At 35.9% G+C, this 1,153,433-nt stretch overlaps 5 protein-coding genes, 1 long non-coding RNA gene and 1 other non-coding gene across 19 annotated transcripts in view; 4 read left to right on the forward strand and 3 right to left on the reverse strand.

The window, feature by feature from the left end:
* Nucleotides 1–251,917, forward strand: part of HHAT (hedgehog acyltransferase) — a 479,576-nt gene extending 227,659 nt beyond the window's left edge. For all 3 annotated transcript variants that reach the window (XM_031937309.1, XM_031937308.1, XM_031937310.1), the window contains exons 9-12: nucleotides 8,941–8,976; nucleotides 89,648–89,849; nucleotides 121,034–121,178; nucleotides 250,059–251,917. In XM_031937309.1, the coding sequence (XP_031793169.1) occupies nucleotides 8,941–8,976; nucleotides 89,648–89,849; nucleotides 121,034–121,178; nucleotides 250,059–250,150 (475 nt within the window). In that variant the 3' untranslated portion in view covers nucleotides 250,151–251,917. The remainder of the gene's footprint in view (nucleotides 1–8,940; nucleotides 8,977–89,647; nucleotides 89,850–121,033; nucleotides 121,179–250,058) is intronic.
* A 15,816-nt stretch (nucleotides 251,918–267,733) lies between these two features.
* Nucleotides 267,734–758,838, reverse strand: KCNH1 (potassium voltage-gated channel subfamily H member 1). Of its 2 annotated transcripts, none has more exons than XM_031937311.1 (11): nucleotides 758,403–758,838; nucleotides 737,480–737,603; nucleotides 729,677–729,783; nucleotides 716,501–716,629; nucleotides 707,304–707,422; nucleotides 691,309–691,701; nucleotides 616,843–617,272; nucleotides 470,354–470,553; nucleotides 465,652–465,904; nucleotides 434,153–434,349; nucleotides 267,734–274,380 (listed from the first exon to the last, which is right to left on the reverse strand). In XM_031937311.1, the coding sequence occupies exons 1-11, from the start codon at nucleotides 758,479–758,481 to the stop codon at nucleotides 273,523–273,525; spliced, it is 2,889 nt and encodes a 962-aa protein (XP_031793171.1). In that variant the 5' UTR covers nucleotides 758,482–758,838; the 3' UTR covers nucleotides 267,734–273,522. The 2 variants fall into 2 exon arrangements, with proteins under 2 accessions (XP_031793171.1, XP_031793172.1); XM_031937312.1 differs by lacking the exon at nucleotides 267,734–274,380 and adding an exon at nucleotides 426,207–426,872 and having other exon boundaries at nucleotides 758,403–758,754.
* A 122,159-nt stretch (nucleotides 758,839–880,997) lies between these two features.
* Nucleotides 880,998–930,495, forward strand: RCOR3 (REST corepressor 3). 5 transcript variants are annotated; one of them, XM_031937315.1, is made up of 12 exons: nucleotides 880,998–881,316; nucleotides 881,716–881,772; nucleotides 888,518–888,595; nucleotides 894,775–894,827; nucleotides 897,413–897,574; nucleotides 899,358–899,482; nucleotides 902,026–902,104; nucleotides 905,661–905,879; nucleotides 908,127–908,204; nucleotides 912,711–912,768; nucleotides 926,954–927,195; nucleotides 927,638–930,495. In XM_031937315.1, the coding sequence occupies exons 1-12, from the start codon at nucleotides 881,151–881,153 to the stop codon at nucleotides 927,980–927,982; spliced, it is 1,662 nt and encodes a 553-aa protein (XP_031793175.1). In that variant the 5' UTR covers nucleotides 880,998–881,150; the 3' UTR covers nucleotides 927,983–930,495. The 5 variants fall into 5 exon arrangements, with proteins under 5 accessions (XP_031793175.1, XP_031793177.1, XP_031793174.1 ...); XM_031937314.1 differs by having other exon boundaries at nucleotides 881,099–881,319; XM_031937317.1 differs by lacking the exon at nucleotides 926,954–927,195.
* Nucleotides 930,496–943,455: 12,960 nt separating this feature from the next.
* TRAF5 (TNF receptor associated factor 5) lies at nucleotides 943,456–991,213 on the forward strand. 4 transcript variants are annotated; one of them, XM_031937321.1, is made up of 11 exons: nucleotides 943,456–943,763; nucleotides 974,339–974,563; nucleotides 975,111–975,168; nucleotides 977,929–978,030; nucleotides 981,276–981,440; nucleotides 982,261–982,338; nucleotides 983,723–983,797; nucleotides 986,192–986,284; nucleotides 987,777–987,917; nucleotides 989,322–989,490; nucleotides 990,397–991,213. In XM_031937321.1, the coding sequence occupies exons 2-11, from the start codon at nucleotides 974,340–974,342 to the stop codon at nucleotides 990,972–990,974; spliced, it is 1,683 nt and encodes a 560-aa protein (XP_031793181.1). In that variant the 5' UTR covers nucleotides 943,456–943,763; nucleotide 974,339; the 3' UTR covers nucleotides 990,975–991,213. The 4 variants fall into 4 exon arrangements, with proteins under 4 accessions (XP_031793181.1, XP_031793179.1, XP_031793180.1 ...); XM_031937319.1 differs by having other exon boundaries at nucleotides 943,540–944,232; XM_031937320.1 differs by having other exon boundaries at nucleotides 943,541–943,809.
* Nucleotides 945,901–947,878, reverse strand: LOC116419106. The gene is made up of 2 exons (XR_004229364.1): nucleotides 947,826–947,878; nucleotides 945,901–945,987 (listed from the first exon to the last, which is right to left on the reverse strand). It is a non-coding gene; the product is annotated as an uncharacterized LOC116419106 (long non-coding RNA).
* A 46,530-nt stretch (nucleotides 991,214–1,037,743) lies between the features above and the next one.
* RD3 (retinal degeneration 3, GUCY2D regulator) lies at nucleotides 1,037,744–1,060,990 on the reverse strand. Of its 3 annotated transcripts, XM_031937323.1 has the most exons (4): nucleotides 1,060,487–1,060,990; nucleotides 1,059,362–1,059,398; nucleotides 1,044,461–1,044,769; nucleotides 1,037,744–1,038,610 (listed from the first exon to the last, which is right to left on the reverse strand). In XM_031937323.1, exons 3-4 carry the CDS (start codon nucleotides 1,044,754–1,044,756, stop codon nucleotides 1,038,310–1,038,312), a joined length of 597 nt encoding a protein of 198 aa, XP_031793183.1. In that variant the 5' UTR covers nucleotides 1,044,757–1,044,769; nucleotides 1,059,362–1,059,398; nucleotides 1,060,487–1,060,990; the 3' UTR covers nucleotides 1,037,744–1,038,309. The 3 variants fall into 3 exon arrangements, with proteins under 3 accessions (XP_031793183.1, XP_003767727.1, XP_031793182.1); XM_003767679.2 differs by lacking the exon at nucleotides 1,059,362–1,059,398 and having other exon boundaries at nucleotides 1,044,461–1,044,766; XM_031937322.1 differs by lacking the exon at nucleotides 1,059,362–1,059,398 and having other exon boundaries at nucleotides 1,060,487–1,060,988.
* A 26,190-nt stretch (nucleotides 1,060,991–1,087,180) lies between these two features.
* On the forward strand, nucleotides 1,087,181–1,087,287 carry LOC111720431. Its single transcript, XR_002770114.1, has one exon. It is a non-coding gene; the product is annotated as a U6 spliceosomal RNA (small nuclear RNA).
* Nucleotides 1,087,288–1,153,433: the final 66,146 nt, after the last annotated feature.

A 1,153,433-nucleotide genomic window follows, 5' to 3' on the forward strand; every position in this document is an offset into this window, starting at 1 on the left:
GAGTGATAATTTTGTCTCCTTATTACCTGCTCTAATTCCTCCAATTTCTTTTACTTCTCTTATTGCTATACCTAACATTTATAATACAATATCAAATAGTAATGGTGATAGTAGGCTATCTTGTTTCACCCCTGATCTTGTTGGGAATACTTCTAATTTATCCCCATTATAAATGATGTTTGCTGATGATTTTAAATAGATAGCTACCTATAATTTTAGGGGAAATTTCATTTATTTCTATGCTCTAGAGTGTTTTTAATAGGAAGGGGTGTTGGATTTGGTCAAATGCTTTGTATATATTTATTGATATAATCATAGTATTTCCAAGCAATGTTTGGTTATTAATATACTGGTTGCTCTTTCTTAGTCCCTTGATGTTTCAGCATTTATATCAGTCTCATTAACTATGTACATATCATAAGGCTTTGTTCTTAGCCCTCTTCTCTTTTCTCTTTATACTGTCTCACTAGGTAACCCCTCATTATTATCTCTATGAAGATAACTTATAGATTTATGTATCTGGCCAAAATCTATCTCTTGACCTTTAATTCTATATCACCATCTCTTTATCTGACTTTTCCATCTGAATGATAAACCTTCCAAATTCAACATGTCTACAACAGAAGTCATTGTATTTTCCCATAAACCAATCCCTTTACTAAACTTATCTATTGTTGTTGAGGGTATCACAATTCTCTTTAGCCATCCAGGTTCCCAATCTTTCTGTCATCTTGACTCCTCAGATTCACTATAGACCAGATTCACTATACACCTTCACTTCTTCCCCATTCATGCATCTTCTCACTATGATTTCTATTTTACTTCACATTTTTTTTCTTCCATAACATTTTCCACATAGTTTCTTTTTATCCATTCAAACAATCACTTTAGTTCAAGCTGTCATCACTATTTAACTTGAAGTATTGCAAATCTCTTATTTGATCTTCCTGCATCTAGCTGGTCCCCATTTAATTTATCCTCCATACAGATACTAGATTGTGGATGAAATCATGCTATCTCTCTTCTCCTTAATCCTCCCTCCCCTGTCTCATAAAGTTACAGTAGCTTCTTTTCGGCATTTGAATCATCTCTTCAAAACATAGGCCATTCTTACCTTTCAAGTGTTTTTGAACAATACTCTTTTTCTTTTAATACTGGTCTACTTGCTCTTTTTTCATATGTACTATTTATCTCCTGCCTTTGTTGTCTCTTCTGTATTTTTGGAATGCACTTTCTGCTCACCTTTATCTCTTGGATTCTCTGGTTTGCTTCAAGATTCTAGTCAAGTGTACCTCTTCGTATGAAACTTTTCATGATCCTCTAAGATTCTTGTGCACTCTTTCTCAAAAATACCTATTATTTATTTTATAAATATACAATATACCTTTTAGGACATTCTGTATATGTGTATATACAAACACACATAAATGTTTCCACCATTAAAATGTGAGCTTTTTGAGGGTAGGGAGTATTTTACTTTTGATTACACTTAGACTTAGTTCAGCACATCACAAATATTAAAACATTTAATAAATGCTTGTTTATTGATCAATAGACATATTATTTGGGATTTCAACTTGACATCCTGTACTTTTTTTGAATATATTATTTAACTTTTTTCTAGATTTTTTTTTTGTGACTGTAGTGTAATCCTTAGGTTTTACTATTTGGTATTTCTTCATAATTGAAAGTCTTTCTTATGGATAATTACATGATTAGTTGATTGTTAGTGAAACTGTAAAATTTAACCACTATGTGCCTTGGAAATTTGTGTGTGGGCTTTTTATCTCCAGTGGCAATATGTGGATTTGATTGATTAGTGCTTTGTTGTTTCTATTCAGAAGTTCCAGGCAATCTATTTGTATTATTTCCTGCTGTATACTATTCAGGTTTTATTTGTCATGTTCTTTTGAGAGATCTATAATTCTTAAGTTATCTCTGTGCATACAGTTTTCAAGTTCAGTTACTTTGACTTACATAGAATTTGTTTTTTTATTGTGGTTTTTGCCTTTTGCTCCCTTTCTGCCAAATTTTCTTCTAGTTTTTTATTCTTGTGTTTCAAATATGTAATTATCTTTCAAAGCTTCTGTTCTTTTGGAGAATCACTGCTATGTCTTCTAATTACTTTATCCTTCTGCTTGTCTTTTAAAATTGTACACCAAGACCTATGATTTCTGACCTAATTTTATTTAGAATGCCTCTTTTGAAAATTTTTTTTTTCTCTTTTAAACTATTCTGGCATTTTTTGTTTTCCTTCCATAATCTCTAGAGTATTGTGGGATCCTCTTTTTCAATGGGGGATTTTGATTTATTTTCTTTCATGGTATATGACCTATTCATTTTGTTCTGTCCTTTCTATATGTTTACTTAGTTTTCTTCTTAAAAACAAAATTTTTTTCTGTTCATTAATTTGTGACTTAGGTTTTTAAATAAACTGTTTCCCTTGGACTTTTTTGAGTCTTGAGGTTTTTCCACTTTGTTTTTGCTAATCTTTTATTTCCCTTCTTTTTGATTCTACTCACTTCCACTACAGCTCAGATTCTCCAGAGACCAGGTGTATTCTCATTCTCTTTATATTTGGAGATTTGTGAGTAGGGCCCAGGTTCTTGCATAGAGGAAATTCTGGGAGAAGAAGCCTTTCTCCGAAGGATTTCTAAACAATTATGTTTCCATCACATCGATCTCTTTCCCCATTAGCCAGTTCTGGGATGCATTTTGCTTATGTCTTCACTATCCTTTTTCTTATGCTTATGTGCTTCACTATCCCTTTTCCTCCAAACCCTCAAACATTCACTTATTCTTTTACTTCTCCTTTTCCTTCATGTGGTATTTGGGCATGTTGTGTCATTCATGATGGTCTCTCAAGAAGCTGGGCAGGCAAGTCCTGGTGACTAGGACCCCTTCTCATCATTTCTTGACCCGAGGTTTGGTCCTAAGTCAGTGGTCTCTTTATGACCAAGTTTCTTACCTGTAGCTTCAAGGCTCTTATATTTTTAGCTCCACTACACCTTGGTTTCCTCATTACCTTTCCTCTCACCAGCTGACTTTCTGGTTCCTCTCTTTGCCAGTCCTTGCTTAGCTGTAAGCTTTACTTGTGCTTGTAAATAGTTGTAAGATGGGAGCAGACTGAATCCAGAGTGATGTCACATAGGCAATAGGAATTTGAAGAGTGTATTCTACTAATTGTAAAATACAGGATATTGGGAATGTATGTGGCTCAAGTCTTTGATATCAGCAGTTATATTACTATGGATTACCAGAATTTCTGGTAATGTTGCTGTGATATCAGAATTTTTAATTGTTGGAAACACCAATTATGGAAACTCCTTTTGCTAATGCAGTTCCTGTTAGAACTTATAATGTTAGGGTCAGAGCCAAGATGGCAGAGAAGCCACATGTGACTTTCTGAGCTTCTTTCATGCCCTCACTACTAATTATTAAATTCAGTCTCAAAAATAGCGCTTGACTGGTAAAAGTCACAAAAATTGAAAGTACAACAATTTACCAGCTGAAGATAATCTGGAAGATCACCAGAAAAAGTTTGTCCTGAGTGGTGGGAGCAGACCAGGGCAAGCAGGGATAGAACCAGAGGCTAGCATATTGAGCAGACCTGGTTGGGGTTGGAAAATTTACAGAGAGGACTCTACCATAGGTTGACTGCTCTGCTTTGGTTGCAAAGCAGTAGACCAGCAGAGAAATTAAAGCCAAAGGTAGAGGGTACTCTACAAAATGCCAGAACCTAACAGGATCTGGCTATACCCACCCAAAACTGGAAGTGAGTGAACCAGCACAGGCCACAGTGTGGCCACAGTGCATAGCTGTGCAGCCACATTCTGCAGCATGGGGCTTGCTTGGGGTAGTCACAAATCTGCATGGCAGGGGGTGCAGAATGGGGCAATAGAACTTCCACAGTGCTCCCCTGGGCAGAGACACTTCTGGTGCTGTGTGGGGGCAGGGCAATTGCTAATACCCACAGTGGGCTTTTGCCTGGAAAAGTGACACTTTCTCTGCTCAGCCTCTAGCCCCAGGGCAGTTGTTAATCTGCACAGCTGGGCTCTTAGCAGAGCACTTCTGCACCTCGGCCATGCTACCCAGGCCTGAGTCACTTCCGGTATGGAGCTTTTCCCAGAGCACTTCCGCAGCTTGGCCACTCTTTGCAGTCCATTGGCAGGATAAATACTGTCCATATACCTATTCCTGCTCTGCAGAGAAAGCTGGTAACCTCCTTGCCCTGAAGGCAGACCCTAAAGGCTTTTAAAAAAATGAGTAAAAAAAAAAAACAAAAGGATGATTGATAGCTTCTATACAGAAAGAGAGCAGGTTTTCAACCCCAAGGAGACTAATAGCAGACAATCTCCAGACAAAACTGCAAAGGGGGATGTAACCTAGTCCCCATCACACAAGGCTCTTCTAGAAGAAACTATAAAAAAATCTTAAAAGAGAATTAGAAGAAAAATGGGGAAAGGAAAGAGAAGCTATGCAAGAGAGTAACAACTTCCTGAAATGTGATTAGAAAAGATAAAGGACTCCCAAGAAAGTAAAATTTGTGAATTGGAAAAAGAAAATAACTCCGTTAAAAAAAATTAGTGAAATGGAAAAAAAATTCCATGGAGCAAAACAACTAATTTAAAAACTTAGTTGGACATATACAAAAAGACGTAAAAAAAGTTAATGAAGAAAATAACTCATTAAAAATCAGAACTGAACAAATGGAAATGAATGATTCATTGAGACATCAAGAATCAGTCAAGCAAAACCCAAAAAATGAAAAATTCAGAAAAAATGTTAAATATCTAATCAGAGAAATGCAAATTAAGACAACTCTGAGATACTACTACACATCTGTCAGATTGGCTAGAATGACAGGGAAAGATAATGTGGAATGTTAGAGGGAATGTGGGAAAACTGGGACACTGATACATTGTTGGTGGAATTGTGACTACATCCAGCCATTCTGGAGACCGATTTGGAACTATGCTCAAAAAGTTATAGAACTGTGCATTGGCAGCCCTCTTTGTAGTGGCCAGAAACTAGAAACTGAGTGGATGCCCATCAATTGGAGAATGGCTGAATAAATTACAGTATATGAATGTTATGGAATATTATTGTTCTGTAAGAAATGACCAACAGTATGATTTCAGAAAGGCCTGGAGTAACTAACTTACAGGAACTGATTCTGAGTGAAATGAGCAGGATCAGGAGATCATTATATACTTCAACAACAATACTATATGATGATCAATTCTGATGGACATGGCCCTCTTCAATAATGAGATGAACCAAATCAGTTCCAATAGAGCATTAATGAATTGAACCAGCTACACCCAGTGAAAGAACTCTGGGAGATGACTATGAAGCACTACATAGAATTCCCAATCCTTCTTTTTGTCCATCTACATTTTTGATTTCCTTCACAGGCTAATTGTACACTATTTCAAAATCTGACTCTTTTTGTACAGCACAATAACTGTATGGACATATATACATATATTGTATTTAACTTATACTTTAACATATTTAACATGTATTGGTCAACCTGCCATCTGGGAGGTGGGGAGAGGAGAGGAAAAATTGGAACAAAAGGTTTTGCAGTTGTCAATGCTGAAAAATTACCCATGCATATATCTTGTAAATAAAAGGCTATAATAAAAAAAGAACTTATAATGTTAGAGATTTATGCCAATGAGAGTTTAAGTGACTTGTTTATGGTCACATAGCTAATGTGTGATCAGAGGCATGTTTCAAACCCAGGTCTTCCTGATGAAGTCAGCCATTTGTTTTCTGTACCACACTCCTTAGGAAATTAAACAAACATTTGGTACCTGGATGCTACATTGGTCATTTCTTGAATGTCAGCTAGCAACATATTGTGCACAAGAAGAACAAAAGATGCTATCTCCACTGTCAAGTAGCATCCAAATACAGAGACAGTCATGTATAAAATAGCATAATACTTAAAAAGAAAATAAAGATGTCTACAATTATGGAAATAGCACATTTCTAATCAGCTTCTACTTTAGGTCTGAAGATAAAGGATAGAGTGTAATCTTGGAAAGGATCCCAGAATTGAGTTTTAAAGGTGAGAAGGCCTTTGAATTGGAAAAGAAGGAAGGATATTCTAGTTGAGAAAAGTGGCCATAAAAGAATATATGACCAAACAAGAGATAAAGGACATTAAGAGATAGAAAATGGATAATTTTGGTTGCATTAAAGAGGTTTTACATAAACAAATCAATGCAGAAGGAAAGCAGTAAACTGGGGTAAAAAATCATAGCAAGTTTTTTTTTTTTAATAAAAGGCTTAAATATATAGAGAACTGAGTCAAATTCATCCAAATATAAATTATTATTTGACAATTTGATAAATAGTCTAAGTATGTGAACAGGCAGTTTTCATAACTTCAGAAAAAGATTATCAATAATCACCTAAAATGTTTTAAATCACTATTGATTAGAGAAATGAAAATTAAAACAATTTTGAGATACTGACTCACAACTCTCAGATTGCCTAATATGACAGAAAAGGGAAATGTCAAATGCTGGAGGAGATGTGAAAAAACTTGGACACTAATTGGTGGAGTTGTGAATTGATACAACCATTCAGGAGAACAATTTAGAACTACACCTAAAAGGCCAGAAAATGTGTATAATTTTTGATTCAGCAACACACTAGTATGTCTATAATCCCAAAGAGGTCAAAGGAAAATCACATTTTTTTTCATTGTTCAATTGTTTGTCATGTCTGATTCTTCCTGACCCCATTTGATGTTTTCTTGGCAAAGATACTGAAGAAGTTTGCCATTTCCTTCTCTAGCTCATTTTATAGAAGAATAGAATAAGAAAAATAAGATTAAATGACTTGCTCAGGGTCACATAACTAATGAGTCTGAGGCTGAATTTTAACTTAGATTTTCTTGACTCCAGGCTCAGTGATATTCAATGCAGCTTGTGTGTGTGTGTGTGTGTGTGTGTGTGTGTAGAGTGGCATCCATCAACTGGGGAATGACTGAACAAGTTGCTGTGATGGAATACTACTGTGTCATCAGAAATAGTAAGCAGGATGATTTCAGAAATCCTCGGAAGACTTACCTAAACTAATATAAAGTGAAGTAAGCAGAACAGGAAAGCATTGTACACAACAAAAAGCAGTATCATATGATGATGAATTATGAATGACTTAGTTATTCTCAGCAATATAATGATCTAAGACAATTTCAAAGTATTTATGATGAAAAATGCTATCCATCTCCATAGAAGAACTAGTCTTCTTTTAAAAAAATCCTTTTTGAAAGCATCCTTTAAAAAAAACAACTTTCCTAGTTTTTAAATGTGTTTTTTCCACTCTGCATTTTTTTTGATAACCTGGCTAATGTAAAAATATATTTGCAGAACTGCACATGTATAAACTATATGAAATTGTGTTGATATAGATCTAGATTCTAGAAGAAGCTTACCATATTCAACGTCAAAATGAGTTACTGGCGACCTCAGAAAAACCAGTGAAACAAGTAAGAAGGGGAAAATCTCTGTATTGACATCAAGGAAAAGAGGAAGGTCTTTACAATTTGGGAATCTTACAGTTGGCTACAGGGAAAGTGTGTTGGCATTAGGTGTGGTTAATTATGCTCTTCTGAAAATTAAATTTGTTTAATTTGTCAATTGTTTTATGGGACTCTTCTGCCTCTTATAATCTTGGCTAGAAGAGCAATACCACTTGGTTTGCTGTCCCCTTGGTGAAAATCAAACCTTCCCTAATCGCACAAGGACAGGCAAGAACAGAGAACATGTTTTTGGAGGATGGCACCAGGTTAAGCTTGGAGCTTACAGACACTAAGCCAGTGTCCCAAAGGCTAATGGCATGAATGTTATAACCTTTTAAATCACACTTTTCAACTAACTCAGAGAGAAAACTACATTTCTGAGAATCTGAGTTCAGGTATATACAAAATAAGTTTATACGTGTAGATAGATAGATAGCTGTGTGTGTGTTTATATGTGTGTGTGTGTGTGTGTGTGTATAAATATATATATATATATGTATATATAAACATTATACAGTAGAAATCAGATGTAATGTTATTTTTATCTTTTCACATTTGCCTTTTTTAAGAAGAGAGGAAGTCAGGGAGAGAGAGAATTTGAAACTCCAGATTAAAAAAAAATTATAATTGAAAAAATGTAATAAGAGAAAAAAAAATAAAAGAAAGAAGAGTTGCCCACAGAATCCTGGGAAGATGGGAGAGTTAGGAGTTTTCTAGAGACAGCTCTTTACCTCACCACATAAATTAACCAAAATGCATAAAATGTGGGGAAAGAATTAGAGAACCCCTCTTGAACTTCCCTTGTCTCCTATTCTAGCTCTATCCATTCTCTGAAGTGAAGTAATAAGTGTCTTGATAAAGGTAAGTGTCACTTCATGCCCATGGCAGATCAGTTTTATTAAGGGAATAAAAAAGGCATGGATATACATATGACCTTAAAGAGTTTTATCCCTTCCTTCTCTAGAATCTTGTTTTCCACAATCTTACTTTTTTATTTAAAAAAAATTTACCTTTAAATTCTTAGTTACTGTTACTGATAAAATAGATTTAATTCTTAGTGTAGCTAATAGATTTAAACTGCCACCAAATGAATGATGAAGAAATGGTTTTTAAAAGACCTGAGTTCAAATCTAGTTTCAGACACTTACCAGTTATGTGACTTTGATCAAGTCATTTAACTTCTTTATGCCTCAGTTTTCAAAACTGCAAAATGGTGTTATTAATAAAACCTCCTTGCAAAGATCAACTGAAATGGTTGTAAAGTACTTAGATTTAGCACAATGCCTGGAAGATATTAGACACCTTAATACATGCTTCTTCCTTTCCCTTTTTATTTGTCATATTAGTCATCATATATAGGACATTTTATTGACATATGTATCCTTTTCTGTTTCTTGCAGGTATTTTGATGTTGGGCTTCATAATTTCTTAATCCGGTAAGACATTAATTTTATCTAAGTACAGATCTCTGCTTGCACATCTGTTGATAGCAGTTTGTAATATTTGTTCTCTTAGTTAAACATTTGGAAGGAATACCAACAGTGCATTTTTCAGAAACATAAATAACACTATTCTTCATGTGGCTCAGAGAATCTGTTCTGCCATTAGTTTTTTATGCAAGTAAAGAAAAGACTTTTTAAAAAAGGTGCTCACACAAGTGCAGTCCATTAATAATTTTATTTATAGGCTATTTCTATAGATGTTACAACATCTGGTGGAAAGTGAAAAATTCTATTCACTTGTAATCAGACATCAAGCAAGTAGTTTTAACTTTTTTATCACATTAAATTGAATGATGTTTTAATGAAATGAATAGACAATTTTGTTGTCAGGCAGACAGACCCAGCCTTAAAATTAAGAAATGTACATGTTTTGACTGATGTGGAAATAACTTTTACATGATTGCACATAAATAACCTATAATAGATTAATTGCCATCATAGAAGGGAAGAGAGGAGGGAGAAAGAAAATTTTGAGTCTGGAATCTTATAAAAATGTCTTTATATGTAATTGGAAAAAAAATAAAGTGCTGTTAAAAAAAAAAAAAGAAATGTACATGGTTGAAAGAGGCCACATAATGTAGCTGCAGAGGTGTTCAGACTTAGAACCTATATGCTTACAACCTATATGTTGTAGCCTCCAACGCTCCTGTGAGGTATTATTCAACTAAATTAAAATGTAATTGGGGAATATTCAACAAAATAAATAGAAACACAATAGAATATAGATAATGTGGCTTTGTAATTTTTTGAGTCAATATATAGTAGCAGCCATCCATTTCTAAATGAGTTTGACACCATTGGCTGTTGTGGATAGATGTCCATGAAGTTCAGAAGATTAGCCTCTGAAACACACTTGTAAGCCAAGTGATTCTGGGTGAATCACTAAGGTGCTGGTTAACCTGCATATGTAGAGGCAGTTTTCTTATCTGGAAGTTCTTTATAGCAGTAATATCATGGGCCCAGTACCTATTTTTATCCCTACATGTTTGAAAATGGTTGAGAAATTTCATCAAGTATGGTTTATGGGAAGCAAATTAGAACCAAAGACCTGATACAGATAAACCAGAGAAATTATCTTGGTTAATAAAAAGGCTATAAGCAAGATTATTCAGCTTCTCTAGCTCCTACAAAGTTGCCTCCTTTCTGCAAGTATCAATCAGTTACTCTAAATGCTTAATGAATAGTGACTAAATTAAGATGGTTGAAAATTGTTCATTAAGCAGTTATTTGAAAGTAGGAATCTCAGCTAAAGAAGTGTACACAGCAGTTAATAGAAATAACTTGAAATGTGATTTAGGTTGTACAAAGTAGATGCTTAGGTATCTCTTACAGTATCTTAGTCTCTTTTATATAATTAAGTGGATTTCTACAGGAATGTTCATCATTATTATTATTACCTAAGAACATTTACTTAGTTTTTAATTGAATGTGATGCTGTTCAGGGTGCTTTTCAGTGAAAAACCACATGATACACCTCAAGAAGCTTATAATCAAGACAATTCAATACAACAAATATTTATTAAATGTTTACAATGTGAGTCCAAAGTTCTCAGTCCCTTCATGGCTAACTTGTATTTAATTTGTATATGTGATATACAGTTTATACTTGTTATCTCTTGCTTTAGAAGGTAAGGTCCTTAAAGGGGAGGAGCTTTTCTCTTTTGTCTTTATAATTGTTTTTATTAATCACAATGTTTAGCATGTAGTACATGCTTAATATGTTTATTAATTGAGAAATAAAAACAAAACAGTCTGTTTCCTCAAATATCTTACAACCGGCTGAAGAATATCTATATCTATATCTATATATATCTATAATATTGTATAATGATTACATCATTACAGCACATTAAGTATGTACGAACTAGAGAACCATTATCTCATCATTCACACTGAGTATGTGCTAACTATAAGTGCTCTGCTATGTAAAGTACCTGTTGCTATAAGTATCTCTTCATTCAAGTAGAATACAAGTGGTCATGCCCTCTTTGACTTCTCAGGAAAAGGTGAGAACACCAAAGGGAGGTGATCACACCCTCCCTGACTTCTCAGGAAAGGAGGTGGGCACCAAAGAGAAATGGGGAGCCAAACCAGATATTGTCAGCAGGTTTCCTCTGGGCTGAAGGGTCTTATACCTTACCTAGAGTTTTCCCACATATCTGCGGCCCTCTACATATATGTAAATAATATATGCAAAATAATAATATGATTTCAAGATTGAGAGAACTGAGGAGGATTAGAAAAAACTTCATGTTGTGGAGATGACATTTGAGCTGTGTTTTGAAAGGAAATATAGGATTCCCAAAGACAGAGTTGAAAGAATTTTTATTTAACAGCTATGATAGTATGGATGCCTACATAATAGATATATGGAAAGTAGGCTGAAACTGTTTGCACATTCTGTGCAGGCTAAAGACAAGGTGAGGGAGCATTAATGAAGATGTCCATAGGAATTTTATTGTTAAACTTGAGAAGAGAAAAGATCAAGTTTTCTTTGATTAATCCAGAGAAAATCTTTATGGTGAAATTGGAAAATTCAGCCTATTGTCTAAAGCACAACCCTGCATGCTTCCATTGCTCCTCCCTCTTTTTTTTTTTTTTTTTTTTTTTAAATTTCTGTCTCTTAGCTTCCCAGCTTCCTTCAAGACTCATTTTAAATCCTACCTTTGGAGAAGGCCTTTCTTAGTTCCACTAGCTGTTAGTAATTTTTTCTCTGAGATAACATTTTTTTTCTACTCTGTATCTCATATGTATCAAGTTATTTTATAGTGTCTTACTCAGGAAGATGTAAACTCCTTGAAAGCAGAGACTAGTTTTTGCTTGTCTTTATATCCCCAATGTTTAACAAAGTTTCTGACACATAGTAAGTGTTTAATAAATCCTAAGGAGATAGTTAAATTAGTTGGCTTTTAAGATCATTGGAGTGTGGATCATAGAAGTGATAGTATTTGACCTTCATATGTACCAAGATGTTTCTATGTACTCAAGACTAGTTTAGTGAGCTACATTTAGTCAAAGAATTCAAAACTTTGCTGATTTCCAGCAAACTTCAGCAAAGTTTACCTAATCCAAGTTTACAAGGATAACAAATGTTGCTAATCATTGCCTTTGTATTCAATAAGGAGAGGTTGCAGTCCAAAACACCTTTCCCACTAAGTCCCTATGAATGTGCCCCACAACAGAAATTTACTTTAAGGGCTGAAACCTGGAGATTTGGGTTCTCAATTGGAGTACAAATCCCACAGTACTCCCATGCAATGATTTGTGCTGCCCATGGGACTGGAGAGCTGGGTTGCTGTATGCTTATATGACTGTGATTAATAAAATCTCCAACTTGTGTTCCTTTGAATATGTATGTTCCTTTTTAGTACATCATCCATAATCCCCTTACATCACTTTCTGATCTAAATCTGAGATCTTGTGATCCTAGGTACAAAAAAGGCACATTCCTTCTTGCATAAAGAAGAGACAATGTGAAACAGGTTTTTTATGCTATACTAAAATGCAGACACTTATTATACACTTGACTATGTCAGGACATATTGAATGTTTGCTTTTTAAGCATAAACATAACTCAGCCTACTTAAACTTAATCAGCAGTGTCTTTTGCTTTGATGGATGGGGCCCATCTAAATTGGCATAAATTATAACCAATCCAAGATCTCTACAAAGTGAGCTGTTTGGTTAAGATGTGCTTCCATTTAAGTTGATTTTATTTTATTTTTTTTCATCAGGGCTGGGTTGCAAGGAAAGAGCTGTCACATTTAAGGAAAAATTTGCATTTTTAGCATTGAAGTTGTGTATGGTGTTTAGTTTATGATGACTATGGGAAAAATCAATGTACTCTCATCTCCTGAGTTTAGTATAAATCAAAGGAAAGTCATTCAGGGAGTCTCCTCGAAGAATCTCCTGCAAAGAATACAGTTGACTGCAGAACTTGATATGAGACTAGAAGGGAAAAATAGAAAGATGTGATTAAAAACAAAGCAGCTTTGGTGTGCCACAAGATACAAGACTTTTTTCTTCATATAGTTTGAATTCTTGTCAAGAAGGAAACAACAATATTATATTTTTGGTTCAATTCATGTAGTCCTCGGCCACTTTCATTCTGGCAACAAAATTTACACTAGCCCACCCTACTATTTCTTGGCCTCCATCATTGCTTTCTTTCAGATTTTCTTAAAACAACCATTTTGCTTCCTTTTACTTTCTCACATCAAACATTAGATTCAACTAACCAATTTCTTTGTTTTTCTAGTTGAAGCACTACCTATCTCACATCATTCCTTCATTCACTAGGTAAAATAATAATTCAACTCATTGCCCTTCCTTATTTTTCTCCCTTTAAGGATAGAAGTTCTGTTTAACTAAATGTTTTTGGGGAAGGAAATATGCCCCATTAAAGTCTTCTTCTACAGTATCCCATTGTGTTGTAGACTTGATTTCATGTTCTCTACAGCCAGTATGTTTGTTAAATTGATCTGTGGTTCATCTATCAAATTGATAAGGCTTTGATAGAGGTTGGAGAGAGATCTGAATATTTTCAGATGAGGACACATGTAACTAAAGTTAAGCTTGTTAATCACCAGATTGGTCAAAATGAAATGAAGTTTTTGGTCATAGAAAATCAAAAAGACCATCCCCCAAATTTCAGAGGAGCCACAGTCAGTAAAAGAAATAGCCTCTGATGCATAGCCCATGCTCTGAGGCTACTATCCTAAATTCTACTCACACAAATGAACTGGATTCCCAGAATGTGCTCACTATATTCTTATAGGATTGTGAAGTTAGCCCTGAGGAGTTGGGGGTTGTATTTTTCTAAAGATATAGTTTATGTATTATCAATTTGTCAGGATTTTTAATGAAGTGATATAGTAAAAAAAAGTTGGTGCAACAATTCCCCTCATTGCCCCCAAGCTGTGACACACACTCTCACCATAATCCTGCAGAAGATGAGATTAAATTTAAAGAATACATTTGGCCAAGGGGTCATTCACAGCTCCTGGTTGCTGGAAATAGGTTTCTTACCTTTGTGAGGTACTCAAAAATCATGCTATAGATCTTTATCATAGAGTCTGTCCAGTCTCTCTTTGGTTTCTGGTGTGGACATTATTGCCAGCATCTGCTACTCTGGGGAGATGGTGTGAGGATGTTGACAAGAAGGGAAGTACAAAATCCTCACTCTTCTAAGCCCAAAGGTCTCTCTCTGGTCAAGGTGGAAGCCAAAGTGTAAATTTTTTCTCTTCTCCCCTCCCCCACCCTTACAATTTCTCCCCAAAAGAAATAACTGGATCTCTCTGTCCTCATTTCAAATCTCTTACCACCTAAAATGGTTCAGCATTTTATAGAAGACAATTGAGGGCAAGTCCAGGTTTCCTTAGCCATCCCAAATGCTTTTCTTGAGCAACATCACTTCCAGTTCAATCAATGGCTATCAGAGATATTTAAATTAATCAAGGCTTTTTCATTGGAAAGCCTTTCAAGTTTATTCAATTGAAGCCCATCCCCAACTGTTGAAGAATAAGGGTGTAGCCTTTTACCATTTACTTGAAGTAGAGTGACTTAGTTTGGTTGACTCATTGGATCAAACTAATCCACTATACTTAGAGATGAAATCAGAGATATGTTGAATGTTAAATGTTGAAGTACAAAGGACATATATGACTGGAAAAGAAGGAAATCAGTCATATAGCAAGAATGAATGATAACATAAATGACAATCTGATTTGTAATCCTGAGATTACTATTAGATTCTGAATTCTTTTTGGTCAACAACTATGTCAATTTTTCATCCTTATATTTTCAGAATCTAGAATTCTCTTTACTTAGTGGACACTTAACAATTATTTGTCAAGTTGAATTAAAACTAACAACAACAACAAAGATTACAAGTATGTTGGGGGGATCTGCTTTGTTAGATCACACAGGATATAAAGAAATGGAAAAATACTTATATTTAACCTTGTATCCCCCAATACATTAAACACAGATTATCAGGAGAAAAGCAGTTGACAATCCTATGTCCTTAAAATATCCCTATGATGATAGGTTTCTAGGAAATCTTAACCAAAATAAAATTAAAATGAGTAAGGTCACTAAATCATTTAAGGTCTTCATGAGCCTTGGGATGAGCAGATGAAACACCAAAGTTCCATATAAGAGATGAACAATGTTTGTTTTGAATGATTCCAAAAGGAGTCAGACTTCATGGAGGGCAAATAGAAGGGGAAAATAAGTTTAATTGACTCATTTATTTACTTAGATAATATCTTAAGGATTCACATGGGCTGATAAGTTTTATATTCCTTATTAACAAGGAAAGTCATAGACTGGGAATCTGAAAACTTATGTTCTAAACTAGGCTATTCTATAGATTGACGGTAGGACTTTGGGTTATCTAGATGCTACAGTGAATAGAACTCTAGGCCTGAAGTCAGGAGGTTGTGAGTTCAAATCTGGACTCAGATATATTACACATCCTAGCTGTGTCATACTGGGTAAGTCACTTAACCCTAACTGCCTTGCAAAAAAACCAAACAAACAAAAAAGAAAAGAAAACTGCCTGTTTAAAAAAAAAAAACAGTGGAGCTTTTATACAAATCACTTAACTTTTGTAAATATCCATTTCTACATCCATGAAATGGATACTTTACCTCTTTATCTGCTTTATCTCTGTGGAAAAATTCTTGTGAAAAGAAAATGAAATGTTAGATAAGATAGTTACATAAGTAATTTTGTATTACAGACATCCTCTACATTAACGTACTTAGTTGGTTTTAATAAAACATGGTATTTGGTGAAACATGTATTGGTTTCATAAAAACATTAGATGATCAATGGAATGGGGTTACAATGTTTGGTTTTCCATAACTATGACTGAAAGTATAATGTACAGTATTCTGCAAATGAGCAGTTACTTTTCAAAACTGATTATATGCCAGGAATAGTTATATAAATATATTTACATTTATATATATATTTTTAGGCAATATATTTTAATAGTATTTTATTTTTTTCAAAATATGTAAAGATAGTTTTTAGCATTCACCTTGGCGAAATCTTGTGTTCCACATTTTTCTCTCTCCCTACCTTCTTCCCCATCCTCGAGACAGCAAGCAAGCTGATATAAATTAAACATGTGCAGTTCTAAACATATTTTGATATTTGTCACATTACACAAGAAAAATCAGATCAAAAGGGATAAAAACATGAGAAAGAAAAAAATAACAACAACAAACAAACAACCACCACCACCACAAGGTGAAAATACTATATTTTTATCCATATTCAGTCTCCATAGTTCTTTCTTCGGATGCAAATGGCACTTTCCATTCCAAGTCTGTTGAAATTACCTGGACTCACCTTATTGTTGAAAAGAGCCAAGTCCATCACAATTGATCTTCACATAATCTGGTTGTTAGTGCATGCAATGTTCTCTTGGTTTTGCTGATTTCACTCAGTATCAGTTCATGTAAGTCTTCCCAGGCTTTTCTGGAATCAGTCTGTTCATCATTTTGCTGAGGTGCAAATGATGAGATTAGTGGTAGTGAAAAAGTGCGAGAATTAGGGTAAGGAATCCCTTCTAGTTGGTGCAGGTCAAAGGCAAAAGAATTTGCAACTTGAAAATCTGAATGGCAGAAAAGGGAATTTTATTCTTTTATAGGTTAACAAGAAGGATTTCATAATGGGGGAGGCACCTAGGATGAGGATGACATAATGGAGGGAGATCCCAGAGAGGTTCCTGATATTCTAATGATGTCTAAAATGGATAAAAACCTTTATCCCATCAAACATTAAGAGGGAATGATTATAGCCTAAGGTCTAAGCTATAAGACCTTTATCCTAACATTAAGAGGGAATGGTTATAACCTGAGACAGAGTAACTGAATAGGACAATTAGGGAAATTGGGTCAGGACATTAAAAGAGAACTGTGGTGCAACAGAGGGAGGAAGGGTAGGCACTATCATATTAATAGGAATCAGAAAAACATTCATATAGAAGTTGGTGCTTGTGCTATATCTTGAAGAGAAGAATTCTGAAACCAGACAGTGGTGAGGAGCGTAGATTTTGAAAATTTACAAATCACTATACAAAATATAGTAAACCATAAGATTTAGAGTGAGAAAGGAATTTAGACATTCTCTAATTTAATCCTCTTATTTAAAAGTAAGAAAATGGTCTCAGAAACATAAAATATATGGTCTAGAGTGTGTGGCAATACAACTTGTAAGTAGCAAAGCCAGGATTTGAATCTAGATCCTCTGACTAAATTCATAATTCCAAGACAATTCTATCTTGTTTCTAAAAATAAATTTTAGAAAAGTTTTTAACATCAGTGCTTCCTAAATCTGCACAACACCTCCTGTAGCATTTCTCCCATTTAGTTCACTGTTGCAGTTTTCTCTGACTGTGTACTTACTGGTGATGAGGGTAAAGTATGCCTAATCTATTTTCATTTTCAGAATCTCCTCCTTTATCTGCTCTCAATAGGCTTCACTCTAATGAGGGATATGCTTCTTTTCTTGATATTGTGGGAGCTCATTCTTTGCATCCTCTTCCTAGAATTTGCCTGGCCTGCTTTACTTTATCTTACTTTATTTTACCTTACTTCTACACCTCAGACAAGGAAAACTAAATTTCTTGTGTTATAATGAGAGTTGGGCAGGTCTAAATCTTTCCTTAGGTATTGATAATGTTTATGCTTTGGGCAAATTACTGTTTTCCAAAGAGGTCATTGTCTAGGGATTCTGACATGGGCAATGGAAGTACGGAACAGACCACCACATTTGGTCTTGGACTCTTGGAACTGTTTGAGAAGATTTCTGAAGTGAGTGTATTGTTTAGAATACAAATACCTCCCATTGAGCAAACAAATCCTGCATGGAGACAAGTTTGATGTTAAAAATGGGAACTGCCACCAACATTTACACTTATATTTGAATTCTCTCTTTTGAAACATGGTTTTATTTTTATGATAAAAGAGATACAGAGAGAGGGCTGTTTGTTTCTTGTAGGAACTTCTGTTCTTATTTTCTGAGTAGGCTCAGGGACTTCCCAAGGGCTGGGATGTCTCTGAGCTTCTGGAATAGGAACAGGTTTTTTAATAACAAAACAGCTGCTGGGTTGATAAAAGCCATCAGTTACTGAACTCTGAAATAAGGAAAACTGGTGTTACGTGTTTTTCCCCTTACTTGAATGTTGAAATAATTTCTCTTATAAAATCAGACTCCCTGAAGAATGGGGTTCATATATGAACAACTCCCCCACCACCACCACTACCATTAGGACAATCAGAAACATGCCTCTTTCCAAACAATATTGTCCGTAGGTGGAAAAAAGTAAAACTGGAATATGAATGATGAATTTGGAAAAATGGTAGTGATTACAGGTAATGATGAGAATAAAAAAGTGCTAAGGATCCATATTTTGATCTTAATCCTCTTTCCCCCGACATGTACTGCTTTCTTGCATGTATCTTATCTTACAGCCAAACTGGACTATTCTTTGTTCCCCATATATGCCTAAGGCTTTTCTGCCTTTGTGCACACTACTTACTCTGTTTACTTTCAGTGACCCCTGTCTCATCTTTGCCCTATGAAATTCTTCCTCTCCTTCAAGACAGGGTTCAAATGTCACCTCCTTCATGAAGCCTTCCATGATTCAGATCCCTACCCCACCCTTAATTGGATGTATTCTTTCTTGAATCCATCTCACATTTTAGTATTTCTACAAAATCACAGAATTTCAGAAATCAAAGTGGCTTCAGAGTTTGTCTCTCTAATACACATCTGAATGGGATTCTGATATAACCTCTGCTTTAAGACCTTCAGTATTGATGACACACTATCTTCTATTTTCATTTATAGTATGCTCTATTTATATTATAGTTTTTTGCACATTTTCTTATTCCTTTCATTAGAATGCAAAATTCCTACTGAGTTGATTCTATTAAATATCTTCTTTATGTGCTATATTGTTCTGGGAATGCAAAGATGAAAATGTTCTTTCTCTGGAAGTACTTGCAGTCTAATAGGGGAATAGAAATGTGTTGTCGGCGATACAAGGTGGACTGTGAGAAGTACCAAAGGCCAAAGTTCTAGTTACAAGTGATTTGAGAAGGGAGAGTTAATTGGTGTTGGAAGGAATAAGGATCAAGAAGAGTTTATGGACTGAAGAAAGAAAAGGAGCTTATCAGGCAAGGTAATGGAAAGAATTTGTTCTAGACATGGGGAAATCACCTTTTGAAATTCACAAAGATGGGAGAAGACAGGATGAAATGGGGATAGAAGAGAGAATTTGATGTAGAAATGACTAGATTTGGCAAGTAATTGGATATGTGGGATGAGTGAGAGTGAGGAGTTCAAGATGACATAGAGTTTATAGACCTATGTGATTAAGGGATGCCGGTACCATCGACAGGATCAGAGATATTTGGGAATGAAAAGATTTTGGGGTAAATGATGATAAATTCTATTTTAGATGTCTTGAAAATGGAAAATTTAAGTCAGATTATAAATTGAATTCCAGGCTAAAGAGTTTGTATTTCCTACTGTGACCATTCAACAGTCACTGCTTTATTGAGTGATAGAATGGTGGATGACAGGAATAATAAAAGGGATACACAATATTAAGTGCTCTGCCATTTTAGTTTAGGCCTACACTTGTGTAAGAAACTCCTAAATAATTTTTCTATTGCTGGTGTCTTCCTTCTCTAAACTATTCTTAACATCATTACCAAAATGACATTACTAAAATTAAATTCACAGGTCCCATTGTGTTTCTCCCCATCTCAAAAATCATGAGTGGCTCCCCATAATCCACACTATGTCAATAGACATCACACTTCACTCATGTGGATACTTTCTTCAATAATATAGACTTCAATAATGTAGTCATCTCATTTCACATGACTTTTGTCCATGTCCTTCCATAAAATCTATACATTGTGCTAGAGACCTTCTGCTTAAGTCTTTTAATATTTATTGGTTACCAGCAAAGCACTCTGCAATAAAAATGACATTTAGATTATGTCTGTCGACTGGAAGTATGTCAGTGGCACAATAGAAATAGGGAAATTAAGAGGAAAGCTTAGCATAAGAAACAATAAAACTTACTCAAGCAATGATATCTTGAGATTAGAATGGACCAAACAGAAGTTAATGACTTCATGAGGCAACAAGAAATATTGAAACAAAGTTAAATAGATAAATCAGAGCAAATTTTAAAATTAATAAATATTAGATGATTGAAAAAAGAAAAGAAAATGTAAGGTATATCGTCTCAAGAACAACTGACCTGGAAAACAGATCAAGGAAAGATGATTGAGTCATTAGACTTCCTGAAAGCCATAAGAAAAAAATAACCTTGCTATCATATTTAAAGAAATCATGAAGGAATATTGTCCAATTATATTAGAACAAGAGGACAAAATAAAAATAGAAAGAATTCATTGATCATGTCCTGAAAGAATCCCCAGAATAGAAAAGGCCATCTAGTCTAATACCCTTATTTTATGTTCCAGAGAAATTAGATTATTTTTCCAGTGTTGTAGAAGGAATTCTTGTTCAGGTATGATGAATTAGAATCAGGAATTTTTAACCTAAGGTCTATAAACCCTCTTTGGCCAAGGTCTGAGCCTCATGCTCTGGACAACGTCTAGCTTGGTACCACAGAAATGTAGGAGTTTATGAAGTAAAGTCTTGCTAATTAGGAGGAGGAACTGACTTATTAGGAAAGGGTGCAGACTAGGGGCTTGGAATTTCACTACAAAAAAATTTAGGAACAGTATTTGGCTACCTATGCTTATATATCAATGGCTTTGAAATTGTACCTACACAAGATTTTTTGCCCCCTATTTCTTTGAAAGCAACTCTCTGTGGTGTAACAATAGCCTTAAACTATTATCTGATTTCCCATTGTTTATGTTTGCTTGGTTTGTTATTAAGGATGTAATTATACTTGTAAACAATAACTCTGAGGCACTTGATGATGATGAAATATGATAGTAACCTTCTATAGGCTGCAAAGAGGTTCACTAAGAAGAAAGTTTTGTTCATTCCTATAATGAAGTATTGTTCTCTGATTCTATCATACCACATATTCTCCTGGCCCTCTTCTGACAACTTATCATACCCTTTTTTTCTATTTCCTTCCTCAACTCCTCTATTGATGTTTCCAAAGTTTAATTTCTTTGCCCCCTGTTGCCTTAGGGATAATTGCCACTACTGGTGATACTTCTACCAGTTTTAATGCTTCATCTGTCCAGCTGCCTTTAGAAACATCTTCACCTGGATGTTAAGCTGACTGATAAAACTGAATATATTGACTCATCTTCTTTCCTTTCTTACCTTTTCTATCGCAGTCCCCTCAATCCTACAAGTTCAGAAACTTGGAATTACTTATTGGTCAGAAGCCATCTTGGATAGTGTAGACAGGTCTAGTTCCAATTTAGGAAGGGTACTAACAAAGATATAGTGCACTCAGAGAAGAATAATCAAGCCAGGGAGAGGCCCTTTAAAACATACTGTGTTCTAAGCATGGAATGCTTTGTCTTCTCACTCCTACCTCTTAGGTTCCCTAGTTTCCTTCAAGCCTCACCTCAGGACCTACATTTTTTTCAGGAGGCCTTTACTACTTTTTCTCCCTTATCTTTTCCCCTTACTACCTGTCCTCTAATATTTTCTTATACTTGGTATATATCATGTGTTTATCTAGATATTTACACATTTTTCTCTCCCTTTCTCTGCCTCTTGAGGACAGTTACTGTACTTTTACCTTCTACATAATATGTTTAATAAATATTTCTTAATTTGTTATGTTGACCGATTGATTGAAACAAGTAAAATGGAGGTGGAAGATCAGAGTGTAGATACAATGCCTGAATTCAAATAATTGAAGGACAATTTGGGGGAAATCATGATTGATTTGTTCTTCTTGACCCCATAGGGCATAAATGGGAGTAATGAGTAAAAATTTCACAGATAGATCCAAATTATAATTTAGTGCCAGAAAAAGTCTCCAAGAAATTAGAGGCATAGAAAAATGTGTAAATATGTAGATACACACATGATATATACCAAGTATAGGGAAATCTTAGAGGGAAGGTACTAAGGGAAAAAGGTAAGGGAGAAAATGGTCTCTGCTGTTGCTTCCAACTCTGAATTTCTACTCTTCATTCATTTATACTTCCTATACTTAATCCATTGATAATATCTGCATTATCTTTCACATCATCCCACCCCTGTCACTACATTCTCACTGTCACTATTCTTTAGATGCCATTTTGTACCTTGGACAGCTCCACTTTTCAGAGAGATGACTTTTGGCAGCTTGGACTACAATTTAAGAACTAGAAAGAAAGAGAGAAGGGATTAGATGCAGAGAAAACTATGTGATGATAAGGAGATAAACAAATTTTGTGAAGTGATTACATTTGATAAGAAAGTTTTATAGACTGGCATAAGTTTGCTTGATAGTTATAAAATATCACTGTAATCTAAACTCGATTTATTACAACATAAACATAGAATATTATGTTTGAAAGGGATTTTGGTAAACCTCTAGTTTAATTCATTTTGCAGAAGTGGATGCCCTATATCCTCTGTGAAGCTTTACCTGATTATAGTATCTCTTATTAAACTAACTGAACTCCAACTTCCTCTAGTTCTTATGTCATAGCTTATATATCTATCACTGTTTTGTAGTATTGATTCATGTGGACTAACCAAGGATTCCCAACTTAGTTGTGTAATTTTTGCATGACTACCACAGCTTGGTACAGTCCTGAGTAATAGCCATCAACAAATCCTTGGTATTAGATATTATTCCATTTTGCTTTGTGTTTTTCTATTAGGTTATTTATATTCTGTTCTTTCCCCAAATCTTTTGTCTTGTGCCTCTTCTCAATGTAGTGCTATCTTGGGTTTTCAAAGGCAACTCCAGTTGAACAAAGTTGTAGAAATTTCTATCAAAACAGAAAGTCTTGTGACACTGGATTGTGTGTAAATTATATGCTTGTAATTGAAGCCTAGCTAAATATTAAAGGCTTATTAATAGAAGAATGGTCATCAGATACTTAATCTCTTTTTTAGTCATAGCAATTTATAAAGACGAGACTAAGCATAGTATGGTAGAAAAACAAATGAATTTCAAATTGTAAACCAGATTAAAATTCTTGCTATGGTACTTTTCGTATTTTTGTGATGTTGAGCAAGTAAGTCATTTCACTTCTCTGGACCTCAGTTTTCTTATTTGTAAAATTAGGAAAGTAGACCGAGATATTTGAAACATGCCTTCTATATTTTACTCTGTGATTCTATGATCTTCTAAGGTAGAAGAGGATTTCAATCTCTGTGGATGGATGGACTGGTCACAATGATGGAATCACAGAATTTTATACTATTAAAATATATTCTCTTACCCCAATGTAACTAACTGAGAACATTGTATAAACCCTTCTTATTGACTAGTTGCTTGGAAAACAAGGACAAAAATAAAACAATCCTTGCCCTCAAGGAGATTATCTTTTTTAAGAAGAAAATACTTATAAAGCATGCTAAATTTAAAATAAGTCAATGAAAACTTTGGAGGTAAGGCATGAAGTTAGCAACCCAGGATAATTAGGTTTCTTTAAGAAAGTGATATTTGAGCTGAACTTTGAAAGAAGCCTGATTTCCACGAGACAAAAAAATAGAAGGGAGTTTATTCCTTTTTTTTTTAAATTATTAAGAACTTCTAAGTTTATTTTTTCTTTTATAGCATTTATTTTATTTTTTAATTTAATATTTTCCCCAGTTACATTCAAAACAATTAATTTGATTTGTTGTTAAGATTTTTAAATTTTAGGTTTTCTCCCTTATCCCTACCCACAATTAAGAAACCATATATGGAGTCATGTAAAACATTTCCATAGAACTCAAGTTGTGAAAGAAAACATAGATCTCCCATTCTAATGAAAATAAAAATGAAGGGAGTTTATTCTAAGCATGTGGGATACTCTATTCAAAGGCAAAGAAATGGGAGATTGATTGTTTTCAAGGGGGACCAGCAAGCAGACTATTTTGGCTGAAACACAGGGAGTGTGATGAGGAGTATTTACTTAGAAATTTAAGTTAGAGGTAGATTGTGGAGGTCTTTAAATAAATGTTAGACATAAGAGTTTGCATTTTATTTTAAAAGCCACTGAAGGGTCATAAGTAAAATGATGTCTTAGTTGAATGCATGCTTTAGGAAGGGGGAGGGGGACAAGCATTTATCAAACACTTAGTTTGTGCCTGGTACTATGCCAAGTGTTTGAGGGACTCTTGTGCTGGTAAAATTGACAAGATACTTCCTTCCTTCTTTTTTTTTCCCCTTAATTTTGTTATTCTCTTTCCCTTTCTCCTTCCCTCCCTCCCTCCCTTCCTTCCACCTCCCTCCCTTCTCTTTTATCTATAAGATAAAATTTGTTCTTTTTACTGCCTTTATCTGATGCTAATTCAGCATCTAGGGTCAAATAGCTAGTAAGAGTCTGGGATCAGATTTGAACTTAGTTCTTCCTATTTCTAGGATCATTTTCCCCTTCTATTTTGCCACATAGGTGTCACTTAATAACTCCATGACTTTGGATTTGTCACTTTGGTTCTTAGCTTCAATTTCTCCATCTGTGTTGCAATAAGGAATTTGGACTAGATGACTTTTAAAAGTCCTTTCCAGTTCAGGAATTCTATGATTTTACTGTTCTCTCTCTCTCTCTCTCTCTCTCTCTCTCTCTCTCTCTCTCTCTCTCTCTCTCTGTGTGTGTGTGTGTGTGTGTGTGTGTGTGTGTCTGTTTTTTAACTAATACCAAGGCCAGGCTTGGCTTACTGAAGCAGAACTCTATTTTAGGGGGTGAGAGAATGATAGGATCTTAAATCCTATAGTATATCCTTAAATTCTTAAAATCCTATAGCATATAGCATCTGCTAATACAGATATTTTTGCAAATGAATATGTCTTCCTCCCCTAAAAATAGTAAATGAAAACAAAAATAACAAATTGTTTTGTTTTAGAAAAAACATACTAGGACAATAGAGATAAATAAATAATGATGTTTGGTATGTTCAATACACAGCTAGCATCCTGAATCTGAAGGAATTGGGCAGGCTGTCATGTCTGCAGCATGGACTTCCTTTCTGGTATTCAGGATGTATTTACTTCAGGAGGGAAAGTACATAATCTTTGATTGATTTGTATTGACTAATGCATTTGATTCAAATATTATTCTAGCTCTTTTGGCATTGCTGACTATAGTTTTACAGAGTGGGCTGTCTTCATCATGTGATAATCTAATTGAGAAATGTATACTATCCCCATTTATTGTGAAATTTATAGTCACCCTAAGCTCTTCTGTTCATCTCACAGAGTCTGGCTTTTTTCTATTGTCATCAGAAATTCTTCTGAATAGCCTGAATTCCATCATTTAATGCATTTTCTTTTCCTTTTTTTGAAGTTCTTACAAAGATATATTCACTTCACATATAGAGAAAGAACAAAATATAGATCATTGCCCTGATATCTTGTAATCATACTCTCCCCTTCAATAATCACTCTTACTGTCTAGAGGAAGTATACTCAAAACTTAGCTCATTTCCTATATAGTGTCAATCCCATCAAATTCATATAGAGATGTGGTATGACTACTAGATGAGTATGCATACAGATTAAAGCATACTGTTTTTTACTTCCTTTTTTGTTTTTTTCTGTGTTCTTTCACAACATGACTAATATGCATAACTGTAAAACAATTTGCAATATTAAATTGCCTATCTTTTCAATGAGGGGAGAGGAGAGTAAGGAAGAGAATTTTTTTTTTTTTTAGAATTTGATTGTACTTACTTAAGGTATAAACCTCAGTAAATACCTAGTTCTTATTCAGACAATACACCATAAAGAAAAAAAATCCAGTTCTCTGAAGTTCTGTAATAAATCTATTAGAAACAAATTAAAGAATGAACTAAATCCAAGAATCTATATCTGCTGAGAGAGGCACAGAAAAAAATAGATAGTCAATCAAAGGATTGGAGCTCTGTTCTGCTTTTGAAAAGAATTTGAAACAGTATTTTTTATATGAAAGTTAATAGTTATTTTTTCTATGTAATTAGAAAAAATAAAATATTCAATATATATAAATGGAATAAAATAAAATTGATTCTTTAGAGAACCTCAGAAAAATTAATGTGTCAGTTTACTCTTTGCTTTTTTTGGTACATTCTTTAGTTAATCATGTTCTGTGAAAGATGATGATGTTAGAAGAAAGGTCATAGGACATTCTCCTGAGGCAATGTGGTTCAAGAAGCAGATCTTGGCCCTTTATTTAACTCTTTGTTTATTCTTGTCTACTCTAGATGAAAAGAAGCAGTGCCTCTGCCCTCAACCTTATTGGTTTTGCAAGGTGCCCACCCATTTTCAGTATGTTCGTGTATCAGAGTCTAGAGGGTACTTGATTGTCTCAGAATCTTTGGCTGGATTTTATAATCTACCCAGCATCCATGACCCAAGGAGCAAGGAGTGATCTTCTGGAACCGTACCAGCAGAGTTAATAATGATTTAGAGCATTTTTTTTGTGACTGTAGATAACTTTGATTTCTGCCCGTTCATGTCCATTGGTCATTTCTCAATTGAAGAGTTAATTTTTTAAATTTTATTTTGTTTTACTTTTATAAGTAAAGATATTTTGCAACACTCATTTTTTGTAAGATTTTGAGTTCCAAATTTTTCTTCCTTTCTCCTTTACTTTCCTCATATATAAAATAGCAAGTAATCTGATACAGGTTATACATGTACAGTCATGTTAAACATATTTCCACATTAGTTGTGTTATGAATGATAAATCAGAACCAAAGGGAAAAAAACTATGAGAAACAAAGACAAACACAATCAAAAATGTAAATAGTATGCTTTGATTTGCATAGTTCTTTCTCTGGATAGGTATGACATTTTCCATCATGAATTTTTCAGAAATGGCTTGGATTATTATATAATTATTATATAAAATCACAAATTGTATGTATAATATAAATATAATAATTATTATATAATTGACTTTTAAATTTTTTATTATATTATAAGTCAATTATAGTTCATCATTGTGAAATGCTGTAGTTACTATGTGCAGTGTTATACTAGTTCTGCTCACTTCACTCGGGTTGTTTAGCTATTTATCCTTTTAATTCCCAATTCTTTGCCACCACAAAAGAATTAATTTTTAAAGGCAATTATGTCTCTTTATAGTAGCCAACAGAGAACCATGATCAATTATATGAAGTAGGAGAGGTATTTCTTATTCTGGAAACTGCCTGTTCCTATCCTTTGTACACTTGTCTATTGAGGAATGACTTTTGATCTATCTAAAGATGTTCCAAAAGTCCTCATCTGTTTTAATAACTTAAAATGGCACTAAAACTTTTGGGACACTCTATACTTATATCAATTCCTTATATATTGTGTATATCAGATCTTTATCAGAGATAAAGTGCTGCTGAGAGCTGTTTTGCACAATCTTCTCATCCCAGACTTGAAAAAAAAAATCAATTAGACTATGATTTTATTGTATAAGGAAATATATCAATGAGGAGTTTGTTCTGGGGGTGGTTTATTCATTTTCAGACATGTCTGACTCTTTATGACCCCATTTGGGATTTTCTTGGCAGAGATACTGTAGTGTCTTGCCATTTCCTTCTCCAAAATTGTTCTACTATACAGAGTGGCACCTTATCTATAATTTAATCATCTTAAGAGAATTGTGTGAGTTACAGAGAGGTTAAGTGGCTTGCCTTGGGTCACATATCTAGTATTAAAATAAAGCTATCACAAGCCTCTCAGTCTCAGTTTCCTTATCTGTTATGTAAGATTAATAATACTCTCAGTCTCTCAGCTCTGCTCCTAATTGCCTTTGTTATCTTGGGCAAATCATTTCACCTGTCTGGGCTTCTGTGTCTCATTCTGTACTTCTGATCCTGTGAACTGACATGAGTTATCTCCACCGTTTCCTGGCTTTTCAACCCACCCTTTGCTACTGTCTTCTTCCTCTCTGTTTGCCATTATGCTCTAATCCTAACAAAAACTTCCACTAACCCTTCAGCTTTTGTCCTTCCTCTTTCTTTTCTATATTGCCAACATAGTGAGAAGTCATTGACATCCAATGCCTCTTCTTTCTCACTATTTTCTCAACTTTATGAAGTAGGGCTTTCACTTTCTCCACCATGTCACAATTCTCTCTCTCTCAAACGTCACCAATGACTTTTTGCAAGCTGGGTCCTCTTTTACCCTTCTGGTTTCTGGATTTTTTTGCTTACTTCCCTAGCTTTAATAACATCATCTTCCACCTGTAGCTTCTCCTGTTTCTTCTTTCCTGGTGTCAGAAATCAACAAGACATGAGTTAAAATGTGGTCTCAGACATTTTCTAACTGTGATTTTGGATAAGTCTTTTAACTACTATTTGCCTCAATTTCCTCAACTGTAAAATGGGGGTCATAATAGCAAATACCTCCCAGGTTTGTTGTGAGGATCAAATGAAATAATTAAGTGCATAGCACTATGCCCAGAACATAATAGGTGTTTAGTAATTGCTGTTTCCTTCTTTTGTTGTTGATCAGTCTTTTTTCAGTTTTGTCCAACTCTTTGTGGCTCCACTTAGAGTTTATTGGCAAAGATCCTGGAGTTACTTGCCGTTTTCTTCTCCAGCAAACAGAATTAAGTTTGTAAGTGTGTCTGAGGCTAGATTTGAATTCAGGAAAATGAGTTTTCTTGTCCATGGGCCCAACACTGTATCCACTGTGCTACCTAGCTTTTCCCCTTACTTAAAGTGGGTATTCTCTAAAGATTTGTTTCTGTTGCTTTTCTTTTCCCCTTGGTAATCTTGAATTATATATTTAAGGATGAATGAATACAAAGACATTAAGTACCCACTTTGCTGAACACTGCAAACAAAAATATGAAAAATATTATAGTCCCTGTCTTCAAATAATTTGAACTCTAGTAGAGAAGACCCCTATATTACATCATGAGATCATAAATTTAGAACAAGAATAAACCTCAGAGGCCATCAGAGCCGGATGTTTAATCTTAAACTTGAGGAAATTGAGGCCCAGGAAAAGTGAATCATTTCCTTAAAGTCTCACATACATAGTGTCAAAAGTCTATTTGGTCTTGTGTTAAGGATTTCCAGTTTTTTTAAACCCTAATCTCAGTTTCTCTTGTGGACTTACAAATGAGTGATGGGTAAATGATGTTGCTGTTGTTTGTCCATTTTTTTCTGTTTTGGAAAAAATAGAGCTAGAATCTATACCCTGGGCACATGATCACTGGTATGGTTCATCTTTTCATGTATAAATAAATTTCTCAAGGTCTTACAAATTTTATGAAGCATAGGATAAGTCACTAACATCTGAAAGGGATGTATCCACTTCTAAATGAAAATGTAATCTTTGTGTTGAATAGAAAGGATGCTCTTTTTAAACTTGCAAATACAGTTTGTGTGGAATGCTGCTCTTAAAGCTGAAAATTCATTAAATCTGAAAGAATAACATCTGTACCTTTGGTTTTCTGTTGTTAGATTTTCCAAGAAATCTTGAATAATTTTGATGTATTAGTGAAAGACACTTTGTTGGAAGAGAACCATTAAGGACATTGTAGAGGTGGCCAATATTCCCTTAGTTCAAGTTAGAAGTTGGAACTAAATGAAGTTCTTGCCATCATTAAACAATTAACAAAGGAGGTCCTTTTTGCACTAAAATTGTAAAAATAAATAACATTAAGAGCAAGATATCTTAGGTCAATCAAGAGAAATAGTCTTAACTCAAGGGGAAAAATTCCCTGAAGTCTCTAATACAGAAGTCTTGGGTTAGGGACATGATAGATGTGGTAGCTCTTCTCATGCTGGCTTCTTCCCAGAGTCTTTCTGTTGGAGTGGTTGGAATCATGAATCTTCTTTCTCAAAGCTGACAGAAGAAACTGAATAAATCAAAGAGAATTGATCACTTTTCTTTCCTGATCTTATTAACCTCACCGCACCACAAATGTAAAATGAGTAGGGCTCAGAATTTTTAAAAAGGTCTAGATTTCCTGAAGGAAGTGGACAAAGATCATAGAAGATGGAGAGTTATGGATGGATTGTGATCCATACTAATAAGATCACAGACCCAGTTGTGTATAGTTTTCTATGTTTGCATCATGTCTTCTTGTTGTACTGTAAATTTCTCGAAGTCAGAGACCGACAAATTTTGTTTCTATTCCAGTTCTTAACAAAATACTCTGTATACAGTGTGTTTAATCCCTGCTTTTAAAATGAATATTGAATGTTAATGAATGTGAATTTTTAAACCATAAAGTACTAGTAAATATAAACTATTCTTATTACTGTTACTGGACTTCAGCTTACTTCTTATAGTCATTAGATACTTTTGAGAGCAGCTAAAAGGTATAATGGATATAATGCTGGGTTTGGAGTCAGGAAGACTCATTTTCTTAGGTTCAAAACCAACCTGAAACATTTACTAGCTATGTGATATTGGGGAAAACCATTTAATCCTCTTTGCCTCAGTTCCTCTTTGTAAAATAACCTGGAGAAGGAAATGGCAAACTATTCCAATATCTCTGCCAAGAATTCCCCCAATGGGGTCATGAAGAGTTAGACACTACTGAACAACACAGTGATTAAATACCATAGCAATCAAATTCTTTTTACTCTGAACTGCTCTAGTATAGTTTGCCAAACCTACCTAGCTTCTGGCCATACATGTGTCAAGCACAAAACTATAGATCAGAAGAAAAACTTGTCAGAGTGACTGTCTCAAGATGATTGAATTCTCCATTCTTGAGTAATGGGTTTAGGAGTCTTAATGAGCACCAACCACATCACTAACTCTATTGTTCTTTTTCTGATTTCTTCTAAAATATTTAAGGCTTGTTTTATTCAGACAATAAGACATGCATTCAACTTAAAGCTTTAGTTCAAAGAAATCACATTCCTTTTCATTATAACCACAGGCAGCAGGGCACATCTATTGAATATACTTTGTATTTCAGAACCATCCCTTTGCTTGTATGATCCTTGTTTGTATTGTCAGATGAGATAAATCCTGTACTCTTCAGTGATTTGGGAATCATGCTGTCATCTCTTCTTTATATGCATCCAACCTGGGAGAGTTACTGTAAGCTGAGTCTCACATTTGAAGGCTGGTTGGCTGCATTCCAGAGCCAGAAAACTTATTAGAAATCCATTTTTCCATAAAAAAATCAATTTATTCCATAGAATAAGAAAAATCCAAAGATGGGGAATAGCTATCCATTCTCAAAAGTAGCTGACTAGGCTTCTCTGGTTATAATAGCTCACCAGCTGAATCTTATAATATGTGATTTATATTTTGTAGAGTAAAAAACTTTGGAGGGAATTGTTCCCCTTATACCTCCTATACTGGAATAAAGATACCTAAGTTTTAATCTTGGCTCTTTAGTTGTCACTTGTATGATCTTAGATACATTATTTTATCTGCCTAAGCCTCAGGTTTTTAATTTATAAAATATAATATAATAATGATGATAATGATTGTAAGGGTGGTGGTAGTACTAATAGAAGTAGTAGTAAGTAGTTACATAGAGTTTACTATGTGTCAGGCACTGTGCTAAGTGCTTTGCAACAATCATTTCTCACAAAGATTGGACTAAATGATATAAAGACCTTTCTAGTTATATTTTATGATCCAACTCCCACCTTGTTTTCTTTAGGACTCCTAGTCCTTTTACAATCTTGAGATTATAGATTCAGAGATGGAACAGGATGTTAGAGGCTCTCTAGTTCAACTTTCTCATTTACACATGAGAAAACTGAATCCCAGGCAAGGTAAGTAAATTAGCTTCACATACAAAAGGACAGACCTAGAATTTGAGCCCCCATATTCTAACTCCAAATGAGTTCTCTCAAAAGTGAAATAAGGTAGCATAAAAAAGAAAAAATCTCAGAGAGAGATAACATCTTCCTTTTTGCATTTGAAGTATAATTATATAGAGAAACAGCTGTTTTTGGTGACCTTTCAGTAGAAATCACAGTAAATAAACTTAAATTTTGGTGGCTAATGTGAATTTAGACTATAATGAAAGATGGAAAGAAGGGTAACATCACATTGTATTTAGTCTTTTTCATATCTCATTTGGAGTGTTATATTTAAACTCTGAGCACTCTAATTTAAGAAGAATATTAATAGATCTCTAAGAATTAATGAAAACAAATATAATGTCACATATTTGTTTGCAGATGCTCTGAGCTGTATGAGTCTAACACTATTAGCTCCCATACACACCAATCTCTCACTCTCACTGTACAACTTGAAGATGTCTATGTAATACTGAAGATTACATTGTATGATTACTCAACAAGAATGATTTGTGAAGTTCTCCTTATAACTGTAAAAAAAAGTTTAAGCCCTTTGTCACTCCTGTCACATAGCTCTGTGCTACATATGCTATATCATCTCCAAACTCATCATTCATTTCTTCCTTTGGATCAGGTGGTCTATAGCAGATGTATCATACTTAAAGCAGCAGCAAAAATCCAGAGTGTGCCCTAAAGCAGAATAAAATGCATTGGGAAATGTTGGGAGTTCCAAAACCCACTGAATGAATCTTTACTTTCAAAATGAATTTTTCAGTATTTAATTCAAAGGCTGATGATCTGGGAGGAAACTACGTTTTTAAGGATTGTTAGGTTTTTCTCACTTTTTTCTCATCACTCTGCTTTGTAGTTTATTTCAATTCTCTGATATTAATATTAACTGAGAGAAGAGGATTGGGAAAAGGGAGGTGAGAAATGATAACAGGCAGATTGGCTAGGATGACAGGAAGAGATGATGCTGAATTTTGGAGGGAATATGGGAAAACTGAGACACTGATATATTGTTGGTAGAATTGTGAACATATCCAGCCATTCTGGAGAGTGATTTGGAACTATGCTCAAAAAGTTATCAAACTGTGCATACCCTTTGATCCAGCAATGTTTCTACTGGGCCTGTATCCCAAAGAAATCTTAAAGAAGGAAAAGGAATCTATATGTATAAAAATGTTTGTGGCAGCCCTCTTTGGAGTGGCCAGAAACTGGAAACTGAGTGGATGCCCATCAACTGGAGAATGGCTGAATAAATTGTGGTATATGAATATTATGGAATATTATTGTTCTGTAAGAAATGACCAGCAGGATGATTTCAGAAAGGCCTTACAGGAACTGATGCTGAGTGAAACGAGCAGGGCCAGGAGATCATTATATACTTCAACAACAATACTATATGATGATCAATTCTGATGGACGTGGTCCTCTTCAACAACGAGATGAACCAAATCAATTCCAATAGAGCAGTAATGAATTGAACCAGCTACATCCAGTGAAAGAACTCTGGGAGATGACTATGAGCCACTATATAGAATTCCCAATGCATCTATTTTTGTCCACCTGCATTTTTGATTCCTTCACAGGCTAATTGTACACTATTTCAAAGTCCAATTCTTTTTGTACAGTAAAATAACTGTTTGGACACGTATACATATATTGTATTTAACATATTCTTTAACATATTTAACATATATTGGTCAACCTGCCATCTAGGGGAAGAGGTGGGGGGAAGGAGGGAAAAAGTTGGAACAAAAGGTTTTGCAATTGTCAATGCTGAAAAATTACCATAAATTATATTTATATATATCTTGTAAATAAAAAGTTATAATAAAAAAAGAGAAATGATGACAGGGACAGGTGAGAGGTAAGATTAAAGAAGCTAAAATTCAATTTCATGCATTTTGTTTCTTGTAAAGCATTCTAATGGCAGGATGGATAGGAAGTAGTAGGCATTAGAACTACTGGATAAAATGGAACATTTGATTTCCTTTGGAATTCATCATTTATATTCATCCAACAATTTCTACTTGCTCCCAAATTTTGCAGTATATGGAAGAAAGGACAGCATGGGGGGAATAGAGTATTGTTTGGTTGGGCAGAAATCACTTAAGCTTTGATGCCAGTTCTTATATATGTAAAATAAAAATTGAAATATTTGTGCTACTTGTGTCATATGGTTATGTTGAGGATGAAATGAAATAGTCCATGAAAAGTGGGTGAGTGAAATGAGCAGGATCAGGAGATCATTATATACTTCAACAACAATACTATATGATGATCAATTCTGATGGATGTGGCCATCTTCAACAATGAGATGAACCAAATCAGTTCCAATGGAGCAGTAATGAATTGAACCAGCTACACCCAGTGAAAGAACTCTGGGAGATAACTATGAGCCACTACATAGAATTCCCAATCCCTCTATTTTTGTCTGCCTATATTTTTGATTTCCTTCATAGGCTATTGTTCACTATTTCAAAGTCCAATTCTTTTTGTACAGCAAAATAAGTATTTGGACATGTGTATATATATATATAGTCTTTAACATATACTTTAACATATTTAACATATATTGGTCAACCTGCCATCTGGGGGAAGGGGTGGGGGGAAGGAGGGAAAAAGTTGTTTTCTTTATTCTTTCCTTCTTTTTTTTTTATTTCCTCTGACGTCCTCTCTCTGATCTTCAGGGACTAAACCTTAGTCCCAACAGTGGCATATTAATTATAATAGTTCTGTGTTTTTGGTGCTCATGCCATTTGAAAAGTGTATTTTAAGTTGTGTCCCTCTTTAATGTGTGCATTAGTTATTTTCCTTGGGATTCTTTTGTTTGTTTTTTCCATCTTTGGTTCAGAAAATTAATAAAATCCTGAAGCTGTTTTTGCTTCATTGGTGTTTTATTTAGACAAATCAATTTCATCTTGAACCCAATTGCTTTTTCATTTCTAAAAAGGCTTGGGGGTTTCTCTTCTGAAGCTTCCAGGAGACAATCATAGGTTAACATAGCAATGGTCTAGCATAAGAAAATATTATGCCCAAGGACTTGAAATAACGATATATAAGAAAAGGTTGATTATCTCATATCCCAGCTAGGGATAGATGATAAAACTTTTATTAGGTAAATTCATTTAGTCTTGTAGCAGAACTAGACAGATCCTTCTTTGGAAAGTAAAAAGGTCCTAAAAAAGATAGCTAACTTTTATGAGTGTTGACTAAAGTTTGAGTTTATGAGAGTTGACTTAAATTTTTTATTTTTTTTTTGTTTTGAATGTAGAAAAGATTTATTTTATATTCTTGCAAAAATGGGTGCCTAGGTTAGTAGACATATCTTTGATGCTCCAAAGGCAGTAGTTTATTTCCTATCCTGAAGCACAAGTCCATTCCCTGATTCCCATTAATTGGATGTTACAGAAGTTGCATGAAGTGAATAATTTTAAAAGAAATAACATGCTAACAAAGTGTTGCCTACTAGAGGTCCTGTTTTAATGACTAGATAAGAATGATTTATAAACATTTCCAGAAGATACTCATACTGACAAAATAATAGAGCTAGAAGGAGTCTCTCCTTTCCTCCCCTTGTTAATAGATCGATACAATATGGGTCTTGGAGTCAGGCAACACCTGTGTTATTATGCCAAATCTCACAATTACTGATTGTGGGGCCCTGGACAAGCAACCCCAGTTTTCTCACTTATTTTAATGTGATTCAGATACCCTTCATAGACAGTTGTTCCAACGTCCAGCCCATAAACCCACAGACTATCTCTGCATCTCTCTCCCAAAGACCTTCTCATGCTAACAACACCTTCCTTCACCTCCTTGGATTGATGACTTCTTCTGTGGATCCTCCATTTTAAGAGTTTTTTTTTCCCAGCTCCTTTTATGTCTTGTCTTTCCCCATTACAATGTAAGCAGGGATCATCTTTCTTTGAGCTTGTATTTATACCCCCAGGACTTAGCACAGACCTGTCAGGTACTGTGTCTCTATACCTCTAGTATATGTAAAACCTGTGCAAACTTAACACATTATACGAATGTCAAATATTATTATTAGACATTTACATAGCATTTTGTTTTGCATTTTAATGCCTTATATGACTGCATATTATTTTTGTAGTTCAGTAGTTTTTCAGTCACATCTGACTCTTCATGACCTTTTTGGGTTTTTCTTGGCAAAAAATGCTGGAGTACTTTTACACTTCCTCTTCTAGCTCATTTGACAGATGAGGAAACTGAGGCAATCAAATATAAGTAATTTGCCCAGTGTCACACAACCACAAAGTGTTTGATTTGAACTCATATGCTTTTGATTCCAGGCCTGATATTCTACCAATTTTCTTACCTTTGTATGTTATAGTTATTTTTATATGTGTCTTGCTCCTCTAATTAGTCTGTAAATTCCATGAGGATAGTGACTGTCTTATCTAAATTTTATACCACTCCCAGCAATGCCCAGGTATAAAGAGATGCTGTGTGTCACTGCATCATAAGGTACTGATAGTTCTTTCAGATTATGGCGGTCAGAAAGGTGATTGGCAATACTACCATAATGAATTATTTCTAGCTAGAGGGAGGATGTATTTGTGGTATGTAATCTTCTATAATTATGTAATTTCGTGAAGGGGACTGAGGAGAATGGTGTTAAAAACCAGTAGGTTCCTATTTATATAAAGGGGGGTTTGCTTCAGGGAATGACTAGAAATAAAAGTACTGAAAGGGATATCCTATAGCTTAGAGTCAGTAGGTCAAGTAAAACATGGGCAGTTCATAATTTGTGACAATTTGAGCAGATAGTGAAGAGTATTTTAGTTTAGATCTAACTGTGAAAAGAGTAGCAAAGAATAAAAAAAACCCTTTCCATCTAATATCCAATGGCAGAAGTACTTTGGGAAGACAAGCATATTAATAGATACTTTTAAATTTTATTAAAAACACTGTAAATAGAGTATGTATGCATCAAAGAAATGGTTAAAAATTGGCATATAAATATGACAGGATTTTATTGTACCATGAGAAACGATGAATACGAAGAATTTAGTGATCTGATAATGGAGCAAAGAAAGCAGGACTGTGTGTGTGTGTATGTATGTATATACACATACTCATATACATAAATAAGGAAGGAAGATATTATATATAATATATAATATAAATATAATATAAAGGAAGATATTAAAATACAATAAAATTCAGATAAAGGCAGTGACCAGTGTTGCTCCTAGATGATATCTGCTGCAACAGATTCTAATTTCTTTGTAGAGCAATGGTAGACTAGATGTATAGAACATTATATCATCTTTCATTGTTTCAAATAATTTTAATTAATTACATATTTTGGTAAGGGAGAATGCTGTTGAGGTATTTGCTGAGATATAATTGTGGTGTAAAAATAATTTTATAATTTTTTCTTAATTATCTAAATAAATTTACAGCATAAACAAGATTTGAGGAAATTCCTAGTTTACCTTAACCTATTATTTTTATCCCTGTTTTACTATTATTATCCCTGTTGAAAGTGAGAACTTTTAAATGCCTTCACCAGGATCATGCAGGATTCAAACTTAGGTTTTCCAGCTTTCAAGTCTAACATTCTCCCTCTCTTCAATCAATCTATGAATTGTGCCCTCTAATTAGAATATAAGTTTCTTGAAGGCAAAGATGTTTACATATTTTTTGTTTTAATATCTTTAGCACATATCATGGCATTGTGTACATAGTAGCTGTTTAATCAATGTTCATGGCATTTATTACCTTTAATTTGTGACAGTTTTAATTATAAAATGGAACTCCTTAAACTTTTTTTAGCTACCCAGTACACACTTTCATACCCAACCCTATTTGAGATGATTTGTGGTGGTGTGGAAAAAAACAACCACAGAATTGTACAAATATTTTTTTTTCTTAATTTTCCAAGCAAATTTACAAACAAGATTGTTATGAAGAAAATTAATCATTTGCCATTCTAAAGTTCATTGATCTTTATTTATTGCATCTGTTTTAGAATATAAGCTTTTAGGTGATGGGAAATTTGACTTGTTTGGTTTTGTTGGCATAATATACAATGTATCGACAGATACTTATTAGTAGTTTAGTACATGATTGTCTTTTGTTTTTGCTTTGATGTTGACTATATGAAAGCGAAGTGAAAGTGTTATAGTTAAATGGAAAGAAAATCCTAATCTTGTGATCTCCTGATGATGACTGAGATATTCTGAGGGAACATGGCATAAAGCCAAGGGATTTATGACCAGGAAATTAGAGAATAAAAATATGTATTATGTCTCCCCTGTCCTCTGCATAACAGTCACGGGGCTTTTTTCCAACATAGATATACCTATGTTTCATTCTTTTTTATCTTTTTTATTAAAGCTTTTGATTTTCAAAACATATGCATACATAATTTTCACCATTCACCCTTGCAAAACTTTATATTCCAAATATTTTCTCTCCCTTCCCCCCACTCGCTCCCTTGGACAGCAAGTAATACAATATAGGCTAAACATGTGCAATTCTTCCATATATATTTCCATTATTATCATGGTGCACAAGAAAAATCAGATCAAAAAGAAAAGAAATGAGAAAAAAACGAAATGCAAGTAAACAAACAAAAAGAGTGAAAATACTATATTGTGATCCGCACTCAGTCCCCACAGTCTTCTCTCTAGGTACAGATAGCTCTCTCCATCACAAGACCATTGGAACTGGCCTAAATCATCTCATTGTTGAAGAGCCATGTCCATCAGAATTGATTATTGTATAATCCTGCTGTTGCTGTTTACCATGATCTCCTGGTTCTGTTCACTCCACTTAGCATCAGTTCATGTAAGTCTCTCCAAGTCTCTCTCTGAAATCATCCTTCTGTTTGTTTCTTATAGAACAATAAGATTCTATAACATTCATATAGCATAACTTATTCGGCCATTCTCCAACAGATGGAACTGTGTTTCATTCTTTATGGCCCAACACTTCTTCATTTTACTCCCTTCCAAAACTGTGGAACCTTCCAGCTTTTCCCTTTCTGAGCTGGGCATTGACCCATAAGAGCAATTAAAATTTAATATTCACCCCAGCAACTGTTCAGATACTGTTGGGAAAATCATTCCCAATTCCTCAGCATACTCGTTAGTGGGGAAAATATCTAATAAGATGATACAATTAATGCTATCTAGAGAATCCTCCCCTACAGTAAAAGTCCTTTGTTTCAGTCATAGCTCAAGTATCAATTAACTGTTATCCTCATTCAAGTTATTTAAGCCACAGTTTTCCTATTAGAAAAATAACAATAATTTCTTTCCAACTTAGCTCCAAGTTTTTATGAGATGACAGATTCAACAAAAAACTGCCTTAAAAAGTTTGCAAAGATCTATACAAATGCAAAATGGTGTTTTTATTATATTACATCCTACTAACTTCCCAGATTCTACCCTCTTTGGATTTAGGGGGTCATCTTCTTATGTCTGACATGCATGCCCCAGACTTATCAAGAGTTTAATGAACTAACTAATGTTTGCTAAGACTTAGTGGCTGGATTTTGTCCAATGACTGAAAGCCATTTTTAGAATTTAATTTCCTGTTCCTATGATTCTGAGGTTGTCCCTAAAGGATAATAAAGAAGCATTGATGATCACAGAATAGAAATTCCTATAGGTTATACCTATAAATTAGACGAAAATATATATTGGATGAAAAAAATTCACATAAAACCATGCCCTATATATTGTAAATTGTAGTTTTCCTAATATATATGAAACAAGTATTGAGGAAATATATTGGGAGTAAGTTAATAGGACAAGTATATTTTATACACAAAATTTTATTACATATTGAATAGAACAAATCATTTATTATTCACAATAGTGGAGGGGAGTGGAAACATGGACAATATAAACTAGTGTATATCCAAATAATTTGTGTTAGTTTGGAGCTATATAAAGTCAGAATCTAGACAAATCTGATATTAGATTCATATTTCAAACCAAGCTGTGCTCTGAATTCCAAACACAAGAGGAGTTGAAAATCTGTCTGGTTCCTTTGTCCTATTGCCACTTCAACTCCTCTTCATTTGCCCTCTGACACTGACAATGAATAGAAAGAGTGCTCTGATTGATTCATAGCTCCACTTGGAGTTGACCTGTTTTGCTCCTTAAGTTTTCTGTCTAGCAAACTCACAATTGGTAGGAAAATTCCACTATACAACTTTGTATACAACACTGTACAATCTGTTTTGACTGGGGCCAGAGTAACCTGGGCTCTCAGGGGCAAACATTTCTTCTACTATTGATCTTGAAAGAGATAGTATCTCAGAAGTCTAGTGCCTAGGACAGGTAACTGCCTAGAGGTTCCTATGAGTCAGATGTTGGAAACTGGAAGTGGTGATTATGCTGTAGTGTAAGGGTAAGGGAACTTGAAATTTTTGAGGAGAAAATATTTTAGGGTAAGGGGGAGTTTATTTCAGCTTAAGTTTATGGATAGAATCCAGGGTACCTATTGAGCTGAGGTTCATCCATATGGAGTACTGTTTCTATCTAGGGCTGAGGGATATCTTAAGAACCAGAGAGAAAAAGGTAGAATTTTTTAGAAGCAGTTAGGTAGTGAAATACAAAAAGTGCTGAGTTCAGATATAGATTAAAATACTTGTATGACCCCGAGAAAATCACCAAACTTTATTTTTCCCAATTTTCTCAACTGTCTAAAATGGGAATATTAATAACATGTAAGCACAAGTATTGTTAATAAGGATCAGTTAAGATAATATATGCTTGCACATAGTAGGTACTGTATAAATGCTCATCCTACTTCCAGAAGAACTATGGAAAAGAGAGGCAGAGATGGAGAATATTCTTCAGTTTGGTGGAGAGGGAAGTGGATATGTATTAGAGTGAGAAATAAATTTATGTATGAACCAATGATTTGAGTAACCAATCATCTGTATGTGTGTGTATAATTATGTGTATGTGTGTGTGTAACTTATCAAACTATGATAAAACTTACATCTTCTTCCTACATATACTTTATTGAAAAGGTGTACTTTTAATAGCTATATGATGGGGGAAAAAGAGGGAAAGGATGGAAAAAGTTTAAGTACTTTTAGAAGAAAAATGCCATGTCCTCTGCATAGTGATGTTGTAAAGTTATCTTAGTGGTAGGAATGAATGGGGACCTTTCTATTTGGGAGCACTCCAAAGGGCCATTTTTGGTCACATTTCTTGAGTATTTCCCCCTTAAATGGCCTTCAGTCATAAGACAGGTGATGGCCAGGAATAGTGATTATGTCCTGATCTGCAGGCTTCAAAAATGAAATTAGTCAGTAAAAGAGATGAAAACTTCAGAGTTAATGAGGGTTTTTTTTTAAGTAGCAACTGCCCACCTGGAAGATAAACAAACAAAAAAAAAAAAAACAAAAAAAAAAAAAAACACTTGTTTTGATTAGCCCCAGAAGGTAAATCTGAGAACATTTGTGTAAAAATTTCAAGGGTAGGGCAGATATTAGCACAATTTAAGAAAAAAGAACAGGGGTTAATTAGGAGGTGCAGTATATAGAGTTCTGGACCTAGAGTCAGAAAGACTATCCTTTCTGAGTTCGATCCATCCTCCAGACACTTACTAGCTGTGTGACCCTGAGCATGTCACTTAACCCTGTTTGCCTCAGTTTTTTTATCTGTAAAATGAGCTGGTAAAGGAAATGCCAAATTACTCCTATATCTTTGCCAAGGAAACCTTAAAAGGGACCACATAGAGCAAAACACAAGTGAAACGACTGAACAGCAACAATAAAATAAAACAAATAATTCCACCTTTCTAACAATTAGAGCTCTCCTAGTATAGAATGAGCTCCTTCGGGTGGCAGAGTATTTTGAAAGGTTTTAAATAAGTAGAGCCTATATAATTACTTGTCATGAATGCCTAAGAAAAGATTCCTCTTTACAGACAGGTTGAACTATAATCTCTTTGAAGTTTTTTCCAACTCTGAGATTCTGAGATTCCTTCTGGGAGCCTTCATTTGTTGGCCATATGCACTTGGAAAAAGCTGACTCATTACATTTCTATTTCTGACCATTGATTGCTACCAAGTCAGTCATATTTTCTTTGACCATTTTTCAGCTTCAACTTTTGCTACCTCATTTTTATCTTTTAGCAGGGCTCTGAATTAATTTAGAATAACTATAGCTAGTGTTTGTGTAGTATTATAAAGTTTACAAAGCACTTTATTCAATTCATTTGATTCTCACAACATTCCTGTGAGATGGATGCCATTTTTTTGCTTTACAGATGAGGAAACAGATTCCTAAAAATTAAGTCATTTGTCTAAGACCACATAAGCTAGTGAGTGTTTAAGACAGAATTTGAACTCAGAGCTACTTTTAAAAAAATATTTAAACACTTTCCAATTACATGTGATTTTTTAAAGCATTCATTTAAAAAAAAAAAGATTTTTTCCAAATTCTCTTCTTCCCATTTTTCTCCCTCCTTAAGAAGGCTAATAATTTGATATCAGTTATACATGTAAAGTTATGCAAAATATCTTTCCATATTAGCTATATCACAAAAGAAAACATAGACCAAAAAAAAAACCCCACAAAATAAAATAAAGTATGCTTCAATTTGTATTCCGAGTTTTCAATTCTCTCTCTAGAGATTAAAAACATTTTTTTTTATCATGAGTCTTGGAATTATCTTGTATCATTGTCTCAATCAGAATATTTGTTTATCACAGTTGAGCATACTTACAATTTTGCTGTTACTATGTACAGTGTTCTTTTGGTCCTGCTTATTTCACTGTCCCTTCACACCATCACCTCTCTTTCAAAGACTGGATAGCATGCCCAAATAAGTACTCTGAATCTCTGGTTGGTTATTGATCAAAGTTTTTAAGTCTTTGATAATTGTTTATTTGTTAACACATTGTCATAATACAGATTGTCTTGTTCTGCTCACTTGACTCTTCATCAATTCATATGTCTTGCCAGTTTTCTCTGAAAGCCTTTCCAAGACTTTTTATTGAACTAATAAAATAATATTTTATTCCATTACATTTATAGGCAATGAAGTAGTGCAGCAGGTAGCATGTTGAACTAAGAATCAGGGCAGTTTCTTCATCTTCAAAATGGGTATAATATAGCACCTACCTCAAAGGGGTGCTATATCAAATGTGGTGAAATTTGCAAAGAGTTTTTCAAATTTTAAAGCGTTCTATAAATGCTATCATTACTAATACTAATTCTATTAGGAAATGTCTGGACATATTATGGTTACTATTATCTATGAATTATTAATAGAAACGAATTAAATAATTTAAATAACAAATACATTTAAAATATTAATAACAATGACAACTCTAATTTGTCCAGTCATTTCCCAATTGATGAACTTTCCATTAATTTTTGATGTTTTACCACTTCAAAAAAAGCTGCTATTGAATATGTTTGTGCAAATAGGACCTTTTCCTCTTGTTATTGCTTTAGCTATAGTACTAACAGTAGTATTACTAGATCAAGTAAATACAGTTTAGTAACATTTTGAACATAGTTTCAACATGTTTTCCAGATTGGATAGACCCACTAACTTTACCAAAAATACATTAAAACCCATTAATTAATTATCAGTTGGAACACAACCTCCTCTGTACTTCAAACAGTGCTTTGTGGTTTCTGGTCCAGGATCAGATATTCAGCTCTCTGTGTGGAAGAACAGCTGTTAGATTGTTCATCCCAAAGTTAACTCTTGCCAATTTTACACTGACTACAAGCTATATTCCTGACTCTCTTGGCTTGATGAGGAATGGCAGATTGACTTAAATTTTCAATTCAAGAGCCCTGGGTTTAGTAGTAGAGCAAATAGGTAAGGGTCAAAAGCTTAAAATGAACAATTGAGACCAATTGAAAACTATTAACCTCATGTATTCCAGGAAAGTTCACTAGGTGGTGCTATTATAAGAGTATAGTTCTATTAAAGCATTCCAAGGTTGAAATGGCACAGGTTTAGATAGAAACTTAACATCACTGTAAACTTCGCACAGAGATGATCTCTGGCATCCTTACTCTTAATCTGAACCTTTCAATAACTAATGGTGACCAGGTAAAAGTGAGGAGCCAAATATAGTCAATGGCTAGCTGGCAACACTCCTGGGGAACCAGATTAAAATGTAAGTGAGAAAAGTTTAACAAAATAAACAAAAATACAGTAGAACATAGATGTTAATAAGTGCCTTTTTATTTAAGAAAGTATATCTCTTTCTGCTAAGACTCATTAAACTGTATTGTAGATGACTAAGGCAGATATAGGATTCTGAGATTATTTCAAATTAGTGATATGAGCAGTTTTCTCTCTTTCAGGAAAGGGTGGTTCACATTATCAAATTTAGAGCAGTTAGGAGGAATTAATGCTCAGAAAAAAAACCCCAACAACATTCTTTTTGGTCATTAAGAGATTTTGTTTAGATTTTTGTATACTTAAGACCTGCATACTTATTGAAGGAGAAAAGGTGTGTTCCCTTCCTTGTCTCTACCCCTAACTTCCTGGACTAACTTCTGTCTCTTATTATTAATCAAACCAGTCACCTATCATTTTGAGAAAGTACCATGCAGTTGTGTCAGTACTAGATATGATCCTTGCTAGAATCTTATGCGAGTATTGATCTGTACTGCCAGTTTCGTTGATGTCAGGATTATTATCCAGCAGTGTGAGATTACAGAAAGAGTGCTGGTTTTGGAATTAAGAAGACTACAGTATGAATCCTTGCTATATTATTAGACATTATAGCAGGCAGTTAGGTGGTGAAGTGAGACCACAAATATGTCTTTAAACACATTAGCTTTGTGACCCTGGACAAGTACCTTATCCTCTAACTACCTCAGTTTCTTCCTCTATAAAGTGAGGATATTAATACTGCCTGCCTCCGAGGGTTTTTATAAGGATAAAATGAGATGATATTTATAAAGTATTTTGCAAAAAAAAAAGCAGTATATAAATACAATTTTGATTTTATCAATATTATTATCATTATTTTATTAGATAAATTATCTTTCCCTCAAAAATGAACCTTTGGACTAAGCAAAAATCTCTAAGATCCCTTCCATCTCCAAATCTATGATTTTATTCTCCCTCCTTTTCTCACATAGATACACAGATAAATATTTAGTGGTCCTGAATAAACCCTACACATTTGTTGTTTCAAAATGTCAGTCTACCTTTCATTCCATCCATCCATTATTTATTAATTAGTCAAGGCATACTTATTAAGCTCTTAATATGTACCAATCTTCCTTCAAGTAGCTAAAACACCACCTTCTGCAAGAAGCCTTTTCTAATCTCCTTTAATGCTGTTCTTCTTCTCTGTGGATTTTCTTCAATTTATCCTGTATATATCTAGTTGTCAGTCTGATTGCATGTTGTCTCTTCCATTAGACTCTCGGAGGACTGATTGTCTTTTGGCTTTGTTTATATCCTCATCACTTCCCACAGGGCTTAGCTTATAGTAGACACTTAATGAATTCTTACCAATTTGACTACCAAACTGTTCTGGACATTGGAGATATAAGGACAAAAATGAAAGAGTCTGTGTCCTTAAGGAACTTATATTCTTTTAGAAGAAACAACATATATATGCTCATAAGTGAATATAAAATATATAAATTAAACATCAAGCAATTTTATAGGTGGAAAAGCATCATCACTGGTGAGATCAGGAAATGCCTCATATAGGAAGTGACACTGAATTTTGAAGGAAGTCAGTGCCTAATAAATGCTTGTAATAGAAACTGATTGACAAAGAATTGATCTTGGACATTGACTATCGACCAAGAGAACATTGTATACACTAACAACAATATTGTTTTAAGAACAGTTTTGAGTGAATAAGTTATTTTGTCTTTTATAAAAATACCTAAATTAACTATAAAGGACATATAAAAAGATGCTATCTGCATACAGATAAAAAACTAAGTAGAAGTTTATATATGATAATTTTACACATATGTGCATGTATATATTCATATGTACGTATAGTACATCTATACACATCTATATAAACATGCACACACACACACACACACACATATATATATATATATATATATATATATATATATGCATACACACATATACTTATTTGTGTCTAATGTTAGCCATCTCTAGGGCAAGACTGGGGAGAGAAGAAAAAAAGAAATTAAATCATGATTCTGTTGTATATTTGAAAGGAATAGCAAGTTATGCAAAGCAGATTTACAGTTTCATGTATAATCATATTTTTATTGTACTAGGTTATAGAAATGTTTGTTTTGATATATTAAAAATAAAATAAATTAAACAATACATACCCTAGTAAAGAGCCCAGAGCCCTACTCTGCTCTCTTATATCTAATTGTTATTGTTGGACTGAGTGATAGAGGAACCTTAAGGTAGTCAATTAGCAGTTGGTTTAGATAGCAATATCTCCTATTCCCCTCTAATCCTTATTGACCACAAGGGTGTTGTGATTAGGAAAGTTTATTGACACTGCATGCCTGGATTGGTTGACGCTTGCCAAACTGATTATGATAAAGAGATCCTTACATTTATTGCCTAAATAGAACAGATTAAACCAATTATTTGGTACATAGAAACTTCCTGGTACACAGATGGATCAATCAGTGATCAAACATGGAGATATAACTCTCTGCTAGGGCCTGGCAATAAACTCACATTCTGTCAGACTTTCAAATTTGCCTGATTTGATACCAGATCATCTTCATCTCCCTTTGTTCTTTAATGTATAACCTTCACCCTTGGCACATACTCTTCACAGTAGCCTTTTCCTCTCACACACACTAAGCTTATTGGAAGTTCTATGCCTTTATCTTCCCTCTTTACTAGATCTCCTGATGCTTCTTGTTGGGGTCTACACAATGGCTTTATAAAGGAGAAAAAGGATTTGTCAATAACATAGGAGTGAATGAAGATAGGGAGAGTATAGTGGCAGCAAAGAGAGAAATGGTCATAACCCTATTGCTATTTCTTGTCATTATTCCTAATTCATAGAAATAATGGTTTTCCAAATTGAAATTTCAATTCAGTGTAAAGGGTAGCCATTTAGTCAAAGAATAAGATGATTTTGAGAATCTGAACATTAGTCATAGCTCTTTATTTTAGTAATAATGTTTTTATTAATAGCTCAGAAACTGAGGGCTGTATATGCTATTTGATTGCATTAAATGTCCAGGGTAGAGAACCTCCTGCAAATTCTCTGCAAATTCACTAATGTGCATAGTGAACATGCTAGTAGCAATCTAACTAAAAATTCATAGCCTTCCTCTCGGGCAGATGGAAAGAGAAAGCCCTGCATTGTTCAGAATGATTCTGATGATTCTGCACCACTTTAAGCAAGAGTCCAGATTTAGTAATTACACAGAAATCTCAGACTGTGCCCTAGGACTGGTATTATATTTAAAATAATATTCCTTAGTAATCCCCACGGAGAAGCAACAGGGCTGTTGGCTCCAGAAACCAGTCAGCAGTGACTTTTAAAGTGATAAATGTTTTCTCCCCCCTTCATTATTCAAGATAAAACTTTATTATCATAAGAAACTGCTTAATCAAAATGACAGGAATCCTCACAGTTATAAGAAATTTATTGGCACAATTCTTTTTTAATCTCAAGTCATAAAACCATTTAAAACTTTAAATGTCATAGCAACATTAATGAGCAATTTATTGAGGGGAAAACAAATTGGTTTATCAGTTCTCAATCTGCTTTGGAAAAATGGGTATTTTGGGTTTCTAAATGGACAAGCAGTAACTTAAAAAGAAAAAAAAAGAATGTTCTTGAAGTTTTATATAAATTGCAGTTTTGTGAAATAAATCTCATCTTTCTGTTGACTTCCATTATAATTTCAGGGATGTTTGATGTGGATTTCTCCATAAAATGTGGTAAAATAGGCTCTGATTGAAAAACGTCTTCTTTTTTGCTGCCATTCAACCTGCAATTTTTTCTTTCATTCAGCTTCAAAATCCATGACCAGAAGTAAATAGTTTTTTAAAACTATAATGTAGTTATGGAAGCTTTATTGATGATCCTGAGGGCAGTTTTCGCCTTACTTTTATTCTGACTGATGACAGAGGGATCATTTTGTTTGTGTTGGTAAACTGAGCCGAGAAGAGTAAGGTTAATATAAAAGGCAGCAAGTAGCAGCAGTATTAGGCTATAGGGAAAGACTGTAGTGATTCAGAACTCCTTTTGTAAGAAAACTCTCATCTTTCAGAGAATATTGGGGAAAAAATCTTTGTTTTTCACAATAACAGATGCCTTATTGAGCTTAATTGTATGAGTATAGAACTTACGAATTTATTTCCCTCTCTGGTATCTTTCTTGAACATCTTTGTTTGAACAGTAGAGAACTAAAGAGAAGTCTAAGGATCTGAATTCAAATCTAAACACTTCTAATTACTCCCTGTGTAACTTTGGCCCTTACCTTGCCTCTCTGAGCCTCAGTTCCTGATTTCTAAGATTAAGTGATTGTGTTAGATAGTTAGGTCCCTTTAAGCTCTACATTTATAATTAACTTTTTCTTATATAGTATATACCAAGGCAACAGGAACATCACTTCATCACTTTATTCAATATATAGTTAAATATTCTTTCTTCACCTCAGTCCCTCTTCCTTTGTTCCTGTTCTCTCTTCCTCTTTCTCTCCCTCTTTCATTTTTCTCTCTTCCTCTTCATCCTCCTCTTGTTCTTGTTTTTTTTGGTTCTCTCAGTGTTTCTCACAGTCTCTGTATGTCTGTTTCTCTCTTCCTTCTCTCTCCCTCTTCTTCCTAATCTCAATGGAAGAAGGGCTATCTTCCCTCTCTCTATGGGCTCCTATGACCCCAAGAAATGATCTTAAGGTTTTGGTCTATTTTATTTGTTCTCTTCAGCTCAGGTAATAGAGTGCTTTGATATGGGAGCTCAAGCCATGGAAATCTTGGAGGCAGGATTCCAGACAAAATCTTGAGGCCAGTTCAGTAGGAAAGCTCTGAAAAATCAGGTGCTGAGCTCAGATCCACTTGGGATATGATAGAACTGAGGTTATAAAGGAACTGGATTATACTATGAATCTAATCCCTTTGTTCTCCCTAGAGGCTTAGGTGAGTGTAATTATATGCCCTAAGTGTTGTGTAGTATGGAAGAGAGGCAGTATTTGTTCATTCTTGTCATCCTTTTGAAATAAGCATCTCTGCCTGTTATGTGGTTAAATGGAACTGAGGTCCTGAAGATCCTAAAATTGAGGGAACATAATCAGTGGTAGTTTGAGCCAGAGACTAGATTTCAAAATACCTTAGTAGTACTAGAGAACTCTGGGAAGGGGAAGAAATGAGTAAAATGTAACAACTCTGGCCTTTAGGCAATAGGGGCTAGAGTGTCACTTATTGACCACATTACTGGTAAGTGCTATATTGTTTTGGTTGGAGAAGATACCATGTCTAACTGTAGGTGAATTTGTTCTAAGTGAACTTCAACTAATCTGACCTAGCCAAATATAGGAAAAAAAGCTAAAAGGAGAATTTTTTTTTAAATGAAGTTGTCCACAACAAATCAGAAATTATTCAATTTTCATTGAGTTTTTTAAAATGAATTTAAAATAATGGCACTATAATAAGTGTAATTAGTTTTCATTTGTTACAATTTAAGGTAAATTGATTTTTACAACTTACAAAGAGTTGGATATGACTCAATAATTGAACAAAAACATCAACAATCAATTGTTGATTTTTAAGTCTGAATTTCATTTTTTCCTTGCTTTTTCGGTTGAATAGCAGATAAGCCACAAGATTGTGGGTGGATAGAATTAATTGTATTCAGTGAATGTGTACTAAACAGATACTGTGAGTAAGGTACACTTCAGATTCAAATACATATGTGTAGGGGTATGCTGGTGAATGTTTAATAATCAGTTCTCTGAAAAAACAATGTATGCATGACACACATCAAGCTTTATTTGAATTGACATTTTGTCCATTACTTTCTTAAATCTAGACCAGAAGTCTCCAAATCTTCCATCTATTTCCATATGTTCCTTAAATTGAGTGTTTTTTTTTACATTTTTAAGATAAAATTTTATTGTATTATAAAAATATAAAAAGATATTCTTCAGTTATCAGCCTTTACAAAAACAGGTTTGATACTACACTTGGGCATGAGTGACAGTTTGCAGATCCTTAGTGTAGATAATAAATAAAACAATAAATCAAGTCCTGATCTATAATGTTTGCTAGTTTGTGAAGTTATAAGTGCTCACACTATCAGTCAGGTGTCCTTAGCAGAAGAGCTGACTCCAGCACACACCTGCATATTTGACACCGTTCCTGCTCTCAAAGGGCTTATAATATAAAGAGCAAAAGGTGAAATACACAAACCAGTTAAAGATTTTCTTGCTTGGCAATGGACACATGACCAAAAAGCATGAGGAAGATATCAAATGACATGATCTTTAATATTGTCATAGCCTTGATGCAACTCAGCAAGTAATTATTTCATACATATTATTTACAAGCTATTGACATGTGCTATGTATTTTGGTATGCAGTCCCAGTTGGGACATGTAATTTTTGACATAGGGTTTAGAGATGGAAGAAGTCGAGCTGGAAGAGTTCTTCTAGGTCATCAGTTCAATTCTCTCATTTAGTGGATAAGCACATGGAGGCTAAGAAAGGTGAGGATACTGAAACACAGAAAAGTAAGTCAATTTGCCCAAGATCATATAGCAAGTTAAATGCCAACTTGGTCTTCTAGCTAGAAACTCAATATTTTTTTCAATTACTCAGTTACCTCCTTGTTTTCTCTTTACTTTGGGTTTTGAATGAATTTGAAAACTTAACTTTTCTTTTTTATTATGAACTTGATAATATCCACTGTCTGGCAATTAGGCACTTACTACTTATTGACAGATTAACACAAATTAGCAATAAAGAATCTTTCTATATATGAAAAATAGAAAAAGAAGCTTATATATGAAACAATATTATGAATATATTGTTTGTTAAAAATACACGTTAAGCTTGTGCTTGTAGTACTAATACTGTCTTGTAGTTGTCTGTATTTCCTTCTAGACTTATTCTACCCTCTTTTGGTGTTGGAGGGAATAGATTATTGCCCCTGGAGTTGGTAACACATGAGTTCAAATTTAGCTTTAGATACTAAATCTATGATCCTCAACAAATTACTTAAACTCTGTCTCAATTTCCTCCTCTGTAAAATGGAAGTAATAAATCCACCTAATTCCTACAGTTGTGAAGAAGAAAATGAAATCATGCTTTGCAAATTTTACAGAATTTACATATATGCTAATTATTATTTGGTGGTTTTTTTTTTTTTTTTAACATTTCATTGACATTCTTTTCCTTATTTCTCCACTGTCTTTCTTTCTACTCTTTTCCTACACCTACTCCTCCCTTGTAATAAATATAGTCAATGAGAAAAAAAATGCATGAAGTGATTGTTTCTAAAAAATGTATGTATCACTGCACCTATGGGCCACCTTTTCTCTGCCAAGGGCAAGGAAACATATGTTTCATCATTTTTTCTGGAATTAAAAATCATCACTGCATTGTTCAGATTTCTAAGATATTAGAGAGATTTCTTAGTCTCTATTTCTTAGATATAAGAATTTCAGACTGCAGATTTCTTGTGGCAAGTAGAAACAGATTTAAGCAGAAAACCCAGCCTGGAACACTTTGTTATAAGCTTTAGACTTCCTTGATTCACATAATTCTTCAGTTTAAAAACCGCTTTCTCGTTAGCTACAGAGTTACTATTTCTTGAGAGAAATGGAAGCCTAAAATGAACCCCTCTCCTTCCTATTGTTATTTAACTCTTACTCTATGGATGTCCTCAACAGGACTAAATTTTTGGTATAACCACCATACTACAACATGCTTAGCTTATGTATTTATATGTATCTACATATGTGTATTTCCATGTCTATATATACTTGTGGAGATTGTATGCGATGTATATTTTATACACAGTATAACACAACTATACTTACATTATATACACTTATATGCATTGTGTTGTATGCATATATGGCTATGTACATATATGTACATACATATACACAGCAGCACAGCAGGGTCACACACATGTGCACACACATATAAAATACATGTATCTAATGTGTATGTAAATGTATATTTCCCATATGTGCATATACTTATGTATTATATCTCTATGTGCATGTATATCATATCTATACATGTCTCTATATATGTATACTATAATGTATGACAGGCTTTGTGTAACATGCATGTATGTATACATACATGCACACCCATGTATATATATATATATATATATATATATATATATATATATATATATATATATATGTATATATATGTTGATAGCATGCTACAGTGGGTAGAACGTTAACCTCAGAGTCCGAATGTACTTCTGCAATATATTATAGGACCCTACTTAAGCCACCAAATTTCTCTAAGACCCTGATTTGCTGATGGATATTATAGAAGTAGTTTTCATGTCTTGTTACTGAGGAGTTTCTCACACTAATGAAGTCTTAAGTATGCTATTCCTCATTTGTATATGAATTCAATCTTGAATGTGTATGTTGCAGATAGATAATTTTTTGGCCCTATAATCTTTTAACATTCTTTTTTTTTAATTCCAGATTTTCTTCCTCCTTCCTTCCCTACCTTCCCCCCACTCCCAACCCCAGGAGTAATTTGATATGGATAACCTATGTATGTGCAATTATGTAAAATATATTTTCATATTAGTCATGACGTGAAAGAAGAAATCGGCAAAAAGAAAAGAACTATGAAAAAATAAAGTGAAAAATAATATGATTTTATCTGCAGTAAGGTTCCACCTGTTTTTTCTCTAGATGGAGATAGCATTTTCCATCATGAATCCTTTGGAATTTTCTTGGATTATTGTATTGTTGAGAAGAGCTAAGTCAGTCATAGTTAATCACTACACAGTGTTGCTGTTACTGTGCATAGTAGTCTCCTGATTCTGCTTACTTCACTTTGCATCAGTTCATATGAGTCTTTCTAGATTTTACTGAAATCTTCCTGCTCATTATATCTTATGGCACAATAGTAATCCATTCCATTCATATACCATAATTTGTTCAGCCATTCCTCAATTTATGGGTATCCCCTCAATTTTTAAATCTTTGCCACCAAAAAAAAAAGAACTATCATAAATATTTTGGCACATGTAGGTATTACTCACTTTTTTATGATCTCTTTTAGATAAACCTACTTAGATAAACCAGAGCCTAATGTGGCTCCAGAATCAATCACTTAAACAAAAAGCAGGAGGTGAAAGATTGGGAGTTTCAAACAAGGATTTTGGGCAAGTGTAAACAAAACTTCCCAGCAATGGGTTACTAGGATTTCATAGAGTCTAGCAAAGAGGTTCTTAAGAGTTCCTGTGGCTCCTGAATTCATCATGTAAACAGATGTTTCTATCAGAGATTGCCAGTATTAGTGATAAGCCTTTTTTTCCACTTTGAGGCTGTCTTTTGGCAGAGATAACAAACAGTAGGAAGACTTAAAACCTCTGGTTTAGTAGTACTCATATTACCTTTTACAATAATCTTCATAGAAGGGAGGGCAAAAGTGCTCAGAAAAACCTCTCTGTGCCAAAGCAGTGTGGCTTAAAATTTAGGGTTCTGTTATTTCTGGATAAGTTTGTGCATCTCTTTATTCAGGTGTGTCGAATTTGTTCTATGGCAATCTTCAGCACTGGACAATGTTGCATGATACTGCTGGTTTGGGGCACAGAACATATTGAGGATAGGGTGATGGGAACTCCAAGTGATGGTGTCAATGACAGCTGCATCTTAAGTATCAGCTTTAGAGACTTCCTTCCCTATTTTCAACAGAGGTTCAAAGGTTGTGAGACCCTAATAAGACAGATTAAAAGAGTGTATATTATATAAGCACTAAGCATAATACCCAAGTTCCCTTTTCCCTCTTACTATCTTTCTTATATTTCCCACATCCTTTCTTTCTAACTTTGAAATTTGGGGATTTTTCACCTCTATCTTGAGACTTAGGCATGTGATTATACTTCATCTCTGAAGTCCCCTTCCCCACTACTCTTTGTGGCTGATGTATTATTAAAAAATGTCCCTGAAATTGTTTTTCATGCAGATAAAATATTCATCATTTGAATCTGTATTTTTATTGAAAATTTTCTTCTGTAGCAGACTTCATTTATATTGTCATATATCATCAGGGTACTGTGTACTCTGGCCTGATCGAGGACAGCTTAACATAGAAGAGTTAGGAGAAAGAAAAAGGACCATTTGTAGTTATTTTCCTGATAAGTATTTTCAGAGAGTGGTTGTCTAATTCTCAAAAACATGCATTTAAAAAAAAGAAATATTTGCTTTTGTAGATAAATGAGCTGTTCTTTCTTTTCAGTGTTATCACCCTAAGCCTTGCCACCCCAGTATTTTGAATACAAGCAAAGCCAGATCTATGAAGAGTTTTATGACTACATCTCAAGAAGCAAATTCAAGTCTTATGATTTCCCAGATAATTTCTGGGAATAGATAGGATCCCTTGATCCTAAATTATCTGGATTAAAATCTGAGTTTTCGGTTATGAAATCTTTGGAAATGGAGCTGTTATCAGTCAAGTACATCTTGGATCAGGCTTTAAGCTTTTAGGAGTTGGTTCACAAGCATTTATTAAATAATCAGACACTGGTCTAAAAACTGGGGATATAAAGAAAGACAAAACAATCCCTGCTTTCAGAGACCTCAAAGTCAAAGACGGAGACAAAGAATAGAATTTTAGGCATGAGAAAAACCAGTGGAAAATGCACAGAATCAGGAGGTAGAATGTCTTGTATGAGAAACAATAAGCACAACAGTGTCACCAGATCCAAGAATATGAGGAATGGTTGAAGAGGGAGATAAAAAGATCTAAAAGAATATCCATGTCATAAATTATTTCAAAAGTCAAACAGGATATAAAAGTCAACAAATATTTGATCTTAGAGGTGATAAGGAGCTGCTGGATTTGATATGAATTTGAGAATCAGAAGGAGTGGGTTTTGTCAATCAGTTAATAAACATTGAATGAGAGCTTACTATGTTTTAGGGAGTGTATTTCATCATTGTTTGACCCTGGGCAAATGGATCAATTCCTCAGAGTATCAGTTTCTTCTAATTCTTATTATACCATTGTGGGGCTGTTGTTAGATCTTGGTAAATCTTAAAACACTCTATAAATGATAGTTGTTATTATCCTAGAGAGGAGATTTAATTCCAATTGGCTCTCTCCTCATTGCAAAAGTTACATCCGTTTTACTCTCCATTAATAAATATTTATCAAATATCTACTGTGTGCCAGAGATTGGGGTAATGCATTGTGGGACTCTTGACAATCCCATGTACCTTCCTTATTAGTTGTGAAGGCTTTTCCTGCATCGTTCATAGTTTTTATGAAGATTCCTTTATGAAAAATATGTGTGGCCATTAAATAATCTTTCCTAGAGACAGGAGAAAGAATGCTGAATCTGAAATCAGAAAACCTGAATTTTGAGTTCTAGCTCTATGTTTTATCAGTTGTATGTTTCTGGGCAAGTAATTTAAGTTCTCTGAGATCCCTTTGCTTCATCTGTAAAATGGTAATAATATGACTTCCATGATCTCCTTTTCAGTATAGCAGAATATATTTGAGAACTTAGCTTCAATCCATATCTCTGACTTTGCTAGCTGTGTGCCCTAAATGGTTGATGGAGTTGATGTGATTTGCCTTGCAGTATTGCAATAAATGCATTTTATAAATTTTAAAAGTTTATTTTAGAATCACTTTTGTGAGGAAATCATGTTACTTGCCACAAAATGCAACATAGGTATGTTGTTGTTGAGTCTTTTTCAGTTGTATCTAATTCTTCATGAACCTGTTTGTTTTGGTAGAGATACCATAGTGGTTTGCCATTTCCTTTTCCATCCAATTTTGTAAATGAGAAAACTGAGGCAAAAAGGGTTAAGTGACTTGCCCAGGAACACGCAGCTAATAAGTATCTGAGGCAAGATTTGTACTCAGGTCTCCTAGCTTTAAGCTTCATACTCTAACCATTGTTCCACTTAACTGCCCAAATAAATATGAAATATGACTATGATTATTAGTCTTATGCAGGGAACAACAAGAATATCAATCTGATCTGTTACTATTATTATTATTATTATTTCCTGTATAAGTCTGATTGGACCCAAACCCTGGCTTCATGTCCTTACCTCAGATTTCTCTACTCACAGCCTCCATAGAATGGTGAAAGTACATAGAAGGAACAGAAATGGTGCCAACTGATATTCCCTGAAAGGCCAAGAGAATGAATTTTACTGAAGCTTGGTTAGTTGCCTCATTAGTATGTGTGTATGGACTGCAATCAGATAAGGGCTAAGAATCTTTATTAAACCTTGTAAGGGAAAGTGGGCCAGCTGAGTCTGATTAGTATTGATTGGAATTTCTTCCCACTAATAAATGTGCTTATTAAGAGTGATGTTTTGGATTCCTGTTTTGATAGGAGAAGCCATCTTATTTGTCTCCCTCTAAAAGAAATAGAAATGGACAATTTTAATTTCAGAAAGCTTTCTTATCATTACAACTTGGAATAGAAAGCGTATTTGTTCAGCTCTGCTTACAGCTAATTTTACAGTAAGGCAGTGTTACATAGTAGATAGAAATAGACTTAGTATGAAAAGTCCTGGATTTAACATCTCACATTCTATATTAAGATATGTCAAAATGGGCACATGATTTAGACTTCAAGAGTGATACTATAAACAAATTAGGAGAACAAGGAATAGCTTACTTGTCAGATCTTTAGAGAAGGGAAGAATTAATGAATAAACAAAATGTAGAGAACATTAAAAATGCAAAATGGATGATTTTGATTATATTTAGTTAAAAAAAATTGTACTCCAAATCCCCAATGCAACCAAGATTAGAAGGAAAGCATAAATCTGGGAAATAATTTTTACAGCCATTGTTTCCGATAAGTGCGTTATTTCTAAAATATATAGATGACTGAATCAAATTCATAAGAATACAAGTCATTCTCCAGTTGATAAATGGTCAAAGGATGTGAACAGGCAATTTTCAAATGAAAAAATTAAAGCTATCTGTTGTCATATGAAAAAATGCTCTAAATCACTATTGACTAAAGAAATGCAAATTAAAACAACTCTTAGGTACCACCTCACATTCATCAGATTGGCTAGTATGACAGAAATGGAAAATGATAAATGTTGGGGAGGATGTTGTAAAATTGGAACACTAATGGTGTTATAGAATTGATTGTGGAGTTGTGAACTGATCCAGTCACTGGAGAATAATTTGGAATTATGCCCAAAGGACTATAAAATTGTGTAAATGCTCTGATCCAGCAATATCACTATAAGGTCTGTATCCCAAGGAAATAATTAAAAAGGAAAAAGAAATAACATTTACAAAAATATTTAATAGGAGTTCTTTTTTTTGTGGTGTTATAGAATTGGAAATTGAGAGTATGCCCATCAGTTGAGGAAAGGATAAACAAGTTGTGGTATACGAATGCAATGGAATACCATTGTGCTATAAGAAATGGTGAGCAGGAAGATTTCGGTAAGACCATACATGAATGGATATTGAGTGAAGTGAGCAGAATCAGCATAGTGTGTACAATAAAGTAACATTATGTTACTTTATGTAACATTATGTAATCAACTGTGATAGACCTAACTTCTCAGTAATACAGTGATCCAAGACAATTCCAAAAAACTCATGATAGAAAATGTTGACATCCAAAGAAAGAACTGTGAAGTCTGAATGCAGATCAAAGCATACTATTTTCACTTTTTGTTTTGATTTTATTTCTTGTGGTTTTCTCCTCTGTTCTGATTCTTCATTTATAACAAGGCTAATGTAGAAATATGTTCAACTTGATTGTACATGTGTAACATATCAGACTGCTTGTTCTCTTGGGGAGAGGGGAGGGAAGAGTGGGAGAAGAAAAACTTGGAACTCTAAATCTTACAAAAATGGATGTTGGAAACCATTTTTACATGTAAAAAAATAAAATACTATTAGTGCAAAAAAAGAAAAGTCCTGAATTTAGATCCTATCTCTGACACTTAGTACTTATGTAACTTTAAAGTTGCCTAACTTTGCTTAGCCTCATTTTTTCTTTTTTGTAAAATGGATATATATTATACCTAATTCTGAAATAAAAATACATAACAATCTCATGAAGCTAATGTGAAATTCAAATTCTTACCCCAAATCCAGAAAGACTATAATGTAGGACTAACAAAATGCTAATGAAGTCACATTGGTGACCATTTTATGACTTGGAAACATTTCTCTGACATAATTAAAATGAGACCATCCAATTAGAAAAGCAAAATTAGCAAAATCTGAAGAGAATTTCTGAATTCAAGGCAGATATGAAGAAAATATAATTTCCTCCATCGGAAATCAAGGTTGAGGTGAGGAGGGGAGTTTCTTTTCTCTCTTCCACATTCAATTAGCCATATTGCTTTGACATAGGAGCATGTTGAGCAGTAGGAAACACATTTTCCATAAGTAGGAGGATTTGCCATTTGGAGAAAATTTGAGCTCAATTGGGAGTTCTCCAGGTTCATTGAAGAAGAAAAGAAAAGAATTCCTACTTCCATAATAGGAATTATGGAAGACATATAACCAGGCAGTAATTGTGGACATTTAGTCCTATAACCTTTATAGATGAATATTTTAAGTAAGCATGGTGTTTTCTGTCTTTACAATAATTGTAGAAAGAAGGAATAAAGATGGTGAAGTGCCCCAGTATAAAGCCAATAACTTTCTTTTAAAAAACTACATTAGGAATCCAGTTCTCTTGGTTGGTTGCCACTCCTTCCAATTGTTTTCATATTTAGCACAGAAACAAAGGATGTATTTGTCTTAAATGTCCCTTGCTTGTCACCTGCCAAGAACCAGCTTTAGCTCTTATCTGGCCCTATATAGTCCTCAGCTATTTGTAGTTGCTTATTGATTTTGGATGGAATGTTGTGTAGTAGGAGAAGGAAAGGGGAATTAAAAACCACAAGCTTCTCAATGGTATAAGATGGATGACTGAATTAATTCTTATCTTGTGCATTTCAGGACATTTTAGGAATTCATGGATGGAAAATTTGGGCAGTTTATAAATTATAGGATATTAAAGGCAAAAGAGATGAATTTTACTGATCAACTAGTACAATAGCTTTTAAAAAGTTAGCCAGGAGTTTTGCAGATATGGCGTGAATTGTATACAATTTAGACTTTCCATCTCATACCCATCATCTGATCTCTTTACTGTCCTATAATCTACCTGATTCTAAATGGCAAACAATAAAACTGTCAGGAGCAAAGAAATTTTGAGAACCACTTATCTTATCCTAACAGTTTTTAATAGGTAAGAAAGCTATGATCCAAAAAGGCCAAGCAATTTTTCCATGTTCACGTGTCTGTTAAGTATTCGAAAAAGGACAAGAACTCTCCAGTTTCCTGAACTCTTACCAGAAGTCTTTTTTTGTAAAAACGTTTTTATTTAAAAGTTTTTTGTTTCAGATTCTGTTCCTCCCTTCTGTCTCTTCTTCTCTCCCTAAGACAGTAAGCAATCAGATATAGACATGTGCAATTAGATGGCATTTCCATACTAGTCATTTTCTACAAGAAGACTTGAATAAAAAAAAATGAAAGAAAGTGAAAAACATCATGCTTGTTTTAGATCATTGCATTGCTGAAAATAACTAAGTCATTCACAGTTCTTCATTGAACAATATTACTCTTATTCTCCTGGTTCTGTTTAGTTCACTATGCATCAAGTTCATGTTAAACCTTTCCAGATTTTTTTGAAATCATCCTGCTTATCATTTCTTATATCACAATTACCACAGGTTGTTTAGCCATTCCCGAATTGATGGCTATCCCTTCAGTTTTCAATTATTATCAGGGTTCTTTTCAATGTACTATATGGCCTCTCTCTCTTTCTTTTGTATGTTTCTCTTTCCTTTCTCTTCTCTTCCTCTGCTTCTGCTTGTGGTTTTTGTTTTCTGCTTGTCATTTTGGATAGATTTGTGCTGCTGAATCTTCACTTTGTACAATTAGGGTTTCTGGACTTAATCATTTGCTGCAAAGTATTGTCAGCACTGTGGGTGTGAGAGGTGAAATGCTTCTCACCAAAGTCACTTGGTAAATATTGGAAGATTATTGTTGTATTTGAACTCGAGTGGCATGAAATTGAACAAGCCACTTGGTTTCCTTTGAAATTTTCTCAGTTCTTGCAAAGCCATAGAATTATAAGTCAATCTGTTGGTCACTTAATAAACCAGCACTATGCTAAGCTTTGGGGATACAAAGAAAAGGTAAAAACATAGTCTCTTTTTTCAAGGAGTATCTGTTGTAGTGATGGAAAGATGTAAATAACTAAGTATATCATATATATGTCTCTGTATATATATATATATATATATATATATATATATATATATACACATACACACAAATATGCATGTATACATGTATAAATACACACACATACATACACACAGAGTAGATAATATAATCTGAAAGAGAAAGGCATTGATACCTATGGGAAACTGGAAAGGCCTCCTACAGAACACAAGATTTGAACATATTCTTGAAGGAATCCAGGGAAATTCAGAATTGAAGATGAGGAGATAAATCACCTCTGACTCAAGGTATAACCACTACAAAGGGAAAGAAATTGGAAATGGAGTATGTGTTCAAAAAACCAGTGTATCTGGAGTATAAAGTAAATGGAGTGGAGTGAGAAGGCTAGAAAGGTAGGAAAAGGCCAGGTTTTGCCACTTACTATTCTACAAGTCTTTGTTCAAATACTTTCTTTTCTCTGGTTTCCTTGTGCCTGAAATGAGATGGTAAAAAAAAAAAAATGGTCTCCCTAAGTTCCTTGAAGTTCCTATCTGTGATGCTGTGAATTGAAAGGATATTGAGTTTCCTCATGAAGATCATAATTTATGCTATACCTCTCCCACAGGATTGCTGTAAGGAAAGTACTCTGAAAAGCCTTAAAGTGTTATATAAATATGAGTGTTAGCTCCTGTAACCATCCATGAGGAATTGTAAATATCTTCCCCTGGGGAAGCTAAGAGAATAGAGCTATTTAGTTTACTCTGCAGAGATGACCATAAAATTATCAACTGATCCCCCTTGACCTCTCTACAGCACTGGGGATTACCTGCCTTACTTTAGATCTTCTCTCTGGGTTCTTGTATTACTGCTCTCTTTCACTTCTTAGTCTTTTTTCCAATTATTCCTTTTCAACTGGCTTCCCTGGTTCCTCATTCATATCCCATCAACTAACTATAGCTGTCTCCTAAAGCTTTATGTGGGAATTCCATCATTTTCTGAAATCTAGAATGGCAATCAACAAAATAATAAATCACACCCCATTTTGTATCCTTTGCTGATTTTGGAGATGTAAATGCTCACTCTGAAAATTTAACAATAGGCTTTCTTAAGGCAATTTCAGTAGGCTCTAGAATAACTTCTCTCCTTCTTGCTCTTCTCTCCCTCTCCCCCCCTCTCTCCCTTCTCCCTTCCCCTTTTTCTCTCGCTCACCCTGACTCCCTCTCAACTTTTCTTCTGTTTTTCCCCAACAACCCTACAGGCATAACCACTTTAATGAAATGACATTACCTCTAGGATCAAATAGAAAATCATTCAAAGCCCTTCATAATTTAGCACTCTCCTACCTTGTTAGTCTTCTGTTTTATTTACTTGTACCATGTACTCTTCAACCCAGTGATTGGTTATTTCTCACATATACCACCATGTCTTCCAGCTCTTATTTATTTTCCTGTTTCTCTCACTTGAAATTCTTTTCCTTTTTATCCATAGCTCCTGGCTTCTCTGAATTCCTTTAAATTCTAGCTAAACTCTCACTTTTTTCAGGAAGTATTTTCTGTTCCTCCTTACTGTTCGTGCCTTTTCTCTGTTGATTATCCTACTTATCCTGTATATATCTTTTTTTTGTAAATAATTTTATTTGCACGCGCTCCCTGAAAATAGGGACTTGGTATTTTGCCTTTCTAACACTGCAGTCCCAATGTTTAGGGCAGTGCTGGCATATAGTAATGCTTAATAAATTATTGTTGATTTAAATGTACTTGCCTTGACTAGTGAAGTTAGTGTTATATTGAATTCTCTTCTTAGAACCAGTAAGTGTCAGAACTGGAATTTTAACCTAGGCATTCTCTTCTCAGTGCCAGCCTCCGTTTCCCTAATAGGACTTTACCACTAAAGATGTCAGTCTCTTAGCAGAATTGGCTTCCTATGCAACAATCAACTTTCATTTTTGCCAACTAATAATTCGGGTTTCATGAATTCTTTCATGAAGAACTTATATGCTGACCATAAGGGGATTTTAACAACTTTCTGACTGCCACTAACCTCATAATTTCCACTTTCTCAACATAGACAGAAATTTGAAAGGAAGTGATTGAGGGGTTAAGTATTTTCTCCTGTGGACTATATTCATATCCCTTTGTTACCATTATATGATTTGTTATACTATTATTTATTTAGAAAGACAGGTCTAGGCATGAATAGCCCTATGGAAAAAATAATTCAGTTAGCTAAATATGAAGAAGATAAAGTCATTTCTAATAAAACATTAGCTGAACTGATCCCCTTTTCTCTTCTTCATTTTTCTCATATGTAAAATGGGAAACAATTAGGTTAAATTGTCTTTTTGTTCACTTTCAGCTCTGACTCTCTGCTAGGAACTGACTATATTTCTCTAAATGTTTAACCCCATTTTGTTTGTTCTTCTGTTGTATTAGTAGGGCTACTTTTACTAAACATTTCAAAATGTAACTGTCTATCAATGCTATGGTCCCAATGTCCCTTTGATTACAAAAGGATGGACTTAGCTTTGATTCCACAATCTGAGTCGGTGATAAACACTTTTCAAAAGTTGATTAAAAACAATCCAGATAACATCTGCTTCTCTACCTACTGCTGCTGCTGCAAATTTGCCTGAGGAACACCCAGGATGACAGTGCCATTAAACATTATTTGTGTGTAGGTGTGTGTGTGTGGGAGAAGTGGGAGGTGGTTTCCAGCCATTTTGTAGAAAGAGTACAATTGGAATTAGAAATATCTTTTTTCTTATCCCCTATTTCTTTATACCCTTTGATTTTAACCATTTCATATTCATTGCATTTTTATCTTAATTAAATTATCATTCTACTCATAGGTAATAAATACCAGTCACTTCCTTAGAATACCTCTCATTGAACCTCAGTGATTTTCAAAGACGTTTAGTAAAAATCTTTCATCTTCAAGTTTCTAATTTTACACATGATTGACTGAAAAATCAGACTGACCAGTGAATAAAAAGCCAGTCTCAGTGGAGTCAAGAGATCTGGAATCAGTTTCCACCTCTGGTATATAATGGTTTTGTAACCCTGATTAAATAATTTAATAAAGCTTTCAGTGCTGCTGGCCATTCTACATCTATGCATTGAAAATCTTTTGATGGTGAATTGATAAGAAGGAATTCTTTAATAGGAGTTCTGTCCAGAATGAGGGATAAAATCACAGGGCTCGACAGACCCTCCTCCCCATTACACTTGTCAACCCATTTCTGTGTCTGCTTATGAAATACAATACAAAGTGTTCTCTGTATCTCAATTTGATTCTTGTAAAGCAAAGCCCTTTGTGTGCATTGTTGGAAATAACTGTTCAGAAATTATAAGTGGCTCCATATATCCTCCTAGGCTTTCTACCTTACCCTTCTATCATGCTCCAATCCAACTTGATTGTTCTAATTCCTCCCCAAACATCCTCTATATCTCTCTGCATTTAGGCTGTTCTCTATCCTATAATCTCTTCCATTTGAATTAGATTTTTAAAAAATATTCCTACCCATCCTTTAAAGCTTAATTCAAATACAACCTCTTCTCCTTGAAGCTTTCTGTGATTTTTTTTATAGTAATAACACTTTCTCTACCAATGCACACAAATGACTTTATTTTACAATAATCAAATTCAACTAATTAGCAGACATTTATTAAGCACCTACTATGTGCTAGGTACTTGAGATACAAAGACAAAACTTAAATAGCTACTGCCCTTGGGGAGCTTATGATTAATCAGAAGAGGCAACTTGTAGTATATAGATATAGAAAGATATAGATACACACATCACATATTTCCAGGTTGTTCTAGAGTCAGATGGAATTGGCTCATGAGAGCCCTTTGTTAAATTTTCAGCATTTACATCTCCAAAATTTGGAAAAGGATATAAATTAAGGTGAGAGTTATTATTTTGTTGATTCTCTAGACTTCAGAACTTGCTGGAGAAAATGTTAGTAAAGAAGGTTAAATTTATTTATTTTTCAAAATTTATTTTATTTGAAAAAACCAAGTAAGAAAAAAAGCAGAAAAAATGCAAAACAAAACAAAAAAGAACATTGTCATGTGCCTAGCAGAATATCAGAGAAGATTCAAAACATATAACAACAAGAAAGTATACACACACACATACATACATATATATATATATATGTATATATATATATATATATATATATATATATATATATATATATATATATTAGTAGAAGAAATTATATTCATGAATGTTCACTTTTTCTTTATTTCCTTGTAAATTGTTCTTTGGTTTTTTGCTGTGTACCTTATTTACTTTATCCCCTCCCCTTTTATCCTGACCACTACCCTCAAGCAAGCTACAGTTAAAAAAGATATATTTATGTATACATATGTAGATACACACACACCCACACACATCCACATCCACACATCTTTCCTAATCCTGCTGCCTCTTTAATTAAATTCTGTTTCATAACTTGCCTTGCTATTACTTAATCTCCCCTCACCCAAGGATTCCTCTCCTGTCTGCTTCCCTCACTCTTAGGCAGATTAAATTTAAAAGTATATTGTAGGAGAACCAGGTGTTAAACATTTAACAGCACAACCACGGATTACATAAAAAATAAATGCAAGGTAAATTTTTGGTGGAAAGAGTCAATCATAGCTAGTAGGGATCAGGGTAGGTTTCATGTAGAAGGCAGAAGCTTTGAAACTGGGGATCTAGGTGGCAAAGATGAGGAAGAGGAATTTTCAGGCATAGGGTCTTTGAAGGGTTTGAAGAACAGCAAGACTGGGTTTAGGTGAATTGTGGTAGTTAGTGAACTGTGGAAGGAAGAAAAAGCAATACATGGGAAGGCTGGAAAGACAAATTGGAAACTAGTGATGAAGGGTTTTAAATGCCTGACACAAGTGTCTGTATTTGATTTTATAGGAAATAGAGATCCTTTGGAATTTAATGGTGGAAAGAATGCTGTATTTGTCATCAGATGACATAGATTCAAATCCAGATCTGCTACTGCATTCCTGGAACTTCCCCTTCTTAGCTGTTTCCTTATCTGTAAAATAAAGATAACCTCTGAGGTGCCTTTTAGTTCTAAATATACATTTTATTAGTATATTGTTTCATCTTGTCAGACTAAACCAAAAGTTCCATGTGCATATGATTATTTCTTATTTAAACTCTCCAGTTAGTCAGAGTTCCATGATAACAGAGACCATCTCCTGATCCTTCTATATCCCTGCTCTTACACAGTGCTTGCCACATGGTAAGTACTTAATAAATGCTTTCCTTTTTATTCACCAGTATCTAGCATAATGTCTGATATAAAGTCAAGTCCTTAATAAATAATGAATTTAGTTTAATTGAACTGAATTTCAGTCTACTAATATATGTGATTTTTTACTGCTTTCTGCCATCCTAACAAGATGATAGATTATAGCATAGATTACACAATCATGGACTTAGAGGTAGAAGAGACCTCTTAGAAAGCTACATTATCAATCAATCAACATGTATTTATTAAGTGTCTATTATGTGCCAGGAACTATATTCTAGGTATGGGGTTACAAGTACAGAGTGAAATAATTTCTCCTAGCAATGGAAGAAATAAGTACTTAGTATCTATCTGCAGATTTAAGGATGAAGGAATGAATGAATAAATGGATGAATGGATAATATTTATTAAACACAGTGTAAAGCACTGTGCCAAATGCTGAAATGGTGATTGTTGTTCAGTTGTTCAGTTATGTCAACTATTTGTGACCCTATGGACCATAGCACACCAGGCCTTTTTATTATCCATTAGGTTTGTTATTTTCATGATGCTATCTATCCATCCCATCCTCTGCCATCCTCTTTTTCTTTTGTCTTCAATCTTTTCCACTATGAGGCTCTTTCCAAAGGAGTCCCATCTTTTCATTAAGCTTCATCTCCACTATTTGACCTACTAATAAATAGTCAAAATTAATTTCTTTATTGACTAATTTGACCTCCTTTCTGTCCAAGGGACTCTCAGAAATCTTCTCCAATGTTGTGATTCAGAAGTGTCAGTTCTGCAGGATTCAGCTTTCCTTATAGGCAAACTCTTAAAGCTATACATTGTGACTGGAAAAAACCATAGCTTAGATTATACAGATCTTTGTCAGTAAGAAAATGTCTCTGCTTCTTAGTATGCTGTCCAGATTTGTTATTGCTTTCCTTCCAAGAAGCAAACATCCTTTAATATCATGGCTGAAAGTTGCTTCCTGCAGGGATCCTTGAGACCAAGAATATAAAAAAACTGAATCTGCTTCCATTTTTTCTCCCTCTATTTGCCAGAAGTGATGGATCTAGTCCCCAAAATTTTGGGGACTTTTGTTTGTTTATATTGTTCTTTCTTTATTATGTTAAGCTTCAAGTCAGCTTTTACATTCTTCTCTTTTACCTTTTTCAGAAGTTTCTTAATTCCTCTTCACTTTCTGCCATCAGAATGGTATCATCTGCATATCTGAGATTGTTGATATTTCTTGTGACAACCTTAAATTCCATCTTTTGAGTCATCCAGCCTAGCATTTCTCATGATGTACTCTGCATATAAATTGAATAAATTAGGTGACAATATGCAGCCTTGTTGTATTCCTTTTCCAATCTTAAGCCTATCAGTTCCATGTTTGGTTCTAAATGTAGTTTCTTGGCCTGAATACAGATTCTTCAGGAGATAAGTAAGATGATTTGGTACTCATATCTCTTAAAATACTTGCCACATTTTACTATGATCCACATAAAGACTTTAGCATAATTAATGAAGCAGAAGTAAATACTTTTCTAGAGCTCCCTTGCTTTCTCCATGATCCAGAAACTGAAACAGTGCATGCCTTCAAGGAATTTACATTCTAATAGAGGGAGACTGTATAATTCTTAAGTATTTTTAAACTTAAAGCATTCTATGGTTCTGTGAAACTGTAATGATTATGGGTATATGGTATATAATCATATTTCTTGGTATATGTATATATATATATATACATATACCAATATATGCCATCTATTGGTATATGAAATTGAAGAGAATCTCAAAAGTCATACCCAAGCCACTTCCTAAATTCCTACCTCTTCTTCTTTTCCCTTCATCTTGCATTTGTGGAGATTGAGGTCAGAAGGATCATACAGAAAATAAGTAGTAGATCTGTGATCTCAACTCAACAACCCAAATATCTGTTTTAAAATGGTGATCATTCACATCTGAAATTTCAGAAAGAAAAGACTAATCCAGAAGGTTAAGATTTTTTTTTCTGTGAAATTATAATAATTAGTGTCAGGAATACTACATGATTATTAAAGATTACTGTAATTGCAGTTTCAATTTAGGCACAGTGAATTGTTATGGCATTATCACTTACATAATACTCTCAGTTATCTTTTCACAAGTTCATTTCTAGACTCCTTAACTACAGTTAGATCTATGAACATTGGCACCTTGTCTGCTTTTTCTCTCTCATTTCTCACCCCCTCTCCATTATCTACACAGTATCTGGCACATAAAAGTTATTTTATCGATATTGATTGATTATGCACTTAGTACTCTAAGTACCAGAAATTTCCTAACACCAAAGAATTTTCCATTTAAAAATACTCATTTAAAAGATTTCCTTTCATATACATGGAAAAGGGTGCAGCATTTGATAACTTTATACATCAGAAATTCACTTAAAGCACCCTATTCTATTGATCTTTGTAGAAACTTGTATAGATTAAATTTGATGGAACCTTAATTACAGGATTGCAATTCATTTGGAGGCAACATAGTAAAAAAGTTTCTTTTCAGTAGCCATTGAGCATTTAGGGAATACAGAGTTTATTTCTAGAATACCTTTTAGCATGAAATATATTTACAATGCAAATCACAGGATCTCTAATTAGAGTAGGTACTTAGGAAGCAATGTGTATTTTTCCAATCTGCATTGTTGACATTAGGAAAGGGTGGAGGTGGAAGGGAAAGCACTTACCCAGCTTGTTAAAGAAAAGGAGGGTGTTTATAAGGAAGAAGATATTTCCAGAAAAATTCATTTAAATTCTATCACCATGGATGGAAGAAGGAGGAAGGAAGGTGTAATATAAAGTTGCTACAGGTGTAAGGATGGGAAGACTTTGAGAAAAGGACCAGAGTTCTCTTATGTTGCCCAGAACCTATGAGTTTCTATTGGTTTTAGAGTTAACCATAAACTTTAGAGGTGAAAAAGACATTTGAGCTCATTTAAAGCAATCCCAACATTTTACAAGAAAAGAAATTAAAACCTTAAAATGTTTAGTGGATTTTATGAAGTCACAGAAATGTTAAGTAGCAGAGCTGGGATCGGAACACTGATCCCCTAACCTCAAATGTAGTCCTCTGTCCATTGTAAAATTTGACTTTTTAGATCATTATTATTGTATTTTGAGTACAAAATCAAGACTATACAATACTCCTGTAGCTATTTCAAGTTTAAGAGGTCTGTCAAGTTAAATCACCTACTGTGTGCTTATACACTGCGCTAGGTGTTGGAAATATACAGAAAAGCAAAAGAAGGTTCTTGCTGAGGGAAATTATTTTTCTATAAAATTAATAACCAATTATTAAATTAGGATTAAGACTTTTTGTTTCATTCAGGGAAGGAAGTTGCTGATAGATAAGATTGACTAAACCCTCCTAAAACATGTTCCTCCATCTTGGCTAGGACCCCACTCAACTAGGAAACCTTACTTCTATTTAAATTATATAAATAAAGTGTGTGTATATATATACATATATATGTATATATATAAAGCTTAGAATCTAAGCTTGGTGAATTCCAAATCCAAAGCATTAAGCCCGTGCCCTTAAATCATTAGAATTGAGGAGTCCAGTAAAGAGTTTGCAGAAGATAGGATTTGAGCTTTGAGAACTGGAGGAAGCCAAGAAATGGAAATGAAGGAGAACATGCTAGATTTGAGGGACAGCCAATAAAAATGTCTTTTGTGAGGAATAAGAAGGAGACCAGTGTTCTAGATTGTTCAACAGAGACGATGATCTGGGACTGAATTGTGGCCTGGGACATTTCTGAATGCCACCAGAATTAGAATAATTGGGAAATATTTAACAAAACAAAAATGTAATAGAACACATATAATATTTACATGTGGTTTTCTATGTCAATATGTGGCCAGTAGGGATCATTATTTATTGTTTAATAGCCCCATTTCTATTTGAGTTCAACAGCATTCATGTAGACTATACAGAAGATAAAAAGAAATGTAGGAAGGGGTCAGATTTAAAAACAAAATGGAAAATTCTATATTTGAATCTGGAATTAATTAGATGCTGGTAGAGTTTATTGAATAGAGAGGGTAAAAGGATCAGTATGTGTATCTAGCTGGTTATCCTACTGATATATTCTAGAAAATCTGAATTTATTCCCCCATCAATGAAATTGTAAAGTTTTGATGTGTGCTTGGAGAAGAAAAAAATGTTTAATCATATTATTTCATTTCTTATTTGCATGTTTATTTTCTTTCATAATAAATACACAATACAAGAAGGTTTGTTGACATCAAAGGTACCAAAGAAGGTTGGGAATCTCTGTTCTGATGTAATGGAGAGACAAAAAAGGGCACATTATTATAGGTGAAGGTTGTATCAGAGAGCATGGACTTTGTCTAGGATATGGGTAATCTGGGGTTAATCTGGAAAGAGTCCTTGGAGGAATCATTATAAAGATCTGTCTGATTTTGTAGGATGCCAGACTCAGGAATATGGTATATCATGGGCCAAGGAGGAAGACATAGATCTGAGCAAAGATCTATAGCTTTATACCTGAATACAATAAAAAGACATTGAATATTGTCATTGAAATCCCTTGTTAGTCACTGAATTCTGCTTCAGGTGTTCAGGAGATTTCTGGAAGGTAGAGGAAGAAATCTGTTCTTGGAGCATGTAATAAGATGCATTGTTAGTACTTTCTCTCTGCTCACATTGTGAAATTGTCAGTATTTGGTTTTGGTTTTTTTCCATTTTCCATTTAGCCCTCTCTTATTCTCTCTCATTTGAAGCTGTAATGTTGAAAAGTACCTTGGATTTTGCCATTCCACATGAATTCATAATTCTTACCAGGAATCTTTAAGTTATCAATAAACTATAAATCTTGCCTGCGTGCACACAGATCAGTTGTCATAGTTAGAAAGTGCCATTTTATATTATGATTCTGAACTTTTCAGACCAACATTAAAAGAATAACACTGGCTAAAATCATAATGATTTTCACTAGATAGGTATGTTTTTGCTTTCATATTTGTGTACTTACAATGCCTAGTACATAGTAAGTATTTAATAAAAGCTTTTTCTCCATCATTTATCATTCTGTAAATGAAAACTCCATTCCCTGATATATCCATGCTTGTCTGGTCCAATTATAATCAAGATTCATAATAATACTTCAGAAATACTGCAACACCTTAAAGGGTCTTTTGTTTCAGTTTGTGCTTTTATTGTTAAGTCTATGTTATTGTATTCTAATTTTTAGAAATTAATACATGTGGTATTTATGACATCTTTAGTAACTAGAAAAGATGATTAACTAGTAACCCCATTTTCTGACTATGATTAGTAATAGAGAATTTAATATTTCTTGTTTTTCAGTAATTTTTTTCATCTCTTAGTTCACTTGATTCTTATCTTTTACCCTGCAAGATCAATGTGCTAATACTTATTTCCCAAAAAGAGAAACTGAATTTCAGAGGGTAAATAGATTTTTTAAGTTCATTGGACTAGGACCCAGAGCTCCTGACTACTACTCTGCCAGTTCTTTCCATCAGACCTCACATTTTAAACTCTTTTAAAATCTTAATCAGTCCACTACTTCACAGATGAATGTACATAAAGGAAAGCTGTCATACCCCATAAGTCATTTGTTTCTGAAAATGTGTCTGCCCATCTCCCTTGTGGAACCTTAACATTTGAATATCCCTAAGTGGAACTTAAGGACATTGCTGAGTGAAACTTGAAATATTCCTTGAAGTGAATTTCTTCCTTAATTTTTCATTCTTTCAACAAGTCAAGGAAAAGTCATTTTTGTATCTCTGTGTCTTGAAGGTAGCAACATATAAAATGCTGAACCATTATTTTTATTGGCATTGATGTAATTTTCAGTTAAATACAAAATGGAACTTCTTTCTCTGTCTTCTCAGACTTCCTTTTCTCTCCTCCCTTTTCCCACCCTCAAAAAGACTACTTCTGTAGCTACACTGACTGTTCATGAATGGAGACAGATTGATTTCCCCCTCATTGGGGTATAAGAAAAGTTCTCCTCTCTGAATAAAAGATAAAATATGTAGAGAAAAGGGAGGAATTATACAAGGAGTTGGCCTCAAAGCCAGGAAAATCTGTCTCTGACATACTGACTATATAATCCTAGGCAAGCCACCTAAACTTTAAAGTGTTCAAGACAACTTTCTTAAGACTGTAAGTTGGAGACAAGGTGATGATATGAGTGGATGGAGGAGGTTTTCTTACTCAGGAATTCTCTATACCAATAAAATTATAATTCCAGTCCTTGTCCCTGAAGTGGAAAATAATCAGGTCTTGTGCTTATCAGCCCAAAGAACATCCTCCTTGACACTCCCCTACTGAAAAGAAATTCCACCCAGGTTATAAAATATAATGCTATCACCTCAACATGGTTTCATTTTCTGCCCAGTTCTTGAGGAGGCACTGTTTGCTAGATTGGATGAATGGATATTTTGTTTTATAGCTATTGTCTGTGAGTTTGTTGTGATTTGCACTTCAGAGATGGTAGCACTTTAATCTGAAGAGTTTACCTTTTTTGCACACAATTTCCTCTCCTCCTTAGATTGTCTCTGTGAATGCCAGCCCTTAAAAGATTAATCATTAACGTTCATTCAGGAGAAGTTATTCAATTATTACAAGACTTTTTTAAAAAAAATAATTTGTGTCATCTGGGTGTATCTCCCTGCAGTAAGTTATGAGAGCTTGGAATGGGACTGTGTATTCCTGGGTCTGTAATAATGTTCTTGTTTTATATTTCCGTAAATGTTGTACTGGTTTTATTTATATTGGACACTGTTTCAGAATTATTGTCATTCATGCACAGACCAGAACATTATCTGCTTTCCCTTCAAGCGCCCATACTTAAAAGGTGCTGTCTTTGATAGAGATGATGTATCATAATTATGATAAACGAGAACCTCTTGAAACAGAGTTGTCAAAGCTGATTTGTCAGAGCCCCGATTTCAATCTGTGGAAAGAGCTCCCTCATCAATTCATCTGGCAAGAAATTTCACTTGGTTTATTTTCCCAAGCTCATTTCAGCTTTGGAGCTGTTTTTGCTTTCATACAGACAGAAGCATTCGAAAGACAGGGTTTTGAAAGAGTGCCCCCAGAAGGCATTCACTGACATTTTCTCCTCCTTCTTTTCATTGTCAGATTGAAAAATCCTGGACTCTCCAAAAAATGGTTTGATTATTCTCAATTTTCATTGTACTCTACTTGAGAAAATACAATATATAAAATCTAAACATAGATATATTGGAAGGGAGGAGATTATTTAATTAGGAGAAAGAGTCTTCATTTCACAGAATTTTGGAGGAGGAAGAGAACTCAGCATCATCTCATACCCAGAAAAAATGGGCATGATTAGTCATATGTTCTTTGCTACTATAAAACCTCCTTACTAGCAGTTATCTAGCCTTTACTTAAATACCTCCAGTACAGGGGAAGCTACAGCGTCCCAAGGCATCTCCTTGCACTCTATAGCTATAAGGAAGATTTTGTCTAAACTTGCCTCTTTGAAATTTCCTTTCCTTACTCCTTGTTACTACAAGCTTGCTGTAAGTAGAATTTTCTCCAGTTTCTGTTTAATGGTTATTTAATGAGGCATCATGATATAGTGGAGAGATCACTGGACTGGAAATCTGTAGAAGCCTGGTTTCAAAGGCATTCTAGCTGTGTGACCATGAACAAGTCAACCAGTCTGAGTTTCAGTTTTTCTATCAAAAGGGGATAATACTGCTCTTCATATATAACTCACAGTGCTCTTTTTAGGGTCCAAAGAGATAACACATGTAATGTGTTTTGTAATCCTGACAGCCTATGATATCAGCTATCATTGTTTATAATGTACCCTTTTAACTTCTTGATGGAAGGATAGAAAGAATGTGACAAGTCTAAAGCTGAAGTTTTAAGCATTCAGGTAGATGGAAAATCAGTTAGATAAATCCTTGGCTCTGGTTTGGCTATAGGGGTTAAAAAAGATTTGGTTTACAAAGATTTGTTTTATTCTGAACTTTCCCAAAGTGTATTTTTGTATTTATTGAGGTACTTTTGCCCTATAAGCCCCAAACTACAAAGTTTGTAGTTTTGATTCTTGCATTCATTTTTCTTATATTTTCTTCATTCACTTGCCTTTTTCATCTTCCATTTCAACCCACACATTTCCTAGTTGTGGCACTTGGTGAATACTCCTGGTCTCTAGATTGAACACCCTAGGTTCCATCCTGTATATATATTTAAAATGTTTTGTCTGAGTTCTTAGCTTTCCTCTGAGCCCATGTAATCTGTCATTTTTCCTCTTTATACAGAGATGTAAGCACCAAGCATCTAGTACCACATTATGTGAGTATGCGTGTGTGTGTTTTTACATTTTGTATGGAATGTGAAGAAGTGCCAGGCCATTTACTAGGATATGATCTTCCTCCCTCACATTTGCACTTGTTCTAATCATTAACACATGTCAACTTTTCCTTATCCATCTCTCTACCATCAAATGACAAAATGATGAATTTACTTGGGAGTGTTGGGGAATGTTCAGGAATTTTCTTCCCCCCCAAAGTGTGTGTCCAGGGAGTAAGGGGAGGTTACTGCTTGAGTAAAACATTTAGGTTTTCACCTTCTGATCAACCAAACTCTAATCCCTTCCCTGCTTTCAACTTTCTATGATGTAGGTAATAATTTAACCTGACTTTCCAAATGTTATTCTTTAAACCCCTAAGAGGACATAATATCTGAGGAATGAATGATGGCATTTACTTTTGTGACTATACTTTCTAATCTGAGAACCATTCTGCTATTGATGAAATATAGCTTTAGGGGAGACAGCAATGATTTTAAGGTCCCCTGATCTTAGGGGGGCTTCTGTTCTAACAATAAGTCAGCAATCCTAAATCTTCTGGTTTTGGAGTTGCCTTAGGGACTTCCCACACTCCCAATATAAAAACAATAATCTGTCTGATTTTGAATAGACTATTCCTCAATTCATTGCTGTCAGATAGCTTCTGGCCTCAGGATAATCCCATGGACCAAACTTCTGAAATAATACTGATAATATGTTGGTCAGTGAGAATCAAATTCCAGAAAGGACCACTCCTCATCTTACCTCTGGGTTATAGAATTAACATGTCAATGATAGAAAGCTGGATAAAGGTATTCTCTCTCTCTTAGCCCACTGCTAAATTCTCTTGCAATTTAGTCTGCTTGTAATGGCGTTATAATTACAATAAAACTTTGCCCCTTGACCAGGAAATTGGTTCAAGCCTGCAAATTCTTTTGAGATACATCATGTCACTGGTCTATGACTCCAAACTTTTGGGGTCCTTTTCCCACTCTCAACATTATCCATGGCTTTAAAAGTAAAGGATGTACTGCATCCAGAGAGAGAACTATCAAGATTGAATGTGGATCAAAGCATAGTATTTTTACCATTTTTGTTATTATTTACTTGGGTTTTTTTTTTTTTTCTTTCTCATGGTTTTTCCCTTTTGATCTGGTTTTTCTTGCACAAATGACAAATATGTAAATATGTCTAAAAGAATTGCACATATTTAACCTAAAAATAAAAGATGTATTATAATAATATATATAATAAATAAATAAAATTTATATAATACTTTAAGGTTTACAAAATGCTTGGTATATATTAACTCATCTTATCTTTAAAGCAATTCTTTGAGGCAGTTGTTATAATTCCACTAATGAGAAAACTGATGTAGAGAGTGGTTAAGTGACTTGTTTAATGTTTCATAGCTAATAAGTTTCTGAGGCAGGATTTAAACTCTGGTCTTCTTGAATAAAAATTCAGCACTTTTTCTACTGCCTCAGTTTGTTAAACTGTAATATCCATTCTTCTTTTCCCAGATTTTCTTGTGAACAGCAATAAATATTTGCAAAATTGTTTTCTGAGATTAGAAATTTGGTCAGTGGCCAGAGAAGTAAAAGCTAAACGATTCTTACAAAAATTTGGCTCATGATATTTTTATCATTAATATGATTTTTTTGATAGTTGAGGCTGATATATACAATCCTTTAGAAATAAAGATGATGGTGCTAATTGTAATGAGACAGTATATTAAGATCCCTTCTCCCTAATACTCTTTTCTCTGGCTCTTTGCGACATTGATCTTTCCTGATTTTCCTTTTCCCTAATGAGTATTGCTTCTTCTGCTTATTTTACCCTGACTCATATGAATGTAGTAGGGGTCATTCCCTGTCCTCCCCAGCAGCCAGGGAGCAGGATCAGATCCATTCTTCCTAGTATGGGAGATGGCCATCTGGCTGCTCACTGAAAGGACTTGATATTTAAGAATAACATGGCAAACTCTGTTTTTCATCATCTCCCACCCATGTTGAAATAGTATAGAAAAATGATAGTTATTTCTTTGTAGTTCTTTATACTCTTGCATTTAGTTTTCATCTTCCTTTTCAGTTCCTTGAGTGATGACATTGCAGAGTCCATAGTAACCCCATCTGATTTTTGTTTTGCATTTGCCTGGATCTTAATTCAAGAATGTCCTGGGGGAGACCCCCTTCTCCCTCCCCTCACCCCAAATATGCTTTTCTTTACAAATGGCATTTAGACAGGCTATGATCTCTTCTATCAACCCCTTCTTCCCAGTCACATAGGCACTCCCTTGATGCAGGTATGCATTTCCTCATGTCTGGGATATTTCAGTAATCTTCTGGTTACTCTTTCTGAATCTCCATTCAACTGCCAAAGTGATTTTCCTATAGTTAAGTCTAACATGTCACTTTTCTCTTTATTCAGTAAACAGAAGTGGCTCTCTAATACCTCCTAACTGAAAAATAAAATCCTTTTACTATTTTTATTATTATTATTTAAATTGTTATTATTAAAGCCCTTTATAGGCAGCTCTCTTCCTACCTTTTCAGTCTTCTCGTATTCTCCTTCTTTTATGTCTATGATCCAGTGGCATTTTACTTCCTATTGCTTACACATAACATTTTATTTTGGGATTTGTGCCTTTTCTTCATCACCTGTTCCCTATGTATGCTTGGGAGTAAAATGAGAAAATGTTCTTGCTCCCCTCTGCTTCCTGTCTTCCTTCAGGTGTCAGCTCATGCATCACCTAATGCAAGAGGCTGTACCATATACTCCTCACTACTAGGTGCTTTCCCTCTGAGATTATGTCTTATTTTTCTATCTTTTTTGTACCTAGTGATTTGCATGTTGTCTTCTTCATTAGGATGGAAGCTCCTTGAGGGCAGAGATCGGGATGGGTAGAAGGGAGAGAAGATTGCCTTTCTTTGTATCTCTAATGATTAGCATGATGAATGACACACAGTAAGCACTGAATAAATATTGATTGACTGACTGGCATTTATGTGGCATCCTTACATTTATAAATTGCTTTACATCCACAGTTTCATTTGATCCTCACAAAAATGGAGCTGGAAATCAGTCGTTTTTAATTATCCTGAATTTATAGATAAGGACATTGAAGGTCATAGAAGAAAAATTATTTATCCAACATTCACACAGCTCACAAATGACAGAACTTAGATTCAAATCTAGAACTTTCAGCTTTTAAATTCAGTTCTTTTTCTGCTATGTGACAATGCTTCTTATGTGACCATTCTAGACCAGATGAACTAAGGATATAAAAAATGAACTGTCTGTAGGTAGTAATCAACAGAGTTCATTGTCTAGAGAGCAGTGTCATAGGCTTCAGGGTCTCTATTTAAGGAAGAGGCTCAACAGAGTCTTTTCCCCATTTCCCATTAGGTATGCTGCTTTTGGACTAATTTGGATTTCTCCATTATTCCCCCTTATCAGGTACTGGTGTGCCACAGTTCCCTTTTATGATCCTACTTCAGTTTCCCTAATTGTTCTGTCTCAGTTTCCCTGAACTGTTCTGCCTCAGTTCCTTGAATTGTTCTGCCTCAATCCTCCTGGGTGCAATACCATCCCTCCCTCCTAATCATTAGAATTTAGGGCTGGCTACTCTAAGATTATAAATTTGTAAAAGTTTAATCCAGATAAGGAAAAAAAACCCCTTCTATCTTAGACATCATGACTCCAGACCTTCCCAATTTATCAGAATGTCTGTTGCCTCCCCCCCATTCTGCCATTGTTCTTCTTAATCCTAAATTATCAAGAATTTATGGTCCTACTCTCCAATCTGCCAGAACCAGATTGATGGTCCCTTCTTGGAGGTTCCCGCTCACCAGAGTTTGGACTCCACCCCCCTGCCTTGGACTCTACTCTGATAGCTTAAGACCCACATGTATATATATTTCATGGGAACCTCATGTTGGCTGTTGGATGCTTTGAGACATGAGTCCTGGGGGCAACATGCCCCCAGCACAATCTCTCACTCTCAAATAAAATATCAAAAACTCTCTAACCTCTATCTTGCCTCAGTTTCACCAGCATTACAGTACTTCCTCTCTCCCTTTTTCATCCTCCTTTTGTATGTTGTGTTCTCCCATTGGGTTGTAAGCTTCTTGAGAACTAGTACTTTTTTTTAAATTATTTTTATTTGTATCACCTGGGTTTAGCACAATAGTTAGCATATAGTAGGTGCTTAAAAATATTTACTGATTAGCTGAAACAAAGGATAAGTAGTGAGGTAAACAAATGCTAAACTGAAGGTGGAAGGAGAGGACAGTTTTGGAGGAATTTGGCTAAAGATCTGAATTTTGTACTCAGCCAGGAGTCACCATAGATTCTTAATCAAGAAAGTCAAGAGGTGTGTATTTTGTTGGAGCTAGATTATTCTGAAATGAAGTTTGGAAAAGAGAAAATGAGTAGTGACTTAGTTTCTAAAGGAAAATGACTGACTAATAATTCATAATGGCATAATGTATGGGGAGCAAGGGACCTTTGTTTCCTTCCTCTGCTTTTGTTCGGAAATAAGTACTGCTCTTAAAAAAGAATAGAAAATCAAAAGAAAGAAAATGAATGATGTGGGAAAGTGAATAAATATTTCTTCAAATTCTTTGAACTCATAATTCATCATAAGATTGATTAGTTAACTTACTCTTCAGGAACATTAGTAACAGTAGGATGGAGAGATCAATTTACTCTGGATCCACCAGAATACCATATTTTTCTTATTGAACCTTTATTGAATCTTTTTGAGCCAGAATCTACATCAAGTATCTAGGAGAAGGGGTAAGGAAAAGGAGATGAACCTCATATCCCCACTCTGTGTCACATTCCAAGCTTCCATTTTCTCTTTGGAAGCAAAGTGCCTTATCACAAAACCAGGGTCATAAAGAACTTGAAATAATTTTTTTCATTTAAAATACAAGTTTCCAGGGAAAGAGACCTGATCTCCTCTTAGACTGGAAGTTTTCCATAAAAAGGTCCATGTTATTTCTTTGGATACTTTTATTGTACTGTGAGTTCTCTGTATACACAAACTATATTTTTACTATATTGTGCCTTGCCTTTCCCTTAATATAGGAAACTGGACAAATTCAATATTAAACCTTTGTTGTGATTTGACTGGCTAACCAATCATGATGTGTAGAATTGATTGAATGAAGATACTTTTTATTTTTTTTCCCCTGAGGCAATTGGGATTAAGTGACTTGCCCAGGGTCCCAGAGGTAGGAAGTGTTAAATGTCTAAGGCCAAATTTGAACTCAGATCTTCCTGACTTAAGGGCTGGTGCTCTATCTGTTGTAGACCTAGTTTTACCGAACATGCTCTTATAGAAAAATAGCCTTAATTGTGACTTGAGGCTTTATAATAATAATAAATAGAGTTATAGTTAAGGGTTGCAGATGATTGTCCCAGTTTTCCCACCACCTCCTAATTAGAATTTAAGTACTTCTTTTAAAGGTGATGATGGCTTTGAATTTTCTTATGAGATGAGTTTATTATTATTGATTTATATTCTTTAGTTTATGGCTAGATTTCCAGGATTAAAATGTAAACCTAGACTTTCCCAAACTATGGGAGGAAAGGTCAGGCTGGAGGAGTGGGAGCTTTGGGACCTATTTAATCTTGTGTTTCAAAGTTTATGTTTTGCACTTCCTTGCTGACAAACACCTTGTCAATTGGGAGATGCCCTTTCTTGAGAGATCTTAATAAACCTCTTTTTGCTTTGTCCCTGATTGTTTTTGAGGATGAGACTATCTTACACAATGGGTTTTTACTAATGCCAGCACAATGGGTATGACATGTTTTTCTCTATTTTTGTGCAAGTTTGTTCCTTTGTTCTATATAATTCCAAGTCTAGCATGGGTATTCCTAAATCATTAAAGCACAAATGGAAATGGAAATACTTTGCTAATCAATGTTGTACTTTATGAAGCTTTTCTTGATGGCATATTTCTTTTAAAAATTAAGGCCATTTAAACCTTCAAGTTAGTTTCACATTTCCACAGAGCTTAACATAATAAATGAATCTGGTAAATGAAATTAATAGAGGTGGGATAATAAAGGGTATTGGGTGGGAGGGAAAGGGATTGAAAGAGATTGTACAAAGAAATCATAAGAGAGATAGAGTTTTTGATAAAAGAATATTTAGGCTTCCAGGATTTGAGGTGCTATTATATATACCATCTCTAGCTTTTTTATGTCTTACTCCCATTCTTTTGAGACCCTAAGAAACTTGTCATTGCTTTTAAAATTACTCAGGAGGGAGAGAGGAAGATAGGAAGATTGCCAGGAAGTCTTTCTGGTTATTAAGCAGAGACTTCCAGGGTCTTTTTATTAGTAATTAATCTCATTGGCATGGTGCTAAATACTACACAATTCCCTTTCCTCCTTCTCTGTACATAATCTCCAAAGTTACCATCTCATATGGTGCTTATTTATAACTCCAGAAATAAATGTGCATCTGGTTGCCCTGGGGAAAGCTGAGGTTTTGATATGTTCTCAGAACACAGAAGATGAATTAGAAGCACAATAGATAGAAGTAGAACATTATTATGATACTTAACTCTTCTTTATACATCCCTGTCTTCCTAGAATAATAGAATATCCTTTTTGGAGAGTAACTGAAGACCAACTTTGAAATTTATTCTGTGACAAAACTTGTTAAAACAGTAACTTGTTCAGTGGTGAGAAAGTTGTGATTATTTACAGAAAAAAAATTGAACAAATAATCAGTACAACAGAGAGCTCTGCTTAGCAAAACTACAATAACAATATTTACTTATTTGGTTATGAAAGGTTTTTTGGGTGGTGTTTTTTTTTTAACAGCATACAAGCTTAGGTCTTTATGTAGTCACTTTAAATTTATTGTCTTTTTTTATTCTTGACAAAAATCACAAAAATGTGATCATTTCCACATATGAAGAACAGGAAAAGGAGAGGTATATGTGAAGTACAATCTCTTATGTACAGCTTTTCTCAAAAATATATTTTAAATTTAACATGGCAATACCAACTCTGCTTTGCTTGTATATATTCCACACTGAACTTCCTCCTGTTCTCTTCAGTGCTTCAGTGTGTTTTGAGGGTTTTATTTATGTTTTCTGTTTAGTTTGTTGCTCTTTTGCATCAGAATCACCACCATCATCTTCCTTAGCCCCCAAAACAAAAGCTTTCTCTTGTAACAAAAAAGTATGGTTATGAAAAAGAAATTCATATATTTGTCATTTTGGGAAATGTATACTTTGTTCTGAACTTACAATCCATCACCTTTCTGCAAAGAGGTGGAAATCATACTTAATTATCAATTTTCTGGAATCCTGCTTGGTTATTTACACTGATCAAAGTTCTTAAGTTTTTCTTTTTTTAATAGTATTGTTATTGTTTATAAAAATTGTTCTTGTTTTGTTTGCTCATGCAAATATTTTCAGATTTCTCTCAGTCTTGCCCTTTCATTACTTCTTAGATTGAAATAACATTCCATTATCAGAATTGATCATGAATTCATTGTATTATCTTGTTGTTGCCATGTATAATGATTTCCTGGTTCTGCTCATTTCACTTAGCATCAGTTCATGTAAGTCTTTCCAGGCCTCTCTGAAATCATCCTGTTGGTCGTTTCTTACAGAACACTAATATTCTATAACATTCATATACCATAATTTATTCAGTCATTCTCTAACTGATGGGCATCCATTCAGATGCCACTACAAAAATGAAGCATCAATTCTATAGGAAGTGTTATAGCTGAACTAATCTATTTGCTAAGTTCAGGGAACAGCATATTATCTTCTGCCTTGGTGTTTTTGCAAAGTCTGCAAACTATATTTGTAATACACCCCTTCTTAATCTTTGCTGATAATCCCTAGCTTCTGTCAAATTTAAACTCAGATTCTACCTCCTCCATGAAACCTGTTCTAATCTCATAGATGTTAATCCTCTCTCCCTCCTCAAATTAGTTTTCATTTACTTACATTTTATATTCCTCAGGATAGGTAAGCTCAATGAGGTTAGGACTTTTAAAAAATTGTCTTTATATATCTATTGTGTAGCACAGTACATATAGGAGGAAGTGTTGGGAAATAAATGTTTATTGACCTGAATCCATATTCAACGTAGAAGAAAAATTTTAAGTTTAATGTTTGTGTGTAATAGAATTTCTCTGGAAAAACAAGTCAGATCACCTAACATTCCTCCCCCCTCCCCAAATGCTTTTGATCTATGAAGGAATTCTATCCAGAAAACTTGGTTGTCAGTGACAGAATTTTGATGTCTCTTGCATAGAAAGATGGTACTAAGGAATGTGCCATGAAATATTTTTTTTTGTTTTCTGGCAGTTGTACTGACTAGATTAAGTGATCTAGTCAAACTCTTCATTCTGTCTTTCTGTCCTTCTTGTGTAGAAAAAGAAGATATCTTTGAGAAACACTGTTCCCTAGTCACAGACTGTACCCTAAAAGGTGACTGGCTTTGTAAGTGAGGTTGGAAAAACATGATATTCTTGTGCAAAATAGCTTGACTTATAATGAGTTTGATCTTGAAACAACCTCAGCACAAGGCAGCAGCTGACCCACCAACCATGAGTAATGGAGACATATGATATGTTCTTTTAATGCTGACATCTAATTAAATAAACCTAGTATCTTAAATATTACTAAATATAGTTGAATTTAATTTCTGTTTCATAAATTTCACATCACTCTTTTTGCCAAGTAGGACACAGTATTTTTTATGGGTAAATTTTCAAAGAGGAATACAAGATTCACATCCTGCATCCTACACTGAAATGACTGAGAATTGCATAGTGCAAAATGTACCAAATCTTTTGAAAGCCGACCTCTCATGGTCTCCTGGAGACTATAAAAATTACAGTCTCCAATTAACCAACTGCTGGCTATACTTATTAAAATCCCTTTATGAGTGACATGAAACAAACTTGATGTTAAGAGTATATTACATACTTTCCTACCCTCTAGTCCCCTGGCCCTTTTCCCTTTCCCACTAAAAACTGGTTGTTAGCTTATCTGTGGCTTTTTTCTCTAAGATTGAGAGATTTGATTTCAGGCAATGCCTAGTGTGCTACCAAAACATGCATATAGGATGAGGAATATCTGTAATAGATCAGCTGTATGTTTGAAACAAAGTCCACCCAAATACAAATGATTGTCTTGAGGCAGCTTCAAGTTACTGCACCTTCCTTCTGGGTTTAGGTTATTTTGGTCAGTACCTAGGAAAGCTCCAAGCAGCTTATAAGCCAAAATAAAATAGAAAACCACATGTTACCTCATTACTAGCCTATAGTTTTTATATACTGAGTCTAATCTTAGTTCTTCTTCTTTCTGATGTTGAAGTCTGTTGTGTTTAATGGTTCAACACTCCCGTTTGGGCACTAATAACTTCATATAGTGTCAAACATACTGAAAAGAAATGATTTCTCACATTTTTTGGATAGAAATTATGTATGAATAAGATTTGATATATATCCTTAATGCATTATTGTTTTTTTAGGTTGAGAAAAGCAATATGAGATTCGACTCACTCTGTGGAATTTGGTGGATTCTGTGTTAATTTCAGGGAATTGTGGTAAATCTTTATAATATATCAATATAATGGCTTTGAAAAGTGATGACATTAAAAGTGGGAGGAGCCAATAGTATCTCAAGATCTAGGGAAAGAGAAGCTGAAAGTCAAGTGTGCACTAAACTTTTGAGTAGATATAGGCCAAGATTTCTTCTCAGACAAAATGGCATATCAGATGACCATGGATTTAGAGCTGGAAAGGACTCCAATTTTAAGCATGTGGAGACAACAACAGATACTATTAAGATGGGGATGGGAGCTAGTTTTGTCTGAGAGATTTTTCAGGTCTTTAAAGTCAGATGAAGAGAATATCAGAAATGGATTCTTGATCTCTACAATTTAGTAATTCTGATAGGTTTGGTGATTTTTGCCTTATTTTCCTTCCTAATACAAGTATTTTAAGTCTTAATTCTGTCTTGGATCTTGGAAAAGCAGAGAGGGCATGTCCAGGAGGATTGACCCAGTGTCAAATGCCTATTTTTCCTCCCTCAGTACCAGAAGGAAGGGAATATGGCAGCTAGCAATATGGAGATTATAAATGAAATGGCAATTCCCATTAGGAATTCAGAATAAATGTAAGATTCTTGAAGTTGAACTGAGTTTGATGTTTTGCTTTTTGTTTTTGGTCTTTGTGTTTCCAGTTTCTTGAACAGAGTAGACACTTAAGAGATGCTGGTTGAATTATGGAATTAAGGTCTTATTAACTACCCAGAGAGGAGTTACTTTGAAGAAAGAGATTTCTTTTTGTGAAGTGGGCCTTGGGTTGAATTATTCTTTTTTTATATGAGGGGAGAAACTCCATTAATCAATCAAAGGATACTCCTTTCACCACTCCCTATGTGTCTGGTAGGGGAAGATTATTTAGATATTGATTAAATAAAGACATAGAATCCGAGCACTGAACATCAACCAACTAAGCTTTCCTAACAACGAGGTGAAGCCTAGGATTGTAGGAAGAAAGATAACTTTGTAGCCCTTAGGGCTTTGGCAGATGAGTTTCTAATTCTTGGAGGGAGGTATATAATTTCAACTCCTTGGACTTCAGTTGTTTCAGTTTATAAAATAAACAAGTTGAATTAAATGATGTCTCAGATTCCTTTTAGTTTTAATACCCTGTGATACAATTCTGTTTTGGTGCAGTTTCTTGCTAATTGCTAATTGGACTTGATGACACCGTAAATGGTGAGCTCAGTCACTTAGCATTTAACGCTATCACCAGGCACTATGCTAACTACTGGGGATACAGAAAAAATTCAAAAGAAAAATCTAAGACATTAACAGTCTAATTGGGAGGGGGTGACAATATATAAATATGTGTATAAATAAGATATGGACAGGATAAATTGGAGGAAATCAACAGAGAAAAGGCACTTTCCTTAAGGGATTTTGGGAGGTATTTTTTGCAGAAGGTGATATTTTAGTTGGGACTTGAAGGAATCCAGGAAAGGTAGGAGCAGAGATGAGGAAAGAGAGAATTCCAAGCATGGGATCTAATCAATGAAAACACAAAAGTTGGGAGATGTCTTTTGTGAGGAATTCTAAGGAGGTCAGTATTATTAGTTTGCAGTTTTGGGCAGTGGAAAGGAGTTAGGTTTAGAAAGACTGAAAAGGAAGTAAGGGGTAAGGTTAAGGAAGATTTATGTAAGCCAAATAGGGGATTTTATGTTTGATCCTGGAGACAACAAGGATCACAAGAGTTAATTGAATAAGTCAGAAAGTCAGATTTATTCTTCAGGAAGATTAGTTTAATAACTGAACAAATGCTGGATTAAGAGTGGGGAGAGACTTGAAAATGGGAGAATCATCAAGAAGTTTAATCAACACTAGAACAGAGGCAATGTCAGAGGAGAGAAGGTGGGCTAGCTGAGAAATGTTATGAATATAGAAATGATAGGATTTGGCAATTGATTAGATATGGGAGTAAGTGAAGTAATTGAAAAGGATCTATGTTTTGAGACAGAAGGATGGTCCACAGAACATAGGAAAAAGGGAGAGTTGGAGGGCAGGCAGAACAATGAGTTCAATTTGGATATGTTGAATTTAAGATGTTTGTAAGACATCCAGTTCTAGATGTCCAGTAGGCAGGTGGACACTTCAGGAGGGCTGGTTAAGTATGTTTGCAAAACAATTGAATCCATGGGAATTGATGCATTAAGATTATCATATATTCTGTTGTGCTTGCTGCCTTTCAGAAGTTGAATAAAGGCAGATATACATTCATCTTTTAGATTTGATCCATTTTCAAGATCAAAACTAACACATCTCAATGTTGAGGGAAAATAATTGATTAGTTGCAAGAATAAAAGGAATTTTCTGAGATTTTTGTTATGAAATAGTATGGAGGGAGAAGCAGCAGGCCCAGGACTTGGGGACTCTTATAATTAGCACATGTGACCTAGATGAATAGCCAGCAAAGGATACTGAAGAGAAATAGTCAGATGGATAGAAGTAGGAGAGAACAATATCCCAGAAGCATAAAGAGAAAAGAGTACTTCTCTACTTGAATCTTTTCCTAGCAACAAATAACAGGATATTGCTTTCTCCAGATATGAGAGGACTGCAAGAGGATTGGCAATTGGTTCCATAGTTAGGTGCAATTTGGAGAGCTGACTTTATCCTTGAAGTGTAGTTCAATTATGTAACTGATATATCTTTAAGACAATCTGCAGTGGTTCATCTTTAGAGGAGTTTATCATTCTGTGAATCTATGAATTCTAAAAGGGTCAAAACTAAATATAAATGTAATCAGGAAGCATATGCTCTAGACATGCCTATTTAGTGCAGGCCAAGGGAGACAGTGACCCTTTCTTTGGGAATATGCAACATCTCAGAGCCACATTAACAGCTGTGAAGTGACTAGGGCTTTGCCCTAGGGCAGAGAAATTGAGAGAGCATTGATAGCTCTTGTATTTTTTTTTTTTTTATTTTTTTGCAGCAGAAACATATGAACTTAGCACCTCTTTTAATAGAATAATTAGTTATAATAAATTATCAGAGGGCTCTCATGACCTTTATGCAATGGATTTATTGCAGATGAAGTCCTTCTCTTAATTCCAAATATTTATAATGTCCTAGGTTTCTCTAGCCCATGGGAAGTATTCTGGAGTTTCTTCCTATAGCAATTTCTATCTGAGAATCTTCTCTTCTCCACAGAATTCATCTTTAGAAATGTGAATCAAGAGTCTTGCTGAGTTTAGTTAAGCTTGTGCTAAGTGCCAATAATTCAAACCTTAAAGTCACCCAGTTATTGATAGGAAGAAATGCATTAATTTTTTTCTTGTGTGGAAAGTTCTGCCATGGGAATGATTGATTCCATTGCGAAATTAAGATAATTCATTGAAGCAAGGAACCCTTAAACATCATCTAGTTCACCCTTCTAATATTACACACAAGACAATTGAGTCTCAAAGAGATGGAGAAGTGAGATCTCATTGGTAGTAGATGGCAAGACAGCCACTGAAACAGTTGTTTTTTTGTTTGTTTTACTTTAAATCCTAGGATAGTTCTATTGCATTTTGCATTTAGGTCCTATAAATCTCCAGACAAAGTCCTACTGTTATAAGATTTCCACTCCTCCCCACATGCACATAATCATGCAAAGGTATATTATTGTTTATATTGATCCCAGACTTGGGAACATTTATAACATAAACTTATTACTTTGTTGATGTCATCACCAGGGGTTCTGTTGTACTTGCTACCTTCCAGAAGTTAAGTAAAAACAGATGCATGTTCATCTTTTCATTAAGGACTAGATCAGGTTTTGGGCTCTAAATCAGCACATCTCAGTGTTCCTGGAAAACTATCACTGATTGATTCCTAGAATAAAAAGAATTTTCTGAGTTTTCTCTTAGTTATCATACAGAAGGGAAAGTGACATAACTGTATTGTCTAGATACTTAAAAATGATGTTCATATGGTCATAAGATTCACTGCTTCTTCTTCACCACCATGGAAACATGCCCCCTTTGGGGAACTGGACTTTCTTTGCAAGCTTCATGCACCAGTAGTATAGAAATTCTGATTATATGAACAGTTTTAAAACTTTTAAAGTGTGTCTTCACTTTGGAAAAAAAAAGAATACACAAAAGCCTGAATTTTAAATTAGAGAAATTGATTGGGGGGAAAACACAATAGAGGAATTTTTTAAAAGCAGGTTTTTCTTAGGTCGAATTTGTGAACTTGTTTTAAAAAATATTTTGGTAACTGCATTTAAATTTAGCTAGTTTCCTGTGTAATTCTATGAATTTTACATATTAAAAATAATCACTAGCCTTTATATAGTGCTTTATGGTTTGCAAAGTACTTTACAAATATTATCTCATTCACACAACAATCGTTAGAGGATGATAATGCTCACTTTACAGAGGAGGAAATTGAGTCAGAGAGAAGATAAGTGACTTGCTCAGCTCCTCAGTGTCTGAGTTAGCTTTGAACCCACATCCTACATCCTTAAATAAAAAATATATATATATATATATGTGTGTGTGTGTGTGTGTGTGTGTGTGTGTGTGTATGTGTTTGTGTATGTATGTATGTATGTATATTTTTTCAGAATGTTCTTGTTTTGGAAAGGAGAAAATGAAAGGAACCCTTTTTATTCCTTCCATGTTAGAAATATAATATTTCTTGAGAGAAGACTGTGTTCTCTCTCAAACTTAAGGAGTCTAACCACTCCAGACTGTAGAGAGAAGAGGGGCAGTAGAGAAATGTTAACAAGAGTAGAACTTGGTGTTTGAAAATTGACTACAAAGTTATAATGGAGAGTTGAGATGATTTCTGGAAAGAATTCATGACTTCTTTAAGCTCTGGGATCCTAGTGTCTTCCTGGCAAAATTCTAAGGATACTTTGACACCAGAACGAACTCCAGTAGCTCCTCCTGTATTAGATCACAGCCTCATGGTCATTCACTTGGAGTATATTTTTGGTTGGTGCCTTTATCACATCGAGCACCTGCTGTCTTTAGTCTTGCTTTTTTACTTGTGGGTTCAATGCTCACTTCCAAACAACTTGCCTGGGAGGATAAGATTGGCTCAGACCTCTTTCTCTTTCATTCCATCTCTCATTAGAAGGCTCTCTAGCAATCTCCAGCAATGCTTTTTCATCTGTGAAGTGAAAGGATTGAAAGGTCATATATTCATCATAATTTTAGAGTTAGAAAAGACTCTGAAGTTAAAGTTGTCTAGCACAAAGTAAATAGTTAATAAGTGCTTTATTTTTCATCCTTTAATTTCTACTCAAGGCATGAATCCTACATGAATTATCACTAATAATAATTTAAAGCTAGCCTCTTCCTGAGTTCAGTTTAATTTAAGAAATGGTTTTTCAATGCCTACTGTAAGATTACATAGAAAATCTCCAATGTTTAAGTTCTGTATTTTTTTCACTTAACATACTTTTACGTTCCCCCCCTCAGACTTCATTTAGCACTTTTATGTAGATGTCTAATGGATTTACATATTACTCTAGTTATCATGTATGTATTATGTCCCCTTCATAGACTATAAATTCATAAGGATAATGATTAAATCTGAATTCTGTCTTCCGAGAACCTCATGAAGTATCTTGAATACAACTGGTGATTAATGCTGCTCAACTAAGTAGTTATTGGATAGAGTACTTGTCTTGATGTCTGAGAGACTTGAATCCTGCCTTGGTCACTTATTGACAAGTTATGTAACCTGTTTCAGCCTCAGTTTCCCCATTTGTGAAATGATGATATTTTCCTTCATAGGGGTTGTTATGCTGGTCAAATGAGATAACATGTAGATCACTATAAAAGCATTAGTTATGATGATGAGAATTAGCATTTATATAGCACCTACCACATGCCAATCGCTGTGTATATTGCTTTACAAGTATCATCTCATTTGAACCTCAGAACAAATCTGGGACATAGGTGCTATTATGATCCCCATTTTACAGTTGAGGAAACTGAGTCAGACGTTAAAAATCTGAGGCTAGATTTGAACTCGGGTCTTCTTGGCTCCAGATCTGGTGCTCTATGCACTGAGCCACCAGCTGCTTCAACATTTAAAACTCATCCCTGCTACTCAGGAGTTGAGTGTTAAAGATATAAATGGATGAATGTGTATCTCTCTCCCTCTCTTGTTTCCACAGATACATCTATATCCCAATGGGAGGCTCGCATCAGGGAGTGTTAGGAATGCTCTTTTCCACAGCGATGACTTTTGCATTTGTGAGTTACTGGCATGGAGGGCATGACTACCTGTGGTGTTGGGCAGTGCTGAACTGGGTAGGAGTGACAGTGGAGAATGGGGTGCGGAGGCTCCTGTCCATCCCCTTCATTCGCGACAGTTTGGTGAGCACAAAGATGCTTTTTGTGTCTTGGGCTGAGGGGAAGGCAGGCTGGGCAGGAGGGGAAGGGTGATTATGAGATGGCTCTCAAGTCACAGGACTCTCCCTGATATCTACTAAGGAAATCAAATATTTTAGTCCTATCAGATCTCATATTCTCAGAGACAAGATTAGATAAGTAATACCCTGAATGTAATTAATCATTGGTGACTTATTAAATCCCTCCATTGTGCCAAGGATACAGATATGAAAATGAGATAGTCTCTGTCTTCAAGTAGCTTACATTTTATAGGAGTAAGCAACATCAAGAAACCAATCAGCAAATATTTATTAGGTGTTTATTATTTACCAGACATTGTGCTAAAGGCTGGAGATTAAAACAAATTAACACAAAAACAACCCCGCCCCCCCCAAATAAGCATGCTTGTGTATAATTAAATAAAATGTAATTTCAGGAAAAGTGGGCAGGGGGCTCCTGTGAGGCTTAACTAAGATAATGGGTTAAATTACTGTGCAAACTTTAAGGAACTATATAAATATCAGTAATTGTTGCTGTGCCTTTAGTCACAAGGCCTCCAGTCTGGTAATGAGTTAATTCCCTGAGAATTCTACTACTGGATTTCTGCTGAGTTCAAGAAATATTTATAGAACATTAGAGGGATGATCCAATAAATGCCTTATGGCACTCCAACCCCATTGTATGCACACACATTTTTATTTTTAATCTGCATTGATAATATTTCTTTAAGTCTAGAAGTCAGTGAAAAAATAAAACATACTCTGATCTGCATCAAATGCTGATTTTTGAGATGCAAAATTTAACAATCAGCTCTCTCATACGTGTTAAAGTTGGCTCCAGCATATCCCAAATCCCCAGAAATTGAAAAAAAATGATTTAACAGCAGAAAGTAATACAATTTTATCAATGGATATGAAATTAAAAGAAGTATTATCATCAGTTTTGCCTTTGCAGCCTAAAGCGTGGGAAGCCTTTCCAACTAAATTCCAACCTAACATTCAAGGCCATCCCCCGTTATCTTATGCTCCCAATTCTGCCATATTTCCCACAGCACTTCAAACATTCAATGTGGCAACCAAGGTAGATTGTGCACTATCCTTTAAACATAGCTACCTGCTCCTGACTTTATAGTTTTGTTGCTGCTTTTCTGTTATAGCTGTTATCCATTCTTCTTCACTGCCTCTATCTCTGTTGAAATCCTTTCTGTTCAAGGGTCAGCTCAGATGCCACATCTTCCATAAAGCCTTTCCTGCTTGGTCTCTCCTAACTCTCATAGCTTTTATGTCTCTCTCTGGTTCACTTATCACTTTTAACTTTTTATTATGTTATTTGTCTTTTCTGTTTATAATCCACAGGTACCAAGGGCCACTTCCATGGAGTACCATTCTTTCATTCTTCATCTGCTCAGTAAACCACACTTGGTTTGCTGGTGTCTCTGTCTCTCTGTCTCTGGCTCTGTCTCTGTCTCTGTCTCTCTTTCCTCTCTCTTTCTCTTTCTCTCTCTCTCTTTCCTCTCTCTATCTTTCCTCTCTTTCTCTCTCTCTCTCTTTCCTCTGTCTCTCTGTCTCTGTCTCTCTGTCTCTTTCCTCTCTGTCTCTCTTTCTCTCTCTCTCTTTCTCTTTCCTCTCTTTCTCTTTCTCTCTCTCTTTCCTCTCTCCCTCTGTCTCTGTCTCTCTGTCTCTTTCCTCTCTGTCTCTCTTTCTCTTTCTCTCTCTCTCTCTTTCTCTCTTTCCTCTGTCTCTCTGTCTCTGTCTCTCTTTCTCTTTCTTTTGTTCTCTCTCTTTCTTTCCTCTGTCTCTCTGTCTCTCTCTCTTTCTTTCTTTTTCTCTTTTCTCTCTCTCTCTCTCTCTCTCTCTCTCTTGCTTTATCTCTTATTTCCAAATTGAGCTCCTACTACTTCTTAGTTTGTAGATTTCAATTCAGCCATTTTTCCTTTTCTCTTAGGATATATTCCCTGAAAAGATTACATAACTCTAGTTGGTTTTTTCTCCAAAGGATCTGTTGCTAAACATTAAAGATAAATAGATACAATAGGATATTACTTCAGTAATTTGGGGGTTTGACAATTCATCCCTGTGAGGGCCCCCTTTCTAATGATGTGCATCAGAGTACCTATATGCTTTAGTGGAGAGTATTTATGCATTGCCATGGCTCAAAAAATTCATCACCCAATAGTTTTCCTTTTGGTGATAAACAACTCTGAACATCCCTGGGCTGATAGATAGCAGATGGGCAGTCCATCATTGATCCTCAAGTCAAAATTCTTTCAGCTTGATGGAATCAACTGTGACTTGATTCACTTACAAACATGTTTAATATTTCTGTTTATTTCTGCAACACTAAGCTATAATTTTGGGAGCCCAAGGTCCTGTAGCATATCCCAATCAAGTTCTTTTTTGTGAGTTTTCTAGAACATTTCCTGAGCTATTACTGATATACTACCAGACTTGTTGGCTGTGAACCTGGAGCAACAGTATTTCTGATCTACTAGATTCAGCTTCTCTTTAGGCATTATATCTCCATCATTTTCTGCTAAATAACTCAAGGTTCTGGGTCTATATGCTTTTATTTCCTACTTTTATTTTTTGGATGCTTTTTTCTTTCTCAAATATGTTTTTCTCTACTGTCTTTCTGCCCCCTCTACCCCCTAGCCTTTCATTTCTATTTCAGATTGATCTGCTTGAATTAAATTGCCTTTCCAGATTATAGTAGCTAATTCTGCCCTTGGCAATGAAATTACATTTTTCACTTGCAGCTCTTATAATCAATGACCAAGGGGCTAGCTTTCCATGTTTCTTCTTTCTGAACCTGGCTTTCCCATGGTGTTCCTAGAATGTCTCCTCCTAGACTGATCTTTTGCCTCCTGAAAACTTTCTCTCCTCATATTTTTTTTTACCTTTACTTCCTCTCTCTCAGCTAACAGGTACACTCTTTGGCCAATGGACACTAAAAACCTGTTATTATTTTTAGTCACCTTCTTAAATCAATCACCTTCTATCTTTCATATTCTTCCTTGACCTAGTTTTAAGATTAAAAAAAATCACTTGGCACACAAAATAGGAGATACCTTCTGCATTATACTGAATTATACAGGCTCAAGTTAGAAGAACTAGCAAGGCTTTTCTACGAGATTGTCCTTGGAGATATGGGTTGTATACTATTTGTGTATATTCAGAATCTGGCACACTCTCTTGTACATGATAGATATTTAATAGTAGCTTTAATATGTCAGTGGATTTGTGATCTCATTAAGAGGACACTTCATTGGCACTCATGCATACCTTTGATCAGTCAATCCAGAAGCATTTATTATTATTATTTATCTTCCTGGCATTGTGGTAAGTGAGATAAAAGGGTACAGAAGTCAAACTTATGTGGAAAGGGAGTATTCACAGAGGGAACAGAAAAAGTCTAAGGAAGTCAGGAACTCCAAGGATCAAAAGTGAGGAGGGAAAACATACCAAGAATAGAGATTAAACATCATGCTTGAGGGACAACAAGTACTCAATTATGGATAAACCTAGAATATGTAAAGAGTAAGAATGTAAAAGGAGACTGGAATAGTAGCAATAGGACAGGTTGTAAAATGTTTTAAATGCCAAAGAAGTTTATTTGACCATAGGGATAATAGAGTGCCAATTGAGTTTATTGAGTAGAAGTGAGGGTAATTTTTGGAAAATCAGTCACTTTAGTGGCTGTGTGACACCTATTTGCAAATCCTTCTTTGACAATCTGCCACTGTGCTAAAGTCTCTTTTACATTTCATGAGTACCATCTTAACATAACACATGACTCATCCATTTATAACAAGATGGTCTTTTGCGTTCATCATATGACTTGCCCACTTCCTCTTCCAATCATGCATTTCCTGATGACATTCTTTATATTACTTATTTTGCATAGGTCATCATTGGAAATATGCTACAGCTACTTATACCCACCATCCATCTCTCCATTGCCCTTTGCATCATCTAAAACATTGATTCTTTAGAGATTGTGGTGTTCCATGATCCATAGCCATATAGCATCACTGAAAGAATATTTTTTAAAAAAGAAAATGGATTTGAGAGCAGAGGATAATTCAAGATAATGGAAACTGAAGGAATTTCTCAAATGTAATTCAGCCTATTTGTTTCCTTCTATTCTGTCGTGAGCTTAGCTTAGTGCCCATCTACAGATCTTTCTATTAGTCTGCACTTTTTTATCCATTTGGTTTTTTTTTTTTCATTTTGTGGGAATGCATTTCCATACCTATTGAATTTAAACAATTCAATGAATTGAACAATTATAAAACAAGAATGATCTTCCTGAAATTTCTTTTTAAAAATCTACATTTTCTTTCTTCCAAAGATGTAGTAGTCCACAAATATGTATTTGGAATAAAGGCATATTCCAGTTATTATTAGTTGTACTCTTGTATATGGGCTTCTATTCTATATTCCTTAATGTGACCTTAGACTTAATATAGACATAGATTGTATATTTCTTAATGTGTCTTAGACTTTCCTAAATGTAATAATGGTACCTCTTACTTTTTTCTGTATACTTTCTATAATATCCAATCACAGTGGTTACCTGTAGATCATTATCCCATGAACAGGTTTGAAATGGGCATGGTATTGAAGAGCATTGTCTTATCAGAAACCAATCTCTAATTTTACAAAAGCATTCAAAAGAGTTAGAATATATGTTTTTTCTTCTGTTTGATTTTAGGATTGAAATATAGATTTAAAAACAGAAGATTTCTCAGAGGTTATCTAGTCTAACTCTCTCATATATAATGGAGTGCCAGCAAAGTTAAATGATGCCTGAGGTCCTATAGGCACTTAAGTGACAGAATCAGGATTTGAATCTGAGTCCTGTGACTTTCAAAACCAGAATTCTGAACATTGTAACATTCTTTCTGCTTGTTCTTGAAAAAGTCTACCAATGACTGCAGTAAGCCAAGCCTATCAGAGTCACACAGAGGGACTTTGTTTTCTGTCTTTATTGAAAGCAAAAGAAGAGGAAATTGGTTCATGGTGTAGTCTGAGATATTTAGGTTAGAGAAACTCTGGACTGAACTGTTCAACTATAAGCAAGTAGATAAGATGTTGGACCTCTTTCTCTGAACTTTTTTCTTGTCTAGCAGGATAGATTCTAATTGGTCCAGCAAAGCTAGGATTCTCTTTTGAAGCTCATGGAAGAAAATGGATATAAGAAAGAAAAAAAGTAGAAAGGAAATAGCCTTCTTGGTACCCAATAGCTTTGTGAGAGATGAAACTATTAATTTGATTCACTGAGGAGCAAAGATGTAGGAAGCTGACAAAAGACATTTTCAGAGTGTTCATGAGTTGGGTGGACCTATCAAAGTTACTGAAGAATGAAAAAGCTTTTTTTTCCTCTGTACTTCTTATCCCCAGGGTAGCTAAAATTTATTCTGTACTGAAAACTTTTGATAAGTGAAGGTACATTTAAAGATCAGTGCAGAAACATTGGTTCTTGCCAATTTTTTGTCATGGGCTCTCCTTTACAGGCAGATATATTCAGGTCACTAGTAAATCCTGCAGAGAGATGAACTGTACTCTGGAGCTTTGTTTTATTGCCATTTTGATGTTTCCCTTAAGATTCCAATCAATCACTAAGCACTTACTAAATACCTACTATGTGAACTCTTTTGCGAGTAGGAATTTCTTCATTTTTTGTACTTGTGTTGCAGAAATGCTTATTTGTAATTGATTGATATATATCATATGCCTAGGATGCAAATATAAAAGTTATACAATAGATGCCCTTGACTGAGGGGCATGGATTCCTTGTAGAATCATAGATTAGAATTGCAAATTACTTCAGAGGCCGTAGAAACCACCCCCTCCAATTTTCCTAGTGAAGAAATTGAGTATAAAGAGATAGTGACCTGCCCATGACCACACAACAAACAATCTTAGTCAGGATTTAACCCTAGGACTCTCTGACTCCCAAGTCCTATTTCCTGTCCACTATGCTGTGTTTACAGCTAAGTCAGTTCAGAATATATACAAAAAAACTTAGAGGAATTAGGAAAAAATCCTTGAAGGAGATGAGATAATACCTGATTTGAGCCTTGAAAGGGGGTGAGGGTTTCAGAGACAAAGAGAGACAGAGAAAAAAAAAAAAAATATATATATATATATATATATATATATATATATATAGAGAGAGAGAGAGAGAGAGAGAGAGAGAGAGAGAGAGAGAGAGAGATGGAGAAAGAGAGGAAGGAGAGGGGAGGGAGGAAGGCAGAAAAGGAGGGATGAAAGGGGAAAAGGGGGAAGGAAGGGAGGACAGAGGGAGAAGGAGGAGGAGGAGAAAGAACATTTTGGGCATGGGAGGCAGACTTTGCAAAGGCATGAAAGTAGGAGATAGAATTTTGTTGTCCTGCTTTCTAGAGCCCCCAAGTTGGGGTGACAAAACATACTGTGCTTTCTAGAGCCCCCATGCTGAGGTGATTAAAATATATTATCTTAGTGGGGAAGTGATGAGGTGGGACTCCTGAGGATGGTGGAAATATGGAGCCCATTTATTCCCAATTTTTTCACCCTTCTATACCCTCATACCCTTATGTAACTAAAACAACACTGAGCATGTGCTAAATATATACTGCATACATGGGACCATAAAAACAACTTGTTATTGTATGTAGTTTGCCACTTGGTATCACTCTTTGCCACCTGGTATCACTACTTCAATCAAAACACAAGTTATCACCACCTCCTGACTTCTCAGGAAAGGTGAGAGCCCTTAGGGGAGATGGGGAGCCAAACTAGACATTGTCAGCAAGTTCCCTCTGGGCTTAAGGGTCTTATTCCTCACCCAGAGGTCCTCCACTGTCTGTGATCCTCTATGGAATTTTATATAAGTGGTACGGTAAGAAAGCTCTATTGGCTGGAGCATCGAATATATGAAAAGGAGTGATTCCATCTTCTTGAGTAATTTAAAATCAATGTGGCTAGTCCTCTTGTCACCTAGCACTCATCTCTTGCCATCAGGTGGATCCCATTAATATGGTGTTTGAGATAAAGCCATTTCTATTTATTGAACTAATGAGAGAAGCAGCTAATGTTGATATAGTATTTTAAGTTTTGCAGAGTATTTTCTTTAGAGTAATCTTATGAGGTAGATTAGTGTATTCTCATCATTTTACAGATGAGGGAATAGATCCTTTGAAAGGCTGTGACTTACCCCTGGTCACACAGCTAGCAATACTATGTACCTAGTTTTGAGCATACATCTCCTGATTCTAAATCTATTGTCCTTTCTTCTGCAACATGACATTGCTAACTTGGGAACCATCCAGTGAAATTAAAGATGAGCAGTACAATAAGCCTAGAAAGGAAATTAATGTTCTAGTGATCAAGTAGAGCTTTACTGTTTTATTTTGGTGATTTCCTTATCTGTCCAGTTAGGAATTTGACTAGATCAGAGCCAAAACTAGGGTAGGTATGACTATGCCCTCACATCTCAGGAGGACATAATTGTTCCCCGCAGTGCTCCTTCAGATACTATCTTTTGCTTTGTCACTATTCTGTTCCCTTGCCTAGTCCTGGGATACCATCTCTACAGTCCTATTACTAAGGGCTCACTTTCATCTATTGATGTGCTTCTCACCTGCCAATTCACCCTTCAATTCCTCCCACAGGGTTAGTTATAAATAAAAGTTATCACCCATGCCATAGGGTCATTACCTGCACTTCATAGGTGACAAGTCAACTCCTTATCAATACAAATGTTCCCAATTAGGGAAGACTTTTCTGTGCTTTATATGATGCTGCCAAATGTAGCAACTAGTATCTCACTTGCTGTTTGGAGATACCAAGCATCAATATCTATGCTAAAACAATGTGTATGTCAGCCAAACTAGAATTTGGAGACCTTCCCATACGGCATCTGAGCTTTCCCTAACTTGGCCTGCTTTCCCCCCTAGAGACCTCCCAGGAAAGAATGTTTAGAGTTTATGCTGACCAGGAATATCTGGGAGTCTTTCTCCCAGTGTCTTGGAATCTCTCCCTATCACAGAATCTTGCATCCTAAGGTCCTTCCCCAGATGTGCTCTCTTCAATCTACTCAATTAAATATGTCCCAGGTGCATTAATTTCTCATTATGGCTCAGAACTCGACAATCCCTAAAGTCCCTTCCATCTCAATTCTGACATTGTATGACTATGACTCACATTGTACCATGCGGTCTCTCATTCGGAGATAAAATTATCAGTGTAACTTTGAGGATTCAGAAAACAAGTCCACTGAATTTCAGAGACCATTTCTTCTTAATGGATAGTCACACTGTAAGGGATGTAAGATGAATAACATATAGTACACTTAAAGCTACTTCATTTTATGAAATCATAACTCATCATGTGGCTTGCCAATATGTTGAGACTGGCACTGGGAGTGTCAAGATGAACTGATCAGAAAATCATTTTTAATAGAAATGTCAGTGGGAGTAAACATCCATAACCCTAATTTAACTTGTTTTGTGAGAAAGGTAACCAGTTTGATTTTTAGAAAGTACTCATATTCCTTTAGAACTTCCTTTGAGAGAAGTGCTCTCTCTCTCTCTCTCTTTCTCTCTCTCACTCTCTCTCTCTCACTCTCCATTTCTCTCTCTCTGCCTCTTTATACTTTTCTCTTTCTCCCTCTTTCCTTCCTTTCTTCCTTTTCTCCTTCCTACTTTCTTTCTCTTTCTCGCTTTCTTTTTTTCTTTCTTTTTTTCTTTCTTTTTTCTTTCTTTCTTCTTCTTTCTTTGGCTTTAGCTCCATTATCACTTATAACTGCTGAGCACAGACCTCAGCCTCCCCAATAGAAATGATTAGAGATATGTCCTACCATATATGTTCACATACATCATTTCATTTCAGATATAAATTTTCTATATTTGTCTACAGGGAGGACAATATATATTGTCCTCCAGGGAGGATCTGTAGCTTCTATATTCTTTGCACCTATGTTCTTTTGTACCACTTTTGTCAAGTCTGGAAGAATAATGAGTATTCACCAAATTTTTATTAATTTGCATCCAGAATTCTTTCTCTTTGGACAAATTTATTTGTAAAGAGGATGGAAGTGATCATTATAGCTAAAATTACAGTGTCCAAAGTCATTTTGGCATATTATTTTATTTGTTCTTCATCACAACCCTGTAATACAGGAAGGGCAGGGATTATTCTTTTGATATCAGAGATAAGAAACTCATGTCAGTTTTTTCTCTCAAGTAGCTTATGGTAAAGTTTGGGGGACATCACAGAAAGACAGAATTTCAGGGCTGGAAGAGATCTCAATGGCCATCTTAGTCAATGTATACTTGAACAAAAACCCCTTCTATAATATTTACCAGCCAGTTGGAACATACAAATAACAGATCAGGAAAATTCAAGACATCAATCTAATAAATTACTTAAAAAAGTGAAAAATATTATCAGTATTACAGAAAAATATTTGTTAGGAAGAAGTAGGAAGTCAGTGAAAACTAAATCATTCTAACAGTACATTCTGGAGATGATGGGACTCGAGTTAAATCCAGAGAAATCATGACATTCAAAGCTTCTTCCATGGCAGAAGGAGCATAGTGTAGGAGTAGCATAAGCAAAATCACAAAATTGAGAATGAGTATCATATATTCAAAAATCAGTGAAGAAAATGGAGGCTGGAGTGAAGGATTTGTAGCCCAAAGTATATATAGACTTGTTTCTATATTCCTTAACCCGATATTTACAGTTTTCACAATCTGGTCTTACCCTGTATGGTATAGTGAAAAAAAACAAAAATCAACCAAACCAAAAAAAAAAAAAAAAAAACCCACTGGAATTTGGATTTAAATCCTAATTCTGACCCAATGGTATAATCTTTTGCAAGTTAACTCCTTTCTGATACGCAATTTCTTCATTAGTGAAAAAAGGATCAAAATACCCATAGCACTGTATAGTGAATTGAGGATCAGTACTGGGGTTAGGAAGTCTTAGTTTCAAATCTTAGCTGTGTGATTATGAGTAAGTTACTTACTCTTTTTCTATGGCCAGGTAGTTCTTTAAGGCTGTGAAATGCAGATTCCATGCCCTTTGAAAGGAGTTTCAACACCAGAAATTCTTTACACTTCTGAAATCAGAATTCTGAAGCCTCTAGTTCCGAAATATTTCCCAAAATACTTACATCACAAGGTTCTATATCAATGTTATTTATCATTATTGTTATTGTCTCAGTTTGGGGGAAATCAGATTATGTAGGATCACGAATGCCTGTCTGAGGGATAGAAATATAATCCACTTAGCCAAACATGGTGGCATTTAGTTAACATAGTAGCCCTATGCACAAAATTAGTCCGTTATCCTATCTCCCCAGAGCTCAAACAAACCTCTAAGGTCTGATTTTCTGCCTCTGAAAAACAACATATTTTGTTGTGAACAGTTTGTTCCAGTGCTGATTATGACCCTTTGAAACCCCACTTCAGCATGCCCTGCTCATAATGATCATTAATGATGCAGGAGGCATACTGTGGCATTCACTGGATGTACATTTTCTTCTCTGTAGGGATCCAAGGCTGTGCCTTAACCTGCTTAGTCTCAGAGATGGAATTCTGGCAATAATTCCACATATTAGTTTGAAACACAGTCACTGTGGCAAAGGCATTTTTGGCATTCCTTTGAAACTATCCATCAATTTAATAGAATAACTGGTGGTGAATATTTTAAAATGCAAGCCAGTCTTGATTTTGATTTTTCAGGAACTGCAAATCCTGCGGATATTATCCAATTCAATTCAATTAACATTTATTAAGTGCCTACTATGCGCTGAGGCAAGGCTCTAGTCCTTAAGAACACAAAGAAAAAAACAAACAAAAAGGCCCAGTCTATCCCCTTATAGAACTTATATTCCACCTAGAAGGATATAACTTATGCCCAAATAAACAAAGGCTAAATTGCTAGATAGTATGAGAAGGGAAGTCAAGAAAGGCTTTAGGTAGGGGGTAACATATGGGAAGGATCTTGTTTCTTTGAGAAGGATGAGAGAAAAAAGTTAGGACAGAGAGAGACCCTTTCCAAACCCAAGAGATAGAAGTAAGAAAACAGTACTTCCCATGTGTGAAGGAAGGAGATGGTGAGGGGCACCAAATAGACCAGTTTGGTTGGAATGGAGAGATCATGAATATGAAATCAGTTTGGAATAGTAGCTGGAGCCAGATTGTATTTTATCCCCAAATGCAGTGGAGAACAACAAAGAGATTTTTTTAAAATTGGTTAATAATGTAGTTTCTCTGGAAAGATTATTTGGGCAGCTATTGTAAAGACTGGATTAGCAAGAGGCAAGACCAGTTAGGAGGCTTTTGCAATAAGTTCATGCTAGAAGTGTTAAGAGCCTGAATTAAAATGATGACTATGTGAATGGAAAAAAGGAGGCAGATGAGAGTAAGGTAAAAAAAATAATTGACTGGATAGGGTGAGGAAGAATTAAGAGTCTAGTCTAAGTGAATCTCAGTGTAACTACAAGTGTATGAACCTGGATAACTGGAGGGTGTAGTGTATCTCTCCTACCTTCCCCATTAGAAAGTCAGCTCCCTGATGACAGGAACTGTTTTCATTTTTGAATTTATATCCTTTGTACTTTGTATATAATGGATGCTTAATTTGCTGATTGATTAAGTGGTGATTAACCATCTCAAAGATGGAATTATGAAAAGCTTCTTGGCTTTTCTTCTAGTCAAGGTCAGTTTAGAATTGTTGAAAAATGTAATGAACCCTTTCTTCCCTTCCCTTCTACCTCCCTCCCTACCCCCACCCCACTGCCCCTGCCTGCCCAACACACACTCCTATATTCTCGCACTTTCCTTTGGCTTGGCAGAATCAGTGTCTGCTGCTTGCTGTAACAGATTGGAGATGGGCAGGGGACAGGGTCTGTCAGCAGTCTGCCACAGGGGGATCCCTGTGTGGGTCCCAAAGTACAAGTCTCTGGGGTTGGCTTGGTTGCCCAGCAGGAGGATAGAGGCTGGTAAGAGAGGAGTAATTAGTGCATTAAAGATCAGTGTTGTACAATGTTATTTCACAAGGCTGTTGTTACCTTGTTTACTTCTTTTTTCTTGTTCTGTAGATTCAGGTTGATCATTTCAGCTCTAGGCAAGAATTTTTTTTGTTCTTGCCTTTATTTTGTGTGAGTGGGGACTGGAGAAAAGGTCTTGTTGGTTACATGATAAAGACATATCTTTATACATTCTCTATTGATGAGGGACTTTATTGCTTCCCATGGGATCAATGATTATTATCTCTAGGCCATGATTTCCCAAATCTACATATTCAGTTCTTATTTCTCCTGAACTCTAATCCTTCATTACCAACTGCCTATTGGACATCTCCACCCAAAATTCAACATGCCAAAACCAGAACTCATTATTCCCCCTGCCCCTAATCAAATCCCCTTCTAATTTCCCTATTTCTAATGAGGATATTGCCTACCATCTTTCCAACTATCTAGGTTTCTCAGGATCATTCTTGAGTCTTCTCCCTTCTATTCAATATGTTTCTAAATCTTACTATATCTGTCTCTGTTTCATTCACATAACCATTACTCAAATGTAAGCCCTCATTCCATCTGGTTATAATTACAGTAATTAAAGGAGCCTGCTAATTGCTGTCCTTGCCTCCAGTATTTCTTCTCTCCAAAGAACCACACTGTTCTTCCTAAAGCACAGGTATGTGTGTGTGTGTGTGTGTGTGTGTGTGTGTGTGTATGTGTGTGTGTGTGTGTATATGTATGTATATATATATATATATATATATATATATAGAACTTTTTTGAATAGGGGATATATATATATCCCCTATTCAAAAAAGTTCAGTAGTTACTTAATGCCTTTAGGATAAAAAAATACACATTCCTCTCTGGCATTTAAAGCCCTCTGCTATCTGTTTCCAAGTTGTCTCTCCAGGCTGATTCCATATTACTTTATTTAGAGTCTATAACTGTTCCCTGTGTACAACATATAAATTTGACCAGCATATAATAGGAACTTAATAAATGCTTGTTGATATAGCTCTATGGTGGAAGACTATGTGAAAAAAGAATTCACTTTACAGATATTCATTATATAATAAATTTTATTACTTCAGTAATTACTACATTACTACTGTCATTAACAATACAATAGTAATGGCAATTTCATAGGAATATATCTGTTATATAAATTTAAGGGCTCCTGCATTGTTCCTTCATAAATTTTAAGGAAAATATTGACTCATTCCTATAATGATTTAAGGTTTAAAAACATCATTCCTCATACCAATCTTAGAGGTAAATATTATTTCCCTATTTTGTAGAGAAAAAATCTGCCTCCCAGAGAAGTGAAATTATTTTCCCAATGTTAGACAGCTGGGACATGGCAGAGTTGATATTTAAGCCTAAGGGGATCTGACTCCAAGTCCAGTGTTTTTTGTATTGCCTCAATCCTTGAGCCAGAGACTGATGATTCTAGATGGCAATTCCCTCTGTGGAGTCTGCCAAAGTAGAGGTACAGCAGTTGTACATAGAAGAACCTTTGGAGGAAACAGACAGCATATCCAGTGTTGGGATTTTGTGTCATATTGTGAAAACCTGTTTTGTTCTTTTTTCTTTGAATATACAACCAGCTAAATGGAGGCAACACAGCTGTATTCTCAATAATCTTTAATATAGCCTGGGAGAGACTAATACTTCCCTTTCTTCCCAAATGTGATATTCAAGAAATCCCAAGTATAAACACGTGCACGTGTATATTCATAGTAAATATATGTACATCCATATGCATATATAACTGCACACATGTAGAGACTTTGTGAAAGAAGAGGCATATAGGTCTTCTATAATGTTTCACATTTTCTCCAAGCCCTAGAAATAAAATCTGCTTTAAAAAGCATAGCAAGCAGCTGCTGGACTCGTTTGATATTCACTGGCTTTATATCAGTGTAGTTCTGGTAATTAGCATCATGTGATGAAATACCCAATTTGACACCCAGTTTTCTTTTTCTTCTGGAGTCTGCCTTTGGAGTCTTCCTGGCAGCTGGGGGATTGTCAATGTCTGGTCCCAAAGGCACTTTTTTGTTTGTTTCTTTGAGAAGGATGAAAGACAAAAGTTAGGACAGAGAGAGACCCTTTCCAAAACACAGAATTATTTTCACACTCTTGCCCAAGTGGGTCTAGCCTCCTGAAAAGCTACTTTCTACATTTATTTGCTTACAAGTTGTTTTACCCTGTTGAAACTAAGCTTCTTGGCAGCTGGGACTATCTCACTTTTGTAGTCATGTATCCCCATTGCCAGGCACATTAAAGGCTTAATAAATGTTAATTTATTGTATGATTATCAGCCAAAATTCAGGGATGGGAGCAGTCTTGAACTACAGATTACAGAAGTAAAAAAAGGAGTTGGACAGCAGAATGATTTCAGAGAGGCCTGGAGAGATTTATATGAACTGATGCTGAGTGAAATGAGCAGAACCAGGAGATCATTGTACACGCTAACAGCAAGATTATACAGTGATCAATTATGTTGGACATGCCTCTTCAACAGTGAGGTGATTCAGGCCATTCTAATGATCTTGTGATGAAGAGAGCCATATATACACCCAGAGAGGGGACTGTGGGAACCGAGTGTGGTTCACAACATAGCATTTTCACTCTTTTCATTGTCATTTGCTTGCATTTTGTTTTCTTTATCATTTTTTCCAGTCTGATTTGATTTTTCTTGTGCAGCAAAATAATTGCATAAATAGGTATGCATATATTAGATTTAACATATATTTCTACCATGTTTAACACATATTGAACTACTTGCCATCTAGGAGAAGAGGTGGGTGAAAGAGAGGGAACTTGGAACACAAGGTTTTGCAAGTGTTAATGTCACAGAATTATCGATGCATATACTTTGAAAAATAAAAAGCTTTAATAAAAAAGAAAATAAATAACAAATATGTATACATATATTAGATTTAACATAAGAAAGGAGTTGGGTAGTTCTTTTTTCTCTTTCTGATATATTATCTTTGTCCCATTTACCTTAAGTTTATGACCCTGTTCTTTCTTTGATCATCCTTTGCCATCCTTTACCCCTCAAAATAACCCCCGAGTTTTTCATTCTTGTGATTTCTCACAAAGATTATTTTTCTTGAGATTTAGCCCTTTTTTGACATTGTTCATAATGAACCATTGCACTCTAGCATTTATATTCAGTTACCTGATTTTGCCTCTCCCTTTTGAACATGTCTTTCAAATTCTAAGTGGTTCAGTAAGTTCTTTGTGTATTCAGTGGAGTCTTTTATGTTTTAGAAAGTTTTCTCTTTTCTTTTTATCAGAATCATCTATGTCATTAGAATTTTCTTCTTAATTAACATTCCATCTCTCTGGAACAGATTATCCATGTAGATCTTAGACCAGAGAATCCTATCTATCATTTCTCTAGAATACTTTTTTTCATGGAGTTTAGATTACATGTTGGAAAAAGCTTGAGATTCCCACTCTTATCTGACATGAATTCTAGAAGGCATGGTTACTTTTTCTTAAGTTCCCATAATTTCTGTTTTACTAACCAAGTGTACCTTACTGGTCAGAATCAAGCCTAAAATGTTTTTTGATCATCTCCTCTATCTTTTAAAAGCTGAAATTTCTTTAAGGTAAGTCAAGAACTTATTGGTTGATGTACGTTTAGCAAATACAATACTTCTAGTAGGCATGTGTAACTCAATGACTTCAAATGCCTGTCTCATTCTCATTTTTAGGAACTTATCCATTTCTTCTTGTTTTGCTCCGAAGTCCTACTACATTCTTATTTTTTTATTTCTCCTCTTCTTACTATTATCCATTTGTTCTCTACTATACTTTCTTATTCCAGTTCTCAGATTGTGGGGTTTTTTTGAAGATGTTCCACCATCCTTTTGATTTAGTTGAGTACAATAATAAAAAAAAAAAGCCAGTTTGGCTAGATTTGTTTGAGGGAAAGGACATAATTTTCACTGAATTTAGAAAAAATTGGTTGAGACTAGGTTGTGAAAGGGCCTTAAAACCTGAAGAGAGAAGTTTCTATTTTATCCTAGAAGAACAGTAAAAGCTATTGGTCATGATCACTGTAGTAGGTTTGCTAACAGTGGGGAGTTAGTCTAAGAAAGCTTCATAGAGGGAAGAGTCCAACCCAGAATCCTTTGCTCAAGTTATGGTGTCTCTCTCGACCTGTTCTGGATTAGGGCCTAACTTTTGACAGTCATTGTGGCCTCTTTGAATTGTTCATTGACCCTGGTCTTCACCAGAATTTTCTCTTGTCATTCCCTAGCTGTCTGAATTCTGCTTTCAATAGAAAAATAAACACTTTGGTAATTATACGGAAGAACTCTGTCCAGCTGCTCAAACCCACCCAGTTTCTATTTTTAGTTTTCCTCCCCCCCCCCACTTAAAAATAAACAGAATTGGGTCCCTCTTGCCAAACCTTTGTCATCTTCAGCATCCTTTCCTCCAGCCCATCTGTTCCCCCAGATGCTCATTCCAGTCTTCATCCCTACCCCATCCCCATATCCAGTCTTCCCTGTGGAGAGTCAGTAGAATTGCTCCTAACAGGCTGCTTCCAGCCCTAGCATCCCATCTGCCTTTCCACCCTTGCTTTCTCTTCAATATTCTACTTTACTTTTGACCCAAATTCCAAAGACAACACATTGGGCTTACTCCCCCCCCCCCCCCAATCAATTCTGTGCTTTCCAGGCACAGGATGTTAAACAATAAACCAGAAATCTGAGTCTTTGGAAAGAAAATAGTGAACATGAAATCTCTACAGTGATTATATAGGTGAAAAATATCACATAATTCAAAAAAAAAGATCCACATATAGTACCTAAAGTAGTTTAATAAGAGCATATTGGCCTGGGAGTCAAAAGATCTACAGGGGTCCTCAAACTACGGCCCATGGGCCAGATGTAGCAGCTGAGGACATTTATCCCCCTCACCCAGGGCTATGAAGTTTCTTTATTTAAAGGCCCACAAAATAAAGTTTTTGTTTTTACTATAGTCTGGCCCTCTAACAGTCTGAGGGACAGTGAACTGGCCCCCTATTTAAAAAAGTTTGAGGACCCTTGAATTCTAGGATATAGTATTCACTTGGTTCCTAAATAGTCACATATCCTTCTGAAGAAATTTTGTCTCCATTTCCTCAGGTATAAATTGAGGGTGTATGTATGTGGGTATAAAAAACTCAATTTTTCTTGACACCTCAGCATTTGTGAACCATTTTCCTCATAGCAACCATAGGTAGTATAAATATGATTTCCATATAAATATGATTTCCATATAGCAGATGAAAAAATAGAGACTCTGAGAATGTGACTCACTCATGTCACATAGCTAATCGTGATCTGAGATAAGTTTCAAACCCAGTCTCTTGATTCTCTTTTGGTTATTTCTAGTTGTCTCCTAGTTAGGAGATCCCTTCTTGGTCTAGCATTTAATTATTCTAAATCCTTATTTAGAGGATATTTAGGGTATATTTTTTATATTCTCAGTTTATAGAGAGCATATCATAGAGGACAATTAAGGATCCTGTCTACCAGCTCCAATTAACTATCCATTATTGTTATTGTTGGAGGCAGTCTACTGACCTAGGGAGTTCATATGATTGACCTAAGCAATAATTTATGTCTGATTTTTTGTTATTTCCTATAGAGATAAGACCAGTATTGCTTCTTGGACAATTGGAGCAAATTGTATATACCTTCAGCCATTCATCTTTTTCATCCATTTAGGGTAGCTTTGAATGAGAGCTTTCTATCCCAATGACACTTATTCTACAGTTTATAATTATTTAATTACCTTAGACACTGAGAGGCTATGTGACTTGCCATAGACACTCAGGTACTATATGATAGAAACAGAATTTGAACCTTGGTCTTTCTAACTTAGAATGTCAGTTTTCTATCTATAATGACACACTGCCTCATAAACATCTAAATATATTTCTTGCTAAAGTAGAGTTTGAAATTCTTAATCTCGGAGTAAAGGACTTAAATTAATCCTTGTGGGATCTTTATCCTTTTTACATGGATTTAATTTAATTGCATTGGTTTCAACAGACATTTATTAAGTGACTAGTATTGCAAAGCTCTGTGATAAATGATAAAGATACAAAGGTATAGGATTCATTCATTAGCTCCTTCTTAGGATTATAGATTTGAATTAAAGGAGACATTTATAGAGCATAACTGAAGCAAAGAGAAAGTAAGATGTTAATTGAATGGATGAAAATTGATGAGATAATCAAAAGAGGACATCTAAAAAGGGAAGAAAAGATGGCCTAGAGCCTTGAAGAACACTTGCATTTAAGGGATGAAAAGTTAGAAAAGAGACTGAAAAGTACTATTTAGGCAGGTAGGAACCAGAAAAGAGTAGTGACATAAAAACCAAGGAAGAATCCTCATGAAAAGGCTTTTGTCAACAATGTTGAAAACTGCAGGAAGGTCAAGGAATATGAGGACTGAACAAAAAGCCATTAGATTTAACAGTTAAAAATATTGTTGGTAATTTTGGAAGGAATATTATTAATCAAAGCTTGAAGTCAATAGCTTGGTTTAATGAGTTTGAGTGGTATAAGAAGAGAATAAAAGAACAGGCAACTCTTTTTCTTTTCTTTTTTTCTAGGTGTTTGACAATGATTGGGAAGAGAGCCATCAAGTGATAGATTCTAGTGACAAATCTCTGACCCAAGAAAAGACACAAGAAAGAATCAATAGAAAGATAGAAATTGATGATTGGAAGAGCAAAGAATAATAGATGGGATAGACTCTTAAAGGGAATAGGAGGAAATGGGATTAGGGAAACAAATGTAGGGATTGATTTTGAAAAGGAAAAGGACCGCCTCCTTTTCAGATATTGAATCAGTTGGAGGAAATGAAAATAGCCACAGGGAGTAAGGAATCAGAATATGCTTATTCTTCTTCTTGATCCAATGTGTTGGAGTAATTAAGAGAAGGACTTGTTTGTCCTGGAGATCCAGGGTTGCAAAGTCTTATGAGGAGAGCCAGGTTTTCCTAAGCACTAGAAAAAAGAATAGTTGGAGAAAAACAAAGTGTGAAGATTTAGGATGAAGGAGAGTTTATTATTCATAAAGTCAAGTATCCAAAAGCCACAGTGAATTGGGGCTGAGGATGGAAGAGAAGAGGAAAGGGAGTGATTGTAGAGATATATTGCTCTGGTGAGCTAAATGATGAAATAGAACACTGAACTTGGAGTCAGGAAGACATCATCCTGAGTTCAAATTTTGCCTCAGACACTTGAAAGCTGTATGACCTGGCCGAGTCACTTAATTCTGTTTGCCTCAGTTCCTTTTCTGTAAGATGAGATAGAGGAAGAAATGTCAAACCACTATCCAATCCTCCAATATCTTTGACAAGAAAAATCCCAAAGAGGGTCATAAAGAATCAGATAGATCTGAAACAAATAAACAACCATGATAATGGCTGAAGGAAATATTGATGACATGCACAGAGAAGCAGCAAAAGAAAAGGATATTTGTCTTGGAAAGCAGAATTTTAAATGCAGGGATATGGAGGCCAAAGGAAAGGGTGGGTGGGATCAGGAAACACATTCTTATGAAGCATGTAGTTGTTGAACCAAGTCTTGAAGAGCCAGGGAAACTAGGAAGTTAGGAGGGAGATGATTCTAGGCCTGGGGGATTGCCAGTGAAAATACATGGCTTTGGAAAATGAAGTGTCCAGTGTAAGGGAGAGCAATAAAACCAGTGTTGCTGGATCAGAGAATGTTTGGAAGAAAGTACAGTATAAGAAATTAATAGGGGCAGCTAGTTGCTATAATGGATAGTGCACCAGCCCTGAAGTCAGGAGGACCTGAGTTCAAATGTGATCTCAGACACTTAACATTTCCTAGCTGTGTAAATCACTTAACCCCAATTGCCTCAGGGGAAAAGAGAAAAGGAAAAAAAGAAATTAACAGCAAACTCACATGGTTATCTCAGTAAATGCTGAAAAAGACTTTGACAAAAATATAGCACCTATTCCAATTAACAACACTAAAAAGCATAGAAATCAGTGAAGCCTTTCTTAAAATAACTAGCATCTATCTAAAACCAAGAAGCATTATTTTCATTGGAGATAAGTTGAAGCTTTCCCAGTAAGATCAGGGTTAAAGCAAGGATACCCATTATCACAACTAATATTGTCTTGCTCTAGAAATAGTACTATAGACAAGAAAAAGAAATTGAAGGATTAGAATTAGGCAATGAGGAACTAAGGCTTATCACACTCTTTGCAGAATGATATGATGATATATTTGGAGAACCCTAGAGAATCAATTAAAAAAAACCTAATTGAAAGAATTTTTAACTTTTGGATGATATAAAATAAACGCACCTAAATCACCAACATTTTTCTGTATTACCAACAAAACCCAGTAGTAAGAGATAGAAAGAGAAATTCCATTTAAAATTCTGTAAACTATATAAAACATTTAGGAATCTACCTACCAAGACAAACCCAAGGAATATATGAACAAATTTTTAAAAAAATTTTCACACAAGTAAAGGTAGATCCAAGCAACTAGAGAAATATCATTTACTTATAGGCAGGCCAAACCAATACAATAAAAATGACAATTCTCCTTAAGACTTTATGACCAAAGAAGAACTAGACATCATTACTGATCACAAAATAGAAAATTTCGATTATACCAAACTGAAAAGTTTTTGTACAAACAAAACTAATGCAGACAATTCTCCTTAAGGTAATTTAGTTTTTCAGCACCGTAGCAAACTGTTGAAGATTTATTTTAAAGAGCTAGACAAAATAAAATGGATTTCATCTGGAAGAACAAAAGTTCAAGAATATCAAGGAAATCAATAAAAAATGTGAAGGAAGGCAGCTTAGTAGTACCAGATTTCATACCATATTACAAAACAGTAATCTTCAAATAATCTGGTATTGGCTAAGAAATAAAGTGATAGATAAATGGAATAGATTAGTCATATAATACATAGTCATAAATGACCATAATAATCAAGTATTTAATAAACCAGAGACTCCAACTTGGGGATAATAACTCAACATTTGACAAAAATTGCTAAGAAAATTGCAAAGCAGTTGGACAGAAACTAGTCATAAACCAACATTTCATGCCATATACTCAGATAAAGTCAAAATGGATAAATGATTTAAACATTAAGGGTTATATTCATAAATAAATTAAGGAGGCATGGGAAAATATATCTGTCAAATATATGAATGGAAAAGGAGTTTATGACTAAACAAGAGATAGAGAGGATCAGGAAATAAAATGGATAACTGATTACATGAAAATTAAAAAAAATTTTTTTGCAAAAACTAAATGAAAGCAGCTAAAATTTGAAGGAAAAAAAACTGGGAAAAATATTTTTGCAGGTTTCACTGACAAAGGCCTCATTTCTTAAATGTGTATGGAACTGATAAAAATTTATAAAAAATATGAGCCATTACCCAGTTGATAAAATGATCAAAGAATACGAATAGGCAGTTTTCAGAAGAAAAATCAAAGCTATCAATAGTTACATGAAAAATGCTCTAAGCTACTACTACTAAGACAAATACAAATTAAAACAATTATGAGATACTACCTCACCCCAATTAGATTGGCTTACATGAAAGAAAGGAAAAAATATTGGAGAAAATGATGGGAAATTGGATTATTAATGCAATGCTGGTAGAATTGAGGACTGGTCCAAACATCCTGCAGAACAGTTTAGGACAGGCCCAAAGAGCTATAAAACTGCATACCCTTTGACTAAGGAATATCATGACTGGGTTTATATAGCAAAGAAATTTTTTTAAAAATAAAAAAGACCTTTACATATAAAAATATTTGTAGAAGTTCTTTTTGTGTTGGCAAAGAACTGGCAATTGAAGAGATGCCCATCAATTAGATTAATAAGTTATGACATGATTATGATGGAATATTATTGCCTTATACAAAGTGATAAGCAGTATGCTTTCAGAAAAACCTGGAAAGAATTACATAAACTGATGCAAAGTGAAAAGTATAGAATTAGGAAAACATAGTATGCAGTAATAGAAATATTGTATGATGATCAACTGTGAATAATTTAGTTATTTTCGGCAATATAATTATCCAAGATGATTCCAAAGGACTTAGAATGAAAAATGCTATCCACCTCTAGAGAAAGAATGGATTGAGTCTGAATGCAGATTGAAGCATTTAAAATTTTTCTTTTTTTCTTTTTTTCTTTTTTTTTTGGCCTGTGTTTTCTTTAGCAACATGAGTAACATGGAAATATTTTGCAAAATTCCATATGTATAACATATATGAAATCGCTTGCTTTCTCAAAGAAGGAAGTGAGAGAATTTGATACTCAACCCTGTGCCACCTAGCTGTCCCTCTTTTTTTTTTTTTTTTTTAAATTAAAGCTTTTTATTTACAAAACATATGCATGAGTAGTTTTTCAATATTGACCCTTGCAAATTCCCCTTCCCTTCTCCCCTTGATGGCAAGGTAGTCCAATATATGTTACATTGACTCTTAATTGAAAAACCAATAATGGTCCAGAGAAAAGATAATGAAACCTACTTCCTTTCCTTGCCAAAATGGCAAAGTGAGTTTACTGGGGCAGAATGTCATATACAGTATCAGACTCAGTCACTATCTCATTTGTTTTTAACCCTCTTTCTTTGTTACAAGAGAGAATTCAATTCTGGGAGTAAAATAAGATGGTATTGAGAACAAGTATTAGAAATTATCTATCTATACACACATGCATACATATACGTATTGCAAGTGAATACACACATATGTGAAACAAAAGGTATCAATAAAACTTATTTAAAATGAATATATAACTAGCTTCCTTGATGCACTTAAATATTTATATTAATTACTTGTCCAACTGAAGAGGAAGTTAAACTTCAAGATAAAATATTAAAAGCCAGTCTCTCTTATGAAAAACATCTAATCTGAATTTTTTTTAATCATAACCAAGTGAGTTCATAAGAAAATGGATTATCTTTACAAAAGTTTTTTGTAATATATCTGTCCAGTATAGTCAAGGACAGCTGTATGTGGTTTTAGTTATAACTTAAATTAGGGTATTTGGGGGCCTTAAGCAAGCTACCTAAAACTACAGCCAAGACAAGTAGCTCATGCTACTTGTCCCTCAGTGTAGGGATAAAGGGAGAATAAAACCACCCAAGGAAATGAGAAAAAGATCATAGGACATTAGTACAAGCCTTCCTCAGTTGGGAGCTGAGTAGGGGAGGAATTCACACCAATCTTCCATTTCATAGCTTTTTCAATTTTAATCAATAATTTTTACTAATTAATGATAAGTTCTTTTGTTTCTGTTACTGATAGACTGTGAAAGTACTTTATCTATGCCTTCAAAATTAGCCTAGGGCAAAGCTCTGGTTACTCTGCTGAGTTATAGTTTTGACCATAGTTTTTCTGTCATACTGATTAGACCTTCTTTGTATCTGACTTCTGTTTTTTTTCTTGGACTTTTTATTAGTAGAAAGATGAGATTCTAAATTCTAAAATACTTGTTAGCAAATACAGTTTTGTCACAAAGAAGATGAAATTAAAATGGTTGAAATGAGGTCTTTGGAGTTTCTATATATTTTATTTATCATGATATTCTTTGTCCCCCTTTAAAATTCATAACTGAGAATTGGCTGCACATATCTTGGTTTTTATTTTAAGTCTTGTTCGTTCCTTACAAGCTTTTTGGCTTAAGGACTCTTGTTCTTTTTTTCTTTTTTAAAATCAACATACTCAGTTGCTACTGGTAAAAACTGGCTAACAGTTCTTCATTTCAGTACCAAAAAACATTAAAGTGAATGCTCTCTGTTCAGTCTTACAGATTAGGGGATGTTGTGGTTTTGATCATCTCTTACAAACTGAATTCTTTCCCACATGTAAAAGGAGAGAATTTGGAGACTTTAAGCCATATTGCCGTGTTTATAAGACCATTTTAGATATACAAATGCCCTTAGAGGTCATTCTAGTTTTACCCAATCCTTTTACAAAGCAGGAAACTGCTGTCCAAAAATGTTAAATGATTTGTCTGAGGTCACATGGATAATAAATAGTAGAGCTGAAATTTGAACCTAGGTCTTCCTATTCCAACTTTTTTTCTATCTTTCCATGTTGCTGTTGCTTTATTACAATTAATAAAAAAAGCTTTGCACATTTACCTGTGAAATTATTGAAAGGAGATGTACCATTGTCAGTAATATATTCAGGAAATATTGACAAAAGGATTCAGAATCATAGAACCTTGGTTATCAGGTCACCCCTGAATTGAATCCCGTCCACTTGCTACCAGTATGACTTTGGGCAAGTCATTTTTTGAACTCGTTTCCTCACCTTTAAAATGAAGGGATCGGATAACATCTAGGATCCCTTCCAGCTCAGAATGTGTCATCTTAAGATCAAGTGCAGATTGAAAGCTATTAAGATGTCTTTTAGAATTTCCTCCATAAATGGTCTTTCCTTGCCTGGAGATCTCCAAGTTTCTTTTCACTCTTTATTCTGAAAATTACAGTCCCAGCTTGGACAACTCATTCTTTTTCCCTCTCCAGTCCAGACAGTTCTTGCTAACATAGTCCTTCCTACTACTGTAGAAAGTAAACTGATAGATTAGAACCTCATTTCAAGGGCTAGGTATACAGGCAGCTAAGTGGTGCAATGGATAGAGCACTGGTATTGGAATCAGAGAGACTCATCTTTCTGAGCTCAAATCTAAACTCAGATACTTACTAGCAGTGTGATCCTGGGCAGGTCACTTAACCCTCAGTTAAATACCTCAGTTCTCTTAATTGTAAAATGAGGTGAAGAAGATCATAAACTGCTCCATAATTTTTGCCAAGAAAATCTCAAAATGAGGTCATAGAATCAGACATGACCGAACAAGTATAAATTACACAAACATCAAGTCATCGTCCCATGGCCAGTTTTCTGGTAATGAATCTCCATGGACTTATTGAGGCTAGTTTTCACATGAGAACCAGACAACTCCTCTTCAGAGACATACTTGAAGGCTTTCCAGATTGGCAATTCCTGACAGACTTATTAACCTGTGTTTTACAAGCAAAGTGATCAAGAATCTAAGGTTATTTTCATGCCACAATGGGCATCCATAGAGGACGTTAGCAGGAACTAACCATGCATGCTTCTTTATAATTTATTTTATCTGAAGGTTCACAGATTTTCCTATTTGTATTCTTTTAAAAAAAAATTATAGCACAGTAGTATTCCATCACTATCATACCCTAGCTATTTCCTGAATTGAGGGGCATTATCTCCATTTCCAATTTTTCACCACCACAAAGAGGACTACTATAAATATTTTTGTACAAATAATTTCATTCCCCTTTTTTGATCTCTTTGGAATACAGAACTAATAGTGATATTCCTAAGTCAAAAGGTATGCACAATTTCGCAGTCCTTTAGGCATAATTACAAAATGTTCTTTAGAGCAGTTGGACTAGTTTACAACTCTACCAATAGTGCATTACTGCCTCCAGCATTTATTATTTTCCATCATGTGAGTCAATCTAGTAGGTGTGAGGTGGTATCTTAAAGCTGTTTTAATTTTGTATTTCTCAAATCAGTAGTGATTTAGAGCATTTTTTCCATATGATTTAATAACTTCTGAAAAACTGCCTTTTCATATCCTTTGACTATTTATCAACTAGGGAATAGCACTTATTTATTTTTATAAATTTGATTCAGTTCCCTATATTTGACAAATGAGATCTTTATCAGAGAAACTTGATGTAAAATCCCCCCCGCCCCCCATATACTCTGGTAATATCCTGCTTCTTACATGTAATCATAATGAACTCTTATTCCCACCTCAGATACATAAAATCTGTGGGACTTTTGAGGAACTTTTTGTGCCTCAGTTTTCTCATTTATAAAATGAGGGGGTTAGATTAAATGCCTCTGAGTTCTCTGCCAGGTAATGATCTATGATTCTATGGTCCTATGAAGTACAATCATTTCTCAAATATTTTTGTGAGAATTTTCCATTTTGATTTTTTTCCTCAGTAAATGAGTTAGTTAGGTAGTAGACCAGATAGAAGGCTGGACTCAAAAGTTAGGAAAACCTTAGTCTGGTCAGGTCAGATAACCTCTTTTAGCTTGAGTTGTCTCATTTATAAAATGGGGATAACAATAGTACCTACTTTAGAAGGTGCTTATGAAGATCAGCTATAAAGCACTTTTGCAAATATTAAGTGACTTCATAAATAGGAGCTATTAATAACCTTAGGCAGGTTACCTCTGATGTTTCACATAGCTTTTAATCACCACCATCCACACCCAGGTGGTGTGGATTCAGGGCACAGAAACTTTTTTTTTTAAAGGAAAGCCGACAGAACTGTCAATATTTGCTGCAGATGATGCACAAAATAATTAGTTAAATAGAAAACTTCTCTAAGAACCTTATTCTTTTATTTGGATTGAATTCAGTTCAACAAGCATTAAGTACCTATTATGTGTTAGGTATTGTGTTAGGCACTGGAAAGGTAAAAAGGCAAAAATTAAATAGTTCTCAATCTTACATTTTTCTTAGAAAAACAACAAATATTCAGATGAGTAAATATTAAAAAATATACCAAGTAAACACAAAGCTATTTTGTGAGGAGGGTTAGGGGGTAGAAGGTAATACTAGGAATGAGAAAATGAAGGAAAGGACTTTTATAGAAGCAATTCAAATCAGGAAACATTTATCAAATGTTTATAAGCTATGGGCCAGGTGTTGTGCTAAGCACTGGTGATGCAAATATAAACAACAACAACAAAAAGACAAAACCTGCCCTGTTACATTGCAATGAAGAAAGATAATGTTTAAGAGAAAGCTGAATGATAAATATGTTAATATGTTTAGAAGAAATGCACATGTTAAACTATATTGGATTTCTTGCTGTCTAGGGGAGGAAGTGGGAAGAAGGGAGGGAGAAAAATTTGGACCACAGAGTTTTGCAGGGGAAAATCTGTGAACCTTCAGATAAAATAAATTATAAATACTGCACAAATGTGCATTTGAAAATGAAAAGTTATTATTAAAACATTTAAAATTTTCAAAAGAGAAAGTTGAAAGGGGTTGGAGGTACCTGAATGGGGTATGGCAGAAAAAGAAGTCCAGAGAGGCAGAATCAGAACTGGAAGAGGAATGGGATGAACTTGATTGGCCTGGGAACTTTGAACAAATGGACGTTTGGGGATGAATTGGCCAATCAGAGAAAGGGGATGCAGAGATAGAGGGAATCTTTCAGGATAAGAAAACTGTTGGACAATGGTGGAAAAAGAAGTTTGGATAGTCCAGGGCAAGTCCAGAAGAAGCATGAAAGCAATCCCTCAAGTTGTCCATTGAAGGACACTGGATTTCCAAAAGCCAGAGCTATGAAGAAGCACATTCCAGATAGAGGGAATAGCATATGAAAAGACAGAGGCAGAAGATGATATGTTGCTTTGGGAATAATGTTAGAGAACACTGTATTCATATATCTAATCAGGTGGGGTTGTGATCTTTTAATGGAACAATCCAGTAACAAATGAAATATAGATGAGAAAGATTTAATGAAAAAAAACACTGGAGTTGGAGGCAGACAACCTGAGTTCCGTATTTGGCTAGGCCATTTACTAGTTATGTGATATTGGACAAGTAACTCTACTTCTGAGTCTGTTTCTTACTAGTGTGATGAAAGCTGAATTAGATAACCTTCCTAAATACGTTTAGAAGAATTGTACATTTTAAATTTATATTGGATTACTTGCTGTCTAGGAGAAAGAGGAAGTGAGGCAGGAGGGAGAAAAATATGGAGCACAAAGGTTTGCAAGAGTGAATGATGAAAACTATCTGCATATATTTTGAAAAATAAAAAGGTATTATCAAAATGAAAAAAAATTACAATTTAAAAAAGGATCTTCCAAAGTCCCCCCAGTTATGATCCAGATTTTGATTCTGAAAAAAAGGAAAGGTTATCAGACACCTCCACCAGAGACTTTGAAGAGCCTTGATCCCATGGTTATCCATCTGAGAAGTCCACCATAGGCTTGTACTTTATTGCAAGACAAAATTCTTTACATTGTATGTTTCCCTCTCTCCCTCCCTTTATTCATCAGATCTCTGGGTTAGTTTGACGTATTTAGAGAAAGTATGAGGACCTGAGGCATTTGGGGCCTGAGCCATATGAATTCCTTATGCTAGACATGAAATTCTAAATCTTGGCTGGACCAGGTGGAGTGACACTATCACAGATGCATCCTAATAGCCTCTGTTTATATTTAGTGATTACACATGTGACACCTGTGACCAGAACAGCTGGTGCTTAGAAATAAAAGCTTGGCTTTCTTTATGAATCCCAATGAATAATTTAAAAGGAGGAAGGGAGGGGAAAGAGTGCAATATAGTAAAGATATCTTCATTACTTCAAATTCTGGTAAATTTGCTGATGCATACTATCAGCACAACTCCTCTTAGATTTAGAATGATTTTTTTCTGTATCATTGTACCCCACTCCCAACTCTACCTTCCCTAAAGCTAATCTTCAAACTTACCTAAACTAGTTCTTTTATAGCAGATTACATTCCAGTCATTAGTTCCTTGCTGGGTTCATGGGATTGCCCCAATTTATGCTGTTTCAGTTTTCTTAATGATGAAGCACTGGAGTAGAGCTTCAGTGTAAAAGAAGGTAGACAGGCTAGTCTAGTGGATAAAGATTTCTCCTTAAATCAAGAAGATCTGCATTCAAATCTCATCTCTGATATTTACTACCTGGATGACCATTATCAAAATACTCTCTCACTTCTAGACCTCATTTCTTCATTCTGAAAGAGGAATTTCAGCATCAGGGGCATCATAATACTATGAAAAATGCTGGAATTTGAGTCAGACGATTTGTTTTTACCATTTACAACCTCTGTGACCTTGGAAAAACTACTCAACTCCTCTGGACCTCAGTTTGCTCATCTGTATAATGAGGGGGTTAGTCTAAGATGAATTCAAAGGTACCTTCAAAATCTAGTCTGAATTTGTGCTATTGTGACAAATATGATGTCTACATCATGGGGTATTAAAGTATTCACATGAAATAACACATGTTCAATGCTTTGCAAATTTCAAAATACATGAGCTTATCGTGGATAGAGTACTCAGCTTGGAGATTGGAAACCTTGGTTAAATTGCCTAGGAATTATATTCTAAGCCATAGACAGGTTGCAGAGTATGTTAATGAAGAGTTTCTACATCAAAATTATCCAATATTGATAAAGCCATAGATCCTTGCTGCATTTATTTATACCAATGTAACAACAAACTGAGTTACTTGTAATCAGGACAAAAAATGATTTACTAAGACATCTCCTTGTATATAAACTTCCATATGGAATTTCTTATATGTGAATATGACATATTCTCTGAGCCATATTTCCAAAGGTAGGAATGAGATATATAATCTCTTATTTGTTCCCCATGGAATCTATGTACTGCACATCTGAGGACATGACTAAGATTAGAATGAAGTGTAGAATAAAGAATAGAATTTTTAGCTTCATTAGCACCATATTCTCACTCAGTGAGTCAACTAACATATATCACATGGGGCTATGCTAGTTACTGTAGAGAATAATTGATTAAAACAGTTTTGGTTCCCTAGAGTTTGGAATTAGACACAAACATGCAGAGAAGCTAGAAACAAAGTGGGAAAAATTGAACCAAATAATAAACAAGCAATAATTTCTATGTGGCTAGGATACATGCCTTTTGAAGATGGGGTAGTGAACTTGGAGACATTATTTCTGCTCCCCAGATTAATTCCGGAAGACTTATTGGTGGAGACAGGCATTTTAACATGTATTTGAATTGGTTGACTGCCCTGAGAATAAGGGACATTCCAAAAAGATTACATTTATTAAGGGTAAAGGTATGCAAAGAATTATAAACAATTAGGCACTCATCAATTAGGGAATGGCTAAATAAATTGTAGCACATAAAGGTAATGGAATATTATTTTGCTATAAGAAAAAATAAATGTGATAAATAGAGTGAAATATGGCAAGATTTATAAGAAGTGATGAAGAATGTAGTAAATGGAGTTGGTTACAACAATATAAAGGAATAGAATGACCACCACAAAACAATTGAAATTGAATGTTGTAAAATTATAAAGAACATGTTTAGCTGCAAAGAAGAGATATGAAAAGATAGTTCCTTCTCCCCCTCTGCAGAAGTGAAAGGATTCTTGGGGGAGAGTGAGAACAGACATTATTATGTTATGATCATATGAAGTGTCTACTAGATGTGCTTTACATATTTAGTTCATTTAATCTTCACAACCTTGGAAAGTAGGTGCTGTTGTTATGCCATTTCAGAATTGAGGAAACTCAGGCAGATATAGATTAAGTGATTTGTCCAGGGTCAGCCTAAGATTTGAACTCAGGTCTTCCTGACTCCAGACTCAGCTCTCACAATGACTTGGGATACTGTGTATGGCTCCATTATCCCCCCTCTACTATGTTGGCTCATTTTAAAGAATTTTTTTCCCTTTTATTTTTCTTTGAAAAAATTCCTTGTTATATGGATTGAATCAGGAAAGAGGAGAAAGATAGGGAAACTCGGGCAATGTAAGAACAAAGATTTCAGTACATACATACATGTATATACACACATACATATATAATACACACATAAGATCTGTTTATAGAGAATGATAAAATGGAGAACTAGAGAGATTCTAAGAAATCTAGTCTCACAAATAAGAAACTGAGGCCCAGGGAGTAAAAATGAATTGATAAAAATTGCCATGTGGTCAATAATAACACTTTCTTAAAAACTGACATTTATATAACACTTTAATATTTACTAAACACTTTATATACTTGATCTCATTCCATCGTCACAATTGCTCCCATAACATATAGGCACTATTATATTATCCCCACAAAGATGAAGAAATGGAGATTCTTGCCCAACATCACAAAGATAGCAAGCATCTGAGATGAAATTCAAACCCAGTTCTTGTTGATTCTAAGATCAGTGCTCAATGTTCACTGCCCTTTGCAGAGCCAGGATTTCAACCCAACTTTGCTCACTGAAAATCTAGTGCTCTTGGGCCTTAGTGACTTTTAGCTTTCATAATAAATATTTCCTGGTTGTTTTGGGACAGGCCCAGCATCTGTCCCCACAAGCTCGCCGTCGACTACATGCCATCCTGGCTGGTGCCTCCACATCGATGCTGATTCTGTCTAACCTGGTGTTTCTTGGGGGGAATGAAGTTGGGAAAATCTACTGGAACAGAATCTTCTTACAAGGTAAGTCATGCAGCTTCACAGCTTTGGATAGGACTCAATCTAAAATTTCTAAAACAACCCAACATCCGGGTTCTGAAATGGGATCTTAAACCAGTACCATAGTGTCAAATCATGATGCCCATGTCAAATTCTTTGGTCAGGTTGGACCTCCCTCTGCCGGAGCCTCAGTATGATTAAGTGACTCATGTCTGCATGGACTGTTCAGGGATAGTTAGATTTGGGATTTAAATCCAGGTCTTCTTCACTTCAAATCCAGCATTCTATTTTTTGTACATTTAATAAGGCAGAGGCACAGCCTATGGGAAAAGTAATAGATTTGGAGTCAGAGGAGCTGGACTAAAATCTGTGCTTTACTACTTCCTAGATACTTAATCTAAGTGTTTAGGTGATGTAGTGATTAGAATGTGTTTCCTCATCCATAGAATGAGAGATAATAATAGTCCTTACCTCCATGAGGTAAGTCATGAGCACAATATGAGAAAATATTAGTAAAGAACTATGCTAACATTAAAGTACTATATAAATGCTAGCTATTGTAGCTATTATAAATGTATAATCATCGGAAAGTCACTTAGCCTTTCTTAGTCTCAGTTTCTTCATTTGTAAAATAAAAGGGTTGTTCTAGGTGACTTCTGAGGTAATTTCTGGCTATAAATCTATGATCCCATCACTGTAATGTCAAATAGTATCTCAAATTCTTATAGCCAGAGATGCTTTTAGACTATTTCTTCTGTCCTTGCAATTACTTTTTTAAATTTCATTTTCTCTTCCAAGTATTCCAAGTTCCTTCAGTGTATGGGTAGACCAGCCCACACTAGTGATTCTACCTTTGCTCTATATAGTTCCTTAAAAATTCTCTTGGGATTCTAGGAGACCTCTAGAATCACTGCTGTCACATAGATCCTATTTTCAGTATAAAGGTTCAAAGATCATCATCTCTGTCTGCCACATGGTTTCAATTTAGTGTTAACTAGCTCCAAAGTTTTAGTCTCTTTTAAAAATTTAACTTTTTTCCAATTAATAAAAGTCTGTTTGACTAGGGCTCATGTTAACTCTATATTAAGTGAATCAGTTCAGCATTTCCAGCTAAGCTAAGTGGGCTGCTGTGTGCTGACATAAGGGAGGTAGCTACTCAGAAGTTCTGGAAGTTCTGGTGAGAAAATCATGTCATTCGTTGATTGTTATTTATTTATAGTCAAGATTTCTTCTCTGAGGCTGTGACTAATAGTTACACCAGCTCCCTGAGGGAATTAGAACCAGTCAGACATCGTGCTATTTTGCCCAGTTTCCCAAATATTTAAGAGAACAGATTGACTTTCTTAATTGCTTAACCCTTCCCTCCCCAGTGTTAAAGCCTGTTGCCTATTGGTTTTGGTCGGCTCAAGCAAAAAACCTCCATACCTGGTCTACTACTCCTTCCCTCCCCATGATCCCTGAGAGTCAGAGGTACTTTGACCATTGCTATGTTCCAGAAAGATACTAATTACACAGTAGGACTGCAGGATCAGCAATGATTTTAGCAGGAATTAGGAGCATTAGGCTAGAAGATTCTGATAACCAGTTCTTGTATCACCTTCATCTCTCCACCTAATTCCCTTAATTAGCTCTTGGTGAGTGGGAGACAATAGGCAGGATGATTTTTTGGTTATCACACATACATTGTTCTTTTGAAAAAAGCTTGAACAGAAAGGATGGATGCATAATTTGAAAGAGAGACACTCCTTAGATAGGAAGGACAATTTCTTATATTTCAGTAGGATCGTCTTCTGTGGCTTTTCAGTTACTAGTAATTGTACTACTAATAATAAATACTACTATAATAATATACTTAATATAATAATAAATACTAATAAAAATACTACTAATAATTCTGACTGCCACAAACCCCACCCCAACCTCTCAGCAAAATCAAAGCATAGCTCAGCAGATGCTCTCTTTCTAATACCAGATGTAAAGTCTTTCAAGTAGGCTCAGGACTTAGAAAATCCCAGCAGTCCTGCCACCAGGTGAGAGTGAGAAATAGTCTAGGAGTAGATATGTCGACAGACCAAGACACTGTGTCCTTATGGAATGTTGTCCTGGGGGTCTCTGGTACTCCAACCTGGAGAAGAAAATCCGATGTCAGGTGCAGCAAACTCAACTCTGTGAACATCTTTAGAAGTAAGGTTTAATCAATCATCAACTAACCAATTAGTAAACAATATTAAACACACACTATATCATGAACTCTGTGCCAGTTACTGGGGATTTAAAGGCTTTACCTGTTGTACCAAACTAGTTTTATGAGATAAGAATTAGCATAACATGGTTGATAAAAAATTGACCTTGAAGGCAGAAAAAGCTGTCTTCAACTACTGGCTGTGTGACCCTGGTTAAATCACCTAACTTCTCAATGCTTTGTTGTCTTTATTGTTTGTCCTTTGATTTCAAAAAAGTCAGGAAGGTGACTTGCAAGTAATTGGATTTAAGTGAAACAGAGCTGTTCAAAGTCATCATCCTTACTCTTTCCACTGGAGCCATCTGGGTCCAGTGGCAAGATATAGATTAGGATGACTGGATATTGTTCTAGATGCAGTGGCAGGCCTTGGTCTTTTTAAGTGAAGGTCTTCAATAGGTTTCAGTTTGAGTTAACACTCAATCTTGGATTAAGGCAAAAAAGTGGCAAAATATGGTCTCTTTGACCTAGTAAAAATATCAGTCTGGGAGGAGAATTTTCTTAGGATTTCTGGCTAAAACAGAAACAATAACTATTTACCAATACTCTGAATCATCAAAATCTGACAATGTGCAAGCAAGGGTTGGGCTGTGGTCTAATGTTGGCCAATTAGTGAAAACCAGAGTGATTTGGGTATAATGCATTGCTTTTTTTTTTTAATGATATAAATAAATAGGGAAAAAAAGAAATCTAGCCGATAAACCCCAAAATATGTTGCAAGATTTCAGTGATCAAAATTTATATTCCTTTGAACAGAGGGCCCATAAGTAAGGGTCTGATTCCCTATATGAACAGAGGGAGAAGGGGAGGAAGGAAGAAACTGAGTGAGAGGAGAAAGAGAAAGGAAGGATAAAAGGATGAAAGAGAGAAAAGAAGAAAAGAAGGAAAATAAGGAAGGAAGGAGGAAAAGAAGGGAAAGTAGAGGAGAGGACAAAAGAGGAGAGGAAAAGAGGAATAAGGGAGGGAGAGAAAGAAGGGAATAGAGAACAATGCTTTGGACAACTCTCTATGACTTTGAGTTGCAGAGAAATGACCAACTTGCATTGGTGGGGAAAATGAAATGGTATGTCCAGCTCTTGGTGCATACTCTATCTTCTAGCCAAACTAGCCTGCTTGTCTCAAGACATAAAAACTATCCTCTTCTAGATAGAGAGCTGATGGACCTCAACTACAGACTGAAGCATGATCTTTTTCTTTATTTTTCTTGCTTCTGTTTTTCTCTAGTATGGAATTGTATTTTAGATGACTTCATATGTATGATAAGTATCCTGTTTCTTGACTTTCCAGTGGGTAGGAGTGGGGTTGAGGGAGAAAGAGAATCCGGAATGGAAAACAAAAAATTAAAATTTAAAAAGAAGTAAAAAAAAAACTCGCTTACTTGCATTTCTCTGTATTCTGGATGTCAGCTACTACTTTTGAGTGTTTACACAAGTTTCCCTCATAATGGGAATCTTCTACCTTTTAGTATCTCCAGTCCTTTTTCTCAACAATTTTATATAAAATTTATATAAAATCGTTTTAAAAACCTTCTCTCATCTGTTAGCATTTACATTTATTCAATTTTTTATTTACTTTATATATATAGATTTTGTATTAGCTGTTTACGTGTTTCCTTTATCGAAATAGAAGTCCCTTAAGAAAAGTTATTATTTTGTTTTTTCTAGTATTTAATATTTGCCTTATGCATAGTATATACTTAAGAAATTTTTGAAATAGTCTCAATTGAATTCATCCTTATATTCAAAAGCCATCTAAATTCCTAAATCACTGATCAGAAGATGTAACAGCCAAAAAAATCCTATAACTTTAAAGAGAAAAAAAAGAAAAAGGAGCAATACTTGATACCTTCTTCTTTTGTCTTAAATTCAGAGCATTTAGATTTTTTAAAAATTGTATTAATACATTTTGTTTTGATACTACCTACATTTCCTGATATATTTCTCCTCTTCTTCCAACAGAGTAATTGCTTCTAACAAAGAATTAAAAATAGAGGAAAAAAGTTCAGTAAAACTAACCAATGTATCAAAGAAGTCTGATGTCATATGTAATATTCTATACCCATAGTTACCCTCCTCTACAAAAATGCTGGTTGTGGGAGTGGGAAGTACATTTTCACTTCTCCTTTGGGGCCAAGTTTGATCATTATGATTTTGCAGTATTCATTTTCAAGTCAAGATCAGGTCTGTGTTTTCCAGTTCACCCTGGGCTTGTTATTCTAGAAAGGTTATTTTAGTAAAATTTCACCACAATAAAGGCCCTGAGAATTGGATTAAAAGATGATCTGCCTGAGACCTTGGAAAGGAAAGCCATTTGGGAGACCGACAAATCCCATTTCTAATGAAAGGTAGATATTTGCAGGAAAAAAAGAAAGTGGGGGCACTAAAGATCCAGCTCTGTATATGGAGAGATGCTCCCAGCTACATCCCACATGTACCAAAGGAGATGACATGGGGTTATCGAATGCATTCTCTTTCCGTTCAGGATTTTAATCACAGGGGTTTTTTTTGCTTCTAGCTTAGCTGCAGAAGCAGATAACAGAGGTTTCAGAAAGACTCCTTTTCTGTAAGGTTTTGCAGAGATATGCAAACTTTCCCCCCTGTTTTCTACTATATACACAAGAAAAGTTAGCATGCTACAGTAGAAAGAGTGCTGTGCTTTAGGAAAACCAGCATTAAGAGACCTGGATCTTAGTTCCAGAATTGCCTTTAACTAGTGACTTGTGCTACCTCTCAGGCTTCAGGCTCCTCATATGTAAGAGTAGAGGATTGGAAACTGAGTGTAGGCAGAACTATGTCTTATCTAAACTTTGTTATCTTCTTCAGTTCTTAGCCTAATGAGTATTTATTGAATTGAATCTAATTAAGTCTACACTCTCCAGGAAAAGGCAGAATTGCTCCCTGGGGTTTGAAGGTGTTACTTTTGTAAATGATTTTTAATCTACTCCTAAAACTGGAAAAGAAAGACTTATTTCCTTCCAGAGAGAAGGTCCCTGTGGAATTTATGTACTGGATAGAGAACTGTCCTACAAATCAGACAGAGCTGGGTTCAAGTGCTACTTTGGTGTGTGACTGGGCATATGATCAGACCTCTTGGTGCACCAGGCAGCTCTCTAAAATTATAACTTACAGGGGTAGTATTTATTTTCATTCACCAATGAAACTATACTTCTCATATCCTACAAAAAAAAGTGTTTTATAAACATTTACTGTAGCTGGTATAGGAGCTAGCATTCTCAGAATAAGGAAGACCAGGGCTCATATTTAACCATATACATGCATTGCCTGTGAAGCTTCAGGAAAAACACTTAAACTTTCTGTGAATCAGTTTCCTTCCCCATCTCAAAATTTAGGAGTTTAACTTAATGACCTCTTAGGTTCCCTTTGGGTCTAAATCTATGATCCTTTTTTTTTTTTTTTTTTTGTCTCTCAAACTTTTTTTTTTTTTTTTTTTTAATTTAATAGCCTTTTATTTACAGGATATATACATGGGTAACTTTACAGCATTAACAATTGCCAAAACTCTTGTTCTAATTTTTCACCTCTTACCCCCCCACCCCCTCCCCTAGATGGTAGGATGAACAGTAGATGTTAAATATATTAAAATATAAATTAGATACACAATAAGTAAACATGACCAAAACGTTATTTTGCTGTACAAAAGAATCAGACTCTAAATATTGTACAATTAACTGATGAAGGAAATCAAAAATGCAGGTGTGCATAAATATAGGGATTGGGAATTCAATGTAATGGTTTTAGTCATCTCCCAGAGTTCTTTTCTGGGCATAGCTAGTTCAGTTCATTACTGCTCCATTGGAAATGATTTGGTTGATCTCGTTGCTGAGGATGGCCTGTCCATCAGAACTGGTCATCATACAGTATTGTTGTTGAAGTATTAATGATCTCCTGGTCCTGCTCATTTCACTCCAGCATCAGTTCGTGAAGTCTCTCCAGGCCTTTCTGAAATCATCCTGTTGGTCATTTCTTACAGAACAGTAATATTCCATAATATTCATATCTACAATTTATTCAGCCATTCTCAACTGATGGACCAACCATTCAGTTTTCCAGTTTTAGCCACTACAAAAGGGCTGCCACAAACATTCGTTACATACAAGTCCCTTTCCTTCTTTATAATCTTTGGGATATAATCCCAGTAGTAACATCTGAATCCAAAGGGTATACAGTTTGATAACTTTTTGAGCATATTCCAACTACTCTCCAAAATGGTTGGATTAGTTCACAACTCCACCAACAATGCATCAATGTCCCAGTTTTCTCGCATCCCCTCCAACAATCATCATTATTTTTCCTGTCATCTTAGCCAATCTGACAGGTGTGTATATATCTTAGAGTTGTCTTAATTTGCATTTCTCTGATTAATTGACTTGGAGCATCTTTTCATATGACCAGAAATAGTTTCAATTTCTTCATCTGAAATTGTCTGTTCATATCCTTTGACCATTTTCAATTGGAGAATGGCGATTTTTTATAAATTAGAGTTAATTCTCTATATATTTTGAAATAGGCCTTTATCAGAACCTTTGACTGTAAAATATTTTCCCAGTTTATTGCTTCCCTTCTAATCTTGTCGATTAGTTTTTTTTGTACAAAACTTTTCAGTTTGGTCTAATCGAAATTTTCTATTTTGGATGATGATCTCTAGTTCTCTTTGGTCATAAGACCTTCCCCTTCCACAGGTCTGAGGGTAAACTATCCTGTGTTCCTCCAATTTATTAATAATTTCATTCTTTATGCCTGAGGTCATGAACCCATTTTGACCTTATCTTGGTGTATGGTGTCGTATGGATCAATGCCTAGTTTCTGCCATAATTAGTTTCCAATTTTCCCAGCAATTTTTATCAAACGTAAGTTCTTATCCCAAAGCTGGGATCTTTGGGTTTGTCAAAGACTAGGTTGCTATATTTGTTGACTGTTTTATCCTTGAACCTAATCCTATTCCACTGATCAACTAATCTATTCCTTAGCCAATACCAAATGGTTTTGGTAACTGCTGCTCTATAATATAATTTTAGATCTGGTACAGCTAAGCCACCTTCATTTGATTTTTTTTTCATTAATTCCCTTGGGAAATTCTTGACCTTTTGTTTTCCATATGAACTTTGTTGTTATTTTTTTCTAGGTCATTAAAATGTTTTGTGGGACTCTGATTGGTATGGCTAAATAAATAGATTAGTTTAGGTAATATTGTCATCTTTATTATATTTGCTCGCCTATCCAAGAGCATTTAATATTTTCAATTGGTTAGATCAGACTTAATTTCGTGAAAAGTGGTCTGTAATTTTTCATAAAGTTTCTGATTTTCCCTTGGCAGATAGATTCTAAATATTTTATATTATCAGTGTTACTTTAAATGGAATTTCTCTTTGTAACTCTGATTGTTGGATTTTGTTAGTGATATATAAGAATGCTGAAGACTTATGTGGTTTATTTTATAACCAGCAACTTTGCTAAAGGTTGTGGATTATTTCTAATCTTTTTAAGAATCTCTGGGGTTCTCTAAAGTATACCATCATGTCATCGGCAAAGATGATAATTTGGTTTCCTCATTGCCTATTCTTATTCCTTTAATTCTTTCTCAGCTCTTATTGCTAAAGCTGCGTTTCTAATACAATATTAAATAATGCGGTGATAGTGGGCAACCTTGTTTCCTCCAGATCTTATTGGGAATGGTTGCAGTTTGTCTCCATTACATATGATGCTTACTGATGGTTTTAAATAGATGCTGCTGATTATTTTAGAAAGTCCATTTATTCCTATACTCTCAAGTGTTTTATAGGAATGGATGTTGGATTTTTATCAAATGCTTTCTGCATCTATTGAGATGATCATATGGTTTTGTTAATTTGGTTATTAACATGGCCAATTATATTGATAGTTTTCCTAATATTGAACCAGCCCTTCATTCCTGGTATAAATCCTACTTGATCATGAGTGTATTATCTTGGAGATGATTTTCTGTAGTCTTTTTGCTAATATCTTATTTAGATTTTAACATCAATATTCATTAGGAGTTGGTCATAATTTTCTTTCTCTGTTTCAGCCTACCTGGTTTAGGTATCAGTACCATGTCTGTGTCATAGAAGGAATTTGGTAGGACTCCTTCATTTCCCTATTTGATCAAATAATTTATATAGCATTGGGGCCAATTGTTCTTTAAATGTTTGGTAAAATTCATGTAAATCCATCTGGTCCTGGGGATTTTTCTTAGGGAGTTGTTTAATTGCCTGTTCTTTTCTTTTTCTGAAATGGGACTATTCAACAATTTACTTCCTCCTCTGTTAGTCTGGAAGTCTATATTTTTGGAGGTAGTCATCCATTTCACTTAGGTTATCAAATTTATTGGCATAAGTTGGCAAAATAACTCCTTATTATTTCTCTAATTTCCTCTTCATTGGTGGAAAGTTCTCCCTTTTCATTTTAAGACTACTAATTTCATTTTCCTCTCCCCTTTTTCTAATAGATTTACCAAAGGCTTATCTATTTTATTGGCTTTTCATAGAACCAACTCTTGGTTTTATTAATTAGTTCAATAGTTTTTTTTACTTTCAATATTTTAATTTCTCCTTTTAATTTTAGAATTTCAATTTAGTATTTGATTGGGGTTTTAATTTGGTCTTTTTAGTTTTTTTAGTTGCAAGCCCAATTCATTAATCTTTTCTTTCTCTGTTTTATTCAAGTAAGCCTCTAAGGATATAAAATTCCCTCTTAATACGCTTTGGCTGCATCCCCAAATTTTGGTATGATGTCTCATCATTGTCATTATCTTAGTGAAAATATTAATTGTATCTATAATTTGCTGCTTCACCAATCATTCTTTAAGATGAGGATTGTTTTAGTTTCCAATTACTTTTGGTCTATTTCCCCTAACTTTTTGTTGAATGTAGTTTTATTGCATCATGATCTGAAAAGAAAGCATTTACTATTTCTGCTTCTTGCATTTTAATTTGAGGTCTTTATGTCCTAATATATGGTCAATTTTTGAATAGGTTCCATGAACTGCTGAGAAGAAAGTATATTCCTTTCTATCTCCATTCAATTTTCTCCAAAGATCCAACATACCTAATTTTTCTAATATTCTATTTACTTCTTTAATTTCTTTCTTATTTGTTTTGTGGTTTGATTTTCTAATTCTGAGGTGCAAGGTTGAGATCTCCTACTATTACAGTTTTGTTGTCTATTTCTTCTTGCAGCTCTCTTACTTCCTTCCTTTAGGAAGTTGGATGCCATACCACTTGGTGCAATATGTTAATATTGATATTGCTTCGTTGTTTATGCTACCCTTTAGCAGGATGTGGTTTCCTTCCTTATCTCTTTTTAATTAGATCAATTTTTACTTTTGCTTGATCTGAGATAGGATGGTTACCCTCTTTTTGACTTCACCTGAAGAATAATAGATTTTGCTCAGTCTTTTGCCTTCTCTTATGTATCTCCCTGCTTTAAATTGTTTCTTGTAAACAACATATTGTAGGGTTCTGACTTTGATCCAGTCTGCTATCTGCCTCCTCTTTATGGGGGAGTTCATCCCATTCACATTTACGGCTAGAATTACTAAATCTGTATTTCCTACCATCCAAATAACCCCAGATTGTGCTTTACTTATTCTTGCCGCCCCAACCCTCTTTCCCCAAACTTATGTTGCCCCTCTTGTATCAGATCTTCCCTCTTTATAATCCCTCCCTCCCCCTTTGGGTCTTTTCCCCTTCCTTCCCTTATTACTCTTTTTCTTTTCCTTTTCCTCTCCCCGTTTTAATGGGGAGAAATTTTCTCTAAAACAAATGTCAATTATTTTTCTTTTAGCCAACTCTGATGAGTAAGATTCACACAATGTTCCTCCCTCTCTAAATTCCCTCAGAATGATAAGTTTCCTTTGCCTCTTTGTGGGATGTGGTTTCCCTCTTTTTATCCCTCCTTCCACCTTATTCTGCCATCATCCCTTTTCCATATCTACTTCCTTTTTATGTTATTCAGTACAATCAAATTATACATGTATTCTTTTGTATATCCACAACAGAAATACAATTCTCAAGAGTTATTTTTACCTTTTCTGCATCTCTTGAGTTCTATGGTTTGGAGATCAAATTTTTGTTTAGTTCTGGTTTTCTTCAGAAACAAATGGAATTCTTTGTTTCATTAAATTCCATCTTCTTCCCTGGAAGAAAATGCTCAGCTTAGCTGGGTAGTTTATTCTTGGCTGCATCCCAAGTTCTTGTGCCTTCGAATATCATATTCCAGGCCCTTCTTTCCTTTAATGTGAGGCAGCCAGATCTTGGGTGATCCTTATTGTGGCACCTCGGTATTTAAATGGCTTTTTTGCTGCTTGTAAAATTTTTTCCTTAATCTGATAGTTCTGAAATTTGGCCAATATTCCTTGGGGTTTTATTTTAGGGGTTTCTTTCAGAAGGTGTTCAATGAATTCTTTCAATGCCTTTTTACTCATTCTATTACATCTAGGCAGTTCTCTTTGATGATTTCTTGTAAAATAGTATCTAGGCTCTTTTTCATCAATGTTTTGGAAGGTCCAATAATCCTCAGATTATCTCTCCTAGATCTATTTTCCAAGTCTGTCGTTTTTGCAAATAGATAATTCATGGTTTTCCAGTTTGTCATTTTTTGTTTTGCGACTGATTCTTGCTGTCTCAATGAATCATTAGTTTCTATTTCAGTTCTAATTTTTAAAGGATTATTTTCTTCATTAGCTTTTTACTTCTTTCTGTATATGTCCAATTGAGTTTTTAAATGTATTGTTTTGGTTAAGATTTTTCCATTTCACTAATTTTTTTGTGAATTATTTTCTTTCAATTCACAGATCCTACTTTCTTCGAGTTCTTTGTCTTTTCCAATTTGCAAATCCTACTTTCTAGTGAATTCTTTATTTTTCCAATTCACAATTTTGTTTCCTGCACTTCCTGGGATTTTTTAACTTTTCAATTCATTTCAGGAAGTTGTTGCTCTCTTGAAGGCTCTCTTTCCTTTCCCCATTTATCTTCTAACTCTCTTTTTGAGACTTTTAATGGTCTCTTCTATGAGAGCATCATGTAAGGAGGACAGTCTGATGCATGTTTGCTGTTTGAGGTCTCTTCAGGTTTGCTGACCTGCTCTTTTCTGCATAGAAGCTGTTGATCGATCTTTTCATCTTTTTATTCATGTTTTAAAGCCTTTAGGGTATGTCTCCTAGGCAAGGGCGTTACCAGCTTCCTCTGCAGAGCAGGGAGAGATGTAAACCAATTTCTAGCTCGGAGGTATGGGAGTGCTCTGAGTGAGAGTTTTCCCTTCCCCCAACAGGAAGTGGATTCAGCACTGGCCGAGCTATCAAAGTGCCCAGTTGGGCTGTGTGGGTTAGCGATTGCCCTCGGCTGGGGCTAAGGGGTGAAAGTGTCACTGCCCCAGGCCGGAGCCTCTTGTGGGACTGTGAGTATTAGCAGCTGACCACAGACCGCAGACCGCAGACCGCCCAAACTCTGCCCCAGTGTCTCTGCCCAATGCAAATCGGCCCTGGAAAAGCTGTATGGCCCCAAGCCCAAGCCGAGCCCCCCACTGCGCAGATTGGAGGCTAACCCGGGCTGCGTCCTCCTGCCGTGCAGGATCACAACTGCCCCAAGGAAAAGCCCCTTACTGCGGGTTGGGGCTGCGCGCTTGTGCTGAGATCTGTGCTTTCACTTTCGGTTTGAGGCTTTCCTCAGAACCTAATTTCTCCCCCGTCCGCGCTGATCTCCCCCCTGGCCCCGGAACCAACCTTTTTTTGGCGAGACTGCAGATTTTTCTTCTGCCGGTGAGTTGTTCTACTTCTTATCTTTACGAATTGTAGCAGTCAAGACTATTTTTGAAATTTCGATATAATATTGATAAAGAGGGTAAGAGAAGAGCTTAGAAAGTCGCGTGTGTCTTCTCTGCCATCTTGGCTCCGCCCCCCTAAATCTATGATCCTTTAAGGAATACCAGTATTAAATGAGTGACCTAAAGATCTATATCATTTGCAGTCACACAAAATGTATCTCCATATTTTCCATGTTGAAAAAAAAATCAACTTACCTACTCACATACATACACAACTAAGAAAAATAAGGAGTTTTAAAAGTGTGCTTTATATACATTCAGACTTGATCAGTTCTTTCTCTGGAGATGGATAGCATTTTTCATCATAAGTCCTTTGGAGTATTCTTGGATCATTGTATTGCAAAGAATAGTCAAGACAGTCACAGTTAATCAACATAAAATATTTTTGTCAAATACATTACAGTGTTATAGAACCAGGAGGTTCTGCTCCCTTCAATTTGCATGAGTTCATATAAGTCTTCCCACATTTTTTTCTGAAATCATTTTGCTCACCATTTCTTACAGCACAATAATATTCTATCACACTCATATACCACAACTTACTCAACCATTTTCCAACTGATCTTTTCAATTTCCAATTCTCTGCCACCAGAAGAAGAGCTATTATAAATACACATGTGTCCTTTTACTTTTTCTTTTATCTCTTTGGGATATAGACCTAATAGTGGTATTGCTGGGTCAAAAGGTATACACAGTTTTATAACCCTTTGGGCATGGTTCCAAATTGTTCTCCAGCATGGTTAGATCACAACTCTACCAATAGTTTGTAAGAAAGACCCACATATTTAAAAAAAAAACTTAGAAGAATTATATAGAGCTGAAAATAGGATTAAAAGGATCTTTTGCTTTCAAAGAATGTCTACAGACAACTCATTCCCAACTCCCAACTGCACCCCTTTACATCAGAATTCCAGTAAAGAAAGGTATCAAGCTTCTCTGAATGATACAAGGTAGTGTCACTCATTGTATAAATTAAATTATAGCATCTTAGTGAGGGCCTGAATGAACAACGGAGCACTCCACTTTTGTATGTTTTGATAGATCTCTGATCTTATTTTTGTAAATACTTCTTCTACTGGTGCCAGTCATAACCTATCCCTATCTTGTCTGTCCTGTGTGATTCAGGTTCATATCTTCTTGCAAATGTTTGAAGAATATCTACCCAATATTGCTGAATATCTTGATTTAATTTTTAAGGTTTTATGAATATCAGTGTATCCCTCTCAGTCTGTTACCCCCATGTCTACAGTAAAACATACCCCTCCTTTTTCAATTATTCATTGCTTTGATTAAATTTTTACATTTATTAATGCATGTAAGACATCATTCATAATGCTTCATTCTTCTTTTGCTCAACATGCATGTCTCCATTGCCCTCTGAGTAATTCATGATTGTGATTTTTAATGCAATCAGGGCTGCATTAGGAAGGATATGTCTCTAGAAATAGATGGGTAATGGTCCCACTGTGCTCTGTTCTCACCCTGAATCTTGTTTAGTTTTAAGTACAAGAATTTAAGCAGTATATTGATAAATTAAAGAATATCCAGAGAAGTGAAATGAAGATGATAAAGAACCTTGAGTCATATGAGGATAAGTGAAAAGAGCTAGGTATATTTAGCCTAGATAAGAGAAGAATCAGAGGCTTGAGAGCTGTCTTTTGAGGGGCTGTCTTGTGGAAGAGAGATTAAATTCTTCTATTTGGCCCCAGTGGGCAGAACCAGGAGCACTAGATGAAAGTTGCAAAGAGGCCTGATGATATTAAGAAAGTCTTCCTGCAATCAGACTTTTCCCAAAAATGTAATGACCTGCCTCCTGTCCTTGGAGGTCTTGAAGTAGTGGCTGGCCAACCATTTGCCAGTTATGTTACAGTAAGAATTACTTATGTGATTCATTCATATTACATGTTTCCTAGCTATCAATCAATAAAACATTATGTGCTTGACTCTTTTTTAAGTACTAGAGATACAAAAAGAGGCAAGAGACAGTCCTTGCCCTCATGGAGCTAACAGTCTAATGAAGAGGCAACTTGTGAACACATAAATACAAAGTATTATAAAAAGGATGAATAAGAATTAAGAGAGAAGGCACTGGAATTAAAAGAGATTTGAGAAGTCTTCATATAGAAGTTCAGATTTTAGTTGGGACTTAAAGGAAACCAGGGAGATCAATATCTAGAGCTGAGGAGGGAGAACATTCCAGGATTGGGGGACAATGAAGGGAAATGTCTGGAGCTCAGATATAGAGTATCTTTTGTTGTGGGACCCTCTAGAGACCATTGTCACAGGATTGAAGATGATGTGTTAGGGAGGAAGCTATAATAACACTGAGAAAGTAGGAGGGAGCTAGGTTATGAAGATCTGTGAATGCTAAACATAGCATTTTGCTATTGTCTTAGAGACAATAGGAAATCACTGGAGTTTATTTAGTGGGCGGGAGTTTATGTTTTTAAATGATCAGACCTGTACTTTATGAAAATTACTTTAGTGGCTTTATTGGTTAAAAAGATGAATTTTTATTTTTATTTTATATTAATCTTGTTTTTACATGAACCACATTTTCTAATATACCCTCTTTCTGCCCTTCTCTCCAAAGAGCCATCTCTTACAACAACAAAAAAAAAACAGGAGAAAAAATTAGTTCAGTAATGTTAACTAACTTAACACAGCAATTAACTAACAACATATCATCTAAGTTACAAACTTACCATATCAACTAATTCAACATTAAATGTATTGCAAAATTTTCTTCAGTACCATCTCTTTATAGAAAATTTGTTTCTGAGAGGAAAAGTCTTGATCATCTAAGCCTTTCCAAAAGTAAGAGTTTGAGAATTGTATTGTGGTACAGAGGACAGAATGCTGGCTTTGACATCAGAGGAGCTGTGTTCAAATCTTGACTTTTCCATTTCTACTTTTTTAATTGTGGGCAAGTCATTACTCTTTCTGTCCTTCAGTTTTCGCCTTTGTAAAATAGTAAGATTGGACTGAATGATTTTTAATGACACTTCCAGCCCTTAGTCTATGCTCCTATGATCCCAACTTCTCATTCAAACATTTATAAAGTTCCTAGTGTGTACCAGTCACTGAACTAAGCAATACAAAGAAAGGCAAAAAATAATCATTGCATTTAAGAAGCTCACATTCTAGTGGAAGAAACAATATGTAAATAGCTAGATGAATACAAATTATATATATACACACATATGTACATACATGCATGCATACATATACATATATACATACAAAAATATAAATAGATAAAATTATCTGTTGAAAGACAGAAACATACACAAAAATATATAGAGAGAAACAAAGAGAGAAACAGAGACAGAGAGAACAGAGAAATATCAGATATGGAATGTCATCTCTCAGAGGATCAGCTGGGATGAGAAATGGATGAGAAAGGTCATTAGAAAATGAGATTGGCACAAGTTTCATAGGGCCATAATAATTCACTAAAGGGAATTGAAACCCTCCTTTTCTGGAATTGTTTTGTAGCAGGACACATTTACAACACTGCTTGGACTGGTGGCATAAAGAATTGATTTGGAAAGAATAGAGGGATTAGCTGATTATAATGAGAAACCAGTTGAGATTTGATAGCACAAATTTCTGGTGTCCTCTTTCAGCACCAAGGATAGTTCCTCTCCTCTTTAAGTATGGTCTCAGCCTCAGTGCTGACATTCATTTCAGTCAGGCAGTTTCTTTTTATCTGTCTCCTGATTCCGGTTTTTTTTTTTTTTTTTTAATCCTCTTTCTTAGATCCATCCATCTTGGTATCATTTCTTTTGCTCTGGGCTCAGATATATACTTTAATATGAACCATGGTCTACTTCACCCAGATGGGAATGTTGCCATAGGCAAAGATGCAGCAAGCTGGTTTCCACTCCAGGACTGCTGGCTTATCTGGAAGCACCAGTACTTCCATTTTTTTGCTATTGGCCAAATGAACAGCTGCCCTCCTCCAATTCAGCTTTCATTGCTGATATCCATGAACACTCAAGGCCAACTGGCATTGGGCACATAGATAACTATGTTAGTATTTAAAGTAGGATAGGGAGAGATAATTTTCTTGAATTGGAAGAAAATGTGAGGCTCTGATCCATGTTTGTTTTCAGTAAAATCCAGAGACTACCTCAGAGTTTATCACCCAGCAGGAGCCCATCATCCTGTAGCAATATTATCTGCAGCAACATTTCCTGATTACATTATAAAATCACAGCACAGGAAGGTATTCCAATGGAGCCCTTTCCTCTCCCTAGGCAGGCATAGCCCAGGACTTTAGAATTATTGAAACTCACCAACTTTCCTTTGGCTTTTTTAGCCACCATTCTTTCTCTTATTCTAATGGAAAGAACTTTAAGATAGGAATCAAGAGCTCTGGATTTTATTCTCATATCTGTTCCTAACTTACTATGTAATCTCGGGAAAGCCACTTAACCTTTCTGGCTCTGTTTCTTCATATTGCTCTTACCTTATAGGGATAACATGAACTATGGACTAAAAAAAATTAATGAAACAGAAAGAACATTGTAAGCCTTTGTGACCTTAGGTAACCCATAATACTTCTCTAGGTCTCAGTTTTCTCATTTTTAGAAATAAGGACTATGTTTCATGTTACACCTACTCCATAGAGATTACATGAAGATATTGGGTTTAGAATCAGAGGACACTTTGCCTGCCCCCAACCAATGAATGAATTCCTTGACTCCTCTCCTAGATATTATTTCAATCATTGAGGTAAATCCCAGATATAAACTTTATTATCTTATAACTTGGGGCATTCATTCATTCAGTTGCCATATATTAAACACAAAACAACACATTTCTGGACACTTGGGTCAATGCAAATTAAGTAAAACATGGTCTTGTCCATATGGAGGAGGTCACAATCTAGAAGGGTATTGACAGGTGCAGATGAGACATAAAGTTCCAAGACATAAAGTAACCTATCTAAGGTGACACAGAGGGAAGGAAAATAAGAAGGAAATGAGGAAGAAGGGATGGATGAAGTGAAGGGGGGAGGAAAGGAGGAGACAAGGGAGGGAAGGAAGGAGAAAAGGAAGTAAGGAAGGAGGGAAGAGGCAGGGAAGTAAAGGAGGAAGGAAGGGAGAGAGAGAAGGAAAGGAAGAAGAGTGAGAGATGAAGGTAAGAAGGAAGAATAATGGAAGGAAAAAAGAAAGGAAGGAAGGAAAAGAGGGAAAGGAAGGAAGGACGGAAAAGAGGGAAAGGAGAAAGGAAGAAGAGAGGGAGGAAGAAGGGAGGGAAGAAAAGGAGGAAGGAAGGGAAAGGAAAGAAGTTTGAAAAAAGAGGAAAGGGAGGGAAGGAGGGAGGAATGGAGGGAGAAAAGAAAGGAGTTTGGAAAAGAGAAGGGAAGAGAGTAAATGAGGGAGAAAGGAAGATAGGGGGAATAATGGAGGAAGGAAGGAAAAAGTCAAGCATCTATTACACTCCTACCATATGAGTTGTGGAGCCAAGATGGCAAAGAACAGACAGGATTTTGCCTGAACTCTTCTCTCAGAATCAACATTAGATTAAGCTTATGAACAAATTTTGGAGTGACAGAACCCACAAATATTCGAAGTATAAAAATTTTCCAGCATAACATATCTTGAAAGGATTTCAGGAAAGTTCTGTCTCAATTGGGCAGAGGTGGAATGTAGCCCAGGGCAGGAGGGTGTGGGGAGGCCCAGGGTGGAAAGGCTAGGTGCAGGGAATCTAGCAGGAGGCTCTTAGCCAAAATACAGCAGTGTCAGCTATTCTGTCCTGGTTCAGAAGGCAAATAGATTAGCAGACATGCTTTGGAACCTTCAACACAACTACAGAAGGCAAATAGTGAGCACCTGGACCCCAGTATAACAGGCAGGACTTGGCCAGATCCACCCAGCTTAGTGGAGAAACCGGAAGCACCAACAGCTCCAGCACAGACAGTTAGAAACCCTTATCGTCCTGGAGAGAATGTTCAGGACAATCTCCCCTGTGCCCTAGGAGCAGACTTAAACCTTTAAAAATGAGCAAAAAAGCAAAAAGAGCTCTGACCATAGATAGCTACCATGGAGACAGGGAAGAACAGAATATAAATGAAGAAGAGGAAACCAAAGATGAAACCCCTCCAGGTAAAGTTCAAAGGGACATATGAACTGACCTCAAGCTTAAAAATTATCTTAGAAGAGTTCAGAAAGGATCTTAAAAGAGAGTTAGAAGAAAAATGGGAAGAGTTTGAAAAGGAAACAGAAATTGACTAACTCCTTAAAAATATATTTCATGAAATAGAAATAAATATATCCTGAAGAAAACAACTTTAAAAAGTATATATATTTGGCAAAATGGAGAAAGAAAGCAACTCCTTGAAAAATAGAAATGGCAAAATGGAAAAAGAGAACAACTCCTTAATAAATAGAATTGGTGAAATGGAAAAAGAAATCCAATGCACAAAGCAACTCCTTTAAAAGTACAATTGGTCAAATGCAAAAGGGAATAAAAAAATCTAAATGAAGAATATAATTCACTAAAAATTAGTTTTATAAATGCAAATGAAAGAGTCGATGAGGTATCAAAAATCAATCAAAAACACTCCCCCAAAATGAAAAAAAAAATTAAAAAAAGTAAAATATTTCACTAGAAAAAAACTGACCTGTAAAATAGATGTAGGAGAGACAATTTAAGAATTATTGGACTACTTGAAATCCATGATGACAAAAAGAGCCTGGACAACACCTTTTAAGAAGTCATCAAGGAAAGCTGCTTTGATATCCTAGAACCAAAGGATAAAATAGTCATTGAAAGAATTTACCAATCATCTTATGACAGAGATCCTAAAATAAAAACTCCAAGGAATATTGTAGCTAAATGCCAGAATTATCAGATCAGGGAGAAAATACTTCAAGCAGCCAGAAACACTTCACATATCAAGAAGTCACAATCAGAATTACTCACTACCTAGCAGCTTCCACTTTAAAGGGTAAAAGGACCTGGAATATAATATTCTGGAAAGGGGAAAGGAGCTTAGACTACAACCAAGAATCAACTACCCAGCAAAACTAATCATTATCTTTCAGGGCAAAAGATGGACATTTAGTGAAATATGTTATTTTCAATCATTTTTGATCAAAGAACAGAGCTGAACAGAAAATTTGATCTTCCAGTACCATGATTCAAGAGAAGCATAAGAGGTAAAAAGTAAAGAAAAAACTATATTTTTAAAGGTTAAAATGTTTACATCCCTACATGGGAAGATGATATGTGTAACTCTTGAGAACTGTAGCTTTGTCAGGGGTATACTTAGAGGGTATAGGTATAGGCTGACTTTAATATGCTGATATAAAAAAGAAAATAGGGATGGAAAAGAAATTGTACTGAGAGAAGAGGAAAGAGAAAGAGAGAAGTACTGAGGATAAATAACATCACAAGAAGACATATAAAAGTCCTATTATATGAGGGAAAGAAGGGGGAGGGATGAGTATTATTTGAATCTTACTCTCATTAAATTTAGCTTAAAGAGGATATCCTACATACTTAGTTTGATATAGAAACTTGTCTCATACTATAGAAGGGGAAAGGGGAAAGGAAAGGGGGAAAGGGGAAAGAAAAGGGGGGGAAATAATAGAAGGAGGGCAGAAATAAAAAGGGGAAGATATAAGAAAGGGGAAGGGGTTGAAGGAGGAGGAGGGCAAATTGAAGAATGTGGTAGTCAAAAGCATAACACTGGTAAGGAGTGAAAGGGTGAAAGGACATAGAAAAGTTTAACTTGGGAAAAATAGGATGGTAGGAAATATGGAGTTAGTAATTTTAACTGTGAATATAAATGAGATGAACTCTCCCATAAAACAGATGTGGATAGCAGAGTGAATTAAAAGCCAAAATCCTACAATATGTTGTTTACAAGAAACACATTTGAAGCAGTGAAAAACATACAGAGTAAAGGTAAAGGGTAGAGCAGAATCTATTATGCATCAGCTGAAGTTTTAAAAATAAGAGTGGGGGTCTGGTCCAGATCTCAAATGACGCAAAAGTAAAAATAGATCTAATTAAAAGAGGTAAGGAAGGAACTCACTTCTTGCTAAAGGGTACCATAGATAATGAAGTAATATAAATACTAAACATATATGCTCCAAGTAGTATAGCATCCAAATTCCTAGCAGAGAAGTTAAGAGAATTGTAAGAAGGAACAGACAGCAAAACTATATTAGTGGGGAATGTCAACATTCTTCTATCAGAACAAGATAAATCTAGACAAGAAATAATAACAAATGAACAAGAAAGAAGTTAAGGAGGTAAATAGAATTTTAGAATAGTTAGATATGATAGACCTTTGGAGAAAATTGAATGGTGATGAAAAGGAATTTCCTTTTTTTTTCTCAGTGGTACCTGAGAGTTATCTACACAAAAACTGACCATGTATTAGAGCATAAAATTCTCACGATCAAATGCAGAAAGGCAGAAATAGTAAATGCATCTTTTTCAGATTATGATCCAAAAAATACATGTAATAAAGGGCCATGGAAAAATAGACCAAAAATTAATTGGAAACTAAATAATCTAATCCTAAAGAATAAGTGGGTGAAACAACAAATCATAGAAACAATTGATAATTTTATCTAAGAAAATGACAATAATGAGACAACTTACCAAAATTTATGAGATGCAGCCAAAACAGTTCTTAGGGGAAATTTTATCTCTCTAAATTCTTACATGAATAAAATTGAGAAAGATAAGAAGAATGAATTGGGTGTTCAACTAAAAGAGGTAGAAAAAAGAACAAATTAAAAATCCCCAATTAAATACCAAATTTGAAATTCTGAAAATAAAAGGAGAGATTAATAAGATAGAAAGCAAGAAAACTATTGCACTAATAAACAAAACTAAGAGTTGATTGGGTTACTCAAAAATAGATAAATCTTTGGTTTAATTTGATTAGAAAAAGGAAAGAAGAAAATCAAATTACCAGCTTCAGAAATGAAAAAAATGAACTTAGCACCAATTAAGAGAAAATTAAATCAATAAGTAGGAGCTATTTTGCCCAACTGTACACCAATAAATCTGATAATCTAAGTGAAATGAATGAATGCTAACCCAAATAAGATTGCTCACATTAACAGATGAGGAAATAAATTACTTAAACAGTCCCATTTTAGAAGAAAAAAAATGAAGAAGCTATTAATGTGGTCCATAAGAAAAAATCTCCAGGGTCAGATACATTTACAATTGAATTTTACCAAACATTTAAAGAATGATTAATTCCAATAATATATAAACTATTTGGAAAAATAGAGTAAAAAATGCTACCAAATTCCTTTTATGACACAGATATGGTGCTGATATTTAAAACAGAAAGGGCCAAAACAGAGAAAGAAAATTATAGACCAATTTCCTATGTGAATAGAAAAGATCATAAATGAAATATTAACAGAGAGGTTACTGCAACTTATCACTAGGGAAGTACATGATGACAAAGAAGAATTTACACCAGGAATGCAGAGCTAGTTCAATATCAGGAAAACTATTAGCATAATTGACTATATCAATAACTAACCTAACAGAAATCATATGATTATCTCAATAAATACAGAACAAGCATTTGACAAAATACAATACCTTTCCTATTCAAAAACATAAAGAGCATAGGAATTAATGGTATTTTCCTTAAAATGATAAGCTCCTTCCATCTAAAACCATCAGCAAGTATTATATTTAATGGAGATAAACTAGAACAATTCTCAATAAGATCAAGGGTGAAACAAAGATGCCCACTATCACTATAACTATTCAATATTGTACTACAAATGTTAGCTTTAGTAATAAGAGAAAAAAAAGAAATTGAAGGAATTAGAGTAGGTAATGAGAAAACAAAATTATCATTCTTTGCAGATGATATGATGTTATACTTAGATAATACTAGAGAATCAACAAAAAACTATTAGAAACAACAATTTTAGCAAAGTGCAGGATATAAATTAAGTCCACATAGACCATAGGCATTTTTTTATATTACCAACAAAGTCCAGCAGCAAGAGATAGAAAAAGAAATCACATTTAAAATAACTGAAGTGATATAAAGTATTTGAGAATTTATCTGCCAAGACAAAACTATGTGAACACAATTACAAAACACTTTTCACACAAAGTTACATCTAAACAGCTGGAAGAATAGCAAATGTTCATGGGTAGGCTGAGCAAATATAATAAAAATAACAATTCTACCTAAATTAATTTACTTATTCAGTACCATACAAGGAATAGTCTATCTCACAGATCTGTGATAAAGGAAGGAATTTATGATCAAAGAAGAACTAGAGATCATCATGAAATGCAAATTGGATAATTTTGATTATATTAAATTTAAAAGGGTTTGTATAACCAAAATCAATGCAGCCAAGGGAAGGGAAGGGAAGCAGAAAATGGAGAGGGAGGGGGAGGAATTTTATAGTCAGTATTACTGATAATGTTACTTTATCAGTATATATTTCTAAAATATATAGAGAATTGACTCAAATTTATAAGAATACAAGCCATTCCCCAATTGATAAATGGTCAAAGGATATGAAGAGACAATTTTTAGATGAAGAAATTAAAGCCATTTCTAGTCATAAAAAATGCTCTATTAGAGAAAGGCAGATTAAGACAATTCTAAGATATCAACATATACCTCTCAGATTGACTAAGATGACAGGAAAAGATAATGGTAAATATTGGAGAGGATGTGGGAAAACTGGGTCACTGTACATTGTTGGTGGAGTTGTGAACTGATCCAATCATTCTGGAGAGCAATTTGGAACCCAAAGGGCTATAAAACTGTGCATAGCCTTTGATCTGACAGTGTCTCTATAAGGTCTGTGTCCCAAAAAGATCATAAAAAAGAGGAAAGAACTCACATGTGCAAAAATCTTTGTAGCAGCCCTTTTTATACTAGCAGGACTGGAAACTGAGTAGAATGGCTGAATAAATTATAGTATATGAATGTAATGGAATATTATTGTTTTATAAGAAATGATGAGCAGGCTGATTTCAGAAAAGGCTGGAGAGACTTACATGAACTGATGCTAAGTGAAATGAAGAATCAAGAGAGCATTGTACACAGCGATGAGATTTTGTGATGATCAATGGTGATGGACTTGGCTGTTTTCAACAATGAAGTGATTCAAGGAAATTCCAAGAGACCAATGGAAAAAGCCATCCACATTCAGAGAGAGGACTATGGAGACTGAATATGGATCACAACACAGTATTTTCATCCTTTTTTGTTGATTGTTTGATTGTTTTCCTTTCTAATTTTTTTCCTTTTGGTCTGATTTTTCATATACAACATGGAAATATGTTTAGAAGAATTGCACATATTTAACCTACATTGGATAACTTGTCGTCTAGGGAAGGAGGAAGGTGAGGAGGAAAGGAGAAAAATTTGGAACATAAGGTTTTGCAAGGGTAAATGTTGAAAACTATCTTTGTATGCATTTTGAAAAATACAAAACAACTATTGTTATTTTAAAAAAACCTTCTATCCTGAGCTGTATGCTAGGCATTTTACAAATATCTCATTTTATCCTCACAATAGCCGTGGCAGGTAGGTGCCATTATTATCCACTTTTTACAAGGTGATGATATTGAGGGAGGCAGAGATTGTCATTTGTTCAGGATTATATAGCTAATAAGTATTTAAGTCTGGATTTGAATTTGGTACCAGGCCCAGATCTCTAACTGCTGTTCAATCCAGCTGCATAGAAGACTGAAGGTTTAAATTACTATTCCTCTGACTTTGAACCCCCTGGGTTTTTTTCCACCACACAACATTGCCACTTCTCTATGCACCCCTTCCTAATTCACACCTAATATATACACAGAGGACTTGTTTTCTCCAGTGCTTGTTACAGAGGCTTGTTTAGCAAACCCACCTCAGCAAAGAACTTTCATTTTGAACAGGAGTTTGAACTTGGTTGACCAGGTGCCAGGTCAGAGGGGAATTGGTTATCTCTCCTTTGAAGCTTCAATAAAGGAGAAGCCAAGAATTTTCTTCTACTGGGCAGAAATTTTAAAGCCCCTATATTGGCATGCTATTTCTAGCTAGGGAAGTACACCCCCCCCATCCCCACCCCACCCCCTGCCAGATTACCAGCTTGTCTGGGATGTCAAGCTGTCTTTTGAATTAAATAACACTGGACAGGCATTTTATTTAAAACTCAGCTGGGACATCACATTTGGTTCTGGAGGACTGTGATTGCTTAAAACATATTCTCTCCTTTCCTTCCATAGTTCTTGAAATTAGAATCTCATTTTGAAGAAAGAAGGGGAAATGCTCATGTTAAGCTTCTCCTTGCTCCATCATTATAATCCCTTCTTTCCAAAAAGTGCTGTTTCTTTTTCTTGAATCATAGCAATATTACAGAATTTTGTCTGCCAACCTCCAAAGGGAGTGGGCAGGAACAAGTGATCAGGAGACATTAACCCCATTTTATAATTACGATGACTGAGGGCCCTGAAAGTATAAATGACTTTAGAATGATTTCCTATAGGGCATCAGTGAAATAGCTATTATAAGAAACCCAAGCTTTCTGACTTTTAGCTTGAGGATTTTTTTCCTTTTTTCCTGCACTCATATTAACATAGGTTCCGCATAGTTTGGATTGTGTTTTGAGTGTATTGAGGCAGATGAAACTATTATCATAGGTTCATAGGTGTTTGAGTGCCTAACGTCTGGATGAGTCTCAATGCTATCAAAATATGTGGGGAAGGACCTCACAATTCTTTAGTTGTGACATCATATTCCATTCTTCTAGCACCCTGTTTTATTACCTGTGAGAATAATCAAAAGCCTTTATTAGGAATTCCATAGGAACAAGAAGCATTTGAAGAAGTAAAAATGTCTCATACCTCTGTCTTATAAAATGCCTTCTAATTTGTTTTCCTATGTAAATATTTTTCCTGTGACACGTGTGCCTTTGGTTCTAGAGGATGAGGTATTAACTATCTCTGTTTTAGGTTCTTGTATTTCCACCAATCATAATATTCCAAGATTAGGCAATAAGATGCAGTGGAAAGGACATTGAACTTGGGAGTCAAGAGATCAGTTCAAAAATCACCTCACTTACTGGTGGTTTGATTATGGGCATCTCATTTAACCTTCTTGTGAGTCTCTGAACCTTCATCTGTAAAATGAGTAGATTACTATAATATCTATATCACAGGGCTTTTGTGATAATCAAAGGGGTATAGTGCATATAAAAGCATAAATGCCAGCTTTTATCATTGACTTCAAGAAGAGAGCTATGAATGGTAAGGGCTCATTATTCTGTATAATTTTTCTTTACCTAGGGATGTCTTTAAATGGAATCTTTCTAGGTCAGTTTTTTTTTTAGCAATGTGTAGATTGGTCTCCCTTCTTATTTATTTCTCTGAAATCCTCGCTTCCTTTAAGACTTTGCTCAAGCGTCAATTCCTATATGATATTTTTTCTATCTGATTGTTAACAGAAGAAATACTTTGTGTCTGTGCTATATTTACTAATCTCTGTGTGTGCTATTTTTCTAATAGAATATAAGCTCCTTAAGGGCAGAGACTGCTACATTTTTGTTTTTGTATTGCTAGTGCCTAACATAGTGCCTGGCCCATATTTGGTGTATAACATTTGCTTGTTGAGTTGCTTGTGGAATTTTGATATACTGGTATCCCAAATAAAACAGGTTGTTTACATATGGAAAGCCCTTTCAGACCCTACCCTACCTTAGGCATTCCCTTCACACCCTAAGAATTGAGACCCCTGACTTCCACTGACTAATGAGCACAGTTTATGATCCATATTGAGGTAGTGAGATTTTATTAGAAATGTCAAGACCAGCAATCTGTCTTTGCTCCAAACTTTAGAGTTTAAAAACAGGAAAAAGGGCTTTAGATTTTTGAAAATCAATGACATCATAAATCATCATCATAGCAACCATTATGGTATTATCACAAGATAGTACACTATTGGAGTAGGGCCTGGGAAAGACTACTGTATGTCTCACAGCAACCAGTATATATTCCAGCATCCAGAGAGAAATTTTTGTCAAACTCCTCATTTAAAACAATCATGTAATCATGCATTTAATTTTAATTTAATTTCAATTTACGTAAATATAACAGGAGCAGCTGGGTTGCACACAGTGGTTAGACTACTGGAACTCAAGCCAAGAAGACTCATCTTCTTGAATTCCAATCTGGCCCCAGGAATTTACTAGTTGAATGATCCTGGGCAAGTAGCTTAACCATTTTTGCTTCAGTTTTCTTATCTGTAAAGTGAGCTGAAGAAGGAAATGGCATAGCACTCTAGTATCTGTGCCAAGAAAACCCCAAATGGAGTCACAAAGAATTGGACATAACTGAAACAAAGGAACAACAACAAATGCAACAGGGTATTCCATATACAGCTGTAAGAGAAGGGATAAAAAGAGGCAAAAAGAAAAAAAAAATTTCTGATAATATTCCTGTCTCAGTAATCCTAAGTGTAAAAGAGAAAATTTGAAGCCAAATCTTTCAATCTATGGCTTAGTACTTCTATTTCACCATGCTGGCTCACCTAAATCCTAATTTTTGCTGAGCATTTGTTTCAAGTGTGTCAGTAAATAATTCAGTATACCTCTTTGGTACACAGTGGCAATAGGCATATGTTTTAAAAAAGGTTTGGTTGGGACATAGCAATTCTAACATCCCATCAAGTTTGCAAAAATGGGATTCTAATCAATCAAATCTTTATGAAGTACTTGCTATAACCTAGACACTATTCTAGACCCTAGGCATTCAGAGAAAAATACAACCATTAATTTAAGGAGTTTAATTAATTAGAATGCAAACTCCTTAAATTAATGGTTGTATTTTTCTAATTAATTAATCATTCTAATTAATCAGTCAACATTCATTAATCCTCTACTATGCAACAGGTACTGTATTAGGCTCTGATAGCAGGAAAAAATAATTATCCCTACCCTCAGTGTCTTCTAATCTAATTCCATCAGAGAAAATAGCATACACATATAAAAATAAATACAGGACATAAAAATAGAGTATAATTTTGAGAAGGTTATAATAAAGGGGATGTTACCAGCTTCTGCAGTTATCAGGAAATGCTTTATGTATGAGGTCACATTTGAGTAAAATGGATGTTAGAAATTATAAGATAGTGATATTAGAGATTATAAGAGGCAGAGGTAAGGAGGGAGTATGTTTTAGGGATGGGGGACATAAGATGGAATATAATGTGTGATAAAATGGTAAATAGGATAGCTTGATTGGATCATGGAATGAGTAAAAGAGAGCAATGTGAAGTAAACCTGGAAAGGTGGGTAGGTACCATATGGTGAAGGACTTGAAATGCCATACTGAGGAGGAATTTGTATTTGATCCCAGAGGCAACTGGAGATTTCTGAGCAGAGTGTTATATTGTCATATTTGTCAGAGATATGAAGAAGCAGCACACTTTGGCAGCTGGGTAGAGAGGAGAGAAACAGGACACGAGGAGCCCAATTAGGAGGCTATTGTGATAGTCTAGACAATAATCAAGACAATAACTGTAAGGGCCTGGACTAGGTAGTGACTGTATAAGTGGAGAAAGAAGGGGATAGATGCAATGGGGGGAAGGGAATAAAATAAGTCTTTATATGGTGCCTTCTATGTGTCAGGGATTGTCCTAAGTGCTTTACAAATATTCTCTCATTCTTCATCACTATAACCTTGGGAGAAAAGTGCTGTGATTATCTCCATTTACAACTGAGGAAATGAAAAAGAACAAAAGTCAAGTGACTTTCCCCTAGTTAATAAGTGTCTGAAGATGGATTGGATCTCAGATGTTTTTATTTGTACTACTCACTGCTCTGCCCACTGTTCCACCTAGTTAACCCAAGAGATGTTGTGAAGATAGTATTTTTAAAAACAGATTTTGTAAATGACAGCACCCTTAGTGCAGTTGGGGTGAGGATGAAAAACAGGAGAAAGCCCAGAGAATCTCTGGGGTTGTTGACTGCAAAGATGATGCAGTTAACATAATTTAAGAAGTTCAGAAGAGAGTGGCTTTTAGGGAAAAATCATGTTTGTTTTGACTACATTAAGCTTGAGATTTCTTTCTGAAAAAAAAAAGGTTATACTAATTCCTCAGAGAATAACCACATGAAATTCTTTGTTTCCTCTGAAATTTTAAGTTTCTTAAGAGCAGGGAGAAAGCAAGCCCAGCATTGGACATAGAAAGTAGGCCCTCAAATATTTGTTGAATCAAATTGAAATGGTATGAAGGTCATTCAATCAATGATAATTCCATCATTGTTTGAATTCCATTTGTTTGAAAATGTTTAGGGATATGATCCCATGCCTCAGTCAGATACAAAATACCGTGTGGATGGTCATCTGTCTATCCCAGGAGGACATTGCCAGGGTTCTTAAGCTGGGGAGTTATAGGAGAAGCAGGATACTGGGAAAGCTCACTTCTTTCTGACCCATGGGTTAATATGAGAACACTTGGGTTGACAGTTTGTTTAGCTATTGTCTAGGCCAGCACACCCAGGACTCCATTTATTTGTAGTTCTCTCAGCCCACATGTGGCGAGCCCCTGCTAACCCGATAAATCAGATCTCTGAGCTATGGCAGACATGCTCTCCTGTGTAATAATAACATTTGGCTGATGATTTTCTTCCTTTCTGATTTGTGCATCAATTTTATAGGCTGCTTGAAAGCCCTGTTTCAAATATAATCATGCTCTCACTCACACAACCAAGAAAGCTACTAGAAGAATAGAATTGTATATTGTTTTTTTTCCTTTCCATGGCATTTGAATAACCAATAAAAAGAAATTATCTGCTCCTGAATACTGTGAGAGCCAAAGAAATCCAAATGAAATATATTAGATTGGACAGGGCTAAAACACAGTCTATTGTATTTCTGGGTATTGATTTTGATTCCATGCAGCAAGATATAGTAGTTGAATTCCAGAGAAGCTTTCCCTGTGATAAAATCTAAGCTACTAGAGCATAAGAAGTGAAAAAATACAGACAGGACTTGAAGCAATATATCTTTACCTACTTGAAAAGCAACCAACCAATAAGTATTTGTTGAGTGCCCACAATGTGACAGGCACTGTACTGGTGATAACAAAAATGAAAGTGAAATATTACCTGCCCACAGGAGTTTACATGCCAGCTAGAGAAAACAACATGTACATATACATCTATTAACAAACTGGTTAAAAACAAGAGATATTTTTTGAGAGAAAATACTGCATTTGAAGAGATCAGAAAGGGGAAAGGGGGAGAAGAAAAGAGGTTGAGCTAATCCTTGAAAGAAACTAGAGTTGCTAAGAGGAAGAGGTGAGGGAATGCATTCCATGCAAGTAGTGGCAAAAGCCCAGAGATGGAAGATGTGCCAAGTTTGGCTGGATTGTACTACGTGAAGAGCAGTAGCATGTAATCAAATCACATGGGGAGGTTGGAATTTGCTTGTAGGGGATTTTAAGTGGCAGTCAAGAGTTTGTATTTGTTCTTAGAAAATAGGGAGAAACCCACTAAAGTTTATTGAGTAGGATAGTGACATGCTCAAACCAGTGCTTTAGGAAATCAGCTTGGTAATTTTATGGAAAATGGATGGGAATAGGAAGAGATTAAAGTCAAGGAGATTAATTAGCAGGCTATTGCAGTAATTCAGGCAAAAAAGGGGGCCTGAACTACTGGTGCCTTGTGAATGGAAAGAAAGAGTAGTCAATCAATCAACCAATAACTATTTATTAAATGTCCCACAGGAACACAAATGCTAGGGTTGTGAGGGAGAAACATTCAAGAGTATATACTATAGCTCAGAATGATCAAAGTCATTGAACTCTATTACTTTATTTTCTAGAGGAGGTTGAAATGAGCTGAGTTCAGGAGTTCATCCCAGAGGTAGAACTAGAATCTAGCTCTCTTCTGATACCTAAGTATATCTTTTCCATGATGATACAATTGCCTTCCATGCCTCCTATTCCTAGTAGGTCCCATATTCAAATATTAAAGACCATTCATTACTAAGTTTCATTACTAAAACTCCTCTTCTAGGACTTCTGACCAAAGAATTGGAAATTAAGGGGATGCCATCAGTTGGCAAATGACTAAACAAGTTGTAGTACATGATCATGATGGGATGTTAGTAAGCTACAAGAAAAGATAAGCAGGTTGGTTTTAGAAAAACATGGAGAGATTTGCATCAGAACTAAGAGAATGCTGTATACAGTTACACCAATTTTATTTGAAAAGTAATTGTGAATGACTAAGCTATTCTGAGTAATATGAGAGATACATGTAGCAAAGTGAAAACATTATGTAAATAACTAACTAGCATTAACTTTTTGTGTGTCTAGAGATCTGAATTTATGATTTTTGAGGTGTGGGGGGGAATTCCTGGTGTGGAATCTCTCACCTGATGGATTCTGACTACTTAACCTTAAAGAGTTGCCTAAGAAGCTGCATAACATGGTGGATTGAGGACTAACTCTTCTTGTAGTGAAGAAGTCCTGGGTTTAAATCCTCCATCTGACACATCTGACCATAGGCAGGTCACTTAACTATTTAGTGTCCCTAGAAACTGTCTTAACATTTTATAACATATCAAATCAAAGACAAGTATACTCAAGGTGAAAGGCAATATGGATACATAATTATGCTAAGAAACAGCTTGGAAATTCCACATTCACATACATCAGGACCAAAGAAGCTGGAGGAATAGGAATTTCTTTAAAATGAGAGATTTACATTAAATGATACAATAGAAAGAGTTTGGAAGTCAGAAGACTCAGGTTCTGTGCCTACTACCTCTGTGACCTTGAGCAAGCCACTTAATTTCTAGGTCTCAGTTTCCTCTTCTGTAAGATGAGAGGGTTGGGCTAGATGACTTCTGAGATCCCTCCCAGAACTAAATTTATAATCCTACCTTCTTTTGTCCCAGAGTTTTTGAAAGGTTGCTGCTTTGTAAATGTTAGAATGTGAATGGTTATTATTACGACTTCTGGTTATATCCATGGGACTGACTATAAAGAAAACAACTTGCAAAATTTCCTGGTCTAGACCTGCTTGCCAATGTATACAAACTCAAAAGATGCAAGGCTGTCTCTCTCCCTAGAGCATCTGCGCTGTTGCCTTCAATAAGGGCAAGATACATCTCTGTCTCCCAGACTCTGTCCTGACAGGCGGGGTGACCCACAGGGCCCCTCATCACTTTGTTCTCCTGATCCTACAGCTGCTGCCCACTCTTGCCCTGGGAGGAAGCATTGGCTATTTTTAGTCCCATTTAGGTCTCTAGGCAGTGCAGATCTGAGTAGTTTCTGTAGCATTTCACACGATCTTGGTAGGCATTAGAGACATTCACCTGCTGCCTGTGGATTTTTTTAAAAACAAACAAAAAAATAAAAGCACAAAGGAAGTGGATAATTTATTGTATACACATGTCAACATACATATATGTGTACATATGTGTTGTATTCACATGTATATGTATAAACATGTGTGTGTGCAGATTCTTTTCTCTTAAAAATCTGCTAATTCTCATCAGGGTATAAATGTTCAAATGGAAATAGTATATGTGCTAAGCTTGGGGAAAGTAATCTTTGCCCTTTGGGGCAGAAATGGGGAGCAAATAGAAGTCATCTAGTAAAAGTTAAAAGTCATATAACATCATAAGGGTGTGGTTGGCTTCCTTGGGGAAAACTGTTCCATCTCACTTAATGGAAAAATTAGCTTAGATTTAAATATAAATGGTTGTTTCTTCATGTCTGCTTAACAGCAACAAATCCTCCCAATTTTCCCTCTCATTGAACCTCTTTCTTGTCTTGTCATTTTAATGTGAGAGAAATGAACACAGGCCTGTTTATCTCTGCCTCTGGGTAAAATTTTAGGAAAGTTTGTGGAGCCACATGGAAGATAGTGTTGGAGGTGAAGCACTTCTCCTCCCTTGAGCAACATCAAACAAAAGTGCCAGTTTTATGTGTGGAATACTAAACAAATGAGTTGCCAAGCTTCAGCCAGCGGTCAGTCACCCACAGTTCACAGAATCCCCGTGTTGCCAAGAGCAGAGGATTTCTTTCTGAGCAAGGATTTCTTTTTAGCTAGGTTAGAAGGAACATGATTGATCTGAGAGGCATTTAAATTGTTATTCATATAATTTTAATATCCGGCTTGCATTTGTGGTTCTTTACAACATTCCTTTACTACATTGAAAGCTGGACTTTTGGGAGCTTTTCTCTCTTCTTCAAGCCACCATCCTGACAGGATGCATAGCTAAAGGTGGCCCTTGTGAAAATATCAGCTACATTGAAGAACCTCTGAAGGAGGGGGGCCTGTGGCACACAGGACACAAGCTAGAAAAGCTAAGGAGCTATTTTACTCAAATGAATTTTTGAAGTGCCTAGATAATCCAGATCAGTGTGATAGTTGAAGATGGGATGATTGTAGATAAGACGAGGCCCTTGTCCTCAAAGAATCTGCTATTGAGTTGGAACTAAGACACATGAGCAAGTTATTGTGATATCCAACAACAAGGGAGAAAGGCACCAAAACCAATTCCTGTGTGAGTACTGCAAAGGAGATGACAAGGAAGAGAGGACATTTGCTTTAGACTTTAAAGGATGATCTGAAATTCAGTAAATATGGGATGGGGTGTGCTTTCCCAGGAGAGGAAACAGTCTGACCAGAGACATGGGAATGGGAAAGTATAATGTCTGTTTAAGGAATAATGAGTAGTTCAGTTTGGGACAGTATAGAGAGTAAGAAATATGAGATTAATCTAGAAAGTAGAATGTGCTACATTATAAAGGACCTTGAATGTCAGGCAAAGTTTGCTCTTTACACAGAATTTGCATTTGCAGGTACCTCAGGTACCTCTAAACTGTCTGAATAAAAATCCTGTTTATAAAATACTTTACAAGCCCCTACAGAATTGCTGTGAGGATCAAATGAGATATTTGTAAAGCATCTAAAGCAATATCTGACACATAGTAAGAATTTAATAAATGTTTCCTTCTGTCATTCCTTCCATCCTACCTTCTTTTCCTCCTATCCCTCTTTTTTTCTTTCTCTCTCACCTCACCCTCCTTTCTCTCCTTTTCCTTATTCCCCTACTTTTTCTGCCTCCCTTTCTCTTTTCCTTCCCTCCTTCCTTCATTTCTCTCTTTCCTCTCCCTCTTTGCTTTCTGTCTTTCCCTTCTTCCCCTTCTTCCTGACTTTCCTTACTCCTCCTTTCTCTCATCTTTCCTATCTCTCCTCTTCGTTCATCTACTCTCCTTCCCCTCTTCCCTTCTCTTTTTCCTCTTTCCCTCTTCCTTCTTTACTCCCTTCTTTAAGACTTTCAAGACTTGAATTTATCATCAGATCTTCATTATTCATGACCTTAGAAGGGTGATAAGTACTTAGACACTGAATTTCATAAAAATATGTCTCATTGTTGCTTCTTGATGTCTTTTCCTAGCTCACCATCCATACCATGTCTCTTAACTGCAGAACTGCAAGTTCTACCCTTTGTCCTGTTCTCTTTTCCTTCTGTACAGTCTCTCTGGGTGGCCTCATATGCTTCTCCAGATTAAACTATCATCTCTGTGTTAATGACTCCTAAACCTATTTATTTAGCTCTGACTCTGCCCTGAGCTTCCATTCTGCATTGCCAGTTATTTAATGGACAGATTCTGGACTGGATGTTCTAGAATGACTTCTGACTTGACATGTCTAAAATTAAACTCATCATTCCACCCAAATTTTCTGCTCTTCTACGTTTTCCATTTTGGTTGAAAGTACTACCATCCTTCCATTTTCTAAGATTCACAAACTTAGCATTATCCTAGACTCCTATTAATTTACCTTTACTTCATATGTCCAGTCATTTGCCAGATCTTGTCATTTCTACTTTCACAGCATTTCTCACATATAACCCTTTCTCACCACTCATACCTTAGCTTATGTCCCTCATTACCTCTGATCTAGATTATTATTACAGTCTCATAATTTGTCTTCCTCCCTTGTCTCTTACTGCTTCTGTACAAAGTAATTTTTCTTAAGTACACATCTGACCACGTCACTCTCCTACTCAGTTAGCCCCAGTTCCCTATTATAGTCTCTAGTACACAATACAAATTTCTTTATTTAGCATTTAAATCTCTTCACAACCTCGCCCAAACCTATCTTTCCAACTTGGTTGGACGTTATACCCTCCCTTGCATTCCAACCAAATTGATCTTTCTGTTCCTCCCACCTGACCGTCCATCTCCCATCTCCAGGGTTTGTACTGGCCATCCTCCATGAATGGAGGGTACTTGCTCTTTCATTCTGCCTTGGAGAGTCTCTTTCTTTAAGAAGTAACTCAAGCACCATCTTTTATATATAACCTTTCTTGATCTCTCCAACTGCTGTGATACTTCTAAACCATGTTATACCCACTTTGTATGCATTGGTATTATATTTAGTATGACATAAAATAATACAAATGATGCATAATAAATAGGTTATGTATGTTTACATATTCATATATATAACTATATTATATATATATATATATATATATATATATGTATGTATGTATAAAAGTCCTTTTGAGTAGGAATTGTTTCATTCCCCAGGACAAAGACAGTGCCTAGCACACAGTAGATACCTAATAAATGCTAGTTGATTGATTAAACTGACATTTGTTAAAAATAAAGGAGCTGTTTGTTGATTAAGCTAGAAGAGGACCCTGAGCTTGGTGTGAAAATAAGCATAAGCCCATGAGCCCCTATGGATGGAGGTGGGGAGGTGGCAGTAGGCAGGTAGAAAGTAGAGGAGCACAGAGGGGTGAGGATTTATATTGTCACAGAATTTAGCAGATTCTTCTAGGGCCCAGCTTCTTAAATTGTGGATCTCCATCCTATATGGTCTTATAACTGAATGTGGGGGTGAAGAAATTAAGATTTATTATCAGGAAATGTTTGATTTGCATACCTCTTTTATATACCTCAGGAGAAAATGGGTTATGAGTGGAAAACATTTAAGAAGCCCTGCTCTAGGACAGGGCTAGTTGGACTAGAACTTAGTGAAATAGAACGAAAAGAGTTGGGGAAAATATAAGATGATAGTGTTTTGGCTTTCCACCAAAGCTATAGTTAACAAGAGTATATGAAGGAAGCAGACTAGTGTGGATGCAACTATTGTTGTATCTTTGTTTAGACCAGGTTATATTCGGTTAGCAGAGAGACTGAAGGTACAGGAGCTAAGTGAGACTGGGAAATACTTGAGAGAGGTGTGCAAGTTGTGACCTTTTATTCTTTCATCTTAACCTTTCTAGTATGTTTTAGGTATTTTTAGATGACCTTGTGACTGGGGTTGTACTCTTGTGCTGCTCTAGAGCCCAGGCTCTAGAATAAGGCTGAATGGGGTAGGGGTTGAGAGTGGAAGGTAAAGCATGCAAAAGCTGCTTGTTCCTAATTCAGTTTAGAATTATCTAACTAATTCTTCTAGTGAAGTTCACTCCCCACCTCCCATCTTTGGGGAGGAGTGGCCAGCAGCAAGCATTTGGGAGTGGGAGGAAGGTCCAAAAGAAATCAAATAATGGGGCTAATGAGAAGCTGAATCTCCTGACATTTTCATTTCCGTTTCCTTTTTGAGTGGGTTTGCTATAGGTCAGATAATGCTATTCTCTGAGCCAAGTGACCCAGAGAATAACAAGAGGAGAGGGAATTCTTAGGAGGGAAACAGCATGCTTCTTTCTTGATGTTCTGCATTGTCTTGTGAGGTTGACATTTCCTCTTCTTCCATTTGTTGAATGACTTTGTGCTTAAAAGGGGTTTGAACCAACTGAAAAAAAAATTTAGGCTCTCTGGGGTTATAAATCAAAATCATGGAATAGTCAGGAGGAAGTGACTTGATCCCTGAATACTAACCATAGGATACCTCTCCTAAGGCTTAAAGAATGTTATTTTGAACCTCTAAAATCAATAGGTTTACTCTCTTGGAGATGTATAATATAAAACTATATACTGACAATTTTCATTTTATATAAATTCACATAACACAAATTCACTTTTAAATTCTGAAAGAAATCAGAATCCAAAGATAAAAACCTCATGTTAAGTTTACTGTGCAGTACTGTGGTGCTCCCTTCTCTGCTGTTACTCATTGGCTCAGCCCTCAGAAGCCTCTTGCTCCTCCATCCCCACCAAAACAAACAAACAAACAAACAAAAACGAAATTCCAAGTGTTAGATGGATTAGCCTCCTGTACCAAGAGAGTATACCTTTGCCCTGCTTTGCTCACCATTCCACCTATCTGGCCCCAGTCCCCAAGTATCCTTGAACCATGTGCTAGCTCACGTTCTCTGTGGGCCTTTAGTCCCTTTCCTTATTCCTTTCCTTCCTCCCTTATGTGTGGGCAAATTTGTATTGCATAAAAATCACTTTACATAAAGATTTACAGAAATGTCTACTTAAGTAAAATAAAGAACTGTCTGTATCTGAAAGTGGCATATATGCTTAAAATATATTTAGGAGGTTTTATACAGAATGCTAAGTCTTAAGCCTTTAGTTTAAAACTATACTAAGACTTTTGAGAAATTGCCAAATCCACAAATGTGAGATTGATGAGGAATTATAGGCATATTAGGGACATTTTGATCATATTCTTAATCTCTTAGAAGTATCATGGACAGCATGCCCTATATTCTCCTCTAGAGTCCCTTGGTGTCTGACAAATGGGAGAGTATTGAACTAAGAGGAGTATTAGTTATTTTCTATAGCATGTCTTATGTTGTCATACTTTGGGATTGACTGAGTTTAAAACTCCCCAAAGAAAAGTCTCTGGGGAAATCCATTAAGAATATGAATAATAAAAGGGGCCAGAGGGAACTGGATGTAGGTCTGGAGGAGCTCAGAGTGGCAGGAACACCTAGGTCTCACCTCCCTCTGTTATGTAGTCAAAATGCACATTAGGAATTATCTATTTTTGTTTTCTTCCATAAACAACAGAATTTTAAATAAGTGTGACATGGTGACATGTTCTTCCTGTCTGCCATCCTTGCTCACTGCAGGGTTGACACCTGGTAGCTGTGTTCCTCATTATTAATAGTGTGTGGGGTGGTTTCAAGGTTGGCCTGATCTGGTTCAGTTATCTTAATCAGATCAGTCTTTTTCATGTCTCTGTTGATTAGCAAAGATGTATGCTGGTGTCTTTTTCCCCCCCTCTGTGTCTGGCATCCAGGTGATCTTCATTAGCTTCCCTTGCCTATCTTAACCCCATAAGTTAAGATTCTTTCTCTCCCTCCTTCTCTCATCTCACATTCTCTCAGACTTCGATTTTTATATATAGAAACCTGGGATTTCAATATTTTTGAAGCTATTGACAACATGACCTTTGGCAGAGAAGATAGCTGCCTTTTATGGCCAATTCCACTAGGACTTTTAAAAACTACTAATTATTATTCCCCAGCACCATGTAAAAACAATTTTTAACATTAATTTTTAAAACTTTTGAGTTCCAAATTTTTTCCCTTCCTCCTTCTGCCATGAGAAGGCAAGCAACTTGATATATATTATACATATGTAATAATGTGAAACACTTCCATAATAGTCATATTATAAAAGAAAATATAAATCAAAAATGAAAAAAATCCTCAAGAAAAATAAGAAAAAAGTATGCTTCAATTTGTATTAAGCACCATCAGTTCTTTCCCTGGGTATGGATAGTATTTTGTCATCATAAGTTCTTCAGAGTTGTCTTGGATCATTGTATTGCTGAGAATAGTAAAGTTATTCATTGCTGATCTTAAAATATTGCTGCTATTTTGTACACAATACTTTTCACTTTATATCAGCTCAGGTAATCTTTCCAGATTTTTCTGAGAGCATCCCACTCATCATTTCTTATAGTACCATAATATTCTATTGTAATCATATAGCACAATTTGTCCAGCCATTCCCCAATATTGATGGGCATCCAGTCAATTCCAATTCTTTGCTACATGAAAAGAGCTGCTATAAATATTTTTGTATATCTAGGTCATTTTCCTTTTTAAAGAAATATCTTATGGGATACAGCCCTAGTAGTGGTATTACTAGGTCAAAGGGTACATCTGATTTTATAGCCCTTTGAGCTTAATTGCAAATTACTCTGCAAAAAAAAATGCACTCTACCACTTGTTATTTTCCTTTTCTATCCAATTATTCAGTCTACTAGGTATAAGGTAGTAGCTCCAAATTGTTTTAATTTGCATTTCTCCAATCAATAATGAGTTAGAACATTTTTCATATGGCCATAGATAGTTTTGATTGCTTCATCTGAAAACTGTTCATATTTTTTGATCAATTATCAATTGGGGAATGGTTCTTGTTTTTATAAATTTGATGTAGTTTTCTATGTGTTTGAGAAATGAGGTCTTTATCAGAGAAACTTTCTTCAGATTTTTTTCACACCTACTATTGCTTATTGTTTTTCCCTCCATCCTATTTTCCCTATTAATTTTACTCAGTCCATCCTTTCACCCATCCTCAAAGGTGTTTTACTTTTTTTTTTTTATTTTTTTTATTTTTATTTAATAGCCTTTTATTTACAGGATATATACATGGGTAACTTTACAGCATTAACAATTGCCAAACCTCTTGTTCCAATTTTTCACCTCTTACCCACCACCTCCCTAAATGGCAGGATGACCAGTAGATGTTAAATATATTAAAATATAACTTAGATACACAATAAGTATACATGACCAAAACATTATTTTGCTGTACAAAAAGAATCAGACTCTGAATTATTGTACAATTAGCTTGTGAAGGAAATCAAAAATGCAGGTGTGCATAAATATAGGGATTGGGAATTCAATGTAATGGTTTTTAGTCATCTCCCAGAGTTCTTTTTCTGGGTATAACTAGTTCAGTTCATTACTGCTCCATTAGAAATGATTTGGTTGATCTCGTTGCTGAGGATGGCCTGATCCATCAGAACTGGTCATCATCTAGTATTGTTGTTGAAGTATATAATGATCTCCTGGTCCTGCTCATTTCACTCAGCATCAGTTCGTGTAAGTCTCTCCAGGCCTTTCTGAAATCATCCTGTTGGTCATTTCTTACAGAACAGTAATATTCCATAATATTCATATACCACAATTTATTCAGCCATTCTCCAACTGATGGACATCCATTCAATTTCCAGTTTCTAGCCACTACAAAAAGGGCTGCCACAAACATTCATGCACATACAGGTCCCTTTCCCTTCTTTATAATCTCTTTGGGATATAATCCCAGTAGTAACACTGCTGGATCAAAGGGTATGCACAGTTTGATAACTTTTTGAGCATAGTTCCAAACTACTCTCCAAAATGGTTGGATTCGTTCACAACTCCACCAACAATGAATCAATGTCCCAGTTTTCCCACATCCCTCCAACAATCATCATTATTTTTCCTGTCATCTTAGCCAATCTGACAGGTGTGTAGTGGTATCTTAGAGTTGTCTTAATTTGCATTTCTCTGATTAATAATGACTTGGAGCATCTTTTCATATGACTAGAAATAGTTTCAATTTCTTCATCTGAGAATTGTCTGTTCATATCCTTTGACCATTTTTCAATTGGAGAATGGCTTGATTTTTATAAATTAGAGTTAATTCTCTATATATTTTGGAAATGAGGCCTTTATCAGAACCTTTGACTGTAAAAATATTTTCCCAGTTTATTGCTTCCCTTCTAATCTTGTCTGCATTAGTTTTGTTTGTACAAAAACTTTTCAGTTTGGTATAATCGAAATTTTCTATTTTGTGATCAGTAATGATCTCTAGTTCTGCTTTGGTCATAAAGACCTTCCCTTCCACAGGTCTGAGAGGTAAACTATCCTATGTTCCTCTAATTTATTAATAATTTCATTCTTTATGCCTAGGTCATGAACCCATTTTGACCTTATCTTGGTGTACGGCGTTAAGTATGGATCAATGCCTAGTTTCTGCCATATTAGTTTCCAATTTTCCCAGCAATTTTTATCAAACAGTAAGTTCTTATCCCAAAAGCTGGGATCTTTGGGTTTGTCAAAGACTAGGTTGCTATATTTGTTGACTGTTTTATCCCTTGAACCTAATCTATTCCACTGATCAACTAATCTATTCCTTAGCCAATACCAAATAGTTTTGGTAACTGCTGCTCTATAATATAATTTTGGATCTGGTACAGCTAAGCCACCATCATTTGATTTTTTTTTCATTAATTCCCTTGAAATTCTTGACCTTTTGTTTTTCCATATGAACTTTGTTGTTATTTTTTCTAGGTCATTAAAATAATTTTTGGGAGTCTGATTGGTATAGCGCTAAATAAATAGATTAGTTTAGGTAATATTGTCATCTTTATTATATTTGCTGCCTATCCAAGAGCATTTAATATTTTCCAATTGGTTAGATCAGACTTAATTTGTGTGAAAAGTGGTCTGTAATTTTGCTCATAAAGTTTCTGATTTTCCCTTGGCAGATAGATTCCTAAATATTTTATATTATCAGTAGTTACTTTAAATGGAATTTCTTTTTGTAACTCTGACTGTTGGATTTTGTTAGTGATATATAAGAATGCTGATGACTTATGTGGGTTTATTTTATAACCAGCAACTTTGCTAAAGTTGTGGATTATTTCTAATAACTTTTTAAAAGGTGTTTTACTTTTGACCACCCCCTCCCCAAATCTACCCTGCCTTATATTACACACCCCCTTTCTCTCATCTCCTTCCCTTCCTACTTTCCTGTGGCTTAAAATAGATTTCTATAACCAATTGAGTGTGTGTGTGTGTGTGTGTGTGTGTGTGTGTGTCTATTATTGCTTCTTTGAGTCTATTCTAGTGATAAATTCACTGACTCCCTCTCATTAACTCTCTTGTATTGCAAAGGCTTTTTCTTGCCCCTTTTAAGTGATATAATTTATCCCATTCTATCTCTTACTTTCCCTTTTCCTCAGTATATTCCTTAATTGATGTCATCCATTCATAATAAACTCACAGCTGTGGCCTTGGTCTATTTATAGTCCTTCTAATTGCCCTAATAATGAGAAAGTTCTTATGAGTTACAAGTATCATTTCCCCATATAGAAATGTAAATAATTTAACCTTATTAAGTTCCTTACTATTTCCCTTTCCTGTTTACATTTTTATGCTACTCTTGAGTCTTGTATTTGAAAATCAAGTTTTCTATTCAGTTCTGGTCTTTTCAACAAGAATGCTTGAAAATACTCTATTTCATTGGATATCATTTTCCCACTAAAGGAAAATATTCAGTTTTGCTGGGTAGATGATTCTTAATTGTAACCCTAGCTCCTTTGCCCTCCAGAATATCACACTACAAAATCTCTTATCCTTTCATGTAGAAGCTGCTAAATGTTTTCTTATCATGACACTTGACTTGTTTCTGGATGCTTGCAGTACTTTCTCCTTTACCTGAGAGCTCTGGAATTTGGTTATAAGAATATTCCTTGGAGTTTTCCTTTGGGGATCTCTTTCAGAAGATGATGGGTGGATTCTTTCCATTTCAATTTTACACTCTGGTTCTAGAATATCTGGGCAATTTTCTTAAATAATTTCATGATGGTGTCTAAATTCTTTTTTGATCATGTCTTTCTAGTAGTCCAATAAATTTCACATTATCTTCTATTTTTCCATTATTTTGATTTTGTTTTATTTTTTCTTGATTTCTTATAAAATCATTAGCTTCTATTTGTTCAATTCTAATTTTTAAGGAATTGTTTTCATCAGTAGGCTTTTGTACCTCCTTTTTCATTTGGCCAACTTTACTTTTTGTGGAGTTTTTTTTCCCTTCAGTGAATTTTTGTGCCTTTCCCCCATTTGTCTAATTCTGCTTTTTAAGGCATTCTTCTCATTGGGTTTTTGTATTTCCTTTTACCATTTATAAAGTCTAGTCTATTATTAAGACACTATTTTCTTCATTTTTTTTTTTTTGCTGTTGACATGTTTTTCACAATTTTCTTGCATTATCCTTAGTTTTTTTCTCATTTTTCCTTCATCTCTTACTTGGTTTTTAAAATCTCTTTTGAGTTCTTCCCTGGCCTGAAATCAAATCATATTTTTCTTGGATGGTTTGAATTCAGGAGCTTTGACTTTGTTATCTTCTTCTGAATATATGTTTTGATCTTCCTTGTTACCATAGTATCCTTTGATTCTGAAACCAGTAGTCGAATACATTGCTCCTACCATGATCTAGACAAATAATAAAGTGTGTAAGTGTGTACACATGTGCATAATGATGCACACATATATGGATATGGATTGTATATATATATATGCATGTAAATATGCACACATATATTTGGCTTTGGAATATATTATGTAAGTATGTTTATAGTGACTGTATTCCATAATCTTCCAATTGTTTAGGTTAGGCAAGTATCAAAAATTTCTTCCCATTCCTGAAGGGAATAACACTGACAAGTCATTGAGGGAAAAGTAGTTCCGCAGAGAATGCCAGGAAGTGGTAGGGATATTGGTGCTACATGGAATTAAAATTGACCTACACATGGGTAATTTGGGAATGATTATATTAAGGTGAATAAAAAATCACAAAACTCAGGCAACCTCCAAGTTAAATACAAGATTTATGTATTTCTTAATGATGGGGTGCCATCAGATCTCTGGCATGTAACATCTTGCCATCATCACCAACACCATCTTTAAAATGTTATCTCTGAGCATAGGCTTCTATATGCAGCACTTCTGTGACATGAACAGAGAAATTTTAAAAAATACTGGCCTTTTCCATTAGAAACTTAAAATCTAAGACATTACTGATATGGGCTAGTCAGGTATTAAAACAGGCAAGCATGTGTTTAAATATAAAAAAGCTTGATGAATGGAGGAATAAAACACTGTAATTTGTACTAAGGGAATGACATATTGGTTGATTGAATGAATGAATGAAAAGCATTTATCCAGGCCTTACTATGTACCAAGCAACATGCTAACCTCTGAGAATACAAATACAAAGAAAGATATTTTCAGTTTCCAAGTTCTTTTTATTCTATTCTATTACATTTCTTAGTGGCAGAGAAAACACATAGGGGAGTAGACAAGGAAGGGAGTTCTGTTTTGTGAAATCTCAAATATTGTGAGTGGGGCAACAGAGTAGTCCATTAAAACATCCTTTCCTATTGCAGTAGTCATGGTGATTTGATTATACATCTCAGAGAAAGTGGTGGAAATGGTGCTCAACAGGAGGACATACATCCTGGAAAGAGCAGAGTCAAGTAGTCCTCTCCTCATGGCCATAGATTCCCATCACTGGACATTTTCAGGAAGAAGATAGGTAAATAGGGGTGTGTGTGTGTGTGTGTGTAAAATAACTTTGATAATTTTATCTTTCATTCATTCATTCAATTATACTTACTATGCAAAACGCCATGCTAAGAACTACTGCTAGCCATTCACCTACCTCAAGCCATAGGGCTAAATTACTAAATCCAAAGAAGTCTCCTTAAATCACTTATTCTATGTAAATCAAAAATATTGGATGATATAGAAAAATAGTTGTGTGATAGCAATATTGAAGGTACATAAGTTTGGTAAATAGAAGGCAAGGGGTTGCGCTGTAGATAATTAGCAGATCTAGGGAAAGACATCCTTTTTTTCTTCTCTAATTGCTAGTCTTCAGGAGGGGACTGAACTTCAGAAACTTATCTTTGATTTTAAAAAAAATAGTAGTATTGTTTTTCATATATGATATCTTGCCTAATCTGGGTGTCTTAGAAGTAATAAGGTAAATAAACAAAGTAAAAAGGAAGGAGTCATGAAACTCCTGAGTTCTAGCTCAGGTTGTGCCATTAACTAGATATATAGCTTTAAACAATTTAATTCTTTGGGCTTTAGTTTATTTATCAGTGATATATAAGGAAGAAAAATGAGATGATATCTAAAGTGTTTATAATTTGATATTTATATTTTTAATGCTATCATCTTGATACTCAACCCCTTCATTTCCAGAGTTCTAGCCCTTGTTTATTAGTTGCTTCCTCTTCATGGTGACACATAATATTTAATAATAATAATAATTATTTTATGTATATGATATACAATATAATAATAATAGCAATTGGCATTTATATAGAATTTTAAGATTTTCTTTAAAACACTTTACTGATATCTCATTTTATTTTCAAAACAATCCTAGGAGGTAGGTGCTGTTATTCCTATGCTAGAAATCAGTCAACTGAAGTTCTGTAATTTGCCTGGCACCCATACAGCTGGTAAAGATTCAGGTCTTCCTGTCTCCAGGTCCACTGCTCCAGATACACAGTTACCAGGAAAATATTGATATAGAGACAGATTTAAGCTCTGTTTATTTCCTTTTTGACTATGGGAAAATTACTTATCCTCTCTGCCTTTATTACCTTCATCTATAAAATGAGGGCTTTGTTTTAGATGACTCTTAAAGTACTTTCCAGGTTTATGATTCTTTGATCCCTACAAATTCCCACTCTTGCTCAAGGGGATACTATATGTTACTCTTTCATAGTGAACCATGGCCATTCAACAGATAGTATAATCTGTTAAGCCCTTTTCACATAGCCCATGCTTCTGTGATTGCACCTCCTCCCTGAATGACTCAGTGATTGACAAATACCAAAACATTTATAAAGTATTCTTTTGTTTTTTTAAAAAAAAGCATCATTTCACAAGACAAAATAGTTAATAACTATAGTAATCTAGTATTTGACAAACCCCAAAACATCAGCTTTGGGGATACAAACTCACTATTTGACAAAAACTGCTAGGGAAATTGGAAACTAGTATGGCAGAAACTAGGGATTGACCCACACCGCAACATCCTTTACCCAGATAAGGTCAAAATGGGCTCATGATTTAGACATAAAGAATGATACTATAAGCAAATTAGAAGAACAAAATATAGTTTCCCTTTCAGATCTGTGGAGAAGGAAGAAATTTGTGATCAAAGAACTGGAAATCATTATTGAACAAAAAAATAGATAATTTTGATTATATTAAGTTAAAAAGTTATTGTACAAACAAACCTAATGCAGACAAAATTAGAAGAGAAGCAATAAACTGGGAAAACATTTTTACATTCAAAGGTTCTGGTAGGGGCCTCATTTCTAAAATATATATATAGAATTGACTCAACTTTATAAGAATTCAAGCCATTCTCCAATTGATAAATGGTCAAAGGATATGAACAGACAACTTTCAGATGAAGAAATTAAAACGTTTCCAGTCATATGAAAAGGTACTCTAAATCACTATTAGTCAGAGAAATGCAAATTAAGACAACTCTGAAGTACCACTATCCTTTCAGATTGGCTAAGATGACAGGAAAAAACAATGGTGAATGCTGGAGGGAATGTGGAAAAACTGGGACACTGATACATTGTTGGTGGAGTTGTGAAGTGATCCAACCATTCTGGAGAGCAATTTGGAACTGTGCCCAAAGGATTTCAAACTATGCCTATCCAGCAGTGTTTCTATTGAGCGTATATCCCAAAGTGATCATAAAAGAAGGAAAGGGACCCATATGTGCAAAAATGTTTGTGTCAGCCCTTTTTGTAGTGGTAAGAAACTGGAAGCTGCCCATCAGAGAATGGCTGAATAAGTTATGGTGTATGAATGTTATGGAATATTATTATTCTATAAGAAATGATCAGCAGGATGATTTCAGAGAGGTCTGGAGAGAATTACATGAACTGATGCTAAGTGAAATGAGCAGAACCAGGAGATCATTGTATGTGGCAATAGCAAGATCATATAGATGATCTATTCTGATGGGCATGGCACTTCTCAACAGTGAGATAATTCAGACCAGTTCCAATAATTTTGTGATGATGAAGCCATCAATACCCAGAGAGAGCATGTGGGTACTTAGTGTGGATCACAACATAGCATTCTCACTCTTTTTGTTGTTTGCTTCTATTTTTTTTCTTTCTCAATTTTTCCTTTTTGATTTGATTTTTCTTGTGTAGCAAAATAACTGTATAAATATGTATGCATATATAGGACACCATATATTTTACCATGTTTGACATATATTGGATTACTTGATGTCTAGGGGAGGGAGTGGGGAGAAGGAAGGAAAAATTGGAACACAAAGTTTTGCAAGGGTTAATGTTGAAAAATTATCAGTGTATACCTTTGGAAAATTAAAACGCTATAATAAAAAAAAGCAAAAAAAAAACAGGAATTATAATCTGAAAGGCAATTTAGAAATTAAATCAATAAATTAATGTGAAATTGGGATATTATTGACCAAAAAAACTGATTTATGCCTAAAATATTGAAGATACATTGATTTTGTAAAGGGAAGTTCTTTTGTTGCCAGGATATTTTTTCTTTTCATGGTCTAGGCAGGGGTCCTCAAACTACGGCCACGGGGCCAGATGCGACAGCTGAGCATGATTATCCCCCTCACCCAGAGCTATGAAGTTTCTTTATTTAAAGGCCCACAAAACAAAGTTTTTGTTTTTACTATAGTCTGGCCCTCCAACAGTCTGAGGGACAGTGAACTGGCCCCCTATTTTAAAAGTTTGAGGACCCCTGGCTCTAGACCCATAATGTTACCAGTATAGAGAACTTGTAATAGGAAAACCCATCTTTACTAATACAGATCAATTTATTCATAATTTGTAGTCTTTAAAAGTTGCTTGAATGCAATGAGAATTACAAAATTACTACCTTATAAAGATGCAATATTAGTGACTGAGTTAATACTAGACATGCAAGTCTCAAAGAAAAGGGAAGCACATGGGGAAGTGACTTTGGGGAAGTGAATCATTTCAAGTGGTGTGGCACAGCACGGGTGTGTGCACGCACATGTATCTGTGTGACTGATGTCTAAAGAGTATAGTTTTTTTATTGTCCTTCATTAGTTCTATTAGTGGGCACTGCAAGGCAGCTTTATTGGAAAAAGAAGAGGGAATATCTTATTGGATTTAGCTGACAAAATCTAAATAAATCAGAGCTAATTGTAAAAGGTTCTAGAAACACTGTGTACCAAGGGACTGAATGGTAATGCAGATCACCCAATAGTGTTTAGATCAGAATTGGATATTAGAAGTAGAAATATGTAATTTCCACAAACTTGAAAGCCAAGATGAGGACAAATTGTTTTTCACATTTGTATAGTGCTTTAAGAGTTAGAAAATGTTTTCCTTAAAGCAGATAGTTAGCACAGATATTATCCCTAGTTTATAGTGGAGGAAACTCGGGTCTAGGGATGTTAAGATTTTTGCCTTAGGAAGGAAGGAAGGATGAAGGAAATAAGTATTTATTAAGTGCTCAATATAGGATAGGGACTGTGCTGAGCATTTTACAAATATCTCATTTGATCCTCACAGCAATACTGAGAAGTATTTTTTTTTTTACTCATTTCAGTCATTTATGAGTCTTCATGACTCAATTTGGAGTTTTTCTTGGTAATAATACTGAAATAATTTTGCCATTTCCTTCTCCTACTTTTTAAGAATATGTGCATGCATTAAAAAGGGGATAGGTGAGTAGAGTATGAAATTATGAAATTCATTGTTGTTCATTCATATCTGACCATGACTCCATTTGGGATTTTCTTGGCAAAGATACTGGAGTGGTCTGCCATTTCCTTCTTCAGCTCATTTTATAGATGAGAAAATTGAGATAATAAGGATTAAATGATTTGCCCAGGGTCACACAGATTTGAACTCAGGAAGAGGAATTTTCTATCCTCTAGACCAGCACTCTATCCATTGTACCATATGGCTAAAGAATAGGTATAATTATTATTTCCACTTTGAAATTGAGCAAACTGAGACAAACAGAGGTTAAATGATCTACCCAGAGCCAAACAGTAAGTTTCTAAGGCTGGATTTGTGCTCAGGTCTTCCTGTTTCTAGTACCAGCACTGTATCCACTATGACACCTTTGTGCTTTTAGACACAAAAGCAACACCTCCTGGGACTGAGTTCAAATCCAGCTTTTTTGACTTTGTAGCCAGCTCTTTTACCATGCCCTTCCAAGCCTGGTTAGGAGATCAGAAATAAGTCTTCTTGTATGTTGTTCAAAACTCGACAAAAGAAAAATCACCATAAACAACTTTCTTCCTAATCTTGTGAAAGAAGTAATATATTAAGGTGGGGATAGCAAATCATGTTTTCAAGTTTTCTAATTCTGCAGTCCTGATAATTTCTGTGTACAGGGATTTTCATTTCATGGTAGATTGACTTATTTGATCATGTCAGTTTGTTCTTTTCTCTTGAGCATGTCATTAGTAATATGCATTATTGGTAATAGGGCAGCTAGGTGGCACGGTGGGTAGAATGCCTAACCCAGAGCATGAAGGCTCATCTTCCTGAGTTCAAATCTGGCCTCAGACACTTACTAGTTGTGTGACCCTAGTTGGCAAGTCACTTAATCCTGTTTGCCTCAATTCCCCTTCAATAAAATGAGCTGGAGAAGGAAATGGCAAACCACTACAGTGAGTTTGCAAAGAAAATCTCATGAATTGTCAGACAAAATTGAGAAATGAAACAATCATCATCATCATCATCATCAAACATAATATACTATGGCCTATATACATTCAGCATGCATGCATCTTTCTGATTCTCTTTAGGATTCTCATCATTTTGCTTCTGAGTCTATATTGATCCATATTTCACACTATACAGAATTAAGAAGGGAATAACAGGTTTGTTAAAAATGGGCTCTTGAAGCAGCATGTTAAGACACTGAAGATTCCTAAATACTTTCTAGCTAGCCCAGACACCTTTTATCATTTCTGAACCCAATTCATTGTCCACCTTCAATGATATCCAAAATATCTAAACTGAATGATCTAATCAGTGGGACATAATGTCACAATCTGAACAAAACATATTCTTCATCCATACTTTGCTTTTTTTATATGATGGTTAGGGTGGTCTCTTTAGAACAGGGATTTTCAAACTTTTTATAGGTCAAAGACCCCTTTGGTAGTCTAGAGAAACCTATAGATCATTTTTCAGTATAGTATTTTAATGTATAAGATAAAACAAAAGATTACAAGGAAAAGCAAATAGATTGAAATACAGCTAGCAAATATGAAAAATAAAGTCATGGACCCCAGGATAAGAACTGCCGTAGAGTAACTGGATCTTATTGAAGAAGCCTTGTAGGTCCTAATTAGTATAAATAATGGATCCCATAGGGTGAGTTTTATTACTTAAATTCATATAACATATTTCCATTGGGCTGGGATTAGTAACTATATTTTCATAATTATAAGTTCAAATAGTGTGATCTGAAGACCAATTCAGGATATTCATTATTCACACTGATCAGGACCTGGCTATATTTTGGAGCCTAATGCAGTCAGCACAGTGTCTTCCATGAATAAGAGTCTCTATTGATCCATAAAACAACTTGTTAGTGTCTCTTCTAAAATGTGGTCTGGACACAGCATTCCAGCTTCATTGTCTGGTTAGGGAAGATTGCATAGCAAATAAAACAGTCCTTTCTGTAGACACTGTAAGTAGCCTTAGATCTGATTACTTTTTTTATCTGTCACATCAAACTACTGATCCACTGGGTTTGTAATTCACTGGAAATACAAAGTCTTTTTTCATATGAACTGATTTCGAGATGAATTATTCCTTCCATATTCCAAATTATAGAGTGGAATTTTTGAACTCAAGTTACAGGGCTTTACAATTAAGTTCACCTTATTAGCTTTACCTATGTCAGAATGCCCTGTCAGAGATCTTTTGGGATCCTTTCTGTTCTCCAACTTGCTAACCAAACCTCTTACTTTTATGTCATCTTTATATTTGGAAAGCATGTCAGCTAGGCTTTCATTCATGCAATAAAATGTTGAATATTGGATATAGAATGTACTATAATTTACTCCCTTCCATGAAGGTCAGCAATATGTTCAATGACACATCAGAAGGCTTGATAAAGATAGTTGAACAGTATGTAACTAAACCCCTTCTTCCTTTTAAGTTCAACTAAAAAAGAGTTTAACTGATCAAAGCTCACACCCTCTTAGCTACTTTTTAGTAGTGTTGAATAGTTCAGAACTGATGCTATTAAAAAATGCTCTCTAGAGTGAGAGTGAGGGTAGATTATGGAAAAAACAGTAATTCTTATATTTTTTTCTTAAAACTGAGGAAACATAAACTAGGTAGATAAATTACACTGACAAATATTTTAATCAGCCACTTAATCAGTGCTCCAAGAAGGGTATTTTGTAGATTTTGGTTTATTTAAAGTAAGAGATGTTCATATTTCAGTGAATTTCCTCTTTGGTGCCTAATTCCAATCAACTCCCACAGAAAGTTCAGTCTATGTTGTTGACTCATCCAGACAAATTTTGTAGTCTGGTCTAGCTTCCTCCTTATCATTTTTTCTTTATTCTTGTTGATGGGGTAGATGGATTAAAAGTAACCAGCACTCTTCAACAGCCCAATAATGCATCTCTGTTTAATTTGCTGAAACCATGAGTAGTAGTTTTGGGTATATGGGTGCTAATAGGACTGTCCATTCCACCAGATCTTTGGAAAGAGAGGACTGAGCCTTGAAAAAGGGAAACTGGCCTGGGCAGAAGGCTACCAATTAGCAGAGATTGCCATCTGGTGGCAGGAATATATTCTCAGCACATGCCCTTAGTTTTATCTCTATTGGAGATTTGTTCAAATCTTGGTTCTCCAATATTTGCTCTTGCTAGTCTAGGACAGGAGAGCTCCTGCCCCTGAATCTTCCTCTACCAAGTAGATATGTTCATTTTTATGAAATGTGAGAATATAACTGCTTAATAATTCCCTACTTCTTTCCTCTGATGTTTTTATTATGGAAATGAGGATAGATGAGGAAGAGAGCTGTCACCTAGAGAATTAGCAGCCAAGAATAGTAGTCCAGACCTCTCCAGGCCACTTGCTTGTGGGACCATGTAGATAGAGCCTTATGTAATTAATGGATACTACTGCTATCTTTAGTCTTCTGTCCTTCAGCTCTTCTTGGTCCCTGTCCTTCTTTCCCACCTTCCTTAGATGAAATCATAATTGTTTTCTCTCAGCAAATGGATGGCAAAGGTTCTTTGGATGCAAGGGTTATGGCAGCAGAAAAGATGGTAGGCTTAATCATATATCCCCATGGTAACAGCATTTAAAGTCACTTTACCTGAAACTCTTCAAGCATTTCCGACCATGAAGGAGAAAAAAAAACATGTACTATTAGGCCAAAGGTTCTTCTTCTCACATTTATTTAACAAAATTGTTAAATATGCTAGGAAGGATGCTAAGAAGTAGCTAATTCTTATAGTATAGTACAAGAAAGATTGGTCTTAGATTAAGGTACTGGATTGATATACCCACTTTGTCATTTGCTAGATTTGTATGAATTTAAATAATGTTTCTTACTTAATGTTTCTACACCCCAATTTTCTCTTTTGTGAAATGATATAGTTCAATCAATAAATGCTTAGTAAGAGTCTACTATGTATAAAGCACTATAGTAGGTGCTAAAAATAAAGGCAAAACACTGACTGCCCTCAGTGATGTTATAATGTACAGAAAATGATTTTCTAGGGCAGTTAAGTGCATAATGGATTGAGCCCCAGGGGTGGATTCTGGAGGATCTGAATTCAAACTCGGCTTTAGACACTTAATAGTCATATTACCCTTGATAAATCACATAATCCTGTTTGCCCCAGTTTTCTCATTTGTAAAATGAACTGTAGAAGGAACAGTATCTCTGCCAAGAAAACCCTAATGGATCATGGAGCTGGATGTGATTGAAACAATTCAACAAGTATAATACTAGGTAAAGTGGAGAAGAGATCACTTGTTGGAGAGAATCAAGGAAGGATTCACAGGAGAGATTCCTTAAACTCATCTTTAAAGGAAATTAGGTATTCTTAGAAGTAGAAATGAGGATGGAGTTCATTACAGCATGAAGGACAACTCCCATAAGGGAGTTGGAATATCCAGCTGAGGAAATGCAGTTCAGTTTGTTTAGATCATAGAATTTTTGAAGGGGAATAGTATTTTTTAAGCCTGGAAAAGAAAGTAAGTTCTAGGTTAGAGGTTACATTGTGTCCTCCAAGGTTTTTGTCAAATCCTTCCCACACCCCTCCTTACAAAGTTAGATAAGAAAATGACTTTTTTTTCTCCCCTCCTCCAAATGGTGGTGAAAATATATAGGGAAGGAAATAAATACAGAGCAGATCTGCCAGTCTTGCAGGATTAGCCATAGTAAAATCTATCCCTATAGGAAATGAGAAAATTTCTTAGTTATCTATTATATAATCCTCTCCCTTCTGGTCAATAAATTGGGGTTGAGTCTGAAGAGCATGGGGGGTCATTCCAATCATGAAGAAAGAATTCTTGTTTTCTGGTTACTGTTGCCACCTCCAACTCCATTACTCTCACACAGAGATTTTTCAATCTCCTCCCAATATTATTCAGTGCCATTCAGTTATTACCCAGAGACCCTAAATCCATATACACTTAGCTTTAAAGCTTAAAATGCTGATTTATTATGTACTTTGTCATATGCTTTCTCTTGCAGTTAATTATTGCTCCTGGTGCAGATTTGTTTGTTCTACAGAAAAATAAGAGAATATATATGCTACACATGTGACCGCATAATGCAGGATGCATTTTAAAATAGCATAGAGCCCTGAACCTGCATTATGCAAAATATAATGACTGAATGTACCAAGTCCTTTTGAATTAATATGCCCACATGCAGAAATGCTGAGGAAATTTATGGTTTAGTTAAAGTGACATTGGGACTGAGCCTTTTAGAAACAGGCCGTTCCTAGCATAATGATTGTATAATTTATTCAGACTCAGACATCGAGCACACTTGAGTTTTGAGTTAAATAACTCAGTTGGTGTATATGAAAATGGTTTCCAGTAATTTAGATCCTTGGATTCAGCCCAACTATATAATTCCAACTTCAGCCAAATGGTTGAAAATGGGTAAAGAGGGCATTTAACACATCTCTTGGTTTACATACACTTCTCAGGTACTTGTCTCGGAATTAGCCAGTTTTTGCACTATCCATGGTCAGTTAGTCAATCAGCAAGCATTTATTAAGTGCCTACTGTGTGTTAAGCACTGGGCTAAGCATTAGGGATACAGAGAAAGGCAAAAACATGATTTTCGTTGTCAAATAGTTCATCTTCTAACAATGGATACAGCATGCAAATAACTGTATCTATAAGACATATAGCGTATATTATGTAAGGTTACTACCGAGGAGAGGTACTAGTAATAAGGAAATACAATAGAAAAGGCCTCCTGTAGAAGGAGGGATCTGAGCTGAGTCTTGAGGGAAACTAAGAATTAGATGTGAGCATAAAGAAGATTCTAAGCATGGAAGGCAGCCCACAAATGCATGTAAGCAACAGCAAAAAAGCCAGTATGGCTGGATAATTGGGGACATAGAAGGGAATAAAGTATTAAGACTAGAAAGGTAGGAAGGGTCAGGTTGGGAAGCCACTTAAGTACTCACAGGAATATTGAATCTTTAATTTTGCTTCAATCCAATCCAATAAACATTCATTAAGTGCCTACTATATAACAAGCATTGTACTAAATGTTATTTACATGCTGAACTTAATTATTTATATTTGTTAAAAGAATACAAATGTACCTAGTATTCTCAAAATTCCTCTACTTTGAGGCAAAAATCTAAATCTCCTGCTCTGGTAAGAGTTCTGCCAATCAGAAAGTTTATCATCCTCATTCTAGTCACCCTAGGGACAGGAAATGTATACTCTTTATCTTAAACATTAAATAAAGCTTAGAGAGTGAATCACCCTCAAACTAGGACACAGTAAAATAATACATTAGGAGGAGAAATAATCTAAAGATTATATCATCTGTGAAACATTCCACTTATCACCAACCTGGAAGGGGCAACAGTCCCCAAAATTTAGTGACTAAAAATATCACTGACTGAATCAGATTAGTCCTAGGCTAGCACCTGGAGAGTAGGTGATCTAGGCAAAAGTGCTATGGTAACAATGTGTTGTTTTTTGGAGTGTGAAAACGTTGTTGCTAATCCTCCGGCAAAGGAATGTCTCTTTGAAGTCATTTTTCCCAGAAGTGGGAACAAGGTAAGGGAAACTACTCTTTCACCTTGAACTCATGACTTTGGGTCTATTATATGATGAAGATCTTCTAAGCTGACTGATGGGTGATTAGACTTGCAAACCAAATGTGTATCCTAAGCTAGTTCTACTAAGAAACTGGACGGTCCATAGTAAAGAAAACAGTGGATTTGGAGATTAGCATGAGAAAGGACTACTTGAGAGCAAGTTTATGAAGAAAGAATTCACTGAGAGTAAATCATGATCCTCTACCTTTTAATTTATTTTGCTGTAACCAAGAGTTAGAATCAAGGAAACATTCTGCTTTTGTGATTTGCAGAATATAATATTAAAGTGATTCTAAACATATATGTATATATATGCATACATGTTTATATATACCTATACATATACACACATATCTACAGATACATACATAAGTGTATATGTATATTACCTCTCTTTCCTGTCTACTTTCCCCTATAGAAAGGAAAGAACTGTCTGTCTTGGATTAAAATACAGGCTTGCTATCTGGACAAGATGATAAGGAGAAAAAGAAAGGTGCTAATGATGAAGATGAATTATGTAGCACTTTGTTTTGTAAAGCACTTTACAAATAGTATAGCATCTGATCCTCCTAACAAACCTGGAAATAAATGCTGTTATTATCCCCACTTTAACAAATAAAGAAACTGAGACCTACAGGGGTCACACAGCTAGTAAGGATCTGAGGAGGTCAGAATTGAACTCATCTTATTGCCTCAGCATTGTATCCACTGCCTAGCATTTATGTTGGACTTGAACATTCACTAGTAGACAAGTCAAAGATTTAGTGTCTACAGTGCTTAAAAGCATTGCTCTAGGTGAAAGAATGAAAAAAAAAACAGTAATTTTTCTTCAAATAATTTACATTCTACTGGGATATAGAGGATTCCAAGAGCCCTTCCAAAACCCCAAGCTCTTAATTTAGGTATCATTTTTCTTCTGAGAGTTTTGCCATATTATATTCAGTTTCTGTTGTACCTGTATAGTCCAGGCACTGAGAAAACAAGAGGGGAGCATCATAATGGTGACTACTCATTTTATTTCTTGCTGCTACTTTGTTGTTTCTACTAAAGCTTAAATTAAACTATAGAGATTATTGTAAATAGTAATAATAACTTAGAGAAGCCTAGATGGCCAAGACAAAGTGAGTTGGAGTCAGGAAGACATGAGTTCAAATAAGACCTCAGAAGGTTACTGTTGATGTTGTTTTAGGTCCTTTATTCCAAAGAGGATCAGTAAGATACTGTCTCAACTTGCAAGTGAATGGGATTTAAGTGAGGTAGAGCTGTGAAAAGTCATCAGTTTTACTGTCTCCTCCAGAGTCAGGTAACAAGTCAGAGGTAAAGATGACTGGTGATGACCTTGATGCAGTGGAAGAACTCGGTCTTTTTAGGCTAAAATCTTACCCAGGTTTCATTTTGTCTGATGGCCTCAGATTCTTACAGCAGTATGACCCTGGGCAAATCACTTAACACTGTTGACTCAGTTTTTTCATCTGTAAAATGAACTGGAGAAGGGAATGATAACCACTCCAGGGTATGTCAAAGGAGGTCACAAAGAATTGTGCACAAGTGAAAATGACTGAATAAAAACAACAATAATACAATTTTTAAAAGGTTCAGTTTGATAAACTTCCCTGGGCATGACACAGAAAGAGCTGTTCTGAATACTACCTTCCTGAAGTTGCGAAGAATTCATTTAAATGCATATGTAGTGAAATGCCCCCAGGCATTCTTCTGCCTTTTCCCCCCTCCCCCAAATGCACCCTGTGCTTGAGCCCTGTCCAATTTAGCTGGTTAGCCTTGGATTGTTAGGGCTTATCATTAAAATGAGACTTTGAACCCTTTTTTTTCAAACTCTTAGGGCAAATGAGGTGAAGGATACAGTCCTACTATACATTCTCCTAAAAATAATTTTAAAAAAAATAACTGTCTCCACCTCTCAGTCTCCTCGCTATGGAAACAGATGAAACTAAAGTAGATATGCACTCTCCCCCACTCTCTATGAGCTAATAGACTTAATCTTTGCTCTCAGATATACATAAATAAGGAAGTCTTTTCTCAAAGTGAGTAGGCATTTTCCCCCACTGATTCTGACTGGAGCATCATTACCATGTTGACCATAATGGTGGTGAAATTCTTAGGCATTGCTCCCAGAACCTCCTGTTGAGATATTGTTGGATAGGAGATAGCCTGGATTTTCCATGTTCCCTTCCTGCTGCTTATTCTCCAAACCACTCCATATTACATATAGATTTGCTTAGCCCCTCTTCTTCCAGTAAAGATATGTCCTTGCCCCCTTTTCTTAATGTACTTTATTGATTTGTTTTTTTTTTTTTTGGTAACAAAAAGTTGGGGCTGTTTTTTCAGGGACTTCTCAGGGATGGGAAATGCCATGACAAATATATTGTCACATTATAAATTCTTGAGGAAAAGAAGAATCCATTTACTATGTGAAATTTCACTGATTAAATGTCAGGAGATGAGTACCCTGTATATATCTCTACCCTATCCTAGGAGGCCATCTCTTATTTAACTGAAGGGATGCTTAGCTCAGGGACTGGCAGAGAAAAAATGCTTATCAGCACTTACTTGTCTCTGGCCATGGTGCTGAGAGGGCTCTGCTCGGTTTGCTGATTTCCAGATAAATTAAAGGTGGGTTTTGACTTTGACATTTATCAAAAGAAAAAAAGAGAAACAGAAGGTCAGCTAGTACTTTCCATGCCCTGTAGCTAAAAGTTTGCAACCCTGGCAGGATTTCCACATCTGATTTTTGGGCTTCTCAGAAAAGTAATATTTTCCTTCATTTTCCATGTAAGGAGACTGAAGTACAAAGAGGTTAAGTGACTTGGCCATGCTGACATGGCCAGCATGAAAGAGAGGCAGAATTAGAAGATATATCTCCCTCTTTCAAATTCAGCCTTCTTTCCATTACATTTTCCTCTCTCATAGAACAACATCTCATAAAACAATTTGCATAGCAACTGACGGTGTTATTTGTTGAATGTTAAAATTTTTGGTCTCTCTGTGTCCATTTGCTCTTACCATCTTCATTATTGTGTACTGTGAAACCACCTATACAACCAAGTCTACAAGAACAAGCATTCATTAAGTATGATATTCCAGGCACTGTGCTAAATGCTAGGAAACAAACAAACAAAAAAAGCAATAACAATCCTTGCTCTCAAGAACCTCACAGTCTAATGTAGAGACAACATGCAAACAATTGTATTTAAATAATATGTGGGCAGGATAAATTGGAAATAATCTCATAGGTAAGGCACAATATTAGGGAGACCAGGAAAGACTTCTTGCAAAAGGTAGAATTTTAGCTAAGATTTGGAGGAAATCAGGGAGACTAGAAGGTAGGAATGAAGAAGGAGAGAACTCCAGGCATGGGGAACAGGCAGTGTAAAAGCCTTGAGACAAGACACAAAATGGAGTTTCTAAGCACACCAAGGAGTCTAGTGTCACTGGATCTAAGAAAACTTGTACTGAATCTTCTAAAGATAATTCTCTATGAATGTACGTTATTTTTCCACTGACACAATCAGCAAATGATAAATTCTGTTTTTATGTTAAAGGATACTTTTTATTATTGAATCAATTAATAAGTATTTGTTAAGAATTGCCATGTATAGGCACTCTGCTAAGTTCTGGGCATACAAAGACAAAAGCAAAATATTCCCTGTCTTCAAGGACCTTACATTCTAAGAGACAATATGGTACATATATAGATCCATAGAAGAGGATACATAAAAAGAAGTTTAGCAATTGATAAACTTTCATTGTAGTTTTTGCTCTTGACTAAGACTGGATAACTTTTGTCAAATATTACCACCATGTTAGGAAATTAATAAATTATTTATGTATTGTCACTAATAGCTTACTTAAATAATAATGATAAAAGAAACATACTTTGAAAATTTGAGCAGCCCTTCTCCACAACTATGCTCAGATATTGCACTGCAAAAAAGAAATGTTTGGACTATCACAAAATCTCAAAATTGGAAGAATTCTTCAAATTCATCTATAATAGACTATTCTCTTTTTTGTGTATATTGATTTTTTCTTTTTATTTTCAAAACATATGCAAGGATAATTTTTCAACATTGACCCTTACAAAACTTTGTGTTACAATTCCCTTCTTCTCCCCAAGCCCTCCCTTAGATGGCAAGTAATCCAATATATGTTAAACATGGCAAAATATATGTAAATCCAATATAGGCATACATATTTATACAATTATCTTGCTGCACAAGAAAAATTAGATCAAAAAGGAGAAGGGAATGAGAAAGAAAATAAAATTCAAACAAATAGCAAAATAGTGAAAATACTATGTTGTGATCCAGACTCAGTTCCCACAGTCCTCTCTTTGAGTGTAGATATCAGTTCCAAGATCATGGGAACTGACCTGAATCATCTCATTGTTGAGAAGAGCCATGTCCATTAGAATTGATCATCATATAATCTTGCTGTTGCCGTGTACAATGACCTCCTGGTTCTGCTCATTTCACTTAGCATGTTCATATAAGTCTCTCCAGCCTCTCTGAAATCATCCTGCTGATCCTTTCTTACAGAACAATCATATTCTATAACATTCATACCACAATTTATTCAGCCATTCTCCAACTAATGGACATCCATTCAGTTTCCAGTTTTTTGCCTCTACAAAAAGGGCTGACACAAACATTTTTGCACATGTGGGTCCTTTTCCCTCCTTTAAGATCTCTTTGGGATAGAAGCCCAGTATACTGGGAATACCAGGTTCTATACCAAAAACACTGCTGGATCAAAGGGTACGCCCATTTTGATAACCCTTTGAGCATAGTTCCAAATTGCTCTCCAGAATGATTGGATCAGTTTACAAGTCCACCAATAATATATTAGTGTCCCAGTTTTCTCACATTCCCTCCAACATTTGTGATAGACTATTCCTAAACAGGAATTCCAACCAGAAAATTCCTGAGAACTGAAAATTCAGCCTTTGTTTGAAGAACTAAAATTAGAAGGAAACAGCTACCAAATTTATTTGACTTTTTGTGCCCCTAATTGTTAAGTTTTTAATTATGTCAAGCCTTAAATCTGCCTCTCTGCAGATTTCTTCCTTCTGTAGCTTAGAAGAGCAAGTCTGTTGACAGCCATTCAAAAACTTGAAGTCAGCTATTATGCTCTTTCTAAATCTTTTATTTTCAGGCTATATCCTCAGTTACCTCTATTATTAGGTGATATTGCTCCTTGTTATTGTGATCACTCCTTTCTGTACCTATTGATGACCTTTATAAAATGAATTCCCATTGAACACAGTGCATAACATAAATGTGCTCCAAATGGGGCAAAGAATAACAGGAAATATCACTCACTCAATTAGGATACTAAGTTTCTCATAACACAAAAAAGTTCAAAAAGTCTTAAGGTACTTTTAGGCTTTAAATAGCTTAAGACAAATTTGGTTTTATAGATATCAGAGACTGGGTGGAATAAGAGCCCAGAAATATAAAATAGCTTTAGAAAAATTTATCTTAAAAAGAACAGTTAAATACGAGTGTAGGGTGTTAATGAAGTAGCGTTGTCAGTTAAGAAAATTTATACTTATGTAGAAGCATAGGGAGAAAACATGGAAAAGAACATTTGGGTGAAGAATACAAAAAGCAAAAACAGAAGCAATATTTTTATCAGAATATACAACAGACCACCTGGACAGAAAGAGGAATAGATAAGGCATTCGGGAGATACATGATAATCTTGGAAAGAAGGCGTGCAATAGTAGAGATGAAGGACTCTAATTATCTGTTCATCTGCTATGGTTTTCTCTCTGCCAAAGTCAGAACAGCTAATGAATTCATACTTCAAAAGTTAGAGGACCCAAAATGGGAGAACTTCTATATATTCTGGACCTGATTTTTTCCCCTGAGGTAATTGGAGTTAAGTGACTTGCCCAGGATCACACAGACAGAAAGTGTTAAGTGTCTGAGACCAGATTTGAACTGAGGTCCTCCTGACTTCAGGGCTAGTGCTCTATCCACTGCACCACTTAGCTGCCTGTGGAGCTGATTTTTTTTTTTTTACTGAGTAATTGATTGATGGTATGGAAATGATGGGAAGCTTGGGTGGAAATGACCACTCAGTCTAAGAATTTTGGATGGAGAAGGAGGGGAAAGGTGGACATAATCTGACATACAACTTAGAATTTTAGAGAAAAGATTTCAAAGGACAGATTTTTGAGAGGATCTACAGAATCCCATGGCTTAACATTCTATAGGAGAAGCTAGGCTAGAAGCAATGGGAATCTCTTAAAGTAAAATTCTAAAGATATGAAGAGACCTAGGTAAATCTACAAAAAACTTACCAGTCAACTTAAATTTTTAAAAAGATAGATAAGAGTAAATTGTGGTATATGAATGTTATGGAATATTATTGTTCTGTAAGAAATGACCAGCAGGATGAATACAGAGAGGCTTGGAAAGACTTACATGAACTAATGCTAAGTGAAATGAGCAGAACCAGGAGATCATTATATACTTCAACAACGATACTGTATGAGGATGTATTCTAAAGGAAGTGGATTTCTTCAACAAAGAGAAGATCTAAATCAATTGATCAATAATGGACAGAAGCAGCTACACCCAAAGAAAGAATACTGGGAAATGAATATAAACTGCTTGCATTTTTGGTTTTCTTCCCAGGTTTTCTTCCCAAAAGGTAGCCTTTTTTTTTTACCTTCTGAATCCAATTCTTCCTGTGCAACAAGAGAACTGTTTGGTTCTGCACACATATATTGTATCTAGGATATACTGTGATATATTTAACCTATATAGGACTGCTTGCCATCTGGGTGAGGGGGTGGAGGAAGGGAGGGGAAAAGTCGGAACAGAAGTTAGTACAAGGGATAATGTTGTAAAAAATTACCCAGGAATGGGTTCTGTCAATAAAAAGTTATAATTATTTTAAAAAAAGAAAAGAAAAGAAAAGAAAGATAGGTAAGAGGGGTAGCTAGGTGGTGCAGTAGATAGAGCACCAGCCCTGAAATCAGGAGGACCTGAGTTCAAATCTGGCCTCAGACACTTAACATTTCCTACCTGTGTGACCCTGGGCAAGTCACTTAACCCCAATTGCCTTAGGTGGGGAAAAAGATAGGTAACAATAGAAAGGAGCAAGAACAATTAAGGGAGTGTAAAGAGTAGAAGCACAAAATCTCAGAGTGTGTTGAGTCTGACAAGAAAACAAGGACAACAAAAGGAACTTTTGAAAAATTATATTGAGCAAAAGAAGAGTAACAGAAAAGGGAGAGTACACTGTTCTCAGTGAATTTGATAATAATGGTAGATAGTGAAAAGAGGCAAGAGATGCTTAACTTTTATTTTCCTGCTTCTTTCTATGTCAAAGACAGTGATCTTTGTACTGTTAAAGACCAATAAAACATAGATGATAAATAGTTGAAACACAAGAAAATTAGAGAAAGAGTATCTAACTGTCTTTGAGAGATTGAAGTCATTAGTGTCATAAGAATTCATTTTTAGGGCACTAAAAACTGTTTGATATGAATGCCAAGTCAAAATCTTTGTGAAGTCATGAAGAAGAGAACTGGGGAAGAACAAATGTCCCAATTTTTTAAAAAAAGGAACAAGAATTAAGTCTTCAAACTAGAAATGAATGAACTTGACTTTAATTGCTAGCAAAATTCTAGAACAAATTATCGAATACTGTACATTTAGAAAAGGAAGCAGTGATCTCAAGAAGCATTTTGAAATGACTGAAGTCTCAGATCCAAAGACAAGTTAATGGGACAATCTCAATATGGGATAGGTTTTTAAGCGATAGATCCGGGGATCTGTCTTTGGACTTGTGCTATTATATATTTGTATCACCAATTTATTTAAAGCCACGCATGGTGCTCTTGTCAGATTTTCAAGTGGCATATGCTGAGAAGAATGGCTATCATATTAGATGGCAGAATGAGGATCTGAAAGGGTTTGATGAACTACAATGAGTTGAACAGAATAAAATGAAATAGAATAGGGATAGTAATAAATACAAAATCCAACACTTGGGTTGAAAGCATTAGTTTCACAAATAATTGGATTGGGGATCATTTCTGATAAAAACAGTCTTAAGGATATACATTGGGGTAGGTTCAAACTATTTTCCCTGTAACCACTAAAACAATCTTAAAGGAAAATTTTGATCATACCTCTTCTTTATTCAATAACCCTTGTTAGCTGTTTAACCAAATACATATTTTTCAATTTGTCATTAAAAACTCTATATACTCTTCTCCAACCTACCTTTCCAGGTTTCTTTCATATTATATATGTTTTAACAAAATCAGCCAGCTTATTGTTCATTGAACTGCACCCAGGATAGTGAAAGAACTATAAAAACCAGAGGAAGTAATTGGGTTGAGAGTGGAGAATAAAAGATTGAAAGGGGAACATTTTAGAACATGCTGGTCCTGGAGGACATCCAGTCAACTGAAGGCACAAAGTTGGAAAATGAAGTGTTCTGTATAAGAAACAACAAATAGGACAATTTGGTTAAAGCATACATTGGAAGATGGAAAGGAAGATGAAAAAAGAGGAGGAAGAGGAAGGAGAAGAAGAAAGATGGTGGTCTCTGGAATGGCTGTCTGGAGCGTGATTATTTTATATACCAAACAAGCATAATTAATGTTATGCTGAATTATTTAATAACTATTATTAATTTGTAACCCATCCTATTCCCCATTTTGTCAAACCTCACTTCTCAGGCTCCCTCAAAATGAGACTTCTCCCAGTCTGAGGTGGAAGCAGATAGTTTAGAAATGTGGTCATTCTTAGTCTCTGGGGCATTGGTTCCCTAATCTTTTTAAAGTAGGCCTTTCTTCTGTTTATTTATAAATGGAAGAACCAGCTTTAGCTGGTTTTAGTTGTTTTATTGATATTAAATACAGTAGAGATAGGTTAGCCTGTTCCCAGTACAAAGGCAAAGGATTTTCCTCCATCTCTTATCTTTACTAAGAATATAAACACATACGCACTCATGGCATCCAATGTCAGAGCAAAGCAGGAAGCTAGTAAGATGTATTTAAATTCAGTGACCTATGGGGTTGCAAAGCTCAATGAAGGACAGCTCTTTTGTACTTTTTTTCCCTGAAAGTTTGTGGTAACTTGGTCTCCAAGGGGAAGGCTGAGTGTATGGGGTGGGGAGGGGGAAGAAGAGAATGATGATTGGAGTGACTATTTTTCTAGCCAAGATTACTAGAGGAATCTGTCTCATAAAGCAATTAGTATTCTTTACTTATCAGAGAGGGGCATAAACCTGAAGGCCAGACCACTTTCCCCAGCTGCAACTAATCATAAGGCTTTTCTACTAGTCATTCCCATCCCGTCCTTTAAGGTCTTAATGAACATGGTCTTTTCAGTCCCATAGGTTCTCTGACATAACAGAGGGGGAATAATTTAACCAATTTCATTAACAGTACATCACTGTTAATAAATTATTATCTTGCCCAGACAATTTGGCTCAGTTTACCTTTGTAACATTTTTACTGGACAGAGAAACCCCTGGAACTTTTAAAATAGTGACACAGTCAGCTTAGCACTTTAAGGGAATTATTGAGCAGATTATTAAGGATGATATGGAGAGGGAAGAGAATTGAGGCAGGGAAAACAATATGAGGACTCTTGCAACAATCTGAGAAAAAGGTGATGAGGACCTGAACAAGAATGGTGGCTATGTTAATTGAGAGAAAAGGATGGATGTGAGGAATATTGTGGAGGTAGAATCTGTAAGAACTGCAAGTGTTTAGATAGGGAGGGAAGAGGGGGAGAAAAGAAGTAAAGGATAAATTAATTCAAGTTTGTGAACCTGGGTGATTGAAAGGATAATGGCACCCACATAAAAATAGGGAGATTTGGAGGGGAGAAGGGTTTAATGGAAGACTCCTCAGAATTCTTTTATAAGCACATGAGTTGGAAAATGAACACATGAAAAAAGACATCCTTACTTGGATGTAATTTTTTCAAGTATGTTCACCCAACTATAAGTTATCGCCAGCACCAGGATAGAAAAATACAACAAAATTTCTCACCTTTGTTATTAGTGAGTCATTCCAGGATCCTGGTGTTAGAGCATCTTCTAAAATTGTTATAACTAAGGGAATATAGCAAGGAGTCCCATATGACTTTTATAGCTGTTTAAATACTGTTCTCTTTTCTTTAGCTCTTCCTTTTCTGGGAACCATACAGTCAGACTAATCGATATTATGTGCCTATAGCTTGAACAAAGAGCTCCCATTTTTCAGCCTTAGTCAAATACTTGGCCTGACTTTGCTGATGTTGAAATCTTCCCTGTACTGAGCTCTGAAATTAGGCAGCCTAATTCAGAGAGAGTGTGGGACAATTAAAAGAATCAGGCTTTACCCCAAATGATTCAATCTGTGTTATACAGATGGATTGTTTCATTTTCCAAGTTCTCTGGGTAGATCATAGTACATACTCAGAGTTGAAAGGAGCTTTAGAAGTTTTCTTCCAACCACACTTTTTTTATAGATGAGGAAACTGGGATCTATGCAACTCCATGGATCACTGATTTCAAATCTTCCCTACTGTCTTTCTGTGAGTGAGTGTGAGTGTGCGCATATGTGTGTGTGTGTGTGTGTGTGTGTGTGTGTGTGTGTAAGACAGAGAGAAAGAGACAGAGAGAGAGAGAGAATATATTAGAAATGCAAGAAAATCCCTTGCCTTTGTAGTGGGAACAACCCAGCCTATATCTACTATATTAGATACCTATAAAACAATTGAAAATTTAAATTAAAATGCAAATTTTAAAAATATCTGTAAATTTCATCTAGTACTGATGTAAGATCCATTTCTTTGAGTTTTTAAAGTCATTAACTAAGTTTTAAAAGTAATTGTTTAAGTGAATGCTTAATATCTCTTAGATTCAATTTAAACCTTAGTATATATAATTTTTTCCCTCTCCTTGGTTAGTGATGCCCCATATGTCTTTTAAATTCCTGTTAGAGTATTAACACCTGCAATGATTCTGTCTGAATGACAGAGCATAGCTGAAAGAGAGAAAAACTTATATTTATCTCAGAAGCAGAGTATGTGCTCAAAAATCATAACTTTCCTTTTCTTCTGCTTGAGAATAAGAAATTTATCTTGTTCACCTCTTAAATCCCCACTTCAGTGCTTAATATAGAAATTTGCATAGTTTGTTGGATTGGGATGATTTTTTTTTTGGTTCTTCTCTATTTTAGTGTCTTCAGTACATCCACCTTCATATTATGCTTCCTTAAATGTTGTACTTTGGTTTCTCTTCCCATCATCCCTCCTCCACCTCTAGCCCATCTCAGCTGGGCCATTGTGTTCCCATACTCAGAGGGAAACATCACTTTTTTTGTAACCTGGGTTTGTGAATGCTTAAAAAGTACTGTCTGATGCAAATGCGTACCTTGTTGTAAGCTTTTCTGATGAAGAGAAGTCAGAGAAACTGATAATGATAACCACTGTGATAGAACAAGTTGAATCTCTGATCCCCGCCATTCCTTCTTCATATAAATAGCCATTTAAGGCAAACAAGCAAATAAATAATAGCCCTTTTCACTTTGCTAAAATCTAGAGTGACTTAGAGCTTTGGATCATTTATGGTGAAGACCTATTACCAAGTTATTACTTAATAGTGATTAAGAGAAACAACAAAAAACCAAATCATATGGGAGAGAGCAGGACAGTGGGTCTCTTCTTCAGGTATAAATCCCAGCCTCTGGCACATGGGGCAGCTCAAGGAGGATTCACTTGTTGATAACAGCCTCAGAGAATCAATGTGCTATTGACAAAACATGCTGTCTTTGAGTCCTAAATATAGTCCAGCTTTGGTTAGCTGCTGACTTTCCATTCACCTTTTGTAATCCTTCCTATTGAAATCTCCCATATTTCAGATTCAGGATACATTCTTCCCTGTTGCAGATGCTACATTTAACTCTTAACTCTCTCTTTTATCTCTCATATAAAGTAAGTTTCCAAGCTACATTGATTCCATTTCCACAATACTTCTCACATCTGTTCCCTCTTTATTCCAACTTCCCCAGCCCCTATTTAGTAGACTCTCATTGCCCACTTGTACCACTGTTCTGCCTTCTTTATTTCATCTCTCTCCCTCTCCTTACCCCCTTCCCTCTGTCTCCTCCTTTTTTCCTCTCCTTCTTCTTTCTCCTTTTATTCTCTCTCTCCTTCTTCCCCCTCTTTTTCTTAGATAATTCATAGCTGTGAATAATAAACACTTCATTAATGTGTTTGTTCTCCTGCAGTCACTACAGCATTTGTAACTTTCCTTTTGTGTTAATTTTCCAATCTTAAGTGTGTGAGGTGTAATCTCAGAGTTGCTTTAATTTGACTTACTCTATTAGTAATTTGGAGCATTTTTTCATATAATTATACATAGCTTACATTTTTTTCTTTTGAAAAATGCCTTTTCATTTTTTCTATGCTTTCTTTTACATGATTATCATGGAAATGTTTTGCACGACTATTATGTATAACATATATCTCAATGTCTTCTCAATGGAGGTGAGGGAGAGAAGAAAGGAGAGAATTTGAAACTCAAAAGTTTTAAAAACAAAAGTTAAAATTTGTTTTTATATGTAACTGGAGGAAAATACTAATTATGTTTTTTTTAAAAAGAAAAATTCCTTTTTGTATCTTTTGACCATTTGTCAATTAAGGAATGTATTGTTATAAATCTTTTAATAAATTTTTTTGCTATCTTGAAAATAATATTTTTATCAGAGAAACTTGCTGCAAAGATTTTTTTTCATAGTCTTATGTTTATATTTTGTTTTTAGCTGTATTGGTTTTATTTGTGCAAAACTTTTTCAATTTTTATGTAATTGAAATCATTCATTTTTCTTTTGTGATCCTGTCTGTTCCTTATTGGTCATAAATTCTTCCCCTTTCCATCAATCCAAAAGAATTACTTCTTTGATTCTCTACTTTTTTATAGTGCTATTTATGTTGAAGTCATTTGGATTCATTTCTGTATATGATGTGAAATGTTGGTCCAGACTTAATTTCTTCCAAATTCCTGTCTAGTTTTTCCAGCAATTTCTTGTTGTATAGTGAGTTCCTATCTCAGTAGCTGGGAACATGATAAAACCAATCAAACATTAGTCATACACATCCATTTGCTTCAATATGTTCTGTATCTAATGTGTATCAATAATGTTTCTCTATTTCATGACCAGTACCAAATCATTTTGATGATTATTACATCTTTGTAGTATAGTTTGAAATGTGATATACTGCTAGGCCCCATTCTTTCCCATTTTAAACAGCTGCTTCCCTTGAATTTCTTGACCTTTTGTTCCTCCAGATGAATTTCATTATTGTTTTCCATTTTTTCTGTCCAGGTGGTCTGTTGTATATTCTGATAAAAATATTGCTTCTGGTTTTGCTTTTTGTATTCTTTCTATTTTTTTTTTACTAACTTTTTTTTACTAACTAAGAAATAATTCTTACGTAGTTTGATTACTATGGCACTAAGTAAGTGGGTTTTCAGTAATATTGCTGTCTTTATTATTTTTGACTCAGCCTACATGATCAATTCATTTACCTCCAGTTCTGTAGTTTTGTCTTTATTTTTGGAAATAGTGTATTCATGTATTTTCTATATGTATTTTAACAAGTAAACTCCCAAGTATTTTATCAGTCTATCCTTACTTTGAAAGGAACTTCTCTTCCAAGCTCTTCTTAATATGCTTTATTGATACTATTTGGAAATGCTAATGATTTATGTAGATTTATTTTATGTCCTGCAACTTTGCTAAAGTCATTCATTATTTCAAGTAATTTTTAATTGACTCTAATATTTTCTGAGTAAACCATCAAACCATTTACAAAAGGGGTTAATTTTGTTTCCTCTTTGCCTATGCTTATTCCAATTTCTTTTTCTTGTTGTTATACATAGCATTTGTAGCCTTGTTCAAATAATAATGATAATACTGAACATCCTTGCTTTATATCCTTACCTTATTGAAAAGACCTTTAGTTTATTCCCATTAAATATGAGGCTGGCTCTTGGCAAAGTTCTCTTAACAGATCTTTGTGCCTCCACTCTCTCTCCTTTCCAAGCTATGTCTTTTGCCATTGTAGGAATTACTTTTTTTAAGCAATAGTGCTGCTCTTGACATAACCCTTTCATGAAAACCTTCAGTGCCCTAATGCGACCAAAGCAAATTTCATGTTCCTGTGGCAGCAATCAAAATCCCCATCTGTAATCTACTTCCAGGTTATGAAGAGATTTAAATGTCAGAAGAGAAGTTTATGCTTTTTTAATATATAAAAATATATTTTATTTCTTTATGTATATACATATATGTTTTATATATGTATAAAGAAAATGAAATCTATATAGTTCTATAAAAATAAAATATTTATAAATGTATCCTTGTAAACACATATAAAAAAGTAAAATAAAATGTAACTAGATAGATGTAATTTTTAAATTAAAAATATTTTTTCTTTTTTAAAATACTAGCTTCTTATTTTTCAAAATAAATGCAAAGATAGTTTTCAGCATTTGCCCCTTTAAAACCTTGTGCTCCAAATTTTTCTCCCTCCCTCTCCACTGCCCCCTCTCCTAGATGTCAAGTAATCCAATATATGTTAAATGATCATCCTGGGACATAATAATGAACCATTGGAGCTTTCAAGATCCTCCACTATTCTGTGTTTTCAGTATTACCCCATATTTTTCCTTTCTTCTATATATAAATGAAACAGCTATACTTCAGATCTTTACAGGACTAATATTCTAGGAGTTTTTCTAAGAATTAACCCATAGAGTATTTACTGAGCTCTACCCCACAAAATGAGCATGTCATTTTTTCCTCAGAAGAAAGAAATATTTAGTGAGCACCATCAATCATATGTAATATGAGGGAAATCCTAGATTGGTACAAACATATGAATCTACCCAAATAACTTTTTTTTTATGGAGAATAGAATCCTTAACAGTAATCCTAAAGTTCTAAGGCTAACATTCATTTCTGAAAGAAGTGTAGCAATGAATAATTATACTGCACCTAACTGCGCCTACCTTGAATTGAGACCATGTGAACTTCCTACTCACAACAGAGAGAGAAAAGAGAGAAAAGCTGTCACTGGGGCTCAACCCAACAGAAGAAGAGGAAAGAGCCATTTGCTATTTTCTCCCATAAGAAAATTTTTAAAAACCATGATATTTCCCATTGTTCTAACTTTCAGGAGAAGTAGGGCAAGGCAGAAAGAGAAACCTCTGTTCTGCTAGTTGGAAGAAAAAAATGAATTGAGTAAAAACAGTGTTTAGAAAACATTTCTTACAGCTTCGGCTTCTAATAAACTAATAATAAAAATTCTACTAAAAATAGACTTTTAATAAAGTCAGATCTCATGGTTCACTCCAGGCCTGCTCATCTTTACCCTCTTAAGAGACAGGATGATTTAGTGGAAAAAACACTGGATTTAGAATCGGGAAAGATGAGTTGAAATACCCTGTTTGACTCTGATTGGCTTTGTTTTTGTTTTGTTTTTAATTTAATAGCCTTTTATTTACAGGATATATGCATGGGTAACTTTACAGCATTAACAATTGCCAAACCCCTTGTTCCAATTTTTCACCTCTTACCCCCCACCCCCTCCCCTAGATGGCAGGATGACCAGTAGATGTTAAATATATTAAAATATAAATTAGATACACAATAAGTATACATGACCAAAACGTTATTTTGCTGTACAAAAAGAATCAGACTCTGAAATATTGTACAATTAGCTTATGAAGGAAATAAAAAATGCAGGTGCGCATAAATATAGGGATTGGGAATTCAATGTAATGGTTTTTAGTCATCTCCTAGAGTTCTTTTTCTGGGCATAGCTGGTTCAGTTCATTACTGCTCCATTGGAAATGATTTGGTTGATCTCGTTGCTGAGGATGGCCTGGTCCATCAGAACTGGTCATCATATAGTATTGTTGTTGAAGTATATAATGATCTCCTGGTCCTGCTCATTTCACTCAGCATCAGTTCGTGTAAGTCTCTCCAGGCCTTTCTGAAATCATCCTGTTGGTCATTTCTTACAGAACAGTAATATTCCATAATATTCATATACCACAGTTTATTCAGCCATTCTCCAACTGATGGACATCCATTCAGTTTCCAGTTTTTAGCCACTACAAAAAGGGCTGCCACAAACATTCGTGCACATACAGGTCCCTTTCCCTTCTGTATAATCTCTTTGGGATATAAGCCCAGTAGTAACACTGCTGGATCAAAGGGTATGCACAGTTTGATAACTTTTTGAGCATAATTCCAAACTACTCTCCAAAATGGTTGGATTCGTTCACAACTCCACCAACAATGCATCAATGTCCCAGTTTTCCCGCATCCCCTCCAACAATCATCATTATTTTTTCCTGTCATCTTAGCCAATCTGACAGGTGTGTAGTGGTATCCTAGAGTTGTCTTAATTTGCATTTCTCTGATTAATAATGACTTGGAGCATCTGATTGGCTTTGTGACGAAGGGAAAATCATTCAGTCTCTCTGAGACTTGGTTTTCTCTTCTGTAAAATGGGGATGAATAATTGAAAAAGCATTTAATGCTTTTTCAAAGCATTTATTAATGATTTGCTGTGTGCAAAGCACTAAAGGTCAAGAATACAAATGCAAAAAGCTGCTTATATTCTCAAGGATTTATATTCTAATGATACAGACAACACATTTGGAAGATTTAAGATTCAGCAGCGATAGAAAGGCCCCATGGTCCTTTGCCTACAATGGCAAAGCAGATGATAATGTCTCTATTTTTATGTCATTTTGGTTTCTAATGATCAGCCACTTGACAATGCCAATGGCTTTGGGGACAATAACATTTTTGGGGGGGTCTTCAGGAGCTGGAGCATTTATAGGAGCAGTGGCCAAGCTACAGCTTCACAATGGTTGCTTTCTACAATGATGACTGAGGTCACTGAGTTGGAAGCTTTGCTGTTCCCATAGCTGCTGGGTTCAGGGTTTTAGACTGTGGAGATGGTGATAAAGTTGATAGTGGTGGTTTAATTTGCTTGGCACATGCTGTCTTTTGCCTCTCCCTTAAGGTTTCTTGCTCCTTTAGCTCAGTAGGCTTGTCTGCCTTGAGGATGGCAGTTGATGAGGATGGTTGCCTTCTTCTCCACGGGAGAAGGCATCCCTTCTGGATGATAGCTGTGAGGGCTGGAAACAGGACCAATGTTCTTGGAAGTTCTGCCATTCTGAGGACTTTTGTGCTTATCTAGGATAATATCGTAGTACTCAAGTTCATATGATTATTGGAAGGATCCAATGAGATCTTGTAAAAATGCTTTGCGAATCCTAAAAATGCCATAGAGATATGTCATTGTTGTTGACTAGAATGAGAATTGTTTCATCATATCATCTATATTTATAGCTCTGCTAGATCTGTAGGTCAGTGCCCTCCCTTCTCATCCCCCATCCTTATTCTTGATCCTTTTTTTGCAAGAGACAAATCAATATTGAATCAAGACTGTCCTATTATGTTGATATACATTGAAAACGCTATATAACTGAGCTATGTGAACTGCCAGGCTAAAAATACCGTCTCCCTTATGACTTCTTAGCACTCAGGCCGCAGATAATTGCTCCCACCTGCTTCCCCCTGGGAAAGATTGGCTGCCTCTTCAGGAGCAAAGATGACCTCTTGCTTCAAGTTTTGTTTGTGATCCCTTTAAAAATTCTGGCTTCAGGGGAAGGCTCTTACCCAATTTCAGCTTTTGACTGAAGAACACTTTACTCGAGTAGGAACTTCTTTTCCATATGCTCTCACTGCCATGGGTCATTTTGGGAGTTGAAACACTGATATGTTAAAGTCTTCTTGAGCTAACAGAGAATATCCATAGTGACCAGTCTATACATGGGATTTGAAGCATGTCTATGATCAATAATAATTATCTGATATCTTTTCCTATTTGGTATCCTGGCAACCAGGACTTGAAGTAGCAGAGGGGAATTGGAATAGTTATCCGACTTTGATTCCCTCTTCCCAACTCTCTGAAGACAAAATGAACAAGAAAATTTGACTTTGATATTTTTCTACTTATAACTCTTCAAAATTCCCTTTTTGTACCCACCCACCCCAGATCTAAGGGGTTTTATCTTATAGAATCCTGACACATTCTAATGGGATCCTGCTCTCATCTGGGTCCCATTGATATTATAATAATATTGATTATTATGTCTGATATTGATTGACATTATCAATCAACTGATATTATAATTGATATGTATTATATCAATATTGATATTGATTGATATTATAATTGATATTAATATCAATTATAATTGATTTGTTATATTGATATTATATCAATTGATATTGTTGGTTGTTATTATCAATTAATATAATTGATAATTATATTATTGATTGATATTATAATTGATATTGATTTTATAATTGATATTATAATAATGATAAATTCATATATAATAATGAAGTCCAGAAAGTGAGAAGTACAAGTAGGAGGTAAATCCAGGTTGGCCAGCATAAGCATCTTTTCAAAATGATGGCCTTAAAAGAACTTAACAGAATCGAGAAAGAGATATCAATCTGTCAATCCTTTGTGTGTCCGGGCCAAGTGAGGTTTCCCGTGTTGGAAGAAGAGAGCCAGCATGGATAGTTGGGAGGGATGTTGCAGGGTGAGAAGGCAGCAAGGGAAGGATGGATGATCCAAGATAAGGAGTGTCTAAGGTGAAACTGGAGCTGAAGCATACTATGGTAAAATTCAAAAAGTTAGGAACACAGCCTGGAAGTGAAAACATATCTTGATTAAATGACCCATTTTAGAGAAGAAAGAGATATAGATCAGGAAATCAGACCTTAGTTTTATTCTTTTTTTCTATTTTTTATTATTTCCTTTTCTGAGTTTCCCCTCTGCTAACCACAGAATTTTCTTATAATTGGTTTCTTTAAGAGGGCTAGCATTATTTCTAAAATTCTGTTAGGCAATTAATCAATCAAAGATCATTTACTATGTTCCAGGTACCATTCTAAATGTTGGGGAAATTTTTAAAAATCTCTGTTCTCAAACTGTCATTTTGACTATTATAAATACCCTCAAATAAAGCTCATTTGAAGAAAGGCAGTAGAAAGAATTGATCAATAGAAGTGTATAGAGATTAATTTTACATACATATCCTAATATAATAGTTTCTAATGGGAATCATCTCTAGGGCAGGGAGAGAAGCAAGAAAAATGAGAAAAAAGAAATTTACATGATAATTTTAAAAATATATTTAAAAGAATAAAAATTTTTATGCAATAGATTTGTAGTTCCATGTATATTTTTTATTATACTATGTTATGCAAATATTTGTTTTCATTCCATAAATTAAAAATAAAATTAAAAGCATTAAAAAATTTAAAAAGTCTCTGTCTTCAAGGAGAATATATTCCTAATTATGAAAATAGCATGTGATATGCTAGGCACATATAAGACAGAAATAGAATAAATGAAAGGTAATCTAAAAGGGGATTATTAGCAGCTGAGGAGACTGTGAAAAGGCTCTTGCAAAAAGTGGGATTTGATGTGTCTTCAAGGTTCTAGGGAAAGTGAGGGACAGAGGTGAGGGGGACAGGATGGGCATATTAAGAATGATGATGATGGCACAGAGATGGGAGATGAATTGTCATGTCTCAGTAGCTACAAGGAGACCATAGTTACTAGATCACAAGTACAGGGAGGGGAATAAAGTGTAAGAAGAATAGAAAGTAAGAAGAGGATGGGTTATGAAGAGATTTAAATGTCAAAAAATAAGGTAATGCTTGATCCTGGAAGTAATAAGGAACCTCTAGACCTCACTGAGGTGCTGGGGGAAATTACCAAACCTACAATATAGAAAAATCACCTTGATCACTGGGTGAGGAACAAATTGGAGTGGGGAAGCACTTAAGGGAAGGAGGCTGTTTGGAAAGCTATTGCAAAGGTTCAAGTAAGAGATGATGAGGACATGATCTAGCTTTGTGGCTGTATGAGTAGAGGCAAGGGAACATAAATGAGGTGTAGCATTCTCTTACAATAATGAGTTTGTTTAAGCCGAGGAGGCAATCCAATGATCTCTTCTCTTGAGCTTTAGAGAGTTTATTTTAATCTAAGAGTTCTGAGTTCAGTCATGATCACTCTGAGCTCCTAATTAGGAAAATGCCTAACATTTAGGCAGAGTTTTTAATTAATCCCTGACTTCTTTGTAGTTGAGGCAGAATTCAGTTTACCAAAAATGCTTGAGTAACAAAAGAGAAAATTATAGATAGGTGGATAGACAAGTATATATATAAAGAGGAGATTGGGAAAAATTTTTTCTTGGGACTTCCCTCTACCTGAATCTTCTATTCTAAGATGCCTATAGAACCATTGGCCTTCCTTGATAGATCTCTCTTCATTGCCCCAGATAAATCTTACCTTTTTTCCTCTAGGATGTATGCTAGAAAGTCACACTTGCTCCAATTTCTAGTTGAATCTTTTTACAATTCAATGAGGGATCACGGGGGCTTGATCTGGTTTCCTCAGTTTATCAAAATATCAATGTTGTACAACCTCATTTTAGTTTTGAGGTCTCTTTCCAATTAATCTTACGCTTATGAGTTAATTGATTGATTTTGCATCTTATTTCTTACTTTGAGTCTGGTACACACAAGAGGGATGTTATGAAAACAAAAATGAAAGGATTTAGCAATTGCTTAGATACATGGGATAAGTGAAAATGAGGCATCCAAAATGACATATTTGCAGGCCTAGAGAACTAGATATATGGTTATACCTTCAACCATAAGGGAAATTTGAAAGAGAGGAGAAAGATTTAAGGAGAACATGCCATGTTTAAGATACTTGTATGATATTAATTTTGGGATATCCAAGAGTAAGCAAGAGATGAATATATTACTAGAGGCTAGACATATAGATAAATATGGCTATAGCTAGATAGTCAGATAATAATAATAATAATAGTTCAATTTTATATAGTAGTTTTAAGGTTTGCACAATACTTTACAAATATTATCTCATTTTATCCTTACTATAACTCTGGGAGGTAAATGTTATTATTTTCTTGTTTTATAGAGGAAATACATGACACATATATAGATGAAATGACTTGTATGTATTTAGTTGGTTGCTGAGGTTGGATTCAAACTCATGCCTTACTGAGTCCAAAGTTCAGCATTTCACTTCCTGGACTACCTAGCTGCTTCAGGATTATTTACATAGAGATAATTTAATCTATCAGATTTGATGACAGCCAAGTAAAATGGTATAAACTAACAAAAAGGGCCCATTCAGAGCTTTAGAGGATAGCTATAATTAGTTAGCATGACGTTGAAGAAAGTATCAGAAAAGAGTCTGAGGAATGGCTGGACAGTTATTAGAATCAAGAGAGAAACCTAGAAAGACGAGAGTTTCCAGGAGAAGGTGATAAACCTTCTTATACGAGTTGAGATCTTATTCCATTGACTCCATTTTATAGAATCACAGATTCTCAGACCTGAGAAAACATCAAGGGTTATCTATCTGGTCCAGATCTGTGTCGGAACCCCTGCTTGACAAGTGCTCAACAAACCTCCACTTAAAGACTTTCATTAAAGAGCAACCAATCACTTTCCAGGGTAGGCCATTTGTTTTTGAGATAGTTACAATTATTAGGAAGTATTTCAAGCAAAATTTGATCATCTCTAATTTCCAGCCAAACCTACCTGTCCTCTGCAGTGCATTAGAACAAATGGGATCCTCCCTCTACATGATAGTCTTTCAGATTGGTGATGATGTTGATTATATTCTTCCTTCATCTTCTTAATTCCTCAGGGCTTCTCTATACCATTTCTTCAAGTGAATCTTCATATAACACTATTTCTACTACCCAACATTACTATCTTTCTTCTATCATATAATATCATTCTCTTTCTTTCTCTTCATTTTTATCTGGACAGCTACATTGAATTTTGATTTTCTCTCTTTTAATTTTCCCATACTATCTTAGTACTGAAGCTTTATGAATCTTTCTCTTTCTGGACTCCTTAATCTACAATAGATATAATGTTGCCAATTATCTTACTAAACTGTAGCACTCAGAACTTAATTCCATACTTCCAATATGATAGAGTATAATAGAACATCATTTCCATCATTTTTGTCCTTATTCTTCAATTAAGGATATTTTCAGTTTTAGCCTATTATTACCTTAAATCAATATCTCCCAAATGGTTTCTGCTAATTTTACATTAAAATGTTGCTTGATCATCTCAGTATAACCACCAGAGGGCACTGATGACCAAGTGTCTAACCTTTATGATGATAAGATAAAGTATTCAGTTACTTGCTAATCCCAGTAGTTATCCTTTACCCTTAGCATCAGAGAACTCTGGGGACATACCAAGCTCTCTCTGGTTCTCAGAAAGCTGTTTACCTCTATCCTCTACCACAGTGTATTGGAGTGCCCACTTTATTAGAGTGTAGTATGTGTGGATTTATATAATTTGATTCCTAATATTTTTATGACCCTATTCAATGAGAGAAAATTGTTCTTTTCCCTCATAGCTTCATTTCAATAGAATCAATCACAGTATCATGGTATAAGTATTAATACTTCATTATTCATAACTCTAGATAAAAATGAAATGAAAACCAAATACATTGTAACAAGTAACAACTAGACTGGATGCCAATTCTCCAAAGTCCTAAATCCCAAAACCATTTTTCCAAAAGCAATTCCCTATGTCCAAAAAATTAAAGAAATAGTGGCTTAAATGCTTAATTACTTAAGCTTAAGTGCAGATATTTTTTTCTTACTGCTATAGGGTTTTTGTACCATTATCCATTCAATTCTAGTCCAAACTAAACATGGCTTTTAAGTCCTCACAAGTTCCCAATGTTATTGTTTTGATAACTGTTCCTCATTATACCCACAAGAACAGGGTTTGTGGGTCTTTATAGAGCATATTTCTCAGTTCTGTGCAACTATTGGGGAATAATAAGCACAGGCTTCCCAGCACTATGTCTTTTCCCTTATCTGGCCATATTCTTATCTTCTTGACTTCTTTCTTGGTCAAATTTTGATTCATTTTCTTTGGTTTTTCTCATATCATCTTAGCACCAAAGCTTTGTAGAACTTTCGTTCCCCAACCACAGCCTCCACAGCCTCTCTTTGGTTAGGGCTAATCTGAGACATTGGTCTGATGCCTTGTCAGTTGGGGAGGTTGAAATATTCCCCACCTGTACCATTTTTATTCTTTATCCATATGTCATTAATTTATTTACAAGGGCAACACTATTGATTCCTCATGTTGTAAGACATAAAATTTCTATTCTTTTTTTCCAGTAGTAATTATGGATTTGTAGTAATTTAGCCACCATTTCTCATATGGTTCTCATGAAAATGTAGAATGGTAGAACTAGAAGAGATCCTAGATATTATTTAATTTTGTTGCCCATATTGCACATAAAGAAACAGATGCAGAGAGTCCAAGGGATATATTTGTCCAAGGGATATAGCTCTCATGGAATATTAGTATGTGACAAAGTCAGTTTATCTCTTTATGTTTGTTAGAATGAGGTTCAAAGACCCTTAGTTTGTTTCCCTACTAACCTGACATATATTTTAGACTAACGAATAGTTTTTAATGAAATCTACCCCTTTCTGTTTCACCAGAATCAGTAAATTTGGAGATGTTCCCTTCCTAGATGTTCCCCTCATTTATTAGTTGTAAATTATTTAAGCCTTAGGCCAGTTGTTTGGATATCTGCTTCCTCTGCAGCAAATAATCACAATCAATGTGATTGTTCAGTACATGTCATCATCTCTCCATTTATATGTGCTAGCCAAAAAAGACAAATCAACACTGCTTTGCTATTTTCTCTACCCTCCATTTATTCAAGCTGTGATCAACAAGCATTTTATTAAGTTATCTGTCAGTGTGCTGGGGTGCTGTGGCTACAAAGACAAAAGTAAACATCTATAGTCTGTTGTAGGAGCTATATGTATATGTATGTATATATGTGTATACACACATATACATTATGTATATATACACATTATACATGTGTATGTGTGTGTATATATATGTATATATATATTTATATATATATAAAGAGAGAGAGAGAGATCTGTACAAAATAAATAACAAAGTTAATTTAACGAGGCCAATTTAATTGTAGCTTTGAGAATTGGGAAAGGTATCAAGTGAGTATAAAGAAAACTAGGGCTTCTAAAAGGCAAAGATAAGAAGGAATTTCATTCCAGACAGGGGTCAACCAGTACAAAGGGTCAGGGATGGGAAATGGATTGCCACACACAGATTTGGCAAGCTAACTTATTTGGCTGGACCTGGAATGCATTAAAAGAAGTAAAGAGGTAATTAAGCTAGACAGGTAAACTGGGACCAGGTTATGACAAGTTTTGAATTCCAAACAGAAAATTTATATTAGATGCTACAAGTAATAGAGAGCCATTAGAGTATTGTGAGTATGCTTGGAATATACTCTTTCCTCATCTAAATTTGTCAACATCCTTCCCTTTCTTGAAGATCCATGATCTAACTCTGGCACCAGTACCTCCATGATGCTTGCTAAGACAAATTTAACTTTATATTATGCTTATTCATATACATTAAAGTATACATTACTCTAGGACAAAGACTGTATTTTTTCATTTTTCTATTCCCATTACAGCCTAGCACAGTGCCTAGCATTAATCTCATAATCAATGTATTTTTATGGAGGAGAGCTGGGTCAGATGTACTCATTTGAGCCATCACTTTATGGTCTAGAAAAGGTAGGTCAAATTCTTGAGAAGGGTAGTGGTCTAAACTTTGGGGTCTAGTCCCTGCTATATGCCAGTAGTATCTTGTGGCTACAGTGCTGTCATTTCTGGAAGTATAGAAAAGAATTCTTATCAGACGGGTTACAGCCTGGCATTTGTATTCCAGAGCCTGAGGAATACAAGGCCATGAATTAATTTAGAGCACACAGAGCTAGACTTAGATTGTGTATGATTTGCTTCTCTTCTACCAAGCTTCAGAAAATGTGCTGTCATATCTCTGTTCCCTAGTGGAGAATTGTTTCAAATTTTTCATCTTCCAGTGACTCCTCAGACAAAGAAAACGAATTTCTGTGCATTTATTTTCTGGGCTCGTAAGTGATTGCTGACTGCAGAGAATGTTTTAGAAATACCAGAAAACCTACACTTCCAAGGTTAATGAGGAAGACAGAAAAATCTGCTTTTCTGCCTTAAGGTAGGCCTTACTCTCAAAGGGTCAAATCGATTTTCTTTACTCAGCCCAGACTATACAGTAACACTGACCTTCCCTACCAGAAATGTAAGACTTTAAGAATGAGAAGCGTTAAGGCAGAGGAGCTTCTTTCTCAGGAAACTAAGTCCAAAAAAGAGTATACAGGTAAGTTTATATGTTTATAGAATTGGTTGTAGCTATCTATATAAGATATTTATGCACACAGCATTAATAGATATCTCTGGTATCTTGTTATCCCTCTAAAGAAGAGATTGTGATTCCTTCCTTGAAGTAGGGATGAGGAGAAAATAAAATCAGACATTCCTTACTCCCATCTGTGAGATACTAGAGTAGAATCGTTATCTATATAATCCCACCCACCAAATATTACTAGTCTGTTTTTGTTCAAAATAAAAATCTAATTCCTTGGTCACTATCCCTTAAGAAGTAGTAGCATTGGGGATGGAGATGAAAGGGGAGGGCGAGGAGAAGCTGACAAACTTACAGTCACAGGTTTACCTTCTTCCCACCAAACACTGGATACACAAAAGACCATCACAAATAGTGAATAGTGAATAAAATTGTTCATCCAAGCAGATATCAAACATAATTCAAAGAATTTATACAAATCAGAATGTATCAAAAAATAGAGTGAATGAGTTCTCCAATGGGGAGTAAGATTTCTCAACTGAAACCAAAAGAGAGAACCCAATCTCACTCAAGGAGAAGTTCCCTTGAAAGTTCCTGAAAATGGGAACATGTTGAAGAGGCATTTTCCCCTTAATGTCTGCAACTACCAAGTTTTTTCTCCACAAGTATGTAGGAAGTTCTGAGGAGAATCTCATGCCATTTGGGGTCTTTTTGAAGAAAGAACCTGCTCCTTTCTGAAGCTCTTACACCAGTTCTGCCCTCACCAAAGTGTTCAGTCTTATGTCTATTTTCTCTACTTGTAAAAGCAGCATGCAGAAACCTTTGGGCTCAAAAAAAAAAAAAAAACACTTGGGGAAAGTTTGCTGCATTTTCAAACATTCCAGTATTTCTGTACACAGAAAACTTTTTATGTCTTAGAATTTGCCATACTTTCTCTCTCTGACAATCTCTCTGACAATCACTAAACTTTTGATGCATTTTTAAAGTCTGTTTCCTTTCTGGAGAAAACTTCTTGACTCAACTGTGACTTCCCTGAGAGTAATATGGACACAAATGTATAGTAGATATGCAAGAATGTCAGATCTGTAGTCAGAGGACTTGGGTTCAGATCTTGCCTCTGCCATGTACTATCTTTATTTGCTTGAACAAGGTCCTTAATTTCTCTAAGCCTCATTTGGAAATATGAGGAATTGAACTAAATAACTTCTGAGATTCCTTCCAGTGTTAAATGTACATAAATATGCAATATACATATACTTCCCTTAATGTCACCCTATTAGAATAACATTTTCATCATATTTCATGCAATTTATAAATTTTTAATAAGTAATTTCAATTTGCAAATTTGTAAATTCATTAAATTTCCTTATAATTGCAAACATAGTTTCCCAGAAAAACATAGTGTTCCCAAGTGTTTCTAAGATCTTGGAGTAATGGAAATGATCAATTAGCTTTTGTACATTAACTTAGGTGGTTATTTTTAGCTTAACATCCACATATAAAAGCATGTAACTTTTACCTATAGAGGCAGCCATGACACAGTGGAGAGAGAGATGTCCCTGGAACCATCAAGACCATAACTCATGTCATGTTGGCATGTGGTGATCATGTGACCTTGGGTCAAGTCCCAGAACCTCTCAATGCTCTAGGAAACTCTATTACTATAATTAACTGAAAAGGTGCCAGCTTGCATTGGCAGGTGGAGGTTCCACACCCTGGAGATCCTTACATTGATGAGATCACAGGTCAATCCCAGTCCCATGTACAATTGTTACAGATGAGGGTAAAATTGTCATCTCCAAGAAGTAAACTAAAGAACTTTTGTTAGGTCAACAAAACAGAGCTAGTAGATAATCTCAAGGGTACTTAGATTTGTGAGCTTAACATTAAAAAATTTTTCTAAACAAACAGCTTAACTCTTGTGGTTACCTTTTCAGGACAGTTTTTGTTGCCTACTTACCAGCCTTCTCCTTTCCTCTCTTATTATTGTGATAATAATGGAGCTTGACTCAAAAGCAAAGCAAACCAAAGCCCATGGCATTTATGATATAGGCCATTAAAGATTGCAAAACTCTTTACTTATTTGCTCTTATTTGAGCCTCCTAACAATCTATAGGTGCAATAATTATTCCCATTTTGCAGATGAAGAAACTGAGGCAGACAGGTTAACAGGGTCACACAGTTAATAAGTGTCTGAGAAAATATTCAAATTCAGGACTTCATGACTATGCAATATGTCACCTATCTGCGAAAAAAGATTTGAGATTTGATTTCATAGCTTCTATTACTGTTTCTGCCTCCATGGTATGAATAGCTTCTGATGCTCTGTATTTTGGCCAAGACAATACAGATCTCCCAATTAAATGACATGTGACTCTATGGCAAATGAGAGAGAGTAAGATACAGGGGAGGTGGAGAAAGGGAGAGACCCAGAGGCTAAGAGAGGCAAAGACAGAAATAGACAGAGACGGAGGGAGATAGAGAGACACATTGGGGAGGGAGTGTAATGTTCTCTTCTCTAAAAATAATCGTTCTCTGGAAGCAGGTTTCTTAGGAAGCTTCTGGAGGCAGCCTTCCTTTCAGTTCAGAATAATAATCACCTCAAATGAAGCCAGGAGTTAAAATCCAAATCCTTCATTGACTCTTCCAAAATAGCCCGTTTAGTTTTCTTAGGGGCCTATCTCTCTCCTTGGTTCCAAGAACTCTTGCCACTTGTCCTTTGCCTCTGCCAGCTTCAACCTCCAGCTCTCTCTGAATCCTGGCTTCTCAATCTCCCTCTGGAGATTGAGCAAGTGGGCTTGTCGTTCTTTATGCTCTTTTAGAGGTGTGAACTCCTCCTCTGAGAGTGGGATTCTGGGAGCTGTGACTTGTGAATCTCCTCCACTGAACTTGTGAATCTCCTAGATTTGTGACTCTCCCGACTGAATCTTAACTTGGGAATCTCCTGGAGTGCCTATCAATTCCAGTGACTTAGCACCTTGTAAGAATCCTAACAAGGGAGAAAGAGAAAGAAGGAGGGAGAGAAGGAGGAGAGAAAGAAAGAGGCAGAGACAGAGACAAAGGAGAGAGGAAAGGAGAGGAGACAGAGAGGAAGGGAGCAGGAGAAAGACAGGGAAAGAGAGAATGAGAGGGGGAGGGAAGGAAGAAGAGCAAAAGAGAGCATACATATGCACACTCTGAGATGCTTCTCTTCTCTTTCTCCCTTACCACCTCACTGCCCCACTTGTACCTTTCATCACTTATTAAACCATATGTCTTGGTCCTGGGGTGGTATAGTTTGGCAACTAAAATTGGATAGATATCACTATAGTTGATGTGGTTGAGACACAGAAGAGTTCCCAAGATTGCCCAAGACTCTGGCACTGTCTTGCTCCTGGATACTGATCCTGTTGCCTTCTTCCAGTTCTGAGACCAAATGGATGAGGGAGTTGATTTTCCATTTCTGTCCCTTACAATGCAACGGCCAACACAATAATGTCACATTTATATAGCATTAAAAAAGGTGGGGTTTTTTTTTTGTTTTTTGTTTTTTACCACAAGCCTGGAAGGAAGGAAAGAAATTAAGCATTTATTAAGTACCTATTGTATATGGGTACTATGATAAGCATAGCTTATTTAATCACCTGGGAGGTGAGTGCCAGTATTGTCCCCTTTACAATTTATAAAACTGAGGAAGACAAAAATTAAATGATTTGCTTTGTGTTGTTGTTATTGTTCAATTGTGACCAACTCTTCATGACCCTATTTAGGGTTTTCTTGCCAGAGATACTGGACTGGTTAGCCATTTTTTTTTCTTCAGCTCATTTTACAGATAAGGAAACTGAGGCAAACAGGATTACATGACTTGTCCAGGGTCACATAGCTAGTAAGTGTCTGAGGCCAGGTTTGAACTCAGAAAGATGAGACTGTCTGACTCCAGGTCTGGCATTCCATCCACTACACTTTTCAGATAGATATTCCTGACTCCAGGCCCAGCATCTGGTTGATTGAGGTAGGCCGTCTGAATGTTATTCTCATATTTTGGTTGAGTAGAGCTGAAGTGCTTATACTCAGCTTACAAATACCAGAAGTAGTACTTAAACACAGGCATCTTGTTGAAGGTTGTGTATGCTTTTCATGACTCTACTCTTTCTACATCTGTATAATGTACTTAGGCTCCCAAAATTACTGATGTTCCATAGTTCCCTTCTTTGTGCCTAGGATGTCCTGCACATTTTCCAAGTACCACTTCCATGCGTGGTACCAAATTTATTTTCTTTCTGAGAAAATGATCAAGGAAAACATCTATACATGAGTTTATTGGATTGTTGCAACCTCAATTGACAGATTAGTCAAAAAGACTTCCATAATTAGTGCATACAGAGGCAGCCTTAGAGTCAGGAAGACTTAGTAATGCATGGTCTCTGTGTAACTAGTATGAGTGGAATCATCCAGTCGCATGGACAGGACCTCTCCAACAACACTCTAAATAAAGACTATTAGTTTCAGAGGAGTTGCTTATCTGCAATATTAGATGGAACTTCCCTGTCCTGTTGAAATCACAGTTCATGGCTAACAGCAACAAACAATTCCAAAGCTTGCTCAGCTGTTTCTATGACTCATGAATTCCAAATGGGAGGTTCAGTCCCCATAGAAGCCAAAAAATTTTGCTTTCGGTAGTCTAGACCCCAGGTGTAGATTACTGATGACAAATAGAAATCAGTCCCTTGAAAGCAATATATTGACTTAGAAAACCATGAAAGAACAGTATCTATATCATGCTGTATATTTATTTATTTTGTTAAACATTTCCTAGTTAACATTTTAATCTGGTTCAGGCAGCACGCTGGAGACTTCCAGCTTCGTAAGCCTCCTGTTTGACATCTTTGGTGTAAACAACTACCAGTAAGGAAATACCATCCACAGTCCTGGATTGGCATGCATTTTGCAAGCTGTATTCCTAGAGAGTTTTACTGATAAGTGATTTTCCCAGGGTCTCTTAGTTAGTATGTCTCAGGCTCAGAGCCTGGAAATAAATCAAGCTAGGATAGAGTACCAGGTATAGAATCAAGAAGCCTCATCTTCCTAAGTTCAAATATGGCATCATTTATTCTCTGTGTGACTAATCACTTAGCCCTGTTTGCCTCAGTTTCCTCTTCTGTAAAATGAGCTGGAGAAAGAAATGGCAAACTATTCCACTATCTTTCCAAGATAACCCCAAGAAAGGTCATGAAGATTTGGACATGACTGAAACATCTCAAATGGAATCACAAAGAGTTGGAAGTGACTGAGTTCACCTTGAACAATAACAAACTTCCATGATTACAAGCCAGTTTTCTATCCATTAGGTCACTAATAATACCGTTTATGATAATTTATTGCATTTAGATGCTACTTTAAGTTTATGAAACAGTTTTCATACTTTATCTCCTTTTATCTTCACAACAATCTATATGATAGGGTATTATTTATTATTTCCATTTTGTAGATGAAGAAAGAAAGGTTAAGTCTAGGGTTACACAATAAGAAGACAGGATTGGAACTAAGACCTTCCACACTCTGAGTCCAGTTCTCTATTTATTACATCATGTAGGAACCTGATGAGGAAACACTCCACATGGAACAAGTAAAAGAATAAGAATGACTCTTGAGTCCGCATTTCCACTTTCAGAAAGAAAAAGAGAACCACTCCAAGAGCATGACCTATGATGAATCCAAAGTTGCCTTCATCTTGGAAAAATGGCACCTCATCCAAATTTAAATGTCTTGTCATTTACCTGTCTCTTTATGCAATAAATATAATACCTCCCTAGTTACCAAATTGCTCAATTTCTCAGCCTAAAGATGAGTAAAATAGGCTTGCAGACATAGTAAGTGGGAGCAATGAAGTGAGAACTAATACATCTTTGACAGGCAAGAATATTTCCTTCCTTATCCCAAGTGACGGCTGCTATACCAAACCCACTGTCGCTTCAAAGAGCCTAGAGAGAAAAACTGCCATCGTTGAGAACATGGTTTTTTCTTTTTTCTGTTCTTTTCCATATTCAAGGCAGGTAATTTGGGGCACTTTATCTAACAATTGCTTCAGGAAAAAGAACATGTCAGATGAGCCCCTTTCAGATATTCACAGTTAAGACATCACTGCTTTTCTCTCACCTTCTAATCTTGCTCAGGGGGTGGGAGATATTGGTGATTGGTTCCTGGCAGGGAGATATTTCAGATACTTCTACTGGAATATTGGGTCATGGAGAGCTTGGGGCCACTGGAGAATAGGAGACCTGGCTTTTACTTACTCTTGTTTCTTCTTCCTACTTTTGTTTTTCCTTCTGTTTCAGTGCTGTTACCTATAAAATGAGAGGGTTGGGGTCTCTGAAGAGTTAGAAGAGTTATTAGGGTGGGGCTGTCCAGAACAACCAACCTATAGCTGAATAGAGATCCTCTGTATAAAATATCTTACAAGTGGTCATGCAGAGTTTGTCTGAAGACCTTCATTAAGGAGGAGATGATAGTGGAACCCATCATCTCCCAAGGTAATTCATTCTATATTTGGATAGCTATAATTGTTAGAAAAGGTTTTTTGTTTGTTGTTTGTTTGTTTTTCCTTTATCAGTGGATTCTACCCATTCCCTCAGGGACAAGTAAAGGCCAAAGGTCCAAACTTGTTCCTCTTTTTTTTTTTTTTTTTTTTTTAATCTCCAGCCCCTAGCACAGAGCCTTTCACATAAGTAGATGTTTTGTAACTTTTCATTTTACTACCATAAATTGCTGATGCATGTGCTGATGTCATATGTCTTTGTCCCTTTTCCCAATTATATAAATTTATCGAGTATTTACTAATTATGGATGGAATGCCACTACTAGTATCATATATTGAGAAAAATTGGAGATAACCCAGTTTTTGCTGTCATAGATCTACTAATCCTGTTTGTTCAGAGAGAGAAAAATTAACAGATTTTATACAGTGCCATACACTTTTCATATTGCTTAACAAATATGATTTCATTTTATCCTCCTAACACTCTGTTAGGCAGATGCTATCATTATCCTCATTTAACAAATAAAGAAACTGAAGTAGATGGAAATTAAGGTTAGCAATACTCTGAGGCAACATTTGAACTCGGATCTTGCTATCTTCACCCAGCCCTCTATTCACTACACCATCTAACTGCCTTAGCAAGGACTAGTAGGGAGTATTAGTAAAATCTATCATCTTACCTACTTGTTTTGGATAAAATATTGTCATCAACTAGTCAACAAACAAGCAATTATAAAGCACCAAATTATAAATTATAAATGTACCAGATTTTGTAGAGGGGCTACAAAACAAAAAGTAATCATTCCCTGCCTTCAAGAAGATTGTGTTCTATTGAGAGACCAGCCAGTGTACATCTAAGTAAATATAAAAAGTAAATACAGAGTAATTTCTAGGGGAGTGAGATATTCTAACACTTAAGATAAATGAGAAAAGGCTCCTGCAGGATGAGAAATCAGGTATGCTTTGAAAAAATGTGAGATTTCTTAGGAGGTAGAAATGAGAAGGGTTTTCAGGCATGCAAAAAAATGTGGAGATGGGAGAAAGCCCATTAAAGCAGGGGTATCACCAAGGTGGAAAGTTATGGCTGAGGAATAGCATGGAGGCCAATTTGGCTAGAAAATAAAATGTGTGAATGAGAATTATGTGCAACAGTCCTAGAAAAGGCTGTCTAGAGCCAGATTGTGAAAAGGCTGTCTATATATAGCCAGATTGTGAATGAAGAAACAAGAATCTCTTTAAGGTCTGGTGTTGGAGAAAAATGCCTTTTACAAAGATCCAGAGAGGACTATCATATATGAAGTTGTGCAATTCAAGGCTCTTTTCTTTTCTTTTTTTAAGTAGTATTTTATTTTTTTCCAAATATATACAAAGATAATTTTCATCATTCACTTTTGCAAAATCTACTATTCCAAATTTTTCTCCCTCTCTCCCCTCCTTCTCCCCTTCCCAAAACAAGTAATCTGATGTGAGTTTAAAATGTGCAATTCTTCTAAACATATTTCCACATTTATCATACTTCGCAAGAAGAATTGGAAAAAAAAAAAAAGGGAAAAACATGAGAATTTTTTAAAAAACGCAAACAACAAAATTCGGTAAAAATACTCTGCTTTGGTCCACATTTAGTCTCCATAGTTCTCTCTCTGGATGCCGATGATACTTTCCATCACAAGTCTATTGGAATTGTCAGAAGATTTTTTTAAAAAGAATAACAGATTTTCTTCCATATTCCCACCCAGGGACAATAAAAAGCTAAGGTCTTAAAACTCTTAGAGATTACAGGATTTTAGAATTTGAAGGAATGTTAGAGATTATCTAGTCCTACCCTCTCTTTTTACAGATGAAAATGAGGAAATGAAAGCCAGAGAATTAAAGTAAATTCTTCATTTGGCTGCTAAACCTCTGGGTTCTTCTGACTTCCTGTAAGCCCCAGCTAAATTCCCACTTTCTACAAGAAATTCTTCCCATTCTCTTATCACTTTTAGTGTCTTCCCCCCATTACTGTCTCCAGTTTATCTTGTATATGCCTTGTTTGTACATTTTATGCTGTCTCCACCCTTAGACATGAGGTCTTTGAGAACAGGAATTGAATTGTCTTTTATCTTTCTTATAAGAACTTAAAGGAGTGCCTGACACATAGTTGGCAGTGAGTAAATGTTTATTGATTGATTCAATAAATAAATGACACAGCCAGGACTGCAGAATTCAAATCCAAAGTCCTTCTTACTACACCATCCTGCCTCCCAGAGCTTTCCAGAACACTGAGATCTCTGCCTAGGAGGTACCTTGATTGGACCAGCAGAGCCTAGCTGTTCTGAAAGAAAGGCAGAAAAACAGCAAATAGCACGGTAGTAGTAATGGGTAGAGGTTTAATATATTTCTTTCTTTTTTTAAAATTTTTATTTATTTATTTATTAGAATAACTTTTTATTGACAGAACCCATGCCAGGGTAATTTTTTACAACATTATCCCTTGCACTCACTTCTGTTCCGATTTTTCCCTCCCACCCTCCACCCCCTCCCTTAGATGGCAAGCAGTCCTATATATGTTGAGTATGTCTCAGTATATCCTAGATACAATATGTGTGTGCAGAACCGAACAGTTCTCTTGTTGCACAGGGAGAATTGGATTCAGAAGCTAAAAATAACCCGGGAAGAAAAACAAAAATGCAAGCAGTTTACATTCATTCCTAGTGTTCTTTCTTTAGGTGTAGCTGCTTCTGTCCATCATTGATCAATTGAAACTGAATTAGGTCTCTTTGTCAAAGAAATCCACTTCCATCAGAATACATCTTCATACAGTATTGTTGTTGAGGTATATATAATGATCTCCTGGTTCTCCTCATTTCACTTAACATCAGTTCATGTGGTAGAGGCTTAATAAAGAGAAGATCTATGTCCATTGTGTACACGTGGATTATAGATGTTCCCTATAAATTGTGATTCATGAAACAAACAGGGTCGCATAGCTAGTGAATGGCTAAGGCCAGATTTGAACTCATCTTCCTGACTCTAGTCTCACTCTATTCATTGTGCCATCTAGTTGCCCATATGTGTGGGAAAGGAGAGATATTAGACAGACTATCAAACTGAAGATCTACAAAGTCATTGGCTCACCTCACTATTGTATGTCTGTGAAACCAGTTCCATGCCAGGAAAATAAATTGCTTTCATTTGAATTGTCTTAGGAAGCTTCTAAAGATCACCTGACAGAATAAAATACCAGACACTGAGGTCCTTTTTTGAACTTAAACTGACAAGCATTCCAACTCTATCGCAAAGAGCACAATATGGTTCAAATGTCAAATGTACACTTGCCAATAAAAACTATTTTATTAGAAACTCACACAGGGCAAGAACTCATAAAGTGGTCAGAAAAAACTATACAAGGACATTCTTAAGGTCTCTTTTAAAGATTTTAGAATTGACTTTTACATATTTAACATGTAGGGGTCTATTTGCCATCTGGGGGAGGGGGTGGAGGGAAGGAGAGGAAAAGTTGGAACAGAAGGTTTTGCAAGGGTCAGTGTTGAAAAGTTACCCATGCATATATCTTGTAAATAAAAAGCTATAATAATAAAGATTTTAGAATTGATTGTATTTAAAATTGATGTATGACATGGGAGACACTGGCAAGGGACTGCCCAACATGGCATGCCCTCAGAAAAGATGTTGTGCTTTGTGAACAAAGTAAAATTGAATTAACTCAGAAGAATCACAAGATGCACAAAGTTAGAGAGTCCGCTCCAAATGTTCATAGGCCCTTTTTGTGTCTGATCTATGACAGAATGTTTCAAGCTCATCTTGGTCTGATCAGGCACAGTCAGACACACTGTAACTCAATCCTAATATACTAATGTCATTTTGCTCCTCTTCAAGAAAAAAGGATAACAACCAATCAACTAACATCACAGACATTTTATAAGTACATATTTGATTGAATTCATGCACATAAATGGACGTTTTTTGAATAAACTCTCTCAGCAAATGGGGACTAGGGCTTTGCGTGTAGAATAGACTTGGCCAGCAATGACTACTCCTTTCATTTTAATTAGATCCGAATTTGCTTTACTTTTCATTGCTTATTCCTTCTGGGAATGTGGAAAAAAGAGACTCTGGTGCTAAGGAAGCACTTTACTGAAAGGCTTGCAATGAAGCTGGATTCCCCTTCCAGTAGCTTTGTCCATCAAGCAGCTGAAGAATCAGTGCACATTTACAAAGGACTTTCTTACTCTTCTTTCCATGGGGTATTCCATTTCTTACCTTTATGTCTTTGTACTGGTTTCCTCCCATGCCTGGAATACATTCTCTCTTCACATAGGTCTTTTAGAATACAGTTTTTTTTCAAGCCTTAGCTCGATCAATACCTTCCACACATTATCTTTCCAGATGCCTCCAGCTGCTAATGCCTTCCAGATCACCTGGTGATATTTTGTGTGTGAAAGCAAAACTAAGGGCAATGTCAAGGATGTAGCAAGAAGCCAGGTTGGGCCTGTTGTCAAGGGAAAATAAAATTTAAAAAAAAAAAAAACTTCTTAATTAGAGGTATCCAAAAAAATGGGTTGCCTCAAGAAGTGGTAGGCTCCTCCTCCTTGGAGGTCTTTAACTAAAGATTTGATAACCATTTTTTGATCATTTGATGACATGAGATTCCTTCTGTATATGAGCTGGACTAGAGAACCACTAAAGCCCCTCCCAATTCTCCAATCCCCTGATTCTGTGATTCATTATAATTACTTTGTCCATTTGGCCAGACAGTCATTGCTCATCTATATGAAAGGTGCTGTGCTGGCTGGCTTCCTTCATCATTATCCCTAAGTCCTAGCAAGCCAAGGTCAAGGTCAAGGCCACCAGCAAAGATAGAACAATGTCTGACTTCTCAGTTCTTCTTTTACATGCTTTGTTCTCTTTTGGGTAAAATAATTTTACTTTTAGAATGTGCTTCCCCGCCATCCTGCCTGTAGAGCCAGTGCAAAGAAGTGGGATCAAGCTATAGGGCTGGCTTGCTTCATCAGGCTGTGAAATTGACTGCGACCTATGTGATTTATTAAGATAGTGCAGGTTAGACAGATAGCACCCAACCAGTCTCCATTATTATTTAGTGTAAATTGAATGTACCTCTAGGACAGGCGATGAATTTGCTCCCCTTCTCCTCCATCTCCTTCCTACTCTATCTATATCCCCATACATATACACACCCACCCCCATATCCCCCATACACTAACACTACCCAGGATTAACCAGGGCACACTGGGAGTCAATCAATAGTGTTGGCAGAATGATTGCGACTGCCCTGATTGTTACTGAGAATCAGCAAGCTGCTAGACACATGGAATCGTTACTCAAAATCTAAATTGGGCAGAATAACAAGGAACTAACAAGGGGAACCTGTCACTTAATACCTGTGACCTTGAGTAATTACTTAATAGAAGCTCAGTTTTTTTCTAATTTGTAAAGCAACAAGGTTGGACTAGATTCCTAGCTTCTTAAACTGTGCTTTGTGACTCCCCTTATGGGGCTGTGTAATTGAATGTGGGGGTCATGTACAATTTTTAATAGTAAAAAGAATGAAGTATTCTGCCAAAATTTAATTCTTTATGTAAAAATAAAAAAGCATATTCATATCATTATTATGCAAATATACTTTCATCTTTAATAAATGATAAAATTATATATAGACACAAAATATTTAAATAAATTTTTTATGATTTATTATCAGTAAATGTTTGATTTGTACACCTGTTTTATATATGTATGTACCCAAGATCATGTAAAATTTTCTTGGGTGAAAAGGGATCATGAGTAGAAAAAAATTTAAGAAGCCCCAGACTAGAACGTGAGTTCTTAAATGTTTTTGTATCATGAACCCTTTTGGCAGTCTGGGGAGCTTTATGGGTCCTTTCTGAAAATAATGTGATTAAATGCATAAAATAAAATATATAGGATTTCAAAGGAAGACAATTATATCAAAATATACTTAACAAAAAAAAATCTTTTTAGGATCATGGATCCCATGATTCTTCTAACTCCAATCCCTATGGCCTTTTCATTTTCTTTGGTAGACTCTTGCTTAAATCCAGTTCACTTGTATGTTATGGCATCACCTCCCTGATGTCATGGTCCCCTTCGAGAATGAAGGAGAGACAACCAGGTGGACTTGTGAGCTCTCAGTGTGAATATTTTCTAGAGATACAGACCACAAACTCTCCTTTATACTATTTAATCCCATGTATTCTTGTCAATATTTTCCTGTTCATCCTCCTTGGAAACTCTACTTGTGCTGCAGGCCTTTCTCTAGTTCTTTTTAGATCTCAAGGTATCAATTTGGACCCCTAACTGATCTGCCTGTTTCTTCCCAACACAGACTGGTGGTCATTTCCTATTCTAGAGTGTAAGGATGTCTTTTATACCTTTATACCATATTTCCTACATGGAGTCATCCTTGGTAACATGCCCCCAACTGCTTATCCCCACACTGCAACTTCCTCATTGTCCCTTTGGGTTACTTGTAATTTTCATTCTTTTGTGATAGTGGCGTTGTATTATTTATAGGTATAGTGCAACTTAAAGGGAAAATCAGTATTTAAAAAATGAACTTTTGTGACAAAATTAGAATCATTGAAAACATTATATATGTTCCCAAATATGATCCAGATTATTTTCTTGCTTCTTCTCATTTTTGAGCCCAGTTCACTGTTTATCTGTAGCACCTTACAGATATATATATGTATATATGTATGTACATACATGTATATATGTGTGTATATTATATATATATATATGTATGTATATATTCACCATCACATGAGGCAACTAGTGGTACAGTGGATAGAGTACTGGGCCTTGAGAGAAATGATTATTTCTTTCTTGTATTAATAACTAGTTATTGAATTAGGGCTAAGGTTTTATTCCTTTTCTACTTCTTCATTCAGAAATGGGCTCTTATAGGTTATTCAGACAGCCTTTGAAGTGCAGGATCGATAATGAGAGGGAAAACTCAGATCTATTAAAAATTAGTTTAGATGAAATGATAGATTCTAGTCCTTGGGTCTGGGAAAATGAGGATCTCCTATCTGTCAAACAGGCGATAGGAAAATGGATAAGTCTCTTTGACCAAGACTGTGAGTGATCAGAGTCATTTCTCCAGACCCTCGTTAGAATAGGTTCAATTCTCCTTACAATACTCATTTTTTCATTAATTCTTAAACAATCAGAGTTGACTTCCACCATTAAGAGCATCCACTCTTCCAAAGGTATATAAATATTGAGTGGGTCCTATGAGGAGACTTTGGCATGTGAGAATGCTACTGATTCTTTTTATTAATTATATGTTATCATAATTAATAAAATGATTTATCACCAGAACCTCTCTCTCTCTCTCCCTCTCAAACTTTTTATATGTCACAGCCTAGAGTCAGAAAAATCTGAGTTCAAATTCAGCCTCAGACACTTGGTACCTATGGAACCCTGGGCAAATTACTTAACCCGGTTTGTCTCAGTTTTCTCATTTGTAAAATGAGATGGAGAAGGAGATGGCAAATCATTTTGATATCTTGGCCAGCATGAGCCCAAAAAGGTTTACAAAAAGTCAGACTCAACCAAAAAAATGACTAAAAACATTATTTATGCATGTGTATACACACACAGGGATGTGTTTGCAAATAGTGTGTATACGTGTTAATGGGGTAACCAATAGCTTATTCAGCATCAAGATTTTTGGGGGAGCATTGTATCTAGTGAAGAAATTTCTTTCCTCTACTACTAGAAGTCTTCAAATTACTGTGAAAGAATTTCCATAGGATTCACTATGGATCACTCTACAAATTAGTGAAAGAGACAGGTAGTTTTTCCCAACAGTGTATACTATTTCTTTGTCAGCTTTGGTACTATGAACATGGAAGTTATTCTGGAAGCAGGCAGATTTGCTTGGGAGCCATAGAATTACAGCAATGGAGCATTGGAAGGGACCCCAGCTACTAACTCATCCAGCCCATACCCAAAAGGCATCTCCATTCAAAAGTGTCTGATAAATTTTTGGCTTCAGCTTCAGTCCAATTTGCCGCTCCACACCTGCTGGTCAGTTGCTCCTGGTTCTGCCTGCCGGGCACAAATGAAGCAGGTTTTGTCCCTATTCTGCATGATAGACTTTCAGACATGAGGAGAACTCTCTTGCCCTTCTGAATTTTCTCTTCTTCCAGCTAAATCCAGCTCAGTTTTTTCAATCATTTCTCCTATAATGTTGTCCCAAGGCCCTTCATCATCACCAGAAGTCCACATTTCACAGCCAGCCCCACCATACCAATCATATGGGGTAGGGCAAATTAATGTCACATGGCATCAGTTTCTTATTCTGTGAAAGCAATCTAGCAGTTCATCAATAAGTATTCATTAAGCACCTACTATGTAACAACTGTGCTAGGTGCTGGGAATCCAAAGATAACTATGAAACTCTCTCTGCCCTCAAGGAGCCTACATTCTATCATAAGAGACAATAGATAGATATATAAGTATATATAAAATGTTATTTAGTCATTTCCAGTTGTGTCTAACTCTGTTATCCCATTTGGGTTTGTTGTTTGTTTGGAAAAATACTGGACTGATTTAACATTTCTTGCTACAGCTTCTTTCTTAGATGAGGAAACTGATACAAACAGGATTCACTGAATTGCTCAGGGTTATACAGTAAGTGTCTGAGGTCAGATATGAAGTTATTCTTGAAGATAAGTCTTCCTGACTCTCAGCCCCAGCACTCTATCCACTTCATCCCCCAATTGCCAACATATAAAATAAATGATAAAACAAACACAAGTAATTTTTGGAGGAGGAGAGGTAACAGGATAGTTCAAAAAATGTCTCAGATAAGAGATCATGTTTGAGCTGAGCTTTGAAGAAAATTACAAATTTTAAGAGGCAAAAGTGAGAATTCCAGGCATGGGGTACCATGATTCTTTACAAAAGCACAGAAATAAGTGATTGAATGCCATGTGTGAAGAACAGCACAAGGGCCTGCTTAGTTTAATCATGGAGTGTGTGGAAGGGAATCATTTGTTAGAAGATGAAAAGGCAGTTTGGAGATACAATATATGAAGGATTCTAAGAGCTACACAGAAGAGTGTGTATCTGATCCTAAAGATAACAGACAGCCAATGGGATTTCTTGAAAAGAAAATGACATAGACCTGTGCTTTAGGAGTATTACTTTGTAGAAGATGGATGGGTATAAGGAGAGATTCAAGTCAGGAAGACCAATTAGGATGCCATTGCAATAGTCCAAGAGAGAAGCAATGAGGGCCTGAGCCAGAATGGTAGTTTTGTTTGGGAAGAAAAGAGCACTTAGTGAGGTCATAGGAAACCACTGGAGTTTATTGAGTAGGGAGCTAACAGAGTGAGACCTCTACCTTTGGAAGATGTATAGAAAATGGATTGAAATAGGGAGGGATTTGAGACAGGGAATCCATTTAGGCAGCTATTTTTTCTTTAGACATTTTTCTGCAGAATGAGGTATGAGGAAAGCTTTCCCACAGAGGAACCCCAGGTCTGACCTTAAATAGACTGGGTTCAGTTAGAAAGAAGACAGATGCCAGAGAGGGGATTATGCTTTTTTCTCATCATCTTTCACTTTTTTGCCCCACACCCATCTGAGAAATCTCTTAAAGTTTAAGCATTGCAATAATAAGGATAACTAACATTTATTTTTTCCACTTAATATTTTTTTCAATTATGTGTAAAGATAGTTTTCAGCATTCATTTTTGTAAGATTTTGAGTTCCAAATTTTTCTTCCTCTTTTCTCAAATCCCAAGTAATCTGATATAGGTTATATATGAACAATCATGATGAAACATATTTCCATATTTGTCATCTTGTGCAAGAAAAATCAGAACTAAAGGGAAAAAGTACAAGAAAGAAAATGCAAAACAAAAAATGAAATAGTATTTTTTGATCGGCATTCAGTCTCCATAGTTCTTTATCTGGATGTGGATGGCGTTTTCTATCACAAGTCTATTGGAATTGTCTTGGGTCACCGTATAACTGAGAAGAACTAAGTCTATCAAACTTGACCATTGTGCTGTTACTGTTACTGTGTACAATAATAATCTGACATTGCTCATTTGACTCAGCATCAATTCTTATAAACCATTCCAGGTTTTTCTGGAATCCACTTGCTCTTCATTTCCTAAAGAGCAATAGAATTCCATTACATTCATATGCCACAGTTTGGTCAGCCATTCCCAGTTGATGGGCATCCCCTCAGTTTCTAATTTCTTGCCATCACAAAAAGAGCTACTACAAATATTTTTTTATGTGTGAGTCAATTTTCTATTTTTTATGATCTCTTTGGGATACAGACCCAGTGGTAGTATTCCTGAATCAAAGGGAATATACAGTTTGATTGCTCTTTGGGTATCATTCCAAATTGCTCTCCAGAATGGTTGCTCGGTTCATAACTCCGCCAATCGTGCATTAGTAGTGTCCCAGTTTTCTCACATCCCCTTCAACATCTATCATTTTCTTTTTCAGTCATCTTAGTCAATCTGACAGGTGTGAAGTGGTACTGGATAACTAGTATTTATATTTGGTGTATTAACATTTGCAAAGCACTTTTTATGTTATCTCCATGGATTTCCACATAAATCCTGGGAGGTGGGTGTTATTACTAATCTTCACTTTATATTTAAGGAAACTGAGGCTGAGATAAATTAACTTGTGCAGTCACATAGTTGGTAAATATCTGAAGCAAAATTAGAACTTAGGTTGTTCTTACTCCTACTAAACCACTTGATACATGCATGTATAGGGTTCCCTATAAAAAGAAATAACAGTCACTCCTAAAAAAGTTACTCGGTGTGTAAAATAGTAGAAATGAAATATAGAACAACCATTTATTTTCTTTACCACAAAAGGAGTTATTAAAACATAAAGACTTGTAAGTGCATATTGGCCAATAAATCATGAAATAGTATTCCATGGCTCTTTTTATATTTCCCAGGAGGTAAAGACTCCTGACAGACTTATGGGATGATTGAATGCATATTTCACCTTCATCTCAGATCTGTCTTATTCCAGAGTGTAAGTCAAAGATCATAACTTCAGGTCATCCGGGTAAACACAACAAATACTCCTGACAATGGAGATCTCTTAATGTGTCCTCGAGCACCAGCACTAGGACCTTTCAGTGATGGTAGACCTTTGAAACTCACAAGGAAGCTACCAAGGCTGGAAATGTTCATCTCCTATCCAGGAACTAGAGGTCTAATCTAGGAATTTCATAGGAAAGTATTCTTGCTGCTATCCCTACCATAGCCATTGCTGGGAACAGGATGGAAAAGAAATTTCTTTGCCCTTCTGCCTTTGTGCTTTTCTAGAAGTCAAAGAGAGATCGGTCATTGACTGTGTTGCAACAAAGACACCATTGTAAAATAGACTGGAAGCCATTTTTTCCTAATAACCCAAAGTCCACAGAATAGAACACTCTTCTTTGTCTAGTTGTCAATTATTGTGGACATAAATTGGGTCATTTCAGTGGTGTCTGATTCGTCCTGACCCCATTTAGGCTTTTCTTGGCAGAGATATTAGGTGGTTTGCCAGTTAGCAAATTAGTACTTAGCATAGTACTGGTAAATTAAATTAGTATTTAGTACAGTACTGGTAATTTAAAAAAAGAAGCAAGAGACAACATGTACTAAAATAAGAAATGCACCCCTTTCCCCATATAAATCTGGGTCATACTATACCACTACTGTACTCAGTGTCTATGGAGGTGAGTGGGCACACATGTAAAATTGACAATTACAGCATTAGTGAGAAAAATCCATGTTCTTTAAGTAGGTTATATATATGGAATTTTACAATTTGGTGTCCTCTTTCTAACTTGGAAAGTGACCAAAAAAGTTCCTTAATGAATATAGTTTATGTTGACCAAATGCATCCCCTGATAATATGGGTTGGTCCAAACTGTACTTGACTGGGCATGATATCTCACCTAGCCTCTCTGCTGGGTAATTCTATTTCTAGCTTGTTCTTCTTCTCATCTAAAATTAATAATAGCCTTTGTATAATCCATTGCTTTTAGCTTAGCTGAGATAGTTCTGAAAATATCCTTTCAATTCTTTGTTTTGAAGGTAAAATTGATATGTGTTAGCAACAGATTAAATATAGGTAGATGAGAGAATGAGGAGATGCATAGATTTTGAGCATCAGTGAATGAGGGGATAGTGATACCCTCAACAGTAACAGGTAAGTTGGGAACAGGGGTAGGTTCAGGATGAAAGATAATGAGTTCAATTTTGATAGTATTACATTCAAAATGAACAACTGCTATCTCAGAACTTTGAGTCAGGATACCTTTCTTTTATAAATCTGAATAGACCTATGTTTCAGACAAATGTACTCTTGAAAGATAAACTTAACTCAGCTTTTTTCGCCCTCATGCTTAAAGAACTGAGCCCACACTGACAAGTCGCCCCATTATAGTGAGATTATAGAATCAGAGGTTCAAAGTTGGGAAGGATCACAGAGATAATTTTGTTCAAGCCATTAATTTTACAAATGAGACCAAGACAAATGTGATGTTTTGTCCAGAGGATCATGTAGTTAATAAGCATTAGAGGCATTATTTGAAGAAATCTCCCTAATGCAAATTTATCCATTTCAAATTTTTTCTCAGTTCTTTTTTTTTTCTGAAGTCTCATATATCATGACCTAGAGAATAATAATATTCATTACATCCAGTATTTGTTCATTCATTACCAAATCAATAGATAACTAATTTCCATCCTTTTTTTTTGATATTACAAAATGAATATTTGTATATGTGGAAATTTTTCCTCTACTTTTAACCCCCTTCCCTACATAGTATTTATGATAGGTTCTAATCTAACTCATGATAATAATCTAACTCATGATAATAACATTTATATGAAGTTTGCAAAGCTCTTTACATGTTAACTTATTTGATCCTCACAATAACCATGTGATTTGGGTGTAGTTACTATCCCTATTTTATAGATAAGGAACTGAAGCATAGTTAATTTACCCAGGGTTACACTGGTGAACTTTGAGTGAACACTTTAGAGAGTAGTAGGGATTGAAGACAGATTTCAAGGGTTGGAGAGAGTTTATGGGAATATCTGAGACAGTATGAAAATCCATATCTCCTTGATTCCAAATTCTGCCCCCTCACTGCCTACGCAAATTTTATTAAGAAACCGATTCTGTTTTTAAAAATAGCTCTAATGATTAGAAAATTCTTTCTTGCATTGAGCTGAAATTTGTCTCCTCATTACTTCTCCCCATTGTCCTAGCATTGCCCTCAGGAGCATCAAGAGTAGTAAGTCTAATAGGTCATTCACCTAACAGTACATTGCTGCTTTTTAAAATACCTCCAAGCAGTTAGATCCCTGTTCTAAAAAGTTCTATTCATATCTCTGTGTATTTAAAAATGGACATTGCAAGTTAATAAGCAAAAAAGCCACAATTATACTTCATCCTCCTCTTTGTTCTCCTTGGAAAAAAAATGTACCTGTCCTACATCTTTATTAAGGTTAAAGCTCTAAATTTAGGCCTAGAGGAAGGGCTTCAAGCTTAGACCCAGTTGATGAATGACTTAAGGCTGTCTCAAGGCTGAGACTAGGGAGTAAATAAGATTGAAATAAAGCCACTGAGGCACCTTATCATTTCCTCCATCATCTCTGAACATTGACATCATTAAAAATAAAGTGCTGTCTGTAGCCAGCTTCTCTAATGAATCCAGCAGTGCATAAAGGCAAACTGAATAATAAATGAAAAGAATGCAGTGAAGTTCATGTGATGGAGCAGGAATTGACAGGGCAAGGAGATGTTTTCTCCACAGTGAATCGGCTCCCCAATGGCCCAAGGATGGGCAGTGTATGCTGGTCAGTGTCTGTGATGCATGAACACATCCTCTAAATAAGGAAATATTGATCTTTGGGTTGACTCAAAATTGAAAATGTCACCAAAAATAAGATCATGTTGGTATTTTTGGAGACTTAATGGAGCAAGGAAAGGTTCTCAGGTTATTTTTCATTTAAGGCACAAGAAAAGCTCTGGAGGAAAGTTGGGAGGTGGGTTTCTCTTTGAATAATACTGCATTGTTAAAAAGAACTGAAGAGTATTGAGGAACAAATCATGATGATGATAATAAGCTGAACTTATTTAGCATTTTAGCATTTGTAAAGTACTTGATATATCATATCTTATTAAATTCCCTACATCAACATCAAAAAGTATGCACTCTTATTATCTGTATTTCACTAAAGATACTGAGGCTCAAACACATTTCAATATATGCCCACAGACACATAGCTTATAAGTATCTCAAGTAGGAGTCACTCCAAAATTTCTAATGATCTCTTACCAAATCCAATGCCCCTTTTCTCCCCAGTTTTTAGCCATAGTGTTCTTTCTGTAATAATTGAAATTATTGACTGCTTTCTCTTGAATATTCTTTCCACCCTGGACTTTCATGATACTACTCCTTCTGGTTCTTCTACTTATGTGAACTCTTCAATCTTCTTTACTGACTCTAACTCTGCTACACCTTTTTTGACATGAGTAATACTGGGTATACTTCAAAGATCTAATTGGGGCCATCTTTTCTCTTCTTCCTTTCTCACTTGGCAATCTCATTAGTTCTCCTGGGTTCATTGATCATCTCTATACAACTGATTCCCAGCTCTATATATCCAGCTCTGTTTTCAGTCTTGTGCTCCAATTCCACAGTTAGAATTATCTATTGGACATTTCAAATTAGGTATTCTACAAACATCTTGAATTCAAAATTACCCAAAGAGAACTCATATCTTTTTTTTTTTCACAAAGCCATATTTTTCTATTTTTCCCCATATTTCCCTATTACTTTTAAGAGTACTACCTTTCTTCCAGTAATCTGAAATCAAAGCCCTGATACCATTTTTGACCCCGCCCTCTCATTCCACATGTCCAGATCACATGTCTTTTCTTTCTCAGCAGCTCTTTTTCAGATGCCTACTTTTCTCTCCATTCATAGTCACTACTCCATTTTGTTAATTCTCATGTTGACCATTACAATAGACTCTTAATTTGTCTCCATGTCAAGTCTTTTCTCATTCTAGCCTATCCTCTACTAAACTGATAATGGGATTTTTCTATACAACTTAGCACAATAAGTATTTAATAAATGATTTTTTTCATTCATCCACTAATTCATTCATGAAGGTAATGCAAAGTTTTATGCAAAGTTCATATAAGGAAAATGGGAATTATGGAAAGCTTTCTGGAAAAGGTGATCTTTGAATTGTTTTAACCTTAAAACACATCTCAAATACAATGTTATTGTTGTAATTTTTATTAAGAACAGAAGGGTGAGCATTCTAAGCATAGAAAAAAGCTTGATAAAGTCATGGGAGCAGCAGAACATCACTGAGTAATAATTCTATTTGCACCACAGAGTATGTGGGTGGTAGTAATATGAGGTAAGACTCGATGAGCAGAAAAATCACCAAACTGCGGAGACTTGAATTCTAGCAAAATATATCAAATATTATTCACTGATCAATTGGAAGTCATTGAATATCTAGGAACAGAAAAGTGTTCTATATGTAAGAACAGAAAGCTGAGTCGATATGTAAGAATGAATAATCTGTCAGTAGTATGTTATAAATAATGGATTGGTACTCCCTAAACTAATCTATTTATTTAGTGCTATACCAATCAGACTTCCAAGAAAATATTTTAATGATTTAGAAAAAATAACAACAAAATTCATGTGGAATAATAAAAGGTCAAGAATCTCAAATTAATTAATGAAAAAAAAAAATCAAATGAAGGTGGCCAAGCTGTACCTGATCTAAAACTATATTATAAAGCAGCAGTCACCAAAACCATTTAGTATTGGCTAAGAAATAGATTAGTTGATCAGTGGAACAGGTTAGGTTCACAAGACAGAACAGTCAACTATAGCAATTTAGTATTTGACAAACCCAAAGATCCTCACTTTTGGGATAAGAATTCATTATTTGACAAAAACTGCTGGGATAACTGGAAATTAGTATGGCAGAAATTAGGTATGTACCCACACTTAACACCGTATACCAAGATAAGATCAAAATGGGTCCATGATTTAGACATAAAGAACGAGATTATAAACAAATTGGAGGAACATAGGATAGTTTATCTCTCAGACTTGTGGAAGAGGAAGAAATTTGTGACTAAAGACGAACTAGAGACCATTATTGATCACAAAATAGAAAATTTTGATTACATCAAATTAAAAAACTTCTGTACAAACAAAACTAATGTAAACAAGATTAGAAGGGAGGTAACAAACTGGGAAAACATCTTCACAGTTAAAGGTTCTGATAAAGGCCTCATTTCCAAAATATATAGAGAGCTGACTCTAATTTATAAGAAACCAAGCCATTCTCCAATTGATAAATGGTCAAAGGATATGAACAGACAATTTTCAGATGATGAAATTGAAATCATTACCACTCATATGAAAGAGTGTTCCAAATCATTATTAATCAGAGAAATGCAAATTAAGACAACTCTGAGATACCACTACACACCTGTCAGATTGACTAAGATGACAGGAAAAAATAATAATGAGTGTTGGAGGGGATGTGGGAAAACTGGGACACTGATACATTGTTGGTAGAGTTGTGAACGAATCCAACCATTCTGGAGAGCAATATGGAATTATGCCCAAAAAGTTATCAAACTGTGCATACCCTTTCATCCAGCAGTGTTTCTACTGGGCTTATATCCCAAGGAGATACTAAAGAAGGGAAAGGGACCAGTATGTGCCAAAATGTTTGTGGCAGCCCTGTTTGTAGCTGCTAGAAGCTGGAAACTGAGTGGATGCCCATCAATTGGAGAATGGTTGGGTAAATTGTGGTATATGAATGTTATGGAATATTATTGTTCTGTAAGAAATGACCAGCAAGATGAATACAGAGAAGCTTGGAGAGAATTACATGAACTGATGCTAAGTGAAATGAGCAGAACCAAGAGATCATTATATACGTCAACAACGATACTGTATGAAGATGTAATCTGATGGAAGTGGATTTCTTTGACGAAGAGACCTAATTCAGTTTCCATATGATCAATGATGGACAGAAGCAGCTACACCCAAAGAAAAAAAACACTGGGAAATGAATGTAAACTGTTTGCATTTTTGTTTTTCTTCCCGGGTTATTTCTACCTTCTGAATCCAATTCTCCCTGTGCAACAAGAAAACTGTTTGGATCTGCACACATACATTGTATCTAGGATATACTAGGACATATTCAACATATATAGGACTGCTTGCCATCTAGGGGAGGGGGTGGAGGGTGGGAGGGAAAAATCGGAACAGGAGTGAGTGCAAGGGATAATGTTGTAAAAAAAAAATTACCCTGGCATGGATTCTGTCAATAAAAAGTTACTATAATAATAATAAAAAAAGACCTGTTAGTCTCTGCCACTTTGGAAGTGCTTAATAAATGCTTGCTAATTGATTGGGGGAAAAAAATAAATAAATTCACAAATAAATAAATAAATGAATGAATAAATAAATAAATAATGGATTGGTAAGGATGGTAAATCCTTACCAAATAGAGGATTTGGTAAGAGATCATTTTCAGGAGAAAATAAGAGGTGAGACGATCTATGAGTAGCCTATTGTAGGGGTCTAGGTTCATGGTCTTTTAACAAAGGTCCATATTGGGACAAGGGTGGCAATAAGAATAGAAGAAGAACTTGGTATAAAAGATATTATAGGCTTTAAATTTATAGGACTTGGTAACTTGTCTTATGTGAAAACTGAGAAAGCAAGAACAAATATTAAATTTTAAATGGAGGAGCATGTTTAGAAGGATAGTTAAAAGGGAAAGTCTTATGTTGAATTTGAAGTGTGTCTGGGAAAGCTAGGCACTGAGATATTTAGGCAGTTTTAGAGAGTAGTAGGGATTGAAGATAGATTTTGAGAGTTTATGGAGTTATTTGTGTTTATTCTTCTTCAAAAAGTAAAGATACCTATTTAAATATTTTTCTCTTATTTTTAGCTGGGGCAGCAGGTGGCACAGATAGGCTAGGTGGGTAATATTGGTCCCTAATATAAGTTAAGTAAACACAGAGCATTCTAGAGGAAATAGACTATATTAAAAACAAACAAACAAACAAACAAACCCTAAAACTAATTTTAAAAAAAAATACTCCTGTCACTTTCTTTATTAGTTATACTTTAATCAAGACCTATGTACATACATACACACATACATATGTGTTTGCATATGTGTGTATATGCAGATGTATGTATGTTTTATTTGTGTATGTGTGTTTTTGAGTATGTATTTATTTGAAAGGCAGTTTGACAGCATAACGGATAGAGAGGGCTAGTCTTTGAGTCAGGAAGACATGAGTTCAGTACTGCTCTCTAATACGTGTTGACTATATAACTGTGGATTAATCACACAGTATCCCAATAGATAGCTGAGAAAAGGCAGGGACTCAATTGAGCTCTCCCAAATTTCCCTGCAACAACTTTTAATAATGCTGTGAAATGAAGCAGCAGAACTCACAGAAATAGAGTGAAAAATTTTTTTCCATACCAAGATAATTTGGAAAGAAAGAGACATAGCACTTGAGTGAGAATGGAATACAGTCCAACACAGTCAATGCCCCAGCAAGCCAAACCGCAGGCCTTGGGGACAATTGAATCAGTAGCAATGATTTTTAGAGACCTCAGACCACAGATGTCAAGGGATTTGGACAATTATTCATAAGGAGATTATAGGGGTCCCTTTGCTGGTACTGGGTGTAAGACTATAGCATCGTCCACACATAGATCCAAAATAGTCCTGGTTCTTAGTCCAGTGTGAGGAAGAGCACTTAAACAGCAGAGCTTATCGCTACAAGAGAGTGGAGAATTTGGTCAGAGTTCTAGAGCAGAAAAGAATGCTTAGATCATACCACTTTGAAAAAATGAAAACTTATAGAACTCCATAACTATCTCTGAAAAGAGCTGCACAAAAAACCTGAAGCTTGGGACAGTGGCCTCTCCACCCAAGGAGCAGAACCCAACTTTTTTTTAAGTTATAATTTTTTATTAAATCTTTTTATTTTCAAAACATATGCATTATCTTCAACATTCACCCTTACAAAACCTTATGTTCCAAATTTTTTCCTTCCCTTTCCTGTACCTCCTCCCCTAGATTGTGAATAATCCAACTTATGTTAAATATGTATAATTCTTCTATACATATTTCTACATTTATTATGCTGTGCAAAAAAAAAAGGACAACAAAAAGGAAAAATGAGAAAAAAGCAAAATGTAAGCGAACAACAACAAAATTGAAAATACTGTGTTGTGACCCACACTCTCTCTCTGGCTGCAGATGGCTCTCTCCATCATAAGACCATTATATCTGGTCTGAATTACCTCACTGTTGAAAAGATCCACTTCCATTAGAATTGATCATCATATAATCTTGGTGTTCATGTGTACAATGTTCTACTCCATCCCTCATCATCAGTTCATCTAAGTCTCTCTAGACCTCTCTAAAATCATCCTGCTGGTTGTTTCTTACAGAACAATAATATTCCATAACATTCATGTACCATAACTTATTCAGCCATTCTCCAACTGATGGGCATCCAATCAGTTTCCAGTTCCTTGCCACTACAAAAGGGCTGCCACAAACATTTTTGCACATGTGGGTCCCTTTTTACCTTTTCTATAATCTCTTTGAGATATAGAGTTAATAGAGACCCTGTTGGATCAAAGAACACTTACAGTTTGATAGCACTTTGTGCATAGCAACAAATTACTCTCCAGAATGGTTAGATCAGTTCACAACTCCACCAAAAATGTATAGTTGTTGCCAAGTTGAGTGCCAGTTTCTCCATATCCCCTTCAATATTCATCATTGTCTTCTCATATCATCTTTTTTTTTTATTTAATAGCTTTTTATTTACAGGATATATGCATGGGTAACTTTACAGTATTAACAATTGCCAAACCTCTTGTTCCAATTTTTCACCTCTTATCCCCCCACCCCCTCCCCTAGATGGCAGGATGACCAGTAGATGTTAAATATATAAAAATATAAATTAGATACACAATAAGTATACATGACCAAAACGTTATTTTGCTGTACAAAAAGAATCAGACTCTGAAATATTGTACAATTAGCTTGTGAAGGAAATCAAAAATGCAGGTGTGCATAAATATAGGGATTGGGAATTCAATGTAATGGTTTTTAGTCGTCTCCCAGAGTTCTTTCTCTGGGCGTAGCTGGTTCAGTTCATTACTGCTCCATTGGAAATGATTTGGTTGATCTTGTTGCTGAGGATGGCCTGGTCCATCAGAACTGGTCATCATATAGTATTGTTGTTGAAGTATATAATAATCTCCTGGTCCTGCTCATTTCACTCAGCATCAGTTCGTGTAAATCTCTCCAGGCCTTTCTGAAATCATCCTGTTGGTCATTTCTTACAGAACAATAATATTCCATAATATTCATATACCACAATTTATTCAGCCATTCTCCAACTGATGGACATCCATTCAGTTTCCTTTTCCACAGATCTTTGTTCTTCTAATTTGCTTATAATATCACTCTATGTCTAAATTATAAACCCATTTTGACTATATATTAGTATAGGGTTTTAGGTGTAGGTCAATGCCTAGTTTCTGCCATTCTAATTTCAAATTTTCCCAGAAATTTTTGTCATATAGTGAATTTTTATCCAGAAGGTTGGATCTTTGGGTTTATCAAATACTAGATTACTATTGTCATTGACTATTGTGTCTTTTGAACCTAATCTATTCCACTATCAATTACTCTATTTCTTAGCCAGTATCAAATGGTTTTGATGACTGCTGCCTTATAATATAATTTTAGGTATGATACAGTTAGGCTATCTTTTGCATTTTTTTCATAAATTCCCTTGAAATTCTTGACCTTTTCTTCCAGATGAACTTTATTATTATGTTTTTCTAGTTCTGTAAAACAGTTTCTTGGAAATTTAATTGTTATGGCAATGAATAAATAGATTAATTTAGGTGGCATTATCATTTTTATTGTATTAGTTCAGTTTACCCATGAGCACTTGATATTTTTCCATTTGATTAGATCTGACTTTATTTGTGTGGAAAGTGGAACTTAACTTTAATATAAAGTTAAAAGTTAAGAAGTAGGCTGGCATAGGGGAGGGGGTGGGGGGTGGTAAGAGGTGAAAAATTGGAACAAGAGGTTTGGCAATTGTTAATGCTGTAAAGTTACCCATGTATATATCCTGTAAATAAAAGGCTATTAAATTAAAAAAAAAAAAAAGAAGAAGAAGTAGGCTGGCAAAGATGAGCAAATGACAACACTAACAATAACAAATACCTGACTACTGACAGTTACTTTAGTAGCAGGGAAGATCAAGACACACAAACTGACAAGAAGATAACAAAGTCAAAACTGATACATACAAGCATACATACTGCTGGGTCAAAGGGTATACAGTTTTATAACCCTTTGGGCATAGTTCCAAATTGCTCTCCAGAATGGCTGGATCAGTTCACAACTCCATCAACTATGCATCAGTGTCCCAGTTTTCCCACATTCCCTCCAAATTATCATTATCTTTTACTATCATCTTAGTCAATCTGAGAGGTATTGTTGAGGTATGGATCGAATGTTGAGGTCTAGATTTGGGGTACCTAAATGAAATTAGGGTTTAGTTAAGGTCTAGTGGCAGGTTTGGGATACAGGAAGTCAAGCAAGGCTCCCCTGTAACCCCCTTAGATTCGGCACAAGGATATGGCGGTAAATGAGGTCTAGTAGTGGTGCGAGTCCCCAATAAAAGCATTTATTAGCCCGAGAGCTAGATTGATAAAAGAGGTTTATTACTGAGTTTGGTAGTAGGAGATAGGTGAAGGTAGAAATAAGGAGGGCACTGGACAGAGGGTCCAGTGGACAGAGGATCCTCACATGGCGACCATGTTTGGAATCTCTTCAAAGAGGGGTTCCCAGTGTGGCCCTTTTAAGTCGGAGACTTAGCTCGAGAGGCTTTGGGGTGTAGCCCCAAAGTTGGCTCAGATCCGGGTGGGGCTGGGACAGGTCTGGATCTTCTATTGGAATTCAAAGGGAGCAGGATTTGTGAGTCAAAGGGTAATTTACATTAACTAGGGGGGGGTTGGGAATCAAAGATTGTGGAATCTTTCCCTCATCAGTATGAGGTGGTACCTCAGAGATGTTTTAATTTGTATTTCTCTAATCCATAGTGATTTAGAACATTTTTTCATATGATGACTTTAATTTCATCATCTGAAAATTGTTCATATCCTTTGACAAGAAAATCATTTTTGAAAGAGTCAATAGCTTGATAAAGGAAGCACAAAAATTCTGAAGAAATTAACACCTTAAAAAATAGATTAGACTAAATGGTTAAAGAGGCATTTAAAAATCCACTGAAAAGAATTCCTTAAAAGCAGAATTGACTAAATGGAAAAAAAGATACAAAAATTCACTGAAGAAAAGAACTTTAAAAAGTAAAATTGGCCAAATGGAAAAGGAAGTATAAAAGCTCAATGAAGAAAATAATTTCTTAAAAATTAGAATTGAGCAAGTGGAAACTAATAGCTCCATAAGGCATCATGAAGCAATAAAACAACATCAAATTATGAAGAAAAAAAAAAGATGTGAAATATTTCATTGGAAAAATAGCTAATCTGAAAAATAGATCGAAGAGAAATAATTTAAGAATTTTTGAACTACCTATAAAAGCCATGATAAAAAGAACCTACATATCATCTTTCAAGAATTATGAAGGAAACAATATTCTAGAACAAAAAGGTAAAATAGAAATTGAAAGAATCCACCAACCACCTCATGAAAATAATTGCAAAACAAAAATTCCTAGAAATATTATAGCCGAAGTATAGCATTCCATGGTCAATGAGAAAATTTGCAAGCAGCCATAAAGAAAGAATTCAAACGTCATGGAACCATAGTCAGAGTAATACAAGATTTAGCAATTTCCATTTTAAGGGATTAGAGGCCTTAACAGGGGTCCTCAAACTTTTTAAATAGGGGGCCAGTTCACTGTCCCTCAGACTGTTGGAGGGCCGGACTATAGTAAAAAAACAAAAAAAACAAAAAAAAAACCTTTGTTTTGTGGGCCTTTAAATAAAGAAACTTCATAGCCCTGGATGAGGGGGATCAACGTCCTCAGCTGCTGCATCTGGCCCGCAGCCACAGTTTGAGGACCCCTGCCTTAGAATATGGTATTCTGGTGGATGAAGGAATTGGAATGATAACCAAGTTTATACAATGGTCAATTCTGATGAATGTGGCTCTTCTCAACAATGAGATGATTCAGGCCAGTTCCAATAATCTTGTGAAGATGAGAGCCATCTACACCCAGACGGAGGTCTATGGGAACTAAGTGTGGATCATAACATAGCATTTTCACTTCTTTTGTTGTTGTTTGTTTGAATTTTATCTTCTTTCTCATTTTTCCCTTTGTGATCTGATTTTTCTTCTGTAGCAAGATAATTGCATAAATGCGTATGCCTATATTGGATTTACATATATATTTTACCATGTTTAAAATATATTGGGTTACTTAATATCTAGGGAAGGAGGTAAGGTGAAGGTGGAGAGAAATTGGAACACAAGATTTTGCAAGAGTCAATTGAAAAATTATTCTTGCATATGTTTTGAAAAATAAAGTTTTAATAAAATTTTAAAAAAAGAAGAAAAAGTCTATCTTACCCTACAGGAAAGGAGGAATTGAAGAGGATAAGAAAATATGAGCTGCTGATAGAAGTAAGGGCAGATTAGGGGAAGCAGTAGTCAAAAGCAAAACGCTTTTTTTTGAGATTTCATTTAAGTCTTTTTTTTTTATTATTATAGCTTTTTGTTTACAAAACATATGCATGGGTAATTTTTCAACATTGACACTTGCAAAACTTCTATTCCAACTTTCCCCTCCTTCCCCTCACCCCCTCCCCTAGCTGGAAGGTACATGTTAAATATGTTAAAAATATATGTTAAATCTAATATATGCATACATATTTATACAGTTATCTTGCTGCACAAGAAAAATTGGATCTAGAAAGAAAGAAAAAAATCCTGAGAAGAAAAACAAAAATGCAAGCAAACAATAACAGAAATAGTGGAAATGCTATGTTTTGGTCCACATTCAGTTCCTACAGACCTCTCTCTGGGTGTAGAGGGCTCTCTTCATCACTGAACAATTGAAACTGGTTTAAATCATCTCATTGTTGAAGAGATCATCTGATAATATTGATGTTGCTGTGTACAATGAACTCCTGGTTCTGCTCATTTCACTCATCATCAGTTCATCTAAGTCTCTCCAGGCCTCTCTGAAATTATCCTGCTGATCATTTCTTACAGAACAATAATATTCCATAACATTCATATACCATAACTTATTCAGCTATTCTCCAACTGATGGGCATCCACTCAGTTTTTCTAGCCACTACAAAGAAGGTGCCACAAACATTTTTGCACATGTGGGTCCCTTTCTCTCCTTTAAGATCTTTTTGGGATATAAACCCAGTAGAAACACTGCTGGACTTTCTACTGGATCAAAGGGTATGCACAGCTTGATAACTTTTTGAGCATAGTTCCAAATTGCTTTCTAGAATGGTTGGATTCATTCACAGCTCCACCAACAACGTATCCGTGTCCCAGTTTTCCCACATCCCCTCCAACATTCGTCATTATCTTTTCCTGTCATCTTAGCCAATATGAGAGGTATGTAGTGGTATCTCAGAGTTGTCTTAATTAAACGAAACACTTTTAAAGATCGACAGGGAGAGTAGAACAGTGGAAAATAAAATGGAAGGAAATGCACAGTGTGAATCCTAAGTGTGAAAAAAATTTTATGCCATGTTTCTCTGATAAAGGCCTCATTTCTCAAGTATATCTACCTCCAGAGAAAGAACTGATAGAATCTGAATGCAGATGAAAGCATATGTTATTTTATTTTTCCTTTCTCTTTTTTGGTCTGTGTTTTCTTTTACAACATAGCTAACATGAAAATGTGTTTTCCATGACAGTAAAAAAAAAGTCTTTATCAAATTGTTTTACTTCTCAATGAGGGGGGAAAGGAAAGAAGGAAAGAAATTAGAGCTAAAAATTTAAAGAAAACAAATATCAAGAAAACATTTTACATATAATAGGAAAAATATTAAATAAAAAGGTTGTATTGATTTTTTAGTAACGGTCAATTTTGAATTCTTCCTCCCTCCCCACTTTGGCCTGCAATGAAACCCTGCCTCATCACAATATTATATACACACACATACACATGCACACACAAATCCAATTTACGCAAACCCAATCAAAACATTGGTCATGTCTACATTTTACACCTACAATTCTACACCTAATATTCATCACATCTCTATTCAAATGAGGGAATCATATTTCTCTCTTAATTCTGCTTTCTTCTCTTTGCATAAGTTCATACACATCTTCTTACATTGTTCTGAGTTATACACATCCATTGTTTCTTGTAACACTATAATAGCAATGATTCTCCTTACAATTAAAAGCATAGAGACTTGGAGGGAAAACACCTGGATTTAAATTCCTCCTCTTCCACTTAATAGCTGGGACTATGAACCAAGTCACTTCATCTTTCTGACCCTCAATTTTCTTGCCTATAAAACAAAAATAATGATGCCTCCCCTGCCCATTTTACAGAACTGTTCAATCAATCACTTAGTCAACAAAAATCTGTTCAGTGCCTACCACATGCCAGCTATACTTCAAGGCAATGGGAATACAGACAAAACTAAAACAGGCTCTGTTTTCAAAAAAACACCCTGCAAAATAGTGGGAATAATGGACAATCTTTGTTTCATATCTATTATTCCTGCAACAATCTCTAATATTTCTCCATTATAAATAACAACAGGGCTCCTAGTTTTAGACAGATTTTGTTTGTCATATTAAGGGAAAAGTCCGTTTCTATATTTTTCAGTGTTTTAATATAGATGGGTATTGTATTTTGTCATAACCCTTTTTATATCTTTTATCATGTGATTTTGTTTAATTATTGTTAATATGGCCCAATATGCACACAATTTTCCTAATATTTGAACAAACAATACAGTCTTGATCACTTGCCAATTTTTTTTCATTAAGTTAGCATAGACTAATTGTGAATATTTTAATGTTTACAATAGAATTAAATTCATTTTCTTTCTTTACTTTTTCTCTCCATGATTTAAAATTTAAGACCTTCTTTATTGTATAAAAGAAGTTTGGTAGGATGTTGGCCTTATTTTATTTTTTCCAACAATTTATATTATGTTGGAGTCAATTGTCAAATTCTGCACTTGACTGTCCTCTGGAACTCTGTCATCAGAAGTGAAAATTCCTTATTACTTGACCCCCCCATGTCCTGGATAAGTGGAAAAAATGACCAACATACATTTTCTTCCCTTGAGGAGTTTGCAGACTCAAAAATGCCATCTTACACTAACCATTAAGAATTATTTTGAAGGTAAAGTAATCAGTAATAAGCCTTTAAACAGTATAAATTTTACTAGGGAAACCCCCATTCCCTAGACCACATTGTCTCTCAATAAGAAAGAAAAAATCAAACTCCCAAACAAAAATATCAACCCAATTTGTATTGAAATTGTGAAAAATCGTTAAGGGGAGGAGGAGCAGCTATTTCTACCATAAGCATTAGACAGTAGAGGAGTTCATAGGTAGAGAGCCTCAAAGCCATTTGGATTTGTCCAGAGTGGTTTGGAAATCTATTTTGCTGATAAGATATTTTCCCAATTTCCCCTTTCCCCACTAACCATCCTTTACTACCCATATACTTTTACTGTCCTTTGCATACAAAGGAGATTCCTATAAAAGCATGTATTGGTTGAGCATGGTCAGGATCATTGTATACAGTGACAAAATTGATTCATGAATAAAAGAAATGTTTATTAGCCATATCCCTTCAAAAAGTAGTAAATAGCAGATTTAGGTAGGCAGTTCTTGTAAGGTAAGGTAAAGTAAATTCTGTAGGGGCAAGCATTGTGTTTTGGGTTATCATCCACAGCCCTAAGTATGGAACCTTATATACAGTAGGTGCTCAGTATCTGAATTAAGCTGAGTTCAGTTACCTTGGAGCCCAATTTAAGCTGTGCAGCACAGCAGCTGATGAGGTAATTGATAGCCAATATACTATTCAGCAACTCAATTAAGTCCACTCTCATTAGGATAGATTGATCTTTTCTAGTGAAGGGGATTTGTGTTGAATCAGCAGTGAGAGAGAGAACACATTGTCTCGTCATGTCAGGGAGTGGGCTTCATTGTTTAGAAAATGGATCTTTTCATACCTTAAGTACTATCTGTCCCATGGGCCTGAGATATTAATGCCCTCCATTGCTAGAAAAATGCATCAGACAGGGATAAAATGGGAGAGAGGAAACATGAAATATGGGACCACCAATCATCTGACCTTGGAAGGTCTCCACATTCAGAGATTAGATGGGTTTGTTTTAAAGCCCCTAAACATTTTAAAATGACAAAATATTTCCTGAATACTTTATTTTAATACCTCCAGCTATCTTGATGAGAGGCAGTATGATATAGAGGAATGAACACTAGACTTGGTATCAGGAGACATCTGGGCTTAATCTCACCTTTGATACTTTTGAACCCCCTGTGACAATGAGTAAATGATCATATATTCCATGAGCCTTGATTGTATCATAAAGAAAATACCTATAGTACCTATATCACAAAGGGGTTTGTGGGGTTTGTGGTTCAAATGAGATTTTACATATCTATATTTAATACTCTAGAAAGCTTAAATCATTTTTATAAATGTGAGGTATTACAATTATTTCTTAATTGTAATAATACCTCAACCATGGTAGTCATCGTATACAGAGAGATATAGATTTAGATATATCCTAGTAAAGTTAGTACTATAAATCTGATATTTGTGTATCATCTTTTTTTAAGAAAAGCTTTGCCAAGCTGCTCATAGAGAGCTTCTGGTTCTTTTGTAACTCTTGGTAAAGACAGATTTAACATATTCTTTTGTCTTTTGCCATATGTTAGGTGACAGTTTTTCTTCAATACTCTTAGTGTTTGGATTCCAAATTCTCCGTGACTAATGTAATTGCCTTAGTATTGTTCAGCTGAAGTGCCTCCAGTTCAATGAGACTATTCACTTCCTATTAGCTCCAGACATCTTCCTATACATCTTACCCAGATCCAATTAGCCAACTCTCATTAGAGCTAATACCTTATTAGCAATATTACTGTACAGTCTACATGTATCCTTCCAACTAGCACTATCATGCCACCTACCAAGTCCATTAGCTATTGCTATTATATCATATAGTCTTGATTTCTGTTAGCTACAGTTATCCACATATATAACATACCAATATCATAAGATCATTGTTTTTTATTTTAAATTTTTTAAATCATTTTTTTTAGGGATCATAGATTTTGTGTTGAAAGAGACCTTTAGTTGTTATTTATTTATTTCACTTATTTCTGACATTTTGTGACCTCATTTGTGATTTTCTTAGTGAAGATAACTTTTTATCTTTCCAGCTCATTTTACAGAAGAGAAAACTGCGGCAAACAGGGTTAAGTGACTTGCCTAGGGTCACATAGCTAGTAAGTATTTGAGGCCAGATTTAAACTAAGTTTTCCCAACTAAAGGCCCAGAATCCTATCCACTGTGCCACCTAGCTGCCCAGAAAGAAACCTTAGAGGCCATCTAATTCAGTTCTCCTACTTTTACATATGTGGAAGCTAAGGCTCAGAATGATTTAATGTTTAGCACAGGTAACATGGGTATTATGTATCTAAGGAGGGATTAGATCCTCAGACTCCAAATGCAGTGCTGTTGTCCCTCTACTACACAAGAATTCACAAACTCTTTTAATTAAGTTAATTATTCTACTTACTCATAGATTCCCAATATAGATTCCTTATAGCCCATAGATTCCGTATTGCATTGACCCTATTGTAAATTTACATCCACATTATTCGATCTTAAGTCCTGCTAAAAGGAATGATGCCTTTGTTATGCTTTCTTTCCTTGGACAACATTTCCTTCCATCTCACTAAGTTGGATTCAAGTTATCAATTATCTAAGAATGTCTTATTGGGCAGAATCTTCACATCTTTGCTGTCTTATTAACCTGAAGAAGAGCATTAATAGGAAGTTGATGAGAAAATGGTGAAAATGGAGGAAAGAGGGAAATAATGGACTGGAGATCAAACCTGTGTTGTGTTGTACAGAGCAGAGAACTTATGCTGATAACTAACAACAATTTACAATTACCTACAGGACTGGATTAGTTTGTAGTATCATTTCAAATGTTTCCACATGAGTACAATATGCCATTTTTCCTGTGTATGAATACTATATAATACTGCTTCCATCCTCTGGAGTTTTTTTCAAGCATGAACCCTCTAGAGTTCTGTAAGGAAACTTCCTGACAATTTTGAGTCTTCCCCAACCCTAAGGAGGTATTTGAACAAAGACTAGATGACAACTTATCAGGTATGAAGTAGAGGGGATCCTTGTTCAGAAAGACGTTGCCCTCTAACCTTGAAGTTCTGTAATTCTGATATATTTACATTCTCCTTTCCTAGCCCTTTTCTACAATTCATGCACCTACACACTGTCTGATAGGTAGCAAGAGGTCATCCATTTACATCATCTTGTCAAGTTTTGTCAGATATGGAGTAGACGTAAAATATTTGCATGTTGTCTCCCCCAAGAGAATATGAGCTCCTTGAGAGCAAGGACAGTGTTTTTGCCTTTATTTTCATCCCCAGGTTTTGGCATAATGATAGACCTATAGGAAATCTTTAATAAATGCTTGTTGACTGATTTTTTTAACCTAAGGAATTATTGGACTCTCTTTGCCTCCAATTACTAATCTGTCAAATAAGGATAGTCTGACTCTATATGAAAATGTTTTGAAAACTTCCCAGTACTGTAAAAATGTTAAGTATTATTGTTATCAGCAGCAGTAGGAAAGAGGAAATCATTATTGTAATGATGATGATGATGATGATGATGACAATGATGATGACGATGACGATGATGATAATGATGATGATAATGGTGGATTTAGTGAGCCTAGAAAAGAAGTAACTGCCCATAGACGTAGGGCCAAGGAAGATTTGGCTAGATTTTGACAGGAAGCTTCCACTATCTGTGAGTGCAAATTGTAGCAAGTAACATCTCCTGAGTTTTTAGGGGATAGAACAAAAGGAACTTCTCGTGATTGTGGTTGTTGTTCAGTTACTTTCAGTGACCAACTTTTCACAATCCCATTTGGGATTTTCTTGGCAAAGATGCTAAAATGGTTTATTATTTCCTCTACTTCATTTTACAGTTGAGGAAACTGAAGCAAACAGGAATAAGTGACTTGCCAGGATCACAAAATTATTAAGTTACTGTATTCATCTTCGTAACTCCAGATCTAGCACCCTAGCTACTGTGCCATCTGTAAATGTCCTATAAAAAAGGGGTTTGGCCAGTCATTCTTGACATGCCATTAGTAAACCTTAAAATGCTATATGAATGCGACTTATGACATAGTGAAGAGAGTGTTACACATACTTTTACATCAATAACTATGCTTTTGTAAACTTTGTGTTAACCATATAAAATGAAATCAGGAGAACAACTTATATAATTATATAACTTATATAATATTGTAAAGACAAAAACCTTTTGAGAGGCTTAGCATTGTTCAATTAAATGACCAACCACAATTCCATAGGGCTTATGGCACCTCTTGACAGAGATGCGATAGACTCAAGGTATAAAAGTATCTTTATCCTTTTGGTTATGACCACTGCAGAAATTTATTTTCCTTGACTATACATATTTGCAACTGAAAATTTTACTTTTTTATTTTCTAGTGGGGATTGGAAGAAAAGAATAAAGGAGACATTTTGCTGATTGAAAAAGTAAAATTTAATTTTAAATAGAACTATATATCTGTGTTTTTATGTCTGAGTGAATAGAGTCTGGAAGACCTGGAATCAATTCCTACCTTATATAGCTGTTTCTTCCTGGACAAGTCACTTTACTACCTTTTAAGCCTTGGTTTTCTCATCTATAAAATGGGGATAATAATAACTCATAGTCAATCTGAGGAGTATTATCATTATTTATTAATGTGAGATCTTAGAGATCATCCATTTGAACCAATTTCATTTTGCAGGTGAGGAAACAGAAACTTGTATAGGAAAGTTATTCTAGTTCAAACAGCTGGTATGTACAGAACCAGTTCTTGACCCCAAGATTTCTGATCCCCAGATCATTGCTTTCAATAATAGTTCTTTTGCTCAGAAGTTCTAGTAACACAAACCTGCACAATATTTCCATAGAACTAGCTTTTAACACTATAAACATTTGCATGCTTTTTTTCTCAAAGTAAGCTTTTATGACCAGGGAATGAATCCTTTGTGCTTAGGAGGGAAGGTTCTGACTCAATCTCCCTCTTCACATTTTCTTCCATTCAATATGGGCAGAATCACAGTGTGGTTCTATTTAGCTGGATGAAATGAAATGAAAATGCACATTTTAATCAAGTGAAAAATGTCATCATATGTCTAATACAGGAATGAGGAATGGGGCAATCTGGCTAGCAAGGTGGAGTCATGGCTTCAGACTTAAAGGTAGATGGCCCCAGGCCCTGTATATAATAAATTAACAAGCAGCTAGGTCCCAATTAGTGCACAGAATCCTGTGAAGGGATAATCAGTTATATTTCTGTTATAATTCTATAAGTTATGATGATTGTTTCCAGCCTAGTGGAAATATGTAGCGCAAATTCAAGTCTGGGGAGGGGGGAGGGTGGCAAACCTGGGCTAGAAGTCTGAGAATTGGGCCCTTTCCTCTGCCTGACCCCATGAATTAGTCAGGCACTTATGGGGCTATGCTAGATGCTGAGGATGTAAATACCGTGAATGGAACAATCCTTACCAGCAAGAAGCTTACATATGCATGCTGCAAGACAGTAGCCCAGACCAAAGGGCACTGCAGACTGACGCCCAAATAAAAAGACTGATTTGGGAAAGCTGACTTGTTACTCTTTTAGTCTTAACTCATTTATTTGAGGGTGAAAGGACACATTGTTGTCTTGTCAGCCACTCTGAACCTCCAGCAGTTACTGTTGTTGAAGTGTTTTAATTGTGCCAGACTCCAAGATCCTGTGCTAGGTGCTGGGCATCCAAAGATAAGTATGAAACTGTTCTTACCCTCAGTGAGCCTACATTCTATTAGAAAAGGCAATAGGTGACACATATAAGCATATACAAACTGTTCTTGTTGTTCAATAATTTTCAGTTGCATTCAATCTATGACCCTATTTGGGATTTTCTTGGCAAAGACACTGGAGTGGTTTTCTATTTCCTTCTCCAGCTCATTTCACAGATGAGAAAACTGAAGCAAACAGGATTAAGTGATTTGCCCAGGATCACACAGCTAAGTGTCTGGGGTCAGATTTGCCTTCAGGAAGATGAGTTTTCCTGATAAAGTGCCTGACATATCATGCCATTTAGCTAACCTTATAATAACCATTAGTAGTATCCTCTAAAAATGAAAAGGTCACCAGAATGTGTTTACATTCATAGTGGATCGCCTGTACATAGTTATAAACAATGTACTTCATACATGGTTTTACAGAAGTAATTTTTCAAAGCACCCTCACGCACATTATTTTACCATAATCTCATTCCTTAAAGGGAGGGAAGGCATTATTATTCCTGTTTTGGAAATAGATAAAATAGAAATTTTTAAAATGACTTGTTCAATGTCACTTCTTAAATGACAATTTATTCTTGCACTGGTTAAATTTCTTCCATTTGATTCAATAGTAGTGAATTTTCAAGAAAAAAGGGTAATTTTCATAAATAGGGAAAATTGAGACCCAGGGTTTTGAAGTCACTGATCAAAGTCACAGAGTTTCTAAATGCCAGAACAGGATTTAAACCCTGGTCCTCTGACTTCAGAAATACAGCTCTTTCCTGATTTGTTCTTGTTATTTAGCAGTGCCCAACTCTTTGTGATCCCACTTGGTTTTGTTTTGTTTTGTTTTTTTGGCAAAAATATCAATATGATTTATCATTTCCTACCAATTCCTTTTACATGTAAGAAACTGAGGCAAATATAGTTACATGATTTGCCCAGGATCATATAGTTAATAAGTGTATGAGGTTGCATTTGAACTCAGGTCCTCCTGATTCTAGGCCTGGTATTCTGTACACTGTGGCACCACCTAGCAGTCCTTTCCTTGTCTCATAGCAGACTTTTTAGATTAGATTTTAAGATTTGCCTTTGTATCTCTAGGGCCTTTGCAGTATTAGGTGCTTAATAAATATTTGCTAAATTGAATTAAATTGATTTCCCCCTCTTAACAGTTCTCTACTACATAAAATAATAAGAAAAAATATACCCTGTTGCTTTCCAAACAAGATCCTCCTTCGAGTTCTTAGATTAAACTTCCAGATGGTTCATTGTTATTTGCCCTTGATTGTCACAAACCCCAAACCTGGTGTTGAAAAGATCCCTAGTAGCAGCTTTGTATGGATTAAACACATCCATTCTCTAGCCACCCTGGCAGGTCTCTGGACATATTGTTTACCAAATACCTCACTGCCTCTTCATCACAAATACAGCTGATTGTGTGAAGGGCTTCCTTCCCTGGCCCACACCCCATCAATCCCTCTCCCCTGCCAGAGGCAGCATAGAAAGGAAGAGCAGTTCTTGACAGTGAGGACCCTGGGGCATTTATGTCTCAGCACCGGATGGTGAGGGACGGCTGCTGGCAAGACTGGCCCATCTGGCAGAATGGAGAAGAGGTCCTGATGTCCTGATGGGCAGGCAGTAAATCCCAGAGCTAGAGTGGGGTGGATCTTGCTTTCATCTGCCCAGAGGATGCCTACAGGCAGTCTCAGACTGTGCCAACATGAGACAGAAGTTGAAAGTTGCTCATACCTTTCTTATTTTTCTAATTCTGCTGGAGTGAAGGAACATTTTCTTTCATTATCATTGCTATGAGACCTTAAATATTTCCCTGAAGGTGCCATGGCACAAAGTGATTTCCATCAGATTTGCTGAGGTCTGATATACAGATGTAGACAAAAACTGCAGAGGACAGACATCCAGGTGAATAATAAGTGCTCAGTGGCAAGGTCTATTAAAAAACAAATGTGAAAGATCCAAAATAAAGTCTTTGAAAAAGAATAGCTAAATGTTTGGGGTTTGAAAAGGTATATTTACTCTGGGCTACAGAGAGAGCTATAGATAAAGCATAAGTGGTCAGGCACACCCATGGCTCTGTTTCCTCACTTGTGGCCCTAATCCAAATGAAACAATCCCTAATGCATTTTTAATGTTGGTACAGTATTTGTACTCTGGCCTGTGGCATGGGGCTTCTTATTCAGAAAATTAATTTTTTATCCTTATAAATATGCAATTCTTAAAGATCTGTTGAATTCTTAAATGTGATTTTCACTTTGGACCAACTTTGTATTATTAGAACATATCTCCAATGAAAGCCAATGAGAAAATAAGACTTAGTGTCTAAAAATCAGTTTTAAAAAAAAGTTTACAACTTTGAAACAAAAGAAATATCACAGGCTTAGATGTCAATAAGTCATAGAATCTTAGAATCTCAGATTTGGAAGGATCTCAAAGACCATTTAGTTCCACTGTCTCATTTGACGAGATAAAATTATTGCTTTTTTCTAGTTGAATAAAGATACAAGATGTAAGGTTATCTTCATCCTTATTTTAGAAACATTTTTCTTCTTGTTTCTTTGATGGAGTTCAGACAGGTTTGCTCCCAGGACAAATTGCTATCCTGCCATCATTTTTATTTATTGTTCTGAAAGCTATTAAATAGATGAATAAAATGCTTGCTTCCTGTTTTTGAATAAAGACATTTCAATGGAAGCTCATCTTCTGTGGACTCACTAAAAACATCGTCAATATAATTTCAGTAGAAGAAAAATGTAGAATAAAATTTCAGAGGGGTTCAGTGGATAAAGCCTGTATCCAAAGTTAAGAAGACCCAAGTTCAAATTCTGCTTCAGATACTTACTAGCTATGTGATTTGGGGCAGAAACGAATTAAACTCATGTTATGCCCATCATCCTGTCTAGAAGGGAAAAAATGAGCTTCTATTAAGCTCACTTATTATATCCACTATGTGTTGGATGTTATGCTAAGCATTTTACAAATATTGTCTCATTTAATCAGCATAATGCCCCTAGAAGATAAGTGCTATTATCACAACCATGAGATCATCTTCTTTGATTATGTCTCTGTATTTTGAAATTTTTTTGTTCCCCACATTTTGGAGATTTTCTATTATAAATATTGTTCTTTTGGATCAATATTATATTTGGCAATTACAGGCAACAAGTCAATCTATAATAATAATTCAACTTTAATACAATTTATCATTTGATTTCTCAATAATACTTTAAGGACTATATTTGTGTTATAGGAAATTTGTTACTTGTTAACTCATGAAAGATATCTTCTAATATGTCATTCTAGTTGCCAAGTAATGTCTTTCTAGGAGGTCTCTGGTAAGCAATGATTTTTTTTTCCAATTGCTGCATTGCACATATTCTATCATTTCCTTTCACAATATACATTGACCATTAAGTCTGGACTCCTTAAAGATAATATAAATAATTATTTATAATTATGATTCAGTCTGAATTGTTCTCATAAACCTTTTTTTTTCACAAACAAATCCAACTTATTCATTTCTTTATTGTTTCTCTGTTAATATTTTTTTACTGGTTCTATGTAGATGTTGTTCATTGAAGTCCATCTCAAGCACATCATAGGTTCTGGAGATAAATTGATTTCATTTATGTTCATTATTTATTTGTTCTGAGGCAATTGGGATTAAGTGAGTTATCCAGGGTCACACAGCTAGGAAGTGTTAAGTGTCTGAGGCTGGGTCTGAACTCAGATCCTTCTGATTCTAGGGCTGATGCTCATCTATCACACCATCTAGCTATTCGTCTCCCCTTCTATTTTTTGCAACCCAAAGTATTTTTTGTAACTTTGTGTTCTGAGAATATATTCCATTCTAGTTCTTCATTTTTTACAAAAAGGTATGTCTCCTTCTTAGGTGCCCTAAGGTGATAGAACCTCTCTTTCAAAAATATTATGCACACTTTTTCTTCTATTCCAAATTTTTCATAGTCCATTCTTTGGTTCTAATGAAAATGTATCATGGCTGGTATTTTACATAGTAGATATCAAATCCTTTAAATGTGTTGTCCCCATTTAGCTTTGACTTCACAATGCCATAAAATATCTTGATAGCTTTATGCTCAATATATCTTTCTTGGAGGAGACCATGCCAATTTTGTAAGTATTACCTTCACCCATTGCTCCAATTTGTCCTCTGAAATCAAATTCAAAGCCTTCACACCCTGTATTTCCTTGGCATACATTAGGAACTTTACAATTATGGAGTCAAAATGACATTTTCATATAATTGGAGAAAGATTCCATGAATTGAAGAAGCTGTTTAAAGTGTTTTTCAGTGAACTTACATAGCTTGATGGCATCCATGTATATCAAGTGATTAATAAGATGTTGTGCTTTGACACCCTCTTTAATTTTGAAGCTATTTGGAAGTTCAATTTAGAAGAAATGATAATAGATTTTAGGTAAGGCAGAATAGTAATAGATTTAAGCTGTTAACTCTGAAGTATTCCCTCTTTTGTGTCAATTATTCTTGACATTATTGTGTGGGTGGACTATTTATAATAAGGAGCAGTTTTTGGTGATGGGCAGCAAATATTTCAGTATTCTCATTACATGAGTCTATTTTAAATAGATACCAGTTTTGACAGCTCTTTATAGATATTATGGATGCTGTTCCTATATCTTTCAGAGGGGATGAAATCTTGGGGAGAAATAGCTTGTCATCAGCAAACATTTATTAAGTCAACAAGCACTTATTAAGTGCCTATTATGTGCCAGGATAAGTACTCCAAATATTAAAAAAAAAAAAAAAGCAAAAACAATCTTTGTCTTTAAGGAGCTTACAATTGAATGGAAGACAACATTCAAGAAATTATATATAAATAAGATACATATGTGTATTTATGATACATATATATTATAAATTGGAGATAATCTTAAAGAGAAGACACTATAATTAAGGAGAGAAGCAGGAGATAAGATTTTAGTATAGACTTAAAGAAGACCAGGAAAGTTAGGAGATAGAGATAATAAAGAAGAGAATTCCTGGCAAGCGGGCAGCCAATGAAAATGTCCAGTCAGATGATGGAATGTCTTGTGTGAGGAATAGCAAGTGAGAGTAAAAAGTTTTAAAAAAACTGGAAAGGGGCCAAATTATGAAGGATTTTAAAAGCTAAGCAGTAGTCATCAAAACCATTTGAACTGGCTAAGAAATAGAGTAGTTGATCAGTGGAATAGGTTAGGTTCACAAGACACAATAACCAATGACTATTGTAATCTAGTGTTTAATAAACACAAAGATTGCAGTTTCTGGGATAAGAACTCACTATTTGACAAAAATTGCTGGGGAAATTGGAAAACAGTATGGCAGAAATTAGGCATTGACCAACACTTAACACCCTATACCAAGTTAAGGTTGAAATGGGTTCGTGATTTAGACATAAAATGTTATGCTATAAGCAAATTAGGAGAACAAGGGAGAGTCTACCTCTCAGATTTGTGGAAAAGGGAGGAATTTATGGCCAGAGAAGAACTAGAGAACATTATAAAATGAAAAAATTGATCATTTTAAATATATTTATTCAAAAAGATTTTGTACAAACAAAACCAATGGAGATAAGATTAGAAGGGAAACAGAAAACTGGGGGGAAATTTTACATCCAAGGGTTGTGATAAAGGACTCATTGCTAAAATATATACAGAATTGACTCATATTTATAAGAATACAAGCCATTCAAAGATTGATAATGGTCAAAGGATATGAACTGATAATTTTCAGATGAAGAAATTAAAACTATTTGTAGTCATATGAAAAAATGCTCTGTCACTATTGATCAGAGAAATGCAAATTAAGACAATTCTGTGATACCACTGCACATCTCTCAAACTGGCTATGATGATATTTTGAATACATTTTAGAGGGCATGTAAAAAATGGGACACATACATTGTTGTGGAGTTGTGTACTGATCCAACCATTCTGGAGAGCAATTTAGAACTATGCCCAAAAGGCTATCAAACTGTACATACCCTTTGATCCAGCAATGTCTCTAGTGACTCTGTATCCCAAAGAGATCATAAAAAAGGGAAAAGGACCCACATGTGCAAAAATGTTTGTAGTAGCCGTTTTTGTACTGGTAATGAACTAGAAACTGAATGGATACCCACCAGTTGGGGAATGGCTGAAAAAGTTATGGTATATGAATATTATAAAATATTATTTTTCTACAAAAAACAATCAACAGGAGGATTATAGAGAGGTCTGGTGAGACTTACATAAACTAATGCTAAGTGAAGTGAGTAGAATCAAGAGAACATTGTATATAGTAACAATTAAATTATGTGATGATCAACTGATAAACAGGACTCTTTTCAACAATGAGTTTATTTGTGCCCATTCCAATAGACCTGTGATGGGGAGAACCATCTGCATCCAGAAAGAGGTCTGTGGGAACTACATATGGATCACAATATAATATTTTCACCTTTTTTGTTGTTGTTTGCTTGTTTTTTTTTCTAATTTTTTTCTTTTTGACCTGATTTTTCTGGTGCAGCATGATAAATGTAAGAATATGTATAGAAGAATTGCTCATGTTTAACATAGTTGGGGTTATTTGCTGTTTAGGGGAGGGGTAGGAGGAAGGAAGAGAAAAAAATTTGGAACCCACAGTTTTCCAAGGGTGAATGTTCAAAACTATCTTTGCATATATTTTGAAATAAAAAAAAATTATTATTTAAAAGAAGGAGAAGGAGATGTTCAGGAGAAGAGAGTAACTGAGTGTCAAAAACTGCCAAAAACAAACAAACAAAAAGTCCAGAAAGATGAGGATCCAGATTGTTATTTATTTATTATTCTCTGAAGGGAATTAATTGCCATATTGAGAGAGAGAGACTATGAGGCACAGAAAGGAGTAAGAGAAATTCTTTCCAGAAAGATTGAGAGATTTTACTGTTGTGGAGAAAGAGTCTCAAAACATTTTGAAATAACTGTTTAAATGTTATTTTGTGAAGAGACATTATGAATGGAATTCTTGAGGTTCAGATTACCTTCCTGAGAGAACCTGAAGGCTCTTTCTACCTGAAGGAGGAGTCAGTGATCACATAGGAGAGAGCATTTCTTCCATTCTATCTTTTTCCTGCTTTTGGAAAGATGATTGTATTGCAAGTAATTAGTTACATCTTTGTTTTATTGCTACTGTAATAAATTATGACAGTAACTGTGACCAAAACATCAGTTTGATGATACAATTGTTTCAGCCTATGAGACCATGGGTTTTGAAAGAAAGGAAGGAAAATGTATAGGAAAAGAATATCTCCATTTTGTGTCTAAACTCTCTGCTCCTCTATGAACTATCCTCTCTCTGCTGTTTCCCTCCTGACTCCCACATGACATAAATTTTGAGTTAAATTTGGAGTTGTTCTTGTTGTTATTACCACCACCATTATTATCAGAAGAAAAAATAATTCCTACCTTCTTCTAAGGAGTTCAGATAGAAATTATCCCAATACAAATCCTTGCCTTTTTTTTTAATTCTTAATATGCTATGAATTCTTGTATAAGTATTTTTATGCTTTTTATATTTTTGTACTTTTGTATAAGTAACCTTTTGATATCTGAAAAAAATGATTGTAGATTAATTTTCTGTTTAATTATGTTTTTTTTTTCAGTAGAAATGATTGAAAGTCTTTTACTTCTTTGTATCTCCATTGCCTCCCCTGAAAGATGATGCTGAATCTCTCTGGATAGTTAATTCTTGCTTGTAACCCCATGTCCTTTGCATCCCAGAATATGATATTCTAGGCCCTACAATTTTTTATTGAAGAAGCTGCCAAATCCTGGGTAATCCTGACTGTTGTTCCTTGATATTTGAATTGGTTTTGTCTGGCAGCTTACAGTATTTTTTTTCCTTGAGATAGTAGTTTTGAAGTTTTGCAACAATGTTCCTTGAGGTTTTCCTTGTGGAAGCTCTTTCTGAAGGTGATCGAAGTATTTTTTCAATCAGTATTTCCCCCTCTGTTTTTAGAGTATTGCCACAATTTTCCTTAATGGTCTCTTGCAGAATGCTGTCCAGGCTCATTTTTGGAGGCCTTCAGGTAGGCCCATAATTTTTAAATTGCCTCTTCTGGATCTATTTTCTAGGTCTGCTGTTTTTCCAATGAGACATTTCATATTTTCTTCCATTTTTCATTCTTTTTTAGTTTGTTTGACTGGTTTTTGCTTTCTCACAAAGTCATTAATTTCCATTTGCCCTTTTCAAGTTTTTAATGTGTGATTTTTCTTCTTTAGCTTTTGTATATCTTTTCCCATTTGGTTAATTCTATGGTTTAAGGAATTGTTTTCTTCAGACTTTTTTCCTTTCCTTTTCCAAATTGTTGATTCTCTCATGCATATTTCTCATTTACTTTTTCTTTTTTTCTTCTATCTCTCTTATTTGGCTTTTAAAATCGTTTATGAGCATTTCTAAGATATCTCTTTGGGCTTGAGACTAATTCATATCACTCTGAGATTTTTTCTATGGACATTCTGTCCTCATTTTGAGTGCTTATTTTGGTGTGCCCTGTCACCACAGTAGCTTACTACAGTAGCAAGATTCTTTTCTGTTTCTGGCTCGTTTTCTTTCCTTTTCTTTTGGTATTTTCTCTTATTTTATTTTTAAGGTCAAGCTCTGCTCCTGGGGTATAGGGAGTGCTACTCCCAACTTCCTGTGCAGATCTGAACTTTGGCTTTGAGCACAGGGGCCCCTTGTGTTTGCAGGGGAATAGCTTTGCCTGTTCTTTTCAGGAAATAGTCTGGTTTCCAGAGTTTGACTTCTGAGCTGAGACTGGAAGCTATCCCACTGATTTGCTCTTTTACTGAGCCAGGACTGAGGGTCTTAATTATAGATTTGCTGTGATTAAGACCTTTCACTAACTTCCCTGCAATTTTTCTGAGTTAGACTGAACACCTTTTTCACGCCAATGAGACTGACCTTTTTTGAAGTTTTTTCAGTCTATCTTGAGGTGGAGAGTGGTTTCATTCTGTAAGACTGTTCAGAGGCTTGGTTTCATGTGATTTTCAAAAGAGATTTATAATTGAAAAAATAACACACTGTAAGTTTACCTTTTATAGATTTAATGTAAACATCCTTGGCACAAAGATTTTTTATTTTTTTTTATTATCATAGAAAAAATTTTTAAATTTTTTGGAGAACATTCAAATAGCAACTAACAGAAATTGTCCTAGAATAACTTCTTATTATGCTTTTGTATTTATTGTTCTACACATTATTGAACATGTAGCTTTTTTCAAGTCTTTTTCTATAGCTTTTGAAAGTATTGATATACAATACAAGCTTATCTTCTATTGGCTCATTGAAAGGCTTCTCTTTGCAAGTTCAGAAGCAGACAGGAAATGGTGTATACTTCAACCTATTTCCTCAAGATTTTGATTTCTTCTAAAAGTTCCTTTCATTTAACTAAGAGATTGAGAATTTGATGTGACTGCATAGATTTCAAATGTCATTCTTTTTTCTAGTAAATTTATTTTAAATACATTTTACTTTATGAATCATGTTGGGACAGAAAAATCAGAGCAAAAGGGAAAAACCATGGTAGAGATTAAAAAACAGAAAAAAAAAAAAGTGAACATAGCATGTGTTGATTTATATTCAGTCTCCTTAGACCTTTTTCTGGATACAGATGACATTTTCTGTCCAAAATCTATTGGGATTGCTTTGGATCACTGAACTTCTGAGAACCTGATCTTTCATAATCGATCATCATACATTCTTGCTGTTACTGTGTACAATGTATTTCTGGTTCTGCTTGTTTCACTTAGCATCTGTTAATATAAATCTTTCCAGGCCTTTCTAAAATAGGTTTGTTCATCATTTTTTACAGAACAATAATATTCTTTTAAGTTCATATTCCACAACTTGTTCAGCCATTCCCCAATTGATGAGCAACTACTCATTTTCCAATTCTTTCCTCGCACAAAAAGAGATGCTCTAAATATTTTTGTACATGTGGGTCCTTTTCCCTCTTTTAAGATTTCTTTGGGATACAGATCCCGTAATGACACTGCTGGGTATTTTTTTCTAATAAATTTATTTATTTTTAATACACATTACTTCATGAATCATGTTGGGAGAGAAAAGTCAGAGCAAAAGGGAAGAGACATGGGAGAGATGAAAACAAAAGAGAAAAAAAGAAGTGAACATAGCATGTGTTGATTTACATTTAGTCTCCTTAGTTTTTTTTTTTTTTTCTGGATGAAGATGGTGTTTTCTGTCAAATGTCATTTTTAAGACTTTTCTGGATTGGTGTTAAGTCTGGGTGATTTGGGACAACATTTCAATCTGTGATAATGGTCTGGTTCCAGTTCAGTTTATTATTTGGTGAAGATGAAAGAGAAGATGACAATGATGATGAGGACAATCTTGATTTCCACCTTCTGTCATCAGTGTAGCACACATTTGCCAAGATGAAGAAATTTGGACTTTGCTTGAGACTTTTCAGAAAGTAGTGTGAGCACTGCACTAAAATCCAGGTGGTACTAACTTTCCCCTTTTCCTCCTTGTTGCAGGTTGGCCATGGGTGAACCTCTCAGTCATGGGATTCCTGTATTCTTATTCCCATGTGGGCATTGCCTGGTCTCAGACTTATGCCACAGATTAATACTATCTGCCTCCTACTCCTGGTCAGATGTCCATTTTGGGAAGATCACTTTGACATCTGAGTGGAGAAGGGACTGGAGTGGAAAGAGCCTTTAGACAATAAAACCATTGGAAGAAGATGGCACCTCTTCATGATTTCCAATTGAAGGACTACTCGCTGAGAGGAACTCAGGAGCCATCTTCTACATCATCTTCATTAGTTTTGTCAAAGACACCTCCAGAAGAACCCAATCTGGGGCTGAGACCTTGAAATCACACAGCATATTTTCCCACCAGAGGAATTTTATATTTAAAGAAACTGAGAGCAAGAAGAGAGCTTTAAAGACAGGGCTGTGCTGTAATTGCTACAAATCACTCCTCAGTTTATTATTTTGTTGATTGAGAAAACATCAACAAGGCAGATTAAACTTGCATGACATGGGTACTCTTCCCCCCCCCCCCGGTATAATGTTTACCAGCACACCACTGTTTATAGCTAATATATGAGAACATAGGCTTTGGAGTTTAAAGAAACTTTGTACATCATCTAATGTAATCCTTTCTGCCATTTTTGCATATGAGGAATGTGAAGACTAGAAAAATGAAAGGATTTTCCCAAGATTATGTAGTAAGTGGCAGAGTTTGAATTCAAATCCAGATCATCTGACACCACATTCAGTGTTCTTTCCACCACACAAATGTTGCTCTTTGTTTAAGGTAGGGATCCAAATATGTATACAAAATGAAAATTTAAAAAAGAGAGGAGGAGGAAAGAGAATAGAGAGAGCATAGTATGGAAGCATTTTCTTTTCTTTTTTGCTGATTAATTTTGTTCTCTTTTGTTAAATGCTAACCTTTTCATGAATTTATCCCTTATTTCATGTGTTTTTGTTAATAGTAATTGAGCTTAATATGAATTTAAGCAGTTATATTTACTGATTAGTGGCTAGGACATCACACTGATTTTATATTTTGTTTTTGTTGATTGTCATTTAGTTCCTAATATTTTAAAAAGCAACAACATTTACTGATTAGAGGAATCGACTGTCCTCCCATTCCACTGAAAATCTTGTTTCTTGAGTATTTATTCATTCACTGGACATTAAGTGCCCACCATAAGCATATATAGAATGTGTAGTCTGTGGGCCTGAGGAAGACACAGTGGTAATGCTCACTACAGATTGTGGTGGTACAGTTGGCCCACACTAGTGCTCATCTTTGGTGCTTACTATATGCAGACACTGGGAGATATTTAAAAACAAACTAGGATTAAATGTTGTACCATGGGGTGAGATTTATAGACCAATAAAGGAATGAGAAAGAGAAAGAGACACAGAGAGATAAGACAAAAGAAGAAAGACAGAGACAGAGCAAAACACCCCAAATAACTTTGATACATAATCTATCAGAGAAGTGCAAGAAAAGGTTGTATAATTATTCAGCAGGAATGTTGTAGAGAGAATTCTTGTTCTGGGTTTGATTGGACTAGAAGACCTTTACAATCCTTTTTTTTAATTTTCTATTTCTAATATTCACTGGATATAAAGAAGAAACTCATTAACAAGAGATCTGGGGGAGAAAGGAGAAGAAAGAGAGAGAAGTGGAGCATGTGTGTTCCACAGAACCTTCATCTACCTCTTGTATTTCCTATTTCTCTGTAAGGTTTAACTCGTGTCACCTCCTACCTTGATTCCTTGATTCTTTTACTTTTAGTTTTCCATATATATTTTGTTCCCTCCCAGTAGAATGTAAGCTCCTTGAGGGCAGAAACTATTTCCATTTTTGTTTTTGTATTTTTAGTTCTAAGGACATAGCAGATGCCTAATAAATGCTTTTGAACAGAATTGCATTGAATCTCCTGGCCAGTGTATTTCTGTAATATTTCTACTATATATTCAAGTATGCCTTCTCCCATGTCCTGTCATATATTTTCCATGTCTTAAGTTCCTTGTGTTATTTATTTCCTCAATAGAAAATAATTGAAGTTAGTTATGCATTTGTGGCAAGATCTTCAGGATATGGCAGAGTAAAACTTTTTCCATTATATGCTAGGGTAAGGAGTTGATGCTTTTACTTTTTCCAATTTAATCATCACATGTGATTCCTTATTTTGTCATCAGAGCTGGGTTCCCACACCCTTTGGACGGAGGGCAACATGACAATCAGCTAAATGGTATGTATTTTCATAAGCAACATTCATAAACACTTCTGGACACCTTTAGGGAAAAGGTTCTGAGTTTGTACCTAACAAATATATAGTCTTTGCTCAGTAATTTTTGTCACATTGGTCTGATTTCTACAGAAATTTTCAGTGGCTTCCTTACCTCTGACAAAGTATGAACTTTGATCCTGTCATTTAAGGCCATTACAAATGTGGTTTCGACTATATTTCTGGTTTTATGTCATATCACTCCCTTCTGTGTACTCTACATTTCATTCAAACTGGAATAATTCCTTGTTGCCCATTCTCCTGTCTGTTTTCCTATCTCTGGACTTTGGCTCATATCTATGCTTATACCTATTTCTATGCCTCAGTGTTCCCTCTCTTATACTTCTGACTCCTAAAGTCTCTCCCTTACTTGTTCCCCAATCCTTATGTTTTTCTGTGAATAAAATAAGAATGACTTCTGCCTCCTCCAGTGTCTCCTAGCTCTTGATCTGAACTCATCTCCTTTTTATTATAACCATTTAGATTTATATCTTTCCTATAATTCCAAATAGAATCAAAATCTCCTTCCAATGGAAAGGTTCTGTGCTCCATCTTGTAGGTGACATTGTACTGAATACTACAGGGTCTCCTCAATTATGTTTAGTCACTTGAAAGAGATCAGTCCAATCATCCACACATTAGAATGTGCAATTGGAGGAACAACCAATCGAGATACAATATATATGAGTATGTGTGTCTGTGTGTATACATCTGTGTGTGCATATATATGTATGGATATATATATTTATATTTATATGTGTGTATAGACAACCAATTGAGACATACTGTATGTCTGTATAGATATGTCTCTGTGTGTCTCTGTGTATATATATATATATATATATATGTGTGTGTGTGTGTGTGTGTGTGTGTAGGTATAGACAACCAATTGAAATATAATGTGTATGTGCATATAAACATACATGCATAGTGTATATATATATATATGTATATATACACACATATGTCTGTGAATGTGTATACAAATATATATATATATATATATATATATATATATATAATACATACATATACGGTATCTCAATTGGTTATCTATATATGTGTGTATATACATACATACATACTTCAGAAAGGTGATTCAATTGTTCCAGCTTTCTGTTCTTTCATTTAGAAAACAGAAGAAATTAATTTCTAACTTGCCTATCTCTCTGAAAAATTACACATATGTGTATGTGTATGTGATACAGATAGACAATGAGTTGGAACCAAAATTGAAGGAAGAAACAATCCACATTGTATTAAAGAAATTACACAATGCTTTCAAGGCTTCCAAACTGATTGCGGCAATAAAGGACCCATATTCTGTCCTTTCCATTGCTCTTATTCTCCTGATGGTGGTCTTTGACATGAAAATTGTCATCACATCATGACTTCAGAAAAATCACAGGTTCAAGTAACCCAGAATGAAATGGAAAGAGTCATGATAGCCTAATGATGGATCCTCACAGCAACCTTATAAAGTAGATATTATTATCATTCACATTTTACAGATGAAAAACTCTTGAGGCTGAGGTTGCCCAAGATTATTCAGTAAGTGTCTGAGGGAGTATTCTAATTCAAATCTTCCTAACTTCTAGTGCAAGCTCTATCCAAAATACCACACAGTTGGCATTGATCTTAATGATATTACTTTGCCCTAAAAAATAGCATTTATTATCCCAAACTGAAAATATGTTGTCTAAGTCTCCCTTGTACACCTCTCTCTATCCTTCCATTTCTTATCTTCCTCCTGCTTTGCCTCTTCCTTCCTTCCCCTCTTCCTCCTATCTCTTCCTCCTCCCCCTCTTTGGTTCTTTCTCCTCCTACCCCTCTTCCTCCTCTTCCTTCCTGTTCCTCCTCCTTCTCCCTCCTCCTCCTCCTTCCTCTTGCTCCTTCTCTTTCTCTCTCTTTCTCCTTATGTGACTTTCCTCCTTCTTCCTCCTTCTTCTTCTTCCTCCTCTTTCTCCTCTTCTTCCCTCCTCTTCCTTCTCTTCTTCTTTTCTCTTCCTTCTTTCTTCCTCCTCCTCTTCTCTCTCTTCCTCTTGTTCTTCCTCCTTTTTCCTCCTTCTTCCCTCTCTTTCTCTTTTTAGAGAGATAAACAGATAAGAAATTAATTTCCTCTATTTTCCAAATGGAAAAAAGAAAGACCTGGAGCAATTGAATGCCTTTCTGAAGCCACAGAACCAGCTGCTTCTGAAATGCAGTTTTCTGATCAGTTTAAGGTACTTTCCAACAAGCCATATCTCGCTCCTAGATCTATTTCTCCAATACTTCAATTTTTATTTATTTATTTGTATTTTTATTGTCAAAAAGTTGGTTTATTTAGGAGAACCAATTATAGGCAAAATAGGAAGTATAATAGATACCAGGAATGGTAAATATAAAATAGAGTGGCAACATCCCAATTTAAATAAATGTTTCAGGTTCATTCCATTGACTCAATGCACTTTAAAAACAAATTCCGTTATCCAGTTCTGGGGATGATGTTAGGGAATGATAGAAATGTACATTCTGAGGTTGAAGACTCATCTTCTTTAGTTCAAATCCAATCTTAGACACTTACTAGCTGTGTGACCACAGGCAAATTACTTAAACCTACTTTCAAATGTTTTCTTATCTATAAAATTAGCTAGAGAAGGAAATACCAAACTGCTTCATTATTATTGCCAAGAAAATCCCAAATGGCATCATGAAGAATTGTAAATCATTGTAAAATGATTCAACAACAATAACAATAACAACCCCTATATTGATTTGTGTGATTCTCTAGCTTGTTTTCTTTATATTCAAATTTATGTTGTGAGTGTGTGTGTGTGTGTGTGTGTGTGTGTGTGTGTGTGTGTGATCATCTCTCTTAGCCAAAAGCAGCCTTGCACTACAGTCATGCAGCCTGGGTCCTGCCTCCACTTCTCACTTCCTGTGCTTCTTTAGGGGGCTCACTCCACTTCTGTAATACCTTGTTGTCACCATCTATAAAATGAATAAAATAATCATTTTTACAACAGCAATTACAGGCTAAAGTAAGACCAAAAAAGGAAAGCATTTTTGAAGAAGTTTTATGTTTTGTGCTAACATAAAATATTGCAGTACATGTAGTCATGCCATGGCTAAATCATTCAGATTCATACACAGACTTCCTGCATTGCAGTGAGAAATATGCTGCATTCATTTTTCTTCCTTACTTTGGAATGGGGGTTATTATGAAGACTAAGAATCCCTTCTCAGAAGTATTTTTAAAATACTTTTTAAAGAATCTTGAAATGGAAATGTATTAAGAATTGGAAAACATTATACAAACACCATTTACTACCTCAGTATTGAAGGTCAATACTATTATTATACCTATATTTAAAGATGAGAAAACTGAACCAGGCTGAAATAAAATCACTTATCCAGAGTCACAGAGCAAGTGTTTGAGGACAGACTTAAATTCATAAGTTTCTAACTCCATCATACCACCTTGCCTATTTTTAAACAAGTGATGAAAACATGACATTTCAGTTAGAGGTTAACAAAAATAATGGTATAATTATTTTCCCATCCACAGACTTTCTGAAATCTACCCATTGGACATTTTTTTCCCAGGGAGAGGTAGGTGTATCTGTGAATCCCAGGTTAAGAACACCTATTTTGCAGTAATTTAAAGACTCTCTAGAAATCCATTCCCCTTTTCTCTGCTCTCTCGGTTTTTTTTTCTCTTTCTTCCAAAGTCCCTCCAGACAAGGAGGGAAAGAGTTAGATTGGACCAATAAGGACTTCATATACCCAAATCCATAGTATGATAAAATATTTAATAATGAATCATTACCATACAGTTCTTTTCTTATTCCTTATCTATAAAGGCTGAAAAGATTTCTTCCTGTTTTAATTCCAAGTCTTCCCTAGCAAAACTTCATTGATTGCATTCTTGAGGTCCAACACCTCAGTCTAGACATGGGCAAGGAGCTCTCTTCTCAGGCCTTCCACTCACACTCACACCCTCAAGAGATGTTCATTGTCTAATAGACCCAGGGGCAAACAGTGACCATCAGGTACTATGAGAAGATTATAAGCTAGTAGTCAAAATATTTCTCATTTACCAGAACTAAGGCCCAGCAGGCAGACTGTGTCCTGAGTTCATCATACCATAACATAATCCTTTGCACCTTAGAATGATCTCACCCTCTGGCAATGTCACTAAGAACTTTAGTTCTCCCTATTTCCCAGGGCTGTCTGTCACATGTTCACAATTCCTGTTCCTTGTCCTGTTAGGTACTGCACTCCTGTCCTTGTCTAGTTCTGTGCCTCATTCTAACCAAGAGAACTATTGTGGGCCAATCCCTTTCACATATATAAATGACCCCAGCTTCAGTAGCGTTAAACCTTCCTTGGGGGAGAGACAGTGGGATTCCATTTGCAAATGTTATTTTCCTTACTTTGAAATTAATTGCACTTCTGTTTGTGTACTGACTTTCCTGTCTCTAGGTTGCTTTGTGCTGTTCCAAGCACCCAGAGGTTAGAAGCAGCTTCCAATCCCTTTTATACTGAGGAAGTCCTACTGAGATCATTTTCAAATTTCTCTCTACAAAACTGGCTCTACCTCTGCTATTTTTATTCCCATGGGTTCTGGATGACAGGTCTCAAACCTGGAAGAAAGCATCTTCCCCCCCAAGAAGTCTTCTCCCAAATCAGAAGGCTCTGGCTGCTCTTGCTATTCATACAACATGCAGACTGAATTTCTCCATTAGTTCAATAGTTCACCCAATAAGAGTAGACATGAAAAAATAGTTTTATATTTATCTACCATAGTGCCTTGCACATAGTTGGAACTAAATAATGTTTCTAGAATTGAATTGATCCAAACAATTAGTAGTAACAAGACGTCGTAGAAATAGTGTTGCCCTTGTGAATTGAACTATCCCAGCTTAACTGTGTAATGTGACCACAGGCAAGTCATTTTGCTTTAATGTAAAATTGGAATAATATTTGAAGAGTAGACATGAAGTAGGTGGTGCAAAACTATTTCTAACTCAGGGAGTGTATATTCTATAAGTATAATTTGTGCATAGAGAAGTAAAAAAAAGGTAATTTGAAAAGAGAGAATATTAGCAACTGTGGTGTAGATGGGGAGAATTGTGAGAAGGTTTTACAGAGGAAGTGGAATCTATACTGAATTTTAAAACTAGGTTTCAGAGAGGAAAGTTGAGGAGGGAGAACATTCCAGGTTTAAGGGGCTGTCTGGGCAAAGGTATTGAGGCTAGAAATGGGCTGTTGAGTCTAGTACTATATATTGTTTGGCTGGAATACAGTTTTGAAGGGGATTAAGGTGAGTTAGGGTTGGAAAAATAGGCTGGAATCTGATTATTATAAGCCTTATATGTGTCAAGCAGAGTTTGTTTCACTTTTTATCCCAAAGATAATAGGAAGCCCATAAAGGATTTGAGTGAGCATCTGTGCCTTAAGAAAGTTATTTTGGCAGTTCTGTGGAGGATGGGTTGGAAAGGGAGAAACTGGAGTCAGAGAAGCCAGTTAGGAGGCGACTGCTTTTGCAGGAAAGGTAGGAAAAGGACATGGGGTCTAGACAATAATGATCCTTCTTGGTCTGCCATTTTTATACTCTGCTTCTGAAAGGTTTTCAACTTGCTCCATATGGTGGTTGACACAGCCTGTTATTTTCATACAGGTACTTAATTGGGGGCTTTTAAGAACAAGGCCTTTTTTTAGGGATTCTATTTCCTCCCTGACTCATGGGGGGTAGACACTTTCCCAACCTCCCTAGGAGAAATGAATATTAATTCTTGTGAAGTGCTTCCCAAAACTGAAACTTGGGCACCTGGGTCTTCTGCTGTTGTCCTCTGTGGGGATACCAAAAAGGGGATTCTGAGTTGCAAGTTTCCAGATTCCACAATCCCCACTCACCTGAGGCCAAGAAAAGAAGAGTCAGGTAGGAAGAAACAGCCCACCCTTGAGAATATTAAGAATATTAAGCAATATTTGATGTTTGTCACTGCTTTTTCCTTCCAGACTTTCCTAGGTTGGAGCTGACCTGTATTGTAGCATGTCCCACTTTTAGACCCTTTCTGGCCATTGTTTCACTGTTTGGCCTTCTTTCTTTGTTGTAAGCCTCCATAGTACTATAATTATGCTAGTTTATGAACCCTCCCTTCCTATTCTCCCCTTACTAGATTTCCTTTATGTATTTGTTTCTTCCCTCATAAGAACATAATTATTTTGAGGGCAGAGATTGACATGCTTTTATTTCTATCCCCTAAACCTTTCCTAGGCTCTAGCACACAGTAAGCACTTAAAGATTGTTCTATCTATCTTATTTTGTTTTGTTTTGTCTTTATCCATCCATCTATCTATCTACTAAAATGCAATAAGAAATTATGAGTAGGCAGATTTCAGAAAAAACCTGGAAAGACTAATATGAACAAAAGAACAAATATAAGCAAAGTCAAGTTAGCAGAACTAGGAGAACATTAGACATGGTGACAGAATCATTGTGTGATAATCAACTATGAATGACTTAGCTCTCTTCAGATATATAACAATCTAAGGCAATTCTAAGAGATCCATGATGAAAATGCTATCCATATCCAAAGAAAAAACTGAAAGACTCTATAGATCCAAGCAGAATATTTTCTTTTTTTCATTTTCTCCCCTTTAGTCTGTTTCTTCTCTTACAACATGATTAATATCTGGCAATCATCTATCCCTCTGAATGTCTCTGTCTGTCTAACTATCTGTCATATAATTTGTTCTTCCACTCCTTCATTATTCCCCACTGTGAGTTCAAATTCTGGTACCTTTAGTTTGTGATGTTCAGCTAAATAATTTAATTTCTCAGCCTCAGTTTCTTCATCTAAAAAAATAGGGATAATAACACCTACTACAGAGGAAAGGTTTTGAAAATCAAAGGATATGATACATGTAAAGAGATTTGAAAATTTCGAAGCACTATTATATCAGTTAGTAATATAGCTTAATACTGTTATTTCCTACTCCCTACTCTTGCCCAAGGCTCCTTATTTTGCAGAGGAACAAATAAGAAAATCCCCACATATGTTCTTTCAAGCAATCTTACATTATGTGAGTCTAAACTCATAGAATTCTAGAGTTTGAATAAGATCTCAGGCCACCCAATCTCTTATTTTAAAACGGATGAAACAAAGCAGATTACCTTTTTCAAGGCTGTACAGAAGATCTGTGACCATGGATCAGGGCATCATGTTTTATAGAAAGAGAAGTGACCCAGTAAGAAAAATATTATGGATCCCAGTACCAGAGAAAGACACAGCCCCAGTTTTAGAGGGGTTGACAGATTAGTGAAATGAGTTTGGAAGCTATTTCCTTCATTGAGAGTCATTTCTTGTCATCTTCCTCCATCAACTTGCACCACCCCTGCCCCAAGCAAAACTGAGGTTCAGTTTTTCATAAAAGCTAGATGGTGCCATAGAACACAAAGTGCAAAGCCTGGAGTCAGGGAGACTAATTTTCTTGAATTCAAATCTGGTCTCAGACATTTACTAGCTATGTGACCCTGGACTAGTCACTTAACTCTACCTCAATTTCCTCATCTGTAAAAAGATCTAAAGAAGGAAATAGCAAAGCACTCTGGTGTCTCTGCCAAGAAAACTCCAAATTAGGGTCACAAAGAGTTGGACATGACCAAAAATGACTGAACAAAAGAAATCAGTATGAGGCAAATGAGTGGACTTTTCCAAGCCTCCAAGAATTCACAGGCAAGCTAAGCTGGAGTTCCTGTGCTTGTTTTACCTCCCCAAACAAAAGCAATAGCTTGAGAGTTCAAGAGCAATAGAAATGGGAACTGCAGGAGAATCATTTAGAGACTCAAAAGGAGGATGTGGGATTGCTCTGTTCCTGATCTTCCTCTTTAGGCCAGTCCATGAAAGGCAGAAGGCTCTTTTTACATAGCCTCCCACTATGGGTTACAGTTGCTTTCCCCCTCAGTTTCTAGAGGACTGCTTTTCGTAGATGTTAACAAGCAAATCTATTTTATAACTTAAAAAATATTCCAAGTCTCCTATATTGTAATAAATAGTCTTGACCTCAAACAACTATTCCTGAAACAGAGCCCTCACCTTTCACTAGGGAAAGGAAATCAGCAAGAGGAAAAAAAGTAAAGGAAAAAACTGATTTTATATTCCAACTTACACTTTTCTGCTTGTTACTTTATTTCTGAACTGTATTCTCTGAAAAAAGAAATGGAAAGGTACATATATAATGTGTGTGTATATATATATATATATGCATGCACATGTATGGGAGTGTGTGTGTGTGTATGTGTGTTGCAGATGGTGTTTAAAATCTGCTTCCGCTCATTCTTTTGAAAAATATCAACAAATTTAGTCAGTCTTTGATTCAATTATCTTGATGTTGGGTAGCTATGGAGCAGGTAATTCTGAGGGAAGATGATTCTGAAGCAATCCTGTTGACCTTTGCCATTTTGTATTTTTGGCCTTCCACTTGAAAGTTGATAAAGGAAGATAAGGGACATGTCTTGTGAAAAGCTGACTTGTCTAAGGTCTCCAGCCTACTAACAAGAACTTAAAGATGTACTACATATATCTTGGCTCAAGCATGAAACCTAAAAAGGGAAAGAATCAAGGGAGGGAAAAAAAAGATAGAATTTCATAGCCCCATTTAAATTTTGCAGTTTGTGCTTTTTTATGTGTCAACTACATTTTCTTAAAAATAAAACTGAAAGATACTTAAATATGTATGTGGGTGTATATATATAAAGTTTTATATATATACATTTATATTACAGATGGAGTTCAAAATTTGCATTGACTCATTCTTTTTTAAAAAACCTGAGCAAATTTATCCAGTCAGCCTTCATTTTCTGCTTCAGTTGGTTGGGAACCTTGCAGCAGGTTCAGAAGAGTTCATAATTTCATTTAATCCCTACCCTCAGTTCTACATATGAAGAAACTGAGACTTGGGGTCTTATTCAATTATTACCACCCTCTGAATTAAGTATTACAGGCATTATTATTGGGAAAATAGGTTCAGAGTTTTAGTGCCTTGTGCAAGTCACCAAGTAAGTGACTTGCACAGAATCAGATAGCTAGTGTTTCTCAGAAACAGGTCCTCCTGCCTCAATGGCTTATTCTGCTATGTTTCATGCTAATTCAGAATCAATTGTAATTTTAATTAGATGAATCTAAAAATTTCAATTTACCTATAAAGCAAGGATTTACTAAGCATATTAACATGCCTAGTGCTTAGCACAGTGCCTGACACACTAATAAATGTTTGGTTGATTGATATTATGCAGATAGTTAAATGAATGTAGGATCTCATCAATGTCAATGTGCCTTCCAAACATCCATCTCACAACTCATCTTTTCCTGATCATCTTATATAATTCTTTCCATGTCCTTCCCCAGATTTATCTCAGGAGATCCACCTCGTGTGCTATAGCTTTCCTTACTTTGTCACATCAGAAGGATAGCAGAGGAGCATACAGGATGCTGATCAGTCCACCTTGTTTTTTGATCATATATTTCTGGTATCCTTTATCCCAGGTCTTTATAGTTCTTTAATTATTCTAAGGTGTAGCCTGCTCATATTCATCATGTTCCTCACCTTACCTTTTGAACATATTTAATTTTTTAGAAATGGTAGTGTCTCATAACTTAACAGTCATATAACAACATGAATAGATTCTTGGTGTTAAAAAGTTTGATGTTTGTTTTTAGAAGTTTGGAATTATTAAAAGAAATTTATAATTTCCTGATTTCTAGTCCATTCTCCTCTTGCTGCTTAACTCTGGACACAACTTGTTATTTAGATTGTCTGTTTAATATATCTATAATGGTGGACAAGCTCAGCAACAACCAATCTTGTGCATCTACTTGGGTTTTTCCATCTGGATGGTCAGGCCAAATTCTTTTGAGTAGTTCTAGACCTTCTTGAGGTTGCATCATTCCAAAGCTAGATCCAACCAATTCAAATTAATATACAAAAGACATATCAATGGACCTTACCATCTATAGAGAATCATCCTTGTATTTTGAGCTTTCACTGGATCTCCTGGAACAAATCCTTTCCTTCCTTTAAGTTACCTCTGATATTTATATATAAATGTATAAAAATGGATATTTAACCAACTATTATGGGTACTTTGTAAGATATAAGAAATTTCCAAGCCAATTATAAGTCATGTTTATTTATTAAATAATGTTGATGTATTGAAACAGACATCCTGGTATTTCTGCTTACCAATACTTGGTTAGCCAAGTGGAGAAGTTACTATATGTAAAGAGTAAATATACTGTGGAATATTCTGTAATTCATTAGTATGAATGCGTGTTGATTGATTGAATGATTAGAAAAGGATCTCTGGTGTTTTTACTTAACAACACTTGGGTTATCCAAAATGGAAGAGTTACTGTACATAATTTAAAATAATTCTGCCCAATTTATTTTAAAAATATTTATTGTCACTATTTTTTTTAGTCAAATTGATGTTTGGCTCTGACATAGCTATTATCTGTTTGTGGGGAGCAGGTGACATAGGGGTAGGGCTGATGATGAAGTTTATAGATCATCTAAAATGCTTACTTCCCCTTCTTGTCTTTATTGTCTCTCAGAATAACATGGGGATGAGAATTCTTGTCTATGCTTCTGGACTTGAGATATATTTATTTTTAAATTAATGAGTTTGAGAAAAGACCAGCAGGTCAAGAGCATCTGACATTTAACATCTAAAATGTCACTTCTCATTCCCATCTGCCTTGGGCTATGTAGGGGCCTGACCTAGAGAAACTGCCAAGGTCAATCCCAATCTCTACATGTCATGATCTAAGCCATCCTGGACAAGCTGAGCAACTACTCCTTAGTAGTAGTACTACTACATTAGTTAGTGTAGTAGAAAGAGTGAAGTCAGAAGAGAGGGTTCAAATACTAATTCTACTAGTTGCTATCTATGTGAATAAGTCATTTGCCATCTCTTGATTTTGTTTTTCTCATCTGTAAAATGAGGGAGTTGTCCAGGTGACTTCTAAAGTTCTTTCTAGCTACATCCCTGCTTTAGCAAATTATAGCTTTAGATTATTCTAGTATTTAGTATTTAGATTTAGATGTTTGTAGATGTTAACAAGCAAATCTATTTTATAGAACTGAAAAGTTAACTGACTTGCCCAGGGTCACTCAGTCCCTATGTGACAAAATCTGAATTTGAATTCAGATGATCCTAACTCTGGGAAGAGCTTTCTACTTCTTATACCATACTAAATCTTTTCAGTTCCCTGACAGGACAAATACCAATGAAATCACAGATCTGGGTCAAAAAAAAATAGATGTTGGTAGAGCAGAAAGGGTTACATCATTCTCCATTAGTTTGGGTAGGAAGCATTTTCATATAAAGAGAAAAAAGGATCTAGAATAAACTAGTTCTTCTTGAGAGGACCAGAAGAGGTGTGTTATAGGAATCTAAAGTCAGAACGCTAATATTGTGTAATAGATGATCTTGGAATGAGAAACAATCCTGGCTATGTGACCTTGGGCACTTAATCTCTCATTGTTCTTAGGCAAAATTGCAGAAAAGGTGCTGACATGTAATGGTAGAGAGAGTTTCCTTATCCAGGGTTTCCTATGCCAATGAGATTACTACCCTCTTATCCCTTATCCCTCTCTAAATTTTATATATATGTATATATGTGTGTGTACACCTAAATGTACATATACACACAATGTATGTATGTATATATGCACACACATGCACATATATACACATATGCATATGTATGTGTATGGCATACATGAATATTAAGAACTGTATAAGTTTTCAAGAACTATATAAATATTATTTCTTCTCCACCTGCAGCTTTCTTCTCCCCCTTGATGTAATAATTATTAAAAAGTTGTGTTCAATTCAATTCTTCAGAAAATTCAGTCTTCTTTCCCCAATTTAAGCACATGGGGCTGTCAGAGATGCTTTATTTCTGTCTGAGCTTTCAGTGGGCAAAGGGACCTCACAGCTTGCCTCCTTTCTGTGACCCTCTCCAGCTCCCAACCAAGTAGTGCTATGTACACAAATACTATTTAAAGCAAGGCTCAGAACCTTTTGTTCTGCTGAGAGCTGCTGACCCACAGGAAAAAATCATTTAGGGCCTTGAGCAGGTAAATAATAACTTATTTCTTAGAGAAGTAAAAATGTTAAATTCATCTGCTTTTAAAATTAGAAACACAGAGCACACAATTTTATTCAGCAAATACAAAATGTTTAGTTCAACAAACATTTATTCCAAAGCCTACTTTGTGCAAGGCATTGGGTTCCTATAAAGGAATAAGATTTTTTTTTTGTTTTCGTTAATAAACAAATTTTTATTCTGCCCCTTTCAAATGTTAGGAAAAGGGCTTGTTATTGCCAGCCCAGAGAAAGACTCTCTTCACCCTTTCATAATTTAGCAGATTGATCCTAGGAATCACCTGAGGGATAGTTGAAAGGCCTTGCCTGGGATCAGACAGCTAGTTAGTGTCAAAAGCAGGGCCTGAGTGTGATCCTTCTGGCTCCAAAACTTTAGCCACTAAGCCATATTTCCTTCCTTTTGTATGCTTATAGTATACACACATTCAAATGATACTGTCATTTTAAAATATTCCCTTTGAGAACTAAGTTATGGCAGGAACAGGGAGGCCACGATAGATGATCTTTTTATCTTATAGTCACATATTTTGTTTTGTTTTGATTTTATCCAAAACAATATTAGTTGATAACTCATTTTATTCGCTAGGAATTGATTTGAAATTACTGTGGGCTATTTTCCAAAATCATATTTGTTCTCATCTTCCAGGACAAGCATTTGGCAATAGTGAGAGTATCAAAAATAAAATCAAAAGTGGGTTAGTGGATTTAAAAGTGCTGATTTTGCTGCACATGATATAAAAAAGCATGCTGAGAGTCACATATCCACATTATATCTACTTAAAGAGAGGGGAGGAAAGAAGGAGAAAGAGAAGCAAAAGAGAAGAGAGATGGAGAAACATAATATTAAAATAGAGTAAAAGTCCAGTTGATGAAAACTATAATTGCCGTGCCTTGAAAGACACCTGGGTTTTCTCTAGCAAAAATGTTTGTTGATTGATAAAAGTGCTTGGTCCATCCAGATTTTATGATTCATCATGGATTTTTATGGGGAGATTTATGGGAACGCATGAATGAGACAGCATGAGAACATGTGGAGTGGTTGCAGTCTATATTTGTGGAAGAATTATTCACACTGATAAGTTCAAAAATCCAGAATCCTCTTGCAGACTAATTGCCAGTGGAATTTCCCATTTTTACCCCAAATAGCATATCTAAATTCCATTTTAATAATAACCAGTAGAGAGGCAGCAAAGAGTACTAGAAGATTGCTGGATCTGGAGTCAGATGGGATAGATTTGGATCCTGACCCTGAGAGTGTATAAACTTGGAGAAAGCCCTTTCCCCTTTCTGGGTCTCATTCTCATCTATAAGATTAGAAGGTTGACCCAGCTGGTCTCTAAGATGGCCCCTTTCCGCTCTACATCCTTCAATTAGGAATCAGGAGGTTTTGATTCCAGTGACAAATCTGCCTCTCTCTGTGACCCAGGGACCCATTTTGACTGGTTTTATAAAATGAAGGGATTTGGCTTTATAATGGAGAGAGCACTGGGCTTGAGGACTGGAAAAGTAGGTGCTCAAATTCCACTTCAAAACACTTACTAGCTTTATAACACTTGAGAAATCTGCTCAATCTCTCTGTGCCTCAATTTCCTCATCTGCAAAATGGGGAGAGCTTCTATTCAATGATCCCTAAGTTCCCAATCTATGCTGCTGTGAGTAAGAATTTCTACTGACATGCTATGTACTCGCTATTTTCCCCCCAACCCTCTGTGTATCAGCCATTGGAGAAGGAATGGATGGAGCCCTCCCCACATCATTTCATGATCCAGGTAGTGAGCACAGGGCCTCAAATGGGTTGAAGAAAATGCACAAAACAAATATCATGTATAAAATAGTTTATTACTATAATAAATAAAATTAAACTTCTTTACAAATCTTATTTGTGCTTGTTTAAAAATGTCTGAGAAGGGAATATTCTTCATGGAGGTGCCTGCATTTTCCTCTGAACATTCCCAAACTGGAGATATACAATACAGGAGAGCTCTTGGCAGCATCCTTGGCTGACCATAAAAATAGTATCTGCTCGTTTGCACGACTTTTTATTCATGCTCATTTGAACAAAGTGACAAATGCAGAGGGGGAGGAAAGGGGACTGGGAACTATGCGGAGGAAGGAATAAAAAAAAGTGTGTTATGTGGAGAAGCCCCAGAAGACGGAGCTGCACCTACGTCAAAGGGTCCATGCAGCATCAGAGAAATGGCGAACATGGACGTGTTTTGACAGGTGTATAAATATTGACCAAGGGTCGGAATAATTAGATAATACATTCATGAGGAATTGGCATCTTTCTTAATGTAGGCAGTTCAATGAGAGACAAGATTCTGACCTCATTAGATAATTAGATGCATTTGATGACTCAGAGGTCACTGAGGGGGAAAAAAGCAATCACCTCTTCTAAGAAAAAAGATTTGTGAGAGGAGTAGAAACCCAGCAAATCCATTCCCAAGGATGTGACTGGAGTAACATGTCCAAGAGACTCACACCATACCAGTTCCGCTTGAAACAAATTGGACTCTGGGAAAGTTCTAGAGAGCTCATGTGGGCTCCATAGGATCAGAGTCTCATCTAGTGTCTGATGCCTATTGGTGTTGGTTGTTTTATGGCTGCCATAAACTCTACCCTAACCTAGACCTTCTTTCCCTAAGTGAGGCAGTGTGGCACAGTAGAAAAAATACTTGACCTTGGAGTCAGGGGTTCTGGGTTCAAATCTCTTCTTCCCAAAATTCTTGCCTTTATCATCTTATGTGAATCATAGAATCCTTATATTTCAGTTTCTTCAAGTATACAATAAGAAATTAGAACTAGATGGTCTCTGAAACCCCTCCCAATTCACAATTCCTTCTACTGTAGCATCTATGTTTCAATTCTGCCTCTGACACTATTTATACATCCTTGAATAAATCACATGGACTCACTGGGTCTCAGTTTCCTCAGCTATAAAATAAAATTGGTTTGATAAGACTACCTCCAAGGTCCCTTCTAGCCCTAGATCTATAGATTCTATGATCATTTTTGTATTAAAAAAGGCAAGGAAACTTCCCAACATTAACATCTATAATAAGATGATTGCTGGAGTCTCTGATGGTGTTCATTGACTTAAGAAGAGTAACTCAGAATGAGAGAGAGAGAGAGAGAGAGAGAGAGAGAGAGAGAGAGAGAGGGAGGGAGGGAGTAGGAAGGGAGGGAAGGAGATGAACAGGGAAGAAGGGAGAGGAAAGGAGAGGGAGGGAGGGGGAGGAAGGTAGGAGGGGGAGAGAAAGAGAGGAAGAGGGAGAGAGGGAGGAAGAGAGAAGGAGAGGGAAAGGTCAATAATGGTCATCTTTATTGAAGTGAACTAGAAGGTAATAAGTGGAATGATAGAACTAATTCCTTATTAGAGAGGACATACTTTGTTCTCCCAGAAATCAACAATGCGATCTCCTCTTTGGGTAGTACCAAGTAATAGAGAAAAGGAAATTGGTAGTTCCATCAAAGTTAAAATTTAATTCAAAGGTCTTAAAGCTAAATATCTTAATTGCCAAAAGCTAAATATAATTTACCATTGCTTTCTGTCTGGGCTCCTAGCATTAAAGGGGAGAACTGGAACATGGACTTGACTATGTATTTTTTTTCTCTCATGACTGAGACAAAAAAATTCAATAATTTGGATAGCTCCTTTCTCTTTGACCCAAAGATGAAAAATTCATTTTCCTCTTAAAAATGCCTCACTTCAGCCTCTGCCCCCAAATCATATTTGGGATAATATAATAATAACAAGAAAAAAAGCTTCATGTTTGCCCATCAGATAGATATGCCAGGGAAAGAGAGAAACAGAAAAATAGTAGAAAGAAGAAGAGGGGGTCATAGAAGAGATGAAAATAAGAGAAAATCTTTCCAACAGTTTGATATGCTTATATGTTGGGAAGCTTTATAGTCTTGTATTGATCACAGATGTTTAAATATTGTTGCCTACCTCTAATTTCAGTTTAATGGGCACCAAACCCCAAAAATCAAAGAGACTTTTAGAAGATTCTCTAGGGCACTTAAAATTTTATTCCAGAATGGGATTTTGGAAACTTCCCAATACACTCTTTCATGTGGATATCTCTCCATAGGAAATAGAGATGTCATTTCTGGATGTCCCAGAGAATAGGGAAAAGATCATTGATTGTGGAATCAAATGATGTGAGTTCAAATTCTGCTACTGACATCTTGCCAAACATTTTGCTCCATGGAAAAGGACCTAAATCCAACGCTTAAAGAAGTTAAAATATGTTTGATATATACAGCAAAGGACTAAAGGAGTGAAGATTCCTAAAAGATTTCCCCACTTGCATCCCCTAGGACTATTGGGGCCTTTACATCTGCCAGGAAGGCCTCACTGTAGGTCTGTGTTTCATTGTAGCAAAAAGCCTTTCAACAAATAGTATGTCAACTCTTGGATGCCTGGAGGAAAATCTTTTAGTCTGTTTTTGTTTTGTTTTTCTAATCTCTCAATAGTTGATTTCCAGTGGATCACACATTCACCTTGGCCGGCATGTATGTAGCTGATAAGTCAGGTCATTGTTATTTAACGCACTTGGACAAAGCTTGTTCACCCAGAGTGAATTGGCAGAAGACTAATTGGAGCAGAAGGAAGACTGAAACTAAGCAGACGTATGAAGAAAAAAATACCCCAAACAAAAACTGTTTAAAAAAGAAAGGGGGAAATACATTTTTCAACTTTTTTAAGGGAACAAAGTTGATGAAATTCTTTTTAAATCACCACTGGAGGCAAATGAAAGATAAAAGCACATACTTAGATTCAAAAGTAAGGGATCACTCACAAAACAACACAGACCATAAGCCATGTTAATCCAAGATGGACGATATCCTGCTTAGAAGTCTTCAGGATATTACTTGACTCCTACTCATAAAGTACAATTTCAATATCCAGATTCTGAGATATTGAGAACTAGATGGAGGAGCTGGCTCCTCTAGCTTCTCTCAATCATTTTTTTCCTTGTCTTCCCCAAGACTAAACTCAACAAACCAGAAGTTTCTCCAATCGTGTGGGGCATGGTGCTGTGGAAGTGTGGAAGACATCCTGGATTTGATACAAAAAGTGAGGATTTGACAACTGGATGATCTCCGAAGTTTTGGCCACTTCTAGATCTTGGATGCCTGGGGGAAATCTTTTAGTTGTCTGTCTGTTGTTTTTCTAATCTCTCAACAGCTGATTTCCAGTGGGTCACACATTCACCTTGGCCAGCATGGGTGTAGCTGATAAGTCAGGTCATTGACTTTTTATGAACTCCAGGCCTTGTGAGCCTTTACTATTGGAGAGATTTGGGAGCCACATTTAGGAAGGGAGATTATGGGTGAAAGAGAGCACATCTGTAAATTCTTTCACAGTTCTCTGGGGGTTTCTAGGTTATGAACATACTAGACCTATAAGAATATGGTTATTCCAAAAGGATAATTCCCAAAAGAGGATCATCCCACAAGGTCAAGAACTGGTACTTGTGCCAATAAAGATCAATTCTGTGTTGACTCTGAGTTGTGTGTTAATAGACAGATTTGTCCATGCCATGAAATAAGATCACATGATCATAAATTTAGAGCTTAAAGAGATATTGGAACAGAAGTGCTTAATCCTTTTTTTTCTGTCCTGGACCCCTTTAGCAGTCTATGGGTGAAGTATTCTCAGAATACTATTTTAAATAATTAAATGAAATTCTAAATTTCAGTTAGAGAATAAAGATCTTTTTTTTTCCTATTCAGGTTTACAGACCTCCTGAAATATATCCACATATCTTTGAACAAGGATAAACCATGGACTCCAAGTCAAAAATAGATACCATCTAGTTATCACCTCATTTTATGGATGAGGAAACTGAGATCTGGAGCGATGGATTAATTTGCCCAAGGTCACCCAGTAAGAAAGGCAGGATTCAAAATCAAGTCTTCTGACTCCAAAGCTGGTATACTTTCTATTGTATCATGCTGCCTCTCAGGGAATGGAACTAAGAAGAAGGGGAAGGATAGCTCTATTGGCTGGCACATTGCTAGACCTGTGGCTCAACACTACTTCTGGCCTGGTCCTTGGGGTCTGTTAGAAAGAAGAAAGAAATATGAAGCTGGCAGTTAGCATGTATAGTCTCTAGGGTCAGATACTTCCTGGAAGTAGACATAGGATTTTCCTTCCTCATGCAACATGCCCTGCCTAAGAAAAGATGGGACTTGAGGTTTTAGAGACATAGTTTACAGCATTTTCCCTTATGATTTCTAATAGGAAAAAAAAGGCCAAAGCATGTAGAGATTTCAGTGACCTGGGAGATGTAGACATAGGTGTGCTCTGTTCACTTTCCTCTGGAGCACAGTACATTGAATGAAAGATGGATTAGAATGGAGGTTCTTTGAGGACAGGAATTGTTTCATTTTTTTCTATTTTTATCCCTAGTGCTGAGCATAATTTCTGGCACTTAAGAGGTGCTTAATAAATGCTTATTGATAGACTGATTAAGCACCAGACAGGCAAAAAAATCTTGTCAAGTTGGTAGGAGGATGGGAAGTAGGAGGGTACAACTTTCTCCGACATTTTAAACAGATTACAAAGCAACTGGCATTTGTTCTCACAGAAGTGAAATGCTACTCCTCATCCTATGTGATTCTGCCCATGACTTAAGTAACACCGTTAGAGCAACTTATTGCATCAACCTCAAACGAAAGCTCTTCATTGTGTTGACATCATCCTGGGAATGATTATAACCTTGAACTCTGAGACCTAGTTTCTTAGAAGAATGAGGAGAGAGCCTGACAGTGCTGGCCTGGAGCAACTGGAACACTAAGGCCACCCAATTGCCCCTTTGTGCTTCCTGTGGATGCAGAGTAAAGATAAAAGGAATGGGACCTGACAGAGTTTTCAAAAGCACTGTGTGCCTTTAGCACGTCAGCTCGCCATTATCTCAAGGTCCTAAAGAAGACTGGTGTCAGGATGTTAACGAGCATAAGCAAAAGATAGCAGCTCTGTAATGATATCCCCACTACCGAGTCCATGCAAGAAGATGCTTTTCATTAAAACTTGGAGCAGGGATTCTCAAGTGTCATTGATAGGCTAGGTCTGGCCAGCTGGCCAACGATGCTTAAGACACAGCTGCATTTATAATCCTGGACTTTCGAATGCTAAGCTCTCAGCACTGAATTTCCAACATCTAGACTCTTTTTGGGTCCCTACTGCCTTTGCGTAGGGCACACCTCAAGCCAACTTTACTCTGCGTCAGAGATTTGTATATTCCAGAATCATCTGTGGGTCCAAAAACCTGATAGTTCTCTCTCTCTTCTTTATGCTTCATCCCAAAATATTGCTGGAGGAAACCAACATTTAGGGAAGTAACTCCAGTTGCATTGGAAAGCTCCCAAACATTAATTTATCGGCTTAGCTATGGGGCCCTTTTTGAACCATAGACTGAGCTGAACCAGCTATACTCTTGTTTTTGAAATATTGATTCCTTTTTTTCCAGTTAAAAATGAAAACATAATCCTTGAACCCTTTCACATATACACAATCCCCTCACCCTACCCTTTGCTTTTTGATACTGTTTCTGGTGTTTAGAGCCAAAGAGACACAGAGTTTGGCTTTTCCAAAGTGTGTCTCATAATGGCCTCCAGTTCTGAACTGAATCCATTTGGGGACCATGGAGAAGGCATCCCCCTTTCTATTTTCAACTGGCGGTCATCCAGCTTCTGCTTGAATTCCTCCAGTGTCGGGGAACTCATTATTTAATGTGGTACTCCATTCCATTTTTAAACAACTCTTACAAGTTAATCTAAGGATTTCTGTTTATGAGATAGCAATTGGGGGACTTGTAAGTGTCCCACAATGATTTCTGGCTAAGGACAAAGGTAAAGCAAAGGTCAATTCTATTGAGAATTATAAAAAAAAACATAACATACATGCCACAAAATATTTATCATCCTTAAAAAAGTCAAACCTGGGTTCCTGATACTTTTTTCATCTCCAGTATACCCCAAAGAATGCTACATTGGCATTCCAATCCCATTGGGTTGTACAGATATATAATTGTCCAAAAGGTAGAACCACATCTGGAGATGGGAGCCAATGTATACCTGGAATCACATAGAGGTTCCCAGTGTCCATGTGAGATTTCCAGGGGAAAAAATGGCCTGTTAATGATCCTGAGTAAGGAGGCTCTGTCTCCCTACCTCTAGCAATTGGCTCAGCTCTGAACTCTTTTGGAATAAGAGATCAGGGCTCTATGCAGGCATTCAGCAGCCTTGGGGACTCAGAAGTAGTGAGGAGACACATAAAAATCCAAGTCACTGAATATCCCCGAGTAACCCACTGGGTTTCAGACCCTGAGGTAAATCCCCAGGGCTTCATGATTCTAACCTTTCGTAGGAGACACAATACCTGCATCTGTCTTTTGGTCTTGGATCATGATAGATGAAAGGATAAAAGGAGTTCTGTCCTTCTACCTGTTCCCTCCTTTTCCCCATGCTTGTTACAAATGATTGTTAGGATACGAAAATATACTCTGACACTGGATACTGTCTGCACAAGTGTACAGGAAGGCAGCCCAGAAGGTAGGTGCTAGAGATTCTTGCACCTTCCAGAGTCTTTGGGGATTTGGCAAAGGAGCTGAAGCTCACCTCCATGTGAACACATTCCAGCCACCCCTTTCAATCCTCAAAAGGCTGATGGTTTTTTTCCTCTCTCTCTAATTTTTTTTTTTTTACCAAACATTGTGGAAGTTTAAAAAAACGTCCAAACTGAAGAGAAAAGGAAAATACTCTTTGAACAGTGTACCCCCTCTTCCAAATTTGTGCTAAGCCACCTCCAATACAACTGCCATCTTGCAGAATGGTGACAAATTTCTCTTTGTCCAGAGAGTGGGGGGCATGCCGGATCCACCAGTCCCTCACTGATTTTCCATCAATGAGAAAATCTTACATTGAGAAGAAAATGTTAGCTGTATGCATGTGTTTCCAGAAGAGGGGTTGTAATGTTTAAGTTTTTATTTTAATTTTTAAATAAATGGGCCCCTCAGCTTGCTCCAAAAATGTCTCTCTCTGATTCTGGGGACTGGGGCCTTGATATTTCAAAGAGTTCCTGGGGGGACTGAGAAGATCTTCTGGAAGTTAATATCCTTAGTATCTCAGAGAGCTGTTTTTCAATGTTCGCCATTTTATTGTTTAGAGCTTTAATGTCCTCCTTCAGTTCATGCTTCACCTCCAGCATGGTGGCCTGAAGAGTCTGCTCAGGGATGGGGTAGAAGGAATGCTTGACCTCTGCAAGGATCGGGCTGCGGTCCTGAGGACTTCTGGTCTCGCCAACATTGTCCAGGCGCAAGTCACTTTTGGTGATCCCACTATCACAAGAGTCTGTCTTCTTCAGAGTAGCCTCCCCAGATGTCTTTGTCCTCTCTGGGAGGGTCTCCATGGACTCCGCCTTGGAGACTTTATTCCAGTCCTCCCCCTTTCCACAGGCATCTTTGAAACGAGCCCAGCCTTTGCGTCGGGGACAGTCCCCCCCACCCCCCTTGGGGCCCAAGCCATCAGACACAGGGGCATGTAGTTTGGCGTGGTCTGACACCCCTGAGGTAGATGCTGACTGGAAAGAGACAGGAGTGGCCGGGCTCTCGCGGACAGTGACGATGCTGGCCTTTACCACGGTGTGGTTAGCGGAGGAGTGCTCTGACAGAATGTTGCCCTTCTCCACGTCCAGCTCATCCAAATCCCGGCCTCCCCTTTCTGCCGCCAGTCTGGCCTCCTTCTGCTGCCGGAATCTCTGGAAAAGCCTTCGGACAGGGTGGTCTGGGGGCAGGATGAGGGGCGCCTCATTCTTCCGTTTCATTCGCTCTTCTTCTTCCCGCTTCACATCGCTGATCTTTCGAAACACAATCTGCAACAAGTAAAATGACATGGGAGGTGTTTAAGATGGATGATGATGGGAGCCCTCATCCTCCCCGACATCACAGGTCATGTCCTTCAACCCACCCAAATGTTTTAAGAGAACCAAAGAATGGTAGAGCTAGAAGGAAATTTGAAAGTTACCAAGTCTAGACTATTTGAAGATGAGAAAACTCAGAAAGACCTACCCATAATCATATGGCTAATAATTTTTAAAAATCAATTTATAGTTATATAGTGTTTCTAATTCATTATCTACTTTTACTCACAACAACATTGTGAGATAGATGCCATTACTATCCCTCTTTTTATAGATAAAGAAATCAAAGTTTAAAGAGGTTAAGTAATTAGTAGTCAATTGCCACAGAGTTAGTATTAGAAGTGAAATCTGAACTCAAACCCTCTTGATTATAAGTCCAGGGTTTTTTCCACTAATTGTTTCCACTAATTGAAAATTGTCATTTTTCAATCATGTCTGATTATCTGTGACTCCATTTGAGGTTTTTCTTGGCAAAGGTATTAGAATGGTTTGCCATTTCCTTCTCCAGCTTATTTAACAGATAAGGAAACTGAGGCAAACAGGATTAAGTGACTTGCACAAAGACTGGATTTGAAATGAGGAAGAGGAGTCTTTCTGACTCTGAACCTGGTGATTTACCCACTGCACTACCTAGCTGTCTACTATACTATATGGCTAAGTGAATTTATGGCTACTAAATAGTTAAGTGAAAAACCAAAAACTAAAACCAAGTCTTTTGACTGTTGGTTTAATGTTCTTGCTGTGTAACTATGTTATCTTCTCTTAGAATAATAAAAAAGTAATTTAATTTAATAAATATTTGTTTAGCACCAATTATGTTCTTTTTGTTTTATTTTTTAATATTTTAAAACTTATAATGTTCAAGACATCTTATGGCTCAGGGGAATAGTGACTTCTGGTTATGAATGGCTAAGTGAATTTATGGCTACCAAATAGCTAAGTGAAACACCAAAAACTAGAACCAAGTTTTGATTGTTGGTTTAATGATCTTGCTGTGTTATTATGCTGCCTTCTCTTAGAAAAATAAAAAGTAATTCAATTAATACTTATTTGTTTAGCACCAATTATGTTCTTTTTATTTTTTATCTTTTTAACTTATGTTCAAAACACTATATGGCTCAAGAGAATAATGACTTCTGGCTTTGTTTGAATTATAGCTATCATGTGAGGTTTTACTCACTGATACTGGTGGGTACCTTCTCTCATCTTTACTGCTATGCTCTGATATTTCCTTAATTACTGACAATGGGGAGAGCTTCTTTGCTTAAAACCAGCTTGGATACCCCAGAGAAGTCTGTATGTGTAATGTTCCCTATAAGAAGATGACCAGGGCACTGGCAATTATCTAGCTTTTATCCTACTTCTAGTCAAAGGAGCAAAGAAGAAAACTTTCTCTCTAGCAAAGTCTAGCCAACTTTATCTTCCCAATATGCATACTCTATACAATTCATGCTCTAGTCAAGACATCACCCTGGTGATCTCATAGGGCATTTTTGAGAGTAAAGGGCAAACAATAGCAATAATCCAGACCAGTTGTGCTACAGGAAAGGTGGTTAATATAAAACTCTACATGATCCCTTACATTTGTATGGCTTTTTCTAGTTTTCCAAAAGTGTGTGATGCTGCAGCAAACAATATCCAATCTTCCCATCTGCTTCCTAATATCTAGGAATTTCCAATCTGTAACAAACACCTACCAATCAGTTCTTCAATGTCTCAAAGAAGATATACAATGAATGTTTGGGGTTTATGAATACCACCATCTATTTGTAGGAACCTGAACCCTAAAGTTCTAGAGTTAGATAGAACCTTATAAATCCTCCTAGAAATGCCTTCTCTCCTTTTTTCCACCAATCCAAATCTTAGTCATCTTTGACAATTGGTTCCCATTCTGCTTCTTTCATGAAAATTTCCCAGCTTGCTCTTGTCTGTGATCTTGTCATCTTCTAAATTCATAGCACTAATTTCTTCACCATACTTTTGGCAATTAGATTTAGCCTTGTGAAATTTCTGACAGTTATGCATTGGAGACAGAGATGGATTTGGAATCAAGAAGACTTGCAATCACTTGTAGCCTTGGACATTTACTTATGATCTCGGGTACATCATTTAACCTCTCTCACAATTAAATTCTTCATCTATAAAATGAATATTATAATAGTTCTTGCCTTTGAGGTTGTTATAAAAAGAAAATAAGATGGTATTTATAAAGTGTTTTGCAAATCTTAAAGCACTAAATAAATATTAGCTATAATCATCATCTCTGACACTATCTTAAACTGTTCAACTTTTATATGGCAGGCAGAAAAATACTAGAAATTTAAAAGCCTGACACTTAAACATCAATTGAATGTCAATAATAATAAAGTAGCATTTAGATAATCCTTTAAGATCTGCTAAATACTTTACATATGTTATCTCATTTGAGTTCACAGCTATCCTATGGAGTAGATACGATTATTATCTCCATTTTACAGTAGGGTTAATTGAGGCTGTCAATAACATGACTTTTCTAGCATCACATTTCTAGGCAGGATTCAAACTCTGGTCTTCTTTGATCCAAGTCCAGCACTCTGTCCATTGCACCATTTAGCTAACTCTAGGGATCTCGGTTTATTTAATCAAGAAAAGAGATGACTTGGAAGGGGAAGAAGTGAAGCGCAATAGCTACCTCTAAATATTTCATGTGAAGCAAGATTCAGGATGTTCTCCTTAAATCCAGAAGAAAAACAAGGAATAGTGAGTGAATTTCTACCTGCTGCTCCTAATTTTCTTTTTCTTCTGGGGCCTAATTGGAAAGGTTCATTTAAGCTTCCTAATATTTCAAGTGGTGAGCTATGTTAAACAAGAGATTCTTGTTTAGATGTGAGCTGGTCTAGATGACTTCTGAGGTGTGCCATTCTGTGAAAGTATCCAATTAGAACTGAATTCAGGAGCCTAATAAAAGACTTCCTGGTATAACATCTCTGACAAAGGGTCATTATCTCCTTAGTTGAATATTTACAGTATTGTGGGTGCATTACTTACTTTTATTTTATTTCTTTTAAACTTAAATAGAAAATAGGAAAAGAAAACAAATTGCCATGTGCACAGAAGAATGAAAGAAAGGATTCAAAATATAAAATAATAAATGGGTTCATTACTTTTTAAGGCAGTCCATTCCACTTTTGGACAGCATAAATGTTATGGAGAGTAATAATGATTCATATTTAATTTTAAAGTTTACAAAAAAATTTTCCTCACAAAAACCTCTAATGTACATAGTTTGGATATCATCTACATTTTATATCTGAGAAAATCATGGATTAAAGAAATTATGATTTACTTAAGTTCATACAATTAGTAAGAGAAAGAATCTAGAATTCAAATCCAGGATATGTTCCTGGTTTAAATACCCTATCTAGCCAAGCATATGCCCCCAAAAAGTCAAACATAGAAAGACCCTATTAGTGACAATTAGTAGCAATGCAGGGTTAACAAAAAACCTAGAAACAATATAGGTTTAGGGATACTGCTTAACAAATAGCAATATTAATAAATAGGAAATTGTGAATGTATGGAAAATATGAATGAACTTTGGCAGAATGAAGTCAGCTGGGTAAGAAAAACACTGCAGAGGGACTTAAATGTAACTCAGCGAGCATCTCAGCCTTTATGGCCTGAGGATCTTTTTATGCTGTTAAAAATTTATGAGAGCTACACACTAAAAAAATCAAAAGTAAATAGAACAAATATAATGATCACTTGAATGAAAAAATATGAGAGGATACTCTCAACCCACCCTATGTGGAGATGGGAGATCCACAAGTGTTAAAAACATTACACATTTTTGGGGGGATTTTTCCAATATATTAATCAGTTGTGCTGATTTCTTTTTCCCTCTCTTAAAAATATTTATTAAATGGAATGTCTTCTTGGGAGGTATATATATAGAGAGATACTTGGAAATATCTATACTCATGTAAGAAACAGAAGATATTGAAAAAAGAATTTTAAAAAGAGAAGCTGAAAGGATTTTTGTTTATGTGAATTACATTTATTAACATTTGCCAAATTAGAAATTACTCATTTAATCTACTAAAATTGAAATTTAATTAATTTATCTAAAATAAAAATAAATTACTTGTTAAAATAAATATTTTTATGAAAATATATTTCATAAAATTAAAAATAGTGAGAAGAGTGGCATTGTTTTACATATTTTTGTAAATCTCTTCAATGTCTGTCTTAATAGAAGATAGATAGATACTCATCTTTGCTTCTGCATTCAATGTGTTGTGATATATTGTTTTGGTAAAGTATATAAAGAAAATCTGGTCTCAGATATGTAGTTGGAAAAGTGAGGAGAATTTTAATAGGGCATATAAAGTCTTAGGATTATTATAAAAATAGTTTTGACTATATTATACAGAACACCATATATATCCACAATTAATTACATAATTAACAGTCAATTGTATAATTAATTAATAAGATAGCAATAATAATATATAATAATTATATTATATGTATATTATATATATATATATATATATATATATATATATATATATATTAGTTGAAAACTTCCAGAAAGAGTCTCCAGGAGTCCCAAAGGTGCTCAGACCATACTCAAGAAGTGATGATAATAAGGATGAATAGAACTCCAAAAGAAAGCTAGATGTCAAGTAATTAGAATGGCCAATCTTAGTCTTAGAGAACTGATAATAAAACACAACTCTCTCCTTTAGGTAAAGATGTGTAAGACGGAGACTGCTTGGCAAACTATCAAAAATGGTCCTAGCATCAGTTAGTTTTACTTAATTGTTTTTCTTTGTTACCATAGAGGATTCATTTGGGGTAGAGTAAATCTAGAAAGGACTTAAGATGTGAAGAACAAAAGACATCAATAAAATTTATTGTTTTTTTAAATATTCTATCCAATGTTGCATTCACTGATTCAGACTGCAGACTGGTCTAGTGAATATAAAATGTCCATGGGTGCCCAGCCCTGCCCCAGCAGGTTGGGTAACATGAAGATTCACCAGCCTGTAGTAATGAGGACTGACCAGTCAGTGGAATCAACACAGTTAACCCCTCTTTTGAGTACAAAAATATGCAGCCCGTAGTGTTAAGAGACACCATCATGGAATAATGGAAGGAGAGCCCACTTTCAAGGCAAGAAGTCCCACTTCTAATGGGTAGATGTTGCTGGGTAAATCATTCAGTCTCATAGGGCTCTAGGAAACTATATAATTAAATCTCTTATAGAGAAAGTGCCATTTTTTTTTCCTGAGGCAATTGGGGTTAAGTAACTTGCCCAGGGTTGCACAGCTAGGAAGTGTTAAGTGTCTGAAGTCAGTTTGAACTCGGGTCCTCCTGACTTCAGGGCTGATGCTCTATCTACTGCACCACTTAGCTACCCTGAGAAAGTGTCCATTTGAATTACCAGAAGGCTCACTCTATGTCAATGAAATCACAGGTCTGATCTCCATGCTTAGTAGTCATTAGAGATTCTTGCCAACTTTACTCCTTCTCTTTGCTAATTGATCCTTTGAAGACTTTTAATTAACTTGGAAATTTTAAAAGAGGCAATGTGGCATAATAAAGCAATAGACTTGGAAGATCTGAGTTTTAATTCTCCTTTAAATAATTATTGTGTTAACCCAAGAATAATCTGTATGAGCCTTAGTTTTCCTCAGTTATAGAATGGAAATAATTACATGATAAGCACCTACCTCTTAGAGCAATTTTGTTAAATGGGATGTTTATAAAAGTTTTGTGCTATATAAATAGTTTTTATTAGGCATTATTATTCATGTAACATTCTCTGTGAGCTACTCCCTGAAAGATTGAGTCCCCAGAGGGTGGCTACTAAGCTGGAGTAATTCCTGGTAAATAGCAACAGCCTACCTTTCCCCCACCCTTTTCCCTGGTCTTTCTGATAAGAGCATAAAATTCCATGGAGTTCAGGGCTTGCATGTAGTTCTTAGCTCAAAGGACTTGGAGCTTTGGGATGATGCAGCATCCTGAAACTTTGCCACTGTCACAGGGGAGGGCTCTGGACCACCCGGGTTTGCTGCGTCATCCCAGCCTTTCAGCACTGAACCACATTTCCTCTGAACTGGCCAGGGGCCAGGCCAAGAGCTCCATGGTGTTTGCTCTAACCAGAACTGATTGGGAGGCGAAGGGAGAGGAGAAGAGTGCAGCTGCTGTTTAGTCCCTGTTAACTTACGCTTTATAAAATGAAGTCATATCGTGTGTGTGTGTGTGTGTGTGTGTGTGTGTGTGTGGCAGATGGCCATGTATTTTATTCACATCTATTCAAAGTTGAACAAGCAAGAGCTCCAATGTAAGTCATAAGCAGGGTCCTTGCTGCAAGCTGCCAGCCTTCTTGGTTCCATCTGTACTGAGATGGCCCAGGGGCAAATAGCCACCAGGGTCAGAATGCCCCTCAGAAAGGTGGCACCCTTAAGGCCCTGATGCCTGCCAAGAGCATGGAATCTGACTAGGGCAAACCGGCTCCTCCGTCAAATGTCCCTTGGACATCAACACAAGGGGCCAGTTTAGATTTCAAATCAAATTTCTTTCCTCAGCATAGCCTTGATACCTTACAAAGAATTGTTGCAAATACTGTCTCATTTGTTCCAGATAGTAACAAAACCATAGCGCTAGTCTTTAGCCCTAAATGTGAAGTATACCTGTATCAACAATAATAGTGATTTGTGTAAAATTCTGTCTGCAGATTTAAAGAATCCAGAGACCCTTTAGTCTCCCATTCAAAAATTAGTGTAAAGTGAAGCTTTATAGTCTCAAATTGCAAAATTCATATTTAATTCCTAGCTCTAGGTCAGAATTTCTATCCCTTTGGATCATTTCTAGAGGGATTGTTTCCTAGAAATGGAAGGAATTGCTTTAAAAATATACTGCAACAGCCACAGCTTTGCCAGAGCAGAAGGAGCTATAGATTTTATCCCTCTTGACACCCTGAGCCAAGGTGCATCAGAGATTTGATAGAAAATAGCTGTGTAACCTTGGAGGAGTTAAAATCTCTCAGTATTCTAAGCAAATCCCTAAGACTATAAGTTGCAGAGGATTCAACCTGTATTGACAGAAGAGGAAAGCCATCCCTTGTGAGTTCCAGATATTAACAAAACCATAGGGCTAGTATTTAGCCTTTAAGGTGAAGTATACCTGTATCAACAACAGTTTATTGTGATTTCTGTAAGATTCTGTCTGCAGATTTAAAGAATCTAGAGATCCTTTAGTCTCCCATTCAAAAGTTAATGTAAGGTGAAGCTTTGTAGTCCCAAAATGCAAAATTCATATTTATTTCTTAGCTCTATGTCAGAGTTTCTATCCCTCTGGATCGTTTCTAGAGGGATTGCTTCTTAGCAATGGGAGGAATGGCTTTAAAAATATGCTGCAACAGCCACAGCTTTGCCCAGACCAGAAAGGGCTATATAGATTTTATCCTCTTGACACCCTGAGCCAAGGTGCATCAGAGACCTGAGTAGAATGCTAAACAGGGTATGACTCATTATGAGAAGGAAGGAGACAAATTCCCCAGACTGGGGCCTGGGAAGCAGGGAGGGGACTACCATATGCCCTTCAAGCTGCAGGGACTTTCTGAGTCTTCAACTTAGTTTCAAAAGCAATCCTTCTTGCATCATAGGTGAGTCAGGAAGAAAATCTGACTCCTCTATCTGGATTAAATGTGAAATCACCTTTTTTTAAGAACATCAGGCCCACAACAACAACTGAATCTATCATATCAGTGAGTCAGGACACCCACTGCATTATATGCCTGTTGCCTGCAAAGCCCTTATACTGTGTTCAGTGGGGAGATATAGGAGAACCAATTTCCACCTTAAGAGATCAAATGAGATAATATTGGTAAGAAGTACTTAGCACAGTGTTTGGGACATAGTAGATACTATTTAATTGCTTATTCCCTTCCCTTTCCTTTTTCCTTCTCAATTTGATAGGAGAGACAGTCCTTGTCTTCATGAAACCCAGTCCAATGAAAGAGACATAATCCTTGATTTCAGAGAGCTGCTCTTCTGATGAAGGAGACAGTCCCTGCCCTTAGACATCCTTCTGTCTAATGAAGATATAGTCCTTGCCTCTCCAAAATATTCAGAAGAAAAGCAAGAAGTTTGAAGGCTTACACTATGAAGGAATGTAGGATTGAAGTACAGGTGTGTATCCCTATTCCCATTAACTCTAAATAATTGGTTCCCCAGAGCAGGGGTACTAGATTCACTTAGAACTCAAGTTCTAGCTATCTCTAAAGCTTGAAGTGGAGCACATCATAGCTCTCTAGTATACCTGTGCTGTCATGATTATCAGTGTTATTATTTAGTTAAACAGATTCCATTAACTTTTGATAAAGGGTTGTTTGGTAAACAGCTAGATCCTGCAGTGGATGGAATGTTGCATCAGGAGTCGGGAAGATTCATTTTCCTGAATTCAAATCTAGTCTCAGACACTTCCTAGTTGTGTGACTCTGGGTTACTTCACTCTTGTTTGCCTCAGTTTCCTCATCTAGAAAATGAGCTGCAGAGGAATTAGCAAACCACTCCAGTATCTTTGCTAAGAAACTCAAATGGGGTCACAAAGAGTTGGATACAACTGAAAAACAACTGAATAATAACACTTACTCAGGGACCATGCTCAGAATAGCTGGAACAAAACATCAGCCCAACCCTGTAAAACATATAGGTCCAAGGTAAAAGAGGCTTAAGCTTCAAAAGCTTATCTGTCAAGAGGTTAATTCATAGCTCCTGGTTGTTAGAGATGGTTTTCTCTCCTCTGTGGATACTGAAGATGTTCCCTTTAGTTATTTTTATAGCTTTATAGGAGGTTAAATGTTCCTCATAATTTATTTTGTTATATTGCTCAAATATTGCTTACTTTGAAATAGTGAGTCTTCTAGTTTGTCCGGTAAAAGAAACATTGGTAGGGGCTTGTCAGATGTGATTTTGAGTGGATGCTAAATCAAAGATTGCTTTGAACCTGTGGCACATTTCAGAAGATTCACTACCAAAGGGTGTCCTCAGTACCTAAAATTTTGACATAGAGTAAGCATTTTTTAGTTGTTGAATTGAATTTAATTGTATATTTTTCTAATAAAGAACAGAGTAGAAAGACTCAGCATCTTAGAAATTTGTCCACTCTGCTTTGGAGCGTGTTCCTTACTCTTACTTAGGGACATCTTGGGCCTTTCCCCAGGAAATTCATCTCATCATTTCCCACTCAGCTACTTTACTAGACTTTATGATTTCCAGAAACTCATCATCCTGGAAGAAGAAATCAACTTGGAAATTAATGGGCCATTCTTCTGGTTGGAGAGTGTGGGCATTGGGAAGTTTCTCTGAGATTTTTAACAAGTTGAGGGCACTCAGGGAATTTTTACCTCATTATTTTCTTTTTGGTTGCTTTTTTGGACTTAATAATCTCCAGAATCTCATCCTCTTGAAAGATGAAAGCAATTCTGAAACTTTCACCTCCTCAAATCCTTTCTCACCTGGCTATAGTACTTCATCATAGCTTTTCTGGGTATTCCATCTTTCCCTCCTTTCAGCTTCTTTTTACATGTTCTGTACCCATCAAATTGCGAGCTCTTCAAGGGCAAGGACTGTCTTATGCCTTTCATTGCATCCCTAGCCCTCAGTATAGTTTCCACAATACAGCAGATTCTTACTTTTATACATACACACATACTTTACAAACACACACACAGATATATAAATATATACACATAGACATATACACACATACACATATACATCACCACATATGCTAACACACATATTTATACATATATACAGTTACTTGATATATAAGTAAACTTTTTATTGCTTCCTCCTATTCTTTCACAATTCACAATTTCTCCGTTCAGTTTAATTGCAAACTTTTGTAGCAGGACACTCATAACTGGGGAGAAGACCTTACAACTACCTCCCTGAAGCCTAAAATAGAAAAGGAAGAGAAGTTTTATATCTCAATGTTCACTCTCACTCTCACATTTATTTCTTTAGTTGTTTTTGTTTTTTGAGTAGCATTAAGCCCTTTACTGGGGAAAGTTATCATTACATTGAAGGCCATGTGTTCTGGAAGAAAATCAATCAGCTGGGGCACGAGGTTTGGATGAGAAGCACAAGCACAGAATATCACAGGAGGAGGCAATCTGCACTTCGACTTTTTCTATTGAGGGAAATAACATCAACAAAAAAACCCTAGTGCTTAGACCTTACTGGAAAGAGAGGAAATGCATACTGAAAGCTACAAACAGAACAAGAGGATCTGTGGGCTGGCTATTTGGTGTTTTCCAAATGCCTAATGTGGGAGATCTTTTAAAAATCAATTTCAGTCCCCAATTCCATGCCCACCTTTGTTCTCTGCTGAATTGATAAGTGCAAATCCAAGGATGAGTTCCAGTTACCCAGCCCTTCTCTGCTGAGTCCCCCTGCCAAGCACATCATTTATAAGTGTACACAGCAATGTACTGAGGATGTTAACACTTCTTTCCTCAGGAATGACTTTACCCAAATAACTTTAAATCTAGCTCCTTACCTGTTACTTATTCTGCTTTTTATTTTCCAGATGAGCAATGATAACAAATATTTAAACAGAGCTTTTGTGTTTGTAAAGCACTTTATAGACATACATACATATGTGTAATGTGTGTGTCTGTGTGAATAATTTGATCCTCACATCAATCCTTTGAGGTAGCTGCTATTATTATTCTCATTTTACAGATAGATACAATAAGGTTGTATCCACTTTAAAATAAATTTTGCTTTTTGATCTATTATATGTACTGAAAGCATAAGTAAATAAATATGAGAGTAGACGGTCCAGGATCAGAAATTTTGTTACTTTTTCAGGGTCACATACCTAGTGATTTGAATTCAAGTCTTCTTGATTCTAAGTCCATTGCCTTATATCCACTATTGCTCATCCAGGGGTACAGCAAGGTTGGGCTGTCTCTACATCTATCACACTAATGTGGTACAATAGGAAGATCACTGGATTTAGTGATAGAGGAACTAGATTTGAAAGCTCTGTCACACTCTACTTGTGGGATGGAGAAATTGCTTGATCTCTTTGATCCTCAAATGTCTGTCTGTAGAAGAGAGAAGGCTAGATGACATGGATTCTGTGATCTATTCCTATCTAAATATTCCTAAAGGCTTTAACCCCAAGAGACACCCCCCCCCAAAGGATAAATGGTCTTCATGATAATGTTGCTTATTGACCAACTGGTCATCATGGCCCCATTACATCAATAGAACCAAACAGTACTGGGGATACTGGCAGGAGGTTTTCTGAATGCTCAAGCTTCAAGGTACATAGGCCTGCTTATACCCCCTAGTCTTGCTTCTAAGACACTTAGGAATGAAGTTTCAAACAGAGCAGGAACAGAAGCTCTCTTGAGGTATGTTAGCCTAAAGTATTGCTAAAATGGAGCAACCACAAGTTGGACAACAGGAGAAATGCCATCAGGATTTATGAAGACACATTAAGCAGACAACCTCCTGAAGGATACAACTGGTGAAAAGTCCTAAGATTCTAGACTCTTAGACATAGCAGAAAGAGATCTCAAAGGCCGTCTGGTCCAACCCTTTAATTTACAAATGGGGAAAATGAAAAATTTTTGCCAGTATATTAATATAGTGGGGTACTAAATGCAATGATGGACAAATTAGAGAAAGAGCTTTAAGAAGTAATGCAAAATACATACAAAACCCCCACAACAACACCCCAGAACCAGGAAAAATGAAATGTATGCTAAGTATGATCATATAAGCCAAAGATCAGATAAAAACCTGAATGGACACTTACAAGGAGGGACTGAATAAGTCCTGATACTCTATGCATTAAATTAATTAAGGATAGGTGATAGTGAGTGGACGTATGATGTCATTGATATTGAGGACACCCAGATTAAAAAAAAAAACTCCTTTTACCAATATTGGTTGATACCTTCTCTAAAAGCATAGACTCAGAAGCTTTAGCACCTTACCAAATCTGATAGACAGTTATAGACGATATCAATCTTTGTGAAGACTGGTTAATTCTAGCCTTGACAGTGTAGTTGTAGGACAACAAGAGTCCAGGGATCCCTGGATTTGGAGTCAGAAATGAATCCAAATCCTGCTTCTGCTATGTAAGTATAGCTCTGTTGTTGTACAGTCATTTTTCAGTCATATCCAACCATTAGTGAACCTATTGAGGGTTTTCTTGGCAAAGATTCTGGAGAAGTTTGCCATTTCCTTCTCTAGATCATTTTATAAATGAGGAAACTGAGGCAAAAGGGCCTAATTGACTCATCCCGGGTCATCTAGCTAGTAAGTGTCTAAAGTCATATTTGAACCCAGGAAGATGAGTCTCCCTGATTCCAGGTCCAGGACTCTATCCACTGAACTATCCATTGTGGTCTTGAATAAATTATAATCTCTCTGTGCCTCAGTTTTCTCATCTGTAAAATGAAGTACAATCATTCTTGCACTTCCTACCTCACAAGGTCATCATGTAGAAAATGTTTTATAAACCTAAACATTTCGTGTAGTAGTTGTTGCTGTCACTTTTATTGTTGATTCCATTTTTATGCAGATATCCCCTGGACAATCTGTGATTCTTGGGCGTGGGAGGAGACTACAGTGAGTAATTTATAAACCTCCCCCAGATAACTGAAAATGAACTCTCTGATATGTTGTATTTTCCCTATAGAATTCAAGTTCTTGTGGATAGGGACTATGCCATTTTTTTGTCCTTGTAACCCTAAGTGCCTGGCGCTGCTGAATTGAAAGTTCCTACCAAAAATTCTGAAGAAATCTGTGAAAGGTCCTAACAGCATCTAATGCAATGAAGCTCTTACAAGTTAGAGAGAGCAAGTTTTGATGCCCTTTCTACTGCTGCACCAGGTACTATCTTAGGACCTAAAAGCAGGACAAAGGCTTTTTTTCAAATTTGCCTGTCTACAAGAATACGTCACATTTCTAAGTGGCTTTGAAGTCCGGCAAGAGAAAAAGACAATAATTTGAATCAATCCAACCTTTGAGTTGAAGGAGAGCTATAATATATCCCATGCTTAGAAATAACGTCAATAATATGAGCCATCCAAAAGTGGTCTGCCTTAGAAAGCAATGAGTTCTGTCCTGGAAAGCCCTTCAAGTCCCCGCTGAAGGGTGTGGAACAAAAGGGTTTTGTTTGTTTATTTGTTTTTATTTGATTTTTTCCTTCAGGTATCCAACTAAATGGCTACTAAGGTCCCTTTCCCACTCTGTGAGTGTATGAACTGAATTTTGAGTATTAAAATGATTTGTGTGCGAGATATTTGCTACCATCCATGTTTCTCTGAAAGCTGGACCCCTGCCAGGTACTACAGAGACCCCTACATTCTACACTCCATGGACAGCCCTGCAGTAAGATTATCAGTTGGTCTCTCCTTTGTCCTGTGCTTGAAAGGCCAATCGCTCAGCCTTCACTCCAGGCAAACTCTCCCACACAGTGACGTTAGACAGGCTGCTGGCCCCATTGAAATGTGTCACGCAGGCCTTGGCAGGCTCTGTATGACGTTGCATCCGATACTGCTTCCTGACCTCGCCAGCCTCTGCCTCGGTAACTCAGGCCCGGTTTTATGACAGAGCATAACACATCAAGATTAACAAACTGGGTCTCTTAAGAAACATTAAAGTATGAAAAACAAACCACAGATGAATGGAAATGATAACACTTTCCAGCTGGCCTCTGAAAACCCTTACCCTTTAAACCCCTGTTTTGGCCACTTTCCTTGGAGGAAGAGTGTGTGTGTGTGTGTGTGTGTGTGTGTGTGTGTGTGTGTGTGTGTATTTATATTTCCTTAAATATCATCAAACTAAAAGCAAGAAGGGATTTTAGAGATCTATCCACCCAGTTTACAGCTAAGGAAATTAAAACTCTGGAAAGTTAAATGCTTTGCCCAAGCATGGTCACTTAGCTAATTAATGTCATATTTGAAATTTGAATCCGGGACCTCTGACTACAAATCCCGTGTGCCAGATTTTATCCCACTGCCACTCTCAAATCCAGGCTGTGATTAATTTGAGAAATAAGGATGTGGTCCCAAGTGAGGAAGAAAGAACCCCCAGATGAAACTGAGAGCATCAGTTTCTTCCCATTGGTTCTTCCTTCCCACATATCTGGTTTCTGAGCTATTTGTTTGTGCAAGGAGTGACTTACCATGGGCATTAGATAATAGGGTGATGAGTTAAGATACCTTAATGACTTGCTGAGGAATCCAGGATTGGATTGTTACAGATAGGCTAAAGGTTGGAATATGTGAGTACATGATATTTTGGGTATCAGAATCCTTTGCCTCCTTATTAAACAATTGGTACTTCAGAGGGAAATTGCACTGTCATGATTAATTCAAAGTTATGATCTCAGTCCTCTCTATGGCAGTCATGCTATACTGACAAGCAACTTCAGGATATTTATCTTTAGTTGATGGACCAGGGCCAGTTGAGGGGTTGATTTATCATTCACTTTATCCAGGAAGAATGATGAATCTGAGACAGCAATTCAGTAACCACTGATTAGACACTAAGGATATAGAAGGGAAAGGAACAAACATTTATTAATCACCTACTATGTACCAAGGCCTTCTGCTAAGTGTTTTAAAAATTTTCTCATTTGATATAAAGACTAAAAAGGGATGGTTCCCCACAAGGAGCTTACAGTTCTACTAAGGTGATACAACTTTTATACAGGTAAGTGCAAAGTACAACCAAAGTAATTTTTGCCAAGGGAAAGAGCCCGAATAACTGAGAGGATCTAGATGACCTGGAACCCCTAGGGGGACTCCCTCAGAGTTGCACCTTAAAGAGAGTTGGTTAATCAGTTAGTCAAAAAGCTTTTATTAAGCGTTCACTGTATCCTGGGTTTATGCAAGATAGGAATACAAATAATGGGGAAAAAACAACCCCCCTTTTTAGGGATCTCAGCTGAGACATGTAAATAACCTATACAAAGAAGTTACATAAGAAGGTAAAATGGGAGACAGAAGGAAAACACTAAGATTAAGGAGGATTGGAAAAACGATTCTTGTAAAAGCAGAGACCTTGGCTTAGACTTGAAGAAGCTAAGGAAGCCAGGAGACAAAGATGATTAAGTACATATAAGACATATACAAAATAGATGGAAGGTCACCTCAGAGAGAAAAACAGAGAACTAAATACTGTAAGAAGTAGAAATGAGAAGAAAGCATCTTATGAATCTGTTACAATCTGTACAAAGACATAAGAAAGAGCTGATATATGATGGGAAATAGTAATCAGGCCAGATAAAATTCACCAAATTAGTAACAGGCCATTGAGAGAAAATTAGGGCTAATCCAACTATACTCTCAGCCTAGGGCAGAATAACTTAATAAAGTCAGGAAACTTTGGTTGGAAGCCAACCTTTGCTGATAACTAACTATATAACCTTGGGTTGCCTACCCTTTTCTATCCTAAATTTGTTCATCTGAAAAACAAGATGATTTCATTAGATCATCTTTAGACCATTTTCAACTCTCCAACCAAGAATCTAAAAACTAACAAACTTTCCTACTCAAGTGCCACCATCTCTTCTAGAAATCCTTCCTTGATTCTTTCCACTGCCCTCCTAGTTTCCCAGACAGTAAGGACTTTAGGTCTTACATGATACATTGGCTTATATCCTGGAGTGTGCTGGGGGCAGTTTGAATACCTCTAGTGCTATCTAGAGGATCTTACATTCTTTTTATTATACAGAGATAATTTGAGCAGATATCTTATCCCTACATTGTCAGAGACCTTGATGAGAGGAGACCTAAACTCTCTCTCACTCTCTCAGTCAGACTTTGGGGGGAAAGTTTAGGAAACTCCCTCAGAGAAGCTCTGCCCTGAGAGACCCACCCCAGGGAATCAAGATAAAGTGTTTTCATTCTGTTATCTGGGTAGGTTGAGTCCAAGACCACTCCTACTTAGCCCAAGCTGGAAATCGAGATTTCTATCCAACTCTATTGAGTTGGAGATTAGTCCAGGGACACTCATTCAAATGGAAAATTTCTATTCAATTCCAAAAATCTTTGTCTGATTCCAACTCAAACTGCCCCCTCTAGTCTCCAGTCAAAGTTTCAATTATAAAAAGAGGCAACTTGGGGCTCAATCCTTGCAGAGGACCTAATCATGCCAAGGAACCTCTCTCTCCCCTTGGTGTGGCTGTGACCCTTTGCCTGCTGAAAAGACATTCTTTTTCAGTGTTACTCCCTCTTTATCTCTCTCACCTATTTCCCTAACAGGACTCTTTCTACCTCTCTGTCAGGATTTGTCTGCTAGAGGATTTCACTGCTACCCTGCCACTAAGGAAGTCAGCCTCCTGCAAAAGCTGACTTCCAAGTGCCAATAAACTTCTTTTGCCAGTTTAACTTTTCAGGTTCATTAAATTCACTTACAAAGGACCTGCACCAGAAGGGGGTTCCCACAACTCCCTGCCAAACCTCATCACCATGAAGGCAGGAAATAGGTTCTATTTAATCTTCGTTTGTGTCCTGTGCTTAATACAGAACTTGAAGTTGGTAGATATTTAATAAAGAGGACAACTAGGTGATAGATAACAAAGGATCAGTGCTGACCCTAGAATCAAAGGATCTGATTTCAAATCCAGCCCAAGACAATATGACCAGAGGAAAGCCCACTTAATCCTAATTGCACCAGTTTCCTCATCTGTAAAATGAATTGGTGAAAGAAAAGGCACACCACTCCAGGACTTTGCCAAGAAACTTCCAAATGTAGTCATGAAGAGTCAAATAAAGTTAAAAACAACTTAACCACAACAACAAATTTTACAAAGGACTGCATCATTTCTTTTTGAGTTGGTGAGCAACAATTCCACCATCAGAAACAAGATTGAGGTGGAGTGACAATGGGATTCACCTTGGGTGGTAATTCTGATAGATAAAGTAGGTTTGAAATAGAATATCTGGCATGTATTTCTGAATGGGTGCAATGAGAGTTTTAGCCAATTAAAGGCACAAAACTATTTCCTTTTACTACCTAATTCTATCCTAAGAGGGTAAGGCAACACCCTTTTGGGCCCTTACTGAAATGCTAAAAAGAAAAAAAAAGGAATGTAGTCTCTCCAGACCCTTTGATATCATCTAGTCTCTTCATTTTATAAGTGAAGCAAATGAGTTCTGAAGTATTCATGGAATTATGATTAAAAGCTTCCTGTAGTATATAGAATAGAAACACACTCCACACAGAGGTATAATTTAAATTTTTTTTCTACTGTGCATAGAGGTAAAAAAAAATCTCCCCATTATATATGGAACTGTGATAAAAAGCTCCCTATTATATACATATTTTGTCTTTACTCTTGAAGGAAGCTGGGAGTTGACTTTTCCTATGAAAGGGGTTAATGAGTGTAAATCTTTGTTGGATAAGAATTTCCTCTAGGAGGAAACTACACAATAGCTGAGGAGCTTTGGACCTAAACACTGGAGATGAGTAATAAAGGAAAAACAAAAGGAGACTTAATTATTCAAACTGAGGAAACTTTTGGTCTCTGAGGTATACAGAGGAGAGAGCATCGAGTCTGGAGTATCATGAACTGCCAGAAGAGTATGTTTAGCTGGAACCCTGTCATTCCTGAAGAAATGAGGCAGAAAGTACCTAATTCCTGGGGAAATTGTGGTGAGGGTGTATGTACAAGAGAGCTTAGGAAAAGTTCAAGTTTTGGTCAGATCTCAGAAGAGAAGGCAGAATTAGGGGACCCTCTAGAGTTCTGATCAATGAAACTTTTTAAATCAATAACTGAAGAAGGACATAGAAGGCATGCTCATCAAATTTGTAGATGACTCAGTTGAGAGAGGTTATAATAGGGATTCTTTTTGTGGACTAGATCATTATAGTAGGTGGATATTGAAGTCCCTTCCTCGTCTAAAATTCTATAATTCTATGCAATTGTACTAAGGTCTAGAAAGGATTGAACTCAGTTGTTGGGATCCTGACTATTTAATCATTCTTGGCAAAATCAGGATTATTGATTGAGATCTAGCTTTTTGGATTGGGGGAGAAGGGGTCCATTATAATTCTCCCATTTCCCAACTGGATCTAGAAAGAAAAATACACTTAAGGAAAGTAGACAGAAATGTCACTGAATTAAGGAGCAACTCTGTTGTTAACAAGATTGGATCTTTTTGATTCAAAATGGATTCGTCCTTTGAAAGGAGAGGCATCTATGCTAACTTACAGATCCAACAAAGAACTTGTAATGCAAAATGTATGTTATTTTCATCCCTCAGCAAAGCATAGGAGGAGGAAGAAAAATGATAAATAAAAGTAGTGAAGAATGCTTAAAATATATATAGGTTTTTAAAGTCTTTTTCCTTTTTTTTCTGTTCCTTACAGGAAAATCAACAGAAGCTGATACTTCTTTAGTGATTTTCTATCTACTGAAAAGTCCAGCTGGGACTTAGATAGGAAACAATTATTTAATTTTATTTTCTTTGCAAGAATGCTTCTTTGTTCTTGTTTTTAAGATTATTAAGAATTATATGTTCAATTTAAAGAAGTCTTTTTCAATAAATTTGATTATAAATATATGATGGGAAAACATACTTAGAAAATACTTTAATTGGGGTAGAGCCAAGGTGGTGGAGTAAAGGGAGGAACTCACCTGAATTCTTTCAATATTCCCCTCTGATCAACTTAAAAATAATGCCTCAAATTGAACTCTGAAGTGGCAGGGCCAACAAAAAATTGGGATAAAACAATTTTCTAATCCAAGACAATTTGGGAAGTTGACAGGAAAATTCTGTCATAATAGGGTAGTAGTCAGGCTCAGAGTACAGCACAGTCTGTGCAGCTCAAGCAACAGGCCTTGGAGGTGGCTGCCACTGCAACAGTGGCAGCAATAGAATCTTTGGGAGCTCTCAGCCCACAGAAAGGGGATCAGAAAATTAGTCAGAAAGAGATTAGATAAGACATTTTGTTGTCACTAGGTGCAGAAATCTGTTGAAATTACCAATCACATAGAAGAGACAGACAGCCACAGCCACACAGAGAGAGGGGAGCAGAGAGGAGAGACAGAGAGGAAGGAGGGAGGGAGGGAAGGAGAGGGAGAGAGAGATAGAGAGACAGAGAGAGGGGAGAAGGAAAGGAGAGAAAGAGAGGAAAAAGAAGGAGGAGGACAAGGGAGGGAGAGAAAAGGAAAGAGAGAAAAAGGGAGAGGCAGAGGGAGAGAAGGACAAATAGGAAAAGTTGGAGGGGAAAGACACAGTGCCCACAGTGAATGTGAATGGGATGAATTCACTCATAAAACAGAAGTTTATAGCCAAACGGATACAAAATCAGAATAGAAAAATGTTGTTTATAAGATATACACTTGAAACAGAAAGAAACACACAAAATAAAAAGAAGGAAATGGAATGAAATCTATTATGCTTCAACTGAAGGGAGGGAAAAAAAGCAATGGTGGCAAACAGACAAAATAAGAGTAAAAACAGACTTAATTACAACTACATTTTGTTTAATGGAACAATAGACAATGACTTATTATCAATACTAAATATATATGCATCAAGCAGCATAGCATCCTAAGTCATAAAGGAAAAGTTAAATGAATTATAGGACAAATTAGATGGTACAATTATACTGGTGGAGGACCTCAACCTTCCCCTTTCAAAACTAGGTAAACTTAACCATTCAATAAATAAGAAAAAAAATAGAATTTGAGAAAAGTTAGATTGATAGAAGTCTGGGGAAAACTGACTGGGAATAGAAATAGTATATATGCTTTTCTCAGCTATATATGGCACCTTCCTGAAAAGTGACCACGTATTAGGATATAAAATTTCACAATCAGATGTGAAAAAGTAGAAATATTGAATGTATTCTTTTCAGATCATAATGCAAAAAAAAAATAAAATTAACTAAAACACCATGGAAACATAGAATAAAAATTAATTGGAAATTAAGCTAATTCTAAGGAATGGGTAGGTCAAAGAACATAACATGGAAATAATTAATAATTTCATTTAAAAAAATGATAACAACAAGAGAACATAGCAAATTTTATGTGATGAAGCCAAATCAGTACTTAGGGAAAATCTTATACCTTTAAATGCATAATTCAATAAAGTATAGAAAGAACAGATCAATAAATTGAGTACACAATTTTAAAAAATCAGATTATTAGGAGCTATTTTGCCCAATTTATATGTCAATAAATCTAATAAGCTAAATGAAATTGATGAATGTTTACAGAAATATAAAAGGTCCAGATTAATGGAAGGGAAATAGAATATTTACGTAACTATCTATCTTAGGAAAGGAAATTAAACATGCCATTACTGAGCTCATGGATAGACCAAGCCAATAAAATAAAAATAACAATTCTACTAAATTAATTTATGTTGTGCCAAACCAATCAAACTACCAAAAAATCATTTTACAGAGCTAGAAGAAACAAATTTTATTTGGACAAATAGTCAAGAATATGAAGGAAATCAATAGAAAAAATGTAAAAGAAAGGTGGCCTAGTAGTAACAGATCCCAAACTGTATTACAGAGTGATAATCATAAAAACAATCTGGTTTTTCAGCTATATCCAACTTCCATGACCTCATTTGGGGTTTTCTTGGTAAACATACTGGAGTACTTTGCCATTTCTTTCTCCAGTTCATTTTATATATGGGGAAACTGAGGCAAACAGGGTTAAGTGACTTGTCCAGGGCCACACAGCTAGCAAACATTTGAGATTGGATTTGAACTTAGGTCTTCTTGACTCTAGGTCCAACAATCTTTCCATTGTGCATCTACCTGTCAATCATCAAAACAATCTGGTATTGGCTAAAAAAAGAGTAGTGGATCAGTGGAATCACTTAGATATACAATATAGAACAGTAAAGGATCACAGTAATCTAGCACTTCAGAAACCCAAAAATCCAATCTTTTGACAGAATTTGGCAGAAATCGCTAAGAAAATGAGAAAGCAATTTGGTAGGAACTAGGAATAGACCTACATCTCATATTATATAGAAAGATAAAATAAAAATGAATATGTGATTAGAAATAAAAGGTGATATTGTAAGTAAATTAGGAGAGCATGGAAAATTTTATCTGTCAGATCTATGGATAAAGGAAGAATTTATGACCAAATGATACAGAGAACAGATATAAAATCATTAATTTTGTTGTATAAAATTGAAAATGTTTTATACAAATAAAACCAATACAACCAAGATTAGAAGGAAAACATGAAACTAGGGAATTTTTTTTATAGTATTTCTTTGATGAAAGTCTTATCTATCAAATATATAAAGAACTAAGCTGAATTTATTTATGTCTAGGGATCATTCCTCAATTAATAAATTGTCAAAAGTCATGCACAGGCAATTTTCAGAAGAAGAAATCAAAGCTACCTATACTCATAAGAAAAAAAATGCTCTGAAACATACTGAGTACAGAAATGAAAATTAAAATTCTGAGATACCATCTCATACCTATCTGATTGGCTAATATTACAAAACAGAAAAAATGATACATGTTGAAGGAGATGTGAAAAAATTAGTACACTAATGCACTGTTGGTGAAGTTATGAACTAATTTAACAATTCTGGAAAGCAATTTAGAACTATACTAAATAGTTTTATTGTGACAAAGCTCTTTTTATGTGACAAAGAATTGGAAATTGATGGGTTGCTTAGCATGTGGGGAATGGCTGAAGTTGTGGTACATGATTTTGATGGAATATTATTGTGCTATAAGAGATGATAAACAGGATGCTTTCAAAGAAATCTAGGAAGACTTATATGAACTGATGAAAAGTGAAATGAGAAGGGGCAGCTAGGTGACACAGTAGATAGAGCATCAGCCCTGAAGTCAGGATGACCTGAGTTCAAATCTGTTCTCAGACACTTAATACTTCCTAGTTATGAGACCCTGGGCAAGTCACTTAACCCCAATTGAGAAAGAAAGAAAGAAAGAAAGAAAGAAAGAAAGAAAGAAAGAAAGAAAGAAAGAAAGAAAGAAAGAAAGAAAGAAAGAAAGAAAGAAAGAAGAAAGAGAGAGAGAGAGAGAGAAAGAAAGAAAGAAAGAAAGAAAGAAAGAAAGAAAGAAAGAAAGAAAGAAAGAAAGAAAGAAAGAAAAAGAAAGAAAGAAAGAAAGAAGGAGGAGGGAGGGAAGGAGGGAGGGAAGGAAGGAAGGAAGGAAGGAAGGAAGGAAGGAAGGAAGGAAAAACAAAGAAGCAAAGAAAGAAAAGAAAAGTGAAATGAGAAGAACCAGGAGCACAGGGTAGATAGTAACAACAATATTGTAAGAATACTTAACTGAGAAAGACTTTGCCACTCTAAGAAAATGATCCAAGGAAATTCCAAAAGTCTTATGAAAAATACTATCTACCTCCAAGGAAAGAATTGATGAACTTTTGAGTGCAGTTAATAAATAATTAATATTAATTTAACTTAATATTAAAGTTTAATATTAACACTTAAATATTTTAAAATTTTATTTGTCTTGCCTTTTTTGTTTCTCTGTATTTTTTTGTAACATAACTAATATGGAAATGTTTTGCATGATTTCACATATCTAATCTATATGAAGTTGCTTGCCTTCTCAAAGAGGATGAAGGAAAAGGAGGCAAGAAGAGAATTTGAAACTCAATTTTTTTAAAAAGCAGATGTTTAAAAAATTACATGTAATAAGAAATATTTAGTAAAATAATATATTTGAAGAAAAAGAAAGCAGTTTATCTAAATAAAATCTGGGTGTTTTAGTGGACTACAAGATCAAGGAGTCACTATTTTGTGAAGAGAGCCAAAAAGATAGGGAAATTTCCTTGAAACTGTTCATGTTTGCTGGTTCTTACTAAGTACCTCTTTCCTTTTCTTGAGAACAAAACCATCTGACAGTTTTATTCTGCCAAATATCCTATTTGCCATTACTTAGGTGATTCCAAAGCAGGAAAGATGGGTCAATTGTATTCTCACCTCCCTTCCTGGAATAGTGGGTTAAAAAAAAACCTGGTGGAAACTGTAGACAGAGTTTTTTTAAAATGATTATTTACCTAACACATAGAAGTATGTGCATAGAGAAGATCCAGATTTAGAGAAACTTTTCATATTGAGTTGTTTGCAAATTTTAAAGTACTATATGACTTGGACCACTAGATAAACAGTGGGAAAAATCAAGACTAGTTGAAAAACTTTATAAAGAGAAAAGCTTCAACTAAAATCCTCTGTGCTAATCTCTTTGTGTTGTGGAAGTGGCCCTAGGTTTTCAAAAGCTGGGGCAACAGAGAAGGGATATTCTACAAATCTGGCATGTCTTCTTTCATTGACTGGTGATGGACCATATGTCCCCTGCCCAAGGCAAGCCACATGAAGTCTTTGAAGTATGTAGACACTCAGGATTGTCATTCTAGAATGGGGAGAGATTTTTGAAGGCTACTAATTTATTCCTTCTTATTTTACAAATAAAGAAACTGAAATCCAGGAAGTCTAAGGAAGAAAGGAAGGGAAAATGAAAAGAAGAAAGGCATAAAGGAAGGAAAGAAGAAAGAAGGAAAAAAAGAAAAAAGGAAAGGAAGAAGGAAATATTTATTAAGCATCTACTATGTAGCAGCACTTTTTAAGAAATTTGTAAATATTGTCTCATTTGATAATTGACTGAATGAATTGAATTACTAAATGGAAAACTGTAATGTTCGGGCTAGCTTTCTGGAGGACCTTGGGACTAGCCTTGATATGCAGGAGTGCAGGAGGCAGGAGAACCAACACGAGGCTGGTAAAAGACACAATGTCTCTCTTTTACAATCCTTGTTGGCCCTTATATACTTTATTGTAATTACATCATTACAGCATACTGATTATGTGTGAACTTAGAGAACCATTACATCATCATGTTAAATATTAAGTATATATAGGAACTAGAGAACCATCATATCATCAATTCCACTGACTTAACACTTTGTTTCAAGTATACTTCTCCAAAGTTCTACTCTCTACATCACCCGCTTTCTTTTGTTTTAGATCTCAGGTGGTCTCACTCTCCCTGACTTCTCAGGAAGGTGAGAACACCAAACCAGATATTGTTAGCAGGTTTCCTCTGAGCTGAAGGGTCTCACTTGAAACAGGTATACATAAATCCATCAACATGGGAGGTATTACACAAGCACATTGTAATATAACACAGGCTAGTAGTGATGTAACAAACAACATGAATCAATATGAGGAATTATACATGTCCATAAGTCCTAGAGATAGTCCCAAACCAATCTATTGTCCATTATTTCATGTGTCAGGGAATCCAATGATTCCTGCAGATTTTGAAGTCCTACAACAGTCTCATCACATCTCAGGGTATCTATTGGATTCCCGAGGGTTTTGAAGTCTTGCATCAGTCTTATCAACACTTTTTTGATGTTCATGAATCAATTATCATATGATGTTTCTTGGGTCTTCTCCTTTTCATGTCTGGGACCCTGGAGCCAAGCCTTGTTTCCTATTTCCCTAAATCAGTCTACATTCTGATGCCCAATGGAAGCAAACCTCTGTTGCATTTTGGACATGGAATTTTGGGTCTTGTTCTCCCACCCTGTCTTCTCACTCTATCTCTATGCCAACATTGAGCTTTCTGATGCCCCACTTTACCACACTGAAAGTATTGATGAGTTTCTCTGGAAGTCCCTTGCCAAAAGGGACCCTGTCTTCCTATGTTCTGCATCATAGTCTGGATATAAAAGGCATTTGTCCCCACTGTGGCACAGCATCTTATGATCTCAAAAGGAGCATCTCTGTATAGTCCCAATATAATTCTTCTACAAACCTCATTAGCATTTTTTAGCCAGTTGTTTTATCATAATTCTGTTGCTACATTTTCACCAGTAGTTCATATGACAGCTGTCTGCAGATATCCCACGAAATCAGCAAAGGGTTCATTTGGACCTTGCTCAGTTTTTGTGAAGGCTTCCCCTCTATCTTTTCTTCCTGGAAGAGTACCCCATGCTTTGATAGCAGAAGAAGCAATTTGCTCAAAGGCTGCTATAGGGTAATTAATCTGTGCTGAAGTGTCTGCATAATGGTTTACACCTGTTAGTTGGTCAGAGGTGACTGGTATATTAATTCCAGTTTGCCTATTTCATTGGGCTTGTATTTTACAGAGTTCACTATACTCAGAAAGCCACAACAAGTTTTGTCCAGGTTCTAAAAATGACCTTGCTATAGATTTCCAATCACTAGGGGTTAAAATTTCAAAAGCCAAATTCTCTAGTAACACCTTAACAAAAGATGAGGTAGACCCATAAAGAGTGCAAGCCTTTCTCAGATCTTTGATAATTTCTAGATTAAATGGAGTGTTTTTTCTTTTTCTTGACCTGAAGAGTCAAACTCTTCAATCACAGGGTATGTTCCTATTCTCAAATCAGATACATCTTGCCCTTCCTCTTTAGTTTTAATTAGTGCCTTTTATAATAGTGTCATAGGGGGTGGACAAAGTTGCTGCATGAGTGGTGCTGATTGTGTCACTGCCCCTCCCATTCTTCCTCCTTCCTCCACTCATGAAGGGGAAATTGAGTGGGAAGGGTAAAGAGATGGGGAATGCCCTAATGGCTCCTGCTGAGAAGTACCACACTCCTTAAGTTCATCAGCACTGTACTTAACTCTTTCCTTGTCTAACTCTTCATGCTTTTCAGCTGATTTATCAGTACTATCCCCCTCCTGCTCGTTCTCCTTTTTCTTTATTCTAATACTTATGTAATTCCTTAAAACCAATTATATTATGTTGTATATATAGAATGTTTCCTTAGGAATTGAATCAGAACCATTATCATTGTAATATTCGATTAGTCGCTCTCCCACTAGTTTCCACTTATCTGGCTCTAATTTTTCTTCCTTAGAGAACAAAGGAGATGTGTATTCTAATGTATCTAAGAGTCCAATGATCTGCTCCAAAGTTACAATCAAACCTTGCCATTTTATTAATCTAACTATGCTTTCTATACACTTCCCGTAGGGTAAGGAAGGCTCTTTTCTTAGTATTTGCCCCATTTTAGTTGAAACACTAGTTTGCCCTTAACAAAGGTTCTTGCTTGTCTATTTTTGTACTCACCCTATTTCACAAGGACTTCTCCACTGAACTCAGGATCGTGTCAGTAGAACTGCTGAGTATAAATCCTTATGTCCACTTTTGGGCATCAAAATGTAATGTTTAGGCTAGCTTTCTGGTGGACCTTGGGAACAGCCTTGGTTTCAGCAGAATAATCACCATAAGAATAGGAATAAAGTCCTTCACAGTCTGTGTCTATCATCGTCTGACCCAGTCTCCTCTGCCAGTCTGTCAGTCTCCCCTATAGTGCAGGAGGCAGGAGAGCCACCATGAGGATAGTTAAAGATAAAATGCCTCTCTTCCAGTCCTTGTTGGCCCTTATATGCCTTATTGTAATTACATCATTACAGCATACTGATTATATGTGAACTTAGAGAACCATTACATCACCATGCTAAATACTAAGTATATATGTGAACTAGGGAACAATCATCTCATAAATTCCACTGAGTTAACACCTTGTTTCAAGTATACTTGTTTCAAACATACTTCTCCAAAGTTCTGCCCTCTACAGAAAACACTCTTTTAAAGTATTTGACTATGCATCAAGCCTTATTTTAAGTCCTGGGGATAATAACAGAAAAATCCATAGTTTTTGCTTTCAAAGATATCATACTCTTATTAGGAAAGAGAACATATTTTTTTAAAAAGTTCATTTGTAGAACAGAGGGAAGGGCTTGGCCCGGAAGTTATAAGGGTGCACAGTTGAGTGGTTGGCAAAGTTCAGGGGTTCATAAGAGACAACACACACATATACAGGTAAAAGCAAAACACACATTGAAAGAAAATAATATGACTTGATTCAAAAGTCTTGGAAGAGAAGGCAAGGCCTTTTTAGACATGGAGAGCAGGAGAGGATTCATTCTAAAGGTAGTACTTAAATTGAATCTTGAAGGAAAAGAGGGATTCCTAGAGGATTAGAGGAATACTAGTCTAGTTGGCCATCTCTGATTCTGGTATCAAAATATAGTCTCTAGAAGAATTGGACACAATCCTTTAATGTGATCCTACCAAGCCATTGAATATTCCCCAACTATCCCTAGTTTCCCTTTAAAATAAAAATTATTATGTGGAAAAATTCAATGTATGGTCAGTAGTTCAACTTTGAATTCTCTCCCAATTCAAATAAATGGCAAATTAATAGATGTTCTGCTTAACTGATTTTTACAGAAGTATATTAATACCATAGACAACAGGACATAATGGATAGATTGCTATTCTTAGAATTGGAAAGACCTGAGTTCAAGGGCTGCCTATGATACATAAAGCTATCATAATAATACTAAGTGTTCACATATCACTTTAAGATTTATAAAAATTATATCATTTTATACTCATAACATCTTGGGAGATAGTTGATATGATTATCCCCATTTGGCTGATGGAAAAACTGAGGCAGAATGGTCAGGTGAGTGACTTGACCAAGGTCCCAAAGCTGGCAAGTGTTTAAGATAGGATATGATTTCAGGTTCAATGTCTTAACCACTGTGCAACCCAGCCTCTATGTGCCATGGTAAAGTTATACTTAACTGGCTTAAGTTACAGGTGAACTGCTGATATATTCATAGTGTCAGCCATAGTAAAGACTAAATTAATGCTTTATCACTCATTCATTCATCATCTCTTCCTCCTTCCTTTCTTCCTTCTTTTTCTCCCACCCTCTTTCTTTCTTTCCTTTCTTCAACATTCATTCATTCATTGTATTCATTCATAGAGTTTCTAGAAATGGCTCCATTTGGATGAAATAAGTTTAAACCAAAAAGAAAAAAAAATCCATAGTTTAGGGCATTATATTATATGGCAAGTTAAAGAAAGCAGAAATAGTTTACCATAAAAATAACGTTTTATGGTTATTAAGTAATTTGTAGCCAGGATTTCACTTGATCACAACATCATAATTTACATTTAAATACTTTCCTAAGATTTACCAATACAAGATAGTTTTATTATTATATTTTTATTATTTATTATGATTTTTATTATTTCCATTCTACAGATAAAAAAAAAAAAAAAACTTGGCCAAAATCATAGTGAGAAAATGATAAAGCCAGAAATTTGAGCCCACGTGCCGATTCTATGTTAGTTGCTCTTTTTATTTTAACAAAATATCAATTATTTACTCTCTTCTCCATTCTCAGTATTTTACTGAAACATGTTTCTACCCAACATAGACTTTCCTAGAGCAGGAAAAAATGTATTATATTTCCTTTGTATTCTGCCCCCATCTGAAATTTCTAGTGTGTTGTTTTGTATGAAGAAGGCATCTATCATTAAGTGAGAGTGTATCTTTTTGCAAGATGAAAAAAAGATATTTAACTGCTCAGGGAGTAAATTTCAAGAGATCTCAGAGGATCACTTCTTGTTCTAAATCTATGCTTCTATCTTCCCAAACAGAAGACTGGAAGAAGAATGGAAAGTAGCCTCCAGAAGCTATGTTACCTGTCTTTTCTATTGCCCTGCAAATAAACAGTAATGTTTACTAGTCCACATCAAATAACAAAACCAACAACTCTTAATTTTTATTAGAGAAGCTACAAAAAAAGAAACTCATCTCATCAGAGGTTCAATTCAGTTTGCCTGCCCAATCTTTACTTGCAGAGTTGAGGTTCTGTTTAGGGGTTTACTGGTCCTTTCCCTCTTGTCTTGACTTCTTCTATACTTAGAAGAGTACATTATCTCCTAGGTTCATTGAGGAGGATCAGGTTGCCTCTTTCTCCAAAGGGAGCTTGAAAGTCTTGTTCTTTCTTTAATACTTCAGTACTAAAGTACTAGTCTGGACTAGAATATGTAAAAAAGGCCAGTGATAAGTGGATTCTTCTGAAAAGCAGGAATATTATGCTGCCCATGAGGAAAAATTTCCATAAGATTAGGATATTAATTAGAGAATAGAGTATGTGCAATAATCTGGGATCACAATAAGAGGGGATCTGAGTCTAGCTTTATTCTTCTAACAATCTTGGGAGGTAGGTGTTATTATCACCCCCATTTTACAGATAAGGAAACTGAGGTAAATAGCACCTAAATGACTTACTCATGGTCACATGGCTAGTAAGTATCTAAGGTGAGATTTAAACTCAGATCTTCCTGATTCCAGCAAGATCTCTTTCTACTCTATTCACTGTGCCACCATAACTCAAGTAATTTAGCTTCACATTCTATCCAACTGGTCATATTGATCTATCTCATTACCAACTATTCTGCTGCTTATCACTTAGATTACTGGACCTTCAGAGGCCATGACCTGTGGGATCCTATTCATTCAACTCTGGAAATCTCAACTTGGGCAAAATTCATGCGATTGGTAGATGATTGAGGACATAATCATGTAAGCCACTATATTTGGTCAATTTCATACCAGACTGGACCATCCTTTACATCCCATCTAGCTATTCATACTGTTATCTTTCTGTTATCCACTAAGAGTCAGTCAATCATTTTTAAAGTACCAACTACAAGCCAAGTACTGTGTTGTTCTGGGGATACAAATTTTAATTTTTATTACTTAAAGCCTTTTTATTTATAAAGCATATGCATGGGTAATTTTTCAACATTGACCCTTGCAAAGCATTCTGTTCCAAATTATCCCCTTCTTCCTCCCACCTCCTCCCCAGATGGCAGATAGTCCGATGCATGTTAAATATGTTTTTAAAAAATGTTATATCCAATATATGTATACATATTTATACAGTTATCTTGCTGTACAAGAAAAATCGGATCAAGAAGGAAAAAAAGTGGGAAAGAAAACAAAATGCAAGCAAGCAACAACGGAAAGAGTAAGAATGCTATGTTATGGTCTACTCTCAGCTCCCACAGTCCTCTCTCTGGGTATAGATGGCTCTCTTCATCACTGAACAATTACAATTGGTTTGAATCATGTCATATTTGAGGAGAGCCACGGCAGTCAGAATTGATCGTCATATAGTCTTCTTGTTGCCATGTACAATTATCTCCTGATTCTGCTCATTTCATTCAGCATTAGTTCATGTAAGCCTCTCTAGACCTCTCTGTATTCATTCTGCTGGTTGTTTCTTATAGAACAATAATATTCCATAACATTCATGAACCATAACTTATTCAGCCATTCTCCAATTAATGGGCATCCATTCAGTTTCCAGTTTCTTGGCACTATGAAAAAGGCTGCCACAAACATTTTTGCACATACAGGTCCCTTTCCCTTCTTTAAGATCTCTTTGGGATAAGCCCAGTAGAAATACTTCTAGGTCAAAGGGAAGGCACAGTTTGATACCTTTTTGAGCATAGTTCCAAATTGCTCTATAGAATGGTTGGATCTGTTCACAGTTCCACCAACAATGTATCAGTGTCCCAGCTTTCCCACATCCCCTCCAATGTCCATCATTATCTTTTCCTGTCATCTTAGCCAATCTGAGAGGTGTGGTCTCTCAGAGTTGTCTTAATTCTCAGCACCTTTTTATATGACTACAAAGAGTTTCAATTTCTTCATCTGAAAATTGTTGATATCCTTTGACCAGTTATCAATTGGGGAATGGCTTGAATTCTTATAAATTTGAATCAGTTCTCTATATATTTTAGAAATAAGGCCTTTAACAGAACCTTTGAATGAAAAATGTTTCCCCAGATTATTGATTCCCTTCTAAGGTGATACAAATTTTAAAAAACTTACACTTCAATGAGGGGAAGACAACACACAAATGGAAACTGAAAAAGGGGCATAATGGAGGAGTGAGAGAAGTACCAAAGTACTACTACCAAAGTAGTAGTAATGATCAACTGGGGCCATTAAAGGGGAGAAGATGAGAAAAAGGAGGAAGAAGAGGCCTTCCAAAAGGTAAGTAACATGGCTTGGCAATGATCAGGAAGAGGGCAAGAACAGTCCATGACATGTTTTCTCATTGCTGTTATATGACTCATAAGAGAGCATCTTCCTTCAGATTAACACTTTTCAGCACAGGAACTTCTTAAGATTGTTTCTGTTTTACTTATGTACAAAAGAGAACACAGGCTGAAGAAAACCTTGAGAGGAGGCCATTAAGCCTATCCTTCTGCTTTTAAATCATTCCAGATGAATACATTTTTAGGAGGTTTTGTCCTTTGTGTTCTAAGATCAAGCTAGTCTCTTTCCTTGCATCCAAAGATGCAAAGAGAATGATGTGTGATCTGCTATCTTTTCTGTACAAATTGCTTGAAAAGAAATCGTCTATTTGCAGGCACTGTTTTTCTAATCATTCACCCATACATCCAGATAACATTCTATAACTATGTATTCAGCATTCATCACAGAAGGGGACTGTGTTAATCACTGTAGTAGATGCAAAGATGATTAAGATACAGTTATTTCTGGTTTTATGAAATTTAAAATCCACTAAAGGAGGTAAAGACAGGTATAGAAATGACTATAATATAGGGCAGTTTAACTGCTTATCATCTGTTTTAAACTCTTTTCAGCTCCACTGGTCACTAATTCTACTGTTGAACAATTCCTATTATTAGGAAACACTTCTAAGGGTCTATCTTGAACCCCATTAAACTACTGTTTACAGTATATTTTAAAAATTCATAGTGAAAGTGGAAAGACTTAGATATTGCAATTTGCCAGCAAATAATCATGTACAGGAAATTCAACAGTTATTCAACTTCTTCCATTTGTTCATTCAAGATACTTATGGAATATGTGTTATATGATGAGAATTATGGAGGTAGGGAGACATAAGAAAGTAAATAAGGTCCATTCTTCATGCTCTGGATAAAATATAGATATAAGTAACAATACTGTAATAAGATTTTAGTGTCATAAGTACATAAAAGTACCATATTAATTCAGAAATGGGAGTAATCACTTTTGGTGGAGTAAACAAGAAGGGGTTTTTTGAGGAGACAGAATTTTAGCTTTGAAAATTATATAAGATTTTGAAGGAAGGTAATTGAGGCTGGGAAAATGGAATAAGAGTGCACTCACCTACAGAAAGAGGATACCTTTCCTTATCTTCTCTGCACATTCAGGATATAGAACAAGCTTTTTAAAAAATCTGTGCACATAAATGCTCATTTACACCCTTTGACATCACTTCTCTATTTCAGGGTATAAGCTGCATCAGCACACTCGCTTTACCATCTTTAACATAGTGTCTCTTCTTTGTACCTTTTTCTCATGGGCAAAAAGTCCCCACTGTTCCCTCCAGCTTCATCATAAACAAAAGCTGAAGGCCTTAAGGACAGAAATACTGTGTTTGGGCTCTGGATTATTTATATCTACTTCTGACCAAGCATTCTGCCTGGAGGGCATGTGCACCATAGGAAGCCATAACTCCAATCTCTCAGATACCTCTGAGCTCTGGGATGGAGGGTATATAGCAGCAACTGTCACAGAATCATTGGGCTGAAAAGGGACCTTGCAAAGTTCTTTGGTCTAGTGTAGCCCTCTGCCTCTTGACAAGCCCACATCCCCACCAGGAAAAAACAAATAGGCCTCAGAGGAGATTTCACAGCCTCTTTTCACCTGTTCTACTACTTACAGACTTTACTCTTCAGGAAGGTCATCTCTTAAATCCAATTTAAATTCCTCATACTGAAGCTTTGAGCCTGCTTTCTTCTGGTTCTGACCTCAAACAACATGGAAAACTTTCCAAAGCGTCATTGCACTGGGAAATACCTCAGATGAATCAGTCAGTGACATTTCTGAATCCTAGTAGCTGCAGGAGATGAAAAGCTGAGCTCAATTTGAATGCAAGCCCATTTTACAGATGGGTAAAAGTAATCCATTTCTCTTAAAGAGGCTAGTGCCACATGGAGATTCGCTGGCTGGACTTTGTTTAATGACTTTAGGCTGAACCACAAATGTTGGCTTGATTATCTCACAGGGCCTATTAAAGGCAGTGTAAACCGAGGTTTGCCTTTAGCAAAATGAGCCCAAGTCCTTCCCTCACTGCAGATGTGTGAGGAGGTTAAGGACATCATAAAACTCTGATATAAAAGTCATCCTATTAATCGATAATCATTTTTTAAATAATTACTATATTCCAGGGTCTGTGCTAGATTCTGGGGGAAAAGAGAAAGGCAAAAAATAAATATCCAACAACTCATAAAGAAGCAAAAATAGGAGTCTGTTCTCAAGGAGCTCACTATATAATGGGGCAGATAAAATGTAAATTACTACAATCAAGAGAGAGATGGGGTAACTCATCAGTGGGAAGGCAACTAGCATGAAGGGAGGCTTTTTACAGAAGGTGAGTCTTGAAGCAGGACAGGGAGACAGGAGACAGGAAGAAGAACATTCCAGGAATAAGGGACAACTGAGTCACTGAATGGAAGTATGAAAAGATTATAAAAATTGTCTAAAGCCTGGACTAGAGAAAGGAGTTACATGTACATCATGTAAATTCTACCTGTTTTAAAAAAATGGTCACCCCGGCTTCTGTTCACACAGATGGAATTGAATATGTAAATAGATAATTACTTAGAATATCTGGTGAGACTATTTTTTTTCCTTTAAATCAACATTTAAAAATCCAGAGGTGTGATTGGAGAGAAGCTCTTTCCCTCCTTGCCAAACATTCCTGTAGTTATCTACTCTGTAGCCTGAAGGTCTTGGGAGTAAGGTCAGGTCCCAAGTTCCATTCTAAGTCCTTTTTCAGTTTCTCTCTATACTCTGCCTTGATAATTTCATTCACTCTTATGACTTCAGTGGTTTCTTTTTTGCAGATGATCCCCAATCTTTATCTCCAACCTGGATCTCTATCTTGAGAACTGCTCAGTGAATATCTCTACCCAGATAATCAGTTGGTACCAATAACTCAACCTATCTAAAAATGCACTCATTGTCTGTTGCCCCAAATCTGCCCTACTCCCAACTTCCCGTTTCCTATTAAAGACACAATCATTTGTCCAGTCACTGAAGCTAGAAACTCTTTGTTCTCTAGTGTAAGAAGAAATAATCCAGAAATTAGAAGGGATCGCAGACTGAAAATCTTCTTTAAAATATCCCCAACAAGAACAAAAGGTTTTACAATTGTCAATGCTGAAAAATTACCCATGCATATATCTTGTAAATAAAAAGCTATTAAAAACAAAACAAAACAAAACAAAATAAAACAAAACAAAACAAACAACCCCAACGAGTCAGGAAAGGAGAATTTTCTTTTAGAGAAGCCAAATTCAGAAACAAGATTTCAACATAGATATGGGGCATTGGAGCACATGTCACAATTCAGAGGTTTGAAGAATTTGGTCAAAACTTTCAAATCTTCTACTGTTACAGGTTCCCCTATCCCATAAAGGTATGAGACTTACTTCCTATCCCATAAATATCTGTTTAAAGACCTCATCTGCAGGTTTAGTTTGTCTAGCATCTATTAAGTAACTCTTCATGTTGATGCAAATGAAAGATAGGCATGTTGGGTGCCTAGGAGGTATTATGAGGAGAACTAGAGAAATAGCTTAAAAGCAGAGACTTCCACTTAACTGGGAAACCATTAACATAGTTGTTGTTATTTAGGGGTAGGGGTAGGGGTGGAGGGAGAGAGGGGAAAAATCGGAACAGAAGTGAGTGCAAGGGATAATGTTGTAAAAAAATTACCCTGGCATGGGTTCTGTCAATAAAAAGTTATTATAATAAAAAAAACATAGTTGTTGTTTTTTAAGATGTTGGTAACTATTTCTTTTTTTAAAATTTTTTTAGATTTCTTTCTTTTTTAATTATCGCTTTTTATTTACAAGATACATGCATGGATAATTTTTCAGCATTGATAACTGCAAAACATTTTGTTCCAATTTTTCCCTTCCTTCCCTCCACCCCCTCCCCCAGATGGCAGGTAGACCAATACATGTTAAATATGTTAAAGTATATGTTAAATACAATATATGTATACATGTCCATACAGTTATTTTGCTTCACAAGAAGAATTGGACTTTGAAATAATGTACAATTAATCTGAGAAGAAAAATCAAAAATGCAGGTGGACAAAAATATAGGGATTGGGAATTCTATGTAATGGTTCATAGTCATCTCCCAGAGTTCTTTCACTGAGTATAGCTGATTCAATTCATTACTGCTCTATTGGAACTTATTTGGTTCATCTCATTGTTGAAGAGGGCCACGTCCATCAGAATTGATCATCATATAGCATTGTTTTTGAAGTATATAATGATTTCCTGGTCCTGCTCATTTCACTCAACAACAGTTCATATAAGTCTCTCCAGGCCTCTCTGAAATCATCCTGCTGGTCATTTCTTACCGAAAAATAATATTCCATAATATTCATATACCACAATTTATTCAGCCATTCTCCAACTGATGGGCATCCACTCAGTTTCCAGTTTCTGGCCATTAAAAAGAGGGCTGCCACAAACATTTTTGCACATGTGGGTCCCTTCCCCTTCTTTAAGATCTCTTTGGGATATAAGCCCAGTAGTAACACTGCTGGATCAAAGGGTATGCACAGTTTGAAAACTTTTTGAACATAGTTCCAAATTGTTTTCCAGAATGGCTGGATGTATTCACAATTCCACCAACAATGTTGCAGTGTCCCAGTTTTCCCAGATCCCCTTCAACATTCGCATTATCTTTCCCTGTCATTCTAGCCAATCTGGCAGGTGTGTAGTGGTATCTCAGAGTTGTCTTAATTTTCATTTCTCTTATTAATAATGACTTGGAGCATCTTTTCATATGGCTAGAAATAGTTTCAATTTCTTCATCTGAGAATTGTCTTGTTCATATGTCCTTTGACCACTTAACAATTGAAGAATGGCTTGATTTCTTATAGAGTCAATTCTCTATATATTTTGGAAACGGGGCCTTTATCAGAACCTTTGACTATAAAAATGTTTTCCCAGTTTACTGCTTCCTCTCTAATCTTGTCTGCATTAGTTTTGTTTGTACAAAAACTTTTCAATTTGATATAATCAAATTTTTCTATTTTGTGATCAATAATGATCTTTAGTTCTTTGGTCATAAATTCCTTCCTCCTCCACAGGTCTGAGAGGTAAATATCCTATGTTCTTTTAATTTATTTATAATCTAATTCTTTATGCCTAGATCATGAACCCATTTTGACTTTATCTTGGTGTATGGTGTTAAGTGTGGGTCAATGTTTACTTTCTGACTTACTTCCAATTTTCCCAGCTGTTTTTGTCAAACAGTGAATTCTTATCCCAAAAGCTGGGGTCTTTAGGTTTGTGAAACACTAGATTATTAAAGTTGTTGACTATTTCATCCTTTGAACCTAACCTATTCCACTGATCAACTAGTCTATTTCTTAGCCAATACCAAATGGTTTTGGTAACCATTGCTTTATAATATAATTTTAGATCTGGTACAGCTGTTACAGCTGATTTGATTTTTTTTCATTAATTCCCTTGAAATTCTTGACCTTTTGTTTTTCCATATGAACTTTGTTGTTATTTTTTCTAGGTCATCAAAATAGTTTTTTGGGAGTCTGATTGGTATAGCACTAAATAAATAGATTAGTTTAGGTAGTATTGTCATCATTATTATATTTGCTCGCCCAATTCAAGAGCATTTAATATTTTTCCAGTTGGTTAGATCAGACTTAATTTGTGTGGAAAGCATTTTGTAGTTTTGCTCATAAAGTTTCTGATTTTCCCTTGACAGATAGATTCCCAAATATTTTATACTATCGGTAATTACTTTAAATGAAATTTCTCTTTGTAACTCTAACTGTTGGATTTTGTTAGTGATATATAAGAATGCTGATGATTTATGTGGGTTTATTTTGTATCCTGCAACTTTGCTAAAGTTGTGGATTATTTCTAAAAGCTTTTTAGTAGAATTTCTGGGGTTCTCTAAGTATACCATCATATCATCTGCAAAGAGCAATAATTTGGTTTCCTCATTAGTTGGTAACTATTTCAATATAATTTGGTTTCCTTTTAAATCCTGTGTATTTTATCTAGTGATTTAAAACATTGTTCTAAGAAAGGTAAAGCTTCCTCAGGCTGCCAAATGGGTTCATGACACAAAAATCCTTAAGAACCTGTGTTACAGAAATAGGATTTCAAAATCAAACCAATTTAGTGACGATGAATAAAACAGGATTTTTTTAAAAAGGAAAAAAATACACCCCACAAATTGGCATACAGTGTTCTCCAAAAGTCTTATTGAAGTTTTAAGCTATAATAACTATTCATATTATATCATCATATCATATAATTATCATATCATATCACCATATAATAATCAGGCCTAACCACATCCCTCTCCTGTCCAAGATGCTTCACTAGCTCCTTCCTGCCTCCAGAATAAAATACAGTCAAACAAAACCCTTTATATCCTGGCACTAAGTTGTCTTTACAATGATTTCTCCATGACTCTTCCTTCATGTTCTACTTTGCAATCAAAGTGGCCAAATTACTGTCTCCCCTGATGACATTTCATTTCCTACTTCCATAATTTATATCTGACATGATCTTCCCTCTTCCTTTTGGAATCTCAAGATCCATTCAAGGCTCAACTCAAATGTTGGTGGTTAATTCATGCACTGGCTAGTAAAAATGATTTACTAAGAACCATCCCTTTCTGTGGATAAGCAGAAGATATTTTAGAAATGTCTTTATTGAGGGCTGTTTCCCATTCATCTATCCCCTACCATCTTTCTCTTTCTAACATACAAATAATAAACAATTCTTCTCATACAAGAATAACTGATGGTCCATAGAAGATTTTTGGAAGTTGTTAGAAGGTTTTGCATGCCAACAGAGGGGTTATAACATTTAGAACATTGCTTCTTTAAGTGATCATAAGTATTGTTTCTATATTTGACAGGTTAAGGGAAAGGAGACCAAGAGAAGTTAATGGACTACCCAAAGTCACATGAACAGAAAGGAAAATTCAATGTTCTTTACACTATATTACGTTGCTTCCAACATATCCCTAAGCACAGAATCAGTCATGAAAAGGTAGTCTGGGAGCCTGAGAGCTTGAACCATCATTATATCATCATATATAGTGAGCATTAAAATAAACAAATGTAAACAGAAAAAAAAAAAAAAACAAACAGGAGCAAAAACCAAAACACCAAGGGTTTTGTTCATTCTGAGAGCTGATGAAAATGATTTTAGTAGACAGGCCAACTAATGCTCTGTTGGTGGAACTGTGAATTGGTCTAACCATTCTGGAAAGTAATTTGGAATTATCTTAAGAAAGTGATAAAAATGCCCATACCCTTTGATCTAGAGAACTCACTGCTAGACAAAGCAATATAGCTGGGAGAAGAAGGAAAATTGCTAGTTGACAAATACATGTGTAAATACATGCATACATACACATGTATATGTAAATCATATATGTACATATGCATACATACATTTTTGCATTAAGATGCATGAATCTTTTCAACAATAAGATGATTTAAGGCAATTCTAATAGACTCATGATGAAAAGAGCCATCCAATAAGCAACATTAACTTCTTTCAGTCTTAGTTTATTTATCTAAGATAAATGTATCCATTTATTTACCTATTGGGGGTGCCTGTGGGGATAGAGAGAGCTGTCAAAAAAAGAACACTATAATTTCTGGTCAAAAGACAGATTCTAGTCCTCATTATGCCTTACATTATTTATATGACTTTGAATAGAATACTACCCCTCTTTCTCGGCCTCAGCTTCCTTACTAGTAAAATGAAAGGTCTGGACTAGATGTACCTCCAAATACCTTCCAGCTCTGACAGTTCATGATTTGTGAGGGCTAATAATATAGTACATTATCCTCGTGATTTTCTTATTCTAAAGGAATGCCCTAGGCTTTCTTCTATATCTAGTTTCCTTGTGTCCACTCTACTGAAAAGAAACATGCAGCACCAGCTAAACTATTCATTCAGAACAGTGACCCTGTCAATTTCTGTTCAAGAATAATGGGAACAATAAACTGTTCTGATTTGGAATTGCATATTTTTCTAACCTGTGCAGAACCTGACTAATAAGACAACACAGCAGAACCTCTTCCCCAAAAGAATTGCAGAGCAGGATGTGGGAAGCAGTATGGCCTTTGGGTAAAAAAAAATCTTTTGACTGAAGGTCAAGTGGGCAGAGGTTCATGAGATCACAGAATTATAGCCTGAAGTTAACACAAAGATTCCCTAATTCAATCCTATCATCATTCAGAAAAAGATGTTAAGGGCAAGACTAGTTAAAAACAAATTATCCAAGAGCAGGCAGGAAATACAAAGTCAGAATTTAAACTCACGTCTCCAATTCCAAATCCAGTCATTTACATTACCTTCTAGCTCTGGCTCTGAGTCTTGTGACCTGTCTAATAAGTCACTTGGCCTCTGTGAGCCTCAGTTTTCACATCTGTTAAAAAAAATTCCATTGTAACTCAAAGGGAGTATAGTGAGCAAAAATATTAAATAGGTAGAAGGTGTTTTAGAAAACCAGTTAGAAAGTCTTGGGTTCTAGTTCTGACTGTTTAGAAATGTCTTTACTGAAGGCTATTTCCCATTCATCTATTCCCTACCATCTTTCTCTCTCCAACATACCAGGAATAAATGATTCTTCCCATGCAAGAATAATTGATGGTCCATAGAAGATTATTTACCAGCTACGTAATCTTGGGTTAAAATCTCTGGATAATCATTTCCTCATTGGTGAAATGACAGTATTGGGTTAGTTTCTAAAAATATTTCCAGTGAGGATGTCTTCTTCTAAGACACTTTGATTTGAGTCTGTGTGTAGGGAAGAGTCCCAGACTTGTGGATCATGAAAACTCCTTCCAGTCACATAAATTAGCATCTTGTAGATACTATATAGTCTTAAGGAGCTGAAGTGATGAAAGTGATGAAGTAGATAGAGCACCAGTCCTGGAGGCAGAAATACTTAAGTTCCAGTAGACTCAGATCCTTTCTAACTTTGTGGCATTAGCTAAGGTATCTAAACTCTGTTTCCTCAACTATAAGATGATTATAATAATAGCATCTACCTACCTCCCAAGGTTACTGTAACAATCAAAGGAGATATTTTGTGAAGTTGTTAGCAAAGTTCCTGGAACATAATAAATTCTTAATAAATTATTGTTTTCTCCCTACTCTCCCCCCTCTTCCAGCTGCCTGGAACATTGATATGTTAAGTCCCAGCTTCTTAAACTGTGGTTGCAACCCCATTGTGGAGTCTTGTAACTGAAATGTGGTGGTGATTAAATTATGATTTATTATCAATAAATGTTTGATTTGTACACCTGTATATCTGGGATCATGAAATAATTTCTCAGATAAAAAGTGATCACAAGTGAAAAAAGCTTAAAATCCTTGGGTTAAATGACTTGCTTACGGTTAAAACAGATGGTCTGTGTCATCAAAGGCAGAAATTACAACTAACTCCTTCTAACTTCCTAACTCAGAGGGCTTCTAGTACTCTGCCTCCCTGTCTCCCATTGGTACTTTTAAACTACAAAAAAAGGAACATCTTTCCAGGAATGATCTCCACAAGCTACTTGCTTTATGACATTTTCAGCTGCCCTTAATAGAAGCTGTTGAACCCTGGAGGAAGCACTGAATTTAGCATCAAAAGACAGGCTTGTTCTACTGCTGCCTCTTTCTTGCCATATGATTTTATACAAGTTACTTACCCCACTTCTAAGACTCAGCTCTCTCATTCAAAAAATGAAGTCTTTGTCCCATCTACATCACTGGCTAATTTGGAAGAAGGGACTATATGATCTTAAAATGCTATATTATCATCATTGTTATTAAAACTTCTCCACTGAGATGCTACAGTGAGGACCCATTACAGCGTGGAGGTAATTCTGGCTTCTAACCATCTCAGTTCCAACTCCAACATATGCTAAAGAGATGTGATGGATTATACCTATTGTCTAAGACTACCTCAGCCAAATTTGAAGAGATTCATTATGATAGGTTTGATCTGGAGGGAGTTAAGTTATTTTGGTCAATAAGTCAACAAACATTAAGTACTTACTAGGAGATAGGCACTGTGCTAAGTTCTAGGAATGCAAAGAAAGTCAAAAACAACCTATTCCCAAGGAGCTCACAATCTAATGAGGGAGAAAACATGTAAACAACTATGTACATATACAAATCTATACACAGGAAAATGGAGGTAATCTCAAAGGGAAGGCATCAGAATTTTAGTCACAGCAAGACATGAATATCAAGGACAGGACAAAGAAATTGGAATCTGTACTATTGGAAACAGTATCTATTCACACCAAGAACATCTTAAAATTTTAGAATCTGAGCCAGAAGGGACTTCCAAAGCTATCCAGACCAACCTCAGCAAGAATTTTCTATACAACATCTCTGGCAAAGTGAGTCATCCAGTCTTTGTTTGAGCACCTTCAGTAATGGGAATTCCAAAGCTCCAAGGTAATTCATTTGACCTGGAGATAGTTCTAATTGTTTTTCAACCTCAAAAGCTTTTGAATCCTTGAAATCAGCCTTCATGTTCTAGGTTGAACATCTCCAATTTTTCCATCCATTCTGGTTGCCCTTCAAAGAGCATTCTCCATGTGATCAATGTCCTTCATAAATTGTGTTGCCCAGAACTGAACATAATATAAAGACATAATCTAAGCACAGCAGAAAACAGCACGATTGTCATCTTTTTAAAATTAAAAATCATGAATCTTTTAATGCAGTCCCAAGACTGAATTAGCTTTTTGGTGCTGGCATATCAATTGTTTATTTCTATTGAACCCAAAGTCCACTAAAACCCCTAAACTGTTTTTCTCGTCTGATAACTTATTTGCTAATACCTCTTTCATCTTACACTTGTGAAGCTGATTTTCTGAATCCAAATGTAAGCTTTCCATTTATTGTTTAAAATTTCATCTAACTGGATTCAGCTCAGTGGTCTACCCTGACAAGATTTTCTGGGATCATGACTGTCATTATCCAACATCTTAGTAATCTTTCTCAGTTTTGTGTCATCTGCAAATTTGATAAGGATGGCTTTATCAAAGTCACTGATAAAAATGTTAAACAGCCCAAGACCTAGGACACTGTACTGGAAACCTGCAGCCAAGCTGATATTAATAAAATCTCTCCAATCTGAATATGACTGAAAACAACTAAAAAACAACAACCCACTGTATGGACCTGTATGAACTTACATCTGCCTCAGTTTTCTCACCATAAAATAGGAATAATTATAGCACTTGCTTCCCAGGGTTGTTTTGAGTATAAAATGAGATGTTTTATAAATCACTTTGCAAACCTGTATTTTTTATCCAATTGCACTAGTCCACATAAATCTATCTGACCATTGTCCTTACCCTCTGGGAGCATACAATTTAATGGGGGAAGGAAGGAAATAGGTATATATTTGAAAATGGAAAATAAATATTAACTTCTTTTCCTCTAAAGACAAGTTAATAATCTAGGGGTGAAAAGGAGAGAGCCAAGTTATGTGTGCCAGGGGCCTGACTAGAGCAAGGGACTACCCCAGAGTACCTGGGTAAATGAAGCAAAGCAAAGATTTTTAAGGTAATGACACCCAGTGAGTGTTAGAACCAGTGCTTATTATCAAAGTAAGGGGAATGAGGTTGGGGATTGGGAGTTGTGAATCTTTGGCTGAGGAGCTGTCAATAGCTGCATGGCCAAATCACTGTTGATCCTTCTTTATCATGGTTGTACATCCCTCTCTAATCCTCATCACTAGGCTAGCCAAAAATAGACATGAGTTGTGCTCATTTAAGTCCAAAATGAAGCCTTCTGGGTCCTCATTCAGATTACCAAGCACCATGATTAGCATCCCAAACTGCACACTCTCATCAAAGCCTTAGCTTGAAATGATGCCAGACCCAGGATGGTCCATTCAGAGTGACATCCATCACACAGATGTAACCAGAGTGGAGCATGGGGCTGAGGGATAGAGAGACAGAACTCATTTGACTCTCCAGATGTGCATATCCCTTCCATCCTAATTTTCTGTGTGGTGGGTATCCTAATGTTCAAAAACCATTCCTGGGCAAGGGGGTCTGAATAAACAATCTGCCAGTGATAGTCCCAACGATTCTCTCCTTTTTCCACAGAGTCTCAATTTAATTATCCATAATTTGTGGATATTAAGAATTGTAACACCCAATTAATAGGGTTGTTTTAAAATTCAAATGAAATGAGGTACGTAAAATAAAGTATGTAAAGGATCAATCTATGGGCATCTGTGAAGAGCTAGGCACTGCCCTTGGTGCTAGGGATATAAATTAAAAACTTCCTAAACTTTGAAATTCTATATTGTTGTTGTTCAGTTGTGTCCAACTATTCATAATTCCATTTGAGGTTTTTTTTTTTCTTGGCAAAGATACTGCATGGTTTTGTCACATAGACAGTAAGTATCTGAGGCCAGAGAATTCAGGAAGATAAATCTTCCTGACTTCAAGCACCTCACTCTATCCATCAAGCCACCTGGCTGCCCCTGAAATTCTATATAAATATCAGTTATAGTTACTATTATTCTTTTAATATTTATTATCTCATTCTCACCTTTTTCAACAGAGTTAGATAGAAAGAATTCTGGGTCAAGACACTATTACTACTTTGTGGAATCTTGCACAAGTAGATAAAATTACTATTTTTGTAAATAATTAAGTTATTGAGATGCATGTTCATCTCCAGTAGGCTCAACAAAAGCGTCTTTGAAACTCCAGTTTGGATAGATTGGACAGATTGGACAGATTGGAATGGAACAATAGAGATGATAATAAAAATAACAAGCATTTATACTTTAAGGTTTACAAAGTGATTTATTAAAATTCTATCCTCATTTATCCTCATTTTATCATCAAAACAACCCTGGGAGGCAAGTGCTATAATTATCTCTATTTTATGATGAGAAAACTGAGGCAAATGTAGGTTCATATTGATCCATACAGTGGGTTGTTGCTATTTAGTTGTTTTCAGTCATGTTCAATTTCTTGTGACCCCATTTGGGTTTTTTTTTTAAACAAAGATATCAGAGTGGTTTGCCATTTCCTTCTTCAGCTCACTTTTCAGATGAGGAAACTAAGACAAACAGTGTTAAGTGATGTGCCTAAGGTCACTCAGACAATAAATGTCTGAGGACAAATTTGAACTCAGATCTTCAGAACTTCAAGCTCTATCCACTGCACCATCTACTATATGGCTAAATGTTCTTAAATCTTTATGGCTCAAGATTATATCCAGAAGATTTTGGGAAGTAGTTCTATCTGTAATATCTTCTAGGTCAAGTACAATTTATTTAATTTTCAGGGTTTGAATTTGTCATATGAGTTTGCTTCATTTTTTGATTTAAAGAGGACAACAATAGTATTTCTCAAATATGTACCTAGATCAATTGCACACATACTTGTGTGTATGTGTGTGTGTGTGTGTGTGTGTGAGAGAGAGAGAGAGAGAGAGAGAGAGAGAGAGAGAGAGAGAGAGAGAGAGAGAGAGAGAGAGAGAAGTCCATTTGGCAGTCTGATAAAACCCAAGGATTGACTCTCAGAATAATTTTTAAATTCATAAATACAATACCTAGGATTACAAAGAAATCTAGTTATTTTGGATATATTCACTAAAATATGTAACAAAATAAGTTCAAAAATCTCAGCTTAAGAACCCTTGTTCTTCAATCAAAGGGCCTCAGTTAAAATTTCACTTCTGATGCTCACTTCTCATGTGACCTCAAGAAGTCATTTTAACTTCCCTTACTCTAAATTTCTTTATCTGTAAAAGGGTATCTGAGACCCTTTCCAGCCCTAGATCTAAAAGCAGCGCAAAGCGGGAATAGATATAGCATTGTTCATCAAGCTGGGAAGATGTGTTTTTATTTCCATGTCAGACACTCACTAACTATATGATGCTGAAGTGACAAGTCATTTCAGTGCTCTTAACAATGCCTTAGATTCTTCATCTGCAAAATGGGGAGATTAGATTCAATGGCCTCTAATACCTCTAAGATCTTATGAGCCTATTCAAGAGTTTCCAACTCATCCATTCTTACTCAACCTGTTCAACTCTTGCCCGTGTTCTTCCAAAAATGCACAACAGGAAGACCATTCAACATGCTGGAAGCCATTCTCCATTTTTTTCAACATTGCAACAGTAGCAGTGAAGCAGAGTGTTTATCTACCTGTTGTCCCTTGACTTTTGTAAATGCCCACCAGAGCATCTACATTTTAATAATAATGATAACTATCATTGTTATAGCAATTGTTGTGGTTAAATGAGTTCTTCTATATCTTTGTGCCCACTTTGATAAAATAAAACATCTCCCACAAACTAAATTATTTATCCTGGACACTTGTTGAATGTTGTTATTATGCTATTGATACATAATAAAAATTATTTCATAAGAATTTCCCAGAAGAAAGTTATTCCCTCTCCTTATAGAGAAACTCATATTGATGCATTGGGGATTCATTCCTAAGAAAGAGATAATATAAAATTAGTGAACTTAGGGTGAAGATAAAATACTTGCATCTCTTTTTATATTCTGTAGATTTTCCAGAGTTGGTATAAATCTAAGATCATGGTACAGAAGTATGGTAACAATTTATGAGCTATGTTTATTCTATGTGCATATGCAGAAGATCTAAACATGTAAGTCTTCTGTACATGGATCTTCAGTAGCTTTCTAAATGTTTTTTGACAACTTATTCCTACTTCAGGCAAAATAAAATTTTAATTCCTTTGCTAGTCATTCAATCTGTTGCCATCCTACCTTTCTAGAGTTTTCTCACATTACATACTCTAATCAAACTGGAAGCAACATGACATAGTGGAAATATCACATGGCTTTGGATTCACTGCTTTCAAACCCCAGCTTTGTCACTAATTCAATTATTATATATATGACTTTGAGCAAGTAATTCTCTGGGACTTAGCTTCCTTGTCTGTAAATGAAGTGATTGGTCTATCTGCTTGGTTCATCCCATTGTATACTCTGCCGAATACACTCTGTTTTTCTGCCTTGATGCTATTCTCTTTTCCTGAAATGTCCTACTCTTCTTCACCTGTTGAATTTCCACTCCACATTTAGTGTCCTTTAAATATGGCTGATGGACGGATTGTCTCTCCTTAAATCAAGTATTGATTTATGTTGAACTTGAATTCCACTAAATCCTTAGATCTTTGGGGGGGGGGGGGTGGAGAATCATTACTCATACTATAGGAGAGAATACAAAGGATGCTAAAGCTGATATTTAAGGGCTGCTTCCTTTTAAGAGATGCTGGCTATGGCCTTTTCCTCTGACTGTTGTCTCAGGAAGGCTCTTCTGTCTCATATAGAGTATTCCTATGAAACATATACCCCAGATCAATATTAACACTTTGGAATCAGAAATCACAATGACCAAATAATCACGAAGCAAATAACATCTTTGCTATTTAGGATATCTCTTTAGATTATAAAAATAATCAGTCTTCTCAAAGCCACAGGAAGAGTCAAGCCAGAATATTCATTTGGATGAAATTAACTGATATTCCCATATCAATGTTTTTCCAGAATTTCTCCAGAGTAAAATTTAATAAATTAAAAAAAGAACAAAAATCCCTTTCTAAGCCATTCTATGTAAAAAAAACTTTCCAACAATAGTATAAATGCTTTGGGCTATTTTTTACTTGTAGGGATGGGTTTCATAGAGCCAGTGGCATTCTTAATTAATCTCCATTTAGGAACAAAAGAATTCCTGTCAGATGAGATGGTGCATTTAAGTCTGAGATGCTCTCTGTGGACTGGAAACTATTTTATCAAATGTTTTTATTTTTCCTATTTGAAGATTCCTTTCCTCAACTTGGTCACAGTTTTAGAATTGTAAAGTATTTTAACAACTATTGAATTTAATTCCTCCTCATTTTGCAGATTAGGAAACACAGTTAATAAATACATGAAGCAGGATTTGAACTTCTAAATCTTGGATTCTAACTACAGGGTTCTATTCATTATTTTATGTTGCCTCTATCTAGAGGCAATTTCTCATTATTCTCCAATACATAACTTCTCCACTCTGGTCAGTCTCATCCTTGGTTTGCCATTCTCACCTCTAAGCTTTTGTTTATCTCAGGATATGGGTGTAGTCACATTTGATATTGATGTTCCGGTGGTAATTATGCATGTTTCTTTAAAGGATTAAGGCATGGGGTAGAAAAAACAGTTAAGATCCAGTCTTCTGGTGGCTTAAACACAGAGGACATTGAGAATATGGTTGGTTAAGAATGCAGAAAAGTTATGCCAAGGAAGACAAAAGAAATTTTGAAAGAATGTTATGGAAGTTATCAATATGCCAGAAGGAATTATTCATGACACTGAAACAAAATGGAAGAATTCAAAGTACAACTTCTATTAGATAAGAAGACATTAAGGAGGAAAAAATCTATTCAGTCCTCCTGATTTCCTTCTTAAAATGCCTCCAACACTGTTTGTACCATATAATAGGATACTGAATTTTAAGATAGATGAGGAATAAGAGAAATAGGGTATAAGGAGTACAAGGGGAATTTATGTAATACTAACTGAATGCCAGGCATGAGGAGTAGGAATACAAGCAAAAAGAAACAGGTCTTAAGGAGTTTACATTCTAATAGAATTAATCATAAATTGTATTTATAATCCATCATTCTTAGAGACCATAGGAATAAATGGAGCTTTCCTTAAAATGATAAGTAGCATCTATCTAAAATTATTAGCAAGCATTATATGCAAAGGGAATAAGTTAGAAGCATTCCCAGTGAAATCAGAGGTGAAACAAGAATGAAGTTGTGAATTGACCAAGCTGTTTCTGGAGCAGTTTGGAACTATACCCAAAGGACTATAAAACTGCATACCCTTTGAAACACTACTAAGTCTGTATCCCAAAGAGATCATAAAATAGGGGAAACCCATGTGCAAAATGTTTGTAGTAGCTCTTTTTGTGGTAGCAAAAAATTGGAAAATGAGTAAATGTTCATCAATTGGGGAATGAATGAGGAAAATTATGATATATGAATGTAATAAAATATTATTTTTCTCTAAGAAATAATGAGCAAGCTGATTTCAGAAAAGCCTGTAAAGGCTTACAGAACTGATGCTGAGCGAAGTGAGCAGAACAAATAGAACATTGTACATAATAACTGCAAGATTATATAATGATAAACTTTGATAGAGTTAGCTCTTCTTAACAATAAAGTAATCCAAGACAATTCAATAGACTTGGGACAGAAAATGCCATCTGCATTCTAATATGCAGACTGAAGATGGAATAAAGCATACTATTTTCACCTCTCCTTTTTTTGGTTCTTTGTTTGCTTTTTTGTTTCTCATGTTTTTTCCCTTTTGTTTTGATTTTTCTTTCACAACGTGAGCAAGAAGAAAATTTAATTTATTTTGCTCAATTTTGTTCTGTATACTTAATTTTATCTTACAAACTACAAGAAGGCAAGCTCCCAAAGAGGAGAGATCACTGTTATACTCATTCCCTCCTGTGCCTAGCAGTGTGCCAAATACAAGTAGATTATCTAATAAATACCCAATGATTGATTTAGGTACTAAGTAAGTTAGAAGCTAAATAGCCCATCTTTGTATCAAATCATGATGTGGCCTCATTTTTTAAAGCTAACATTTACGTAGCACTTTGGCAAAGTGCTTTACAGATATTGTATCAAACGATAGTCACAACAACCCTGGAAGATAAGTGCAATTTTATCCCCATTTTACAGATGAAGAAATTCTGGCAAACAAAGATAAGTAGACTCCATATTTGGTATGTATATGAGTCTAGCTTCTGGTCTTCATGAGTTCAGGTTCATTCACAGAGTCAATTATCAAATATTTATTAAAAATTGAGAATGGGCAAAGTATTCTGCTGATATTCTTTAACGTGGATGCCTATGATGTCAGAATGAAGTATGTACAAGTACTATAAATGTGCTAGGGGGTTAGATGAAGGAGAAATCCCTAGTGCTCTAATATCAGGGTGAATTAACCTTTGAGAGATTGTACTGTTCCATGAATGTGGTAGAGGAAGGTGTCAGGGAAGGAAGAATTGGTGCCCGGTGCTATCTGCCCTCTGGCTGATTATTTTGAAAGAGGATAAGCAGCCTTAGTCACAATCCTGGATATTATCACTATCAGTTTAAAGAAACAATGCCTTCAAGGTGAAAGGCCCCGAGTCTGGAAGCAGACATTGTAAACAGAACTCCCTGTATCAAGCATGGATGGAAGTATACTTTGGTGCCACCTGAGACAATGTCTCAGGGACAGATACCACACAGGCAGGAAGGGGCCAGGGCGGCTTCTCCTGCTCTTGGGTAGGAAATGCCAGAAGGGCAAGGCTGAGGGTGAGGAAATGAAGCTGTGGTCAGGGGAAGAAGAAATGTCACTGAAACTTCTCAATAGGAGGAGGAGCCTTTGACTTCCTGGCCATTACAATGTTTAGTTTCTCTTCCTCATTTCCAGTAATAATCTCCATGACTAGTAGATCAAAGACAATTTTTTTAGTTTTATTCTGATCACCTCTCTAGCTTCTAGGCAGCAGTTTACCATCCAGAATGAAGAATCTGATGATCACAAAGGGATACCCTGGAACCCTAATATTCCAATATTAGAACTTAAAGAGGCTGAAAAAGTTCCTCTAGTACAATGTCAGGTCTTCAGGCAAGTCAATGACCAAACCATGAAAGGCAGAAGATGCTCTATGTGTTTCTGGAGAATCCAGAAGACCAAGACTCCAAGTCTTCCTTCAGTGGCTTATACCAGATCTTGTTAAATTTTTTCCACTTGTAACCCATTTTCATCCAATAAAATTTTAGGTAACCCCAGGTATATAGGTATATGAAATAGGTATGGAAAAAATCAAACATTCATTGATAGTAAATCTTAACTTTGCAACCCTCACATTCAATTATGAGACCCCATGTTTGGTCATGACCCACAATTTAAGAAGCTGGGGCTTATAACAACTGGTCTTTTATAATTCTAATGATGAAGCAGAAATAATGGGATACCAGGAAGAATTTTGAATTTTAATGCAAAAAAAAAAAAAAAAAAAAAAAGATCTGGGCTCAAGATCCAGCTGAGCTACTAACTAGTTTTGTGATCTCACTCAAGTCACTTCTATTTTAGTGCCTTTGGTTTCCTCCTTTATCAGTAAAGTGAAGGGGATAGAAAGTTACATTCCAAGTCTAACCTTATATCAATCAGTGTCATATCTTAACTTTTTTTCTTTCAAAGCTAAGTCATTAACATTCTCTGTCTTCTCCTCCAGCTAGAGCCTGCAATTCTGAAAACAGTTGAGGGCGCCCCAGAGGGCAGAGAAATACTAACCAAGGGTAGCAATGCTGTTTGCAATTTGCCCAAGGAAGGAGGAAGCAACAGGAGCCTACAAGAGGGGAGTTTTGTCACTGTTTAAAGACAAACAGAGCCAAATTTTCTCTCTGTTCATGCTAATACGTTAATGTTTTCCACATATATTAGGCTTAGACCTTCCAGAAATGTTGAGGGAGCTGACTGAGGAGTATCTAAGCAAGGAAGAACTTATCCACATTAGGTGAAGTCCCATAATGGCTTGTCATCCCTTCAAGGGTAATGGAATAGACATTATGGTCCCCTGGTAGGAAAGGGGAAAATAAAATGACTTCTGAATCCTAGATGGGAATTATCCTGTGGCTTGCAAACTTACTTAAATGCCTGGGGAGCTGACAGAATGACACAGAAGAATTGCAAGGCTCTCAAGTCTTGCTCCCATGGGGACTGAGCTTTCACCCAGCAAGGCTGATGGAGGTCTCTGTCTAGACTAAGAAAATGAACTTCCCTGTGTGTTTTCCAGCTAACTAAGTAACAGTTATCTGAGAAATCAGGACAAGACTAAAGGTCAAGAGCTAAGTTTTCCTTAGCCTCAGATTCCCTCTCTGAGACCTTAAGTAATTCACTTTGTGCCTTGATTTCCCTGACTGAAAAATGATTACAATATCAGAGGGATCTCTCTATCTTTCACATGATTGTGAGTATAATTAATAAGATGGCATGTGGAAAGCATTTGGAAAATAGTACCTAGAGAATAATTTCGTAGCCAATGGAAAAAGAAAAAACCCAAAACAAAAAATAGAACCAGGAGAACAATTACACAATGATCTTGCACAGAACATGGTATATAGGAGGTGTTTAGTACATGTTTATTGTTTGAATGATTGAAAAGAAAGAAAAATAGCAACAGAATACAGTACTCAAATCAATACAGCCCAATGATGATCTCAGAAGATCACTGATGAAACACTTTTGGTTTCTTGGCCCACAGAGAGTTGACTATAGCAGGGGAGAGAGACAGACATTGGCAGGCGTGGCCAATGTATTGATTTATTTTGCTGACTGCTCTTCTACATTACAAAGCAGTGTTCTTTTGGGAAGTGAGAGCCACAGTTTAAAAAAATAGAACAAGAAAAATGTATTTATTTAAAATGCTTAGACAACAGAAATAACAGATCTATACAAATTAGAGATAAAATTCTTGCTGTATTTTATTTCCATTGCACGTTTATCATCAGTGATTTTCCATTGAGCTACAAATTTAGAACTAGAAGGAACCTTAGAGCCCATTCACTTTAAACTCCTCACATTACACATGAGGAAACTGAGGCCCAAAGACATTTAGTTACTTGCCTGTGGCAGTGGCAGGATTTGAATTCAGGTCTTCCTGTCTCCAAGTCTAACAGTCTACTATACTGAACTGCTACCCTGAAAATCATGGACCCCCACCCTTTATTTGGCTAAACCTACACAACCTCCTCCTTGTCTCCTCCTTTATGGCCCTTACTTATTTTTTTTATTTAATAGCCTTTTATTTACAGGTTATATGTATGAGTAACTTTACAGCATTAACAATTGCCAAACCTCTTGTTCCAATTTTTCACCTCTTACCCCCCACCCCCTCCCCCAGATGGCAGGATGACCAGTAGATGTTAAATATATTAAAATATAAATTAGATACACAATAAGAATTCATGACCAAACTGTTATTTTGCTGTACAAAAAGAATCAGATTCTGAAATATTGTACAATTAGCTTGTGAAGGAAATCAAAAATGCAGGTGATGGCCCTTACTTAAGCACTTTACTAACTATGTAACTCTGAGCAAGTCACTTAAACCCATTTGTTTCAGTTTCCTTATCTGTCAAAGAAAATGGAAGAGGTCATGGTAAACCACTCCAGTTTCTTTACCAAGAAAACTCTAACTAGGGTAATAAAAAGTGAGATATGACTTAAATGACAGAACAGCAGTGACAACCATTTCTTATCCTCTTCCATGTTATGTGGTATCCGGAAAATGTACTTCCTTCTTCCAAATTACTAGACTTGCTCCTGTCTTTCATTTCACAAACTATTAAGGAAATTAAAAAAAATCTTTAGAGGTTGTCAAAGTAATAGAGACAATCTAGTTCAACCTTTCCATTTAAAGATGAAGAAGGTAAGTCTTAGAAAGATTTAATGACTTGGCTGATGTCACTAAATTACTAACGAGTTCATAACAATGGTAACAACTTATTTTTATATTCCATTTTAGTGTTACAAAACAATTTGTTCACAATGGTCCTATGAGACAGTTACTATAGTATTCTGTCCCATTTTACATATAGGAAATTGAGGATTAGAGAATTTAAATAATTTGTTGGGATATAGAATGTGGTAAGTGCTGGGTATTTGAACCCAACTCTGACCTGTTTTTAAATCCCATGCTCTTTTCACCAGATGATATACTATTTTTTTCAAAGGAAAAAACCTCAAAAGCAAATAACTGTCCCTCTATATTTCATTTTATTTCTGATTCTCCTCTTGACAGACTCATCAAGTGATAAAATCAAAGCTCCTATTACTGATACTATAGGTGAGTTTTAGACAGACACATACATAATAAAGGCAGAATGAGAATGTCTGAACCCTGAGCCCAGGAGATGGGCAAAAGGCTAGGGAGCAGATGAATCCAGAGAAATACTCTATTTGTTCCAATTGGTCAATCAACAAAATCTTTGTAGAGTACATATTATATGCAATACACTCGGTGCTGGACATGTGGAGGCAAAAGTGAAAACAGTCCCCAGTCATAAGCAGTTTATGTTCTAACCAGAGAAGACATCATGGACACACATAGGTAAATACAAAATGGTATACACATGGAGCTATATACAAAGTGGTTTTTGATGGGAAAGACACTAATAGTTGAAGACATCAGTAGAAAATTCAAATAGAAGATTATACTTGAAGAAATAGAGAGCTAGATAATCTCTTTTACTTGAATGGCCTCTGATGTCTTTTTTAGTTTCAATAGTTTCTGAAATGAAGGCTAGAAGTAGGACTGGCAGTTTTGGAGAGAAAGAAAGTGATCAAGAGTAAAGAATTGAGAATGACACTGAGGTTGGGCACTTAAATGACTAGCAAGATGCTGGTGCCATAGTCTGCATGTTTAGAGTAGGTCTGAATCTAGATTTTTCTTGTTGGGGCTGTTCTGTCATTTCAATCATATCTCACTTTTTGTTACCCTAGTTGGAGTTTTCTTGGCAAAGAAACTAGAGTGATTTACCATTACTTCCTCCATTTTATTTTACAGATGAGGAAATTGAACAAACGGATTGAAGGGACATGATCAGAGTTATATAGCTAGTAAGTGCCTAAGGCCAGATTTGAACTCAGGGAGATGAATCTTCATGATGGCCGCCTGGCACTCTATGCCCTATGGGTGCCATCTAGCTGCCTTAGGTTCTAGTTAGTTCTCGCTGTTCTGACTTACCTATATACAACTGACCCATTTGTGCCTCAGTGTCATTGAGTTTGTTGAATCCCTCACATGCATACTCTCCCTCTTTCACATCCCCTTAGCTCTACCCTTTCAGGGAAGCCTTTCTGCTTGTCAGTCATCTCATCTCTTAAATTTCCCTTCAAGTAAGGAATATCTGTCCAGCTGAATTTGTCCGTTTCTGTTCCTTGTATGTCTGTTTTTTCATGTGTGTGTGCGCATCTTTCTGTTTACACATGTGGTCTTCTCCCACTACACTGGATGTTCCCTTATATCTCTTTTTCTTTTGATAATTTCCTATACTTTCCAATTTAGAGCCCGTGGGCAAGGTATTAGTGACTTGGATTTCGAGTCAGAATAAATCTATTAAACCTACAGATCTAAGTTCAAATTGCAGCTCTGTTATTTATGGCAGATGTAAGTGACAAATCACTTTTCTGCTTGACTTCAGTTTCTTTATCTATAAAACAAGGTGATGGGACTAGTTTCTAAGGTTCCTTCTACTCCTAAATCCTCAACTATAGTAAATAAATGACTATCACCTGAGTGAGGATGAGTGGACAGGGTGAGAAAAAACGAGGTTAGTATACAATGTTATTCCACTGATAATCAAGGATTTGTAGGGTGGGGTCAATGAAATGGGATAGCAGAAAAATCAGTCACCGGCATGTTACAAGGGCAAATATATTGGAAATAGTTGCCTTTCTGATTCATCTTTGAATCAAAAACTCAACCCATTTAATCACAAAGAAATGAGGCCGTCTCCCAGCGAAGCACTACAGCTCTTCACAGACTGCATGTGGTCTGTTGACATCCTACAGAGTGATCTTTTTGACCCTCCAGAACCACCTTCCACATTGCCATGATGTTGCAAGGTAACAGGCTCTTTTTAAGGTCCCAATGCAACATCTTTGCCCCTCAAGATGACCAGAGATCTAGCTCCTGGAGAAAGCTATTTGCATTCAAGACCCATTCAAGGACAAGGACACTGCAGACAATTACTGGAAATAACACTGGTGTAAAAAACAGAAGCCCATCTCTTCTCTGCACCCTCAGGTTCTTTTATACATGGTCAATAAAGTGGCTGCCTGATTACTGCTTTTGGCAGGGCTCGGATAATAGTGATTATCAGCAGAATGGAGCAGCAGAGGGAGAAAACCTGCTATCTGGCCAACTTGGTGCATGGGGGCAGCAGCTAGGCACCAGGCAGGTCCCAGATGTGGCACATCTGCAGATTAATTTCCTCAAAAGCCCTTCGGCATCAACAAAATACTCAGGATGTTCCCTTGGCGCTAGGAAACTAAAAGATTGCAAGGATGTCTGAACATGAGGAGCAAACTAAGTTATAGAGAAATAAGTGCCTAGTTTTCATGAGGCATATAAAGGAAGTCAGAATAATCTTGCCAAACCAACATAATTTATACTGAATCGTCAATGGTAGTAAATGATTTTGTGCTTTTTTCTCCAAGACAACATGTGAATATTATATTCACATGAAATGGGGTTTGTAGCCCAAAAGAATCAATTACATAAGATATACAGATCCCTATGAAGCACAAGTCACACAGGAGATACATGTACATAGTGCAATTTTGAAATGGAATGATATGTGAACCTCTGTATAAGCAGTTTGAATTTTGGTGAGTTTGGGGATTTCTTCTTGTTGTTGTTCAGAACTGTGATTGTCATCTCTCAGTTGCAGCTAGGTAGTGCAGTGAATAAAATACTGGACCTGAGCTCAACTATAGCCTCAAATTCTTATTAGCTATGTCACTCTGGACAGTTACCTGTTTCAGTTGTCTCATCTATAAAATGGGTATAATAATGACTCCTTACTCTCAGATTTATGATGAAAATCAATAAGCCAATATTTGTAAAGAGCTTAACAATAATAGTAGATACTATATAAATGTTTATTTCTTTCCCTTGTAGTGCAGAAACTCTTACAATGCATATCAACAACTCACCTATAATTTATAGCCTTTGAGAGTTGTTTGGAGTTCTGCAAAGTCAAATTATTTGCCAATGGCTAAACAGCTAATGCATCAGAAGCAGGATTTGAAACTAAAAAGGTTCTGATTCAGAGGCACATACTCTATCCATTGCACCATGCTGCTATTCATGTAACTTTGTACTTTTTACATAATATCATGATTACTACTATGTTGGTATCATTATCACACTAGAATAAAATCTCTATAAGGACAATGATCATATCGTATATAAACTGCATATTTTTCAATTTCAAATACATTAATGTGTATCCAGTAATTGCCTAATGAATGTTCATTAAATTGGAATGAAGACAAAGAACACTAAAACCTATGAGATGTGTCCTTAGCTTCATCATCTAGGGTTCCTGAAATATCCTAAAACTACAAGGAATAAAAACATACCTCCTCTTTTAAAAATGAGATAATACAGTTTTCCTTTACTTCTAATTCTTATAAGATTTATTTATGAAATGCCCTCCACACACTATTAGTAGCTATTGGCAGGATCAAGGTATAAAATTATGAAGATATATCACCAGTCAAAAATAGAACTACATATGAAAGTGTAGTTGGCTTACTACAATCAATTCCCAATGCTGAAAAACAGTTCAGATAATATGCAGTCCTGTGGAAGGTTCAGTTGTCATTTTTGATAATAAAATAATAACATTGGGATTTAGATACTACTTTAAGGTTTACAAAACATTCTATATAACTTTCATTTGCCTCTTAACCACAATCTTGTGAAGTAGATATTGTTAACCCCAATTTATTGTGATCAGGTGGAAAGCATGATTTGAATTCAGAGCTTTCTAATTCCATATATAGCCCTCTAATCATGATGAAATTTTGCCTGTGAAAGGTTCATTAAATTCATTCACTCATTCATTCCTTCATTCCATGCATTCATTCATATTAATAAGTACTAAGTCCATTTAAGTACTATAGAAGGGTTCATCCTGGATAGGACTCTTTAAGGTTCTACAATCCTATGATCCAATGGAGTCTAGACATATAGATTGATCTGATCTGGGTGAGGTTAGAATGGAAAGCTTCCTGGAAGGCCTTGAACAGTAGGCACTCAATCAATATTGCAGAGTGACGTTCAAACTCCAAACAATATGTCTAGTTTTCAGCATGCACAATGCAGTATTTCTGTCATAGCCCCATCACTCCTCTCCCCTGGCATACTTCGCATTTCCCCTGCCCAAGAGAAAAAGCCTCCTAAAGGGCCTGTCTAATTACCAGTGTGGGCGGCATAGTTGGGGGGCAGGGAGAGAGCATGTAAGCCAGCAGCTAATAGGTCCTGTCTAAAATGCATCCAGAGAAGACAACAGGGTTTTACAAATAATAGCATGAGAGGAAATGTATAGCTGTGTTTACTCTTCCTTTTTTTAATGGAAAGAAAGAAAAACAAGAATGTAAAAATATGTCTCTGATGAAAAGGCCATCCCTTGTACTTGCCCCTTCAATTCTTCCTCTTCTATCCCCCCTGGCAAACTGTTGCCCATGAAATAATTCTCCTTTCCTTTCTCTCCTTCCTTCTCTGTCTCTTTCTTTCCATTTCAAATGCTGCAATCACTTTAGTTTCTCCCTATCTACTGGTCCCTTTCCTGATCAGCTCTCTCCATCCTTAAAAACTCTCATTTGTCTCTCCTGTTCCTTCAAGCTATCCTTCTAAAGTTCTCCTTTTAACAACCAGAAAGCTATCTTTATTTGCTCCCTCCACTTATTCTCCTTTCACTCATTTCTCATTCCCTTATAGTTTGGATTCAGACTTTTCTCAGCTGAAACTAGTCTCTTCAAAAGTAATCTCTTTATTTCCATGTTGGTGCTCTTTTCTCAAACTCAAACTTAGGTTTCTCTTAGCCACATTCTTCTCATGGATATCTTTTCTCTATTGTTTCTCTTGATTCCCCTACCTGTCTGACCTATTCTAAATCTGCTTTGCTAGATCATAAACCATATTCTGTCCCCTAACTGTGAATGTCCCCCGAGGCTCTGTCCTAGTATTGATGGCAATCATTTGGGAATGGATTTCTGAAAAGATTAATACCTCATTTAATTTCATGTTATTGGCTATTATTGTTTTATTAAGTTTCATTGCTTTGAATTTGTAGTGAGGAAGCATTGACAGAGGTATATGAGTAGTGAATTTAAATTGGTTATTGTCCCAACAATAGCAGTGTTCTGGGAGGAAGCTGAGGAGTTAGACACGTGAAGAGCAGTCCTGGGAGAAGATATTTCTTTGAATACATTTATACCTCTCTGAACACTAGTTCAGACACTAGTGTGTCTGATTTAGAATAAAAGCTATGTGAGGACAGGGGCTGTATCTTGTTCATCTTTATATTCCTTATGGAGCCTAGCTCAGTGCCTTGCATATATAGGGCACTCTACAATAATCTTTTATCACATTAGTTTGATAAACAAATTGATTGTCATAATGTGATGTGCTAGCACAACATCATGGGTCAGGAGGCACTTAGCAAAACTTAAAATGAGTCTCATTTCTCTCTTAGGTTCTCAGCACAGAACTCAACTCAGCTCCCTTTCACTCATTACCCAAGCACATTCAAGTTAATGGAGAGCAATCAAAGCAGATGCTAATGAGAAAAATCCAGCTTGGCAAATCAGCAGTTTCCATTCCAAGGAGAACAGTTTGGTCTTCTTCTGAGAAATATTTAAGTTTAAAGTCTTAAAGAACTCAGAATCCCAAAAGAAGTGACCAAAAGAGCCAATGACCATTTTAATATTCTCTGACCTCCACCCTGTTCTCCAGACTATAACTCTGTTTTTAAAGAGGCCCCTTCCCTTCCCTTCTCCAGGGATGCAATGGATAGAGCGCTAGATTTGGAATCAGGAAGATTTGAGTTCAAATTTGACTTCAAATATTTACTGATTGTGTGACACTGGGCAAGTCACTTAATCTACATCAGCCTCAGTTTTCTCATCTGCAAAATGGATATAATAATACTACCTGAACTTCAAAGCATTATTATGAGGATCAAATGGGAGTGATACACACACACACACACACATACACACACACACACTAAGTAAACCTTTAAGCTCTTTATAAAACCTAACTATAATGTACAGCTATTAGCTTTCCTTCTACCACCAGCCCTCCATGATGAATCCTCTCCTTTCCTTGATATCTCGGGGAAACAGATTATTTCTGATTTGAGCTTCTGCTTTAGGCAGTAGCTTTGGGTCACTTAATCCCTATGATGTGGGAAATGAAAATTAGCAGTAGTTTTATAGTTGAAATGCCTTTGTCAGAAATCTTTCTCCATCAAATTCATGCTTTCACATGAAAACTTGAATTATTAACATCCATTCATTCAACACACATTAATTAACATGAGCTATAACACTTTGGGTCAGAATGGTTCTGAGAGACTCTTCAGCTTTTGTCCCTTCCTCCATTCATTATGTTTCCTCTTTCTCTCTCTATCACAATCCTGTTATTTAAGAAAACAGAGGATCCAAACCAAATATATTTTAAAAAATCTTTATATTTTCAGTCTCTTTACAGACTTAAGATCACAATAACTTTTCCTTGAATGTGAATTTTAACCTCTCGACTATCTTATTCTCAGATCCCATTCCTATATCATTGCTATAATAAGATTCAGATGGCTTTGTCTGTCTGTCTCTCTTTCTTCCTCTGTCTCTCTAGGTTTCTGTTTCTCCCTCTCTTTCTCTTTCCCCTCTCTTATGCTGTGCCTCTCCTTTCTCTGTTTTTTCTCTTTCTGTTTCTCTGTCCTGTCTCCCTTTGCTGTCTTTATATCTGTCTTTCTCCCTTTCCCTTTCTCTTTTTTTCCTCTCCTTTTCCTTCATTCCCCTGCCCCTGTCCCCACCTCCCTCACTGTTTCTTCTCCCCCCCTCTCTCTTCTTCTCTCTCTTTCCCTCTCTCCTTCTCTGTCTGTCTGACTGTCTGCCAGTCTCTGTACTCTTTGTGTATCTGTCTGTGTGTGTGTCTCTTTGTCTCTCTCTTCCTCTCCTCTTTCTTCTTCCCTTCTTTTCCCCTCTCTATCTCTGTCTCTGTCTTTCTATCTGTATCTCTTTCACACACACATATACACACACAGAAATCTGTAATGTGGATATAATTTTAGTTAAACTGGGTCTGACCATGTCATACCCAAACTCAATTGTAGTTATTCTACCTTGCATTGGTCCAGCATTTTAAAAATTCAAGGTTATTTCATATATTATCTCATTTTTTCTCCTTACAGCCCAGAGGGATAATTAGGAGAGGAAATGTTTGTCCATTCTGTAGACTAGAAAACTATTCTCCAGGTAATAATAATGATAAAAACTCATCATTTCTATTGTATTTTAAGCACTTCTTACAATAACCTCCTGAGGTAGATGTGAAGGAAACATTTATCAGTTGAATACCAGCTCTTACAGGAGGCTGCCATCATGTGGTACAGTGGAAAGAATGCTAGTTATGGATTCAAATTCTACCATTGACACTTATTATCTGTGTGACCCTAGGAAAGTCACTTAACTGCCTAAATAAAGGCGTTGGATTACATGGATTCTGGGATTCCTTGCAGAGTTCTTCCCACTCTCTACCTCCAAAAAGTTGCCTCACATTTACATTCCATAGATTTTGTAAATGGATGTTACATGTAAATGTAGCTCCAAGAGGGGAAGGAATGTTTCATTTTCATATTTGTTTTCCCAATGTCTAAAACAATTTCTTATATACACTAAGTGCTTACTGCATTCTTGTTGATAGATTTTCTCCATCTTACAAATGAAAAACCTGGAATTCATAGAGGTAAAAAAAAGCCTATTCCCAAATACTCTGATATAGTAACATAATCCCAATATTAGGACTAGGAAATCCAGGAAAATATCAGTTTTTCTCCTTATTCCATACTTAAAATATATATACTTCCATTTCTCAAGCATCCTTGCTGATCAACATCTCCACCAGAGGAAGGAAATCAGCCACTTTTGAATGAGATGACACCCTTTAAAAACCCCTGGTCCACTTAAGAATTTCTTAACTGTCCTGAAGTATAGAGTAACATCAGGACTTCTTAAACTTTTCCTACTCCCAACCTCTTTTTGCCCAAGAAATTTTTACTCAGTCCCAAGTAAATAGATACATAAAACAGATATACAAATAAAACATTTTCCAGGTAATAAATCATAATTTCCTGACCCCCATATTCAATTATTTGACCATTTATGGGGTCATAACTCACAGTTTGTAATAACTAATATCAAAAGAATCCTATTCATCAAAGTGGTGAGAGTTTGGTAGAGAGATATGGCAAGACCTTCAAGCAGCATTTCATGGTATCATCTATGACTTATTTCATCCGTCTTGGCTTGAAAACTGCAGTGCCAGAGTCACTGGCTGAATGCCACCTCTATCTTGTTTATTGTCCCAATGGTGCTTCTTGCCCATGTTTGGGTAATGGATGCAGCCCTGCTATCACTACATTGCTGGTATCATATCTGCCCCCACTCTTCTTTATTCCCATGTCTGGAGTGTCTCTATCTAAACCACATCTCCTTTTTAGCTCAGGGGTTCAATATAATTGGTTTCCTTTGAATTCCTATATATTTGTATGCATTTAAAAACATTACTCTCAGGCTCTACAAGACTCATCAGAATAAATATGGGGTCCATAACACAAATTGCCTAAGCATCTCTTTTTTTTAAAAATACAGGTAAGGAACCTATAACTTCAATATGGCTTTTTGAATTCTTTGAAAAATCCTCTGAAATGTCAGTCAGATAAATTTGAATCCAGACCTTCTAAACTCTAAGACCCCCACTTTTTTCATCATAATTCTGTCCACAAAGATTGGGCGATTTGCCCCAAAGTACACTACAAGTTAAGGAGAGAATTAAAACCCTAGGTAGCTAGGTAGTGAAGTGAATAAAGTACTGGGCTTAAAGTCAAAAAGACTTGACTTAGCGTCTTAGACTTCAAGCAAATTACTCTCCTTCTTTCTGCCTCAGTTTCCTAATCTGTACATTAGGGATTATAATAGTACCTGGAAGGAGTTGTTGCTAGAATCACATGAAATAATATTTGTAAAGAGCTTAGCAGAGTGTCTAGAACATAGGAAGCATTATATAAATGTTGGTATTAAAAATGCCTCTCATGCAGTTGGAGTCCTATCCTGGGAAACATGATCCTTCTTTATTATCTTCTTTGGGTAAATATTGCTCTCTGCTTCTCAGTAAAAATATAGACGAAAGGGAGCTTATGTTCAAGAGTATTAGTTCTATAATTAACATTTGTGTAGTGTTTTAGGTTTTATAAAGTATTTTACTAAAACTATTTTGTTTTATCCTGACAACAACCCTAGGAAGAGATGCTATTATGTTTCCATCTTTTGCAAATAAGGAAACTGAGGCTCAGTTAAATGACTTGTCTGAGAAAACTCAGATAGTTAAGTGTCTCAGGCAAGATATGAGCTCTTCCTGACACCAAGTCTAGCTTTTTATCCATTATACCACTTTGCTCCCAAGAGCACTATCCAATACCCTTCTACAGAAGTAGTTACAATATCTTCAGAGTTTGGTATCTATTTTGGTACCAATGGCCCAGGAGTGTATAATATTTTTAAAGAATGTATCACATTCATAATGTAGACTACATCATAAATGTTTCAGATATAGAACCTCCTTTGAAAATTTCAGAAGAACAAAGAAGATTAATATTGCCTTTCCTTCCACTACTTCCCTACTCCACCTACATCTTTTTGCTTTTCTCTCCCTCCTCCCTGGCTCCCTTCCAGAGTCAGCTCAAGTATCATCTTTTTTCAGATGGACTTTCTTTCTCTAGCTACTAGTGCCTTATACTTTAAAGGCAATTGATATGGAGACTTACCATTAGATCTTGATAACTCTGGAGGAGAGAGAGGAACTGATGACTTGGTCCAACTTTGTCCCATTCATATCCTCAATTCATGAACAAGTCAAGATATCATCCTTATGATGTCACTAGTCCTCTTCAAGTACAAAGAATGGACAACAATTCTCAGTATGTACTTTTTCTGTACCTTTATATGTACATCTTGACTACTTCCTTTAGAATGTAAGCTCCTGGGAAGGAACTGGTTTTTTTTTTATAATTTCTTTCTATTTCTAGAATCTAGCTCAGTGATTGACACATAGTGAGTTTCTGATTGGTTGATTTAACAAATACATAGTGTATATAGTCTTGAAATCAACAAGAATTTCCCTTTTAGATTATATTAATATTATAAAACTATAGTCATGAATCAAAGATAACAATCTCAATACTGATGTAATGTCATGCTCACCATCTGTATTCATTGGGGTGAAATTTGCTGTCTAGTTTCAGGGCTCAACTCCAAGACCACATATCCCACAAAGCCTTTCTTTATCTCCCAAACCTGATATAATCCCTGACTCCTAAGACCTCTCACACCTTCTTGTTTGTATCTCTTCCATTAACTCATACTATCTTTTTGTGAAATGGAGTTATTTCTATTGATGTCTTATCTCCTTTACTATGGTATAAAGCCAAGAATGTAGTTACACAGGGAGGGTGACTTTGCGCATGAGCTTAGCTATGTCTCTGTGCCTTCTCTTTTCCTTGTCTATGTGGGAGAACTACAAAAGACTTAGCGTTTGAAATCTGGGAAACCTGGGACAGCTAGTTAGCAGTTGTTAATAATAAACTAATGATAATAACATTCATATAGCACATTAAAGTTTGCAAAATGCCTTCGATATATTATTTCATTTGATTCTCACAATAAACCTTCTATGATTTTCTCCATTTTACAGATAAGGAAACTCAAATAGAGTTTAAGTGATTTGCCTCACACAGCTAATGCTTGTTTGAAGAAGGATTTGAACTCTACTCTTCCAGACTCCAAGTAGCACTTATATGACTTAAAGTCAAAATTTCAGGTATTTAAAATTGCTCACCATGAACTCGAATTTGGTAATCTACACAGACTCTGAGCCCAGTGAGTAGGAAGTTGAGTTCAAAAGAAAGATCTAAGTTTTATGGTACTATTAATTTAGTTGGGCAGCAGTGGTGCAATGAATACAGCATGAATCTTAAGAGTCAGAAAGACCTGATTTCAAATGTAGTCTCAGATATTTACTAGTTATGTAATCAATTAATCCTGCTTACCAAAGTTTCCTCATCTGTAAAATGAGATGGAGAACAAATTTGTAAACCACTCCAGTATCTTTGGCAAGAAAACCCCAAAAAAGGGTCACAAAAAGTCAGACATGACTGAAAATGGCTAAATAACAACAATCATCTTTGTTCCTTTTCCCAGGGAGCTTATTTTCTGAGGTTAAGAATCTCCTGCTCAAGAGACAAGAGTTCTCTAGACAAGACTGAGAAGAATATGACAGCCCATTCCATGAGGGGAAAATGTCAAGGTTTCTCTCTACAAGGAAGACTCATAAGGATTTCTGACATTTCTGAAAGACTGGTGGCAATAAAAATGCCCGTGGGCTTACAACTACTAGAGCATAGTAGTGCTCACTTTCCCCTTGAGAAAAAGGTAGCCAGAGATGTTAACTGAGCCAGAAATTGGAGGCAGCAGAAAAGCATCCAGCAGAGATCACACATCTAGCACAGCAGGGTCTATCTGAGTAGCATCCAGCAGAAAAGCATCTGGTAGAAATAGAGTGAGACTGAGCAGCATCCATAGATGCTGTGTTAAGAGGAGACAAAGAAACCAGCAGGGAGGAAGACCAGTGGAAACAACAAGATGACATCATTAGAAAACATCAGCAACTCTGCCCTCACAGAGAAAGGCAAAAGTTGCCCTTCCACACATATGTCCTGGTCACACATGCTCCATGTACTCATGCTCCTCTCTGTGCATGCTTCCTGTGTGCATTTACTCTGAGTTAAGATGGTGGTTGATTGAGTCAACCAATAAAATTACCACACCTCACTTAACCTAAATGACAAGAGGTTGTTCCCTGATGCCTTTGTCAGGTGTGAAAAATCATTCAATCAGCAGTATGAATTAGGTGTGAACAAAACTCAAATAAAAATGAATAAATCATAGTCTTTAGAGTAAGTATGAAAAGTCTTGAATCAATTTAGATGTCTTTGAAAACCATTGAATGAACTGAAGTGATACTCTAAGGGAAGTGTCTTTGTATTTGATTGAGGAAATTTGGTCATACCTTGTGGGTCCTGTCTGAAATAGTGTGCCAGTGTGAAACTCAAGAGATTCAAAGATTCAAGTACTTTGAAAGATTAAGTGGTAGAAGCTTTCAGCCAAGTCTGGAAGGAGGAGAAGAGTCCCAGCCCCAGCCTTGCCAGTATGAACTTCGGAGAATTAGGAGCTAAAAATATTCTGGTGGGTATGAGCAGAGGCAGATTCAGTGCTCTAAGTGGAACATCTAAGTACTCCAACAGAAGGACTTCCAGGAGATGTGTGTTTGCCTCTTTTCCCTAAATCATTTGTAATTCACTTTCCCTTAGATTCTGCATTCTTTTTGCATTTACATTTTTTTACTTTTATTAGTGGTAGAATAATGAGCTCAACCTCCTCCTCCAAAAACCAAGAAACAAAACAAGGATAAAATCTTGCCTAAACATCCAGCATTTTATAAACAGAACCAAACAAACTAACAAAGATACACAAAAAATGTTTTTATTTTGTGTACCTTTCTTATTTTGACTGGTTTGACATTCTGCCACCTTTAACCTTTGCTTAAAGAAATTGTAGTTAGTATATACTCCGTTTTTGGCCCTATTGATTCCTCTCTGTATCTTCTTACTTATTTCTCTTTATTTCCTTATTGATTTTTTTTTTTACAGAGGGAGAGTCAAGCAGAGTGGGCAGGATCACCTTTAGGAATGTGCTAATAAGCTCCTTTGATGAGCCTCAGTTTACCATGGAAACAAGAGACCTAAAAAAACTCCAAACTTCTTTCAGTTCCAGTGTGACCCCAAGAGATGAAATAAAATAGTTTTCAAAGAACTAAAACTAAATATCACACAGAGGGCAAGGGGCAAGCAAATTATGGGTGTGAACAGGCTTCAACATCTAAGAAATTAAGAACTTTGAAGGAATAAAAACTATCAAGGAAAAAAATTCCTGACAGGAAGTGAATATGAGCTGGTCACAATGAAGATGAAACATGATGACAAGTTTAAACAAGAAAACTTCAGAATGTCAGAAGAAAGCAAGGAAGGTCTGATTTTGTATATGTTTGTTGGAGAATGCATCACAGACTTTTGGGGCAGAAAGTTTATACCTAATATTCTTACTGTACCTCCTTAGCACTCTTTTTCTAAAAGCCAATTAAATCTCACGAACTAGTTATTATCAACTTATAATCATGGGAAAGACATAGCAATGGGAACTTAACTATTATGATAAATATTCCTTAGGGCTATCCCTAGAACCATAAAGGGATATAGTATGCCAGTTCTGGGAACCCAATTTCCCATTGAAAGTAGGTGAGTTCAGAACTTGTAGGTACTACATATAAGTTCATGGAAGTATGCTTCAAGTTCATGGGGGGATATTTTGTTGTTCCTTTGTTTATATACTACCATCTTATTAAATGCCTTGACTTTGTTTTTGTTCTGCCTGATTATTAAAGATAAATATGTCAATAGAGGCTTTTGATTTGTGGTTTTATGGGATTGTAGATACACTAAACATCTTGAACAAGGTTAGCCATTCCTTTGGATGGACTTACACTGTGGATTAAGCATGCGGATATCACTAGGTGCTACATTAACTTTTATCCAGTCAGAAATATGACAGCTCTCCTACCTTACCAGTCAAAAACAGGCTGCAAGATTTCATTTCAAATACAGGAATTGTAGACTTCTCTTCTAGAATTTCTGACTCTTATTTTACTTCAGGCTCCTGCTACTGACTTAAATCATGACATTGTTGGGCAAGTCATTAAGTTGTTTTGTTTTTCATATCCTCAAATTACATTGGGTATCAACTTGTAACTTCTGTACAAAGGTATCTCTCAGAAGCATGGAGGTAGACTACATCTGAGTGGACAAGTATTATACTTCATAACCAAACTTCCCAGAAGGCTTTGAGGCCAACAGCAAGAGTCCTAAAAGTGGTATGGTATTATACCATACCTTGGCTTATAAAATGAGGAGAGATATTCCTCTATTGCTGCCATGTTTATCACCCTTTATGTCCTCCCAGATTCCTTGTGCCTAGTGTGATATATTAACATATCTCACACCCTATCCTGCCAAATAATTTTTAGGACACTCGCTTTCCCCAAAATTTTCTGTGATATATAATACAGAAGGTAAATACTAGCTAAGCTAGGAAGAGGCTTGTCCTCTAACCTTTTGGTAATACTGGTTCCTTACAAAAGGAATTCTTTAAAGAATTAAGTATATTCAATCTACTTGCTAAAATCAAAACCTTTATTAATCCTCACAATTATTATATGTAGTTATCTCTCAAGCAGTATTAATACAAGTTAGAAGGTGGTTGCTGTCACTGAACATAAGCCTTCATAAATTAGAAAATTTGTTTTTGTTGTAGACCCTTTCTTTTGTCTAGCATAACCATTCTAATATCTCGGATGTAGTCATATTATAACAGAGGCTGAGTCAGAAGGAAGATTAGGGGCTATCTAGTCCAGACCTTATATAAACAGCAATATTCTCCAGAGAATAAATATTCTGATAAGTTACTATCTTGGCTTTCCTTAGAGACAGTCACAGGAACACATCTCTACATTCTTTCCCATCAAGGCAGCCTTCCTTTTTGGGATGCTTCCAATTATAAGCAAATTTTCCCATACATTGGGACTGAAATTTGTAGCATCCACTTCTGGCTCAAAGTTTTGCTTTCTGGGGACTACCAAATGATATTTAAATTTATATTCTTTATGATATTCCTTCAAATATATTTTCATTCTGGGGCAGCTAAGTGGCATCAGCAATGAAGTCAGAAGGATCTGAGTTCAAATCTGACCTCAGAAACTTAATAGTTCCTGGCTGTGTGACCCTAGGCAAGTCACTTAACCCCAACTACCTCAGCAAAATGTTTGTGTGTGTGTGTGTGTGTGTGTGTGTGCGCGTGTGTTTGTGTGTATACATATATATTCCATTCCCATTTAATCCATCCCTCCTATAGACTAAACACACCCATTTCTTTCTGCTAATATTGTGTTAATTTCAAAATTTTAAATGTCATAATAACTCTCCTCTGAATATACTTCAAATTTAACATTGATTAGCTCAGCTCATTAGGGGATAATGCTGCTGAGGGCAAAGTAGGTTTCATTCACATGTGAGAAACACTTATTAAGTGCTATGTATTGTGCTAAGCACTGGGACTAAGACAAAATGGAAAAGAAAAAAAAATCTCTTGTCTTCAAGAAGTTTGCTTGGAAAGGGAAATATAACATTTAAGAATATTTAAATGAACACGATGATAGACATAGCATTAACACTTAGGGCATCAGTTAAGTCTTGTTGTAGGAGGTGGCACCTAAAATGACTACTGAAACAAAGTAGGAATTCTAAAAGGCAGTGGTTTATTCCCTATAGGGACTGATTAGTTTTCTTCAGAGAAATTCTGTTCTCTAATAACCCTGAATTCATATGAGCCTGTGGGCCCTTGATTTTGAAAGAGAACTAGAAAAGAAATGGCCACTCAAGGCAAGTTCTTCCTGCTGCTGGAATTTCAAAGTGTCCAGTCTACTGACTAAGCCAAAAGTGTCATCATAGAAGACATCTAGTCTACCCTTCCCCATTTTATATAGGAAGAAACTGAGGCAAAGAAACAGGTTGTGGTTTTACAGCCATATAACAATTTGTGGCAGACTAGAACCCAGGTCTTCTGAGATATACCATAATGTATAGATCAACACAATAATTAATATGCCAGATATTTTTTTCTTTAGCCTATCACCCCCATGGCCTTAAAAGTATTTGTGTTCATTTAAAAAGATTACTTTTTTATCTTCATAATAATAGAAGAAACAAGACTGAGATTTCTGTACTTCCAATAATACTGTGTTTCTAAGAATATCTAGATTGTCTCTAGATTTTCCAATAATTCTGGATTAAGAGAGAACAACAAAAACTGCATCTAGAGTATTAGATTTAAAGAATAAGTGGGTTCAAATCATGCTTCAGATACACAGTGTCAGCTGCGTGATCCTGAGTACATCACTTAACCTCCTCATATGTAAAAGGAAAGTGGAACTTTATTAGGTTTCTAATGTCCCTCCTAGTTCTAAATCTATGATCCTATGAATTCTCACTAAATAGTAATCATAGTGTTAAAAAGAATGAATGAAAACTAAGTGATTTAGTTTTCATTTGGTCATCCTTCCAGTTTGTAAATATCTCTGACCAAGAAAATATCACCTCCATTACCCTGGATTAGGAATCACCTTAGAATGAGAACAGCAACATATTTAGGAACATAGTATTGCATCTAGAATAAGTACTCTAAGCTTAGTGTTGGGATGGAAAGGTTACCCAATTTTGATACAGGGAGAACTGATTGTTAATTTTTTACATGAGTATTTACATTTTATGTCAGTAAATGTTACAAATCAGAATTTGATTCATTGTTGCTGATTGTCTATATTTAAGAAAGTGATGGAAAGGGCATTTAGGTGGTGTAATGGATAGCACAGTGGCCCTGGAATCAGGATTTAATTCAGTCCAGCCCCAGACACTTCCAGCTGTGCAACTCTGGGCAGGTCACTTTACCAAATTTCCCCCCAAAATAAATGATAGAGAGAATATTAATAACATAGATTGAACTTAATCATTTGTCCTATGTACATCTTTTTTTTTTCCTGGGGCTGTGTGTGTGGGGAATCTCCAAGTTAAATCTGATCTCAGCTTTTGTTCTTCTGTTCTTTGTTATTATTCTTTCTTCAACTGGATTATTTGACCAAACACTGTGTTTCTCCCTTAAAAATGAGTGAGAAAGGAAGAGAAAAATGAGAAAGAGGGAATGAGGAGAAAAGGGAGAGGAAGAAGGGAGGAAAGAGAAAAAAGGAGAAGAGGTGAAGGAAAAGGAAAAGAAAATGGAGAAAGGACAAAATAAGAGGAAAGTAAAAGATTAAAGGAATGGAGGAAAAAGAAAGAGAGAAAGGAAAGTGAAGGAGAAGGGAAAAGGAGACAAAAAAGAAGAGAAAGAATAAAAAGGGGAAAGGGAAAGAAAGAAGGAAGAAGAAAAGAGTATAGGAGAAAGGAAGAAAGAGGGGAAAAGACAGAGGAAAGGGGGAGCAAAACAGAAGAAAAGGAGAGTGAAGAAAGGAGGAAAATAGAATGGAAGAGGCAAGGAATGGAGAAATTGAAAATAATAGAGGGAAAAGAAGAAAGAGAAGAAGAAGGGGAGAGAGAGAGAGGAAAGACAGGAGAACAGAAGAAGAAAAGGTAAAGAAAAAGGAAGGAGAAAGAAGGAAAGGGGTGAATGGAAAAGGAAAAAAAGAAAAATCAAGGAGAGATGAAATGTGATTGAAATGGGGATTTGTCCTTTATATATTCAAAACAGTGGCAAAGCTGTGAATAGAACTTTGAGAGGAAAGGGAAAGAAATGGTGTGTAAATCCAAGCTTTTCCTTCCAGGTATTTTGGTCCATTTCTTCTTGGGAAATTCATATTTATTTTTCTACTATGTTCATTTCAACTGTCAGAGTTTTCAAGGATACCTGATCCAAGTCTCTCTAGGTCCTCATTTAACTACTCCAAGAACTTAAATATCATAATAACAGAAAAATTGCATCTGCCTGGGAATCTGACCATTTCCATCTTAATGCTCACAGGTCCTGAAACCAAGTCAGCAATTGCTAAAATAACCATAGCCTGGTTTTGCTCAGTTTCTTTCTTGGATCACAGCACCATTTGTTATAACTATTAGCCTTCCTTCAGCAACCTGTTATCCCCATATGAATGAAAAGAAATCTACTTTAACTCAACCAACATAGGAACAATGGTGAGGAGGTTAACCGCTTGAAATGGACAATAATTACCCAGGATGCATTTCTTCTTATTTCTGGGAAATACCTAACACAATCTATTTACTTATTAAAGCAGTTGTGGTTTGCTGAGGCAGCTGTGGTTCAGTGAAAAGAGCACTAGACCTCTGACACAGTCCAAATCCCCAGCTTAACCATTTAGTAATGGCAGGATTTAAGCATTCTCTTCTCATCTGAAAAAAATAGATAGTTGGGCCAGATGATAAATGAAGCCATTCTAACTCTCGATTTGTGATCCTTTAATCATGACTCTGGGCAAGACACTTGCCCTCTCTGAGACTCAGTTTCTTCATCTGTAAAGGAGAAGGTTGACCAAGAAGGCCTTTTTGTTCTTTCCAGTTCCCAATGATCCTATAATCCCACAGAAATAAGCAATAATACTTATCAAACATGTTTGCCACAGTTGTTGTGAAGACCAAATTTTGTAGCACATGTAGAATTTTGTAAACTCTATATAAACAACTATGACTTTTTTTCCAATTCAGTTTGATGGAACACATATTTATCAAACATAAAGGGATATTTCAAACTGGATATTAATCAATCAATATCGATTAAGTGCCTATTATGTGCATTTATGCCAAACAGTAGGCATACAAATCTGCTCTCAAGAAGCTCACAGTCTAACAGTTAAGGCAACATACAGATAACTATTTGCAATCAAGCTATATGTAGGATAAATTTGGAATAATAAATACAGAGAGATCTGTAATTCAACATGTCTAAAGATGAGCTCATTATCCTTCCTGCATATATCAGTTACCAGTTCTTTTTTTTTTTCTGCCTCCACAACATCTCTCCCATCCAATATAAATAGGGAGACAAAAAGACCTGAGTTCAAATGTGACCTGAGATACTTACTGCTTGTGTGGCCCTGGACAACTCTGTCTCTTTCAATTTCCTCATCTACAAATGGAAATAATAATAGCTCCTATCACATGTGGCTGTCGTGACTGTCAAATGTAATGTACTTTGTAAACCTGAAAGAGTTATATAAGTGCTCTTCCTCCTCCTCCTCGTTCTTTCACTGCCCTCTTAATCAGTCGCCCTACCTTAAGTCTTTCCCTTTCCAATCTATCCTATACAGAGTTGCACAAGCGATTTTCCTAAAATCATTTTGACTATGTCAATCATCTAATTTCTAGTTTCTTCATCTGTTGTTTAAAACTCCATGTGGGGTCTCACAGATAAATGTGGGAGTTGTGAAATTATGACTCATTATCAGTAAATGTTTAATTTGTATATATTTTATATACTTATTTGCCCACAGTCATGTAAAATTTCTCAGGTAAAAAGGGACTGTGAGTAGAAAAAAGTTTGAGAAGCCCTAATCTAATCAATTTTTACCAATGACTCCCTTTTGCTTCTAGGATCAAAGATAAGTTCCTGATCCCAATATAAAATACAAACTTTGGTTTTTAAAGCTATTTGTAACGTTGCCCCAACCTACCTTTGCCACCTCATCATATCTTTCTTTACTCTATGGTCCAGCTAAAGTGACTTTGCTGTTTTACACATGAAACTGATCTATCTTCATGCTTTGGCTTGCTCCAATTCCCAAATGCACCTCAACTGCTTCTCTTAGAATCTCATTTCCTTCACAATTCTACTCAAATGATATTTCCAATATTAAGACTTCTCTGATCCCCTTATGCACCAATGCCTTATTTTCACCACAGAACTGATCTTTAATCTATTTTGTGTATACTTGCAAACATAAATGTAATTTCCCCACAATAGAATGTAAGCTACTTAAGGTCAAGGACTGTTTCATTTTTGTTTTTATATCCAAGTGCCTTTCACAGTGCTTGCTACGTAATAGGTGCCTACAAATGTTAGTTGATTGATTGAAGCACCTACTACGCTCAACAGACTGTGCATACCCCTGAGAACACAAGGTGATAAAATGGATTTTCACCATCAAGAAGCTTTTGGATTGTCTCATTAATTACCTTCCTAATTAACTTTAGCCTTTGGCTAATTTTACAGAGGTGTGGGACAAATGTGACCCCAAAATGTGAAGTCAATGTTGTGGGAAGACAGTACTAATTAGTCCTTGCTTCTTATATCTTAATTTGTAATGATGAATAAATGTAATGAAACTATCTATATTGTCTGATCCAGGGATCTCACTTTTAATAAGGAAGGAAATGAAAACTTAAATGCCTACTCTGTGCCAGGCACTGTGGTAGACACTTTACAAATAATATCTCATTTGAGCCTCACAACAAACCTCAGAGAAAGGTGCTCTTATGATTCCCATTTTTACAACTGAGGAAAATGAGGGAGATTACATGTCTATGGTCTTGTCCATTAGACTTGTCCATGGTCACACAGCTAGAAAGTGTCAGAGGCCATATTTGAATTCAGGTATGTGTAGATGAGCTGATAAGAGATAGACCTTTTTTACTTTCCTGAAGATAACCTCTGCCTTGCCTATTTTGTGGGCTGTATATAATATGTATGTATGTGTGTATATATTAATTACGTATGTATATGCATGTGTGTGTAAGAGGTATAGTTTTAAAAATTAGATGAAAAATGTATGTTAGATAATGTGAAAGAAAATTAGACAAGATAATATATCTTGAAGATATAATAATGGGGGGCAATGAAGATAGCATTCTTACTTAGAATGCTAAAGCTTAAATAAATCCATTATTCTAATTATTTTATAGCTTTTTCATGAATGTGTGTTCTACCTCTTTCTTCTATTACTACCTATAGCTTAAATACTTGGTTTCTGCCTACAGTGAATGCTCTCTATCACCTTTACTGACTGATTTAAAGGACTAGTCATATATTCCTTGTCCTTAATTACATTGTCAATAAATATGATACATTTTAAAGAGACAGAGTCTCTGATCGGAAGCACTGAATAGAGATGAAAGGATCTTAAAGGCCTTAAATCCATCCAACTTATTTTACAAAAGGTGAAGTTTATTTACCTAAGGGAAGGGAGAAAGGAGTTAACATTTATAAAGCACCAACTATGTGCCAGAAAGCTAGATGGCAGAGTAGATATAGTGCCTTAACATGGAGCTAGGAAAAATCTCCCTGAGTTCAAATTTGGCTTCAAACAATTTACTAGCTGTGTGATCTTGGGCAAATTATTCATCCTGTTTGCCTCAGTTTCTTATAAAATGATCTGGAGAAGGAAACAGTAAACCATTCCAGTGTCCTTGCCAAGAAAACCCCAAATGGGGTCATAAAAAGTTGAATATGACTGAAAACAACTGAACAACAAAAAAAAAATGTGCTAGGTATTTTGCAAAGCATTTTATAAATTTTACCCATCAGATTCTAAAGCCATAAAGGCAGAAACTATTAGAGACAAGATTAGAACTCGGGTCCATTTCCTATGTTCTTCTCAATATTCCACCTCCTGTCCTTTTCTTACCATGCTTTATAGCACCTCCATTTAAAGATCATGTACCCAATCCACTATTTTTTCAGATAAAGAAACTTAGGTCTTAATGAGTAAAGTGTTGTGCCCTGTATTAGTGGCTTGTCATATCTGCTGACCTATATGAACAGCATGTTTAGCATAATCTGCTTTGCCTTGGCTGGTCATCGTGTTCTTTGAAAAGCATCCTGCTGCCTGGCTCAGTCAGGAGGAGGCCAGTTCTGTAAGTGCCTTTTTTCCTGCTTATTTTTCATCTATCTTCTCACCATGCCCTGTGAGTGGAACTAAGCCCACTATAAGGCAGGTGTTAGGGGCTACAGAGGCTGGTGGAGCTCCCAGAAGTGTCCAGATTAACAGCTGGGGACAGTGATTCCAGCAGAATTGAGGTGGGGCATGAGATGACTCAGTATTGGTTCTGGGAATAGAAATTCCCTGCTTTCCTCCTTCCAGAGTGTGGACAGGCACCCTCCCACTCTGACAAGCCTCGCTTCCTTTTTGGAAGAACCAAGGCACTGTTGACACCAGATGAATCACACCCAAGGAGTAGCCATGAGCTCTTTTCCTTCCAATGATGAGGGAAGGTGGCGGGGAAGGTGGAAGGTAGAAAAGTCAGACCAATTTGACCAATTGTTTCCTGCCCAAAACATGTATCTTGGCACCAGGAGGAAGGAAAGACCTGGTTTACATAACACAATATAAATCTAACAGAATTAGTGCCACTTGGTCCAATTTCACACCATTAATCTCTCATAAAACCATCCTTAAGATTTTACACCATAATCACTTGGGTATAATTCTTTTATGGAGAGCTAATTGTCACAGGCAATCCAGATTCTTTGTGTATTTTAAGGAAGAAGAAATGAGGCTGGTAGTTGTAGCCAGATGCTGGGAACAATAATCATAATACATTCATGTGTGTGTGTACCTTTGAAGAGCCCTGGAGGAGAGAGGCTCTCTAAAGTGCACAGCTAAGTAAATGGAGACTCTCTGACAGTCTCATTATGTTTGCATCTGGTACAGTTGTTCCAATTTCAAGGCAAGAGCTTGGTGTCCAGAGTGTCCATGAATGGAGAAAACAGCTGCAGAAGAAGAAAAAACACTTCCTCTAGTTCCTGAGCCCTGTCTTTCTCCAGATAGGCTACTCTAAACCAGTTGCTTCTTATCTATATTTCTCAGTTTCTGTGTCTTCCTTCAAGACTCAACTCAAATCCTACATTCTGTACATTATTCTGTGCTTTTCTTCTGAGATTTTTGTTGTTCAGTCATTTCAGTCATGTGTGAACTCATTTGGAATTCTGCTGGCAAAGATACTGTAATGATTTGCCATTTCCTTCTATAGGTCATTTTACAGATGAAGAAACTGAGACAGACACAATAAAGTGAGTTACAAAGCTACTAAGTGTCTGAGGCCATATTTGAATTCAGGAAGATGAGTCTTCCTGATTCTAAGAACAGGACTCTTTTATTGTGCCATCTAACCTCCCTCCTTCAAAAACTGCCTTCCATTTAGAATATATGTATGTGTGTAAATATATGTATTGAGAGTTCAATTTGTGATTTCTGTTGTCCTAGAACTAATGAGTAGGCTCCTTCATTGTTGTTTATTTATTCAAGTTCACTGCTAATTATTTCACTTTTTAAAGTATTTTTCTGGAATGTGGCTCTCCAGTGTCTCACTTATCACTTAAGATCTTTCCCATGTTGTAGGGAATAATGTCATTACTGTTCTTAGGCTGAAGCTTTTTGCTTTTCTTTTATCCTGAGCCTTATAGAACTCTCAGGCATACTCCATGACTTAGTCATTTCTTCTAAAAGGATAGAAAACTTCTTTGCCAGGGTTTCTTCACTACATAACCCCAGGGCCTTCTGACTGTTCTGCTTATCTCCCTATGCAGTGAATACAGCTAACTCATTTACTAGTTAATTCCTTTGTAAATATATTCGCCAGTGCTGCTATTGCTCCCTTTCCCATGAGTCTCTAACTCTAATTGATTGGCCAACAATAGGTCCCTGGCCAAACTCCAGTTGGTCAATATTTGGGCTTGGATTTGCTCCAAGTAAATGTAAAAAGCAATTGTTTTTGTTTTGGCCATAAATCTTGAGGATCTTCCCCTTCCAGATGGATTTTTAAAAAAACTAGGTAAAAGAGGCCATTCTTTGCCTCATTCTTACCCAGTCTTAAATCACTGAATGAGTATTGCCTTAGTCAGACTGAGACCTGTTAATAACCTTAGCTTATAAAGGCCAAAGTCTCCCACTGCATCCAGGGCCATTTCCAATCATCCTCATCTACATCTTGCCCCTAGACTAACATGGCTCTGAAAGAAAAAGTAAGGATGGTGACCTTGCACTACCCTTGTTTCAATCCAACTCACTTGCATGTCATTGCGTCACCTGCCTGACATCATGGTCTTCTTCAAGAACAAAGGATAAATAACAAAAACAGGTACAGCTAAGGATTAATACCACATTTTTTCCATCAGGGTAGCATCTCCTTGATTTCTAGAGCTTGTCTTCCTCTAAGGATGGGTGCTACAAAAGAATAAGCTCTATGCCTTTGACATTAACTTGGCAGAATTGGTGGGGAAAGTGTTCCAAGGGCAAATAGTAAATTTCCTCTCCTCCCTACCTACTCTGATTAGCCTTAGAGCTCTAAGAGCAAGAAGACTGTATTTCCTTGATCAATAATATCCCCAATATCTATTGTGGAGCTCCTCACATAAATAGGTTCATTATATGTTCAGTTGGTTTACAACCAGGGGTGTCCTGGAGCCAGCTTGAATTGTTGGGGATAGTTGACTATTAAATTTTCATTGTGGACATTTATGCCTGAGAAATTGGCAAATACTATACATCAAGGCTTGATTCATTTTGTTGATTATCTAGACTTAATAAAGTGATGGGAAAATGCTAATAATGTAGACAACACTTTACAATGTTCTCCAGGCTTTTTTTTCCCTCTAGTCAGTTGTTAACATTTTACCAGCAAGTCCCTGACAAGAACCACATTTTAAACTGTGTAAATTTGCAACAACAACAACAACAACAAAAGGAGAGACTTGTTATATTTGACGACCACTCAGGTTATGAGTGAATTTTCCATTTCTATATTCTCTTTCAACCCTCTAGCTTCAGATAACAAAAGTAACCATCTTGAGGTTGATTTTTTTCTTTCATTTTGTTTTTTAAGAACAAGTAAACATAATACATTGTTGATAGTGTTCTGAATTGATCCAACCATTCTGGAGAGCAATTTGGAACTCTGCCCAAAGGGCTATCAAACCGTGCATATCTTTTGATCCAGCAGTGTCTAATACTGGACTTTTCTCCCAAAGAGATTATAAAAAAGGAAAAGGACCTATATATGCAAAAATATTTGTAACAGCCCTTTTTGTAGTGACAAGAAACTGGAAACTGAGTGGATATCCATCAGTTGGAGAATGGCTGAAAAAATTATGATATATGGTTATTATGGAACATTATTATTCTCCAAGAAACAATCAGCAGGATGATTTCAAAGATGTCTGAAAAGACTTACATGAACTGATGCTAGAACTCGAAGAAACACTGTACACAGAAACAGCAATATTATACAATGATCAATTTTGACAGATGTGGCTCTTTTTAATAGTGAGGTGATTCAGGCCAGTTCCAATAGCCTTATGATGAAAAGAGCCAACTGCATCCAGAGAAAGGACTGTGAACAGTGAGTATGGCTCACAACACAGTATTTTAACTTTTTATTGTTGTTTTCTTGCATTTTGTTTTCTTTCTCATTTTTTTCCTTTTCGATCTGATTTTTCTTGTGCAGCATGATAATTATGGAAATGTGTATAGAAGAATTGCATAAGTTTAACATATATTGGATTGCTTGCTGTCTAGGGGAAGGGGTGGGGAAAGGCAGGTAGAAAAATTTGGAATACAGGATTTTGCAAAAGTGAATGTTGAAAATTACACATATGTTTTTGAAAATATAAAGCTTTAATAAAAAAAAAGAACAGGTAAACAGAGATTTGATCTTGAATTTTAAAATAATTACTGGAGAAAAGGGACTGACTTGAAACATTATTTAATTGTCCTTTGATCTGGGCTTAACATGCCCTTTTTGTTGGATGTATTAGCATTGCTTGAAAATGCTGGAAGCAGGCTTTGGTCAAAGCTTTGAAGAATTGTCTGAGATAGGATGATAAAGGCTGGCCCTGACTTCATACAGTCTTATTTCTAGCATGTTTAGCAATCCGTGAATGATTCACATATCTCCTGGTGACTTAATGTCCAATGGGAACTTTTCCCTTCCCCTCACTGTCAATCAGTGAAATGGTATACAGCAGTAACAGAAAGATGCTAATGAGGCTTGAGAGTTGGATCCCCACAAGATTCAGGAATGCTTACAAAGAGAAAAAACATCTGTTCAGAGATCACAATGTATTTCCAAATCTTGTTATTTCATGCATATGTTCTCATGGTTGTGACAATGTATTGGGAAGGGCATTGGGATTTGAAAAGGCAATGTGGGTTAGTGGTAGGAAGGCTGGATTTGGAATGGTCCTTTGGATTTCATCTCAGGTATCTATCTGCTGTTTGACCATAGACAAAGTGAATCATCATTGATTTAGGCTGGAAAGGATTTCAAAAGTCATCTCCTCCAACCCTTTCATTTTCAAATGAGGAAACTGAGGATGAGACATTTCCCCAAGATCACACATGTAGTAATTAGCACAGCTGAGGTTTGAACTTCTGTCCTTTGACTCCAAATAGAGTTTTGAATGGGGATAAAAATATCTTTAATATTTATCTTCTAGGATTGTTGTGATAATCAAATGATTAAAACTATTGAAGGTCCTTTGTAAATCTTAATGTTATGTGTCTGTTGCTGATGCTACCACTATTATGTCCTCATCTTTTTGATGGAGTTCAGATAGAAATGGTTCAAGGGCAAATCACTAAGTTGGCAATTTTTGTTCAATCCTTTTAGTCATGACCCCATTTGATTTTTTATTTTGGCAAGCATACTGGAGTGGCTTGCCATTTCCTTCTCTAGGTCATTTTATAGAAAAGGAAACTAAGGCAAACAGGGTCAAGTGACCTGTTCAGGTCACATAGCAAGCAAGTGACTGAAGCCAGATTTGAACTCAGGAAGACTGTTCTTCCTGATTCCAGGTCTGATGCTCTAGCTACTGCACTATATAGCCATCTTTCTTAGTGATTACTCTTAGATAGTTAATGTTTTGGGGGCTATTGGTCATTCATGTAAGATAAAATGATGGTTTTTTGGTAATTAAAAAAAGGTCTTTAAACTTGCCTTCTGTAGATTCAATCATAGTATCTTCTGGTTGTCTCCAGTGGCAGACAGGACATCAGGAAATACATAGATTTCAGTCTATTCCCAAATGATTTCTTCCTCTAGGTCTCCATATACTGAAAACTATTCAATCTATATAATTTGGAGAATCTGAGTATTTGATATGATTTTATTTTATTCTTAATTTTTTTTGGGTCATAATTCTAGAGAACTAAAGCAGAAATATGTTACTTCTTGACAAAGAAGTGATAGATTCAAAATGTAGAATGAAACCTATGTTTTTGGATTTAACCAATGAAAGAATTTTTTGTGAGGATATAATGAGATAATATTTCTAAAGTGTTTACAAATCTAAAAACATACCTAAATATTATTATTTTCTTGACCATGCATATATATTATGAATATTTTCTTTTTCTTTTTTTTAATTATTGGGGAATTAGAGGGAAGAAAGAACACAAATGCTTGCTAAAAGAAAAAAATAACAATTTTTATCTATGGATCAGTGTTGCTTCTGAATGACTGTGATCAATAATTGTTGCTGTGATGATGCTTCTGTTCCAGTAAAATTTATTTGTTGAATTTTCTAGGATATTATGGAATTTGCCAATATCATCATCATCATAACTACCTCTAAAATTACTTTGTGCAATTCATTTAACTTAATAGAAAAAAGAAGTCAGAGGATTTATGGTAAGGATGCTAATTCAGGAGCAAAATTTCTAGAGATTTAGTATAGTATACTTATTTTAAATCCTTTTTGTTTAGGGACATAGTTCTTATTCTTATAGAGGTCATATTTTAAGCTAGACACATTGAAAGGAACAAACAGAAGAGAATGCAACTAAATTATGTGGAATATTCACTAAATATGTAGAAAATTCAGACATTATATTCTATAAATAAGTTGTTAAATTTCTCATTGTCACTTCCAAGCAGTAGTATGCTGGCAAAAGTTTATCAGCTCTCTAGGGGGAAAATTATACTCATAGTACACTTATAAGTTTATTCTACATTATTAGCATATTCTCCATCATTTTCCTAAATCTAGACAATTAAGAAAACAATGTATTGATTTCTTTTTTAAATAATAACTTTTTATTTTCAAAACATATGCAAAGATATATGTTTTCAACATTCAACTTTGTAAAACTTTATGTTCCATTTTTTTCTCCCTTCCTTCCCTTCATCCCTTCCCTTAGACAGCAAGTAATCCAATACATTAATTTCTAATTTGGAGTGTTTGCTACCAACTTAAAATTTAACAATCGGTTCCTTCTGAGGCAGTCAGAACTCTACTATATTCCTTCCTCCAGAAATTAGCCCAAGAGGTGATAGTCTCATTATACTCTGACCTGGTCAGACCGCATCTAGAGTACTTTGTTCAATTGTAGGTACTACATTCTAGGAGTGACATTAACAATTTGGAAAATGTTTAGGAAGTACCAACCAAGAAGGGGAAAGGGATCTGGGACAACCATAATATTAACAGCTAACACATATGTCTGAATAATAGTTAACAATGTATTAGTGCTTTAAGGTTGGTATACAGTTTACATATATTACTTCATTTGATCTTCACAATAAGCTGGTGCAAGAGATGCTATGATACTTATTTTACATTTACAAATCTCATTTGTTTCCTATAATCCTGTAAAGTAGACACATTGTTCCCATTATATAGATAAGAAATTTGAGGTTCATTGAAATCTTTAATTTGTATTCATACTTTAGTGATTTGTCTGTATTCACACAAGTAGTAAGTTTCTAAGGCAGAATTTGAACTCTAGTCTTCTTCACACCAAGTCTAGAGCTTTATTTATCCTGCTATCTAAAATGGCCTGTGCAATTAAAAAGTAAAAAGTAAAAAGGCTTTAAAGTTGAGAAGGCTGATTTCAAATCCTACTTCTTATGCTTATTAACCCAGCCTTAAAGGTTATATATGGATCCTTTGTACATGGATTCTCACCTTTTATAGACAAGAAATAGTAGAAGAACTAGGAACTTATGAGTTGGGATTTCTTGATTCACAGAACAACAGAAAGGAGGAATTTGAAAAATTTTAAAAAGGATTTATGTGTTTTGATGGCATAGAATTAGATCAATTGTTATCTCTTTGAATTAGTTCAAGCAAAGTGAACTAATCGAAAGATGTGAAATTCAAAGAAATATTTTTATTTTTCTATTCCCTTTATTAGCTTTTAGGGATAAAGATATATCACATATGTCTATGTTTCAAAACATACATATAAACACATGTAAATCTCTTCATTTTTCATTTATTGTTTCTCTGATTAACTTTAAAAGTTTTTTTTAAAGTAAAGACCACATCTCCCCTTTGTAACTGTGCACTCCATAAAAGCATTATAATATGCACTCCCCAAGAGCATTCCTAATAAATTTTTTTCTTTTTTTTCTATCCTTTTCTATTCTAGAGAACATCCAGTACTGTCTTATGCCAATGAAGGGCATCCAGCCAACTAACTGCCCGGCTGAGTTCTGCTGTTACCATATACCTCTCAGGATATCTCAGCTATCCTGAGAGGAGGAGTCCATGAAAACATTCCATTTCTAAGGCTGAAAGCAGGAAAGAAGTTCCATTTACATAAGGAAGTAAATGTCATTGTTTGTTTTAACCCCATCTGCAAATTAGAACAGATGCATTTCTGATAAAAAAAGTATACATTTATCTTACCAGTGGTGAATTTACTTCCTATTCCCAACAGGCCTCAGAAAAGGCAACTTAACCTAGTAAAAATCAACACAGCCTATGGAAATATAAACAGGCTTCTGAAGGGCACTCAGTGGTAACTGGGAGACTGAACAGTGGGGGTCTGGATAGAAAAACTCAATACCCAAAGGAATATCTAATAGCTGAAAATGGTGGCAATTTCTCTGCTATTCTACAAGCATCCTCTCCTTCTTGACACAGAGAATATTAAAATAAATTACAGAGCAAAATCAGATTTATTTTTGTCTTCTACCATCAAAAATAATTTCTTTGTTTTGTGGAGTAGGCTAAGCTGTCAGTTAAGGTTGCCATTTTCTATCTTGATAGGAAAATGGAAAAGTCCTGGTCCTCAGAAAGTCTAAGGGGGAGGGGGAGGTTTAATGGAAGTTCTGGTCCTGGGATACCACATGATATCATGGGAGGAGACATGTTCCCTGATCTTGGGAGTCTACAGTCTAACAGAAAAAAATAGAACCTTTGTCTTCAGAAAGTTCCTAGAATTAGGCAACATCTGTCAGCTGAGGATTTTACTTCAAAAACTAATTCTGTCTTACTTTTACTAAAAGTGTGATAGAATCATAGAAATTAAATTTGTAAAAGGATTTTAGCAGCAATTTGGCACATCTCCCCAAAAGGAATCTCCACTCCACCATATTTGGCCAATGGCTATTCAGCCTCTGCTTGAAGACCTGAGATAATCTGTCCTATTTTGGAAAATTCTGATCATTGAAAAGTTTTTAAAATCAAGTCTAAACTAAAGGGTGTTTGGTTACTCAATGGTTAGAACTCTGAGCTGGAGTCAGAAAGACTTAAATTCAAATCAGGTCTCAGATATTCACTAACTCTGTGACTTGGGACAAGTCATTTAACTTTTGTTTATTTTCACCCACTGGAGAAGAAAATGGCAAATCTCTCCATTACTGCTAAGAAAACCTCATTAAGAGTTGGACCTGACTGAATGACTGAACAACAACAACAAAAAAATGGCATGGCACATAGAGTGCTGGGTCTAGAGGCAAGAAAGAACCATCCATGGGTGGTTGTGTGGATCTAAGGAGATATTTGTAAAGTTCTTAGCACAGTACTTGGCATCAGTTAGCATTATATAGTTCTGATTCTGCTCTTTGGGGAAGGTAGGAAGGCAAAAGAGAACAGCTATTTACTAAAGGCCTATTATGTGGTAATTATTTTACAAATATTTTCTCATTGGATCCTCACACAGCTCTGAAGAGAGGTATTGCACAGGGCTCATTCTTGTACCCTTTTTTCCCCTCCCTCTATATTATCTTATGCTGTTGAGTGAATTAATTCTTGATCCTATATATTTGATTTTCCCATGTAAGTGATTTCATTCTGTAACCATATTCCCTAAAGTCTTTCTTTGTCTTTGAGTAAAGTCCATATATTCAGTCTCCTCTCTCTGAAGTTAGATAGCTAAGGCAAAACTTGTCCATAACCACTGTTAAAGAAAAAAAATTTCTCTTGTTAAAACTCTCATAAAACATTATCTCTGTATTTCCTGTGTGTTTTCTTTGAGAAGCCAGTCTAACTGACCTTATCCCATCTTTAGCAATTAAAAATATGGTCTTATCTAATTCCCCAGGCTCAAATCTGTCTAGGGTGCCTGTTAGTAAATCTTAGGATACAGTTGGGACCTGTAATATTCACAAAAGTATTCCTCAGAGATAAAGAAAGGTGGTTTCCAACTTATGTGTATGCTATGTTCACTTTCTTTGATGTAACCAATCGTGTTTCCTCAACTGCATGATGTTGCTAATTCCATAAACTAATAACATGCTTTTTGCTCTGTTTTTTGTTCTACTTATTAAAATGAGTGTAGACATGACTATCATCAAAATGAGATAATTCAGGCCAGTTCCAATGGTCTTGTGATGAAGAAATCCATATGCACCCAGAGAGAGGACTGTGGGAACTGAGTGTGGATCACAACATAGTATTTTCATTCTTTTTATTGTTGTTTGCTCCCATTTTGCTTTCTTTCTCATTTTTTTCCTTTTTGACCCGATTTTTCTTGTGCAGTATGTTAATTGTGGAAATATGTGAAGAATTATACATGTTTAACATATATTCGATCACTTGCCGTCTAGGGGTGGAGGTAGGGGGAAAGGAGGGAAAAAATTAGAATTCAAGGTATAAGGGTGAATGTTGAAAATTATCCATGTATATATATTTTGAAAATAAAATAAAAATGAGTTGTATCTTCAAATTGGGGTCTTTTGGCCAGAGGCAGTGCCATTTGGCCCATCTTTTATTAATAAGTTTAATATTCGATTAATAAAGTTATCTGGCATGGAGAATTGCCTCAGTTTATCTTTTTTGTCAACTTTCACATACAACATTCTCTTGTAATTTCACTCATGGAAAATGTCTTGTAGATATCTTAAACTTAATATGTCCAAAATCAGATTTATTACCATTCTCTCAAAGCCCTCCTCTTCCATATTCCCTGTTATTATAGAGAACAATACCATCCTGCCAGTCCCCCAGGCTTGCAACCTAGGATTCATCATGAATTCCTCACTATCTCTCATCAATCCAATGCCAAAACCTATTGATTTTATCTTTGCACCATCCCTCAGATATTCCTTTTCTTCTCTGACACTGCCATCACTTTGGAGAAGGCCCTTCTCACCTCACATTTAGACTGTTGTTAGGTTCTGCTGATGGGACTGTCTGTTTCCAATTTCTCCCTACTCCAATCTATCCTCCATTCAGCCACCAAAGTGATTTTCCTAAAGCACAAGTTTGACCATGTCAGCCCCTGCCCTAACTCAATAAACTTTGGTAGCTTCCTATTATCTCCAGAATCAAATAAAACATTTGGCATTTAAAATCCTTCATAACCCAGAACCCTCCTACTTTTCTAATTTTCTTATACCTTACTTCTCATCACATACTCTTAGATCTCTTATGAACTAGATTTCACAAACTGTCCCATAAACAAGACATTCTATTCTATCTGTCTGTCTCCCATGCCTAGAGTTCTCCATCCTCACCTCTGCATACTGACTTTCCTGGATTCCTTTAAGACATAATTCCTTCTTCTATAGTAAACTTTTGCAGACTTCAGTGCAAGCCCTGCAGTTTGGAGAATCTGGGTTCAAATTCAGCCTCACATGTCTTATTTGCTGTATGGTCCTGGAAAAGTGCTTGTTTGGCTCAGTTTCTTCATCTATAAAATGAGCTGAAGAAGCAAATAACAAACTTCTCCAGTATCTTTACCTAGAAAATCCCAAATGAAGTCAGAAAGAAGGAATGTGATGTAAAAAACTATCCAACAAAATGTGCATTTTCATATGCACATGCATATTATATATACATACAAATTATATATACACATACATAAGTGCATGCAAATATACATTTACAAATACATACATGATGTTTTCAGCCATGTCGTCAAATGCCTGATTCCAAACATGGAATCAAAGTCAGCTACCACACCGATAGTAAATTCTTCAACTTGAAAAGGCTACAAGCCAAAACTAAAGTGGAGGGAGTGTTGGTCTATGAATTTTTGTTTACAGATGATTGCACACTTGATGCAATCTTTGAAGCTGAGATGCAATAAAGTATAGATTGATGCTCTTCTGCTTGTGCAAATTTTAGCCAAATACATAACACCAAGAAAACACAGGTAGAATATCAGCCAGCATTACACTATATGTGGAACCACTGGTTATAACAAATGGTGAAGTTTTGAATACTGTGAATAATTTCATTTACCTTGGCAGTATACTTTCCAGGGATGTACCCATTGATAATGGGATTGACATATGCATTTCCAGAACTAGCTTAGTGTTTGGGAAGCTCCAAAGTGTAAAGGGCTGAAACTCTGAGTTGATACACTGAGGTTGGACAACCAAGCACTTGAGGCTAATTACCAATTGGACAATACCCTATAAGCATATGCTTGGAAAAATGGCCCTTCCCATTATTCTGTGCTGGTTCAATCTTTTGGTGTATGCAGAGAATTGTGGGAAGGATTAGGGGGTGGAGTCAGACTAGCCAGAGTCACTTTGGCGGTAGATGAGGAAGAAGGAGGTTGTGGAGATTCTGCATCCATCCAATTCACTTCTACCCCTAAAGACCAAGAATAAAGACCAAGGACTTTTGCTTATCCTGACTCTGGCTGATTCTAAGATATCCAGGGTGCTAACTCGGTCTTCACACCAAAGGAAAGTGTAGGAGAGGAGAGATATTAGACTGACTACCAAACTGAAGGTGTACAGAGCTATTGTGCTGACCCCATTGTTTTATGGCTGTGAAACCTGGACAGTCTACCAGAACAGTGCCAGGAAACTGAATTGCTTCCATATGAAATGTCTTAAGAAGAGTCTAAAGATCATCTGGCAGCATAAGATACCTGAGACTGGGGCCCTTTCTAGGACTAAACTGACAAACATTCAAACTCTACTGAAGAAAGCACAACTAGTTTGAGCTGACCACATTGTTTGAATGCCAGAAGTACGCTTGCCAAAAAGACTATTTTTTTGAGAACTCACAGGGCAAGCACTCACAATGTAGTCAGAAAAAGTGATACAAGAACACTCTCAAGGTCTCTCTTAATTCTTTTAGAATTGATCATATGACATGGGAGCCACTGGCACAGAGCCACCTAGCATGGTGTACTTTCATCAGAAAAGGAACTGTGCTCTATGAGCAAAGAAGAATTGAATTAGTGAATTGAATCACAAGATGTGCAAAGTTAGAAAATCTACCCCAAATGTCTGACCTATAGCAAAGCATTCTGAGCTTATATTGGTCTGATCAACCAGGTAGGACACAGTGTGATTCAACTCTAACATAGTGATTCATTTTGGTTCTATTCAAGAACAAAGAAAAACAAACAAATATATAGATGGATAGATAGATGGATAGATAGATACAGCCATATACACAATGTTATATGTTTTTGTACAAGATATTTCAATATTTTAGAAAAATAATAAACTATCATAGTGTAAAGTGCACTAACATTCTTGGGACACTGTGGCCCAAAATATATACTGGATCTGTGATACTTCTTTTGGTATAGGAACTCCTAAGTGAGGAAAATGTCTTTTCCAAAACAGGATGATACTTTATATGTAGCAGAGGAAAGTCTTAAATCTAGATCATTCTGGTTTTGAGGTCAATTATGTCACTGAGCCACGCTCCTTCTCTACCAATGAATGTTGCCTGTATTTGTGTGTATATGTGTAAAGATAGATATAAATATAAATGAATATATATATGTTCACATATACATACATACACACACATACCCACATATATGTGGATATATGTTTGCATAGGTATACATATAGATAGATATACACATACATAAATTATTAAATTATTTATATTGGGATAGAATGGGCTCTTTGGGACCAGCAGAGAAGCCTCAGGCAATTGGTGCCTGTCAGTTTTTTACCTTGACAGTGGAAGCTTTACAATATTGAGTCCAGGATCACAGTGAGGGGCACATCTGTCTGGTATCTGAGCAACAAAGCAAAAAATTAAAATCAAGCTTCCTAAGGCTTTGGATTCTTCTGGCTATGAGGTTTCTAACTTCCTCAAGATTGAAGAGAACAATAAACAAAGGAAAAAAATCAATAAATCTAGATTATGAGGGGGAAAATGTTGCCAGAGAGACAGACAAGTCCAGATCTTGAGTAGGGCATTGGTTGTTACCAATAAGATGAGCCTGGATCTGAGTTTGAACAGAAAACATTGATGACTTTACTTTCTATGTGCTGTTCTTCTAAAATGGGCTTTCCAGAATGTAAATTTTATGTGATTTGTCCATTTGGATGAAGTTAAATCAATCCAAAAAGTATTTAGAAATGTGTTTCAATAAATAATTTCTACTTTTTAACTATCTACCCCTCTTTCTGATCAGCAGTAGCTGGAGGTGGAGGTTAGAACATGATCATACAGGAGAATGAAGTTCACAAGTTCTATGGGATTGACATTGTGATCAGTCTTCTTAGCACCATGCTTTCTAAGGAGAGGCAATGCAGTAAAGTGATTCCTCAGAATCTGGAAAATCCAGATTTGAATCACCATTTGGAGGATATTTACTGGATATGTGATCTGGAGCAAATCACTTAAGTTAGTTTCAGTTTCCATATTTGTAAAATTAAAAAAAAAATCTACAGCAGCTATCCTCAAGAAGTTGTTGTGGGGAACACTGTCTATTAAATGCTTTGTAAATCATAAAATTCTATATAAATGTGAGCTATCACTTATCCTAGAGGCACCTGTGGTAAATTGGATAGAGCACCAACCTGTTATTAAAAATCCTCTAGCATATATTATCATCATCACTCTGGGGAAGTCATTTAAACTTTTGGTGCCCCAGGCAATTTTATAAGACCATAACTTGTAGAACAGGTACCAATCTGCATTAGAAGAGGAGTTTCCATTATAGAGTTCTCTGAATAGATAAAATCACAGGTCTGATTCCTTTCCAACCCCTCCAAAATTATGTGTTGAGCTAAAAGGATCCCCTTCCCTACTATATGCACACTCTTCTTCATCAAATGATATTAAAACTAGAAGAAATCATTGAGATTTTTTTTTGCTATTTTGCAAATGAGGAAACTGAGGTCTATAGAGGCAAATTATAAGGTCACACATAGCTTTTTTAATGATAGAATGGGGACTAGAACCCAGATCTCCTAGTTCCTAGACAAGTACTTTTACTATTATTTACTAAGGAGCAAAGAGAATAACAGGAACCTGTCATAAGACAAAACCCATATGGAACTAAGTCACTATTAGAATGATCAAAAGGTTCTCTAACTAGAACACTAAATGGAATTTCCTAGGATGCTACTGAGGAAAATCTTTGCTAACTGGAGCTTTAGGAATTGATGGTATTCTTTAGTTTAGGATGACTAAGGGCTTTAGACTGCTTTACTCTTTCCTCCTCCACTCCTCAAAAAAAGAATTCCCTTCAGGTATAAAAACCTGTATTCTTACATAAGTAGAATACATTCTACTTTTGTGGAATATTACATATTCTACTAGTGATGGCCAATCAGTAGCTGGCCATCACTGCTCTAAGGTTTCTAGATAAGTATATTCCTCCATAGGCCTTTATGGAGATTTGAAAGGCACAGTACAGATGGAAATTATAAGGTCACACATGGCTTGTTTAATGATAGAATTGGGACTAGAACCCAGATCTCCTAGTTCTTCTCTAGATATCTCTCCTAAATAAGCAAATATCTTAAAGAAAGGTAACATATTAAAAAAAACTCAGAGACTTTGTTTTTGAGGAAAAACTCATCAGACATCTCTTCTACTGATTTCTCAAGCTCCAGTTGGACAGACCTCAATGACATTTTTTGCATTAAGAGTAAACTTACATTGAACCACATCAACAGCTGCAAGGAGTCAACAAGAATATTAGTCCTATGGTCATCCTTCCATACTGTACAGTCAACTCTAAACCTTTAGAAAGTCATAAAGAAATCTGGCTGCTGCCGTTTGGACCTCATCCCCTTTGACAGACTAGTAAAAACCAAAGACCCCTTTTCAGAATGATATTTTAAATGCATAAAAATAAAATACATAGGATTACAATGGAAAAAATTATACAGAATATTCCCAAAATCTTAGAAGAATTAGAAGTTAATTCTGTAATTAGCTTAAAGCTGTAAGACTTTTGGACTTTGGGGATATCCTGTTTTGAAAAAAGTTTAAAAATGTCTTAAAAATTAATAAATTTGCAGATCCTGATTTTGGATGGCTCTGTGACATATATTTTGGACAGTTAAAGGTATTCTTTTCTTATTTCCTTCTTTGTGCTGGGTTCTGGAAAACTAAGGTTGCCAGAAGTTTGATGTTCAGATAAGTGGGCCATTTCTGTATTTATTTCTATGGAAATATGGTGTGGGAGGAAGGTCATGAGACTTGCAACTGGATTTGAGTCTTGGCTTTTCTACTTACTAACATTATGACCTTGGTAGGTTACTTACTTTTTCTAATCCTGTCTCCTCATTTGTAACATTAGCAGGAGGAAGGATTGGACTAGCTGACCTCTAAGGCCCCTTCTGGTAATATCATTCTGTGATTCTGTACAGGGAACAACTAGCCCATAAAGGACGATTTCTCATCACCTCTTCCTTCTCTGGCCAATATCCGCTGCATACCTCATCTGTTTATACTGATGAGCCAACTGGGCCTGCCAGCTTTAATGAATGCTTCTGTTGATGGTCCTCATTTTCTAGGGCAAAATCATCAGGATGGAGACAACCTCTGCTGACTGTTGCCTGGGAAAGAGTATTTCTTCTCTCTGACTTTTCCTGTCAGGAGGAAATGATGGAGGATAATTCCCTCCATTAAAATGCTTACTTTCCTGAAGACAGGAGCTATGATAGCCATTTTAGCTGAGACATCTTGGTTGGCCTCTATAATAAAGTCTTGACTAATCTAAGCCATCAGCTTGTTATTGCCATCCATTTATCTCTTTCCTTCAAGGCAAATTCTTTTTTCTTAAAACTTCCTAAAGGTCTCTCTGACTGACAGTTCTTCTCCTGAAACTCTTATTTTGTCTGCCTTCTGCAGCAATCGGTCAATAAACATAGCCACAGGGCTACTCTTTCAATGAGTGAAAATGACCAGAGTGTGCAATAAGGGTTTCCTTCATATCACATTTCCCAAATCTAACTTTTTTTTTTTTTTTTTAGAAAAAAAGGTAGTCTCAATCTGGAAGGTAAAAAATGCTCTGGCCTTGAAATTCCAGTATTTCCAGCCTTTCCCATGAAAATCCAATTAACATAGAATGACAAACACTAGTATATTAGTTATTATTGACATAGACATCATGTAAATATTTTCCTAGTTTTTGTTTGCTAGTTTTTTCATTGTCAGCTAACAAGTTTGTTCTGAATATTCACTACACTGTACTAGGAATTTCCTAGAATCAAAGACTCTTAGAGTAGAGAAGCATTTCAGAGGTCCATCTGTTCCAATGTCCATTTGAAAATTAATCTACTCTATCATCCATGGCATATGGTCAGCCAACTTCTTTTTGAACCCTTCATACAGGATCACAGATTTAGAGTTGGATCTTCTTTGTCATTGTTCAATCATTTCAGTTATATCTGACACTTTGTGAAATCTTTTGAGGTTTTCTTGGCAAGGATGCTGGAGTGATTTGCCATTTCCTTCTCCAGCTCATTTTACAAATCAGGAAATGAAAGCAAACAGGGTTAAGTGACTTGCTCAGGGTCAGCTTGTGTCTGAGGCCACATTTGAATTCATGTTATTTTGATTCCAGAATTGGCATGCTATCCAATTTGCTACCTAACTACCCTGGGAGGGATCTCAGAAGTCATTTAATCCAACTTCATTTCATAGATGTGAAAATTTGCTTCCTTCCTTCCCTTTTTCTTTTTTCTTTTATCCTTTCCACACTCCCTCTCTTCCTTTCTTTTTTCCTTCTTTCATTTCCTTTTTCTTCTTTCATCCATACCTCCTCCCTTCCTTTCTTTCTTCCTTTCTTTCTTTCTTTTACCCCTCCCATCCTCCTTCCTTCCTTTCTTGCTTCTTTCCTTTCTCCTTATTTCTATTCCTCTCTCTATATAAATCATTACCAATATCTGAAAGAGATCCTTTCTTTATAATAATAATAGCTAAAATTTATACAATACTTTAAGTTTGCAAAGCACTTCACATATATTAATTATCCCATTTAGTTTTCATCCCATTGAAATAGTTTTCCCCAGTCTTTGCTAATCTCTTAGCTCCTAAAGGATTGACATCATGTGCACAAGTCACAAAACTGTCTCCTTTTAGATATTTCATGAATGCCATCTGGCTGCGTTGGAATGAATGTTGTGATCTATCCTTATTCATTTATCTTCTGGTATAATGAGTATCAGGGAGACAATACCTCCCTGGAGGGAGGCAGTGGTTATGAGGTTGTCTTTTGAGGACTAGCACTATTTAAATCTCTGACCATGGCTTTGGGTATTTATTATAAATCTAGAGATGGGAGAAAGCTTAGAGATTATTGAATCTGTCTCAATTTACAAATTATGAAATTGAGTCTTAGTGTCAAGTTAAATCAAGAAGCCTTTATTAAGCGCTTACTATGTTCCAGGTATGCTGTTGGGAATGCAAATGCAAGCAGAAAGAAAGATACTTCTTGACCTCAAAGAGCTTACTTTCCAGTGAGAGGGAAAACACAGAAAGGAAACTAAAATGGGATGAGTGGTATGGGATAAGGTACCCCTTGGGTATATGATAGAGAAATTCAATAGATAATCCCAGAGAGAAATGAAGACATGGCCAGCCTTAGGACTTTTTTTTTCAAATGGAGGTTCCAGAAGAAACCAGCCAATAAGAGTAAGATACCACAGGGATGGAGAATAGTTTTAGTGGAAGAAGACCAGTGTGAAGAGGCTGCTGTGAAATGAGAGAACAAGTACAGAATGTTCAAATTTACATACTACTTGCATGACTGGATAAATTATATCAGTCCCTCCATGTCCTCTCCAAATAAATATGCAATTAGATGCCATGATTTAAATAGTTCTGACATTCTGAGTTGATATCCAATAACATGTCTGGATGTTGCATGTCAGTCATGGTATATTTTGCATGTTCATATTCTGTATTACCACAGTCCTTCATCAACTTCAGAAACACTTGCATATGGTACCCTCCTCGGTCTTGTCCAGAGCAATTAATCTTCCCTTCAAGATTATCTCCAGATTATCCCATCTGTGTCTTGTTATCCACAGGTGTTTACACATCATTTTCCCCAGTAGACTTCAAATGCCTTGAATTGAGAACAGGAACTTTTGTAATGGTGAAGACACCTCAAACTCTGCCCTGAGACTCAGACTGCTATACCCAGTATTGATCAGCAGAGCAGTAAGAGTCCACCCCTAAGAATTTGCAAAGGAATAACAGCTCAGCCTGATAGAAAGCCTACCCCAAAGCAAGTGATACTCTTCATTCTGATGGGTTGACAGGCACTTAACCCAGAGCCCAGGGATCAGAAAAAGAAGACAAACACAGTGGGACAATTAACTGGGCTGTTTCTTCTCTCTGATTGCCTGTCATCAACATTCTTCTCATCAAAAAGTCTTCATTAAATACTTATTTCTGCAAGGCAATTTCTAAAGCAGTATAGCTAGGTTCAGTCTCTTCTGGAGACTGTTTTTTCAAAAACCAACACTGCTGTGAGCCAGCATCCAAAAGGCAAAGTAACCACTAGATACTAATAAGTAGTGAGCAAATGTATCACTAAGACATCATAGAATCCTAACAACGATGCCTTTTTTCAGAGGTGACTGAGTGGATGTGGAATTGGTTTATATTCTAGTAAGATACAGTTGATATGTTGACTGGCTGGTTGAACTAGTTTCCCATTCTTTTTTATTCTTTATTAATAAATAATCAATAAACATTTATTAAGCACTGACTATGTGCCAGGCACTGTAGAGCTAAGTTGTAAAATGGATAAAGTTGTATCACCCTAGGCAAGTCACTTATTCTATCTGACTCAGTTTCCTCAACTGGTAAGGAGATGATTCTAATAACACTTGCCTCAGAGAGCTGTTTGAGATAATTTCTGTAAAGATGCATAATATCTCATAAATTCTTGTTCCCTTCTCTGTCTCCTTTCTTTTTACTCTTTAATACAAGGAGTTGGTTTATTGAGTAGGGAGAGGAATATGAACATGCAGAAGTGAAGGCAATGACACAATGGAAAAAATACTAGGTCTATATTTAAATTTTTGTTCAAATCTTACCTCAGACACTTACCAGCTATGTGACTCTAAAAAAGTCACTTGACTTCCATTTGCGTCAGTTTTCTCATCTATAAAATGGGGGTAATAATAGCACCTATCTCCCAGGGTTGTTGTGATCATCAAATAAAGGGACATTTGTAAATTACTTTGTATAGTGCCTGGCACATTTAAACATTATACAAATGCTAGTTTTCATCATTATTACTATTATTATTTGTTGAGTGCTTATGGGATAGAAACATTAGAATTTTTGTCTAAAGAGAAGAGGAAAAGTGCAGCAAAGGTAGAGGTCATCATCTTAAATTTCAGGAAGGCTTCCTAAAGGAGTTGGTTTTTTTAGGGTCCACACTTAGCTGTGGGGGGATAACAGAAAAACATGGCACATTCACTAGGAAACTGAATGGTCAAGTTTCACTTAGTGTAGGGGGGTGATAAGATTTTTTTTAGATTGGATTTAATTTCCCTTTAAATTTCTTTTTTTTTTCTTTTTCATCTTGTTACTGATAAGTATGCTTCTCCTTTAGTCTTCTCTCTAAGTTAATTACTTAATCGCCTTAAAAATTTGGAGGCAATTGGTGATACAATGATTAGAGTTCTGGGCCTAGAGTTAGGAAGTTCTGAATTCAAATCCAGCCTCAGATACTTACTTCTCTGCACAAGTCATTTCAGCCTTAGCCTCAATTCCTTATCCATAAAATGAGCATAACAGCAACAACTTCTCAAGTTTATTGTGAAGGCAAAATGAGATATTTGTAAAGTGTTATAAAAGAATTGAAGAGCTTTGTACATGTTATTATGGCTGTTAATATCATTTAAGAAAATATCAATCTAAATGTAGTTGTCTTTTATTCTCCTTTCAAAAATGAATTGTAGTTTGCCAAGTAGAAATACTAAGAAACCCTGCATAAGGTCAGTTAGGGAAGAAATCCCTAACCTATAAATCCTCTATTCAAGTTTCTATCCCACTCCAAAATAGCATAGAATACAGAATCTTAGGGTACTAAGGGAAGTCCTAACTAATTAACTATCTAGTTTCCTACCCAAAAATTCAATCCATTTACTTACAAGATTCTTAACAAGAGAATATGCAGCATTTGCTTCAAGGTTTCTAGTGATGAAAAGCCAGTTTTCTCCTAAGACTTCATTTAGGACTCTTTTTTTGTTAGGCACGTTCTCCTTATATCAAGTTGAATCATAGATTGCATTATTATCCAAATAGTATGTTAGATAAGGGGCCATTTAATTTAATTCACTGATTTTGCAGATGGGAATTTGATGTCTGTAGAAATTAAGTGAATTGCCAAATGTCATATAGCACAGTGGATAGGATGCTGGTCCTGGAGTCAGGAGGACTTGAGCTCAAATCTCACCTGAGACATTTATTTACTTATTATGTGATGCTGGGAAAGTCACTTTACCCTGTTTGCCTCAGTTTCCTTATCTATAAAATGAGATAAAGAAGGAAATGGCAAGCTACTCCAGTATCTTTGTCAAGACTACCACAAATGGAGTCATAAAGAGTCAATTACAGCCAATCAACTAATCAATAAACAAATATTTGAGGGTAGGTTCTTTGACTTCAGAGACAAGGTCCCTCCTCTATATACCATGTACTTATAGATCTGATTTTACAATTTTCCTCCCTTGTTCCTGAGTCTATGAAAAGGCGAGAAGATAAACAATGGAAGAAGCAAATTTGGACTTTAAGTAAGTCATGATCTTTGATTGAAATTCAAAAATGTCCCAATGCTATCACAGATTCTCACATTTCAACAGAAACATAGAAAGATTTTAGTTACAGTAATTCCCTCCCACCCTCCAACTTTTTGAGCTGGTACTCATAGCACAATTTAAATAGCTAGATTTTCTGCTGGTTTATAACTATAATCAAAGCCCATAGGTTTTCTACCAATTGATAGTATTCTTCACTCCACCCCTACCCCATCCTTGAGACTATGTTTTCCCTAATTTTTGACAATTTTAGTTGAAGTTTTGAGCTACAAATTCTATCTCTTCCTCTCCTCCCCTCTCCCTGAGATGATAAGCAATTGTGTATTATATATGTGCAATTATGTAAAAGATTTTCACATTTGTTATTTTGTTGTGGAAGATTTGAAAAACAGAAAAAAATAAAAGAAAGAAAATGAAAATAGCATGCTTCAGTCAGTTTTCAATCAATATCAGTTCTTTCTCTGGCAATAGATATTCCTTTGTCATTGCCTCGAATTACTGTATTGTTGAGAATAACTAAGTCATTCACAATTCTTCATTGAACAATATTGTTATTACTGTATACAATGTTCTTCTGGTTTTATTTGCTTCACTATATATCAATTCATGTAAATCTTTTCAGGATTTTCTGAAATCATCTTATTTGTCATTTCTTATAGCACAATAATTATCAAATACCACAGCTTGTTAAGCCATTCCCCAGTTGATGGACATCCCAATTTTTAGCCACCATAAAAAGAGATGCTTCTAAATATTTTTGTACTAACAGGTCTTTTTTTTTCCTTTTTGGATATCTCTGGGATATAAATCTAGACCTAGAAGCAATATTACTGGATCAAAAAGAATGCACAGTTTTATAGCCTTTTAGGCATAGTTCCAAATTGCTCTCTAGAATGGAAGTATCAGTTTACAACTCTATCAACAATGCAGTAGCATCCCAGTTTTCCCATTCCCCTTCAACATTTTTCTTTTTTGTCATATTAGACACTCTGTAAGTAGTACTCTTGAATACATTTGATGATTATTATAACCCTCTCATCTGAATGTTCACTAGAAAGTGCTGATACCTCTCATGCTGACACTATTTACAAAATCACAGGTTTTAGAACTGGGAGGAAATTTAGAGCTATCTATGTTAATTCTCTGATTTTATAGAAGAGAAAAGTGAGTTCCAGAGATATGAAGTAACTTAAGGTTACACAAGTAAAACCAAAATAGAATTGTCTACAAAAAAGAGACAGTTTAAAGAGATAGTTTTACCTCATTCCCTATTTTAATTCCATTCATTTCTTTTGCTTCTCTTATTGTTATTGCTAGGATTTCCAATATAATGTTGAATTATACTGGTATGGCTATCTTCAGGGAGGGGGATGAAAAGGGTGAAGAAAAAAGAAATTTACATGATAACTTTATTGTATATTTAAAAGGAATAGCAAGTCATAAACCATAGATTTGCAATTTCATGTACTATCATTGTTTTCTATTATATTGTTAAGAAAATGCTTATTTTATTGCAAGAATTAAAAATATTTTTAAAAAGAAAAGAAAAAAGATTTAAGTGAGGTGATATATAAAGTGCTTTGCAAATTTTAAAGTGCCATATAAAGGCTAAATAGTTTTATTATTGTTGCTGTTATCATTATTCAATAAGTGTTTTAAAAAGTCTATAGAAGCAAGCAGATAGTACAGTGGATATAGTGCTGGACATAGCATCAAGATGATCTGAATTCAAATCTCACCTCAGACATACTAATTAGCTGTATAGATCTTGGCAACTTAACTTCTCTTGGCTTCAGTTTTCTCATGTGAAAAACAAAAGTAATAATAGTACCAGCTTCACAGGGTTGAACTGAGGACCAAGTAAGCTAATTCACATAAAGGGCTTTGTGAATCTTAAAGATACTATGCTCAGTGTTGGGGAGACAAAAAATAAAACTAAATAGTCCTGCTCTCAAAGAGTTTACACTCTATTTAGAAGGATATGACATTACATAGAGAAGTAAATATAAAATATATATAAAGTAGTTTCAACTGGGAAAAAGCACACCACTAGAAATAAGTGACTAAGACAAAGAGGACCAAGAACTGCCTATCTTCAAGTGCACTCTACAGCCAGAAGTCATGTTATAGGATGTAGGAAGGAGTTATGCAATCTGTTCACTGAAGGATGTAAGCAAATAATTTGTCTCATAAGAGAAAGAAAACCTCTAACTCTTCCTAATTTCCAACTCAAAAAAGGCTTAGCTCATGTTGTCCCAAATGAGTAGCTAGCTGAGGTGATGGCTGGAATCCTAGTCCAAACTTTAGGAAGAGCAACTGGTTTAGAATTAGAAGAGATGTCAAGAGATTCTTTTATTCAGTTTAAGAAACTGAGGTCCCCTGTTTTATTGATGAAGAAATTAAAATTAAATTAAAGAATTTTTTAAAAAATTAAAATTAAAAAAAAATAAAGTGATTTGACCAAGGTTACATAGGCAGTAAACATCAGATCTAGGATTTAAACTAAGGTCGCTCCAGTCTCTATCTAAATCTCTTTTCACTATATCATGCCATCTCATTTAGTCCAGTTCTTTTATTTTGCAAATAAGGAATCTGAAGCCCCAATGGGAAATCTTCTCAAAAATAGATAGTAAATTCGTAGTAGTAAAGAGAATTAGAAGCTAGATTTCCTTTTTTCCAATTTCAGTACTACATAGTTCACTCAGTTTCTACATGTATAAAATGAGGTGATTGGACTGGGTGACCTCTTGAATTCTTTCCAGCTCTAAAGTTATTATCCTGTGACTGTTCTGGGTATATACTTCTTGCTATTTTATGTACCATGTTCAACAAATGCTATTGTTGGCAGCAAGATTCAGAGCATGTCTCACCATGACAGTCTGAAAGACAATTCTCCTCCCTCTCACTGTCTTGCTTTTGGTAACACAAGAACCAGGTGATCAAATTATTGATTAAATCAAGCAAGTTAAATGGAAAATTAAATATTTTTTGACAGGACTCATTTTTCTTTTTCTCTGCTCAACTTCTGGGAAAAATCTGACTGTTCTCTTCAGGGGTCACCAAGCTTTTAAAGAGAACTCAAGTAAGGCTAGATGTTGTCAGTGGTCCTTCCCAATTTTGACATCCTTTGGAAAGTACTCTATAAAGAGATAATTTATAAAATTATGGAGACCAGTTTATATAAAAATCTCTCTCTCTCTCTCTCTCTCTCTCTCTCTCTCTCTCTCTCTCTCTCTCTCTCTCTCTCTCTCCCCTCCCCATTCAAGGAAGAATATAATGAAAAGTACATTTGACAACTTTAGTAAATGTGGGTTCCAGTATTGACTCTAACAATGAGAGAAGGGTCAGTTTGGATAAGTCCTCAGTTTCTCCATCTACAAAAGGAGTGGTTAGATTAGCCCCATAGGATAATATATTTAGAGCTGGAAAAGACCTGAGCAGTCACTGGGTCCAAACACCTCAGTTTACAGATGAGGAAACTGAGGGTAAGAAAAGTTAAATGATTTTCCCAGGGTTCTCAGGGCTAGTAAATACTTAAGGTGGGATTTGACTCCAGACCACCCTAACACTAAGCTCAACACTCTATTCTCTATATCACACTACTGCGTTGAAGTTTCTTCTACCTTTACTGTGCTATAATTCCATTGTGGTTGATCACAATGTCTAAGATTTTTTTTATCATAGATTAACTCCTTTGGGCAAGGATTTTCCTTTGAAAAGTAATAGAACAACTATACAAATATATCATATTACTATTGCCATTAAAACACAAATACCTCTAAAGAAGAGTAACGCAAGCATAATATTGGTTAAACAGAACATATTCTAGACCTGAAAGTTCCTTTCAAGGAATATATTATAGGAATTGGGTATAGGATATATGTTTATGTGTCAGGAGCTGCAAGATAGGTATTACAAACAAACTGACTGCATAAAAACTGACAGTTCACAGGTGAGTAATCTGAGGAGGTAGAATTGGAGAGCAAAACCTGAATGACTCAGAGGATTCCTGGGCTTCTGGGAGTAGGGATAATGTGAAAGAGAATCAAAGAAAAAAGTTAATTCCACTCTTTTATTCATATATGAAGAATTAACTGGCTAAAAATTTCCCTTATATTTTCTCTTTGTTAAAACAGCAACAAATGGCATATATATGACAAAATCATAACAATGTGGAGAGGCTTGTATGAACTGATGCAGAGTGAAATAAGCAGAACCTAGAAAACTATATATATGTGTGTATTCATATATATGTACACTATTTATTATAAACTATATATGCTATATATGTTACACATATATTATAAACTATACACAATCTGCAATGACTATAATAATATAAATAGAAAAAAATAAATAAAACTGAATGTCATGTAATTATGAGGCCAAATTTTGCATCCAGAAAATAATTGATGAAATAATATTTCCCTCTTTTCATTGAAGAGGTGAAAAGCCATAGTTTTGAGATGCTTCATACGTATTCAAATGTGTGGTCATTTTGCTTAACTTTTCCCCCTTGTTACAAAGGAAAATTCTAAGGGAAAGGGGAAGACAACTATATATTTTGAAATGACTGTGATGTAAAAATAAAATGCATCAACAAACTTTTTTTCCCTTTAAAGAAACACCTGGATAATGCTCAGCCACCTTTAATATTTAGGCATTTTGGATGTCATGAAAGCTCCCAGGATTTAATTTTACCACAGTTCCGCTTCAGTGAGCTCTGTCCATGGTGCTAGCAGAGGGTAGCCATCCCTGAACACCAGAAATCACATATTTAATATTTTGGGGCTATAAACTAACCAACAAAGCAGACAAATCAAAAGGTGATTGGATATATTACAAAAGCCATTCTTTCAGAGGTAGAAAAGCTATTGTCTAAAACAATCCCTCCACTGCAAGGATCCCGCAAATAGAATGAGGAATTCTTCCTTTATCTGAGGATGTGGTCATGTTTTGATTTGCAAAAACTGAAGGAGGGGGCTTCCCCTAAATTTTTTATTGAAAGTTCAGAAAATAAACTGACAGTATTGTCTAAGGGATTTTATTAGGTTTTCATTTACAAAAATTCAATTTACACACTACTTTTCATGTACAGATCTCTTGCTTAGGAACAGGTACTGGCTTTACTATGCATACCAAACTGACAATTGTTACTGAGCCTGGCAAACAGAAAGCAGGAATGCAGCATTATTTGAAAATGAGAATGGAGGTAAAACACTTATTCACACTGATTTTTAAAAATCTTTTCATAGGAATATTTCTTGGATAAGGGGCAGACTCTATAAACTCTATGCATACTCTATAGACCAACCTGAAGGATACCATAGGGAATCAGCAGTCAAAACAAGTTGATGGCAGTTTTTATATCATTTTAAAAGTGATTTGCATTTCTTTCCATTTCCTTTTATTCCGTAAGTGCAGAACCAAACCCTGTCTGCAACAGAGGATTTGCAGGTAGTAATAACTGATCAGTGAGTCAATTTTGGCATATGATAAATCACTGTGGATGAAGCTTCTTGGGGTTAAGGAAAGAATGTGGCCTCTTGGTAACATAACTCAATTCAAGACTTTCCCATCAAATATTTATCTCAAACAAAGGAGGAGAGAATCAAAAACACAATCTCAGGGTGTTAAAGACCATGCCTAAGTGAGGGGTCATGTCAATTCTCCAAGAGCCTCCAGAGCTGTGAATCATAATACCCCTGAAGGAGTTGCTAAGCAGCCTTTTCTAACACAGATATTCCTTGTGGACTGGGAATGAAATAAATTGGAGGCAAGAGGGAAGAGGAGAGAGAGTCAGAGAACGCAACTGCCTCTCAGTCTCCTTGTATCATCATCATCCTCTCACATGAAGAGATCCATTCTACAGGTCTAAATTAGATCTTCAGCAGCCACTGGCAGATGACCCCCATATCACAACAACAGGGATGGAAGAAACTTAAAGAGGATCTATCCCATGAAAGTGGGATCAAGTTAAATTACTTAACAAAATAAGTTAAAAAAAATAACAACACAAATAATGTTAATTTGTGATTTTCTAAGTCAATATTTAACCTGTAGGTATTCTATTCAGTAGGTTTCTATTTTGGCTCAAGGCAAAACATAACTTGCTATTTAGACTAGCTATGAATGGGGCATCCAAAGAAGATGAGGGCAATTAAAGAAACAATGTGTCGGGACCACAAGTCAGGTATTACAAACAAGTTGCATGAGAACTGATACTACAAATTATAATTCAAATAGGCTAAAAAGTGTTCAAGGGAAGTGTCCTGGAGGAAAGGAGTCTTGGACTTGATTTTTAAAAAGAGGCACTTATATGTGTGGACTTGCAGATTTATTTTAACCATTAATGGTGACCTCTGAGGTCACTTATAACTTTTGGAATGCAGTGATAATACTAGCTAGATGCAATGGTTATTATAACAATAACTAGAGAGCATTTGGTCACACATGTAACTGCCAAAGGAGAGAGAAAAAGGAATTTGGTTAGCCAATGTCTGTGATGCATTCTTCTCTAAGTCCAGAACTTGTAATAAGACATATCATGAACACTATGGAAGGCTATCCCAGAAAGATGTGACATACTTACTTTCCTAGAGAATTTCTATTTTGATAAGGGAGATAGTTCTCACCCAAGAGAAGAATATAAAATGTTTTCAAAATGTAATCAAAAAGCCTAAAATTCTAATTTAGGTTCATGAATGTTGGGAGACAATGAAACAAAGGAACCATAAGAGTAATCTAACTTGAGGTAAAGGATTTTCTGGACATTAAATTAAATTTAAATTTAAATTATTTAGACATTCTCCAGGTAACTCTGGCCAGGTAGATCAAGTATTATTATAGCCATTCTGTGGAGAGGAAGATGAAGGTTTAGTAAGGTTGGATTACTTTGCCAAGTCACACACCTACCAACTTGGAAAGGTGGAATTTCAATCCAGGCCTTTTCACTCACCTATGCCATTAACAGTCTCTCCTAGAAAACACCCAGAGCTACCCTTCCTTCTTCTCTTATTCCTTCTAGTAACTATCATTTATATAGTGCTGAAGATTTGCAAAGTGCTTCACAAATATCATAAATAATCCGAGAGGTAATTGCTATTAATATTTCCATCTTATAGATGAGAAAGCTGAGAGAGGTTAAATGGAAGGGAGTTTGTAGTTTAAAAATGTGAACAATAGTATGATTTCTCCTAAGCGTGACCACCTGTCCATCACAAAAAAATAGCACCTGGGCATTTTCATCCTTCAGCACCATTACTGTCTCTTCTAAATTATATGATTTAGTAGTTTTCCTTCCCCTGAGGCTTTAGTCATTTAATAGATTAAAGAGCTACAGCACTGATGGAAATGCATATATCCTTTGCATAGCTTTAGCCAACCCTCTTCACTCTAGCACCTATATATGACTTAAGCCTCTTAGGAAGGAAAGAGCAGGTGAAAAGGTTTGGCTAGATAGTCACACACAATGGGTTTGGAGCATTATTTCCATTAACATTATCTTGAAATGTTCTACAGAACTCAAGTGACCCAATCACTGAATAGAACTGAGAAGGAGGGAAGGGGCAAATAAAAAGGAACCAGAACAAAGATGTGGAATGGATAAAAAAGGGGAAAACATTTCCCAAAAGTGTTTTTAAATAAAGAACAATTTTAACCCCCTCCAAAAGAATGTCTTCAATGTACTCTTTTACATGAAACTTTTGATCATTGATCAACCACTAATGCCCTCCCTCTCAACTGCTTTGTAGTTAACTACTTTATATTTATTCTCTTTATACTAATGAATATATTTGTCTTTCTTATTAGAATATAAAGTCCTTGCAATTAGATATTGTTTCATTCATTATACTAGACAGTTGAGATAACTTTTCAATATGTAATTTTATTACATAGTTGCCATATTGATGTAGCTGAAGCATTAGTCTTTGAGTCAAAAGAACTAGCTTTGAGTGTTAGCCAGCAAATGTGTCTTCCATATAGGTTATGAGCTACTGGCACATAGTAGATGTCACAAGAAGTTGTGAAATCCTCCCTTGGAAATTCTGAGATTAAGATTGACAATTCTCTGTTTGAGGTGATTTATTCTGCATGGTCACTTAGGAGATGGTGATGGCTGAAATAGCTTACTGAATTTCCTTCTTCAAACCCTGAGTTCCCAGCCCAATAATAATAATAATATTAAAATAACACTTTAAGATTTGCAAAAGTGCTTTGAATATATTGCCTTACTTGTTTCTCAAAAACTCTCTATAGTGCAGATGCTATTATCATTTTCATTTTACAGATAAAGAAACTGAATCTAAAAGAAGTTAAGTGACTTGCCAGACTCAAACAGGTATTAAGTGTCTGACATAGTATTTGAACTCAATTATTCCTTATCTAAAATACACCATGCCATCTACCTATCTTTTAATCTAATGACATCTGAACTGGACAAATACCTACTATATCTCTCCTTGATTTTGAGTTACAAATGAAGGTTCACAGACTAATTACATGAACTAATACTGAGTAAAATGAGCAGAACCAGGAGAACATTGTACACAGTAACTGCAATACTATATGATGATCGACTATGATACACTTAACTCCTCTCAACTAGAACCGAGGCCCACCACCAATCATCATGGCTGGCTCCGTGAATCACCTCTGTTAACATTAAAAAATAGGTCAAGAGACAAGGTTCTTTTCGGAAAGTAGATAGAAGCTACTCTACTTCCATAAAATCACTCATATTTTCCCCTCACCTCTCTGCCTACATGGTCATTCCCATACTCTTATCTCATGGATTCTTATATCAGCATTTTATATAATCTCCTGCCTCTTGTCTCACCCCTCTCCAGACTGCCCTCATCCATAGATCAGAAAAATATTTTAATGCCCACTCTTGGTCATCTTATTCCCTGGCTCATAAAACTTTCAATGACACTCTATTGCTTATATGGGTAAATGAAAACTCCTCATTCTGGCATTTTAAGCTTTCTGCAGTTTAATTAGACCTACCTTTCCATCTTCTATTCACCTTCATAGGTTATAGCCAAACTGAACTAACAATTATTCCCTGATCTCATCTGGCTGCCTCATATACTTTTTATATATTCATGCAATCTTCCTTCCCCATTCTTGGAATTTACTCCTTCTTCATAGAGGTGTGTTGAAATTTATCTCAAATTATCTTAGAACAATTTGTATTTATCTTTTCAACTTCTTACATCCTGCTTTGTAGTACACTTACTTTTGTGTACAACCATATACCTTTTTTAATACTTTGAATATAGGTTTTTGAATATAGGGATTGTATTATTTTTCATCTTTGCATTGTCAATACCCTTTACATATATTTCCTCCTCTCTCTGCATCTCACCAGACTTGAAATTTTATTGGTTGGTAGGGAACTTCCAATGAAAAAACTCTTTCTGCAAAGGCAAATCAATGCCTACTCTTATAGAATATCATGGGGAAAGTAAGAGATTAAATAATTTGTCTGGATTCACACAGCAATTGTGTCAGAACAGGACTTAAACACAAGGTCTTCCTAACTCCAAGTCAGCTCTCTATCCATTACTGTCTGCTTCTAAGAGTTTATTCATAGTAGATGTTCAACAAATATTTGTTTAGTTTAATTGCTGTAGAGAAATACAGATATAACCTTACTGTTTATGGAAAACATTATGGTGATTATATCAAGTCTAAGAATGCTGTAGAACTTTCCAAAGTTTGCCCTGGTTATATACAAAGAAAGAACCAAGTGGGTGAACAATGCTTATTGCCTGGATTATAACAAGCAACAGAATTAGTCCACCAGTGAAGATAGGCATCTTTGATAGACACTCATATGAAGAAAGATCTGGGCCAGAAGAAAAAAACTAGCTCTTAGGATTGCTGTCAGGAAGTGTATGCAGCTCTTATAATGATTTCAAATATCTCCCTTCTGATAGAGACTCCTCAGATTATAAAGGAATACAAAACTTACCTCAGAATCAAGAAGACCTGGGTTCAGGTCCCACCTTTGACAAACAATGGTTGTGTAATTCTAAGTAAGTCATCAGTTGTCCAAATCTCAACTGTTATAAATTACAGAAAAGCTTCTGATTTACTTTAGTAAAGGGACTTTTCCTCACTGGGAGTTCCCTAAGCAAATGAATTTCCCTAAGAAATGAAATCCTGGACAATAAAAAAGAAGTTCTTGTTAAGGTAATCCTAAAAGTCTTGGAATACCACACTCCCTAAAACTGAAATAATTAGTCAAGGTCCAAGATAAAAACACATAGTGGGTGAAATCAATTAGTAAAACATTACTATGAAAGGATTGTTCAGAAATGGACTAGAAGTTTCTATTGGAAGAGGACTGCAGGTCTATATGAGTAGGAAAAATAGTGAATCAGTCACTTAGCAAGAGCTAAGCCCAAGTAGTCTACTGGTATATCTGAAATATCAAAGGATCTGGAGGAAGACTCCCAACATTGGTTGGATCTTCTCCAGTGAACATCTGGGAGAACATAGACAAGATTCTCTAAGCCAGGCAGGCATGGATGGGATATAAACTGCCTTTCTAGAATGAGTACTTATGTCAACAATATCACAGAGCCATTGAAGGGCCAAAATATTCTTTCTAAGACAGCTATTCTGATCAATACAATGATCTACAACAGTTTCAAAGGAATCATAATGGGGAAAAAGGCTATCCACATTTAGAGAGAGAGAGAGAACTGATGAACTCTAGGTTTAGATTGAAGTATATATTTTTCACTTTCTTTTTTTTTTTTTGCAACATGCTCAATATGGACATATGTTTTCCATGATTTTGCATATAATGGGTATCACGATTCAAAATTATATATATATATATATATACACAAACACACACATGCACACACATACATACATAAACAAAGATTTGAGCCTTCATCCTGACTTCAAACCCCATGCTCTTTCCAATGGTCTTTCCAACTAAAGCATGGGGGATAGAAGATTAATAACAAGTTATAAAGTTAAAGAAGTTTCCTAAAAAAAAAGTAAACCCCATGCAGCATTTCAAAGAATGGGAGGATCATGACATGATGGAGAAAAAGGCAGGTGATATGGCTAGATTAGATTATTTCCTAATACACATTCAAATTCTTCCCTCATCACACCAGGAAATACCATGTCTTCTAAAAGAACACCCCACCCTTTACCTCCTCAAACAGAGAAGTAAAACAACTTTTTGATTAATCTATTTTCTATCCCTCCATCACCTTTTCTTTTTCACTATCTTTTAAGTGGACTTATTTTCTCTTTTTCTTTCCATCTGCAATGGCTATATTTAGAAATGGAACAATGTTAGCCAAAATAGGATACTTCACATTCAGCACTGTTTCCGACTCTTCTAATTATTCAATTCTATTGTTGCAGAATTTTTTCTCTCGTTTTTCCTTTCCTGACCCCCCAAACCTGTTCTCTAACAGAAAACTGATCTTTTCTGAAAAAGCATTCCGAATCCTATTTATGCTTCCCTTCTGTCTCTATATGCCCTCAGTTGTTTACCTGTTAGGATTTAATTGGGTGATTTTAAATCGCCATTTTCCCTCTCCAATTCCTCTCATTCTCTACCTCCCTCCTCCCCCCACCTCTTGACTTGAGCCATTGCTTTAAAATGGATTTTCTTTTTGTTAAAAACAGTATTTTTTTTCAACCAAACTCATGCTAAGGAGAGTCAAAGTATGTTCGTTTTCCTTTTAAATGGTAAGTGTTAGAAAAGGGAAAGGATTCTACAATGCTTTCAGGCTGTTCTCATAAGCTACCCACAAAAACCTGTCCTGGAGCCCAAGAACTGGAAAGTGAAGCCAATTAGAAACAGGCAACGAACCTAAACCTCCTACTTTCCCTAATTAGATTGCAGAGACTGGCTCACTCTCCCAACCCCCCCAAACAAAACAGAATTTAAATTCAGAAAATGAACTCAATAAGCTCATTTAAAATACATTAGAATTTAGATCCTTGCAGGTTAACACCAATACAAAGAGCCAAAATGGGAAATCTAGGCTTTTAGAGGAGATTTTTGGGTCTGAATGATCCCATGATATCTACACTGATCAAATTTGTTGGATAATTGCCAATTTTCCACATCACTCTGGTCTGTAAAGATATGCAGCATTAGTGAACAACACCAGTCTGTTCTCATACATCCTATGACATCATCGAGGAAGGAATGTTATATTTGCAATTGGGAAAACCTATGTTTATATCCTAACACCTAATCACGTGACTATGGGAAAGTTACTGAATCTGTCTATGTTTAGGTTATTTCACCTGTAAAACATGTATATTACATTTTATAGTATCTCCCAGGGTTAACATGAGGCTCAAATGAAATAATGTAAGTAAAGTACTTGGAAAAACTCAAAATGATGATGATGATGGTGGTGGGGATGATGATGATGAAGCTAGTTCTCACTCTGAAAACATTCAAATTTTGTGACCCATCACTTTCACAGAATGAAAAAGACCCAAGTTATGACCTCTCATAGAAAATCTACCAATAAATAAATCTGTACCAGCATTTCTACCAGCAAATAAACCTGGCCTCAGAAATACATTGGTTCTAGGTAAGTTGTGGAAGGCTGTGATGAAAACCAAAAGGGGAACAGAGAGATGGATATAGTAGTTGAACAAAAGGAGGTGAGGAGGTTAGTGTTTCTCCCTGATGAGGGAATCAAAAGTTATTTTAGAATCAAATTTAATCCCTTTTGCCCACATATACAAATGGGTCATAGATTTAAAATTGAGAGGGATCTTTTAATTTATATTATTTAAACCCCTAAATTTACATTGAGGAAACTGAGGAATTGAAGAAGAGAAATCATTGACCTAATCATAAATAATAAAAAGAAGAGCCAAGATACTCTGACTGTAATTATTCTGACTCTAAATCTTTCTGCTACATCACACAGTTTCATTGCATCTGTTGAACTGTAAATGCTAGAGTAATATAGATTTTAAAATTTCTGGACCCTGTAGATTATGAAAAATCTAAATGTCATTTGTTGAAGATATATTAGAATTTATGCCAATTTTTGCATTATGAGAACAATGATATGCACATATGTATTTATATGTAAAGGTGTTTATTTGAGAAGGGTGTATGTACTCAAGATATGAGACTAGAAGGTCAGCATATAGAGACTGTGAAGCAGATATTAGAGACCTGTGGGTTTGGGATATATGGAACTTCAATTCTTTATCAATATATATTGGCATTTGCTAACATTAGTGCATAGTGATTAAGTTACTCCTCCAGAATCATACAGTCAGGTGTGGGATATATTACAGGTAGACAGAGGAAAGTGAAGGAAAGGAAAAGAAAAAGTAAAGAAAAGAAAGACTGAAAAGAAAACAAAAGAAGTTGTGTTGCTCAACTTCCCAGTTCAGTTGGGTCCAGTAGGGCAGCTCCTACTACTAATCACAGAATTTGTGAGTCCTTCAATCTTGAAAAGGACCATGACATCAGGGAAATGATGCCATGACATGCAAGTGAATTGGATTTAAGTGAGGGAAGGCTGTGCAAGGTCACCTGCCTCATTTTTCTTTAATCATTTAGTACCAATGACAAGACATAGATACTCTGTCCACATAGGGCATCATTTCTTTATCTTCTGGTGCTTCACCCAAAGGAATATAAAATTTGATCCCTGCAATCGCAGGAGATAGATTGGGGTCTACAGGCTAGATTTCTTTCTTAAGGACAATGTCTTAAACCCAGATCATTCTGGTTTTCATTGAATGGCTAACAATAGTCCTAAGCTAAGCCCTACCTGATCATCGCTGTGTAAATAACAATTGTTTCTGTTTTGGCCAGAAACCCTCAGAGTTTTCCCCTCCCAAATTCTTATACATATATATTAAAATATACATATATGTGTATATGTACACATATATACATACATATATACACACATATCTTCACATATATAATATGTATGTATATAGACACATATATTCCAATCTCTGCCTCATTTCTTACTTAGCCTTAATCATTCATTGGGCATTGCCTCAGTCAAACTGAGACCTATTAAAGACCTTAGCTTAAAAAGGCCAAAATATACTGTTGCATCCAGGACCAATTCCAGTCATCCTTATTTACATTTGACCATTGCATCTAGATGTCTCTGAAGGGGAAAGTGACACAGGTGACCTTGCCTAGCCCTCCCTCACATAAATCCAATTCACTCGCCAGTCATGGCATCACCTCTTTGATGTTATGGTTTTCTTCTTTGAGAGGTGAAGGGCAAACAATAACATATTATAGGTAGATTGTCTCAGACTAATTTCTCATTCACTAAATCATACCAGTTATTTGTTGTTCAGTCGTGTCCAACTCTTCGTGACCCCACATGGGAATTTTTTGGCAAAAATACAAAGATACCATTTCCTTCTCCAGTGGATTAAGCAAATAGAGGTTAAGTGACTTGCTCAGGCTCCCACAGTCAGAGAATGTCTGAGACCGCATCTGAACTCAGATCTTCCTGATTCCAGCGCCAGAATTCTATCCCAGTTCTTAAATGCTTGTCAAAAGGAGTTAGAGCAGCTTTCCAGAAGAAGTTGATTAATGTAAATGAGACTGGGGTGGAATAGAGGAGATAAGAAATGTAAGGACAAAACTTTTAAAGAAAGAACGAAGATAATCTGGAAAGGAGAAAAGGACAAAAAAAGCATCTTTTGGACATTTATCTACAATATATTCAGGGAAATGAGAGGCTAGTTCTGGGAGAAGTCTGTCCAGGGGACAGTTACTACTGCAGACATTAGGAGACTGCTGTTTGAAGTGCTGTCTGGACTGATCTTGAAGCTAAGACTTGGAGATACTAGACAAAAAGACTATCAATTCCCTGGGGATTAAGGAAACTGAAGAAAAAAAGACCTCTGGCTTGAAATGGAGAGGCACAGGAAGAGCACTTGGATGAAAATGCGAAAGCCTGGTTGTGGGATGAATGTTTGCCTAACAAAGATAAATAATTAGATTGCACCTGGTATTACTGATTTGTAGAATGTTGATGCTCACATATCCCCAAGTCTTTGTGATAAAGAATTGTCCAACGTTCTAATCTTTTATTCAGCATGTTTTCTATTAAAGATGTTTTGTGGAAAAGCTTCTTAACCTAACATTTTTATCTCCATTTTAATATATTTTGTTTCCTTGGTAATATTTTATTTTCTATGTACTTAAAATCATTATTCTGGTATTTAAATCACTCACTATATGTCAAAGAGGCTCATAACATACAAAAATGGTTAAAAGTCCCTGTTCTGTGGGGAAGAGTAAAAGTAAAGGCATGTGGTATCTCAAGCCTGTACTCTATTAGTTAGCCTCTTAAGTGGTACAGTTGATAGTATACATAGCCTGGAGTTAGGAAGCCCTGGTATTAAATCTACCCTTAGAAATTTACTAGTTGTGTGGCCTAGGACAAGTTGAAACTTCTGTCTATCTCAGTTTCCTAAACTGTAAAAAAAGAGTAACAGCTACCTTCAAGGGTTATTGTGAGGATCAAATGAGATGATATTTGTAAAGTACCTATTCCTATACCTGGTACATAGTATATAGCCTATAAAGTAGTTGTTTAATAAATTTATTTCTTTCCTTCCCTTCCTACTGGGCAGGGGTGAGAGGGCAAGGCTGAGAGTGGTGTATCTCTTGAGTTCAGGAATTCTCAGCTGATAGGGTGGCCACACTAAGTCTGACATTAATATGGCAAGCCTTTGGGAGCAAGAGCTACCAAGCTGCCTGCCTAAAGAGGAGTAAACTGGCCCAAGTTGAAACAGAGCAAGTTAAAATGTTTTTGTGCTGGTCAGAAGCAGAACTGGGGACATGAGTGATTGCTATACTTATAACTAGGGAGAAATAAGGAGACCCACTCTCTCAAAAAAAAAAAAAAGAAAAGAAAAGAAAAGGAAGGAAAGTGAAAGGGGTAGAGATAAGTAAATAAAGACGCAATGTTATAAATCCAAGTGCTAAGTGTTTAGAGGGCAAATCCTTGTTAGTTCCACCAAATACTCTTTAGGCGGAGCAAAATGTTACCCATGTGGCAATAAGGCCATGGAGATTCCTTTTCAGAGCTGATCTAAGTCCATTTTTGACAACTAGGTCATGACAGAGGCATCATGGTATAAGAGAGTGATGAATTTGGAGGCAAGAGACCTGAATTCAAATTCCACTGACAATTTCTTAGTTATGTGTTTTAAAGAAGTTATTTCATATGGAAAACAGGGGTAGTAAAAATTGTACTGTATATTTTTACAGGGTTCATGGAGGAAAAACATTTTGTAAACTTTAAAGTCCACTATAAGTGTGTTACTATTATTATCCCCAGACTTAAGAGAATGGGGGGAAAGTTTTTTTTTTTTTTTTTTTTTTTTTTTTTTTTAAAGAGAAGAGCAAGAAAATGAACAGGAAGAAAAAGACAGGATGAAAAGAAGGGCCTTTCCCTTAGTGGAGAATTACTGAGTGCTTCTCATAATTGCCTCAAGTGCTCCTCAGAGATGATTCCTCTTGCTTTTGCTTTGCATCCCCTGTGCTTAGAATCATGCCTGGCACATAGTAAGAATCTAATAAATGCTTGTTGATTGATTGATAGCTTAGCTGCCCTAAGGAAGCAAAAGCCACTCAAGGGATTGTGCTTGCCAAGGGAAGAATCCAATAGTAGGTACCAAGCACAAACACTGGAGTAGCCCACAGTGTTTTCTCATCAGCAGTTTTGCAGTAATTGACTTAGCATAAACATTCAAAATTCTAAGGAACCTCACAGGAAAACCAGCACTAAATGAAGGACAGTGAACAGGGCTCCTGGAATGTGAGAACATAATGAAATAATTGTAAGTACATTGTTTGGAGTTATTACTGTCATAGCTATTGGAAGGAGCAACACATGATTTCCAAGGGCTGCTAAGTAGGATTTCAGGGGCTATTCACTGGACATAATGAGACCAAAATCTTGTGATTCTGTGAATAAAATTGGAAAAGACTGGAGAAACATATGGTTAAGATATAGAAAAAAGGTACTTCTGGGTGTGCCTTATTTTAGGTTATCTTGGCATAAGACTAAAGAACTGGTATACAGTTCCAGTTGTCCTAGGAGCCAAGGTTACCAGGTTTTATTTTTTCAGGAACTGCACCTGAACTTCCTGCTACTTTTACCTCTAGCTTCTCTAGGATTTAGGTTGAAAAGTTAGAAATATTGTTGTTCAAAGATTGGGGAATTCCCACATGCCAACTTCTTCTCATTTGATATTGAGCTCCTCTGTCTCTTCTTTCCTTTTTCTTAAACTTTCATAACTATCTAACTCAACTTTACCCTTTCTACACATCCTGTCCTGCCCTGCCCTGCCCTTAGGAAGCTTAACTGAATCACTAATAACTTGTCCCAATCTAATATCTTCATTTCACACTTTCTCCAAGTTCTAGTTTTCCAAAACCACAAACAAAATATCATTGCCATACTCTACAGGGCAAGTAACTCTCAGTTTACCTTGTCCCCTTCCACACAATGAGCTGGGAAACAATGTAATGGGCTGAGGTTTGAGTTGATGCACTGAGGTCCCAAGTACATGAGGCTAAATAGTAATTGGGCTATACTCTATTAATATACATGATTGGATAAAGAATGGTCCCTGCCCACTCTCTGTGCAAGTCCTGATGTGTTGTATAGGAAATGACGATTTTGGTGGGTGGAGGCAGAGAGAGAGACAGGAAGAGAAGCTGGGGGAGATTGGGCCTGGGTTCGAGACTCCGAGCTGCTGGTTGTGTGGCTGCTGGTCGAGCTAGCTTCTTGACTCAGCTGCATACATTGCCATCGCCGATTCTCTTCCACCTCCGATCCTTCTTCACTGAGAATAAAGACTGACGATTTTCCCCTAACCTGAATTCCTGACTCCTGCGATTTAAAAATACACGATCTTCACAAAACAAGATCCAGAGGATCACAGATGAAAATGCGAAAAGGACCTCAGAGACTAACTGGTCCAAATGATTCCTTTACAAAAGCTTACAGATAAATGACTTGCCCAAGATGAATCGATCAGTCAACAAGTATTTATTACCTATAGGTGCTTACCTGTATTGTGCTGGCCATGGTGCTGAATGCTAGAAATGCAAAGAAACTCAGCTAGGCATCTCAGGTGAGGATAGAGCTTTAGAAGTGGAGTTGGGGAGAATCAAGTTCAAATCCTCATAGAGTGCCTCAGATATTTACTGCTGTGTGACTCCAGGGCAATTTCCTTAAACTGACTCAGGTTCCTCATCAGAAAAACTGAGATAATAGTAGCATTTTCTTCCAAAGGTTGTTGTGAGGATAAAATGAGAGATTGGTAAATTCCTTTTCAAACCTTAAAGCATTATATATAAATGTTACATGATTTTCTTATATTATTATTATTATTATTATCAAAAAACAAAAATCGTTTCTGCCCTTCCAGAAAGTATGTTTTAATAGGGGGGCAGCATAAAAACATATAAATATATAAAATATACAAAAATGAAAATAAACTCCAAAAGGGAAAAGAAGCATTGAATAAATCTTGGAGGACTGAAACAAGTCTACCCAGAAGGGGGAATTTGAGCTGACCTTTAAAGGAAGCCAAGGAAGCCAAGGGACAGAACATTCCAGATATAATTACACCAGTGGAATCATCAGAAGTACTATCTGAATTCAGTTCCTCAGACTCCATATTAAATGTTCTTTTCACTATACCATTCTGCTTCTGCCTCTTGTGTGTCTATTATAACACACAGAGACAGAAGCGTGCACACACACATACACACACACACACACACAAACAAACAAACACAACATAAATTCCATCTACCAGTATTACTTTATAATCTCTTCTCCTTTAAGAATCATTCCATCTGGACATACAAAGTCATCCAGATTCTCATTGCTGCTATTTCCCAGCCTCCAGGACACTGTCTCTTATTTTCCTAAATGTGTTCAGTATATCTCATATTCTCCTTTCTCACTTCTCAATCTCCTTCTCTCTGTCTAATGTGTGGGATCTTCAATATATACTTGAATGAACTCTTAAAATTCATGGTTTCTCAATTCATCAGGTTTTTTCAACTCCCATGACTGATACCTTCATTCTTATCTCATTCACCCTCAGGGATGCTCATACCTTAGCATCATGGTGCCACTTATATGATCTTGAATTCTGGACTTGCCATCCCTGACTATAACTTTCTGTCCTTCCTCCTCTCTGTTACTCCTCCATAAATGCATTTGTTGTCCTCACTGTGACTTACAGTCCCTCTATCCATCACTGCTCTTGCAGTCCATTATTACTGCTCAGGACTCTTTTTATTCTCACTGCTCAGGTCTCATTTTCTTCCCTTAACAGACTGTATTAAGGTTTTTACTGTACTACACTGTACTGAAATAAGCAAGCACTAACTGGGCTCAGCCTTTGCCAAGTTAAGTGAGATGAGTAGAGAGTCCCTCTCTACTTTCAAATTCTATATCTCAGCAAAAAAAAATTCTATGTTGCCTTTCAGCATGGAACTACATACACACATTTCAGAACTTTTGCACTTTAATTCATCAAAATATCTAGAATATACATTCTCAGAGATATGTTCCATAATCTTATGTTATCTATAGTACAATGTTCACGCTAGGTACAGTGAAAAGAATACTAACTCTGTCCAAATCCCATCTTTGTGTATCTTGCTAAAGTCGTTTCACTTAATTTGATTTCAGTTTCCTCTTCTTTAAAATCAGAGAATGGTGATCTCATTAACTCCCATAGATTTAATTATCATCACTATATAGAAAACTCATAAATTTATATAATCAGTCTTAATTTGCCTTCTGAACTCTAGTCCTTCATTACAAAGGACCCACTGGACATTTCAAACTGAATGTCCTAAAGACATAACATGTATAAAACACATTGTCCTTCCACCCTACACCTCCCCCCAAAAAAAACAAAATTTCTCTGAATACTTCTTTTTCTGTCAAGAGAGTACCACTATCGCTATAAGAAATGACAGACCAGATGATTTCAGAAAACCTAGAAATATTTACACAAATTGATACTAAATAAAGTGAGCAGAACTAGGAGAACATTGTACATTTTAACAGCAGTGTTGTATGATGAAGGACCTGTTATTCTCATCAACATAATGATCCAAGACAATCCCAAAGGACTAATGATTAAACATGCTACCCACCGCCAAAAAATAACAGATATTGTTTGAATACAGACTTAAAACATGCTATTTCTTCCTTCCTTCTTCTCTTCTTTCCTTTCTCCCTCCTTTTTCCTCTCTCATCCTTCCTTTTTTTCTTCCTATCTTCCCTTCTTTTCTTTCCATTGTTCTTATACAAAATGACTATTGTTTTACATGATATTACATGGATAACCTACATCTGATTACTTATCAGCTCAGGAAAGGGAAAAAAGGAGGGAGGAATAGAATTTGGAACTTAAAACTCTTTAAAATGTTAAACATTGTTTTAAAATAATTTGGGAAATTTTTTTTTTTTAAAAAAAGGAGCACTATCATCCTTCCTGTCATCTAGATTCACAGACTATCACTCTCAATTCCTTCTTTTCACACTGATGACCATCTTGTCATTTCTACCTCTCATCTGCCTCCTTTAACCACATAGCAAATTCTCTAGCTCAAATCTCATCAACTCTTTCCTGGACTATAGTGATTTTCTCCTAATTGATCACCTGGCCTTACGTCTTTTCTCCCTCTAATTTATCTTAAACACAGCTGCCTAAATGGTTTTCCTACAGCATAGCTCTGAGGATGTTACTCCCCTACTCAAATTCCATTGACTTTATTTTTTATAAAAAGCTTTTTATTTTCAAAATACATGCAAAGAGAATTTTTAACATTCACTCTTGCAAAATCTTATGCTCCAAATTTTTTCTCCTTCTCTTCTCCCCATTTCCTCCCCTAGACAGCAAGTAATCCAATATATGTTAAACATTCCACTGATTTTCTAGTGCTTTTAGAAGCAATGTAAACTTCCCTGGTTGGCATTTAAACCTTTTACAAACAGACTCAAATCTACCTCTTTAGCTTTATCACACATTATTTGCTTTTACACATACTGTAGTCCAGCCAAACTGACATTTTTGTTGTTCACAATATATGGTGCCTTTCTGGCCTGCAGGCCTTCCCAATGGCAGCTCTGCATGCCTTACAGACATGCCCCTCTCTCCTCAATTTTGTTTTTTTAAATCTCCAATTTCCTTCAAAGTCCAGTTCACATGATGTCTTCTACATGAAATTTTTACTAATCGATCCAAGTTCTAATTTTCCTCTTCCCCGGCCCCTTGAAATTATATCTATTTTGTGGATATGCATTGATATATATGCTAATTCCTCTGATACAATGCAAAGCCCTACAAGGCAAGAAAAAGCACTTTTGTATTCTTATGTCCAGAATAAAACACAGTGTCTGACACATAGTAGGTGCTTATCGGTGTCTGTTGATGAATTGATTCATACTTTCTGAGGCCCCTTCTTGCTCTATATTCACACTTCTTTTTTTTTAATTAAAGCTTTTTATTTTCAAAACATATGCATGGATAATTTTTCAACATTAACCCTTGCAAAACTGTGTGTTCCAATTTCCCTCCCTTCCCCCCATCCCCTCCTCTACATGCCAAGTAATCCAATATATGTTAAACATGGTAGAAATATGCTAAATCCAATGTATGCATACATATTTATACAATTATCTTGTTGCACAAGAAAAAATCAAATCAAACAGGAAAAAATGATAAAAAATAAAATGCAAGCAAACAACAACAAAAAGATTGAAAATGCTATGTTGAATCACACTCAGTTCCCACAGTCCTCTCTCTCTAGGTATGGCTCTCTTCATCATAAGATCATTGGAATTTATATCCACACTTCTTATGTATTTTATGAAAGTTCAAAGCATCCATGGAGAAAACAGCATCAGTGATGGCCCAGTTCAATATTTTCTTTTGCCTTTGTATCCTAAGAGTCTTGCTTTTTCGAATGTTCTCTCTGGTCTCCTCATTTTCAAGCTCTACTTTGGACCTTCTAGTGTTTTTATGACAAGGCAAAGGACCATTATTTGCTTCACTTCTAAATCTATGTCTTGAGGATTTGGGACAAGACAATGATGGAGAGGATTAAAAGGGGAAGGATGTTGTCTTAGTCCACAGCTGACCTTACAAATTTAAATACTGCATAGAGATGAGGAGCAGGGAGCTGTTTATATATCCTTTTATGTGTAATTATCTTTGGGTGAGAATCTCAGAGTTCTACGGGAAGTAATTTTTGTGACCTAGATTTTTGGGACAGTATTGTTCTTTTTTTTAAGTGACAAGCTACAAAATACTGAAGTCAATAGAGAATCCAGTATACTTCCATGATTTACATATGAAGAATTTAAGACCAATATAATTTTGGGATTAATAAATATGGAAATATTGACTCTAGGACTTCTCCATGATTATAGGACAAATATAATTTATCTGACTATAGACACAATATTGATTATTATTAACCAATTCGGTTACCAACCATAAGCTAATGGTGGGTTTTTTTTTCTTAGAGAGAATCTAGAGTTTAAACTCAAAAAATAGGATAGAAGTGAAGGAATAGATCTCATAACTCTCTGTATATGCTGTCACTTCTTGTTACTAAGTGAAGTGAGACTAACTGAACAGAGAAACAGCTTGGAAGCAGAGAATCAGAAAAGTCACCTAGTGGATCAAGTAGTTAGGTTAAGACATTATGCCTAGTTGGGTGCTGATCAAGTAAAGGGTAGTTAGCTCACAATTGGAAGCATCAGTAAAGGAGCTACATTTATTCAGGAATTTTTATGGAGTGTTGCTGAGAACAGAAGTTATTTAGTAATTTTTCAGTCATGTCTGATTCTTTATGTCCCACTTGGGATTTTTTTGGCAAAGATACCAGAATGGTTTGCCATATCCTTTTCCATTTCATTTTTCAGACATGGAAACTGAGGCAAATGAAATTTTTTTATTAATATTTTTATTTTTTTCACTTACATGTAAAACAATTTTTTACATGTTTTAAAACCTTGAGTTACAGATTCTTTCCCTTCTTTCCCACCCCTACTTCTCAGTAAAAAGATATATGTGAAGTTATGTAAAACATTTTCATAAGTCATATAATTTCCATATAACGTCAAATAAGAACACAGATCTCCTCCCCAAAAAAACCTTCCAATAAAAATAAAGTTTATAAAAAGAGTATTTTTCAATATGTATTCAGACACAATCAGTTCTTTCTCTGGGTATAGATAGCATTTTTCATCATAAATCCTTCAGAACAGTCATGGATCATTGTATTGCTAAGAATAGCAAAGTTATTCATAACTAACCATCCCACAACATTGCTATTACTTTGTACATAGCACATTTCATTTTGCTTAAGTTCGTGGAGGACTTTCCAGATTAAGAGCATCCTATTCATCATTTCCCATAAAATAATAATATTCTACCATAAACACCACAATTTATTCAGTCATTTCCCAATTGATGGGCATTCTCTCAATTTCCAATTCTTTTCTCTGAGAAAGGAGCTGATATATATATATACACACACACATATATATGTTGAGGCAAACAGAATTAAGTGACTTGCCAAGTCATACAGTAAATGTCTGAGGAGAGATTTGAACTCAGGGAAATGAGTCTTTGTGACTCTTGGCCTGGCATTCTATCTATTGCACCACATAACTGTCCCCAGATTAAAAGAGGGAATACCAAAATTTACAATTCCAGAGTCATGAGTTACCCTGAGCACCTAGGTTTTTCCTTCTCATATGCTTCCTTTTTTAAAAGTATATATCCACTCTTCCCCACAGACACAGTGCTTTGGTGTGAGATGATGACCCAGGTAAATACAGCGATGTGTTTATTATTTCTGCATTTGCTTGGATGAGAACCTATAATATTGTTAATTTTACTTTATTTATAAGTATATGTGTTTAAAAGCCAATGTGTTTTCATTATGAGTGGCTGTAAAAAGCATCAAGCATGCCAGTAAAGGAGTTGAAAGCTATAGTGGTGAAAAGGGAAGAATATATTCCCTCACAATAGTTAGCCCTCTGAGAGAGTTTAAATGTAAATATATGGTGATGATCCTTCTTTGGGAATTTAGTCCTGTCATTATGAGAAGAGGCTGGGGAGAATGAGCCAAGTCAGAGTGAATATGAAGGATCCACATCAATGACACATGATCATCATACTGAGGTTACACATATATCTGTATATGCACACACATGTATATTTATACACAAAGACATGTACTTACACAAATGATATGTGGTATACATGTATGTACATTTATGTGCATATATTTAGTATGCATGCTTACACATGTAAACTATACCTAAATATACCTGTAAGTCTATTTTGTATGCATATATGCTCCATGTATGTGATCAGAATTTATAGCTCACTTATGGCCCAATTTGCTTTTTACTATTTTTTAATTTTTGAACCCTCCTCCTCATTTAACTTAATACTTTGCCCCTGCCATTACTGTGATACAATTCAATTTTTCATTCATTTTTACTCCTATTTGCTTAATACTTAAATATTTACCTATTTGCTTAAACATTTACTAGTTTGGAGGTTTTATTGATATTGCTGGATGATTTTTCCTTCCTTTATTTGGTGTTTCTTTATTTAGTCCTTTTTTGTGGCTTTTCTTTCTCCTCTCAGTTTAGTGGTTGGTTCACAATTTCCCTTCTTCTTCTTCTTCCTTACAACTTTTTAAAGATGTTAATTTTCTTTTTACTGTATCTTTTTCCTAAGAAGTTTCTTTGTTTTGTTTTTATCCTTAATTCTTTTCCCTTCTAGTCTACTTTGAAATTCATTTTCTAATTCTTGTACTGTACTCTTATTTCACAGGATCATAGAATTCTGTGTTCTGTGTATATTCAATCAATGAGGAAAGTAATGTTATATAGAAGTAATGCCAAGTAGTAGAAATTATCCCTTGTCCCAAATGATGTAATGCTATTTCATCTCCTCTCCTTCCCATAACTGTCCTTCCCAATGATTGTGCCATTTTATCTCTGGGTCCATGCCCTATTCTGGGTACATGCATCTCTTTATTCTATTAGGTGTCAGCAAGTCCCAGGAGCTCAAACATCCTTTCTTCTAGGAGAAGATTTGTCCGTGGAGGCATAAAGCTCTCTCACAGAAGGGGAGAGCCTCCTAAAGCAATGCCTTCCCATATTAACTTTCTTATAAAATTTTCTGGCTCTGAGACCAGATTTCTAGATAGCAGCTTCACAGACACCTTCTCTTTTATAGATGAGGAAACTGAAATTAACAAAATTAAGACATATTATGGCCACAAAGATCTATCATGTTTGGAGCCATGAATTTACTTCAGGGTTCTTTCCATGATTTTTTCAACCTTGTTTGAATTCTGATACAATTGAAATATATTGAGACTCTATATTTATATTTCATCATAGATAGCTTTTTCTACCAGTTTTATTGGGGAGATGTCTCTAAATTATAATCACTTTTTGCATAAAGCTATTTTTGCAGTTATTTGGCAAATGAAGGATGTAAAACAGAGTGAGCAGATTATTTTAGAACTTAATTCTTTTTGAAATAATCATCATCATAATAGCTAGCTTTTAAATAGCAATTTAGGGTTTGCAAATCACTTTATACATTTGTGATAACAGCTTGATGAGAAACATGGCGTTTTAAATGTTAACTCAGATCCATGTAATGTAATCTGATTTTACAGACAAGGAAACTGAGATTAAGAGAGATTAAATGATTTGCCCAGGGTTATACAGTTAGCAAATGTCTGAGGCATCAAGGTTTTCCTGATTTTAAGTCCAGCACTCTACCCCCAGGCCACCAGCTCTACTCCAGGGACATATTTAGTGTTTGAGACTGGATTTGAACTCATGAAAATGAGTCTTCCTAACCATTATTAGGATAGCTGATAAGATGTGAGACCCTGGTTTTCTCTGACTTCTCTAGCAGTAATTCTTCCTTTTTAGCCTATCTCCTGCAACTCAACACACAAACAATATTTGCAAAACTGTCTGACTGACTAATTTGTCTCCCATCACACTAACTTCTTTGAGGTCATGTATTTCTTTCTGTATCCTCTACCAAGCTGGGCACACAGTCAATCTCAGTGAATGTGCAATGAATAAAACTGAACTGAGAGAGCTCAAAATGGCTGGGAGGTGGAAAGCAGGGTCTGCATCTGTCACCCTCGGGCATTCCCTAAAGGCCAGCTAGTGAAAAAGTCTCTGATTATGTGTGGAGTGCCATAACCACTTCAGAATCTCATTGAGAGATGAGTACCCATGGAGAGTCTGTCTGGAAGGCTAAGCCTACCTGGAAGATAATCTAATTAGCCAGCTAGGTGTCTGATACAGAGCAATAGGAATGATAATAGGATTTAGAGATTAAAGTTATAAAAACAGATTTAAAAAAGATAAACTTACTGTGTGTGTGTGTGTGTGTGTGTGTGTGTGTGTTGGGGGGACATGACAAAGAGAAGGCTTTAAAGCATAGTCAACAGCATTATTAATGGGCTCAGAAACTAGACTGCAGCAGGAAGGGATGAAAAGAAAAAAGATAAACATTAAAGAACCCAGAAAAAATAATTAAGAATGGGCCAAGAGGGAACTTGGTAAATGATTCATATGGTAAATTAAAAATATTCATATAATAAATTAAAAATATAGAAGAATGGTCTTAGGACATGATGTGCCACAACTTTCAAGAGGAAAAAAAGTAACCTCATTAGGGTCAAGGCGTGGAACAATGATGGAGAGGGAGGGAAGACCAGAATACCCATTTGTCATTCCCTGGAGCTACTCCTGCCAGTAGATGTCAGGCAGTCACTGTAATTGTTTTCCATTCAGTTTTTCATTGGGTGTTTAATTAGTGGAAGAAGCTGTGTCTAATTAGTCACTCAGGATAGCCTGAGGTGAGACTGAGGTTGGAGCACCCTCCTCAAAAGACCAACCTGTCTCAAGTGTTAGAACTGTTCACCTTTGGGGTGAACTCTTGGGCACGTATTTGTGTCAGTGGGGCTGCTGCAGAAAAAGGGTTTTTCTCAGTCTCCTCTCCACTCATTTGAGGGAAAGAAGCCTAGTGAGTTTCCATAGCTGGACTGAATGGGTTGATACCAATGGGTGTGTTACTGTGCTGCCAACCAGAGGGTATACAGTGGGAGTACTGAATAATTTATAATGTATAATGGATCATAGGACTAACAGAGCCCAGGCTAAGAAATAGGCAAGTTTGGGGGACCATGAAATAGGATATTATTTTGTTCCTGTGAAGAATGGCATGTGCAATCTTTTAATTTATGTTTTACTGGTTCTGTGATTTTATTTAGATAGGGAAGCAGTTCTTAACCATTTTAGCAGACTAGTAAACCCTTGGACTGCCCCCCCACCACATGGATTCCTTCTGAATCATATTTTTAAATGCCCCAAAGAAAATATATAGGATTGCAAATGAAACCATATATTTAAATTTCACATATGCCAGACCAAGAAACTCTGGTGGGGAATACTTCCCTATGAATGTAGACTGGTACATTTTCTGCAATTTACTGTCTTAGAGTTTGGGTTTTTTTTTTTTTTTTTAAGGGGGCAGTATTTACTTAAGGTTAAGTGGTTAATTAAGTGACTTGACCAGGATCACACAGGCAGTTATATGTCTGAGGTAGGATTTACTGACAGGTATTAACATTTTGTTTTTGCCTAGATCACAAATTCAACAGTTTAATACTGGCTACCCATTGCAAACTCTGGCTCTGTTCAGAGGTAATTTATCTGAGAGCATGAGATCTGGACTAGAAGACTGTTATAATAGCTGGGGTTTTATACTAGATATCCAATGTACTCCTAAGTTGTTAAATATTTAGCTCAGATAGGTTTTTCTTTTCTTTTTTGAATATAAATTTATTTTTTATCATAAATTCAACCAACATTAACAAAAATGAACATTTTTCTATACAAAAAACCCAGAAGATTGTGTATGAGACTGTAAACTTCAGTTATGTATGGTTTTTAAAAGTGCATTAAATTTAACATGGTGATAACAAAACTACCCTGCATACCTGTGTCCCTTTCTGAAATTTCTTTTCTTGTTGAGATAGTGTTTTAAATAATTCATCAATAATCTCTTTTACCTGGCATTACTACCACAACCTACCTACTTCAATTTCCACCTTCCTAAATCTGTATTTATCAAGGCAGGCTTTGGGTGAAGGGTAAAGAGAAATCAGATAAGTTATAGGACTTTTGTGGACAGTGCACTTCTCCAAGGCTGGCACACACACTCTTAATGCCTCCTTAGCTTTGCCTGAGAAAGAAAAGACAACACTACCTTAGAGAGACATCAGCAGCACTATTTATGCATTTACCTTACACAGCCCAACCTCTCAGGGCAAAAGTGCCACAATAGAAAATTTTTCAAGGCTAGGTTTGGGCAATCAACATTGTCTCCAGTGAGTCTTTGTCATGTCATTAATAAATAACCCTATTATGATGAATGAGCCAAGGAATTACTTGCCATGTGGTAGTAAGACGATGCATTCAGTAAGGCACAAGTCTTACTATTGTCATCTTCTACTTTGTCTCAGGTTTTATAATTTTTTGGTGGTGTTTGGGAGAATGCGGTGGTCTGGAGCAAAGATTTCATTGATTTAGGGAGATTCCAATATGGAATTTTCTTCTGAGTATACAGATCAGCAAATTGCCTGGAATACTGGGAAGATTTGCCCATTATCATGCATCTAGAAGGGCACAGAAGCCAGATTTCAAGCCATGTTACCTTAACTTCAGTATCAGTCCATTATCCACTGTATTAGAGCTTCTTAAACTTTTCCCACCCCCAATCCCTTTTCTGCCTGAAAAATTTTTATGTGACCCCAGGTATACAACATAGATATATAAACCAAACATTTACTGATAATAAATCATAATTTCATGATCCCTACATTTAGTTATGTGACCCACAGTTTAAGAAACTGGGCTCTGTACCATAATATCCTAGGTAATAATCTAAATATGCTATCATTTGTTAAAATCTGAATTTAGTAGCCAGTCAGCAACACTACCTGAGTACTCTTGTGTGCACAGCCATGAAAATAATAAGTTATTACTTATGTTAGCATGTAAATGTCTACAGAACACTTCATATGTACTTTTTCATTTGATCTTCACAGTAACCCCATGAGGCAGGTAATACAAAGAGAATGATTGTTTATATGAGGAAAGTCAGGCTAAGAGAAGGTGGATAAAATTCCTAGGACTATAGTTAGTTAAGGATCATAATTAACTCTAAACCCAACATTCCATTCTCTATGCAACAATGCTTCTTAGTACTATGTGTTTTGAGAATATATAGAAAAGAGTAGACATGTCCCCATTTCAGGGAAAGAGAAAAGTCATTTAAGGATATTTTCAATTCTAAGAGAAAGGAGCAGTATAATAAAATTTTATTAATTCTTTTCCATATGAATATTAAATTCATCTTACTGAGAAGTAGGCAGTAAGCTTAGACTTAAAGAAGTAGGGACTGTCATTTCTATCTTTCTATCTTTATAGTCTTGTCACTGAGTATACACACTCAAAGAATGAAACAATCCCTACACTCATAGAATTGAAATAACATTCAAATGTGGAGATAACAAGTATCCCTACTACCTGTCTCTAATGAGAATAAATACAAGAAAATATAAAGTAGTTAGAGGGAGGTCAGAAGCAGTTGGGAGAATCAGGAGAAGTTTTGTGAAGAAAAAAATGCTTGAGCTGTTCAAGGTCTCAGGTCAGGGACTAGCAGTGGCTCACATGGGGGGAAGGTAGGAAATAATAGACCCTAGGGCAGTTGAGAGGAAGGACTTCAAGGGTGTTTGGGGGTAGAGGAGGACACTTTTCCTTTCTATCACAGACTAAGCTTAGAATTTAGATATCAAGTTCTCCATATTCCTTTTCCTAATTTCCTCCCATGAACTGACATCTACTGGAGCCCCCCCCCCCTTTCCAAATAATCACATCAAGCTAAATAGCTTCTCACAATAGTGCCTTCTGGGTAGATTAGAATTTCATAGGAGGCAGTACCACTACACACCTCTCAGATTGGCTAAAATGATAAAAAAAAAAAAAAAGATATGAACTGATGCTAAGTAAAATGAGTAAAACCATAAGAACATTTTTTCACAATAACAGCAAGATTATGCATTGATCAATTCTGATGGACGTGGCTCTTTTCAATAGCAAGATGATTTAGGCTAGTTCCAATGGTCTTGTGATGAAGAGAGCAATTTGCACCCAGAGAGAGGACTCTAGGAATTGAGTGTAGATCACAACATAGTATTTTCACTTTTTTTGTTGTTTGTTTGTTTACATTTTGTTTTATTTTTCATTTTTTTCTTTGTGATCAAATTTTTCTTGTGCAACATGATAATTGTTAAAATATTTATAAAAGAATTGCACATGCTTAACACATATTGGATTACTTGCTATGGGGGGGAAGAGAGGGAGAAAAAAAATTGGAACATAAGGTTTTGCAAAAATGAATGTTGAAAATTATCTATGCATATATTTTGAAAATGAAAAGCTTTAAAAAAAAAGGAATTTCAGAGGAGGGAATAGTAGAGGCAAATAATCTCCCATTTCCCACTACTTCTTCTACTTTACCATTTTTCTTGCGCCAGGGAACTAAGAACATGGAAATGAGAGGGGAGTTTAAGAAGCTCAAAGATGAGGGACAGGCAGAAAAACTGGAACTTGGTACAGAGGCAGGGCAGAAACAAACAATCCTTCTCCTAAGATTTTAGTATGCTTAATAAAAATGTCAAGTAAAAAAAAAAAAGGAAGAGCAGGATCTGAAGAAAAAAGGAATGCATTTTCAGGCATGGGAACAAGAATCTATTCTAATGTGGTAAAATAAAGTACCCAATATCACCTACTTAGTTGTAAGTACTCAGATTCATGTCATATGGTTCCAAATCCACTTTCTTACATATAGTGTAAAGGAGATTAATAAAGCAAAGGTATAAAGTATTCAAAAGAATATTCAAATTTCAATAAGATTTATTAATCACAAATAATTCACTTTTTGTCTATTGAAACAAAAGGTCTATAAGAGCTATCTTGGGTCAACATTTACTTATCTTCTAGTTAGTGCCTGGGTTTAAAAGAAGTACAGCTACAATTCTTTTTTTAAAAAAAATTCTATAATTTTGACTTTCCACTAATTCATATGGGATGCTCCACCAATGAATTGAACCTACTGAAATTTTACTAGTTTTCAGCATCAAAAAATGCATAAATCATATCATGATTATGATGATAACTAGCATTTATAGAGTGCTTCAAGGTGTGTAAAATATTTGATACACGCCATTTATTTGATCCTGTGAGGTAGGTACTATTACTGTCCCCATTTTACAGATGAAGAAATTGATTATGAAGAGGATTAAACAGCATCCCAGGATCACAGAGACAATGTGTTTGAGAAAGAATTGAAACTCAAGTCTTCCTTACTTTGAGTTCAGAGCTCCATCAACTATGCCATCTAAGATGTTTCAATAGACTCTGTACAAAGAAAAACACAGTGGTAATTTTCTATCCAAGATAAAAATTATCATTATTACCTCCCATTTTAGAAAGAGTTTCAGGGATAAAAACCACTTTGTTTACAACCTTGTGATGTATTTCATTTGATTATTATTATTTTCATTTTTATGGATGAAAAAACTGACACTAAGAGGAGTTATATGACTTTTACTGGGTCACAAAAATATAGAACCAAATAGATAAGATTTATCAGGTAGATTTATCAATGATAGTTTTCAGCCTTTTCTATGTGTGTGGTTAGGTAGGCAGGCTCAATGATGACACTAGCTCCATTATCTGGATGCTCTACTAGGGTAATTCTATGCTATCAAAAGGCATCTAAGAAAGGGAATGGTAAACCAGGTGCTGGTCAGCCTGGTGGGATAAAAACAGTATATTGGAGCTTATAAGAGCCAATAGGAACCAATCTGCCAAGTTCCAGGCCAGGATGTGATTGAAGAGTTTCAAAATTTCTGCAGCAAACCTGCTACAGATAGAGAGGCAGAGCAGGAATGTTGGTTAATCCATTTTTCTCACCCTTCTATTCTCCCACCCCACATCATTCTGTACCATGTCTTTTTAGTAAAACTGTTCCATGCACCAAATCATAGCTTATGTTTCCTACAGGCAGCTAATTTTAAAACTAGGAAGGAAAAGGAAAGTAGTTAGCATTTATATATTGGGTTACTGTCATGGCAGAATCCAAAGGACATGGTTTCTAACCTGAGAGTGCTTCATGCCAATTTGGGGGCTAAAATAATGTTTAGTGGAATGTTACATTCTTAACAGAGCCTCAATAAATACTTTCTAATTGATTATAGACCAAAAAGGCACAGTATGACTTTTGTGATTGTTATTTTAATTCAAAACACATTAAATAATAATCATGCATATTGTGCTAGTATGGAAGATGAAATGACAAAAACAAATTAGACTTTGACCTCAAGACACTTATATTCTCTTCTAAGCACATAAATCAATGTAATTTCAAGAAGGAAAGAGAATTAAAGAGGTGGGGCAAGGATCAAGAAAGATCTTCCATGGTTATGATAGTTGAGCGTTCTCTAAAGAAATGTAAGGATTCTCAAAACTAGAGGTGAGGGGGAATTCAAAGACACAGGAGCCCTGGTTTGTAATTAGAAGACTTGAATTCGGCTTTCAATTCAACCGTTTACTGTCAATATGACTCTAAGTGGTGTAGTATAAAGAAGATATGGATTCAAATTTCAACTCTGGTGATAACTATGTGATCACAAGCAAGTTATTCAAACTCTTAACTATCTCCCAATTTCTCACTTGGAAAAAAAAAAAGGATAGTGATATTGTACTTGCAGAGGCTTTTCACCACTCAATAAGAGGGTGACTCTTTTGGATCACAGAAACCATCTAAGATCATGTACTTAGGTAGAGGGGTTACAATTTGTGTCAGTGATTGGAGTGCCCATTCCAATGAAATTACTTCTCTTTTAAGTATGGAAGTAATATTTCCACTGGATTAGATTCACAAATCAATGGATTGTTGTGAGAAAATCATTCTGCAAATCTTTACATGCTACATAAATGGGAATTATTATTATTTCTCTATTTTATAGGAAATAGGGATTCTAACATTTGAGATTGCTGCTTCCTCTTTGTTTTAAAGTGAAGATAAAATGAGATAAAATATGTGAAAAGTTTTGCAATCCATTTTGTCATTTAGTCATTTAAGTCATATACAACTTTTCATGATACCATTTGGGGTTTTCTTGGCAAAGATAATGAAATGGTTTATCATTTCCTTCAGCTCATTTTACAGGTGAGAAAAGTGAGGCAAACAGGGTTGCATGACTTGTCCAGGTTCACACATTTAATAAGGGTCTAAGGCCACATGAGTCTTCTTAACCCCAATCCCAGCACTCTAGCCACTGAACTACCTGATTTTTTTGCAAACCATAGAATACTATGTGGTACATGACAGTCATTATTAGTAGACACAACACTAATAATGATCATCATGGATCAGAGCCACCATCAGTAGACACCTTTCTTGAGTAATTGGGATATACCCATAGTCTTCCCATGATTATAGCTAAATACTTGTGACAGCTGACCACAGTAAGAGGGCACCACTGGGATAGAGTAGTTCATGCTGGGATTAAAGCTATGATTTTTCACTGAATATTTTGGGGTGTCTCAATATATTAAAGCAAAGGGAATTCTAGTCAGAAAATAAATTCCCCACATTTCCCCTTTTGTGCCACAGGAAACTGCACCATAGTTTCCAGGCAGTTTCGGAGGTAAAAGCTGTTAAGAAATGACAGAAATGAGGATTACTAAATCTTTCCACCACCTGGGCAAAGTGGTTGCCAAGCCAATTGTTGCTAAGTGCCACAATCCAGTGAAGGATAATAGGAAATATTTTGTGTCGGGGGGCATATGATGATGAAAAGTTTGGTCCCAGTCCCACCTGCTTCCCTCTCCTTCCAAATGCCTCTTGCCCTTGGTTAAAGCCAGTACTCAGTTCATAAGTTCATTCAAAAAGGGATTCTCAAAACAAAATGAGTTGACACCATGAAGAATAGTGGTTAGAGATAATGTCCTATATTTACCTGTTGGGGAGCCTTTAACTGTCACTTTATTTGTCATGCTGCTTGATTAAATGTTTTTTGAACAAATATGTCTGCTTGATAGTATAAATAAATGCATCAGTGGAGGCTCATATGCTATGGTTTTGGCGGGTGTACTTATTCTAGAGATTTACTTGGATGACTTTACTCCAAATACTATATCCTCTGTGTGTGTGTGTGTGTGTGTGTGTGTGTGTGTATCAAGTTTCTTAAAGACAAAGACTATATCTTTTTATAGCTGATTTAGAATTCAAATCTTGACTCTAATATTCCTTCACTATGTGACTGTGGATAAGCCATTTAACTTTAGTTTCATCAACAGTGAAATGCAAATGATAATCCTGGCCCTAAGAAACTCATCAAGGCATTATGATCAGGAAAACAAGAGTATAGCCAGTTAGGAGTGATGGCCTGGGAAAGAACCTCAAAAAGTCATTGTGAGGAAAGTGTTATGTAAATATTAAAGTTTTATATAAATTTTAGCTATTATTATTATGAAGTAAATGATTGAATTATTCCAATCCCTTCCTCTAACTCCCCTGCAGGCCTCATTTAAACCCTCTAAACCAGTCTACATGTAGATTGTATTCCATTTACAAAGCACTTTGCTCAGAAATATCCTAAGAGGCAAGTAGATTATAAGCATTATGATCATCATTATAACAAGGAGGGGAAGGGAGGGGAGGGGAGGGGAGGGGAAAGGAGGAGTAGAGAGGGGAAGGGGAAGGGGAGGGGAAGGGAGAGAAGGGAGAAGGAAGGGGGAAGGGAAGGGGAGGAAAGGGAAAGAGGAAGGGGGAAGGGGAAGGGGGAGGGGAAAGGGGGAAGGGAGAAGGGGGAAGGGGAAGAGAAAGCCTTGGTCTTTCTTTGGTCGTTGATTACATTAAAATAAATGCAAATAGCAAGTGTTTCTGTTTTGGCCAGAAACCCTGAGGATCTTCTCCTCCCAGACTGATTTTTTTAAACTAAATTTAAAAAGCCATTTTTGCCTCATTTCATACCTAGCCTTAATCACTGAATGGACAGTTAACTCAAACTGAAACCTGGAAAAAACCTTAACTTAAAAAGGCCAACTTCCCCACTGCATCCAAAAACTTCAATTGTTTTTATCTATATCTTGTCACTGAACTCGGATAACACCAGAGAAAAAAGTGAGACTGGTGACTTTATACAACCTACTCTCACTTAAATCCAATTTATTTGCATGTCATGGCATCAATTCTCTGATGTCATGGTCATCTTCCAGAATGAAGGACAAACAACAATCAAATAAAACTCATGTGGTGAAAAACATTGCTAGCAAGAGAGCCCCGGGAAGGCAATAGATAGAACATGATAAAGGAAGCTTCTTGAGGAGAGAGACTTTGATCTGTTTCACAAATAGAAAGATGAGTATGGCTTGACAGGAAGGAAGAACAGATCCTTCTTTCCCCTCTTTTAAGAGGACTAGGATTTGTTGATGAAAGAGAGTAGGTTGTTTTTGAAGTCCAGCAAGAAGATCAGTGTGGTTGGGGTTAAGGACTGCCAGCTAGAATACTGAAAGGGGAAAAGAAACAGTCAGGAAGATACAATGATAGAAATTCCTGAAGTTTGTACCTAACGGAACTGACTCACCAAAGGATTATGATCAGGAAAGGAAGAGAATATAGCCAGTTTAGGGGTGATGTCCTGGGAAAGAACTGAGGACTGAAGGGATTAGAGGTTACTATTTCATCCTCGTGGTGTTTATTTATATGACAGCAATGATCATTATGAGAGTCATCATAGGACTTCACATTTTTATAGTACATGAAGGTTTATAAAGTATATCTCTAACAAGGAGATCCCTTTAATGTTGGTAATAAAAGTATGATTAATTCCTAATTTACAGATAAGTAACAACATAAACGCAGAGAAGAAAATAAAAAGAATGACAGAGCCTGAAGAGATCATAGAACTCATCTATTTTACCCTATGTAGTACAGGGGAAGAACTCTGGATTTGGAATCAGAAGCCCTGGACTTCAATTCTGACTCTGCTATTTACTGTATTTAGCCTTATCATTCCATTCCATTTTACTCTTTTTCATTCTTTTCCTCATCTAAGAAATGAGGGCGTTTGATTCGATGGATTCTAAAGTATTTCCAGTTCTAAAGTTATGATCCCAGAACGGCCTGAATTTTACAGATAAAGAAACTGTGGATTAGAGAGTTGCTTATCTAAGGTTATATAACTAGAACCTGAATGCAAATCTGACTCCCAGGCAATACTTTTTCTCTAATCTTTCTCCAAGAAGCCTTCTTAGATTCTCCTAGATGAAAGTTATCTTTATCCTCAAGTGTTTCATATACTTTAATGCAATCTTTAATATTTCTCAAACCCTGCCCAGTTATTTGTTGCACAATGGATAGAATGTTGGGACTAGAATCAGGAAAACTGAGTGTAAATCTAGACTCAGACACTGTGGGACTCTGGGCAAGTTACTTAATCTCTATTTGTCTTAGTTCCTTCAAACTGCAAAATTAGGATACCTCACAGGATTGCTATGAAAATCAGATGAGATACTTGTAAAAAAGCACTTAACACAGCGCCTGGCACATAGTAGGTGCTATTTAAATTCTTATTCCCTTCCCTTCTCTCTTCTCCCCCTAATTTAGGTACTTGCCTTAGTCTTCCTCTTTGCAGAGAAAAACATTCTTGTCTGACTTTCTCTGACCCATTTGGGGTTTTCTTGGCAAATATACTAGAATGGTTTGCCATTTCCTTTTCCAGATCATTTACAGATGATAAACTATGACAAACAGGGTTAAGATCTTGTCCAGGGTCACACATTATAAATATGTGAGGCCAGATTTAAACTCATGAAGCTGACTGTTCCTGATTTTAAGTCTAGTCCACCATGATGAAGAACTGTGGAACTTCAAACATTCTGGTCCTGGTCCTGGTCCTGGTCGCTCATTCTTTTTTTAAATTTTATTTTAATAATATATTAATTTTCAAATATCATATAAAGATGGTTTTCAACTTTCATTTTGGTAAAATTTTAAGTTCCAAACTTTTTTGGAAGCAAGCAATCTAATATAGGTTATATGTGTACATTCATTTATGACATCTTTCCACATGAGTCATATTGGGAAAGAAAAATCAGAACAAAAAGGAAAAACCACAAGAAAGAAAAAAAGAAAAGAAGTCTCCATAGTTCTCTCTCTGAATGCAGGCAACATTTTCCATCCCCAAAATTTATTGGAATTGCCTTAGATCATTGAATTTCTGAGAAGAGCAAAGTTTATCATAATTGATCATCATACACTCTTGCTATTAATGTGTTCTTTGTTTTCTTGGTTCTGCTTGCTTCACTCAGCATCAGTTTAAATAAATATTTCTAGGCTTTTCTAAAATAAGCCTGTTCATCATTTCTCATAGAACAATAATATTCCATTACAGTCATATACCAAATGCTATAACTTATTCAGTCATTTCCCATTTTATGGGCATCTACTCATTTTCCAGTTTTTTTACTAGCACAAAAAGATCTACTATAAACATTTTTGTACATGTGGGTCCTTTTCCCACATGTACATATATGATCTCTTTGGGATACAGCTAGTCACTCATTCTTTGATGTATCTACCTGGTGCTTCTTGACCCAGTCGTTCCTATTGCTCCATAACAGCAAATGATACTAGAATTAAGAGAGATCTCAGCAGCTTAGTTTAACTGATACTTGAATAAGAATCCCCTCTACAATCTATATGCCCAAAATTTCTTTCCTCAAAGAAATACAGTAAGGGGAATATTATTCCCTTATTTATATAATATATATATATATATATATAAATATTTAGGGAATATGCTCCCTAAAACTGGAGCAGTTAGGAAGAAGAAAAGATAAAATAATAAAATCTTATGATCAAATAAAAGAATTTTGAAGTTCACAAAAATGGAACTGGAACACTTGTGGGTGATGGGAAGAGTACGAGTACATCCATGTGTGGTTGAGAGGGAATGGAGTTGTTGTAGAGAGAAAGGCTAAGATGTAAACACCGAATTCATTGTAGGAGAATGGAAAATGTCCTGAGGGTTTGTAGATAACAGTCATCAGAATACAGATTAGGTGGTAAATTTTTATTGAGTGATCCTCAAAGGAAAGGATGATGGTGAGGTGGTAGAGAGAGGACATAGAAGCAGCAACCAAGGAGCAAGAATTATTATGACTTTTCCATGACCAGTTAATCAAGGGATACATGAATGTGATACTTCTACTGAAGAGTATGATCAAGGATGAAAAATTATAGGAGGAAATCAGGTCTTAATGAGAGAGGGAAGGAGTTTGATGAGGGCAATTTTTAAAATTATGGAGCAGGTTTCCTAGAGAGTATAATAGCCTCTTCTATAGATTGGAGAGAAGCATAGTAGGGATGTCATTAAGGGGATATAAGAATGGAAATGAGCATAGACAGCCAGGCGTTTAGAATCCCTGGGATAGAAAGAGGAGAAAATATGAGGGAGTGGAAATTTGCTAATACACTGAAGAATGAATAGTGTAAGCAGAGTATTAGTAGTTATTCTTTGAGAACTTTTGAAGCAGGTGACTAAACCATTCAAAATCTTTCTTTGAAGCCTATCCTCATGGCAGTTGTAGTTTATGTCTTGGAAGACTCAGAAAGCTCACCTCAAAGCAGGAAGGAGAAAAATGAAAAAGATGTAAAAACAAAACATATCAATAATTTATTCTTATTTCTTATTCATCCTCAAAAATCTCCAGGGTATTACAAAATGCAGGATGCTATTTACACCAAATTTCTTGCTCTAAAATGAAACCTGATTTCCTGTTCTCTTCAGGACCCTTAAGACTCCTCTTTTCAGCAAGAAGCTTTTCCTGCTTGAGCAGTTCATAAAGTGAGGTTTAGGGACCCATGTAGATCTTTGAGAACCTTTTATTGGATCTGCAAAATCAAAACTATCATCATAAAAATAGTAAGATACTATTTTATTATTAAAATGTACTTCCTGTTTTACAACTACTTTCTATGTCATCTATATTTGCTTCATAAACTTTAACCAAAATAATATATGACAATTAACTAAATGCAGATGCATATAAGAGAATTTAGCTTTCTCCTCTTTAACTAGACAAAAAAAGCTTTGCAAAAAAAAACAATGCTACTCTTCCACTAGTTTTTTTTGCTTTTAAATATATGTTTCATAAAATGGATTTATTATTGATATTTTACAATAAATTAATTAATATCTTAAATTTATTTTTTATTTCTAATATTATAAATATCAAAAGATATGTTCTCCATAAACAAAACGTCTTTGGGGTCTTTAACAACAATGAAGAGTATAAAGTAATCCTAAGACCACAAAATCTGAGAATTGCTGATCTAGGTGATAAGGAGACTGCAGCAGAAAAGTAAATTAAGCAACTTTTTAAACGCTGCCAGGAATTAACAAGGGGAAAAATCAAAGGGAAGTCAATCAATATCTTGTACTAAATGTCTGTTACTATAGCTCAATGATGAGCATTGAGGGGTTCTTAACCATTTGGGTATCATGGACCTTCTTGGCAACTTGGGAAAACCAATGGACCCCTTTTCAGAAGTATGTTTTTATTTTTTTTTCAATTCACACATTATTTATTTATCTTTGTAACCACAGCATTTACATACACACACACATATTGGTATCAACATATGGACTAGATACAGTCTAAGGTGCCATGAAATTTCAGTGGATTATGAGATTGACAGAATCTCAAATCTAGGGTATAGAAGGGACTTCAGAATCATATAGTTGATCATACAGATCAACTTGTAAATAAGTAAGCTTTCCTTGTATACACATCAAATACTTACTGATAATAAATCATAATTTTGTGAACCTCACATTCAGTTACATAACTCTATATAAGGTCACAAACCATAGGCTAAGACTCTGGAAATTTTGGTCCAACCTGTATCACATCAAGAATGATCCCTGTGTATATGGGAGAAATGGTTCCATACAACCTCTAATTGGAAAAGAAATATGTTTTTAAATGAATAAAACAAAACACATAGGATCACAAAGGGAATCAGTTATATCAAAATATAGTTATTAAAATAGACCTTTAAAAAATAAAGCAAGTTCACAGACCACAGGGTAAGAAGCCTTCAAAAAGGAAAAAAAAATAACTGGGCTACTGTCTTGAGGAGATCTCCCAGTCTAATAAGGGAAGGAGACAGATGCAGTTCCTATTCCTTAGGGAAATCTCATGCTAATAAAGACAGGAAAGAACAAATAAAAATGCACTGATTTATACTTATTTGGCAAAAAAGAAACACATGTACAGAAAGGGAATGCTGTGGGAGCTAAATACCTTTGTGCTAAAGAGACAGAATGCAGGAATAATCAGTATTCAATGGAGGGGAGGGAATCAAAGAAATTAAAATGGGTTTTTGCCCTGAAGTTCATTTTCTTGGTTAATTCCTCCATTTCTTTCTTTCCTTCTTTTTTAGTTTATAGTGTTTACTTTTCCAAATACTTGCTAAGATAGTTTTCAGCATTCACCTTTACAAAACCTCGTGTTCCTCTCCCTCTCTCACCCTCTCCCCCTCCCCAAGACAGCAAACAATCTGATATAGGTTAAACATGTGCAGTTCTTCTAAATATATTTCCATATTCATCATGTTGCACAAGAAAAATCAGATCAAAAGCGAAAAAAAAACACATGAGAAAAAAAAGCAAGCAAACTACAACAGCAAAAGGTGAAAATAATATGCTTTGATCTTCTTTCAGTCTCCATAGTTCTATCTCTGGATGCAAATGACACTTTCCTTCACAAGTCTAATAGAATAATTAATTGCCTTGAATCATCTCATTGTTGAGAAGAGCCATATCCATCACATAATCTTAATGCCATACAATGTTCTCTTGGTTCAGCTCATTTCACTTAGTATCAGTTCATGTAAGAATTTCCAGGCTTTTCTGAAATCAGTCTGCTCCTCATTTCTTGTAGAACAATAATGTTCGCATTAATAATATTGAATATGAATAATAATTCATATAACATAATTTATTCAGCCATTCTCCAACTGAGGAACATCCACTCAATTTCAAGTTCTTTGCTATTACAAAAATGACTGCCACAAATATTTTTGCATGTAGAACCTTTTTCTTCTTTCATGATCTCTGCAATCCCTCCATTTCTTGGGACATTTTTTTTTTTTTACAAACAAGGAAAAGACCCTAACAAATGTGGAAACCAGTGCTATAGGTGGATTGTAAAAGGACAAAGATCCAAAAGTCTTCACTGCCCCTCTCTTAGCAATGGAAGGAAGGGGAGAAGCAAAAAAAAATAAGCATTTATTAAACACCTATTATATATCAGGCACTATCTTAAATGCTTTATAAATACTATTTCATTTGATCCTCACTAGGAGGTAGCCCTTTTATAGCTGAAGAAGCTGAGGCAGACAAACTTGTCTAGGATTACATAAGTCATTATCTGAGATTGGCTCTGACCTCAGCCCTCTCTGACTCCAGGATCAGCACTCTGTCCACAGTACCACATAGCTGTCAGGAAACTAGGCTCTAGTTAGCAGAGGGCAAAAAACAGAAAGGGAGAATGGAAAAATCACTGGATTTGGAGTCTGAAAACTTGAATTTGAAATCCACCTCTGACTTATTGCCTGGGTGACCTTGGGTGAATAATTGCTCTGAAAACCAGTCTGTTTTATTATACAATAGGGAAAATACTATTAGCACTACTATCTCGTGGGAGCAGTTATAATGTAAACACTTTTTTTAAAGCTGAAACACTATGGGAATGTGAATTATTGTTACTAGGTGGGAATCAAGAATGAATGAATGTTTGCCCTGAACATTCATTCTATTGCTCAGCAGGCCCTGGTGCCTTTGGATAAGCCCGGCTTCCAGGGTTTTAAGAAGGAGAATATTAGTTGACTCCTCAGGGCAGTGAACTAGGATCATAAATAATCCTGGACAACCTCGCTGGGGTGTTGTCGGCATTAATTATTTGTAAAGAGCATTAAAGGACCCTGGCCTGAAAGGCACTAAACACAGAGTGCATTAAGGATATAATTTATGATCTCCCCAGGGGCCCTTCCCCCACACTCTTGGCCAGCCTACCAATTGAAGTTTAGGGGTTAAAGTCAGGGGCATAAAAGATGACATTTTGTCCTTTACATTTATACATCCACAATAGGATTTTTGGAGATTGCCAGCCCATAGATCTCGGCTCATTTTTTGCCTATAGAAATACTGTAATGGAGAAGAATTGGTTCAGGGGATAGAAGGACTCACTCAATTAGCCAAATGCTGGGTCTCATCAGAACAGCATGGAACAAATTGGACAGCCCACTTGGAATGTGCTCAGGCCCAGAATCTACTTCATGTATTATCTGACTTTCTTGCTTCTACCATCCCCATCCCCTCCCCAACCCTGGTTCCTTTGTTCTAGGATTTGTCACTATTTGGGAAAAGTGCTGCCAATTTGGGTTTCATGACCCAGCATAAAAAAGCATCAGTTGAACAGGAGATGATTGGCTGACAGGTCAGACTGGAAGGAATAATTCAGGAGAAAAGGGCTCTGATAAGTGCTGGGAGGGGAAAGAGAAAAAAGAACAAATGACAGGATTCATAACAGTGGTGTTGGCAGCAAACCTACATCTATTCTTGCCACATGCTATATGGTATGGGAGGGGAGCTGTGGAACAGTCAGGGGAATCCTTCTGGTTTCATCTCAGGCCACATCTTGTCCCCCACAAAACTGTCATCAGCAGCAGTAGACTATGCAGGACAGTAAGACATAAAAGATACATAGATTTAGAGATGGAAGAGATGAGATAGGAAGCTGAATCTGACTCAGCTCATTAGTAAATAAGCAGGCTTGCTAATGGTTTTGGTCAAAGTGACTAAAGTTGTAGATCTAAGACAATGACTGGGGCTGACTTTTAGAGTTCACAGAATTAAAGATATGTACTTAGAACTCATCTAGTTTTTATAGATGAAGAAATTGATGTCCAAAGGATGAATTAACGAAAAGTATTTATTAAGTATATTTATTAACTCAATAATTAAGTACTACACATTTAAGTTCCAGGCAATGTCCTTAACATTGAGGGTGCAAGTATAAGCTAGTAAGACGGTCTCTGCCTTCAAATAACTTATATTTTAATAGGGAAAAACAACACATACAGAGAAGCAGTGGCTAGGGAGAGGTGTTTTGGACTTCAAAACCAGGAAAAACTTGAGTAGTTAAGATATTTGCTTAAGATCCACCTCATCACACGGTTGGTAAAGATGAGATTTGAACTTGGGTTTTCTGACTTCCAGATATAGTTTTTTTCACTATCCCAATAAGTCTCTCAGTTGACTAGTGATATATTATGACTTTTATATTATCTCCATTGATGCCCACATTAATTTTCATTTATAGGAGGCAGTATAGCTTAGGAAAGAGAAAAAGGACCTCAAAACCAAGAAGACTTGGTTTTAAGTCCCTCTTGTTATACAGTACTGGTTCTGTGATGCTAGGCAGCCACTTAACTTCTCAGGTCATATTGTCAAGTCTCTAAGGCTAAATAAGATGTAGAGAAGGTATGGACCTGCATTGATAAATGGAAGTTCCTCATCTGGGAGATCCCTATATCAAAGGATTTATTAACCCTATCTTCACCCTTCAGATGAGTAATGTCCCTCTAGAAGAGGTAGGAAGGACACTGCTAAAATCCCAGAGTCAGTAAGTGGCCAAGCTGATACTAAAACCCAGATCTTGGGGCTCTAAGTATAGTGACCTTCTCACTTGCCCACTTGCACCATCCTCTGGGTATCACCTGTGAATTTCAATGATGCATTCCCCCGCTGCCTATGACTGTGGGTGAGAGGTAGCCAGAGGACAAGTCAACATGTACAGAATCGAAAATGCCCATATTCAGGTTTCAACCCAAGAGAAATGCCAGGCTGAGATTAAGAAGTACTTAAACACAAAGGCCATAATGAAAATGCTGGCAGGTCCAAAGCAACACTAAAGTATAGTTGAAAACTTCCCAAAACCACTTGGGAGGGGAAATTTTCTTGGTCTTGAATAGGACAAACTGGAAAGACTTGATCAGGTAAATTAGCCCTCAACTCTTCAGTCTTTCTCCTCCAGATTATAGTTTTAGGAGGCCAATAAAAGGAAGGAAAAAAAAAACACCAGAGGGGGAAAAAAATCTGCTTTCATTTTTAAATAGTTAAAGTAGTACTGATAGTCACCCAGGTGTTCCTTTTGCTTAATATTCTCCCTTTGATTATTTTCTTCCCATCCTCCCCAACCCCAACTTTGACATTGATTATATTTATATAACACTTCATAAAAAGAGGTAGTATTTATATGATGCTTTAAGGTTTGTAAAATATTTTACATGTGTTAGATTATTTGATCCTCACAACATTTCTAGGAGGTAGATGCTACTATTATTTCCATTTTACAGATGAGGAAACTGAGGCTAAAGTTAAATAACCAACTCAAAGTCACATTTCATAGTCATGCACAACTAAATTGAACTAAGATCTTCTTAGACTCTAAATACAGTCCTTTATCCACTGTGTCATATGAGTTATATGATATTTTCTTCCTGTTATACATTTGATCTTGATCACATCCGTATGATATAGGTAGAACTAGTGCTGTTATGACCATTTTGCAAAATGAAATACTGAGGATCAAAGAAATTATATGACTCTTTCAATGTTATCGCTAGTATGTAACAGAACCAGAATTGAAACCTAGAATATGACCCCAAATCCAGGAGGAGACTTTTCTTTGTAAGATATTGCCTTTCTTTCCCAGAATCACTCCTAATTTCTTTCTTTCTTTCTTTCTTTCTTTCTTTCTTTCTTTCTTTCTTTCTTTCTTTCTTTCTTTCTTTCTTTCTTTCTTTCTTTCTCTCTTTTTCTTTTTTTCTTTCTCTCTTTTTCTTTCTTTCTCTCTCTTTTTCTTTCTTTCTTCCTTCCTTCCTTCCTTTCTTTCCTTCTCTCTCTCTCTCTCTCATTAGCTCAAGGTGTATATATTCTGCTGATAGAAAATATTCTTTAATTTTCTCAGAAAATCAGATATTGACACAGACACACACAAACACACACACGCCCTCCAAAGTAGTGAAAAGAGATGGAATACATGTAGCACATTCTGTTGGTTACATAACAGATATAAATGTTCTGGCAAAGAACAATATGTATTGTGAAATAACAGATTTTTTTCCATAGTAATAGTCCCCCATTGAAAAATGTAAGCTCTGCTATCTCCCTCCTTTTCCCTCTTCCTTTTCCTTCATATCCAATCAGTTACCAAGAATCTCTGAGGTAGCCCTGGCATTGATGCCCCCTTTTTTTTACTCACACACCCTCCATCCCAATTCAGGTTCTTCTCATCTGTCGCTGGGATTATTAGAACAATCTTCTAATTTGTGTCCCTGTTTCCAGACTATTTCCTTTCAAATTCAAGTTCCATTCAACTTCTCAAAAAACTTCCAAAACACAGTTCTAATCATGCCTGGACACATAGAGATAGGGATTGGACTTGCAATTTTATTTACATAAGGAGCTCCCAAAAGAAAAAAAAATTCCTTCTATCAATGCAGATCAGCTCCTTCTATGTCTGGGTGCAGAACTAAGGGTCAGTAAATATTAACTGAATTGAAAGACATGTATATTTCCTAGGAGTGTAGTTGATTTTTCCTTCTTTCTGCTTTCTGTACTCTGTAGCAGTTTACTGAACTGATTTCTCTTCCCCATCATATCATACTTCTTGGCTTCCACAGTACTTGAACTTCTCTATCTTAATATTTATTTCCTTCTTTTTGCATCCAGATAATCACACTGCTAATACAGTTGGGCTGCAATATCATCTACCAGAAGGTTTTGCCCTTTAATATGTTGGTTATGCTCTACATCCTGAAAATCCCTTACATTTAAGACATTTCCATAGGATGCACCTACGTCCCACCACTGTGATTTTGGTCATTCACATTTCTATATATTAATTTGGGGTAAGGAACACCTGCATAATTAACATTATAGCATTCTCAGTCCCGTACCAAGCTTATTTTCAAGTTCAATTTAAAGGTTTTGCAAAAAGTGATTTAGGGATCATACTAGATAGAAGCTATCTTCAGAAAGGTCCCCGAGGAGTGATATAATCATCTACATTCTGACTATAGTGAGGGACACTTTAAAAATTAAACCTGTCACTGGAAATAAACTCAAACCCATTCCTGAAAGCTGCTAACTTTAACACAGATGCCTGAGGGGCACCTAGAGAGCTGAATGCTAAGGGATTGAGAAGTGGCAGGTCTGAAGAAGGCCTAAGCTCCTATGGGAGAGTGGAGGAGCAAGCCCTCAGTCTGGCCCCAGGGGAACGTCCTAGCCCCAACCTCCTTTTACTTTTCCCTGAGGCTTCCTGTTTCATCCAGAAGAAGCAAACTGCTGAAGGCTGCAATGTATGGAGAAGCTGGGACAGCTTCTACCCTGAAGCCTTCTTAGTTGTTATCTGAAAGTAAAACCCACAAAGAATAAACCAGGCAAATGCCCAAGAAATGAGAGAATTGATCTGTGTTTTCCCAGCAACACCTCTGTTTTCAGGTTTCTGTTGGTCAGAAATCAGCCACATAGAGCTCAATGGCCTCCTTATTGGTTAATCAGACCAACTCCAAGGGCCATTGTGAAGGCAGAGTACCTGATTGAAGTGACTAGAAATTAAGAGTTCTTGTTCTCTGTTGAACATCCCCTCATCCCTTCACTTCTCAGGGCTACCTCATGATAATTTTCCTTGTACTATATTTAATTCTATCCATATTTATGTTCATCCAGTAGAATGTAAATTCTTTGAGGGCAGGGATCATTTTATTTTTATCTCTATATCTACAGGACCTGCACAATATATTGGACAGAGAAGGCATTTAAAAACATTTGCTGAATTGAATTGTTGCAGCAATTGAATGGTTATTCTGGGAGGAGAGAAGTAAACTTTTCCATTTACCCTAACCTGTGTGCCCTTAGAGGGCTCTTCTATCAACCTCCACATAGTAACTGAGAAAGATATATGATTTGCCCAAAATCACTTCTCAGGAAGACTCCTTATCAACCTCACCTTTCTCTGCTCTGGACTTCTAATCCTAGTCATGCAGTGAAGAGAATCCTAGTTAATGCTAACTAGCATCAACACACCCTAAGGACAAACCCTACTTTATTAGCCATGTGACCCTAAGCTTACTTCAGTTTGCTCAAGTATGAAAATGAGTTTATAATAGCATCTGCCTCCAAGGATGTTGTGAAGATCTAATAAGATAATTTTTAAAAGTACTAAGCACAGTGTGTGGCACATAGAAGATATTTGATGAATGCTTATTCCTTTTGCTTTCCATCCCTCATTCTTCATTTGCACATTTAATTTGTACAATATTTGTCCAGCCATTTCTTTGTGAACATCATCATTTCATATGACAGAAATAATATCATCTTGCACTTATATAGCATTTTATTCTATGCTTATATATTAAATACCTACTATATGCCAGGCACTATGTTAAGGACTTAACAAATATCATCTCATAGCAATTATTTTTGCTATCATTTTTCCCTATTTTACAATTGAGGAAACTGAGGCAGACACATTGAGTTGTTGAGGGTCACACAACTAGTAAGTTCAGAGCCAGATTTGAACTCAGTCTTTCTGATTATAGGTCCAATGATCTACCCATTAGGTTACCTAGCTGCCCCCAAATGAAAGATAATCTGTATAATAAAATATAGAATATATAGCATATAATAACAGAATAATATAATAAATAAATATATAATATAATATAATAAATATATATAATATAAATATAAATATAAAATAAATATAAATAATAAATAAAAATATAATAAAAATTATAATGTGATAAAATATACAATGATATAATCTACATAATAATATAATGAATAACAATAATATGTAATACAGTACATAATAATGTAATAGACAGTAATGTTATATAATATATATTTTATGTAATACAATAGTATAAACTAAAACAAAACAAGTAAGCAGCAAGACAAATTTTCATGTTTCATAGAAATTAAATGACTTGCTCACACAGCCAAAAGGTAGAATTGGGACTAGATCCTCCTAACTCTTAGGATCATTTTACTCTGCATCCAGGTACATTGAAAGCTGGTAAGGGCAAGGAACATGAAGCCCATTTCCTCACACCAGTGGGTATTCAAGAAATGCTATCGATTATCCAAGGCAGCTAAACACACAAACATCCAAAAGCTTGAAATGTTTCTTTCTGGGTATTAGTTTCAAGCATTTTGCAGATGCTCAGACAAAGTAGTCTCTGCTTACAAAGGACTTAAGAGTTTGTGGCAGATGCACTGACACAGATGGACAAAGAGAAAAAAGAGAGTAAAGAAATCTTCAACGAAGAAACAAATAGACAAGAGGAAGCATTTATAGGACATGGGACAAAAAACCAAGAACAATGAAGGATTGACATGAATATGTTTTTTTAAATTGCCTAGGATTTTAAAATTCCTTTACTAACCGAGGCCCAAGGGAGGTCACTGAGAATCAGCAAAGAGGCAACTCAGCATTTCTCTCACATTTAGGGGCCCAAAATAGAATGACAGAAGATGACGGGAGGCAAAAGTGTCCCCTGCCTAAAACAAGGAAAGCCAGAAGACTAAATTCAATTACTGACTGGATAAACTGGGCTAAGGTCCTTATCATCTCTAGGTCTCATTTTCTTCAGCTGCAAGTAAGGATGATAGTCAATTATGGGCCATCAACCTTAATAAAATGTTGAGAAAGGTTGGGGAAGGAGATCCCATCCTTCTCATTCAGATGCTGGGTATTGTCTCCCAGAAAATTTAAAGTATATAAAGGAGAACAGGCTTTAGAGAGTATTGTCTCCCAGGTGATTTAAGGTATAGATAGGAGAACATGCTTTAAAACTAGGAGAGTCTGAGGATCACCATTGAATCCAATCCTTATATTTTTCAGACAAAGAAACTGAGATGTAATTTTTGGTCCAGAAGTTGAACTCAGGTCTTCTTATTCCAAGTCACAGTGCTTTTCTCACTGTGTTGCATTACTTTTAATTTTCAATTTAACTGAAAGGCCTCCATTGTGTTCTGACTATGGCTGTGTACATGGCCATTTGCTAAATGCCTGCCTGGCTCTTGCTTGTTGCAAATCAACAGTCGACCCAGGTCTCCTGATGAAAACTGAAGGTCATATGTCTTTCTTGCTGTGACAGACAGAAAGAAATTGCATTTCTGAATATTCCCAACAAAAGCCATTACAAAGCTTGTATACTAATGCCACAGTACTATACCTAAGCAACAAGTCAAATAGAGGCTCCCCATCAGACTCAATTTTCCTCAGACTGATCTATCACTGGACTATGTGCCCCATTCCTCTCTCTCATTTGAAAATTCATAGATAATAACAATACCTGATATATATACTAATTCTCAGTTTATAAGATTGAATGTCAAGTGCTTTGTAAAACTTAAAGTAATATATAAATGCACTATTTGCTGTTCAGTCATGTCCAACTCTTCATGCCTTCATTTGGGCTTTAATTTTGTCGAAAATATTGGAGTGGTTTGCATTTCTTCTTCTAGCAAATTGAGATAAACAAGGTTAAATGATTTGACCAAGGTCACATAGCTAGTATCTGAAGTTAGATTTGAACTCATATCTTCCTACCTCCAAACTCAGTACCTAGTTGCCCTATAAATGCACCAAGTTAAGTGCATTGTTTTTATATCTATAACTAAATTGTGAAGTAAGTAATACAAGTATTGTTATTCCTATTTTACATATGAGAAAACTGAGGCACAGAGGGAAAAATGTCTGAAATCACATAGAGGTAGTATGGGGGCACAGCTCCCACTGACTCCAGATTTAGTACTTTTTGCAAGACAGATCTGTCCTTCCTTATCACAGGACCTTGTAGAGGCTTAATAAAAGTCTGTTGAATTGAAATGAATTGAATTTTTCTACTATAGAATTGCTACTCTTTCAGGACATTGATTGGAAGATCCCAAACCATACAGATAACCATTTCCTCTCTGAGAAGTTGACATCCTTTCATAGTTGCCAAGATTTTACTGCTTAATGGAATTTAAGAGAACAGACAGAAGTATGTATAATTTTATAACTTTCTTTGGGAAAATGCATACAAAACACACTTTAAGGGCTAATCTATATTATTTACACTTTCCAGACAATTAATAAAATGAGAAATCATGCTCTCATTTATAGAATTTGCTGATTCCTGGCAGGTATAAAGGCACCCACTGAATATTTAACAATCAATTCTCTCTTAAATGCAAGTTCATTCTAGAATTACCTCATAGAAAAAGATAATTTACCCCCAATGTCTCCTGAGCCATTCTCTGGTCAATAATGCCTCTTAATTGGTCAAAAAATCATAGAGGATATCAAAGTCTAACTAGATCAGAGACCCTTAACTAAGAGTATGTGAATTTTAAAAAAAAAAACTTTGATAACTATATTTCAATTTAATTGGCTTCCTTTTTAATCCTTTGTAGTTATTTTATTCATTTAAAAATGTCATTCCAAGAAGGGGATCAAAAGTTTCACCAGGTTATCAGAGGAGTCTCCACCACAGAGAAAAAGTTTAAATTTATCCTAATCCAACTTAAACCTAATCAAGAATCTTCTCTACAAAATCCCCAAAAACATTCCAGCCTTTGCTTAAAGACTTATAGGGAGGGTAAAACTATTATTTCTCAATGAGACCTATTCCACTTCTGGATAGCTAGACTTAATAGGAAGCATTTTCTTCAAGTCAAGTCAAAATCTTCAAGCTATCATGTTCCTCTTCCACTCTTTTCTCCCCCACCCCCAAAACCCCTTCTTCAGAATCAATGATCTCAAATCCCTTTATACTTTTAAAAAATTACTGAGGATCACCCAAGAGCTTTTTTTTAAATATAGGTTATATCCACAAGATAATTATCATATTCAGAATTAAGATGTCTTAGTATTATTGTCACAATGTATTTTGACCTCATGGACTTCCTAAAAAAATCTTAAGTTACACAAATCAAACTTTGAAAATCACTATAATTTTATATTCTATCTATAAGCAATTTCTTCCTTTAGCTGATGTTCATAGGGCACCATTGCAAGGACTTAACTTGCTTGCTTTCAGTGTGTCCATCTTATCAATATTTTGCCTAAAATAGTACTTGAGATGTCATTTGGCTAGGACAGAGTACAGTAGAACTATCTATCATCTCCCCTGTTATCAGCATCATACCTTTGTAGTTCTTTTGGTTTCCATATCTCACACTGTTGATTTATATTGAGCTTGCAGTCCATTAAAACTTCCAGAACTTTTTTAGACAAATTCATGTTGAGTGTATCTTTCCTAATCTGGATTTTTATAGTCGGTTTTTTAAATCCTACTGAAATCCTACATTTATCTCTAATAAATTAAATTTTATTAGCTTTGCTTGTAGAAACAGCTAAGAAATGTCTTTTCCAAATCTTGACTGTCATCTAATTAACAATTTAGCTATGCCCAATGCCTCAGAGTTGCTTCATCAGTTAAATAGTTCAGTAAATATATTTCTAATTTTCTAATTTTAGTCCTATGTCTAACATTGAAAGGGGCAGAAAAAGAGCTTTGCATAAATTGAACAATGGACATCAATTTATGAAGTATAAAAAGTAGTGCTTTTTCTGTTTTTTCATGCCACTGGAGAAAATTTGAGGAGAGACCTGTTAGGAGGACCTGATAGAGAACTGTTCCTATAATAAATGTATTTAGAGGACCTGTTTGAATTCAGAGAAATGACTAAGCATATATAGCATTAAAGTCCCTTAGCTCATTCACATGTGAGTTTTTAGAATCTGAAACATGAAAACTAACAAAGTGGTCAATCAAATAAGTGTTTAGTGACTATGGAAAGATCTGTTAGCTTTATAATTAACAGAAGAGTAGACATACTATAAAGAATAATTGTGAGCCAGAAATAATGGACTATGTCTATAAACTCTGCTACTGAAGAGTCCAGCTATTCAAGATTAGATTGTCCCACTCAATTATTCTTTCTCTATTTGCTAATATTCAAATCCTTCCTATTAACTAGTTTTTACCCTCCTGCCTTTAAGCATACTCTAAGCTTGCCTGATCTTTTTTTTTTAAAAAGCTTCACTGATTCTACCATTACCTCAAATTATCACCCAATATTTCTCTTTCCTATCTTAGTGAAACATCTAGAAAAATATTTTTATTCTTAGAGCTTAAATTTCCTCTCTTCATTCTAATTGGAAAATCTTTATCTAGTTCTAGACCCACCACTTCCTGGCTCTGTACAAACCATGACACCAATACAATGACCTTTTTCTAATTTTCTCATTTTTCTCCAATCAGAACTTGGACTTCTGCCCCTGTGAAACTGGACTCTGATGAGTTTGATAAAGGCTTGCGGATTAATTGGAAGAGAAAAAAATAAGAGATCTTAATTTGATTTGCATTTCTAGAATGCTCAGAAGGAATTCATTGTGCTATTTTTCTCCAGGAAAATGAGGCTAACATAAAAACTGGCCCATCTTATTTAGCTAATGACAAGAACCCTTTAATAATAAGTAGCAGAAAAAATCAAGTGAAAATATAACAAAATCTAGAAGTCTAAAAACCAGATTGGTTAAATTAGAAAGCTTGGCAGCAAGGACAGAGCTTGACAGAACAGGCATCTCAGAGAATAATTGAAAAAAGAATAATCCATGGGCTTTGATACTACCAGGCAACCAACTATAGAGGAAGGAAGCAATGGGAAGATAAAAAAGAGAGTGGAGAGAGGATAAGTTTTGTACATGAGGGGAAATATGCTTAATAATGGTGTAAAAATCTTGCTTGATAAATCTCTGTAAGAAAAATTCAGTGAAAGATCTATAATGGTCCTGTGACAGTGAACAAAATGTTAGTCTCATAGTCAGGAAGACTTTGATTCAAATCCTGCTGCTAACACATACTGCCTGTGACACTGCTTCAGGACCTGTCTTTGACACTTGACTAAGCACTGAACTTCTCAGTGCCTCAGGTTTCTCTTTAAAGAACTTCAAACAGATCAACTAACAGTAATGATGGTTAGAGTTTACACTACAGAAGTTCCACACTAAGATTTTTCCACTGAAATTAAGTCACATATTGAGACTAAAGATATAAATACAAATACACACATACCCCCCCCACATGCACACACACACACACACACACACACACACACACTAGAGATATGATAATATCACTACACTATAATACTATAGAATGACTAAACAATATTCAAAGAGATGTTAGATGACAATTTGTCAGGAATGTTATAAAGAGATTCCTGTCCTCAGGAAGAATGACAAAATCCTTACCATTTCAGCTCTCAGAGTCAATAGTTATATGATCATGAGATCATGACATGAGCTGGAAATATTGAACAAATTGAAGTAGATAATACTTATGGGAATTTCTGTTTTCCATATGTTTCTAGAAACAGTCTGAAGATAAGAATTTAGGATGAAATATGTGACCTTTAAGTCATTTTCAGCTTTCAAGGAATGGAAAGAGATTTCATTTGATTCTTTATAATGGGCATAGACTGGTATAGGATATAGCTAAAAGGAAATCACTATGTGAACAAGCTTTCTCCAACATTAATTTTGATATTTTAGTGGAATACACTAATAAAAACCATCTCAGAGTTGCCCAAGTTTTAGAGGAAGAAAAAAATTATAATATGTATGTACATTTAAAGAAAAAGATGAAATTAGTAATGCAAAAAGCAAATATCCTACAGGAAGTCTAGAAACTATTTATATGTACCTTTTTGAAGGCCCTGGGAAATGTCTGCTCCAAATAAAATAGAGTAGGTGTTTGATCAAAACTTGGAGAGCTGACAAGATAATATTAGCAAAAAAAATTCACTATGAAAAAAAATGGGGCATATTTGGAAAAATAAAAGAATGCTCAAGAGAATAGGGGAACCTATACTATATGGCAAAACACAACTAAAAGTGTGAAATAACAGGACATAAAATGACTTGAAGAGCACTTGTAATGGACTTGGAAGCCAAAAAATGAAGTTCTTTTAAAAAATCAAAGGCAAAGGGGGAGTCAAGCAATTGACGGGTGAACTGTGTAATTATGGTATAAAAGGTATTCCTGGATCTGACTTTATTTGTGTGAAAAGTATCTTATAATTGTGTTCATATAGTTCCTGGATTTGCCTTGGCAGATAGACTCCTAAATATTTTATATTATTTACAATCATTTTAATAAAAGGTGCTGTTTGGGATGACAAAAAATTGTAGAAAAGTCTCAGCAAGTATTTGTTTTGTCTTTTCTTAGAAACATTATCTTCGCTACTGATTTGTAAGTTCAATGAGGATAAAAACTCTAGTCTCATTTACTTTTGTATGTACATAATGCCCAGTGTTTGACAAGCTTTACTCATTATTTAGCCCAGATGATAAATTTGTCTTTCCCAGTATACAGTAATCCTGGGGGACACCATAACTCCCTGTCCTTCCCTCTTTCCTTTGTTGTACCTCGGGAATCAAGATTCTGATTGGTGTTCTTCCTATTTTCATTGATCCTTAATAAAGCCTACAAGTTACTTTTCAACACTAAGTAATTAGCCTTGTGAGTATATATATATATCTGTAACTCAATTAGACATGCAATTACAGGGCTTACAGGTATACCTTGGAGAGAAAGACAAAAATAAAACAGGGACTGTCTTTAAAGAGCTCCAATTCTATGGGAGTAAGTGGAAACACGTACACAGACAAGTCAATAGGAGATATATAGATACACACATACATTAAATTACAAAGAAATTTCAGTAAGTGAATAATATGAAAAATTGTGAGGACCAGAATCAGAAATATGCCTTTGAATGAAGCAAAGGAGGCAGAGATCAGGAAGGACATTGTTCTAGACATGGGCTACATCCCATGCAAAGGTATGGAGGTAGACACCAAATGTCTTGTATACACAAGGAATAACAAGCAAGCTAATTTGGTTGCACTTTGGGTGGAAGTGAGGAAGAAAAGAGAATAAGCATTTGCATAGTGCCTACATTGTTCCAGCTACTGTGTTATTAAGAGCTTTACAAATATTATTTGTAGGGGAGGATTCTGGGAAGATGGCGAAGTAGGTTGGTAAATTTCAAGCTCTGCCGATTTCCACCACAAATAGAACAAATTTGCACCTCAGGACAAACATAAACTAGTAAAAAGTCAAGAAGACTTGGGGCAGAACCAGGATCCCCCAAGTACAACCCCAGAAGATCAGAAGAAAAGCTCCAGACCAAGGATTAACCAGTGTGAAATGTAAACACCTCCAGGCTAGATCTGAAGAAATATCAAGACTTTGACTCCACACTCCAGGAAGTGAAAGTTTCTGTAATACCTGCTGATTGTGAGGGGAAAAAAATAAAGGTGCACAGCAGAGAACAAAAGAACAATTTACATAAAAAGTAAAGAAAAGATAGACACTTATGAATATAATTTCTTCTACTAATATATATATATATATGTGTGTGTGTGTGTCTCTCTGTGTGTTTGTATACATATAGTATGTATACATCTCTCTCTCTCTCTCTCTCTCTCTCTCTCTCTCTCTCTATATATATATATATATATATATATACACGCACATACTTTCTTGAACTGATAATTTGTTGTTATATATTTTGAATCCTCTCTGATATTCTGCTAGGTACATGAAAATGTTCTCTTTTGTTTTGTTTTATTTTGTTTTATATTCTTTCTCTATTTTTCTTTTGCCCTATTCTGTTTTTTTAATAATTGTTTTAAATCAGTGATTCAAAGTGGGAGCAGATTTCAGCTCAATAGAAAAAATATTATTTGTAAATGATTGTATTATAAAATACTGTAAGGAATTATATGAAATCAGTTTGGAAAGATAGTTTAAGTAGTAAAGGATATATAAATGGAAAGTAGGAGGAGTTGGTGACTTTACCCAAAGGATGCTGGATCATCTGGGTAAGGACAATAAGCCAAAGATTAAAGAAGTCTTTCAAAGTGAGTATCAGTAGGGCACATCTGAAACAAAGGATTGCAAATATATGTTGAACTGAATTTCGAGAGAGGATCTCACACCAGAACTGCCTTCTGTAGTAGAAAGGTCAAAGGTTTCTGTTCTAAATATAGACTGAGTCAATCATGCTCAGCCTATTACTGTGAAAAGCAACTCCATACGAACCTAAAAAAATCACAGCCATTTCAGTTCCTCTCTCAGAAAGTCAAGTACAAATTAAATACCATTAGGGATATGATCCCACTGGATAATCACTTGACTCTTACTTACTTGGCAAGGACTCTGGCTTTAATGCTTTCTCTCCAATCCCATGGAGCAAAAGTGCCCATAATAAAATTATCTGCAAGTTTATGCCCTGGTCTATTGTCCTGTTCTTCTTGATTCCAGAGAAATGATGATCTAGGATAGGATAAGACAGGTCATAAAAAGAAATCCCAATTAACAGAATGCCATCGATAATGAATAATAACAGAGGCCCTACTAAATTACATAAATATAGATTATTATATTACAAAAATATTTTAATTGCTTTTCTTCTAATGGGAATGAATATATTAGGCCATTTATTTTCACCCATTTAGTTGCCCATGAGAAGAATGGTCCAATATGCCCAAGGGCTCATGGAATAGTAAGAAGAGGATTGGTCTAGAAGTTAGGAGTCTCAAGTTCTTTTCAATCAACAAATATTTTTTTTAAAGAATCTAATATGTGCCAAGCATTATACTAAACACTGGGGATACAAAGATAAAAGGAAAATAACATGAGGTAGTTGGATAAGATCACCTCTGAAGTCCCTTCCAAATTCACTGACATCTATATAGAACTTTTGTGACTAAAAAGAACTTTATATGTATAATAATTTGAACCTTACAATACCCTAAACATCATCTAAAAGTGTTATTTTTCCCACTTAACAGATGAGAAAATGGATCCTCAGAAAGATTAAGTAACTTGTCCACAGTCATATAGCTAATAAGTTTCAAAAATGGAGCCTAAAGTTGGTTTTTCTGATTCCAAGTATCTATCCTCAGACTTGATAAAGTCAAGATAAATGATCGTTTATTCCTCTTCCTAATTCTTCTTCACACCTCCAAATCTACTATTCTCCACTTTATCACTGGAGGAAAATAGATCAAGGATTAGTCTGGCAGAAACCATTCTTCACAAAGTCACTCTGATTAACAGAGTGACCTTCAGAGTGCTTACATATGGATTGCTGAATGATTCATCTTGAATACTGTCCAGGTCAGCTCCTTCCTCTTTCTCATTTTTAGGATCCTGATTGACCTTTGGAGTTCCCAAAAGAGAGATAATAATTTTAGGCCAAATCATGGCTTACCCCTCTACTTGTTTCCTCTAGAATGGACAAAGGAAGATCTCAGAATCCTAAGTATTTTTTTAAGTGGGAAAAGCATCAGCAAACACCTTCAAACCTTAATGTGAAGTACCACACTTATCATCAATTAGGTATTTAAATTTTCCACAAATACACAAATGAAAATAAGGTTTTAGTAAGATAGTTTCTCCCATGGCATTGTACTTCAAGTTCCAATTGCCCAATAAATGGCTGAAGTCTTCCATGTTTTGGTAAGAGACATAGCATTTTCTTTCTCAAATTGTATCTTGGCTTTGTAGTCAGAAAACCTGAATTCTTATCTCACCTTTGATGGTTACTACTTGTTAGGGAAAGTCACTTAATTTCCCTCATCTATAAAAAGAGAGGATTAGATCAGCTAATTAATTCTATGAGATTCTTTCCAGATACTGAGGCAACTAGATACTAGAGATAGTAGAGGGTAGAGTCAGGAAGGCCTGAATTCAAATTCTACCTTGGATACTTATTACTTATGTAAACCTGGAAAAGTCACTTCAGCTATTTCTACCTCAGTTTCTTCAACTATAAAATGATATTAATGATATTTAACACACTTCTCAGGACTATTGTGAGGATAAAATGAGATAATATTTGTGAAGTACATTGCGAACTTTAAAGCATTATAGAAATGCTAATTATTATTATTATAAAATATTAAGCTCACTCTGATGAGGAAACTGCATATACTATGCATAACACTTGTTCTCTGACACCAGAATTATCATGAAAGCCTAGGGTACAAACATCTGAGTATGCTGGAGAAATCAGTGTAAACACACTCACACACATACACACACACACACACGCACACATACATATGCAATTCCTGTTCTTTGTGAATCAGGAGGAACTTGATAGTGACTTAATTCTATCCTTCCTGAATATGTGGTCCAGCATTCCTAGAGTATTATCATAGACTGACAGTCTTTGGAGTTATGTCAATTCTACTTCCTCCATCACTACAGATAGCATGAAAGAAAGGAGACTTTGTGGAGGATCATTTCAAACCAGAAGCTCTTTTTTTTTTTTAAATTAAAGGAGAAGGGTGATATATCTGAGGGCTTTTATTTATAATTAAGCCTTTCACTTCCTTAAAGCTTCTGACTCTTCTACATGAATTTGTTCTTGGTTGAAAGGGAGCTTAGGATTGAAATGTTGGCATATTCTATATATGGATAATGCTTTTTCCAAAGCTTTGGTATTATCTTTACTAAACTAAAATCCCCTTTGGCTGAAATATGCTGAAAATGTACATATCCAATGTGACTCACTATGTCAACCTCACCTTTAAGAAATAAGTAATCACTAAATCATATGATATCTTCCTTGAAAGAAGTATTGGTATTAAGCCCACTTACCTTCTAAATTCTCCTTCTCCAAATTTAATTTTTTAAAAAGCTGTATCGGTTGTATTGGCTAAAAATAGGACTAAGAACCACCCTAGCAATTAGTTAAATGGCAATTATTGAATAAATTGACTGTTGTTAATGGTCCAGTCCTTTGACCGCAATCCATCCTTTAATTATAATACATCTCCTTCATCATCCAAATGATTTTAGTGAGGAGAAAATTCCAAACTCATCACTGAGGTAAAAGGAACCAATTTCCCAGAACCTAGGAAACTGAGCAATGTTGAGAATGAAATTAAAAGGGAGATGAATTTTAAAGACAATGATTTTTTTTTAAAGAGTTTATTCTATGACACTCTGATTGAGCTATCAGCAAGATAAATCAGGGCAATAGTAGGATGACCCCAAAAGGAGATAAGCAGAGGTGAATAAGAAAATGCTAATGTTGCCTACCAGTAAAGGGATCTAGCCATTACCAATTGAAAAAATGAAAATAAGTATAGTGTTCTGTACATGATGGATACTTGGCCTTTAACTGATATTTTAATTTTTGTAAATTATGTTAAGTGAACTGGACTTATTCTGCATTAAAAGAATACCCCACTATCTCTAGGCTGACCCTTAGAACTCTGATGGGGAAATGCAAGCAAGGTCTGGAATCAAATTATCAATGCAAGTGAGGTTAGCAGAGCAAGCCCAGAGCTTATATATGTGCTATTTGAACAATGCCCTGCTGTCAACAGGAAATGTAAATTTCCTGAAAAGACTTTTCTTTATGTCTTTGTCTCCCCAGGGTCTAGCATAGTGTTTTGCACATAGTGAGTTCTTAATAAACCTTTGCTGGATTGTTTCTCAAGTAGAGAAAAAGAACTATATACACACAAAGCTAGTTTACACTGTGGGATGGGTAGGGTAGAGCAGAGAAGCGAGGGCCTCAGACATAGACATAGTACTTGGACTATGTATTTCCCAAACATTGTCTATTATCTCTCTGATAACTTAGCTAAATTATCAAATTGCCTCAATCTCATCCTCCTTCAAAGGTTTGGGAGGGAGGGAGACTTGAGAGGGAAGAGGAGCGAATGTCACAACCAAAGTAAAAATATGATGATGATGATGACTCCAGTGTGCCAGAGCTGAGGGTCAGGATTCTAGTGTTTTTCTCAGGAATCTTAGAGCATCCCAGATTCCCTCTGTGAGTCATGACCTGCTTGTGGTTACAAGAGACTCTATTGCTAGTGACCACTCAAAATCTTCTATACATGATCAGAGCTGGGACACAGACTCCCACGCAGAATGGATGGAGAGACAAATCACTGCCATGAAACTTTCTAATTCCCAGCATTCACATTCCAAAGAGTGCCTGCCTCTCCAGGTAAGCATGTCCTTAAGGATGGGCTTCTCTTCATTTGTTAAGCTTCTTGACATGATAGAATGAAATGCATCATTTGCAAAGAAAAATAAAAGCCTCTTTTTTGGAGCACATGTGGTCCATAATGCCAATGAACAAAAAAGCCAGTTTCTTTGTAAAACGGATTTTCCAAGACAGAGCAAAAAGCATTGTGTTCTCAGGCATTTTGCAAAGAATGTACTTAATTTGGCCAAGGTACAAACAGCTATAAGAATACACTTCATTTTTCCAGGAGAAAAACAGCTATAAGAGTAATTCATGCATGTAATGTTCTCATCTTCCATGCCCTGTAGAACTATGAATTAATTCTCAGAGGGTCACAATGAGAAACTGCAGTGGCAAGGCTGAAAATGGCAAGCTCTTATTTCCTACAAAGAAGGCACATTGACAGGTAAATGTAAAGAAGGGGCATCTGACTTTGGAGAAGAAGGCCCTACAGTCAAACTACACCTGACACTTCCTACCTATGTAACCTCAGACAACTTCCCTGAACCTCACTTTTCTAACAATTTCTAAGGTCCCTTCTGGACATCTAGGTGGCACCACAATGCACAGAGCACCAGACCTGGAGTCAGGAAGATTCATTTTTTCTGAGTACATATCCAGCCTCAGACACTTAGTAATTGTGTGTCCCTGGGCAAGTCACTAAATCCTAGTTGCTTCAGCTTCCTCATGTTTAAAATGAGTTGGAGCAGGAAATGATAAATCAATCTGATCTTTGCAAAGAAAGCCCCCAATGGGCTCATAAAGAGTCAGAATTAAAAACAATTGAATCACAACATGACTTTTAATAGATGACCTCACCTGCTTCATCTGATCCATATGTAAGTCAACAATGTCAGGCTAAGCAAAATGTTCTGAAATTGCTATTTGAAAATAGATGAACTTGATCTGCAGGTCATTCACCATGACTATGCTTCCCTTGGGTGACCTGAACAGTATGTTTTTTTCACCTGTGTTCTCAGCAGCTTTGAACATTGATTGCAATCAAGTTGCTTTCACAAAAAGAAGGAATGCAAACTCCCCCACCTCATTCTAGCTCTACCCTCCCCAAAGAAGTCAAGTCACTTGACTAAGGATCTCCATGAAGAAGCCTTGTTAACAAAGGTCTTGTGCTCCCAGGCATCTCCTGATGCCAAGGGAGAGTCATGGTAAAGTAAACATACTATTCACCTCTACAAATCACCCCTATAAAACACACAAGGGCTATGTCCTAACTCAGTAATCTCCTTGGTGATTTTCAGGAAATATATAATTCAAATCTAGAATCATAGTAACTGAAAGACTGCTGTGAAAGCAAAATCACAGCAAATCTTGGTCAAAGAGATTCTCTGACTTTTAAGCAAGTAAATTAGCATGGTGCCAAAAGGTGGTCCTTTAAGAATTAATTAAATCTAAGTATCTAAAATCAGGCATGCTGGCACAGGTCTGGAATCCCTGCTACCAGGAAGACTGAGGTTGGTGAATTGTTGGAGCCCAGGGGTTCTGAGTTATAGTAGAGCTAAAAGTGATCTGACTTCCTCACTTTGTCAGTCATCCAGATTTTAAGTCTCTGGGGCATGAGGCCACCAGGCTGCCTAAGGAACAATGAACTAATCCAAAATGGAAACTGAACAGACCAAAGATTTCATGCCAATCAGCAGGGAGACTGGCTTATGATTGGTTCTATCCTGGATGAGACCCAGTCTTAACACGAACAGAGAAAAAGAAAGAAGAAAGGGGGGCAGAGACAAACAGACAGACAGAAAAACAAAGCGAGATGGAGACATACAGAGGCAGAAAGAGAGGGGGAGGGGATGGAGGGAGGAAGGGAAGGAGAGGGAGAGAGAGAGAGAGAGAGAGAGAGAGAGAGAGCGAGAGAGAGATGGGGGTGGGGAGGAAAAGAGGGAGAGAGGGAGAGCTAGAGAGACAAGAATGCCACTAAAGAGTAATGCATATTTCAGGTTCATGGAACAAAGCCAGAAGTTGATGATAGGCCATATATTTTTCCTTCTCTGGTCCTTGGCTTTCTTCTGAGGAAGGAAGGAAAGGAAGGGAAGGAAGGAAAAATTAAAGAGTGGAAGGAAACAAACACTTATTAAGCAGGGACTGGCACCTATATGCCAGAGACTGTGCTAACCACTTTACAAATGTCTCATTTGATCCTTTCAACAACGCAACTGAGACAGGCAGGGGTTATGTGACCTGTTCAGGGTCTACGTCTGGTTTTGAAATCAGGTCTTCCTGACTTGAGGCCCAGTGCTCTGTCCACTGTGCCACCCAGCCCCTTTCTCTGCCACATCTTAGGATCCTATGTATGTCAATGAAATTAAGAACTTGAAAAACTAGGGACTTCTGAAAACAGGAATTTGGATTGAGGATTGTGATTATGCTACATATGGTATGGCTCTGGTTTTTAATTTAGTTGTTTTCTGATATCATGGCTGAAGATAACCCAAAGAGTGGACTAAAATGTATTTCCTCATCTGTTCCTCATCTGTAAAATTAGATGATTGATAGACATGATCTCTAAGATCTCTATAACTCTGAAATTCTCAGTGATCCTTCAAATGGTAGAATCTGAAGAAATCTTGCAATCATCTAGCCCAATCCATATTTTACATATAAAGGAACTAAGGCCAGTTGCCCAAACTCACACTACCAGTCAGTGGCCAAGATGAGAATGGGACTAGGATTCAGGAGATACTGAATAATGGCAAATAGTTGCTAGAACCTAATCCCTGGATGTCCAGGTCCAGTGCCATTATACATGGCCAAACAAAAGGAATGATTGATGATGATGTACTATTGGGCATCCTACAAACTAAACCAATCTTGCCACCTAACCATTATTCATAACCATCATTCAAAGTGATGCTGCTCCTGTATGCACCAAGACTAGCTATCCTGTGACGGATTTAACAAAGAGAAGGCAGGATGAAATACATAGAAACCAATGAAGATGAAAATCAAAAGGATACAAGACAAATAGTTTAATACTTGCTGAGATCAGTGGAGCAATTCAGATGATTTGAGATTTAAAGAAAGTACTTCAGATGAAAAATTGTCTGGCTCATGCATTGTTAATCATTTTCCAAACCAGTTGAGTTGGCAGTTGCAGAAAAAAAAAATCCTCTGAGATATCAAATTTTATAACTTCCATATTTCCTGAATTCAATTAAATCATTTTCTCATCTCTTTTCATTGCACTAGCAACCTGTTAACAACAGCACACCCCACCACAAACTAAAGTCACCATGGAGATAACAGTTTATCTTTGGGAGGACCTTTTTTGATAATCAAAGACTATGTTTTGTACACCCCTCCAAAATGCTATAGGGTCTGGATGGCCACTGAAGAAACTCACACCAAAAGAATCAAAACCAAAACTTCTACTTCTTCCTCCTCAGAGCTTCTTTTTCACCTCTTCCTAAGACCATTGCTTTTCTCTGCTTCTCCACAATGTGGGGTCTTGGGAATCAGGCAACACAACAATCTCAGCCAAAATCCAGTCAAGACAGTGATCCAACACTGCACCAAGAAATCTTAATAAGAATTCACTTACCCTTTTCCTTAGATTGTATGTGAGGATAAGGTTTCTTGAGAAGGAATGAGAGAAAGCTGTGTAGAATTCTAGCACTTTCTGGAGGGCATCCCGCTTAATCACATGCAAGTCACAGTAGGTTAAAGCCCTGACATTGGCACAAGACTGGGCAAGCGTGGCTTCCTTCCAGAATACATCTCCAAAAACATCTCCTTTTCCTAAAAAGAAAAAAAAGGCTATTTTGAAAAAGAAAAACAAAAACCAATAGAAGCATTTTCATCCTAGAATAGTTTCCTTATGTTATCCAAGTATAAGCTGCCTTCAAAGTAGAGAAATAAGGATTTTCAGAACTACACTGTTCATCCTCTATTCATTTTACAATATTACTTCAAAGAGAGAAGAATCCTGTTAACTTTGACCAAGGCCATTTCAGATCAGTGGCTTCCACTCCTAATAATCTGACCATGAAGGACCAATTCCTTGGGTTTTATTACTTCCTCTTAACCAAAGGTTTTTGTTTCCCAATAATTTGGTTGTGTCTGACTCTTTGTGACCCCTTTTGGGATTTTCTTGGCAAAGATACTAGCCTCCCTCAGCTCATATTATAGGAGAAACAGGTTAACTTAAGTGATTTACTTAGGGTCACATAGCTAAAAGTGTCTGAGCCCAGATCTGATACTCTTATCTATTGTACCACCGAGTTGTGCCTTAACCAAAATAGTCATTTTATTATTGAGTATTCTCCTACCAGAGGAGTACATAGGTGGGTCATACTTTCTAGAGCCCACTTCCAAATACTTAGATCCTGAGGAAAATATATAAGCTCACACAACAGGTCATTAGGAGGCAGTCTTAAATGCAGAAAGTGGGGAATTTCCTGATTCATATTGTTCTGCATATAAATCTGCTCTGTGAAACTGAACAAAGTATCTATCTACAGTAGGTCATAATGAGAATAGCAGCATCAAAGGCATCCATAATGCTAGAAAATCTAATCTATAAAATGAGTGTCACAATGTATGTATTCTTGTATTCATCTGATTTTTTTGAGAAAAGCACATAAGATTTATAGCGCTATAAAAATGTGAGTTGTTAGTAACTACTTCCTTGTTTGACAGCTAGGTACTTCTTGTTGCTTGTGATTGTGTGGTGGGCATGACTTGAGTTCCAGGAGGGTTTACTGATTTCTTGATAGGTGCCTGCATCCTAGCCATGCGGAACTGCACCTGCTGACATTCAGCATCTTTCTTCACTGCTTTCCATCCACCATTCATTTGTGTATGTTCCAAGAACACAAAGGAATTTTATTGCTAATCTAAGGAAAAATAACCTCATTTTAATATTTTCCCTAGATAGTGATTTTATCAATATTGAATCTCTCAATGTGGAAATTCCCTGTATCAGGAAAAGTCAGCAATTATGCTTACAATTTATAGTCAGAGTTTTCAGGGACATCTAGGTGGCACTCCAGTCCTGAAATCAAGAGGACCTGAGTTCAAATGTGACCTCAGTCATTTACTAGTTGTATTTTTCTGGGCAAGTCACTTAACCCAGATTGTCACATTAAAAAAAAAAAAAAAAGAGTTTCCAGGGAACTATAAGGTTAAATGACTTGTTCATGGCCACAGAGTCAATATATTGTTAGAGGCAAGACTTGAACACAACTCTTTTCAATTGAAAAATCAACTCTGCATCAGTCACATTCCATTGCCTCATTAAGATAATAATACTTTAGAGCTGAAAGATATGTTAGAGGTATGACCCTGTTTTAGGTCTCAGTGTTATCTATAAAATGGGAAGCTGGGGTAGATGGGTAGGTGGGCTGCACTGAGTGAATTAAGCAAACTCTAGGGTATTATCAATTTCTAAATACTATGATCCATAATATATTTTTCCATTAATTAAATTGAGAAGTGTTTTCAGAAGATTAAGGAAAAAGTCAAATAAATGATTTCAAGATTGTCTTTTATTTTAGATCAAAGTTTCTTAAACTGTGGATTACAATCCCATATGGGGTCACATAACTTACTGTGGAGGTCACAAAATTATGATTTGTTATCAGTAAATGCTTGATTTATATACTATTTTGTATACCTATATACCTGGAGTCGTGTAAAAATTTTTCTGATGAAAAGGGATTGCAAATGAATAAAGTTTAAAAAGCCCTGTGTTACCTAAAGTAATTACCTAATATCATTCAAACTTTAGCTTTATAAACATTTTATCTTTCCTGGTTACATGTAAAGACAATTTTTTCACATACATTTTTTTTAATTCAAATTTTGTTAATGAGGATAATTGAAAGTAGATAGGAAATTTGTTCCAAAACCACTAGCCCTTGGGAGGAAAGGAGGAGGCACTGGGAAGGGTCATCTACAGAAGATGGGGTTTGAGCTGAGTCTTGAAGGAGCCCATAGAAATGAAGAGGAGGAGGTGGAAAGAGAGCACTTTCCAGTCATGTTCCTCAGGAGCAAATTATTGCAATAAAGAGAGTGAGCAGTAATATAGAGGTGACAGAAGAGAAGATATACAAAATATATTGTAACCTTGTTTGCCTCAGTTTCTTCATCTGTAAAATGAGCTGGAGGAAGAAATGGTCAATCACAACACTATCTTCCAAGAAAACCCCAAATAGGTTCACAAAGAATCAGACTTGATGGGAACAACTGAACAAGCAGTAAAGAGGAATAGCAAACATGGTGGCAGATCACTTAGCACCTGAGACTTTATTGGTATAAGGAACTCCCAATGAAGAAATTCCATCTGCTAGCTGGTCCTTTTGCTGGTTTTGCCAGCAAAACTCTGCAACTTATAAGCTTAGAAAGCTGCCTGGAGTTACTGAAAAGGTAAATGACTTGTCCAAGATCACAGCCAGTATTTGTCAGAAGAAGAGCTCAAATTCAAGTTTTCCTGACTTTGAAACTACTTTTCTATCCATTAGGCAACCCTGTTTCTGCATACTTACCATATTGTGGTTTATATAATAGTTATGTATATACTCATCTATAATTCTCCCAACACTCCCTACTTGGAAACAGTATATTTCATCTCTATATTCTCAGTGCCTAGCATAAAGAATATCACATGATAGGTATTTGACACTTTTAAAAAATTGGATTGAATATGGGAGTTACTTGGAGATAGGGATGCTGATGAATTCTCAAGATGGAAACATGAGCCTGGAACTTTGAGAAAGTTCACATTTAGAAACATATTTGTATCATTTAAATAGCAGAAAGAGTTGAACTCATGAGAGTGGATAAGACTGTAGAAAGAGAATGTGAGAAGGAATGATAAAAGCGAACTGAGGACAGAATCTTAGGCAACAGATTGAATAAGAGAAGTCAAGAAAAGACACAGCAAAGAAATGGTCAAGGACACTAAAGAAAATCAGGAATAGTGTTCCATCCCAGAAGTAAAGGCCGAGGAGTTTTCAGAAGTAGACACTTACGGCATCTAACACTGAAAAGACATCAAGAAAGCTATGGCATATCCTCCATTCCAGAGAGAAAAGCTCATGAGAACTGATGACTCATGCCATTCAAAATGAATAATCTGTAAACCAGAACAGATGGAAGCCAAATCATAAGCAGCGAAAAGATGAGAAAGAAGTCTGACAGTGAAGGGAAGGAGAGATATATAGGCTATGCCATGGTCCTGAGATCTCTGATTACAACAGTTTTTTGACTCTAGTATAGATACTCCCAAAATAACAAGAAGGGACTCAGAAGGTGTTTTTTAAGGATATAGTTTAAGAATATAGTATCTTTATGACACAGTGTCATCACTGCCCAATCCTTTGGCATATGCTATGCCTTAGGATCTCAATTAGCTTACAACATGTTATGTGAAATTTTGGACACCCTGGGGTGCCACCCAACAAAAAGGAACACAAAATGGATCTAAGAGGAACATACCCAGGGAAACAAAAAAAATACCGAGGCTGGACCACCCTGCCACAGAGAAACACCAATTCACACTCCCTCATGATGATACCTATATGAGTATGAATGGATTAGGTTAGAGGCATTGAAACAGAAGCTTGAGTTAGAACTGCCTTTCTAGGTTGTCTACCAGCTTCAGAGGGCACAAGAACTTGAATAGCTACTTCCTGCTCCATAATCAATTTTCCTTCCTTCCTGATTATGGCAACACAATAGCAGCTCAAAGGAGTTGCTGGACCCAAAGAAGATTGTTCCTAGAAAGGCAAAGTCTGAGTGTCTTTGTAGACAAAAGAAAAGGAAGTCAACAGAGAAAGGTTGGAGACGAAAAAGAGAGAGACTGATTGATGGAAAAAGTCCCTGTTTAACCCAAAGCAGTACTCTATTGTACAGCTGAGGGTTAAATATAGCTTTGAAAGAATGTTTATTTTGCCTCCAAGTTTCCAGGGCAAGAAAATACAAATTTGAATCCCCAGGGAGCCATGAGGAAAATAGCGGGAAAAAGAGAAAGAAACTACAAATGATCTACAGCAATGTATTCTAGACAGCCTCTGCTTTCCAGAGCAGAGGTGGGATCATGTACCCCATGACTGAATATGATTACCAGGACAACTGTTTTCTTGATTAGGCCAAGGAGACAACTGTACTTGCAAGAACTTGGACAGATCTTGAAGTTTTCCCCTAAATTTTTATATTTGAATAGACTTACAATTGTTCGAGATTCCCAGGCATCTCCTTATTCAAGGATTTCCATCATCTGAACTGAAGAAAATGGATCAGATCCTCCAACTTTGTCTCATTATTCCTGAAACACTATGCCCCTTTTCACCCATGAAGATGGTATTACTGACTCACTGTTATCAGATATAGGTTTCTAGTTATTTCATGGTAATAGTCCGTACCTCAGCCCCTCAGAAGAAGAAAGAGATATGTTAATCTATCTATATTATCTTGTCTCATTTTCTTTGTGATAAATGCAAAGCACTTGTGAGGACTATTCCAGGTGAGGGATGATACCTGCAAAGGAATGATAAATTTTCTTTCTAGGAAGCTACTTGATCCATATACCTCTGACCTTGGTCTCTGCCACACACTGTTCTGACCAAACAACTAAGCCAGTGGTTCTCTGACCTGTTTTGTTTTCCCCTTTAAGTCTTAAAAATCATTAAGAGCTTTTGTTTATGTGGGTTTAAGAATTCAATATTTACTGTATTAGAAATGAAGATGTCTTGCTATTATTATAAAGACAATTTTGACCTTATAGACCTCCTGAAAAAGTTGCAGGGATCCTCAAGGTTTCTAAGACCAAATTCTGGGAATTCCTGCACCAAACTACCTAGTTCATTTGCAGACACTGAATAGACTCATGAATATCTACTTGTTCAATTTCACAGTTTCTCCTTTGCATTCTTTTTTATCAGAAAGTTTATTCTCTGATTAATGTCTCTCTTAATAAGCAGAATTCGAAATTTCTAGGCCTGCCTGCCCTAATCCATAATCTTGTTTCCTCATAGTCTCCCCACCTCATCTTGGCTACAAGCTGTTCCTGCTTCCTACTCCCTAACAGGTGAAAAGGGAGGGAGAGAAAAATGAATTTGAACAAAGGAGTAAGATTTGGGATGAATAAGCTGGGTAGCAGAAAAAAATTCACAAGTCATTGCATGAAGATGGTTTTGGAAGTGGAGTCGATGTAGGAGAGCAAATGAATCACATCTGAACACTCAACTAAAATTGCTTTTTTGTCATGTGAATGAGAAGAAGCATAATGAGGAAGCAAAATGAAACTAGCTCTGATTCCCACATATTTTAACTCTACCAGATTTAAATGCAAATAAATTAAAAAAAAATGCAACTAGGTGACTCAGTTGTTAGAGAACAGAATCTATTTGAAAGAATTGAGTTCAAATTCAGCCTTAGATACTTTCTAGGTATATGACTCTGGATAAGTCACTTACTAGCTTTCCTGGCTTCTTTTTTTTTTTTTTTTTTTTTGCTGAGGCAGTTGGGGTTAAGTGACTTGCTCAAGATCACATGGCTAGTAAGTGGCTGAGACTGGTTTTGAACTCAGGTACTCACAACTCCAGGACTGGTGCTTTATCCACTGTGCCACTTAATTGTCCCCACTAGCCCACTAGCTAATGTCCCAGCTTCTATAAGAAGCCTTTCCCAGTCTTCTTTTATCTTCCTTCCTTTTCTTTGGGACTATTTCCAATTTATCTTCTATGTATCTTGTTGGTACATAGTTTGCTTGCTGCCTCCCCATTAAAACATGCACCCCTTGAGAAGAGACTTTTTATTCTTTTGCGTTTCTTGATATCTCTAGCACTTAGTATGGGACTTGGCACAATGTATGTACTTAATAAATGCTAATTGAGTGACAATTTGTCTGCCTTAATTTCCTCATATATAAAATGGGGACAAAAGCACTTACCTCCCAGGATTGTTATGAGGATAAAATGAGATAATATTTGTAAAGTGATTTTTCAAGCCTTAATGTGTCACATAAGTGCTAGCTAGGCATTATCATTATTGTTATAAAAATTCATAAAATCAGTGATTGAGGGCTGAAAGGGATCTCAGAAACCATTGACTCTAATCTCATTTTACAGATAAAGCAACTGAGGATTGAAGAGATTAAGTGATTTACCCAAAGTCACAAAGCTAGTAAGGACCAAAGGCAGAATTTGACCCAGGTCTCTTGACTTACCTTTTGTTTTTTCAATTTTAACAATTGCTTCCTGGTATTAAACTAAAAAAAATTAGGTATTTGACTTCTCTCACTAGAAAATGTTGTTTGCCAATACTATATGAGGATCAATTCTGATGGAAGTGGCTATCTTTGTCAATGAGATCATCCAGTTCAGTTCCAATTGATCAGTGATTAACAGAACCAGCTACATCTAGCAAAAGAACACTGGGAAACGAGTGTGGACTGCTTGCATTTTTGTTTTTCTTCCCAGATTATTTTTACCTTTTTAAATCTGATTTTTCTTGCACAACAAGAGAACTGTATAAATATGTACATGTGTACATATTGTATTTAAGCTATACTTTAACATGTTTAACATGTATGAGACTGCCTGCCATCTAGGGGAGGGGTTGATGGAAGGAAGGGAAAAGTTGGAACAGAAGTGTTTGCAAGGGTCAATGCTGAAAAATTACCCATGCATATGTTCTGTCAATAAAAAGCTACAATTAAAAAAAATTGCATTTGGAGCTAAAGATCCATTACCAAAAAAAAAAAAAAAAAAATCAAGAATCATAGGAAAGGGGCAGCTAGGTGGTGCAGTGGATAGAGCACCAGCCCTGAAGTCAGGAGGACCTGAGTTCAAATCTGGTTTTGGACACTTAACACTTCCTAGCTGTGTGACCTTGGGCAAGTCACTTAATCCCAATTGCCTCAGGGGGGAGAAAAGAATCATAGGGAAAAACCAGATTAGTCTATTGTTGTTCACTTATTTAAATCATGTTCAATTTTTCATGATCCCACTTGGGGTTTTCTTATCAAAGATACTGGAGTTTGATATTTCCTTCTCCATCTCATTTTAAAATTGATAAAACTGAGGCAAGCAAATTTGAGTGATTTGTCCAGGATTGCATAATTCATTGCTAAAATATCTGGTCAGATTTGAAATCAGAAAAAAAAAAAAAAAAAGAAAATGTTGTTCGCTTTACAGATCCAGCATCCTTTTCCTAAGAGCATTTGAAATATAAAATAGCCAACATTAATTTGCACATGACTTTTCAGAAGTGAATGAATGATAAAAGGAGTTAGCAAGCATTTCCTATTGCAAAGTACTGCATGGGGTGCTAGGAATACAAAAAGGATCCCTGTACTCAAAGAGCTCCCATTCTAAAAAAGGGAAATAGAACACAGTGGAGTTTTCAGCAGCAATACCACACTGACAGCAGAAAAAAGCAAAGAGCATCTGAATTCACATTAATACCATTCAAAGGAAAAAGAATTTGTTTCCTTTAAAGAAGGGAAGCAATAAATAACTAACTGCATTGGCTCCTAGGAAGTTTTCCTTAAACAATACTTTGACAGTGATATGGAAGATTCATTTCACAGTTAGATAATTATGATTAATATGTAGGATTTACAGACTTCCCTATGTTGCTATAACTTAGGTTTAATTCTTTTTTTCCAAAACAAATTGAAAATTATATTATTTCACTTGCTGTCAAAGCAGCATTTGGGGTATAAATTATCTAACATGGAAATGTATAAGAATATGTGGCATCTATTGAGGGACTGTCAAGTTTCAAAACAAATATGAGATAATGCTCACAAATGGGAAATTTATTTATGATATACACAGCTTGAAAAGACTGCCAAAGAAAAAGATATAAAAGGTTGTCTCCAGTTGCTCATAAGTTATATACATCACTGGAGTGCAATAACTTCCCTAATTGGAGTAGGGATTCATAGGCCAAGCCCATCTCTGATGACCAAGCCATCTTTGGGTCCTGCTCACTAATGTTCAGTGATCATTAATTCAGGAAAAGGGGGTTCTAGCAACATTCTGCGTGGTCATTTTATTAATCCACTGATTAATACCTCTATTCTGTTCACAGCATGAGACAAGTATATTAAAATATAACATTCTAAATGGATATCTATGAAATCCAAGTATGTGAGAGGTAGAAAAAGGACTCAGAGTTTGAAATTTTGGGAAATGACTATGACATAAATATATAAAGCAGTAGAAAAAAATTGAAGAGGTAGCCCCACTTTCCTTTCCCCATTGACAAAGAATAGATTTGATTCAAAGGGGAAATGACCTGTCCAAAACCTCATGGGAAATTAAAGACCAAACCAAAAAGCAGAATAGAATCCAGGACTCTTGATTCCCTAGTAGGGAACTCTCCATTACATGACATGGCCAAAGGGTAAAAACCTGGAGAAACAGGGCTCAACAAATTCCAACTCAAATTCTGGTAAATAATTCTGTGACTTGCGCTTATATGTATGTGTGCATATGTGTATATGTATATATATATATATATATATATATATATATATACATGTATACATATGTGTAAGTAAGCATTTACTAAGTGCCTTCTTTGTACAAGACATTGGGCTACAGTACTTTACAAATATCATTTCATTTGATCTTTACAGTAAACCTGTGAGGTGGATGCTATTATTATTCTCATTTCATAGTTAAGGAAACTGAGGCAGAAGTTAAATCACTTATACATTTTTGTCATTATGTGTCTCAATATTAAATCTCTTTACATAGAAGGTAAAAAGAGGTAGCTTAAGTATTTCTTGCCTAAGAGATAGCATAATGTAGAAACAAACCATCTTAGGTATTTACTAGAATGTCAAATCAACCGAACTTCTTAAAACTTCAAATTGTTCATCTATAGAATATAACTAATAATAAGTGTCTTTGACTCCTCACAAAGCTGAGGACAAAACCAAGATATATGTAAAGAATGTTGTAAACCTAAAAGTATGATATAGATTCAACTATAATCATTATTTATTTGGGGTCAAAAATGGTTTCTGAGCATGATAGTGATGTGAGGAATAGTAAAGAGGAAAGATGAAAATGATAGGACTTTGTGAAAGGGAAATAAGGTTTTTATTTGGTGAAGCTATCACTTAACAGTCTTTGTCAAAGGGGATTGAAGCCTCTGTCCTTGTGAGTTCAGGAAAGAGCTCAGGTTTTCTAGAATTCCCGAGTCTGGGTTTCGGTACCATTGTAGTATTGATGTCCCAAGGAATGACTTTTAGGATTCCAAATCAATGGTAACCAAGAAAAGGACTCTTTGAACTAGGAAAAAGTAATGCTATGTGGGCAAGTTGAGCCTATTTTTCCTATAAACTGAGTTAGTAAAGGGGAGAGTATGTCATAGAGTTATGAGGCAAAATGTTTATATGTTTGTTCTTGCTTTTGTATATATTTAAATCAAATGTTTCTTTGTAAAGACAAACCACAAAAGAAAACATGAGATAAGTGAAAGGCAATTGGAGAATTCAATACCAGAAAATAGATAAGATTTTATTTAACTATGAATGGAATATGGGACAAAATCCATAGAAGTGGGTCTAGATAATGGGCCTCAATTCCTAAGGTGCAGTGAAGCCCATTGATGCCTAAGGTGAGAAATATGAAGAGGAGAAGACAAAAAAGGACCAGAAAAGGTGTTTTCAAATATATGAAGGCTGTCATGTGAAAAAAGGGTTTAATTTGTTCTGCTTGCTCTAGAAGTTAGAATTAGGAGCAAGAAGTGGAAATTGCCAAAATAGATTTTGGATTAAAGTAAGAAGAAAGTTCTTAACAATTCAAAGCAATTCAAAGTTGTCTGGGCAAGTTTCGGATGTTATTTCATCCTTATCTATGAAAGACATTAAATAGAGGCTGCATGATGGTTTGTTGTGGGATTCTAGTTCAGGGGAAAGCCTAGGTCTAGGTCACCACTGAGGCCCCTTCCAATTCTGTGTTTATGTAATTCAGTTGTCAAATCTTGTTTCCACCTTCATAATATCTGTAATGTACAACTTCTCTCATTTACACAGGCATCATCCTAGTTCAAGCCCTCATTACCTTCTGCTTGGATTATTGGACTAGCTTTCTAATAGATCTCCTTGCCTCAAATTCTCTTCTTATTCTAATCCACCCTCCTGCCAACTGCTAAAGGGATTTTATTAAAGTCCAGACGTGACCATGTCATTCTCCAACTCAATAAACTCTAGTGACTCAATTGCTTCCAAAATCATATATAAAATAATTTTTGATACATATAACTCTTTACAATCTAGCTTCTTCCTACCCCATGCTTGGGATGTTCTACCACTTCATGTCCATCCACTTTTTTGGATTCCTTCAAGATTCATTTCAAACTTCACCTTTTGCAGGGAGTCTTTTCTGGTCTCTCTTCCATCTCAGATATTAGTGCCTTCTTCTTGAAGGTTATTTTATATGTACTCTAAATATAACTTGTACCAATTTATTTAAGTGTTGGGATGGATTGGGTTGTTTTTTTTTTTACCATTTTAAAAATCCACAATGCCTGGCACAAAGTAAGAATTTAATAAATAAATACTTATTATTGACTGATAGAATCTGAATTCGAGCAAGTGATGGTAGTAGCAATAATGATGCCAGAGAAGGATTGAGCAATTAATTAAAAAATAAAAATAAAGGTCTTTATAATATGGCTCCCATATACCTTCCTATGACATCATACCATCCTCATTCTTATTGGCAATAGCTAACATTTATGTACTTATACACAAACCTCAAAGTTTGTAAATGGTTTGCTTATAGTAACTTGTTTAATTCTCACAACCACCATTGGAGAGAGATGCCCATTATTATCTTAATTTTAAAGATGAGGAAACTGAAGTTAAGAGCAACATCCCTATAGAAAGGTAGAGCAGAAACAACCATCCCCATTTTACAGGTAGAAATAACTCAGTTCACCTGGCACTTTTAAGATTTACAAACTGTTTCTTTTATGGCAACCCTGTAAGAAAGGGAGGACAAATATAAGTATTATAATTTTACAAATGCAGAAACTGGAGCTCCTAAAGGTTAAATGACTTGCCTACATGCATTAAGATAGTAAATTTGGGGGCCAGGCTCTACAAATAGGCTTTTCCTGATATCTGATGTTCAGTCATTTTTAGTCATGATGTCTGGCTCTCCATGACTCTATTTAGGGTTTTCCTGACAAAGATACTGAAATGGTTTGCCACTTCCTTCTCCAGCTCATTTTACAGATGAGGAAACTAATGCAAACAGGGTTAAATGAATTGCCCAGGATCATACAACTAATACATGCTTGAGGCCAGTTTTGAATTCTGACAAATGAGTTTTCCTACCTCACACCCACTGCTCTATCCACTGTACCACTTAGCTGCCCTAAACTGATTCTAGATTTATATAATGCCAGTCTTTCAAAACCTTAAAATCAGCTGTCATGTTACATTGCTGCCTCCTCCATCCTACAAGTTTTCTCTTCTTCAAGCTAAGTATACCCAGTTTCTTCAAAAGATCTTCATATGGTATAATTTGGAATGAACTGACATATTTCTCTTTATCAATGTTCTTTCTAAATTATGGTAGCAAGAACTAAACAGAATACTTCAGATGAAGTTTGATCAAGGTAAAGAGGATTATTACTTCTTTAATTATGTACACTATGTTTCTCTCTCTAATAAACATATCAGTCATGCTTTTATCTAAAGTCACTGAGAAAAATATTAAACAGACCAAGAGCTAGCACAGATCCCTGAGACAATCCCTGGACAGAAAACCATTAATAACTATTCTTTGGATGAATCCATTCAAATAGCTCTGAATGCATCTAAATATGCATTTCTATATATTATTCACAAAAATTACTAAAAATATTGCCAAATGTTAGGCTAAAATATGGATGTACTATATAGCATTGCTCTATCAGTTTAATTACCTCGTCAAAAATCAAATCATATTGTTCTGGCTTAATTTATATTTGATCAAGCCAACATCTTCTGGTCAGTTTCCTTTTCTAAAGATTCATTATCACTTTAATAATATGTTCCAGAATTTGGCAAGGACTCAAAATCAATCAAGCTCCCTGACCTGTAATTGTAGGCTTCTCCCCACCCCATTTTAAAAAAAATATCACATTGCTACTGTAGGATTAGAGAAGGAGAAATCACTTCTAGTTCTTGCAACATCCTAGGACATTGAAGATATTGTCATCTGAGCCTGGGGAAAGTCAGGAGATTTACATTTTTGAATTCTAATTCTGTCATTTACTAATTGTTCCATGTTAAATATCTTTACACCTCAGTTTCCTTATATGTTAAATAAAGAATATATAACAGATAGATCTCAAAATAAATAATATTTAATCTCAAAAGTCCTTTCTGCTCAAAAGTCTAAAATGTTATGGTGGAGTCATTTGAAGTAATTACATTTAGCAACTCAACCACACCAAATAGAGAGGTACAAAATAAGGTCCAGAAAAGGACTTTAGAAATCCCCTATTCTAATTTGCCACATCCCTCATTTTGCACATGAGCAATTTACAGGTTCAGCAGAGTTCTAGGGTTGTTCAAGGTCAGCCAGCAATTCAATGGAGTGCTGGTATTTATGTCAAGGGATATGGGTTCAAACATGGATCTGTCATTCCCTCTGTGGATTTGAGCAAGTCACTTTACCTATGAAGTTAACGGTTTCTTCATCTATGAAAGGAGGGGATTGGGTTAGCTGACATCTAAGATCCTATGATCCTGATATATATATAGCAGAAGTGGGAACTGACTCAGACTGGTGATGTCTTCTCTCTTTACTTCATCTTCAATTCAATTTTTTTATTCTCACTTTTTTACTTCTCTTTTGCCTATTTGACCTGTCAGAGCACAATAACCATTGCTCAGGATTTGATAATCTGGATTACCAAAGAAGCTCAAGACATTCTCCAATGGATGTAACTATTACACCTGCTTAAAAGGGTGTTTCATAGAATCCACCCATTCTAATCCACTTTTACATTTGCTCCAGGATGCTCATTACATCGGGCGAGGGGTGGGGAGAGGGCAGAAGAAACAGCCTACCTTAGAAGTTCTTCTATCCTCCTCATTTTGCTACTCACCCAATTGTCAACTAGGCAGTATACATCAATTTTGGGGGGATGACAAAATTAAGATTAAGTGATTTGTTGAGAGTCTCACAGCTAATAAATGTCAAGAATCTGAAGCCAAACTTGAACCCAGGTCCTACAAAACTGATCCTCTGTCCTTTACATCACTTATCTGCCCTATCATATATCAATGTTAAGAATCTTTTATCTCAGAAAAAGCTATGGGTGCAAAAGACCTCAGGTCAGGTCTTGGTTCTTCCTGTCCATATAATCTTGAGTGATCCTTGGACCTTCAGTTTTCTGATCTAAAATCATGATTCATTAACCATTTTTATTAATCAATGGACATGAGTGGGTATGAAAAGAGTGATGGAGCCCTCATTTTGTAGACAGGAAATAGAGGCCTAGAAAGTCAACATGACTTGTCCAATTCAGGCAGAGATTGCACTATAACTTCCCAGGTTTCCTGATTCAGACCAGGAAATTCAGACCTGATTCTCTCCTCAAATCCATGTGGCTTCTTTAAAATAGAAACCAATTAGCCAATCAATCAATAAGCATTTATTAAGCACCTAATATATCCTAAACATTGCTGCATCCATTTACCACAGGACTGCTATCCAGAAAACCATTTGTAAGCTATTAAACACTATACAAATATGTGCTATTATTATCAATAAACCAAAGAGTTCATCTCTTCCTTAATGTTTTATTTATATTCATTAATATTAAGAAATAATTTAATTTCCTCACATTTACAGCTGCCTAATTTTGGATTCTCTGGGACCCTGGGGGAAAGTATATAGGCAAAGTCTCCATTACTTTTGTATACTCAGCTTTGTTCTCTCTCATGCAGCTAGAAAACTCTTCATCTTTTTACTACAGAACTGAGTGCTGCTGGCAGTCATTGACCTCAACTTTTCATGCCTGGGCCTTCAGAAATTAGTCTGCACTTCAAAGATTGATGGGCATGAATGAAATTTTCATCGTGACCTCTGAGTCCCAATTCTTGAGTACATCTGTAATAGAAATAGTATATTTGTACTCAAGAACTGGGATGTGATCAGATTTTTGTATTTGTTGTTTAGCTGAGGTATTATATTGGTTTTTCTTTGTTTCTACCAACAAAGAAAAAAGACTAAAATACTGAGGAGGCCTTTGACCCAGTAGAAAGGAGATCAGTACACAATTCACTCTTCAAATTCCTAAGGGAGAAAAAGAAATAAACATATTATTAGCTAATAGCATTCCTTTAGGGAGGTGATACATTTCTGAAAGGTGAGATGTATGTAAGGTGAGATGTATGTGTAAAAAAAAAATGCTATGGAGTCAGAATTCCTGGACTCCAATCCTGACTGCTACTGATGACTTGTGTGCCCCTGGCAAGGTAACAGAAGATTAATTTCTTCATCTGATAAATGAGAAATTTAGGGTAAATGACTGCTGAGGTCCCTTTCAGTTCTAAGTCCATGATCTTGGGATCTTATAAATCATTAAATTGATGGAACAGATCTTTTGAGTCCATCTCTCAATTATAAGAGGTTAGGGGCAACTACCATATTCTCTCACATATCATCCTCTAGGGCCTCTGCCAGAAAATTGAATAAGATAACACGACATAACAATGAAAGCCAACATTAATATCATTATCACATTCACAAAGGGATCTGTGATCATTTTCATCTGAATATTGCTTTCAAAGATGCTCGTCATCCATCCCTGCGCATTCTATCCATATCCCCTCAAAAGTTTTCAGAGTATCCAATTGACAGATTGGGGACCTTTCTCAGTTTCTTCTGACATAAGAGATGAATGTGTCACCATGAGACCAACTCTTTTTTGCCTCCTTCTATCTTCATAAAATTCAATGGAAAGGCATTTATTAAGTATTTATCTTATGGGAAGGAATTATGGGAATACCTAACTGCTGGGGATTAGATAGAGAGATCCCACAAGGAAAACCCCAAGGAACATTGCTGCAAAACTCCAGAACTACAATCTCAAGGAAACATTATTGCAAGCTGCCAGATAAAAACAATTCAAATATGGAGGAGCAGTAGTCAGAATTATACAGGATCTGACAGTTTCTACAGTAAAGGATTGGAGGACCTGGAACACCATATTCCAGAAGGCAAAGAACCTGAGATTAAGGTAAACCTCAGGTTTACAACCAAGAATTAACTACCCAGTGAGACTCAGCATCATCTTTTATGGGAGAAGATGAGTCTTCAATGAAGTAAGAGACTTTCAATCATTTCTATTGAAAATACCAGAACTAAACAGGAAATTTAATCTACAAACACAGGACTCAGGAAAATCATAGAAAGGTAAACAGGAAAATATACACATTTAAAGGTTAAACTGCTTATTTACATCCATAGATAGGAAAATAATATCTGTAACTCTTGAAAACTGTATCTGATACTAGGGCAGACAAAGAAGGGCATCATATGGACTGAGAGTGTGGTTGTGAATGGACTCTGAAGTTATGATATCAAAGAAAAAGATATTAAAGGGTGGGAAAAGATCTGTGCTTGAAAAGGAAGAAAGGAGAATTATAATGGGACAATTAGATCACATGAAGAGGTGTAAAAGTCCTATTGCAATGGAGGGAAAGAAGGGAAGGGGATGAGCATTGGCACAAGTCTGATCTCACCAGTTTGGGCTCTAAGGGGGAATAACTTAATCATTCAGTTGAGTATAGGAATTTATCTAATCCTATAAAGAAGTAGGAGGAGAAAGAGGAAAGAAAAAGGAGGGGCAGGATAGAAGGGTGGACAGAAACACTAGGGGAAAAGATAAAAGAAGGGGAGAAGGAGTGATAGAAGATAAGATAGTGTTGGAGTGGGTTAAAATACACTACTAAGAGGAGTGGGGAGGGGGTATAGGAGATAAGATGGTGGGTGGGGTAGGTGAAAAACAGGATTAAAGACAGGATTAGAAAGAAAGAACAAAAGTATATGAAGGAAGAAAATAGGATGGAGGGAAATACAGAGCTGGTAATCATAAATGTAAATGTGAATGGGATAAACTCTCCCATAAAACAAAAGAGAATAGCAGAGTGGATTAAAAAACATAATCCTGCAATATGTTGTTTACAAGGAACACATTTGATACAGAGAGATATGCAGAGTAAAGGGGAAAGGCTGGGAAAGAATTTATTATGATTCAGCTGAAGTAAAAATTAAGGGTAGTAATTCTGATCTCAGATAAAGCAAAAGTAAAAATATAACTAATTAAAAGAGATAAATAGGGAAACTACATCTTGATAAAGGGTACCATAAACAATGAAATATAATGATACTAAATATGTATGCACTAAATCGTAGAGTAGCCAAATCCCTAGAGAAGATTTTAAGTCAGTTACAGGAAGAAATAGACAGCAAAACTTAATCTTCCCCTCTCAGAATCAGACAAATCTAAGTACAAAATAGATAAGAAAGAAACAAAAGAGGTTAATAGAATCCTTAAAAACCTAGATTTGATAGACCCCTGGAGAAAATTGAATAACAGAAAGGAATACACCTTTTTATCAACAATACATAGCACTTATACAAAAATTGATCATATGTTTGGGCATAAAAACCTCACAATAAAATGCAGAAAGGCAGAAATAATAAATTCTTCCTTTTTAGACCACAATGAAATAAAAATTTTATCAATAAAGGGGCAGGGAAAGACAGACCAAAAACAATTGGAAATTAAGTAATCTAATTCTAAAAAATAAATTAGTGGGTCAAATACAAATCACAGAAACAATCTATGATTTCAACCAAGAGAATGATAATAATGATACAACATACCAAACTCTATGGGATGCAGCCAAAGCAGTTCTTAGAGGAAATTTTATATCTCTAAATAACTACATGAATAAAATAGAGAAAGAGGAGATCAATGAATTGGGCACGCAACTAAAAAGCAAGAAAAAGAACAAATTAAAAACCTCCAATTAAATGCCAAATTAAAATTCTGAAACTCAAAGTAGAAATTAATAAAATTGAAACTAAGAAAACTATTGAACTAATAAACTAAAAATTGTTTTTATGAAAAAAACTAACAAAATAGACAAACCTTTGGTTAATTTTGTAGAAAAAAGAAACCAAACCATCAGCATCAAAAATGAAAAGGGTGAACTTACCTCCAGTGACAAAGAAATTTAAGCAAAAATTAGGAGCTATTTTACCCAAAAGTGTGGCAGCAAGCCTGACAATATAGCCAAAATGGATGAATATTTACAAAAATATAAATGGCCCAGATTAACAGCAGATGAAATAAATTATTTAAATAGTTCCATTTTAGAAAAAGAAACTGAAAAAGCTTTTAATGAATTCTATAACAAAAAATCTCCAGGGCTATATGGATTCACAAGTGAATTCTACCAAATATTTAAAGAATAATTAATTCTAATACTATGTAAACTATGTGAGAAAATAGATAAAGAAGGAATCCTGCTAAATAACTTCTATGACACGAATATGGTACTGATACCTAAACCAGGAAGAGCCAAAACAGAAAAAGAAAATTATAGACTAATATCCCTAATGAATATTTATACAAAAATTTTAAATAAAATATTATCAAAGATATTATAGCAATTTTTCAGTAGGACAATACATTATGATCAATTGGGATTTAAACCAGGAATACAGGGCTGGTTCTAATATCAGGAAAACTATGACCATAATTGATCATATCAATAAAAAAAATCAATAGAAATTATATGATGATTTCAATAAATGCAGAAAAAAGCTTTTGACAAAATATAGCATCCATTCTATTTAAAAACACTAGAGAGCATGGAGATAAAGGGAGATTTCCTAAAAATAAGTAATATCTATCTAAAACCAAGAGCAAGCAGTATTTGTAATGGAGAGAAGCTGGACACATTCCCATAATATAATTTCTGATCCTCATAGAATTCAATGGAAAGCAAAAAATGTATTAAGCATTTACCATATGAAAAGTACCTTCTTTAATACTGGGGTTGCAAACAAATAAATGAGACTGTCCCAATTCTTTCTCTTTTTTTTTTTTTATACATGACCAAACTGTTATTTTGCTGGACAAAAAGAATCAGACTCTGAAATATTGTACAATTAGCTTGTGAAGGAAATCAAAAATGCAGGTGGGCAAAAATATAGGGATTGGGAATTCAATGTAATGGTTTAGTCATCTCCCAGAGTTCTTTTTCTGGGTATAGCTAGTTCAGTTCATTACTGCTCCATTAGAAATGATTTGGTTGATCTCGTTGCTGAGGATGGCCAGGTCCATCAGAACTGGTCATCATATAGTATTGTTGTTAAAGTATATAATGATCTCCTGGTCCTGCTCGTTTCATTCAGCATCAGTTCGTGTAAGTCTCTCCAGGCCTTTCTGAAATCATCCTGTTGGTCATTTCTTACAGAACAATAATATTCCATAATATTCATATACCACAATTTATTCAGCCATTCTCCAACTGATGGGCATCCACTCAGTTTCCAGTTTCTAGCCACTACAAAGAGGGCTGCCACAAACATTCGTGCACATACAGGTCCCTTTCCCTTCTTTATGATCTCTTTGGTATATAAACCCAGTAGTAATACTGCTGGATCAAAGGGTATGCAACTGTCCCAATTCTCAAGGAACTCATGTTCTAAATGGAAACAACACATAGTGGAGAATCATGTTCCGTTCATGGCACAAAGAAAAGTCTAGCAGTATTCAGATAGGAAAATATCAGCATATCTAAGAAGGCATTGAAAACCTTAGGGAATAAAAAGAAGACAAATTCTCCAACCAAGGTAATAGTGATTCCAAGCCTTAAAATAGCATGCAGCCTAAGATGACTCCCAGCAGGGGCAGGAAAGTTGGAGTCAGTATTTAGTGACAGAGGATACCCTGTACCAGAAAGGAATTGAGCACTTTAGGCAGACTGTGGAGAGAAACGTTCATAAGCCTCTCAATAGCAGCTGGTAGTACAGATCTATCTTCTAGCCACCTGTTGAAAGGTCATTTGGAGAGCTGAGGAAGAGAAGTCCCTAGCTTCTTGCCACAGTGCTGATAAAGGTGACTAATCCTGGTCATCGGGCAAACTGTTTGAGAATCTACTTATCATTATTATTTCTGATTAGTACAGTGATACAATGCATGTGCAAACACTAATAACACAAATTATTAAGTGTGTAACAAAACCACAGAATAAGTGCTATGACAAATAAAAGAGTTTATCAATGAAGATTTTATAGAAGAGATGCTATCTGAGTTGGGATGTATAAGAAGCTGAGTTCAATAGGTTAGGGATAGAATGAGGCAGGAGAGGGCAAGAATGTTAGCAAAGGTATGGAGTCAGACAGTAAATAATATGCATAGTGAACAGAGATCAATTGAATTTTACTGAAGCACAGTTGTGGATACCAGATTTTATAGAATCATGAATACTGAATCCACTTTGAATTTTATTTGATAAGTGATCAGAAGTCTTCTAAAGGTCTTAGATAGAAGAGTGATATGACTGGATGCTAAGGAAGATTAGTCCAGCATAAGTACAAAGAGAGAATTAGGTGAAGAGAATATACAAGCCAGACAACCAAGTGAGGATGTTATTTTAAAACTCTATCCTCATAGAAAGGAGGACATATATGATGATGATGATGATGATGATGATGATGATAACAATAGATATAAAGTAAGCGGGACAGATTAAGACATTGTATGGAGATTGATGACTCATTGAATGTGGGAAGTAAAGGAAAGAGAAGAAGATGAGACATAGCATTAGTAGAGTGGTAGGAGAAAGAATACAGAAAGATGGCTTGATTAACCGTGTCAGGTATTAAAGAAAAGTCAGAGAAGATGATTGCTGAGAAAACCCATTGAATTTAGTGACTGTTGAGAAAGCATGTTCAGTGGAATTGTGATGGTAGGAGAGGAATTACAAGGATTTGAAGAGTCAATGATAGGAATATGAAATAATTGGCCTAGGATGACATAGTCAAATATGGCTGTGAAAAAGAGGGAAAAAAATGGTACATTAAGAGGATAGAGGATAGGGAGCTTTTTGTATGATTTGAGAAGATGCTTATTGGTAGGGGTTTAGAAGTGTGTGTGTGGGAGGGATATAATTGATATAAAAAGATTGGAAAGGTGGGGGAGCAGATTTTGAAGGGCTTTGAGCACCAAAAGATGTTTTATTTGATCCTGGAGTTGACAGGGAGTTATTGGAGTTTACTGAGTAAGGGAGTGACATCATTAGAACAGCATTTGAGGAAGATTACTTTGACCACTGGAGCAGTAGCTATTTGAATGAATTCATAAGAGTAGAACATAATTATTGATGAGCTGTGATAGGGTTCCAGTTTTGTACCTCTGTTTTGTCTCTTTTCTCTCCTTACCTTTATAGGCTTTTCACCCAGGGCATGGTACATTCCCTAGACACTTAAGTACAGGAACAGTAGACTAATCTACCAAACTCCTCCTAAATTCCCTTTTCTCTAGTGTCTTTAAGGCATTCTAAATAACTTCTAAAAGCTTCGTAATATTATGTGACATGTAATACATGCTGAATTACACATTATTTATGCATATCATTTATGAGGCTTTATAGTTTGAAAGCACTTTCAAAACAATTCAGAGTTCTGCATTAATTATTATCCCCATTTTACAGATGAGAAAATTGAAGCATTGAAAGGCAAATTTTCTTGTCTAAAGGCATTAAGACTATTTAATGTCAATGTCACATCTTAAACTCAAACCTTCTGACTTTAGATGAGTTTTCTTTGGTAGGGATGAGTGAGGCTACTGCTTGTTATGATTTCCTACTTGGTATTCAAGGGCTCTTACTGCAGAAGTACCCAAACATCCAAAACCACGTATAACCAAGTCCCAAGTCTTTGAGCTTTGATGGAGGTTGGACTAAGAGAATAAATCCAACATCCCCATAATTTACTCCTCATAGAGCTTGCATTGAGACATTTCAAAAAATACAGTGGGTACTCCTTGCCTGGGTGGATGTGGGGGGGGGGGGTGGAAGACATGAGTGAACGGATGTGTAGATGTATAACACTTGCAAATCCCTCTGCTACTCTTCCCCCATACTGAAATAAGATGGAGATTAGTGCATAAGGTACTAGACTTAGAATCAGGAGGCCTAGATTTAAATCCCAACTTTGAGACTTAGCTAAATATGTAATTGTAGAAGAGTTATTTTATTTTTATGAACTTGTTTTCTTTACCTTTTAATGAGAAAAGCACAAAAATGTAACATAAAGTACATGAAAAAGACATAAAAGCACATAAAAATAACATAAAGCATATAAAAATATAATATAAAGCAAAAAAATAACAAAGTACATAAGACATAACATTAAAAAGTACATGAAAATCTTAAAAGTACTTTGTTAAATGAATTATTAATATTCTTCTTATTGTTATTATTGGTAGTATTATCATTATTAAGTTCATTGAAGATACACAATGACACAAATTTCAAGGTGGCTAAAACATACACTACAGCTATTCCACTGAAAGTCTGACAATATCATAAGTACAGGATATCCTAACCAATCTAGCAAAGCCAGAAGAATCTAATAATGACCAGGTTACCTACAAGATTATTAATTTTTTTTCTTGGATATAGCAACTAACAAAGACAGTATGAATGAGCCATGATGTGCATTGGGGGAAAAGAGTTCCCCACACTGGTTAAATTACAGATCTGTGGAACCACAGAAATTTTCTTAGTGAAAATGGTGAATGGCTGATCACCAGTGGTTAATTTATGATAATAAATACCCTTAATATTTTCATAGATTTAAATATCAATCATAGATTTAAAATTCGAAGAGAACTAGTTCAACCCTAAGCCCTTCATTTTGTAGATAAGGAAACTAGGGTCCAGATTGTCTGACTAATTTGCCCAAGATCACTCACACAGGTATTAAGTGATAGAGCTAGAATTTAAACACAGATCCTCCAAATATAAATGTAGCCCTCTCCAGATACATTTATATCAGCTTGAGTAGGACCTCATGCTAGACATTTTTTTTCCTTCAAGTTAAATAATCTTACTAATAAAATCTTCCCTTTTTCTGTTTAATAAGTTATGGAGCCCTAAATTGGTATTACACCTTCTAAAAGAAAATTAGCATTCTTAAAGTTGTTCAGTATGTCTGACTCTTCATGATCCTATTTGATACTACAGCTGTTTGCCATTTCCTTTTCCACCTCATTTTGCAGATGAGGAAACTGAGGCCAATAGAATTGTGACTCGTCCAGGATCATTTAGTAAGTGCCTGCGGCCAGATTTGAACTCCAGAAAATGAAATCTTCCTGACTCCAGACCAAGTGCCACCTAGCTGCCTAAGGTATTCTAATTAATATTCTTTTTAATATGTAATATTAATATTACAAAGAATATTGCTTGGAGAAAACATTCTTTAGTTGTTTCTACTTTACTGATTTAAAAACCTTCCCAGGGGTAGTGTATTATCACTTTACACCACTTTATACCAAATGTTGACCAAGATAAAGGTCTATTAGAAAAGTTTTCTTTTATTCAAGAATAGGTTATTAGAGGTGGCCAGTGGTAGGGAAGTAGGTGAAGTGGAGAAGCCTAAAAGATATCTTATTAGATACATACTCAGTTAAAGAAGTATACCTCCTTTATCTACCTACTTCATCATCTACTTTATCATGATCTGATAAGTTTGGGTCCCCACTTCTTTTCCTTTATTGGAAGACGCACACATAAAGGGTAAGTCATATTCCATTTTTTCAAAAAGACAAAGAATAGCTTCTCAAAAACAAGTTTCTCTGAAGCTAAACTCAGTAGTGTAGGAATTAAGGTATATAGGTCTACGTGGTCCACATTTCTACTTATGTTTCAATTTCTAAAATCATACTGTCTTCATGGTACTTAATATCATGTACTTGATACATACCACTTCAGATACTTGCTTTAGCTTTGATGCCAAGGAAAAAGGCTAGATCAAAACAGGTCACCCGCATCATGGCATTCCTGACACTGATTTTTATCAGCTGGCTACCACTGAAAGTCCTTTGGCAAATAACTTGGTTTTTTAGGACAATTAGTCTTGTGGCAATGATTATAAAAGAAATTGAAAGAGACAGTGTCCAATAAATTGGGAACACTTTCTTAAATGCTCAGTATAGGGCTGATTGTGTGCTCATTGGATGTTGTTGACTGTGTGAAATAGCCGATTTTACTAAAAATAAGTGGGCATGTCCTCCTAACATGGTATAGGTCAATAAATAGGTTTTTTTTCCCCCTTAGTGCTAAAATAACAACCTATGGATAAATTTTATGTGAGGAAAGAAAACTAATGTCTATTATGAGGCTCAGAGTGAACCTATGATACAGATGGTTACAAAAGAGGTTTTATGTCTTGCCCAATACATCATCATGAGTAACCCTTATTAGAGATTACATTATGCCCTGCAGAAAACCTGGCAAATCCCTTTGAAAGATAGGTCTGCAAGCCTATTGTGGGACATTATGGCCATTCTCTGTTCTTCATAATTAGTTAAATATAATTAAGTCAACAGGAGAATATAAAGGCAAACGCTAAAATGTTTACGGTTTCATTGGGGAGGGAAGTGGTGAGTTTGATTAATGGATAGTTCACTTTCGATTATCCATGTGTAGATTATCCACATGTAAACATTAATTCCCAAACTGACTTTGTCTGCTCCTAGGTACTTCTTCCAACTGTTAATGTGTTCAGAAAATGCAAAATAATTTGAATAATAGCTTAGGCAAAACAAGGTTAGGTGACTAGTCTAATTGCCACCCTCTATCCACCATTGTAGAAATATATCCCAGGGTCAATATAATATGCTTCTGTACACACTGATGTTTTATATTATCTCAACCACAGCCACCTTCCATTAGTGTGTATAACCCAAGATCTATTGTAATTGCTTGGTTGATGAAAAGCAATATAAGGTCACAGTATATAGAGCCTGAGATCATCTAGTATGACCAAATCATTTCATAGAAGAGGAAACTGATGATCTAAAATTCGAAGTGACATGTCTAAGGCCACACAACCAGCAACAGCAAAACGAACAGTTAAATCCCAGTACCTAGACTTCAAATCTCATGTTCTTTCAATTCAGGTCTCTAGACCTCAAATCTTGTGCTCTTTCTACTTCCATACACCCCAGCTGCCTCTTAGATTGGAAAATGACAATTTGATCCTAGGGTTTTTGAGATGTACTTGAACTGATCCTCCTTTCCTTTCAATAATATATGGTATGTGGTAGGAAATAGGAGACTCAGCAACTTCTGTGGGTCCCTCAGGCCATGGTAAACATTTGCCAACCTGAAGAGAGGATCAGAAATGTATTCTTTGCTAACCTCTCACCAGTCCCAGAACAAAAGGTCAACAGAGAACTTACTTGCTCACCTTTGCTTTGTAGACATATGATGGGATGCTTTTCCTTCCTTGATTCACCTCTGCCAGAACAATAATTCTGCATTTTTTTCAGATATTCTTCTCTTTTCAATTTCTTAAGAAATGTCCGAGTTTAATTTTGTTTTCATAACAATAACAACAACAAAAAGAAAGTTGCTTATTTTCTGGGTCAAATCAGTAAAACATATGAAATGTTGATGGGTTTTTGTTTTGTCTTTTTTTAAGTGTTAATTACTTTGAATTTATTTTCTAAAGAATTCTGAGGTTATGTGAGACTTGAGAGTGATCTTTAATTTTTCAAATGCCCTGGAACACAGGATCTTTGAGAACAAACAGCCATGTACAATGCTTCCAATTTTATTTCTCCTCTTCTACATATCCTTTCCTCTTTCTTCTATCTTTTCTCTCATAAAACTCCAAGAAAACCTCACAAAGCTAAGTTCAAGTTTATAAAGCAGGAATAAATTGGTCATTATTATTAGGAATTCAGGCAAAGAAACCACCCCACCCCCTTACACATTTAGCTCAGGTCAATTACTGTATAAAAGGTCAATATTCCTTCCCCACCTCTAATGACTCCAAATGGAAATTGGAGGGGATGTTCCCAATATTGTTCTGTTTACCATAAACAAAAGGACACAAATCCCTCAAACTTAGGATAGCTGTTTCTTCATGTTGTCCCAGAAAAGTACAAAATAACTAACTTTGTGCAAAGAACTTATATCTCATTATGTATGAATAAATAAATGGATGGATGGATGAATAGATCAGTTATTAAGGTCTATGTGGCTAAGTCCAGTACATACAAATATGAAAATAAGAAGTTATATTCTACCAAGGGTAAACAATTAGTATAGGCTAATGGTGACCAGGAAAGAGTGTTTTGTTCTGGAAGACCACAGAGATGGTGAGTTGATATATATGATAGATTCTTTCTAGAAGCAATGGCACTATTGATTTGCCATGGAAAATCACAATAGCACTGTGAACATGACAAAAATAGGTGAGGAGAATGGTAAAAAGGTATAAACAAAATGATAGGCAGATAGTGAGATGGTCTAGAGGCAACTGAATAGCAAGATGAGATGTGAAGATGAAATGTTCTCTAATATCCGGGGACAGCCAGTATATATAGTATACTAAAATTGAGTTTATTCTTGAGAAATGAGGGAAGGAGAAATGTACAGGAATACAAGATGCACCATTATGTTATTATGTTATATTATGACCAGATAATGACATTCCATGAAAAATAGGCTAATAAAAATGAGCATATAATGAGCATATTTGGTGGAAGGGACACATCCCCAATTAAACTCCTAATAATGATGATGTGACGTTTTTAAAAGTTTGCAAAATGGATTAATTTATTTGATTTTTACCACAATCTCCGGAAGAAAATGCTACTGTTATCCCTGTTTTATGGAAAAGGGAACTCTGTCTAAGAAAGCTTAAATGGCTTTCTGTCCATTATTTCTTGTGTCACACAGATTTTGAACTCAGATCTCCCTGACTCCAGATCCAACACCTTATGTACCACAGTACCTACCTGCCTCTTACGTGACCTAGTAAACATGTTCATTTTGTATTTAAAGAAACTAAGACTTAAAGAATTGAAGGGACTTGACCAAAGTCACATGGTTAGCTAGAACTAGAATCCACAGTCTCTTGACCAACCCCATCTGATGCTTTTCGCACTAAACTAAACTGAATCTTGCCTGACTAAAGAAAAAAGAAATGTACAAGAGTACAAGATGAACCATTATAAAAAAGAAATTAAGAATAAAAAATGTAAATCTTGTGTGAAGAAGATCATAAATCACCATGAAACAAACCCATATCAATATTCCCCTCAGAAGACAGAAGAAAGGGAGATAGATCACACCCTGTCCTGGATGGTATTCATGTCTGGTCAACTATTAGAAAACAGAGATAATAAATTGTCTCTTCCTAAAGCATGCTCACATTTAGAAACTAATGGCACATTCCCAGCAGAGGCAATATGGCTGTCAGACCCTTTTAAAAATTTCTTCCCATCCTTCTACAATTGAGAGGAAGATGAGATGATTATTCTTCTGGTAAAAAAATTATAAAAACAGAAGAGGCAGCATAGCATCATTTCTGGAAAGCTGGTCTTAGAGGCAAGAATACCTGACTGCCACAAATATACCTGTGCTTATTAACTTAATCTCTCTAAGGCCTGGGTGACCTTCTAAGACTGAGTTACAGAAGAGCTTCTTACTGAACCAGCAAAGGGAGTTTCCATGCTGGGAGTTTCCTAGATAAGGAAATTATAGGTCTCAATTCCTCCACAATTCCCCTGCCTCTCAAAATACAGAAGCTTAATCTTGATGACTTAAGAGGGACTTTAAAGGAGATTTGAGAAATGAACACTAATCTCCAAGAGACCCCAAAAGAGGATATAGAAGATGTGCTATTTCCCTATTGTAAAGAAGAGAACCTTGGATTTAGAAGGAGCCTTAAAGGATCATTTTGCTCAACCTGCTCTCTTTAGGAAGTCTGGCGAACAAATTCTCTAAGGACACAGAGTTATCTGTCCTCTTCTTTTAAGAAAAAAAAAATTCTTTATTTTGTTTTAAACAAAATTGTTCAGTCTTGCCCAACTCTCTATGATATCATTGGGGTTTTCTTAACAAAGATACTAGAGTGGTTTGCCATTTCCAGCTCACTTTAGAGATGGGGAAATTGAGGCAAACAGAGTTAAATGACCTGTTTAGCGTTACAGAGGCCAAATTTGAACACTGGAAGATGAGTTCTCCTGTCCCAGACCCAGTGCTCTATACACTGTACCTTCTAACTGTCCTAGAAACAATATTAAATCTATTTGTGGATACTGACTCTTTTCTTCTTAAAGTTATATGTTACAATAGCAGCATTGAGTTGTTGAAAGAATACTGGACATAAAATCAGAAGGCCTACACTTTGTGTAAACCTAGGCCAGTCTCCTCACCTCTGTTTCTGTTCCTTAGTTCCCTCATCTGTGAAATGGAGAGCCTGGCACTTGATAAGTGCTGGAAATATAAGTACAAGCAAGAAAAAAAAAGCAGGTCCTGCCTTTAGGAAGCTTACATTCTAGTGGGGAAGAAGAACTGATGAGAATACCTGGAATCAGGACACAGCGTTGGGTGTTGAAGTCTAAAGAGTCAGAAGTACAGTCAGGAAGTTAGTGAAAGTTGTCAGACTTAGGTTCCCTCTTACAAAGGCCCTAGGAACAACTGTCCCATGGGAGACTTATGAAGTATTCAGGGGGAGAAGATTGTAGGGATAGATGGCATATTTGAGGATAAGAAGGCACTGAGAAAGATTCTAGGGATATATTGAAGCAGAAGCTGATACTGAAATCACTTCCAGCTATAAATACTAAAAAAGCTATGAAATCACCTCATGGTAGAGGCATCATACTATAGAGGAAAGACTGTAAACTCCTGCAGGCAAGACTGTGTTTCATTTTGTCTTTGTATTCCTAACCCTAGCCCATTTCCTTACCCACAGTAAGGATTGATATATGCTTTTTGGAGCATGGGATTTAAAAGTCAAGAAACCTGAATTCAAATTCTAGTTCTAATATTAGTAACAAGTCATTTAATCACTCAGATTTCTCATCAATCAAATGAAGATTCTTATTCAGAACTTACTTCACAGGTGTGTGTGTGTGTGTGTGTGTGTGCGCGCACACATGCGTGCATGTGTGTGTGTATGGACTGAGAAGGGCCTTGTTAAATTTAAAGGGATATATAAATGTTCTCTTTTTTTGAATTGTAGTTAAATAAGGGATAAGAGTGGAAAAGGGAAAGGATATGTTAAAAGTGAGTTTGTAGGAGCTCTAAGAGCCAGGCCCAGACAAGATAATGACAGACTAGCTCTGGAATTTGTTTCAAATCTTCCTAACCTAAACAAAAACCCAACGATTTCACATGCCAACAAAGAGTTTTTTTTTCCCTTTACTTCATTCTCCCCAGTCAGAAAGGTGGCACAGTAGACAGAATGTTGGACCTGGAATCTAAACACTGAGCTTGGATCTTCATCTCCAATATTTAGTAGCTGTGTGACTCTAGGCAAGTCACTCTTTGCCTCAGTTCCTCATCTATATAATGAGGCAATAATAATAACTAACTTTGTTTCAAGGATAAAATGAGATAATATTTATATAGTGGTTTGCAAACTTAAAAGTATTATAGAACTACTAGCTGTTGTTATTCCTGTCATCTGTTCTTCCCCATTCCTTCTCAGACCTCCAATAATATCTAGTAAAGTGAGCATAAGCTCTTAGCTCTTGAACTGAAAAGGACCTCAGAGAATCTCTAACCAATTCCTTCATTTTACAGATGAACAAATTGAAGCCCAGGGTTGTTAGCCAGATTTGTCCAAGATCATACCAAATGTAAACATCATAGGCCCTCTTATTCCAGAGATAAAGCCTTTTTTACTAAGAACTACTATTTATATAGTACAAGGGAAACATCTTGTCCTTTTACCTTCTGCACCAATATAGATCTGTGGGCTTTTTCTAAGTCCCTTGATCTCTTTTTTTTTTAATCTTTCCAGTTCACAAAGTGGGCTGATCCCTCCTTCTGATCTACACATTCTGAGTACAAGCACATTCTGTACAAAACCACAATGCACTCAACTCTTTGGGATAAGGTATGAGATTTCATCCCTCCCTCATCTCCCAGGAGTAAAGTTAGTTCTTAGTGTGCCTTTATTAAGAATTATTAGGAATTCACATTGAACTAGCCTGGTCAATAGGAAGTTATTTTAGTGTTCATTCATCTTCCACAGGTATAGCTTTTTATCATGATTTGCAGCAACTAAAGTAACAATTTAAGAAGATCCATGACCATTCATTTTTTCCATGATAAATGTCATGACATAAGTAAGGAATTTTCAAAATGAGAGCAGAAATCAATACTGTGAGGGAAGGAACCAAGTGAGATAAAGGAGAGCCAGTTCCCAGCCATAGATACAATACTAAGTAGTTTACAACTACTCAAACTAAACTTCATTTTACCAGAAGCCCCTTTTACGCCCACAACCATCCCTGCCTGGCAGAAGAGAGAAAACACAGATGAGGTCTGAGTCGCACTCCTTTCTCAGGAGCTGGGGGTTTGCGAGGGCTGGTTCTACTGTCTGACAGATGGGAATTCTTTTCAGACTGGTGTCAGTGATAGATTTGGATTAAACCCCAAGGAGAGTTTACCTTATCATACCCAGAGCTGTCAAAACCGAGAGACCAGAAGGACTCTTGGAGGAGGAAGATCAGCTGGTGTTAGGTATGTACTCATTTATCTAACTTGACTGACTTATCCAGCAGTTCCTCCCTTTTTGGGAGAAGGATATGGGAAGCCCCTATCTAAAATACCTTTTGTTCAAATGACCATTTGATTCTCACTTGCTTTGTATTATCCTGGGATTTCTAAAGGACCAAACTTACTGCTAATACAAAGGATTCTCAGTCATATGTTAGTCTTGGCTAGCAATTTGGATGTCAAAGTGTGATGCTAATGACTGATACAAAGTATCCATTCTGGCCACATAGCTTTATACCAGGGATTCACACAACACACACACACACACACACACACACACACACACACACACACTGATAACTGATACAAAATGCTCCCTTGATCTTAGCTAGCCAGAAAATACAGAAGGAGAACCAGGTCCTTGGGAATGTGGATGAGGCAACACAACCCATCACCACCACTAGAAAACAACCCAGAGTTACAGGGACCCAATAGCATCATTTTCAGATATAAAAAATACTATATTATTAATGAATCACTGTTACTAAGTTGGTTTTTTTAGTTGCAGATATTATGAAGTAATCTTTGAATATGAGGAACAATACGTTATATACTGAACTAAGATTTTGGGGATGTTATATTAAGGGTAGAGATAAAACACATTTTACTTTTAGAGACCACAAAGTGAAAACTGTGATCTCTGACATAACCCATTCTCAGTTATGGTTGTGGCCACTGGAAGAAACAAATGAAACATAAATAAATGAAATCTACAGTAGGAAAACTCAGTGCTCTGGGACCAGAGGAACTAGGTTTAAATTCTGCCTCTGGTATTTATGATCTCTGTGATTTAAGCAAATTCTTCAATCTACAATCTGAAAAACTAGGATATGGGACTAAAATGGCATCTGAGATCCCTCCTAGCCTTAAATCTATAAACCTGAGCAAAACATAATAATAAGGACAAATTTAAGGTATGTGTATAAAAGGACAGGAAGAAGTGATACAAAACATTCCAAAGTCAACAGAAATTGTTTTGGGATTATCTATTTTCCTGTATTTTCTCTCCTTTCCCCCATTACTTGCTATAGAAAACTGGGTCTGGTATAAGCATGAGATCTCCAAGAGTTAGCCACATACCCAAGAAAGATCCTTCTGGTCAGTTAATGTAGTCATATTAAAGCTTAGGCCCTCAGTAAATTGTATGGCCTGACACTGGCAAACTCTGAGCATCTATACCTTCTGCTCAATGGTTAGTGTAGCCCAAGGACCAGGAATGAATGTTTGCAGGAACAACCTACCCAAGATGGCTACCACCTCATCATCCTGAATCACTTCCAAAGAACCTGAAACCACAAAGCATAGGCTGTCGACACTCTCGCCAGCATGGTAGATGAGGTCACCAGGGGCACAATGAACCGTCTGGAATTCCATGGCCAGTGCCCGTAGGCAGCCATCACTGGCAAGCCGGAATGCTGGATGCTCCTTGAATACCTTGCGATTTAGGTGCACACAGATATCAGCCCGCATGTCCTTGGGACATATCTGGAGAACCTAGGAAAAGACAGAAGATATAACTGTCATGTTCATTCCTGCTGCTATCACAAGACTATGACTTCCTTTTTATAGAGGCAACATTGTGTAGTGAAAAGAAAACTGGGTTAGAAATTAGCAGAATGATATGCAAGCCCCAACATTCACATTAACTAAGTGTGTAACATAGATTCATCTTCTTGAATTCAAATCCAGCCTCAGAAATGTTGTAGATGTGTGACCTAGGTCAAGTCACCTAACCCTGTTTGCCTCAGTTTCCTCATCTATAAAATGAGCTGGAGAAGGAAATGGCATACTACTCTAGCATCTAAGCCAAGAAAACCCTAAATGGCATCACAAAAAGTTGGACCTGATTGAAAAGTGATTTAACAGAAATAGAATAGAAAATTAGCTTGTCAAGGCTAAGACTGAACATTTACTAAAGATCCAGGTCTAGTTCAACTCAATTCAGTTCAACTTAACAAGCATTTATTAAATATCTACAATGTGCTAAGCACTGTGGGAAACCTATGGAGTACTAAGACAAAAAAAATCCCATGACCTCAAATAACTGACAGCTTTTACTTGGGGAATCAGGAAAGGCTAATTGGAGGAAGGGACACTTCAAATAAGACTAGAAAGAAACTAGAAATCTCAAGAAGTGGAGATGTATAGGAAAAGTATTCTATGCCTGAGAGATAGCCTATGTATGTAAAGGTACAGATTGGAGTAATGGGATATCCTGCAGAGAGATCAGCAAATGGACTTGGAATGGAGAGGGTGGAACAAGGAGTGATAAACCAGGAAAGTCTGGAAGCATACTAAAAAGGTTTTCATTATAAAAGAAAAGTTCTTATTTAATTCAGGGGGCACAAGAAACCTATTAATGTTCTTAAACATTGAGTTGCATGGTCAGAGCTGAGCTTTAAGAAAGTCAATTTGGTAGTAGTCTGAAGGATGGATTGAAGAGGGAGAGAGGCTGGATGTACTCTCCCTCTCTCCCTTTCTCCTCCTCCTTCTCTTCCTCTTCATCGTTCTCCTCATCTTCCTCTTCTTTTTCCTCCTCCTCCTCCTTTTTCTTCTTCTTCTCTCTCTCTCTTTTCTACACACATACACACACACGCACACACCAATTGTGAGGCTACTGAAATAATTCAGCAAGATTTGGTAAAGAACTGAATTAAGGTGATTTTAGTTTGAGTAGGTAAAAAACAATGGATATAAGTAGAAATGTTCTGGGGCCCCACTTGTACTGGCTATTGTGAACCCATTTGATAAATTTTCAATATAGAGGTTTATACCCCCAATGGGCAAGTGCTATAAATCAGAGTTTAATTAATTACTTTGCTGATTGTCTAGACTTAAGAAAATGATAGCGAAAATGCTAATCATGCAAATTAAACTTAATAGCTTTTTGTACATATAGTATACTTTTTTTTTTTTTTTTTTGGAGAGCCAGTTGTTAAACATTAACCAACATAGTTCAGGAAATAAGAACTCTTATATACAAGTAGAATCAATAACACTTGACAAGTGATTATATATGGAGGAAGGGAGATGAAGAGTCATGAAAAACAACCTACAAAACCCACAAATTTGAATAGGAGCTTCCTCTCTCTAAGTATATTGCATCCAAAAAAACTCAGCATGTCAGGTCAGAACTGTACCCTCTGATTTGGAACCAAGATTTATCTTCTAGGTGAATTCACCTTTAAATATTTGGTTTTCCCAGGAACAAACAGCACTGTTCTACCTAGCTGCCAGCAGAGCTAGGCCTTGGTGATGAAATAATGTTTAATTCATGGGCAGCACTCCCAAAGGCCTGTGTATATGGGCGTGGGTGAGGGAGAGGCAACATAACTTGGGCAGCAGAATTTATGGATTGCCATGGCTATTAGTCAATCTCATTTTTGTTAGTTCTTGCTCCTACAAGTGCATGTTTCTCCTCTCCCTCCCTCCCCTCTTTCCCACTCTGTCTCTCTCTTTTTCTTTCTTTCTCTGACTTTCCCTCTCTCTTTCACTTTCTCTCCTTTTTTACCTTCTTCATTTTCTCTGTTTTATTTTCTCTCATACACTTTCTCTTCTCTTTTTGCTTCACTTTCCTCTCTTATTTTTTTCTATTTTTTTCACTTTCTCTTTCTCTCTCCTTCCTTACTTTCTCTTTCTCTCTCAGGATCTCTTTCTGCCTCACTTTCTCTTTTCTTTTCTTACTTTCTATTTGCCTTTTTTAGGTTCTTTCTTACTTTCTCTTTTCTCGCTTTCTCTTATATTTTTCTCTTACACACACACACACACACACACACACACACACACACACATCCCTCTGTCACTAAGATAGATACTTCACCTGAACTTCCTGGACTAACCTTACGTTAGAGACCGCAGACATTAGTAGGGATATGTTATTATGGGAGGCTAGACCATCTCATCTAGAATAACAGAGGCCTGTTAAGAAACCTGAAATCTTGTCCAAACACTTCATTTTACAGAATGGGAAGAAGAAAAACAAAAAGGTGAAATAAATTCTTATCTACAATTAGATAGCTCTCTTCCAAATTATCAAATATAATATGAAAGAAAAAAAAGCTGGAAAAAGGAATTAGGATGAGGGCATAATATATTTTCTTTTCAGAGTTGCTTTGCAGTGCACTGTTTTCCAGGTAGGTTTATGCCCATAAGAAGGCTGGCTAAGAAAACCACTATAATGTCATATCACTAGGCTGGAATTCAAAGACAGAAGATATAGATCTTTTTCTTCTGCATAGAAGAGGTCATGCAAATGAGGGCTTTAATACAAACCTCATGACCATGTTGGGGAGTCTTTTCTTATAGTTTGTCAAAGGTTCAAAGAGGTAAAGAGGAAGGTCCAATGTGATGAAACTGGGTGCTAGAAAGCACATCCTAACTATCCTTATCTTACACAAAAGGTAGAACCTTGAACAAATGTGCTCATGCCATCCATCATACATAGGCATTACCCAAGCCAGTCACAATCCTAGCAGGGAAGGGAAGGAATATCTTTACTATGGACAACAAATTACAATATTTTCCTGTCCTCTGATAACCTGAAATATATGATACTTTCCTCCAACAAAGTCTAGTTACTTTCTCCAGTTTATCCTTGAGAATCATTCCTGAAGAAACTATGACAGAAGAGCAGAAAGAAGCTAAAGTAAGTGGTCAAGGGTCTAAACTCCCTATGGAAAAGAATAGGTTACATTTTGCTTTAGTTTCCCCATCTGTAAAATAAGAAGAAACCATTCCTGATCCTTCCCCTTTTCTTTCTGTAGTGGATAAGGATGTCTTGAGAACAAATAAGATGATGTATCACAAATGATACTCTCTTAGGATGAGGATATACCCATATTCAATTTATATCACCTCTTCAACTTTTGACCATGATATTAAAGAAAGAATAGTTACACAAATAATCCAAATTAATCCATATTTGTCTTCAATTTTCCATATGGTTACAGAAGGTTTGTCTTTTTAACAATGTTCAGCTCAGGCTAATATTAAAACAAATTTTAATTTTCTGAACACACACTGACTACAGCAAGAATGGTGAGGAAAAGGTGTCCAGGATTAAATACTTGTTTTAAAATAATTCCAAAAGTGGTTAATTCACATTTGTATAATAGAGAATTGACAATAGTCTTCTCATATGAGCATTTTTTCACTCTTCTTTTCACCCTATTATGCAGTTTGACCGAGCTTTCCTTCAAACAATTTAATGATATGAAACTGACACAATCAAACTCTCAGAGAAGAATGGGGATTTAATCAATATCCCCCTTTCACATATGATAAAATTCAGAGTAACTGCTCAAAAATCCCAAATTATACTTCTAAGTTTGTATCTTATTCATTTCTATATCTATTCTATTCTTCTAATGGAATGTAAACTTCTTGAGGGCAGGATATATTTTGCTTTTATTTTTGCATCTCTAGAGACATGCAAAGTAAGTAATTAATCCATCAATATGCATTTAATAAGTGCCTCTTATGTTATGTTAGGCATTGGGACACAAAGATAGAAATAAAACATCTCTGCTTTCAAGGAGTTTATATTCAATTGGAGAAGATAATATGTATACATATAAGAATATGTGAGATAAATGTGAATTAATTTGAGGGACTAGGGATTAGAAAAGGCCTCTTATTGGAGCCAGTGCTTGAACTGAATTTGGAAGGAAACTAGAGAGTATGAAAAGTATAGATAAGGCAGGGGTACATTATAGGTATAAAGGACAGTCTGTGGAAAAGTTTAGAGATGGGAAATAATGTAGTATATATTAGGAACAGCAACATGTCTAGTTTAGCTGGACCACACAATATGTGAAAAGGAATATGTAATAAGGAAGTAACATATAATAAATCTTGAGTGAATTACAGTTAGTTGACCCTCTAAATTATGAAATGGAGAAATCTATATGACAAGTAGTTTTTTCTAAGTTTCTAATTTCTTACCTTTTCAGTGTCAATGCCCCTGGACATAGACCAAGTGGATACAATATAGTCCATGACTCGTTCACTGAGTCCCTTTGGCACCTGGTAGAGCTTCAGGAAGTCCCGAACACTATTGAGCATCTCATGGTACCTGTTAGTGTTAGCATACATCTGCTGGAAAATGGTGGTCACGTTTCCAAAGATGGTGGCATACAGAAGGGCTATAGGAGAGAAGGAAAAGGAAATGATACGTGAGTAGGAGTTCAGAAGTGGAATGACCTTCCCAAAATATGCCATAGAAATGGCCAGGAGATTAAGCATCTGGGAAACATGTCCAGAGCCTGAGACCATGGTTCCTCTCTTCATAACCTTAAAAAGAACAAACAGTGTGGGCATTTTGGAAAGCTGGTTAGCCTGAGTATAATGAAATCGAAGAACTAGGAGAAACACATACATACACATACACATACACACATGCACAAACACACATTTTTGAATAATTAGTGTCAAGTCCTAGATATAATCAGGTAACTTTGTAAGAACTCCAGTTATACAAAGTTACCAGATTTCTATAGCAGATAAAAGGCATGTTATAGAGTTGCTGTTCCCTTCATTATGGCTATCTGGCTAGTTCTACCCCCCCTTTTTTTGACATAGATCTTCACCCCCAACTTTGTTGTGTAGGTACTTAGCTCGATTCCTTAACTCCTGGCTAGTGTCTCACCTACACTCTCATCCACCCAACTGACCAAGTATTTCAGCCCCCTAGCCATATTCTTTAGCTACAATCTTTCTGGATTATGAGTTTTCTAGAAATCCCAAACCCAAGTGTAAGCTTCTCATCTACCCTCACATGCCCCTGCTTGTCTCTTCCAGCCATGATGAAACTTGTATGTCTACAGTGGCCCAGCCTTCTGACTCAGGTTCATCCATCTACAACTGGAAGGAACCTTAAAGATATGTCCAATCTTTCATTTTACACATGAAACAACTGAGGCCCAAAGATGGTGTCTTACCCAAAGAAGGAAGGAAGCAAGCATTGTATTAAGCACTCATGTGTGTTAGGTATGGTACTTTACAAAAATTATCTCATTTGATCCTTTTGATAACCCTAAGAGGTTAGTGCTATCATTACCCACATTCTGTTTTTAAGGAAACTCTCAGGGTTACAGATTTAGTAATTTTCTGAGACTGAATTTGAACTCAGGTCTTCCTGAATCTAGACCCAGTGACCTTTCCATTGGACCACCTAGCTGCTCTTAGTTCATAAAAGCAGTTAATAGCAGAATTAGAATTCAAATGTAGGTTCTTTTATGAGAAATACGTTATTCTTATCACTGTAACATGCTCTAGAGTAGATTATTATTAATCTCTCTCTAGCCTCTTAAACACATGCCATAAACTCCAGATCATAGGTCAGATGTCCTCTGAGCTACTCTACTTGAGGTTTTAGACTTTCAAAGAATAATTAAATCATAGATTCTTAAAATTAGAAAAGACCGCCCAACTCATAGAATACAGCCCCATGAATGCAGTCTACAAATCCTGGACAGGCAATCTTCCAACTGCTGATTGAATAGCTCCAGTGAAAAGAAATTCATTACATCATAAGACGGATTTTCCATTTGGGGACAGCTCTAATTGTTAAGATTTGATTTTAACATAGTATTTTTGCCTTAGTTATTGTTATTTGCTTGCTTACTGCTTTTTTCTCCTTTTTTTCCTTTTCAATCTGATTTTTTTTTGTGCAGCATGATAAATATAGAAATATGTTCAGAAAAATTGCACATTTGACCTATATTGGATTGCTTGCTGTCTGATGGAGGTGGGGTAGAGAAGAACAAAAATTTGGAATACAGGGTTTTGCAGGGGTGAATGTTGAAAACTATCTTTGCATGTGTTTCAAAATATCAAAGCTATTATTGAAAAAAATTTTTTTAAAAATTTGGTTTTGCTTTTTCCTTTATACTGAACAAATCTGCCATTCTACTTCTTCCATTCATAAGATCTGGTTCTATCCTTTAGAGCCAAGCAAAGGAAGTATACTCTACCTTTCATATAAGGTGCCTTCAAACACAACAAACATCTATTGAGACATTGTCACTAAATTTTTTCCTCTTAAGGTTAAACATGCTTAGGCCACAGAATCACAGAACCAGGGAACTGTAAAGACCATCAGAAGCCATTAGAGATGACCGAAATATGAACATAACTTATAAGGAATTGATCAGTCTCTGCATGTTGACTTTTTGAAGGAGGAACTTAGAACTTACTTCTCAAGGGAACCCATTCCACTTCTGGATAATTCTTATAGGTAGGTGGTACAGTGAATAAAGTGTAAACCTGGAATCAGGGAGACCCATCTTCATGAGTTCAAATTTGGCCTCAGACACTTAGCTGTATGACCCTAGACAAATCATGTTTGCCTTAGTTTGTTCAGCTGTAAAATGAACCGGAGAAGGAAATAGCAAGCCACTTCAGTATCTTTGCCAAGAAAATCCCAAATGTGGTCGTGAAGAGTTGGACACAAGTGAAAAATGAATAAACAACAATAAAAACAACAATTATAGGAAGTTTCTTCTGACAAAATATAAATTTTTCCTTTTGCAACTTCTATCCAGGATTCCTATTCCTGCCCTCTTGGACACAGTAGATTAATCTAATCAATCCCTGTTTCACCTGAGAATTGTTCATATACTAGAATACAACTATCATGTCTCTAGTCATCTCTTCCCCTTTCTGGGATAAATAAATCCATTTCCTTCTATTGCTTTTTATATGTCATAGATTCAAAGTCCTTCACCATCCTAATTGGCTACCAGTTAATGTCAGCCAGATGACATAGTGAATAATGTTAGGTCTTGGAGTCAGTCAAATCTATTATCAAATATGGATGAGCTATGTGACCTTGGACAAGTCCCTTGGACTATCTACCTCAAATTCCTCAACTGTGTAATGGGAATAATAATAATAACATCTAGATACCACCAGGATTATTGTGAGGATTACATGAAACAAAATTTGTAGAGTGCTTAGAACTGTATTTGGCACATAATAGACATTTAATCAATGCTTGTTCCCTTTGTCTCTGCTTAAATCATGGCGTCCAAAACTAAAAACAATACTGCAAAGTAGGTCTGATAAGGGCAAAGAATATGATAAATATACTGCCTCTCTATTACTGGAAGCTATGTCCTTCTAAGTGCGGCTCAAGGTTAGATTAGCTTTGGGGGTATAATATTACACATGCCCAAATTCATTCAACCAATCCATATAAAATCATTTCAATTTCCTTCATTATCTTGGAATCACTTGGATTTCTTCCACTTTGATTTCCTAAAGGTGTATCTTAAAGGAGATACAACAGTCTAAATACATTTTGACCAGAACAGAATATAGTAGGATCATGATCCCTTTCTACCTGAATACTAAACATCTACTAATAAATAATAAATCTGCTAATATTGTATCAACTCATTGGTGGTTAAGAGGGAGAATAAACATGTATTAAGTGTCTAGTATGTGCCAGGCACTGTGCTAAATAATTTACAAATGTTATCTCATTTGATCTTGTTGAATCATACTACTGACTCATTTTGAGAATTTGCTAGAATCCCTTTCTTATTCATCCAAGTTTCTTTCTATGTTTCCCCCATTCAGTGCAGAAAAATGTTTCATTCTGGGTATAGAGATATATGATTTTTCTCTATTTTTGTCTTCTTCGATCCCCATTCCATTTTATTATGATCTTTGTGGACCCCAATCCTGTTGTTCCTATTAGTTAGCTATCCTGCCTAGCTTTGTGTCTTAGAATATTTTAATTAGCATGCTAAAGGAACTTTCATCTGATAAGATTAATGAGCAGGACTGAGCTTATACAAGATTCCTGGGGCACTCTACTGGAGACCTCTCTCCAGACCTAGATTGTTCATTAATTAGCAAACTTTGGGTCCAAACTGGAAACCAGTTCAGAATCCACCTAGCTTTACCGTTATCTGACCTTCATCTTTTCATCTTTTTCACAAATGTGTCAAGACAGTCTTTGTCCAACACCTAGTTAAAAATCCAAGTTTTTTTTTAATGTCTAAGGCATCTCTTGATAGATTAATCATTTGATGGTAGGATTAAGAAATATTGGAGTTCATTTAGACTCACACCCCTCATTTTACAACAGAGCATATGGAGGATCAGTGAGATGACTAAGACTACAGAGGTGGTAAGGAAGCAAAGAAAGAATTCAAATGCAAATCTTCTCTCCAACACCATTAGAGTCAGGCTCTTTTCAATATGCACTGATCTCAGAGTTAATAGGACAATTATAACATGAAGATTCTTTACGACAAAGGGAAGGAAACTAACCAAACTTAGCTTTAATGATAATGAAAAGCATTTCTCACTCAGAGTGGTATAAAATATGAAAAGATATATTAAAGGGAGAAAACCATAGATAGGGAGGACGGACGATATTTGAATGACTTTCATGTGACCAAAGAATTAGATTTATTCTTCTGTGCTCTAAAGGATGAAACTACCAACAATGGATAGAAATTACAGGTAACAAGGTTTCAGCTCAATATAATTCAGTATTTTATAAAAATTAGAGCACTTGCAGTGCCAATATCATAAAGTGATGATGCTATCTAAATTAATTTACATATTTACTGCTAAATCAAACTACCAAGAGGGTATTTTATAGAGCTAGATAAAATAATAACAAAATTCATTTGGAAGAAAAAATGGTCCAGGAACCCAAGAGAACTAATGAGAGAGGATTTAAAAATGAAGAAGGAATGCATTTCTAGATCCAAAATGATATTTCAAAGTAATGATTTTCACAAGTATTTGGTAATGACTAAAAAAGAGAAAAGTAGATCAGTAGAAGAAATTAGATAAAGAGGGATCTGAAATAACTCAGTATTTAATAAATCTGAGAATATAAGTTGTTTTATTCAGCAACACATATTAGGAAACTAGAAAGAAGATGGGCAGAAATAAAGTGTAGACCAATATATTGTACCATTTACCAATGTTAAATTCAATGTGGTATGAGTGACCTGTTAAAGGTCATACCATAAGACAATTATTGGAAAACATGATCAGGTACTCTTGATAACTATGGCAAGAAAGAGAACACTAAAGAAAAGAGCTAATCACAAAATATGAAACTGATTTTTTAACTAAATGAAATTTAAAAAGATTTTGCAAGGAAAACATCAATGCAGCAAGGATAAGAAGCAACATCTTTACAACATCTTTGGCTAAGAGAAGTTCTGCTATCCAAGACACTTGATGATTCACAAAAATATTTAAGATCAAAGGCCATTTCTCAATTAACAAAAAGTTGCTTCAAATTGCTAATGATTTTATATATACATATGTATGTATGTCTGTATAACTTTGAAGCTTTACCTCACATGGAAAAGATGACAAAAATGGAAATGATGTTAGAATTATAGAAGGATAGTCACATTGCTATATTATTGATGAAGCTTTTAACTGGCCTAACCATTTCAAAAAGCAATTTGTAATTATATTAAAAAAAAAAGATTAAAATGTGCATAAACTTTGAGCTTGAGTTCCTACTGCTATTTACATTTTCAAAAGAGATCAAATACTGAAAAAAAGAAACTTGTCACATACACCAAAATGTTTATAGATATGTTTTGCAAGTGCCATGGATTTTGGTATCATTTTAAAAAATTATGGTACATGAATATAAAGGAATAGTATTATGCTGTAAGAAAGTATGAATATTCAGATATTCAGAGAATTCAGAGAAATATGAAATATTCATATGAACTGAGACAGTAAAATAAGCAGAAAAACAATACACATAAGTAATCTCTGCTTCTCTGATTAGAGGGTGGAGCCATAAACTCCTCAAATTCCACTTAAGAAGGAGGGCAGATAGGAAAAACATCTTAAAGATTCCATTTCTCACCTGGCTGAATTCATTAAGGATTTTTTTATTTGTTCGTTTTACTTTTCTATCATGTCTTCACACTGGTTCCCTCGCCATACAATTCTCCTTTCAAGCTTCTTTTGCGTGTTATCTTCTCTCATTATATTGTAAGTTTCTTGAGGGAAGGAATTGTCTTTTTAATATTTGTATCCTCAGAGGCTAGCATAGTGCCTGGCCCATGGCAGGTGCTTAATAAGTATTTATTAACCATTAGGTACTATTGCCTTTGGACAATGACTACAACATAAACACAAAGAACCAAATTTCAAATTAAATGCTTTGTAATTACAATGACCAAATTTGGCATTAAAAAAACCCCTGAAAAATGTACCTTCCCTTTCTAGAGGCAAGGGCCTATAGGTGTGGAATGATATATATGCTGTCATAGTGCCAGCAAAGGTGTGCCAGCAAATGTTAAGAAAATTGGTAAATAATTCTCTGGAAAAAAATTACTCGACACAATTTATGGCTAATCTACATTATTAACATTTTCATAATCACCTTCTTAAGTCTAGTCACTAAGCAAAATAATAAATCAAATCCTGATTTGTAGCATTTGTTGATTTCTGAGGAAATTAGAAATTTAATGAATGCTTTTTATGATTTAGTAAGAACTGCCTCCAGCATATTCCTGAGTCATGTAGTAGATGTGTTGCTTGATTTTGCTGAACTACTATTTTTCTCTTTCTTTTAAAATTTTTTGTTATAAACTGCATCTCATGGTGGGGGGAAAATATTTATTTGGAAATTAAGGTAACAAAAAGGATCCATAAAAATAAGAAAAAATTTAAATAATGATATATATCTTTATGTCCTTTATGAATTATGATAATGATTTTATAGATATAAGGCCCCAAATGAGAAAATTCAAGCTTAAAAATATTTAATCGCTAGTAAAATACACTTTTATATTTAAAAAAATTAAATTTGAAATTTACCCACAAAGCATTAGAGATATAAGCCTAAGTAGGCAGTTAGGTGATATAATAGAAAGAGTGTTGGACTTAAGAGTCAAAAAGATATAACTGTGAATCCCACCTCAGATACTTCCTAGTTGTGAGATCCTGAACAAGTCACAATCTCTCTTGTTATCAGTTTCCTCAACTGTAAAATATACATTATTACCTCAGAAGGTTATTGTGAAGATTAAAGAAGAATATATATGTATATATATATATATATAAATACATATGTATATATAAATTTGCAAATCTTAAAGCACTAAATACATGTAGTAGTAGTAGTAGTAGTAGTAGTAGTAGTAGTAGTAGTAGTAGTAGTAGTAATGATAATTGTGAAACCAACTTATTCTCTCTCCTTGTCAGAAAATAGTAAAATGCTTATCTTGGGAACTTAATTTCCCAGACTATCTTTTTATCATAGTTCAGTCAATCATAATGTGCTCATATTACCTAATTGGCATTTTAAAGATACTTTAAGTCTCAACATCCTTGTTTCCATCCTTATTTCCCTTCCTCTCTTGAGAAACCCTCAAGATTATATTTTTCCTACAAAAGATTTGCTAATGATAAAAATTTTTGCTGAATCCTTTCCAGAACTAAGTCTGCTATGAGCGATTCTGTACATCACAGCATTTTCCCTCTAGTGGCTTCTCCCTCTTGGTTAATTGTGAGTTCTACCAGGAAACTTCTTTTTTTCCTTGTTCGTTCATATAAGTAATCTGTGATGGATACCTTGTCATGTTTTGCCATTCATGAACTGAATCTCTATTGATTCCTCTCCCGAAACTATTTCTATCTACCATTCCTAGCGCTTATTCTGTCTCATCAGTAGTAAGAGTAGTACTAATCTCTCTTGCAGATAATAGCAAGAAAATGATAGATTACTATTATATAGGGTTATTTCATTACACATATATTTTGCCCACGAGAACTCTTGTACCTCAAAAAAACAAATAACATAAGTGTCAGCTCACAAATAGCCCATCTTGTTGACTCTCAGCCTGGTAGAACATTCCAAGTAAGATCTGCAAATGTGACATGTTGTGTTCTGCTGTTAGAAGAATTAAAATGAAGAACCTTGAAGATTAGTTTAACAAGTATTTGTAAGCCCTTATTATTTATTAGCCACTGTTTTAAACCTGGGAATATAAATATAAACAAACAGAAAAAGTGTCCCTGCCCTCAAGGAGTTTACATTTCTAGAGGGAAGAAAGACATACAAAAAGGGAGCCAAAGAATCAAGGGAACTAAAGGATAGATATTGAAATCAGAAACATAGCCAGGAGAGGACTGAAGGTTGTCTTGCTTGGACTCTCCTATCAATGGAGATCTTAGAAGGGATTCACCAATGGGAGAAAGGACATATGGCATGTCAGAGAAATATTTAAGGGAAAGAAGGCTGTGTGGCAGCTTGATGAGCCATGATAAGAGGCCCCAAGCACTATTCTATGTTTCAACTGGTTGTACCTGCACAAAGAACTAGAGATTTTAAAATTGGGAAAGGCCATCTAAGCAAATGCTCCTAATTTCACACATAAAGAACCTGTAGTCTATAAAAATGAAAGTAATGGCTTAAATTACACAGCTAGTTGGTAACAAAATTATATTTCAAGGCTCCCAATCTGGTGTTCTCTCTCTTACCACATTCTCAGCCTTATCCTGAAATTTTATTCTTCACAGAATGACAGTTAAAAAAATCTATTTAATGCTCTGATTTTACAGTCCTTTAAATAATCAGGTTTCTCCTCAGATGTATCAATAGCACAAAAGAAAGAAGCACCAATTACAGTGAAATTTAGAAATGAAGGCTTTACTGTGTAGAATGAGATAATATATATTCTGAAGAATTAAGGAGAGGTAAAGGATTTAAAAGGAGGCAACTCTGTTTTCTAATTTTCCCAGCTGGAAAGTCATGGTCTCTGTCATCCCAGAGAGGATGATTGTGAGATCAAAACTAACACCCATCTTCCATCCTCACAAGGTATCAGCCCATTTCTAATGACTGAGCATGTGTTCACCTTAGGAGAAGAAAACGTAAATCGAAAGCCTTAAAGACTTCCAAAGACACATCTATATTCATATATCATATTCAGTACTTAGAAAAAAGTAATCAGGTTGGTGAAAGAACTAAAGTTCATACCATATGGATATCTTTTGAAGGAAATGGGGATGTTTAAATTGTGGAAGAGAAGATTTAGTAGAATAGGGTGGAAGTTAAAGCTGTCTTTGAGCATTTGAAAAACTGATATTTGGCAGAAGGACTTTCTGCTTGGATCTAGACAGAAGAATTAGGAGGAATAAACAGCAAATTTAGGTTCAATTTAAGAAAAAATTTCTAATAATTAGAGCAGTTAACAAACCAATAAACATTTATTAAATGACTAATATGTGCCAAATACTACACTAAATGTTGGGAATAGTCCCTGCTTTCAAGGGGCTGACATTCTAATTAGGGGAGATATCACATATTGGAGGATTCAGATACAGATTATATAGAAATGCTTAGTAGTCCCTAGGGCACAAATGAAGGCAAATCTTTGAGCTTGAAGACAAAGGCCTTAAAGAGGAACTTCACATTAGCTAACAATGATCAAGGAGCAGAGAGAATAACAGCAAGGTCAATGGCAAAGACCTGTGGACTTTTAAGATAAGGATTAGATCTGTGAATCTTCAGATGAGGAAACTTCTTTTATCAATGAATACTGGCATCTTCTCTGTCATTTATAGGCTTATAGGCTTAAAAAGTTGCCTCGGGCACTGAAACCATAAATGATTGGTTGTAGGTCATGCAGCCTGTATTTATTTGAGACTAAACTTAACTACAGATCTTTCTGGCTCCAAAGCCAACTCTCTTTCCAATATACTCTACGGAATCTACTAACCAATAATAAAAATGAAACTATCCCAATTATCAAACAGCTTTTATTCTTTCAGAGGAGACAACACATGTATAAATATACAGAATATATAATGAATAAATACAAAGTAATCTCCGGAAGATTTTATGTAGATCTAGAAAGGTCTTATGTAGAAGATAGAGTTTGAGCCTAGATCTTAAGAGATCAAAGTAAGGAAGGAATGCATTTCCGGCAATAGAGCCTAAATTCATTGGGCTAAAAGACTATATGCCAGAGATACTATGGATAGTATTCCTGTTCAATATTCCTGGTTTGAATCACAGAACCCCTTGGATCTCATGCAATTTTAAGTTTCAGTGATTCTGAGAACTTTTACTCTTAATTAGAAAGCAAAAGAAAAATTAGAATACAGACAGCCCTAAATGATTTGTGGGCTCTAGGGAGAAAAGGAATCTGATTAATTGAAACCCAGAATTACAAATATTTATTTGAGTTTAAGCCTACCAGTGCTGTGACCCAAAAGCCAGGTGGCCTGTTTTGAATTTTATTTTCTTTTATCTTCCTTGTCTGCCCTTTGTTGAGTGCCAATGGGTGAGTACTGATATCCAGTAATATGGACAAAAGGCAGAGAAAAAACAAGGCATATATAGTCTAAGGGGGAAATTAAATACTTGTGACCCTTTAAGCACAACAGAAATGTTAGTCAATAATGTACCAGACATTTTACTAATCACTGAGGATTCAGAGGCAAAAATAAAACAGTTCCTGCCCTCAAGAAATGCACATTTTAATGGGGCTTATTAATATTCCTTCCCTGAATCACAGAACTGAAAACTATTTCTTATTATCAAATTAAGAAAAACTATAATCTAGAAGTATTTGTTAAGCATTACTGGATGCCTTCTTCACCATCAAGGCTGACTCTAGCAATGTTCCGGGAGTTTAGTTACCACTCTGGGGTCTGTTTCAGTGAATACTAACTAAAATGAATAGAGAAGTAACTCTCATAAAGGCCAAGGGCTTAAGACCCTTCACCAGTACATTTACCAGAAAATTCTTAGCTTTAAAAAATCAACTTCTAAGAATCAGAAGAAATTCTGGCATCAGCATCCAGTGATCCGAGTGCCAACAGTGGAAAGAACACTATATTTGAATATCAGATTTATTACACAAACTTGCCTGTGACCTTACTACATATTCTCTAAGATCCCTTCAAAATCTAAAACTATGAGCTTTGGATCCTCATAGTGGCATCTAGTGCCAAAGTAGATAAGAGTGATGGACCTAGAGTCAGGAAGACTACAAGTTCAAATCCAGCCTCACTCATTAGCTATGTAATCCTAACAAATCATGTAATCTCTATTTGCTTAAATTCTCCCAACGGTAAAATAGGGGAGGGGGGTTGTGGTGAAAATTAAAAGAGATATTTATAAGAGTATTTAGTATAGTTTCTGGAACATGGTGGTAACTTTATAAATGATTATTCCCTTCCCTTCCCCTTAGCCAAACAGCTGAGTTAGGATTATGCCCATAAAAAGGCAGGAAGTCATAGTTAATTGGGAAAGGTGGGTCATTAATACCTTGATTTAGTATTTTCATTGATTTATGACTGTTGAAGAACAGTCATGAAATGTTTCTTTCTCTACTTTTCTTTCCAGAAAAGGAAAACAGTTTTTGGAAGGCTTTTCATTGGAAGAAGCTTTTGACTTTTGCTTGTCCTCAGTAAGCAAAGAAATGCATAAAAATAGTAGGAAGGCATATAACAATTAGAGATTCCCTAAAATGGTATGGATTGTTTTGAAAGGTGATGGTTTTCCCCTTACTACAGGTCTTTGAGCAAAGATTGGGTGACTCTTTGATAGCTCAGCCAGTGCTGAATCCACCTCCGGTTGGGGGAAGGGAAAACTCACACTCAGAGCACTCCCATACCTCAGAGCCGGAAACCGGTTTACATCTCTCCTGTTCTGCAGAGGAAGCTGGTAACCCCCTTGCCTAGGAGGCATACCCTAAAGGCTTTAAAACATGAATAAAAAGATGAAAAGAATAATTGACAGCTTCTATGCAGAAAAAGAGCAGGTCAGCAAACCTGAAGAGACTAATAGCAAACAGGCACCAGACAATACCTCAAAGGAGAATGTCCCTGTCCCCTTTTACATGATGCTCTCATAGAAAAGACCATTAAAAGTCTCAAAAGAGAGTTAGAAGATAAATGGGGAAAGGAAAGAGAAGCCTTACAAGAGAGCAACAACTTCCTGAAATACAAATTGGAAAAGATAAAAAATTCCCAGGAAGTGCAGGGAAACAAAATTTGTGAATTGGAAAAGTAAAAAAATCCCAGGAAAGTAAGAATTTGGAATTAAAAAAAAGAATTCATTAGAAAGTAGGATTTGGAATTGAAAAAGAAAAGAACTCGCAAGAAAGTGGATCTGTGAATTGAAAGAAAATAATTCACTAAAAAAATTAGTGAAATGGAAAAATTCCATAGAGCAAAATAATTCATTTAAAAACTCAATTAATATAAGAAAGAAGTAAAAAAGCAATGAAGAAAATCATTCTTTAAAAATTAGAACTAAAAAAAAGAAACAAATTCATTGAGACAGAATCACAAGCAAAACCAAAAAAATGACAAACTGGAAAAAAAATCAGAATTATCTATTAAAATGACAGATTGGGAAAAAGATCTAGGAGAGATAACTGAGGATTTTGGACTTTGAAAATTATGATGAAAAAAGAGCCTAGATACTATTTTACAAGAAATCATCAAAGAGAACGCCCAGATGTAATAAATCAGAAGGTAAAAATAGGCATTGAAAGAATTTAAATCAAACACCTTCTGAAAGAACCCTAAAATAAAACCCCAAGGAATAGTCTTTCGAACTATAAGAAAAGGAAAAAATTTACAAGCAGCCAAAACCATTTAAATACCGAGGTGCCACAAAAGGATCACCCAAGATCCTGCCCCCACATTAAAGGAAAGAAGGGCCTAAATGATATTCGAAAGGCACAAGAACTTGAGATGCAGCCAAGAATAAACACCCAGGTTGAGCATTTTCTTCCAGGGAAGATGGAATTTAAGAAACAAATGAATTCCATTTGTTTCTGGAAGAAAACCAGAACAAACAAAAAATTTATCTCCAAGAATAGAACCAAGAGATGCAGAAAAGGTAAAATAACCCTTTAGAATTGTATTTTGTTGTGGAATACAAAAGAATACATGTATAATTTGATTGCTGATATAAATAAAAAAGGGAAGAGATATGGAAAAGGGATGAGGCAGAATAAGGTGGAAGGAGGGAAAAGAAACCACATCCCACAAAGAGGCTAAGGAAACTTACATATCAGGAATTTTAAGGGGAGGAACATTGTGTGAATCTTCCTCATCAGAGTTGGCCCAAAGAAAAAATAATTGACATTTTTTTAGAAAAAATTTCCCTGCCCATTAAAAGGGGAGAGGGAAAAGGAAAAAAAAGATAATAAGGGAAGGAAGGGGGAAAGACCAAAGGTGGGGGGGAGGGATTAAAAGAGGATAAGTATCGTGGATACAAGAGGGGTACATAAGTTTAAAAGAGGGAAAGATTTGGGGAGGCAAGTGAAAGCACAATCTGGGGGTTTTAGGATCAGGAAATGATTTAGTAATTTAACTGAAATGAAATGGGATGAACCCCCAAAAGAGGGGGGAAGGGATGGATCAAAAGTCGAACCCCACAATTGTTGTTTACAAGAAACAATTTAAAAGAGGGGATGAAAGAGTAAAAGTAAAAGGCTGGAGCAAAAATCCATTATGCTTCGGTAATCAAAAGTAGGGCCATCCTTATCCGATCAACAAAAGAAAAAATTGATCTAATTAAAAAGATAAGGAAGGAACTAATCCTCAAAGGGTAGCATAAACAAAAGCAAATCAATATTAAAACATATATGCACCAATGGTATGGCATTCCAACTCCTAAAGGAGAAGAAGAGAGTTGCAAGAAGAAATAAAACAAAACTGTAATAGTGGGAGATCCAACCGACCTTCAGAATTGAAAAACAAACCACAAACAAATAAGAAAGAAATTAAAGAAGTAAATAGAATATTAGGAAAATTAGGTATGTTAGATCTTTTGAGAAAATTGAACGAGATAGGGAATATACTTTCTTTGCAGTTCATGGAACCTATTCAAAAATTGACCATATTTTAGGACATAAAGACCTCAATTAAATGCAAGAAAAGAAATAGTAAATGCTTTTTTCAGATCTGATGCAATAAAACCAATTCAACAAAAAAGTTAGGGAAAATAGACCAAAAAAGTAATTGGAAACTAAACAACTTCATCTTAAAGAAATTTAAAAAAACGTATAGATACAATTAATAATTCACTCAAGATAATGACAATGATGAGAATCATACCAAAATTTGTGGGATGACCAAAGGGTAATAAGAGGGAATTTTATATCCTTAGAGACTTACTTGAATAAAAAGAGAAATAAAAGATTAATAATTGGCTTGAACTAAAAAAAAACTAAAAAAAGACCAAATTAAAACCCCAAAAATATAAATTTAAAATTTAAAATTAAAAGGAGAAATTAAAAATTTGAAAGTAAAAAAAATTATTAACAATTAATAAAACTAAGAGTTTTCTATGAAAAGCCAATAAAATAGATTAGTTTTGGTAAATCTGAAAAAAAGGAGGGAGGAAATGAAATTAGTAGTCTTAAAATGAAAAAGGAGAACTTTCCACCAATGAAGAGGAAATTGGGAGAAATAATAAGGAATTATTTTGCTCAACTTTACCAATAAATTTGATAACCCAAGAAATGGATACCTCCAAAAAAATATGATTTCCAGACTAACAGAGGAGGAAGTAATTTTGAATAGCCCATTTCGAAAAAGAAATAGAACTTTAAAAACAACTCCCAAGAAAAATCCCCAGGCCCAGATGGATTTAATGTGAATTTACCAAACATTTAAAGAATAATTGGCCCCAGTGCTATATAAATTATTTGATAAAATAGGGAATGAAGGAGTCCTACCAAATCCTTCATGACACAGACATGGTAGATACCAAACCAGGTAGGTTAAAAGAGAAAGAAAATTATAGACCAATCCCTAATGAATATTGATGCTAAAATCTTAAATAAAATATTAGCAAAAAGACACAGAAAATCATCCCCGAATAATACAATGATCAAGTAGGATTTATAAGGAATGCAGGGTTGGTTAAATTAGGAAAACACAAATAATTGGCCAATTAAAACCAAATTAAAAAACCAATGATCATCCAATAGATGCAGAAAAATTTAAAAATCCAACATCCACCTATTAAAAATTTGGAGTATAGGAATAAATGGTTTTCCTTAAAATAAACGCATCTATTTAAAACCATCAAAACATCATATGGGAAAACTGCAACCATTCCCAATAAGATCTGGAGGAAACAAGGCCCAATCACCACTATTTAATATTGTATTAGAAAACGCTACTTTGGCAATAAGAGCTGAGAAAGGATTAAAGGAATAAGAATAGGCAATGAGGAAACCAAATTATCACTCTTTTTCTGACAATATGATGGTATACTTAAGAACCCCAAGATTAATTAAAAGTTATTAGAAATAATCCAAACTTTAGCAAAGTTTTTATAAAATAAACCCAGATAAGTCATCAGATTCTTATATATCACCAAAAAAAATCCAAATGAAATACAAAGAGAAATTCCATTTAAAGTAACTATTAATATAAAAATATTTAGGAATCATCTACCAAGGGAAAATCAGAAACTTTAAGCAAAATTAAACCACTTTTCAAAAAAGTCTGATCTAACCAATTGAAAAAAATATTAAATGCTTTGGATAGGGGAGCAAATATAATAAAGATGACAATATTACCTAAACTAATCATTTACTTAGCGCCATACCAATCAGATTCCCCAAAAAACGATTTTAATGACCAGAAAAAATAAAAAACAAAATTAATATGGAAAACAAAAGGTCAAGAATTTAAGGGGAATTAATAAAAAAATCAAATGAAGGTTTTGTTTAAGATCTAAAAATTATATTATAGAGTAGCAGTTATAAAACCATTTGATTGGCTAAAGAATAGATTAGTTGATCAGTGGAATAGGTTAGGTTCAAGGGACAAAACAGTCAACAACTATAGCAATAGTCTTTGACAAACCCAAAGACCCTAGCTTTTGGGATAAGAACTTTTACTGTTTGACAAAATTGGGAAATTGCAATATGGAGAAACAGGCATTGAACCACACTTAACCCATACACCAAGATAATAAAATGGGTTCAACCAGGCATAAAGAATGAAATTATTAATAAAAGAGGAACACAGGATAGTTTACCCCTCAGACCTTGGTAGGGGAAGGAATTTATGACCAAAGAGAACTAAGATCATTACGATCACAAAATAGAAAATTTGACTATACCAAACTGAAAAGTTTTTGTACAAACAAAACAATGAGACAAGATTAGAAGGGAACAATAAATTGGGAAAAATATTTTTCCAATTCTGATAAAGTCCCCCATTTCCAAAATATATAGAGAATTACCTCTAATTTATAAAAATCGCCATTCTCCAATTGAAGAATGGTCGGATATGAACAGAAATTCTCAGATGAAGAAATTGAAACTATTTCTATCATAAAAAAGATGCCCAAGCTTATTAATCAGAGAAATGCAAATTCAATTAAGATACCACCAACACCGTCGATTGGCTAAATGGGAAAAAAAATGATATTGTTGGAGGGATGTGGAAAACGGGACATTGATGCATTGTTGGTGGAGTTTGGAAGAATAACCATTTTGGAGTAGTTTGAACATGCTCAAAAAGTTTCAAACTGCAATCCTTTGATCCAGAGGTTATTACTGGGATTATATCCCAAAGAGATTATAAAGAAGGGAAAGGGACCTGTATGTCAGAATGTTTGTGGCAGCCCTTTTGTAGTGCTAGAAACTGGAAACTGAATGGATGTCCACGTTGGAAGGCTGAATAAATTTTGTATATGAATAAGGAATATTATTGTACTGTAAGAAATGACCCCAACAGGATACAGAAAGGCCTGGGAGACTTACATGAAATGATGCTGAGTGAAAGAGCAGGACCAGGAGATCAATATACTTCAACAACAATACTATATGATGAAAGTTTGATGGACCTGGCCATCCTCAGCAATGAGATCAACCAAATATTTCCAAGGAGCAGAATGAACTGAACAGCACGCCCAAGAAAGAACTCTGGGATGACTAAAACCATTACATTGAATTCCCAATCCCTTTAATTTAGCCCACCTGCATTTTTATTTCCTTCACAAGCTAATTGTACAATATTTCAGAGTTGATTCTTTTTTGTACAAAAAATAACTGTTTTCATGTATACTTATTGTGTATCTAATTTGTATTTTAATATATTTAACATCTACTGGTCATCCTGCCATCTGGGGGAGGGGATGGGAGGTAAGAGGTGAAAAATTGGAACAAGAGGTTTGGCAATTGTTAATTCTGTAAAATTACCCATACATATAACCTGTAAATAAAAGGCTATTAAATAAAAAAAAAGATTGGATGACTACTTGTTAAGTATGTCCCATCCAACTTAAAGACTATAAATTTCAAAAGTTTCTTTTTTTCAAAGAATTCAAAAATTCCTTAAGTCTTCATATTCTTCATTCAACTGACAGGACAGCCATGGCATCCTTTCTCCCCACATGCTACATCTCCCCCTCTGCACCCTCAACTCCCAGTGCTGCCCTGGACCACTGGATGTGTACTAGAAACCCTTGTTGCTAAACCTGATGACTTCTTCATGCACCATCTTGAGGACAGTAATTATTGATAATTATATATATATTTTGGCGAGGCAATTGGGGTTAAGTAACTTGCCCAGGATCATACAGCTAACACATTCCCTGTTAAGGGTCTGAGGTCAAATTTGAACTCAGGTCCTCCTGACTTGAAAGCAGATGCTCTATCTGCCACTAAATGCCCAGAGAATTATTTTTTAAGATTTAACAAAATGCAGAATATTTTATTAAAAATTTAACTTCTAAGATATCACTGTGTGTATATGATATGATCTTTTAATCACTCAGATGGACTGAATATTTACCATTTTACTACATTAAATGTCAGTGGCCAGGGGGTAAAATCATTAATCAAATATCTCTTGGATGATATTATAATCAAAAGCCCTCTAAAGCCATTTCTAAACTCCGAACATATATTAAATCCTTGGGAACTGATGGCTATGAAATCATTTTTAAATAATTCAAAATTAAGCTACTCATATAGCTTTGAAGTGAAGAAAGACTGGGTGCAAAACTGAGGTGAGGAACCTGTGGCTTGAAAAGTAGAATTTCATTTTACCAGGTCTATGACAAATATTTGTACAAAAAGAGGTCCATTATACTAACCTTTAAATTTTTTTAAAGAAGTATTTTTAATGGATGCTGTCTATCCTCAGCTTTAGTTATTCATTCAAATGTATGGATAGTATGCATTTGAGCAGATGGTAGGGTGATGTTAAATTGACATGGCAACTAGCAACTAATTTGTGAACGTTTATTTCTTGTAATTTGAAATCCATCCCCATAGATGCCATAATATGGGGGAATATGGCCATCTACAGCTTTTTCTGCCAACTCCATGCAAGTTCTTCTCATTACATCCTGGTTTCTTCCCACTCTAAGCTGGTTACTTATTGGAATATTGGAAATAATTATTTTGGAAATTGTTGGAAATATTGGAAATAAACATAGTCTGAAGATTAGAAGAATTTCTCAGAATTCTTCTGGAAGAGATTTTAACTTTATTCCAGGAAAAACTTTTTTTTAGATATGGCCAAAAGTAGAATGGGATATTTTAGGGGAGATCAGTTTCCCTATCACCAAATGTCTTCCAAGTACAGAATGGATTTCACCCATTTATCAGACATGGTGCAGAGAGGAGTTCAGTCCAGATTGTCTCTAAAATTCCTCTGAGATTCTGGAGTTATGAGAGAGTTATAAGAATCTGTCACACACAGATACACATACACACACACACACACACACTCACGTGCACATGTGACTTAAGGTTGGAAGAATTGTAGGGACCATCTAAGTCCAAGCCACTAATTTTACAGATAAGGAAACTTGACTTCCCAAGTCAACACAAATAGTAAGAGTCAAAGGTTAAATTTGAAATCAAGTATTTTGGATCTCAAATCATTATTCTTTTCCCTCTACTCTACATAAATCATGGAGAATCTGAAAACTTTCATTTAACATCCTGCCCAAAATTACAGCAAAAACAAGAATCATTTTCAAACGTGGTCTACGTGTTGAATGACAGTCAAGGAGCAATATTCTTCCAGGGGAGACAGAAGGTTATTTTAAGCTTCGTGTCTGACGACTCACCCACAAAGTCTTCCACTCCACCCGTAACCCATTAAGAACGCAGTCTGTGCTACCTCATTTCAACTAGTGTTTTTAATAGCACCACAGATAAAAGCCCAGCAATTTCCACATGCAATTACTCCAGCAAATGAATCACCAAGGTCAGTCACAGGTTGAAAAGGCCACCAAATAATTTGCTACTTTACTTATTTTCTGCTGGTTGGTTTAGTAATTGCAAAAAAAAAAAAAAAAAAAAGTATAATTTAGTTAGTTACAAAACACCTGGCTAAACTCAACCTAGATTGTAGATTTGCAACACGGGCTTTTGTTACTTTATAATGAGATACCCGCGTTTATATTTCACTGATATGAGTCATCAAAGGGAAACTAATTAACAAAGCAATTTAAAATAACACAATTTAAAAATCCATTAAATAAGCCTGTTATCCTTAACTTAGCTCATCTTCCATTTGTGGTTATGTCATAACTCTCTAAGGGCCTTATCAACTTGGAAACAGTTAAAATCACAATGAAATTTTTTCTGTAGTCTTTCACCTTTTCTCCTGAAACTTTTCTTTTGAAGAAAGTTCATAGAACTAGAACAGGGAGGGATCTCAGATGCCACAGAGTATAATTCTCTTATTTCATCAATAAGGAAAATGAGGGTCAGAAAGGTTACACTACTGGACCAAGGTCACACAGGGAGTAGATACCAAAGGCAGAATTTTAATCAAGGCTTTTCAACTCCAGAGCAGTCATTCTTAAAGTGTTGTCATGGGGGATGCCCTTGAGACCGCTTCAGGAAGTCTAAGAGGCTAAAACTATTTTTATAATAATAATCAAATGTTATTTGCCTTTTAAAATAGTCCTTCCTAAAATGGTTATTTTTATTGAATAAAATTTTTAAAAATTCATAAAAACAACCAATGCATCTAAAATTAGAAGAAAAGTAAGAAACTGGGAAAAATAAGTTTGTAGTAAATTTCTTTGATAAAGGTCTCATTTCTTAACTATATAAGGAATTAACTCAAATTTTGTAAGAATATAAACCATTTCTCACTTGATACATTGTCAAGAATAGGAACTGGAAGTTTTCATATAAAGAACTCAAAACTATCAATAATTCTATGAAATAAATGCTTTATCACTAATAATAAGAAAAATGCACATAAAACCCTAACCCTAAATTCTGAGTACCACCTCACACCTATCAGATTAGTTAAAGTGACAAAAAAGGAAAATGATAAATGCTGGAGAGGATATGAGAAAATAGGTAAACCAAGGCACTGTTGGTAGAACTATGAACTAATCCAATCATTCTGGAGAACAATTTGTTCTTATGCCCTTAAAGCTATAAAACTTTTCATACTCTTTCACCCAATAATGCTACTTGGTTTACATACCAAAGAAATCAAAGGAAAAGGATATTAGTACCTCTTTTTTTCTTTTTTTTTCCTTTCCTTTGTTTTAGGGGGGAAATTGGAAACTGAGGAGATAATCATCAATTGGGGAATAGCTGAACAAATTATGGTATATGAATGTAATGCAATACTATTATATCATAAAAAAATTATAAAAAGGATGATTTCAGGAAAACCTGGGAGGACCTGCATGAACTGATGCACGATGAGGTGAATAGAAACAGGAGAAAAACAATATTGAAAAAACAATCAACTGTGAAACAATTAGTAACTGATCAATAAAATTATCCACCATAATTGCAAAGAACTCATGGTGAAAAATGCTGTTCAGCTCCAGATAAAGAGCTGATGGACATATAGTATAGACTGACCTGATTTGGGGTCACAGATCAGAAGAGGTTACCAGGGCATGGAGATCAGAGCTAAGGAGATGCTAAAGAGAGCAGCCATAATAATGGTGTATATATATATATATATATATATATATAGGACTAAATTTGGAGGTCAGAAGAAGCAAGGTAGCTCAAATTCTGGGAGAAGATTTGGGGCTCAGATTTAAGCTACTTTGATGCACAATGATTGATAATATATTAGCATTGTCTCTCTCAAATTTTTTGGTCTCAAGACCCTTTTATACTCCTAAAAAATACTCCTTTGAGAACCTCAAAGAGTTTTTGTTCATATAAATTATATCTATTGATATTTACCATATTAGAAATTAAGGTGAATAAGTTTTCAAATATTTAATTCTCTCAGTAATAACAATATATTCATTTTATGTTAACAAATAATATTTATGAAAAAAACTATATATTCCAAAACAAAAAAATTAAGTGAGGAGTAGCATTGTTTTCCATATTTCTTGTAAAATAGAATACAGCTGGTTCTCATAAATGCTTCTGTATTTAATCTGTTGTGATATGTTGTTTTGCTTTTTAATTATTCATTTTTCAATTAGCTATAGCTGTTTTGATTGAATAGATTCAATCATTGATTAGATTCAAGATCGTGGCTTTGCAGGAATTTCTAGCTTAACTTTAGCATTTCCTATGATTATGAACTTCACAACTAGTAGGCAAATCTGCTGTCATGGAAACCAGGATTTGGACACTAAGTGGATCACTCATCTTGAGAAGCTCTTGAGACTATAAATTTCAGAAACAGCCCCAGCCAGCCCTAGTAGAGCTGATCTGCCAGCAGAAGGCAAAGGATGGAGAAGCCAAGGTCACATTGGTTATGCTCCAAATCTACTTTTCTGAGAAAACTCAGTATTTGCTCTTTCTTGTGTTTTCTCTGCCACTATCCTGGTGAGTGAAGCCAGAGCTGGCAGCCATGCTCTTCTAGTAGGATCTTATCCAGATGTTTGGAGAATTTCTCTAATTCTTCATTTTCTGCCAAGTTATAATTGTCTTCACAGTAATCTTTTTTTTATATATCGATCATGAGCTTTCCTGTATTTGATGACCCATGAAATTTTATCTCTTGTGGTCCCAGCATATAATTGTAATCAATTTTGTTAAATCCTTTGTTTGCTGGTCTAATGAGCACTCCTGAGCTATTGGTTCTTTTATTGAACTGCCACTTCTTTTGTTATTCAGATTTGATTTATTGTAAGACTATCAATATTGATGTTTTTCAATTCTTCCAGTAGCATAGCATTTAATCATCATAGAACAAAGATCTATAGGTATGTACAAAAAAAGCCTACAATAAGTTAGTATTTATAAATGACTTAAAATTGTGATTTTTAGTCCCTTTTATTTTCTCTTATGCTACTCTACACCATCACTATAGAAACAGATGGGGCTGATGAAGTCTATTGATTCCTGCTCAGTAGAATGTTTTTAAATGTACAGTACAATACAAAAGATTACAAAAGAAATCAAGTTTATTGAAATAAATTTTCAAAATAGTTTTTAAATTATAGACCCCATGTTAAAAAGCATAATTTTATAGGATTATGGATCTCTTATAATTAAAAGGGAGTTCATATAGTCCAACTCATTCACTTTATAGATGGAGAAATGGGTTCAAGGAAGTTAAATTGAAGATGGACCTGAAATTTTCTTTGTTTCCTGGATAGTATTCATGGCCAAAGATTTCATTATTAACTTGGTGACAAGGAATGTGTGTGTGTGTGTGTGTGTGTGTGTATACACACTTCATTATTTAAAACAACAAACTGGCTCTCTCACCTATATGCAATCCAAGCTTTTCTAACACGGCAAAAGCTGCCAGAGTTTACATTCCATTGGCATTGTCTATGAGAATCCAAAGTTACTGCTAAATCACAATGAAGCAGTGAAGATAGACTATAATCCTTTGTGTTATAAAAGCATATGATGTTTTTGAGGAGAAAAACTGTATAAATAATTTATTGTCTATTGGTCTATATTCTATTAGTCTATCATTTAAATATGATTGTAAACTGATTAAGAATATTCCTCTCCAATCGATAAATGCTCAAAGAATATGAACAATTTTCAGATGATGAAATTAAAGCCATCTATACTCATATAAAATGCTCTAAATTACCATTAGAAAAATTCAAAGTAAAACAACTCTGAGATACCTCACACCTCTCAGATTGGCTTAGATGACAAGAAAAGAGAATGATAAATGTTGGCAGGGATGTGGGAAAACTGGGACACATTGTTGGTGGAATTGTGAACTGATCCAACTATTCTGGAGACAATTTGGAACTATGCCCAAAAGGGTATAAAGTTGTGCATATCCTTTGATCCAGCAGTGCTATGACTGGATTTGTATCCCAAGGAAATCATAAAGGATGGAAAATGACCCACATGTGCAAAAATATTTGTAACAGCTCTTTTTGTTGTGGCAAAGAATTGGAAAACGAGTAGATGCTCCTCAATTGAGGAATGACTGAATAAATTTTGGAATAATAAAGAAATAGAATATTATTATTCTATAAAAATGATGAACAAGCTGATTTTAGAAAGGCCTGAAAGATTTACATGAAGTGATGCTGGGTGAAGTGAGTAAAACCAGGAAAACATTGTACACAGTAACAAGATTATATGTGATAGAATTGGATCTTCTCAGCAGTTCAATGATCCAAGGAAATTCCAATAAACTTTGGATAGAAAATGCCATCTGAATCCAGAGAGAGAACTATGGAGATAAATGTAAATCACCACATGCTAGGTTCACCTTTTTTTTCCTTTTTCTTCAGTCATGGTTTCTCCCTTTTGTTCTGATTTTTCTCTCCCAACATGATTCATAAAGAAATTTGTATTTAATAAATGTAATGTACATGTATAACCAGAAAAGAAAGAAAATAATAAAATAAAAAGAATATTCCAGTAATCCCCATAAAATATGAAGTAGAAAAGGGAAGGTAACTCAATTATACAATACTTGGAAGAACTGGTATTTTCTTATTTATTTGGGGAAAATGGAAAATGTAGGTGGTCTATTCTATAATTTCAACAGGACAAACATTAACTGCAAATGCTGAAAGAATTTTGCCTCATGTTGTTGGTACAGACAGAATTTCTATTACAGTGATTAAATCAAGAATCCCTTCAGGATGGAAAGCCTTTTTAAAGGGATGTATGAACAAAAATACACAGATAGATTCTCTTTCCAAAATTCTGATCAAGCAGAAAATATTTCTATACCATCTATATATGTACTTTACAACAAAACAATTCAAATTCAACTATGTCAAGAAGCCCTCTTTTAATCATCCCTACTTCAATCAACTCTTTATTCTTCTAGTTTTACAAATGTTATAACCCATATTGAGAAATCTACAGGTGATAATTTGAACCCAGGAATCATTTAGAATCTGGGAAGATCTACCATATAATGATGAAAGAAGGTAAAGATATTCTAGAATATAAGAAGAGCTGAGTTTCTCTTCTTTGGTTTTTTTTCAAGTCAGTTATTTTTCCAGTGATATATTTTATATTTCTCATGCTTTTCATTATTTTAATTTGGTTTTATTTTTTTTTTGATGTCTCATGGAGGCCTTAGCTTCAATTTGCCTCTGCTTTTTAAGGCATTTCTTTTTTCATTGAATTTTGAGGCTCTTCTATCATTGTCAATTATGTTTTTTAAAGTGCTTTTTTCTTCAGTATTTTTGTGACTTTTACCAAGTTGTTAATTCTCTTTTCATAATTTTCTTGAATAACTTTCACTTCTTTTCACAATTTTTCCTCTACTACTTTTACCTCTTAAAAAAAAATCTCTTCCAGGAATTCTTGCTGGCTTTGGATCCAATTAGCATTTTATTTTGAGGTTTTGTATGTAGCTCTTTTCACACTGTTGTCTTCTTCAGAGTTTATGTCACAGCAGTAGCTTTTTATGGTCAGATTTTTTGTTCATTTTTCCAGCCTATTTCTTGATTGAACTTTATGTTAAAATTGGGCTCTGCTCACCTGGGTGTGAGGAGGCATTGTGCCAAGCTTCAAACATTTTGTGCTATTGTTTTTTAAACTAGTTCTGGAGCTCTGCAAGTTTTTGATGCTTCCAAGGTGGTATAATCTGGGAAAGGTGTTGTTTGTTTCTATTGTATTTTTTATTTGTCAGAATAGTCTAGCCACTATATTATAAAGAAGAAAAAACAATACTAACTTAGAGATGATATTATGAAATATAGTAGTTCAAATTGGCCAACAACCACCAAAAATACTGTTTATTTCAAGGTACAAAACTGTGAACAACTAAATGATCTTTTTTTAATTTTATTATTCATTTCCATTTAATTTTTACCAAATACCTATAGGCATAATAAATCTTCAGAGCATACACGAGCATATATATATGTTCTCTTTGCATAGAGAAACAGGCTATCACTGACTCCATAAAACAGAATATAAAGTAGTAATTAGAGATTCTTAATAACTTGTAGTGTTATTTTAATAATGAGTGATAATTTTATAATCTGATAAGAAATCAAAAGATCTAGCTTTGAAGAAGTATACTATACTCATAACCTAGAGACCAGTGGATAGAAATCATCCTTTGTTAAAAAAAAAAAAACTTTCTTAAATTTAAAACATTACCAATTATTCAAAAATTACATATCAAATACTTATACATATTTGGCACTGTTAGTCTTTGTATTTAGAATCATCAAGATGGCTCTGAGTATTAAGCATGGTCTGGAGTTAAGAAGGTCTCTCTGTAAATTCAATCTCAGATACTTACTGTGTGACCCTTAGTAAGTCACTTAACCTCTTTGCCTTAATTCACTGAAAAAGAAAATAACAAATACTTCCAGTATCTTTACCAAGAGAATTCCATGAAAATATAGCAATAAATGGAGTTTTCCTTAAAATGATAAAAGAAAAATCATCTATCTAAAACCATCAGCAAGTATTATATGTAAGGGGGATAAACTAGAAGATTTCCCAATGAGATTGAGGTGAAACAAGGTTGATTGTTTTTACCACTATTATTCAATATAAGTACTAGAAATGTTAGTTTTAGCAATAAGAGAAAGAAAAGAAATTAAAGGAATTAGAGTTGGTAATAAAGAAACAAAACTATCACTCTTTGCAGATGATAAGGTGGTATATTTAGAGAATTAATGAAAAAACTACTAGAAACAATTAACAACTTTAGCAAAATGACAGGATATAAAATAAATACATATAAATCATTGGCATTTCTGTATGTTAACAATAAAGTTCAACAGCAAGATATAGAAAAAAAATCCCATTTAAAATATCTGTGGATAATATAAAATATTTAGGAGTATACCTACCAAGACAAAGCCAGGAATCATATGAACACAATTACAAAATACTTTCCATACAAATAAAGTTAGATCCAAACAAATGGAAAAATATCCATTGCTAAGGGGTAGACTAAGCTAATATAATAAAAAAAGACAATTCTACCTAAATTAATCTACTTATTCAGTGCAAGTGTTAATTTTTAATATGGCAAATTGTGATATCTATAATCCATGTAAACAAAGCCCTTTGGGGTTCTCAATAATTTCAAACAGTGTAAAGGTGTCCTAAGATTTTGCAAAAAATTTGACCACCACTGGGCTAGTTTTCTTTGTTTATGCTTCTCTTATTTATCTAACTAAAGTGAATATGTCATCAGGGCATGGCAAAGGATGAAATGGATAGATAGTATCATGGAAGCAATGAATATGAGCTTGGACACATTTGGAAAATAGTGGAGGATAGCAACTGAATAACTGGACAACACCACTTAACCTCTTAGTATCCAAGGAAACTCAGTAACTACAAATACACAGCTAGTACTGATTTGTACAAAGAATTACATCTAGGTGCTCCCTGTAATAATGAAATCGCAGGTCCAGTTTTTTTTTTTTAAGTGATGAAACCATTAGTGCCATTGCCTTTGACCTGATGGTAAGCAGAATAAATAATTCACTCTAAACTTTCCGAGGAAGAGAGATGCTTGAATTAGAAGAGCATAAAGGGAAAGGCTTTCCAGATGGTAGTAATAACATCTGCAAATGCACAGAAGGCAGAGAAAACAGATTGTGAAAAGAGGAAAGCAAACATCATTTCAGTGCTGACTGTCCCCATCCCATGCCAGAAATGCATTCCATTCTACAATGTGTGTAGTCCATCTCTAACTTCAACTATTAAAGCTCCCTTCTTCTTTAAAAACTTAACTTTAAGGGATTAATGCAAGTTCTGCCTTTCTATAAAGTCTTCCTTGATTCCAAGTTAGAAGTATTTTCATCCTCACCAAATTTTCATGGTCTACTTTATCTGAATTTTTCCTTTAATTCAGGAACACTTATGTACATGTTAAGGGGATCATGTCATTTTTCACCTTTTATTCTCAGCATCTAGCATAATACCTTAAAAAGAATAGTTGGTTAATAATCCTTTGATGAATCAAAAATAATCAATCCAAAACTGATAATACCAAACCAGGTTACCTGGAGCAAACAGAAAAGTCCCCGACCCTCAAGTATTCCCACAAACTAGTTATGTGATTGAAGGTGTTATGTAACCTCTCTGCTCTTCATTTCCTTTATCTATAAAATTATGCAGTTGTGCCAAATTATCAAAAGTCTTTAGGATTGAGTAAAATTCACTGGAATTGGAGTTGGAAGATAAGATCCTGCTACTTATTGCTCATTGGATCTTAGGCAATGCGATTCATTTTTATAAATTTCAATTTCCTTATTGTAAAATGAACTAACTGATTTCTGAAGTCCTTTTCTACCTCTAGCTCTAAGATCATGAGATTCCATGATCTCTATGATCCTTTTTGTTTCTAAAATTCATCTGGTTAGCAGAGTAGGTTGGTCAAAGGGGAACTAATGACACTTAATAGTGGCATATCCAAGCATGAAGGGCACTCACTTCTTGTGACCTAATTTTTATGTGCCCTATATAACAGGAAGTTGAATCAAGGGCTGCACCATTAGCTCTCTGGACCAACCAAATCTTAGAGATAGCTTCCTTGCCCATTGGGTGGAGGAAGGAGGAGAGGAAAAGTCCTAGCCTAGTAAAGGACTTAAATGTTGCTTCTACCTCACACAGCCATACAGAATAACCAGGAGAATAATGGGTTTTATATCTGCTATTTTCTCAGTCACTTTTTTGTTTTGATAATTATGTCACTGTTGTTATTTTTTCTGCTTTGTGGGGGAAATCTCTTCGAGTAATCTTAAAAATTCATTCCTTAACATTTGTTGAAATGTTGCCACTAGGGGCAGAGCCAAGATGGCAGAGAGAAGACAGGTGTTTATCTGAGCTCTTGCTGGTAACCCTCAGATCCACCTCAGATCAAGTCTTTGAACTGGTTTTGGAATGACAGAACCCACAAGTATTTGGAGTGTAATAAATTTCCAGCAGAAATTTTTTTGAAGAACTTCAGAAAAATGTCTATTTCAATTGGGCATGAAGAGAGCAAGCCAAGTACAGGCACAGTGAAGACCCCAGGGAAATGTGGCATCTCCATGCTGAGGAGGCTCTTGGCCAAAATACAGTAGCATTGGCTTCTCTGCCTTGGTTCAGAAGCCAGTGAATCAGCAAATTAGCTGTGAAACATCCAACATAAATATAAAAGGCAAATAGTGGCCACTGTACCTCAGAAAAATACATGACTTGGCCATGCTTACCTAACATGAGAAAGAAGTCAGCAGCACCAACCCAGGGCAGTGTAAAGCTACTGTACCCTGTAGAGGAAGCTTGGGGCAACCTGCTCTTTGCCCTAAGAGTAGACTTCCACCTTTTAAAAAATGAGCAAAAAAGCAAAAAGAACTCTGACCATGAATAGCTTTTATGGAGCCAGAGAACAAACCTCAAACTCTGAGGATACTTAAAGGGTGACTGAGTTTGTCCTCATCTCACAAGGTTCTCTTGGAAGAATTCAAAAAAGGATTTTCAAAGAGAGTTAGAAGAAAAATGGGGAAAGGCAATGAAAACTTTTTGAGTTTGGAAAAGGAAACAGAAATTATCTGACGCAGACTCCTTAAAAATAGAATTAGTGAAATGGAAAAATCATATAACTTCTTACAAAATAGATTTGATGAAGTGGCAAAAGCATATAATTGCTTACAAAATAGATTTGAAAGAGAAACCAGCTTTCTGAAAAACAGAATTTGTGGAATGGAAAAAGAAAATCCAATCATCAAGGAAAACTGCCCTGATATCCTAGAACCAGAAAGTAAAATAGTCATCAAAAGAATTTACTGATCATCTCCTGAAAGAGACCTCAAAATGAAAACTCCAAGAAATATTGTAGCTAAATTTCAGAATTATCAGATCAAGAATAAAATATTGCAAGCAGCCAGAAAGAAACAATTCAAATATTGAGGAGCCACAATCAGGATTACCTAGAACCTAGCAACTTCCACTTTAAAAGATCAAAGGACCCAGAATCTAACATTTCAAAAGGCAAAGGAACTTGGATTGCAGTCAAGAATCAACTATCCAGCAAAATTAAGCATTATCTTTCAGGGAAAAAGATGGACATTCAATGAAACATGAGAACTTCATTTATTTCTGATAAAAAAGACCAGAGCTGAACAGAAAATTCGATCTTCAAATTCAGAACTCAAATGAAGTATAAAAATATAAAAAGAAAAGAAAAAAACTGTTTCTTTTAAAAGTTAAAAAGTTTATATCCCTATATGGGAAGATTATATGTATTTGAAAACTGTATTTCTGTTATGAGTAGAGTTAGAGGATGCAGGTATGACTTGATTTTATTATGATCATATAAAAAAGAAACTAAAGGTAAAAAGGGGGGTTTGTAGTGTAAGAAAAGGAAAATAGAGGTAAAATGGGGTAAATTACATTTCATGAAGAGGCAAAAAAGACATTATAATTGAGGGAAAGAAGGGAAGGGGATGAGCATTATGTGAATCTCACTCTCATCAGATTTGTCTCAAAGAGAAAATATCAGACATATTTAGCTTCACAGAAAAACTTGTTTCATCTTATAGGGAAGTAGCAGGGGAAGGAGGAAAGAGAGGGGGAAGCTAATAGAAGGGAGAACAGAAGTAAAAGTAAGGTATAAGAAAGGGGAGGAATTGTTAAAGGAGAAGATTGAGGGAGGTAGTGGTCAGAAGCAAGATTCTGGAGAGAAAGGAAAGGGGAAAAGGAAAGAGAAAAGTATAAAGGGAAAAATAAGATAGCAGAAAATACAGAGTTAGTCATTTTAACTGTGAATGTGAATGGGATAAACTCTCCCATAAAATGTAAGCAGATAGCAGACTGGATTAAAAGCCAGAATTCTACAATATGTTGTTTACAAGAAACACATTTAAAGAAGACTGATACATACAGAGTAAAGATAAAAGGCTGGAACAGGATCTATTATGCATCAGCTAAAGTAAAAAAAGCAGGGGTAGAGATCCTGATCTCAGATCAAGCAAAAGCATAAATAGATCTAATTAAAAGAGATAAGGAAGGAAACTGCATCTTGCTAATAATGGGTACTACAGATAATGAAGTAATATTAATACTAAATATATATGCACCAAGTGGTATAGTGTTGTGTCCTGCTTTCTAGAGCCCCCAAGTTGGAGTGACAATATGTACTGTGCTTTCTAGAGCCCCCACGCCGGAATGATTAAAATATACTGTCTTAGTGAAGTGATGAGGTGGGACTCCTGAGGATGGTGGGAAAATGGAGTTCATTTATTGCCCATTCTTTCCTTTTTTATATCCTCATGCCCTTTTGTAACCAAAACAACACTGGACATGTGCTGAGTATATACTATGTACATGGGACCATATAACTTGCTACTATATGTAGTTTGCCACCTGGTATCACTCTTTGCCACCTGATATCACTCTGCTTCAATCACAACACAGGTGTCACTGTCCCCTGACTTCTCAGGAAGGCCAAGAGCCCTTAGGGAAGATGAGGAACAGAAGTAGACATTGTTAGCAGTAAAGGGCTGAAGGGTCTTATACCTCACCCAAAGTCCCCCTACTGTCTATGACCCTCTACAGTATGGCATCCAGATTCCTAAAGGAGAAGTTAAAAGAGCTGCAAGAAGAATTAGACAGCAAAACTATACTAGTGGGGGATTTCAACCTTGCTTTCTCAGAACTAGATAAATCAAAGAAGTTAAAGAGGTAAATAGAATTTTAGATAAATTAGGTATGATAAATCTTTGGAGAAAGTTGAATGGAGACAGAAAGAAGTACACTTTTTTCTCAGCAGTACATGGAACCTACAGAAAAACTGACCATATATTGGGGCATAAAAACCTCAAAATCAAATGCAGAAAGGCAGGAATAGTAAATGTATCTTTTCTTTCAGATCATGATGCATTAAAAATTACAAGTAATAAATGGCCAGGGAAAAACAGACCAAAAATTAATTAGAAACTAAGTAATCTAATCCTAAAGAATGAGTCATTGAAACAACAAATCATAGACACAATTGATAATTGTGTCCTAGAGAATGACAATAATGAAACAACATACCAAAATTTATGGGATATAGTCAAAGCAGTTCTTAGGGGAAGTTTTACATCTCTAGATTCTTACATGCATAAAATAGGAAAAGAGAAGATCAATGAATTGGGCATGCAACTAAAAAAGCTAAAACAAGAACAAATTAAAAACTTCTAATTAAATATCAAATTTGAAATTCTGAAAATTAAAGAGAAGATTAATAAAATTGAAAGTAAAAAAGAAAACTATTAAGTTAATAAACAAAACCAAGAGCTGGTTTTATGAAAAAAAAAACAATAAAATAGATAAGTTTTTAATTTGATTAGAAAAAGGAAAAAAATCAAATTGTTAGTATGAAAAATGAAAAGAGTAAACTTTCCACCAATGAAGAGGAAATTAGAGCAATGATTAGGAGCTATTTTGCCCACCTGTATGCCAATAAATCTGATAATCTAAGTGAAATGGATAAATTCTTACAAAAATATATATTGCCCAGATTAACAGAGGAGAAAATAAATTATGTAAATAGTCCCATTTTAGAAATGTTTGCCACTATCAATGCAGGTTTTTTGTTTCTTTTGTTTTCTTTTTCTCCTTTGGGTACAAAGAAAATCCTAAATGAGATCATTAAGATTCAGACATAACAAAAATGACAAAAGGAGAACAGCTTAGTCAGACCCAGACAATCTACCCATCTTCTACCTGTGTCATTTTTACTTCCATGCAGGTATTACAATGTTCTAGTCAATGTATGGGATTCCAGTACCATTAATAATGAGAACAGAAAACTATAAAAGTGCTAACAAACATTTTATATTTTGCATTTGTTTGTTTCTTTATTTCCACTTTCATTCAGGCCAGTCATACGGTCATAGAGTAAATAGAATTATTGATTAGGAATTAGGAAGATTTGAGTGTAAAAGCAGCCATTAGCTATCTGTGTGACCCCTAGGCAAGACACTTATGACTTCATTCTGTTTCAGTTTCTTCCATCTGTAAACTAGGTAAAACAATAACCCCCAGGGTTATTGTCAGAATAAAACTGTAGTCTAACTTAAAAAAGACCCATTTCAGGCTTTTGACAGGTTGACTAGCCATTGGTATTAAAATACAAATCATCACTTCAATAGATAGTTGTTGAAAGTCATCCTCAGTTATCATTAGTCATTGTGGCTTTTGCCTTGCCACTTGGACTTCAATGACTGGAGGAAAGAGTGAAGCTGACAACTTTGCATAGTTCTGCCTCACTTAAATCCAGTTCTCACCCCCATTATATCAGTCAAGCCACCTAAGTTGTTTCAGCTCAAACATAGCATTTTGTTTTAGTGAGTTTTTAAATTACTTTTAAGAAGAATTTATAGTTATTTTGGTAAAAAATAAATCAGGCTTTTAATCATATATATGTGTACATATGTATATATATATACATATATGAGATAGTCTAGTATGATAATAAAACAATGGCCTGAGAGCTCAGAAATCTGGGTTCTAGGTCCTGTTTCTACCACTAACCAATTATATAGCTTTGAACACCTCAACCCTTGGGCTTTAGTTCTCATGCGTTATTATTTAACTTTATAATGGATTTTGATTAAGATTATTTCAACAATTTATTAACTATGTCCTTCCCAAACTAATTTGACCATTTCATATTTTTGGCTTAAAATACAGTGATATAAATGCTACTTAGAGAATCTGATGGCCAGAGAATATTTCCAGGATAAATATGAATTAGGAATATTTTGCCAAAAAAAGAAAATTGAATCGATTTCATAGTCTTCAAAATTATTTCATATAATTTCATTTACATATAATCTTATATTTAATACTTTTAAAGAGAAAATATTGTTAGAATTGAAATGTTCTTGTAACTTTTATTCATATCACATTGTACATGGTTTAGAAAATGTTTGACTAGAATATCTCTAAGACTTCTAGTTCTTACATCTTATGAAGGTGATTTTATTTATTCTGATTTCAAGGGAATTAGTTGAATTTGACCAAATTTTTGGTACATCACTAAAATCTATCAAAATCCTTTTCTAGATCTGATTTGTTGTAGGATCTACCATCTTGAAAGAAAAAGACTAACAGCAAAAATTTTCAAATGGGAATACCTTTTATTGCCTTGGAGGCAATGGAATTCTGGTTTGCAGTCTCCCTGCTCTGTTCATTACACCATACAACACATATACCCATTCCAAAATTCAGATACAAATCTTTATCAGTCACCCAGTCAACAAGTGTTTATTAAATGATATATCAAGCAGTCAGCTAAGCACTAGGAATATGAAGAAAGGTAAATACAATTCCCATCCTTAAGGAGTGTATGTTCTAATTGAAGAGACAACAGGTAAATAATAATGATGGTGATAATATCGGCATGTGTGTAGCACTTTAAGCTTGATTAAGTATTTTAGAAATACTGCCTCATTTTATCCTCATCCCTAAGATGTAGTTGCTATTATTATCCCCATTTTACAATGAGGATACTGAGGCAAAAGTGAAACGATTTATCTAAGATCATACATCTAGTAAGTACCTAAGGCTAGATGTGAACTCTGCTCTTTCTGACGCCAAGTCTGGTGCTCTAACCATTGAATATATACAAAATAGATAGAAGACAAAGAAAGACTTCCTGCAGAAGGTGGGATTTAAGTTGTCTTGAAGGAAGCCAAAGAAACCAAGAGGTGCATGTGAGAGAATAGAGAATTTCAGCCATGGGGGACATGCAAAGACATAAAAGTGAAAGATAACACCATGTTCAAGAAACTACAAGTAAGCCAGCAGGATTGATTCTTAGTGGATGTGCCTGTAAATAAAGCATGAGAAGGCTGAAAAGGGAGGGAAAGTCTACTTTATGAAAGAACTCTAAATGCCAAAGAAAGGCCTTTATATTTGATCCTATGAGGAAAGGGGGACAGCCAAGTGGTGCAATAAATAGAATGTCCAGGTATGGAGTCAGAAAGACTCATCTTCCCCAGTTCTCCAGTCCTCAGATACTTACTAGCTATTTGACTCTGAGACACAGTTTGTCTCAGTTTCCTCATCTGTAAAATGAGTTGGAAAAGAAAAGGGCAACATACTGTACTATCTTTGCAAAAAAAAAATTATTAGAAATGGCTGAGCAACAATAGGATAGCAGTGGTTCTCAAAGTCTGGTCCAGAGCATCCTGGGAATCTCTGAAATCCTTTCAGAGAGTCTACAAATTCATAATTAGTTTTTATTTTTAATATGATCAATATATATAACTATAAACCACATAAACAAAAACTCTTTGGACAGATCCTCAATCATTTTAATAGGATAAAGATATTGAGAACAAAAGTTTGAGGACCACTGGCAATAAAGGGTTATCTTAGCCCATTGGGATTGTAAGAATAACCCGAGTTCAAATCTTATTTCTACTAATAATGATATGACCTTAAGCTCCTCTCTCCAGGTCTTAATTCCCTCAACTGTAATTAGAAGGGATTAGAATTAGATGACCATAAATGTCCTACATATTTCTAATTCTGATAGTTGTAGATCATCTGAATCTAATCAAACGGCTGTTTTGTATGTGAGTAATGCATAGGAAATAAGGATGTCCAAAGAAACAAATGTATTCAAATAATTGAAGAGAATTAAATATCCAATGGGTCAAATCACCTCAGTGGAGGCTCAACAGCCATAACAGCCACAAAAGCAGCCAAGTTCCCCCCTCCTTTTCCATGCACAGCAAGAAAAGATCAGTTCTAACTGCTGTTTAGGAAGCTGAGAGGCCAGCAAAGGCTGGAAAACTAAACAAGAACATCTGTTATCATAAGGCATTGGAAAACAAAAATCTCAAGGCCAGCACTGAAGGAGCATCTGTGTTTTGGAGGTTGTGCTTGTAGCAGGATGAAGTAGCAAGAGAATATCAGGTCTGAAAAGAGACACTAAGGGGTATGTCAGAGACGAAGCTGGGAGGAGGTGCTATAAACTCTCCTCCCTTCCAATTTCCACTCATCTTGAGCTAGAGGATTGCTGGGAAACAAAGTGTGCACGGGGAAAGTAAGACATATTTCCTTGGGTCTTAAAATCACCTCAGTACAATGTCCTCCTTTTATACATGAGGGTTTTGGAGTGAGTTTCCCAGAATCAAATGGCTAGTCAATGTTTGAAGCAGCATTTGAATTCAGGTTTTCTTAACTCTGTACAGATGCCTGCTGACAACACCATGGTACCTACTAACATCTACCAATGCCCACCCTACTATTTTAAATTAAATATTCCACTTTGCAGGAACCACAAACTCCATCTTGCCACTTTTCTAGAGGAGAGAGTGAGGCTAATGACTTTGTGCAGCACATTCAAGTTAAGACATCATCACTTTCCTGATGTCATTGATCCTCTTTGAGAATGAAGAACAACAAGAAGAGTCAAAAGATTTAAAACCTGTCCAGAACTCAGAGGCTGCCCAGACCAACCAAAGTGAGGATTCTATAGAAGAGGAAACTGAGATCACTTGTTCAAAGTCACCCAGATAATAAATGTAGAGAATAAATGAATAAAATATGGAGTGTTTACTCTGTATCAGGCACTGTGCAAAGCACTGAGAATACAAATACAGACAAGCAAAGCAGTCCTTGCCTTCAAAAATCCTATACTCCAATAGGAAAGCTGGAAAGGATTTTCTAATTCCAAAGTCATTGGTGCTCTTTTCATTGGATTACACTTTGAATCATTAATCTTGGGCAGCAAGAGGTTTGCTGCTTGGATCCTACCAGAAATTTCCTGCCAGTGCCCAGAGAAATAATGATGATGATGATGATTTAATGATGGCTATTAATAATTATTATCACTTATATGGCAATGTAACATTTGCAATGCACTTTACAAATATTATTTCATTTGATCCTCACAACAATCCTGGGAGATACATGTAATTACTATTCCCATTTTTCAAATGAGGAAACAAAGTCACAGATATTGTAATTCATTCAGAATTATACAGCTAGCTAGTATCTAGGACAAGATGCAAAGTCAGCTATTCCTGACTTGAGATCTTCTTGATTCCAGATCCAGCCCAACCCTGAGGAAGCTAGAGTCCTCTGGGTGTGTTGTTTCATAGAAAGGAGAGAAATATCCTCTCTCCAATATTATACTATTTCATGATAACTACAGTAAGGTTTTCTGATAACAGTGTTGTTAATATTAATGTCAAAATGACAGTCTAAACTTTTTTGATTACTTAATTTCAACAATTCACTATGGCTTACCATGGGTTTCTATGAGGTGCAATAAAATGGACAATGGCCAGCACAAATACTTTGTTTGAAATTTTAGAAGCTTTAATGAAAATCACCAGCTATGAATGGTGATTGAAACAATAGGACTTCTGTTAATTGCCATTGATTTATCACATTGTGGCACAGAACACAAAGTGCTGGATTGGAGACAAGACTTGAGTATGAAACTTTGTGTGTAGCAAGTCTCTTCACTTCCTTATATGTAAAAAAAAAGCATTTGGAATAGATAATTCCTATAGTTCTTTCCATGCCTAAAATCAACAGTCTCATGATCCTTTCTTTTATGATATCAGGGTATAAGACCTCTGCATGAGCGTTACTACTGGGCTTATATCCCAAAGAGATCATAAAGAAGGGAAAGAGACTTGTATGTGCACGAATGTTTGTGGCAGCCCTCTTTGTAGTGGCTTTTAAACTGGAAACTGAGTGGATGCCCATCAGTTGGAGAATGGCTGAATAAATTGTGGTATATGAATATTATGGAATATTATTGTTCTGTAAGAAATGACCAACAGGATGATTTCAGAAAGGCCTGGAGAGACTTACAGGAACTGATGCTGAATGAAATGAGCAGGACCAGGAGATCATTATATACTTCAACAACAATACTATATGATGACCAGTTCTGATGGACCTGGCCATCCTCAGCAAGGAGATCAACCAAATCATTTCTAATGGAGCAGTAATGAACTGAACCAGGTACGCCCAGAGAAAGAACTCTGGGAGATGACTAAAAACCATTACATTGAATTCCCAATCCCCATATTTATGCCCACCTGCATTTTTGATTTCCTTCACAAGCTAATTGTACAATATTTCAGAGTCTGATTCTTTTTGTACAGCAAAATAACGGTTTGGTCATATATACTTATTGTGTATCTAATTTATATTTAAATATATTTAACATCTACTGGTCATCCTGCCATCTGGGGAGGGGGTGGGGAGTAAGAGGTGAAAAATTGGAACAAGAGGTTTGGCAATTGTTAATGCTGTAAAGTTACCCATACATATAACCTGTAAATAAAAGGCTATTAAATAAAAAAAAAACCTCTGCATGGAAAATAAAAGACACCAATCTAAAAATACATTCTGACTACCCTTTCCTGCTCTGTACTCTTCTATATTGTAATGATTGTTGTTCAGTCTTTTCAGTTATGTCCAACTCTTCAAGAATGCATTTGGGGTTTTCTTCACAAAAATGTCAGAGTGATTTGCTCTTTCTTTCTCTCATTTTACATATGAGGAAACTGTGAGCCAAATGATTTGGGTAGGAGGCCAGATTTGAGTCTTCCTGACTCCAGGCCTGGCACTCTGTCCATGGTACCACCTAGCTAGCCTTCAATTACTTACAAGTGTATTATTGTTGTTTCCTCTAATTAAACTAAAAGTTTCTTGAGGGTAGGAAGCTTGTTACTTCTTACTTGTATATTCCAAATGTCAAATATATATAGTTTAATCAGTTTGTGTTAAAACATTCATTTATCTTTTATGGGAATGAAGGCAACTTGCAGAACTTTGAGAAATAACAAGGACATCCCAAGATCTGATCCCATCATAATAGGATTTGAATTCAAAGTAGTTTTCATAATATAGAGAAAAATTTTCATTGAAGAAGCCCTGAAACCAACAACACAACTATTATAGCCATGCATACAGTTTGTGGTTAAGGAACAGTGAGCCCTAGAAATCTCACACTTGGCTTCTATCGGAGGGTAACCTCGGAATCAATTTGCTATGCCCAAAGCCCCTTAGATAACCAAGCTCAAAAATGGAAAACACAGTCAATATTGTCAAAGAGCTTAGAGTCTACATGATAAGTAAAACACATACCCACACACCACAGAATATATACCATAGCAACACATTGACAACTGTATAATTGTATTTTACAAACCAAGTACAAAAGGGGGGACAGTTTTAAACTAAACAGTATAAGAAATCCAATTATCTCTTTGAAGTAACCAGGGTAACAATACCAAGTTTTTCCCTTTGACTGATTCTTTTGTTGCACCAAACAAAACTAATTCATCAAACCATTCTTTTTCTATAATCATCTCTTATTTGCCCATTGCTGTGTTAGGCTCTGTGAAAGATGTAAAATAATATAGGTGGGTCTCAATTAGTGCAAATAATAAATCCCCTGAAGTGGCTCTGTGAACTAGAATTCACAATATTTAAAGTTATAGTTATTTAAAATGTGGTAACTGATTCTAGCCTAATGGAAATATGCAGTGAAAATTAGAATAATGTGAGCATTTTAAGGGGTTCATTATTTGCACTTATTGGAATCTTGCTGTACACGTCATGGTTCCTGACCATAAAGTTGCTGTGAATCTAGTGAAGGAAACAAAACACACACAAAAAGAAATAAGAATATAATAAAGTACAGTCATAACTATATTAATTACTCAGAAGTGGGAGACATTTGTATGAATAAAGTGTTCTTGGGAATAAGCAATAATAACAATCCAATAGATAGCACTTTTAGGTTTGCAAAGGGCTTCATAAATATAATTTCATTTAATCCTCACAAAAACCCTATGAGGTAAGTGTTATTTTTTCCTTTTTACAAATAAGGAATTAAAGCTCAAGTGATTTGTCAAGGATCATACAGCTAGTGAGGCAGTATTTGAACTTAGGTCTTTTTGACTCCAAATACACTCTTTCCACTTTATCTATAGCATCACCTAGCTGCCTAGTCTAACAAGCCACTCACCCTTAAGGAGATATTTTATTGAAAAAAGATACAGGATATATTGTATCATGTCAGATTTGAAGTGAAGGAGATAAGGACTCAAATTTCATTCCTAGGCCTAATTAGTTTTATGGCCATGGACAATCTCTATTAGCCTCAATCTAAGACCTGTAGTACTTATCTTGCAGGGTTAATGTAGTTAGAACTCAGATATAGTCCATACAAAGCATCTGCAAATCTTAAATGCTAAATAAATGCCATCTACCAGTATTAACGTCACAATTAGTAGTGGTTGTTCTGGTAGTAATAGTAATATTAGTAATAGTAGTAACAATAGAAGAAGAAAGAAGAAAGAAGAAAGAAAGAAGAAGAAGAAAAAGAAGGAAGAAGAACAAGAACAAGAACAAGCAGTAGTAGTAGTAGTAGTCGTCGTTGTCGTTGTCGTCGTAGTAGTAGTAGTCAGTAGTAGTAGTAGTAGTAGTAGTAGTCGTCGTCGTAATAGTAGTTGGAAAAGGGCAGCTAGGTAGCAAGTGGATAGAACACTAGCCTTGAAGTTAGAGCTGGTTCAAATTTGACCTCAGACACAGCTAGGAAGTGTGACTCTGGGCAAGTCACTTAACTCCAATTGCCTCAGCAAAAAAAAAAAAAAAAAAAATAGTACTAGTAGTAGTAGAGGAGGAAGAGGAGTAGGAGTAGGAGTATTTTTTTTATTCCATCTATCACGTGCTAATAATTATAAAGAGTAAACAGTTCAACTTCAGAGCTTACTTGACTACAGAAGCCCATGACATGTCACCTCTGATCAGTATAGAACTGCTTATAATTAATTTTCATACCATCTCTGATCAGGATTTCACTTATTTTTCAGTTGTGTCCAACTTTTTTATGACCCCATTTGGGGTTTTCTTAACAAAGATATAGGAGTGATTTGACATTTCTTTCTGCAGTTTTTTTTTTAACATATGAGGAAACTAAGTCAAATAGGGCAAAGTGACTTACCCAGGGTCACACAGCTAATAAATATTTGAAGCCAGATTTAAACTCATAAAGATGAGTCTTCCTGACTGGCACTCTATCCATTGCACCACCTAGCTGCCTAACTTGATATATAACATATTCTTAATAAATGTTTGCTACCTTCTTTCCTCTCATTTCTATGGCTTTTCTTCTAAGTCATATTCAGGATTTTCCTGATTTTCCTGATTTTCCTCAGATGCCACCCAGTTATGTCAACTACTGAGGGTATATTCAGCTCACTGATTTGCTTATGACAGCAGCCACAGAGGATAGTTTATGAGAGAGAGTAACAATCACCTTAGGAACACTAAAAAGTTAGTGCTGGATTCTGATCACCTCTGAGCTTCTTTTCCCTTTATTCCCCTCAATAGTCCAAGCAGCAGATCAATTTCTTGGCTTTTGAGAGAGATCTTTCTATAAGATGCTGCTCCAGGCACACCCCCAGGCTCTTCTGACTGAGCCTGCAGCAATTCCTATCATAGAAACCCTGGCGGTGATATAGCAGTGGGAACCAGGCACCCAATTAGTAAATGAAGGGTGGGGATAGGGCTGGATCTGGGATTGATCCATATCTAAAAGTCAAATGGTCCAGGGATTTTATTTAGTAGAGTGAATCTCTTAATTCCCAATTTAGAATAAGGTTTTCATGAGAAAGCAGAGCCCAAAAGCCTTCTTCAATATGGAGATTTCTACTTCAAATCCAGCCAGTGGGGATATGGCTTGGTTTTTTTGGTTTTTTTTTCTCCAAGAGGATGTCACTATCTTACTGAGAACAGATATAAAGAGACAAGGACATTCTGCTCTGAGACTTCATGCAAAAAATCAGTGTCCTTAATCAGGAATGAGGGGGAAATATCTTTCAAGGCTTTATTCATTCTTCACAACTATTTAAGGAAGTTCCTATTTTATAACTGAGGAAACTGAGTCATGGAAACTGAGTGATTTATATATTGCCATATGCAGATGAAAAAAATTGCAACCCAAAAATAAAAAGGATATCTAGGTGGTCCAGGGGATAAGAGTATGGATTCCAAGAAGACTCATCTTCCTGACTTCAAATCTGTCTCAGACACCAGCTGTGTGACTCTAAGTAAGTCACTTAATCTTATTTGTTCTATGTCTTCGTCTGTAAAATAAACTGGAGAAGGAAATAACAAATCATTCCAATATATTTGCCAAGAAAAACCCCAAATGAGGTCATGAAGAATGAGACATGACTGAATAAGAACAAAACACAATTTACCTGACTCTTAATTCCATCTCTGCCCACTGTGTCCCTCCCAGAGCACAGTCTGCTCTGGACTGATAGTGAGCAGCCCCAGTGTTGACTATAGTTTAGGATTACAGATAGCAAGAAAGCAGCTGATCCACATGAAAACACAATCTTTGAATTCTGCCTCATTAGCACAGTGTCCTTATCAACAGGTTAAAGTGACTTACATGTATGTCCATATTCCAACACTCTGAATCAATCCAGAACACTCTGGATGAGTTGCGGATTCTTACTCATTTGCTAATGTGAATTTCAATAAGAAACCTAGACAGATAGATGAGCATTGATCAGTCAAAAAATACAGTCATATAGTTTCCCAGCTTCTCATATGCAGGGGGAAATATTATAAGTTCTCTGAGTTTTTTTCTCCTTAATGGAGAAAAAGAGCACTACCCTCAGTCTAGGATTCCAATTGAGAATCAAGTAAAAGTATTTTTCTTCTCACCACTAAATTACCCTTTAAAGTAATTTTGCAAACAGTCTGAATATATACATAGGAAAATGACTTGGGTTCTGAAAGTAACATTTCCAAAATGCCAAAGTGCAAAATATGCCTTTGTTTCCATAGAAAAGTGAACAATTGTCTGCTTCCTCCTTCAGGCACAGAACCTGCCCAACTCCAGGTACTTAAAGAGAAAGCCATATCCTGAAAAAGAGTCCTTTAGAAGAGTTAGTCATCACCAAATCTCTTATTCTTTGAGCTCAAACAGAAAATAAATATACTCTACCAAATCAGCTACCAAATGTTTGCATAGCAATTAGTATAGCATAGTATACCTTGACTTAGAATGCTATCATCAGAATTGATGGGCCTTTATAGAGGTGTCAAACTAACATAAGAAGACTTTTCTTTGGGGAATAGGTGTTCCATTTGTCTCAGCATAAGATTCAGAATAGCTATATAATTTATTCCAGGGCTTCTTAAATTTTTTCCACTTGTGACTCCTTTGCGCCCAAGAAATTTTTATGTGACCCTGGATATATAGATATATAAAATAAATATACAAACGAAACATTTACTGATAACAAATCATAATTTTATGCCCCACATTCAGTTACAAAATCCCACATGGGGTCATGAGCCACAGTTTAAGAAGTTGGGATCTATTCAGGGTACTAAGGGATAGAGATATCAGTGATGACAATTGGATGCACATATAAAGTGTTATTAAAGGCAATTATGTGTTTCTCCTAGATTTAAGAATCCATCTTTATTCTCCACTAGAGGGAGCCATCTAGAGGTGAAGCAAGAAGGTTAGTCTTGGAACAAATGAGTAAAGTAGATGGTGAAGGAAGTCTTTTGATGGGGCTTACTACTGCCAGGCACAGTGTTAAGCACTTTACAAGGGCACAGTTGTAACAAAATCAAAGCCATAGACTGTCAGGAAGTATATTTATCCATTCCACAAGCAATGACTGTTCCCAATCTTAGACTGTGTAATTCAGAGGGAATAAAAATTGTAATTCCTATCCTTGAAGAGTTTACAATGTGCCAAAGAGACAGATCATTCTCACTTCCCATCCCTCATCCCCACTCCTCACCAATGCAGCATGTATGTGAGATGACAGTGTGATACCAATCATATCTATGACTGTCAAGTTGACAGAGAATAAGAGAGGAAAGGGAAGGGACTGCATGAGTCAACAGATGTTCCCTGGAAAAGGTAAATCTCTTGGAATCCTTTCCTGACTTAGTTCATGACTTTCCCAGCAGTTTGCACTACAGCATTTATTTGTACAATGATTGTCTGCCTATCTTCTAAATATCCTTCAGTTATTTGATAAAAATAACTCCCCAATAACACCACATAAGCTTTTTTTACTTCTATATTCACCTCCAAAGGTACAGGACCATACATAGTGGGCAGTTCTACAATGTTTGAGGACTGGTTATCTGACCATGTTAATTTATCCTCAGCTGAACAAAAGAAATCTTGTGGGATTCTTCTCAGAGTAAGGTTTTAAAATGCATATGATAATGTACACACAATTACAAAGGAAACCTATTATATTGAAATAAAGTTATTAAAATATAAGTCCATGGACTTGAAGTTAAGAATTCATGATTTTAAACCATCTAGTCCAATCCCCTTCTTTTGCAGATGAAGAAGCTATGATTCAGAAAAGAAATTGATTTGTCCATGACCATACCAGTAGTATCAAAGGTGAGATTTGAAAGCAGATTTTGAGGACTTCTTTTTTTTTTTTTTATTTAATAGCCTTTTATTTACAGGATATATACATAGGTAACTTTACAGCATTAACAATTGCCAAACCTCTTGTTCCAATTTTTCACCTCTTACCCCCCCACCCCCTCCCCTAAATGTCAGGATGACCAGTAGATGTTAAAATATATTAAAATATAACTTAGATACACAATAAGTATACATGACCAAAACATTATTTTGCTGTACAAAAAGAATCAGACTCTGAATTATTGTACAATTAGCTTGTGAAGGAAATCAAAAATGCAGGTGTGCATAACTATAGGGATTGGGAATTCAATGTAATGGTTTTTAGTCATCTCCCAGAGTTCTTTTTCTGGGTATAGCTAGTTCAGTTCATTACTGCTCCATTAGAAATGATTTGGTTGATCTCGTTGCTGAGGATGGCCTGATCCATCAGAACTGGTCATCATCTAGTATTGTTGTAGAAGTATATAATGATCTCCTGGTCCTGCTCATTTCACTCAGCATCAGTTCGTGTAAGTCTCTCCAGGCCTTTCTGAAATCATCCTGTTGGTCATTTCTTACAGAACAGTAATATTCCATAATTTTCATATACCACAATTTATTCAGCCATTCTCCAACTGATGGACATCCATTCAGTTTCCAGTTTCTAGCCACTACAAAAAGGGCTGCCACAAACATTCGTGCACATACAGGTCCCTTTCCCTTCTTTATAATCTCTTTGGGATATAATCCCAGTAGTAACACTGCTGGATCAAAGGGTATGCACAGTTTGATAACTTTTTGAGCATAGATCCAAACTACTCTCCAAAATGGTTGGATTCGTTCACAACTCCACCAACAATGAATCAATGTCCCAGTTTTCCCACATCCCCTCTGAGGACTTCTTAGAACAGTGAGCACTGCCTTCACAAGATATCTCAGGGCTTTATACCCATATGCCTTCTTGATCTAGGATGCACCATTTAACCACTGTATACTTTAGTTTTTACATCTATAAAAGGGGGATAATAGCAGCACATATTCCCCAGGATTATTGTAAGAATCAAGTTAGATAATATAAGTAAGGTACATCACAAAATGTAAAGAACTATGATAATAAAGAACTGTGAACTATCATCACTGTGGAAGGAGAATTTGAGTGTCTCTCACTAGTCAATACTCAGTTTTCAAAGCCGTGTACTACTGGGGCTTAATTGTTTTTCTTGGCATGTCTTCTTCCCAGGAATTTTTAGCCATGTTATATCAGAAGGAAGGGTAGCAAAAGGAGAAGGATGTACCACATGCAGCAAGCAAGAAACTGCATGAGAAGACAGGGAAATGGCGAAGTCTATAAGTGAACCGACAGGCTAGAATGTTTCTTTTTCCTCTCCTTGAGCCTTCTGTTCAAGTCTACATGTTGTCACAACTAACTTAGAATTTTAGAAACATGTGGGACTCCTAGACAACTATAAGCTGTCATGACAGAGAAACTATGTGATAATGACCAACATTTCCAAAGACCAGATTGATTTAAATCAGTCATGAGACCAAAGACATAAGCAGTTGAGATCAGCAAAGGAGACCAATAGTTATTGTTTCTGTGACAGGGTGAATGAGATGGAGGACTGTCCTCTAGGTTTCTCTTGATACAGTCTGAAACCTGGGTCACCAGACCCAGTTCAAGGCACGCATGCACGTGCACGCGCGCGCGCACACACACACACACACACACACACACCAGCTTTGAGTATTTTGAGACTTTCTTTAGATATTCCAAATATCTAGGATGGTAAATGGGATAAGTTTGGAATGACTAGTGATAGAGAAGCTCCACTTAGGGATATTGCCTTCTTTTTTTTTCACTATATCTAATAAAGTATGGAGTCATCACATATTCATTATGTGTCCTAAAAGTATGGTTATTGTTGATTGAAACAGAAACTTTCAGGTGTGAAGTAGTCATTGATTTCTTATTCTTTTTAATAGTTTTGAGCTATTGAGCTATTGAGTTGAGTTTAATAGTTGAGCAATGTATCATATCCATCACCATATTAATATTGAATTGGGGCAGTGAGAGAAATGATTTGGTCAGAGGGAGAAGTACTCAGTGAGTTGCAGGATGAGCATCCTTACTTGGGAGGGTTTCCAATGTTTATGACAGACAAATTCTGATATGACCACTTTGTGGGTGACTTGAGAACACTATATGATGAGCAACTCAGATATTACACTCTCTTGACAAGTAATTGATGCAATAACATGCTGACTTTCTGCAGATCTAAGGAAGGCAGTACATTAGCCAGTTTAAATTGCTACTGCTACTAAAGTGTCCTAGGTATAAGTGTCATATGTAGGTCATACAGTAAACAGAAAATAAAGATCAAAAAAGGAAGAAAAGAGGAATTGGGGCAAGAATTTATTATAGGTCAATTGACTAAGTTGAAAATACAGATATATAAAACACTTGACAACTTTAAAATCTATCTAAATGTTTATGTTTACATTTATGACTATTACTATCATTAACATTATTATTAGCCTGGGATTAATTAGAAAGTGACATGTGAAGAAGGAATAAAATTCTCTAAGGGTATTAAGCTGATTTTCCAGGTGGAAAAAAATTAGTGTAAATAAGATCTTGATTTCCCTTTTTTGTATATATATATATATATATATATATTGGCTGGGGACCTCAGCCCAAAGACCAAAACACCAACATAATTTAAACCAGGTCACTAAGGATCCAAAGACTTTACATAAAAAGTTAATGAATCAAAAGTCTAAGTTCATTTCAAACCTAGAGGTTTATGATTCTTGCAACATAGTTTTCCTTGACTGATTGGGTTTCCAGGCTCCATGCTCAACTATGAAATCTATCTAATAGGTTAGCAGGCTTCAGGGATCACATTCAAGTTAAAGTCACTTTAGCAATGACTTAGACTGATTTTCCAATGGCATTGCAAACTGAAAGTTTGAATTGAGCAGTGGAACAAAAAGATTGGCAAGATGAGAGACTTAGAACATCTCCCCACAATCTCTGAAACAGAGGAAAAGAAAGAATAGGAAGAATCCCACAAAATTGTGGGTTATTTCCTGATTTTTTATGGAAAACATAAAAGTGAAAATTTCTTGGTGAATTAAATGTGAATCTATTTTGATTTTCACTGCTAATAAAAACATTGTCATGTGAAAGAGTTCAGGGGCTCACATTGTTTTTCTGTTTCTATAAAAGAAAATGCCTGGACTATTGAGAAGGATAGATTAAATTAAATTTCTGGATATCATTACTAGAGTTTTACCAATTCATGTTAAACACTCTCATTTTAGCTTCAAGCTTACTGACATTTAGATTATATTCTATAAATACAGCTTGTATGTTCAATTCCATTCTTCATTTAATTCTCTTTGTTTCAATCTTATTTCATCACCATTGAATCATTATCCTTATGGCTCATTTGTATAATATTTTATAATTTATAAAATGCTTCTTAAAAACAACCCTATAAAGCTTTATGAAGGATTACAAAATATACTGGTATATAAAGCATGGAGAAAATAAGTCAAAACTAGAGATCTTAACAGAAGGGCATAAATCATATATCAGCGGTCTCATTGAGACATAATCCAATGCATGCCTAGAACATAGCAAAGAGAATAGAACATTCAAAAGAAACAAATTATGCAATAAGAGCAATATTGTAGCACTTTATATCAAAAAGATACACTCTGTGTAAAAAATTCGTAGGGAAAAATATGATGGATAGCCTGTGTGTGAGGATCAAAAAAGGGAAAAGAAAAGAGATATTGGGGTAAGAGTCTTCTATGTACCACTTGACAAAAAGGAAAAAAATAGATGATGTTAAGGAAACAGACCCAGAAACATAAGTTTGCCATAAAAGCCCGATAAAGTAATTATAGTTTTCATGTATCCAAATACCTGCTGGAGATTTCTTCTTCTCCCTTTCCCTTTCTCATTCTCACTTTCACTCTCTTCCAAAAGTAGAAAAGCTTATATCTGTTTTGGATGCCCACCCACAGCAATTATTCCAAACTTCCTTTCCTCAAGCCTTTTATAACATCAATCCACTCTTCTTCTCAGAAAAGAAATTTACCTCCTACTTTACTGAGGGGAAGGGGAGGCAAGAAAGGAGGCAGGGAAAGCCATCCATTGTGAGCTTCCTCTTCTTCTGAATTCTTTAACTCAAAAATCCTCAATATCATTCTTCACTCTCTATTCCTTTGTTCTGATTTTTTTTAATGGCCATTTCTTCCCATGCTAACCAACTCTACATATACTCTTGATCTAATCTTCTTCCATTTGCTCTGGGATTTTGGATCATTTGACAATCCTTCCCTCATTCGCCATCAAATATTCTTATCCATTATCCTTTTAGCAAGTTTATATTATAAAATTTAGTTGAAGGAATTAGGGATGTTTGGTCTGACAGGAGAGGAGAAACACTATAGCCATCTTCAAATATTTCAAGGGTTATCATGTAGAAGAGAAACCCAGAGAGTCAATGAGGAGAATTTATAGAGAAGAATATAAAGGGTCAATAGACTTTCTAAAAATGGAATAGCCTAAAAGTAGAATTTACTTCCTTGGTAAACAAGTTCTCTATTTATGAAAGTCTTCACATGCTGACTAGATGGCCACTTGATCTATTCAGGAACAGATTGGACTAATGACTTCTCATGTCTCTAAGATACTAATTCTTTTTTTTTTTAATTTTTATTCTGAACTTAATAAATAAAACAACTATTTCCATAATACAAAGATGATTGTACATGAAACTGCAGATCTAGTGTATATAACTTGCTATTCCTTTTAAATACATCCTTTTAGATATTAAAGTTATTGTGTAACTTTCTTTTATTTTTTTTCCTTTTTCTTCCCTCCCTCTATCCTGAAGATAGCTACCATTAGACACAAATATGTACACTTATGCAAACCCATTCTCTATACATTTCTTTTTATCAGTTCTTTCTCTAGATGCACATAGCATCTTCCTTCATATGTCCTTTACAGTTAATTTGGGTATTTATAATAATCAAAATTACTTAGTAACTCACAGTTTTTCTTAAAATTGTTGTTACTATATATAATGTTCTTTTGGTTCTGATGATTTCTTTGCTTCTGACTTTGTCAGTCTAGCAAACTAGACTTTATGCAAGTCTAGTCTATGATTCTACATGGGTAGTGCAAATGCCTTCTATTAACCAGATTTTACATGGCAGAGTGGGAACTGGAGTTTAGGTCTTCTAAGTTTATCGACTTTTCACTATACCACAATAAAAGTAGTCACAGACATAGAGCTTTAAAGAACTTTCTAAATCAACTAAGCTATCTCCTCCATTTTATTGATGTTGAAACTGAGGTTCCCCCTAAGAGCAATATAGTAACCAAATGAAGAACAATGACAACAACAATAATGTTGATAGTTAGCATTAGTGTATCATTTTACTATTTGCAAAAAAAACTTTACAGATACTATATCATTTTATCCTCACATAAGTGAGAAATTAAGTGCTATCATTTTACATATGGGGACACTGAGACTAACAGTCCAAGGTCATATAGCTCACAAGTGCTGGGGTCAGATTTGAATTCACATCTTCCTGACTCCAAAACCACTTAATGTGAATATCTACTTAAGTTGCTGCTTAGTTCCCCCATTTTCCCCTCTATAATGCTTCTTTATTCAGTGTAGGTGGGGAGTTGGAAATTAAATCATAAGAATTGGAAGAACATGCCCATTTGAGAAATATGCTTGACATAATAGTGAGTACATTCAATCAGTGCACAGAGCACTAGACTAGGAGCCACCTCAGGCATTTATCAGTTGTGGGATAGTAGCTGAGCTGCTCTGCTTTTTTTAAGACTCAGTTTTCTCATCTGGATACAGATGAGACTATGTAACCCAATTTTGAATTTTTTATAACAGAGAAAACTAAGGCCCAGAAAAGTTAGATAATGAGGTCTAGTTTTGTGCTGTTATTTTTTAATATTCATTTCATATCAGTCATTTCTTCCCATGGCCCCTGTCTTGCCCGAATACATAGGTAGTGAATTGCAGAAACAACCACAAGACTAGCACTCTTTAATGGCATCACACTGTCTCTATTAATAATACCTACCTTACCTCTCAAAGTATATGCAAAGATTACATGTAAAGCACTTTGTAAAAGGCAAAGTGATGTTTATACATGTGAGTTGTTACCATGAATAATATGGTGCACCAGGGGCAGAGTTCTCATTATCTTCTTAGCAGCTCTTTGCTTACATCTCCCTTTCTTTTCTGAAATTCTACCATCAATATGTAGCAATGATGAAAACACCAGCTGTGTTCATAGAGTCTTCAGTTTCTTCCTCAGGATTGCATAATCCCCTACAAAACTCTATAGAGCTATTTTGAATAAAGTACTTTTTACACTGTAAAAATCCTATCTAAATGTAAGGAAAGATGCAGAGGAGGAGGAGGAGAATGATGAGAATGAGGATGAGGATGATGATTGGGATAATGATGAAAAAAGACTGAGTTCAGAGAATTAGTCACCAACGGAGCATGAGGATACAGCTGAGGCAGTCTTCTAACCTTGGGGAAGGTGAAGTAAACACTTGAAAATGACCAAAAAATACATAAAAAGCAGAGAAAAGCACAAATAATAAAGTGTGCACGTCACTCCTTAGGAAAAAGTGATGGCAAAAGGGGGAGAAGGTGGTAGATTGGGGCAAATTGAAATAATTTTCTTGGCTGCTTTCTGAACCAATCAATAATTTCTGTGTTTCCATGAAGGAAGCTTCTCTCAACCCTGACCTCAGGACAAACAAGAGAAGAGTCAGATAGCCTTCCACAAGCTGACAACACTTTCCAAAGGGATAACCTGCAACTGTCTTATCATCAGCCAACCTGGCTTAGACAGATTGGGATGAATGAGAAACAAGAGAAGAATTAGACTTCCACATTTCCATTGGGATAACAAGACCCATAGCTACACACACACACACGCACACACACACACACACACACTCACTCACTCACTCTCTCTCTCTCTCTCTCTCACACACACACACACACACACACACACACACACACACACACATTCTTTCCCTCCCTCCTCCCTCTCCCTCTTTTCCCACTGGCTTCCTTAAGAAGTATCTGGAAGATCTGTTGAGGACAATGCTGCCTTTAAAAAACTACTACAAGCTTTTTTCCAGCAGCTTTCAAACAGCTGGGGAGGTCTGCCTTTTGTTTTCACTTCCCATAGACAAGCACAGTGTTTTTTTAAATTCAAGCCATATTAATATTAATGTTCAGGCACTATGAAGCTGCTTTACCCATTATTTCAGATTACTTCTCCAAAACACCAAAAAGACTTCCTAGGATATAGTTTCTATATGGCAAAGAGTCATCAAGCATCATTCAGAAAATATATGCCAATTTTAAGATTACTAATAATAACTCTTTGTATTTTTAAATACAATATTAATGGAAGTTCCTAAAATGTCTTATGCATATCTAATTAAATCTCATAGCCCCCCTTTTGTAATGTATTTTTCCAAAGAAGTAAAAATTTTAGAATCACAGAAGCTTACAAATACATTTCATTTTCATTTGCCCAAAAGCGAACTATTTCTATTTTGATTTACACAGGGAAAAATCTTGCTTTCAAATTATTGATTTTGTTTATTCTACTGAGTTTTTATGTGTCAGCATAAACAGGATATTTATTAACTCAAGTCCAAACAAGCTCATTCACTTCCAAAGATGATTCTCAAATCTCTCTATCTTTGAACTGACCTATGTTCTGAGCTCCAGATCTGTACCTTCACCTGTATATCCAATCTTACACTCCAAGTGTCTAAAACCAATGTTAAACTCTTTTTCCCTAAAATTGTTCTTTCTCTTAATCCCCTAGTGTTCTTTATTTTCATTACAATATTTAGCCCCTAAAACTCCATATTCTTGGAGTCTATTACCTTTATTTTGGCTTTACTTGCCTTTCTACCTAGCCTATATCTCATGATTAGACTTTTAATCCATGTGTTCATCATTCCTTAATAATCTTTCCCTTGCCTTTAACCTTCTGCTATTCCTTTCTTGTTAAATTCCTTTCATTCAATTACTTGTTCAGCTATGAACTAAATAAGATGGTCTCTGAGGTCTCCCACAACTCTGAGAATCTTTGATTTTTTTCCCTAGGCTTTTGAACACTAATGGACAAAGTCATGAAACTACACTAATTTCATCCATTTTAAATTCATACCACTTACTCTCAGTTAAGTCTTCCCTGCTGGCTCTCTTTTATGAATTTCTTCTGGACTTCTTTTTCTTTTCCCAAAGTAGCTTTTCTCATTACTCTTACCTCAAAAGACTATCCTCCCACCTGTCCCCTTATAATCTCAACAAATTATGTCACCTCCTACTTAAAAAATGGAGACCATATAACTTAAGTTCTCTCAATCATCACCTCCAGTTCTCTACTTCAAAATTTCCTCATTGTTGTTGTCTTCATTTCTATCTCAGAGAAAGAGATGGTTAATGTCCTTTCCAAGGATAAACAACTAACAACAACAATAATTATTATTTGTTGTTCAGTCATTTTAGACTCTTGTGACTTCAATGATTTGCCATTTCCTTCTCCAGCTTATTTTACAGATGAGGACACTGAAGCAAATAGAGTTAAGTGATTTGCCAGGGTCACACAACTAATAAATGTCTGAGACCAGATTTGAACTCAGTTCTTCCTGATGCCAGGTCTGGTACTCTATCCACTAAACCATCTAGCTCCATTTATACCTACTATATGCGAGGTACTGTGCTAGGTGTTTTACAATTATTCTCATTTGATCCTTACAATGATCCTGAGAGTTAGATGCTTTTATTATAAACATTTTACAGTTGAGGAAACTGAGGCAAACAGATGTTAAATTATTTGCCTAAGATCACATGGTATCAGAAGCTGAATTTGAGCTTGACTTCCTGCCTTCAGAGCCAGTATTTAATCCACCAAGTCACCAAATTGCCTTTGCCATTGGCTCCCACTTTACTCTTTTCAACCAATGACCCTTTCTCTCCTAAATCTTCAATATCTCCATTTTTTCTTTCTGCTAATAATTACTGTTAACAACAAAGCAATAACACCCTCAAGATGCAATCCATTGTGTGTTCTATGAGGCAAAGTCACAGAATGGAGAGGAAAGTCTTGCTATATGGTAGCCTAGTAGAAACCTTACAATACCAACCCAACTGGACTTTGATAATGTCACTTATTGGATTAGCATCACATTTGATGAAAACATCCCTGTGAATCTAAGAAACAGACAATAAATTAGAATTGAATGCTAGCCATATTCAAAATCACTGTGATGATCACTTTGCAACAGAGAATAAAAGAAATAAGGGTACTCCTTTATATTAAGATACCACAAGACAGCAGATACATTGAAATAAATCAGAAATGTCAATGCCCCATTCTATGAAACTACTTCAGCACAGGTGGTGCTCAATATTAATACAGAAAAACCACAAGTGAACCCAAACTGGATTGATGATATAAATACTTTCGTTACACATTAATACTATTCCACACCAAAATGAACAAAAATCTCTTCAGTTAGAGGCAAAGGCTTTCAACTTGTTTTCTGTCTGTCATTCAATTAATAACCATATTAAGTACCTACTATGTTCCAGGCACTGTATTAAAAGCTGAGGATACAAGATAAGGCACAAGGCAATCTATGATCTCAAGAAGCTCACAGTGTAATGAAGAATTCAGTGGTACTCTCAGCTCCAAGTCACATGATGATGCATTAGTAACCAGTGTAGGGAGTCATAAAAAATAACTTCATCTCTAAGTCCAGATTAGACAAAGTAAGAGATGAAGTTGAGAAATTTCTAAAATATGAAAAGGGAAAAATGTTAGAGAACCTGATCTATTGCTAGACTTAAGAGTGAAGAAGACTTAAGTTCAGACTTTGCCTTAGTGGTTGTGTAACTCTGAGCATGTCACTTGACTTCTTCCAGTTTTGGTTTCCTCATGTATAAAATGAAGATAATAATAACACCCATTATTTCATGCAACACAAAATCATTGCAAGAATAAAATGAGATGATATATATAAATTGCTTTGAAAACTGTGTCAGTCATTTTTCAGTGGTGTCCAACTCTTCATGACTCAATTTGAGGTTTTCTTGGCAGAAATACTAGAGTGGTTTGACATTTCCTTCTCAATTTACAAATGAGGAAACTGAAGCAAAAGGAGTTAGGTAACTTGCCCAGGGTCACACAGCTTATAAGTAGTATCTGAGGCCAGATTTGCATTCAAAAGATGAGTCTTCCTGACTCCTAACTCTATACACATAAATATTAGCTATTATTATTATTTTATTATAATACTAATTTAAATCATATGGAAACAGATGGAGGCAGATATTGTTGCCTTTAGTCTGTATGTTGTTAGAGTTGGTTGAGGATACTTTTAGTGAGCCTATAGAAGATGAGCTTATATTTTAACACTTCTATTCAGCTACATAAAATAGATATTTTATTTACCTGTTCAACAGTTCACAGAATCTTAATAAAAATGTTTTTCAGGATTTTGTTGCAAAAAACCTGAATTTAATTGAAAATTTGACATTTAAAATCCAAGAGAAATATAAGGTAAACATTGAAGACTAATTACAAGGGACTCATTAAGGACAGTCTGTTTATGTTTTATACATGGAAATACAAACCATATGATTAAAGTTGTCATGTGAATTGGGTAATTCAAAAGAGAAATTGTGGTAGAGCTGAATATGATGTGATTCTAAAAATCAAAACCATATAGCAAAAGATAAAAAGAGTAATTATCTTATACAAATGAGGTGTGAGAGGAAGAATTGATACAAAGGAATTAGATGAAGAAGAAAGGCTGATAGTTCTGGAACCATATTGTCATTGGGAATAGGCTAAAGGGAAAAGGGATATATAAATATAGATACAGATAGATAGACAAACAGACAGACAGAAGGAAGAAGGGAGAGAGGAAGACAGAAACAGATATAGAGGAGGGAGAGGAGAGAGATTAAGGGAGGAATTTTTATAGGAAATGTTACAATGGGGTTAAATAGATAATAACATACATTTAGAAGGGAATAAAAGTCTTTTAAATTTCTTTTTAAAAAGTAAGTGGGGAAAGGGAATGGAATAGGAGGCATCATATAGAATGGTGCATAAATTAATGGGAATGGGATATAGAATATAGATTAAAAGGAATATGATAGTAAGGGAGGGATTCTTGGAGGGGGATTGGTTAAGCAATCAGAGGGCAAGTAGCAGGTAGAAGTAAAGCAGAGGAGTCAGCAGAGATAGGAAATAAGAGATAAATACAAACATAATAATGATCAGGAGTGAAATTTATTAGGAAGGGGAAAAGCTAGACTTTATTATGAAAAAAAGTAGGAATAATAATGATCTCAGACAAAATTAAAGCTAAAATAGATTTAAACAAAAGAGAAAGATTGAGAAACTACACTGTCAATCTTATCAATATTGTTTTAGACTATTTAAAATAACTAAACAGTATAAGACTGGAATATTACTATGGTATAGGAAACGATGAGCTGGCAAGGTTAGAAATATAGGGAAAGACTTTGTCTTATTAAGGAAGACGTATCTACCTTCAGAGAAATAGAGAACAAATAAATATTATATGGTCTAACATAGTTGTATATGAATGTGTGTATACACATACACACACGGTATAATTTCCACAATTAATTGTAGCCTTCTTGAGAAAAGGGGGGAAAGGGGAGAAAAATAAAAGAAAATCTATAAGGTAACAAAAGATGTACAGCTCTGAACATAACGTGCAGCATTTATTGCATAAGCTTTCTTGAAATGAAAATTTATTGTTTTTAAATTTGCATTTTCTTTTATGTTCTGCTACACACATGGGAAATATTTTTTCTTTTTCTATTTTCTATTTAAGTTTAAAATAAATAAATCTTTAAAAGAATGTTAATAGATCAATGACTTGTCCCAGAATAGTTTCTACTTGAATTTCATTAAATAAGAAGAGAACAATTATTTTATAATACCTGTCATTTAAATAGTTTTTTAAAGTTTGGAAAGAATTTTATTATCTCATTTTATGCTTCCAAGAACCTTCTGAAATAGATACTTCTGGTATTGTTATATCCATTTTATAGGTAAGAAAATTAAGACCCAGAGTGATTAAACAACTTGACTAAGAGCTAGTTAAAAATTAGGACAAAAGGATTTGGACTTAAAAAAAAAAAGAATTGGGACAAAAGATGGCCTAATTCACCATCACAAAAATATCAATCTGGGGAAGTAAAACTTTCAAAATTTCTGACCAGAAATGAAAATAATTGCTATTTGCACTTATTTTAAGCCATGAAAACCTAAACAATGAACCAGAGGGGCTTGGATTAGGGGTTACAGTAATAGAAAAGCTGGGAAGAGAGGGGAGCTGGGGAATAGAAGATGAGTTCTATTTTGGACCTGTTGAGTTTGAAATGTTTATGGGACATTTAGTCCAAGATGTATAAAAAGAAATTAGCAAAGAAAAATTGGAGTTCAAGAGAGAGATGAAGACTGGAAGTAAAAATATAGGAATCATCTGCATCAAGATGACAACTGAATTTATGGGAATTAATGAGATCATCAAGAGAGATGATATAGAAAGAAAAAGAAGTTGGCCCAGAATAGTGCCTTGTGGGATGACGCTCATCTGGCATTAGGCACTGAGAAGGATAAGTTAGAAAATAGGAGGAGATCCAAGAAAGAAAGGTGTCATAAAAACCTAGACATTGGAGAGAGTATTGAAGAAGAGATGCTAACCAATAGTGCCTAAGACTGAAGAGATATCAAGAAAGATCAAGATTTAGAAAAGGGTCTTGGGTTTGGGAATGAAGAAATCGCTGGTAACTCTTCAGAGAGAAGTTTTAGGTCAATATTAAGTCAGAAACCAGAATGAAGAGAGAAGAGGAAGTCAAGACATTGAAAGTAGACTGCCTTGTCAAGGAGTTTAGTCAAGATGGTGAAGAGACATAAAAAATTATCTCCAGCAAAGATGATCACAGGGAAAAGAGAGGTGTTTTTTTTTCTCTTGGTTTTTTTTTGTTGTTGTTGTTGTTTTTAAAGAAAGGGCATCTTTGTAGGTAGCAAAGAATAATCAAATAGTCAAGGAGAGAATGAAAATAGAGTGGGGATAATTGTGGGAGCAGGTATATATTATCTGATACTTTGTAGATTGAGTGGAAAAAGCCAATGAAAGGGGGGAAGCAAGAAAGAATAGGAAAGAAGAGAGAAGAAGAAAGGCAAAGGCAGAGAGTTAGCAATGGCCAGTCAGTCAACGTATCAATAGTTAACCATACTAAGTACAGGATGTAAAGAAAGTCAGAAGACAAAGTAGCTCACAGTCTAATAGTAGACACAACCTGCAAACAAGAATGAATAAACAAAATATATTGAAATAATCAATAGAAGAAAGGTACTAGCAGAGAAGAAGGAAGGAAGACAGAGACAGACACACAGAGACACACAGACCAAGATAGAGAGACAAGATAGAAAAGGACTGAGACAGAGAGGAGGGGAGAAAGAGAGGAAAGAAACAGGAAGAGAAATAGAAAAAGGAAGGAGGAGGAAATGGAAGGAGAGAGAGAGAGAGAGAAAGAAAAAAGAGAGAGAGGGAGAGAGAGAGAGAGGGAGAGAGAGAAAAAGAGAGAGAGAGAAAAAGAGAGAGGGAGAGAGAGAGAGAAAGAGAGGGAGAGAGAGGAAGGGAAAGAAGGAAGGAGGGAGGGAAGGAAGGAAGGAGAGAAAGAGAGCGAGAAAGAGAGAGGGGGGGTGGGATTGAAGGAGGAATGTTCTAGAAGAATTAGTTGGGGATAGAATAAAACTCCAAGATGGAGGGGGTTAGCTTTGAAGTAAAGGGCCACTTCATTCTCTGACACTGAAGGCAGAGGCAAGGATAGGTATAGTTTTGAGGTATAAGTAGTGAAGAAATGAGAAGTGCTGCTCATAACTGATAACTTCCATCTTGGTGAAGTTATCTACTGAGAGGAATACAAAATGGCTTGGGAGAGGGCTTAAAAAGAGAAGATGTTTGTAAAAATCAATGGGAGAAGTAGTTAGTTAATGAGGTGAATAATTAGATTGCTGTGTAGCCATAATGAGATAGTTGAGGTTAGATAGCATGAAATTGTAATGGACTCTTTAAAGACAGTTTTGTGACTTACAGCTGAATTCTGCTGCTTTAGAAATACTCAAATTATTTTTGATTTCCTTTAATTTGAATATTCCTCCAGTGATATAGATCTCATCACAGTCCTACTCACCCAACTCCTTGACTCTTTTCTCTATCTTCCCAGAAGGGTGTCAAAGGGGTACACCCAATGTGCTAGAAGCCTTCCTTGATCTCTCATGATAGAAAGCGATATGAGAACTTCAAGAGAGAAGTGCTTGTTTTATTTATTTTTCTCTGTATCCCCAGAGCTTACCTAGCAGTGTCTAGTTCATAATAGGCTCTTAAAAAATGCTTGTTGATTGACTGACCTCAGCTGAATACTAAACTCTCCACCTGCTGTCCCTTGCCCTTACCGTGTGACTAGGCCATGTTTTCTAGCATTCATTTCCCTGATGACATCCCTCCAGCTGTTCTTTGAAGTTCCCCATTTCTTAGAAATTGCAGTCTGCTCATGCTCAACATATGCCTTACAATATTGCCCTCTGTGTGACATTCATTTTCAGTTCTTTAGAGACTGATTTGTTCCATGTCTCATAGTTTTACAAAAACACTGATACTGCTGTTAAATATTAGAATTAAAAAGACTTTTGTTTCTAGGAGAAAGTTTCTTTCTAGTAGAAGTTGAGAGATTTGCAATTTCCTAAAGACAATTCAGTTCACTTCATTTTGTGTTTTATCTTATCTATTTGTAGCATCTGTCCCAGGTATTCCCCTCCCCACAGCCATTATCTAGGTTAGCAACTTGTATGGAGAAGGGGCCCAACCATCTCCACCAATTACCAATCAACTTCCTAGCTGAAGCAATGAGGAATCCTGAGGGAAAGACACAAAGTAGCTCATATCAATAAAGTCAAACTACACACCACTTCAATTGTGTAACTCACTTCAGTTGGCCAACTCTACTAAGACTTAGTTGGAGATAAGACCAGAACTCTGAACCTCAAAGTCTTGGTAATAGCATCCTCCTCCAGACTACTGGTTCTGAGCACCAGACCCAAAAGCCATCATTTAGGGGAGAAATCCCTGTGGAGAAAGAGTCAGCAAGATGTGAGTTCAAATTTGATATCAGATACTTAGTAGCCTTTTTTTTTTATCTTGAGCAAATCATTTAACCCCTATTTGCCTCAGTTCTTTGTTGTAAAATGGGGACATATTGGAGAAAAAAAATAACTAACAACTCTAGTATCTTTGCCAAGAAAACCCTGTGGAAATTGATACATGGTCAAAGGATATGAACAGACAATTTTCAGATGAAGAAATTAAAGCCACCCATAGTTATATGAAAAAATATTCTAAATCACTATTAATTAGAGAAATACAAATTAAAACAATTCTGAGTACCACCTGACACCTCTCAGATTGGTTAAAATGACAGGAAATATAATGATAAATGTTGGAGAGGATATGGGAAAATAGGTATACTAATGCATTGTTGGTGGAGTTGTAAACTGATCCAACCATTCTGGAGCGCAATCTGGAACTATGCCCAAAGGGCTACAAAACTGTGCACACCTTTTGACCCAGCAGTGCCATTACTAGGTCTGTATCCTAAGGAAATCATAAAGGAAGGAAATGGACTCACATACACAAAAACGTTTGTAGCACATCTTTTTGTGGTAGCAACAAATTGGAAAAGGAGTAGATGCCCATGGATTGGGGAATGATTGAACAAGATGTGGTACATGAAGGTAATGTAATATTACTGTTCTATAAAAACTTATGAACAAGCTGATTATAGAAGGCCTGGAAAGATTTGCATGATGCTGAGTGAAACAAGCAGAACCAGGAATGCATTGTACACAATAACAGCAATTATATGCAATGATCAACTATGAAAGGTTTGATTGTTTTCACATTTCAATGATCTGAACCAGTCCCAATAGACTTTGGACAGAAAATACCATCTGCATCCAGAAAAAGATCTAAGGCAAGTGAATATAAATCAACAATGCTATGTTCACTTCTTTTTTCTGTTTATCTCTCCCATGAGTTTTTCCTTTTGTTCTGATTTTTCTCTCCCAGCATGATTCATAAAGCACTGTGTATTAAAAATAAATAAACTTACTACAATAAAAAAGAAAACCCCATGGACAGAGTTGGATGTGACTAAATGACTGAACGACAAAAAACTCAATACTTTTTCTTTTATTCATTCAGAGGGTACATGAAGGGAAATACTACATATTGAGTACTAGGAAAAGTAAATTGGAAAGGTAAATTGGAGCTAAGTTGTGAAGGGTTTTAAATACTAAACAGAGTTAATATTTGATTCTAGAGCTAATAGAGAATCACTGGAGTTTATTGAGTAGGAGGGTGACATGGTCAAGCAAATGTTTTAGGAAAATCGACAGCTCTGGCAGTTGTGGGAAGGATAGACCCAGAGGAGGGAAAGATGAGGCTGGAGAACAATTAGAAGGTTATCATAATAGTTTAAGCAAGAGTTAATTAAGGCCTTACCTAACATGGTGATTAAAGAGTGAAAACATGAATGTATATATACATTAGCCTGCCTCAGCAGATAATTGAGTGCCTCATTGGAGACTGTGGGATATGTTCTGTTATCAATACTGGATTCCCTTATTGATAATAATGACTTACCAATATTATCTCAGTTGATATAACAATCCTGGAAGATAGGTACTATTATTACCCCCATCTTACAATGAAATTGAAGCAGACATTAAATAACTTGCTTAGAGTCACAAAGCTAGTAAATGTTCGAAGTTGAATTTGAAATCTTCCTGATTTCAGGCCCAATGCTCTATCCACTGCACCACTTAGCTGTCTATCTGAATAAAGAAGAGCTCCACTTGAGTTCAGTTTCCTAGAGATTGATATAATGGAAGAAGCAAGCATGGGATAAAAAAAGGACAGTGGTATCAAAATTAAATAAAAACAGAGGCCATTCAACTATATACAAAGGTCCCTACTTCCACATATTGACTTTAAAAACCGCAAAATAACATTATCTATTTTTATTTTATTTTTATTTATTTTATTATATATTTCCAATTACATTTTAATCCAATTACAATTTAATGGTTCCAGAGTACGCTGGACCATTTGGGTCCTATGCTTGATACCTCTGACAGAGGACAGAGAAGTGGTGTTAGGAGCCAAAGAATAGAGTCTAATCTTGCCTCAAACATTTACTAGTTGTGTGACTCTCAGAACTTATTTAACCTCCCTCAGCTTGTGAGGTAGGATAGTCTAGTGGATAGTGTATTGGATTAGGAATCAGGAGGATGTGAGTATGAATCCTACTTCAGTTACTTATTAGGTATGTACATACAAGCTGAGCAAATTATTTATTCTTTCTCTGTGCTTCAATTTTCTCATCTATAAAATGAGGAGATTAGATTAGATGGCCTACAAAGTCTGCTTCAGCTCCTGGTTCTGTCCCGATACTATGCCAGGTACTGCGCTATAATCCTGCGATTTTCCCTTTTTTGTATGACTGTTGTTGCTCAGTTGTTTTAGTTTTTTCTGACTCTTTGTGACCCCACTTAGGGTTTTCTTGGCAAAGAGTCTGGAATGGTTTGCCATTTCCTTCTCCAGCTAATTTTATACTTAGAGAAACTGAGACAAAGAGGGTCGACTTGCCCAGAATCAAAAAACCTAGTGGCTAAGGATAGATTTGAATGCAGATCTTTTTGACTCCAGACCTGATGCTGTGTCTGCTGTACAATCACCCTGTAAAATGGGGAATAATCATTGTATCTTTATCTTAGGGTTTTATGAAAATCAAAAGAAATAGTAAATGTTAAGTATTTTTCAAAAACAAAAATGCTATATAAAAGTCAGCTATAATGCTGCTGCTTCTACTCTTATTACTGCTGTTGCTATTATTTTATTATTATTATCATTAGGAGTGGTACAATTGGATGACTAAAGAAAATGCAACTACTGTCTTATACACAGTAGGTGCTTAATAAATGTCTATTGAATTAAATTAAATTAAACTAAATTAAAGGCTTTTTAAAGTCCTCTATTGTGTTTCAAAAGAGGAAAAGTATAAGCTAAATAAAGCATATTTAAAGTAGCATCAGCTTGGCTTAAGATGGCACTAAATCTTCATAAGAAATAAAACCATCGCTCCTTTTGTGGAGTGAATTGCAGAGCACTGTTACAGAAAGAGAAGCTGGGCTCCCTGCCAAATGCCCCCACAATGTTTCCTTCACTGTCTGGCTTCTTCTTTGGCTTGGAATCTAAAGAATGTCCAGACTCGCAGACACACCTATATTAAAATGTACATGTAAATGTAAGAACAAAACATATCTTGAAGACAGATTACATACAAATGTGTATATGCAAATACATGTATATCTATCTATCTATCTATCTATCTTTTGATATAGATTTGTTACCTGGGCCATGATGAGAAAATGATTGATGAAATATATATATTTTTTTAAGTTTCCAGCTCTTCTCTCTCTATTCTCAAATTTTTCAGCTCTCAGTTCAAGAGGGAAATAATCAATTACAAAATATTTCTAAGCACATACTATATGCTTCACATTTTTAGAAGCCTTGAGAATACATAGACCAAACTAACAATAATCCTTTTCTCTCAAAAAAGTTTAGATTATCAAAGGATCATGGATTTGAAGCTGGTAAAGTACCTTAAGAAGCTATGAAGTTCAACTCACTCATTGTAAAAATAAGGAAACTGAGGCACAAAGAATGTGGGGGTTTTGTTAATTCTGGATCTTATAAGGATTGAGATTTTTAAAAATTTCTCTGGTAAGAGATTTTTCCCATTTTATAGAGGCTTTTCATTCAATCTAGCCTTTACTAGAAGTTGTATGTGCTTACATTTGTTATTCTGTTCAAGGATTCTTAACCTAGAGTCCAGGAATTTCTCTTTTAAAATATATCTATCTTCATTATTGTATTTCAACATAATGGGTCTCCTTTATGATCCTATTTCATTTTCTACATTTAAAAATATTATTCTGAGAAGAGGTTCATAGTCTTCATCAGATCACCAAAATGGTACATTATAACAAAGGGGAAGGACTTCTGCTCTATACCAAAGGTATTCATTTATGTTACATTGTGATATAAAGAACAGAGCAGTATACTTGGTCTTTAATACAAGGGGAGAATTTCTAAAGCTATGAAACACTCATTAGCTGAGAGAAGTTGGACAAGCTATGTAATATCTTTGTTCCTCAGTTTCCTCTTCTATAAAATGTGGGAGTTGGACTTAATGGTCTAGAAGGCAACTTCCTTTTCTAAGTCTATGATCCTGTAAGTTCAAGAGTCAGTGGTGGTCAAGTAAATAGGAATCAGAAAAACATGGATTCAAGTCTAACCTCCAGCTATGTGACCACAGGCAGGTCACTTACCATCTCACTGCCCCCAGACAACGCTCTTAAGTATGTAAGTTATACAGGAATTTGGTGAACGTTAGGTCTGTCCTCAACCCACCATTCCACCCCCCAAAAAAAATTCAAAATAGGTTCTAGTAAATTGAGTCATGCTTTCCTGTTAAATTCTTCAATCATTTTGCCATCATTCTGAAATTCATTTCCTTAAGTTAGCCCCAGGGGCAACTAGTTGGGGCAGTGGATAGAGTATAGGCCTTAGAGTCAAAAGGATGTGAATCCAAATCTAATCTCAGACTAGTAGCTGTGTGACTCTGGGCAAATCACTTAAACCTGTATGCCTCAGTTTTTTATCTGGAAAATGATCTAGCAAAGGAAATGACAAATCAGCATAGTATCTTTGCCAAGAAAACTCCAAATGGAGACATGAAGAATTGGACAGGGTTAAAAAAAAAGATTGGACAACAACAAAAGTAGTCCTTTTATAATATTTAAGCTTCAAATTCTGCTTTCCCTAGATCTTTAATATAATTTGTGAATCATTCCTTAAATGCACTTTGGGAATTTGCTATTTTAAGCCAATTTGTGGTGAATCTATTTCTAAAATGAGAAATTTTCTGGCAATATGAATAATCATGTGGGTTTAGTTTAAAATCTGGTATATAAGATTTTTCTAAAAAGGGAAGGGGCTGCTGCTAATTTTTTATCCCTGCACATATTTATACAGGATGACAGAAATGTGCTTCCCAAGTCCTACATCACCATCAGAAGCTTTACTCTCTGTCTCCTCACTCCTTGAGGACTAGGAATCTGAACCTGGAAGGAGCTGAAAGGAGGAAGCTTGGTTCATCATCTCAATAGATTTATTGCCTAAAAAATTCATGCCCACACGGAATGCCTTTCATTCCCACCAATAAGCAAATTGTATCAGCCTTTATGTATGCAAATCCTCCCTGTGCCAGTTTAATCAAAATAAATGACTAGCCTTGGTATGCAAGTACAAACAACTGAGTTCCTTTTTGATCTCTTTGAATCTCTAGTTTATCTTTAAAGGTCTGCTGGCATCTAGTTCAGCCTGTACAACCAAGTATTCACTAGAGGCCATTCAGAAGAAGGACAAAGTCAATTAAATGTTTTCACCTATTCCAAAACTGTTAGAAGGCATAAATCTACAGAAAATAAAGATACTCTATGAAGACGTTATCTTTTTTTCCCTCTCAAAAGTGGCCCCAAAAGATGTGTCATATAATGACTACATCTGAATCACCCACCTGGCAAAGGGGAGGTACAGGCACCCATCAGAATTTTGATTTGAAGAGCTGATGTAGGAGGAGAGTAGATAAAATGTTATTGAATGGATACCTAATTTATATGTATTTGAGTAAAGGTAGAGGATTGGTGCTAGGGGAAAAACACTGGATTTGGAGACACGCAATCTCTACTTGAATACTGGCTCTACCATTTACTCCCTGTATGATCCCGGGCAAGTTTACTTTACCACCTAGGATTACATTTTCTCAACTCCAAAAAATAGTAAGAATTAGACTGGGTTAGATGTCCTCTAAGGTTTCTTTCCACTCTAAAATACTATGAAGCTGGAAACTGAGAGATCATAAGAACATAAAACTAATCAGAAGTCAGTCATCTAATCAGAGGATCATATGCTTTAAGGTTGAAGGGACCATAGAACCTAACAAGTCTAATCCCCTCATCTTACAAATGAAAAAACTGAGGCCCAGGAAGATTGAGCAATTTAAGGTCATCCAGCTAGAGTGTGTCTGAAGTAGAATTTGAACTCAGATTTAGACATAAAAGGGCCCAGAGACTATCGAATCCTAGGATCAAAAATTTAGAAGTGAAAGGTACCCTAATAGAGGTCATCAAGATCAATCATCTCATTTTACAGATGAGGGAACTTAAAAATGATCAAATAATTAAATATGGAGTTGGAAGAGCATTCAGAGAGCACCAAGTTTATTGTTCAATTGAACAAGAATCTTCTTTACAGACCAGGTTTCAAATTGTGTGTGTGTGTGTGTGTGTGTGTGTGTGTGTGATTCTCTAACCAACAATATCTCAAAGCTCAAAGTGAAATCCCCCCATTTTACTTGGGGAAATCTCTAATTGCTAAGGAAGCTCTTCCTGAAATTAAGTCTAAATCTACTTTTCTACTACTGTTATCCCCTGTTCTGTGTACAAAAAGAACAAGATCAATCCCTCTTTCCCCAAATGCTTGAAGACATCTTCCATGTCTCCCCCACATTTTCCTCCTCTCAAAAATAAACATCTGCTCAGGTTTCCATCAATAAACATATGGAATTAACTTAAGGTCTTTTAACATCTTGATTGCCTTCTCTAGCATATCCTTCTTAAAATGTGGTAGCCTGAATGATGTGGAGTATACCACCAAAGTGGTATTCCAAGAAATTATTCATCTCTTACTGTTATCTAAGATGGCACTAGCTTCTGGAGCTGCTAATTCACTCACATCAAACTTATGATCCACTAAGCCCTCCAAGTCTTTTTCAAACACACTACTGTCTCCACTCATGTCTCTCCCATCTTGTAAAGTTCAAGTTGTTGGTTTTTTGTTTTTGTTTTTCCTCTAACCAAAGTGTTGGACTTTACATTATCCCTTGTAAATATTATTTTATAAGATTAGGACCACTTTTCTGAGCCTATTGAAATACCTTTTGCATTGTGACTCTATAATCTGCATTAGTTATTCCTACATGACATTGTGTCATCTGAAAATTCATTCCAATGATAGCTTTTATTCCATTCATTAATAAAAAATGACCCTTTCATTTCCTCTGCCACAAATTCTAAGCAGAAGACCAAATATAAACACCTGAGTCACTCCCCCAAAGACCACTTTGATTTCCAGTTATTAATGACAAATCTTTACATCTGTCATTCAAGCAGATCTGAATCCAACTAATTAATTATATTATTTTCAAGGTAGTGTCTCTCCATTTTTTCCCATAAGAATGACATAGGAAATTCTGTTAAATACTTTACTAAAATCTAGGTAAACTCTATCTAAAGTCTTCACATAAGTTGCCCAGAATTATAGCTAGGTTACACAAAGACTAGAGCACTAGGTCTGGAGTCAGGAAAATTGCTCTTCTTGAGTTCAAATCCAAACTTAGACATTTACTAGATGTATGATCCTGCATAAATCACTCAACCTTCTGTGTCTGCTCCCTTATCTGTAAAATGAGAGAAGGAAATGGAAAACTACTCACTCCCTTATCTCCAAGAAAATCCCAAATAGAATCACAGAGTCAGACACGACTGAAGCAAGTAAATAACAAGTAACTATGAATGTTTATACTTGGGGTAAGAGATAGGAGAAGTGCAGATGAATTGTGTTGGGTAAAGGAAGGGAAACATGGGATGAAAACAGATCATGGTTAATTAAGAAGAAAGAATGGGGAGGCATTCAACCTTATAGAATATTTGGTATCTTTATTTTAACTAATTATATTTGCTAACCAGGTGCTAGTTAAGAGTTAGACAATGTGTGACCAACCAGTCCAGGGGGCTTGGGTTAGTAATCATGAAAGGAAGAGGTACCACACTTTTCAGTATCCGTATGCCTTCTCCCTCCACCACCACCATCCTCTTCTCCGTGTTCTTAGTGAAAGTTTATGAGCTTTTTCCCTCGGGTAAAGAAAGGAGTAGCAAAAGGCCAGAAACCTCTGCAAAGATACAAAGGTAGTAGATTTGAAAATATTTCTACTGACCCAACACTGGCCAAAAAGAGAAATGACTACTTAGTTTCATAGTTCATGATTTAAATTGGAGAAGGTACCTCATAAGAAAGTTTTCAGTTGTGGGTATAGGAAGACACACATTTTTATCTGCTCCCCTGATAACCATATGCTGTCCTAAGCTATCTCTTTTAAAATACTAAGGCAAGGACCTTCTGAAAACAGGAGAGGATGGAAGCTTAAAAAGCAATATCTGGATGCCAATGGTATTTCCCCACCCATCCCATCACCAGAAAGCAAGGCATTGGAATGTGACTGCTTCACAGGTGATCTAGGTGGCCCATATGCCATCCTAGCATGTCTCTTTACATTTCAGGAGGAGGTCATAGGCTAGGTAATAGACAGCTGAGATCTACCCTGCTTCTTGGTCGTTAGACAGATCACCACCCTGACCTCAGGTATCCAGGACATCCCAGGCCTAGAGGTATAAGAACTTGGGACTGTCTATTCTTCTGATTTTCATGATCCAAACTTCAGCTTAATATCTTTTTGAAATTTAATTTGATTAATGAGTTCTCTGTGCCTCTACATCCCTAGAAAACTTCCCCTTTTTCTCCTCATCATAATTTTATGTGTATGTGTTTGTGTGTGTAAAATGCACTGTTGGTGGAATTGTGAGGAGAACAGTTTGGAATTATGCCCCAAAGACTACAAAACTGTGGTACTCTTTGACCCATAAATACCCCTATATGCCAAAGAGATTGGGGGGAAAAGGACCTACATGTACAAATTATTTATGGAAGCTCTTTTTGTGTTGTCAAAGAATTGGAACTTAAAGAGATGCCCATCAACTGGGGAATGGCTGAAGAAGTTGTGGTACATCAAATATCAAAGGAATCAAAATAAGGAATATCAAAAATAGTACAGGAATGACCTAAGTTTTTTTTTTTCCAATAGTGGTGAGTTAAAGTATAAAATATCTTACAAATTGGCTCAACTAACATAATTCTATATGCTCCCCCCTACATATGCATACAAATCCTCACTAATAGAAAGAATGAAACTTCTCTAGAAAAAGTGAGAGCTCTGTGTGTGGTTATTTTAGCTCACTGGCACATCCTACTAAGCTTTATTGAAGGGGAAGGGAGTTTTGAATCTTTAGTGAATTCAGCCCAAATTCATGGATTTTAGTCCTTCATGAACTATAGGCTATTTTCCAGCCAACCAACTCTCTTGCATAAGTGTCTTTAGCCTGAAGGAATAAAAGAAAAAAGAATCCAGATAGATCCATATAAATTCATACTAAGCCACTTGGATACACAGTTTCACACAATACCCTCTTAAAAGAATGGGCCAAGAATGGCACTTCCATTTTTAAAGGGCAACACATACAAGTGCTATTTAGATTAATTACTAACTCCTATGCTGAAAATAAACATACAAATAGAGAACCTCAAAGTATATATATTAATTTAACAAGAGATCTGTGCACATTTCAAGCTTTAAAAACAGCAGGCATATAATCCATCTCCTGGTCCCATCTGGACCATGAATTCCCTAATCCTAGGAATTAAGAGAACCAGAAGTAAACAGTGTTGTTATTTATTTGATTTTCTACAGGACACTAGTTTCCTGTTAGGGTTTAGAGATGGGTTTGGAGGAAATGAACTGGGGGCTGCAGGCTTTTTGTATTTTTCTATGAGGCTAGAGTAAAAGTAGAAGAAGACATTATACACATTATGATTTTAAAAAAACCCTGTTCTGAATAAATATATACTATGTTCACTTTCTTTTTCTTCTGTTTTTTTTTTCTCGTGGTTTTTCTTTTGTTCTGATTTTTCTCTTCCAACGTGATTCATAAGGAAATATGTAAAAAAAAAAGAATATACATGTATAACAAAAAAAATGGTGTTTTTACATGTAATTAATGAAAATAAAAATTAAAAAAGAAGGAAAAAACCCTGTTCTGATGCTATGAATAATCTGATCACCTCCATGATCCCTTAGTCACATACTACACAGGTAGCATAAGGGCTCACAGTCTGCCAGCTTAAATAACATTCTTGGACATGAAGTCAAATTAGCAAAACTGAGAGGTTTGGGAATATCACCTTTCTATTGATAACATGAGAAGTTGTGATAATATATCCCAAAGGCTTTTTATATTTGCCTCTTGGAATTTAAGATTAAAAAAACAAAACTCTTTACTGATAGGTATTTTCTACACATGTCCTGGGAGACTTGTAGTTACTAAAAAACAAAACAAAAACAAAACCTGAACTGTGTTCTTGAAGCGCAAAATTAATCTGTGAACATAATATTTAACATTTCTGCTAAATTTTAGGCATCCTGATAACAGAGACTTTGTTTTGTCTTTTATATTATACACATCACCTTGCTGAAGGCCTATATGGGGAACAGGATGTAGTGGAAAATGGCCCTGAATTGAAAGTCATAAGATTATGCTAGCATAGATTTAGAGTTGAAAAGCACCTAGTATAGTCTCTTCTTTTCACAGATGAGGAAACTGAGGCACAGAGAAGTTACTAGCACTGCATGAGCAGTTTAATTTGGGATTTGGATCCAGCCACTCTTTCCTGTGTACCATTTTGCCTGTATTATTTTGGGAAGGGTGCTTGACTTCTCCCTGTGAGACATTAATATAAGTATTATTATCTCTGTTCTGTAGAGGAGAAAACTGGGTTTTAGAAACATAAATGATTCAACCATGAAAACACATTAACGTCTTAGAACGTCTTTTTACTCCAAGTTCATGTAAACCAAGTGTGTCAAAAGATTTCATGCTATCCATTTATTGCACTAGCTTGACATTTTTAAAACCCTATTTACTTCTTTGAACTCTAAATAAGCAACTTTGCTCCCTTTTCTCTGGGCTGGGCAATGGGAAAAAACCTATTTATAGTGACCCAGTAAAGTCATGGCTGGCAAGAGATTGCCATATTCTTGGAGGGAGGAAAAGAAATGCTCAGATTGATGGTCTGTCTGCTGAATAACTATAGCACCCACTCCCACAGCTCCTAGACTCTCCCAAAGAATTATGAGAATGGTGTTTCCAGCTGACTAAACAATTCTGATAGACCATTAATGGTGCTAAGCCAACCACTGCCTGTGTGCCTCATGATCACAAATGAGCTGAACAATCACTCCCAGGAAACAAAGGAACTGAAGCATCCTATTAGGTAACTGAATAAGAAACCACTAATGGGTCCCACTGCTTCAATGAAAGACTGCTTCTACCATCATCATATTGACCTTTAGTAAGTGCACACTTTCCCCCCCATCTATTTTCATTATTGTTCTTCCTGATCTGAAGTTCAGTCCAGTGGTCTGAAAACAGTAACTTCTAAAAGTCTTTGGACAACTTAATACAATGGGAAATATTATTGGGCTAAATGAGGCTCATTTGGCCTTGTTGCCTCAGAAATATTGCTCACTGGTGATTCATCAGAGAAGATATGGATGGTTCAGGTCAGTGCATCCTGATATTTGTGGGGGAGAACTGAACAACTCAAAACACATCTCCCAGCTGTTAAAAAAGCTACCATATTGTGCTTGTAGATGAAGAACAGTGTTTCATAATTCATCATATTTTGCTAAGCTGAGAGTAATCAGGACTGTTTACTACTTATATTATCATTTCATATTAGAAATTAGTAAGGGCAGCTAGATGGTATAGTGGATAGAGAGCTGGGTCCCCAGTCAGGAAGAATCATTTTTCTGAATTCAGATCTGACCTCAGACACTTACTCATTGTATGACCCTGCCCAAGTTTAACCCTGTTTACCTTAGTTCCTTCATCTGTAACATCAGCTGGAAAAAAAATAACAAATTACTCTAGGATCTTTGTCAAGAAAACTCCAAATAGGGACACCAAGAGAAATGACTGAACAACAATCTTTAGCTTAACCTTCTCCTGCACAAGAGATGACAATAGATCTCTCATTCTGCTTCATTTAAAGGGAATTTTAAACTTCTGAGTTACCCAGGAAGCAGTGTGGTATAGTGGATAGAGTGCTGGGCTGAGAGGGCAGATATTAAATATCTCTGTAAGAATGTAAGTCAGACACAGCCTCCTAGAAAGGAACAATAGGCAGAACATGGGATTGGAGCTAGAAGAACTTGGGCTCATAACCAGCTTCTGCCATTTCACCCTTCTTTGATGTTGGGCAATTACTTAAACTCTCTAAACATTCAGTGTGATCATCTGTCAAATGAAGAAGCTGGATTCTATGGCATCTATGGTCCTTTCCAGTCCTGACCAATATCTATGATCATATGAAATGAAGCATAATATATACTTAGATATGTGTACATACACACACATATACATGTGTGTTGTGTATATTAGGTTCCATTTCATAAGATTGTATAGATATATGTGTATGTTAGGTTGCATTTCATAGGTTTTTTTTTAATATATGTGATATATGTGTATATATATATGTGATATATATGTATGCATATACACACAGCCATACATATATGTGTGTATATACATATGTATGTATGTGTATATAGAAAACAATTTAAAGTTATATTAAGTAAGCAGAAAACAAGACAGATTTATTTCCATGACAGATGAGTACTTTTTTTTGCTATCAATAAGTCACTGATATTGTAGCACTATGAAATACATTTATTCATACAAAAGATTATTATTCATTCATAAATATGTATTAAATGTTGATTATGTACAATGTGACCAACTAGGTGATACAATAGCTAAAGGGCTGGGCTTACACTCAGGAAGACTTGAGCTTAAATCTGGCTTCAGACATTTCCTAGCTATGTGACTTAACCTAGTTTGCCTTGGTTTCCTCATTTGTAAAATGAGCTGAAGAAGGAAAGGCAAACCTCTCTAATATCTTTGCCACGAAAACCCCAAATGAGGTCACAAAGTATCAGATTTGATTGAAATGACTAAACAACAAGGTAAGATGTAATATGTTATATTTGGGGAAGATGGAAGTATATAAAACAAATTCTATCCTCAAGGATTTATCAGCAATAATCTTTAAAATGCATATTATTTGACTCAGAAAAATCCTGTTAGGCAGTTGAAATATTTTTATCTCCCTTTGACAGAGAAGTCCTAGAAATCTATCTACAATTAAGGTAAATGATAGAATAAGACCATGGGACTGGTTCTTTTTCTACTCTACTACTGATAAGGAATTCCTAAACTATAATTGTTGATCCCTTTCAGCAGTGTTAGCTGCTGTTAAGGATTTATAGCAAGTCAAGTTTTAATACTCTTCAGCATTTGCTCTTTTTTTCCTCCCAACTATTTTTAAAAACAAAAAGAAACAAACAAAAAACCCAGCGTGGTGGGATGAGAAGTTTCTTCTGTGTGTGTGTTTGTATTTCAATGAGGTTTATTGGTTCTTTCCCATGGATTCTCATTTATTCTTCTACCATTAAACCCATGATGGGAGCAAGGAGGCTGGTAAATTATTGGTGTAAATTTATTTGGTATGTGTAATCTAACAGTAGCAACTCAGCCTGAGTAAGATATTCTGGAACATCTAATTGCTCTTTTGGAGAGAAAGAAATAAAAAACAGTAGAGTCATCACTGACTTTCTCAACCATTCTTAATAATTAGTGTGATTTATCGATAGAATTCTGGAATTGGAATCAGAGGACCTGAATTCAAATCATTATTTTAACACTCAGCTTTGAGACCTTGATAGGGAAAAAACTAAAATACTGGCTCTCTCATCCTCAGTTTCTCTATTTATAAAATTAGGCTGATAATAATTTTATACTACCTAACTCATGTAGTTATTGTGAGGAAAGTGCTTATTAAAGCTTAAAGAACTATATAAATGTGAATTAGCAGTAGTTATAATGATAATTATCATTATAATCATCATTCTCTGTTCCTTCTGGCCTCCAGATTCCTAAGAGTTGACTACCAAATGAATCCTTTGGAGCAATGCTGGGATGAAAAATGAATGAATGCCTGCTCACCAGGAGAATAGTTTAATTAATATAATCAAATCATAATGGGGCTAATTGTAGCATGCAAATATTATCAATTAACCCACAACTGACCAATTAGACTACAAATCTAAAGATCATAGCCTTTGCAATTAAACACATTAGGAAAAAGAAACATCAATTAGAGGAAGGCTTTTCTTCCATTGCTTGATAGTGATATAGAGGGAAGGGAGGTCAAAAGAAGTCCCCAAGGCTCTCCATAAAAGACATAATAATTTAAAGGGAAGGGTAAAAGAACTCATCATTTGAGAGGAGGATAAACAATAAATACCCAAGCTAGATGAAAACATGAATATGTTGGGTCATGGTGGAAATACAAAGATCAGACAAAGTACAAAGCCTGTCCTCATAGAATTTACATCCTTTTTTGGAAAGATAGGACATAAACACTTATACTCATTATAAGGGCATATCGTTCAATCGTTTCAATGGTGTCCAACTCTGTGATCCCATTTGGGAATTTCTTGGCAAAAAATACTGAAGTAATTTGCTATTGTTTTCTCTAACTTATTTGACAGATGAAGAAACTGAGGCAAATAGGGTTGTCCAGGGTCTCACAGTCAGTAAGATTCTGAGGCAGGATTTGAATTCAGGAACATGTCTTCCTGTCTTCAGATCTGATACTCTATCCACTGTCCCACCTAGCTACCCCAAGTATAAGAGTATTATTATACTATTATTGACTGGTATTATACCAACCACAGAGGTTCTTCTGTAAAAATTTAATTTTCCAGTAGCATATAGTCACAGAAAAAGAAATGAAAAATATGTTCAGGTGTTTACATTATAGTATCACTTTATAAAATGTGAACACTTTTCTCTAATTGAATAGGAAGGAGTACCTGGGATCACCTATGCCAGTGAAGGACTTTAAATAGCTAAGCCTGTCTACACTCAAAAAAAAAAAAAATCAGGTTGAGAAAATGCTTGCCCACTTTATAAAGTATTACCATGGGTGGAGAAGGAAGGGATTTAACTGTTCTCTCCAGCTTTTTAAATTAGCTATAGCATTCAATAGGAATAAATGTAAAGTCTAATTTCGTTTTTGTTCAGTCATGTCTAGCTCTTCATGACCCTTTTGGGAGATTTTCTTGACAAAGTTACTGGAATGGTTTGCCATTTCCTTCTCTAGTTTATTTGACAGATGAGGAAATAGGTAAACAAGGTCAAGCGATTTGCATAGAATTTCACAGCTAGTAAATGTCTGAGGATGGATTCAAACTCAGGAAGATGAGTCTTTCTGATTCCATGCTCAGTACTTTAACAGAACCACTGGCCATACAACATCCCAGAATCTTTTATTGGACTATACTGGGCAATTCCAAGAACAATGGATGGAAGCTGCAAAAACCTGATGTCAGGAAAAACTTCCTAGCAATTAAAGGCATCCAAACATTGAATAAATTCCAAGAGGTAGTTGCTTCCCCTTCTTTGGAAGTCTTCAAGCAGAGACTGGATAAGGACCTAGCAGATAACGTCATAATGGCAATTCTTTTCATGTGAGATTTAGATTACAGGGTCACAAAAAGTCCCTTGCAACTTCCAGATTCTATGATTCATAAAACATTCCTCCTTGCATATTTGCATATCCCAGCAAAATCTGTTAATGGCTTTCTATTGATTATAGAATTAATCTCAAAGTCTGGCATTCAAAACTAACCATTCTCTCACTCTGATCTTGATTTCCATAGAGATGTAACCTCTATTCAAGCAAACTGAGCTCCCTCACTCTCTCTCACTTTCTCCCCTCTCTCTTCCTCTCTCCCTCTTTTTCTGTCTCTCTCTCTCTCTCCATGCGCGCACACACACACACACACACACACACACACACAGAGACACACACACACATCATTCTCTATCTGTGTGTACGTCTCTCTCTTTCTATTTCTCTTTGTCTCTGTCTCTGTCTTCTGTTTTATTCTGTCTCTGACTCTCTGTGTGTGTGTGTCTCTCTTTGTCTCTCTGACTGGGTCTCTCTCTCTCTGTGTCTGTCCCTGTCTCTTTCTTTCTCCCCTCTTATCTTGTTCTGTTCTCTCTTTCTTACTATGTATATGTGAGTGTGTTTCTCTCTCTCCCTTCTTCTCTCTCTTTCTCTACAGATGTATACATTCATATTCATTTATATATGTATATCTTCTATATATGCACATTTACATATATAAATATACTATATGTATGTGTATGTTATTATATATTTATGGGTGGATGTATATTCCTTTCTCAGACATCTCACATTTAGATTTCAGGTCTATTTCAAGTCTATATTCAGACCAATATAATTTTCATTCAGTAGTTACTTATTGTTAATGATGAAGGTAGTGAAATATATGTGTATGTATAAATATATACATGCTATAGTGTACTTAAATAATAAAACTTAATGCCTTTATTAAGATAATGTTTAACTATTTACATACTTAGCCCAAGTTCAGTCTTTGCCTCGTGGATCTTATGAGATGCAAATAGACCTGTCCCTTATGCTGAGAAAGAAAGTTCTGGGAAGTAATGTGGACACGGGGAAAGGATATTGGGATTCCAGCTCAGGGAGGGTATTGGGGCTCTGATGAAGCAGACCTAACAGCAGGTCAGAAGTCTAGAAATGCCAATCTGATATAAATGATCACAAAGGAAATGCAAACACAGTAACAGCTCTTTTCATTAGAATAAAAGGAAAATGGGCTCTGCTTGCCAACATCCAGGTAGAAATCAAAAACTTGTTTTCTGCATTTTACTCTGCTCTAGATGTCTTTTCCAACTCTCCTGAGCCTGTCTGACTTAAAAACTGGCCATAGGAGCCTCCAAAAGAAATGCTTTGGGTCAGTGAGGGAACTACTCAGTCTGCTCTTTCTGAAGCCTGCCAGACCCAGTCTAGTAGAAACTGTCTAAGTTAGGAAGCTTGTTTTTAAATCTTAGGTCTACTGTATACCTGCTGTGTGACCATGGGCAAGATATTTTATCTCTCTGGGCCTTAGGATTTTCATCTGTAAAGTAAAAAATTTGGTTTAGGTAATCTCCAAATTTCCTTCCAAGTCAAAATATTGTGATCCTAAAAATATCTCTATCCCAACTCTGTAATAATATTTGTTTGTTTGTTTTAATAAAAATACATTCAGGATTTTAGGGAGATCCCAGGTCAGGGGGAAAAATACTGGATTAGTCGATAGACCTGGATTTAAATCCTATTTCTCTTTCTAGCAATCTGATTTTGCATAATCACTAAGTTTCGTGATCCTCAGTTTCCTTATCTACAAAATGATATTGTTGGACTTGATGGCTTCTAAGATGCCTTTCTGCTCTGAATCTCTACCCAATGAACCACTCTATGCAATAGGAACTCATTGATAGTATTACTTACTTCTCCTCCTAATCTCACTGAGCATTTGTGAGGAATATTCTAAGTACCTTGAAATGCTAGCTATCATTGACACTGTGTCAAGATCATGTTGCCTCTAAGGTAATGCTATATTTTTCACCACCATTAATATTTTTTATTAATAATATTATTACTGGAATAATTATTAGTCTGTAATAAATCAGGGGTAGCTAGGCAGCCCAGTGGATAGGCACCAGGCTTAGAGCCAAGAAAATTCATCTTCTTGAGTTGAAATCTGGCCTCAGACACTTACTAGCCATGTGAGTGACCAAGTTATTTAACTCTGTTCACCTCGGTTTCTTCATCTGTTAAATCAACTGGAGAAGGAAATGGTAAACCATTTCTGTATTTTTGTCAAGAAAACTCCAATGTGATAAAGAAGAGTCAGATGTGACTGAAATGACTGAAGAACAACAAATAAATAATGTTGATAATATGATAATTATGTAATAAAATCCTAATAATGTGATTATTGTGTAGTAATTATTGTATAAATTGTTGTTGTTATAACTAGCATCCATATTACATTTTAAGATTTGCAATGTGCTTTACATGTGTTTTTTCCTTTGATCTGGTGACAATAACCACATCAAATCATTATTCAGAGGAAAGCTTTGCTTCTCCTTCTCACCTCTATTCATGGAACTCTTAGCTCCCTTCACTGATCTCAAGTGCTGCTTTCTTCAAGAGCCTCTCCCCAGCTGTTATTGACCCTTCCAAAATTACTTTGGAATTATTTTAGATATATTTATTTTGCAGCTATCTTACACATATCCATCTCTTGAACCTATTATATCCTACCACTAGAGATGCCTTGAGGGCAAGAACAATTTCATTTTTGTTGGAGTTAGGATGGAACCCATCCTAGCCACAATGCTTAGGGCATAGTCAAGGCTGATCTAGTGGTTACATAAAAAGCCCATTATTATGCTCTGTGGAGGGAAAGGAAGTCTACTAGAACTATAAGTTCCTTGAAGATGGGGACTATATATTTTCTAAATAATATTTCTCTCATGACAACCAGCAGAACATGCAGTAGTAAACAAAATTCTCTTGTGGCTAATTCAGCGATAAGCCTCTCTCAAGGTAGCTAAGTTGATAGTCTACCCACTGGGCCCCAAAAGGAAGATTTTCCAGCTTAGCAGGATCTACCATGGTTTAAACTTTTCTGGCATAGGTTTTGAGGCCCCATGGTCATCTCCATACCATGTTGAAAAAGGAGATAGCACAGCCAGTCTTTTGTTGAGGTTTCCAATCACCTTTGAGGAAGTCCCAGCAAACAGGAGGAGCCCCAAACCTTATGTTTAGAAAGCTTCCAAACAAGAGTGATTCAGCATATACTTTGGCTTTCTACCTTCGAGCTAGGACATGTCATGAAGCTTTCCTGAGACAATGAAAGATGTGTTTGTGTAAGCTCCAGGTATTACTGAGTAACTGGGATTCTGAAAATTAAATAAGTATGAGATTCACTTGGCCATTGGTATAAGTTTAAATTTTGGATGCTCAAGAATAAAGCAAAAGAAAAATCAGAATAGGATGTTTGTTAAATACAAAATAAAAGATGTCAAGTGGAAAGAAACCCCTTATATGAATGACTCCACCCTGATCTCTAAGAAAAAACATTTTACTGGTTGTTGGAAATGGAAGGAAGGACCTAAAAAATTATCTAACCTAACTCAGGACTAAAAAGTGAATCTTCTTGACAACATCCTTAACAAATAGTCATCTGGGCCCTGACATAAGGAACTTCCCAAGGCAAACTGTTTATTTTTAGAAAAGCTCTTCATTATAAGTTTTTTTTGTTAGTAAAATAAGCTAAAGCCATTAGATAGCAGAGTAGATAGAGAGTTGGATTTGGGGGTTTGGGGTAAGGAAGACTGAGCTCATTTTCTCAGAAGGCAGTCACTTCATCTTTCTCAGCCTCAGTTTCCTCGGCTGTAATATAGGTTTAATAATAACACCTATTTCATAAGGTTTCTGTCAGGATCAAATGGGATAATGTATGAAGTTGTTTTGTAAATTTTAAAGGGTTAATAAATTCTTAATTGTTGCTCAGTAATTTTTTAGACATGTTCAACCTTATTTGAAGTTTTCTTGGTGAGATACTAGATAATTTGCTGTTCCTTCTCCAGCTCATTTTATAGATGATGAAATTCAAGCAAACAGGGTGAAGTGACTTGCTCAGGACCCCATAGCTAGTAAGTGTCTGAGACCAGATTTGAACTCCCACCTTTATCCACTGTGCTACCTAGCAGCCCTTAATAAATTCTAGTTATTATTATTTGTATATCAATATGTTTTATATTATATTATATATGTAAAATTAGACATAGAAAATTATTCTCCTTACACTAAACTAAAACCTGTCTCCCTCTGAATTTCCAAACCTTCATCCTGCTTCTTTCCCTGAGGCTAAACAAAAGTCTAATCTCTCTCCTACAAAACAATTCTTTAAATACTTAAAGACAGCATCACACTCAGGGGTAAACACTTCACTCAATTGATGATGGTTTTCTACAAAACACTTCTGTTTGACACTTAAGGCTTTTGTGATCTGGCTCCAATCTGACATCCCAGTGCACTACACTGTATTTCCCATCATGTAGTCTAATATCCATTCAACATGGCCTTCTTGCCATTCCTAATATCTCACATCTATAAACTTGTGTACAAACTGTCTCTCATGCCTATAATACTTCCTCCTTAGTGGCCCTGCTTAGAATCCCTAATTTTTGTCAAAGCTAAGCCCAAATTCTGTGATTCCCTTCTTGGAAAGATGTTTTAAAATACGCAAAATAAAATATATAGGATTACAAAGGAATCAATTATTTTGAAATGCAGTTGCTAATCCATATGTACACATAAAATCACTAATACATATATACATGTATATATGTGCATATATGTCTACAGCATGCACAAATAGTTACAAATACATGTGTGTTTAATATAACCTATTACTATAGCTATAACATATTAACATAACATATATATTGGTTCACAGGCCTAGGTTAAGAATCCCTAGATAAAATGGTCTCTAAGGACCAGTCTAGATATAAATCCTATTCTTCTAATGACCAACTAGGAAAGATCTAACGTTCTAGGGATAAGAGAGAAATTAGTATTATCATTATCATAATCAGTTCATTAAGCAGAATTCTATTATGGCCAGCAGAGTTCTATCATGACCAATTACAAATGCACAGAATTTCAAAGTTATAGTTGCCTTTAGAGACCATCCAGACCAACTTATACCTGAATAGGAATTGCCTCTACAACATTCATGACCTTTTCTATCAGTCTTTGTTTGAAGACGGATCCATGATCATTTCTGTCTGTCTGATCAAATCCTCTTCTTCAGCTCTAATCTTTTATCATCAATTAATTTATGGGCATATCATACTGGATGTCCTGTATTCATCTCAAAATCAACATGTCAAAACTGAATTAATTATCTTCCTCATCCTGAGCAAATACCCCCACCTTGTTCAAATTTTCCTATCACTGCTGAGATACCAATATCCAGGCTCACAACTTTGCTGTCATTTTGTCTCCTCACTTAACCTAACAACACATATCCACTCCATTGCCAAATCTTCTAACTTTTTCTCTACATCTCTCATTTGTATCCCTTTTTTTCATTCACACAGTCACCCACCTAATGTAGGGTTTTACCACCTCACGTCTGTACAATTGCAATAGCTTTCTGTCTAATCTTAATTCAAGTCACTCCTTTTTTTTTCACTTGTAGTCTATGCCCTAATGCAAGGACTTACATTTCATTCCTTCTAAATAGTCTCCCAGCCTCAAGCCTTTCCCTTGAATCTATCCTCCATTCAGCTGCCAAAAAGATTTTCCTAAAGGGCAGGTCTGACTGTACCACATCCTTACTCAATAAACTCTAGTGGCTCCCTATTATCTCCAGGATTATATATATGTTTATGTGTACGTGCACCATTCTAGTTTCCTTATACTCTATCACTTATCCATAGACTCTATAACCCAATAATTCTGGCCTCCTTATTGTTCTTCACTTATTATACAATCTCTAGACTCCAAGATTTCTCATTGTTTTCTCAATTCCTGAAGTGTGCTGTCCATTCACCTTTGCTTCTGAGCTTCCTTCAAGATTCAGCTGAAATCTTATTTACTGTAGGTTATAGTAGGTGGGAACAGCCCCTGTCCCTTGAAAGCTATAATCTAGAATAGACCCCTCTTGCCTCTCTAAACCAACTCTATAGCTAGTTCCTTCTTTCTAAGATTACCTCCTGTTAACATATACCTATGTATTTCTTGCATGAACATTATTTGCATGTTGTCTTCCTCATTAGAATGGGAAGTTCTTGAAAGCAGGGACCATTTTTTGCCTTTTTTTGCTTAGTACAGTTCCCAGTAAATAATAAGATTTAATAAATGCTTATTGACCGATTATTTTCTGATTTTAATTGAAAAACTAAGGTCTGTTATCTGTGTTATTCTATAGATACAGTGTCTATACACTCTCCTTTGGGTTTCATTTCCCCACTAAGTGAATTGCCAGGGCCAGAAGCTGCAAAGCTAGTCCATGAGTCTGTTAGAAATCAGTGGTTTGGTACATTCTGGAAAAGCAAGAGGACAATATAAGGTCATTAATCAAAAATTAGACTGAACCACTAGTAATGAACGATTGAATCCTCAGGGTAATCTGAAGTACAGCAAGAACAATTCAGTCAATGCTCATTTATCCATGGTAATGGAGAAAACGAGAAACCAGAAGAAAAGAAATCTTTGAAATCCATATATTATAAAGGCACGTATTTATCCTCAGGCAGAACAATGTCCCTTTATGATATATTTTTCCCTTTCAAGGTTGACTTTAATGCTCATTTTCACCTGATCTCACAAGACAACAGGGTTTAGGGAGGAAAGGGCAAATCTGACAGAGAAGAAAGATAAAGGGGTGGGCACTGGCATAACTTGCCCTGGTTTAAAACTGCATTAGAGCTAGTTCTAATAATAACTTACATTTGAATGCTGTTTAAGAAGAGTATTCTCCTCAGTATAACTCTGTGAGCTTATAAGGATAAAAGTTGTTTCCTCCTATTTTATAGAAAGCAAACTGAGGCACATGGAGGTGATGTAATTTGTGTCCAAACACAGAGAATTCAAATCCAGGTCTCCTGATTTCAGGTTTAATGGTCTTTTCATTTTGCAAGGAAGGAGACAATAACCAGGAAAGACATAAGTTATAGATAACTGGCAAGTACCCAAACCATCACCAAGGAGATTTAGTATCCCCATATACAGATGCAATTCTTTAAAGAGATTTTTAAAGTTGGAATCCACCAAGCCCATATAGATAGCTTTAATCATGTATTATCCAACATGAGCTTTCACTTCTTGCTAAAATCTTTAAAATTTCTGCCACTTCTGTACTACCAAGGAATTAGAGCTTTGCCAAGGGATTAATCAGGGCCTTGCCAAGGGTGGAGCTATTGTGGCTGTAGCTATGGGCAGCATACTTGAGGGATGAGCATAGGAATAAAGAAATTACCCTACACCTGAATTTTTTTCAATGAGTAATGAACTGTGAGCCCCTCCACCATTCAAAATACCCCGGATTCAAGGTTGGGGAAGCAAAGTGCCATTAATGGAATGGAGGTCATAATATGGTCAAGAATGTAGACCTGCCATGGAGCTTGGAAGAAGTCCACAACAAGCAACACCACTCTTTCTCTGCTGCTAGTTAAACTAAGCCAGGATAAGTTAACCTTAGCAGCTGGCTCTGCTTGGCTGGAATGGGGAGCATTAGCTGTCTCTAGAATTCTCTGATGATTTAGCCCATCTCCTCCTCCTCCTTCCCCTTCTCCTCATCTTTGCCTTTTGTAAATGTTCCTCCTCCAAGCTCACAGCTGGGAGATGCAGGTGATGTTTTCACACCAAATTGTAGGGAGGAGGGGTCTGGATTCCATTATAATCCATTTTTTTTCTTCTTGTTACTTTGTACCTGGTGATGATTCATTTCCCTGCCTGGGGTACTTAAAATAAAGAGGAATTACTACCCTTATTTTCAGAGATTAATTTTACAAGCTTGGAAAAAGCAGACAATTATCTTATTTTGAATTTAAAGCTCCAATTAAGAAGGCTGGCAGGTAAGGGAAGCGCAGTAGTATCATTTTCAAAACTCTCCACAGACCCTGTCATCCTGATCATCACCAATCACCACTTTCCCTTTACTGAATGCGACAAAGTTCTGGGTCTCATATAGATCAAAAAAGGTGGCAACATTCTCTATCTTTTGATTGCTTATGATCTAAAACAGAGAACAATTGTCAAGTTACATTTTTTCCTCTGCCCTTCCTGACAGAGGTTAAACAAAGTGATTTCTCTTTTCTCTTTCTATACAAAATCATCCTCTTGATCTCAAGTCATAGAACAGAATTCTAAGTGTTCAAGATTATATATGTTTAGAAGGGGGGGGAATGAAAGATTATAGTGCTTATGACCTTCATCTAAAAAGATCCTAAGGTTCAATGCCTTTCTCTCATTGTTTTTTGGAATTAGTTTAATTGCAGTTAGAGGTATTAAAATAGCTGAGAAGGAGGATCCATTGAATATGAATCCACGTGAAGTTATACAAAACATTCCACTGAATATGGAAGAGAAGATGACAAAGGAAATAAGAAACCTGGTATTTATTTGTCTCTCAGATCCCTAAGGGACAAGTAGATAAGTAAATGAAAATATCCATCTATCCATCAATTTATCCATCCTTAAAGGCACTATTTGGATTGGCTTGCCCTGGGGCTTCATTCTGTAATTCAGGGGCTATAGTTATGAAGGATCTTCATATCTATGTTCATATTTTCAATGTTCCCTTCCCTCCCTATCATCTGCAGGAACCAACTTTGTAGAGTAGGGAAAAGGAGACTGACCTTGAAGTTCCAAGATCTTCATTTGAATTTCCCAATGTTCCTTAATTTTTTAAAATATTTTATTTTTCCCAGTTACATATAAAACCCTTTTTACATTTGTTTTTAAAACTCTGAGTTACAAATTCATTTATCAATTAGAGAATGGATTTTTTAAAATAAATTTCACTCCATTCTCTCTACATTTGAAAAATGAGGTCTTCCTCGGAGAAACTTGCTTCAAAATTATTTTCACAATTATACCTGTTAAATCTTGTATTATCTTGACTATTGTTTCTTTCTGGATGCTTGCAATATTTCCTCCCCGACCTGGGAATTCTGAAATTTGGCTATAGTATTTCTGGGAGTTTTCATCTTGGGATCTTGAAATTAAAATTTCTCATTTACTCTCTTATTCTAGAATATCAGAAAAATTTTCCTTGATAATTTCTTGAAAGATGATATGTAAGCTCTTTTTTTTTTTATCATGGTTTTCAGGTAGACCAATAAGTTTTAAATTATCTCACCTGGATCTATTTTCCAGTCAGTTGTTTTTCCAATGAGATATTTCATATTGTTTTCTATTATTTCATTCTTTTGGTTTTATTTTATTGTTTCTTGGTTTCTCATAAAGTAATGTGATCAATTCTAATTTTTTTCTGTTCTAGGCAATTAGGGTTAAGTAACTTGCACAGGGATATCCTAGTTAATAAATATTAGGTGTCTAAAGCTGGATCTGAATTCAGAGCCCCCTGACAACAGCCAATACTCTATCCACTATATCATCTAGCTTCCGCTCAATTATAATTTTTAAGGAATTATTTTCCTCAGTGAGCTTTTGTACCTTCTTTCCCATTTGGTCAATTTTGCTTTTTATGGTATTCTTCTCCTCATAAGCTTTTTGCGGTATTCTTCTCCTCATAAGCTTTTTGCATTTCCTTTTGCATCACTACCATTTCTCTTCCTAATTTTTCCTCTATTTCTCTTAGTTTTGAGCTCTTTCATAGCTTAAGACCAAATCTTATTTTTCTTGGAGGCTTTGAATGTAGGAGTTTTGACTTTGTGTGTTTTGATCTTTTTTGTCACCAGTAACTTTCTATGGTCAGAATCCTTTTCTGTTGTCTGCTCATTTCCCTAGATTATTATTCAGCTCTGTGTCTAGGGTGGAGGATGGATTATTCCAAGCTCCAGGGGTTTTGTGCAGCTGTTTCAAACATACATCTGTGAGCCAGCACTGTAACCTGGATCTGTGACCTGAGACCTCTGGAAACTACTAGTGTTGTTGCTGCTGCTGCTGCTGCTATTAATTCAGTGGCTTCTAAAGCCAGTTCCTGATTTGCTGGGACTTCCCTCACATCCTACTGTGACAAACCTTTCTGGACAACATTCCAAGCCATTCTTGGTGTCTGTCAGCTGAGATGTTTGAAAACTGCCAGTGCTGCCACTGGTTCAGAGGTTCCAAAGACCATTCCTGGTTTGCTGGGGTCAGAGTTGTGAGGGAAGGTCTGTGCTAGGGCTGTGTTGTTGTGGCCTGCACCCTAACAGCATTGCAGTCCTACCCCGGTGCCATAGATCCTTTCTGCTGACCTTCTAAATTGTCTTTGGTTGGAAAATTGTTCCATTCCATCTTTCTGTAGGTTCTGATGCTCTAAAATTTGTTTAAAGTCATTATTTAAAAGTATTTGGAGGGGGTTGGAGGAAAGTTTGGGTGAATCCTTGCCTGTACTCTACTATCTTGGCTCTGCCTCCTCCCAAAGTTTTTAGCTGTGTTACTGTTGGTAAATAACAGTCTCATCTTCCTCATCTATAAAATGTACTACCTGCTTTACAAGATTATTGAGAAAAAGAGGGCTCAAGTAAATATTCAAGAACTCTATAAAGGTGAGTTATCATCATCGTTATCATTGAGCCCCTTTGTAACTGAACTTTCTAAAGAATTCTGTTTAAGGTTAGAATGGACAAGACCAGCCCTGGAAAAGAAAAGGGAGCACTAGCTTTCATATGGTCTCTTGTGTATTTCTATTCCCAGGCCCTTTTTGGTATCCTAGGACCTTTATAGTCTCCCCTTCTCTGTCAAAGTCCAAAACAGCTACATTTTAACCTTTTCTCTCAAGATGAATGAAGGGCTTTGCCTCACAACGGGAATTCCAAATATCTGTCATTAGTTGTGAAGAGGTAATATCCCCAAAAGCATACTGTATAAAGAGAGGTGGCTTCTGACATCGCCTACAAGGTGGGTGGAGAAGATCCTGGTTGAGGTTCAACAGAAAGTCTTGGTAGATTTTCCCAGACATTTTCAACATCAAGAAAGGCCTTTCTGCCTTCTTTCCTAATGTCTGGCTAAACCTCAAAAATGTGGGGCCTGATGTGGGTACCACCCTCCCCCCATGCACACCCTACCCAGGAGAGGCAGTCTTATAAAATGTGTCTGAAACAAAATAGGTGCTGAGTGAACCTTTCTGTCCTGAAAGGTAACAACTGCAGGGCATATGTGCTTTGAGATTGCATAAAGGTAAGGTTCACTAGAAGGATAGACTCACTCATTCCCCATGAGGAAAATGAGTTACATAATGTGCAAGATTTTCTTCCCTAGAGAGTTTAGAAAACATCCATTCAGAACGATTGATACTTAGTCCTTTCAAAAGGAAAGAAGGGAGCAAGAATTTATTAAGTCTTATTATGTGCGCAGCATTGTACTAAATACTTTATAAATCTTATTTCTTTTGATTTTCACAGTAACCCTGGAAAGTAGGTGCTACAACTATCCCCACTTTGACAATTGAGGAAACTGAGGCAGAGAGAGTCACTAGTGAAATGTCTGAGGTCACATTTGAACATAGGTCTTCCTGACCCTATACATGCACATCTAGCTGCTTCTGGGGATAGAAGGAGAGAATTACTGACCTTTGCAGTTCCCTTCTAGCCCTACCAGTCCCTGATTATAGAAGTAACATTAGAAGGAGGAAGATAATTAATCAATAAACAAACATGTATTAAGTACCTATAGTATCAATCATCTTAAGCATCTATCAAGTACCAGTCACTGTGCTAAGAGCTGGGCATACAAGTACAAAGAATGAAATTATTCACAATAAACTCACATTTTAGTGGAGGACACAAATACATATGAATAGAATATAAATATAAAGATTATACCTACATACACACACAAAGTAGTTAAATACAATGTAGTCCAATAAAGGGTCTTAGAACTTGGGGTATCAAGAAATGTTTTATAGAGAATATGGTCTCTGAACTGCATCAGAAAGGAAAAGAGAGACTCTGTGAAGTAGGATTAAAGCAAGGGTGCATTCTAGGTACAGGAATGGCCAATGCAAAGGTAAGGAGATAGAAGATGGAATGTCATGAATGAGGAACAGAGAGAAAGTCAGTGTGTTAGTAATTCATCTAGCACCATGCTGGGTATTACATTTGGCATGGAGGAGGAATAGGGAATAATATGATAAGTGGTTGATAGTGCTTTGTCAAAAAAAAAATTAAATTTAAAAATGCGCTTTGTCACTTTGCCAGATATAGCTGATTGAGGCACCTACTTCAGGTATAGATGGAAAAAGAGAAACCTGGGAGTCACAAACAATCACAAAGCCAAAGGATATCCTTGGCATCAATTCAATGAAAACAGGAAAACATGATCCATATTGGTGTTTTAAACTACCCACAAGGATTTTATTTTTCTCCCTTTCAAGAAATCAGACTTAAGTGACTTGCCAAGGGTCACACAGATAGTAAATGTCTGAATTCAGGTCCTCTTAACTTTAGGCCAGTTTTCTACCCACTGTACCATCTAACTACTCTTCACAAAGAAAATTTAAACAGACTTCCATACCTCTAGGCTGCAAGGTGAATAATAATTGTGAAAAACTATGAAATCTAATTCAACAAAAACTGTAATTCAATCTATGACCACTTACCTATTATAGTATTAAAAAATCCTCATTGGGAGTACTAAGCAAGAAACTTACCCTTACTAATATAGAGATATTAGTGGTATAAATAAGTCAAAGTTTATTGGTACATGAAACTATAGGGATTAGAACTAGGAGGGAACCTTAAAATTCATCAGCTCAATGACTTCATTATATAAATGAGGGAAGTGAGATTATCTGACCAGCCCTTCTGTGGGTATCTATCCCCCAAGATTTTTGTATTGAGTCTTCTTTTTTTTTCTCTATATACCCTCCCTCTCTGTGATCTCATTAGCTCCCATAGATTTACTGATTAAAATCTATGTGCAAATAATGCTCAGATCTATACATTCAGCTCTAGTCTCTTTCCTGAGGTCTAACTACTACATTTTGTGAATATTTCTCACTGAATATGCTATAGGCATAGAAATTCATCAATCAACAAATGTTTTTGTTATTTTTCAGTCATTTTAGTTATCTAGTTCTTCTTGACCTCATTTGAGATTTTCTTGGTAAAGCTACTGGGGTGGTTTGCCATTTCCTGGAAACTCAGGCAAAAAAGGTTAAGTGACCTACCCAGGGTCACAGAACTAGTGTCTGAGGCAAGATTTGAATTCAGCTTTTCCTGACTCCAGGCCTGGTATTGTATCTATTACATTACTAACCTGCCCTCAACAAATATTAATACAGGCTTACTACACGCCAGGAACTATGCTAAATACTGAAAATACAAAGGAAAAGCAAAGGCATGTTCCCTTCCCTCACGGATATTACATTTGAATGCAAGAGCTTACAAATTAAAAACAGAAATCCTTTTTCTGCCAGAAAACACTTCTCTTCCCAATCCTAGTCAATTATTACTCTTCACTCCGCTTCACCTACACATTTCTTTTATAAGTCTTGTCAATTCTACCTCCAAAATACTTCTTAGATGCATTCCCTTTTCTGCTCTCATATAAACATCACCCTAATTCAAGACCTCATCATCTCTCCAGAGGACAATGACTATTTTTCCTGTTAGGATCTGAGAGGTAACCCAGAGACATTGGGGGTGTTTCTCTAGCACTGATGTTTATGAGCGCCCTACATTGTCCAAATTTTATCACCATGCCCCAGCTACCATCTTTATTCATTCCATTCCCTTCTTCCATGGATGAGTTCTTCTGGGAATCTTAACTTTGGAGAAGTGTCTAGCCCAGCCATCCTTCATTATTTAAATTTCACCATTATGCCTCAACTATCTTCTTTCTTAACCCTTTCAGGGTCCCTTTATCATTGGTGAGTTGTTTCAAGTATTTTCATTTTGGAGAAGGGTTCAGTTAAGTCATCCATAATTCTCTAGATTTCATCACTGTGATGACTGTATTAGCATCCTGGATACCTTAGAATCAGCCAGAGTCAGGATAAGCAAAAGTTCTTGGTCTTTATTCTTGATCTTTAGGAGTAGAAGTGAAGGGAATGGACACAGGATTTCCACAACCTTCCTTTTTCACCTCTATCGCCAAAGTGACTCTGGCTTGTCTTACTCCTACTCCTTCCCACAATTCTCTGTATACACCAAAAGATTGAACCAGCACAGAATAATGGGAAGGGCCATTTTCCAAGCATATGCTAATAGAGTATTGTCCAATTGGTAATTAGCTTTAAGTGCTCGGTTGTCTGATCTCAGTGCATTAACTCAGAGTTTCAGCCCTTTACACATCACCATCTCCCTGAATAAATACTTCTTTCTATCCCCCTGTTTTTCCACTATTTTTATATATTATCATCCTCCATTAAAATATAAGCTCTTTGAGAGCAAGAATAAACTTTCTTTTTCCTTATATTTCTAGCCCTAGAGAGCTTGGTACAGAGAAAGTGCTTAATAAATAGCTTTTGATTTGCTGTTGCTCATAAGCCCCCATCTGATACATTCTCCATTAATTATTAACCAACTAGATTTAATTAAACTTTATAAAGGGGTTTTTACTGAAAATGGTTCATTGAGAAGTTATTAGAAATGCCTTTCCCCTTCCCCCAAAAACTGTACAATATATTTTCCCCTTGTACACAATAAGATCCCTAAGGAGAGTGGGCTCAAATTTAGAAAACACATAGCTCATATTTGTTGGTAATAGAAAGCCCCCTTTTCCCTTTATAAGGTCCTCATGAAGTTCCCCTTTGGCTTATTCACCTTTCTCCTGGATTCACTGAAACCAATTTTCCTCGGCATATCTAATTTATCCTCACTTTTCATGAAGATGTTGCAGTAAGTCACTACTGTTCTGAAGATATTGCTACCAATTCTAAGGGGAAATCCAAGTCTGCCATTTTTTTTTTCTAAATTCACAGTTATTCTCTAGTCATGGAAGACAGAGATCCTTTACTTACCCTCAATCCCAAATCATTCTCTCCCAGGGCTTTGATAGAACTGCTCTATCATTAGGCTGGTCTACTATTCAAATGCTGTGTTCTGACTCTTGCTCTTTTATCTAAGCCCCACAGAATATGACTGATTTTTTTTTAATGAACCACAAGACATATCCCAAGGGGCATCTCAATTCATTTCCACTTCTTACCTCTGATTGATTGATTTATTCTGTAACTCAATCAAAGAGGCATTCTCTCTTGATGAAAATATCAGGTCATAGAGCGTCTTGTTAGCATCATTAATTTGGATTTAGGGGGACACCCTCTTACAGTAATAATATCAAATACCGAGGTTGTTTTTGATATTTAAATAAACACCTTTGGATTGGGTTCAAGGTAGACTTACCCTATAACAAATTTCAATTTATAGCTAAGTGCCATAGTAGCTTTATGATATGTAAGCTTATTTTTCTTAGAATAACTCTACTGAAGACAAAGGTTATTTTTGGCCCAAATGAAGATAAGATTGCGTCTCCTGAGTACATATTCCCCAACGGTAAGATGACACTACACCTGACAGTTTTAGTGATAGTGAGAGTCAGGACAACAAAAGTCAAAAGAGTGTTTTGCTAGAGAGGTCATGGAATAAACATCTATATGGAAAGAAAAAAAAAATTAAGAGTTTAAAAAACTAAATTGAACGTGGTCCAAAGAAAGAAAAAGAATAAAGAAGTCTCTGAGTGGGGAGAAGCATGGTCAGAAGGTAAGCACATGTAAGGATTCTCTTGCCAGCTGTGTAACCTAGAATAAGCCTTATGAATCTTTACTCGACTCCCCATCCAGTAATATTTTAATAATAAAATAATAATTTAATAATAATAATAGCAATAAATATTTTAAAAACTCTCCAAAATCAACAAAATATCTATGGATAGGAAAAGGAGAAAAATTGTGAGATACATAACACCAGAGCACCCTTTGAAATTCCAGTGAGATAGAATACAGACAAATAAAAGTGATATTTCTCTACACAGAAGGTAATAAGCATTTGTAGCTCCTCTGCTTCTAAAAGCTATAAAGGATGAAAATATAAATAAGCTTTGGAAATTTAGCTAAATTGATTTTTAAAATAAAATAAATTATATATTAAATGAAGGATGCATAATGGATTATCATTAATTCAATACTTAAAGAAACTAAGATGTCAGTGCTTTGTGTTTCTCATTCTATTCATGCACATTGCATTCTCCCTCTCCCTTATTTCTTAGGATATCATCTTTGTCAGTAGCTGTGGCCAAAAAAAAAAAAAAATTTATAAAAGGCTATCTTCCTGGTGATAAGCCTCTCTGAACTTAACTAAAGAGGTTCTTGAATAACATATACAACTGGTCACCGCGTGGGTACACAAAGCCTTTCTATTTTCATGGCACCTGCCAGGAACTGTGCTTTATTACAACAGCCTCCAAGAACCTAAGATCAACTCTTAAGTCATGATAAAGAATTAGGGGAAGACTTTAACATAAAAATAGGGAGAGTTTGTTTTTACTTTACTTTTCTTAAAATATTTACAGAGTTGGAGTTCATTTTTACTGAAGAATTCTCAAAGAGAGTAACACACAGATACTCATTTATCTGTGTGAGCCTAAGTAAGTAATTAATTTCTTAGCCTTATTTTCTTCATCTATACAATGGAGTAATAGCAGCACCTATCTCCGCGATTGTTGTCAGGATCAAATAAGAAAACATGCTTTTCAAACAAAGTAAATGTAAATATTTTCTTTTAGTATAGCTACTATTGAAAGAAAGGCTCCAAATAAAGAATATAAAATTATATTGTAAAGGTCTGGGGCCAGACTGCAGATGGTCTTAAATGTCAAATCAAAGAGTATGAGTCTGAATTTATAGATAATAGGTGAAAGATTTTAGACTAGGACTGATAGGTCTAAGACATATTTTCCATTGATCTGTCTGACTTCAGCTACCTATGTATTTGATCTTGAAATTTTCTTCACAGATCTACAAAAAAGTGACCTAAGGATATATGGATGATGAGATAGCTAGAGATTAAGTGACTTAGGTTACATAGAAAAACTTAGCTTTTTTCTAATAAATTGTATTCTCGCTCAAGAACATTAGTCCTTTTCCATGAAAGGCATATGAATTCTTCTCATCCATCAACCTGGCATATTCCTCTGGCATGAAAAGGGACCTGCAGGTATTGGGTAATTGGGGAGCAATGAAAGCACCTGAGCCATGCTCTTGGGTAGCAAAGTAATTATTGAGCTAGCTAACCAGAGGCTCTGTGGCAGGCTCCCATTTGGCACATTCCAACACAAGTACAGAACATTCCACAAGATCTTTTGACAATTAATTGGTGAGGGCTGGAGCCCGATTATGAGAAATTAGTAGAGCATTTGTTTGGGTGGCACTGATAGGGAGAATGGACTCCAGCAAAAAAGCCATTTCCCTAATAGCAGCCCAGTATCTAAATGAGCCCCAGTGAGGAGTAAGATGACCCTATAGAATTAAGGCTGCACTGAAGAATTATGTACAGACAGAGCTATCCTACACTAATGCCCTTTATTACCTGGTACAAACTAGAGCTATAGATATCAATTCCTGAGGCTATTTTGCATAAACAGAAAGGTCACAATCACTAGTCGATTTACTAATGTACACACACAATTAGCACACCTTATTTTTAGGGTACTTTCCCTCCAAAAGTTGCACTTTTCCTCTCCTAATTGCTAGTTCATTAGGATCTTAACCCGCTTGCTAAACGTTACAATAAAGCTCCCCATCTTTGTGACCTGTTATACCTCATCATGACTTGTTGGCTCTCATTAGCACCACTCAATTTTTATCTTCTCACTTGATTAGAGAACCTGCTACTGGAAATATTAGAATCCAGGGCAATGTCTGATCTTCAGATGAACAGACATAACATGAGACAGCTAGAATAACTACTACCAGAGGTAGAGGTATAGTGATTGCTGCAGCTATATCAATGCAGTCTAAAGGGCATGGGGCAACCACTCTGGGGCAGAAGCCACCCCACTCTACCAGCTCCTCCCCAACTTCCCAGGTGCTAACCTCCAACCTCAGAGGAAAAATATTTATGGAATACTAGCCATTAAAGGGACCTTAGAGATCATTCCCTTCAACTCTTTTATTCATCAGATGAGGAAGCAGTACCCTACAGAGGGAAAGTGACTTCTCTTGGTCATAAAACTAGTGACAAAGTTGGAAGCAGAAGACTGATCCCCATGACTCCAAGTCTGGTTCCCAGCATGGAATAGTAGAACCTGTGCCTGATTTAGAATGGGTTCAAATCTTGATTTTTCTATTTACTAGAATCCTAAGACTCTTGAATTCACTAATACTGTTGATGAGGTTTAGCATCAAATGATGGGATTCAGATAGTTATTCTTAGAGTTCAAAATATGAGGGGCAAGGCACATGTGAAGAATTCACAATGGCTTTCTCCTTGTTAAAAGGTACTTTTATTTGTGAGAAGAGGTTATGGACAAAAGAAATAGACACTAGGAATAGTAAATATGAAATAGTATCAGGAGAGCATATAGTTAGGAAGGAAAGGGGTTTTAACCATTAACAAGGGCAAAGACAAGTTCCTCAGTAGAATTCCAGCAATTAAACCAGGACAAAGTAAATACACCATGTTGTGGCAGTATGTTATTAACTGGCAGACTAAATCCATAGAGGAGTTAAGCTCCCTAAAAAAGTTAACTATAACAAGGAGAAAGACACCATGAAGCATGGGGGAGTGAAGAAGAAAGACACTATGAGGCAGAACACTATGGTGGGCTAACCCAAAAGGGGTTCAGCAAAGATGGCATAGGCCATGGATAGATTGGTAGAGGAAATTTAGTCTCAGGGGTTGATCTTAACTTGACTTTCTGATTGAATACAAGTCCTGATCCCCATCAGTGCCCTTCTCTATTTGCCTCAGGGAGTAATCTTATCAGCACTTCTGGCTTTCTCTGCCAACCCCACCTAGTTACCCAAGATCTCATCAGTGTAACCTCTAAGTCATCTCTCTTAAGACTTCCTTTCCTCTCCTGTAGCAGCCTCCTACTCCAACCCATCATGGTCACAGGATTCTCACTTGCCCTGAAAGCAAAGGGGGTCATTGGAAAAAAGGAACTGAGTTCAAATCCTGTTGCTTAACTTCTTAACTTCTTTTGCTCAATTTCCTCATCTATAAAATAAGGAATGTGGTCTAGATGGCCTTTTAGATTCTTTCCAAGTTAAAATTCATGATCTTATGAGCTACTTCTTTAGGCAGGTTTTAAGAAAAATGGAAGGAGAGAACAGACAGAGCCATGGTTATACTTCTCATCTGCTTGAGTAAAATTTGGGCTAATGATTTGATTTTTATTAAAGAAAAAAAATTCTGATAAAACAGAAGGGCTCAGATACTAGGATTATCTATTGGAATAAGCTTTAAGAAATCATCTGTTCCATCTTGCAGACCCCACCCAAAGCATTCCTGTGTTTTCAAAGAGTCCAACCACAGCTCTGGATCACTCTCTCTACTCCCTTTCTCTGTTACTGATTCTGGATCAGGCCCTGCCAGTGAACTGTTCAAAGCTGCCCCTTTATAGTTTGTCTTTCTCCCACCTCAGCCTATCCCCAAATGCTGCTCAGTAATCTGCCCTGTTACTGTCTGTCTCTCTGGCACAGTTTTAATTTCTCCCTAAATTCTCTGCGAGTTATCTCATTCAAAGAGAAGGCTGATATTACTGAGAAGATGTGTCAAGAATGAGCAACAAAGAAAAGGCAAGTCTGACTGGAGCCTAGAATGCAGGAGAGGAGTATGTCCCATGGGGAACAGCCTAGGAGGGATAGCCCCCAGATCTGGGATTAGGAGGACCTAAACTTAAATTGAATCTCAGACATCAGCTATATGATCCTGAGAAAGTCACTTAACACTGTTTTCCTTAGTCTCTCATCTATAAAAAAAAAAAACTGGAGAAGGAAATGGCAAAGAACCCCAAATGGGGTCAAGAAAAATGGACATGACTAAAAGTACTCAACAAAAACAACAATGTCCAATGAATATGGAAAGATAAGTTGGAGTTAGCTTCTGAAGTGCCTTAAATGAGGCATTAATAGGCAGATATTAAATAAGCCGATATTTTCAGCTTTCTTTCCCCATGTAGTATTTTAAATTAAGTACCAAAGGTCATCTCCAGGAAAGACAACTAGGTGGCGTAGTGGATAGAGGCAGAAATGAAAATTTAGATTGCAGAATTGCAATATAAGTACTATTTAAGGTAGAGGGTTTTTTTTAGATCTTATTAAGATAAGAGGAGAATAGAGAAATAGAAATTGCCATGTCTGTAGAGCTGTGAACCTCACTTAGAAAAGTGTTTGTTCGAACGAAGCTATAATTAGATTGAGATTGCCAATGAATTCTCAATTTCATTTCATAGATGCTAGTATTTTAGATTTCAAAAAATAGTGGCAATCATGTTGAAAACTTCAGAATTGACCACTTCAAATTTTGGATTTATATTGGGTTAATAAATAAGCCCAAGGCAATTGTTATTTATGGCCTATTTGAGCTCTGTTCTGGATAATAATTTCTGGTCTCACCTTTTATAGCAGTGAGATTAAAAACGAAACTGCTCTTTACTGGTTTCTAAATACAACCAGCAAAGAATATCCAAGTTAGAAGACCCATGAATGGAATGATGCTTTTTTGTTTGTTTTGTTTTCCCATGTAACTGATTTTGAGATGTATTCAACTAGATGAATATTATTAGACTGGCAATAAATTTTGTTACCTACTTGTATTTTAAATTCATGAGATTTATGTTAATGTTACCCTTATAAGTTTTTTGTTCTATAATTTTCTAAAGTATCATATAGTACTGTTAATTTTTAAACTACATCTATCTAAATGACTTATCTGCTCAAAGTTGTTTTTAAAATAATATTGCTTATGTTTAGAAGAATTACACATGTTTAACTCATATTGGATTACTTGTAGCTGGGGGAGGGTAGGGGAGAGAGGGAAAAAAATATGGAACCCAAGGTTTTGCAAGGGTGCATATTGAAAACTATCTTTGCATACATTTTGAAAAATAAAAAAAGTTATTTTAAAAACAAAATTATATTGCTGTTACTGTAATATATAAGTATATCTGACTTTCTCAGTCTACTTTACTTGATCTTTACCAGATCACAGTCTCTAATTATAGTATTCTTCAGGGTTCTGTCCTGGGTTCTTCCCCTCACTCTCTAATTCTTCCCCTCACTCTCTAAACTATTTCACTTGGTGATCTTATCAGCTCCCATGGATTAATTTACCATGTCTATGCTGATGATTTGCAAATCTACCTATTCTGCCACAAAGTCTCTGTTGACCTCCAGTCTTGTAACTTCAACTGCCTATCAGCCTTCTCAAAGTGAATGTCCAACAGACACCCCAAATTTAATACATCCAAAATTATCTTTCCCCCAAACCCTTCCTTCCCATCTTCCCTGTTTTTGTAAATGGTTTAACTATCCACCCATCCCAAGATCACAACCTAAAAGTTATCTTCAGCCCCTCATTATCTATTACCCTGCCTATGCAATCTTTGGCTAAGACCTATAGATTTCATCTATAGAAAATCTCATATGTATGTTCTTTTCTCTCCACTGAAATAGGGCACTGCTACCATTCTATTGCAGACCCTTATCATCACCTCAAACTTGGACTGTTGCAATAACCTGCCAATGGAACTAACTACCTCAAGTCTCTCTTTTCTCCAATCCATGCTCCATTTAGTAATTTTCTTAAAATGCATGTTTGATCAGATTACCCTCCTCAACCCTACTCAATAAATTCCGGGGGCTCCCTGTTACCTCCAGAATCAAATAAAAAATACAACATTTGATATGCAAAGCCCTTCATAACAAACTATGCTTAGAATGCTCTCTCTCCTTAGCTCTATCTTTTGACTTCCCATCTAAAAAATCTCACTATCTATAGGAAGCCTTCCCTAACCCTTTCTAATTCCAGCTTCTTCCCTCTGCTAATCATGTCCTATTTATTTTGTACAGAGTTTGCCTTTATATTTGCTTGTATGTTGTCTCCTCCTTTAGATTCTAAGCTCCTTGAGGGTAGGAGACTTGCCTTTGCCTCTTTTTGCATTCCCAGTGTTTGGCACATAGTAGGTACTTAATAAATGTTTATTGACTTAATGTAACATTGTATATGTAACATTATTATAATGTTATTGTATTGTAACATTGTAACAATATTATAGTATTATAACATCAGGTGGTCAGCTCTTCTTTGAGCTGAATCCTGTGACTGATTTAGAAATCAGTTACATATTACAGACATTTGTCTAGAAGACATTCTTATTCTGTGGCTTATGTTTAGCTACAGTAGCATGTATAGCATGATGGATAAAGTACAGGCCCTGGAATCAGGAGGATCTGAATTCAAATCTAGCTTCAAATACTTATTAGCTGTGTGACACTGGTCAAGTCGCTTAATCCTATTTGCTTCAGTTTCCTCATCTGTAAAATGAGCTGGAGAAGGAATTTACAAACCACTCTAGTATCTTTGCCCAAGAGGTCACAAAGAGTAAGACAAAACTGAAAAAAAAAAAGTTTGTTTAGCATTCAAATGTATAGCCTTGTGAATTTGAATTTGCTAAATGGCAGTAGACACTGGAAAATTAGAAATACTATTAGAAAGCAGTTTGAAAATAGTCAAGTTGGCATAAGGATTCTAAATATTTGGAATGTAATTAAAACATGAAATAGACTGTCTATAATGTATTTAAATACAAAGTTATTGACTATTCTGTAGAAATTTAAACCATACTGTTGCATCCAATTCCAGTAACTTCCATTTTATTTATCATTAAGATTGACAAACTTTTATGGATGGATGATACTGATTAGGTCTTAAGCCCAGATAATTGCCTATTCCCTCTCACTGATGTGAGACATACCAGTATGTTAAGTGTTGAGAAAGTCTAAAGTGAATAGCAACCTGTTCACAGGAGACTGGTTCAGGAGAGTAAAATAATAAATAAACAAACAAATAAATAGGTGAATGAATGAATAAATAAATGAATAAATAAATAAATGCAACATCCAAGCCATAAACAAATTCTGGTATCTTTGTTTTTGTAGCCTGTACAAGGCCTATAGAGAACATTTTCCAGAAATATAATCCAAGGCCATGCTGTAAGTGGCCAGGCAATTTAGAAACAAAAGATCTATGTTGATTCCCTTGGCAAGCTCTGTAGCTTTTTCTTCACTTCAGACTGAACAGTTATTACTTTAAACTTATTTCTTCCCCAGCTCATTTGTTCTTTACCTAATCCTTCTTTATCTCCTTATTCCTGTGCTTGGCAAAACATACAAAGGCAAAGGAGGAAAGTGGTATTTTAGCAGTAAAAAAATATGTTTCCATTTTTTTCTTTAATAGACCATCTTTTGGTATGTAACAATGAAAAAACCAAGCAAAGACAAAGAGAGCATCATACAAGATGTGTTTGTCTCTTTTGTTATCATAAAGTTGATTTTACCCAAATGACTTTAATGATAAATATGTTCTTTGATACCTTGTGGTAATGTAATTATCATCTCTAGGGCAAAAAGACTGTATATTAATTTTTTATTATTGCCTTTATGGAAGGAACTATAAAAGATTTAGCTGGGAATGTGAGATGTATTTTTACCAAAACTTTGGAACAGCTAACTGCATTTACAATGGTGTTGTGTAAAATTACCTGCTATTTATCTCTTATTTCAGTAGCTACAAATGTATTCTTCAAGAAGGCATCTGATAAGGGTACATACCAAAATGTGAATTGCCTGTAATGACTAATGTACAGAATTGTTACTCCTGATACCATATTGTTCTTTACACTGATATCATTGACAGTATTCTGCAAGGTAATAAATTATAGCTGTGATTTTCAGTGCTGACAATCTGAATGAGAGGGTACCATCTTGCTATCTTATCTATAGAATCTAAAACTGAGACAAAATGTAAAAGGCTATAAATATTATGCTAGGAAGTATTTAAAATAAAAAAACCAATCCTTTCTCAAACAACCCATTTCCCAATTCCCTTATCAATTTAAGATAGTAGTTCTCTGTTTGAAAGAACTTAATGACTTAACAAGAATCAAAATGTTTTTACTGCTTAGGAAGGGTAAGCAAGATTTAATTTGATATTTTTACAGTAATGTCAACATTTTACTTTCATTGGAATATACATAAAGGACTAAAGAGATATCACTAGTTGGTCATCTTTCTGAGTTCAAATCTGGCCTCTAGTTTTTTACTAACTGTATAACCCTGGAAAAGTCTCAACTCAAATTGTTTCAGTTTCCTCATCTGTAAAATAAGCTAGAGATGGAAATGGCAACCCACTCCTGTATCTCTGCCAAAACAAACAAACAAACAAACCACAAATGGGGTCACAGACAATGAGACACAACTGAAACAAGTGGACAATACTTACAAGTTGGTACAATTAGAAAAGCTATTGTACTTACATGAGAAGCCTAATGAATCTTCATGTAGATTTGGGAAAGCTTCACACCATTTCTGTATTATGTAGCTACATGAAAACTGTTCCTTATTTATGGGAGAAGGATGAATATTTAATGGAAAGGGAAAGTTACCATCTATGTGCTAGGCATCATACTAAGTACCAGGGATACAAAGAAAGGTAAAATATAGTCCCAGCTCTTAGATCTCATAATTAAATGAGAGGACATGTTTCAAAGGTCAAAATTTCTTTAAAAAAGCAGGTGTAAGGCACAAATGATTATCAGGCCTACAATACTAGTCTGACAGTTCAATCAAGAATCCCTTCTGATTCCTAGTTACTTCTGGAGTTTCTTAGATAGGGATTACAACCAATGTATCTTCTGTGCCTATGGACCCATTTAGAAACTTTGTGAAGGATGCAAATGTGACTGTGTAGTAAGTCTGTCATGGCATATAGGATGTAAAACACCCAAGAAATCTTAATCTATTCAAAAATGATTCTGGAATAACTTTAGATATTTTGTATGGACAAGGGGATTAGTGAACAACCCCTTATTTGCAATGTACACAAAAATTTGAGATGAGGACGCAGTAACAGAAAGTGATAAGAGTTTCTGTATTAAACAAAGAATAAAAAGTACATTCTTCAGATGAGAGATAGAACTGTATTTGAAGAATCTGTACACAGATTCCGAATACATAGTGCATCATAGGTATAGCTACAGGGATCATACTACCTTGACCAGAAGAATAATGTGGCTTTAAAATCCCAATCATCATTAAATTAGTCAACCTTGCTCCCATTCAGCTTGGATGATTGGCAGAGTTGTACAGCTACTATTCAGGAAGATAAAGGTCTAGGGCACACGGTTGTGTTTAAACATCAAATTTTGTCTCCAGAATATGTGTTGATTTCTCCAAATCAAGACAATGTTCTCAAGCCTCTAGGTTTTTTTTTTTTGACACACTATTATAACATATAGGATAGTTCTCTGCTTTTCACTATTTCACTGTATCTAATAAAATAAATACAGATAACTTCATATTTTGGACCAAATAGAGAACCATATCTTCATATTTGGGACCAAGTAAAGGAACATATCTTGTTACTGACTAGCAGGTGCAAAGTGACAGCTAGGAAATTAGTGAGCATATATTATTCTTAAAATGATGCAACACACAAAAATCCAGGGATGTAGAATCAAACTCCTTCTGCCCTTTAAAACATATTAAGAAACCATTTAAAAATTACCTTCTTTTGATGCTTTGAGACTAATCTGAAAGAGAAGGCCTGATAGGTCTTCATATATTTATTGACTAAGTATCTGGCCATTTGTTAATTTGCTGGAAATTGGTTCCAGCCCCCTGTTCTTAAATGAGTACAAGTGTTAGATTATAGCTATCCAGCTAGAAGAGATCTCAGGAGCTATCTGACTTATCTAGCTAATAAATATCTGAGGCCAGATTTGAACTTTTTTTTTTTTTTTTTTTTTTGCTAAATTGCTCAATTACAGTTTCTAAAGCAATTGGGGTTAAGTGACTTGTCCAGGGTCACACAGCTAGGAAGTGTTGTGTCTGAGGTCAAATTTGAATGCAGGTCCTCCTGACTTCAGGGCTGGTGCTCTATCTACCCCATCACCTAGCTGCCCCCCAGATTTTAACTTTTGAAGATGAGTTTTTCTGATTCCAGGTCTGGTACTGAGGTAGACAGAGGTAAAGTAATTTTTAAGTGACACAACTAGTAGGTGTCAAAAACTGTATTTGAAGTCAGTTTTTCCAGTGTAGAGAATCCCAGTCAGTGGGGAAACTCTGGGTAAGGTATAAGATCTTTCTACCCAGAGGGAACCTGCTAACAATGTTTGGTTCAGCTTCCCATCTGCCCTAAAGGCTCTTGGCCTTCTGAGAAACCAGGGCGCGGTGATAATCTGTATTGACATTGAAGCAGAGTAATAGCAGGTGGAAGAGTGATACAAGATGGCAAACTACATATAATAGCAAGTTGTTTGTGTGGTCCTACGTGTCCAGTGTTGTTTTTCTTTTATTATATAAAGAGAAAGATCCCTGAAATAAACAGACTCCATTTTTCCACCATCCTTGGGAATCCTGCTTCATCATTTCTCCACTAGGAAGGGATATTTTAATCACCTCAGTGTGGGGGCTCTAGAAAGCAACAGTACGTTTTGTCACCTCAACTTGGGGGATCTAGAAAACAGGTCAATACAGTCCAGACATCTAGTGTTTAATCCACTCTGACACCTCATAGAGTTGCCATGAGTATCAAATTATATAATATGTAAAACACTTTGTAAGTTTTTAAAGAATTACATGAATGCTGTCAGTAATGATGATGGTGATGACAATGATGAGCTATGATCTGTGGTATTATAATCAGTGATTCCACCTTTACTCAAGGATAGAAAGATATTAAAGAATTGGTGCTGTTGCAGGATACAAAATAAATCCACATAAATACTCAGCATTTTTATACATCACCAACAAAATCCAAAAGCAAGAGATACAAAGGGAAATTCCATTCAAAATAATTGTTGATAGCATAAAATATTTGGGAATCTAGCTACCAAAGGAAAGTCAGGAATTATATAAGCAAAATTATTTCCCACACTTCCCACACAAATAAAGTCAGATTTAAATAATAAGAAAAATATTAAATGACCTTGGATAGGCCAAGCAAATATAATAAAGATGACAATACTCCCTAAGCTAATCAATTTATTTAGTGCTATACCAATCAAACTCCCAAGAAACTATTTTAATGACCTAGAAAAAATAATAACAAAATTCATATGGAAGAACAAAAGGTCGAGAATTTCAAGGGAATTAATGAAAAAAAAATCAAATGAAGGTGGTCTAATTGTACCTGACCTAAAACTATATTATAAAGCAGCAGTCACCAAAACCATTTGGTATTGGCTAAGAAATAGATCAGTTAATCAGTGGAATAGGTTAAGTTCACAGGACAAAATAGTCAATAACTATAGCAATCTAGTGTTTGACAAACCCAAAGATCCCAACTTTGGGGATAAGAATTCATTATTTGACAAAAATTGCTGGGAAAACTGGAAATTAGTATGGCAGAAATTAGGCATGGACCCATACTTAACACCGTACACCAAGATAAGGTCAAAATGGGTCCATGATTTAGGTATAAAGAACCAGATTATAAATAAATTAGAGGAACATAGGATAGTTTACCTCTCAGACTTGTGAAGGAGGAAGGAATTTGTGACCAAAGATGAACTAGAGATCATTATTGATCACAAAATAGAAAATTTTGATTATATCAAATTAAAAAGGCTTTGTACAAAACTAATGCAAACAAGATCAGAAGGGAAGCAACAAACTGGAAAAACATTTTTACAGTTAAAGGTTCTGATAAAGATCTCATTTCCAAAATATATAGAGAATTGACTCTAATTTATAAGAAATCAAGCCATTCTCCAATTGATAAATGGTCAAAGGATATAAACAGACAATTTTCGGATGATGAAATTGAATCTATTTCCACTCATATGAAAGAGTGTTCCAAATCACTATTGATCAGAGAAATGCAAATTAAGACAACTCTGAAATACCACTACACACCTGTCAAATTGGCTAAGATGACAGGAAAAAATAATGATGAATGTTGGAGGGGATGTGGGAAAACTGGGACACTGATGCATTGTTGATGGAGGTGTGAATGAATCCAACCATTCTGGAGAACAATCTGGATATGCCCCAAAAGTTATCAAACTGTGCATACCCCTTGATCCAGCAGTGTTACTACTGGGCTTATATTCCAAAGAGATTATAAAGAAGGGAAAGGGGCCTGTATGTGCCAAAATGTTTGTGGCAGCCCTTTTTGTGGTGACTAGAAACTGGAAAATGAATGTTCATCAATTGGAGAATGGTTGGGTAAATTGTGGTATATGAATGTTATGTTCTATAAGAAATGACCAGCAGGATGAATACAGAAAGACTTGGAAAGACTAACATGAACTGATGCTGAGTGAAATGAGCAGAACCAGGAGATCATTAGACACTTCAACAACGATACTGTACGAGGATGTATTCTAATGGAAGTGGTTATCTTCAACAATGAGGGAGTGGAGGGAGGGAAGGGAAAAGTTGGAACAGAAGTGAGTGCAAGAGATAATGTTGTAAAAAATTACCCATGCATATGTACTGTCAATAAAAAGTTATTAAAAAAAAGAATTAGTGCCCATGAAACTTGACTTTTATAGGTTTCCAGGAAACAAATACAAATTGCCTGGCACTAAATCCCAACAAACTTAACCATAACAGGAAATGAGCACATGAACACAACTCACAAACACTATAAGAAGGCCAAAGAAACAAGAAATGCAGTGTATCAGTTCTATAGTCAAAGCAGGGAAAGACTTCAGATTTTCTCATACATTTCCTTAACATCCTTATATTGCTATAAGATTTAAGCCATACATAAATATACATCATCTTCTACTCCATAAAGATAAGCTAAAAATCAACCTGAAATAGTATTTAAGCATGCTTCTCTTGTCCTTCATTGCTCAAACTCTTTGACTCTGCTCTTAACCCAATGGATGACCAGCTTAGAGAAGGTTCAAAGTAATTTGCCTGCTTAAAGATTCTCCTATTACAGGGAAAAACTAATTCCATTTATGCTATAGTTTTTCCCCCAGGGAAAAAAAAGTTTATCTGTTCAGTCTGCCACAGTTCACTAGTCAGGATAAATGACTTGTTTGCAGGAAGATGCTAGGTATTATTGGAACAAGAAAACGGCTTTTTTCGAAATTTAACTACATCATCCCTAATTAGAATCATAATTGATTTGGACATTTGTATGGAGAAGGGGGTTGCAGAGCAGGCACACATAGAGAAAAAGTGTGAAAGATGGGTCAGCAGGGGTCTGAGGAGATGAGCTTGACTGAGTACTGTCTCAGTGGAAGCAAACACAGTCTATAAATCAGTAGGGAAGTTTGATCTAAATCTTTCCTGTCTTTAGGGAGGGATTGATGAAGTCACATCCCTATATGGGTTTTATCATTAAAGTTTCCTGCCAGCTGTGCCAGGGGAGCCAATTATATGTTCTTCCACCTCCTACCCCCACCCCCAGGAGGCTGTGATGATACTCCATTTTCCAAATCCTGTCTTCAGATCCACCAGCTGGGTCAGGGACAGTGACTGAGGGTATATAAGGCAATCTTATCAAAACCATCTTCATCAATAACCTTTATTTTTATGATCTGAAATTATATTTGTCATATGAAGACTCTTAGTTCAGTAGTCAAGTCATCAAACATTTAGTCAGTTCTCACCAAGAGCCATACGCTGGAAATACAAACACAAGTAGAAAGGACAATCTCTGCCCTCTGGGGAAGCTTACATTTTAGTGGAGGGGGGGGGAGACAAAAAAGGTAAATGGGGAGTAGGAAGTCAGATATATAGCCTATAAAGTAATGAGACTTGACTGACCCTGAATGGAGGTTCCATTCAATCACAGGAAAGAGGGTGATGCAGCAAGGACAAAAGGTACTTCTAGTTTGTGAAGTTCAAGATGGAATGAAGCTTCAGGATGAAGACCTCATGACTGAGGGACCTTGGGTATTATTTAATCATAAAATTATAAATTTGGAGCAGGAAGAAAACTCAGAGACTCTATAGTTCAACCTACAGATTTTAAAGAGGCAACTTCCAATTCATTTTCAGACATTAACTAGATGTGTGGCCCTGGACAAGTCACTCAGCTTGCCTCAGTTTCCTCATCTATAAGATGGAAATGGGTTACAAAGACCAAAGAAGATAATCGTAAAGTTGCTTAGCACAGTGCTTGGCATATAGTAAGCACTATATAAATGCCAACTTTTATTATTGCTGTTATTATTAATTTTTGAAGAAACTGAAAATCACAATGATTTGCACAAGATCACACCAGTAATAACAGAGAAACAGAATTTAAACTCGGGTCCTGTTTCTAAAGTCTTTCTATTAGACAATGTTGCTAATCCAAGCTCTTTTTCCTACAGAGGAGGGGAAAAAATGAGCCCCAGAGAAAGTCATTCACACAAAATCATGTACTTTGTTTAAAATGCCATACAAAATGAATTAAGCAGATGACTTGTACATTCTTCATTCATTCATTCAACAAATATTTATAGAACATCTATAGAACATTTATAGAACAAAGCTACCTTGGACACTTGAGGAGAATGGGAGACATACCAAACTTACATAGGGTATAACTCCTGCTCCTCCTGAAGCTTATGGACTTTGGGGAGTTTACATTACAAGACAGAAACAGAGGTACAGAATTAGCATATAAATCATAGGATTATTGATCTGTTCCTAAGAGGATCATCTACTTTAATATCTTAGTTCTTACAGATAAGGAAACAGGCCCTAGGAGGTTAAGTAACTTGTCCAAATTAAAAAGAGAGGAGTTTTTAAAAGCATTTTAGCAAAGTTAACCAATACATCAACTGAGTTTGACAAGTATATTGCAATGTCCTATACCCATAAACTCCCACTTCTTTGGGGGGGAAAGGGAAGAAATTGCATTGTTTCATCTCTCTTCTTCAATCTAGAGAGCCCCTTTGTGAGTTATCTGGCAAGTATATAATTATAGACTGGTCCTAGACCAGTCCTACCCCAACATGTTCCTCATTTAGAAGTAATTTAGACCAGCCCCTTTTCCATTCCACTGGGATAGCCCGGGAATAGAAAATGCAAACTTCCCTTACAATTAACCTGTGACAAATGGGAAGAGGCAGGGAAGTCTGCTAATTCAATCCTTTTCCTCAATACCATCCTCCTCTGTCCTTTGGGGGGGAAATTGCATGATGCATTCCAAAGCCAAACAGAAAAGAAGATTATTGATTAATTGGGCATAATGTGTGATGCTATTATTCTCTGCCAGGATGACCTTCATGGGATTAGCTGTGTTAACATGTAGGAAGAGAATTCAAACAGCTGGGCATGAGGGAGAATTCAGAGATTGCTGTATATGTATAGGAAACTCACATCTTCTCTCTCAACTGGTCAAGGAAAATTCTATCTTATACTTGAAGGAAATCAGGGTATGAAAGAAACCCTAAACACAAGGAGGATAGCAGGAAATTATGCCCTTTTTGATACTGAGTGTGTTTTCAGGAAGAGTGCTGAGCTATTTCTCTCTCTCTCTTTTTTGAAAACTAATCAATGATGACATCTAAACTCTAAACTAATTAAAAGTATCACCAGGTAGAGAGGGAATCTAAACCTTTTCAACACTAAGGGAGAACCTGCATCACTACATTATCACCTTGCAAAATGGAATCATTAATGCCCAGGAATACATAGCAACTGTGAATGAGACTGTGAAGAAAGCAGCCAGCAACAGTTTAAAAAGAAAAATGTACAGGGGAGGGATGAGTAATAAGTCTCAAATGACTGGGAAGAATAATCATAAGAAATAATTCCTGCCCCCCAATATGGTGCTGTTGCTTCTCCCATCAGAATTTACAGAACCAACAAAAAGTCAGAATACTGGAAGCTAGTAGCAATGCTTTCAAAATGAGGTCTTAAAAAATCATACGTAAAAAAATGAATTTTTTATGTCACAATTCATCATTTTTTATAAACCTGTCCATTTTCTTAAAACTAATTGATAAGGTTTTTTTATATCACCATCATTTGAATATGTGTCTCCTCTGCCCAATGAGCCATCTCTTACAAAAATAAAATAAAAAAATAAAGAGGAAAAAAATTCAGTTCAGCATAACTGAGTCTGAAAGTCTGAATCTGAGACCAAAGTATTTCATATCTAGTCTCCTACCTCTCTAATGAAGAAGGTAGGAAGCTGCACTATTTCATTGCTTCTTCAAAGAACAATGTCAATCTTGATAATTGCACAGATTTTTAATTTAATTTTTGTTGTTATTATTCTTTTCATTTCCATTTCCATTGTTGTAATCATGGTTCTCATTGCTTTCCTCTTCTAGAATGACTTAAAATGAGGTCAGTTGCAGTCCAATTAGCTCTCTGGCTTAGAGAACTGAATTTGGGTTATTAAGTTCAAAGTATCTTTATGGAAAAAGTAATTTTCTACAGAAAAACACTGTTTCCTGGTCTATGAATGCACCTATCTCCTAGTTTGTCTTCCAAACGTGTGCCTTTAGGCTAGAAGTAAGAAAAGACCAGGAACCTTGGATAGCTCCATAAGACCTAGCTTTGATGCTGGAAAGCCAAAAACCCAACTTATCGAATGAGTCAAGAGCTACCATGAATGCTGTTAGAATATAGATGAGTCAAGATTCCAGAGCAAGAAAGCCCTAAAATTAAGAAACAAATTTCCCCCCACCCCTTGCCCATTGTCCAGTGGAATTTGGCTAGAGGATAGCAATAGATTACAAACCAGTAGGAGCACTCTGCCCCTTAGCAAGTCATCTAATCACTCTAAGCCTGTGTCCTACAAAATAAAGAAGCTGGATTAGATCAAGGATTCTTTATTTGGGGTTCAGGAATTTTTAAAAATTGACTGCTTTATTTCAAAATTGATTATTGACCTTTCATTGATTTCCTTTTACTCTGAAGTATTTTATTTAATGTATTTAAATATATTCTGAGATCCAGTCCATAGACTGCAGTAGACTAACAAAAATATTTGTAACTTTACCAAAAAACATTAAAAATCCTTGAATTAGATGATCTCTAAAGTTCCTTCCAGCAATCCTATGATCTAGGACAGAGTAAATTATAAAGAATGCACAAGTCTCAGAGGAAGTTTTCTCATTGGTGGTATATTACTATTTGCATATCACTATTTTTTATAGTTTTGACCATGAGTCCAGTTTCCATTAAATTGTAAATGAAATTTCATATTTTGAGTCTTATGAACCGTGAACTAATAAGGGAAATTGATAACCAACTTGGGGAAAGTGTGAGATATTATATTCTCAGATAATCTAGAAGGGTACAATAAGCCAATAGGTAAGGAAAAGAAGCTAAGTTAATGCTAATTGATTATTTTTGAGACAAGAGAAACCCAGAAAATGAGTTGCTGCCTGAAAAGTAGCTATATTATTTTCCATGATGGGAGAAATTAGATGAGAGGTAGAAACAGAAAGTTAGGAAATATGATTTCTGTACCATCTCTTTCAACATGCATACCAGTACTTCATGCATAAATAATATTTCCTGGGTTACCACCAGTCATTCTTATTTTTTTCCTGCTATTGGACTTGGATGACGTTGGAAGAGATAGGTTTAACTTTGTGCAGTTCTGCCTCACTTAAATCCAATTCACTAGCAAGTCAAAAATCTCATCCTGTTAGATTACTGATCCTCTCTGAAGACAAGGAATGAACAACTCCTAGAGAAACCAACAAGTAGAGTGGCTTTCTTGTGCTTCTAAAAATGACCTAACTTGCCTCTTTGTAGCACTCATGATTTAGGCAGGTACTCCAACAGCAAAGGTACCTCTTTTACACACACACACACACACACACACACACATATATATATATATATCTGTATCACTATTACACAACATCCCATTTCCCCCAAATCTTTCTTTTTCTTCATGGAGTATGCCAGATAGGACAGCAGTGCCTCTGAAATCATTAGAAATGGTTTAATGGATACATCTTAAGGATGAAGATTAACATTCTTCACAAGCTGCCAAAATAATATTCCTAAAGCATAGGTCTGACTATGGAATTCCACTGCTCAATGGCTCACTTTGAATTGAAAAGTTCTTAGTAGAGTATCTGGCACAGAGTAAGTGCTATATAAATGTTAGTTAATATTATTATTACATCTAGGTTTAGATATCAATTCTTTTGTTTGCCATTTAAAGACTTTCATAATTTAGCTCCAAGCGGCTTTTCCAGATTTATTATATATTACTTTATGTCCAGTTACATAGTTATATAAGAACAGTTTCTTGTTCCTCATCTATGACATTCCATCTCCTATCTCCATAATTTTACATAGGAATAGACTATTTCTTCACCTCTACCTCCCACCAATTCTAGTTTCTTTCAAAGTGCACCTCAAATATTACATGAGACCCTTTCTAATCTCTGAAACCCCTAGTGGCTATCCCCAGAACTTTCCTTGGAGTTATTTTGTCTATATTTTATATACATATTTATTTTCTCCATTCAGAAATAGGCAGCTTTGTCTTTGCATTTCTAGTGCCCTATATAGAAAAGCACCATGTGGATTGTCAATTGATTGATGCTGGCCTATGCTGGATGAGTGATAATAAAAGCTACAGGTTGTCCCAGCCATCAAGGACATAATTCACAAGTCACTTGTCTCTCTGTGAGATCTTCACACTCAGCTCTACTAAAGTGATTGAACTGAGACTATTTGACATAATCACATTTTCAAAAGCCTGCCCTTCATCCCTTATAGATATATCTACTGTGACAAAAGAAAGACAAATGTTAAAACTCCTTGGATGTGTCTGCATCTTTGTAGATAAAATATCTGGGACATGATCCCTGGTGGTCACTAGATGCTTCCAGGGGGTGACTTTTCCATTGATTGATTATATAGTCTTTACAGTACAGTGCTGTTCCCTCCTTTCACCTCCTTACTGATGAGACTATCTATAGTCTGTTCCTATAGAGTTCTGATGACTCAGCACAGTAGCCAAGATTTTCTTTTGACTTGTAAAGCCATTTAGTTAAATATTACAGAGCTTTGAAGATCCCACTGTCCTTTGCCCTTGCCCTGACAGTTCCAGACAATCAAATCAGCAAAGAACTTGTTTAGGATGGGGTGAAGAAAACATATTTAGCTAGAAAGATGATGCAGAGATTACTGGTCCACAATCATCTGTAATTGGTAATGACAGCCTTTCTCAGCACATTCTACCCCCAAGAGTTAACTGGTCATCACCTTCAGAATGCTAGTTAACTTTCTGCAAGAACATTTTCCCCAGAAGATCTATTCAGGAGGTTGTAGGATCATAGATTTAGATAAGGGACCTCAGAGGTCATTAAGTCAAATTCTCTTATTATGCAAATGTTGAAACAGAAAAGTCAAGTTGTTTGATCAGGGTCACACAACTAAAAAATGTCTAAAGCAGGATTTGAACCTGGGTTTTCTTGAGTCCACATCTAGTACCCTTTCCAATCTTCCATACTCTCTAATTCTCTCTAATTCTGTCATTCAGTAATCAGGGATAAAGATCATGAAAATGGAGCTGTCCAGTCAAGACATCCTGCCCCAAATTGAAGGAAATGCCCTCAAATTAATTTTTCATAGAAAGTTTTTTTTTTAAATAATAGAACTTCTTACTTCCATGATTTTGTATTCTTTTCCAGTTTATTCTGTCTGGTAACATGCCATGACCCCTCCCTCTCTACCTTTACTTCCTTAACTTCCTCATTTGAAAACTACAGCTAAGTCAGGACACATATGGCATATGCTGCTGCACTGTGTGGTTGTGACTAATAGTGACAAGTCATGAGACAAAATAATCCTAAAATTATAATCTAGTCAACCATCTGCGCTTCTGGGGAATTTAGGTCCATCTGCTATAAGTGTTTTATAAAATAGTCATGGAATTATAGAATTTAAAGAATCCTAAGAGAAATCTAGTCCAAATTCCATACTCTTACAAATTAGCAAGCTAATAATCAAATAGATTAACTGACTTGCCCAGTATCATACATCTAGAGACCTGAAGAGCCCAGGCTGAAAACCAGATTAAAGATGTTCTTTCTACTAAGCCTCATGTACTTCCTTTATATCATCACTTGTTAAAAGAAATGTAGATGAAGAATAAGCTAATAGGATAAATATGCAATATCCTATCTCCCATCTCTAGATCTCTGTACAAGTAGTTTACCATGTCTTCAGTGTTTTACCTCGTTGCCCTCAGTTCCCTCCAAGAATCAATTCAAGCTCTACTTCTTATAAAAGGCTTTAACTGCTGTAGTTGTTAGGGTTTCCACCAAAAAAAATTAGTTATTTGGCATATATAATTTATTTACTTCTCTAATTATATGTTATTTTCCCCAATAACATGACTTTGGTCGCTAACTTTTAGAGATATCATTAAATAAGGAAATGGAAATATAATGCAAGCACCATGAAGGCAGGAACTTCTTTATTTTTGTCTATCTCCAATATTGTCCCTAGCATAAAATAAGTACTTGATAAATATTTAAATTAATCAACTTATATAGGGCATCCTACTCTAAAAGCACTTTTAGAATCCTTATCTTAATTTTTACTATCCACTGTTGAACAGAAAAATGCAAATACAGACAACTAAGATACCACTAACACCTCTAAGATTGGCTAAGATGCCAGGAAAAAATAATGATGAGTATTGGAGGAAATATGGGAAAACTGGGACACTAATACATTCATTGTTGGTGGACTTATGAAATGAACCAAACATTTTGGAGAGCAATATGGAACTATGCCCAAAGTGCTATCAAACTATTGAATACCCTTTGATCCAGCAGTGTCTCTACTAGACCAGTATCCCAAAGAGATCATAAAAAGGAAAAAAGACCCATATGTGCAAAAATGTTTGCAGCAGTCTTTTTGTAGTGGCAAGGAACTAGACACTGAGTGGATGCTCATCAGTTGGAGAATAGCTGAATAAGTTAGATTACATGAAGGCCATGGAATAGTATTGTTATATAGGAAACAATTAGCTGGGTGATTTCAGAGCGGGCTGGAGAAACTTACATGAACTGATGCTAACTGAAGTAAGTAGAACCAAGAGAACATTATTCACAGTAACAGCAAGGTTATATGATGATCAATTCTGATGGACATGGCTCCTTTCAACAGTGAGGTGACTCAGATTAGTTTCAAAGATCTACTGATGAAGAGAGCCATCTGCACCCAGAGCAAGGACTGTGGGGACTGAAGCTGGCTCACAAAATAGGATTTTCACTTTTTTGTTGTTGTTTGCTTGCATTTTGTTTTCTTTCTCATTTTTTTCCCTTTTTGATCTGTTTTTTTCTTGTGCAATTGTGGAAATATGTATAGAAAAATTGCACATGTGTAATATATATTGGATTATTTATCATCCAGAGGAAGGGGGGAGAGGAAGGGAGGGAGAAAAAGGTTTTGCAAGGGTGAATGCTGAAAATTATCTATGCATATATTTTGATTATAAAAAGCTTAAAAAATAAATGGTTATTAAGGTCCTTTGAGGTTAATTTACTTCTATAATCTGAAAAACTTGGTATCCTAGCTCTTACTAACTTAAAAAATCATGACTGACTTGGATTGAGCCAAACTATAAATGCTATAATAGGAAAATTAAATATCATATTCCATACCAATTTAAATAACTAATGTCAGTACCACTATAGCTATAATCATAGGAATCATCACTTATGGAAATTTTATCAAAACTAAATAAAAAATACTGAAATTACCAAACTGTTGGGGACTCAGCCTAAATACCCTCCAAAGAACTCAATTTCAGAGTATCACAAATGCCCACAGAAACCAATATCCCAAAAGGAAGGAAATTGTTTCTTTGTCACTTGCTTCTCTATAGTGTGACTCTGTTAGAGAGTTACTAATATGCAGAGAAATGATAACAGGAATAAGAATGAATGGAAGGATCAAAAAAACCAGATACTCTATTTTCATTCAAAAGACTTGAAGAATAAAGTCCCTGGATTGTGTTGTATATCTATAATCCCTGCTACCTAGGTGGCTAAAGCTGATGGATCCATTGGATTGAAGCCAATCTGTTGTCCCTAACAATACTAATGCAGTGAGCCTTTGGAGAAGATGGAAGACCAGACTAACTAGAGAGGGATGAACCACCTAAATTGACAATGGGGAAGATCAGAGATCAATCAATAGTAGAATCAAGCCATGAGTGGCTACTTCCAATTCAAGCCTGGGTGAGATGGGGAGAACCAGCCTTTTAAAAACAAATGAAAAAAAACAGGTATGAATATTAGGTTAGTCACTAGGAATGTAATTTTGCTTCATTGTGTTTCAGTCTTCTTAGATGTAAAATGAAGAAAGTAATAGTGATGCTACCTATATCCTAAGGTCATTTTAAGGATAAACTGGGTTGTTGCATACAAAATGCCAGTGATCCTAAAATGTTAACTAAAACAGCATGGGACTTGAGGTCTCTACACAAAGGATGGCTGAGCACTTATCCAGGACATGGAAGAGACAGTTTGTTTGCTTAGGAACTGGACTAGATGGTGTTGTGAAGACCTTTTCAAATCTGTGATTCTATGACTCAATGAACTGGGTTTGTATTCTGGTCACTTAACAAGGTAACTGATCTTGGGCAAATCATTTTATCGTCTTTATCATTCCTTAATGTGCTCTCTTTAATCATTAAGATGGAAAATGCCTGATAATTGGAACAGTCTAATTGACCGGTATTTCTAAGCTAAATCCAGGAGATTTGAAGGAGACCAGATTTGAATTTAAATCTTTCTGATATCCCCTAACTGCTCCTAAATTAACCCTCCTGACAATGCAATATGGTAGATAATTTCTTTACTTTCACTCTATAGATGAAGTTGAGGCTCAGTCAGTAAGTCAGTTGACAAGCATTAAATGCTAGGTAGAGCAGCTGGTATAGTAGATAAAAGATTGGGTCCAGAATCAGGAGAATCTGAGTTCAAATCCAGCCTCAGACACTTGTTAAGTGCTCCAGGGCAAGTCATTTCACCTGTTTTCATCAATTCCAAGACACATACACACACATATACATACATACATATACACACACATACGTACATACACAGGGAGAGAGAGAGAGAGAGAGAGAGAGAGAGAGAGAGAGAGAGAGACACAGAGAGAGAGAGGCAGAGAGAGAGAGAGATCCTTCCCCAAAACTTGGTATATATTATTATTATCCCCACTTTTAAAATGATGAACCTGAAGCTAAAAGAACTTAAGTGACTTGTCCAGAGGCACACAGCCAGGAAATGTCTGAGGCAGGATTTGAATTCAGGTCAATTCATTACTCCTGTGCTCTATCCCTATGCCACTTAACTGCCTTTCTAACATTTCTCCATCTTAGTAAGTGATATTGTTAGTATTACTCTAATTTACTAACCTAGTAACTCTGCCAAAAGTAGAAATAAAAGTTACTTTGTTATGACTGTTTCATGGGGGATGAAAAAAAATTCTTTGTCACTCTAACTTCCTTTCCAACCAGTAACAACTAGCTAACAAACATTGATTAAGTGTCTACTATGTGCCAGACACTATGCTAAACTCTGGTAATGCAGAGAAGCAGAAGATAGTCCATCTCCTCAAGGAGTTCACACTTTAGTAACAGAGATATCATACAAACAACTATATACCAACTTTTCCTGATGTTCACTACCTACAACTTTAATATGTTCTGCAATTTTGCCATAAATCAAAGTTAGACTCACTACAAGTTTCTTCTCTCTTCCTCTTCCTTTTTAAAAAAGGAAATTTAAATTTTTAAATCAGGAATTTGATCTTTTTCAGTGCAATAATCATATTTCCTTGACATTGATGTAGCAGTCATATCTACTAGATCTTTCAGCATTCTGGGATAGAGTTTATCTGGACCTGATGACTTGAATTTATCTTACAATCTCAACTCATTGTAGATTGAAAAGATGTTTCAAGATGACTTTTGTCTAAGTTGCTCTACTAAATCTATAAAAGGTCAGTGTTCTCTTTTCCTCAACATCTTTAAATGCAATAGAGAACAGAGAATGTTGAGTCTCACTAAATAAACATATGTCCTCTTTGTGGACTTGGTAGAGAAACCTAGGCAAAAATCCTCATTAAATAGAAATTTGTGTAGTACCTATAATAAAAGAAAGAAGGAAGGAAGGAAGGAAAGAAGGAAGGAAGGAAAGAAGGAAGGAAGGAAGGAAAGAAAGAGAGGAAAGAAGGAAGGAAGGAAGGAAGGAAGGAAGGAAGGAAGGAAGGAAGGAAGGAAGGAAATAGAGGAAGGAAGGAAGGAAGGAAGGAAAGAGAGGAAGGAAGGAGGGGAAGGAAGGAAGGACTATAAGGTGGAATCAAAATGGTGGTAAGAAGTAGGTTTGGGGCACCTAGGTGGCGCAGTGGAGAGAACAACAACCCTGAAGTCAGGAGGACCTGAGTTCAAATTTGACCTTCAGACACTTCATACTTCCTAGCTGTGTAACCCTGGGCAAGTCACTTAAGCCCAATTACCTGAGCAAAAATAAATAAATGAATAAATAAATAAAAATTAAATAATAAAATTTTTAATTAAGAGTTAGGTTCTTTCCCTCTTCAATAAAATCTCTCCAAATAGATCTTTAAAATGTACCAGATGGAATGCTTATTGAGAAATCCAAGAAAAAAAAAATCACAGTGAGTTATTTTTCTAACCCAAGTTGGTTTTTCTAAACCAAATTGTCTAACCCATAGTCAGTGAAATCTATGGATACAGTAGAGAAGGTCTGACCAGGAATACACTGGGGAGAGCAATCTAGTACCCAGAGATTGAAAGAGAAATAAAAAGTATGCAACAGGAAAAGGCAAAATATGAGCTTCATATACATGTATTATGACTTCACACAGGATGTAAGAATATGTTCCAACTGACTGTTTTGTCTCTTCGTACTCTGGTTACAGGTCAAAAATCCCAGGCAGACTAGGGAAAGTGCCTAGGGTTAGTATTCTGAGGTAGATTGATTGTAGGCTCTAGGATGTGTCCTAAATTCAGAAAAAGTTTAAAAACATAGCACCTTCATAACTTTGACTCCAGAAGCTGAACATAGTCTCAGTTCCAACTTCTATCCCAATCTGAAGTATAAAAATAACTAGAACTGAAATCTTAGGCCAAAGGAAAATCTAAAATGTCATTCTGACCAGCAGAGCTTTCCAAATGGCTTAGTATAGTGCTGATTAAGTGTTTAACAAATGTTTGTTGGATTATTCTTGGATTATAATGGATGAGTCTACCAGCAATCTATTATAATTCCAAAGAAGCAAGCCCATAATAGACCTGTTGCTCAGACTCAAAACCAGGTTAAGAATTTGCAGAGCTCAGACTAAAGGGATAGCAACCATTTTTTCCCCTGGATCATACCCCTTTGGAAGCACTGAAAGCTTGCAAATTCTCAGCCTGAGCTGTTTCTGAGATTGCGGAATAAAACAATACTCAATAACCCAAGAAACCAGCAGCAGAATCAGCCCAGACATTACCTTCAGAAATGCAACAAAGTCTGAGCCTGACATAAAGTCCAAATTCAGGAAGTAGATTGGAATAGTAGGCAAAAAAAAAAAAAAAAAAAAAGCTCACAATAATCCCATAATAAAAGCTATTATAGTGACAAAGATGCTCAAGACACAGACTTTAAAAAATAGAAGCAATGTATGATAACTCCTAACAAAAACAACTGAAATGAAGAACAGATGAAGGAGAGAAGATTTAAGATCACTGAAATACAGAAAACCACAGAGAAAAAAGAGCAGATGTATCATATTTCAAAAAATCTTTTTAAAAAATTACCCAGACCTCTTAGAACCAGTGATATGTAAATAGATAGAATCTATCAAGATTACTTCTAAAAGAAAGAGAGAGAGAGAGAGAAAGAAAGAAGAGAGAGAGAGAGGTAGAGAGGGAAAGAAGGTAGGGGAGGGAGGGAGGAAGGAAGGAAGGGAGGAAAGAAGAGAGGTAAGAAGGGAAAGAGGGAGGAAGGAAGGGAGGGAAGGAGGGAGGGAGGGAGAAAGGAAAAGATGGAGGGAAGGAGGGATGATTCAATTATGAAGTAAACATAATAAGCATACATGATTTAATAGTCACAACTAAAAAATTTAATTGAGAGCTTGGAATATAATATTTCAGATCACAAAGGATATATGCTTATAACCCAGAGTAACTAATCCAGCAAAACTGATTAAAATTCTACAAGGGGAGAAATAGATCTTTTATGAAATAGAGGACTTCCAAGTTCACCTATGAAAATACAAGTGCTCCAAAAAAATTCTGAAGTGCAAACAGCTAAATCAAGATGAACATGAAATAGCAAATTGGCATAAGCAGCCATAAAGGATCAAACAAGGATAAAGCTTATATTCTAATATGAAGAGATGATATATGAGTCCCCTCTGAACCCTGTTGTCATTAAGGGTCACAGTCCAATTATATAGTAGGCCTGTAAGAGGCTGTGTTATGTTTTGATGATCTTTAAAAGAATAGAAAGGTAGGGGGAGAAGAATACATTAAGATGAAAGAGGAAGGGAAAGGAAGACAAAGGAAAATAATCATATTTGGGCAAGTCATTATTTGATAGTTTTTCAGTCATGTCTGACTTTTTTGACCTTCATTGGGCTTTCCTTGGCAGAGATAATGCAACGGTTTGCCATTTTCTTCCCCAACTCATTTTATAGAAAAAGAAACTAAGGAAAACAATTCAAGTGATTTGCCTAGGGTCATAAAACTAGTAAGTGTCTGAGGTCAGATTTGAACCAAGGAAAGTGAGTCTTCTAGGCCTGTAGTCTATCAACTGTATCACCTAGATGACCTTTGGAACAAATAGGCATTTGTACAAACAAGGAGAAAATGGTGGAGGTATGGGGGGTGAGAGAAAGAGAGGAGAGGTGAGGGAAGGAGAGAAAGAGAGAGGGGGGAGGGGGAAAGAGAAGGAGAGAGAGAGGGAGAGAGAGAGAGAGAGGGAGAGGGAGAAGGAGAGGGAGAGGGAGAGGGAGAGGGAGAGAGAGAGAGAGAGAACTGGCTACAGAAATAAATAACTTCACTCACAATGATATAGGAGAAAAAGAAAAAAAACAGGAGATGGTAGAGGAAGAGAAGACTAAGGGAGACATCAGTCCTAAGCAAAACAAACTCTAAGGATATACAAAAATATTTACAATTATTTTTTATAGTAGCAAAGAATTGAGGAATTGAGGCCTGAGGGAATGTCCTTCAACTTGAGAATGACTTGAGAATTTATGATACATAAATGTGATGAGACACTATTATGATATAAGAAATGATAAAGGGGATAGTTTCAGAAAAATCCAGGAAGACTTGCGTGAACTGATGCAGAGTGAAGTAATAAGAAGTGGCTACAGATGTTTATACAAAGGAGAACAATTTAAACAAAGACAAGAAGATTTTAAAGTAAAATAATTTTGAAACACTTAGGAACACCATTGTTTTACCTTCCTTTCAGACATCACAGGTTTTGACCTAAGCATGGATTGGGTGTAATTAAGAGAGAAGTACACAGCCATCAGTCTGACTCTCTTCTTGAGTCATTGAAGTCCAGTGGCAGGACAAAAGTCAGGACTACTTGGAGATGGCCCAGGATGCAGTGGATGACCTTGGTATCTTTGATGTCAGACCAAGCTCTAAGTACTCTGTAACACTTCACTTCAGCTGCCTTCATCACCATTAGAATAAATCATTCTCATCAGTCCATTCTACCAGAAGAGGTCTTCACATGCTTGGAGTAGACATGTCCCTAATTCACTGACAGGTTGCAGGCTTATCATTTACCCTCAATTTGGGTTTTACCGGGGTGTGGTCACTTGTTCCTTGGAGCCACAGGTATTAACATAATGACCAACCAGGATTCCAGAGGACAAATGAGAAGCATTCTATCTACTTCCTGATAGAAAAGTGATAATGGACTCTGAGTACAAAATGAAGCTTAAAAAAAAATTGACCAGTGTGGAAATTTGTTTTGCATAACTGTCCATATTTGTAACAAGGGTTTATTTTTCTTCTTTCTCAATTGGGAAAAAGAAAAAATGGAAAATGAAATTTGACCAATTAAAAAAATTAATATTTATTAAATGGATCCATAGAGGTCATTTAATCCAATCTCAACCTGAAGCATGCACTAACTCCCCACCCCCACTCAGCTCTAAAAATTCTCTTTTATGATTTTTCACTTGGCTGTATACTTTTCTTACAAGTGGGATACAAGTAGTCTAATTTCTTCACTTGCAAATGAAAATTGCTTTGTGGCAAAAAAAAATAAATAAATAAATCTCTTTCCCAAAAATTTTATTTGAATCAAGAGCAAATTCCAGTCTGTCTGGGCTACAGTAATGGAAACGTAATTGAGTTTTAGAGATGCTAATGTTGGTATTGAGAAAAAGTAATAAGCTGGGAGATGTGCTCCTAGGAGAGATGACTGCCTTAAGAAGGTGAGAAGGACCCAAAAAGAAAGAATGGCAACTTTACTTGGTAACAGGGACAATTGGGGAGGGGGGAGACAGGGAAGCTGTCAAGAAACTTGGGCCATTTAAGGAAATTCTGTGCTTATAAAACATCAGGATAGAAGAAAATTGAAGGCTAGAGTGTTATATGAAACAGGCGATCAAAAACAACTTTTAAAGTAGAAATAACTAAAAAAGGCACTGGATCTGAAAACTGGGTGCCTCGGAAAGATAGTTTACAGAGAAATTCTGCAATCAGAAATCAAAGAGGCCACAGAATTGGGGTCCACATAGCAGTGAGGAAATATTGACCCATGCTTTACTCTGAGGTTGATGGTAAGGCTTGGGGTTTTCCAAATCCCACCTTCTACAGAAGACCTTCCCAGACTCCTCTTAAATATTAAATCCTCTCCTCCATTAACTACTTTTTATATATCCTGTATGTTCATTTGCATGTTGTCTTCCTCATTAGATTGTAAGCACCTTGAAAGCAAGAACCGCTTTTTCCTTCTTTTTATATCTCTAGAGGTTAGCATAATACCTGGCACATACGTAGGCACTTAATAAATATTTACTGATTGATTGGAAGCCTTTCAAAGAGTCTCAGTTTCTTTATAAAATGAGGGGTTAAGCATGGGCAAAACATTTAAATAGCCTGGGTCTTCATTTCCTCTTCTTGGAAATGGCAGAGATAGATTAGATCATTTAGTGTTTATTAGATCTGAATTCCTATAGTTGAAAGCTATTTCTCCTTAGATTTAATCACTTTTAATGATCTAGAGTTATTTATACTTGTGGAATATTCATTTCCATTTTATCTCCTAACTATAAATAATAATTTCTTAGGTCCATGTCTTCTATTTCTTTTCTTTTCCTTCACACTCCTCAACATCTTGAATAATTCCTTTTAGATAGATGGCTGGCTGGCAGGATGACTGGATGGATGGATATCCATGGATGCATTCAAAGATGAATAGACTATGGATGAAGCAAGTTTTTGACTCAAAGTAAGGGAAAACTTCTAAATAGAACTATCCCAAAGTGGAATGAATTGTCTTAGATTACTGCAATGGATTCCTCCTACCCTCTCCATCCCCTGCTTCTTAGCCCCAGGCAGCAAAAGTCTTCAAGTAAAAGCTGATGACTACTTATTGGAGATGTTATCGGATAGTCTTGATCAGGTACACATTGATCTAGATGACTTCTAAGATCCTATGCAAGTCTAAAAGTCTGTGATTCTATGAATGAATGAAGTATAATATTTATGTTGAATTTAGGAGATATGAGCAATACTTATAAATGTGCTTAGATAGGATGTTTCTATATAACACAAAAGAATATTATGCAATAAATAGAACATTAAATACATATTATAGTTCCCTAGAACCTACTAAGAAGTTCTTTAGTTGAGATATACTTTAATTAATCTAATCACTCTTAAGAGTGTAAGAATTGGACTGTCTCAACAAAGAAGTTTGAAAAAATCCCTGAGGTGCCAAGATCCTGAACAGTTTTCCAAGGATTCAGGTCATCTCCCCAGTGGAGAGGGAAAAACAGTGTAAGTCCCAAAGCTATTTTTTTAATGAAAAAAATAGGGGATCAACAAATGTGATTGAAGTTAAGTATGTATTTTTTTTATACTGGGTCCTCTAAGCCTGAGCATCACAATGCATAGGGACCTCCTATGGCAAGTCCTTTTGTCTCAGGGGAGACAGCTTCCTTTGGAGCTCCCTAAAAATATCCCTTTTGACTAGTCGAGTATAGATAGTGTCCCTTGAAACTACATAACACAGCTAGTCCCAAACAATGCCAGGGTGAATCTCTCTAAGTGCCATAATGGAAGACATTAGTATCAACTAAGAGAGTAAAATGAATAAAAGTAAATGGAATAGATAGACCTTGTACCTTATCCTTACAAAGCTCCTATTGTTATCCTCCAAAGCATTTTTTAGAGACCAAAAGTCAAACATTGTCCCTGAGTCCTGGGAGTTCAGAAAGAGAAAATCCAAAGGTTAGAGTCAGTCATATCATAGGCAAAAGTATAAATACCATTGCCTCTACATGGAATTGGAAGGTAGGGGGTAGAGACAAAGAAGGCAAGGAAGATGGAGGCTTTATTTTATAATTCCCCACAGCTCTTCTGGAAATTCTAGAATGTAAATGGGTCTTTCATATCTTTCCCAAGGGATTCCTGAATACACAGGGAGCTCTTTGCCCTGGAAATCAGCTGTTCTGGAGGACGGCTTTAACTTTTGGCATAGAAAATTATGGAGCTTGGTCAAGAGAAAGAGTCTGCCCTGTCTGCACAAAATTATTTTCACTATTTTTCTTCATTACAATATAGATTCTTTGAGCATAGGGATTATTTTTGTAATTTGTTGTATACCCAGAGTTTAGGACAACACTTGGCACATACTAAGCACTCAATAAATGCTTGTCACTTGATTGATTTGGATTCAATTGAAGCCAAGAGGAGAAAAAGCTGAGTACCACTTTCAGAGTCAAGGTCCTAGGAGTATATCAAGAGGAAGAAATCAGAATAAGGGAGTAGAAAGGAAAGGAAGAAATGAGAAAGAGCCAGGGAAGAGACTTTAGTACTCAGTGATCAAGAGTTGTGACCCCCACTGCTAGAATGGAAGACATTGTAGTTCTCAGCATAGAAGCTTATGTGATATTGAAGTAATTGAAGTGCATATCAAGTAATTTGGCTAAGGCAGGTGAGCAAGCAAAAAGCATTTATTAAGTCCTTACTATGTGTCAGGTACCATGCCAAGTCCCAGGAATACAAAGAAAGGCAAAAAAGACAAACTAGACCAGCCCACAAGGAATCTAAATTCTTATGGAAAGACAAGCTACAAACAACTACATATAAAAAACACACGTGAAATACAAATGGGAGGGAATTTCAGAGGGAAATCTAGAAAAGGGTCTATGGCCAAATATTTTGTCTTGGGATGAGATCCTTACAGTCTCAAATGGAAAAGCCAAACTGGCAGTGACCCCAGCGTGAGGGACAAAGAGGATGCAGGCATTCCAAATCCTGGGCATTTGGAAAGCAGAGGACAGCATTAGCTTTCCCAAAACACCAGTGCCCACGAAGAATAACAGCTGAGGACCGCCTTTCTTAGGACTAAGGCTCATGGGGATACACCATGGGCTAATTACCTTCTTTTCCCTTCCTGGCCTCCCAAAGCCCCTTCTCCAGCACACTTCCTCTAAATCAGAAATACACTAAAATAGGAAAATAGCGGTAAGAGAACATATATCTTTCTCTTTCAGCAGTGAAGACACAAGACTGTGACCTGTCCATAGGGGATAGGACAGAATCTGCTCAGAGGAAGGGCTCAACCATAAGCAGATGAAGCAAGGCAGCTGCCCAAGGGCTCCATAAGCAATGGATTAGGCAGGAGCATCTCCAGCTTCTCAGAATAAAAAAATGGAACCATGTGGGAGCGAGTGCTGGTCTGGGGGGGTTTTTTAGGACTTTGGCCAGTTGCTCTAAAAAGCAGGATAATCCTATAAAGATGAACCATTTATTCACTGTACTCCTGAAAGAGTTTATGTAAAAAGGATAATGAGGAGGGGGGAACAACCCCAAATACTCTATGAATCTTATGCACTTTTGAAAAAGGTAGGTCTGTGTAGTGGACAGAAAATTGCCTCAGTTCAAAATACTAGTAGCATTCACATAGTACTCTCTGATTTTCAAATTCAATGTGAATCCACATTACCTAGATTATCTCTTTGTATTCACATAACAACTATTTAAGTACTTGATATCGTTCTCACCCTTTTTTATATATGAGGACATTGTGACTGAAAGAAATTAAGTGACCTGCCTTGGATTACACACCTAGTCTGAGATAAGAATTTGAACTCAAATCCTCTTGAGCCCAAGTTGTCTTCTATCCACCACTGCCTTTTGCTGTCTAAGAAAGATGCTCTAAATTCAAAGTGCCATCTCTGATATATTCTGCCTGTATGACCATTCAATGTCTCAAGATATCCTATAAGAGTACAATCAATAAATCAAAAAGTATTTATTAAATTACAGAGCAGTTCAAATTAAGAGAGGGTATTTCCTCACAGGGAACTCCAAATACTCATGAAGTCATAGTCTGGATCCAAATCTTCTGATATATATTGGTTGCATAACTATTGTCAATCTGCTTAACTATTTTTAGATAATACTCTAAGATTTGAAATTAAATTTGAGTTATCAATCAAAATTAGTGGCAGAAACTTGAACAGAGAGAGTTTCTCACAACAAGGAAATCACAAATTCTAATTTTAAAAAAGCATTAAATAAATGAATATATTATATTTACATATATATCATATAGATACATCTATTGAACTCTCCCCATTCTTTTTTTTCATTTTTCATTCTTTTTAAAATTTTATTTTAAAGTCAAATACAAAATAAGATGAGAAAGAAAAAATGCCCATATATACAGCAAAACATAAGAGAGGATTCAAAATGTCTCCATTTTTTAAAGGCACTTTCTCCATAATTTTTTTTTTGGTGAAGCAATCTGGATTAAGTGACTCATCCATAGTCACATAACTAGTAAGTGCCAAGTATCTGAGGCCATATTTGAACTCAGGTCCTCCTAATTCCAGGATTGATGTTCTATCCATTGTACAATTTACTTGCTCCTATCCTCCATAAATTTTTTTCTGCTCCTTCCCAAGCCATTGGTTACTATTTCTTGGATGTCACAAGTAGAATTAGAATGGTTCATACCATTCTAATTTATTTTTCATATAATTTTCTGCATTCTTTTTACCAGTATTTGTGTCTTTTCTCTCATCAGACAGTAAACTCCAGAATCAATCAATCACTAAACAATTTTAAGCATCTACCATGTTCCAGGCACTATGATAAATACTGGAAATATAAAAAAGAAGCAAAAAGCATGGCCTCATGATGCTTGCAACATGCAAACATATATACAAAGCAAGCCAGATAGAGGGTAAATAGGAAATAATTAAACAAGGCAAGGCACTGGAATTAAGAATTATTCATCTTAAAAAAAAAGAATTATTCATCTTGTTAGAATTAAGAGAGGTTGAGGAAGGCTTTCTGTACAAGGTGGAATTTTATTTGGGAATTAAAAGAAGGCAGGGAGATCAGAGCTGAAGTGGGAGAATATGGAGCCAGAAAATGAAGTCTCTTGTTTGTGGAACAGATAGGAGACCAGTGTGACTGATTGAAGGGCATGTGTGGGGAACAGGATGTCAGAGGACTAAAAGGTAGGAGGGGGGCTAGGTGATGAAGGGCTTTGAATGCCAAGCAGAGCATTTTGTATTTGCTCCTGGAGGCAACAAGGAATCACTGGGTAAAGACTCCATCCTATCTAAACTGCATCTCTTCTGATGAGCAGCATGGTGCCCCATGCTTAGCCAGGGTCTCAGCCGGTGCTTGTTCAAAATTTGTTGGATGAAAATGTTTGTGGCAGCCCTGTTTGTAGTGGCTAGAAGCTGGAAAATGAATGGATGCCCATCAATTGGAGAATGGTTGAGTAAATTGTGGTATATGAATGTTATGGAATATTATTGTTCTGTAAGAAAGGACCAGCAGGATGAATACAGAGAGGATTGGCGAGACTTACATGAACTGATGCTGAGTGAAATGAGCAGAACCAGGAGATCATTATATACCTCAACAACGATACTGTATGAGGATGTATTCTAATGGAAGTGGATTTCTTCGACAAAGACAAGATCTAACTCAGTTTCAATTGATCAAGGATGGACAGAAGCAGCTACACCCAAAGAAAGAACACTAGAAAATGAATGTAAACTGCTTGCATTTTTGTTTTTCTTCCCGGGTTATTTCTACCTTCTGAATCCAATTCTCCCTGAGCAACAAGAGAACTGTTCGGTTCTGCACACATATATTGTATCTAGGATATACTGCAACCTATTTAACATGTATAGGACTGCTTGCCATCTGGGGGAGGGGGTGGAGGGAGGGGAAAAATCAGAACAGAAGTGAGTGCAAGGGATAATGTTGTAAAAAATTACCTAGGCATGGGTTCTGTCAATAAAAAGTTATTATAATAAAATTTTGTTAGATTCATACACGTGACATAAAACTCTGAAGTTACGCTGACATGACCACTAACTGGTATCACACGGCTGAAGACAAGGAATGTGATAACCCTTTTACCCCTGGGGACCGGGAAGGCAGCTCTTCAGTGAGCAGCTGAAGTCATTGTTTGCAGAATGTGCTATACTTTGCACTTCTGTTCTTTAGATTCCCCTATAGCAGAAACCTCAGCTCCAAAAAACTTTCTCTTTTCTTCCCTGCTGTTTGCCAGGCCTCTGCTTCCCCCTGTGGTTTCCCAGCAAGCCACTGTCACACCATATGGTTCATAGCTGTGCTGCAGGGTATCATTAAAATGTTGCAAGCTCTTCACCTGGCTGGCCAGAAAGGATGCCCCAGATGAGGGAGGCCTTCTTTCGGGCATGAATACACATATATTCATACATATAATATATACAAATATATGCACACAATATATACAAACATGAATTATATATGTAAACATATTGCTATTTATATTGTATACATGCATTGTGTGTTTATAAGTGTGTATATACATGCATGCATTTAGGACAGAGAAAATATCCTTTAACTAGAGTTGTTGAATAGCCTTACCTTTCCCTATATATGTGATTAATCAGAAACCTGTGTGTAGGGGAATTAATGCTAACGTCAGATTTTCCTGCTTCCTCCTCCAGGATATTAACAAGCAGATGGGCTTTCCATTACACCGACTTGACTGGTATCTAGAACAGCCATACCCAACATGGGGCACGTGAGGCGCTGCCCCGGGTACTGATATAAGGGTAGCCTTCCTCCCCACAGCAATGACTGTCCCTCAGTTGTGACTTTCTGCTGACCACCAGGCAGCAGAACTATTGCTTGAGTTGCCACACTCAGGGACCTATCACCACGGCACCCCTCTCCTGACGTCTATTTTTATACCCCCCAACAACCCAAAGAGGAATCTCTGAGGGGCAGCTTATTCCCTCTGCTGGGGCAACAGTACCTACACTCACTCAAAAATGTCCCTTGAATCCCCACCCCAAACAATCATCTACATTTTCCCCTGCCTTTTATCACGTAAATAGTTCTTCATTTCAACTTTGGTGCTCTCCCCTGAACTGTCCATGTGACATCCACTGACCATGGTAGCCACAAGGCTAGACTGAAGAAGTCCCCATTGGATTTATCTAAAAACTTATGGAAACATGACAGAGAGCTTCCTCTTTTACATTCCACATGTAAAAAGGATTATTTGATGTTCTCCAAAGGCTTATTGGTACGCAGGGAATGCATGGTTGGGAAGATAAAAAAAACCCATCACCCTTTCAGAAGTTTACAAGCCCTTCCTTCTTCACTTCCCTCTGTGACATAGCACAAGGGAAAGGGAAATTCACTGGCAAACAGAACTTTAACATCAGTGAAGACTGGCACCTTCTGTCTAAGTTATAGACTTAAAGAGTTGCCTGAGCCTGAAGAGGAAGACTTGAATTCAAATCCATTCTCAGATGCATACCAGCTGAATGATTCTAGGCAAGTCATTTAACCTCTAATTGAGTTTTCAACTGTAAAATGGGGATAATAATAGCATCAAGCTCACAAGGTTGTTGTGAGGATCAAAGTCTATCACAATTCCTGGCACATAGCAAATAACAAGCTAATAAATGCTTGTTTCTTTCTCTTTCCTTCTCAGGACACATAGCTAGTGTCAGAGGTAACACTTGAACTCAGGTCTTTCTGGTTTCAAGACTGGATCTCTACACTAAATCTTCTGTAGGACACAGCACAGGCTAAACTAAAAGACCTTTTCTTTCTTAAAAACAAATAAAAAAATAAAAACCTGCCACAAAATTAATAAGGTGGCTCTGCTCACTTACCCCACAGCCTCCTATTCAGAAAGGGAATGGGCAAAGATTAGTTGCTTTGCAGGCAAGGACCCTGAGATAAACAAAGTAAGCACTAGGTGGGTAGGAGAGAGTAGACTATTCTATCACTTTATCCTTTATCCAGGAAGTAAGCAGGGCTACCCTAACAGGTGCCATTGTAGCCCCAATAGCATTTTACATGGAAGGCAGTGAGTGAAAGTCAGGATTAAAAAGGGTATCATTATCTCTATTCTTCTTGGTCTGTGATGCTTGATGTACCTGAACATTAAGCAGGTATTTAAAAGCCAGAGGCTGCCTTGTAAGAAATTCTGGAATGTCAGCAGGCAGCCACAATGTGCCAAGTACTTCCTTTGCTAATATGCATAATTAAGGGCATTAAGTTAAAAATGTGAGAACATTTAACTGGAGGATATTTAAATAATGAGATAACTACCTTTCTAAAGGCCTTGCTTGGGAAAGGAAGCATTAATAGGACCTGGAAAAATGGGACGGCCATACCAGACTGTACAGGTCAGAGAGTGATGGTGGCAGATCACTCTATGAAATTTTGATTTCTTTTTCATCCCTGGTGACTCCTGAAAGTGTCATTTCACCCTAGTCAGTCCATTCAGTGCCTCCATCTGAAGTTCTGGGGTTGTCTGTCACTTGCCTAGAAAATATTTAAGTGCCTAGAAAAGGGACATGAGGGGATTGGTGGAAAAGGTCACTGGAAAGTCTTGGTTGTTTGTAAGATTCATTAGCATCAATGTTAAATACTGTTATTTTACAGATCCCCTGTTGAAGTACCCGTCATTCTGAAGGTAACTCAGAGTTCATGAAGAAGGCAAACTTTGGTAGATCTTGCACCAAGCTAGAAAGACCTTGAATGTGGGTGGTCAGAGATCAGAAATTTAGAAGTCCAAGGACCCTTAGAAGCCACCAAGTCCAAACCCTTTATTTTGGGAATGAGGAAATAGAAGAGTTTGGGAAATGAAATTTGAACCTCTTTATCCACCATGGCTCACTATGAGTGATGGAAAGTTATCCTAATACTAGACCAGGCAACTGGGGCGGGGAGGCTCATTTATCATCAAGTAATAACATTTGTGGTCACAGCAGCTCAAAGACCTGTGTACTATCAAGGATATGGTTATCTTAACCCTTCAAATCATTCTTCATACTCCCAATAAGAGGTATTGTGGTACAATGGATGGGGCACTGGACTTAGAGATAGGAAAACCAGTATTCAAACTTTAAATTTAAAGTGTTATATTAGCAAGAACTATTCTGTTAAGAGGTCTGATCTGAAATGTCTATTCTAAAGAAAGCTGGGCAGTAACTAATAATGTCAGTTGGCTAGAATTCATACCATTGATGTTCTTTCTCCACTTAAAAAAGGTACAGATCATGAAATCCCCTTCAATTAACCCATAAGCACACACCCCCTGGCTAAAAACTGAGCTCTCTTTCCCTTCACTAGAGCCCCCCATACCCTTAGCTACATGACTCTCACCACTTGTCAGTAAATTCTAAAGACAAAGTGAGTTTTGTGTGAATAAGTTTCTCATCTCAAGAAAATGAGGGGGTGAAAAAAAGAAAGATAGATAGAAGGTGACCTGGTCTAACTTTGTCTTCAATTGTTTTCCATAAACATCTTCCCCATGAAAAGTAACCATGAGACCTCAATTCTACCTAGAATTATTTATTGGCACTCTTATCTTTCTAATTTGGTTACAGGTAGCAACTGGATAAGGGTATATTTGTAGTAGATACTTAGATTCCAGTTCAAGTTCCTGGAACCTAAAAGTCACTGGTTCAGTTTCCAGTTATGCTAGATGATGAAAGGTCATTAAGTAATCTTTTTCCCACCCCTGACACCTGATACCATCATCATTCTATGTGCTTTGGGATTAGAAAGACATATATCAGGAAGGAAAGGAAGGGAAAGAAGGAGAGGGGAAGGGAAGGGAGTGGAGAGGAGGGGAAGGGGAAGGGAAAAGAGAAGGGAAAGGAGGGGAAGAGGGGGAAGGAAAAGAGGGAATGAGGAAAGGTAAGAGGGAGGACTTTCTGTCACAGACACACAATTTTTTTAAGTTTTGTGTCCCAGAAAATCCAGTGATTTTTAGATATGTTTCTTAGACTTTTCTTTGTAGCACACAAAAGGAAGCACAAAATCAGAGATATTCAGAGAGCAACATTCAAAACACTATTTCCTGTTATTTTCTTCCACAATAATTCCTTGGTCTGAACGCACTTTTATTTCAGATATCTTTCCTTTCCTTCACTCTTTATAATTAAGCTTTTGCCATGTTGAGTCTCCCTGCATAACAAGTCTTGCTTCTATCTCCTCTCCATTCATCTAACCCCCATTTAGTTCAGATCCATATCACCTCTTGGTCTGGCCTTCTTCTCAGCCTCTTGCTCAAGTCTCTCCCTCTGCAATCCATTCTCTGCACATTTCCCCAATTAATATTCTGAAAGCACAGGTTTGATCACATCTCTCCTCTCTGCGCAAAAAGCCCTGATAGCACCACGTTGTCTCTGGGAACAAATACAAATAGCTGTTTGTCATCTACATTAAATAGAGTAAATTTAACTTTCTCACCTTCTTGCACACTTATCTCCCTCATGTACCTGTTGTCAAGCCAAACTGCTCTGCATGATGGTCCATGCATGTGACATTCTACATCACCTTGTTCCTCATACAAGATATTCTCTTTCTTGTCCCTGTTCCTTTGCTTATGCTATCCCCCATACTTGAATTGCCTTCACCTTTACCTTCATCTCAGAATTCCTTCAAAGCTCAACTCAGGTGTGACCTCCTACATGGTGCCTTTATTGACAGCTCAAGAAGCTAGTGCCTGCCCCAGAAGATTTCCTTGAATTTATATAGCATCAATCTTGAATATGCTTAAATATGATTTATGTATATTTTGTCTTCTCTTCAACAATAGACTGTAAGCTGCCTGAATGGAGGGATAGTTTCATTTTTGTCTCTGTGTTCCCAGCACATAACACAGTATCTGCTACAAAGTGGGTAGGAGACTTGGAATTGAAAGACTCTGCCCTGAGTCACTTAAACTCTGTGTACCTCAGTTTACTCATTTGAAAAATGGATATAATTAACACTCAGTTCAAAGAGCTGTTGTGAGGATCAAATGACATAATATATATAAAGTGCTTTGCAAATTTTAAAGCACTAGATAGATAATAGTTATCACATAGAAGGCTTTTAGATGTCTTCTCTGATTGTTTTCTGTATAGAAAATGTAAATTCAGTGACAACTCTTCTTGACAGTGGAATGTTTTAATTCCTAGAGTCACATATTTCTGAGTTACTGTCTATATTTATGTGCGTGTGTGTGTGTGTGTGTGTCCCTGGAAATATTTCATATATCAGAATATACTAAGCAAGTTCTCAGACACAGACAATACCACAGAATTTGAATGATCACTTTGCCACAAGATCAACAATAAATGTGTCTCTGACAGCACCTTAGAAGGGCTTCTGCACCCTCCCTGCTCTGCCTATGTCAAAAGCCACAGGACTCTGATGGTGTGCTCATTAGAAAAAATCATGGGTTTAACATGAAATACTCAACAAGACCCATGGACTTAAGTCTTTCTCTCCCTACTCTACCTATTAAGGTCCTGGACACTAGCCAAGACCACTCAGTTCCTAAATGTGATCAATGTTCAAGGTAATTAAACACGTAGGACTCTTTGGGAGGGACTTAAACCCAAGAACAACTGTTAGAAAACAGATATATACGTATGCATTCTGGACCTTGAGATTCACCTCTTTTCTGAGATTTCCTTAATGAATAATCCCATCTGCCTAAGATTGTTCCTTTATTTTGTCCTCCCCTCCTCACCATCTTCACCTACACACATACCCCAAATTTATACATTTGCTTTTATTCATTCCATACCATATCAATTTGTACTTGCTAATTACTTTGCTTGTGGAGAATTCCTGAGCTTTTTTCAGTTTTTTCCTATTTCTGTTTAAAATCACAATCTCATGTTTTCAAAGTGCTCTATACATGTGAACAACTATTCAGGGAAAGATTACTTCTCATCAATTCTCTACCAAATTTCCAATATACCCCCAAAAAATTTCCCTTGGATAAAAACCAAAGTCAGCACTGTACCATCCATATTCTCTGGGGCTGAAGGTAACAGAATTATTTGCTATGAGCTGTTGTTCTCTGTTTCTTAAAATTAAGACCTTTCTTTCCCATTCTTTCCTCTCCTATCTTTTCTTCTGATCTTTTTGCTCTCTGTTGTATAAATTTTTTAAAATTAGCATAATGGAAATCTGTAATACAGTGAATAAAGTGCTGGACTTAGAACCAGGAAGAGCTGTGTTCAAAGCCCTCCTCAAACACTTACTATCTGTGGGATCCTAAAGTCCCTGTGCCATTTCTGGCATTTCTTCTACTATCACTCCATCTGAAAAATGAGAGAAATTTACTTAATGACCTACAAGATCTTTTCTTGCTTTAAATTCATGATCCTATGATGCTATAATCTGACTTCCATCAGTGCAGATCTCAGCCTATACATACACTGTCATCCTTTATGATTCTTAACTCTGTTGCTGCAGACCTTTCACAAAGTATCTAATCAATGTTCTGGGACACTTGGCTCTTATTCTGGCATCTATGAATTTGTCTTTTCAAAAAATATTTATTTTATAATTATTTCAATATTATTGGTTTCCTTTATGATCCTCTATTTTTTATTTTATGAAATGTTTTTTCTGAGGATGAGTTCATAGATTTCAGCAGATACACACACACACACACACACACACACAAAGAGAGAGAGAGAGAGACAGAGACAGACAGAAACTCTGTATAGGTATTTTTATATTGTAGGAGTACTTCTGAAAGCCTTCAGTCTCACTATCTATTCTACATTCTCACTACATTGGAAAAGCCACTCCATTTTCCAATATATAGCTCTTCAACAATTTACATAAAGTATTATTGGAAATATGATGTAGTTCACTTATGCCTATTACATGTCACTCCATTGTCCTTGGAGTCTTGGTTTCCGGAAGACTATAAATAGTTTCCCAAGATTCACAACCACAAAGCACTATGGGGGATTATCAGTTTAAAAGATGACTCTTCAATTCAATGAAGTTAGGGCTCATTAAAGAGCATTACACATTTAACTGGACCTCTGGAGCCATGGGCTGAAGCAGTGAGAAGGGAAGAAATTCTTTCCCCAGTTTTCCCTTTCTTTTATCCTAGCTCTATGAAATACTCTAAGGGGATTTAAGGGGAAAGGGAAAGGGAAAATAATTGAAATAATTGGATTGATTCTATTTTAGTTGTCCTCCTTATAGTTTTAGCTACAGATTGTAATTCCTATCAGATTTGAGATTTCAAGTGATGGCAACCCTGGAGTCAGAAATGCAAGTGAGATATTGCAGCCACTGATCCAGCAGGTCCAGAAGACCTGAGGAATCAGGGTGCCTGAGATTTGAGTCCAAGGGAGGTTTTGGACTTGGACCTGGAACTGGGTGCTATAGGAAATGAATTAAGCTTTGACATTAATCTCTTTCCCCTTCCCATAGACTCAAGTAATGCAAAAGGAGGAGGATTGTGCTCTGGTGTGTTGAAAGAATACATTTGTATAATTGTAATCATAACTTTTGAAATAAAGATTTCCTTGTAAAATCTGATCTGTTACTGACTATATGGAACTAGGGAGCAAGACAACCCTCTATACTTGAGGGAACACCATCAGTAGAGCTGCAGCTATTTGCAGATTAGACATTCCTGAACCATTAAGGATACCTGAGAACTTTTAGGGAGGCGAAATGTAATCTATCTGGCTTTCAGGCAATGGGGGCCAGGATGGTCAGTGTTATACACAATTCTCTCAGAACAATCCAGCTAACTTCTTTCCTCCTATTAGAAATATGACTGCCATATTGTGAGTTGCCACGCACTCTACAATCAGAATATTTGATTATTTTACACATAAGAAATTATTTCCACATAAAAATCCATGATATAAATTATTTATTGGGAGTTTTAAAAATCTAACATTCTAAGCACCTCTTAGCTTTATAAAGGAAAGAGATTGAAGTTTATGTTTCCCAGCAAACATAAGAATTCAACTACTACCACTACCCTGCTCTCTGTAAATTAACACAGTCTCTAGGACTATCTAGTCTTTGGATCCTTCAAGTCCTTAGACTTTCTCTCCCTTTCTTCTGTGGCTTATTTGAGCTTTCATGGTTCACTGACTCCTTCCTCAGAGAGAAATCTCAAAAAAGGCAAGTATTTTCAAATACCTTCCAGGACTGTTTCATAAGCCTTAAAGCTTTACTGAAATGTGAATTGATAGTAGCACAGTCAAGTAGTTTCCAAATAGCAAAATTTTTTAATGTTTTGGGGTTTTTTTGTTTCTTTGTGTATTTGTTTTTATCAACCCCATACATTTTCACTAACTATCATCTGTGATTGGGATTCTCCCTCTTCATCTATACCTCCTGATTTTCCTGACTTTCTTCGAATCTCAGCTAAAATCTAGTCTTCTGTAGGAAGCATTTCTTGATCTCCCTTATTGCTAGTGCCTTCACTCTATTAATTATCTCCAATTCACGCTGTATATACCTTGCCTGTACATAGTTGTATTCGTGTTGTCTCCCCATTAGACTGAAAACTCCTCAAGAGCAGAGACTAAGAGATTTTGCCTTTCTTTATGTTTCTAGCATTCAGCACCTTGTCTGGCACATTGTAGGGGCTTAATAATTAGTTGGTGATTTGACTAAAGTTATAAGCATATAACATGGAGTGGCTCATCCTATCTGATCCAAGACAGAAACTTGGGGATAGAGGATTCTCGTTCACTGGCCACTGACTTGCTATACGGAGCCTACCCTCTGGTCCTTATCTATCCTAGCATAAGGTGATCTGTGGAGCAGAGGAAAGACACTTTAGACCTCAAGGATGGAGAATGGTATGCTTTTCTAAAAGCATCTATTTAGATGCTGCAGTTTTGCTCAGGTAATAATTAGTATCATTGCTCTGATGGTCCTAGAGTTAGTTAAAAAAGGGGAACAGAGATTAGGAGTTTGCACAATAGTAAGATGACCAGTTCACTGTACTGAAGTGATACTCAGGTATCGGAGGTGTACTGAGGGATCATGGGTGATGGATCAGTATATGGCTGAAGGAAAGAATTACATGATTTCCTAAAGAAAGGGCAGACCTCCCCAAATTAGAAAAGGAACAGGTCAAAGTTTCCATGATGATGAATATAGATGCTTAGTGGAATCAATTCATGAGTAGTCCCTGCACTTCTAACCCGGGAGAGATAAGGAGAGCCCATCTTTTAAAACAACAATGGAAACAATTATACTTTTATCTATGCATACATCTTTTCTATATTCCTTTCTAGCCATGTTGCCAGTTTTACCCAAAGACTAGATAGTCCTAGAGTTTGGTAATTTACAGAGAGTAAGGTAATGGTAGTAGTTGATCTCAGCATCATCAATAGTAACTAACTACATGAGACCATAGAATCATAGAGCTAAAAAGATAGAAATGATCTTATTAGATACCTAGTTCAACCTCCTCTTTATATAAGAGTAAATTGAGGTATAGAAAGGTGAAGTGACAACTAAGATCACACAACTTGTACATGTCAGTACTAGGATTCAAACACACACGTCCCTGTCTGCCTCAGTTTTCTCACTTTTGTCTGCCTCGATTTCCTCACTTTTGTCTGTTTCAGAGTTCTAATACTAAATGACTGTAAATCATTAAGTAACCAAACCCTCATTCTCCATATTCTCCAGAGCCCTTTCCAACTTCCATTCCAACTTTTTGGTTTTTTCCTTCTAAGGACTTCTTATCTTCCCACCCACTCTTCCACCTACCTGTCTCCACTGCCAAACACAGACATCCAAGCTACTGGCACCTTGGTATCGGTCTGTATGGACCTATCCTCCTCTTTCTGATTTAGAGAATTGTTCTTTCTTTCACACCAGGGTCATTAAATCCTTTCTTTTCTTCCTTCCCCCAAAGAGTCCAAGTGAAAAGCAGGACTATCCACCCAAGTAGAAATTCTGCTACATGCAGAACAACAGCAATTTTACAGGGATACTTCCATTTTCTTAAACACATACAAACTCCCACAACTCTCTGATTTTGTTTCTGCTACCAAGTTTCTTTGCCAGCCTCTCTCTGTGACAGCAGGGCTTTATCACCACACAGCTATGATTCAGAGGCAGACCTCTGGATGCTTCAAGCTAAAATTATTCTCACACACAAATGGAGAACAATAATGGGAAGAAGTGAAAATGGAAACATTTTGCAAGTGGCTGCCTGGGGATAATTTATGGAATTGGCCTTGACAGTCTAGTTTCTCCAGCATCTGCATTGTGAGAGGTAGGACACTCCTAGACACTCTTAGAGATAGAGAGAAAGACAGGCAAGACAAAGTCCTCCGTGGAAGTTACATATAGTAGGGAAGTAAATGGAATCAAATAATTATACATTCAGTGGAAGTAGAAAGAGATTTAAATAGAGGAAAGTTTGATTTCATCCCAATCCTCATTCTCATCAATACCACCAAACATACCTACCATCATTATGTGTACAAATCTATAACCAAGAAAGTTCAGGAAAGAAAAGGGAATACCAGGATGTAGTGGAAAGAATACTGGATTCTACTAATCAATCAACAACCATTTAAAAATAACATAGTCACTGGCCTCAAAGAGCTTGCATTTTATAAGAGTAGATAGTATGGGTATGTATAGGTACTTTTTGATAGGCATAAAAATAGTAAAGAGTTAGTAATTTGGGGACAAAAACTAGTAACTCTGGAGGTTAGGAAAGGATTCATGGAGAAGGGGGTGTTTGAGCTGGGTCTCAAAGGAAACCAGGGATCCTATGAATAACACATAAGGAGGTACAAGGCACTTTACATATGGTATTTGATATCTGATCTTTCCTACAACACTGAGAAGTAGGTGCTATTATAATCCCCATTTTACAGATAGGGAAATGGATGCAGAAAGAAGTTAAGTGATTTGCCCAGAGTCACACACCCAGGAAGTGACTGAGACAGACAACTCAGGTTATCCTGATTCCAAATGCAACATTCTCTATGCATGGTGCCATCTTCTAAGACAGTGGTTCTCAAAGTCTGGTCCAGAGCATCCTGGGAATCTCTGAAAACCTTTCAGAGAGTCTACAAATTCATAATTAGTTTTTATTTTAATGTGATCAATATCTATAACTATAAACCACATAAACAAAAATTCTTTGGACAGATCATCAATCATTTTTAATAGGATAAAGATATTGAGAACAAAAGTTTGAGGACCACTGTTCTAAGAGATACATATGAGAACAGAAGGTATTCCAGACATCCAGTACACTGACACAAAGACAGGAAAGAGACTCTTTATTCTTGCAGGAACAGCAGGGAAAAGGTCACTTTGGCTGACCCTTAGACTGTGTGAAGGGGATTACATATGTAAGGCTGGAAAGGTAGATTGGTACCAGTTTATAAAAGAGCTTTGAATGTCAAATAAGGGAGTTTATATTAAAGCCTACAGGTGACAGGGCCCCACTGACACTTACTTGGAGGTGGGAAATGATGTGGTCGGACCAAGATTTAGAAGAATGACAGGCAAAGTCAAAGAACTTAACTCTGCTATTTCCTAACAGAAATAGTTTTGAGCAGAGGTCCTCAACTTTTTGTTCTGGAAAATGAGGGGGGTCAGAGGAGGTAAGCTTTGTGATTAAAAGCAGCCAGCATTAAACATCACACTCTGGGCAGCATGCTAGACAGAAGATGAAAGAACATACTTATGTTTCTGCCTGGGGAAAAACCAGGTTTTTAATTCAAAATGCACTTTTGTTCATAGTATTTAGTACTAGAGAGGACCTGGTCCAAACCTTTAAAAAGATAGATGAGGAAATAAGCAAAAGAGCAGTTTGCCCAAGATCACACAAGTTGACTACACTACGATAGAAGAGAGCAACCTGAACTTAGGTCTTCTTGACTCATGGTCTGGAATTCTTGTATGCTGCCTCTGGGGAGACATCTGGACTCTGGCCATTTCTTCTTATAAGTAACAGTCATTATGGGATGCTCAGTCAGTTTAAAGATACAGCATTTATCCTGAAGAGAACTTTCCTCTACTCGGAGCTGACTGGTATGAATGAGAAATTACCCCTAAGATCTCAGCATCATCAACAGTAACTAACTACATAAGACCATAGAATCATAGACCTTAGATCTAGTTCAATCTCCTCTTTATATAAGAGTAAATGGAGGCATAGAAAGGTGAAGTGATAATTAAGATCATACAACTTGTACATGTCAGTACCAAGATTTGTACACACATCCCTGTCTGCCTCAGTTTCCTCATTTGTAAAATGATCTGGAGAAGGAAATGGCAAACCACTCCAGTATCTTTGCCAAGGAAGTCCCAAAGAGGGTCATGACAAGTTGGACATGACTGAAAAATGACTGAACAACAACAACCACTTCTGCCTCCAGATCCAATATCTATCCACTGTCCTGCAAAGCCTTAATGTTATCCTAGAAGTAAAAATTAAGTTTCCTTTCCCTATGAATTTTATACATGGAATCCAGCTGATTTAAAATCTGAGAGGTTTTAGAGGGGTTTTTTTTAAATCAGCAAGGTCCCTCATCACAATGTATAATTCATGGTGTGCAATGGATAAGTGAAGCTTGTTACCTGAGGCAATTGCCCTACGGAGGGACTGAGATCTGAAGTGGTTAGGAGCCACAAGTCACAGCATGGGATCTCAACAGGCTCTCAGATCAGGCCCTTTCTTCTTTGGCTCTTTTTCCCTAAGTGGAAAGCAAAGAAAGCTGGATAATTTTCCCTAGTTCTAGATCTACAATAGGAGAGAGCTCTGATACCTCCTTTTACTCCGGTGTACTCACTAATTGTAACAAAGGTTTGGACTTCTTTTGCACCTGTCTCTGCCTTTAGATTTCTTTTGCCATCACTTTTTCAGAGATACAGTGTCTGGACTCCGGAATCCCCAATCTGTTCTTTATACCACAGGATACAGGCACAAAAGGGTTAAGCTGATTGCTTTTTCCCCTACAGAGACCAGCTGTAGATTTAAAGTGGGCAAAGATAAAAAATAGGAAAGCATAGCATCATGACTGGCAGCAACAAGCCAGAAGCTGTGGGAGTTTGAGAGCACACTGAGGTAAGCTGTCACAAAAGCCCAGAATAGGGAAAAGTAAAAGTATCTCCCTCTTGAGCATACCCACAAATCACTGCTGATCAAATCCTTACCAAGTGTCTTGCTATCTAAAGCTTGATTGATCTAAGGTTCCTCAAGAGATATATGCAAATGAATTTTCTTCCAGTATTTCATAAAATTCCCTGTTAATACTTGTGTTTTTACTTTCAAGAACTTTCCACCTTAAGATTCGCCATCCCCCTGTTTTCTCCTACTCCACACTGTATGTCACTGTTAACCTTAAAACAAAACTTTTTTTCCTTAATCACAATATCATAGACTGGCTAGTTAATTTGCCATCCCTCAAGTATACCTTGTACTTTTATCAATGATCTGAATGAAGCATGCTTGTATAGAGAGCTAAATTAACAAATAACAACTTGAGACAATTTTGTCTCCCCCCCACAAAAGAAAAAATCTTGATAGACAAACTAGAGATATGGGACAACCCAAATAATAAAAAATCAACTATAAGAGTGAAGGATGGGAGAAATATAGACATGTTTAAGAGGAATAGCAGTAGTAATAGTAGTAATAATAATAGGAGCAGTAAGAGAAGAAGGAGAGGTGGATGGTGGTGGTGGTGCTGGTAGTAAAAGAAATAAGAAGTAACTGCAATAGCAGCAGCAACAATAGAATTTAAATAGTGTTTTAAAGTTTGTAAAGTCCTTTGCAACTTTTTAAAATTTTATCTTCACCTCAGCCTTGGGAGAAAGGAACTACTGTTAACCTCATTTTTACAGAATAGTAAACAAAGGCAACAGAAATTATCTCTGTCTCAGTTTTCTCATCTGTAAAATGAGGGTTGTTCTAGCACCAACCTTCCAAGGTTGTTGTGATTATAAAATTAAATGGTATTTGTGATGTAATTTGCAAACTTTAAAATGCTATTTTTATTATCAGTATCATTATTACCCAAAGTTACACAGCTATTAAGTGTTATGGGCAAAATTTGAATTCAGATGTTCCTAGCTCCAGGTTTAGAACTCTATTTACTATATCACCTAATTGCTCTATCATAGAATATAAAACTAAAACCAATGAGGAGAAGTTGCAGAGAGACAGATAAAGTAGATGTTTGGAGCAAACTCTTAAAAATCAAAGTTGTCCAAACTTGGAATAAAAAGAAGACTAATTATCTTTCACTGCTATCTTTTTTCCAATGTTATTAAATTTTCAAATGTTTTTGACTGAAGTTTTAAATTAGTGCTGTTAAACATATGAAACACCTAGGGCTCTCAATATTAACTAGAAATCTTAGTGATGAGGTGAAGTATTTCTTGAAAGTACTGGACTCAAAATAATAAGTCTAGGTTCTAATCTTGGCTCTACACAAACTTTCCAAATCCCCCTTGGGATTTCTTTTCAGATGTGTTTCTTCATGGATAAAAAAAAATAATGGCTAATGGAAACCCAGAGATGGAAAGAACCTTAAAACCATTCCTTTAATTGAAGCATGAATACTTTTCATGAAAAATTAGTCATCCAGATTCTTCTAGATAAATTACTACCTTTCCAAGGTAGACTATTTAACTTTTTTACAATTCAAAATTTTAAAAAGTAACATTAATAATATTTTTCCTTTTGTAGAACTCAAATCTACCTCTCTACATGAATTTTTATCCAACAATTTTTATCCATCACTTTTAGTTTTGCCTTCTGGAGAATCGAATCCCTTTTCTACATGGCAATTCTATAAATACATGAAGGCAACTATGATGACCTTCCCTTAGAGGGCTTTAGTCTTCTCCCTGCCATGTCCCTATTTCCAGGTTCTTCAACCTATCTTAGTATCTCACAGCTTCAAGGCATATGACCATTCTGAAGGCTCTCCTCTAAACATGCTCAGCCTGGGAATGGTCTTCCCTAAAATTTGGCTCCTAGAATGTTTCTGTAGGTAGTTGGCAAGACACAGAGAAGGGAAGCAGAAGAAGCTTTGCTTATCCTATTAAATAACTGTTCCCAATTCTGGGCAGCTTCAGACTCTCAAACTACAAGTCAAGTCAATGAATATTTATGAAGCACCTAAGATGTGTCCAGAGTTTCCTAAGGACATCTTCACAGCCTCTAGGGAGCCCATGCCCTAGATTAAGGGAGGTAAAACTGTCTTGTTTTGCTAGCAGGTAGGGGGATGGATGGTGTGGTAAACCAAAAGCTGAGGCTAGAATCAAGAAGACTTAAATTCAAATCTTACCTCAGATATTTACTAACTGTGTGATCCTAAGCAAGTCACTTAATCTATCTCCCTCAGTTCCCTCAACTATATAATGGAAATAATAGTCACATCTACTTTTCCCAGGGTTTTTGTGATGATCAAATTAGATGATACTTGTAGAATGCTTAACATAGTGTCTGGAATGTAGTCAATGCTTAATAAATATTTCTTTTCTTTCTTCTCTTGTATCTCACTTCATTCTTTGGGATGCAGCACACAGAAGACACCTGATCACTGTTAAACATCTGCTTTGTGATCAGGGGCTTCTGCTCTTAGCATCCTACTCTCTGTGATCCCATTCACAAAAGAGACACAAAACCTCTAAGTTGCCTACTGGCACTATACTACAATAACAATAGCCAGTGGTGTGTTTTGCCTTGCTTAAGCACCTATCTAACCAGATTCTGATGATACTGAAACAAGATGATTTATACAAAAATTTGTGTGAAACTGTGCATGTCAGCTCTTAAGTTCTACTGCCACCTTCCCCAAAGGAGTCAATAAACGAAGAGGAGGCCAAGTTGTCTCTGTCTAGCAGAGTTCAGACAATGAGAGTGCAAAGACAAACTTCCGGCCAGGCTATGTCTGAGTGAGAGGGAGGTCTAGATTCCTGGGATAGAAGTCACTGAAATTTTCAGGTCTCAATCTATCTTGACTCAAAGCAGAATGCAGGAACCCAGCAGTTCTGATCCCAGTGTCTGGCAAAGTTTCCTTGAAGGAAGAGAAACAAGTAAATCCAGGTGATTCTGAATAAATGGAATCATGAAATCAAATGGTAAGTTCTCTGTACCTCCTAGAACCTTAAGGAAGTAAAAACCGGAGTGCCCAGGTGCATACAGACAAGCATTGCTCCAGGTGCCTGAATGTGAGAGTCTGTATCACTGACAGGAGATAAGCTTGTCATTGCCACAAAAGGCTCAGCATTGAGTCTATCATGCTGTATGATTTGAGTCGCCTTTTCATCGAGGGGTCTTAGATTGCCTTTCTGTTGAAAGAGTCAGACAAAATCAGAGGTTCTAACCTATCTTTGTGTCATAGAGTTCTTTGGTAGTCTGGTGAAACTCACAGACCCCCTTTATAAATGCATAAAATAACACAGAATTACAAAGAACATCAATTATATTGAAATACAATTACCAAAATTTTGATGGTTCCAAATTTACAAATTCCCTGAAATCTCTCCATAGTCACCAGGGTTAAGAACCCGACCAACTGATTTCTAAGTTTCCTTCTAGTTTTAACATTCTGCAATTTTAATCAATCAGCCAGTCAATGAGCATCATGGAGGCAGGCAAAGATTCCTAAGCCTAAAGGAACATATGAATTACTTATCATCATGAGAAAACTATGGAGATTACAGTTATTAAAATGTTTATCATGTCTGTGTATGTTATATTTCCTTAAAATGTTAAGTTCCATAAAGGAACTTTGTATCCCTTCATTTCAGTGCTTAGCATAAAACCCTAAAAAAAGTATAGGCATTTAAATTTTTGTTCCGTTGAATTGAAGCAGTATAACATACTATAAAATGAACTGAACTTGAACTAAAACAAATTGGGTCTATATATTCTCTGAATAAACATTGGAATCCTGGGTATATCACTTGTGATCATGGATGAGTCACCTATCTTCTCGAAAACCCAAACTTCCTTCTTTGTGAAATAAATTTATGTCACAGTAATTGAGTTGCCTATCTCTAAGGCTTATAAAGGTTTAATGAATATATTTTTGTAAAATACATTATAAGCCTTAAAGAATGATATACACACATATACATGTATGTATACAAGACACATTTGTACACACACACACACATATATACACACATACATATGTATGTGTGTAGCCAGAATGATATTCCTACTAGAATTCTCTTTCTTGGATCTAAGAAATTACTCCACTGTCAAAAAAGAGCTTTCTCATCATTCATTCAGTAGTTATGGAACAATTATTACATATCCAGAACTGTGCTGTTCAGAAGTCTGTGGTAGTCAGAGGAAATGTAAAGCATGAGCTCTACCATGCAAGAAGTAGTATATACACATAAAACAACCAAATAATTCCAAGACAGGAAGTACATAATTAATCTACATCTGGTTAGGAGAAGTCAACTAAGGAATATAATCATCAATTCCTATGATCCACCAATTTGTCATGATACCTCATTTTTCTTCTTTTATTTTTTTAACCTAGATTTGCCCAGGATCACATAACTAGAAGGTACCTCGGGCTACATTTGAACTTAGATCCTCCTGGTTTCAAGTCTAGAGCTCTATTCACTGCCCCTGTGACACTTCATGTTAACCATTATATCCTTATCTCATTAATCAAATATTTTACCATAACTGAGAACAAGGAGCAAAGCTGGATTGCTTCCCTGTGCCCTCTCTGTTCCTCTACTTCTCCTTTAAAAGCAAATAAGAAACACTGAAACAAATAAAAGCCAGACTTCACACACTAAGAGAAGGAGTAAAAGACTTCAGAAATCCACACCCTGCACGGTGATTATCCATTAATGAGACAAGAATGAGTACAAAAAACATTTCCCCACAATATGTAAAGTAAAAATTGGGGAAAAGGAAGAGTAATTCCTCAACTTAAACTTTATAAGACTTTGAATCTATTTATATAATTTTGTAAGTGATAATTAGTTCTGTGAATCAATGTTATCTAAGAAGGTGGTAGTAGAGTTCACTTTGCATAATTCAACTCATGCCAAATGTCATAAGGGAGCAAAATCTAATCTAAAGCTGCCAGCCACAATCTTTAAAATAACCCCTGCACTTTCTTACCTTTGATCATTGTTTCCTATGCCTATCCTATATTCCTATATCCTTTCCCTCCTTCCTATTTTCCTTTCTTCCTTTCACAAAGATTGTCCAAAATTCCTCTGAATCTGTCCATTTTGTCATTTCTTATGGAATAATAATATTCCATTAAATTCATATTCTATAATTGGTTTAGCCATTCTATAATAGACAAGCACACTCCTAGTTTTCACTCTTTAACTACAATAAAAAATACCTCTTTTTATACATATGGGTCCTTTTCTTCTTGATTTTTTCTAAGTATAGCATGCCTAGAATTTCCACTAATCCTTTCTGTGTCTACTGAGTTCCTACTCATCCTTTAATTTACAGCTCTAATAGTACCTTCTTTGTGAAGTCTTCTTCAGTTGATGATAATCTTTTTTGGTTCTCACATAGTAAGCCAGAAAAGATTTCTGGGAAAATAAGAGTCTTAAATCCATAACACCTTCTTTGTTCCTCCGTAATATAATCATCAGTTAATATTATATAATTATCTATGTATACTTGCTATCATCCTCCTAGATCAGAAGCTCCATAAGTTTAGAATTAAATCTTATTAAAATCTTTCTTTCTCCCTTTGCTTATCACAATTTTGATACACCAAGAATTGGGAATAAAGTGTATTGTTAATAGTTTTTTAGGGCATTGCTTAGAGAAAATTTTGTCTCTTGGATCTAGTCATGTTTTTTAGTAAAGATAGTATACCATAAAAACAAAAAGTTAACTCTTCTCCACTAGAGAGATAAATGTATCACTCCCAAAATATCAATACATTTGAGAAAACTTTAATGAAGGCATGTTGTAGAAAGCACTCTCCTATTTACACGGCTGAACATTTTTTCTGAACTCAAAGCAACCCTAACAAAAGCTGACAATAACTGGGACAATCCAAAGCACATTGGAGGCACTACATCAAGGCATGTTGAACTTGTTGAGCCATTATAGCAAAGTTGGCAATGTTTCAGGATGGATGGCAATAGTGTATCTTTGAGGAAGCTTTTTCCAGGGAACATCTACATGAACAGTTACAAATAACCTACATTATAAACACTATCTCTTATGTCCTAATAGGATTCCTATGACTAACCAAATTACTACAGCATGTGAAACACACTGACAACTAACATTGGAATCTCCCTTTCTAAACGACCCTAACCATTTCTACATTTGTCCAGCTCTAGGAAAGATGAAAAAAAGAAGAAAGGCAATTACTAAGAAGTGTTATCAACTAAATGACTGATACATGACAGGATATATCCCCGTTCGTATCAGGTTGTTTGGGGGGAAATCAAATCTTTTAATCTATACACAGGCTATCAGTACAGATCCACTTGCTCTTCCCAGTCTTTGATGCTTCCACATTTCTCTTCTCTTCAGCCTAGAGAATTGCTGGGAAGCCTGCCTAAAATTAGAAAGGCTCCTTGTATTAACTATTAACTGAAGGGACATGCATCTGAGAAACTGGGACTTCATTTGTAAAATAATCTCGAAATAGCAGCACTTAATGGGTCTAATCAAGCATATTTTTTTCCTCCATTTTTTCCTCCCAACACTTCCCTGACTAGCTCTTGCTCAATGACATATTTCTCAATTTTAAATAATGATACATCAATCAATGGGCATATGCCTGATTGTTTTCTTCTATTAGAGGGTAGTGATTGTCCCCTAAGGAGTGGAAATCCTTCTATTCCATGCTCTGAACCTCCATAAGAATAAAGAAAATGTTGTGAGGACTGCCTCATAAACAGGTGCTATTAAGCCAAAAATCGTTTCTGAAGAACAAGGGTCTTAAATCCTTTTTATGCTACATGAGAAAACACCTCCGAGTTCTAATTAAGTCGAACCAATTAGCCACCCACAGATGCTTAGCGCTGCTTCCCATGGTCAGGCAATCAACTCTATTAAGACCCGTTTTGAAATAAGGAGAAAACTCAAAAGCATCTCTGGCACAGGCTTCCCACAAATCAATTACCCCTTTAGACATTTTCTGTAAATACTCTAAAGCCAATGCTGCTTCAGCTTCTCCAGTGAAGGGCTTTAGGACTGAGCTGCCTGCAAAAGGCTCATCTTCAGCCTCTGCTGAGGAGAAGGCTACAAAAAGGAGGTGAAAGGAGACATAAGGGAGAATTGGGGGTGGGGGGTATTGTAAAATCCACTCACTGCCCATTATAGGATCTGAATGGGTATAGCTTGCTAGGTTTCCTTATGCAAACACTGAGTCCAAAATTTCCATGAAGTGCAGCTGTTACAGTGCAGTTTTTCTCTGGTTGACTGAGCTATTTACTAGCAAGTCCCCCTTTGAGAATAATGAACCAAATGGAATGTCTTTATGGCTACAGAGCCTCTATTTTCCAAAGGTTCTCATCAAAGTACTTTCCACATCCACACTCTAACAGAGTAGTTCTCTCCTAGTCCACAGTGGACTCAAATCAAGATCCCAGAAACCATGTTGACTGCTTGATTAGACCCATTAAGTACTGCTATATCGAGATTATTTTACAAATGAAGTCCCAGTTTCTCAGATGCATGTCCCTTCCCAATAGAAGTCATTTCTGCTCTTCACAAGCCTCCTTCCAGCCAAAATTCAATCACCAGAAATGTTTGTTACCCTCTGTGGGGTGATGGTAATCACGATGTAAAGAACAACAGCTGGACCATTAATTAGAATTCAAACTTCCTCATCAAATGTTAGGGCTGTTCCTCAATCTATCCATGTTTATTAGTCAACATGATACTTTACAGCTCAACATCAGACTTTTTCCTGGGTTTTTTTTTCTCACTAGTACAAAAACACATTTTTCATCACTACCCCATCAGGGCCTTATATCCATTAATCTGAAAGTGTGACCAAACACAAAATCCCAAACAGGGAACTTCTAGTACTTACAGCCAATCATCATTATAGCGACTGCAAAGATCTTCTCTATGTCTGTGGAGGGGGCAATGTTCCCAAACCCCACGCTGGTGAGGCTGGTCATGGTGAAGTACAAGGAAGAGATGTAGACAGAATTCTTACTGGGGCCACCTTCCCACTTCCCCAGGCCAGACACATTGAACTGGTAAGGCGTCCCAGCATCCATAGCCAACTGGTAGAGCCAGCTGTTGTTACGGATCATTTTTGTGTCCTCATCAAAGATCTCATAATCTCCAATGCTGTACCAGATACAGGCCATCCAGTGGGCTGCCAATCCAAACACACACACCAGCAGGACGAGGACTGCAGCTCCATACTCAATGTAGTGATCCAACTTGCGGGCTACCCGTCCTAGACGTAGGAGTCGAACAACTTTCAATGAGCTAAACAGGCTGCTGATTCCCTGTGGAAGAAGCAAAGAGCAGTGTGAGACACACACAAAGTTAATTCTTCCTCTGAAATCATGGTTTCCCATACTGAGAGTGCTTCCCACAAATGTCCCACTGAGTGGACATCCCATCCCATATCAGCCATATTTAATTCAATTTAAAAAGCATTTATTAAACATCTGTGTGTTTTTAATCTTAAGTCCCTTACCTGTAGGTACTTAAGAGAGGACTGGACTGGAGCCCTAGTTTTATCTATAGAAAATTATCTAGTTTTTTAGCAGAAACAGAAAACCTTTCTGAGCAGTAATTCTCTGAAATATAACTAATGATTTTACGGCTTGATGCACTGAAGATACAAACATAAAACCAAAGCAGTTCCTGACCTCAAAGAGTTTAATTCTAGGGGAGGAGCCAAGAGGGAAAAAGCTTTGAAGTCTTCTTTTTGACAGTCAATAATTCTGGAAAAGTCATACCATGGTCACCAAGCTCTAGCTTCCATCTTTGCCAGAAACCAAGTTAGATCTTGATGTTGACTCAAGTAAACACAACTAACTACCCAGTTATTAGTTATGGAATGCAAAAATAGACATCTTGAAAGAAAATTAATTAAGTTCTCTATTTCAGAGGGTAGGTAAATATCTAACTTCAAAGACAAACAGTTTCTTATTCTACAAATAATTGTCAGTCTTCCAAAAGAGCTCTAGAACATCACGACATAAAGTGCAAATGAAGCTATGATAAAATATACCCTCTCATTCTAGTCATTTTGAGCTTATTTTTCATTTATTTTTAGAACTACTAAAGTGCTTTGCACATAAGTGCTTAAGAAATGTTTATCAAATTAAAGTTAGATGTAAGAATAAGAAATATCTCCTGTATAAATATCATTTCATCAAAACTCTAAAGCCAATACTGCTTCAGGAAATAGTAGGCACATGTTCAAATGCTTTCACTCCTGTCAATATGCTTGACATTAAAACATAATGGTATATATATGTAGTATACAAACACATTCTATATACACATATACGTGTATGCATTCATACAGATTACTCTAACAAGGTTTTTTTGGTTACTCTTTCAAAAAAAAAAAACAATCCACAGCAACAAAGAGATGAGATTGCTGGTCAAATGAATGGAAGTCTACTATTCTGCTTGTCAAGTATCCATTAAAAAACCTCTTTTTGAATGAAACTGAAATCCCCCTCCCCTCAAATATATAAATTAGTAATTGATAAAGCTTAATACTTCAAGTGAGTAAACTCTGCATTTTAATAGATTCTAATGCAAAAGTAAACAGTCTTTAATTATATAATTTCTGATATCAGCTAGTTGGGTGGAGGAAATATTTTTTAAAAATAGTGAGAGGCCCCTCTTGATAATGTGAAATTATATCATTTAAGCAACCTCTTATTTCAGTTTTCTCATCAAAAGAGATGCTTAGATTAAGTGATCTCTACAGTCATTTTCACATTTCACAAACTATGAACACCATCACCTATATGGTGTTTAGCCTTTGTTTTTTGTTTTTCTTGTTATTTTTGGTGTGGATCTGGGATTTTGTTACTGTAGACAAGAACTACAAAATAGACCATTTTGTACATTTTATGGTCTTGGAGAGTTACCTGATGTAATGAGAGATTTAATGACTTGCCCAAAGTCACAAAGCCTACAGGTGCCAGAATAAAGATTTTAATCTTTTCCTCTCTTCAAAGTCAGCTCTCTCATTCCACACTCCCTCTGTGTGTGTGTGTGTGTGTGTGCATATACTTCTCTAAGTAAATATTTTATATGCCTCTTACCATACTGGAATGTAAAATCTTTGTCACTTTCTCTTTTTATCTTAAGTCCCTTACCTGTAGTAGGTACTTAAGAGAAGGCTGGACTGGAACTCTAGTTTTATCTACAGAAAACTATCTAGTTTTTTAGCAGAAACAGAGGAAACTTTTCTGAGCAGTAATTCTCTGAAATATAACTAATGATTTTATGGCTTGAGGCAAAACCAGTCAGTGATTTACACTCACACATATCTGTTTTTAAATATTATAGTATCTTTTTACATTCAGGATGTTATTATTAATCTTACTGTATAGCAATACCCTACATATAGTACAGTTGTTTCATGTTTTCCTTTTTACAACATTACATTTACAATATTAACATTCATGATGTAATTAATATTGTATACCAATACCCTACCTACAATAGTTGTTTCATGTTTTCCTTTTTACAATATTAACATTAACAACATCAAGTTATTTGAAAAGCATTATTAGTTATGAACATTTTTTCTTGTATCTTCTGAAATGCAGTGGCCCTTGTAAATGAACAACAATATTATCCACACTTTTCCCCCTCTCAGAACACTAAAAATATTTCTACAGAGAATAGCACCATATGCCAGAGAAATACATTCCCTCTGGGGCTTCTTTAAGAGTATCTACTTCCCTCTCCCAATAATTCCAGAGAATTTGCTACTACAATTTTTGAAATGTGAAGTATCCAAAATTCTAGATTGGGGTGAACAAAAGGGAAAAGTGATAACAATTATCTTAATTAGTGACATCAGAAGATTTAGAACCAGGAGGGCCCTAAACACCAGCTAGTCCATCACCCTAATTCAACTGAGACAGATTAGTGAAGGGAAAAGAATTTCCTAAAATTACATAGCAATAGAAAAAGTAGTAAAGCCTAGATTTGAACCCAGGCTTGTTGAGTCCAAATCTAGAGCTCTCTTTCTCATACCAAATCCTATGAAAAGATAATCTTTAGAGAGAAATACTTTTGGAACTCCAATAATCCCATCTGAGTCTCTAGCTAAAGTAAAGAGGTATTTGTATAGTATTTGATTTATGTGATCAGTTGGATAAGCTAGGAGCTTGGTTATTCATAGATAGGATCAAAAAAGGATCAAAAGAAAATAGATAATGGCTTCTTCAATTCACTCAGTAGTTTTGCCTCTTTCAAGTGAACAGCCTTCAGGGTTTTGCTCAGATCAAGGAGCCACAGATAAGAATACATGGACATAATATCTGAGAATAAAAATTATTGCCTAGTCTTTCATATCTTGACTGGTTCCTTCACACTTTAAGGTATTTATTACCTTATTTATTAGGACACAATACTAAATTAGATAGGGTAAACTCTGAAAGTAACATCTAGAATAAGGGAATTTATGACACAAGGCAGTACATCAGTGAAGAATACATTGGGTTTAGAATCAGGACCTGGGTTCAAATTCCATGTTAGGCATTTATTAGTTGGGTCAACCTGAGCAAGTCACTTAATTGCTCTCTGCCTCAGATTTCTTCATCTGGAAGGAAATGGAGAGAAGGTTGATTAAATAGCCTCCAATCAATCAACAAGTATTCATTGATTAGGGCGGCTAAGCCATACAGTAGATGGAGTGTCAAATCTGGAGTCAGGAAGATTCATCTTTGTGAGTTCAAATCTGACCTCAGACACTAACTATATATATACTGAGCAAGTCACTTAACTCTGTTTGCCTCATTTTCCTCATCCATAAAATGAGCTGAAGAAGGAAATGGTAAAGTACTCCAGCTTCTTTATGGGGGAAATGGGAATGTAAAGAATTAGACGTGACTAAAATGAACAACAAAATTCATTAACTACTAATATATATTGTGCTAGGAACTGAGGATACAAAATAATCCATATTGCATTTTAAGAGGAAAGACAATAAATATGTAAATATATGTGTATGCATGTATATATGTGTGTGTATACAGCAAAAAGCTAAGAAATATAAATAAAATAACTAATATTTATATAATCTTTAAAAGATTACAGAATATTTAATATGTGTCCTCTCATAGGTACTATTATTATCCTCATATTACAGAAAAGGAAACTGAGGCATCAAGAGATTAAGTGATTTGTGTCCAGAGTCATATAACTACAAAGTGTTCTGAACCTTCAAGATTACTCTCCTTTCTTCTTCTGCAATCTTTGAAGCTATCAGCTCAATCAGATCCTCATTCAAAGTCCTCCCTCATTCGAATTTCTTTTAGAATTCTTTCTTGAATGTGTGTAATGCAAATTTACATAAAGCCTGAACTATCTGTGTCACAAAAATCCAGAAAGAGGATTCACAAGCTGAGATTCATCTCTTCCAGCATTAAATCTCTTGAAGCTATGATCCTATTTGCACCATAGTCTATTGAAACTGAGGGGGGGAAAGTATGATTCTGCTAATACCAATTTTCTGGATTTGCTATAGTCATTTAATATTTTTATTATTTTTAATTGGGAATAATTTTAAACACAAACTTCCCACATAGAACAATTGATAAAAGAAATGTATAACTGCATCACTGCATAATTGAATAATTTGGCTCACTGGATTTTATTGGAAATGATTCACTGAAGCTTAAATATCATTTGCTTTTCTTCCATTGCTTAAACTTTTAGTTTAGGCTTGTTTAATGCAGCAGAAAATATGAGTTAGTTACTATTATATGCTTTCCACACAAGCATGTGTTCTTTGCAGAGTTGGAATGTGACTGTCAGCTTACTGACCAAATCACTTGTGATTCCAGTGATTAATTTTCAGAAGTACAATGTTACTGTGCATGAAAGTGTTTGTGACCGGCAATGGGGAAAAACTTGTAGCATTCCCATTTACTTATTAATCCAATAATATAACGGAAAAGCATATCTGGAGTTTCCAAAGAAAACAATCATTTGAAGGAGATTAGGAAAATTGCTTAAAGTCATCCACTTTCTTTGTGTTTATAAATCTAACATCAAACAAATTGTGCATTTGGTTGGGAAACAACACTCCTGAGAAGTTTTCTTTCCTTTTTTTAGGATCCCAAAAATTTGTTTTTTGATTTCTGCCATTGTCACATCCAGTAAGTTTCTGACTGATGAAAATTCAGAGGTTTCAGAGTGATAAGTACTCTCTTATCTAACCATTCCCCACCCCACTCCCCTCTTCCCTTGAATTTATTAATCTCTGGTGCTAGTCTTCCAAAGAGGAAGCCATTATTAATCAAACCACCAGCCTCACCTTTATCATCCAAATATCTGTCCATCACCTGAAAGCTCTTCATTTGGTTTTGAAATGAGTAAATTGTATCATCTTGTCACTTTCTGAGAGCAAAAAAACTCATGGATTTCCCTGAAAGTTTTGTCTGAAGGATTTTGCATTAGGCCTTTAGAAATCTAAGTTATATATAGTAGAGATTTTTACAATAAAGGAAATTGGATTCTGGGAGTTTCTATTAACAAAAGCACTCCAAGTCTCAATTATCTGCATTCTTGACAAAGAGCAGGCATATGGATAATTCCAGAAAAGCATCATGATATAGTGATCAGAGCCCTAGATTTAAGTCAGAAAATTCCAGTTCTTATTCTAGCTCTCACTCCTGTATGATCTTGAACATTTCACTTTACTTCTTTGAGACTCTGTTTCTTCATCTGTAAAATAATAATTAGAACTGACTTTTTAATAGTAACTTGTATATATTGCCACATAATTGATATTTGAATTATGGTCTTGGAGAAGACTTTTGAAAGTCCTTTGGAAAGCAAGGAGATCAAATCAATCAATACTTAAAAGAAAATAATTGAGGCTATTCATTGGAAGCTCAAATTTACTCAAGTTGAAATTCAGACAATGGGACCACCTAACAGGAATCATAGGAAAAGACCCTAATATAGAGGGAGATGTAAGGCAAAAAGAAAAGGAGATGGCAGAGAATAAGGTGGATAAATAGTGTCATAGAAGTAATGAACATGAATTTAAAGATAATGGACATAATGGAGGATAAATGGGCCTAAGTACTATGGTCACAGAATCACATATGATTAAAAGTCTGAATAACAATAGTATAACTATTCTATCATTTGATTTTATTATAATGAGGATACTTGTCCTCCTAGCTCTAAAACTTATGGTCCTAAACATTCTTAAGGGGTCTAATATGTGAGTATTTATATAGATATATCTACATACACATACACACATGCACTTATTAACCATTTCCACATGATCCTTTCTTCCAATTCAGCTCTGCTGCCTGCCATTAACCCAAAGCCAGCTCACAGTAAAAAGGAGGAAACCCAGGATACTGTGAACAATTCACACACATGCACACAAACCAAGAATTTATGATTTGATGGAGAAGACTGATTCACAGAATTTTTATGAAACCTAACATGAAAAGGTTTCACTGGTTTGAATCAGTGAGTGGGTGGGGTCTCTAGTGAAGAAATATTTCATAGCTCATTCATTTGTTCACTCATTCATTCATTCTTTTAAGAAATATTTATGGAAAACCAATTACAATCAATACATGGTGCTAGGATTTTTGAAGTATATAAAAGTAAAAACAATTGCATCTACATAATATTTTAAAGTTTACAAAGAACTTTGCTCATAACAACTCTGTGAGGTAATATAAACATTACTGTCCAGAGTTTTACAAATGATCATGTTGTACGTCAGAGTGACTTGCCCATAGTCACGTAGCTAATAAGTGTTTAAATTAGAATTGCATCCCTATCTTCAAGCCTAGCACTCAAGATACTATATTATAAGCATAACAGCTCCTTTCCTCCAACTTGTACTTATTAGTTGAGCACTTAGAGAGTGCTGATACTTCAGGTTCTAGGGTTAATGCTAAAATCTGGACCTTTTGAATCTGCACTCCTAATGCTACAGTTTATGAGCCCTAATGTGCTTCCCACTAACAATCTGCCAATAAATTCAATTTGTTATTATCAAAGATACTTACTCAAATGGCACAGTAGGAGCAGGAGTTATAAGATAAAGTTGAGATATACTCTCCTAAAAATATATAGTGTCTATGGAAAGTATAGCAAAGGAAAGTCACAATTCCCGGTACTATAACCAACAAGTTCTTTCTCTCCATAGAATCCTCATGCTGGAATCCAAAAATCTCTTTAGTGTTATATCCAGGAATTGCCAGGAATCGCGCTGTTTCCCCCCCCCCCCCACAATTTATATCTGTGTCAAAACAGATTGAGTGTTTCTGCTCACTACTGGACATATTCTTTCTCATTTTGTTCATTAATGAACAGAGTCTCCTACTTAGTCCAGTAGCTTCCTTTCAAAGCACATGGGCAATAAGAGGAATGAACAGAAATGAGAAAATTTCTTTCTTTCCACCTTAAAGATCTCCACTGGTAACTCAAGATTTGAAATCCTCTCAAATTCTGTATGGAATGTTCCTTATTTTGCTACTAGATATCAATACTAATGATGAAAGAAGAAAGAGACAAAGCTTCTCTCTCCCCCTACAGAAGTTTTACTTCACAGCTGCTCTAATCATTGACTCCTCTGAACTCTTCAGGGCTTAGCTATTTAAATCTCCCAAATGAATAATTAATTGTTTTTCTCATTGTCATTTCATTCTAGACTCAATATGAGAGTGTTCATAACTCTTAAAGAGATCCGGGCTCAAACACAACTTTAAAGTTGGCTTAACACCTCATTAATATTTTGTGATTACATTCTGGGTCTTCTGTGACTATGTCAACAGTACCTTACATAAAAATTACTTTCCAACTGAGGAAAATACACTCTCTTCGCATCAAGAAGTTTATAATCTAGTAAAAGTAAAGTTTTTATGGAGGAAGTGATATTTATCGAGCCTTAAGATTTGTCATAGGATTTTAATTAAAAAAAAAAAAGAAAAAAAGATTGATGGAATTGAATGGAATGGAACAAAAAATTCAAAATAGAGCCAGCATTACACAAGGCTGAAGTATAGGACAGTAGTGGAAAATAAAGCTTGAAAAGCATGTTGGGAACAGTTGTGAAAGACTTTTAATGTCAATTGGAAGCAAAGTCATGTGTTGGGAATGGGCATGGGAGAATTAGAGATTCAGATGGGAAATCTGACAAAGGGTCAATCCAAATTAACTTTTAAAATTGCCTGGAAGAACTGAGAATCCAGCTGGAAAGATTGCAAAAGCTTACTATAAAGAAAAATAAGAAAACCAAGGATAGACTAAACAACAAAAGAGTTGTACTTTGATCAAGATATTTAATTTTTACCATGATGTTATTTCTTTAAATGTTTCATACTTTTTTATATATGGTAGCTAGGATTTTATCTTATTTAGAATGATGATTTCATCTGTATGAGGAATTCTCTGGAATAAAAAACCTTTCCACTGCTATCAGCAACTGTCTATAACTCATAGAGAAGTGCCTGAAGCATTAAAAGTTAAATAACTTGTCCATGGTAACACAGAATACGTCAAAGTAAATTTAAGATCCTCTGGCTTCTCAAGCCAGCACTCCTCCTCCCATTGTAGCAAGCTGAGGCAGTGAGGCAGGGTGAAAAAAGCAATGAATTTGGAGTCAAAGGTATGGCTCCAAATGTCCACTTTGTTGCCAATTACCTTTTGTCCCCATGGATACCACTTGACCTCTCTGGGTCTCAGTTTCCTTGACTGAAAATAAGAAAATTGAACTAGACGATCATTGAAGTCTGAGGAAGTCAAAAGGGAAAGGGGAGGAAGGAAAGAGTTTCTTCACCCCACATATATATGCTTAAAAACTTAGTATGCTCTGTGTGTCCACTGTAAATAAATAGATTTTAAAAGGAAGGGAGTGGGAGAAATCAAATAACAGAAATGCAAAGAAGGGAGGAGACAAGGTGAAATGTGGGAAGTGAGAAATAAGATGACAAAAAATTGTCCCTTCAAAAGAAAGCTAAGATGGGCTTGTGTCTTTATAACATGATTTGGGGGAAGAGAGCTGGAAAGATTGGGGAAAAAACAAAGATGGGAAGCAGTTGACTAGTCTAGATTCTTCAAATGTGATATCCGAGTGGATAAGGACTTCATCCTAGTTCTTTAATGTGATTCTTACACATGACATCCAGTATATTCTTATAGGTAGTTTGCTCAGCTGACAGGTAATCAGAGCAATCTCAGTTCTCATGGAGTGGTTGCATTATGTTAACCAAATCTCTTCATGTTTTGTCCCTGATGTTTCTGATTTCAAAATGTGGGAGAATAATCATTGTACTATTCAGCTCATAGTATTGTTACAGGGATAAAGTGAGATGATCAAGACTGAAATGTTTTGAAAAGCTTAAAAACATACACATAAACACACATTTGTAAATGAAAAGTGGTATTGGAATTATTTAACAATGTTTTTCACAGGGATGTTGTATTTCTTAGGTGTGCCAGCATATACTATGCCCATTACATATTTTTTCTACTTCCCCACCTTAGCAAAAAAACCAAACAAAATCAAACAAAAAACAAAAACAGAACTCTCAGCTATAAATATCTAAGAGTGAGCAAAGGGAACACTGAAATTTACTCAGGCAAGAAAATAGACAACCATATGTGGATACTAAAGGCTGGAATTTCTAAACAGCTAAATCCAGAACTGCTTCAGGGAAGTATCTTGGGAGAAAGGATTAGGGGCACAAGAATCAGCTCCAGGAGAAAAAACCAGGCTATCTCTTATGACTTGTGCTGGTACTTTGAGATAATAAAGGAGGCTCGCTATTATTCTAAAGAGAGAGTAGAGGGAAATGATAATCAGGAGACCCAATGGAATATGTTTCTGGTGACTTGTAGGGTAGCCTTCTCTTTTCTAGTAGATGGGAAGAGAAAAGAGCTAAAGCAAGAAAGAGTAGTAAGTCCCTGATCAGAGGGCTGTACTCTATGTGGTCTTCAATCCAGACTTGTACTATTTCTGGAGTAATGAAATCCTTTGTCATTTGCTTGATTCTAAGAGCAAAACCAGGACACCCATCTGCAAGGAAGCCAGTCACTGAGACATACTCCTGATTTTAGAAACTCCTGTATTACTCATCAAGTGGAGGATACAGAAATACACTCCTTTTCCCATTAAGAAATTAACAGCAGGTCTAGGAATCAGAGTCCACAATAAGTGAAAAAGACATCATATTCAATAATCCCCAAGAGCAGTAATTTACTGATGGAATCAGAGATTCTGAATCCCAGAATTTATCCCAGGCCATGCTCATCACATTCAAATTACTATGACAGCCTCTCACTTAGTCTCTCACTCTCCAGACTATACTTGTCCCTCTTCGTTCTGCCACCATTACTAGAAAAATCTCACCACTTGCTCTTCTGTTTAAGAATGTACTGGCTTTCTAAGGTCTATCAGAGATAATCTGTTGGGAGAGAAAAGCCTCTCACTGACCTGTTTTCACTTTGACATTTTCCTTTACAGGATCAAAATAAAGGAATGAATCTTTGAAGTTGTGGAAATCAGTCCTCACATTTTACAAAAGAAGAAAATAAAGCCCAAAAAGTTGATTTGCTCCAAGTCTCACATCACATATAGTATGAGTCTGAGGTAGGATTAAAATTCAGGGCTTCAGACTTCTGAGCCAGAGTTCTTTCTGGGTTACCATCATAACTCTTACAAGCCACCAAAGCTCCTCTCCTGCAGTCAAGCCAGTTTCTATATACCTTGCACAAACGCAGTCATCCCCCTTCTCTGTATGCCTTCGATGTTTTCTCTTTCTCTAGCTGATAATAAACTCTGCTTTCTCTCTGAAAATGCATACTTTTTTTCATTCTACTTCCTCTGAAAAGCTCTCCCTGATTTCACTTAAAACTAGGTAATATTCCTCAGTACTTTATATACTAAGTGTTTTTGTTGTTTGGTTATTTTTCAGTCCTGCCCAGCTCTTTGTAATTCCATTTGGAGTTTTCTTGGCAAAGATATTGAAGTGGTTTGTCATTTGCTTCTCTGGCTCATTTTACAGATATGGAAACTGAGGCAAACAAAATGAAATGACCTGCCCAAAGTCACACAGCTAGTAAGTATTTGAGGCCAGATTTGAACTCAAGAAGATAAGACTTCCCTGGATACAGGACCAACACTCTACATGGTATACCACTTAGCTGCTCATCCTAAGTGTTTTGTTTTGTTTTTTTAGAATTTTTTTTAAATTTTAATAGCTTTTTATTTACAAGTTATATGCATGGGTAATTTCACAGCATTGAAAATTGCCAAACTTGTTGTTCCAATTTTTCCCCTCCTTCCCCCACCCCCTCCCCTAGATGGCAGTTTGATCAATACATGTTAAATATATTAGAGGATAATCCTAAGTGTTTTACATCATCACTAATGTTTTGTTCCCCTGGCTTTTGGGGGGGGTTGTTTGTTTGTTTGTTTATAGGTACTATATAATTTGCATCCTCTCTCTTCTCCCCAAGTTGGACTAGAAGAAATTGGCAGGGATGAATCAAAATATACCTTCTAGGATGGCATGCACACAGCAGGGATTTAATAAATGTTTGTGGAATGAACAGTAAGAAAGGCATCCAGCCAATTAATTGTACACATGAGCAGATGGCTCGCATTCCTGCCTTTGATTTAAGTAATGGATCATCATTGCTTTCTGCACATCTGTTATGATTATTTGTACCCCTAATTATAATTGTTCACTTGAACATTATTTTGGCACTTTCTAAGTTTCTTGAAAAGTAATTATGTTCTCTGAACATGGTCACTCACCCAGATTAGTCTCTCGAGGCATAATGATGAGATAACACTTTTTTGAGATTCAGTAAATAACTCCAAAATGGCTAGTTACTGGCTAGTAGGAAGGATTTTTTAAAGCAAGAAGACTGAACCAAGTGTATGAAGCTTGCTTTAATTAAACTAAGTATTTCTCCACCTCAGGCATCCAGAAGATAAGAAAATGGCTTGCAAACCACACACAAACAAAAGGAGGTCAAGAAAGGACGTAAAGGTACAGCACTAATGCAAGCTAATTTCCTAGGAATATAGAGTTGGAAAAGACCTCTAAAGACATCAAATACAAGCCCCTCATACAGATGGATGTGAGGTAGAAACTCAGAGAAAACTGAGATTCAGAGAAGTTACTAAACTTACCTAGAGTCACACAGCTAGAAAGTCAAGTCAATTAACATATATTAAATTCTTGCTATTGGTGAGAAACTGTGCTAAACTTCAGAAACACACATAATCAAAAAAAAAAAGCCAAAACAGATCCAACTCTTAAGGAATTTACAATCTAATTGGGGAAACAATGTAGAAATAGCTAAGTACAAACAAAATTATATACAGGATACATTCAAAATAATCTCAGAGAGGAGTCTCTCTGAGCATGAAAGGGGATCAGGCAAGACTGCTTGAAGAAAGTGAGATTTTAGCTGGGACCTGAAAGAAACCAAGATGAGAAGATAAGGAAGGAGAGAGTTCCAGTAATGGGGAAAAGGCAATGAAAATGCTTGGAGTCAGAAAGTAGAGTATCACATTTGAGAAATAGTAAGGTGACCAGTAGAGTAGCTGGGTGGTGCAGTGGATAGAATACTAGGCCTGGAGTCAGGAAGATGAGTTCAAATTCAGCCACAAGAACTATCTTTGATCCTGGGCAAGTCACTTAATCTCATTTGCCTCAGTTTCCTCATCTATAAAATGAGGTGGAGAAGGAAATGGCAAACCAGTTTAGTATCTTTGCCAACAAAACCCCAAATGAGGTCACAAAGAGTCAAACATAAATGAATGAAATGAACAACAAAATTCATTAATCATCTACTATGTACCAGGCACTGAGGATACAAAACAAAGAATGAAATACTTTATATAAATTTATATTTTAAGAGGAAAGACAATAAATACACATATACTGAAATACATGTAAACTAAAGTGCCTGATCAACAACAAAAAGAAATCAAGTGTCACTGGATCTCAGGATACAGAAAAGGAAGAAAAGTATAAGAAGACTGGAAAGGTAAAAGGGAGCAAGATTATAAAGTATTCCAAAAACTAAAAAGGGGATTTTTATTTGATTGTGGAAGAAATAAGGAGTCATTGACATTTGTTTAATGGGACAATGACATGGTAATATGTGTGCTTTGAAGGATTCATTTGCCAGGGGAGTTAAAGGATTGACTAGAGCAGAGGGAGACTTGAGTCAGGGAAAACAATTAGCAAGTTATTGCAACATTCCGGACATGAAGTGATGAGGACCTGCACTAAGATGGTAGCAATGTCAGAGGAAGGAAGATATATATGAGAGAACTAGAGTAGGTAGACTTTTCACAACCTGGCAACAGATTTGATAAGAGGGAGGGAGAGGGAGGAGTTGAGGAGAATAGTTAGGCCTGAACCTGAGTGACTGGGAGATGTCAGCACTCTCCACAGTAATAGGGAATTTGAGAAGAGGATATGGTTTGAAAGAAAAATAATGAGTTAAATTGTAGACACATTGAGTTTAAGATATCCACAAGACAACCAGTTTGAGATGCTTAATAGGCAACTGAAGATAAGAGACAGGAGGCTAGGAAAGGAATAAAGGCTAGAAAAGTAGATATGAGAATCATTAGCATAGAAAAGATCATTGAAGCAGTTAATGCTAGCTTATGAGATTATCAAATGAAACGATGTAGAGGAAAAAGAAAAGAGGATCCAGGCTAAAGCTTTAGGAACATCCGTAGTTAGCAGGCACAACCTGGATGAAGAGTCAGTCAGGAAGGAGTACTTATCTAATTACAAGGAAAACCAGGAGAGAACAGTTATAAAAACCTAGAGAGAATAGATGATTAAGTTAAAAAGATTATCAACCATGTTCAGAGGCTGTAAAAAGATCAAGAAGGAAGACTGAGGAAAGGAAATTAGATGTGGTAATTAAGGGATCATCAGTAACTTTGGAGAGAGTATTTCATATTGAATGATGAAGTCAGACTACAGTGAAAAGAAAGGACGTGGATAAATTGACTGTAGATGGTGTTCTTGGGGAACACAAAGGGGAAAAGAAATATAATCATGAAAAAGCAGAGAGACATAGGATGACAACTGGTGTAAGTGGAGCTAACTAAGGTAGGATATTGATTAAAGTCTTCCTGCATCAAAGTTTTGTCAGTTCCCTATCTACTATTCTCTTGAGCTAGGAAAGAATATATTCTCCAAGAATACAAAGGGTACAAAGGGAGGAGTCCGTTTAGCAACTGTCTTCTGCCACACAATTTGCACATAGTTCTAGCAAGAGGAAAGTGCCTGCTGGCCTCAAGTTGGAAATATAAATGGTCACCTGTCTCCCTCATTTTTATAATATTTCTGAGTGATAGTTCCCTAAGGATGAATGATTAGTAACTGCTCCTTAATGAATACTCTGAGATTAACTCAACACTAAAATATTGACATGTTCCTGCAAAGATCAAAGTATCAAACACTGAACTGCTTCTGGAGGAAAAGTATTCTAAAACAGGGTTTTCTCCTGCTTGTAGCATTATTCAAGGTTGGGTTTCCTTCCACAGACTTACATTAGCCAACTAGTTCCATGATTTATAAGGTCAAAGAACTAGGTTGAAAGTGTAGTTTCCAGAGGATTCTGGGAATATGGGAGAGTAGGTTGGTAAATTCCAACCTCCTGATTTCTCCCACAAATGGAACAAATTTGCACCTCAGGGCAAACATATACTGATGAAAAATGAAGAAAACTTGGGGCAGAACAGAGGTCCTGCTGATACAATCCAAGAAGGTCTGAAGAAAGACCTGGGCTTGGGATTAACCTGTCTAAAGTAAAAACATGTCCAGGCTAGCTTCACAGAAACACTAAGTAGGGACCTCTTGGGCTAGCTGGATGTAACTGGAGCTCAGCAGTAACCACAGAGACTTTCACCTCGAAAATTATTTGTGGAGTTGGGATTTCAGTCTGCAAGAATGAGTGAATCTCAGCTGATTGGGAATATCAGGCCCAGTTGTGCTGCTGAGAAAAGGCCCTAGGCAAGAAGGAACCAGCACCCATAAGTGCAGAAGCAGTGGGGCAGAGACACTGCTGGTTCTGGGTACTTGCAGGAGGGTAAAGCTCTTTGTTTGGAGTTCTTGGTCAGAGTGAAGAGTTGAAGGGAAACTTGAGGCATCATCTTACCACCTCACAATTAGAGGTGCTTACACTAAAACCTTTTATTTAAAAAAAAATGAACTAGCAAAGAGAAAAGAACTCCATCATTGAAACATATTATGGGTACAGGGAAGATAGTGATTCATCTTCAGAAGAGGACACTTTAGTAAAACAAACAAAAAAAAGCTTCTATTCCAAAGAGTAACATGAAATGGCTCTCTACCCAGAGAGCATTTACAGAAGAACGCAAAAAAGAATTAAAAAATCAAATGAGAGATATTGAGGAAAAACTAAATAATAATAATAATAAAAACCATCTAAGAAAAACAAGATAATTATGAAAAAAGAGTTAACCAACTAGAAAAAGGAGGTACAGAATCTCATAGATGAAATAATTCTTTGAAAATTAGAATTGGGCAAGAAGAAGCCAGTGAAGTGATGCAAGATCAAGAAATAAGAAGATAGATTATAAAGAACAAGAAAATAGAACAGAATGTGAAACATCTTATAAGAAAATGACAGATCTAGAGAACAGATCAAGAAGAGAAAACATAAGAATAATTGTACTGCCAAAAAATTGTGACCAAAAAGAGAACCTTGACACAACCATGCAGGAAATAATCCAAGAAAAATTTTCTGGATTGATAGAACATGGGAGGAAAGTAGAAATAGAAAAAATCCACCGATCAACACCTCAAAGAAATTCTTTGTGGAAAACACACAGGAATATTATTGCCAAATTTTGAAACCCAGAGACAAAAAAGAAAATTTTGCAAAAAACAAGAAAAAAATTCAAATATGCTGGAGCTGCAATAAGAATTGTACAAGATATATCAGCAGCTACAATAAAAGACCATAGGTCTTGGAATCATATCTACCTACAATCAAAAGAATTAGGCCTGCAGCCAAAAATATCATATCCAGTGAAAATTATCTATAATTTGAGGGGCAGAGCCAAGAGGCTGAGAGTAGATATATCTTTATCTGAACTTCTCTTAGTGTCCCTCAGATCAATACCAGATCAAGTCACTGAATTGGTTTTGAAATGACAGAACCCACAAATATTTGGAGTGTAACACATTTCCAGAAGAGGATTCTTTGGAAGAACTTCAGAAAAGGTCTGTCTCAATCAGGCAGGGGGAGAGGCTGCTGAATGCAAATGCGGCACAAGGAACTCAGAACAAGTAGCCAAAGTAAATAATAAGCCTCTGAACCCCAAGAAAACATGGGACCTGGCCATGCCTACCCAGCACTGGAATAGTTAACAGCACCAGCCCCAGGCAACCCAAAACATCTATCGCTCCTTTGCCTTAAGAGCAGACTTCAACCTTTAAAAAAAATGAGTAAAACAGTAGAAATAAATAAATAATATAATAAAATAAATAATATATTATATTATTTTATTATAATATCATGTATTGATATATATTATATATATATATAAATATAAATAAATAATATAATAAATAAACAAACAAATCTCTGACCATAGATATAGAGAAAGAGAAGAAAAGACCTTAAACACTGTGGACTCTAAAGACAAATCATCTCCAGATGAAGCCCAAAGGGTTATTTGAGTTGGTCTCCATTTGACAAGGCTCTCTTAGAAGAATTAAAAAGGAGGTTAAAAAAGAGTTAAAAGAAAAATGGGGAACTTAGCAAGAGAGTTTGGAAAAGGAAAAACAGAAATTATCTGAAGAAAACTCCTTAAAAACAGATTTGATGAAATGAAAAAAGCATATAACTCCATACAAAATAGATATGAAAAAGAAACTAATTCATTGAAAAACAGAATTTGTGAAATGGAAAAAATGCAATGAACAAAACATCTCATTTAAAAGTTCAAGTGGCCAAATGCAAAAGGAAATAAAAAAGCTAACTGAAGAAAATAATTTACTAAAAATTAGAATTGAACAAATGGAAATGAATGCCTTAATGAGATTTCAAGAATCAAACAAAACCAAAAAAAAAAATGAAAAAAATAGAAGAAAATGTAAAACGCCTCATTGGAAAAAAAAACTGACCTAGAAAATAGATCTAAGAGAGACAATCTAAGAATTATTGGATTTCCTGAAAAACAAGATGACAAAAGATCCTAGACATCATCTTTAAGAAACCAATGAGGGAAACTGCCCTGATATCCTAAAAGCAGGGTAAAATAGCAATTGAAAGAATTCACCAATCACCTCTTTAAAGAGACCCCAAAACAAAAACTCTAAAGAGCTAGCTAAATTTCAGAATTATCAAATCAAGGAGAAAATATTCAAGCAGTCAAAAGGAAACAATTCAAATATTGAGGAACCACAATCAGGATAAACCAGGACTTAGAAGCTTCTACTTTAAAGGATCAAAGCACCTGGAATCTGATATTCTGAGAGGCAAAGCAACTTAGATTGCCTCCTAGAATCAATTATCCAACAAAATTGAGCATTACCTTTCAGGGAAAAAATGGACATTCAATGAAAAAGATAAATTTCATTTATTTCTGATGAAAAGACTAAAGTTGAATTAAATGAGGTCATTGCCAAAATATATAGAGAATTTACTCAAATTTATAAGAATTTAAACCATTCTCCAATTGATAAATGGTCAAAGGATATAAGCAGACAATTTTCAGATGAAGATATTGAAACCTTTTCTTGTCATATGAAAAGTTACTCCAAATCACTATTGATCAGAGAAATGCAAATTAAGACAACTCTGAGATACCACTACACACTTCTCAGATTGGCTAAGATGACAGGAAAAGATAATGACGATTGTTGGAAGGGATGTGAGAAAACTGGGACACTGGTGCATTGTTGGTGGAGTTGTAAACTAATTCAACCATTCTGGAGAGCAATTTGGAACTATGTCCAAAGGTATATTAAAAGTGTGCATACCCTCATTGATCCAGCAGTGTTTCTATTGAGCCTATATCCCAAAGAGATAATAAAGGAGGGAATAAAGGACCTGTATGTGCAAAAATGTGACAGCCCTATTTGTAGTGGCAAGAAATTGGAAACTGAGTGGCTGCCCATCAGTTGGAGAATGGCTGAATAAGTTAGGGTACATTAATGTTATGGAATATTATTGTTCTGTAAGAAAGATCAACAGGATGATTTCAGAGAGGCCTGGAGAGATTTACATGAACTGATGCTAAGTAAAGTAAGTAGAATCAAGAGAACATTATTCGACAGCAACAGCAACATTATTCGATGATCAATTCTGATGGACATGGCTCTTCTCAACAATAAGATGATTCAGACCAATTACAATGGTCTTGTGATGAAGATATCCATTTACACCCAGAGAGAGGACTGTAGGAATTGAGTGTAGATCACAACATATTATTTTCACTCTTTTTGTTGTTGTTTGCTTGCATTTAATTTTCTTTCTCATTTTTTCCCTGTTTGATTTGATTTTTCTTGTGCAGCTAGATAATTATATAAATGTATATACATATATTGGATTTAACGTATATCTTTAACATGTTTAACATATATTGGATTTCTTGCCATGTGGGGAGGGGGTTGGGGGAAAAAGGGGGGAAATTTGCAACACTAGGTTTTGCAAGGGTCAATGTTGAAAAATTATCTGTGCATATGTTTTTAAAATAAAAAAGTTTTAATAAAAAAACTAATCCATAATTTTGATTAAGGAAAAAATGAGCCTTCAACAAACTTGCAGATTTTCTGGATTTTCTATCAACCAAACCCCAACTTAACAGAAAATTTAAAAAGCCAATATAAAAGATCAATTTTAAGGAACTCAACATGGACAAACTATTTAAACGTGTACAAATTATTTATGTGTTTATTACATGGGAAATGTATATTACACTTTCACATCAACAATAGGGTATCTCAAAAGAAAGATTGACAGAGTTAAAGTAGAAATAGTAATTCTATTATACAAATGAGGTATAGAGGAAGAATAGACACAGAAGCATTAGAGGGGAGATAGAAGGTTAGTAGTTCTAAAAATCTATTCACATCAGGAATGGGTTAAATAGGCTACACTACATATATGCCATGAGGGTATAGTATACTCCAAAATCTATAAAGAAATAAAAGAGGGGAGGAATGGGAGGATGGGGAAGCAAAGGGTAAGGGGAAAAGACAAAGGAGGGATCCTTGGGCGGGACAGTGTTAAGTAATAGCAAGGCAAGTTATAGAACATAATTTAATAAAAAGTTGACAGGGATCAAAAAGACATGTGTGTATATGGGAGGGAGTATATGTAGATATACCTACATATATGTGTGTGTGTATATATATGTATATATATATATATATCTTTTCATAACTTCAGTTTACTTGGGAGTGGGGGAGGGAATAAAAGGAGGAAAAAAGAATAAAGAAAATAAGGTGTGCAGAGAGAAGCAAAGAACAATTTATGAAGAAGTAAATAAAAATGGACATTCATGAATATAATTTCTTCTACTAATATATATCCTTTCTTGATCTGATCATTTATTTTGAATCCTCCATGATGCTCTCCTGGGCACATGACAAAGTTCTCTTTTGATTTGTTTTATATTCCTTTTCTGTTTTTCCTTATTACTGTTTTTTTTTCAAATAAAATAATTTTTTAAAAAGAAAGTATAGTTTCCTTATAAAAATTTTTCCTTACAGACCCTCAAATGAAATGTTTTTAAGTCATGTTCTTAAAGCTCCTGAGAACTCAGACTGAAAATGAAATGGCCTTAAGAGATCTAATAGCCTGAAGTGAATAGTATGCATACAGGTCAAATGGAGCCATGATTTCTAAAACAATGTCATGAGAAAGATCCAAGAAATAAAAAGAAAAATGAAGGGGGACTGGGGAGGGAAAATTAAAGTGGGAGAGAAAGAACAAAAGAGAAAGAAATCTATCTTCCTTTCACAGATCTAGTCAAGACACTCAAAACTTATAAATGGTTCATATTGTCTACCAATAAAACTCAAGGTACTTAGCTTGGAATTTATATCTCTTTTTACAATATGTTCTCACCCTAGCTTAATAGCTTTATGTTATACTTCTGTCCTCACTAGAATTTATACTCCAGCCAAACTAAGTGACCATCTGTTTTTATAACCCTAGCACTTTTCTCACCTTCGCTTTGATTAACACCATTCCTTCTTCAGGGAATTCCCTCTCCACTCTCCAATATATTGAAATTCCTACTCATCCTTTATGAAACAATTTACATGGCAACCTCTTAAGAAAGTGTCCCTAAATCTTCCCAGTTTACAATTTCTAAATTCCCCATAGAACTTGATTTGTAGAATTCAATCAATCAATCAATAAGAATTTATTACATGCCAGACACCATGCTTGATGCTTGGTGTACAAATGTAAGAAACAAGGCCAACAAAATGTTTGTAGCATCCCTGTTTGTAGTGGCTAGAAACTGGAAGTTGAATGGATGCCCATCAATTGGAGAATGGTTGGGTAAATTGTGGTATATGAATGTTATGGAATATTATTGTTTTGTAAGAAATGACCAGAGGATGAATACAGAGAGGCTTGGAGAGACTGACATGAACTGATGCTAAGTGAAATGAGCAGAAGCAGGAGATCATTATATACCTCAACAACGATACTCTATGAGGCAGTATTCTGATGGAAGTGAATTTCTTCAACAAAGAGAAGAGCTAACTCAATTCCAATTGATCAATGATGGACAGAAGCAGCTACACCCAGAGGAGGAACACTGGGAAATGAATGCAAACTGTTTGCATTTTTGTTTTTCTTCCCGGGTTATTTTTACCTTGTGAATCCAATTCTTCCTGTGCAACAAGAGAACTGTTCGGTTCGGCACACATATAATGTATCTAGGCTATACTGTGACATATTTAACATGTATAGGACTGCTTGCCATCTGGGGGAAGGGGGGAAGGGGGGAGGGAGGGAAGGGAAAAGTCGGAACAGAAGTGAGTACAAGGGATAATGTTGTAAAAAATTACCTAGGCATGGGTTCTGTTAATAAAAAGTTATAATTATTTAAAAAAAGAAAAAGAAAAGAAAAGAAACAAGGCCAAATTACAAAGAAGTTGAAATATAATGAGTGGGGAAGTAAATCCCTATACAAGTATATACATAATAATTATAAAGAAAAGAAATCCAAATTAATACAAAATAGTTATTTTCAAAGAGAAAAAGAGCACAAGAACCGTTTCCTAACTAGGGAAGGTAGGAAAGATTTAATGTAGAAATGCTTGAGCTGTATCTTGAAGGAAGAAATAAATCCATGGTGTGAAAATAAGGAGGGAATATATTCAGGCCTGGGGGAAGGTCAGTAAAAGATACAGAAACTAGAGAGATGGAATGTTGTGCATGAAGAACAGAAAAGTCCAATTTGTCTGGATTTCATAGAGTAGGAAGAAGAAAAATATTCGATGAAAGATAAACTTAGATAGGGGCAGCTAGGTGATGCAGTAGTTAGAGCAACATTCCTGAATTCAGAAAGACATGAGTTCAAATCTGACCTTTTAACTTAACACTTCCTAGCTATGTGACCCTAGGCAAGTCATTTAACCCCAATTGCCTCAGCAAAAAAAAAAAAAAAAAAAAAAAAAGATAAACTTGGGTAATATTGTGAGGAGATTTAAAAACTAAAACAAGGAATTGTTGGATTTTATGTGAAATTGGTAACCATTAGAATTCTCCAGTAAAGTAGTAACATGGTAAATGCGTGCCTAAAGAAAATCACCTTTATATCAGTGTATAAGATAGATTGGAATGGAGAAAGACTTAATATAGGAAGAGTAATTAAAAGGTTTGCAATCATCTAGATGGAGAAGGCAATGGATATGAAATAGGATGTGAAATAAGATGACTGTGAAGAGATCAGCTATGAGCAATACTGAGATAGAAACAACAAAATTTGGCAATCAATTACATATATGGAATAGGAGAGGGTGAGAAATCTGGAATAATGCTGAAATTACAAACCTGGAAGATGAGAAAAAAATGATGGTACCTTGGATAGAAATGGAAAGTTTGAAATAAGGGTGGTGTGAAGAAAGATAATGAGTTCTGCCTTGGACATGTTGAGATTGAGATGTCTCAGACAACAGTTTGAAATTTCAAATAGACAGTTGATGAGATAGGAATGAATGTCAGGGGAGAAAATGACCTACATCTGTGAGTCTTCTGCCTAGAGATGATAATTAAGCCTATGGGAGCTGATGAGGTCACTAATAGAAAAAGTACATGTATTAATCAATCAACAAATATTTCTCAAATGCCAGGCACTATCCCAAGAACTAAGGATATAAAAAGATACAAAAGATAGTCCCTGCCTTCAAGATGCTTACAATCTGATGAGAGAGAGAAAAACAACATACAAATAAATACATATATAAAGTAAGCTATAAATAGGAAAATACATAATAATTAAAAGAAGGAAGGCACTACAATTAAGAGGGGTTAAGGAAGGCTTTTAGTAAAAATGGAATTTTAGTTGGAACATAAAGGAATCCAGGAAGGTCAGTAGGTGGATTGGAGGAAGAACATTCCAGTCATGATGGACAATCAAAGAAAATGCTGACAGATACAGTGTCTTCTTTGTGAAACAGTTAGGAGGCCAATGCAATTAGATTAAAGAATACATGTTGGAATAAAAGGTGTAAGAATACTAAAAAGGGAGGAAGTGGCTAGATTACAAAATCAAACAGAATATTTTGTATTTGATCCGGTAGGCAACTAGGCAGCCACTAGAATTTGTTGAGTAGGCGATTTACATAGTTAGATATGAAAAATCACTTTAGTAGATGAATCATGGATGGATTGGAACAGGGAGAGACTTAAACCAGTTAGACTTACTAGCAGGCTATTGCAATATCCAGGCATGAGATGATGAGGGGCTATACTGGAGAAGGGGGCATATTCAAGACATATTGTAAAGGTAAAATCTACACTCCTTGACAACAGATTGGTTTATTGGGGTGGAAGGAAATATAGTGAAAAATCCAGGATGACCCCTAAATTATGAATCTGGGGAACTGGGAGGATGCTATTTCCCTCTACAGGATTACTGAAGGTAGGAGGAGTTAGAGTCTAGAGGGGGAAATAATTAGTTGTGTGAATATTTTAATCTAAAGATGAATACTGAACATTGAATTCAAGATGTCTTAAAGGCAGTTGGAAGGTGAGATTGGAGGTCAGGGGTGAGATTGGAGGTCAGGAGCGAGTTTGGGGCAGACTAGGTAGATTTGAGAATCCCCAGCATAGAGATGTAATTAAAACCATGAAAGCTGAAGAGATCCCCAAGTAAAATAGTACAGTGGGAGAAGAGAAGAGGGCCCAGGGCCAAGTCATGATGTATATTTTCCATTAGAGGGCATGATTTGGAAGAGGACTCGGCAAAAGAAACTGAAAATGCGGTCAGATAAATAGAATGAGAGCCAGAATATAGAGATGTCCTGAAAACTTAGCAGGGTTCCTCAAACTATGGCTCAAGGGCCAGATGCGGCAGCTGAGGATGATTATCTCCCTCACCCAGGGCTATGAAGTTTCTTTATTTAAAGGCCCACAAAACAAAGTTTTTGTTTTTACTGTAGTCTGGCCCTCCAGCAGTCTGAGGGACAGTGAACTGGCCCCCTATTTAAAAAGTTTGAGGACCCCTAGGTCCTAGAGAGAAGAAAGGAGGAAAAAATTATCATCAGTGACAAAAGTTGCAGAGAGGCCAAGAAGAATGAAGATATAGAAAGGGCCAATGGATTTGACAACTAAGAGAACATTAGTAACTTGGGAGAGAGCAGGTTCGGTGGAATGATAAATTTGGAAGCCAGATTGTAAGGGATTAAGAAGAGAGTGGGAGAAAGTAGAATCATCTGTCATAGATGGCCTTTTCAAGGAGTTTAGTTATAAGAGGCAGAAGATATATATATATGACAACAGTGAGTAAGGGAAGGATCAAGTGAGGATTTAACTTAGAAATTACATGGTAATTAATAAGGAAACTAATTGAGACAATAGCTTTAGCAAAATTGCAGGTTACAAATAAATGTATGCAATTAATATAATTTCTATATTACAACTGCAAAATCTAAGATTTAATAATAGAAAGGGAAATCTCATTCAAAAATAACTACAAAATGTATAACATATTAGGAAGCCAACCAAGCAAAGAACACTATAGACAGATTCAATTATAAAATTCTCCATAAAGAAATAAAGAACAACTCAAATAGTTAGAAGAATATTAGATGCTCATGGTTGAACTTTACCAATATAAAAAAGACAATACTACCAAAGTTAATTTACAGATTTAGGACTATAGTAATTGAATTACCAAAGGGATAATTTACAGAGATAGATAAAATAATAGCAAAATTCAATTGAAGCAACAAAAGATTTAGAATATCAATGGAAATGGTGAAAATGAATACAAATGAAGGAGGAATAACTCTTCCAGATTTCAAATTATGTTACACAAGAGCAATCATAAAAATCATTTGGTACTGGTTAAAAAATAGAATAGTAATTAATGGATCAATAAAAGAGATGAGAGAAGAAAAAAATCAGAAATTTAAGAACTCATTAATCCAGCACTGGAATAACCCTCAGGCATAAATTATTTAAGAAAGAATTCCTTATTTAATCAGAACTGCTGACAAAACCAGAAAATAATTTTGCAGGAATTGAGTTTAGACCAATATCTTATACCATATCCTATAATAATGGCTATGTAACCTGAATAGTAAAGAAAATACTATTTTAAAATTTGAAGAGAAACATAATCTATACTTTTTACAGCTATGGCTAGGGTATATGTTCTTAACAAAAAGAGAGAGAGAGAGCTAAAAGGATGAAACATTGTTTTTGTACATAAAATTTTAAAAGTTTTGCTTTTTGTTTTTCAGTTAGGTCAACAAAACTAATGCATCAAGAATAAAAAGGGAAGTAATGGTAAGGATTTGATATCTAAGATATAGAGGCCTATAATCAAAATCTCTACCATAAGACATTCCTCAGTACAAAAGAATATAAACAGATTGTTCACACACAAACACATATATACACCCAGAGAGAGAATTTCAAGCTATTAACAACTGTATGAAAAAATGGTATAAGTTACTTACAATTTTAAAAATTGCAAATCAAAATCAACTCTGGAAAACTGACAAAAATGGCAAAAGATAGGAATAGTTTAAGAAATTGGGAAAGGATAGGTATTGTTGGTGGAACTGTGAATTGATGAAACCATTCTGAATTATGCAAACAAAGTTATAGAGGGCCAAAACTTAGGAGAAGTATACTTGAAATAAGGATACTTACAACAAGGTGTTAATCCAGTGGAATTGATGAGATGATGGTTCTGTAGTATACATATATTTAGTACTTAGCATGGTGATGTAATGGTTCTCTAGTTCACACATAATCAGTATGCTGTAATGATGTAATTACAATAAGGTATATAAAGGATAAGAAGGACTAGAAAAGAGACATTCCATTTTTGACCATGCTCCTGGTGGCTCTCTGCCTTTATCACTTCTCTACTTAAAAACCAAGGCCCATCCGAAGGACCTCCAGAAAGCTAGTCCAGACATTACATAAAGTGACTAAATTGTTCATACCTTTGGCTCAGAAATTCTACTACTAGGCATATAGCTCAAAACAGCTATTGACAAAAGGAAAGGTTTTGTATATACTAATGTGTCTCTAGAAGTACTTTTTTGTAGAAATAAAGAACCAGGGGAAAAAATAGATGCCCATCATTTGGGGAATGGCTACATAAATTGTAGTACATGAAAGTAAAAAAATATTGCTATGCTGCAAAAAATACAAATATGATGAGCACAAAGAAGTATGGAAAGGCAAATGTGAAAGAATACAAAGTGAAGAAATGAGAGGCAAGAGAACAATATGCACAATAACTCTACCAATTTATATGATAAGAATAATGACTACTGATCAATCAAACCTGAATTTTCCAAAATTATAAAGAACAAGCTTGTCCCCAAAGAAAAGATATGAGAAGACATATTCCTCCATTCCTTTGTAAAGGATGCACAGGTACAGAATGCTATTTGCAACATCAGATTCTTTTTCACTAGAATCTGATTGGTTGGTTTTATTTTCTATTTTTTAATCTTTCTACTTTAAAAGAATCTTCTTTTTTTCAAAAAAAAAATTTATCCTAAAGGATGGCTCTCTGAGAAAATGGAAAAGACATGGAGAGGAAGGAGAATTTAGATGCTTTAAAAATAAATGGAATCAATAAAGACCTTTGGAGATTAAAGGAGGAGGGTTGAGGTTGCAATCTGCTGAAGAAGATGGGAAAGGAAGGGATCAAGAGTATATGGAGAGAGGTTTGTCTTACTAAAGAGAAAGGTTATCTCATTGTCAGAGACTGGGGGGGAAAAGGAGAGTAAGGAATCGTGATAAAGTCTGAAAATGCTTTTATGTGGAATGAAATAGAGTATCAATTAGATCAGAATAAAAAGATTACCTTGCTTCGGCAAGGACCCAGATGAAATTGTATGATTCACTCCATCAGCAAGGTTAAAAGATTTCATTTAACCTGATTCAACAGTATGTGAGAAGGTGAGGAAGCAGATGGTTTTTAATAATTCAAGACTGATGTTTGATACTCCATGTTCCCCATGAATTTAAAAGTCAAAGACACTGTGGAGTTGAATTGTTTAGTTATATGGATAGAGACTGGAGACAGAGGAAAATGAAGTCTGAACAAAATAATGGTTATTGAGGGATGGAAATATCAGATGTCTAAAGAGAGTAAATTAGATTAGGAGAGAGATTAGGAGTGATAGGAGGTTATAGTCAAATTAAAGCAATGTCAGAATTTTAAATTACATAGTAGGACACATGTGAGTAATGATGAGCTCCAACATACAACCATCTCTATATGTTTGGTTGAGATGAAGTGATGAAGGTCTTGGGATTTAAGGACATTCATCCCATAAATGACATGAAAAATAGTCTTTTAAGTAGGATAAAGAAAACCCAATTTAAGTAAGCACCTTTTTAGTGTACATATATTATTTTGTATTAAAACTATTTTTTTTCAACATTCATTTTTGTAAAACTTGGCATTATAAATTTTTCTGCTTCCCTTCCTTCCCTCCTCCCTCCCCAGGACAGCAAGGTTATAGATTAAAAATTGCAGTCCTTTTAAACATATTTCCATATTTGTCATGTCGTGCAAGGAAAAATCAGACCAAAGTGGGGAACCACAAGGAAGAAAACAAACAAAAATGTTTCCAAGTCTATTGGAATTGCCTTGAATCACTGCATTGTTGAAAAGAGCCAAGTCCATCACAATTGATCATCACATAATCTTGTTATTTACTATGGACAATGTAATCCCAGTTTTGCTCACTTTTGTAGAATTCCTTCCTTGTGCTACATTTCCCTACAGTGGAAAGAACATTTACTGTAGAATCAGAGGTTCTGGATTCAAATCTATGGCTGACATTTACTGTATTCTTGGGAATCACTTAACCCTCTTGAAATTCAGTTTTTTCTTATGTAAATCTTAAAAAAAAAAAAAACAGACTATGACCTCTAGATCCCTTCTAGCTATACATTCATAACACTAGGAGTTATACTAGAGCAGGGATCCAGCCCAACTTTAACTCTACCAGACTCCTTAGCATACTGCTCTATGAACAGAAGGCCTGGAAGATCACAGATTAAAAGCCAGAAAATAATTTAAGAGAAAATCTGAGACCCGCCCTCCATATTTTAAAGATAAGGAAACTGAAGTACAGGGGGTGAAGGGACTTGGTAGTGAAGGGAAGAGCTAAGATTTTAGCATAGGTTCTCTTGACTCCAAATCCAGTTATCTATATTGCCTCATAGACCTGTAACAAATGGTTGATTTGAATAGATTATGGGGCTTTAAAATGTTTTTAAAACTATATGACATTTGGCCCACTTTAGCCCATCAGAGTCATATTGTTTTCTATTCCAATGGCAAACCTATCTCATTTTACATACAAGATATTAATATCAAGTTGTCGTTATTTTATTGGTCCATGTTTTTAAAACTAACATTTCAAAAGTGATTTTTTTTTTTCTTCATGCACTTCATCTGTATATGCTTGTATAGACTGAGGCTTTCCCTGAGAGTAATTAATAGTAATATAATTCAATCAATGATTTGTTTTTCCTGGAAAAGTAAAATGCTATCCTAAAACTTATATAAAAGAAAGCAATCAAATAATTAAAATATGTAAAAACTTAAAAATTTTGCACATTTCAGACTAAACTTGTTATTAATCACTACTTAGTCTAACCTTGGTTTTTCTTATGGTACATTATGGGAAAACCTTTTCCTTCCTAATTCTTATGGAAATTAAATTGTCCTCAAACCCTGATTCTCTACTTGGGATTTGGTTTTTTTTTTTTTTTTTTTTTTTTTTTTTTTTTGATACCTCTCTTCTACTGATTGCTCTGTGGCTAACTCTAATTACCCTAGTGAAAATATCTTACCTATGAATACCCTTTTGCAGTCATTAGCTCACGTAAGCCTAGGACCTTTGAGATTCACATGCATGTCTCCTTCAGCTTTAAGAAGTTTATTTCAAATGAAAAGATATGAATCCAGTCACAATCCCTCCAAGTTCCCAAGTAGGCAAATTCTTAATATTTAAGGAAATACTGAGTTCACTGTCTGACTTTACAATTATATCTATATTTAGTTAACCTATGTTTTTTGTGGTTGGGTCAGATATCCTTTTATTGTAAATGTCTTGGTAATTTATATTATTTATATTATAAGATTATATTATAGTGTACATATAGAAAGGAAAGAAGAAGGGAAGCTGAGAAAAAAGCTAACCTTTTCTTGGGACTTCTCTTAGAGTCAATCTGCTCTTTAGATACATGTAGAGTCAGTGACCCTCTTTGGTGGCTCCTTTCCTTTACCTCAGTCCTACTTTTACTCCTCAGATGTTCCAGATGTGACTGGAAAAAGTCACACATGCCCATTTCTAGAATTCCTACTTTCTCAACTCATAATTTATAGACAATCCCTGGAGCTGTCCAACTTTCTCATTTCACTGTATCCAGCGGTTTTCAAAGAATTCGCATACTAAAGTCTTTCAATTGACTGAGATGTGTTCTTACCTAGTTAAGATATGAGATAAAATGGGATGGGATAACTTCAAACCCACCCTTATAGCAAGATTACATTTAGCTTCTAAGGTCTCTACAGAAGAAGGAACTTATTATCTGCTTCCCAGTTTTTCCTTTCTGTCAGAGTTGTTTTCTAGCTGTGAGAAAGATTTTGCATCTACAGAGAATAATTCTCATGTGATTGTTTCTATTTAGGTATATGTTTCTTTCTGCTTGATAAGCTTCTCTTATTTTCTTTCTTTTTGAAGTAAGTATTTGTATAAAATCCATGCTCCAATATCCTAAGGCTCTGAATTTATACAGATCAAGTATAGATTATACAGATTGAAAGTCCTCTTACTTACACGAACTGATGCTGAGTGAAATGAGCAGGACCAGGAGATCATTATATACTTCTACAACAATACTAGATGATGACCAGTTCTGATGGACCTGGCATCCTCAGCAACGAGATCAACCAAATCATTTCCAATGGAGCAGTAATGAACTGAACCAGCTATGCCCAGAAAAAGAACTCTGGGAGATGACTAAAAACCATTACATTGAATTCCCAATCCCTATATTTATGCACACCTGCATTTTTTATTTCCTTCACAAGCTAATTGCACAATATTTCAGAGTCTGATTCTTTTTGTACAGCAAAATAACGTTTTGGTCATGTATACTTATTGTGTATCTAATTTATATTTTAATGTATTTAACATCTACTGGTCATCCTGCCATCTGGGGGAGGGGGTGGGGGGTAAGAGGTGAAAAACTGGAACAAGAGGTTTGGCAATTGTTAATGCTGTAAAGTTACCCATACATATAACCTGAAAATAAAAGGCTATTAAATAAAAAAGAAAAAAATAAAAATAAAAATAAAAAATAAAAAAAGAAAGTCCTCTTCCCCTTAAACCATTCTATTTGTCTTATATTTTCCCCAGGCATTAATTGCCTATGAAAAATCTCAGACTATAATTCAAAGATACAATATTTACAGGTTGCTTCCTCCAAAAAAATGGAGGTTAAAGAATTCAGTTTTCTGGAAAGGGGAATGAAAAGGGAATAAGCATTTAAATAGCACCCACCATGTACCAGATACTGTGTTAAGCACTTTACAAATATAATCTCATTTGATTCTCACAACCACCCTGGGATGTAGATCCTATTATTATTCTCATTTGAAATTAATAAAACTGAGCCAAACAGATTTTAATTGACTTGCCCAGAATAATATGAAATCACATCTCAACTCAGGTCCTCCTGACTCCAGACCCAGTGCTCTATCCACGGTGTCACATAACTGTACAGAAGTAACAATGTTTCTATGATCCTATGCATTCTTGTATTTGGTACAGGACAGTATTCACTCTACTCCACAAGAAATGCAGAAAGAATGTAAAATATTCATTATAGAAAAAAGAAATTTCACTAGAGTCCATACATATATATTGTAATCCTTTGTCATCATTTCCAGTGAATGCCATCTTATCCCAAAGACCCTAAAATCCTTTAGACTCTAAGCAACATCTTGAGAATTGGATTTCCTTAAAAAAAAAAAAAAAAAAAAAAAAAAAAAAAACTTGTGATTGCTTAAGGGGACATTTAGAAATGGAGGGGAAATATCCTCAAAAGCCTAGGAATAGCAATAACCTAAGAAAATACATTCACCCTTTAAGTGAATTTTAATTTGGGTAAAGATTATGAATATATGTTTTATGATGGGGAATTAATATTTTTCTCATTTTTTGTTTTAAGAAGACTTTTCTGTACACTGGTCCTAAGAAGTTGGGTTCATTTTTTCTCATGACTGCTAATATACCACTCAGTAGATCGAGTATGCATCTAGAGTCTGGAAGACCTGAATTCAAAGCCAGCCCCAGACACTAGCAATGTGATCTTGAACAATTCATTAACCTTTTTTCTTTCTCGGTTTCCTGATCAGGAAATTGAGAATAATATTAACATCTATCATCCAGGGTTGTTGTAAGGATTGTTGTTTTTGTTTGTCCTTTGTTCTAGAAGAAGCCCATGACATTAGGGAGGTAATGCCATGACATGCAAATAAATTGAATTTAAGTGAGGGAGGCTATGGCAAGGTAACCAGCCTCACTTTCCTCTGCAGAAACATCTGGGTCCAGTGGCCAGATATAGATCAAGACAATTGGAGATGGCCCTGGATGCACTGGAAGACCTTGGTCTTTTTAAGCTGAGGTCTTCAATAAAATCTGTAAAGTGCTTGGGTAAATCTTGAGGTGCTAGAAAAATGCTAGACATAAGCCATCAGTTCTCATCATTACAAAGTTTTTATAAAAAGCCTGTTGCTGGGCTAGCTACCATATAAAAAGACTTTCCTGGACTTCCAAACCACACAAATTGGCAATGGATAGACCTAAAGAAAACATACATTCGTACCTTCAAAATACCCATGATTTCTTAAGTATTAATAATTCTCTGATAGATCATACATGACATGTCCACGAATTTTGGTGCTTAACCTTCTAGTGATGAGCATGTGCAAACATATCCAGTCTAAGAATCAGGAGAGATGTAGTTCTAGCCCCATCTCTGCCAATTATAATCTGTGTGACCATGCACAAATTAACTTCATCTCTCCATGTTTCAATTTCCTCATCTATAAAACCATACATCATAAGACTGGAACTGGCAGCAACTTGATAGATCACTTAATTCAGCCTCTCATTTAATAGATGGGAAAACTGAGGTCCAATGGCAGTGAGGTGGCTCAGTGGACACTGGACCTGAAGTCAGAAAGACTCATCTTCCTGAGTTCAAATTCAGCCTCAGACACTTACTAGCTGTGTGACCCCAGGTAAATCACTTCAGTCTGTTTGCCTTAGTTTCTTCATCTGTAAAGTGATTTGGAGGAAAAATGACAAACCACTCCAAGAAAACCCCAAATAGGGATCACAAAGAGATGGACATGACTGAAAAAATGATCAAACAACAATAGAGACCCAGAGTTAAATGATTTGTCCAGACTCACACAACTCTTCTTTGAGAAGCATTTTTTTCAAATTCTATCTAAAGGGAAGAAGAACAAAGAACATAAAAGTAATGGACTCTGAAAGAAGTTTATAGATTATCTGAACTGCCATAGTCATATGCTTAGGGACTAACATGTTCAGGAACATTATCTTCCTTTTCAGGGGTCTAGCACAGTCAGTTTTTGAATATGAATTGGGTGCAGGGCAGAGACTATACAAAACAGTGGATAATCTAAAAATATAGCTATTTGTCTTTGGAATGCATTATGTTTGGGTAGCAGGTTTATATTCTTCATCATGCTTTACTTAGAACAATTTCTAAATTAGTTGGCCTTCCCTGAACAAATATAGACAGACAGATGGTGGGGGGAGGCAGCCCTACTGACTGTTGAAAACTAGAGAGATCAAGACTAGATTTAAAATCTTGTCACGAAAAATCTTTAAGTGGAAAATATCAAGACTTGGGTGCATTTGAGCACCATAACAAAATGAATTGGATCCCTGGTGCCAAAGAAAGGATGCTCTCAAGTTTCAAACAGATTACTCTACCCACAGAGGCTCAGAATTGAACTTGGACTCAAGAAACCTGGATTCAATTCCCATCTAAGACACTTATAAACTATGTACCCATCAGGAAGTACCCTAGCCTCTTAGACCTACAATTTTCTCACTTACAAAATAGAGCTAATAACACACTTCCTATCTTACAGTGTTGTAAAGAAAGGAGTTTGATAATCTTAAAGCCTTATTGAAAAGTAAGAGTTTTTTTTAATTAATTTTTTCCAACCCTGTGATTCCATCATATAAGTGGGAGCAACTCCCAAAAAAGAAACTCCTTCCATTAATGTCAATTGGGAATTTATAATATTAAAGCATTGCCTAGAGCAGGTTATATTAATTCCTTATCCACACAATCAGTCACTGTCACAGTTCTTATCATTCCTTTGTTTCCAAACAAAAGGTCCAATAATGTCATGAATATACATCTTGACTTGACTTCTTGTTTTGCACATGACTTGTATTTAAGCAAGGCAGAGTTGCACAAAGTCTTCAGGTTTACTTTCTTCTAGAGTCATCAAAGCCCAATGGCAGGACATTTCTGATAGAAATTTCTATGTCAGTAGTTAATACCTTGTCAAAAGAGGCTTCATTAATGTGGAAAAAGAAATATGTCACCTGCTACACAAGATGTTTCCATAATTCTATGATTCAATGGACTAATAACTTTTTTTAAAAATCTTTCTCATATAAACACATGTTCATGAAGCCATGAACAGATGATGCTATTGTTCTCTCTTTGTTGTATTTCACTCTTTCCTACTCTTAAATGAAGTGAAAAATCACTATTAAAGCAATGTCTATTTAATCCGTGGTTTAAATGAATGAGTACAGGAGACTCAATGGCTTAGCCTTGTGAGTTTCAAAATATTAGAAGAGCCACTAGAAGTCCAACAAGTGGAGGGCAGTGGAGAGCCTGCAGCTTAACCTTGCAGTTATACTAAGTGAAGAGCCAGCACTGTGCTAAGGACTGACCTACTTGACTTAGCAAAGTGGGTAAAGCAATCGGGCCACTAAGACCTTATGCCCTGAAAACAAGGGAGGCACTCATCCATCAACAATGTCTCACTTTGAAGTGAATTTAGTAGGAGGAAATAAGTGCATCAACCACTGTAGATTTGAGCCCGTTGTTTAGATGTAGAAAGGAGAATGTGCTACTTTTCAAAGGGAAGTAGTTGTATTTTTATCCTTGTTATGTTTTCTCAGTTAATATTCCTTTAGTAAAAGCTTTAAAAATACACACATACACACACACATCAGAAATGTCATGTTGATAACAGTAGCAGACTAATGTCCTGCTCTCCTTGTCAGTTCTACCTATGACAAGAGGTACCAGGGGACATCTTTAACCAAGTGTGGGTCATTCCTTCAATGAAATCACAGATACATCCCCTAAACAGCCCAAAATCTCCTTTAATGGCTCTTTAAAAAATTGTTGCAAAGGAATTTATCCAGGAATTAAACCCTGTTTCCTATGGCTACTGAGTTATGTGACAATTTCCTTTTTCTAGCCTGAGTTTCTCATTACCAAAATAAAGGAATAGGATTAGATATTCATAGAATCAAAACATTAAAAGTTTAAAAATCTCTGAATCTTTCCTTTTTGAAAATTATGTCTACAGTATTACATATTAACCACCCACGAATTAATTGTGTGTATGTATGTGTGTTTGTGTTCTTTAAGTTGTCCTAAACTTTCTCCTTCAAAATTTAAGGCTTTTCCACCTACTTCTAGTTATATGATATTTGAAGAACATATCTTTTATAGACTTCAATCACATCTCATTTTTCTAAATTATAGAGACTTTATCTTTTCTCATAAAGAAATTTTTCCATCTCTTTAATGATTTTAGTTGACTTAAGGTTGTAAGCAAAAAGATCTATTTACTTATACTGAGAGAAAAGAATACAGAAATCCTTTGCTTTTTTTAAAAGTTACTGAAAGGACTGGAAAGCCAATTTTCTTTCTAGTGAAAAAAAGATGTTAGTGGCAATAAGCTGAGATTGATTTTTTATTCATTTTTCACTTCAGAAAATCATCATTAGAGCAATGACTAGTCCAGAACAAAATAAAATTGTATTTGTACCACTGGGAAAGTTCACAGTTTGGAGCCCTATGTGGCGTTCAAGCCATGGTATTTTAAGTTTTCATGAACTGAGCCTAGTAATAATAATGATAAAAATAGTTAGCACTTAAATAGAGCCTTAAGGTTTATAAAGCACTTTACAAATAAGAGGATTCCTCACAACAACCCTGGAAGACAGGTATTATTATTTTCCCCATTTCTACAATTGAAGAAACTGAGGCAAATAGGGTTTAGTAACTTGTGGAAAGTCATAGGACTAATAAGTATCTGAAGTCCTGAGTTTCCACAAGTTATTTGAGCTCATGTTCCTGACTCCAAGGCTAGTGTGCCTACTTACTGTGTCACTCTTCTGACCCTAACTAGGTGACTAATCAGGATGGTATTAATAATTAATCTAAATTACAAGAGCTTATTCATGACACAGAACTGCCCTATAAACTCTATAAACTAGGCGAACAGCTATCTTTCAAACCAAAATCTTAAATTCATCTATTCGTGAGAAAAAAAACAAAAAAATGCAAAAAAATTTAATACTGACATAGTATACAAACAAATTTTATCGAATTTTTATTTATTGTTTGTGTAGCTTAACTCAAAGCAAAGCACTGAAAATGCTTAGATGGGCTTTAATCAGTTCCACAAGCACAAAGGTTTGGTCCTGGCCTTACTGTTAATTTTTATTAGACCTACATATGCAAGTTTCCACAACCCAGTAAGTATGCCCTTTTAACTTCCATTGAGTTTAAAGGAGCAGGTATCAGGCACACTTCCCAAAGTAGCCCATGACACCTTGTTTAACCACACCCCCACGGATTACAGCAGTGACTAACATTGAGCTATAAATGAAAGTTTGACTAAATCATAATAAAAAGGGTTGGTAAATCTCGTGCCAGCCACCGTGGTCATATGATTAACCCAAATTAACAGAAGAACAGCATAAAGGGTGTTTAAGCATTCAATTCACCAAATAAAGTTAAAGCTCAACTGTGCTGTAATACTCCCTAGTTGATATTAAAATACGCAACTTAAGTGACTTTACCCATGCTGAAGACACTAAAGCTAAGGTATAAACTGGGATTAGAGACCTCACTATGCTTAGCCGTAAACTGAGGTAATTAAATAACAAAATTACTCGCCAGAGAACTACTAGCCGCCACTGCTTAAAACTCAAAGGACTGGTAGTGCCCTAGACCCTCCAAGAGGAGCCTGTTCTATAATCGATAAACCCCGATACACCTCACCCCTTCTCATTTATCAGTCTATATACCGCCATCATCAGCTCATCCCAACAGGGTTCCAAAGTGAGCAAAATCATGAAATCATAAAAACGTTAGGTCAAGGTGTAGCATATGAAGGGGGAAGCAATGGGCTGCATTTTCTATGTTAGAACACAATGGATTGTCTATTGAAACAAAGACATGAAGGAGGATTTAGTAGTAAATTAAGAATTTTTAAGAAACTACAATAAATTAAACTGAACTTCCACAGAACATTACTAAGAAGTATCTAGATGTATCTGTTAGTTCTACTATAATAGAGGCAGGAAGATGATTTTGATTATAATATAATAGAACTAGCACTTCAAGGAACCAAAATCATTTAGAACAATTCTGTTCCCTTACAAATAAAGCAACTCAAGTGGACGGAGACAGAGCAATTTGTCTAAGGTCATATATAGGCAGAATTTGAACCCAAATGCTCCAGAGCCAATGCCTTTTCCCTACTATCACAAAAAAAGATGTAAGAGTACTTTGTAAACTATAAAGTGGCAGTCAAGTCCAAGGAATAATAATTATGACAATGGATATTTTTAGTAGTTTTGCTGCAATGTGGTTAGAGTGAGAAAGCCCTTTAAAGTTATTTGTTTTCAGGTTCCTTAAACATGTACCTTGAAATATTTTTTACACTAGCAATTCCTTTCTTTATAGAAATAAAACAACTTCTTTCTCATAAAGCAAAAATGGTAAATGGCCCCACCCCTCTACATCTCAGGGACTAATTTAGGAAATCACATAAACCATACATATTTGCCATGTATGGTGGAACTACCTATTCTATCATTGAACAAATAAAAGGAAAACAATAACAATGCATCTCCCCGTTGCTTTTGAATGCCTTGGTAGCGGCAAATAGGTGGCACTAGATGCTATGCATGAAGGTGGACCTTGCTCTGACCTCCATTAGTATATGAAAAAAAAACTATATCTCAGTCCTCTGTAACTACAGAATATCCAGGTAGATAGTTAGATCCTTCAGCTGACATCTATTTCTCCCTTCATCATCAATGGAGCCAGGGAAGTAGAACTTTAGTACTAACCCTTGCAAAGGAAGGTACTATATACTCTACCCTGAGGGGAAAAAATTCTGTACTCTACATTGTAAGCACAAGCCTTCTAGAAACAATTTTATTGAACTATATTTCCACACTTCTGCTTAGAGAAAGAGGTCCAAAACTTGGATGAATTTCCTCATGCTTTTGAGAATTTCTTCAGCACAAATCACTTTAAAGCTACTATTTAAACAATTCTAAATATATATATATATATATATATATATATATATACATGTGTATACAATAGATATATATGTAATATATACACATGTATTTTATATAGCATGCTTTTTAATATGTTATAACATCCTCAAACAAGGATACAATTCTGTCAAGTTTAAGTAAGGGTTCCAAGATTGGGTAATAATTTCTGAACTATATAATGTGGCTATACATTTATACATCTAAATCTGGAGTCTGTGAACTTGTTTTTAAAATATTTTAATAAATTCAGAATATTCCAGGTAACTGTCCACTTCCCATCAGCATCTCTGATTGGTTTGTATCCCACAGAACATTATTTTCCTACAGTGGGTCTTACCTGGTCTAACCCCAACTTCCACTTAGTTTCCTTTTGTATATTGTCTTCTATTATTAGATTGTAAGTTCCTTGAGGACAGGGACCATCTGCTTATCCTTAGTATAGTGGTGCCTGGTACAAAGAAGATGCTTAATAAATGTTAATGAATTTGTTGATCATAAATGGTTTCTTTTATAATCCTATGTATTTCATTTAATTCATTTAAAAGATTCTAAGCAGACCATAGTTTATACTGGACTGCCAATGGAATCCATGAAATAAAAACATTCAGGACCTCAGGACTTGAGAGTCATTTTCCTAAAATCATTCAATCTCTCAACAATCCCGCCAAAGATTCTCCTTTCAACTTTGTGAAACATGAATTCAAGAGATACTTCTATTCTCTGACTTAATCAAAGACTTCTTCTTTCTCTTAGCCTAATTATTATTTTAATCACTTTTTAGGACAGTTTTTCATGGGCTAAAATTGAGACTTAGGAGTGGGTTAGAAACTGGTTAGCCATTTAAAAAGAATGTAAAAAGATTTTATGGCAGACAGTTTTTTGACTTGATAATTAAAGACTGATAGGATTTCTCATTCAAAAAGGTCATAGGACCTCAGATTAAAATCCTAATATTATTTTTAATATGTAGCTTAAAAGAGACATAGAGAGGAATCATAGCAAGATAGACAAAGCATTCATTACATTTGCAATGAGAGACTGAATTTAAATATTGCCTCAGACACTTATATGCTGTTTGAGCTCAGTAAGTCATTAATCAGTTTCTTTATCTGAAAAATAGGAATAAAAATAAGAACTACTTCATAGGGCTGTTGTGAGGTTCAAATGAGATTTTATATGTAAAGTGCTTTGCAAACCTTAAATCACCATCATTATTAAAGGAGATATTACTCGATTATCCACCAGGACCTTCTCAAGGACCTTAGACAATCAAACATGAACACTTAAAGGTTTGTGTATCATCTCCTGCCATCTTAGAAAGATGTAAAGGATATGATTCTTAATATAAATTCATTTGATCTCCTGGTTACTTGATTCTTAGCTATTTATCAACCTATATAGCTGAGCCAATTTTCCAGCTGGCTGAACCCCTCTTCTCTAGTGTCTAGAGAGAACAAACTGATACCACTCTTCCTTTGGATCTTTGGCTGACAGAAACCCTAATCAACATCCCCTCTTCTCTAGCTAACAAACTATCACCTCCTCTTGCAATCCCTGGGACTCACAGGTTCTCTATGCTAAAGAACAATAGCCCTGCTACTACTCCCCAGCTCATCCTATCAGCTCAGCCCTCTCCCTCCCTGTTTCCTTCCTGGTGTTCTCTTTTTCAAATTATTAATAAACTTCACTCTTTCCTAAATCATTACCTCTTATACTCTTTCTTTCTTGCAGTCAAGAAAGCTTTTAGAAGACATTTTCTCCATATTTACTTTTTCTATGACTAGATAGTCATAGAATTCTTTCTCTTGTGTTGCCTAACACCCCAAATCAAAAGGAAGATGTTGTATATGTCTTATTCACCACTACAACACCCAGATCTATCTTCTATATTTATGAAACAAGATCTTCTTTTCCTTTGAAATAACACAAGATTCAATCACACATACAGCCCTAAAACTTAATGACATCATTCACCAGTCTGTAGATTCATGTAGCTCTTTCTATTTTCTCAAAGATTTTACTACTTGGATCTATTGGAATTCCACCTCTGCTTCTCATTCATTACCTAGATGGCTTTGAATCAATCACTTAACCTTTCTGTGCCTCAGTTTCCTCATCCATAAAATAAAGAGCTAGATGGCTTCATAGGTCTAATTCTTATGATCCTATAATAGTAAGATTTTTTTTCTTCTTTTATCTCAGCTCCTCAATATAGCACCTTATAATAATACCATGGTGGATACAAACAAATATATACAAACAAGCTATATACGGAATAAATAAGAAATTCACTATGTGCTTGATGCATTCATAGCACTAAACTGAAGACAGTGAAAAGGCAATCTTCTGCTTAGCTTGTCTATATCTTTTAGAAGTCCCAATTAGTAGGATCTTGGTATGTGAAAAGTAAAAAGTACCATGAAACGTAGATAATATAAGTAAGACAAAAATTATGAATGCTCCATAGGGGCCTGTCATCCCAGGTCAAGCAAAGCAAATTTTTCTCAACGAATCTTTGTGAATCTTATTAATAGTGAATGAATTTTTATACCTAAAGAAAAGCTTTTGACAAAGCATCTGACAAAGTAATTTGGACTGACTGGCCAACAATGTCCCTCTGGGAGTTAATAGGAAGCAGTCAACCTAAAAAGGTCATCAATGTAGTCAGAAATTATAATATGAAAATGTGTGAAAGTAAAGACATATCATGTAATGGTGCACTCAGATTGAACTTGGAAAGATAATCATTAAGTATGTGGGTAAAAGGGAGAGTCAAGAATATGTCAGTGTGTATATATATTAGAGAGAGGGCTGATCTAAGAATTAGGAAAACTAATTCAGACAGTCTTACTTTGGATATGTCACAGACATGTCACTTAATTTCTCAATGTTCCAAGCTACTCTCTAAGACTATATTTATAAACAAGGTGTCAGATCTCATTAAAGGAGGAATTTCTACCTTCTATGAGTTCCCTAAATTGATGAATTTATGAAGTTCACCAAAAAAAATAAAAGAAGTATTTAATAGATATAAATATATGGTCACTAGCAAGACGTACTTTGTAAGAGCTGACATTTACACAGTATTTTACAAGTTATAATTATCTAACTTTATCTTCACAAAAATCTCTGAGATAGGCAGCTAGGAGACACAGGAGTGACACATTCTGACGTTCAGAATGTCTGAATTCCAGTCTGGCTGTGTGACCTTTATAAGTTGACAGCTTTCTGTTAACTCCCAGAGGAGCATCTTGGGTCAGTCAGACCCTTCTGTTTACCTCAGTTTCTTCATCTGCAACATTTTAATAATAATAGAACCTTCTCTCAAAATGAATTTGAGAATCAAATAAGTGTTTAGTACAGTGCCTAGATAGAACATAATACATGCTATATGAAAGTGATAGTGATGATGATGATGATGGTGATGATGTTCTTTCTATCTTACACATGAGGAAGCCAAGGCCCAAGAGAAATTAATAGATGTGTCTAGTCACATAGGTAGTAAATGACAGCCCTTGGACGTGAATCTTGAACTCTAAATCCTCTGATCTTTCCATTCTATCATCCCTTCTATCCTCCTGAATGTCCAGCCTTTAAACCCTAATTCTCAACTGGTGAGCTCAGGACCCCTGAGAGTCTCTGCAATTATTTTGAGTGGCCCATAAATCTATCTTCATATTATAAATTGTCATTTTGATCTTTATTTAGCTCCAACAAAACATGCAGCATGACTCAGTGTAATAAACAAGCAAACACTTTTTGTAGAATGAGTAAAAACTGCCTCATATGTATACTGCTATTTTTCAGATAAATGTGGTTTCATTTGATTAATAAAACAAATTCACTTAAAAGTATTACTGAATTCACAGTAGTTTTTTGATGTCTTTTATTTTCTGAGTCACTGGATGTTAAAATATACCTATCATGTGGAAATTCATGAAATTTTTTAAAATATAGCCTTACATGTGTCACTATTTTAATTTTATTCCTTCTCTGAACCATCCTCAATAAGATTCCAAAGTGATTGTCTTTCTGGTAAATTTCAGATAGAACCATATTACCTACTTTCCCTTATCTAGTTAATAAACTGCAGTGCCTCTCTGCTCTCCTTTGGATCAAATATAACTCCTCCATTTGGCATGTAAAGCTTTTCACAACATGGCCCCTTCCTACTAATCTAACCATTACTCTCCCTTCACTTACTCCACAGTCTAGCCATATTGACCCTGCTTGCTACTCTTGTAATACAATATCTTATCTTCCATCTCTGTGTCTTTGCATAGGCTATCATCTATGTCAAATGCTTCCTTCCTCAGCTCGAACCTTCTTGAAATCTCATGGATCTAGGTGATACCCAGTGAATAAAACGCTGGTCCTAAAATCAAGAAAAATCATATCCACCCCTAGATACTTAATAGCCATGTGATTCTAGGTAAATCACTTGATCTTGATCTGGAGAAGGAATTTTAGTATCTTGGTCAAGAAAATTCCAGAAGAGGTCCCACAGAGCTAGACACAACTGAAATGACTAAACAACAAAATCTAAAATCTCTGGTTTCCTTCAAAATGGAGGTCCTTCCTTGTTCCCCAGGGACTAGTACATCACCCTCCATAGAAACTGCATCTGCTTTGTATGTATAAGATAAACATACAGATATATTCACACACATATATGTGTATGTGAATATATATATATATGTAATCCAGAAATAATATATTCATATAATATAAATACATCTTTCTAAATCTTTATACATTCACATGTATACTATATATACATATGCATATACATGCACATGTGTATGCATATATAATATACATATATCTATCAAATCTACTTCTCTAGATAGTATCCCCATATCAGGGTAGGGATTGTTTCTCTTTGGTCTTCCTAATCCCAAAGGTAAAAAAAAAGTGTCCAAAATGCAGAAAGTCTTTATTAAATGATTGTTGATTGATCAATTATGTGAAAAGGTTAAGGATCATTAAACTAAGGCCAAATCACTTCCTCTTGTTCATAGTGCTAAGGAGTTCTAATAACCAGTGATTCAGTATCAAGCATACTAAAATTTTCCACATAAATACAAATGTATCTTTTATAAACACATAAAGACATTCAAAATATTAAATGTACTCTTTAATCTTAAAAGATGAGTTCCACCATTTTTGTTCTTTTTTGCCACCTGAAATAAACAAAAACCCCAAGAAGTGCTTCTAAATTTGTTATGACAATGTACTATAACCAACTTCTCTGTTGGGAACTCTTTAGTGCCCAACAGAGAAGTTTGTATACTGTCCTATATGGAATAGGGAGACACAAAAGTTTTCTGAGCAAGGTACCAACAATATCAACTGACCAAAGGTGAGACAAATAAATAGGAAAAGAAGGGTTAGATGATAATATATTAAAATGGACTCAAAACATGGTTGTACAAAGGTGAGCAAAAGGTATTCATTAGTGGAGCAATCCATCTGTCAATCAATAAGCATTTATTAATAATCTGTTATGTGCCAGGCATTGTGCCTAAGAGTAGTCAGTGTTAACTCTTATCAATTCTCATAAATTCAATCACTAATCAGAAAATTTCTAGTCCTTAAATCTAGCCCTAACCTGTCTTCTAAACTTTTGTCTCACAGCAGTATCTGAATGAGTCTTCCTCAATGCAACACTGATTACTAAAATTTAGTTATGTCTAAACAGAATCATCTTTTCCCACAAAACTCCATCTCTTTCAAATTTCTCTGTTATTGTTGAAACCCAAGGATCTTCTCAATCACTTGAAGACATACTTGACTCATTTCTCTTCTTACTCTTTTATCCAGTCAGTTGCAAAGTCCTACATATGCCCTTCTTCATGAAATCTCTGAAGTTCAACCCTTCTCTCTGGTCACTCTGCTAAAACCCTAGTTTGGGCACTTACTACCTTTCTTTTAGGCTATTGCAATAGCTTCCTAATTGGTTTCCTTTTCCCTACTCTCTCCCTTTTCCAAACTATTTTCCATATGCCAAAATAATCTTCCTAAGGTACAAGTCTGTTCATGTCCAGTCCCCTATTTAACAATCTCCATTGACTTCCTGATAAGAAGAAAAAAAAAAAGAACTCATCAGCATGGTATTTAAGACCCTCCATAATCTTGTATCAAGAATCTTCTCCACTTTCCCTTGCCCTAGTCACAAGAAATTTTCAACTAAAAGCTAGATGATCATTTGTTGATGAGGTTATATAGGGAATTCTTGGTCAGCTATAGATTTAACTAGACAGTGTCTCTTCCAATTAAGGGGGTTGGAGAGAGAGAAGAAGAGGGAAAGGGAGAAGGTGAAGAAGAGAGTGGGAGAGAGAGAGAAAGACAGGGAGAGAAGAAGGGAGGGAGAAAGAGAAAGGGGAGAGAGAGGTGGAGACGGGGAGAGGCAAGGAGAGGAAGAGGGAGAGACAGAAGGAGAGGAAGAGAAAAAAGAAGAGACAAAAGGAGAGGAAGAGAGAGAGAGGCAAAAAGAAAGAAGGAAAGAGAGGGAGAGAAGGAGAGGGAGAGAGAGGGAAGGAGAGAAAGAAAGAAAGGAAAAAAGATGGAGGGAGAGAAAAGAAAGGGAGGAGTGAAAGAAGGAAAGAGAAAGAGAGACAAAAGGACAGGGAGAGGGGGAAAGAGAGAAAGAAGAGAGAAAGGGAGACATTAAAAATAAAGGAAGAATAGATATAGGGATACACACATATAGCACAACTTTATTTCTAAACTTTGTATAAAAACAAGTTATAAATGTGTGTATGTGCGCACACACATATGCACACATCACAAAACAAAACTACGTTCTGCCACATACCCATCTAAGAGCAGCTGGGGTGGTATACAGAGATATGCTGAGAGATCAGAGAATTGAGGCAAATGAAGCCAAGGATGAAACAGTCAGCAAACCGTACCTGTTTCTTTTTTTTTTTTGACAAGGCATAGAAATGAATAAAGTTGTGCTGAGACTGACAAACAAACAAAGAACTCAACACCAAAGGCTACATTTCTCCAAGGATGACATTTGGTGCCAGCAGTTCCATGGTCTATGGTGTGAGTCATAGAAGATGATAAATGAGTCATCTCTTCCTCACATCATAGATACATGATGAAAATCATCATGACAAATAAAGGGACAAGTTGGTGCTTTGGCCTTCTTAATGACCCAGTGGGAGTGACTCTACAGTTAATCTAAGTGATTGTAGAGAAATTGGTCATTAAGCTGCTTTTATTCTTTTTTCATATCCATTATGTCTTCCTACCACTGTCAGAAAAAAATTCCCAAACAAAAATGATTCAGGGGATACACTCAAATGCCTTTCCACTGTAAATAATAATAATAATAATAACATAATCTGAACCTTGATTCTCTTTTGTGATGATATCTATGTTCAATCACCAAAGCCACATCTGCAAAGAAGAAATGGAAACAATGATTCTAACAATTCAGGAAAATCTTCTATGGGTGAGCACAAGCACACACACACACCAAAACAAAACAAAAAAGAGAATGAGAGAATTATTGCCAAAGAAAAGATAGAATTAACAACTATTCCCATTTTGCTTTCAAAGCAAAGGCTGGAATGTAAAGCTATAGAAATGGGAATTTGCCAAAGGGAAGAAAGATAATATCCCTAAAGCAGTAGAATCATGGAAAGAAGATGCCAAGAGTTAAACTCACTCCAATTCCTAAAGACTTACTTGTGAATTCACCTGGTGCTATTCCACATATCCAGAGGTGCGGCCCTGCAAACTAGATGCTGGATGGGTTAACAAAATGAAGGGGCAAAGAGAGAATTGGGATGGAAGACAAACAGAAAAATCCGAGTCTATAGGTCTCTGTTATTTAAAAACAGATGTTTTGTCTGTGAGAAGGAAGGGTAGATTTCTTTCTAAGTATATCCCACCCATCAAAATTCCAAAATAAGAATAAAACATTTCTGCCATTGTTAATTAACTCCAATAGTTTCTAGCAACTTTACTGAATTGTTACATTCTATACTTCCAAATCTGGTTCATATTTACACTCTACAACCCAAATAAAAATAACCTTTACTCGAAAAAAAAAAAGACTTACTTGTGAGGCAAATAGGTAAAAATCAGAAAGGAAGAAAAAACAATCTAGAAAAAAAACTGGCACTCAGGAGACCTAATTTCTAATTCTAACTCTCCCACTAAGCAGTTCTTAAGTGATAGTAGATGAGCCATGAAACATCTTTGAGTTTTAATTTTTTTATCTAGAAAATAATCATAACTCACATTTATATAGCATGTAAATGTACAAGGTAGGGCTTCCTCACAAGTGTATGAGTTATTTATGATATCTGATCTAAAAGGTGGTAAATGAAGGGCTTTCCTATCCTAAGTGGAGAAGAAGATCCATAAGGGAATGAACCCCTAAAAAAAGTTTCCTATGTGAAAACATGCCAAGAGAAATTTAAACCAGTTTGAAAACTGCCATCTTGAAGAAGATCTGTGTCTGATATGGAGACATTGACTTGCATTGCATTGACATTTTCACAAAAATTAGGATTTGGGTCAAATAGAGCTGCACATTCATCTTTTAGAATATCTGCCACAGTTGGGGGGAAAAGTACACCAGAACCAAGCCTCTTCAGTACTTCCATGAATGAATCAACTCTTGTTGATATTACTAACACAAGAACCTGATGAAATTGTATAATAAAGTACAAAGAGAAAAGTTGCTACATATGAAGAATTAAGGGCTAAAAACAAAGAAATACATGAAGTAAGCTTGTCACCAAAAGGGGACACATCTCTCAAATCTATTTAGGAAAGAATCCAAAAAAAGGGGAAATAAATCAATATGGATATTTGGGATGTGTGAAAAAATGAACTATCTACCTAAGAGTTTGTGTTGGTTTTATTGAAAAGAATTTTAGCTAACAATATCATCTAGGCAGAAATAAGCATCTACTTGCAAGTGCCAAAACAGACTCTAAAAGCACATTTAACTGAAAGTTTTAGTAGCACAGTTTAGCAGAACATTTAAAATGAATTATGGCTTTTAAGGTTAATATATCAGGATATATAGCCTGGGAAATGAAATGAATTAAGGTACTAGACTACCAGTTTTTTAAGAGTTTACAAAGTTGCTTACAAAAATTGGTTAAACTGTTCTTTTAAAGTTCAAGTATCATCAGAAGACTATGATAAACCAAAATAGGCAGAGAGAGATTAAATGCTATCTGTGTATATTTGTGCGCATATGTTGTCAAAGCAACCAAAAGTGTTAAGTATCAAAATCCTACGTGGAAAATTTGTCTTTTTTTTTCCTAAAAGATTTGCTTTGACTTTACATATACCTTGTCAATTAAAGTTGAAAACAATAAAAAAATGAAGGACTGAGAATCTAATTTCCAACTAGTCTGAGGAATTTTGAGGTGACCTGCGAAGAGTATGCTTTGCTTGTATTTCTAACAATACCAAATAACTGTTATGGCTACATAAAATGACAGTTCCTGTCCAATCCTAGAGAGGTTAAAGAGCCAAAAGAAGGTCTTACTACTCTTTAGGTTACAAGGAAAAATAAAGTCCACTTGAAAGCTTTAAAGAGATGGAGAGCCAGGGGAATCCTATCCTATTTTAGCAGGTGGGAGAGTGGGAGAATGTGTGAAAGAGTAGGAAGAGGAAGATCACTAAAGCTTTGGAGTTGTTATAGACATTTAAATCTCTTCCTTTAAGCCAGAGAGTGGGAGGTGGGTACAGTCTGGCTTCTGACCTCATCTTTCAACTGAGAATCCTCTCTCCAAATTAACTGATCATTTCCTGATTGCAAATCTAATAAAAAAAATTTAACTCCCCAGCCTTCTTATCCTTGGTGATCTTTTCATTCCAAGATTTTATGGCATTGTTCTCTCTGTACTCTCCTCCTGTCTACTTATCTGATGGCTCCTTCTCTGTCTGGGTCTTCATTCATGCCATACCTATAGTGAAGGACCCCCCCCCAAGGCTCTTTCGTGGACCTTTGTCTCTTCCCTTTATATACTATTTCATCAGTTCCCAGGAATTCAATTATCATATCTATATAGATGATTCTCAAATTGCAGAACTTCTCTGCTGGCCTCCATTCTCACATCTCCAGCTGCCTTTTTGATATCTCAAACTACATGTCCCATAGACATTTTAAACTTAATATGTCCAGAACTGAACTGATGATTTTCCCCCAATGATCCAAAACCAAATCACTAAACTTGAACAGAGTCATGATATGACAGTTATGACAGACCAACCATCTAGACATCTCTATTTAACAAAAGCAGACAAGCTGATAGATTTTTATTTACATTAATATAATCTCATTATTCAAAAAATGGAATGACAATTTTCAGAAAAAGCAATACAAGGATTCTCTCAAGGTCTCTCTGAAGAATTCTGGAATCAATAGTGTGACATGAGAGAGCATAGGATTACCTGGTATGAACTGAGCACATCAAAGAAGGCACTAAGCTCTACAAACAAAGAGAATTGCAATAACTCAAAAAAATGTGAGATGTAAATTAAGAGACATTTCCAGTCCAAATATTCATGTAGTCTATTTGTGCCCAATTCGTGATTGGGACTTATATGATCATATTAGTCTGATCACCCACAATCTAACATACTGTATCTTGATTCCAAAATAGTGATGTCTTTTGGTCCTCTTTCAAGAACAAAGGACAACAAACCAAGCAACTCTTCTGATTCTGATTCTCTCCAACAGGAAGGTTAATTTGGTTACTCATGTAGTAATGAGGAAACTATGGTGGCAGTGACCACTACAATTCTGAATTAATGTTAGAGAAGAGAAAAGTCATGCATGATGATCTTGCACTTTCTCCAGAACTAATATCCTTCAGATAAACGATAATTATTATGAAATACGTTGGCCTAAAATTCTACAGAGGCTATCAGACCAAAAGGAATGAGACATTTTCAAAAATGAAATTCTAAAGATGTAAAAAGAAATAATTCTGACAAATGAGTAGTGCTCTCTACTAAACAGATGTTACTTCAGCAGGAACAGAGAGAAAGTGACTTGCCCAAAGGGCAAGGATAGCATGACTGTTGGGAAGGGCTTGATGTTAGAACAAAATGTACATCCCTAAAAAGACTAAATAATTACCAAAGGGAAGATAATTTTGCCCAAATATGGCAAGGATATGCACCAGGAACACAATAAGATTTAATTTCCTTGTATGTGACACTGCCCATTTCCCTTTATCTCCATATGGAAACTTTTATTGTCATCAGGGCAGGATATAGTGAAGGATATGGTGACTCGGTTTTCAAAAATACACTATCTATATATGGATGGGACTTTGTGTTGCCTTTGGTAATAGCAAAGCTGGGAACAATGAGGTCCTGGGAACAATTTTAATGTTTCAATAAATGGGCAACCATGGTCCTACCACAATGACATAGCAAAAAGAGCACTGACTTTGAAAGAAAAAATATAGGTACAAATCCTGGAGCAGAATCAACTCTTAAACATTGTATATTATCATTGAGTAAGTTGCTTTATCATTATGTGCCTCAATATCCTCATCTGTAAACAAAGAATAATAATACTTTTACTACCTACATGATAATATGATGAGGAAGATAATTTTACAAATGATAGAAAATAATCATAGAATATCAAGTCTAACTCCTACATTTTAAAGATGAGAAAGTAAAGGTCTAGATATGTAAAAATGCCAATATTGTTAATGACAATAATAATCAGAAAAGCTAGCATTTATATAAAGTTCATGAAATACCTTACATATATTCTTTCATTTTATTATCATAGCAGCTATCATTCCCATTTTACAGATAAAGTTAAATTCCTTGCCCAGAGTCACATAGCTAATAATTGTCTAAGGTAGGATTTGAACTCAGGTCCTCCTGACACCATCCAGCACTCAATCTATTGTGCCATCTCACTGCTTCTAATTAAGTGAATTAATTAATTTCAAATTAATCATTTGAATAAATGGCAGTCAAATTTTGAAGCCAGATCTTCTTCCTCACAATCCAGTGTTTTCTTCCCACTATATTACCACTAAATAAATGTGATCTGTTACTATTTTTTTAAAATCTTGATGCTTTACATTTAAAGCTCTTCATGACTTGGGCCCTTCATATCTTTTCTAATCTTCTTGAAAATTCCTTTCCTCTACAATTCAACCATACCAGCTTCCTTGATTCCCCATACACAAACAAACTCTATCTTTCATGTCTGGGTCTTTGTTTTAGCTGTTCCCCTTATCCAAAAGTTGACAGCTAAGTGGTGCAAGAAGATTGGTCTTCCTGAGTTCAAATCCCACTTCAGATACTTACTAATTATATGACCTACAGCAAGTCATCTAACCCTGTTTGCTTTAGTTTCCTTATTCATAAAATGAGCTGGAGAAGAAAATGGCAAACTATTCCAAATATCTTTATCAAGAAAGCCCCCAATGGGGTCACAAAAAATCAAACATGATTAAAACGACTGAACAACAATTTATTTGTCCAGAATGTTTTCCCTTCTTATTTCTATCTCTTAGAGTTCTTGGTTTCCTTTAAAATTCAGCTGAAGCATAACCCTGAGCAGGGGGACTTCCCTCTCCCCTACTTCCATCCATCTCCTGCTGGCACTTTGTTCTCTAAGATAATTTTGTTATCTATTTTATGGGTTTGTCCTTAATACCGATGTTATGCTGTCTCCTCACTTAAAATGTAAGCTCTTTAAGGGAAGAGACTATTTCTCTTTTGACTTTGTATCCTAAGTATTTAGTATAATGCCTGAAACATAGTAGATATTTAATAAATATTTGTTAGTAGGGGCAGCTAGCTAACAAAGTGGATAGAGCACCAGCCCTGAAGTCAGGAGAACCTGAGTTTAAATCTGGTCTCAAGTACTTAACACTTCCTAGCTGTGTGACCCTGGGCAACTCATTTAATCCCAATTGACTCAGAGGGGGAAATATTTGTTAGTAGATTGATAGAAATGTAAAAAACACACTGTTTATGTAATTATACATTCTTCATTAAAGTATAATTAAATAAACCTTTCCTGATCCCTACCAAATGTTGGTGTCTTTCCTTTTGAGTTTATCATTTACTCTGTATATATTTTATATATACTAAGTAGTACCCCAGTTCGAAGTATAGTAATTACCTAATAAATACTTGTTGAGTAATAATTAAGTATGCTGTAATGATTCAGTGCTTAGTATAATGCCTGGCACATAGCAGGTGCTTAATAAGAGCTGGGGCAGCTAGATGGCGAATGGGATAGAATACTAGGCTTGAAGTCAGGAAAATTCCTAAGTTCAAATCTGGCCTTAGACACTAGCTATGTGACCCTGGGCAAGTCACTTAATTCTGTATGCCTCAGTTTCCTCATCTGTTACATGAGCTGGAGAAGGAAATGGCAAACCATTCTGCTAAGAAATTTCTGCTAAGAAAACCCCAAATGGGGGTCACAAAATGTTAGACATGACTGAAATGATTGAATAGTAATGCTAAGTGCTTATTGATTGACTGACCTATTCATAGGAAAGAAGTTTTCAAGTAACTTAATATTATTTACTGAATATTATAAAATCATTAAGGTCATTAATTTTTTCCATCCAATGAATTAAAGAAACCCAAAAAATCCCTTACTTTAAAAAAATTAACCATATTTAGAAATATTGAAAATTTGTAAAGGATCCCTTTTAACTCGTCCTTCCTTTTATGCCCAAAATAGAGAACAATCTTTTTAACCTTATTTTTTGGCTTCAAAGGCATTTTCCCTACTTGATCCTTGGCTGCTTTGTCAAGATGGGTCAGGAGTGGAGTTTAGGAATTAGTGACAGAAATTCCACCTGTTTGGTCACCACAAAATGGCAGATTTTCATGCTAATTCTTCATGAGCAACTGGAAACATCATTCTTCACTGAATTCTGGGAAGATGTTCATATTATACCAAGAATCAATATTTCTGTTTAAACTAACATGGAATACTCAGTTGGGCAGCCCCATCCATATTCTAGAGTAGAAATAAAAAAAATCCAATTCAATTCCAGCTCTAAGAGAAAGCAACAAAATAAGATAAAAGAGTGCTGTCAAATGTACTCCCACTACTGCCTGCATGAGATTTGCCTTGACAATATTCAATAAAGCAAGTAAGTGGCAATCACGGTACCCTGAAATGCACTTGCCGACGAGCAACTATGCTGTTCCATGACTTGGAAATTGACTTGCTTGCTATGATTAAAATAGGGAATAGTTCCTGCTTTTCAGCTTTTGGCTAGTGTCAGGAGAGGGCCATTGGAAATAGAAGATTGGTGGGTTGACAGTGCTAAGTGGGAAAGGTACCTTCCTTCCTACATTAAGATTAATGACATCATAGTCCTAAAGCCTTCTATTTCTAATGCAATAGAAATTTCTAATGCTATGAAGTAGTAGCTTCATAACAGCCAGGTGTGAGCTCACCTGGGTAAAAGTCTTCCTCTAACACATAATGACCATGTGACCCTGGGAATTTCCCAAAATTAATAAATTGCAAGATAATTGCTAGATTGAATTGGGAGAGGATGTTTCTTCAGAGGGAACTGCCTCCTTTGATGAATTCCCTGCTTAATGAGAACCAAAAAAAAAACTATCTTTACTTAACAGATTCCAAAATGCTTTCCTATTACCAACCCCATTAAGTGTACAGAAAGTAGTATCACTTGACAGATGAGAAAATTCAGTTTAAGAAAGAAGTGGCTTGGCAATGATCATTCAGTTTGTAAGTGTTCAAAAATTCAAGTCAACAAACATTTATAAATTTACTAAGTGCTGTGAACCGGGAAAAAAGAATTTTGATGAGATGAAGTCCCAGTTCTCATGGAACTTAAAAAATGTCTGCCAGTTTTGCTTCAGAGCACTCTGATGTGCTAACATCTCTTGCAGTTGAAGGTAGGGAAGGAGCAAGAGAAGAGAGTGGATTACTCCTGTTTTCTTCCTTTATGTCCTAATCATTTCTTTTCTGCTACTTCTTCTAGGCCCTAGTAAAAAAAGGAAGATGGGGGTACAGACAATGACTTAAATCCTCTGATGGACTCTATAGCACTGCCTTGCATCCCCTGGTGGGGCTTCGTTTTAGAGGGGCTCAATTCCTATTAAGGTCAAAAAGTCTGAGATTCATTCTCATTCCTTCCTTGAACAAATTCCCCTACACATCCAAGTGGACTTTGGATCAGAGAAAAAAAATTAACTAGATATATTTTTCCTTCTTTGACTTCTCAGGTAACTTTATTTTCCATGCTCAAACCATAGTATATACCTTTGGGATTCTGACTAATAAATCAAGAAAGAGAAAAAAAATAAAATTTTAAAACTTATATGGATAAACTTTTGGTCACTAATTCTTAACTCCACTGCTGACCCATCTTGACAAAGGAGCCCTGGATCAAATGGGGAAAATGCTTTTGAAGCCAAAAGATAAAGCTAAAAAAAAGTTGTTCTCTATTTTGGGGATAAGATAAAGGATTGTTTGAAGGATCCTTACAAAATTTCTGTATTTTTAAATATAATTAATTTTTAAAGTAAGGGTTTTTTGGTTCCTTTAGTTCATTGGATGAAAAAAAGCATTAATGACCTTTATGATTTAGCAATATTCAATAAATATTGACCTTTTAAAAAATTTAAAAGTAAAATTTCCTGGGTATCCTCTCTAATAAAATATGCTCTGCTTGGCACATTTTCAAAGCTTACTAATAACTTGTTGACTGATTATTGACTGAATATACCTGTCAGCTGATCATTCAACAAGCATTTGTTAAGTGTTTACTACATGCCAGGCACTTATGCTAAATGTTGGGGGTTGACAGAAAGGCAAAAAACACATTCAAGAGTTCACATGTTAATGGAGGAGACAACAGCAAAATAATGTACCTATGAGGCATAAATGGAAAGTCAGCACAGAGGGAAGGTGCTGACAATGGGAGTTAGGGGATCAGAAAAGGATTTGAGCTGAATCTTCTGAGAAGTCAAGATTTGGAGGTGAGGAAGGATGGCATTCTACACACAGGGATAATCAGTGAAAAGACTATAGTGATGAAATAGAACAGCAAAGGTGGAATTTGATATATGTATAAATGTCAATAATGTACATTAATACACAGGTACTTTAAAGCATTATCCCTTCTCTCTTAAGTTTTATGTTTCACTAAGCCTTCCTTAATCTCCCACATTTAAAAATCTTCCTTTGCCTCCACTTTCCATGTTTAATCATTTTCCAAGTCTTATCAATTCTTCCTCCACAACATATTTTACATCTGTCCCTTTTTCTCCATTTGCTTAGCAACCACCCTAGTCCAAGCCCTCATCACATCTCACCTAGACTATTTCAATAGTCTACTTGACCAAAGAAGTCAAAGAAGAAAAAAATGTCTAGTTGATTGTTTTTCCCTAATCCAAAGTCCATTTAAATGTGTAGGGGAATTTGTTCTAGGAAGGAAATGAATAGGAAAGCATTTTGGAATCTGTTAAGTGAAAATAATTCCTGGCTTCCAGTTTCTCCTCTCTCTCTAACCCATTTTCGATGCAGCTACCAAATTAACTCTCCTAAAGTACAGATCTGAATGTATCATTCCCTTGCTCAAGTGGCACCCTACTGCTGTTAAGAGAAAATAGAAACTCCTCAACTTGGCCTTTCCAAGCTTCCTCTCCAAATTACATTTGCATTTCTCTCCCTTATATAATCTACATTCCTGCCAAACTGACTTAATTGATGTTTTCCAAGTTTTTCATTCCATCTCTAGACTCTAAGCCCCATGCCTGGAATGCACTCACTCCTTATTTCTGCCTCTTATTAATCTTTGGATGATTTAGAGGTTCAGTTCAAGTGCCACTTCCACAGTAGCCTTTTCTGATCCCTAATTTGAATGAAATTTTTTTCTTTCTCAAATTATCTTATATTATTTATAGAAGTTTTGTATTTCCCTTAATAAGCTGTATAAACTGAAAGCAAAGGAACCATTTTTATTTTTGTCTTTGTATCTGATTTGCCTTAGGCCAATGCTTTGAACTTAACATGATTCTTTTGTTTAAAATAATACTTTTTGCCAACTGTATGTAATAACAATTAATATTTTTTTATTTTGAATTCTAAACTCCCTCCTTTCCTTCTTCTTCTCCCTTCTCCATGAGACATGCAATCTGATAAAGTATATGTAAAATATATATTTTTAAAAAATGTGAAAAAAAAAGACCAAAAAGGGGAGGTGGGGCATGATGCTTTATGCTTTATTTATTCAACAAGAAACCTATCAATTCAGAAACTCCATCCATTCTGAAAGAACTCCATTAGTTCATTTTCTAGAGATGAATAGCATTTTTTATCTATCCCTTTGGAATTGTCTTGGATCATTGTATTGCTGAAAATAGTGAAGTCATTCACAATTGATCATCATGTGATTTTGTTACTATGTAAAATATTCTCCTGGTTCTGCTCACTTCACTATGCATCACTTCATATTAGTCTTCCCAAGTTTTTCTGAATCCATTCTGTTAGTCATTTCTTATAGCCAATGGAATTCCATTATAATCATATACACAATTTCGAACATACTATGTTTCTAAATCAAAGTCATTTGTTAAAAACAAAGGTCATTACAACTAAAAGAATCAGGAATTCTTGAATAATAAATAGACTCTAATCATTTGCCAAGCCTTATCAATTGTTCCTCCACAACATATTTTACATCTGTAAATCTGTTTACATCTGACTTGGGCTTTAAATGATGGATAGGAATTTTAAAAGCTATAAGACAGAAAAGGATAGGGAAGGACATTCTAGCCACAAGCAAAGACAGAGATAGAAGAGTGATACAATACAGTGAGTAATAGGTCTGGAATCATAAGGCATGGGTTTAAATACAATTGCTAATGTTTACCTATAAGTAGTAACCCAAATGACTTGGGCAAGTCCAACATCAATGGGCTTCAACTATTCTCAACGCTAAAGTGAGTGAGTTAGATCAAATAATCCCTTACCAGTCTAAATCTTTGATTAGAATGCTAAATGCAGGATTGGTTAAGAATTCAGTGAAAAATGGAGCTTAGTTGAAGCATGTAGAAGTTGGAAATAGAATATTGTAAGATTGGGACTAGATTGTGAAAAATACCAGAATTAACAGAAAACTAGTGAAGAATGTGGGGCAAAAAAAATGACCTGATCAGATCTGTACGTAAGGACACATCTGTACGTAAGGACACTTGTGTCTCCTGACACAAGTATAAAGGACAGAGTTAGAGAGTAGAGGCAGGAACATCTTGCAAAAATGTTATTGCAATTGTCCTCAGGATAATTGTCCATGTTGGGATGTAGCAATGGGCATAGAGAAATGCAGAGAGATGCAAAAACTAGAAAGATATTTTACAGGAGCAGTGAGAAGTAAAATTAACAAGGGGTGTGACCAGCACTCAAATTCATATATTTTGCCTCCAATTTCAGTGTTTTTCTAATCTACTGCTTCCTACCTTTTTGTTTATTTATTTGTTTTTGTTTGGTTTTGGTTTTGTTTTGTTTTATTTTGTTTTTTTCTAAATGGAATACAAATGTTTAGAGCCAACCACATTCTCACCCAGTCCTCCTTCTTACCAAATGCAGCCATTTATGAGCTGTCTGCCCAGGGTAATAGAGGCAATCTGACACAAAAGAACTGCTCAGTCAGAGATTTAAAAAAACAAAATTTCTATTCCCCAGGCTTATTATCATTTGTTTAAGTCTATAAATAAGATGTGTTAGGATCATCAAATCCTTTTATGTGTTAACTCATTTACAAGAAATATAAGATTAAGGAAATTCAAACTGTACCAGATTTTTAGAGCAGAAAAGGGCCTTTTAGATCAAAGAAATCTTTGAGAGGCCTTTGAGTGAGTGCTATCTCATTTAATAGGTGAAAAAACTGAAATTTTTATCTTTCTCTCCAAAACCATTCCTCCTCCTAATTTTCCTATTACTACCGAGACCACCACAATTCTCCCAATTACCCAGACTCTCAAAGCAGGTGGTATCCTAGACTTCATTCTCGCTTGCAGCAACCACTAATAAGGTCTGCCCATTTTACCTTTGTGAAAACCTCCCCAATACACCCTCTTTTTTTCCTCTGACTCTGACACTCCTTTACCCATCCTGGTAAACAGGCGCTCATCACTTCATGCTTAGACTATTGCAATATTGTGCTAGTTGGCTTACCTGCCATAAAGGGTTCTTCACTTTAGATTGCCTTCCACTCAGCTGTCAAAGTTAATATTCCTATGACCATGTCAACTTAATTCTATAAACTCCAGTGATTCCTTATCACCTCCAGAACCAAATATGAATTCTTCCGGTAGTCAAAGTCTTTAGTAACCTGGCCCCCTTTACCTTTCTGGGCTCTTTATACTTTATATCCCACTTCCCATGTACTCTGGAATCCAGTGACACTAGCCTCTTTGCTGTTCCTTGAGAAAAATTAATTCCATGTCCCAATTCTAAGCATTTTCAAAGGCTTGACTGCTTTAGCATTCCCTCCTCATCTCTGCTGCCTGGTTCAAATGGCTTCCATCAAGATAAAAATCCCATCTTCTATCAAAAACTTTTCCAGACCCTCAATGCTAGTGGTCGTCCCTCTATTGATAATTTCCCATTTATTCTATATAAGGTTTGTTTATACATAATTGTTTGTACATTGTCCCTCCCCTTAGACTGTGAGCTTCTTGAGAGCAGAGAATGTCTTTTTCCTTTCTTTACATCTCCAGCTTAGCATAATGCCTGGCATGTAGTAGACTTGACCAATGTATGACATACATAAAAGTGACTTTGACCAAAATACCCCCAAAGCAATCAAATAGTCAAACACCTAGGAGCCAATTTCAAAAAAAATTAAGATGGGAACAACAGGAAGATAGGTAGAAGTTGAATTAAGACAAATTACCTTTATGATGACTTCCCCACATTAGTTAATTTGCACATACTTGTGACACATGAATAGTTTTCACTATCTCAGAGATCCAGAAAGATATTTCTAGCTTATAGAGTTGTTCCAGTATGAGAATGGTACCAGATTAGTACAACTATTTTTTAAAAGTAATTATAGCTTTTTATTGAGTAGAGCTTAGTTGGGGAAGTTGGAGAACTGGAATAAGCAGAAAGCCAAAGTGGATGGAGTGAGCAAAGAGCTTATACATAGAGAGGAGAGAAAGTTTTTCTGCAGTATCTGGGCAGTTGCCCTTACAGAACTAGACTGGATAAAGTACCACACAGGGTTCCAGAAAGCCTTTCAGAATATGAGCAGGATTCAAAGAACTAGCTAAGAACTTCTAGGTCAAACTAAGAAAATCTGGAGAATTTAGACGATGGGAATTTTTTTTTGCCTCATCATAACTTCAGTAAACTTGTGGTAACCTTTTTTTTTGTTGTTTAGCTGCTTCTAAGAAGGAACTTCACCCTGGTGACAGAGTAGGTGCCTCACCACCCCAGCAGAGCACTTTTTAGAGTCTTCTTCTGGCTTTTTCTTAAAACAAATGTTGAAATATAATTTACTCATTATTCTAAACTGCTATAGTCATGATTTCAAAAGATCATAGAATGTTAGAGACCTAGAAAGAAACAGAGATCATCTTCTTCAAATTATAATCTGAAGTCCAGTGAAAAAAAAATGAGTTGGTAAATGTCATTTTAGTTGTTAGTGTACCTTCAGTGTGGATTAAGTAATGCTAGAGAAAATGGGACATAGTAGAGACAAAGTGTTAAATCTGGGTACTTGAGTTTATACTATGATACTGACACTCACTAGCTGTGATCATGGACAAGTCACTGAATGCCACTAAATTTTCTCATCTGTAAAAACAGGGATAATAGCTGTTCTACTTTTCTGGATTATTGCAAAGCTCCAAGGATATAACAATCATTTCTTTTTTTAATAATAGCTTTTTATTTTTCAAAATACATGCAACGATAGTTTTCAACATTTATCCTAGCAAAATATTGTGTTCCATATTTTTCTCTCTCCTTTCCCTTTTCCCCCCCTCCTAGACAGCAAATAATCCAATGTAGGTTAAGCATGTGCAATTCTTTTAAATATAATATTATAAATATTATAATAAATAAATACAATAAATAAAAATAAATTATGCATATATTTTCTAACTTTTTCAAAGAATTTATCAGTTTGGTTGGGGGAGGAGGTGTTTCTCTTTTTCTTTAAAAAATGTCGAGGAGGAGGAGGAGGAGGAGGAGGAGGAGGAGAAGGAGGAGGAGGAGAAGAAGAAGCAGCTACTAAAATCCTGAGCATAACCTGTGTGCATCTATTCAGAATGTTTTTTTTTCAATTTCCTCAAATTGTTTTTAATGAAAACCCACTTGGGCTATCAGGGACTCCTGGAGGGATCAGATTATCTCAGGAGAATAGGTCACTTGCTTGACAAGGATAGTTTAGGTCTAGGTGACATACTGGCACATAAGAAAATGGTGATTTATCTCTGAAAGCTTTCTGTAATCTTCTGATCAATCATTGCTGTTTTACACTCTCATACTTTGCTATTTGCTCTGTAACTGGTAAGATGTAAGTAATTTAATTTATTTTTGCAATTCTTGGGTCTTCTCCCCTCCTCAGGCCCTTATATCTTCTTACTTAGCATCAATTCTTTGCCAATGAAACCAGGCTGTATGCTGCTTTGCTCATGAATTCAGCTGCTTGAGAAAACACAGTTCATCTACATTTAATGTGTCTTTCCTGCTGATCTTTCAGTATGCATATATCCCCTACCACATCTAATAAGCATGATGGATGATACTCAATTTAGCTAATGTCGACCCATAATTGATTACAGCAGCACCCATGAGTGTGGCTGGAGTTAGAGGCTTGTCAGTGTTCCAATTACAAACAGCCCTTTTCTCAGAGATTTATAAAGCAAATGTGGGTGAATTCAATTCTCAATATGAAATTAAGGTAAAACAGCTTAGCCCTGTGGGGTAGAGATTTAAACAACATGTAAGTTACTCATACCAGCTGACTTGGTTAAGCTACTGTGAGATAACCCAATGGTAATAGTAATATCAAATAAATAATCTGTAGTCTTTGACAAAATACAAGTGAGATTTTTGGAAAGGCTGCCAGTAGGTTCTCAAATTTGTCCCCATTGGGTGAAAAGAAATATATTCAATGATATTTTCTAGGCCAGGACATCAGAACTGACAAATGTTCTCAAAACAGGTCAGTAAATCAATTGTTAGAAAATAGAAGAGATTAGAGGGTACAGGTAAGATCCAGGATGAGAACCAATCCAGCTAGAACATTAAAGTTCCAAGGACCAAAATCCTGAGAAATCAGAAATCAAAAGGTCTAAGGTCTAATTAAAGGACAAAGATAGGAAAGTAGGATCACCACCATGGAGATCCCTGAATGGTCTGATGTCTAGTCTAGTATTCAGAGGTCACAGTAATAAATGGTAATTCAACTCTGATCTGAAGCCAATTGGCTTTTTGTTGCTGGCCCAAAGACAAACCCATGCCAACCTTTAAATACTGAAAAATCTGATACTAGAACCTAGTCCTTTGACTTTCAGGCAAAGGTTCTGGCAGGGCTAGAAACATGGAAGTTCATCTACTAAGTTCAGGTCCAAAGATCTCAAGGTTAGAAGATAATGGAAGCATTATCTCAAGGACTTGAGGGAGCTTGTGCTTCCCCTGGTTAGATTCTCCTAGTAGTTTTAACAGCTCATTATTGGTTCCTCTGACTCCTCTCACTTAGTTTAACTGACATAATTCTTGAGAACTAATTAAGCACACGTTATATTCCTTATACTCTTTAATATTAAAAGGATAAAGCATATCAATAAATGCAAAACATTTATTATAATTTTTCTTTGAAATAAAATTTTTATATTATCTTTATTTTCATTGCCTTATAGATTTTTTTCAATGCATTGCATCACTTGATGTGACTTTATTCTTAGAACTATTCTTATATTCTGGTCTGACAGCCAATGGTATTAATATTTAGTCATTTCCTAGCCACCCCTAAGCCCAATATGACTTGTTTGTCTTTCCAATGTTTGGCACAGTGCCTGGCACATAGTAAACATTTAATTTTTAATTCATATATTTATTCATTATCTATAGATTTATCAATCTATACCTAATAATAATATTTGCAATTATAAATAGCATGTATTTTCTTATTTAATGTCTACAAAGCACTTTACATATGTTACCTTCCTGAACTCTTATAACTACATTGTAAAGTAGACACTCATCTGAGGAAATGAAGTGACTTGCCCAGGGAGAATGTCTGAACTAAGATTTCAGCTTGGTTACTCTTGACTCCAAATCCAGTGCCTTAAACACTACTCCACATCTGGCTTAAAATTCACGTCTACAAAAGTCTCCTATGACTAATCTAAATCCCTATCTATTTTTACTTCACACCTTCTGAACACAGATGTTCTGAGTTTAACTATATAACTGTACTTGTTCACATTTTTTTCTGAATTGCATAATTGTTTTTGTTGAGTTTAGTAAGATATAACAATATTTATTCATGTTTTGTCTCCAGAGCTATAGGATACCCAGGATAGTATTAGGAATCCTGAGTTTAAGAGTTAGGAGACTTGAGTTTCAATCATGATCTGCTACTTTCTCATTAGGTAAGCATCATAGGTAAGTCACTTTTGGTCTCTAAGCCAAAGTTTACTTATCTGTAAAATGTGGATGACAACATTTGTATTACCTATTTCACAGATTGCTGTGATCCCTCATGAAGTTTCTTGTAAATCTGGAAGCAGTCTGTAAATGTAAGCTTTTATTTTATTATTCATATTCATAGTATTATTAAGCAGAGTGGAAGCCTCACAGTTATAGAAGTATACTCTCTGGTTCCTTTATACATTCCCTTAGCAACAGAGCCCCAAACATTGCAGGTGCCAAAAAAAAAAAAAAAAAAAAAAAAAAAAAAAAAAGGATTACTGATAATTCTACCCAGGATTTATTATATCAACTGAAATTTGCATGTTATCATTTCCTGAAGAGCTCAAAACCTTTTCATGCTTATTATCTCATCTTTGCTCATGTTTTTTTAATTGAAAATATTTTCATAAGGGTGAGATACAAAAAGGATCTTCTTTAAAAAATGTTTTAAAATCACATTATTTGCAAGGTCCTATTCTTTCCTCTCTGTGTTACCATAGGGAGGCTATTTTCTTGTTCAATCCAATTCATTCCTTTGTTAAAGATGCCATTTCAGAATCTGTTAACATAAAAGGGTAACTGAGCAAAGCATTCCTAATCTATCCACTGCTTCCTTTTTTTAATTCACTATTCTTCTTCCCACTTCTTCTTAACAAGAACCAATTGCTCTTTGCCACAAGTCTTTAATTCTCCAAAAAATCCTTTTCAACCCTTTTTATTTTATTTTTTCCACTCAATATCTTATTCCTAAAATACTTACTATGGCAACTATCCCACTTAGCCTCCTAGACTTAAACATAGGTTAAAATACAATTTGCCTCTATTTGCTCTCTAGCCTCCCTTCCTTCACCTCCTACATGTTTGGAAGTAGCTTCCAGTGACTGAGCAACCTCATATTGCTTCCTGTTCTCCAAGGCCCTCCTTACTCACATGATATCCTTTCTACCACAGCCAAACATACCTTTCTACTATAAATAAGTCCGCCTTTCTACAAACTTACCCTTCCTGAATTGCATTACTTCTAGGCTCATATTCCTAGTAAAACTAATTTGAGCAAAAATTTTGGGGGTTAATAGTGATTAAATATATTCCTGAATAATTTTTTGAATGTAATAGTCCAAAGGAGGAAAAAAAATCTCAGGGACTGAGGCAAGACAGTGTAAGAGATTTAAAAGCGGAGAGGCCTTTCCTGGCCCTTTTCAATCACTTGTGTCGATAGAGTAGGCAGCTGGCAAATTGTTAATTACAGGTCATATCCTCAATTTTGAAGACAGTTCTCTGTCAACTAGTCAACAAGCTTTGGCTGAGTGCAGCCCTTGAATTTAAGCACCTTTTTCTAGGATCTATTTTCTATTCTATATAGTCCCCTTTCAGAGTCTTAGTCTATTAATCTTTTTAAGGAAATAAAATATACATGCATATGCTAATAGTTTCCTTGCATGATCTTTGGAATTCTTGTATCCTCTGCTACTTTCTCCCAGAAGCCTCTGATACTGGACATTCAACTTTTTTCCTGTCTTCAATTAATCTGTCAACAGAGAACCTGTTTTCATATTTCACTGAGAAAGCTGAGGCCATTCACAGAAAGTTCATTCTTCTCCTCATCTCATGTCACTCAGATGCCCTCCACTATTATCTTCTCCTTCATGCTTGTCTCACAGGAAGAGGTAGCCCTTCTCCTTGCTGTGGAAAACTCTTTTACATGAGGAAGTGATCCCATTTTATCCCACTTTCTCTAATACACTGTCTCTTCTATTATCTCCACTCTAATTTATCTTCAATCTCTCTTGTACACTGGCTGCTTCCCTAATACCTATAGAAATATCCATATGTCTTATTCTCAAAAAACCCTCACTTGATCAATCCTCACTATAATTCTATAATTCTCCTCCCTTTCAGGGCTAAACTTCTTGAGAAGACTATCTATAATTGATGCTTCCTTTTCCTTTCTTCTCACTCTCCTCTGAAGTGTCCCCTATCTGGATCCAGACCTTATCATTCGACTGAAACTACTTTCTTCAAAGTTAACAGTGATCTCTTAAATTTTCCACACTAATGATCTTTTCCCAATCTTGATCTTCCTTCTTCATCTTTCTGTAGCCTCTACCACAATCTATCATAGTCTTTTCCTGTGTGAGTTCTCCATAAAATAATTTTTTGGCAAGTGTGTACATTTGGCATTCAAACAAGGCCAGCCCAATGGAGTTGTGTTCTTTGCAGTAGAGTTCAAATGCTTGGCAGTTTAGTTCAAGAAAGAATATCAGTGTTTGGTAGCATATCTTGCCAGATAATTTTCAGAATCAAACACCATAGTGCAGACACTCATAACTTCATATCTAGGCAATAATAAAAATTCATTGGTTGATTTTCCCCACGTCAGTCTATCATGCTCAGCTGTCAAACTGATTTTCTTAAAATGCAGGTATAAGCATGTTAGTATTTCTCCCATTCAATAACTCTGGTAGCTCCCTATGTCCAGGAGAATCAAAAACAGCATCTTATTTGACTGTTTTTAACCTTGATGTCTTTTTTTGTATAGCCTTAATTTCTTCTTGTAACCCTTCTCGGAGGGGGAGCCAAAGTGAGTCATCCCATATAACAAATAATATTTTTAAAGAAAGAATTTTTTAGAATTTCAGAATTGTAAAGAAAATTTTATAGCAAAAGAGCTAAAAATCAGCATAACTTATCAATATATCAAAAGCATCTAAAAATATGTGCAATGTGCAATACTTGTGAACCTCCCACCTTTGCAAAGGAATGAGATGGGAATTACTTCCCAAATCTCTTCTTTCTAGCAACATTTCCTTTTAATTTTTTAATGGTTGTTCATTCTATTTACATTGTTGTAATCAATGTATTAGTTGTTTTCTGAATACTTTGTTCTGCATCAATTCATAAAGATTTTTCCAAGCTTCCCTGTATTCATGATACTAATAATTTCTTACAATGTATCAGTATTTCATTATATTCATGTACCACAATTTGTTTGGCCATTCTCTAACTGATGAACAAATATTTTGTGTCCAATCTTCACTATTCCAAAAGTTGTTGCTATAAAAATTTTGGTATACATAGAGATATTTTCTTCTTATCAATGACCTCTTTGAGGTAGTAATAAAGTCTAGTAATGAAATGTCTGGAACAACAGTAATAAAAAAATTACTTTTCAAAATGGATGTACTTATTAGCTTCACCAATAATGTACTAGATTCCCATCACATAACTTCTCCAACACTTATTGTTCTCATCATCTGTCATCTTTTGCCAAATTTGCAGGATGTGAGACAAAAACTCGGGGTCTTTTGATTTGTATTTTTTATTAGTGATTTGGGAAATTCTTTAATTTAAAAATTGATGCCTCCATTTCCTTTGGTAATAGCTTACGATTCTTTTGATAATTGTTCATATCTTTAGATCACTTTTCTACAAGGAAACAACTTTTGAACACATATGGATGTGTGTGTTTATGTTTATATATAAACAATCATATAACAATTTTATATTTATATATATATATATATATATTTATATATATATATATATATATATATATATATATATATATATATATATATATATATATTGGATACTAAGATTACCAGAAAAATCTGATAAAAAGATTCTCCCTCCTCCAACTAGACTCCTTCCCTTCATATTTTAGATCCTGGGTACATTGTTGGTTTGTACAAAAGATTTTCAGTAATTGAAGTTATCAATTCATATACATATTCAAAGTTATCCATTTCCTCAATCTTATTTTTAAGAATAAATCTCCTATTATCCAACTGATAACTGGTCAAAGGATATGAATAGATAGTTTCTGACAAAATAATCAAAACAATTTATAGTCATATGAAAAAATTCTCTAAAAAATTATTGACTAGAAAAATGCAGCTTAAAATAACTTTGATATCTCATTATACCTATCAGATTGGCTAAAATGATAGGAGAGGAAATTGACATATGTTGGAGGGAATGTAGAAAAATTGGGACACATTCATTGTAGATGGAACTGTGAACTAATCCAATCATTTGAGAAAACAATCTAGAATTATGCCTAAAGAGATATTAAACCGCCAAAACTTTTGACTCAGAATTGTCACCATTTGTTCTATTTCCAAAGATAATGAGGAAGAAAGAATTAAAAAAACCTTTATTTCTAAAATGTTTATAGCAGCTCTCTCTGTGGTTGACAAAGAACTGGAAACTGCAGGAATGCCTATTGTGATGGAATAATATTGTGCTATAAGAAATGATAAGCTCAGTGATTTTAGAAAAACATGGAAGACTTGCACACAACAAATGAAAAATAAAATTAGCAGAATGAATATAATATTTTATACAATGACAGCAATATTGTTTTAAGAATAACTGAGGAAATAAGTTATTTTTACCATTATAAACATCCAAATTAACTATAAAGAGCATATAAAGAAAGATACTATCTACATCCAGAGAAATAACTAATAAATAGAAGTATGTATAGAATAGTTTAATATATAATATACACACACATATTATATATATATAGATAGATATCGATATCGATATCGATATATAGATATAGATATAGATATAGATACAGATATAGATATGTAATGGTAGCCATCTCTAAGACAAGGGTAGGGAGTAAAGAAAAAAGAAATTTACACTCTTCTAGATGTGAGCTCCCCCCGAGAATTCTATTTCTTTTTCTCCAGAGGCAGAAAGAACAATATCTCTAAACACAAAAATTCCTGCATATTTACCAGGTGTAAGGTTAATATCTCTATTTGTAGACTCTCTCTCTCTCTTCTTCCATAAGAGGATTCTTCAATCAGATCTTTTCCTGCCACTGCCACAATATCTCTTTCTTTTCCTTTCTCATTTTCTTTGCATATATACCCATTCTATTGCAGGGACCCTTCTTCTTGAAAGAATACAGAAGGTATTTCTGTTGTCTGGGGAATTTGAAAAGCAAATAATATGTTCTGGTCTCATTTTCTTTCTAGCAACCCTCTGGATTCCCTCCTCCCAGAGAATAAGAACCTTTTTTCATTAATAGTTAGGCTCAGGTTTGCAGGGTAGTTCATCTTGAGTTGCATCTTAAGCTCTTTTGCTATTTGGAGCATTCCATTTCTTCCTATAGGTCCTGGTGTATGCAGCATAGTCTTGTCATTTGATTTTTCTCTCCTATTGAAGGTCTTACTCCTTATTGCCTGCAGAATTTCTTATCATTGGAATTTTTCAATATAATCACACAGAATTTTTTTTCTGGAAGTAATTTGCACATTCCTTTCACTGGTACTTTGTTTTTATATTCAGAAGTTATGGATAATTTTCTTGTATTTTTTTATTATCATATTCAGGCTTTTTGACTTGTATTCTTCTGAGATCCTTAATTTATGTCTATGTTCCTATCTTCCTATTTTGCTTCTATTAAGATTACTTTTTTCTTTTAACATTATTGTTTTCTCTTATTACAAATTGTTCTTTACTCCCGTATCTCTTTTGTTTCTTTGGAATTTAGTTTTTCTATTTGGCAAATAAAATTCATTAAGTTTACAGATAAGAAGTGGAGGCCTCATGTTATTTAACTTGCCTAAGCTCACACAAGTAATCAGAGGACACATTTGAGCCCAGGTCTTCTAACTACCAAGTCAGTGGTTTGTTTTATTTTTTTCCCACAATACCACTCTACCTTTCAGGAAGAAGGGACAGAATGAGCAAAGACCTCAGAAGAATTATATTCTAACTACTAAATTATAGAAAACTAGCTGTCCAGATGGTCTCAAATATATCCAATTTGTTGAAACCTTCTGCTTCACTTAGTAGTACATGTTATGAAATGACTATTCTCTCATTGCTAATAGAAATTGTATTTTATTACCATAATACTAATACTGTAGGGAAGCAATATGACCTAGTGCAGTCACAAAGTATTAGACATCTAGATTTCTGATCCTGTCTATGACACACTAGTTGTGATATCCCTGAGCAAATATATATTCAAAACCCTAAAGTCTTCAAGGGTCACAAAGACAAAGAGTTAAATAAGACAAAGAGCCCCAGTGGGATTTTGTTCTGGGTTTTTTTCTCTACTGAGATTAAGAACTACTCTTATCTGAATCAGTATAAGAAATGTTGAACACACTTGTTTGCTAAAGAAATATATTAAATATACACTGAATGATATAATATATAAGTACTTGAAGGAAATGTTCATTGTACTACAGAGGGAAACAAATAGAAATATATCGATGCTTATTCTTTCTCCTTCCTAAATGAACTTGAATACATAGCACCCAAGTTCAAATCTTGGTTCTATTACTTATTATCTTGGACAAGATTATATATTCACTGGTAACAGAATGGCCAGGTCAAACTAATTTTTGGCATATATAGTGCAAGAATCAGGTAACAGTAAGATGAATATGACAACAGAGATTCAATTTTTTGAGAGGTGAGCCCAAGAATGGATATAGGTCTTTTATTACATGTTGCCTTGTTGATAAATGACTAAATATGTCATTCCAGATCTTGCTAAAAACTTTATTCCTTGCTCTAAGAACTTTTGGAACAAACTGGATATCTTTTTCCTATAATCGGCTTCTAGAAAATTCTAAAAACCAGTTGCCTTTTTATTATTCATGCCAATCCCACACATACCTACTTATGGGTATGCTTACTTGCAGAGGAAATAGCATTTATAACAAAAAATTAAACATTCATTCCTTTAAATATCTCTATTCGGAGAGTTTAATCTCACTACTTTTACATGTTCCTCAAATACATACATACACATATAATTGTCTAAAACTCTTCAAACAAATTAATATGCATTTAAGCATCTATTCTGTGCAAAGCTCTTCACTAGAGATCTATTCTAATCATAATGTAGAGATGATCCTAGATTTTTGAAAGTTATTGTAGGTAAATTCAAAAAATGATTAGAGAACATACTGAGTTACATAATATGTACCTGTTGTCTGATTATAAGTCTACATGAGTTCAGAAAAGTCTATCACCAAAAAGCTAGCTCTATTCTGAGAGGGAAAGTAGCTAAAGTAATTCATTTCATGAGTCATTGAGGGGACTATGATTTTTAGTCTGGAAGGAATCCATGGGACACAGTGTAGTTATAATCAGAGGAATGGGTTTCAAATCTTGGCTCTGTCATTTATGACTGATGTGATTTTGAACAAATCACTTAACTTCTCTGAGTCTCAGTTTCCTCATCTGTAAAATGAAAGGGTTGGACTAGATATCTTCCTAAGATACCTTCCAAACCCAAATCTATTAATCTCTGAAACTTATGCAACCCCTAAATTTTATAAATGAGAAAACAGAAGCCTAAAAACAATCAAGTGACTTGCTAATAATCACAACGTTGTTGTTGTTATTGCTTGCCCTTTGTTCTCAAAGAGGACTATGACACATCAGGGAAGTGATGCCATAACATGCAAGTAAATTGAATTTGAGGGAGAGCTGTGCAAGGTTATCTACCTCACTTTCTCTTACAAAGCCATCTGGGTCCAGTAGCCAAATATAGAGCAGGATGATTGAAGATGGCCCTGGATGTAGTGGGAGACCTTGGCCTTTTTTAAGGTAAGATTTTCCTGTAAATCTCAATTTAACTGAGGCTCTACCCAAGTAGTAAGTAGCAGCACCAGGATTTGAAACCAGGCGACACAGTAGAGCACTTAGACTAGTCTTAGGAAAACTCATCTTCCTGAGTTTAAATCTGGTCTCAGACATTGACTGGGCAAATCACTTATCCTTGTTGGCTTCAGTACCTCATCTGTAACATGAGTTACAGAAAGAAATGGCAAACGCCTTTGCCAAGTACCTTTGCCAAGAAAATCCCAAATGGGGGTCACAAAAGTTGGATGTGACTAAATAGCAACAATTAAAAAAAAACCTTCTGATTCTAAATCCAGTGTTTTGCTACTGTGACATCCTATCCCAAGGGTTGTGTTCTATATCAGTGGAGGAATCATCCATACTGATAAAATGTCAGTTCCTTTAAATGTCAATATATATGCTGAAGTATATAAACACCCAAGTGCCGTGCCTACTACATGTAAATCTTAAAATAACAAAATTATTTCCATGCACTGAATTCCTGAACCATGTAACCGAGGTGCAGGCTAGCACAGGGGTGCCATTTATAACGTGACAAAAATCAAACCTGAGTCTTGGATGTTATGGCTTGGCCAACAGCCATTGGCAGCATGCCATGATCATCAAAAGAGAAATACAGCTGATAATGCAACTTCCCACAGAGAACAAGACTCACACAAGAAAATGACAATATTCCTACTTTGGCCCTCTTTTCACCAAGGTAATTGGTCAAAAAAAAAAAAAAAACCCTAGCACATATTCTTTTTTAAGGAAGTTTATATAAGGAATATTAAATACAAGAGTTACTATAAAGCAATTAGTTTTTTCTGCTTACAGTTCTGTAAAATATAATGAAATACTGCTATGTGCCTTGAGCAGTTTTTAACCTGAAGATAACATGGTATCCTAAGATGCTATGAACCTAGTATTGTTACAAGTTACTGCCCTGGAAAAAAAAAATCAATAAATGCTTGACCTATACAAAAGAGAATTTAAAAGCAATTTATTGCTTTTAATTTAATAATTTATTTATTTTCATTTTTAATAATCATAGATTTTGCTGATATAACTCAAAAGAGATAGTTGCCCCCTTCTTAGTGGGGAAACTTATACAAGGAAAGGGAAATGACAAAAGGGAAGAGAATGACAAAGAAGAAAAGATAAAAATGGGCTTTGAAAGGAAAAATTTTAGTACTAGACAAACCTCAGGTGTTATTTGCATTTTATCTCTTTTGCTTATAATCCTGTGTTATTAGAAAGAGATAGTATCTTTTGAGTGCCTCAGGTCTTGGAATCTATCACTGCCATATCTGCTAGAAGCTAGAAAGAATTGACTATGGTATGCTAGATGCATTAGCATTTCCAATATTATACTGACTGGGCAGCCACTGGCTATATGGCTTTCATTGTAGGTAGGGAGTAAATTGTTTCCCAAGTGGGAACTGGGAGATCCTCTAGTCGAGGCAAGAAATAAGACTCTTGATTCAGAAGCAAAGAGCTTCCTCTGATTCAAAAGGAGAGGGATGTAATTAGTGCCCTTGGGATTCTAAGAGCAAAATTAGATTAAGTATAAATTTTCTTAAAACAGCAAATTTGCCATATGAGAAAGAAATGTTTCTATCTAGATTAATCCTTCTTGAAAAATCTGCATATGGCATTCAAAGCTTCTCAGCAGTAATTCTAGCTTCATATTAGAAGACCTGGTTTTGCACTCTGGTTACAACATTTAAGGAGTTGTGTGATTATAAACATGTCATTTAACTTCTCTGAGACTCAATTTACTCAGCTTTAAAATGGGGCTAATAGTAGTGTTCCCTATCTCAAAGGACATTTGAGAGGAAAGCATTTTTAAACTGAAAAATACTATGTAAATATGAGTTAATATGAAAGACCTCATGGCTTACTGAAAAGAATTGAACTAAAAGTATGGATAATCAGAGTTCAAGTACCACCACTGTCACCAATTGTGACTTTGGACAAATTTGCTAACCTCTCAGTATCCCAGACAATTCTTCTCCAATAATGTAAGTTGGAGGGTAAGTGTAGAATTTCCCTGGTAAAAAGAGTTTGCAAAACAGGAACCTCCCTTTACCCTTGAAATCGCAGATCCAGATCAAAAAATTAAAAAATAAAAATTATTAGCCCAATGATTCACTAGTTATTTAAAGTAAAATATAACATTTCTAATTTCTAAGAACTTCCCAAATTTATACAAGCATAGACCCATCCTAAGTTTTGGTCTTTTGCATTTTCCAGTCTATTTCAAATGAATAGGCAAGCTTATTTCCCAAGCTAAATTGATACCAATATAAACATCTACAGCATCAAGAATAGCCACAATAAATTACTTTCTTTTTCTTAAAGTTTGTGGCCTGGCTATAGGTATAGTCCTGATTTCATGAACCATTACAATGTCCATCATAGGAATTTGATTGTTTGATCAACAATCAATCAGACCCCTAAATCTAAGAAGCCCTTTCAAGGCAAAGAACTGAACCTGTGATATCATTACTCTAGGGAACTCCCTCTACACCATGTAGGATAACATCTTTTCTGCAACTTGTAGTATTAGATATTTGACTAAAGTTCTATAGTGGATATGGAAATGTTCATTTAATCTGGTGTTTGTTAAATTCAGCATTAATAAAATGACTCCTCTCCTCCCAAAAATAAGAAAGCAGATTTGCCTAGGATCACAGTCAATTTGTGTCAAAGATAGGACTTGAACTCAGGTCTTCCTTGGCTTTCTACCCAGGTGTCAAGTCCTTTGCTTTCCATAACACCATGCAACAAACAGGCTCTTCTCTCTAAAGTGCTTCATCTCTCTCCAAGGGTATATAAATCCATTGGGGAAGGGGGTGGGGGGTCATATGAGAAACAGAGAGAAATCTCAGTCCTACATATTTTTGATGAAACAAAAGTTGATAGACCTCCTTCTTATTTCTCTTTGCACTTCCCAGGAGATTGAGTCTGAGGTTCTTGACATCTTCAGAGTGAAACGTTCTTTAATTATTAGTTTCACAGCATAAAGGACTTGATAAGAAAATGAAGGAAGATTGACACAATCCCGCCTCTTTTTTCCATTATTCCATTAATTCTCCTTGCAGTGCACTCCCAGGTTCTGTAGGAACTTTTCCCCTAGCCTCTAAAATCTCTTACTTACCCTTTTGCAGCATAAATTTAACTGACTGCTCCCAGACTGGTAAATACTACCACCTTCCTACAAAGGGAATGGAAATGTCACCTGTGACAAGAAAACCACATGCTATTATAAACTGTCACTCAAATAACACTCTGACTTCAAGGCATCTTAAACTATATTTCATTATCAACATAGACAAGGTCAAAAATGAATATTCTCAGTTTTCTTTTATTCCCCTATCCAACCTAATAAATATGTATTAAGTTGCTACTATACACCAGGCACTGTTAAACACTGGAGATATAAATATTGAAAAGAAAGCCTACCCTTAAGAAGCTTACAATCTAGTCACTTAACCCTGATTGCCTTGTCAAAAAAAATAAATAAGAAGCTTACAGAGTAGATAACACACAGGAGGAGGCAGGTAAGGGAGAGCCAGTAGGATGGGGATTCTCCAGGTGTAGGTACATCTTATTCTATAGAGTTGAAACCAGAGAAAGTAGCTGATGCAAAGTGAAATGAACTTTCTTTCCCTCTCACAGTGTTTTCTTTTCCTATAACCAGCTTTTCTATCCCATTTTGCAGAGCCCTGACATCATCAAAAGCTTCAGGGTCCCGTTTAACTCATTTGTGCCCTTCACAATAAATAATGCAATTTTTTGAATGAATGAATAAAAACAATCTTTATCAAGGATCTACTAGGTGTCAGGAACTAAGGATACAAATATAAGTGAACAAGATAATCTCTTCACAGAGCACATATTCTAACAAGAAAAGATAACATATAAAGGATAAAAGATGGTACTTGCACCATAGAATAGTTTGGAAGTGTTGAAAAGTAATACAGATGTCTGACATTAAATAAGCCAAAAGTTCCCCTATCAGAACCCAGGGTTCCAGGAGCATAGTCCAGATTCAAGAATGGCCAAACCTGCTTGGCCCTCTCCCTCTCCATTTCCTCGTCTTATTCGCTGTGTCTGTTTGTCTCATCTCTGTCTATGACTCCCTGTTTCTGTCTCTGTGTCTCTCTCCTATGTTTTTCTGTGTATGTCTCTGTGTCTGTCTTTGTCTCTCTGTCTTTGTAAATCTCTATCTCTGTCTCTCTCTGTGTCTTTGTCACTCTCTGTCTCTCTCTATCTCTCTCTGTTTCTCTATTTCTTTCTCTGTCTTCCTGTCTCTCTCTCTCTCTTTTTCTTTCCCTCCTCTCTTTCCCTTCTGTCACTATTTCTCTCATATTCTGCGTGTGTGTGTGTGTTGTGTGTATGTGTGTGTAAGGAGATGGGGGAAGGACCTCAGGGGCCTAGCCCAAACCATAGCTAGAAGATAATTCTGATTACAACATTACTGATGAAATTATCTAGCCTTCAGATATCTAGCTTAGACACTGAAATCTATCTTGGAAACTATCCACAAACAGGGCAATAGAATTTTTTTAGTCCTTTATGCTCTAACTCATTACTTTCCCAAACGGGAAGATAGAGGAACATGATTGGAACAAGATCAACAATTGCTCTCTGCCCTAGCATGTCCAATGTTTTCACACAGGCAATTACAGTGTTTAGACATGTCCTGATTCAACACTTTTACATAGTACCTCTTTGCTTTATTATCCATATTGCCTTAAGAACTGACAGTGCAACCCTTCTGTACTGAATGACTGCATTACTTGTCAGGTTCTTGGCTTTCTGCCCCAAATGAGAGAAAGTGGGGACCTAAAGAACTAAAACTTCTTTAAAAAAGAAACCTAATTTATTCCATCCAAAAACTTCTTCCCAGGGTTGAAAATTGGCAGGAAAAAAATGAATTGTATAAGGAAGAAAGTACGTCCTACTGAGCTGGGTATCCAAGGCTTTGCATAATTTGGCCTCCACTCTAATATGCTATGATTCTGTTATACAGATGGTTTTCAAAGGTGTGTGCAACAGCACACTAGCATGCAATAAGTTTCTCTAGGTGGGCTATAAAATTTTATAGGTGTGTAGGTAAAATAAGATTTATAAATAAATTGGCTTAATATAATTTTACTTACCCAGTATACATAATATGCAAAGTAAATAATGATAATAATAAACAAAACTTACATTTTACAAACATTAATCTCAAAACATATCAGACCTTGAACTTATGAAAAAAAGAAGTTAAAAAAAATTGCCTGTTCTCACTGAAGGGAAATGGCACATTTATGTACCTCCCAATTCTGCCTTGTATTACTTAATTATCCACTTTATGTGATTCTTTGTAGCAAAGAAAAACAGAAAAGTTGAGAACCAGTCTCAGAGAGCAGAAAACAATAAGCAGGGACAACCTGCATCTGTCTAAAGTAGCTATTGCTCTGGTTCCCATCGAATTTGTGAAGGATCCAACAATTCTTTTTGCTTTACAGATTATGCCTGCTCCTTCTTCCTCTTACCTACCCACCAAATAACAAGAAGCAATCTTCTTCATCACTTAGTTGACTTTTTTTTTAGCACTGTTGGATAAGACCACCATCTGAGCTTAGGATCATATACTAACCTCATCCACGTTCTCGAATGCATTGATAACATCATATGGCAAACAGGACAGCAGGTCAATCACAAACCAGGTCTTCAGGTAATTCATGCGGATGAGTTTGGGGTCAGAGATCACCTCCCCAGCTGGTCCAACAAAGGTAGTATGAAAATTAAGTACAATGTCCACCAGGAAAATGACATCCACAATACTGTCCACAACCAGCCAAGCCACATTGTTCTGTCTTGTTTTAAAAGAGACATTGTAAGGGACCAAAATGGCAGTGTAGAAAGTTAAGATCAAGATGATCCAATCCCAAGTGGTCTTGAAAACACAATAATGTAAGATGATGTGAGGGGGAGTCTTTGGTGCCTCTTGCTTGTACTGGGGAAGAATGTCTGAACCCAGCTGCAAAACCTGTGTGGAGAGACACAAACAAGAGAATACTAAGTTAAGACTTTGTTGCATATGTTTGGGTGGTTTGCTTCTTCCTGAGACATTCATTTAGTCCATCCTGGACATATTCCTATGGTATAGAAATGGGCACAGATATATTAAGGAATGTGGACACAGTTGACTCCCTGACTTGTGATATTCCCCTTATAAACAAACAAATCATAAAACTGCTTGGGAGTAAAAGAAAGAGAACAAAGAGAATGAAAAAAATAAAGAGAAGAAAGAAGGAGTGTCAGGGATGTAATTCAGTTCAACAATATGGTGCCACATGGTCTATTAGTGGCCAGCTTAATGGCAGATCATAAAGGTACAAGCATATGATTTATCACATTCAAGTAATATAGTTTAACATAACATTTATAAAATCTCCTCTCTGGCATTTTGGCTATCACAATTTCATTAACTAGCATTTCCATACATATCTAAAGCATGAGAACTGAAGTCTAGGATGAAGATCTTGGATGCCACAACATATTGAGTCATCAAAGACTAAATTATGCTCATACAATTTAGTTTCAAGTATATTTTTATATTATAATTCTTTGAGAATTGATATAGGTATTATTAAATAGATAGCATTAAACTAACTAGGACATTTAACTAAATATAATACTACATGCCTAATCACATTAGCTAATAGACATCTCAATAGCTCTCATTTTGCTAGCACTTTTAATTTACAAAATGCTTTTACTGCAACAATCCTATTAGGTAAAGTATTGCAAATACAGTTTGCAATTTACAGTTTGCAAATAAAGCAACTGAGGCTCAGAAAGGTTAGAGAAAGACATAACTATGTATTTAAAAATTGCGTACAGAGAGAGTAAATGGAAGGTAAGCTTAGAGAACAGGAATTTGAGGGAGGGGAGCAAAATGATTTATAAAAGGATTTCTTCCTGCAAAAATTATGATTTGACCTCAGTCTTGAAGGAAGTCAGGGAAGCAGAGGCAGAGCAGTTAAAATGTAATATTAAAGACATGGGAATTAGTACAAAGGCATGAAATTGGGTCATAATTCACCTTGAATAAAGAAGAGCAAATAATCCATTTTATCTGGTTCCATAGAGTATATAGATGGGAATAAAATGCAAGAATACTAGAAAGTTTAAAAAAAAGGATCAAATGCACTACTGTTAATGGAACTATGAAATGATCCAACCCTTTTGGAGAGCAATCTGGAATTATGCCCAAAGAGTGACAACTCCCTATATAGCCTTTGACCCAGAAATACCACCAATAAGCCTGTTTCTAAAGATGTTTGGTGGGGAAGGAAAAAAACCTATATGTTCTAAAATATTTATAGCAACTCTCTTTATGGTGTCAAAGAACTAGAAATTGCAGGGAAGTCTGTCAATGGAAGAATAGCTTGACAAATTGTGGTATATGATTATGATAGTATAAGATTGTGATGCTATGAGAAATAATGATCTTTTAAAAACACAGATAGTAAAATTATCAGAGCCAAGAGAATACTACATATAGTAACAGCAAGTAACATTTGAGAATGAGTTTGCATGTCTAGGTCATTTTGACTATTATAAATACCCAAATTAATTACAAAGAACATATGAAGAAAGACTATTTGCATCCAGAAAAAAAACGGATAAATTAATGTTTAAAATTTGTGTTTAATGATAGCCATTTCTAGGGCAAGAGTGAGAGGGAAGAAAAAAAGTGACAGAAGAAAATTAAATGATAAATTTATTTTTTATTCTTTTTGTTATATATTTAAAAGGAATAGCAAGTTGTACATAATAGATTTGCAATTTCATGTACAAACATCTTTTTTTCTTTTCTACTATGTTATGGAAATATTCATTTTATTTCTTAAGTTCAAAATAAAATTAATTATTTTAAATGGTTATGTCAAAGTACTTTAAATGTCAGATAGCATTTTATAATGATCGTGGGAGTAATAAATAGGAAGCTACTGTAGTTTATTGCTTGGGATATGAAGAGATGAAGTGATCAGTCCTCTGCTTTAGGAAAATCTCTTTGGCAGTTAAGTAGAGGATGAATTTGAGTAGGGGGAGACGAGGCTGGGAAACCCAATTAAGTTATCACAATAATCCACTGGAGAGGTGATAAGGCCCTATATAATGATGGTGGCTTTGTGAGTAGAAAAGACATATATACAAGATATATTGTGAAGTTTATTATTAAGGAGGAAGAAGAAAATTGCATTATGCTTTTATAGTAGAGTCAAATAAAGGAGTTGACAGATGTTGGGGAGAGGAGAGGAGTGTAATATTTTGCTTTGCTTTTTTTTTTTTTTAATAGGGAAGATAATACATGTTTGTAGACATCAAGAGTCAGCTTGAAATTAAATTAAATATTTGAGAGAGATGGAGAAAAGTCCTAAAGGAGAAAAGAGAAGATGAGTTAAAAAACACAAGATCTCTACTTTTAAAGGAGGAATCCTACTTTGTATTCCCACACTGGAACAAAGGGAAAAATTTGAAATGTGCTAGACAGAAAATGAGAGAGTTTACCATGGGTGGTTACAATTTTCAGTCAAGTAGCAAGTCAAATCATCTATTTAGGGAGGTAGAATGGGCTAAGAAAATGGAGACTGAGAGAACATTGGTACTTGATTTTGGTTTAATCAAGTTGGAAGCCAGAATGCAGGGGCTTTAGAAGTCAGTGAGAGGAGATGAAGTAAAAGTACAAATTCTCAAGGAGTTTCCTTGAGAAGAGGAGGAGGGATATAAAATGCTAATTAATAAGGATGGATGGATCAAGTGAAAAAAGTTTTTTTGTTTATTAAGAGGAGGAGAAGGCTTGAAGAAAAGGGGGAAAGTTTGGTATGGGGAGTAAGAGAAAAATGCAAACATATAAAAAGGATTATTCAATAACAATGAAGGCAAAGACAAAGTTAGTAGAGATCTGTAGAAACCCTAATCAACATGATTTCCCAATTGTTTTCCATAAACATTTAATAGTTAAAGAAATTTCTTGGTAATAATTAAGTGATTTAATGTGTGTTATCCTTATCCCTCCAAGCAAAACTATCAGGAAACAATACTGGTCTATAGCAAAATAAATCTAGAATACTCCAGAGAAAAGAAGAGACCTCCCTTCATAACATCGATGAACTGTATCCCCTGTGGGCTGTATTTACATGTTAGCACTACCCCATTTACCTAGACTGCAAGCCCTGGGAAGTTTTGGCTTGCTCTCTCTGAATTTCTTCTTCTATTAGGGCAGAGCTGGCATAAGGGAGGAACCCAGAAAAGCTAAATCAAGCCAAAAGAGCCCTAAGCCTGTGATTTACCAAAACTTTCACTAGTCAGAGGTGAAAAGGATACACAGATGAACCTAAAATCCATGCCAAGGAAGAAATTGCTCCTTCAGGGTCTGTTCCTGCCTTTGCAGGTCAAACTACTTTGCTTCTGACAATTCTTTCTAAATTTCTGAGTGAACATTCTTTCTCCCTTGTGTCACAAAGCCTCTCTTTCTCAATTCCTGGACTGGAAACCCCAGTTCAAATGGATATTGCATTAAGTAGGATTGCTTTACTACTCCACAACCCTAATAGTCATAACCCAACAATAGAGAAAGTAGAAAGATCTCCTTTAATCTGTTTAATAACTCTCCAAAAGGCCAAAGAAATGGCCAAGTCAAACACCCATCATCATAAGGATGAATGCCAATGCAATTCTTTCCCCTTTTATAAGATCAAAATTAAGTTTTACACTCAAGTCCAAAGGCTTGCATCCAGTATGTCCTATGACACATTCTCAATATATAATTTGTAATAGATTTTCTCCTACCTCCATCCAACAGAACATAAATTTCATTAGAACTTTTTTGTCTCTGTATCTCCTGTTTCTTACAGGATTAATAATTGATTATTTTTCATTGAAAAATCAGACTCAGAGCTAACCCCTTAAAGGATCCTCTAATTTCTCACCCCTCATTTTTACTAGTAAGGAAAGTGAGTCCTAGAGAAAACTGCTTTACCTAAAGTCACATAGCTCATGACAGCCAAGGAAAGAACTAACAACCAATATAGTATTTTTTCACTGTACCATGCTTATTTAATAAATGAGAATCAGCATGGTAAATAAAAGGGGAAATGCTAACTATCCTTAATATTGTTCTAAGGATTAAGTAAAATGTGAAAAAATACTTGATAACTATAATATGCTATGAGTGTACTCTGAAATGTAATTGCAAACAGACAGATGATGAAAAAAACTATTGCTTGATGGAAAGTCAATTTGGGTTTTTTTTTTAAAACTACCTACTAATAGTCTCAATGTAAAAAAACTGAAAGTGCCAACAGTAATTTTCTGAAGATATGGGTCTAAGATGCTGAACCCATATATCTCAGCACAAATTGCTTTACTTTAATGTGTATTTGGTTTTAGTGATTTTATTTTTAGGGCCTCACCAAAAAACAATAAGTAAAATTCATTTATATAACAGCTCTTGGGTCCTGGACTATCAGAAAGAAAGATGTATTCTGACTTTAAGAGAGAAGCGAATAGAAGTTGTGAACCAAACCACTCTTTCTGGAAAGCAATTGGGAATTATGCTTTAAAAAGAAAGTGATTAAAATGCCCACAATTTGATCCAAAAATGCCACTGCTAGGCATATATTCCAAGAAAGCCAAAGACAGAAAGATCCATATTATACTGAAATATTTATGATGGAACTTTTTGTATTGAAGCCAAATGAGCTGGGACCAAAGAAAATGTCCATCTATTGGAGCATGAGAAAACAAGTTGTAGTACCAAGCTCTAATAGTGTATAACCATACTATCTAAGAAACAGTGAATCTGAAAAACCAGAGAAGCATTGGAAGAACTATATAAAATGACAAAGTGAAAGTAAGCAATGTCACAAAAATAATATGCACACTGTCTATAACAATATAAATGGAAAGAACAAAAATAAATCAAAAAATGGGGTATGTGTCATTATGAGAATCAAGCTTGATCCCTGAAGAAGGGATAAGAAAATATACTTCCCTAGCATCTTCATAAAAATAGTGAAAGTATAGGTGTGGGAAACTGCATAAATTATCAGACAGGTTTTTGTTTTGTTTTGTTTTTGTTTTTCTGACATGTTTTTTTTCATTATTTTGTTGTTATAAAGAGATGATTTTGGTATTAGAGAATGATGCATTCTCTCTATGTCTCTGTTTCTCTGTTATATATACATTGTCTCTATAATATATCCATATATGTAGATGATGTAAAAACAAAAATATAATAAAATTTTAAATTAACAAATAAAATAATGTTATGTCACAAGGAGATTCATAACACAGAATTTTGAGTTACCCACACATTGTGCTAAGAGCTAGAGATACAAAGACAAGTAAAAGACAGTATCTCCTTTCAAAGAGTCACAGTCTAATTCATTCAGATTACTTTCAGTTGTCTTGACTTTTGTCCTGCCACCAGACTGGGATGACTCCGAACGGAAAGTGAGGCTGACAACTTTGAATAGTTACACCTCACTTAAATTCAATTCTCAAACAAGTCAACATCTTCATGATGTCATTGGTCCTTTTGAAAATGAAAGATGAACAATAACAAAAACAAATTTAATGTGGAAGACAACATGCAAACAAAATATATAGGATAAATTGGAAATAATCATCAGAGGGAAGGTACCTAGAATAAAGGGGGACTTTAGAAGGTGGGACTTAAGCTAGGAAAGGAAGCTAGGGAAGCCAGGAGGTAAAGATAAGAAAATCAACCATGGGAGACAGTCAATGAAAACATTAGGAGTTAGGATATGCAGTGTCTTGTTCAAAGAACAACAAAGTCACTGACATTTGATTGAAGAGTAACAAGGGGGAGGGGAGTAGAAGGTATGAAAAAACTAGAGAGATGGAAGTGGCAGAATGTGGAAGACTTTGAACATCAAATAGAGAATTTTGTATTTGATCCCAAGGGTTATACGGAGTTATTGAAATTTATTGAATCACAGGATCTAACTTTGAATTCTTATTCTTTCTTTCCAGTACTTTTTTTCCTGAGGCAATTGGGGTTAAGTGACTTGTCCAGGGTCACACTGCTAGGAAGTGTTTTCTGAGATCTGATTAAAACTCAGGTCCTCTTGACTTCAGGGCTGGTGCTCTATCCACTGTGCCACCTAGCTGCCCCATTCTTATTCTGTTTTGAACATCATTTCACTTTGGGATTTTAATTTTCTCATCTATTAAATGAAGGTCCCAGAAAATTTTAAATTCTGTAATTCTGAAACCATTGTAAAAAATTGTAAAGGCAGAGCTTTTAACAAACAAACAAAAAAAAAAAAGCATGGTTATATTACCATTGCATATATTTTGCTGATCAGAAATAAAAAATTCATATAGGAAGGAAAAGGGATTTGAAAACTTGGAATTTTTTTTTTGCTTTTTTAAATTTCAGTTTGTTTTGATTTTGAACAAAATGAGGCCTCAGTAGCAAGACCATTCAAAAAGAACTTAAAGAGGTCCACAAAGAGCAGTTCTCTACTGACCTGGCTGAATAAAAACAAAAACCACCCAAGATTTCTTGGTTCCTAAAAAAAATCTTTAGGAGAAAACATTTTGAAAATATGTATATGTGTATATGTATATAAGTGAATTTATTTCTGCTTAAGTCTGAGTCAATAATATCTTCACACATTTCCTAAATATCAATTCATTCAAATTTGTTTTCAAAAGAGGCTTTCTGGGTTTCTAACTCAAAGAGGACTATTGAGGGTTTCTCTTAGGAATTGCTACATTTCCCATATTTGGAGCTAGGTCTTTTATTTATTTATAAGCATTATAATTTCAATATCATGAAGAGAGACTTTAGAATATGGACTTTGGGGTGGGATGATTACATAACAATATTCTCTCTTCCTCCCCTTGCTTTTTTTGTTTGTTTTTATTTTTTCTGGAAGATCGAAGCAAAAAGTTCAGAGTTTAAAGCGTTTCATTTTTACTCTAATCCATATTTGAACTTTACAGGAAAAACAGGAGAAGGGAACAAAGAGAAATTCTACTCAGTTGTCTATTTATAAGTGAAACTTCCCAGTGGGAAATCACTGTTCCTAAATTCCAGGCAAACATACAAATTTTGCATCATTCACTGGATCACTACCCTCAGATCCCACAGCTATCTTTTTTAGAAGAGAAGGATTAAAGTAATAAAGTGGTTTGTGGTTCAATTCAGTTGAAAACATTCCTGATCTGCCTTCCTCCTCCACTCCATCCAGAGGAAATGCACCAACTATGATTTAGTATTAAGGAAAAGCTAAGGAGAACCATTGTGGACAACCACCCCACAGTATCATACCACCTGCGTGCATTATCATCTTTAAGATAAGGTTCTTAGTGTTGCCTAATACTAGCACTTTGCCAGCCATTATGGGGCTTAAAATTCTTGCTAAATTCTTTTTCAGGATGGCCAGCTAGGTGGTGCAGTGAACAGAACATTTTGCTTGAATGTATAGAATGACTCTATAAATTCAGATCTGGCTTCAAACACTTACTAGTTATGTGACCTTTGCCCTATTCCTTGTCTGAAAAATGGGCTAGAGAAGAAAATGGCAACCTATTCTAGTATTTTTGCCAAGAAAATCCCAAAAGAGGTCACAAAGAGTTAGACATGACTAAAAATGACTGAACAAAAAAATCTATTTCAGAGAAGCTATAGATTGGGATAGTCTCCCAGACTGTCTGCTCAAAGAGAATAATTTACTTTGACCTGTACTGTAATGCCTCCTTCAAAAGCTTCTATTTGTCAACTCCTGTAAATTCATTTGGTTTTTTGGATTAGAATGGGGGTTTCCTGAGAAATACGTAACCTAGGTGCTAGAGAAAGATCCTGTACTACCCCCTGTGCCACATTAGTCTAGGAGCTCCCCAGAGCTGAAAACTTTCTTCTTTTCTCTACTTCCCCAGATCCCAGTGTGGAGGTCTACCTACAGTGGGTGTTCCATAGATTATACTAGCTCACTTTTCAAGTCAGTTAAAGAATTGGGTGAGGGAGAGGTCCCTGGGTGCAAATGAGAAGAATCAGCATAACTAATTCCCTACTTCTCAATAGCATTTTTACTTCCTTAACCCTCTCATTTCTATTTTTTTATCCTTGAAATAATCTTGAAAGGGGAATTTTTTTTTTCAAACAGGGAAATAGAGCCCAGTAGCCCAAGGAACTGAGGTATCATCCTGAGTCACACCCAGTGAGTCACAGGCAGAGCTGAGACCAGAAATCCAGTTTTTGTAACTTCTAGACTGAGTTCCCATTAATCCAACTGAACCAGGTTTTGATAATTTCCTAAGAATTCACACACATATGAATCAGGTAGAATAGGCATGAAAGTGTAATAAATTATAAAGAGCATTGAATAAAGAATAGGATTTTTTTTTCCTAATCTTAGCTCTGCCCTTATTCGAGCTGTGTGAACAAGGCATTGGATCCCTAGAGTCTCAATTTTCCAGTCTAGAAGTGATATCTACCCTGCCTACTTTTTTCCTAGTAAATTTATTTGTTTTTCATATACATTACTTTATGAATCATATTGGGAGAGAAAAATCAGAACAAAAGAGAAAAAGGTTTAAAAATTAAAAACAGAAAAAAGAAGTGAACATAGCATGTGTTGATTTACATTCAGTCTCTTTAATTCTTTCTCTAGATGCAGATGACATGTTCTGTCCAAAGTCTGTTAAGATTACTTTGGATCACTGAACTACTGAGAAGAACCAAGTCTTTCACAACTGATCATTGCACATTCCTGCTGTTATTATGTACAATGTATTCCTGATTCTACTTGTTTTACTCAGCATCAGTTTATGTGAATCTTTCCAGGCTTTTGTAAAATCAGTTTTTTCATCATTTTTATAAGAACAATAATATTTCTTTATCTTCATATACTACCCTGCTTACTTTTTAAAACGTGGGGCAAAATAACATAATAAGGGCAAAAATGTTTTGAAAGTGGTAAAGGTCTATACAAATATGAAGTGCTATTATCATAAGAGATGGCCTTAAGAGGAAGATTAGTTTAAATTCTAAATACAAAGACTACTATAAGTCAAGTAACAAGCTTGAATTATGAGAAGTTAGAATCAGGGAGAACAGTTTTAACATAATTTGGAGATCATATGAAGATGGTACTTTTTTCCAATTGAATTGAATTGTCTACAATCTCTTCTTCTATTTTCCTAGTATAAAGGAAGGAAGAGGATCTGTCAACTGTTCAGTTCAAATATAGTTTGGAGTAAAGAACAAAAATCAGATTGTGTGTTTTAACTGCTTGAATCTTCCAGAAAAAAAAGGTTAGAAATAAAATGTTACTATATAATCATTCATCCCAATTGAAATGTCTATAATTCAACAGAAACTATGAAATGGGTTGATATATGGTTTAGAAAAGGAGACTTGTGTTGACCATATTGTTACTGTTATAAATACCAAGATTATAGATACTTATTTAGGTGGTAGATTTCTTAAGGAGGAAACCATTGCTTCTTCTTAAGCAGTGGGATGCACTTAAAACACACAAATCCAATTTTCTTTCTATTGCAGCAGTTAGCACCCAAAAGTATCTTATTCACAGTATGTGGTATCATCAACAAATAAACCTATTGTCAAATAAGACATTGTTTTCTTCAAGAACTGCAAGCTGATAGAGTTTAGCTGCCCTAAGGAGAAAGCTGAGAGAGGATGAGAACCAAGATCAAAACATGTACTAAACTACTTTAAGATGAATTCCCTTGTAGAACTGAAATTTGGGGATCAGTATATAGGTGGCAGTTCTGAGATCCCTTACAGCAGTAATGTCAAATTCAAATGGAAACAGAAGTGACTATTACATACATAAAGATGCTTGTAGGCTACACATAGACTTGGATTTAAAATGTAATGTTATCTAAATTTTATTGTGTTTTTTATTAATTTGTTAAATGCTTCACAATTACATTTTCAATCTTGTTCAAGGCATACTCAGGAGTTTGGGCCAGGAATCTAATACCTCTGCCTTACACTATACCAAAAGCATCTCATGTAACCCAAATGATTGTCTGAGATGGGAGAGTCTACTATTAGAAGAATAGTACTGAATAGGGATCAGGGAAATACACCATCACCCCAAGAGAACCTCCTTTCTTCTTTTGGGTGCTGGAAGTAGAAGTAACATGTAATAAGCTCAGAAAGGCATTTCTGTTCCCTGGTGTTTTCATCATCCCATCAGTTCCAGGCTGGTGTCATTCTTCATATAAGCACACAAACAGATAACAATCTTACATCTTCCACTTCAGTGAGACTTTGTCTGTCATCCCATTTGTCCTGCACTAGCCAACTATGGATCACTGGAAGGCCTGATTTTTCAGGTCCACTACAAGTCCATTACTGATCCATTCCTCCGGCAACTAATATGTGCATTTTTTTCTCCCCTTTCTCAAGTTCTGAAGAGTCTTTGTATTTCTAAGCTTTGCACCTTGATTTGATGAAAACCCAAATTGTCTGTCTGGAACAAGTGCTTGAGGAGACTTAACATCCACCCCTATCTCCCATAAGGGTGCTATACATCTAAACTCACCGACAAATCATACAACAGAACTAGATGGTAACAGAAGTTTGTGAGGAAAGCTGTGAGAAACACATAAAATATAGTTTAGGGCTATTATCTTCCCTTATAAAACAAAACACTGTACTTTTGTGATATGTTATTGTTTATTTCTAAGTATACTAAATAACCCATATTTTAGGGTGGTCTCCTCTCTCCCCCACTATGATTTTTTCATTCTTGTACTGAAAGTTGATTGAGAAAGGAAATAGAAATTGGCAGTTAAGATAGGAATTAGAGGACAGTCTGAAGGCTTCCCTATGACCCAAGATCATGAGAAATAGTTAGAAATGATTTGGTAATGATGCCAAAGCTCTGTGATTCAGTTCATTTATCTAGGAATAGATTTCTTAGAAACTTAACTTCTATGAAAGTTAATAGAACACCTCCCTACGAGAATGGAAAGGAAATCAAGGGTCAATTATACTCATAACAGGTTTATTTGATGAAGGTATCACATGCTGTGAGCAAGATACCTTAGGTACTAAGTACTGTAATATAAGAAAAAATGGGATTAACGCATTTGAACTGCTACCTGCTGCTAAGGCAGAAGATGTAGTTTCTCCCCAATGACCCTACAGAGAGTTCATAATTCAGGTATTAATAACAGAAATAGCAAAGACCAAAACAACTCTTTCAAAGCAATGGGTCAAGTCGGCTTGCTATCTCTGTAGGAACTTAGTTAATGAAATTCAATTTTGAAAACGCTGATTCAGCATTTTTTATAATGCTATAGAATATACAAAGTACTTAACATATATTAGTTGACTGATTTTTCCAACAACTCTCTGAGGGAGGTTTTAAGATATTATATTCCCCATTTTCCAGATAAATAAACTGAGGCAGAAAAGCTAAATTAAAGTTACACATCTGATTAGTAGCATAGTCAATATGAGAACCCGGCTTTTTTTCCACTCCAAATTCAATTACCTTTCCCCTATCCCATCCCTGTCTTGGCTAGTTAAGTACATCTTAGAAACCAATCATTATACTAAACCCTAGAGCTATAAAAATAAGATAGAAGCCCTGTTTTCAAGGAGTTAATACTCTATTTGGAGAGACTGGTAAGGGAGAGTGCTTAATATTAATCCCAACGACACAGACTTAGACTGAAGTCCACTTGGTCATTGTAATGCGTAGCATCCCATCATGTACAAAATACAAATTTATTCAACATTTTAATATTTATTATCTGTTCATTTTGTATATACCTTCATGCGTGGTTATGATAAGTTTTGTAATATGCCACATACATGGCATACAAAATTATAAATCCCATCACAAAAAGGCTCTATCTGATATACTCTACAGATAACTTGATACCATGAACTGGTGCCTTAAAAAGAGTTTCATATTAAAATGAACTTAAAGGACCAAAAACAAACCCTGCAGCCTTATTAATTTCACATGCATAAAGGGCACATTCTGATACTGACCCAATATTCCTTATAACTAGTCTTTAAATGAGATAGGAAACATGGAACTAGACAGTGAACCTGAGTAATACTCCATTTCTTCTCAAAGGGGTAACCCCTCTGACATGCTTTTTAGATACATAATTCATTCAATTTCCTTGTTTCTCTCATTTCAAGTCTTTCTTATGACCAGGTTCCTCATAGGAAGACCAACTGAAAGACAGAAAATACAGAAGAAAAATATGACTTCTTTCCCTCTCCTTCCTCTGAAACTTTATTAGCTCAGCACAAGGCTAGATAATTCCAACATCTGCAACAGCAATAAAGGAAGAAACAAGATGGCTAAAACATGCATAAAAATGCTACCCATCAGGACGAAAAATTCTCTCCTGCTTGCTAGTTACCCACTCTTCATAGGAGATGAGGAAAAGAGGAGTGACAAATACGTGCAAAAAAGCACCAAAGACCATTTTCAAGGTAATACAATTGAATGAATAGCTTGTTCTGATGATTCTTTTAGACTTTGAAAACAAACCTATCTCTAAAATGAAAGAAATGTAGATGGTCTTCTTCGGATGAATTAATGGGACTGGAAGAAAAGGTACTGTAAAGCAGAAAGAAAGTAAAGGACATGATCCTTTTCCTTAACAATGAAAGGGGCTATATTTCTCTTCAATATTTCCCACAGTTGGTGACCTTGATAATAGCAAGAGAAAGCTAAGTAAATGGAATGCTGACTTACCAGCATAACACTGTATAAGAGAAACAAAAATTACTGAAACTATCAGAATGAGTTGGTAGTTTTCATTCATTTGCCAACCGTTTATTAAACAAACCAGTGAAAAATATTGTGTTAAGTTTGGGAAGAAATGCAAACTAAATAAAACACTGCCTTTGCCTTCATGGAGTTTGTAATCTAAAACAAATTAATCCTGATGCTTCTTTATCATTCCTAAGGAGATAAAAGAGCTTCTTTAGAGATGAGACATAAATTAGCCTTGGAAATCAACACATATGCTTGTCCTTTTGTCTATAAAAGTGTTACTCCTGATCCACCATCAGTTGGATATGTTTTGCTACAATAAGGAAGCCAGGATAGCTGAGCTGTAAGAATAGTAAACAGAAGCTTCAGGCAATAACCCAAGAATCAGCAGCTTCTCTCCTACTCTAAGACAGACTGAAGCTATTAGATTAAAAACAGAGAAGCATAACTTTTAGATTCATTTTCATCAAGCTGGCCCATTCTATTGCTGCTGTTCTTCTTGAAGCTGATCTTCTTGAAAGGAGAAAGAGACTGTTTGGCCAAAAGGCAGAACTGAACAATAAAAGAAGACACTGTTCCTGGATGGCTTTCCCTGCACTTCTGGGTTCTCCAGCCTGATGTGTGTTGCTGAGGATTTTTTGTATTCCAGGGCGGGCTAGAAGCTACCTGAGGTCTTAGACACAGAAATGACCATGTGGAAGGGTTTGGCAGTATGTATGAAGCCAATAATAATCTCCACCTTGATAACACCTTCTGAGTTTTTCCATATTTCCTCAGATATGTCAGATGTAAAGAGACCCATCATCATCAGAAATTGAGCAGCCTTAAACACAAGTACATTGAGTAATTCATTCTAGTAAAAGAGACAGGCTTTCATTGAACTACCCACACTCAACATCTAATCCTTGCTGTGACATGCAACTACAACACTGTGAGACAGGTTACCAGAGGTCCAGGTGGAATATGTGATCAAGGAATTGATTTTCTCTTTGTGAAATCAACTAGCTTCCAAAGATCCAACCCCTGATGCTGACCTCACTCAAACAAGCGTCTAACATACTCTGTCAACGGAGGAAGAGTAATGACCTCTTCCAGACAAAGGAAGGAAGGGGAAAAGAAGTTGCTGATGTTTCTCATGTTCCTATCTGAGTGAGACATTTGATATGGGATAATATATTTTGGGGACTCATATTTAAAAGGTTGACTTAAATGCCATGTTCATCAGGAGCTAAAACCTACACTATGACAAAAAATAATGTTGCTGTCAACCAGTAGCTTTTCATCCTTTAACTATGCATTTGAATTTCCTCAACCCTTCCAAACCAGAGCATCCACAGCTCAGGAGAATTAGCAAGCTGCTAACAGTGGTTTTGCTTTTCTATTGGCTACTCAGAAATAGAGAGGTTCACAGAATGGGGACAAGCCAATTGGCACAATCTGATATGGAGAAATGATATAGGACTCTGCCACTGAATTCAGTAGGCCCCCTTCATGCTTCTTCCCAGAACCAGCTTGAGATTCTGTTTTCCTCCCACAGAGAGATAGAAGGGAGATTTTCACTTCTATACCAGAAGAGTCTTGGGATTTATTCCAATTCATATCAATAAGTATATATTTGCTTTCCCTAGAATATGATTTATAGTTTTACCCCAATTAAATTCTAATTGGAAATTTAACGATTATACCTTAACAGACAGGAGTACTGTGCTCACATGGGCTGTTTTGGTGATGTTTAAAAATATTTCCATAAAACTGTTCAGTAAACATGAAAGACATTAAGGAGGGAAGAGAGAGACAAACACACAGATGAACAGAGAGAGACGGACTAGGGTGGAGAAAAAAGAAAGGGAGAGAAAGAAGGAAGGAAGGAAGGGAAGAAGGGGGAGGGAAGGAAGGAAGACAGGAAAAGAAGGACAAAGGAGGGATAAAGGGAGGAGGGAGAAGAAGAAATGAAGGGAGGAAGGAGGGAAGAAGTAAGGGAGGAAGGAAGGGAGGGAGGGAGGAAGAAAGGGAGGGAGGGAACTAAAGACACTGGTCCACTGTATTATTGATACTATAAAATAGGATGGATATTGAATTTCACTGATATAGGAAACCCCACTCCATGAATGCAGATTTCTACCTGCTTCAAAACTCATAGTCCTATAAAATTGCCCAGGGAGATGAGAGATAAAGCACTTTGCCTAGGATATTACAGTCAATATGTAAGTGAAGTATGACCAGGATTCCAGCTTTCATTTCTCAGAACCTTACTCACTAATTGCTTAGCCAATAAAAATTCCTAACTGAAAGCCTCCATTGTATCTGCTCCTGACATGGAGGTGAGGCTGGCTCTCAGAGGCTATGCCAGGTAGCACACATTTTGGCAATCCAACCAAGCTGGAAAATATTCCAGTGGAGATCTGGGGCTAAAAGGGTCATCTATGATTTTAGGTACAGCATAAAACTCAGTTCAAGAGGAGCTCATAGCAAGAAGGCCACAGAAAGATAACATTTACAGTCATAGCAACCCATAAAGATCATGAAATGAGGTGCAGCTAGAGAGAAGAGTCTTGCAATAAGACCAGACTCAGTGAAGGATGTACTAACACCAATGAATTGCAGTTTCTTGAGGCAATTAAATAGCAATAATAATAAAATGTCTTGCATTTGTGGAGCGACTATTTTGTTTCCCCTTCAAAGTGTTTTAATAACTAAACTCCCATAAGATATAAAAGATCTGACATTCTCACTTTACAGACAAGGAAACTAAGATCCAGGGAGGAGAGGTCAAAACGGTCTAGCCTGTGTTGCAGGATCCAGGGCTACCTCCCTTTACCCTTACCTCAGCCAGGCGGGAATGCTTGTGAACATTTTCACCCTTCTGCACACTGGGAGCCAGCTGCTGCAGGACCCCTCTGCTGCTTGTCAGTGCTCTGGTTAGCCGAGCAAATTTTCCCCAACCTACAGGAAATAAGAGAGGAGAGATACATTCTGCTACCTGCAGTAAGAATACAGATAATTAGCCTTACCATGGCTATTTCTAGAAATGTATATCCATCTCCCAACTTTATCCATTAATTTTCTACATTCTCACATATTGCATTCCCATCATTTACATAGTGCTTCCCACACATATATGAATTCACACTCATATCCCAGAAAGATTTAAGAAATATTACTACTTTTTTGCTACATCACACTTAGCTATTATGCTTTGATGGCAACTGTCATCCAGGAATGTTGTAAGGATCAAATGAAATAACATGTAAAGCAACTTAAAAACTTTAAAGTACATACTTCTGATACCTTCATATCTACCATCTCATTATTCCATAATTAGGTTAGATGTTTCCATTTTACAAATAGGGAAAATAAAACACACAGTTGATAGCATATAAGCGCTTTTCCACTAAAAAACATGGAACAAGTAACAGTCAGAGGTGATAATAAACTGATTCCCAGAGAAGAATTTCTTCCCAATACTAAGTCTAGGAGGATAGTTGACTCATTATATGTCTCAAGCTGGTCCAAACTTAGACTATCTGATAAGGTTCCCCCAGGGGTTCATTTTAGTTGGCAGTAGTTCTGGAAACTCAAGATTGATCCCCTAACTTCCTGGTTCTGAGGCCCTTGGGGTGACCAAGATGGTTCTACAGTTTGAGCTACACATAAAAAGGTTATACTATTTAGTCTTTGCTGATTTCCACCAGTTCCCTGAGTAAACAAGAAACATGGGTTCCCCTGCCTCTGAAATCTCCCTGCAAAAACTGAGAATTAGAGTTAATTGATCTGACCAAAATCTCATATAGGAGCTATTTTGCTTGTCCCCAAAAGGCAGGACTAGAAACATTAGTAGAAGCTATGGAGGCACTTAAGAACTAGAGGTGTCAGGGAATAGAATGGGCTGCCTTTGGAAGTAAAGTTTTTCTTCTCTGAGCACCTCTGAAGTCTCTGAGCAATAATAGAATAACCACACACTAGGGATGATAAAGATGCTTTGTGCTCAGGACAAATTGGACTAATAGATCTCTCAAGTCTTTCTCAACTCTGGGAGCCTATTAGTAAGTGCCAGAACTAGTACTGGAAAGCAGATCTCTTGATTCTCAGCTATGATATCATGATATCTCTTTTGGATCATTTCCTCCCTCCCAAGATGCTGAAAACACAATGGATACACAATAATTGTTTACTGAATGATTACATAAGTATGATAGAAGGCAACAGGTATTACATAATAGGAATTCCCTAAATGGTCAGGTCTCAGAACCCTGAGAGATCATTTGGTCTAATCTTCAACTTCCAATAAGGACATATCCAATTGGAATCAAGCAGAAGAGTGGTCTTTAAAAGTGACCTTCAGTATTATGATCTCAGTGTTTATGATTTGGGGGTGTTTTGTTCTTGGGTTTTTGTAAACACAGCAAGAAGAGAAATCAGCTTTTTGGGGGTCTTATTATTCTAAACATTCTGGGCTTTAATGAAAAAGCTAGAGGAACTCTCTGAGCTTCCTGATTCCATTAAGCAGAGAAATGATACTGCTTAGGGTCTGCTTGAAAAGCACCACATGAGTCTCCAGCTGTGAGATGATTATTAAAGTTTATGGAAGAGAACAAGAACAAGCCCTGTATGGTGCTTTCCTGGTCTCCTCTTGAATGGGCCTATGGACCATTTATGAAAGTGCTCGACTCAATCTGTTTTCAGGAATAGATCAGAATTTAAAGAAAATCAATTTTTTTAGACTCCTGCTGGTCTTCAGCCATGCTGCTCCTCAGCTCTAGAATATAAAGCTGAAATTAGACACTAAAAATATCCTAAGGGATTTGAAAATAAATCTATGTATATTTGTATGTGTACTCAAACACAAGGGAGTACATGTGTACCCATAAGTATAGAAACCAGAAATAATTACAATCAAAATAGGTACTTGCCTAGGGTAAAACATGGAACAGTATTTTTATTAATGTATCTTTTAAACATGGAAAATTAATATTCTTTTGCCTTTTTGACCCATTAATATTAGTGCTTTCCTTTGGATAATTAGCACCAATTTATCTTGTATGTATATAGATAGATGGATGGGTAGGTAGATATATAGATACACAGATACATAGATGGATATATAGATAAGGGTCTGACATATAGTAGGTGTTTAATAAATGTTTATTGACTAAGGTCCATTTTTGCCCAAAATCTATGACCCTATGATAATATGCTCACCATTTCAAAGCTTTAGCTCTCCCAGAATCCAACTCTTCCCTGTAAGGGTTGAATAAAACAAAACAAAACAAAAAAATAGGAAAGCAGAGTAGAGCACATGAAAATGTGAAGTCATTGAACATAAATATAGAAATAAATAGGACTTATGAAGTCATTTAACCTAAGCCATCTCATTTCATGGATAAGGAAACTGGGGCCAAGAAAAGTTAAATAATTCAACTAACATTATATATATATAGTAATCCTCAATACTGGAGAGTAGCATGAGAAAAATGAAGAAAGTTCATTTAAAAATACTATAAGAAAACCCAAAAAAACCCTAGAATTTTTAAAGTTGGACAAAAAAAATAAAGAAATTACCAACCAAAAAGAAGAGAATATAGAAGTTGGCAGAAACATCAGAATATGTGTAGAACATGACAGATACAATAGAAAAATTAACTGAGCAATGTCTTAAAGGCCTTGAACCACTGAATGAGCTAGCCTTTGAGGATTCTGACTCCAAAGCAGAAAAAGCAAGAAGAAATTCTGAAGAAAAAGATGTTTAGAATAAGACATGAAATAAAATAAATGTCTCTTTATAACACATAAAATGTATATAAAATATTTAACGATTGACTATTGGGAAATAATACTGCTGAAGTTTATCTTTGCCTTAGATGTAATTGGGGTTTTCTTTTATAAGTTGATAAAGGCCTGAACTGTCTGGTTCAATTGTTGGTTACATGTTTTTTTGTCTGTTTGTTTTTCCCTGACATTTAGTGGTAGAGAAATAACCACATTCAGTAAACTATTATAGTTTGGTTTGAGAAATTTGTATTGAAATACAAATGCTGTCTAGTTTTAATCTTATAATATTTTGTATAAACAGCATCTTCTCAAATGAGTCTGGAAAAAACTAAAATATTCTGGGTAAAAATAATTTTAATCCTTCAATAAGGAAAAAGAATCTAACCAAAATACCTCCAAAATAATCAAGTCAAATTAAAAAGCAAAGATATATTTGGACTCAGATTCCAAATCTAGCACTCTTCCTTTGGAAAAAGTAATGCATATTCTAGGAACAAAGGATAGATGAGAGATTCTGAGTCACTATCACCTATGCCATCTTGTTCTCTAGATTATGCCTTTTTTCTAGGATCTCTGCTTGTCCAGGGAAAGGGATAATGAAATGGCTATAGTAGCCATTGCTCCTTCACTGCATAACTTCGAGGGAATATATTCTTGGCAGACTTGACCTAGGAAAAACCTAGATAATAGCAAGCTCAAAAAAACATCAACCAAGGAAAGCCAGGCGTCCTATGACAGTTTTTCAGAGGCACAGGGAATAGAGATGGGAATCAAAGAATCACAGTACTTGGAGGCAAAAATTACCTTGTGGGCCATCTTGCCTAAACTCCTCATTTTAACATTGATGGAACTGGGGCCCACAGAAGTAAATGATTTGTCCAGAATCACACTGGAAGAAGCAGAGGATTTAGGCACAGAAGGAAGAAAATAGAAGGGAAAGAAGTAGAGTAGGGGAGAAATGGAAAGAGAGAGACAAAAAGGGGGAGATAAAAAAGGAAGAAAACAAGAAAAAGGATGGCCAATAATGGGTAGGGTTTCATGTTCTTTCCAATATCTATAGAACTACAGATTTAGAGGAAGAAGGGACGTGAGAAATAATTTCTATCTTGCTTCATAGTTACCTATTTAGGAAACAGGTCTTCCGACTCTAAATCTAGTGTTTTAAGAAAAAAAAAGCATCTTCTGATCTCCATGTCAATTAACTTGCATTTCCTAATTCTTCTTAGTTAAACCTACTACATCATCAACATTGTGTTTCAGCTTAAAATCTCTTTGAATTAATTCTTTCCATACTTAGAGCTATACTTGTAGCTTCTCCAGTTGAAATATAAGATCCATGAGAGTAGGACTGTTTCATTCTTTTTATTTCTATATTTGGCATCTAACATCTAACAAGAACATAGTAGGTACTTTATAAATGCTTGTGGATTGATAGGCTGATGCCTCTCGATTACCTGACAAATGGAATAGCTATCGGTTACATGATCCAAATTAATGGTTAATAGCTTTTCTCACTTTCTCCATCTTATATGGGGCCTCACACAATATGTTAGTTTAAACTTGGATAAATCTGACAGGGTTTTGCTCTAGCCAATGCAGCTTTGTACCATTTCTACTTCAGAGGACCTTTGGGGACACTGAAGTTGTTCTGGGAGAAATGGGAAATCACATTCTCCTGATGTCAAACTGAGTTACTCCCATTCATAGATAGAATAGACAATGTGATCTTGTGGAGATATGAGACATTTTGTAAACATGCATCCTGCTTAGGAGAGATAAAGTGAATAGAAACCTTGTTCTGAGCTCAAAACATCTGCTTCCCACAGGTCCATTTAGAAAATCAGATCCTAAGGCCCATGGGCAACTTAACTTTCCTTAGACTGCATAACAAGACATTTTGGTAAAGAAAATACGGACTTATAAATGTAAGCTGCAGATAGTAGTGGGTGTTTATTTCTCTCCCTTAAACCTTCTGCTTTTAACTACTAAAATGCAAATTGTTCTCACACATAACAAATTGGGATTGCTCCTACAAGTAACAGAGCTTCAGGGATTGATAAATTCTTCATCTTCTCTCCTGCATTAACTTCTATGTGAACAAATAATCTTATGAATTCCTTTTTGGGAAATACCATTCATATTTTAGGATAAAGCAGAAAAAAACAGAATAATTTTAACTACTCTGTGTCTTCCCCAATGTTTTCATTGGGGCCCATGTGAAAATGTAAGGATAAGAGGAGTAAGTTGAAATGGTCTTAGAGCACTTCCCCCCTGCCTTTCTTTCCTAATTCTTTGTCCTTCAATTTCTTGGCTGTAGTTTCATATTGCCATGGTCTTCTGCACTTAGCTGAAGTCTGGCTCAGAAGTTGGATATAAGAGATAGCTCTTTGAAAATAAATTTGCTCCTCTAAAATGAGGTTATTTAGTGAGGTGAGGTAGAAAACAAGAGAATGGTGACTCATTCCACAGTAAGCAATTTGCAGAGAAGATTCCAAGCCCAGCAGTCTATTCTCCTGCACTCACAGCCACAGGACTCCCTACTAAAACTGACTCAGAAGAAGGAATGAGGACAGAGAGAAAATTCCAGCAGCCTACTCTCAATTATCCATAATAACAGGGAATGAAGAGAGTAGGGACAATTGAAATCCACAAAGTACAGTTTCTCATTTTAGTTAAGTTTCAACCTACTCTCTTGTTCAACAATTTTAAAAAAGATGAAAGAAAGAAAAGTAGCAAAACTGACTTAAATTTTTCCTTCTCTCCCTGATTACTCATGATCTCTGTCAGAAGATGCTGGTAAGCAATAAAATGTCCCAAAATATGTGCAGCAAAGAAATGATGAAGAGGAAGAAGAGAAATCAAGATTTATGTATGGAATCATGAAACATTAAGTAATGAGAGAGGAGATATATCCATATATAACACAAACTAGGGTTATAATAGGATTTTACTATATATCATAAAGGAGAAAAAGAAGCAATACAGAAGCTATTTAAAAAAGGTGAATAGACTCCAGAAAAATAAAGCTATGATGCTTTATTATATCCAAAGTATATTTCTCACAGTAATCATGTGATTTAAGTAATACTAGCAGTAATACCTCTGTTTTAAAGAAAAAGAACCTAAAGCAATTAAAAGACTTTCCCAAAAGCATATTACTTGCTTGAGATCTAATTACAGTTAGTTCTCAATCATCTCTGGATAGATTGTCCATTTTTCAAATTTTATGTTGTGACTTATTTCTAAGCCACCTCTAACTATTGTCAAGACATACACTCAGGGAATATAAGCTAAATTTGAATATTAAATTGTATAAGTTAGACCTAGGAAAACCTTAGGTAAATTGAGAAGAGTGAAAGAAAATATATGTATGTGTGTGTGTGTTTGTATACATATGTGTGTGTGTATGGGGAGAGAGAGAGAGAAAAAGAGAGAGAGAGAGACACAGACCAAATCTACTATAGTGAATTGTAAATGCTGTTATCAAAGTGACTATTAATGCTGACCAAGGTGCTGAAATAAACCCTGGGCTCCATCTTCAAGACACAGAAGAAACAAAGTCAAGGCCAAAAAACAAACAAACAAACAAACAAAAAAGCATTGTAGAAAGTTGAAGGTGGAAAAGACCTTAGAGATCATCTGGTCTAATCCTGTTTTTTATAAATGAGGAAACTAAGGCTGAGAGATGATTAATTTCTCATCCAAGATCACACAGAGAATGAGCAATGAAGTGAGCAAACTCATCTTCTCTCAATCTCTAGCCACCATACCCCAGTACCTCTCAGGAGCACATTCAAGGCATTGAGGGTAACTTTTTTCATTGACCTACTTAGTGCTTAGGGATGTTGATAAAACTGCAATTTGTATAATAGTAACCACTCTTCATGGGTGAAATGTTCTATTCTGTTTTATAGCAGAGTCAAACCAAACTTCCACCTGTCAGAGTGGTGCCTGTAATTCCTGTTATCAGGAAAATGGGTACATCAGATAAGCTCCAGAATTCTATGTTTTCAGTGATGTTCACATTAAGTCTAGCACCAATTTGGTACATTCCCAGACTGCCCAGTCTAGGTGGGAAATGGATCAGTTAAAAGCATCTGTTCCAATAAGCAGTGGAATTGGGTTGGAAAATGACTGCTGCACTTCCAGCCTAATTAAAACAAGGAACCTCAGGTTCAAAACAAGAACAAATTACCCAGGTACAATAAGACTGGTAGATTGCCACATTACTTATAATGGACAATCTTTGAAGAGACATTAAATGAGCTATACTAATCTTGTTCCTACTATTACAGATAGTAATTTTCTGAATTTAAACAAATCAAGAATTGAAGTTTTCCTATTTCTCTAACAAAGAGATAAAATAGCTCCTAGTTTCAGAAAGAAAAGGGAATAGGGTAAATGCTTACATACAAATATATAATTAGTTCTCTTTAATCAATCCTCACCAGAACCCTTTTGATTTATTCATGGTCCCTATTGCAAGGGAGTTCACCACTAAAACTCATTAAAAGGAAATGATGCATTTGATTCCTGAAGCACTGACCTGAGTAAGCTTTATTATATAATCTTGATTTATCTATTCTGTCAGATACATCAGAATCAAATAAAGACTGCTAGATGCCAAGGGAAAATATGCTTTTTCTTCACACATCTTTATGACAAGGATATCCATACTATTGTTATTGTCTCATCAGGATATCTAAGCTGTTTTGTTGTCATAGAAAATTAGATACTCGCATATTGGCAAAACTGGTAACATGGCATAATCATATTTGAAGGGAAAAAAATAGAAAAATGTTACTAAATGTAGTTAGCTTTAAAATATGAAGTGCATGTTTAGAATTGTGGATTTATATCCCTAGAAGAGAACAGGGATCAGCAAGTTCAACTCTTTCTTTGCCAACAAATGGGGAAATGGAAAGGACCTGCTGGAGATCACATCATAAGATAATAAGCTCATAGATTTAGAGCTAGAGGAACCTTTAAGACTGACCTGTTCATCCCATTATTTTGCAGGTAAGGAAACTGAGGCCTAGAATAGGGAAGTGATTTGTCCAAGATTATATCAAAGAATTGTAGGATCTTAGCTGTAGAGTTGTAGCTTTCTTAGAGGTCATCTAGACCTACTCCATCATTTTATAATTGAGAAAATTAAGGCCTGGAGAACAGAAGGGGCATGCACAAAGTCCTATCATAGAATCATATATTTTAAACTAGAAGAGGCTTTCAAGGCCATCTAGGTTAATCCCCTCATGTTACAGAGAAGGAAGCCGAGATTCAATAGGTTAACAGGTAGTAGAATTTGAAATCAAATCCTATGACTCCAGAACTAATGCTCTTTCTATTGAACCATACTGCCTCCCTAAAGTCCCTTAATCTTTCGATTTGCCCAGACAGCTCTCTAAACTGCAGAGTAGGTTTAATCTGAATTGTGTATGTGTGTGTGTGTGTGTGTGTGCGCGCACACACACACACACACACACACACACACATCATTACTAACCCACCAACAAGAGGATTTTGGCTTTGAGCCATTTTTTCAATTACAGTGATTGGCTCAGGCTGAAAAATTCACTTGCTCTGGTAGGTCCCTATTGTTTTTGAGGCATATCTTTAGGAAGTGGCTGGTTAGGGTGAGGATTTCAGTCTATGGTATTAACAGAAAAAAAATGCTGTTTAAGGTCATGAAACAGACTAATAAGGAACTGAATCCAATGTTAATTAGTTTCATTAATACTGTTATCTAAGCATATAATCTTGCTAGTCATAGACTGAACTAAATAAACCACCTTGATGGAAATGATTGAAATTCTACCATTGCCTTTCATGAACAAAATAGAGTCTATGCCTTTTTAAAAAAACATATTTGAATATCTGAAATGCATCTTATTGTATGAGCACACATAATTCATTCAGTTCTAAGAGTCTGACCAAATTCTATTCACTGTTGGGTAAGTGACCATTATCATCTGAAAATTTGGAATGCTTCTCTGATGCTGCTAGAATTATCCAATGTTAATTGGCACTTATTCCTTTTGCTTTCCAAGCAGAACCCCAAGCTTCCTCCCTTCTGCTTCCTATCCCAATTTATTCCAGGGTGACATTTTACCTTCCTCCAACATAAATTAGAGTGTAATTTTTAATTTTTGTGCTTAGATTGCCTTGGCAACCTCGAATTCGGTGTAGATTCCTGGGCCGTGCTGGAGAAAGAAAGTATAAAATGTATCTATACAAATCAGAATTACAAACCTTTACATGAATCATCCTCAATTGGCTGTTTGAATGCTGTTATGTCACTGAAAGTGCAAAGAAATAAAACCACTTTATCCTGTTCATTTCGAATTGGAGCAATTTTCACAAAGAACCACACAGGTGTCCCTGAAAAGAATATCAAAAGGATGGTCAGTGATTTGCATTTTCATTCAAGACTCTATGGTGGCAAAGGGTTCAGGGAATGAATAGGTGCAGATATTAATTTTATGAGAGAAAAAAGGCATCTGATTCCTTCAGGTGCTAGGTGATTGCATAATTAATTTCTTTTCTTCACAGATTTACAATATTTACCTTAATATCTCAGATGGGGATTTACTTCAGACAAGTTCCAATAATTTTACAAAAACTGATCTCACTTACCTTTGTGTAATATCCAAGATTAGTAAGTAGCAAATCAATGTATCCCATATAGAGAAACTGAGGCACAGAGAACCAAAGTTTCCCCCCATCCCACTATGTGATCAGATATAATTGCTAAGAAAAGAATGAGCATTTTCTACACTGGCTAATGGAGTACATATCCTCAGTTTTGATTCAAATTCACCTTTTAAAGGACTCTGAAGATTATGGTTTTGAAATCCACAAATGTGATACATACGGTAAACATATGTCATTCTCTACAAAGGGACAAAGTAGTATGTGTCAAGGGTTGGAAGAGGGGAAGAGGAAAAGAGATACAGAGAGGTATTAGGACATGGAGAGAAAAGGTAGAAGAAGAATAGCCATGATGATTCTCTCTAAGGGGCCCTCTGATCATAGTCACAGAAATATCTCTGAAAAATCCAGAAAGAATATATTGAAAAAAACTTGCACTCTCATTTATCTTGCTCCTGAAATCAAATGATAAGAATATAGACTTCAAGCACTACTTATAATGGTTAATCAAAATAAGGACCAGTTAAACCTCTCTTTACTTACTATTCATAGTGGAACCAAACCCTGCACAATGTCCTAAAACCTGAGTCAATTCAGTTTCTACTTTTAAAAACATTTAAAAATATTTTAAAAGTTTCATTATTTTATTAATTATATATATATAATTTTTGTTATTATAGAAGATTATTTCATCTGAGTTCACCATTTAAAATATGCTTGGTGAGTTTTGTATACAAAATTATGATATCCATTTTAAAGAAAAAAACTGAGGTACAGAAAAGTGATTGTGCTTGCTCAAGCACATTGATCATGGTGGCAGAATTCCTGACAAGTGGACCAGCCTTCTAACTACCATGATCTGACTCTACTTAACATTCACATTCACAATAGTTCCCACCAAGTTTCAAATAGTCAGAGCACAAGCACCCACTTACTTCTAATTTAGGTTTATATTTTGCTAAGGTGGAAAAAAATGATGATGTAGATTCACAATGGGCACAAAAAGAGGGACCTGAATTTTTTTACCTCTACCTTGAACATGAAATAATGGAAATATGCTGTCTTTACTACAAAAAGAAGGCGATTCTGACCCATAGGTCAATAAGACCTCTGCTTTAAGGAATACTCCTTCAAACTTAAAAAAATTCCCCCATAACAGAAATAAGGCTACATTTATCCCATGTCTGCATTGTTAACAAGGTGTGCATTCATGAAAAGTTTGACTAGAACTAGCTGTGCAGTAATAGGCAAAACTAGAGTATATGGGAATCAAACTGATGATCTTAGCCTCAATAACAACATGTTCTACACATCTATTTTAAAAACACCCAGGTCTGATATTAGGCATAAAATTGAGCCTGGGAAAAGGTGGAGGATAGACCCAAACTTATCCCCAAATAGAATACAGCTGCCTCCCCCCAGGATGACACATACATGGTGCATAGATCATCTGTCACTAGAAAGAATAATTATCAGCTTCATGAATTAGGGTTCCATTTACATTGCTATCATCAAGCCTAATTATCTGTTGGCTGAAATAAGACCTTATGTCTTGATAGCAGGTGTTTGTAAAGGATATAGAATTACACAGCTGTTCTTCCAAATCTCCCCCGTACATAATTCCTTCCATAATCTCCCTCCCAACATAATTATTCACATACCCTTGCTCCAATCATAGCAGACACTTTAATATATAATATCATATGTGATACAAATATTTTTATGTATGTCTGATGTTTCATGCCTTTTTTTAATAATATAATAATAACTGACATATATATATATATATAGATATCACTTGAAGGATAATGCAACATCCTCAAAATAAAAGGATAGGGTGGAAGAGTAGATAATTTGATGAATTTGGAAGCAAGAAGATCTGACCTTGAATCTTGCTTCACACACTTCCAGGTGTGTGAGCAAGTCACTCAATCTCTCTGTTTGTTCAATAGAAAAATAAGAGGACCTGACTCAAGGATTCAAAATTTATGATCATGTAACCCCATAAAGTAGGTACTGCAAATGTTATCAATTTTTTTTACAGATTTGGTTTGATGCAATTCAACATCATTTATAAGCACATATTATTTGCAAGGTATTGGGCTACAAAGCCCTCCCTCCCTCAAAAAAAAAGCATTAAATGGGCTTTTTCATCAAGGAGCTTTCATTATTTTTGAGTATGAGGAAACTGAGGTACAAGCAAGTTAAATGATTTACTTGAAGTCACTGACCCCAGGTGTCCTATTCCAACTAGAGTACACTAAGCTGTGCCTGTCTATGTTTGAGTCACTTATACTTTTTGATAAGAGTTAAAGCTTTCATAGGGTAGCTCTCTGTACATAGTACTCTGGACAGTTCCTGGTGATAATAATGGTAAAGTTGTATCTTCTACCATAGTGCCCTATACCTTAAGGTTTAAATAAATACTAAAGTGCATAAAACACTGATCTGCCTAGATACAATTTCTTTCTTAAAGAAAAAAAGAAAATGAACATTAGAATGTGGAAAAGCTATTCAAAGATCATCAAAAACTGATCGAAACCAACTGGGATGGAGATATAAAGAATGAAAGTGGCTTTGCCATTTGTCCCATACCCCACTGAGCCTGTGTATTGCAGGAGATTTCATGGGGTAGAGATCTTGCATGCCATATGTGTCTCAATACCTAAAGACAGCAGGGTGGTGAAGGCACTGGGTCCTAGATTAATAAAGTAAGTGCTTCAGCAGAAAAAAAAATGCTATAAACATCTGCCTGCAAAGAAAGAGTTATATCTCAGAATTACAGAAAATCCTTGAAGTTCATCAAGTCAGGTGTAATGAGGGTTTGATATTTGTACAGAGTGCATCAATCGGCTGATGTGATTTTTCTCCATGTGTAGAAGCTGAGAAACTACTTTTTGGGAAAATTATGATGACTTGTAATGAATATACCTTGGAGAGTCTTTATAACATGAGCAGAAATTCTGTAACTGGTTCTATTCTCCTAATACATGGTTAAGAGTAGGTTTATTTTTGATTAATTGCATAGCCAGAATTGGAAGTGTCTGAGGAAATAGCCTACATTTCACTTCATTCTTTTTTTCTCCAGTGCTATGGGAGGTTCTTAGTGTATCTTTTGTTCATAATGTCCAGTACTATACAATTCTGTAAAAAATATCCCCCTATTATATATATATCCAGTGTGTTTGGCACAATATTTAGCACAGAGTAAGTACTTGACAAATAATTTTTCATTTTTTGGTAATATCTATTTCACTTTGCATCAATTCAAACAAATTATACCATGTTTCTTTGAATTCTTATATTGGTCATTTCTTACTGAACAATAATTTTTTATGACATTCATATACCACAAGTTGTTTTTTTTTAACTATTTCCATTTTGTTTCTAGTTCCTTGCTACTACAATAATTATTTTTATTGTCACTTCAGTCACATCTAACTCTTTTGGGGTATTCTTGACAAACTATGGAATGGTTTATAATTTCCTTCTCCAGCTCATTTTGCAGATAAGGATCTGTACAGGATACAGGATAGACAAACAGGATAAAGTGATTTACCCAGGGGCACATAGTTAGTTAGTGTCTGAGGCCAAACTCAAACTCAGGAAGATGTCTCCTGACTCCAGACCAGGCATTCTATCCACTGTACCACCTAACTAGCCAACCACAAATGATATAAGTAAAATAAACATACATAAATAATTATAAATAACAAAAAGTGAGATGTTCTTTTACAGCATTGTCTCTGACTGGATAGCAAGAACAATGGAATCCCTGAGAACATCCAAAAGTACTGGGGCAAAGAGAATGAAGTGAAGAATATGTCCATAAATATTTTGGCATATATTAGACCTTTGTTTTCATCTCTGATTTCTTAGCACATATACCCAGTTGTAGAAATTTTGAGTCAAAGAAGATGAACACTAAACTTATCTGGAAAGGCTCTGCCAACAATAAATTAGTGTGATTTTTCTTTCCATAACCCTCTAATAATGACTGTTCCCATTTTTGTCATCTTTGCCAATTTATATTGTATTAGGTGAAAATTCAGATTTGTTTTAATTTGCATTTCTCTTAGTTTTAGTGATTTGGAGCATATTTTCAATCAGCCATTTGTGGTTTATAAATTTTTTTCTGAAATTTTTCCAATCTTTTGACCATTTTCTTATTCTACTGAGAATATTTTTTAAAAAACTGATAAGTATCTTTGTGCATAAAGCATTCCTACTAAGCTAAAATAAATAATGAGTCAATGTAGCCCTTGTCCTCAGACAGTATTAGTTGGGATTGTCAGTAAAATCTCTCAAATAATCCTTCTTCTCTCTTCTGATATGTCATCATTTTTGTTTAGATCTTTTACATGTGAAGACCTTTCTTTAGGTCTTCATTTCTCCATGCCAATACTATTGCAATATCCTCCTGTCTAGTCTATCTATCTTAAATCTTTTTTCCTGCAGTTCATATTTCATTAAGACACCAAAGTGATTTTCCTAAAGAAAAATCTAATCATGTCACTGCCAAATTCAGTAAACTCCAGTGGCTTCTTATCACCTTGGGGTTCAAATCAAAATTCTCTGGCATTCAAAGTCTTTCATTACCCAGCCTCCTCCCATTTTCCCAGTCTTGTTATATCTTAAACCACCACTACATACTCACTTTTTAATCCAATGACACTGGCCTCCTTGATTGTTACTTATATAAAATGCTTCACTCCTTGATTCTGGGCATTTTCTACCCATGTCTGGAATGCTCTTGATCCTCATCTTTCCCTCTTGGCTTTCCTTACTTTCTTCAGTTCCCAGATAAAATCCAATCTTCTACATTCCTTCTTAATTCTAGTGTCTTCCTCTGTTGATTATTTTCCATTTATCCTATGCATAGTTTGTTTATACACAATTGTTTACATGTCATCTCCTCCACTGGATTGTGACAGGCATGAGAGTAGTGACTACTCTTTGCCTTTCTTGTATCTCCAGGACTTAACATTGTGCCTATCACATAGTAGGAGTTTAATAAATTATTATTGACTGATAGATAACTAAGATAAAAAAAATAGAGAGTTGGAAAAGCCTTTAGAGATCTTTTAGAGACCAACTCCTTTGTTTTAGAGATCATAAAACTGAAGTCCAGAGAGTAAACAACTTCTTCCTGGTAAAACACATATTAGGGATTTAAATCCAATCCTTTGACTCCAACTCTAGCATTCTTTCCACTATATCATGCCTCCTATTACAAATACCACACAAACAACTCTAATATAAAGTATTATATGATAAATTTATTAAAGAAGTATAACACTAAAGACTCATTTGAAGGGGAAGGGAGAAAAAGGAAGGAAAGGAAATAAGTAAAGGCTTCATTTAGAAAGAAAAGGATTCAATTTTGTCCACTATATTTTTATTTAGATAGCTAGAAAGATATTTATGTATATACACATATATACATATATGTATGTATGCACATGTATATATACAAACATGGAGAAGATAATAAATATTTATAATGTAATATAGGCAAGAACAAGCAAAAAGATAAAAATGATTTTTAAAAATACAGATTCAGTAACATTTCACTACTCCATTTTCTTCCTTTATTCATAGCTAACATTAAATCATAAACAAGTTTCTTCCTACCATCCAGCTTTCTTCATGCTGACTCTTCCCTACTGCTCAGCAAATACATATTCATAGGAAAAATGTATTGTATATTATCCTGAGTAAAAGGTAATCAGGAAGAAAAAATTGCTATAAAAATTGTGTCTAATTTTCTAACATATGGCTCCTGGATTATCTGTTGCTTTTGGATATCTGTACTCCAACTCCTTCCAGTGGCACAGTTATTTGGGAGACTATTATACAAGTTTAGGTTCTGAGAGCCTTGAAAAAATCCAAAGCTTTGGCTACATGAGTGGTTTGGCTAAGTTTCATTGCAGTTCAAAATCACTAGACAGTGGGATTTAGCAGTCACCTAAAAGTTTTGATTCAACTCCTAATTTACAAGCCAGTTTCCAGCATACCCTGCCTCTGTTCCAAAACAAAACTTGCTATAGTTTTTTTTTTTATAAAAAGTAAAGAACACTTGAGGCAGCTAGCTGGTGCAAAGGATATATTGCACTGGCCCTGAAATCAGATGGATTTGAGTTCAAATTCAGCCTCAAATAGTTAACACTAGTTGTGTGATTCTGGGCAAGTCACTTAACTCCAATTTCATCTCACTCTCTCTCTCTCTCTCACACACACACACACACACACACACACACACAGACAATAAAAAGGATTTGACTAGTCTGTACATAGTGAACTATCTTTTATTATGGGACATAAAAGATATGTCCCATTTCAAAATCAGAAAAATAAGGAATTTATCTTTAAAAAGAAAAAGAAAAATCAAGCAAAAAAACCCTCAATAGTTCATTTCTATATAAAACATTAAAACTCTCCTAATCAAAACAATCTTGGCACCCAATGCCTAATGCCATGTTGACTTAGTTAAAGCCTCTGTAGTTATTTATCTTCTCAGTATGAGGCAACAAAATTTTATTGCACCTTAGAAAACTCCTTTCCTTGCCTGCCCTCTCCTGTCCTAACTCTCCCTCCACACCTCAACAAAAACAAAATAAAACAATCTACTCCACAGATCAAACATCCTTAATTTCTGAGAAGATAGACCATTGACCTAAGAGTGGCCAGACTGTCAATAACTCCAAAGCAGAAAGAAAGGTGGTCATAAGCTTCTCTGTGGATTCAAATAAACTGAAGCGGGACAAGACTGTAAGAGATAGAGTGGGAAGGGGATAGAGATAACAGAGAATCTCAGGGCTAGAAAGAACTTCAAAAACTCTCTAGCCCAACCCATGCCTGTCCAGGAATCCCTGTCTCAGGCAATAACTGGGCCAGTTCCTTAACTTTAACTAACCCTAACATAAAGTAGGGATAATAATAGTACTTACTTTTAGATTATTGTGAAGAGCAAATGAAAGAATAGATGTAAAAGGAATTTACAAATTTTAAAGTGTAATATGTGCGATCTGTTATTATTTTTGTTCTACAACAGATCAAACAAAAGGTCTTTTAGCCTTTAGTGAGAGAGAATTCTCTGCCATTTCAAGCAGCCCATGCCAATCAATCAATGAACATTTCTTAAGTGCCATTCACTGCACTAATCACTGGGAACACAAAAGAAGACAGAAAAACAGTCCCTGCTCTCAGTGAGGGAAACAGCAAGTAAATATAAACAAAGCAAGGTGTATGCAGGATAAATAGGAAATAATTAACAGAGGAAAACCTATTTGTGGGTAACTATTTTTTAGAAAATATTAATTTACACTGAATGGAAATATGCTACTCTTCAACTCTTGTCACTTTACATGTTCCATTTTATCTACATTACCTCTACCCTAACAAATTCAAGCTGCTTGCTGATGTGATCTCAATTAAAAACCGTTCTCATTAGCTTGATTCTCTATTCAGATACTTCCTTCCTTATTGGTCATTTCCCACCAAAGAAGAATCTTAAGGAAGAAAACTTTCTATCTCCATCTCCAAACGATTTCTTAGGAAGGAAAAACAAAAAGGGAAACATGATTTCCCAAATGTTCCAGATAAAAGACAAAAGATTAATCACATCCCTTAAAAAGAAGATTGATGCCCAAATTCAGGAAAGGCAATACATCTGAAAATTTGGCTGATGCCAAAAGACTGCTACTATGAAAAATGGCTTTTCTATAGGTGAAAACATGAGTGCTCATTGAGTTAAAGCGATTTGTTCATCCTGTGGGCCTTAGTCCTTATATTAGCTATTTCTATCCACCCGTTAGAGCAGACAGAATTAAGGTTATAAGATTTGGCTTTGAGTTTCCATCATTCAGAAAGTCCTGACAGTAGGCAGCTCAGTTTCAAGTACACAAGAGTCACTCACTTTTTCATTTTCTCTATCAATCTTCCATCCATGCAAGACCTTTTCACATGACTTTCCTCTGTAAAGAAGGGCGGAGGCCAATGTTCCATAACAATAGAATTACAAATAATTTATAATGGGGAATAATTTCTGCAGTTCCAACATGAAGTGGAAGGAGAAAGTATTTTTATGGACTCATCAGGTGGGGAAGAAAAAAGAAAACTTGTATGTGAGCATACTAAGGAAACTAGGTGGTGACCTAGAAATACTTAGAAATCAAACAAGGAAACAATCTCTGACAAGTGTCTTAAATACTTTGACTTTCCAGTCCAAAATACTTCTTTTTGGGGGCAGCTAAATGGTACAGTGGATAGAGCACCAGCTCTGGAATCAGGAGAACCCAAGTTCAAATCTAATCCCAAACACTTAATACACTTATAATCTCTGTGACCCTGGGCAAACCACTTAACCCCAACTGTCTCATAGACAAATAAACAAAAAAATACTGATGACAACTTCCTAATATGTATTATCTTCTTCCATTATAATGCAAATGTACTTAAGGGCAGGAACTGCCTTCCATAGCTGAACTTGTCTCCTTAGGACTTAACATAGTGCCTAGCATATGAAGAGAAATGCTGTTGTTGCTACTCATGCTCCTACTTCTGTTGTTTTCATTCACTGATTCATTCATTCAAGTCAGGAGTACAGTTGAAAGTGTGAGCCCTTGAGCCTGGTACCACCATGAAAGCAGATAATGCTACCCGACCTTCAGTGTCATCATAAGAATAATAAAGCTGGGGTTCAAATCCAGGTCTTCTGACTCTAAAGCCAAACTGTTCTACTACAGCACACTTTATGTCTGATGGATATGATATTGCCATCTTATAAACTCCATGAGAGAAAAGGACCATGCCAGATTGACTTTTATTCTTTCCAAAGTCCAGTCCTCCTTCAAGTACTAGATAAAAATCTCATCTTTTTGGAGAGGTCTTTCCTGATCTTCCTTAATGTCAGAACCTTCCCTATGTTAAATATCTCCAATTTATCCTTTATAGATTTTGTTTGTACACAACTGTTTTTATATTATTTCCCCCATTAAACTGTGAGCATCTTGAGAGTAGGGACTCAGCTTTGTTTTGTTTTTTATATTCTAAGCACTGTGTCTGGCACATGGTAGGAACTTAATAAATGCTTACTGACTGACTGACTGCATAGTAAGCATCTATTAAATATTTGAGGAATTGAGCTGAGTTTCTTGATGGTTGTTGATGAAACTTTGACAATTGATCTTCACCAGTTCTGGCATTGGCTATTTGCAGCTTTATACCATCAATGGACACTGGTCAGGTGGTACAGTGGACAGAGTGTCAGGTCTGGAGTCAGGAAGACTCATCTTCCTGAGTTCAAATCTGACTTCAGACACTGTGATAGCCTGGACAAGTCACTTAACCTTGTCTGCCTCAGTTTCTCATCTGTAAAAAGAGCCAGGAAAGAAAATGGTAAACCACTCCCATCTCCAGTATCTTTGCTTAGAAAACTCCAATGTAGTAACAAAAAGTAAAACACAATTGAAAAATTACTGAACAATAAGAAAAGAAAAAAAGTCATTTCTTTATGGTCAGGCCTCACTTCTGTGAAAACCATGAAGGATAAAATATTAATGAGGTAAATATGTGAGGTTGACTAGGAAGACTTATATGAACTGATTCTGAGTGACAGGAGCCAGGAAAACAGTAAGATTGTGTGGTGATCAGGTATGATAGATTTGACTTTTCTCAGCAGTATAATGGTCGAAGACAAATTCAATAGACTTGGGAAGGAAAATGACATTCACATCCAGGGAAAGAATTATGAAGACAGAATGATAATCAAAGCATACTATTTTCACTTATTTTTGTTCTTTTTTTCTTGTGGTTTTTCCATTTTGTTCTTATTTTTCTTTCACAACATGACTAATATGGAAATATTTTAAATGACAGTATATTTTCTAACCTATATCAAAGTGCTTGTTGTCTTGGAGGAAGAGAAGGGAAGGGAAGAAAAGGGAAAATTGGAACTCAATCTTACAAAAATGAACAATAATAACTATCATTACAAATAATTGAAAAATAAATAAAATACTATTAAGCAGAAAACATGTATGCAGGGTCAAGTTCAGGCTCAAAATTTACCCTACCTCCTTCATGTCCATATCACACAATTGAGAAATGATACAGTATCTAGCATTATTATTCGTCTTGTCTCTCCTATTAGAGTAACCATGAGCTTCTTAAATTATAGGATCAATAAGTATAAGGGACTCAGAATCCACCTAAGCCAACTTCCTCATTTTGTAATTAAGGAAACTGAGGCCCAGTATTCAAGAAAATTATAATTGATTTGCCACAGATCACAGAGGAAGCATCTGAGGCAAGATTTGAACTTGGGTTGTTTGACTTCATAGAAGATGCTCTTTTTATTGTTCTATATTGCCTCCTCAAAGAGAAGAGCCATCTCATCCTTATTCTATGCATTTTCCAGACACTAAGTACAAAACCATTACTTTCAATAGCCAACACATTAATGCATTAGTAGCCAACAAATGTACGTCTTTAAAAATAAAATTTTATAGATCTTTTTTGCTTTACATTCTATAAATTTTTTCCTATACCCCTTCCTTTCCTCACTCCATGAGAGACATTTCTTATAACAAAGAAAAAATTTAAAGAAAAGAAAGAAGAGAAAGGAAAAAATGAATAAAACTAATATACCAATGTGTTTTTAAAAGTCTATGTATATATGTATTGCTTCATATCCACAGATTTCTATCTCTGTAAAGGTATGGAGGAAGGTATCTTTTTATCTCTTTGGGGGGGACATACTTATTCTTTACAATTCTGTCACTTTACTCTTTATCAGGTCATATTCTTTCCATGTTTCTCTGTATTCATGATGTTCAATATTTCTTATAGCATAATAATATCCCATTGAACCACAATTTATTAAGTTATTTGACAACTGGTGATCATCTACTTTGTCTTCAATTCTTTGCTACTACCAAAAATGTTGCTATCATTATTTTGGTGTGTATAGGAACTTTTTCTTTACCAAATACCTTGAGGTATTTTCTCCTGGTAATGGAAATCTCTGGTTCAAGGATATGAACATTTTAGTCACCATGTTTGCATAATCTCAGATTCTATTCCAAAATGATTATTCTGATTTACAGGTTCAGCAACAACATTTTACTGTGTCTATCTTCTCACAAGCTCTGAAACTGACTGTTCCCAGCGTCTGTCATCTTTTTTTCAATTTGCTGGGTGTAAGGTAGAACCTCAGGGTTGGGGGTTTTTTTTTGTATTTATCTTTTAATTAGTGATTTGGAGTATCCCTTCCTAAGTTTATTAAAAGTTTGGAATTATTTGAAGAAGTTCTTTTCCATATCTGTTGACCACTTATTTACTGGAAAATAGTTTTTGTATTAATGTACTCTTTACATAGATAAAAACTCTGCTCCTATTCTACCACCCATAGGCTGGATACTTTGAGTTGTGTCTCCCTCAAGAGGGATGGCAATATTTCTTTTATCCATATTTCCTTTATCCAATTCCCTTTGTGGTCTACTGCATGAATTGGTGAGAAGGTTGAAGAAGATTAGTAATAATAATAATAATTCAGTTTGTAGAGACTGAGTGAAATTAAATGGCAGTGTGTTATTAGTTCTTCATGACCTAGATTTCTTGAGTTTGATTATTAAAGGTTGATTTTCCATAGATGTACCTGCATGGACTTCAAATGGAACAACCTATCTTTGTAAGTATAAGCTTCTTTGAGAGGCTTACACCAGAGTTCCAGAAAGGATGAGGACTCTGATTCCTTTCAGGATAAAATCATTCAATATTCTGCCTTTCCATTCAGAGCAAGAAAGTAACTGTCACTCAAACCTGTATTCCCTAGGATAAAGGCTTGTCCATCATGTTCCACCTGAGCTGCCCTGGACATGTTTTACTGAAACAATGACCTGCCAGCTTTGCCTAGAAGGAACATTAATTCTTGATGTAAAGTAGTTTGGGGGAAAAGAAACATGACAACTTGGTATTCCCCTGAAGACTCACTATCTCAACTTCCAACATGGCTACCAAAGACCTGGGCACATTGCAAAAGTCATTTTTTAAATGCCATTGCTATCCTTATTTCTTATTAGGAATAAGTATTTCTATTAATAATATGATAATAATAATAAATTTCTAATTAGGATTTCACTGAATGCTGAATCTTCTCTTGGAGATTTTGTATATGTATATGGTTACTAATCCAGATACTTCATTAGCATCAGCAGTAAAAGTCAAGAAATGAATGGGTAATATGTAGGCTCCAAAGAACAATGAAAATTAATAGCCCACTGCTGGTAGACTAGTTTCCCAAGTAAAAATGGGATCAGTCGGGAAAAAAAACCACCTTCCAAAAGAACTAGAAGTTCTATACTCAAGATAGCTTGGAATCTATTAATTCATTGGATAATTCAATTGGGAGGAGAAGGGGAATCTCCCCTGCCAATCTAGCCTAGAATATGTGTAAGAAATAGGACAATCTGATGAAGAAACCCAGAGCAATTTTTAACTACAATAATGGTCTGTTGAGTGAAAACTGAGGGTATTCCTTGGCTAAAAGAAAGGAAGAATAAAAGTGGCAATTGTAGTGTTGTGTAGATTGGATGAAATTAAATGTCTATGTGATATTAAACCTTCATAACCTAAGGTTATGTTTGCTGATCATAAAAGTTAATTTTCTATATATGTATCTACATGGACTTCAAATGGAACAATCCCATTCACCAGGAGTCAGTATACAATTCATCCATTAAATGATTAACCATTCAAAATAGTCAAAATACTCACTGTTCTTTTTGTACATCAGAATTTCGAAAGAGTTCATTTCATAGTTCTCAAACGTCTGCCGCACCTTCTCAATTGTATCTTTGTCTGTCAGCTCCCCATACATAAAACTGTAAATCAATCAACAGGTTCAAATTAAAACAGTTCTACTCAACTCAATAAACACTTACCAAATAGGGTCATTATGCTTAATGACCCAATGTTCTAGGGCTACATTGGTTCTGGGGCTACAAATGAAAAAAAAAATTTCTTTACTCTCAAGTCTACTTTCTGTCAATAGATACCTATTGTTCTTTTCTGACACTAGGCCTAAATTTGCATCTTTGAATACATTCTAAGACCTGTTGGCTATACTGTACTATAATGACTCAGTGAATTAAGTTGTATATACTATTTGAGAACATAAGTTATAAAAAGTAATTTCTTAATTTGTATTTTGATCAAAAGAAACTTCTAGGAGACCTTGAAAAAGTGATCAAATCAAAACTAGCTTTGTACCTTAAGTTCAAAATTAGAAGATGAACAGGAAGTTAGAAGTATAGGCTTTCAGATACACTTCATGAAACAAGCTTGCCCTTTTTACAGATAAGGAAACTGAGATTGCCCAGAGTCATGTAAGTAATATGTAAGTAAAAGAATCAATAATTTTTTGTGTGTTTTATTTTTATTTTATTTTATTTTTTAAATTTTAATAGCCTTTTATTTACAGGTTATATGTATGGGTAACTTTACAGCATTGGCAATTGTCAAACCTCTTAAGAACCAAGAATTGAAAGCCAGTCTTCTGAATAAGTATTTTCCCTTTTGTTATCTCTTCAATAGAGTATACCACAGAATTTAAGTTAGGGTCATTATTTTGAAAGGTAACAATTCCACACTTTTTAAACAGTACTTCCCATTTGTTGACTGAATGAATGACTGCTCTGTACTGGATCTTAGGGAAAACACAAAGTTTGGATAAGATACACCCTTTGTCCTCATGATACTTAGAATTCAGGTAAACTATTTGACACAGACACAAATGACCATAAAATTAAACAATATTAATTACTGTTCTGTAATCTAGTTATACTCTAAGAGGTGACTGAGTCATTTTGCCCAGAGATTAACCAAGTTACCCCAACACAATACTTTTTTTAATCAATTAACCAATCATGAACATCTATTAAGCTCTAACTCTGTAGCAGGCATTGTGCTTGGAGCTAGAGAACACAAAGGAAAAAAAAATAGTGCCTTTTGTCAAGGAGCTAATATTCTATTGGGAGACATGTCCATCTGATAAGTATTTCTACACAATATGTTTATACAAAAAATGCAAGGTTGGAGGAGGAAGCACTAACTACTGAAAAGAGGGAGTATCAGCAAAAGCCTCATATAGGCTTTCTTCAAGCCAAGTTTTTAAAGAAAATAAGGGATTCTTGAAGGCCAAGGTAAGGAGAGAAGCCATTCTAGTCATGAAGAGCATCCAGTACAAAGTCACAGAGACAGAAGATGAAGTCTCATGTATGAAGAATAGCAAGAAGACCCGTTTGGACCATACTGTGTATGAGGTATAAATAAAGTGAACTGTGAAAGCTGTCTCTCAAGATGCAGACAGTGTTCTAAAGACTGAGTGAAGGTTGGCTGTGTCCCAGGGTCAGGTTTTTTTCTCCAGAAATCATGTGGTTTACAAAGAATGGGACTTTTTCTTTGTGACACTAAATTGGAACCATCTTGGCACTGAAACTCCCATATAAGATAATTTAGTAATCTGAAAGATGTGGTTGGGTTGAAAGTTTTTCCTCATTTATGACTTAGAATGTGAGGTCATTTGTCCTGGCTAATCAGGGCAAAGATCCAGCCTATAGGGAGTGTTAGCCCAGGCCCCTATATAATTCTTGTCTGTTAACTGGGCCTTGCCTTTCCTTGCCTAACTACTTGTGGGATCTCTTGAAATCATAATAAAATTCCTTTCTGCAGGCCTGGAGAGACTTACATGAACTGATGCCGAGTGAAACGAGCAGGAGCAGGAGATCATTATATACTTCAACAACAATACTATATGATGACCAGTTCTGTTGGACCTGGCCATCCTCAGCAACGAGATCAACCAAATCATTTCCAATGGAGCAGTAATGAACTGAACCAGCTATGCCCAGAGAAAGAACTCTGGGTGATGACTAAAAACCATTACATTGAACTCCCAATCTCTATATTCATGCTCACCTGCATTTTTGATTTCCTTCACAAGCTAATTGTACAATATTTCAGAGTCTGATTCTTTTTGTACAGCAAAACAACAGTTTGGTCATGTATGCTTATTTTGTATCTAATTTATACTTTAATATATTTAACATCTACTGGTCATCCTGCCATCTGGGGGAGGGGGTGGGAGGTAAGAGGTGAAAAATTGGAACAAGAGGTTTGGCAATTGTTAATGCTGTAAAGTTACCTATGCATATAACCTGTAAATAAAGAGCTATTAAATAAAAAAAAATTCCTTTCTGCTTTTGCCTTGAGAAAATCCTTAATCTATTTGATTTATTTGAGCCTGTGGTCTTGTCCCACACAGGTAAGATAAATCAGAAAGCAGTCAATAAGCATTCATTATGCACCTACTATGTACCAGGCACTGTCCTAGGTCTGTCTGGAACAATAGATTGATGCTCTGGGTTATAAAAAGCTTTAAAAGACAAAGGAACTTCTATTTAATTTCACAGGCAATTAGAAGTCACTAGTATTTGTTGAGTGGGGATCTGACAATCAGATCCAACCTTTAGAAAAAATCACTTTAGTAACTGTGTGGATGATAGATTGTAGAAGAGAAAAATTTGAGGCAAGGAGATCAAGAAATTATTGCAATAGTCCTGGTGGGAGGTGATTAGGGAATGAACTCATTGGAATGTGAACTTCTTGAGAACAGGGACTGTCTTTTACTTTTCTTTGTAACCCTAATACTTTGCCTGCCATATCATAGGTACTTAATGAATGTTCCTTGATTAAATGGAAAAAGATGGAAGTTAAAAATCAAAAGATTTGGTTACTGACTAGAACTGAGGAGTGAAGGATGACAGCAACTGGAAGGATGATTGTGAGAAATGGATGGCATTTTGAATTTCCACAGTTATGAAAATGAAATTGGAGAAATGAAACTTAAATTAGAAAACTAAAACCCACATGGACATCAGGGAATAATCAAGGATGGGGGCTATCTTCCCCCAAAAGAGTGTAAGCTCCTTGGGGGAAGGGACTGGATAAATATAAGGAAGGGTGAAGATTCATGTCTGGTAACTTCTACATCCAATTAATGGGAAATCAGGGGAGAGATTGATGCTTCAGGATAGGAAATAAAGAGCTGCCTTTGGAGGTTTTAAGGTGTGTCTACTTACCTAGGCAGTCATTCTTGCAAGAAAATAAAATAAATTTTCCTACATTCATCAGTGAGTCAGTAGAGTTCTTGGTAAGATATTTTGTTTCTTACAATGATGACATATCCTTAACAGAAATAGAGGATTTCAGAAAGGGGGCGAGTTTTGAAGGAAATACAATGACTTCATTTTCGAGGACACAGTGAGTTTGAGATGCTTTGTGGGACATCAATTTGAAATATCCAATAGACCGCTGGAGACACAAATAGATAAAAATTAAACCAAAGATGTAAGATATTTTTGAGATCTTTTTTACTTGTCTTTTCTTTCTTTTTTTTTGTATTACCATACTTACAGGGGATCTATAATAGTATTGCCATAAAGCAGTTTTTCTTCTCTTTGCTATAACACTATCAACTGTTACATGTCAAGGTCTCTCTATTGGAAATCTCTGCATGGGCTGGGAAACCACATAAAATTTTTTTTATTAAACTGTATATATAGAGCAGCTAGGCAGCACAGTGGGTAGAGCACCAGCCCTGAAGTCAGGAGTACCAGAGTTCAAATGTGACCTCAGACACTTAACACTTCCTACTTGTGTGACCCTAGGCAAGTCACTTAACCTAAATTGCCTGGGCGGTGGGAAACATATATAAGATAAGAATAAACAGATTCTGAGCAAGAATCCTTCTATGAAAAAAGTTTTATTGCAGAAATTCGATGACATCTATTTGGCTCCTCAAAGTGTGATTTATTGGTCACTTCCTTTCTGGTTTTTGGTTGAGTGTTAGATGTATGAGTTCACTGGGCAAATGAACAAACAGGTATTAATATATATGCAACCAAAATACTTTTTAAAGTTCTGTAAAGGGATTTTGAAATTCTATAACAATGTTGGCAAATAAAATAAGACAAATTCATTTCTTACTTTATCAGTTCTCTTTATTAATATCAGGTCATGATATTGCAGGCATGGTAATTCCCTCACTTAGCTGAATATCAGATTAAGAAGTAGGAAAAGGATCTCCGAGTTCTAGTGCTATAGCTCTTGAAAGAACTCTTGCCATATTCTTCAAGACCTAAAGCTACCCTCAAAACAGAGATTATAGAAGGTATACATTTTGTTAATTTCAATTTGATTTAATAATGCTCTTTAGGTATCAGAATATTACTAATAGTACTAGTAATGAGACAGGTAGGTAGCACTGCTTCGAGTGATGGAACTAGAGTCAGGAAAACATGAATTCAAATCTATCCTCAGACACCTGCTAACTGTGTTATCCTGGAAGCAAGTCAATTTACCCCAACTTAATGTCTGACTATCACCTTTTCTGCTCAATAAATAAGTAGTTCTCTATTGTCTTTAGGATCAAACATAAAATCATTGCTTGGTATTGAAAACCCTTCCAGTCTGAGTCTTTACTACCTTTCTGGTCTTCCATACATGTTATGCCTGTCCTCGTATTCTGCGATCCAGCCATACTATCCAACTTGCTCTTCCTAATATGTGACTCTCTATTTCCTTTCTCTATATCTTCCCCTAGTTGTTCCCCATGCATAGAATGTTTTCTCCCCTTACCTCAGCTTCTTAGAATTCCTAGATTCCTTCAAGACTTGGTTCAATTATCACCTTCAACAGGAAAACTTGTCTTGTTCCCCTAGCTGCTAGTATTTTTCCCACTAAAGGAAATCTTTAATGTTTAAGTATGATACATACCTACACACATGCATGTTTTCCCCCTTTTAGAATATAAGCTCCTTGGAAGGCAGAAACTATTTTTACTTTTTCTTTCCATCTGCATAATATCTAGCACATAGTAATCAGTTAATAAATGTGTGTTTGTGAATAGGAGTTTGGGAATTGTATGTTGTTCCCTTCTCCAAAACTATTTAGTAGCTATCTTCTCCTTGAAGTTTTCTTGCCCTGAATTCTTATGGTGCTAATCATTTCAGTCCTTCACAGTGATTAATAGAATATATTAGTAGCCTAAGAACCAGATTGGGAATCCAAGACAGAGATTCTAATAAATATAATGTTACTCACTAGCATCTTGATTTTGAGCAAGTCACTTCCACTTGTTTCCTCATCAATAAAATAAAGCCACTGGACTAAAAAATCTCTCTGTCTTCTTTAACAAAATCATTCTAGCACTTAGTACTCTGCCTGGCATACAGGAAGTACTTGCAAATGTTTGATCAATTCTGTGGGTCTTTAAAAGTTAAAAAAAATTGCTAACTTAATAACATCTCCAATTTTGTTCTCACCAATTGAAGATGGGGATAGTATTGAGGAAATAAAGCAGGAAAAGGAAATCAGGGCTCTGTACCAAAATGCTGAGAAGAGATAAATTATGAATAGTTGGAAGACCTGAAAACCTTTTTACTAATCATTGAGTGAAAATGAGGATTTCACATGCAAAAATGTAAAAATATTCAAAATGTTTCTCTTTTTAAAATATTTAATAGTACACTTTCAACAGACTCTGAACAAACGTCTTACAAACCCCATTCTCAGAAAAAAAAAAGTTATTCTATCTATTATTAACTAAAAGGAGAGACATATCCTTTAAATTTGAGACTATGGTTCTATAACTGACCAGTTTTGTTGTCTCTCCATGACAACTTCATTTATATCATCATAGTCATTTTGTTTATTGTTCTGTTGGATCTTCACTCTATATGTAAAGCTTTTAAAAAGTGCCCTTTATAGATTTAATCAATATCTGCATTATGTTTATTCTGTTATGCTCATAAATTTTCTTTAATATATTAAACAATGTAGTTTACTTAAGTAATGAGTTAAAAATAGATCAACAGTTTCTACTCCTCATCCTGTCTAGTGTTGTTGTTAAGTTTTGTCTCACTCTTCATGACCTCATTTGGAGTTTTCTTGGCAAAGGTACTGGAGTGGCTTGCCATTTCCTTCTCCAGCCTATTTTACAGATGAAGAAACTAAGCCAGACAGGGTTAAGTGACTTTCCCAGAATCATGTAGCTACTAAGTGTCTGAGTACAAACTTAAACTCAAAAAAAAATGAGTTTTTCTGACTCTAGGGCTGGCTCTCTATTCACTGCATCATCTAGCTTCCTCTTCTGATACTAGAATTTCATAATCTTCACTTACTTATTTAAACAAAATTTTTACTTAGATGATGGGGGGGGTAGTGGTCATGATGTATCAGATGTATTAATCATAGTTAACATTTATATAGCACCTATAATGTGTTAGTTCTATGCTAAATGATTTAGAAATATTATTTTATTGATCTCATAGCAACACTGGGAAATAGGTGGGTGAGGACAAACATTATTATCTTATTTCATATGAGTATTTTAAAACATACATCATTTGCTTATTTTACATTCTGAAAAACATGGAGAATCAGGAGCTAGAGGAATCATAACTTGTATTATTCAAAGACCTTCTTCCACATTGCAGAAAGACTATATTTTGAAATGGCCCAGCTTCCATTCCTAGTCCAAATGATTAAATGTATTCTCTGTTCTGCAACATTTGAAAGCTAAGTATTCTATGAGGTGAAGGTGAGGTAGGGCTCCATTCTAGAGATAGAGTGCAGCTGATACAAAGATAAAGGGTGGAAAATAGAATGTCATGCTTAAAGGAAGAGCACATGAGTCATTTTGGCTTGAACACAAAGTATATGAATGTGCAATGAGCCTAGAAAAGTAGGGAAGAGATAGATTGTGAAGGCTTAAAAGCCAAACAGAGGAGTTTTTATTTTATACTAAAGGTAATAAAGGTCCCCTGGAACTTCCTAGGCAGGAGAGTGACATGATGAGACCTATACTATAGGAATATTAATTTGCCGACTTAGTGGAGAATGGATTAAAGACAGTAAACCCTGGAACCTGGGAGACCAATTAGAAGGCTACTACAATAGTCCAGGTAAGAGGTGATGAACCTCCCTGATGCACATACTGTAAAATTCATATTAAGAGAGCAAAGAGTGAGTAATTTTATAAGACCATATTGCTTTAATCATTCTTTAAAAATCAGGATCCAAATTTTTATTGGTAACGTTTAGGGTGAAAATAGTGTTTTCAAAGAGTAGGGGAAAGAAGAGAACTTTATTTTTCATTTTTCAACATTTTTTGTGGCTTTCACATCTCTATATTGGTAGAATGATAAATGTTGCCAATGACAATTCCAAGTTTGTTATTTTTTTTCCTGCAGAGCTTCTTGAGAGATTGCTGGGGACAAAGAAGATTGACAGCACAGAATAATGGGGAAAATCCTGAACTTCAGAAAGAAGAGTTGAAGTTGTGACTCCCAGCTCTAATGCTAACTAACTGTGTAAATTCTTCTCTGAGATTCAATTTCTGCCTCTATAAAATGGGAATGATTTTGGTAACAAAGTTTTGTTTTGAAAAAATCTTAAAATTATGAGGAAATGAGTTATGGTTATTACTATAATTAGAAAGATTCCAAAGGTAGCTACCTGCAGGTACTGCTTTTTTGCATGACTTCCGCCCTGTGATATCCTGATAACTTGCAAAATCCATCATTGCTGTAGACGATGGGCCAGTCCACTATCTGAGCGTTGCCCAGCACAAAGTTGGTATCTGTTGGAGAGAACACACGTGGTCAGATATCTAAATGAAATGTGCTGAAGAAATGACAACTAGTCATGAAATTTCTCCCTCCCTGAAACCCACTGCCATGCATGTTTTTTGAGAGCCTGGCACTCACTATGGGAGAGACAAATGGGAGGGAGCCTCTTCTTTTAAATACAAGTCATTGGTGTGTCAGCTATCTCAGACTGAAAGAGTCTAGGAAAAGGAATCAGTTCAAGTAACTAGTCAAGAAATTCCTAAAATATCCGAGAAACTCAGCCTGGTCTCTATAGGACAATAGCCAAAATTCATGCTAATGAAGGGATACAGGCTACAAAACAATAGATAATTCCTAAGTTATTTCTTTTGGGCCTTTTATGTTAGTTTCTCTGTGTTACCAGGAGCAGAAACAGATTTGCTTTCCTAATTCAATTTGGCTCAGGGTAACAATAAATGAGTCTCCACACATGACAAGCAGGGGCAGGCAGCTGGAAAGCAGGCTAAGTGGCAGGTGAAAGCTTAGGTAGGATTAAACTTAGCAAGTAGATATGGACTTTATTTACATAGTTGTTCCCTAGAACTAAACGTGCTGGAGCAGAGGCTGGTTTGCCACTTATTAAGGATGTTGTAGAAGGCTTTCATGTTTCAGGAATCCCCACCTTCATACCTCCACATAGATTGTCAAGAAAGCCTTATCTTAACACTCCTTATCTTAACACGTCAATAATCATTTTTAAAGTGTTTACTATATGCCAGAAACTGGGAAAACAAATGCAAGCAGAAAGATAGGTTCTGCTTTCAAAGAGCTTCCTTTCTAAGAGATAGGGAAACATAAAAGAAAGCTAAGAAGCAGAGGAAGGTGGGAGAAAAGGGAAGGAGGAAGGGGTAAGATGGATAAAGTCCAGATAGTTAAGAATGAGCCTGGAGAGAAATGAAGACATGACTGACCTAGGCACTTTTCTTACCATGGAAGATCTTAGAAGAATCATTTTGACATCTTGGGCCAAAGCCCTTGTTATAGCTCTAGTCGGGCAAAAAATTGAATCTCCCTGGCCAACTGAAGTCTCTCAGTTGCCAAAAGTAAATCTTATGGTTCTACTTCCAACTAAATTCATCAGCTTAGGAAACTGCATTAAGCTTTTCAGATCACTCTAGAGTTATTCTGTCATTTATCACTTTTGTGCTTCAAATAGCATAGATGAAAGCCTAACTTACTTATGTTTATTCTCTCCTTCATTTTAGAAGACCTCTCTGGTCCTTGTGGACCTTTTCCTCACCACCTTCCTTTTTTCTTTCAGAAACTTGATTCATGTGAATAACATCTGATTTGCCAATGGTCAGGGAACTAAGCAATGCTTGCTAGAATTGACTCTGAAATTAAAGTAAATGAGCCCTGAGCAAGAGTTTTTCCTATGAGCAAGAGATACAAGCTTTAGTGCAAAGACTTTGGGATATCTGTTTTGACTGTCAAAATCCAAAAAAAAAAATCATTTCTGGGTAATTCACTGTTTGGAACTGATGTCAGTCTGTACTGATGTATAAACTTAGCAAAACATAATTAAGAAAGTAACTTGCTGCTTAAATAAAGAGTATAGCTTCATGTTTCTAGTTCAGAATTGAACATGATATGGATATGAGAAAATGTGCAAACTCTAGGGAAATGATTTGGAATCCTCAATCCCATTTCCAACTGCCAAGTTAGAAAGTTTGGCTGAAGAATCTTATACATATGAATAAAAGTATCTAATAATATTCTGTTACTATCCTCTTTTGAATCAGTCACAATTCCTGTGACTTCCTCCTACAGAGGTTACTTATCTGGCAACATCAACTATCTAGTACAGAGCTGAGAATCCAACTATATCTCTTAAAAAAAAACCCAAGCTTTTCATAATAATGTTCTGTCTTTAGTGAAGGTTGCACTAATTAACACAAGTCTCCATGCTAATATAGAATCATAGGTCCCTCAGAACCAAAGGAACCACTAAGAAGTCAAAGTTAGAAATAGAAAGAACATTAGAGATATCCTCTAATCCAATTCCATCTTAATGGTAAAGAATCTGAGGCCCAAAGAGGTAATTCACTAGGGCAAGGTTACACAACTACTCAGTGGCAGAACTGATCAATCAATAATTTTTTTAAAGTATCTACTTTAGGTGTGTTAGGTAATAAGAACACAAAGATATTAAATTTTTCATTTTGTCTTCCTCCCTTTTAAAATGGAAGACAAATTTATTTCCCTGGCAACAACTCTTCTGGCATTTTTATTTAGTATTATTTCATAACTAAAACTGTAATAGGTGCTTAATAAATGCTTATTGACTAACAATTACATGGACTTACACAAATTTACTACCATCTAGTGGTAGCTATTGTGTGTTGCAAATAGCAATCTTGACTTCAGGGGACAAATAATATAATATACCTAACATAGCTAATATATTTCCTAAGTAAAGAGGTGCAGATACTATCAGATATGCTTCCTATGTCCATTATTATGTTTCATTGTTTTTCTTTCTTATAGGAATGATTTCTATTGGAAAGTGATTACGATTTTTAAAAAATGGAATGAATCAACAAAACTAAAAATGTACAATGTAAAGTAGAAATTAAATGGGGGCTGAGGATAGGGAGAAATCCTTTTCTCTCTCAAACCTAAAGCAATAGCTAGCTGGTAACAAGTTCTGACAGATATTTATCAATGCAGCAAATCTAAAATGAACTTTTCCCACATTTATGACATTGTTAGTCTTACTTTCCAATGTGAGACTTCTCATATCTTATGAGTCTTGAACTCTACCTGAAGATTTCACATTCGTTACATTCAGAGAGTTGTCACCAGCATGAATTCTCTGATGTCTGATGAGGTTTTTTACTCTGGCTAACAGCTTTCCCATATTCATTACATTTGGAAGTTTCTTGTCAATGTGACACTTCTGATGTTCAGTATTGGATGAACTGAGACCAAAGAGTTTCCCACATTCATTACATGATAAGGTTTCTATCCAATATGAATTATCTGATCATCAGATGAAGAATGCCTTGATTTTTTAACAATCTCTAAGGAAGAAAAGAGACTCTCTGATCTCTTACAGAATATTGTTGGTGCCTAGGATTTGTTTGTTTTACATTATGCAGAGCTAAGAAGACCTGAATGTTATACTTATCGGAATTGTCTTTCTGTTGTGGCTGATATATTTAAGATAATATTACATGTAAACTCTCTAGCAGATAAAGGATTCTTCAAAGAAATATGGCCATTCCTCTGCTAATGAGGCCCTTTGGAGAATGATTAGCCTAAGTTTCTAAAACCTAAAATATCTGTTTACAATAAATCTACTTGGTTGAACCCACCACTTTAAAGACAACTGAATCTATTGCAGCACTCCTTTACTAATTCTACCCCAAATTTATTGTGGTTTAGGGGGAAGGTCAGAAAAGGTCTCATGATCCAAACCCTAACTAATCCAAACTCTATTTCCAGATCATAAAAGAGATAGAAAAACTAATAATAGAAACATTAAGAAATTAAACCAGGGGCAGCTAGATGGCACAGTGGATAGAGCACCAGCCCTGAAGTCAAGAGGACCTGAGCGCAAATATGGTCTCAGACACTTAACATTTCCTAGCTATGTGACCCTGCGCAAGTCACTTAACCCCAATTACTTTGGCAAAAAAAAAAAGGAGAAGAAAAAGAAGAAGAAATTAAACCTTAAAAAACAAGGAAGAGAACAAGTAGTGAAAGTATCATTGGAACTTACATAGAAATAGGAGCAATTGCCTGTATCTACAAGAGAGTTTTAATTTAATCTCTTTGGTTTCAACATAGTCACCTCAGAACCTATAGCCCCAATTCTCAATATTTATGGTGTCATGCTATTTACTTTTTAGAGTTTCATTTCTGGGATTCTTTGGGGGATGTGTAGAGAATAGCCAAAATTGCCCTCAACTATGCAGTCTTCAGGACCAGCTATAACACCTAGTTTCAGGGACACCATGTTCATTTCACTCCAATGGTCCTACTCTGCCTCCTCCTCAAAGTGTGTCTCATATTTCACACAAACCTTGGGTTAGTTGTAGCATGGGAAATGACGTCCTAACACTCTACTACATCTTTTTTTTAATTAATCAAAGTTAAACATTCACACACCTTCTAGATTAACTATAAAATAAACATGGTAGAGTCCAATGAACAGACATCAAGAAGAAGTAGATTTGAATTCTGGTTCTGACACTTACTAATTGCATGATGTTTGGCAAATACATGAGCATCCATTTGTTCATCTATCATATGGAGATAATAGGACTACCTACCTATCTCACAAAGTTGTTATACAGAGAAAATGAGATACTATATAGAGCTTTAACCACAGCAATTTCTTGCAGCCTTTCACTACAGACTTTAGTCATAAGAGTTACCAATAAGAAGAACAGATGACTGAAGATCTTGTTTCCAGTAAGCAGAGAGAGCAAGGATAATTTTGCAGTGACCTTCATAGAGTATGAGGTATTTGTCTTTCGGCCACAGCCAAGCAATTGCTAGACACACTCAAAGTGCAGGCTGATTTCCCTCATCAAAGAGGAGTTAATGGTGCTCAAGGGATGCCCTGTCACTCTCAAGAACTTCAGGAAGATTGAAATATTCCTTTTAAAAAAGGAAAGAACAGGCTCCAATGTTTAAAAGAAAGGAAGAAAAATAATCTGAAAAGGCAAAATGGAATCATGATCTATGTCAGACATTTGAAGTACAAAGGAACAATGAAGGGGGGGAGGAAGACCTCTGATATAGGGAGCTAAATAACAGATCAAAGGCCTTTTCCTGTAGAAAGGAGAGCTGGACCCTATAAATAGGAAACTATTTCTTAATAATATCTAGTATTTATATAGTACTTATTATGTGCCAGACATTTTTAATGTGCTTTACAATTATTATTTCATTTGATTTTGACAATGTCCTGATGAGAATAGGTGCTATTTTTATCCCCATTTTACAGATAAGGAAATTGAGATTAAATGACTTGGCCAGGGTCGCAAAGCAAGTAAGTATATGATCTGTTAGGAGAAATATCATGCAATAATTATTAGAAGAAGAAACAAATGTTGGGGCTGACAGCTCCTATGTGGGGTACCATCTAGCTGCCCACTATACATAAGCTATCAGGAATAATGATCAGTACTGTTAGGAGACAGATCATGCAATAATTATTGGAAGAAGAAACAAGTGATGGGGCTGACAGCTCCTATGTGGGCTACTAATGCATCAGACACTCTGACATTAACAAAAGAAAGAACTATGGCCTTCCTAGTACATCTATTCAAGATAACATCCCCAAACTTGTCAGATCTGATTATTACAATCCACTTCTCAGGATTCATGGGAGGACAAATGATAATGCCAGAAGGTGTTTAGAAATCATTGCTAAAGGTTATGAAATCCAAGATAAGAAACTGCAGGGGCACACGTGGTGCTTACATCACTGTAGACTATCAAAGGCAAGTCCTCTGAAGAGAAAGGCTGAGTCAGGAAATGATGATGCTTAAGAATAGGTCTTGGATTTCTGGTCCACAGCTTGAAATATAAGAATGATCAACTTTTGTCTAAAGATGTAATATATCTAATAAAGATTTCTGTATACACATATACACACATACACAAATGGGATGGTGAAGGAAGCAACAGAAGGGCTGGTTCAGTCCCATGTGAGGGGTATTCAGCTTCTGTCTATATACTGAAGTTGTTTGAACTGCTCTTTTGGAGCCACAGAGGGTGAGGGGAAGATTTGGGAAATGGTCCACTTATTTACATTAAGCAAAAATTATGAGAGATACAGAAAAAAGAGACAGATAGAGGGAGGGAGGGAGGGAAAGAGAGAGAGAGAGAGACACAGAGAGACAGAGAGAGAGAGAGAGAGAGAGAGAGAGAGAGAGAGAGAGAGAGAGAGAGAGAGAGAGAGAGAGAGAACGAGAACACACATGCACAGACCAAACATTTGGTAGGCACTAGACCTGTGATTTCACTGCTATGGAAAATTCCTGAATGTGGAAACCCCATCTGTCATGCATGTTGGCATCTTCTTGAGCACCAAGAAATTAAGGGACATGTCAAGTCAAATAGCCAGTAGACTCAAACCCAGACTGACTCCAAAGCAAACATGCCTCGAAGTGAGTCCTCCACTCTGGGATGGTGAACTATTAGCTGCTCTGTTCAGCTGGCTGAGAGGCTTAGGAATTGGGTGGCACAGGCAGTAAGAGGAGTCAATATGAGCAAGCTGGCAGGGATGGCCATCATCTCATTTACCCACAAACTCTGCCACTTTTCCACTTTTTTCAATTCCCTCATTGCATATTTGAGTTTACTTTAGCACTTTCTGAAGCAAATTCACAAATATTTTTGATGAGTATTTTTCTTCCCCTTTTGAAGACATAAACTTGTACCTTGAGCCTCTTTTTCCCCCTACTGCATAAAGCTGTGAATGTTTATAGCTCTCAAAACAAAAAATGAATATGACATTATTAATAAAGCCATATGACTGCTTAAAGTTGTAAACATTAAATGTACAAACATTGAGGATTTATTTTGTGTGTGTGTACATTCATATATGTATGCCTGGAGTCTTAAAATATCTAATAAAAGGATTTTTAAGCAAAATAAAGAAGAAGAGAGAAAACTATCTATTTAAACCTACTAAGCCAGATAAATCAAATAAATACAATAATTTATGAAGAAGAAAGAACAGCAACAGAGACTTCCAGAAATACATAAAATAAAATACAAGAAATTAACTAGTAATAAAACCTATGATCTCATGTCTACCCACAAAATATGGATCATGAACTAGAAGTCTTAGTATAAGGAAGCAAATCAGGTATGTATTACTGACACTTGAGGAGATGGCTATAAATGTGGCACTGACATGATATGCCTCATTCAAATAGATCCAAATAGAGGAAAGAAGAAGTAAAATAGCATCTTGTATTAAGGAGATATCTTTCTGTGGGTAAATAAATACAGAAACAAGAAAAAGGTATGCATGGCTGACGACATTTGGAAGAACAACTATATATTATCAAGGAAATATACTATAGACTCCCCAAATGAAAGAAAAAATGAATGAAAAATTCATGAAACAGCACAAGCTTGGTATCCCAAGCATGACGTAGCAGTGGTATGTTACCTAGTTATCTGCTCGGGCTCTTTCTATTGAAGTAGAGTAGCTGACCATTTCTTAGTATGTTGTCATGATAGCTAAAATACTTCAAAAGGCAGAGAAAGTACTTAGGAATATAGTTATTACTCTCCTAATCCTGATTAACAAGGAAGAACTGGCTACAGAATTGATAAGAAGTTTGAGGGAAGTGTCCACATCACCTTAGAATTTAGGATCTGGAAGAGGAAAGCCAATTATAGTCTGACATGCAACCTTAACATAGAGAAACCACAAAAAAATGGCCTTAAATGAGAAAGTCAGCCCATGAAGAACTAAGAAATAAAATTTTGAAGATAAAAACAGAAGCAATTACAATAACAGAGAAAACATAGAGATGCATTGGTCAAATTTAGATTTTAAAGTCATGTAGAGAAAAAAAGAGAGAGAGAGAGGTAGGTGATGCAGTAGATAGAACACCAGGCTTGGAGTCAGGAAGACTGAGTTGAAATTCAGGCTTAAAAGCTTACTAGCTGGGTAACCCTGGACAAGTCATTCTGTTCTCCATCTATAAAATGGGGATACAATGAAGAAGGAAATCACAAACTACTCCAGGATCTTTGCCAAGAAAACCCCATGGACAAAAATCCATAAAGTCATGTGGAGTTGGACAGAAGTGAATGACTGAATAAGTAAGAGAAAAAAATTAAGGACAGGTAGGAAGGATGGATACAAACATGTGGCATGTTCCCATAAAAAGAATGTCAAGAGCATTAAGTTCAATATTATCTGAAGCCGATGAGGAACTCTAATAACAAAAAAAGGATTTTTTGCCATGTTAGAATTGGGGGAAGGAGAAGAAAAGTCAAAGAAAGAAGAGAATAAACACTCACAATATAAAAAATGATAATGCATGATGGAGAGAAGGCAAAATTACTAAACTCATATTTTACTTCGGATTTCTCTGCCTGTGAGAATGATCTTTGTATCAGAAAGGCCAGAATAAAAAAAATTGATTAATTAGGAACTGAAACCCAAGATTAGTAGTCAGATAATAAGAAAATACCTAGCTGCCCTCAATGACTTTAAGTCATCAGGTCCAGGCAATAAACATCCCACAGCACTGAAAGTATGAGCAGATATGATTGCTGAACCATTGTCAAAATGATCTTTAAAAGATCATGGAGAATGAAAAATATGCTAGAAAGCTAGAGAAGGGATAACTGTTGCTCTATTTTCAATTAAATAAAGGCAGAGAGCAAAGCTTGCAGACTATAGATCTTACTGATCAGTAAGATCAGGTTTTGATAACAGTCAGACTTACAGAGTATATTACAGAATAGTCATTTAAAACTGATGAAGGAAGGAAGGAAGGAAGGAAGGATCGATCTTTGTGCCAGTAGGCATGCAGGATAAAAGTTACTAGACCAAACTTCCCCTCTATTCTGGCATGTAATTTGCATAGTTCTGGAGTTACTGGCCAGGATGATAGTAGTTGAAAGGAACTTTCTTAATTCTGAAGCAAATAATAAACAAGCCTAGAATTGTGGTCATGGAAATAAAAACAAAATAATTCAAAAAACAACAGACATGACCTAAGGGAATTTACTGGCTAAATGATTTTAGTTATGCATTTGACTCACAAAAGAGCTGGAATAACCCTGATACCAGGCAGAGTATCCTCCTTCACACATAGTTGCTTCTTCTATCCTCATCATTATCATCCAGATTGTGGTCACTTCCCAAAAAACATACTTTCCCCTTGGAAAGATGCCACATGAAACTGTAATTGAGTGGAGAATAAGAAAATGGATTGGCAAAGAATCTGCAGATAGAAGCGCCTCTCAGAAAACCAGAAAATGCACAAGGGATACAATAGCCCAATAGATGAAGAACACCCACAGTTCACAGTTTGGCAGACAAGACAATTTTCAAAAGTGGAAAAAACAATCTGGCAGGACACATTACCATACCAACAGATAACATCAATAGTTGTGGCTTCAGAGACACAGAGGTATTTTACCTGAACTATAACACTAGGACCATGAGTTGCCCTGGCTATATACATTCCCTACATACATGGGGATTGACATGGGGATCAGAGAGAACATTTTGGGGGAGATCTCTATAATAAAATTTGTTTGGAAAAAATAAAGGAGTTTAATGAACTGTAAAGCACTATATGTCTCAATAGTATGAAATGACAACTAAAAAATGCCTAATGTATTGGGCTGTAATTATACACTGTATAGGATCTTGGAGGTGACAGGCTACTTTCCCAACCCTCATCAGAATGTATCTGGAGTATCATATTCACTTCTGACCTCCACATTCTAAAAAGAACATTAATAAGCTGGCATGTGACCAGAAAATGGCAATCATCATGACAAAGGGCCTTGAGATTCCTGATCTAAGAGGTTTACTAGAGGGAAATGGACATGTTTCTTTTGGAGAAGAGAAGGCTTAAAGGGGACATAATAGCTGACCTCAAGTATTTAAAGAATTATACCCTGCAAGAGTGTTTGGACTTTCTCCGTTTGCTCCCAAAGGTTCTATATCACTAGGAGCAATGAACAGAAGTTACAAAATGACAAATTCAGACTGGATTAGGAAGTTTTCTCTAACAGAGCTTTCCAAAGATAAAGGGGTCTTGCCTGAGGAAATAATGTGCTACTCTTTACTGGGTATCTTCCAGCAAAATTTGGATGGTCACTTATCTAACATGGTTTTACTTAGAGGAAATTCTTATTTCAATAGGAACAAGGATTAATTAAGGGGTCTCTGAGGTCCCTTTCAACCCTGAGATTCTAGAAACCTTTTTGATTTCATAACCATAAAATACTATATAACTGTGAGTTACTAGACGAAGCTTTTCTTCTAAGGAGTTCTTGTGCTTGGGTTACATAATGTGACCCATAGTATTTGTGAATTCCTATAATAATATCACATTTTAAAAGTATTCTAATTTATTTTTTAAAAATAGGTATCAGGAGGCATATTCACAAGACTTTAAGAAAACGCTATAGTGAGTTATTATTGTTCCTACAGCACCAGCAAAACACATATTCCTGTCATCGTGAATACAAAATTTATTTAACAGAGAAAATATAATATGATGGGGAAAAGCATTGGATGTAGAGTCAACAGAAGTATTAGTTAAAGTCCTACCTGTGACATGTTAGCTCTATGACTTTGGTAATTATGGTCAATTAACCTCTCTGAGACTTACTTTTGGCACCTATAAAACAAGGGTATAACAACTTTGCAATCCCTACCACACAGGGCTGCTACAAAGAAATTACTATTATGTAAATATGAGTTATTACACTGTCTAGGCTGCCAATTAGCTAGCAGCCAATAGGAAAGCACTAGCTAGATTTAAATCACAAGGCAATCCTCTCCCTTTAATTCTTCTAAAGTAGTCAATAAGCTTTCACTGAGTGTTTACTTTGTGTCAAACACCAGAGATATATAGACAAAAATGAAACAGTGCTCACCCCACCCTGAAATGGGAAGGAGTAGAGTTACAAATGTATGTCTTTAAGCATACACAAAATAAATATCAGGTAATTTGGCACAGAACTAAAGGAAAGCACCAGCAACTGAATAGATCAATAAAAACACCTCACATAGGATGTCATTTGATCTGAACCTTGAAAGAAATTAAGAATTCTAAGAGGAAAAAAAAATGAGAAAAAAAGGGTATTCTAGGAATGGGTTACAGTCTGTACAAGTGATCTGTCACATATGAAGAATAACAAGATGAGTTATTTAGTGAAATGAGCTGGCTCATCAGACTGTTCTTGATCTTCTTGATCTTTGCATCAAGTTAGCCAGATTCTTCTTACTCCCTCCAATGCTTTTTCATCCAGTGAGGGTCTGTGGGCTGCAAAAGTAGAGGAAACTAAATAGAAGGCTTCCTAAAAGCGACCTTTCCCACCCACACAGAATTCTGCAGGTTCAGAAAGCACAGAACCTTCACAGATTTGAAGGGGAAAAAATGAATTTTTAAAGCTACTTCAGCTAATGGAGCATGATACAAGCTACGTTATCCTAGTACAAATGCTTCAGACGGCATCCTAAGCCTCTTATTTGCACATAAAGCATAATACATAGATATTCTAAAAAGAAATTATTAGAAAATTGCATTTCATCATAATTACCCCCAAAATAACAAAGGAGAAACCAAAGCAACGACTTGGGAAAGTGACTCAGTTTGAGTAATTATACATATAAAAGCTACAAAGCTACTTTCAGCAGACAGCTCACACAAAATGCGTCAGACCCTACCAGAATTTGTTATTTTACTGGGCTACAGTAAATACTTCACAATAAACTCCCACTACCTGGATACCATCACCTGAATAGGACACATATCTTCCTGAGTGAAGACAATAGCACTTTCATTTGTAATGAAATGTTTGGCTAAAGACATTGCTTTTAAAGGGTAACAAATCAAATCCACAAAAGGAGCTTAGGCAAAGAGAAGGAAGAATCATTCTTTTCCTAATTTTTCAGGCAAACCTTTGGAGGGGAGTGGTAAGTGAATAGAAATTGGTAGAAAATAAGAAAAAGAATTACCTAGAGAAGTGATAAAGATGGAAGAAATAAATAGATATAAAAGAATAAGGAAGCAATATCCTATACCTTTCTGCATAGGAAAAAAAATGCCCATGATGAAGGAGAAAAGGAATGGAGGAAAAGGAATGAAAGCTGGAGAGGAAAAAAGGGCAGGACAGCTATGCTAAAGCAGAAATGGAATAAAATACATTATATATTTACCCAAGGATATTTAAGTTAGTGGTCCACAAAAGTTAAACATTTTTAAATGCTAAGCATGTCAAAATCATAGTATTTTTTCCAACAATAAAATTCCAAGAGTAAGAGATATTCGAGTCTCAATTAGCAATAGTCGAATATTTTCATAAAACAAGTTATAGTCCCCATGGAATCAGTAGCTGCTTGTTTCATGTCTGGTCTTAATATAAAATTGAATGCATATTTTTCATCAATTAATTATGGGCTGGAGGTTACAGGAGTACTTTCAACCTCCAGAACAAAACGAAATATTTCACTGACTATTAGAAACTTTGGTGTTACCTTCGATTCCCCCTCACCTCCACCTCCCACATCCAATCTATTATCAAGACCTATCCATTTTACCTCTGCAAATTCTTAAATCTGCCCCCTCCCCTGTATTCTTACTGCCACCACCCTAGTATAAATTACATTTCCACCTGTCTGGATTATTAGGGTAGCATCCTGATGGATCTTTCCATCTCCTTTCTCTTTGCCACTTTTTACAATTAGTCATTCATTTCTTGCCAGAAAGATCTATCTCCTTTCTCTTCTCAAAACCTGTGCCTCTCTACTGTCTAATTAGAAAAGTTCAGATTCCTCTGACATCAAAGCCCACGACCCCACATTTCTAGACTTAGTTCTTCCATAGTTCCCTCTTAGACTTTTCTATCTCTTCCTTTGGAATGACTCTTTGATTTTTAGACTTTCAAGTGATAAAACTGAATGGATTTCACAATCAATATCAAATTAAATAAGAATATATCTATGAAAGCTTGTTGAAAAGCTGCCACAATTAAGTGATGGTGAAAATGTCACATAATTTTTTTCTCATTTGCTCCCTGCGTCAATTTCTCCTTAAAAGATTTTATGAGAAAAATACATTATCTAGTGGCTTTTGAAAATAAGCTTTAAATGAAAGCATAAAAATTACACATCTTAATCATGTGGAGCTATATATGTCTGAATTTGGCATTAGATGGAAGACAGTGGTTATAATTCTTAGAAGGTCTCAATCTGTGGGTAATCTGCCAACATAGAAGGAGGTAGAAAATAGAGGAGATTGGGGGAAAGAGAAATAAAGAAGGATTAATGCTTCTTGGTCTAAAAGAAATTCTAGAAAAAGAATTAAAACTGCTTTTCGAGGGTTCAATCCACCATAAGAACCAAAAGAGTTGGGCTTAATTAACATGGTCAAGACTTAGAAAAATCATAAGAACAAACTTTTCTGACAATCAAAGTGGCAAGAATAGGTGGATGCTGTATTTCCCTGGCATCTAATTAAAGTATACATTCCTTGAATGCAGAGTCTGTTATTTCCATTTTAAACTCTTAGGTTCTAGCAAAGAGTTCTACATATAACAGTTACATAATAAATGTTGATCAAATTGCAAGTAATTTACTAAAATTTCTATTTCCAGAGTTTTTTTTAAAAAAGCTATTCTTTAGTAATTCACCAATAGTTATTTCTAAAGGCAAGAGAGCTGTCTAGATTGTAATATCTGGGTTAGCTTTCTCTGGAGTCTGGGATCTGAGCTCACACACACACACACACACACACACACACACACACACTGAGTCTCTCTCGAGTCTGCTCATTTCAAGTCCTCTCAGCCCTTACATACCTTAGTACAATTATATCACTACAGTACATTGAGCATGTGCCAACTGTAGAACCATTACATCACCATACTAAGTATATGTGAACTAGAGAACTATCATCTCATCAATCACACTGAATTAACACCTTGTTGTAAATCCTTGTTTTAAGTATACTTCTCCAGAGTTTGGCCCTCTACACTAGATGGAGGGCAAGAAAGGAGGAAACAACTATTTATGAAGCACTTACTTGTGCCGGGCATTATGCTGAACACTTCATAAATATTAGTTAATTTGATCCTCGAAAAGGGAAAAGAAAAAGAGTAATAAGGGAAGGAAGGGGGAAAGACTCAAAGGGGGGGAGGGAGGGATTATAAAGAGTTAATTTGATCCTTGCAAAAACCCTGAAAAGTAGGCACTGTTATTATTTTCATTTTACAGCTGAGGAAATTGAGGCAGGCAGAGATTAAGAGATTAAGGCTCACATTCCCCAACTGACAAATGGTCAAAGGATATTAACAGACAACTTTCAGATGAAGAAATTAAAGTCATTTCTAGTCATATGAAAAATGTTCTAAATCACTATTGCATAGAAAAGACTACTCTAAGGTGCCACTGCATACCTCTCAGATTGACCAGGAAAAGAGAATGATGAACATTGGAGAGAATGTGGGGAAATGGGACACTAATACATTGTTAGTGGAGTTGTGAACTGATCCAACCATTCTGAAGATCAGTGCTATACATGCCCTTTGATCCAGCAGTGTCTCAACTAGGTCTGTATCCCAAAGAGATTATAAAAAAGGGAAAAGAACCAACACATGCAAAAATGTTTGTAGCAGCCCTTTTTGAAGTGGCAAAGAACTAGAAAGCAAGTGGATTTCCATCAGTTGATGGAATGGGGAATGGCTGAATAAGTTATGGTATGTGAATATAATGGAATATTATGGTTCCATAAGAAATGATCAGCAAGATGATTTCAGAAAGGCCTGGAGAGACATGAAATGATATTAAGTAAAGTAAGTAGAACCAGGAGAACATTGTATACAGCAACAACAGTATATGATGATCAATCATGATGGTCTTGCCTCTTTTCAATAATGAGATGATCCAATAGACTTATGATGGAGAGAACTATCTGCATCCAGAAAGATGACTATGGGGACTGAATGTGGATCACAACAAAGTATTTTTACCCTTGTTTTTGGTTGTTTGCTTGCTTTTTTTGTTTCCAATTTTTTTTCCTTTTTGATCTGATTTTTCTTGGATAGTATGGTAAATGTGGAAATAAGTTTAGAAGAATTGCACGTTTAAGCTTTTAGTGGATTATTTGCTGCTTAGAAAAGGGTGGTGGGGAGAAGGGAGAAAGAAAAATTTGGAACACAAGGTTCTGCAAGGGGGGATGTTGAGAAATATCTTTGCATATATTTTGAAAATAAAAATTTATTGTTAAAAATATTTTAAAAAGAGATTAAGGTTCAGAACTCTAGCCCCTATACTACCTGGCTGCCTCAATAATAAGGTACATATTCCTACCTTGTCATTCCTCCCTCTGTGATTAATTGAATGAATACATAAGAGGTATAAGACTAAGAAATAGTCTTCATTTAGAGAAATGCCAACTGTTGCACACAATCATATCATTGTTTTTGACAGACAACAGAATGGTTCCATGGAAAGAGAGTAGAATTTGGATTCACATCTTGACTCTGATCCTTACTGCAAGTGTGACCCTCTGAGCCTCAGTTTTCTTCACTAGAAATGAGTAGATTTGACCTTTACAGATTTTTCTAATGCTAAATACTTATTATAACAACTCACATAATGTAAAGATTACAAAGTAGCCTAATAAGCAGAAAGTTAGAACATCCCCATTTAATAGATTGTGAAACTGAACCTGGAAAAGACTAAATGCTCTATCCATAAGTCATATAGTTAATAAGTACAGAATCTAGCATCTGCATCTAGGATCTGAATGCAGGTTTCATGATTCCCCTAGTCCAGACTTAAACTCAAAATTTTGGTCTTGTCAGAATTAACCAACTCAGAGCATTCTAAACTCCACCTCCTATCCCCTACTAAAACACAGGATTCTTCTAATACCTCATTTTTTCATCCCATAGCGTAATAACAATTATGACTCAAATCTAGTTAAATTTTCCCATCTTCCATTAAGAACCAAATCTGGTCTTGGCTGAGGTTCGTGTTAACCCATGAGTTTAGAGGTTATTTTACAACATAAAACAAAAACAAAAAAGTCAACCTCCTATGTTGACCTGGTTGATAATCCTGGTTTGTTATTACTCTCCCTTTTCAGTGGGACATAAAGGATTTTAGGAAGGGTTTTTTTTTTGTTGTTTTATAAATATTCCCATGACTCAACACATCTATGAACACACAAAACATTCCCTGTGGCTTTCCTCCTGTTTGCTAACTCATTGTGCCAACAACCTGAACCAGCTTCAAATTCTACAACAACACAGCTGATTAGGCAATCTGTAATTTATATATGTTCACAAATATGTACCAGCATGTGCCTCATTTCACTCCTGCTAATCAGTATGGATTGTTACTATGGCATTTCCAATTGTTAGGTTTCTGCTCTATGGTACTTAAACATATGTCCTAGATAGTTTTTTAATCATTTTTTTTTGTGTTTTCTTGGCACCTAGACTGCCAACACAGCTCAGGACTAGGGGTAGGCAAGGAAGGCGGCTGTCTAAGGTGCAGCAAATGGGGAGTAGGAAGAGAGTAAAATGAGTGATAGCTTTTAATAGGACTTTATAAACACAATATTTTGAAACCAGCAATAAAATTGTACTTTTTATGGATTGAAATTTTTTTTGATGAGTCAATTTTTGTGGTATTGTGGAATGATCAATGAATGTTGACATAGATTTGAATCCTAGATTTCCACTAGTTATTTATGTGACTTTGGATGAGACCCTTCACTTATTTGGCCTCAGTTTGCTTATTTGCAAATTTTAAAAGTTACTTTTTATTATTTCTGGTGTTCCTTGTAGCTTGGTATTTTATCTTTTACATGAGAGCTGGAAACTGCAATTGTATATATAGATTGCAATTTTCTAATTCAATCCCTCAAGTACTGAATGTAAATACTGTATTAGGCACCTTTAAACCATACTTAGAATGTGCAAATATCTTGCTCCTTCTCTGCCTGCCTTTCTTGGGCAAGCAGATTTTTTATTTGCTTCCATGAGCATGTTGGCTGTAGTGTTAGGCTACTTTAAGAAGAGAGAAGATGACTGTTTCCAATAATGTATGTAACTAAGGAGAGAAGCAAGGTCTGTATGGTGCCAAGACAGAGAGATTTTATGATCCTTTGATCAGCTAGGTACTAGGGCCAAACAAATCCATCCACTCTGAGAAATGAATTACTCCAGTTGGCTGTATACAATGTTCAAATAAATCAAGCAACTGTCAAATCTCCCCTTCACATGAGACTGAGAATGTTTCCAATATTGCCTGGGTCATTTTCAGAGAAATTGATCCTCCTAATGCTTCAAACAACCACTGCATCTTGCTCTGTACTAGACAGTATCGTTTGTGACTAAACCACTGAGACAAAGGTAAAATACTGCCCTTCCTTGTGTTAGTTATTAGTTTCTTCTCTGCTCTATTACGCTGTGTGGATGCAGTAAGGTGAACTGTTGGCCAAAAAGATAATTGTTAAAATACTTTATCATATTCCACAGGGAAATTGTGGTACTTGACAGCAAATAATGATATGACAAGGGAGACCATGGCAGAATGGAAAATATATCGATTTGGGGTAGCAAGACTTGCTCTCCATTTGCAACTCTGCTTCCAACTGAATGTGTTATCTTGAATATGTAATTTCTCTTTCTCTTACCCTCAACTTCTTCTATAAAATGAAGACCCTATTTAGATGATCTCCAAAGTTCCTCCCAGCTCAAATATTTTGTGACTATGTGACTATTAAAGATGCTGCTTCAACTTATTCACCATAGCTTCCATAGCCTTCTATATCCCCTTTTTTAAAAATTTCAACTCCTTTTCCTTCCTCTACCTCCTAGAAGCTAAACTGATATAAACCCACATAGATTAAACCTATTAAATCAATTATATAGGTCTTCAATAATTCTACCAATCCCCCCTGAGTGGTAAAGTGAATCAGATCTGGAGTTAAGAACCTGAGTTCTAATCCTGCTTCAGACATTTACTACTTGGTGTGACTCTCAGCAAATCATCTAACCTCTATTTCATTTTCCTCAACTGTTAAAAAGGAGATAGTAATAATATCTATCTCCTAGTATTGCTGTGAAGATCAAATCAGATGTAAAGCATCTAGTACTTAATAAATGCTTGCCCTTTTGATGTCTTTATTCCAACCTAGACTTTTTTCCTGGACTTTACGAAAATTCTGAGTAGAGGAAGGAAGCCCAAGAGAATTAGAAAGCATCCAGAACAAACTCCAGCATATTGGGCATTAACATGTAATTTCAGTAATGCAGGTGCTCCAATGGGTTGAATTAGGAAGATGTGAAAAGCCAGTGATGAGAAAATCCTAGAGAAGCTCTAATACTATCTCTATTATTGCCTGCTGAGCCAGAGGCATTCGTTCACATGTCATTTAACACTCACATTCCTCATTTTTTAACTTAAGTACAGCAAAAGAAGCCAATCTCTCCCAGCACCCTTGCTAGCAGTGTTTAATAAGATGGTACTAAGCACACTGTAAAAATTATTTAAATGCTTAACAAAAATCATCAATGACAGAAACAATATCCACATTCCTGCCTTTGTGGAGTAATCCATTTTTAAAAACAAGTACACAATACTTTTTCAACATAGAAAATAGAATATATGAAGATATAAATAGAAGGAATAAATATGTACTTTTAAACTCAGAATCCTTTGAAATTTTAAATCCTAGACCATCCCACAAAGTTACATTACCTGTGCCATCTAAACAATTATCATTTCAGTGGGGAAAGAGGCAAATAGTTAAGCTGTTACAAGAAATACTTAAAAAAAAAAACCTCAAGGCAAGCTGTTGTCATTGGTGCTTAATTTAAAATGTCATTGCTAAAAATGTTCACACATCTTATTCCATTAGCAGTCCATGGATGTTTACAGGATGGTCAGAGACTTTGTTTTTCTGGGATCTGATGAACAGGAAGGAAGTTTTCTCTCTCTTCACCTGCAAGGACCCAGGGGCAAGATTGACAAGGATTTGGCACCTAAGATTACTTTATTTATATAAACAAATACCCACATATCATATGGGTATGCCATAACCTGAATCTACACCTACTCATATGATGGTCATTTCTCTTCAGTATAAATTGCTCATTAAGTGCATCCTTGTACTAAGATTCTCAGATAAGGAAAGAACTTCAAATTCTGTATAGTGATTGGTTCATTCTCCTGTCACCAATCAACATCAACAACATGATCTTTATAATATATAAATAATTAATGTAATAAAAATAACACTACTAGCCTTGGCAAAATGCTTTTATTTGAAAATCCCAAATTCTAAGCATGTGGAGAGCAAATTCAATTCTTTGGAAATATAGGTTTATTATTGTCATTCATGTATTACTAATTAGTAGAATCTTTCATAATCTGATAACCATTCCACTTGTTTTAGTTGAAAAAGAAATCCATTAAGTTGATAGGTCACTGGAAAACCACCTCTCAAATATTGCATTGTTTTACCTCTTTAGCAATTCAAGATTTCTAGGAAAGCATTTCAACAATTCAGGTTAACTGGTGGCATGTTTGACTATCCAGGTGACTGTTAGTTTATCACTAAATTAGGATAAATTTAGAATGAGTGTTTATTAGGGGAAATGTAATGTAAGTAAATCAGTTTATGACTATAACAACACCAAAAGAAAAAAAAATTCCCTTTGAAATTTCTTCCTTGATCTTACTGGAAGGTCTCACTTTTGTATCCCAGCTGTTTAAGTCTCCAAAACCTTCATGTTTACAAATTTTTTAAACCTCATTTCCTGAATTATAGCTCCTCAGTTTCTTGGATAAACTGAAAATTTTTTCTTACGAAGAGATAAGAGCTTAAGGAGCCCACAAAGTGCACTTAAAGACTTCTTTCCCTTTCGGCTAATTTTAGCAAATTGATGAATGCATTTGCTCTATACCTACCACCTGCGCTTAATTCTATTTCCTCTTGAAAGGCTCTGCCTCCGGTCTCTTCAGTATTGTCCTCAAAGGTGTTTGAAATCGCTGCTCACTACTGGAGCGAACTTTCGGTAGGATATCTACATTGAACCAGCATCTGGGCTGGACTTTCGTCTGCAAATGTCCTGCTACCTCAGTTAACCACAATTACTGTGGAGCTGAGAGCTACTGAGAGATTTTTCTGGACATTTAATTAGTTATGGGGAAAGAAGAGCCTGAATTTGACAGCACAAGTGTGCCACATCTCCGCTGTTGTAAGGTTGGACAGGAGAAGGAGATGCTACAAAGGTTTGCACCTGTAACTACTTAACCAAGCCTGCACCTGTGCTCTGGAAAATCCAAGGAAACCCCATCTGCCACATGATCCTGACATTTCACACGATACAAGGAGGAGGCATCCGCCGGCCGAGGCTACATCTGGATCTTAACCCTTTCCCGATGCCTCTGAGCCCTGATGGAGAAAAAAGAGGAAGCGCCTGCCCTGTGGACTCCCTTCCAAGACTGACCAAGCTGGTGCGGAGTTGCAATCCAAAAGCTCGCCCAGCTCCTGCGCCCGCCTACCCCCACCCCCCACGGGAGGGTAAGCGGCTTAGAGCATGGCTTGAGTGAGGGTCTGCAGCAGGAGAACTAAGAGACCTACAGGGAACCGGAGAGAACCCCAGGTCCGCGGACGGACGGAGCTCAAGGAGGCGGCGCATCCCCTAGCGCCCCGCGGGCACCCTGACACTTTTCCAGACTACTTTGTTGTCACCCTGCGGAAAGAAGAGCCCCCCCCAAAAAAAAAAGATGCCCCGGGAAGAACTCTCCGGGCCGTGGAACCTTTCCTCGGGATCTGCCATCACCACTAGCACCCCCTGGCCTCGGTAGCCAGCCCCCTTCCCTTTCTCAGCCCTGGGGCTCGCTCCGGGAGGCAGGCAGCATCCTCGCCGCCCTCCCCGTTGCACCGGCTCCGCATGAGCCCAAAGCTCGGGGGGCTGGGCTGTATCCGCTGGAGAGGGGGGCGCGGGACGGCCAGGGGCGTTTACTGTTCATCAATTCATCTACAACGCGATAGAATCGATTCAAAGGCATCTCTTACCATTGGACCTCCGGACAATATTCTCCAGAAACGTGTTCTGAGGGGCAACCAGCCCCCTCCTGCCCCCAGCCATAGTCATCCTCCCCGCGGTTCTGGGGTTGGGGGGGAGTCCCGACTCGGCTTCTCACGGCTGCAGGAGGCTAGGCGCGGGAGCGGCGCGCGATCCCCGCTCGGAGCTCCCCATGGTCTCCGCTGGGACCCGGGCGGGCTGGTGCAGCGGAGGCGGAGGCTCCCTCCAGCAGCCACCCTCGCTTTCTTCACGCCTCCCTCCCTCCAGCCCGCCTCGCAATGCACTCGCTCCCAGCTCCGCTTGCTGCAGCTGCCTCCTAGGTGAGGGGGAGGGAGGGGAGGGAGGTTCGCCCTGGTCGGCAGCGGCCCCTGGCGGGCGCAGCTGCTCCCACCTCGCCGCGGGTGCCCAGGAGATGGAGATGGAGCAGGGTGGCTCGGGCCGAGGTGGCGGCGGCGGCGGCGGTGAGGAGCCGGGCTAGCGGAGAGAACGGGCAGGCTGGGGCAGGAGCGCCACTCCCTGGACGGAGCCTGGAAGGGCCGCACGGAACCAGGAGATCGGGATGCTTCCTCTGAGTGCAAGGGGCGGTCCCTAACAGTTTTCTTAGCTGTGCCACCTGAACTGAGCCTCAGTTTCTGAAACCGTAAAAACGGGAACAAAAAATACTTGTGCTGCTTTCCTCAAAATGGTGTTGTGAAAGCCGCATAAGAGACCGTCTGTATAGTGATAGCGTATGAACTTCAAATGCAAGTTTGTTTGGGGGAGAGATACACAGGCTTAAGGATCTCAGAGTTAGTCATCGGGGACCTCAAAAGACCATCTAATCCAACCCCTTCATTTTGAAGATGAGGAAAGTCAGGCTCACGGAGATTAAGTGAGTTAGAAAACATATTTGAAGATGAGTCCCGGGGAAAAGAATAGCTAGCATTTACACAACACTTTAAAAGTTTCCAAAGTCATGTGTGTGTCATGTATGTGTGCCATATATGTCATGTATGTGTCATATATAAATGTGTCATATATCTTGTTTCATTTGATCTTCACATCAACCCAGGGAGATAGATACTTTTATTATCCCCATTTTGCAGAAGAGGAAACTGATACTGAAAGAGATTAAATTACTTGCCCAGAGACACAAAGTCTCAAATTTAGGTAATCTTTGGTTTATAATGAATGCCCCCACATTTAGTTATTCAGGAAAATCACTCTAAACCAAATTTAGTAATAGTGGCCCAATGACGATTCCTATTTTCTATGTGAGGATACGGGAGATATTTTGTGTGTGTATCATTCTTTTTTTCCCCCCTTGATAGCTCTTCAAATACTTAAAGAAAAATCTCTGTAAACGAAGCTTAGGTTTGGTTCATGTTTGGAGTGTCCCAAAAAGGGATTAGTTGAGTCTTTCCTAGAAAGGTTCCCAATGCTCAACTAAATAGGGTATAGAATAGCAATTTTTTTCCTCCACCAAAAAAAAAAAAAAAAAAGCTTAGACCACAAAAGAATCATTAGCATACATTGAAAAATACTTAAAATATATCCCAGTTATCTATATATAAATAAATAGATTTGATGTTTCTTATTGTTATGTCTGACTCTTTGAGGTAACCCCATTTGTTCGGAGGGAGTTTTTTGGTTTATTTGGGGTTTTTAAAAAAAATTTTTTTTTGATAAATATACTGGAGTGGTGGGCTATTACTTCTGCAGATCTCTTTACAGATGAGGAAACTGAGGCAAACAGGTGCAGTGACTTGCCCAGGGTCACCTGCTAGCAAATATCTGAGGCTAGATTTGAACTCAGGACAATGAATTTTCCTGATTCTAGGTCCGGCACTCTATTCATTATACCATCTACTTGTATAGATATAGACATAGATTCTCTTTGTTTCAGGAGATTGAATCTTAAAATAGGAAATACTTTCTGAGATTGCTAAACAAACATTTCACTTTCAACTTGGAGCCAGATCACCTGAGGGATGCTTTCAAGGTTCATATCTTCTGGTCAGTCAGACATAGATGAGTCACATTCCTGTTGGTGGTCATCTAGCATAAAAGGTAGCTGGAAACCAAACTTAGAAAGAGATCCATCTCTTAAGAACCCTGTTGGATCATCCAGGCTCAGGGAAAGAAACATAAAGAAGAGGCAGCCAAAGAAATCAGAGATATGACCAGTCTCTAATCACAAGACTTACTCAGGCAGGCACACATATTGACTACTATATAACTTTGGCCATAACAGTTGCTAGGAGATGTGGAGAAATAGGAACTGTCCTTCACTAGAAGTCTCAGGGTTTGCTTGAGAACCAAATGACACAGTGGGAGAAAGAGACAGAAAAAGACAAACAGTGAGGCAGAGACAAAGGTATAGAGAGAGCAACAAAGACAGACAGAAGCAGAGATAAAAGGAGAAAGACAAAAAGAGAGAGACAGAGACAGAGACAGTTGCTCATCTTAAAATCTCATTGAATGGGCACCTATTTCAGCTCAATCATCTTCACCTTTTTATTGTCACAGGGATTAAGGGACCAAGCACAAACCTGTGGCTATAGGAAACCTTCAGCAATAGGCCAGAGTAAGTGTTCAACCCCAGCATCACACTCAACCATCATTTGGGAGCAAAGAATTAAATGAGAATCTCTGATATTGGATTTACTTTTGCATGAGACCAGAACACACATGTCATTGGAAATGGCCTGATGAATCTAAAACTATTTTATATAGCAGTGGTCATCAAAACCATTTGGTACTGGTTAAGAAAAAGAGTAGTTGATCAGTGGAATAGGTTAGGTTCACTGGACAAAACAGTCAATAACTATACACTCTAGTGTTTGATAAACCCCAAAACCACAGATTTTGGGATAAAAATTCACTATTTGACAAAAACTGCTGGGAAAATTGGAAACTGGTATGGCAGAAACTAGCTATGGACCCACACTTAACACCATACACCAAGATTACATCATGATCTAAGCATTAAAAATGATATAAACAAATTAGAAGAACATAGGATAGTTTACCTCTCAGACCTATGGAAGAGGAAAGAATTTGTGACCAAAGACGAACTAGAGATCATTATTGATCACAAAATAGATAATTTTGATTATATTAAGTTAATAAGTTTTTGTTTAAACAAAACTAGTACAAACAAGATTAGAAGGGAAGCAATAAACTGGGAAAACATTTTTACATTCAAAGATTCTGACAAAGACCTCATTTCCAAAATATATAGAGAATTGACTCAAACATAAGAAATCAAGCCATTCTCCAATTGATAAATGGTCAAAGGATATGAACAGACAATTTTCAGAAGAAATTGAAACTATTTCTAGTCATATGAAAAGGTGCTCCAAATCATTATTAATCCTAGAAATGCAAATTAAGACAACTCTGAGATACCATTAAACACCTGTCAGATTGACTAAGATGACAGGAAAAGATAATGATGAATGTTGGAGGGGATGCAGGAAAACTGGGACACTTGATACATTGTTGGTGAAACTGTAAATGAATCCATCCATTCTGGAGAGCAATCTGGAACTATGATGGAAAAGTTAGCAAATTGTGCATATCTTTTGACTCAGCAATATTACTACTGGGCTTATATCCCAAAGAGATCTCAAAGGAGGGAAAGAGAGCCACATGTGCAAAAATGTTTGTGGCAGCCCTTTTTGTAGTGACTAGAAACTGGAAATTGAATGAATGCCCATCAATTGGAGAATGGCTAAATAAGTTATAGTATATGAATGTTATGGAATTTTATTGTTCTGTCAGAAATGACCAACAGGATAATTTCAGAGAGGCCTGGAGAGACTTACATGAATTGATGCTGAGTGAAATAGCAGAACCAGGAAATCATTATACATGGCAACAACAAGAATATACGAAGATTGATTCTGATGGATAAGGCTCTCTTCAACAATGAGATGATTCAAACCAATTCCAATTGTTCAGTAATGAAGAAAGCCAAGTACACCCAGAGAGAGAACTATGGGAAATGAGTGTGAACCACAACATAGCATTTTCACATTTTCTGTTATTGTTTGCTTGCATTTTTGTTTTCCTTCTCAGGTTTTTTTCTTTCTTTCTAGATCCAATTTTTCTTGTGCAGCAAGATAGCTGTATAAATATGTATACATATATTGGATTTAACATATATTTTAACATATTTAACATATATGGGATTACCTGCCATCTAGGGGAGGGAGTGGAGGGAAGGAGAGGAAAAGTTGGAAGAGAAGGTTTTGCAAGGGTCAATGTTGAAAAATTACTCATGCATATGTTTTGTAAATAAAAATCTATAATAATTTTTAAAAAAAGGAAATTGCCTGATGCTGGGACCAACCAGAGGAGACAGGATGAAGTCCCATCGTTATACAGGCTCCCATGTGGTCACCCCCTCAAGACCCAGAAACTACCACAATTTTCCCCATTACATTTACTTAAGAACATCTAGTGAGAGTGCTCTCACTATCAAGTAGGCTATTCTACTTTCAGATAATTCTAATTGTTGGGTAGCACTTTTTAATTTCAAAGCTGAATTTTGCCTCTTTGAAGCTCCACTGTATCACTATAAATGATTATGAATTAAGTACTTTCTTATCACCTAGGATAAAACATTTAATCTCTATGAATATCAAATTATTCATTTGTAAGACTAGGAGATTGGACTAGATGACCTCTATTGGCCTGTTAGCTCTCACAGTCTATGATTCTGTAAAAGATGAGGTTTTTGCTGGGACTTGAAGGAATCTAGAAATGCAAGGAGAAAGAAATGAGAAAGGAGAGCACTTCAGGCATGGGAAACAACCAGTGAAAATTCCTAGAATCTAAAGATGATCTTGTTCCAGGAACAGCAAAAAGGCCAATGTCACTGGGTTGCCAAATAAATATGGGAAAAGAGGGAGGGGAGAGGAGTACAGTATAAGAAGACTGACTTGAATCAATTCTTGCTTTAAACATTTACAAGCTGTGCCATCCTGGGAAAGTCACTTAATTTTCTATCTCAGTTTTCATATATATATAGGATAATTGTATCACCTATCTTCTAATATAAATATGAAATAATATAAGATAGATAATATAGCTATAAAGGGGCTATGACAATAGCAATATGCAGCACTAAAATATTGGATTTGGAACCAGCTTACCCAGAATTCAAATCCTGATTCTGTCTCTTGTAACCTTAGACAAGTCATTTCAACTCTCAGCTTTCTCATCTATAAAACAGTCTTTCAGGTTCTTTCCATCTCTGAAGCCATGATGATATAAATATAATTTAATATTCAAAGAAAATTTAACAAGCATCTGTTACATACAAAACATTGCATTAGACTCTATTATAGATAAATAAGAAAAAAAGAAACTATATAACTAAATAAGAGATATTTTTATATTTTGTACCAACAGATATTACTGTGAGTCTGGGATAAACAATCTATATAAGAAACTAGAAATCAAAGCTACTAGCTTTTACTTAATCCTTCCTCCCAAGGGATAAAGGGAAGGGGCAGATTCCAGATGACATGTCTTCTCCCATTAAGCAGACCCACAAACTGTGACTTTCCACATCTCAGTCCCAACCCTCAGTGGAAACCAGAGAATTTCAATGAGGTTCCCCTCTCTTAAATCATACCTGATTGTGATTTAATAACCTAAGGGCAAATGGTCCTATTCATGTGAGCCATTTATATTTATAGAATTTTTTAATGACTAATAATGAAAAATGTAAGATTATTTTTCACTTTAAGGCACAGTCCCATCTTGACTATCTTTACATTCCATTGTCTTCCTGCACAAATCAATATTTAGCATTGCATCACAAAGAAGTTATGTTCCTAGCTTTAAATGTAGAACTAGTAAATTTATATATAAGTAACTGCCAGCACAGACATTGTGAAGAAAATTAAAACTTTATTTTTAACTTGTAATGGATCTCACAGAAGTACAAATACATTCTTACCACCTCTATCAAAGGTAACTTCTGTTCTAATAGAGTAGAAGTCTGGCAGCATCATTTTGCAATGTTTAATATCTACGCTCATGGTTCTTTCCCATGCCTGAATGTTTCCTCATTAACAGCATAAAATACCCATTGAGATGTCCTCCAATCCAATCATAATCACACTGCTACTACTATGAAAATGTTTTCCTCTCTATGTGTGTCATTGTCCTCTTCTTCTTCCTCCTCTTCCTGCTCCTCTTCCTCCACTTCCTTCTTCTTCACCTCCTCCTCATCTTTTTTATTTTCCTTATTCTACCTCTTCTCCTTCTTCTGCTCTTTTTTCCTTCTTCTTTTCCTTGTTATTCCTCTTCCCCTCATTGTCCTTCTTCTTGTTCTTCTTTCCTTGTTTCTCTTTTCCTCATTTTTCTTTTCATTGTTATTCCTCTCCTCCTCCTTTTTTTCTTCTTGTTGTTGTTCTTCTTTCTCATCCTTTTTCTTCTCCCCCTGCCCCTTTTCTTCAACTTCCTTCTTCTTCTTCCCCTTTTCCTCCTCATCCTTTTTATTTTCCTTATTATCCCTCTTCTCCTTCTGCTTTTTCCTTCTTTTCTTTGTTATTCCTCTTCTCCTCATTGTCCTTCTTCTTGTTCTTCTTTCATTGTTTCCCTTTTCTCATTTTTCTTTCCATTGTTATTTCTCTCCTCCTACTCCTTTTTTCCTTACTGTTATTCTTTCCTTGTTATTCCTTTTTCCCTCTTCCTTTTATTCCTCTTCCTTCTCCCAGAATTTATAATCAGGTCCTCAATTCTCTTCCCTATGTCTGCAATGGAGTCAGATTACTTCAGAACCTACTTATATTCCTCCATGTTCCTGAATATCTTGGGTTAAACTCTCAAGAGGGAGACTGACATAACAACTGAGAAGGGCTAGAAATCAGAAATATTATCACATATTCAGGTAGCACCTGAATATTACTTTAAAATAAGGTAGGAATTGAGAGAGGTAGAAACAAAGAAGGAATCTGTTTCAGGCACGACAGTTCATCTACACAAAGGCATGGAAACGGGAAATGGAATGTTGAGTATGGGAGACAGCTATCAGTTTTGTTCGACTGAAATGAAAAGATGTAGGATATAAGAAACAAAGTCCCAAACAGAGTTTTATATGCATCTACAGGCCTTAAAGAATAATGGTCAATCTACCTAATTTAGTAAGAAGTACTGGCCTTTCAATTTCACAAATAGTATAAACTGAACAAACTGGGACACCAGCCAAAGACAAGGGATGCCTGTTTTGCCATACTTATTCTATATGGCATACCTGTCTTTGTTATATCTTCATAGGTTTAAATTTGGAAGGGAACTCATAAATCATTTAGTAAAATCCCTTCATTTTGTAGATTTGATCAGGAGGATCAAATGACTTACACAAGATGATACAGTAGCAAGTATTAAAGGCAGGATTTGAAACCAGGTCTTCTTAGACTAGGTCTATACCTCACATAGTCAAAGGCAACACTGGTGATTTTCTATTTAATGTGTATTATATACAAAGCCAAAATATTGCAAGCACACACCTCCCTCTTTAAGGATCTAGGTGATCTGAATTGACTCTATACAATGAACAAATAAATTTGCTCACTAAGTACTCTCTCTGGTGTTCCCTGCCCTGCAGATATAGCTAAGAAAAGAGACAGAAGATAACTGCTAAAATATAATTAGAGAGAGATGTTGTAGGCAAGCAGCTGGTTGAGACAACACTGTCCGCAACTCTATCATCTGCACGCTGTGCAACTATGATTTCTTACACTGTAGTTCCGCCTAGTGGTCATTCGTTCTGGTATAAATGCAATGACTGGAAATTACAAAAGGAAAACTTTGCATGCCGTAGATCAAACCTGAAAATCTGTTTTTAGTTTGCCAACTCTCCTAGTTGGTTTGTCTGTGGTTCTTATCCCTGTGGTATCTAATATATAAATGTATTCAGAGACCAAAGGTAAAGCTTTCTAAGACTGATTAAATAAAGAAGGGAAAAAAAAACAAAACAAAAACAAGTACTGATTCTGCTCCCCAATCCTGCTGGGTGAAGGGAGAAAAAGGGAAAAGGGAAAAAGCCTGTAGCATGAATCACATAAAACATATCAAATTTTAATGAGTTCTCTTATCCTGTTGCTAGATAAAAAGAACACAGGTAACATTAATTTAGGATCAGGCGCTTTTGAAGCCTTTGTAGTCCACCTGATTAGGAAAAGAAAAGAGAGATGTCATCCATTTCAGATTATACCACAACATGATCAAACAAATTCTGGAAAAGAACAGGGTTACTGATTCAGGACAGAAAACGTGTTTTTATCTGAAAGAATAGTCTTAAGTAAATGTGACTGTGACTCCTACTATAATGCACAAAGGGTATAAAATATTTCTGTTCACAGCTTCTATCTAAGCAAGGCTATAGGGCTAGCATGAAGAGACAAAGTTTTAATATTGATAGACACTCAAGTAAGATAATACATGTCAGGCTTGCAATTCTGTAGTGCGATATAACTGTCAGCAATTATTGTTATTGTTGGTATTGTTATTGTTGTAATTAATTATTGATAAAGTGTCCACTTCCTACTCAACCCCACAGTGGAGGGATCCATCCATCCACATTTCAAATACTCAGCACCTTGCTGCTTTTTAAAATTTCTCTTCCTATCAAAATCTGGAAAAGACCTATAAAATAATTTTCATTTTGATTGAAACTCATTCATACCAAATACTTCCCATGTATTTGCATTTATAAGACTTTTATGATTATATTTAATATAATTTCATATATTATATAATTATATATTTAATATAGTCTTTATATATAGTTATAAAATGAAAGAATTTGTCTCAGTCAATTTAAAAGAATTTTGAGCAAAATAGTAGGTGGGAAAAAGATTTTTGGAAGGGCAAGAATTTTCTTGTCTCTGAAATCATAGACTTACCTGAAAATGAACCCTTGCTAGCCATTATGGGTGTCAGGGGAACTGGGTGACAAGAAATACCAGTCATGCTTTATCCCCTTTGTCCAGCCCCTTGGGCTCAGTGGCACAGTGTCTAAAGTCATGAGTAGAAGAAGTCTTTTGAAGTCCTTTAAAGTGCTGGGAACCCATGACTAAGTAGGTCCAATTCCCCTGTTATAGAATTATAAGATCCTAGAGATCATCTACTAGAATTCCTACACAAATCATGAATCCTTGCTAAAAGCCTAGAGAGAAGAAGGAATTCAGTATGTCTTCAGGCAGTCCCTTCCATTTTTAGAGAGTTCTAATCATTAGGAAATGTTTCTCAGTGGAACCAAAACATCTCCCTGAAACTTTCACCTACTTGTTCTGTTCCTGACCTCTAAGACCAAGCAGGATAAACTTAATCTGTCTTCCATAGAAAGTCCTTCAAATTCTCAAAAACAGCCATCATGCTTCCTGCTCTCTTTTTTCCAGATTAAATAACCCTAATTGCTTCAGCTAAATTTATGTCATAATTTCCAGCCTTCTCAACATTTTTACTGCCCTCTTCTGGACATGCTGCAGTACATCAATCTACCTTGGAAAATGTAGCAGCCAGAACAGAATCACACTATCGGTGTCTTCTAAAAAAAAGAGAAAGGCTCAGAAAAATGGTCATCTCTAATTCTGAACATTTGACTTCATTCATATATTCATAAACATGAATAACATTGTCCCAGCATTAATTCTTCTGGCTGCCACGGCACACTGAACACACTGAATGAGATTTCAATTCACTAGGATCCTTGTGTCTTTTGAACAAAAACAACTTTCTGATTATACTTTCCCCATTCTCTATTTATGTTGGGGGGGGGTTGTGGTTGTGGTTGTAGATGAGTACTTTTCAATTATGTCCAACTCTTTATAAGTCTATTTGTAGTTTTTTTCACAAACATACCGGGGTAGTTTGCCATTTTCTTTACCAGTTCATTTTACAATGAGGAAATAGAGGAAAACAGGATTAAATGACATGCTCAGGGTCACATAGCTAGTAAGTGTCTGAGGCCAGATTTGAACTCAGGAAGATGAGTTTTCCTGATTCAGGCTAGGTACTCTATCCACTGTACCACCTAACTGCCCCAATATTGTTGTTTTTTTTAAAGTTAGAATAAATTAACTTTAATCTCTGTTAAATTTCATCTTGTTCACTTCAGCACATTAGTTCATCCTGTTATTCTATAATCCAATATATCAACTATTCCTCCTAATTTTATATCATCTGAATAAATAAATGGAAAAATAAATAATAACATATTCTAAGATAAATAGTGGTAAATAAAATTCTAAGATTATTAGACCTAGAAGATAATTTAGAAATCATCTAGTCTAGACCCCTCTATAGATGAAATCAGGAAATCCTGGGCCCATTTCCTACCTTTCTTGCTTGTTAGTGTAACCTGAGTCAATTCATTCTTTACACAGCTAACAAATTGCTATCCCAAAAACACAGTTTGACAACATTATTCACTTGCTCAAAAAACTCTTATTATCGCTAGGATAAAATATAAACTCATTTCTTTTTTTATTTTGAAAAAAATTTCTTTACAACATTATCCCTCACACTCACTTCTGTGCTGACTTTTTCCCTCCCTCCCTCCATCCTCTCCCCCAGATGGCAAGCAGTCCTATACATGTTAAATATATCACAGTATATCCTAGATACAATATATGTGTGCAGAACCGAACAGTTCTCTTGTTGCACAGGAAGAATTGGATTCAGAAGGTAAAAATAATCCAGGAAGAAAAACAAAAATGAAAGCAGTACATTCATTTCCCAGTGTTCCTTCTCCAGGTGTAGCTGCTTCTGTCCAGCCTTGATCAATTGAAACTGAATTAGATCTTCTCTTTGTCGAAGAAATCCACTTCCTTCAGAATACATCTTCATACAGTATTGTTGTTGAGGTATATAATGATCTCCTGGTTCTGCTCATTTCACTTAGCATCATCAGTTCATGTAAGTCTATAAACTCATTTCTTTGGCATGTAAAGTCCTTCACAATTTGACTTTGGCTACTCTTTCCAAGATTGCATGTGATTTTCTAAAAAAAAAAATCTACATTCCAACCAAAGTGTATTTTTTGCTATTTACACAACATGACACTCCATTTCCCTATATATACCCCCATGCCACACTCTCATACCCTCTCTGTCTCTGCCTCTATCTCTATGCCTGATTGTCTATCTTTCTTTTTTTTTCTCTTTCTCTCTGTGAGTCTGTTTCTCTGTTTCCTCTCTCTCTTTCTCTCTCTCTCTTTTTTTATCTCTCATTCTCTCTCTCTCTTTCTCTCTCTCTCTTTCTCTAGTTCTCTCTCTCTCTCTCTCTCTCTCTCTCTCTCTCTCTCTCTCTCTCTCAGAATCTTTAGCTCATTTCAAGCTTCAAATCAAGTGCATTTCTTATACACAGTAGGTTCTTAATAAATGTTTGTTAAATGAATGAATAACATTTCTTCAATTTCAGTTTCATATGGTCATTCAAACATAGTGAACTTTCTTTGCTATATAAGTTCTGTCTCCTTCATTAGACTGAAAAACCTTTCAGACCATGATTTTTATGCCAAAGTAGGGCTCAGTGAACAATGGAAATTCATTGACATTGCTCTAAGTTCAATTTCATGTAACTGCATGAGAACTAGTGTATCTTAAACATAAATTCTATTCGTCCATGAATAATTTATATCCAACTACATGGGAACAAGTTGACAAGTGAAAATAGGATTTGGTACTACCATCCTCGAACTGCCCAACTTTTATTTTCCTCTGATCTATCTTGGACTCTAGTAACTTTGAACCTATTCCTCTTCTCACCCGAGAAAAACTAAGAATGAATTATTGACCATTTTCATCCATTTTCATCATTTGATTGAAATGAGCTTCAATCAAAATATCACATATCCCAGAGGTAATTTTTGTCTTCTAAACTTTATCTAGAATTATGGGATGAAGGAATTGATGCCATGCTAAAAAGAATTTAAGAAATCAGCAGTCAGTTAGGGGAATTAAAGGGAGTTGTGGAGAGAGCTATAAATTTATACTCATAGTCTGGCCTCAGATACTAGTAGTCTTGTGACCCTGGGCAAGTCACTTTGCCCTCTTTGTCTCAGTTCCTCATCTGAAAAAAGAATAAGCTAGAGAAGAAAATGAAAAAACACTCCAGAATTTTTTCCAAGAAAACCCTAAATGGGTCATGAAGATTTGGACATAGCTGAAAAATGACTCCACAACAACAGTCAGCTTACACATTATAGAAAGCCATATTACAACTGATAAGTCCCAAACTCAAGCAAGTCATCAGTCTCAGTTCCCCAGTAGCCAATCCTATAGACATGCACCACTGTGCTTGTTTCCATCTACTATCTTTTATATCACCCATGCTGGACTATGAGATTGGGTTCATTTTATCTGGACAAGGACAATGGTAGTGAAGAAGAAGAAAATAAGGTGGGCGGGGGGGGCTTGTCTCATAATATTCTGTAACCATCATTTCTACCACCCTCAATCCCATATCTGATTTATTATCCCTGGTCATGGGAGTCACTAACAATGCTTTGAAAATGGGAGTCCTCATTCTCACCACTGAGCAGGAAAGTTTTAATCCTATTATTAGGGAATCAGTCAGCACCATAACTAGGGATTACAGAAAGGAGAGAAGAGAAGAGAATAAGGAAGAAGAAATGTCTATTTCTACAGTACCAAAAGCATACAGTTTTGACCTTACAAGTTGGAATTGCAAATAAATTTTCCCGTAGGAATATTATTACACACGGCAGTACATGTTTAGAATAGGTGCTGCTGCAGAATTTCCTGATCTAGACTATGAATCTAGCCGGTCTTCCTATGTGGAAAAGCTATTAAAGTTCCAAATGGTAAACTTACACCAAATATTTTAGAATATAATCCTAAATTGAAGACGGGTTCTAATAAATGTGTACCTGAGAAGAAACAGGTACCTAGACATCAGTCCTCGGAGAGATTAATACCTGGCCCAGGAAGAATTGTAGAAAGTGAAAAATGATGATATCTAGGAATATACCTGATTAGTAAGGGAAGAACTGAACACCTGGTCAACTTTTGCATTTAGGGTGAGAAAGGAGAGGGACAGAGAGAGTTAAGGTTGGAGAGAGTGAGAAAAATCCAAGATAGACTGATCAATATTGAATTTGGATTACCATAGTTGAACAGACCATGAGATGCAGCTTAGAGAGAATATTGTCATTGAGAGCCCATTGTGTGTTGAAATTGTTTCCTGCTTCTATACAGAATTCTTATATTGGTAAACTTCGGTCTAATTGGGGAAACAGTGTGTACACCCCACAGATACCAATGATTCTGAAACTCTGGATAAAACTTGAAACTGAATGAAGTTCATTCATTCATTCATTTATAAAAACTACTTATGCATAGAAGGTAGCAGACATTGACAACTGAATCAATGATACTAGTCTCAAATCTGCAGTCAAAGGGTTAGATCTGGAGACCAAATAGGAAATATCTTGCTTCTCCAGGAACCAAAAATGTCCTAAACAAAATAGCTTGATCTCAAAATAGAAGGTGAAAGTAGAATAAACCAATAATAAAGGATAATGATTTTAAAGTTAAAACAAAAGTAGGAGGTGGGTGGAAAGGGAGTGAAATAGGGAGCGTCTTGAAGATATAGATTCTTGCTTTAAATGTATGTTCAGACTACTAAATAATCTGAGAATATGCACTTGTAATTCACATATTTGTATGTTTGTACTCAAGGGTTCTCTTGCATTGTACTGAAAATAATTTATACACTTACCTGGCTGTACATTTGCAAAACTATAATGGACACAATATAGGAAGGATATTGCTGAAGAATGGCCATGCATCCAAGGGATTTGTTTTCTTTGCAGTATAAATTTTTCTCTCCTCTGTTCTTCCCAGGAAGGCAAAGTAGAAGGGTTTCTCTTTCGATGGTTGTTGTCCTGTTGGTGCCTGATTCTGCTGTCCAAGCACAGATCTACTTCTTTCTTCCCATCTCTTCCATAGAGATCTCCCTGTGGAGATCTCTCCCTGTGGTTACTGTTCCTTTCCCATATCAGAATCATTTATCCAATCTCATGGACCAAAATGTTCATTGCCTTGAATCCTTTGGCACCCAGAGCATCCAGAATGATCCTTTCTACTTGAATAGTGGTCAAGGGCCTTCAAACCATAAGAACTTTAGCTATTGAGAACAGGATCTATGACCACCATTGTCTTTTAACTTTCATGTAAGAGTGTGTGTGTGTGTGTGTGTGTGTGTGTGTATGTACACTCAGGGATAGGTGAATATGAGGTGAAAATTATACTAGACTATGGTATCAGGGTAAGCTATCAAGACAATATTATGATACATGAAATAGATCATTTTAAAAAATTAGGCAATCTAAAAGCACTTCTAATTACAGTGATTTGAATGAATTGCTTCACATTTTTATCTAATAATTGTGAAGCATAACAATGGTCATGTATAGCATTTGATATGTATCGAATTGAATTTGTCATGTTTTATTTGCTCAAAATACTAAACTATTTTCATGTGTCCAGTTTTCTATCTTTTTGCTCAATATTCTAGAGGGTTAAACTTGATCTAGTTCATATCCCACCTCAGATACTTGCTAGCTATATGACCATGGGAAGTCATTTAAATTTTCTAGCCTCAGTTTCCTCAACTATAAGGTTGTTATGAAGATTAGATGAGATAATATTTGTAAAGTATTTTTCTAATCTTAATGCATAATATTATATTGCTGCTGCTGCTGCTGCTGCTGCTGCTGCTGATGATGATGATGATGATGATGATCTTGGGCAAGTTACTTCATGGACCTTCAGTTTTCTGTTTCCATTGTTAAGTGTGGGTATTAAAATAGAAGACTTCTGTGGTCAACACTTCATATTTTAATTTGCATGGGTATGTGTATATGGGTATATATGGATGTACAGGTGGATGGAAGAGAGAGACAGAGAGAAATATCTAAATTTAGACACTTAGCTCTAAATCTATGATTTTATTATCATTTTTTGTTTCTGTCTTCTCCAACAAATATAACAATAATTTTCAAACAGTAAAACATTGAAAAAATAACATTTAAAATAAGACAAAGTCAAAATTGGAGAATCAAGTAAAGTCACTAAGTATAAAGCACCTACTATGTACCAGGAGCTGTTTAAAGTGCTAGGGATACAAAGAAAGACAAAAAGACAGTTCCATCTCTAATGAAATCACAGCATTTCAGGATTTTAAGGGAATTCAGCAATTGTCTAGTCCAACCCATAGTTGGAAAAAAATCCCCAACGACCACTCAAGAAGTGATCATTCAACCTTTGATTGAAGATGTCTAGTGATGGGGAGATTGCTGCCTCTGGAAGCAGCTCTTGATTGTTAGGGTGTTTTTTTCCTGATATAAGACTTATACTTTCCACTTTGCAATTCAACTCTCAGCTCCTGGGTCTGCCATCTGGGACCAAACAGAACAAGTCAAATTTTTCTCCATATAATTCATGCTTTTCAAACACATGAAGACAGTTGTGTTTCCAAGGAGTCTTCACTGCTTCAAACTAAAACTACCTTATTCTTCAATTGATCCTCACATATCACAGACTTGAAACCTCTTAAAATTCTCTTTATCCTCCTCTGAATAATATCCAGCTAGTCCCTCCTAAAATATGTCATCTAGAATTGAATGCAAAATAGTCATAGTCTGATCAGGGACAATAAGAACTATTATTGTCTTTTTGTTGTTGTTCAGTTGTTTTCAATCATGTCTGACTTTTCATGATCCCATCATAGCTTTTCTTGGCAAAGACTAGAGTCATATGTCATTTCCTTCTCCAGAACATTTTACAGAGGAAGAAACCAAGGCAAACAGGATTAAATGATTTACTTATGGTCAGACAGCTAGTAAGTGTCCATGGCCAGATTTGAATTTAGAAAGATGTCATTCTGATTCAAAGCCAGGTACTCTATCCACTGTATCATCTATCTGCCTTACTCCTGCTTTGTTCTTCTTTTAATGTAGCACAAATTCACATTAGCTTTTGGGGTTTTTATTTCTTTTTATTAATGTTTATTTTTATTTAGTTTGTTAAATATCTATCGATTACATTTTCATCTGGTTTGGCTGTATTCTGGAGTCTCACTAGCCTCTGGGTTTTAATTTCATACTATGGATTTATGATGAATTGGCAATCCACTAAAACCCCTGGATCTTTTCCAGATAAATTGCTATCTAGCAATACTTCTCTATTCTTAGACTTGTAAACTAGATTTTTCTTGAACCCAAGAAGAAGTTATTAAATGTTATCTTCTTAGATTTAGACTTCCAAATTTGTTAAATGTAGCACTTCAGTGCTTAAAAACACTTTATATATGTTTATATATAATCCTTATAATAATTCTGTGAGTTAAGCACTATTACTATCTTCATTTTCCCCAAGAAAAAACTGAAGTTCAGCAAGACTGTGACTTGCCCTCTAACAAGTCACTTAAACTCTTCACAGCTAGCAAGTGGCTGAGGTATGATTTAAACCCAAATCTTCCTTTAAATACAATGATTTATATGCCATGCTTCTTGTCTTTTGAGGAGGGAGAAAAGTAGAGATGAATTCTAATTTTTGTCATCCAATATATTAGTGTAAACCAGGCTTTATCTATTTGCACAAAATTCTCCTCATTGGTGGAGAATGATTATTCAATACTCTATGCCTACATGAAAAACAGGATTGGTAATAAGAGAGATTCTTGTACTTCTTGCTTCTACATCAAAAGAGGGCACACATTCCATATTCTTAAAGAGAGATCTTATGGGGGGAGAGAATAATTCTGGAAAGAAACTGGTACACCACACTCTGAAATCTTCACAGAATTTCCCCTTGGACATTATCAGAGACTTTCTATCTTATAATTTAACTGATTTATCTCACTCCCAGTGAAAGAGTTCATTTTATTCTATATAATTTCCTTGACTTCTTTTTGTGATTAGTCTGGATAAATAACTTTATTTGTTATTCAGTATATATGATGTGTTCTATGTAACTAACACTGCTGGTTAATAATTTCCAAATTTTCCACCACTGCACACTGCAAAAGACCATTTTTAATAGCAATGTTTTCCTTCATGATAATATGTGGTTGTAAATTAGGAAATATACCAATCAAAAAAGAACTGATATTTAAAATTCAAAGGGTGTGGTGATTGAATCATTCAAAGATAAGAAAGAAATACTATATGAAAGGTATGTACATTGACTTTCAATCAGTCAACAAACTTTTATAAGCACTTAACTATGTTCCAGGAGCTGTGCTAAATGCTAGTGATACAAAGGAAGGGATAAAAAACCCTTCCATCAAATTCATGAAAGAGAGAGTATTTAAATAATACAGGTACATACAAGATAGATGTGGAGTAGAAGGAAATGAATCTCAGAGGAAAAGGCATTAGTAGTTAGGAGACTGCATCAGGAGATGCAGTTTGATCTGAGTATTAGAGAAAACCAGAGACACTAGGAGGTAGAAATGAAGAGCAAGAGTAACCACTATGGGGAATACATCTGAGGATACTGATATCCTCAACAATTAAAGAGAATTTCAAAAGAGCAGAGAGTTTTGGGGAGAAGGATAATGAGTCCTGTGTGTTCATGTGGAGTTTGAGCTGCCTACAGGACATCCTATAGACAGCTATTGACACAGCGGATGACATGCTGGATCTGGAGTCAGGAAGACTAGCTCTGGGACCCTGAATAGTTACTTAAGCTCTACTTCAATTTCCTCATCTTTAAAATAGGGATAATAGTAGCATCTCCCTCCCAGAGTTGTTATGAGGATAAAAAGAGATATTTGTATTTTGCAAATCTTAAAGTATTATATAAATGCTAGCTACTATTAGTATGTCCAAAAAGTGATTCTATTATATATAGTATATAAATATGTATATATATACACATATATATCTGTGTATGTGTATATATATACATATTTATATACTATATATAATATAGTGTACACATAAATATATACATATTTATATACTAAATATACACATTTAGTATAAATATATATATATATATGATTCATAATGTATAGATAAACATATAGGTGCTATTATCCTATTGCCTTATGTGTACGTTTGTGTATATGGGTAGTCACAATATAAACAATATAGAGAAAATAGTGTGTATATTACTATAAAACTACAAGCAAATATATGCTCACTTATACTACTATAAAACTCTAAGTTGCAAGTGCCAACTTGATTTCAGAAAGGCAGCTTTTCTATCAAATTGTTTCTTATATCAGTTGTTAAAATGAATTATCTGATATAAAAAAAACTGAGGTACAAAATTAATGAGCATTTATAATTTATGTTGTAAAGCTAGCATTTGTATGTTAAAACACAGCAAATGATTCCTCAGATGTCAGAGTCAAGGAGTAATTTACAAAGTTGGTTGCTATTTTATTTTATTTTATTTTATTTTTATTAAAGCTTTTGATTTACAAAACATATGCATGGGTAATTTTTCAATATTGACCCTTGCAAAGCTTTCTGTTACAAATTATCCCCTCCTTCACCCTACCCCCTCTCCTAAATGGCAGGTAGTCCAATACATGTTAAATATGTTAAAATATATGTTAAATCCAATATATGTATACATATTTATACAGTTATCTTGCTGCACAAGAAAATTTGGATCTAGGAAAAAAAAAAACCTGAGAAGGAAAACAAAATGCAAGCAAACATCAACAGAAAGCATGAAAATGCTATGTTGTGGTCCACACTCAGCTCCCACAGTTCTCTCTTTGGGTGTGGATGGCTTTCTCCATCACTGAACAATATACACATACCCATATCTTTCCTATCCCTGTTAACTCTGTTTTAATTCTCCTTACTTGCCTTGCTATTACTTAACCTTCCTTCATCTTGTCTTCTTCCCATACCCTTTGCTTCCAGGTCCACCCATGCCTAGCCCCTTATTTGTTTATAGATTTTGGGAGGTGTTATATCCTTCATGGTATATATATGTGTGTGTGTGTGTGTGTGTGTGTGTGTGTGTGTGTGTGTATATATATATATATACATATATATATATATATAGTTGCCTATTTAACTCATTCCCGATGTAAGTAGGTTTTCAGATCTATGAGCTCTTTACCCCTCACTATTGCCTGTGTCTATTCTTCCTCAGCACCTCATTTATATATACATAATTGCTGTTTTTACTTTAATTCTGCCCCAATCTTTCTTTTGAGCTGCCCTATTGTTGATGTCAATTTTAAACATATGCTATACATTTCCCATGTAAAAACAAACAATTTGTCCTTAATGAATTCCTTGAAACTGATCTTTGATCTTGGCTCTGATATGTTAAATTTTCTATTAAGTTCAATAGAACTATTAAGTTTGATAGAAAGTCCTGAAAATCTCTAAGTTTATTGAATGTCCATTTTTTCTCATTCAATATTATACATAATTTTGCTGGATATGATCATTTTGGTCACATGCTTAGTTCTTTTGATTGTTGGTAGATATAATTCCAGGACCCTCAGTTTTTCATTGTGGCTATTACTAAGTCCTATACAATTCTAGTTGTAGTTTCAGCATATTTGAATTGTTTTTTTCTATTTCTTGCAAAATTTTCTCTTTGATCTGGGGGTTTCAAAATTTGACAATAATATTCCTATGTGTTATCCATAAAGATCTCATTGAGGTGGTGATCAGAGGATTCCCTTCATGTTCTATCACTCCAAGACAAATTTCTTGGATTATTTATTACTTGTTGGACTTGGATTATTACTTCATACATTATTGTGTGAAAGCCCTTTTTTTTGGTCACAATTTTCAGGCAGTTCGATTTTCTCGTTTTCTCTTCTTGATTTATTTTCCGGATCTGTCTTTTTCTTATAAGATGTTTCATATTCTGTTCTATTTTTTCATTTTTTTTTTTGTAATCTGTTTTATTTTTTGGTCTTGTATAGCTTCACTGGCTTCCCCTTGCCCAATTCTAATTTTCAGAGTCATTTTTGTCTTTGAGATTTTTATTATTTTTTTTTAGTTTTTCTTCTCATTTGATTTTTAAATTCTTTTTTGAGTTCTATAAATTCTCTCATTTTTCACACATTCAGACCTGACTTCACAAACATTCCAGAAGGTGAAAGTTTCTGTGGTTCCTGCTGAGGCTCCAGCCACACCCAGCTAGCGCCTACCACCCCCCCTTAGTGTTTCTGAGGATCTATCCTAGAGGTGTTTTCACTTGACAGGGTTAATCCCCAGCTCCGGGTCTTTCTTCAAATCTTCTCTGGCTGTATCAGGAGAACCCTGTTCTGCTCCAAGTCTTCGTAATTTTTCACCAGTCTGTTTTTCATGAGACTCAAATTTGTTCTATTTGTGAAGGAAATTTGGAGAGTTTGAAATTTACCAACCTATTCCACCATCTTCTCAGAATCCTCCAATTTAGAGTCTTAAAAATTAAACTTAGATCTCAGCCTATTTAGGATTCCTATTTTATTTCTATTCATTAAATCATGCAATCCATATTATTATATATAATGCTAGAGTAATTTTTAACTAGAGTAATCTACTAGCTGCATTAAAAGGAAGTCAGATTTATAAAGATCTGCCTATTTGATCCTTATGAATTTACTCTCTTCTGAGGAACTTGAAACATTGTTTAGCATTGCTTCCATAAGCTTATCAATTTTATGTTTGTCTACATAAAGGAAAGAATGCAATCTATTGATAAAACAAAGCCAATATTTGACATATATATTGATATAGCATCTAAAGCAGGAGTAGGGAACATCAGGCACATAGGCCATATCGGGGCAGAAAAATCATTGGGTCTGGCTCTGCTAAGGCAACTTTAGGTAGAACTCACAAATCAATAAATCCAGGAACTTTTTTATAGCAATATAAATTTATACTGAGTGAATAAAAATAAAAGTGACATAGATTTTGAGGGACAAGCAAGGACCATTGATTATGAGATAGGCAGAACACATATAAGTACATGACAGGACAAACATGGATGCTTCTTGCTGGCTGCCTACAGTTTGTCTGCTTGTATTTCAGTGACTCAGAGGACAATATGTGCCAAACAGGTTGGGAATATATGCAAACTTCACAACTCTAGGAAAGATAAAAATTTATCCTAGAAAACTATGATTCATAAATCTATCTGGTAATCCCCATTATGAAGATCCATGAATCCCATGAATTTGATCATAGGAATCAGAAGAATGAGAAAGCTTAAAAGTCCAATAGAATGTAAACTTCCTGAAGGTAGGTATTTTTGTAGGTATTTTTGAACAGTGCCCTATGAAGAGTCATTCATAAACATTTGTTGAATTAGACCAAACTGCTGATGAATTAACTATCTAGTTCAATTCTTCATTTTACAGATAAAAAAAAAAAATTGAAGCACAGACTTTTAAGTTGGCCAAAAGTCACACAGGTATTAAGTAGCAAAGCCAGGATTCAAATGCAGGTCCTTTGACTCTATATTCAGAACTTTCCACTACCCCATAATATGTCCAAGTATAAAGTTTATCTTATCACTTAAAAAAACAAAATAAAACAAAACCTCTGCAATATATTTGCTTATGCCAGATAATAATCATTGTAGATAATATTACTTATATTAATATAGTATGTTTATAAGTATACATACATATATTTTTCAATAGCAACAACAATAATAAAAAATGCTTATATGACATTTTAAGACTTGCAAAGCTCCTTGTATGTGTTACTACATTTGAACTTCAATCCTCAATAATAGTTAATAAACATTTATTAAACACCCACTTTATGCCAAGCACTGTGCTAAGTGCTAGGGATATAAATAACAGGAAAAACAGCTACTGCCCTCAAGAAACATAGTCTCATGAGGGAAGAAAATACACACACACACACACACACACACACGTTGAAAAGGGTGAAGGAATCCTATAAAGAAGCATGATCTTGGAGCAACCAAGCAGAGCAGCTTTCTTTGCTCTAAATAAGAGAGGATTTGGGAGGATTTTTTCTTTGCTCCATTCTCCAGCCCTCCAATCAAAGGGAAGAGGCAATTCAGAGTACTAAGAAGTTGCTGAATACTTAAACTGAATCAATCTTCATGATTTCTGATGATAAGCTTACCCAAGAGGAAGCCTGATTAGAGAGAAATCATGCAGGGTAACTGATGGAAACCCTAAGAAATTAGGTGCTATTATCCTCAATTTACACTTAAAGAAACTTGCCTAGTCCATATGGTTAGTAATTCTCTGTAGTTGAATTTGAACCTAGGCCTACCTGATTCCAAATTTAATATTTATTTAATAATTTAATAATTATCTTTTATAATTTAATAATTATAATTTAATAATTATCTTTATCTTAATTTCCATTCTTTAAAGTTGATCAGAAACTAATGCAGTCTTGGAAAATTCAAGGCTACAAATTTTCATGCTTCTTTGTTAAAGCTAAGCTTTTACCAAAAAGTTGTTATAAATTCCCTAAAAGAACTATTGTATTCTATCAACTTTTCATGTACATATATGTACACAAAACAATTATGTTATACTTGTTAAAAAGTTAATTGTTTTCTTTGAGGACGTTTAGTGCCTAAGTATTTTTAAAATTAATATCTACATAGTTGATGGGAAAATAGAAAAATGCATATTATTAAAATAGTTAAGCTATTTCTGGCAAAATGGAACAATGTAACATCATAAGAAAGCCCCAATCCCTAATTTTCCCTTTAAGAAAAACATCAGAAATTCCTTTTTTCTGTTCATCACTAACAAAGATACAGGAAGGGAATGGAGAGGAAAGATGCAGCCCTTATAGAAACTCTTATTCTAACTAACATTTACCTTAATCTACCTTTCCCATAATTCCCCTACACTCCACTATCCCCCTTCCCTTAATTCCATTCTCTCTCATTTCTTTGTTGGTTAAGATGTATCTTTGTACCTAAATATCCTTTAATCATTTCAGATAACAGTAAGGTTCAAGTACTGCCCACTTCCTTTCAGCTCCATCTTGTTGTACAAACTCCTCACACCTTATTTATGTGAGATAATTTTCTTCATTCTTCTTCTCCTTTCCCCCCTCTTTCAGGGCATTCCTCTTCCATGCCTTTTCCATTCTTCTTTTAAGATCATCCAAACATAATAAACCTTCTGTTTAATTAGAATCCTTCTATGATCCCTGGTGACAATAAAGTTCTAAAGAGCTACATGTATCATCTACTTATATGATTATATAAAGTTCAACCTTGGTTAGTCTGTTATGATTCTCACTCTTATTTACCTTTTTATGTTTCTCTTGACTCCTGTGTTGATCCAATTTTCTACTTAGCTCTAATCTTTTCATCAGCAGCAATTAAAAAATCTCTATTTATTAAAGATACAAATTTTTTTCCTGTAGGATTATATTCAGTTTTCTTGAGTAGGTTATTATTGATTATAAGCCTAGATCCAGAAAAGAGAAGTGTTCCTGGTTAAGGTAGCGTGGTTTGTTTTTACTTCTGTTCTTGCTGTATTCTTGGTATAACACATCTCTTTCTGAATTCATTTATGTTAATTAGTTAAATATTGTTGTATTAATCAATGAAATTAAGGAGATCTTGACTGAAATAATTGATAGATTCATAAAGAATACATCAGAATGAAAACTAAAGCTAATAAAACTACAAAATTACTGCCAACTCCTCAGATAACTCAGGGATATCTATAGAAGGAAATAATATAACTAACCTCAAACTGTAGACCCTACACCAGTATAAGTAAGAGCTGTGATAAAGAACCCCAGAATCTATAAAGGTTACATAATCCCACTCATCTTAAATTCTGGAGTTTTAAAGGGATTTGTATGAGGTCACACAGTTAGTAAAAGGGAACATCAAGACAGATATCTGTGTAAGAGTCCCCATGTCTAAGTAGGGATAAGGGATCCTGTAGACACAGGGGTCCTCAAACTACGGCCGCTGGGCCAGATACGGCAGCTGAGAATGTTTATCCCCCTCACCCGGGGCTATTAAGTTTCTTTATTTAAAGGCCCACAAAACAAAGTTTTGTTTTTACTATAGTCCGGCCCTCCAACAGTCTGAGGGACAGTGAACTGGACCCCTATTTAAAAAGTTTGAGGACCCCTGCATGTAGAGGGTCAGTATTGACTAAGTCTATGGTCCTGGTCCAGCAAGAGTCCTGGTCCAGGTATTAGTTGAGACCTGCTCACTGTTAGGGCTAGTGATTCAAACTATTGGATCATCATCTCCCTAACAATGATTTATAAAGACATATTTGATAAATTTAGAATAATCTTTTTGGAGAATGCTCAAGACAGGAACAAGACATTTCAACTATATTATTTACCCCTTAACAATGAATTAAGGACATACTTGAAATAAATACATTAGTATGATAATTTCTGCTATTTACTACTCTGTTCTGACAAGTACTTTGGTATTGATAAATTTCACAACTATTTGCAATTCTATTGGTATTGATGAACATCACAATTATGCTATTTATAATTCTGTGTTGATAAATAACTTGCTATTGATAGTTAAGGTGGATAATGAAATGTCAAAGAATGATTTGTGCATTAACCTTGGAAGGCATATGATGTCACCTGAAGGTAGCTAATAATAATGTAACATTAGTCTAAAAGGTATATAAACCCTAGCCCTTAGATTAGTAAATAGAGATTGCAAAGCATATCTTCTGCCTAATCTCAGATATTCATTCATACTCTTGGTATTCACTGGAGCTGGACTCCAATAGGACCCTACATGTGTAGTAAGTTCTACAAGTGCCAGGGCCTGTCATTGTATGGCTTGAAGGAAGGCAAATTAGATATCTCCAAGGGATGCTTTTATTCTTGCCAGGAAAGGAGACAATCAGTTGGAGCCAGAACCCATTCTCTTCTCCTCAAAGTGAGGGAGTACTGAGCTAGACATGTTCATTTGCTCCCTTAAATATTCTTCGTCTAAAAAATATTATCAGGTTCCATTTAACTTCTGACCACTTTGGCACTTGGAGGGAAGGGGGAACCTCAATATCTATATACATTTCTCACGAATGCCAGTTCCTCTAGAAAATAGCCAAGAAACCCATTTATCTATATTAAAAAAAGAGTCACAAAACAGAAATTAGAGAAGGTAGCATATACCAGACAATACAGAGTGAAGCAAAATAACTCATCTCAACCAAGAGAGTATACTAGATCTCACTCAAGAGGAAACTTCCCAAAGTCTTCCAATCAACAAACTAGGAATAGGCACATGTTGGAAACAGCCTGCTCCTCTGATGTATTCCCAGAGTCTTTTCCTCCAGCAACCTAAACTGGGATTGGCCTCTTCCCTTTTCTCTCTTTAGAGAAGCTATCAGTCAGAAGCACCCAAAGAGTTGAAGTCTGACTAGTCCCATAGAGAACTGGCCCTGAAGATTCCAGAAGAGGGATTCACACTTAAAGAGACCCTAAAAAGAAATGAAAAAAGCTAGTGCTCCCTCACTTCTCACCAACTCTACTCCACCCCTTGCAAAGAGCAAAGCCTTCATCTTCACCAATAAATAGAGAATCTCATAATGTAATGCCGAAGAAACTGAGCAAGACAGAGATTAGAGACCAATTCAATAGTTTATTAAATGGAGAGAAATACTGGGACCAATGGATCCATGTTGATCCCAGGGCTAGACTTCACTATCATCTCAAAGAGCCTAGCCCCAAGTATCGAGTATTGGGGCAGCAAGCTTTTTATGGAATAACAAGAACAATGACATTACTGATATTCTAATGACATCTAAAATGGATAAATCTTTATCTTGTCAAACATTAAGGAATGTCTATAAAACCTTTACCTCAAACATTAAGAGAGAACAGTTATAACTTAAGGCAGAAAAACGAAATAGGACAATTAGAGAAACTGGGTCACAACATTAAAAGGGAACCTTGGCATAACAATAACAATTGTCTTTGGGACAGAAGTTAACACACCTAGGTGACATCTGTACAATACCAAATTAAAATTGAAAAATATTAACAGAGATAAGACTGTGAAATATAGACTGGAAGGGATCAGTGACATGAAATATCTATATTAAATATATATATATATATTCAATGGCATAGCAGTTAAAATTTAAAAGTTAATATAATTGCAAAGAGTTGGACAGAAAAGCAATATTAAGGGGAACTTTTCCAACAAAAGAGAATTAGATGAAAAAAAATATAATTAGGAAAAAAATTACAGATTTTGACAGAATGCCAAAAAAATTTGAATTTCAGAGTTAAAAAGTAACTCTTCTTTTTATGCAGTGCTTTAAGGTGTGCAAAGCACTTCCTTTAAAAAAGCCTTTGAGATAAGTAATGAAAATACATCTGAGAAAACTGAGAGAGTGAGAAGTTAAATAATTTGTCTGTAATCAGTATATGAGAAACTGAGGCAAAATAGAGATTAGAGAGTATTTAATAATTTATTTGAAAGGGAGAGATTTACTGGGACTAAATGGATCCATGGTTTGGTCCCAGGACTGAATGTGACTATCTTCTCCAAGAATCCAGCCAACAATGTGAGTTCTCAATGACATATATACACATGGCTCAGACTCAGAGGGTAGACTGAAAGGGGCGAGTCAGGGTGCTGAGAGCAGGAATGGGACTCGGATAGGGTGGGGTGAGCCTCCGGAGAGGGGGTGACATAATAGGGGGAGGCATTTTGATAAAACTGTATCTGATGTTCTGATAGCTTGGGATGGGGAGAAGCATTCTGATATTTTAAAACATAAGCTCTTTTATCCTTATCAAATATTCTGATTAAGAGGGAGGGATGGTTTTGTAGGACTGAGCCGACAATTATAAACTGAAGCAGAACTCTTAGGGAAACTGAGGCAGAACTGGGTCAGGATAATTAGGGAAACTGAGTCAGGACAATAAAAGAGAATTTTGGCATAACAAAATGATTTATTAATTCATGTTTATATCAAATTCCAAATTATAAAAGCAATTTTAAAACTTTATTAAAGATAATAATCATGCAAATACAACATCAAAAAGTAAGGGATTAATTAAAGTAGTTCTGAGTTAAATTTATTATCATTGAATGTCTCTATGAATGTAAAGAGAACTTTGAATTAGCAGAATATTGCATTGTTGCACAATAACAACAAAGATGTATGTAGAGCTGGGTTGTTTTTCCTAACTTTTGTTCTTGCTCCTAGTTTTGTTAATATGGCAATCAGTGAGGATCTTTCTCCACGGTCCTTTCTCACGTAGCTCTTTCGGTTGTTTTTTAGCAGACTCCTTGAAAATGAGTTTAGGGAACAGGAAAAAACTTAATAGAAGTTATAAAAAAATTTTAAATCTCAAATCAGTCTAAGGAGCTCCAATCAGCATAATACACAAGTGTTCAAAAGAACAGACTTAATCTTGGCAGGGAGTATTCTCCGGCTTCTATTAATTACCTAAATAAATGTGATGTCTTGCGCCGACCGCCTTCATCAGAAAGAGGCTTTCTAGTCCCTTTCTACTTCACAGATAGGAATGGAAAGAAGCAGCCGGTCCTGAAGGGTGGAAGCCCAGCAGGTGGCAGCAAAGAGCAACTTGGCAAGGCAGGAAAAGACGAAGCTCCGAGGAGTGCTGAGGTGCGGTCCAGCCGCGAGCAGAAAGCGGGAGCGCTGACATCACCAGGGGCATCGGCGGCGCTACAGAACCGCTAGCCCAGGATCCTGCTCCCGACCTCCCACACGCGCGCGCCCTCTCTAGATGTCTTTTCCACACTGGTTCTTGGTGTGCGAGCACTCCCCAAGCTCTGGGGAGCTGAGAAGGGGAGATGAGTGAGTTGTAGGCTGGGGCAGCAACAGTGTCTGGTGCTGAATGTCAGAATCAAGTCTCGGGTGATTTCAGGTTGACCAAGTAGTTGGAATTTAATGACTTGGAGCCTGGAAGAAGCAACTCTCACAAGTATAATAAAAATACAAGGACTAAATATGAGCAAAAGAGAAAGAATAAACAAAAGTGTAATTAATATGGAGGTTACTAGGGACAGTAACCAGGAACTCCCCCAGAGGAAGGCTGGGGGGAAAACGAGGCTATCAAAAATGCCTCTCATCCAAACAGCTTTTCCTAGGATAGAAACCAAAGAATGTTTTCCCAAAATTCTTGCTTTTGTTTCCTCAAAGGAATAGGTTGAATGGGTAGAACATTGTGCCCTTGAGTGAGTATGATCTCTCCCAGCAAAAACTTTAGAGCCTTACAGGGGAAGGTTTTTACCCAACTAATTCAGGTATTAACAAAACCAAAAGCAGTTTGAAGCCCCTGAGAGCGGCATATATGCAACCTTTTTAGACAGTCCTTACAGAATTTATTTGCCTGGTGGCTATATGAGGAATGCAGGAGTCGGGAGTTGGGGAATTAAAGATGCCATGGTCAGGGGCAAAGGGGCAGCTGATCTGTAAGCCTGTTTCCCTTTACCTGAAGTGAATTCCTCTTCCTTTAGGAATCAACAGAGACCTCTCTAGGTCCATGGACAGCTGGCAGTAACTGTTTTTCCTGCATACTTGATGGGGAATTGTTTGGATGTCAAAAATCTCCTTTCTTTCCATGTAGCCCCTATGAAAAAACATTTGAAGTCAGTATAGATCTTTGAGAAGTAAGCAAAGAGTCTAGGATAAAATTCCAGAGACCTCTAGGATCTAGTCCCGCTCTCCATCAACATACAGTATAAAAGGCTCTAGACAGATTAGTTTAGATTTCAGGATCCTAAAAACAACAACAACAAAACAAACAAACAAACAAACAAAAAAACACCTTAGCCTGATCAGGGCATGCTAAGATTATCTGCTTCCTCTCTCAGTGAACAAAAGGAAAAGTGGGAGTGGCCCAAAATATTTAGGCAAAGTAGCCTTCAAACAAAAAAACTCTAGCCCCAGGAAGCAAAAGAGTTAAAGATTTTATAACATCAACCAGAGAATCTTCCAGGGCTGGGCTACAGAAATTTGCTATAAGAGGAAAATCAGGGACATGATTTAAGTAGTATCAAAACTGGTCCTTTAGGTGTTGACCTGAGAGCACATACAGGATAAAATATCCTTAATGCAATTTTACTTCAGGTAACTGTCCTAGTTTTTAACAATTCCACTTTAAGTAAGACTCAGAAATAATCAGGTGGGTTCTCATTCAAAAAGAACACCACTGGGAAATTGAGTCAGAAGGATTCTACCTTTAGCAGAGGCCAAGATCTCCCTCCTAATTCATTCCCAGATACTAACTTCTTCCTGTAACAATTTCTTCTTAATAGTTTGTGGCATATTTCTTTCAGATGGTGGATCACTGGCTTGATGAATTTAAAACTCCAAATAAATATCAGCTGCAGTCCCAAGAGATTTTATCTCCAATAGCATTTTTCATTAATCAAAGCTTCAGATGAATTTAACTCTCAAGGATCACAGTCAGAGATTCATAGTTTATTTTTCATATTTAAGTATATAGTTAAGTTCAACAAGACAAATCATTTTGCTTTTAAAATGCCCAATACATAAAAAAATTCTAAATTGCACATTGTCCATAACAGAAACATGTTCAAAGGGACAAAGGCAAAAACTGCTATTCTCAGAGTCCCTTTAAATAATGGGTACAATTTTAAGATGATTCAATACAATAAATTAAAACTCATACAGAATAAAGAATATCATAACTTCACATAAAAGAGCCTTATCAGAATTAATAATTTCTTAATTCTTGAAAAAAAATGTTAAGTCAACTTCTTTCAATTGAGGAGTCCCTATAAACTTTTTGGAAATAGCTATATTGATTTATCAAATCAGGTTAAAATACTGCTCTAGGTTTTTTGTTATCATATTCCTTAAACAAGAAGACCATTATGCACTTAGATAAACATTAAATAATTTGCTGAAGACAGATGGACACTTTAGTAGAAATAAATTGCTTTCAGAAAACTGGTTCCAACAAACCTCTTAAAGTGGCTATAGACTTGAAAAATAAAAATAAAATATTCACTTATTAACACAATGTAAATGTAAGCTGTTCCTTAAAACAATATAAGCAATTAATGTTTCAACCAGCAAGGGGGGAGGGGAGATGGAAGGAGAGCTCCAAAGAGCTGCAGTTTGTTAAAAAGCAGTCGAAGTTTGTTAAAATGTTGGAGAAGGAGGAAGTCAGATTGTCACCTGACAATCTAACCTCTGCTCCACATGGCATTTCTCCTAACTCCACCATGCTTCCCAACCCCCACTTCTCACAGCTAACCTTTTTTAGGGTGCCAGATCCCTAGGATCCAGTCTGCCAGTCAAAGACATGGCCCAAAAAAGGATGTCTCCTTTTCCCCTGGCAAATGGCAAATTTCACTAGGAGCTTGTGCCTTTCTGTCCAACCTAACTCTTTTCCCCCTATTTCCAACATGCCATTTTCCTCTATTTCTTCCTCCTTTTTCTCTCTCACGCATCTCTTCATATATAACACATCCCATCTCCCTCTCCCCCCAATTCCAACATACTCTCTCCCTTTCTCTCTAACAAGCTCCCAAACTAATAACCCTTCTAACTAGATCCTCCATTCAAACTATTAATTGCTTTTGCAAATTAATCTTTCTTGTGCCTTGTCTTTAAACCACTTTTTTAACTTTAAACTTTAAGATTCACAATTAAGTAACTTGGACCAAATTTCATAAAACTTGTACATATATTCAGCAGAGCTGATAAAACTTTAAGGCATAACCCATAATTTTACAAATTATCCAATATACTTTTAGAAAGCAACATACCATCTAATTAGGGGGATACAAACATGATCTCCACTAAGGTAAGCTACCAGAACTTTGTTTTAATAATCTATATTTTAACTTAAAATCAAATCAAATACAGCTTTAAATTTCCAATAATATAAAACTGCTTTTACTATTGTTATCTCAAATAACAAATTTTGCTAACCTAATAGAGCATAGTTTTTTTTTCTCTCCCTCTGGGCCCATGTATCTCTGCTGCAGTCAGGGAACATGGAAGGGGAAGAAAGAGACTCTCTTTACTTATGTACTAACTCCTCCAGGAGGACACAATTTAGTTGAATTGCTTTGGAATCTTGAAATGACCAATTGCCAAATTCCCCAATCATTACTCTCAATGGACTTTTCTGCAGTTCCAACTTTGCCCAAAGTTGGAGTCTACAGGAAAGTCAGGCCTTTCTCTTTCTAACAAATTCTAGCTCACAGAACAGATATAACAAAGACATTCTGCCCAGACACAAACACAGACAAAAATTACATGGAAGAGAACCATCCCTTCTCCACAAACAACAGAAATACCCTATCAAATGCACTTTTTTTCCTTTCTTTTTTGCTCCAAAGATTTGAGTTGGATTGTCCCCTCTCTCCAGAGCATTCAATTTTACAGTCTGGTCTCCTGTACCACACAGAGGTAACCCCTTGGTGACTTGGCAGATCAAGCTCAGAGGTAGTCACCTAGCTTCCAAAGCCAACCACAGAGCACTACTGTCCTGTGTGGTTAAAAGAACTTCCTTCCTGGCTCACCCTACTGGATCATCAGTCTTGATGATCTCAGGTTCACAGCACCTAAGGACAATCCAAGGACACATTAACAGACAGTGCCTCCATGGATTAAACATGTATAAGTTACCTGGCGCTCTCTTACCCAGGCTTCTTCATCTTCAGAGCCTAATGCCTCTGTTTGTATCTGAGTGCCTCTCCTAGGCCCATACTTCACAGGGAGGGAGGATGAGAGTTTGATCTCAAGGACAGTCAGAGAAAACCCAACCTGATGCCTGCCTTGAAGCAGAACCCCAGCCATCTCTCTGGGAAGCCACAGATCCCGGACGAGCCCCCATAGACTGTGTGGGATGGATGTAAGAACTCCCTTTCCCAAATTAACTTATCAGAGACATCTTCAGGTACAAAGAGAAAGCATTTATTTAGTCCTGCAGGGAAGAGGCCCAGCACACCCAGGAGGCATCCCAGCTCCTGCCATGGGCTCGACCCAACCAGCAGGAAGTAGAACACCCAGTTAAATAGGAAAAGACCCAAGCCTTTTTATTGGATAAATTAAAAGGACTTAATCATCCTTGACCAATGGTCACCAATGTTGTCTGTTTCCTGTGGGTCACATCACTTCCTGTAACTTCATTAACTTCATGTGACTTCCTGCATCCCAGTGTCCAAGACTTGATCTTCTGGCTCTGGGAATAGAGATCATGTGACTTAGTCTCAAACTGAGAAAACTTCATCCAATCAATCCCATTCAGCTTTCTTTGGTGACCCACATGTAAGGAGTTGGGGATCCCAGGTGCTATATTAACAAAAAGTGGAAAGAGCAGATTAATGAGGTTTTTGCAATTTAAAAATATTTAAAAATAAAAAACAAAAACTAGATTACATGAAATGAGAACTAAGGAAGGTAATAAAAGAAAAATTAAATTAGTAAATAAAACATTTTTAAAAGAGCAGTAAAACTAAATCATTAAAAAATTTAACTTAAAAGAAAATAGTACAAATTTTCAAAAGTTAAATGACAGTTGAGAGATCACAACAAAGAGAAGAAAGAAAAAAATTATTGGATACTGTTCCACATAATTATATGTCAACAATGATGAAAATATAAAATATAATAAATCCTCATATATTTTAATGTTTAGTGACTTCAGTGAAAAAGTGGGCATAAGAAAGAAGATAAAAAAAATAAAAAAAAAAAACATTGTTCAGGAGAAAGAGAAAAGTTAAAGGTTTGTAGAGAAGAGCTTGGTTCAAATCCAAGCTTTTCCATGTATTTGCTGTTTTTCAGTTTTGTTTTGTTTTTTCAGTCTTGTCTGACTGTGACACCATTTGAGGTTTTCTTGGCAAAGATACTGAGGTGGTTTGCCATTTCCTTCTCCAGCTCACTTTATAGATGAGGAAACTGAGGCAAAAAGGATACACTTACTTACCCAGGGTCACACAGCTAGTGAGTGTCAGAGGTCAGATTTGAACTCAGGAAGATGAGTATTCCTAACTCCAGTCTAGGCACTCTGGACACTTTGGTATGACCAAACTACTCTGTATTTCCATGTATGACTTTGGGCAAATCACAACCTTTCTGACTCTGTTTCCTCCCTTATAAAACCTGGATGTTATATATTAATCTAGGAACATAATGTGCAAGATGCAGAAAGATAATTAAAAGCAAATTCAAGAGTCATAGATACTATTACATGGGATTATCTTCTGTACTCAAGTTTTAGTGTTCAGACAAGGTTCAGGGATGTTCTATCATCTTCAGAACCTGAATTAATAAGTTTGCTTTTGTGTATCTCTAAACTTCCAAATTTACTGAATTGTCTGGAATTAAATACTGCACCAAAAAAAGTTAAACAGCAACAAAAATAAAAAAATTTTACACCCATTCCGATAAGGCATATATATATGCATATATATATTCTATATACGAGCTACATTAAATACCTGATTTTATATCAACGTGAAACCACTTTTCTAATCATGTATTCTTTCAGCCAACATTTAGGGTGAAAGCAAATATTGTATGAGTCAATTCAGGGAAAAAAAAAATCTGAGTTTGCTATGTATACTTTGTCTACCATTCCATGTATTTTTCTTTAAGAACTTCTTGGACTATTCCACAAAACCATGGGGAACATAGCTTGAGAAATACTGCTCTTGATCAATTGGAAGTCATTAGCATCACAAGCAAAGCAATTACTCCACTTTTATTTAGCTCCCATATTTGGGACATGGATGGCACAACTTTTTCCCAGCTCCTTCATTAGTTGCCCAATAGCATGGTTTTCCCTTGGTGTCTCCTCTCCATCATTTACTTAAGATAAAATTATTTGGAAGAGGATAGTGAGGACAGTTAAAAAAAAAAACAAACTAATTTCTTCTGAGGAAACGCTCATCTCGCTTGCCAAGTGCCTTTCTACCACTTAAATCTACTTATTACTTAGGGTTAACAGTGTAGATTCACATGATTTAATCTTCTTTTCCAGTGGGAAGCTTATAAATTTTTTAATAAATGACAATACATTGAAATCTCCTGTAACTTTTATGAAGCCCCCAGCCAGAAGAGATCCTGGCATTTCATCAGGTTCAAGCCTTTATCCTTTTTTAAAATCTCTGTATACCACAAGCCATTCATTGAATCTCTGTTTTAGAAGCCTTTAGTTCACAAATAAGAATGAAATAATGAAAAGCAGTAAGAATAGATGGGGGTTTTATCTAGAGTAAACTGGTTATAAAGTTCTGTTTGGATAAATATGAACAGACTTAAAGATGGGGGGGAAAAAGATCAAGTAAATTTTCACATCTGGTACAGAGGAATAGAAAAGATCCAAGGAGAATGAAAGCATATTACTGGCTTTTTTCAGTCTCCCAAAAAGAAACCATTCATGTCGCTAATCCTCCAATTTAGCTTCTCTCTCTACATTTTTGATCCTTTAACTCCATTTTAGGCCTTTGATCACTATCTCTCTCTCCTTAAGTAATGCTAGTCCAGACTCACTACTCCTAATACTGAAAAATCAGAACTTATGATAAATTTAGTCCCTACCAGAATAGGAAGAAACAATACTGGATTAGATATCTCTTAACTCTTAAAGAAAGTTTCTGAAAAACCCATCTTTTCCTGCTGAGACCATCTCCAGAATCCTGCTATGCCATATTAATCTCCCAGAGACAAAAGCTAATTAAAAGAGTGACTTTAGTGAGTCAGTGCATAGCTTATATTAAGAAGAGATCCAATTTCTTGAGTTCTTCCTTTTCTGAGATATACTTTGGAAACCAATTAGGCTTAAATGAAGTACTTTGTTCAGCTTTGGAATTACACATCCTAAATTGATTATTTCTGAATATTCCCCAAAACTCACAATTTAAACCACTTTCAAAGTTGTACAACATAGAAATTCATGTTCTTAAGTCACAATTTATTTACTGCAATATGCTATGCTCTTGACATAGTGTTAAAGCACATAAAGCTTGCATCATAAGAAGATGGTAGCTTCAATGATTGCCTTATACAGATGCAAAAATAATTATAACTTGTTATTGATCACAATAAGTAAAGATTATTTTTTAAAAACTCTACAAACTCTTTTGAGTTGATGTTTAATACATCATAAACCCAAAATTTTTTTGGACCTGAGTGAAAATTAACCACTAAATGAAGCATTTCCAATTTCCTGTTCAATGAGATTGTTTGCTCTGTCAACAGCTTAGCTATACAGAGGATTCTGAAGTTGGTTAGTTGTCTACAACCTGCCCAATTTGATCTTAGATAGGCAGATTTTCTCAAATCCTGGAGAAAATATTGAAACATTTATTAGAAAATATAAAATGTTCTCTAGATGACAAGTACAAGTGTTTTCTCTATATTGAAAAAAAAAAAAAAAAAAAACTCCATGAGTAAAGCTAAAAAGAAAGGAGACAGGTGTTGTTGGTAGCTAGGTGGCAGGGTGGAGAGTGTTGAACCTGTCAGAAAAACCTGAATTCAAATTCAGCTTCAGACATTTATGCTGGATTGCCCTGGATAAGTATCACTCTCTACCTCAGCTTTTTCAATGGCAAGACTCAAATAATAATTGCACAGGGTTCTTGTGAGGCTCAGATGAGATAAATCTGTCAAATGCTTAGTAAAGTGCCATGTACATAGTGGGCACATAGCAACGAATCCTTCCTTCCTCTTAATTTTCTTCCTGGCATAAGATAACTGCTTAATAACTCCACCCAGTGGTCCAAGAGTTCAGAAATTCAGGTGAATTTAGACTAAGAATTAAAAGAATTTTTCATTCTTTTCCCCTGTCCCCAATGGCCATGTCAAAATTACCCAATTGAGGACACTTCATCCAGTTGTTGGACATTCAATTTAAGAGTTTAGGACACAGATGAAAGAGCAGAAATATACACTCCAGACACACCAGACACTCCAGACTGATTAAGTATGCCTTGCTTTGCCTCTGGTAAAATTAAAATGGGGCTATGATGGCAGAGAGAAGAAAGACTAAAGCTATGATACCAATGCAAGAGGATGAAAATTGTTAACTCTAAAGGAATTCATTTACCCAGTTGCAAGAGGAAAAACTTTATAGGAAGTTTCATTTCTTTTTTCTCATTCATATGTACAGTTTATTCTCATGTACAATTTATTTCTAGGTTAAATGATTGCAAGCAAGAGACTGACTATGCATGGAATAAATAGTTGAAGAAAACTTTAAAAGAGCAACATATCAACAAGGGTAAATGAATATTACAACAACAAAAATTTTAATAGAATATTAAAAGGTTTCCATAGCATTTGTTTAAGTTTCTATCAGAGGTAAGGAACCGAGGCACTTTGATATTATTCTTGTTGATATCACATATTCTGAAAACAATAAATACCATCATGATGATCTGTTACTTGTTTCATGGACACATGGTATTGTCTTCCCCAATGCTACACAAATATGAATACAAGACTATCTACATTGTGCAGATTGTGTACTAATACAATAAAATGCATCAGATATTCATGCTTTCTGTACTGTATTTATTCTTTGTAGAGGGTGTGTCTCTAGGATTTAATTTGCTACAATGCTTGGGGCTGACAGAGTATGCTTATTGAGAAAGCCATCTGGACTACGTTGCTCAAAGTGTTATTGGTGAAGCTGCAATATGCTAACATCACAACAAGAGAACATTGGTTGTTGGGATATGAACTACAGTTAGTTCTCATTTAATATAAGAGGACTGTTCCATAGACTTATTCTTTCCTTTGTGAGCTCAGGATGGCATGCCCTTTCTACCACCCTGTATAAGGTAAGTTTAAAAATCAGGCAGCACAAATAGCATAGAGGAAGAGAAATACAAAGCTGATTGGTATGAGTGAACATGGGAAAGGAAAAGGGAAAGGAAGTATGAGTGGACAAGGGAATAGTATGACCAAAGCATATTCTTAATCTCTCCAGTTATTACCCAGAGAGCACGTCCTACTACAAGATCCAAGACAGACACCCTGTGCATAATTATATCTAACACTAAAACTCACAAGCCCCCACTAGTGTGCTTTCCATAAATAAGCAGCCAGTAAACACAGTTAGCTCTTAGTGGACTAATAAAATAGCATATTAAGAAGAGTCATTACAAAGCATTCTCCCACTAACATGCACGGAATCCACAGGAGTGGACATAAACTTTGAATACAATAATAATGAAGTATGCATATAGAAAATAGGTGTAGACAAGGTGACTTACAACACTAAAATTACAGTGACTCAATGTTTTCTCCTGACCCAGTCCTATCTTCAGCATATTTCTTGACTGACAAGATTCTTCTTGAATCCACAGCCAATTCTTTTTTTTTTTTTTTTTTTTTTTTTTTTTGCTGTCAGAGATCATGCACCTTAAAAGGACTCCAGACTGTGTGAGTGACTGCCTCTCTGTATCTATATCTGTCTGGAGTGTGTATTTCTGCCCCTTCATCTGTGTAGCAAACTCTTAAACTTACTCCCCAACTGAAAGGGACCCACAAGTGCAAAAATGTTTGTGACAGCCCTTTTCGTAGTGGCAAGAAATTGGAAACTGAATGGATGCCCAACAATTGGAGAATGGTTAAATAAATTATGATATGTGAGTGTTAGAGAATATTCTTTTATATCTATTATATAATATTTTATATCTATTGTCTATATTTATTATAGAATGGAATATTATCTGGAAAAAAGGTTTGGCAATTGTCAATGCTGTAAAATTATCCATGCATATAACTTGTAAATAAAAAGCTAGAATAAAAAAAAGAATGTTAACTGGAAGAAATGATGATTTCAGAGAGTCTTGGAGAACTGATGCTGAGTGAAATAAGTAGAACCAGGAGATCATTATAGACGGCACCAACAATCTTATACAATGATCAGTTCTGATGGACAGGGCTCTCTTCAACAATGAGATGATTCAAACCAATTCCAATTGTTCAGTGATGAAGAGAACCATCTACACCCAGAGAAAGGACTGCGGCAATTGAATGTGGTTCACAATATGGCATTTTCACTCCTTTTGTTGTTGTTTGCTTGCATTTTATTTTGCTCCTCTGTAATGTTCTTCTCTAAAATATAATGTTCTCTGGGAGCAGGTTTCTTGGAGAGCTTCTGGAGGCAGCCTTAGTTTCAGTTCAGAGTAATAATCACCTCAAATGCAGCCAGCTGTTAAAGCCCAGATCCTTTATTTTCTCTTTCCTTCACTTGGATCTCGGCTAGCTTTCTGGAGGTCTTTCAGATCTTAGCTTCAGTGTTCTCCACAGGACAGCCTGCCACCTCTTCTCTGTCTTCCTTCATTCTGCCATCTGATCCTGGCTTCTCAATCTCCCCGAGTGTTCCCAGTGGGCTTGTCCTTTTATATGCTCTTTTAGAGGTATGAACTCAAAGGTTGACTCCTCCTCTGAGAGTGGGATTGTGAGCTTCTGACTTGTGAATCTTGCAGAACTCCAATGAGTACTAAATACATTAGTGAGCTAGAGAACTGTTAAGTACCATGCTAAATTAGATAACTGACTTAGCACCTTGTAAGAATTCTAACTCTTCTCTTTTTTTTTTTTTTTTTTTTTACTGGTTTGATTTGATTTTTCTTGTGCAGCACAATAATTGTATAAATATGTATGCATATATTGGACTTAACTTTATTTCTACCATGTTTAAAAAAAAAAAAAAACCTTACTCTCCAGCTACTAGATGAAGTGTCCTCAATTGGGCAAGTAATTCCACTGAATTTCAACATGCCATTGGGGATAGTGGAAAAGAGAGAGAAATTCCTTTCAATTCTTAAGTCTAAATTTACCTGAATTTCTGAATTCTTGGACCACTGGGGGGAGCACATTCAAAATGAGTAGCTTTGCTTCTAGATATCATAGTCAATCCCCTCCTTCCCTTAAGAGGTAAAGAGCTGGGTTCTTCTTTGAATGAAGCAACTAACTCAAACTGACTAAGCTGTATTTTAATGATCATCTGAGGGTGTAGCCAATCATTATTTCAATGATGTTGCTTTTTTTCTTATTCAATCAGAGAGAGGTGTTTCTACCTTCCAAAGGGATAATAGGATAGGAAATCTCTCTCTATTTGATTAAAATTTCCGAGATAACAGGAAAGCAGTCTGGCATAAATTAGGTTTAGGTTAGTATCTTATGCTTCATTCTATAATAAATTGAAAATGAATATTTGACCTTAATATTAAAGATCATACCATTAAAATTAGAAAAGAAACAGAATTTATGCCTTTCACAGCTTTAAGTAAACATATAAGAAACAAAGTAGAACCAATGACAAAATATCAAACAGATCATTTTTATTGCATGAAATTGAAAAGTTTCTATACAAATAAAACTGATTGACATAAATTAAGAAGGTCAAATGGGAAACATCTATGTATTAAACTTATTAGAGTTTGACATCCTACATATATAGACAACTAACAGCTTTAAATAAGTGCATGTTATGCAGAGATTTTAGGTAATTTGAAGAGAGTGAGAAAAGATAGAAACTATCTTCACCCCTTTGCAGGTTAGGTTAGTTTTTTCCTTATTAGGAATTAATATATTCTTCAAGACACGAATGGCTCAAGGGACAAAAGGCTCAGACTGATATTGATATCACTTCTTCAGACCTAAGTACAAAAGGAGGCATGTGGAGAATAAATTGGAAAAGAAAGAGACTCGAATTAAGGAAACCAGTTAGGCGGCTATAGCAACAGTTAAAGCAAGTGGTGATCAATCCCTGAATTAATATGGTAGTCATTTAAATGGGGAGAAGAGAACAATATGTGGAGGCAAAATCAAAAAGATTTGGCATCTAGTTACATAGGGAGAATGAAAGACAGAGAAAGAAAGACAGACGGACAGAGAAAGAAAGAGAAAGAGACAGAGACAGAGAATTTATTAATCACTCAATACCTGCCAAACATTGTGCTAAGAACTGGCAACACAAACATTAGCAGAAAAGATAATTCAATGTCTCTGAAGGAACTCATGCTAAGAGAGAAGGAAACGGATAATAGTCCAGGAAAGCTGACCAAGTATAGTAATCACTATGTAGAAAGAGAGCCAACAGAGTGAAAAATCATGGAAGCCAAGGAAGGAAAATATTCAGAATGGAAGAGAATGTTTTGTCCAGTCTCTTCACCTAAAAGTTTTGGGGGTAACTGAAGCCAGAAAAGTGAATTAGTCAAAGTCATATGAGTAGTAAGTAGCAATTTGGGATATGGACCCATAAATCCCAACTTCTTGTATAACAGAATCAACACTGGATTTGGATTCAGAGAACTTCCATTAAAATCCCATTTCTGACTTTTGCTACCTATACAATAATGGCAATCACTTAACACTGTTCCTGGAACAAAGTAAATGTTTAATGGTTGTTGACTTGAAATAATCTGCCAAGGCTTCCGTTTCCTCATCGATCAAGTAAAGATATTTGGCTTCAGTGATCTCTAAGGTCCCTTCCAATTATAAATCAGTAGGCCTATAACTCCAAATCCAGTGCTCTTTCTACTATATAATATTACTCTACAACATATAACAGGTCCCAAATTATATGATTCAGGTTAAAAGTGCTATGAGATTTCAACAAGATTGCAACCAAAAATCTTTGGCAGTTAAAAAATAATAGTGGAGATCGAGTTCTCAGAAACTACTTGAAACATATTCAACTTGAAATTAAAAAGAATGATTTAAATAAAGAATAAACTGCAATCTTGACCATAAGTACTCTGACTTTATCAATTAAGATTAGATACAAAAGCAATAGATTTCATTTAATATTTTCATGTTTTTATACAAAACAAAATTACTAGTATGTGAGTATCAAAGCAATGAGGATTTTAAGAATGAAACTGACCTGGACAGGTCCATATGTTGAAGAAACATAGGTAATAAAAGATATACAATATTTATGAAAAGAGCACTACTCTTCAAGACCATGATCATTGGTTTGAATTCTATTTCTTCTATTTACTGAATATGTGATGCTGGATAAGTAGCTTCACTTCTTTGTGATTCAATTTCTTCATTTGCAATATAGAGATTGAACTAGATGTTTTCTAAGGCTCCTTCTGAATCTAAAGTTTTATGTTTCTATGAAAAGAAACAGAAAAAAACAATGAGTTATTTTTTTAAAGTCAGAAGACAGGGATATTTTTTTCAGTTTTTAGGTTCAAGTTAAGATAATACAATAAAATCCTTTAGCTAATGTACCTTTTCATTTTTAAATTACCTTTAAACTGTAATACTTAATTAAAAACAAGAAATAGTAAATTATTAAGTCTATGGTAAAGTCACAAGTTGTCCTGACAACCAGTTAATTTTTTATTAAAATTGCTTAATTTAATTTTGAACTTATTATTTTCTTAAATGGTGTTTAATTTAAAGAATAAAACCTATAAATACATGCTTGTTCACTGCCACATGAATTCAGTTATTGCTAAATCAGAAAGCATTAGCAGCAGAGGATATCTGTCAACAGATGAATCTCTGGCAGAATATCAAAAGAGGCAGGGCTAACAACCTTAAAAGAGAATCATTATGTTTATGGAGCCAAATGGGTCAAATTGGGAAGTCCTGATTTTGGATGAGCAGACAGTTTGGATAACCACACCTGCTAGTCTTGTCCCTTTCAAATCTCAAAGCTCCCAAATTGCCAACATATATTTACAGGTCTTGGATATACTTTCTTTCATCTGATCCTTGCCTAATTGTCAAGTGTGGATAATCAATTCTTGGCCTCTTGTAACCTGTAGTTATTTCTTAACACATAATATCTATGACCATTAGACCCCTGCTTCAGAGAGTTTCTGGACTAGCCCCGGCTCATCTTAACCTTGATTTCATTTCTGAATAAAACCAGTTGAATCCCTACTGTCTTATGTGGATGCAAAATTTGCAGGTGATATGGGACAAGTAATAGGCCCTAAGGGAAAGTGAACATTTTTGAAGAAAAAAAGAAATGGTTTAATGTAATGGGCTGAGGTTTGAGTTGATGCACTGAGGTCCCAAGTAAGTGAGGCTAAATATAATTGAGCTATACTCTATTAATATACATGATTGGATAAAGAATGGTCCCTGCCCACTCTCCGTGCAAGTCCTGATGTGTTGTACAGGAAATGACGATTTTGGTGGGTGGAGGCAGAGAGAGACAGGAAGAGAAGCTGGGAGAGATTGGACCTTGGTTCCATACTCCTAGCTGCTGGTCGTGTGGCTGCTAGTCTAGCTAGCTTCTTGACTCAGCTGCACACATTGCTATCGCCGATTCTCTTCTACCTCCGATCCTTCTTCACTGAGAATAAAGACTGACGATTTTCCCCTAACCTGAATTCCTGACTCCTGCTGATTTAAAAATACACAGTCTTTACAGTTTAAGTCATGACTTGAAAGGATAAATAGAAAGGTGTGTATATTGCTGATTCAAACTAGTGTCTATAGGGTAAACAAACCCTGGGGACAATGTACATTCAGGATAGTTTCCCTGGTAGGTGACTACCCCACATTCTAGGTACACTTTATAATATAATGGGGTATTTCATTATGTTATAATTCATAAACTCCCCAACCCCTTCGATCTATTTACCTTGACTCTAGTCAGTCATAAGATAAAAATAATTCAAAGAAAAGACATTTACTGAAATGGTACAGTAAAAAACAGTAGTAGCAAAATTGCTTTCCCATAAACATAGGATTCACATTCTTACAAAAACACATCATGGCAGTGAAAAAAGTGGGCATATATAATTCACTAATAGAGAGTTATATAGAATTCCAGCAGTCTCCTGGTGATACTATATATGGCTGCAAATTGTAGAACACCAGGATGTCAAAAGAATAATTTCAGATTACCCAAAAGGAAATGTAAATATGGTGAATTTAAACAGATTACCACATATTATCAATGATAACTTGTAAGTAAGAAGAAGCATGAACATATCATTAAAATCACGTGGATTTTACAATTGGAATACAATTGGAAAAGGAAATAAAATTATTTGACAAGAGTAAAAAATAACAGATAGACTCCCAAGTATTCCCAAAACATTGAAAAAGCCAAAAGAAATTTTCAGCTAATTATTGCCTCACATTTCTTCTGCTTTTTATGGCTAAACTCCCTGAGAAAGTCATCTACAATGGGGTTATCCATTTTCTTTCTTCTCACTCTTCTTAAACTTTTATAATCCACCTTCTGACTTCATCATTCTACCAAAATTGCTCTGTTATAGGCCCTGTTATCTCTTCTTCCTTTATGCTACTTCACTCAGTGATATCAGTTTGCATGGATTCAATTAACATCTCTATGCAGATGATTCTCAAATCTACTTATCTAGCCCTAATATCGATGCTGATCTCCAGTCTAGCATCTCCAACTGCCCAATGGACCTCTAGAACTATATATCCTGTGAATATTTTAGACTTAACATATCCAAACTGAGTTCATTTATCTTTTCTCCAAAATTCTCCCTCCTTCTAAACATACTTATTACTGTCAAGAATACCACCATCCTTCCCAGTCAGCCAAGCTTACAACCTGGTATTCCTTGACTCCTCATTCACTTTCACCCCTTATATCCAATATGTTGCCAAAGTCTGTCGATTTTACTTTCATAATATCTCTCACAAGTTCCCCTCTTTTTTTCATCTAAACTACCACCCTCATGTATGTCCTCAGTATTTCACACTTGGACTATGATCTTTGTGTTTCTCTCTCTGCCACAGGTATCTCCCCACTCTAGCCCTTCTTCCATTCAACTAGCTGTCAAAGTAATCTTTCTAAAATTCCATGTCTGATCATGTCACTCCTCCCTTCAATAAAACTCACTGGATCCTGATTGACTCCACGATCATATATAAACTCCTGGTAGATAGTCAAAGAGCTTCATAAGATGCCTCCTCTATCTTTCCAGACTTCTCCCACCTTATATCTCTCCCCACCTATTCTGTGATCCAGTGGTACTGTCTTACTTCCTGTTCTTTGAGCAAAACACTTCATTTTTTGACTCTGGCAGTCCTTTATGCATGGAATGATTTCTTCTTCATCTCTGAAAAAAGGCTGAGAAGTCTAGTTCTTGACTTCTCTGGCCCCAGTCAAATCTCAACTAAAATCTTACTTTCTACAGGAAATCTTTCCTGATTCCCCTTAATTCTAGTGCCTTATGTTGATTATTTTCCATTTATTTTTAATAGCTTGTTTGTTCACTTTGTCTCCCCCATTAGACTATAAGCTTCTTGAGAACAAAAGCTGTCTTTCACTTTTCTCTATATCCCCAGCACTTAGCACAGTGCCTGGCATATAGTAGGCACTTAAGTGTTTACTGACTGGCTGACTGGAGACAATAACCTCACAGAGCAACATTGTGTAAATTTCTTTGGAAGGATTAGATATCTCAAAAGAAGCAAAATCTCTAGCTTTAATATAGAAGATAAATGGTTAATTGTAAGTGGAAGTATAAAAATGCAGAGACAAGGAAGAAGGACCAGTTTGGAAACTGCTTAAGGATAGGCACAAAAAGATAGCATGCATTCCAAGAATCCTATCATATCAAACCATATCAAAAGTCCAGGCAGGAGACTGAATTAGGTTATTTTATTTTCATTTTAATTCTTATCATATCTTTAATAATCCTGCACATTTATCTAGGCTCTCCTAATTATTGATACAAGAAAGAAGTTAGCCAAATTTAGCTTCTGAAATTGGGATCTAAACTTGTAATTTGATTGGACCTCTTACCCAAACTGGAGAATTTACTTCATCAAAAATCTCCAAGTATGCTGTGCATTATCCTTGAAAAGGACATAAGGTAAATATGTCCTATAAAATATCCTTTTGATGTGGACCCATTTATTTTTTCAATATATTGAAATGTTAGGTTAGTTCATTATAGTGATAGAAAATATTAGTAAATGAAAAATAAATATACCCATAAGAAATAAATGTGGATTTTTTGTGAGAGTCATATTTTACTCTCTAGGAAATGGAGAGCCATTGGTAATTATAAGCATTGCTTTAGGGAGATTAATGTGCCAATAGAAAGTATGCTGAATTGAATGTGAAAGAGACTTAAAGACTAGAAACTTATAGTCCAGGTAAGAAGAGATAAAGAACTAGACAAAGGTTAGTGGAAACAGGAATGGAAAAAAAAGATGAATTTGTGAGCCCTTGCTAAAGATAAATTGGCAATGCTTAGTAAATGATTGTATGTGAGGAAAGAAGAAATAAAACAAGTTAAAATGACACTCAAATTTTAATAATGACAAATGGAAATAATTAGGTCTAGAGGAAGATAAATTTGGGGGAAAATGATGAGTTTGGCTTTAGATATAATTAGTTTGAGGTCATAATGGGACATTGAGATGGAGATATTCAGAAGGAAATTAGGATATAAAATAAGTTCACAAAAGAATTAAAAGTTCGGGATCATTTGTACAGAGATAATAGCTGGTGGTTTAAAGGGATGAGACATTTAAGAGAGGAAACAAAAAAGAATAAGAGCAAAGAATTAGAGCAGCTTAAGTCTTGGAGAACATTTGTATTTGGGTTGTTTTTTTTTTTTTAAGTAAAGCCAGAAAAGAAAGCAGAAAACAAGTATCTGAGAAGTAGCAGGAGAACTTGGGTTCCAAGGAAGGAAAAAAATATTAAGAAGGGGAAGGAGGTCAGAGAGAAGGATTAATAGCAGTAAATATTTCAAAAAGATCAAAAAGAATAAGGATTTATTTTTTAAAAATATAAATATTTACATATAATTTTTACCACTTAGATTCCCCACTGAATCCCCACACCTTCTCAGAAAATCATCATTTGGAACAAAAAAGAAATTTTAAGAAAAAATGTTTGGTACAACAACAAAATATCAAAAAGTTATATGAAGTATTCTTTCTCCATGATTTCCCACTTCTGCAAAGAAGCAGAGGAGGTATCTTCTCATATCTCCTTAAGTTCAAGATTATTATAATTTTGTGGCACTCAGTTTCAATTTTTGTGGTTGCTGTAATCAGGTGTATATTGTTTTCCTGGTTCTACTTATTATATTTGACATCAGTTCACAGAAATCTTTCCATGGTTCATATATCCTAATTTGTTTGTCTATCCCACAGGCAAATGGCATTTGCTTTGTTTTCAGTTCTATACCACAACAAAAAGAGCCATTATAAATATTTTTATTATATAAGACATTTTTCCCGTTGATCTCCTTGGAGTATATGTCTCACAATGGAATATTTGGATCAAAAAGTACCGACATTTTATCCACTCTCTGTATAATTCCAAATTGCTTTCCGGAATGGCTGAGGATTTAGTGCACAATTTTGTCAATATCACATTAGCATACCACATTCACAGGATGTGGAAAGCATCTTTCTATAACCTAACATTCACTATTTTCATCTTTTGTCACCTTTGCCAATTTGCTGAGGATGAGGTGAAACCTCAGAAGTGTTTTGGAGAATTCTTTCATATGATTGTTAATAATTGGAAATTGATTTGAGAAATATTTGTTGATATACTTTGACCACTTACCTACTGGGGAATGTTGTGGGTTTTTTTCATCAACAAAATGACATTTTATTATTCAAAGAACAAGAAAGGATCATAGAAGAAATTGTTGTTCTTTCAATATATAAAGAACAAGAAAGAAGGTATAAAAACTGTTCAGTATAGTTTTTAATTTTTTTATTTTTAATTTGTGGAATAAAACAATCATTTCAATAATATGGCACAATTAAAAAAAAAGCTGATTGCACATGAAACTAAAAGGCTATTGTGTACAACTTGTTATTTCTTTTAAATATATAGTAAAGTTATCATGTAAATTTTTCTTCCCTTCCCCCACATTTCCATCCTAAATATGACTACCATTAGAAACAGATATGAGGACTTTTAATCTTATATATTTCTCTTAGTTTTCTATATGTCTTAGATACCAGATTCTTCTCAGAGATATTTAACATGAAGTTATTTTTCTCAATTATTTCCCTTCCTATCCCAGTTGCATCAGTTTTATCCATATACAAGATTTCAGTTGAAATCATATCACCTATTTTATTTTTTATACATAATTATTATCATATTTTGTAATTGCCTCAATCCCTGGTTTGGCAAGTATTTCACCTTCAAATTATAAATATAGAAAAACAGCCTTTCTAATTTTTTATAGTAATGAGTTTTAATATTTAAGTCACATATCTATTTTCAATGTAATTCAGCATGTGTTATAAACTATTAGTCTAAACTCAATTTCTTCCAGACTATTTTCTAGTGTTTCCAATTTTTTTAATCAAATATGGATTTTTATTAAGTAATTTATATATTAGGGTTTATGGTACTCAATTATTTCAGAATTTTTCTTACCTTTTCAGTTTATCTAACTTTTCTATCTTTTAACCATTAGCAAATAGTTTTGATAATTACTTCTTTATAAAATAAATTGCAATCTGAAGGTGCTAGTCTCCATTCATTCCTATCTTTTTAAAAATAATTTTCCTTGATATTTCCAAATAAATGTTGAATATTTTGGGGGATATATAAAACAACCCTCTATTAGTATGATATAGCTTTAATTCTGTACATTAATTCCTATGGTGGTATTAAATAGTATATTGACATGGCCTAATGATGAACACTGATTACCTCTCTAGTTATTTAAAGTAATTATTTAGATTGTGATGGAAAACTATTGTTCTATAAGAAAATATAAGGAGGAGGATTTCAGAAAAACCTGAAAAGACTTACATGAACTGATGAGAAGTGAACAGAACCAGAAGAACATTGCACACAGTAACAGCAACATTGTTTGATGATCCATTGCCAGTGGTTTAATTATTCTCAGGAATATAATGATCCAAAACAATCTCAAAGGACTAATGATGAAGTATACTATTCACTTCCAGAGAAAGAACTGATATTGTTGAATACAGACTGAAGTATGCTATTTTTTACTTTTTTCTTTTATTTTATCTTCTTGTACAAAATGATTAATATGGAAATGGTTTACATAATTGTACATATATAACCTATATTTGATTGGTTACTGACTCAGGGAGAAAAGAAAGAAGGAAAGGAGGGATAGAATTTGGAACTGAAAACTTTAAATAAAAAAAATTTAAAGCAAAAAAAAGAGGAGGATTTTGTATTTGCATCTATCTAGATATTGAATATGATTTGATAGATTGATTCTCATGTAATTTATGAATTTTATAGTTATTTTGAATGTGATTTATTGTCTCTTAAGTTTTACTATTAATTATATGAGTTCTGTTATTTTGTAATTAGAAGCTTTATTGAAGTAATTATTTCACTTACTTTTTTTTGCCTTGGATTTTCTAACTAAACCATCATGTCATCAGGGGAGAGAGTTTTTGTATGCCTTCAGTTTTTTTCTCTTATCTTATTGCTATTGCTAGAGTTTCTGCAATGATGCTAAATAACAATGGGAAAAAGTAGCATCTTTTCTTTACTGCTGTATTTACTGGGCAAGTTTCTAATATTTACCATGTCATATAATGACAACTTTTGGTTTTAGATAGCTATTTTTTTGCCATAATTTTAAAAGATCCTTCTATATCTACACTTCACAGGATTTTCAACACAAATGAGTGCTATATTTTGTCAAAGACTATTTTTGTTTCTATTGCTATAATTTAAAAAATTGAATTTTTCAAGTGGGAGGTAACTGGTGACTTCTAGAAATCAGTTTCAGTAGAATAGTATAGATAGAAATCAGATTTGGGGGAATTCCTATCCAGAATGGTATAGCGAATAGTCAGGAATACCCAGATTTGAGTCATATCTCTGACTTACTCATTGTGTAACATTCAGCAAGTGACAATCTCTGAGTAGTCCAAGTAATTTTCTAAAACTATAAATTGTGAGATGCAATTTGCATAGAAGATGTCAATCTTCTTTGGGAGCAATTTTCCCATTGGAAGTTCCCAATATCCAATGGAGTAACAGATTCATTCTTATCCCAAGATAAGGTAAAAAAGATCACGAAAAAATTGAGGCTGTGGAACCAAATCTCTCAGAACAGAAAATTCTAACAAAGAAAATGGAGAATGTGACAGACAGGGAAGATTAGCTTAGACAGATATCATACTTACATATGACTTTGGGCAAATCACTTAATTTCTGTTTGCCTCAGTTTCCTCATCTACAAAATGAGAATAGCAACACATTTATCTTTTCCCTCCCCACCCCATAGCATCAACCTTTCAATGTGTTTGTGAGGATCAAATGAGATAATATTTGTAAAGCAATTAGCAGTCTCTGGCACATAGTAAGGCCATAAAATGTTTATATTTATTATTATTATTATCATCTTAGCAAACCAATAAGATGGTTACAAAAGCTACATTGTTACAGCATTTTCTTACCTGTTCTTTCCTTGACAAAGAGATTTCTATAACTTTTCATGGTTAAAATTCTAAGTGTTAAGACATAAAACATTTTGAAATCAGCACAACTGTTATGAATCAGCAGCAACAAAAAGACTCTAGGGAACTAACAAGAAAAGCTATTTCTGATGCTCAGGCTCCCTTGGTATTTCTAATCCTTGTCATCACACCATGAATTCTACTGCAATCCAAAAACAGATTTATTGCCACTGACTGTGACTAGCATTGAAGATCATATGGTGGGATGTAAATTTCAGAAGTTTTGTGATTTAAATGGTTGCTACTAAGGATATTAGAAGGAAAGTTCAACCATATCCAAAACTGGAATTCATAAATTATGAATTTGATATTCATACTACTCTGAGATTATTTTAAATTTATTTAAAGAATGAGCAAAAAATAAATGAATAAATAAAATTACAAGACAGTTATATTATAAAGTATTTATCACAATTATTGACTAAGAATGTTTTAATAAGCTATGGTACTACATAAATGCTAATTCACCAATTACAGCTTGCATATGAATTTTTTTGTAACCTATCTTCTACCTTAGTGATAATTGTTAATATCCTGTTTAACTCTTAAAAAAGTAAAGTGATTCTGCCTTAGTGACTTCCTGGTAATGCAAACCAATGAGATTCAAGAGTGAGGATGGGAAAGTTCCAGTTTGCAATAATCCAAAACTCTCTCCTAAGAAATTTCTGAATATGTAACTATTAAGAATCTTCAAACATACCTTCAGCCTACTTTAGAATGGACACAAGTACCCAAATTATGCCTACACTTCATACAGTCTATTTTGTGGTCCCTGGACATGAAAGAACCAATGGCTATAGTTCTCTCATATATTCACTTTCTATTTCCTCTAAGTGTTACATGTGTTTATTTTCTCCCCCATTGGAATGCAAACTTCTTAGGAGTAGAGATTGTCTCATTCTCTGTAGTTGTCTATCAACACTTGGTACACTTAATAAATACTTGATTGTCTATACTTTAAGCAACTTTCTGCAACAGTCATCACCTCCCAAATAAGTTCAAAGACAAAAACAAGTCTCAGTACCAATAATAAATGTCACAAAAGTCAAACGATTTAAATTCCTTGAAGACTGAGACTGATTTGTTTGGGCTTTTTACCTTTGTCTAGTGTCTAGATAGTACTTTGTCTAGTGTCTAGTGTCTAGATAATATTTTGCACATCAGAGCAGCTTAATAATGTTGAAGGACATCCCTTCTCAGGCACAGATCATGGTATAATTAATTTTATACTCCATTCTTTGTTATTCAATTTGCCTTGGCAAGCTTTCTGTAGCAATTTAAAAAGGGATAACAACCTTTTTGTGGGGTGGGGAAGAGAAAATTGAGGAAAAGAGGGCATAGAATTCTCAGCTGAGAGAAGACTGACAGAGAAGCAATTACAAGGAAGAGATAGAGGTACCATCATCTAGAACAGCACAGAACCCCAGAACAGCCTTATCAGTGTCATTCCTATGGTATGTAAAAGTCCATGAAAATATTTGAAGGAGGTTCGATGTTTACAAACAATTTGATTTTAAAATGTATAACAGTGAGAGGTTCCCACTGCTTGAAGACCAGATATGTTACATTTTACCCCTCTTTAAGGGTTCTCTAGTACCCTTAAATGAGTCTTGAGTGTCCCCACCAATCATGTTGCCTCAATTTGAGGAGTTTCTTGCCCCTCACTTTCACTTAATTGCTTAATAGTAAGATTCACTTATGCAAAGGAATATTTATTACAAAGATATAGCAAGAATAGACTTATAAATATCATTCCACACCCACTAAGAGGCATAATCCTCATCACTACCATTACCATCTCATATTCTGGAAAGAAGATGGGATTAGGATCACAGTTTAGCTTAGTTCTTGTATAGCAAAGTCTGAATTTCTAAGTCCAAAGTCCCCCTTGGGAACTGGAAATTGAGTGGATACTCATTATTTGAGAAATGGCTGAATAAGTTATGATATATGAAGGTAGTGGGATATTATTGCTTTATAAGAAATAATGAGCAGACTGGTATCAGAAAAGCCCAGAAAAACCTCCATGATATGTTACTGAAAGAAATAAGCAGAATCAGGATTACAGTGTACAAAGTAACAAGAAGATAGACTTGGCTCTTCTTAAAAATGCAATGATTCATGACAGTTCCAATAAACTTGGGATGGAAAATGCTAATCACATCCAGAAACAGAACTATAGAGACTGAATATGGATCAAAAAATAGTATTTTCACCTTTTTGTTTGTTTGTACCTTTCTTGTTTTTTTTTCTCTTGATCTGATTTTTGCGCACTACATGACAAAAATGGAAATATGTTTAAAAGGATTGCACATATTTGACATAAATGAGATTACTTGCTGTCTTGAGGAGGGGGAAGGAAAGGAAAAAATTTTCAAACATAAAGATTTACAAAAATGTATGTTGAAAATTATCTTTACGTGTATTCAGAAAAATAAAATATTATTTAAAAAAAAACACTAAAGTCCCCTATGGACTTGAGTTCCAAGCATCTTTGCTTCTCAGGGCCTGCCTACTGGCTAAAAGATTTGGTTTGAAATCATGACTCTAAACATTGCGCTGATGTAATTACAATGTGGTGGGGATTCCTCTGCCTGACACCTAGAACTGGAAAGAACAAATAAAATAGAACTACCCAAAACTCAGAACCTAAAAGAGGGGAGAAAGCCCATATTCAAGTCATTTATGATGTCTAGGCTGTTCATGAACATGACCTTCACCTTCTCTGGACACCAGGAAAGAGACGGTTCCAATATGGCAGTTTTTAAAGACACAACTTATTTCAGTTACCATATCATATTAGTTGCTTTAATCTATGTGGTAGGGAATTCACACCACAGGGTATGTTCTCACCTAAGCAGATCCCTGACATCTCTCAGATGGTTGCTTTCATTTTATGTGATCTGTGCATGCATAAAACCAAGTTCCAGTTACTAATACATTACAAAATTCCTGGCCTATGTAAGGTATTCTGATTTTTTGATAAAGATTTAAGAATAAAGGGTAAAGAAAAATAATAGGTAGAAAATTATTTTTTAAAAATGGGCACATGTTTGCTTATTGCCTAATTATACAAATGCATACAAATATTCTTCATAGTGTCCTATAAGGTAGAGAGGGTTTTAAGCTGTTTTGATTGGGAGACAGGTCAGTCTCATCAGGATAGCAGATGGTATGATTAGTTGCTGGTTGATCTTACTTTGATCTGCCTCTACTGATGGACAGGTAACCCAGCCTTAAGAGTCAGATCCCAGGACTGATGTCAGCAAAAAAGCAGATCTATGAGTTCAGGTAGATTACAAGGGTCACCCTAATGACCCAGGAAAGATGGTGGAAGTTAGTGGTGACCAGATTCTAGATACCTGTCAAAAGCACAACCAATTTTAAAATCAGAAGCTTGGGGTAATGAGGAATGATGAGACAGGAAGGGTTCCAAGTGAGTGGATAAGAGATTGGTTTCAGATCAGGATCACTGGAGTCCTAAGAAGGTGCTATTAGGGATCAGGATTCTGAAGTTCAAGCCTCTGAAGGTCAGGGACAGGGGTCCAAATTAGATTCTCTAACCAGGAGGGGAAAATTATTTGAGGGAAGGCTGATGGGGACATCCATTTTGTTCTATGATAGAGTATTGTAGGATCTTGAATAGACAGGAATGATTTAGTACTGGTGAGAATAGATTTTGTAATAGTTCTCCTCAGGGATGGGGAGGACTTCAAGTTTCTCCCCATGGTATGGAGTGATTAAGGATGATTGGTAAGGGGAAGTTGTGGATAGAGCACCAGCCCTGAAGTCAGGAGGACTTGAGTTCAAATCTGGCCTTGCACACTTAACACTTCCTAGCTGTGTGACCTGGGCAAGTCACTTAATCCCAATTGCCTCAAAAAAAAAAAGTTGGTAAGTGCATGACCTTGTGTTCACCTCAACTGGTAAATGAGTCTCCTAACTTCTGTGTCACTCTCCAAGGATTGATGTCAGCAGCTCGACAGCTCTCCAAGAGGATCAGACAGGGTGCAGAGGTTTGTGACAATGAATAAATGGTGCTCTTAGAGGCTGTCTAACATCTGCTCACATACCTGTTTCCCCCTGTCCCACATCCCCATCTGAGTGAGTTTGGGTACAGCTGTAGAGTCTTTCAGTAAATGTGGTAGGAGTCAGTGAGGACCCTAGAGGACCTCCTGTGCCACTTATCACAGTTCAAGTCAGAAGCTCAGGATGGAATATCTAGGGTTTTCCTCTCCTCACCACATGAAAAGTACCGAGGGTATTGAAAGTCAGTCACTTGGGCTCTGAGAAACTACAGCTCCTCCAAAGCAAGGGGAGCCCCTGAGGTTTGTCCATACTTACTCAGATTTAAAAGTAAGTAGTCTTGATCCTTCTATCAAAACAGTAGCTTACAAGGCTTATAAAAACAAAACTACAAATTAGAATAATCTGGGGGTTTGATATGCAAATCATACATTTTCAATAGTCCTTAAGACTGCTAAATTGAATAATTATAACTGAACAGTCAATGGAATTCTATTGTTTATTCTATATGACTTAGTTTGTCCTTCATTCTGGAAGATGACCATGACATCAGGGAGGTGATGCCATGACATGAAAGTGAATTGTGTTTTAAGTGAGGGAAAACTGTGCAAGGTCGCTTGTCTCACTTTCCCCTCCAGAGCCACAGGAGTCCAGTGGCAAGATAAAGAAAAGGATAACTGGAGATGGTCCTGGATAAAATGTCTTCTTCAAGAGGTCTCAACTTAACTGATGCAGCACCTATTCAGTGATTAGGTCGAAGTAGCAATAGAGACAAAGAATCTCTTCTTTCACCTCGTCCAAAAAAAATCTAAATAAATAAATGAATCTGGGAGGGGAAGAACCTCAGAGTTTTTGGCCAAAGCAGAAATGATTGCTATTTACATTCAATCTGAGTCCATCAGGACTCAAACAATGATAGCAGGACAGTAACAATTGCATTTTAGAAAGATTTCCATCAAAAATCCTTTAAGTTAGGGTAGCTAGATGGCACAATGGATGGAGTACCAGTCCTGAAATCATGAGGATCTGAGTTTAAATAGTCTAAAGACATTTACCACTTCTTAGTGGTAACCCGGGCAAGTAACTTAATCCCAATTGCTTCCCAAAAAAAAGTCACTTAAGCTTATAGTGTCTATTCTTAAAGATCAAATTTTAGTTATCTGGAAAATCAGCTGACTCATAATCGTCATTACTATAGCTGCCAAATAAAAATAATGACAACTGTATTAGAAAAGATGTTCATCTAATGCCAAAGTGAATTCTTTTTTTTTTTCTGATATTCTTTTGCAAGGATGACATGGAAAATTTCCAGAAGGAGCATAGGAAAGAGCTTGTATATCAGAGCCAGGACTAAGGAGAGGCAAGCTGTCCAACATGGGGAGGGGGAAAATAAGAAATCTCTTTTAATATTTTTATGCAATTTTTTAAAAACTAGACCTGAAATTTCGTGGATGTAAGGGGATTCTGGGGAAGAATATTTTCTACCAATGTAGATAGGAATGTCTTTGCAATTTAAGAATTTAAGAGTTATCCAGGGCAATGAGAGTTTAATGTGACCTGCATCAGGGTCACACAAGCAGTATATGTCAGAGCTCAGACTTGAATCCAGGTTTTCCTGACTCCTTCTTCTATGTGCAATGCTGCCTCCTTTCATAAATTCACTCCTTATAAATTAATCAATAACCATTTAGTAAGTGCATATTATGTTCTAGACCAGGAATGGAGAAACTTTTTCCTGCCAAGGGCCAGAAAAAATGCCCACAATCAAGAGACGGAATACCTTGTTTGAGGAAAAGCAAAAAGATCAGTGTCACTGAATCAAAGAGTATATGATGGGAAATAAAGTGTAAGAAGGCTGGAACTGGAGAAGAGAAAGTTATAAAGGGCTTTGAAAGCCAAACAGATGGTTTTGTATTTAATTCTAGAGACAATAGGGAGCCACTGGAGGTTATTGAGTCAGTGGGATGATGTAGAGTCCCAGTGGTCCTCAAAGTGTAGTCCAAAGAATTGTTGGGGTCTCTGAAACCCTTACAGAGGGTCTACAAATTCAAAATTATTTTTTATTTCTAATATAGTAAATAGCTATAAATATAACCCATGTGAACAAAAAATCTTTGAACAGATCCTCGATAGTTTTTTAACAACATGAAGATACTGAGAACAAAAGTTTGAAAACCACTGATGTAGACAGATCCAAATTTTAGGAAGATTACTTTGGTGACTGAATGGAAGATGGATCAGAGTGTAGACTTGAGGCAGGTAGACCCATCCACAGGCTGCTGCAATAGTACAAGTGTGAGGTGATGAGGGGCTGCTGCAGGATAGTAGCAGAAACAAGGACATATTGTACAGATTTTAGCAACAGGTTGGATGTGGAGTGTAAGAGATGGTGAGGAATCCAGGATGTCCCTCTATGGTGACCTTGGGAGATGAAGAGGGTGGCTGTGCTCTTGAAAGTAGGGAAAGTAGGAGGTGAGGAAGATTTAGAGGGAAAGAAGATGAATTTAGTTTTGGGTATGTTAAATTTAAAATGTCTGCTGGGATATCAGCAGATTTCAAGATGTATGAAAGACAATTGAAGATGTGAAAGTAGAGCTCATCAGAGAAATTAGGGCAGGATAGGCAGATTTGAGAATCATCAGCATAGAGATAATTACATCTACCGGAGGTGATGAGTGCAGCAAGTGAGGAAGAGAATAAAACAGTCCAGCAGAGTCTTGTAAGTTCATTTTAATGCCATAAATTTTGGATCTTTGTCTTTTGTGATGTCATTGCAGGAGGGGCAGCTAGATGGCACAATGAATAGGCACTGGTCCTGAAGTCCAGAGGATCTGAGTGCAAATTTGGCTTCAGACACTTAAGTTTCCTAGCTGTGTGACCCTAGACAAGTCACTTAACCCCAATTGTCTCACAACAAAAAGAAAAGAAAAATATCTACAATTCAAATCAAATAAACTCCCTGCACTACCCTCTCCCCTGCCCCTGCTTCTCAGTTTATGCATGCTAAAGTCTGAACAGGCCCTTGGACCACACACACCATTGTCAGTGTCTCCTCTCTCATTTCCCAGCATATAATCATACCTAGGATGCCAGCCTAAATCCCACTATGGGGAGAGGAAAGTGTTGGTTCTCTTCTCTTTTAGAGGGAACTGTTTTTCTTCCTCTCAGTTAGTTCATTGAACAGTGCTGATACTTGCTGGGAAACTCAAGCTAAACATGAAGGGAGAATAGAGTACCAGCTGAATATTTAGTGAGTGAGCTGAATGAAATATGATGAATTGAAGTAAAATATCATCAAGCAGAGGAGGCAGAAGAGATGCCAAGAACAATACTGAACTGACATATTGCTTATGGCATGGCTCCGAGTTGCTCTTTGACCACTATATAGCACTTGGAAAGAGAACAGCTCTTCCTGAGCAAATGCTGCATACAGTCTGCAAATTTCAAAGCTGCTGCTGAGTCCTAAGCCTTGGCAACTCTCCCAAATCCAAGGATTTTCATTTGCTATCTCCCATAAAGCTCTCTCCCTCCTTATCTACACCCCTATTGTTCCCTGGTTTCCTTCAAATTTCAGGTAAAATTCTGCCTTCTACAAGAAGCCTTTCCCAATTTTCCTTAATGTTAGAACTTTCTCTTGAACTGATGCTGAGTGAAATGAGCAGGACCAGGAGATCATTATATACTTCAACAACAATACTATATGATGACCAGTTCTGATGGACCTGGCCATCCTCAGCAATGAGATCAACCAAATCATTTCCAATGGAGCAGTAATGAACTGAACCAGCTACGCCCAGAGAAAGAACTCTGGGTGATGACTAAAAACCATTACATTGAATTCCCAATCCCTATATTTTTGCCCACCTGCATTTTTGATTTCCTTCACAAGCTAATTGTACAATATTTCAGAGTCTGATTCTTTTTGTACAGCAAAATAACGGTTTGGTCATGTATACTTATTGTGTATCTAATTTATATTTTAATATATTTAACATCTACTGGTCATCCTGCCATCTGGGGGAGGGGGTGGGGGGTAAGAGGTGAAAAATTGGAACAAGAGGTTTGGCAATTGTTAATGCTGTAAAGTTACCCATACATATAACCTGTAAATAAAAGGCTATTAAATAAAATTAAATTAAAAAAAGAAAAAAAAGAACTTTCTCTCTGTTGATTATCTTCAACTTATCATATATATATATATATATATATATATATATATATATGTTTTGCGCGCACACACACACACACACACACACATTTGCACTCAGTTCATTGATTTGCAATCCTGAAATGAAACAACACACAGGATATATCTTGATTACTGACAGATGGTATGATCTACCCAGAGTCCTATGAATTACTAAGTAACTATTACTAAGTAACTAAGTAACTAACTTCCTCCCTTGGGGTAAGAGGTAATAACTATCAACTAAAGATACTTTATAGATGTTTTTTACTCAATAAAAAGAATTCAACCCAATCACCATTTTACTCCAAAAATCAGTCAAAAAAATCCCCTTCATGCATTAACATCATTGTTATCATAGCTAAGGCACTTCAAGATTTGCAAAGTTTTTTACAAATTATTATCCCTATTTTATAGATAAGGAAACTAAGGCAAACAAAGCCTAAATGACTTGCCCAAGGTTATATAGGTAGCAAGAATCTGAAGCTGCATGTGAATTCAGATCTTCCTAACTCCAAGTCCAATGTTTTATCTATTATACCACCTAACAGATTAAGCTTCCCAAACAGCAGATTTGAAAAAAAAAAAAAAAAAAAAAAAAGACTACTTCTATCAATCACTAAAAAAGAAAACAAACAAACAAAAAAAAGCAGAATTCATATCTCCAGAGTTTTCTAAACTGTGGGGTGCAATTGGGCATGAGATCTTTTCAGGAAGGACACAAAGCAAAAGGCAAAATTTTTGCATATATTTGAGTACAACTCCCACACAAATGCATTCACTTTTTTTTTTTTTTTTTTAGCACAGCAAAGTTTTGGTCAAAGTTAACAAAAGCAAAACTGGCAGAATGAATCCACTCAGATGACAGTGAATGCAGAACAGCAATTATCAAATATGGTAGGAACAAATTAGGTCAAAGCTGAGTTGGCACATGTAGAACATCAACATGGGCATGATCTGTTACCATCAGCTGGCATAGCCTTATAGCATAGATACACTGTACTGGGATAACACTTAATGTGTTTATCAAGTGTATCAACTTGAAGTTAAGCAATCTTTGTGTAGAAATTAAAAGTACTGTAATGCCCATTAAATTTCTTAACATTATTTATTTTGATCCCCTTGCTATTCCTCACAATAGACACTCCCTTTCAAATTCAGTTAATGTTAGGACCTATTTAGAATTAAATACTTAAATAAAATATTAAATACTAAATATTACTTAGTACCTAGTTCCTATTTTCATTTGCTGTTCCCCCTAGAACTTTCTCCTTCCTTATTTCTATTTCCTAGCTTCCCGGACTAAACTTTCCTAGTCCTCCTCAATGTTAGTGATTTCTTTCTGTTAATTATCTCCAAATTATTACATATATGTGTGTATAGACACATTTTACACACACACACACACACACACACACACACAAATATGAGTAGGCACATAGTTTGTACATAGTTGTTTGTGTTCTGTCTCCTCCATTAATCTGTGAGCTCCTTGAGAGCAGGGAAGGACTGTCTTTTATTTTTCTTTGTATCCCCAGCACTTAGGACAGTATCTGGCACATAATTGGCACTTGCTAAACACTTATTTATTGACTGACTAATAAGTATATTATAATAATTGAGATTATATAAAATTCAGTTTAAAAAATGAAACAATAAAATAATAAGCTCTATATAATTTCCAAAATTTTCAACAGTTAAGTCTAAATTTAATTTATTAAAATTATTTTTTGTAAATACAACAAGCAGTTTAAAAGGAAAATCCACTAGAACAAGTGAACTAAAATAAAGCTAAAAGGTATAAACTAAATAGCAGAAATAGAAAACAAAGTAAAAAACACAAACCTGGAGAACAATCAACTGCACTTATTAAAAACACAAGTACTATTACTAATGAAAAGGAAGAAATAACCATGTTTGTTTTATATAAACGTTTTGGTTGCAGATAGCACAAAATTTAATAAGTTGAAATAACATCCTGAAAGTATACCTAAAGAACACAATGGCAAGATAAATTTTCTATTAAAAAATAGGTACTTTTAATAATAGGAATAAACTTTTTTGAAAATTTATGGCATCAAAATATTTCCTTACAGCTCATAAGCTTATTTACAGAATTGCTAAGTACAAAAACTATCATTAAGAAGAAGAAATATTATTGTTATCTATAGCTATTGATAGAGTTCAAATTCTACTTAGGGAACAATATTTTGCTGTTTCTCAGTTTTAAAAATATTTGCCTTGCAAATAAACAAAGAACTGCTTATTAATCACTTGACTGATATATGGACTCAGCTATTCAAAAGACTTAGATATTTCTAAATATGAATGAATAAGGAAGTCTCATCAAGAAACATGATGTTTAGAGTTACTTCATCTATACAAAAAAAATAGATGATATATATTTTATAATAATAGGCTTTTGAAAAAAAGAGCTTAAACCTGAAAATCTTACATTTTGTCTATCTGTGAATAAAGTATTCCCTAGCTTATCAAAGTTGTACAAATTTCACTATCTATCATAATTCATAACATCTAATCTATGTGAAATGGATTTTCCACTCTACTGCTGTTACAAAGAAAAAAAAAAAATCAGTCAATTAGGGCTTGTATGAATAGTGGTATCAAGAATGACACCATGTTTGGGAAAACTACACTATAAAAAACAAAACTAAACCAATTTTATCACATGAATATGTTATTATTAGGGTTGTTAAATTTATTAATTAATGAGTATAAATTTTAATAAATTCTTAATCTTATTTTAATTAATCTAATAAAAATATGATATTTGCATAGATCATTTTGGAGGAAGAAAGGAAAGATCAATAGTGTTTTTCTAAAAACATTGCATCACTATATAATATTTGGAAGCCATTGCCATGATATATATCATACATGTACATGCCTGGATAAGAAACAATGTCATTCCTTCAAATATAAGTTTGGTTAAGACAGAGAGACTTATAGGAGTATGGTATGCATTATAATCCTTTTACATTACCATCTGACACAGTGGAAAGTTAAGATTCAGATTAAAAAATGTCAATGTTTTCATTTGAGAGTTGATGAGAAGAACGGAATTATTTTTACAAAATAACATGACTACTTATGAAATGTCACTTATTTAAAGAAGGAAGCAGAACAAGCACTTATATGATGCTTATTATGTGACAGATACTGTGCTAAGCATTTTATTAAAATAATAGTAATAGCCAGCATATTTACAACACCTATTAGGTGTTGTTTTGATCCCTATTTTAACAAATGAGGAAACAGGCAAATAGAAATTAAGTGATTTGCCCAGAGTCATCCAGATAATAAGAGTCTGAAGCTAGATTTGAACTCAGGTCTTCCTGACCTCTAGGCTCAACATTCTATCCAACACTCTATCCTAGCTGTCACAAACATTTTTGTCAGTAAGTTCAGTAATATCAATGACTAAAGATGGTCAGTTCGTGGTCCCAAAAGATAAAAAAAAAAAATTGTCAAAATTCCATACTGATTTTCAAGCTGAATCAAAACAGGAACTAGTTATTCTTAGATTTCTACTCTTTATGAGGACATCTCCTATCAGAATTTTATTTAAAAAACAGAAAGTATCTTTTTTTGTTTTCTCTTGTCTATTTAATTGTATATCTATTTTTTATTTAATTTTTAAAACAAAAATTTCTCTTCCTTAAGTTAGCTGGTATGCTGAAAAAGCTTTGAATCTGGAGTTAGAGTTCCTAAAGCACAAACCCAACTTACATCTTCTTACTTCTATGAATGTGGACAAAATCTCCATCTCTCTAGATATCCATACCCTCTTCTCTAATATGAGAGAAGAATAGGCCAAATAATAGAAAAGGTTCCTTCCAATGTCAAAGCCTGTCATTTTAAGATTAGTTTACCCATAAAAAGGACACATAGAAAACAGAAATTGGTAATTTTCTTTGAACACTTTAGAGCCTTTCGATGATCCATGACCAATTTGTTGATTAAGCTTTAAGTTAGAATTAAACTTGGTAGGGCTAGATGAAATGACTACAGAGTCTTTGGACTACCAACTAGAAAAAATAAATGTGGATGCAGTTTTCTCATCAAACTTTTAAGAAAGAGCTCTATAAAATATAGAGCCAAGCATTATAAACTTGAAAGAACTATATGGGAATACTATGAGCAGAAGGGTGATAGAGCTAGCTTCAACTGGCACAAGAGAACTAATTTTTAAATTTTCAGTGTAAACATTTACACTTTGGAAATTGGCAAAATGCTACAAATTAGGACTTGCTTTATTGTCTTTAGATTTTAAGAAAAAGAGAAAATGTTAGCACAGATTAAATTTAAAAGTATGTCATACACACAGTTGTTTGTTTTTAGAGATCTGGTTGTTAAACACTTACCAACCTATCCTCATTCATGGCAACAGGGAATAAAAGGAGCAGCAGTGAGATAGAGAACTATGCGACGATAGGAGAAGGCTTTTAGAGAGGTTTGACCATGGTGTAATAATGAAATAACTTCAGCAAAACTCAGCATTTGTTGGTTAAACTGTGAGTCCTCAGAATTGGATTAGCCTATAAACTGCAATACGGGTGTCATGTATGCAATTGTTAATGTCAATGGTGTCTTTCTCTTACTATAACAGGGAAGTAGACAGATAAAAGGAAAATTTGTCTATCACTCTTGTAAAGACATGGAAGATGGCATTCATTTTGTGCATAGGATCAAAAAATATTTACTATCTTACTTAGTTCCTTACAATTTCCCTTCCCATGATCTACAGACCAAATGCCTTTTTGTCTTTGGATTCATGGTGTATACCTAAGATTAGTTTGGTTGGGTCTAATTAATGACCCAAAATAGGACACTGACAAAAAGATACAGTGTGCAATTAAAATAATTCTTCACTAGCCTATTTAAATAAGCAATTAATAATGAAAAATGGGGAATAGATGGCAGAAAGAAAATCTACACCTATGAAGAATTTCATCCAGAAGATTAAATAATGTAAATCAATTGCCATAACGATGAGCCCAAAAGAGTCTACAAATCATCTTAGTCAATGTAATGGGGAGATTTAACAATGAGAGCTCAGCCCTCAGAATATATTGTACATTCCAGTCTTTAATTTTCTCCAATATTCCAATGATCTTATTAGTAACCTCATCTTCACTTTCCTTTTGGCAACTGAACATTTTCCATTATGTGCAGGAGAGACAATGTCAGAGTATCATAGATGTTGTCAAGACCTCTCCCATCTCAGCCTCCTATGAACAAATGAAGAAGCTGTTGAAGGCAAAACTTGGCTTCCTCCTTTTGCTTCTACTAGCTTAGCCTGAAGCCAAACTCTTCTGGGAGGAGAGGAAAGGAAGGAAGAAAAGAAGAAACATAGTTATATGGCTTCAGGTGGTTAGCAAGGAGTGGGGATGCTCTCTCCCTATTGTTTGTTCTTCCTTCTTGAAAAGGACCATGGCATCAAGGAGGTAGTGCCATGATATGTAAGTAAATTGGATTTTAAGTGAGGGAGGGCTGTACAAAGTCACCTGCTTCACTTTCCCCTCCAGAGCCATGCAGGTTTAAGCTCCTGGTAAGTACTTCCCAGAACTGCTGGAGTACTTAAAAGAGGCTGGAGATGGAGGCCTATGGAACTGGCCATGCTGATGCTGGTTGATAAGGCTACTACTCTAAAGACCCAACAAATTGTACCTTGGTTTTCAGAGGAAGGGCAAGGTAGAAAGATTTACATAAGTATAGCATACAGTACAATACCTTCACACCACCATTTCATACAGTAGAAGATAAAATTTAGGTTTAAAAAAAGTTTTCATTTTAAGAATTTTATTTGCTATACAGTATTTATGGTACTGTAGGTTTCATGTATTATGAAAGGTAAATGTCTGAAATCATTGTGGGGGTTTTTTTGTTGAGATGTTAACAAAGAGATCACAGAATTCTAGGAAATTACTAGCAAGAAAAATGTTTTGCATGTTACCAATTTTATTTTGGGTATTTTGTTTTAAGGAAAGTGTATCTCATCAAAATTAATGTTGTTTTAAAGAATTATCTTCATTTGTATTTTCCATCTCTAGTGAAAGATTATAGTTTTTGGTTATCACAGAAAGCTCCCCCCTTATTTCACAAATATTCACTGTAAGAATATTCACATTTTTTACATTTCCTCAGTAAGAACATTCTTCTTTGAAAGTTGAGGTTTCTCGAGAAAGAGATTAAAGGAATTAGAGTAGGCAATAAGGAAACCAAAGTATCACTCTTTGCAGATGATATGATGGTATACATAGAGAACCCCAGAGATTCTACTAAAAAGCTATTAGAAATAATTCATAATTTTAGCAAAGTTGCAGGATACAAAATACATCCCCATAAATCCTCAGCATTTTTATACATCATCAGCAAAATCCAACAGCAATAGATACAAAGAGAAATTCCATTCAAAATAACTGTCAACAGCATAAAATATTTGGGAATCTATCTACCAAAGGAAAGTCAGGAATTATATGAGCAAAATTACAAAAAACTTTCCACACAAATAAAGTCAGACTTAAATAATTGGGAAAATATTAAGTGCTCTTGGATACGCCGAGCGAATATAATAAAGATGCCAATACTCCCTAATCTATTTATTTAGTGCTATACCAATCAGACTTCCAAGAAAATATTTTAATGATATAGAAAAAATAACAACAAAATTCATATGGAATAATAAAATGTTGAGAATCTCAAGGGAATTGATGAAAAAAAAATCAAATGAAGGTGGCCTAGCTGTACCTGATCTAAAACTATATTATAAAGCAGCAGTCACCAAAACCATTTGGTATTGGCTAAGAAATAGATTAGTTGATCAGTGGAATAGGTTAGGTTCACAAGACAGAATAGTCAACTATAGCAATCTAGTGTTTGACAAATCCAAAGATCCTAACTTTGGGGATAAGAATTCATTATTTGACAAAAACTGCTGGAATAACTGGAAATTAGTATGGCAGAAATTAGGCATGGACCCACACTTAACACTGTATACCAAGATAAGATCAAAATGGGTCCATGATTATAAAGGCATAAAGATTATAAATAAATTAGAGGAACATAGGATAGTTTATCTCTCGGACTTGTGGAGGAAGAAGAAATTTGTGACCAAAGATGAACTAGAAACCATTATTGATCATAAAATAGAAAATTTTGATTACATCAAATTAAAAAGCCTTTGTACAAACAAAACTAATGCAAACAAGATTAGAAGGGAAGCAACAAACTGGGAAAACATCTTCACAGTTAAAGGTTCTGATAAAGACCTCATTTCCAAAATATATAGAGAATTGACTCTAATTTATAAGAAATCAAGCCATTCTCCAATTGATAAATGGTCAAAGTATATGAAGACAATTTTCAGATGATGAAATTGAAACTATTACCACTCATATGAAAGAGTGTTCCAAATCACTATTGATCAGAGAAATGCAAATTAAGACAACTCTAAAGATACCACTATACACCTGTCAGATTGGCTAAGATGACAGGAAAAAATAATGATGAATATTGGAGGGGATGCGGGAAAACTGGGACACTGATGCATTGTTGGTGGAGTTGTGAACAAATCCAACCATTCTGGAGAGCAATCTGGAATTATGCACCAAAAGTTATCAAACTGTGCATACCCTTTGACCCAGCAGTGCTACTACTGGGCTTATACCCCAAGGAGATACTAAAGAAGGAAAGGAACCTGTAGATGCCAAAATGTTTGTGGAGCCCTGTTTATAGTGGCTAGAAACTGGAAAATGAATGGATGCCCATCAATTGGAGAATGGTTGGGTAAATTGTGGTATATGAATGTTATGGAACATTATTGTTCTGTAAGAAATGACCAGCAGGATGAATACAGAGAGGATTGGCGAGACTTACATGAACTGATGCTAAGTGAAATGAGCAGAACCAGGAGATCATTATATACTTCAACAATGATACTGTATGAGGATGTATTCTGATGGAAGTAGATTTCTTTGACAAAGAGACCTAACTCAATTTCAATTGATCAATGATGGACAGAAGCAGCTACACCCAAAGAAAGAACACTGGGAAATGAATATAAACTGTTTGCATTTTTGTTTTTCTTCCTGGGTTATTTCTACCTTCTGAATCCAATTCTCCCTGTGCAACAAGAAAACTGTTCGGTTCTGCACACATATATTCTAGGATATACTGTGACATATTCAACATATATAGGACTGCTTGCCATCTGGGGGAGGGGATGGAGGGAGAGAGGGAGAAAATCGGAACAGAAATGAGTGCAAGGGATAATGTTGTAAAAAAATTACCCTGGCATGGGTTCTGTCAATAAAAAGTTATTATAATAAAAAAAGGAAAAAAATCTTAGTATTCAAAAAAAAAAAAGAAAAGAAAGAAAGTTGAGGTTTCACTATACTTGGATTTTCCTTTTCCATTTGGTTTTACACAGAACATATTATATTCCATTTTTGCTTCCAATCAAACAATCTTTGTAACTGATTGGGTGACTAGGATGGTGACAAGGAAGCCTGTATGTTGCCTAAGAACTTGGAAGGCATAAAGGATGAGGAGGCAGAGAGCCAAAAATGAGTTTGCACACACTAAACCCCTACAGGGGCCCTTTTAGAGCTTCTCTTATGTGGCCCCTTTTGAAAGAAAATGACTACTGTGAACTGAAGGGGAAGAGAAAGAAGCTGGTTACTTCCCATTCACTGACCCCAAAACTGGCTGCCTTTTCAACCATCTGGCTGCCTTATGTCCCAAAGCACATGGAAGTTCTATTTCTTTATGTTTGTTTTTTCCTAATCATAAATGAATGAGTATTCTGAGAAGGGAGTGTCCAGGTGATTAGTGACACTGGGAGATATATGACAACCATCTGAAGTCCAACCAACACCTGGAGTCAATAACAGCAGCAACCAAGTATGGTGAGAACAGGGAATAATATGCATTCAACTCATCAGGAAGGGGAAAATGCCAGTATGTTCTAAGAACTAGACCCTTATTGGCCAAGACCTCCATTATATCACTAAACACTTAATCTTTCTTGACAGCAGAGATATGGCAGTCAAGGGCAACACAGGTTTAGAATAGATTAATTTGAAAAATATTACAAAGAAAGATTTGAACAGTACAATGAAGACTTGTATCATTCCATGAAACAGCAAAAAAGGAAAGTAAAAGATTTATTTAAATACAGCTTAATAAAGATACAATTACAATTATCCTGGGGACAGTTAAGGATGAAAGCATAATGCTACCAGGACTACAGAGAAATGAAAGGTATATGTTATCTCCCTTCATATACTTGATGGTCCAAACAAGCTGACTTTCTTTCTGTACTTCATACAGCACATTTTATTTCCTAATTGTATACCTTAGCACTGACCATCCTTCACATTTGCACACTCTCAAATCCATCTTCTAGAATCACTTTTTTCTTCAGAACTTGTGATGACTGCGTATTTTAAAATCAGCCGGAGTCAGGAATTCAGGTTAAGGGAAAATCTTCAATCTTTATTCTTAGTGGAGGTGAAGAAGGATTAGAGGTGAAAGGGGATCGGAGGTGAAGGGGGATCGTGATCACAATGTGTGCAGCTGTGTCAATAAGCCAGCCAGAAGTCTCTTTCCGCTCCTCTCTCCACCCTCTGCCTCCACCCACCAAAGTGGTCATTTCCTACACATCAGGACTTGCACAAAGAGTGGGCGGGGACCATTCTTTCTCCAAGCATATATATTAATAGAGTATGGTCCAATTACTATTTAGCCTCTCATGCTTGGGACCTCAGTGCATCAACTCGAGCTTCAGCCCATTACAAGAACTCAGATCCAGCACCATCTCTACACCTTTACTAATCACTTCTTCACTCCAAGTTGCTAGAACTTTCTTCTGAAAAATTACCTTATATTTATTTTTATGTAATGAGTACTCTTCCCTCACTCCTCCTGAACAAGAAGATTCTAAGGAGTACTCTTGGGGACAGGAATATCTCTCTAATATTATTGGCTCATGCCCCCATTCTGGGTCATTTTACTAGCACCTCAGTTCCACTTAAACAAGTAACAGCAATTATTTTTTAAAGGGATATTTAATAAGGAGATATAAGAAGAATAGAACCAGAAACATTCCTTCCAACACTTTAGGGGGACACATTCTCCCCTATATCATCTCAGTATCCACAGAGTATGGAAACAGATTTAACACCATTTCTACATAATACATTGGTCCCACTAAGTTCACCCAGTAGCATATCTTTTGAATCAGTTCTTACTCTGTTAAGATTGGACTGGATCTCAAAGGCCTTTCCTTGATTCTCAGGATATCCATGCTGGGGTAAGGGATAGGAGGAAGGCGAGGGTGGATGTCAGAGCTGGCTGCAAAACTTGGCATGGATTTCATGTCCTTCTAGACTTCACATAGCCTCTTCTTCCGACCTCTCAAAACTCACAAGACTGTAGTTTCTGATCTTCTTCATCTAAAAGGAAAAAAACCTCTGAGACAGAGAATCTAGGCCCACTAGTATTTAAAAACTATATGTCTGCATCATAAGATATCTCCTCTGGCATCTCTTCTCTCACAAGAAGATCATCAGGCAGAAAAAAATCATTGGAAGATAAGGAGATGATGTCAAGTAGTATCTTTCAAAAGCCCTCAGTTCCTGTGTATTACCTCAGTACAACCTCAGTAAATCCTAGAAACATAATGGTATGAAGTGTCTAGATATATTCTAAATGTCTCCAAGATGCCTCTATTATACATCCCCATGATATTCTGAAAAGTAGGCTTCAAGCCTCTTCAAAATGGAGAATTCTGTTTTCACATCTTCATTGGAGGGGGTCATTGTTGGAGTAGTAAGCTCTAATGGGAATCAGGAATTCACTCTGAGGTATGAGCTTTCCATTGGGGAACAGTTCAACCAAGAAGCTGAAAGGGAAATTAGAAGTAGCTGGTTGCCCCTTTCTCTTTTTTACCTCAAGGTTCTTCTAACCTTGTGGACCTTATCTTAGTCCTTGCCTCTCTCCATTCTTTCTGGTGTTATCTCCCCTTTCCCCTGCATTTTATGGATTATTTCATAGGTTACTGTGTTAGGAAAGGTATATATTAGCAGAAGTAATGTTTTGTTACAAAGAATCATATGCAGAAAACTGTGCTTTCAATGATTTCTAGAGAAAGATTATAATTTTGGGTAGTGGCAAAAACTGAATCCCCTATTTCCCAAAGGTTCAATGTTATCAGTCTTCATGGTTTTTTACTTTCACACTGTTTTCTAGGAATGGAAGCTTTTTAAGGGAAGAGACCATTTCACCTTTGTCTTCATATCTGTAACACCTTTCACAATTACCAGCACTTTGGGACAAGAACTGGACTTGTGCTATTATTAGCAAAAGGAACTCCTGGGTAAGAAAACACGACTACCAATACAAGTCAGCATCTTCTTTGAAACCTAGAGTTTTAGATCTAGATCTCTGAGAAGTTAAGTGAATTTCCATATCACATAGGCATCATATGGCATCCTTCTGATTAGAGTGTTTGGGAAACATATTACAAGCTTGATATAATTTAACATTGATTAGAGACCTGAAGTATATAGAACTGTGTTGAAACTCTTCCTAAAAACAGAACAATTAACAAAGTCATGGCCACAGAGGGATGTTTTGATTTGGGGTCACAGGAATAGTGATTGGAGCCGTGAAAATGTTGACTGACAGGCCTCTTCCAGCAGCAATAACAGAATTTACTTAATTATGGTTGTTGAGCAAGAACAGTTCATCTGGAAAAGCTCTGTTAATTTTAGTGGACTACGAGCTCAATATGAATATTCTATGGCAGTCAAGAAAGCTAATGCAATTTTAGACTTCATTAAATGTACTTGGTGTCCAGTACCAGCAAAGTGATAGTATTATTGTATTCTTCTTAATAATGTGTTCAGTTCAATTTTTGAGGAAGGACATTCATAAACCAGCAAGCATTTAGAAAAGGGTAACTAGAGTCATGAATTTCATATGAAGATCAATTAAAGGAACTGTGGATGTTAAATCTAAAGGAACAACTGTCTTCAAGTATCTAAAGAGATAATATGAAGAAAAAAAATTCAACATTTACTGGTGTTAGAGGACAGAAGTCCAATGAGTGGAAGTTAAGAGGGAAAGATTTAGGAATGATATAAGAGAAACTTCCTAAAAATTAAAACAACCTAAAAGTAATTTGAGCTGTTTCAAGACATTAGAGACATGTCCTACACAGATATGGCAAGATCTCTTGGCTCAGCAGGAACAAAGTCTATGGGTGCCAGTGTTGGAAGGTCAAGTTAGAGCAAGTGTTAACTTTCTTGATTTCTTCCTCTACTATCTGCATATCAGATGTGGTCATTGATACCATTTGAATGAGTAGGAAATTACCAACTATAATCATAGAATTATAGATTCAGAGGTGAACTAGACCATGGATACATTGAGTCCAATTCCCTGCCTTCTCCATTTTACATAATAAATAAACTAAGGCACCAATATGACATGCCCAATGTCAAAACTAGCAAGTATCTTAGTGGGATTTGAATGCAAATCTTCCTGACTCCATACACTCTATTCACTACTCTATTCACTAATTCATTCTTCCTTCACTGACTATGAAAGCATAGGATCAATGGTCCTTACTATTTGCCCTGCCCCTATACCCTACATATTCCCTGGCCTTGCCGTCTTCCCTGCCACAGGACCTTATAAAGCTTTTTCTTCTTCACCAAAACACCTAATTACAGTGAGCTTCTTGGGAATAGGGATGTTTCTATGCTCAACATGGAACACAATGCTTGGCATATAGTAAGTGCTTAATCAATTTTTTGTCTCAAGGATGTCTCAGGGTAGAGCCAAAATGATGGAGAAAAGACACATCTTTTTCTGAGCTCTCCCCAATGTCCTCAAATTGACAGCAAATCAAACCCCTGAACTAGTTTTAGAGTGACAGAGCCCACAAATATTTGGAGTGACACAAATTTCTAGCAGAAGATAATTTGGAAGCTCTTCATAAAAGGTCAGGCATGGAGAGAGGGAGGCTGAACACAGGAAGCCAAGCTCAGGTACCTGAAAGCAGGCCGTATAAAGACCCAGGGTGGTGTAGTGCAGGGAGTATATCAAGATAAATCTACAGCAGTATTGGTTACTCTGTCCTGATTGCAAACAAGCCAGATCAGCAGATTAGCTGTAAGACATCCAACAAAAATACAAAAGGCAAATAGCAAGCCCCTGAAATCCAGAATATCACAGGACTTGGTCATGCCCACCCAGCACTAGAAGATAGTCAACACTGACCCAGTGCAGCCACTGTCACTTGTGGGGAAGCGTGGACAATCTCCCCTTTGCCCTAAAAGCAGACCTTTTTTTAAAAAATGAAAAAAAAAAAGCAAAAAAAACAAAAAACCCCTGACTATAGATAGTTTTTATGGAGAAAGAGAAGGACATATTCCAGACCCTCAGGACACTACCAGCAGATCATCTCTAGATGAAGCCCCAAAGGGTGATATGAATTGGTCCCCATCTCACAAGACTCTCTTGGAAGAATTCAAAAAGGATCTTAACAGGGAGTTAGAAGAAAAATGGAGAAAGGAAATGAGAATCTTGCAAGAAGGTTTGGAAAAAGAAACACAGAAATTATCTTAAGAAAACTCCTTACAAATTAGATTTGACAAAATTGAAAATTTGACAAAATGGAAAAAGAAAACAACTCCTTAAAAAACAAAATTTGTGAAATGGAAAAAGAAAACAATTCCTTGAAAAACAGAATTTGTGAAATGGGAAAAAAATCCATAGAACAAAACAATTCATTTAAAAATTCAATTGGCCAAATACACAAGGAGCTGAAAAAGATAACTGAAGAAAATAATTCACTAAAAATTAGGACTGAACAAATGGAAATAAATGACTCAATGAGACATCAAGAATCAGTCAAAACCAAAAAAAATGAAAAAATAGAACAAAATGTAAAACCCTTTATTGGAAAAACAACTGACCTGGAAAACAGATCTAGAAGAAACAATCTAAGGATTATTGGACTTCCTGAAAGCCATGATGAAAAAAGAGCCCATATATTATTTTCCAGGAAATCATCAAGGAAAACTGCTCTGATGTCCAAGAACCAGAAGATAAAATAATCATTGAAAGAATTCACTGATTTCCTGAAAGAGACCTCCAAAATGAAAACTCCAAGGAATATCGTAGCTAAATTCAGAATTACTGGACCAAGGAAAAAATACTGCAAGCAGCCAGAATGAAACAATTCAAATATCAACAAGCCACAATCAGGATTACCCAGGACCTAGCAGCTTCCACTTTAAATGATCTAAACCTAGAAGCTGATATTCCAAATGGCAAAGGAATTTGGATTGCAGCCAAGAATCAACTATCCAGCTAAATTAGCATTATCTTTCAGGGAAAAAGATGAACATTCAATGATACAGGTGAAGTTCATTTATTTCTGATGAAAAAACCAGAGATGAACAAAAAATTTGATCTCCAAATACAGAATTCAAGAGAAGCACAAAAAAGGTAAAAAAGAAAGAACCCTTGAGAACTATATCTCTGTTATGGATATACTATATCTCTGTTATGGATATGGAGGAGGGTAAGAGGGAAAGGAAAGAGAAAAGCATAACTTGGGATAAATAAGATGGTGGGAAATACAGAATTAGTCATTTTAACTGTGAATTTGAATGGGATGAATTCTCCCATAAGCAGATAGCAGACTGGATTAAAAGCCAGAATCCTACAATATATTGTTTACAAGAAACATATTTAAAGCAGAGTGATACATTTAGAGTAAAGATAAAAAGCTGGAACAGAATCTATTATGCTTCAAATGAAGTTAAAAAAAAAAAGTAGGGGTAGTGATCCTGATCTCAGATCAAACAAAAGCAAAAATAGATTTAATTAAAAGAGATAAGGAAGAAAACTGCATCCTAAAGAGTACCATAGATAATGAAGCAATATTAGTACTAAACTTTTATGCACCAAGTAGTAGAGCATCCAAATTCCTAGAGGAGAAGTTAAGAAAGCTGAAAGAAGAAGTAGACTGCAAAATTATAATAGTGGGGGATGCTTTCTCACAACTAGATAAATTGAATCACAAAATAATAGGAAAGAAGTTAAGGAGGTAAATAGAATTTTGGAAAAGTTAGATATGCTAGATTTTTGGAGAAAACTGAATGGAGACAGAAATGATTACATTTTTCTCTCAGCGGTTCATGGAACCTATATAAAAATTGACTATGTATTAGGACATAAAGACCTCAAAATCAAATGCCAAAAGGCAGAAATAGCAAATTCAGTTTTACAGATCATGAAAATTACATGCAATAAAAGGCAAGGGGAAAATAGACCAAAAATTAATTGGAAAATAAATAATCTAATACTAAAGAATAAATGGGTAAAACAACCCAATCAATAATTTCATCCAAGAGAATGACAATAATGAGACTACATACCAAAATTTATGGGATGCAGCCAAAGTGGTTATTAGGGGAAATTTTATATTTCTAGAGGGAAATTCCATTTAAAATAACTCAATAATATAAAATATTTGGAAGTCAATCTGCCAAGGTAAAGTCAAGAACTATAACAATACAACTACAAAACATTTTCCACACAAATAAAGTCAGATTTAATCATTTGGGAAAATATCAAGTGCTCATGGGTAGGCCAAGTGAATACAATAAAAATGACAATACTACCTAAATTAATCTACTTATTAAGTGTCATATCAATCAAACTTCAAAGAAATTGCTTTACAGATCTAGAAAAAATAATAACAAAGTTCATCTGGAGGAACAAAAGGTCAAGAATTTCAAGGGAACTAATGAAAAAAATGCCAATGAAGGTGACCTGTGCCAAATCTAAAACTATATTATAAAGCAGTGGTCATCAAAACCATTTGGCACTGGCTAAGAAATAGAATAATCAATCAGTGGAACAGATTAGGTTCACAGGAAAAATAGTCAATGACTATAGTAATCTAGTGTTTGACAAATCCAAAGACCCCAGCTTTTAGGATAAGAACTCACTATTTAGCAAAAACTGCTGGAAAAATTGGAACCTAGTATGGCAGAAACTAGGCATTGACCTACACCTAATACCATATACCAAGATAAAGTTGAAATGGGTTCATGATTTAGATATAAAGAGTGATATTATGAGCAAATTAGAAGAACTGGGGCATATTATTGAACACAAAATAGATAATTTTGATTATGCTAAATTAAAAAGGGGTTGTACAAACAAAACTAATATATACAAGATTAGAAGGGAAGCAATAAATTGGGAAAAGATTTTTACATTCAAGGGCTCTGATAAAGGCCTCATCTCTAAAATATATAGAGAATTGATTCAAATTTATAAGAATTCAAGCCATTCTCCAACTGATAAAGATATGAACAGACAATTTTCAGATGAAGAAATTGAAACCATTTCTAGTCATATGAAAAGTTTCTCTAAATCACTACTGATCAGAGAAATGCAAATTAAGACAACTCTGAGGTACCACTACACACCTCTCAGATGGGCTAAGATGACAGGAAAAGGTAATGACAAATATTGGAGGGGGTGTGGGAAAATTGGGGCACTAATACATTGTTGTTGAAATTGTGAACTGATCCAACACTCTGGAGAGCAATTTGGAACTATGTTCAAAGGATTATCAAACAGTGCATTTTTGATCCAGAAGTGTTTCTACTGGGCTTATATCCCAAAGAGATATTAAAGAAGGGAAAGGGATGCACATGTGCAAAAATGTTTGTGGCAACCCTTTTCATAGTGGCAAGGACCTGGAAACTAAGTTGATAACCATCAGATGGAGAGTGGCTGAATAAGTTATGGTATATGAATTTTTTAATAGCTTTTTATTGACAGAACATATGCATGGGTAATTTTTCAACATTGTCCCTTGCAATCACTTCTGTTCCAACTTTTCCCTTCCTTCCCTCCATCCTCTCCCCTAGATGGCAGGCAGTCTCATACATGTTGAACATGTTAAAGTATATCTTAAATACAATATATGTGTACATATTTATACAGTTCTCTTGTTGCACAAGAAAAATCGGATTTAGAAAGGTAAAAATAAACTGGGAAGAAAAACAAAACTGCAAGTAGTCCACATTTATTTCCCAGTATTCTTTCTCTGGGTATAGCTAGTTCTGTTCATCACTGATCAGTTGGAACTGAATTGGATCTTCTCATTGCTGAAGATATCAAGTTCCATCAGAATTGATCCTCATATAGTATTGTTGTTGAAGTGTATAATTATCTCCTGGTTCTGCTCATTTCATTTAGCATCAGTTCATATAAGTCTCTCCAAACCTCTCTGTATTCATCCTGTTGGTCATTTCTTATAGAACAATAATATGGATATATATATATATATATATATATATATAAATGTTATGGAATATTATTGTTCTATAAGAAATGATCCAGGGACAGTTAAGTGGCACAGTGGATAGAGCACCAGCCCTGAAGTCAGGAGGACTTGAGTTCAAATCTGGTCTCAGACACTTAACAATTCCTATCTGTGTGGGCCTGGGCAAGTCACTTAACCCCAATTGCCTGAGGGGAAAAAAAAGAAAAGAAAGAAAGAAAAAAAGAAAGAAAATGATCAGAAGGATGATTTCAGAGAGGCCTAGAGAGACTTACATGAATTGATGCTAAGTGAAATGAGCAGAACCAGATCATTCTACATGGCAACAGCAAGATTATACAATGATGAATTTTGTTGGATGTGGATTTCTCAACAAGGAGATGATTCAGGCCAATTCCAAAAATCTTGTGATGAAGAGAGCCATCCACATCCAGAGAGAGAACTGTGGGAACTGAGTGTAGATCACAACTTGGCATTTTCACTTCTTTTGTTGTTGCTTGAATTTTATTTTCTTTCCCATTTTTTCCTTTTTGATATAATTTTTCTTGTGCAGCAAGATAATTATGTAAATATGTATGCCTATAGTGGATTTACATATATTTTTATCATGTTTAATATATATTGAATTACTTGCCATCTAGGGGAAAGGGTAGGAGGAAGGGCGGGGGGGGAGAGGGGAATGGAACACAAGGTTTGTCAGTGTTGAAAAATTATCCTTGCATAGATTTTGAAAATAAAAAGCTTCAATAAAAATTTTTAAATTAAAAAAAAATTTTTAAAGGGTGTCTTAAGAGATTACTTTTCTTCAGGTATGAGTTGGATTAGATAGGTAATGAATTACCTTTCAATTCTTTTATTCTGTGACTTTTATTCTGTTAAATCTATGACTTTGTTCCACAGAAGGCAAAAGAGTTTAAGATTTCTAGATTCATTCTTGATGATGGTTAACCTAGCACTAAATTAACCTGTGAGGAAAGCAGATTTCATACTATGAAATGAATAGGTCTAGCTGCTTTAAAACTGCATCTAATCCAGTCATATTTTATATGCATTGTGAATTCTAAAGTAAAATCTTAACAAAAGTTTAACCACAGATGCCATTTGATCATTTGGTGAAGGTACTCTCTCCTATTAAAGGGCTTCATTTCAGCATATGGACTGGATTCAGTGCTTAAAAGAGTCTAGTTCCTTAGACTCAAACTCTTTTTCACTGTTTCTGAGGCTATGGACCACCCCCCCCCCCCAACCTGGAGGCCCAGGAAAATCATTTGGAAGCATAACTTTGGCTCAAATCCAGGGTTTCCACAGAAGGAATCAGAAGGTACAAGGTAGATCTCCCACATAAAATAAACCTAAAACACAAAAGATTCACAAGTATGCATCAGCAGACTTAAAACATGACACAGTAACCCATAAATCCTATTACACTCTCCCAGAAGTTTGATATTTAAAAGATGAATCATTTTGCAGGATTCACTTTTACCTTAGTTTTATGTTTTTTTGGCAAGTATGTCAAGGTTAAAATTTTCTGATAAGCCAGAGCATGTTAAGGTTGGACTTATTTTTCTGCTGGTGATCATTGTCTCCAAAAAGGATGTAGTAGGAGAAAACTCCTGCTAACATTTATCCCTGCCTGGGGAAGCTAAGAACTTCTGAACTCCTAGGAGAGTCATTCTCAAAAATGTGGCACAGTAGACAGAGTTGCTGGGCTTGGTGTCAGGAAAATTTGACTTGAAATCCTGAATCAGATACTTATTCCCTATATAACCCTGGGCAAGTCACTTTTCTTATCTCAGTTTTCTTATCTGCAAGAAAATAATAGCACCTTTTCCCCAGGATTCTTGTGAGAAGCAAATAAGATAAGATACATCAAGTACTTTGTAAAACTTAAAACACTGTATAAATTCTAGCTGCTATTATTGTTTTTCAAGATTATTATTTGATCATCTGTACTCAGAGAAAAAAACAAAAAGGAGAAGAGAAAGTCAGGGGCCTGAGGGCCAGTCTCAAGTTTGTCTAGAAATGCTTGGTTGACTTGAGTGAGCATCTATCATAGTTGCCAGAATAGGGCAAGAAATCATTTTCCCTCCATGTGAGGTTCAAGAGAAACACTTATGGTGTCCCCACATGCTCAAGAGTCAGGAAGAAAAAGAAAAAAGTTGTTGTCTTTCTCTTCAATGTCTACTGAGCAGGCAATAATTTCTGATTTACTGACCAATTATTTTGAAAACAGCCTCCTCTTGCTGACATCACAGGAACCACTTGGGATAGTTTTATATTAACCCCAAGTCCTTCAACATTAAATTCAGTTGTCCCCAGAAGTTGCCAAGAGGAATTGAATTCATCTTCAGTAACGTTCCATGAAATTCAAAGGAAAATTCTAAAGCAAAATATCTTTCTAATGTATAATTAATCCCTTTCAGATTTAAATATCATTCTTAAAATAATGTATAACTACACTGTGGTTTTTTAAATTCATATTTTTTAGTTTTTAAAGAGATTGTATATTTCAAAATTTTTTTAACATTTTAAAAAACATAATCTATATTTCAATACTTAGCATTCAAAAGCCCATTCACTAAGAACTTAAAACTTTCTTAATTATATGTAAGCAATTTAAACAATTTAAAAATATAACTATAAACATTAATTAAGTATCTACTATGTCCAGATAAACCCTAAGCTATCTCAGCTACAATTTTCAGACAAAACAAGCTCCGAGTGGTGCTCTAAGTTTGTATAATACATTTGTATATACAGATGATTATGCAAATGATTTTACCACAAAATAATACATTCTAAATCATAACTTCTCTGAGTCTGACTTTCCTCATCTTTAAAATGAAAGGGTTGGCTTTGATAACCACTTCTCAAACTTTAAATCTATACTCTAATACGCATGAGAAATACTACACAAAGTTCTTTGTGAAATTCTGAGGTAGGAATGGAGACAGTCTTGAGAGTATACAAGATCATCATCAATTAAGGATGGTTTCATGGAGAAAGTGACATTTATGACAGGCTTCTAGGAACACTTTAAATAAAAACAGGAATTCGATAGGCAAAAGTGGGGGAGGCATTGTAGGCATACAGAACAACATGAACAAAGAAAGCAGGCAGGAAATGTCAAGACATATACTGGAGAGAGTGAATAGTTCAACTAATGTTCAGTTAATTGAGCTCTGCCTCCTCTCCCACTTGCTGTACTATGAAGTGTTCAGTTATATGAAGTAGGGTAAAGCAGAAAAACTCAGTCTCAGGATTAAATGGGACTTCAGAAATTACCAAGTTCAACTGGTATATGAGTTGGAATTCTCTGTTCAAAATTTCTCTTTTGTGTGTGTGAGAGGCAATTGGGATTAAGTGACTTGACTTGGCCAGGGTCACACAGCTAGTAAATTAAGTGTCAGAGGTTGATTTGAATTCAGGTGTTTCTGACTTCAGGATTGGTACTTTATCAACTGTGCCATCCAGCTGCCCCCCAAAAAAAAATTTTCAACAGGTAGCAATACATAATATTGAAATCAACATGAAAAAGAAAGAGTAGACAAGTAGACGTAAAGTTGCACATTGGGAGAAAATAAAAACCAAAAAATGTGGTCTTATACTTTCATACTTTGAAATATTACGAAGAAGTCCTCATAAAAACTATCTAATACTGGGGGAAATAGAAAAACATAACAGTAGAACAGAAGAGCAATGTCAAATATCTAACTAAATACATACTAAAATACATAGTATTTGATAAACCTATAGAAAATAAAAACAGAGAAATGGATTCTATATAACAAATCTTACACAGAATTGAGGTTTTTTTTTTTCCTTTTTAAAAGTATAACTCTCTGAAATATAGCTTCTGGACTTAACCATTGACTGAAACTGCTATATCTAAAGATTGCTGTAACAATCAGTCTGACTCTTCATGACCCTGTTGACCATAGCATGCTAATATTTTCTATGGGGTTTTCCTAACAAAGACACTGGACTGAATTGTCATGTCTTCTCCAGTGGTTTAAGGCAAACATAGTTTAAGTCATTTGCTCAGGGTCACACAACTTGTGTCTGAGGCCATATTCAAAATTTGTTCTTCCTAACTCTAGGTCCAGCACTCTTTCCACTGACCTCTAAAACTTGAAGACATAAAATGCTTTGTAATGAGATCTCATACTCTAGAAACATGCTATATGAACTCAAGCTGATGCAATCTCCAAGTGGACTTTAGAAAATGCACAGGTATTACATGATTATTTCTATCAAGAACATTAAAGAAATGGTCTTTTGAACACTGCTTAACTGGAATGGGGAGTACACATAAAAGACTCCTGTGAAGGATAGTTTGCTTTTTTTTCCCCCTTCCCTGGTGTTTACTGAGTAGGGAGAAACAGTAGAGTCTCTGGTTCTCTCTCATTTAGAATAGATTTGAAGCCTTATACCCCTAACCCCATAGATGCTGAAAAAGGTAGAACCATTGCCAGAGGTCTGCTCTGCCCGATCTTAAGTCATGAGCACCAGGCCTTGTTTCTCCTCTTCCTGTTGAGTATATTCTTTCCTGCCAGAGATAAAGGAATATGGCCAAAACCACATGGACTCCAAAAGTTTGGGAGAACTACCAAAGGTCCAGAAGCAGAATCTGCACAACAATTTGCACAGAACAGAGCACAAGTAGCCAGCATAGCTCCAATGATGGGATTCAGCTCAACAGTAGACTGACACTTCAATCAAGATGCTTTGTCCTACAAACAAGTGGGCAACTTTGTCCAATAACTAGCAGCTTTATGAATGGAACTTGATGGAATGAATGTCTTATAGCAACTGCTTTTGGATTAATTCTTCTAATTGGTTAATTCTTTTCAGAGAACAAAGTTCCATAAAGGAAAGTGTGCCCTTGCATGTCAGAGGGGGAAAAAAAGCTTATACTTTTGTTCTTGTTTTTATCTTCTTAGTAAATGTCAATTGATATTAATTAGATGATATTGTGACATTTGCTGTAAGAGTGAACATAATTGATTGGGGATTAAATCTGTAGTATTAGAGAAGGTACTCAACAATTTCTTAGGGAAAACCCTAGAATTCTAAAAGAAAAGTCTTTTTCTGGAGACTCAAATTGCTTGGGAAAGTGGGAATTGGGTTAAGGACATCCGGAGTTTATAAGGGCTACAAGTGGAAGAAGAAGAAAAAGGAAAAAGAGAAGAAGAAGAAGAAGAAGAAGAAGAAGAAAAAGAAGAAGCTAAAAGAGAAGAAGAAGAAGGAAAAAGAAGAAGAAGAAAGAAAAAGAGAAGAAGAAGAAGAAGGAAAAAGAGAAGAAGAAGGAGAAGAAAAGAAGAAGAAGAAGAAGAAAAGAAGAAGAAGAAGAAGAAAAGAAGAAGAAGAGGAAAAGAAGAAGAAGAATAAAAAGAGAAGAAGAAGAAAAGAAGAAGAAGAAAAGAAGAAGAAAAGAAGAAGAAGAAGAAAAGAAGAAGAAGAAGAAGAAGAATGAATGAATACTAATTATGACTAGTAGAAAAGTGAAAAAAAAAATGAATGGGAATGAATGGACAAAAGAATCCTAATAGAGGAAGAGAATGACTGAAAAATTGTACATATTCTATCCTGAAACACATTTACTTAAATGTGGTTGAAAAAGCAAATTTAATTATTTATACTGATGCTTAACAATTCATTTAACTTTTAGAAAAATTATCAGAATGCATTTAAATTCATCACATTGAAACAATATGACAAATAACTCTATGTCATTATTGGTTAGAGAAATGCAAATTAAAACAACTCTTAGGTACCACCTCATACCTATCAGACTGAATAAAATGACAGAAAAAGATGATAAATGTTGGAGGCAGAGCCAAGCTGGGAGAGAGGAAACATATCTTTATCTGAGCTCTCTCTAATATCTCTCAGATCAACACCAAATCAAGCCTCTCTGAACTGGTTTTGGTGTGACAGAACCCACAAGTATTTGGAGTGTAACAAATTTCCAGCAGAAGATAATTTAGAAGATCTTCATAAAAGGTCTGTTTCAATCAGGCACAGAGGGAGAGTCCAGGTGCAGGCACAGTCTGGAAACCCAGGGCAGTGTGGCATCTACCACACCCCAGGGAATATAACTGGAGGAATCTACAGCAGTGCTGGCTACTCTATCCTAATTGCAAGCCAGTAAATCAGCAGACTAGCGGTAAGACATCCAACACAAATACAAAAGGCAAATAGTGAGCCCCTGAACCGCAGAATATCACAGGACCTGGCCATGCCCACCCAGCACCAGAAGTTAGTCAACACTGACCCAGTGCAGCCACTGTAGCCTGTAGAGGAAGCTTGGACAATCTCCCCTTTGCCCTAAAAATTTAACTTTAAAAAAAAAAAGAGCAAAAAAGGAAAAAGAACTCTGACCATAGATAGTTTTTATGGAGAAAGAGAAGAACAGATTTCAAACCCTGAGAAAACTAAAAGCAGATCATCTCCAGAGAAAGCCCCAAAGGGTGATATGAATTGGTCCCCATCTCACAAGACTCTATTGGAAGAATTCAAAAAGGATTTTAAAAGGGAGTTAGAAGAAAAATGGAGAAAGGAAATGAGAACTTTGCAAGAGGGTTTGGAAAAGGAAACAGAAATTATCTGAAGAAAATTCCTTAAAAATAGATTTAGTGAAATTGAAAAAGCAAATAACTCACTAAAAAATAGACTAGATGAAATAGAAAAAGCATATGACTCCTTACAAAATAGATTTGACAAAATGGAAAAAGATGATAAATGTTGGAGAGGATGTGGGAAAATTGGAACATGAATGCATTGTTGGTGGATCTGCAAATTGATCTAACCATAAAACTATTGATCCAACAATATCACTATTAGGTCTTCATCCTAAAGAGATTATAAAATATAGAAAAGGACCCACATTTACAAAAATGTTCATAACAGTGCTTTTTGTGGTGGCAAAAATCGAAAATTAAGTGGATGCCCATCAATTGGGGAATGATTGAACAAATTATGGTATATGAATGTAACAAAATATTACTGTTCTATAAGAAATGATGAACAGATGGATTTCAGAAAAACCTGGAAAGACTTAACGTGAATTAATGCTGAGTAAAATGAGCAGAACCAGGAAAACATTTACACCGTAACAGCAACACTATGCGATGATCAGATACAACCCTCAGCAGCAATACAATGATCTAAGAAAACTCCAAAAGACACATAATTGAAAATTCTATCCACAGGAAAAATTATGGAGTTGAAATGCAGATTGAAGCACACTATTTTCATTTTTTTGTTGTTTTTCCCTTTCTTTATTTTTCTTTCACAACATGACTAATGTGGAAATAGTTTTAATATGATTGTACATGTACAACCTATAACATATTAATTGACACTTTGGGGAGGGAGGAAGAGAAAGAAGAATAATATTGTGGACCTCAAAAATCTTATAATAAATGAATGCTGAAAACCATCTTTACATTTAATTGAAAAAAATTGAAAAAAATTCTATTAAGTGAGGAGTAGAGATAATAAAAAAAAAACTAAGAAACAAAGAATTATCCAAAATCACAATTCCCAAGAGACATTACAAGCCAGAATGAAGATAATATATTAAAGATTTTAAAATAAATAAAATAATATTATTTTATTATAAATTATTTTATATATTTAACATCTACTGGTCATCCTGCTATCTAGGGGAAGGGGTGGGGGGAAGGAGGGGAAAAATTGGAACAAAAGGTTTGGCAGTTGTCAGTGCTGTAAAATTACCCACACATATAACTTGTAAATAAAAAGCTATTAATATATATATTATTTTATATAATTTATATATATGCATATAGATAGGGAGGGCCACAGCAATTCAATATTTTTAAATATAAATAAATATATTATTTTTAAAAATAAATAAAAATAAAAATTAGAAATCCAAACAAGTTACATCTCCTTTAAAACAGGAACCACACAAGGATATAAACTTACTCTGATGCTGCCATTGCTGAATATAAGTATTTTTAGAACTTCGATTTCAACATTATTTTCTGAATTTATGCCATGTTCTTTAAAAGCTCCTTAATATGGCAACAAATCTGTCTTTTGTGATAGAATTTAATTGAAATAGCCAAGTCTAATAAATAAAGTCAAATAGGGAGCTAAATAGTATATAGATAGAAAACAGGCCCTGGATTTGTTCAAATCCAATCTCAGATACTGACTAGCTGTGTAAACTTAGGCAAATTACTTAACTTGCTTCAGTTTTCCATCTGTAAAATGGGGATAATAATTACCTGTCTTCAAAAATGTGATAATATTTGCAGAAAAATATTTGGAAATCTGAAAGCACTATATAGAAATGATATCAGAGGAACACTTTTAGTTAAAAATGAAATGCGACTGACTTTAAACTAATAAAACCAGTTTTCTTTTCCAATTCATTAAGCATTTAATATGTGCAAGATAAAAATGCTTCATAACTTAATAGTAGTTTTCAGTTAGGTATATTGGCAATGATATGATATAGTGGAGAGAATCCTGAACTCAGAATCAGGCAGAGCAAGGATCACATCTCACAATTTGAAAGCTGTGTAGCAAGTCCACAAAGTCTTTTTGAACTTCATTTTCCTCACATTTAAAATGAAGGGGAGAGGAAGGGAGAAAAGAAAGGAAGAGAAAGAAGGCACTGTGTTAAGCTCTTTATAAATAGTATTTCATTTCATCCTCACAATAACTCTGGGAGATAGGTGCTATTATTATCCCTATTTTACAGATCAGGAAACTGAGGCAAACAGGGGTAAGTAACTTGTCCAGTTTCTAGTAAGTGTCTAAATCCAGATCTCAATTTAGGCCTTCCTGACTCCAGACGCAAAACTTTATCTACTCCAAGAGCACCTAACTGCCTTCAGGGTGCTATGAAGTACCATTCCAGACACTATGGAGAATGCAAGAATGAATAAACCACAATTTTTGCTCTTAAGGAACTTAATTATAAAATAAACATTCTAAATCCAGATTTTAACTTAGGCCTTCCTGACTCCAGACTCAAAGCCCTATCTACTTAAAGAGCACCTAACTGCCTTCAGGGTGCTATGAGGTACCATTCCAGACACTATAGAGAATGCAAGAATGAACAAACCACAATTTTTGCTCTTAAGGAACTTAATTATAAAATAAACATATAAATAATCATGATTAATAAATGCCATAAAAATGGCATGTTCTATTTGAATGTGCCACATGAGTCCAGAGTATGTGTACTAGGAGCAGGAGGGAGAGGCCTCTGTGGGAACTACCCAATGCTAAGAAGGAAAATGACCTTAGACTCAGCAGAACATGAAGGAAGCCTAGATAGATTGATACTAAACTTCAAATTTCCACTGATCTGGAAATGATGAGAGAGAGGAAAGCTACATGACTTTTTGGCCCAGCAGATGGAGAGGAAGGTTAAAGAGCCTCTCTGGTGATCATTGGCAAAATAAATCAACAGATTTTTAAACAAATATTCAGGAAGTCTTATATGAATTCCAACCAGTAATTAGTAAAGATTCATAGGTATTAGGATATAGTCAATTATAAGCTAAACTATTAAATATTATTATAGAATGATAGCATTAAAAGGGTGGTTATAAAAATGAAGTAAAAGTAAGATATAAGTCTTATTCCTTTTCTGTGAGAGATTAGCAAGGAGTAGAAAAGGGAACAATAAACATAATTCTCTACACAATCAAGAGAATTCATGTGGCAATAAATAGGGGCAGATATGAGGAAAGAAACTTAAGCTTCTATTGGTCACACACATGAGAGGAGGAAGAACTAGGGAGGACCACAGCAACTCAATCAGACTCTATTAATTTCAGTTGCCCCCTTAAATCTGCCTCCCTGCCTCACTCTCAGAGAATCTTGTTTTCTTGGAGAGTGATCTCTACTGATTTTTAGGAGAGAGATAACTGCTGCCATTGTTACAAACACTGGAAAGTCTTGGCTTTGAAGAAATTATTGTCATAATGCAACCAAGACCTTATGAACACATCTATTTTTATATAAGTAGTAGAGTAGATAGTAAACAGGGTCTTTCAATCATTCCTATTTTCCCCCTTCACCCTCCTGGCTTCCTGGTTCAGTATCTAAATGGATGTATAAAAATGAACCACTTCTCTACTCTGGAAATTCTATCAAAGGATCTATCTTTACTACCAAAACAACAACAACCTAGTCGGACACAAAACTCCAGCAAAACATCTGTGTTAGAACTTCCTTCTCTGGAGATCCCCCTTATCCCTACCATATCCCAATCCTAACCTCCTCTTCCTAACTTGATTTCTGGTAATTACATCCAGAGTACAAAGTCTTGTAGTTAATATTATCTCTAAAGACAAAGTGAACATTTAAAGCAAACAAACCAAAAAAAAAAAAAAAGTAAAGTCTTTCCCAATGACTAAGAACTTCTCAAGCCTCCCATTCTTCAGTGATGTGCATCTTCTATGGTTTATCAGGCATTGGTTTTCCTCTTCAAATCAGACTTCTAACTGGACACAATGGACTTTTGAAGGTCACTCAGGACCATAATCAATCAGTTTGTCTTTGTTTCCTTTCTAATTCATTCAAGACACTTGTTTTTGTACTGCATAAAAGTAGGGATTCTTAAGCTGGGGTCCATGTGAAGTTAAATGTCTGTGAAGTTGGATGGGGAAAAAAATTACATCTTTATTTCAATGTAATTGATTTCCTTCATAATCCTATGTGTTATATGTTGTGTGTTGAAAAATATTCAGAGAAGATTCTGTATGCTTAACCAGGATGCCAAAAGGCTTTAAAACCCTTTAATCCTGTGTTGAATTGAACACTATTCTCAGCCTTATGGTTGAGAATTTAGTTCTAACCCTAATTTCAGTGTTAACATTGCTCTATACACAACAAATACTCAATATATGCTTATTAAATCAATTTCCTTCAAATCAACAAGCATTTATTAAGCATCTACTATGTGTCAGGCATTGTGCTAAGTGCTGGGGATAAAAAAAGTTCCTACCGGGGATATTTATTCTTGCTTCCAAGAGAATCATATCTAGACCAATGTGGGCACATATGACTCAAAACAAAACAGCACTCAAACCCACCAAACCTCATACTAGAGATGTGATGTCTTATTGAGGGACAAGGAGACCAGTATTGAAGAAGAAGACTGGAGATATAAGAAAAGGCTAGGTTATAAAAGGCATTAAAAATTAAACTGAGGACTTTATATTTAATCCTGGAAGCTATAGGAAGCCAATGAAGTTTGATGAATAGAGGCAAAAGTGTGTGAAACACTCAGATTTATGCTTTAGGAACATCAACTTGATGACAAATGTTGGAGAGGATGTGAGAAAATTGGGACACTGATACATTGTTAGTAGAATTGTGAATACATCCAGCCATTCTGGAGAGCGATTTGGAACTGTGCTCAAAAAGTTATCAAACTGTGTATACCCTTTGATCCAGCAGTGTTACTACTGGGCTTATATCCCAAAGAAATCTTAAAGAAGGGAAAGGGACCCGTATGTGCAAAAATGTTTGTGGCAGCCCTTTTTGTAGTGACTAGAAACAGGAAACTGAATGGATGCCCATCAGTTGGAGAATGGCTGAATAAATTGTGGCATATGAATATTATGGAATATTATTGTTTGGTAAGAAATGACCAACAGGATGATTCCAGAAAGTCCTGGAGAGACCTACATGAACTGATGCTGAGTGAAATGAGCAGAACCAGGAGATCATTGTACACGGCAACAACAATATTATACAACAATGAAGTTTGATGAACATGACTCTTTCCAACAATGAGATGACTGAGACCAGTTCTAATGATCTTGTGATGAAGAGCTCCATCTATACCCAGAGAGAGGACTGTGGGAACTGAATGTAGATCACAATATTACATTCTCACTCTTTTTGTTATTGTTTGCTTGCATTCTGTTTTCTTACTCATTTACTTTCTTTTTTATCTGATTTTTCTTGTGCAACAAGAGAATATGTATTTACACATATTGGATTTAACATATTTTATTATGTTTAACATATATTGGATTGCATGTCATCTGGGGAGGGAGTGGGGGGAAAGAGGAGAAAATCTGAAACATAAGGCTATGCAAGGGTCAATGTTGTCAAATTATCCAAGCATATGTTTGGAGAATAAAAAGCTTTCTTTTTTTTTTTTAATAGCCTTTTATTTACAGGATATATGCATGGGTAACTTTACAGCATTAACAATTGCCAAACCTCTTGTTCCAATTTTTTACCTCTTACCCCCCCAACCCCCCCCCTCCCCTAGATGGCAGGATGACCAGTAGATGTTAAATATATTAAAATATAAATTAGATACACAATAAGTATACATGACCAAAACGTTATTTTGCTGTACAAAAAGAATCAGACTCTGAAATATTGTACAATTAGCTTGTGAAGGAAATCAAAAATGCAGGTGTGCATAAATATAGGGATTGGGAATTCAATGTAATGGTTTTTAGTCATCTCCCAGAGTTCTTTTTCTGGGCATAGCTGGTTCAGTTCATTACTGCTCCTTTGGAAATGATTTGGTTTATCTCGTTGCTGAGGATGGCCTGGTCCATCAGAACTGGTCATCATATAGTATTGTTGTTGAAGTATATAATGATCTCCTGGTCCTGCTCATTTCACTCAGCATCAGTTCGTGTAAGTCTCTCCAGGCCTTTCTGAAATCATCCTGTTGGTCATTTCTTACAGAACAATAATATTCCATAACATTCATATACCATAACTTATTCAGAAATTCCCCAATTAATGGGCATCCATTCAATTTCCAGTTTCTAGCCACTACAAAAAGGGCTGCCACAAACATTCGTGCACATACAGGTCCCTTTCCCTTCTTTATAATCTCTTTGGGATATAATCCCAGTAGTAACACTGCTGGATCAAAGGGTATGCACAGTTTGATAACTTTTTGAGCATAGTTCCAAACTACTCTCCAAAATGGTTGGATTCGTTCACAACTCCACCAACAATGCATCAATGTCCCAGTTTTCCCGCATCCCCTCCAACAATCATCATTATTTTTTCCTGTCATCTTAGCCAATCTGACAGGTGTGTAGTGGTATCTTAGAGTTGTCTTAATTTGCATTTCTCTGATTAATAATGACTTGGAGCATCTTTTCATATGACTAGAAATAGTTTCAATTTCTTCATCTGAGAATTGTCTGTTCAGAATAAAAAGCTTTAAAAAAAAAAAAAAAAGGAACATCAATTTGAGAGCTGATAGAGAGACCAAGCAATAGGCTATTTCAATAATCTAAGTGTGAGATGATAAGGGCTTGCACAAGGGTGTTGGAAATGGAGAGGAAAGAATGCAAGTGCATAAGAGAGCTATTTGAAATACAGAAATGTTAGGAGCTGGCAAATGATTGAATATGAGGGAGGACAGGATGGGAATTCCTTCAATAATTTAATATATACATTTAGGAAAATAAAATTTTGATTTTTCTATACCTTAACATATTTGTCGTTAAAACTGAAATACATGTTTTTCTTTTGAAAATTTTGTGGATCATCCCAGAAATCAACTTCATAAATATGAAGTACAATACTAAAAGTACAGATTGTCCCTTTTTAAAGGTTAAAAAAAGCCAGTGAACTTTTTGAAGACGTTAAAAGAAGAGATCTTCTCTGTACCTAGAATAAATAAGGGTCATGAGAAGCTTCAAGTGGAGAGGTAATTTTCACAAACTTATCACTGGTAAAGAGACAACTGACAAAGTGGCTAGAAAGGCATACTTTGAGATCTGGATCCAAATGCTCCTTCTGATAAATACTGGCTAAAGACTCCAAAATGAGATTGAATGATATTCTCTTCTGAAGAATCAGATATTAGATTATAAAACTTATAAAATGAGGTTAAAATGCAGATTGAAGACTTGAAATTTCAGTGTAAGCAAACTCAAATAGGTTGGAAGAATCCTTCATAGATATATGCATAAATGTTCTTTGAAGAAAACTTTTTGTCTATTGAAATGCAATTATTTTATGGGATTAGGTAGAGGGGGACAACTAAAATATATGTTTTCTTGCAAGTAAAATCGTCCATTTTGAGAGATACCAAAATAGTCTGTCAGGTAAAGGTAATTAACCTCAGCTGGATGTATTTTACAAAGGTAATATGTTTTACTGATTTCTAGTCTAATACAAGATTAGGCCTTTTTATATAATAAGGGATTTAGAATTTCATATTTAGAGCTTTGTTATCTGAAATTTTACTATTGTCATGAAACATATTTTTTGAAGTCCATTCCCATTTTTATACACATAATATATAAGGTTGTTGTAATAGTAACAAAAATACCTTAGGGTTACATATAGGTGCACTTCATTATTATCATTTGGTTGTCTTAGCATTTACCCCATAGGAGTGTTAGATTTTTGTATCTTTTTCACTTTCTATTTGAGTTCATTCCACTATAGAATGAATGGTCTAGCAAAAAGAACTCTAGAGTTGGTTGTCAGGAAGACCTAAGTTCAAGTCTTGACTCAGCCTTTGTCAAATTGAAGGGCAAACAACAACATGATCCTAAGCAAATCATGTAAGCTCTCAGTGCCTGTAGCAAACTCTCTAAGACACTAAGTTGCCTAGCAGTTGCCAATCTGCTTTGGTAGGTTTTTTCTCAATATGGGTTCCCTATACCAATAAAGTCACAAGAACAGATAAAAAATATAAATCACTGGTAAAGAAACATTTAATTGATAATACCAAAACCAGTTGGCCCCCATGCCTTCAATGCACTTCCTCTTCATTTATGCCTTTCATAACCCTTATTTTTCTTCACGCAGTAGCCATATCCTCTGTGATTATGATTTTCCCAATTATTTGAGTCCTTTTCTTAAAAAAAATTATTTTACATGCATTTACAAACTGTTTCTCCTACACCTCTCCCCCTCATTAAACAACCAAAAGGAAAAACTTTCATAATAAACATTTTAGTTCAGCAAATTAAATTCCTGCAATTTGGGCATGTCCCAAAATATATGTCTCTTTCTCTATCTTAAGTTCATCATTCCTTTGGCAGGAAGTGAATGGCATATTCCAGATTGTATTTTCTAAAGGACTCATGCTTTATCATTGAATTGATCAGAGTTCTAAAGTCATTCAAAACTATTTTTCTTTATAATTGTGTTGTCATCTATAAACTATTTTTCTGGTTCTGTTCTATTGGCTCTGCATCAGTTTATAAAAGTCTTCCAAATTTCCTCTGAAACTGCATTTTTTTTTCCATTTCTAACAGCATAATATTCTGCTACATTCCTTTAAAATAATGTTAAGTCGGGACTTCCGGCCAAGATGGCTGGAAAAACAGCTGTGTAAGCCATTTTCTTCAGAATCCATCTCATTCGTTTTCTGAATTAATGCCTGACTGAAAAAAAAAAACCACAATCAGTTGAAGAGAAGACATCCTTGAGATTCGCGGGGATCGTTTTTGTGAGGACGGATGGTTTTAAATTGGGCACAGGCGGGGGAAGGGCAGGGGGCCGGGAGGCAGCCGCCGAAAGCAGACCGGGAGGGGGGGGTGGATCTCAGCCGCCTGGGGAGAGCAACCAGGATTGGAACGCCCTGACAGCAAGTCAGTAGCCCACAGAGAAGCTTAAAAACACAGGGGTAAGAATACAACCCCAAACAGCTGGAGTTCCTTACCCCACCCTCCCCCGCTTCCGACGCCCCAGGTTCGAGCCCAGGGGCCCCTTTTCTGCTAGTGCCTACTCTGCCCGCAGTCGTAGAGGAAGCTGAGGGACCCAGCCCCTCCCCCAAAAAACAGATTATTTGGTTTTTTTTTCCTTTTTTCTTGAGGCCTGTTCCCACAAATGAGCAAAAAATTAAAAGGATTTAAATTGAAGAAAGCAAAGGAGAAAGTTAAAGAGGACTAAAAACGTTAATTTTAGTGAACCCAAGGGAGGAACACTGTTTAGCACAGAAATGTCAAGAAAAAAAAAGGTTCCACAGGGACTAGAAAAAATAAAAAAGGAGAACCGGGAAAGAATTGAATTTATTATTTAAAGACAGAGGGAAAACAAACCTTGAAAAATAGGATTAGTGAATGGAAAAGAAAATAGCTAAAGAAAAAATTGGCAAAATGGAAAACATTCCAAGAAAAATTGGACAATTAGAAAAAGATATAAAAAGGAGTGAAGAAAACACTTATTGAAAATAAGAATAGAACAAATGAATTGAATGACCGAGGAACAAGAAGAAATAAGCAAGACCAAAAAACAAACAATGGAGAAAATGAAATTCCTTCTGGGAAAACAAAAACCGAAAACAGGTCTAGGAGAGGACTCCCCAGAAAATAGATGAAAAAAAAGAGCCGGAACTATTTTCCAGGAAATTATCAAAGAGAACTGCCCAGAAGTCATAGAAACAGAGGGTAAATAGACATTGAAAGGGATTCATCGATCACCCATGAAAGGACCAAAATCAAAACACCAAGAAATATAGTGGCCAAATGCAAACACCCAAACAAAGGAAAAAAATACTCCAAGCGGCTAGAAAACCCAATTCAAAATAAAGGAGCCACAATAAGGATCACCCAAGATCAGGCAACCACATTAAAAGACGGGGCCTGAATATGATATTCCAAAAGGCTAAGGAACAGGTATGCAACCAAAAAATTTTCCCACCAGAAGGCATCTTTTTCCAGGGAAGAAGATGGTCATTCAACAAATATGAATTTCACCTATTTTTGGTGAAAAAACAGAACTTCAAGAAGTTTGATCTGCAAATATAGAACTCAAGAAAACCTAAAAGGTAAAAAGAAATCTTTGGGAATATATTTCTGTTGGGAAAGATGTATAAAAAAAATACATGTATATCTTTTCTAGAAATTAGAGGGGAAAGGAATTGTATCAGAAAAAGGGTAAAGTGGGGTTACTTAATCTCACAAAGAGGCAAAAGGAAACCATTATATCTGAGAGAAAGAATGGAGGGGGATGAATATAGGGATCTTTCTGCCATAAGAATTGACTTTAAGAGAAAAATTTTAACATTTCAATATATGAAACTTCCATCCCATTGAAAAGGAGAAGGGAAAAGGAAAAAGGGAAGGAATAAGCCAAGCAGAAGGGAAACAGAAACAGAGGAAAGGAGAAGAAGGGGAGCAACTCTAAGGGGGAGGAGGGATACGGAGGGCGAGAAGCAAGGGCCCAAGTTTAAACTGGGAAAGGGGTGGGGAAAGAAGGGAGAAAAGCAAAATAGGGTTAAATAAGGGCAAGTAATGAATGGATAATTTTAACCATAAATGAGGGGTAAACTCCCCATAAAGAGGGAAAATTACAGAATGGATTAAAAGGAACCTACAATATGTTTTTACAGGAAACACACCCGCAGGAGATTGAGAATAAAGGTAAAAAGGATGGAGCAAAATCTACCAGTTTCAGGTGAAGTCAAAAAGCAGGGTAGCATCCATCCAGATCAAGCAAAACAAAATTGATCTAATTAAAAGAGATAGAAGGGCATATATCTTGCTAAAGGGGCAATAAATAATGAAGCAATATCAAAAAAAATATTACCAAGTGGTTAGCATCTAAATTTTAAAAGAGAAATTAAGAGGCTGCAATAAGAAATAGATAGAAACTATAATAGTGGGAGATCTCAACCTTGCACTTTAGAATTAGATAAATCAAATCACAAAATAAATAAGAAAGAAGTCAAAGAGGTAAATAGAATAAGAAAAGTTAGATATGATAGACCCTGGGAAAAGAAATGGAGACAGAAAGGAGAACTTTCTTTTTCAGCACATGGAACCTATCAAAATAGACCAAATTAGGACATAAAAACCCCCAAACTCAAAGCAGTAAGGCAGAAATAGTAAGATCCTTTTCAGACCACGATGCAAAAAAAATTACACTCAACAAAAGCCAGGGGAAAGTAGACAAAAAATAATTGAAACTAAATAACCATTTAAAGAATATTTAAACAGCAAATCATAGAATAATTAATAACTTCACCCAAGAAAAAACAATAATGAACATCATATCAAATTGTGGATGCAGCCAAAGGGTAATAAGGGGAAATTTTAATCTCTAGAGGCTTACTTGCAAAAGTGAGAAAGAGAAGGAACGAATTCTTAAACAAAAATGCTAGAAAAGGAACAAATTAAAACCCCATAAACACTAAACTTGAAATTTAAAATAAAAGCAGAGATCAAAAAATTGAAAGTGAAAAAAACTATTGAATTAATTAATAAAACTAAGAGTTGGTTCTATGAAAAAGCAACAAAAGATACAAACCCTTACTAAATCTAATTAAAAAAGGAAAGAGGAAAATCAAATTGTTAGTCTTAGAAATGAAAAGGGAGAACCCCACTAATGAAGAGGAAATTAGAGCAATAATTAGGAATTATTTTGCCCAACTTTATGGCAAAAATTAACAACTTAAAATGAAATGGAAAATACCTTCAAAAAATTTTGCCCAGATTAAAGAGGAAGAAGTAAATATCCCAAAAGTCCCATCTTAGAAAAAGAAATAGAACAAGATTAACAACTCCCAAAGAAAACCCCAGGACTAGATGGATTTAATAACTACCAAAATTTAAAGAAAATTAACCCCAATGCTATATAAAACTATTTGAAAAATAGGGACTGAAGGACCACAAACTCCTTTTACGACAAAGACATGGTACTGATACCTAAACCAGGTAGGTTGAAAACAGAGAAAAAAAAAGACCAATCTCTCTAATTTATATACAAAATCTTTAAATAAAATATTAAAAAAGATTCAGAAAAACCGGATAAAACTATGATCAATGGATTTATACCAAATGGGGCTGGTTAATATTAGAAAACTAAGCAAAACTATACTTAACAAACCAAAAAACCATATGATTATCTCAATAGATGCAGAAAGAGATAAATCCAACACCATTCCTAATAAAACTCTTTGAGGAATAGAAAAATGGACTTTTTCAAATATGGAGCATGATTTAAACCATAGTAAGCATCAATGCAAGGGAAAAATGAATCTTTCCATAAGATTGAGGAAGGTTGCCCATGTCACCATTTTATTCAAATTGATTAGAAAACTAGCCCGGCAAAAGAGTCGAGAAAGAGATTAAAGGAATCAGAATAGGCAGGGGGAAACCAAAATCACTTTGCAGATGATATATACTTAGAGAACCCTAGAGATTTCAAAAACAAGAAAAACCATTTTAAAAGTTGCAGGTTTAAAAAAACCCCAAAATCCTCAGCATTTTATACATCACCAACAAAACCAACAGCAAGGAAAAAGAGAAATTTATCAGAATAACTTTACAGCATAAAATATTTAAATCTATCTACCAAAGGAAAGGAATTTATGAGCTTAAATTAAAAATTTTCCACACAAATAAAGTCAGACTTAAAAATTGGAAAAATATCAATGTCCTGGATAGGTCGAGCAAATATAATAAAGATGAAATACCCCCAAACTAATCTATTTATTTATTATAAATCAGACTTCCAAGAAAATATTTTAATGATCTAGAAAAAATAAAACAAAATTCATAGGAAAAAAAGGTCAAGAATCCAAAAGAATTAATGAAAAAAAATCAAAATAAGGTGGGTTAGCTTCCCAAATTTTCAATACCAAACCATTTGGTATTCAAGAAATAGATTAGTTGGATCATGGAAACAGGTTAGGTTCCAAGACAGAATAGTCAACTATGAAATTTAGTGTTTGAAAACCCAAAGATCCCACTTTTGGGATAAAATTATATTTGACAAAACTGTTGAAACTGGAAATTAGTATGGGAAATTAGGATGGACCCACACTTAACAACAGAACCAAGATAAGATCAAATGGGTCCAAGGATTTAGAATAAAGAAAGATTATAAAAAATTGGAGGAAATAGGATAGTTTTCCTCAGACTTGTAAGAGGGAAGAAATTTGGATCGAACTAAACCCATTATTGACAAAAATAGAAAAATTTTATTAAAAAAAAAGTTTTAAAACAAAACTAATGTAAAAAGATTAGAAGGAACAAAAAAACTGGGAAAACATCTTCACAGTTAAAGGTTCTGATAAAGGCCTCATTTCCAAAAATATAAGAGCTATTTAATTTATAAGAAACCAAGCCATTCTCAAATTGATAAATGGTCAAAGGATAAAAAGACAATTTTCAGAGAAAATTGAAATCATTACCAATTATGAAAGAGTGTTCCAAATCATTATTAATCAGAGAAATGCAAATTAAGACAACTTGAGATACCACTACACACCGCGATTTAAGATGAAGGAAAAAAAATATGAGTGTTGGAGGAAAAAATAATAGGATTGGGAAAACTGGGACACGATACATTGTTGGTGGAGCTGTGAACAACCCCATTCTGAGAGCAATCTGAATTATGCCCAAAAGTTATAAACTTGCATAACCCTTTGATCCAGCAGTGTTTTACTGGGCTTAACCCAAGGAGATACTAAAAAGGGAAAGGGACTGTATGTGCCAAAAATGTTTGTGGAATCCTGTTTGTAGGGCTGAAGCTAGAAACTGAGCGGATGCCACAATTGAGAATGGTTGGGAAATTGGATGAAGTTAGGAATGTTATTGTTCTTAAGAAAATGACCAGCAAGATGAAAAAAGAAGCTTGGAGAGAATTACATGAACTGATGCTAATGAAATGGAGAACCAAAGATCATTAATACCCAACATACTGTAGGAAGATGTAACGGATGGAAGTGGATTTCGGAAAAGAGACCCAATTCGTTTTTGATCAAGATGGCAGAAGAGTCACCCAAAAGAAAAAACACTGGGAAATGAATGTAAATATTTTTGTTTTTCTTCCGGGTTATTTTTACCTTTCTGAACCAATTTCCCGCAACAAGAAAATTTTGGATCGAAACAACATTTATTGGAATACTAGGAATATTCAAATATATAGGACTGTTTGCCATCAGAGGAGGGGGTGGGGGTGGAGGGAAAATCGGAACAAAGGAAAAAGGACTTTGAAAAATTCCCTGGATTCTGTCAATAAAAAGTTACTATAATAAAAATAATAATAATAATGTTAAGCCACTCACCAACAAGAAACCCCCTTGTTTTCCACTTGGGAGATAATATGAAAAGAGATGCTATAAATATTTTTGATGATGTTTCTTCTTTTATTTTCCTGGGAGGGCTTTAAAATTTAGTGTTTGAGTTTTCCAAATTGCTTGCTAGAATGACTGAATCATTCATTGCTTCACAAACTTCTATTTATTATTTTCTTCTTTTGTCACCTTTGTCATCTTTGTCAGTCTGTTGGGTATGAGAAAGAACCTCAAAGTTACTTTAATTTGAAATTCTTTAATTATTGATTTGGAGCATTTTTTCAAATGGTTTTTGATAACCTAGATTTCTTCCTTTGAAGACTGCCTGTTCATATCTTTTGACCATTTATCTACTGGAAAATACTTCTTAGTTTTATCCATTTGAATCTTGATATACAGTGTTATGTGATCTAAATCTTATTTCTGTAAGACTGCTGCCCAATTTTCCCTGCAATTTTTGTCAGATAGTGAGTTCTTTCCTCAGTAATTAGCGTCTTTGGGTTTACTGAACACTACACTACTATATTTGTTTCCTTCTGCATGTCATATACCTAATCTGTTCTACTTATCTATTGCTTTTTCTATTGTTTTGCACCTAATCTGATCATCTTTTCTGTTTTTTGGTATCTTTTAATGACTGAATCATGCTTTCTTCAAAATTTTCGAGTACTTTGATTTCTCTTGTCCCTGTCATACTCTATCTTGCAGTTATTTGTTTATGTACATTTTGCACTCACATTACAGAGGATGTAATAAAATCCAAAGATAGGGTCTATATCTTTTATCATCGTATTTTTTATCATTTTACACATCTACATGTATATAGTAGGCACTCAAATATACATTTTTTTACTTTATAATGCATACTTGCCATCTTTTTTGATACTCTACACAGTGGTCCTTAAACTACGGCCCACGGGCCAGATGCAGCAGCTGAGGATGATTATCCCCCTCACCCAGGGGTATGAAGTTTCTTTATTTAAAGGCCCATAAAACAAAGTTTTCGTTTTTACTATAGTCCGGCCCTCCAACAATCTGAGGGACAGTGAACTGGCCCCCTATTTAAAAAGTTTGAGGACCCCTGATACAATATAGCATGTACCCTGTTTGGGGCAACCTCATAACCACAATTATTTTTTGAAACTCAGAAGCAATTAGTGAACCTTTCAAAAAATTCCTATTAGAAACTTTTCAAAGCATGGTTCATACCTCTGAAATAAACTTCAAATGTCCAGTTCCAGGATTAAAAATAATTCAGATTCTAGAAAACTAAAATAATTTTCAAATTAATACTACTGGCAACCAAAATTTGCTTTGCTTATTATATTTAGCATCTATACAAGAAAAACAAGGAAATAAAGAATGTATAGACAATGATATGCAGCTAGATCTGTAACTAGGGGTTAAATACTTTCTATTATTGCCTCATTGTTACCCTACCCACAAAGCCTAAAATCCAAGGAGAACAGAAGGAATGAAAGAGGGTGAAAAGGGATGTGACATACTCCTAAGAGACCAAAGACCTGAGCTCAAGTTCAGAGAGGAAATGACAGAACGGCAGCAGCAGATTCTCCTTGGTAGGGTTTGAAATGGAATTCATTCTTCCTGTTCCATGACTTATGAGCTAGCAATGAAGAAAATCAATCAGAGGTGCCTGTCAGTGACAGGACATTGAATAAAAAAGCACTGCCTTTAGGACTGTCTATATCTGAGTTTATACTCTGTGAAGTAAAGAGGTGCTGAAACCTGGAATGGGTTCATGAGTCCTTCATCTAATACTTGACATTTCTGGATGCTGTGAGCTAAATATAAATTGACAGCTGTGCTATATTTCCTACTTTTACTTACTCAAGAGAAGGGTGGCTATTGGGAGGCTCAACAAAATGAAAGGTTTTGGGTTTTTTTTTTTTTTTTTTGCTTTTTTCTGGCAACTCCTGAGTTCAGCATATAAAGTAAATTCTATATACTGCTTAAAAGAAATCTGAATGTAGAGGAGCTATGAGATCACAGGATGTTCTGTTTTGTATCATTTATTCCAATTATTGATTCTATGTTAAAAGTAAAATACTGTATTACAGTATCCAGAGATTTGTTCATATAGGGGCCAATTCCTTTATATCAAGGTCATAAAATAAGATCTCAGAGAAATATAGCAGATACAAGGAAAAAGTAGGATTCGGGGGGGGGGGAGTTATTCTGATTAAATAAATCTATAAAAACTATAACTCATTCTAACAAAGGAGAGTAGTAACACAATGAGAGATAGATCTGAGGAATAGATCACCTACCATGTCCCTTAGTACCTATATTTTGGATAGACACTGCAAAAGAACGATGAGCTGGGCCCAGAATTACAAAAAGAGAACAGGCTCTTCTACATGTAGGAAATTGTGCAATGATTCTGACGATTCCAATTAGCTCCCTTGAAATAAAAACCTGTGTTTGACACTAATTTTCTTCCAGTAATGCTATATGGCTGTAAAAAATGAAATGCCATAATTGCCTAAGAATTAAATGTCAGGTAATCCAAATATCAATTGAGAGATTTCTGGTAGGTATAAGTAGATTGCTAAATATTACTAATAACTTATATTCAAAAGGTTCTTAAGAATATTTATGATTATATGAGGTAGGCTTGTCATGTAGTGAAAATTAGGGATAGCAACAAATGGACAGCCTGAATGCTATACTGTTAACAATGTAATGTTAGAAGATCTAGATCTAGAGGAACGAATACATTGACCTGATCTCCTATAGAGGATTTATTGGAGGATATGGACAAGAATCTGAAAGTATTTTTTTATAACTTTTTATTGCCAGAACCCATGCCAGGATAATTTTTTACAACATTATCCCTTGCACTCACTTCTGTTCCGATTTTTCCTCTCCCTCCCTCCACGTCCTCCCAGAGATGGCAAGTAGTCCTATATATGTTAAATAGGTTACAGTATATCTTAGATACAATATATAAGTGAAGAACCAAACAGTTCTCTTGTTGCTCAGGGAGAAGTGGATTCAGAAGGTATAAGTAACCCGGGAAGAAAAACAAAAATGCAAGCAGTTTACATTCATTATCTGAAAGTATTTTAATACATGAATGGGGCTGAAGGAAATGTGCCAACATTGGTGAAATCACAACTCTAATGAAATACTGAAAAAGTATCCTATATATTTGGTCCACAACTTGAGTTTTGCTACTAGAATGACACTGGATTTGAAGGAGAAAGATATGGTGTTTTAGGATCATTCTAGATTAACATCTCATCAAAGCACTTAAAGTTATCATAATAAACAGTGCTTTGGAATAGGAAAAAGAAAGGAAGAGTCTAGTCATGTTTCAAAATAACATTTTGTATTGCAAAGACGCTTTCTTACTTCTAATGATCCTAAGTTGAATGGATGACAACGGTTTATTAACATTTGAAATCGACTGTCCTTAAATTTTGTAAATATTTTATAATACTCTCCTAGCCTCGATTTAAAAAAAAAAGTACATCATGTATCAACTTTTTAGTCACTGGAAAAATATCTCTCATTTACAGAATTTAAAAACTAAAATAATCTTTATAAACTGCCTAAAATCTATGTGACTAAACATGCTTTGCCTGGCTTTCTGCCACTCCGGACTTAATGGCTTCAAGAAAAGTTTGATTACTACAAATAGACAAGCAAGACTAAGAGTCTTATGAAAGTTTTTTTCATATGTTTCATAAGTTGACATGGTCAAAAAATTCATCATTTAATAGTTAATTTTCTAATAAAGTTTATATGTCCATATAAGTCTATGCTTGGATAGCAATACCTAGAATTTGTGCTCCACTGGGATTGTATTTTAACCTCCATAATCACTTCCATGTCACAATGAAAATTTGAATTAAAAATTTAATATACACAAGCTTGTTTCACAAAATTAATTACATGTGTTTGCAGGAGAATAATTTATGAAATACATATGCATTTTCTTTCACCATTTCTCCCTTTTTTGGTGATGAATGACAATAAGAGGTAACAATTACATACTGCTTTACAGTTTTCACTTTATCTCATTTGATGCTCACTATAAACTTGTAAGGTAAATGCAAGTATTATCTCCATTTTATAGAAGAAGGAACTGAGGCTGAGAGAGGTAAAATTAATTGCCCAGCATCACACAGGGCAATGTCTGAAGCAGGATTTCAATTCAGGATTTACTGATTCCTATTCCAGCACTGTATCTAGCCATTAGCTAACAAAGAAAATAGTGTTTTAACAAAACTTGCAAAAAAAATTTCCAAAATATTCATAACAATAGTAATTCCTATATATATTATATTTAAGTATTTTCCTTAAAACAGCCTTTTAAAGTAGATAATTAAATAGTATCCCCATTTTGCAGATGAAGAAATTAAGGCTTAGAGGCTTAGCAACTTATCCATAGTCAACCAGTGAAGCCTCTGAGATCTTATGGAACCAAGTCCTATGTTCTTTCCAAATTATCTATCTCCCATGCTCAACTTACTGCATCTTCTAATATTTGCTTCTCAGCTTTGACATAAATTATCATAGCATTTTCAATCAATAGTATTGCTTAGATTAAAATTTAATTAGAAAAGAATAAAGATAACATTATTTCAAAGCATATAATATGCATTTTTTAACACACATCTCTCTCTCAACATTATAGTTATATCAAATGAATGTATTTTGAGAGGAAGACAAAAGAACTAAATTAAGTCTTCACAACCAATGATTTTGTCATAATTTAAGTAAATTTTATTTAAGTCAAATCTCTCTTTAATCACACTGAAGTACTAAAAAGGGAAAAACACAAACAATAATGTAGTATGTGAAGGATGGAAGTAAAAAAAAAAAAACATTTTAAACACTTGATGTAGTTACTATGCAGATCTGCAGAATCTTTTTTTTCCCTAAAAGACTTAAAAATAGGACAACTTTTATCTGTATGAGATAATTTCTGTCTAATCCTACTTAAAAGCAAAGAGATATGATAAATAATATATGTTTCATCCAGTCTCATTTTCCTTATAGTTAACTTCACTAAATTCTATAACCGCCTATGTGGCTTCTGTCACTGGGTACAAATAGTATAATTCATATCAATTCCTTTGTCTCAGTTTCATAGAATGTCAAAATTCACAATTCAAAGATTTCTGGTCAACAAATAATGTTTTATTTGCTACATAAAATACATAGGACCCAAATAAGTTATATCATTAGAATTGATATAAATATGAAAAATCTTACTCTAAAATAAAAACAATGCAAATAGTCTAATCAACCAATACTCAAAACAATAATCAACCAATCAACCAAAAGAATTTGGTCAAGAAACATGTATTATGTCCCTATAATGTGCTAAACATTAGAGATGCAAAGAAAGGCCAAAAAAAAAAAAAGCTTTCAGAAAGTTCATAGACTAACAGGAAAGAAAACCTTAAACAATTTTGTACAAACAAGATATATACAGGATAAATTGGAGATAATCTCAGAGGAAAAGCATTAAGATTAAGGAATAGGAAAAGTTCCCTGTAGAAGCTGAAATTTTAGCTGAGATTTGATTGGTTGTTCCTTCATACTTGAAGAGAATCAAAATGACATCACTGCGTTAGGGTCAAGGTACAATTGTGGCTATCATACCAACAAAAACTCAGAAGGCTCTGCCACAGATGAGGCACAAATAGTCCATGTGAGCATCTGGAGAGGGGCTGTCTCTAAATGGGTGCATTTCATGTTTCTTTTTCTGCTTGCTCACAGAGTATACACCCTGTTTGATACAAGTGGGCTAGGCTGAGGGGTCCTGGGCTAGTATCTCCCAGGTCTCACAGTTGATTCCAACATTCTTCGGAGAGAGCTTGAGAATGTCTGTATCTTTCTTTTGACCTCCATGTGAGTGCCCGCCTTGTGAGTTCTCTGTAAAAATAGACTTTTAGGCAAATGCATGTTTTGGTATGCAAACAACATGGCCAGCCCATGGGAGCTGTACTCTCTGAAGTACAGTTGGAATACTTAGCAGTTCAGCTCAAGAAAGGACCCCAGTGTCTGGTAACAAATCTTGCCAGGCAGTCTTCCGAGCCTTCCTGAGGCAATTCAGATGGAAGTGATTTTGTTTCCTTGCATGGCACTGGAAAACTGTCCAGATCTCATAGCATACAACAGCCCACTGCCTCTGCACAGTTTGGTAAGCAGTCTGATACCTCTTCTCTCCCACACCTTCCTTTGAGCTCTCCTACCCTGAGCTAGTTATGGCATTGTGTGCATCACCTGTGTGTCCATTTTGAAACGTGTGCTGCCAAGCTAAGTGAGCTGATTCACAGCATTCAAACCTCCATTCTCTATAACTGACGGTTCCACGTATAGTGCGATGCTGACTGGGAGAACTTCTGTTTTCTTGGTGTTCATTGTTAATCCCAAAGTAACACAAGCAGCAGAAAAATCGATCTATCCTTTTGCTGCACTAAGTGCACAATCATTTAAGAACAAAAAGTCACACAACTCTCTCCCCTTAAGTCTTGGTGTGTAGCCTTTTCTAGTTAAACTATTTACCATTAGTACAGCAGCTGTCCTTGAAGCCATTTTCATACTTTTTGAAGGAATCTAATAACATCACTGAAAACTTTATGTTAAAAAGCATGGAAGCAAGCCCAGAGTCCTGTTTCACTCCATTGGTGATTGTATCAAAGACTGAGATGTGAAGCAAGCCAGTGAAGGTGGGAAATGGAAATAAGGGAGGAGAGTATTCCAGGTATGAGAAATAGCCAGAAGAATGTCTTCTTTGAGGAACAAAAAGGAAGCCAGCATTGTTGGATTGCAAAGTGCATGGGAGAGAATAAGATATAATTTATTACCAAAGTGCTTGATTTGGAGCCAAAGAACCTGAGTTTGAATCTTGGTTCTGCCATATTCAACCTATGTGAGCTTGAACATTTGCGCCTCATACTCCTTGTTTATAAATAGAAGGAACTGTACAAGATGACCTTTAGTGTCCCTTCCAGTTCAGAATGAATAATACTATATTTACAGAGAGAAGCTTCTTAATACTTAGCTAGGTTGCTATTCATATAGAATAAAATCTATTTGAGGGCCTTTCCCAAGATCCTGGGAAAAAAACAATATAACTAATATAATATTGTAAATATAGGATTTATTTTTTTAAAAACTAAAACAAATGGATGTTTTGCTCTTACAGAATTCTAGAAAAAGGAAAGTCAAAGATCTTAGTATTATCTGAAGGAAAGAATGTTCTGATTCTATCCAATTAGTTCTGGTTACTTTAATTAAATTTTACATATTTGTTAAGCTGATGCTATATACAAGCTACCATGCCGCATTTAAAATCCAAAACTGAATAGCTCCGATCTCCAAGAAGTTTAGTAGGTAGAGAATGTTATATATAACAAAATAAATATATGGCTAAAGAGAGCAGGAACATATGTAAGATATACACATTACTAGGAAAGTTTGTAAGATGCAGAGATCACTTCTAATTAGATAGCAAAGGTAAAATAGATGGATGAAGTAGCACTTAAATGGACCTTAAAGTTGAACAGGATTTTGAATAGTGAACATGTAGGAGGAAGAGTAGTCCAAATACACATATACATACATATATATATATATATATATATATATATATATATATATATAGTATTTAAGCAAAGATATAGTAGTAAAGTTTAGGGCATGGGAAGAAGAATAGTATAAGACTATGGAGTAAATTGGTACCATATTATTCAGGATTCTAAATGTTAATCTAAGGAGTCTGGACATTATATCTTAGGCGATGGGCAATGGAAAGACACCAGAGGGTTTTGAGAAAAAGAAGGATATAATTAGAAATATACAGAGATTAGAGGCAGAGAGATGAAAGAAGACCAAAGCAAGAGTACATTAAGAGGAAAAAAGAATACATTAAGGGAGGGAGGGTGAAGTACATTATGATAAAATTGGGCTTATTCTAGAGTAATGACAATGTGAATGAAGAAAAGAGAAACTATGAATTTAGACAATCACATCTTGATGACTAATTAAATATGGGAGAGGGAGAAAGAGAGAAAGAAGTTAAATATTCCCAAATGGGAAAACAAGAGTGACATCAAAAGAAAACATTTGCAATATAGTGACATATAAGTTGTAATGTTCAATAGGCAGTTATAAATGTGGGTCTAGACTTAAACTAAGGAAAAATAGAGATATGTATGTCATTTTGGTATGGAAGCAAATGAATCCCATTAGGCAGATGAGCTCACCAAAAAAAAAAAGTGCCTGGAATATATTTGTCTTAGATAAAACATGGGGAATTGACATTTTCACCAATACTTCCAAACCATAAAGAGAGCCTTGTGTTTAATTCTAGGTGATTTTAAGGATCATTTATACATTTTTCCTCCATTAAATGAAATACTTTATTATTTTTCGCTTTTTTGAATATTTCAGTTTTCCCAATTATATGTAATTTTTTTTTATTTTTAAAAATTTTTGCATTCCAAATTCTCTCCCTTCTTTTGTCCTTCCTTTTCTCCATCCCTGAAATAGGAAGATACACACACACACACAAACTTTTGATATAGATATACATGTGCAATCATGCAAAATGTATTTTCATATTAGTCATGTGAAAGGAGGCACAAACAAAAAAAATGTGAAAAATAGTACATTTTAATTTGCATTCAGACTCTTATTAGTTCTTCCTCTGGAGGTAGATAGCATTTTTTCATCAGGAGTCCTTGGGAATTATTTTAGATTATTGTATTGCTGAGAATAGCTAAGATCATGATGTATGATCATCATAGAATATTGCTATTTTTGTGCCCAATGTTCTCCTCATTCTGCTCATCATTTCTTAGAGCACAATAGTATTCCCATTACAATTTTATGCCACAACTTGTTCAGCCATTCCCCAATTGATGAGCATCTCCTCAATTCCTAATTCTTTGCCACCACAGAGATTCTTTTCCCTTTAAAAAAATCTCTTTGAGATTCAGACCTAGAAGTAGTATTGCTGGATCAAATGGTATATATAGTTTTAGAGCCCTTCGTGGATAGTTCCAAATTATTCTCCAGATTGATTAGGTCAGTTCACAACTCCATCAACAATGATGTGTCCCAGTTTTTCCACACTTTTACTTCAACGTTCATCATTTTCCTTTTCTGTCACAGTAGTCAATCTGATAGGTATGAGATGGTACTTCAGACTTATTTTATTTAGTATTTCTCTAATCAATAGTGATAATAATCAATTACTAAATTGTAAACTACTTGAAAATAAGAGCTATAATTTATTCAGTTCTGGGTTTTTAAAAACATAGCATGCTGGCTTGTATATCGCATCAACTTAATAAATATGTAAAATTGAATTAAAATAACTAGGACTAGTTGGATGTTTTATGTGATTTAGAGATATCTTTGATTTCTTCATCTGAAAACTGCCTGTTCAATTCTTTGACTATTTATCAATTGAGAAATATCTTTTAAATATCAAAATTATCCATTGTACATTTTATAATGCTCTCTATCTCTTATTTGGTCCTAACTTCTTCTCTTCACCATAAATCTGATTGGTAAACTATTCCTTGCTCTCCTAAGTTGTTTATGATATCACTCTTTGTTTAAATCATGTATCCATTTTCACCTTATCTTGATATATGATGTAAGATGTTGATCTATACCTAGTTTCCACCATACTGTTTTCCAGTTTTCCTAGCAGTTTTGGTCAAATAGTGAGTTCTTGTTCCAAAAGCTTGGATCTTTGGGTTTTTCAAACATAAGATTACTATGATCATTTACTACAGTGCATTGTGTAGCTAATGTATTCACCTGATCCACTACTCTATTTCTTAGTCAGTACCAGATTGTTTTGATGACTGCTATACAATGGTTTGCTATATGGTACAAATAAGCTACCTTTCTTCACATTTGTAGTCATTAATTCCCTTGATACTCTTGACCTTTTGACCTTTTGTTCTTCCAGGTAACTTTTCTAGCTCTATGAAATAATTTTTCAAGTAGTTTGGTTTGGCACTGAATTGGTAAATTAACTTGGGTATAACTGCCATTTTTATTACATTGGTTCAGTCTACTCATGAGCAATCAATATTTTTCCAATTGTTTATATGTGACTTTATATGAAAAGCTAACATTTCTAGTACAATTCTGATAATAGTGGTGATAATGGGTATCCTTGCTTTACTCTGATCTTATTCTGAAGGCTTCTAACTTAATCTCATTACATATAATGCTTGTTGATAGTTTTAGATAAATACTACCTAACATTTTAAGGAAAATTCCATTTATTCCTGTACTTCTAGTGTTTTTAAAGAAATAGGTGCTGTATTTGTCAAAAGCTTTTCTGCTTCTATTGAGATAATAAGATTTTTATTGGCTTTGTTACTGATATGTTCAATTGTGATGATAGTTTTCCTAATATTGAATCAAATTTGCATTCCTGATATAAATTTCATGAAGTCATAGTACATGATCCTTGACACATTTTTATCATTAAGAAAATAATTAAGATAGTGAAGGGTCTAGAAACCATGAAATCAGAAATAACTGAATAAAGTGAGGCTATTCATCCTGAAACAGGAAAAAAGCAAAACACTAAAACTAGCACAAAGAGTGACTTCAAAGAGAGACTAATTTTTTTTTACCAAGTTAAAAGAAGAAAAACTAAGACTGATATGTAGAACTAACTATAAGATATTCCACCTATTCATCCAACTTACTTTCTGACTTTGGACTCTTATAGTAAGGTCAATCTACTCACTTCTGAAGGGATACTCAGATGGCGATACTGCTACTTTGTGGAATTATTTAGTGTTCTTATATTCCAAGTTCTCAAGGAGAGATTAGGCTAAAAACTTGCAAACTTTTAGTGCTGTCAAGGTAGTCTGATGCAGGGAAAAGTTTGTGTCTGAGGTCTGCAAGTTCCTGACTTGGGTTTGGGACTATTATCAGAATCGATTGTGATTATCTAACACTATTAAACACCATCTGAATATTCTCTTCTCTCTTGATTCTCATGACATCATTTTCTCTTAATCTCCCTATTTGGACTATTTGGCTGGATCTTTATCTAGGTTCACCTGATTTAGATGTCCACCAGACTCTATTAGTGCTCTCCTCTCTTCTTCCACTACAAGATTTTGTCTGGTAATCTCCTCAGCTTCCTACAATATATTCAATTACCTCTATGCAGATAATTGTAAGATCTATTTATCCAGCTTGTCTCTTGCCTTTACAATCTTTAGTTTCCAGACCTCAGTCATTTTTTATGCAAATAGATATTGCTGTCAATAGTACTGAAGCACTAGTAAAGAAAGATCTAAGTTCAAATCTTTCACCTCAGATACTTACTAGCTTTCTGAACCTAAACGAGCCATTTAACTTTTCCCAGCCTCAGTTTCATCATCTGTTAAAAAAAAAAAAAACATTTACCTCACAGAGTTGTTAAAGATAAAATAAGATAAAATGTGTAAAGCTCTTAGCAAACTTTAAAATACTATATAAATATTATCTATAACTTCTATAACCTAATTCTGGCAGAGGTTTCTTGAATGCTAGCTTAAATACAGACCAAATGCTAGCAGATATCATATGAATGGTAATGTGACATGGTCCTTAGGATAACTGAAACTCACTATATTTGTTTCTCTGTCCTTATCCAAACCTGGCTTCCTTCCAATACACATATGGCAATTTAGGAAGGAAGGGGAATTCTTGTCACACTGATAAGATGTCTGATTGATCATTATATACTTTTTCTAAAGTTTCACTGTTTATCCCCTTCTAATCCTCCCAATTTTTAGGGAACAGTTCAGCTCCTATTTACTTCATGAACCTGCCTTCTGCAAGTATTCCTGACCAGTGATTTGCCCTTCTCTCAACTCTCTCGGCATTTATGCTCAATAATACAAAATTTGGGATGAAAAACTGTTTCACTCCATCTTTTTGTGGGTTCTGCCTAGAATTTGATTAGGCTCATTATTTAATGTCATTTGGAAGGTTTTAAGAGTGAGCTGGGAAGATTTTTTGCCTTTACTATGCCGTTCTGTCTCCTCCAGAAAACCTTATTAAAGAAGGAAGTAAACAACCATTTATTCAGAACCAGCTATGTGCCAGGCACTATGCTAAGTGCTTTACAAATGTTATTTCAATTGATTCTCACAACTTTAGGAAGTAGGTACTATTGCATCTCTATCTTGTGATTGGAAAACAGAGATTAAGTTACTTATTTAGGGTCACACAGTAAGTGTCTGAGGCTAGATTTGAACTTAGATTTTCCTGACTCAGAACTCAATCCATTGAGCTACCTAACAAGAGCTTTCCAAAAGCGCACTGATGATTTTCTCTTTCTTGTAGATTTTCAGGCAGATGTTTGAGAATCATTTGTTGACTATGTTGATGGGATCCATTTGTGTGTGAGTTGGATCAATTAGCTGTTGGTGTCCTTTCCAACTCTGAATTTCTGGATTCTGTCCTCAGACTTTCTACTGAACCAAGCTATTTACTAAGAAACTGTTCTAAATTTTTTTTTGCTAATGAATACAAAATGCAAAATATAATAAAACTTATACTGATGTTTTCAAGAGAAACTCTGAATCAGCTTTATAAACAAGCAACTAATAAGGAATTTTGCACCTGTTATATGAACAATACTGAGCTAAATGCTGTGGAAATGATGTAGTAAATGTTCCTGTTTATATGTTTATTTAAATAAAATTACAATTTTTAAAAGATAAGACAGAAGCATAAGCAAAAAACAAAACAAAACAGTGCAGGGCAATCCAGCACAGGCTATACCAGGGCAGACCAGGCCCAGAAACAAACCTTGAGGCAATTGAATCAGTGGCAGCAATGGCAGTTTCCAGACTTAGCCCACAGATGATAAAGGGATCAGACTACAGGTCAAAAGATTTACAGGGGTCTCTTTGCTGGCACCAGGGGCCAGACTCCTATATTTGTATCTCGGTCACTGTCCTGGTACTTAGTCACAGCTTAAGGAGGAGCACAAGCACAGCAGAGTTTACAACAGCAGTGAAGCAAGGACTCTGTTCACAGTTCAAGGGTTAAAAAGAGTGCTTGGGGGTGCTCATAAACTAGTGTACAATACAGAGAGTAATAAACACCCCTCTCCCTTGATCATACCACCTTGGAAAAGCCAAAAACTTACAGGTCCCCAAAATTACCTCTGAAAACAGCTGCACAAAAATCCCAAAGTTTGGGCTAGTTCCTCTTCCACTTGAGAAGCTGAGACCCACTTTAGCATAAAAAATAAACTGGAAAATGAGCAAACAACAGAAAAAATTCTGACCAGAAAGATACAATGGTAACAAAGAAGATCAAAACACACACTGAGAAGAAGACAAAAAAGCCAAAATTCCTGCATCCAAACCTTCAAAGAAAAATTTGAATTGCTCTCAGACCAATGAAGAGTTCAAAAAGGATTTTTAAAATAAAATAAAAGAAGCAGAGTAAAAATTGGAAAGAGAAATGAGAGTGATGAAGACAATCATGAAAAATGAATCAACATTTTAATAAAGGAAACACAAAAAAAATTGAAGAAAACTTCTAAAAAAACACAGAGTAGGCCAAATATTACAAGAAGTACAAAAAGCCAATGAGGAGAAGCATGCCTTAAGAAGCAAACAAAAAAAATTGAACAACAAAAACTCTTTAAAAAGCAGAATTGACCTAATAGAAAAGGCACAAACACTCACTGAAGAAAATTCCTTAAAAATTAGAATCAAGCAAGTAGAAGTTAATGATTTTATGAGGAAACAGAAAACAACAAAACAGAATGAAAAAAAAATAGAAGACAATGTAAAATATCTCACCAGAAAAACAACTGACCTGGAACATAGATCTAAAAAAGATCACTTAAAAATTACTGAAATGCCTGAAATCTGTGATAATAAAAGTAACCTAAACAAAATCTTTCCAGAAATTATCAAAGGAAACTGTCCATATCCTAGAACCAGAGGATAAATTAGAAATTGAAAAAATCTACTGATCATCTCCTAAAAGAAGAATGCATTGAGAGACGGGGAAAGGGGGAGATAGAATGGGATAAATTATCTGCCATGAGACACCAGGAAGAGATTTTTACAGCAGAGAAGAAAATGGGAGAAGCAGGGAAGGGAGCACGTGAATTGGCTCAAAAAGGGAATAATATACACATTTAGTTGAGTGTAGAATTCTTTCTTACAATACAGGTAAACAGGAAGAGAAGGGGATAAGGACAGAGGAAGGACCAGAGGAGGATGGGTAGGTAAGCATTGTCAATAGAAAGGAATGCAGTTTGGGGAAAGTAAAAGTCAGAAGCAAAATACTTTTGAGAATGGACAATGTAAAAGGAGAGGAAAAATAGTTTAAATGGGGAAGAGGGGAATAGAATGGGGGGAAATATGTAATTGGTAATGACTACTATAAAAAAAGATTACAGTGAGTTTTTCTGATAAAGACTTCATTTCTCAAACTTAGAGGAAATGGAGTCAGATTAATATTAATAAAAACTGATCCTCAACTGATAGCTAACAGATATGAATAGGCAGTTTTCAGACAAAGCAATCAAGGTTATTCAGTCACATTTTAAAAACATTCTAAATCACTATTGATGAAATGCAAAGTAAAACAACTCTGATCTACTAATATGATAGAAAAGGGAAGTGACAGATGTTAGAGGGGATGTGGGAAAATTAAAATACTAATATACTACTAAAGTTGTATTCTGATTCAAGTGATTCTGATTCAATTCAAATTCTGATTCTGGACAGCAATTTGGAACCATACCCAAAAGGCTATAAAACCATGCATACCCTTTGACCAAGTAATATCACTGCTGGGTTTATATTCCAAAAGTTCAAAAAGAGAAAGGACTTATATATACAAAAAATATTCATAGAAGCTCTTTATGGTATCAAACAATTGGAAATCAAGGGGGTGCTAATCAATTTGAGAATGGCTGAACAAGTTGCATATAATTGTGATGGAATCCTATTGTGATTTAATAAATGATAAGCAGTGGGTTTTTTGTCTTTTTTTCCTTTTTTGATTTGATTTTTCTTGTACAACAGCATAATAAATGTGAAAATATGTTTAGAAGAATTGCACGTGTTTAATCTACACTGGATTACTTGTTATCTAGAGGAGGGGGGCAAGGAGGAAAGAGAGGGAGAAAAATATGGAACACAAGGTTTCCAAGAATGAATGGTGAAAATTGTTTTGCATGTATTTTGAAAAATAAAAATGTTAGAAATTAGCAGGAATGTTTAAAAATGGAGAAGGCTGATTTCAGAAAAGCCTGGAAAAGCTGAGTGCAGTAAGCAGAATCAGGAGAACATTGCACACAGTAAAAAGATTACACAATGATCAACTGTGATAGACTTGTCTTTTCTCAGCAATGTGATGATTCCAATAGACTTAAGATGAAAAATGACATTCACATCCAAAGGAAAAATTATGGAGACTGAAAGTTGATCAGATCTTAATATTTTCACCTTTTTTTTCCTTTGCTTTTTTTTCTCATATCTTTTTTGGTCTGATTTTTCTTTTATTGTATAATTTATTTTATTTAAAGAAACAGATTAAGAAAAAAACAGAAAAGTAATACAAAACAAATGAAACAAAACAAAGGAGAACAATGTCATGTGCCCAGCAGAACATCAAGGAGAATTCAAAACATATAACAGTAACAGTTCAAGAAAGTATATATATATATATATATATATATATATATATATATATATATATTAGTAGGATAAATTATATTCATGAGTGTCCATATTTTCTTTTCTTCCTTGTAAATTGGTCTTTTGTTCTCTGCTCTGCACCTTTTAAAATTTCTTTTTTTCCCCACCACCTCCAAGAAGGCTATAGTTAAGGATATAGATAGATAGATATGGATGTAGATATATACATACTCACACATAAACATACACACACCTTTCCTATCCCTGCTGACCCACTGCCTTAATTCTGCTCCTAACTTGTTTTACATAACCCCTCACCATGGATCCCTCCCTTGTCTTCTTCCCATACACTTTGCTTCCCCATCTACTCATCCCTCCCCCACCATTTCTTTATAGATTTTAGAGAATATCTCCTTCATAGTAAATGTGTAGTGTTGCCTATTTAACCCATTCCCATGTGAATATTTTCAGAATTACAAGCCCTCCTCTGCCCTCCAATGCTTCTGGGTCTATTCTTCTTCTGCACCTCATTTGTATGACATGATTACTATTTTTACCTTAACTCTACCTCAATCTTTCTTTTTAGCTGCCCTGTTGTTCTCAATCTTAAACATATGCTATACATTTCCCATGCAAAAAAATTTGTCCATATTGAGTTCCTTGAAATTAATCTTTGATATTGGCTCTTATATGTTAATTTTTCTATTAAGTTATGGTTTCATTGATAGTCCTGAAAATCTGCAAGTTCATTGAATATCCATTTTTTTCTCATTCAACATTATAATTTTACTGCATATGATATTTTTTGGTCACAGGCCAAGTTCTTTGTCAGTAGATATGATTCTAGGACCTGCAGTCTTTCATTGTGGCTGCTGTTAAGTTCTGTACAATTCTAATTGTAGTTCCAGTGTATTTGAATTGTATTTTCTTGTTTCTTGAAACATTTTCTCTTTGATGTGGGGATTTCAAAATTTGATAATAGCATTCCTGTGTGTTTTCCACAAAGGAGCTCGTTGAGATAGTAATGGGTGGATTTTTTTATATTTCTACCCCTCATTTTATTGGATTATTTCCTTTATTATGTCAAGGTTCCTTTTTCATCACAACTTTCAGTCCTTTATTCTTATATTTTCTCTTCTTAATCTGTTCTCCAGATCTCTCATTTTACTTATGTTTCATATTCTGTTCTATTTTTCTTTCTTTATGATTTTTTTTCTTGATCTCTCATACCTTCATTAGCTTCCCCGTGCCCAGCTCTAATTTCAAAATTTTGTTTTTGAGACTATCTCCTTTTCTAGTTGTTTTTTTTTTTTTTTTGCATGGTTTTTATTTAGTTTTTCCTCAATGTCTCTCATTTGATTTTTAATTTTTTTTGAGTAGTTCTCTCAGGAGAGGAAGCCATTTCACATTATGCTTTGGGGTAGCAGCTTTTACTTCATTATTTTTCTCTAAAGATGAACCCTCCATTTTCCCTGTCCCCAGAGTTTCTATGGTGGTGTTCTTTCTTCTTTGCAGGTTCAATTTTTATTTTTTTAATAAGAAATATTAGTGTAATAATCTCTAATCATGGGGTGGGGGGATAGTGTCTCTAGCTTTACTTCAGCTCTCCTCTCTGATCAAAACTCCCAAATTAAGAGCTCTCCACTTCAGCAAATCCTAGCTGCCAGCAACTTCCCTGCCCCACTGCCTCTGTACTCAATATGGTTCCTTCTTGCTCAAGGCCCTTTCCCATCAGCACAGCTGAGCCTGGCATTCCTAATCAGCCAACCTTCCCTCAGTCTTCTGGAACTCAGACCCCAACTCCACAAACAGTCCAGAAAGTGAAACTTGCTATGGTTCCTGCTAAGGCTCCGGCTATACCCAGCTAGCCCCAGGGTTCCCCACTTGGTATTTCCAGAAAGCTAGCTTGGAGGTGTTTGCACTTCACGTGAGTTAATTCCACCCTGGGTCTTTATTTTGATCTTCTCAGGTTGTATGCAGAGTACCCCAGTTCTGCCCCAAGTCTTCTTGATTTTTCACCAGTCTATGTTCATCCTGAGGCACAATTTTGTTCAATTTGCAAGTAAAATCCAGAGAACTAGAAATTTACCAATCTACTCCACCATCTTCCCAGAATTCTCTTCTTGCACAGCATGACAAATATAGAAATATGTTTTAAAAGACTGCATATGTTTAACCTATTTATCAAATTGTTTGCTAACTTGAGGAAAGGTGAGGGAGGAAGGAAAAATTTGTAATACAAAAATGAATGTTGAAAACTATACAAAGTATTTGGAAAAATACTGTGTTTTTTTTTAACAATCAATCAACATTTATTAAACACCTGTTATGTGCCATGAACTGTGTCAAGCACTGAGGGTACAAAAAGAGGCAAAAGATGGTGTCTGCCCTTACGAAATTTACAATCTAATGGGGAGCCTTGTGACCATATAGTAAAGTATACATGTTTACATGTTTCTTTTTTTAAAAAATTAATATATCAATGCTTTAAAACCAGAGAGGAACATTCTGATTTGATTTGGACAGTATTTTGGAGTGAGTTTCATGAAGCACTCAGATTACATGTTTGATCAATCTGTAGAACATTCAGTGCTTGACAAAAGGGATTTTATTTAATCATAACATGGAGAGGATATTTAGCAAGGATCCAACATCGATTCAACTTCCTTACTTCTGTGTTGATCATGCTGACACACTGATCAACCCTGATGGAGAAGCTCCTGATTCTTTGCATACTGTTCTTGTGCTTAGATTATCAGAAAACTATCCCTTAGTCACTAGAACCTCTAGGACTTTTAAGAAGGTTTCAGTATTAATCCAACACATATTGGGTAGGGCCCTAGGAAATTATTGCTTCTAGAACTTAGGAAGTTCCAAATGATAGCTACTCTTCTTTTTGACCATTAATGTTTCACCTGATGACCTGTGGTTTTCCATCACTGACTGTTCTTTTCAGCAAAAGAAGCTTCATCTTCCTCTTCTCTCTATAGGAAGAGTATGAAATTTATAATATACCTCCAAATCTTTTCCTTCTCTTTATTACACTCTGCCACCTTCTAGTTTCCTAATTTCCCCTCTGCTTCTTCACATACTCTCTCTCTCTTTGATTGCTGCTTGAATTTTTTCCCATTCCTTCAAAGGAAACTTCATTTTCCCTGACAACCTTTTTAGGTTTCTGGAGTCCTATATTTGGAGATCAAACTTGTTTAGCTCCTGTTTTTTCATCAGAAATAGTTGAAATTCACCTATATCATTGAATTTTGGCAGGTAAGTTATTTTTGGCTGCATACCAAGTTTTTTAGCCTTTCAGAATATCAGAATCCAGGCCCTTCGATCCTTTAATGTGGGCACTGCTAGATCCTGAGTAATCCTTATTGTGGCTCCTCTATATTTGAAATTCTTTTTCTAGTAGCTTGTATTTTTTCCTTGGTCTGATAGTTCTGGAATTTAACCACAATATTTCTTGGAATTTTGATTTTAGGGTCCCTTTCAGTAAGTGATTGATGAATTCTTTCGATGTCTATTTTACCCTCTGTTTCTCTAACATGTGGGCAGTTCTCTTAGATAATTTCCTGGAAAATAATGTCCAGGCTCTTTTTTTCATCATATTTTTCAGCAAGTCCAATAATTCTCAGATTATCCCTCCTAGATCTATTTTCCAGATCTGTTGTTTTTACCAAGAAGGTATTTTGCTTGACTGATTCTTGGTGTCTCCTCGAGTCATTCAATGCCATTTGTTCAATTCTGATTTTTAATTATTTTCTTCACTCAATTTTTAAATTTCTTTTTCTAATTGTCCAATTGAGTTTTTAAATGAGTTGTTTTGTTCTATGGAATTTTTTTCCATTTTGCCAATTTTATTTTTTAGAGAGCTATTTTCTTTTTATTTGGAAAAATATTGTGAAAAAAAAAAAAAGAACAAGAAACTATAAAAAGACCAAAACAAAAGAAATAATGAGTAGGATGGTCTCAGAAAAATAAGGACTAACATGAACTAATGCAAAGTGAAATAAACAGAACCAGAACATTGTACACAGGAATAACAATACTGTATGATGATCTACTATGAATAACTTAGCTATTCTCAGCAGTGCAATGATCCAAGACAATTCTGTAGGACTTACGATGAAAGATGCTATCCATTTTCAAAGAAAGAACTAATAGAGCTTGAATGCAGATCAAAGACACTTTTTCTTTACTTTATTTTTCTTGTTTTTGTTTTTTATCTGTGTTTTATTTCACAGAATGACTTACATGGAAATGTATTTTGCATAACATATTACATGTAATATATTATATACATATACCTATATCGAATTGCTTGTCTTCTCAATAAAGGGAGGGGAAATGGAGAGAGGGAGAGAATTTGGAACTCAAAATCTAAAAAACAAATGTTAAAACTGTTTTTAAAAGTAACTGGGAGAAAATAAAATATTAAATAAGATTTTAAAAATAAGTTTTTCCTGACATCGACCAGATTTGTCACTTTGCCAATTTTGCCCATTGCTCCTGGCTTCTTCTTCTGAAGACAAACATCAATACAATTTCTCTTCCACAAAAGAGCCACCTAAAATTTTATAAAGATAGGTATCATGTCTTCCCATAACTATATCTCCCCATTTTTTCCATGCCTAACATTCCCAGTTGGTTCAACTGCCTGTGACATGGACTCTAATCCTTTCATCCTTCTTATTGTCGTCATCTGGATGCTCTCCAGTTTAAACTTAAACTGTGGTGCTTAGAAGTGAATATGATATTCCAGATGCAGTCTGGAATACAGAGTATGGGGGACTATGAGCTCCTAATTCCTGGAAGGTAGGTCTCTCTAAAAACTGCCCAAGATTACATTCATGTTTGGTTGTCATATAACATTACTGATTCACTGAAATTGGAGTACGCTAAAAATAAATTTTTTAAAAAAGAAAAACTGCAAAATATGCCTCCCATCTTGTATTTCTACGGCTGATTCTTTTAACCTATATTTTATATTTATACCTATCATATTTATACCAACTGAATTTCGTAATTTGATTCTACAAACACTAAGTACCTATGTAGAAAACCCTATCTTCATTAGAAAAGAAGTAAACAAATATATTTATTCAAAGCAGAAGTACAGAGATTTTTCTACAAAGGTTGACTAAGGTTAAATTACACCTAGCAATTTCAAAAAGTAAACAGATACTATACTGTATCTATATGAAAAGAAATCCCTTGTAATATTACTTTATACCTTTCAAGGAAACAAAAGCAAAATAAACTAAAAAAAACTAGAGCACTGCTATCTATTATAGGCCATATGAAGCAGACCAAAACATTATAATAACTGCGGTAATATTCAGGTCAGGGGATGAGGAATCCTCTCTAGGATGAGGAAGCTGAAGCTGGAGACTGGAAGAGAAGGACTGAATCCAAAGAATAGCGAGTAAAGCACGTTTTCAGAAGTATCAGTCCCCAAGGGGTTGAGATGAAGAATGAGTCAGTTGCAAATCAGGGATGGAAGCCAAGGGAATCTGTTGAAGATCAGGAAGCTGATACACAAGGAATGAAAGTCAACAATTTGTCAATTCAAATTACTTACAAGAAGCTTAGAGGTGTTTTTTGTTTGTTTGTTTGTTTTTAATTCTGGAGACATCCATACCCTCTTTGATGATACATTGGTGGACTCTCTACTGTGACAGCTCCTTAAACTAAGAATCTAAAACAGCTACAGGAAAGAGCATCTGCATCCATCCCATCCAGTCTTGTCAGTTTCTGGAAAAGGCATTATACAATATAAGGGATTTCAAGGAAATATTTTCTGTAGTTCAAAATAGCAATAGTAGTAGTAGCAGTAGCATAGGTACAGCTATCTTTCTCTGTCCATGTTTGAATCTAAAACTTTAACCTAAATCTAAAAGCTTCAATCACCATCAAACATAAGTATTTCCTACATTTTGGATACTGGGAATACAAAGTAATCTGCCAAACTGATATTCTTAAAACCAAAGTCTAACCCTGCCATTCCCCTGGTCTAGTAGTTCCATACTACCTCTAAGATAAAATACAAATTTAAATAATCCCATATCTTCTGGCTCCAGTCTTCCTTTCCATGTTCACTGCACATTACTCTCATATTTTGACTCAGTCAAACTGGCCTTGTTGCTTCTCACACACAATGTTCCATCTCCCATCTTTGTACTAGCATACAGATACCTGTGTCAAATCTCTATCTCAAAGAATCTCTAGGTTCCTACAATGTTTAGCTGAGGTCCTATAGAAAACTGATTCAGATTTCTCCATATACTAGGACCCACCTCAAGAAGTTATTTCGTAACTACTTTATGTGTGTTTATGTGTATATATAGTGCATTTTCTGTGAAGTTTTTTTCCAAATAAAATGTAAGTTTTTTGAGTCAATCAATTAACAAGCATTTATTAAGTTCCTACTAAAGGTTAAGCATTATACTATTCAAAGATAAAAGTCCTTGTTCTCAAGGAGTTTACATTCTATGTATGTATGTGTACATACTTGTGTGTAACAAATACATCTATAACAATACAAAATACTTAGAAAATAAATGCTTTTGTAGACAGCAAGTATTAGATTTATAGTTGCCTTCTGAGTCAGGAATCCAAGTTCAAAGACAATAGAGGCTGTTAACATTGAATAAATCACAAGTTTTTAGTGCTCCTGGACCACTCAGACCACAAATTACCAGTACCACCTTGTAGTGTTGAAGTTCTTCAATGCAAGTATCCTATTATAGAAGCAGCTAAGTGGTGCAATGGATAGAGCAATGGATATAGAGTCAGGAAGTCATTGTTATTCTATTATGTCCAGCTCTTCATGACTCCTTTTGGGGGTTTTCTTGGCAAAGATACTGGAGTGGTTTGCCCTGCTCTTTTCCAGTTCATTTTCCAGATGCAGAAACTGAGATAAACAAGATGAGGATAAAATGACTTGCCCAGGGTCACACAGCTAGTTAGGTGTCTGAGGGCACATTTGAATCCAGAACTTCTTGACATCATGCCTAGCATTTTATCCACTGTGCCACAGGACTGCTCTGGGCAATCAGCAAAACTTGAATTCAAATATGGCTTTAAACCCTTACTAGTTCCACAGTCTTCACATACTTGAGGTAGACATCTCCCTAACTCACTAACAGGTTTGAGGTCCACTGATTAACCTTCTTCACCTGCTTTAGACCCTCTGCTGAAGGAGTTTTACTGCAGCGTGACTGCTGTGAATGCAACAGTTTTTTTGGAGCCACAATGAGGAGTTGGATAAAAGGTAGACACCAAAGGTAGATGAATAGCCCTGAAAAAGGTTCAGCAAGCCCCTCATACCAGAGGTGCTAATCCTCCCTGAACATCCCATACACCTCAGAGGTATATTTGAAGTCTATTTGACCCTAAAGGCAAATGGAAGCTACTTGTATTTTCTTAAGTAACATGTTTGGACCCAACTTTAGGGGGGAAATACTTTGCTAGTTGTGTAGAGATGGATTGAAGAGGAGGTAGGAAGATCAACAGGAGGCTATTGATATATTTCAGGAGCTAGTGAGGGTCTAAACTAGGGTGGCAGTTGTGAGTGGAACAGGGGGTAAAAATGAACTGAGGACAACTAAATGGATATGGGAGAATGGACGAGCAAGAAGGCCATCAAGTACGCATCTACTTGCCCCAAATGTACTATCGGGAAATTAGGAGGATTAGTTTGGAGAAAACGATGAACTCTGTTTCAAAAATGAATGAAATTGAGATGCTAACAGGACATTCAGTTGGAAATGTCCAATAGATATTTGGGTAGAACTCAACACAAAATAGGGCATTGTTTTTGTCTGGGGTCCAGCATATATGTGCTTGTTAAATGAATAAAGACACTATATGTTCTTTCAAGAAGTTTTTAATTTAACTGGCATGTAAGATGTTAATTGCCCAGAAAATTAACGCTAAAGGTTTTAGAGGAGAGAAAGATTGTTTCTAAGTGTAGCACAATGAAGATGCAGTTACCAGACTAATTCTGAATATCTTAAGTCTAGTCCTAGTTCTGCCACAAACTCATAGCTTATGGTTTTTAAGATCTCTAGTTCCTGGATCCTTTACTTCAGCCTAAAAGTTACTAAGTGATACTCAAAACTATAGTTGCCTAGAGGGACTTAATTTGGATAATGTAATATAAGACTTCATTGTCTTTAAGACATTTTCTTTAACTCCTTGTCAGTAATTTTCTTACTGTTCTTTTGTATATTCATGTACACTAACCCCTAAACTGGACTAAAGCTGTTCCTGAAATTTGTTCTTTTTGTCTCACCAACTTTCCTCAATACTATATCCTCTACTTGGCATAGTGTCCATAGTAAAAATCCTTCAAGGCACACCCAAAATATCATCATCATCTTCAGCTCTTCCTGATCCCCCTTCCAAATGTGACATTTAGTTTCTCTAGCTTCTTAACAGTTTGAGTCTCATATAACACATCATACATTCTCCCTTCTATTATAGTTGCTGTGCTGTCTTATTTCTCCTTTTAAACAATAAATCCCTTAAGGATAAGGACCATGATTTATACATCTTGGAGTGGCACACTGCCTTCCACATAACCACTTAATATTTCTTTGAATTTAATTTTAGGTCCCCACTGGATAAAAGAGACAAAATGATTTATACATAATGATCAATAAATATTTACTGTTAAATGTGTTCATATTAAAGACCTTTGCTATGAAGCAAGACCCTTGTAATGTAAAACTTGGATAGAATTGTTAAGAACCACTTGGAATCTTTTTTGTGGTATATACTTGTGGATGGCACAGTAAGACGCTTGAAACATATTATGCTTACAGAATCTTCGTAAGAGCACCTGTTCTGCTTTGTCTGAAGACAAAGGTTATGGGAGTGCCCAGTCCAACAAGACTGGGCAAGCTATGTCATGGTACCTTTTTAGCTGAGATTCTATACCATCTAAGTTAGCTGAAAACTTAGCTCAACATATTCTTCATGAAATGTTTTTTCATACTTCACTCAGCATTTTTTTATTTAGCACTGTATTTATTAAAATGCAACAGATTAATGTTTTAGCTCCCTTAAGTATTATGAATGAAATTAAAGGTGATGTCTTATTTCCAAGTAAAATGTTACTCCACTGAGCGTAGGAACTGTTTTCGTTTTTCTTTGTATCCTCAGTCTCAGTGTCTTAGAAATAAATGCCTTACAACTTATCTTTGTTGAATTGAATCTTTGTATCTTCCATAAACCCTAGAACGTACCACACTTAGCAGATGCTTAATAAAAAAAAAAAAAAAAAAAAAAAAAAAAAACAACAACAACAACAGAAAAACGTTCTTGTATTAATCTAGGCTTCCTCTACGAAAAGGGACATTTCCCATTAGAATTCAAAACAATTATAAATAAAAAATTACCTTTCCAGGAAATATCTAAATTAAAAAACTAAACCTCTTTTATATTCTTAGTTTTCAGTAAGTTCCAGTGTAACCAGTGAGCGCCAATTTTCACAAGGTCTTATTAAAAATTAGTGCCACGATGCTGGACTAGCAGAGCTTGAATTCCAAAGCCTGGGGACCAGAAAGAGCAAAAACTTTGTGATATTCATCTTCACCTCTGACCCTACCTAAGAAAAAACCTAAGTCCCAACCCTGAAAATGCTCACGTGAAGGCTTTCTTTCTCACCTACTACTACTACGTCGGGGAGCGGGGGCAAGGAGTGGGGACGGACCCCACTGACGGGCTTCCTTTCGCGGTGCTTCTTTTGCCTGGCCTAACTTCTCTTTTTCCCCCCGGCTTTGAGCAGATACTTTAAAGGGTGACTTCAGAACGGGAAAACGGCTCGCTCTTCATTTCTGGATCAGGGCTACACCCTGACTTCTCTCTCGCCGTCTTCCTCCGGCCGGCTCAGCTGTGAAGGACTGACTGAGCCAACGGGGCTGGGACCCTTCCCCTTTCTCCGTCACTTCGAAAATGTTGAATAACAAGAACAAAAAACCAAAGGCGAGGAGGAGGAGGAAACCCTTCAGACAACACGCAGCCCAGAAATACCTTCTCGCCTTCCTCGGCCTCCGAGGATTCGGGGCACGGGGCAGCGGACTTTTAAAAATGAGAAAGCTCTCACTGGGGGTGGTGGCTGCGGGCTTAGGGGAGAGCGAGCGGAAGGAAGCCCGTCCTTCGGGGCTCCCCGTGGGGAGCAAAGGGAAGCTTAGGGCTGCGACCGGGAAAACCACGGCGTAGGGAACTGGGGCCCGCGGCATCCGACCAAGAACGGAGGCGGCCCTACGACAGCCCCCTCCGCGGCAGCCCCTCCACCTCCTCCTCCAGACTGAAGGCGGTCGCCTCACGGACCTCCCTTCGCTTCGACTGACCCGAGTTCCTTCCGCCCCGGCGCCTGCAAAGAGTCCCGCCCCCGCCCCAGCTCCCCAACTCCCCCTTCAGCGCGGGTGGCAGACGCGGTCCCCCCAGCGCGCCTCCTTCTCCTTGTAAGGGCGCCCGAGCGGCCGCCTCGCCTGGCCCCGCCCCGCCCCGCCGGGACTGGGCTGGCCGGAGCCCTTGTCGGAGCGGGGCTCTCCCTTTCCCACCTTGCTTGCCTAGCTCGAGCCGCCCCCTCCCCCCGCCAGGATCCGGATCCTCCCCGCGGGGCGGAGTGATACCAGCCGTGGCGGCGGCGAGGAGGGAGGCCGAGGAGCGAGGCCGGCGAGCGAGGCCAGCCCGGGGGCCCCGGGGGCGGGCGCAGGGGAGGAGAAGCGAAAGGAGGCGGGACAGGGGCGGGTTGTTGTGAGGCGGCTGCGCTACTGCCTGACCGGGGCGGTTATGGCGGCTCCACATTAACACCCTCCTCCTCCTCTTCTTCCTCCTCCTCCTTCTCCTCCCCCTCCTCCTCCTTCCTCCTCCTCCTCCACCACCTCCCCCTCCTCATCCTCTTTTCACTCCTCCTCCTCCTCCCTCCTCCCTCTCCTAGGCGCCCTCTCCCCCCTTCTCCCAGACGCCTACCTCTCCCCCCTCACCTCCTCCCCCCTCCCCCTTTCTACCATGCCCGGCATGATGGAGAAAGGGCCTGAGTTCCTGGGGAAGAACCGCACGGCCAACGGCAGTACCAAGAGCCCGGCCGGCAGCGGCGGCGGCGGCGCTTCGTCCACCAACGGCGGACTCCACTACTCGGAGCCCGAGAGCGGCTGCAGCAGCGACGACGAGCACGGTGGTAGCCTCGAACTCCTCCCCGCCAGCCCTCCCGCTCTCCCCTCCCCTCCCCCTTCTCCATTTCCCCTCCCCCCAACCCCCTCCCCCCTCCCTATTCCCTCCCCTCCGAGCCCGGGCGCTGCGGTAGCCTCGAACTCCCGGTGCAGTGCAGCCGCAGCAGCAGCAGCACCCACCGCGACCCCCTCTTCCACTCCTCTCCCCCCCATTAGTCTTTCCTCCTCACCCCAGGCCCCCTCATTTGCATCTATTTCTACGGGGGCTTGGAGTTAATATTTTCCCACCCACCACATTCTTTTCCAGTCTTCTACAATTTAAATTTTTTTTTATTAAGTGCTTTTTTTTTTCTTTTTCTTTTTAAAAAAAATATTTTATTTATTTATTTTGTATTGCTTTGCAGATGTTGGGATGAGAGTCGGCGCCGAATACCAAGCTCGGATCCCTGAATTTGATCCTGGTAAATATCTCAGTATTTGCTTTAAAGAAAAAAAAAAAAAATCCTGGCTCCTTTTTTTTTTTTTTTTTTCCCTCCTGTTATATTGACTTTGGGATGGAATAGATGTGAGTGGGAGGGGGGCGTCTATGGGATAGCTGGCTAAAGTGGATGTTGTAGGAGGGTGGGGATGGGATGGATTAGGCGTTTTATGTCTGGAAGGTTGTCAGGGTTGGAGGGGTTGTGACACAGAAGGCTTAGAGGCAGAGGGGTGTGAAAGCTGTGCCTTGCAAGGTTAACATGGTTACCATTGGAGGCCACTTGAAGGATCTCTCTGCTCCACCCAAGGAGCCCAAGCAGGTCTGGGCGAAAGGAAGGAGAAACATCTTTTACCCACTAGAGAAACATCCGAATTGGTGGGAAAAAAAAAAAAAAAAGATGTTTGGGGCAAAGCCCCGAAATGTGCTTTGGGGAGGAGGTGCTGCAAAGCAGAGAGAGTCTGAGGAATCAGTATAGGAAAAAGAAAAATACAAATAGATTTCTTGCTTAATAACCTGCCACTGGCAATGAAAGGGATGTGTTCTGCAAGGGCGGTGAATTACTGCTTGGCTACTGTCACCCTGCTGAGTCGGAAGGCTAGCTCTGAGCTGAGTGCAGACAGGATTTTTTTTTTTTTTTGCAAGGTGGAGTAGCCTCGGTAGAGGCGCCTCTGCAGACTCTTAAGAGCTGCCGAGAGGAGGGGAAAGGGGGGTGGGGAGACGCCAGAGGCACACCTCGTCTGCTAGTCAGCCCTAGGAAGTCAGACCACAGGACGGTGGCTGCTGCTGCCAAGGAGACATTTTCTCAGTAAGCAGCCAGGTTCTAGCGCCCTTTGCCAGCCCAGCTTGCGGGCTCCCAGTCTACTTTTCTCCAAATAAGCTCCATCGTGGTCACGGGATGTCAGCTGGGAAGGGGATTGGATGAGAGTTCCTCATGTGGAGACTCCCTTGTGGGAGCCTCTTGATGGGGATCACATTTTTTCTCTCGACCCCATGTAGTTTAAGGCTGAGGACAGATTATTAAGAGGTCATTTAATTGCAGTTTTATCACTTTTCTTCTCAACTCACAGCTTTTAACTTGTTTTAAGTCAGGATGACATTCTTTTAAGTTACTATTTTATTCCTATACCAGTCATTTTCATTTTCTTGGTGAAATAGTGTATCCTACTTGGTACAAATACAAGAAGGATGTTTGGGACTGTTTGTGGTTGTTCTTTACCTCCTTCTACCACAAACATTCCCCAGCCCTTTCCTATACTAGAACAGTATAAAATGACTAGCTCCCATTTTAATTGATAAGGTCATTGAAGGTCACTCAGTTTTTCTTAAAGCAAATAGAAAAGGAGATGTATCATATTTGTAATAGAAAAACCTCAATGAAAAGATTTATTTATTTTCTATGTATAGCTGCAAAATAGTTGAGCTACGGTGCTATTAGTTTCTGTTGTCACATAAGTGACAACAAAATTATCAAATACTATTTGATCTACATATATACAAATGTATACCATTTATGGTAAGTCTTCTGAAACCATATAGGTGCTTTGTCAAAGGATAACCTTCTTTACTGTTATCTGTGCAACTGGTAGCTGTACATTTAACATTAATACCTGATAAAGTCTAGCTTGCACCCACTAAAGCATACTTCATATTCTGTCTTTCAGAATGCCCTTGGAGAAGTTAGAGAATTTGTTTATCTTCTTTTACAGACTTAGATTTTAATGCCTTCTGCTTTCTTTAAATGCATAAAGGGGTATTCTTTAAGGTAACTTATCCCCTGAAACCAGCATTATTCCATTAATTCTTTAATGTGGATGTCTATTAACCAAATGATTTTTGACTTATAAACCCACCTAAATAATTTTGTTCTCCTTTCTGATCAGGTTTATGAGGCATCATCTCTTTGAAAGCCACACTTCATGCCGGAACAAAGCCGTGCATGCCAAGGACTGATTACTGTAAAGAATTTTTTTAAAAAATAGAAAAAGAAATCTTAACTGCATTTCAAAATAAGCATAATTATTTGAGGGTGCAAACTTATTGAGTTGTGTTTTTTTGAAAACAATTATAAAATCATAGGCAGTATAAAACATTCTTACTTAGATTATCCAACTTCTTAGTAGTCTTGATTATCATATTTTGTTTATTTTAATTTGAACAAAAATTTCTGAAAAATCACTACATTTCCATATTTAAATCACCACAATTAGATACTATTTCTTCATTGTATAGATTAAAATTTGTCTTGCCTCCCTTGACAGAGAGATAAATGTTACAATAGCTTCTATTAATCAAGTTTTACATAGTTTATTTCCCTATCTCTTAATGGTCCTATGTGAAGAATATTAAGGTAGTATCCACAACAATTCAACACTAAAATTTATGTGAGGTCAACTGTCAACTAAAGATTAATTATCAGGCACCTGCCATGTCTCTTCGATTTTGACAGGTACTGTCAAATGCTGTTTGAACATAGTCCTATCACCTAATTTTACTCTAGTAAGTACTATGTTTTTATTCAACTATACTTCAACTCAACATAAAGAAGTCAAAATTACAACGTATTTTAATAAAAAAAAATAGAATAATACTTTATTGGTTAACATTTAGAGATTATTTCTATTACCTTAATCATAGTCCTGGTTCCTTTTTTCAATTTTCATATGTCTTTCAATATCCTTGGTTATCATCAAGATGGTGATATTTGCTTATGTTCATATCTTAATAAATCATTTAGGACTGAGTTTTTGAAACCCATAATTGTTGGATTAGAAGCTATATGGTTTTTAGCAAAAAATAGGAAGTTTGAAAGATGAGATTTGAAATATAAGATGTGATAAGGGGTAAAATTCTTGAAGTAAGAAAAACAGAATTATTGTATACTTAAAAGTAATGAGAAGGATTAAGGTAAATAATGAAAGAGAAATTTTAAAGATAGCCTTAGTAAATAAAGTTACCATAAGTATAGTCTTGATAATTCACTAGCTGGTGATTTCTGATTTTCACTCTCTTATTTTGATCCTTTCTCAATTTCGTCAGATTTTGAGTGTATGCTACATGTACAGAGAACTTTTAGGAAATGTCAATATTTAAGCTTTTTTTCATTTAATTTATTGTTTATGTCTACATTATGTTCAGAAAACAAAATCTTAAGGATTAACAAAGGCTTTCATTTTACTTGATAAGAGGAATGCTGCTAACTCACTTGTTGGGAAATTCTTCTGATTCCCTTTATATCCTATTATATGCTTAGAAGAGAACAGTGGACTTGAATTTAGGATGATTTGGGTTCAAATGCTGCTGCTGACATGTTTATTTGTGATAGATAGGTGAATACCATCTGCTTATCCTCCTTGACCATCAGATTCTTCAAAATAAACTCAGTATAGTAATATCTGTGGTACCTACCTCATGGTGTTGTTAGTCTCAAAGGAGATAATGTTTGTAAATTATTTTGCATTCCTTAAATCACTATAGAAATGTCAGTTTGTTATAACTTCCTGAGCAAGTGTCGTTAAGAGGACCTTAAAAATTTCAAGTAGAAACTGAAATATTAAAAGTTATATTTTTAAAATTAGTTCACATAAATTTTTCTGAATTGTATATATTTCATGGTGATGTTTGAAAATTTACTTAATTTTGCATACATTTAGTAGTAGTATCTCATATGTTTTGAGTGATACTCAGTTATCATTAGTTTATCTGTGCAGTAGTTAGGTATAAGTTCCACAGTAAGAAAATTAATATGAAGTTTAGAAGTCAAAAGCAAACACTGGGTTTAGGGCCTCTTACTTTTCTTATCATTTTAGCTCCTGAAAGGAGAAGGGAGGTACCTGATAGGGTACCAGGCTTCTAATGATATAAGCATATAATATTTCAAATACTTTTTATTAGCTTATATTTTCTTTACTGTTTTCTGAAAGAGAAATGTAGTATTTAAAAGTAGACTGAAAGGACAAAAGGTCATTTTTCTATTCATTCTCTCTCATTTTCATTGGGTTGGTTAGGGTGAGCATCATTCCTTTGGGGCAGTAGTCTCATCACTTTTTCTCAGTTGACCAACAAGGAGAAAAGGACCCTTATTGGAGATATAAAAAATTACTAAAGATCATTTTTGAAAAAACTTAGTAAAATGTCTGAGAACATCAATATCATGTTCCTGGCTTGGTTGCCACATGTAGCAATTGAAAACTGTAGAGTCTGACTTGGGGCTGGGCAAAGGACAATATGAAATGTCTAATTAGGCATTCCACTGCTACTAAATGGGATTTTTCCCTATTAGAATAGCTATTAGTTCTCACAGCTGTAGAGCTGAAGAAGCTTGTCGTGCTTCAGTGGAACAGCTGCTGTGGATGCCAGCTTCTGTTGGATCAGACCCTTAATTACAATGGTAAGAATTTGCAGGGAAAACTGTCATCATTCTTACAACCTGTAATAATAAACCAGCATATATCTGTTTAGGAAAAGAAATTTAATGAGGACACTTCTATTTTAGACTTTTTTTTTGGACTATTTAAAGTAGTAATAAAATAGAAGCTACATTTGAAGAGTGTAATGTGCCTTTTTAAGATCTTAGATTACTCTGCTTTTAGATGATAATTGAATCATTCCTTTAGAATTCCCAGTTCATTGTGCAAAAGAATCCAGTCACACTTTCAAATCTTAAGATTTATTGTAATCATAGAGATGTAGCAACAGTATATTTGGTTAAAGTTTTATAACATTATTTAGACAAGAATCTAGTTGGAAGCTATATTTTACTTAGAGGATTAATCAAGTATTTATTAACTTAATTTAGGGAAACACTTTGAAACTGAATTGAGTAAAAATTTTTAACTTGCCTCTTCCAAAACCTTTAAAAAAAAGGGCAACCTTAAAAAAAAGAATTCTGTATAAGTTGTAATAACAACTTAAGAACTTTAAAAGTCATTGATTTTCCAATATGTTTAGGTGTGGATCTATAATCATTTGTTGGTTTCCTCAATTTTCTTCTCTTATCTTTTAATTTTTCCTTACATGTTACCATAGTTATACTTTGTAACAATTAGTTTCACATTTAATCACAATATAACAATATATAGCTATGCAAAATTTGCCCATAATATTTATCCTAACACTTCAAAATAATCGGTGATAGATATTGAAATGTCATTTTGTGGGGAGAGGGATGGAAGAGCAAAAAAACTTTAGGTGATAAGTACATTTTCAAAAAATAGCACTGTTTTCAGAGCAATACCTTTATGGCCCACTCTGCAAAGTTTTTTATTCTAAACATGTTACAATTTTATTATTTACGTCAATTTTCCAAATCCCCTGTCAAGGAGGTAGCATGCTATAATACAGCACTGGACATGGAATGAGGAGAAAGTTGAGTTCAACTCGTGTTTGTGATACTTCCTAGCTATGGCGTGCCATGAACAAATCTTTTACCCTCTCTGAGAATGCTGCTTTATCTGTAAAATAAAGGCATTAATAATAAATGGCTACCTCACAGAATTATCATGAGAATAAAATGAGATAGTGTATGTTTAAGTATTTTGTAACCTTTAAAATACTATATAAAAGTCATTAACATTAGATAATTTTTTAATTCTTTTCATTACTTGGAGTAGCTTTTAAATTTTTCATCTTTAAAGATGCTACAACATTATATTCTGTAGGTAACTTTATAAAATGGTATAGTATCAATTCACCTAAAATCTTTAACTATTCGAAACATTCTAGGAATCATAGGATCATAGATTTAGAGCTAGAAAGGACTTTCAAAAGCCACTGAATTCAACATCCTCATTTTACAGATACAGAGGAACTGAGGTACAGAGAAGCTAAGTGACTTATCCATGGTCACACAACTAGTAAGTGTCTGTAGCAGGATTTGAATTCAGGTCTTCCTGACTGCAAGTCTGGCATTCTGAATTCTGTGGTAGGTGATAGGTGAGGCTGGGAGGAAGGGAAATATATCCTTTTTTGTCACAGAGTTCATATGCTGAATACAGGCTGATCACTTGATAGGTTGATCTTATAGTATTTTTTTTTTACTTATATGCTTTTCTAACAGGTTTGATTATCTGACCTTTTGCCTCCCAAATGCCATATAAAAGTAGTAAATTGGAAAGCACACTTAATCACAGCAAGAATTAGCAAAAGAGAAAAAAAATTATAAAAAGCAAAAACTATAACTTAAAGTATAATAGTTTAGGAGCCTATTTGATGTAGAAGACAGCAAGGATAACCTACAATTCAAAGTTATTGCAGCACAGTGTAATAGAACAATCAATAAACATTTTTAACTCTGTGCCCAGCATTCTGCTAGGTGTTAACAAACAAAACAGTTCTTACCCTTGAAGAGGGCATACATTCTGATGAGAAATACATGTAAATAGATATGTAAATACCAAATATTACATACATAATAAACCTGAGTCATCATAAAAAGGGCAAACTATTTAAAAAGGAAAGAATATGTATCATTTATTTTAGAAAGATTTCCGGCAAAAAAAAAAAGTATACTTTTTTATATACTTAAATGGTAAGTTTTAGTTTTATGGACAATTGATTAATTAAAAATTCCCCAATAAAGTGGGAACATACATATTTAGTATGGTCTTTAAATTTATTGCTTTGTTCTTTTGTACATACTTGATTAAAGTAGAACTAAAACAAATTTTTTTACTCATCTTAAAAATGTTAATGTGAACTAAAGAACTCAAAATGATTTCTTTTCCTTCCAGGTGCTACAAAGTACACAGATAAAGACAATGGAGGAATGCTTGTCTGGTCCCCATATCATAGCATTCCAGATGCGAAATGTAAGTCAGTATCTAAATTTGACCTTTTTTTTTTTTTTTTTTAACATAAAATCTAACCAGTGAAATGACATTAAGTAAAATACTCTGAAAATATTTAAGCATCATGTAATGTAAATGATTTCATAGAGATAGTTAGGTGACAATGTGAATGGAGAATTGGCCTTAAGAGTTAGATGCAGCCCTCAGACACTTGCTAGTTGTGTAACCAGGGCAAGATACTTAACCCCTGTTTGCCCCACTTTCTTCAAATGTAAAGTAGAATAATTCACTGCATTTACCTTGTAGAGTTGTGAAAATCAAATGAAATAAATACTTATAAAGTGCTTAATACAGTACCCAGCAAATAATCAGCACTATATAAATATTTATTCCTTTCCCTGTATTGTGATGTAACAATATTACAAACTTGTCAAAATGTAGTTCATATTTGGAGTCAAAAGAGTTGGTCATAAGGAAATATAACAGACTAGTCTTTCTCCCTTATGCATGTTTGGGTGTTAAAACTCTATGACTTGACTATGTAGTTGCTAAAAATCTTTTGAGTAGAGGAAAGTGATACTGTGTAATTATCTACAATGACTTTCCTCAGTAGATAAATGACATAACTCTTTAGGAATTCATGATCATTACCATCCTTTAAGATTAAAAGTAAGGAAGTCAACTAAAACAATCAGTGGGTTATTTCTGTGTAGTATTTCTGGCAAATAACCAATTAAGTCATTAACTATCTAAAATTGGTAAGATTCTATTTCTACTTGAATATTCCCTGATTTATGGTGAGACGAGAGTACAGCGTAGTATAACGGACATCATTGTTTGCTTTTCATAAAATATAAGAAGCATAGAATCATCTATGTATGTATGTAATACATAGTACTGCGATTTCTACAATGTTGTTATGGAATTTTTGCAAAAATGTTGAATAAAACCATTGATCAAAGTTTGTACAACTATTGAAACATTTTGTCTTGCTTTAGCATCCACCCGTATCCCAAGGATATTGTAATATTCTGGAATGATGTAGTTGGCCATATCAAGATTAATGGTGTTTCTTCCTATGTTTAAACCATGGCTTTTTGATAGATACAGACATACTTCTAGATGACTTGGAAATTGGCATCTGACAGTACTTTGATACCATGATTTTATTGGTTTAGGCATACTTTTCTTGCAGTCCTTTGTTTTCTCAGTCTGAGTCTTGTCCATAGAGCTTCATAAATCCTCAGAGAATGATCCACCCAACAGACTAAAAAAACCTTCATCTGTGGGTTGTTGTTTTTTTTGTTTGTTTGTTTTAATATCTTGAGTATTTTGCATACAACTCTGCTAGTCATCTGGCATCTCTCATTTTCAGTACTTCCATGACCATAAAAAGAGATAAGTTATTCATTTTTTTTCCTGTCTTTATGCTACTTTTCCTACATAGGTAATAATTAATGACATTCAGCCTATTATGACTTCTCATACAGCTATCCATTGTGGTTTTGGCTGCTTATAATGTTCTTTTTTTTAAAGCTTTTTATTTACAAGATATATGCATGGCTCATTTTTTCAGCATTGACAATTGCAAGATCTTTTGTTTCAACTTTTTCTGTCCTTCCCCCCATCCTTTCCCCCAGATGGCAGGTTGACCAATACATGTTAAATATGTTAAAGTATAAGTTAAATACAATATATGTACACATTTCCATACAGTTATTATAATGTTAGTTCTACAGATAGTTTTGCATTCTATTGCCAGAAGAATATTAGTGAACACTTCCTTCCAATTCTCGGCCATTTAGATGTATGTCTACTATTCAAAGTCTAGGCAGTAGATGATCTCTTGTTTTTCTAGAAGAGATGGCTATACCATTTGATCTCTCCTTTTGGAGCTTTGGATTTCATTGAGAAGGTATTAAAAGTGTTTAGGAGCTTAATGCAAGTAAAATAAATGTCACCTGCAAATAGGAAACTTGCCATCTCTGGAAAATCCTTTTGCACATGACATCTGTCATCCATGACATTGGTAAGCACCTCTCTGTTGTACAGCTTGCTTGCTAAAAAGTACAAAACAAATTGTTGGGGGAAATTATTTTCATTGTTGAATCTGTCAGTCTCATGTAATTTTAATGCCAACGGAAGAGCCACATTATGTTCAAAAAGAACCTTCAGATGAGATCATAAACTATCTGGCATTAAACAAAACCTCTCCATTTCTACTTTATCATTATACATTAGGTACTGGTAAGATCCAAAGGTAGTGATTCTGTCCTCATTATCAGTGAAAACATCACTACAAATGTGCTGAAGTCAGTCTTTTTTTTTTTTTTTTAATGTAGTTATCTTTTTTTTCTACTTCTGATTTCATTTATGAATGCTCTCAATCATTCTTAGCTGGATTTCATACCAATTTCTCTTCATGCTTGTTTTTTCTTCAGATATTTGTTACTATTTTATCTTCTCCCTTTCCTCTTCCATAATTTTACAAATGAACTTGTATTCTGAATTAGCATTACCTTCAAGTTTCCATATCTTTCCACTTGGTGAGAAAATCGAGAAATTGGCTCCCATTTTCTACATTCTTTTTGCTTCTTTTTTATGACAGTAGGTCAAATTCTTTTAAAAATGGTATGACTCTTAACACCTCCTAGCTGTGTTACTGTGGGCAAGTCATTTAACCCCAGTTGCCTCAGCAGAAAAAAAGAAATGGTATGACTGAAGATAAGAGCACGTTAATTCCCATTTTTTAGTTCATGGGTGTGACGAAATTGCTATAGTTGTACACAATTTTTATCTTTTTTTTTTCCTAATTTGGTATTTACTTTTTTGCCTTTTGATCTAAGTATATAGATCTTGTTGATCTAAGTATATAGAGGTGAGTTGGGCAGCTGAATTCACAACTAATCTTTTCATGTCTGTTAAGATGTAGGTAAATTAATTCTTTTATAAAGTACTCACCAAATCTAGCCTTAAAGAAGAACTTTTTTTGTGATATACTGGTGCAGGGCTTCAAAGTGGTCTACAAATCTAATTTGGCTTCTTTGATTTCTTAATCTGAAACTGTATTTTCTAATGTAATTTTTTTTCCTTTCCCATACATGTTTTTTCATTGAAGTCATTAAGTATCAAGTGATCACTTAGTTTTGAAGGAACATTCATTTGTTCACATAGTTTCAAAGACTTTTGTGTATTCATAGAATTTCTTCACTACATTTTCAAAAGATTTGTGCCCATAAATTGCATTTGTCTTTGTGTTAATGTTTGCTTATGTTCATTGTGAATCTTGAAAGGTGAAATGACCCAGTTCACTTGAAGTGATGTCTCATACAGACTTTAGGGAAACAACGACTTAAATTCCTTCTTTTATGTTGATGAAAAATTTTAAGCCATTATTTCATTTAGCTGCAATTTCTTTGTGAATTTGGTTTTCACTTAATTAGTTCCACAAACTTATTGGTTGTTATACAAAGACCTCTTGTTAAACTTAGCAAAAATGCAAAATGTTTACAGTTTCTCTAAGGATTTTATATATATATATATATATATATATATATATATATGTTTTAGCATACCAGAATATTGCTGCCAGCATTACTATAGAACTAGAAAGGGGTTACTTAGGACTGTAAGCTACCTTGTATTTTTATTCAGTCCATGGCTCAAAGTGGTTAAAACCCAAAAAGTGTTGTACATAAAAATCAGTTCACTTAGAGATCTGCATAACAGTCCAGTTATCCCACATCTGTGTGAAAGCCCACACAGATGAAATCAAAGATCCATCAGAAGTTAAGCTAGTGATATCTGGTTATGCTTTATATTTTTCTGACTCAGGGAATTAAGAATACCACAAAAGATTTTTAGTATTCTAAAAATTTTTATGTATGTCTTGACAGGTGTGCTTTTAAAATACATGTAAAAGAAAAGGTGTGGTTTCATTAATGATTTTATAGAGTTGGTCTATGGCAGTAAACCAATAATTATAATTTTGAGATCACTTACTAGTTTGGACCAGAAAAGGCCTACCAGATGGCCAGAGATTTACATCTGCAATAGAGAACTGAAATTTTGCCTATGGCAGAATAGTGTATAAGGTACATTAACAACATCAGAAAGCCAATTTTTAGAAGTCTGTGTATGTTAGTGGAGTGTATTCAAGTTGCATGCCAAATTTAAGGCCTTGGAAGCCTTTTTTTTATAATGCTGCAAGACATGAAACTATGTTGGATATCACACCAGTCATATCATGAAAATCTTGTATGTCCATCATTATACTGAACTGTGAACACTAAAGGCATACTATATGTTTCCAAGAGGTTTGAGGTCTAGTTGAAGGATAAGATATGCAGCATATGAAACCATAATGGACAAGATTTCCTTGTAATATGTACTTTGTAGATCTTTGATTTCATCTTTATGGGCTCTTTTCTCACCGACATATACAAACAGTTCTCACTTTCTTATGTATTTGGGCTATTATGCAGACCTCTAAGTAAAACGATTTTTATGTAAAGCATACTTGCCCACAGAAATGGGAAAAGGAAGGTGGCTAAGAGCCTACAGTGGAAACTGGCACATGATCCCAAGGACAGAGAAGTGAGAGCAGAAGGTAGAGGAGCCCAAGACAGCCACTTGGGGACCTAATCAGAACCAAGAGAAAGAACATGGAGGGTGTTTGAGGGCCAGACAAGAACACAAAGAAGAGGAAGGTAAACAGACAGGGTGACATGGGAAGTCTGAGACAGACACTGGTACCCCAGTACAGACAAAAGAGGACGTGTGTATGACCAAGCACAGGGGTAGGTGGGAAGAGTAGAACAAAAATCTCCTTTCTCCATTCTGAAAGTCTCAAGCCAAGCCTCTATCTCTCACAGTTGTTCTGCTTTCACTGGGAGGGGTTTGGAGGAGGACTAAGGAGAGGGATTCAAAAGGTAGGAAGCCACGGAGTATGGAGCCAAAGATTATGAGAAAGAGAGAATACAGGGTACTATAAAGTTATCGTAGGTGTTTGTTAAGAATGTGGAGTCCTTTACATAAAGCTGAATTTTGTAAAGTGAGAATTGTCTTGTGTTATAAGTGTAATACGTAATAGTAGATTGTTTTTGAGAGTTGCTGTAGTTTAAAAATTATATTTGATGTCCAGTTTGGTAAAGTCTCGCACAACTTTTGAGCTTAGATTAGCCCTTAAAAAATAAAGAACCTTAATTTTCACTCAGATGTTCTGACACCTTTATATTGTAGAAATGATTGCCTGGATCTTGTCAGAATTGGCATAATCTGAATCTGGGGTCACCTCCATACCAAATGAAGAATCATAGTAGAATCTGAGTGAAGGAACAGTATTATATATTCCTATTAAAATAGTAAAATTTGCTTTGTAGCTAATTAGAAAATAAGGTAACACATAGGGTATTCATTTTAGAAGGGAGAGATCAGTGCAATCTGGCATCACAGAAAGTTTCACTTAATCCTGATCGCCAACTAAGAGGCTCTGGAACATTGCCACTGAAACTGTCCTCAAACACAACCTTAAATTTGTGTATAAAATGAATGAAAATAAAATATTGGAACAGCTTCTCAAATGGCAGGTTGAAGTGGGGATACGGAGAGCAAGAAGGCAGAAGAAAGGTATTGAAGCATTTAAGCACAGCTTCAGACATTGTGGCATGCTTGTGGACCAGAAAACAACAGACTAGTGAGGTATGGATTGATCAAAGTGGATTGATTTTTTTCAGCAAAGGCTTTGAACCAACATATCTATGAAATAATTAAAAACAGCTATCAGCTACAAGAAATACTGCAGCTTAAAATCAAAAGAAAATGTTCATCATATAGTTAAGCATTGAAAAGAATTCTTGCTTGTAAGTTAGTATTTGTAGCCACACTTATGAGTATATCTAAACATAGTATCAATTGGAACACAAAAATAGCTTTATATGTCTTCTATACATTCGTAGATAATTGCAATATAATTTTAAAGATGACTTCCCTTCGCCCTCTTTAAATAAAAAAAGTTAAAAAAAGGTTTTTTGTTTGTAAAAGATAGCTCATGTTGCTTTTATTCCTGGAATATAAATTGCTTGAGGGGAGAATACAGTTAGGTTTGGACAGATTCATATAGTTAAGTAAGATATTCTACTACTGGATTTGGGTTTTTTTAATTCTGTTTTTGTTTTTTGATGTCGTTTTTGTTGTTGTAGTGGATGAATATATTGCAATTGCAAAAGAGAAACATGGCTACAATGTTGAACAGGTATGTAAGTTTCAGAATTTTTCCAAGCATTTATATGGTGTATAAATGTTTCAAGTACATGTTTTTTAATAAATAACAATAGATACTTAGGTTTCAACTTTGAAAGTTATTCACTCACACCAATGATTTGAACTATTTTCTTAATTGTCTATTATTTTTAATAATATTCTGTGCTCAAATATACTATAATAATTTGCTAAGAGTTTGTCAGAAGATGTCATTATTGGCATAAAGAGAATTCTAAATAAAATGAGATGTCTTGACCTATCCTTGGGTAAAGTTGATTACTTTAAATGGATCCCTCATTCTTTAAAAAAAAAATCTTTATGTCTTCATGTATAATTTAGTCCTTTGATATTTATTTCTTTTATACTTTGATTTGATTCCTTTTTTAAAAATAGTATCTATTTCTTTTTTCCAATTATATGTAAATCATTTTTAACATTCATTTTTTAAAACAATTTTCTTCCTTCCTCATCTTACCTCCTGCCTTAAAATTTAAACAATTTGATAATAGATGATATTTGTGTAATCATCTAAGATGTATTTCCATATGAGTTATGTAGTAAAAGAAGAAACGGATCAAAAGGAAAAAAAAAAACATACAGTGAAAATAGTATGCTTCAATCTTCAGATTCCATCAGTTCTTTCTCTGATGATGTATAATATTTTTTATCATGAGTCCTTTGGAGACACATAATTCTTTTTTTTAAATTAAAGATTTTTATTTTCAAAATATATACATGAATAATTTTCAACATTCACTGTTACAAAATCTTGTATTCTAAATTTTTTTCCTCCTTTCCCCTCACCCCCTTCCCTACATGGCAAATATGACACATATTTCTTAAAAGAAAACTCAATTTGCTACTTTTTAAAACTTTTGCTGAAATATTTAACAAATAGCTTTTGATATTAGATGTCTTAAAATAATATCTAAACTGTTTATATGCACTTAGTAAACATTAAAAATAACCCAAGGCACTCTACTCTTGATTATCTATTATGAAAGGAGTAAGTAAAGCATAAATTATCACTAAAGATTTTTTAAGCTCTCTTCTACCAAGGTTCAGTTTTCTCTTACAGCAAATCTTTTGTTACTAACAAGTAATAAAAATTTGCTACTTTTAGTACCTACCCCCTTCTTTCTTTGTATAATAAAAGATTAATCTTAAATGGGAAAGAGAAGCAAGAAAGGATTATCCACAAACTTATTAACCATCTCTGAAAATATTAGGAATTGATTATGGAGACACTATATAGTGACACTATAAAATCATTTTAACTTCAAAATCATTTAAATAGAGTTTTCTCAAGTATTTCTATCTATCTATACTCAAGTATGTGTATCTACTAGTAAAATATCTACTTAAATGCCTTTGAAGTTGAAACTTCAATATATGTATGCATATATGTTCAATTATTTTTTATTGGAAACTTTTTAAAATGTGTAATTCTATAGCTATTGTCTTTTAAACCTTTAATTGAATTGCAGGATTGTTTGAAAAGTGCAGCTTTAGAAAAAAGTAGCCACATAATTTTAAGTAACTTATTTTTTTTATTTTGAAGGCATATAACTAAGGTCCAGAAATGCAACTTCTCAAATTTAACTGCCTATAAAGTTGATATGTCTGGTTTTTGTGTTTCTTTCCAAACTATATTTCATTGCTCTTTCAATAAAGATCAGGGCCAGCTATGCAGTGCTCAGAAGCAACTCCTCAAAAACACATGAGGCCTACAGTAGAGGGGGAAAGTGTTGGCAAGGGAAGTTTTCCATTTCAAGCTTCCAAAGGGTTATAGTAAAACAGTGAGTAAAGCAATTTTAATTTAAACATTCCAAATGGAACCTCCCTCTTTTTGTCTATTCGTGGACAAAATACTGTGAAGAATCTCATATGGTCTATTGGAAGTCTTACCTATTGTTTTATATTAAGATGAGCTTAAAAATGTAAAACAACAAATATTGAAAATTTTCAAAAGTTTACTCAAATGCATTCTTACTCATTTGGACTTTTTAAGATCATGGAGTGCTTTTAAAAGTTGTAACTGAAATCTTTCCTTACTGAATCCCCACCTTGCTGTTCTATTTTTGTACTGTGGCTAGTGGTGTGGTGTTAAGTTTCTTTCAAGTCTTTACTTATTTAAATAATTTCTTTTAATATTTATTTCCTTAATTTAAAATTTTTTTCCCAATTAACAATATTTACAAACATTAAAAACATAATCTAAAATAGGATTATTAAAGTCTAGTTTTTTAGCCTAAAAATCTAATTTATTAATTATGTAAACAATATATTCTCAACTCACTGTTTGCCTAGTTATTATAGCGCATATGGTATATAAGACACCCACTGTTCTGAGGTCTGGATTTTTTTTTTGCAGGCCCATGAAACCATATGAGCTGTAATACATAGGTACCCCACATTAAAAAAACCTAAAACTATTAATTTCTTTTTTGTTTTTCAGTTTAAAAAGTTGACCCTTAGTAATTTAACTTAATTTGTGTTTAACTTTCTTAAAGTGTGATAAGTCATACTTAAATCGTAAGTCAGCTAAAACCAAAAAGGGATGATTTCTCTTCAAAGGCACTTGGCATGTTATTCTGGCATAAACATAACATTGAGAAGTCCCTTGCTGATCTCCCTAATTTCACTCCCTTCCCTGATGAGTGGACTGTGGAAGATAAAGTCCTCTTTGAACAAGCCTTTAGTTTTCATGGGAAGAGTTTCCACAGGATTCAGCAAATGGTAAGCTAACATTTTTTATTTTGCTGTGGTTTGTACTGAAGTAACATCTTATGATATTTAACTTTTTTCTTCATTACTTTGCCATGATTAAGTGCAAAGAGCATGCAATGGTTATACGTTGAATTTTAGATTTCTGGACAATAGTTTTAATGGCTAGGGTTTTCATATCTATAAAAATGTGGAAATTTCTATTATTACTCTGTAAGAAAATGCTTTTTTATATTATGAAAGTCTAAGCTAATCATTTCACTTTTCTCAGCTTCAGTAATTGTTGGTAGTCAATAATTTTCTTATATTTATATTTAAGCTACTTTTGTAGGTCCAAGAAAATATTTAGTAATATTGAATAAATTATTGGATTGGTTGTAGTTACTAGCATCTTTGTTTCTATTTTGAAACAAATTTCTATTCTTCTGGAGATGAAACCACATTTTTAAAATATCCTAGTTATTTGAGTTTTGTCCTTTTTTTTCTTTTTCTTTTTTTTTTAAGTGTTATATATGAATTTATTGATGCCATTGATTCTTAAGCTTCTAAGATATCCCACCCAAAATAGTATAAAACTGATAAGTCTCTGCAAGACATACTTTAAAATTAGAATGGTTAAAAATTTGTATTAGTAGTAGGATATCTGTTATTAGTTTATTAGCATTTGAATCTGCAAAAGGACGTTGGTAATGATAGTTTTCTTATAGCCAGGTATGTTAAGTCATAACTAGAAAATCTTTTCATAGTACGTATCTATGATTTTGTGATTAAAGCCACTTTGAAGGTCTATCATTTAAATAGAATTGGCATAAGTAACTTGCTTTCTAGCTTTGAAAATACTTTTAAGAAAAGCCTTGAGCATTGAATACCATCATTATTTCATTCAAAACAGCTTGGGACCATGATACTTCTGCTACCCTTACTATATTAGTCTTCAAGGTTGAAAGTAGACAAAAGTACTTTATCACATTCATTCAGTCAGTCAGTTCAGTAAATCCCCATGAATTCAATCATGTTTAAAATGTGCCAGAGGATAGTTAGCTGGTGCAGTGGATAGAGAACCAAACTTGGAGTTATTAGGAAGACTTAACTTCCTAAGTTCAAATCTGGCCTCAGAGACCTACTTCAGTTCTTCATCTGTAAAATCAGCTGGAGAAGAAAATGGCAAACCATTCCAGTATCTTTGCCAAGAAAACTCCAAAAGAAGTCATGAAGAGTTGGACACAACTGAAATGACTTAACAACAACAAAAAAGATGTGCTAAGTACTAGAAGTACAAAGAAAAAGCAAAATCCATTCTTTAATCTAGGATTTATATTCTAATAGGGGAGATAGCATGCAAATAGTAGTATACATAAGAGATAAATTACACAGAGTAGATAGATGAAAAGGAATCTTAGAAAGTAAGACATTAGCAGTTTGTACCAGAAAAGTCCTCCCACAGGACTTTTGTGTTTGAGCTGTATATTTAAGGAAGCTAGGGATTCTACAAGGCAGAATTAAGGAGGGAGGGCATTGATTATATACTTTTTTGATTTCCTACTATATGTAAAGCCGTACATATTAAATAAGAGGGTCATATCCAAAGATGAAGGTGACATAATAGTTATTAGCACCTTTCTTCATCCTACTACATGGAATAGCATATGACTTTATCAAGTACTTTAGTTTACCATCATCAAATTAATTAAAACCATTGTATCCACAGTTGCTATTTATGAAAAATATCTTAAAGCTGCTACTAAAAGCATTAATAAATTCATTCTGCACATATTAATAATGCAAATTATTTTAGCTTCCAGATAAGACTATTGCAAGTCTTGTAAAATACTACTATTCTTGGAAAAAAACTCGGTCTCGGACAAGTTTGATGGATCGCCAGGCTCGAAAATTAGCCAACAGACATAATCAGGGTGACAGGTAGGTTTAATGCTTTTAACATTAAAGAACTTAAGACAGAAAAAATTAACTTTGAAATAAAAATTACTTTTATAAATCTAATCTTATTGTTGATATTCTCTCCAGTAGTGTAGAACTCTCTCCATGCTCTCTCATCCTTATCAACACTTATCTATATCTCTCCATAAATCCTCTACAGGGTGTCCATTAAATGTTCTAGGAGTCTTAACACTAATTCCCTTAACATTGTACAAATACTAGCGAAGCATGTGGATTGTCCATCAGTTATACCTCAGTCTCCTCACACAAACTTACCCTTTTTTTCCCCCCAGTCCTATACCCTGCTTGATGACATCCTTTTTATTGCTTCTTAAGTAGTTTTTCTTTGATAATGTATTATGACCTATTAATTCCTATAATTCTCTACATTGATATTTGGGTGATATTCAGCCTTAATTCTATACACAGTGTGGTATTCCTTAGCTCATAGCCACGTAGCATAACTGTAAAAGTATCGATGTTTTAAAAAAAAAAGATGGGCTTTGGTTTAGAACAGCAACAGGGCCTGATTCACGAAGTACTAGATACTAAACTCTGCCTCTGACACTTAAGTAGCTGTGCTTTTGGCCTATCACAACCTCTCAGTTCTGTTTCTCTCCCCATTAATACCATCTCCTTTATGGAGAGATACACATATCTTAAAGGTTGAATGAGTGGTTTATTCAGTTGCATGGCATAATGTGGACAATCAGCAGTTTTCATCTATTTGTTTTTTCCATTGTCAATTGCACTAAATTCGTTTATCTTGGATTTCATTAGAAATCTCCATAGTATTTTAAGATTTGATGCATTCAACATAGTATTATTGTTCACATGCAGGAGCATCTGAAGCACTTCCCAATTTTTAGAGACCATCTTCCATTTTAATTGGAAATCTTTGGCAATTGCATATACCTTTAGAAAGAATGTATCTTTAATTGATGCTTTGCTTAATAGGATTAATCAGAATTATTGAATGAAATCATGTCTGTTACATCTTTCAAGGAATCATATGACTTTGACATAGCCAAGGAAGTTATTTTCTCAACAGAGAATCTAAAAGTGACATTTTTCTCTATCAAACCAAATGCTTTTTAAAATAATCAACCAGTAGAAGGACTATTTTTGACACTTTTCATTCAATTATGTAACTATAAAGATGTCTGCTTTAAGATTATTATTCTAGAAAAATCTTACCTATTTCCCTTTATATATGTTTCATTAAAGGCATCCTGACATGTTTAAATTCTCATGAAAAAAACGTAGAATTGGAAGTGTTGGCAATATAGCTCATTAGTTGTTAGTGTTTTCTTGGTCACCTTTTAGGGGTATCAGTAAAGTTCAAAAATTTTCCAAGCTTTTGGAACCCCTCTCATCTACAGAATTGATCCCCTAATACCCTTAAATTTTTGCTTCCAACACAGATCTTTTCTAAATATACTTGGTCTAATCCAGCTGATCTTCTTATCTTTGTTTTTAGTGCATTTTTTATTTCCTCATTTGATATATCTGGCAAATCTGATATTAGAGTCTTCTCTCTTTTTCCATCTGTTGTTCTCCTGTTTTCATCTTTAAATGCCCTAGAGATGATTTGTTTAGTTAGGTATCTCACCTAGCACTTTTCAGACTTGCATTTTCCTCCATTGCTTCTTATCTCCTTATAATATTACATTGCTCATAGTCTTCTTCCATCCTCTATTAGAGGACCTTACAGAAAGGTTTATATGCAAAAGTTAACAAACCCTTGTTTGGCATTATCACTTGGCAAGGTGAAGTGTTTACCGATTGACATAGTTTATCTCAATTTGTGATTGATTTACATTGCTTAAACTTCCTTAGGAAATGTCAGAGTTTTTTCCTAGATTTTCCCTATTTTTTCATCTTCAGCAACAGTTATTAGCAAGTAAATTACAGAGATTTTCATAGTGATCTTGCAAACTCTTTATTATGGATACAACAAATCAGATTTTTTAAGTGTCCCAGGAAATTATTTTTCTTGTCCTTAGTTGCACAGTAAAACCAATTAACTTCTTCATTTACTTCCTTAAAGAGAGAGCTTGAGAGCTATATTTCTTCTTTTCTTGTTTTTTTTTAATATGTCATCAACACAGATACATTTCATTTCCTTCAGTAGTATGTCTCTGTCAGTTTATGGATAAATTTAGGTTAAGAACAGCTAAGTTATTTATAAATAATCTAAATTCCATGTAATCTTTTGCATTTTCTTCCCTGCCATTGTCACAATCATGTAGAATAGGAACCTCATAGGACTGTGGGCCATTCTGAGTCTCTTTTTTTCATTTTTAATGATATTTAAAAGGCCTGAACAAAAGTCTAATATTTTAAACACTGTAAAAAATTAAATTATGATATTGTGTAGTAAAGGCAGTTTTCTCAGAAAGGGTAGCCCTTATTCTACTAAATAGTATCTCGCATCTGTTAAAACTGTAAGTGAATAAACACTGTTAAGATTATTGAAGTGGAGGGAAAGGGACAAGTTTACTAATTTTGATATTTGTTCTCAGTGATGATGATGTGGAAGAAGCACACCCGATGGATGGGAATGATAGTGATTATGATCCCAAAAAAGAAGCCAAAAAAGAGGTAATAATGTTCATTAGTCACAGAAGATATTAGAAATTTATTCTAATTCTCTACCAAGAGAAATTAAGAATAGATTTTCATCTTAAGAAAAAATTTGCTTTGTGATATAAATTTATGTTTTTTAAATGGTTATGAATAACAGCTTAAAGAAAGGAATTTTTTTCAATTTTTTTTTTGCTGATTGGGAAGCAATATATCATAACCGGTTTTTAGTCCCACTCCCCACTAACTAGTTATGTGATCTTAGGAAATCAGTGAACTTCTCTGGGCCATAAATTCCACATCTGCAAAATGGAGGTAAAATTAAATGGTGCCATAATTTTTTCTATATACAAAACTGTCTGTTTTTTGTTTAGTCATTTTTCAATTATGTCTGACTTTGCCAAGAAAGCCACCAACAAGGATTGCAAAGATAAAGGAGCATTTTGTCATTTTCTTCTCTGATTAATTTTACAGATGAGGAAATTGAGGCAAACAATGTGTTGTGACTTGCCCAGAGTCACACAACTATTAAGTGTCTGAAGCCAGATTTGAACTCAGAAAGATGAGTCTTCCTAATTCCAGGCTTAGCATTCTTAGCTACTGTGTTGCCTAGCTGTCCCTTGTACATGAGTAGAAGATTTTTTTTTTTAAACATAGTAAAGTGACACTTCTCTAATGGTCAGACTTCTGCCATCTCAAGTCAACCAAAATATAAGCACATACTCAAAAGTAAGTGGCAAAACCTTGTTAACAAAGTTAACTTTTAACATTCAACTTAGCATTATGTATAAAGATAAAGCAACTGATTTAACCAACTTAGTTTTCTGGCTTCCATTGGAAATAATTAGTTCTTTCCTAAATAACAGCCGATCAGAAGGTGATCTCTCCTAGAAACAGACACTGCAATGAAACGTGCCAGATGACAACGAGGAGACAAAAGAAAACACCAAGTAGTAAATATCATTGTCCAGAGCAGTATGGTATTGAACAATTAAGCTTATACATACCTCAAGTAGTTCTTGAAGACATTACTTGAAGTATAGTGTATATTGCTAGAGTATTCATGATGATAATAAGCCTGTCTTCAAGAAGAGACTAAATAGTTTATCAAAGAAAAAAAATACATTTTCAAAAGTTTCCAACAAAAATACTCAAAATTGGTGAATAATGCCTGTTTTAAGTGCCAAAAAATTTTTTTAAATAAAATGGCGAAAAATTTTCTATAAATGACCTTTAACAGTGTTCATTTGTATTGGAGCTTTTTTTGTCTGCTTGGAGTCTAGAAAGGGTTATGGGAAAAGGGAAGACTATCTTCAAGGGTAATAATACTTTATTCATTTTTCAACTGCTTCAAGAAGGAATAGACAGCTATCATTAGGAAACATACCTGATGCTTTGTGTCTCTGGCACAAGTATTGAACATCTGTATGTTGCCTTTATGAGCTTTTTAGATAGTTTTTACATAAAAAAATCAGTGTGGAGTATCAGAAAGATGGTTTGTTTCTTAACCAGAAGATCAATTTTCATGTCCCTTCTCTTACAATAGCTATGTGACAGTGAGCAAATCAACTTATCTGAATCTGTTTTCCCAGTTGTAAAATATGAATAATATTTATATTGCCTTTTTCAAAGCATTGTTATGAAGAAAAAAACTTTTTGAAAGCGTTGTGGTAAATGTGAGCTGCTACTGATATTTGTTTCTTTTTGAATTGATTATATATTCAGTTGTATATTAGAAAAATCCTTCTAGATTTACTCAGATAACTTGAAACTTCTTTCGTTTCCAATAGTTAGGACTTAGCATCATAATTTCATTTGTTTATTAAACTGACTAGGTCTAAACTCTCTTAGCACCTGAATTGTGTTCACTATAACTTATCTTTGGCTGGTGCCCCAAATCCTAAAGCATCTTTTAGAGATGCTTGTCAAAGAATGAAATATTTGGTATAAGAACATATTTAAATTAAACCAGATTTTTCCTATTGTCAAATTTGTGAGAGGTTTAAAATGAAGTCAGATATCCTGTGAGACCAGCTTCCTTTTCTTTAAGAAGATAACCTGATAATTTATATGCATATTTGAATGTTTTTAAACTTTCTAAAATAAAAGCCTAAATAAGTTTTCCTATTTATTTAATTTGACATCAGTAAGGAAATAATATACCATTGGTTCAGCCAATCAAGCATGGATAAATAAGTATTAAACGTGTATTTGAAAATTCAGATTTTTGTTGAGCACCTTCAATATTCAAGGCATTGTACTAATAATTCAAACTCAGTTTGTCAGAACTTGAAGTTATCTGCTTTAATCCCTTCTCAAAAACCTTATTTTTCTCTTCACTTCTATATCTTTACTTAATGGTACTTTCCTGTTACCCAGATTCGCAACTATAATATCTCTGACTTCTCCCTCATTCCCCACATCCAGTGAGTTGCCAGATCCTGTGATTCTACTTACACAATATCTCTTGCACCTACTCCCTTTTTCTGATACCACTATTAAAGTCCTAATTCAGGCTTTACTTATCTCTCACCTGGACTATTGTAACAGTCTTTTTGTCCCCATCTCTGTTCTCTCTTCTTTCACTCCATATTCTACTGCTATGTTAATTATCTTAAAGTAAAACTTTGAATACTACAAACTCTCGCTCAAAAGCCTTCAACAGTGATGGTTTCTTGTTGCCTATAGAATAAGGTCCAATCTTTTGTTTGGCATATAAGACTTTCAGTGGCTTGATTCCAGCCTAACATAGAACCTGAATTCTGATTATTGTCCTTTTCCATAGTTCATGCTCCAGCGCAGTTAGATTTCTCACCATTCACAAGTCTTCTTCAAATCTTCGTATGTACCCATCTCCATAAATTTATACTACTTTCCTCCCTCCTTCTCTTTCTTTGTACATGTACTTTCCTTTATCTGGAATATACATTTCCCATTCTTTCTATCCAATTCTTTGCATTTTTAAGACCCAGGTAAATTGTCATCTCTTCCATAAAATCTAGTTTTTCCCAGTTCCCAGACAGAAATGACGTATATAAAGTTTTATAGATTTTGTTTACAACTTTTATTTTGAACTTTTGCAGTGTGTGTGTGTGTACCTGCCCCAGGCTTTCTCTCTTCTGCCACTGCCTTACTAAAGTATAAGTTTGTGTGTGTGTGTGTGTGTGTGTGTGTGTGTGTGTGTGCGCGTGCGTACATGTATCTGCCCCAGGCTTTCTCTCTTCTGCCACTGCCTTACTAAAGTATAAGCTTCATAAGACCAGGCACCAGCAATAATTGGATAAAATAGATTAATTTCTATTTTTAGGTAAATGCTATATATGCATTCAGATATCAAATGGAATAATCTTAATTGATAAAAGGCACTGATACCCTGCTTCTAAAACATTACAACTTTATAGAGCTGAAATATTTTTTTTTTTTTTTTGCTGGAGACTATGGATATAATACAATTGCTTAAGACTATATTTTGTTTGGTAAAGGGTTAGAGCAACTAAGAAAAATGGGTATCTGTCTACCAACACAAATTACATTCATTTTTTCCTTCTCTTGCTTTTCCTTTTTTAAAATTTAGGGTAATGCTGAACAGCCTGTCCAAACTAGCAAGATTGGACTGGGTAGGAGAGAGTATCAGAGTTTACAACACCGACATCATTCTCAGCGTTCTAAGTGCCGTCCACCCAAGGGCATGTATCTGACTCAGGAAGATGTGGTCGCAGTTTCTTGTAGTCCCAATGCAGCCAACACTATTCTCAGACAACTAGATATGGAGTTAATCTCCCTAAAACGTCAGGTATCTCATGTTCTCTATAATTATTTACAGTTCATCTTGATTTAAGTTGATTTAAGATTTAAGTTTAATCTTGTGGGTGCTGCTTTAGCTGTTGTAGATTTCCAATTAACTTTTTTCCAGGGGAAAAAAACTGCACTTACTCTCTAAATATGACTTTTTTAGATTATGTGTGTTTTTAACTTTTCATAACCTTACCCTTAATATAAGCATAGATAAATTAGGCTCTGGTTATCATTTCCAGTGATAAAATTGTTATGCACATCTATATCTTTCAAACAAATTTGGAGTTAATGGCAATATACCATATTTTATTTAAAAATTAATATCTTGTCAGAATTTTTTGATTGCTGTACTTAAGGTGTAATGATTATATCAATAATTTTAAAATTGCATGTTATGTTATAAGTTTTCAAATTTACATACTTGAAGCATATAAATTTATTTAAACATGATGCTATTCTTAACTTTAAATGTTTAAGGATTTACTACAAATTTTTTAAATAATCACTTTGTTTCAGTTACATTTTCTATACCTGGATTTTTTTTTCTGTTAAGAGATATATTAAATGAAATATTTCAAATTAAAATAGAACCAACTCTGAATTATCCGTTTGCTTATAACTACATTGTAGATAATTCATGCTGCTTTAATACTTTAAAAATCTCAGACCAGTTCTCCTGTGTTCATAATACCATTCTCCCAAGTATTTATTGATTACTAAATCAAGAATGGAAATCAATTTCCATATAAATTCAATATTATATAGATATTGAATATATATTCAATATAAATTGAAATGGACTTCCATTCCTGATTTACTATGAATTAGAGATATGCCATTCATTTTAATAATTAAGCAATAATTCCCCAAACAAAATATAAGTGGTTTAAATTTTGTTTTTACTGTTCTGAATAATTCACATCCTTCCCCTTTATGAGTATGAAATCAACTCTTGATTATTTCTCTATATTGTCAATATTTTTTGTCTGGGTAGACCTGCCACATGCTCAACCACTTATCTGTGTGTGTGAGAATCTTTTTGCTTCTCTTTTCCACACATTTGTTTTCCCATTTCTAAATACATTTTTTAAAAATCTTATTTCCTTCTTTTATTTTTATCCTCTCTACCTGAGTATTTTATATCCAGTAAAGCCATTTCTATAACAAGATTTTAAAAAGAAAAAGTAAACAGTTCATCAAAAGTTACCGATAAATTAACCATGTCTGATAGCATATTTAGTATTGTCACTTCTGTCCCTTTTGACATCTGCAAAGAAGAAAGGAAGGTTTTCTAAATTACTTCCTTGAAAAAAAAATTCATGTATTATTTTAAGAATAACATTATGGAGTAAACATAACTTATTTTTGCACAAATTTTTTTGAGATTATAATCAGAATGTGTGATCTTGATCATCTTTGAAACTGGACAGAAATTGTTTCCCAAGTTTTTGTCTAAATTATGTTTGAAGCAAAAATTGTCTTTTCTAATGTAGCTAGCTCTTTGTCCACTATAATAAAAGGAAAATGGAGGTATATGTATGTGTGTATGTGCATGTGTATAATGTGTATATTTGAAAATGTCAAATTACATATAAAATTATTTAGGCAGAAATTATAATATTAACAACAGTAGTAGTAAACTATTAAATAAGTGCTAAAGATTGAACAAGTTTTAGTAAAGGAAATGGGTTTTCTTTGGCTTATAATTTTAAAAGTCAGAAACTATGTGTTTTTGGAAATGGAAAGTACTGCATATATTTAGGATTTTTTTAAATAAAGCATCAGCATCAAAAGTGGAAACATAGATTTGTTTGCAATTCAAAGATTCCCAGGCTTGTGATTCTAAACATTGATTATCCTTTAGCATTTCTTTGAGCTTTTATTAACGTTTAATACTATTTCCTTTTATTATGATAAACATATGCTTGCTTATAATCATCAGAGGTACCAGGTGAGAGTATGAATAGACCACCAAAAATTCATTTTCACTGCTAGAAAATTTGCTTCACTGGCTTTTTGTAAGCAACAACAGATTGATCATCTGCATATGATGCTGTATATGTGTAATCTTGATAGAGATTCCTGCCTCTCCTTCAAAGAAATTCGTAAACAATAAAGGTTCTGGCTACATAGGTGATTTCATATAGTCTTTTCACATTTTGGGTGCTCATATGTTCAGTTAATTGTCAGCTAGCCAATTCATATAATTTTTTTTTTGGTGTGTGTGTGTGTGTGTGTATTCAAGGTTCAAAATGCTAAGCAAGTAAACAGTGCACTTAAACAGAAAATGGAAGGGGGAATTGAAGAATTCAAGCCTCCTGAGGTATGTTGATTTAAAAAAAAAATGAGTGTCGTCTTTAATATAGTGAACCCTTGTTACTTTCAATTAGTTGTTTGTCATATAATCAGGTTAATGTTTTATATGCCATGGATATTTTGAAACGTCGATGTTTTTTATCCATTATCTATCCTCTGAGTCATAAAATGTGAATATTAACTTAAAATTAATCAAACCATCCTTTTAGTTGGATCATACTTTAAGTAGAATCCCTTTTTTTCCTCTCTGTTCTTATTAACCAAGAAATCTAGAGGGAAAGTTGCAACAAAGAAAGACATATATTGGACAGGAGAAATGTAAGAAGAGCATTAGGAATACAAATAATGCTTTCTTGGTTCTCACTGTCTGCCTACTTCTTGTATGGATTTATAGCATATAAAAGGAAAAAGAAGCCTGATATGTTTAACTGAGGGAAGGAAGCCCTAAATTATTGTGCATATCGTGATTGGGGGATGTAACTAAAAATTATAGATACTTTTGCTGGATTTCCCCCCCCCCTTTTTTTAAAGAGCCCTTTTGCATTCTTTTAAAGGAAAATTTTTAAAGTGTGAAGCCACATTTGGGGGGAACAACATAGAGATATTAGAGGTAAAATTAGTTGGCATTTTGAATATTTAAGGCTCCTAATTCTTTTTCAAACCTAGATTCTTATTTTTTTCACCAGAAACAGTCTTTAAATGGGATTTTTTTTTATTTTGTAAAATGGAAATGTGAATACTTTTTGTCATAATCTTCCTAGAGAAGACAGTATTAATGAGTATTTAAGAAACTCATGTGCATCTGAAACGAATATGCTTGTTCATCTCATTCTAATAAGATTTTTCTAGACTCCAAAGTTAAAAATAAAGAGTATTTGGATGAGAGTTGCAGAATTCAGTGCTTCAGAATTATGTCCCACCAAATTATTTCAGGGAGAAAGTGTCTTTAGGTTTTGTTTATGGACTAGCTCTATGATTTCATTGATATAGGACTCACTTAGTAAGGAAACACCTACCAACAAAGGTTATCCCCTTCTGCCACTTAAAGTTTTATTGACAGTTGAAAAATGTACTGTCTTCCCAACACTTAAGTTCTCTCTTCACTCTATCATAGTGGAGTGAAAATATCCAGAGTATATAATAAGATTAATTTTAATATATGACATAAAATCATTCCTATTGCTCAAAAAAAAAGTACGATGATTTGTCCTAAGTCACATAGCTAGATAATGGTCAAATTAATAATAATTAGTAAATAGTACTTACTACATGCCAGGCACTGTGCTAAATACTTATTAATTATTATCTCATTTGATCCTCACAACAACCTGCATGGGGGAAAAGGATGTGGGAATGGATAGTAGTTGTTATTTATCCCCATTTTACAGATGGGGAAATTGAGGCAAATAGAGGTTAAATGACTTCCCAAACCTAATAAGTGTTTGATCCCAGGTCTTCTTGACTTCAGGTCTAGGACTTTATCTTTTGCACCATCCACCATAATCATAATCAGAACCTTAAATAGAAGCTCTGTGGGAATAGACCCTTGCAAGACTGGAGCTAGTAGGTTATAAAGGCTTTGAGGGGAAGGGAGCGTCCGAGCTATGCTTTGAAAGTCAGGATTAATTCAGAAACAAAAACTTGTATGGGGTAGGCATGAAGTAGATGAGCCTCACTGATCAGAGAAAGTTGAAGAGATGCAGAAAACAGACTTTTAGGGAGGAAAGACATTTTTGTGAACATGAGAGTGACCTCCTAAAGGACTGTTTTAGGAACTTTAAAATGATATCACTTTTTAGCTGTGTGACCTTGGATATAAAGCTCTTCTGTTCTTTTAGTTTTTTCATGGTCCTTACGCTTTTCCCTTCAGTGTTGTGATAGATATCCCATAAATTTTCAAAGTATTTGTTAACATTAATGATGTCATAGAACCAAGATAGCAGTATTGTAGAATGGAGAAAATGGGGACTCCAGAGGCATCTTAGAGGAAAAATAAGTAAGATTTCAAATTCAGCAGATATGAAATGTCTGTCATGCATTTAGTTCTGTATAAGGTGTTGGAAATGTATGGATATTTGGGAAGGAGCATTTTTGCTCTTGGTCTGCTAACTCCCTCTCCCTGAGGAGATCCCAGACTATCTGTGACGTAGAAAATAAGTCCTGGGGAGTTAATGGAGGCATACAGAGATGGTTACTTAGCAAAGGTCAAGTAGCTAGTAAGTGTTAGAGATTGGATTTGAGCCCACGTCATCCTGACTTGAAGCCCACTGAAAGCTATATGGGTAGAAAGACTTCAAAAAAGTGGTTGTCTGACTTCAAAGACTGTCAACTACCGATTCTAATGACTTTGTAAACAGATTGGGATCTAATAGATGGGGAGGAAAAAAGAGGAAGGAACCAAATGATGATCAAAATAATTTATCCTGATAGATTTAGGAAATGGTGATAGCACAGAAGGAGTAAGCAAAAGCAAGCTATTTGGGAGTAGAAGGATATGGAAAGGACAGAGAAAATAAATTTCTTTCAATGAAAAGTATGTTTGGTTGAAAAAATTTTGAAACATAGCCCAGCATAATTGATAGAGAACTAACCTTAAAGCCAAGAAGACCTGGATTCAAGTCCTACCTTTGACACATCCTGGTGTGTGACTTTACGTAAGGCATCCAATATCTCAGTCTTCAGGCAACTCTAAAAAGGTGGCAACCTGCAGTAGTAGTAGAGGTAGTTTCTTCATAGCAGTGAAATGGCAAGTTGAATGCCTATCTCTAGTGAAATGATCATTTTAAAAATGCTAGTATTTCAAAGAATGATTCATTATTTAAGAGCCTATTTCTGGTGGGAATACCAAGCTAAGGATAAAAAAAGTTTCAGATTTGAAAAACTGGACCCTTGTATTATTTTGATTTAAATTTCAAAACTATACAAACATAATGTTAATAATAATATATTAACTTCCAGGAAATCTCTGGTTGTTCTGTAAATCATTTGTCAGTTTTTCTCCTCAACCATTCTCCTTTCTTCCCTAGTTATATTGTTTCCCTTTGATCTACTACAGGATCTCTCCTTCCTGCTCCCAAGTAGTATTACCTCCTGTTCCCTTTCTAGACACTCTTCTTTTTAACTGGTGCCATTGTGCAACCTTCTAACTTCTTCCTCATGCCTTTTTTTTCTTTCTCCTTCATTTAGTTTTCTTCCCTTTCCTCTGCCTCAATTTTCTATCACTTTAACTGCTGCTACATCTCTTATCTTCCTTTCTCCTATTTTATTCTACTTTCTGCCTTTTGTCCCTTCTGTTCTTCTGAACCCTAATTACTTAGTCTTGAGCTTAATGACTTTTACCATTTGACATGATTTGGTTTCTACTCCTTGCCCCCCTTCTGCCCAAAATCAATCTTGTCTCTTGTTTGAGGATTTTACTTTTTCCTACAAGCCTTCCCCCTTTTTCTTATTTTTCTCCTCTTCTCTCCTCTATTTTTCCTCCCTTTGCCATTCTTAGAATCGTTAAAATTGCTTCTTGTGAAGGGCCATACCAACCATGAAATTAATCTGTACTAAAGTGAAGAAGTTGGCATGAACTTATCTTAATTGACTCCCTCCAGAGGCTCCTGGTGCTAGGCAGGAGGTGATAAAGGGTATGAACACTGTCCATATATTCTTTTCAGAGGAAGTTTCTCTTTCTGCTTTGGCAGAGAGGGACCAGACAGTGGTACAGCACAGGACCTCTTGGAATTCTTAGTGCTTAGGAGTTCTCAGTGCTACCTCAGGACTACTTTCTGCCCTGGTGAATACCACCAAAGCTCCTTTAGCTAGTCAGCAGACATGCACTAATTAGGTCTATGTTGTATTGCTGAGTAAATTAAAGACCACATACAGGTGAAATATACATACATATATATAAAACCATAAGGAAGCCATTGAAAAATGTTTACTATCTTGAAAAAAATCTGTTCTTAATTTTGGGTAATGCATAATGTATTCTGGAATTAAAGGATTAGGACTTAGAAGTTGTTGGGTTTTTTGTTTTTTTTTAACTTCCTATAGCCCTGTTAAATCTGGTCTGTAGGATTATGTTGATTTTCTTGACTAATATGGAACATTATTTCCATTAGGTAAAGATAAGTTTAGAATAAATATCAGGAAAACCAATTTGACTGACACTTGGTAAGTCTAAGAATCCAGCACTTGAGACATTTTAAAAATAGGCTAAAAATAATTTTTGAACTATATAATGGAAAACTAGTAACTAGTAACTAGGGAGGGTAACCTAATAGATTTTCTCAAGCTTTAATGTCAATTATTGCTACACAGATTTTGACTCAAAATCTTCAAGTTAACACATTTCCCTTTGAAGGTGGGTAAAAAGTAACTTAAAAGTATCTTAATTCCTTTTATAAGGAATATCTTAAAATTAAGACTTATAGAAATCTTATGTCTATGATAAAAGTTAAAAATAAGCACTTTGGAAATGTCTTTCTTCATGTCCTCATTAGGAAACTTCTCTTTAATTTTGTAGTCAAATCAGAAAATTAATGCCCGTTGGACCACAGAGGAGCAGCTTCTAGCAGTGCAAGGTATATTAAAGATAAGCAGTTATTGTTATTCATAATTATTATCTTTAACTTGGCATGAAAGATAACCACCACAGTCTTTCCCTTTCTTCAGAATGGATCAAAAGGGCTTTTGTGTTTATATAATACAGATCCGATGACCAGAAGTTCTGTATTTTACTTCTGGATGTGCCTCTGACTCATGGACTAAGCCTGTGTGCCTCTTTTTGCCCAGAACAGTATGTAGCACACTTTCAGCATACAATATAAAAATAAAACTTTAGTGATGGCAGTCAGGGGCAAGTTATTCCACATGTCATATATTCTGCTTCTTCCTTCCTACAACTGAGTTCATTCATTTTGCATTCATTTTTTTAAAAAGTACAGTGAAAGTACATTTGAACTGTGATATGTTGCCTATTTCTCTGATTTATTTATATGTTAGTATTTCTTCATTTTATAAAAAAAAATAAAATAAAATAATTTAGGGACTAAAATGTTTACTATACATATATATGTGTATACTTTGTTTAATAGATGAGTTACTGGAAAGTTATTTTTAAACTAATTTTTTAAATCCATATTACAACAAAGCAAAATAATTTAGGTACTAACGTATAGAAATGTTACTGGAAAATTATTTTTTAACTGATTTCTAACATCCATATTACAATTTTAAGTACTGTAAGGAAGATGATTGTTAAAAGAATCATTTCAAATTCTTTCATAAAACAGAATCCTTTTGTATTTTGAATAATCACAGATAAATTAGAAGCTATTATCTCTGGACTTTAAATATAAATTTTTCTAAAAATGTTATTTATCCAGTGATTTTGTGTGTCACCAGGACCTGCTAACCACAATGTTTTTTCTAAGTCTAATTTAGGTGAAGGATATTGTCTGATCATAATTTTATCTTACTTTAGTACTTAGAATCAATCTAGCATATGCACACACATCTCTGGCAATGCCTGCTTTATGAGCCCATCTTTTAGTATTTCCTAAGATTCATTAGAGAATCTAATATGGTTTTTGCAAGCATTTCTCAGATTTTAAAAAAGGTAACTGAAGACTTACTGTTTGATGACCATGGACTTGGATTAGGGAGAGCTGGAACAGGCCAGTGTGGTGACACAATGGGAATCTCTGTCACATGGAGGTGTCAGTCATTCCACTGACCCACCCAGCTATTTCTTAGCCAAAAATAACTTGAACCACTATTTCTGAGGTCTTGGTTGATGTAGAAGGATTTCCTAAGAATGTCTTTCATCTTTACCCAGTCAGAGTTAAGAGCTGGTTACTATGCTTGTGAACTGCAGTTGTTCCTAGTCCAAATTCAGGTTTTTGACTGGCGATCCCAGTGTATTTGTCACATACAGTTGGAATATATTAAAAAAAAAAAAAAAAAAAAAAAGTACCAACATTTACAAGTTAAATTAATCACATAAATAAACTTTATTCATTCATCTTCCAAAACTGTTAGAATCCTTTTAGAGAAAGCTGAGCACACATGTTAAATAGCTGTTGTATTTGTATTTTGTTTTGTTTTGAACTTGGAATTTGGTCATTTGTCTTAATAAGTCTCACCATTCACAGTGACTATCTCTATTTCAAATCATGATAATATCTAACTTTATCGAAGAAATTATTTTGAATAGATGTTGTTATTTACGTAAAGCTTGTTTTTTTCCCATAAATCATAATTTAAAGCATCTTAAGAATTGAATCCTGGACCTTTAGAATTCATTTACTTAAAAATCATTATATTGACCTGGTCCCTGATAAAGAAGGGAACAAGTAGAAGTCACTGGATAGGAGCCTTAGCACAGACTAGTACTAAGTTTCATTTTATGTATATTATTCTGATTATCCTTTTTGAAATCTTCCTTCCACATCTTATTTGTGATAGTATCCATTGAATTTTGTACAAAGTCCTGATTTGCTCAAAGTTGGCTGCTGTGACCAAAAGAAAAAAAAAATCAATCTAAGTAGGTGCACCAGGCATAATCCTAAAGTTGATGTATTCAAAGAAAAAAATGAAGGATTCACATAATTTAATGTCACTTGAAATTAACATTTTATTAGTCCGATATTTACCTCATTGAGTTATTGTAAGAATCACGAGAAGTCTGAAGTGTTATGCAAACCTTAAAACATCATGTAAATAAATAGTAGGTAAAATTTTTATGATTATCAGCTATACATGAGGTCATCATGTATTTTATGAGCACCTTGAATCCTTTTAATTTCAGCTTTTAAACAACCCTTAAGTTAGTATAAAATACACCAGCAGTTTGCCAAAGGTTGTGAATGTTTTTAAGGTTTGCATGTTCTTGTAAATCCCTCTGAAATACCTAAAATGTCCATGTAATCAACAAGAAGTTTTTTCTGCTAACTGCCTAATTTAATAGTAGTGTCATCTGTACCTAGCTCATGTGCCTGGTGATGAGATATCAGTAGTGTGAATATCTTTGTATGTAGAATGTGCTACCCACTATTACCATCTATGAAAAGACAAAGTTTTATTACTGTTTTAATAACCAGGTGAATCGATTGTTATAGAATTAAGGAAAAGATTTACAACTTTATTCTAAATAGTTTTCTTAAAAATAAGTTTTAAGCCTAGTAATATGCTGTTGAAGTCAATATGTCTTCATTTTATTCTCTTAGGAGAGACAGAAACTATCTAAAGTGACTGTTTCTTAAGAAATGGAACCAATTTATTGTTATTATTTTTCATGATACCACAAACTGGAGCAAAATTTAGAAGCTATTTGGGTTGGGATTCTTTTGTTTGTTTTATGGAAGTATAGTAAATTATTCTTTATTTATAATCTGGTTCAAAAATAATTACAGTAATCATTTAAACCATACTTTGATCATTTGTTTGCTTGTGTACATCTGAAATAAATTTTGTTTTCAAATATTTGTTAATATTAGAGTATAATAGAGTTTTGGAAGTATTTGCATATAGTTTACTTTATCCATGTTACCTAAAAAGGCCAGACTACTTAAACTCAAATGTAAAATTACCTTTCTTAGCCCAGAAAAATTGTGAGCCAGATATTCAGGAAATTTACAAAGAGGACAGCTTTATTTATTTCAATATTCCTCTTAGCCATGATACATACTTAAAATAGATACCAAAGAGTCCCAAGATAAAGCTAGGAAAAGGAAGGCGATTTAGTGGTGAAAACCCAGACAATCTTTCCAAGATAGGTATTTACCATTTAACTAAATTGTCTTATCTAAAAGATAACTCCTAGGTGATCTACACACCTATAGTTAAAAACCATTATTAAAATATATTCTAAAGCCAGATGTACATATTTGGTTTATTCATGCCATAACTTGTTATGAAGATCATCAAGATTTGATTATATAGATTATAATTAATTTTAAAAAGCTTAAAAAGATTTCATTAGAAAACATCAAAAGGTACTTATTCTGTTAAGCATTAAATTTAAATATAAGGATTATAAAATAGAAATAGCTTTTATTTTTCCTAAAATTATTGAATTAATCCTTGCATATTCCTTATAACTATCTCAAAATTGATATTTATTCAAGAACAAAAAATAGCAATTTTACAACTATATTATAATAAACATTTTTAAATTGTTAAGATTATTTTATGCTGTAGTTAATTTTTTGTTTTAAGAGATGAAAATTGAGGGAGAAGAGACAGATCTGTGTATATTTATGCTTATCCTTAGAAGTCTTCATTTTCAAAGCAAGCATATATTTCTTAAATTCATAAGATACTCTAGAGATAATGAACACATTGAATGTGAGTGTGTATGTGTGTGTTTGTGTGTGTGCGTGTGTGTGTGTGTGTACGTACTAAGTCTATGATTTCATTAGTATAGGGAACTCTTAATGAGGATATTCCCCTTACCAGTAGAAAGTGATACCTGCTCTGCAGCCTAAGTCTTAAAAGGCGCCAGTGACATACATTGAGCACTTAAGTGACAGGCCCAGATTCAAACAGCTAATCGATATAAGAAGCAGGGCTTGAACCCAACTTTTCCTGTGACTGAAGCACAGAATTTGACATCTGAGAAGCCATCTAATCCCACCTGTACCCTGAAGGAATCTTCACTGTCAGGTAATCAGCCTCTACTTGAGGATTATCAAGGAGAGAGAATTACCTACCTTTGGAGGTAGGCCATGTACTTTGGATGGTTCTAATCATTAAGAAGTTTTTCCTGACTTCAAGCCAAAATTGGCCTCCTTGTACCTTCTATCAGAAGAACTAATTCTTCCTTCACCAGACAGCCCCAAAGACAACTATCATTCCACACTCCTCCTTCTGTGGACACTTTCCAGCTTGTCAATGTTCTCCTTAAAGTGATGAAGTTTAAATAAGACAGAGTGCAGTGGGATTATTTCTGTATTCCTGGAAACTATGCCTCTCTTAATACAGTTCAAGATTACATTACCTTTTTTGGCTAAAATCATCCTGCAGACTCACTGAACTTTCAGTCCCTTAACTCCCAGTTCTTTTTTCAAAACAGTTGCTTTTTTAACAATCCTTCCCACATCTTGTACTGGTAATGTTGATTTTTTTATACTTGTATTAAGACTTTCCTTACTCTTATACATATCATATTTCATTTTTAATTTACTCACTAACCTGTCAAGGTCATTTTGGATACTGATATTTGTTATCCATGATGCTAGCTGTTTCTTTCAATTTAGTGGTATTTCATGGGAGACTCTCTGCTATGTTCATATAAAACAGTGCTTTAATAATTACAGTTTGATTTCAGCCATTCTACCAGTTCTGTCAATTTAATCTCATAATCTTTTAGACCATATCTTTTATCCACCAAATATAATGGTCTCCACCTCTCCACCAAAATAATGAAGTCCTTTGCCAAAAAGCTTTCGAACAATCCACTGATGGAATTGAGTGAGTCAATTCAGATTTTGGCTCTGAGTAAGCTTGAACTTGTCACCTAAGTGGTCAGTTTCATTATCTGTAAATGGAAGAAGTTGGTCTGTATGACCTCTGAAGTCTCCTCTAGCTTTAAATCTGAAGTATATGATCTAGGTCCATAGCTCTCCAGGAGAGGCCCCTGGCCAACTCTGAGCCTTTTCAGGTGGTCCTTGAAGTTAAAACTATTAATAATACTGAGATATTTTAATTTCCAAAATGGCAAATATTGAAAGGTATAACCCTCATTTAGGTGAAGGTTGGCAGCATGGTTCTATGTGTTTACAAGTATAAAGGAGTCCCGAGACCAACAAGTTCCTCTCATTTGTCTTAGTGATTCCATCTGAAAAGAAAATGAAGCCTGTTCTTGATGAAAACTTGATGGCTCGTGTAATTACTCCTTCCTTCTGTGCTTATTCACCAGTGATCTCTTCAATGATTTGTTCTGTAATTTTTCCAGAAATCTCAGGAAAAGTCATGTTCATTAAGTCATATTCTATCCTCTTCTGAAAATCTGGACATTTGCCCTTCAATCTTGCAATATCTTCCCTCATTTTTTAAGATTTTTCAAATAGAGTGGTTTAGCCATCACCCAGTTTTTAAGTACTCAAGGATGTACTTCAACTTTGTCAAGTGACTGAAATTCTTTAAAGGCATAAATTATCAACTCTTTATTCATCTTGTATATCCATTATTAATCATTTTGTTTGTCATTTCCAAGACAAAGAAACTATAAGTTTTAAAGTTCTCTTTGGTTCGGTTTCCTAAAGCAGCCTTTCTGGGAGCAGCCTTCGTTTCAGTTTAGAGTAATCACCACATGAACAGCCAGGTGTTCAAATCCTTTATTGTCTCCTTGCCTGAGACCCAGGCCAGCTTCTTGAGGTCCTCCTGAATGTGTCTTGGTTTCTGTGGAGGAAGCAGGAGGACCAACACCATGGTCTCTGTCTTCCCTAGTTCTGATTCTGACTGAGTTTGTCCGAATCTTGTAGAACTATAAGTATCCAGCTACATATACTGAGCTAGAGAACTGTTAAGCACCATGCTAAACAACTATTGTCTCTATCAATTCCACTGACTTAGCACCTTGTTTCAAGTTCTGGCCCATAACAATAAGTAAGGTCTCTGAATTATCTCTGATGTTCATTATCATTCCATTTGTCCCATAGGAAGAGAATATCCTATATGGTCTCTCCACATTTACTCCTATTATGTGAGAATGTTTGTCTTAGTCTGTGGCAATTAAGCTTCTTTTTTTTTCTTCACATAGTAAGTTCTCACAGTCTAGTCAACCCTCTGTCATCTCACCAAATGGTTAAAGACCACTAACAAAGAAAAATCTTAGCCAACTTCCCAATCAACTCTTTCCACTTCTAGACAACACTGTTGGGCAGTTTTTCATACATTGAGCTAAAATCTGCCTCTCTGCAGTTTAATTCCGTGCTCTTGATTCTGACCCTTGGATTCAAGTAGAACAAATCAAATCTTTTTCCCATATGACAACTCTGCAGCTATCTTTGCTCTGCTGGTTTTCTTTTCTCTTAGTATCCTCTAGCCCTTTCACCAGTGGTTATAGGTATGGTCTAAGAATCTTTTCACCCTTTTGATGATCTTCAGATGACTCACTGCAGCTTTGAATACTGATTGGGTACTATGTATATCAAGTTGTCAGAATAATATTTTATAGGATTAGATAAAATAGAAGTTATATCAGTAGTATCTTCTTTATTCCAAGATAAATTCCAACTGGATAGATATCAGTATTATAAAATCATACCACAAAAAGAAATTAGAATGAAAAGTTAAAATTTACATGATTTTGAAGGGAACTTATAACCAGACAAGGAGTAGGAGAGAAGATAAATAATATTTTATGTTAAAATTTTAAAAGATTTTGCACAAATAAAATCAAAGCGGATTGCTTCCCACTTATATTTTTATATCCCTTTATCATAATTTCAAGAACAAATCTGGGAATTTAAGGATTCTTTAATTATAATTTATGAATATAATAAATTAAAAGGTTGAAACAACCATAAAACAATCTGCCTAAGATACTAACAATATTTTCAAGTCATTACCGATGACAAAGTGTGCAATCTTAAAGGTGGAAAATTCAATCAGGTTAATGATATTTCCAAGAATAAATATTCCCTAGCCTGTGTAACTTGTTCCAGTGTCCAGGCCTCCTTTAAATGTTCTTTTTTTTTTCTGAAACATAAAGCTATTTTCCTTGTAATTGTTGCACTCCAGTTGGGAGATAAAATACTACTCTCTTGCAGTTCTTTTTGATCAGTTGTACAAAACTTTTGAAGATAACTCTGAGTCTGAAATTTATATTTAAATAATGAAAATTTCATATACCTTCTCAATTTTAAACTTTTAAGTTGAAATCTGTTTTGGAAGTAATGTATTAAGTATAAATATTTTTTATTTCTATAAAAATAATAGTATCTTTAGTGAGTCATAAATTGTTAATCCTGAAATGGAAAAACATTAAAATGTAACATAAATTATGCTCTTAAGTGAGGCCATACTATAAATCCTGTTGTTTCCTGATCATTTTAACTTCCTAAAGAAATGAGATTGAAAAAACACAGGGAGATAAGACTGCCTATGTGCAGCACTTAGCATAGTGCTATTTCAGGGGCATTCTGAAAAGTGTCTCTCCTTGCATGTCAGTTGTTATTCACTGAGCTCTGTCATCCAGCCTGAAATTGGAGAGCACATATACAGTTAATTATACCTGTCTTTCTCTGGGAAGACTGTGTTTTCTAGCCCTCCTTCCCAACTAATATTTTTTATAGTATAATTTGAAATTGAACCCCAACAACATTTTTGTGTTCCATGAAGAGATCATCGTTAATTTTTAATATTTTCTCTCCTGTATACTCCCAATAAAATGCATAGGGCAAAGTAGTCAACCTTGTTCCAGAGGCAAATGATTTGTGTTAAATGTTATTTTTTGAGCTTTTTAAAGGAAATTGTCGCTGACCTAGCAATTTTTTTTCCTTTCCACTTACTGTGACCTTGAACCCAGTAGTACTGTTGTCTTTAAATTAAAAAAAAAAAAAAAAAACGTACTCCAGTACAAACAAAAAAGGAGACAATTTTGATAGTGGTAAGAGAGAAATCTAGAAACAATATATAAAAAGATCAGAAGGGAGACAGAAAGGCACAACTATCTAAAGAGGCTGCAGACTTCCCTGAGATAGATTACCAGATAAAACATAATGTAGATCTCTATACAACTAGTGCTTTTTCACATGTTTTTTAGGAGCATGAGATGTAGAGCTAGAATGAGACTATAACATATTTGCCAACACATTTATTGTAGAAATAAGGAAATGAGACCCAGAGATGGGAACATAGCTTGCCCAAAGTCACACAAGCAGAAAGTATTAGCACAGGTGTGATGCCACTTCTTCTGACTCCAAATCCAGGTCTCTTGTTTCTCTACACCTCTCTCTCTCACTTACTTTCTCTCTTAAATTGTTCTTGATTTAACAAAGCTATCCTTAAAAAAGGGACCAAGAACTTTGAAGTTTTTGTAATAGAATATGGAAAGGGTTAACACCCAGATGAAAAGGATCAGGCCTTCAAGAATGTCAGGTTATTTTTCACAAAACAGACATCATTGTTAAGAGTTATATAATCAATATTGACAACTTCAAGACCCAGTAGCCTGCAAATTTGCTATTAGGTGACAGAAAGTTAAAGGGGAAAAAAGATCTCTCATATGTATGTATTTTAAATCTTTATTAAAATAAGAATTCATGAAATGTGTTTTTAAAACACTACTGAAGGGCATAATGAAATGAAATGTTATATTATTTTTTTTTTTAAATCTTACTTACTGAATCTTACTTGAAAACATTCTGTGTTTGGGTATGATTTTATTAAAGACTATTTTGTGTACCTCTGACCCACTCATTCATTCATAGGAAAAGCTAGACATTAACCTCTTGATGTCATTTTTCCATTTCAAGAATGAAGCACAACCAGCAGCAGCAATATGATTTTATATAGGATAGCAAGGCAAGGAGTACAGAGAGCGCTGGCCTTAGAATCGAGAGAGTTTGGGTTTAATACTTGCCTTTGGCAAATACTGGCTGTATGACCCTGAGCAAGTCATATAATCATTTGGTATCCCAAAACAATTATTTAAAGCTTTGACTAGTAAAAATCATTGCAGCTCTGCAGTAGGAGAAAATTTCTTCATCGCCAGTCTAGAACAAAGCAAAAATTTTTTTTAAGAACCAAATATATACCTTTTGAGTTGCTTTATTAGTACAAAGGATATTTTCACCTTAAGTAATTTATACTGTGATTTTTATTAATCAATGATATTTTGTTGATTAACAATAACATAAAAATATGGATGTGGGTATCTTCATCCTTCAAGAGAACCTCCTCATCCCTATAAAAGATGAATTTTTAAAATTCAAAGATAGAAAACAAATGCTTAATCCTATTAGCCCTTGACATGCTTATAATTTGTTTTAGTGTTGTGTACATTTTTTTCCAGTAGCTATAGATAGTATATCTGTTTGTTCTATAAGTGGCAGGTTGAACTGAGAAACCATCTCAGCCAAATTGGTAGAAGTTTTATGCTTATAATGTCCAAATGTTGTTAATTAAAACATTTTGTTTGTTTTCCTGAGCAGATACAGAGATCACACACTCTGATCAATATTTTGACATTAAAGGGTGGCTCCTTGACTGGTACAAACTAGGAGCTGAGCTGCTCCAGCTTTTTGTTCCTAATATCCTATTTGGCTTACCCTATTAAGCAGAGTAGTACATTCTATTTAATTTTGCACTATGCTAGAAACAGGGAATAGAAAAACAAAAATTGAAATACTCACTTTACTCAACAAATTTATATTTTCTTGGTGAAGACACATGGCAACTTTTTATACCTGAGCAGCCTGTCCTAATAGGGATGGAAAAGCAAGAAGCAGTTAGGAAAAGATTGGTCTTCGAGATATGAGAGGGTCATTGACCAGGAGAAATTTATAGTCTAATCCCACTTAGACATTATTGAACCTGGAATCTTCGGGTTTCTTCTAAATGTAAGTTCAGAGTTCAGTTTCATTTTGTGAATAAAACGTGCTACGGAGCATGCATGGTGAAAACTACAAAGTCATTTCCATTTTAGTTCATTAATGATTTAGCAGGGTCTGGGAAGGGAAACAGAAGGAAGCCTTATGTAAGCCTTATGTAAGAAGTTTATTTGACTCATTTTTTTCCTTTGCTAAAAGGTAGTCAAGTGTTACATTGATCACTACAGACTCGGCCATAATAAGACATTTAGAAAAACTGTGATATCATTAGAATTTACCATGAAAGTAGGGAGAGACTAATATGTAGGGGAGAGGGGGAACATGGAAATTCTTTACCTTATACCTGGGGAAATTTACCCCCCTTAAACCCAGTTTACCCATAAACATAAAGTGTTGTGAGAATCTCGAACTACTAATGTGAACAAGCAGCTCTGTCTTTGGGCTTTGAAAGCTTAAAGAAGTTGTTTAAAGGGAAAGAAATAAAAAAGTTAATCAGTGGTTTAGTGAAATTTGACTCTGGTGTATAATCAAGTTTGGTTTTGTGTATGAATAGTTGATATTTTGGTAGTGATATTAACCAGGCTGATAGTCAGCAGACCTTGGGTTATAGTCCTGAATTCATGAAACAGTTCTTAAAATACAGAAAGATTTTTTGCCTGGTTATGGCTCTCAAAATTCTAACAATTAGTATATTCTCTTGTCAGGAATCTTGACCTCCCCTCTATTGGAGGTTAGGACTACCTAGTAACAAAGTTACAAATTCAGGAAAATGTAACTAGCTTCTAATTGGTAGCCACTTTTTATATAACTACCTCTATGTTTACTTATAAAAGTGGCACTGATATATAACCTTTATTAAAGTACATTGAAGAAATGAGAATATGCACCTGCCTTTTTTGCAGAAGGTAGGGAAGAGAAGATCTAGTAGTAAAAACACTATCAGACTCAGTTGCATTTTTTTTGTTAGAAGAAACGGGTGAAGGAGGGAGAGAGATATATTTATAAATAGTGATGTAAAAACAAAAGCCATCAACCATTTTTTCAAATAAATGCTTTGCATGGCCATTAAGTGGTAGCAGTATATATACATGTATAATAATCATTCACTTCATGATTTTATTACTGAATAAAACACTAGTGGAGACTACATTATGCCAGATCTATATTGTCAAGGGATTCTAACAAATCAGTTGATGGAAATTAAGGGAACTCAAATCTTATTTTAACAAAAAGTTAAAGCAATGTGATAAATAGCAACTTTTCATTATGTATTTTCTCCCGTTTCTATTTTAGAAATTGCTAAAATGTATAGTTCTCAAACCCTAAACTCTCTCTCTATATATATATATAATATATATTGACACATTTACATGTGTAGATATATATATATATATATGTATGCATGCCATGTACAATAAGGAAATACATAATAGAGAATGAAGCCACAAAGTTCCAGTTCTTTCATGAAGTATTTTATGCCACTGCTGTTGAGAACAATGTGGTATAACACTACAGTATTAAGAATCTGGATAGTTAAATGGCATAGTGTTTAGAGTACTGGATGTGGGACCTGAGTTCAAATTTGATCTCTGATGTTTATTAACTGTGATCCTAGGCAAGTCACTTGACCCCTGTTTGCCTTAATTCACTGGGAAAGGAAATGACAAACCACTCCAGCATCTTTGCCAAGTAAACCACCACGGACAGTGTGGTCCACAGAGTCACAAAAAGTCAGACGTGACTAAAAGATAAACAGACAACACATCAAGAGCTTATTTTATTCTCTTTCATGCATAATGAACTTAGTTTCATTTTTCACTTATGCCCAATTTTTGCTTATGTTGGATTAATAAGCCCTTACAGCTTGATTTTTATTGCTTTCATTCTTGCCTCTTTTATTACTGAAGTTCTGACTCCCTATCATAGTGGCTACCAAGTAAGGAGACCAAAATATCTGATTTCCCCCCCCCCCAACTTGAACTAAATGCCCTTCTTCATGAAGCTTCCATCTTTAAAATGATGTAGTGATATGAGGTCTTTATCCCAAAAAGCTCATAAAAAAGGGGAAGGGATCTGCATGTGCAAAATATGTATAGCAGTCTTTTTCGTGGTGGCAAAACAATGTAAATTAAGGGGATATCAGTTGGGGAATGGCTAAAAAAGATGTAGTCTATGAATGTAATGAAATACTACTTTGCAATAAGAAATGATGAACAGGAAGACTTGTACAAACTAATGCAAAGTTAAATGAGTGGAACTAGGAAAACATTGTAAACAGTATCAGCAACATTGTGGAATGATCCACTATGAATGACTCTGTTCTTTTCAGCAATACAATGATCTGAGTTCAAAGGATTCAGGAAGGAAAATACTGTCTACATTCAGATAAATAACTGATGGATTCTAAAATGCAGATCAAATTATTTTTTTTCCACTTTATTCTTTTTCATAGGGTTTTTTTTTCCCATTTTGATCTGTTTCTTTTTTACAACTGTGATTAGTATGACACGTTCTACATAGCACATATTTAATCTATATCACATTGCCTAGCATTTTGATAGAAAGGGAGAGAGAAGGGAAGGAGAAAAATTTGGAACTTAAAATTTTGTAAAAATGAATCCTAAATATTGTCATAATATGTAATTGAGAAAAAAATAAAATAATATAATGAACTTATTTCTTTTAAATATTATTATTTAAGTTTTGAGTTCCAAATGCTACTTTCTTACCTTAACCTTCCCCCTTCGTTAGATGGTAAACAGATACGTTATATATGTACAATTATGTATAATATTTCCATCTTAGTCAATTTATACGAGAAGACCCAAATAAAAGAAAAAAAATAAGAAAATGAAATTATCATGCTTTAGTCTTTATTCCAACAACATCACTTCTTTTTCTGGAGGCAGATAATAAACTTCATTAGTCCTTTGGGAGTGTCTTGGATCATATTTATTTCTGAGAATAGCCAAGTCATTCACAGTTCTTCACTGAATATTGCTATTGCTGTGTACAATGTTCTCCTGGTTCTCTGAACTTAATTTTTAAAAGATGAAGTTTCCTCCAAGGCAACCCCAATAAACTTTGGATAGAAAACGTCATCTGCATCCAGAAAAAGAACTATGGAGATTGAATGTAAATCAACACGTACTATTATGTTCACTTCTTTTTTCTTTTTTTTTTCTTTTCCCTTATTTTCTGATTTTTCTCTCCCAACATGATTCATAAAAAAAAAATGTTTTGAAAGATAATAATAATAAAATAAAAAAGATAAAGTTACTTAGTAGTAGATAACGCTAGAAAAATAATTGATGAGAACCCAGCAAAATATTTTTAAATGGATAAATTTTAATTTTTCTTTAATGGAAAAATACACTTTACTATACACATATATAGTAGCCTATTTTTAAAAAATCTGTTAGTGGCATTCCCATGTATAATTGCAAAGACCACAAAGTGAGCAGTAATCAAAATTATTATCTTAAATTTTATACCTAGGAATCCTTTATGGGCATAGTCTACAAATTTGCTTGGATGTTTGTCTTACCTTCAATATTGTGGTTGTTGACATTGTGACATTGTTCATAATTTAGTACAATGATTTAATTAAATGCTTTTTATTATAACAACAAGCCTTCACATTTTACATGACACATACACCTTTTTCTTTTTTTTCATAATACCCCAATGGTATCAGCAAATACTAGTGTACAATAAAGTAAAATACCAAAAAAATTAGTGTACAATAAAATAAAAACATAAATTATTTTCTAGGAGGAAAATTCTAGCTAGCTGTTCAGTTTTCTTTTAAGTAAGATAAAGTAGCCTATTCCTATCCAAGTTTGTCTATAATGTTGCTCAGATTTAGCTGACTGTCCAGGCCTTTTATCCCCGTTAGGGGTAAAAGTGAATGTGACATTGACAATGGAGCAAAGAATTCAGTGTTTTATGGTAAATGGACTGCAGTTGGAAGCTCAAGGGAGAGGATTAGATAAAAATATTTAAAGACTGGTAAGTTGTGAATGTTTAGTAGAAGGCAAGTAGCTGGCTCAAAGTTAAATAACAAAAATGTTCATCCTGTGACCCTGGCTTAACAAATCAGATTTATCAACACTGGTATCTTGTATGTGTGCATGATGTGTATAGTACACAAAACTTTCCTTATTGATTGTTCCTTCACAGGTGTATTATTTACTTTGCCTTCCAGGTGTCCGCAAATATGGTAAAGATTTTCAAGCTATTGCAGATGTAATTGGCAACAAGACTGTTGGCCAAGTGAAGAACTTCTTTGTAAACTACAGGCGTCGGTTTAACTTAGAGGAGGTATTGCAGGAGTGGGAAGCAGAACAAGGAACCCAGGCTTCTAATGGTGATGCTTCTACCTTAGGGGAGGAGACAAAAGGTGCTTCTAATGGGCCCTCAGGAAAGAGCACTGATGAAGAAGAGGAGGTGTGTTTGTCTATGAGATCTGAGCTAATATGAGTTGAGGAATAGCATTTCGTGTGGTGTATCATAAGGTTAATTTATCAGGGGATGGCAAATGAGCATGAAAGGATGACAATACACTTACTCAGTGGTACATTTCTCGTGACTGTTGAGTCATAACATGCAGAGAGCTGATTCTGGAAGATTGGAGAGTGTATTGTTCTTTCATAGTCTTATTTTTATTTCCTCTGTTAAAATTTGTTTACTAATAAAGATGCTTGCCTGGTAGCTTCATTGCTTTTGTTTGTTTGTTTTGAATTTATTTTAAAAATAAATACATAAAACTTGCGCTTCCAACAAATGCAGGTATTATGTTTTTTGTATTCTCTGTGACAACCCAAACTATATTTCATTGAGCTCTGCAGGGACCAGGATCTCATGAAGATATTTGTTTCCTTTCCTGTAGGCACAGACCATTCAAGCCACCCAGTCTCTGGGCCCATCACCTCCTGCCCCAGCTTCCACTCCAACTCCAGCAGCCCCCATTGCTACTCTGAACCAGCCTCCACCACTGCTTCGTCCAACACTTCCTGCTGCCCCAGCTCTCCATCGGCAGCCTCCACCACTCCAGCAGCAGGCCCGCTTCATTCAACCTCGGCCAACTCTCAATCAGCCTCCCCCACCTCTCATTCGCCCTGCTAATTCCATGCCTCCCCGTCTAAACCCAAGACCAGTTTTGTCGACAGTCGGTGGCCAACAGCCACCTTCACTGATTGGAATTCAGACAGACTCACAGTCTTCAATGCACTAAGGAAATGAAGTTGGACAGAGCTGCAGTAACTTCTAGTCCCACCAGAATGCCAGCGTTCATCTGGCTGTTGAAAAAGAGAGGAAGGGGAAAACCTTTCTTATATTGAAGCAGAAAGTTTCAGAGTGAGGCTGCAAGTCAATATATGTTGTAATGAAACAACATAAGTGAACATCTACAAAATTTTTCAGTGCACCAGACTAAAATAATACACAACGTGAAGCCTCCAATTAGCCCTTTTTTCTATGAATATTTGTTCAAGGAAATTTCCCACAAAAGGAAAAAAAAAAAAAAGATTGTGTTCTGTGCACCGAGGTTGTTTAATTTTTACTGTATTTATTTTACTGGAGTTCTTTATATTCCAATCTCTTTATATTCAAAGTTCATAGTACAAGAATATGTCTATTTAGAAATTGTGAAAACTCCATAGACTTTGAAATTAATGTGGAGTTTGGCTTTTTTTGTTTGCTTTCTCAGTTTAATTTTTTAAAAAATATTTTCCTATGTTAGGAGTGAAAGAATTAATAGCCTGCATTTCAGTTTTTGGCAAATGTTCTATAAGAAATAGTACAATTCAATGCACCTTTTAAAAAATGCAGCAGCTTGACCTTTTTTTTTTCCTCCAAAAGACATTGCATTCTTTCTAATGGAAATTTAGGATATATATATATATGTATGTGTCTATATGTATATATCTATGCATTCCTTTGAAAGAAAGCAATTTAATCAATTGCAAAGCAATTACATGAAGCCACAAAGAATGTACTGAATTTATCCCTCTTAAGTGATGTTGGGTCTTAATACAAAGTTCAATTCCTCATATAAAGGTTATTGGCCCATCATCTACAGTAAGAGAGCTTACTACCAGTATTGAACTGATTCCTTTTACTTTTCATTTAAGAATGAGGGTATAATCTGTTAAAGTATACTGTCTTTGTTTAATTCCTTTTAAGACAAATTATTTTAAGAACATTTTTTTCCTAAGTTGTTAAATGCTACATGCTTTAAACCAATAGTTGCATATAACAGCTACTATTTGGAAGCTATAGAAGAGAGTGTCATTTTATTAATTATGTGAAGGTGGTGGCTATGAAAAGTTATCTTTTTGAAATTTGGGTTTTCTGAACTAAAAATCGCCCCCCTCTCATTTCACATGTTTTATCTTTAATGTTTTATTGATCAATCTCCAATGTGCTATTTGGATACATTTGTGAGTGTTCTTGCAGCACATGAGCTTTGTCTAGGATTTAATCATCAAAATTATTTGTTTAAAAATTAAGAATTTGATATATGATATCTAAAGATATATCGAGTATGTTCATTAATTGTGCTGTTAACTAAAATAGAAGTGCTGAGAGCCTTTGTTAAGGCACCACTATCTGTAACCTTTTCCAATCATTATGTAATTATCAAGTACCTGCTAAGTGCTCTGTAGCACCATGTGATGAAAGATAGTGTTTCAGCAGTCACAGTTTTGATATAGAAATTTTGAATTCATTATTGGAATCATGACATTGAAAAGGGATGGGCTTTGTGGATATAGTGAAATTTAAGGTTAAATTTCTAATTTTTTAGCCTTAAGTGCATTCTCATAGCAGAATTTCTTTAGCTGATCCAAAAACAATTCCTAATAACCCTTATATTATAGAGAGCTGATTTTTCCTGATATATTGGAAAATTAACCCATTGGGTTCTTCAATGCCTTGAAGCCAGTCTAAATTTTCCTGATTGGTTTTGATGCTGAAAGGTACTACCACCTTTAACATGGGTCTTTAAAGTTTACTTAGAAGCAGTTTTCCCAAATACTATAACTTTTTCAAGTAGTGCCAGTTTTTGACTATTGGAATAACTAAATATATTCCTGACTTCTTAGAAAAACCATATGAAATCTAACCCGTCTCCAAATTCTTAATTTTCAAAAATCCACTTAGAGCATTTTGAACTTAAAATAACTATTGGAGACAGTTACAGTATCTTAAGGAAAGGTATCTAAAGTATTTTTTTTTTAAGTATTTAGATTGACTCTCACAAATGTGCACACTATACCTTTGCAACCTTTTTTGTCTTGTCTCTTGTCAATAGAACTTCAGTATACAGTCTGTGGGGTGTGTCAGTAAAGTTGGTCAACACCAGCATCTATCAAGCTTTTAGTACTTCGTGATTCAGTTAAAATCTGTTCTTTCCCAGACTTGGGCCAAGGTGCTGTATCTGAGGGATGTGCTACAATTTGATTTACATACATTAGAGCACATAGTAGGGAAATCTTAGCTTCAGTAGTAACATGACAAATGTATATAGTGAAATGTCTTTTTTATCGTGTGCTTTGCATATTATGTAAATACTTTGCACGTCTTCCCCCACTCCCATCCTCCCTTTTTTCTTCTTTCTCTTTTTTCTTTTTTTTTTCTTTTTTCTCTCTCTCTCTCTCTTTTTTTTTTTTTTTTTTTTGGTTAAAGCAGTGTTTGGCCTAAAAGAGTGATATGCTTGCTGCTTAATCAAAGGATTAAAAATTTAAAGAAGTCTGTGTCTTCTATTTTTATATAATTTAGCACCACGTGAACAAATTAAAATCTTTTTACTGTGAAACTTTATATTAAGGAAAAACATCAAAATAACTAAAATTGCCATTTTTGTTCATTTCAGGGTGAAACATTTTGAAAACTAAATAACTTTGGTAACTTCTAAGAAATCACCAAAGTATTTTTCTGCTTATTTAAAAAAATAAATGACATGTTGACACCTCTAATAAATGTAACAAATTGTATGTTCTGCATGTATTATCCTCAATGTGATTGGATGAGGAAATTAAACTTTTTTTTTAGTTATTAAACTGGCAAATACAGGTTTAAAAATCAAGTTGAATAGTCTTAAGGTTAAGAGAACAGCAAGCTAAGGCAATGTGATATTTGTCTTTGACATTGTTATTTATGATTCAGTGCCCTAGTAAGCCACCACATATCATGAGGCTTTAATAATGAAATGTTGGAATTTATGAAAAAAATTAACTGGTAACATGATTTTCTTTCATCAATCTCCAGTCTTCTACACAGTTTCTGACAAACACTGACACATTTTTGCAGGAGTACCCAGAAACTCACCCTGGGGAGAAAAATCTAACTTTAAAGAAGGGAACTCAAAATACCTATGTGTCATGCTTTTGTTGATTTTTGTTATTGGGTTTTAATCAGTATGTCGGTTAGAATTTGCTTAACGTTCAACAAGATTTTATTAAGCACCTACTATGTGCCAAGAACTAGTAGGAGTTGGAGGTATGTGTTCCTTTATTTTACTTTGTGCCACCAGAAAATAGGTAATGCATTACAATTACACTATATTTTTTACTTTGATACATTTAATTTTCTAGTTCAAGTCAGTAAGCATTTATGAAGTGCTGAGTTCTGAAGGTACCAAAAAAGGTTAAAAAAAAAAAAAAGTGCCCCCGTTCTTAAGGAGCTCACAATCTGGGAGAAAAACATTCAAACAATGATGTATCTGTATATTCAGGGAAAACTGGAAGTTATCAGAGAGGAGCTAGTTTTAAGGGGGTGGACTTAGATTTTTTTCCAGAAGGTAAGATTTTAACTGAAAGTTGGAGGAAGCCAGGAGGTGAAGGTGAGAAAAGAAAATTTCAGGCTCCAAGAAAAGCCATTAAAACATGCTTAGAGATAGACTGGTGTGTTGGAGGAAGGGTGGAGTCAAGTATATGAAGCTTGGAAAGGTAAAGGGGCTAGATTACAAAGAGATTTAAAAACCAAGAGAATTCTATATTTGATCCTGGAGATAATAGCTAGATAGTGGAATTTATTGAATTGGGAGAGTATTGTGGTCCAACCTTCTCTAAGAAAAATCACTTTGATAGTTGAGTAGAGGATGTTCTGAAGCAGGCAGGGACACCAAATAGAAGAGTCAATATTGAATTGTGAGGTAATGAGGACCTGCATCAAATGGTGGCAGTTTGAGAGAGAGAAGGCTCTCTAAAGAAATGTTCACAGGTAGACTCATCTAAGTGACCCAGTAGATAAGAGTGCCTAGCCCAGAATCATCTTCCTGAGCTCAAACTTGGCTGTGTTACCCCGAGCAAGTGACTTAATCCTGTTACTGCAGTTTCCTCATCTGTAAAATGAATCTGGAGAAAGAACTGATTAACTTGCTCCAGTATCTTGCCAAGAAAATCTCAAATGGAGTCATCAAGAATCGGACATGAAATGATGGGACTACATGGTGCTAAGAACTGGAGATAACAAAAACCAGTTACTGCCCCTCAGAAGCTTATAGTCCACTGTGGATAGGCAGCATACAAGAGTGATTACAAAGTAGTTGGAGGCGGGGGAGCAGTGTGGGAGGAGATAGGCACAGCAGAGTATTATTCATTAGATAAGGGAAGGAATCTCATTGTTGATGATCCTTGGTGATAAGGAACTGGTGGTTAAGAGAGAAATGAAAGCTAGACATTTGGGAATTATATACTATAGGGAAATAGTTCATCTCTCTGGGGCTCACTAAGAAAATAAAAAAAAAAGGGGAGCCCAGAAGAGTCTTGGGTTACATCCACACATAGGAAATGACTCGAGAAATGAATGATGAAAAGAGACAGAACCAGGAAAGATCAGTGAATGTCATGAAAACCTGAATATCCAGGAGGAGGAGGTGGTCAATAAGGTCAAATGCTGCAAATGAATCAAGAATATTGAAGATTGAGAAAAAGATTAACATCATTGGGGGAAATATTTTAAAAGACTGTGGAGAGCAATTTTGACTGAGTAGTAGGCTATATGGGCAGGGGCTTCTGAAATGAGTGAAGGTAAGGTGCAGATAACTCTAGGAATTTGGTGGTGAGATGGAAAAGAAGATAGGTCCAAAAAAAGGTTGTAAAGATAGCTCTGAATAGGATTATAGAGAGGAAGGAAGGAAGCCATGGATGAAGAAAAATTGGAAACATTTGAGAGGATCAACTATGACCTCAAGGAAAAACTTAGGCACTCTTCCAAGTTAAAGGAAATGTGATTCATTGTGTTGTGCAAAAAGGTGATAAGAGAAAATGCAGTCCTGGAAGAAAGCATGATGGATGATTTTATTATGTACTAGTAGAGGAAGACAGTACTGCTATTGCACTCATTTATTTAACACATTTATTGAGCACCTATTTTGTTCAGTGCTCTCTGACAATAAGCACTGGAATGATAAAAAGACAGACCCCTGACCTCAAAGTTTACGCTCTAGTAGGGGAGGTAAGGCATGTTCTCAACTAAAATGCAAGATAGAAGTGCCTATGAAGTTTAATAGAGTTCACTGGAGAAAGAGGTTGCTTCCCATATTAATCTGGGCCTCAATGAATAAAATTTCAACAGATGAAGATGGAGTTGGGGAAGACAGAGCCAGATATTCTGTTATTCAGTATATGAGGAATTGGTATCATGATTCTTTTGATAATAATAGCATCAATGGGGCAGCTAAATGGCACACTGAACCTGAAGTCAGATTCAAATGTGACCTCAGACATTTAACACTTAATTGCCGTATGAGCCTGGGCAAGTCACTTAAACCAGATAGGAAAAATGATTATGAAATCAGGTTTTGGATTTGCCCCGCTGATCTTCGAAAGGAACTGCAAAATTTTGGCTGAGGGGAGAAATGTAATCTGAGTCCCAAAGCACATTAGTAAGGGACTCTCTCTTCATTGGTGGAGATCACTATCCCTTGTCTGCAAAGGAGGGAGAAAGGGAAGGAAGGAAAAAAATAACAAATGTTGAAGAGGATCTGCTAACAGAAGTACATTAATGAATGTTCTGTAAATAGAGCTGTGCCCTAGTCCAGACATTATGGAGAAGAATTTGGAATTATTCTTAAAGGGTCATAAATCTGTGCATATCCTTTGCTATCCCAAAGAAAAATAAAAAGGATCCATATGTACAAATATTTATAGCAGCTTATTTTGTGGTGAACAAAGAATTAGAAACTGAGGGGTGCCCATCAACTGAGTTGTGATGATATAAGTTATGATATGTGAATATGAATATGGAATACCCCTGTTCTATAAGAAATGATGAAGGGGATGGTTTCAGAAGAAAAATAACTGGGTGGTGGTATAAAGTGAGCAGAAGTAGGAAAATAATTTGCAGAGCAATAGCAATATCGTAAAGATAATCAACTATGAAATACTTAGTAACTTTGATCAATATAATTATCCACCACAGCCAGAGAACTTATTGAAAAATGCTATCCTTCTCTAGATAAAGAGCTGATAAATTCAGAGTGCAGAATGAAGCATTTTTTCTGTTTTTTAAAATGTATTAATTCAAGAATGTTTTATGACTTCATATGTATAATAGATATTGTACTTTTTGCCTTCTCGAGGGGTGAGATTAGGAGGAGGGAAAAAAGGGCAGAATTTAGAATTAAGAATAAAATTAATTTAAAAAATGAAATGGACAAAGAAAAGCTGAACATACACACATGAACAGTTTGATGTAGAAATACATCATACCCAATACAGGGGAACAGGCTGGGATATTGGAGAAGGGGAGCTATTTGATACCTTTAAGCAAAACAAATTTCCTAATCCTGAAAGGATGAATAAAAGAGGAAAAATGAAAAGAACTAGAATCTAACAGGGAGGCCAGCAATTAGGGAATGGGTGAACAAAGTGTACTACATAAAATGAAATATTATTGTACCATAAGAGATGACAAGAATGTTAGTTTCAAAGAATACTGGTAATATGAGCTGAAAGAGTGAAATGAACAGAACCAAAAAAATAATTTATACAAGAACACCATTGTAAGGAAAAACAACTTAAAAGACTTAAAAGATATGATCAAAGCAATAATCAGCTATATTTGTAGAAGACTTATTTTGAAGTATATTAGCCTCTAAAAGGAGAAATGATGGACTCAAAGTACATAAATGAGACATACATTTTTGTACATAGACTTTCTGTGGATTCATTTTGCCTTTGTATTTTTTTTTCTTTTTAGAAGTGGAGGAGGAGGTTAATAATAGTGATGCAAAAAAAGAGGACAACTAAAATTTATTTTAATGCACAAAAAATAGAACAGAAGGAAATTCAGAGGTACAAACAAGCAGGGCAGTTTTGAAAGTGATGTGTGGAATTTATTATATGCTATTTGAAAAGGGCAAGCACTATGAAATGAATATTTGTCATTTTATATTACACTCTATGTTTTGCTGTGTATGTCAAAATGACTTTTTGAAGTGCTGAAGCTCAGAATAGAATAATAGTAATAATAAATTAAACCAACTAAAATCTCACAAAAGGTGGTATTTTTAAAGCTCAAATCTGACAACTTCATTCAACCTACTTGAAGAGTCCTATGACTTACTATTGTACTTAGGATCAAATAAAAATTCTTTTGTTTGGTGATTTGCATCATTGAGGAGAATATCCATAGGATGAGATCACAAATTTGAGAAAGTAAGTATAAAGTGCTCTGAGAGTAAGAATTAGAAGAATACAGAATGCTCTGAGATTAGGGGAAGAAGGGGGGAAAAATCATTCCCAATTTATGGGGAAATCCTGTTAACACCTGATTTAGTTAATGAATAATAATAATAATAATAGCCAAATATTAAGAAATCTCTATTTTAGTGTTTCACAATGACTCTGAAGAGTTAATAAATAGAAGAATATTTCTCCAAGTACTGATGGCACACAGCATGCCCAAATCTCATTTAGAAAGCTGTCAAAATGGACAGGACCTACGTCTACCCAGCATGCTCATTTTGTCACAGAAAATTTCAGGACTCTGAAATTAAGACTGCAATGCAGATTTTGAAAAAAGCAACAAAACCTTCTCTACTCCAAAGGGTGACTTACAGATAATTAAAGCAAATCTTATGGAAAGGGGTTGAAAAAACAAACAAACAAACATGAGGATAGAGGGACAACATTTTGTCTAGTTCATACAGTGTCTTTACCTGAGCAGAACCAAAACACAAAGATGTTATGAGGTAACCCAGAACAAGAGAAAATAAAAATCTGTATTCTAGAGAATCAGACAGTAAGTTATTTTTTGTTATAAAGACAAATATTAAACAGTCCTTATTCTCAAAAAGCTTATATTCTATCAGAGAAGATTACAATGTATATGTATATACACATATGTATATGTGTGAATATATAGAAATATACATATATGTGAATACACACACATATATATGTGTGTGTGTGTGTGTGATTGGATGGGGGGGGGAGGGGTGAAGAAAGTATAGAGTAAGACATTAACAAATGGGGAAAAGAAAAGAACATTCAACCTGAGATAATGTGCTATGGTAGAACTAAACCAGGAATCAAGTAACCTGGGTCTTAGTTAAATCTTGTACCATTTACTCACTGAATGATCTAGGGCAAGTCACCTCCTGAGCAAATTACTTCCTTTACACAAGCACACACACACAGTGCTTAGCATATAGTTGGCACTCTAAAATGCTCATTAAATCATACTAAATTCTCTCTTCTGTGGATCAGAGTTTTCTCATTTATAAAAGTAAATTATACAACTTATTTCACAGAAACAAAGTGTAGAAAGAGCTTAATGGACCACAAAATGCCATATTCTATTAATATTGGAACAGATCTATAGTCTCCTATTCAGCCTTTCATGGTAGAGAGCTCCTTGAAGCTCTGATTCCTTAGGAGCAGGAACTGTGTTCTAGAGAGTTGGGACAAAGATGACTAGGTACAGATAGTGGAGCAGTGGCTGTCCCATCAATTGATTGATTGGTCCTGGTCAACCATTAATAGAGACTCCATTAAAAAAAAATTTCTAGGAGAAGAAATAATTTATGACTATTTTCTAGTTGGGTCCCCTTGTGACAAAAAGCATACATTTTAGCTTGGCTGGCTTTAGGGGACTGTTTCCTGGGAGAGAGTGGGGGAGAATCTTTTCACTAAGCTAAAAGAAATTGCCCATGACCTTCAATTCAGAAAATCCATCTTTAGCTAACTGGCTGATCAATCAGTCCTGACTTGGTCTCCCTAACCAGGAAAAATCAGGCCAGCATAAGGCTTCAGTAGGTGGCGCTATAATCTCTAAATAAATAGCAAGATTTTAAGTTAAATTGCCATGATCAGCATCAGCTAACAAAAATGAATAAATCAAAAAAAAAAAAAAAAACATTTATTTCACCTACAAGTCAAACAATGGTAATTCAGGTCATTCTTCAAATCAGTCTGTTGGCTACTCAAAGTAATGACTCACCTGGCTGTTCCACAAACAAGACACTCCATCTCTGACTCTCCCCATGCCTGGAATGCTCTCCCTCAACTCCAACTATTGCTCTCTCTGGCTTCCGTCAAATCTCAACTAAAATTTTACGTTCTACAGGAAGCCTTCCCTAACCCCTCAATTCTAGTGCCTCCCCTCAGTTAATAATATCCTACTTATCCTAAAGATAGCTTGTTTTAATATATTTATTTGCAGTTAGTTTTCCCAAATAGATTGTAAGCTCTCTGAGGGCAGGAATTGTCTTTTGCCTTTTTTTGGTGGGGAGAGGAATTCTCACTGCTTAGCACAGTGACGTAATGTTTATTGAACTGAAATTTTTTTTGTAGTTACACTTCTCTTTGGAGTAAAAGTTGAATTGAACAACCCAAATTCTATCTGTTTCTTTTGAAAGCAAATTTAATTTTCTGAACAAATTGCATTCAAGATAATAAATAAAACTCAGTGTAATTTTACATCTTACATAAAATTTTAACATGTTCACGAAACCTAGCCAATAAGTTATGGCCTCTGGAAAACTTGCCCGACAGCCCTTTTTGTAGTGGCTAGAAGCTGGAGACTGAATGGATGTCCATCAGTTGGGGAATGGCTGAATAAATTGTGGTATATGAAAATTATGGAATATTACTGTTCTGTAAGAAATGACCAACAGGATGATTTCAGAAAGGCCTGGAGAGACTTACACGAACTGATGCTGAGTGAAATGAGCAGGACCAGGAGATCATTATATACTTCAACAACAATACTAGATGATGACTAGTCCTGATGGATCAGGCCATCCTCAGCAACGAGATCAACCAAATCATTTCTAATGGAGCAGTAATGAACTGAACTAACTATACCCAGAAAAAGAACTCTGGGAGATGACTAAAAACCATTACATTGAATTCCCAGTCCCTATATTTATGCACACCTGCATCTTTGATTTCCTTCACAAGCTAATTGTACAATAATTCAGAGTCTGATTCTTTTTGTACAGCAAAATAATGTTTTGGTCATGTATACTTATTGTGTATCTAAGTTATATTTTAATATATTTAACATCTACTGGTCATCCTGCCATCTAGGGGAGGGGGGGGGGGTAAGAGGTGAAAAATTGGAACAAGAGGTTTGGCAATTGTTAATGCTGTAAAGTTACCCATGTATATATCCTGTAAATTAAAGGCTATTAAATAAAAAAAAAAAAAAAAAAAAAAAAGAAAACTTGCCCGAAGGCTAGTACTAATAATTATCATCTCACCATATTTTCTCTTGTGCAGTAGTATTTTGGGATGTTGTTTTGTATCTCTTCCTTGATAGCAGAGACTATTTCTTCTTCATCTTTTCATCCCTTCCCCATCTCCCTCAGAGTTCAGTATAGTTTCTTGCATACAACAGGTTTGTAGGACAAAACTCCTGATTCACTGGGTTCTAATCTTGGCTTCTTTACTACCATGCTGTGTAATTTTGCTATATGTCCCTTGTTCTCAAAGAGGACTATGACATCAGGGAAGTGATACCATGACACTTAACTTCATAGGATCATAGGCTTATGGAAACTCAGAATTGAAAGGAACCAAAGAGGTCATTTCGTATAGTACATAACTGAACAGAAATTCCTTCCACCCTCTTTCTCCACTATAGCTCATTCTACTTTGCGAACAATTTAATTAAGTTTTATCTTATAAAATAAAGTTGAAATCTATATCTTTGTGTCATTCTATCTATTCTTCTTTGGGGCTAAAAACAACTCTGAAAATAATTGTCATGTCCTCCCAAAATCTCTTTTCTAAGCTAAATATCTTTCTACCTCCTCTACACAAATTTCGCATGGCATGGTTTTAAATTCCCTCCCACATCCTGATATATTGCTTACTTTCTTACAAAGCTTTTCTCTACTCTCTACCTCTGACAAGTATTTCTCTAATTATCAGTCAATTGGAACATTTTTTTATACTGCCATTGATAAGGTTGATTTCTTTTTCTGAAAACAGCCTGTTTATATCTTTGACAGTTTATTGAGTGAGAAATAATTCCTATTCCTATAAATTTGAATCAATTTCTTATATATCTTAGAAAGGGGACTGTTATCAGAGAATCTTGTTACAAAGATTTTTTTTTCTTAGTTATTTGCTTCTTTTATAGCTTTAGCTTCATTGGTTTTGTTTATACAAAAGTTTTCATTTTATGTAATCAAAAGTATCCTTTTAAAAAAAAATTCTATGATCTTTTCTATTCCTTGTTTGATCATAAACTCTTCCTCTATCCATAGATCTGAAAGATTTTTTCCCTTGCTCCTCACATTTCTTTATTATGCCTAAGTCACATATCGATGTGGAGTTTATTTTGGCATATAGAGAGATGTAGATCTACATCAAGTTTCTGGCAGACTGCTGTTCACTTCAAATATGACTCAGACACATGCCTCCTAGCCTTAATTCACTTTGCTTTATATAGGAAACTTCTTCTCCCTACCTTATTCCTGCTTTTAAACTGACTTTTGTGTCTTATTTCTCTCTATTAGAATGTAAGTTCGTACATTAGAATGCAAGACCAGAATTTTCTTTTTTTTTGCTTGAATTTATATTACCAATGCTTATTATAATTCCTATGACATAATAAATATTCAATAAATTTTGTATCTATCTATCTATCCATCCAACATTCTCCCTCTTAGGATGCTAGACTAAACCCTAACTTGAATGCTACTCTTTAGGCAAGGTCAGAGTTCAAGTCTTGTTGGCCATGGGTCCTTTATCCCCAAATCCAAGAGGCAGAGGTAGAGCCTAGTCTTAGCCAGTCAAGTCATTTCCTTTGACTTCTTTATTTTCTTCCATCTTTTCTGATCTTAGCACTGTCCCAAATGACAAGTACTTTCATTATCAATTAAATTTCTCTTGAAAAGGCAAATTTCCCACCCAGATTGGATTAGCTAACTAGTTCCCTCTCTCCAGACTGTCCCATCCTAATTCTGGCTCTTGTGTAGATTACAGATCACAGAGTATCACCTAGCAAAAACAGGAAAGGATCTCAGAGACCATCTAGTTCAACTTCCTCATTTTATGCATGAGGAACCAGAGACTCAGAGAACATTAAATGAGTCACACAGGTAGTGAGGATAAGAGATGGAATTTATGAAAGGAAAGGCACAAAATATAAGATTGAAAAGACTGGATGGGGGCAGGTTATGAAGGGCTGTGGACACCACACAAAAGAGGTTTTTTTAAATATTTGATCCTGAGAGTGGTGGAGAATCACTAGAGTTTACTGAGTAGGAAAGTGAGTTTTTTAAAAATCATTTTGAAAATGGACTAGACCAAGAAGAGACTTGCAGCAGAGAGACAAACTAGCAAGGCTCTTTCAGTAGTCAAGGTGGGAGGTGATAAGGATCTGAACCAGTTTGGTGACATCAGAGGAGAGAAGGGAACAAATGTGGAAGACATTACAAAAGCAAAACTGATGAGCCTTGGCAAGATATTGGATACAAGGGATAATAGAAAGTTAATCTGGGTAACTGGGAAGTTGGTAATAGTAAATGGAAGTAGTAGTAAATAGTAAATGGAATAGCAAATAGTAAAATGGAAGTTAGGAAGAAGACAGGTGGGGATGGAGGAAGATAATGAGTCCCATTTTGGACATGTTGAGTTTAAAATGTCTATAGAGCATTCAGTATGAGATGTCACAATAAGTGACTGTGATGTGGGACTGAAGGTCAACAGAAAGATTAGGGTTGGTAAATAGATGTGAGAATTATCAACATAAAAATGACAAATTAATCCATGGGAGCTAATGAGATCACTAAGATAGAGGAAAAAGAGAAGAGGATCCAGGATCAAAACCCTGTGGGACACTTTTAAAAACCAATCAGGCTATCAGGCAATGACTTTTTTTTAAAAAATCAGAACAACTCACAAAAAAAATCTAGTAAAATATACGAGAGGTATAACCTATACCGATGAAGTCATTAATCTTTTGGAGTTCTCATATTATTATTAGCATGACTTCAAATCACAACCTCCAAAGGCTCAAAATTACAAATATCCAAAAAGGGAAATGGAAAGATTTGGGGTGGATGTAACTATTGACAACCTAGATGAGAGCAATGACAGAAAAAAACCCAAATTTCAAGATCAAAAGCAACTTGAAAAGAAAGTGAGCTTGTCATGAGTCCTATGTTAGTGCCTAATATAGTGAAAAAACTATTGAGAGAGGAAGAAAAAATGTAGGGACAGAAAATAGGTTTTTGTTCATTGAATTTAATTTTAAAAAGCAGTGGGCTTTGAGTCAGGCTAAACTGGGTTCAAATCTTGGCACAGAAATTTACTACCTATATCTTCAAGGGAAAGTCACTTAATGTCTCAGAGACTCAGTTTCCTGATCTATTAAATAAAGTTGACACTTTTTATATTATTTTCTCCCAGGATTGTCTGAGTAAATCCTCTGTGCAAGTCTAAGGCATTAGAAAAAATGTAGCATGAGTTATTGGTACCAGAGATTCTGAAGGAAGTAGAGGAAACTCTCCACCATATTTAGTGATTCCTCAAGGAGGATTTATGGAAAGGCATGAATAAGAATCACCTTGTGAGAGAATGAGAAGGATTACAATCTGTAATCTAAAAACATTGATTGAAATGATTCAAACTAGTTCCAATTGTTCAGCGATGAAGAGAGCCATCTACACCCAGAGAGAGGACTGTGGGACCTGAGTGTGGATCACAACATAGCGTTTTCATTCTCTGTTGTTGTTTGCTTGCATTTTGTTTTCTTTCCCGGTTTTTCCTTCTTGATCTGATTTTTCTACTGCAGCAACATAACTTTATAAATATGTATACATATATTGGATTTAACGTATTTTAACATATTCAATATGCATTCGACTACCTGTTATCTAAGGGAAGGAGTGGGGGAAGGAGATGAAAATGTGGAACAGAAGATTTTGCAAAAGTCAGTATTGAAAAATTACCCATGAATACATTTTGTAAATAAAAAGCTTTAATAATTTTTGTAATTGGTTAGTTTTTTAAAGCCAAATATATAATCAGGTCACTAATTAATTTAGACCAGACCCCAGCTTTGATAAAATGCAGTGTGATCCCATAGTGAAAAGAAAGATGTGTAAAATTAAAACCTACTTAATTCAAATTTGTTAAATTCATTCTGTGTGCCAGGCACTGTATTGGTATGTACTGGGGATACCACAAAAGGAGGACACAACATGCAAACAACCATATATAAATAAGCTGTACACAAACAGGAGATAATCAATAGAGGGAAGGGGAAGGAGGTGGAAGAAGGTATCTGTGTAGCATCTAGGAGCCAGGCACTGTGCTAAGCCCTTTGTATCTTACTTGAAGGCTCCATGTGCATGACCTTCTGGGAGGTATTAGAGATGGAAGGATGCTAAATTATGCAACTCATCCTACCTTAATGGGGCTATTAAACTCTATTAAAGGGAGGTAGTATCTGCTCACTAAAATCCTGTATCAAATCCGGCCTCAGACACTTACCAGCTGTGTAGCCTTGAGCAAGTTTACCTAAATCTGTTTATCTCAGTTCTTCATCTATAAAATGAGCTGGAGGAAAAAAAAATGGCAAACTACTCCAATATCCTTGCCAAGAAAACTCCAAAATGGGGTCACAGAGAATCGGTATGACCGAAAAAAACGCCTCAATAATGATATCAAAATACACTGCTTAAATTCAGTGAAAGTTCGGTGTAGACTTGGGGAGGTAAAACAGGGGCAAGCGGAAGCAGGAATAACTTCTAGCGTGTGGAGTCAGGTCAGCTTTCACGAAAGATGTGGTTGCTGAACGCGAGTCTTGAAGATGGAATAAAGCGGGTGGCAAATACCCTGCGTCGGAAAAGGGCAGGACGAGGGGCCGGAAAGCAATGAAGAATAGGACAAAGAGGTGAGCTCAGCCGGAATTTAGAGTGCAAAGGGATAGAATTTGTTATGGAACCCGATATTTTGTTGACTGATGGGAAACTTTTAAATATTCTAATTTTCAGGAAAAGGTACATATATGGCTTTGGTGGAAGATTATTTTTCCAACTGCCGAAGCGGCTTCTGAATCGCATCTCCTTAAGGCCAGTATTTTCTCCGGCTTCTGCCGTTACCCACGCACCTGGGAGGAGGAGGTGAGGGAGGAGGAGGTGAGGGAGGAGGAGGTGAGGGAGGAGGAGGTGAGGGAGGAGGAGGTGAGGGAGGAGGAGGTGAGGGAGGAGGAGGTGAGGGAGGAGCAGGTGAGGGAGGAGGAGGTGAGGGAGGAGGAGGTGAGAGAGTTTCCTCCTTAACTTCAGCAGCCCGCGGCCCCACCCCATCCTTCTCCCCTCAGACTTGTCTCTCCGCCGCCTCCTCCTCCTCCGCCCCCCGCTCCCCACCCCCCAACGTGCGGCTTGGGGCTGAGTCGCCTCCCAGCTCTTTTGGTCTCCTCAGAACAGCCCAAGCTGCGTCCCAGCAGGAACCGTACGCCCGGGCTGCGGCTCGGGGGCCCTGTAAGGTCCCGGGCGCCAACGGGGCCCCGAAGCGAATCCCAGTCCCGGAGGCAGCTCCCGGACCGAGGTAGGGCGCGCCCCGGGAGGTGCCCGGAGGCAGCTCCCGGACCGAGGTAGGGCGCCGCCCGGGAGGTGTCCCGAGGCTGGCGGGGCGTCAGGGGAGGGGATGCAAGGAGACGGAGCTCCCTCCTGCCCCATCCCTGCCGCTCTGAAACCGAAAGCGCTGTGGGCTGAGGACCACTTCCTCTCGCTGGCCCGGCCCAGACGGGGCTGTAAGGGCGACCTCCCTTGGCCAGGCCAGGCCGGGGCTGGGACCCCCGCTGCCGAGTTATCCGGGCCGGGGCCCGGCGGAGCCCGCCCCGGGCCGGGACTGGCAGCTGCCCTCCCGGGAGGCAGACAGGAAGTTTCATACATCCCCCCTGCTTCGCGCCGGGGGGCTGGGGAGAGAGGAACGAGGAGCTCTCCCGCGCACAGGCAAGAATGATGGGACGGGGGGCTGAGAGAGAGCCCCAGGGCGGCCTGCGCGACTGTGGAAGGTATCTAAGGGTCCGGACCTCGGGTCCTCGGGCCGCTCTCTCGGTGGCGAGGTGTTGGGCTAATCATTCACAGGGACGCGTTGCTAGGGGCTGGGGGCCCCTCTCTGGGGCGGGCCAGGGGTGACCGGACAGATTCCCAAGGCGAGCTCCGAAGTGTTGTTGCACAAAGCGGAAAAAGCGCAGGCCAACTAACGTTCGCCCCGGGGCGTCGGGGGTCTGGAGACCGGGGCAGCCTGCAGCCAGGAGCTAGCTGGCTTCTGCCCGAGGCGATTGTAGCGCCGCTTTTTTGCTACGGCCCGTAAGGCAGGAGGAACTACTTTTATCTCCACTCCGCAGATGAAGGAACCGAGACTCGGAATGAATTTTTCAAGATTACAAAACGAAGTCCCAGAACTAAGATTACCGTGAGGAGAACCATTGGTCGAGGCTTCTCAGTTCCATTCAGCAAAAATTTATTAAGCACACACCCTACGTAGGACCTGGGACACAAACAAAAAGGAAAATCCCTAAGCACTTTATATTCTACTGGGGGGATAGAATTGGTAGAGCCTTAAGTAAATACAAAGTAATTTAACGAGAGGTAATTAACACCTGAGCGAGGGGGCAGGAACCTAGATAAAGCACTCTGAAAGGAAAAGCACTCTGAACTGTGATTTAAAAGAAGCTAGCAATGATACGTCACAGAAATTAGGAAAGGAGTACCAGATGTAGGGGACAAAAGTATGGAGCTAGAGATGCAATGTCCTGGACGGGGACCAGCAAGTAGTCCCCTTTTGCTAGAATGGAGTGTGTGAAGGAGAGGCATTTGAATTAAGATTTCAGAGGTAGCAGTGGAACAGGTTGTGACTGAAGCAGTTAAACACCCCATCCGGGGTGTAACTAAACCTGTGATGTCTGATATCTCCACTTTGGGTCAAGTCCTCATGAACAAAATGAAGTGTGCGAAGCCATTTACTTGCATGTAATTAATGCCTTTTATCTTCCTTTGGGTGTTTCCTTACAGAGAAGTTTGAGGAGACAATACAGAAAGGAAGGAAAAGAGAATAAGTAATTTTATAGTACCTACTGTGTGCCGGCTGTTTTACAAATAGGGTCTCAGTTGTTCCTCATATCGACCTTGGTCGTAAATGTTGTTGAAGTCAAGTGACTTGCCCAGGTCCATGCAGCTAGTTAAGTGTCTGAGAGTGGATTTGAACTCGGCTCTTCCTGACTTCAGACCCAACACTTTATTTACCTATTTTCAAAACTATAATGTTTGATAGATCCTTGAAGGTAAAATGTTTGACTACATACTTTTATCCTGTGTGTGCATGTGTTTTAATAAGATCAACACTATTATGTTAATTTTGTACAGTTTGCAAAATTTCCTCATTTCCTCAAGTCACAGTGTTTACTGGAACCAAGTTTTACCTCTACTTTATATCCATAAAGTCTTTTACAGAATTCTGTCCCTTCTGAAAGATTTAGTTTTTTATGCTTTTGCTCCCTTTTCTGCTTATTTTTGAAGTTCTGGATGTTAAAACTGAAAAAAATTTCTCTCCAGGTGAAATCGATCCGGTTCTTTTTTCCCATTTTCTTGCACACAAGTCTATTACCTCCATATTTTACTTCGTACCTCTCCTGACAGTTTTCATCCCAACATATTCTGCCAAGTTTTTCAGCCTTCCATTACACAGGCAACATTATCAGTTTTGGTGCTGGGGGAATAAGGATATCCACAAATCCAAAAGTCTCCTCATTGATGGTTGTTTCCCCCTTCAGAGAACCAGAGAGAGAAGAATTTATATTTGTTATTCAGATATTCACTATTGAAAATTCTCAATCACTATGATATTTATTGAAAGTGTGAGCCTAATAATATAAAGAAATTCAAGATGCCAGTTTTCTTAGCACTACTGAAAAAAAAAAGAAGCTGATTCTGATACAAACACCTAGACAAGATTGGGTCAGAATAAAAAGGGGAAGATGAATGGGAAAAAATTAATACCTTGAATACTAGAAAATATGAAACTTCAAAAAATTTTAGTTTGGAAAATTTCTCAGAGCCACACATATTAATAGTAATATTAGCATCCCCCATTTGAGAAAGTATGTGATAATAAAAAAAAAAGTAGTTACTACAAATTCAGTAAATGAGTGTATATTTACTAATCACAAGAAAACCTACATATATTAGGAAAATGTTAATATTTCTCTGCAAGCCGCATATTTTTCTAGAGCTGTATAAACGTCAAAATTCTAATGCTGGACATACTTTTTGAATTTATGGACACCTCAAAATAACTTGTGTCCCCCCTTCTCCCCATATCCTCAGGGATTTATAAACCACCGAAGATGGAAGCCACTTCAGACACCATGACTTATTATAGTTCTTTCAAGTCTAAAAACTGGCTAGCATAAGAATGGATAGCAGCAGTCACTGGCCATCTCTGAACAGACCTTGGTCGAATGCCCAGTGTGTGCAGACACATGTACTGCATGGTAGGGATTTAAAGGAGGAAATCTGGTACCTACCTCTCTTTCACTTTATGATATTGAGAGTAAAGGACTCTAGAATATTGCAAGACAAATAATTTGCTGAATATTAGGGAACTCTATGCCAAACCTGAGCTCTTTGATGTTTGAGGTAGGGGATTGGTAGAAAGCCAGTTTGACTAGACAGCCCCTTGGGGACCAGTTATTACCTCAAATATCCTTGAAATTATTAGAAATATTCTTTGCTTTAGATAAATAATATTTCCCTCTCATACCCCACCCCCTTTCAATATATTTTCTCATATTAAATCTAGTCCTAGGTCTGATCTCCCTTGTGGATTAAGACATGTAGGAATTATTTGTACTCAGTCCACATCCCTGAAGCAGGAGAGCAAAGGGTTCATAGTGAACTAAAAGAAGTGAAATCTATCTAGAAAGGAAAGAGAATGGTTTAAGTGGAGATCCATGAGAGAAAATGCCTGCCAAAGTCAAAGCAAACCGAGGCAACCCAAACAGAGGGCTAAGAAGAGAGTGAACTGAATCTGATGTAAATTAAATAGTTCTGAACCCAGTAGTAAATACTCATAGAGAAAGCTCAGGGAAATACCCCTGACAGAGAAGTGCAAAGCCTCAGTGACTGATAGATTGCCTCATGTAAATTGCTAGCTAGAGAGAGTGTCTTTTTAAGGCCCTAATGTGTTGGCTATATCCAGCCCTCCATCAGGTTTATCTGCCTCTTGCTCCACACAGATTTTACAGATGGAAAAAGCTAAAGCACTTTGAGAGTCATCATCTGGGTTATTTAATTACAGAACCCCTTAAGACTAATGCCCAGCCCCAAGACATTGTACATTACTGTTTCCTAATCATGAATCCACCAACTAGAATCAGCAAATTTTTACTGATCAGAAAAACCTGTGCTAGAAAAGGCAGTTACTTAAAATGTACAAACGTTTAAAAATTAAATTAAAAAACACTGAATAGAGTCTTGAGCATGAAATCAGGAAAGTTTGAGTTCAAATTCAACTCAGATACTTCCTGTATCTCTGAGTAAATCATTTCCCCATTGTTTGCTTCAATTTCCTCATCAATAAAATGGGGATAATAATAGTACCTACCTCCAAGAGTTATGAGAATTAAATGAGATAATGCACAGTGCCTGGCATATAGTCAACACTATATATTGTTGTTCGGTCATTTCAGTCACGTCTGACTCTCTGTGACCTCATTTGGAATTTTCTTGGCAAAGATACTGGAATGGTTTGCCATTTCCTACTTTAGCTCTTTTTCCATTTGAGGGAACTGAGGCAAACTGGGTGAAGTGACCAAGGGTCACCTGGCTAGTAGCTGAGGCCAGATGTAAATGTTAGCTATTATTCATATGGTACAAAGTAGGCTGGAACTGGTGTGAAAGGACCCCAGCTTAAACCATACCTCTATCACCTACTACATTTGTGACCTTGAGTAAAGTCAGAGTGGATAGAGTCCTGGACTTGGAGTCAGGCATCCCTGGGTTCAGATGTTTAAAAGGGATAGTAATCCTTTTAATTCCCCCTTTGGGGGAGGGACTTGAGGGAAGGAGATAGTAGTATATATAAATTTCTGAGTTATGGTATAAAGATGTCAGACATAAGAGACCTAGGGCCAGCAACACTCTCAATGTGACCAGACTCAGTTAAAATGTAATTGGAGAACATTTAATAAAATACAATAGAATCTAGATGATGTTTAGATGTGATTTTCTAAGTTAGTGTGCATCAGCTGAGAACCATAGGTATAGTTTGCTGGGCCAGATTTCTAATTGAGTTTAAATGGAGTGGATAAGAGAGCTATTCTATTTCAGGAAATCCTGAGTTCCTACAGGCTGTAAGATTTAAGGGGTCAGTGCTCCCAGGCCAAGGCTGTCAGTTGGGAAGGAGGCGTTAATAGAAGGGGTTTTCTTATCATATTCTCTATATCAAAGAAATTCTAGGTCTGGTCCAAAATGTAAATTCTTTGTAAATGTTGGAGTACCCAATGTACTCCATTGTACAATGTCAGCTGTTAAACCACTTAATCTTTCTGGGCCTCATTGATTGTTGTAATTAAGGGATTTCACTTAATGACCTCTGAGGTCTCTTCTAGGGGATCTCTCTCTTTTTTCTCCCCATGATTCCTCTGTCATCTTTTTTTGTCTCCATGATCTCCCTTTCTTGGATCCTTGTCCCTAATCCATGGATCTCAAACAATACTTGTGTTGAAGCTGAGGAGGGTGGGGTTACCCAGAGTATTGAATTGAGATATTTTACTGGTTTAAAATGTAATTTTAGTTGGAAAACAGTTTTGGAGTATTATCTCGCTTTCTAGAGAAGCTGGATTCTACTTTGTCAATAGCTTGGTAGAATGAGAAAAGTGCCTCTGGCTTTGGGAATCAAAAGGTTCAAATCCTATCTTTGATGCTACCTTGTGACTATTGGGCAAAGCATTTAATCTCTGTGGGTGCTGGTTTCTTCAGCTGTAAAATTCATGGGTAGGACTAGATTGCCTCTGAGATGCTTTCCAGTTCTGCATCTCTGATGTCATCTTTTCTTGTCTGGCAAAAAACTCATCTTAGGAATTATGGCTTCGTTTTGTACAACTGCCAAGAACCTGAAACATATTTCAGTAGAAACACCTGTAATTTAAGAATCATATGTTAGTTCCTTCTGGAGTAATGTTTACTCAGTATCACCAATAAGCCTTGAAACCTCCTAGGGCTTACAGTTGGGGCAACAGGTGCCCTCCCATAACAAGAGCCCAATTTGTCAATCAACAAATATTTATTAAGTCCATATTATGTATCAGGCACTGTGCCAAGCATTAGGGATATCAAAAAAAAAAAATCCTCAAGGAGTATAGATTTTAATGGGGGAAAGAGAAGAATAGTGAATAGGACAAACATTTAATAGGAATCAAATTAAGTTTCATCGGGGAAAAAAAAAGATTCCAACAAGTAAAAGTCAGACGAAAATAATCCTAAAAGCTAAGATATCACTAGCTATAATAATAATAAGACAAAAAAATTGAAGAATTAGAAATAGGAAGGGAGGAAACAAAACTATCACTTTTTGCAGACACTGGGTTGCCATACTTAGAAAATTCTAAAGAATCAACTAAAAACCAAATTAAAACAATTAACAACTTTAGCAAAATTGCAGGATATAAAAGAAACACAAATCATAAGCATGTCTATATATGATCAACGAAGTCTAGGAGGAAAAGATAGAGAAATTCTGGAAAGAAAAAACTGGAGACAATATTTGGTATTCTCCTTGCCAAGACAAACCCAGGAACACAAAGTCAAATCTAAAAACTGGAAAAATATTAATTATTTGTGGGGAGGCTGAGCCAACATAAAAAAAATGACAATTCTACCTAAATTAATTTATTCAATATCATATCAAACTATCAAAAATTATTTTAGAGAGATAGAAAAAACAATGACAAAATTCATCTGAAAAAACAAATAGTCAAGAATATCAAGGGAACCCATTGGGGAAAAAAAAATGTGAAGGAAGACAGTATAATTGCACCAGATTTCAATTGTATAGAAACTGATAATCATGAAAACAATCTGTGACTAATGGAATAGTGGATCAGTGGATTAGATTAGATAAGTGATCATAGTACGCTAGCATTTGATAAACCCAAAGATGCCCGCTTTTGGTACAAGAATTCACTATTTGACAAAAACTGCTGCAAAAACAGGAAGGTGGTTTGGCAGAAACTAGGTATATAAGCCAACATCTCACATCATATACCAAGATAAGGTCAAAATGGATTTATGATTTAGACATAATGGATGATAGAAAATTAAGGGAACATGGGAAATTTTACCTGTTAGAGCTAGTTAAGATTATGAGTACATTTCCCAATTGATAGTCAAAGGATATGAATGAGCAGTTTTCAGAAGAAGAAATCAAAGCTATCTATAGTCATATGAAAATATGATCTAAATCACTGTTGATTCCAGAAATGTAAATTAAAATAACAGAGATACCACCTCACATCTATCAGGTTGGCTAACAAGATAAAAGAAGAAAATGAAAAATGATGGGAGAGATATGGGGAGAAAAGAGATATTAAAGTGCTATTAATGGAGTTGTAAACGCATCTAATCATTCTGGAGAACATTTTGGAACCATGCCCAAAAGGCTATAAAACTGTCTTATCATTGGGGAATGGCTAAACAAACAGTAGCATAAAATTATGATGGAATACTATTGTGTTACAAGAAATGACAAGAAGGATTGTTTCAGAAAAATCTGGGAAGACATATATGAACTAATACAAAGTGAAGTGAGCAGAACCAGGAGTACGTTGTATTCAATAACAGCAATATTGTACAATGATAAATTGTGAATGACTTAGACATTCTGATCCATACAGTGATCTAAGACAGTTTTGAAGGACATATGAAAAATGCTGCCCATCTCCAGAGAGAAAATTGATGGAGTCTGAGTCTGAGTGCAAATTTAAGCATCATTTTCACTTTCTTTATTTTTTTTCAATATGACTAATAATGAGAATATGCTTTGCATGATTTCACGTGTACAATTGATTATCACATTTCTTATTTTCTCAATGGGTAAGGGAAGGAGAAGGGAGGGAGGAGAGGTATTTGGAACTCAAAAAAAATTTTAAATGTGTTACAAATAGATTAAATAATAAGTTTATTTAGAACAAATAAAAAAAATCCAACAAATCCAAACTGTCAGAGAATCTGCAGAAGTTGAAGGAAAAGGATAATAAGCTAGTTAGGAAGTAATTCCACAAACTTGGTTCTGTATTTTGGTTAAGCAGGATGATAGGGGTGGGTAAGTAAAGGAAATTATTTTTCTAGGTAAGGCATGAGGAAAGGAGGAGGAAGGCATTCAGAAAACCTACCAATTCACTTCAAGGTTTCCTGCTTGGCCAAAAGTAACTTAAGAATAGGAAAAATGGATGAATGAGATCAATCCAGGGAGATTGGATTGGCCAATCCCAAAACTGACTGAGATATTCACAGAGAGAAGTGGGTTGTAAAGGAGGCAGATGCTGACTTGGGCTTTCCATCTTAGAGAAGAGTATGAATCTTGGTAGTTCCAGGCAACTTTAGTTGAGGACTAAATTAAAAGTTTAAGTACTACTCAGTCTGGTATTAGGTAGATTTAATTCTTGTGTTCCTGTCCAGCTACTTTCTTCTTCAATATCATTCTGAATTCTTATAGTCTAGAGAATGGAAAAATGAAGTAGAAGAAGAAAAAGGGAATGGTTCTTGGAAATGAGTTCCCAAACAAAGTGGTTGAGGTTTTGGGAAGAGCCACTAATAATTAAGGAAACTGATGGGGAAAGGGTGTTGTTGATTAAAGGTTGGTTAACTCAATCAGGCTGTATGAGAGACTAAAGAGGCCAAGAAGTACATTACCATAAGTCAGGGTGCAGGAGAAAGTTTGCAAATCATTGAAAAGCAAAAGAGTAGTTGGCACATAGTAAATGTTTAATAATTTTTTTCATTAGTTTCATTTCTTCATTCAAGAAGGTAAAAGCTCCTAGGATGGTTCTAAGCAGAGGAACTGGTTTCCTAGAATACTGCTTAATAAGGTCCAAGGTCAGATATTTTACTAAATGTCTGGGCCTATTAACTTTGTACATAGAAATTTTTATTCCCTTACTGCATAAATATCCATCTTGCAAACATTCTCATTTGGTCACAAGAGTTTTAGTGATTAGCAAAATTCATCCATGAAAGTAGAAAAATATATAGTCTAGGCAAAGTAATTGGAAGGGCAGGGGCAGTAGGAACTAGAAGGATCGGAATGGGAAAGATCTCTTGTAGGAAGTACTATTTGAGCTTTGAAGAAAGCTAGAGATTCTAAGAAGTTGAGATGAAGTGGGAAAGTATATTTCAGGTAACAGAGATAACCTATGTAGAGGATACAAAAGAGGGGATGTGAAGTACAGGGGAAAATTAGTAGGTCAGTAATGTGTGATGAGCTTGAAAATATGGGCTAGATAGTTCTAAGGATCTCATGATGATGAGCCATCTACACCCAGAGAAAGGACTGTGGGAACTGATGTGAATCACAACATAGCATTTTTACTTCTTTTTTTTGTTTTTAGCTTGAATTTTATTTTCTTTATCATTTTTCTTTCTTTTTGATTAGATTTTTCTTGTGCAGCAAGATAATTGTATAAATATGTATGTCTATATTTCATTTACATATATTTTTACCATGTTTAACATATATTGGATTACTTACCATCTAGGGGAGGAGGAGGTAGGTGAAAGAGGGGGAAATTTTGGAACACAAAGTTTTACAAGGGTCAATGTTGAAAAATTGTCCTTGCATATGTTTTGAAAAATAAAAAGCTTCAATAAAAAAAAAAATAAAGCTTGTGAAACAATCCTCTAAAAGAAAAAAAATTATGGGCTAGAGCCTTTTGATGCTAGAGTCAGTGGGGAAGCAATTGGAGCTTTTTGAGCAGGGAATAACATGGTATTTAAAGAATATCAATTTGGCAACTGGGTGAAAAAGTGGGAAGAGGCTTGAGGCAGGGAGAACAATTTGAAGGCTATTTTAGTGGCCATGTAAAGTGTGATGGATGGGGGCCTTAATCAGGCTAATGGCCATGTGATTGAAGAGAAGGGAAAGAGATATTGTAGAGAGAGACTCAACATGACCTGGCAATTCATTTGTTTATGTGGGATGAGTAAAGGTAAGAAGTCAGGGATGACTCTGAGGTTAAGAACATAAACGTCTGGAAACATAGAGATATCCTTGACAGAAATAGGAAAATTAGGAAGAAGGGGTAGGTTTTGGGAGAAAGACTGTGAGTTCTGTTTTGGTTATGTTGAATTTGAGATATCTTTGAGATGTCTAGTGGGAAGGCAGTGGTGAATGACTTGAGCTATGGGGCAAGGGGAGAAAGAGGATGGGAAAGAGAGAGGAAATTGGAGAGAGAAGTAGTATTAAAGGAAAGAGAAGAAGGAATGAAGAAAGAGAAGGAAGAGGAACTAAAAGGAAGGAGGAAAAAGAGAGAAAAGGAAGAGAAGAAGAGAAACATTTAATAAATGTTTCATAGGTACAAAGCATCATGCTAAATACTGGGAAAATAAACAGAAAACCAAGACAGTGCCTTCTTTTCAAGAGCTCACATTCTAATGAGAGATAATACAAATATAAATGCTGTCACCTACAAGTCAGATGGAAAAGTCCCATAGTCTTTAGGGTACAGTGGCAAAGCAGATCTTATGGCTTTTTCTTTACTGTCACTTCCACTGATAAAATCATATCATTTCCTGATGCCAAGTTCTTTGAGACTTTGGTGACAAGAGGTTTCATTTCTGGATCTTTTCTAGCTGCAGCTGTAGCTCCTATAAGAGCAGTTGCCAGTTGCTTCATAGGTTGATGACTAAGGACACTGGGCTGAAAGCACCGCTATTCAAAGGGCTCTCACATTTAATTTAACCTTCAAAAAAGTCTCTCAATTAAAGAATTTCAGTGAGCTTTGGTCCAATTTGTTAAAAAATTAAAAAAAAACTTTTTGATATTAGAGAAAAGAAGAACCTACTAGCTGAATTTCAACAAAACCATTATCTTTCTCCTAAACATTACTGGTGAATGAAATTGAAAAATGTGCACCATGATTTACTGCTTTCTTCCACATGGATCTATATATCTGTGAGAAATATTTTTTTCAGGCACTGATAGGAATTAGACCGTGATTTCATTGAGACAGGGAACTTCCACCTACATATATTACATCTACCAATGCAGGTGGGCTGGGCAGATTATAATCTCAGAGAGTTGCTTAGAGCACTGAAAATTTAAATGTCTTACCCACTCACTCATAGTCAGTATGCATCAGGTCTTCCTAGCTGGAAACCAGTTTTTTATTCACTACAGTAACTGGAACAGTCATTAAAACCAAACACCAAATTAAAATCCCACCTTTGCATTGCTATATCACAGTGTTGAGTCAAGATTTTCTAAAATAATGAACTTTATTCAGTCATTACTGAATTACAATAATGTTATTTTAGTAATAGCCAAAAGGCATTTATACCATTTGATAAATAAAATTGGGAATTCATTTTGGAAATTTCTTCATTTTCATCTTTTTCATTCTTTTAAAATTCTATTTTTACATATGTTTTTGAATCATATCTTACGTAATGTATACATTGAAATGCATCAGATGAATTTCAAATATATATGATATGCAGTACATATACGTAATAAATATACATATATTGAGGGTGTCCTTTTTAACTAATGTAGATGCACAGTCAAAAGTTTGGAGATGAATACTCTGAGGTTTCTTCTAGCTCTAAGTCTCTGATTCTATCTTTCTAAGTGCTAAGGAGAATTAAAGGTGGGGTCAAAATTTAGTGGGGGGTTATTCCAATTATTTCTGAAGGAATAATGCAAAAACTTTTATACTTCTGGTAGATAGGATTGAATGTAGTTTTGATATGTATTGAACTGCAACTATGTTAGTCATGTAAAATAGTTCAGCATTCCAAGTTAGTGGTAAAGACATGTCTAAAAATCTAGATAAAAGAAGGAAAAGGTCATGTTTGGGGAAAAGGGAATGGATTGCTGAGGTTAGGACAGATTTGGATTGAGGCTGGGGTAATAAAGGGGAGTAACAGGAGATGAGCGCTTGATCTTCTTGGCCACATTTCATGAAGATGCCATGGCGTTGGGACCTTTCCCAGGTATGTATGTGGGCAGGTGGATTCTGAGAGTATAGTTGGTTCCTGTTTCTTGGCTAGACAGACTGTCTTGGTTCTAGGAATTCCTTTTCTGTAACTTAATACTCCATTTGGATTAAATTGACTTGCAGACAGGCAAAATGATTTCAAAAAAAAGAAAGAAAAGAAAAGAAAATCAGTAGGGATAAGATAAAGAAAAGATATTTGGGAATAAAAGACAAAGCCCTAACTCAGTCTAGAATTCAAGATAATTTTCAGGTCATTTTCCCCCCATTTTGCCTACTTTTTTTATAAGTTAATCTCTTGTTACTCCTCAAAATAGATGCCCCTACTTCAGCCAAGCTTTTTCATTTTCTCTCTTTTATAAATGTCATGCTCATTCCTCTCTTTCATTTCTGTGTCTGTGGTAACCTTACTGTAAGCCAGCAGTACATACCTTTCCCTTCCTTCAGAACGTGTTCAAACATCATCTCTTGTGGGAGGCCTTCAATGACTAATCCTACTCAAATTAATCCATCACTTCTTATGTGTCCTCTCAGGATTGACATATAGTTTATATTCTCTCATCTGGCACTTAATCATATGGCCCTTATAAAATTATGAGTTTAGTTGTTTCTTTGGTGCCTTCCCATCTTCCTTTCTCTACCCTTCAACTGCTACTAAGTTATTGACTGTTAATAATTCTTTAAGTTTACTATCTGGTAAAAGACTCCTAGATCTTTTTTTAATGTGAACTACTATCTGGTTGTTTGCTTTGTATAACAGTATGAGCAGGAGCCATTCAGTAGAGTAGCTTGGAAAGCTTTGTTTGATAAGAAGTCACTCCAGGATCTTCCCAGAGAACATAATATTCATACAAATCTGAGTAGTGCATCCTGACACTGAAACAGCATAATCAAAAAGGGAAATTCAGAAAAAATGAACACATGGTATAGAATCAAGAAATCCCCCTTGACCCCCAAGGTAACAGTTACAACAGGGATTAATACTTGGCCTAAGTTGCTCAATATACCTGGAATTTTGGAGTAGGGAGGTCTTTTTTTATGAAATTCTAACCCTTGCCCAGTTATGTACTTGGTGGGCTCTGGACAGCTTTTTCTTTCCTAGAGGGGTCTGTGGGCTGTGGTCTGTGGAGTTGTGAGGATGTTAAAAGATGTAAATCACAAAGCATTTGGTAAGTATTGATGCTGTCAATTTCTAGTGGATATAGCTATTCCTTTAAAAATTGAAATATATACTCCAAGATTTTTATCATTAGTTTTCAGGGAATTCAATGATTTTTAAATTATCTCTTGACCTGTTTCCAGTCAATTTTTAATGTCAGCTTACATTTTCTTTTATTTGTCAATCTATCCCTTTTAATATTTTATTTTATTAATGTTTCATATATTATATAATTACATATAATAATTAATATAATTATATTAATGTTTTGATATTTCTTGCTATCTTACTTATTTCTTTTTGATATATTCTAGTTTTCAGGGAGTTGATTGTTAGACAAGGTTTACCACTATCTCTTCTAAACCATTCTTCTGATTCTTTCCTCAAGAGCTTTTATTCTAAATCTCTTGCTTTATTTCTTCCAAGTAGTCATTATAGCCTTTGTGGGAAAATGCTGTTTTTTCTTTGGATTATTGCTTGCAGTTATTTGAGAGTTACTTTTTGCTTTTTTAGGAGGGAATTTCTAAGTTTGTAACAATTTTTGGTGCTACTTGGTGTTTTCTTTGACTTGTTCAGCTTTGTTTCCTGAATTGGGGCTTCATTCTAATGCCAGGCCCTGCTACAATTTTGGATAGAATGGTTGATCCTGTTTAGTTCTTTACCACCTTGGCTTTGACCCAGTGTAGTCTTGCCCTAAGTCTCTTGGGATCCTGCATTAACCTCCATCTCCCAGGGTTAGTCCTTTCTGGATCTTTGAGATTCAAGTTCCCTTGTAGTATCCCAGGATAGATGGGATGCTGAGTCCTGAATCCCTGGGCTATTAGAATCTCTGCCTTAGTATACCCATATAGATTGTTATAATTCTCAAAAGCCTCACTGTGGGTTTCAAAGTGCCCTGGGACTTTATGGGGTTGAAGAGTTTCTGCTCTTGCTTCCTCTGAACAAAGAATCTTGCAAACTACATGTGTCTCTGATCCTTCTCCTGTCCTGCTGTGAGGTGATGGGTTTATTTGCCTGCATTGATGCTTTCTTTGGGGGCATCCCTCTTCCATATTGCTTGTAGGCTGCTGGCTAACTTTTTGTTTGGTTCTGGGGTGGAAGAGATTATTTATTATAGTTTTGCATTGTATTTCTTGACCATTATTCTGTCCAGTGTGAATTTCAGGCTTCTCCTGGAGTAGGTATTGGGGATCTGGGCAGACTGACTCAATTCAAGCAACCATCTTGGCGGGCAATAACTTAATAATCCTTTCTAATTTATGACATACTGGTTACTTTAGCTGCTTCTAAAAGTTTCCTTCACCACAAAATCCTATTAATATTTATAATTGATGACATTTATATACTGCCTTATAGTTTATAAAACATATTACTTACATAAGCTCATTTGATAATGGCCATCAATGGACAGAACATGGGAAGAGGGAATGAATATATGTTCCTTTGGGGCCTTCTGGAACAGTGACCAGAAAGATAGTATCTGATACCTTTAGATACTTAATAACTACTTGCTGATTGAGTACTTAAAAGGCTGGTAGAAGGCGGTTAAACTTGATACTTGTGCCATTGGAAAGGACCTATTCTGGTCTACTGGTCTGAGGTTTTATACAGAGAACTAATTTTGGTTACTAACTTAAAGGGGTTTTCTGAAGGGTCTGTTGACAGTGCTATATTTGTATATGGCCATGACAGCCTCTAGGGTAGTTTGTAAATCCCTAGTTGGGGAAAGTTGGGAGCTTTCAACTTTCCAGTAGGAGTTGACTTTCTGAATGTGGTGTCAGTTGTGATGAAGGGAAATCTGAAAGTGTGTGAAATCTGAAGACCCTGGTTCATTTTGGTTTAGGTGTAAATGGAATAACCAAATCAAAATCAGAAGTAATAAATGAAAGCCTGTTTTCTTTATCATAATTAATATACCCATTGTTGTCTAATTTTGTGACTGTATTTAGGGTTTTCTTGGCAAAGATTCTGTAGTAGTTTCCCATTTCCTTCCCCAAGTCATTTTCCAGATAAGAAAATTGAAGCAATCAAAGGGTTAAAGTTAGTAAGTGTCTGAGATCGTATTGAACTCTAGTTTTCTCGACTCTAGGCTCGATGCTTCATCCACTATGCTACCTAGCTGCCTCAAATACACTAGTGGGGGTACTAAATTCCATAGTTGATCATTTCCACGTAGCTGTTGGTTTAAAGGTAAATGTAATATTAGACAAATCTTGTCTTGTAATGTGGAAGAAAAAATGCAGCATATCTCTGAGATGAACTGCTGACTGTGTGTAGAGATTAAATGGTTAGGTAGACAATGATGCTGGAACATTTCCCAGAAGGAAAAAAAAATTATATATGCCATTCCTCTAAGACATCATGGAAAAGAAAATGGGACACCTTAATCAAAACATTCAGTCACCAACACAGTCATAATGTCTTTTCTATTAGAAAGTGATGAGTCAGTAATAAATTATGAGGCTTAATAGGAAGAGAAATTTCTTGTGTAGTTTTGTTGAATTGATGTCCTTATTCTAGATATAGGCCATATGTGATTGAACAAAATGAGGTATGCTTTGCCATACACCAGGATCCTGAAAAATCTTTGGTGATCATATGAAAGGGATTTGGGGGGGAGAGGTTGCTTTCTTTTTTAAATTTAATAAATTAATTTTATCTATTTTTAAATTTAAATATTAATTTAATTTATTTGATAAATTAGCATGAAAGGTAGTTCTGTTGTCACCTCATGTAAAGCTGATGTATTTCTACTCATTCCATTTGGTCAACACATGACAGGGTAATTTATGTATAGAAGTGTCAATGGTGGGTTTTCTCTCAATGGGAGAGTTTGGCACAAAAAAGTGAGTCTGGATGGTGATATCCTGCTGCAAGAATCACTGAATGAAAGCTCTTATTTGGAGCTGTCAGGGTAGCTGCAAAGTTCTTGAATCTTAAGGTTGCTCTGTTGAAGAATTGGCTCTCCCTTCATCCCACATGTAGGATCCTGACAAAGCATCAGTCCAAGAGTTCTGTTGCTTTAAAACAGTGGAACCAGAAACCAAATATGGTTTAAACTTAAAGGGATGGAGATGTCTTTGAGTTTTGGGACTGATTCAGGTTTTTGAGATTGCACAAGTCATTCTGGACCACTCTTGGATATTGCACTTTTTTTGAGATGTTTCCATGTCTCATGGCAGCCTTAATGACCAGTGAGTCCCAGGACATATAATTTTATTTCATTATGGACAATTTGTGGGAGAAGAATACAAAGGGATTAAAATGTGATAGATCATGAAGTACAGTCAATTCCTATAGCATTGTTGAAGGTAACAATTTCTACTGTGTTTTGAGGGTGGTAAGGAACAGAGTAGACCAGAAAGGTAGCTAGGTTGAAGTCCTTTAAAATCCCGGAACCTAGGAATTGTAAATTCTCAGGACACTATAGGAAATAGTAGGGGGAAAGATGATAATGCTAAGTCTCAATACCCTATGATGTAGCAATGGCAAAATCCCAATAATTGGTGCAGGTTTATGACAATTAAAGACGTTTTTGTCAAGACATTCTACCTTTAGAGGCTCCATCCTCTGCTCTAATATTTTTAATTCTTCTGTGTTTTTGCCTTTCTTTGCATCCTTGGTACTTAGTGCAGTGTCTAATATATAAGAAATGTTTGTAGATTGATTTTTATTGACTGAACTGGCCTTTTTAAAACTTGGTGTGCAAATGATGTTTATGGAATTATGCCAATAGCTCTATCAACTATATGTATTTATACATGGTCCATGCAAGAATTGTATTTTTTGTATGGGTGTATATTATTTCTCTTTCAGAACTGGGGATAAGGAATCTTTTTTTTTTTCCACATCATTTGTGAGCTATACAAAATTATCAATTTATAGAACTCAAGTAATGGGAGGTTATCATACCTGATTTTCAGGTCATTATTGCCTGAAGTTGCCTTAGCAAATGATTTTGTGAGCCTTATATTACCCATGGCCAAACATTTCCCCATCCCTGCTCTAAAAAATGAAAGTAAAGCATGTGTGTTAACTGTTGAAATGTGAAAGGAGTCTTATATGGTTCAAATTATAGCACACGGCATTTATACTATTTAACCTGTGTCTGAATTATGTTCCATTTGTCCCCAGGCCAGATGTTGTAAGCCCTTTAAATTTACCTTCATAAAAACCAAGACATGATTTTCCCAATGCCAGATCAGAAAGGTTTCAATCAGTAGCAGGAGCCTTTATCTCAGGTCACGTGAAGGGTTCAGTAGTTATGGCACAGTCTGAGTTTGCCATTTTTTAAATTCACAGAGTGAACCGATATACCTTGCAGACTCTGGCTCATACATATGCTTTTTGGATTCATCTCTATCCCAGCCCTCTAAATATGAAAGCTTCTGGATTCATTGCCTAAAGTCCAGCATTTTCTGAACCATGGACTGACTTCCATAAGGATCTTCTGGAGCAGTGACTGGTAGTCACAGAACTGAATCAGGGTGGAAAGTTTTATTTAGGAATCCACAGGGTCGACCAGTTAGATAAGTGGGAGAGGTCCTGCTGCCCTATCTTTACCATAAATTCAATAGCTAAATCAGAGAGAGTTTGATGGATAACCCCACTCATTCTGACTTGGAGCAATTAGTTATCAGTTGCTGAGTTTAGTACCCTCGCCATAGGATCATTTTCCTTCCCCCTACTTGAAATCCCCAAATTCTGGTTTTCACTACAGAACAACAGACTACGTGTAGTTTTTGCCCTTAGACTTAGAGTTTTTGAAATCAAGACAAATGAAAAGGAACCTTGGCTTGGGTTTTAGGACTACATGAGGTGTTTCAGAATTCAGTGGTCTGATTGTTCAGTGAGTAATAGGTGTTAGTCTGGCTTTCTTTATCTTGAGTAGTTCTTTTTTCTGTCCATGAGATTGTGCTCAAATGAAGACAGTTTTCTGGGAGAGAATGTGGTATAGCAGAAAGTGCTTTGGATTTTAGTTATCAGATCCTAGCTCCACCTTGCTACCTGTTTAAACTTGAACAAACACTTAACCTCTCTGGTTCTCAACCCCCTTTTTTATAGATAAGGAAAACTCAGGCCCAGAGATGTTGTCTAAGATTGTACTGGTTGTAAGAGTTGGGATTTGACCCCAGGGTGGGGAGAAACTGTATTTCCTTCCATTATTACATTTGCATCAGTGGATACCCTTTCAGTTTAGAGTGCAGTAGTAGAAAAAAGTTGAAGATAATTTATTAATTTGTGTCCTATTCTGGTTAAAGATGAAACTGAATTGTGCTTTCTTTATCCTTATATCTCCTGCATCACCTAGCACATTTCATTGCACAAGAATAAGGATTTTATTAAGGGTTTGTTAAATGAATGAAATAATGATTACTGCCTTACACTCTTACCTGCACTAAGAAAAGGCAGACAATGTTTTGGTCCAGAGTCAGTGTTACCAATCTGGAACACTGAACAAGCCAGTATCAAAGATCATTAACTTGATAGATATGGACAGACTGATAATTTTGGCTTTTAGGAACATCATTGAAGGGTAACACAAAAACCCATAGAAATGTCTAATAAAATGCTGGATAAGTGGAGTCCCCCAGAGGTTATTCTTCAAGGGAGCTCTAATTTAATGGGTTGCAACACATGACCAGCTGGATTTTGTTTGAAGAGAGATAAAAGAGAGATTGGAGCTCTTATCACTTTCCCATTTCCTTCTAAGGACCCCAGTCAGATTGCCCAAAGTAAAGATGTTGCCCTTCTGTTTCAGAATCAGAAGGAATCAAAGTGGGGCAGCTAGTTTGTGCAGTGGATAGGGCACCAGCCCTGAAGTCAGGAGGACCTGAGTTCAAATTTGGCCTCAGAAACTTGACACGTCCTGGCTGTGTGACCCTGGGCAAGTCACTTAATCCCAATTCCCTTAGCCAAAAAAAAAAAAAAAAAAAAAAAGAACCAAGGATATTTAGCCAAGATAAGAGATCTAAGGAAACCTGCTATTTGTATTCAGGTATCAGAGGAATTTTCGTATGATAATTGTTAATAATAGCAACAGCTAACATTTATGTAATAGTTTAAGGTTTGCAAATCTCTTTCCATGTTTACATTTGATCCTCACAATCCTGAGAGGTAGATGCTCTTATTATCCCTGTTTTACAGAAAAGAAACTGAGGCAGGTAGAATTTAAATGACTTAACCCAGGATCACATAGCGAGTAAAGCAGGATCTGAATTTAGGTCTTCTCAGTCCAAAGACAGCACCTCCAAGACCCGTTTTATATCCCATCTCTGACAGTAGTCATGTCACTTAGCTGTCCCAAGAAAAGGTAATAAATGAACCTATTTTGCTTGGCCCATGCAGGAAGAATTGGAAGCATTGGGAAGAAGTAAGGAATTCCTTTTTTTTTTTTTTTTTTTTTTTATTTAATAGCCTTTTATTTACAGGATATATACATGGGTAACTTCAGCATTAACAATTGCCAAACCTCTTGTTCCAATTTTTCACCTCTTACCCCCCCCACCCCCTCCCCTAAATGGCAGGATGACCAGTAGATGTTAAATATATTAAAATATAACTTAGATCTACTATAAGTATACATGACCAAAACATTATTTTGCTGTACAAAAAGAATCAGACTCTGAATTATTGTACAATTAGCTTGTGAAGGAAATCAAAAATGCAGGTGTGCATAAATATAGGGATTGGGAATTCAATGTAATGGTTTTTAGTCATCTCCCAGAGTTCTTTTTCTGGGTATAGCTAGTTCAGTTCATTACTGCTCCATTAGAAATGATTTGGTTGATCTCGTTGCTGAGGATGGCCTGATCCATCAGAACTGGTCATCATCTAGTATTGTTGTAGAAGTATATAATGATCTCCTGGTCCTGCTCATTTCACTCAGCATCAGTTCGTGTAAGTCTCTCCAGGCCTTTCTGAAATCATCCTGTTGGTCATTTCTTACAGAACAGTAATAAGGAATTCCTTTTCACCAGAGGGCTTGGAGCAGATGCTTAATGACCATTGTTGGGGGGGGGGGGGGCGCGGAGGGGGAGGGATTGTAGAAGGGATTTTAGATGTGCAGTTATGTGTCAGATTAAATGACCTCCATGATAGTCTCTGTGTCAGTGTCTGGCCTTATGGTCAAATTTACAGTAAATTGTGAATAACTCATAGCTGCCCCTCACCCACTTAGCATGTATTTGCATTTTAAAAGCAATCTCTGATTAGTTAAATTTTAAGTAACTGAACAAAGGGAAACAAAAATTTTCAGACAGTGTAGGAATGAGGAATTCAGTGTCCTCTTTTAATTATAGTACACGAGTAGGGACCAACTGTGTCATCCCTTGTAGTTGGTAAGGCTAGGGCCCAGTTGTAATTTTACTCTATTTCTTTGATGAACATACTCCACCACTTGATTGTAACATGTCCTTTCTTCAGTCTTCCTTCATAGCATCTAGTGCTGGTATCTGCACACAATAAATGCTCTCCATATGATGGATGGAGAGATGGATAAATGGGGATAGATGTCAGTTGGGACTAAGCATGTTTGGCAAGGGAAGAAAAATTAAAGACCCAATAACTTTGAACATGAGTGGGCATGGTAGGTTATATAATTAAAAACTAATAATAAGACTAACATCTAGGAATAGAATGTTTATTTGTTTATTTTAAATTTATTTAAAACTTAAATACAAAAGAAAAAAAAAAGAAAAAATTTCCATGTGCAAAGTATACCATAAAAGAGGATTCAAAATATGAAACAGTTTCCATTTCAAGAAAGTCTATATAATAAATACTAGACATTATATTCAGAATTGTTCTTTTTTTTTCTTTCTTGTGGGTTTTCTTTTGTTCTCTGCTTTATATTTTCTACTTTATTCTTTTTTTCCTTTTCTCTCCTTATCCTCAAGATCATACATACATATATACATACACACATATATATACATAAACATATGTATGTGTATATATATATATACATTCACACATACTTATACATAGATATCTATAATCGTATACATTCATATGCATCTATGTAAAGTTAAACTATACTTGTTTATCCTGTTTCTCTAAAGTTAAATAATATCATTCTTCCTAAGTCCAAGTCTTTCTACATTTTTCTAAATCCACCAACTCATTTCCTACACTACAGTGATATTCCAACCTTACACTAATTATTTTAAATAGTCTAAAACAGTATTGATTAATATTGCTGACATATAATTTCTCTATTTTTTTATTAAATTAACTTTAACTTTGAGATAAATGATTACTACTCCTGCTTTTTTTTTTCTAATAAATTCTACTCCTGGACATTATTATTATGTTTGGGTGTATCTCTTATTCTCTCTCCCTGTTGATTCCTCTACTTCATTTCTACCTACTACCTTGCCCAGCTATTGTTAACCTATCCACCCTCCAAGAATTTCTCCCTTATCCTGTCCCCCTACCTGTTACCTTCCTCTTTGTCATTTATCTAAGAAACCTTCTATATCATTCCCCCCTTATTATAATCTCTTCATCATTTTTTCTTTATAAATGTGGAAGACTTTAACCCTCTTAACTTATTTTCTATGTGAATAGGATTTCAAAATTACCAGACCTCTTCCCTTATCTAATACCTGTTCCTAGTCTTCCTCTTGTGTCTCATTCATATAACATAATTACTCTTCTAAAGTAGAATTATATCATACTCAGCTCTAACCCAATTTTTCTTTCAAATTACCCATTTACTACCTTAGACATTTAGTTTACATTTCCACATAATGACAACCTTAGACATTTAGTTTACATTTCCACATAAAAAACATAAAGTTTGTCCTTGTGAAATGCCTTGAAATTAATCTTTGATGTTTACTTCACATTTCTCTTGGATCTTATATGTTGAATTTTCTACTAGATTCAGGTCTTTTTGCAACAAAATCCTGAAAGTCTAACAATTCATTAAATGTCCATTTTTTTTCCATTCAGAATTATGCTTAGCTTTCCTTGATAGGATTTTTTTTTTATTTCAACCTTACTTGTTTTGCTCATCAATATATAATGTTCCAAGACTTGAAGTCCTATGATGTAGTCATTGGTAGGTCTTGTGTAATTCTAATTGTGCCTCACCATATTTGAATTATTTTTTTTCTTGTTACTGATAATATTTTTTGTTACCTGGGCATTTCAGAATTTGGCTGTACTATTCCTGCAGGTTTTCATTGTAGGATCTCTTTCAGGTGGTGATCAGTGAATTTTTTTTTTAATTTCTACTTTCCCTTCTTCTATCACTTCAGGACAATTTTCTTTAATCTTTTCTTGCAATATTATATCGATTCTATTTTTGGTCATAGCTTTCAATCCAATTATGTTTTCTCTTCTTGATGTGTTTTTCAGATCAGTTTTTTTTTGAGATGTCTCACATTCTTTTCCTTTTTATTTTTTTCATTCTTTATATTTTGTTTTATTATTTCTTGGTCTCATAACTTTGCTGGCTTCTACTTGCCCAGTTCTAGTTTTCCAGATGTCATTTTTTTCCTTACGATTCTGGACCTTCTTTTTTTCTTAAGATTCTGGATCTTTTCATCATCATCTTGTGTGTATTTGTATATTTGTATGCATATTATATTTGTGTATGTATGTATATACACATATGTGTGTGTTAGTGTGTATACAGATGTATGTGCATCAGATTATTAGTATAATCACTTCTAGTCCTGGGGCCTGGGTTGGTTCTCCAGTTCTCCCATCTGGCCTGGAACTCAAAGCCAAGAATACTGCCCTCCTGTAAGTGCCATAGCCATTAGCACACCTGCCCACTGCTTGGGCACTCACCTGCAGGGCAATGTTGGAATTTTCTGACCTACTCTGCCATCTTCCCAGAATTCTATAGGATATACCAGAATAAGAAAAAGTGAGTTTAAATTTTGACTCAAGTCACTGTGTGACAGTGGGGAAATCACTTAGTTTCTCTCTGAGCCTCAGTTTGCCCATTAATAAAATAATTGGGCTACACCAGATGATCTCAAAGACCTTTTCCTCCCCTAAATCTGGAATCCTAAATACGACATACAAGAAACAACATAATATAATAAAATAAATATTGAATTCATAGTCAAAAGATGTGTTGGAGTCCAAGCCCCGCTATTTACATATTATGATACCAGAAAGATTCCTTAACCTTTCTAAATATCAATTATCTAATTTGTAAAATGTACCGGTAATATTTATCATCACAATGAGATAGTGACAATTACTTGTACAAATGATAATATATAGTACTGATCTTAAAAGTTTATAAAGAAATGTATTTTTTTAGCCTTAAACCTCTTCATATACTGTGATTTGTTATTATTTTTATCCACAGACTGTTGTTTTTTGTTTTTAATTTAAAAGAAATATAGAGAAAATGGAGTGGGAATTATGAAAAAGACTGACAAAAATAGTTAAAGAGGTGGTAAAAAGTCAGTTAATTAGTAAAATTTATTAAGTGCTATATACCAGGCACTTTGCTAAATCTGGGGTGACACAAAGAGGTAAAAGATTATCCCTGTCCTTAACTGGCTTAAAATCTATTTGGGGAGAAAACATGCAAACAAATATATACTGGGTAAACAGGAAATAAATTAGGGAAGGTATTGGAATTGAGAGGGGTAAAAGAAAGCTTCCTAAAAAAGATGTGATAGCCAGAGAAAATTCCCAGAAGTAGGAGATGGAGTATTTTATTTGTGGAATGGCCAGGAGCCCAGTGTCACACACAAATGAAGAGTACATCATATGAAGCAAGCAGATGGGTTTTTTTTGACACCTAGACTGTACAATGTGTTTTTCCTTTTATCTTCAAAGTGGGAAAAATAAGTATGGAAAATTCTAAACACTTGAGTCTGAAATAACATGCTTTAGTGGAAAAAGATGTGGGAGTGGTCCCAGGACTGAGCTTTACCATTTAGTAGCATTGTGACTATGGGAATATCATTTAACCTTATTGAGATTCAGTTTCCTCATCTGTAAGATAAGGGGGCTTGCCTTATCTATCCCTATATCTCCTTCAAGGACTAACACATTGAATTGCACATAGGTAATTAATAAATATTTGTTGAATGGATCACTCAGATCTCTTATATCCCTTCTAGTTCAAATATTTTATGACCTAGAAAAAAAATCCTATTCTTTCCCTCTTTGATTTTCTGTTCTTCTCTCTGTCCTGTATTCTTTCTCCTTCACAGAATCTCAGAATTGATATGGATCACTGAAATCTCTTCCACCTATTCAACAAGAATTTTCTTACAGACTTCCAATGAGAAAGAATTTATTACCTCTCAAGATAGTCCATTACACTTCTTAAAAAAAACTCATTGCTAGGGAGTTTTTCATTTCATTAAATGAAAATCTGCATATCTCTATTTCCATTCATTTCTCCTAGTTCTGTAGTTTCTTAGTGCCCTGAGTAAAATGTAGGCTGAATACAGCACTCCAGAGGAGATGTGACAAGGGAAGATACAGAAGGACTACTGCTGTCCTGATCCTGGATTCATTTACTCTTTGAAAACATCCCAAGTGCACTTTAGCTTTTGCAGTCCACTTAAAACCCTCTTTGCACACCCCCCCCCCCAACATGAACTCTAGCCTATTTTAAGCCTAGGGGGAAGGCTTTTCATGAAAACTCATTTTGGTAGATTCATCTACTATTTTTAGGCTGTCATAATTTTTGCAGGTCTTCATTTTGTCATTTAAGGTAGTCTGCTCTCTCTACTAACCTGCCTTAATCTAAATCACTAATAAATATAATATATGTTATATAAAATAATAAAAATATTAAGCAACAAAGGGCCATAGATTCCCTGGAGGACTCTAAAGCAGACCACCTTCCATATTGATCAAAACATTAATGACTTTTCTTTGAAAAACCACTTCTAATTCTGCCTGAATATACTATCATCTAGCCCTCAACTCCCCATCTTTATCTTTGTGGTAAAAGCCAAAATTTAGAAAAGTTTATCTAAAACATTTTTTTTGATCCAACAGTCTTATTAACTCTGCACAAATAATAATAATTTTTTTTTCTTCTTGAAGCCATATTTCCTCTTTATACCCATTGCTTCTTTTTCTAGGTATTTGTTAACCATACATTTAATGTTATATTCTGGAATTTGGACAGAAATGAACATTAAGTTTGTTTGCCTGTTGTTTCCAGGTTGTTTTCTTCCCTTTTATGAAAAGTGAAACATTTACTTTCTTAAAGTTTTATGGTAACTCTTCTTTACAATCTTTCAAAGACCACTAATATACCAATTCTTTTAGTACCCTTAGATTTAAGCCAAATGCCTCAAAATCATGGAGTGCAGCTAGGTACCCTAACCCTCTACTTATCTTGGGTTTCACCTTATTAATTATTTTATTCTGCTTTTTTAAAGTGCAAAAGTCATTCTCCTTTATGGAGAAAATAGAAGCAAAAGAAGAGTTAAATAGCATTATCTTTTTCTGTTGGTGATAACCATCATACCATCCACTATGAATAGTGGTTCTGTCTTATCTTGGACATTTCTCTTTTCTTTGTAATTAATTTTCTTTGCCAACCACAACTCAGTCTGAGTTTTTACATTCTTGCCATTATTCTTTTTTTAAAATGTATTTATTTTATTCTAAACTTAAGAAACAAAAATTGTATTTCTATAGCAGTAGAATAGGAAAAGAAAAAGATTATTGTAGATGAAACTGAAGATCTATTATGTACTAATTGCTATTCCTTTTAAGTATATAATAATTATTTTCCTTTTTGTCTTCTGCCCCTCTCCTCCCTTCCCCTTCCCCAGAAGACTATCATTAGACACAAATATGTGTGTATGTAAAATGTTCTGTACATTGTTTTATCAGTTTTCTCTGCATACAGATAGCATCTTTCTTCATATGTCCTTTGTAGTTAATTTGGTATTTATAATAGTCTTAAAGAATGGTATTGAGTATTGTGTTCATTCTCTTTTATCTAACCTTTTTTCCATTTTTTGTAAAAGTTGGTCTGTAAGTTCCCTGGGCATTCATGATTTTTAGACATCCTGTCCCCACCCACCCCTTCTTTTTCCTTCTTATAATGGTTGTTTCTCTTTGTGTTTCAGAATTTCATTCTTCAGAGTTTCCTCCTTCTGGGATGATTTCCCACTATAGAATTTGAGTCCTTGGAATCCCAACTCTCTTTTTGTCTGAAAGAGTATTTCCAAACCCTTCTCCATTTCCCTCATCCATGGTTATAAATTTCTAATCGTTCATGGCAATTCATATTGCATGTAGTCTGAATGCTGATTATGTCCCTCTATAGCATCATCATAAGCTCTGTGAGGTTAAAAAATCATTCTCTAAACATTTTCTTTCTCCCCCAGTGCCTAGAATGGTCCAGCAGCATATTAGGTGCCCGTTAGGTATATGGGTCTGGGTAAATATTAGAGGAATTGGTTGCATCTGGGCACATATATCTGTTTGCAGCTTGGTAGTAACTTTATACATGCTAGCAGCTACCTATTCCTAGCAGGTGCAAGATACTTTCCCAGCACGTAGTCTGGTACCAAGCACTTAGTAGGCATCTGATGCTTGCTGAGTGATTGATTCATCTGTTCCAGCAGCTGAGAGGAGGCTAAAAAAGTGAAGCAATTTTTTTATTCCAGTTTCATGGGAACACTCTTGTAGGAGTGTTCTTGGTGGTGCTGGTTGATAGGGGATTTCCAGGTTTGCCTTTTTAAAAAGCCACAGTGTCCTATTCTTAACCACAGACTCTCCCTTCCCCAGGCAGGGAGATTTCTTAGGTGCTAATCTGTTGTTGAATGTATAAACCCAAAGTACACATCAGCCACCTTTGGGTGTGGATTGTTAGGAGAAGACATGATACAAGGGACAGGTCTTTGTGACTAGTATAATTGCAAGTGAACTCCTTGAAACCAATAAAACATGCTAAGGCAAGGCTTTGAGCACATTAATTTGCATTGGGTTATATTGTCTTTGTATTCCCCAAGTATTTAACATAACAATTTTTCCTTTTTTTTAAGGACTAGATTATGATTATCTTTTGTTTTTACCTTGATTAGATTAATTTTCCTTCACTCCTCTATCAGAGAACTATCCCTTCCTTATAACTTTTTTTTTTTTTAAGAAAAAGAGGAAGCCAAGAAAAATAATTTGGTAAAACCACTTAATACAATGAAAAAAATCTGGTATTATGTGCAATATTTCATATCCATGGAACTCTTATTTCTGGCAAAGAAGGGGAGGTGTTCCCCCTCATGATGTAATATAGTTATGGGATGATAGGTTTAGAGTTGGAAGGGACTTAAAGATTATCTAGACCAATCCCCTCTTTTAACCAAAAAAGAAATGAGAGTCTCTAAGGTTAAGTGACTTGCCTAAGTTATAGCAACTAAGTTTCACATGCTGGATTTCAACCCCCAAAAGTCGCTTTTCCATATGAAGTATCCAGAATTGGGTGACCAACATGATGAAAGGCCTCTGGAACAAGCCATATGAGAATTATTTGAAGGAACTCAAGTGACTTTTTCCATGTACCATGGTGTCCATTGTATTCAGTAAGATTCAATGATCTATTATGGGATTATCTTTATTCTGGATTGTCTAGTAAACATTATGAATTTTTAACATTTTTGTATATGTGTGTCATGGTCCCTCCTAGTAGTCTGGTAAAAACCTATGGCTCCTTTCTCAGAATAATGTTTTTAAATGAATAAAAGGTATGATATTACAGAAGAAATTTAAGTATCTTAAAAGAGTGTTTAAAAACAAGTTCACAGATCCTAGGTAAGAACTCATGATCTAAAGTAATAATAATAACTTGCTGTTATAAAGTACTTGAAGGTTTACAAAATGCTCTCCTCACAACAATTCTGCATGATAGGGAGTGGTTTCTATTCAAATTTTTTTCAAAGGGAGGATTGACTGCCTTTCCAAGGTACCATAACTAGAAAATGGCAGCTGGGATTTGGAAACACATCTCTTTTCTCCAGGTCATTGTTGTAGCAGCCATATGTTGTGTTAAGGGAGAAATAGACCCTAGGGAAGTGAATGGTACCACTATTACCTCGCCCAGTTATAGCTCCATTTGTAGGCTTATGTTTTGTTTTGGGTAACATATTTTAGGAAGGACATTGATAAAGTATCCAGAGTTGGTTGACCAATATGATGAAAGGCCTCTGGAGCAGGCCTTGTGAGAATCATTTGAAGGAACTAAAGGCCTCTAACCTGGAGAAAAACAGACTACAGGGACATGATAGTTGTCTTGAAGTATTTGAAGAATGGACATGTGGAAATAGTTCCAGAAGCAATTCACAGGGAAATCCCTCCACTGCTGAGATCCTATGACTTCCTTCACATAGCTTGTACTTATTTGCTTGTTGTCTCTCCCATCAGATTGGAAGTTCATTGAGGGCAGGAACTGTCTTTTTTCTTTCTTTGTATCCCTGCATGTAATTGGTACTTAATAAATGGCATTTGAAATGAACTTTTTAACAAATGAAAGAAAAAAAGAACACTTTAGTCTTATGATATGATATGAACAAATCATGGTCTCATTTAATTTTGGGTAGCAAAAAGTAGGCCATTTCATTGAAAAATAAAAAAAAATATAAAAGGAACTAAGATGATATATATGAAAAAATATCTTTTCCATTTTTGTACCTAGTGCTCAGTACAGTGCCTTGTAAATTTAAGAGCTTAATAAATGATATATTCATTCATTCACATTTTCAGATTTATTTGTGCCTAATCTTCTTGCCTAAAAAGAATAATTAAAAGTGAATAATGTACATTTCTTTATGCACATTTACATGCCTTGTAAATTTAAGAGCTTAATAAAAGCTATATTCATTCATTCACATTTTCAGATTTATTTGTGCCTAATCTTCTTGGCTAGAAAGAATAATTAAAAGTGAATAATGTACATTTCTATATGCATATGCACATGTCTTTGTATTAGCATAACTATTAATGGAGTATGGCAGGAGATATTTATGTATGTGTGAGAGAAAGGCAGAGATGGAACCCATGATCCTCTCACTTCAGTTCACATTTTACTTTGTGGTCGGGAAAGAGAATATTCCTACAACATTTGCTCAAATGAGTCATCAACACTCAGAGAAGCTTTTCTAAAGTATTACATGGCCAAGGTGCATAATTATGATGATAATAAGTTAATGGATTTTAGCTAAAGAAGAAACATACATACATAGAAACATACAACAAGGCTGTATGTTGTCACTTTATTGACTTAATTTATATGCAGAGTTTTTCACGCAAAATGCCAGGGTGGATGAATCAAAAGCTGGAATTAGGGTCATCAGGAGAAATATCAAGAATCTCAGATATGCAGACAACATCACTCTAATGGCAAAAAGTAAAGAGGAATTAAGACGTTTCTAAATGACAGTGAAAGAGAAGAGTATAAAATCTGGCTGGAAACTTAACATCAACAAACCAAGATCTTTGCAATTAGTCCCGTCATTTCCTGGTATTTAGAAGAAGAACTGAAATCAGTGTCAGATTTTATATTCTTGGATCACAGATCATTGTAGGTATGAAATTAAAAGATCCTTGCTTCTTAGAAGAAGCTAAGGTAAATCTGGACAGCATACTAGCAGAACCTACACCTTGCCATTAAAGGTCCATAGTCAAAGCTATGGGTTTTCCCAAAGCAACATAAGGCTGTGAGAGTTGGATTATGAGGAAATCTGAGCAACTGCAGAATTGAAGCTTTTGAAGTATGATGCTGGGAGAAGACTTTTGGGAGTCCCTTGGATGACAAGGAGATCAAATCAATTAATATTTAAAGAAATTAACTGCATTTACCAAAGATGAAAGTAAGTACTTTGGACACATAATGTAAAGATGGGACTCACTGGAAAAAAACCTTGATGTTAGGAAAAATTGAAGGCAAAAGAAAAAGGGGATGACAGAATAAGATGGATAGATAGCATAATGGAAAAAAGAATACAAACTTGGACAGATTTGAGAATTAGTGGAAGATAAAAGGGCCTAGCATGCTCTGGTCCAAGGGGTCACAAAGAATTCAATTCTTTGTTCAACTGAACAACAACAAAATAACACAATAAAAGCATTAAGCCAATGTACAAATATGAACCATTTCTATAAATCATCTCCATATAATACATTTGATTATTTCTTTGATAGAATATTATGAGATCCTACATTTTACCTCAAGTCTGCTTGTTTACATGCTGGACTTAAAAGTGAAAAAGACCTGCATTGCAATCCGACTCTGTTATGTACTAGCTGTGTGATTTTGGGCAAGTCATTTCATCCTTCTGCCTCAGTTTCTTCATCTGAAAATTTGGGACAAAAATAGTACCTGTCTTACAGGTACTCATCAAGCTGTATCTCTTCAAGGAAGAACAGAACAAATTAGCATCTTAAGATTGGGTAACCTGGAAATTTAGCAAGTTTGTTTTTGTCTCTGTTCTTGCAGACTGTGTTTTGAAGTTAGGGTGTTCATTGTAGATGAAGTAACCAGTGAAAAGGGCCCTGCACATGACAGTGCCCTTCCATGTGTAACCTACCATGTTTCCTGTTGCTGGCGGTGATAATTTTAGTCTTTATCTCTTGGTTCATTTATTTAACTAAGGTTATTAGTATTCTCTAGTCTCATGATTTTTAAATAGTTTGATGTACAAAGAGACCCTAATGAAAAAAGATAGTTTCTATAAATAAATTGAAAAAAATGACTAGATTTCTTTTGATGTTGACATGTATTCATTTTTTCTCCCCCAGCATGGCATCCTCAAACTTTGAAGAACAGGGGAGTGCCTCCAGCAACTTCCTTCCCCAGAATTCCAGTAACTACATATCCTTGGACTTTGAACCTAACATGGAGTACAGATTTGTGGAACAATTAGAAGAACGTTATAAATGTGCAAAATGCCATTCTGTCCTTCACAACCCACATCAAACTGGCTGTGGACATCGATTCTGTGAGAACTGCATTCTATCCTTGAGGTAGGGAAAAGTTGGTCAATCACAATCAAATACAGTCAGGAAGGTGTTTCTTGCATCCAACATCAGCCATAGATATTTATTGGCATTCAGAGTTTTCTGAAACAAAAAAGGGGGACTTTTCCAGGATATTTGAGGATACTCCTGTGGGGAATTAAGTATTTTTTATATTTATGAACCTTTTTGCATATATTTTGTTTCTTAAAATAGTTCTCCCTTTAATACATGAAGTGCAGATTCATATGGAGGGTTGGTCAGAAATGGAGTATATCAGACAAAAGTGCTTGTTCCCCAGAATTTTCCTTTCTGTACTCAAAATACAAAATTATGATAAGGATGGCTTGTAACCTGAAAAGAGCAAGCTGTTAGCTTTAGGTTACCAATTCTCTTCTTGGACTGGATTTTGATAGATTTCCTCTCCTTAGGGGGACTAAATTGTAATACTCTTCAGAGCTAGAAGTGGGGTAATTCAGATGATGCCTATATGTTTGGGATGTCAGTATTTATCTGTTAGGAAGGTAAATACTATTAGCTTTTTTTTTTATTCTAGAGAATTAAATGCAGTGTCCATCTGTCCTGTAGACAAGGAGATTATCAAACTCCAGGAGGTAAGCAGGTCAGCATTTAGTACAGTGCCTGGCACATAGAAGGCACTTAATAAATGTTGATTGAATGATTGATTGATTGTCTTAGTCCCACTTTTATACAAACTTTTACAAAAGTTAGCCAGTGTCTCTTCTAAGCTGGATAACGTGTGGTTTAGAGTTTGAGACAGAAGATTGGGAAACAAAACTCAAAGCTCCTTTGAGTTTCTGTTCTTAATTTCTTTCAAGTGAGTCAGCTTCCTCAACTCTTAATAACAGGTCAGAGCTCCAAGATATACTGCACTTCACTGAATACACTAAATTGTCACATATACACTCAAGCTCTGTGCCTCCTCTGTCCACACACAAAAACTTATGTATGCAGTTTCATTATTGTTACTTTGTGGAGATGGAAATTCTATTATTGCTATCAAAAATAGGTATAGGAAAGCAATATAGTCAAAATACCTCCCCTACCCACTTCATGCTCACCAGCCCAATACAGTGAAGTCATGACACTACACATGGTATAATCATCCCTATTTTATTGTATTGGTGATGTTACATGGAGTCAAAAGACTTGTGTTTGAGTCAGCTATTTATTGTCTGTGTAACCATGAATAGAACAATTCACTTCCTTGAGTACCAATGCTGTTTTCTTTAAAATAAGGTGGTTAACTCAAATGACTCTCACTAATATGAACTCTAAACTAGCATATTCTCAGGAAATGCTAAAATAAGCTCATCCTGTTTCTTTGTTAATCATAATAAGTCAGTTTTCTCAGTGTCTTGATGAGCAAAGAATTATGGGGATCCAAGTCTCTGGTTAGTACTCTAACCTTTGAGACAACCTTGATGGGAACTTAGTTTTCCTAGATTATCTTTAAGACAGTCTCAACATCTCAATATACAACCTTGTCATTTCCTAGATCCCACCTTTTATTTCCTCCTCCTCCTTCTGAATTTATTAAACTCCTTCCTGGTTCCTTTCCTCACTCCCTAGATCCTGCCCTTCCTCCATCTCCCCTGAGCTATAAAAGTTCTGCCCCCTCCCCAAAAGCAAATTGCTCAATCCCCAATGACTCTGCCTTGCTTAGTCATGATTGATTTGAGCCCATGTGCTATTCATGTAATAAAATAGCAAAATCTATTTCCTGTGATAGGGGCCTCTGTCATGGTTGCTCCATATTGTGAAGCCCATCTCTATTATATGATTATTATATATAATATTCTTTTACAATTATTCTCTCTCTAATGTAGTTTATAGTTATATTCCATATAACCCATTCATAATCATCCTATCACAACATAATCTGTGCCTGTATCCCTCAATATAATGGCCCCACCCATTCAGGATCTTATTCCCTCTGCCCATCAGATTGAAAGTGACTGTCTTTGTTGGTTGGTAAAATAACTGTAATATTTAGAAATATAGGTAACATAATCTAGGGAAAATTCACAGAGCATAGAATCAAGGTATCTCCACCAAGTTTTAGAGATGGATATTATCTTGAAACTTATTTCATCCAATTCCTTCATTTTTATAGATCCTAGGGACTAAGTAACTGGCCCAAAGACACCCAGCCACTAAATATGGTAGAACTGGATCTAGAATCCAGTTTTCTGAGCCTTGTTCTGTTTTGGTTGCCCTGTATTATGCTGTGCTTGGCCAGAAATGTGTATGTGTGTGTGTGTGTGTGTGTGTTTGTGTAATTACATGATTTCCAGATTCCTCCTGACATTCTTTTCCCTATTACCATTCCTATGTACAATAATTGCATTGACTTTATTCCAAATCCAGCTAATTTTGGAGGTATAATTTGGTGTATATATTCTGAAATTTCATCTTGCCTTCTGTTGGGACTGCATTTGGCTGAGTTTAGTGTTTCTCAATGCTTTTTAGTGACCCTTCCAAGTCTCCTTTCCCCTGTTGTATAAAAGCAGTTCTTGGGAAAGCATGGAAAAAGTGGCCTCCTAAACTCTTTTTTAGGAGGAATTAGAGCATGTAGTTTTGGGAAGAAATGAGACTAAAAATGGTTTCACTCTTTGATCTGAAAAAATTCCTAATAGACTACAAATATGGAGAAAGGCTGGTCTTTGTGGCGTTCAAGAAGCCTTGTACTGAACTTTGTGTGGAGGTCAGCCTCATAAAAGAACACTGAATAGCAACACAGAAAAATTAATATAGTGTAAACAAAGTAGTGAGTTCTGAGGGGGTGCCGATTTGTTAAGCAGCATAATTAATCTGGGAGAACTCTTAGAAGAACTTGAGTAAAGTGCTGCACAGAGGAATGGATTTAGATGACTGAAAGACTTGCTAACTTTGTCCCACCAAAATAGCTTTCTTGAAGTCTTTGTGTTGTCCAAAGCCAGTAGCTAAACACTAATTAAAATACTAATATTTGTGAGAAAGTAATTGTCTCTTTTAAGGCCGGATGTATCACCTCGCCCACAGCCCCACCTCCTATGAGAGTTTAAGGTCAAGTTGGCAACTAGGTTCCTCAAGTAACAGATCAACTGCATAGGGTTAGCCAACTTCTGCAATAAATGCTCCGTCAGAGCTGTGGGTCTGTGACAGCCTTTTTTCAGTTTTGTGGTGAGTCAGATTTTTCCTTTCAAGGAAAGAATGTTCCTGTACAAGAAATTTTCAAGCTTCTGTCTGGAAGTTTCCATCTATGGATTTAGCTAATACCCCTCCTTCTTTGAAGTGTGTCTTGTGGCCAAATTGTTGTCTCCATTGGCTTTGACGTGTGTGTTTGTGACACGACAGTGCTTTTCTTTCAGGTGTTTAAAGATAATTGCTGCAAACGAGAAGTGCTCAACTTACAGGTTTTTTGCAAAAATGCTCCCCAATGTGCTGCCAAGATCATTCTGGGGCGATACCAGGTGGGTCTGAGATGATCTATCTGCCTTTAACTCACATGAAGATTCCATCATTAAAAATCATTTTGGGCTCACAGAGTCATTGTTTTTTCTGTGAGTTAGGAAATAATACTCTTGAAGCCTGAGAGAATCAGGATGTTCATTAAAGAAAAGCCACTGTAAGGGAAGGATTTGCATAAATGGAGGAAACTGCATTCATTGTGGGATGGGGGTTGCTTATGTAAAGAAGGACCACAATGGGTTTCTCTTCAAAGGTTTCACTTCAAGCTTTCATTCAATTTCACTTTTTCTTTTAGCTGAATAAATGTTCTGTTAAATAGAAACCTGAAACTGAAGATGTAATGGTTTTATTTTGGCAGGCTTATACCGGGTACATCCACAGAGTAAATGAGCAGGATTGTTAATGTCCCTAATCAGCAAACTTCTAGGAGGTTGTTGAATTTTTTCTTTTCCTCAGAAACATGTTTTTCACACGTTTCATTTATTTACAAGATTCATTCTTAATTCTGTTGTTGTTCTCATTCAGTCGATTTCAGTCACTTCTGACTTTTGATAATCTTATTTGAAGTTTCTTGGCAGAAATACTGGAGTGGTTTGCCATTTCCTTACAGATGGGGAAACTGAGGCAGAGTTAAGTGACTTGCCCAGGGTCATACAGCTTGTAAGTGTCTAAGGCCAGATTTGAACTCAGGAAGATGAGTTTTCCTGACTCCAGGGCAGTGATAACCAAGCCAACATCCACCAAAACCTTAATCCAGCCAGCCCTTATTTAATTTACAAGGCTATAACTAGGTAATCTTGAGCCTATGATAAAAAGATGTTATTTTGTCAATTTAATTGACTTTAGAATAATAGGAACTGTTTGTCTTTTATTCTCTTTTCCTCTTTTTGTCTGACTGAATCTTCTGAGGATTTATTCTACATAGACCTATGCCCTGTGGGACATAAATCAATAAAAGATCCAGCTTATTATCAGAGGTAAGGGTGGAGAGAGGGGGAACAGGCAATATAGAATAAAAACAAGCTACACACGTGGGATGGTGCATCCTATTCTTGATCTCATATTCACCCACAAGTTTCCGTTTCCATGATACAAAACTCTGAGAGTTTTCTATCTCATCACAACCTCAGATCTTTATATTTTATCAGTCCTAAATGTTCTTTGTCCTCATCCCAACCTCCTGCCCCCCTTTCCAGTTTCCCCAGTCCTTCATCTCTATTCTCATTTTTCTCTTTGAAATACTTTTTATATATAATTGCCAATTTCTATTACATATCTTTTTTAAAAAATATATAACAAATTCAACATATTGTTCTTAAGCTCTACCCAGCTTATGTGCCCCTCAGAATTTCCTTTTGTTCTCTTCTATGCTTTAAAGAATGTTTCATTGATGTCCTTTTCTTTAGCATCACACTCATTTCCTTCCCATTTCTCCTTCTTCACAAAAAATACCACCTCTTGTAATAAATTTTAGCAAAAAAATAAAAATAAATGAATATATACATGTCTGAAAATCTCACTCTTTACCTCTAGTCTATCACTTCTGCCAAAAGGAGGAAAGTGAGCTTTCTCTTGGGTCTCTTGTGGTTAGAACATCTATTAGTTTTTAATCTTTCAAATTACATCGTGGTATTCACCTGTATAAATTGTTCTCCAGGTTTCATTCACCTTACTGTTTTTTTCCTAAGAGTCTTCCCTAGGTTTTTCTAAATTCATCCCTTTTGTCATTTCTATAGGTACAATAGGGTTCCCCATTAGATAGGTTCTCCCTTTATTTCCATCCAATTCTTTACTACAACAACAAAAAAATGCCGTTCAAAAACATTTTTTAACATATGAATCCTTTCCTTTTTTCCCTCTGATCTCTTTTAGAGGTACATGCCTAGTAGTGGTATTATTAGGTTAAAGGGAAGGTATTATAATGAGTATATTTCCAAAATACTCTTCAGAATTGCTGGTTCATAGCTCCACCAACAATCCAATACTGAGTTAGTCCTCTCACAATTATCATTTTTCATTTTTAATCATTGCCAATTTAAAGGATATCAGGCAAAAGCTTTGAGTTGTTTTAATTTGCATTTCTCTTATTAGTAATTTAAAGCATTTTTTCATATAGCTTGTGATCACTTGCTTTTCATAGCTCATTTATCTGTTGAAGGATGGCCTTTGTCCTTAAATTTGAATCAGCTTCCTATTTTCCTATCTAATTTTAATTGCATTTTTAAAATATGTTTTTAAAAAAACTTTTCAGCTAAATGGTGTAGTGGATACAGTGCTGAGTCAGGAAGACAAATTCCAGAATTCAAATCCTACCATAGTTAATTACTACCTATGTGAATTGGGGCAAGTCACTTAAACCTGTTTACCTCAGCTTCCTCGTCTGTAAAATGAGCTGGAAAAAGAAATGACAAACTACATTAATATCATTACAAAGAAAACCCCAAATGGGGTCATAAAGGGTGAGAATGACAATAAAAACTTTTCAAATCTGATATGATAAAACTGTCCATTTTATCTTCTGTGATTGTCTTTATCCCTTATTTGGTCCAGAACTCTTATCCTATATTTAATTATGAAAATTATCTCCTTGCCTAGCACATTGCCAGCCACATAGCATAAGATTAATAAATACTTGAATTTAATTGAAATATAATTGAACACTTGAATTTAATTGAAATATAATTGAACACACGCTCTATAACTTTACTTGCCTCTTCTTTCCTAATTCTCTACTTCCCTAAACAAAAGCAGTTTCTACATTCCTTAGTCAAAGAAGTACCTTTTTCTTCTTGATACTGTCTACTTTCTAAGCAGAAACAGCTTGCAGCTTTAAAATGGGAAAATCAGAAGGCAGTAGGGCCAAATACGGTGGCAGCATATACAACATTTATCACATTGTTACTATTTCCCATGTGTCTCCAGAACTAGAGGCAGTAGGTAGCACAATGTATAGAGGACCAGGCCTGGAGTGAAAAGAACTGAGTGCAAATCCAGACTCAAATGCTAACTGTGTGACGTTAGGCAAGTCATTTAATCTGTCTCAGTTTATTCAACTGTAAAATGGGGGTAAAAATAGCACCCTTTTTCAGGGTTGTTATGAGGATTTAATAATGGTGAAAATTGCTGAATGTTTAAATATTGCTGTTCTGATATTGTTGGGTTTTGCCCTGAAAAGGATAATCATTGTGTGTCCTCTCTCTGGTCTGTTAATTAATTGACAATACAGCCATATTACTATGTGTTTTAGGATCACCTCCTACAGTGTTTATTTCAATCTGTGCAATGTTCTAATGAATGCTGTCAAGAAAAAGTCCTTCGAAAAGATTTGAAAGATCACTTGGGTTTACATTGTCAGTTTCGAAAGGAAACATGTCCATACTGCAAAAAAGATATAGTGGTGATGAATTTACAGGTAAGTCTAAATTATTTGAATGACTGTACTTGAATAGTTACTCTACAAAGAATACATTACCAAAGCAAAAGCTTTAGCTTTAAAAAGCTACTGTGCTGTGGGTTATATAGCTGGTTTGCAGAATCAAAAAATTTCAAATATAGAAAGACATCTAATATACACTTCTCAACTTATTCCTTTTGGATAAATGTATATCATGATGCTCAGATTCACTTAAGAAATAGAGACATATGTCTGTGGTTATGGGCAATGTGACATAAATAGTAATGGGCTGTTGAAATTTTTGAACACATTATATAAGATTTCAGCTAATAAATAGCCAGAAAAATGGATGTATTTTTTTTTAAGATTAGCTCTCAAAAACATCATCATTTACATGTTCTTCTGTGTCACTATGGCAATATATCTGAGAACTATATCACCTGCCAAAATGGAAACCCTGACTTAACCATCTCCTAAAGTCAAATAACCTTGTAGCATTCTGCTGTCCATCATTGAGACAATAAATCTAATTTTTAAAAGGTAAAGTATTTGGAAGCATTCCTTTTCCTATCTCATCAGATTGTTTTATATCAATGTTGCTTTAAGATTTAGCAAAAGTATAAAATATTATATTGGTTGTTATTTTTTATTTAAGAACCTTTACTGTTCAGAAGAGATCATAGAATATACTCTCTGGTTTTCAAAAGTTTCCACTAAAGAAAAAAAAAAAAGACAGTTGATAAATATTCACACAGTGAAACCTCTTTCTAACCCATACTAAAAACAAAACAATCCTTACATATTTTGTTTTATTTTCATTATCTGTTCTGTTTTTCAGAATCACAAGGAAAAAATTTGCCCAGAGTACCTTGTATCTTGTCCCAATAATTGTTTACAGATTATTCCAAGAACTAAGGTACTGTAAATAAGCAGTTTGAGTAAAATTACTAAAAACTTTTAGTAGTTTTCAGGATTATAGAGCTGATAATACTAGAGAACTAAGGTAATTGTTAGGACCGTCTGCCTGCTTCACTGCTTTTTCTACTTTCTCCAGTTGTAAGTGTTCTCTTTTTTTCATCATAGCCTTACCTCTGCAGGCCTTAAGTATCAGTTTTTCATCCTGTCACTCTTCCAGACATCTGTCTCTTCCTTTTCTCCCTACCCAATTCAATCTTTGCCTCCCTAACTTGTAGATTATAGGGCCCTTACTTGCATTTTTTTCTATGAATATATGATCTCTTCAATATAAGATCTCTTCAATGTGGTGGGTGCTTCCTCCATTGTTGTGACCCATTTATACCATCTCATCCTCAGGAAATTTTGTCTTTGTAGTCCCATCAGTCTTCCATGGTAATTGACTCATGGTGCAAAGGCCTTCCTCAATACTTCTTGTCATTTTGTGTAAGAGCCTGTCAGGTGCACTGACTGATTCACCTTATCCTGCCATACATCTCTCTGATGACATGAGTGACCAGCAATCTTGGTTCTTCTGACCTTGTTGCTTGGACATGAAACATCGCTAAAAGAATATTTATTTTAATAATATGAGTCTCAGAAAACCTATGCTTCAATTAAATGTATCCACCAACTGTATCCATTCCCTCAAATCCTTGAATTTTCTCACTTCTGGATATTTATTCATGGCATTTTCCTTGCCTGGAATGATTTCACTAATATAGCACCTAGTATTTAGTGCTTAACTGATTGATTGATTGGTACCCTTATCTCCATCACCCTATACAAATTCCCCTCATTCGACCCCTCATTCAGGACCTCATTCAAATCTTATGTATTCCATTTAAATTCTCCCATATCGCAAAGTGATCTCCTTGGAAATCTACAATACTTGTAGGACACTTAAACATATATAAACATATACAAACATATATTTTGTTATACGTATGGCCATGTTCTACTCATAATGGCATTGAATTCTCAAAAGCTGTGTCAGTAGCCCACGTAGGTTCTACCAGCTGGTTCAGGCCTGGTGACAATTAGATACCACTCTACTTGTTAGTAGTCTAGGCCCCCTTGAATCAATTTATATTTATCTATTTGTGTTTATGTTATGTCTTTTCTTTCTATTTGTTGAATAGAAATAATTAACCAAGAATGGTGTGCCCCTGTGTATATTCCCTATTAAAATGAAAGCTTCTTGAGGGCAGGGACTGATTTTGCTTTTTATATTCTCAGCACAGGTCATAGAGCTTTATGCATAGTAATTTAATAAATGCTTGTAGATCAACAAATTGTAGTTGATTCAGGATTGTATTATAGCTTGGCATTGTTCATATTCACAGGTTGATGAGCATATTACTGTGTGTCCTGAGGTGGAACAAGAATGCCCCTATAAACATTATGGCTGTCCTGTGAAGGTTTGGAAATTATTTTTTTTTTTATTATTTTGCCCTCCCTTTCCCCTTCCACTATTGTGCAATTTATTTCACAGTCCTTGATGGTATTTTTGCAAGCCGCCTAAAAACTGAGGTTTTCATTTAGGGTCCAGAATAAAGTCCTACAGTTTGAGGACTAGAGTAGCAATAGTCATTCATAGTTTTGATGCCAACTCTTCCAGTGTTTCTGGAATTTCTTGAGTTTCTTATAATAAACTGATTCCCATGTGTGCAATATAATTTTTCCTGAAATAATTTTTTACAAAGTCAAATAAATAATAATAATTTGTCAGATCACACAAAGATCAAGAATTACTGAAATGTAGAAACTTAGTCTTCAGCTTTAGGCTCTGATAGCTAAGGCTTCTACTTACTACAGTTAACTTGGGATGAAATTTAAATTAGGATGTATTTTTTATGCACCCATTAGCTAGTTAATGAAAGAAGATTGTCTAGGGCCTTAGTTCTACAAATTTTAAGGATCTAATCCACCAAGTAGATGAAAAATTTTTGGAGATAATGACAAAATGAATGCATCTCTTTGTTGTACAAAAGGCATGTGACCTCAAGGAAAAGGAAGAATTCTTAATTAGACATACCATTAATAATCAGACCTTTTTATCTTCCCCTTTGGAGAACCTACTATTATCTTCTGAGATTGTCACTTATGCTAGATTTACAGAACTTCAAGACACTTCAGTAACTGTTTAGTCCAATTCATAAACTAAAAAGAGTTCTTACTAAATATGACATGTGACAAGTGGTAAACTGACACTGGCTTCAAGACAGCTAATGAGGGGTAACTCGTACTTCCTTAAGAAGCCCAGTCAACTTTGGCTAATTGGAAGTAATAGGAAGTTTTTCCTTACACTTCTTTTCAACTTCTTCCCATTGTTCCTATTTTGCTCTTCTGCAGTCAAAAAGAACAAATTTATTTCTCCTCCACCTGATCACTTTTCTTCCTGTTGATGAGAATCAGATATAGAATGGCATCCCCCCTTGTTAATTCCTTTACCTGTTAAAGAAAATCATCATTAAGACAAATCAAGAGGCTATTAGCCTGTTGCATTTTGGAGAGAAGTAGCAGATATCTGGATAACTGAGGCAGCTAGGTAATTCAGTGGATAGAGGATTGAGTCTGGAGTCAGGGGGACCTGAGTTCAAATTCAATGTATAAACTTGGGCCAAATAACTCTTTAGACACTCGCTATGTGTGTGACCCTGGGCACAACTTTTAACTTGTTTGCCTTTCCACTGGAGAAGGAAATGGCAAACCACTCTAGTATCTTTGCCAAGAAAATCCCATAAAGAGTCATGAAGAGTTGAACATGACTTTAATTAGTGAACAACAATTGGTGATTTGTTTGCTAAACTCGTCTACTTCCTCTTTCTGCTCAGGTGGTCTACATCATATTCAGACAATAAAACTGCTTCTATATATATTTCCAGTGGCCTACATCTGTATGATCTCCACCATGTTTTCCTTCTCTGATTCTTGGATCTCTTTACAAGTTACATTTTTGGCAAACAAAGCTTTCTATATTGTCTTCCAACTATCTTTTTTCTTTTGAATATGCTATATCCATTCACATCTACATTACAGTAATATTTCTCATCTCACAAAGTCTTACTGACATCTATGAGATCAAATTACTACTTTACATTGGAACCCATAGTTCATCTTGCTTGTTGCCTAAGCTGCATGCATCTATAAATGGATATTTGAAACCATTCATTTTACTCTGACTCCTTTTCTATTTTTATTTTTTATTTCCTATGAACATCTGGGTATTTCAATGGCTTTTTGTCCCATTTCTTCTGTTTTGCATCCCCTGCCTTTACTGAGCAGCAGTGATTAAAACTATGAGTACAATTGTTGTATTTAACAAGATTTTATAATCTTTGGCAATTCTTTTTAGGTTCTAGCCACACTTAGAGTCATGTAAACTAGCAGAAGTAGGTAATGATCATTTTTTTTTACAAGTCCCGAGACATTCTTTGTTGTTAAAATGTCTATTAACAGATGCTGTAGATTCTCTCGGCAGGAAGTCATAAAATCACTAGGACTTTTCTCTTTTTCCTCTGATCCCAATTGGATGATTCGACAACACTTGTGAATCCATGTCATTATTATTTGGAAGACTAGCAGCTATATCTTTATTAAAGTAGTGAAGAGCATTCCCCATTTTTCAGAAAGTTTCAAATTTGTTTTTCATACTATCATGTAATCCTGGAACAGGGAAGGAACCCTGCTTTAAAGCAAGTGAATATAAAAACTCTAGAAGTGAGCTATATTTAATGAAAAATGTCTTTATTTTCCCATTTCTGAGGTATGCTTTTTGACTGCTTGTCTTTTCCTTTATTTTTACTCCTAAGGAAAAAAGGATAAATCTTAAGGAACATGAGAATTCTGCTTTAAGAGAACACATGCTTCTGGTTTTAGAAAAGAATTCCAGATTAGAAGAACAGGTAAATTTTTAAAAACTAAATAGAATTTACTTTTCTCTTCAAAAACTCTAAATATTCATATTTTACTAGACATCAATAAGCTAATCGGAAACAGATGTTTTTCTGTGAAGTAATTGTTCATATTTGACAAATGCTTTTTCTATCATGTCATCCTTAAATGTTATGAATCAACACAGATAGCATGGGTAAATCTTACCAATGAATAAGAGCCCTGGAGAAGACAGGAAGACTTGATTTCAAATTCTGACTCAGCTCTATGACTGTAAACAAATCATATTCCTCTTCTATGCCTTAATTTCCCTATCTATAAAACTTATGGCACTATATAAATGCCAGGAATAACTAACCAATACTAACATTGCCAGCAAATACAGCTACAGGAGTATGAAATTTGCAGATTATTTGTTTTTTAGGTTTTAGTATTCTACAGCTGGACCCATACATGACATGATTAGCCAGATTTAGTTCTGTTTCCGAAGCCACGGGATTTCATCTTCCAAAATCATGGACAGGACCAAGCCCTTCTCTATTTGCAGGAAGGGAGTAGAATTTTTCCATCTTGTATAAGCTTTGTCTTACTATCTGATACATCCTCAAATCAGCCATGTAAATCCCCACAGAATTAAATGTGGGCTAATTAAGTCAGGCTACGAACAACTGATTAAAAACAAACTTTTGATAATACGGCAATATGTGCTGCTTACTGTTTAATGATTGCTTTGTATGCTCTGTGGAATAGTAGAAAAACCACTGGATTTTTAATTTAAAAGTCTGTTTTCAAGATATAGATTCATCCCCAACTACCTGTATGTATTTAGACATAATTTAAACTCTCCAAACCTCTATCATTTACATGAAGGTAACAAATAATATTCTGTCTATTTCACAAGATTGGGAAGATGAAATGAGATTTAATTTGAATGTGCTTGTAAAACACAATGCCATACAAATGTAAAGTATTATTATTGTTGTATGCCTTGTCTCCCTTATCAATATTATGAATATTCTTGAGAACTAGGACTGTGTATTCTGCATAGCATCTAATGTAGCAATTTTATATAATAATTATTCCCCAAACACATGGGTTTGAATAGGTAAACTTGGTGCCAGTCTTATAAATCTTTTTTTTTTTTTGGTGAGGCAATTAGCATTAGTTGACTCGCCCAGGTTACCCAACTAGCAAGTGTCATGTGACTGAGGTTGAATTTGCATTTAAGTTCACCCAACTGCAGGGCTGGTACTCTATGCACTGTGCTACCTGGCTACCCCCAGTATTATAATTTTTTAAGTTAATAGTCATTACTTCTAGAGATATATTACCCTATCATTGTTTAATTTTTTTTTAAAGCTGATAAAAAAATTTTTTGAGCTCATAGAATTTTAGGGAACCTTACTACAAAACTGCTTTTCCCTCTCTAAATAATGTAAATTTTATTTTAATTGTGTATTTTAAATGGCTTTATTTTTTTTCTCTTTTAATTTCTTTTATTAGATTTCTGACTTGCACAAGAACTTAGAACTAAAAGAAAGTAAAATTCAGCAGTTAAGTGAAACTGTAAAGAAATTTGAAAAGGAGTTTAGGCAGTTTGTACAGCTGTTTGGCAAAAATGGTAACTTGCTGGCAAATACCCAGGTGAGATATACTGATCATCCATTATCAATTTTTTCCTCTCATTTGCCTACATAGTTTGGTAGTAACTAATAATTTTTTTTGGATCAATAATATTATTTTGATCTTAGAGTTGCTGCAAGGATATGTAGTTTTATGTTGTGTGGTCAATAAAGTAAAAATTCCTTTGGGAAAGAAAATGCTGTAGTCTTTCCAAAATCCCTAAAGTAAATGACATTGAAATTTACAAATATCAATAAATTATTAATGTACTTCCAATGCATATTGAATCTATCATGGTAAGATATATGATATTTGAAAAGATTATACTTGGTTTACATATTAGACTACAAATGTAGTCTCAGGCAGAAAGGATTACTTCTATGGGATATAGATGATGATAATATGTCTGAATAGACAAGAAAGAGAACACTTAAGTTTTGGTTTCTTCATCTTTAAATTAAAGAATTTGGACTATATATATATATATATATATATATATATATATATATATAGTGAGGTTTAAATGTGGGAAGCACTTTGCAAATCTTAAATATAAGTGCAAATTATTATTATTATTAATTAATAAATCCCCAAGCTTCAAGTCTGGTGATGACTTCATTCCCTGAATTTTTTTACTGTACTCCAGCTGAGCTTGAGCAAGTTTATAGAAATACAGAGGTGTACTAGTAAATGTTTAACAACAGGGCTTTCTGAAAAAATTTTTTTTAAAAAGTAGTCACATATACTTTTAAGTTTAACCTGTGTTGTTAAGACTTTCTTAAATCTAGAAAATCAAGAAGACAAAAATCATGATTTATTTGTAGAGCTTAACAGATAGTATGGAAATACATGTGTGCTAGAGCTAGCTCTGTCTCCAAAGTATCTTTTAATTCTAAATATTGTGATCCATTTGTCTTAATTTCTGTTCTTAGCATTGTTAGGGGGGAAGTGGAAATAGGGAGTGGGGTGGGAGGGAAAGAAGGTTGAAGATTACTTTGGAAATGATGAATATCAATGAATTATTAATGTCTGATTTATCATTACAAGACATTGAGTATTTTTGAAGATTAAACAAAAGGGTTTTTATATATAAAACTAAATTTATCTGATCTACTAGATAGAAGGTATATGGTATAATGAAAATGGTGTAAGATTTGAGTTCAAGCTCAAACATTTGCTAGCTTTTACCCCATGAGAAAGCAATTTAATCTTTGCTCCTAAAATTTCCTTTTCTACAAATGGGAATATTTCTATTATCTAACTATGTATTATCTATTGTCTATCTACCTACATAGATATAGATATAGAAACAAATACTTTTGAAGACTATAGGTGATGGCAGTAAACTTATCCAGGGAAATGGAATATTGGCTGAAATTCTCTCTCTTTCTCTTTCAAATTTTGTGAACCTTATTACACTTGAAGGTTCTTGCCAGTCACATTGATAAATCTGCTTGGTTGGAAACACAAGTAAGGGAGTTATTAGAGGTGGCTAACCAGCAGCAAAACAGATTGGATCTAAGACCTTTGATGAATACAATTGATACTATAAAGGAGAAGATCACTCTGCTGGAAACCTATGACCAGAGATTGGGTATGTTGAAGTTTTATTTATTGCTTTTGGTTGTTTTGGAAATGAGAGCCAAATTACTATAAATTTATGAAACAGAGGCAGTCAGGTGGCGGAATAGGTGAGTCCCAGGTGTAGAATTGGAAAAATGCACATCTGAATTTTATCTCAGATTAGTTATGTAATCCCAGGGTTAACTTCTTTCAGCTTCAGTTTCCTTAAATGTAAAATAGGGTTAATAGTAGCACCTGCTTCCTAAGGTAACCATGAGGATCAAATGAAATAATAATATATATAAAGCACATTGCAAACCTTAAAACACTTTATAAGTGGTAACTGTTATTATATGAAACAATTAAAAATAAGAACGTAGATAAGATAAATTGAAAACTACTGTCTCCAGCTATGATTAGAAGTAAAATATATAATATGTATTGCATCTGATGTTCAGAAACTGACAAATGTTCTAAAAAATAAGATCCTATAGTTAGCCTCCTTAGGTCTAGAGTAGGCCAAGGGATGAAGACATGAGAGTCAGAAGTGAGGGAATAAAGTGAAGTAGGGGGTGGCAAGTGCTTGTATAAAAGATACAAAAATTGGTTGCCTTGGGTTCTTTATTCCAAATTTTGGGCACTCACCCTACTCATGCTGTGCTAATTGGGTCTTGAGCACAATCCTCTCAATCCTCAGCTTTCTGTAGCACAGAAGATAGCAGAGGTTTGTATTTTTGTTTTGGTTTTGTTTACTATTTTTTAATAACAAGTTTGGCAAGTCACTGAAAAATAACTGAGCCTAAATTATCCATTTGTGGTCTTTAATATACAATGTTAATGTTCATTGTTAGATTTCAGAATCAAATAACTACATTTTGGATGAATTCTAATGTCAGCTTTGTCTAAAAAGAAATTTGGCCCTCTTTTCTCTTTGTAGTCACTTTGGAAGACCAAACAAACAGACATGATGTCCACATTAATGTTCATAAAGCCCAGCTGAATAAAAATGAAGAGCGATTTAAAATGTTAGAGGGTACTTGTTATAATGGCAAATTGATATGGAAGGTGACAGACTACAGGATGAAAAAAAGAGAAGCAACTGAAGGCCGCACAGTGTCCATATTCAGCCAGCCTTTCTATACTAGCCGCTGTGGCTACCGACTTTGTGCAAGAGCTTACTTAAATGGGGATGGGTCAGGGAAAGGGACACATTTATCATTGTATTTTGTGGTGATGAAAGGGGAATTCGACTCATTGTTGCAGTGGCCTTTCAAACAGAGGGTTACCATGATGCTTTTGGACCAGAGTGGGAAAAAGAACCACATTACAGAGATTTTCAAGGCTGACCCCAATAGCAGTAGCTTTAAAAGGCCTGATGGAGAGATGAACATTGCATCTGGCTGTCCTCGCTTTGTGGCCCATTCCATTCTGGAGAACAGCAAGAATACCTACATCAAAGAAGATACATTGTTTATGAAAGTGGTGGTAGATTTGTCTGACCTTGAGGACCTGTAAAAAGTACCCAGATTCACTGCTGTTTTGATGAGAGAAGCTCTTGGCTTCACAATAGTAAAGGCCGGACTTAATTGCCAGAATGAAGTGAAATTCATTCTATTTCTAAGGTGTGTTTAGGTTTTTATTCTCTCGATACTTTAAAGCTAGATAAAAATGCTAAAGTTCTAGTTTGTCTTTTATCAATAGGCTGAATGTATGCTCTATTTTGATTGTCAGAAAATTGACTTTATTCTTTTTCATATTTATATATATATATATATATATATATATATATATATATACTTTTCTATTCAATTAGATTGTGGGTTCCTTGAGGGCAGGACCTGTTGTCCCACCCACAAAGCACCCATAAAGGTGCTTCTTACTATGTTTGTTGATGATGTTGCTAATGATGACTATAAGATAAAAATTTGTTTGTAGATCTGAATTTGCAACTGAGGAAATGCCTTTTATGACAAATTATTATTTTGTAAATGAATGATCTTACTCCGGGTTTGATACCAACTAGAACTAGACTCTATGGAACAACATGATAAACCTCTCATTACTTGAGCTTTATTAAAATTTTTATGAAGCTCTTCAGTAATCTATAAGCATAGGAGAATAAGCCTACTGAAACAAAGGTAAATGGATGGAATATTTCCCCTTTCTTCCCAGGATGGAATAAAAAAGATGCTGAAAGGTACAAAAATAGGATGATAAGGTCTGTCTAGCTAATATTTAGCCCAAAGGAGAAGGATTGTATTATTACCTTTAGTTGGAAATTAAGATTCTATAGGTTAATATAATGAGAAATACTTTGAAAAAGAATTACTTGGGAAGTGGGGAGAATTTTATATAAAGAAAAGAGTGAAGATAATGACAGTGAGGTCATGTGGCAGAAGCCACGGATAATTAAGGGACAGTTCATATGCTCTATTGGTATCTTCATAACATCAAGAGAAAGCTAGGGATATCCCTAGCATATATGGAGTAGGTTTTTTGTTGGGAATTTTTGGGTAGAGATGGACAGAGTATCACAGGATAGATACTAAGGCATGGATGGATTGAGTGCCTCATTAGATATGATCATAGATCCATTTGAGTATTGTTGAAAACAAATAGAATGAGAAGATTCCAAAGGGGCTTTAAAATGAAAAATCTGGGGCAGCTAGATGGCACAGTGGATAGAGCACCAGCCCTGGAGTCAGAAAGACCTGAGTTCAAACCCAGCCTCAGACACTTAACACTTCATACTTCCTAGCTGTGTGACCCTAGGTAAGTCACTTAACCCCAATTGCCTCAGCCAAAAAAATAATGAAAAAAAAAATCAATTTCATTGGGGCATTGACATTGATTTTTAAAATAGTACACCTATCAAATACTGATTTCAAAAAGTGATGGTTTTTGAGAAGACTGGAATTCAAAGGTATGTTATGGATATTGTACTGACTCGAGTCAGGAAAATCTGGGTTCAAATCCAAATTCTATCACTTATTAGCTATGTGGCCATGGTCAAATCATTTAAGCTTTATGAGCTTCAGTTTCCTCATCTGCAAAATGGATAGTACTGTAGTACCTACCTCATGGGCTTGTTAGGAAGAGGAAATAATATATATCAGGTGTTTGGCACACTTTGAAATGTCTATAAATGTCAGTTATCATGTGAAAATGGACATAATAGGAATGCATAAAACTTATTTGCACCATTCTTAATTATTTACTGACAAACTTTGTAGAGAATAGAAAGGATAAAGTTCTCATGCACATGTGTAGTCTTAAGAGTGAATACAGATTTGGATATAGTAGAAAGAGTATTTATTCTTCTGCCAAAGAATGACACTTTGCTTGACTACAATATCCCCTGTAGCCTTGTTATATGCCATATTTTCTTATGTTGTTTAAAAATGTTTGTTTTTACAAATGCCTGCAAAGGACAGTTTTGTATGCAAAAGATACTTCCTTCATGTTAGAAGGTAAATAGCTCAGTGGTATAAAGGTAACAATGGGGCCTACAAAGTAATAACTGCAGTATCAACTTTAAAAAATGCCAACTGTGGAAGACTGATGGAAACCATAGTCACTTCCTGTAAAACATTAAAATGTTGAAAAGAGTTGTGAAGCAGTTTTCAGAAGGGTCAAACTATTTATAAAAAACATACGGAAACAGCAGCCTTTGACTGAAGAATCCCTGTGTAACTTCTGGTGAATTGTGTTGTGTTTTGTGGATTTATAATGTGAATAGATGCTCTTAGACAGACTTTGAAAGTATTTTATTATTTTTTAATTCATATTAAGCCCAGGTGGCTACCATTATTTATGATGATTTTTCAGTGTTGTTTTTTTCTTTGGTCACATTTTTTAAACCACAGTTGTCTGTTCTGAGGGGTCATGAAAACATGTTTATCATGAGTTCAGTATAAAATAAAAAACTTAAGTGTTTGGCAAAAAGCTCTTTTCATCAAATTGCATATAAAAGGTCTAATTTTGGATTGATTTGTTTATTGGTTCAAACTGCCATTAATCAGTGATTAAGGTATTTTGAAAATTGTTAGAAAATGTATCATGTTTGTTGACAAATTAAAAGTAAACTGTGTTTTTAAAAAGACTCGATTGAGACTTTCATTTTTATTCATCCATTGAATTTTACTTTAAAGTTTTAAATTAGTAATATTTTAAAAATGTATTTACAGTTTGGCTTCACTAAAGTTCATAGAAATCAAATATGTAGGGTTAAAGGCAACCTCAGAGATCATCTAGTTTAACAACTTCATTTTATAGATGAGCAAAACTGAGACACAGAGAAATTAAATAATTCAAGGAAATAGATATACACTCTAAAACCACAAGGTATTGTCATTCATAAGGGTTAAAGGAAAATAGTTAGGAGCCCATGTAATCAAGCCTGCCTCCTCCTCCAAATAATTGGCAAATTTGTTAGCATGAGAACTAGCTTGAAATTAGTATAACAATATTCATAACTTTCTTTTTTTTAACAGTATTTTGTTTTTCCAATTATATGTAAAGATAATTTTTAACATTAATTTTTTAAACATTTTGAATCCCAAATTTTCTTTCTCCTTCCCTTCCCTCTCCTCTCCCTAAGATAATAAACAATTTCACAACTTTCTGATAATTTTATGAACTCACAACAACTAGACATTTATTAAAGTACCTACTATGTGCAAAGTGCTATAATAGATTCTGGGTGATGAGACAATTTTTAGAAAAAGATAGTCACTGATGTAATAGAGCTTACAACCTGATACTCAAACTCTAGTGGCTTCCTATTACCCATAGAAGTGAACAAAATGCTGTTTGGCATTTTGGGCAATTCTTTATATTCTAGTCCCCTCCTACTTTACCCCCCTTCAATCATTATTCCATCCAATAACACTGGCTTCCTGGATGTTGCACATTACAAAACACTCCATCTTTTGGCTCCAGGCCATTTTCTCTGGCTGTTCCCCGTATGTGAAATGTTCTCCCTCCTCTGCTCTGTATTGACCTCCCTGGATTCCTTCAAATTCTAATTAAACTCCTGCCACCAACCCCTCTTAATTCCATTGCTTTCCCTCTGTTAATTATTTCCCATTTATCCTGAATATAGTTTCCTTTGTATATATTTGCAAATGCTTAGCATAGTGCCTGGCACATAGTAGGCACTTAATGATCACTGAATTAGAATTCAGAGCTGACCTCATATGCAAATTCTTAAATGTATAAGAGAAATATACAAAAAGTTTCAAAAAGAAAATCATTACTGACTAAAGGGTTCAGAAATGCTTCCCCAAAGAAGTGATCTTTAAAGAATGAATAGAAATCCAGATGGTATTACAGACGGAAGATAGGAATGAACAAAGGAACAATAGTAGGAAAGCCCTACTTGTGACCATAACTTTTGTCTGTGAGAGCTCCCATAAGGACAAAAACTTTTTTCTCTTTTTATTCCCCATCTCTTAGGAACAGTTCTTGAAACACTGCTTATTGATGACTATTTAGATAAAACACAAAATACATGGAGGAGAGTAGCACCAAAATATTTATCCCAGTACTTTTAAAGGCAGCAAAAAAAGGGGAGGGGGGGAATAATGTGACTTCTCACCGATTACAGAATAGCTAAAGTTGCAGCACATGAATTCAACAAAACATTGCTATATTTGATAAGACATGGAGAATAGGAAGAATGCAGAAAAAATGCAAAAACTGCTTGATGAAGTGAAGTAGAGCCAGGAAAGCAAAACTAATAAGTGATACACACAATGACTACAATAATATAAATGAAAACAATACCAAAAAGCAGGTGAAATGTAAATATTTAACCTAAAGAAACCAAAGGAAAGAGGGAAAGAGCCATTTTTTTTTTAAAGTTCATTTATAATGGTACCTTTTTGTTAGAGAAAAAAAATCTGAAAATAAAGAGGGTGCCCATCATTTGGAGAATGACAGAATAAATGACTCAAATAGAATATTATTGCACCCTAAAAAAAAAAAAAAAGATGAAAATGACAGATGAAAAATGACAGATACCTAGACAAAACCGTAGGAACTGATACAGGGTGAAGTGTACAGAAATAAAAGGATAATTTATGACTACAACTTGTAAAGGAAAATTACTTTGAAAGACTCAGTGCAAGATTCAATTGGGACTCTAGAAAGTTAATTAGGAAATATGCTTTCCATCTTTTGATAGAGGGGAGATGGACTAGATAGGTGTGAAATGAGGTAATCTCATTTGTTTGTTGCAAACAGAGCTTTTGTAAATAAGTAAATTGGGGGAAAGGAATAGAGGCTAATTAATTTATTCCATTGGAAAAAGAAAAAAAATATTAATGAAATTTAAGAAGAGAGCAGAAGGAAATTTGGAGTGGGTAGATCTGTAGCATGGCACTTCTGGTACCATCATATTAAATTTAATTAAAACTATGGCTCTACATAAAAGATTAATATTTTCCTATACAATCTTTTTAAATCAAAAAAGATATTAATATTTATTAGAGTTTGTTAAATTCGTAATAAATGCCAAAAGAATCTACCATGTGCAAAGTCCTGTGCTAGATATTGAGACTACATAGACACAAGGTAGACAGTCGTTGCCCTTCAGAAACTTACATTCTATTGGAGTACAACTAAACATAAACAAGTATTTGCAAAATAATACATATTCATTTCAAGAGGGAGAACCCTAACAACTGGAGAAATTAAGAAAGATCTTCTATGGGAAGAGCTAGGGATTGAGTAAGATAGAGAGAAAACATTGTAGACTGAGGGGATGACTTCTTTCTGATCCCATTGTCAGTAATACTAACAATTCCACCCAATATCCCATTCTTGAAACTTTGTATCTTTGACTTGTGTATTTCAATTCATATTCAAGTAGTTACTAAGCCCTGTCAGTTCCTACTACTGCAATATCCCTTCCATCTATCCTCTCCTTTTCCCCCTGCTACAATCACCCTAACAAAGGTTATTCATTATGACATACCTGGATTTTTGCAGTTCTACTGTAACAAACGGATCCCAATCAGTCCTTCATACCATTTCCAAGCTAATCTTTGTGCAAAAATTTGTCAGGTCACTGCATAAAAATTTTCAATGATTCCCTACTGTGAGCTCAATAAAGTTCAGTGGCATTTGCCTGGCATTCAACACCCTTTACAACTTGGTATCATCCAAGTTTCCCTGCTTTATTTCATACAATTCTGTTCCCCAATATACTTTGTACCTCCAGAAATTCCATAGTAACTGAGTAATATAGTGGTAAAGTAGTATGAAATTAACTATTGTCCCTGGAGAATGACAAAATGACATCTCTATGATAGTCAAAGTGTGCCCAGTAGTGGCTGATCAGACCAATAAGAGCTCAGAATGCTCTGCCACAGGTCGGATACAACTATTCCTCATGAACATTTGGGGTGGATTCTCTAACTTTGCACATCTTGAGTTTCTTCTGAGCTACTTCAATTCTGTTTTGCTCACTGTGCACAGCACCTTCCCTGATTGGCCACAGAGTAGGAATGCTTAGCAGTTAAGTTCATTGTCTGGTGTCTTATCTTGCCTGGTGATCTTTGGAATCTTCTTAAGGTAATTTAGGTGTATGTGTATGTCCAGTTTGACAGGAATATGATGCCCTGGGGATCTCATGTATTGTCTTCTCTAGCTTTGGAAACCTCCACTGAGCTTAGTTCAGATCTCTACACAGGAGGGTCTCAATTAACATTTGTTAAATGGAACTGCAGGAGATTGCCCAGATAGTCATTCTGGGCAGGATTCCATACGCTAGAAAAGTCTTTTCTTCCACAAGGTTTGTAGTAATAGAGGAACCAAGGTTAAAAAGCTGCCTTTTCCCATCTTCTTTCTGGCAGGGTCCAGAGGCCAAGTCTTTCTTACCACTTGAAGGACCCTTTTTATTTTTACAACTCTTACCCCCTCACCCCAGATAGTTTGTGACAGGAGAAAATGCAAGAGCTTCCTTGTTGCATAGTGATTTCCCTAATGGCAGCACCCTCTTAATTTAGGTTCCATATTGGGATGAAATTTATTGAGCCACTAGAGTGAATTATCACCCTCCAACTCAATAAACTCCAATGACTCCCATATTACATCTGGGAGTGATGGAGGTGCAGCTTCTAGAAGAAATACAGCAGTAATCCTGAGGCCCCCAGACCTTAGGAGTGCTATTTTTCTAACAATCTGTTTGTCAACAATCTCAAAAGTTTACAACAATAAGTAAAATTTTGCTAAAATTTAAGTTTGTATACTATGTCAGTATTAAAATTTTTGCAACTTTTTTTTCTTTTTAACATCAAACAGATGAATCAAGGTTTTGGTTTGAAAGATGGATGTCTATCTAGTTTATAATGTGTACAGGATATTTAGGGGTTTTCTTATAATATTCTATAATATCCTGGCTTTAGAAATACCATAGTATGCTCCTAGAAATATTGAAGTACACATATCATACTACTCCTTCCCCTCTAAACCATAAAATATAATATTAAGGTGTATGTCAGACCACTCCCCAGCTCTACCTCTAAGCCATAAAATTAGCCTATCACTGACATGAAGAACTGGATCCCTCTTTTCCTACACATTTATCTTCTTGCTCCTGATTCTTTGCTAAATCCCTTCAACCGGCTGTTAAAATTACAATCAACTCTATCCCTTGACTCGGAAATGGGCTCAAGCTTGCAAATTCTTTCACTATATCTTGCCACACCAGTCTTCAACCCCATCCTTTTTTGGGGGGGTCTCCCTTTTGAACCTCAACATTAGCAAACACAAAATGTTTGGTTTGGTTTTCAAAGCCCTTCATAACCTATCCCCTTCCTGCCTTCTTCACACCTTACTCCTCCAAACAAACTCTTCAACGCCATGACCCTGGCCTCCAGCTGGTGCACCAAGATCTGCCACTTCTCAGCTCTGGGCATTCTCACCCAGACCGGAAATGTCATCGCTCTCCACCTCCCTGGCTTTTTAAAAATCCTGATTAAGATTAAAATTCCTTCCACAACCTCTCTTAATTCCAGTGCTTTTAATTTTAGTCATGTAATGCTGGAGAAACTGAGGCGAGACCGAGAGAAGAGTTTTTCATAGTTTATGATCGGAGAGCTTTGAGAGTAGACTGGATGGGACTCTTGTCCCGAAGCACCCAGCCCTGATCAAGTAATTCCAGAGACTTTTATAGGGGTCCAGGGATCAGAGAAACAAAGGCAAGGGGGGAGGGGGAGGGGCAGAGCACCGGTGAGTGGAAATTCTAGGAAGGGCCATGATTCGGTTCTGACAGGTTGGGGGGGGGGGGGGGGGAAGAAGATGGTCAAGCGCGGTGCTTCTCAAACTTTTGTTTTCAGTATCTTTTATCCTATTAAAAATTATCGAGAAAGCGTTTTTGTTTATCTGCGTTATATTTATAGACATTTACCATACTGGAAATAAAGACTATTTTTGGATTTGTAGACCCTCTAAAAGGGTTTCAGAGATCCTCTAGAGCACACTTTGAGAACCACTGCCCCGGAGAATGCTAAGGCACGCCCCTCTCTTCATCCCCGTCTCCTGCTTGAACCGAACAGTTCGTTATCTTGCTTCCAAATTGGAGAGGTCCTTTATTCTGGGGTGTTCTTTGTTCTATTATTAGCCTGAGGCAGAAGATCACCAGGAGGCGGAGAGAAGCCCTCGGGGCCGGGAAGGGTGGGGGAGGCGGTTTGCCGCCAGCACGGAGGCAGCACAATTACTCCCTCCTTGTTCTGTAGATGGCTCGCACGCGCTCTCCTCCGAGACATGACGCGCTCCCTGAGAGCAGGCGGCTACCGGTATCGTGCACACAGTAGGTACTTATACGGGAATGTAACTGAAATGAAGGTAAGACACCGGCGGTCAGCAGGGGAACAAATAAGGGAACTCAGAGAAAGAAAGCGCTTCCGGGACGCCGCTCTCTCCCCCTCACGGAGTCTCCCTGCTTTGCGCGCGCCGGCCCGGGAGCAGCAGCTTCAACAAGTGCCGCGCACGCGCACGCGCACGCGACCGCTACTCCCGCCCCACCCCCACGTCGGAGCAGGCGCAGAAGGAGCCAAGTCCTCGCGAGGCGGCTCCCGCCCCCACGGAGGGAGGAGGTGAGGATCGACTTCCGTTTCCGCTTCTGCGAAGGTTTCCCTCTCCCAGCCCGGAATGGGTGGTTAAACGGGGGTGCTGGAGGGGAAAGGGCGTGTTCTTCCGGTGGGCCTGGTCCGGGGGGGGGGGGGGGGGGGGGGGGGGGGGGGGGGGGGGGGGAGATCCCGTGTCTCCCGGTGCGCGACCGCCGCTTCGTTTGGTTGATCCCAGATCCGGCTTCTCTGGGACCCAGGGGAAGCCTTTCTCCCCTCCGCCCTCGCGGCGCGGTCCCCTTCCCCGCGTCGTAGAGAAGGTGGGGGGAAGGGAAGACATCTGTAAAGCGCTCAGCCCGGAGCCCGGCGTATGGAGGAACTCGTCATGTGCCTCTTCCCTCCCCGTTCGGACTTTACGCGGGGATTGGCTGTCTCCGTTTCCGACAAGTCGTAAATCCCTCGGGCTCTCCCTCTCCCCGCTGAGGATCCCGCCTCCCCGGGTTGACTTGTCAGATGTTAACGCTTTAGGTATCTGAGTGCTATGGGGCTGGGTTGGGTCCCGAGGCCTCTTCCAGCCTTAAAACTGCGACTCTGTAAAACGAGGCTCAGAAGCCGCCGGGAGCCACGCCCTCGGCGGGCGTGGGGGAGGGCGGGGCCCTGCATTTGTCCGCGAAGGGGAGGGCGTGCCGCGACCTGTGGGTGACTGCGGGGCCGCGCGGGGTCACCCGCTGCCGACCTCCAGCACCGTCTCGGTCCAGCGGCCAGACGCAGATGGAGAGGCGGGCCATGGCCCTGGTTGCCGCGGGAGAACCGCGCCTTCCTCTGCCTGCTTCTCCACTGATGATCTTAGATGTGGCAGTTTTCAAGCTGCGAAGGAGTTTAGAGATTTAGTCCGTCGGAAGCGTCCGTCCAAGAGAAGTGGCGTATGCATCGTTGTCTGGACAGTGGACATTCAGAGCGCTCTGTTGGGAATATTGGTTGAGTGAACGAATGAATCGCTGCATTAAACATGTGCTAGGAACCTGTGCCTCCTGGATAGGTGGTACCTATCCTCAAGGAACCTAAAATATAGGAGGGAGCTGGGAACACATCCGTAGAAAAGTGATATAAGATAATATCATTACATTGCATATAATTATGCATTTCAGGGGGAAATGTCAACAACTGGAGGTGGTTTTACCAAGGAACTTAGATCTATTTTTCATTTGGAAAAAATAAAATCGGTTTTTGCAAATAAACTCAGAGGAAGGAACTATGCTAGAAAGTAAGAAAAAAAAGCAAAATTGGTAAGATGGAAATGCATGTGGTATGGAACAAGAATAACGGATTCATTGAACCTGTTAATCTTTCCTTCATTGGCCCTTTTTTTATTCTTGCTATTTCCTAAATATGTTCTGCCCACATTTTTTCCCTTAGAGTGAGCATGTGCTCACGTGACTTCAGTAGTTACTCTTCTTTAATCAACATCTCCATTCCTATTTACCTGTTTGGCCCCAATCCTGTTGCGAGTTACTGTTAAACATTTCTGTTTATGTGTCTTGCCATTTTCCTTAAATGAATACGTCATCTTTATATTTTCTGTCAGTAATATCATCTTTTCTCCAAATAGACAAGGGAAATAAGCCTGTTTAGGATGTATAGTTCCTAAAAAAGGAGTGTGTTTACTAAGGAGCTATAAGATTGTATAATGAGCAATCCTTTGCACCAGGATAAATTTAAGCATGTAAAACAAGTTAAACAAAATCTCCTAGGCAAGTCCTGGTAAACTTTTAAAATAATGTATCTAGCCCTAAGCTGCAATTAGTAGAATTTGCTATTGGAGATAAAATCTCTTGGGACTGTAACTGATACTCTTTTGAGTTTTGAATATGATTGCCTGATCATTAAGTAACCCACCAAGTAACTCAGAGGCATGCCTTCCTGAACTGCCACAGGCAGACATCTTATCTGGGTAAGAGCTGGGAGGACCACCTTAGCCTCTGCATAAGGTGGTATCCTTCTGACTCAGTTTCCCAGTTCCATTTGTTTCCAACTGATTATTCCCGAGTCTGACTATGAGTTGGGATTATTACTACATGATTGTCAGGCAGATCAAGGATGTTTTATTCAGTCATGTGCTGAAGGGGCAAAAAGGCAGCACAGGCGGCTGAATCTGCAAGCCCATTTCTTTGGCCCGAAGTGAATCCCACTTCTGGTGTTCTCTCTAGGTCCATGGACAGCTTGCCATAATTGTAGAATTTCTCCTGCGTAATTTAATGGAGAATTATTTTTGCTGTCAGAAGTCTCCTTTTTTCCATATAGCCCTATGAAATGCAAAACATGAAAAAATCTATTTGGAGTTAGTATAGATGTTCACTCTCATTCCTTTCTCCAGTTCTAAAACGGAGGGCAAAAATGCTCTGAACCTGACTGGGGCATTAGAACTTTAAATGGTTGGCCCAGGGTAAGCTTAAAGGCTTCCTCAATTAGAAGGGCTGTGGCAGCCACTGCTCAGAGGCAGGAGGGTCACCCCAAAGACACCAAGTTTCTTTTAAGAAGTAAGCAAGGGGTCTGGGATAGGACCCCAGAAACTGACCCCGCCTTTCATTAAGCCTAAAAGGCTTTAGGGCTAAGGCCAGGGCAAGAGATCAATTTAGCTTTCAGGGTCTTAAAAACCTTGGCCTGATCAGGTACTCATTCAAGGGGAATTGTCAGGGCTTTGAATAGAATCCTAGAGGGTTTGGCAATAAAGTTAGGTATAAAATCCAACTGTGCCCAAGAAAGTCCTCAGCTGTTTGTTTGAGGAGGGTTCAGAAAGTGATTAACAGACTGACAAGATGTATGGACCTTTAGACAAAGAAATAAATAGTCCCCAGTGGGGTGGAGGGCTGGATGTTAGGGTTTTTATGGTACAGCCAGAGAAGCCTCTTGGTGGGGCTGCAGATCAAGATATCGTTTACATTCTGGATAGCTAAGCCCTGTCCAAATTATGGACACGATTGCCCATGTTATTTGGTGAATGTTCTATTCCCTTGGATTTGCCCCTTCAAGGCAAAAAGAAATTGTGAGTATACAACGGTATGCAAAAGAAATCATCTTTAAGATCTAAGGTAGAAAAACATTGTGTCCCCTGGTATAAAGGGCAAAACTCTAAGAGAAACTTGACTACCTATATTCTAAAAAAAAAAAGAAAACAGGAGATGTAAAGGGCAGGAACTTTGGAGAAATATACTTAAGACTCAGTATGATTGATTTAAACAAGGTGTTAACTCAATAGAATTGATAATACAATGGTTATCTAGTTTAGCATGTGGTTCTCTAGTTCAGTATGATTGATTTAATCTTACAACAAATAATGGTTCCCTAGTGATATATCGATTGGTTTATACTCAGTATATTGTAATGATGTAATTGTATAGAGCATATAAACTGGGGACAAACTCAGCCAGAGGGAGATTTCAAGACAGAGACCATCATGGTGGCTCTCCTGCTTCCTCCACTGAAACCAAGACCCATTTTAGAGGGCCTCCAGAAAGCTAGCCAAGCCCAAGTGAAGGAGACAGACTGTAAAGGAGACAATAGAGACTTTTGGACTGTATCCCTGACTAATAATCATGGTGATTATTCTGCTGAAAACAAGGCTGGTCTGAAGGCTCTCCAGAAAGCTAACCAGAACATTACACCCTGGGATACTTGTGCTGGGCTCATGGCTTCTGGCCATTTGCTCTGATTATAGAAATTTGCTGTAAGAGGAAAAACAGAGACATGATTATAATAGCATCAAAACATCCTTCAGGCTTCAGCTGAGAGCACATGACTGAATAAAACATTCTTGATCTGTCTGACAACCAATCATGCAGTAATAATTCCAACTCATAGCCAGACTCAGGAATAATCAGTTGGAAACAAATGGAACTGGGAAACTGAGTCAGAAGCATACCACCTTAAGCAGAGGCTAAGGTGGTCCTCCCAGCTCTTATCCAGATAAGATGTCTGCCTGTGGCAGTTCAGGAAGGCATGCCTCTGAGTTACTTGGTGGGTTACTTAATGATCAGGCAATCATACTCAAAACTCAAAAGAATATCAGTTACAGTCCCAAGAGATTTTATCTCCAATAGCAAATTCTACTAATTTCAGCTTAGGGCTAGGTACGTTATTTTAAAAGTTTACCAGGACTTGCCTAGGAGATTTTGTTTAACTTGTTTTATATGTTTAAATTTATCCTGGTGCAAAGGATTGCTCATTATACAATCTTATAGCTTCTTAGTAAACACATTCCTTTTTTAGGAACTGTACACATCCTAAACAGGCTTATTTCCCAGGGCTAATGACCTTGTTTCCTCTGATAGTTTCAAGTTAACTGGCAAGCTTACAAATTATGAGGAATTGACAGAGACCCCAGGGAAGGGACTGAGCTTGCTGTTGCCCACCCCAGCTATTCTTAATGTTTTCATGGGCTGTGCTGTTAGCCTCCCTGGCTCTGTGAAGAGGGAAAAAGTGTTGCACACTTCATACTTGGAGGTGACTGATAAGAATTTCATCTCATCCCTCTTGTTCCACACACAGTAATTGCCAATTTTAGGTTTAACATGATGACAATAATGCCAAATAACTTAACAATTTTAGAATTTTCCTAAGTAATATGCAAATAGTCTTAGCTGTAATTTCTACTCCCTCAAATAAGTTTTCCTTATTCTTCAAAATGAGATAGAACAGGTTTTAAAATTGATTTAACTTTAGTTAATGAGATTCCCCAAATTCTAATTAAATGTTCCAGACAAACTGAATTGCCATTTGATTATTTTCCAATTCATGCAAATAATTTCTCTTTTGTAAGCCAGGAAAAGGGTGAAAGTGCCAGTTTTTTACTGTCCAGGCCCTCAGAAGTCTGACTCTAGATAACTCAGAAGCAGGCTGTTGGTTGGCAGTCTTTAAGAAGTTAGCAAACTGTCATTTTCTGTTAACAATGCAAATAGATTACACTTTACATATCCCTTTAGTGGGCTTTGATTAGAGCTCCTTTAAAACTACTTTTACTATGATATCTCAACAATCCCTAACAAATTAGAAATATCTTGACTTTGGCATTATATATTGCTCACATCTAAATCTCAAAATATGAAGCAATTCTGTCCAATAAAGCAGCTAATATTCATATAGCATGTTTTATGCTAAGCATTTTTGCAATCATGTGATCTTCACAATTATTTCTCTTTACAAATCAGAAAACTGGACAGAGATAAAATAACTTGCCATAAATTACATAGCTAATACATATCCACAATTGAGAGAGAGAATGGTGGGCTTACCAAGTGCAGAGGTTGACTGGCTTTCTCGCCTCACACTGTCATGCTGGGTGATACCAGAGGTGCCCAGATCCTTCCCAGGCAGTTGCTGCACAGAGAGCTGTGCAGCCTCCTGCTGAAGGCTATGGTGGCTGGTACCAAGATCTCCCTTTGATGGTGGTTTCAAGTGCCAGGACTTAGCCTGACCTCCACTCCATCCCATTCCCCCAAGCTGGTCTGGGGAGGAGTTTGGGCAAGGCTTGTTTAGGGTCTACACAGCTGTTGCTGCTACCCCTGTTTCTACAGGTGGGACAGAATTTGAGTTTTCCTATAGTTCTTTCGCATTCTCTTAATCTGATCTGTGATGAAGAGAGTTAGCAAATAGAGGGACTTGGGCTATATTGATCTTGATAGCAATCCCCACAAATGAGATAGACTCAGGACTCCGGGGAATGGAGTGGAGAGTCCCTTAATACCTTTCTGGGGTGCTTACCCAAAGGAGAAGAAGAGGACTCCACGCAAGATGGGAATCAAGGAAGAGTTAGAAAAAAGTTGCTATTTACCTAGTTTGTTTTTTCTTTTTTTTCTTTTAGAACGGGGTAAATTCCTGGAATTATCCTCAATGTTTCAGGAATTTTTCTTGCAATCTTAAAATGATTAATTGCCAGACTTCTTAATTTTAATTAGCTAAATTTATTTCTGCAGCCCCTAGCTTGGCCAGAGCTGAGGTCCATAGGAAAAAAAAAGTTAGGCTTTTTCCCTTTTTAAGGTGGGAGTCATAATTTTCCCAACATTCTAACTATGGCATAGAAGTTTTTTTCTTCCTGGCTACATTTTAAATCTTTCCAGGTAACAGAATCTGGTTCACAGAGCAAACATGACACAGACATTATGCACAAAGATGCAGACACAGACAAAAATGACATGAAAGGCATTGAATTTTGCCAAAAGCCATCCTATAGCACTTTGTCTCCTCTGGCATCCCAAAGAAAGTGAAAAGGTGGCAAAAGTTCCCTAGGAATTTTGCCCAAAATTGCAAGAATTTCCAAGTCTGAGTGTCCTCAGTCAAGGAAAACTTGCTGAGCGTGATGACCCAGCAAACCTCCCAGTGGCTTGGAGAAAAAATGGGGGGCTTACCTTGACAGGGAATCAAGCCAGAGGAGAATCAAATCAGAAGCAAGGAGATTGTTAGAAACACTCTCAGGTCAGGGGAACCTCCCTGGTGCTGTTTCCCCTAGAAGTTATACTTCGGAATCACAGAATTTTAAGTTAGAAGGGATTTCAAAAGTTAGTCAATCTTGAAAAGAATATTCAGTGTGATACACAAGTGGTCATTACCTTCATTATTTCTTTTTTTTTTTTTTAAATAACTTTAAAATTTTTATTTACATGTTATATGCATGGGTAATTTTACAGCATTGACAATTGGCAAACCTTTTGCTCCAATTTTTCCCCTCCTTCTCCCCACCTCCTCCCGCAGATGGCAGGTTGACCACATATTGTTAAATATATTAAAAGTATAAATTAAGTACAAAATAAGTATACATGGCCAAACTGTTATTTTGCTGTACAAAAAGAATCAGACTCTGAAATATTGTACAATTACCTTCATTATTTCTTAAAAACAATAGTATTCCCTTGAATTTATATACTGTTACTTATTCAACGTTCCCCAGTATATTGTACATTCTTCAGATTCTCATTTTTTGCTCTTTCCCTTTTCTTCATATTTCCCAAGTACACAACTTCTTTTCTCACTTGACCAATTTGGATGGGAATGAGATTGAAGTGCAAATTGCTTCTCCCTATGTTTATATAGTTTTTATGCCCCTTAGTTATATAATTTTCCCCTAGCCCTCCTCCCATACTTGCTTGGATGTTCCTCTTCCCCTCGCTTTCTGTTGTTTTAAGAGCCTGAAAGCAACTAGATGTTACTTGTGGATAGGATTTAGAGTTCAAGACTGCCCTCAGACAGATACTAGTTATGTGATCCTGGGCAAGTCACTAACTGTTCTCTGCCCCAATTTCCTCAATTTCAAACTGGAGTTCATAGCACTTAGCTCACTGTGTTGTTGTGAGAATCAAAAGAGTTGGTATTTGCAAAGCATTTGGCTCTATTTAAATGATAGCTATTCTTATTAGAATGCTGTAATAGAATTGCCCCCAAGCCTTCTAATTAGATTCCTTCTGGGACCTTTGATGATAAGATTCAATAGAAGCGGATATCATCCCTGTATAACTGAATGTAAATTTTTACTTTTTTAAATTCCGTTTTTTATATTTCTCTTAATTCCTGTGTTTGAACTTCAGAGTTTCTTTGTCACTTTGGTCTTTTCATCAGGAATGCTTGAAAATGCTGTAGTTTCTTGGTTTTCAATTTCTTTCTGGTTGCTTGTGGGGGTTTTTTTCTTAGACTTAAAAGCTCTGGATTTCAGCTATAATGTTCCTGGAAGTGTTCATTTGGAACTTTCAGGAGCAGATTAGTGAATTCCTCCCATTTCCACCTTATCTTATAGTTCTAAAATATCTAGATAGCTTTCATTGAAAATTTCATGAAAAGTCTCTGGCTTTCAACAAATCCAGTGAGTCTTAATTTTTTTTTCTCCTAGATCTGTTTTCTAAGCCAGATGTTTTTGTGATACAATGGTATTTTTCATTTTCTTCATTTTTTTCATTCTCTTTGATGAGGTTAGTGGCAGTACAGAGAGTTGTGGGAACTTCTTTTGGTCGGTGCAGGTCCTTCATAAAAGAATTCACGAACCTGAAAAGTTAAGACTGGCAAAAAGTTTATTGGCTCTGAGAAGTCAGCTTTTGCTAAGAGGCTGACTTCCTCAGTGGCAAGGTCCTGGCAGGGAAGTAAAGGTCTAGCAGAGAAATCCTGGCAGAGAGAGATAAAGAGGAGTTAATGCTGAAAAGAGAATGTCTTCTCAGTGGGCAGGGGATCCTTGCAGGCAGCTATGCCAAGGAGAAGTCCCTTGGCCTGGCTAGGTCCTGCTTTTGAGCCTCTGCAAAAAAAAAAAAAAAATGAGCCCTCAAATTGCCCTTTAAATAGGAAATCTGTGACTGAAGTTTCAACTGAGATTCCCTGAATGTTGTCACTGCTCCCAGGCCTAGATTTCTGCTTGAATGAGACCACTTACTGGAAATGGTCCTGAGCCAATATTCAGCTCAATAGAGGTCCATAGAAATATCAAATCTAGATCTCCAGCTAAATGAGACCACTTAAATTTGAGCTAAGTAGGGAGTGGTTCTGGGCCAATCTTAATGAACCACTTCACAGCCCCAAAGGGTGGATCCTTGTCAGAGTTTTAGGGCTCACTCCAAAGGTCAAGGAGGACAGTTTCAGGGTTCCCTCATCATCTTGACTTAGTTTTAATATTTCTTGTTTCTTGCAACCTTTGGCTTTCCTCATTTTTAATTTTCCGGGATTTTGTTGCACAAGTAAAACTTTTTGGTTGGGGGGAAAGGGAAACTCATTGTATTTCTTCCTGTTATTCTACTCCCTTAATAACCTTTTGTTTTTATACACCTGGATTTCCTCTTTTATCCATACTTTCACTTCAAAGAGACCCACCCTTTATAACAAATAGCATTTCAAAAAAAATGGAATAAAAGGATACAATTCAAGCAAAACCAATTATATTAAAAATATATTTGATCTTATATAGTGTTCCATACTTGTGAATCCTGACCACTGAAAAGGAAAAAAGTGAAAGGGTTTCTTTGGAGTCAAACTTGTTCTTTAACATTTTGCAACATTCAGTTTTTATTATTTTGTGGTTCTTTCCATTTACCCTGTTGCTGCCCTTGTGTAATTGTTTTCCTGGCTCTGTTTATAGAACTTCTTAACAGCTAATCAAATTTTTTTATCTGTCTCTATATACATTATGTTTGTTGTTTACCATATTTAGCAAAGGCCAGGTAGCAGCTTACAACTAGCATGCAGAGACTTGGGGTAGCACTCCCTGGAATGTTTGGCATGGGGTGCCAGTCTCTACCTCAGACACTGCAGGAGAATAAAACACAACCAGAAATCTTCAGTTATTGCTATGTCTTTAACATCTAGCCCCATAGTGTGTAATGGCCAGAAATCAAATTATTTTAATCAAGAAAGTTTATGTAAAAAATTTAAAAGAAATACTGGCTTATAGCAGTAAGAAAAAAAAAAAATTGATAGAACAAGTACAGGGGAAAAGGAAACAAAATTATCCTTTTTTTTTTTTTTTTTTTTTGCTGATGCTATAGGATGATGTACTTACAGAACCTTAGAAAATTAGCTAATAATTTAAATAACTTTAGCAAAGTTATAAGACATTTTTAAAAATTCATATAAAATCATTAGAATTTGTAATCAACCAAACCTAGGAGGAAGAGCTAAAAAGGGCAGTTTAATTCACAACAATAACAAAAGCTACAAAATATTTAGGGCTATATCTACTAAGATTCAGCTAGGTTCTATATGAACATTCTACAGATATAAAGACAGCTAAATAATTGGAGAAATATTAAATGGCATGAGTAGGTTGAGCCAACATAAAAATGGCAATATTCATGGACCCACACTTAACACCGTATACCAAGATAAGATCAAAATGGGTCCATGATTTAGGCATAAAGAACGAGATTATAAATAAATTAGAGGAACATAGGATAGTTTATCTCTCAGACTTGTGGAGGAGGAAGAAATTTGTGACCAAAGATGAACTAGAGACCATTACTGAACCATTACTGAATAGAAAATTTTGATTATATCAAATTAAAAAGCTTTCGTACAAACAAAACTAATGCAAACAAGATTAGAAGGGAAGCAACAAGCTAGGAAAATATCTTCACAGTCAAAGGTTCTGAAAAAGGACTCATTTCAAAAATATATAGAGAATTGACTCTATAAGAAATCAAGCCATTCTCCAATTGATAAATGGTCAAAGGATATGAACAGACAATTTTCAGATGATGAAATTGAAACTATTTCCACTCATATGAAAGAGTGTTCCAAATCACCATTGATCAGAGAAATGCAAGACAACTCTGAGATACCACTACACACCTGTCAGACTGGCCAGAATGATAGGGAAAGATAACGCGGAATGTTGGAGGGGATGCGGGAAAACTGGGACACTGATGCATTGTTGGTGGAATTGCGAACTGAATCCAACCATTCTGGAGAGCAATCTGGAATTATGCCCAAAAAGTTATCAAACTGTGCATACCCTTTGACCCAGCAGTGCTACTACTGGGCTTATACCCCAAGGAGATACTAAAGAAGGGAAAGGGACCTGCATGTGCCAAAATGTTTGTGGCAGCCCTGTTTGTAGTGGCCAGAAACTGGAAAATGAATGGATGCCCATCAATTGGAGAATGGTTGGGTAAATTGTGGTATATGAATGTTATGGAATATTATTGTTCTGTAAGAAATGACCAGCACTGTGAATACAGAGAGGCTTGGAGAGACTTACATGAACTGATGCTAAGTGAAGTGAGCAGAACCAGGAGATCATTATATATGTCAACAACGATACTGTATGAAGATATACTCTTATGGAAGTGGATTTCTTTGACAAAGAGACCTAACTCAGTTTCAATTGATCAATGATGGACAGAAGCAGCTACACCCAAAGAAAAAACACTGGGAAATGAATGCAAGCTGTTTACATTTTTGTTTTTCTTCCCAGATTATTTTTATCTTCTGAATCCAATTCTCCCTGTGCAACAAGAGAACTGTTTGGTTCTGCACACATATATTGTATCTAGGATATACTGTGACATATTTAACATATATAAGACTGCTTGCCAAATAGGGGAGGGGATGTAGGGAGAGAGGGGAAAAATTGGAATAGAAGTGAGTGCAAGGGATAATGTAAAAAATTACCCTGGCATGGGTTCTGTCAATAAAAAGTTATTATAATAAAAAAATCCAAAAAATAAAATAAAAATGGCAATACTGTCTAAGTTATCATTCAATACTATACCTATCAAAGGAATAATTTATAGAACTAGAAGAAAACCGTAAAATCTATATGGATGAAGAAAAGATCAATAATCTCAAGGCTAATAGTATAAAAAAATGGCAAATCACAAACTATGTTACAAAATAAGCACTATAATAATTTGGTACTGATTTTTTAAAAAAGTATCAATCAGTGGAACACATTAGCAAAATACAGAAGCAGACACAATAGCATAACATTCAATAAACCCAAAGACCACAATAACTGGGTGAATTACTTTTTATTTGATAAAAACTAATAGAAAAATTTAGAAAAAAAAAAACGATACTTAAAAAAAAGCAGTGGTGGGGATGGGGGGTGGGGGTGGGGGGAGGCAGCTAGGTGGCACAGCGGATAGAGCACCAGCCCCGAAATCAGGAGGACCTGAGTTCAAATGTGGTCTCAGACACTTAACCTTTCCTGGTTGTGTGCCCCTGAGCAAGTCACTTAACCCCAGTTGCATCAGGAAAAAAAATTAGACAACAGCCTGGAAGAAATAGGGTTTAGATCAGTACTTCATATCATACATCAAGATAAGCCAGAGGACCTACAGAGAAAATGGGTCACATAAATTAGAGCAGCAAGAAAGAAATTGTCTCTCAGATGTATGGCTGGGGAATTTATAGCTAAATAAACAAGAGAGGATCAAACAAGGAAAAGTAGACAATTTGACTACATAAACTAGTTAAATCCTATGTATTTTTTTTTAATATAAGGGAAATAGATAAAAATGGGGAAAAAATCTTTGAATAAAGGTTTTATATATACAGGTATTTTCATTCAGATTTTTGACTATTATTTGGCTATTTCCCAGTAGTCAAAAAATATAAACAGGCAGTTTTCCAAGGAAGAAATCTATTTTTCTAATTTATTTATTGCTAACTTATGAAATTATGAAGTGGGGAAGATACCACAAGTTCTGTGGGTACTTCTGGAAAATGACCATGATACAGCTGGAAGTAAGGCTTCACACTGTAATGAGTCCAGGGTATAAGGACAAAGGATAGAAAGTGCAGAGACAAAAGGCGTTTGAGTCAAGGATAACAATGGAAGAAGGCAGGTAGCAGGGAAATAAATTTTGTCACATGTTTTTAAATACAAAATTCTTTTCTAATTGAGAATACTTCTGATTTTATAAAATTGATAACTCTTAAAAATTAAGATCGATGGAACTCAGCAAATACATGAATTTGTAAACTACATGTTTTCAAATGCATTTATTTGTAATTCATTGTAAGAGCATATAAAAAGATTAAGATACTAACTAGCATTATGGTCACTAGATATCCATTTTGGCACATGATCACATGACAGAAAGGGGAAGAATCAAGTCAGCAAATAATTAAACATCTAAATATTGACCAATTATTATTATATTATAATTTTTCTGCGGATCCTCCATTTGTGAGGAAACTTCTCTCACCAGCATGATCACTTCAAATCCAGCTCAGCCCAAGGCTATCTAAATTACTTATCCAGTTTAGTATCCCCTTTCCATTTTTCAACACCGTTTTGTGTTTTAGCTTCCTTCATTAGAATGTAAGCTCCTTGAGGACAGGAATTCTTTTTTGCTGATATCTGTATTCCCAGTCTTTATGTGTCTGGCACTTAGTAAATTTTATATATTTTCTAGGAAAGTTTATCTGTAAAGTAGTTTCTGACAATACTATTAAGTTTAAGTACCCTTAAATAGTTAAAAGAAGATATGAGAAACCTAAAGTTTCATAAAGCACTGCATTTATGTTATGCCTACATTGCAAGGAGCTGGAGATTTATTTTCTGCAACATATAAAAGGCATAAGGGAAGATTAAAATTTCTGTTTAAAAGTTCAAAATATCATATCAAAATAATTTCCTAATGGATTTATTTATTAGATTAACAAAACAACTGCTCTGGATTTCTCTGGGGAGTTAGACCTTTAAAGAAAGTATTCAGGTTCTTTTGTTCATAATCTCTGGCTCTGTACAACCACCCTCCTCTGGAGCTTTTGGAAAAATCATTTAAACCTTAGATCTTTAACTAAGGACCTAGGTCATGCTAATCAGAAATCCAGGCAGATCCAAAGATTGATGCAAGGAATTTTCTCACAATTGTACACTTCAGGCAATCCATATGTCTTATCTGAAAACTGTCCCCATACTGATCAGTTATTTCCCCAAATTCCTCTGATTATTTACAGACACCTGGGAGAGGAATAGGCTGTCTCTTTTTCTGATTTCAGGAAATTGAAGCAGTTTGCTCCCCTCCTTTCCTTTCAACTTGGAAAGTCCTTAATCTTTCCTCCAATTAGAAATTAGATTACTTAATTTTATATCCTGGTTAATTTTCCTTTAATTAGTACTTGATTAATTGCTTATTATAGTATAAGCAAACTTATTATAGTATAAAAGTCTGTCTCCCCCTTTATTCGAGATCCCCACCCTAAGTTGAGATCTGGTCCCAATTTGTTATATAATTGATATGCATTGCTTAATAAATCAATATTTATCAATATCAATAAATCAGATGCCTGAACTTTTGTTTGTATAGTCATTTCAACTTTCACCTACCACATTTCACAAAAAGCAGGGAGGGGCTGACACAAGATGCACAAGTGAATGTTAAAAAAGACAAAACTTGGCAATTATTTATTTTACCCTCCAGAGATACTGAAAACTTAAAACATCAGGAAAAAACCTGAAACATTTCGGGGATTTGGTTGTTTTCCCCTTGCCTTGGCTCTTTATCAAGGTCCGTGTCTTCTGGCAATCCATTTCAGAAGTTGGGCTCCCCTTGTAATTGGTAGTTTTTTCTCTCAAAGAAGCATTGTATAGTGGCTGTGGCAGACATTTCCTGAAGAGCAAACCAACATTCACAGAGGGGCTCGAGAATCCAGCACTTCTGAAAGGCCGTCTCTCAGGATCATTTTTTGATCATCCTTTGAAACATGTTTCAGGAGGAAAAGAAACCCAAAAGGAGAGAGAGCCAGAGGCTAAGGTTCAAGCTTGCCCAGATGAGTATCTGCTCGGAAGCTGCGGGAGCAGTTTAAAAGTTATTTACCCTACATTCAAGAAATAGAAAGTAGGGAGAATTGGAAGACAGAGACACTGAAAATCTGCTGTGAGGGGCAGGACCCTCTTTGTGCTATGGTGGTCAGTCCTTCCTGCCACAGGTTTGCGGTGATCCAGACCCTTGCCAACAGATAAGGGAAGAAGAGGAGACTATACAAAATTTGGTGCTCCATCCTGTAAGGATGTGTAAAATACATTTATCTACATGGGTGGCCCAAGGTGCATGGGAGGCACTGAGGGACACAATTTGACTTCCTGGACCACCTCTTGAGAAGAAGAGTTAAAATGAAAGCTTGAGGATGGGAGGGAAAGGGGTGGGTATGTTCCCAGAGCACCATCAGGCTAGTACTTTTTCCTCCAGTCTTGGGAATGGAGGGTGTCCAACCAGAATTATATCGATCTGTCCCCACAAATGTTGCTGGGTTAAGAGTAACTTAGGTTCAAAACACAAGTTGGTTGCTCTTAAGAAAGGATTACCCCAAACTGACCCCTGCAGACTTAATGCCTTCCCACAATCGCTGGTTAAATAAAATCCATTCCAAATTTTGCCAGCTTGTTCCAGCCTTAGACACTACTGAACTGTATGGAAAGTACATGAGCTTCATGGTCCTGCTGTAAATGACAGGACAAAACCCAAAATCTGTGAGAATCGTGATGGGAAAGTACACTTTCATAGGATTTGGAGGCTTTGTGTTTTTTAAACTATGAATTTTTGGTGAAATGTAATGATTAGAACTAGTTGTTATTTGGAATTTTTAATCAACATATTTACGATTATAAGAGAAGCAAAAATAAGTTCATGCTAATGCTTTTGTTTGGATCTTCTCTCCAATTTGTCCTGTATAGGGCCTATTCATACATAGTTGCTTCCATGCTGTCTGCCCTTTTAGATTGTGGTGGTTGCTCGTCCTTTGTTCTTTAGAGCACCAATAACACCAGGAGGAGGATGTCTTGGTTTGCTAGTGAACTGGGTTTAAATGAGGCAAAGCCGCAGAAAATCATTAGCCAGAGTCATTAGGATTCAGTGGCAAGCCAGGAGTCAGGACAGCTGTTGATGGCCCAGGATGTAGTGGGTTACCTTGGCCCCATTAGATTGAGAACTACTTGACAGTAGTCACTGTTTTTTGGTTTCTTTGTATCCCTGTTACTAGCAAAATGCCTGGCACATAATAGATGCTTAATAAATTCTTGTCAGGAAGCTAGGCAAATTTGCTATTGATACAGGTGCCAGGAATCACAAGCTGTACTCTCTGCAAGGCAAAGAAGAGTCTCATTTTAGGTTTATTAAATCCCCCAATTCCCAGAAGAAATCATGCCTCCTAAAAGGTCCCCTTGCCCTAATAGATTGGGCCATGATTAGGAGTGTCATTTTACTGCAGGTATGTTGCCAATTTGATATGTGTGTCAGTGATGAGTATGTAAGACAACCCTTGGTTGATAAATGATCAAGGAAAAAAGACAGATTTTTTTTTTTAACCACAATAAGTGCTGGATATTGAACTTGTTAAATATGAGTGTGATTATGGAAAAATGAAAGCAATACTGTAATTCAGCTTTGCAAATAGCTACTTATACTCTTTTTCACTGTGAATAATAATTTTCAGCAGGGCAATAGAAAGAATGCTTCTTTTCAAAAGTATTCTTATTTACCAGAGTGACATAATGTCAGTAATTAATTTAATTTTGTTTGCTAGCCAGTTCAGTCAGTCAGCCAGAAAGTATTTCTTGGGCAGTATGTCAAAAACTACTTGGAAAGTAGTTTTTCTACTTTAGTTGGAGAGAAAGAAAATATTTTAAAATTGACTGAATCTTACTTAGAAACAAATAGTTTAAAAGGCTGGTGAAAACCCAGATACTTAGTGATTAAAAAGTTAACATTCAGAGCTAGGACAGTGCATTTGTCAGTCAAAAAACATTTATTAAGAGTGTACTATGTGCCAGGGACTATACTGAATGCTATTATCTCTTATGTTGCTGTCCACTGGAATCTTTGGGTCTTCTCTCTAACATAACTTGATTTATCACCAAAAAAAATCTGTAACACTGACTATCCTGGCCATCACAGCTTGGGAGGTCAGATATGTTATATATTTCACGCACACCCCAAAGTTCTCTAGTACCCCAGTTCTTTATGGATTGGGGGGTATGTAGGCTTTCTGTAAATGGCCCCACTCTGCATTGATGATGTTCCCCAAATTGTAGAGGGATTCCATTTAGTCACTGACAATAACATTTTACAAAGGAATAACTTCAAAAAGAAGAATCACAACTGTACAAATTTACTTCCTCAATGTACGGGGCTTATTTTCCCTCCACCACTACCACCACTTCAGTCTTTAAGGAGGAAAAGGGGATTACTGGTAGCACCTTTACAGGTCATAACACAATAAAATAAATAAAAATAAATTCAGAAAGCCCAAACAAAAGACAGATCCAAACAGAATCTTAATGATGAAAACCTAAATTATAAATGAGACAAGCAAGCTAGTGAAAATATTATTTATATGCTACTCAACGAAAAATCATTGGGATTGAGAACAAAATCTTAATTCACAGGAACAATAATTATGTGAAAGAAAATGATAATGATGAAATAACGTGCCCATATTTATGAGATGCAGCTAAAGGAATCTTTAAATTAAAAATGATGTCCCTACAAACACATTCCTCAACATTAATATTAAATATTAGATCCTGAACAGATACAAGGTCAAAGGATATGAACAAGCAGTTCTCAAAAGAATTGTAAACTATTAACAACGATATGCAGGAATGCGCCAAATCACTAAGATTAAGAGAAATAATTGCAAAATCAAAACTCTGAGGTTTTATCTCATACCCTGGAAACTGGAAAAAAATGACCAAAGATAGGAATAATTCATATTGGAGGAATTGCAGCATTGTGTATTATTGGTGGAGCTGTGAATCAGTGCTACCATTTTGGAAAGTAATTTGAAATTATGTTAATGAAGTTATTAAAATGTCCATACTCTGTCAAAGAAATTCCATTACTGGGCTTATAGCCTAAGAAGGACAATAAGAAAAAAGTCCCTTTATACATTAAAATATTTATTTTTTTGTGATAGCAAAGAATTGGAAATAAAGTAGATGCCTATCAGTTGGGTATGTTTGAATAAATTGTGGTACATTAATGTAATGGAAAATTACTGTGCTGTAGGAAATGACTAATATGAATGTAGAGGAGCATGGAAAGATTCATACTATCTGATACAGAGTGAAATAACACTCACTGTACACACAATGTAAATGGTAGGGACAACACACACACACACACATACACACACACACAAACCAAAACTGAATTGTAAAAGTATAAAGAACAAACAAGTGTGAAAGAAAAGATACAAAAAGTCATTTTCAACATATTCCTTTGCAGAGGTGAAAGGTTCACAAGTGTTGAACATTGTACATATTTGGGGGGGTTTCTCCTCTTGTTTTCTTCTTTTAAAACTATTTGTTATATGTGATAGCTCTCCAGGAGGAGGAGGAATATTGGGGGAAATTATGCTGATTTTAAAAAGCCAAAAGACATCAATAAAAACTTATTTTTAAAAAATTCAAAGTGTTTCTATTTGTCTGTGGTTCTTCCTGGCCTGTTCTTTTCTGTGCATAAAAAAAACAAAAACAAAACAGATTTAATGACCCTTTTTCTTTTTTGGCAAGTCTATTCTAACTTCCTAACTTCTTCAACCTCCTTCCCCAATTAAAAAAAAAAAAAAAGCAAATGAATATGAATAATCAAGCACAACAAATTATCATCATGGCTAAATTTGAAAATGTCTTTTTCTGTATCTTGAATTCCAAGTAATCACAAATCTGTGCATTGTGTATTGACTAGATTTAAAGCCCTTTAAAACTGGAAATTGCTGAGAAATATAACCTTTAGAATAAATGCTCGAGATTTACCAGTATGTGAAATTTAATATAATTGTTTCTGCAGGGTGTTCATTTTTACTTTTCATTTCACTATTTCAGGAATGTGTCTTCCCTCTGTTGACTTAGGTCCCATGGCCTGTCTGTAACTTAGTAGTTGATGTTTGAGAGTTGTAGAGAGAGGGGAGAGGAAGAGGAAAGAGAGAGAAAGAAAGAGAAGGAGGAAGCGAAGGAGAAGAGGAAGGGAGACGGAGAGAGAGAGAGAATCAGAGATAGGTAAGAGAGGGAGGGAAGAAGAGAGACAAAAAGGAAAGGGAGTTGAGGGAGGGAGAGGAAAAGAAAGGGAGGGAGAGAGAGAAGAAAGGAAGGAGGGAAGAAGAGAGAGAAGGAGGGAGAGAGGGAAGGAGGAGAGACAGGAAGGAAAGGAGGGAGGGAGGGAAGGAAGGAGAAATGGAAGGAGGAGAAACAGGAAAGGAGGGAGAGAGAAGGAGGAAAGGAGAGGGAAAAGGAGGGAGGGAGGGAGGGACAGAGAGAGAGAATCTTCCCTCTGAAACCTGTCTGACAAAGAGCTCCTGGGATCTTAGCTAACCTTATTAGAGGTACAGTTGACCTTTCCAGCTTGATAGATTCCAATAGAAGTTAGATTCCTCTATCAAATTTGTCAAGAATTCAGGGTTCCTTCCATGCTACATGAGACATTAGAACAGATCTTCAATGGAGTCCTTATGTTCATCTTGATTAAAACTTTATTTTTCCTACATGAGTGAATGAACTCATTTCTGTTTCTGAGGTTAACAACATCCAATTTCATCTTTCATATACATTTTAAAAATAGTATTATATTCATTCTTAGAACTTGATCTTTTTTTTAAATAGCTTTTTATTTACAAGTTATATGCATGGGTAATTTTATAGCATTGACAATTGCCAAACCTTTTGTTCCAATTTTTCTCCTCCTTCCCCCCACACCTTCCCCCAAATGGCAGGTTGACCAATACATGTTAAATATGTTAAAGTATAAGTTAAGTACAATATAAGTATACATGTCCAAACCGTTATTTTGCTGTACAAAAAGAATCAGACTCTGAAATAGTATACAATTAGTCTGTGAAGGAAATCAAAAATGCAGGTGGACAAAAATAGAGGAATTGGGAATTCTATGTAGTGGCTCATAGTCATCTCCCAGAGTTCTTTCGCTGGGTGTAGCTAGTTCAGTTCATTACTGCTCCATTGGAAATGATTTGGTTGATCTCATTGCTGAGGATGGCCATGTCCATCAGAACTGGTCATCGTATAGTATTGTTGTTGAAGTATATAATGATCTCCTGGCCCTGCTCATTTCACTCAGCATCAAGAACTTGATCTTAAGACCTGAATGGATCCTGTTCAATGGATCTCTTTCAGTCAGTCAGTCAACAAGCATTTATTAAGTGCTTCCTACATTCCAGACAAAGTGTTTAAAAAAAAACAATGCATGCTTCTAATGAGGAAGAAAACCCATAGAAGAGGACTGAAAAGGGAGTGGGGGTTAGCTCACCACTCAGGGTCAGGGTGGTGAGTGAAGTCCCAAGAGCTAGAAGCAGAGTCAGGAGAAGAATGTTGTGTCCTGACTCTTCATGATCCATTTGGGGTTTTCTTGGCAGAAATATTCGAGTGGTTTGTCATTTCCTTCTCTAGCCCATTTTACAGATGAGAAAACTGAGGCAAACAGGGTTAAGTAACTTGCCCAGAGTCACATAGCTGGTAAGTGTGTGAGGCTGAATTTGAACTCAAGAAGATGAGTTTTCTTGACTCCAGGCTTGGCGCTCTATCCATTGTGCCAGAGGGATCTTCCACAAAATGAAAGTTCTTGGATAAATTCACCAAAGGGAGAGAAGGAGTTACAGGAGTGGAAGGATGTTTCAAGGTAAGAAGGCCACAGGAGCTGAGAGAATTTCCAGGGGGAGAAAACAGCTGAAGCATGATGGTAAAGTCTGAAAAGTCTCAAGTAGAATCCCTTCATTATATGCTCAGTGTTTAATGAGAAGGGGTCACATGGGAAAGTTGACTTTTGTACTTTTACATCATGTAGTGTTTCTGTGGCATATACTATTTGCTTTCTGATAGAGAAAAGGGATTTCTTGAAATAAAGTCATCGTGTACCTTACACAGCTTTAGTTTTTTTTTTTTAATTAGATGTATCATTAGAAGTATGATACACTGATCCAGTTCTTATTAAATGAAAAAAAAGATGAAAATAGTTAACATTCTCTTGGCTATTTCATCAAAAAAGTTGCCTGCTATTTTTTAATAACATTTTAGTAGTACCTTTTGAAATTTTGATTAACCAATTTTATTATTAATTGGATGGTACAATTTTTTATTAAGGACCAACTATGGACTAGGCATTGTGCCAAATGTTGCGGACATGAAAAACAAAAACGTTGTTGCCTTCAAGGAGCTAACATTCTAATAAAGTAAAATGTTTTGTGTTTTTTAAAATAACATTTATATAGTTTTAAAAATATATATTTATATGGTTTTTTAAAAAATAATATTTATATAGTAATTTAAGATTTAGGAAATGAAAAATTTATCATCCTCATTTTAGGGATGAGAAAACACTACTTAATGAAATTCAGTATCTTGCCCCTGGCTAAGTGACTAATAAAAATCAGAACCAAGATTTATACTCAAGCCTCCTGATCATAATTTCAGTGTTTTTTCCACTATGCTCTAATGTCCTCTTTAAAGACAGACGGCAAACCATAGAATATTCTCTGATATTGGAGATGACACATTATTTTCATTAATATAAGTTGTGAACTAGCTTTTGAAATTTAGATTGATTACTGTCAAGGAAAATAAAAATGAATGAAACTCAAATTGCAACTATCTTGAAAACTCTTATTTTCCACCTACAGAAAAGAGGGACAGAAACTTATTCAAAATACTTACCCTTAAAGCGCAAGGTAATTTCAATGTCATTGTTACTTGCAGGAGTTTTCCTGTGTGTACATCTTAGTAACCAAAAATGTTCTGAAACTTAAAGATATTCATGCTGGGAAGGTAAGGGAGGAACTGAAGGGAGAGAAAGAATTTGGAAGTGGGGGGAAAAAAAAAAAGATATTCATACTATGTCCTGAAACGAAATAGCAGAGAAATAGTTGCTAAGACTTGGAATATTTCTAGCTTACAATTTGTGCTGCCTCATGTACTTTTAGACAAAATATCCTAGTCCTAGACTTTTGGCTAATTATTCAGGCATTTGGATGAGCACTTATTTGGATCATTACTGGTCACACAAAATTTGACATTATAAGGAATTCCTACATGATAATAAACAGTGTTTTCTGCTCTTTAGATTGTTTCTATTGACTCAATTTTCTTATAAATTTCTTTCTAAAATCTTATTTTTGATTTATGGAATAAAACAAGCATTTCTATAACAGTACAATGAAAAGATGATTTGGTTTCTTTAGCTAGAAAAATACTTGTCAAACAACATAGTAGCATAGAAATTAAAATTAAGTCAATACAATGTAAACCTAGTTGATCTTCTCTCCCACCCTTCACTCTCCATATCTGAGACTTTCAACTGTAATGTATTAAGAAAAAGCATTTCTTTTGTTAGAAGTGGTGAAATTTTCAAATATACCAGCAGAGGACATACTTTTTCTATTTTCAAATTTACTCAAGCAATAAAAACATCCTTGGTTACAAAAGAACATTTATCTTTTTGTCAGGAAATTAAAATGCATCATTATAGAATGACACCCCATGGTCTCTTCAAGTGAGCATAATATAATCTAGAAATCAAAAATTAAAATCAATTCAAAGCACATTTTTGTGGCATTTTGAAGCTAATTAAAATATCACAGTCCTCTTTTTGTTTTCTTTTGCTTGAGGAGAGAGCACCACACTATTTTATTATTTATTTATGCTCATTGCTGCCTTTTGTTTTTCCATCAGTGTCATTTTGGAATACAGACTTCCATGCACACTAGCAAGCCTTTCCTCACAACGATTATCTAAGAAGAAAAACAGCTTTAACACATGGGACAAAGCATGATGCTATTTTTAAAAGACCATTGCATCTTAGAATTCTGCCATGACTTCAGGCTTTAAATATTAACTATATGAATAGTGTTTGGTCAAGTTTATTGATTTTTTGACTAAAGCTTTTTTTGGGTAAACTATGCACTTGCTAGAATTAATGTATGTATGTGTTTTATGTATATATCATATTGATGTTATATAGGCTCTGAAATTCAATCAATAAGACCCGACACTCAGTCCTCAGAGCCCAGTTACTACTTCTCCTGTAAAGGTTTCAGAGATAATTCTGAGGGGCTGGGGGTCTCTAATACAATCAAACACAAGTCCTCTTCCAGTATGCCCCCCCCCCCCACTATCAATGAACTAATTAGTATCAATTAATTTTCACAAAAGAATATTTACTGAGAAAGTATATAATAAACAAAGGACAGAAATGCAAAAATGTTCCCATTTAAATTGGGCATGCAATCCCCCTATTTACCTAATTAGTCTTTAGGAAAGTGGTCTCCTAGTTAAAGTGATTACTACAAAATGCCCTCCCTCCCAAAGTTTAATTCTAGGTGTGGCCATGGACTTTGGATGAATTGCTCTTGCTTGGAGGAATTTGGTATGTCCCAGATTCACCTAAAATCTGGAAAGAATAAATCCAAATAGACAAAATAAATAGCAGTTCCATATGTTCACAGCCCCATGGTGGTTGATTTTTTTAGAAGCCCAACCAAGCCTCTATGTGGATTAGTAGTTTCTGTTGAACATATTGTTTCTGTTGTGGTGAGGCACATTGGCCATAGCCTCACCATTACACAGATTAAAATATTAGAGGCAGTATATATATATATATATATATATATGAATATGTAAATAGTAGTTAAAAAAAAGTTGGGAAAACTGGAAAGCAGTATAGTGGAAATTGGGTACAGATCTGTATCTTATACCATTTACTAAGATAAGCCAAAATAGATATGTAACCTAGATATTAAGGGAGATATTAAAGTGGAAGAACATGGAACATATCCATCAGATTTATGGAATGGAAAGAATTTATAAACAAATAAGGGATAGCATTGTGAGATATAAAATGGATAATTGTGATAACATCAAATTAAAAAGATTTTGTACAAATAAAACCAATGTAACCAAAATTAAAAGGAAAGCAGAAAATTGGGGAAGAATTTTAATAGACAGTTTCTCAGATAAAGATTTCAAATATGTAGAAAATTTTGTCAAATTTATAAAAATATGTCATCCCCCACTTGATAGATGGTGAAAGAGATGAATAAGCAATTTTTTGATGGAGAAATCAAATCTATATATAGTCAAGTGAAAAAATGCTCTAGATCATTATTGATTAGAGAAAAGCAAATTAAAACAATTTTGAGATATCTTCTACCTTTCCAATTAGTTAAAATTATAGAAAATGACAAATGTTGGATGGTATGTGGGAAAATTGGGACACTAATACATTATTGGTAGAACTGTGAACTGATTCAACTATTTTAGAGAGTAATCTGAAATTATACCCAAAGAGTTATAAAACTATATATATCCTTTGACCCAATAATACTACTACTAGGTCTGTTTCTCAAGGTGATCAGAAAAAAAGGAAAAGAATCTTAATATTCTAAAATTATTTATAATGGTCTCTCTCTGTAGGATCAAAGAACTAGAAATTGAGGGAATTTCTAAATTGCTAAACAAGTTATGGTATATAATTGGTGATGGAATACGATTACAGTATAAAAAAATGATGAGCAAGTTCATTTTAGAAAAACATGAAAAGACCTGTGTGAAATTAGCAGAACCAAGAGAAGGTTGTATATAATACCAGCAATATTGTTTAAAGAATAACTATGAAAGACTTATTCTGAGTATTATAAGTACTCATTAACTACAAAGGACCTGTGAAGGAAGATGCTATCTCCAGAGGAAGACCTGATAAACAGATATATGCATAGTATAATTTCTCACACACACACACACATATGTCAAATGGTGGCCTTCATTTGTGTGATTTGAGGAGGGATGGAGGGAGAGGGACAGTGTGCAATTTAGAATGGAACAAAAAAATTTAATTTTTTAAAAAGAACATACAAATAGGAGGTGACTTGGTATAATAAACAGCACTAATATTCCCCAAAGTGGGAAAGAGAATTTGCAAACAAACAAACAAACAAAAAAAAACCCAACAACAAAATAGTTCAAAACCAATCTTATAGATCCTTTAGTTAATTGAAGACTAAGTTTATCCTACTGTTTTTTGGAAGAAAATATCTTTATTCAAATCTTAGATGTAGGATAAGTAAAAAGCTTCTTCATAACTTGATGAAAATGATTCCATATAGAACCTGCCTAGTTGGATAGCTGTTATTAGCACACTTTTAGTGTACGTTGTTCTCATTTTGGAGAACATTATTTAACTAGTTTGTCTAAAGCAAAGATGTTGAAATAAATAAAACAAAGATAATTTGCAGTTTCTTGAATCAATATGCAGCGAGGCAGGTATCTATTTGAATTTGATACCACCTGTCTAAGGCAAGAAGAGTAATTGCTATGATATAATACCTGTCCTATATTATAGATATAATGCGACTATACAGAAACAAACTTGGATTTCATGTGTATTTTATGAAAATCAATCCATTTTATAGTCATATGAAGAAAATGACACCAATTGGACTTATGTCACCCAATAGAGACTTGTAATTAAGAAACTAGGCAAGATCTTGTTTGTGTGTCTAATGTGAAGGCTCATCACTTACTAATTTAAATGAAAATTTGCCTCCTTGAGAAATGGGCAGATAATTGTAAGGTGATGACTGGGAATCAGAAGACCTGATTTATAGCCTCAGCTCTGTCACTAATTGGCTGCCTGCCACTGGCTAGCTTGGGGAAACCTATCTGATCTCTCTTTGAGCTTCAATAATCTCCAAGATTCCTCTGAATTCTATGAACAAAAAAAATTAATCTGGGAGGGGAAGATCCTCAGGGTTTCTGGTCAGTCAGACTGAGACCTGTGGAAGACCTTAGCTTTTAAAAGGCTAAAGTCTGCCACTGCATCCAGGGCCATCTCTAGTCATCCTGACCTAAACCTGGATGATGATGCTGGAGGGGAAAATGAGGCAGATGACCTTGCCTAGCCCTCCCTCACTTATATCCAATTTACTTGCATGTCATGGTGTCACCTCCCTGATGTTATGGTCTTCTTCAAAAACAAAAGACAAACAAGAACATTCTATAAAACAGAATATATCTGTGAATATAGAAATAGAAAAAATATCTGAAAGGCAGGAGTGGCACTTAGAAAGAAGGGCAAGGTAAATGGAACTTGGTGTATATATTCATTCATTCTACAAACATTAGTTAAGTGCTCATCACATAAAAAAGAATCAACATCAAGATCCATGCTAGGAAGGATGGAAGAGAAATGTAGAATGGAACAAGTAAATAAGTCCTTGCTTGGAAGTCAGAACTTGAATAATTTCATCTTTTCATTTTACTTTTGTCTGTCTTGTACACGTGTCTATCTTAAACTTGTAAGCTATGTAACCTTAAAGAGAAAATTATTTAAATTTTCTGAACTATAGTTTTCTCATCTATAATATGAGGATAATAATATTTTCATTACTTTCCCCAGCAACATTATTGTTGATGTAGCAAATATGTTCTGAGTTCACTATCCCCGAGTCAGGTTGCTATTTCTCCCACTAGTTCCTAGGTACCCTGAGGGATTTGGAGCATCCCTAATGCCATCAGCCCAACACTGACTAGTTGCATTTCTCCCACTATTAGCCACCAGAGACTGACTAGTGAGTGCCCTAGTTGCATTTTACCACATAATACCAAATAGCTTTTAGAGGTATTTACTTTAAAGATAGAACAAGAATAAAAAATACAAATAATCCTTCCTCAATATTTTAAGAGCATATTCTTGCCTATTCTACCTTGATCCCTAGGGGAGAATGGACTAACTTAGCATGTTTCTGCATATTATTGGTCCAACCAATCAAGATGTAGCAAGCATCCTCATCATAACTATTTCACTTCCAAAGATCACTTCTTGTTCTTCTGGCTATTAATACTGGACCAACTGCAGAACCTGGAATGGACTTAGCTTCTCAGACTCCAGGAAGCTTTCTCTCCTGTCCTTTTAAAACTCATCAGGTGAGAACTTCCTTATTAAGCTCCTTCATCTGAAATGGAACAAATGGCAAGGTGAAGGGCCAAATAAGAGCTGGTTTTATAGGGCCATGTTTCAGCCTCAGAGAAGAGAAAGCTCCTCCCTTACAGCAGTTGTTTTTCATATACTACCAACCAAGTAAAGACCGGCTGAAAAGCAGGGAAGAGGCCTCTGGAGGATCTTTTGCCTCCGGTCTACAACCAACCCAAAAAGGTTCTTTCTAATCACAGTCAGCAGACTAGAATGAGTTACAGAATATCTCTGCCTGCTTCATGGCTCTACTTTCATTAAGTATCACCTTCAGTATCCCAGATCACAGGAGGATCCTCAGTCTCCTCAGAGGCAGACCAGGTCAGAACTCTCTGGGCTCTTGTCAGTCCCCAGTGTATAGAGAAAGCACTTCCAGGGGTCCTCAAACTATGGTCCGCGGGCCAGATGAGTCAGCTGAGGACGATTATCCCCCTCACCCAGAGCTAGGAAGTTTCTTTATTTAAAGGCCCACAAAACAAAGGTTTTGTTTTTATATAGTCCGGCCCTCCAACAGTCTGAGGGACAGTGAACTGGCCCCCTATTTAAAAAGTTTGAGGACCCCTGGCAAGCCACCATTCATGACAACTAATTAAAAAAATGGCATGCCCCTAGAAGACATGGGTAGATTCAATTCAACCAATGTTTACTAAGCACCTAATTCAATTATAAAATAGATATAATATTTAATTATACATTAAATACAATTTTATATATATAATACTATAATTAATTATAATGTCTGGGGAAGTGTCGTAGCTAGATGATATAATGGATAGAACAACCAACTTGGAGCTGGGAAGATTTTAATTCAAATCCAGCCTCAGGCACTAGCCGTGTGACTCTGGGCCAGTCACTTAACTCTATGTGCCTCAGTTTCCTCATCTGTAAAATGAGCTGGAGAAGGAATGGCACTCCACTCCGTATCTTTGTTATCAAGAAAACCCCAAATAGGATCACAAAGAATTCAGACATGACTGAACTATATAAATATTAAATATTTATATAAATAATAATAAATAAAAATAATGAAATATATAAAAGAAACATGACTAGATAATAATATCTAGCCAGATTTTAAAGGGGGAGAAATGACAGCTTGTAATGGAGATGGGGAATAGCATTAACATAATTTTTTTAGTAGTTGGCAGAGGCAAAACTGACACAACAAACTCATTGGCATTCTACTTTCTCAAGGTCAAAAGCAAGAGGTCAGGAACTTTTTAGAGACTGAGTTATGCTAAGCCATCATTTAATTACCCTATAGACATTTATTTATATGGAAGCAGGAAAAAGTGTTGGGGGTTTGGAGTCAAGCAGAACTGAGGGTAAAGGGCTTAATGGCTATGTGGTCCTGGGCAAATCACTTAACCCTACGTGCCTTGGCCAACTATTTAAGACTTCATTTTTTTTGCTTTTTTTTTTTTTTTTTTGCTGCAGCAATTGGGGTTAAGTGACTTGCCCAGGGTCATACAGCCAGGAAAAATTAAGTGACTGAGATCAGGTCTTCCTGGTGGTGCAGTGGGGCTGCCCCAAATATTAAATTTTAAATGGATCTGTCTGCATTGTTCTTATGTCCTAGCTTGTTCATTGAATGAGTAGTGGAGGGAGTTCCCTGTTCTGATGAAATCCCTGATACTTTCCCATATTAAGATATGGACACACTTGGATCATTTCAGCTGGAAGAAACGTTAGAGATCTTTCTAGGGTTCAACTCCAAATCAGAGATAAGACCCAGAGAGTTTAACTACTCTAGCGAGTGTCACATAGTAAATTAATGATGGGATCAGGACTAAATATGAGTCTCCTCATCCATGTTCTTTCCATACCATATTCGCAGTGAAGAAGGAATGGAGTCGGGCCCAGTTTGTGACAGATAAGCTCAGTCCTTACTCCTGGGAATTAGGTGAGAGGGGTTCCAGAAGGTACAAGAAGAGACAATTGATTTTTGGTATTCCCAGAGAGACTATCAGTTTCCCTTGGTTCCACGAGTTCTGCCCTTGATAGGTGTTCAAATGATTTGTGGATTGAACAAATCTTCCCTGTCTCCCCAGTCCCCTTCCTTCATTTCCCCATTTATTAGATCAGGAGCTAACAGTATTGCTCAGGAGCTGACATCTATCTACCAAGACTGGGTTGCAATAACTTCCTCTGCTGCCAAGATTATTCATGCCCTTTTCTAACCCTCCTGTCATTTGGGGAAATGGGGACTCAGGACATCTGTCAGCAGGCAATGAGCCTGTGTGCATAATTCATCAGTAGTCTGCCACAGCTCAAATCAACAAACAAAGCCATTTGGAATTTCGTTTTTATTGGTTGGCATCCAGTTTCAGTGGGACTGTAACAACTGAAAATGACTTCTAAACCAGAGGAAAAAAGAAATGACATCTAAGCAATATAGCAAAGGAAAAGAAAAGGAAGCTGTCTGTGTTTCCCTTCCCCTGTGCCTAGATGGGAGAAGAGGGGTCGGTGTTTTGATTTCTGTTGGGGATTAAATGATCACAAGCATCAAAAGGGAGAGATAAGGTGAGATTTGGAAGCCCTGGGAATTGAATTTTAGGAGATCAAGAGGCCAGGCAATATCTCTTTAGAGAAACATCTTTAGAATGCAGAAAAAGATTTTATGGAGGAATTAAGGGTTGCATGTTTTGGATGCTGCAAATACCACTACATACATAATACGGAGGCTTTCCTACGCAGCAGTGTATGGTGAAACACAGAGTTTGGGAGGGAAGTGCACCGCAGTGTAGTGGTCAAAGAACTAAATTTAATATCCAAAGAACTTGGATTGAATTACTCATATGACTTTAAGCAAGTTATTTTACTATTCCAGGCCTCAGTTTCTTAATTTGAGGAATGAGTGGGACAAGACAATCTCTGAATCTTTTCCAGTTCTAAAAATCTGATGATCCTATGAGTCCTAGTACAACTACTACTTCAAAGAAAATGAGATAACTTTTCCTTTACTATTGGTGAAAAACTATATCTGCTTCAAATTGTCCACGAATAAGAGAATCAGAACCATAAGTATTCAAAACTGTTCCTGGAACAAATTCAGTTGAGGAGGAAGAGATTCGGAGTATGAAGAATAGTTCTATGATTGTTGAATTCCATTGGGAGAAAACGACCTGTTATTCAGACAGTCTTAGTTTTTGCATATATATCAAAGAAAACTCATCACTTGAGTGGTGGCCAGTCTACAAATCAAGGTGCAAGATCAGTGATTATTGCAGAGAATAGGCAGAAAAGTACACAATCTGAATCACAAAATCTAAGGGCTAAATTAGTTTAAACTTCTACCCAAAGGTATCTTCTAGCTTTAAATATACAGTCCTATGAAGCATGAATCCTTCTACCAGGTGATCAACAAGTGGCTATTTAACCACTTTCTGAAAACCTCCATTGAAAAAGAACCCATCACTTCCTAAAAAACTTCCTGTCCAGTTGTAGGATTCTGTGAAACAGCCTATTCCACATTTGGACAGCTCTAATTATGAAAAAGTTTTTCAATGTTTTAAGTTATCTCTTCTCTTAACTTATATCTATTCATCCCAACTCTTCCCTCCAGGATCAAACAAAACAAAATGAATTCTTCTTCCACAATACAGGATTTCAAAAAGTTGGAAACAGTGATGATGTCCCTCCTAAATTCTTCTCTTTACTTGGTTAAATATCTGCAGTTCTTTCAATTATGATTTCAAGTTCCCCCACCAAGTTATTAATTTCAGCTTAATTAAGTTCTTTCTGAAATGCTATTCTCAGCATTGAATATAGTTTTTTTTTTCCTCTAAGACAAAATACATTAATTTTTATCCAACACTTCATGGACAAAGCTATGGAATTTAGCCATTACCATGAGAATAATCATGGAGATCTTTGGCTGAGTAGATGGGATTTGTAGATGGTTTATGTGCCCATAGGTCAACTGAATATAGTAAGCAGACACAACTTTTTTGTCAAGCTTGTTACCTGGTTACTTACACAATACTAGATTACTATAAACTTCTCTCAGATCTTGCAATTCTTGGTTTTGATTCCAATTATGCACCTAATAGTTGTGGTCCACAGCTCTTCTCAGTTTGTCATTTTGGCTTGTTTGAGCTATAATTCTGACCCTGCCTCTCAGTTTCCCTTATGACCTCCACTGGGGAGAACTCAACCAGGACCCTGGACATGGGATAGTAAAGCTAAGGGGAATAGTAAAAGTAGCACTGTATCCTCCCTTATTCTGTATATATTATGATTCTATTAATGTACTTCCACATTAGCATTAACTTAAGTTTATGATCCCCTAAAGCCTTTTCTCTTTTTAACACAATTTGCCTAGTTTAACCAATGTCTTTATCATTTCTTGCTCAATTGATTTTTTTAAATATGTGTTGGACTTTAAATCTATTACATTTTATAATAAATGATTGTTAACTTGCAGTCCCCAGTGAAGACCTATAGATCTGGGTCTGTAATAAATACCCTAGATTTCGTTGTCTTCTCCAGTCTTCAAGATCTGTGGTCAAAGTAGTTATATTAATGTGTTATTTTAATTTTTCTTCACAGAGGGCAATCCAGCACACTGTCTGAACGCTGGTAAGTAAAAATTACAAATAACTGCATTAAACGCATAATCTGAAGTCATTCCGTTACATGAAAACTACATTTGTGCAGAAGATAAATTCACTTTGGACTTTTTTAGAGATCTGCATGTAATGTAATTCATGGAAAGTTCCAAAGAGATCTAGGAAAATGTAGAAAGATTTGAGAAACTAGGTTTTTGAGGAAGGGATAGAGGAATAAGATTTATTTAATCTGGAAAAGATAAACCCAAAAGGTAACTTGTTATACCAAGATGTATTACTCAACTTTAAGTGATCCTCAGTGATGAATGAGAGGGCAATAATAATGTGAAGAAGAATGAAAATAACACATTAATATGACTACTTTGACCACAGATCTGGGATATTTATTTACAAACCCAGGGCAACTAGGTGGTGCAGTAGATAGAGCACCAGCCCTGAAGTCAGGAGAACCTGAGTTCAAATCTAATCCCAGACACTTAACACTTCCTAGCTATGTGACCCTGGGCAAGTCACTTAACTTCAATTGTTTCGGCAAATAATAATAATAATAATTACTCACCTTTGCAATATCCATCAGAATTTTTAATGGCTTTTCTTCTCTCACCACAATTTTGAGAAACAGCAAGTACAAATATTATTGTTTCTGTTTTACAGATGAGTGATTTGGTCAAAGATATACAACTAGTGACTGTCCCGCTTGGGCTCTGGCCTTCACCTCTTAGCCCCATGTCTAGAGCTCTTTGCTGTAGACCATAAATTTCTCATAATCCAAAATTAATTTCTATTTGGCCTTAGGATGCACTGTTTGAGTTTTATGTTTTATTTTGTGGGGCAAACTCTGATCATACTTTAATGAATGAAAAAGTTGCTGAGCGAAAGAAGACATTTAGGATTAATTTTTTTTTTTTCTAATAGCAATAAGATATAAATAGAATGCCAGACCTGGAGTCAGGAAGATTTATCTTCATAAGTTCAAATTGTTCTCAGAAACTTCCTAGATGTGTAATGCTGGGCAAGTGACTTAACCCTGTTTTCCTCAATTTCCTTATTTGTTAAATGGGCAGGAGAATGAAATGGCAAACCATCCCAATATGTTTGCCTAGAAAATCTCAAATGTGGTCCTACATTGATGCATTGTTGGTGGAGTTGTGAACGAATCCAACCATTTTGGAGAATAGTTTGGAACTATGCTCAAAAAGTTATCAAACTGTGCATACCCTTTGATCCAGCAGTGTTACTATTGGGCTTATATCCCAAAGAGATTATAAAGAGGGGAAAGGGACCTGTATGTGCACGAATGTTTGTGGCAGCCCTTTTGTAGTGGCTAGAAACTGGAAACTGAATGGATGTCCATCAGTTGGAGAATGGCTGAATAAATTGTGGTATATGAAATATTATGGAATATTACTGTTCTGTAAGAAATGACCAACAGGATGATTTCAGAAAGGCCTGAGAGACTTACACAAACTGATGCTGAGTGAAATGAGCAGGACCAGGGGATCATTATATTCTTCAACAACAATACTATATGATGATCAGTTCTGATGGACCTGGCCATCCTCAGCAAGGAGATCAACCAAATCATTTCCAATGGAGCAGTAATGAACTGAACCAGCTATGCCCAGAGAAAGAACTCTGGGAGATGACTAAAAAATATTACATTGAATTCCTCAATCCCTATATTTATGCCTCACCTGCATTTTTGATTTCCTTCACAAGCTAATTGTACAATATTTCAGAGTCTGATTCTTTTTGTACAGCAAAATAACGTTTTGGTCATGTATACTTATTGTGTATCTAAGTTCTATTTTAATGTACTTAACATCTACCGGTCATCCTGCCATCTGGGGGAGGGGGTGGGGGGTAAGAGGTGAAAAATTGGAACAAGAGGTTTGGCAGTTGTTAATGCTGTAAAGTTACCCATGCATATATCCTGTAAATAAAAGGCTATTAAATAAATAAATTTAAAAAAAGAAAGAAAAGAAAAAGAAAAATAAATAAATAAATCTGGGATTCTGTAAAAAAAATAAAAAAATAAAAAAACAAATGTGGTCCTAAAGAATTGGACATGTGAAATAAATGAACAAAAAAGCAGATAGTTGAGAATTGATCATAGTGGAGGGTGAATAGGAGAGGACAATGAGAAATTGTTTATTAAATTGTTTAATAAATTGAGAAATTGTTTAATAAACAATAATTGCTTATTAGCATTAACGCTAAAATTGGAATCATCTAACTTATAAAAGGCTTAGCTCAGTGCTTGGCACATAGGAGGTACTTATTCAATAAATGCCTCCTTCCTCCCTTTTTGTATCTACTAAGGATAGGCTATGAGGGACTTAATTAACCTCATAGTACTATATCAGGTTAGACATTGTGATCGTGAATTTAAAGAGTAGAAAGCCATGTAGTCCATGTCCCTCGTTACATAGATAAAAAAATTGAGATCTAGGAAGTATTTGTGACTTGTCCAAATTCCCTCAGGTAAGAAAATAGTATTCACACTTAGGACCACTAACTCTAAATCTAGGGCTCGCTGCAATGCAACAATCTTTAGATTTCATATTGACTTCCCAGGTCAGAATTTTGTAAATGGCCCATGAGCAACAGAGAATTTTTTTTTCTTTTTGCTGAGGCAATTAGGGTTAAGTGACTTGCCCAGGGTCACACAGCTAGGAAGTGTGAAGTGTCTGAGGTCGGATTTGAACTCGGGTCCTCCTGACTTCAGGGCTGGTACCCTATCCATGGTGCCCTCTGGCTACTCCAATAGAGAAATTTAAAATGACATTATGGGGGCAGTTAGGGGGCCCAGTGGAGTCAGGAGCACCTAAGTTCAAGTCCAGCCTCAGACACTTAAGTCTGCCAGTCATTTAATTGCTTCATCAACAACAAAACATTATAAATACATTACAAACTGAGGCAATTCTGAGATTAAAAGTGCTGTTATGTCCTTTGAAAGATCTAAATGTTATTACAATACAGGGACACATGAGGGCGCTTCAATTAAGTAGAGTCAGAGCAATTCCACAGCAAGACACTCTCTACAGGGAGAAAATTCATGCATCAAGGTGACCCTATACTCAGTGATACTGGCAGATTCTGACTGTTATCTTAGGGAGATCCTTCTGGCCTTGGAGGTTCACTAGAGATATTGTTCACAAGATATTCTTTCCCTTTGAAGGCTTTAAGGCCGTTCCCACTCATGTAAAGGTCATTGTGGCTCAGTGTGGTGACAATAAATGTTGCCAAGTTGGGTTTTGAGGCAGAATGTTTATGTAGCTGATTTCTCCAATTCCCTTCTGGTTTAAGGATTCTCTTATACTTTACACGTCTGCCTCATTTTTCAGAATACAAAGTTTCTAAAAAAGTAAATTTCTTTGAAATATTAAAGAACCTACATTAAATAAAGTGATACAAGGAATCATCCTTTTTGTGTCTATTAAGTGGTCTTGCTATTGCTCTCATAGAGTGCACTTTTTCCCCCTTCTCTGTACAAAGGCACAATGTATTCTCTCCTCTTAGAGCTTAAATTATACCTCCTACATGATCTCTCCCTCAGATATTAGTAGTCACTTAAATTAATATATTTACTTCATATCTACCTATATATGTATAGGAGCAGCTAGATAACACAGTGGATAGAGTCCTGGGCCTACAGTCAAGAAGACTCATCTTCATGAGTTCAAATATGACCTCAGACACTTACTGGCTGTGTGACCCTGAGCAAGTCAATCAAATCTGTTTGCCTCAGTTTAGTCATCTGTAAAACAAGCTGGCAAAGGAAATGGCAAACTACTTCAGTATCTTTGCCAAGAAAACCACTCATGGGGTTCTGAAGAGTTAGACATGACTGAAAAAATGACTGAAATTGGAATATATTGATATATTGTCTTCCCTCAAAGAATGTAAGCCTCTCTTGGGAAGGCACTATTTCATTTGTCTTTGTATCTCTAGCACCAGGTACAGGCCTGGCTCATCCTTGGTTTTTGAAAAATACTCGTAAAGTACAACATTTATGCTACTGTATTTTCTTAGAGCAAGTAATTACTTTTTTTTTTCTTCATCATATCCCTTGATTCCTTAAACATACAGGGACATTGCTGCCAGATCTCATATAAGAATTGATTGTTAAATTTTCAACATGTCTTGGAAATCAGCAAATGCTATAAGTCAGGGCTTGATTTAGAATGAAGTAAGAAAATATCCCAATCTCTCTGGAGATCCTATCTCCTATCTCCAACTGCTTCCAGACATTTTGAACTGGATATCCAGTAGGCATCCTGCATCCTACAAAGTTCTCCATTTGGTATTTGAAGCCCTTCATAATCTAGCCTCCTCCTACTTGATTCCCAATATGTACTCTTTGATCCAGTGGCACTGGCCTTCTGGCTGTTCCAGAAACAAGACATTCATCTTTTGGTTGTGGACATTTTCTCTGATTGTCTTGATATACACCTTCTCTTCTGCTCTGACTGCAGACTTCCTTGGCTTCCTTTGAGTCCCAACTAAAATCCCACCTTCTACAGGAAGTCTCCCCTAACCCCTCTTAATTCCAGTACTTTCCTTCTTTTAATTGTTTTCTGTTTGTTTTGTACATAGCTTGCTTTATAAATATATGCTTGCATGTTGCCTCCTCCATAAGATTATAAACTTCTTTTGCTTCTTTTTGAGTAGTGATACAATGAATAATCCTGTTTTGAGTCTATTTATTAAATGGTCTTGCTATTCCTCCCACACAGTACACTTTTTCCTATGTCTGTACTTTCATACCATGTTTTCACTTTGTATAGTATCTGGCACATAGTTGGTGCTTATTAAATGTTTATCATTTAACTGATGGAGAAATGTCAATAATTCAGATTAAACCTAAAAGCGTGTTAGACAACCAGTTATTAAAACATTTATCTCTAAATATTCACATTATTTTAATTATATTTTGATTGCATATCCTTCCCACCTGTCACCTAAAACCTCTCACCATCAATCTCTCACTTGAAGATAAAACAAGAAAAAATTTCATTTGTGATTTTCTCACTGAATCTTAATGAAAATCAGTTACATTTCATGGTATTGTATGGCTCCCTTAGGGCTGTCTGCCTCCACAGAACCTTTTGGGTTATAGAAAGAATTGATTTCTGTATTGATAATACCATCTCCCCTGCCCAAAATTGCTCCAAGATTGATTTATGGATACACGTCTGAAATCATTCTCCCCAAAGTGAAAATATAACACTGAAGCATCTGAGAAGGAAGGAGGTCAGAACATTGGGCAGGTTAAAACTTCCCTGCCTATATCTATGCAAGCAAAGGGGAGGAATTATTTAACAATTACTCAGATTTGGGAAAGCAATTAAATGAGATTCTCAATTATCTGTGCTATGGAACAGGATAACAATCCTCTTCCCCGCCCCCCAACCATTTTCATTTGATGTTGGTTTGTGTTATCTATGGCTCCTTCTCCCCTTTTAGGTTAATCTTTTCCCTCTTATAGTGTCTTTGCTCAGACTGGTATGATTAATTTGCAATTTGACCAATCATAGACAAGAAGAAAGGGGCTGCTTTAGACTGTGCTAACCAGTAATTTGCCTTAGATTGAAGATGTTGCTATTAATTGTTCCCAAAATGATTAATTCATGTACAGATCATACAGAAAGTATATAGGATGATGAAGGGAATACCAGTTCGAAATCAAAGAAATCCCAGATTTCTTACTATTCTGTCATTTTTCAATCATATCCTATTCTTTGTGACCCATTTGGGGTTTTCTTGGCAAAGATGCTGAAATGGTTTGCCATCTTCAGCTCATTTTACAGATAGGGAAATTGAGGCAAATGGGATAAGAGATTTGCCCAGAGTAACACAGCTAGGAAGTGTCTGAGGTCAGATTTGAACGCATGAAGATGAATCTGACTGACTTCAGGTTCAGCACTCTTATCTAGTGCACCAATTCTGGGCCTTAGGTTCCTCACCTGTAAAATGAGAGTTGGATAGGATGGAAAATAATGGGATTATGTGAGAAAAGTTGCTAAACAGGTGAATAATGTACATGTAAATGCATTGTTATCATGCACTGAGACTATTTGATGTAGCAGGCCACATAAGACCAGCCTTAGAGCCAGGAGGATGTGGGTTCAGGTTTTGCCCACGACATTTAATGGGCTGTGTCACTGCAGGTGCATCTCTTAACTTTTAAGAATATTTAGGAGTTTGGAAAGATTCTGAGTTACAGATGAATTACTGATCTGAAGTACAGGATGATTAGTTTCCTTACCAGGAAGTTCCTGGTCTAAACTAATGACATTGTAGGAACGACAACTATTAGGAATTCATAGAAACAGGGCAAAAATTATGTGAATTGATATGGAACAAAGAAAGACCAGGAAACATGCGTAATTGGTGCAATGATATAAATGAAAACAATATTGAAGACAACAGAATTTAGATCAAATGCAATGATCAACAATGATCGATCGATGATTCCCAATGACTGATGCTGGAATGCATCTCCTTCCTTGGCTTAAAGAAATGGTTTGTTTCTAGATGCAGATCAATTCTTCTCTGTCAGTTGAAGTCTCAGCCATTTTATTAAGACAGCTTTGTTTTATATGAGGACTATTATTGAGGGTCAGGGATGGAGATGGGGTGGAATTTGGTTTAAAAAGACAAATGTCTCAATAAAACAAATTTTTGAATTTTCATTTTTTTGAATTTTTGATTTTCATCTTTTTTCAAATTTCAAAATTGAGTAAGAAGATTTGAACTAGATGATTATTATGGTCTCTTGCAACTCTCAATGCCCTGCTTTCCAATAGGCAAAGCTTAAAGGGAGTGTCTTCTCAGAACGCTTATATCCTGGGTGATAATTCTGTCCTGCATGTAGAATTTTAGGAGACCTGCTCCAACAAGACACCACATACTTAAATGTTTTGTTGAGGGCTAACTTGGGTGATGGATGTGGAGGGGAAATGGCCTTTGGGCCCTGCTCCATCATAGCCTATAGTTTAAAAGCTCAGGAACTGAGGAATTGCCAGATGGCCAGTGGAGGACAGTCTGTCAGGATAAGATAGGATTCTTAACTGTGTTGGGTCTGTTTCCCTTATCTATAAAATGAGGGGTTTGAACTAGCTAACTCTGTAAGGTTCCAACCAACTCTGGCTTACTGAGTTTAAAAAAAAAAAAAGAAAGAAAGAAAATCCCAAAGAATAGAAATGATTAAATCGGCACCACTAAACAACAAAAATCCACATGGGGAAATAATTCAACCTAAGATGAGTCCACAACTTGGGGGTTAGAGGTCTTAGCAGGAAGGCAAAGTCATCCACTTGCTTTTAGAAACAGGGATATGGAATGGGGACATTTGTCTACCCAATACTAATGATGGAGAATTCTTCTATTCGATCTTAAAAAAAAAAACAAAACTAGAATGATAGTGGTCTGAAGTCTCCAACACACTTCTGTGGTCCTCGCTTCCTGGGGTTAGACAATTGTAGGATCACGAATTGTGGGATCTTTCAACCTTATGTACTCCCTAGATCTTGACTGTCGGTGACTGGCTTAGGTCTGTATAAATAAGGCCTCAAACCCATAATTGTCCTTAGAATTGGTATATTCATTGGTTCCTCACTCCTAGTACTGGTCCAGAATCTCAGAAAAGGAGCAGGGGGAGCATGTCAAACTGGAACAGGTAACAGAGGGCCTGGGAGGGGAAAAGGCGGCACCTGTGGCTGAAACCTAGCTAACCAAGTCATTCCTGGGCCTCCTTTCCTCAGTTATTGTCTTTGTGCATCTGGAATTCGGGCATACTCCAGACCCTGGGGGTGGGATGGATGTCCCGCTCCACATCCTCTGAGATGGTCCTGATGTCACTGGCAAACGGGGAGATGCGGGAACGGGTCCTAAAGGTGGTCAGGGAGAGGGAGCCCCGGGACCGCATGTTCCACTGCTTGGTCAGCTTCCTGACATCCTCCTCTTCCTTCATCTTCTCCAGGACTTCCTGGAGGACCGAGCGGAAGAGCTGGGATACCTCATGGACTTCGGGCTCATATTCAGCAATGAGCTGCCGGAACCTAGGAGAAGCCCAAGAGTCAGAGGGTAGGACACAGCATGCAAGATTCAGCTTTGAACACTGTTTATACCAGGTTTTATCCCTGCCTGTTTCCTTCCTCTTCCTCCAAGGAAGGCCATTCTTTGACCGTTATACCATGTTTTATCCCTCGCTGTTTCCTATCATACCATATGTTTTACCCCCTGCTGTTTCCTTCCTCTTCCTCCAAGGAAGGCCATTCTTTGACCATCATACCATATGTTTTACCCCTTGCTGTTTCTTCCTCTTCCTCCAAGGAAGGCCATTCTTTGACCGTTATACCATGTTTTATCCCTCGCTGTTTCCTTCCTCTTCCTCCAACAAAGGCCATTTTTTTTTACCATCATACCATATGTTTTATCCCCTGCTATTTTCTTCCTGTACCTCCAAGGAGGGTCATTCTTTGACCATTATGCCTTATGTTTTATCCCTCGCTGTTTCCTTCCTCTTCCTCCAAGGAAGGCCATTCTGTGATCCTTCACTCCATTAAGAGAATATTGCAATTCTAGTTTCTCCCAATGAAGGCTGTATTTGTGTGTTCATATGCTTACAGGAAATATAGCATATTAGGGGCAGTGGATAGAGCACCAGCTCTGAATTCAAGAGGACCTGAGTTCAAATCCAGCTTCAAGACACTTAAAGCTGTGTGATACTGGGCAAGTCACTTACCTCCAATTGCCTCACCAAAAATAAAAAAAGCTTCAGGAATCATTACATCATGAAAGGATGCCATATAAATTATTAAAAATTTAGACTTCTTGGTTAAGTGGCAGAACTAGGAATAAGGGTTGTTGAGGCAGATCTTAAAAAATTTAGACTTCTTGGTCTAAGTGGCAGAACTAGGAATAAGGGTTGTTGAGGCAGATCTGAGTTTAATGTAAGGAAACACTCATTAATAATTAACGAAATGTGATGTCTTGAGAGGTAGTGAATTCCCCCTTACTGCCCTATAAAATAGATTGTGAAAATATTGTCCCCATTTTATTTAGAGTGAATTGAAGTTTTAAGAAGTTAATGAGGCTTAAGAAGTTAAGAAGGTTGGATGACCACCTGCTTTTAAAAGGGAGTTGGGGGGGGAGCAGTGGTCAAAGGAACAGGAACACTGGTTCTGGGGTCAGCAGATCTGGTTCACACCTCATCTCTGCTACTATTTGTGGGTTCTTGGGAAAATCATTTAATTTCCCGCAGGCCCCTGTTTTCTCATCTGTAAGATAAAGAGATTATAGAAGCCAGGAAAGCAAAGCTGATGGAAAGAAAATAAATAGTTGTTAATTGAAGACATTTATTTTTGATATTTAATATTTTATTTTTAAAGATAGTTTTCAACATTTACCTTTATAAAATTTTGATTTCATTTTTTTCTCTCTCAGCCTTTTCCCCTCACCAAGACAACAATCTGATATGTTATAATACAATCATATTAAACATTTCTACATTAGTAGTGAGTGTAGTGAGAGAAGAATTGGAACAAAAGGGAAAAACCACAAGAAAGAAAAAAAAGTGAAAATAGTATACTTTAATCTGCATGAAGACTCCATAGTTCTTTCTCTGAATGTGGATAGTATTTTCCATCACAAGTCTTTTGGAATTAGAAGATATTTATTTTTAAAAGAAAGATTTGGACCATGTAGCTTATGAAATTCTTCTCAGCTCTGGATCTATGACCTGAGTTGGAGTCCTGTCACTTACTAGCTGTGTGACATTGGTCAAAGCGACTAAATTTTCCATGCCTCACCTTTTTCACATACAAGGTTTCTCAAAATTCAGGGTAATTTTAACTAACTTTAAATTGAACTAAGAGTTTTAGGACATCCTTTGAAAAAAAGGGGAGGTAGGGTTTGTCTGTACCCTGTAATGTAGGATTATTCTAAGGATCAAACCAAATGAAAAACTGTATGTGTGTGTGTGTGTGTGTGTGTGTGTGTGTGTGTGTAATTGTTTTGCACATATATATATATATATATAAAATTATTAATTGTTTTACACATATATATATAAAATTATAACTGTTAAGTGTTATAAAGTATTGTGATTCACTTCCTGAGATGAGACAAGAACCATCCTATTTTGTAATTTCTCTTACTACAGTAACAAGTGAGCCATCATACTTTCTTCTTTGTTCTCTAATGGCAGAGTCTGTATGTATTTTGATATTCTTGACCATTGAAAAAAGATGGTGGAAGGGCTCTTACCTCTGGTCCTAGAGTCTTAAACAGAGGGCAAAAAAATGAAAGGACAAATTTACACCAAGAACATCTCAATAGGGCATAAAAAGCAAACTGAAATTGGAATCCAAGGTCTTGTTTCTCACACATAGTATCTTCAAGAGCTTGGGAAAATAACTTAATTTTTCTGTGCATGTGTTTTCTCATCTTTAAAACAAAGACATTGGTCCCTTTTCTTTCAAATTGTTGGAATGAGAAAGATGGGAGGGAAAAAAATAAATGTTTGTTAATTGAAAAATAAATAAAAATTTTAAAAACAGATGGTGTTGGTCTTAATAATCTCTGAGGTCCCTCATAGCTCAAAATTTATGATGCTACTGTATGAGTTTATGATTTATAAGCTAGCTCTATTAAGTGTTCACAGGCCCCTGTGAAGTATGCAAGGTAATGGTTATAGTCCCATTGCCGCATCTCTAATTTCTCACCTGAGCTGGAGGTCATCCTGCATCCTTAAGGACTATGTCCATGGACCATGAAGAAAGTACTTTGCAAACCATAAAAGTGCTATATAAAACAGAGTTACTAACTTTATTATAAGAAGAACTTCAATGGCATAATCTTCTTAATTACATTGCAAATCTTAAAGTACTTATGTAAGAAATAATTGGTTTTCCTTTATTCCTCTTTGTATTTTGGATGGTGGACCAATGATGGGGAGGAAGGTGGATCTCTCTATTTCCCTATGGCTGACTATCATATAATCCAATCAGGACTATCCCTCTGCAAAATTGGGAAATAACCAAATTACAGAGCCTTTTTCTTGTCTCTTTTTCCCTACTCTAAAAGGCACCTTCCTAAAAAAGAAAAACTTCTCTTGTTCTATCTCCTCATCCACAAGACAGAGATATACCACACACACTATAATAACCTTGAAGACAGAAACTATATTTGCATTATTTTCTCTTTCCAGTATTCAGCCCAGTCTAAATAAATACTATATAAATGCTTCTTGACTTAACTTTTTGTACAAGTAAATCACATTACAGATTGCTTGTTCTCTTACTTTTATCAAAACTCACCTCCCTTCAAATTAACCTTTTCAGACTAGTTTATCTAAAGGGATGATAATAGCTCAAATTCCAACAGGACTCATTTCACAACAGCCCTATAAAATAGATTACAAAAATATTGTCCCCATTTTATTTAGGATGAACTGAACTTTTAAGAAGTTAATGCCTTTATCTGCACGTAGAGAGAGACTGTGGGGACTGAGTGTGGATCACAACATAGTATTTTCACTCTTTTTGTTGTTGTTTACATGTTTTTGTTTCTTTCACATTTTTTTCCCATTTGATCTGATTTTTCTTGTGCAGCATGATAATTGTGGGGAGAAGAAAGGAAGAAAAAAATTTGGAATGCAAGGTTTTTCAAGGTGAATGTTGAAAATTATGCATGTGTTTTGAAAATAAAAAGCTTTAATTTAAAAAAAAAAAGAAGTTAATACCTTGTACACAGTCACAATACTAGTTAGTGGGAGATGAAGCCAAAACTTAAACATGGGTCCTACTTAGATCAGCATGCTTCCTATTGCACAATGCCCTACTCCCTCTCTCCCCTTTTTAGGATAAAAGTGCTGATGAATGATACTTGGTACTCCTCAGGAGTTAAAATTTGTCTTAATAGGAACTACCTGGAAACATAATACATTAACTCTAAGGAAAACCAGAAATATTTGAAGTTCCATATATTATTAATACAAGAACTTTAAAATGACTATGCAAAATCAAAGGTATGGTGTATTTAACCTAGAAATTTGTCTTGGACAGAGGCATTAAAGGTCAGCTTAAAAATGTTCACTTTCGTTGAGAATTAGAAATCAAAGAAATGCCTATCAATTGGGAAATGGCTAAACAAACTGGAGTATATATTTGTAATGGAATCTTATTGTGCTGTAAAAAATGACAAGTAGGATAATTTCAGAAAAACCTGGACTTACATGAACTGATGATGCAAAATGAAATGAACAGAGCCAGGAGAATATTGTACATAGTGACTGCAACATTGTTCAGTGAAGAAGTGTGAATTGTCAGCAATACAGTGGTCTAAGACAATCCCAAAGGACTAATGATGAAGCTTACAATCTGATTCCAGAGAAAGAATGGATATTAATTGAAAAATGCTGTTTTTCATGTTCTTTTTTTTCCTCTTTCATTCAAGTCTCCTTGTATAAAATGACTGATATGGATTTCTTTTTTTTAAAAGAAAAGGATCTTTATATACAAAAATATTTAGAGTAGCTCCTTTCTGGTGGCAAAGAATTGGAAACTCTGGGGAGATCCATCAACAGGAGAATGGCTGAACAAATTGTGATAAATGAAATATTATTGTGTTTTAAGAAATGATGAGCAGGATGCTCTTGGAAAAACCTGCATTTGGTCCACTTTGAAAGTGAAGGATGAAAAACAAAAAGAAGATATAAAGCTCAATGCTCAGACCAACAAGTTGGTGAATTGGTTTGGTGCAGACAGGGACCTGGGGGCTGCACAAGTCTGTGCTGAGCCATCAGAATAACTGGATTGAATAATTTCATAACAATGGAAGCATTCTCACTGTTTCCCCGTCTGGAACTAGGCCTGAGTTTCCCTCTTGTGGTAAACACAATAATAATTTCTTCTAATGAGGTCACCAAATCTAATTAGCTAGTTGTCCTAGCAACACATAAGAACGTGATTTCAAGGAACAATAAAAAAATTTTATGTCCCTTTCCTAGATAGTGATCAGTGACTCGGAAGCCATGAGGCTGCATACTTTGGGTAAGTCCTGCCCTGGTGTATGGCCTTAGACTTAGCTTGTAGTGAAACATCTCTTCCACTTTTCCATTGGCCCAGATATTATTTTAAGGCCTTTTTTTCTGACCATTGCCAAGCCATACCGCCTGTATTCTGGCCATCCTCCTCATCCCCTCCCACCACATTCTGGACGTTGCCCTTGGGACCCTAAGATCTGATAGGTGAGCCTTATCTTGTCTATAACCATTTTCAAACAAATCATTTCCAAACCGTGTCAGTCTGCACGTATTCCTTCTTGCCTCCATCCTCCAGCTAAGGTCAAAGGCAATTCCAGGTGGACTTGGCAGCCAGTTATGGTCTATGTCAGAATTAATTTCATGAACTCATTCTTCTTTTTCCTATATTTTTTCCAAACCATTTACAATCATGTTAAATGGAACCTGCCGTTTACACTTGGGAAGCTGGAGAAAAGCTCTGTTATTATTGTAAAGTTTTCTTTTTCTCAACTACTCTGAGAGAGATTTTTTTTTATGGGATGGGGACAGGGCTATCTACATTCCTCAGATTATAATATATGGACTCTATAATAATGAGTATATTATATTATATACTATAATTATATATATATATATAATATATAATAAAATTACTCTGTAATATAGTAGAAGGAGTTCTGAATTTAGAATCAGAGTCTTGGGTTCATATCACTTATTATAGTGTCACTTATTATCTATATGCTGTTAGTACTTAAACTCTCTATACTATGTATGTATAATGAGAAAGCTAGGCTGGAGGCCCTCCAAACTCCCTTGGAGCCCTGAAGCTTTGCTTACACAAACTGCCGCTGCCTCCTTCCCTTGCTCAGTCACAGATCCTTACCTGAGGATCATGGGCCCACAGTAGGAAGGGTGGATTTTGGTGCAAGTGTCCTCCAGCTGCAGCCGCTCTCCAGGGCTCAGGTCGTAGGCATTCCTGGGCGGGGTGGCCAGCCAGCTATAGTCAACACCGGTTCGGATCTTCCGGTATTCATTCTCCCTCTCCCGGTGCTGTTTCTCAGCTTCCTTTGTCTGCCAATCCAGCTCCATCATCAGGGTCTCAATTACCATCTCGGCTGGACTTCTGGGAGTCAGCCTGGGGGAGGTATCGCTCCATCGGAACCACGGAACCAGGGACATGGCCTCTGTGCTGCTGGATGGGTAGGTGCAGGGACAGGGAATAGAAAGATGGTCAGGTGGGAAGGTGGTCTAGCACTGGACTCAATTATGGACAGCATCCTTAGTTGGTTACATCAGAGCGTCTTAAACTTTTTCCACTCAGGACCCTTCTTTACCCAAGAAATTTGTGTGTGTGTGTGTGTGTGTGTGTGTATGATTTAATCTCATCAGTTTATTCGCCAGCAAAATAAGAGTGATAATAATAACACTCACCTTTCAGGGATGTTTTGAGAATAAAATGAGATATTTGTAAAGTGGTTTGCAAATCAAGAGCCATACAAATGCAAGTTATTATTATTACACACCATAGTATGTTTATATTTATTTGTGTTTCTATTACCCAATCTCAAAGCCCATTAGTGTAGTGCTCTCTCCTCACTGGGGGAGATCAATGCCCTGCCTCTGAATGAGACAAGTTAGAATTTGGGACAATGGGAGAGCTTCATTCTCTGGAAACTTTCTTCAAGCATCTAGTCTTTTCAGATATTTCTGGTACTTATCTTATCCCCAGCTTACTACATTAAATACTTAAAGGAATTTACCCTGCATTCAAGTTTCTTCACAATGCAATTGGCTTTCAGTACATTTCTCCTTTCTTATCAAAGCTTTTTAATTTTCAAAAGATATGCATTGACAATTGCAAAGCTCTGTTCCAATTTCTTTCACCCTCACCCCACCCCCATTCTCCCCACCACCTTTCCTAGATAGCAAGAAATCCAATATATGTTAAACATGGTAAAAAATATATGTTAAATCCAATATATGCATACATATTTATTCAATTATCTTGCTGCACAAGAAAAATCAAATCAAAAAGGAGAAAAAATGAGAAAGAAAACAAAATGCAAGCAAACAACTACAAAAAAGGTGAAAATACTATGTTGTGATCCACACCAGTTCCCACAGTCCTCTCTTTGGGTGTAGATGGCTCTCTTCATCACAAGATCACTGGAACTGGTCTTTCAGTACATTTCAATGGAAAGATCATTGACTTTCAATGAGAATTCAGTTTTGCTTCTGACACTTAAAACCTATGTGATCTTTGGCAAATCTCCTTTAACGTCAGCTTTCTCATCTGTAAAATAAGATTGAACCTTATCATCTTCCCAAGATCCCTTTTAGTTTTAAATCTATGAGCCTTTACATTTATAGTCTTAATCTCTCTTCTGAGCTCTAGTCCTGCATTTCCATTCTCCATCTGCCATTTGCACATATCCAGTTGGATTCCTTCGAGGTAGCCCATCCAATCCCACTAAAAGAACATGAGTAGTTCCTTGAGACGACATGATGGTGGTTAAGAAGGATATGGTTCCCCAAAGAAAACTCTCTTTCAAAAACAAGGTCTGTGCCAGAGGCCACAAAAAGATCCCTATTTACTGACAAAAACATTCTCACCGTTTTCCCATCTCCCTCAGCACCTCCTCACTCTGCCCCTTACCTGATTGGAAACCCATCACTGGGCATGGAGAAGACTCAAGAACTGCCTACTCCCTTGCCTGGCTACCTTTCTCTCTACCTAGCATTAATTGTTGCTATAGTTTTCAGTGGAGAATTCAGGAGAAAGCTAATTGCTAACAAGAGGGCCCTCAGCCTTTATTCTTAGGAAGATCATCAAAGATGAGAAAAGATAAGCAGAGTATAGAAGGAAAGGGAATTTGATGGCTCTGAAATCAAAGGATAGACTATACTTGTAAGTAATAAATAAGGGTGTTTTATTCTCCCTTATTTAGAATGATAACATTTTCAAATTTTCTTGGGAGAATAACCTGAGGACAGAGCATTGGGCCCAAAAGCTGAGAAGGCCAAGGATTCTAGCTTTTAGATATTACATGTCAACTATAAGAAAGATGATATGGATGATATGGAAGAGTGCTGTATTTGGAGTCAGAGAAACTGGGATTTACTTCTTACCATCAAGCTGTTTGACTTGGGACTATTATAGCATCTGGGTGCCATGATGCTGGACTTGGAGATGGGAAGACTGAGTTAGACTCCAGCCTAGTTAATGTCTGGTTGTGTGATGCTAGCTAAGTTATTAAACTTCTCAGACTCAGTTTCCTCATCTGTAAAATGGAGATAACAGTAATATGGATCTCACAGTTATTGCAAGGAACAAATTAGATAATGTATGTGAAACACTTTGCAAAGTCTTATAAATGATCATGATTATGAAACCACTGTAGACATTAGTTCATTCATCTGTAAAATAAGAAAATTAAATTTAAATTAAGATACTTTTTAGTTCTAAATGCTAAGATTAAATAGAGGTCAGATGACTATTTGTCAAAGATACTGTAAGAAGGATTCCTATTTAACTATAGGTTGGATTAGATAATCTATCAATGCCTAGATTATTCTGTGATTTTCTCCTCTGCTTCCAGATAATTCCTTGTTTGATAAAACTTCCTTGATTAATCCCCACAGCTCTTGTGACTATTCATGTAAACTATTACCTTTGGACCTTGCAGAAATAATTTGTACGAGAGTTTGCCTTGGCCCACCATCCTCATCTCCCTCAAGAAATCAAACAAGATATTTCTGGCTGTCAGTAGCACCTGACCTCAGGGAATTCAATTCCATCTTTCTGTTCCACCAACAGGAAAGTAATAGGATTAGAAGGAAGCCAGAGAATCTTCTGACAAGGAATGAAGTAGAAAGGAATTAGTCTTTGCCAAAAAAAAAAATTTTAATCACCAATAATGACCCCAACAAATCATCCTTGCCTTAGGGCACATCCTAACCCATGGCCGGTTTCTGGTAAATTTGCATCGATCCTGCATGATGGATCAAGTTGCTAAGACAGCTAAGATGACACCACTGTGTCCAATTATTTTGGATTTGGGAATTTCAGCTGTCTTAATGACCATGCGGTAAGTTGCCTGAATCATGAGAAAACAGTTGATTCAATCTTATATCTAGAAAGAGCTTCAGTTAGAAATCTAAGCCAGTAGTGCTCCACTCAAACTGTTCCCTGTTTGGGAAAAAGAAATAGAGATCTCTCTGTACAAGGGGATGTTCGGTGCTTAGCACTGACTAGTGAACTGACTAACCCACATTGGGATTAGTTTTGTTTTTAAAAATAGTTTTTAAAGCACCAGCCCTGAAGTCAGCAGGACCTGAGTTCAAATGTGACCTCAGATACTTAACACTCCCTAGCTGTGTGATCCTAGGCAAGTCACTTGACCCTAATTGCCTCAGGAAAAAAATTAGCTTGTATTGACAGAATTCAGAGTCATGAGACAATCATAATATGCTACTGTATAGGAAAGGGGAAGCTGTATTAGGCACTGCCTTTGGGGAAGAATATTTGCAGGAAATTCCACAGGGAAAGAAGTGTGATAATGTTATTACTCATTTAACATGGTCTCCAAGTGTAGTATTGTTAGTGATTTGGGAGCCTGATATTCTATTATTGAGGTAAAATACAGAGTAGAAGGGACTGTGTATAAGAAAGATTAATGGTCAGTGCTCTAATGCTGGTATGACAGCACTGGAATCCCACATTCCCATCCCCATGAGCATCATTGTTTCTCTGGGACCTTCGTTGGTTCACTCTAAAAATCAAGGGGAATGTCTCATATCTATGCTCCTTAGGAGAGTGGGCTCTTATATAATAAAAAACAGCAGCTCACATTTATATAGTGCTTTTTGGTTTGCAACTCCTCTGCTAGGTAGGCAGTGGGAGAGTTATTAATCCCATTTTACAGACTCAGACATTAAGAGTCTTGACTGATGACAAAAGGGGTATAAGAACTGGAAAATGGATTTTCTAACTCCAACTTAGATAATATCCTACTTCCTAGTTCTCACTTCCAATCTCTCTATCAGTTGCCAAGTCTTGTCATTTCTACCTTCATCAAATTTCTCATGACTGACCCTATACTTCTGTACAGATCCTCATCACCTTATTCTTAAACTATTGAAAAACTTGCTGACTGTGCTCACCACCTGGTGTCCATTCCCACACCAGCCCATGTTCTACTCAGCTGCCAAACTGATCTTCCTCCATCTCCTTTGCCTCTAGGAACAAATTCAGTGACTTTCTCTTGCCTCCAAGATTAAACATAAAATCCTCTTCTTGGTTTATAATAATCCTTCCACAACCTGCCCTCTTCCAACCTTTCCAGTCTTCTTGTACCTTATACTTCTCTGGTACTTTGCAGTCCTTGCTGTTCCTTTCACAAGACACTTCATCTCTCTGATTCCATGTTTCCTTGTTTCTGATGCTTTGAATTCTGTTCTTCCACTTCTCTTCCTCATGGCTTCTCTGGCTACTTCTGCAACTCTGAATTCCCTCCTGTTCTTCCCTTTTATCCGGGAGTTTAGTTTTAATGTAAAGCATAAATCTATATATGGCTTATGGGAAAATGTCCCACTGAGCAATCTTCTCCTTATTATGTTTACCTGTGAGCCAGACTCAATCATCTTTAGATAGAGAAAAGGCTAAATTGTAAGAGTAAAAGCGAGACCTCTATACTTCCTACTTTTCTCACATACCCTCCGGTATTATAAATAACAATCAATTCAATTCAAGGAACATTAGACCATCTGTGATGGGAAAGGGGGATTGAAAACTGCATTAGTGGAAGGAGTATCCACATTAGTGAAATTATGGGCCCATTAACTGCTGACAAATAATAACAATTATTACCACTCACATGTACATAGCACTTTTGATTTACAAAAGACACAAAACAAACCATTGTGTTAAATCTCCAGAAACAATAATGAGCCCAGTATCATATTGAACTTCAAATTGGCAGTAGAGTGCTGGACTTTCAACAATGAAACAGGAGAATGTGAAAGACTGAGCCCATAGTAAGTATTTAATAGGAGCTCATTCATTGATAGAAGCTATGAGAAGAAAGTTATACATAGTTCTTTATAGTCTAGAGCAAGGCTTCTTAAACTTTTTCCATTTGTGTCCTCTTTTTTGCCCAAGAAATTTTTTGTGACCCCAAGTATATAGGTATATAAAATAGGCACACAAATTAAACTTTTCCTGAAAATAAATCATAATTTTGTGATCCTCACCTTCAGTTATGTGACCCTTTAGTGGGTTGTGAAGCTTTGCTCTAGAGCAGGAATTCTTAATTTAGGGTTCTGAAACTTATTTTATAAATATTTTGATACCTGTATTTCAATGTAATTTATTTCCTTTGGAAGCCTATATACCCTTTTGTTTTATGTACTTAAAATATCATTCTGAGAAATTCATAGTCTTCACTAGGTTTCCAAAAGGATTCATGACCCACAAAACCACAACAATATAAATGGAAAAAACAATAACAAAACAACCAAAAGAGAAGTCATGGAATTATAAGAACTAAGTTTGTCCTGAACAAAGAGATAGGAAAAATAGCATCATTTCTTATTTCCAATATGGCAACCTATGAGTGTGAAATACTACAAATAATGTCAAACTTTTTTCTTATTCAGTTAGTTTTGTTCTAAAGACTTTTTCCCTCCTTTTAAAAAATCTTTTAATGAGGGATGTGTAGCATAAATGGTCTGTAGGGGCCATTCCTTGGAGCATTCACAGATATTCTCTGCCTTCTTCCTGTCAACCACAATGGAACTTTAGGGCCAACCTTTGACTCATCCCTGAAGGGCTTGTACCGAAAAGACGTGTTTCTTAATTGACTGTAGAGATTGGTGCTGGAAATACAATATCACCTGAAAATACAGAAATTTTCTCTGTTCTTCTAACTCATGGTCATTCCCATGGAAAGATTTGCACTTCACACATGACTAATGAACTGTCCAAGCCCTTGAGTATATAGAGCACCCACAGAGAGCATCGCCACTGAAGAATGAACGAAATCATTAAACTCCAGGAGAAAGACTTTTTGGCATAAATCTTTGCTTCCATCACCCTGGATGATATACTTTTTGGGGTGGTGGGGTTTGTAAATATGTTTATTTTTAAGCTCTATGGTAATAGAGCTTCCCAGATGGCAGATAGAAGTGACCTAAAAACTACAGGGCTGAATTCTTCAGAAAAATTAGCAGCAGACTTAGAATTAAATAAGAAAGTATATCAGATGGGAGGCTCTAGCCCTTTAACCACTATTTTAAGAGTTTTCAGATTTACATAAGCTGATGCTTAGAGAAAGAAGCAGAACCAGGAATATAGTATACACAGAAATAGTAAAATTGTGTGATGATCAACTATGAAAGACTTTGTTCTTCTCAGCAGTTTAGTGATCCAAGGCAATCCCAATACACTTTGATAGAAAGCTCCATTGGCATTCAGAGAGAAAAGAAAAAACTATGGAGATTGAATGTAAATCAACATATACTATGTTCACTTTTTTTTCTTTTTCTTCTGTTTTTTTTTTTTTTTTGTCTCATGGTTTTTCCCTTTTGTTCTAATTTTTCTTTCCCAGCATGATTCATAAAGAATTGTGTATTAAAAGATTAATGTAGGGACAGCTAGATGTCCTATGTGACCCTGGGCAAGTCACTTAACCCCAACTGCTTCAACAAAAATTATAATAATAATAATAATTAATGTACACATAAAGAGCTTTCAGAAGCCATCATTGAAGGGGTTCTTATTCTCCAAAGAGTCTTTCTTTTTCATTTTTTAAAGCTATTACTATCTCATCAGATCCTTCCTAGCACATTCAATGTGGAATCAGTTGTTTAGTGTACAAAAACGCCTTTATTGAAATACATCAACATCATTTCCAAAGTCCTCCCTACTTTGCTGGATGCATAGGGATGATCCTGGGTCCTCAAAGGCTAAACCAGTGGATTAAAAGATCAGGTTTTACCAAAATGGAAAAGCTTCCAGTTAAAACCTGGTGATAGACTTTATTTCTCTTCCTAAGAAAGACCAATCCTAGTTAAATATGGAGAAGTTTATCAATGGATTGAATAAAAGGTGATAAACATTTTTATTACAGCAGTTCTTAAAGACCATACACTAAATTATTAAAGGACTGTAATCAGCAGAGGGAATGATCATACAGATGAAACCAGATTTTTGATGTTTTGGATATTTGTGATGTTTTGGTCCCCAAATAATATGAAGGTAGGAATTAGAATTCCTTAGACTTCATCCAATGTCTAGTATCTTAATTTTCCAAAGAAGAAAATTGAGATTCAGAGAGGTTGTGATTAGTCCAAATAAAGTTCAAAATGCTACCTAGTCACAGACAACTCTCTAGACTAGCCTTTCCTCTTTTAATATATAGCTTCTAATGATTATCCAAATGAGACTTCCTTGACTTTCCTCATTCAATCTTTATTCTTTTGCTTCCCAGCTTCCTCACAATTCCTGAGCTTGATTTCCTAAAAACAAAAATAAAGAACCAGCTTCTGTCTCTTTTTCCTTCAAAATATCATAGATTTCAAACCAGGAGAGACCTTGGAGGCTTATCTGATCTGTGCTCCTCATTTTACAAACCCAGAAACTCAAAATGAGTTGGCCAAAGTCATACAGGGAATGAAGAGCAGAATTAGAATCAAAACCAGGGCCTCTGACTCAAAATTTGATGCTCTTCCTACCATACCATATATCTCGGTCCTTTCTTGCCTATTCTCCCCAGCTCTCATCCTCTCTACAATGTACCATCAGTATCCCCATCAAACCTGAATGTTAGCCACAATGGCACAGAAGAAGTGACTTTTTGAGATACTTCAGACAATAAATCTAAAAGACAATTACATTTTGATGACTTTAATAGCAGTTAGATAGAAGTTACAACATTTGGGGGAGTTAAGGGTTTTTTTTTTTTTTCCCACTAAGGTATTAGGTTATGAGATGATAGAAATCCATTATCCTGAAAAGGATAAGGTTGTAGGCAGACATATTAATTAAAGGATTTAAGCTTCTGGAAGGTTATTATGATAAAAACACTCCAGTTTCTATAATGAGGATAATGAGAGGAAAGGGGCTTTAGCTCCCACAGAGAGCCTTTTTTGGTGCATATTAAATGAACAAGTGTATACAAACACAGAGGAAGGGAGGCAGGAAGGGGGGGGGGGAGAAAGAGAGAGAGAGAGAGAGAAAGAGAGACAGACAGACAGACAGAGACAGAGAGACAGAGAGAGGCAGAGAGAGAAATGAAAAGAATGAGATTGGATAAGTTAGAATGAATGAGCCGTGAGAGTGAATTTTAGACATTGGAGAAAATAGAATATGTTTTCCCAAAGTTTTTAAACTTTGCTTTGAAAAAAACAACTTGCCTGCAAGTTGAATCTCAGTTCCCCAACATAGTTCACACTCATTTCAATGTTGTTTTGGAATCGTACTGAATGAGTGTGGTCTTGTTGGTTGATTTTCCCTATAATCCACAAGACCAAAATTCAAGTGTCCCCTCTGACTCATCTTAGTTGGATGATCAAAGTCAAAGTATTTATCGTCTCAGGATCTCCAGGTGATATCTAAATCTAAATTATCTGCAACAAAGGGCTTTTGTTTGGGGTTGAAGAGTGTGGGTAGGAAGAGGTACTGGGAAGAGTGGGAGGCTAGAGCTATATTTGGTTTTTTTTTTTTTTTAATAATGGAAGAAAAGAAAGAAGAAAGAAAAGATGGTTAATGAAAGATTAAAAACAATTAAAGGAGGCAAGAGGGAAAATTAGACAGGGACAGACAAGCCTAATAAATGTTTATGTTAGCAAATTAAATTTAACACTTATTAACAGGCTACATTTGTAGATTTGGAGTTTCGTATGCTATCTCCATTATGTGGCCTTTTTTGTGCATGGAAATACTAATGTTTGCTGGTTATTTTCTAGTTCATAGTTAAAATTTTTAGAATGTAAAACAAAAAAAGGGAGTTTCTACACCTTTGTATATACAGATATAATTACATTGCAAAATTAAAAACATGGTTTGTTAGACCCACTTGTAAGATCATTCTTAATTATAGATTAATAGTTAGAAGGGACCAGATCTATATGTATATACATGTATATAAATATGTGTGTGTATATATATGTGTATGTATGTATACATATATATAAATATGTATATATAGTGTGTATATATGTATATATATGTATACATATATACACACATATACATACGTTACTGCTTTCATTTAATAAAGGAAGATGCAGGCCCTGAGAGGCAAATGTTTTACCTGAGATCATAGAGAAGGTAAGTGGTCATTCTGAAATTTGAACCTGTTTCCTCTGCCTCCAGATCCAGTGCTTTGATCACTGCATCTTTGCTCCCTGTGTAAAAAACACCTCTTAAAAGGTTGAGTTTTTACTTAGGGTGGCATTTAGGGAGGCTCCAGATGTTTTATAATCATCCCTGTCCCTCTTCAGATCTCTCCCTCCAGGGCCTGAGGACCTTGGCAAAGGCAGGATTCCTATTGTGGCTATTTTTGGCTCTAATTCTCAGTTTGCCCTGAGAGGCTCAGGGCAGGACTGATTAAGTTCTTAAGGGAAAGGGAGGGAATATGGGGGCGAGGGGAGGGAAAGACAGCTGGCAGGCAGGGAAGACTCCAGAGAAGTGAGAAGCTTATTTTATCTTAGCAAAAAAAATGTTCCAGTTCCTGAAACTATTGTCATTGGATTTTCCAAAACCTTAAAGCAGAGGTTGGAAACAAAAATAAAAACAACTTTTACCAGTGGATAGAGTGCCCAACTTGGAGTCAGGAAAACTTTTCTTTGTGAATTCAATTCTAGACACCTTTTAGTTGTGTGGTTCTGGGCAAATCACTTAAACTTGTTTGCCTCAGTTTCCTCATTTGTAAAATGAACTTGAGAAGGAAATGGTAAAAAAAATTCTAGCATATTTGCCAAGAAACACAAACAGGGTCAGAAAGAGTTGGACACAACTGAAATAACCAAACAAGAAAGCATTTTTGGAGTTTAAAAACTTGAAAATGTTTGTGTATACGAACATATATGTATTTTTGTGACTGTGTTGGGTAAGGCTGTATTGTGATCATGTCTGTTGGATGTGGGAAGAAACAGGACAAAGTCTCTGTTGGAGTGATACAGCCTAATAAAATACCAGTTCTCCTGCACTTCTAAGTGAGAATTATCCCCTGCTCAGAACCCAACAATGGCAGCCTTAATGTTACAGAAATCACCTATTAAAATAATTAACTAAGCAATCAACTAACTTTGCCAGTACCTAACCAAGAATTCCTCCTATTAAAATCTCAATGAGTAACCATCCATTTTCTGCATGAAATCCTTCAGGAAAGGGAGACTAAAGCAGCCCGTTCCACTTCTGGTCATTTCTGGTCATTGTTGACTAACAGCATGGCTGCTGGTGGGGGTGGTCATGGTCCTGGTCCTTCATTTTTGAAGAGGACAATAACATCAGGAAGGAGATGTCATGACCTGCCAGTGAATTTTAGCTAAGTGAGGGAGGCTGTGCAAACTCACCAACCTCAGTTTCTCCTCTGAACCCATCTGGGTCCAGTGGCCAGAGATAGATCAGGTCAAGTGGAGACGCCCACCCCACTCACCAAACCTAAACTTCTCAGCCTGACTCTTCTAAGTCCCCTCTGACAATTGGCTCCTCCTTACCATATTTCAGGACTCATCTTCCAATAGACTTTCATACAAATTGCTCACAGTCCCTACACATGGCTCCGTATTGTCCAATTTGTATAGCAGATTACAAAAGGTAAGTAAAAGGTCTGTGAATAAAATATTTGACTATTTAGAAATTGCTATAGAATTAAAAACTAACACAAATCTATCTCTTCCTATCCATATTTTTAAAGAAAAAGTCACTGTGCTAAGTAACAATAATAGTAAACAAAATAGTAAACAAAAATTGAAACAATTCATTTTCTTAAGAATCTTAGATTCTACAGGGATAGAAGACATGTACAAATAGAAATAGATTATATAATTGAGTCAGCATTTTATTAATTTATTAAACATTTATTGTGTGACAGATACTGTTCTAAAAGATAGTTACTTTTGATCTAATTTTTCTTGCACAACATAATGAATAAGGACATATTTTTAGAAGAATTGAACATGTCTAACCTATTTTGGATTGCTTGTCGTCTTGGGGAGAAGGGAAGAAGGGAGGGAGGAAGAAAAATCTGAAACACATGATTTTGCAAAGTGAATGTTGAAAACTATTTTTGTATATATTTGGAAAAATAAATTACTATTGGAAAAAAAAAGATGGGAATAAAAAGAAAGGCCAAAAGGCAAGTCCTAATTTCATAGGGAAGCATTAGTTGGGGGGGGGGGGTCAAGAAGGCCTTATGTAGGAAGTATCATTGGGTTCAATTTTGAATGAAACCAGGAGCTCCAAGACAGAGGTGTCAAACTCATGCCCTACGACCTGAATGTGGTCCATCACACTTCTGAATGTGTTCTGAACTAAATTAAAATGTACCTGGGAAGTATTTAACAAAATAAATAAAAATACAATAAAACTTAGATATATAAACATGTGGTTTTCTAAGCCAATATGCAGCCTTTTTTTTTTCATTTTAGGAGCTCCCATTTCTATTTGAAATTGCTTACTCTAAGATGATGTTGCAGGAGGATTGTTATTCCAGAGATGAGAGAAAGTCTCAGGCAAAATATCTCATGTGAGGTACAATGGAGCCAGCTTGTCTGGACCAGGGTGTGTGAAAGGCAGTGTTAAAATAATAAAAGCAAGCTTAGAGGAAGGTCATAAAGGACTCTAAAGCAGAGGAGTTTGTATTTACCTAGGGAGTAATGAGAAGTGACTGAAATTTATTTAATTACATGATCAGATCTGTGATTTAGGAGCATCACATTAGCAACTGTGTGAGAGATTATTGGAGGAGGAAAAGGTTGTCACCAGAGAAAAAATGAAGTGGCTGGCTATTGCAGTGAACCAGGTAGGAAGAAATGGTAGTCTGAACTAAAGTGAGATTGGGGTGGGATTGCATTTGTGGAGAGAATGGGAAACATTCAAGCAATAACGTGGAGGAAGAAATCAAAGGATTGGCAATTGTTTAGATATGGGGATGAGAAGAGGATAATTTAAGAATTGAAGATGATTCTGAGGAGTTAAAATGATTGCTAATCTGGGTACCTGAAATGGTGCTGTCTTCAACAGAAATGGGGAAGTTCCCAAGAAATAGTATAAATACAAAGAAATAGTCAAGAAATGGGGAAGTTCCCAAGACAGAGGATAAATACAAAGGAATAGTCATATCAATATGTTTTTTCCCTTTATAAAGTGAAAAATATTAGACCTAAAGGTGAGTCACAATGTTTATGTGCTTGAGTTATTGGTTTTTTTTTGACAATTAGATGGGGTTTTTTTTTTGAGGGAGGAAAGCATTTATTAAGCACCTACTGTGCTCCAGGGATCATGCTAACTAAGGATTTTACAAATATCACATTTGATCCCTCACAATAATTCTGGGAGGTAGATGTTGATATTATTCCCATTTTATAGCAGGGAAAACTGAGGCATTTAAAGGCCATACAAGTTCAGAGCCATACAAATGTTTCAGGCAAGATTTGAACTCGGGGCTCCGTTACTCCAGGTCCAAAGTCCTATCCACTATGCTGTACAGTTGCCTGGAAAGGGGGGAATAGCTCTCTGTTGGTCAATGAATCTCTGCCCTTTGCTGACTCTCATGCTCCTTAATTCTCTTCATCCACCTTCAAAACTCAGGGAGACCTTGGAAATCCATGATTGAGGAGGAACTTCATTTGGTTCCTTGGAGGTTTTTCCAGCAACTGGATAGATTATGTGAGAATAGTGGAGGAAAAAAATAAACTACTGATATTATTTTTTCTGTTACCCATGAAAGGATAGCTCCTTCCCTCATAGGCCATGCCCTGGATTCCATCAACAACATCAAGGATTTAGGGCTAGAATAATTCTCTGAAATCATCTTGTCCAACTCTCCCATTTCCCAGACAAAACAAATGAGGTGCAGGAAGAATAAATAACTTGCCCCAAATCATACTCTTCACAATCCATCAAGATTTAAACCAAGGATCTCTGCCAAATCCAGAGATCTTTCTTCTATAAGACACCTTCCTTAATTCCCCACTTCCTGCTATCTTCCTTTCCATTCCTTGCTTTCTCCCTTCTATATTTCATTTTCCATTGCCTGTACCCTCCCTCCCTCACTGCACCTTCCATTCTGCTTATTTTTAAATATCTCTGAGGAGAAGGATGGCTCCTTCACTTCATGAAACCCAAGAGACAATGCTACCAGCTGTGGCTCATTAGATAGGTTAGAAAAATCGGCTGCATCCCTCAAGGGCAAGATGGAATCTGAGTGTTTTCATTTCTCTTCGGTTACAGGGTTATTAAAAGTCAGGGCAGGAAACAAGGGAAATGGCAGCGATGACAATAATAGCAGAGTTCTAGCCTTCGTGCATGAGGAGGGTACTTTCAACAAGGCAAACCCCTTGACTTGTTCAGTTGGTCCTAGGGACGGATCACAATTACCCAGAACTCCCCCTGATTAAATAGTAGCCTGAATCAGAAGTACAGATCAGGGCTGCAAATAACCTTTTCTTTTTTGCTAATATGACTAGTTCACATAGGGATCAATGCTTTCTTCTTCCCTTTATTAACACTGACTTATAAGCAAGAGAGCTAGACTTTAGTGGACACTTAATCAATACCTACTATCTAAAGGCACTGGAAGCCAAAAATGATCTAGGGAAGAATTCTGGATTTAGATTCAGGTTCAAATATCAATTCTGACACCAATTCTGTGATTCTAGGAAACTCATTTCCTTTCTCAGTATCTCATTTTCTTTTTCTGTGAAGTAAAAATAATAATTAATACTTGGACTACCTACCTCCCAAGGTGGTCATGAAGAAAGTAGTTGGTGACCCTAAAAGGCTACCTAAATGTGAATTATTATTTACATTATTATTTTTTATCTTCTCCATTAGATGGGAACTCCATTATGGAACCCCCAATGTCTCTTTCTACTTCTGTATCACCCCTTTTTGCCCTCGACAGGCTTCTGCCTTCAGTACAAAGTGTGGGATTGATTCACAGACAAATAGATTTTTGTTCATTTTTTCTTTCAAGGAAATGGATTTTCTGGGATTTTAACAATTTCTTCTGGTGGAAAAATATAAATTAGTTCTTGACCTAATATTTTTAGTTGGAATGTGTAGAATAAACCTGGTCAGCTTCATGACTAAGTTTCTGATGATTTTTTTTACTATAGGAAGGTAAGTTGAGAACAGATCTTTCCAGTCATCACTAAAAGGGCCTGATCAACCTGGTCCCCTCATATTCTTGTCACCAAAGCTCATGGACTCCTTTCCTTGAAAGTGATCACTCATCTAAGTGATTTGGGTGGAGGGAGATGTCTTTTACTTTACTAAAACAAAAAAGTCTCAGAAAAATTGCTCACTAAGCCAGAAGACCTGATAAGGTTTAGTGAAGGCAGCGTTCATCTACCTGTAGAATAGAGTAACTGGATGGCTGGAATGACTACCACAGAGTATAATCTTGGAGAGGATAGATTAAATTTCTTGAAGAAGGGAACCTTCTTTTGAAAAAAAAAAAAATTTGAAAAATGCTTAATGAAATGAATGTTGAAAACTATCTTTATATATACTTGGGGAAAAAAAAAAACTATTAAGTAGGAGGGAAATGCTTACCAGTTTGGATTAGAGGGGATATCACACTGGAAACCTTCTGAAATACAAACAAATGTTCTCCATGACCCAGAGTTACAGCACAGACTACTTTGACTATATGTTTGGATATCAAAGCACCATGGCCTCCAGTCCTTTCAAAGCATCTTTGCCTTCAAAGCAAATATAAAGCAACCATGTTGTTGCTCTATGTTCCCAAGGAACTGGACAAAAACATGCAGAGCTAAATCCATGGAAAATCCAAATATTTCAGTTTATAGCACTTCACTTTATGCACATTTGACCTAAGTTGCCCATAAAAACTGATATCTCTCTTTTCATAGATTAAAAATTTGAAAGGACCTCAGCAGGCCATTAAACCCAATCTCCTCAGTTTACAAATCAAAAAACTGAGGCTGAAAGAGTGACTTAGGTTCCTCTCTATCCATTAGGACTCTTGAAGCTACCCCTTCACCTTTCTCCATATGTAGCCCATCTCTGAAAGAGCCAAGAAAAAGGACACTTGGGGATATTGAATAACCACCTGCCTGGCTTTGCTGGCCCTGGATGACAAAAATCTAACGCAATACAATTTCAGGGACACATGATTCAGGTCTCCCAGACAAGTATTTGAATTAAATCAGTGGTGTTGTGGTAAATGTTTAACAACTGGATCTTTTTTTTTTTTTTGGGGGGGGGGGGAATGTCTACCAGACACACTATTAAGTTTAATCTGCATTTTTAATATTTTCCACAAAACAATAAATCAAGCCTTTGATTTGTAGCTTTTGCCAATTTCTGAGATGTAAATGTTCACACTGAAAACTTAACAATCTGTTCTAGAGAGCCTATTTGAGCTGGTTCCAGCACATCTCTGAAAATAATCAAAATGAACATTTCCTCTAATATTTACCTGGACCCCAACTCAAACTGCAGTTAGAGAATTGACAAGTCTCCCCAACTAAATTGTTCTCTCCCAACTTTTATCAAACATATTACCCAGTGTCTCTAGGGGAGGAAGGTGACTAAGAAATTAGTACCTTAGAGCTGGACCAAATGAGGGGCTAACTTCTGTCCCCCCTCTATACTTTTTGGCTCTGATTGTGCAGTTTCTCTGGACAGTGATGTCTAAGTGGGCAGACTTCTTACCTGAGTTTCTGGAGTTGGATGAAATAGTTGGTACTTCTGGGCAGAAGGGGTGTACCACTTTGTTTCCAGTTGTGGAGAGGAGATTGTCTGGATCCTTTTTAGGAAAGGGAGGAAGGTTTTATAAAGCCATGAGGTGGAAGGGAAGGATGAATGAGCATATGGGGAGGGCTGGGGTGGCGAGGCAGAAGGGATGGAGCGGGAGTGTGGCTTATTAAATTAATCTTTTAGCTAAGCTTCTTTCTTTCCTCTGGGCTCCTGCTGGCTGCTGCTTGCTCTTGCTTTCTGTCTCTCTCCCTCCTCCTGAAAGGGAACAATAGGACAGGCAGGAGAGTTTCAGGTAGCAGGGCTGCGGCTCTGTTTCTTAGTCTGTCTGGCTGATTGTCTGGTTCCTGTTCTCCAGAAGAGTCCTGTGAGGTTTAACTCACAGTTTCTCCCTGATGAACTGCTGGCCACATCCCAGCTTGTGATGTTCCGTTACCATGGAGACTCACCTAAGCCTATTTAGCTTTGAGAAGTATAATCCAGGGGGATGGGGAGGAAGAGGCTAACTGAGTCAGGGGCCTGAGAAGACCTGGGACAGAGCAGAAAACAAATAGGTCAGGGGAGGGAGACAGTCTTGGAGAAGCTCCCACCCTACTGGTGAGAAAACTGCTATTCTCTCCGAGTGTTATTGTTCAGTCTTTTCAATTATGTACAACTTTCTATGATTCCATTTGGGATTTTTTTTGCAAAGATAAAGGAGTGGCTTACCATTTTCTTCTCTCCAGCTCATTTTACATATGAGTAAACTGAGGCAAAACAGGGTTATGTAACATGGAAGGGTCACACAGCTGATAAGTGTCTGAAGCTGAATTTGAATGCAGAAAAATGAATATTCTTGACTTCACATCAGGCACACTATCCACTATGCTAGTTTGGAATATTTTACTAAATTGTGTGTGTGTGTGTGTGTGTGTGTGTAACTGATAAATACAATTTGCTAAAATTTATTTTACTAAAGTTTTACTAAACTATGCCAGTAAACTTAGTTTGTAGATAATTATACACACACACACACACACACACACACACACACACACACACATATACATACATATGTCACTCTTTTTCTTTGTCAAAAAAAAAAAAAAACCACCCAAAAGGGGTCACAAAAATTTGGACAAGACCGAAAAAACAACATAAAGGTCAAGTCTCCACTTGCTCCCTCTGAGAGAAGATGATAATCAGTCAACAAGCACTATCCAAATGTTCCTAATAGCTTTACCAGAACAAGTGGAATCAGAAGTTCTGTATTTGAATCCTTGTTCTTATACATCCTAGTATAAGAGCTTACAATCTATTTAAGGAAGACAATACATACATCTATAGGTACATAAGGATAAAAACTCAATCTATGATTTCATTGGTAATAGAAGGGAGCTCTTAGACGAGGAAACTCCTTCTATCAATACAGTAGTAAATCACTCCACAAGAGGATTGGACTAAAACACTTTTGAGCTTTCTTCCAGTTGTAGTTAATAAAGCTACTTGTCTTACAAGTTCTCTGTACCCCCGTTTCTTCTGTAAATTGAGGAGGTTGGACTAAGTGATCTCTTAGATTCTGTTGAGAATCTGTGATTTTGTGAAAAGTGTCCTCATCACAAATGTAATTTTGAAGGGTTCTTTAGAGATCATATAATCTAACCTCATCCTTTTGCAGTCAGAAAAGTGAATCTTAGAAGGGAAATGGCTTCTTAGCATAAATTTTAAGTGGAAAAGCAAGACTGGAACTCAGCTCTAGCAGTCTCTGCTGCTCATCCTTCTTGCTCATATCTGAGACCAGTTTGTAGTTGAATGATATATTTTCATCTGTGTGTAGATTGTTCTTCAACATAGGTCTCTAACCCCCACCTCTCTAAATCCAATCCATCTTTCAGAGAAAACACAAGTTCCCTCCTCCTTTACCAAAGCCTTTTTGGGTCCCTGCCTATAATGATCTCTTCCCTATTTTAATTCCTAGATTGCTTCTTGTCTAGAATAATCACTTTTTGGCTAATCACAGAATTATTTTGTAATCGTAAAATTCCAGTTCTTGGAGTTAAATGGGGCTCAAGGGGATCACACTATCCAGTTCCTTGCTTCTAGCTAAATAAGATAATTTCCTTTCATTTGGTACTGTAGGAAACTGGGGTCTAGAGTAATTGAAAAACTTGCCCCAAATCACACAGCAATTGTGGGTACTAAAGCCTAAGCCCCTTGCTTACCAGTGCACTATCTTCTACTGTACCTTTGGTAATCAGAATACATGGTTATGTTTTATTTCCCTAACTAAATTATAATCTCCTTGAGGGAAGGGGCTGAGTTTTTTTATACTGATCATAGAACTGGGAATATAATAAATATTCAATAAATACTTGTGAAATTGGATTTTTTCCCCAAAAGCCATGATTCCCTGCCTCAGGAACAGTCTAAAGAAGGCAGGAAGGAGGAGTGGAATAGGGATAGAACTGACTCATGTAAAATGAATTATGAATTCTTTTTTTGTGGGGAGGCAATCAGAGTTAGGTGACTTGCTCAGAGTCACACAGCAAGCAAGTATCTGAGTGGGAATTTAAACTCAGGTCCTCCTGATTCCAATGCATCACCTAGCTACCGAATTATGAACTCATAAAAAGACAATATATCAGCAAGAGCAAAAAAATATTCATCAGCCAGATGAGTCCTTAGCAGCTAATTAACCAAAAAGCAAAAGAGCGATCAGCTCCTTGGTCTGCATGTTTTGGATGCTGATAAAATTTTGACCAATAATAGAAAGGTTTCATTCCAGGAGTCCAAGTAAAAACATATGCTAATGATGAGGTATGGATCATGGCAGGAATATGGGTTGGTCTCCTAGTTCTCCAAAACACCAAGTTATGGCGGGTTGCAGCCAGAAACGCTACACAAAAGGCTATGATAAGAAAAGGCACTTTATTAAAGAGAGAAAGACACTAAGATGTTCTCTTAGTGGGCAATATCAGAGAATTGCAAGGAGACATTTTCTTGAGCTTACTTATATACAGAAACAAAACAATTTGGGTTTTTGCATTCGAAAGGAACGTACTTGGGATAGGTTTGCATCCAAAAGGTGCATAGGTTTTACATCTGAAAGGGACATACTTGGGATGGGTTTGCATCCAAAAAGGTGAGCATCTGAAAGGAACATTTTAATGCAGATGTTCTCCAGGGCGAGGCTGTATTGTCCTCATCACTAACTGATACATAAAAGTATGTACAAAAGAATACAAAAAAGAATAGAAAAGGTAAACTCTACACTGGGCATTTCTCCAGAATCCTTCCTCATAGGGGTTACTTGTTTCTTGCTCTTCTTCAGTCATTTACTTATATATTTATTTTGCAGTAGACACTAGGTAGTATTGTAACAAGCACTAAATATATGCGCTACTGATTCTAGACTATGGCTTAAAGGGAAAAAATAATTCTTTATAAGGGATGGAGTATATATAACTAAGGCTAGAAATCAATAAAACATAGAACATGAATACCTATTTACCAGCCACTGTACTGAGCACTGAAGAAATAAAATCAAAGATTCTGTCCTCAAGGAGCTTACAATCTAGTTAAGGAAGACAATATATACATATATAGGTATGAAAGGATAAAAACTCAACCTATGATTTCATTGGTAATAGGAGGGAGCTCTTAGCTGAGGAAACTCCTTCTATCAATACAGAATTGGATGTCTGTTCTGCAAATTATAGTTTTAGAGAAGTAACCTGGTGCTAAAAACCAGATCGTTTGATTTTTCAGCCAGCTTTCTATCTACATGCTATTAGATCTCTCATATAAGTATATGAATAGGTGAATTAGAATAGAATATGAATTAGATACATATCTAATCGATCAGTACACACATGCATATGCATCTGTCAGGCATAATGTAATCAGAAAGGAGAGACTCTTGAAACTAGAGGAGAGGAATCAGGAAAGTTCTCATGTAATACTTAAGCTGAACTTGAGGAAGGAAGGAAAACTAGGGATTCAGAGAGACAGGTTTGAGGAGGGAATACATTTCAGCCAGGAGAAAGACACAGGAGGGGAAAATGCAATGTCATTTTTGAAGGACAGTGAGAAGATCAGTGTGGATGGACACAAAGTATACATAGAAGGGAGCAATCTATAATAAAATTAGAAAAGTAGCTTGGATCCAGCTGGTGAAAGGCTTTAACCACTAGAAGAGGTAGTTTATTGTTGATTTTGGAAGTAAAAAGAAGGCAGCCCCTGGAGTCTATTGAGCAGGGAAGTGATAGGGCCAGGTTTGTCCTTTATGAAATCAGTTTGAGCATATGTTATATCCCCTTGTAATCACTTGAGGGCAGAGATTATTTTCTTCTTGCTTTGTATCCCTGGCACCTAGTCCTTCTTGTTGTAGACTCTTAATAAATATTTATTGACATGTATCACCTGTATCAAATTGCTTGCCTTCTCAATGTGGGGGGTAAGGAGGAAGGAAAGAAGAAAATCTGGAACCCTAAGTTTTAAAAATGAATGTTTAAATTGTTTTTTCATGTAATAGGGAAAAAAATACTAAATAAATTAACGTTTGTCAAATTGGAGTGAATCGGCCTCTGCAGAACATCTTTGGGTGCTGGAGAATGAAGAGTCCCCCATTCTGGAGGGTAACCCCAAACCCAGAGTTCCCCCAGACTTGCATGCTTAGTATTGACCTCGAGTTCTAAGACATTGTTAAGGCCTCTGGAGGAGTCCAGTCCCTTCTAGGGACCGATCAGGAACAGAAGACTTCCCCACCAGCCTCACCTCCACCCACCCATTTATGGGGAAGTAGTTCCGGGGGTATTGCCATATGCCATAGAGGGCATTATAGCTCCAGGGACCCTAGGGGAAGCAATAGAATATCCCAACAAAGTTTGGGCCATTATTGGAGCCCCAACTCTAGCCTTTATGATGCTGGGTTTGATACACAATCTGTGGGGACTCTAGTCAGGCTTCTGGTCCTGAGCTGTATGACTGCAAGATACTGAGCCTCTGTAACCTTCCTTTCCATCAGGTTGACTATCTAGCCCTGTCTCTTCCCTCCTTCCCTCCATAGGTATTGTGAGTATAAATATATAGTGTTTTAAGCTACCAGAAAGTAAGTTTTCCCTCCAAGATAGAGTGTGATTTTTTTGACTGTGATTTTTACTGGGAATATATGGAAACGGGCAAAGAAATAATTAAATTCTTGTATTGATTGATTGATTGACTCAAGTGATCCCCATATTTCTAAGGTGGAACTGATGGATGCCGGGAGTCTAGGGGCAAGGCTCCAGAAAGCAACACAAATCTCAACCCTCTCATCTTTTGTAGTCCCCCATTTTTCTGTGAACCCTTTAGGAAAAAGAGGAAAAAGCCACTCTTAGATACTCCCTGTTTTTCTGCCCAGGCTTCTCTGAACAGTTGTTCAGTGAGGGTTTAATGTCTGCATTGATGGTAAATTTATTTTTGATTCATTTGCCTGCAGGGGGCTTTGTGATTATCCTAACAGTGAGAATTTGTACTGGGAGAGGAAGTTGGGTTTTTCACTCCCCACTAGGCATCAATGAAAATCGCTGATCTGTGGTTAAATATTCTACAATGCATCCATTGCAGAGACACAAATGGGGCCCCAAAACCACTGCACAGATGGTGTTTGATGAATAAATTGGGGATGTGAAGTTAGAGAGTGAGAAGAAGGGGGAGAAAGAATAGGGGGAGGGTGGAAAGATTTAAAACACCATGATAGAGAGAGGGGCAGCGCAGGGAGGGAGAGGAAGGGGGAGAGCAGCCTTTAGCCAGATGTCAGTATTGCAGAGAGATAGAAACATCTTCTGGGACTGCCTATTCCCAAATTGTCTGGGGGAAGAGAAGATTTTAAGAAAAGCAATTCTGCTACAAAGCACTGTCTCCTTGGCTGAGATTGCTAAATCATGGCATTTGGAGACAAAAACCTGAGTTCTCTTGGTACTGGGATTTTAGGCAAATCCCTTAATCTCTCTGGATCTTGGATTTTTGTTTATTTGTTTATTTGAATCGGTAAAATGAGATTTCTAAATTCCCTCCCAGTTCTGAATTTTACCTGGTTGTCCATGTTTGCATAAACCCTCTGCACATAGACCACCTTCTTATATTTCAATATTTCCTTTCCTCAGGAAAAAATGAACCTTTCATTACCAGGAGTCACAATCTCAGAACTAGAAGCCATCTACTTTAATTCTTACCTCAATAAAAATCCCCTTTAAAATATTTTGACATAGTCATCCAGTTTCTGCTCAGAGACCTCAGCTGAGATGGCAACCATTGCCTCTAGAAACAGTCCATTTCATTTCAGATTATTTTTAAGTGGAGAGGCAATAATTACTCCAGTGGCCTATTTACTGTCCTTCTCTTCCACCTGATCAACATGAAGCCATGACTACAAAAATGGCCCTGATGTTGTTACTGTCCAGGGGTGTACTAGGGTCAGCTCATCCTTGCTAGCAAAGGCTGGTTGTTAAATGTCCGATGTGGGTGTCTATACTTGAAGAATCGGCAAACACTATAAATCAAGGTTTAATTTATTGTTTTGTTGTTTGTTCCAGGGGTCCTCAAACTACGGCCGGTGGGCCAAATGCAGCAGCTGAGGAGGATTATCCCCCTCACCCAGGGCTATGAAGTTTCTTTATTTAAAGGCCCACAAAACAAAGTATATTGTTTTAATGAGTCAATTGTTAAATTATCTATTACCACACTCCTGCTTCTATTTATTATTTATTTTATTTGTTCCTCCCTTAAATGAAGGCATATCAGAGATGGAAAGGACTAAGCTTTGATCTCCTGCATTTGAATGTTGAGAAGATTGAGCTACCCTCACTAGAATTTCAAGCAGCCAAGCCCAGTGAGGAGTAAAACCTTGAGTCACCTGCTTGCCCCAATATAGCAGAGGGTTAATTAGATTTAGATATTTTTTATTATTACATTGGAAGTTCCTTGAGAGTAGCAATTGTCTTTTATGTCTTTTTTTTTCCTTAGTGTCTGGCTCATAGTTGGTACTTAATACATGTTTACCAATTAATTGATAATAACAGTGCAACAAAGGCAGCTATAATGGAGCAATTGTTCTTTGACTATACCATATTCAGAAGTGAATATGATGGGGATGAATGTTTTATTGCTATAAGTTTGAGCCCACCCTTCCCAGGGGCAGAGACAGTGTTGGGCAAAACTTCTTAAATTGTGGATCACAATCCTACATGAGGTCACATAAGAGAATGTGGGGCTGTGAAAAATTTGGCAGCACTAAAAGGTATCAAATACTCCACCAAGATTTAATTCTTTTTGTAAAAGTAAACAAGAATATTCATCTTATTAATATGCAAATTTGCTTTTGTCTTTAATAAATGGTGAAATTTTATATATATGTACATACACACACACACACACACTAAAGAGTTGTTTTAAATAAATTTCTTGTGAAAAGAGGACTGGCCCTAAAGTCAGGAGGTCCTGAGTTCAAATGTGACCCCAGACACTTAACACTTCCTTGCTGTATGACCCTGGACAAGTGACTTAACCCCAATTGCCTCAGCAAAAATAAATAAATAAATTTTCCTTATGATTTATTTTCAGCAAATTTTTGATTTATGTACTATTTTATATACTTATAAATCTCGGGTCATGTAAAAATTACTCTGGTGAAAAGGAGGTTGTGAGTACAAAAAGTTTAAGAAGTCCTGGGGTAGGGGAAAGTATGTTGAAGGAGGGGATAGAGAAGAGGGATATTTTATACTGATTTCTGTATATTCTCTGTGGCTAATTAATTTTAATTGGTTACATTTAATTGGTTAAATGACACTAGAATACTAACTATATGAATAGGTTGAGGAGATATTAAATGGTCAGATCATAATGAAGAGATAATTAGCATTTCATATTAGGAAGAACACACTGGCATTGGGGCTTGAGTTGAAAGCATGAGAGAATCATCAACTTTCTGGGTTATCCTTAGGCCCTTGAAAGGAAATGTATCCCTTGACCCTTAAAGGGAGATATGGTTTTACTCTGAAGATCTGACTGACTTGTGCAAGTGGGAGTTGTGACAAATCCCCAGAACTATGTGGATGACCTCTAATTGTTGGGAAGTTTTTCTTTGCCTCAAGATTAAATCTGCCTGTTTATACCTTCTCCCCATTGTTCCTAATCTGCTTTCCTAGGACAAAACAGGACAGATTGTCATGTGTTTTCCATATGATGACTCTTTAAATATTTGAAGACAATTGTCATGTCTCTCCTAAGTTTCATTTCTCCAAACTAAATATCCCCAATTCCTTTAGACTATCCTCCTAGGGCATGGACTTAAAGTCCTTCACCTTCTTAATTAGTTTTCTACTTATCTGTGCTTTTCCTAAAATTGTTTGGCCAAAATAGAACATGAGTCTCCAGGTCTGGTCTGACCAGGACAGAGCAATTTTCTCACCTATAAAGTGAAGGAGGTGAACTAGATGCTTTTTGAGGACCTTTCCAGCTGTAGTTCTATCTCCCTTGGAATCAAGTGTAGTCACCATCACTTTGTTCTGGACATGATGTTTCTCCTAGTGCAACCTGAGATCACATGCAATTTTTAACTAAAGAGAAGCAAAAACTAAAGCTCTTCTTTCTAATTCACCACATATTTACCCAGAGTCCACTGAACATCAAAAAAAAGAGAGCCAAGAAAAAGAGTTTTAAGCTCTCAGGCTCAAAAACTTCAAGTTGGAAAGGGCCACAAAGACTATTTAGTCTACTTCCCTCATTTGCTAGATGAAGGAACTGATGCTCAGGGAGATTAAATAATCTGCCCAATGTCACACAAGTAATTAATTCTATGAGGTCCATTGAGTCATGTATAGTAATAATATGAATGAAAAAGATTTTCATAAAGGTATATAATATATAGTTACATTTCATATCTCTACTATATAGATATTTATCTATTATCTATATCTAATATAAATAAAATATATTTATTATATTTTTGATATCTCATATGTATATATAATTGACAAAGAATGAAGTCACAGAGACTGAAGGAGAAAACAATGCCCAAATGGGAAATGATAAGGGTTTGTGTAAGTACATACATCGTTATATAGATATATGCAAATGTGTGTCTATATATATATATAATATATGTGTATATATCAATATCAAGACCCATACATACACACACATATATAAATATGGATATACACATATCTATATGTGGGTGTATATATCTATATTTATCTATCCATCTATCTATCTACCTATAACTGGGTAGTTTTCTTTTTAGATTACAATTACTAGACTCTTTTTGTCTTGTTCACAGCTTTCAGACAGTCCATTGGTTCTTAAATAATCTCTCTTTGATCTGTTTTCCAGGTCAGTTGTTTTTCTTGTGAGATATTTCACTTTTCCCCCTCCATTTTTCAGAATTTTAACTGTTTTATTGATGTTTCATGGAGTTATTAGCTTCCATTTAGATAATTCTAATTTTCAAGGAATTATTTTCTTTAGTAAGGTTTTATACCACTTTTTCCAAGCTTTGCCAAGAAAATCCCAAATGGGATCATAAAGAGTCAGACATGACTGAAATGACTGAACAACACGATCTATTTTTGAGTTTCCCAATCAGAATTCAGTCCTGTGCATTTTCTAGCTTAAAAGTGTCCCAATTTGTGTCTTGAAATCTGCAAGCTATTCCACAAAATTCCTGAGTAACCCTGAGCCAGATTAAAATGTAATTGGGAAATGTTAACAAAAAACCCCAAAAATATAATACATCACCCATAATATTAATTTGTAGTTTTCTAAGCTGATATATAGCACAGGGATCTATTTTTCTGTGGAAACTGACATGACTTTTATAGTGGAAAAGGAATAGTGGAGAACTAGATTCAGATGCTTTATTATATTATATTTTATATATGTTTATATGTATAAATAATAAACATTATATATTATATTACATATTATATATATTATATGCAAATATACTTTTATATATTATTACGTTATACTAATTATTCGGTTGTATTACGATTCACCTCCCTCTCCCTTCACTTCTTATTGAAAAGGCTCTCCAAATATCTTTTTTTTAACCTAGCTTAATCACTGAATGAGTGGCTGCCCTAGTCAAACTAAGACCTGTTAAAGATCTTAACTTAAAAAGGCCAAAGTCTCCCACTGCAACCGGAGCCATCTCCAGTCATACTGATGTATATCTGCCACTGGACCCAGATGGATGGCTCCAGATGAAGCAGGTAACCTTGCCCAGCCCTTCCTCACTGAAATCCGATTCACTTGCATGTCACAGCATCATCTCCCAGATGTCATGGTACTCTTTGAGAATGGAGTACAAACAACTATTGAAAGGCTCTCCAAATACTACTAAAAGGGTTCTTGCCACAAGGTTTCATTTCAAATTTAAGAGACTGCAGGGCCAGAATAAGAACAAAATGAGATTATCTACAGGTCATCTAACTGTTGACAAAAGGAGGTTTATTTAGTCATAGCATAGAAAAGAGACTCAGTAAACATTCAGCTCAGGTTGATGCAGCCCTCCCAACCTCCACACAAGGCAGAATAAGGTGATTTGTGGCAATGAGGTCTTCCAGAGTCCAAGTGTCCAGTGCTTTCAGAATACCAGTCAATAGTCTGGTTCACCTAGTTCCAGATTCTGAACTCCATCTGCTCCAAGATTTCACCATTTTCTCTTCCTGCTTGTTCAAGGATACAAGGGGGTTAATTGAGTCATAGACCTTGTCTTTCGGCCCCCTATACAATTCCAACAAGAAGCAAGACCATATGGAACAATATTTATCTTTCCCTTTCCTGTCATCTGCAAATTTTATAAGTATACTATCATCTATGAGTTTTCATTATATAGCAAAATCATCCGTGCTTTTCACACTTACTGCCTAATGGAAAATTCCTGGACTTTAATCATTCTATCTACTTTTTTCAAACTAACATTTACTGCCATCCCCATTCTCTTGTAGAACCTTCTCTTCCTTTTATCTTACCTGGAATACAATTATAATATCTCATGTTTATCTTCCATTTTGATGATTGCAAGTCATTTAAAATATGCTATTTGAATGGAGCATTTCATAAACCTCACAACCCCCTCCCTCCTCCTTTTAGTACAATATTTCAGAAGACTTATTTCTGACTTCCTTCTGCAAGTACATTATTTGCAATTCACTAATGCACTTATACTCCAGATGTTTCTGTTTTCAGATGACATTGTGCTAATTGCATCAAGCCCTGGAATGTCACAGAGCCTTCTAAATGAGAAGGATAATTGCTCAAAAGTTTGTCCTATCCAACACAAAGGAAGTAACAAATAACTATCGTCCAGACTGTGATAGATAGAGAAGAAATGGATAAAGGAAGCCACTAGAGAGATGTGTGACTGCTAAAATTGATGGATCGCTAAAGTGGCAAAACAAAATTAGTCTCCATCCTTGACTGGCATCCATACAATGTCAGGAAAACATAATGAAGGGCAACCTGGATTGGGGGAGACCCCTCCCAATTTTTATGGATTCATGGGAAAAATATATAGGAATCAGACAGAACAGACAGGCAGAGATGGGTTTCCATCTGCATAATATCTCAAATTAATGGGCTCACACAGCAATGGAAATATCAAAGTAAGTAATGTCCTTTAGGACAGGGATTGAATTTATGAACTTAAGATTTGATTGATAAAAAGAATTCCCATTTGAAGGAATGGTCTCTACCAATGAAAAGAAGTATCTTCTCTGCAATTTATAATCTTAGAGACTTTACCTAGAAAACTGAAAGGGGAAGTTACTTGTCCACTGTTTTTAATCAGTATGTGTCAGAAGAAGCATTTGAACTGAAGTTTCTAGATTTCAAGGTCAGTTTCCTATCCACTACTCCACACCGCTTCTTGAGCAATGCCCTTATCAAATAATACTGTATTTTATAGTAATCTTTGTTTGTGTGTTATAGTTATATATTTATGTCTCATGCCCTTTCCAGACTGAAGACTCATTGAAGGGATGGAGCTAATCTTAATATAAACTTTGTTATCTCCATTAACCTAACTTACTGTTCTATACAGAGTAGGTATTTGCTTGATGTTCCTTGAATGATATAGTTAACAAAAAGCTGTTGGCAAACATGTTAACAAAATAGGTATATAAGCAGCAAGTCTTTGGATTTGGAATCACTTGATCTATGAAATAACAAAGTGAAGTTTTATTTGTAGGGAAAAATTTATTCAAAGAACATTCATCTCCAAAGGGGATTATAATACCCCCTAGTCCCACATAGTACTCCAAAGTCCCAAATTCAGTTTTCTCCAATGCCATTGTCCCAGCAGGATTTCTTTTTTTTATATTAGGGTCTTTTGTATCATCTTGCCACTCTCTTATCCCTAAGAACCGCAGCTGCAGCCTAGTTCAAACAGCATCCTCCTCCAGTATTCTCTCATGGTATCTTACTGAATTTTCCTGTGGGCAGACATTCACTGGTCTCAACTTGTAGGTACCCATTGGTAATCAGTAGGAAGCTCATCACTCTATGTGTCCCAGAATTCTCCTTTCTAGTTTGAGTTACAGCTCTTCACAGCAGAGTTAACAATCCTAACAACAGAATTTAAGATCAGGGAGTCCATTTTACTGCAACTTAATCTGTAAGAGAGTCCTAGTGTCATTTCTAAGGAGAGTTAAAGTTCTTCTCTTGAACCTTTTTTCTTATCCCAATCCAGCCACATGAAAATACTCATCATAGACTTCAAGATCAGGGCAGAACTTGATTTCTTTGAGTTTGGGTTTCCTCAGCTGTAAAAGGAGTTCTAGATGACGTCTAAGGATCCTTTTCAAATCTCCTATGATCCATGATGAAATCCACAAAAGTTTGTATATGGTTAGGGGATCTCTCTCTCCCAACCAGATAAATAATTCCTATGCTAGCTTCATATTCCCCCAATTTATACCCTTATTTAAGTTTTCAAGTGGGACTATTCAAGTCACCCAAGAATGTCAGTTCCATTAGCAACCAGCTCCACCACAAATTGGGGCTGTATCTTTTGCATTTCCCAAGGGGTTCATGGTTTTAAGCTGCCATCAATCTCTCAATCTAGACATGGAGGAAGAAAAAGAAAGAAAATTACCAGTAACCTAAAAACTCATTCACTCTCTCCTCCTTCTCTTCCTCCTTCTTGTTTTTTTTCTTCTTCTTGTTCTTCTTTCTCTCTCTTTTCTCCTTCCTCCCTCCCCCTCTTCCTTCACCCTTTTTATTCTCTTTTTCTTTCTTCTCTCTCCCCTTCATTTCTTTTCCCTTTTCTTCTTCCTCTTTCTTTTTCCTCTCTCTATTTTTCTCTGGGTCTCTGTCTGTCTATCTGTCTCTAGCTGCCACATAACACTGAAAACATGTCTGACTCATAGCCAACTAAGAACCTGAAAACCTTCTTTTACATGAATGATTAGCAAGTCATGTTTTCCTCCTTCTTGTACTAGTAGATTTGTTATTTTGAGCATAAGTACTTGACTTTATGGTTATTGCTTTAAAATTTTCCATGATTACATTCAGCCCACCATTACAGCTTGTGAACATCATTTTTAATTCTGATATTATCTGATATATTAATGACCCCTTCCAGATTTGTATCTCCTGGATACTTTATGACACGACATATAAATGAGTTTCGGAGGACTTGGGCAGCACAGTGACAGAGCCCTGGTCTTGGAGTAAAGAACCTTTGAGTTTAAATTTTGCCTCAGACTAGCTGTGTGACTTAATTTGTCTCAGTTTTAGTTTCCTCATCTATAAAATGAGTTGGCTAAATTTGATGTCCCCTGAAGTCCCTTCTAGCTCTAATATATGATTTTATGACCTTAAGAATATGTTGCTCAGGATGTTTTCAGAAAAACTTGGAAAGATTTACACAAACTGAATCAAAGGGAAGTAAGTAGAACCAGGAAAACATTGTACGCAGTAACAGCAATAGAGTCTAATGGTCAGCTGTGAATGATTTTATTTATTCTCAGCAATAATATGATCCCACACAATTCCGAAGGATTTATGAAAAGAAAATAGGTGAAACAGTGGATGAGTGCTAGGATTGGAATCAGGAATACTCATCTTTCTGAATTTAAATCTGAACTCAGACACTTACCAGCTGTGTGATCCCCAAGAAAGGCATTTAACCCTGTTTGTCTCAGCTTCCTTATCTGTAAAGTAGCAAACCACTCCAATGTCTTTGCCAAGAAAATCCCAAAAGGAATCATGAAGAGTTGGACATAACAATACAATGAAAAAATACTATCCCCCTCAGGAGAAAGAGTTGATGGAGTCTGAATGTAGATCGAAGAATACTGTTTTTTAATTTTTTTGCATATGTGTGTATTTGTCTGTTTTCTTTCACAACATGACTAATATAGAAATATATTTTGCAAGGCTGCACATGTATAGCTTATATCAAATTGCTTTTTTGTCTTAGGGAGTGGAGAGAAATGTATGGGAAGCAGAGAATTTGGAACTCAAAATTTTAAAAATATATTAAAAATGGTTTTTCATGTAATGGGGAAAATATTATTTTAAAAAAGAATCTAGAGGTCTCTTTTCAGATTCATATCAAACCACTAATTAACCTTCCTGGGGCCTGTCATTCAGCCAATTAAAATCCCCCTTGGGTAGATAATTATTCACACTTTCTCTCCCCACCCCTCTTATTGACCAAAAAAACAAAACAAAACAAAAAAAAAACCCCAAGAGATTAAGTCAAATCCTCATAAATATATTCCCTTTTCATTATGCCAGTTTGGCTATCAATCATGCTCCTCTCCAGTTCCTGGACTCTTAGGGTTTGACCATCATCAAGACCCTCACCTGCCACTTTGTCCCTCCTTTCTCCTTCAAGGCTGACCTTGACCTTCACATTAATCTGATCACTTTCCCTAGAATAAAAATTTTGCTTTTGGCTATTATCACAACCCTGCTTCTATTTTGGAAAAAGCTGTGGCTATCCTGACTAGTTGTGCTGGTAGATTCCAGGACTCTCTAATATATCAGGAATAGGGATAAGATCATGAATGTGCACCGATAGATATAATACAAATGATAGATAGGAGAAATCCAGACACGGGGTCCTAGGAACATTTGAGAACAGGGAATATTGAGATAATTCAATCCATCTTCCATTTACTCAAAGCCTTTCTTGTTCCAAAAGAATCCTTATTCTAAAGGCTACCCTGAAGGTCTCCTGGAACCAAAGGCTGTTCAGGCTGGGATTTCATTCCACGGCAGGAAACTTTGTTAACTCCTCCCAAACCTTACCACAGCCCATTTCTAAACTACTTAGATCTCAGCTCCATCATCTCCTCCTACACATATTCTCTCCCCACGGGGACAAGGAAGGGTGGCCAGGGTCTGTAATATATATAGTTTAATTCTCATTCTTATCACCAGGACACCTGGGGCCAGAGTGTGTGTAGGAGTCAAATAATTCTTAGGTAAGTCTGAGGAAAGGTCATTCTGAATTGAATTGCTCAGTAAGCAACAAGAGAGCCCTCCCCCATCCCTAGGGGTCTAGTCTAAGCAGGTAAACAGGCAGTAGGAGCATCCCTCAGGCAACCTCATTAGCTGGGATCATCTCCCTGCTAAGGCTCTCTCTGTCACCAACTAAATAAACACAGCCCACAACTCCGGTGTAGATTAGACCGAGCTATTGTACTGGCTGTATCTCATTATAAAGGATGGGAAATCAATAAACGTTTATTGAATTCCTATTACATGACCCCAAGCAAGGTGGGATAGACCAAGGGTGTCAGAAGACCAGGGCTCTATCTTCTGGTACTTTTGAGCTAGGTGACCCTGAGAAAGACAGTTAACCTCTTTGTATCTCATTTGAAAAATTGGATTAGCAGTAAGGGCTCTCACTCTTTTCCTGTCTAGAGGCAGTGGGGTTGAGTGGACAGAGAGCTGGTCTTTTTGTAGTGCCATATAATATAATATAACATAACATAAATTAATATAATGTAATAATAAAAAATAAGGAGATGCTGATCAAATGGGTTGAATGGCTGAATAAATGATGATATGGAAGTATGGTGGATTCTTTTTTGCTACAACAAATGAAGAAGGTCATTTCAGAGAAACCTGGGAAGACTTCTATGAAATTATGCAGAGTGAAGAGAATAGCAGCAAGAGAACAATTTAGACAATAACAATGTTTTAAAAATAAACTACTTTGAAAGACTAAAGAGCTCAAATCAACGAAATGGCCAAGTATAATTCTAGATGATTCATGCTATCTACTTCCTGACAGAGGAAATTTGGATTCAAGATGCAGAATGACAGATATATTTTTGGACTTGTTTAGTGCAAAATTTTGCTATGCTTTTGCATATTTGTTTCAACTGGAGAAGGAAATGGCAAATTGCTCCAGTATCTGTCAAGAAAACCTCAAATGGGATCTTGAAGAGTCAGATATGACTTAAAAGACTAAACAACAACTTCCAATGAGAGTTTTGTTTTTCATTTTCCATGGTGGAGGAGGTGGAAGAGCAGAGAAAATAAAATTTTGACAATTATAAGAATTCATTTGGAATATATTTGAATAAAGTATTAAAAAAAATTATTCCGTGAGCATCAGCCCTGAAGTCAGGAGGACCTGAGTTCAAATCTGACATCAGACACTTAACACTTGTGACCCTGAGCAAGTCACTTGACCCCAATTAACTCAGGGGAAAAAATTACTCTATGAACTATCATTTCCACCTTGAAAAAAAAGAGAACTAGCTGGAAGTCAGGAAAATATGGATTAAGGTCCTATATAGGAGATACATTGACTAAATGACCCTTTCAGTAGCCCCAAGCGTTTTCTAAGACTATAAATCTCAGAGCTGCATTGGTAGGAATTCTCTCATTATTCCCTTTATCAACAAAATCACAACTAATTAAAAAACAAAGCCAAACCACTAATCAAGACCCTCACCTGCCACTTTGTCCCTCCTTTCTCCTTCAAGGCTGACCTTGACCTTCGTGTTAATCTGATCATCTTCTCAAGAATATAAATGCTGGCTGATAGAGCACAGATTTGTTCATCCTGACCTTTGCCCATTTTAGAGACTTCACCATTGTGGATCTGGACTAATCCAGCCATCAGCTTCTCTCCTGGGGAAAGTTTTCTGTTAATTTTTACTCAACAAAGAAAGGGAAAGGGAGGAGACTTAACTAAGAGAAAGAGCTTCTCCCTCTCACTTTTGGATGACTTCTTCAAGGAGATGTGGAGAGATGGAAGAAGGATTTGGACAATCCTTTGGAAAATGGGCTCTTAAATCCTATGAATCCAAGGGCAGGGGGGATTTGAAAGATTAACCCCTGAAGCGCCCTAGAAATCCCTTCCTCCAGTGTGCCAAGGAACTAGCTCTCTACGATAGATTGAGAATTTGGAAGTTTTTACAGAGAAGGAAACTGAAGTCCAGAGAAATTAAGCAATTCCACCACGATCATGCATGTAGCAAGATCCAGAATTCAAATCCTGACTTCAAATCTAATGTTCCACCCATTGTACTGAGCTGTCTCAAGAGCTTTGTCATTATGTGTGGTAACATAAATGTCTGAGAAAGTGGAGGGGGGGGCGGAGAGTAGAGGGGGAAAAGACTAGGAAAATGGTAAGCTCCCAGGTCTTTTATTTTTTCTATTTTTCCTCATCATCAAAATACTTTTATTAGAGAATTAACTTTGATGTTATATTGGATGATCTGCAAATAGAGCTACCTTTTTCAGTCAGTCAATAAGCATTTATTAAGCACCTACTATATGCCAAGATCTGTGCTACTAGAAGGCACTAGAATGAAGAAGGTTTGGGGAAGGCTTCCAGTAAAAATGGGATTTCAAATGGGATTTAAAGGAAACTGGATGGAGTAGGGATACAAGTAGATGGCACAGTGGATAGAGCACTGGCCCTCAAGTCAGGAGAACCTGAGTTCAAATGTGACCTCAGACTCTCACTGGCTGTGTGACCCTTAGCAAGTCTCTTAATCCTAGTTGATTTAAAAAATAATAATAAAAAAGCAGGGAGACATTTAGATGGCACAGTGGATAGAGCACCGGCCCTGAAGTCAGGAGGATCTGAGTTCAAATCTGATCTCAGACACTTAATACTGACTAGCTATGTGACCCCAATTGCTTCAGCAAAATAAAATAAAAAATAAAGGGAAGCTGATGAGTTCAGTAATTGGAGCTGAGGAGGGAAAGGTTTCCAGGGTATGAGAGAGCCTGAGAAAGTGCCCAAAATAAAGAGATGGAGAGTCTCATTTGTGTAATGGTCAGGAGACCAGCTTCACTGGTGCCTGCTTTTTGAATTAGAAGTATAGAAAGGAGAATTAAACTCCTTTAGTATACTTCTTTGTATTTCCAGAGCTTAGACAATACCAAGCACATAGTAGGAATAATTTTTTTTTCTTTTCTTTTCTTTTTTCCCTGAGGCAATTGGGATTTAGTGACTTGCCCAAGGTCACACAGCTAGGAAGTTTTAAATGTCTTAGATCAAATTAGAACTCAGGTCTTTCTGACGTTAGGGCTGGTGCTCTATCCACTGCACTTACCCCTCAATAAATCCTTACTGACAGATAGATACCCTCAGACACCGATAACTTCCTCAGCACTCTGCTTGCCCCATATGTTCTTGGTGACGTGCTGTTCTGTGGTGTTCTCAGCTCAGGTGTCAGCAGCAGTAGCAACCACAGAATATATTGATTCTTTGCCAATTCAATTCAAGTAGCTTTGACATACTTTGATTAAACATTTACCTAGTGCAAGACTGCTAAATCAGGCGATGGGGTTACAAAGACACCACCAGAATTCCTGTTCCGAAAGAACAAAGATTTCATGCCTGCCCTCAGGTTGTTTACATCTAGTGGGAGAGGATACAGCATGTGCACAAATGAATAGAGTATAAGGCAGAATCTGACAAGAAGTTGCTATGAGAAAAGAAAGAGAAATCACTTTGGCCCGGATAAGTGGGCGGAGATCTCTGAGGGCTTCAGGGCAGCATTTTAAGGGAGGTTTTTGGATGGACCTGGGTCAGTGGTGAGAAGGGTCCTATCCCAAGCATAAGGGTGGATAGCAGAAGCAAAGGTCTGATGCTAGGGAGGCTGTGTGGTGCAATGGAAAGGATTCAATTTCTGTCTCTGATGTTTACTACACAAGAGATTTTGGGCAAGTCACTAAATCTCTGAACCTCAGTTTCTTTTTCTATAAAATGAAGGGAATAGAACAGACTCTGAGGTCTCTTCCGATCTTATATCTATCATTCTATGGAGATAGAGTGTAATCCAGTTAGATTGAAATATAAATGTTGCAGATTCTATTCTATGGAGATAGAGTGTAATCCAGTTTAATTGAAATATAAACTACAAAGGAGTGGTAGGAGATAATGCTGGAAAGATAGGGTGGAGTCGAACAGAAATGGCCCACTATTGATCCGTGGGCTGGAGCCTTTGGGTTGCAAAGAGTTAGAAGTACATTCAGTCATGTCCTACATAATCCAGTGACAATTGCTTCCTTGCCATTCTACCAAAAAAGATCCGATCAGTACTTAAGGCTAGGTAAGAAATGACGCAGAGAATGTGGGTTATATCTATTGCTCTTTTATGTACTTGAGGAAAAAAAAATCAGTCTGGAAGGGGAAGATCCTTACGGTTTCTGGCCAAAACAGAAACAATTCCTATTTATGTTCACTCTGAGCAGATCAGGGCCCAAATGATACCCAAGTGGGGCTTGGCTTGGGACCTATTGTTGATCAATCAGTGAGAGCCAGAGTGATTTCTGTTTAAGGCATGGTCCTCAAGTCATACTAAGACTTGTTAAAGATTTTAGCTTAAAAAGGCCATCTCCAGTTGTCCTGATCTACACCTGGCCACTGGAGCCTGATGACTCCACAGGAGAAAGTGAAACAGGTAACCTTGCACAGCCCTCATTTGCCTGTTATGGTCCTCTTAAGAACAAAGGATAAACCACAACAACTAAAAAAGATACTCCATCTCACAGCTCCCGGCCCTTGTCCCCACATACATAAAATATTCTCTCACCTTGACTCTACTGGCTTTCCTGGCTTCCTTCAACTCCCAACTAAAATTTCATCTTCTATGTAGAAAACCTTTCCTAACCTCTTTTAATTCTAGTATCTTCCCTCTATTAATTATTCCCTATTTATCCTGTTCATGTCAACCTAAACAATATATCACAAGAGAATGAACATAAAAGCAGATGTAAGAACTCAACTGTCTTTTATTAAGGCAGACATTTTAAAAAGATCTGCAAAGATATGTTAAAACAGTACACTTTCAGTATTTTTTTATTTTGGAAAATGATTATTTTTAAGAAAATATGTTATGTGTAATAGATTTCTCATTGTTATTTTTAATGAATTAATAAATGATAGTTTAAAAATTGATTGATTTTCATTTCTAATATGGTAAAAAGCAATAGACATAACCCACATAAGCAAAAGCTCTTTGGAGTCCTAAATAATTTTTAGTAGTACGAAGACATCCTAAGATCAAAAACACTTAAGGACTGCTCACTTAGAGAAATATTAAGTGTATCAAAATTTTCTCACAGAACTCCTGTTCCCATTGTAAGAAATACTAGTCCTCTTTGACATTTCAGATAGTGACAAAAATATGAGCAAATCTGAGACAGAAACATTTTGATGTGTTCTGTATCTAAGTGGACTCGTCTGATCAGTTGAAAGACGTTATATAGAGAAATAGTGTGAGATCAATTAATCAATTTTCCTTAAACACACATCTGATCATGTGATGCCCCTATTCATTCAACTCCATTGGTTTCCTTTTGACTCTAGGATAAAACATAATTCTACCTCTATTTAACTTTCAAAACTGTTCATAACCTGGATTCCATCTATCTAATTGGACATTATTTCTCCTTCGAAACTCCACAGTCTAGCCAAATTGTCCTCCTTTCTGTTCCTCACACAAAACTCTATCTCCCATTCTGCACTGGCCATCCTACTAGTCTAAAATGCATTCTCTCTTCACTGCTGCTTATGAAATCTAAATCTTTTTTCTTGCGCAGCACGATAATTGCATAAATATGTATACATATATTGGGTTTAACATGTAATTTAACATGTTTAACATATTGGATTACTTACCATATAGGGAAGAGGGTAGGAGAAAGGAGGGAAAAATTTGGAAAACAAAAGTTTTGCAAGGGCCAATATTAAAAAACTATCTATGCATCTGTTTTGAAAATAAAAAGCTGTAATAAAAAATAAATTAAATAAAATAATAAAAATCTCTTCTAAAAACTAAAAATAAATAAATAAATCTATCCCTTTAAGCTCAAGTACTATCTTCTGTGTACAGCCTTTTATGATTTTCCCAGCTATGAATTCCTTCCTACCTAAAATACCTTAAATATAACTACTTTGATATTTGGATGTGATAACTTTATATTTGTGGTGCAGACACTTATAAATGTACTTCTCGTTTCCACCATTAGAATACAAACTCATTGCAAGTAGAGATTATTTCATTCTTTGTACTTGTAAACTCAGGCCCTGGGATAAGCAATAATTAATTTCTCATTCGTGGACTGATTGAGAGAGATGAATAGGAGAGATCATAGAGAGCCTTGGGTTCCAGGTTAAGGAATATAGACTCTACTCTTTAGAAAGGGAGCACTAACAACAGGTATTTGAATGAAGGACAAGGGAGTATGATGGGTTTAAGAAGCTGTTCTAAGATTAATTTAGTGGCAATATGTGGTATGAATTGGAGGAGAGGAGAAATTAAAAACAGAGAAGAGATTATTGTAGTAATCTGTCCACCAAGTAACAAGACCTGAACAGCTGGAATGAAAATGGAAATACATTAGGCAAGGAAAAACAAGCAGAATTTGACAAACTCGAGGAAAGGAAGGAATCTAGGAATCTGAAGTTTGGGAATCAAGAAGACTGGAGAATGAGTGACAGAAATAGGAGAAGGGGAAGGGAGAGCTGGTTTTGAGGGAGATAATAATAGTTTACATTCCCATTTTCAGGATACAGATACTGAAGCTCAGAAGTGATTTAGCCAAAGGTGTAGCTAGCAAGTGGTCGAGTCAAAATATGAATGTAGGTCCAATAATCTCAGTTTTGGACTTGTTTTGTGGTAGCACTGAGGCTGCCCTTCAGAGAAGGAACTTCTCTAGATTGGGGACCTTATGGCCACTGCCACAGTGCCAAGGGATAAGTAGTACTAGTATTAATGATAACTAACATTAATGAAATAAAAATATAATTGAAAAACAAATTTATGAAGTACTTACTATGTGTCAGGCATTATGCTAGGGATTGGAAAAACAAAACAAAACTGAAACACTCCCTGTCCTCAAGAAGCTTTCATTCTGTGGGAGAGGGAGATGGAATAAGATTTATTTAATTTACTTAATACATTAAAGTCTATACAGAATATTTACCCCCCTCAAAAAATAATAAAAGGCAGTTTGGGGACTGAAGAAACTGGCAGCTGGGGAATTACAACATACAGTTTGATGTGATTTTCATAGGAGATAACGTGAGTGAGCTGGATATCAAAATTCCTCTGGGCAGTGCAGGGGAATTAGTGACTTCTCTGGTTAATCTCAGCCTCTGGATTATCTGATATTTACACAACTGTTTATCCTTCCCTCCCCCTCTTTGCTTAAATTGTTCCAGATTGGGGCATTAGACACAAATAACAGTCCTTCCTTTCTCCTTTTTCCTCTTTCTCTTGAGAATTCTTTTTCTGTATTTCTAAATTAGAAGCATTTCTAATTTTATAAAAATAAAAGTTCTCCTATAACCAAAGGGTTATAAAACTATGCATATCCTTTGGTCCAGCAGTGTTTCTTCTGTTTTTCTACCCAAAGTCCAAAGAGATCATAAAAAAGGGGAAAAGACCCACATGTGCAAAAACATTTGTGGCAGCCCTTTTTGTAATGGCAAGGAACTGGAAACTGATTGGATGCCCATCAATTGGGGAATGGTTGAATAAATTGCAGTATATAAATGTTATGGAATATTATTGTTCTATAAGAAACAATTATCAAGGTGATTTCAGAGAGGCCTAGAGAGACTTACATGAACTGATGCTAAATGAAGTTAACAGAACCAGGAGGTCATTGTACAAAGCAACAACGAGATAGATTATGGGATGATCAATTCTGATGGACGTGGCTCTCTTTAACAATGAGGTGATTTAGACCAGTTCCAATGGTTTTGTGATGAAGAGAACCATTTACACCCAGAGAGAGGACTGTGGGGACTGGCTGTGGATCACAACATAACATTCTCACTCTTTTTGTTGTTGTTCACTTACATTTTATTTTCTTTCTCATTTTTTTCCTTTTTGATTTGATTTTTCTTGTGCAGCAAAAGAATTGTATAAATAAATTGTATAAATGTATATGCATATATTGGAATTAACATATTTTTTACCATACTTAACATATATTAGATTACTTGCTATCTAGGGGAGAGTGTGGAGGAAAATTAGAACAGGGGGTTTGGTAAGGATTAATGTTGAAAAATTATCCATGCATATCTTTTGAAAATTAAAAAACTTTTAAAAAAAGAATGAAAGTTCTCAAACTGGATCCATGGATAGATTTTGAGGAGTCTGTGACTCTGGATGGTGGAAAATGCATCTTTATTTTCATTAATCTCTCCCAAAAAATTACCATTTCCTACATCATTATTCTGAAAAAGGATCTATTAATTGCACCAAACTAACAAATGAGTCCATGATACACAAAGAAGGTTAAAATCTTGTGGATTAGGAGAAGAATTCAGGCCACCAGTTAGTGGGAGGAAGTAATGGTGAAATCAGCCTGTCTGTTCCGTCCTGGAGCCAGGGAGATCCAGTTGATTTTCATAGTGAGATCAGCCTGACCTCTTGTCACAGAGACAACCACCCTCAAGATGGGCTCTGTTGTTGGAGTGATCAGGTATATATGACCTGGGCTGAGCAGGTGGAACTCTCTCAGCCATGCCCTGTTCTTTGCCCTCTTCCCTCCAGCTGTCCAGGTGGTATGTGGACCCCCCTGAAGGAGCCCCCCACTCAGAAAAAAGGGCCAGGACTAAGGGCAAGAGACTGAAATAAAAATGGCAGGCAGGACTGGTGGCGTCCAAAGGCCGTCTACTGGTACAAGTTTTACCAGTACACATAATTATAAAGACAGAACATTGAAGTCTTAAGGACGAGCCAAGAAAAAAGTTCAGAAAATCATTTCATCTCTTGGGATGGAAAGGTCAAAGGCGGGAGAAGGATGGGCTTGTTGTTACAGGTGTGGTAAAGTGGAAAGGGCACTTGGTCTTGGAGTCAGAAGACCTGGATTGAATCCTACCATGGCCAGGTACTACCTGTATGACCCAGAGTCATTTCTCTCATCAGCAACTTCCTTCTCTGTAAAATGAATAATAACCCTAAGCAGTTGTCCCTCTGTCTGAGCTTCTCACCAGCCTGAAAAGCTCTCAAACTGTATCACCCATCACCTCTTGGAATTTCTGGCTCCCTTTAAGGATGAATTCAAGAGCCATTTCCTTCAAAAGGCAATTAAAGATTGAAGAACTGAAGATTTTAAAACTCTGATCCACACTGTGAGTGACCAACCAGAATTCTGAAGGATTCATAAGGAAGATACACTGTCTGCCTCAGACAGAGGAGTGATGGAGATAGGATGCAGAATGAGACTTTCTTTGGACATGGCAGCTAGGTGGGTCAGTGGATAGAGCAATGAGCCCAACGTTGGGAAGTTCAAATCCAACTTAAAGTACTTGTGCCTTAACCTACTGACAAGAAAATGGCAAATCACTACAGAATCACTCCATGGACAAGCATTGTGGTCCATGGGGTCACAGATAGTCAAACAGAACTGAACAAAAATGAGTATTTGTTTTGCTCAAAGATTTGTTTTTGTTTTTGTTTTTTCCATAGTAGGGTGGTAGGAATGAAAAGCTATATATTTATAAATACCTGATCATTGAAAAAAAAATTTAAAAATAATAAAATTAACTAAAAATAAATTAATAAAGTTAAAAAGGCCTTTCCTAATGTTGCTATCATTCTTTTCAAGAATTTTAGTGTTATATTGGATTTAACATAAAAGAAAAATTCACAACAACAAAAACAAAAACAATTTTAGTGTCTTCCCTTATTTTCCTGCATTCAACTCCTGACAGTTCCTTGAGACTGAAAGCTAGCCCTTCACCCTTATTTTTATAGGATCATAGAGTTGGAAGAGTTCTAGAGGCCTAGACACTTTAGATGACCACTTTACATTGTACCGTCCTTCCCCTTAAGGAAAGGAGAAAAGAACTTCTTTAATGCATTTCCTTTCAAGGGTTCTCAGGCTCCTGCTGGACAAGACAGACCAAGGCTGAAGCTGAGTAGCTCTGGCTGGTGCTGGCAGCCCCCAGACCCTCTCATGGAATCACATTTTGCAGAGCCTTGATTCTGGACTAGCTCTCGGGAGATATTCTGGACACTTCATGAGGGAGTTCAGAGCAATCCCAGGCATATGAAAGTAGACAAGAAACACCAAGTCCAAAATAGATGTAAGCCCCTTGGCAGCAAGGAATATTTTGCTTTTTTCTTTGCATGTAACCAAGAGCCTGCATAGAGAAGGAATTTAATATTTGCCTTTTGAATTTAATTCCATTTAATTGGATTTGACCCTGTCAATGTGCTTGGATCTGGTGGGGAGAAACTGTTAGAACGGAGGCCAGGATGGAATCTGTGTCCTAGTACTGGAAAGATCCTTGTTAGCCTGACACATGTTTTTACTGAGACAGATGTTACAGAAAATGGTTAAGAACAACATTGTAGAGAGATGAAGCTCAATTGTGGAAGGGAAGCTGAAAGGAAAGGAAAAAAGACTTAAAAGGTTTCAACTATGAAGCAGGCATTAGACTACACCTTTTTTACAAATAGTATCTCATGGATTCCTCACAGCAACTCTGGGAAATAGGTGCTATTATTATTATTATGCATCTTTTGTTATTTCTAACTCTTTGTGATCTTGGCAAAGATACTAGTGTAGTCTGCCATTTCCTTCTCCAGTTTATTTTACAGATGAGGAAACTGAGATAGATTGGATGAAGTGACTTGTCCATGGAGTAGTCTGCCATTTCCTTCTCCAGTTTATTTTACAGATGAAAAAACTGAGGTAGATTGGATGAAGTGACTTGTCCATGGAGTAGTCTGCCATTTCCTTCTCCAGTTTATTTTACAGATGAGGAAACTGAAGTAAATTGGATTAAATGATTTGTCCAGAGTCATACAGCTAGTAGTGTCAGAGAACAGATTTGAACTCAGGAAGATGAGTCTTTCTGATCCTAAGCCCAGTGATCTGCACTATGGTATCATCCAGCTGTTCCTATTTTAGAGTTGAGGAAATTGAGGTTAAGTGACAAGGTAACATAGATGTCAGTCGTCAATTTTGAACTCAGGTGTTTCTGAATCCAGGTCCGGTGCTCTCTCCTCTGCACCAAATGGAGTAGAAAGAGCCAAAGTGAGGGAATTGAAATATAGGTGACCCCAAATAAAGTGTTGAAAAGATATATTTAAGGAGCTACTGAGCCCTATCACTGAACTATAGATGGCAATCAGTGCCATAAAAACACCCACCTTGGGAGTCAGAATATGGAATGGGGTGCTTGCTTTGGCAGCACATACACTAAAATTGGAATGATACAGAAAAGATTAGTATGGACCTTGTGCAAGGATGACATGCAAATTCATGAAGCAGGATATGGAAAAGGGAGGAGGCCCTGGCTGAGCAAAGCTTTTGGGTGGACTATATAAATACAAATATATATATATATATATATATAATTATGTATATAGAGAGAATATTAAAAATGTAGTCACAAACCACACTGCCATGTTTATCACATTAGAGCCATGACAGAGGGCAGCACTTTGAGTCCTGCAGTAATATTTCTAAGATAGCACACACCTAGATATCTATCTCCTTTGTCACAAGTAATAGAGGTTAATACTGGTGGTGTTCCAGCCCCACCAAGGGTCACCAGACTTGAAATTTCCCCTCAGGCTTTCATTCAGTTGCATCATCTATTTTTTTTTTTAAATGGAGGATCTGTAGTGAGATTTATACATTGAGTAGGAGGCTGGATTAGATGAAAATGAAGATCTTTTTCAATTTCTAATAAGATTGTATTCATGTGACTGGCTTGGGTCTCCTCCCTCTGGGACTTAGTTTACTAATTTGTAAAAAGCAAAAAATATGATTTATTATAGAAGGAATTCTGGCATTGGTGTGTGGTTAGGGTTAGTAGAAGGCGAGTAGAAGAATTTTCTTCCAATCCCAATAGCGTATGTGTGTGTGTGTATATACTATCTAAATGAGCCTTTAAGTTTCAATAATCTGGTTTTGTGATTCTGTAACCTACAAATCCCTGGGACTATCTCTGGATTTTCCTCATCTCCACCTCCCACCCCCCAACCCCAAATATATGCACATTCCCCAATCTCATTGAGCTTTTCATTACTCTGATTCCTAGAATCTCTTCAGCGTGATCAGGGTTTAAGAAAATGTGTTTTGTGGGATGCCATATGTCACTGGGCTGAATGCAGCCCTCCTGGGCTTTCAGAGAAAACAGGCTTAACATCCTGTTAAGAGGAAGAGTTGGACAGGGAGCAGAAGGCAGATGTAGGGACAGAAAGCAGAGATTTTGTGATTGAGTCACTTCAGGACATGAAGCCTTCTTACCAAATGAGGTAAGATTCAGAGGATGGTTGGAGAGAGGGATTAGGGATTTTCTGGCCAACCTGTAAACAGCCCCTTTCGTTTCCCTGTCTGCCTCCTCCCCCTTTACAGAAACTAAAGTATGATTCTTATTATAGTGTATTCATCAAATAACCTGAATAACTGGCTGCTTGCTTCTAATGCTCCTACGTTAACTGAAGTACACATGGGACAAAAGCAGAGGCCACAATCTACATTATTTATTATTCAACATAAAGAATTGCAAGCCTAATTATTAAATTAGAACAATATATATGAACTCATATGATATTCCATTTGAATGTTCATCATCTCCTGTTTGTAGTTTTCTATATTGCTGTTTGTCCTTTGTTTTCCAAAAATACCATTGACTTCATGAGTGATGTCTTGACTTGAACATGAATTGGATTTTTAAATTCTATTTCTTTTTAATTTTTTATGGGATTTAATTTTTCCAAATACATGCAAAGATAGTTTTCAATATTCACCTCTGCAAAACCTTGTGTTCCAAATTTTTCTCCCTCTCTCCCTCCCTCCCTCTTTTCCAAAACAGAAAGAAATCTGGTGTAGGTTAAACAGTGAATTGGATTTCAGTGAGGCAGAGTTGCACAAAGTTGTCAGCCTCAATCTCCCTTCCAGAGCCATCAAAATTCAGGACAAAAGTCAAGAAGTCCAGGATGCAGTAGATGGCCTTGACATCTTTGAGGTTTGACTGAGCTCTCAACATGCACAGCCCTTGCTTCAGCTGCCTTCAGGGCCATTGGAACAAATTGTTCTCCTCCCCCCAAACTACTTCTTGGTGTAGACATCCCCCCTACCTCATTAATGGGCTTGAACCCCATCAGTCATCCTCTACCTGATTTATCCTATTTGTAAATAGGGCTTTTTACCAGACTGTGACTGCTGCACATGTTACAGCTTCTTGGAGCCATGGATGAAGATGAACACCTAAAGTAGATGAGCAGCCCTGAAAAGGAAGCCCTCATACTGAAAGTGCTAGTTTTCTCCCAAACACCTTGTGGTAGTCTATAATTATCCTAGAGAATGTTAAATATTTTTAAAGTTTTTTATTGATACTTTTTGTTTTTCTATCGCTTTTATCCAGAATACATTAAATTTGCACTGATAAATGTTTAATAATCAGTTTTCCAGGGGAAAAAAAAAGTTAAATTTCATCTACAACATTCTAAACTTTAAGTCTAGAAGATGACAAAAACAATAAGCTAAGTCCTAATGCGTCGTGTTTGCCAATTTCTGAATTCTCACACTGAAAATTTCACATTTAGCTCTCATGGGCTGGTTTGAGATGGCTTCAGCAGATGTCTGAATGTATCCCTCCTACCTTCCCTATCCAGGGAGTCATTTCTTATAATAAAAAATGAAAAAAGAAAAAAAAAAAGGGGGGGGGGGTTACAAAGCAGTATAGTAAAACTAAACAGCATATCATTCATGTCTGACAGTATGTATAGTATTCCCCACTCATAGTTCCCCATAGGTACAAAAAAGGGATGAAAGCATATTTTCTTATCTCTTTAGGCCCAAGCCTGATTATAATGATTACATAATTTTTGGTTTCCAGTCTTTGTGCATATTTTCTTTTTCCAAAAAAAAAAAAAAAATCTTTTATAATTTCCTGCAACTTTGCTAAAATTGTTCATTGTTTCTAGTAGTTTTTAGCAGATTCTCTAGGAGTCTTTAAATATTAGAGGATCCTAGAGCAAAGAGTGGATCTTTTGTAATTTCATAACAAATTTTTCATGAGCAATATTGATAGCAGTACACATATATATAAATATCCCCCCCCCAAAAAAAACCCTAAATGAAACCGGCATTACTTTTCATGTCACATTAATCCTAGGGGGTGTTCATATTATTTTTATTCTGTTTTCCTGAGGCAACTGGGAAAGTTGCCTGGCCCAGGGTCACAAAGCTAGGAAGTGTTAAGTGTCTGAGGTCAAATTTGAACTCAGGGCCTCCTGACTTCAGGGCTAGTGCTCTATCCACTGCCCCATCCAGCCAGTGTTCATATTCTTAAAATATAAATTATTCCAAATCTTGATGATCCCAACAAATGTTTATGTTCTAAACCTGCAAAAATGGAGAGAAGCCTTATCAATGGCTGTGACAAGACAATGTTGGGGGGGGCTGCATTATTTACCTTCGCAAGGAAGGAAGAAAAATGGGGGGGGGGGAGGAAGCTACATGTTTAAGCTACACAGTCTTGCTTGGGTCTTGGGGAAGGGGGAGGGAGAGAGAAGGAACATTTTGGAACACCATTTCGCAAAGGTGAATGCTGAAAACTATCTTTGCATGTTTGGGGAAATTAAATACTATAAATGATCTCAGACGAGAACACTTTGCCCCTGTCAGGGAAATTCTAAACCTGTGATTTCTTAGGGATGTTTTAGTAAAACTGGTCTTCGGAAACTTCCCAGAAAAGGTGTTTTTCTCATTTTTTTCATCCCCCCTCATCCTTCCTCCCTTGCTTTCAGGTTACCAGGACATTCGGCCCGAATGCGCCTCTCAGCCCTGCGCAGGGGTTGGGGAGTTCTGACTCCCCGGTGACCGCGCGGGTGGCGGAGGCCGAGCATCCCCGGGCTCGGGGAGAGGATGAAGCCTTGTCCTTTCTCCTCCCAGCCCCACGGGATGCAGAAGTTGGTCCAGATGCCATTTAAAATGGGAGCAGCAGTGCCATCTAGTGTACAGTTGTGGAACCCAAATCCTACAATGGGATACCTCCCCCTTGCAGTCTCTCCCCGTCCCTCTCCGCCTCGTGGCCCCTAAAAGTCCTATACAGACCCTGACTGATTCACAGCACAGGAAATCAGAGATATCGTAAAGTCAGGCTGGAAGCGTCAGGTGATAATGATGATGATATACAATAACAGCTAATATTTATATTGAATTTTAAGGTTTGCAAAGCACTTTATGTGCATTTGATTAGCAATACGTCCTATTGTTATTCCCATTTCACAGATGAGGCAACTGAGAGGGAGACTTGAACAGGATCACACAGGTAGTAATGGCAGGATTCAAACTCACCACCTGTGGACCTCAAGGGCAGCACTGGTACTTCCAACCTCATTTAGATTATTTATTTCCAGTTCCTCCAAGATCATATAATCTTACATTTTAAAGCACAAATTCCCTCTGTAGATTATAGGCTTGAAAGCCTCCAGAGAAGGGGTATTTACTAGCTTTGTCTAAGCAACTCATTTTGGACAGCTCCAAATGCTAGAAGGTTTTACCTTAATAAAATAAGTTTATTCCGTCTTCCATAAGAGAACCCTTTTCTGTCAAGGGTTTCATCATTTTTTAAGTCACAATTTATCACCATTATTTTGGATTCTGGCTGCTAGTGCAAGTAAAATAAGTTTATATTCCGTGTTCCATAAGAAAGTCCCATTTCTGTCAAGGGAATCACCATCTTTCTAGTCTCTCAGGTTTGAAACCTTTACACAATCTCCTTCACCCCAAATATTCACTACATTGAAAAATCTTGCCATTTCTTCCTCCACATCTCTCAAATTCAATCCCTTCCCTTATTCATATGCAATCACGTTAGATCTGGCCATTATGGCATCTCTAAGTTTTTCCTTCTTCTGGCTAAACATCCCTAATGCCATCAGGATAGCTTCATGATTTCCAGTCTCTCTGTTTTATCTTATTTTCCTTAAGCTGGGTGGAGGATCCTAATAATTTGTTACATAATTTAATTTAGATTTCCTGGGAAGCTACAATAGGCTGCATCACTGACTGCTAGAATGCAGGAGGGGTGATTGCCCAGTGGTTGGGGAAGGCACCAGAGGAGCAGGATTCAAGGGTGAAGAATTTAGGAGAGAGGAAGGGGATTTGTGTTGCCCGGGCTTTTGCCCCCTTTCAGGTTGTGGTCCTCCAAGTCCTTCTGTAATATTTCACAATGGTTCAGATTGAGTTACAGCCAAAGAAAAATTCTTTTATGTTTTCTAAATACCTTTTACCTCCATACTCTTAATTCCTTACCTAGGATTTCTTAAAAACTTGATCCAAGGCTGGATGGAATCAAAGAAACCTTCCATAACTCTCCCAGCTCTGCCCTCCAGGAGAATATCACTGTAGAAATTAGGATAGGCGTATGGGTGTTGTGTTGTCATGGGAACCCACACAAGTGAAACTCCATGGGATATGTCAGTGGACAGAAGGCAAACCTGGCATCTTAAGTACATTTCTAATGATGAGATGAATTTTCTCATTAGGAGGGAAGCAGAATAATATAAGGGAAATTGGACTGAGCTTAGAATTCTTCCAGCTTCTAACTCCCACACTTACTGGTTGTGTGATTTTGGCAAGTCAATCTCTGTCGCTGTTTCCTTAGCCACAAAATTGGATAATAGCCAATATTTATATAATACTTTTCTTTATATTTATTTATTGTGTCAGGCACTATGGTAAGTGCTTTACAATGATCTCATCACAACCCTAACAGGTAGGTATTATCTCATTTTTCAGATAAGGAAACTGAGGTAGAGGGAGTATAGAATGTCTTATCCAAGATGATTCAGGTCAGATAGTTTTTCTAAGGTTAGATTTGAACTCAAGAGTCTTCCTGACTCCAGGCTCAGTGTTCTATCCACTGGGTCACTTAGCTACCATGATAATAATAAATAGTTCTTGCTTCTGTGTGTTGTCTTGGTAATAAATAATATTTGTAAAATACCTTGCTAAATTTAAAAGTATATAAATGCCAGCTATTATTATCATTTGAAAGAATTTTAGGATAAGTTTCACAGGACCCAGTGGGATATATATAGCTCCACAGGTCTGACCTCAGAAGAAACTTAAGATTTTCAACGTGGAGTTGGAAGTCATTGATTCTATTCCATTTTCTTATAATTGCAATCTTGGCCAAGTCATCTTCCTGTTTCCTCATCTGTAAAACTGGGACAATCATACTTGTCCTATCTACCAAGGGAGGTATTATGTGTAAAGCCACCTAGAACATAGTAAACACCATATAAATGTTTATTTTCCTTCCCTTCTTCATTCTATTTGTTTAGTGCTCATGGTTTACAAGGCTGCATATAAATTCAAGCCCTAATGAGTCTCACCTGTCCATCATTGTATTTGCTCCTCAGAACCAGGCAGGGACAGGGGGACGGGTAAACTAGGAGTCTCTGTTTTACAGATAGAGAAACCATTTTGGAGAAATCAAGTGATTTGTCTCAAGGGTGAGGGCTGTCCAGTCCCTTTCCTCGGGGTAGTAGTGACGCTGTCCTCTGCTGGTGGCTTGAAGGATTGCCACACCAAACCAAAGCACCTGCTTTGAAGGAAAATGACATCAAAAATCATCCATCCATCTAAGCCCCTTCCTCAATGGAAGCTCCAGAAAGCTAGGGGGCTCCAGAAAGGACTTTGCATTTATTTCTCATGTTGTTTTGTAATGGAGGAGGAGGCAGGGCAGAGTTCCAAAGAAGCTGAAGAGCCTGTTTCTGGGAGAGTTGAGATGATGTGCCAGAAAAGTGACTTTAGACTATGAATAGACAGATGAATTTAGCCTACACGCTCATGGACAAATCATTCCATGATTCTTCTCTCCCCCAACTCCTTAAATTTGATAAAAATGCTACAGTCTCTAACATGACCCTGTACATATGAGTAATTTGGTCCTTAGAACATCAATGGTATTAAACATGAGGGCTTGAGGGAAAATGTAGAAACAGTAGAATTAACATTACTATCATCTTTATCCAAAGGTATTTATAGGGCATTATTTTAGCTAAGGGGCAGTGTTTGGACACTATACTATACAAAGAAAATACATTTACCTGGGTCCTGACAAAGAGCTTCAGCCTTCTCTCATTTGTTAAAATAATAACAATAATACTTAATCCATTTTGCAGAATTAATGTGGGAAAGTGCTTTGTCAGCCTTGAAATATTATATAAATGTGAACTGTTCTTATTAGATTGTGGTGATGATAAGGAGGGATGATAAGGGAACATGGAAAGAATACTGGCTTTGGAGTTAGAGAATCTGGATTCAAATCCCATCTTTGTTACTTGGGGCAAAGTCAGTTACCCATTATGGTCCTCAGTTCCTCATCTTTGAAACAAGAGAGTTAAATTAGAGAACGGATGGATTGAGGTTTTTCCAGCTCTAAATCTGTGATCCCATAATTATACTTTTTAGCTTTGTAGGGTCTCTTCCAGTTCTAAATCTATGAACTAATGATGATGATAATAATACTAATTGGGCAGCCAGGTGGCACTGTGGATAGAATGTGGAATCAGAAAGACTCATTTGCCTGAATTCAAATCTGGCTTCAGACTATGTGACTCTGAGAAAGTTTTTCATCAATTCTGCAAGATGGGACAAGTATTAATATTTTTACAGATGAGAAAGGACTGAAACTCCTCAGAGAGCTAAATGATTTATCCATGGTGCTCTGGGCTAAATTCATCTAAATTGGCTTCCATCATCTTGTTCAACACTACCGTCACCATCATCACCTTCATCATCATGTCTATCTTTTTCTTTCTCTGTTATAATGAACACATCTCCATTAATTAATACCTCCAGCCACATCATCAAAAGAATGATGGATCCCTGGGACAGCTAGGTGGTGCAGTGGATAGAGCACCAGCTCCAGGATGAACTGAGTTCAAATCTGGCCTCAGATACTTAACACTTCCTAGCTGTGTGACCCCGGGCAAGTCACCTAACCCCAATTGCAGAAAGAAAGGAAGGAAAGAAAGGAAAGGAAAGGAAAGGAAGGAAGGAAGGAAGGAAGGAAGGAAGGAAGGAAGGAAGGAAGGAAGGAAGGAAGGAAATCCCTGAAAGGATGATGGGAAGGAAGGAAGGAAGGAAAGAAAGAAGGAAGGAAGGAAGGAAAGAAGGAAAGAAATCCCTGAAAGGATGATGGGAAGGAAGAAAGGAAGGAAGGAAGGAAGGAAAGAAAGAAATCCCTAAAAGGATGACGGGAAGAAAGGAAGGAAGGAAGGAAGGCAGGCAAGAAAGCAAGAAAGCAATCCCTGAAAGGATGATGGGCAGGAGTTGTATAGTATGGTGTCCCAGCACTGCCCCTTATCTAAATACTAATTTGGATAAAGATGATAAATCTGCTGTTTCTCCATTTTCCCTCAAGTGTCACACCATTGATGTTCTAAGGAACAAAATACCCCGTACAGGGTCATTGCAGTATTTTTCTCATATTTGGGGAGCTGGGAGAGGAGACGGCTCTCCCCAGACCTGAAAGGAGTTTTCATTCCTGGGGGAGAGAGCGCAGGAAGGCTGCTTCCTTAGACTCCCTCCCCCAGGAAGAGCCGTGAATGATCCATCAGCTCGGAACAAGGTGCCCGGGGGGCGGACGCCTCGGCTGGAGCGCGGCTGGAGGCGGGGGTCGGGGACAAGGCTCGGGAAGCCCGCAGCCCCGAGTGGGCTCCTGGGGCTGTGCTGAGTCTCGCCGCCCGGCGGGCTGCTTCAGCGGCAGGCTCCCGCCGGGCCCGGGGCCGCGCCCCTCGCGCCCTCCCTGGCCCTGGCCCCTGGGGCCCGGCCCGCAGCCTTGACCCAGGCCGGGTGGTGGCCCGGGGCAAACGGACAAAGGGAGTGGTTCGGCTGTCTCCGTCGCGCCCGCCTCTCCGCGACCGCATTCTGTGTCTTCTTGGCGTTTCGCCGCTTTCTGCGCCGGCTCGTTTTGCGGAGGGGAAACTGAGGCAGGCGGGGGGTGCCTTGTCCGGAGGCCCGCGGCCGGAGGAGCCCCGGGGATGCTGCAGAGAGCCGGTAACCTCTCCTTCTCCAGATCCCCTCCCTGGGACTGATGCGCGCCTTAGGGCGGACGCAGGCGGAAAGCCGAGAAGGGAGCGGCCCACTTCTCCCGGACAAGGTCGGAGGCCAGCCCGCGCTGGCCCAAGCGCCTGGAGCGCGGACACCCGCGGGCCGGCCGGTCCCGAGGCACCTTCACCTCCAGGACGGCCGGCCCCGGGGGTTGAGTCCGGGAAGACTGAGGGAGCCCGGCTGGCTGGGAACGCGGCCCGGCGGGGCTGCTGACCGTGGCCCCGGCACTTGCAGAAGCGGGGGTCTCGCCTGGGGGTTTCTGGTCAGAGGGGGGAGCTGAAGGGGAGCCAAAGGCGCCATCAATTAGTGGGCCCACAATTAGTGCTGCTCACGCTAATATCCCTTATTTTAAAAAAATGAAACGGCAAAGAAGAAGGAACCCCATCGCTGAAAAATACCTTTATTACGGAAACGGGGAAGAGCAGGATTCATCTTCAGAGGAGACTTTTTTTTTTCTGAAACAATTGGGGTTAAATGACTTGCCCAAGGTCTCACAAGTAGGAAATGTTAAACGTCTGAGGTCAGATTTGAGCTCCGGTTCTCCTGATTTATGGGCTCTATCCGCTTCACCATCTAGCTGCATTTTAGTGAAAATAAATAAAAGAACTACTACCCCAAAGAGTAATGTGAAATTTACCATTCTCTGGTAAGTCGTTTACCGGGTGTGGTTCCAGACAATTGGAGAATCCTGGTTGGGCTAAAGATTCATTTATCACCCTGTGTATTCTAGTAAATTTTATTTTCTTTAGATGACCTTTTTACCCTTTTGTAATATTTCCTAATTTAATTTATCTTTTTCCTTCTTAGAAAAAACCCTAGAAATGCATACCTGTCCCAGAGAGGAAGTGATGGAGCTAGAATACATGTTGGCAATATCAATAGAAAGGGGGGGGGGGGGCGGTAATTTAGAATAGTGGTACAGTGGATCTTTGTCCAGGGAACTCGGTCAACTAAGCCAGTGATTCTCAAAATGTGATCCAGAGAATTCTGAAACCCTTTCAGAGGTCCTACAAATTTAATATCAGTTTTTAATTTCTAATATAGTAAATATCTTTACTGTATTACCCACCTAAACAAAAACTCTAGACAGATTCACAATCGTTTTTAATAGAATAAAGATACTGAGAACAAGTTTCAGAACCACTAAGCTAATCATATGACTTATAAGGGACTTGAATGAGATTTGGAGAGAGATGATTTTTTTAGGTTACTAGATAAAGAAATTAAACGGCTATCTTTAAGTGAAATTGAGTGATAATCTGAGCCCCTACAAGAAGCTGGATTCCAATTTTTCTTGTACAACAAGATAACTACATAAATATGTATACATATATTGGATTTAACATATTTTATTTATATTTTTATTTTAACATATTTTTATTTTTTTTAACATATTTTTATTTTTTTAACATATTTTTATTTTTTATATATTTTTTTGTATTTTAACATATTTAACATGTATTGGACTACCTGCCATTTAGGAGAGGGGGTAGGGGAGGGAGGGGATAATTTGGAAGAGAAGGCTTTGCAAGGGTCCATGTTGATAAAATTACCTATGCATGTTTTGTAAATAAAAAGCAATAAAAAAAAAAAAGGAAGAAGATGGATCCTCAAGTGGCTAACTTTCTTTACAATTTCTTCCAGCTCTTAGCATTCTTTTTCCAGGCAAATTTTATTTTCAGGTATACCTTCCCAGCCCCTTCCCAACTTCAGCAGTCTCCTTTTCTCCTGTTTCCTGCCACATTCACAGTATCCCCAAGTTCTCCCCTTTCCTCCCCAAGTTCTCCCCTTTCCTCCCCATCTGTCCTACTAAGAGCTTCCCTTCAGTGCTGGGGTGGAGTTATGCAGCTGAGATGAATTCAGAAAAGGGAGGAGGGTGGGGCAGGTGTGCAAACCCAGCATAAAATTATATGTGAACTTTAGGAACATGGAAGAGGCAGATTGAAAAGATTTTGTTAAATACAAAATATTCCTGCTGATATCTTTAGTTTTAGCATTTACAGCCTGGATGAGACCATTGGATTTGGTTTTGAGCCTAGTTTAGACCCTAGTTTTCACTCCAGACATCCTCAGTGTCTTTGATCCTTTCAGTTCATAACCCACATTCTGGTCATTGACCTTAGATACTCTTGTGCAAGAAATTTCCCAGTTTTGAGATCATTATTACCCCCACACCCTTCCCAACTTCAGCTAAAATCAGCACCAAGGAAATTAGTCAAAAGTCCTGGGGATGAGGACCATACATCATAAAAAAGGGACCCCCTTGTCCCTTCCCTTTAGGATTTGTAAAATTTTTTAACAGCAGAAAGATTGAGCAAAGGAATGACTAATGGCCAAATTCAAGCTTCTTGAGTGGGTGTGATGGGTACTTTGGAGATTTCAGACCCTACCACTCCTAAAATCTCATTATCTAGTTAGCTAGCGGATCTGGACATTTCCTGGGGCGGGGAGGGGGAGTTATGAGAATAAAACAAGTGGCTGTGTTGGGACGTCTCTGGGAATGCCATGAAATTTCCCTGAATAATCCTTAATGTTCTGTGGGGTCAGAAGCAACCCTTCTCCAATCACTGACCATTGACTTTCTCTCTTTTCTTGACTTCTCATTTCCTCCTGTTCCCGTTAGTGAGCCAAGGAGACACTTTACATTTAAGCCAGCCTCCACCCCAGAGCCCAAGCCAATCTGTCCATGGGTCAAAGATTATGGCTCTGCTTGCTATGTGTTTGCAGTTTCGTTTTAACAGCTCCTCTGCTTGGCCCAGAAGCCACAGGCCAGAGCTGGGGGATGGAAGAGGGGAGGTTGGCGTCTGACTGGAGAGCTCCCACGTGATGCTCCTGTGGCTGCTGCCCAAATGATAAGGGAAACCCATTAACCTTCTGCTCCTTTGGAAGATAGAGCCCTGATCACCTGCCTCTGCAGCCTGGGAGCCAAGGTGGAAAGTTTCACCTATAGTTTATTTTTCTGCGGTTCTTCCTCTCCTACCATACTCTGAACCCATAAACCCTCAAGCATCATAGTGCTGTAAATAAGAGTACTTGGATGGGAGTCAGGAGATCCAGGTTCAAATCCCAACTTGGTTTCTTACTATCTACATGACTTGGGGAAAATTGCTTTGCCGTGTCCCCATGCCTTCTAAATTTAAAGTTCTATAATATTTGCAAAATTATTTGCAAATATTATCTCATTTTGCCCTCATAAAAACTCTGGGAATTGGAGGCTATTGTTATCTCCTTTTTATAGATGAAGAAACTCAGATGGAGATTAAGTGACTTACTTAAATGTCACACATCTACTTAAATATGTAGGGTGGATTTGAACTCAGGTCTTCCAGATTCTACATTCAGCACCTTATCCACTCTACTCCCCAGCTGTCCCATCTCACTTTAGCACGACAAACTTTCAGAATTTCATAAGACAGATCATACTACTGAGTTTGTATCCCAAAGCCATCATAAAAGAGGAAAAAGGACCCCCATGTGCAAAAATGTTTATAGCAGCCCTTTATGTAGGGGCGAAGAACTGGAAACCGAGTGGATGCCCATCATTTGGATTATGGCTGAATAAGTTATGGAATATTATTGTTCTGTAACTCAGAGAGGCCTGGAGAGACTTACATGAACTGATGATGATTAAAATGAGCAAAATCAAGAAAACATTGTATGCACAGTAACAAGATTATGTGATGATCAATCCTAAAGGATGTGGCTCTTCTCAGCACTGCTATGATTCTAGGCAATTCCAATAGACTTGGGAAGGAAAATGCCATTTGCATCCAGAGAGAACTATGGAGACTGAATGTAAATTAAAACTTAGTATTTTTCCCCCTTTGAGTCTGATTTTTCTTGCATAATGCAACAAATATGAAAATATATTTAAAAGAATTAGATATATTTAAACCTATATGAAATTGCTTGCTGTCTGGGGGAGGTAAGGGAGGAAAGGAAAAAAATCTAGAACACAGTCTTAAAAAAATAAATGTTGAAAACTCTCTTTACATGTATTTGGAAAATAAACTAATTTTTTTAAAATTTAAATTTTTAAACAGAGATGTATCTCATTTAATTCTTGCTCTGTGTGAGAGCAAACTTTGCAAAAAGTAACCCCTGCTGAAAATAATGGGCAATCAGTTCCACAGCAGTCTCCCAAGTCCAAGTCCAAGCTACCTAAAGGTGAGAATGATAATGACACATATGGCATAGTGGAAAGAATGTGAGGCTGTAATAGCCAAGACACCTGAGTTCTAGTCCTGGATTGGCACTGGACAAGTCATTCAGGAACTTGGTGTCCTAGAAAAAGCATGATGGGGATAAAGGGGTATTGATGATAGTCATTTGGTCTACTTCCAAAAGTTATTATAAAGGTCAAATGAAATATAAATGAAAGGCAATGTTTAAAGCCAAATTTTCAAGAAAGTTAGGATTTCATTAGGCAGATGGGGGAAAGTTATTCCAGGGAAAGGAAGCAATAGTTCGGGGATAGGAATATTCAGGTAGTGTACAGGGTCTGGCAAAGGGTCAATCTTGATAAAAACACAGATATCAGGAAATCCCAAATTTCACTATTGGCAAGCCCAAGGCAGAGGATGACAGGAAAGAGGAATCAAGAGTTAGGGGAAGACTGGAGAGAAAAGGATCCCAAGAGCAGAAGGAGATGAAAAGATGGAATGGGTAGGAAGCTCCGATTTGGGAGAGTTGAAAATCACCAACTCTTGTCCCTAGCGCTTTCCTTAACTGCACCTGTACCTCAGACAGCTGAACTCTGCTTTCTAAGCTATAGATGGAGAGAGAATAGTAATTTACATTTATGTAGAATTTTAAATTGTATAAATCATTTAATTTAAAGTGAAGGAAGAATAATGAAGTGGATCCTATTTGCTGAATCTGCAGAAATGGGAAACTCAGAAAACAGCATTTACCAGATAGCATACATAGCTTTAAGTAAAGATGCTCCCTGTGAAAAGATGCATCCTATGCTGAATAAAGCAAACATTTCTCTACAGATGACTCCCACATCTATTATCTCTGTCTCTAGCTATACAGTCACAGGGACAGTTGCCTTTGACCTCTCAAACTGGATGCCCCTTAGGCATCTTGAACTCAAAATGGAATTCATTACCTTCCCCTCTCCAAAACCTCTTCTCTTTCTATTTTTGTAGAGGATATTCCAGTGCTCCTAGTCGCCCTAGCCCCAACCTCCACTCCCTTTCATTCACTTCACATAGTCAATTAGTTACTGAATCTTGTTTGTCCCTTCCCAATAATCACCACCCGGATTCAGACCGAAATTGCTTCTCACCTCACCTGTTTAATAGGCTTCTAATTAGTTTCCTTGCTAGAATTCTTTTCCCACTCCAGCGTGTCCTCCACTCAAATGACAATTTTTTTTTCTAAATCATTATTTTCCTTTCTCCTCATACCCTATTCAGTGATCTCTGGGATCAAACATGAATAGCTCTATTTGACATTTCAGCCTTTTCTACTTTTCCTCTTACACTTCATTCTTCTTCATGCATGCTGTGATCCCACCAACTGCTCCTCAAACCATACCCTTTATACCACCTTTGCAGTGGCTTGTCCCCCATTCCCTGAATATCCTACCTCAGTTTCCTTGGCTTCCTCCAAGGCTCAGCTTAAATTCTACCTGCAGGAAGCTTTTCTTTCTCCCTCCAGATGCTAATACCTTCCCCTCTGAAATTACCTTCCACCTATACCATATATATTGTAGTATGAGCCTAGTTATTTACATATTGTCTCCCTATTAGAATTTAAACATCAACTTCATCGATTATGTTCTATTTATCTTGTATATCACTTGTTTGTGCCTAGTTGTTTGCATACTGTAGTAGGCACTTCATAAATGCTGACTAACTAAGCTATCCAATGTTTATCTCCTAACTATTCTTATGATCTAGAATATATTATTACCTCCATTTTATATGATGCTGTAAAATACACAAGACACTTTCCTAGGAAAAAAACCCTGTGACACAGTCTTCCATTACACAGTTAAGAAAAGAGAGAGATTAGGTGACTGGCCTGAAGTCACACAGGTAATGATTATCAGGGCTAGGGGGTTGAATCCAAGAGCTCCTTGGTTCCAAAGCCAACATTCGTTTTGCCATCCTAAGCTGCCTCTGAGAGCTGGTTTGATATTAACAGTTTAATCAATGGCTGGAGAATAACGATCACTGTTCATTATCTTTAGCACTTTTTTCACAACAGTCCAGTGAGGTAGAAGAGTACCATTCTCCTTTTACAGATTAGAAAACAGATTCGGAGGGCTTGAGTGATTTACTGAGTTCGTGCAGCTAGGAAAAATTATTCTCATTCATGTGGAACCATCACATCCTCAAGCCACGTCAGCTACCTGTCCCCTATGTGGTTACCTTCTTTCCCTTCTCCCTCTTCCACATCCCTTTTATTTATTGTCTTCCTCTGTAAGCACTTTGAGAGTGGGAACCATCTTGTTTTTTTTCTTTTCATATCTCCAGTGCTTAGCATATATTGTAATAAGCAATTAACAAATTGTCTGTCTGTCCCATTTTACAGATGAAGAAACTGATATTCAAAGTTAAGTGACTTGACCAAGTAGCTGAGCTGATGAGTAAACAATCTAGAACTTAGATCCAGGTTTCTTGTTTCTAAGGTCAGTGTTTTTTCCCACCCTAATGAAGAACAAAATTAATTATGTTTGGGGATGAAGCCCACAGCTGGAACCTTACCAGTTTTTGTGAATTAAATTAAACTAGAGAAAAGTGAAACAATATTTTACCAGGAAGTTTCTGAGGAATTCTTGAGCTGGTCATGATTTTATGAGCTGTCTTTTCTCATTAGAATGTAAACTCTTTGAGGGAAGGGTCTCTTTCTTTCTGCTTGTATAGTTATTCCCAATATTTAGCACTGTGCTTGTCACTTAATAAGTACTTAACAAATGTCCATTGATTGACAGAGGACCTATCCTTTCATTGGTATAGAGATCTCCATCTACCAATAAAGTTTGGCATCTTCTTTTTTAGAGAGTTACCTAGAGACTGTCTTTTTAAACTATAGGTCACAATCCCATGTGGGGTCTCAAAATAAAATTATTATTTTTTTCAGTAAATGTTTGATTTTTATGCCTATTTTATATACTTATACATCCAGGATCTGTAACAATTTCTTGGGCAAAAAGGAATAATGAGTGGAAAAAGTTTAAGAAGCCCTGACCTAGAGGGCTGAGAATCCAGCATCACACAACCAGTATGCATCAGTAGCAGAATTCGAATTCAGGGCTTCTGGCTAGGGGTAGCTAGGTGATACAATAGATAAAGTGCTGGACCTCATTTTCCTGAGTTCAAATCCAGCCCCAGACACTTACTAGCTTACTAGTGAGCCGTTGGGCAAATTATTTAATCCCCTTTGCCTCAGTTTCCTCACCTGAAAAATGAGTTTGAGAAGAACTCCAGTATTTTTGCCAAGAAAATTCCAAATCGAGACACAGTAGTATTAGACACAACTGAAATGACTGGGCAACAACTTTTAGTCCTAAAACCAGCTTTTTATCCTCAGTAAATCACACTTTTGCTTACTTACTTCATGATGGTGAACAACCCATTTAAATTCCCAAAGCTCTATTTTCTTAATCTGTAAAATAGAGATAATCATGATTGCCTAGCTATATAAGGCTACTGAGAGGAGAATGTTTCATAAACCTGGAAGTAAAGTGAGTTATTATTATTATTATTATTTCTCCTCACTGTGACCTTTGATTCCACATAGAGTTGTCTTTCCCCCATTGTGAGTCAGGCACAGGAGATTCCATTGTCACTTGACCATATTTTCCAGCTGAAGGAAACTGTTACCTTTGGACCTAAAGTCATGGACCTTCATCTATAAACTTCCTCAGTCACTGTCAGGTATGGAACCTTGAGATGGCAGAACAATGGATCTGATCCTGTTATAGTCTGTTTTGTGTGCTTATAGCTCTTATGCCAGAGTCATAGTACCCGGTGACCAGGAGCTTTGACTATCTTTAAAAAAAAAAAAAACTTTATGGGAAAACCCCCAATCCTTATTTCAAAGACTTGAAGTCCTATCACATAGAAGACAGATTTGACTTGTTCTGTTTAGTCCCAGAGGGCAGAATTTTTTAAAAAAAAATAATTTTAAAATTTAAATTTAAAAATTTTTAAATAATTTAATTTTTTTTTTTTTTTTTTTTTTTTTTTTTTTGCTGAGGCAATTGGGCTTAAGTGACTTGCCCAGGGTCACACAGCTAGGAAGTGTTAAGTGTCTGAGACCAAATTTGAACTCAGGTCCTCCTGACTTCAGGGCTGGTGCTCTATCCACTATGCCACCTAGTTGCCCCCCAATAAGTTTTTTTAATATAAAATTTTATTTCCTCCATTATATATTGAAACCATTTTTAATATTTGTGTTTTGGGTGTAGTTTTTCTTTAAGTTTTGAGTTCCAAATTCTACACTACTCCCCTCTCCGCTCTGTGATATAATAAGCAATTTGATATAGGAATATCTGTGCAATCATTTAAACATTTCCATAATAGTCATTTTGAGGGGATTATACATGTACAGTCATTTCTTTACATACTTCTTTATGAATCATTTTTGGGAGAGAAAAACCAAAACAAAAGAGAAAAATCATGAAAGGGGGAAAAATACAGAAGAAAAAGGGGGGGAAAGTGAACATGGCATGTGTTGATTTACATTCAATCCCATGGTTCTCTCTCTGAATGCAGATGGCATTTTCCATGCAAAATTTATTGGGATTGTCTTGGATCATTGAACAGCTGAGAAGAACCAACTCTATTGATCATCTCACCATCTTGCTGGTGCTCTGTACAATGTTTTCCTGGTTCTGTTTGTTTCACTCAGCATCAGTTCATATAAATCTTTCCAGGCCTTTCTAAAATCAGCTTGTTCACTATTTTTCATAATGCAGTAATATTCTATTACTTTCATACACCATAATGCATTCAGCCATTCCTCAACTGATGGGCATCTACTCATTTGCCAGTTGTGTGCCACTACAAAAAGAGCTGCTACAAACATTTTTGCACATGTGGGTCCTTTTCCCTCTTTTTTGATTTCTTTGGGATATACAGAAGTGGCACTTCTGAATCAGTTTTATAGTCCTTTGGGCATAATTTTAAATTGCTCTCCAGAATGGCTGGATCCATACACAATTCCACCAATAATGTATCAGTGTCCCAGTTTTGTCACATCCCCTCCAACATTTGTCGTTATCTTTTCCTGTCATTTTAGCCAATCTGAGAGGTGTGAGGTGGTACCTCAAAGTTGTTTTAATTTGTGATTAGTGATAATAATGATTTAGAGCATCTTTTCATATTACTATAGATGACTTCTGTTTCTTCATATGAAAATTGTCTATTCATATTCTTTGTCCATTTATCAATTGGGGAATGACTATTATTCTCACAAATTTGACTCAGTTCTTTATATATTTTAGAAATGAGGCCTTTATCAGAAACCTGGCTACAAAATTTTTTTCCCCAGCTTTCTGCTTCCCTTGTAATTTTAATATTAGTCATTTTATGCAAGAAATCATGAAGGAAGGAAGGAAGGAAGGAAGGAAGGAAGGAAGGAAGGAAGGAAGGAAGGAAGGAAGGAAGGAAGGAAGGAAGGAAGGAAGGAAGGAAGGAAGGAAAGAAGGAAGGATCTTTTGGTCTGTATTCAGATAATGTCTGTTCTTTCTCTGGAAATGGATAGCATGTGTCATGGTGAGTCCTTTGGGATTGTCCTAGATCATCATATTTGCTGAGAATAGCTAAGTCATTCACAGTTGATCACAACACAATATTGCTACTACTGTGTACTATGTTCTCCTGATACTGATCACTTTGCACTTTGTTAACTCTTTCCAAGCTTTTCTAAAATTATCCAGCTTGTCATTTCTTATAGCAAAATAATATTCAGTTACAATCACATATTACAACTTGTTCAACCATTCCCTAATTTATGGGTATCACTTTGATTTCCAATTCTTAGCCACCACAAAAAGAACTGTTATAAATATTTTATGCAAATAGGTCCTTATCCGCTCACCCTTTTTATTTTATATCTGAGGACAAAATTAAGAACTATGTAGGAAATTGCAAGGAGGAACCTCAAAGACTCAGGAGATCTAACACTAGGAGGAGGAGTTCAATCCAGGAATTTAGGTACTCTAGGGTGAGAGCTAGAAAGACCAAACAAGCACAGCAGGAGTCAAAGCTTGGTCCTGACATAAAATCCTAAATTAGGAACAACTCTGAGGTACCAACTCACACCTTTAAGATTGGCTAAGTTGACAGGAAAAGATAATGACAAATGTTAGAGGGGATTTGGGAAAAGTGGGACACTAATTCATTATTGGTGGAGTTGTGAAGAGATCCAATCATTTTGGAGAGCAATTTAAAATTATTCCCAAAGGGTTATAAAACTGATCCAGAAGTACCACTACTGTGTCTGTATCCCAAAGAAATCAAAAAAGAGGGAAAAGGACCTGCATGTACAAAAATGTTTGTAGCCATTCTTTTTGTGGTAGCAAAGAATTGGAAAGTGAGTATATATCCCTCAATAAGGCAAAGCTGGAGAGATGAAGAAACCAAAGAAAACATTAATAATATATTTTAAAAATCCAATTACTACAAATCAAGAAATTGCCCCCAAAGAGGAGATATTAATTCCATAATAATTGCAAGCAGTGACTCAAAGGGAAAAAATTAGTTTTCCTTAAGGATTACATTAATATTCAGAAGAAATGAAACATGAGATAAAAAGTGAAGAATTCCTAAGGAAAGAATTTGAAGGAGGATTAATAACTTAGAAGAAAAAATGGTAAAGTGTGTTTCAGTCTTCTCGAAAACTAGCTTAGAGCAAACAGAAATCAGTAACTCCATGAGATAGCAAGAAATATTGCTACTGAATCATCTTCAAGAGGATGAGTGGAATCTCGGGCGACGCCTTAACTTTTGGGCGAATTGGAAGGAAGGAGGAGTTGCATAAAGTTGTCTGCTTCATGCTCTCTTCCAGAGTCATTGAAGTCCAGTGGCAAGAAAAGAGATAAGACTGGTAATTTGGGGCAACTGTCCCTGGAGTCAGGAGGTCTGGTGTTCAAATCTGGCTTAGACACCACCTGTTTGACTCTGGACAAGTCACTTAACCCTGAGTACCTGCAGAGAAAAAGACGAAGATAAAGATAAAGATAAAGAGGAAGAGGAAGAGGAAGAAGAGGAAGAGGACAATAATTGATGATGGCTAAGGATGCAGTGGATGACCTTGGTGTTTTTCATGTTCAAGTTCTAAGCCTCAGTCTGCTTTTACCGCCTTTATGGCCAATAGAACACATTTTTTGGAACCTATTATTCTCCTCTACCCATTCTACCTGGGGAAAATCTTCATATGCTTGGGGTAGATATCCTGGAACTCATTGATGGGTTTGAGTTGTCTTGGTTATCCTCAACCTGGTTAGTCTACCAACATGGTTACCAGGATGTGGCTACCAGTGCTTGCTGGAGCTTCTTGGGGCTTTTAGGTGAGAGTTGGATGAAGGTGAACACCAGAAGTGTATGAGCATCTCTGAAAAGGGCTGGCCAGCCCTCCTGCCAGAGGTGCTGGTCCTTTCTGAATATCCCATACAACCCTAACAAGAAATATTAAAATCAAATCAAAAGATTGGGAAAAACCTCACAATTTTCATTTCCAAGAACCAAGAAGCAAAGTAAAGGATAGAAAGAACTGACAGATAAAGAAAACCTAAAAGGACAAATCCCAGGAAACCCATAGCCAAATCCAGAGCTCCTACATCAAATGAAAAGTACTATTATACATCCAGGAAGAAGCAATTTAGGTACCAAGGCACTAGTTAGGGTCATATAAAACCTAGGAGTTTCTAGTTTAAAAAAATAGATTTTTGGAATAGACTATTCCAAAAGATAAAATATATATAGGTTTATAACCAGGAATGACATAGCCTATAAAACTGAGTATAATCCTACAAGGGGGAAAATGGACTTCTAATAAATGTTTTATTTCAACATGTTTGATGAAAAGGCCCGAGATGAGTAGAAATTCTGAAATTCAAACAAAAAGTCCAAAGAATCTCAGATATCAAAATGTACTTTAGTAACTGAAAGTAGCTATATGATGATACATTCTTAATATTCTAATTATGATGAGATGAAACAAATGTCCTGTTAGAACCTTAATATCTACAAAGGGTACTGAGGTCATCAAAGAAGAAAAACAAAGGATATGGCAGCTGCTCTAAGGGCTTATAAAAGGGAATGAGAAAGCAGTGTGAAAAAAGTAATAATACAGAAAAGAAGAAAAGGAATAGAACTTGCTTTTTCTGGGGTAATGAAAATAAAAGCATACAAACATGAAAAAAGGAATAGGGAAGTATCAAATATTAAGTTAATCTCACTGTTACATGGAGTAGATAAAGGAGGGAACACACACTTAATTTTGTATAGATATATGTTAAACTCCACACAGGAAAATGAAATAATGGGGGGTGGGGGAGGCACATAATAAAGAGAAAGAATAGCCGCAAGGAGAATATAATGGGGAAGGAAGGAAAAACTAAAAACTAAGGGTAGTATTCATAATTGAGCTGAACTAATTATGGTAATATGGATGTAAGGGAATAGTATTCTATTAGAAATGATCAAAGAGATTTTCAAAGAATTTTGGATAGTTTAAATTGATATAAAGTGAAGTAAGCAGAACCAGGAGACCATTGTACAATGTCATCAAGAAAAAAGCAACTTTGAAAGATTTTAAAACCATAATGGCAGTAACCAACTATATCTTGGGAACACCCACAATGAAGTTTGTTATTCACCTCATAACAAAGAAGTAATAGGTACAAGATATAGAAAAAGACAAATATTTTTGGGCATGACTGCTATGTAGAGTTGCTTGTTTTATTATACATATTTGTTTAAAATTGTTTTTTTCTCTTTTTAATTAAGGAGAATTTGAGATAGAAAGGAGGAATTTTTAATATTGAGTCCTTTAAAAAGAAGACTTTTGAAACATTCTTTTAAATGCACAGAAGGGAACAGAAGAAAGTTCAGAAGGAAGTACAGACTAGCAGGACAGTTTTGAAAATAATGCATGAAATGTATTTTATATTTTAAAAAACACAAGCAATGAGAAGTAGAGATTCATTCTTTTTTAAAAAATAAATTCTGTTCTCTATACTTCAGTATATAATGCTCTTATACTTTGATATTTAAATTCAAAACAAAACAAAACAAAAAATAGGTACCCAAGGTTTGCTTTACAAAACTAACCTGGCTAAACAGCACTAAGTAAACTTTTTAAGACAAATTTATTTGCGAAGGGGCAGCTAGGTGACACAGTGGTACAGTGCTGAACCTGGAATCAGCAAGACCTGAGTTCAAATTTGACCTCAAATACTTATTAGTTGTGTAACACTAGCCCAGTCACTTCACCCTGTTTCCTTCTGTTTCCTCATCTGTCAAATGAGTTTGAGAAGGCAATGGCAAACCACTCCAGAATCTGTCCAAAAAAAAAAAAAAATTCAAATAGTATCACAAAGAGTTAGACATAACTGAAATGACTGAGTAACAATATAATACCCTCTCCATGGAGACACCATCTGAGGGACTCTGCATATATTAAAAAAAAAAAAACAACTTCCCTCCTCATGCACCCCATTACATTAATATGACATGGTATCTGGGTCTTTAACCCTCCTACTTGTCTTTTAAATACTCTCCACTGAACACAATACTCAGATATATTCTGAAAAGGGTAGAGTCTAGAAGGACTATTGCCTCCTTACTCTTGGAAGCTGGGTCCAAGCTTCCATTATCCATTTTGGCTGTTCCATCACATTGCTGAACTCATACTGAGATTGCATTATTTTCCATCTGCTATTTAACCATGCTTTCCTCATGCTATACTCCTGTCCTTCAAGACTCAGCTCAAATCCTACCTGATATAGGAGGCTTATCCAAGTTCTCCTAAGGTTTAGTCTTTCCCTCTGAGATTATCATCACCATCATCATCATCGTTAACATTTATCTGACACTCAAAGGTAGGTCTGACATCTATGGATGGGGAAATTGAAGTGTTTAATCACAGACTTGCCCAAGATCACACAGCTTTGTAATTTCAACCATATCCAATACTTTGAAATGCCATTTGTGATTTTCTTGATTTGCCAGGGTTTAAGTGTCTGAGGCAAGATTTGAACTCTGGTCCTCCTGACTCTAAGATTGGCTGGTGTTCTATCCACTATGCTATCTAGTTGCCCTTAATTTTACATTTATCTCTATTGAATTTCATCTTATTAGACTCAGGCTATTGCTCTAACCTGTCAAAGTCGTTTTGGATCTAAGCTGTCAGTGTGTTAGCTGTCCCTAACAGTTTTTTGCAGAATCTGTAAATTTGATGAGTATGTCATCTATGCCTTTATTCAAGTCCTCACCAAACATAGGTCCAACTACAGGTTCCTGAGACACTACTGGAGACTTTCCAACAACTTGACTGATAATTATTAGTCCATTTATTGTATATTCTTTGGGTCTAGTTATTCAACCAGTTCTAAATCCATCAACTCATATTATCATCTAGTCTACTTTCTCCATCTTTTCCACAAGAATAGTATGAGATAATTTTCCAAATTATTTGTTAACATTTAGATAAACTATATTTATCTATATATAGAAAACTATATTTTCATGATCTGCTTACTAGTTTGGTATCCCTGTCAAAAAGGGAAATAAGATTAGTCTAGCATGATCCAGAATGTATAATCATCCTTTTCTTTTATGCTTGTACAACAGTAACTCTTTAATGATCCATTCTAGAATTTTCCCAGTAATAAAAGTTATGTTCACTGAATTTATACTGTAATTTGCAGAATCTTCTCTTTTTCTTTTTTCTTTTTTTTTTTTGAAATCTAGGACATTTATCTTCCTATTTTGCAGAACCTTGAAAATATCACTGACAGAGGCTTAGCAATAACATTTGCTGGAGATATATGGATATATATCTGGATATATATATATATATATATATATATATGGATATACACTACACACACATATATATACACACACACACACACATATATCTGTATTTTATTAAAATCCAACTTGTGTGTAGTATTCTCTGGTTCGGTTTTCTTGGGATCTCTGGGAGCAGCCTTAGTTTCAATTCAATAATCACCACAAGTGCAGCCAGGGGTTAAAGTCCAAATCCTTTATTGTCTCCTTCAAAGTCCTATCTCCTTCATTTGGGGCTCAGCTAGTTTTCTGGAGGCCTTCCGGATCTTGGTTTCAGTGGAGAAGTGAAGGAGGAGAGCCTGACACCGAGGTGGTGTGAGATGGGATGCATTTGTCTGAGTCCAAGGGCTTGTGCTCCAGCCTCCAGCCTCCAGCCTTCTGTCTGCTTGTCTTCTCTGGCTCTGAATCTCTCTGAATGAATCCTGGCTGAGGCTCCCAGTTTATATGCTCTACACGGAGTATAAACAATTATTAAATCACTAGGAAACCATTATTTGTTGTAAGATTAAATCAATCATACTGAACTTAGAGAACTATTAATCATTGTGCTAAACTAGATAACCATGGTCTCTGTCAATTCCACTGACTTAGCACCTTATAAGAATCCTTTCAAGTTCAGAGTTCTGGCCCATAATACTTGTGCCTTTACATTGTAATTATTTCTCTTTCTAACCCACCAAGTCTGAAACATTCCTTAAGACAAAGAAATACAATTTAGCAAAAAACCTTTGCTTGAGAAGCTCTGACAGTGTATGTGATATTCTAACCAAGTGTTCTGCTATCTCATTTCTATGAGAAAGTGGCTCTACTTCATAGCTCTGTCTCTAGAAGTGGAAGAACTGGGTTTAAAATCAACTTCAGATGCTTTCAATACCTAAGTGAGCTTAGATAAGTCCCCAGTTTCCTCATCTGTAAAATTAAAAGATTAGACTAGAGAGCTTCGGAGGTTCCTTTCAGCTTTAGCTCTGTGGTGCTCCAAGAACTTCATGGTTTTATCCTACTACTCAGAACTAAATTTTTGTTGGTATTCTTTTAATTTAAAATCCTCTCTCTCTTTTTCTCTCTCTCCTTTCCTTCATCTGTCTTTCTCCATTTAACATTTTTATATATATACACATGTATATATATATAATATATATAGACCTCTCAAAAATATACATACATATAAATATATATTTTAAAATCTATTTATTTATATTTATATAAATATATATTTAAATATAGAGAGACTAGATTACAAATATACACACATATGTATACATATGAATATATATGTATATATAATGAGAACATAAATGTATATTTATAGATATACATTATTCTTTTGGTTCTGGTTATCAGTTCATACTGATAAAGGTGATATTGATTACACAGATCATATTGATGGATTCAGACATCAGTATCAGTTTATTAAAATCATCCCATATTTTTCTGGATTCCTCATAATTGTTATTCCTTATTGGACAACAGTATTTTGGGGACAGATAGGTGGCACAGTAGATAGAATCAGAAAAACTCATCTTGCACAGTTCAAATCCAGCCTCAGACACTTACTAGTTGTATAACTAGTTGATAAACAATTTCAGTATCTTTGCCAAGAAAATCCCAAATGGGGTCGTCACAAAGAGTCAGACAAGACTGAAAAATGATTTAAAAACAATAAAATGATATTTCAGTAAATATCAGAGTGCATATGAGGGAACAAGCACCATTATACATTATTAGTGGATCAAAGAAATTTGAAACTATAACTGAAAAAACCTTTTGACACTGGAAATTGAACTCGTAGACCCGGACTCCAAAAGAGATCAAAGACAGAGAGAAAGGCCCCATATTTATAAAACTATTCATAATTTTTTTGTTGTAGAAAACCAGAAATTAAAGGGATGTCATCAATGACAAATGGCTGAATAAATGATGGTATATGGTATAGTGGATTATTATTGCTCTGAAAGAAATGTGGCTAGTAAGATTTCTTGAATGATTTGTATAGTGACAGAAACAACTAGAAAGATTTCAGAAGGTCAATCAATGTAGTCACTCATGACTGGAAATTGAGTGGATGCCCCTCAGCAGAGGAATGACTGAATAAGTTATGATATATGAATTAATGGAATATTATTGTTCTATAAGAAATGATGAGCAGACTGATTTCAGAAAAGTCCGGAAAAACATAAATGAACTGATGCTAATTGAAGTAAGCAGAACCAAAAGTAATATATAGTACTAACAAGATTATGTGATGATCAACTGTGTTGGACTTTGCTCTTTTCAACAATGAGGTGATTCAAGGCAAATCCAATAGACTTGTGATGGAAAGTATCATCCCTATCCAGAGAGAGAACTCTGGAGACTGAATGCGGACCAAAACATAGTATTTTTACCTTTTTTTGTTATTGTTTACTTGTTTTTTCCTTTATTTTTTTCCCCTTTTGATCATGCACAGAATGATGAATATGGAAGTATGTTTACAAGAACTGCACATGTTTAACCTATATCAGATTGCTTACTGTCTTGAGGAGGGGAGAAGAGAGAGGAGAGGGAGAAAAATTTGGAACCACAGTTTTGCAAAGGTGGAGTGTTGATAACTATCTTTACATATATTTGGAAAAATAAAATGCTATTTTAAAAATGTAGTCACTCATGATTTCTATGGGCTGATGATAAAGTTTGCTTTATCTTGTTGGAGAAAAAGTGATGAATTAGAAGTGTCACAAGTGAGATAAATAGTTTGAAACTGGGCCAATGATTTGCTTTTCTTAACTGTGCTTTTTAATTATAAGGAATTTTAAGTAGGAGTAACTGAGTTTAAGGCGCTCATCTGCCGCTTACTCAGCATGTTATTTTCATCATCAATTAACTAGTATTAATTAGGCATCTATTATACATCTTGTTATTTGCCAATCAGTGGAGATACAAAGACCAAAAAAAAAAAAAAAAAAAGAAAATTAGTCCCTGACTTCAAGGAGGTTACACTCCACTAAGATAAGTATATGCAAAATATATAAAGTAGGTAGCTGGCAATTTGGGAGTGGAAAGAGGCATTGGTCATTGGAGAGATTTGGAAAGACAATTGAGATGAACTTTGAAGAAAGAAATGATTTAACAAGATGGTGGAATTCCAAGCATGTAGAAGAGCATGTGCAAAGATATGGAGATGAAAAAAAAATTATCATATGGGGAAAGTAGGAATGGAGATAATAACATGGTTGTTATAAAGAAAAAAAATGTGTACTCTTGAACACTATGTGAGTTATTACTACAGGTATACCTCATTTTATTGCTCTTCTTTTTATTGCACTTTGTAGATATTGCTTTTTTTTTTTTTTAAATAAATTGAAGATTTGTGGCTCCTGCATTGCATAATCTGGTGGCGCCATTTCCCCAACAATATGTGCTCTGTGTCAGATTCTGGTAATTCTTGCAATAATTCAAACTTTTTCATTATTGTTTTATCTATTGTGATTTATGATCAATAATTTTTGATAGGTGGAGTTTGCGCAACTCCAATTGTTACACAAACTCCACCCATATAAGACAGTGTACTTCACTGCAAAATGTTGTGTTTGTCTGACTTCTCCATCAAATGTTCGTTCCCCATTTATTTCCCTTTAGTCAGGCTTCCCTATTCCCTATTCAATAATGTTGAAGTTAAACCAATGACTAACCCTACAATGGTCGTAAAAGGAAGAGTTAATGCATGTGGCAATCTTCATTGCTGTCTAATTATTAAAAATTGCCTCAGCCACCCCAGCCTTCAGCAATCACCACTCTGATCAGTCAGCAGCCATCAACATTGAGGCAAAGATGATGACTTGTGGAACGATCAGATGATGGTTAGCATTTTTAATAATAAAATATTTTAAAATTAAGATATGTACTGTTTTTAACCATAAAATTATTTCATACTTAATAAACTAAAACAGTATGAGCATAACTTTTGTATGCACTGGAAAACCAAAAATTTTGTGTAATTTGCTTTATTGAAATATTTTCTTTCTTGTGTAACCTGGGACTGAACCCACAGTTTGAGTATACCTGTATAGTCCTTTTTTTATCTTCTCCCAGGAAGTACTGCAAAACCCTGGAATAGGAAAATTATATCCCCCCATCATTAAAAGAATAGATTGGACAATTTTTCTGGGATTTACCATAGTCCCTGAGCTTTTAATTCAATCTGTTTCTTTTCCAAATCCTGCATTTAAGGAGGATGCCCAGGACTGCCATCTCATGATCTTCTACCCAGCTGTAGAACTTTATCAAGCCCCTGTGCCAGGCGCCCCTCTATCTCCCTCCTTCAAGATTTTAAATTTCTTTTTCTATCTTGTTTTTTCCTTGTCAGCTATTTGAAGGCAGGGACTGTTTGTTTGTTTGTTTTTTGTTTTTGTTTTTTGCTTTTCTTTGTATCCCAACACTTAGCATAATGTCTGTTGTGTAGCAGGAGTTTAACAGTTGTTTATTTCCTGACTGCCTGTTTCATTAGATTCATTAACTGGTCCAAAAAGAGGGATTCCGGGTGGCAGATAGTTCATTGGGGGCCTGTGAGGAGAGCAGCTGCACAAGTTTGGAGGTAGAATTAATTACCCCTGAATTTTTCTAAACAATGCTTATTCCTGGAAACTTGGACTTTCTTTGATAACTGGTAAAACTGGGGAGAAGATGACTCAAGGGGTATCTGAGTCCCAGCTAGGGCATCTGGTACCCTACTTCCTTTCACCAATACTCAAGCAATCGGACCACACTTTGGGCTGCATTCACATTGGGGTGATGCAACATACTGGAAAGAAGACTAAGCTTAATGCTGAGAAGACTTGAATTGAAACCTCACCTCAGACACTTATTAATTGTGCAACTATGGGCTTGTCACCTCATTTATTTTCATATATTAAATGTAAAAAAAATTGTAAAAAAAAACTCTATTGCCCAAGGTGATAATAGAGGTAATGTACTTTGCAAACATGAAAATATAATAGCAATATCAGTTGGTTTTAATGATAATATTATTAATATTGACAGGATCTTATTTTGGATACTCTGAGAAAATGCATCATTTTTATATTTTAAAATTTTTTATTAAAATTACATTTTTACAATTACATGTAAATTAAAATTTCGTGTAAAAAATTAACATCCATTTTTAACAACTTAAATTAACAATCATTTATTTATTGAATGAGCACTGTTGTGTGCCAGTCATTGTGTTAGATGATGGAGAGAGAAATAAAAAAAAATATATGTACATATAATAAATAAATAAAAAGAAAGTTGCTTATAAGAATCTTACATTCTAGCAAACAAGCAACAGGCATTTATTAAATACCTACTATTTGTCAGGCATATGCTAAAATCTGAGAATACAAAGAAAGGCAAAATGCAGTCACTTTCTCTCTGGAAGCTAATTCTCCTAAGGGAGACAACCTTCTAGTACCCAGGTACTAACAAGATAGATACAGGATAAATTGGAGATAATCAAGAGAGATATGAAAGGCTTCTTGCAGAAGCTGGGATTTTAGCTGAGACTTGAAGGAAGCCAGGGAAACCGGACCTCCTTCTGTTTGGGTGAAACAAAGTGAGCCCAGATAAGCAAATACAAATATATACAGAGTACTTTCAGGGTAGGGAAGGAAAGGGGATCAAGGTCAGCCTTGAATAGGGAGTTTGCACTTGAATTAGGCCTTGAAGGAAGCTGGAGATGTGAGAAGGTAAAGCGATCCAGGAATGAACAAACAGATTGGGCAAAAGTACAAAGGTGGAAGATGACATGTCATATGCAGGAAATGCCAAATAGACCAATTTGGTTAAAACATGGAATGTATAAATGAGAATGTATAAGTAAAACATGCAGTAATCCTAGAAAAAATAGGCTGGAACTAAACAGTGAAGGGCTCTAGAACAAATGGAGGTTATTCTACTTTTTCCTACAGTTAATTGGGAGCTACAGGAGCTTCTTCAACAACAAAATAACTACATAGAGTTATGCTTTAGACACACACACATACACAGGGAGTTCAACTCAATAATCCAGAAACATATACCGTAAACACAGAATTGTAAAATGAAAAATAACTTAAAAGCTATTTAAAGACACACAACTAATAAGTAGCAGAACCAAGATAACAAATTCATTCCCAGGAAAATATTCTTTTCTATTTTCTGATTTTACTGATGAGAAAAATAAGAATCAGGGAAGTAGTGACTTCTCCATCACTAGAAGCAGAGACTGAATGATCTTTCCATTGAGGGGTATTGTAGAGGAAGAGAATAATCACCTTAGTTCAGCATTAACTGACCTCTTAAGATCCCTTCCAGTTTGGGATTCTATGAATATATTTCATATGGGGAGACACCATGATTTGATACTGTGCTTGGAATAACACCATAGGTATTTCTATAGCAAGTTATCCTCCCTATGAAACCAAATATTTTACTGGCCTTTTGGACTACATTTAATGGTGGTCTTGAGCAGATAGTGTAGAGAAACTACTAAGCCCCTTTCCTTTGACTAGAGCCCACAATTCTTGAAGAAGAATTTAGAAGATTTATTTCTCAGAGCAAATAAGAATTTGGGATATTTCCATCTAAATGTGTAAGCTTTTGTTGACCAGCACTGAAACCCATCTATCCTTTTTTCTGTTCCTTATTTTTTATGAGATCTTTCTGAAGTTTCTCCACATTAATTTGTTTTTTTGGTATCCCCCCCCAAAAAAAAAGATTTCACTGTGCAGGGACATAAGGCATATTAATGTGTTTGTATGGCTGGGGATGAAAGGTAGATAACAATTAATAATAACAACAAAAATTTAGGAAATAAAGCTCACTTTGTTAGCTCTCTGGGAGGAGAGAAAGGGAGTAATAGGAAAATTTAAGTAATTTTAAGTGATGTAAAAACAAAAAATATCCACATAATTTTAATTTTTTTTAATTAAGCACTATATCCCAAGGAAACTACTGATAAGGGGAGAGGGGAAGCACATTCCAAAATGGCAGAAGAATCAGAAACAAGGCAAACCCTCAAAGTTGGGGAATAGCCAAACAAATAGTGGTAATGAAATGTAATGAAATAACACTGTGCTATAAGAAATGATGCATATGAAGAATACAGAGAATTGGAAAGTTCTATAAGAACTGATACAGAGTGAAGTAAGCAGATAACAACATACATAGTAACTACAAGGTAAATGGAAACAACTATGATGCCAAAAAATGAAAAGTAAATGAACCAACTCTATAAAGATCATATGGGACACAAGTTAAAAGAGAAACTATCCCCAATCTATTCCTTCATGGAATTAAAAGGTCCATAGATACTATAGATTGCATGTTTTCAGAATATTTCAAAGGATCATTTGTGCTAATTTTTTTTCTCTCTCCATAAATACTATTTGTCAAAGGAAATGGCTTTTGAGAAGCAGTGGGTAGGGGTGGAGAAATGTGGAATACTAAAGTGAGGTAAGAAATAAAAAATGTCAATAAAAACTTTTTAAAAGTAGATCTCAAAACTTACATGAACTGATACTTACCGAAGGGAGTAGAACCAAGAGATTCACAGTAACAAACAACAAGATTATATGATGATCAATTCTGATGGATGTGGCTCTTTTCAACAATGAGATGATTCAAGCCATTTTCAATAGACTAGTGGTGGAGAGAGTCATCTGCATCCAGAGAGAGGACTATGGGACCGAATATGGATCACAACATGGTATTTTAACCGTTTTTGTTGTTGTTTGCTTGCTTGTTTTTTCTTTTCTTAATCAGTTTTCCCTTTTGATCTGATTTTTCTTGTGCAACATGATAAATATGGAAATGTTTAGAAGAAAAAAACTGAACTCAGATAAAAAATTAAGCTGTAAACTATATGTATCCCTTAAAGCTGGTGCCTTCCCTTCTTGATTATTTCAAATTTATCCTGAATCTATCTGTCTTGAATTTAAATGTTATTATATTTTCTCCCCATTTAAACAAAGAGCATCTAAACTCATAGAGCAGTGTCTGGCAAGTATTAGGTTCCTAATAAATGGGCTAATTCTTCAACTGGGGAACCTTCGAAGAGCTACCAAGATAACAGCTATTTGTTAGTTTACTTAAACTTTTTGCCTGACTTACAAACCATTAGAAAATGAAAAAATACTAGTATTTTCTAAGTGTATTTGCTTTTTTTGAGGGTCCCGGAGACAAGCTAGAAATCCACAATTTCTTTTACAAACAGCATCTAATCTGAGCAGAAAGCTTTTTTTCAACCCAGACATCTTTGGAAAGGAAGGAGAAAACTTGAAAATTCATTAATTTGCTAATTGTTCTTTCTTTTAGAAGATATTTGAGATATCCTCACAGCTGGGTTGGTTTGCACCTATTTTCTTTTTTTTTTTTTCCTTTTTTTTTTGAAATTCAAAATGGATAATTTTAATTACATTAATTTTTTTCTTTTTCTTTTTTTTTATTTAATAGCCTTTTATTTACAGGATATAAACATGGGTAACTTTACAGCATTAACAATTGCCAAACCTCTTGTTCCAATTTTTCACCTCTTACCCTCCCCCACCCCCTCCCCTAGATGGCAGGATGACCAGTAGATGTTAAATATTTTAAAATATAAATTAGATACACAATAAGTATACCCGACCAAACCGTTATTTTGCTGTACAAAAAGAATCAGACTCTGAAATATTGTACAATTAGCTTGTGAAGGAAATCAAAAATGCAGGTGGGTTTGCACCTATTTTCTTTTTTTTTTTTTTTTTTTTTTTTTTTTTTTATTTAATAGCCTTAATTTACAGGATATATATACATGGTAACTTTACAGCATTAACAATTGCCAAACCTCTTGTTCAATTTTCACCTCTTACCCCACCCCCACCCCTCCCTAAATGGCAGGATGACCAGTAGATTTAAATATATTAAAATATAACTTAGATACACAATAAGTATACATGACCACAACATTATTTTGCTGTACAAAAAGAATCAGACTCTGAATTATTGTACAATTAGGCTTTGAAAGGAAATAAAAGTGCAAGGTGTGCATAAATATAGGGACTGGGAATTCAATGTAGTGGTTTTTAGTCATCTCCCAGAGTTCTTTTTCTGGGTATAGCTAGTTCAGTTCATTACTGCTCCATTAGAAATGATTTGGTTGATCTCGTGTTTGCACCTATTTTCAAAAGAACCAGATGCTAAATGTCAACCCAAGACTTTCAAGTCAGCTTGAATTCTTCTCTACAGCTCTCCAGGGTTTTACAAGGCAGAGACTTCTCAATATTGTTTTCACATTTCAAATTTGGAAAACATGATAGGATGGCCTTTTATCCTGTGCAGGAAATGTCCCTGGAATATGTTTTATAGAAAAGAACTTTTTTGTGGAGAAGGGAGGGTTATGTTGCTGCTCAAGTTGATTCTCCTAGCTTCTGCCTATACTCAGGTTCAATGTACTCAGCCCCAGTAAGAGCTCTTAGTCCAGAGAAAAAGCATTATTCCTTGTGCCCAGCTCCTGTTGATGTTTCTTGCCTGGGTGTGGGGGGGTTCCCCATTTACTGAAGGTGATCCTGGGACCTGTGTTTACAAAACATTGCTTTTTAGAGTCTAGGGATAATCTTTTATAATTGTCATCTCCTGGCCCAATCTCTTCTGGAGGGTGGATAAGCTCAAGACAAATATTTTTTAATCCTAAAATTTTTTTAAAAATATATATTTTGATATTTATTTTTAAATTTTATTAAAGTATATAAAAGTAAAATTTTGTTTTACCATTAATTTTTTTTAAAGAATTCCAAATTATCTTCCCACCTCTCCCACATTGAGAAGGCAAGCAATATGATATCAACTAGTGGATAGAACACCAGTCCTGAAGTCAGGAGGATCTGTGTTCAAATTTGGTCTGAGACACTTACCACTTCCTAGCTGGACCCTAGGCGAGTCACTTAACCCCAACAGCCTCACCGAAAAGGGGGGAAATACACACACACACACACACACACACACACATATGTCATTTATACATGGAGCATCATGTAAAACATGTTTCTATATTAGCGCTGTCCAGGCAATCTTCTGAAGCGGGGTCCATAGCCCTGATGTACACTCTCTCACCTAATCTGATGAGTTTCTCCCTCCCTGAACCCCTCTCTTCTATCTTTAGACTAGCAAGGGGACAGGACATGTAAGACCATGAGCTAAAAGGAGGATTCTAAACCATTTTTTGTGTGTCCTCTACCCCTCCAACCATCCCTAATGCTCATAGATTTCACTCAGTGCAATCTGTGGATTCTTCAAAATAATATTTTTCAATGTACAAAACAAATCCATAGAACTGCAAAGGAAAACAATTCTATTGAAATAAAGATGCCTATTTTTCCTATTCAAGTTCGCAGAACCCCAGAAATCTATTTAGTCACAGATGCCATGGATCTCAGGTTTAGAAATCTCAAACTAGAGAGAGACTTGTAGCCCGGTCCCCCGCCTCCATGAACTCTACACTTATGTCTCTTCACCTTTGGGAGAAGTCTGCCGGCAAGTGCAGGACACACCCTGTCCTTTCCTAAGGCACGTATCTCGCTTCTAGCTCGTCTGGAGGGTGATATTTATTCTTCCTTAAGAGTGTTGATGGCGAGAGGAAACTATGAGTCATTCGTCATTCATCCTCCACCCAGGTGGTGCTGTGCCCTTTCCTAGGGGTGGGGGAGGCAGGTGTTTCCAGGTATATGGAGGAGAGTGCACAGACCCCACCCAGCGAAGGGGGAGCCGTGCGGTGAGCGCCAAGAAGGGACAGAGAGACTGAGAGGGAGAGAGGAGAGACAGAGACTGCGTAACAGATGCAAAAATGAAAATGAAACGAGCAATAGATATGGAAGGTGTTATAAATTTGTTGTTATTACTAGTTAATCTAGTGATCGATTCGTAGTAACAGAAATTAATAGTGATTGCACTAATGCAGAGGGGACTGAAACACTAAGAGGAAGATAGAAATAGAGATTATATAGAAGTAGATAGAGATAGTGGAAAGAGAGCCTCTTTTAAAAGTAGATGGAGAAGATTTTGCAAGGGTCAATGTTGAAAAATTACCTATGCATATGTTTTGTAAATAAAAAGCTTTAATTAAAAAAAAAAGAAAAAAGAAAAATATTGTGCAATTGTAAAAAAAAAAAGTAAATGGAGAATATGTCCCAGCTTTCTGATTGCATAATGAGTTCCTTCCCCAGCAGTTTATTCTCCTGGGCTTATCTTAATACTTATATTAATTAATTTATTGTTATTAATTTTATATTATATAATAATTTAATTATATATCACATATGTGTAATTAACTTATATTAATACTGCTTACCTAGCTGATCTCTTCCATTGTTCTATTTTTACATTTTTATCCATTTCTAAATTGTTTTTGTTTATTTTTTATAATATAATTTAAGATTCTTTCATTCTAACTCTACTTCCTTACTATAATATTGCTTCTTTCTCTTTCTTTCTTTTCCTCTTTCTTTTTTTCTTTTTTCCCTTTCTTTCTTTCTTTTTTCCTTTTCTTTCTTCCTTTTCTTTCTTTTTCCCTTTCTTCCCTTTTCTTTCTTTTTTCCCTTTTTCTTTTTTCTCTTTCTTTCTTTTTTCTCTTTTTCTTTCTTTTTTCCCCTTTTCTTTCTTTTTTCCCTTTCTTTCTTCCTTTTTCCCTTTCTTTCTTTCCTTTTTCCCTTTCTTTCTTCTTTTTTCCCTTTCTTTCTTTCTTTTTTCCCTTTCTTTCTTCTTTTTTCCCTTTCTTTCTTTCTTTTTTCCCTTTCTTTCTTTCTTTCTCCCTCCCTTTCTTTCTCCCTTCCTTCCTTCCTCCCTTCCTTCCTTTCTTCCTTCTTTCCTTCCTTCCTTCCTTCCTTCCTTCCTTCCTTCCTTCCTTCCTTCCTTCCTTCTTTCTTTCCTTCTTTCCTTCCTTCTTTCCTTTTTTTCTTCCTTCCTTCCTTTCACTGGGGAAATTGGCGCTAAGTAACTTCCCAGAGTCACACAGCTAGGAAGTGTTTAAGTGTCTGAGGTCAGATTTGAACTCAGGTTCTCCTGACTTCAGGGCTAGTATTGCTTCTTTTTTAAATTTCATTTTAACATTTGTAACCTTTTGTCCTTTTACAAGGAATTTTTTTTCTTATTTTACAAAATAACAATTTAGTGAGAATGTCAGTTGACAAGTGCATCTAAGTAGTGCTGTCACAAATTATGGATAAGAAAAACAATCATGTCCTTTAAATTGTCTAAAGTTCTTTGGCTCTTCACTTTTTCTACAAAATTTGTTTTGTAATTATATTTCTATTAGTCCTATTGGTATTGTTTTTGTTATTTAAGTTATTATCAAAATCATGAAACTTCTCTGTTAGTTCTCTTGACAGTAACTCCCTTTACTGTTGCTTTTTGTGAAATCATTATGGCAATCTCTATATTTCCTTTTACCTGAAGCATATTACATCTCAATGTAGTCCCTCATTTGAACTTTATTTGTGACTTTACATTTTCAAATTGTTTTTTGTATGAAATAAATTTCTAGATTTTGTTTTCTAATCCAAAAAAAAAAAAAAGTAGATGGAGAGAGGTAGTGGAAAGAAAGTGATTTTGTGACTAGGCAAATCATTTATTCTCTGGGTACCTGAGGCAATTTTCTAAAACTAAATTGCAAAAGAGTTGCTGGTTCGATTTGTTAGGAGAATTCCACACATTAGTACCAAGGTCAAAAAACCTTGACCTGGAAATCAGGAGAAAAGGGTTCTTGACTTGGCTCAACAGAAGCAGCTTAGTGCATTTTCTAGGCATCTCCTATGTGCTAGACACTGTGCTAAGCACTTTAAAAACACTGACATTGAAACAATCAGCAAGATGATTTTAGAGAAGCCTGGGGAGACTTACATGAACACCTGATAAGTGAAGTAAGCAGAACCAGGAGATCATTGTACACAGCAACAGCAAGAATATATGATGTCAATTCTGATGGACTTGGCTCTTCTCAATAGTGAGCCAATTCAGGGCAGTTTCAATTATCTTATGATGATAAGAGCCATCTGTTCCCAGAGATAGGTCTGTGGGAACTGAGTATGGATCACAACGTAGCATTTTCATTCTTCCTGTTGTTGTTTGCTTGCTTTTTGTTTTTTTCTGTTTTTTTTTTCCTTTTTGAGATTTATATTTATTTAATTCATTTTAATTTTTATTATTAATAACTATTAATATTAATTTATTTTAATTTAATTTTTAATATATATTTTAACATATTTAACATGTTTTGGATTACCTGCCATCTAGGAGAGTGGTGGGAGAAAGGAGGGGAAATTTTGGAACACAAGGTTTTGCAAGAGTCAGTGTTGAAAAATTACCCAGGCATATGTTTTATAAATAAAAAAACTTTAATTAAAAAAAATTACTGACTTATTTGAGCATTGAAACAATTCTGGGGTTATTATTATTATCTCCATTTTATAGTTGGGGAAACTGAGGGAGAGAAAAGTTAAATGACTTGCTGCGGGAGAGAGGATCACAGTGTATGAAAGGCAAATTTGAACTCAAGTTTTCTTAATTCCAATCTCTTTATCATCTCTCTCTTTAGCCCAGGGTGGACACACCTACTAAGGCTGCTGGAGGCTTACAACTCCAGTTCCTCCCCTGTCCGAAGTGCTGTGTCATTGCCTTCTGGGGTTGCTTCTCCACCCCACCCCACCCCTCTCGTGCTGGCCAGGGGTTGGACGTGGATTCTGATCACCCTGGATCTATTCTGTTGTAGAACTGAGAACCATCTTAAATCCTGGGAGAGCTTTAGAACAAAGGGGATGTGAGAAGGTGGGAGCTGTGTGTATGGGGGGAGCCAATCTCCCAGTTCCCTCCCCTCCCTGTCTCCCCAGTCAAAAACCACAACCTTCAGAAGGCTGTAAGGCAGGTAGAGCATCATTTAGCCTCTCCCTCCTGCTTTAAGTCTCCAAAATGTAAATAGAGACAAGACTTTTGGGGCGGGGAGGGACAAGAGCAGAGCAGCTGGAGAGGAAAAGCTTTTGATGTCAAAACTCAAAGCGGAGCAGGAAATGAAACTTCACAAGGATTCATTAGAAGGAACCATGTCTCACCAACTTCCTTCCTTGCCCTGGCCCAGACCATAGGCCAAAGGGTCTGGGAGCTCCTCCCCTCTTCCCTTCCTCCTTCTGCTTTCCCCCTTCCCCCAAGAGCTCATGACCAGAGCTAGCTCAGATTCTGACCTGATTCAGAGATCCAGCCACCCGCCCTCACCCCCGCCCCAGCAGACCAGCCCAGTTGTTTTCCTAGGCTGGGCTTGCCCAACCCAACACTGCAGGGATAGTAGAAGGAGGTAGGTGGGAGGAAGGAGATGGAAGAAAAGAGCTGGGAGATCTGGGAGAAATCACATGCATTTTATTTTCCATCCAATATTCAAGGAACTTCTTCACTTTTCTGGCTTTAGTTTTTTATTGGTAAGATAATATTAGAACGTGTGTTCTCCAAGGTCCCATCCAGGGCTCAAGTTCTATGGTTTGAGTACTTTTGACATTAAATTTAAAATACACAAATAGCCCAAAATTAGCTTGTTTTGTGTGAGAGTTTTAATGGTGAAAAATGTTTATAACTATGGACTATAACCTAGATGTGTTTGTTACAAAGTGTTAACAAAATAAAGGAATACATAATCACTGTTTCAGATCATTTATTTAACGAATAAACATTTATTAAATACCTACTATGAGCCAGGGACTATGCTAAGCACTAGGAGATACAAAAAGAGGCAAAAAGGCCCTGCCTGTTAGGATGCATCAAATGGTTACATTAAAAAAAAAAAAAAATCTCAATAGTGGTCTTCAATTTTTCACCTTTTAAATGAATATATATATATATATATGTGTGTGTGTGTGTGTGTGTGTATGTGTATATATATATATATATATTTGCTGAAGCAAGCTAACTTGTAAGTTTATACATTTTTGTTGGGCTTGGTTTTTAAAAAAAATTTCCACCCCTTATTTATTCCTATTCTTTGCTCAAGAATATCTATTAACAGGACAACTAGGTGGTGCAGTGGATAGAGCAGCAGCCCTCAAGTCAGGAGGACCTGAGTTCAAATATGACCTCAGACACTTAACACTTCCTGGCTGTGTGACCCTGGGCAAATCACTTAAATCCAATTGCCTCAGCAAAAAAAAAAATAAATAAATAAAAATCTACTAACCCTTAAGTGTACTTTTATCACTTCCCACAACTCCCAATAACCAACCAAGCAAATGGGAGCTTTACGAATCCTTCTCTCTGGAGTGATTTCTTCTTCTAGCTAAAATGTTCCAAATATGAACAAATATGTGGGAGGCAGACACAAAAGGGAACCCCATTCCAGAGGTCCAATCTAGATAAAACTGGGAACATGGGTGCTCAGAGCCCTTCACCCTCACCCCAGCCTTCAGCTAGTTCCCTCATTTCTCATCTACAACATTTACTCCTCTAGGGGACTGAGGACCTATTAGAAACATTAGAAAGCATTTCCAATGCTTTGAGAAAACAGCAAAGATAACGCATTGTTGTGGGAGCTGTGAATTGGTCTAGTCATTCTGGAAAGTTATTTAGAACTATATCTCCAAAGTCAATCAATTGTTCTTAACCCTTTGACCCAACAATACCACTACTAGCCTTAGAGGTCAAAGAAAGGAGAGTATATATATATATATATATATATATATATATATGAATATTATGGTATATGAAGGGAGAAGGGGGAAAAAAAAGCTTTTATTAAGAGTCTGCCAAGTGCTAGGCACTGTGCTAAGAGCTATACAAACATTAACTCATTTGATCTGTATAACAGCCCTGAAAAGTAGGTGCTATTAGATCACCCATTTTGCAGATAAGGAAACTGAGGTGGAAGGTAAGTGACTTGTCCAAGATCACACAACTACAAAGTGTCTGAGGCCAGATTTTAGTTTAGGTCTTCCTGGCTCTAGGTTCAATCCTCTATCCACAGTACTATCTGCCTCTATAACAGTAATGGAATTTTTTGGGCAGCTTGATGATGGATGGACCACTGGCTCTGGAGTCAGGAGGACATGAATTAACACTTACCAGCTATATGACTCTGGACAAGTCACTTACCTACAATTGCCTCCAGCATACACATACACACAAATGTAATAGAATTCTAAGAAATTATAAAAGAAAGTTTCGGAGAAATCTGGGAAGACCTGAATGTACTAATATAAAATTAAGTGAGTAGAACCAGAAAAAAAAATTATACTGCAACATCACCATAGTAAAAGTGAACAATTTTGAAAGATTTAAGACTAATATGGATCAATCATGAGGCCAGAGCATCCATGATAAAGCATGTGTAGGCAAAATTATCAATGACTATTTTTTAGGTAAAATTTTAAAGTACTGAATTGGAAGGAAGAATTATTGTTTCATTGTTTGAATTCTAGCCTTGTATGACAAGGCTGTATTGTTCAGGGATTAGACTATTTAAATGTTTAATTTGGAATTCTGGGTCATACCAATCCCACAAAATTTCAATGATGTTTGATTCAGTTAGTTTCTGGTATTCTGAGAAGTACATTTTAATTTATCCATGTGCCTTATTTGGAAAATGTATTTTGTGTTACCCAATCAGCTCTTGTTTCTTTATTCATCTGTTTAAATCCTATATAATGTGCAATTTTTAGAGATTGGAGACAGCAAACCATTAATGTGCTACCCACCTGCTGACAGAGAAGTAATAGACTCAGTATGCAGATGCTCCTTTAGGAACATGGCCAACAAGGAAATTTTTTTTTGCTTGATTATCTTTATTAGGCAAAAGGATTTTGTTTTTCTTTCTTTCCCCCCCCCCCCACTGGAAGGAAGGGATATTATTATTATTATTAATAAATTTTAATTATTCCTTACTCCAAAAGAATTTCCACACAAATAATTGAAGGCACAGAAGAAACTTATCCCCCTGAGCAACAAAGGATGAGGTAGCTATAGGGTGTACTTTCCCATGAGTTGGGTAGGAGGGACTGGAGCAACTATCTCAGAAATAACAAAGATATTGAGTTTTCCATAAATCCCCAATCCCCAGAAACATTCCTGATAAACAGTAGGCTCATGATAAAGACAATTGAAGATTGTATACTTGGAATGGTTTTCTTATATTTTTCATCCACTCATCTCACTTTGTGAAACCATCCCTTGACATTCAGGTACTATCTGTGTTCAGAAAGTCTGAATTGAAAAGATGCAGTTATATTCAATATTTTTTGTCTTATCTTTTGCTTAATTGTATGTTCTTATTTCATAATGTGCCTTGTTCTCTGTGTGAAAATATAGAGATATATTCTCTACTGCAAACCATGTTTTCATTATTCTATTGGATTAAGTTTTTTTACTGAGTCAATCTCTTGCCAATCATTTTAAATAAATTATTGTAATGGCTTAGGTCAAAATATTTTTTTTTCATTTATGTGTTTCCATTATGTAAGTTTACTGAAACCTTAATAAAATATTGGTTTCATCTTTAAAAAAAAATAAGTCTATTGATACTAATTTCAGTTTCATGTTCTCACCAAATGAGTTCCCAAGCATTGATTAACTATGACCTCTTTATGTTTGATCTAAAACAACAAATTATGGTCTCCTGAGGCATTTTGAATCCTGATTCCTAGTGAGCTATCTCAGAGTTCAGGGTGAAGCATGACATTGAACAAGTTTTAGGGATGGATCCCTTCCCCTAGAAATCCTCCCTTGCTTTTCAGTTCATGGCTAAGACCACACTAGTCTCATTTTCACTTTGGCCCAACCAATTTCTCTGGCCATTTCCATAGAAAGAAAGAAAAAGTCTATACCCATTTACCTCATGACAGCTAAAACCAGACGCTCATAATTTCCCCACATTTCTTTCAGACCTTTTCACTGAAGATCACTCCTCCCACTCCCCTGATTCACAGAGCCAGAAGTTGTCCTTCCAGAACATTTTTTCCCTACCATTACCCCAAATAACCTTTTATGTTGAGGTTTGTAATTTATTTATTTCTTCTTTTCTCTCTGAATGTTTATAGTAATCTATCTTCCTCCAGGTGCTCTTCCAAATTGCTTCATAACTTTACTATCTTATCTGTCTCATGGTCCTATTCTCTACCTTATCACAGATTCTCCAAGCCAGAACTTCTAGATTAGCCCTTACCAAAACAGGAATCCCTTAGATTCCATCTCCATGAAGTGTTCCTTCAAGCCCTGCTAGATATAGGAGAACTTCCCCACATAGCCCATTCTACTCATGGACAGTCTTAATCACTAGAAAGTTTTTTTTATATATAGGGCTTCAATCTGTCTCTCTACAAATCTAACTTGTTGCTTCTAGTTTTTCTTGTTGGGATTAAGCACAGTCAACCTTTCAAATACTTGAAGATAGCTATCTTGACATCTCTAAATCTCTTCTCCAAGATAAACAACCACAGTTCCTCCAACCAATTCAATTCAATAAGCATTTATTAAGCACTTATTATGTGCCAAGCACTGGATGTGCCAATTGCTGTATGGCATAGTTTTTAATGCCCTCACTATCTTAATTTCCTTCTTCCGTATGTGTTTGTCAATATGCTTCCTAAAATGGTTTGCTTTGAATTCAATATGGTGTTCAATATGACTCTGATCAAACCAAGGCATGGTATATATGCATGCATACATACATAAATACATACATATACATATGTACATTTTATATATATATAATTTATATTTACTTATATTATTTATATTATATTTATATATATGTGTGTGTATATATAAAAGTCAGGACTATCACTTCTATCTCTCAGTTGTTTACCTAAATTTTAGCAGAGAATTTGCAAATTTAGCAAAGTTTCTCGTGTTATTTTTATGAACTAAATAGAGAGGCAGGATGTAAGCTTAATGATGATGGTGGTGGTGATGTTGATAATAAGTACTGATATAGCACTTTAGGATTTGCAAAGCTCTTTCCAAATGTTATCTCATTAGATTCTCATAACCTTAACCCCATAGTCTGCCATTTTCATGTTTTATTAGCTAAAACCCTTCAACCTAAAAATCCTTCCAAGACCTAAAGGTCCTTACTTCAGAATGATGTCCCCACTCCAATTTCTCTGATCCTGCTCCAAGGTTCCTTAGCATCAATGAAGAAAGTCACAAAATTTAAATGATTTCACTCGTAACAAACTTATGGTACACAATTTCAATTTCCTTCACTATTATCTTGAATAAAACCTTTCTGTTCTTTTTTCTCCTTAACTCATTCTCTGCAATGACTGCTCCAAACTTTTCCCTTTCTTCGTGCAACAAACCAGCATCTTCACTCCAACACTTATGGCTGATGACTTTGTATTAGCTTAGTACATCCAAGTGTAAGCTCTCTCTCGGCTTTCTTCCCAGTTATTCAAAATTCTTCATTATCCTTGCCCTCTCCTTCTTCTCTCACACCACAAAAGAGGTATCACTTCTTGTCCTTACTTATCCTTCGTTTTTCCTTTTCTACTGGCTCCTTTCCCACTCCTATATTAATATTCTGGTCTCCCACTATTACAAAAAGTCTTTCTAACTTGACCCTTCTACCTTCTCCTACTCCCATTCCTTCTCTCTCTCTTTCCTTTTACTAATAACTTCTTAGAAAACATTGTCTATACCTTGCACATTTCCTTCCTCAATACTCACTCTTTCCTCAATATCCTTAGCACACTGAACTGAAATCACTCTCTGTAAGGTCACCTTTTTGCTAAGTACAGCTGACTTTTATCAGTCTTTGCACTCTCTGACCTCTCCATAGCATTTGATCCTATCAACTGTTAAGATCTCTTTTCTTTTAGTTTCAAAGACAGAACAATCCCCTGGTTCTCCTAGTTTCTTCTGTCTCCCTCACTGGCTTCTCTTTTGGGTCCTGTCCCTATAACCTGAATGTTCTTCAAGATGTGTCTATGTTTAAATACCGAACTTTGGCAATGTCATTTATTCCAGTGGCTTTCACTTCTACAAAAATGACTCCCAGATTTGCATCTCCAACCACAATTTCTCTTTTGAACTCTAGACTGGCATCTTCAATTGTTTATCCACCTGGATCTTTCCATTTGATTGATTCATAAGCAATTCTGACTCATTATGGCCAAAATCAAATGTATTCACCTTTCCCCTAATCCTCTTATTCAGATGTCATTATTTCTTTTTTTCATTATTATTATAGCTTTTTATTTACAAGATATATGCATGGGTAATTTTTCAGCATTGACAATTGCAAAACCTTTTGCTCCAAATTTTCCCCTCCTTCCCCTCACCCTCTCTCCCCCAGAAGGCAGGTTGACCAATACATGTTAAATATGTTAAAGTTAAATACAATATATGTATACATGTCCATACAGTTATTTTGCTGTACAAAAAGAATCGGACTTTGAAATAGCATACAATTAACCTGTGAAGAAAATCAAAAATGCAGGCGGACAAAAATAGAGGAATTTGTAATTCTATGTAGTGGTTCATACTTATTTATTTCCCAGAGTTCTTTTGCTGAGTGTAGCTGGTTCAATTCATTACTGCTCTATTGGAACTCATTTGGTTCATCTTATTGTTGAAGATGGCCACCAGAATTGATCCAGATGTCATTATTTCTGACTGCCATTTCACCATTTACCCAGTTTCCTATGTTCAAAACTTGGGCATTTTCCCTTAACCTTTCCCCTTAACCTTACCTCATATCAAATTACCAAGTTCTAATGATTTCAGCTTGACAATATGCCTCATATCTGCCCCCCTTCTCTTTATTTCCATTGCTCCCAACCTGATATAGAGTCACAATGATACCTATCCGAACTATTGCATCAGCAAAGTTTTCCTATCTTCAGGTTCCTTCCTCTTCCAATCCATCCGTCCTTTTGCATCAGTCCCATCATGTTCAAAACTATTGAACTGTTGATTCAAAAAAATCATCTCTCTATTCAAAACCATTCAGTAGTACATCCCTTTTGCTTTCTGAGTAAAGTTCATATTCAAGGCCCTTTGGAATCTAGTGCCATATAGAATCTCCAACTGTATCTTAGTGCAGTTTAAAGCTTTAATAGCTTAAAATTATTTAAGTTTAATGGGAGAGGGTGCTAATAAAACTTTTAGCTTCACTGATTTTTGAATACACTGTATTATTATATTCCTCCACTCTCTCCAAACACACACACACATCCCACCATCACCACCACCAAATACACTGTACATTAGCTTAAATGGACTACTATTTATACTCTCTTACTTTCATTTCTTCTCTCATACTGCTTCTGTTCCCTGAACATTTTCCTTGTCTTCTTTTTTTCTTTTGCATTCTTTCCCATCCTTTAAAACACAATTTGAAGATCGACTCTTTGAAGAAGCTTCCTTTATTTCCAGGCAATAATGTTCTTTCCCCTCAAATTCATCTTATTTTGCAACTACGTCATACATTTATTGCATAATATTGTATATTGTATTGTGTTTATATTATATTAATACTGATTTATATTTGTGTTTTTCCACTTTTTAATAAAATAAACTACTTCCTCTTTTTAAAACGTTTTTGCTCTCCAATACCTATGCTCCACACTTAGGAGGAGCTAAGTGTTTATTGAATATTGAAAGAATACATGTTGAATGTTTCTAAGCTGGGTCTCAAAGTTGGACATGGGTCTCCTCCTCCTGAGGAAAGGAAGTTAGTAGAACCCAACCCTAGATTCTCTCAGGGACAGGAAATGCCTTTGTATTTCCAAACCATTGTGAGAGGAAAGAAAGCCATATGGGGTTCCAAGGCCAGAGCTAGTTAGGAGTGGGAATAGAAGGGGGGCCAGGGCAGAATGAATATGCTTTTGAATATCAGGCCATGAGAGTAAAGTGAGGAGAGACAGGAGCAAAGAAAGGGATAAAGGAAAGAGAATTGTCATCATCACCAGAATTCATTTACTAAGGCTTACTATTTGTTAAGTTGAATACAAAGAAAGTTAAACAGTCCCTGCTCTTCAGAATCTCATAATCTAATGGGGGAAACAACAAGCAAACAACTATATACATATAAGATATAAGATGTCAGTGGGAGGTAATCTTAGAAGCAAGACACTAGCAAAGGGGAAGGGCAAAGCCCTGAGAAAGGCTTCTTGCAGAAGATGCAAAAGGAGGGAGATGAAAGAGGGAAAGCTTTCTTATTATGAGGAACAGTCAATGCCTAGGGACTTTGCAAGAGACAGGTGGAGGGAAAAGTTGTGGTTGGGGGGGGGGGGATCTAACTCTGTCGCCATACTCATTGAAAGAAAGAAGAAGATTTTTAAGGGATTGTTCAGTCCAATAGTTTCGTTTTGCAAATAAGAAAATTGAGATTAATAACATGATTGTGTCCAAGGACTCTAGCCACACAAGGAAGAGGTCCATATGTCCACAGCTATATTTGCCATGCCTTCTATATGGCCCTAACCTTCAAATGTGAAATACTAAAGTAACACCTTATATCCTAAAAGTGGGAAGGACCATGTTATCCACCCCCTATGCAAGGACCTCTCTCATCTCATCCTATATATCTATCTCTGAAAATTTTCAAGAAAAGTGATCTATATCATGACAATTATAGAAATATTTTTTAAAGGATTACACATATGTAATATGCTTGCTTGCTGTCTTGGTGAGGGAGGGAGTGAGGGGGGAAGGGAATGAGAAAAATTTAGTACATAAAGTCTTACAAAAATGAACATTGAAAGCTATCTTTATGTGAATTTGGAAAAATAAAATACTATTGGGAAAAAGTAATCAAAAATATAATTAATATCCCTTGATCACCCATTTCAATAACCTGACTGGTGTCTAATTTTTGTCTTTGCTGAAGTAATTTAAATTCCTTACTTGGAAATGACAGGAATCCTGGATTTGGGAGGAACTCTGAAAGGTCTAAGTAGACCCAGATGAAAATCCTATTGGAATTTTTAGTCCTTCTGCATCTTGAATCTTTTCCCTCCTCTGAGATCATTAGCTTAAATCCAGAATACAGGATGTCAATACTGTTGTCTATGGGGTTTTCTTGACAAAGATACTGGAGTGATTGGCTATTTCCTTCTCCAGTGGATTACAACAAACAGGGTTAAATGACTTGTCCACATAGCTTGTTAAGTGGCTAAGGCCAAATTTAAATTCAGGTATTCCTGATTCCTGTCTTAGCGCTCTAAACACTGAGTCACCTAGCTGCCTCCAGAAGGGACCTTAAAGGTCATCTAATAAAGACCTTCTATTTTATAGATGAGGAGACTGAGACTCAAAATAGGTTCCATGACTTGCCTAACTTGCTTGTTCGAAATAGCAGAGCTAAGATTTGTGCTTTTCATGCTCAAAGCCCATAATTTTCAAGAGCTCTCTACTGCATTTTTCAACTAACAATATGCCTAACAAAAACAGATACACTGTTTGTAATGTCAGGCAATAAAAACCTGATCTTAATGGTTCAAATTGAAAAGATCTTGTTGTAAGTTTATTTTAAATCTAAACCACAATGCTTTTTTTCCCCTCTTTTTACAAAGAAGAGCAGAAGTAGTATGAAGGTAAGAGCTAGTGGAGATGAGGGAAAGGTCATATTTATTATCAAAGAGCAAAGTTAATGTTTGCATTAAAATCTGAACTTTATTCTTTCCATACTTGTGACTGAAAACTGGAATTATGTCTTAGAGTTGCAAAAGCATGATTGAGACATTGTACAATCGTGTTGTTCAATTTCCAGTGGTGTTCCATTTAAACTATCTCATGAAGGTCACTGTGCAGTGGGACATCACTTGTTTCTAGGCTGGATGGACTAGCCACAGATCTCAGTGTCTTAGTTAGGTGGGTGGTTGGGGGCTTGCTCCTCACCAAGCATGCAGTTTCTGCTGGATGATCAATACATTGCTGGGTGGAGGTCATGTGAGTTTCCTAGGCCAATGGCTCCTTACAGGGGCCAACATCTCCACTGGCCTTTTCTGTTTAGAATTTTTTAAAATACTTTTTGTCAGTGCAGCCTCTGAGGGAGAGATGCAACAATCAGGCTGGTGCTACTTTTCATTTAACAATTAACACACATTGTTTGCTTGCATTTTTGTTTTTCTTCCCAGGTTATTTTTACCTTCTTTCTAAATCTGATTTTTCTTGTGTAGCAAGACAACTGTATAAATATGCATACATATATTATATTTAACATATACTTTAACATATTTAACATGTATTGGTCAACCTGCCATCTGGGGCAGGGGGTGGGAGGAAGGAAGGGAAAAGTTGGAATAGAAGTTTTCGCAAGGGTCATTGTTAAAAAATTACCCATGCATATGTTTTGTCAATAAAAAGCTATTAAAAAATTAACACAAAGAAAATAAAGGTTCTCCACCAGTCAGCTCTTCACCATCCATACATAAAACCATTCGTTACTGCAAATGGAGAAATTTTAGATTTTGTGGATAAGTTTACTAACTTTGGCAGCATACTTTCCAAGGATAATAAGGTTGGATGCACATAATTGCCAGAGCTAGCTCAGTGTTTAGGAAGCTCTGAAGGAAAGCGTGGGTGAAGAAAAGGTACTAGACTGACTATTAAAATAAAGGTCTACAGAGCCATTATGCCGACCTCATTGTTGTTATGTCTGTGAAACCTGGACAGTCTACTAGTATCACGCCAGGAAACTGAATCACTTCCATCTGGATTGTTTTAGGAAGGTTCTGAAGCTCACCTGGCTAATAAGGTACAGGACAAGGAAGTCCTTTCTCAAGCTAAATTGCCAAACATTCCAACTCTTATTGCATAGAGCATAATTCCAATTCCAATGGGCTGGGCCATGTTGTTGGAATACCAAATATATGCATGCCTAAAAAGCTATTTTATTGGGAACTCACTCATGACAGTGATAGATAGTCCGAAGTGACACGAAGACACTCTAAAGATCTCTCTAAAGAACTTTGAGATATGGAAGGAAATTAATAGCACTGGATCATCCAGCATGACATAACCTCATCAAAAAAGGTGCTGTAGTAGAATTGCAGCAGCTAAAAAGAAACTGAGATTTTGCAGATTTAGAAACATCTCCACTCCAAAAGTTCCTATGGACTATTTGTTGGTTGTTGTTTTGTCCTTCATTCTCAAGGAGATTCTTGACATCCAGGAGGAAATGCTATAATGTGCAAGTAAATTGGATTTAAGTGAGGGAAGCAAAGTCATCCATCTCACTTTATTCTCCAGAGCCAGGGACCAAATATAGATCAAGATGACTGGAGCCCAACCTGTAGTAGATAGAGGCTTCCAAGCTCATATTTTAGTCTTGCTCCACCACAGTTTGACAAGTTTTACCTTGACCCTAACATCTAGAGGTCATTTTGGTCCTCAGCTGGAAGGACAAACAACTTTTAAAACTAATTTTCCATAGTAATTATATTACTTTCCCTCAGGTATGGTCTCCCACTGCTCCTTTGCGTAAGCCATTCTACATTCCTAGAATGCTTGTCCCCTAGAAATGCATTATAACAACTCAGCTGAAAGAAAATAGTATCAACCAGCAGAATCTAAGACTGAAGGTAGGGGATCTCTCATTTGTTCATTGTTACATCTCCCTTTTCATCTAGAATGCTACTGTCCTAACAGAAAGTCTAGGAATGACAGGAGCTTTCAGAACATCAGTGTTAAGGTTTGTCACTCCCCTTAGGTAAGAGAGGTATAGCTTCTCCTATTTAATCATTCTTCCTGATTCAGAGCCTATTTTCCTCAATGAGGAACCCTACACTTACTTATGATGATCATTCTAGTATTTTCCCAAAATTTCTTACCAAAATGAATGGCTAGAGATAAAGTAGTGGGGTATTCTCTGAGGGCAAGATCATTGTCTCTACTGAATTTTTCACATAGTTTCTGGAAGTCTCAGAATCCCTTCCAAGGTATGGAATCCCTTGATTTACAACTGAAAGGGATACTTTTATATTTTACAGTCATATTCCCTTTCAACCTTCAATTTTACATCTAAATGGTGTATACTCTTTCACATATTGAGGCATGTGGTCTTACTGTTTGGTTTGGAGACCATTGGTATAGAAGATAGATTGGAAAGAGAAGATTTTGGATACAAGAAAATCAATTAGAAAGTTATACGATAATCTAGTGTTTGACAAACCCAAAGATCCCAACTTTTGGGATAAGAATTCATTATCTGACAAAAACTGCTGGGAAAACTGGAAATTAGTATGGCAGAAATTAGGCATGGACCCACACTTAACACCATATACCAAGATAAGATCAAAATGAGTCCATGATTTAGGTATAAAAAAACGAGATCATAAATAAATTAGAGGAACACAGGATAGTGTACCTCTCAGACTTGTGGAGGAGGAAGGAATTTGTGACCAAAGAAGAACTAGAGATCATTATTGATCAAAAAATAGAAAATTTTGATTATATCAAATTAAAAAGCCTTTGTACAAACAAAATTAATGCAGACAAGATTAGAAGGAAAGCAACAAACTGGGAAAACATTTTTACAGTTAAAAGTTCTGATAAAGGCCTCATTTCCACAATATATAGAGAATTAACTCTAATTTAAAGGGAAATCAAGCCATTCTCCAATTGATAAATGATCAAAGGATATGAACAGACAATTTTCAGATGATGAAACTGGAACTATTTCCACTCATATGAAAGAATGTTCCAAATCACTATTGATCAGAGAAAGGCAAATTAAGACAATTCTGAGATACCACTACATACCTGTCAGATTGGCTAAGATGACAGGAAAAAATAATGATGAATGTTGGAGGGGATATGGGAAAACTGGGACACTGATGCATTGTTGGTGGAGTTGTGAATGAATCCAACCATTCTGGAGAGCAATCTGGAACTATGCCCCAAAAGTTATTAAACTGTATATACCCTTTGATCCAGCAGTGTTACTACTGGGCTTATACCCCAAAGAGATACTAAAGAAGGGAAAGGGATCTGTATGGGCAAGAATGTTTGTGGCAGCCCTTTTTGCAGTGGCCAGAAAAATGAATGGATGCCCATCAATTGGAGAATGGTTGGGTAAATTGTGGTATATGAATGTTATAGAATATTATTGTTCTGTAAGAAATGACCAGCAGGATGAATACAGAGAGGATTGGTGAGACTTACATGAACTGATGCTGAGTGAAATGAGCAGAACCAGGAGATCATTATACACTTCAACAATGATACTGTATGAGGATGTATTCTGATGGAAGTGGATTTCTTCGACAAAGAGATCTAATTCAGTTCCAGTTGATCAATGATGGACAGAATCAGCTACACCCAGAGAAGGAACACTGGGAAATGAGTGTCAACTTTTTGCATTTTTGTTTTTCTTCCCAGGTTATTTTTACCTTCTGAATCCAATTCTTCCTGTGCAACAAGAGAACTATTTGGTTCTGCACACATATGTTGTAAAAAATTACCCATGCATATGTACTGTCAATAAAAAGTTATAATAAAAAATATAGGAAATGGAAAAAAAAGAAAGTTATGCAATATTTTAGACTGCAGGTAATGGGGGCCTGAACTAGGGTGGTTATAAGCGGAGAGGAGTCAGAAGAAATATTGAAGAAGCATCAATAAGACCTAACAAGTCAGAAGAGATACAAGACCTCAGAGGGAGAAATTGAAGATGATTCCTAAGTTTCAAACCTGGGTAATTAGAAGAATGATAGGAATAGGAAAATTAGAAGGAGAAATGGGTAAGGGAAGAATGATTATGAATTCTGTTTTGGATATATTGAATTTCAGGTGAATATAGGCAGGTACAAGGCACAATGGATAGAGTGCTGGTCTTGGAATCAGATACTTAATAGCTTTATGACCCTGAGTAAGTCACTGTATCTCTTAAGGAGATTACATTCTAGTATGAGAATTCTAAAGAGGAACTTGAAAGCTGGTGTGGGAAGAAAGGACAAAGCAAGGAAACTGGAGAAGAAGGGTTAAAGGCAATCCTAGGGAAAGAGGGGCAAAAGGCAGTCCTAGGGGAAGAGGGGCAAAAGGCAGTCCTAGGGGAAGAGGGGCAAAAGGCAGTCCTAGGGAAAGAGGGGCAAAAGGCAGTCCTAGGGAAAGAGGGGCAAAAGGCCAGTTAGCACTAGAAGTCAAGATATTGGGCTCCAGGGCATCCGTGATTGGGAGTGGTGGGGAAGGATGAAGGAAGAAGACTGCTACTGAGAGACAGTGACTTGTCTTATTCCCTCAAGTCTTGCCTGCAAAGCTTCGCATCTCCAGCAAGAAAATTCCTGGTCCCTGGTGCCAAATGCCCAACACTCCTAAGGTTCTAGGGTCCCAAAATTCAATACTTTCTAATCTTTAGCCTCAACTTCCTGGTTATTGAGTTTGGGGTCTGTAGGGAACCTCACACTCATTAAGATACTCCTCTTTATACCTCACGATTTTTAATCTCTGAAGCTCATTAAAGTACACACTCAATAGTTACCAAGTATTTCTGAGGATCAAGAAGGCCCCGTTTTCCAATTCCAAACCTCTCTGATCTCTACAAAAAAGAATGACATAAAGAGAATGCTAAATCTTAGGGTGTGAGATTGGTAGTTGTCTCTTTGATCTGCTTATCCTTATTTCCAGCCTTTCCCATGGAGCTTTAAATTGTTAGCAAAATCTGAAAAAGCTTTGGACTTAAGTAACATGGTATGGATGAGGAAGAGAAGCATGGTGGTTATGTAGATAGCTGCCTCTGACTACCAACCATAGGTAAGTGAAGGCAATTCTTTAAGATTTGGATTTACTGGTCTACCTTGGGGGAAGAAATTCACACTATATGGATGGAATTAAAAGCCCAGGAAGTTCAAATGTCTCGTCTGAGGTCATGCAACCGATGAGAAGAATCTGCTTCTGGGGGATGTTCCAGCTGATATGTTCCATAAAAACGGTGGATGGAATTTTAAAATTTGTGACTCTCCTAATGCTATGCCCTCAGGAGACGCTTCCTGAAAGTATATGGATGATAAATTTACTGAATAGCTATGTTAGCATCAAGCTGCCTAGGGTTAGATGCCAGACCTGGAGTTAGATAACCTAAGATTAAATTCCTGAACTGTTCCAGACAACTTTGGGTGCTGTCTCTGTAGTCAGGGGACCTCCCATAAATCCTTCCTCTGGGGTGTGGGTGTGTGTCTTTTTGTCAAGGAACTTATACTGTATGCCTTTTCTCATTATAAGATTAGATGGTTTTTTTGAGGGTTCTGGGTACCTGACCTCAATTTCCTCCTTTGTAAAATGAAGCAATTGGCCTAAATAATTTATGACTCAAACCTAGAACTTTTTTTTCCAAAAAAAATTTTTATTAAGCTTTTTATTTTCAAAACATATTCATGGATAATTTTTCAACATTAACTCTTGCAAAACCTTGTTGTTCCAATTTCTCCCCCTTCCCCCACTTCTTCCCCTAGATGGCAAGTAATACAATCTATGTTAAACATAAGCCTAGAAATTTTGATTAGAAGTTCAGCACTCTTTCATTTGCACTACTTGCACCACGATTCCATATACTATATGAATGTTTATGTTATTATTTGAGCATTGCATTCATTGTATCTAGATAGAACTTCAGATTGGGAGTGGCAAGTTTGAGTGGAGGTATATTTTCTTCACTTTGAAAACTTTCCAGGAATGAGGCTCTTCAAACTCCCTGGGCTGCTCCCTTCTGGCCACTGATAAGCTTCAATGCTGAAAACATTGGGTAACTTAAGTTTAAGCTAAATTCCTCTAACTATCCACTTCTTCCCATTTATTTTCCTTAGGAAGGGCAGCTGCTCAACACCTGGAAAACTTAATTCTCCATAAGTCTGTACTCTCTCAGTATATGGTAGGGTTCTAAAGTGGAATTTTCCCCATATCTATGGGCCCTACAGCAGGATCATATCCAGAATAATCCAAAATTTGTATATAAGCAACAATTGCCAGAAATTGAATAGTCAGTTCTAAGACTCAACTGATTTAATGTGTGACCTTGAGCATTACAATGCACTTGTCTAAGCTTCAGCCTTCCAAATTTAAAAATGCTGAGGAGCTCATAATGTCATTGGAAAGGTGAGTGAGATGAAGTCTGTTTATCATGATTATTTTACTAACCAAACCAAGATTGGTAATTATTTGGCTGGGAATGCTAATCAGGGTAGAATAACTTCAAAATATGTGTAAATTTGGCAACTTCCTGAGAAGTTCAGCTGAGAAACTGCTTACCATGACAGGAATGCATGTCAGGTTGTGTACAAGACTGAAGGGAGAGAGCAGTGATGGTCCTAGGCACTCACTGGTCACTTCCTAGTAAACTGAAATTGTATCCTGGTACCTTCTTCTCCGACTAACCTTACCCATCTCTGATCATTTCTAATATCTATTCAATATCATTTCCAATGTCTTACAGACATCTGGTGCTTTCTGGCTAATTGCTAATTATGTGTCCCCTTTATCAGGTCTTAGGGCTAGAGTGTGTATGTGTGTGTATATGTGAAATAGCCTCTCCTGCTAGAGCCTTATCAATCCCTTTTCCTATTTCAGCCACAGCATCTGACACAAAGAGAAGTATGCAATCCACACACAAAATGTCCATGGTCCAAATGACCTCAGACTGGGGACCTGAAGACACTACTTTTCCAGGTAGAATTGTGTATCTCCTGGATTTAGAAAAGCCCTCTCTTTTATCTCTCTCTCTCTCTCTGTATGTTTCTGTCTCTTCTTTCCCTTGTACCACTATTCCATACACGCTATGAATATTTGTGTTATTATCTGAGCATTGCATTAATTTATTAGGACTCAGGATTGTGAATGGACAGTTTGAGTAAAGGTGTCCTTTTCTCCACTTTGAAAACCTTTCAGGAGTGAAGCTCTTCAAACTCCTTGAAGAGAGAAATCTTTCTCTGTTCCTGTCTCTGTGTTTCTATGTGTGTGTGTGTGTGTGTGTGCCTGCGAATGTGTCTCTGTTTCTGTCTCTTTCTGTCTTTTCATCTCTGTCTCTGTCTTTGTTTCCCTCTCTCCGTTTCCCCTTCTCCCCTTCTCTGCCTCTCCTCTCCTCTTCTCCGTCTCTGTTTGTTTCTCTCTTCGTCTCTGTGTGTTTGTGTCTTTGTCTCTCTCTGTCGTTGTCCCTTTTTCTCCCTTCTCTGTCTCTGTCTGTCTCTCTGTGTCTCTGTTTCTGTTTCTTTCTGCCTCTCTGTGTGTCTTTGTTTCTGTCTCTGTCCCTTTCTCTCCCTTCTCTGTCTCTGTCTCTCTCCGTATGTCTCTGTCTCTCTGTGTCTCTTGTCTCTTGAGCAAAGAGGTCTCTGTCTCTTCAAAGAAAAGTCTCCTGCGTGGGTCACTCAGTTGTAATCATGAGAACCATCCCAGCAGCTCCCCAGTGGGGCGGGAAGGCGGACAGCCGTCAGAGAATAAAAATACCTCTGTCTCCTCTTTGCATGAAGGTGCACCTGGCAGACACGCCTGGCAGGTTGGGAAGCCCTCGAGGGCCCGCTCACGCCTACTCTCAGACCCGGCCAGCTTGACTTTAACGATTTAAAGGGCCGTTGTGCGGGTCGGAAAGGAAGGAACGTTGGAAGGTTGGCCTCCCGGCCCGCCGCCGCCGCACCAATATCACCTATGGCGCCCGGAGCATCTCTTTTCCCCTAGGAGCCGAATTCCTCTCGGAGCGGAGAATCAACACTCGCTTTTTGATTTCACAGGCGGCCGCTCAACTTGAATCCGGCCCCCCTCCCTTCCTTCCTTTCCCTTTCCCACTACACCCCACTCACCCAGATCTTTCTTCCGCTTCACCTGAGCTTGGATCACGCTTCCCCTTGCCTGATTTCCCCTCTCCGCCCCCAGTCTACTAGCTTCTCCTTCAGCCTCCCCCCTGGCCCCGTATCTGCCCCTCTGCCTCCTCCATCCCTTTCTTCCCTTCTAACGTGTCCAGCTCCGGCTGGTCCCGGCGTTCCTCTGAGAGGCTTAAAGGATGTTAGCCACGGAGCGGGCTGGAGCGGGCTCCCAGAGCAATGATCAGACCCAGGCAATGGAGACCAAGTCGGAGCCAGTCCGCTTTGGCAATCCATCGCCGATACCAACTGAGGGGACGGTGACGACAGCTGGGGGAATCAGTGAGGGAGGCGGGGAAATGCTGCAGAAGCCCCAGCAATGGGAATCGGGATGTCTGACGATTCTGATTGAGCCATCCCGAGAAGAAAGTGACAAGCCCTGTCATTTCAGTAACTTAGATAGCGGTTCCTCCCGTGATAATGATGAACATTTAGAAAGGGCTTTAAGTTTAGCAAAGTGCTTTACATATCTTAACTCAGCTGACCCTCACATCAAGTCTGTGAAGTGGGGTGCTATTATCTTCATATTAAAGATGAAGAAAGAGGATTAGGAGGGATTAAATGCTTAGCCCAGAGTTACACAGTTAATGAGTACCTTTGCCTTCCATACTCCCATCTCTTCCTATCTAACAATAATTAATGCAAATTAATAGAATGGATAATAAAAATCAATGGATGATTCATAATTGTTTTGTTTTGTTTTGGAAGGAAGTCAGGAGACACCCGTGTGCATACACACCCAAGAAACACACTTCTATGCCCACTCATTTCCTTTCCCAGTTTCCAGTTCTCCCAGGGAAGCTCACAATAAACAGCAATACTGTATAGTTGAAAGAGCATCTGATTTGCAAATAGCCATCTTGAGTAACTGGCCCAGCTATTTGCTATTGTTGACTATTGGTATGAATTGTAATAATTCACTACCTTTCTGGGGCCCTCAGTTTCCTCAAAGGTAAAAATGAGGAGGGAGAGGTAGATTAGATGAAGGTTTCTTAAGTTTTTTTGTACTGGTGATCCTTTTCCAACCCACGAAATTTTTATGTGATCTCAGGTAAGTAGGTATAAAAATCAGACTTTTACTGATGTCATAAATATTTTATTCTTATTTACTCATATTATTTTATTTATTTTAAAACAATTCTTTGGTATAATGGTATAATTAGCATAATTTTACCATTTATTAAAGATGAAAACAAATTGCATATTGAGATGCATGTGCTTATTTATTTTTACATAAATAATTAAATCTTAAAGGGATCTTTGATATCTTTTACTGTTGCCAAATTTTTCACAACCCCCACATTCAAGTATACAACTCCACATGGAATCATGACCACCCACACCCCCCAGTTTAAGAAGCTTCAGACTAGGTCCATAAGATCCCCTCTAGATTTGTCCTATGATCCAACCATATATCAATGGCCATAAATAATGATGCACATTTCTGTAGATAGTTTTTTTTTCCCTTCTGAGGCAATTGGGGTTAAGTGACTTGCCCAAGGTTACACAGATAGGAAGTGTTAAGTGTTTGAGGGCAGATTTGAACTCAGGGCTGGTGCTCTATCCATTTAGACATCTAATTGCCCCTAGATAGTCTTTTAAAAACATTTTGTGCACAATAACTCACAAGTTATTTCCCCATTTTGCAGAGTAAGAAAACAAAAACTTTAACAAGTTCAGTGATAAGAGACAGATACACAGAAAGAAACCAGAATAGGGAGAGACTGGGTAGCCCCTGCCCACTTTGGACATAACTCCAGTTTCCTAGAAGGCCCATCCCACCCCAGGGAGATGCTTAGTTTCTGGGATTTCAAAGAATCTGCTTCTCTTTGATTTCAGGTCTCTCTTCTCCAAAGGAAAAAGCACTTTTCAGTCCAGTAGGATATAAGTTATATATATATCCAAAGAGCTTCTGAGTGAGGACAGGTACCAAGTTTCCTCTGATGAGGTCGATTTACTCATAAACACCATTTTCTGCTGTTTAGTACTTTTGGAAACTGGAATTTCCTCTATCTTTAAATGAATTCTTCAATCCCTTCCCTTTCTAAGTATTATTAACATGACTACTATGTGACTAGAACTAGGCAGGATGATCTCTCTATATGTCATTCATTCAACAAACTTTTTTTTTTTTTGGCAATAGTATTTTATTTTTTCAACTACATGTAAAGATAGTTTTCAACAGCCATTTTTGTAAAATTCTGAATTCCAAATTTTTTCTCTCTCTCCCTTATCTTCCCCTTCCCCACACAGCAAGCAATCTGATATAGGCTAAATATGTGCAGTTCTTTTAAACATATTTCCATATTAGTCATGTTGTAAAAAAAAAAAAAATAAGAAGAAAAGAGAAAAACCACAAGAAAGAAAAAAAAGGTGAAAATAGTATGCTTCAATCCACATTCAGTCTTCATAGTTCTCCCTCTAGATGCAGATGCCATTTTGCCAAGTTTATTGGAATTGTCTTGGATCACTGTATTTCTGAGAAGAGAAGTCTATCACAGTTCATCATCACATAGTCTTGCTGTTACTGTGTAAAATATTCTATTGATTCTGCTCACTTCATTCAGCATCAGTTCATGTAAGTCTTTCCAGGCTTTTCTGAAATCAGTCCCTACTTATCATTTCTTATAAAATCATAATATTCCATTACCTTCATATACCATAACTTATTCAGCCATTCCACAACTGATGGACATCCACTTAATTTCCAATTCCTTGCCACTAAAAAAGAACTGCTCCAAACATTTTTGCACATGAGTATGCTTTTGCCTCTTTTATGATCTCTTTGGCATGCAGATCCAGAAGTGACATTGCTGGATGAAAGGGTATGGCACAGTTTTATGGCCATTTGGACATAGTTCCAAATTTATTAATCTTATTGTATCTCAGGTACTCTGATAAATGTTGGGGATGCAAAGAAAATAAAAAAAAAAGTCCATGTCTCAAGAAAGTCACATTCTAATGAAGGAGGCAACATGAAAAAACTTGTCCATATAAGTCAAACTTTGAAGTAATCTCAGCGGGAAGAAATAGTATTCCTCTTTTGTTCTGGTAACGATTCTCTCTTTTTTTTAGGTGGCACAATGGAAAGAATGTTGGACCTAGAGTCAGGAAGATCTGAGTTCGAATCTAACATCCAATACTTACCTTCCCCAAGTAGCACCTTCAAAAACTCAGAGTCACTTTTATGCCATAATGAAAAACAGGTAGGACTTTAATTAATATAGTAAAAAAAATGCAGAAGAAAAAGCATGATCCCAGACACTCTAGGAGCTATCACTTTTTGCAAACCTAAAATAGTGAAAAATATGAAATTATGGCTACACAAATAGAACTACCTACCTAACGATGAAAAACAAGTCATTTCCATCTCTGAGTAAAACTAAAGAATTGAACTAGATAATCTTTAGGGTTCCTTTCTCCTCTGACAGCAGTCTATAAATCTCTGAATAGGTTTGAGAAAGTGAGAAAAACTTGAATTATTAGGCAATGAGTATTTAGTAAGTGCCTGCTATGTGCTTGACACTATGTTAAGTGATAGAAAAGAAGTAAAAGACAATCCCTGACATGAAGGAGCTTGCCATCAATGGAGGAGATGACAAGCAAACAAATATATAGAGAAAGGTATCTACAGGGTAAATTGGAAATAGTAAAGCACTAGAATTAAGTGGGATTTGGAAAGGTTTCCTATAGAAGATGGACTTTTAGTTGGCACTTGAAGGGAACCAGTTGGCAGAGATGAGAAGGGAGGACATTCTAGACATTGGGACAGTCAGAGAAAATGGCAGGAGTGGAGAGATCCAGAATCTTGTTTGTGGAATGGCCAGAAATCCATTGTCACTGAATCAAAGAGTACATGTTGGGGAGCAAAGTGTAAGAAGATGAAATATGTCAGGGGAAGACTATGTATTAAGGGCTTAATACTAAACAGAGGATTTTGTATTTGATCCTGGAGATGACAGGGAGCTACCAGAGTTTATTGAGTGGGAATTTATTGAGAAGAGTGACATGATAGGATGTGCTCTTTTGGAAAGTCACATTGATTGCTGAATGAAGGATAGATTGGAGTGGGGGGAGACTTGAGGCAGGTGTGCTATTGCAATAGTCCAGACATGGAATAAGGGCTTGTACCATAGGGGTGACAGTATCACAAGAAAGAAGGGAGTCTATAAGAGAAATGCTGAAAAGATGAAATTGGCAGGTGTTGGCAACAGAACAGATATGGGGAGTAAGAGATAATGAGAAGATGAAAATAACACATAGGAGACAGAGCCTGGTGGTACTCTTGACAGCAGTTTGGAAGAGTTTGGAAGAAAGGAGGTTTGGGGAAAAGATAATGACCTTGGTTTGGGACACATTAAGTTATTAGAGTGTCATACTGGAGAGTAAGGGCAAAAGAGGTTAAATAAAATGGGGTAAAGTCAGATGATAGAATTTGATAGGCAGGTAAAAAATTTAGGATTTGAAATGATAAAACATAGGAAGCTATCCAAGATTTTTGAACAGAAGAGTAGAACACTAACATGATATTTACATTGGAAAAGATCTTAGAGATAATGTAGATAAGGAAACTTACTTGTCAGTGGTTATGATGAAGACATTGTTTTAAGATAATTAATCTGGCAGAGAATGGGATTGAGGGAAGAAGCCAGGAGGCTGCAGTGATTGAAATATGCAGAGATGAGATGATGAAGCCAGGATTTGGGTGGTAGGAAAATGAATAAAAAGGAAGGGGGGAAAGCAGCCCCTCCCCTGAGAGACATTTTAAAATTAGGAAAAGGAAGAAAGATTAAGACTAATTGTCTGGATCTCATGACTAGTTGATCAAGTTGGGGCTGACAACCTAGCTGACTTGCATCAAATTACAGATGCCCTGGTATTGATGGGGATGGGAGTGATATCGTGGGACCTGCACTTTAGGAGAATGACTTTGGAACACAGGGCCATGGGCTCCAGGGCATCTATTTGAGAAGATGGCTTGGTACAAGCTTATCCCCATGTACTATCAGCTACACTGCTTTAGGACTTCTTGGATCTTCTCTATCATACTTCTGGACAGGGTATCTTCTCTCTGTTTTTTCTTCCACTCCTACATTTTCAGTTTCTTTTTGTGCATTGCCTTCCCTCATTAGATTATAAGCACCTTGATAGAAGGTACTGTTTTGTTTTTACTCATATTTTCATCCCTGGTGCTTATCAGAGTGCCTGGCATATAGCAGACTTTTAGTAAATGTTTGTTAACTGACTGATTGAAGGATTGGAGTGGGAAAAGGTAGACCTACCAGCAGGCTATCACAATAGTCCAAGCCTGATTAGAATCTGCACTGAGGTGATGGCAAGGAGAGAAGAGAAGATTGAGAGGTGCTGTAATAGTGAAATCAGCAAGCCTTGCCAATCTATGGGTATGGGAGGTGACAGTAAGAAGTTGAGGGTAACAAGTAGGTTTCAAGTCTGAGGATCGTGCAAAGTAAAGGTAGAAGGTGGGAGGATTTAGGAGGAAATGAGTTTTCTTTAAGTAGTACAGAAGGAAAAGAGAAGATGACCCAGGACAGCAATCTGTGGGACACTTAGAGGAAGTGTTCTAGGTGAGGATCCAGCAAAGGGCATTGAAAAGGAGCAGTCATTTAGATAGGAAGAGAATTAGGAAATGGGGTGCCTTGAAAATCCAAAGAGGAGGGGAATGTGAAAAACAATGTCAAAATGCTGCAGAGAGGTCAAGGAAAATGAAAGTTAAGAAAAGATCCCTGGATTTTCAATTAAGAAATCACTACTAACTTTGGAAAGAGCATTTTGGAGGGAATGATTAAGCAGAAACAAGATTATAAGGGTTTAAGAAAAAGAGTGAAAGGAGAGAAATTGGAGATATCTATAGTCCATATCCTTTTCAAGGCAGAAGACTGAAGGTAATATAGCAGGGATGGAAGGAACAAGAGAGGTTTTCTTAATGAGCTTATTTGTAGGCATGAGGGGAAAAAGCCAGTAGAGTGAAAGTAAGTGATGGAATGGAGATAATAGAGGAGCATTTCTGTAAGAGATGGGATAAATGGGATTACTTGTTAGTCTTAAATTTACTTCTTAAACTTTTTTTAGTTGTGACCCTTTTTGGTCCGAGAAATTTTTACATGACCTTGGATATATGGCTATATAAAAATAATATACAAATCAGACTTTTATTGATAATAAATCATAATTTCATAATCCCCACATTCAGTTATATGACACTATATGGGGGTTATATATTACCAAATGTCAGTTACACAGAGAATACACATAATGAAGATCAAATAAACCCATTAATTTAAACCAATAGAAAACAAAAATCAAAGAAGGAATACAGATGAGAATATGCACCGAAACCTACAGAACAAATGTGCTCTCTCACTAGGAGCAGGAAAACTCAGTTCAACTGAGAGTCCCAGATCTCACCCAAAGGCAAAATTCCCAGAAATCTCTAGCAAAGTAGGGATAAGGATATGATCAAAGTTTTGGCTGCTCTACATGTTGGTTTTTTTCACTGTTTTTCTCTCCTTTCAGCAACTTGAAGAGAATCTGGAATTGTTTATCTCCTGTCCTGAAGCCAAAAAAGGAAGAATTCTCTACTCTCAAACTCTCACCATTTCTACCCTTTATATATTCAATGCTCAATCTCCACCAATGAGAAAATTTTTATGCAAATAGGCTTTCAGCTACAAGGTTACATTTATAGACCTATCTTATCTCCTCTATAATAGTAGTTGATATTTATATAACTTTAACAGGGTTCAGATGAGGAAAACCTGGACTTTCTGACATGTTGCCTAACAAAAATACACATGACCTGTAAGAAACTATATTTTATAGAATCATAGATTTTAAAGTTTAAGGGGAACTTAGAGATATTTTATTCCAATCTTCACTGCAGAAACAAGGAAACAAGAGAGAGCACATAGTCATACAGTTGTAAAGTATCAAAGCCCAGATTTGAACTTGGGTTTTTGATTCCAAATACAAGGCTTATTTTCATTCTATAACTTTCCAAGAAATCCCAGACTTCAGTCTGACCCCAGGGGAGATTCCAAGTTAATGAGACTGATGCAGGACTTCAAAACCCTCAGGAATCATTGGATTCCCTGAGACATGATAAGACTGTTGTAGGACTTAAAAACCCTCAGGAATCATTGGATTCCCTAACACATAAAAAGATTGTTGCAGGACTTCAAAAAGTTACAGGGATCATTGGATTTCCTAAGACATGAAGCAATGGACAACAGATTGGTTTTAGACTATCTCTTGGCTGCTGAAGAAGATGTATGTGTGACTGTTGGTTATATACCCTCCTTCTAGGACTTCTGTAAATCTTTTACAACACCATGTTGATTTATATTTTTTGTTATATCACTACTTGCGTGTACAATTCATGTTTGTTACACCACATTGAGCCTGCACTGACTGAGGGGAGAGTCATCACTAATAGCCTGTGTGTTATTGCTATGTACTTGTGTAATTCCCCCCCCCCCCAATCTGTTGGGTTTGTGCATACCTGTTTCTAGTAAGACCCTTCAGCCCAGAAACCTGCTAACAATATCTGGCTTGACTCCCCACTTCCCTTTGGTGTTTTTCATCTCCTTTCCTGAGAAGTCGGTGGGGGGGTGTGTGTGATCATCTCTATTTTAGTGCTTTCACCTCCCTTTCTGAAAAGTCAGGGGGGTGTGATCACTTCCTTTTTTTCTGTAAGAGGGCCTGTAAGCGGTCCCCCCGCCAGCCTTGGACATTGTACAGGGCACGGCCCAGGTAATCTGAGGGTAGTCTTGTAAGGGTGAACAAGATGGAGCTGGGAGGAAGGGGGTCCCACCCATGGCTCTCACCCCTCATTGCTCATAGTTTTTGCCATTTCAGGTGGACAGGCAGCGCTGGTCACTAAAGGCCTGTTCCACTCAGAAGTTGGGGCCATGACCCTTAATAGTTTTCATCTCCCTTCCTGACAAGTAGGGGGGGTAGTCACCTCCTTTTTTGGGGTTCTCACCTCTCTGAGAGTCAGGGAGGGCGAGACCATCTGTGTTCTAAAACAAAAGAAAGTGGGAGATGTGGAGGACTGCAACTCTGAACAGGTGTGCTTGAATCTGAGAATGCAGAGTACTTAAGGCTAATTTCCTATTTGATGTGAGACAATGGCTTTATTAGCATATATTTGGATAATGTATGTTCCCCTCACCTTTGGTGCTTGCTGAATGTTTGGTAGTGAGATAATCATAGGCAAGGATTGGCGAGGGGAGGAGGGGCAGAGTGAGAGAAGGGAGAGTGACTTGGTGGCAGGATGAGGAGGAGAGAGGCTGGAGACTCCAGACTCCAGAATCCAGGATACATCTTTGGCGAGCCTCGTGGCAGCTTACCTGCCCCTTTCACTTCTCCCCCTAAAGACCAAGGACTTTGATTTATCCTGACTCTGGCTGACCCTGAAGCCCTCCAGGGAGCTAGCCCATACTCTAGATTTATAAGACACTGTTGTGGAGGCAATAGGATACCTTCATGGTAAGAAAATGATTAAAGAATTGTTTGTCCTTCATTCTTGAAGAGGACCAATAACATCAGGAGGAGGATGTCTTGGCTTGCAATGAATTGGATTTGAATAAGGCAGGGATGAGCAAAGTCATCAACTTGCATTCTCTCCTCCAAAGTCATCTGAGTCCAGTGTCAAGACATGGGTCTGGATAGCTGGTGATGGCCCCTTGGTTTGAGAAGGAAGAAAAGTAGAGCCATGTAGAGCAGAGATTGGAGTGGGAGGCAACAAAGGGTTCTTATTACTGAAGCTGATCACCAGAGCTGGCTGGAAGAGCAGGCTGGGGAACAAGTTAAGAGGTGAGCCAGCAGAACTGTCCAATCTTCAATGGCTATCTCTGATTGCAATAAAGGAAACTGCTTGTAAACTAGAGAACAGCAATACACTCATTTGGGGAATGGTTTCTGAGAATATTTTTGATCATAGATTTAGAGCAGAAAGGGATCCTAAGAGTTCAAGTTTTATTCATTATGTTTGAATGTGGTCATATGGTCAGTAAGTGACTAAATCAGTATTAGAATCCAGGTCTTCTTGATCCTGAGTCCAGCATTGTCTCCATTAGAAAGGAAAAAAGAAGGGAACCATAATTTATTAAGTGCCTACTATGTTCTATGCACTGTGTAAAGCACTTTGCAAATATTATCTCATTTGAGCCTCAAAACAAACCTGGGAGATAGATATCATACAGTCAAGAAAATTGAGGCAGAAACAGTGTGGCTAAGTGATTTCCACAGGATCACAGAGGTGGGAAGTTTCTGAGGGTGAATGTGGACTTAGGTCTTCCTGACTCTAACCTAGTGCTCTATTCACTGCATAACCTGTGTTATTTTTTTTTTCAGTTTCATTTAAATGTTTGTTTTATTAAATTCTATTTTGCAATTTACTTAAGTTAATATATTAACTATCCAGTATCCAGATTCAAGTTGACTTTGGGTTTTCTAGTTTCATTCTGGAGTTGGGATACTTCAGTCATTTGGGATATTCATTCCAAAAAATATTCTCCCCGAAACATGAACTGAAGTCTGTGAGGAACTGGTCTTAAAAGCTTTCAACTGCGCTAAGACTTTTGTGATACACAGGATTACTCATTTGATCTTCACCAAAAACCTTTGAGCTCCATCCTATCACATTTTGCACAAGAGGAAACTGAGACTCAGGTTAAATGATTTATCGAGGGTTGATTATGTAGCTAGAAATGGTCAGAAATGGAATTTTAGTCCTGGTTTCATGTGTATCTAAGTCAAGCATTTTCCCCTCTAAACTATACTTTCTCTCAAGATTGTGAAATCTTTGAGTAAAGAAACCATGGCATTATTGATCTCTGGATTTCTTTCCATCCATTGCATAGTTTGTGTATTTAAACATCCTGTTTCAATTCCAAATAAATTTTCCTATAGAAGAACTGTTACTATTACTATTAGTAATAGAGAGATCAGTAATACTGATACCTTGTACTTTTTTCTAGCTTTTTTATGGTTTTCTGTAGAGGGCTGCAGATATTGGGGAACTCTGGGTAAGGTATATTTGAAGCAAGGATACTTATAGCAGGGGTTTTACTCAGTGTGATTGATGAGATAATGGTTCTCTAGTTCACATATACTTAGTGTGATATGGTGATGTAATGGTTCTACCCTTGGCACATACTCAATGTGCTGTAGTGATGTTATTTAAGAGCTGAGAGTACTGGAGAGGAGAGCTCGAGTTTGATCTCAGAGTCAGATGAGGACAAGGACTCAAACATAGAGGAAACACTGAAGACAGACACAGAAACAGAGATCCTCCTGGCGGCCCTCCTGCCTTCATCACTCCTCCACCTAAGACTAAGGCTCCTCCAGAGATCCTCCAGAGAGCTAGTCCAGACATTACAGTTTTCTGAGCACTTAGCTTTTTCTTACCTTACCTTACTTCAAAAGGACCTGCTAATGTGGGTAGGACCTTATTCCCATTTTACAAAGGAGGGAAATGAGATGGAGTAACCAGAGTTCTCC

The sequence above is a fragment of the Sarcophilus harrisii genome, chromosome 4 (assembly GCF_902635505.1).
Source record: "Sarcophilus harrisii chromosome 4, mSarHar1.11, whole genome shotgun sequence".
In the NCBI taxonomy this organism is placed as follows: domain Eukaryota; kingdom Metazoa; phylum Chordata; class Mammalia; order Dasyuromorphia; family Dasyuridae; genus Sarcophilus; species Sarcophilus harrisii.

Coding starts and splice junctions, on each gene's coding strand:
- KCNH1 (XM_031937311.1), bottom strand. CDS start 758,481: ATGACTATGGCTGGGGGCAGGAGGGGGCTGGTTGCCCCTCAGAACACG. Junction 729,784..737,479: donor CAAAAAAGCAGTACCTGCAG/GTAGCTACCTTT, acceptor ATTGATTTACAG/TTTTATGTATGGGGAGCTGA. Junction 716,630..729,676: donor TCTGATGTACAAAAAGAACA/GTGAGTATTTTG, acceptor TATTCTTTTCAG/GGACACCTGTGTGGTTCTTT.
- RCOR3 (XM_031937314.1), top strand. CDS start 881,151: ATGCCCGGCATGATGGAGAAAGGGCCTGAGTTCCTGGGGAAGAACCGC. Junction 902,105..905,660: donor AAAAAGAAGCCAAAAAAGAG/GTAATAATGTTC, acceptor TTTAAAATTTAG/GGTAATGCTGAACAGCCTGT. Junction 905,880..908,126: donor TAATCTCCCTAAAACGTCAG/GTATCTCATGTT, acceptor TGTGTATTCAAG/GTTCAAAATGCTAAGCAAGT.
- TRAF5 (XM_031937319.1), top strand. CDS start 944,177: ATGATGGGACGGGGGGCTGAGAGAGAGCCCCAGGGCGGCCTGCGCGAC. Junction 944,233..974,338: donor GGCCTGCGCGACTGTGGAAG/GTATCTAAGGGT, acceptor TTTCTCCCCCAG/CATGGCATCCTCAAACTTTG. Junction 986,285..987,776: donor ATTCCAGATTAGAAGAACAG/GTAAATTTTTAA, acceptor TTCTTTTATTAG/ATTTCTGACTTGCACAAGAA.
- RD3 (XM_003767679.2), bottom strand. CDS start 1,044,756: ATGTCCCTGGTTCCGTGGTTCCGATGGAGCGATACCTCCCCCAGGCTG. Junction 1,038,611..1,044,460: donor TGTGGGCCCATGATCCTCAG/GTAAGGATCTGT, acceptor GGCTTCTCCTAG/GTTCCGGCAGCTCATTGCTG.